This window comes from Leptodactylus fuscus, chromosome 3 (assembly GCF_031893055.1).
Source record: "Leptodactylus fuscus isolate aLepFus1 chromosome 3, aLepFus1.hap2, whole genome shotgun sequence".
NCBI classification, from domain to species: Eukaryota; Metazoa; Chordata; class Amphibia; order Anura; family Leptodactylidae; genus Leptodactylus; species Leptodactylus fuscus.
This window is the reverse complement of record NC_134267.1, coordinates 44,103,169-45,256,601: the sequence shown is the minus strand read 5'-3', so window position 1 is coordinate 45,256,601 and position 1,153,433 is coordinate 44,103,169. Positions and strand designations below refer to the sequence as shown.

At 42.1% G+C, this 1,153,433-nt stretch overlaps 5 protein-coding genes and 1 long non-coding RNA gene across 15 annotated transcripts; 3 read left to right on the top strand and 3 right to left on the bottom strand.

Annotated features, from left to right (window-relative positions):
• Window positions 1-138,810: 138,810 nt before the first annotated feature.
• Window positions 138,811-181,409, bottom strand: EPM2A (EPM2A glucan phosphatase, laforin). Its single transcript, XM_075267499.1, has 5 exons — window positions 181,288-181,409; window positions 176,897-177,154; window positions 152,609-152,783; window positions 148,466-148,707; window positions 138,811-140,057 (listed from the first exon to the last, which is right to left on the bottom strand). The coding sequence occupies exons 2-5, from the start codon at window positions 177,147-177,149 to the stop codon at window positions 139,780-139,782; spliced, it is 948 nt and encodes a 315-aa protein (XP_075123600.1). The 5' UTR covers window positions 177,150-177,154; window positions 181,288-181,409; the 3' UTR covers window positions 138,811-139,779.
• A 5,515-nt stretch (window positions 181,410-186,924) lies between these two features.
• On the bottom strand, window positions 186,925-201,540 carry YIPF4 (Yip1 domain family member 4). The gene is made up of 6 exons (XM_075267472.1): window positions 201,213-201,540; window positions 193,967-194,120; window positions 193,042-193,213; window positions 191,212-191,289; window positions 189,715-189,828; window positions 186,925-188,333 (listed from the first exon to the last, which is right to left on the bottom strand). The coding sequence occupies exons 1-6, from the start codon at window positions 201,292-201,294 to the stop codon at window positions 188,196-188,198; spliced, it is 738 nt and encodes a 245-aa protein (XP_075123573.1). The 5' UTR covers window positions 201,295-201,540; the 3' UTR covers window positions 186,925-188,195.
• Window positions 201,541-257,093: 55,553 nt separating this feature from the next.
• Window positions 257,094-421,680, top strand: BIRC6 (baculoviral IAP repeat containing 6). Of its 9 annotated transcripts, none has more exons than XM_075267485.1 (74): window positions 257,094-257,553; window positions 277,319-277,500; window positions 278,449-278,586; window positions 281,638-281,831; window positions 282,433-282,544; window positions 282,634-282,716; window positions 284,217-284,439; window positions 284,548-284,711; window positions 286,083-286,141; window positions 286,616-288,010; window positions 296,465-296,614; window positions 297,007-297,232; window positions 299,870-300,030; window positions 301,004-301,135; window positions 301,605-301,736; window positions 301,863-302,041; window positions 302,129-302,259; window positions 302,764-302,925; window positions 304,429-304,560; window positions 305,522-305,619; window positions 305,705-305,852; window positions 305,952-306,085; window positions 307,576-307,710; window positions 309,805-309,992; window positions 311,953-312,267; window positions 312,377-312,476; window positions 312,604-312,818; window positions 313,995-314,203; window positions 314,299-314,645; window positions 314,878-315,097; window positions 315,297-315,430; window positions 316,145-316,282; window positions 316,462-316,589; window positions 316,934-317,065; window positions 318,141-318,356; window positions 319,412-319,595; window positions 321,036-321,197; window positions 322,588-322,721; window positions 324,267-324,420; window positions 324,932-325,048; window positions 326,765-326,919; window positions 328,428-328,554; window positions 329,235-329,345; window positions 330,623-330,756; window positions 333,362-333,489; window positions 334,836-335,398; window positions 336,761-336,936; window positions 337,996-338,092; window positions 338,481-338,675; window positions 338,950-339,150; window positions 339,260-339,539; window positions 340,546-340,802; window positions 340,883-340,991; window positions 341,191-341,412; window positions 343,196-343,976; window positions 345,912-346,055; window positions 347,177-347,306; window positions 354,470-354,601; window positions 355,870-356,037; window positions 356,133-356,306; window positions 361,210-361,406; window positions 361,555-361,855; window positions 362,712-362,929; window positions 365,887-366,051; window positions 369,192-369,357; window positions 390,512-390,722; window positions 393,661-393,806; window positions 393,961-394,071; window positions 397,469-397,686; window positions 398,239-398,400; window positions 401,568-401,645; window positions 403,378-403,566; window positions 420,325-420,459; window positions 420,824-421,680. In XM_075267485.1, exons 1-74 carry the CDS (start codon window positions 257,127-257,129, stop codon window positions 421,001-421,003), a joined length of 14,751 nt encoding a protein of 4,916 aa, XP_075123586.1. In that variant the 5' UTR covers window positions 257,094-257,126; the 3' UTR covers window positions 421,004-421,680. The 9 variants fall into 9 exon arrangements, with proteins under 9 accessions (XP_075123586.1, XP_075123585.1, XP_075123582.1 ...); XM_075267484.1 differs by having other exon boundaries at window positions 307,576-307,722; XM_075267481.1 differs by having other exon boundaries at window positions 307,576-307,722; window positions 347,177-347,390.
• Window positions 421,681-476,443: 54,763 nt separating this feature from the next.
• LOC142197309 (uncharacterized) lies at window positions 476,444-1,121,341 on the bottom strand. Its single transcript, XR_012715311.1, has 3 exons — window positions 1,121,298-1,121,341; window positions 632,042-632,082; window positions 476,444-476,461 (listed from the first exon to the last, which is right to left on the bottom strand). It is a non-coding gene; the product is annotated as an uncharacterized LOC142197309 (long non-coding RNA).
• TTC27 (tetratricopeptide repeat domain 27) lies at window positions 498,811-765,906 on the top strand. Its single transcript, XM_075267495.1, has 21 exons — window positions 498,811-498,872; window positions 504,445-504,616; window positions 510,600-510,771; window positions 512,466-512,595; window positions 546,276-546,416; window positions 554,479-554,581; window positions 575,725-575,889; window positions 598,646-598,779; window positions 603,604-603,716; window positions 646,570-646,636; window positions 685,604-685,717; window positions 714,392-714,487; window positions 717,778-717,900; window positions 718,078-718,305; window positions 728,643-728,741; window positions 732,171-732,223; window positions 742,112-742,277; window positions 744,301-744,498; window positions 749,955-750,066; window positions 761,380-761,480; window positions 765,470-765,906. The coding sequence occupies exons 2-21, from the start codon at window positions 504,532-504,534 to the stop codon at window positions 765,590-765,592; spliced, it is 2,523 nt and encodes an 840-aa protein (XP_075123596.1). The 5' UTR covers window positions 498,811-498,872; window positions 504,445-504,531; the 3' UTR covers window positions 765,593-765,906.
• LTBP1 (latent transforming growth factor beta binding protein 1) lies at window positions 911,629-1,139,854 on the top strand. Of its 2 annotated transcripts, XM_075267491.1 has the most exons (34): window positions 911,629-912,304; window positions 937,723-937,793; window positions 960,364-960,655; window positions 992,228-992,406; window positions 1,025,528-1,025,695; window positions 1,043,893-1,044,111; window positions 1,045,709-1,045,977; window positions 1,059,018-1,059,120; window positions 1,065,053-1,065,124; window positions 1,071,300-1,071,422; window positions 1,078,872-1,079,039; window positions 1,086,226-1,086,411; window positions 1,087,349-1,087,365; window positions 1,088,418-1,088,490; window positions 1,089,277-1,089,375; window positions 1,089,577-1,089,702; window positions 1,090,039-1,090,164; window positions 1,091,093-1,091,215; window positions 1,092,912-1,093,031; window positions 1,096,137-1,096,262; window positions 1,096,937-1,097,059; window positions 1,098,838-1,098,960; window positions 1,102,193-1,102,318; window positions 1,103,876-1,104,001; window positions 1,110,226-1,110,348; window positions 1,113,645-1,113,788; window positions 1,124,187-1,124,348; window positions 1,125,312-1,125,398; window positions 1,125,646-1,125,774; window positions 1,127,020-1,127,160; window positions 1,128,073-1,128,243; window positions 1,132,370-1,132,486; window positions 1,138,374-1,138,526; window positions 1,138,847-1,139,854. In XM_075267491.1, the coding sequence occupies exons 1-34, from the start codon at window positions 911,922-911,924 to the stop codon at window positions 1,139,011-1,139,013; spliced, it is 4,935 nt and encodes a 1,644-aa protein (XP_075123592.1). In that variant the 5' UTR covers window positions 911,629-911,921; the 3' UTR covers window positions 1,139,014-1,139,854. The 2 variants fall into 2 exon arrangements, with proteins under 2 accessions (XP_075123592.1, XP_075123594.1); XM_075267493.1 differs by lacking the exon at window positions 1,025,528-1,025,695 and having other exon boundaries at window positions 911,631-912,304.
• The last annotated feature ends 13,579 nt before the right edge of the window (window positions 1,139,855-1,153,433 follow it).

The following is a 1,153,433-nucleotide window of genomic DNA, read 5'->3' as shown; positions in this document are numbered from 1 at the left end:
AGCAAAAACATCTTTCTCACATATAGCTTCAGCCACCATGAAATAGATTTTTTGGATGTAAAACTAACTACTGATAGTAATGGAGCTATACAAACAAAATTATACCGTAAAGACACGGCTACTAACTCCTTATTACATTTCCAGACATCCCATCCAAGACACTTGGTACAGAGTATACCGATTGGTCAATTTGCAAGAACCAGAAGGATCTGTTCAACTGAGGAGTCTTTTCTTGAAGCATCTTTTGATCTCACCAAGAGATTCCGGGAGAGAGGTTATGAAGAAGAATATATACAGAGAGGCTTTAGACGAGCTTTTTCAATTCAGAGAAAGGATGCACTTCGTCCTCGTATTAAATCATCAGTTGCTAGCGATCAAGTAAGATTTATAACCTCTTATAATTCCAGACATCATGAGATGAATCGCACCCTGTATAGACATTGGCACATACTTACCCGGGATCCTGTGTTGAGGAAATATGTTGATACACGCCCAAGGATAACGTATCGAAGATCGAAAAATTTGAGAGACATATTGGTAAAGAGCCATTATACTACAAATCCACAACAATACATCTTTGGAGCTTCAAAACCAATTTGGGGCTGTAAGCCCTGTGGTCAATGTATAGCATGCCAAAATGTTGATACTGCCAATAATTTTCGGAATTCGAAGGGGACCAAGTTCTATCAAATACGTCACTCCTTAAACTGTTTATCAAAGGGAGTTATATACTTTGCAACATGTCCTTGTGGTCTCATTTATATTGGTCTCACCAGTCGTGAGTTCAAAAAAAGGATTAGAGAACACTACATAGATATCCGGAATTCAAAGGATGAAAATAATATCTCTTTATTGAAAACACTCCCTAAACATTTTAAAATTCATCATGATTCAGATCCTTCTCTCCTGAGAATGAGGGCAATTGACCAAGTGATTCCAACTTCTCGCTCTGGCGATTGGAAACGTATCTTAGCGCAAAAAGAGTCCCGCTGGATTTTCACTCTTGAAACACTTCATCCGAAAGGTTTGAATGATAACATTCAATTTGCTTCTTTTCTATGATTTATCTTATACTTTATTATAATTTTCTAATTTTCTCTATTCAATTTTCATTATTATATTATTTATTATTATTATTTATTATTATGACTATCTTTTATTTTTTCATTTTTTCTTTTCTTCTTTTTCTTTTCAGTTCTCTTCTGCAGTCTCTTCTGTGATTTTATTTTATATTAGTGCTATTTGGCTGAGTAAGCACTTTTATACACATATGTGTATGTATGTATATGTGCGGTTGCATGTACATGCACACACACTATTGTTATATATATTACTTTTTGTAATGTATATTTTTATTATATTTATTATTTTTTTATTTATTTTTTTCTTTTCTTTTCATATACAGTGTCTTGGTGTTCACATTATATGAATTTCATAAGAACATGAAAAATTCAAAAAGTTCAATGAATTGGAAGCTGCGATACATCATCCATCTTTGCTTAGATATATATAATTTTTATACTATATTTAAAAATATATACGCATATTATGCATTTCACTGTGGTATTTTCTATATGAATGTATTTTTAATAAAAAATATATTATTATGTATACAATGAAGTCACTATTATTTTTCACTACGTCACTGCGCACTTTATTCACATTTCACGTCACTCTATATTTATTTTTAAGTTTTATGCACTTTTATATACCATTATTTATATTATATCGATTATTTACACTTTTTCATAGATGAATTTATTCAATATTGTTGTATTATATTTATTCTAAACTGATATGCGTTTTGGTTTTATAGCACTATTCACATTTGATGCGTTATTATTGCGGTAGTTATACTTTATAGCAATGGATGATGTGTCTATACATTGTTCCAGGGAATATGCTGTTTTCTAAACACGTACAATAATCCTTATATACACAATATATACTCATTCGTTTCTTATGTACAGTTACATCCTGTGTTAAAATCTGCTTATATGTAGCTGATCGGGTATATATATTATGGTTCGCGATGTTCTACACATGCGCAGTACTTGATAGTTGATCTCTCATAGACATTACGGTGTAGACATCTCGCGATACCTCGTTATCCTCGCGCATGCGCAGTTGGTGTGGTGGATTGTGCGGGTGCGCGCAGAGTGTACAGCTGTCCCGTTCTAGGCTTCGCAGGTAATTCCTGATCAGCTGAATCTATTTTAAAATCACCAGAGACACTATATATATTTTGCAATGTGCAGTTAGTCTTATAGCCTTTCCCCCTGACGAAGCCACTTATGTGGTGAAACGCGCGTCGGGGCGCGTACTAATGCATGTTATACATACAGGTAATGTAAATGTATCTCAAATGCTTCCTCTTATGTCTGCAATATTGTGGGTTAATGTGTTAGCTTTCAGCAATTGCTAGTGATCTATGATCCTTTCATATACTTATTTGAACACAATGAAGGATACCCACCCTATGGAGTACTCTTGTTTTTGTCATTCAGTATTGCATTGACTAATTATAAAGCGCATTTTTCATGGAAACCTGCTAGTATGTATTTCATTGCATCCATTGTTGGTTGCACAAATTGCCTCTGAATCCATATTTATTGTTATTTATGTTTTTCAATAAATTTATACGTTTTATATCGATTTTTTGTTCTTATATGGTAGTTGGCCTATGGGTCAATATAGTTAGAAGATAAAAAACTCATCTCCTCAAAACAACTGCTTCAACTTGCAAAATCAATAAAAGCCAATTACATACATTGATTTAGGTTTAACAGAGGAAGAAATGTTGATACCAGGCATTACATTAAGCTATGTACAAATGATTTAGGGAAAACATTATAATTATACGACAGGTATAGGTACAATATGTAGGTTTTTCTACAGTATGTAGGTGGGACAATAATTATTCTTAAAGCCAAACTCCACCAACTATATTTACTCAATGTCACAGTGAAAATGAATAAATAAAATTGGTTGTTGTTGCATTAAAATTACTTCATGTTGTTGTAGCCATATATACCTTATAAATACAATTTTTTCAGTTTAATGCTGGTCACTCAGGAGTTAATAGGCTATTTCTGCGTTGTTGTAAAAACATGAGTGGCATCTGCTCTGGGTTTCTAGAAGGTGGATGGAGTTTAGTGGTTACCTGGAGTCCAAACCTTTAGCCAATGAGTTACTTACTGTTTCAGTCAGTTTTAGACCTAGCAATAGAAGAGGGAACTAGTTTGTGAAGGAGCATCTTCAATTCTACAGGCTAGTTAGTGACAGGGCTTAACAGGCAGTCCATGTCATTGGACCACTGCTGAACCAGTAAGGAAACTTCGGTGTCCAAGGTCAAAAAGTGCCCTACATTTCCCAAGAGTGGTTAAAAAGGTGGACTAGTTACCCGGGGATGGGCAAACCTCACAAGATTCAGTTTGCAAGGCTGAGGTTCACCCACCAGTTTATATTTGGGATGATTTTTACAAATGTAGCCATCATACAAATTGTTGAAGCACAATATTGTGCAAGAGGTGTGTCTTTCCAATTTGTTCCTTCTTCCTCCCCCATCCCCCACAAGTATGGGCTCTTTAAATACAAGAACTACAGGTGAGGAACAGGGGAAGAAAGCTACTGCTTAGCCTTTAGTGGGTCTATATCATTCTGTAAACCATGACCAAGGCATTTGACCAGGAGAAACCCTTATAACATACAATTGGGTCCACTCCCTCATGCCCCTATAATGCATGTATTATTCCTATGCCCCCATTCCACTGAAATGAAAAATTGGCCCCTCAACCACATACCAAGAAAGCATTATGCTTGAACAGTATGTGAACCTCTTGCTCCCTGGTCATGCAATGAGAGCTTCCACCAAATGGATGAAAGCTCTCATTGCTCTATAAAGTGGTTACCCAAAGTCATGACTTGTCTGTGGATAACCCCGAGTGCAGAGGATGCAATGGAAATAACACACCTGCAGATCAGTTGGCAAGGGCTACATCTGCACTCTGGAGTCTCTGAATCCCAAACTACAAGATCTAAACTTTAGATCATCTAATTTCATTTATTCTTGGTCTATGAAAGGAAATAAATTGGAGAATTTTAGTTTTATTTATTTTTTTCAGAAATTTTAGAGGGTTTTTTTTCTGTAAATTCTGTTGATCTTTGCAAAAATACATTCAAGATAACATACTTATATCTAGATATTTCTATATTTTTGTATGGAATTTTAATATGCGTGTGCTAGTGAAAACTCAGTGCTGTGAAATATTGCTTTGTGTGTGTGTTTTTTTCCATTGAGCAGCCATACTTATATTTATCCTACTTAATGGAGACTTTTTATACCTTGTTAGAGAGCATTGCAAATATAGTAAAGTGGAACAATGCCCCAGTCAGAAAGACAAAGTCCATGAGATGAGTGTACCATCTACCAGGTCAGCTCTAGTCTACAGTGGTGACTCCACTAGTGAGTGCATGCTGTGTTACCGGGTTCTAACTCAGGTAAATTTGCAAGTAACCCTGTTTTCTGCATACAACTCCTGAGAAATATTCCTGAAGAGCACATCAACTGCCATCAGCCTTAGGAAGGTTGACCATAATGCAATACAAAAATTGGTGACACTCAAAATCACACTTAATCTCAAAATAATGTATATGAGCAGAAAGATCAGCTGCACAGAGAGAAAAACCTCGGACTGCTAAGGGATTGTTTTTCAACGCCTGAAACGCGTAAGCTGTTTCAGTTTCTTTTTCATGTCTGGATCCATGTTTATGTAAATGATTTTAATTGTATTCAGTAAAAGTTAATTTTTATTCATTTCGGCATGCTGGAGTAGTTTTCCTTTTGATAAGTCATATGTGCCCCTGGGAGAGACCACCACTACCATCAGGTACACCGCAGGTCCCCTAAGCACTGCGTCAGCCCAGGAGGAGAACTAGAGGAATTGATAGAATCCATTGCCACCATGTCATGTCCAAGATCTAGTACTACAACTTCGAGCTTCCAGGCTTTTTCCAACGGGTTGCTGAATAATCCTCTACTTAGCTGTTTGCAATACTCATTTATTGTGAAGTTTGGTTTTATTCTGGCTGGTAACTTTCTTCAAAAAAACTACTGTAAAAAAACACCCACAGGTATCAAGTACTCTTTGCAACTTTTTATTACATTTTAGGGAACGTATGAAATTATGATTTATTATAGCCAAGAGGATATTTTATAGGTTCTACTGCTTGTCTACATTCAATTTCAATCTTCTATTGCAGCTTATCACATGTTTTTTCTTTGATAAACTACTAGTCCAAGCAGGTACTAACCATACAGCGGTGTAACTGTATGGCAGCTATGTGACTAAAGATAACAGTTGTGAGAAGGTGACAGGCAGAGTGCTGGAGTCCAGATATATCAGCCCCAGGTTTCTGACATATGTGTGGTCCAGGGTGGATCTGGATTAGGCCTCAGACCAGGTGTAGATCCTGGTCTCACTACTGGGACAGAAAAGTCTGGAGCTCTTCACTGCATTGCAGTTCCATGGGGTGAAAGGAGGTGTGTGGTTCTGTCCTGTAACCCTGAGTCCGGAGAGACAATATTGCACTTGTTTTTTTCTTTTTTGGTAGTAAACCACATGTATAGTTAGGTTATCGGTTCTATTATCTAGTCGCTCAGACGAGCAGGTTTTTATTTTGTTTTTGCCTGAAGTTAAGGCTGTATTTTGTTTTGCTCAATTTTGCCTGAAGTCAAGGTTTATTTATTTTCCTCTTTTTATCTAAATACACCAGTTTGCTGCATATTTTATGTCCCTGTCTTGACTTTTTGGGTCCGAACTACTGCTTCTACCGAGCTAACCGCCCACACAGTCCATACCCTTATTAATAGCTGCCTACAAGACAAATTTCCTCAACCTCAGAGTATGTTTCCAAGAGACTAAAAAGCTTCAAAAACTGTCTTTATTTGTGGATTTACCAAAGATTTGACTACATTAAAAATCTTTATTGAATTGCCATATTGACATATGAATTTTAAACACAATATAAACCATTTTGCTCATATTATAAGTTCAACCAACATCTTATTTGCTATTTATATTTCACAAGATTTCTTTTAAACTTACTTTACAAGGTAAAGACAAACCGTGATGTTAATGTTAAACTGCGAAACGTAAGTTCATTTCATAATGATAAGATGTCACTAAAAATACATATATACAAAGAAGCCAAACACAAAAAAAAGCAATTACAAGTAACAAGCAGCAAAGGACAAAGACTTCATTCCTTAAATAATGGAACCCGTTCTATGTACTTGTCATTCTGTTTAATTATTATTATATTAAAAGCAGAAACTCATAAAAAACCTTGTTCACAAAACGCTGTAACAACCACTGGGCACTGAAGCTGAAACACATTTAAGAGGAAGTGCTATGGCTTTACCTGAATGGAATTTTTATGGTATGATCATTAGTTGCTACAGATTTCTTACAATATTCCAGCTTTTTTCTCTCTTTATTCATTACACATTTTAATGGCTATTATTAAAGGCCCCTATACAGCACTTTAATTGCTTTGGGAGGTATTTTGGACCTGAAAGGCTCCCTTTATTCCGGCTGAATAACGCGTATTTGGCAACATGGATGTTTACTGTATTTGGAGATAATAAGAGAAGGCTATGAAATTTACAGTCGCAAATATATAAAAGCTTTATGTTCTTTCTCTCTTGATAGGTAATAGTTATCACAGTTTTATTCTAGAGATATATTCAATGAAATGTTGTAATTACAACCACATTACTATTCTCCCCTATTACCATAATTAGAAATAATTATGCTATTAAGACAGATATAGGAAATATGGCAGCCGCAGTTCCCAGGGCTGCTCTCCTGAGTACACAGATCATAATTACTACTGCACAAAAAATATTTTGACTCGATTTGGCACCATTGTCTCTATGATGATAATAATTGGAAGCATGAATTACATATTTTTTTTTACATTAGAACAGAAATCCTCACACATTTAGTGTTCACCAATCTATGACATTTCACCTGCTGGAAAGAGAAAATCATATCAGAGGAAAAATGCTGATCTCTCTACTTATCAGACTCTTTTTCCACTACCATTGCCCAAAACAAACTTTCAGAACACTGAAATATCAGATTACATGTATCCATATACATTAATGAAGAGGGGAGGGGAAAGAGAACGCACACAGGCACATATGGTACTGAAGATAGTAAAAAATGTTATGCCTCACCCCAAGAGCTTTATTTACTGCAATACTAATTATAAGTTGCATTTCCCTATAATATCCTCCTTGCTGTGTCTGAGTTAGAGAGAGAGAGAGAGAGAGAGAGAGTTAAAGCATAATCTCCAATTTCCTTCATGCATTGTCTATGGGAGACATCACATCTTCTAGTTGCCTACCCATAGCTCAGGGAAAACCCAGAATTCAAATCCCTGGCCTGGTATCTGATCTTTATATAAGTGAAGTGACTCACTGTTCTCTGGAGGGAAGGGAGGATGAGTTCTCAGTATTGTGCTTGCTCTCAGCTAATTGAATTTTGCTGATAAGGGCTTGGAGCAGAGTACTTGATTAGTTTCTATTATTTCACAGAGATGAGTGTTGAGATTAATACAATTCCTCTCTAAGTCCTGGCAGCATGTAAGATTTTTTCTCTCCAAACCTATGTAATGTAATATACATTTACTGTGCAAATGATTTAATCTGCATTCATATTAGATTCCTAGCTATGATAATACATTTTCATGGTAAAGGCAATGTCTTTATCTACTGAGGTACTTCATAGTGGGCTTTGACTGTCCATCAAACTCTCAAAGCCTGCTGACCAGTTTTCAAGAAGCGATAGCAGGTAAACTGATTACAGAGGGAGATAGGAAACCCCTTTTACACAAGGCTTTTCCGTTTTGGTTACATTAAAAAAAATGAATATCTGAGGTTGTATAAGATAAGATAATCTTTTAATAGTCAAACAATGGGGAAATTTCAGTGATACAGTTTCATGGATGGTACAATAGTATATAACAAGAGATATTTACCTAACTTTAGGACCTTCTAAGAACCAGATTTTTGAACCAGATTTTTTTTTTCATGTCCTGGTACATAAAACAATAGAATTCAATAAGTGTCCTTTATTTGTCCCATATGACTTTATGTGGCCTCAGAAAGTTTTAATAGGATGATAAGTTAACTTGCTCAGTCACTATTTTTGGTCACTAAAACAGATATTCCATATCCACAGGATAAGGGATAAATGTCAGATCAATAGAGGGGTCCAAGCAATCAAACGCTTATCCCCCATCGATCAGTTAAATGGGGCTCAAAGTCCCACTGCATCCTCCATGTGAATGAAGAAACAGCCACATGAAAGACTGCAACTATTTTCATAGAGCTTCTGAGACTGCTTTCTCCAGAAGCCCCATAGAAGTGCATAGGGGTATAAGCATCTGTAATGACTAAACACCTATAGAATTCACTTGGGCTCTTTATCCACCCACCTGGCTTACCATTAGTATAGAAGTAATTACTGACTTTACAGTTTCACATCCATCATCTGTCTCATCAATATCAATGATGGAACTGTGACCAAACCTTTGGAGCCACTGCCTGCCCACCTTCCTTTCCTTCTTTCCCCTGAATACTATTAGACTGAGAAATGCTTTTTTTAAAAAAAAAAAAAAAAAAAAGTTTAATAAAAACATTTTGAAACAATTGCAATCTATGTCAATAGCATAAAGTTTCTGCAAGACAGAAATAGGGAGAACTTGCAACAGTAGCTGTTCCCCTCAGTGTCTGTGTGCTGTGAGAGGGGAAATGGAGAAGAGGACATTATGCTAAAGGGTTCTCCTCCTATGTGTGAATCTGCATGGAAATGGGAAGAGATAGAAGGATGGAGACATGTGACTGGTCAGAGTATAAACCACAGCACTGACATTACATAAGTAAACCTTGTCTGTAAAATTCTGTAAAACATAGGATATGCAGATTTCACGCACTATCAGGGGCGTAACTACCGTAGAGGCAGCGGAGGTGGCTGCCACAGGGCCCGGGCCATTAGGGGGCCCAGTGACAGCCGCTACCGCTGCGGTTTTTTTAAATAGGCCGTTACGGGCCCTATTCACTTGCCGATCCTGGCTGGGCCGGGATCGGCAAGTGACACCGCGGGCCCCACAAAGACTATCATTATACTCGGGGGTCTTTGCAGACCCCCGAGTATAATGATCGGCGGATCGGAGAGGTAAGAAACATAAAAAACTGTTACTTACCTCTCCACGATCCTGCCAGGCCTCCGTCCTACTTTGTCTGACATCTCTGACGTCACATGAACCCGGTATGCTTCCCGGGTCATGTGACGTCCGACGTCATTAAAGAAGGACGTGAGTGGCGGTCGACAGCCTAGGAGCTGGGGAACAGGTAAGCAACAGTGTTTTATTTTAATGTTTTTATTCCCCCGGGTTTCTGATTATTATACTCTGGGGTCTGAAAAGACCCCAGAGTATAATAATTGTTTATGTGTGTCCACAGAGGGACATAATACTGTATACAGGGGCCACTATTGGGGTTAATACTGTGTGCAGGGGCCACTATTGGGGTTAATACTGTGTGCAGGGGCCACTATTGGGGTTAATATTGTGTGCAGGGGCCACTACTGGGGTTAATACTGTGTGCAGGGGCCACTATGGGGGATAATACTGTGTGTAGGGGCCACTATGGGGGATAATACTGTGTGCAGAGGCCACTATTGGGGTTAATACTGTGTGCAGGGGCCACTATTGGGGTAAATACTGTGTGCAGGGGCCACTATTGGGGTTAATACTGTGTGCAGGGGCCACTATTGGGATTAATACTGTGTGCAGGGGCCACTATGGGGGATAATACTGTGTGCAGAGGCCACTATTGGGTTTAATACTGTGTGCAGGGGCCACTATTGGGGTAAATACTGTGTGCAGGGGCCACTATTGGGGTTAATACTGTGTGCAGGGGCCACTATTGGGATTAATACTGTGTGCAGGGGCCACTATTGGGGTTAATACTGTGTGCAGGGGCCACTATTGGGATTAATACTGTGTGCAGGGGCCACTATTGGGGTTAATACTGTGTACAGGGGCCACTATTGGGATTAATACTGTGTGCAGGGGCCACTATTGGGGTTAATACTGTGTGCAGGGGCCACTATTGGGGATAATACTGTGTGTGCAGGGGCCAGTAAGGGACATAATACTGTGTGCAGGGCTTACTAAGGGACATAATAGAGTGCGGAGGAGGGGGTCAGTCGAGGTCTTCTGCGTCAGTTGGGATGGGGGGGGCCCATGTCAAAAGTTCACCACGGAGCCCCGCCATTCCTAGTTACGCCACTGCGCACCATTCTTGGTGCACTTCATCAAATATGCATCTAGAACTAAGGAGGGATTGTTGTTTTCTAAACAAAGATGAGAAGTAAAAGGACTTGTGCCATATTTATAAGAATAGAAGGAAATGTAGAGGGTTTCAGGTTAATATTTCTACTATAAAGCTGCTACATTAACATATACCCCAGTATAAAATATTAATCTTCACAACCTGCATTACAAATCCTCTTTCATGAAAAATATCATAAAAACTCTTACTGGAAACGTACCTGCACATTTTCCCTCAATTTAATTATTTCACTATGCAGGCCCATAAAATTGTTTGTTTCTATTTGTTATTGATTTACACCATAAAATCCATTTAGGCAATGGATTCTTTAAATAACCTTGCCCTTTCCGTATGAATGAGAAACAATGATTTAAATAGCTTTTATCCATGCTGCTGCCTTGCAGCTGAAATTCAGCAAAAGACCCTTGATGAGAATGGAGAGCAATACTGTAGGTATTTCGGTAATACACAGACTGCTGAATACAGAAGCACTGTATATATGATCAGCTCTGAAGTAGCACTGCCTTGAGCAAGACACTTGCTAGCATGATATGTAACCATGAGACCTCCTATCTGATTATGTCCATAAAATATATCTATATGTGTAACCTTGGACTTGTGATATTCCATCACAATGTATTTTACTGACTTTGGTATGCTCTTTTTTCCTTACAGCTGACAGTGAAAGTGAATATAACAAGAAGCAGCAGTATATTCAGGCAGACATAAACATCAGGTCTTATTTAGGCTTCAAATAGAATTTTCTGTACGTGGATAAAAGCTGTATAAAAGCAAATCAATACAAAGCACCAGAACGTGACCTAACATATCAGTATAAGGAAAACATATTTTTGTACCGTGTTAGACAGTGGATATGAAATATAAAAAACTGGGGTATATGCACCAAATGTCCCACTGGGGGCCTATATGTAGGCAAAACTGGTCAGAAACTTAGAATGTGGATGAATTCACACCACCACACAATTACAGAGCAGAGAATGGACCTCCCCGTGCCAAAACACTTTTGCAATCAAGATTATGATATCATCAATGACATGAAAATTTTGGTTTTAAGGGGAAACTTCAAATCCAAGAAAGACGGAAAAATTTATGAATACAAGCTGATGACACACTCCGGAGGGTTAAAAATGTCACATGGGTTTATGGCCTTCTACAGGAACAAGCCATCACATCACTAATCAAAGCAGTGATAAAGACCACTCATTGAACTGATAAGGGCCTTGTGAACTGATGATTTGTTTACTTGTATGTACCAATTACCATCTACTTTCCCACCTGTGATTGTTCTGGCATCTCAGCAACTCACTGGGCCACCATATAATGAACTTGTTGTTGGTGTCGATGATCTGCCTGCTCTGGCGTTTTGTCCGTTCTCAAGCTGGCCTGCCGCTGAACTTGTTCCTCGCACTGTGCCTATGATTGTTCCAGCATCTCAACAGCTGTCTGGGATGGCATATAATGAGCGTGTTGTTGGCGTCGATGATCTGCCTGTTATCTGTGTGTTTATAACCTGGCTTTATCAGCAATCTCCAATTAATTTCATAACAGACATGAAGCCATGTCATTTACCGGGATAAAATCCTATGTGTTAATCCCGGTTACAAACATACAAACTTTCACATTTATAATATTAGTAGAATGAGGTAGGAGGTAATAGTAGTAGTATCACATAGTCACTGTAATGTAGGCGGCTTCTGGCATCAACTCTCAGCCAATCATGAATGGTGGACAAAGCAGTTACAGAGCTGATGTCAAATGAGAATATTGGATACTGCACAGGAAGAAGTATAGCCATTTTGTACAAAAACAGACTAGGGGAAATAAGTCTTACTGCAGCTAAAGCCAGTCTAATGCACCAATAATAATAGTGTAAAAAAACACCAACATTGAAATAGTGCTATAGAATTATAGGAGAGGGGGAATTTTAAGCAGAGTTTAATTAGATTTAATCAATTGTAAAAAGCTATTGAGGCAGAAAAATCATAGGCGTGAGGAGGGGAGAAGCTTTCATTGTACTGTCACTGTAGTATTCACTGCCTTACACTTACACTGGCCAGGTCACCCTTCTAGTACCAAAAATCTCAATTTGTTCATTTTTATTTTTATTTTTTGCAATAAAGTTAGAGGCAATAACAACACTACTGGTCTTGGCTGTGCAGTCAGTAGCTTCAGGATTGTGGTATGTCCTGAGAATGAAGATGATAATTTTAATTACTTGGCTTGCTCATTTCTGGAGAATATTACATCCAAGCGTGATGTCACAAGTCAGAGCTTTGTGTGCTCCTCTTGTGTTGCAACGCATAATTTACCACGCAGCTACTGTCTACTGTCAACCAAGTCTTCTTCATCTTCACTGACACAGACCCATTCCCTAGTAGTCTGTGGCATGTGATGAGAGAGATATTCCTCGTAACTAAGTCTTCTTCTTCTTCTTCTTCTTCTTTTTCTTCTTAATGAATTGGATAAGAAAAGTATTTTTCTGGATGTAATGAAGGCAGAGGTGGAAGACATGACTTTTAGTAGGGGTGGAGATAGTAGTGGTAGGTTGTATGATAATGCTATTCATACTAATAGGGGCACTGGGAGTAAACTGAAGGTGATAATTTCCATATGGGAATATTTTTTGTATGTTACCAAATGACAAATCCATGCCAAGGTGCAAGATCCGCAAGCGGACTAGTCACAAGCGTGCAGACACATGTGTAGGTTCTAGGTCTCCCTGTAGTCACATAAAATGGCATTTGGCAAAATGGAATTGGCAGTAGCAGTGGCAAACAAAGTGAGAAAGACCATCCTACTCCTTCTTCTCATAATTAGTTTTGTAGGCAGGCTACATCCACGCCTAGCACAAGGACATCTTTGTTGTCATTGTCCTCTCCATATGATTCTCCTACTCCTCTGCACTAATGTCAGTGATCCGTAAGGGAATAGGTGTCCAGGAAACAGCAATATGCACCCAGTCATCCAGCTGGTCGACAACTTTAATTTGCACCTGATCAAATTATTGGTGGTGTAGTCGCTGCAGTGCCACTGAGTGGATTCTAGTATGTTTTCCCAACTGATCGTCTTGATGGAGTGTACCTATCTGCCATTATTTCTATAGGAAATCTTGATATCACCAAGTGTTTACCTCTCCTTGGATAGGTCCACTTGTGAAACTCAGTTAATGTGTTAGCTGGATTTACCAACTTCATGCTGGGATTGGCACTTCTATCAAGCTAGAAATCCCTGCCTCCTAGAAACACACTGAACCATACCAATTACAGTATGGGACAGTATGTCGCTGGGAGGCAAAAAATTAAAAAAATGACTGAGGCAATTAACATACAAAAGGTATGTGTGGAATAGCCTTTCTATAAGCTATGCAAGTATATTTTTAGTTAAAAATGAGTTTTCCCAATGATAGAGCCCCTTTAACAGAGATTCAAGGAATTTTGTAAATGGCTCATCTTTGTGATTAATAAGGCTCAAGAGAAAAAAATAAAAAATAAAAGCGGACACTTTCTTTCTATCAGGTGCCCATTTTTTTGCCGAATCACAACATGTGTCAAAGAGGAAGTGGAGGAGAAGAATAATCTGCTCTACAGTCATTTCAGACAACAGTACACACACATAATTTAATATATGGCAGTAAAATATGATTAAGAATCTCACATCCATTGTCATATTTTCAGTCCCATGTGTCCTTCCATGATCCAGATGTCCTTCTGGTAATAATATAATGAAAATGATCAGGCAAAGAAAGTTTTCATGAATGGTCCACGACAGCTCTCGGAAAAGATCCCTGTGTCGCCCTGCAATATCACAGCTAATGTAGATGAATGAGAACACTTTGTAGCACTCACGTTGTCACAACTGCATTCAATGGCATTGTGGAATATGATGGCGCTATATAAGTAAGCATAACAAAAAATAAATGCTAGATCATCTATGGTCATGTGACTGTGTGGAGGGGCCACTATGGGACATTATACTTGTTGAAGGGGATCACTATAGGACACTATAATGTGTGTAAATGGCGTGTTATATCATGTGGGGACCAGGAAAGTGGGTGCTATACCATGTGGGGATAGGAGCTCCTGAGTCAAACGTTTGCTATGGATCCCAGTCTTTGCTAGTTATTCTCCTGCTTGGCATTTTAGAATTAGTTAAAGCTAGAAGACAATCACTATTCCCCAATAAATTCTTTTTATGGCTTTTCAGAGTTTAAACTTACAAAACCTAATATTTTAACCAAACTTTTTTTGTTTGTGGGATTTCTTTTTTTTGTAGACATAAATTCCACTCTTGGTTTATTATGATATACTTGTTCTTCTGATTCATAATATAAAATATTTTTCTAACATTCTTGGCTAATATCCAAGCCATCTTGAAATTTAATAAAGTCAAGGTGGAAGGGAAATGAGCTGAGTAAATGATCCAATTATTAATTTTGTTTTGCTGCTTCGCACAATTATAGTTATCCAAATACAAAGCTAAAGGAAAAAAATCCCAGCAGTAAATGATTTAGTCAGCACAATCTGTAAAACTTACGGTACTCTAGTTCTTGTTTGTTTGTTTTTTTTGGGGGGGGGAGGGTTTGTACAAAATTGCTTTCCCCTAGATATTGTTATTAAAACCAATTTATCTTTCTTGGAATACATCCAGAATTTTTTTTAATGTCTCAGCCTAGTCTTATACTTCGTTCCGCACCTTTTGCATTTTTAGACAGAATTTACAGACTAGTCGTCTAGAGACTGAACTTGTTCATCATTTACTTGTTTATTGCTTCTGTCAGATTCCATTATCCTAAGTTGGCTTACAGCAAAAATTTTTGGAACTGCTCCATTCATCTCAATGAAGCATTCAGAAATGCATGCACATGTTGCAGAAAACACCTCATTTAGATACAACTTCAGGCACAGAATAGTCTGTAAATCTGTCCAGCTTAAAAAAGTGTGACTATAAATCCATTACTCACTTAAAGAGGTCCTTTCATGTCCTCAGGTACATGTGGTTCTATATACCGGTCTTTCCTGTTATGTGCACTGGGGCTGGAGATATCAGTGCCATTACTGATTTCTGCCCACTGTCAGAAGGGCGTTCCTGACAGTCTAGCTGTAAGGAACACCCCCTTACCCCACCCCACCCGACTATACTCGTCCATAGCCCTGTACTGTCATTGGGGGCATTCCTTACCACCCATAGATGATGCTAAGCTGTGAAGAACGCTCCCAGTACTAGTCTGTGGATGAGTACAGTCAGGGTGGCATTCCTCACAGCTTAGCGTCATCGCTGGGCAGTAAGGAATACCCCCTCTGACAGTACATGGCTATGGACAGTACTATCAGAGGGCGTTCTTCACAGCCTTGCTAGACTGTCAGGAAAGCCCTTCTGACAGTGGGCAGAAATCAGTAACGGCACCGATATCTCCAGCCCTGGGGCAAAAAAAATGGGAAAGCCGACAGTGTGCTGATGTCAGCTTTCTAGCGGTATATAAAGCTGCATGTATCTGAGGATGTGAAAGGTCCTCTTTAAGAGCTGGAAACTTGGTGAGATTTAAAAGTACAGCTCATCACATAAAAATAGAGCCCTCATATGACTATGTATAGTGATAAGCGAGTAGTATTCGATCCAATACCTCGCCGGCATAGGTATACATGTAATCGGCTGAACACCAAGGAGTTAAATGCATCAAATATTCGAATAAAAATAAAAAAAAAGTCTAGCCTGCATCCTTAAAGGGTTAATGACACAGGACTTTATGATTCTGCTTCTAAATGAAGGTTATCGAGTGATCTTGGGGATCATCTTCCTAAACTTCTGCCTTGAGTTCCGAGATAAGTTGTCAGAATCTGGAAAAGCTGTTCATTGATACTAGTATACAAAAGTCAAAATCAAAAGACTTTCAAAGCTGCAGGAGACATTTGACATACAATACTATATGAGATACTGCTTTATCTTATAAACGGATGTTGTTCCACTTTGGATTTCACAAGACATTTATTTCAGACATAGTTAATCGGTAGACTTGGCCAACAAATCATTCCCCACATTCTCATCAGTAAAAAAGTCAGGCAAATGGCTAAGTAATTAATAAAAGACAGGGAAAAGTTATAGCCGTCCTGCAGGCACCATTCTGCAGTAACTGAGGATTAGCACACTAAAATATTTTCTTTTTAAATTATTCTTAGTAGCACTTTGTATTCAATTGAGGAAAAATAGGAAAGTGAGTCAGTAATGCAATGGCAATAGCAATCTAGTGACACTAGTAGTGATCTAGTCACCCTTAGGGGCAGTTCACATGGAGTAAACTGACACACAATCTGGCACATACACGCGTGTCAGAGTTTGCGCGCTCAAAAAAGATCCCATTGATTTCAATGGGGATTACGATCTTATAATGCGCGTTATTTTGCACCTGTAATTTTGCGGCCGTTTACATGCCAGATTGCGCGCCAGTTTACTCCGTGAGAACTGCCCCTTAGTGATTTAGCAAGGGTCAACTTAAACTAGGACTGTAGACAATGTGACAAATTAGGGTTTTACAAGCCATTGGAGGATGATTACTAATCAAAATGTATCAAAATTCTGCCCAAATTTGTGTCAAAATTTTTTGTACATATCTTGTAGCCAGGGAAATTGTAGCATATTCAAAGGCCAGTTCAATATCAATTTTTAGCGGATGTAAAGAGATACTAATCTGGCAGGGCGTCATGGCAATTTTTTTTGTTAAGCCATGCTCCCCACACCATGCCCCATTTTACCTTCTCCCATTTCTGTCTATTCCCTTTGTACTTTGCACCTCTAAATGCCCCTTAAAAGTATAATGCTACATTTGTCCTCAAAAAGTACAATGCCCCTTAATGTTTCCCATGCAGTTTATCATTATTAACTCATTAAGGGTATGTTTCACACGGCGGAAAATGGTCTCCGGCGTGCAATCTTCCCTGTTGCAGCATCCCAGGAGCGTGTCTCGAGGCTGCCTCAGCAACGGAATCCACAGCAAGATAAGTCATGTCGCTTCTTTTTTCCGCTACTAGCTAGTGGGAAGAAAAAGCAAGTGGTTCCCATTGAAGTCAATGGGAGTCATTTTTGCAGACAGATTTTGAGGTAGATTCCACGTCAAAATCCACCTGCAAAAATATCCATGTGAACATACCCTTAGCGTCTCCCACATAGTATAATGGCAGCTTAGTTACCCTTGTACAGTATGATACCCCACTAGTGCCCCTACAAATATAATGCCCCCAGTGTGACTTCCAAACAGTATAATTATTTCTTTGCACCTTCACACGGTATAATGCTCCTTTAGTGCCTCCTCAGTGGCCACTACACAATATAATACCCCCTTAGTGGCCTTCACATAGTATAATGCCCCTTTCGTTAACCCACACAGTATGATGCCCCTCAGGTTCCACAATACCACCAATGCTTCACCATGCCCAGCTCATCAGACTTTTTCTCCCTTGTCGAGTATGTCACATTTTCCACTGAGATGAAAATGCTGAGACACTCCTCACGTAACATGAGTTCTCTTATTATAGTATAATATACTTTGACAACCTTCACACTGTACTACTGTTGTATATGACACTAGCTACAAGACAATCAACTAGATAATATTTTGACTGTGAAAGATATAGCTACTAGTATTTTATACCTGCCATATTGATGCGGTATCTCCTACTTTAAAATGTGGCGGTGCACATAATGAGAATGTAAATTCCCTAGTCATAGTACATAATGAATATTCAGCAGATTTGCTAATGCTGTCGATTGATAGAATAAATAGAGACAGAGCAGTAATTTTTTTGGTGGTAGAATTTAGACTATATACACTGGGCTGGTGGTATCAGGAAAACGTACAAAATACAGTTGGAGATACCCCACTAATTGCAATAGAAGCTAAAACATTACTTTTAATAACTTAATTAAAAACAGACCCAAATCCCCTTTAGAAAAAAAGAATTAAAGTGAACTAGTAATGTAGAACCCAATCCACTTGGAAAAATGCAAAAGGGTGGAAAAAGCCCTAATCAAATTGCTATTGATGCCCTCCGCTACATATGCAGCACCTAGGCTAATGTCCTAGCAATTGAGGCATACATTCCATTCCCCTGATAAACAACCTCCGGCATGACAGGCCAGTGTGGCGCAAGTAGCAAATTCAATGACCATGTATTCATTCACAATGTTGCTAGAGTAAATATGGGAGCATTGTTAGGGGTTACCTTGCCGTGAGAAACATAGCACTGGTCTCTCTCTCCATTTTTCCAAGTGGATTGGGTTCTACATTATGCTCCAGGAGCCGGCGATCCCTGCCAAAATGGCGGCGCCCATGCGCCGCCGGGAAAATGGCGCCTCCGGCGCCTTTGACAGCAGCGCCGGAGGGGTTAATGCCTCCGATCGGTCCGAGGACCGATTGGAGGCATTAGAGTCGGTTGTCTACTGCTTGAAGCAGTAGACACCCGGCGGCTATGGCGGCCGCCCGGCTCCCGGGCGGTCGCCATAGTTACAGACCCGACACGCGCCGTATTATTACGGCGCATGTCGGGAAGGGGTTAAGGGACTGACTAAAATCTATCGCGACTACGTGAGATGCTGGTGGGAGGTACAGGGGCTGTCCAAATATTTGGAACATAAAGTAGTTCCAAGGGGGCTACGGAATCCCATACACCCCTCTCCCAGAGTTAGGTCACCACAACTCATGAGCCTATGGACGATGGAGGTGACTGAGTCATCCCTACGCTTGATAACGTTTATTCTAGAGGAGGAAAAGAGCAATTTATCAAGATTAGAACCTAAGTTGAAAGAATGTATCACAAAAGCCCAGACCTTTAGCTCCGACCCTGACTTTACTAAAAAAGAAAGGGAGTTACAAAACAACATTGGGAAATTGACCAATCAGATTAAAAATCGCAAACACCAACAGTTCCAAAGGGACTTATTGGAGTTTAAAGAGAACAGGGCTTACTCCGACCTAGGGAGAACAGCACAAATGAGTGACTTATCCTCCTCTGAATACGAGACATCTGATAATGATATGAGAACAAAACCTAGGGATAGGACTCAAGGAAGAGGTGGCAATTACGGTACGAAGAGCAGAGGGAGGGGTAGAAACATCTATTAGTCTGGGGATCACACAAATAACCCCACTACGTTTGGTTTTTTAGGCCAAGGTCCCCAAATAACCCAGTACCTTCTAAGAAACAGGACCGAACAACAAACCCCAGGTTAGGATCCGGTTCTAATAAAGATCTATTACAAGTGATCAATTTATCAGATAAAACTCTCACTGACACTGAAATTATGGTTCTTTCCAAAGGCTTCTCGTTCGTACCGACAACACACTTCCATCATTTTGACTGGGTGAAAGATGTGGCCCTATTTGTGAGAAAATTGCGTTGGTCTAAGTACATGTCCTCTATGGACCACCGAAGGGCAAGGGATCTGGGGGTGGAGGTGGGAGACTTGGAGGGCATTCGTATTTTAGAAAGTCTTCTCCTTGAAAATGAAGTTGAGGAGATATCACAGCCCCTTACCAGGCTCAGACCCAAAAATCGCAATAATTCCCCCACCAGGTGATTACAAACACTTTGATATTTTTGAAAAAATGGTGCTGGAGCGGCTACAGGGATTAGCCTCAAATCTGAGCTTCAAAAGACCCAACATGGACAGGGCTCAATTGAGGGCATTGGAAACATTAGAATCCGACCGCTCCATCCTCAGACAAGGGGGGCAATATAGTGGTCCTCAATCGGGACCACTATATATCCATGTGTGAGCAAATCCTTCTGGATCCCGATAACTACACAATATTGCCCGTTGACCCAACACCTCAGTATACAGCGCAACTCACGAGCATGCTTGACCAGGCCAGGGAAGGAGGGCTGATATCACAGAAGGAATATCTATACCTGTGTCCGGTTAACCCCCGGGTCCCCACGTTCTATTGCTTGCCAAAGGTGCATAAGGGGTATTCACCCCTTAAGGGTCGCCCTATTGTCTCGGGCATCGACGGGTTGACGCAGGGGATTAGCAATTACCTTGACATCGTATTGCGTCCTTTTGTCCTTGCGCTCCCGTCGTATGCCCGAGACACCATGGATGTTCTTCGTCATCTTCAAGACATCCAACTACCATCTGGGGCGGCCCTGGCATCTCTAGACGTGGAGGTGCTCTACAGTTCCATCCCCCATGACAAGGGGTGTGGGGCTGTGGGGCGCTTCCTAAGGACCCGGGGGACCCAATATGACAGACACAGCTCCTTCATTTTACAGCTTCTTGAGTTCACCCTCACTCACAATATCTTCTTGTTTAATGGTCGGATTTTCCATCAGCGGCGGGGCACCGCTATGGGGTACCCCACTGCACCAACCTACGCAAATCTGTACCTAGGGGCATGGGAGGAGGAGGTTGTGTTTGGGGAAGCATGTGATCAATGGAACCACCATATTGCCTTATGGCTAAGGTACATTGATGATATTCTAATCGTCTGGTCTGGGCCCACCCGATCCTATGATGAGTTTGTAGCGTTTTTAAACACGAACAATTTAAACCTCAGGTTTACCTCTACTTTTCATCCTGAAACCATTACATTCCTTGACATTCAGATCTCCATTTCTACATCTGGGGAATTAACCACAACCCTCTATAGGAAGGAAACAGCAACGAATGCACTGTTAAGATTTGATAGCCATCACCCCCTACCCCTGAAGAAGGGAATACCGAAGGGACAGTTCCTCCGAGTGAGGAGGAACTGTTCAAGTTTGGAAGAATTTGATAAACAGAGTGAGCTATTGACTGAAAGGTTTATCAAGCGGGGTTATCCCCGCCCCCTCTTGGATACAGCCTATAGGCAAGCTAGGGACACATCGAGGGAGGCCCTGTTGGTACCCAAACCTAAAAAACAACAGGATAACACCATCCGCCTCATTGGGACCTTTGATCAACACTCACACGAGGTCCGACAAATTATAGGCACATATTGGGGTATCTTACAACAGGACCCTGATATTAACAGGGTCATCTCCCTGACACCATCTATAACATACAAGAGGGGACGCAATTTGGGTGACAGATTGATGCAAAGCCACCTTGAACCAGAAAGTAGATCGACTTGGCTTTCTTCTGGTATGCCTGTGGGCACACATAAGTGTGGCTCATGTAGAGCCTGTGGTTATATCAAGCGAGGCCGTGAAGTCCTAGCACACGAAACGGGGAGAAGCTACATGACAAATCAATTCATCTCGTGCCGGAATGAAGGGGTTGTGTACAGTCCTATGAAAAAGTTTGGGCACCCCTATTAATCTTAATCATTTTTAGTTCTAAATATTTTGGTATTTGCAACAGCCATTTCAGTTTGATATATCTAATAACTGATGGACACAGTAATATTTCAGGATTGAAATGAGGTTTATTGTACTAACAGAAAATGTGCAATATGCATTAAACCAAAATTTGACCGGTGCAAAAGTATGGGCACCTCAACAGAAAAGTGACATTAATATTTAGTAGATCCTCCTTTTGCAAAGATAACAGCCTCTAGTCACTTCATGTAGCTTGTAATCAGTTCCTGGATCCTGGATAAAGGTATTTTGGACAAACAATTCAAGTTCAGTTAAGTTAGATGGTCGCCAAGCATGGACAGCCCGCTTCAAATCATCCCACAGATGTTCAATGATATTCAGGTCTGGGGACTGGGATGGCCATTCCAGAACATTGTAATTGTTCCTCTGCATGAATGCCTGAGTTGATTTGGAGCAGTGTTTTGGATCATTGTCTTGCTGAAATATCCATCCCCGGCATAACTTCAACTTCGTCACTGATTCTTGAACATTATTCTCAAGAATCTGCTGATACTGAGTGGAATCCATGCGACCCTCAACTTTAACAAGATTCCCGGTGCCGGCATTGGCTACACAGCCCCAAAGCATGATGGAACCTCCACCAAATTTTACAGTGGGTAGCAAGTGTTTTTCTTGGAATGCTGTTTCTGTTTGGACGCCATGCATAACGCCTTTTTTTATAACCAAACAACTCAATCTTTGTTTCCAAAATGAAGTTGGCTTCTCCAAATGTGCTTTTGCATACCTCAGGCAACTCTATTTGTGGCGTACGTGCAGAAACGGCTTCTTTCTCATCACTCTCCCTGACAGCTTCTCCTTGTGCAAAGTGCGCTGTATTGTTACCGATGCACAGTGACACCATCTGCAGCAAGATGATGCTGCAGCTCTTTGGAGGTGGTCTGTGGATTGTCCTTGACTGTTCTCACCATTCTTCTTCTCTGCCTTTCTGATATTTTTCTTGGCCTGCCACTTCTGGGCTTAACAAGAACTGTCCCTGTGGTCTTCCATTTCCTTACTATGTTCCTCACAGTGGAAACTGACAGGTTAAATCTCTGAGACAACGTTTTGTATCCTTCCCCTGAACAACTATGTTGAACAATCTTTGTTTTGAGATCATTTGAGAGTGGGCTGTCCATGTTCGGCGACCATCAAACTTAACTGAACTTGAATTGTTTTGTAGAAAGAAATGGTCCAAAATACCTTCATCCAGGATCCAGGAACTGATTAAAAGCTACAGGAAGCGACTAGAGGCTGTTATCTTTGCAAAAGGAGGATCTACTAAATATTAATGTCACTTTTCTGTTGAGGTGCCCATATTTTTGCACCGGTCAAATTTTGGTTTAATGCATATTGCGCATTTTCTGTTAGTACAATAAACCTCATTTCAATCCTGAAATATTACTGTGTCCATCAGTTATTAGATATATCAAACTGAAATGGCTGTTGCAAACACCAAAATATTTAGAACTAAAAATGATTAAGATTAATATGGGTGCCCAAACTTTTTCATAGGACTGTATGTGATATCATGCCCTTGCAATTTGAACTATGTAGGCAAAACTAAAAGGCAGTTTAGACGGCGAATTTTGGAGCACGTGGGTGATGTCTTGAGAGGCACTGACACACCCGTTGCGAATCATATTCGCAACAGACACGGGGGAGATGTTTTCAGCCTGAAATTTCAGGGGATGGAATGTGTTAAAAGAACGGAGAGGAGGGGCGACTGGGAAAACCTGATCTTGCGCAAAAAAACGCAATGGATATTTAGGTTTGATTCTATTAAACCCAAGGGCCTAAATGAAACACTGTCGTTCCTCCCGTTTCTCTAAATTTCATTTTCCATCCATATGTGTAATAACAAGGTGGGCAGAGTATGAGTGGCAGTCAGCAGTCCGCATATGGCGTCTGCATTATCATCATCTATTTCTATTTTTCTCTGACACTCTGCCGCCCAAATATTTGAATAGTACTTATGTAGCACTGACACACTCACCTGCAGCTTCTCCCGCCGTGTTTGTTTCTTCCATGCCAGTATATTATAGAGTAGTGGCAACGCAGTAAACGGAGATTTGAATATTTGCAATATATAACCGAATGTCATCATACTTATTAGGCTGTTATATTATTGTCAGTGTTATCTCGACCACCCGTACTGTGTGTACACACCTCTATTATATTTTTTGGCAGTATGTACTGCCATTTTGTTTTTTCGATCCTCGGGTAGTGGTTACCTGGACAGCAGCCTAGGTCCATCTGCGGCTTTCTCCATAGGGTGTTGGTGTGCCATCATACTCATCGGGTTATCATCAATATCGTTACTTGTAGCATTTGGACTTTGTTCACACACTTCTATTATGCTTACGTGCGCTGTCTGTGTCGCACTGTCCCTTTTTGCTAATGTGATATGGCCGGGATGGCGTAGGTAGAATGCATGTGTGCACCTATAAGGACAGATACAATTGATACTATCCTGATGGACTTTTATTATAATACCACTGACAGGGAGCCTACTGTAGAATGACTTTATGAACTCGTTCCGGTATGGAATTACTATCTACATATGAGTTTTGATGCATCCTAGTTGTCCACCCGTGGATCGTGCTTATGAACGGGATTGTTTGGCCCCGATGTAGCCATTTGATCTGGATGTTGATTTATAATCTCATGTATATACTTACCTTGCCGTGAGAAACATAGCACTGGTCTCTCAGACTAGTGACGATTGTGTTTACATCTCGTGACTCCCCAACCATGCCCACAGGGCCGCCGATAGGCCAGTACTACTGCTACTGGCGTCAGGGGCCCGGCCAAATTTTAAAATGGGGGGGGGCCCGGGCCCCCTGGCGCCGGCAGCAGTCATTGTATGTCCTGTTTCAACTCAGATCTGCGTCCAGAGGACGCAGATCTGAGTTGAGCACATACGCGGCTAAAGCGAGGAGCTGACACAGGTCAGCTCCTCGCTTCGCCGCTGCCGCCTCTCTCGCTGACACATATGTGGCTGAAGCGAGGAGCTGACCTGTGTCAGCTCCTCACTTCGCCGCTGCCGCCTCTCTCGGTGACACATATGCGGCTGAGCCGGAACCCGTATTCTGTTTGGGGATTCCACTTGGGAACCCCCCGAACGGAATACCGAAGACATTAAAAGCGGTAAGTAGAGAAACCTCACGGACCCCATGGAATATGATGGGTCCATGTGTTTTCTGCACAGTGTCTGCACAAATCATGCAGAGAGAAAAGTGTTTCTTGAAGTACTTTCCTCTCCACATGACTTGTGCAGACACCGCACGGAAAATTATAGTCTGTGAGGTCCGTGTTGTTTCTCTGCTAACCGCTTTTTAATGTGTTTGGTATTCTGTTCTGGGGGTCCCCAAGTTGACTCCCCAAATGGAATACTGAACACAAGTGTTTTCATTTTTTTAACCCTTTTAAGAACCTGAACACCATAAACATTTGAAGCACATATGATCGACATGAGTACTATACTGTACGAATTCAGAAGTATTCCTGTTTACCTGTTTTGCAACTAGGCTTTACAATAATGCATGCAAGAAACTGATTTACAAACCTGCAAAGATGATTTGTTTTTCCACAATGTTATATAAAGTCGTTTTGTTACAATGAATAACATTTTAAGGAAAACTTCTTATATATAGTAGCCTTCTATTTCCAAAAAATGCTTCCCAAATGACTCTGTAATAGAAACACTGTTTTACCAATTTCTACAATATTGATTCCCACAATGATTGCAGTTTCTGCACAAAGAAGACAATCACTACTGTAATTCCACAAGATAGATTCATTCTAGCACCAGGAGTACAACCGTATTCACAGAAAGATGAGAAAAAAAATATTCCTCGTAACACTATTCTCAAACTCTTGGCCAGTTTCAGATGAGAGATGCACAGAGCAACTAAAATTAGGAAAGAGCCATTAATTGCTGTTTGCAGAACAGTACAAGAAACTGGCCAATCCCCTTAACCCCCTTCCCATTACAGCCATTATTCAGTTTTCAGTTTTTGACTACCCGCCTACTCAAAGCTAACTTTTAAATTTTTTTGTTCACTGAGCCATTTGAGCACTTTTTTATGGGGCATATTGTACTTTATCATGGTATCATTTAATATTCTGTATGATGCAAAATGACAAGTTATCTGAAATCTATGGGTCAGTCCAATTCTGGGAATACCAAGGTTATATAGAATTTTTTCTATGTTTTAACCTCTTTACAAAAATTGCCATATTCTGATGGCTGTAACGTTTTTATTTTCATGTACGAAGCTGAATAAGGCACCTTTTTTGAGGTTCCAGATGTACTTTTTATTTATACAATTTTGGGTAATGTCTATATAATATACAAGCGCATCTCAATAAATTAGAATATAATAAGAAAGTTATTTTTTTAGTAATTTAATTGAAAAAGTGAACCCCATATATTATATTGAGTCATTACAGAGTGTTTATTTCTTATTAATGTTGATAATTATGGTTTAAAGCCAAAGAAAGCCCAAAAGTCATTATCTCAAAAAATTAGAATCCTATTAATATAATATTATAAAGGTGAAAGTTTGTGAGTTTGGATGTTTGTGTGTTTGGATGTTTGTTCCTCAATCACGCAAAACCCGCTCGACCGATTTGGCTGAAATTTTCCACAAACATAGTTACTACACTCAATTGCGCAATAGGCTACTTTTCGTCACAATAGCGTTCATACGTTTTTCCCAGGACCCCCACAAAACCCAAACTCACATCACTATCTCTGCAATCTCACACACTTTGGACCATAGTGGTGTGACCTTGGTGGTGTGGACCATCACCTGTCCAACTGGATCCTAGACTACCTGACAAACCGCCCTCAGTATGTGAGAGCCCAGGACTGTGTGTCTGACACTGTGATCTGTAGTACGGGGGCACCACAAGGTACAGTTCTTGCCCCATTCCTCTTCACACTGTACACTGCTGACTTCAGGCACAACTCATCCAGCTGTTACTTACAGAAGTACTCCGATGACTCTGCTATAGTCGGCCTTATCACTGATGGCGACGATAGGGAATACAGAGACTTAAACCGGGATTTTGTTGAATGGTGCCAGCAGAACCAGCTCAGGATTAATGCTGGGAAGACCAAGGAGATGGTGGTGGACTTTAGTAAATGGAGAGGTGCTCCGACCCCGGTGGAGATCCAAGGAACATGTATTGAGATAGTCAGGACCTATAAGTACCTGGGCGTGCTCCTCAACAATAAACTAGACTGGGCTGATCACCTGGAGGCGCTGCACAGAAAGGGCCACAGCAGACTCTACCTGCTCAGGAGGCTGAGGGCCTTCGGAGTCCGGGGGACACTTCTTAGGGCCTTCTTCAACTCTGTGGTTGCCTCAGCCATCTTTTTCGGTGTGGCCTGCTGGGGAAGCAGTATATCAACCAGGGACAGAAATAGACTTGACAGGCTGATCAGAAAGGCCAGCTCTGTCCTGGGGAGCCCCTTGGACCCAGTACAGGTGGTGGGTGACAGAAGGATACTGTCTGTGGTGACCTCCATGCGGGAGAACAAATCCCACCCCATGTATGGGACCCTGATGGGACTTGGCAGCACTGTAAGCGACCGTCTGCTCCACCCCAAATGTGAGAAGGAGCGCTATCGCAGGTCCTTCCTTCCAACCGCGACCAGGCTGTATAATCTACATCAGACCAAACGAAGATCACTCCGCACAGAGAACTAAATGATTATGACGATGACCATGAGGTCTTCCTCTTTCTCTTCTGTTTTTTTTCCTTAGCTGCCATGGACTCCTAGTATATCTTCTCTTCTCAGCTTATCTGTGTCTACGTCTGTAATATATTACTCTGTATTATCCTGTATCTGTATTACTATGCTGCTGTAACACGCTGAAATTTCCCCAATGTGGGACTATTAAAGGATTATCTTATCTTATCTTATCTCTTATCTTATAGCAAGCCACAAAATTCATATTACCCTCTACAGCAGAGGTCAGCAACCCCTGGCACACGTGCCAAGAGTGGCAAGCCTGCCATATTTCACTGGCACACCAGCAGCACAGGACCTGCAAGAGTTAAATGAAGTCCGAGCGTCCCTTCAGTGCTCTGCTAGAGCTGAGGCATAAACACACTCCCCTTTGAGAGGGGTGCAGGAAACCCAGGGGGTGGAGCTTAATCACTGAGGTCTGAGCCTGCTATAGTGGTCTGCATCCTGCAAAGATTCCCCAAGGAGGAGAGGAAGCTGCTAGCAAAGTGAAACTGAAAAACACACAGGTACATAGGATTACTATTCTCATTAATGTCAGGCATTTGGGGTTATTAGTTTAGTGTTAGTAACTCCATGTGCCTCACATTAATTAATAATAGGAATAAACCCCATCATGTCCCTCATATTAATCCCTCTGTGACTCATATAAAGGTTACTAATATGTGAGACATATGGAGGTAATAATAAAAGACCTCAATAATGAAGATACTTAATTATTACCTCCAAGTCTCTCACATATCAGTCACTCTTACACAAGGGTTAATGTGAGGGACATGATGGGGTTAATTGCTATTAATAAGAGGCGCATGGAGTTACTAAACTGTCATGCACAGGGCCAGACTTTATGTTGCTTGCTCAAGAGTATCCTGTGCCCAAAATGTACATGTACTGGCGGAAAATAACAAATCATACAATGTCGTATATCGAAGTATATTCACTTGAAATACCTCTGTCCCAAAGACACTATGCACAGTTTCTCAGAACACCGTATAGCAGCTGAAATACAAATTACATTCATCACAAAAGTCTCACGTATTCTCAGAATTACAGAAAAAACAAGATACAAAGTTACATTTCATATCCCATACCTTATACACAGTACGAAAACCTTACCCGCGCCTGTTTACCCACTTCTACAATCACCGCAGACGAAGTCGCGGGTACCAGCTAGTATTATATAAGACTAGCTTGTAAAAAAAAATTATTTGACACAGAAATGTTGGGCAAATGAAAAGTCTGTCCAGTAAATGCCCTCAATACTTGGTGGGGGCTCTTTTTGTGTGAATGACTGGATCAATGCGGCAATGTGGTATGGAGGGATCAGCCTGTGGCACTGCAGAGGTGTTATGGAAGCCCAGGATGTATGATAGCAGCTTTCAGCTCGTCTGCATTGTTGGGTCTGGGGTCTCTCATCTTCCTCTTGACAATACCCAATAGATTCTTAATGGGGTTAAGGTCAGGGGAGTTTGCTGGACATTCAAGCACGGTGATGCTGTGGTTATTAAACCAGGTACTTGTGGCAGTGTGGACAGAGGCCAAGTCCTGTTAAAAAATGAAAATTCCATCTCCAAAAAGCTTGTGAGGGAAGCATGAAGTGCTGTAGAATTTCCTGATAGTCGGCTGCGCTGACTTTGGTCTTGATAAAACACAGTGGACCTACACCAGCAGATGATATGGCTCCCAAACCATCAGTGATTGTGGAAACTTCACACTAGACCTCAAGCATCTTGGATTGTGTACAGCCTCTCCACTCTTCCTCCAGACTATGGGACCCTGAATTCCAAATGAAATGCAAAATTTACTTTCACCTGAAAACACCTTTGGCCACTGAGCAACAGTCCAGTTCTTTCTCTCCTTGACCCAGGTAAGAAGCTTCTGGCATTGTCTATCGGTCATAAGCGACACTTGTATCCCATCACCTGGATACGTCTGTGTGTGGTGGCCTCAATAAAGACTTATTCAGGGGTATGTATTACTTCTTTAATTTTTCTCTAAAATATTCCTGGAAAATGTTTCTCACTTGCATGACTGGATTAGATGAAATGAGTGGTAGCCAATATTCATCCTACCCAGTAGTATTACCAGTGACTGAATAAGACTCTTTTTACATCACATGAGCTATGTCTGAAGGATGAGTTACTGTGACATACAAATAGGGTTCTAGGGTCCAACATAAAGTAGGCCAATAAGATGTTTGTTTCAGTATTCATCTTTCACAATATTCAATACCTTGCTAAGGTTTTACATAGACAATTATACTAAACTATATACTTTCATAAAATTGAGCATCTAAGTTTTTGTGAAGAAAAAGAAAAATATAAAACAAATATCTCTCCCAAATTTTGTATGGAGTGTATGAGTCTTAGTACATTGGAATTGCTCATTTAATTCAGAATTGCCAATAAATTGCACATGATAAATATATTTTTCGACATTATTCCGTAAACTTATAGCATCCTAGAATAGATATATAATTTACATATGTTTATCATCTTCTAAAAGTTATAAAAGAGGTTGTAAATGTATAGAAATGCAAATTTTCAGGCCTATTATCTGTTCTTACACTCCTACCCCATGCAAAATGACAGGATTTTGAATATAGTTCACACTTAATGGAACATTTATCATCTGCTCAGTGTAACTTAATCCACAATTTTACACATCTTGGGAGTTTATGATAAGCCATGAAACAGCACTTACAAGACAGATCAATAAGACTTGTGAGGGGCGACCAGTATTTCCACGGTTTTATATTATCTTTTTCAGAAGATTTACTTTCATATATAGATAAAATGCTGTATTATGAAGGAGAAGGTGAGATCAAATTTGTAAAATATCATTTTATCTTTTTGTTCAAAAAATAAAATGTAAATTGTAGAATAACTATTTGAGATGGAACAATTTACAAGAAAAAGTGGCAACATGCTCAAAAACAGCTTTTATTATTGACCCACCATGTTAATAGACTGACCTTCATATAGTGACCTCTGTAACAGCTTAGCATTAAATACTTGGCTCTATTAGATCCTGAGTTCAGCTGGTCCCCCCACTTCTAGGGGTTTCTTCTCCCTTTCTATTCTGTTGGCTCTGCATGTAAGTCTGTCTTTTAGGCCCCAAATAGTGAAGCAAAGCCAAGAAAAACACATGGCAGGGACGCATCGCATTTATATCTATACAGAAAATGTCAGGGTTTCCACAGGGAAGCGTTTTTGGAAACACAGCTTTCCCGCTGCAGAATTTTTTCTGCAATTTGTGGATCGGATTAGCCAGAATCCTTCAAATTCGCCGATCTTGGTATTCTGGTGGCCCTGGCCCTTGAGGCAGGGTTTCCATTCAAGAACAATTGATAACCAAATCGGGTGCCCCTGGTCGTCACATATAACCCACACCTGGAGATGCTGAGAGGAATTTCTGTAACGAAGATCATAATATCACCAATGACATGAAAAATTTGATTTTAAGAGGGAATTTTAAATCCAAGAAGAACAGACGGATTTATGAGTACAAGTGCATGACCCTATTTAACACTCTGGAGAATGGAATGAACCTTTGACATGAGTTCATGGCATCCTACAGAAATCACTGACCTGAGACAGCCATAAAGACATTGAACTGATAAGAACCTGGGCACTGGGGATTTGTTTACGTGTACATAAAACGGACAGGCAGAAGGTGGACACAGACGGTCACCTTTACAAACCCATTCAAGTGAATGGGTTATGAAGCTGACCACCGGATTTCCGTCCCCTGTCCAGTTTCACCGGAGCTGAAGACGGAAACCTGGCGGAATGCACAAACCGGACACCGGGTGCAAGTGTTAAAGCCCCCTTATACAAACAAAAAAGAAAACATGCTGAAAATCAGACATGTATTTCTCTTTAAAATAAAACATAAAAATATGGAGTAATATATATCATACTTTTATACAATTTTAATGAAAATCAGATGTGTATTTCTCTTAAGACATGCCATGAAATAATACTTACTGTAGCGCTCTTAGATGCGACGTCCTTATACGTGTTTTTGCTTCCAGCAGACTATTTAAAACTGTATATCCTTTGGTGGATTAAATGCTAATCTATCCCCAGTTGCATGACATTTTAATACTGTCTATCGTCTAAATAACTTGATTGGTCTGACGCCCAAACCTTACTATTTTTAGGTTACCTTAATACAGCTATTTCTTTCTGACTATGCACCCATTTGCCACTCTGTACTTCTTTGTTAGACACCTGATCCCCAATCTTAACTTGTATACCTAGACTATTGCCATACCACCTGATGCTAGCTACAACCATAGGAGGCCATTCTACAACTAGGAGGCTTAAATGCTCTGCATTCATTTTCATTTGTACACAAATCGCTAGATTACATTGCACATGTATCTACAGTTTCAACGAGGAATTGTGTCACTGTATAACCAAGCTTTCTATAGTTAGAGGCAAGCACGTAAAGAGGTAAGAACTGTAAATTTGAGGGTTTCTTCTTAATGACTCGGATAAACTATGTTCACACCTGTGTCGTTCTCTCCATACTCTTGATCTGTTAGAGGACCAGAAGATTTGAAATATGGTCCATCAAATGATGGACAGCAGCAAATCACAAGGGACCCCATTGACTATACTGGGGTCTGTAGGATGCCCCTTATTTTATTAGAGACATCATTGGATGAAAAAGACAGTCTTGCAGGACTGCAACAAATATGTAAACATTAGAAATGAGCGAACAGTAAAATGTTAGAGGTTTGATATTTGTTTCGAGTAGCCTCTCAATATTCGACTACTCGAATCGAATATCAAACCCTATTATAGTCTATGGGGGGAAATGCTCGTTTCAGGGGTAGGCAACGTTCGATCAAATTATACTTACCAAGTCCATGAGTGAGGGTCGGGCACTACAAGCGGACATGCGCAGTCGGCTCTGCCCAGGCCCGATGCCTGGCAGAATGAATTCAGAGCCGGAAGACGCCGCAGGGAAGCTGCACGTAGAAGACTTCTAAAGGTAGGAGAAGAACCAGCATTGATTGGCCGACTGTATAGCATTCGGCCAATCAATGCTGGTTCTGCATCAAACTTTTACATTCGAACAGCAAGTGGTACTCGATCGAGTACAAGTATTTTGAATACCGTAGTAGAGATGAGCGAACAGTGTTCTATCGAACTCATGTTCGATCGGATATTAGGCTGTTCGGCATGTTCGAATCGAATCGAACACCGCGTGGTAAAGTGCGCCATTACTCGATTCCCCTCCCACCTTCCCTGGTGCCTTTTTTGCTCCAATAACAGTGCAGGGTAGGTGGGACAGGAACTACGACACCGGTGACGTTGAAAAAAGTAGGCAAAACCCATTGGCTGCCGAAAACATGTGACCTCTAATTTAAAAGAACAGCGCCGCCCAGGTTCGCGTCATTCTGAGCTTGCAATTCACCGAGGACGGAGGTTTCCGTCCAGCTAGCTAGGGCTTAGATTCTGGGTAGGCAGGGACAGGCTAGGATAGGAAGGAGAAGACAACCACAACAGCTCTTGTAAGAGCTAAATTCCAGGGAGAAGCTTGTCAGTGTAACGTGGCACTGACGGGCTCAATCGCCGCAACCCAGCTTTCCCAGGATCCTGAATGGAATACACTGTCAGTGTATTCCCGTATACCCGATATATACCCCCGATACCCGTTCCAACGGTGTGCCCCCCCACCTTCACCCCAGAAATACCCTGCAAGTCCCCTAGCAATAGAATTGGGGCTATATACACCCACTATTTTTGCTACTGATATATAGTGCCATTGTCTCACTGGGAATTCAAAGAATATATTGGGCTTACATATAACTTCAATTCCAGGGAGAAGCTTGTCAGTGTAACGTGGCACTGACGGGCTCAATCGCCGCAACCCAGCTTTCCCAGGATCCTGAATGGAACACACTGACAGTGTATTCCCGTATACCCCATATATACACCCCAAATCACCGTTCCAACGGTGTGCCCCCCCACCTTCACCTCAGAAATACCCTGCAAGTCCCCTAGCAATAGAATTGGGGCTATATACACCCACAATTTTTGCTACTGGTATATAGTGCCATTGTCTGACTGGGAATTCAAAGAATATATTGGGGTTACGTGCACCCACAATTTTTACTACTGGTATACAGTGCCATTGTCTGACTGGGAATTCAAAGAATATATTGGGGTTACGTGCACCCACAATTTTTACTACTGGTATACAGTGCCATTGTCTGACTGGGAATTCAAAGAATATATTGGGGTTATAAATACCCTCATTTCTTGCTACTGGTATATAGTGCCATTGTCTGACTGGGAATTCAAAGAATGTATTGGGGTTACGTGCACCCACAATTTTTACTACTGGTATACAGTGCCATTGTCTGACTGGGAATTCAAAGAATATATTGGGGTTATAAATACCCTCATTTCTTGCTACTGCCATATAGTGCCAGTTTCTGACTGGGAATTCAAAGAATATATTGGGGTTACGTGCACCCACAATTTTTACTACTGGTATACAGTGCCATTGTCTGACTGGGAATTCAAAGAATATATTGGGGTTACGTGCACCCACAATTTTTACTACTGATATATAGTGCCATTGTCTGACTGGGAATTCAAAGAATATATTGGGGTTATAAATACCCTCATTTCTTGCTACTGGTATATAGTGCCATTGTCTGACTGGGAATTCAAAGAATATATTGGGGTTACGTGCACCCACAATTTTTACTACTGGTATACAGTGCCATTGTCTGACTGGGAATTCAAAGAATATATTGGGGTTACGTGCACCCACAATTTTTACTACTGGTATACAGTGCCATTGTCTGACTGGGAATTCAAAGAATATATTGGGGTTACAAATACCCTCATTTCTTGCTACTGCCATATAGTGCCAGTTTCTGACTGGTAATTCAAAGAATATATTGGGGTTACGTGCACCCACAATTTTTACTACTGGTATACAGTGCCATTGTCTGACTGGGAATTCAAAGAATATATTGGGGTTATAAATACCCTCATTTCTTGCTACTGGTATATAGTGCCATTGTCTGACTGGGAATTCAAAGAATATATTGGGGTTACGTGCACCCACAATTTTTACTACTGGTATACAGTGCCATTGTCTGACTGGGAATTCAAAGAATATATTGGGGTTATAAATACCCTCATTTCTTGCTACTGCCATATAGTGCCAGTTTCTGACTGGGAATTCAAAGAATATATTGGGGTTACGTGCACCCACAATTTTTACTACTGGTATACAGTGCCATTGTCTGACTGGGAATTCAAAGAATATATTGGGGTTACGTGCACCCACAATTTTTACTACTGATATATAGTGCCATTGTCTGACTGGGAATTCAAAGAATATATTGGGGTTACGTGCACCCACAATTTTTACTACTGGTATACAGTGCCATTGTCTGACTGGGAATTCAAAGAATATATTGGGGTTATAAATACCCTCATTTCTTACTACTGGTATATAGTGCCATTGTCTGACTGGGAATTCAAGGAATATATTGGGGTTACGTGCACCCACAATTTTTACTACTGGTATACAGTGCCAGTTTCTGACTGGGAATTCAAAGAATATATTGGGGTTACGTGCACCCACAATTTTTACTACTGATATATAGTGCCATTGTCTGACTGGGAATTCAAAGAATATATTGGGGTTACGTGCACCCACAATTTTTACTACTGGTATACAGTGCCATTGTCTGACTGGGAATTCAAAGAATATATTGGGGTTACGTGCACCCACAATTTTTACTACTGGTATACAGTGCCAGTTTCTGACTGGGAATTCAAAGAATATATTGGGGTTACAAATACCCTCATTTCTTGCTACTGCCATATAGTGCCAGTTTCTGACTGGTAATTCAAAGAATATATTGGGGTTACATGCACCCACAATTTTTACTACTGGTATACAGTGCCAGTTTCTGACTGGGAATTCAAAGAATATATTGGGGTTACAAATACCCTCATTTCTTGCTACTGCCATATAGTGCCAGTTTCTGACTGGTAATTCAAAGAATATATTGGGGTTACGTGCACCCACAATTTTTACTACTGGTATACAGTGCCAGTTTCTGACTGGGAATTCAAAGAATATATTGGGGTTACAAATACCCTCATTTCTTGCTACTGCCATATAGTGCCAGTTTCTGACTGGTAATTCAAAGAATATATTGGGGTTACGTGCACCCACAATTTTTACTACTGGTATACAGTGCCATTGTCTGACTGGGAATTCAAAGAATATATTGGGGTTAGGTGCACCCACAATTTTTACTACTGGTATACAGTGCCATTGTCTGACTGGGAATTCAAAGAATATATTGGGGTTATAAATACCCTCATTTCTTGCTACTGGTATATAGTGCCATTGTCTGACTGGGAATTCAAAGAATATATTGGGGTTACGTGCACCCACAATTTTTACTACTGGTATACAGTGCCATTGTCTGACTGGGAATTCAAAGAATTTATTGGGGTTATAAATACCCTCATTTCTTGCTACTGCCATATAGTGCCAGTTTCTGACTGGTAATTCAAAGAATATATTGGGGTTACGTGCACCCACAATTTTTACTACTGGTATACAGTGCCATTGTCTGACTGGGAATTCAAAGAATATATTGGGGTTACGTGCACCCACAATTTTTACTACTGATATATAGTGCCATTGTCTGACTGGGAATTCAAAGAATATATTGGGGTTACGTGCACCCACAATTTTTACTACTGGTATACAGTGCCATTGTCTGACTGGGAATTCAAAGAATATATTAGGGTTATAAATACCCTCATTTCTTGCTACTGGTATATAGTGCCATTGTCTGACTGGGAATTCAAAGAATATATTGGGGTTACGTGCACCCACAATTTTTACTACTGGTATACAGTGCCAGTTTCTGACTGGGAATTCAAAGAATATATTGGGGTTACAAATACCCTCATTTCTTGCTACTGCCATATAGTGCCAGTTTCTGACTGGTAATTCAAAGAATATATTGGGGTTACGTGCACCCACAATTTTTACTACTAGTATACAGTGCCAGTTTCTGACTGGTAATTCAAAGAATATATTGGGGTTACAAATACCCTCATTTCTTGCTACTGCCATATAGTGCCAGTTTCTGACTGGTAATTCAAAGAATATATTGGGGTTACGTGCACCCACAATTTTTACTACTGGTATACAGTGCCATTGTCTGACTGGGAATTCAAAGAATATATTGGGGTTATAAATACCCTCATTTCTTGCTACTGCCATATAGTGCCAGTTTCTGACTGGGAATTCAAAGAATATATTGGGGTTACGTGCACCCACAATTTTTACTACTGGTATACAGTGCCATTGTCTGACTGGGAATTCAAAGAATATATTGGGGTTATAAATACCCTCATTTCTTGCTACTGGTATATAGTGCCATTGTCTGACTGGGAATTCAAGGAATATATTGGGGTTACGTGCACCCACAATTTTTACTACTGGTATACAGTGCCAGTTTCTGACTGGGAATTCAAAGAATATATTGGGGTTACAAATACCCTCATTTCTTGCTACTGCCATATAGTGCCAGTTTCTGACTGGTAATTCAAAGAATATATTGGGGTTACGTGCACCCACAATTTTTACTACTGGTATACAGTGCCATTGTCTGACTGGGAATTCAAAGAATATATTGGGGTTATAAATACCCTCATTTCTTGCTACTGGTATATAGTGCCATTGTCTGACTGGGAATTCAAAGAATATATTGGGGTTACGTGCACCCACAATTTTTACTACTGGTATACAGTGCCATTGTCTGACTGGAAATTCAAAGAATATATTGGGGTTACGTGCACCCACAATTTTTACTACTGATATATAGTGCCATTGTCTGACTGGGAATTCAAAGAATATATTGGGGTTATAAATACCCTCATTTCTTGCTACTGGTATATAGTGCCATTGTCTGACTGGGAATTCAAAGAATATATTGGGGTTACGTGCACCCACAATTTTTACTACTGGTATACAGTGCCATTGTCTGACTGGGAATTCAAAGAATATATTGGGGTTACGTGCACCCACAATTTTTACTACTGGTATACAGTGCCATTGTCTGACTGGGAATTCAAAGAATATATTGGGGTTATAAATACCCTCATTTCTTGCTACTGGTATATAGTGCCATTGTCTGATTGGGAATTCAAAGAATATATTGGGGTTACGTGCACCCACAATTTTTACTACTGGTATACAGTGCCAGTTTCTGACTGGGAATTCAAAGAATATATTGGGGTTACGTGCACCCACAATTTTTACTACTGGTATATAGTGCCAATTTCTAACTGGGAATTCAAAATGCGCAAGGCTCCCGGAAAGGGACATAGACGAGGCCGTGGGCGAGGTCGGGGGAATGGTTCTGGGGAGCAAGGTAGCAGTGAAGCCACAGGGCGTCCCGTGCCTACTCCTGTGGGGCAGCAAGCATTGCGCCACTCCACAGTGCCAGGGTTGCTTGCCACATTAACTAAACTGCAGGGTACAAACCTTAGTAGGCCCGAGAACCAGGAACAGGTCTTGCAATGGCTGTCAGAGAACGCTTACAGCACATTGTCCAGCAGCCAGTCAGACTCTGCCTCCTCTCCTCCTATTACCCAACAGTCTTGTCCTCCTTCCTCCCAAAATTCCCAAGCTTCACAGAACAATAACCCCAAATGTCCCTGCTCCCCAGAGCTGTTTTCCGCTCCTTTCATTGTCCCTCAACCTGCCTCTCCACGTCACGATTCCACGAACCTAACAGAGGAGCATCTGTGTCCAGATGCTCAAACACTAGAGTCTCCTCCATCTCCGTTCGATTTGGTGGTGGATGACCAGCAACCCACCCTCATCGACGATGATGTGACGCAGTTGCCGTCAGGGCATCCAGTTGACCGGCGCATTGTGCGGGAGGAGGAGATGAGACAGGAGTTGGAAGAGGAAGTGGTGGATGATGAGGACACTGACCCGACCTGGACAGGGGGGATGTCAAGCGGGGAAAGTAGTGTGGATGTTGAGGCAAGTGCAGCACCAAAAAGGGTAGCTAGAGGCAGAGGCAGAGGTCAGCAGCTTAGGCGAAGCCAGGCCACACCCGGAATCTCCCAAGATGTTCCAGTTCGTACCCAGCCCCGAAAAACTCCCACCTCGAGGACACGTTTCTCGAAGGTGTGGAGTTTTTTCAAGGAATGCGCCGAGGACAGATATAGTGTTGTCTGCACAATTTGCCTCTCGAAATTGATTAGGGGCTCTGAGAAGAGCAACCTGTCCACCACTTCAATGCGCCGTCATTTGGAATCCAAGCACTGGAATCAGTGGCAGGCAGCAACGGCAGGACAAAGGCCGCCTGCCGTTCACGCCACTGCCACTGCCTCTGCCACTGCCTCTGCCTCTGCCACTGCCACTGCTGACTGTGCTGGCGATGCACTCCAGAGGACGAGCCAGGACACCACTTCATCTGCCTCCGCCACTTTGTTGACTTCTCCCTCATCCTCCCCTGTTCCTGTCTTATCTCCTTCTCCTGCACCATCAAAGGCACCATCAGGCGCTTCTTTACAACAACCCACCATCTCTCAGACATTGGAGCGGCGGCAGAAATACACTGCTAACCACCCACACGCGCAAGCCTTGAACGCCAACATCGCTAAACTGCTGGCCCAGGAGATGTTGGCGTTCCGGCTTGTTGAAACTCCCACCTTCCTGGACCTGATGGCAACTGCGGCACCTCGCTATGCCGTCCCTAGCCGTCACTACTTCTCCCGGTGTGCCGTCACCGCCTTGCACCAGCACGTGTCACTCAACATCAGGCGGGCCCTTAGTTCCGCGCTTTGCACAAAGGTCCACTTGACCACCGACGCGTGGACAAGTGCATGCGGACAGGGACGCTACATTTCACTGACGGCACACTGGGTGAATGTAGTTGAGGCTGGGACTGCTTCCCAAACTGGCCCGGTATACCTCGTCTCCCCGCCTAACATTCCTGGCAGGGACACGAGAAGAACACCCCCCTCCTCCTCCTCCTCTACCGCCTCCTCCTCCGCCACCGCCTCCTCCTCCGCCACCGCCTCCTCCTCCGCTGTTAGATTGACCCCAGCTACGAGTTGGAAACGTTGCAGCACTGGCGTTGGTAGACGTCAGCAGGCTGTGCTGAAGCTGATCAGCTTGGGGGACAGACAGCACACTGCCTCCGAGGTGAGGGATGCCCTCCTCGATGAGACGGCAATATGGTTTGAGCCGCTGCACCTGGGCCCAGGCATGGTCGTTTGTGATAACGGCCGGAACCTGGTAGCAGCTCTGGAGCTTGCCGGACTCCAACATGTTCCATGCCTGGCCCACGTCTTCAACCTAGTGGTGCAACGTTTCCTAAAGAGCTACCCCAATGTTCCAGAGCTACTGGTGAAAGTGCGGCGCATGTGCGCCCACTTTCGCAAGTCGACAGTAGCCGCTGCTAGCTTAAAATCTCTCCAGCAACGCCTGCATGTGCCACAACACCGGCTTTTGTGCGACGTCCCCACACGCTGGAACTCAACGTTTCAGATGTTGAATAGAGTGGTTGAGCAGCAGAGACCTTTGATGGAATACCAGCTACAAAACCCTAGGGTGCCACAAAGTCAGCTGCCTCAGTTTCTCATCCATGAGTGGCCATGGATGAGAGACCTTTGTGACATCCTACGGGTGTTTGAGGAGTCCACAAGGAGGGTGAGCTCTGAGGATGCGATGGTGAGCCTTACAATCCCGCTCTTGTGTGTTCTGAGAGAATCCCTGATTGACATCAGGGATAACTCAGATCACACAGAGGAGTTAGGGATAGCATCCGATCCGTCACAGCTGGAGAGTAGGTCCACACATCTGTCCGCTTCACTGCGTTTAATGGAGGAGGAGGAGGAGGAGGAGGAGGAGGAAGAAGAGTTGTCCGATGATGTGATGGTGATACAGGAGGCTTCCGGGCAACTTCGAATCGTCCCATTGTTGCAGCGCGGATGGGTAGACATGGAGGATGAGGAGGAAATGGAGATTGAACTTTCCGGTGGGGCCAGAGGAGTCATGCCAACTAACACTGTGGCAGACATGGCTGAGTTCATGTTGGGGTGCTTTACAACCGACAAGCGTATTGTCAAAATCATGGAGGACAACCAGTACTGGATCTTTGCTATCCTTGACCCCCGGTATAAAAACAACATCTCGTCTTTTATTCCGGTAGAGGGGAGGGCCAATCGCATCAATGCTTGCCACAGGCAATTGGTGCAGAATATGATGGAGATGTTTCCAGCATGTGACGTTGGCGGCAGGGAGGGCAGTTCCTCCAGTAGGCAACCAAGTTCTCACCGGTCCACACAAACGAGGGGCACACTGTCTAAGGTCTGGGACACCTTGATGGCACCCCCTCGCCAAAGTGCCGCCACGGAGGGTCCTAGTGTCACCAGGCGTGAGAAGTATAGGCGCATGTTGCGGGAATACCTTTCCGACCACAGCCCTGTCCTCTCCGACCCCTCTGCGCCCTACACGTATTGGGTGTCGAAGTTGGACCTGTGGCTTGAACTTGCCCTATATGCCTTGGAGGTGCTGTCCTGTCCTGCCGCCAGCGTCCTATCTGAGAGGGTGTTCAGTGCAGCCGGTGGCATCATCACTGACAAGCGCACCCGTCTGTCAGCTGAGAGTGCCGACCGGCTCACTTTGATAAAAATGAACCACCACTGGATAGAGCCTTCATTTTTGGGCCCACCTGTGTAAAGCACCCCAACATGAAACTCCATGTCTGTACTCAACCTCTCCAATTCCTCCGCATCCTCATACTCATCCACCATAAGCGTTGCACAATTCTGCTAATACTAGGCTCCCTCCACCCTGATTTCCCCCAACTCTGCTGGTTAGAGGCTCCCTCCACCCTGCTTTCCCACAACTCTGCTGGTTAGAGGCTCCCTCCACCCTGATTTCCACCAACTCTGCTGGTTAGAGGCTCCCTCCACCATGAATTGGTCCAAACTGGGCTGTTTAGCGGCTCCCTCCACCATGAATTGGTCCAAACTGGGCTGTTTAGAGGCTCCCTCCACCATGAATTGGTCCAAACTGGGGTTTTTAGAGGCTCCCTCCACCATGAATTTGCCCAAACTGGCCTGTTTAGAGGCTCCCTCCACCATGAATTGGTCCAAACTGGGGTTTTTAGAGGCTCTCTCCACCATGAATTGGTCCAAACTGGGCTGTTTAGAGGCTCCCTCCACCATGAATTGGTCCAAACTGGGGTTTTTAGAGGCTCCCTCCACCATGAATTGGTCCAAACTGGGCTGTTTAGAGGCTCCCTCCACCATGAATTGGTCCAAACTGGGGTTTTTAGAGGCTCCCTCCACCATGAATTTGCCCAAACTGGCCTGTTTAGAGGCTCCCTCCACCATGAATTGGTCCAAACTGGGGTTTTTAGAGGCTCTCTCCACCATGAATTGGTCCAAACTGGGCTGGTTAGAGGCTCCCTCCACCATGAATTTGCCCAAACTGGCCTGTTTAGAGGCTCCCTCCACCATGATTTGGTCCAAACTGGGGTTTTTAGAGGCTCTCTCCACCATGAATTGGTCCAAACTGGGCTGTTTAGAGGCTCCCTCCATCATGAATTGGTCCAAACTGGGGTTTTTAGAGGCTCCCTCCACCATGAATTGGTCCAAACTGGGGTTTTTAGAGGCTCCCTCCACCATGAATTTGCCCAAACTGGGCTGTTTAGAGGCTCCCTCCATCATGAATTGGTCCAAACTGGGGTTTTTAGAGGCTCCCTCCACCATGAATTGGTCCAAACTGGGGTTTTTAGAGGCTCCCTCCACCATGAATTTGCCCAAACTGGCCTGTTTAGAGGCTCCCTCCACCATGAATTGGTCCAAACTGGGGTTTTTAGAGGCTCTCTCCACCATGAATTGGTCCAAACTGGGCTGTTTAGAGGCTCCCTCCACCATGAATTGGTCCAAACTGGGGTTTTTAGAGGCTCCCTCCACCATGAATTGGTCCAAACTGGGCTGTTTAGAGGCTCCCTCCACCATGAATTGGTCCAAACTGGGGTTTTTAGAGGCTCCCTCCACCATGAATTTGCCCAAACTGGCCTGTTTAGAGGCTCCCTCCATCATGAATTGGTCCAAACTGGGGTTTTTAGAGGCTCCCTCCACCATGAATTGGTCCAAACTGGGGTTTTTAGAGGCTCCCTCCACCATGAATTGCTCCAAACTGGGCTGTTTAGAGGCTCCCTCCACCATGAATTGGTCCAAACTGGGGTTTTTAGAGGCTCTCTCCACCATGAATTGGTCCAAACTGGGCTGTTTAGAGGCTCCCTCCATCATGAATTGGTCCAAACTGGGGTTTTTAGAGGCTCCCTCCACCATGAATTGGTCCAAACTGGGGTTTTTAGAGGCTCCCTCCACCATGAATTGGTCCAAACTGGGCTGTTTAGAGGCTCCCTCCACCATGAATTGGTCCAAACTGGGGTTTTTAGAGGCTCCCTCCACCATGAATTTGCCCAAACTGGCCTGTTTAGAGGCTCCCTCCACCATGAATTGGTCCAAACTGGGGTTTTTAGAGGTTCTCTCCACCATGAATTGGTCCAAACTGGGCTGTTTAGAGGCTCCCTCCATCATGAATTGGTCCAAACTGGGGTTTTTAGAGGCTCCCTCCACCATGAATTGGTCCAAACTGGGGTTTTTAGAGGCTCCCTCCACCATGAATTGGTCCAAACTGGGGTTTTTAGAGGCTCCCTCCACCATGAATTTGCCCAAACTGGGCTGTTTAGAGGCTCCCTCCATCATGAATTGGTCCAAACTGGGGTTTTTAGAGGCTCCCTCCACCATGAATTGGTCCAAACTGGGGTTTTTAGAGGCTCCCTCCACCATGAATTTGCCCAAACTGGCCTGTTTAGAGGCTCCCTCCACCATGAATTGGTCCAAACTGGGGTTTTTAGAGGCTCTCTCCACCATGAATTGGTCCAAACTGGGCTGTTTAGAGGCTCCCTCCACCATGAATTGGTCCAAACTGGGGTTTTTAGAGGCTCCCTCCACCATGAATTGGTCCAAACTGGGCTGTTTAGAGGCTCCCTCCACCATGAATTGGTCCAAACTGGGGTTTTTAGAGGCTCCCTCCACCATGAATTTGCCCAAACTGGCCTGTTTAGAGGCTCCCTCCACCATGAATTGGTCCAAACTGGGGTTTTTAGAGGCTCTCTCCACCATGAATTGGTCCAAACTGGGCTGGTTAGAGGCTCCCTCCACCATGAATTTGCCCAAACTGGCCTGTTTAGAGGCTCCCTCCACCATGAATTGGTCCAAACTGGGGTTTTTAGAGGCTCTCTCCACCATGAATTGGTCCAAACTGGGCTGTTTAGAGGCTCCCTCCATCATGAATTGGTCCAAACTGGGGTTTTTAGAGGCTCCCTCCACCATGAATTGGTCCAAACTGGGGTTTTTAGAGGCTCCCTCCACCATGAATTTGCCCAAACTGGGCTGTTTAGAGGCTCCCTCCATCATGAATTGGTCCAAACTGGGGTTTTTAGAGGCTCCCTCCACCATGAATTGGTCCAAACTGGGGTTTTTAGAGGCTCCCTCCACCATGAATTTGCCCAAACTGGCCTGTTTAGAGGCTCCCTCCACCATGAATTGGTCCAAACTGGGGTTTTTAGAGGCTCTCTCCACCATGAATTGGTCCAAACTGGGCTGTTTAGAGGCTCCCTCCACCATGAATTGGTCCAAACTGGGGTTTTTAGAGGCTCCCTCCACCATGAATTGGTCCAAACTGGGCTGTTTAGAGGCTCCCTCCACCATGAATTGGTCCAAACTGGGGTTTTTAGAGGCTCCCTCCACCATGAATTTGCCCAAACTGGCCTGTTTAGAGGCTCCCTCCATCATGAATTGGTCCAAACTGGGGTTTTTAGAGGCTCCCTCCACCATGAATTGGTCCAAACTGGGGTTTTTAGAGGCTCCCTCCACCATGAATTGCTCCAAACTGGGCTGTTTAGAGGCTCCCTCCACCATGAATTGGTCCAAACTGGGGTTTTTAGAGGCTCTCTCCACCATGAATTGGTCCAAACTGGGCTGTTTAGAGGCTCCCTCCATCATGAATTGGTCCAAACTGGGGTTTTTAGAGGCTCCCTCCACCATGAATTGGTCCAAACTGGGGTTTTTAGAGGCTCCCTCCACCATGAATTGGTCCAAACTGGGCTGTTTAGAGGCTCCCTCCACCATGAATTGGTCCAAACTGGGGTTTTTAGAGGCTCCCTCCACCATGAATTTGCCCAAACTGGCCTGTTTAGAGGCTCCCTCCACCATGAATTGGTCCAAACTGGGGTTTTTAGAGGTTCTCTCCACCATGAATTGGTCCAAACTGGGCTGTTTAGAGGCTCCCTCCATCATGAATTGGTCCAAACTGGGGTTTTTAGAGGCTCCCTCCACCATGAATTGGTCCAAACTGGGGTTTTTAGAGGCTCCCTCCACCATGAATTGGTCCAAACTGGGGTTTTTAGAGGCTCCCTCCACCATGAATTTGCCCAAACTGGGCTGTTTAGAGGCTCCCTCCATCATGAATTGGTCCAAACTGGGGTTTTTAGAGGCTCCCTCCACCATGAATTGGTCCAAACTGGGGTTTTTAGAGGCTCCCTCCACCATGAATTTGCCCAAACTGGCCTGTTTAGAGGCTCCCTCCACCATGAATTGGTCCAAACTGAGGTTTTTAGAGGCTCTCTCCACCATGAATTGGTCCAAACTGGGGTTTTTAGAGGCTCTCTCCACCATGAATTGGTCCAAACTGGGCTGGTTAGAGGCTCCCTCCACCATGAATTTGCCCAAACTGGCCTGTTTAGAGGCTCCCTCCACCATGAATTGGTCCAAACTGGGGTTTTTAGAGGCTCTCTCCACCATGAATTGGTCCAAACTGGGCTGTTTAGAGGCTCCCTCCATCATGAATTGGTCCAAACTGGGGTTTTTAGAGGCTCCCTCCACCATGAATTGGTCCAAACTGGGGTTTTTAGAGGCTCCCTCCACCATGAATTGGTCCAAACTGGGGTTTTTAGAGGCTCCCTCCACCATGAATTTGCCCAAACTCTGCTGGTTAGAGGCTCAATCCACCCTGATTTTCAAAACAAATGTTGGTGCCAACCTCAACTTACTACAAGGGCCAAATTCACTGCTGGTGACAAGCTCTCCTCACTGCAAGTGCCAAATACACATGTTTCAAGGTGTTTTCCTACTGTCAGAGAGGTGGTATTGAGTGTGTAAAGTGTGTAGTTGTTAGGCTGTGATGTTGGGGTAATAGAGGGTCTTTGGTGTGTTAGATGCCCCCAGACATGCTTCCCCTGCTGTCCCAGTGTCATTCCAGAGGTGTTGGCATCATTTCCTGGGTTGTCTTAGTGGACTTGGTGACCCTCCAGACACGGATTTGGGTTTCCCCCTTAACGAGTATCTGTTCCCCATAGACTATAATGGGGTTCGAAACCCGTTCGAACACACGAACATTGAGCGGCTGTTCGAATCGAATTTCGAACCTCGAACATTTTAGTGTTCGCTCATCTCTATACCGTAGTATTCGATCGAACACCTACTCGATCGAGTACTACTCGCTCATCTCTAGTAAACATAGCCTCACCTGCGCTATGATCTCTACTAAAATTTGTTTGATCATAGTAGAAATACCTGATAAAACATATCATCGTAGAAATTCCTATACCCTTGATGAAAATCCCAATTGTAAAGAGTATTGAAATGCTCATCAAATGGGAAAAGACATAATTTATATTACGTATGTAGAGTAAATTGAGCAATGGGATAAACTGTCCTTATCTAATCCATTGGGCACAGAATATTAGTGACATAAATGGCAGATTTACAGCTTGAAGATCTCCTTACTAGTAAAATCATGTCTGAAGCTGAAGATATACTGTATGTTAAAGAGGTAGTGGGGAGGTACCCATAAAAAGAGTGACACCTCTCGAGCCCATTAAATATAATAAGTAATAAATTTACTAGACTATGTACATTAAACTGAGGATTTCAAGGTTTTAGAAATAAGATAAGTGAATGTAGCTTTTGAACAAGATGGAATTACTACTGGAAGCAACATTAACAATAAAATGGAAAATAAATCTACAAAGGACCGAGTAGAAAATGACGGCAGTAAATAAGACACAGTATGGTAGAGAATATAGGCACTAAATGGGGCAGGGTTTTATAGATTACCTTTTGTGGGACATGATGGAATCATCTTTAGAGTCACTGTTGCCAGATTCTGTAATTGTATAGATACAAAACTGACAAGGTCATTTCTTTTAATGATGGTCATGTAATGTCGTGTCTAGTAGAAAGAGGATGCAGCAATGTCTGCCTTATAGTTGTCTTTATAGCTTTTGTCTGGCGACTAGAGTGGGGGTATCCATCAGCAGTGGGCTACACAAATCAGCAAGAGATTCTTCAAGATATAAATGCATAAATGCTTTGCAAGTGTTTTTATTATATATAGTTGCAATATGTACCTTTCATTATTATATATATTATATATAATTGCAATACGTACCTTTCATTAGTATCACAAAAATCGATTCCTTTTGTATGACATCTCAGAATATTCTGACTCTGATATTCTTTGTCGTTGGGCATAAGACAAGTTACAAAATAAATACAAATAAACATCATTAATTATTATAAACAAGGAGGTGTTACACCTTCGCTCGTCTGGACTTTGGCATCATCCTCCAGCTGTGATTTCTTTTTTTGAGTTCTTCTTGTATTGTCTGAACTCTGTCCTATTCCTTCACCTTGGTAATGGATTTTCCACCACAACCATCTCCTTCACCTTGGTTTCCCTCTGCTCCTCTTAAGGGTCCAATCACATGGAGGAAAATGGTGTTGAACGTGGTGTGGAATTTCAACGTTGAAAAAAAAGCCTCCCATTGACTTCAATGGGTTCCTTTTTCTGCTAGCAATGGGAGGCTTTTTCGACACCAAATTCAGCGCCATTTTTCTCCATGTGAATGTACCCTAAAAGTAAATTTTAGCCTTACCCTGTGATTGACAGCCTATTCTTGGCTCACATTCACATTGGTGCTTGCTATTGCCCTGTGCGTGCTAGAGTCACTCTTGCTTACCTGTTTCCTGAACTCTTATTATTGATCTTTGGCTTTACCTTTGACTATTCTTTTGGATTACAATTGTGTACTGTGTTGCTCGACTGTTACTGGGCCCTTGACTAGCTAACCACCCTTTGTTGTTGTTTGTCTTGTCTGAGTTCTGTGTTGTCATTCATATATAGGAAAGAATTGTCAACCAGTTGTCACCTGTTGCTTAGGACAGGACCGGCAGGCAGGAAGGGACAGCAAGGGGTTTCAGCTTAGGGCTCACTGTCTTGTTGTGCCCCTCCTCCCAGGGTTCACCAGCAACTACTGGGGAATTGCTCTGCTAGCAATTCCCTTACAGGAGGACTCATAACTATTTGATGTTGTTGTCTTAAAGGGGTTGTCCAAAAGTCTAAAAACAATAAATCTAGCAGCACACAACGTTAGAAAACATAAAAACTCCAGTACTAAGATATTATATCTCCCACAGCTCTGGCACTGATGCTTCTGAGTTTCTTTACATTCCAGGAGTCATCAACTGGTGTATAATGCCAGTAAGAATGATGGGGATGTCTCAAGTGAGGACTATTTTTTTTATTTTTATTTTTTATTTCTTAACACTTAACACTCAGACAACTAAGGAATAGAGATGAGCGAGTACTATTCGAAATGGCCGTTTCGAATAGCACGCACCCATAGGAGTGAATGGAAGCGGCCGGAATGGAAACTTTGCCGATGGCCAGCCGCTTAACCCCCTGTGTGCTTCATTCCTATGGGTGCGTGCTATTCGAAACAGGAGTTTCGAATAGTAGTCGCTCATCTCTACTAAGGAACAGTCAGACAGCCTGTATCTTTACTAAAACACAAAATGAAGCACCTACCTAGAATACTTTGACCAGACAATCATGAGGGCACTGAGGTCGGTGGTCTTGGGAATGGAGAGAAATTATAGTTAATACTTCTTGGGAAATCGTATTATGAAGTTCTTGGGCCCCAGGGCAATAGATGTAACAGGTTCTCTCACCTGACATGGGCCATATATAATATTGATCTTTTTGTATGTTGCAAAGGAGCATTTAACCACCTCAAATACCCAGTCCTCAATGCCACTGCTACCTCTGTAGTTGTGATGGAGGAATTGTGAAGAATAATACTGAAGGGGTACTGTGACATGGTACTGATGGGGACACTATAACTTGTAATCGATAGCAGAGAGAAGAGAAATGAGTCATGAAGTTTGCTCTAACAGAATTGGTAGCCAGTGGCAGCATTACCAACACCAATGTTAATATAACTATTGGACAAAGAGATGTACGTGACTGCTACATTCAGAATGTACTAAAAGGGACGGTGTATCGGAATAATAATTGATATTGAGTTACAGTAGGTGAGAAATGATTAGGGCTTATATTAGTCTGAGCAAAGCTGGTAGTGAAGGAAGGACAGATGCATTAGACATCCCTTAGGTAAAGGTGACACATTATAATTTGACATTGAACTGAATTAAAGCAGGAAAAGTCAGAAGTCCAAGGCAATGAGCCAAAGAAGCCAAGGAAAGGCTGCACATAGAAATGTTAAGAAACAGATTTTGCTACATTCACATCTCTGCCATTTTTTGAGTTTTATTCTAAGATGCAAAAAAAAATTGTCAGTGCTAGACTTGTCATATGATAATGCACACCATTGTATATAATAGGGTGGTAGGTTCCTGAGAAAGACAAGCACCACCCCATTATAGGCAATGGGGCACGTTATCATATGACAAATCTAGCACTGACATTTTTTTTCAGTCTTTAAAATGAAAGATAAAAACTGAAAAAAATGACAGATGTGAATGTAGTGAAATCTGTTACCTAATATAAAAGATGTGTAGAAGTAGTCATCAGAAGTATTAACCCTTGTATTACCTTCACCATTGTAAAAAAAAAAGATTCTTTACGGAGCCGTATGGGTACATTCCAGTTGAACAGTCATCTGAACAGTCATCTGAAAAGTCATCATGTCATCTGAGTATAACAGTGTTATGAATGTGCTTTAAACACCTGTCACCTGCTGGAATACTGAAAGGTATCTACTCAATTTATATAATAGGTAAGGTTTGCAAGTTTGTTTGATAGCACAAAAGTGTGTAATAGGGTTGATACTCCTGAAGGGGTTTGTAACATGCAAAAAGATTTAGTTCTATTGCATTGGATTTTAGTAAGCGGAGACATGTTCCAAAACCAGTGGACATCCAGGGGACGAGCATTGAGACAGTCAAGACCTATAAGTCCCTGGGTGTGCTCCTCAATAATAAGCTGGACTGGGCTGATCACCTGGGTGCGCTGCACAGAAAGGGTCACCAAAGACTCTACCTGCTCAGGAGGCTGAGGGCCTTTGGAGTCCAGGGGCCACTTCTAAGGGCCTTTTTCAACTCTATAGTGGCATCAGCTATCTTCTTTGTTGTGGCCTTCCAGGGGAACAGTATATCGACCAGGGATAGAAATAGACTTGACAGGCTGATCAGAAGGCCCAGTACAGGTAGTTGGGTGACAGAAGGACACTGTCCATGGTGAGCTTCATGCTGGAGAATAACTCCCATCCCATGTATTAGATTGTGATAGCACTGGGCAGTACACAAGAACGAGAGAAAAAAATCTAAAATTAGCTGGGGAGAGGGACGGGGGATCAGAAACAATGTCAGGAAATATTATATCACTGAAAGAATAGGTGAGACTTGGAATAAACTTCCAACATTTGTGGTTAAGAAATCTAGTGAATCTCAGTATGCCTGGGATAAACCCATGTCTATCCTAAGATAAAATGGAAATTATTTCAGGGCAATATAAGTGTTTCTATATAAACTGCTACTCAATATATTCATTTTTGATGGTTAAAATAATGTCCTTATTTTATGCAACTGTTTCAATGGTTTTCGTAAACATCCACATGTAGGAATTTTGCACCAGATTCCGTCTGTCATTGTTTTCAATGCAAGGCAGAGATCGCAGCAGGATGCTGAAAAAATAAGCATCCTACTCCGTCCAGTACAGCCACAGAGTCCGAGGCTCGAGACTCCCTTCTAATCAGGCCTATTCATCAGCATCGGCATCCCATAGCAGATAGCCTGTGGCCGGAAAACGACGGCGCCTTGTTGTGTTCAGCATATACTGAATGGGATATCATGTCCTTAAATATTCATTTATTTGTTCTTTATTTCTGCTATTTACTTAGATATCTAAATATAAGATATGCCATCTAAACAATTTAACCCACAATTTTTGGAAAAATTAGTTAAGAAAATCTTCCAAGAGAAATTTGTCCACAAAATAAAAAAACTATTACAATGGAAACTGTATTATTCTGTTACTATCAAACCTGTATTGTGTTGTTTTCTAAAGTAACATTTGAAGCATTCATGAGTCAAAACCAATCCAAGTTCAAGGCTCAAAGGATCTAGCCGAGGAGGTGATTTAAATGTTCTTGAGTTTTTCTAATGCACAACGTACTGGATATCTCACACGAGCCACCTGAGAACCAGAAAACAATGTTCTCTCGGCATATTATGTAAGACACAGTAAAGAAACTCGCAAAAGTTTTTCTTTTTTATAAATAGCTGTAAAAAAAAAGTTTACTAACTTAAAATGATTTTGTTGTTATTGTGGATGTTTAATCCTTTCTTGCTGCAAGACTTTGCATTTCCCTCTGGCAACAAATAAGAGATGATATGTCAGGGAGATGTTCCACTGTATTTATTGCATATTAGTACTTTTTTTTAGTCTGTAGAAGAAATGTGAGTAAATTTAATATAGTCATATTTTAAGACTATTGGGGCTGCTTGCAGTACACAACACACAGAACATTTCTTGAGATGATTTCTCAAGGTCTGTATTGTATTACTAGATATAGTGATGTGGACAAATGATGGTACGTCAGCAAATGACTACAGTAAAGAAACTCCCTCTAGTCTCTAGTATACAGTATTTCACAGATATACAATAATTCAAGACAATACAAATTTCATCTAATAACTGCTGTCAAGATACATTTGTTGACTGTGTTCTGATGTGTGCGGCTCTAATATAGTTCTCCAGCTCACAGAATCCCGAAAATGATGTACAAACTTGTTCCATGCCACAAGATAATTTTGTAGTGCAGAGGAAAACGGTTTATAGGATACGCATGCTTTTAGGCACGTTTTTAAAGGAAACCTGTCAGTAGGGTTTAGGATACCAGCACATTCTTATGCAATGGTGGTTTTAGTTTCCAAAGCATGTCTATTAGAGGTGAGCGAGTAGTATTCGATCGAGTAAGTATTCGATTGAATACTACGGTATTCAAAATACTCGTACTCGATCGAGTACCACTCGCTATTCGAATGGAAAAATTCGATGCAGAACCAGCGTTGATTGGCCGAATGCTATACAGTCAGCCAATCAACGCTGGTTCTTCTCCTACCTTTAGAAGTCTTCTCCGCGCAGCGTCCCCGTGGCGTCTTCCAGCTCTGATCTCATTATAAGTAAATCATCAGGCCTGGGTAGTGCCAACTGCGCATGCCCCCGCTACAAGAAAATGGCTGCTTTGACTGTAAGCGGCCATTTTCTTGTAGTGCGGGTATGCGCAGTCGGCTCTGCCCAGGCCCAATGCCTGGCAGAGTGAATTCAGAGCCGGAAGACGCCGCGGGGACGCTGCACGGAGAAGACTTCTCAGAGAATCCAGCCCAACCCTCACCCGTGGACTTGGTAAGTTCAATTTGATCGAATGTTGCCTACCCCTGAAATGAGCATTTTCCCCCATAGAGTATAAGAGGATTCGATATTCGATTCGAGTAATCGAATATTGAGGGGCTACTCGAAACGAATATCGAATATCGAGTATTTAACTACTCGCTCATCTCTAATGTCTATGTTATGTCTATCCTCCTCAATAGTGTTTAGCTAGAGCTTTTAATAGTTACCTAGAGATGAGTCTGTGGTGCTCTGACTACAGTCACATTTCTCCGATAAGGTGGAGGTCAGTACACCATGGACTTATGTCCTGGTAATTATTACGGAGTGTGTAGGAGGCGTAACTTCAGGGGGTGCAGAAGGTGCAGTCACATCGGGGCCCAGGAGCCTTAACGGGCCCATAAGCCTTGGCATCAGTATTGACATTGCAGTTTCCATCTGGCCCATAATCCAAGGAGACCCACAGATTACCCTAACCACACTAAGGGTGATTAAACTCCTTAGCTCCCATAACCATCACTACTATCAAGAATTCACTTGTAGGGATGAGGTAGCGGGCCCAGACAACGTTAGTTATGCCACTGAGTGTGTCACTACATAGTCTGGTACTATCTGCACTGACTTGACAATGTCAGATTATATAGAAACATACCCAAACTAGTGACACCAGTTGGTAAATTATTCATAAATGTGTAGTAGGATTCATAAAGGAGCAGTACAGCATAGATTTCTACAAAAAGCTGCTCAACAATTATTTTATTATGGGGAATACAATTCTTTAAGTACCCCATACAACGCCATTGGTTTCCTCTACTAATATATATTGTTATAGTTATGGATGTAATAAAGTTTATCTTATCCTATATATAAATCTTGGACAACCTCTTTAATAATAATTTATATAGCGCCAACACAATCTACAGCACTTCATAAATTAGAGGATACATGAGACGTCACAGTGTAGCAAAATAATTAACGTACAAACAATAGGTCCAACCACCGGTCCGGGGACGTAATTTCTGCTTCAGGGTTATTTAGTAGATTCTACTAATACCATATATTATAGAAATATTGTGTGAATGATTAAAACATACAGAATAGCAGAAAAAAAAGAGACATGCCATTTGTTCTCAGGTGAAGGAGAAGGTTGCTGAAAATAAGCACTGGTACATTGGATTAAGCAGATTTTATGAGACTGAATGAATACAATTTCACGTTGATTTACTTACAAGACAACTACAGAACTATTCACGATTTTGCATAGCAGAAAAAAAAGTGATTTCTGCTGTAATGAAACTCATTAGCCATCTCAACAAAGCCTGAGGGGGCTGAGGACATGATTTTGTTAAATGTGATATAATTGCTGGCATGTCGGAGAACATAGCACAAGTTATTTAATGTTAATGGTCTCAAACGAGATAAAAATACATCCGCATCTCCTTGTTTCTCCATTCTTCAGCACCTGTAGTACAGTGTATAGACAGCTTTCTGACTATACAAACTCCATTTTTTTTTAGTCTTCGTTTAATTAAAATGAAAACTGTTAAGCAAGCGGCGTTAATGGTATGGCTGTATACATGGCATGTATATTGTGTACTAAGAATGAATATACTTACAGTGTATATGTAAATGTTTATATATTTGGAACAAAATAATTGCTCTCCCATGATGCATTAATCTACCTAATGTCTCTGGAAAGTAATAAAGAATAGAGACGAGCGAGTAGTGTTCGATCGAGTAGGTATTCGATCGAATACTACGGTATTCGAAATACTTGTACTCAATCGAGTACTACTCGCTATGTGAATGGAAAAGTTTGATGCAGAACCAGCATTGATTGGCCGAATGCTATACAGTCGGCCAATCAACGCTTGTTCTTCTCCTACCTTTACAAGTCTTCTCCGTGCAGCTTCCCCGCGGCGTCTTCCGGCTCTGAATTCACTCTGCCAGGCATCGGACCTGGGCAGAGCCGACTGCGCATGCCCGCTTGTAGTGCCTGATGCCTGGCAGAGTGAATTCAGAGCCGGAAGACGCCGCGGGGACGCTGCACAGAGAAGACTTCTCGGAGGATCCAGCCCGACCATCACTCGTGGACTTAGTAAGTATAATTTGATCGAGCGTTGCCTACCCCTGAAACGAGCATTTTCCCCCCATAGACTATAATGGGGTTCGATATTCGATTCGAGAAGTCGAATATTGTGGGGCTACTCGAAACGAATATCGAATATCGAACATTTTACTGTTCGCTCATCTCCAATAAAGAATAAATGAAGGCAAAGACTCAACTCTCTCTCCTTCATCATAGATGATTGCTGGTAGAAGTGGGAAATCCTTGGCTTGATCAAAACGTGGCCGGCCACGGAAGTATAACGCTCTTTGTATTCTATTATATGGGTAGGGAACCTATCCTGGCACCCTAGATTCTGACATACAGAATGCTGCCAACATCCAACTCGCTGAGATTTTAAATCAGAACATCATGTCCTATCATATCATTGACAAACAGTAGTGAATATATATATATATATATATATATATATATATTTATTTCATCTATAAAGTAAGAGGTAGTAAAAAAAAATGCTAATAACAACGGGGCATGCCATAACCAAATACTTTATATAGAGCCTAAGGAATTATAATGCCATAATACAGGGATTACCAACAGGCTTCCCCCTAAAAGGTAACTATTACAACAAACAAAACATAAATTCCCAAAAAAAAGGGAGCAAATGGAGACTACCAGTATTATTATTACAACTGTAGAGTGCTATCTATAAGAGAGACGAATATTTATTTAGGAGTACTTCCATCCTATTACCTAGACTCATAGGTTGAAAATATATTAAAATCTCCATATGGTTACATTGCTAATTCTCCACTCCTTCTATTGACCAGGAGTTCCCTGTAGGGCCCTAGTTCTCGATCATAGAATACAAAACGCCCCTATCAAGAAGGATACGGTGTCACCCTCATTCCTCTTTGTCTTCTCTATCACTTGACTGTCACCACCATTATTTGTTTGATCCCACATCCATTATCACCTCCATACAGTTTTGTTTTCATCGGTGAGTTCCCATTTCTTTGCATTGCCTGTTATCTGATGTCTTGATACACACTTCTATTGCTACGTTGTACTCAGGACTGAGCTTTTTCCAAGATCTCTGTTTTATAACCCCTCTTCATGAATCTATTCATAATACCAGATCTCTCGTTTTGGTAATCTACCTCTCTACTGCAGTTTTTTTGCTCTGACACCCATCAGTATTGAAGCAATTGTGTGCCCTGGATGATTATATCTAGAGAGGAGCAAATTGTTCATAAATTCAATTCAGCTGCTTTGCTGAATTTTTCAGAACGATTCAATTTGATCCGAATTAATTAATTAAAAAAACAGCTATTTCCTGGCTGCAGTGTATCTGTATAGTAGTGTAGAATACTGTGCCTTGTAGTAACACGGATACGGACTCTGCAGCGGTAGTGAAACAATACTGTGAGTCATTGTGACACGTACATGACAAGCGTTGCTCTAAGAACCTCTGTACAACTCACTAATAAAACTCAATAGTATGAATTACACAGATATGATCTATTGCAAACCTGCAATGAGCAGCAATATAATGGCAGTCAGTGAAGCAAGGTATAGTAGGATTGTTCCTGTTACCTAGGCTGCAAACACCCCAAATGAACCCTGTTCTGCTTCAATGCTCTGTATACATTCCTCTCTATCCTTTCCCTACATTTCTAATGTACTTTCCTTGAACTTCGATTGAGCAAAATATCAGTTTTCAAGTGTTTTCTACCATCTTCCCTAGCACCTGCTAACATCTCTCCCTGCACTAAGTGCACTGGAAAATGCTGGAATCCAAGATGACGCAGGGTATTTATAGGGCTGTGACATCACAGGGCTGGCTGGCTGCTGACTGACTGCACTCATGGCACTGTGGTTGATCCTGCTTAGAGATGAGCGAACAGTAAAATGTTCGAGATACGATATTCGTTTCGAGTAGCCCCTCAATATTCGACTACTCGAATCGAATATCAAACCCTATTATAGTCTATGGGGGGACAATGCTCGTTTCAGGGGTAGGCAACATTCGATCAAATTATACTTACCAAGTCCACGAATGAGGGTCGGGCTGGATCCTCCGAGAAGTCTTCTCCGTGCAGCGTCCCCGTGGCATCTTCCGGCTCTTCATTCACTCTGCCAGGCATCGGGCCTGGGCAGAGCCGACTGCGCATGCCCACACTACAAGCGGACATGCGCAGTTGGCTCTGCCCAGGCCGATGCCTGGCAGAGTGAATGAAGAGCCGGAAGACGCCGCGGGGACGCTGCACGGAGAAGACTTCTAAAGGTAGGAGAAGAACCAGCGTTGATTGGCCGACTGTATAGCATTCGGCCAATCAATGCTGGTTCTGCATCAAACTTTTCCATTTGAACAGCGAGTGGTACTCGATCGAGTACGAGTATTTCGAATACCGTAGTATTCGAACGAATACCTACTCGATCGAGTACTATTCGCTCATCTCTAATCCTGCTTACCCAGAGCTCCGTGTCCTAACATGTGCAGCAGCCACTTCAGGAAAATATGCAATTCATTACTACAAAGCATGAGGAAATCCGGATTTGATGTGTATCAATACTTCCAGAATTTCAGATCGAATTCCACTTCATCAGCTTTGATTCGCTCATCTCTAATTATATCATTAGAATGGAGAATTGTATTTCCCATGATCGACTTTCAAAATGTTTTTATGTTTACAAGACATCCTGCCTCCAATGTGAGTTCAAAATACAAAAAATTTATTATCGGATATTGATGGGTAAAACTGAGATTGAGTTGATTGTAATTAATGTAATGCACGGATGCCCAGATAGTAGACACATCGCCCCCCCATATAAGGATAATATCACTAATGCATCTGCAGTACCAGCAAATATTTCCCACGAAAGGATTACTGGATGAAAAAAAAGTAAAAGTAAAACAAACAATGTCTATCCTCATATAAGGCCTGGTTCACTTATGTGTTCGGTATTTCATTAAGGGAGTCCACATGGGGAGCCCCCAAACCAAATACCAAATGCATTGACAAGAAGTGAGCTTATAAAAGCACATCAACCCAATAGACTATCATGGGGTCTGAGTGTTTTCTGCACAGTCTCTGCACGAGTCATGCGGAGAGAAAAGTACTTCCTGAACTACTTTCATGACTCGCGCGAACACCGTGTGGAAAACACACAGACCCCATTATAATCTATGGAGTCCATGTGCTTTCATAAGCTCACCACTTGTCAATGCGTTTGGTATTCCATTCGGGGGGTCCCCATGCAGGCTCCCCGAATGGAATACCGAATGCAGATATGAACCAGGCCTTACTTTTTGACATGGCAGAATCCTGACTGAGGCTGATGCCACACATTGCGAAAAAGCTGTTTTTATTGTTGCAGATTTTGCTGCAGTTTTTTGAGCCAAAGCCAGGAGTGGATTGAACAGAAGGCAGAAGTATAAGTGTTCCTTTTATATCCCCCATTCCTTTTGTAACCACTTCTGGGTTTAGATAAAAAAAAATGCAGAATGCAAAATCTGTAACAAAAAAAGCAACATGTGGACTTAGCCTAACAAAGCCTTATACTACATTTACCAAGTGCTTTAGACAACTTTTAGATACTTTTATGAATTGTACAAAAAGAGACATGATTTAGAGAACAGCGGATGGGGTGTAAGTTGCATCACCACTTGCCAAGCATGCACCAAAGTCTTGGCAGATTTTTTGTGATATAAACTAAGTCAATTCATTGGATTTGTAATATTACACTAGACAGTCTAATACCACAACAGATTTATTAGCCAGCATCTGATACTATTATAAATCTTGAGCATTTATGACTGCCTTGTCTATCTTTACACTAAAGCGTGCAGAGGACGCACAGAGGGGATGTTCGCTAAAGTGATTGTTTCCCTGGCAAATACTTTCATTATATGTTGGCAGCATAGCCCTTATGAGACAGCGTGATAGATTGCCAATGGACGATGATACAAGCTCTTGTGTATGGGGTGATTATTAGACAGATCAATTGTCTGGAAGAATGAGTTGTACAAGTGTTTGCTCCAAACAATTGGCTGTTAAATGGTCCTAATTAATAAAGCCTTAACTTTTAGGGCCCGTTCACATGGAGTAAACGCGCGTGTATTTTGGAAAAATACATGTGTAAAAATAAGACTCCCATTGACTTCAATGACATTTTTTTACACTTGTAAAAAACAACGTCAAAATACATGTATAAAATGTCATTGAAGTCAATGGGAAAAAAGCAATGGTACTGCACACTCCAATATAAATCTAGCGTGGTGCTAACAGTAAAGGGTCCTTCGACCCTATAGCCAAAGGAGAAAAAATACTGTTGCACACACTGTATTGCATTAAGTGCAGTGAATTTATTTACAAAACAAAATAGATGATTACAGTCGTTGTGCCAAGGACATAGAAAATTCGGTATGCAAAGGAAATTTTTAGATCGACAATCAATAACGTTTCGGTCATTAGACCTTCTTCAGAAGCGATCTAAAGAGGAAAGCCATCAGGTCAGAGGAGTCCAAGGCATGCCTTGAACTCCTCTGACCTGATGGCTTTCCTCTTTAGATCTTTCCTCTTTAGATCGCTTCTGAAGAAGGTCTAATGACCGAAACGTTATTGATTGTCGATCTAAAAATTTCCTTTGCATACCAAATTTTCTATGTCCTTCGCACAACGACTGTAATCATCTATTTTGTTTTGTAAATAAATTCACTGCACTTAATGCAATACAGTGTGTGCAACAGTATTTTTTCTCAATTGAAGTCAATGGGAGTCTTATTTTTAGACGTTTATTTTTTACACATGTATTTTGCCATGCGCGTTTACTCCATGTGAATGAGCCCTTACACGGTATTAGTAAATCTGCCCCATTTTCATAAAACAGCATTGTCCTGTAAATCTAACTATCCCAAGACATCGGTGACACCTCTGTATGAGGGCTATTTCTTTAAACTAGTAAATGCACAAATTCACAAAATTGATTGTATTTTGCTGTTTTTCATCAAAGATGTCTAGCTTACCTCGCGTCTTTGATTGTGTGTGAAATATTAAGTCTATTTCATCTATTGATATATTCGAAGCGGAATATTACATGAAAAGGGCACAATCTCTTGAATGAACCTTCAATGACAAATCTAATACTCTGTAGAGCGGCATAAGAAAGCTCTATGACAAACTCGCAATTAACTGTATAAAAGACTTTTCAGACCTTATAACTGCTCAGACTGAAAACTGCATAATTTACATCAAAATAATGGAAGCGCACACGAAACACTCCAAGATCGATATATCATTTACCGAGATTATATTTCCAAATAAATGCCACTTTGAAAAATGTCAGTTTCTGATTTTTATCTTATTTTTTTCTCAGCAGTTTCCAAAACTTGATAAAGGATGATAAGAATTTAAGGAGGAAATAGAATATGTCATGTGAACGCCAAAGAAGTAGACCCCAAGGAATAAGTCATCAATCATTCCCCGACATAACCATACGTTGCTAAAAGGAAAGACAGAGACTGACTTTAATTTGTCCAATTATGACTGCTCGGACATATCCTTTATACTTCCCTACTATTTGTCTTCTGCTCCTGGACAATTTCTTACCTCTCATGCATTCAATACAAGAACAAAATTTAAGAACATTATTTAAGGGGAACCTTACTCATATTATGGAGCTTTATTTGATTGATTTGTGGATCCCACACTTAAAGGGGTATTCCAAAGAACATAACCATTTTTAGATTTTGTAGCTAATTGAAAGTTAAAAATTTTTGCAAATACAGGTAATTAAAATTTTGCAGAGTCTTCAGTATTTTCTCTAACTGTCTTGTGGTCACAATTTGTTGACTTGATCGGTCGGCAGTGGATACGACCATGAATGTAAGACCTTTCTAAGGTCAGAAAATCAGCCATGATTTCCTTATTGTGGCCGGGATATCTTCTCATACATGTAGTGTCCCTGCCTAATAACCCAGCTACAATAAGAAAATCATGGCTGGGTTCCTGACAAGTCCCAGACCATAGAAAGTTTCTGCATTTGTGGTCGTATCTATTGGCAACCGACCAAGACAACAAACTGTCACCGCTAAGATAGTTAGAGAAAATCTTTAAATCTCTGCAGAATTTTAACTACTTATAGTATATTTGCAGAAATGTTTAACGTTTTGTTTTCTACAAATATAGATATGATTATGTTCAATACCTCTATAAGTCAATTGGAAAATTTACTCTGTAGAAATTTCATTAATAAACCAAAGTCTTAGAGCCCTACTGCATAGGTTTAGTGTGGATCGAGCACCTTAAGTAGGAAGCATGGCAGGGCTCCCATCTGGCATTTTTCAGCAGGATAATGCTCATCCACACACAGGAATGTCACACCAGGTTACAAAACTTCTTTGGCCTGTTCAGTTGGTGATTTACTGTCAACTGAGCATTTTTTGGATTAACATAGATCTAGCTGGGATACCAACTTCAGTAACCTACAAGTGTGCATGATCTACAGGCCCCGCTGCAACATATGTGCCACGAGATACCATATGGAACCTGTATGCCTCTATGCACAACTGTTTCTCCCTTTGAATCCAGACTAGAAGTCGCCAAGGGTACAATGTAGAACCTCCTTTCAATTGTACAGTTTTCCTATCTCCCAAGTTGAGGTGGTGCAGGGGATTCAGTCACACCCCACCCAGGAGCTTTAGGTGGCCCATATGAGCTGACATTACTACAGTGGTCACAGTTGTTGCATATACCAAATGGACCCACAAGTTATCCTAACCACACTAAGGTCAATTAAACTGCTTTAATATCTTTTCTGATTTCCAGGGGTGTAGCTATAGGAGATGCAGCAGTAGCAGTTGCTACCATCCCTGAACCCTGTGGTTCCTCAAAAGTGTAAATACCTCTGTGTATACATTCGAGATTAGTAGAATCCAACGAATTCCTCAAAAAAGCCAGGGGCACACTCCTTTGAGAATTATAAACTGGAGCCCGAGGATGAAAAGAAATGGAATTTTATTGAGATTACACGTTTCAGGGTATATGAAACATTCTATGAACACAACCCCTTCATTAGATCAGAGACACTGAGCTCTATTTATTTCTTTGCATCCTTGGGCTCCAGTTTATAATTCCCAAAGGAGTGCGCTCCCCGGCTTTTTTGTGGAATTCATTGGATTCTACTATTCTCGTCTGTACTCTACGGCCTGGTCATCCCTGACAGCCGTCGTCCAGGTGGTGGCGACCCGATTTTGGCTAATTGCTATTATATCATACTGCATTCTCCACGAATAAGGAAAGAACAGATACCTTTTGTGATCTGGAGGAAAGATCAAGGATCCGCTGGGTCTCATTAATTGTGGTTCCATCTTAAAGAAGCGTGTCCTTTCTGTATTTTTAACTCAAATTTACCTTTATGTGTGAACATTAGTATACATTAGATGTATCTTACCAGTACACATATTTATATATTATAACAAATAAGCGGGTGTCACGTTGCACCACAGACTGTCCAGGAGTTGGTAGATGCTTTAGTCCAGGTCTGGGAGGAGATCCCTCAGGAGACCATCTGCAACCTCATCAGGAGCATGCCCAGGCATTGTAGGGAGGTCATACAGGCACGTGGAGGCCACACACACTACTGAGCCTCATTTCGACATGTTTTAAGGACATTACATCAAAGTTGAATCAGCCTGTAGTGTGTTTTTCCACTTTGGTTAATACATTTGATTTCCATTGATGACATGTGTGTGATTTTGTTGTCATCACATTCAACTTTGTACAGAACAAAGTATTCAATGGGAATATTTCATTCATTCAGATCTAGGATGTGTTATTTCAGTGTTCCCTATATATATATATATGTACAGTATGTTAGGTATCTATAGTATATATAGTATGCACAGTAAATATGTATATACATACATATATAGTATGTTAGATAGACAGACATAGTGGTCAACAATGAACCTCTATATACTAAAAATCTATCCCCTAAAATGCATATTTATCTTAGAAACTGATCAGTAAACACATAAACGTATCTTTCTGAATTTATCCTATCAGTCAGTATCTTTTGGTAAGGATTTTATAGTAGCAACATTCGCAGTAGAGTTGGAAAAGAACTTAAATTTTTTTCCAAACAACTTTACTTTGTTTTCTATAAGCTTTTATTATTTAGACCATACTAAAAAACTGCAACCTTGGAAAAACACATTTGCTTTTACCTCATTTATTTTTGTAGTAGCAAATAAATGAAAGTGTGACCTTGCGGACAGAATCACATGCAGAATCTTTGTGCGACTTTCTAGCTCAATCATTTTTGGAATACCGTTCATAGACTGGTTGACATTCATTAACTATTTAGTGACACTTCCGTATCTTTAGTGCCCTACATTAACCAACATAAGTAAGGATTAATTTATAGTCAAGATGCCAGAAAATTTGAGCAACATCAGCTTCCCACGGTGAGACAATTACTCCATCAAAGGAATCATGTTGTGCTCAGTACGCCAGTAATTTCAGCACAGTTTAAATATGCACTTACAAGTTATTATTATGCACACTGCTTTGACAAACCAGGTGTAATTTCCAGAACAGCTAATGCCATTCATTACCGCAAAGTTTCAGCAGCTATTTTTCAACTTACTTGCAAAATTACAAAACAGGAAATCGGCATTCCATGCTTGTCATGTATATTAGCATTACCGCCTAGATTCATCAAGCAGTGACAAATATTCTCTAGTGAGAGAATGCTACAAACTCCATTTTATCTTGTGAATTTGATTTATTTAGTAGTATAAATTGCAGACACTTTGATGAATCTCAGAAACTGGAGAATTTAGAGGGTTTTGTAAGTTTTCGGAAGTTCATAGCATTCAAACTTTTAGGTATTGTGTATTTGTGAATGAAGACTTAAATACAGAAATGTCGCCAATATAAAGAAATACTCCATCAACATGTCCATGCCTATATAGTGTAGCGTAGACTATTACTAAAGAATATTGAACTAAAAGAAATATAACGAACCAAGCGTGGCCGCGCTAATTAGTCATATGAGACCTTGTGGATTTAACAGTCAGTTACCTCTATTAGATGCAGCTTTATCCTGTCTCTTCTGTTATCTACTTCTAATATAACTCACTCAGCTTTTTCAAGCAAGAGGGATCTTAAAGAATACACTGAGGATTCTGCACACAGCACCCAGATAATATAGACCTACAGCGATCAAGAGAACGGGGCCTGAAAGACCCCCATGACTGCTCCATGTAAATGATAGGAAAGTGTGTTCTATGACCTGTGCTCCATTCACTATTTTAAGGATAAAACATCTGAGTCCATAAGGGGTTAATTAATTAATGCCCTCCAATCCCCACCCTCTGTTATGGACTGATGATTCTAGTGTTCTCCTGGTTGACTTGAGTCTTCACTCAAGAGTCAAGGCATGGGATTAGATAGAAATCACTAAACGCAGAGAACCCAGGACACCTTATAGTTGGAGAATACCCAAGAGTATTCTCCAAGGAAGATTGTGGCTTGAGGCATAGTCATAACATTTGGCATTCACATATTTATACTTTAACTGTTTATATGAATAGATAAGTATATAAGCCTGGGTAGTGCAGTAGCTGTGGAAATAGTTGTGTTGGACTTTGCAAAAGCATTTGACACTGTTTTTCGTAAATCCTTAAAAGAGCTATCCTACGAAACAGAAGGAAAGGACCTTTATTTTTTTTTTCCCTATCAGTATGTCTTTGGAGTATGGGAGGAAATCCACGGAAACAAAGGGAGAACATACAAACTCCTTGCAAATGTTGTTCCTGACAGAATTCAAACCAAGGACCCCAGCACTGCCAGGCTGTAGTGCTAACCACTGAGCCACCATGTTGCCCCAAGGAAAGGAACTTTCGCTCGCTCCATATTGAACCTGACCTCAGCCAGGCTGAATGTTGGCACTCCCCATAATTTCCATAGGAGCACCAACTGCCACCACTCCCACTCTGATCCATCCACCCTCAGCCTGACTGTACTCAGATTGAATGTGGAGCATAAGAAAGGTCCTTTCACTTTACTTCCAGGGACAACCCCTATATTGAGTAAAATAAGGTCTATTGGTATAGAAAAAATCATTTGTACTTGGATGAAAAACTGGCTACAGCCTTGAGTTGCGATCAATGCTACTTGAACTGCTACTTGGACCTGCCTTATACTTTACTCATGAAATATTTTCAAGATGGGATTAATAGCACTATCTCTAAACAACTGGTGCCCCTTCCCCCACAGAACCACCCCCGGGAACTCCACATCAACATGTGTATAACCTCATACCCATCCAAACAGGACCATGGGAGAAGCACTAAGTATTTAATCATAGTCCGGGCTAGGTTGGGACAGGGTATGTGGAGAAGCTATTCATTTGTCCCAGGCACTGTGGAATTTTGTCTCATTATCCCTATGCTTAAATATCCATTTTTTAAAAGACAAAGAGATATTCACAGATCTGATCCATTCACACAACACTGGAGGCCGGGAGGACATCCAACGGTGGGCCAAAATCTTACGAGCACAAACATTCATTCTACAATAGAACAGAAACGCTCTGGATCCACATAGACGAGGCATAGCTTGGGGTCATCTGGGACAGTTAGCCCCATTTGGTTGTGAAAGAACTTTCTGACTTGCTCCCAGAAACCCAGTACCACCGGACAGGACCAAAGTAGATGATAAAACATGCCTGGGGATGCCTCACACTAGGGGCAAAGGTCTCTAAAACCCGGCCAGAACCTGTTGACCCGAGTAGTGCACAAATAAGCATGGTGCAAAATATATATATGGGACATCTGGTCCCCCAGGTTAGGAGATACGAGATTTGGAGTTTCGACCACTCCTCATTAGTTAAACGTCCCACATCCCTCTCCCAGTGAGACCTAGATGGGAAACTCCTTAGAGTTTGTGGACAAAAGATCCCTATATAAAACGGAAATGGCCTGACCCACGGGGACTCCAAAAAGTAACACGGGAGTGGAAAGGTTATTCTTGCAAAACTTAGTCCCAGGCAACTGAGACTGTATGGCATGACGGAGCTGGAGGTACAGCACGTGAAATGTGTTAGGAAGATCAAACCTATCCTTGAACTGCTGGAAATACTGAAAGACACCATCCACACAGATATCCCCATAAAGAATACCCCCTTAGCCCTCCACAAGGAGGTGCTGGGAAGTCTCCTCAATTCAGGGAGTGCCGGATTATGCCAAAGAGGAACATACCTGTCAACTCCACATCGGTAAAACAAAGCTCGGCACTGAGAGTAAATGAACAGGATCTGATGTAATAGAGGATGGGTTGTTATCACTTTTTATCGCTGAAACAGAGTCAGACATACTCATCTAGAATATACAGTTCAGTCTTGGGCTCTTGTAGTTATGAGGAGAGATTAGAAGAGTTGGATTTATTTAGACTTGAGAAAGTGTTTAAGAGGTACAATATTAAAATATATAAATGGCTCATACACAAAAATATAGTAAAAAGCTATTGCATGTAAAATTCCATTACAGGTACAGTACGGGTGGTGGGTGACAAAAGGACACTGTCCGTGGTGAGCTCCATGCAGGAGAACAAATCCCACCCCATGTATGGGACCTTGATGGCACTTAGTAGCACTGTAAGTGACCGTCTGCTCCACCCCAAGTGTGAGAAGGAGCGCTATCGCAAGTCCTTCCTTTCAACCGATGTCAGGCTGTATAATCTACATCAGGCCAAGCGAAGATCACTCCGTACAGAGAACTAATGATTATGATTATGATTATGAAGTCTTCCTCTTTCTCTTCTGTTCCTTAGCTGCTATGGACTCCTAGTATATCTTCTCTTCTCAGCATATGTGTGCCTACGTCTGTCTTATCTTATCTTATATTATCTTATTAAAAATAACCCTCTACTCCCTCTAACTGGAGAAAAAAAAGGCTTCTTCACCATAACAGCTCTGAATCTGTGGAATAGCCTACCTAGGAGCTGGTCACAGCAGCAACTGACATCTTCACAAAAAGCTTAGATGCCTTTATCTCCTATATAAGTGATTACAATTTGTTTTTTACATCCCTATCCATCATGTAATTGAACTTCATGTACTTATGTCTTTTCCAACCATACCATGTAGCTATATAAGTATATAACAGCTTTAAACCTCACATATCAGCTGTTTTTAAGCTGTCAAAACTGCTGAGACTCCCTGCAAATCATTATACTCTATTCTAACACTTCCATAGCTTCTTCTTCTAAGTCCTTTGCTTCTTTAATTCACAGAGTTTTCTTAGCTGTTAAATAGTGTTCTTTTATAATAATAATAAAAAAAGACGTCTTGTACCAAAATATGCAATAACAACTTCCTTTTGAGGGATTCGTGCTTCTAGGAATAAGCCTACTTCAATGAATGGCAACAGACTAGACAGCATATTAGTATCATTGTATCTTTTGGACACAGAAAATGCAAATGTATTTTGTATAACAAGATTATATTGTATGGTACAACATGGTGGGAATTGAGAGAATGACAAGCAGTGCAGTACAGAGGGTTTTGTGCATGTAGGCAATTAAAATAGACAAAGGAGCCGGTTACATTCAGTCTTTGCTCTTGACAAACTATTGATTCCGTATTTTACAGACTTTCTTAAAGCCCATGATTCAAAGGCGAAGGAGAGCAATTAAATGAGGATACAGCTGCCGTCCTTCACTAGTTTGCCAAGTGTTCACTGCTAAGGGTTGGACGCCACAAACATAAAAACATAAAAAGAAAGCTTATTTTCTCCTTAAGTCAATAAGGTTAATTTACAAAGAGACAAACTAGTCCAGTGCTAGTGCATATGTCATCTACTGCAATGTTGTTTACAATGTATCCAAAAAGTTCCTATTTTCAAATAAAAACAAGTTAAGGCTATAGGACTTGTAGAATACCATTTGTTGTCAGATATCTTCCATACAGCATTGTATTGGCATTCTTTAGTAATATATTAACATATTTTAATATATTTAATATATTTTAACATTCCTTTATATTTTATTATTGCCCAATGATCTAATCGCCAAATATCTTGGATCTAGCAGAATAGTAAAAGAATGCAGGTCCTCATATTAACAGAGATGAGCGTGTAGTGAAATATTCGAAAATTCGAAATTCGATTTGGTCTATTCGTTCAAATATTGAATCCCATTATAGTCCATGGGAAAAACATGCTCATTTCAGGGAAACCAAAAGTCGACCAATTGGAGTTACCAAGTCCACAATGACACCTCAGGAAATGATGCCAACGCCTCTGGAATGCAACTGGGACAGCAGGGGAAGCATGCCTGGGGGCACTAACACACCCAAGTCCCAGTATTATTATTATTATTATTATTATTATTATTATTATTATAATTATTATTATTGCTGCTGCTACTACTACTGATTTAGCCAGCCAATGACTGTATACGTTTTTTTTCCAAAGCCTACGTTGTCCTACTTCCTGTCCCACCTCCCCTGCATAGTTATTGGTGTAAAAAAAAAGCCAGGGAAGGTGGGAGGGGAATCAAATTTTTACTGAGCTTACCACATGGTATTCGACCAAGTACGAGTATTTTGAATATCGTAGTATTCGATCGAATACCTACTCAACTGAATACAACTTGCTAATCTCTAACAACTATCCTTCCTTTTTCTATGATGTCTGGACCTTTGCCATACAGGACCCAGCATCATGTTGTCGGTGGCCATGGGATATGTGAAATCAGCCAGAGGCCAGAAGAGGCATGAAGAAGTCCCGGGGGACCGTTGAATATCCAGGACTATAAATGTTTGTTAATTTTAGTCACCTCTTTTGGATAAGCTATTATACTCTGGGGTCCAAAGTTAAGTCAAAAAGAAAATTGGAGGGCCAAACCTTAATATTCATCAAAATTAATTTTGTGAGGTTCGCCCGTCTCTAATTAAAAACAATTCTTAAAAATATGTTTAATACAAAAATTTGATTTAAACAATAAGCCATGTTCTGGCGACACATTCCCTTTAAGTGACACATGACCCATGAATGGTTCCCATTCCCTGCCATAGTATTCCCCTTCCCATCCCACTTCTGGCTTTGGCTCAAAAAACTGCAACAAAATCTGCAACAAAAAAATCTGTGTTTCTGCAACACAGAGGACTTAGCCTTAAAGACGTATTCCAATCATGAGAAGGAAAAGCATATCAGTAGGATATGACATCAATTCAAAGTCAGTGGGAGAGTGACTGCCATGACCTCCACTGATGCTATGAATCCAATAAAAGCAGTGGAAGTTAAAGGAATTGTCTAAACTAAAACTTCCAGAATTATATTACATGCACCATAAAGTTCTATTTGCATTTATACTGGCTGCATCCCAGTTGCATCAATAATGATCTTTTCAAAGTACTGCTTATCCTTGGAGTAGAGCACGGCCAGTCACATGACCATGAGTCAGCTTGTCTTAGGGGAAGCCGCAATACTAGACCTCCAACATACAGGCAGTCCTTTACAAATTTTAGTATCAGTGTGACAGGGATGGAGCAAATTTATATGTAAGTGTGACCGTTGGTTGCATGGAATATAATGCTGCAAGTTTTAGTTTTGTCTGATTACAAAGATGTCTGATTACTGTGCTGTGACTATAACAAGCTGTGCACCTGTGTGTGTCCATCACATGACCGTGGACTGTCTATCACATGACCATGGACTGTATATCACATGACCATGGACTGTATATCTCATGACCATGGACTGTATATGACATGACCATAGACTGTATATCACATGACAATGGACTGTATATCTCATGACCATAGACTGTCTATCACATGACCATAGACTGTCTATCACATGACCATGGACTGTATATCACATGACCATAGACTGTCTATCACATGACCATGGACTGTATATTACATGACCATGGACTGTATATTACATGACCATAGACTGTCTATCACATGACCATGGACTGTATATCACATGACCATGGACTGTATATCATATGACCATGGACTGTATATCACATGACCATGGACTGTATATCACATGACCATAGACTGTATATCACATGACCATGGACTGTATATCACATGACCATGGACTGTATATCACATGACCATGGACTGTATATCACATGACCATGGACTGATTTTTATCCATAGGAAGTAAGGGCAGAGTAAGCGGAATGAATTACAGCAAGCAGACCCCCATTTAGGATGGATACAGAAAGTACAGTATATTGGAAAGTTCCATAACTTTTCATTACACTAACAATAACATTTATATGTTGAAACTGAAAACCCCTTTGACGTAAAAGTTAAATCCTGGATTATGGCATTTCCCACCACTGATACATAGACGTGCGCTCCTTAATACCACATTCTCGTATGGGAGGTTGTACAAACTTTTAAGACATCACATCCTTTTAAATCAATTCTTATCATAGATATTTCTTCCAATCTTATCTTAGATATTCCTGCAGCGCTGACAACTTCTACTGCTTCAAATATTATCTTGAAATAAGAGCACAAATCCTACACGTAGGTCTGGCCTCTTCTATATATTCTGCATGCTTTGCTCTTTTACAGACATTTTTCTTTCAGGAGAAATGTTCTCATCACATGAAAAATAGACTCTTTAGAGTTTTTGCTTCTTTTTATTTTTGCAAGAGGAAAGTAGCAATTTATTTCCACTTTTTGTGCCTGAGTAGCTAAACCAAATGACTATAATCCTCCACGGTATCCGAACCTGTAGTTCAGTGTGTTCCCAGGTGACGTACCTCACAAGTGGAATTACTTTAATTGCAAGGGGTGCAGTGCTGGGACACTTGCAGAAAATCTTTATCTAGTACGATTTCTTTACTGTGGGATTACACCCTTTGAGCTTACAAAGACATATGGTAAATTGCTTGATATAAAAACAATTTAAAACATTCACCTTCTTAGAAAATGACTTATCAGCCGAGGGAAAAGTAGCAATTAGACAAGCGCTCGGTAATTCCGGAAGCTGATTAAATCTGCCCAAAGCACAATAGCTGCATTGTTTAGATGAAATTGAAAAAGTAGTACATACTGTATATAGTCAACATACAAATTACTGGAAGGAAATGAATTTCTGCAAAATTCACAAAAAAAAATTCTGTTAACTTATAATTGTGATAAAAAATGTTGTACTATTTTGACATAACGGCACCATGTGGCTTCTGCAAATGAGAAGGTAATGTAGCCATACATCAAGCCTTCAGCTTCATATCACAGATGCTCAATTGGGTTGAAATCTGGGAATTGTTCAACTGAAAAAGTAACCTTGTTACATTTATGCTATGTGTGTATGGACAGTAGCCAGCCATAAATAAGATCTCCCGGTCAGCAGTAATATTAAAGGAGTTTGTGTCTATTAAAGTATCAGGAGAACATTCACCACTCCATTGCACGGCTACTAAAAATGTTATGTTTCACAGGATAGGTCTATGGTGTTAAGTTGGTTGTACCAAATCCAAACCATCCCATAACCATAAGAAAACATGAATCACCTGATCAAGTATTTTTCCGGTTGTTCAAAAGTGCTCTTAGGCTAGAGTTGTGCCTGCATTTGGTGACCCTTCAGGGACTTTTCTCTCTGTATTTTTTGGGTGGTAAACCCAGTGGACCCATTATAGTCTATGTGTTCTGCGGATATCCACAGGTAACTGCTTTTTAAGCAGATTGGGTTTCTGTTTTTCAGGTCCCAAAGCAGGCCCAAAGAACTGAAATTCCAACGCAGGTGTGAACCTAGCATTACAAATATTATATTTTTGTTCGAGAACACCAGAACATGACATAGTCACTGATAATTTTACTTCAACAATAAAAAGAAAAGGAGGCACCGAGCCCATCCTAGTGTATTAACTGTGATAAAGCAGGAATAGTGTATAAAACAGGTGACTGCTCACCTGGTATGGTTGTGTATGGCACAACAACCACTGAACATCCACCAAATGTATGTAGAGGGCAGCTGCAGGTAACTGTCACTGGGACGTCAGAACATGGAAGAAAAGGACCAGCCTCCAAAGGAAAAGCCAAGGACCAGCGCTCGCCTATTCACAATACAATATACTTTACATGTCTTCGGCCCACCGCGGCTAGATTTGTCTGCACTTGAGAAAAGGCATTCAGGCCCAGAACGCGTCATGCTTAATAAAGTATATTGTATTGTGAATGGGCGAGCGCTGTACCTTGGGTTTTCCTTTGGAGGCTGGTCCTTTTCTTCCATAATAATTTTACTTGTCCTTGATAGAAGATGATATCTAAAACACCACTCTGATTATGCTCAGTAATAGGGCTCTCTTCCACTTTGGACATTTGCCACTTGTCAGAAGGGTTACTTGATAATAAACTGATGAAAAATTGTACCCCTATTGGTATGTCCAGCTATCAATTATATGAGAAGGTGACAGGCAGAGTGCTGGAGTCACGATATATATCTCCTAGATTACTCACCGATGTGTGGTCTAGTGCGGGTCTTGAGTAGGCCTCAGCCCAGGTGTGGGTCCTGACGCTTCTTACTGGCCCATAAAAGATTGCAGAGCCTGCACTTCAGGACAGATCCTGGGAGTGAGTGGAGGTGCTTGCACCTGTCCTGGAGAGCTAATTTTGGTAACACCAAACTGGTTCTTGTGTTTTGTTTGATCGTTTGACAAGAAGTAAGCCACATGTACAGTTAGCCTTACTCTGTATTAGTTAGAGCTTGGACGAGCAGGAGTTTTGTTTTGCCCTTTGCCTGAAGTTAAGGCTGTATTTTATTTTGCTTATTTTTGTACCTGATGGTTTATTTATTTTGCTGTTTTTACTAAATAAACTTATTTGTACTGGATTTTGCCTTCCTGTCTCTGACTGGTTGGGTCCACACCATTGCTGCTACAGAGCTACCTTCCCCACAGTTGTTAGATGCGGAGAAGCCTGGCAGTAAGTGTTCAATGTCCCTGCAGTGTCACCACCGGTAACACCACCGGTTTTGGCACTATAGTCAAGAGTTCAGGATCCCCTTCTATCAGCTCAGAATTCTGCAATGGGTTACGTGAAAATGGACATCCCTTCAACAAATCATATATTCTACACAGTTTATAGTTTTAATAACTCTAAAGCCCAAATGCCTCACAGATTCTTATGCAATGAGGATCATATTGCAAACACCCATGGAGAAGGAGAAGACATTTTAAGAAATAGTGTTATTATTTTAATAAACATTTTAATTGGTTATTAAAAAGCAAAAAAAATGGGTTTAAGGTCCTTTTCTCTTCTTTGTTTCCTTCGTTTATTTTTCAGATATCCGAAAGAGATTTTTTTTATATTAAAGAACATAGTCGTGAGGTTTACAGACTGAGTATTAGAAAATTTATATGTAGACTTTATGAATCCTTTTAAAATGTTTTCTTTTCAGAGGATTTAATGTACAATTTGTAATTTCCCAGCCAGTGTTCTAATAAATCCACGGTATTTTTCTTGCAACTTGTCTCATAAACCAGTGATGTGTTTTTGTGGTTCCATACTTAAGAAAATAGTACATATACAGTATATTGGTCAATGAGGGGCAAGGAAGAAAGATTGTAATTATAGGACTAAATCGTTTCATGTTGCGTAGATCTAATGACATCTGATTTTGTGCTTAAAGATGTGTAATGTGAATTAACAGGCACAAGAAAAGAAAATTGCTGCCTTAAATTCCTGCAGGGATAACACCTATGAAAGATTCAATTAGTGACATTACATGAAATATTGAAGGATATATTTTCCATCGATATGAACTGTCTACAGAAATGATAACAGACTCAGTTGAGTGATAAGTAGAGATGAGCGAACACTAAAATGTTCGAGGTTCGAAATTCGATTCGAACAGCCGCTCAATGTTCGTGTGTTCGAACGGGTTTCGAACCCCATTATAGTCTATGGGGAACAGATACTCGTTAAGGGGGAAACCCAAATCCGTGTCTGGAGGGTCACCAAGTCCACTATGACACCCCAGGAAATGATGCCAACACCTCTGGAATGACACTGGGACAGCAGGGGAAGCATGTCTGGGGGCATCTAACACACCAAAGACCCTCTATTACCCCAACATCACAGCCTAACAACTACACACTTTACACACTCAATACCACCTCTCTGACAGTAGGAAAACACCTTGAAACATGTGTATTTGGCACTTGCAGTGAGGAGAGCTTGTCACCAGCAGTGAATTTGGCCCTTGTAGTAAGTTGAGGTTGGCACCAACATTTGTTTTGAAAATCAGGGTGGATTGAGCCTCTAACCAGCAGAGTTTGGGCAAATTCATGGTGGAGGGAGCCTCTAAAAACCCCAGTTTGGACCAATTCATGGTGGAGGGAGCCTCTAACCAGCCCAGTTTGGGCAAATTCATGGTGGAGGGAGCCTCTAAAAAACCCAGTTTGGACCAATTCATGGTGGAGGGAGCCTCTAAAAAACCCAGTTTGGACCAATTCATGGTGGAGGGAGCCTCTAACCAGCCCAGTTTGGACCAATTAATGGTGGAGGGAGCCTCTAACCAGCCCAGTTTGGACCAATTAATGGTGGAGGGAGCCTCTAACCACCCCAGTTTGGACCAATTCATGGTGGAGGGAGCCTCTAACCAGCCCAGTTTGGGCAAATTCATGGTGGAGGGAGCCTCTAACCAGCCCAGTTTGGACCAATTAATGGTGGAGGGAGCCTCTAACCACCCCAGTTTGGACCAATTCATGGTGGAGGGAGCCTCTAAACAGCCAAGTTTGGACCAATTCATGGTGAAGGGAGCCTCTAAAAACCCGTTTGGACCAATTCATGGTGGAGGGAGCCTCTAACCAGCCCAGTTTGGGCAAATTCATGGTGGAGGGAGCCTCTAAACAGCCCAGTTTGGGCAAATTCATGGTGGAGGGAGCCTCTAACCAGCCCAGTTTGGACCAATTAATGGTGGAGGGAGCCTCTAACCACCCCAGTTTGGACCAATTCATGGTGGAGGGAGCCTCTAAACAGCCAAGTTTGGACCAATTCATGGTGAAGGGAGCCTCTAAAAACCCGTTTGGACCAATTCATGGTGGAGGGAGCCTCTAACCAGCCCAGTTTGGGCAAATTCATGGTGGAGGGAGCCTCTAAACAGCCCAGTTTGGGCAAATTCATGGTGGAGGGAGCCTCTAACCAGCCCAGTTTGGACCAATTAATGGTGGAGGGAGCCTCTAACCAGCCCAGTTTGGACCAATTAATGGTGGAGGGAGCCTCTAAACAGCCAAGTTTTGGGAAATTCATGGTGGAGGGAGCCTCTAACCAGCCCAGTTTGGACCAATTCATGGTGGAGGGAGCCTCTAAAAAACCCAGTTTGGACCAATTCATGGTGGAGGGAGCCTCTAAACAGCCCAGTTTGGGCAAATTCATGGTGGAGGGAGCCTCTAACCAGCCCAGTTTGGACCAATTAATGGTGGAGGGAGCCTCTAAACAGCCCAGTTTGGGCAAATTCATGGTGGAGGGAGCCTCTAAACAGCCCAGTTTGGGCAAATTCATGGTGGAGGGAGCCTCTAACCAGCCCAGTTTGGACCAATTAATGGTGGAGGGAGCCTCTAAACAGCCCAGTTTGGGCAAATTCATGGTGGAGGGAGCCTCTAACCAGCCCAGTTTGGGCAAATTCATGGTGGAGGGAGCCTCTAACCAGCCCAGTTTGGACCAATTAATGGTGGAGGGAGCCTCTAACCAGCCCAGTTTGGACCAATTCATGGTGGAGGGAGCCTCTAAACAGCCAAGTTTTGGGAAATTCATGGTGGAGGGAGCCTCTAACCAGCCCAGTTTGGACCAATTCATGGTGGAGGGAGCCTCTAAAAAACCCAGTTTGGACCAATTCATGGTGGAGGGAGCCTCTAAACAGCCCAGTTTGGGCAAATTCATGGTGGAGGGAGCCTCTAAACAGCCCAGTTTGGGCAAATTCATGGTGGAGGGAGCCTCTAACCAGCCCAGTTTGGACCAATTAATGGTGGAGGGAGCCTCTAACCAGCCCAGTTTGGACCAATTCATGGTGGAGGGAGCCTCTAAACAGCCAAGTTTTGGGAAATTCATGGTGGAGGGAGCCTCTAACCAGCCCAGTTTGGACCAATTCATGGTGGAGGGAGCCTCTAAAAAACCCAGTTTGGACCAATTCATGGTGGAGGGAGCCTCTAAACAGCCCAGTTTGGGCAAATTCATGGTGGAGGGAGCCTCTAACCAGCCCAGTTTGGACCAATTAATGGTGGAGGGAGCCTCTAAACAGCCCAGTTTGGGCAAATTCATGGTGGAGGGAGCCTCTAAACAGCCCAGTTTGGGCAAATTCATGGTGGAGGGAGCCTCTAACCAGCCCAGTTTGGACCAATTAATGGTGGAGGGAGCCTCTAAACAGCCCAGTTTGGGCAAATTCATGGTGGAGGGAGCCTCTAACCAGCCCAGTTTGGGCAAATTCATGGTGGAGGGAGCCTCTAACCAGCCCAGTTTGGACCAATTAATGGTGGAGGGAGCCTCTAACCAGCCCAGTTTGGACCAATTCATGGTGGAGGGAGCCTCTAAACAGCCAAGTTTTGGGAAATTCATGGTGGAGGGAGCCTCTAACCAGCCCAGTTTGGACCAATTCATGGTGGAGGGAGCCTCTAAAAAACCCAGTTTGGACCAATTCATGGTGGAGGGAGCCTCTAAACAGCCCAGTTTGGGCAAATTCATGGTGGAGGGAGCCTCTAACCAGCCCAGTTTGGACCAATTAATGGTGGAGGGAGCCTCTAAACAGCCCAGTTTGGGCAAATTCATGGTGGAGGGAGCCTCTAACCAGCCCAGTTTGGACCAATTCATGGTGGAGGGAGCCTCTAACCAGCCCAGTTTGGGCAAATTCATGGTGGAGGGAGCCTCTAACCAGCCCAGTTTGGACCAATTAATGGTGGAGGGAGCCTCTAACCAGCCCAGTTTGGACCAATTCATGGTGGAGGGAGCCTCTAACCAGCCCAGTTTGGACCAATTAATGGTGGAGGGAGCCTCTAAACAGCCAAGTTTTGGGAAATTCATGGTGGAGGGAGCCTCTAACCAGCCCAGTTTGGACCAATTCATGGTGGAGGGAGCCTCTAAACAGCCCAGTTTGGGCAAATTCATGGTGGAGGGAGCCTCTAACCAGCCCAGTTTGGACCAATTAATGGTGGAGGGAGCCTCTAACCAGCCCAGTTTGGACCAATTCATGGTGGAGGGAGCCTCTAACCAGCCCAGTTTGGACCAATTAATGGTGGAGGGAGCCTCTAAACAGCCAAGTTTTGGGAAATTCATGGTGGAGGGAGCCTCTAACCAGCCCAGTTTGGACCAATTCATGGTGGAGGGAGCCTCTAAACAGCCCAGTTTGGGCAAATTCATGGTGGAGGGAGCCTCTAAAAAACCCAGTTTGGACCAATTCATGGTGGAGGGAGCCTCTAATTAGCCCAGTTTGGACCAATTAATTGTGGAGGGAGCCTCTAACCAGCCCAGTTTGGACCAATTAATGGTGGAGGGAGCCTCTAACCAGCCCAGTTTGGACCAATTCATGGTGGAGGGAGCCTCTAAAAAACCCAGTTTGGACCAATTCATGGTGGAGGGAGCCTCTAATTAGCCCAGTTTGGACCAATTAATTGTGGAGGGAGCCTCTAACCAGCCCAGTTTGGACCAATTAATGGTGGAGGGAGCCTCTAACCAGCCCAGTTTGGACCAATTCATGGTGGAGGGAGCCTCTAAACAGCCCAGTTTGGGCAAATTCATGGTGGAAGGAGCCTCTAACCAGCAGAGTTGTGGGAAAGCAGGGTGGAGGGAGCCTCTAACCAGCAGAGTTGGTGGAAATCAGGGTGGAGGGAGCCTCTAACCAGCAGAGTTGGGGGAAATCATGTTGGAGGGAGCCTAGTATTAGCAGAATTGTGCAACGCTTATGGTGGATGAGTATGAGGATGCGGAGGAATTGGAGAGGTTGAGTACAGACATGGAGTTTCATGTTGGGGTGCTTTACACAGGTGGGCACAAAAATGACGGCTCTACCCAGTGGTGGTTCATTTTTATCAAAGTGAGCCGGTCGGCACTCTCAGCTGACAGACGGGTGCGCTTGTCAGTGATGATGCCACCGGCTGCACTGAACACCCTCTCAGATAGGACGCTGGCGGCAGGACAGGACAGCACCTCCAAGGCATATAGGGCAAGTTCAAGCCACAGGTCCAACTTCGACACCCAATACGTGTAGGGCGCAGAGGGGTCGGAGAGGACAGGGCTGTGGTCGGAAAGGTATTCCCGCAACATGCGCCTATACTTCTCACGCCTGGTGACACTAGGACCCTCCGTGGCGGCACTTTGGCGAGGGGGTGCCATCAAGGTGTCCCAGACCTTAGACAGTGTGCCCCTCGTTTGTGTGGACCGGTGAGAACTTGGTTGCCTACTGGAGGAACTGCCCTCCCTGCCGCCACTGTCACATGCTGGAAACATCTCCATCATATTCTGCACCAATTGCCTGTGGCAAGCATTGATGCGATTGGCCCTCCCCTCTACCGGAATAAAAGACGAGATGTTGTTTTTATACCGGGGGTCAAGGATAGCAAAGATCCAGTACTGGTTGTCCTCCATGATTTTGACAATACGCTTGTCGGTTGTAAAGCACCCCAACATGAACTCAGCCATGTCTGCCACAGTGTTAGTTGGCATGACTCCTCTGGCCCCACCGGAAAGTTCAATCTCCATTTCCTCCTCATCCTCCATGTCTACCCATCCGCGCTGCAACAATGGGATGATTCGAAGTTGCCCGGAAGCCTCCTGTATCACCATCACATCATCGGACAACTCTTCTTCCTCCTCCTCCTCCTCCTCCTCCTCCTCCATTAAACGCAGTGAAGCGGACAGATGTGTGGACCTACTCTCCAGCTGTGACGGATCGGATGCTATCCCTAACTCCTCTGTGTGATCTGAGTTATCCCTGATGTCAATCAGGGATTCTCTCAGAACACACAAGAGCGGGATTGTAAGGCTCACCATCGCATCCTCAGAGCTCACCCTCCTTGTGGACTCCTCAAAGACCCGTAGGATGTCACAAAGGTCTCTCATCCATGGCCACTCATGGATGTGAAACTGAGGCAGCTGACTTTGTGGCACCCTAGGGTTTTGTAGCTGGTATTCCATCAAAGGTCTCTGCTGCTCAACCACTCTATTCAACATCTGAAACGTTGAGTTCCAGCGTGTGGGGACGTCGCACAAAAGCCGGTGTTGTGGCACATGCAGGCGTTGCTGGAGAGATTTTAAGCTAGCAGCGGCTACTGTCGACTTGCGAAAGTGGGCGCACATGCGCCGCACTTTCACCAGTAGCTCTGGAACATTGGGGTAGCTCTTTAGGAAACGTTGCACCACTAGGTTGAAGACGTGGGCCAGGCATGGAACATGTTGGAGTCCGGCAAGCTCCAGAGCTGCTACCAGGTTCCGGCCGTTATCACAAACGACCATGCCTGGGCCCAGGTGCAGCGGCTCAAACCATATTGCCGTCTCATCGAGGAGGGCATCCCTCACCTCGGAGGCAGTGTGCTGTCTGTCCCCCAAGCTGATCAGCTTCAGCACAGCCTGCTGACGTCTACCAACGCCAGTGCTGCAACGTTTCCAACTCGTAGCTGGGGTCAATCTAACAGCGGAGGAGGAGGCGGTGGCGGAGGAGGAGGCGGTGGCGGAGGAGGAGGCGGTAGAGGAGGAGGAGGAGGGGGGTGTTCTTCTCGTGTCCCTGCCAGGAATGTTAGGCGGGGAGACGAGGTACACCGGGCCAGTTTGGGAAGCAGTCCCAGCCTCAACTACATTCACCCAGTGTGCCGTCAGTGAAATGTAGCGTCCCTGTCCGCATGCACTTGTCCACGCGTCGGTGGTCAAGTGGACCTTTGTGCAAAGCGCGGAACTAAGGGCCCGCCTGATGTTGAGTGACACGTGCTGGTGCAAGGCGGGGACGGCACACCGGGAGAAGTAGTGACGGCTAGGGACGGCATAGCGAGGTGCCGCAGTTGCCATCAGGTCCAGGAAGGCGGGAGTTTCAACAAGCCGGAACGCCAACATCTCCTGGGCCAGCAGTTTAGCGATGTTGGCGTTCAAGGCTTGCGCGTGTGGGTGGTTAGCAGTGTATTTCTGCCGCCGCTCCAATGTCTGAGAGATGGTGGGTTGTTGTAAAGAAACGCCTGATGGTGCCTTTGATGGTGCAGGAGAAGGAGATAAGACAGGACCAGGGGAGGATGAGGTAGAAGTCAACAAAGTGGCGGAGGCAGATGAAGTGGTGTCCTGGCTCGTCCTCTGGAGTGCATCGCCAGCACAGTCAGCAGTGGCAGTGGCAGAGGCAGAGGCAGAGGCAGTGGCAGTGGCGTGAACGGCAGGCGGCCTTTGTCCTGCCGTTGCTGCCTGCCACTGATTCCAGTGCTTGGATTCCAAATGACGGCGCATTGAAGTGGTGGACAGGTTGCTCTTCTCAGAGCCCCTAATCAATTTCGAGAGGCAAATTGTGCAGACAACACTATATCTGTCCTCGGCGCATTCCTTGAAAAAACTCCACACCTTCGAGAAACGTGCCCTCGAGGTGGGAGTTTTTCGGGGCTGGGTACGAACTGGAACATCTTGGGAGATTCCGGGTGTGGCCTGGCTTCGCCTAAGCTGCTGACCTCTGCCTCTGCCTCTAGCTACCCTTTTTGGTGCTGCACCTGCCTCAACATCCACACTACTTTCCCCGCTTGACATCCCCCCTGTCCAGGTCGGGTCAGTGTCCTCATCATCCACCACTTCCTCTTCCAACTCCTGTCTCATCTCCTCCTCCCGCACAATGCGCCAGTCAACTGGATGCCCTGACGGCAACTGCGTCACATCATCGTCGATGAGGGTGGGTTGCTGGTCATCCACCACCAAATCGAACGGAGATGGAGGAGACTCTAGTGTTTGAGCATCTGGACACAGATGCTCCTCTGTTAGGTTCGTGGAATCGTGACGTGGAGAGGCAGGTTGAGGGACAATGAAAGGAGCGGAGAACAGCTCTGGGGAGCAGGGACAGTTTGGGTTATTGTTCTGTAAAGCTTCGGAATTTTGGGAGGAAGGAAGACAAGACTGTTGGGTAATAGGAGGAGAGGAGGCAGAGTCTGACTGGCTGCTGGACAATGTGCTGTAAGCGTTCTCTGACAGCCATTGCAAGACCTGTTCCTGGTTCTCGGGCCTACTAAGGTTTGTACCCTGCAGTTTAGTTAATGTGGCAAGCAACCCTGGCACTGTGGAGTGGCGCAATGCTTGCTGCCCCACAGGAGTAGGCACGGGACGCCCTGTGGCTTCACTGCTACCTTGCTCCCCAGAACCATTCCCCCGACCTCGCCCACGGCCTCGTCCACGTCCCTTTCCGGGAGCCTTGCGCATTTTGAATTCCTAGTTAGAAATTGGCACTGTATACCAGTAGTAAAAATTGTGGGTGCACGTAACCCCAATATATTCTTTGAATTCCCAGTCAGACACTGGCACTATATGGCAGTAGCAAGAAATGAGGGTATTTGTATTCCCAATATATTCTTTGAATTCCCAGTCAGACAATGGCACTGTATACCAGTAGTAAAAATTGTGGGTGCACGTAACCCCAATATATTCTTTGAATTACCAGTCAGAAACTGGCACTATATGGCAGTAGCAAGAAATGAGGGTATTTATAACCCCAATATATTCTTTGAATTCCCAGTCAGACAATGGCACTGTATACCAGTAGTAAAAATTGTGGGTGCACGTAACCCCAATATATTCTTTGAATTCCCAGTCAGACACTGGCACTATATGGCAGTAGCAAGAAATGAGGGTATTTGTATTCCCAATATATTCTTTGAATTCCCAGTCAGACAATGGCACTGTATACCAGTAGTAAAAATTGTGGGTGCACGTAACCCCAATATATTCTTTGAATTCCCAGTCAGACACTGGCACTATATGGCAGTAGCAAGAAATGAGGGTATTTGTATTCCCAATATATTCTTTGAATTCCCAGTCAGACAATGGCACTGTATACCAGTAGTAAAAATTGTGGGTGCACGTAACCCCAATATATTCTTTGAATTCCCAGTCAGACACTGGCACTATATGGCAGTAGCAAGAAATGAGGGTATTTATAACCCCAATATATTCTTTGAATTCCCAGTCAGACACTGGCACTATATGGCAGTAGCAAGAAATGAGGGTATTTGTATTCCCAATATATTCTTTGAATTCCCAGTCAGACACTGGCACTATATGGCAGTAGCAAGAAATGAGGGTATTTGTATTCCCAATATATTCTTTGAATTCCCAGTCAGACAATGGCACTGTATACCAGTAGTAAAAATTGTGGGTGCACGTAACCCCAATATATTCTTTGAATTCCCAGTCAGACACTGGCACTATATGGCAGTAGCAAGAAATGAGGGTATTTGTATTCCCAATATATTCTTTGAATTCCCAGTCAGACAATGGCACTGTATACCAGTAGTAAAAATTGTGGGTGCACGTAACCCCAATATATTCTTTGAATTCCCAGTCAGACACTGGCACTATATGGCAGTAGCAAGAAATGAGGGTATTTGTATTCCCAATATATTCTTTGAATTCCCAGTCAGACAATGGCACTGTATACCAGTAGTAAAAATTGTGGGTGCACGTAACCCCAATATATTCTTTGAATTCCCAGTCAGACACTGGCACTATATGGCAGTAGCAAGAAATGAGGGTATTTGTATTCCCAATATATTCTTTGAATTCCCAGTCAGACAATGGCACTGTATACCAGTAGTAAAAATTGTGGGTGCACGTAACCCCAATATATTCTTTGAATTCCCAGTCAGACACTGGCACTATATGGCAGTAGCAAGAAATGAGGGTATTTGTATTCCCAATATATTCTTTGAATTCCCAGTCAGACAATGGCACTGTATACCAGTAGTAAAAATTGTGGGTGCACGTAACCCCAATATATTCTTTGAATTACCAGTCAGAAACTGGCACTATATGGCAGTAGCAAGAAATGAGGGTATTTGTATTCCCAATATACTCTTTGAATTCCCAGTCAGACAATGGCACTGTATACCAGTAGTAAAAATTGTGGGTGCACGTAACCCCAATATATTCTTTGAATTACCAGTCAGAAACTGGCACTATATGGCAGTAGCAAGAAATGAGGGTATTTGTATTCCCAATATATTCTTTGAATTCCCAGTCAGACAATGGCACTGTATACCAGTAGTAAAAATTGTGGGTGTATATAGCCCCAATTCTATTGCTAGGGGACTTGCAGGGTATTTCTGGGGTGAAGGTGGGGGGGCACACCGTTGGAACGGGTATCGGGGTATATATCGGGTATACGGGAATACACTGACAGTGTATTCCATTCAGGATCCTGGGAAAGCTGGGTTGCGGCGATTGAGCCCGTCAGTGCCACGTTACACTGACAAGCTTCTCCCTGGAATTTAGCTCTTACAAGAGCTGTTGGTTGTCTTCTCCTTCCTATCCTAGCCTGTCCCTGCCTACCCAGAATCTAAGCCCTAGCTAGCTGGACGGAAACCTCCGTCCTCGGTGAATTGCAAGCTCAGAATGACGCGAAGCTGGGCGTCGCTGTTCTTTTAAATTAGAGGTCACATGTTTTCGGCAGCCAATGGGTTTTGCCTACTTTTTTCAACGTCACCGGTGTCGTAGTTCCTGTCCCACCTACCCTGCGCTGTTATTGGAGCAAAAAAGGCGCCAGAGAAGGTGGGAGGGGAATCGAGTAATGGCGCACTTTACCACGCGGTGTTCGATTCGATTCGAACATGCCGAACAGCCTAATATCCGATCGAACATGAGTTCGATAGAACACTGTTCGCTCATCTCTAGTGATAAGTTTATTTAGTATTTTTTAATTAGAAGCTGTTTTCCAGATATTTTTGCAAAATACATAAAATATACAGAGACCCCGACTCAATGTTCCTACACAGTGGTAATACATTGGAATTATTTTCTAACGTGGTCTAGGCAAAGAGGTAAGGCTAGAGTGATATCCATTAGAGATGAGCGAGTAGTACTCGATTGAGTAGGTATTCGATCAAATACTACGGTATTCGAAATACTCGTACTCGATCGAGTACCACTCGCTATTCGAATGGAAAAGTTCGATGCAGAACCAGCATTGATTGGCCGAATGCTATACAGTCGGCCAATCAATGCTGGTTCTTCTCCTACCTTTAGAAGTCTTCTCCGTGCAGCTTCCCTGCAGCATCTTCCGGCTCTGAATTCACTCTGCCATGCATCGGGCCTGGGCAGAGCCGACTTCGCATGCCCGCTTGTAGTGCGGGCATGCGCAGTCAGCTCTGCCCAGGCCCGATGCCTGGCAGAGTGAATTCAGAGCCCTTACATCTGCACTATGGAGAAACAAACACTCCATCTGCTGCTATATGGTGATTCTATAGCCCATCATATTTTCAAAGAATTTTCTCCTAGAAAAATATCTCTGTAAATATGGAATTGATGGAGCATTGCATAAATTTTATAGTGATTTCCATATGAATCCATTCATACATACATACATACATACAATCTATTCTGAATGCAGCGTCCAGGCTCATCTATCAGTCTAGACGCTACAGCGATGCCTCGGGTCTATGCCAGTCACTACATTGGCTGCCTATTCATTACAAAATACGATATAAACTTATCACCCTCATCTACAAGGCTCTCCATAATGTTGCACCTCCCTACTTTTCCTCCCTCATATCTGTCTACCACCCAACCCGTGCTCTCCGTTCACTCAATGACCTAAGACTTACATCCTCTATTATCAGAACCTCCCACGCTCGTATACAAGACTTCTCCCAAGTTGCACCAATCCTCCAGAATGCTCTATCCTTGATAATCAGATTAACTCCCAATTTCTACAGCTTCAAACGCAAACTAAAGACTAGAGATGAGCGAACACTAAAATGTTCGAGGTTCGAAATTCGATTCGAACAGCCGCTCACTGTTCGAGTGTTCGAATGGGTTTCGAACCCCATTATAGTCTATGGGGAACATAAACTCGTTAAGGGGGAAACCCAAATTCGTGTCTGGAGGGTCACCAAGTCCACTATGACACCCCAGGAAATGATACCAACACCCTGGAATGACACTGGGACAGCAGGGGAAGCATGTCTGGGGGCATAAAAGTCACTTTATTTCATGGAAATCCCTGTCAGTTTGCGATTTTCGCAAGCTAACTTTTCCCCATAGAAATGCATTGGCCAGTGCTGATTGGCCAGAGTACGGAACTCGACCAATCAGCGCTGGCTCTGCTGGAGGAGGCGGAGTCTAAGATAGCTCCACACCAGTCTCCATTCAGGTCCGACCTTAGACTCCGCCTCCTCCGGCAGAGCCAGCGCTGATTGGCCGAAGGCTGGCCAATGCATTCCTATGCGAATGCAGACTTAGCAGTGCTGAGTCAGTTTTGCTCAACTACACATCTGATGCACACTCGGCACTGCTACATCAGATGTAGCAATCTGATGTAGCAGAGCCGAGGGTGCACTAGAACCCCTGTGCAAACTCAGTTCACGCTAATAGAATGCATTGGCCAGCGCTGATTGGCCAATGCATTCTATTAGCCCGATGAAGTAGAGCTGAATGTGTGTGCTAAGCACACACATTCAGCACTGCTTCATCAAGCCAATACAATGCATTAGCCAGTGCTGATTGGCCAGAGTACGGAATTCGGCCAATCAGCGCTGGCCAATGCATTCTATTAGCCCGATGAAGTAGAGCTGAATGTGTGTGCTAAGCACACACATTCAGCACTGCTTCATCAAGCCAATACAATGCATTAGCCAGTGCTGATTGGCCAGAGTACGGAATTCGGCCAATCAGCGCTGGCTCTGCTGGAGGAGGCGGAGTCTAAGGTCGGACCTGAATGGAGACTGGTGTGGAGCGATCTTAGACTCCGCCTCCTCCAGCAGAGCCAGCGCTGATTGGCCGAATTCCGTACTCTGGCCAATCAGCACTGGCTAATGCATTGTATTGGCGTGATGAAGCAGTGCTGAATGTGTGTGCTTAGCACACACATTCAGCTCTACTTCATCGGGCTAATAGAATGCATTGGCCAGCGCTGATTGGCCGAATTCCGTACTCTGGCCAATCAGTGCTGGCCAATGCATTCTATTAGCTTGATGAAGCAGAGTGTGCACAAGGGTTCAAGCGCACCCTCGACTCTGATGTAGCAGAGCCGAGGCTGCACAAGGGTTCAAGCGCACCCTCGGCTCTGATGTAGGAGAGCCGAGGGTGCACTTGAACCCTTGTGCAGCCTCAGCTCTGCTACATCAGAGCCGAGGGTGCGCTTGAACCCTTGTGCACACTCTGCTTCATCAAGCTAATAGAATGCATTGGCCAGCGCTGATTGGCCAATGTATTCTATTAGCCTGATGAAGTAGAGCTGAATGTGTGTGCTAAGCACACACATTCAGCTCTACTTCATCGGGCTAATAGAATGCATTGGCCAGCGCTGATTGGCCAGAGTACGGAACTCGACCAATCAGCGCTGGCTCTGCTGGAGGAGGCGGAGTCTAAGATCGCTCCACACCAGTCTCCATTCAGGTCCGACCTTAGACTCCGCCTCCTCCAGCAGAGCCAGCGCTGATTGGCCGAATTCCGTACTCTGGCCAATCAGCACTGGCTAATGCATTGTATTGGCGTGATGAAGCAGTGCTGAATGTGTGTGCTTAGCACACACATTCAGCTCTACTTCATCGGGCTAATAGAATGCATTGGCCAATCAGCGCTGGCCAATGCATTCTATTAGCGTGAACTGAGTTTGCACAGGGGTTCTAGTGCACCCTCGGCTCTGCTACATCAGATTGCTACATCTGATGTAGCAGTGCCGAGTGTGCATCAGATGTGTAGTTGAGCAAAACTGACTCAGCACTGCTAAGTCTCTGCATTCGCATAGGAATGCATTGGCCAGCCTTCGGCCAATCAGCGCTGGCTCTGCCGGAGGAGGCGGAGTCTAAGGTCGGACCTGAATGGAGACTGGTGTGGAGCGATCTTAGACTCCGCCTCCTCCAGCAGAGCCAGCGCTGATTGGTCGAGTTCCGTACTCTGGCCAATCAGCGCTGGCCAATGCATTCTATTAGCCCGATGAAGTAGAGCTGAATGTGTGTGCTTAGCACACACATTCAGCTCTACTTCATCAGGCTAATAGAATACATTGGCCAATCAGCGCTGGCCAATGCATTCTATTAGCTTGATGAAGCAGAGTGTGCACAAGGGTTCAAGCGCACCCTCGGCTCTGATGTAGCAGAGCTGAGGGTGCACAAGGGTTCAAGTGCACCCTCGGCTCTCCTACATCAGAGCCGAGGGTGCGCTTGAACCCTTGTGCAGCCTCGGCTCTGCTACATCAGAGCCGAGGGTGCGCTTGAACCCTTGTGCACACTCTGCTTCATCAAGCTAATAGAATGCATTGGCCAGCACTGATTGGCCAGAGTACGGAATTCGGCCAATCAGCGCTGGCCAATGCATCCCTATGGGAAAAAGTTTATCTCACAAAAATCACAATTACACACCCGATAGAGCCCCAAAAAGTTATTTTTAATAACATTCCCCCCTAAATAAAGGTTATCCCTAGCTATCCCTGCCTGTACAGCTATCCCTGTCTCATAGTCACAAAGTTCACATTCTCATATGACCCGGATTTGAAATCCACTATTCGTCTAAAATGGAGGTCACCTGATTTCGGCAGCCAATGACTTTTTCCAATTTTTTTCAATGCCCCCAGTGTCGTAGTTCCTGTCCCACCTCCCCTGCGCTGTTATTGGTGCAAAAAAGGCGCCAGGGAAGGTGGGAGGGGAATCGAATTTTGGCGCACTTTACCACGTGGTGTTCGATTCGATTCGAACATGGCGAACACCCTGATATCCGATCGAACATGTGTTCGATAGAACACTGTTCGCTCATCTCTACTAAAGACACATCTTTTCAGACAAGCCTATCACAATTCCTAATGTAAACCCTTCCTTTCCGTAATTAGAATCCCTAAAACAAACCCTCCTCTGTTCAGCCTCCCCCATTACCCCACATGATATGATGCTATTTCAGGCTAACTCTATATGTCCAAGAAACATCCACATGTTAAAGGACACGACTGGTGACGGCTCCCAGTTTTAGGTTTGTGTAATGACAGTAACCTCTATTACAAAATTGTCTGACTACTGTATAAGCAATGCTACCTCTGATGCTGCCCCTGCTACCTCTTGTGTCACCCCCTCTACCTCATAGATTGTAAGCTCTTGTGAGCAGGGCCTTCAGTCCCATTGTGTGACGTGACTATTTCTTTGTAAAGTATCTTTTTGTCTGTATTTGAACCCTACAATTGTACAGTGCTGTGGAATATGTTGGCGCTATATGAATAAAATGTACCATTTTTTATTATTATTATTATTATTATTATTATTATTATTATTACTAGCTTTTACCCGCGACTTCGTCTGCGGTGAGTTGAGTATTGGGCGGACACAGACGTGTGAAACTGTAAAAGTGCTTTAAAAAGTTTGGTGGGCTAGCAAATGTGATTTGATGTGTTATATTGTGTATGTTGTGATACAGACAATGTGATGTGTTATACAGCCTGTGTACAGGAGTATATACATATCAGGTACTGTATATAGCAGTGATAGGAGATACATGTAATATATAGTATATACAGTCTGTGTACAGGAGTATATATGTATCAGGCACTGTATATAGCAGTGATAGGAGATACATGTAATATATAGTATATACAGCCTGTGTACAGGAGTATATATGTATCAGGTACTGTATATAGCAGTAATAGGTAATACATGTAATTATATAGTATATACAGCCTGTGTACAGGAGTGTATATGTATCAGGTACTGTATATAGCAGTGATAGGAGATACATGTAATATATAGTATATACAGTTTGTGTACAGGAGTATATATGTATCAGGTACTGTATATAGCAGTGATAGGTAATACATGTAATATATAGTATATACAGCCTGTGTACAGGAGTATATATGTATCAGATACTGTATATAGCAGTGATAGGAGATACATGTAATTATATAGTATATACAGCCTGTGTACAGGAGTATATATGTATCAGGCACTGTATATAGCAGTGATAGGAGATACATGTAATTATATAGTATATACAGCCTGTGTACAGGGGTATATATGTATCAGGTACTGTATATAGCAGTGATAGGAGATACATGTAATTACAATGTGATGTGTTGTATTGTGTATGTATAGTGGAAAGCTATATGTAAATGTGAGTGAGTAGAGTGAGGGCTACTCCTGAGGAGACAGTAAGGAGTGTGCAGGCAGGTTGAGGCAGGCAATGCCAGCCAGTGTGTGTGAGTCTATAGCTGGGGCTAGGAGTCCTGCTTTTGTGAGTCTCCTGCTAGGAAGCCATGTTGTTTAGTGGCACCAAAAGTAGCCTGTGACTCAATCCTAAGGGAAAACTATGTTTGTGGAAAATTGCACGCAAATCCGTCCAGGCGTTTTAGCGTGATTGAGGAACAAACATCCAAACTCACAAACATCCAAACACACAAACTTTCACATTTATAATATTAGTAGGATTATTATTGTTATTGTTATTGTTATTATTACACCACCAGGAAATATTCAAAAAAAGATGTGTATAATTTATGATTATTTTCAGTAATCCTTAAAACATCATTGAACAATTGTAGAATCTCATGTTGTGATTAATAGCCCTGGTGAGGAGGAGGATACTTTCCGCAGCCAGTCTCTTTTATCAGCCAAAGTAAGTCATGATTCGCCCTTCCAGATAGCGGAACACATTTACAAAGAGTCATGGTTTCCCACAGCAATCGCCAATTTGTGACGCTGTCGTAGCTCAGCCATATGCCCTAATTAACATGTTGCTTGAGTCAATGAATTCTCTAGTAAGCTTCCTTGTATAGTTTGTCAGTACGCTATTCATATTCTCTGGTGTGCTTGTAAATGCTGCTCTTTACTGTTAATGATTATTAGACGACATTGTCAGTCACATTATAATAATTGTAGTAATTGCTGCAATTGGAGAAAACAAACAAGAGTTTTCACAAAAGATTCATTATTCAATGCCACCAGGGCCGCCGATAGGGCAGTACTACCGCTACTGGCGTCAGGGGCCCGGCCAAATTGAAAAATTGGGGGGGCCCGGCCCCTGGCGCCAGCAGTCCAAGGGCTGGATTGGGGGACGGGGACCGATCGGGGCCCTGACATTTCGATCGGGCCCCCTGCAGTGCCCACTGCCCAGGCCCCAGGTCAGAGGAGGTTGTTTAAGCCAGTGTGCCGGGTGTGCCGCGGGGAAAGTTCCCCAAACGCGTGCCAAGATTGGCACGGGAGACCTACTGTACATTGCAGGCACAGCAGCCAGTCCCCGTATACTTGTAAATGTAGACGGAGCGTCCTTACACTGCTCTGCTAGAGCTCAGGTGTAGGACACGCCCCCTTCTCTCCCTGCCCACCAATCAGAGATGAGCCTCTCACTGCACAGGATAAGGGACCTGCTGCTACACGTGAGGAGCTCCTGCCGTCTGCAGCCCTGAATAGGAGAGGAGGAGAGGAAGCTGAACAAAGTGAAAGTAAAAGAAAACACCAGGTTAGTAACTATTCTTATTAATGTCAGGCATTTGGGGTTATTAATTTAGTTTTAGTAACTCCATGTGCCTCACATTAATAGCAATTAACCCCATCATGTCCCTCATATTAACCCCTGTGTGGCTCACATAAGAGTTAATAACATGTGTGACATATGGGGGTACTATATAATGAAGATATTTACTTAATTATTACCTCCATATGTCTCACATATCAGTGTCCCTTATGTAAAGCACACAGGGGGGTTAATGTGAGGGACATGATGGGGCTCACTGCTATTAATATGAGGCACATTGAGTTGTAACCTGTAATATACATGACCAAACTTTTTATACACAACTGTGGATATAAATACAGACCTATACATTTCTAAGGACCCATATATACAGCCATTCTTTTTGTGGCTGTGTATCTGGGCCAAATTGAAGAGCTGAAAATTATAGAGCAGGTCCTATATCTGTCCTATACATTCCCTATATCTGTCCTATACATCCCCTATATCTGTCCTATACGTACCCTGTATCTGTCCTATATATACCCTATATCTGTCTGCATTTGTGGCCCTGTCAATTAATTTTTAATGTTTATATCAGTGAAAACCACATGCGTGCCACTTGTATGCAGGAGGCGTAAGGCTGAGGCCCCACGTTGCATAAACGCAGCGTTTTTGTTGCAGATTTTGCTGCAGTTTATTTCAACCAAAGATTCAACCATTTAGAATCTATATTATTAACTATATGTATAATATGTAGTTTTAGTGTCATTTTGTGCCATTTTGGTTGGTGGTGTGCCCCGGGATTTTTGAAGTGTAAAAAGTGTGCCGCGGCTCAAAAAAGGTTGAAAATCACTGGTTTAATTGTCGCAAAATGAAGTAGTCTTAAAATGGTGTGTGTGTGTGGGGGGGGGGGGGGGCAGACACTTAGGCTGTATGGGGCCCCAAAATTCCTGATGGCGGCCCTGAATGCCACAATACATCATGACACCTCATATAACCTTTCCTAATATTGGAGATATATCAAAACTAAAGTGAACACGTATATTGTAATGAGCAGAAAGAAATGCCTACAGGGAGTGCTATTACTGTTACTGAACATCGGTGGAGTCGTCCTGTCCTGTTGGGGGTTTCAGATCTTCAGAATTTTCACGCTCCTTATCTACGAACTGTTCCAATATTTATTACTCCAGTTGTTTAGTATCGATAGTTCTGTTTTACACCACTTGTCTCTTTGACCATACTTTTCCTGTGCTCTTTTATGTATAAATATATAACACAGATATTGTACAATACTGCAAAAATACTACTAAGGGTCTGTTCACACAGAGCTTTTTGCAGGTGATTTTTGAGGCAGAATCTGCCTCAAAATTCACCTGCAAAATTCTCCCATTCATTTCAATGGGAGCCGCTAGCGGGAAAAAGAAGCAACATGCCCTATCTTCCCGCGGATGCCGTGGCTGTCTCAGGCCACGGCATCCGCGGAGCAAGACTCGCTCCCGATTAGGCCCATTCACTGCATCCTCATTCCATTGCGGCTAACCGCACGGAGAAATCATTAGCCCTAATACAGTGAGTAATATATAGTGCGCTGAGACTCACTATAATAAATACAAAAATAGAAAAATATTCAATCGATTTTATTTAGAACATACCATTAAGAAAAAAAATCAAAAACATAAATTACAGGCAGGCGAGGAACCAATAAATACTTTAACCGACTCCCAAGGATGGTTCCAGTGTAAAAACCAATATAAAAGTATCCATAAAGATTACACCCAATATAACATTAGTGCCCTCCCCAAAAGGTAATAGTATGAAAAACAGGTATAGAAATACTAAAAACGGGGCAACACGGTGGCTCAGTGGTTAGTAGTGTAGCCTTGCAGCGCTGGAGTCCTGGGTTTGAATCCCACCAGGAACAACATCTGCAAGGAGATTGTATGTTCTCCCCGTGTTTGCATGGATTTCCTATCTCCTATTACCTAACCAAAGACCCTGGAAGAGGAAGCCTGACACATTTCGCCACTACTTTGTCGAGGGTTGTGTGAGGCCTCCAGGGTCTTTGGTTTAGGTTCATTTAGCTACTTTAGTTTTGTAACTGTTGAGCTATGGAAACAGTGTAGTTTAGCTGTGCTATGCTGTTTCCATAGTTCCAACTCATCTCTATGGGACAAAACGTGTACCGCAGCTCCGTACACTTGTTTCCTTAAATTCTATACTGGTGTTAAGACTTGTAGCCCATCATTCCCATATCAACTTCAGTTTGTAAAGATGGAAACACGCTTTAGGCAAAGGCCCCATTGCGTTTTCTCCACAGCACTTTTCACAGAAAGTCCACAGGGTTTTCCTCTGTGGACTTTCTGCCTCTATTATATCCGTATGGGAAACACCAACATTTTCGTAGGTATAATTGACATGCTGCAATTTCCAAAAACGCAACAGTTTTTGAAATCACAGAATTTCTGTTGCAGATTTTTTTCTGAAATGTGTGCAGGGGATCAAAATCTCATCCACTTTGCAGGTACTGTAAAACACTATGATTTTTGGTGTGGTGCTTACTCTAAATAGAGATGAGCGAACACTAAAATGTCCGAGGTTCGAAATCCGATTCGAACAGCCGCACACTGTTCGACTGTTCAAATGGATTTCGAACCCCATTATAGTCTATGGGGGGAAATGCTCATTTCAGGGGTAGGCAACATTCGATACAATTATACTTACCAAGTCCACGAGTGACGGTCGGGCTGGATCCTCCGTGCAGTCTTTTCCCGGCGCAGCATCCCCCCGTCTTCTTCCGGCTGAAATTCACTCTGCCTAGGCATCGGGGCCTAGGCAGAGCCGACTGCGCATGCGCAGTCAGCTCTGCCCGGCCCGACGCCTGAGCAGAGTCGACTGTGCATGCGAATTCCAGCCGGAAGACTCCGCAGGGACGCTGCACGGAGAAGACTTCTAAAGGTAAGAGAAGAACCAGCGTTGATTGGCAGAATGTATAGCATTCTGCCACTCAATGCTGTTTCTGCATCGAAACTTAAACTTCGATCAGCTAGTAGTGTCCAATCGAGTACGAGTATTTCGAATACCGTAGCATTCGATCGAACACCTACTCGATCGAACACTACTCGCTCATCTCTAACGCTAAAGTTTCAGACCCATTATTATCTTTGACATACTCTTATTCAGCAGATTATCTACACATGAGAACGGACCCATAGCATTTCTTTTGTAACATTATCCGTAAAACAACCACTTTCAGTAAAGTATAACACAATTTTGTGAATTTTTACTGTAGAGTTTTCCTGCTCTACACATGATTAAACTTGAATTTATATATCTATCCACATTTTATTACAGTATTCCGATTTTCTCGAATAACTTTGATCTAACTTTATAGCACAGAAGAAATGTTTCTGTATATTCATTAAAAGTTCTCACTAATTATGTGTAAAACATAAAAAAAGTTCAAATTTTATTTTAAAGAGTACCGCACTCTACAAAGCTAAAAATAATTCACAGAATAATATTACAAGAGGAACTAGCATGAGATCATTTACATCCTTTGATGAATATATGCCTTTGAAAAAAATCCTTTTTGATTTTATATCTATTAAAATAGAAGCTAGAATAAAATAGTCATTACACAGACATAATTAGGTCATCTACCTGGTTATGTAACAAGATGTTGACAACTTATTTAAAAGAACCTATTGGTAATGTAATAGCTCTTGGTAATAGCTTGGCTTCTGTGGGAAGTTACTTATAAATCTGATGTTGAACGGCTTCTCTATTTGACCAAATGTAGCCCTGTATATAGGAAGGGACATACCTGCTTTCTAGAATTTAGCCTGCAGATTCAGATTGGCTCACTAGTAAATCCACTGGTGGGCCCCTGAGTCAGGTGGGCCCGCAGTGCCAATGAACTTCATTCAGATACATCCGGCACATCTCAACCAGGCTTTGAATCTATATAATATATTGAGTAAAGTATTTATGAAATTACCCACTTTATTTTGATATATTGTAGAAGCATTGGTTGGCTGACATGACATCTAGGTGCAGAATCCTGCCAACCATTAGCCTCCACACCACGAGTGAGGGCAGGGTCTGCGCGCCCCTCTCTGGCATCCTTTGATCTGCTGCTCCTTTATACACAGCTCCAGTGCCAGCCAGCATCGGGCCAATAGTCAGCAATTCAGCATGTCCCGATGCTGATGCTGAACTACGATGCTGGCCCGATAATGGAAGAGTACCAAAAAGGCCTCCCATTGATTTCAATGGGTAGCGCACGTATGCCGACTTCCATTCAAGACAATGGGAGCTGCTTTTTATGTGCTCATTCTGGACGTGTTTTTACGTTCAGAATGAGCGCAGCGTAACTCCGTGTGAAGACTCCCTAAGGAAGAAACAGTTCAGGCCCCAACTGATGAACAGTGGTGCCCTGACAAAGAAACAGGGCCAGAGCCCGTAATTACAAAAACTGTTGTTTCAAGAAAAATTTTGTAAAATCTTAGGAGCAGCTAACTGCTAGGTGCTGGCCTTCTCATATTATACAAGCTCCAAGGAAACAAAAAACTATAACTTACAACATCTTTGTGTTTTTTCTTCCTTTTATTTAACAACTGTTTTGCTTGTTTTGTCAACTTTGGGGGGGGGGGGGGGTTGTATATAAGCACTGGATCCTTTTAGTATTAAATCATTCAATTTTATGTTGATCTGCATATGCTCTACGAATCCATAGACTTTTAAAGTGTGTTTGCATCTTAGTGTTAGACAGCTGTGTGAATATGTGCATGGGGTTCCTATAATCGCAAATCAGTAGGTCGTGGCGTGTATCTGGGATGTGGACTATATCGGGGTGTGATTTACCCTCAATTTGTAGGGTGAGTGCAAGATTGAGTGCATGGAGTGAATTAATTAACCCCTGATAGCTGCTCCCACATCATGTGCTAGGACAGATGCCTTGCAGTGAAGAGTGTGGAGTGTGAAAGAATTATGTAGTATCAGGAAGAATGAAAGATTATGAATGATAATCTGTTTTCCCTTAGCCCAAACAGCAGCACAACTGGGGTATTCCTGCCCCTATGAGCTGTTAGGACAGGTGGAATTTTTAATTACCTAACAGCTTTGACCCCTATAAGAGGTCGGAAGACCAACTCCCCATTGTGTTAGTATCAGGTATAAAGTACAGCGTATATTTCACAGAAATAATACAACATAGTACAACAAAGTACAAAAACAGCATAGGGAGTGAGCCTTGTGCTGCTGTTTGGGCTAAGGGAAAACAGATTATCATTCATAATCTTTCATTCCCCCTACGCCCAACAGCAGCACAACTGGGGATTTAGCAAGTATAGCTTTTACCCTAGGGTGGGTGATCCTGGCAGGCTGATGCCAACACAGAGTGTCCAAACGCTGTAGACTCCGTCGACCGCCAATCCAGTCTATAATGCTTGGCAAAACTTAGATGCAAACTCCAGGAAGCAGCGGCACATATCTGCTCCAAGAAAAGGGATCGCCTTTCGGCCCAAGATGTTGCCACTGCACGGGTGGCATGGGCACGGACAAAGTCTGGTACCGGGAGATCTTGAGCACGTAGGGAGCAGATAATGGCTTCTCTGATCCATCTTGACAGAGTTGGTTTGGATGCTTTGGCGCCTCTATTGTGGCCAACAATTGCGGAGGGGGGCCGACAGGCAGGAGCGCAGACTAGAAGCAAGCTTAAGGTAAGAATTAGGGGGGGAGAGGGAGCCCTGACCCCTGTAAGAGGCCAGAACACCTTTCCCCAACCACCTGTCCTGTCCCACAGGACAGAAAAAAACACAATGGGGAGTTGGTCTTCCGACCTCTTATAGGGGTCAAAGCTGTTAGGTAATTACAAATTCCACCTGTCCTAACAGCTCATAGGGGCAGGAATACCCCAGTTGTGCTGCTGTTGGGCGTAGGGGGAATATAAATTGTCCTGAGCAGATTGCTATACTTAGAGATTGAGTATCTAAGATGTGTCAAGTTACAGTACTTTGTAGGTATCTTTTCAAGTATGTAAAAACTTTTGAATTAAAACCTCCAACATGCTTAATATGGATCTTAATGTTGTCTATTGAATAAACTATTAAGAAATCTCAATATACATGCAAACACCACCAACATGAATACATGCTGTGCTTATTTTTTTAACCCATATAGCATAATTTCCATTTGCAGTTTCTGGGTATATACCATGCTGTCTTTAGTTGGAATATAACTATGTATGCTGCCATTAGATATCAGTTAGGTGGAAGAGATCAGTGAAGGGAAGCGAGAACATTTCAGTCTCATAAAAGTGTTAAGTAATAAATCTTTGCTAATAATAAGTACAGTACACAGCCTGTAAAGCACATTTTTCTCTAATCCAGTTACAAGGAAGCTATTGAGCCCGTATGGTTCCAATCAATAATTGTTAACTATAATACTGTCAATGTCTGCAGACTATGACATAATACCGCTAATGTAGCCATTCTTTAAAGATTTCTTCATGATCGTTGAAATTACATCTAAATAACTTATTCATATAGATGCAAATGTATTCTTTAACAGATTGCTAATCTGAGTCATCAGCATGGGTTTACATCATTGTACAGTATACATAATTTATAATTAGGACATAAAAATTAATTATTAATGAGTCTAGATTTTCTATTTAAAGTATAGATTTACTTGGAGACATTACGTTTTGTTTGAACAAAAGCTGTCACATAGTTACATAGTTAATAAGGTTGAAAAAAGACAATGGTCCATCAATCTAAAAATATACTTTTCATCTAAATCATCCAATTCTCATATCAACAATCTCTTTTGGGGCAATATGGTGGCTCAGTGGTTAGCCTTGCAGTGCTGGAGTGCTGGATTCAAATCCTGCCAGAGACAACATCTGCAAGGATTTTGTATGTTCTCCCCATGTTTGCATGGATTTCCTCCCATACTCCAAAGACATTCCGATAGGGAAAAATGTACATTGAGAGCCATATATGGGGCTCACAGACTACATAAAAAACTAAATCTCAAATTTGAAATTTTTGACTTTAATCCACCGATTACATGAAGAAAATGTAAAGAAATTGCCAGTTGGGCAATTCCCCAGTGCTGCTGCCACAAACTACTTTTAAAGGGAATCTGTGACTAGGTTTATATTGCCCTGTATAAAGAAACATAAAGAAGCAACAAAAACTCTGGTTCCAGCACTGGGTCAGTTAATTTTCATGCAGCATTTTTCATAAAATCACAGTTTGGTAGGTACAGCTGAGCAATGGAGTCTTCTCAATGCTGTACAGGCAATCTGGAGTTCTCAATATCTATGAGCTGAAGACTCCCTTTGCTCATTGACAGCTTTCTCCCTAGGCAGACAGTGAATCCTTAAATTGACGCAGTCACTGTCCCTACCTACTCACCTCAACTGTTGAGGGACAACTGGTCAACAGTCCCTTCTCTAAATGAATGTAAACACTGAACACGGACAAGACAACACAACACAGAAGAGGAGTTAGCAAGCCAAGGGTCAAAGCCGGAGAGACATAGCAGTACCAAATCATAATCCAAAAGAGTAATAACATGAAAAGCAAAAGGTCAGAAGTCAATAAATACAATGCCATAGCAAAGAGAACATCTAGTGAGAGCAGAGTCACAATAGCCAGCAATCATGTGTGGGCAGAAAACCTGTTAAGGAAGTCCAGAACCCGTCCCAGGCTTGATAGGCAGATAGGCTGTCAATCACACAAGTAAGGCTAAGATTAACTATTTGAGGAGCAGAGGGAAACAAAGGTGTAAGAGATGGGTTTGGTGGAAAATCAATTCAGAGAGGAGGGAATAGGGCAGTGTTCAGACAGAGCAACAAGAACCAAAAGCAAGGAATGATAACTGAACACGCCTCCTGCGCTGCAGTATGCAAGCAGAGGGTGGTACAGAGACCCAAACCAGCAAAGGTGCTACAGAGAACCTTTCACCAACTTCACCAAATCCAACTCATTTTATTTTTTTATAGGTGCTGTTTGCTGAATCTGATGCAGTTAGGGGTTTTTCTTTAACCCCCACTATTCCTAATCAATCAGTTGTAACATCTCTGCCTGTTCAGGTCACTGCGCCACCCTATGCTCGCATGCGGCGGTGCAGGAGGCGTGTGCAGTTTAGTTCCTTGCTTAGAGTTTTTGGTTGCACTGTGTAAACACGGCTATAGTTCTGTAATTGAATTTGCAACACACCCGTCTTCTGCCACTGTCTGCCTCAGTCCATGAAGTAGTTAAATTTGGTCTTGCCCTGTGATTGACAGCCTGCCTTCCTGTCAGGTCCAGGGCAGGTTCATCCTCCCCTATTTAGTCTTGGCTCACAATCTCACTGGTGCCTGTTATGGCCTCGTGCTTGCTGGCTTTCTCTTGTTGTTAATTTACTTGTAATCTTAATCCTGACCTTGTCTTTTCCTATTGACTATTCTTTTGGACTTCGATTTGGCACTGCATTGCTCAACTGTTACCGAACCCTGGCTAGCTGACCTCCCTTTGTTGTTGTTTGTCTTGTCTGCGTTTTGTGTATCACATATATAGGAAGGGATCGTCTTCAAGTTGCCGCCTATTACATAGGATAGGGCCTGGCAAGAGGAACAGTGGGGGGCTTCAGCTTAGGGCTCACTGTCCCTTGTGCCCCTTCCTCCAGGGTTCTCCAGCAGCTACTGGGGAATTGTCATCTAGCAATTCCCTAACATCAGTCCAGTTAGTTTTGGTGCCTAATATGCTAATTAGACACTTTACTGTCAAGTGGGTGGTCTCAGGCAGGAACAGATATAGGTGTGTGACCTAGTATGAACATTTCTTAATTTATCTACAATCCACAAACTAATTTTAACTACTAATTTTAAAACTAGCCTTGCAGTGCTGGAGTGCTGGATTCAAATCCTGCCAAAGACAACATCTGCAAGGATTTTGTATGTTCTCCCCATGTTTGCGTGGATTTCCTCCCATACTCCAAAGACATTCCGATAGGGAAAAATGTACATTGAGAGCCATATATGGGGCTCACAGACTACATAAAAAACTAAATCTCAAATTTGAAATTTTTGACTTTAATCCACCGATTACATGAAGAAAATGTAAATAAAAAAATTGCCAGTTGGGCAATTCCCCAGTGCTGCTGCCACAAACTACTTTTAAAGGGAATCTGTCACTAGGTTTATACAGTCCTGTTTAAAGAAACATAAAGCGACAAAAATTCTGGTTCCAGCACTGGGTCAGTTAATTTTCATGCAGCATTTTTCATAAAATCACAGTTTGGTAGGTACAGCTGAGCAATGGAGTCTTCTCAATGCTGTACAGGCAATCTGGAGTTCTTAATATCCATGAGCTGAAAACTCTCTTTGCTCATTGACAGCTTTCTCCCTAGGCAGAGTATAGGGAGAAGGCTGTCAATCAATGTCTGCTGCACTCAGTTTGACTTGCATGATTTTATGAAGTTATGGCAAGATAAAAACTAACTGACTTATGGTAGAACAACCTGGTAACAGATTCCTATTAAAGCAATGGTGCAGATTAGAATAATATGGGTCTTCTTCTTTCTGCAACATACCATGTCTGTCTATGGGTTGTGTCTGGTATTGCAGCTCAGCTTCACTGAACTATACGAAGTTGTACGGTTGAAATAAAAAAAACATCCCTATTCTTCTATTACCAGACAACTCCATTAAAACAGCCCTTGTACTAGGTAAATGATATACATGTCACATTCAGAATACTAACACTTAGAAAAAAGAGGTTAAGGAAGAGGTATAGTGACATTACTGGAGTCGTATAAACTGAACCGACAGACGCTATCATGGGAAGTTCTTTGATCTCAGAGACTAACAAGTCTTAATAACACATTGTATGTCTCAAGATTAGGATGATTGCTGACACAAACTAAAATGAAGACAAGTCTGAGAACCTGATGGCAATATAGAGCAGAGGAGGTGTTTGATGTGGGTCATCATTCTGTAGAAATACACTTTGTTCTTGGTACTGCCTCGAAAATAGAAGCCCGAACACAATTACTCACTAAGAGAAAGTGAGCAAATAAAAGGTTAGGTTTCCTAAATCTCCTGCCGACCTTTTTGTCTATACCTTATACAATGTAATGCTTTTAGCAATGAGCTGATAGGCTGCTCTTTCATCCTTAGGGGTTAATAACATCCCTGAGAAATGAGTGTCACTTTCCGGTTTTCGGTCACAGTTTGACAGCCAGTAAAAAGATAAATAACTTCATTTTATTATTTTGCCTCCCAAAGGTCAGATACATTTATTTGATTTATGTTTGACAACAAGGTAACATTGCTGCTTTCAGAGCTTTCCAAATATATGTTTCTGTAGTAAAGATTATGCTGGGAAATAATGTGTGACTATAAGTGACAATGAAGAAAACAGGGAATTTCTCCATATTTTATGAAAATAGCTATTGCCTGAAATGAAGAACACTGCATATGAACCTAGAGATGTGTGTTTGAACTGGATTCAACCCAATTTACCAAAACTTTTGGGCTCTACCTGAACCCAAAACAGTCAGGGCTCATCACACATGAATCAATATTATACTCTGGGGATAGTTGCATGCAAAGGTCCTTCGGCCTCCTTTTCTTGTCTCTTCCGTCCTTTGGTGTCACCACTGAAGCAATGTGATGTCAGCGAGCCCCTTGTGACCGCTGAGTGCAACCAAAAACTCTATGTGCAAGGTCAGCCAGTAGATCAATAGAGGCCACCAAGGGATGCCCAGTCGAGGTGAGGCAAGGTGAATATCACATAGTTAATTATAGTTTATTATGTTGCCGCTCTTCCCCAGGGCCTCCACTTACTATACTACACAGGGAGCGGCACAGCAGGAAGATAACACCATGTAAATGAATGCATAGAATGCCAACAGCAACCAGAGACACCCAGAAATCACTCCAAACACTGCTAAAGGTATATGGGTGTACTTATTAACCCATTACACGCACTAACACACCTTTATAACAACACAAAAAAAAACATTTCTGCCAGAAAACCCCTTTAATCATTTTTTCAAATATAAATATTTTTCAGAGATTTTCTAGGGACTTGATAGGTTGCCAATTGATACAACCATGAATACTTTCTATGGTCTGGCACTCATCAGAAAGCCACTCAAATACAGAAACCAGCAAGGGCAATGTATATACATAAAGAAATGATGAATAGGTTTCTGACAAGTGCCAGACAATAGACAGTTCTTGCATTCATTGGCAATGTAACAATACAAAGGTCCGTCACCACTAAGACGATTAGATAAAATCTCTAAAACTCTGCAATTAATTATTTATATTGCAAAAATCTTTAAAGGGGCTCTATCAGCAAAATTATGCTGTATGAGCTCCACATACGCGTGAATAGCCTTTAAAAAGGCTGTTCAAGCCAAGAGACCCAAGAGGGATTTTCATAGATTCTTCCCTGGAAAAGTCTTGCAGTTCTGTGCGATTCCTGGCTCGTCTTGCATGCACTGCTCTTTTGAGGTTTAGACACAGAATTTCAATGACGTTTAGATCAGGGGACTGTGAGGACCATGGTAAAACCTTCAGCTTGCGCCATTTTAGGTAGTCAATGGTGGATTTTGACGTGTGTTTAGGATCAGAATACATTTGTAGAAGCCATCCACCTCATTCTCCTCTTTTCAGTTTCAGCTTTTTTTACAGATGGTGTTATGTTGGCTTCAAGAATTTGCTGAAATTTCATTGAATTCATTCTTCTCTCTACTTGTGAAATGTTTCCCATACCATTGGCTGTAACACAACCCCAAAGCATGATTGATCCACCCCCATGCTTAATATTTGGAGTGATATTCTTTTCCTGAAATTCTGTGCCCTTTCTCTCCAAACATACCTTTGATCATTGTGGTCAAAGAGTTCTATTTTAACCTCATTGATCCACAAGACTTGTCTCTAAAATGCATCAGGCTTGTTTAGATGTTCTTTTGCAAACTTCTGACGCTGAATTTGATCGTGAGTGTGCAGGAGAGGTTTTCTTCTGATGACTCTTCCATGAACCATATTTGTACAGGTATCGCTGAACAGTAGAACAATGCACCACAACACCAGAGTATGTTAAATCTTCCTGAAGGTCTTTTGAAATCAAGTGGGGGTTCTTATTTGCCACTCTGACTATCCTATGAGCAGAAATTTTCACTATAAATTATACTCAAACATAATAATACACTGATATTGCTTAAAATTATAGACAATTGTGTTTAACTTTATGCCTTATAAATCATTTCATCTTCAACTTGCTTAACCATTCACAATAACAGTCATTTTCACCAGGGATGTCGAAACCTTTGCATCCCACTGTATAAATCATCAGACTCAATGCTTATTTCAGCAATATTATTACTTTGGTATGGTCAGTCTTTATATTTTTTTCATTAGTACATTCATTACTTACAATTAGAGATGAGCATACAGCGTTCGATCGAGTACATGTTCGATCGGATATCAGGCTGTTCGAGATGTTCAATTCGAGTCGAACACCAGGTGGCAAACTCACTAAAAATCTGATTCCCCTCCCACCTTCCCTGGCACTTTTTTGCACCAATAACTGCGCAGGGGAGGTGGGACAGGAACTAAAACAACGGAGGCATTGAAAAAAAAAAATCGGAAAAAGTAATTGTCTGGCTAATTCAGGTGACCTCCAATTTATACAAACAGTGGATTTAATATCCGGTTCATATGAGACTGTGAACTAGACAGGGATAGATGTACAGGCAGGATTAGCTAGGGATTACCTTTATTTAGGTGGGAATGTCACTCTCCCAGCTCTTTGGGGCTCTAACTGGTTGAGATACCTGTCAGCTTGCGATATGTGCGAGCTGACTTTTTCCCATAGGAATGCAGTGACCATTGTTGATTGGCCGAATGCCATACAGAGTACAGCATTCGGCCAATCAACGCTGGTTCTGCCAGAGGCTCGTCTGTGAGGGGGCAGAGTCTAAGATCGGACCAGAATGGAGACTGCTGTGGACCGATCTTAGACTCCGCCTCCTCTGGCAGAACTAGTGTTGATTGGCCGAATGCTGTACTCTGTATGGCATTCGGCCAATCAACGCTGGTCAATGCATTCCTATACCAAGACGTAGCAGTGCTGGCCATGCGCTCAGCACTGCTACACCGGAGATGAAGCAGAGCTGAGTGTGCAGCAGGGTTCAGTGCATCTCTGATGCAGCAGAGCTGAGTGTGCAGCAGGGTTCAGCGCATCTTTGATGCAGCAGAGCTGAGTGTGCAGCAGGGTTCAGCGCATCTCTGATGCATCAGAGCTGAGTGTGCAGCAGGGTTCAGCGCATCTCTGATGCAGCAGAGCTGAGTGTGCAGCAGGGTTCAGCGCATCTCTGATGCAGCAGAGCTAAGTGTGCAGCAGGTGCACATCTCCAGTGTAGCAGTGCTGGCCGTGCGCTCAGCTTGGCTGCATCTCCAGTGAATCCGAGCTGTGCACACAGCCAGCACTGCTACGTCTCGGCATAGGAATGCATTGACCAGCGTTGATTGGCCAAATGCCATACAGAGTACAGCATTCGGCCAATCAACGCTGGTTCTGCTGGAGGAGGCGGAGTCTAAGATCGGTTTACATCAGTCTCCATTCTGGTCCGATCTTAGACTCCACCTCCTCACAGATGAGCCTCCGGCAGAACCAGCGTTGATTTGCCGAATGCTGTACTCTGTATGGCATTCGGCCAATCAACGCTGGTCAATGCATTCCTATGGGAAAAAGTCAGCCCCCGCATATTGCAAGCTGACAGGGATCCCAACGTAATACAGTGACTTGGGCTTGTTAGATGCCCCCAGGCATGCTTCCCCTGCTGTCCCAGTTGCATTCCAGGGTGTTGGCATCATTTCCTGGGGTGTCATAGTGGACTTGGTGACCCTCCTGAGTCGAACAGTGGTTTCCCCCTAAACATGTATTTATTCCCCATAGACTATAATGGGGTTCGATGTTCGATCGAACAGTCGAGTATTAAGCGGCTACTCGAATCTAACTTCGAACTTCGAACATTTCACTGTTTGCTCATCTCTACTTACAATCTATCCGTTTTGGCTATATAATTCTATCAAGGGCCAAAACAAGTAACATGGTTATTGTGAATCTGTGTTTTAGTAGACATAAAAATGATTTGTACTTTCCGTTTCTCCAGGTGGCAGCAGATCATTGAATATAGTCTTACATCTTCATTATGACCTACTGTAGGTTCTTTCCAACTTTTCTACATGTAACAAATAATATTCTTAAAAAGTCGAAGAATTAATCCAAAACAACAGCAGCAGTATCAGATCATTACTTGTAGCCTAAAAGTGTAAGGCATCAGCCTCAATATCATCAATCATTTAAAGGGGAAAGCAATGTGCAGATTTAATAATGTATTTCCAGTACAGTAACCCATTATGTACCCATTGCACTAAGAGAGACAGTGGGCTAGTATTAATAAATCTCCCCTGTTCCCTTATACTAGGCATATGGGAATAACACTCCAAATAACACATAAAATATATATATAACTTTGACATGCCCCCCTCCACCGACCGACCCCCCCCCCTCCGCATTCCTGCACGCCCTATTATGCCCCATAGTGGCCCCTGCACACAGTATTATACCCCCTAGTGGCCCCTTCACCTAATATTATGCCCCATTGTGGACACCCATGAACAATTATTATACTCTGTATTAAACCCTTGGTTAGGTTTAGAGGTTTACAGTTACTGTGGTACCTATGAATGTAGATGTAGATATGTATGAACCCCTTATAGCTTGCAGTTTTTGGAGAGTACACTTTACATAGCAGGTCTGCTTGAGTGCTTGTGCAGTGTTTTTGAGAGTCCAGGTTATTTTCTTGATGGATGTTTATGATAGTGGTATATATAAGGTTTGTACAATGTGGCCCGTTACTTTTACATTGATTTGCGTGTAAGCCTCAGCTTGGATGTGAGTTTTAAGTGCAAATATATATTTCAATGCAGTTTTTTAAAAATTGTTATTTTCCATTCTTTCCAGCACAAAAAAAAAAATAGACTACTTTCTGTGTGTGTAAACCACTGGTTAGGTCTCAGGGGTCACATTGACATTAGGGTTGAGCGATCGTGTTCAGAAAAGATCAGATTCCGATCGGCGATCGAGAGAATTTCACGATCGCGATCGGAATTCCGAACACAATCTTTTTAGGTAGGACCGAGATCGGTGATTATTTCCCACAATGTTTTGCTACTGGCCAAGCATTGTGGGAAAAGCTAACAATGTTAGCCTTCACATTGAGTATACGCTCCGCTCATTCTGAGTCGAGTGTATACTCAGTGTGAAGGCTCCGCTGCGGTTCCATAGGAATGAATGGAAACAGCCGACACACAGCCTTAACCCCCTGCGTGCCGGCTGTGTCCATTCATTCTAATGGGAGACTAGCTAACATCTCTAGTAGCTAGTTACCTGCAGAGATGGCTGGTCCTTTGCCCGGTGTTCTTGTTCTTCTTCGCCTCGCTGCCCCCGCTTCCCAGGTTAGTGTTAAAGAGCTAAGAAGAAGGCAGGGCTTGTGGCTTAGGAGAGTGTGGGCAGGTACAGGGCGGGGAGACGTGACGTCTCCCCTCCCAGTACCCGCCCACACTCTCCTAACCTGGGAGGCTGGGGCAGCAAGGCAAAGAAGAACGAGAATACCGGGCACCAGACCAGCCATCTCTGCAGGTAAGTGGACACCAGGGGGGACTAATTAGCCAGAGGATTAAAAAAAATGGATTAAAAATTTTTAAAAAATCACTACACAGTGTGGATTCTAACAATTAAAGTGTTCAATTGTTAGATTCCATGCTGTATAGTGAATAGGTGTTAAAATGCTTTTAAAATCTGATCTCCGATTAGTAAAAAAAATCCCATTGACTTGCATTGGGATCGGAATTGGGATCGAGATCGGATTCGAATGAAAAATGATCGGAAATCAGATTTCAAAATCGATCCTGAAAAGTCAAGATCGGCTCAACCCTAGTTGACATCATTATGTCTCATGACGCCGATGAGGCCCTATCAGTAGTCTCTGATGTCAGGCAGAAGTGCCATAGACAACAGGGAGCCATGCTAGAGTCCAGGGATGGTGAGTAATATTGGTTTTTGTATGTTTGATCACCTCTCCTGGGCCTCCCCTTATCATACTCTGGGGTCTGAAGAGTAGTTTTGTTTCTGACATGTTTGGTTCAGACAAAACCGCTGAGTGTGTTTGCCCAAGTACTGCACACCAAGGACTCGGGCTGCCATACCAGGGTAATATGCCTCATGTGTCTCTCTTGGTATACATATTAGGGTTTGCCTACCCCTGCCCTAGACCCACAAAAAGCATAACCCATACTGAAAAAAGTACTGCCAAATTCCTGTGAATGATTGCCGCCATAGCAGCCTTGGGTGCTAGTCCTTATGGTTTGTCCTTCATGTGCCCAGTTAATGCTGTGAATACATACTGAATTATACTACTTTGGATACAAAACCTTCTGCACAGTACGTCCCTATAAAACACATTAAGAGCATAAATGGCAGGTTTTACTACAGAGGGTTCACAATGACCTTTTCAGAGAGTAGTTTCAGGTCCAACAAACTGCAAACGGCGGCAAGTCTTCAGGTTCTATTGAGATTTAATTAAGACATAAATAGTTGTTCACTATATAAAGCGCAAACACATCTACATGTAATAGACTCCTTGGCAGATGAATGATACAAATGCACAAGGCTTGAACTGCATCACAAGGTGTCAGATGGAAGTTGATGGCTGTACTTATTCTGAAAAATGATTCACGTTAGTGTTTCAAGAAGTTACCGTGCATGACAATGATATTGCTTAACCTAGAACCTCTTGTGAATATTTGTATTCAACTACTTCACATGATAATGAACTCCATGCAGATATGGTAGACTAGCGATAATTCATTTATTATTTGTCTAATGAGGTTCGGTGGCAATTCTAGGATGATAGAAGTCGTAACTTCTGGCGTATTTATATGAAAGCAGCAGCAGCATGGAAGATATAATACTGAGTCTCAGATACTTATATTGTCATACAATTCATAGAACTTTCATGTAAGGGAATTGCTAAGACAGCAATTCCCAGAACTGTTAAACCCTGGGAGGGGCACAAGAGACAGTGAGCCCTAAGCTGAAGCCCCCCGCTTTCCCTTCCTATTGCCAGGCCCTGTCCTAGGTAATAGGCGACAACCACGAGGACAATCCCTCCCTGAGTATGTGACACACAAAACGCAGACAAGACGAACAACAACAAAGGGAGGTCAGCTAGCCAGGGTTCGGTAACAGGAGAGCGATGCAGTGCCAAATCGGAGTCAAGAGAATAGTCAATGAGAAAAGCCAAAGGTCAAGTATAATAGTATAAGCAAACAGGGACAGTAAGAGCAGGTATGCGCACGGCAATAACAAGCACTGGTGTGAATGGGAACCAAGGCTAAATAGGGAGGAAGAACCCGCCCATGGAGTTCACAGAAAGGCAGCTGTCAATCACAGGGCAAGGCAAGATTAACCACTTAATGGACAGAGGCAACCTTGGCAGAAGACGGGTGTGGTGCAAATCCAATTAAGGACTAGAGCCGTGTTCACACAGAGCAACTAAAAACTTTAAGCAGATTCTCAAACTGCACACGCCTCCTGCGCCGCAGCATGTGAGCAGAGGGTGGTGCAGTGACCCGAACAGGCAGAGATGTTACATTTCATCTCTATTTGATATTTTTGGTTGAATTGAATTTTCCTAACTAAACTTAAATTTTAGAATGCTGCAGGTTTATAATGTAATTGTACAGACCAATTAACCATGAACAGACCATTAAATTTATGATATACGTATTTTCTTTTTTTTTTTTTAACCACTTTTGCACCAGGCCAATTTCTGGTCCAGCATCAGACACATTTTGGGTCTTTTGTATGTGCAGTTTTAATGGGGTTGTCCCATCACAAGGATCCTATCTATACTGCTTGTTAATGTGGATATAAGAGTTTTCCTAAATACATTGCTTCAGCAAAACTACTTTGTTTGTCCACTATCTTACTTTATTCAATTCATTGTTGACACAGCCCTTGACTTATCTGCTCAAAAGTCAAGTGATGTATCTGCCTGCTCTCAGGGGGGAGGGAGGAGGGACTAAGTGCACAGGAGCCAGCCTGTGTTTCTAGCTATTCCTGTGTCTTCACCACGTGACCTAGCTTCCTGCTCTCAGATAGGGGAGAGGACCTGCTTGCATTTCTGAACTCGTCTTCTGTTCTCCCATTTATCAGGTTAACTAATTCAATTGTGTTCATTATGGCAGAGACAGGCAGTACTGTGCATATAGTATTGTTTGAGGACCTTTGATGACATCACAGGCCCTTCAGTCGCCCCATAAGATCACACTATGCGGTGGGCGGAGCTACACGCTAATTTGGGGGCAGAGCTAAATGGCAGGTTGCATGAAACCCCACCCACCAAATGAGGCAAGAAACCAGGAAGAAAGAAGATTTTACAGCAGTGAAGACTGGTGAGTATGCGACGTGGGAATACCCCTTTAAGGACTATAATATTTTTATTATTTGCTTTATTCAACTAACTTCTGTGTCTTTTTTTCAGTGACTTTGTTTTTATGTTGTTTTTATTTTTGTATTTATTATGTTTTTATATTTTTTTATATTTGGAAAAATATAAACAAAAGAGGAAGGAAAACGTGTCTGTTTTCATTTTTTTATATACATTAGCACAAAGTGCTACTAAAAAACTTTTTACGGCTAGGGCCCCACATTGCGGAAACAGCTTTATTTGCTGCAGATTTTGTTGAGTTTTTTTGAGCCAAAACAAAGAATGGCTACAAATGGAATAGGAAATATATAGGAAGTTCTTATACTTTTACCTTCTGCTCAATCTAGTCCTGGCTTTGGCTCAAAAAACTGCAACAAAATCTGCAGCAAAAAAGGCTGTGTTTCCGCAACGTGGGGCCCCAGCCTAAAATAGTAATTTTAATTTTTTATGGTGTCATTGGGGATGGGACATTTTATTGGCATATTATTTTATGTATTTTAAAAAAAATATTTTATTTACTTTATTTTATTTTTCTATTAATTTTTTTTTCACATTGTGTCCCCATAAGGTCATAATAGATCTTTGGGGATATCTGATAACTTTTTTTTTGGGGGGGAGGCTAATTTTCCCTGTAATGGGGCTGGTACATTTAGCCCCAGTTACAGAAGGAATACAGGTTCTTGCACGGTACCATAGGGCTGATCTGGATCCTATAGGACCCAGCAGCTCTAACAGTCTCTGATCCCGGTGGTTCATGTGACCACCGGGGTCAGAGAGGAGCTTCATCATGGCAGTGCCCAGTACAACCTGAAAAAAAAACTTAAAAAGACCCATTTCTATGAGATTTTTTTTTTTTTTTTTTTTTAATTATACTATTCTATCCTCTGTCTTCTGTGATTCAGAGTTCAATGAACCCTGGTTTCTATTCTGGCACCTATTCTATTCTGAATTATGTCTCATCTCAAAGGTCCATGCACCACAATGGGCTAGTGCAGGGAGTTCTAAAATACATAAGAGTCCATGCATTAGCTATGTGATTGGGTTTACTCTAGGTTACATTGAAAGTAAGCCACCAAAGTGACCTACTGTGTCAACATGATGAATGGAAGGGCAGCTCCTGCAAAAAGAGCAGTTACTGCCCGGCAATTCATTTGAATTGACAGGTAGCTCCCGCAAAGGGGAAGCAATTCCGGCATCTGTATGGATGTATGTTAGTAAAATGGAGAGCACACGTATGATGTCCATGTGCTGCACACTTTTTTCCACAGCCCTATGGATAGGAATGAATGAAAAAATTAGAGAAATGAGAACAAAATAGGTCAAGTCGCTATCAGAGCAGAAGAACAATTAGTAAGGAGTTACAGTAGCCATGATGAGAATAAATCAGGGTTAGTTAGAGTTCTGGCCATTTCCACAGTCAGAAAAGGGCAAGTAGTTTAATAGTTTGAGCACAAAAGGAAAATTGGCACAACCTGACTAAAGGTTCTCTTAGGAGGATAAACTCTGCTTTGAGAAGCAAAACTATTTTATAACAAAGACATGTAAATTCAAACTATTGATTTAATTTAATTACATTAAATTGATTTTCAGTTAATTATAGTCCACCCAGCCCTAACCTTAACAGTACTTCAATATGAAATGCAATAAACTAATTAAAATGTTTCTTAAAAAATTACTGTAATATTCCAGGATTCATAATATCATTTTATTTGGCTTTTGGATTGCGATTAAAACTCATAAAGTCTTGGACAGTTCAACAGAATACTTTTAGAGAGTCAACTGTTCTGAATAATAAAGGTTGTCATGTAATACATGATTGAGGGGATATCGTCACTCCATAAGGAGAGAACCACCATTTAGGTGTGTGGAGTCTTATTAAGCCATGAGCGCTCCACTGTGCAAAGGAACATGGGAAGAATATGCAAATCTGACTTCTATGATGTAATTAGGATGCCAGTGCCTCAAGTATGTGCACCAATAGAGGGCACTGACTGAGAATGTGCAAGTCTATCTTCCATGATGTAATTAGGAAGACAGAGTCTCAGTCAAACAATCCTATAGAGGGCGCTCCCTTTAACATCATGCCGACCTTCTCAGAGGCCTTTGTTGGTGAAATTAGGTCCCACAGAGCTCTCTGGCTAACAGTTAGCGCCCTACCTAACAGAACATACACTACATGGATAACAGTTTTGGGACACACCTGTAAACCTGTTAGGGACATGGCCAAAAGCCACCTTAGGCCAAGGCCCAGCGCATTTTTTGTTGCAGATTGTGTTGTGTTTCTTTGAGTCAAAGCCAAAAATGGCTACAAAACGAGTAGGAAATATATAGGAAGCTTCTTATACTTCTACCTTTTGCTCAATCCACTTCTGGGTTTAGCTCTAAAAAGAGAAGTAAAATCTGCAACAAAGGCCTCAGCCTTTGAGACATTTTAACCTACTCAAGTGATTTTGAAATGATATTTCATGTCACATTGTACTTCATGTTAGTGATAAACATTGATCAATATATTATGCATATGAATAAATAAGAAATTTGGTGAAAATTTAGAAACATTTCCAATTATCAACATGAAATGCTCTAATTTTCACGCAGTCATACCACCCACATATACTAATAAATATTGTCTGCAATATATCTGCTTTATGTTTTCATCATCTTTTGTTTGTGGTGTTTTACAGTCACTGCAAAGTGATTCTAGCGAATCCCATCCGAGACCTTTGTATTTAATATTTAAGGATTCAGTAATGACTGGGTCTGTTCCACAGGATTGGCGAATAGCAAATGTGGTGCTAATTTTCAAAAAGGGGTGTAAAAGGGAACCTGGAAACTATAGGCCAGTAAGTTTGACTTCTGTAGTGGGTAAAATATTTCAGGGCTTTCTAAGAGATGCTATCCTGGAGTATCTCAATGTAAATAATCTTATAACACCCAATCAGCATGGGTTTATGAGGAATCGGTCCTGTCAGACTAATCTGATCAGCTTCTATGAAGAGGTCAGTTCTAGACTGGACATGGGAAATGCAGTAGACGTGGTGTACCTGGACATGGGTAATGCAGTACATGTGGTGTACATGGACATGGGTAATGCAGTAGACATGGTGTATTTGGACATGGGTAATGTAGTAGATGTGATGTATCTGGACTTTTCAAAGGCTTTTGATACTGTTCCACATAAACGGTTGGTATGCAAAATGAGAATGTTGGGACTGGGGGAAAACATGCATTTGGGTTAGCAACTGGCTCACTGATAGAAAACAGAGGGTACTTGTTAATGGTAAATATTCAAACTGGGTCACTATCACCAGTGGGGTGCCACAGGGGTCAGTATTAGGTCCTCTCTTGTTTAATATCTTTATTAATGACCTGGTAGAGGATTTACAAAGCAGGGTGTCCATATTTGCAGATGATACTAAACTTTGTAGGGTAATTAATAATGAGGAGGATAGTAGAATATTACAAGGCGATCTAAGGAAACTGGAAGCATGGGCGGAGACTTGGCAAATGAAGTTTAATGTTGACAAATTTAAGGTAATGCACGTTGGTCGACGTAATAAAATGTATGTACTTAATAGCAAATTACTGGGTAAGACTGCCAATGAAAAAGACTTAGGGAATTTGGTGGACAGCAAGCTTACCTTTAGTGACCAGTGTCAGGCAGCTGCTGCCAAGGCAAATAAAATTATGGGATGCATCAAAAGAGGTCTAGATTCTCATGACAAGGACATAGTTATGCCTCTATACAAATCACTGGTACGGCCACACTTAGAATATTGTGCGCAATTTTGGGCCCCGATATAAAAGAAAGACATAAGTGAACTTGAAAAAGTGCAAAGACGGGCAACCAAAATGATTAGGGGAATGGGTGAACTGGAGTACAACGATAGATTAACAAATGGGGTTATTCAGTTTAGAGAAAAGACGTCTACGGGGAGATCTAATAACAATGTACAAATACATGAAGGGACAATACAAAGAACTTTCTAAGGATCTTTATACTCCTAGGCCAGTGACAGTGAGAGGACATCCTCTACGTCTGGAGGAGAAAAAGTTTCACCAGAAACATAGAAGTACAGTAAGAACAGCGAGGCTCTGGAACTCTCTGCCCCAGGGTAAAAATATAACAGGTTATGGACTCTAGATTTGAAGGACACGTTGAGCCAGGGTTTTTATACTGACCGCCAGATTTGGAGTCGGGAAGGAATTTTTTCCCCTGAAATGGGGCAATTGGCATGAGCCTCATGGGGTTCTTTGCCTTCCCCTGGATCAACATTGTAGGGATTGTAGGGTTATAGGTTGGACTTGATGGACTAATGTCTTTATCCAACCTCATCTACTATGTAACTATGTATGTAACACATTACGGAAAATTTGTGCAGTGGACACGTTGCAATTTCCAAAACCATTGCAGTTTGGAAATCGCAGCATGTCAATTATACCAACAGAAACTCATTTTTCAGGGACCATTTTTCAGGGAATTTTAAAGGCCTTCATATTAGAAACCCACATTTAATCATCCCATTTTCAAAACTGGACCCCTCAAAAGACAACTTGGGGTTGAAATTTAGAATGTACAACAAGCTGCACTTGTCCCAGATTTTATTAGCAGCCCCTCTGTCTCAGCTTGCCCACTCACTCCACTCAGTCACTTGCCTGGTCTCTGGTTATCCTATGAGCATTGAAACAAAATAAGCCATAGTCTATAATGATGGTGAATGTGCTGCACCTCTCTGACAGCTCCACAGGTCTGGGGATGGGGTGAATGCATGTAGTATTCCCAAATTGTCATTCAATATTAACATAAGGGACTATGATATTAATGTAAAGTTTCTGGGGTCTAATAATAATATAGTGTGCCTGAATATAGCTAGCCATGTCCTTTCCACAAAAGGCCAGTCCCACTCTTGCCCTAACCCACTGCTCTCATATCACCCAGTAACCCATATATGTAAATTATGGATTATAATTTAGAATATAATTTGTCTTGCTTTATTTTATATTTCAGGTTTTCTGTGTATGTCAACACTAGGACAAATGTCAAAAACAGCAGAAGTTACCATAAAAGTTGCAATAAAACTGAAGAGAATGTCAGAACTGATATAAATATTATAGCACTTTTACTTTCTGACCATTTCACATATAAGAACTGAATCTCCTTTTCTTGTTTTAAAGTTTAATAGTCCAGATTAGAGACGTCTGAAAGTCATAAAGACTTCCAGTCACTACCTTTTAACACTGTCATTTTTTAACTACTCAGAACTTTTTAGGGAGGAAGAAAATCCCCATGCATAGATCCCTGTGGCTAAGCTATTATCAAAGCCATTTTTATACGACAAAATCAATGGCAAGTAGGAAATATACACCTTCCATGGGAGGATATATTGAACCGTGTTTTAGAAAACATGAAGGGACATTGAATTATATTTTTATTTAGTGCCACTGAAAGAATAATAAATTCTAGGATTATTGATAAAAAATAATAGGTTTGGTAAAACTAGGATGTATTTTTTAATGAAACCCCTACTGCATTTATATTCGACCTTCCAGGTCTCCTAATATGTCCATTTTAATAGCAAGGCCCATACATAACAGCTAGGAAACGTCTTTTCTTAGAACTACTTTTGTGCTGTTTCTTTCTAATTCCATCTTAAAATGTATGACCAAACTGAAAACTGTGCGCTAGCATTTCAATGGGGTATTTCCCACGCTTTGATACTGTGTAACCACTATTGATACACTATAAAGAAATGTGCCTTATTGAAAAGAGAAATTGTAACACCCCAGTTGTTAAGTTATTACACATTTCCAGGAAAAACAACAGAGGAACTGTGCAATGCTGAGTTGTAAGAGAAGATGCCTTAGCACTGTATTTAAGGGGGAATATAAGTATTTTCTAAAGCAGAGGACAAGTCCTTAAAGAGTTTTTACCTCCCCTTTTGAATAGGGGACTATTTAATCATTTTTTCCATCAACTTTATCTAAGTCATATTAGCTTTATTATTCTGTTAGGTTGGTAATTCCAGACACGAATATCGATTAAGTACTGAAGACAAGTCAAGATGAAATAGGTCAAACAGGCTAAGAACACAGGCCTTGATGGAGAAATAAGAGTATATACACACAGAAGTATATATATCTGCATACTTCCCCATCATCGCTGATTCTGATAGGCCTGACTGCTGAGGCCAATCAGCAGCCTCAGGAAGAGACCCTGGGATGACACATGTAGTGACATCACATGCTCTTTGCTGAGGCTGCTGATTGCCCTCAGCAGTCACAAGTGGCGGAAACATCCGCTGGAAGATAACAAGGGACCAGATTGCGCTGTGAAGCCCCAGAGAAGTTGGTGTAACAGACACTGCCCCAGTCATTATTAGGTATGAGCGAGTAGTACTCGATCGAGTAGGTATTCGATCAAATACTACGGTGTTCAAAATACTCGTACTCGATCGAGTACCACTCGCTGTTCGAATGTAAAAGTTTGATGCAGAACCAGCATTGATTGGCCGAATGCTATACAGTCAGCCAATCAACGCTGGTTCTTCTCCTACCTTTAGAAGTCTTCTCCGTGCAGCTTCCCTGCAGCGTCTTCTGGCTCTTCATTCACTCTACCAGGCATCGGGCCTGGGCAGAGCCGACTGCGCATGTCCGCTTGTAGTGCGGGCATGCGCAGTCGGCTCTGCCCATGCCCGATGCCTGGCAGAGTGAATGAAGAGCCGAAAGACGCCGCGGGGATGCTGCAAGGAGAAGACTGCTCAGAGGATCCAGCCCGACCCTCACTCGTGGACTTGGTAAGTATAATTTGATCGAACGTTGCCTACCCCTGAAACGAGCATTTTCCCCCATAGACTATAATGGGGTTTGATATTCGATTCGAGTAGTCGAATATTGAGGGGCTACTCGAAACGAATATCGAACCTCGGACATTTTACTGTTCACTCATCTCTACTAACCATGAGTGGAGAAAAAGTTTTTGTGTTATCATTCATATTCTCTACAAAAAAAAGGCCTAAAAACTCCAAAAAATCTGCTGGGAGTATGTAAACTTTTTAGCACAACCGTAGGTCTGTCAGGCTGGTAAAACAGACCAAAACAGGACATGCCCTATTTATTACCAGTCGTTATTTTATGCCCTTATAATATTTTTCTGACAGGTCTTCACTAAACATTCATATTAATACAACTACAATTTACAGCCAACGCACCCTGATTTCGTTTTTACTGTTACAATAATTTGTAAGTCTAATGTTCGTCAATTCACACAATGCTAGCTTTGTGAAATTAACAAGACTTCTAATTATCTATTAAGTGGCAGCGTTATATTTATTTTATACCTTCAGGAAAACATTATTGAATTAATGAATTGCAGCATAAAAGCCAATTAATAACAGGAAAATGATTTGCTGTTTCATAGATAACAGGCAATAAAATTAATGTTTTGTTTCGTTTCTATAATAGGCTACTAAACCATTTATGCAGATTTCAACCTTGCATAAAATAAAATCGGTATCAGCCCGAAACAAGTGAATATCTATTATTAAAAGCATCTGACTTTATTAAGGGCTATGTTTAATACTTCATAGTTTAGTTTAGTGTTATGTTGTGTCCATAAAACAGCACACACTGGCAAGCCATTGTAATAAGTAATAAGAGCAGCAATAAAAATCACAATAGAAATGTAAAAACTTCATATATCGCTGATATGTTGACTAACAATCCGTAACAGCGTACAAATAAAACTTTCCTATAAAATAAAGCGCAACATTGATACATTCTGGTTCTATAGTCAGCAAATGTAAACCTTAATACTGTAATATACCATCACTTATTGTTATTTGCTCTGTGAACTAGAGAAACAACTTTCAATGAATGGCAATTTAAAGATGTTAGGGCTAGTTCAGACCTGAGTTTTGTGACCAGAATTTGACAAAGAGGCCGCCTCAGACTCTGGTCCAAAAAACATCTAGCCACGACTGGATGCCGATGCATTCCACTTCGGATTAGGCCCAAATGATCCGCCTGAAGAAAGGGCAAGTCGCTTCTTTTTTCCGCGCGCGGTTTGTTCCCATTTGTTCCTAAGGACAAGCCATCAATATTAGAAAGATGGATAAACCCTTTAAAGGGTCCAGGAATTGTGGCAGGCAGGGAGGCCATAAATACCTAATCGGTAGGAGGGGATCACATGGCCTTGTCAACTGGACGGGGCTGCTTGCAGCACCCATCCTGTACACAATACTGGACCATAACCAGAAACTCTATCCGCTGTATAGTGGCATCTACACTTCATCTCAGCACTTATTGAAGTCAGTGGGAAAGGAGCTGCAGTGAAGGGGTCCAGCAACTATATATTGGATGGAGCTTTCTGCTTCCAGTCCTATATTATGCACAGGACAAGTGCTGGAAGCAGCTCTGTACAGCTGACAAGGTCAGAAATCAGCCCTCTACGGTCAGATGATAATAGGCCATAAAAAAATTAAGCTTGTACAACCCCTTTAATACCCCCCCCCAATGCACCACAGTATACTAGCCCCATCACTGTCCGCACAAAATATAATGGCCCCATCACTTTCCCAACACAATATAATGACTCTAGAGTATGGGGGACCAGTGATTGGTTCCCTGTATAGAGGCGCCCAGTGAAGGGACCACTATATGGACCATTCAGTGGTCCCTTCACTTCCCCCCTTCCCCCCCATATCAGTATTAGATGATTTCTTACCTGACCTCCCCCGGTTCTGCTCCTTGGCCGCACTGTTGTGACATCAAGAGCTCCCAGAGCAGAAAGGAGCTGGTCCATGTATCAGTTTTTAGCTACACAACAACTCAGGCCACAACACCCATTTTGCGACCAAAGATCGCACGTTGCGTCTTGCAACTCTTGCAACACCTTGCAACTCTTTCACTCATGTCAGTAAATTAAGTGTCATTGAGACCCCAAAGGGGCTACCACAACTTCTAGTCATAATAAAAAAAAACATCAAGTAATGTCCGATTTTTTTGCAACAACAAGTCGCAATCGTGGCACCTTTGGGATTGCAATGCGACTTTTCACTAACACAAGTGAAAAAGTTGCAAGGCAACCCAGCCATCTTGAACCAGAGTTGTGGCCAAAGTCGCCACGTAGCCATAGCCTTATACTTTTTAATGGTGATACATACACAGTGCTGTATAAAATTCAGTAGAACTTGCAAACTGTTATTGCCAAGATCAGAACAGTGAACCTCAGCACAAAACGGGCCCATTTTTTCAACCTGAACTTGCCTTGCCCTTTAATTTTCCAAGTCTCCATTTTCCTTTAATTAACACAAATATGTTTAGTATGCACGCTGCGACTCTAAAGTAAATACATGCAATGTGTAGCAGCGAGATAGATGCATTAATATAAATTATACATTGAAGCTGGTTTTTAATTAAATTAAAGGAATGGAGATAAGATTCTGTGAAGGGAAATATTTATTTCACCTATTTCTTTTTGGGAAAGACATAGTAAATTTTGCAGAAGAGTAAACTATAAATGTGTGGAAATAATGATTGCAATGTCTCCATCTGCACTGAAGGGGCCAGGAAAAGGTCATGAAAACAATGTGGATGTGCAGTAAACCGATACCAGCTGTCCAATCAGTATAATTAATATTTTACCATAATTAAACCACAATGTTCTCGCAAATCAACTAATTATATGATTGGAGATGATGTTCCCTGTTTATGGAAATGTAAAAATAGACACTAACTCACAATTAAAGGCAAAGTAAAAGGTTCACTAATTAGAACGAGACCTCATAGGCAAATGGACCGTACCGTGTCTTACGGTAGAGCTGAAACTTGTAAATAACACTGTAATGAATATTAGGATTTACAGCAGACGTTGCATCAGAAGCTTATTATTTGGAGAATTTTGTCTAGCGTGCTAATTTAGTTGGCAAGGATCTATGATCTGGCGAATTAATACGGAAAACAACAACAGATTTTTCCAGAGTGGAACTAATCTTCAAAGCCTGAGGTTCAGCTGGTTGCTAGATAGGCTTATACTAATATTTCATTCATTTAACTTAAAAAAAGCAATAAATTTGTTGTCTTTGATAAAGATGGTTGCCTAGTGACATTACTTCACTTGTCTAAGACCCGGTTCACATCTGCATTTGGTATTCCGTTTAGGTAGTCTACTTGGGGACCCCCTGAACGGAATACTGAATGTAAGGCTACATAGAACACCCCTCCTTTCTGCATTGAATATGCAGAGATCAGGAGGGCAGAGACAAAAATAAACCATCTCAGCCTTGTCTATGGGGAGTTCAGCTGATGCAATTGAGCTGCGTGTGCAGCAGGGTCCAGCGCACACTCAGCTCTGCTTCATCTCCGGTGTAGCAGTGCTGAGCGCACGGCCAGCACTGCTACATCTCGGCATAGGAATGCATTGACCAGCGTTGATTGGCCGAATGCTATAGCATTTGGCCAATCAACGCTGGTTCTGCTGGTGGAGGCGGAGTCTACGAGCGGTCCACAGCAGTCTCCGATCTTAGACTCCGCCTCCTCACAGACGAGCCTACGGCAGAACCAGCATTGATTGGCCGAATGCCGTACTCTGTATGGCATTCGGCCAATCAACGCTGGTCAATGCATTCCTATGGGAAAAAGTCAGCTCGCGCATATCGCAAGCTGACAGGGATCCTGACCAGATAGAGCCCCAAAGAGCTGTGTGAGTAACATTCCCACCTAAATAAAGGTAATCCCTAGCTAACCCTGCCAGTACATCTATCCCTGTCTCAGTCACATACTTCACAGTCTCATATGAACCGGATATTAAATCCACTGTTCGTATAAATTGGAGGTCACCTGAATTAGCCAGCCAATTACTTTTTTCGATTTTTTTTTTCGATGCCTCCGTTGTCGTAGTTCCTGTCCCACCTCCCCTGCGCAGTTATTGGTGCAAAAAAAAGCGCCAGGGAAGGTGGGAGGGGAATCAAATCTTTAGTGAGTTTGCCACCTGGTGTTTGACTCGAATCGAACATTTCAAACAGCCTGATATCCGATCGAACATGTACTCGATCGAACGCTGTTCACTCATCTCTAGTATTTATTCAGAAAAATACTGAATCTGTCCCACCCTCGTCCTAAGGAAAGGTTTTGCACACACACTGCTGTACTACAATGGGGTAAATGATGCCAGTATTCATATAGTTTGTAATATAATATGATAATGCACCCTTATTGCCCTTATTCCAAAAGTATGTCCACACCTTATACAAAGGCAGTTATGCTAGATATGTCACTACCAATGTGGTATACTACATTCCACAATATATAAATAGTCAGAGGGTAACTGCAGGATCCAAAAACCAAATATATAAAAGTCATGGACACCCTAAAGGGATAAACAGGCTCCATCCTGTGAATAGGATATAACTTCAAAATTTGGGCCTTAACCTTTAAACAAATTATTCAGGTTATTAAAACCAATGGCGAATTTGAATTGAATGCAAATTTGAGAGATTGATGGGGTCCAAATCCCGGAACCCACATCACTTACCTGTTTAAAGGGGCCATGGTGTCCTTTTTTATTACTCAGGATGCCGTATTTTTCATAATGATGCGATGCTCAGAATAGCTGCTATGAAAAATACAACATACTGAATATAGAGAGCGCTGCCGGAGAAAAACAATGAAGAAGCCACAGCGAAAACAGCTGATTCTTTAGGATAGGGCATCAATTTTAATAACATGAATCAACCTTTTAAGCAAAAGCCAATCTTGCACAGGAGCCTCCTGCTCTCACTGTCCGAACCGACACACACATATACAATATTTATATCTAATATAAATATATATATATATATATATATATATATATATATATATATATATATATATTCTTTTATGTAGAATCCCTAAATACAGTATGTGTAAGTTGTGTGTACTATAAATATATTGTAAGCTGATGACCGGCAAAATAATGGAGGGGGTGTACATCTCACCCAGAATACTAAGGTGGGTGAGATGAGAAAAGTCCAGAAAGAACGTTTCTCAGAAGATAACTATTGTCTGCTGAGGGTAATTTCAAAGTTCTGGTTACTGGGCTGAATTTTTAGGAATGGCAGGTAGGTAGGTCCAACATAGAAGGTGGCCGAAAGTGGGGAGTGTGCTGGAGCCAGGGAGAGGTAAGTAACATGTTTTTTATGTTTGTACCTTCCCCTGGGTCTCGGATCATTAAACTCTGGGGTCTGAAAAGACCACTATGGCACATAATAGTGTGTGCAGGAATGCGGTTTGTGTGGGATGGGGTCAGAGGGTGTTTTGGACCCCATGTGAAATGTTCACTTTGGGACCCAGCCATTCCTAGTTACACCAGTGGCTGACTGAATATGTTTATATTTAGGCATATCTATAAGTAACATCAGTAACAGTATTTACTGTATATATAGGTGTTCAGATATATCTGTAAGTGGTATTCACTTATGTAACATCTCTACAGTACAGTATGTGTAAGCTGTATGTACAATGTATATGTAAAGATATATATGTTTACAAATGCCACATATACTATAAATGTATATAAAGTTAGATAGGTCGGTACGTGAGATATTCGTTTATTTGCCCCAGTGTCATGCCGTTCTCCCCCCTTCATCTGCCCCAGTGTCATGCCGTTCTCCCCCCTTCATCTGCCCCAGTGTCATGCCGTTTTCCCCCCCTTTATCTGCCCAGTGTCATGCCATCCCCCCTTCATCTGCCCCAGTATCATGCCATTCTCCCCCCTTCATCTGCTTCAGTGTCATGCCATTCTCCCCCCCTTCATTTGCCCCAGTGTCATGCCATTCTCTCCCCCTTCATCTGCCTCAGTGTCATGCCGTTCCCTCCCTTCATTTTCCCCAGTGTCATGCTGTTCTCTCCCCCTTCATCTGCCCCAGTGTCATGCCATTCTCCCCCCCTTCATCTGCCCCAGTGTCATGCTGTTCTCTCCCCCTTCATTTGCCCCAGTGTCATGCTGTTCTCTCCCTCTTCATTTGCCCCAGTGTCATTCCGTTCTCCCCCCCTTCATTTGCCCCAGCGTCATGCCGTTCTCCCCCCCTCCATCTGTCCCAGTGTCATGCCGTTCTCCCCCCTCCATCTGCCACAGTGTCATGCTGTTCTCCCCCCCTCCATCTGCCCCAGTCTCATGCTGTTCTACCCCCTCCATCTGCCCCAGTGTCATGCCGTTCTCCCCCCCCTTCATCTGCCCCAGTGTCATGCCGTTCTCCCCCCCTCCATCTGCCCCAGTGTCATGCTGTTCTCACACACACACACACACTCACCTTCCCTCGCAGCTCTCTCCCTCATACACATATTGTAGCCGCGATGTGACGTCATCACATCGCGACTACAAATGCCGGAGCTCAGCGTTAAAGCAGGAGCTGACAGCTCCTGCTTTAAACGCCTATGTATTCAGCTCATCGGCGTCCTACGGACGCTGATGAGTTGAAATTGGGACATGCCGACCGGGACCATTTTGTTAGGTCCGGGCCGCGGGGCCCTGCTAAGCGCGGGGCCCCGGGTGGTTGCCCGGCTCGCCCGGCCCTGGATCCGCCCCTGGATGGGGTGCTACACCAGATGAGCTGGCTTCCACAGTCACCAGACCTGAACCCAATCAAGATGGTTTGGGGTGAGCTGGACCGCAGAGTGAAGGCAAAAGGGCCAACAAGTGATAAGCATCTCTGTGAACTCCTTCAAGACTGTTGGAAGACCATTTCCGGTGACTACCTCTTGAAGTTCATCAAGAGAATGCCAAGAGTGTGCAAAGCAGTAATCAAAGCAAAAGGTGGCTACTTTGAGGAACCTAGAATATAAGACCTATTTTCAGTTGTTTCACACTTTTTTGTAAAGTATATAATTCCACATGTGTTAATTCATAGTTTTGATGCCTTCAGTATGAATCTACAATTTTCATAGTTATGAAAATACAGAAAACTCTTTGAATGAGAAGGTGTGTCCAAACTTTTGGTCTGTAGTGTATAAGTATTATAACCACCATATTGAAAAATCACAGAAAGCAAACAAAACTCCTTGCATCATGTGTTTTCTGAGCCCTGTTTTCTGCAACACCTTTAATAAATGAAAGTTATTTGTTGAGAAAGAGTTGTTTAGACAATATATTACAATTATGTGAGAACTCTACTGAAATTAGACAAATATTGCCCCAAAAGGTATACTTTAAACTGGGGCCCCACGTTGCGAATCCCTTAAATTACTGGGTATTTGTTCTAAAATGAGATCTTTTATTTTTATGTGTCAGATATATGTGGCATGATAATGATTCATTATAACATTATTAATATTATAAACCTGCTCTTAGCAATTGTAATGTGAATATTCAGTGTAGTAAGATGTGACATTGGCAGTCAATCAAATACCGTAAATTACAAAAGATAAATTACAAACCAGGGACTCCCTAATCTGAAAAACTTTCTTCTGGTGGAGTAAAAACTAACCTGATGTAATGGATCGCGCATTCTGATTTTTGTTTATTTTAATACATTTATTCACTTTTATCAGTGCTTTGTATTATTCATTTATCTATTCCAACACAATGAGCCATTATAACATCACATTGGGTCATTCTGATATCACAATAAGTTCTATGGTGTCACAATGGGGCATTGAGATATCACAATGGGACTCATTAACGTTAAAATGGCGCATTGTGACATCCTAGCATGTGCTCAGTGTCAGACTAAGGTTCCTTGGGCTCACCCCATAATATGATTCTGGGCTCCCACCCGCCAATGACCACTAGGAAATAAACCACTGTTCTCTTTAAATTTGGGCATCCTTACTGGACCAATATCGTGTTAGAGCCTGAGTCCATCGGAGGATCCTCTGGTACTAAGATGGGCAGTCTGACACTGAGCATAGGTGCTACTGTCTTTATAAAATCCATTAATAGCGATCTATTTAGGGGCGATCTAGGGTTCATAGATGTTATCCATGTCTCCATACATAGGAAAGTTGTCTCTTTCACCAGTGGTTATCATTCATTCAGATACATCTCACTCATATATGGAGAAAAGATAGAAATGTATCACCGTAGATTTGTCCCATACAATTAGCTCTTATCAGCAGCACTTATCATCCCATCCACACATTGCAGAAAAAAATCTGCAGCGGAAAAACTGAATGTCAATTTTACTTACGGAAACACTGGCATTTTCTGTGTAGCTGTAGAAAGGGGTAGAAAGTTTGCAGGGGAAAACGGCAAACTTTCCGTGAAAAACGCCACGGAAAAATATGCATTTTCCACAGTGAATTTTGGCTGTGACTTCTTATGTAGGGCCTTAACCTTATAATGGATCCCATGAGTCTGCCAGATTTGAGTTGCTTTTACAGAGCAGCTTCCCTTTCTGACTCATGAAGAGGATCTCAAGTAAAGCAAACCCCCTCTTTATAACCCCCTTTGCCTTTAAGGTCGGGGCCCCACGGGACGTAAACGCTGCGATTTACCCGCAGCGGAGACAAACAAGTGACTTTAATGGAAGGGTTTTTTTTTTTTTTTACTGTATACGCCAATGTAAAGAATAGCACAAGATATATCATTTTATATTTTCAAGTTTGCATTCTTTACAAAAAGAGTTCAATTTCAGAAAATAAAGTTATTTCAATCGGTCTATGGCGAATAAAATCAAATGTTTATTTCCATGGAAATACAATATATAAAAGTTAATAAGAAAATCTTTACATTCTCTACCATTCTACAGAAACCTATACAGTAAAAGTGGAAATATTCTATACTGTGAAAGGAAAGAGATGTTAAAAAACCTCAAAGTACTGTAGATCTGTAGACCCTAACACAAAGAGATGAACAAAAGAGCGGCATACTGAGTGATAAGCAGGCGGAAAATCAATAGGAACTTTCCCCTTAGGGAGCAAAATATCAAGAAAAGGAAACACGAGGTTTTGTCAAAGTCAGATTTAAGATTATTTTTTTAAAGTGTCATAAAAGAAATATTAAATTTAACAAATTCCTTGTTGGAGCTACATAATTTATTATATTTTATTCTAAATACATGTTTATAACCAATACTTTGGTAATAACCAGTGGATAGGAAGTAAGTGCTAGAATAGTAGGGGTCTGATCAATGTACTCAGCTTCTCCCCAGCAGTCCCATGTAAGAATCTCCTACCAATCTAATAGTTGCCACTTTACCACTTTAATATATATTCTAAATACATTAGTCTGGAGCTTTCCAGAAACAAACTTGGATAAAAATTATAATTGCATTGTGGATCATAAATTCACTCTTCCTATGCATCTACCATGCTACCATCCAGTCAGTGTCCATAAACCCCTCTGACCACTCACAGAAGAATATCTTTCAGGACAGAAGATAGAATAGTTTAAAAACAAAACAAAACATTTTCTTGTCTACCTTGCTACATCTACTGTCGCTAATCACTATTGCAAACCAGTTGCTGGCTTGTCTGGTGATAAGGACCAGCCCTCACCTCCTCATGGCTGCTCTGGCAGTCAATAAAGTTTAGGCAAATGCTGCTTTCATTAGTAATGATGTCACGGTCATGGTGGGTGGGTCAAGCACCTGAAGTAACGTGCATAATGAACGGCATATGATCAGGACCAGTAAGGAAGTTATTGCAACATAGACTGTGCTGATTACACGTTTCTGCAAATGAGTAGGAATTTTTTATTTGGTCTCAATCAGAAAAATGAATTTCACTACATCTATAAAATATGTATATATATATATATATATATATATATATGTGTGTATGTATCGGAAACCACTTTAAGTATGTTTACAAATAGAAAAACAGAGATAATTGTGAAGGTCTATAGGCCTGAGTTACCAGCTAATATAGCAATTGGCATGGCTGTATAATAAATGAGCCAAAGATTGACAGAATATTCTTTCAGACTTCTGGGAAAGCTGGGTAGCAGAACATGTGAGGCTATAATAAGGAATACTGAATACTATATGTATTTACATAAATAAATATATCTCCTTGCACTATAAGAATACTGTAGCTTGCCAGGATTTGCCTTTCAGCATTTTGATAAAGCTAGGTAACCTACCATGCACTAATAGAGACTGCTGATACTAAGTATCCCTCCCTAAATAAATCCCTCTGCTTTCTCCCAAATCAAGCCAAAGCTTGCTAGTTTTGACTTTCAGGGTTCTGAGAAAGCTGGGTAGCATTGCATGTGAAGTTGGGATATGGAATTCTGAATAACACATTTATCTAAATCCCATCCCGTCACATAATTGTGCTACATCATGTTAGGTGTTTTCAGGGTCCCATGAAATCTTGGTAGCATACTAGGTAATGCTGTATTAAAGACCGCCAAATGCTTAGTTTAGTAATATAAAATTGCTCCAAAATAATGCACAATCTTGTCAGATTTGTCTTTCAGTGTCCTAACAAAGATCGGTAATATATGAAGTACTGTTGCAAAAGGGACTGCTGAGTACTAAATAAACCTGAGGAAACCTTCCTCCACGCTCCATAATTCTTCCTTAATTTAACAGATGTACCATTCATACCCCCCCCCCAAAAAAAAAAAACGGTAACACACCAGTCAGTGATGTAATGTTGATGAAATAATATTTACCCACATAAACCTCCTTTAGGTTATGACCCAGATAGGTTGATTTGCCTTTCAGGATTCTGGGAAAACTGATAGATGAAAACCACATACACATGTATTCTCTCCTCTCCATGGTGTGATTCATACTCTGGAGCTGCACTGTCTCCATAACACTCAATAGCGCTCCATTACCACTTTAGACTGAATGGAAGCTAAGCCTCCTATACAATACGCCTGAACCTCCAGAACTCCCTGTGCATGCAGCTGATCTCCAGTTGGTAATGGCACTGCACAGAGGCAGGATTCATTCTGCGGAGGTTAATCCTGCAGACATAACTAGAGATTAACTAGATCATGTATATTTTCAATTTTATTCTGGGTTTTCAGGGTTTAGTGTCCCTTTTGGGAGAGAAATTCACAGAAGATGTCTCTTACTTGTAACCTTTAGTGTTGAGCGAGTAGTATTAGGCCGGTATAGGAATACATGTAATCGGCCGAACACATTCAATCGAATAGCTCATCGGCATAGGAATGCGTGTAATAGGCCGAACACCAAGGGGTTAAACGCATCGAATATTTGATGCATTTAATCCCTTGGTGTTTGGCTGATTATACGCATTCCTATGCCGGCGTGGTAGTCGATCGAATACTACTCGCTCAACACTAGTAACTTTACATGCAGTTGCAGAGAAGGGGAAGGGGCAATGATCTTTTTTTAATTTAGGTTAGAATATTCTGAATATTCTGATTGAAGTAAACACATTTCCTAAATTCCTTTTTAGAGTTTGGAAAAAAATAAGAGAAAATGAGAAAAATATTAGTTAGGAGGACTATGTCGATTTGCTTGATGTTTAAAGGGAGGCTACTTTGCATTTTAATAGCATTTCTTAAACAGTGCTAAAGCCATCGCTATTAAAGTCATGTATTGATTTTCTTTTATGAATTATACGGCTAAGTTCTTTATTGTGCTTGTTCAACTCTCAAGGTGCAAGGCTGTGAGGCTTTCAGAAAAGATAATAGGAAAGGTCCCTACTGGCTGAATGGGGGGTTATTGCCATGGCTACTTTTCCGCACTTTTCTCATTAACATGTCTAAAGTTTAACTTTAACTTCTCGCAAAAGCATAACATTGAATTTACATGAGCTTAAAAAGTTAGACTTTACTGCTCACCAGTTTTTCTGTTTTAATATTAAGATTTTGAAGACTCAAAATTTACATTTAAAGGGCACTTGTAAATGGAAAAGATTACATGACTTACAATGTATCATCAGAAAACGTATATATCATTTAAATAAACTTCTTATTATAAATATAATTATATTTAAATACAATATAAATACAAAATCTAGAATTTGTTCAGTTTTCCTGCTTCCTATTTTTCTAGTTCCAACTAAGGTCCAGTTCATATCTGTGTTCTGTATTCTGTTTGGGGAGTCTGCTTGGGGACTCCCAGACGTAAACCTATGTGCATTAAAATGTGGTTAGCTAAGAAACCACATGGACCCTATAGACTATAATGGCGTTTGTGTGGTTCCGATCGGTGTCCGCACGTATCATGCGCAAGCAGCACTTTTCTCTCCACATGACTCATGCGGAAACTGAGCGGAAACCACACAGACCCCATTATAGTCTATGGGGTCCATGTGGTTTCTTAGCTATCCGCTTTTTAAAGGGATCCTATTATTCAGATGGAATTTTTTGTGACTAACACGTTGGAATAGCCTTAAGAAATTCATCTCCTACCTTTAGATGTCTTCTCCGTGGCGCCATTCCGTATAAATACTCATTTGCATACTGGCGAAAACCGGGATTTCTACAGAATGGCGGCACATAGAAGACTTCTAAAGATAGGAGACAAATAACCTTTCTTAAGGCTATTCCAAGGTGTTAGTCACAAAAAATTCCATCTGAATGATAGGATCCCTTTACTGCATATAGGGGTCTCCAAGTGGAATCCCCAAACAGAATCCCGAACACAGATGTGAACCAGGCCTAACTGTGTCCTGCAAGTACTGCTCCACTGATTCTGAAACAGTTGGAATTTTTCCTCTACCATTCCCAAGTAATCACTGTTAGTTTCAGTACAATTCTACTTTCTACTGTGAGGTGGGTGGTCCTGGGTTGGAGCAGACAGGCAGGGACCGCCCACGCCCATCGGACAGTAGAGAGCCTAATTGTGTTAAAAGAAATGTTTGCTCAGGAATGGTGGGGGCCACAGAAAAAATCCCAACTGTGCCAGAATCAGTGGAGCTTTACCTATTGGTTGTTTGAGGTGGGGCAAGGTCCTCTTTCAGGCAGGATAGTAACACAGAAAAGATTGTTTACATCACCTCTTTCACTCCTTGTTCTGAACTCTTGACTGTAAGGCATGAATTCACAGCACACGGTAGTCTTGGGTAATGCAATTATGGTTAACCTTTTTTCAAAAATCCAATAATGAGTTTATCAAAAGATCAGTATATGTGACCAGAATATTAGACATTTCATCTCTCCTGAGCCTTGCTCACAAAATCAGAATGAGAAAGTAGAGCTGAGCATTTAGAGCAGACCTGTCACTAAATACAAAATACTAAATCCCATACATGACTAGATTGCCATTGTACCACGGAACAATTTGGCATTTCTTTTAACCGATCCACCCATTCAAAACATACACTCACCGGCCACTTTATTAGGTACACCATGCTAGTAACGGGTTGGACCCCCTTTTGCCTTCAGAACTGCCTCAATTCTTTGTGGCATAGATTCAACAAGGTGCTGGAAACATTCCTCAGAGATTTTGGTCCATATTGACATGATGGCATCACACAGTTGCCGCAGATTTGTCGGCTGCACATCCATGATGCGAATCTCCCGTTCCACCACATCCCAAAGATGCTCTATTGAATCTGGTGACTGTGGAGGCCATTGGAGTACAGTGAACTCATTGTCATGTTCAAGAAACCAGTCTGAGATGATTCCAGCTTTATGACATGGCGCATTATCCTGCTGAAAGTAGCCATCAGATGTTGGGTACATTGTGGTCATAAAGGGATGGACATGGTCAGCAACAATACTCAGGTAGGCTTTGGCGTTGCAACGATGCTCAATTGGTACCAAGGGGCCCAAAGAGTGCCAAGAAAATATTCCCCACACCATGACACCACCACCACCAGCCTGAACCGTTGATACAAGGCAGGATGGATCCATGCTTTCATGTTGTTGACGCCAAATTCTGACCCTACCATCCGAATGTCGCAGCAGAAATCGAGACTCATCAGACCAGGCAACGTTTTTCCAATCTTCAATTGTCCAATTTCGATGAGCTTGTGCAAATTGTAGCCTCAGTTTCCTGTTCTTAGCTGAAAGGAGTGGCACCCGGTGTGGTCTTCTGCTGCTGTAGCCCATCTGCCTCAAAGTTCGACGTACTGTGCGTTCAGAGATGCTCTTCTGGCTACCTTGGTTGTAACAGGTGGCTATTTGAGTCACTGTTGCCTTTCTATCAGCTCGAACCAGTCTGGCCATTCTCTGACCTCAACAACGCATTTCCGCCCACAGAACTGCCGCTCACTGGATGTTTTTTCTTTTTCGGACCATTCTCTGTAAACCCTAGAGATGGTTGTGCGTGAAAATCCCAGTAGATCAGCAGTTTCTGAAATACTCAGACCAGCCCTTCTGGCACCAACAACCATGCCACGTTCAAAGGCACTCAAATCACCTTTCTTCCCCATACTGATGCTCGGTTTGAACTGCAGGAGATTGTCTTGACCATGTCTACATGCCTAAATGCACTGAGTTGCCGCCATGTGATTGGCTGATTAGAAATTAAGTGTTAACGAGCAGTTGGACAGGTGTACCTAATAAAGTGGCCGGTGAGTGTAGATCCCCTGCAAAGTTATATGTAGCTTAGCTCTTATTCTCCAAGTGGGTGGGAAAATTTTACATCTTTTGAATGGGTGGATGGATTACAAAATAAATAACCACCAAAGTGTTCAGGGGCACAGCGGCAACCACATGATATATGGCATTTAGCATTTTATACTTGGTCACTGGTCCTCTCAAGGGAGTCTGTCACCAGGAAACTTGATATGAAACAAGCTATGGGCATTATGCTGGGAACCATTATACTTCTATATAATCCAATAAAGGTGCCATTTCCATGAAAAAGGCTATTTTTATAAATAAGCAAAACTGAATAGAGAGCCCTTGGAGTCTGGGCCATGCCCATTGCACTTCATTCTCATGTGTATATTCATAGAAACATCTTTCCATGCGAATGGTGCATCCATTGGGCAATCTAAAGGTATGTTGGGGCTCAGTTAGTATAATGTACCTTGCAATGCATTGTGGCTTGCTTGATATTGGGTATTCTGGTAACAGATTACCTTTAGGTTCCTTGCACACAACCATATGAGAATCTGTGTTGAGGGCTGAGTTTATCCAATGATATTGCGTGATGCAGTCTCATCTGTGGGGCTACCAGATACATTCTGCTCTGTTAACACGGCTGATTATAGAGCAGGTCTGTCTATTCTCTGTGTTATCAAATAGAATGGATCCCAATAAATGTGAGTGTATCACAGAATGTACTAAGATGACAATCAAATGTCACTCCAAGTGTCATCCAACTGCACTCCAGGATAAACTTGGCCCCCAATTCAGATGCACGCTCGGTCGTGTGCGTGGACACTAAAAGTGCTAAATGAAAGTTGTCAAGGTGCGCTATACATGCCTTTCCTAGACACCATACAGAGCTAAGGGCTCTGCTCATTGCATAGAACTGTGATTTGGTACTGATAATGCTCATCACTAGAGATGAGCGAACAGTAAAATATTCGATATTCGTTATTCCTTTCAAATAGCCGCTCAATATTCGACTATTCGAACGAATATCTAACCCTATTATAGTCTATGGGGAGAAATTCTTCGTTTCAGGGGAACCCACCATTCGACTCAGTAGGGACACCAAGTCCACTATGACACCTCAGCAAATGATGACAACACCTCTAGAATGCAACTGGGACAGCAGGGGAAGCATGTCTGGGGGCATCTAACAAGCCCAAGTCACAGTTTTACCCCACCATCACAGCCTAACAACTACACACTTTCCACACTCAAAAAAACCTCTATCAAAGTGGGAAAATACCTGGAAACCTACTTTCTTCACCAAATGGATGGACAGAAACCCAAATTTAAGCTAAAGAAACATCAACAAGCACCCCTTTAAATTACGTTGCAAATGACAACCACAGATGGAATAGGCAATGGGAAATCCAAACGTACCCACCCTTAACTGTCGTGTGTGTGTGTGTGTGTGTGTGTGTGTGATGTGGTAAAACCTTCCAAAATTCACTTTTCTGGCCCTTAACATGAGCCCTTCCAAATTAAGTTACAGGCCCTTAAGCTGAGCTACCAGCAGAGATTGAGGCCCTTTAGGTGACTTCAGCCTTGCACCAGCAGAGTTTTAGGCCCATTGGGTGAGTTGAGCCTTGTACCAGCAGAGTGTTAGCCCCTTTAAAATTGTTAGCCCCTAAAACGGTGGTTCCAGAACCATCACTCTCATTTTTTATGCCTATCTAGCCCTCAGCAGTTATGTTTCTCTCCCTATCTCTGACCGCAAATCTGACGAATATGGTGGTGGCCATTCTTATGAATGGGAGTTCACATGTTTTCGGCAGCCAATGGGTTTTTTCAATTTTTTTTCGATGCCTCCGTTGTCGTAGTTCCTGTCCCACCTCCCCTGCACAGTTATTGGTGAAAAAACGCGCCAGGAAAGGTGGGAGGGGATACGAATTTTTACTGCATATGCCTCGTGGTATTCGATTAGGAACGAATACCTCGAATGGCCTGATATTTGATCGAATACCTATTCGATCGAATGGTGTTCGCTCATCTCTACTCGTCACTAATTACTAATATGTTAATGTAAAAAGCTACATAGTTTATTATTATATACATGCATAGGCTGACAAAAATGACATTTTATTTATTTTTCTTACTTATTTAGCGCCATCATATTCTGCAACACTTTACTGATAGTACCAACACTATCTATAGGGTTCACAATCTAAGTATCTAAGCACTGCAGCAACCCAGCCAGTAACCTGAGCCCCACCTTCTTAACTTCACCTCAATGGCTCCATCAGAAACCATTTTGCAGCTTTAAAATCAATGTCGTAACTAAAGGCTTAAGGGCCCTGGTGCAAAAATCTAGCTTGGGTCCCCCACAGGGGTAATAAATTTACTATGTACAAACTGCCAGTCATCAAAGGGATTCAGAAAGGTGATCAAAGAAGTTTAGTCAGCCTTCATGTGGTGAGGGTAACCTATGGAACCGCAGGTTTATGGACCCAGTGGCAGATGAGACCACTGTGAACCATTTAAGTTATATTAGTGCTTATGAGCCCCAAAGTCTCCTGGGCCCGGGTACGATTGCACACTCTGCACCCCTTCAAGTTACGCCCCATTTAAGATGCTGAGACTTTCTGCTACTTGTGGCCTACTACTCCATAAGAGACCGACCCTCAACTGAACAAATAATTGTTTGTAAAGAAGAATAACAGAGGAATGGCACAGCACAAAGACGTGCCCTAGAATTATTTCTTAAGAAATACAAGTATTGACTAAAAAAACATGTCAGAAATAGTGACAGGTAATGTTTAGGTTTATCATGACAATTCTTGCTTACCACCTCCAATAACTTTTCTCCTGAACATAATAGTACAACATGGCCTATATACTCACTCACTGATTCCTTCATTGGATTTGCTTTAGTAAGACATTACTTCACTAATAAGTCCAATGTTCCTCATTTTACAGAAATCTATTAAAGAACATTAGCATCTTTATGACTTATCAGCTGAATTGCAGATAAAAAATGTACCATCACGTTTCAGCCTAGAATATTACATTGATACTAATAATATAAATCAGATTTTTTAGTTCAACAAACTTGTATCAGGTAAGGATTTCTACTATTTCTTTAACCCCTTCCCGACATCCGCCGTACTATGGCCAGGCGTTTAACCATAGCCATAGCCGCCGGGTGTTGGAAAGATGTAGCACTGTGTCCAGTGTCTTCAAGTGGTAAAATAACTCACACGTGTGGGTAAATATCAACTCCATTAATATGTTCTTGTTTAATGAACTTAAATGATTTTGTACTTTCAGAGATATAAAATTCATGAGGCATTTATAGCTGCTTATGATCACAGAAAAAGAAGAAATGCATCAACATGGCAGAAAACATCACTTCTAGGTTCAAGATGATCTCCTTTTCAGAGGTTTTTCCCGTAACAAACATTTGCAGCTAAATCTTTAATTTATGAGAAACTGAAATCCTGCACAAAAACACAGAATATTAATGTTATATGGTACCCAGACAGAAATATTATATGGGACAGAAATCGTAGCAATTTGACTATGTATATACATTGATAGATAAATAGAATGCCGCAGAATATGTTAGTGCTATATAAATAAAACGTATTATTATTATTTAGAATATTAATGTTATCTGGTACCCAGACAGAACTGTTATACACAGTGGCGTAACTACCGCCATAGCAGCAGAGGCGGTAGTCTTTTCAGATCCCCGAGTATAATGATTGGCGGACCGGGAGAGGTAAGAAACATAAAAAACACTGCTACTTACCTCTCCACAATCCTGGCCAGGCCTCCTTCCTTGTTCTCTGACGTCTCTGACGTCACATGAATCCGGCCTGCGTCCTGGGTCATGTAATGTCCTACTTCATTGCAGAAGGACGGCAGCGGAAGCCGACAGCGTAAGAGCCGGGGGACAGGTAAGAAACAGTAGTTTTTTATTTATTTTTTTCCCCCGGGTCTCCGATTATTATACTCTGGGGTCTGAAAAGACCCCAGAGTATAATAATTGTTTATGGGTGTCCACAGTGGGACATAATACTGTGTGCAGGGGCAACTATGGGACATAATACTGTGTGCAGGAGCCACTATGGGGGATAATACTGTGTGCAGGAGCCACTATGGGGATAATACTGTGTGCAGGAGCCACTATGGGGGATAATACTGTGTGCAGGAGCCACTATGGGGGATAATACTGTGTGCAGGGGCCACTATGGGAGATAATACTGTTTGCAGGGGCCACTATGGGAGATAATACTGTTTGCAGGGGCCACTATGGGGGATAATACTGTGTGCAGGAGCCACTATGGGGATAATACTGTGTGCAGGAGCCACTATGGGGGATAATACTGTGTGCAGGAGCCACTATGGGGGATAATACTGTGTGCAGGGGCCACTATTGGGGATAATACTGTTTGCAGGGGCCACTATGGGAGATAATACTGTTTGCAGGGGCCACTATGGGAGATAATACTGTTTGCAGGGGCCACTATGGGGGATAATACTGTGTGCAGGAGCCACTATGGGGATAATACTGTGTGCAGGAGCCACTATGGGGGATAATACTGTGTGCAGGAGCCACTATAGGGGATAATACTGTGTGCAGGGGCCACTATTGGGGATAATACTGTTTGCAGGGGCCACTATGGGAGATAATACTGTTTGCAGGGGCCACTATGGGGGATAATACTGTGTGCAGGGGCCACTATGGGGGATAATACTGTGTGCAGGGGCCACTATGGGGGATAATACTGTGTGCAGGGGCCACTATTGGGGATAATACTGTTCGCAGGGGCCACTATGGGGGATAATACTGTGTGCAGGAGCCACTATGGGGATAATACTGTGTGCAGGAGCCACTATGGGGGATAATACTGTGTGCAGGAGCCACTATGGGGGATAATACTGTGTGCAGGGGCCACTATGGGGGATAATACTGTGTGCAGGGGCCACTATTGGGGATAATACTGTTCGCAGGGGCCACTATGGGGGATAATACTGTGTGCAGGAGCCACTATGGGGATAATACTGTGTGCAGGAGCCACTATGGGGGATAATACTGTGTGCAGGAGCCACTATGGGGGATAATACTGTGTGCAGGGGCCACTATGGGAGATAATACTGTTTGCAGGGGCCACTATGGGAGATAATACTGTTTGCAGGGGCCACTATGGGGGATAATACTGTGTGCAGGAGCCACTATGGGGATAATACTGTGTGCAGGAGCCACTATGGGGGATAATACTGTGTGCAGGAGCCACTATGGGGGATAATACTGTGTGCAGGGGCCACTATTGGGGATAATACTGTTTGCAGGGGCCACTATGGGAGATAATACTGTTTGCAGGGGCCACTATGGGAGATAATACTGTTTGCAGGGGCCACTATGGGGGATAATACTGTGTGCAGGAGCCACTATGGGGATAATACTGTGTGCAGGAGCCACTATGGGGGATAATACTGTGTGCAGGAGCCACTATGGGGGATAATACTGTGTGCAGGGGCCACTATTGGGGATAATACTGTTTGCAGGGGCCACTATGGGAGATAATACTGTTTGCAGGGGCCACTATGGGAGATAATACTGTTTGCAGGGGCCACTATGGGGGATAATACTGTGTGCAGGAGCCACTATGGGGATAATACTGTGTGCAGGAGCCACTATGGGGGATAATACTGTGTGCAGGAGCCACTATAGGGGATAATACTGTGTGCAGGGGCCACTATTGGGGATAATACTGTTTGCAGGGGCCACTATGGGAGATAATACTGTGTGCAGGAGCCACTATGGGGATAATACTGTGTGCAGGGGCCACTATTGGGGATAATACTGTTCGCAGGGGCCACTATGGGGGATAATACTGTGTGCAGGGGCCACTATGTGGGATAGTACTGTGTGCAGGGCAATATATTGATTGACAAACAGAATATATATTACAATATGTATATACGGGCTGTGGAGCTTGACCTGCGGCAGGATAATGTACCCTTCAATGTTGTGTGATATTTTTGGTCATACAGCAGGCGCTACACTATATTTGGTCACTATTAAATTGTTTCATAGTCATGTCATTATTTATGTGGTTATTTTATGAAAACATACCTAAACTTTCAGTAAGCATTTGTGACAGATAAATTTAGTAATATACGCTCCCTGACAAAAAAAAATATCGCAGGAATGTCGGATTGCTGCAAAACTCACCGTGCATGTATGTTCCAGGTCGGTATGTAAATGATTACAGGAGTGGTTGACATTGTGTTTTCCCCCACTCTCCAGAGATCTTCATGTTCCTTTGTCCATGGTGTGTAACATAATTAAAAAGTTTACAACCCACGGCACTGTAACTAATCTCCCTGAATGTGGGCGGAAGAGAAAAGTGAATGAAAGGTTGCAACGAAGGATAGTCCAGATGGTGGATAAGCAACTCCAATCACGTTCCAAGGAAATTTAAGCCGTCCTGCAGGTTCAGGGATCATCAGTATCAGCGCCAACTATCAGTCGGCATTTGAATGAAATGAAACGCTATGGCAGAAGACCCAAGAGGACCCCTACTGCCGACAAAGACACATACAAAAGCTACGTAAGCCAAAATGTACTTAAGCCAAAATCCTTCTGGGAAAAAGTTTTGTGGACTGATAAGATTAATATACAGTCCTATGAAAAAGTTTGGGCACCCCTATTAATCTTAATCATTTTTAGTTCTAAATATTTTGGTGTTTGCAGCAGTCATTTCAGTTTAATATATCTAATAACTGATGGACACAGTAATATTTCAGGATTGAAATGAGGTTTATTGTACTAACAGAAAATGTGCAATATGCATTAAACCAAAATTTGACCAGTGCAAAAGTATGGGCACCTCAGCAGAAAAGTGACATTAATATTTAGTAGATCCTGCTTTTGCAAAGATAACAGCCTCTAGTCGCTTCCTGTAGCTTTTAATCAGTTCCTGGATCCTGGATTAAGGTATTTTGGACCATTCCTCTTTACAAAATAATACAAGTTCAGTTAAGTCTGATGGTCGCCGAGCATGGACAGCCCGCTCTCAAATGATCTGAAAACAAAGATTGTTCAACATAGTTGTTCAGGGTAAGGATACAAGAAGTTGTCTCAGAGATTTAACCTGTCAGTTTCCACTGTGAGGAACATAGTAAGGAAATGGAAGACCACAGGGGCAGTTCTTGTTAAGCCCAGAAGTGGCAGGCCAAGAAAAATATCAGAAAGGCAGAGAAGAAGAATGGTGAGAAGAGTCAAGGACAATCCACAAACCACCTCCAAAGAGCTGCAGCATCATCTTGCTGCAGATGGTGTCACTGTGCATCGGTCAACAATACAGCGCACTTTGCACAAGGAGAAGCTGTATGGGAGAGTGATGAGAAAGAAGCCGTTTCTGCAAGCACACCACAAACAGAGTCGCCTGAGGTATGCAAAAGCACATTTGGACAAGCCAGCTTCATTTTGGAAGAAGGTCCTGTGGACTGATGAAACAAAGATTGAGTTGTTTGGTCATACAAAAAGGCGTTATGCATGGTGTCCAAAAAAAACAGCATTCCAAGAAAAACACTTGCTATCCACTGTAAAATTTGGTGGAGGTTCCATCATGCTTTGGGGCTTTATGGCCAATGCCGGCACCGGGAATCTTGTTAAAGTTGAGGGTCACATGGATTCCACTCAGTATCAGCAGATTCCTGAGAATAATGTTCAAGAATCAATGACGAAGTTGAAGTTACGCCGGGGATGGATATTTCAGCAATACAATGTCCGAACACCGCTCCAAATCGACTCAGGCATTCATGCAGATGAACAATTACAATGTTCTGGAATGGCCATCCCAGTCCCCAGACCTGAATATCATTGAATATCTGTGGGATGATTGGAAGCGGGCTGCCCATTGTTTTGTAAAGAGGAATGGTCCAAAATACCTTCATCCAGGATCCAGGAACTGATTAAAAGCTACAGGAAGCGACTAGAGGCTGTTATCTGTGCAAAAGGAGGATGTACTAAATATTAATGTCACTTTTCTGTTGAGGTGCCCATACTTTTGCACCAGTCAAATTTTGGTTTAATGCATATTGCACATTTTCTGTTAGTACAATAAACCTCATTTCAATCCAGAAATATTACTGTGTCCATCAGTTATTAGATATATCAAACTGAAATGGCTGCTGCAAACACCAAAATATTTAGAACTAAAAATGATTAAGATTAATAGGGGTGCCCCAACTTTTTCATAGGACTGCAGAGCTTTTTGGTAAAGTACATCAGTCTGCTGTTTATCGAAAATGGAATGAGGCCTACAAAGAAAAGAAAACAACAGCCAACAATGAAATATGGTGCACATTCAAAGATGTTTTGGGGTTCTTTTGCTGCCTCTGGTACTGGGTTCCTTGACCATGTGTAAGGCATCATGAAATTTGAGACTAACAAAGGATTTTGGGTCTCAATGTAGGGTCCAGTGTCAGAAAGTTGGGTTTGCATCCTAGGTCATGGGTCTTCAAGCAGAACAATGACCCCAAAATACTTCAATAAGTACCCAGAAATGGATGGAAACAAAGCATGAGAGAGTTTTGCAATGGACAGCAATTTGTCCAGATCTACATCCCATCGAACACCTGTTGAGAGATTTTAAAATTGCTGTTGGGAGAAGACCCCCTCCATATATAAGAGACATGCAGAAGTTTGCAAAAGAAGACAGGTCCAAAAATTTTCTTACTTTTATTTACTATTTTAATTTAATACCATAAATTATGATAAAAGGTGATTAAACAATTAATAAATAATTTATTATACACATCCAGCTAAACACTGAAGTATTTGTAACAAATAAATAATCGCTACAAAAAAAAGTGCAAATTTTCATTCTAAGTTAGCCTTCTTAGTTAAAGGGGTTGTCCACTTTCAAGCCAATATTGAGAGACAAATGTTATGGTTTGTATAATAAAAAGTTGTACAATTTCCCAATATACTTTATGTATCAATTTCTCTTGGTTTTCTAGATTTCGGCTTGTTGTCATTCATTCTGTTACTTCTAGAGGATGAAACTCTGACCATGGTCATGTGATTTACGGTCCATGGTCATGTGATGAGCGCACAGGTGTTGCTCTGGTAATCAGCTGTGCACCTGTGTGCTCATCACATGACCATGGACCGTACATCACATGACCATGGTCAGAATTTTATCCACTAGAAGTAACAGAATGAATGGCAACAAGAAGCCAAGATCTAAAAAACCGTGAGGAATTGATACATAAAGTATATTGCAAAACTGTATATCCTTTTATTGTACAAACAATAACATTTGTGTCTCAATACTGTTCTGAAAGTGGACAACCCCTTTAAGTAACATTCAACTCTTATGATATGCTGGACATTCACATGCGGCCGCTGCAATGTATGTTTGTACCTTTCATGTAGTCTACCAAAATAGAAGCTAAAATGGATATTGAGATCATCAGATGAGATGGGCTTATGTATGTGGATATGCCATATACATCATATAAAGCACTTAACTACACTAACCAGGGTGCATCAGTACTCAATGACAGTCCATATGCATGAATAGTTTTTGGAGGTATATACATTACTTTCATATGCTGTTTTGGATAATCTATATACATGCCATTTACAATTTTTATAATAATAGACTGGTTGGACAGATCCCGAGTCATACTTTAGCATCTCTAGGATTTCAGCCAAGCTGTGAAATACTGTATATACTGTACATGCACCAAAATAAAAATCCCCAAAATAAATGCTGTGACTACCGTGAACTAAATCCTACATACGGTAGAACGGAGCTGACCAAACTTCTGAAGGAAATCTCCCTCAGCACGCCTCATAGCTTCTTCATCGATGTACACAGCCGGCCTTCTTGACGCTAGAAAGTATTGCACTTTTCTAAGACTCCAACCGATGACATACATTAGAAAGCCACAGACTGCGGCTGTAGATCTACCAACTCCAGCGTTACAGTGAACATAGACTGTATGGCCATTTTCCAAAAGTCCAAACAGGAGATAAACAGCTTGTGGCAGCACCCGGACCCTACCTGAAAAGAATACAAATATTTATTACATTAGTGTAAAAACTTACATTGTGACTACAGTTCATTGGAACATTTGGAAGTGATTCCAGAGAATGGATCTGATGAACATTTATCCGCTGCATGAGTTACCCCCTACTTCTTCCTTACAATGACATATACAGAGTTCATGCACTGGTCTGCAATACAGTAAAAAGGGTATTTCTGTACATGTATCTCATAAATACAATAGAAGTGAATGGAGAGAGCTATGCACGTGCAGCATACCTTCCACTCTGCAGCCAATAGTTGGGAACCCTGTTGCCAGGATACATATAGATCCCAGAGGTGAGACCATGTTCCATCTGTGCCACTTTACCATGGATCGGGTATCTTCAGGTTAGACCCTATGTGTTGAGTCTGATGTGAGATATCTGCCACTGTACTCCCATTAACTTACATTTCTTGCAATGTTTAAGGGCAACACTTTGATATTTGCTTGTGCAACAACTATTGAGGCCATAAAGTAGCCATGGCCTGTTATTTTTTTTATTTAAAATTTGGATGTATCCCTACTACTGCTGGTGTTTGGGTTAGGGCTTGTTCACATCTGCTCTTTGGTATTCTGTGCTTGGGGGCCATATGAACGAATACCAAACGCATCATACGAACCCCATAGACTATAATGAAGTCTATGTGTTTTCCACATGGTGTCTCCATGAATAATGTGGAGATAAAAGTACTTTACGCAGTACTTTTCTCTCCGTATGATTCCTGCGGTCACCGTGTGGAAAACACATGGACCCCATTATTGTCTATGGCAGGGGTCCAGTTCCCTGTCCCTCAGACCATTGGAGGGCCAAAATATAGTTTGAAAAAAGTTTAAAGATTATATGCTCCATGGTAGCTCCCCCCACTGTATTATACGCTCCACAGCAGGCCCCCCCAGTATTATATGCTCCACAGTATTATATCTTCCCAGTACACCCCCACACTGTATTATATGCTCCTCAGTACGCCCCACACACAAAAAGTATGTTCCTCAGTATGCCTCCCACACAGTATTATATGCTCCTCAGTACGCCCCCCACACTGTATTATATGCTCCTCAGTACGCCCCCCCACACTGTATTATATGCTCCTCATTACACCCCCCACACACAGTATTATATGCTCCTCAGTACAGCCGCCACACAGTATTATATGCTCCTCAGTACGCACCAACCCCCCCCACACAGTATTATAGTATTATATGCTCCTCAGTACACCCCCCACACTGTATTATATGATCCTCAGTACGTCTCCACACTGTATTATATACTCCTCAGTATGCCCCCCCACACACACAGTATTATATGCTCCTCAGTATGCCCCCCATACAATATTATATTCTCCTCAGTACGCTCCAACTCCCTCACTGTATTATATGCCCTCAGTACGCCCCCCCACCACAATATTATATGCTCCTCAGTACGCTACAACCTTCCACAGTATTATATGCTCCTCAGTACACGCCCCACACTGTAATATATGCGCCTCAGTACCCCCCACACACACACACAGTATTATACTTACCCATGAAGAGCCGCCGGGCACCCTCCTTCTTCTGACTACAGGAACTAATGACTTACATCATCGCGCCTGTGTCAGGGCTGAGGTCACACTTTGCAGTCAGTATAGGCCGTGGTCGCGTGGACTGCAGCCTACACTGACAGCTTTTAGTTGTATGTGCATTTGCACATACAACTGAAAGCAGCGATCGCTCTCTAACGGGGAATCCTGTATAGGATTCCCCATTAGTGAAAGATCTGGTCGATGGTTTGCGGGCCACATGTGGCCAGCCAGAAAAATGTCCTTGGTGGGCCACATGTGGCCCGTGGGCCGTAGTTTGAGGACCCCTGGTCTGTGGGGTCCGTGTGGTTTCTCTGCTAACTGCTTTTTAATGCGTTTGGTATTCCGTTCATGGGGTCCATTAGAGGACTCCCCAAACAGAATACCGAAGAGGAGATGTGAACCAGGTCTTACAGAAGCTGGAAACCATCACTTTGTCTAGTTGTGCTGACAGGAATAAATACACTTTACACCCCACATATATGTCATTAGTTTATTTTCTGGGACAAAGTTTTGATCTTCCAATTGTAACATTGCTCCTTTGTATAAACTTCACAGCAGCTTTTAGATTTTTCAGTCTGTTTGAAACTTGCAGCCAAATGTCCAAACAAGTCATGTTTTAATTTTAGTTTACAATAAATATCAAGTTATAATTTGTGGCTATAGTCTTAGCTCTACGGGAATCCTACTGCACTGTACTATCCTGCTGATATACTGCTCCAAACAGAAGTCAATATATTCTTTGTAGTCGGTCAGTTTAATTGTGATAAATTCAGAGTGTAACTCCAGTCTAGGTGGAAAGTCCATATTTCTTCTCCATACAAAAGGACAATGACCTTCAGAAGTCAGTAACTCATGTTTTACAGTATAGAAGTGTATAATCCTTACAAGCGCTTTTTATTTTAAGCTTTTCCTTTGCCCATTTACTATAATTGTATTATTTCACCATTGTACAGTAGAAGTATAGAGTCGCTGCAAAATAGCTGCAATATTTCTAATAAGCTCATATTACATCTACCTGTTTTAGTGAAATTGGAAAACCTGGTTCATTGCTTGAAAAAAAAAGGAACAATCATACCGTAGGTCAGTGATGGCGAACCTTTTAGAGACCGAGTGCCCAAACTGCAATCTAAAACCCCTTAAATTATTGCAACGTGCCAACACAGCAATTTAACCTTAATGCTCTGCGGATCCACAATTGTGGACAGTTATGGACCCACAAAATATAGTCATGTAAATAGGGCTTTACACAGTTTTCAGTAATACAAACAACTTGATACTGAACGGTAAAGGTCTCTACATTTGGTACTTTTGAACAATTAATGTTCACTATTAGAGATGAGCGAACACTATTCGAAACAGCCATTTCGAATAGCACGCTCACATAGAAATGAATGGAAGCGGCCGGCACGCAGACTTTGCCGGCAGCTGGCCGCTTAATCCCCCACGTTCCGGCTACATCCATTAATTTCTATGTGAGCGTGCTATTCAAAACGGCTATTTCGAATAGTGTTCGCTCATCTCTATTCACTATTTATATCACACTCGATCTGTTTTATAGTGACTATGTAATGTTATTAGTGAGGGGACCCCAGAGTTATTAGTGACCCCAGACAGTACAATCTGCCCCACAGTGGCCCCCCCAGACAGTAAAATGCACTCCACAGTGGCCCCCACACAGTATTATATGCTCCACAGTGGCCCCCACACAGTATTACATGGTTCACGGTAAGCTCCCACACAGTATTACATGCTCCACAGTAGGCTCCCACACAGTATTATATATTCCACAGTAGCTCCACACACAATATTATATGCTACTGCTGAAAACAGCGATCGCTCACTAATAGTGAATCCTGTATTGGATTCCCCATTAGTGAGCGATCAGGGCGACGGTGTGCGTGCCAACAGAGGTGGCTCTTCGTGTCCTCTCTTAGATGTGTGCCATAGGTCCGCCATCACGGCCATAGGTCATCAGTATGAAAAACTGAGTGGGGCCAGAAGACCACATTAAAGGGGTTGTTTTGTTTGGCCGGATAAAATGGTTTACAAAAAGGGCAGAAAGATTTTTTTTAAAAAAAAGAGAGAGAAAAGAGGCATTAGCCACCTTCACATTCACCTGATGCTGGAGTTCTGACACTTAATATGTCCCTGCTGGTCTCTATTTCCTGGTCCATTTGCAACACACAAGAAATGCTGCGTCTGACTCACAATTGGCCAACCGGGCAATTTCTAGGCTTTCCTGGACAGGACCAAAAGGTAGATATCGGAGAGAATGCGAGGCATTTGAAGAAAGCATCAGGGATGGGGAGGTGAGTAATCCGTCTATTATTGATGCATGCTTTTACTTTATTACTCATTCTGACCCTTTCTTAAACTGTTTCAAGTCTTTGGACAACCCCCTTAAAGGACCATGGATTCTTTTTTTGACTTTTACACCTCCATATACTATTAGTCACAATTTTTCTATCATTTTGTACAATTTTACATTTTTAAGGTGCAATTTTAGGGTACATATGGTGCAAATTGTCAATTTATTGGGTCTCTATTTTTACATTAATGGACTAAGGAGAAGTCGTTATTGATTCTACCGCGGTTTGGGTTTGTAGTAGCATATGCCATATTACCCAAAACGGACACACCGTCAAGGGATATGACACATACCTGACTGAAAAATCCAACAGGGCTACCCAGGAGAAGATATAACAGAATGAAATTGTCATTAAATATCTCCACAGCATAGAATGCTAAGAAGAATAAGAAGACACTTCCCATCTGTGCAGGTAATTTGGAAGTACTTTAACTCTCATTTGGAAGAAACATTATCTTTGTTCTACAGACACACAGGAAAAGCTGATTTCAATAAACACAAAAATGTTCTTATACCTTGCTGTGATATTTTATCTTGCTACGATTTTAAAAGCCATGTTTCCATAACCTGGGAAATGAAGTAAATTGCCCTAAATAAAAGTAATTTATTCTCCACGTTGAATGGCATATTCTAGGGAGACAAAATGTTCAAGGAGAATGATCGATGCTGAAATTGATTTCTTTTTTATACGTTCATTAGGAAGAGTTGAAGAAAGCTAATATGTTTTCATGTCTTAGTCACCAAGAGCTCCAGATCCATTTACAAGTTAATGTATAGAAAGTAAGAAGGGACTACCTAACTGTATCGCAACGCTGCTACTTTACTGCAGGCAAAGTTTCGTCTTTCCAGGATGTAGCCGACTGAAAATGACAGCACTGTCACAGACAGACTCCCAAAGAGAAGAATCCTGGCAACTGTCCAAATATCCATTTCTGTATGGATCTACAATATGATGTATGGGACACTCTTAGGAATATTTGGAAATCCTGATGGCTTGTTTAGAGGAAATGGCCACTATTAGTCACAATTTGCTAAATGACAGGAATGTCCCTGCTGTTCATTCTCAATATAAGAAAGAAAAATGTGATAATTTACTGTGACACTAGGCAGTTCTGCCTCATGGCATCTAAGTTACAGAAATATCGGTTGATACAATCCCACTGCTCACATTCGGAAAAAAATGACTACGTCCAGAAGGAACATTACTTAAAGAAGTACTCGGGGATTTTTGTACAGATGTAGCAAAGTTAACCAAAACTTCTGCAATTAGTAAAGTGATGAAGTGGAATATTTTATCACAGACGACAGCCAAAACCACTTAAAGATCATTGATAAAATATCCGGACATGGCCGTCCTCTGTAGGTAGGAGGTCAGCGTTTCTTAAGTGGGGGACATTACTTTACCTATCACCTGGATGAGTGAGTGCACAAATGTGCGACACCATTTGATTTTGTAATGTGCACGTGTGGACAATTCTTTCAGGAAGTCAGAAAATGCAATTCCTAATCTTGTTTCAGGTCCATCTTACGTCTTTCCTGCATTGTGAGAGGCTATGTTCTTCTTGCTGGTGTTAGCACCACTTGCCTGTACAATGCTGTTGTGATACACAACTTATGGTTGTTGCGTTGGTTGTTATCTTATAATTGGTCAAATGCAAAAATAAGACTCCCCATTCCGCCCCCCTTGTTCTTATGTCCCTCTATATATAGAGTCCTACTTAAAGATGACCTGTAACGTCCTCTGGCACTGGCGGTTTTATATACCGCTGGAAAGCTGACAGTATGCGATGACGCTAGACGGAAAGTCCTGCCCTTCTGACAGTGGAGAGATAATGGTGTGGCCGGGATCGGTAAGTAACACCATGGGCCCCACAAACATCGTTATTATACTCAGGGGCCCAGGGGAGGTAAGGTAACATAAAACACTGTGTTACTTACCTCTCCGGGCAGGCTTCGGGCCTATTTCTGTGACTCTTCCTGACGTCACATGACCCGGGCCTGCGTCCTGGGTCATGTGACATCCCAGATGTCATTGAAGATGGCCGACACCACCTAGGACTGCAGCAGAGCCAGGGATAGGTAAGTAATAGAGATGAGCGAATATACTCGTTCGAATACCTCCGCTGCATAGCTCCTGGTGCATAAACACTTCAAGGGCATCAAATTTTTACTGCCCCTCCCACCTTCCCTGGTAACAGGAACTATGTGTTGGAGGTATACGATCGAGTATATTTGCTCATCTTTAGTAAGCAACATTGTTTTTTATGCTGGTACCCCCCTTCGGTTTCTGATTATTATACTCTGGGGTCTGAAATTATTATACTCTAGGGTCTGAAAAGAGCCCAGAGTATAAAAATTGTTCATGGGTGTCCACAGTAGGGCATAGTAGTGTGTGTAGGGGCCACTATGGGAGATAATACTGTGTACAGGGGACACTATGTGACATAATACTGAGTGCTGGGGCCACTATGGTGCATAATACTGTGTGCAGGGGCCACTATGGGGTATAATACTGTGTACAGGGACCCCCATGGGACATACAGTGTTGGCCAAAAGTATTGGCACCCTTGCAATTCTGTCAGATAATGCTCATTTTCTTCCAGAAAATGATTGCAATCACAAAGTCTTTGGTATTATTATCTTCATTTAATTTGTCTTAAATAAAAAAACAACAAAAAGAATTGTCAAAAAGCCAAATTGGATATAATTCCACACCAAACATAAAAAGGGGGTGGACAAAAGTATTGGCACTGTTTGAAAAATCATGTGATGCTTCTCTAATTTGTGTAATTAACAGCACCTGTTACTTACCTGAGGCACCTAACAGGTGGTGGCAATAACTAAATCACACTTGCAGCCAGTTGAAATGGATTAAAGTTGACTCAACCTTTGTCATGTGTCCTTGTGTGTACCACATTGAGCATGGAGAAAAGAAAGAAGACCAAAGAACTGTCTGAGGACTTGAGAAGCAAAATTGTGAGGAAGCATGAGCATTCTCAAGGCTACAAGTCCATCTCCAAAGACCTGAATGTTCCTGTGTCTACCGTGCGCAGTGTCATCAAGACGTTTAAAGCCCATGGCACTGTGGCTAACCTCCCTAGATGTGGACGGAAAAGAAAAATTGACGAGAGATTTCAAAGCAAGATTGTGTGAATGGTGGATAAAGAACCTCGACTAACATCCAAACAAGTTCAAGTTGCCCTGCAGTCCGAGGGTACAACAGTGTCAACCCGTACTATCCAACGGCATCTGAATGAAAAGAGACTGTATGGTAGGATACCCAGGAAGACCCCACTTCTTACTCAAAGACATAAAAAAGCCAGGCTGGAGTTTGCCAAAACTTACCTGAGAAAGCCAAAAACGTTTTGGAAGAATGTTCTCTGGTCAGATGAGACAAAAGTAGAGCTTTTTGGGAAAAGGCATAAACAGAGTTTACAGGGAAAAAAAGAGGCCTTCAAAGAAAAGAACACGGTCCCTACAGTCAAACATGGCGGAGGTTCCCTGATGTTTTGGGGTTGCTTTGCTGCCTCTGGCACTGGACTGCTTGACCGCTTGACCATGTGCATGGCATTATGAAGTCTGAAGACTACCAACAAATTTTGCAGCATAATGTAGGGCTCAGTGTGAGAAAGCTGGGTCTCCCTCAGAGGTCATGGGTCTTCCAGGAGGACAATGACCCAAAACACACTTCAAAAAGCACTAGAAAATGGTTTGAGAGAAAGCACTGGAGACTTGTAAAGTGGCCAGCAATGAGTCCAGCCCTGAATCCCATAGAACACCTGTGGAGAGATCTCTTGATGGCAGTTTGGAGAAGGCCCCCTTCACATCTCAGGGACCTGGAGCAGTTTACCAAAGAAGAATGGTCTAAAATTCCAGCAGAGCCTTGTAAGAAACTCATTGATGGTTACCGGAAGCGGTTGTGCGCAGTTATTTTGTCTAAAGGTTGTGCTACCAAGTATTAGGCTGAGGGTGCCAATACTGTTGTCCGGCCCATTTTTGGAGTTTTGTGTAAAATGATCAATGATTTGACTTTTTTTTCATTCTCTTTTGTGTTTTTTTTTCATTGCAAGCAAAATAAATGAAGATATTACCAAAGAGTTTGTGCTTGCAATCATTTTCTGGAAGAAACCGAGTATTATCTGACAGAATTGCAGGGGTGCCAATACTTTTTGCCAACAATGTAATAACTGTGTATAGGGGCCACTATAGGGCATAATAGTGTGTGCAGGGACCACTATGGGACATAATAGAGAGCACAGGAATGCAGGGGTGGGGGTGGGGGGGTGTCGTTTGGGGTCTTTGGCAGGCGTTGGTCGGGGGGGGGGGGGCCATGTCAAATGTTCGCCACGGGACCCCGCTGTTCCTAGTTAAACCACTGCAGCTAGGCACACTATACAGAATGATGACATTAATATGCAAGTGTATTATGTATAAGATTCATCAAGGTATTTACCTTCTGTACTCATATCGGGGGTAGGGATCCATATATACGTCAGTCCAGCTTCATTATATAACCTGAACATGGTGTCCGCACTCATGGGCTCTGAATACTTATTGCAGCCTTTAGAATTCTGTATAACATCCCACTCTGTCTGGAAGTTCAGGACAGCAGTCACTCCTAATTCATGTTTCATCTTGATGGTAATGTGCTCCAGCTGCCGAGGGCAACTTCCAAGCCAGATATTAGGTAAGATTCTAATTTTAAGAAACAAAATGCATAGATATATATATACAGTCCTATGAAAAAGTTTGGGCACCCCTATTAATCTTAATCATTTTTAGTTCTAAATATTTTGGTGTTTATAACAGCCATTTCAGTTTGATATATCTAATAACTGATGGACACAGTAATATTTCAGGATTGAAATGAGGTTTATTGTACTAACAGAAAACGTGCAATATGCATTAAACCAAAATTTGACCGGTGCAAAAGTATGGGCACCTCAACAGAAAAGTGACATTAATATTTAGTACATCCTCCTTTTGCAAAGATAACAGCCTCTAGTCGCTTCCTGTAGCTTTCAATCAGTTCCTGGATAAAGGTATTTTGGACAAACAATTCAAGTTCAGTAAAGTTTGATGGTCGCCGAGCATGGACAGCCCGCTTCAAATCATCCCACAGATGTTCAATGATATTCAGGTCTGGGGACTGGGATGGCCATTCCAGAACATTGTAATTGTTCCTCTGCATGAATGCCTGAGGATTTGGAGCGGTGTTTTGGATCATTGTCTTGCTGAAATATCCATCCCCGGCGTAACTTCAACTTCGTCACTGATTCTTGAACATTATTCTCAAGAATCTGCTGATACTGAGTGGAATCCATGCGACTCTCAACTTTAACAAGATTCCCGATGCCGGCATTGGCCACACAGCCCCAAAGCATGATGGAACCTCCACCAAATTTTACAGTGGGTAGCATGTGTTTTTCTTGGAATGCTGTTTCTTTTTGGACGCCATGCATAACGCCTTTTTTTATAACCAAACAACTCAATTTTTGTTTCCAAAATGAAGCTGCCTTGTCCAAATGTGCTTTTTCATACCTCAGGCAACTCTATTTGTGGCGTACGTGCAGAAACGGCTTCTTTCTCATCACTCTCCCATACAGCTTCTATTTGTGCAAAGTGCGCTGTATAGTTGACCGATGCACAGTGACACCATCTGCAGCAAGATGATGCTGCAGCTCTTTGGAGGTGGTCTGTGGATTGTCCTTGACTGTTCTCACCATTCTTCTTCTCTGCCTTTCTGATATTTTTCTTGGCCTGCCACTTCTGGGCTTAACAAGAACTGTCCCTGTGGTCTTCCATTTCCTTACTATGTTCCTCACAGTGGAAACTGACAGGTTAAATCTCTGAGACAACTTTTTGTATCCTTCCCCTGAACAACTATGTTGAACAATCTTTGTTTTCAGATCATTTGAGAGTTGTTTTCAGTAGCCCATGATGCCACTCTTCAGAGGAGATTCAAATAGGAGATCAACTTGCAATTGGCCACCTTAAATACCTTTTCTTATGATTGGATACATCTGGCTATGAAGTTCAAAGCTCACTGAGGTTACAAAACCAATTTTGTGCTTCAGTAAGTCAGTAAAAAGTAGTTAGGGGAATTCAAATCAATAAAATGATAAGGGTGCCCATACTTTTGCACCGGTCAAATTTTGGTTTAATGCATATTGCACATTTTCTGTTAGTACAATAAACCTCATTTCAATCCTGAAATATTACTGTGTCCATCAGTTATTAGATATATCAAACTGAAATGGCTGTTGCAAACACCAAAATATTTAGAACAAAAAATGATTAAGATTAATAGGGGTGCCCAAACTTTTTCATAGGACTGTATATAGAGAGAGAGATAGATATACCTAGATGCTCCAGATATACTGGAAACTTGTATAGCATGCAAATCTTATGTAGTATATACACATAGGTAATGATAGACAGTCAGGATTTTACACTGTTTTTGTATGTTATTGCTATTTTCTGACTATTCATACTGTACAATAAGCCAGTTTTAGTATACGTGGGGCTTTATGTTTTACAGAGTACCTCCAAGAAGAGGAGGAGCTGTCCCCGCAGAAGGGAAGTGTGGACAAAGACAGGTAAGTATGATGAGGTGGGGGGGATGGGCTTAGTTAGTTGGGAAGGGCTAGCTGTGGGTGGTATAGCTAGGGAGACAGGGGGGAGGGAGTAAGAGAGGAACGGGGAGAGAGTGAGAGGAAGGTAGTGTTAGCAGTGGCGTAACTAGGAATGGCGGGGCCCCGTGGCAAACTTTTGACATGCCCCCCCCCACACCAAAGCTGAAGACCTCGACCAACCGACCCCTACCGCTGACCCCCCCCCCCCGTGCGCAGAAATAATACTATACTATAATACCCAATATTGGCCCCTGCACACAGTATTATGTCCCCATAGTGGCCCCAGTACACAGTATTATGCCCCCATACTGGCCACACTACACAGCATTATGTCCCCATACTGGCCCCAGTACACAGTATTATGTCCCATTTGAACAATTATAATCGGAGACCCAGAGGGATACAAATATAGCAAACTACTGTTACTTTTACCTATCTCCCGACTCCCCTGCATTCTCCGTCACTGTCGGCCATCTTCCGGGACATCAAGTGACCAGAGCCCTGCGTCGCGGGTCATATGACTTCAAGCAAGTAGGCCGAAGCCTACCCGGAGCCTGGATAGGTAAGTAACACAGTTTTATATGTTATCTTACCTCTCCTGGGCCTCCGATCATTATACTCGGGGTTCCGAAACCCCCCCCCGAGTATAATAGTGCTTGTGGGGCCTGCACCATCACTTACAAATCCCGGCCCCAGCTAGTAAATAGAGCTCGTTACCGGCTGGTGTATCTCCAGCCGGTAATGGCCTAATAAAAAAAGAAAAAAAAACGCAGCAGGGGTAGCGGCCTTCGCTAGGCCCCCTAATGTCCCGGGCCCTGTGGCAGCTGCTACCATGGTAGTTACGCCCCTGAGTGTTAGTCAGCCAGTGTGAAGTTAGGAGCTGTTAGAGAAACCCAGAACTCACTCAAAACATTGCTGAAGGTATTTGGGTGCACTTATTAAGCCATTAATAGCATAAACAAATTTTGTTTTAAAAAGAAAATTATTTTTGCCCGGAAAACCCCTTTATAATTCATCCCATTTTGCAAAGAATACTGAACAGCGGTTGAATGGATCCAACACATGCACATCTATAGATAGCAGAAACTCCTGTGCATGACCTGGACGGATTCAGCTGCTGTTCAGCATCTGTGCAGAACAAGATGAGCCTGGGACAGCTGAGGGTCTCCAGTTTACATCCCATGGACATAGTGTTCAGATTTTTTATCCATGTTGTTCAGGACCCTAAATAAAAAAAGAACATAATGTATTTGCTGTATAAGAGAACATATAACACCATAGTAAAAGGAAAAGGAGAATCTTTCACCGTAACATTAAAGGGGCTCTATCAGCAAAATCATGCTGATAGAGCCCCACATAAAAAGGCTATTCAGGCACCGCTAAAGTTATATTAAACTACCCCCCCCCCCCCCCCGTTTTAAAATAAAACCCTAAAAAAGAATGTGATCTACTTACGCATCGTGCACTGTGGGCGGGCATTTAGGGTCCGCCGTCTTCTTCATCCACGCCTCCTCTTCCTGCGATGTCCTTGGCTCCCGTCCTCCTCCGGCGCTCGCAAACTGACATTGATAAAAAAAAATGGCCTGGGTGCATGCGCAGTAGCCATAGTAGAAGCCGTATGCTACTGCGCATGCGCCCAGGCCATTTTTTTTATATCAATGTCAGTTCGCGAGCGCCGGAGGAGGACAGGACCCGAGGACATCGGAGGAAGAGGGGGCGTGGATGAAGAAGACGGCGCACCCTGAATGCCCGCCACAGTGCACGATGCGTAAGTAGATCACATTCTTTTTTAGGGTTTTATTTTAAAACGGGGGGGGGGGGGGGGTAGTTTAATATAACTTTAGCGGTGCCTGAATAGCCTTTTTAAAGGCTATTCACGCATATGTGGGGCTCTATCAGCATGATTTTGCTGATAGAGCCCCTTTAACACAATGCCAGTATGTAGAAATTGTATAGTATACCTGGAGAAATGTATGGCCTGATTATCTGCAATGTGAAAGTAGAAATCTGTGGTGTGTTTCATTTCATCTGTATGTCCAGTGGTTTCAATCCAATGTCCTATTGGATAGCAATAAACACCATCTACTATGTTACTTTCTTCGTAAATGCAACAGCGGTCATGGTGGGGTCCATTACCTATCAATGAAAAAATGCATTTGTGAGGTAGAATAAAACCATACCATGTTAAGAAGAACCTGAATAAAAGCTATACTGATGTTATATCCGGTACAGGGCCCAAGTTGGTGCTCCATAATACATGGAATAATACAGTGCATAAGTGTTACTTTAATATGATCAGTGTCACAGAAGGCCTTGGATTCCGCTGCAACATGTACAAATTGAGTGCAACATGTATAACCAAGCAGAGGACATACCCAAAAACAGTCAACAGGTGGACAAACCACAATACTTAGTAGATAGTAGTTCTTTAGAGCAATAAAGCAAATAATAATGCCTTTTTTTAAAGTTATAGTGCTTAAAGGGGTTGTTCAGGACCTGAAGATTTTTAATACTGACAACCTACTCGTATCAGATTGGTTGAGGTGCGACACCTGAATTTGTTACTGATCAGTACATGCAACCGCATATATTTATTACATACTGTAGTTGGAAATAGCCCTGCTCCTATTCAAGTGCAGCTCCAGGCACCAGTATACAGAACTGATACTGAAGATTTATCCTGTGGATAGATTATAATTTAGTACCAAAAATTTTCATAGTCTAGACAACCCCTTTCAGAGTGATAAAAATAAAGAACATACAGAAAAAGTGCACACAAAATTTGCAAAAATAAATAATAGAAAGAAAAGAAAAATTTAATAGTTAATGATTCCATATGGTGAAAAATAGACAAGAAAAACCGCGCTTCCTTTTAGATCTTGGAAATAGCAGGAATAGTTCGCCTTAGCGAAAAAAAAACAATTTTAGGTAAATGAAATCTCTTTCAAGGTATGCCGAGTATACGATGGCTGCGTTGAACTCACGACCACAGGTCGAAGATCATAGTGGGTAAGTACTGGATATACCAGGGAAAAAGTAGAACGCGCTCACTCGGACCAATTTAAAAACAATTATTGTAGTTTATTCAGATGACGCGTTTCGGGGTTTACTTGGATTCACACAGGATTCCACCCCTTCATCAGATCTGGTCTTTGCCGATGGCTTATTCCAGCTCCGGGCACGGCGCAGACTCTGTGATAAGCCTAGTGCGAAGAGCACCACAACTGGTGGTGGTCATTCCTGGACCAGCCTACTGGGAGGGTACATAATTGCCATGGTATTTATATAACCAGTGGCATAACTAAAGTCTTGTGGGTCCCGGTGCAATCTTACTTCATCCCTACAGTAAATTCTTTATAATGATGGTTACGGGTGCTAAGGAGTTTAATCCACCTTACTGTGGTTAGGGTAATCTGGGGGTCTCCTTAGATTATGGGCCAGATGGAAGCTGCAATCTCAATACTGATGCCAGTGATTATGGACCCCGATGCGACTGCACCCTCTTAAGTTATGCCCCTGTATATAACTAAGAAAAGCCTGCCTCCTTTAACCAGCAATTATGAAATATCTTGTAATGATATCCTACCTCAATACAGAACCTGCCTCCATTACGGTAATCCTTTGACAGATCACAATCCCTCTTGACATTCAGGTAAATGCTAAAACCTGACAATTTAAAGAGGACCTTTCACTTCCTCCAGCAAGCTTAATTCATTGCATCTTTCAATAGGATCTGCTCCATTGGTTTTGGCAATGTTAGAATGTTTTCTCTAACCCTTAGTGTTCCTGAGCAATAATTTCTGCTAGTTACAGCAGCACTAAACCCTCTACTGTCAGTCCTGAACTGGAGCAGAAAGTCAGGGACTGCCCACTTGACAGTGGAAATGAAAAAATTGTGCTAAAATTAACAGGAATGATTGGCAACAGTGGTGGTTAGAGAAAAAATTCCAGCTACAGTGAAGAAGTACCTATTGAAGGATACAATTAATTGGAGTTGGTGTAATTGGTGAAGGGTCCTCTTATATAATGCGCCAGCATTGCTACATTGTAAACAAAGACCAGCAGAGAGGCGGAACAGGAGCACTGGGGTTTAGAGATGAGCGAGTAGTATTCGATCGAGTAGGTATTCAATCGAATACTACGGTATTCGAAATACTTGTACTCGATCGAGTACCACTCGCTATTTGAATGGAAAAGTTCGATGCAGAACCAGCATTGATTGGCAGAATGCTATACAGTCGGCCAATCAACGCTGGTTCTTCTCCTACCTTTAGAAGTCTTCTCCGTGCAGCTTCCCCACGGCGTCTTCCGGCTCCGAATTCACTCTGCCAAGCATCAGGCCTGGGCAGAGCCGACTGCGCATGCCCGCTTGTAGTGCGGACATGCGCAGTCGGCTCTGCCCAGGCCCAATGCCTGGCAGAGTGAATTCAGAGCCAAAAGATGCCGCGGAGACGCTACACGGAGAAGACTGCTCGGAGGATCCAGCCCGACCCTCACTCGTGGACTTGGTAAGTATAATTTGATCGAACGTTGCCTACCCCTGAAACGAGCATTTTCCCCCCATAGACTATAATAGGGTTCGATATTCGATTCGAGTAGTCGAATATTGAGGGGCTAGTGGAAACGAAGATCGAATCTCGAACATTTTACTGTTCGCTCATCTCTACTGGGGTTTGAAGCAGGAAGTATTGCTTATTTAGCTATTTTACACCATTCCTGACCCTTGCCCCAATTTTGTCCAATTTTGGCCCTTGTCTCAATTTTCTCCAGTGCCTTTAATGAGAGTTGAGAGAAATTTGGCTCCTTGAACAATAATAAGTTCCTTGTAAATGACTTTGTTTTGAGCTACTCTTCAACCAAACAATAAGGATCATTACTTTTGGGCTACAAAATATAGCCATAATTCAGAGTGAAATACTTTGGTACTTTGGTACTAAACAGAAGACATAATTTGAAAGCTTACATGACACGGTTTTACTCAATTCGTTTCTATAGGCTCTGCCAGATGAATAAGAAATATTCTTCAGCTACTGATCTCCAGTTAATTGACCATCTATCATCTGCTCGGAGGCAGTGACACTAATGGCTTTCAAGGCCAGATATTTATAAAGCTATAGAAGTGCCGCAAGTCCAAGACTGGTAATTGTATATGTATGATAACATAAAATGTTTGCTGAAAAATAAAACATAAATTGCAGTAAAGTAACACAATGGCAGCGCTGACAACAAATAGTCATCAGAGGTGTGTAAAGACTCATCTGGGTTTGCAGCTCACTAAGCCTTTCAATTTTTTTCTAAAGTGATTAGGAGACGGTGAACATTAATTGCTAACCAAATAACTGGGCAAAAAGACAAGAAAATCTTGCCACAGGCATTTCATGTTAAACATAAAGACATTTCTCAATGCTGCCTGACAGCTTGCTTAAAACAATTGGGGAATTATATTGAGAACTCCTGCTTTGCCATAGCCTAGCTGTCTGTGTGAAATTCTGATGACTTCATTTTCGGTGGGTTTTTACAGAAGTTCCTATTTGTACTTTTATAGTTGCAGAATACGACATACAATAAAAAATACTTAAGGCTAAGGCAGAAATGTAGCTTAGGCTGGTCTTACACGACCGTAGTTTAAGACCGCAAATGGTCCGCAATTGAGGGTTTTTAATTGCGGACCATTTGCGGATACATTATACTCAATGCGGCCTCTTACACCACCAGATATTTTATCCGTGGTGTGCCGGGCCGCAACTGAGGTCCGCACTTTTTAGAACATGTCCGTAATGGCCGCAATTCATGACACTGCACGGACTCGCCCATAGAACTCTATGTGCGAGTGCGGCAGTTTACGGGCATTTGCAGAGTGTATGTTGATGATCAGCAACTAATGTTGCTGATCAGCAACATGCAGACCGTAAAAGCATTACGGTCGTGTAAGACCAGCCTTAAGCCCCTTGCAGACAACTGTGGTTTGGGTCAGTGTGCTATCTGTGTATTTCACATTCTTTTCTATGGACCCGTACACATGATTGTGATTTTCACGGCCCCATGAGCGGGCCAAAAGTCTGAGCCACATCAGATAGGACAGGTCCTATTCCTGTCCTATTCATTTAATGAAAGGAACATTCCCATGTCCCACGCATGCAGCCCGTGGTTTTAATTCACAGCAGTATGTGCTCTGTGTGTCCATTCACACAGAGTTTTTTTGGAGAGGATTTTGGCACTGAATCCATGTCAGAATCCATGTGGAAAAAAAAGAATTCTATGGGTTCCACTAGCTTTTTTTTCCGCTAGCGGAAAAAAAGCTTCCTTCAGGCGGATTCCGCCTGCAAAAACCAACACAGTCAATGGGAGGAGGAAAATCCATGTGGAAGTGGCAAAAACCACGTGGAAAAACTGCTAGTGGTTTTTTCAAGGTCCATATACTGCGCTGGAGGAAAAAACATTTCCTAATTTCTGAAGCGGATTTTTACTTCGCCAAAAAAATTCTGTGTGAATGGACCCTTTGATTTCAATGGGTTCTGCTAGCTTTTTTTTTCCACTAGCTAGCAGTGCTAGCTAGCAGAACCCATTGAAATCAATGGGAGGGTTTTTTTCAGCGTGGAAAATTACACACCAAATTCCTCACCATTTTCCTTCATGTGAATGTGAATGGACCCTAAGGGTAAGTTCACAGGGGGTTTGGTGGATATGGCCTCAAAATCCTGACCAAAAAGATGGCTCCCATTCAAATCAATGGGAGCCAGTTTGTTCCGGCTCCCGGAAAAAGAAGCTAGGTGCTCATTCTTCAGGCCAATTCGCCTCACGATTCGGCCTGAAGGCACACCCTCCTCCCGACTAGGCCCATTCATTGGGCTTAATCTGGAGCGGAGTGCGCGACTGCGAATGCAGCAGCTACTGGAAAATTTCAAAAATTAAAATGGGAGTTTTTGGGTGCAGTAAATGCTGGGTGCTGGGAAAGGGGTGTTTTGGTTGTCTGTCTGCCCCTTCCCTTTGCTTGAGGACTGGGTTTTTTTTCCCCCCACTTGGAATTCAGTCTGGCTGACTATAGGGTATCTCCAGTGCTCCTATTAACCCCTTCCCAATGGAACAGGAGCACTGCAGATCCCCTATATTCAGTAGACCGGGCACTTTCAGACACAGGGATACCTAATGTGTATGTGTTTCACAGTCATTTTCTACTTTTGTATGTATTTTAGTGAAAGGAGAGATTTAGAACTTTTTTTTTTTTTTTTTTTTGCACTATTTTATGGGAAGTTCTATACATTGATATTGTGGCTGGTCATAGACCCCCTCCTCCTTAAAAAAAAATATTTTTTTTTTTTTTTTTTTTGCTGACTCGGGTATAAGCCGAGGGGGGGCTTTTTCGGCACAAAAACTGGGCTGAAAAATTCGGCTTATACTTGAGTATATACGGTAATCAAAAATAAAATAAAGACGTTTGGTTGCATTATTTGCCTAGAAAACAATTTTTCTGCTATAAACATTTAACGACATTTACAGAGGAAGCAAAATGTATAAAAAAAAAATAACAAAAGTTAATGAAGGCTTTGATGGAAGTTCACATTAAATTGGTAACAAAAACTAGACCAAGGTCAATAATGTTTTCTTGCCTCAGGCACCAAAAGATTAAATTAGTCACTCAAGGTCACCCAAACCTAAAAGCTGTTTGGAAAACATCTCCTATGGAACGGAGGAGTACAAGGTTCATTATTCAAAAGCTCACCTGATAACCAATGCAATCTGATAAAGTAATTTACACTGAGAGATGCCAAGGTGTAATTAACTTACATTAACCCAAAGCGTCATTAACCTACCTTCTGAATTAATTGCCAAGAACACAGCATACTCTGGCCATACCTGAACTACAAAGTGAGACATAACACTGAATAATAGGCTTTCAAAATCAAATGACTTATATTATGGGATTCAGCCTTCGGATGAAAGATGCAGTAAAATCTGCCTTTTCCAACACAGTTCAGTACATTCATCAATGCGGACAGGAAAATACACCAAAGTTATCCCGTACCTGCATGACTGTTTCATGATCAGTCTTTAATTCCTTAAGGATGTAGGAATTTTTATTGCTCTGCTATTTTGGTGTATATAGAAGATATTGATTCACTTCTCTGGGGTATGGGAAAAAAATTACATTTGGATCCATGCACTGTGCATGATAAATAGCATGTTTATTTGTATTCTGCAGGACAACTTGTGTACTTGGGTATGTTTTACTCCTTTTCACAGTAAAAACATTTTTTTTCATTATTTTTGCCACCATATTTTTAGAGATATAACTCTTTTTCATTATTCCTGTGTAAGGTCATTTTTGATCAGGTAAGCTGGAGATTTTTTAGGCAATGTGGATAAAAAGTATTTATGATTTTTTTTAAAAAAAATTCTTTTAATCACCAAGCAGTATAAATAATGGGTTAATTGCATATTAAGGGATGTTATTGTTTTACTTAGTTATTTTTTTAAATATATTTTTGGGGTTTTTTTTCCCTTTTTTTTTTATATGGAAACACAGAAACATTTGGGTGTTGATGGGAGGGGCACCGACTATACAACCCTTTAAATGCCATGGTTGCTGTTAACTATGGTAACTAAGGAGTTAAACAGTTGGTGTTATTAGTGCTGATGGTGCTCATGACCCTCCAACTAATGATTTAATAACACTGAGGAGTCCCCTACTGGGAATTGCTATATTCCAGGTGAGAGAGGTGCTACTTTTGAGCAGACCTGGGCAATGTACAGCCCGCGGGCCACATCCGGCCCTCTGACTGCTTCTATCCGGCCCGCATAGCTAGTGGAAGTTTTTTCAAGGACTTATGATGATGTCATCACAGCCTATCACCAGGATAGGCTATGACTCGTTAGTAGGCGGAGCCACACGGGACTGTGTGCTTGATGCAAGCTGCCGGCAATGGGGGCTGCTGGATAGAGATGAGCGAACAGTGAAATGTTCGAAGTTCGATTCAAGTAGCCGCTCAATACTCGACTATTCGATTGAACATCGAACCCCATTATAGTCTATGGGGAATAGATACTCTTTTAGGGGGAAACCACTGTTCGACTCAGGAGGGTCACCAAGTCCACTATAACACCCCAGGAAATGATGCCAACACCTCTGGAATGCAACTGGGACAGCAGGGGAAGCATGCTTGGGGGCATCTAACAAGCCCAAATCACTGTATTACATCAGGATCCCTGTCAGCTTGCGATATGCAGGAGATGACTTTTTCCCATAGGAATGCATTGACCAGCATTGATTGGCCGAATGCCATACAGAGTACAGCATTTGGCCAATCAACGCTGGTTCTGCCGGAGGCTCATCTGTGAGGAGGCGGAGTCTAATATCGGACCAGAATGAAGACTGCTGTGGACCGATCTTAGACTCCGCCTCCTCCGGCAGAACAAGCGTTGATTGGCCGAATGCTGTACTCTGTATGGCATTCGGCCAATCAACGCTGGTCAATGCATTCCTATGCCGAGCTGTAGCAGTGCTGGCCGTGTGCTCAGCTCGGCTACACCGGAGATGCTGCTGAGCTGAGCGCACGACCAGCACTGCTACAACGGAGATGTGAACCCTGCTGCACACTCAGCTCTGCTGCATCTCATTTTAACGTTCCCTTCCAACTGCCCCACAGTATTAAGTTCCTCTCCTGGTGCCCCAGTATAAACCAGCAGAAACTAGAGGGGACATTAAATTGGGGCAGCTGGAGGGGGACATTAAACAGTGGGGATAGTTGGAGGGAGACATTAAACTGGGGGCAACTAGAGGCAGACATGTCCCCCTCCAGCTACCTCCCATGGTTTAATATCCTCCTGAAGCTGCCCCAGTTTAATTTCAGCAGCCTCCATTGCCAGCAGCTTGCAGCAAGCACACAGTCCCGTGTGGCTCTTCCCACTAACGAGTCATAGCCTATTCTGGTGATAAGCTGTGGTGACGTCATCTCAGGTCCTTGAATGAACTTCCACTAGCTATGCGGTCAGAGGGCCGCATGTGGCCCACGGGCCGTACATTGCCCAGGTCTGCTATAGGCCCCGTTGCTATCATATGCAAGTACATTGATAGGTATCAGTAAACTGCACTGATGTAATCCTTGGTGTGTTAAGAACATATGTGGACAATAAATGCTACAGTATGATTTCCTATGAATTTATGAAGTTTTTATGTAAGTATAAATGATTTATGAAAGAGATTTTGCTGGCAGCTGTTACCAACATGATCAAAGCAGATTACACAGCAGAAACAGGGATAAATAGTTTCCTGTGTTCTACATTTCAAGCACTATAAGGCATCTCCGCTATCAGAATTTCTATGTTCTAGTCAGATTTGGGCACTGCTACTGGATAGTTCATACAAAATAACCATGTTTGTTTCATCTGATTTACGGATGACATTAGGTTCATTGTAAAGCTGCCATACACCTTATACACGTTATAGATAGTCGTCCGCTGAACACTACATTATTTTGACTGACAGTTATCTTGTCTGACTAGTCCATACACATCCATGCCTGGACCTGCTGAGAGTGCATGTGTTCTGAGCTGGGATAGAAAGCTGCTGTCAGCCTGAGAACAAAAGCATCAGACAGGTGAAATCATACTGCAGCTCCAAATCTCTTTAGTTAGGCCCCCCATAGATCCCATAGCAAAAATGTGCTGCAGGAAAAACCACAGTGGCAACGCAAAGCGATTCTTCCAGCAGTGCTTTGCACAGAAAGTTCGACTGGACTAATGGTGAATATGAGGGAACACAAAGTATAGAGTAGAGAATAAATGTGAAACATAGGATAGAATAATCAGATCTTAGCATGCCCCCAAAAAAACCCTTCCTCAAATCCAAATTCCAAAGTATTAAAGGGATTCTATCATTAAAAAACAGGTTTTAAAGAGGACCTTTCACCGATTTGGGCACAGGTAGTTCTATATACTGCTTTCCCGATCTGTACCCCGGGTAAAGCGCTATCTGTCCCGGTACCATAGAGCTTTACAGTCAGAAGGGCGTTTCTGACAGTTAGCCAGGGACGCCCTTCTCCACAGCAGCGCCTATCGCGCTGTACAGTGTGAGCGGGGAGGAACGTCCCCTCCCCTCCTGATAATATTCGTCTATGGACGAGCACTGTGAGCAGAGGGAGGGGGCGTTCCTCCCCGCTCACACAGTACAGCGCGATAGGCGCTGCTGTGGAGAAGGGCGTCCCTGGCTAACTGTCAGAAACGCCGTTCTGACTGTAAAGCGCTACCGGGACCGATAGCTCTTTACCCGGGGCACAGATCGGGAAAGCCAGCACACTGTCGACTTTCCAGCAGTATATAGAACTGCCTGTGCCCAATCTGATGAAAGGTCCTCTTTAAACTAAAAGCACGTTGGAATAGCCTTTATAAAGGCTATTAATCTCTTACCTTTATCTTGAAGGTTTGTGCTGCTGTTTTTTAATTTTATTCTAGCCCCCACCATTTCTGAGCAATCAATGCTGTTAGTTTTGGTGCCTGATATAGTATTTAGACTGTGTACTGTCAGGAGGGCGGTGTTAGGCAGGAACAGACAAGGGGTGTGATTCTGAGCTCTGACACTGGCTGCCGTGGATTCGAGCTCTAAATCACACCCCCTGCCCGACACTGCCCACCTGACATTACAGAACTTAAAGGGGTTGTCCCATCACAAGGATCCTATCTATACTGCTTGTTAATGTGGATGTAAGACTTTTCCTAAATACACTGCTTCAGCAAAACTGCTTTGTTTGTCCACTATCTTACTTTATTCAATTCATTGTTGAAACAGCCCTTGACTTATCTGCTCAAAAGTCAAGTGATGTATCTGCTGCTCTCAGGGGGAAGGAGGGGCTAAGTGCAGGAAGCGAGCCTGTGTTTCTAGCTATTGCTGTGTCTGCACCACGTGACCTACCTCCCTGCTCTCAGATAGAGGAGGGGAGCTGCTTTCATTTCTGAACTCGGCTTCTGTTCTCCCTGTTATCAGGCTAGCTAATTCAATTGTGTTCATTATGGCAGAGACAGGCAGTCTCTGTATGTAACACAGAATGGAGTTGCTCCTGCCTGTACTTCATAGTCCAATATTGTGCAAATAGTGTTTAAGGACCATTGATGACATCACATGCCCTTCAGCCACCACATAGGATCATGCTATGCGGTGGGCGGAGCTACACGTTAATTTGGGGCGCGGAGCTAAACGGCAGGTTGCATGTGAAATCCCGCCCACCAAATGATGCAAGAAACCAGGAAGGAAGAAGATTTTACAGCAGTGAAGACTGGTGAGTATGCGATGTGGGAATAGCCCTTTAAAGAGCACATCAGGCATCAAAACTAACTGAGTTTGTCACGTGGGCATGATGATAGCTAGAAAAAAAATCCAACTGAGTTGGAATCAATGGAGCAGCACCTATTAACAGATGCTAAGAACTAGAAATGGTGGAGGTAGTGAAAGGCTATGTTCACATCTGCGTTGAAGTGGTCTCCAAAGTAAATAACAGACACCTGATGGACCCCATTATAGTCAAGGTGGTCCATTGGGTTCCGTGAGTAAACGGTGTTTTAGGGGTCCGTCTGTCAACTTTTTTGCATCCTTCAATGCTTAAGCCAGTTTCTAAACTAGTAGGCTGTTATAGGTTTTCTTTTATACTATTTTCTTATACTACCTCATGTACATATTTATATAAGACAGCCATAGCATTCTGGCCTTTATATATTCTCTAGTATGATTTAGATCGTGTCCATAGTTTCCATCTCAGTTATAATATATTAGCAGTTGCACTAGACAATTGTTTACCTAGAAGTCTCATTAATGTACAATATGATGTACTGCAAGTCCCTTGTTATTCACAACGTTCAGAAATACTTGCAGTATGCATATGGGTTGAAATGCCATCCTTGCTTGATGCCAAGTAGTTTACATTTTAAGTTTTTGTATTAGAAATTGTTGTCATACTTATAAGAATCAGCCTTCCATATTCTATGAAAGAGATGTGTAAATTCTACTTATACAAAATTATGGAAAAGATGGCTGGCATAATGATTCTCTATGTCCAGGACACCATTATAATGAGGAATCCATTGTATAACTCAACGTGTATGCTTTATGCAAACAATATGAAAGATGGGCATCATGTAACCTTTTAATAATCCGTAATTGTGTTAGCATAAATAAACTCTAAAAAGTACCCAAAGGACGGGAGGAAAAAAACAAGGCGCTTGGTATGCAAGATGCAGCTAATGCAACCTCCAAAGCTATTCCCTTACTGGATATTGTAACGTCAGAACGCAGCAGAATTATTTCCATTTGGGCAGTATATCAGCTTTTACATTTTATCCAAGTGCATACAAATTTTTGTTCATTCTATCCAGTCATTATTGGCACTTATATGCCGTGAAATAAATATAATTGCAGAATACATTACAGATTCTTGATGATTGACTACAATAAGGTCAACAGTTTGGCTCTGCTGCTTGGAAAAAAAAAAGTTTTAGAAATTTCCTTTGCTTGTTAAAATAAGGCGAAGAAATATCAGTTTATAAAGAGACGACAGAAACAGTAAACACATATGTCTTGCTGGTATTCATTAAAAAATAAACAGGGTACGGTTCTGTTCACATTTTAGTTAGAGCTGGGTCTACATCACATTTGGCAGCAAGTGAAGCAATGCATGCAACACAATTCTTTCTGTCAAAACAATGAAAATTGTTGATGGAACCCCAATGGAGCCCATTATCAGTCAATGTGGCTGCTTACGGCTAGAACCAGAAGTTATGATGCAAATGTGAACAGAGCCTTACCATTAATTTATCAGAAGAACAGTTCTTATACACGCTAGTACAACGCTGAACTCATGATACTAAGCTGATGGCTACAACAAAAGGATCAAATGACCCAAAGCTTTAAAAATGAGTCTATCAATGGGGAACATGTAACTGAAGCCACATTGGGATAGTCTTTATAAAGGCTATTCTATTCCTACCTTTACTTCTCTTCTTCTCGCAGCCGTTTTCTTTTATTTCCTACACAAGCAAACTGTGTAGGCTCTGCCCAAACCCAAAGTGGTAGCGCCGACAGCGCATACCCGCTGCAATGCAAAGAGGAAGAGCAGAAGATGCAGAGGGCGTGAAGAAGCAGCGCTGGGGGCAGTGTTGTGAGGATAATGATGGTGTACTCATAGCACAGGATGAATGTCCTCCCTGAGCATACAAATAAAAAGCTTTTTTGGGCAAACGGTAAGTGAGGAGAATAGAAGTAAAGGTAGGAATAGAATAGCCTTTATAAAGGGAATTCCAACGTGGGCTCAGTTAAAACATGTTTCCCCAAAGATCGACTCTCTTTAAGAACGTAGAAGTCAGGGGGCCACACGGTGGCTCAGTGGTTAAGCACTGCAACCTTGCAGCGTTGGAGTCCTGGTGTTCAAATCCCACCAAGGGCAAAAAAACATCTGCAAGGAGTTTGTATGTTCTCCCCGTGTTTGCATGGGTTTCCAAAAAAAATGAACATTGTGAGTTCTATGTTGGGCTCACAATCTACATAAACAAAAAAAGGGGCCGAATAATATTGCACGCCCCACTTTTCAGTTTTTTCTTTGTTAAAAAAGTTTAAAATAAGGGGGCGTTCACACTACCGTCGGTGTCCGACAGGTAGTGTCTGCTCAAAATCTGGCACGGACATTAGGAGCGGACATTAGCTGTGTCCATGACACCTGTCATTTATTTAAATGGGCATCGGGTGCGTTCTTTTGCACTCCGTGCCTGTCCTTCCCTGTCCACATGTAAAGATGTCCGACTTCTCAAGCGGACAGAAAAACCCGACATGTCGGGCAAGAAGAAAGCCATTTCTCAAAGATATCCATAAAAAGCCTTGTTTAAAGTGTGCCAAAAACCACCTGGGAGACACCAAACATGTGGAAGAAGTTGCTATGGTCAGATGAAACCATAATCCAACTTTTTGGCCACAATGCAAAATGATATGTTTGGCGTAAAAGCAACACAGCTCATAACCTTGAACACACCATCCCCACTGTCAAACATGGTGGTGGCAGCATCATGGTTTGGGTTTTCTTCAGCAGGGACAGGGAAGATGGTTAAAATTGATGGGAAGATGGAGCCAAATACAGGACCATTCTGGAAGAAAACCTACAAAAGACCTGAGACTGGGACGCAGATTTATCTTCCAACAAGACAATGATCCAAAACGTAAAGCAAAATCTACAATGGAATGGTTCACAAATAAACGTGTCCAGGTGTTAGAAGGGCCAAGTCAAAGTCCAGACCTGAATCCAATCGAGAATCTGTGGAAAGAGCTGAAAACTGCTGTTCACAAACGCTCTCCATCCAATCTCACTGAGCTCCAGCTGTTTTGCAAGGAAGAATGGGCAAGAATTTCAGTCTCTCAATGTGCAAAACTGATAGAGACAAACCCCAAGCAACTTGTAGCTGTAATCACAGCAAAAGGTGGTGCTACAAAGTATTAACGCAAAGGAGCCGAATAATTTTGCACGCCCCACTTTTTAGTTTTTCATTTGTTAAAAAAGTTTAAAATATCCAGTAAATTTCGTTCCACTTCACAATTGTGTCCCACTTGTTGTTGATTCTTGCCCAAAAATTTTTAATTTGATATCTTTATGTTTGAAGCCTGAAATGTGGCAAAAGCTTGAAAAGTTCAAAGGGGCCGAATACTTACACAAGGCACTGTAGGTATAGGAGGAAACCTGAGTACCCACTGCAGATATATTGGTGTATCTGCAGGGCTGGGTTGATATGCGGGTTCTGGTGACTGACTCCCTATAAGGATACATTACAGAATGTGACTTCTATGATGACTGGCTTCATCACCACAACTTTTCATGTTTCTCGTTGGTCCTAGTTCATACTGTAGACTGCATGTGACTACATGACCCATCTCCTCCTCTTTCTCTGCTTCATCCTTCCAAGGCCTCTACTGCACTGTTTGTTTGCTGTATGATTTATATGGAAATCAAAGGCATATTGAGGTTTCTGATTTCCAAACGAATCCAATTAACGGTGTGGTATGCTTCAATGGACTCTGCATGTATGAAGGTTTTTACCCCTTCCATGCTGCGCTGCTTTATGAAAAAAACATCAGATGCGGATTCTCTCTGTCAGAAGTAAATGGAGACTGAAATATGGCATCCCTATATTGAGATTTCTGGAAAAACCTCGACATAGGTACCACAAATGCAGTTTTTGCATCTATAAGGCTGAGTTCAGACGGGGTTTTTTGGTCAGGATTTTGAGGCGGATTCCGAAATCAATGGGAGCCGGTCATTTCTTTTTTCCGTGAGCAGTTTGGTCCAGCTCCCGAAAAAAGAAGCGACATACTCATTCTTCAGGGGGATGCCGCATCCGGACGTCCTCCTGAAGACACTCCTTCCCGACTAGGCCCATTCATTTGGGCCTAATCCGGAGCGAGTGCTGCAACTGGATGCCAGTACACTGCATTGGCATCCAGTCACGGCTACCTGTTTTTTGGACCGGAATCTGAGGCGGCCTCCACGTCAAATTAAGGTCCAAAATAACCATGTGTGAATCCGGCCTAAGGAGTACAGGCTTGTACTGGTTTTTCATAGGGTTCTATGATTTAGGCTTAGTCAATCCACAGCAGAATGCAGTGTTTTGAAGCCTTGTGTATCCCCCTACTGAAATCTTACTTTACATTACAGGGCCGTTTTAACTCATTGGTGGGCCCAAGTGCAAAGGTTTCATAAATGTTCCCCCCATTAGCATCCCTTAGAAATACCTGGCCTGCACAAATTATAATGCCCAGTCCGTAGCTCCCACATGGTATAATGCCCCTTAGTGGCCCTCATATAATATAATGCCCCTCAGTGGCCCATCACACTAGCAAATGCCCCAGCAGATTCATCAATCATTAACAGCCCCCTCCCCAATGGCCCTGCAGACTTTAACCTGTCCCTCAGATATTATATTATAATGTCTAATGCCCCCTTTCCAGGTTGCTCCTACAGTATAATGTGCGCTTTTCAGGTTAACCCTCTCCGCAGCATCACCATTGTAATCTACTCATCTCACCCGGAGGATGCCGATTAAGTTTGAGATATGGTATATTGTGGCAGCACAGAACAGCAGGACTGCACTAAAAATGCAAGACCGTCCCACTGCCCCAAGGGGGCACCCGCTACCATAGGGCCCTGTGCAAGTGCTCCATTGTCCCTATGGTTATAGCTTTGGTTAAGGCTTTGTTACATACTACCCTCCTACAGACAAATTGAAATGTAATAAATATCAAATAAAATGGAATAAACTTGTCCCAATGTTTTAAAATGAAGAAGTTACTCCTTATCCATGAAGCCTAAAGGACTCAATTGGAAATACTTTTCTTTTTTCTTAAGTCACGTTCACGTATTGTGGATTCTGTCTGGATTTCTTAGCAAACTGTGCACATAAATCTCAACAGACCTGATCTGTCAGCAAACAAATCTGTGGCAGATGTCTCCGGAGCAGATTTATAATGGAGTCACATTTATGGCGTAAAAAAAAGTTGTAACTGGAGTCTTTATGCCTCAGTTGTGCTACATTTAATATCATTTAGACTGGTATAGTAGTGCAAATGATCATGCAAATCTATGCCAGGTACAAGTATAGGCACATGACCAAGCGGAGGAGCACGCACCTCACTATAATAGAGTCAGCTCTTCCGCCTGCACTGCGGTTATGAAGACTGGTGTTGAATATGCTAGTCTTCATGAATTTCCCTCTGAGTTCAGCTGCATATTTCCATGAAAATCCATAACGGATTCGCTTTAATCAAATCCTGACCATGGTAGCAAAGCTTTAGGGTTGTTGCTGTCTCCCCACTACGGGATGCCGACGCAGGGTATCCAAGTTCAGGCTTTCTGCTGTGATTAGGCCCAGATGAATGGGAGTTCAGCAGGGAGTCTCGAGCTGCTAAATCTGCAGCTTGATCAGCCGTGGCAAACTCCTCCATGTGAACCTACCCTAGGCCAGGGCCCCACTGGGCGTAAACGCCACTATTGCCTGCAGTGGAGATGCTGCGGGAAAAATTGCAGCATTGTACAGTGCTTGCAAAGTGGAAGGGATTCATGCAAATCCCATCCCCACTTTGCGGAAAAGATCGCAGCGCGGACACGCTGCGATTTGCAAAGCCGTTGTGGCTTTGTAAATTGCAGCATGTCAATTATATCTACGGAAACGCTGGCGGCTTTCCCATCGATATAATGTTAAGAGAAATTCCGCAGAGGAAAACTCCATGAACTTTCTCTTAAAAGTGCTGCAGTTCTTCTTGCAGCACTTTAGTGCTGCGTATACGCCCAATGGGATGTACCAGTGAATTGAAAAAACAAAAGCCAACAGAACCCAAGGGGCAGATTCACAAAAGCACATCTGTAAGTGTACACAGCTCTATATAACTGACAAAAATAAAATGGACATAATTCTGATAAAAAAAATGTGTGAAAATGGCCAAATTTTCCTAAATGAGACAGAGCTGACTTTATTTTTCCTACAGAAGCTTCTTTAGTTACTGTAGATATTGTTACTGAGGCTTCTTCTAGTCTCTACCACAATATGAAAGTAAATGGTGCCACCTACTGGTTACATATAGCACATATATAATACAGTAAAGTATGTGTCAAAACCAAAATATGAAACTAAATATTCTCATACAGATGACCAGTGGCAGACATTCAGAGAGATTACAGCTACAAAAGTCATACATTTTATATTGTTCGGACCTCCTCACTAGACCCCCGTAAGTCTTAATCGCACCCCTGTAGTCTACAAAGGAAGGAGCTGTTCACATCACCTTTTGATCCTCTGTTTGAAGGAACTGCTTGACAGATGTCTTACAAAATGGTTGCAAATGAATGCCCAACTGATGAAAGAAAAAACCCAACACCTGATCAGTTTCTGGTCTTTTTTGTAGGACAGAAAAGTAGGACATATTACATTGTTGTGTCCTACAAAAAAAAAAAAAAAAAAAAAAAGACGAACAGAATAAATATATTTTAAAGGGGTTTTCTGTGCAAAAAATGTTTTGAGTTTCAGACCAAATAGGCATAAGGTAAAATTAAATTAAATCCGTAGAGTGTATGGCTATGCTTTTCACATACAGTATACTGCCACTAGAGCCTCTCCTCCCATTGCCCTATGTAGATTTCAGATACAGTCCTATGAAAAAGTTTGGGCACCCCTATTAATCTTAATCACTTTTTGTTCTAAATATTTTGGTGTTTGCAGCAGCCATTTCAGTTTGATATATCTAATAACTGATGGACACAGTAATATTTCAGGATTGAAATGAGGTTTATTGTACTAACAGAAAATGTGCAATATGCATTAAACCAAAATTTGACCGGTGCAAAAGTATGGGCACTTCAACAGAAAAGTGACATTAATATTTAGTAGATCCTCCTTTTGCAAAGATAACAGCCTCTAGTCGCTTCCTGTAGCTTTTAATCAGTTCCTGGATCCTGGATGAAAGTATTTTGGACCATTCCTCTTTACAAAACAATTCAAGTTCAGTTAAAGGGATTCTACCATTAAAACTCTTTTTTTTCTAGGTAACACGTCGGAATAGCCTTTAGAAAGGCTATTCGTCTCCTACCTTTGGAAGCAATCTCCACCGCGCCGTTCGTTCGAAATACCGGTTTGCTAATTAGTTCTCTCGCAGCGATGGGGGCGTCCCCCAGCGCAGGAGATGCGATGGGGGCATCCCCATTGCTGCTTGAAAACCGATTCCAGCGCCGCCTCTGTCTTCTTCTGCATCCTCCCCTTCCTTCTTCGGCTTGACGTCGGACGCCTGCGCAATATGCTCTGTTCGGCGAACTTTGCCGAACGTACTGCGCATGCCCGCAGCCATAGTGCCGACACCGCAAGTTCGCCGAACAGACCGTACTGCGCAGGCGTCCGACGTCAAGCCAAAGAAGGAAGGGGAGGATGCAGAAGAAGACAGAGGCGGCGCTGGAGTCGGTTTTCAAGCAACAATGGGGACGCCCCAATCACATCTCCTGCGCTGGGGGACGCCCCCATCGCTGCAAGAGAACTAATTAGCATACCGGTACAAACCGGTATTTCGAACGAACGGCGCGGAGATCACTTCCAAAGGTAGGAGACGAATAGCCTTTCTAAAGGCTATTCCGACGTGTTACCTAGAAAAAAAAGAGTTTTAATGGTAGAATCCCTTTGAAGAGGACCTTTCACCACTTTTGGGCACATGCAGTGTTATATACTGCTGGAAAGCTGACAGTGCGCTGAATTCAGCGCACTGTCGGCTTTCCCGATCTGTGCCCGGTGTAAAGAGCTTACGGTGCCGGTACCGTAGTGCTCTATGGTCAGAAGGGCGTTTCTGACCATTAGCCAGAGACGTCCTTCTGCCTCGCGGCGCCTATCGCGCTGTCCTGTGGAGCCGGGAGGAACGCCCCCTCCCTCTGCTCACACTGCTCGTCCATAGACGAGCATTATCAGGAGCGGGAGGGGGGAGTTCCTCCCCGCTCCACAGCACAGCGTGATTGGCGCCGCGAGGCAGAAGGACGTCTCTGGCTAATGGTCAGAAACGCCCTTCTGACCATAGAGCACTACGGTACCGGCACCGTAAGCTCTGTACACCGGGCACAGATCGGGAAAGCCGACAGTGCGCTGAATTCAGCGCACTGTCAGCTTTCCAGCAGTATATAACACTGCATGTGCCCAAAAGTGGTGAAAGGTCCTCTTTAAGTTTGATGTTCGCCGAGCATGGACAGCCCGCTTCAAATCATCCCACAGATATTCAATGATATTCAGGTCTGGGGACTGGGATGGCCATTCCAGAACATTGTAATTGTTCCTCTGTATGAATGCCTGAGTCGATTTGGAGCGGTGTTTTGGATCATTGTCTTGCTGAAACATCCATCCCCGGCGTAACTTCAACTTCGTCACTGATTCTTGAACATTATTCTCAAGAATCTGCTGATACTGAGTGGAATCCATGCGACCCTTAACTTTAACAAGATTCCCGATGCCGGCATTGGCCACACAGCCCCAAAGCATGATGGAACCTCCACCAGATTTTACAGTGGGTAGCAAGTGTTTTTCTTGGAATGCTGTTTTTTTTGGATGCCATGCATAACACCTTTTTGTATGACCAAACAACTCAATCTTTGTTTCATCAGTCCACAGGACCTTCTTCCAAAATGAAGCTGGCTTGTCCAAATGTGCTTTTGCATACCTCAGGCGGCTCTGTTTGTGGCGTGCTTGCAGAAACGGCTTCTTTCTCATCACTCTCCCATACAGCTTCTCCTTGTGCAAAGTGTGCTGTATTGTTGACCGATGCACAGTGACACCATGTGCAGCAAGATGATGCTGCAGCTCTTTGGAGCTGGTCTGTGGATTGTCCTTGACTATGTTCACCATTCTTCTTCTCTGCCTTTCTGATATTTTTCTTGGCCTGCCACTTCTGGGCTTAAAGGGGCTCTATCAGCAAAATCATGCTGATAGAGCCCCACATATGCGTGAATAGCCTTTAAAAAGGCTATTCAGGCACCGCTAAAGATATATTAAACTACCCCCCAGTTTTAAAATAAAACCCTAAAACAGAATATGATCAACTTACCCATCGTGTACGGTGGGCGGGCATTCAGGGTCCGCCGTCTTCTTCAGCCACGCCTACCCAGCGATGTCCTCGGGTCCCGTCTAACTCACGAACTGACATTTATAAAAAAAATGGGTAAGTTGATCATATTCTGTTTTAGGGTTTTATTGTATAACTGGGAGGTAGTTTAAGATAACTATAGCGGTGCCTGAATAGCTTTTTAAAGGCTATTCATGCATATGTGGGGCTCTATCAGCATAATTTTGCTGATAGAGCCCCTTTAAGAGAGGACAGACATTGTTTTGATGTCTGGTGAATGCAGTACCCGTGTTATTGCAGCAGACTTCAATGCAAGAAACCCTACAAGACCACCCATCTCCTATGCCAAAAATTACAGCAAGCAGAGATCTAGAAAACTATGGGTTCACACCAGCGCCAATCTACGTTTTCAGGTTTCCATCTTCTGTCGGCAGAAGACGGAAACCTGGCAGACCATGTCGAGCCATGAGCGACGGTGAGCGTTTTGTGCTCTCCGTGGCAAAACCGTTTGTTTTTAACCGGACACAAAGTCTTGCATGTCCGACTTTGTGTCCGGTTAAAAAAAAAATGGTTTCGCCGTCGAGAGCTCAAAACGCTCATGGCCGCTCACAGCCAGACACTTTCCAAACACAGTCAAATGAATGGGTTTGAAAAATGCCTGCAGGTTTCCGTCTCCTGTCCAGTTTCGGGCAGGAAACGGAAACCTCCAAAACGGAGACCCGGGGCGCAAATGTGAATGAGCCCTTAGGAATTGATACAGAACGTATATTGGAAAATTATATAACTTTTCATTCAGCAAACTATAATATTTATTTGATGAAACCCTTTTATCTATCCAGGCGTACCTGAAGCACAATGAGTCAGGTCCAAAATGCCTCCCCAACAATAATAACCTACAGGCCTAAGAGAGCCGTAATCCATAAATCTGGTCTGCAGAAGGTATTTTTTTACATCTAGACTAAGGGCACAAGTCCACATTTGGGATCGACAAGAATCTGGAAAACAGTGGCAATGCATTTCAATTAAAATATCATCAGTCTACAGATATACTGTTCTGTGAGGGCACCATAAGAGCGGCAGCATGCTCCACATATGGCGGACTATGGGGCTTATAGTAAGCTTTATAAGACATTCATACACAAAGAGCTTCTGAGAATAATGTATCCCAAACCAAGGCAGCGGTATGATTCATGATACAGAACAACTGATGGAAAAAGCAATACAGATCAAGAGGGGACACATTAGAAAGGATGTTTTTAAAAATAGCTTCTATTTAGGTCAAAGTAAATTAAAAAATCAAACCAGTTGATGAATCACATCGAAAAAAACAAAAACTGAAAAAAGTGTTTATTGAATTTCAACAAACAAATGGAATCTGAAATTGTGTTTTGTGTAGGATGTGTTTTTGTGCTCATCACTATAAATCACCTTGCAGCTATTGGAACAAGCGATCAATTTATCAATGCAATGGGACATTGACATGCCAAACCATTTTCTGTTGTGCAGAAATACATGTGCAACCTGTACTTAAATATGCAAGTGGCTCAGTGGTTAGCACTGCAGCCTTGCAGTGCTGTAGTCCTGGGTTTGAATCCCACCAGGAACAACATCTGCAAGGAGTTTGTATGTTCTCCCCGTGTTTGCTTGGATTTCCTCCCTTTCTACAAAGACATACTAATAGGGAAAAAAGAAAAAAAAAGTACATTGTGATCCCTATATGGGGCTCACAATCTACATTTAAAAAAATGAAGGTTAAAGTAGGATAAAGAAAGACACTATGACACTATTCATACTTATAGGGACTGAATGTAAATCACAAAACAGAAAGTCAATCCTGTATTAGTACCACTATCAGAGCGTTCAATAAATGTGAGTACAAGATAGGGTATTCTAGATATGTCAAAGCAAAAAGATAGAAAACTTCACTTTTATTATTTATAGTTTAAAAAGTAGAAACATGAAGAAGACGAGACATATAGCCTGAGAACGAATGGTGTGAGGGGAAGGATCTCTCTCAATGTATTCTTAATAGCTGTTCGAAAAACACCAAGAAACTCACTTTCCACTGCCTCTTATATCTCAGACTGAGAGGTCATTCAGACTTTTCTCCTGATGATCCAGCACCATTTAGGGTGCTGGTGAAACATAGAGGGATTTTTTTTTCTTTTAACCACATCTAGTGTGAGGGAAATGCTGTGATTTAAAAAATGATCGTGTGTTTGCAAATCGCAACATGCCAATTATACCTACGGAAACGCTGCCAGTTTCCATATAGCTATAATGGAAGTAGAAAGTCTGCAGAGGAAAACCCTGCACACTTTCTGTGAAAAGTGCTGTAAGAAAAACCGCAAAGCATTTCTGCCATGGTTTTTCCCACTGCGTTTGTTGGCTATGGGACGTGGGGCCTTAGCCTTAAAGAGGACCCGGAGAAGCGATCCAGGCCGTGTATGAAGTGGATGAAGGAGAACTTCACTGACATTGCTACAGGTAAGTAAAGAAACCCCTAAGCAATAAGCATAAGTGCCCAGTACACCCTGTGGACCTAGGTCTAGCCCCTATACAACGAGCATTAACCCCTATAGCCCCCTAGGCAACGAGCATTAACCCCTTTAGCCTCCTAGCAACGAGCATTAACCCCTACAGCTCCTTAGGCAAAAAAAAAAAAGTGTACATGAGAAGCAATAATCCACCAGCAATCCACTATTTATCAGAGCCATGTTTTCACTATTTATTAGGATACAGTTAAGGCAGAACGATATCACCTAAAAACAAAATTCTAGATATTTGCAAGGTTATGAGTGATTTTAATCTCGATTTTCTTGTTCTTTTCTTGTTGATTGTCATTCATAGCTGGTGTCAGGAGGTGAAAGCCTTGCATGGAATATATCAGACTCTCCCAGGCCCCGGCTCACTGAACTGTGTAGTATAATTTAAAAGGATGGGGTGTAATAATGCACAGTAACGTACACATTCTGCAGATAATCCGTGAATATTAATACGGTAATATAATACATACTGCTCCGTGTACATTGCTCTTCGTTTTTTTTTATTCCACGCATCTGTTAATGTAAAGTTTCTCAGTGCATTCACTGCAATGGAAAAGCTTGCTACACATTTTGTGTCTGCCTTGACTGTTTGGGTCTGCACCACTGCTTCTACCGAGCTAAGTATATATATATATATATATATATATATATATATATATATATATATATATATATATATATATATATATATCACACACACACCTCCACACCCCCGTGCTCAACAAAGGTTCAAACAGCGCCTTGAACACCGCAGACATCAGTGGCACAACACTGCTGAAGGGATGGGGGCAGGCTTATACAAATTAAATTGATTTTATGATTCTGTAGAAAACCAGAATTATGAGGCTCCCAGATGGCAAATTAATGACATTAATCTGCCTCATCACCAAGTTTTACATGCAGTAATAGATCCACTATCTAACTGCAAGTGCTTTATGTATAATCTATCTGACATTTCATGCACTACAGTGACGGACAAAAAAATGCACCACCAGTGGATTTTGTCAAATGTATGTGATGCGTATAAATGGAGTCCCTGCAAGTGATATGTATACCTCCTACTACAAAATCGACGGAAAAATGTCATGTGACATCATGTACAAAATTGCCAAATACTGGTCATCCAGGAGAGAAGAGGATAGAAATGGAAAAAGACAAGAAATCATTTTCGCTACAATCATTACATTTTGTGAAATGGTGCGTTTTTTTTGGCCGCCACTGTATTTATCTGGTTGCAGTACTGCACTTGCATTCAGAAACTGTATGACAGTTGTTATAAGGTCATTGGGACACATTGATGCTATTAGGGTGCACTTTGGCACAAGGAACTTTCTTGTACCAAACATGCACTTTAAGCAGCACTTCATCCGCTGCAGCCTCTTCATAAAATCTCGATCCTTGCTCGGGTCATTTAATAAGCTTGGAGCACGATATTTCAGATTTACTAAGGCTACGTGCACATTTGCGCAAATTCCATCTAAAATCGGCAGAGAAAAGTCCTGCAAGGAGGACATTTTAATCTGCCAGATTCAGTATAAAACTGGCAGTTACCTGTCGGGTCCATCAGATTTCTGCTTTTTAAGCAGCTCTCCGGCTTTCAGGTCCCGAACAATGTGGAACCGAACAATGGAGACATGAACCCTAGTGTGAACCTAGTGTAAATTTGCCTCATTATACTATATATTATTTGGATGCATGCTTTATACGATGATTGGAGCATTATACTGATCATTTATTGCACTCCCATCACGGCTCCCTGTTCATCTATTACACTCCCCCACAGCTCCCTGTTCATTTATTACATTCCCATAGCTCCCTGTTCATCCATTACACCCCCACCGCTCCCTGTTTGTTTATGACAACCCAAATTCAGCTCCCTGTTTGTTTGTTGGGTTCATTTCTTATGCCCCACAGCACCCTGATCATCTATCCATACTACTCTCTGTTGGCATCTGATCTTATTTGCTGTCTCAAAAGTGATGTGCAAAGTGCCTGACAACTTGGTCCAGAAAATATTTCCTTCTATTAGATAAATCAAATCATATACAATCGATTTGCATATATTAAAAAAATGCAGTTACTACAAATATTTCCTTTAGTACCTTCCCAAATTAACACTCCAGCTTCTTTCTTGATAAACTTGAACCAAAATTTGTCGCATGGTTCTTCCAACACTACCTCTCCCACCCAGAGAGATGGCTCAATAGTAGACAGAGGGCAGCGTGTGGGCTTCATTGGTACGGCAAACTGCGGATCCCAGGCTCCCATCTCTGCTCTTGATCCAAGTACTAACAGTTCAGTGTCTGTGTGACTGAGAGTGATGACGACGCCAAATCTGAACAACATCGCCTTCATGGTCACTATAAAACATTAATAATAGGCAAATTATTATTGGTTTCAACATTGGAAGTATTAAGTGCTAATCACAGATAGTTATATATACATTAAACCATTCTCTGAAATTATTAGGGACTAAAATATTACAGATAATGCAAATGTCATTATAACATGTACATGTCATTGTAACATACATGTGTCATTGCAAAATGTATAAGAAGGAACAGTAAAAGAATTGGACAAGAAAAATCCTTGTTAACTGTGATTTATAAAACAGATAGTTACATAGTTACATAGTAGATGAGGTTGGATAAAGACATTAGTCCATCAAGTCCAACCTATAACCCTACAATCCCTACAGGTCACCAGACATGTTGCATTTTACAGACTATGCTTAAGAACCTGGCCTATACCATATTATGACTTTATTCATTTATATACAATACCAAGCAAATAGTAAAAGGTAGCTAGAACCAATAAACAAGATTCAGATATAAGTCTGAATGTTTCAATCAGTTAAAGGGGTAATACCATTTCAAGGATCCTATCTATTGATACAAGTTTTATTAAATACATTGCTTTAGAAATGCTGCACCATTTGCCTTCGATGTGAAATTATTCCTCCTGCTCTTTACATAAAGTTGCCAAGGCACCCAGCCTATTATCTGACCCAGGACGGTTGATGTGACTCACTGCTCTCTGGAGGGGAGGGTTCTCTAGATTACTTTCATAGCTTCTATCTTCAGGTTAACTAACTGCAGTTTGCTGATAAAAGCTCAAGACAATGTCTCATCTCTCTACGTAACCACAAACACAGTCCGTTGTTAGGCCTGGGAGCATGTAGTTTGTGTGCACCCTGATATTGATAGCTTGATCACTGCTACCCTTGTTATGGCCACTCTGCTGTGTGGCTGCACTAAGGCTAGGTTCACAATACTGTATATTTAATGTCTGTTGTGTCACAGAATGAGTGCAACAGACCTTAAATGACAGAAGCATACGGAGCCCCCTCGTTGGATGTCTGCATTTACTGTAATATAACAAACATGACTGGAGCATGTCCTTTGACAAATGTCTGCAATGGACATTAATAATGTCAATAAATAAGGTAGGAGGCGGGAGAACAACATGCAAAGATTACATTAAAAATCTGAACAAAAAATGAGGAGAAATGGAGCTAATAATAAGGTTTTTTGCCTGATTCAATGTATTAGCATGGCTTCCCGCATACATTTTGCTTCCCAATGGTGTAACCCCAGGGGTACGCTCTACTGTACTACATTGGAGTCATCATATCATGCTATATGAAAGGACAAAGGCCACTCATACAGATACATATGACCTGTTAGAAGGTATTTGCGCCCTTGGCGGTCCCTCAGGGTCTGAGAATAGCTGTTACCCTGTCTCTATGAATGTTATTATGTCCATGTAGCGGTAACTATGTGACAATGTTACCACCTTATACTTATTTGTCCTCATGTAGTTTGTGATTTCTCCCTCTTGGCTTTTCCTTTCCACTTTACCCTCCCAATTTCTTATTTCTTTGCTTTTATTTGATGACTTTTTTATTACCTGTTGTATGTTCTTTACTTTCTTATATGTACAATTTTTATTTATTAGACCCGTGCGTGTGTAGAGATCTTTATCATTTGTACTTGTACGCCATTTATATTGTTTGTATCTGTCTTTAATAAGAAACTTTTTTGGAGACAAAAAACTTAGGTGAAGTGTCTGGTTTTTTTTTTACATTTTTCATGTTTTGTGGTTTATTGATAACAAAGAGTTCTCCCCCTCCGTTCTGATAATTTTTATGTACAGTAGGTGACATATATTGTTGTTGCCATGAGCATGTAGTAGAGTAGTCCTGCACCCTAGGACTCTTAGACCCAGCAGCTCATACAGTCCCCGTCATTTGGCAGATCACATGACTGCCTGGCCACCAACTAGGACAGTGGGACAACTCTAATGATTCTCCGCACTCTTTAGACTTCACTCAGTTACACTGTGACACTTACAAGAAAGTAGCTCCCCCTCCCAGGTGTATCCCACTCTTGAACGTGAGCTCACTGGTCACGTGAATTCTGTCTTAAAGGGAGTCTACCATTAAAACACTTTTTTTTCCAGGTAACACGTGGGAATAGCCTTTAGAAAGGCTATTCGTCTCCTACCTTTGAAAGTGATCTCCGCCGCGCCGTTCGTTCAAAATACCGGTTTGTACCGGTATGCTAATTAGTTCTCTTGCAGCAATGGGAGCGTCCCCCAGCGCAGGAGATGCGATGGGGGCGTCCCCATTGCTGCTCGAAAACCGACTCCAGCGCCGCCTCTATCTTCTTCTGCAGCCTCCCCTTCCTTCTTCGGCTTGACGTCGGACGCCTGCAGAGTACGCTCTGTTCGGCGAACTTCGCCGAACGCACTGTGCATGCCCACAGCCATAGTGCCAACACTGCAAGTTCGCCGAACAGAGCGTACTGCGCAGGCGTCCGACGTCAAGCCGAAGAAGGAAGGGGAGGATGCAGAAGAAGGTAGAGGCGGCGCTGGAGTCGGTTTTCAAGCAGCAATGGGGACGCCCCCATCGCTGAGAGAACTAATTAGAATACCGGTACAAACCGGTATTTCGAGCGAACAGCGCGGCAGAAATCACTTCCAAAGGTAGGAGACGAATAGCCTTTCTAAAGGCTATTCCGATGTGTTACCTAGAAAAAAGTTTTTTAATGGTAGAATCCCTTTAAAGTCACACTCACTGGCCAAGTAGGGGTTTACACTACCGTTGTTAATGTCCATTGCTGTTTCCTGTCATAGGATGACAGGAATGGACATTAAACTGTCCCAAAGAACGATCGCAGACTGTTTCTGTTTCCGTTCCAGTTGACACTAATGTAAATGTGACGGAAGCCATCATCCATCATCCACCATGTTTGTCTATCTTTGTAACAGAAGATAAAGTCCTGCATGTACGACTTTATCTTCTGCTACAAAACTAAACAAACATGACAGAAGTTTGCGTCATGTTTTTTAGATTAGTGTCAACGTGAACGGACACAGAATCAGTCTGTGACCGTTCTCTGCAACAGTTTAAAGGGGTTGTCCAGGCAAAATTGGACAATCCTTTTAACTTTTAATTTGGCTGGGGGCAGTAAAAAAAAAAAAAAAAAAAAAAAATGCATACTCATCTGACTCTGATGCTCCGGTGACTTCCTCCGGATCTCTTTCTGGGTTCTGCTGAAGCCACTGATTGTTCTCAGCAGTCACATGATCACTGATGCCAATCAGCGGAACTCCGGAGGAGAACCATTGAGCAGAAAGGCCCTAATGCACCAGGAGGACACAGGAGCAACAGGGACAAGTATGATGGGGTTTTTTTTACAGCCCCGGGCTGATTTAAAAGATAAAGGGGTTGTCCATTTTTGCCTGAACAACCCCTTTAATGTCCATTGCTGTCATCCTATGACGGAAGACAGCAACAGACATTAACAATGGTATCGTGAGCGCCCCCAAAGGAAGCATCAGGTGAGGGAGGAGACTAAAGACAGAGTGACGGTATCAGGAGTGGATGTAACGCAGTGGACACCAGGGAACATCTGCCATAGTTAAAGACCATACATGCACCGTAATAGAATGGTAGACGTCAGTAAAGGGTTAATGACACAAATGCTGCCAAAAAATCTAAAGCTTTTGAAGGTTTAGTTATACTTAAGAGTGGACCAACGGGATGTATACAGGCAGCGGGTGGTCTGGAACAGGTTAAAACACAGCATGGCTCAGTGGTTAGCAGCACTAGTCCTTGCAGCGCAGGGCTTGGGTCTGAATCCAGGACAACAAGGAGTCTGTGCGGCTTTCCTGTGGGCACTCCAAGGACATAGTGTCAGGGCATTTAGCTTGAGAGCGCTACTTGGGACAGAGAATGATGACAAGCTATAAGGCGCTGTGGAATATGTTGGCGCTATAGAAGTGGCTTATATACTATAGCTGTCCTTGCAGCTCATCAGATCTGTAGCAATAACCCAGGACAAGGTACACTCTGTATCATAATAGTCAATGCAAGTCTCTTAGCGCCCCGAGAGGAAAAATAGAAAACTACATGCCGTTACGGATGTCATTAACATGGGCTAACAAAGCGCATTAGAACCGCACGTGAGCATTAGCGCAGCCTGTGTACCTGTGTGTAGAGCTCAGGCCTATGCAGGACAAGCTGGTGCCGGGGGCGCTCACAGGCTCCGCCCACTCCGTGCGTCCTTCATCTTCACACCGTGTATGGGAGAGAGGTGGGCGGAGTCAGCGCGCCGGTATATACCGCTCTGTGCACGTTGTTATACCGGGAGTCTGCTCCACAGACATTACCTACAGCGCCGGATATAGCGGTGACTGCTCCAGCCGTGGCTGCAATGCTGTGAGGGCTCCGGTTATGGAGTGCGCTGCAGGTCCAGCAGGGGGCGTTGTGTAGATGGTTACTGGGGGGCCAGCTGCTGGTTCCCGGGACCTGTATGCATGGTGCACGGTGTCTGCACACGAGGTCTCCCGCCAGCAATGCTGAATCCTGAGGAGAAAGTCACTAAACAGTTCCGAGGGATATCAAGCGCATTACTATAGGACAGGGCAGTGGCTTCATGCTATGCAAGTAAGGGTGGAAATGCATTCTCCATTCGCCCCAATTTACAGTGCTGAAAATGACAAATGACATGGTACTTTTCTTACTGGATGTTCACAGCATAGGTGTACGATAAATCCAATGGAGATTTTTTGCATTTGGAGCTATAGCAGAAAAACCAAGACTTAGGCTATGCACCGCAGAATATTTTGGTGCTATAATAATAATAATGAATAATTTTTATAGTTGCACGAGACCTCGACCGACCCCCTCCTCCGCGCTCTATTATATCCCTTATTAAGCCCTGCACACAGTGTTATGTCCATTAGTGGCCCCTGTACACAGCATTATACCCCATAGTGGCCCCTGCACACAGTATTATACCCCATAGTGGCCCCTGTACACAGCATTATACCCCATAGTGGCCCCTGCACACAGTATTATACCCCATAGTGGCCCCTGCACACAGCATTATACCCCATAGTGGCCCCTGCACACAGTATTATGTCCATTATTGGCCCCTGCACACAGCATTATACCCCATAGTGGCCCCTATCAGGCCTAGAGATGAGCGAGTACTGTCCGGATCAGCCGATCCGAACAGCACGCTCGCATAGAAATGAATGGACGTAGCCGGCACGCGGGGGGGTTAAGCGGCCGGTCGACGTCAAAGCAGAAGTACCAGGTGCATCCATTCATTTCTATGGAGCGTGCTGTTCGGATCGGCTGATCCGAACAGTACTCGCTCATCTCTAGGCCTGATCACTAATACAATGCATTACAAAATACCAGGACTTAGAAGAAGAAGAATTAGACTGAGTTCACACGGGCTATATTGGTCAGGATTTTGAGGCAATATCCACCTCAAAATTCTGGATGTAATTCTGGATGGAGGGGTCAGGTTGAGGAAGAGGTTAGCTTAGTGTGAGGAAACGTAGAATTGTTTGATCAGGTCATGTGATACGCCTGCCTAAAATGATTAGTTTTCAGGGCATGTTTTATTTTTTTTTTAGTGTGCGCAGGGGCCACTGAGAGACATAGTACTCTGTGCAGGGGCCACTGAGGGACATAATACTCTGTGCAGGGGCCACTAAGGGACATAATACTGTGTGCAGGGGCCACTATGGGGCATAACAGAGCGCGCAGGAATGCAGAGGAGGGGGTTGGTCGAGGTCTTAGGGGAGGGGGGCATGTCAAAAGTTTGCCACGGGGCCCCGCCATTCCTAGTTACGCCACTGGTGGTAGTGAATGAATATGTAGGCTGAAGGAGAAAGTCTATGTTAAATACAACAATGAGCACGCTGCCTCAGAATTATGGTAAGACGATGGACCAAAATATAGATATCAAGGGTTAGTTCAGTTAGTAAATGGTGGAAAGGCAAAAAAAAATTCAGTTCTTGAAAGGTTCAGTTTCAGATAAAGCAAAATCTGTTGAAGCCTTGTCCAATAGGGGCTGTGTAGAGTGAGGAGAGGAGGCGACCTAGTATTGAAATCTGAGGAACCCCAAGAGCAAGGAGAAGACGAGAAGTAGCACCAGCAAGTGACACACTAAATGATCGGTGAGAAAGATAGGAAAAGAACCAAGAGAGAGAAATGGAGGCCAATAGAGTGGATTGTGCTGAGAAGTTTTCCATCCAATCACTATAGAAGTAGTCAGAGGGGTCTGGAACTTCTGGATCCCACGGACGTTGGTCAGGCACTATATACATAGCAAGACATTGGACCTCATAGTTCAGAAACATGTCAGCCAGACTGAGTTTCTTCTGGAGTAACACCTTGTATGAACTTGTCAATGTTTTTTAATGCATGTGTCCACTTATAAGACAACTTTTCATAATAAATAGTTCACGTAGATAGAAGAAACCTTTTTTACAGAGTCAGAGCTTTTAACACTGCTTTGCTTCAAGATAAGATTCTACCACTTTACAGAATGACGCAAGAAATTAACAGCCTCCCCATCCATGTGTATGAAGTGAATATGGAGACAGGCTCTATATCAATAAATAGTCCCAGTGCAGGTACGGAGGAAGACCACAGCCTAATAAGTGGAAGAGGAAACAGATTTCTTTATAGGGAGTCTGTCAGCAGGAGAATTGGTATCAAAGTAATGCCAGTACCTTGTAGGGCAGCTCCTACACTCTCCAAAGATGACTTTCTTCTGTATTGCAGCTCTTTTTTCATTAAATTGTTTTATTTTCATACAAATTAACTGAACAGGGCCTTAGGGGCGTTTCTTTTGCTACTAGGGCTACACTCTCTGCTCTAAATTATCTCCCCTCGTCTACAGTGAAGAGTGAAGCCCCAGCAAGAGAAGACATCCCAAAATCTCTTTTCAACTAATTTGCATAAGAATAAAATCCTGATTTTTAGTTTGATACAGACTGTCCTGCTGACAGACTCCCTTTATTACAATATATTACAATGTTTCTTATGTACATATTTACTATTTATATAGCACTGTTGTATAATTGAATGCATAATTTTAATACAAATATAAAATATAGAAGGAAAGTCTTAAAAGTGGTGGCTTTCCAGTCATGTGTCCTATGAAGAAATTGATCTTTGTTGTAGGGCGTGTATTTTTACCCAAAGGGATCTTAACAGTTTCATATATTCTCATCTTATTTAGAAATCAAAGAAAATCTGAGCACCTTTTATTTTTTGTGGAAAAATGCTGCCATCTTGTGGTGTTATTTTATAGAACACACAGCAATCAAATACCGTAACTTTACATGAATACCATTTGACTATCTATTCATAGATGTTCCACAGATAGAGAAGATCAGCAGCTGCTGGGGGTTGTAGTTTTTATTAGGGAAGTTGAAAGATTTGGGGGTAAAATTCAGTGTGTGTATGTGGGAGTACTTACCTTCCACCTTCTGGGCACCTTCTTCTTTGCAGGATCCTGCTGCCACACACAAGTGTGTCCCGATGTTTACAGGAACAAGCTGCAATTTCATTGGTTGCCACGGCTGCCCGTCACCAGGATTTGGGGGGCACAAAAAAGTAGGGAAGATCTACAACTGTGGCACTATGCTGGCGGCTGCCATCTTTATTGTTATTATAATATTGCCTGAGGCCCAATTGCTGGGCCAGATTTGGTCCGCGGGCCTTGCGTCTGACACCCGTGCATTAACGTATATATCCACCACACCACTGTACAGGTTATATATTGTTTTTCGATAAGTTGTATTGTATACCCTTACTGTTCCTCACCTACAGTCAGACTAGATTCTTTAGTCAAAGCAAAGAGTAGCTGAGTTATAAGGTAGAGAAGTCCTTTATACCTTCCTCCTCCTGGGTAGAGTTTGAAAATACACACATCTACTGTGTGAATCTGGCTTTACAGTCCAAGAGAGCCTTTAGAATTCTGCTAGTTGTTATTAGAAACAGCCAGAAAACTCACTCCATAGTCTAGCAAGGCTTCTCAAGTACAGGAGAGATTTAGTTTTAATATACACATTCAAATAGGATTTTGAATAAGGGAAAAATCTGTATGAGAAAGTCAGTGCCGGTCCCGTAGCTCTTCACTGTCAGGAGGGTATTTCTGACAGTCAGGAACGCCTTTCTTCACAGCAGAGCACTTTTAGGCTTAAGCCCCACATTGGGAAAAGCAGCTTTTTTGGGGGGTGTGTTTATAGCCAAAACCAGGAGTGTCTTCAAAAGGAATGGGAAATATAGACGAAGCTCTTATACTTCTCCCTTCTGCGAAATCTAATCCTCGCTTTGGCTCAAAAAACATTCCTTTTGTAGCCAATCCTAATGGGGCTCTATCAGCAAAATCATGCTGATAGAGCCCCACATAAGCGTGAATAGCCTTTAAAAAGGCTATTCAGGCACCACTAAAGCTATATTAAACAACCCCCCCCCGTTTTAAAATAATACCCTAAAAAAGAATGATCAACTTACGCATCGTGCACAGTGGGCGGGCATTCAGGGTCCGCTGTCTTCTTCATCCACGCCTCCTCTTCCTGCGATGTTCTCAGGTCCCGTCCTCCGGCGCTCACGAACTGACATTGCTAAAAAAAAATGGCCTGGGCGCATGCGCAGTAGCATGCTGCTTCTACTACGGCTACTGCGCATACACCCAGGACATTTTTCTTTTAGCAATGTCAGTTCGTGAGCGCCGGAGGAAGACGGGACCCGAGGACATCAGAGGAAGAGGAGGCGTGGATGAAGAAGACGGCGGACCCTGAATGCCCGCCCACCGTGCACGATGGGTAAGTTGATCACATTCTTTTTTAGGGTATTATTTTAAAACTGGGGGGTAGTTTAATATAACTTTAGCGGTGCCTGAATAGCCTTTTTAAAGGCTTTTCACGCATATGTGGGGCTCTGTCAGCATGATCTTGCTGATAGAGCCCCTTAAGTTTGGCTGGAAAAAAAAAAACAAAAACAGCCAAATCTGCAACAAAAAAATACTCTTTTCTGCAACAAGGGGCCACAGCCTTCCATGTTGCGGAAACGCAGCTTTTTTTGTTGCGGTTTTTTAAGCCAAAGCCAAGAATGGCTACAAGTACATCTACCTTCTACTTAATCCACTCCTAACTTTGGCTCAAAAAAACGCAACAAAATCTGCAACGAAATAAGCCACGTTTCCGCAATGTTGGGCCTCAGCCTTATGCTCTGTAAAACCAGGATTTTTTTTTATTTTTTATATCGACTGTGCATCTTGTTTATCTATTTCTAATTCCATTTTGTTTGGTGCTCGCAGATAAGTATAGTCTTTATACGTCACACTGAACAGAACAGCAATCGGTTACACATTGAACTCAATGGGAGGCTTTTTTACCTATTGCTTTAAATGTAATACGCACGTATCACATTGAAAGCAATAGGTAAAAAAGCCTCCCATTGAGTCCAAAGGGTAGCACGCGTAAGACCGAACCCATTGAAGTCAATGGGATTCTGTTGTACTGCGCTCACTCTGACACGTGTTTACGTATCAGAATGAGCGTCGCGTTACTCCATGTGAACGCAGCCTTACATGTGCTTGTTGGCCGGTTGTATTAAATCCACCTTTACAGTTCCTTTTATGATTTATGAAATGTACAGCAGAAGACATACAATCCAAAGGCATATTTATTCTCTGCAGTTTATTTTTCTGTATTCAGTCAGAAATTAAATCTATAAAAAAAAGTTGCAAATGTAACAGGAATTAAAGAAATGATGAATATCACATCGATAACTGTTACATTAGTTGAAATCAACATTCATAAATATTTATTTACCATATCTACAGAATAATTTGAAAGAAGATAAAAAAAAGAAAAAAAAAAAAACTTTAACCACCAAAAAGTACACCGTCCCACACAATTGCACTTTAATCTAGGGATATTTTTTCCTCGGTTTTTGTTTCTTTTCAGCAGCAATATAAGATTTTCTATGTTACAGAAAGGGCAAAGTTTACTTTTTATCTCAGGAAAGGTGCGAGTGTGAAGTGAAATAAAGACCTATAAAATAGAAAATGCAACTACGACTTGGCTCCAGTGCGACAAGTGCAAACTGCAGAAAAACTATCATGTAAATAGTGACCCAGACCTCCATCAATACACGTGTTCTCAGGTTTTCTACCCACTTCCCTTGTACGTGAATAAAAAAAAAAAAAAGGACATAAAAAACTAGTGAACTTAAAAAAAAAAAAACTTAAAAAATATATAATATCGCTCAATAAAGACACTTAAAATTGGTGAACAGATCTTTTTCCCTAGAGAAGATTTCCGGTCTGCCATGATGGGAGTTTGCTCACCGCACAGGCCTACAACAGTCAACAGAGAACATCTCAATATATAAGAATATGTTCTTAGCTGGCACTTATCTTCTTGAATGACACGGTCAGACATAAAAGAGCTCATGTTATGGGAATCCTTGATTTTTTTGGGGGGGAGGGAGGGGGGGGGGTCTCAAATTAAAATGATCATAAACTGCCGAGTCTGGTACAATATTTTATCTGTAACCAGTCTATAGGATGTACGTTTCAGTTATCAATAGGGAACTGGAGTTAAAAAGATAGAAGGTCACCCCGGAAAGAAAACTAAAAATTTCTTATTATCATCCAGGGCAAACTGCACAGATGTCTTCTTTGTGCCAATTTTAAAATAAATCCACGTTGGCGCGTATGCACAGATGCCAAGAACATTACATGTTCGGATCTGATAACAGTCATGTGCTATATATACATCATTTAGGGGGTGAAAAAGATCAGTGAAATGCTGCTCAAGGTATTCTTTCAGATTCAATGTAAGACAAACGCTAATATTATAAAAAAAGTTAGAGCTTTAATTGCTTTGTTGATCCCTCCTATGTCAGACGGGCCTGCACCATATTGCCATAGAGAATAAGTCCCCTGACAAGATCTCTGGGTTTAATATATACACATAGGCGTCATACACACCAAAGGTTTGGGAGGCAGAGTCCTCTCGCCAACCCATCCAGCATTACACGTTACCACTGTACCAAATGAATAGGGCGTCTGATTCTCACACTCCAGTGTACAAAGATAGAAAATAAATGTACAATAAAAAGATGGGATAAATGAGAAGCGGCTTCTTTGTCTTGAACTCTTCTCCCACTAATAAAGATGCAGCACTGTACGCCGCCCAGAACACGCCAAAAAGCTGCAAAACAAAAGCACAGTCATTCTTATTCATGTCAAACCGCACAACTTAGCACGTTGCAAAACACAATAGCTCATTTCCTATGGTCCCTGCAGCTCAATGCTGGTGTAAATCGCAACCTGAGCAAATTCTAGTAGCCCACAGCTTACTCTATAGTGACGCAGATTGATATAGCTCCCACTGAATATCATCTTCACTAACCCCTCGCTCACATCTGTGTCGGTAATCTGTTCGGGGGAAGCGGCATGGGAACCCCCCCTCGGAATGGACTACTGAACGCATTTGCAAGCGGTGTGCAGTGAAAGCACACGAATCCCCATAGACTATAATGGGATCTGTGTGCTTGCCGTGAGATCTCCGCACAGAACATGTGGACAGGAAAGTAGTTCACAATCTACTTTCCTGTCCGCATGATTCGTGCGGGCAGCGCGCGGCAAGCACACGGACCCCATTATAGTCTCTGGGGTCTGTGTGCTTTTACTGCACAGCGCTTACAAATGCATTTAGTAGTCTGTTCAGGGGGTCCCCATGCGGACTTCCCGAACGTATTACCAAACGGAGATGTTAACAAGGAGTAAGATCCCAAAGAATCTGTAGACATTGGAATTTTGTATCTGTATCTGCTTTTTCTGATGTTTGATAAACAAAACCAATAAGGCTGATTTAATAATACGCAAAATCACACATTTAAATTATACCCCCCACCCATTTTCTTTTACTGTATTTTTACATATTTTATGTAAATTTGGACATGCCCCTAGAAATTTCCATGATTCATCTCCACGTTATAGATGAAAAAAATTGAGAAACTGCAACATTAAAATCCCCCCTCCCTTGATTGAACTGGAAGGACATAAGTCTTTATTTTCAACCCTACTAGCTGGCAATTTTTTTTAGTGACAAAACATGGCTAAGGCTGGTCTTAAACGACTGTAGTGGTTTTACAGTCCACAAATTTCTGATCAGCAATACTAAACTTCACTCCAAATACTCATTCTGCAGACGTCCGTGTCCAGCCGCACGCTCCCATAGAGTTCTATGGGACAGTCCGTGCAGTGCCGTTATGTATTTGACTTTGCGGACCTGCGGTAATCAGTGCGGACCTCGGTCACAGCACACCACGGATAAAATATCCGGTGGAGTAAGAGGCCGCACTGAATACAATGTGTCAGCAATTGAGAACCCACAATTGCAGACCATTTGCGGACTAAACTTACTGTCGTGTAACACCAGCCTAAGACACACCCCAGGTTTAGGCAAGGAAGATGCAAGTACTTTTTAGCAAGGTTTTCCGTTGCTAAAAAAAAAAATGGGTTTTATAGTCCACAAAAAACTGTATTTCAAACCTTTAGTTTTAGTTTGTAACGTGGAGACCACTTACCTTGATAACCGTGGACACAATTTCAAAGGACCCAACAACTATAAGTGCTGGGACAATAACAATTAATGGAAGTAAGGAGTATCCTATAACGCCAAGCACCTGTCCATAAGACACCTACAGACAGAAAAAAAACTAAATGAAACGACATCCAAACTTTATGCAATTTTTCATCAGTTCATGTCAGTGTAACATTGGCTTCAGCTTTAAAGAGGACCTTTCATCAGATCGGGCACATGCAGTTTTATATACTGCTGGAAAGCTGACAGTGCGCTGAATTCAGCGCACTATCGGCTTTCCCGATCTGTGCCCGGTGTAAAGCGCTATCGGTCCCGGGGCCGTAGCGCTTTAGTGTCAGAAGGGCGTTTCTGACAGTTAGCCAGGGCCGCCCTTCTGCCCAGCAGCGCCTATCGCGCTGTACAGTGTGAGCGGGAAGGAACGTCCCCTCCCTCTGCTCACAGTGCTCGTCCATAGACGAGTATTATCAGGAGGGGAGGGGGTGTTCCTCCCCAGTCTTAGAGCACAGCGCGATAGGCGCTGCTGGGCAGAAGGGCGTCCCTGGCTAACTGTCAGAAACGCCCTTCTGATGATAGCCCGCACAGTGCTCCCACCCCCACTGCATGCAGTTCCCTCTGCTAATAACAAACATCTGCACATGGTCATGAGTGCCATCCTTACTTTACAAGCAGTATTGACGGTGGTGCTCATTGCAGTTACTGGCAGACCAGTGGTGAGCTGCATGTGCTACTCACCACTCTGCTCCATGATTCCTCTCTTTGCTTTGGGGCCTGCTGTACAGTTAGCATTCAGAGAAAAGAGGAAATGAGGAGCTGAGAGGTAAATGATAAACGCAGCCCACCACTCTTGGGGTGCAAGTAACTGCAATGAGGACCCCCATCAGTACTGATGGAAATGCTTATTGTGCTGCTAAAGTAAGGATGGTGCCCATGCACAAGTATGTGTCCTAGATGCAATGCAACCATGCCATATACCCCAGGGACTGCAGGGAGTACCTCCTGGGGTTCATGTACAACAGGTTTATAACCACTGATCTAGACAGATGGAGAGATTAGAATTGTTACATTTTAAGGTATTATTTTGAATGTTAAATTGTTTTTTTTTTCCTTTTATTTACAGTTTATGGTAAAATTCTTGTGTTACTATTCACGCTGGTCTGAAAAGTAACACAACATTGGCAAGCCTAGGATTCTTAGCTGCCAGGTCCTTATCCAGGGCTATGGAGTCTGTAGACAAAACCACCGACCAACTCCTGTTTTACCACAACCCGACTGCTTCATGAAACTAACAGCCAGGGTCAGACAAAAAAAGTACAGATCCACTAATTCATGAAATTTAATTCCTACGTAAATATGAAAAAACATTATGCAACTTTTTTTTGTTACCCCACTTTTCTGGCGTACTTTCTTAAAATATAAATCCCCCCTCCCCAAATGTTTTTTGTGGTCTCTTTTACAGAACATTAAAAGAATATTTACTTACTTCTCCACCGAGGACTCGTGCCAGTAGGAAAATGGTCAATGATCCAAATATCCAAATTGTAATGATCCAAGACACAACCTTTACACAATACACAAACAAATGAATGTAGTAAGACTGTTTTCTACACATTTTACTAAGTTTAGATATCTATATCTTATTCACATGTGGGCAACAAGTGCTACAGTGGAAGTGTTTGTATACAGAAAAATAGAATTAAAGAGGAGTGATCAAGTCCTCATAGATGTGTGGTGCTATATACCGCTAGAAAGCCAACAGTGGCTTTTCTGATATGAGCCCCAGTGCTGGAGATATTGGTGCCGTTAATTTTGCACCGATATCTCTCCACTGTCAGAAGGCGGGCCTTACAGCTCAGCATCATCATTGGGCTGTGAGGAACACCCCCACCCCCGACTGTACTCTTCCATAGACTTGTACATTCCTTACAGCTCAGCAATGACACGGAGCTGTAAAGCTGCCCTTTTGACAGTGGGGAGATATCGGTCCAGTACTGGGGCTCATATTGGAAAAGCCAACAGTGCATCCGATTTACTATCCATGGTTATAAATAAGTATCAATAAAAACTACAGCTAAACTCGCAATAAGGAAGCTGGTCCAAGTGGTGGGAGCCATACAGATAAGACACTTATTCCCCACCCTGCAGAGTGTCTATTTGTGACAATCTCTTAAAAGGAGTTGTGGAACATCCCCTTTAAGGGCTCGTTCACATCTGCGCCCAGCACTCCGTTCTGCAGGTTTTCGTTTCCTGCACAAAACAGAGACTGAAACCTGCCGGCATCTTTCTAAACCCATTCATTTGAATGGGTTTGAAAAGTGTTCGGCCGTGAGCGCCGGTAAGCGTTTTATGCTCTCCGCGGCAAAACCGTTTTTTTTAAACCGGACATAGAGTTGGACATGCAGTACTCTGTGTCCAGTTTAGAAAAAACAGTTTCGCCGCGGAGAGCTCAAAACGCTCACAGCCAGACTTGGCATGACAGGTTTCCGTCCAGACGCTGGTGTGAACCCAGCGTAACACACCTTATCCCCCAGTGATAGGCTAGAGAATAAGTGTCTGAAGCTATGGTTCACACTAGGCAGATTGCTAAAACAGCTGTTACAGAAAGAGCCTGGTGGACCCCATATACTATAATGGGGTATGATCGATATTCTATGTCTGTAAACTTAAGCCTGAGCCCGCCATGCAGGACTTTGTCCTCCAGACATTTTGCTGGAGTCTCCAACAGTAGCCTGGTACTATCTTAAACTAAAACCTTTAATGAATCAACTCAATGGAGTTCATGTAATGCAGTAGGGCAGCTGCTTTTTTTTTCCCTAAACTGGATTACAAAACAAGGCCTAGTGTAAAGTTACTCTTTCTAGGATTCAAGAACAAGATCTGTGCAGACTTGTGAGCGTGGAACGCTGAAAGATTTTACCCCTAAAGCCTGCAGAATTTTTATTATAGCTCTGAGCCTGCCACGGTATAGTTATTAAGAGGCAAATGTCAGATACATGTAGGGGGATACTGTCTAGCCCTCACTCAGAATTTTATGTAGAGGCATTCTAAAACTGTAATATAGCCTTCTAAGGTGAACACACATGTTAAAAATAAATAAGTAAAAAATAAATCTAAGGTGTTGCCTATAAGGTATTGTCCGCTTAAAGGGTGAAAAGTAGGGAAAGGTTGTTGTGAATGGTAATTTAACATTGGTAAGGAGTACTAGATAATAGACAGGAAAGAAGAAGGCAAAAGGAAATGCAAAAGGCATTTCATGCAAAACAGTTAATAGGTGTCAGGAAATATCTAACCTATATGAAGGGGTCGTACATACCCTAAATTGTCCATACAGGGAGATCATGGAAAAGAACAGAACAACTGCAAGTGGTCCCCAGAAGTCAGGGTTGTCTCGTACGACTTGCCTGTTGAATCCCAGGGATGGCATTGGCATAAGAACACAACGTATTTTGTAGTAAATGTCTTTAAGGTCTATGTCCAGCTCTTCCCTGTAAAACACAAAGTGAAAATTAGATTTTGCTCTTCAAAAATATAGAAATCCCATGAATATGTACCAAATGCAGCCAGGAGCATGAATAAGGCAGCAGTTTATTGGGTAAAATTGCCCACTTGCTGACCCTGGTCGGCACCAGCTCTCCTAAATGATCATCATTCATCCTCCTCCTCATTAGGAGAGTGACGATAGTGGGAGACCACTACACAAAGGTATCACAAAGTAAGTCAACTAAAAGGAGGTATAAACTTGTATTAGACTGTCTAAAGATATGCCATATTTAGCATCCAGCATAAGACAGTGTAATAAACTGGGGCAGTTTCAGACTGTCTGCCTAAGCAAAGTTCATACTAACAATTAGTAATTCTGGGCCTATTTATGTCTCAAGTCCTACAATGAACAATTATGGTGAACCTCCAACCTTTATGCCACCTGCTGACTTACAGTTTGGTAGTAGTGCCGCTACCACACACTTAAATGTTGTCTTTTATGAAGATAAATGTTACATTGAATGGGAGCTGAGCTGCAATACCATGACATGACCACTACACAACCTACGGTGCCATTTGCTTCTAGCTCCATGCTGCTGGAGAGCTGGGTGTCAGACTCCCCTCCTGCCCCAGATGTTGTAGTGATGTTGTATCCTATGACAGACCATCAATATCCAGTCTTGAACACCCCTTTAAGACTGTATAATACATACAGTTAGGACATACTTACAATAATCACAACCTAGGCAAAGACTTACAAGAGAGGTTTATTGTCTTCAGGGTCATTTTCTTCCACTTCTAGCAACCACCCATATCCTCTCTGTCGGAGAAATGTTGTGGCTGTTGATTCTCTCGTAAAATCTCCACCAAGGTTTAACTTTACATCAGGTGCAGCTATGGAGCCACTAAGGTCTACAAAGTGAAGAGAAAAAGCACAGATTAAAGCAAAAGAGGCCGTTTTATCACATTTTCGTAAATATAGTACAGGGCAATGCTTTTTGGTATGTGAGTGCCCATTTTTATCTAATTGAAAAAGCACATGAATTCCTTTGGAAAACATTAAGGTTCCCCATGGAACCAATTGGAGTAGAGTTGTCAAAGGTTAACACCAATAACAGCAAGTCACAAAAAAACATTAAATGAGCTCCCAATGGAATTAAATGGATTCTCTGCTTTGGACCATCCTTACTAGATAGGAGGCTGAGCACCAAACGTCCCTCTACTGGAACTGCTAACCATTTCCTTTTTAACATCCTTCATAGTGGTGTTGCAGGGAAAATTCAAAGGGATTGTCCAGGCAAAAATGGAAAACCGTTTTTAAGTTTAAATAAGCTGGGGGGGGGGGGGGGGAGTAAAAAAATAAGTTAAAAACATGCATACTCACCTGTTGCTCCAGTGTTCTCCTGTGCCTCCCGGTTCATCTGCCTTTGCGGCTTCTTCCAGCGTTGTGCTGAGGTCAATGTCTTAATGTCACTACCTGTGATATCACGGGTCCTCTTCCTGAGGCTGCTGAATGGCGTAACCGCTGAGGCCAATCAGCAGCTTCAGCACAAAGCCGAAAGAGACCTGGGAGAGCAAACGAACCAGAAGACGCGGGACGACAACAGAGCAGCTGGGACAGGTAAATATGGATTTTTTTTTCACTGCCCCCAGCAGATTTAATCTTTAAAAGTTTAGCCTGGACAACCCCTTTAAGAGGGATTCCAGTCAGAGCCAGTCGCCCCCTAACTACAGTGATGGCCAAAAAACCGCACCATTTCACAAAATGTAATGATTGTAGCGAAAATGATTTCTCGCCTTTTTCCATTTCTATCCTCTTCTCTCCTGGATGACCAGTATTTGGCAATTTTGTACATGATGTCACGTGACATTTTTCCGTCGATTTTCATAGTAGGAGGTATACATATCACTTGCAGGGACTCCATTTATACGCATCACATACATTTAACAAAATCCACTGGTGGTGCGGTTATTTTTGGCCTCCACTGTATTTATTGCCATGTTTCGGCTATCTCTGCCAGTTCCACGGAAATGAAAGGAGCAGCATGTGCTGTCTGTCCTCCCTGCCGCTCCATTCAAAACTGAGGTGCAAACTTTTGAATAGGAGCAGTAGGGGTGACTTGTGTAGGGGGTAAAAAAAAAAAAAATTATTTATGTACGCAATTTTCACAACTCTAAAGCAATACAGTAAAAAAAAGCATTGGTCTTTGCAGAATATATACTGGGGCACAAAATGTCCATAATTGGTAAAGGGATAAAAACAACAGTCGGTGCTTTTGGATGAAGATGTGACTGTGACGAGGTAGAGGCAGAGAAGAAGATGGAGGCATCGCTGGAGAGTCTTCAGACAGCACAGGGAACGCCCCCTGTGCTGTCTGAAAACTCATTTACATAAGGAAGAAAAGATATTTCTCAGGAACAGCGGCATGGCTCAGAATAATGAAGGTAAGAGGAGAATAGCCTTTCTTCTAATCTCTCTAATGAAAGATTCCCTTTAAGGCCGGGAATATAAAACAAACATTGAAAAAAAGCGACAATAACTTTACAGAATTACTTAAAAATATATATTTTGATTAGTTTATTGCCATGTGTTTTGATGACACAACCGCCCGAACCCAAATCCATTTTTTTTCCTACAGGAGAGGTCACCAGTAAGTGATCTGAGAGGGTCCAACATCAATCGGCAGAAGATACAGCAGGACTAGGAAGAGTAGGCATTTTATTATGGGGATTAACAGAAAACGTAATTAGGTATAAAATGGGTCAAATGCAATTTTTTTTATTTTTTTTTTATAAAATTCCACTTACTTTTTTCACTTTATCACTAGATTACTTAATTACTAGATTTCTTTGATAATACAATAAAATATTTCTATATCTGTCAGCATAAGGCTACATGCACACAAACGTATGCTGGGCCGTTAGAAAATGGCACGGATAGCACGTTAATTAGATCAATGTATCGCCATGCTGTCCACAGACCTTTACATTTCAATTAACGAGCCCAGGCTATACAATGGACAAGAATAGGACGTGCCCTGACTTTTGCCTCCAGACTCATGGCCCCTGGCCTCCTACACCAACTTGTGATAAGACACAAGAAAAGAATCTGTCAGTCTGCTAGTTATTAAAGGCTAACATACTGACAAAGCATAAAGCCTAACACTAACAGGTATCCTATTAGGCCCTGCCTAGTACGAAAATGGCAGACCTAGGGCCACTGAGAGTTTAATTTGAGCCTTTTTCGGGTATATAATGTAACTTATACACACAGGGGAACATCTAATATTTATTTTATTTGCTTACATAATTTTTTGGAGGGAGGTGAAGCATCAAGGCGACTCGGGTATACCGATATTTTCTTTTTACATGTTATGGTACCATATGGGATAAATATCTTTATATTTTGAGGAGACCCTCGCCCATCAGTTTTGCAGCTTTTGGTTAAGCTTTGTGGCAAATGAATACGAATCACAGCGCTGTACATGACATGGCTGCAGCCCCATTCACTTTTACAGGGCAGAGCTGCACTCAGGCTATGGAACAAATGAAGATGATGTCAGTGGCCAGTGAGGTGGAAGCAGCACTCACCTGAGCAAACCCCACCTATTGTTAACTATTCTAAGGACAGGTCATCACTATGTAACTTGAGAAGTCACCTTTAATAGCCTATGATCAGAGATGTCTCATCATGAACAATGTGGCGGGATCTAAGATGTTTAACACAGCAGAGACCTGAGAGAGCTTGTAACTACGTGACCTGCTCAAATCCAAGCTGGAACATCTGCCGTACACTAAGGGCTATTTCACACTTGGGCAATGAGGCAGATTTTGACAAAATCTGCCTCCATACAATGGTGACCTATGGAGACTGCTAGCTTTCGCTTTTCTGCTAGCAGATATGACCTCTCTTCTGGCGAATTCTGCCTGAGAAAAGCAATAGAAGTGAATGGGAGGCGAAAAATGCCTAGCGTTTTTCTTGCAAAAAAACCGTGACCGAAAACGCTTACCTTTTTTTGTTTTTTACAGTCCATTCACTTTAGGGGAGGGGAAAACCACCTGGCGTTTTCTGAACCAGTTTTTACCAAAAACTGCTGAAGAAAACGCTCCAAAAAACGCCTCAAGGTAAAAAAAAAAACACGCTTCCTAATCAGGAAGCGTTTTTTTCGGGACCAAAATAAGCCAGGAGGTTTTTACGTGTGAACTAGCAAGGAAAAAAAAAAAAAAAACCCTCTCCAAGTAGCGGCTACTCCTGTCCTGTCCATGCACTTCAACTCCATTTCCTAGTAGTATATATGTGGCCACTAGAGATGAACGAGTAGTATTCGATTAAATACTCGTATCGGTCGAATACCTCACAGGAAAAATCCATTGAATTCAATGCAAAAACCTCCTCGTGCTCCTCGTCCTGCTACTTCCGGAACTTGGAGGATCCAAGGTGTCGAACTTTGGTTTCCATAGAAACTGGAACAACATTCCCGTTTTTTCCTATAGACTATAATAGGATTCGATATTCGAACGAATACTACTCGCTCATCTCTAGTGGCCACATCAATGCATTCTGTCAATTACAGCAGTAATGACGTATCAATAGATACGGTTCTGACCAATTGGACCTCCACCCCTAAGAACAAAGGGCTGATTTAGTGCTGTGGCGCCTTCACGGTGTTTCCCTACGCAGTGGGTGGTCGGGCACTGGAGTGCATGTAAAGACCGTGAAGGGGCAGCTGAATCAGCACTGGAGCCCCTTCACTGTTAGGGCCCATACACACGACCAAATGTGCTTCTGATGTAGGGCAGAGTGATACATTTCATGTTGCCAGTCACCTCTATGGAGGCTACCAATGTATTGTGTTCCGATAACAGAGCATGATAGGAACTGCTCTATAATAATATGTGTTATCGGAAGAAATGAATCAGAACCCCCCATAGAGGGGAGTGCATCACGAAATGCAATCTGATGACACTCCAAGAGCATTCCACTGCAAACTCAGCCCCACATTGGAAGCACACTTGGTCGTGTGCATGGGGTCTTAGAATCGTTGGGGCGCCAGCAATATGCCCTAAATTTTCTACCAGTATGGATACTGTACACATTACTTCTTTAATTAAAATGAGCTCTTCAGAGCAATGAGGACGTTGTCGCTTACCTCTTTGGGGCAACATTATTTATTTGCATATTCAACAAAAAAAAAAAACAGCAATATCCTAGCGACAGAGGCGCCGACTCACAAGGGGAAAGCATCATTTAACTCACATGACCCTATCCTATATCTGTAGGGCTGAGTTCTGATGACAGACTCCCTTTAAAAGGTAAGGCTGCACAATAATTTTGGCTTTGACTCCTGTTCCACGGCCAAAAATCATAGAGTTACTCTAAGACTCCTTCACGCATGTTATTGAAAGGAGTTGCATCACGACCCCTAGTACGCTGTGATCATAACTTCAAGACGCAAAAAGGTCAAGCAATATTCAACTTTTTACAAGTTGAAGTTGCATTTGCAGCACACTAGGGAGTCGCAATACAACTCCTTTCACATGAGTGAAGAAGTTGTGTTGTGATTTGTAGCAAAAACTGATAAGTAGATCTATTATTATTGTTTATTTATATAGCACCATTAATTCCATGGTGCTTTACATTTGGGGGTTACATACAATACACAAATTATACAGGTAGATATAATACTAACAATGACCGACTGGCACAGTGGGGTAGAGGGCCCTGCCCGCGAGGGCTTACAGTCTATGGGGGAAGGGGGTAGAGACAGAAGGAGACAGTTCATAGATGTAGCCTTACAGTAAACACAATAGAAGCGGTACACGAAAAAAACAAAACTCGATAACACTGAAGATGACTATCCCCAGAGCTTCTAACTACACAAGACATATACTGCTAGTGACAATATACAGGCCACTCCTGATAGAATCACACTTGTAGGTTCCTTCTTACATTCTTGCATTGTTCATTGACCTCTACGACTATGTTCACACAGCAGAGATCTACATCAGTATAATCTGACATGTATTTTTGCCACTGGGTTACTGCCATGGTTTTCTTTTTACAGGCACAGGTCCAGCTGCCTGCAGCCATGTCTAACCACAACCAGGTAGTTAAAGCTTCTTTATTTCTCCAACAACACAGGAAGCCCCTTCTGCTCAGTTTTTGGGAGGCAGCAGAGAGCGCCATTAGACTCCTTATGTAGATATAGTGTATACAGACGGTGAGTGACAACACAGCACATAACAATGTGGTTGTACTGGAGCTACTAGGACATATACAGCATATATACAACAGTATATATACCACAGCATATATACACGGAACTAAGCCTTTGTAGAAAGCAGGAACTAGCAAGCAGACAACACACAGGGCGCACACACATATACACTCACCGGCCACTTTATTAGGTACACCTGTCCAACTGCTCGTTAACACTTAATTTCTAATCAGCCAATCACATGGCGGCAACTCAGTGCATTTAGGCATGTAGACATGGTCAAGACAATCTCCTGCAGTTCAAACCAAGCATCAGTATGGGGAAGAAAGGTGATTTGAGTGCCTTTGAACGTGGCATGGTTGTTGGTGCCAGAAGGGCTGGTCTGAGTATTTCAGAAACTGCTGATCTACTGGGATTTTCACGCACAACCATCTCTAGGGTTTACAGAGAATGGTCCGAAAAAGAAAAAACATCCAGTGAGCGGCAGTTCTGTGGGCGGAAATGCGTTGTTGATGCCAGAGGTCAGAGGAGAATGGCCAGACTGGTTTGAGCTGATAGAAAGGCAACAGTGACTCAAATAGCCACCCGTTACAACCAAGGTAGCCAGAAGAGCATCTCTGAACGCACAGTACGTCGAACTTTGAGGCAGATGGGCTACAGCAGCAGAAGACCACACCGGGTGCCACTCCTTTCAGCTAAGAACAGGAAACTGAGGCTACAATTTGCACAAGCTCATCGAAATCGGACAATTGAAGATTGGAAAAACGTTGCCTGGTCTGATGAGTCTCGATTTCTGCTGCGACATTCGGATGGTAGGGTCAGAATTTGGCGTCAACAACATGAAAGCATGGATCCATCCTGCCTTGTATCAACGGTTCAGGCTGGTGGTGGTGGTGTCATGGTGTGGGGAATATTTTCTTGGCACTCTTTGGGCCCCTTGGTACCAATTGAGCATCGTTGCAACGCCAAAGCCTACCTGAGTATTGTTGCTGACCATGTCCATCCCTTTATGACCACAATGTACCCAACATCTGATGGCTACTTTCAGCAGGATAATGCGCCATGTCATAAAGCTGGAATCATCTCAGACTGGTTTCTTGAACATGACAATGAGTTCACTGTACTCCAATGGCCTCCACAGTCACCAGATCTCAATCCAATAGAGCATCTTTGGGATGTGGTGGAACGGGAGATTCGCATCATGGATGTGCAGCCGACAAATCTGCGGCAACTGTGTGATGCCATCATGTCAATATGGACCAAAATCACTGAGGAATGCTTCCAGCACCTTGTTGAATCTATGCCACAAAGAATTGAGGCAGTTCTGAAGGCAAAAGGGGGTCCAACCCGTTACTAGCATGGTGTACCTAATAAAGTGGCCGGTGAGTGTATATACACACAGACACATATACACAGCATATATACAACAGTATATATACCACAGCATATATACACGGAACTAAGCCTTTGTAGAGAGCAGGAACTAGCAAGCAGACAACACACGGGGCACACACACATATATATATATATATATATATATATATATACAGACACATATACACAGCATAGATACAACAGTATATATACCACAGCATATAAACACGGAACTAAGCCTTTGTAGAGAGCAGGAACTAGCAAGCAGACAACACACGGGGCACACACACACATATCTATATACACATATATACACAGCTGAGCTGGCAGACATGACTTCAGTACAGGTAAGGACAGAGCACAGTGTTGGGTCAGGTGAGCACACATGACAAGTGTCAGGACTAGGCCTCACCTTCCGCCTCGGTGGATGACACGAAGGTGAAGTCCCCAGGATTGTTGTTATGGGGGTGTAGGGAAGGGCCCGGCGGCTGCATCCTTCTGCTGCTGCTGGGGGTGATGTCGGTGACGGCAGTGACGTTTCAGGCCAGCTCCACAGGATCTACGTGGGGAAGAGAGCGCCCTGACGTCACGCACATACCAGGACACCAGCGTCCGCCTTCTGCTGTGACGTCACCGTCTGACACCACCAGTTCAGATGAGGTACAGTGTGAAAAACACAGACCGAGCAGAAGTCCGGTCCTCTCCTGTCCGATCGCTCCTCCCTCACAGCCACGCAGCGCTTAGGAGAGACATCCGGCTTTCTTCCGGAGTTTACCTTTCCAGTTGTGTTTGTGTAAATTTCCTTGCTGCTAATAAAGTTTGTATTGTTTAAAAAGAAAAAAACAAAACAAAAAAACCGGACAATAACAAGCCCTGGCTGCTTAGTCATGTCCCCTTTGAGTGCTGACTATTGTGTCTATTGTACTTGATAGTTCTCTCTTTATTTCTATGTATCCTAATGAGAAGGTGGACGGCAAAACCATCCATAGCCCAGAATACCTCCCAAATTTCAAAGGACAGAAAGAGGGACAAAATACGCGGCGTGCGTAACGCAACACGGCAAATTTAGCTCCATCCACTTCTAAATAGACTCCGCCAAATCCCATCCGTTTCTCTGTGTGATCCTCACAAAGTATAATGCTCCTACAGTCACCCTTAGGGTCAGTTCACATGTGCATCTCCCGCGCGGGTTTTGACACAGAGAGAGACGCGGCAAGCAATGGTCGCAGCTATGTCGGCTGAAATGAATGAGCCAACATAGGAGGGTGCTGCCGCTAGGCGGAAGCCCCGGCCCAGCACGCCGCGGCTTCCGCCTGAAGAAAGGACATGTCGCCCGGCGGTCTGCATAGACCACCATTGTAATGGGGCGGATTTTGAAGCGAAATCCGCTGTCAAAATCCGCCCCTTTGTTCACGTGTGAACGAGCCCTTACATTACATGCCCCCACATTATAATGTTCCCCTTCAATCACCCCACAGTATGAACTTCCTCTCATGGTGCCCCAGTTTAAACTGGGAGAAACTAAAGGCGGACATTAAACTATGGGGCAACTGGAGAGTGACATTAAACCATGGGGTAGTAGAACAGGAACATTAAACCAGGGGCTGCTGGATGGTGACATTAAACTGGGGACAACTAGAGGCCGAAATGTCTCCCCCCAACTACCCCTACGGTTTAATGTCCCCTTCCAACTTGCCCCCCCTTAGGCTGCTTCCAGTTTTAGTTCCCCTTCCAGCGGGAAACCCTATACAAAATCCTTATGCACTGGTATCATGCGCCAGCATTGATCCACACTCTTAATCCAGTTTACCCCTTCTACCAGTGTCACCCACCATCTACCCCCCCCCCCCCCCCCAAAGTTTAATGTCATCTCACCCCAGTTTATTTTTTTTCAACTGTGACTTTTATTAAGATTTTTCAACAACATAACATACAGTGATGTAGAAAGAAATATGGAAAAAAACAAAATATGTGGCACAACAGTCCAACAAAATAAAACTTTCGAAAAATGCAAAAAAAAAATAAAAAAAACACATACCTATTCACAAAGGACAAGACAAAGAGAGGGAGAAAGGGAGGGGGAACAGTGCAATAGCTGTCCCAATGTGATCTGATAGCATTGAAAACCTCCACAGTGTGGTTGAGAGTTGCAGTCAAGAATTCTAGACCACAGCCATCCTTCATGCAAGTAACCAACTCAGGCTCCTCCTTCCAGCGGAGAATTAGGGTCTTAGCGGCAGTGCACAAGAAGAGTAACTGCATAGACGTCTTCTTACCTAGGTGTGTGGGAACAAGTTAAGAAGGTGGGTGAGGGGGTCCAACGTGATACCCTGCACAAAGAAGGTGTCAGTAAGGAGTTTAACCTCCATCCAAAAAGGGTGGAGGATGGGGCAGTCCCAGAAAATATAGTGCACCATTCCGAGCGCCAACACGAAGAGGGAATAACAGGATTAAGAGTGTGGAGCAATGCTGGTGTATGATACCAGTGCAAAAGGTGTCCCGGTAGATGATACAGGTTGAGGACTTAACCACTTGGGACCATATGATCTGCCTCTGCTCAGGTGAGATCTGCCTATTCAAAGCCTCAGCCCATCTGACCATATTTCTGTGATGTGGGGGATCGGCCCTTAGGGGAAGACAGGAGCCTTTAGATACTGGTAAAGAGCTCTCTAGTAGAGGTGCCAGCACAGCACAGTTTCTCAAAGACCATGGGTAATACCCAAGGTGACCCAGACTGATCCAGGACAAAATGAGAAATTTGTTGGTAGTGAAACCATTTGGTCGGCAAGTGTAGAACAGAGATGAAGTAGTCAAAAACCCTGAGCTCTAGGGGTGAGGGATTGACCAGATCAGCAATGCGGAACAAACCTAACCTTCTCCAGGACCGCACGCTAGCAGAAGGCATTTCCTGCGCGGATTCTACAAGAAAGAGATTGAGGATTGAGAGGCCAGGGGAGATAGCATAAAACTAGAGATATACACCGTCCAGATAAAGGTGATAGGCCCCAGGAGTAGGGTGGCAAGGGAAGGTGAGCGACCACAGGAAGGCATTCAGATGCACAGGAGACAACCAAAGTTTTTTAAATTTCTTGGGAACCGAATAGCTCAGACTTGGAACCCTCAATAGTAATACAATATGTGCAAGACCCCCCTCAGATTTGCCAGCCAACATCACAGGGCTGGGAATACGATGACGCTTCGCCTTCCAGTTAAACTGGAAAATTGCCGTTTGAAGGGACAGTAATTCAGAGCACGGTACTGCCACTGGGAGTGTCACAAATTAATAAAGGAGTTTCAGGAGGAGGGTGATTTTAACCGCCATGATCCGTCCTATGAGGGAGATGTGGAGAAGGTGCCACTTATCTAGGAGTGAGTGGAGCTTGAGGAATAAGCAGGGATAGTTAACTAAGTACAAGGAAGAGTAGGTTGAAGAAAGCTGAATGCCCAGGTAGTGGAGTGAGCGGTCTCTCTATTGGAAATCATAATTACATTGAAGCAACCACAACGCAAAATCAGGGATATTAAGGGGGGAGGACTTCTGTCTTGCTAGGGTTGACTTTATAATTGGATAAGTTGCCATAGACCCTAAGAGTTTGGAGAAGGTTCGGGAGGCCGGTGTGGGGGTTAGTGAGGGTTAGAAGATCATCATTAGCAAATAGAGAAACCTTAAACTCTCTATCCCGGGCTGCAACTCCCATGATATCTATATTAGACTTAATCTGGGACATCAAGGGTATAATACAAAGAGAAAATATGGGGAGGGAGAGAGGGCACCACTGACGAGTCCGATTTGGATGAGGAAAGGGAGGGGGGGGCCATATTATGAAGCTTTACGACCACAGAGGGACGAGAGTACAGGGATCTAATTGCTTTCATAAAGTCCCCAGAGAAACCAAATCTCTCAAAGGTGGCCACACTGGCCAGCATGAAGAACCAGTCGAGGCGATCGAAAGCCTTTTCACCATCAAGGCTTTGAATAAGAGTGGGGGTAACCGAACGGTTGGCAACGTCAATCAAGTGTACAACCTTTCTGGTGTTGTCTCACCCCTGATGGCAGGGGACGAAACCCACCTGGTCCTTGTGGATGAGAGAGGGAAGCCAAGCGTTAAGTCTATCAGCCAAAAGCTTAGCGAAAAGCTTAAGATCGGTTTTTAAGAGCGCAATAGGAGTAGGTGAAGCCATATGGGCTAGGGCTTTACCATTGGGGAGATCCTTTAGGATTTCAGTAAGTTCCTTGTCAGTAAAAGGGGTGTTCAAGGAATCTAGGGCCGAGGACGGGATCTTGGGGAGACAGAAGGAGTCCAGGTAGGAGCCCAAGTCCAGTGAGGGGTGGTAGGAGTAGGCAGGTTATAATTTAGTATAGTAGTCCTGAAAGAGAGTAGCTATGGTGTCAGGATGGGGGTATTAAAATAGTCCACAAGATGTGTGCAGAGCGATTCATGCAAAGGGAGAGAGTGTAAGAGGGACTCATTAAAGAGCCAGTGACAGCATCTGGTAGGGAGAGGGAAGAAGGACAGGGAGACCTGGACTGTGGCGTGATCAGACCATAAGATGGGGCCAATATCTGCGCAGGTCAGGAGGCGGAGTGCTAGGGTAATGCCAAAAAAAATAATCTATCCTGTAGTGTGTGCTATGTGGCGTGGGAATAGAACATGTAGGAACAAGCGGAGGAGTTATCATCCTGCCAGAAGTCATATAGGGCTGCTGACCTAAAGAGGGGGTGGAATTCCTTGGCGAGGCGAAGCTGGGGGGCACCCAAATGAGTACCAGCAAGAGACATCCTGTCAGCGTATTCAGAGAAGATCATGTTAAAATCTCCTCCAAGTAGCAACGCTGCATCTGGGAAAGCTCAAAGATGCCTCAATACACGCATGAGGAAAGGGATTTGGGAGGAATTAGGGGCATAGATGTTGCAGAGAACTATAGGCTGGACATGTAGGAGACCTAGCTTAAAGGGGCTCTATCAGCAAAATCATGCTGATAGAGCCCCAGATATGCGTGAATAGCCTTTAAAAGGCTATTCAGGCACCGCTAAAGTTATATTAAACTACCTCCCGGTTTTAAAATAAAACCCTAAAACAGAATGTGATAAACTTACCTAACGTGCATGGGGGGGGGCGGGCATTCAGGGTGCGCCTTCTTCTTCATCCACGCCTCCTCTTCCTCCGATGTCCTCGGGTCCCGTCTTCCTCCGGTGCTCGCGAACTGACATTTGCTAAAAAAAATGGCCTGGGCGCATGCGCAGTAGCCGTAGTAGAAGCAGCATGCTACTGCATATGCGCCCAGGCCATTTTTTTTAAGCAATGTCAGTTCGCGAGCGCCGGAGGAGGACATCGGAGGAAGAGGAGGCGTGGATGAAGAAGAAGGCGCACCCTGAATGCCCGCCCCCCGTGCACGTTCGGTAAGTTTTCACATTCTGTTTTAGGGTTTTATTTTAAAACGGGGGGGGGGGGGGGGGGGGGGCAGTTTGATATAACTTTTATGGTACCTGAATAGCCTTTTTAAAGGCTATTCACGCATATGTGGGGCTCTATCAGCATGATTTTGCTGATAGAGCCCCTTTAATGTGACAGCCCTGGAGGTCCAATTGAGAAGCCAATATAGAGAAAGGGCAGGAACGGGATCATAGGATAGCCACACCACCTTTTCAAAGATTGTTATATGCCAAATAGGTCTATAAAAGTGCCTGGGTGATCATATTGGGTGTCCTGTAGAAAAGCGACATTCACCCGGAGGGACCAGAGTTTGTGTAGAACTATGCGGTGTAATACACTTACTAGTGCATCTCAATAAATTATAATATCAAAAAGTTATTTTTTTTATTAATTCAATTGAAAAAGTGAAACCCATATATTATATTGAGTCATTACAAACAGAGTGAACTTTTTCCATTTTTTCTGTCGGGGGAATCATAATACCCCAGAGATATGCTGTCTGTAAAGGAAAATTAATTAACAGGCCAAGATTGGCTACAGCCGATCTTTGACCTGGAGAATCACGAAGACACATGGTGTTTGGTGTATCAAGGTGGATTCTAATTTAATGGTGCACAAAGGTGGTTTAAATACAATACAGACAAGAGCAGGTTGGACTATTCTAACATGGTTGGCATAAAATGATTGGTTATAAGATAAACCTGGCACATGACTATTGGCTGAGGCCTCATGTATTTTGCATCTCATTACAGCTTAATGGACTTTGTACTTTGTCCTTAAACAAAGAAAGTTTCAAAAACACTTATGTGTGAACTAACAGCTTACACTATGTCTATATGCATATATCATGGAAACAGAGATAAGATGTCATGTTGGTGCTAAATGAGTCTCAGTGACCTCCATATACCATGAAGATAAGATATACAAATAGCCAGCTGCGACTTACTTACACAGTTTATGTGTGAAAGGTTACAAGATGACTGACAAAATACAAAGATGGAGGATTTGACTCTAACATTCCCCCATTTTGAGATGGTTGAATACAGGAATTCATATTTAGGTACTTCAGTGACCTAATGTCTACTGCCGGACTTTACCAGATTCCCCTCATATGTTCCTGTATTCTAACCTAATCTCAATCATAGTTCTGGCCTTTTATATCTTGGTCTGCTCATCCTTTTGTATATGTTTTGTATTAAACAAACAAAATGAAGATAAGATTTTTACTACAACTTGCTGATATTTACTTGTTTATACTATGTATTGTTCCTAAAATATGAGGTGGTATCTTCTTAACTATATACTTCAAACATTTCCTGTTGCGTCAAAGAAACAGCTATATATGACATGACTTAGGCTAATATGGGGTTATGAGTAGAGATGAGCGAACAGTGTTCTATCGAACACATGTTCGATCGGATATCAGGGTGTTCGCCATGTTCGAATCGAATCGAACACCACGTGGTAAAGTGCGCCAAAATTCGATTCCCCTCCCACCTTCCCTGGCGCCTTTTTTGCACCAATAACAGCGCAGGGGAGGTGGGACAGGAACTACGACACTGGGGGCATTGAAAAAAATTGGAAAAAGTCATTGGCTGCCGAAATCAGGTGCCCTCCATTTTAGACGAATAGTGGATTTCAAATCCGGGTCATATGAGAATGTGAACTTTGTGACTATGAGACAGGGATAGCTGTACAGGCAGGGATAGCTAGGGATAACCTTTATTTAGGGGGGAATGTTATTAAAAATAACTTTTTGGGGCTCTATCGGGTGTGTAATTGTGATTTTTGTGAGATAAACTTTTTCCCATAGGGATGCATTGGCCAGCGCTGATTGGCCGAATTCCGTACTCTGGCCAATCAGCGCTGGCCAATGCATTCTATTAGCTTGATGAAGCAGAGTGTGCACAAGGGTTCAAGCGCACCCTCGGCTCTGATGTAGCAGAGCCGAGGCTGCACAAGGGTTCAAGCGCACCCTCGGCTCTGATGTAGGAGAGCCGAGGGTGCACTTGAACCCTTGTGCACCCTCAGCTCTGCTACATCAGAGCCGAGGGTGCGCTTGAACCCTTGTGCACACTCTGCTTCATCAAGCTAATAGAATGCATTGGCCAGCGCTGATTGGCCAATGTATTCTATTAGCCTGATGAAGTAGAGCTGAATGTGTGTGCTAAGCACACACATTCAGCTCTACTTCATCGGGCTAATAGAATGCATTGGCCAGCGCTGATTGGCCAGAGTACGGAACTCGACCAATCAGCGCTGGCTCTGCTGGAGGAGGCGGAGTCTAAGATCGCTCCACACCAGTCTCCATTCAGGTCCGACCTTAGACTCCGCCTCCTCCGGCAGAGCCAGCGCTGATTGGCCGAATTCCGTACTCTGGCCAATCAGCACTGGCTAATGCATTGTATTGGCTTGATGAAGCAGTGCTGAATGTGTGTGCTTAGCACACACATTAAGCTCTACTTCATCGGGCTAATAGAATGCATTGGCCAATCAGCGCTGGCCAATGCATTCTATTAGCGTGAACTGAGTTTGCACAGGGGTTCTAGTGCACCCTCGGCTCTGCTACATCAGATTGCTACATCTGATGTAGCAGTGCCGAGTGTGCATCAGATGTGTAGTTGAGCAAAACTGACTCAGCACTGCTAAGTCTGCATTCGCATAGGAATGCATTGGCCAGCCTTCGGCCAATCAGCGCTGGCTCTGCCGGAGGAGGCGGAGTCTAAGGTCGGACCTGAATGGAGACTGGTGTGGAGCGATCTTAGACTCCGCCTCCTCCAGCAGAGCCAGCGCTGATTGGCCGAATTCCGTACTCTGGCCAATCAGCACTGGCTAATGCATTGTATTGGCTTGATGAAGCAGTGCTGAATGTGTGTGCTTAGCACACACATTCAGCTCTACTTCATCGGGCTAATAGAATGCATTGGCCAATCAGCGCTGGCCAATGCATTCTATTAGCGTGAACTGAGTTTGCACAGGGGTTCTAGTGCACCCTCGGCTCTGCTACATCAGATTGCTACATCTGATGTAGCAGTGCCGAGTGTGCATCAGATGTGTAGTTGAGCAAAACTGACTCAGCACTGCTAAGTCTGCATTCGCATAGGAATGCATTGGCCAGCCTTCGGCCAATCAGCGCTGGCTCTGCCGGAGGAGGCGGAGTCTAAGGTCGGACCTGAATGGAGACTGGTGTGGAGCTATCTTAGACTCCGCCTCCTCCAGCAGAGCCAGCGCTGATTGGTCGAGTTCCGTACTCTGGCCAATCAGCACTGGCCAATGCATTTCTATGGGGAAAAGTTAGCTTGCGAAAATCGCAAACTGACAGGGATTTCCATGAAATAAAGTGACTTTTATGCCCCCAGACATGCTTCCCCTGCTGTCCCAGTGTCATTCCAGGGTGTTGGTATCATTTCCTGGGGTGTCATAGTGGACTTGGTGACCCTCCAGACACGAATTTGGGTTTCCCCCTTAACGAGTTTATGTTCCCCATAGACTATAATGGGGTTCGAAACCCATTCGAACACTCGAACAGTGAGCGGCTGTTCGAATCGAATTTCGAACCTCGAACATTTTAGTGTTCGCTCATCTCTAGTTATGAGTACATATCCTACAATCTGACACATTCAGATCTTTGATCAAAATCATATGATGTTTAAGAAACTTATTGTCCCACTTCATTGTTAAATGTTCTATGCAGGCTTATCGTCAGGACCATCTGTAACAGCATTATCAGGAGAATCTTCATCGCTTTGTGTGTAGAGACTTTCTTGCAATATGAAGCATGGATACAATTAGGCTCTCCTTCAAATTTCACAGAAGTACTGGTTATCATCAGCATTTGGAATGGACCATCAAATCTTGGCTCCAAGGTTTTTCTCACGTGTCTCTTTATCAACATCAATCTCTTGGCTCAAATGAATAGGTCCCGCCCACTAACTTAAAATCTGAGAAGGAGAGAAAACTCAAAACTATACATTAGTCAAATGTTTTTGCCAATACATCACATAGTCAGTCAGTACACCATACCACATCTGTAGGAGTTGCCAAGAATACAACCCCCAAAGAAAGTTTGACATGGGCTAAAGCCAATTCTTCTGTCAGGAGGGTACCTTACAGAAAATACCAATACAAGTGACACACTACTTCTTCAGTAGCCGTCTATCTGCAGCCCCGTTTGTGATGGCTTTCTTCACCAGATATGCCTCAGACTTTTCTGAAGATAGATAACTATACACACAAGCACGTACTTATACCATCTCACCTTTAGTAACTGCATATAGTTAACCTGCAATCTCTGGAACGGGTACAAGGGCTCTGGGCCTGGCTCTGAGAAACTTTTCACTTTTTGGCCTACTTTGCATTTAACACATGCCATGCAGTGTCTGTAGTGATGTTAAATCCTGCAGCCGCCCATCCTCTGCTCACCAGGTCACACATGGCTACTTCTAAACACTGCTTTATGCCATCAGTGGGGACAATGCACTCAGTAAATATATTCTCTTACCACCGGAGATCAGGACTTGTACATCCTCTTTTACTGTAGTCCTGGACCATTTTTGGTGCCTCAGTGTTGTAAAACCTGAAAAGAGAGCTAAAAGGGGGGTTTGGGTCGAGTATAGTGACCAATTATCAGTAAGGCATATCCCCTAGGCCTCTGCAACTGGGTTAGTGGCAGTGTCTGCCCACAAGTTACCTCTACTTTCCTTCATATCAGCCTTAGTGTGTGTCCTGACTTTTGACTATACCCACCTATGTGGGGGCAGCAGGGTCTATCACTACCTGAACAGCATGGAAATCCTTTTAAGCTTAACATTGACCCTACAGAAAGCTCTCGCTCTCCAGATTGGACCATAGTCCCACTATATCAAACACCTACCCTCAGACATTGTACCCTGTCTCAGTGATGGCTTCTAGTTCAACTTCATGAGCTGAGACCCATACAGTTCTATAATGGTTCTACTTGTGCTTGGTTTTACCCTTGGTTTACCTCACATTCAGTGACCATGACATATCTGGTGCAGAATCCACCATCATTCCCAAATCGAGAATCATCTAAAATAAAAGAACTCTCATCAGTGTTAACAATAGATTCATCATTTATTAACCAAATCAGCAAAAGTAAAATTAATTTTAAGTTATCTGACTCTCCTTACTCCTCCCCTGAAACTATTGTTAACAGGTTAGAAGGGACTTGTAGTGCAGCACAGAATGCAAAGCTTACATTAGAAGACATAGATAAGACACACTGCAGCCTGAGATATCCAGCCATTGTCATCTTTGTTTCCAATGCAAGATTTATCACCCCTTGTAAACCGTGTCTTATCATGGAAGCAGCTGCGCTGACTCTCCCCACACTTGTCATAGCTGTAGTACTACATATCCCAGCAGACTTATTTATACAATCCCAAGTAAATTCAGTTCTCTAAAACTTCTAAACACTCCAAAAATTCATTAAGGTAAGTAAATACTCAACATATATCAGCAGAGAAGGCGGAAGCCTTAAATTACAGAGCAGATATGTGAGTGACTTCTGATCTACTTACACAGCTATCTAACACCTTGTAGCAAACAATGACCCAGAAACACCACTTTAACTTTGTAGAACTGCAATTTATCTTTACCTGCGTGTACATATTAGGGGCGTTCTGTGCCCCTTGTGGCAAGATAGTTCACATGTATTGCCTACCCCTATGGGGCCTAATCCCATATCAGAAAGAACATCTGAATAACTTTTTCACACAATAAATCCCGATTGTTAACATTCATGGATTTATAGTATAAACCCATAACAAATATTTATGTTACAAGTGTAAAGCCCATGTGATACATTTGATACACATACGCACCAATACACACTGAGTACATAATACATGTACATGGTATATCAAGTACATCTCATTTACACCAGAACACACATATATATTCAACAATGGAAAGAACTTTTATGCCTCCCTTTCATATCTACTTGTCACCACCCTCTGTGGTTATCAGCATTCAATATCTGCTTGCTGTGGAGACTGAAAATGTAACAATACAGACATGGACAAACAGAACATGTACACATAGCAGACACATGTAACTTGTACATATAACTGACACACATATATGGGCCCATTCACTTTTCTGAACCTTCCATACAAACATGCAACGTCACACTGGAGCTCCAGACAGAACAAAACAAATGTCAATTAAATCAAAAAGAACTTGTCTGAACTAAAATAAAAATTTTCATATATTTTGTACCGTGATATCACTTATTCTCTTGGGACGGCCAAATCTTATTCCTACAAATAGGCACAGAGTTAGTTATAATTCCCGCACAGCTAAATATTGAGGAGAAAACAAACCAAAACATGTAAATAGTTGCCTTCATCTTCTTACCAATTTGCATATTACTATAAAATAAACATAATAATGTTGATCTCATATTTATGCCATTTATCCAATTTTAAAAACATTACCATGAGAGGAGCATTCTCAAAATGGGAAACCTTTCCTGAATAAAAGGACACTATAGACATTCTAGAAATAACTTAATGTCCACCCCCAAGCCTATATACACACATATGTGTATACACATACCTACACTTAACCTGCAGTATCCTCACTACAAAACATATCATGTTTCCACTTTCCACTAACCAACAAACTAACAACACAATGCTAAGTGCCAAGCACATTAACCCTTTAGCTGGACTGTCAATGGATGCTCACTATACATTTCCTTACACTCAAAGCCTTTGTCCTTCGCTTAGGACACCAGCAATCTCTAGCCAAGTGTCCCTGGTTTCCACAATTAAAACACTTCCTGGTTACCCTCTATCCCTGTATCTGTCCTGCCTATTCTCCATTGGTAACTCCTGCTCTTTTTTTTTTTTTTTCTTGAGCGGCATCTTCTTCTCTCTCTCCCATTCCTATTAGTTCATATGGGGGTATACCCTACCTCAGAGGGTCCCTCCCCCATAATAGCTGATGGCCAGTCAGCCGTGAGCATCCCACTCCTCTAGGGCAATTAAGACAATAGAGGGTCACTTTTGACTCACCTAGTGGGACCTCCCAAACAGTCACTCTGTTTTCATTGAACTAATCTCTAATGTGCATGTTCTGGCGTAGTGCTCAGGGCAAAACCCTCATTTGGTTTCCACAGACTCCACTTTGTCTGTGTCCCTCTATCGAACACCCCTGAATCATTGCATGTACTTACTCAGATTCTACTCAGTCCTTAGTGTCCAAAACAAGGACTTTTCAATCACTCAGTACTGCCACTCTCGCAACTCTAGGGATTAAGGATGAAGAATAACTCTCTCTTCTGCACCGCTTTTTACACTCTATAACAGATGTAGCAACCAAATGACAGCATGGACAGTAGACAAAGAATGAGGTATAACATTTCCCACCCCACTACAGACAACATACTATTCAGGTTCTTGCACACTATATAATATGGCATCGATTATTATAACATATGCAGCACTAATCTTCACTCACCGACACACAGGATCCGGGACACGTGGGAACTCAGATTAGTTATTTGGCAAGAAAAGGACTTACCGTTACAGCGCCGTTTTATTCATCTGAGGTCCTCCGGGCCCGTCTCCAAATCGGTTGGTGAGTGGATCAGTACACTATCGGCTGCACATTAAACGATTATCGATGCCCCATGATGGGCGTCAGGTTCTGTCGGGGGAATCATAATACCCCAGAGATATGCTGTCTGTAAAGGAAAATTAATTAACAGGCCAAGATTGGCTACAGCCGATCTTTGACCTGGAGAATCACGAAGACACATGGTGTTTGGTGTATCAAGGTGGATTCTAATTTAATGGTGCACAAAGGTGGTTTAAATACAATACAGACAAGAGCAGGTTGGACTATTCTAACATGGTTGGCATAAAATGATTGGTTATAAGATAAACCTGGCACATGACTATTGGCTGAGGCCTCATGTATTTTGCATCTCATTACAGCTTAATGGACTTTGTACTTTGTCCTTAAACAAAGAAAGTTTCAAAAACACTTATGTGTGAACTAACAGCTTACACTATGTCTATATGCATATATCATGGAAACAGAGATAAGATGTCATGTTGGTGCTAAATGAGTCTCAATGACCTCCATATACCATGAAGATAAGATATACAAATAGCCAGCTGCGACTTACTTACACAGTTTATGTGTGAAAGGTTACAAGATGACTGACAAAATACAAAGATGGAGGATTTGACTCTAACATTTCCTTCTGTTAATGTTGATGATTATGGCTTGCAGCCAAGGAAAATCAAAAAGTCATTATCTCAGAAAATTAGAATATTATATAAGACCAATTGTAAAAATAATATTTAACACAGAAATGTTGGCCAAATGAAAAGTCTGTCCAGTAAATGCCCTTGGTTTGGATCCTTTTGCATGAATCATGCATTTGCACCACCCCCATATCCAACCAAAAACTACTTTTTTAGCACATTTTTAGTGGGAACCCCTTCTAAAAGACTACACAGTGTGAGATCAATATGGCTGAAGCTCTATGGGGGCCACATCACTGGACTGAATCAAGCAGAAGAAAGAAATTTGTAAGGGACGTTGGGGAGAAAAGTCACCAGCATCATGCTGGGGCAGAGTCCTGGTCCTAGTCAATTTAACCCAGCATACAGGGAAACAGTGCCAATAATGCTATGACAATCTCGGGAACTAGGCCATGTGGCACTAGTGGGCATTTTTGGGATGTTCCCAGATGGACTTCAAAGTCCTATAAAATGTCAGCAAGTATGATCAAGGTTAGTAGTGAAGAGGGAAAATGAGAGGGAAGTCATGCTAGGAACCAGGAATGAGTGGGAAAGCCATAGGTGTGTCCAGGAGGGGGACCATGCTAAGTACCAAGATGTAAAGGGATATCACAATGGGGACTAGGAATTAGCTGGGAAGTCATGTTGGAGTATAGATGAGGAACAATACTGAGGACCACAAATTAAAGGGATACCAGACGGGGACCAGGAATAAGATGAGAGCCAAGCTTGTGACATGGAACGAGAGAAAAGCCAAGCTAAGGAATGAACTTTAGGAAAATGCAACTATGGGGACCAAGAATGATGGGCTATTGTGAACTAAGTAAATGTATCGGTCACCAGGGATTATGAAACATTTTGGGCCCCTATAGTTATATGTGTGGGTTGGAGCAATCTGTGAAAAATGCTGATGTCATAGCAAGCATAAAATACATGGTTTGGGGTTCTTTTATCATTATTTATTGTTTATTATTATTTAGGGCATTTGTACCTACTTGTTGACTAAATTATACATTTATCCTGAATTCTGTCTGTGTTTTATTTTGAGGGGACCACCTCTAGCATTTGTTGCCCAAATTTTTGTAGTCAGCTCACTCATATAATAATGGGTTTACCTGGAAATTTCCCATTGACATAATTGTTAATAATCCTATTAATATTATAAATGTGAAAGTTTGTGGGTTTGGATGTTTGTGGGTTTGTGTGTTCGGATGTTTGTTAGTTAATCACGCAAAACCCGCTCGACCAATTTGGCTGAAATTTTTCACAAACATAGTTAATACACCCGATTGCGCAATAGGCTACTTTTCGTCACAATAGCGCACATACGTTTGTGCCAGGACCCCCACAAAACCCAAACTCACACCACCATCTCTGCAATCTCACACACTTTGGACCATAGCAAGTACCAAAATTCATATTGCCCTCTACAGCCTCGCCCCTAACCCCACACAATCACATATACATATACTTTACCACTTTGCCCCTCACCTTACCGATACTCCAGAGGCTCTCTTTAACGCTCCGGAGCAGCCATGTTTGCCGACCCCCACCGCTCTGACAATCCGCGACACCGCCCACCCATGTCAATACCCCTAGGAGGTCTAATAAATGCAAAAAAAAAAGTTTAAAAAAAAGTAAAAAAAAATATAAAAACAAATAAAAAGGATTAAAAATTCAAATCACCCCCCCCTTTCCCTAGAACACATATAAAAGTAGTTAAAAACTGTGAAACACATACATGTTAGGTATCCCCGCGTCCAAAATCGCCCGCTCCACAAAGCTATACAAATATTTTTCCTGTTCGATAAACGCCGTAGCGGGAAAAATGGTCAAAAGTGCCAAACCGCCGTTTTTTCACTGTTTTTATTCTGATAAAAATTTGAATAAAAAGTGATCAAAGCAATAACATTTCCCGAAAATGGTAGAACTACAAAGTACACCCGACCCTGCAAAAAAAGACGTCCTATGCATCCCCGTACACAGACGTATAAAAAAGTTACCGCTGTCGGAATATGACGACTTTTCAAAAAATAATTTTTTAACACAGTTTTGGATTTTTTTTAAGGGGTCAAAATGTAAATAAAATCATATGAATTTGGTATCCCCGGAATCTTAACGAAACACAGAATACAGGGGACATGTTATTTTGGTTGCACAGTGAATGCTGTAAAACCAAAGCCCGTAAGAAAGTCGCAGAAATGCATTTTTTCGTCAAATCCACCCCATTCAGAATTTTTTCCCTGCTTCCCAGTACATTATATAGAATAAATAATGGTGGCATCATGAAGAAAAATTTGTCCCAGGAAAAATTAAGACCTCATATGGCTCTGGGAGCGGAGAAATAAAAAAGTTATGGGGCTTAGAAGGAGGGGAGTCAAAAACGAAAATCAAAAAATGCCATCGGCGGGAAGGGGTTAACTTCAAATACCTCTGTCCCAAAGTCACTATGTAAAGTTTCTCACAACACCGTATAGCAGCTCAAATACAAATTAACTTCAACACAAAAGTCTCACGTATTCTCTGAATTATAGCAAAAACAAGATACAAACTTACATTTCATATCCCATACCTTATACACAGTACGAAAACCTTACCTGTGCCTGTATATACCCACTTCTACAATCACCGCAGACGAAGTCGCGGGTAACAGCTAGTATTTGTATAAACGTCACATTGTGATGTCAGAACTTGATGATTATACAGAGATAAGCGCCAATGGGCACATACCGCTCATCTGATCCTGTTGTAGTGGCCAAAAATCACATTTGTGAAACTTTCTCCTTTACCAACCACTGACTCACATGTATCCCTCCATGAATTGCTTCAATAGTTTCAGTAGTTTTTTTTTATATATAGTTCTGTATCTCTGCTGCTGCAGAACCTCATTACATACAACTGAAATTTTACAGACTTGTACAAATGAAGCTTGTTCACGTTAATGGTGTTGTCCAGGAATTACAGATTTCTGCCAGAAGGCCAGGTAAGGTGAAAAATAAAACAAAAAACATTCTCACCTGTCCCTGGTGTTCTACTGTCCCCCGCCACTGTCCAGTCCAGCAGCGCCCAGGGCTTTGTTACAGCAGAAGCAGGGGTGTAGCTACCGTGCAGGGGTGTAGCTACCGGGGATGCATAGGACATCTTTTTTTGCAGGGTCGGGTGTACTTTGTAGTTCTACCATTTTCGGGAAATGTTATTGCTTTGATCACTTTTTATTCAAATTTTTATCAGAATAAAAACAGTGAAAAAACGGCGGTTTGGCACTTTTGACCATTTTTCCCGCTACGGCGTTTACCGAACAGGAAAAATATTTGTATAGCTTTGTGGAACGGGCGATTTTGGACGCGGGGATACCTAACATGTATGTGTTTCACAGTTTTTAACTACTTTTATATGTGTTCTAGGGAAAGGGGGGTGATTTGAATTTTTAATCCTTTTTATTTGTTTTTATATTTTTTTTACTTTTTTTTAAACTTTTTTTTTTTGCATTTATTAGACTGCCTAGGGGTATTGACATGGGTGGGCGGTGTCGCGGATTGTCAGAGCGGTGGGGGTCGGCAAACATGGCTGCTCCGGAGCGTTAAAGAGAGCCTCCTTAGTATCGGTAAGGTGAGGGGCAAAGTGGTAAAGTATATGTATATGTGATTGTGTGGGGTTAGGGGCGAGGCTGTAGAGGGCAATATGAATTTTGGGACTTGCTATGGTCCAAAGTGTGTGAGATTGCAGAGATGGTGGTGTGAGTTTGGGTTTTGTGGGGGTCCTGGCACAAACGTATGTGTGCTATTGTGACGAAAAGTAGCCTATTGCTCAATCGGGTGTATTAACTATGTTTGTGGAAACTTTCAGCCAAATCGGTCGAGCGGGTTTTGCGTGATTGACTAACAAACATCCAGTCACACAAACCCACAAACCTCCAAACTCACAAACTTTCACATTTATAATATTAATAGGATTCCGCTGATCCATGTTGAGTCATGAGCAGGTATATTTTTGTATCTGCAGATATATATAACAGAGCGGGGGTCTTGCTGTGTTCACAATGAATATGAGACACAGCTGGAGGAAACCACTCTACCACAGGTCAATGACATGGTGACCACCTCCTCAAGATCACATGACCTACGCCTCAGACACATATTCACTGGACCTGACCCTCACCCGACTTTCCTGCAGTCAGACGTATTCGCTGAATAAGTGGATTTCCTGCTGGATCATGAGGCAGATTCCGGACTTGATCTTTGTTCTCACCACCGGGCTTGACATTCACGAAGCTCTTTCACCTGCTGCCATTTCCCAGCTCAGACCAAGGAATATCAAGTCACAGAGAAGTGATATTTACTTTTCCAAAAATTAAAGAGGTTTCACAGAAGGGAAAAGTTACTTTAAGAACCTCGATAGCCTACAAGAAAATAAATAAAATGTTACTTTTATTAAGTATTTGATTAAAAATTGCGTCCACAAATGATAAAAGATTCCACCTGTGGTGGGTATAAACACCAAACCTATCACAAAGAGGGAACAGCAAAATATATCCAGTCCAAAAATATCTCATAACCAGATTAAAGTGAGTAACCTTATAGAGAGTGCAGCCTCCTATGATATATAAATGCCAGGTTTAGCGGTTATTATAGCTCTAATTAGCCCTATAGCCCAGTAACGAGTGTTACTGCAACAACCTAAGGGGAAGGTGCTGCCCTTTAAGGTCTATTTTGGGGATACTGTTCCTTTAAGACCCATTTTGAGGTGCGTCCATAGTATTAAGTGGCATCCACTTCAGATTCAGAACGCTCACCAAAAAATAGTGTCAATTACTAAAGCCCCACAATGGGAAGGGGGAGGGGTCAACATATATTTTGTCTCTCAGTGTCAATTGCTGAACCCCTACAAGGAAAAGGGTTACATGTATCCTCCCCTTGTACAGGATTCATTTCTTGGTCTCTTTTGTGCGGCACTCCATGAGCAGGAGGGGGCACCTTGGTATTACCATCAGGCCGCTTCCCTATCCATATGGATGTGTTATTTCTATACAATATGACAGTACATTATAATTGGGGCACTAACAGAAAGGACTGTACTGGGCAACATCTCACATAAGATAGGCCCCATTTGTAGTGGTGTACATGGGAGGAAAGAGGCCCCATAGAAGTATTTGTTTTCTCCTCCCGGCTACTTTCCCACCCCCATGTGTGCTAATAGTGTAGTTCCTCTAGGGAGGAGAGTCCTGTAAAAGTTCTTACTAACCTATACAAAGGGGAAGTATCCGCCCTAATCTGGGTCCCTTCCCCCCAGGGCCCCAAAGCAACTGCACTCTATCTGCCTCTATACATGTATGGTTGCCCCAGCCAAAGACATGACCATTAATCCCTAAGCAGGCAGTAGACAAAGCGATTGTCAGACAATTTTTCTTTCTATCTCTTAACTTCATTAAAATAGAGTGGATATAGCTAGTCATTACATTACCATTGCTTTCTCTTTTAGATGTGGATATAATTCCAATACCAATCCAATATAAAAAAAATGTATATGGGAAATATGGGTAGGTATATGGTAATGTATACATGATATGAAAACACACTATAATGGGGTCTGCTGGGTTTCCTTAAATTTTATAAGGAAACAAGTGGAGAGAAAAGTCCTCCTTGCAAAAATTTTCTGTCCACCGACCGATTTTATGCAGATTCAGCAGCAGTGTACTAGTGTGAAACTAGCGTGAGGTGGGGGTCCCATGTTCTGAAAACGCTGTGTTTTGGCAGCAGCAGATACACTGTGGCAAAAAAACACTGAGTTTTGCATTACCTGCAAAGTGAATGGGATTCTGGCTAATCCTATCCACAGATTACTGAAAAAACTCTGCATCTTTGTTTATAAAAAAACAAAACAATCTGCAATGTACAAGTGAGATGTGATAAAAGTATGTATTGTTGTGTTGGAAATTTACTGTGCAGTTGTTAAAAAAAAAAAAAAGGCTGTGTATGTGCACCCGAGGGAAAATACACATTTAGGGATCCGTGAAAGTTCTGACAGTCTTAAAAACAGGCAGTCATAAAATTGGTCATGTGACTAGCCCCCATCCACATACAGTAAATTTAAAGAAGATGTCCTGGAATTACAGTTCTGGTCCAGGAGACCTGGGAAGGTGGAACATTAAAAAAAACATAGTCACCTGTCCCTGGCATTCTGGTGTACCCTGCCACGGTCTGGTCCAGTGGCACCCGGGGGCTTATTCCGGCAGAAGTCCTCGCCACATGTGATCACAGAGGCCAATCAATGGCCAGTCAATTTTAGCTGCAGAAAAGTATGCATTTTCCCTATAGACCAGTGGTGCTTAACCAGGGGTCGATCGAACCCTAGGCCCTATGCACGGTTCATTTTGTGTACCAGTAAAAAAAACATATACCTATGTCTTGAATTTGGAAAAAAATCATATTTGATTTATCACTAAAGAAGGGTTCAGTGAATGTGCATATGAAACTGGTGGGTTCGGTACCTCAAACAAGGTTAAAGGAGTATTCCCACGTTGCATACTCACCAGTCTTCACTGCTGTACAATCTTCTTTCTTCCTGGTTTCTTTCATAATTTGGTGGGCGGGGTTTCACATGTAACATGCCGTTTAGCTCCGCCCACAAATTAATGTGTAGCTCCGCCCACCCATATTGGACTATGAAGTACAGGCAGCAGCAACTCCATTCTGTGTTACATACAGAGACTGCCTGTCTCTGCCATAATGAACACAATTGAATTAGCTAGCCTGATAACTGGGAGAACAGAAGAAATGAAAGCAGCTCCTCTCCCCTATCTGATAGCAGGAAGCTAGGTCACGTGGTGTAGACACAGGAATAGCTAGAAACACAGGCTGGCTCCCTGCACTTAGTCCCTCCTCCCTCCCACCTGAGAGCAGGCAGATACATCACTTGACTTTTGAGCAGATAAGTCAGGGCTGTGTCCACAATGAATTGAATAAAGTAAGATAGTGGACAAACAAAGCAGTTTTACTGAAGCAATGTATTTAGGAAAAGTTTTACATCCACATTAACAAGCAGTATAGATAGGATCCTTGTGATGGGACAACCCCTTTAAGAACCACTGTTCTAGACATAAGGGGAAAAAAATGCAGCAAAAATACAATGAAAAATGCTGTAATAAAAAAAACAATGCATTTTTTAGCCGTGGTTTACTACATGGGGCCTTAGCCTTAATATTCTGTATGTCCCAGTTCTGCTGCAGTCTCGCACCACCACATGGTCCAAGTGATCATATTACAATGTTTGCTAGTATGGAAAAGGATCAAGTGGTTTGTAGAGTCTTATTGACTGTTGGACAACTCCTTTATGCATAAAGCACACATAGTACATGTTGTAAGTTTGGCATAGAAATGAGATAAGAATTTCCTCTTGTCTAACAGGTTTCAGATGGGTGTGTATGAGACATATGTGACATATTGTGAGCCCCTTTGGGGACAGGGACTGATCTAAGTGATGACACTTATCTCTATAGTGTTGCGAAATATGCTGGCAAGTGGAAATAATAACATGCCAAAATACTGTTGGCAAGTGTATTTTTCTCACATTTCTGGGCTATGCATATTCTTTCACACCAGACTACAGTATCTAACTTTCTGAAAAAGACAAGAAAGGAAAAAATTCAGAAATGAAAAATGCACAAACTCGAAACACTTTTTTTTTTTTATTTCGGAAATTTTTTCCTTTCTTGTATTTTTTGGAAATGTTGGATCTCGTCACCGATATTATTTGTTATTTATTATTATAATGTTATTTCCTATTCCTAAATGTTTCAATTTCTGGACTCCAAGCTGTGTAGTGATTAAAAAAAAAAAAATCCCCCGGCTACTTAGCCCCCCTGGTGTCCGCTTACCTGCACAGATCCACTGCCACTGCCGCTCCCCGTTCTTCTTGGTCCGATCCTCTCTCATTGACATGCCTTCAGAGCGCCGTGCGCGCCCCCACCTCCCTAGGCTAGTCTTAGAGATGATGGGAGTAGGCGGGGCTTATTGTGGCTTAGGAGAGTGTGGGCGGGGAGACGTGAGTGCATCACTTATGTCTCCCCTCCCAGTACCCGCCCACAGTCTCATAAGCCACAAGCCCCGCCTTCTCTCAGCATCTTTAACACTAGTCTAGGGAGGCGGGGGCGCGCATGGCGCTCTGAAGGCATGTCAATGAGAGGGAAGAGGAGTGAGAAGAATGGGGAGCGGCAACGGATCTGTGGAGGTAAGTTGTGCGAAGTTCACGAGTAGATACATACTATCTACTCTTCTGTTTCCTCCCTGCTGTGCCATATATTAGACTCTGCTACATCTCCATAACTGTACATTGACTTGTCTATCTACTCTTCTGCTTCGTCCCTACTTTACTGTATACTCAGCTCTGCTACATCTACAGCATGCTGCTACTACTACTGTGCATGCACCCGCGCCATTTTTTATCAATGTCAGTTCGCGAGTTAGACGAGACCCGAAGACATCGCTGGAAAAGAAGGCGTGGCTGAAGATGGAGTCGGACCCTGAATGCCCACCCCCCCGTGCACGTTCGGTAAGATGAACATATTCTGTTTTAGGGTTTTATTTTAAAACGGGGGAGGGTAGTTTAATATAACTTTAGCAGTGCCTGAATAGCCTTTTTAAAGGCTATTCACGCTTATGTGGGGCTCTATCAGCATAATTTTGCTGATAGAGCCCCTTTAATGTCTGCTTCTAGCTGCCCAAGTTTAATCTCCCCTTCTAGTTGCCCCAGTTTATTGTCCCACTTTAGCTGCCTTTAATTTATTGCCCCCTCCAACTACCCCCACTGTTAATGTCCCCTCCAGCTGCCTCAGTTTCATGTTCCCTCTAGGTTAAACTGGGGCACCAGGAGAGGAACATTATAATGTGGGAACATATAATGTATGGGTGACTGTAGGAGGATTATACTGTGTGGGGGCACATGAAAATTGAATGAGAATAGGCGGAGTCAACTTAAAAGTGGGTGGGGCTAAATTTTCCACAGCGCACTAACACAAATACATTTTGTCCCTCTTTCTGTTCTTCAAAAGTTGGGAGGTATGCAAATGTTAATCTCTATATTAATTGCTACAGGTACAACAGTCATCTGGCACCTAGTTGGCAACAAAGTCATATATAGTCATATAGTCATATTCATATAGTCATATATAAGTGACTCAGCAAAGCTTACATTATACATGAATAAAAAGTATACACTATAGGGGACAGCCTGTTGTCAATAGTGACCAACTTCAGTCCCTAAACAGGATGTCTACTTCAGACTGCAGTAATAAAGAGGTGGCTTCTACCATTTTAGGGTCCATTTACACGGAGTAAACGCACGCTCATTTTGGCACAATACACATGTAAAGAATACACGTGTAAAAATAAGACACCCATATCTATACTGCTAGTTTATGTGGATTTAAGACTTTTCCTAAATGCATTGCTTTATCAAAACTGCTTTGTTTTGCCGCTATCTTAATTTATTCACTTCATTGTTTACACTGCGTTTCTATGGCCCTTGGGATTATCTTCTCATTTGTCAAGTGATGTAGCTGCCTGCTCTCAGAGGGAGAGGGAGGGGCTGGGAGCAGCTCTGAGCTGTTTGTGTCTTTTAAGTAGCAGAGCTTCTCAGATAGGGGAGGTGAGAGCTCTGGAATTTCTGAGCTCTTATCAGTCGGTTTAATTGAATTTGGCTGATAAGGGCTGAGATAGGGAGTTGTTACCTCTGTATGTAATGCAAACTGACTCAAATCCAGCTCTGCTACATCAGCTTCAAACTGTGGTAACTCATTTACAACCAATCCAGTGCAAGTGAAACCCCCGCCCACCTATGTGCCGAGAGAACAACAGGAAGTGAAGAGAGCACAACAGCCTGCAGGTTAGTGAACAAGCGTCATGGGAATACCCCTTTAAGTACTTTTATATATGTTCTAGGGAAAGGGATGATTTGAACTTTTAATGTTTTTTTGTTTTTGTTTTTTTCATTTATTAGACCCCCCACCCCCCACCCTAAGGGTCTTGAACCCCAGTGGGTCTGATCATTAATGCAATGCATTACAATGCACTGCAAAAAAAAAAAAAGTCTCTTCTATTGCAGTCTGCATAGAGTAGTCTGCCATAGAAACTAATGAAAGACAGGCCTGAGAGCCTTCACAAGGCTCTGTCTGTCATAGTAATGGGACGCCAGTACCGGAGCTTGCTCCAGGTGTCGGTGATCCTTGGCAAAATGGTGGAGCCCACTGCCGGTAAAATGGCACCTCTGTCAGCTTTGACCGAGGCACCAGAGGGTTTAATACCTGTGATTAGTGTGGACATTGATCACGGACATTGATCACGGACATTAGCGCCAAGTCACTGCTGTGTAAAACAGCAGAGACTCGGCGGCTATGGTGGCTGCACGACTCCCAAGGAGCCGCCATCTTTAAGCATCCAGCATACTATTATGGCAGATGTCGGGAAGGGGTTAATGATACAGGTAATGTCATTACAAAACAACACAAATACTGCCACAAAATTTGCAAACTTTAACTCCTGTCATGCAACAAACTTGCAAACAACCACAAGATGGTAGTGTGGTTCCATATAAAGTAATATCTGAACATGTACTGGAAAGCCAGGATACATGCTGTACCATTTACATTTGACTTGCAATGCTTATTAATAAGAATACTTTTTAGGTTTTGTATAATATTACATTCATTTTATATACTGCATATAAAGAGTCAAGATAAATAATGTTAAGCTAAGGCCTGGTTCACATTGGCAAGTGGTGAGCAGTGAAAGCACACGGACCCCATAAACTATAATGGATCTGTGTGCTTTCCAAGCGGTGTCCGCACGAGTCTTGTGGACAGGAAAGTAGATCACAAAGTACTTTTCTGTCCGCATGTTCCTTTTCTTCACCCCAAAAAATAAAAGCCAAACAATGATATACTGTATCTACTGTATCACAAAATAGTTATATTAAATACTATCTCTTGTTCTACAAAAACAAGCCTTCACATAGCTATATCAATGGCAAAGCTCTTGGATTTTGTGATATAAAAAAACAACTTTTTTTTCTTTGAGATGTGCTATTATTTAAAAAAAAAAAAAGCAGTTAGACTAAAAAATCTCTATATATTTATTATCATTAATTATTCATGGACCCATTGAATAAACTTAGTTTACAGTCATGGCTGTAGTGTTGGCACTCCTGAAATTTTTCCAGAAAATGAAGTACCATATACACTATGTGATCAAAAGTATCCGGACACCTGGCTGAAAATGACTTACAAGTTCGTGGCGCCCTCCATCGGTAATGCTGGAATCAGTGTCGGACTGGGGTGTCTAGGGCCCACCAGTGGAATTATTTCTAGGGGCCCACCATCAGGATCCCTGCAAACCAGCGATACCAAGACAGGGCGGTTGAAGGTAATAACATATCAGGAGCCATGCTGCTCACCCGCCATACAATGTGCAACACTGCACTACCTAAACCTATTGCTACATACTGTATGGAAAGTGAACAGCGTGGCTCCTAGAAATGTTACCATTACCTATAGCCGCGCTGTCCTGGAACAGCTGATCTGCAGAGGTCCTGGCTGTTGTGTCATCACAGATGCAATATTGATGGTCTATCCCAGGGGTAGGGAACGTACGGCTCTCCAGCTGTTGCAAAACTACAACTCCCAGCATGCATATTGGCTCTGCTGTTCTGGGAACTCCCATGGAAGTGAATGGAGCATGCTGGGAGTTGTAGTTTCACAGCAGCTGAAGAGCCAAAGGTTCCCTACCCCTGGTCTATCCCAAGGACAGACCATCAATATTACAAAGATGGATAAACCCTTTAAAGATTTGTCCAGGAATTGGACATGTGCTGGGAGGGAGGTGTAAAATAAAAAATAAAATAAAAAGCGCCTTCACCTGTTCCTGTTGCTCAATTGTCCGCTGCCAGTTTCCATTCAGTCTCGCGCCGGTGCCTCCATGCTGGGAGTCCTGCACCTCATGGGACCACTGAAACCAATTAGGTCTCATTTCTGGAAATCCTGTATCTAACAGACACAGGCGGGGACAATGGGGTGCTGGGGACAAAAGCTCACTGAAAAACACTGTGGAAAAAAATATATTGAGATTCACTGCAATTTTTTCCCACAATATTTTTTTAGCTGCATCTCGCTGTTGCGCCTAATCCTTAAAGAAGACCTATCACGATCTGGGGCACATGAGGTTTAATACACCGCTAGAAAGCCAACAGTGCGCTGAATTCAGTGCACTATTGGCTTTCATGTTCTGTGCCAGTACCGTAGATCTTCATCGTCAGAAGTGCGTTATGACAGTCAGTCAGGAACGCCCTTCCTCACGGTAGCATCTATAGCGCTGTACTGTGAGAGGGGTCGTTGCTTACCAGCCAGCGATGACGCTGAGCGCCTATAGAGCTCTCACAGTACAGCACTATAGGCGCTGCTGTGAGGAAGGGTGTTCCGGACTGACTGTCAGAAACGCCTTTCTGACAGTGAAGAGCTACAGGACTGATAGCTCCTCACCGGGGGCATAGAATGGGAAAGCTGAAAGTGCGCTGAAATCATCACACTGTCAGCTCTCTAGCAGTGTATTAAACCGCATGTGTCCCAGGAGGTGAGAGCTCCTCTTTACCATCTCAATATACTGTACATCACACTATAAGGATAAGGCCTAACACAGCGTCCCGCAGCAAAAAAACGCTGCGGGAAAACCCCCGGCGCCGACACATCAGTTTTTCCTGCAGCGCTTTTTGCAGAAACTCCACAGAGGTTTCCGTTTCCGCGCTCGTTTTGTACACGACACAGGACTGGAACCAGAAAGCTTCATCCACTGTATACACTCACCGGCCACTTTATTAGGTACACCATGCTAGTAATGGGTTGGACCCCCTTTTGCCTTCAGAACTGCCTCAATTCTTCGTGGCATAGATTCAACAAGGTGCTGGAAGCATTTCTCAGAGATTTTGGTCCATATTGACATGATGGCATCACACAGTTGCCGCAGATTTGTCGGCTGCACATCCATGATGCGAATCTCCCGTTCCACCACATCCCAAAGATGCTCTATTGGATTGAGATCTGGTGACTGTGGAGGCCATTGGAGTACAGTGAACTCATTGTCATGTTCAAGAAACCAGTCTGAGATGATTCCAGCTTTATGACATGGCATTGCATTATCCTGCTGAAAGTAGCCATCACATGTTGGGTACATTGTGGTCATAAAGGGATGGACATGGTCAGCAACAATACTCAGGTAGGCTTTGGCGTTGCAACGATGCTCAATTGGTACCAAGGGGCCCAAAGAGTGCCAAGAAAATATTCCCCACACCATGACACCACCACCACCAGCCTGAACCGTTGATACAAGGCAGGATGGATCCATGCTTTCATGTTGTTGACGCCAAATTCTGACCCTACCATCCGAATGTCGCAGCAGAAATCGAGACTCATCAGACCAGGCAACGTTTTTCCAATCTTCAATTGTCCAATTTCGATGAGCTTGTGCAAATTGTAGCCTCAGTTTCCTGTTCTTAGCTGAAAGGAGTGGCACCCGGTATGGTCTTCTGCTGCTGTAGCCCATCTGCCTCAAAGTTCGACGTACTGTGCATTCAGAGATGCTCTTCTGGCTACCTTGGTTGTAACGGGTGGCTATTTGAGTCACTGTTGCCTTTCTATCAGCTCGAACCAGTCTGGCCATTCTCCTCTGACCTCTGGCATCAACAACGCATTTCCGCCCACAGAACTGCCGCTCACTGGATGTTTTTTCTTTTTCGGACCATTCTCTGTAAACCCTAGAGATGGTTGTGCGTGAAAATCCCAGTAGATCAGCAGTTTCTGAAATACTCAGACCAGCCCTTCTGGCACCAACAACCATGCCACGTTCAAAGGCACTCAAATCACCTTTCTTCCCCATACTGATGCTCGGTTTGAACTGCAGGAGATTGTCTTGACCATGTCTACATGCCTAAATGCACTGAGTTGCCGCCATGTGATTGGCTGATTAGAAATTAAGTGTTAACGAGCAGTTGGACAGGTGTACTTAATAAAGTGGCCGGTGAGTGTAGTTGCCTGGCAGATTCACTGCAGCTCATTCCCACTGACTTCAATAAGTGCCGAGATGCAGAGAAGGTGCCGGCTGATATACAGTGGAACAGAGCTTTCTGCTTCTGGCCCCGTATTGTGTACAGGACTGGTACCAGAAGTGGCTCCATACAGCTGATCGGTCTGAGGCCTGGGTGTGGGCCCCCTACAGATCAGGCATTTATAGCCTATTCTGACGATAAACCATAGACAATTATGCCTGGACAACCCCTTTAATTTCCCCCCCAAATGCCCCACACTTTAAAGAGGTTGTCCAGCAGAATTTTTTTTGTTTTGTTTATAATTAGTCCGGGGAGGAGAAAAACAAAGTACACATAAAAAAAACCCCGCACTCATCTGTTCCCAGTGTTCCGGTCCTGCAATTCTGCTGGTAGTTACATGCCGGACTGGACCGCAGTGGGAGACACTGAGACAGGCAGACTTCCCCCTGCACACTCGGATCGGCAGTGTGCTTAAAAAAATAGAAAGTGTTTTTAAGGGCTCGTTCACATCTGCGCCCGGGGTCTCCGCCCTGCAGGCATTTTTCAAACCTATTCAAATGAATGGGTTTGAAAAGTGTGCGTCCGTAAGCTCCTGTGAGCGTTTTGTGCTCACCGCGGCAAAACATTTTTTTTTTAACCAGACACAGAGTCGGACATGCAGGACTTTGTGTCTGGTTTAAAAAAAAAAACGGTTTTGCCACAGAGAGCATAAAACGCTCACCGGCACTCACGGCCAGACTCGAACCGATAGGTTTCCGTCTTCTACATGCAGAAGATGGAAACCTCAGAATGGAGACCAGATGCTGGTGTGAACCCAGCGTTAACTGTGTTTTGCTCAGTAGGGCCTAATCGTTAGTGGCCCCTGCACACAGTATTATCCCCCAGAGCGGCCCCTGCACACAGTATTATGTCCCATAGTGGCCCCTGCACACAGTATTATGTACCATAGTGGTCCCTGCACACAGTATTATCCCCCAGAGCGGCCCCTGCACACACTATTATCCCCCATAGTAGCCCTTGCACACAGTATTATGCCCCATAGTGGCCCCTGCACACAGTATTATGCGCCATAGTAGCCCCTGCACACAGTATTATGCATCACAGTGGACTTCCCGAAAAGTGAAGATGTGAATCGGGCCTAATACATATAACATACATTTACACACATACATTCATATACATACACACACACACACACCAATCTACAAATATACAGGACTCACACAGTATATCAGACACTTTACACAAATATACACACATTAAATATACATATTTTACCCAAAAAATGTACTTACATTTGGCTGTGTCCTGTCTGTCTTGTCTGGCTGTGGTGAAAGCTCTTCATTTACAGCAGCCGGCAGACTTCCCCCTGCACACTCCAATCTGTGTGGGGGAGGGACAACACAGCTCCTGCTAGTGACGGCAGTGTACAGTGCAGGGAGCAGAGACACACACTCGCACTGATTGGTACAGGGGCCCATTTTGGCACGGTCAGGATCCCGATCGGGCCCCTGAAGATCCCGATCGGGCCCCTGACAAATGCATTTAGATAAAACTAATAGTCAGGCTCGGGGGCCCATCGGGGAATTCCTCGGTTCCCCGGCAGGCCAGTCCACCCTGCCTATGCTTTTTCTTAAATAAAACGAGCAGCAATTTATAGTTGGGGCCTGGGGCCCACCGGGGGATTCCCCGGTGCTCCGGCGGGCCAGTCCGACCCTGGCTGGAATTCAATATGGTGTTGGCCCACCCTTAGCCTTGATGACAGCTTCCACTCTCGCAGGCATACGTTCAATCAGGTGCTGGAAGGTTTCTTGGGGAATGGCAGCCCATTCTTCACGGAGTGAGGAGAGGTATCGATGTAGGCCGGTGAGGCCTGGCATGAAGTTGGCGTTCCAAAACATCCCAAAGGTGTCCTATAGGATTCAAGTCAGGACTCTGTGCAGGCCAGTCCATTACAGAGATGTTATTGTCGTGTAACCACTCCGCCACAGACCATGCAGTATGAACAGGTGCTCGATCGTGTTGAGAGATGCAATCGCCATCCCCGAATTGCTCTTCAACAGTGGGAAGCAAGAAGGTGTTTAAAACAGCAATGTGCAGGCCTGTGCTGTGATAGTGCTACGCAAAACAACAAGGGGTGCAAGCCACCTCCATGAAAAACACGACTACACCATAACACCACCTCCGAATTTTACTGTTGTCACTACACACGCTGTCAATGAGCATTCGCCATACCCACACCCTGCCATCGGATCGCCACATTGTGTACCATGATCCATCACTCCACACAACGTTTTTCCACTGTTCAATCGTCCAATGTTTACGCTCTTTACACCAAGCGAGGCGTCGTTTGGCCTTGACCTGTGTGATGCGTGGCACCCAATCACCTGACCACGTTCGAAGTCCGTGAGTTCCGCGGAGCGCCCCATTCTGCTCTCTCACGATGTCTAATGTCTACTGAGGTCGCTTATATGGAGTACCTGGCAGTAGGTGGCAGCACAATGCACCTAATATGAAAACCGTATGTTTTTTGGGGGTGTCTGGATACTTTTGATCACATAGTGTATACTCGAGTATAAGCCGACCCGAATATAAGCCGAGATCCCTAATTTTACCACAAAAAACTGGGAAAACTTATTGACTCGAGTATAAGCCGAGGGGGGGGGGGGGGGGGAAATGCAGCAGCTGCTGGAAAATTTCAAAAATGTAAATGGTCTGAATTTTTGGGTGCAGTAGTTGCTGGGTGCTGGGGAAGGGGAGGGTGTGTTTTGGTTGTCTGTCTGCCCCTTCCCTGAGCTTGAGGACTGGGTTTTTTTTTCCCCTACTTGGAATTCAGCCTGGCTGAATATAGGGTATCTGCAGTGCTCCTATTAACTCCTTCCCGACGGAACAGGAGCACTGCAGATACCCTATATTCAGTAGAACGGGCACTTTCAGACACAGGGATACCTAATGTGTATGTGTTACACAGTAATTTTCTACTTTTATATGTATTCTAGGGAAAGGAGGGATTTACAACTTTTATTTATTTATTTTTTATTATATTTTTTTAAAGCTCCCTTTTTTTCACTATTTTATGAGAGATTCTATACAACATTACTATTGTGGCTATATATATATATATATATATATATATATATATATATATATATATATATATATTTTTTTTTTGCTTGGCTCGAGTATAAGCCAAGGGGGGCCTTTTCAGCCCAAAAACTGTGCTGGAAAATTCGGCTTATACTCGAGTATATATATTCTCCTAGAAAATTAGGTTTAATAAATTTTTATTGAATTTTCATAAAAGAACAGAATATAGGCATCATACAGAATGCAAACATTTGTGGTAACATCATAGTAAGACTTGTGCAAATGGAGGCATAAGTCCAAAACAGGTAAAGCTCCCAGAAAATTTTTGAAATTACATGTTTTGTTATACAAATTTCCTTTGTGTGTATTGGAACGACATGAAAAAAAAAGGCTAAAAATCATATAATATCATGTAAAACTCCTAAAATGGGGAAGACAAAATTACTGGCACTCTCAAATTAATATTGGTTGTGAACCCTTTGGAAAAAATAACTGAAATCAATCTCTTCCTATAACCAGCAAGTTTCTTACACCTCTTATCTGGAATTCTGGACCACTCTTCTTTTGCAAATTGCTTCAGGTCTCTCATATTTGAAGGATGCCTTCTCCCAACGTCAATTTTATTGTCCTGTTCACATCAGCGTTTGGATTCCGTCTGTGGGACTCCGTATGGGAATCCCCCCAAACGGAATACCAAACACAAGTGCAAAGCGCTGTGCTGTAAAAGCGCATGGACCCCATAGACTATAATGGGGTCTGTGTGCTTACTGGCAGATGTCCGCAGGGATCGTGCGGACAGGAAAGTAGTTCCCAATCTACTTTCCTGTCTGCATGATTCGTGCGGGCAGGGTGCGACAAGCACACGGACCTCATTATAGTCTATGGGTCCGTGTGCTTTTACAGCACAGTGCTTGCAATTGCGTTTGTATTCCGTTCAGGGGTCTCCATATGGACTCTCAGCAGACGGAATACAAAAGCAGATATTAACCAACCCTAAGATCTCTCTACAGGTGTTACATGGGATTCAGATCCAGGCTGGCCACCTCAGAACTCCCCAGCGCTTTGTTTCCATCCATTTCTGGGGGCTTTTTCAACTATGTTTGAGGCCCCAGTAACAAGGAAAATTAGCAAAAAAAACCTCCCCAAAGTAATATTAACATGCTCCCAAGGTTCCATCAACACCTTATGGAGGGTACAATGTGAGAATACATAAATGGGTCCCACCCACCCTCCAGCAATGCAACAGTACGTCAATAAGTGTCACCTACATAAAAATTACCGTAATAGAGAAAGAAACTTTTATGCTATTTAATATGGAAAAATAAGATCAGTCACATTTTCCTTCCTCTTTCGGTCCGTTTTCCAGATATTAACATAAAGAAAAAAACAAGCAAAAAATATTAACACCATAAAAATAAATCCCTGTTTATCACAGAAAAAACTGTAAAAAAAAAAAAAAATGTGTCCAGTCTTGAACGAAGGAAAACGGCCCAGTCCTGAACTGTTTAAAAAGAGTTAAAAACAAGTTAAAAACTTAATCATATGTATCTTGTCCAGTAATAAATGAGTCCATATAGAGCAATGCCTATAGAAGTAAAAGGCCTTAATGCTAAATCAGTATTGGTACTTAAGGGGTTAAATCAGCTGTATATGTCACCATGGCAACTGCATCCTCTTACAACCAATAGGATTGCTGGATAGGAATTTGAAAAATCAGTTGGCTGCAGTCAGTTGGCGGATGAGAGAAGACGCCGGTCTATGATTCCTCTCTGCAGCCGCCATGGACTTTATGGCGATGTGTTTGGTAAGTGACCGGGATCTAATCCTAATACTGAAGATCTTAAGACCGATCATTACACGGACTGTATTACAGGTAACAGCTAGGGGGCGACTGTTATGTAAAGGACCAGTATTAGTCTCTGTTCCTTCCAGTGGAGAGGAGTATTATACAACTAGAGAAGTGATGATTATAACAAATACTAATAGATAAGTATGTAATATCAGACATATCAGATGTATAACAATGTGCTTGGTCCTTAGCTGACTAATATTTAGATTAATGACAAACAAGGCTAAACATATGGCCACTTCTGTAAAATATATGTAAATGATGCTTGTCTTAACACAATGGTCTTCACTGTATGGGGAGATCCTCACTGCACTGTTTGTTGCTGGCTGACATGGTTTTATCCTTGTTTCTACAAAGGACAAAGAACAACAAATGTGTCCGAGGTATTGAGGTAACATATATGTAATGTCCGTGTGAATAGTAAAAACCAATACTGAATATACTGAATGACAATAATGATACAACCATGTTGTCTGCAGCTATGCACCTTATATTGGGATACATGTCACTGTGTGCACTTTATAACATGAACTGAAAACCAGTATCTATTGGGCAAGGCTGTCATGGCTGTCAGTTGCAGTTACTTATTTGCCCCTATACATTATATATGTTTATGTTCTGTGCTACACATATTGCACTTGCACTTTTTGGAACATTGGGTTGTCACATGAGATATTAAGTGCATTGCAACAATCACTTTGCACATATGTATTTATTTACTTGTATTAATTTTTAAATTAACTTTTTCATTTATTATTTACATCATGAATTTGGACATTCCCTGTGTTATGTGATTAATGTATTTTGTGTGTAATGTCCTGGATTACTGCGACCTCCGCCTTCCTATTGAATTTCTGACGTTTTTTTTATTGTTTTTATTGTGTGTTTATTAGCTGTATATCGTAATAAAATTGTTATTTTTGACATAGTCTGCTGTGGTTGTATCATTATTGTCAGATATTCAGTTTTGGTTTTGTTAGTTTATTTTTGGATATCTGCTGTATTTTCCCCTAATAGAATGAAGTATATGGTGTATTGTTTGTGTGAATAGAGTCCATGATTGTAGCATATACTGTATGTCTATAAATAGTTTTGTGTAAGGTGTGTAATATAGATAGATAGATGGATGGATAGACTGCGGATACAGTAGAAAAAAAATCATTGGTGTCACAGTGGAGGAATCATATACTACAATACTGGTCATTTGAATCTAGTGCCAATTGATTTCGATAGGGTTGTCAGCTATTCAGTGATTTTTTTCCATTTGAATTTAGCCGCAAATTATCTGCTTTGTTGCCAAATTCAAATGGCCAAATCACAGAGGCTGAGGCGACTAATATCTGCCCGACTCTGCTTTGGTTTTAATTTTTTGTTTGTTTACTAATACCCCACCAATGTGAATATTATTTCTGTACTTTGACATCCCTGTATCACAGTACAGGGTTAAATCATAGCAGGGCAGCTGCCAGTAATAATGGTTGCAGGCTCTCTACGACATATTGGTCATGCACTGTGCCTTCAATGATTTTTTTTTTTCAACAGTTGGTGCAGCAGGGGGCGTGAGGGGACAAAGGAGGCATGTGCTGCCAGGCAGTTTATATGAGTTGCCTGGCAGCGCAATCCAACATTGAGAAGGATTGCACTGGGGCAATCCAAATCTGATTGTTAATTCTGCAACATCTGTATAATATATACAAAGGGACAAATACAATTACCTCTATAAATGGCGGTGTATGAGTATAATTTTATGGAGAATAAGAGGAATGAGGCACAGAGGAATAGAGGCACAAGGTGAGGAGGAGGAGAGGCACAAGGGGTGGATTGTGAGAGATGTGAGACGCAGAAGAGGAAAGATGTAGAGACGTGATGTGCTATTTAAGGATGGGTGGCAGAGAGGGGAGATGTAGAGGAGAGATACACAAGATGCAGTAGTGTAGAGGAAAGAGGCATAAGGCCTCAAGGGGTAGAAGAGGCAAAGGTGTAGAGGCAAGATGCATGGAAAGTTAGAAACCAGAGGAGCAGAGGCGAGAGGAAAGGAAGGGTAATGGAGAAAGCCTTGAGGCATGGAGGAGTATATTCCAGGGGTGAGGAGAGATAGAGGATAGAGACATAAAAGTAGAGGAGAGAAGTAGGAGACACAGAGGGGTAGAAGATAAAGTCAAGAGGAGTGGAGGGGTAGGGGAGAGAAGGGTAGGCAATAGAGGCAAAAGGTGTGGAGGGGTAAAGGAGAGAGGTGCAGAGGGATAGAGGAGAGGAAAGAGGTGTAGTGGAGAGAGCCAAGAGGTGACAAGAGCGGAGGGGTAGAGAAAAAAATGTGAGAGGCTCAGAAGGTAGAATGGTTGAGGAAAGAAATGAGAAGCCTGAGACTCAGAGGGATAGAGGAGAGAGGCAGTAGGCACAAATGGGATGAGGTTAGAAGCGAGGGGTGTAGGGATACAGGACAGAGGCAGGAGCAGAGGAAGAGAAGGAGAAGAAGAGAGAATTGAGAGGTGCGAAGGGGGAGAGGAGAGAGGCACAAGGCACTGAGGGGTAGAGAAGAAAGGCGCTGGACATGGAGGAATAGTGTAGAGATGTGCGAGGCCCTGAGGCATAGAGGAGTGAGGTGCAGATGAGTAGAGAAGGGAGGATAGAGGCACAAGGCATATAGGTGTACTGGAGAAAGACATGAGGCGCAAAGTGGTAGAGGAGAGAGGAGTGAAAGGGGTAGAGGAGAGAGGTGAGAGGCACAGAGTAGTAGAGGAGAGAGGTGTGAAGGGGTAGAGGAGAGAGGTGAGAGGCACAGAGTGGTAGAGGAGAGAGGTGTGAAGGGGTAGAGGAGAGAGGTGAGAGGCACAGAGTGGTAGAGGAGAGAGGCAAGAGGCATGGAAGTGTGGAGAAAGGCATAAGAGGACATGAGGCTTGGAGGGGCAGAGGAGAGAATCTTGAGGCATGGAGGAGAGAGGCATGATTTTAGAGAGAGGCACGAGGTGAAAGGTGCAGAGGGGTAAGGGGTAGAAGTTAGAGGTCTGAAGGGGTAGATGAGAGAGGTGAGAGGCCATGAAGGGGTAGGAGAGAAAGGTGAGAGATGGGAGGCACAGAGGGGTAGAGGAGAGAGGCAAAAGATGCAAACTGGTAAAGGAGAGAGGCAAGTAGTGCATAATGGTGGAGAAGAGAGGGGTGGAAGAGAGCAGCAAAAGGCATGTGGCATGGAGGGCTAGAGGAGAGGAAAGAGATGCAGAGAGGTGATAGGTGCAGATTGTTCGAGGTAAGAGATGCAAAGGGGTAGAGGAGTTAGGTTTAGAGAGGTAGAGAAGAAAGACAAGAGGTTCTACAGAGGTGTAGAAGAAAGGTGCAGAGAATTAGAGGAAAGAGACAAAATGTGGGGAGGGATTGAAGAGAGAAGGAGGTGTGAGTAGGAGTAGAGGAGAGAGATAAAGAGAAGTGAAGGGAGTGAAGTGATAGGCGAGAGATTAGTGGGGGTGGAGGGGTACTGGAGAGAGGCATGGAGGGTTAGAAGAGAGAGACGCAAGGCACAGAGGGGTAAGTGAGAGAGGTGCAGACAGGCTGATGTGAGAGGAATAGAGGATAGCATGATATGGACTATAGAAGAAAGATGGCATAGGGGTAGAGGCAAGAGGCATTGAGGGGTAAGTTGTAAGATGAGAGGTCCATAGGGATAGAGAAAACAGGACAGAGGCGGGGAGAGGTAGAGGAGAGAAGGTGCAGAAGCTTATTGGAGAGAGACATGATGTACAGAGGGATTGAGGAAAGAGGCATGGGATAGAAAAGAGTGTCAAGAGGCGCATAGAGAAGTGGTGCAGAGAAGAGAGGCATAGATGACTAGAAGTGAGAGGCATGGTGGGTAAAGGAGAAAGTAGATAGATATGGGGGAAGAGGCAAGGAGGCAGAAGAGCAGAGGAGATAGATATGAAGCATGTAGGTAGAAAGATTAAAGGCATGGAGGAGGTAAGAGGCATGAAGGAGTAGAGGAAAGAGACAAGAGGTGGGAGGTGCAAAAAAAGTAGAGAAAGGTGGCAAAAGATACAGTTTGGTAGAGTAAATAAGGGTAGAGGAGTGACGCATAACTCCTTGATTCAGGCATCTGCGTCGGAATCTCTGATTGGCAACACCTTCGTAGTGATCATACATTTCTGGAAGAAAAAGTACCGCAAGTCCAACTTTTTCATCCAGCAGTTTTAGTTTCAAAGAACGGCCACCCAACAAATCCAGTTATAGTCAATGGGGTCCGCCACACCAATGGTGTTCACTATTTTAGTGGTTTTTGTGTCCGTTGTTCTGGTTCTCCAAAGGACCAGAACAATGGACACCCAGGCATAGATGTGAACATAACGTAAACATGTATAGGCGTTTGTAGTAACTAGTCTCTAGTTCAAATTATGTAATTATTATCTACATACAATATGTGTCAGATGTCTTTACTGTATATATGTAGCGTTCACTAATAGGATAATAGATAGCTTTATTTACATTAAACTAAACATATCTGAACACATACTGAAATGTTTGCAACTAGATTAATAGATAAATAAATAGAGAGATGGATGGATGGATGGATGGATGGATGGATGGATAGATATGTACAGTACAGAATTATTACATAAGCTGCTATAGCTACTATTACAAAGGTAGCACTACACAAATGGCTGAATAAATTTGCTAAGGATTTTTTTGCAATACCTTGGAAAGTTGCTTCTATTTTTATTTTGTTGTATGTCCATATACAGTATTTGCAAGGTGTGTATTATATGTATATATGTATATAGTTTTATAATTACATAATACATATTTACTTAAGCCTGTCACTTATGTAATAAGTATAGTATAGTATAGTGTAGTGTAGTGTAGTGTAGTATAAAATATATATAGAAAGTGCAATGTGTATACTGTGTATATTTAAATATATATATTTATATATATGTATTTTTTGGACTATAAGATGCAAAGATGTACCCCAGATTTCGACTCTTGTTAAACCTATTGTGTCCTTATCTTTTGATCAAACTGCCGTTTTTTATTACTTTAAATATTTATTTTTTCCTCTGAGATTATGTGCACACAGCTCTGTAGTACGTACAATATACATATACATCATTGTACTACACAGTATGCTATACATAGCTCATCTACATACACAGCTATATTTACACAGAGCCTTTCTGCATGTACTTATATTTACTAGGAATCTCTGCCATTTTTTATGCTTCCCACAGTCCCCCCCTCCCCCACTATGCAGGGTATATGGTAGAATGGAGTGGGTATGCTATGGATCCATTATATGGCTTTTTATTGCTAAGAAGTGAGTATCATAGTCAGGATTTAAATACAATAAGTATATCAAAGAAAAAAAGCAGCACTCCAACTTATAAAAAAGAGGACTTAGCAAAAAAGTACAAATTTTCAATGTGTACGGAACCTTTGTCAATCAATCCCTTGTGGACTGAAAGGTTGCAGTTTTGGGCTAATAAAGTTCCTCTTTCATTATACATTGGAAAGTTGCCTCTTTTTTTGAGATTTACTCCTTGGTATCTGCCATTGATCAGAAGGACATGCACCAAAGTTTACTGGTGCTATTCATTTCTGAATACTAAACATATATTATAAATCAGTTATTGTACATTGTTATTATTATTGTACTATAGTATATTATTGTATTATAATACTATTATTATTGTATAATATATTATTATTATTATTATTATTATTAGTAGTAGTAGTAGTAGTAGTAATAGTGGTGGTAGTAGTAGTAGTAGTAGTAGTAGTAGTAGTAGTAGTAGTAGTAGTAGTAGTAGTAGTATGTTTTAGCCATAGTGATGCTGTAGCAGAAATTTTGCATATGATGTTTGTGCCCATCAACCACTATAGTGGTCTTATTATGATGGGTCCCTACACTAACACTTTACACATGGGGCAGGAGATAAACTTCTTATAGACCCACTGATAGAGTGCAGTTTCTAAGAACTTAATCTCTGGGGTCTTGTCTGTAGATTGAAGAGGGGGGGGGGCAGCATTTCTTCAACAAGTATAGTCTTAGTGTAGGGACCCATCTGAATGAGGTCGCCGTGACGTGGCAGATGGGCTCACACCATTTATCAAACTGTGTGCCAAGAACCTCACATTTATAATTGTAGTTAAGGGGATATCGTCACTTCATAGGGAGAGACCACCATTTAAGTGTGTGGAGTCTTATTAAGCCATGAGCGCTCCACTGTGCAAAGGAACATGGGAAGAACATGCAAATCTGACTTCCATGATGTATTTAAGAAGCAAGTGCCTTAGGCATGCACACCAATAGAGGGCGCTCACTGAGAATGTGCAAGTCTATCTTCCATGATGTAATTAGGAAGACAGAGTCTCAGTCAAGCAAACCAATAGAGGGCGCTCCCTTTAACATCATGCCGACTCTCTCAGAGGCCTTTGCTTGCAATTATGTTGGGATTTTACCAGGTACAGTCTCTCAGCAAAGGACAGCTGTTTCGATGTTATTGCATCTTGTCAGCTTGGCGCAGAGAGGACTGACCTGGCAGAGGTGAGAGGCTTAGACAGGGTTGAGGGGATATCTTCACTCCATAGGGAGAGACCACCATTTAGGTGTGTGGAGTCTTATTAAGCCATGAACGCTCCACTGTGCAAAGGAACATGGGAAGAATATGCAAATCTGACTTCCATGATGTAATTAGGAAGCATCAAAACAGCTAGTGATACATGAAAGTGTAATCCAAGAATTTCATCATTTAAAGCTCCAGATGTTTGTTTTTATTATGTCCTGATATGTAAAACCATAGAATTTAAAGAGGATTTAGTGTGCATTTCCCATGATTGTATGTATAATTACTGCTGTGATGACATGCAATACTACCGTGACTGCTGTAGTGGTCACGTGCTGTTCATGCCTATATCACTACCATATCTTGTGATTGGCTATATTGGTCATATGTCATTACACCTTGTCATTGCTTCAGTGCGGTGTACAGAAAACACTCGGGCAATAGAACACAGCGACAACCAGGTTTGTCTATAAGGTCGATGGTACCTTTGAAGATGTCTTATGTGTTAGCTATAGTATTGTTCATAAAATCATTGGCCAAGGAGTCCCATTCCTTACAGTGTTTTAAGATCCTTTGACTTGCACATTTGTTAGTGACGCTCCTGTCAGAGCTTTCCAGTGAAAAAGTTCCACCATCCATCTGTATCCTGAAGTCACACCAACAAAACCCCACCTCCACACCTGACCTGTTTGGTTTGAAAAGGTGGCAACCCTAACCACAGTGCCGTAATAGCATGGCAGATAGCCAGTAACTAAATAGCTTCCCCAATGTACTATTATGGCACTGCGTGGGAAAGAATTAAAGACTATGGACACCGTTAGATCAAGGTGTATTTAACTGCATGTAAAACAAAAAATAATCTTTGTAAGGGGGCGATCACACTACCGTCGGTGTCCGACAGGTAGTGTCCGCTCCTAGTGTCCGCTGGCACGGACATTAGGAGCGGACACTAGCTGTGTCCGTGACACCTGTCGTTTATTTAAATGGGCATCGGGTGCGTTCTTTTGCACTCCGTGCCCTTCCTTCCCTGTCCGCATGTAAAGATGTCCGACTTCTCAAGCGGACAGAAAAACCCGACATGTAGGGTTCTTCTGTCCGCTTGAGAAGACATCTTTACATGCGGACAGGGAAGGAAGGGCACGGAGTGCAAGAGAACGCACCCGATGCCCATTTAAATAAACGACAGGTGTCACGGACACAGCTAGTGTCCGCTCCTCATGTCCATGCCAGATTTTGAGCGGACACTAGGAGCGGACACTACCTGTCGAGCACCGACGGTAGTGTGAACGCTCCCTAAAAGGTTTAAAAAAATAATAATAATAGTAATGCTAGGTTCACACTAGCGTTCACCTGTCCGTTCTGAGCTTTCCGTCTTCTGCATGCCAGAAGTCGGAAAGCTCAGACCGGGTCCGGCCGTGAGCGGCGGTGAGCGTTTTATGCTCTCTGCCGCGAAACCGATTTTTAATCCGGACACAGAGTACTGCATGTCCGACTCTATGTCCGGATTATAAAACCCAGTTTTGCGGCGGAGAGCGCAAAATGCTCACCGCCGCTCACGGCTGGACATCTCTCTCACCCATTCAAATGAATGTGTGAGAGAGACTCATGCAGGTTTCCGTCTCCTGCCTCTGTTTTATGCAGGAAACGGAAACCTGCAGTATGGAGAGGGCAACGCAGATGTGAACGAGCCCTAAATAGTAAATAATAAAAAAAATTGTAATATTGGTTTCTGCAGCTTACATGTATATAAACAGTTGTACTTTGGTTTGTTCATATTCCAGTTTAGATGATTGTTGAGAACAGAAGAGAGAGGAGCTTGATTCGATGTTAGTCTGATGGACTTTCTAGTGAACAGTATTTCATAAATGCAATTAAAAAATGACCTAAAGGCATCTATAGAGTTTAAAGGGGTCTTCCAGGTGAAGGGCCATATATTGATGACCCATTCTTAGGTCTTCAGATCATCATGTTCGTTTATTTTTCTAAAGGAAGAAAAAGTTGTACCTGCAGGACAAAGATGACAGAAGAAAGAGTTTGTCATATTTTTCATATTAGAGTGAATGGCTGCAGGCATAGAGGGCCCCGTCTGCATCATTCACTCTATCGCCATTAAAGTCAGCTGCTCTCAACCTATGATGGATAAGAGCAATGGAGTATAGTAATGGTATTGTGAACAGATTGCACCACACAAGCCCTCCACATCTAGAGCACTAGAGGATGTATGTTCTCTTAATACCCCTTCTGCCACCAGGAGCTACAGCTGCCATCTTACTGTAGACTGATCATTGTAATATAACTCAGATATGTAATCCAGTCTGAAACAAATACAGGTAGAAGCTGTACATACATAAACAAACCAGGTCGGTTTTAATAGATTAGGAGGCCATGTTTAAACTTTTTTCTAAGTGGGCCCTCATAAATAGAGATGAGCGAACAGTGTTCTATCGAACTCATGTTCGATCGGATATTAGGCTGTTCGGCATGTTCGAATCGAATCGAACACCGCGTGGTAAAGTGCGCCATTGCTCGATTCCCCTCCCACCTTCCCTGGCGCCTTTTTTGCTCCAATAACAGCGCAGGATAGGTGGGACAGGAACTACGACACCGGTGACGTTGAAAAAAGTAGGAAAAACCCATTGGCTGCCGAAAACATGTGACCTCTAATTTAAAAGAACAGCGCCGCCCAGGTTCGCGTCATTCTGAGCTTGCAATTCACCGGGGACGGAGGTTTCCGTCCAGTTAGCTAGGGCTTAGATTCTGGGTAGGCAGGGACAGGCTAGGATAGGAAAGAGAAGACAACCAACAGCTCTTATAAGAGCTAAATTCCAGGGAGAAGCTTGTCAGTGTAACGTGGCACTGACGGGCTCAATCGCCGCAACCCAGCTTTCCCAGCATCCTGAATGGAATACACTGACATTGTATTCCCGTATACCCTATATATACACCCCCGATCCCCGTTCCAACGGTGTGCCCCCCCACCTTCACCCCAGAAATACCCTGCAAGTCCCCTAGCAATAGAATTGGGGCTATATACACCCACTATTTTTGCTACTGCCATATAGTGCCATTGTCTGACTGGGAATTCAAAGACTATATAGGGGTTACAAATACCCTCATTTCTTGCTACTGCCATATAGTGCCAGTTTCTGACTGGGAATTCAAAGAATATATTGGGGTTACAAATACCCTCATTTCTTGCTACTGCCATATAGTGCCATTGTCTGACTGGGAATTCAAAGAATATATTGGGGTTATAAATACCTTCAAGTTCTGCCACTGACATATAGTGCCAGTTTCTGACTGGGAATTCAAAGAATATATTGGGGTTACAAATACCCTCATTTCTTGCTACTGCCATATAGTGCCAGTTTCTGACTGGGAATTCAAAGAATATATTGGGGTTACAAATACCCTCATTTCTTGCTACTGCCATATAGTGCCAGTTTCTGACTGGGAATTCAAAATGCGCAAGGCTCCCGGAAAGGGACGTGGACGAGGCCGTGGGTATGGTTCTGGGGAGCAAGGTAGCAGTGAAGCCACAGGGCGTCCCGTGCCTACTCCTGTGGGGCAGCAAGCATTGCGCCACTCCACAGTGCCAGGGTTGCTTGCCACATTAACTAAACTGCAGGGTACAAACCTTAGTAGGCCCGAGAACCAGGAACAGGTCTTGCAATGGCTGTCGGATAACGCTTACAGCACATTGTCCAGCAGCCAGTCAGGCTCTGCCTCCTCTCCTCCTATTACCCAACAGTCTTGTCCTCCTTCCTCCCAAAATTCCCAAGCTTCACAGAACAATAACCCCAACTGCCCCTGCTCCCCAGAGCTGTTCTCCGCTCCTTTCATTGTCCCTCAACCTGCCCCTCCATGTCGCGATTCCACGGACCTAACAGAGGAGCATCTGTGTCCAGATGCTCAAACACTAGAGTCTCCTCCATCTCCGTTCGATTTGGTGGTGGATGACCAGCAACCCACCCTCATCGACGACGATGTGACGCAGTTGCCGTCAGGGCATCCAGTTGACCTGCGCATTGTGCGGGAGGAGGAGATGAGACAGGAGTTGGAAGAGGAAGTGGTGGATGATGAGGACACTGACCCGACCTGGACGGGGGATGTCAAGCGGGGAAAGTAGTGTGGATGTTGAGGCAGGTGCAGCACCAAAAAGGGTAGCTAGAGGCAGAGGCAGAGGTCAGCAGCTTAGGCGAAGCCAGGCCACACCCGGAATCTCCCAAGATGTTCCAGTTCGTACCCAGCCCCAAAAAACTCCCACCTCGAGGGCACGTTTCTCGAAGGTGTGGAGTTTTTTCAAGGAATGCGCTGAAGACAGATATAGTGTTGTCTGCACAATTTGCCTCTCGAAATTGATTAGGGGCTCTGAGAAGAGCAACCTGTCCACCACTTCAATGCGCCGTCATTTGGAATCCAAGCACTGGAATCAGTGGCAGGCAGCAACGGCAGGACAAAGGCCGCCTGCCGTTCACGCCACTGCCTCTGCCACTGCCTCTGCCACTGCCACTGCTGACTGTGCTGGCGATGCACTCCAGAGGACGAGCCAGGATACCACTTCATCTGCCTCCGCCACTTTGTTGACTTCTTCCTCATCCTCCCCTGTTCCTGTCTTATCTCCTTCTCCTGCACCATCAAAGGCACCATCAGGCGCTTCTTTACAACAACCCACCATCTCTCAGACATTGGAGCGGCGGCAGAAATACACTGCTAACCACCCACACGCGCAAGCCTTGAACGCCAACATCGCTAAACTGCTGGCCCAGGAGATGTTGGCGTTCCGGCTTGTTGAAACTCCCGCCTTCCTGGACCTGATGGCAACTGCGGCACCTCGCTATGCCGTCCCTAGCCGTCACTACTTCTCCCGGTGTGCCGTCCCCGCCTTGCACCAGCACGTGTCACTCAACATCAGGCGTGCCCTTAGTTCCGCGCTTTGCACAAAGGTCCACTTGACCACCGACGCGTGGACAAGTGCATGCGGACAGGGACGCTACGTTTCACTGACGGCACACTGGGTGAATGTAGTTGAGGCTGGGACAGCTTCCCAAACTGGCCCGGTGTACCTCGTCTCCCCGCCTAACATTCCTGGCAGGGACACGAGAAGAACACCCCCCTCCTCCACCGCCTCCTCCTCCGCCACCGCCTCCTCCTCCGCCACCGCCTCCGCTGTTAGATTGACCCCAGCTACGAGTTGGAAACGTTGCAGCACTGGCGTTGGTAGAAGTCAGCAGGCCGTGCTGAAGCTGATCAGCTTGGGGGACAGACAGCACACTGCCTCCGAGGTGAGGGATGCCCTCCTTGATGAGACGGCAATATGGTTTGAGCCGCTGCACCTGGGCCCAGGCATGGTCGTTTGTGATAACGGCCGGAACCTGGTAGCAGCTCTGGAGCTTGCCGGACTCCAACATGTTCCATGCCTGGCCCACGTCTTCAACCTAGTGGTGCAACGTTTCCTAAAGAGCTACCCCAATGTTCCAGAGCTACTGGTGAAAGTGCGGCGCATGTGCGCCCACTTTCGCAAGTCGACAGTAGCCGCTGCTAGCTTAAAATCTCTCCAGCAACGCCTGCATGTGCCACAACACCAGCTTTTGTGCGACGTCCCCACACGCTGGAACTCAGATTCAGATGTTGAATAGAGTGGTTGAGCAGCAGAGACCTTTGATGGAATACCAGCTACAAAACCCTAGGGTGCCACAAAGTCAGCTGCCTCAGTTTCTCATCCATGAGTGGCCATGGATGAGAGACCTTTGTGACATCCTACGGGTGTTTGAGGAGTCCACAACATGTACACTGGCCAATCAACGCTGGCCAATGCATTCCTATGAGAAAAAGTAAGTTCCAGTATAAACGCAAGCTGCCAGCTCTCCCTGTAGAGTACTTGATGTACCTAATCGCACTGCCACCCCTACTGTCCTACAGAGCCTTGATGCCGCCCTGGGTAGCTTTGGTTTGTCTGGGACCTTTTTCACCGCTATTGAGGGGCTCTATTCTCGCCCCTCGGCGGTGGTGAAACTCCCTAACTCAGTCTCTGCTCCGTTTCCCATTCGTAATGGGACTCGGCAAGGCTGTCCTTTATTACCTCTTATTTTTGCCTTATGCATTGAGCCCTTGGCTGCCCAAATTCGGCTAAATCCTGATATTTCGGGTGTTTTGGTTAGAGATAAATCCTTTAAAATTAGTTTGTTTGCTGATGATGTCCTCCTAACCCTTACAAATCCCCATATTTCTCTCCACAACCTTCTCCAGGTCCTTAAGATTTATGGAGATTTCTCCGGTTATAAAGTTAACCCCACCAAAACTGAAGCCCTCCCCCTTAATATTTCTACTGCTGATTTACAACGGTTTCGTTCCAACTTTGACTTTCAATGGCGGGAACGCTCTATCCGATATCTTGGGATCCAGCTTTTCTCTTCTTACTCCACCCTCTATTCAGTTAATTACCCTAGCCTATTTAATGAACTGAGAGGCGCCCCATCCATATTTCTCTTATAGGTCGTATTAATGCGGTCATAAAGGCCCGCCCTCCCAAAGCTCCTCTACTATTTTGAAACTCTTCCAGTCGCAGTCCCTCACTTTGAATTGCGCTCCCTTCAAAAATCCATCTTAAAGATTATTTGGAATGGCAAGCGTCACCGCATACCTCTTTCGGTGATGCTGGAGGAGGGGGGATTGGCGGTACCACACATATTGCACTATTATTGGGCTGCTCACTTGCGCTGCCTGCCATTTTGGACAGCCCCGCAGGCTGGGTTGAGATAGAGAAACTCTGGTTGGCTCCGATACATCCCAATGCGTTTCTGTGGTCCCGTTCCTCCCCCCTTCCATCCATTCCCCTTTTGGGTCCTATACGCTTCACTAGGGCCATTTGGATTACCTGCTCTAAAATCTTTCCCCTGGCCTCCCAGTGTTCGTCCATGATTTCCTTTTTGTACAACCCCCTCTTACCGGATGGACTTACGTCAGCTTTGGTGCAACCATGGAGTAGGCTAGGCCTTTTCCGTGTCACTGACTTAATAGACCCGCTAATGTTGGAGCTCAGGCCCTTTGAGTATTTTGTGTCAGAACTACATCTACCCACCACTGAATGGTTGCATTACCAGCAGATTGCCCATTTTGTTTTTACCCAGTTCGGCTCTCTGAAGGTGTCCCCACTGACTGTCTTTGAAAAACTATGTCGTGCGGGCACCTCTACTGCTAGCCTTATCTCTGGTATTTATGGTATCCTCTCCTCCTCTGGACGGCAGGGCCCCATATCACATAAATATATGAAGAAGTGGTCTGGGGCCTTGAACCAATGGCAAATTATCTGGTCCCGTGCAGCTAAATCATCCACCTGTGTTACATTCCGGGAGACTCAGTACAAGCTACTTATGCACTGGTACCATACCCCAGCCTTGCTCCACTCCCTTAACCCTAACATCTCTTCCCTGTGTTGGAATTGCCGGGCAGAAGTGGGTACTCTATATCATATTTTTTGGGACTGTCCAGGGATCCACCCTTTCTGGCTGGAGGTCAAGTCCCTTAAGGACGCTCTATTTATCCAAGGTGTCCCTTTAGACCCCCTCATCTATCTCCTCAATCTCCCCCCTGCTCATCTGGGTAAACAGACCTCTAAATTGTTTCTATATCTCTGTTTCGCAGCGAAAATGCTCATCGCTCTCCGATGGAAGAGTGTCTCTCCTCCCTCTGGTTCTGATCTTGTAGCCCGAGTTAAAGACGTCCGTAGTATGGAGAATCTGATGGCCACACTTAACCTTACTGTTCCAAGCTATATGGTCATCTTGGGATGCATACTGTATTTTGAATGGTCTCTGACTCCTTCCCTTTCCCTTCCTCCCCCACCTCCTCATTTCCAATCTCAGGTTTTTTGTGATGTGTATACATTCCCAGTCTACTTGACAGTATGTGCATTACTTCACGTTCTTGTTTTTTATGTTTTCTACTCTTGTTATATTGTATTTTATAAAAATCTTTTCAATAAAAACTACAGTTCAAAAAAAAAAGATAAATTAGAATACCGGTGCCTGAATAGCCTTTTTAAAGTCTATTCACGCATTTGTGGGGCTCATACAGCAAAATTTTGCTGATAGAGCCCCTTTAAATTTCTAGTCTTTATAGCGTATTCAATTGAATATAGAATAGATAACCACACAGCATTGAAAGCCTCCACATTATAAGGGAGGCGGTCAGGAACTCTACTTTGGGCATCCTTAAAGCAAACGATAAGCTCCAGACCAGTTGAAAGGGAGGTCTTCCTCCAGTGGAGATCAATCAGAGTTTTGGCTACAGTAAATAACAAAAATAATTTGGAGGTCTGTTTGCCTAAATATCTGCGTGTGTGAGGGGGGGAGATTAACCCCTTCCCGCCGATGGCATTTTTTGATTTTCGTTTTTCGTTTTTGACTCCCCTCCTTCTAAACCCCATAACTTTTTTATTTCTCCGCTCCCAGAGTCATATGAGGTCTTAATTTTTGCGGGACAATTTTTTCTTCATGATGCCACCATTAATTATTCTATATAATGTAATGGGAAGCAGGAAAAAAATTCAGAATGGGGTAGATTTGAAGAAAAAATGCATTTCTGCGACTTTCTTACGGGCTTTGGTTTTACGACATTCACTGTGCAGCCAAAATGACATGTCCCCTATAGTCTGTGTTTCGGTACGATTCCGGGGATACCAAATTTATATGGTTTTATTTACATTTTGACCCCTAAAAAATTTTCCAAAACGGTGTTAAAATTTTTTTTTTCTAAAAGTCGCCATATTCCGACGGCCGTAACTTTTTTATACATAGGTGTACGGGGATGCATAGGGGTTTTTTTTTTTGCGGGGCCAGGTGTACTTTTTAGTTCTACCATTTTCGGGAAATGTTATTGTTTTGATCACTTTTTATTCAAATTTTTATCAGAATTAAAACAGTGAAAAAACGGCGGTTTGGCACTTTTGACTATTTTTCCTGCTACGGCGTTTACCAAACAGGAAAAATATTTTTATAGATTTGTAGAGCGGGCGATTTCGGACGCAGGGATACCTAACATGTATATGTTTCACAGTTTTTAACTACTTTTATATTTGTTCTAGGGAAAGGGGGGGTGATTTGAACTTTTAATACTTTTTATATTTTTTTTTTACTTTTTTTTTTATTTTTTTTTGCATTTATTAGACCCCCTAGGGGTGTTGAACCCCAGGGGGTCTTATCACTAATGCTAATGCATTGCAAAAAATCATCATCTCTTTTGCAGGCTGTATACACCAGCCTGCAAAAGAGAGAATTTGCAGACCGGCTGGGAGCCTTTAACAAGGCTCCCGGCTGTCATGGCAGCGTGACGTCGGCCCTGGAGCATGCTCCAGGAGCCGGCGATCCCTGCCAATATGGCGGCGCCCATGCACCGCCGGGAAAATGGTGCCTCTGGCGCCTTTGACAGCAGCGCCGGAGGGGTTAATGCCTCCGATCGGTCCGGGGACCGATCGGAGGCATTAGAGCTGGTTGTCTACTGCTTAAAGCAGTAGACACCCGGCGGCTATGACGGCCGCCCGGCTCCCGGGCGGTCGCCATAGTTACAGACCCGACACGCGCCGTACTATTACGGCGCATGTCGGGAAGGGGTTAAGCAAATAAAAGAGGGCATTTGTAAGGATCTTGACCTGCATCCAGAATAAGCTAATCCGTGGATACTTCCATAAAACATGGTACAATGTACCCACCTCCGCATGACACCGCAAGCAAAGAGAGGGAATGCTAGGGTTGAGAGAATGAAGCAAGGCGGTGGTGTGGTACCAATGCATAAGTAGCTTATACTGGGTCTCATGGAATGTTACACATGCCGAATATTTGGTTGCGCGGGACCAAACAATATGTCACTGTCCAGGGGAGATCTGCCAAGTCAAAGTCTCAGACCATATAACCATGTATTTATGAGACAGGGGGACCCATCCCTCTGGGGAGGACAAAAGCCAGTAAATACCCAATGTCAAGCCTCTTGTGGAGGTGCCATCTCGGCAAACTCTCTCAAACGCAGTAGAGACCATCAGGGAGCCAAATTGGGAAGTCACAAAATGAGCAATTTGCTGGTAGTGGAACCACTCAGAGATGGGCAAGTGCAAAAGAGAAGTGAAATAAGCAAAAGGCCTGAGATCCACAATATGAAAGAGACCCAGCTTACTCCAGGGCCATGCCATAGCCCCTGTAAGTCCTTCCAGGAGGAGCAGGTTATACAGGAAGGAGATCACGGAGGAACGCAGTGAAGCCAGAAAGAAAAGTTTAGAGCAAATCATCCAAATGGCACAGTTAAAGTCAATGGTCCTGAGGAGAGGGGCAGAAGAGGGGGGAGCAGGACCACAGAAACACATTAGGGTGGATTGTAGTCAGCCAAAGCTTCTCAATCTCGACCGACTTAGTGTATGCTTGTGTTGCAGCCCAGAACGAAAGACAACGTAGGTGGGATGCCCAGTAATAATAAATTTTATTTATATAGCACCAACATATTCCGCATCGCTGTACAATTTGTAGGGTTCAAATGCAAACAGAAAGATACATTACAAAGAAAGTCATTTCAAACAATGGGACAGAGGGCCCTGCTCGCAAGAGCTTACAATCTATGAGGTAGAGGGGGTGACACAAGAGGTAGCGGGGCAGCATTGCTTATGAGGTCAGACAATTTTGTAATAGAGGTGACTGTCATTGCACAAACATAAAACTTTATGAGCCGTCACCAGTTGTGTCCTTTAACATGTGGATGGTACTTGCATCATATCATGTGGTGTAATGTGGGAGCGGGGGCAGAGGAGGGTTAAATTTTGGGGATTCTAATTATAGTACGGAAGGATTTACATTTGGAATTGTGATAGGCCTGTCTGAAAAGATGTGTCTTTAGTTTGCGTTTGAAACTGTAGAAATTGGGAGTTAATCTGATTGTCCGGGGTAGAGCATTCCAGAGAAGTGGTGCAACTCGGGAGAAGTCTTGTATACGAGCGTGGGAGGTTCTGATGATAGAGGATGTAAGTGTTAGGTCATTGAGTGAGCGGAGAGCACGGGTTGGGCGGTAGACAGAGATGAGGGAGGAAATGTAGGGAGGTGCGGCATTATGGAGAGCCTTGTGGATGAGGGTGATAACTTTATAATTTATTCTATAATGAATAGGCAGCCAATGTAGTGACTGGCATAGACCCGAGGCATCGCTGTAGCGTTTAGACTGATAGATGAGCCTGGCCACTGCATTCAGAATAGATTGTAGAGGGGAGAGTTTAGTGAGGGGAAGACAGATTAGTAAGGAGTTACAGTAGTCAAGGCGAGAATGAATCAGAGAGACAATAAGTGTCATTAATGTATCTTTGGTAAAGAAAGGGCGTATTCTGGAGATATTTTTGAGGTGGAGGTGACATGAACGTGCGAGTGATTCAATAAGAGGGGTGAGGGAAAGGTCTGCATCAAACGTAACCCCGAGGCAGCGGGCCTCCTAGGAGTTAGGGATAGATCTATTAGATGGTGGAAACAGTAGTAGTTCAGTCTTAGAGAGATTTAGTTTCAGATAGAGCGAGGACATGATATTAAAGACAGCAGAAAGACAGTCACTGGTGTTCTGTATGAGTACAGGGGTGATGTCACGGGAAGATGTGTATAATTGGGTGTCATCAGCATAAAGATGGTACCTGAAGCCAAATCTGGTGATGGTTTGTCCAATGGGGGCTGTGTAGAGAGAAAAGAGCAGGGGGCCTAGGACCGAGCCCTGAAGAACCCCATCATCAAGGGAAAGCGGGGAGGAAACAGAGCCCGCAAATGATACACTGAAAGTGCGGTTTGAGAGAGAAAAGAGGAGAACCAAGAGAGCGCAAAATAATGCAAAATATGTGGAACCGCCAACTTCCCCCCTCGTTCTTGCCAATCAACATCACTTAGCAGGAAATATAGTGTTGCTTACATTCCAGATAAACTGGAAAATCGATTTTGGAGGGAGCACAATTATGATCGGGGCACTGCAACTGGGAGTGTTTCGAAGCAATAAATTAGTTTCGTGAGGAGAGTAATTTTAACTGCTGTGATGCGGCCTATGAGGGATATATGGAGAGGGCACCACTTGTAGTCTAGCTTTTTTATGTTTCTGTGTCAGCAGTGAGGTCGTCGTGCCTCATTACTGAGGGCACATTCACACTTGCGCCTTGTGTCATTCCGCCAGTTTTTCGTCCCAAGCCGCAGAGAAACTGTATAGGGGACGGCTTCCTGGTGGTCAGTTTAAAAACCCATTCATTTGAATGGGTTTTAAAAGCAAACCACTGGTGTCTGTATGCAGACTCTCCCCGGGGAAACCAGTTTTTTTTTTTTGCCCAGACACAAAGTTCTGCATGACCGGCTTTGTGTCTGGCCAAAAAAAAAAAACAATTTGCTTTTTAAAACCCATTCAAATAAATGACACAGGGTGTACAGGGGCGCAGGTGTGAAACCCCCTAACAATGTCTTAATCACCACCAGCATCCTCCCTTTGATCTGTCAAATGCCGAATCTATGCACCCAAAAGACTACAAACTGTTCCCTATTCCCAGTTTATGTGACAGTTTGCTCTATTTCTATCTCTAATAATTGAGTCTCCCACTACCAGGTTCTGTGTGGGCTTTCTATGTTTCCAATTCTCTTCTTACTAGTGCAGATATTCGCCTGGATTCTAGAGGAAGTATCCTGCGCTAATGGCCTCCTCTTCCATCAACTTATGTAACATCAACAACGTAAGGACTACCCCTCCCTGACACTCTTCACTCTGACCCTCTTCCTATCAGTTACCCAGCTCTCTGCCTGCCCATCCTGAACCTCCATACTATCCTCTTTATCTCTATACCCATCTGCCACAGAGAGTGTTTGCTCAGTGAGTAGAAGATGCCTTTGCCTGTTGTCAATTGCACGCAGTGTTGAGAGTTGCTCATTTAGATTCAGATTCTGGGCTTCCGGATCAGCAATTCTTTTATATTCCACACAACAATATTCTGCTTCAAATGGCTGTACTAGGAAACCATACATTGCACAAGAAGTGCACTGAGTTGCATTGGCACCAATAGAGTAATGGAGATTGTAATGGGGATATAGCAAAACAAAAAGAAGGAAGAAGTGAATAACCTGCTAGGTGCACTTAATCTAAAGTCACTGAATCCAAAGTCACACTTAAGATGCTGCGAATATGGTTGAAGCAGAGACTTTGGTGCCCTAGTCAGATAAAGTAAGTTGACTCCCTCTTGACATCATAGAATCATTACACAAAGGAAGTGACTGTAAGGGTGCGTTCACACGATGTAAAATGGAGCGCAGGCTGGCACGTATACACTTGCCAGCATTTTGCGCGCTCAAAAAGATCACACTGATTTCAATGGGAGTTACGAGCATATACGACGCGTTATTTTGCGCCCGCAAAATTACGGGTGCAAAATAATGCGGCGTATACGCTCGTAACTCCCATTGAAATCAATGGGATCTTTTTAAGCGCGCTAAATGCTGACACGCGTATATGTGCCAGCTTGCGCTCCATTTTACATCGTGTGAATGCACCCTAAGACTGAAGTCTCCAGGGCTCACAAGAAAAATGAATTGTGAGGGTCCATGGTAGAGCTATATGCAAGCCATTTGCAAATGCCTAAAACTGTGCCAACAAACATTTTTGTGTGCAATAATCTGATATCAAAACCTTGCCACAGACAGTTTCTGTCCTGGGCCCAGCCTATAGGCTGGCTTATGCTGTTACACTAGGACCTCTTAGCTTCAAGGGGGTGTCCAGGAATTTCAGGGCTCAGACACCTGTCCCTAGCAATCTGGTGTCTGCCGCAGAAGTCCTGCACTGCACGTGATTGGCCACAAGAAGGGAACCAACCGGTGATGTATGTGTGCTGAATTGGACAGCAGCAGTGAACACTGGAATCCCCAGGAAAGGTAAGTATTAGTTTTTATGATTCACTTTCCCGACCTCCTCTCTAAGTCCTAAAATTCCTGGACAACTCTTTTAAACAGCAGAAGGCCAGCTTAAAGGTAATACAAAATGACGCCCCCGCAGTTATGTTCAGAAGGCAGGGCCAGGGAAGAGAGGATACTTAATGGCTGACTTCCGTACATAGATGTATACTTGGTCACTTAGGTTGGTTGAGATGTTGCACTATCTCTAGCTGTATATACTGTTCCTTGCACCACTGGTGGAGGGGTAGGGTGCTGGGTGCTTGGTTTGGCTCAGGAGCCCACCATGGAATTCACCTGCTTTCGTGTGGGCCAGGCCGAGTCTGCTGGAGATAATTGAGACATTGGTAGTAAAGAGGTTGATGAGAACATTCCATGAGTGAAATACCTGATGCCTATCATAAAGGACATTAATGGACCCAAACATATGGTAATGTGTCCATTTTTTTTAACTGATCCATTTACACCCAAGGAGAGACAAAAAAATACATTAAAAAGAAATAGTCAATTCACACCATCTGACTGAGGGCCCTGCTCGCAAGAGCTTACAATCTATGAAGTAGAGGGGTGAAACAAGAGGTAGTATGGGCAGCATAGGAAGTAACATTGCTTATACAGTGGTCCAGACATTTTTGTGAGAGGTTACTTTCATTACACATATTAAAGCTGTATGATCGGTCATCAGTCAGTGTCCTTTAACGTGCAGATGGTGCCTGGACATATAAAGTTCCATCATAATCTGTTAGTTTTAGGGATTATCATCCCTTACTATCCATTAGTCATAGACATGAATGTTAAAAAATATTTTGAAGTAGTATGAACGCCCTCTTAGGTTTCAGGGCATTCCAGTGTTGGTCCACACATAGGCTGACAGCAACTGGGATGTTAAGCTTCCTCCCAAATAGACAGTTAGGAGCAGATATGTAGTCACTAACACATATACTGTATATAGTCATGGAGAGGCGTCCGTTTACATATACACACATATACTTAAGGGGTTACACATAAGAGGTTTCCAGGGGGTCGTTAAAATTAAAAAAGTATCAATACTCACCTATAACCAAGTCTCACATTCGATTCATTGCCTGCACTGGCAGGGACAGAAGCGAAGCAGCTCAAGCGACCACTGCACCCACTCATTGGCTTCTCACTTACTTCAATGGAAGCTGAGTTGCAATGACTGCACCTGGACACTATACAGGGGAAGGAGCTTTCAGCTAGCCTTGTATTGTGTATAAGACTGGCGCTGGAAGCGGCTTTGTAAAGGTGATCGGTCCAGGGGTATTTATTGCTATGAAAGCCTTAACTAGGCTATAAAAACCTTAACTAGGCTTATTGCTAAGCCCAAACAACCCCCTCAAAGGGGTTGTCGAGGAAATTCAGCATTAGGGCAGGAGGCAAAGAAAGGTGAAACATACAAAATGACATAAGATAATCCTGTAATAGTACTACCTTGGGGAAATTCAGTGTGTTACAGCAGCATAGATAATACAGTAATATATTACAAGAAATAATACATACAAGCTCAGAATAGCAGATAGAAAAGATACTAGGAGTCATAGCAACTAGGAAGAAAAAAGAAAGACTCAGGATCATTTAGTTCTCTGTACGGAGTGATCTGCGCTTGGTTTGATGTAGATTATACAGCCTGACCGCGGTTGGGAGGAAGGATCTCCAATAATGCTCCTTATCAAACCTGGGGTGAAGCAGTCGGTCACAGTACTCCCAGTGCTATCACGTGCTCATACATGTAATGGGAGTTGTTCTCCAGAATGGAGCTCACCATGGACAGTGTCCTTCTGTCACCCACCACCTGTACTGGGTCCAGGGGGCTCCCCAGGACAGAGCTGTCTCTTCTAACCAGTCTGTCAAGTCTATTTCTGTCCCTGGCTGATATGCTACTCTCCCAACAGGCCACTCCAAATAATATGGTTGATGCTACCAGAGTTGAAAAAGGCCCATACTCAACTGTCCCTGGCACTCTGGTGTCTTCCCCTGCTGTTCGTTCCCACGTGCCCAGGGGCTAGTTTTGGCGGAAGTCCTCCTGCCACGTGTCTGCTGAGGCCAATGAGTGGCCTCTGCAGTCATATGAAAGGACCCATCATGTCACTGGTGACGTGAGTGATGCCCTGAGTCCTTTTCATTGACCGTTGAGCCCACTAATTGGTCTTAGTGGTCATGTGCGGCGAAGACTTCAGGCATGGGACAGTGAGTATGATTTTTTTTTTTTTTTTAATGTTTCACCTTTCACAGTCTCCTGCCCTGTTCTGTATTTCTGGACAACCCCTTTAAGCTTTATTACGATAGACACCCAAGTCCCCTGGAGTCCTATATTCTTATTTTGCAGAGGAAAGCTGGGCCCCTCTTGCTGATGCCCCAACTCTTGGTCACATGACCTGTGGTCCTCCTAGAGGAGAATGGATGATGTCACTGAGAGTTGGAGTGGCTGTAGAAGAAGCAGAGAAATAAGTCTTGGCTTCCCAGCTCCTCTCTGCACAGTAATAACTGGGGGACCAAGATATATACAGTATATATCTATATATATATATATATGTGTGTGTATATATATATATATATATATATATATATATACACTGAACGGTGCAGGGAATGTGACCCCTTTAATACAAAGGGGATATTAGGAGGCATTCCGAATACAAGGGGGTCATTGGGAAGATATTTAATGGGTCGGGAGCTCACTTAGATGTGTTTGTCCCCATGTTGTACCCGTAGTTACGATTCTGAACAACAGTTATATTATTAGGAGGATTTCATCTTCTCATTTTGGAACGGGATGTATATATATTCACATTTGTCAATGTGACAGTACGACACAATATAAATGCTCTCTAAATATGAGCAGCAGGGGGCGTCCTACCGCACGACCCCAGTGTAGAACTAGTGCAGTTAGCCGGCTATAATGTCTGAGTCACTGTGCCATTGTATTCTAAATAAAGTTTGTTAGGGAAGCAGAAAAAAAAATAAATAAAAGGGAAGCGCTCCTGATCTGCTCTCAGTGGCACGCATACGTACAAGTGACGCCGTCAGAGCAGTGCGGGTGTCGTCACTTCCGGTGTCCCCTCCTCCTGTCCGTGCGGCTTCCTGGCTGCTGCCCCGGATGGTGTATAGCGGTAGCGGAGCTGCTGCGGCTGCTGCTCTCCTGTCACCTGACGCAGCGGCCGGCGGCCCTCTTCCTCTCCCTCCTCCTCCCCCTCCTTCTCACCCAGCTCCTGTGTCGGAATTCTCGGCCTCCTGCTCCCGAACTTCTAGGACGTCAGCCTCTGTACCTCGCTCTTCCCCCGGCCTCCCCGCCCCGGTGTCCCGCCCGGAGGGGGCCCGGCTGCCGAAGATGGCGGCGGGGGCTGCGGCGGGATCCTCGGAGTGGCTGGTGCTTAGAGATGGATGTTTGCGTTGTGACGAGCACGGAGTGAGCAGTCTGTCCTATCATCCGGCGCTGAACGCCATCCTGGCCGTCACTACACGGGGCAGCATCAAAGTCATCGATGGCACGTCAGGGGCGATCCTACAGGCGTCTGCCGTACACGGTGAGTGCAGCCGGGGCATGAGGAGAGCGGGCCGCTGGGAGTCACTGCCGGGTGATGTTACATATGGATGGATTAGGGTCAGTTCACACGTGAAAACCGCCTAGCTTATTTGTGCGAGGTAAAAAACCTCGAGGAGTTTTTTTGACGCTGTTTTTTGCATTCCACGCGGTTTTCGCTAGCGGTTTTCGCTAGGGTTTTTTTTTCCCTATATGTGCTATAGAAACTACAGGCGAAAACCGCGCGGTTTTCGCCTCCCATTCACTTCTATGCAATTCTTCAGGCGTTTTCCGCCTGAAGAAAGGTCATGTCGCTTCTTCAGGCGGAAAACGCTAGGAGGAAAAAAAAAGCTAGTGGTCTACATAGACCACCATGTTAAAGGAGAGGTTTTTGAAGCGAATTCCGCTGTCAAAAACCTCCCCTTTGCCCACGTGTGAACTAGCCCTTAGGGGAATCCATCCCCATCGGTGTGCCCAGGCCGGTGCCACATCTACTGCCCACTGCTTCCTAATAGTGGAGGACCCCTCATAGGCATTATAGAGGGGTAGGAGTGGCTACCTGTCAGGCATTAGAAAGGATAGGAGGGGTTAAAGAAGTGGGTGTGGGCCCTGTCAGTCATTAGAAGGGGGAGGACTGATTCCCTATCATGGAGGGTCATGAGGGGATCCCTATTGGTGATCATGAAGGACCTGTCACTAGATCCTGTAGGTGGTGGTGATCTCCATGTGCTATTTGTGACCTCCACGCACCCATACGTCTCATTAATGCAAAATGGACAGAAATAGGATCTGTTCTGAGTTCACGGCCCCTTACAGGGCGACATGATGATACACCCACATAAACAGGGTTGTCAAAAAGATCCTGATGCTAATTCTCCAAATAAATCCTAGAATGTTATTGCGTAAATATATCTCAAAACGAAATAAAATATTCTTCCCCGATAGCATCCTACGATTTATTGGCATAGTACACCGTTGTGTGTATGAGAATATAATGGGTCAGCGTGCTAGCCATAAATCACAGTAACAAAGCACATGGTTATGTTCATGGGGGGCTTAAATTAGCTTTCTGGGACCCAAACATGTTTTTCCTAATGTTGACCTATTTACAGGATAGGTCATTGTTATGTAATCTGTGTGGGGTCTGGGGCTGAACCCCAAGAATCAACTATTCCAATATCCTACCATGGACGAGGAGTGTGTGCAGGCTGCTCCTGCTCAAGTAATAAAAGCGATGACCCAATGCCCTGGAAATACCGCTATTATATGGATGGGGCTGGAGTGCTTTTCCTATTGCTTGAATATGAAAAAATTTGTATGGGTCTGGAAAACCCCTTTAAGGCCCTATATAGTGGGCCACAGCAAAAAACTGTGGTGGCATCACATCCATTATACCTATTGGGAAATCGCTGGCATTTCTGTAGGTATAAATGACTTGCTGCGATCTCGAAAACTGCGGTGGTTTTGGAAATTGTGTACCCCCTCCCCAAAGTGGATGCAATTTGCTAGACTGACTGTAAAATGCCACATTTCTTTCCACTACTTGGAGTCCCAGTCTTAAAGGGCAAGATTATAGCTGAGGCCCCACACACCGATAACAGAATAGCACATAACATTGGCACAATTGCTTTGAAAATCTGTCAACATGGGGTTTTTCACTATGGAAATGACTTATTTAAAGGGATACTATTATTAAAATGCTGGGGTTTTTTTTTCCTCACTAACACGTCAGAATAGACTTGAGAGGCTATTCTTCTCCTACCTTTAGCTGTCTTCTCCGTGCCACCGTTCGGTAGAAATCCCGGTTTTCGTCGGTATGCGCCGCCTCCATCATCTTCAGGAACGTCCTCTCCCTGCATCATCTTCTGGTGCTGGATTCAATCTTCTAGGCATGCGCGGTTGGCTCTGCCCGAGGCCCGACGGTAGAGCCAACTGTGCATGCCTGCGGCTATTTTCTTGTGGCCGCTTACCCCAGCTTACTGTGTAAGAGGCCACACACATGCGCAGTCAGCTCTGCCCGAGGCCCAATGGCAGAGCCGACTCCACATGTCTAGAAGATGGAAACCCAGGACGGAAGAAGACACAGGGAGAGGGCATTCCAGAAGAAGATTGAGGCGTCACTGGAGATTTCTCTCGTAGTATTGGGGACAGTGCTGTTTGAGTGCTGGGACTAGCCCCCAGTGCTGCGAGAGAAGGCATTTGCACACCAAAGGAAATCGGAATGTCTACCAAACGGCGGCGTGGAGAAGACATCTAAAGGTAGGAGAATAGCCTTTCTTAAGTCTATTCTGACGTATTAGTGAGAAAAAATAGCATTTTAATGATAGGATGGGGGAAGGTCTCCTTTAAATGGTGACTTCACATGAATCTAGCCTTATTTTAATGTGTAGACCATTAAAAGCTAAACATTTTTACAGTCAGACAAGTCACCACTAAGGCTGGTCTAACACGACCGTAATGCTTTTACGGACCGCATGTTGCTGTTCAGCAACACTAGTTGCTGATCATCAACATAGACTCCGCAGATGCCCGTAAACTGCCGCACTCGCCCATAGAGTTCTATGGGTGAGTCCGTGCAGTGCCGTGAATTGCGGCCATTATGGACATGTTCTAAAAAGTGCGGACCTTGGTTGCGGCCCGGCACAACACAGATAAAATATCTGGTGGTGTAAGAGGCCGCATTGAGTATAATGTGTCCGCAAATGGTCCGCAATTGAAAACCCTCGATTGCGGACCATTTGCGGTCTTAAATTACGGTCGTGTAAGACCAGCCTAAGATGGTTAGAGAAAATCTTTCAGTTGATCTGACTATGAAGCTTTCCATGGTTAGAAAAGCAGCTGATTTCCTTCTTGTGGCCGGGATATCTTCTCATTCATGTAGTGTTGGTGTCCGATAACCCGGCCACAATAAGGAAATAATGACAAATCCCAGACCATAGAAATGTCCTGCATTCGTGGTGGCATCCATGGTGTCTGGTCCAGACTTAAGACCGCAACACTAAGACGCTTGCAGAAAATCTCTGAAACTCTGCACAATAATTGTATTTCCAAAAGTGTTTAACTCTTAATTGTCTACAAATTTTAAAATATGGTTACATTTGTGGGGAAAAAACCCTTTAACTGTAAATCGCCACAAATTCACAGCCATTAACCTCCAGCAATTTTGCCCATTGCCTTAAGGGGCCAAAAAATACCCTAGAAAACTGAAAGGGTTCAAAATAGTGCACTCACTACTTCTACCTACCATCTTTGTGGTAAGGCTCTGGTCCTCTCCTCAGTCACTGACATTTACTGATCTCGGTGGTCTTGTGTGGTACACGGTGATCGCAGCAGTACTGGAATCTGTGGACATGGATTGGCTTTGTGGCCATATGTAGGGCCATTGACATAATTACTGGAGCGCTGTAACTGTACAGACTGAGACCCTTCTCTACCACCTGCTGAGCTTTATTAAATGGCCCATAAATTTCATTTAATTGTCTATACTCAAGACAGGCCATCAATATAGGACCTTCTTCTCCTATCCCATGTGGTTTCCATGATATTCAAGGGCCATGTACAAACCTGCTGCTGGCACTGGTTGAAAAATAACTTTGTATCATTTTATTTTTCTTTCCTCTGGGTGTGTGAGATCTTGACTAGAGATGAGCGAACACTGTTCGGATCAGCCGATCCAAACAGCACGCTCCCATAGAAATGAATGGAAGCACCTGTGACGCCGGCCGACGGCAAAGTCAGCGTGCCAGGTGCTTCCATTCATTTCTATGGGAGCGTGCTGTTTGGATCGGCTGATCCGAACAGTGTTCGCTCATCTCTAATCCTGACGGCACGCGGCTGGTTTATGGATTATTATTTTTTTTTTTCTTCCGTTGACCCTAAGACTGGAATGGAGTGATCTGATATCAATGACCTACCTTAGGGTGGGCCATCAAGATTGTGAATGTAGAATGCTCCTTTACTCACTGTTGGTATATACCTCAGGTTAAGGACAATGGAAAGTATCTTGTTTAGGCACATGCTGCAGTCATCCATGTTCATTACTCTATTTGCATCATTCTCTGGGCCTTTCTGAATCACAAGTGAATGACTCTTGCCTATTAGATGTTGCTGGCATCCTCGGGTTAAGTTTTAGATTTAGGTGGTATTCTAAGGGTGTGAATGGACCCTAACGCTCCTTTACACATCCTCCATTCTAGCACAAACCGTTTCATCCTTACTGGCCCCAGTGGTGACCTGTATTCAAGTGACACGTAACTGCTGGTGAAATCTCTGCTTTCACGCAACTTGTTACACCAGTCCTCTACATGGACATTTTATAATCCGGCTGCTGTGGTCCATTGACATGACTTACACTTACTGATGTATTTGTCTGACCGCTACACCTTATGGAAGGTTTCATGCATATTTGTCTCATTATCCATTAGCATTGAGATGTACTGCTTGTGCTTGGGTTGTCCATATTAGAAAACCCACTTTCATATACTCTATCAGGGTTTACGGAGTTAGGGCTCGTTCACACTTGTGTCCGGTGTGTGCATTCTGCTGGGTTTCTGTCCCCTGTCCGGCAAAACTTGACAGGTGACAGAAACCCAGAGGTAAGCTTTAAAACCCATTCACTTGAATCTGTTTGTAAAGGTGTCCACCTGCAGCCTGGGGGGGGGGGGGGGGGACAGATTTATTTTTTAATTTTTTTTTTTTTGTTTTAAGCCGGGGACACAGTCCTGCATGTCCGACTTTATTTGCGGTTAAAAAAAAAAAAAAAAAAAAAAGTTTCCCTGCGGACAGACAGAGCAGGTGGACACTAGCAGTCTCCTTTACAAACCTATTCAAGTGAATGGGTTTTAAAGCTGACCGCCAGGTTTCCGTACCCCTGTCCAGTTTCGCCAGGGCTGAAGACGGAAAAGCACACACTAGACACCAAGCGCAAGTGTGTTCAGGAGTGAAGGAATTACTAAGGATGTCTCTTACTCTAGTGTCAATCCTACAGTATATTGTTCAGGCAGTCTGAGAGTGGGCACTGTGTAATATCTATGGGTTTCCAGTAATAGATGATCATGTAGGGTCCCAGCAGGACTGAATTGGCTAAATCTTGTTTTTTTTGTGGGGTTTATTTTTTTTATTTTCTAATGAAGATATCACCTTTTAAAGAATTTAACCAACTTCGAAGAGGTTTTAAAACAGCCGCAAATGTTCAAAAATAAAAATAAATGGTACTGGCGATCTATTGGTGGATCTTATTTGGCCCTCCCAATCTTTTTCACTTTTGTTCAGCACGTGACCGCTGCAACCAATGTATTTCCATAGCTGTCACATGCTGTATTTTACTATCATGACTGCTTGCCTCCTTAGGGGGAGTTCACACGGAGTAACGTGCCCCGTGATGTGGCACGTATACGGCGTGTGAGACTTTGAGCGCTGTATACGCTCCCATTGATTTCAGTGGGAGCCTGGATCGTATACGCCGCGTTATTTTGCGGCCGTATAAGTGCCACATCACGCGGCACGTTACTCCGTGTGAACTCCCCCTTACTAAGATGCCAGTAAATAAAACCAGGAGAACCAGAGGATTGTCAGAGCTGGATTGATGAGAAGAGTCAAGTATGGTTTTTGTTTCTCTTATAACTTTTGGAGCTTTTTGGTGTGTTTATGATATATAAAATAAAATTGGTTAATATATATTTTAGGCCGAGGCCTAATGTTGCGGAAATGCAGCGTTTTTGTTGCAGACTTTTAGATTTTTTTTTTTTTTTTTTTTTTTAAGAAGTTTCCCTTCAGTTAAATGCATTCCTGACTTTGGCTCAAACTGTGGAAAAATCTGCAACAAAAGTTACTGCGTTTCTGAAATGTGGGGCCTTAGCCCTTGAGGCTACGGCCCTATGTACCAAAATGTGAGAAAAGCAAAAATACAATGTGGTTTCTGCGGAGTTTCTCTTCCCTTATTAAAGAGAACATTTCATGTCCTCGGGCACATGCGGTTTTATATACCACTAGAGAGCTGTTATGTGCCCTGTCGTTACGATGGCTATTTACTGTCAGAAGGGCATTTCTGACAGTCTTTGAGGAAAGCCCCTCCTGACAGTAGTGTCCATAGCGCTGTACTGTCAGAGGGGGCTTCATTACCACCCAGTGATGATGCTGAGTGACGAGGAACGCTCCCCAGTACTAGTCTATGGACAAGTACTATTAGGAGAGGGAGTTCCTTAGTATCATCACACTCTGGTTTCTAGCAGTATATAAAACCACGTGTGCCCGAGGACATGAAAGGTCCTCTTTAAACCCATATGGAAAATGCCAGCGTTTCCACTGGTATTGGCATGCTTTTCTGCAGCAGATTTTTTTTTTTTTTTTCCTGAAATATGTGGATGCAATTAGCTATGTAGGGACCATCAAAGTTCTGTGTTTTCAATGAACAGTGCAAACCCATTGATTTCTGGCTTTTCAAACATATTTATCATTTTTATGGATTCTGGTTCCAGAAGATGGGGGAAGGATTAATCTTGACAGCTCCCATTGAGTAAAGACCCTTTTACACCAGTCAATGATCAGATAATTCCGCGTTCTTATGACCGTTTACACACGTCTAAGATTGTGAACAAAGATTCCTAGCTATTATTGTTTTATATAGCCCCATTAATTCCATGGTGCTTTATATTTGGGGGTTTACATACAGTACACAATATACAAAACAAATATAATACTAACAGTTACCGACAGGCACAGCGGGGTAGAGGGCCCTGCTCGCGAGGGCTTACAATCTATGAGGGAAGGGGGGTAGAGACAGAAGGTGAAGGGAGAGGCTATACAGATGGTGGTGCGGTGACAGTAATGTTGGTGGGGGTTGTAGGCCTTCCTGAATAGGTGAGTCTTCAGGGCCTTCTTGAAGCCTGTGATTGTGGGGGTCAGTCTTATGTGTCTTGGTAAGGAGTTCCAGAGTATGGGAGATGCACAGGAGAAATCTTGGAGACGGTTGTGTGAGGAGCGGATGAGAGCAGAGCGGAGTAGGAGGTCATTGGAGGATCTGAGGTTACATGTGGGCAGGTAGCGGGAGATTAGTTCAGAGATATATGGAGGGGACAGGTTGTGGATGGCTTTATATGTCAGTGTTAGTATTTTGAACTCTTTGTTTGGCGATCAATTGATAAAGAAGCGAATGATCAGTTGTTTGCCTATTGGTGTTCATATACTGGTGGGAAATGTAGCCTTGTTAAACAACCCTGCTAAGGCTCTGCTCACAGCTAACATTAGAGTAGAAGCTATGATACCACACCCAGTGGACTCAGTGGTTTCTGTAATCTCAACAGTGAATATGGTGGTTAATAGTGTACACTCAAGTGGAAGGACATGCTGCTGCCCCTCCTGTGGCATCTAAAAAAACGTCAGCGGAGTCTCTGGAGTCTGTCATGTAATGGATTTCTTCCTAGCTTGGCCACTGGTTATATGATGGCATGGTAAAACTGAAAGCCCAACTCCAATGTTAGAGGGCCTTTCATGTCCTCGGAGATTGACAGTATGATATACTATGAGAAAACTGACAATACGCTGAATGCAGCAGGTATGCTTCTGGGTGCCAGAGATCAGTGCTGTTAGTTTCAGCACCAATAACTCTCCACTGTCAGGAGGGCAGGCCTTACAGTTCAGTGTCATGGCTCTTCCATTTCCTTATACTACTGGAGGGTGTTTTTTACAGATTAGTGACAACAGTGGAGGGGTTTGATGCTGTAACTAACTGTTCTCTGGCACATATCAGCAAAGTTCACAGTGTACTGAATTCGGTGCCCTGTCAGTCTTCCAGTGGTATATAATATCGCCAGTATGGTAGGACATGAAAGGTCCTCTTTAGCTCAACTTTAGACTTGTGCACAAAAAAGGATCAAATCTGTGGCGCTGATGTACAGATGCTTATGGCTAGCAAAAAATAAAATTTGGTCAGACTTTTCCAGAATAACTAGTTGCGCGCAACACTTAATAAACTGAGTTATTCTTTCCAAGTACACATCCCAGTGTAAGTTCATTGGGGAGCCATTATAAATAAAGGTGGGTCATACGGGTTAGTGATTATGATCAAAATCCCAATGAATTGAACACTCTACCTAGCTTCCCACCCCGATTTATATGGTACGTCTGACCACTTAGTTTTGGTTCTTCCTGTATCAGGGATCCTGCTTGTATAGTGTACAGGTAGTGACCTATACTGTAGCAGTGTGACAGAGGATGGCATGGAGGAAAAATAATTGAAATAATTGTAAGCAAATTCACAATGGTTGAGCAGACTCAATATTTTTTTATTTATTTTAATTGCCCATTCCTGTGGTCATATAACCGATTGTTAGACTCGTGATTCTCAATGTTAACGTTCATTTTGTACCTGGGTTTGATACTTATAACAGCAGAATCATTGGGCTACTGATGGCAGTAAAGTAATGGTCTCTCCAATATACAGTAACATGCTGTTAATCACCTTTCTGTTCAGTTGGGGATCAAGCTGAGTCTGTTGTGGTTGCCGGTCCTTGTTGCCCTTGCCAGTGACAGGTCAGCCAGTCAGTGGCTGAGTGGTAATGTTTGGTTTGCAGCGCTCATGTACAGGGGACAGGTCAGAACCATTGGTGAACCAAACAGGTTACTGGCTACCCTGCTGAAAGGAGAGGCCGAACATAGAATGGCACTTATTTGAAGAGTCTTTAAAGGCTTCTTCCATCTCTGGATTTTAACCCTTTAAATTGGCAGTAAAATAAGGAAACATTATATAGCAGTATGTAAGGAAATGACTAGTCAGAGCTGATGTGACATCTTAGCTTTTGGTTGTTGTACTTGTTGGGTGGTGGGCAGAATATCCTGCAGAAGTACACTTAAAGGGGTAGGTAGGTCAGGATTTTTTAGTATTTTATTTATGGCCTACCATTAAGCCATAAATATCTGATAGGTGTGGAGCCGACAGGCAGCTCCCACGTGGATCAGCTGTGTACTAAAGGCTTTCAATCCTGGACACGTGTGTGTGTGTGTGTGTGTGTGTATGTATGTATGTGTGTGTATATATATATATATATATATATATATATATATATATATATATATATAGACAGGGGTTGTCTGTATACAGTTAATAATGCATGAGACCCTACAAGCTGAGATGCTGTTCTAATAAAGTGGTGAGAAATGTAAAATAATTGTCCCAGTTGATTTAGACAGACCGGTAGCATCCAGAAAATGACGACCTTCTCCAAAAACTGCCTTCAAAAAGGAAAGGGAATTCAGGCTTGGTGGTGGCAGTGCCCGTTACACAGGTCTACTCTGGTACTGAAGCAGAATCATGGCTGACCATATGCTGCCTCTTACAAGTGAGGATTACATCAAAGACGAGTCCAGTGCTGAAGCCATGTTACGGAGACTTCTCAGTACTTCAGTTGCGTCTAGTCTACTGAAGCGGACAGACTTGGTGACCAGACTCTAAATCGGTCAAGAAAAGAACAGAGCCCAAACCCACCTATAGCCACTGACATTTAGAAATTTGTACCCCCTAGTTGGGCCAACCCACTCCATATCCTTGCTGGGAATCTCTAGTTTACTAAGTTTTCTCCTCATACCAGCTTCATGCCTTCATTTACAGGACTATATATTCCTATATTAAAATTATATTACCTAATCTTGCTAGTAAACGTTACTGTATGTGAGGATCCTCAACACTACTGGGACAATATCCTTTCTGCAAACACGATTTCCCATTCCCTGTGAGGATAGGCAGATGTCCCACCGACTGTCTGCCCTTACTGTAATCTTCTTATGTGTAACAAATGCTCCAGATTAGGATCTCCTAATGGTGAAAATGTTTGGTAGGTTAAAAATATCAGTAACCTGAAGTGACATTTATCATTGTCATCAAACATGTCAAAAATTGAGATGTTAAGTGGGAATCGCACAAAATTGTGACTCTGTGCAGCAATGTGCAAGGTCTGGTGTATCTGATGTGACATGGAAGACTTGCTGTTTATAGATCTGCCATTGGCTTTGGGGACATGGTCATAACAAGCAGTCGCACCACACGCAGCCACGCGGGTCTTTCATCTAATCCTAATGTATAAGGCTGATCATAAGTGACATCCTCGTGGAGTGATATTTAGGTGTATTCATGGGTTATGGTTGTCTGGCTAAAGGCACAAGTTGACAGCTACTTGTGACTTCATCTTTACATTGTGTTAATGGCAGGTTTTTTTTCAATACATACCCAGAGGTAGATCTTGCAGGGAAAGGCATTCCTTTACATTTCCCATTCCTTTTGCATCCACTTATGACTGGCTTTCAAAAAAAAAAAAAATCTTGTTTAGATGCATAGATGTCTGCAAAATATGTATATCCAATGTATTTTGTATGTACTTGTCAGTCCTCCCATCGGGGGGGAATTTAGAACAGCACTTCCTATGCTGGACCAGCATTTTTTAATGTATTCTCTGCCGGCCTCTGTCACTATTCTTGGCTTCAAAAGCGAGTAGCAAGCAGCGTGTACCTTGAATGTGGCATAAATATATGCATAGTCGTTCAGGGAATGCGTATTTCCCATTGATGTCAATTGTAGACATTCTGCAGGAGTATTTAGGAGCGTACATTTACTATATTTTACATACTGCTTCTAATGTGAACATACCCTTAACCCCTTAAGTGATGCATGGACTTTCTAAGGGTTGGTTCACGCATGGAGTATTATAGTCTATGGGGTCCGTGTGCTTTTAAAGCACTTGTAATTACGATTGTATTCCGTCCGGGGGGGGGGGGGGGGGGGACTCCATGCGGATGGAATACATACAATAATGTGAACCAGGGGCAAGTCTGTCACAAATGGGCTTCAATTGACTTAACATCACCTACATCAGAATAAGGGTCCATCTCTTGTACTTGTCTGTGAATTTTGCAGCCGGGCACGTGCAACTAATTCCCAGGGTTGGAAAACTGCCCGTCCCAGGTGTTTAACCCCGTAGGTGTCATGGTCGATGGCAAATGCAGCATTTAAATTGTGGTGTGTCTGTATTGGGTTGTGTCTGATGCAGGCCTAATACGATACACTGCCTGGCAGTTTGCTTCACTCTTTGCTTAATGTACACAAATGTGCGCTTTGTCAGTATGCCAACCATGTTTTTAATGGCTACCACACCAACCTGTTTATTATAGCCCCATAAACGCACCCGTGTATTATTACAGGTCTGAGTAGGAGGCCATGTTTGGCCCTCCATGTGAACTACACTCACCAGCCACTTTATTAGGTACACCATGCTAGTAACGGGTTGGACCCCCTTTTGCCTTCAGAACTGCCTCAATTCTTCGTGGCATAGATTCAACAAGGTGCTGGAAGCATTCCTCAGAGATTTTGGTCCATATTGACATGATGGCATCACACAGTTGCCGCAGATTTGTCGGCTGCACATCCATGATGCGAATCTCCCGTTCCACCACATCCCAAAGATGCTCTATTGGATTGAGATCAGGTGACTGTGGAGGCCATTGGAGTACAGTGAACTCATTGTCATGTTCAAGAAACCAGTCTGAGATGATTCCAGCTTTATGACATGGCGCATTATCCTGCTGAAAGTAGCCATCAGATGTTGGGTACATTGTGGTCATAAAGGGATGGACATGGTCAGCAACAATACTCAGGTAGGCTTTGGCGTTGCAACAATGCTCAATTGGTACCAAGGGGCCCAAAGAGTGCCAAGAAAATATTCCCCACACCATGACACCACAACCACCAGCCTGAACCGTTGATACAAGGCAGGATGGATCCATGCTTTCATGTTGTTGACGCCAAATTCTGACCCTACCATCCGAATGTCGCAGCAGAAATCGAGACTCATCAGACCAGGCAACGTTTTTCCAATCTTCAATTGTCCAATTTCGATGAGCTTGTGCAAATTGTAGCCTCAGTTTCCTGTTCTTAGCTGAAAGGAGTGGCACCCGGTGTGGTCTTCTGCTGCTGTAGCCCATCTGCCTCAAAGTTGGACGTACTGTGCGTTCAGAGATGCTCTTCTGGCTACCTTGGTTGTAACGGGTGGCTATTTGAGTCACTGTTGCCTTTCTATCAGCTCGAACCAGTCTGGCCATTCTCCTCTGACCTCTGGCATCAACAACGCATTTCCGCCCACAGAACTGCCGCTCACTGGATGTTTTTTCTTTTTCGGACCATTCTCTGTAAACCCTAGAGATGGTTGTGCGTGAAAATCCCAGTAGATCAGCAGTTTCTGAAATACTCAGACCAGCCCTTCTGGCACCAACAACCATGCCACGTTCAAAGGCACTCAAATCACCTTTCTTCCCCATACTGATGCTCGGTTTGAACTGCAGGAGATTGTCTTGACCATGTCTACATGCCTAAATGCACTGAGTTGCCGCCATGTGATTGGCTGATTAGAAATTAAGTGTTAACGAGCAGTTGGACAGGTGTACCTAATAAAGTGGCCGGTGAGTGTATACTCTGACACAGGCCTGGATAAAATTCTTCCTGGTCCAAACCTCTTCTCCTAAATGGTAGAGACCAGCAGTGGACAAAGACCTACAAAAACCCATTCCAGACTGGAAGAAACCTTTACACCGGTTTGCCCCTGCTCTCCTTCAGTAGTCACAAGTCACCAGCTCTTGTAGAGACGACGTTGCCTTCTTTTCCAGTAGTCGCAGTATGGCTTCCCCTATAGTCCTGTTTTCTGTTCCCTTTTCACGGACTCCCTCAGCAGCATCTTCCTCCCCTTTCCCCAGTAGTCTATCAGGTTATCAGGAACCTTTTCAACCATATTTTCCCGCCTCAATCCTAATATCCTAAAAAGTACAGACTATATACGGACACTAACGTAAAAGGTGCAAGTCCAAGCTGGACAGTCAGAAGTTATCTAGAATAAGTAAAACTAGAAAATTTGATCAGTAAAATCTCTAAAATTTGTTGCCAGTTAAGTTTAAGTAAAACCACTTTATTTTTGTAAATTTTTACAATCTTATAAGACATATGTAACTGAATACATCTTTAGGGCTAAACAAAGTCCAGAAATCCACGTACATTATGGTGGCAGATTTTGTTCCTAAAGATGGTTCTTTGTTTTTGAGCCATTTTAGTTGCGGTGTCTTCTTCCTGAGCTATTTTTGTCGCTGGCCTCTGAATCACACCTCTTCAGGTAGATGTGATCATAGGCTGTGTAGGAGGCTGAATAGGTGTTGTGCAATATGTTTAGTGCTTAGATCTTGTATTAAGGTGAAAAACACGTTCTATTAAAGTCTGACAGTGATACTTAGAGTAACGTCCAGTTATAAACTACTTCGTTAGTAACTAGCGCATTACAATATAAGAAACTGACTAACCTCCTCTCCAGATGTCTGTAATAAGATAATCTTACTGTGTGTAGGACTGGGCAATGAACTCCTAAGATGAGGGAGAACACAGATTAAAATATAAGTTTTATGGAATCTCTTCCTACAATGCTATTCTTCAACTGGCTCAGCATCTCCTATGATGTTCTGCCGGTGGAGAATACCGATCAATGTGACCGATTCCTTTTATAGGTCGGGGCCCCACGGGACATAAACGCCATGATTTGCCCACAGCGGAGACGCTGCGGGAAAAATCGTGGTGTTGTACCGTGCAGGCAAAGCGGATGGGATTCATGCAAATCCCATCCCCACTTTGCAGAAGAAATTGCAGTGCGGACACGCTGCGATTTGCAAAGCGGTTGTGGCTTTGTAAATCGCAGCGTGTCAATTATATCTACAGAAACTCCAGCGGCTTTCCCGTAGATATAATGTTAAGAGAAAGTCTGCAGAGGAAAACTCCGTGAACTTTCTCTTCAAAGTGCTGCGGAATGAACCGCAATGCGTCCACGCCGCGGTTAAAGCGCTGCGATTACGGCACGTGGGGTCTTAGCCATAGGAAGTCTTTCAGCAGGAAAATGGATATAAAACTAAGCCGCGTACCTTGTATTAGTGATTGTACAGTTTCCATATATCAGGGCTGTGGAGCTGGGACCACTTTTGCATGGAGTTCAGGAGAAAAAATTGACTCTGGCTTCAAAGTAAAAGATTTGTTTTTAATTGTTACAATTAATATTGGGTCAGTGCAAGTAATGTAACGTAATAAATTCGCCACTTCAAAGGATCATGAAATCGGTTATATCTACAGTGTTATCAGGGTCATCAGTGTAGACAGTAGTTGGGATCTAGGTGCCATATTACCCTTGTACATGAGCATCCTTAACCCCCTTGCACATGACCATATGAATGGTCAGTTTATCCAGGTTTTTCCTGGATAGCACACTGACACTTTCCTTTCCATGGTCACGTGTCTGCTCTGCAAAACATGGTCCTATTACCCATTCACTGACCGTGCCATTCATTAACACTGCCACAGAGCATGACCTCTAATCCTCTAATGGGTTTTCAATGGCTTTTACAATATCACAGCAAACAGTTATCACACTGCTGAAAGTCAAGTTAGGGTCCGTTCACATGGAGCTTTTTTGGCAGCAGATTATTGACTTCAATGGGAGCTGCTCACTTTTTTTTTCCACTAGCCAGTAGCGGAAAAATGTGAGAAAACTCTTCTTGCCACGGGTTCCACAACACAAGGTTTCCTCCTGACTAGGCCCATTGATTTGGGCCTAATTCGGAGCAGAATGCTGTGACGGGATGATGGTGCACTGCACTGGCATTCCGTTGCAGCTAGCCGCTCGTGTGAACATACACTGAATTGGATTCTATCTTTTTTTTTTTTTTTTTTTTTTTAAACAAAATACATGTAGGAATGGCCTTAAGAAAGGCTAGGCTATTCTTCCCTTCCCTTTATTCTGATCCGTGCTGCCATTCCTAAGAAATATCCTCTTTCTTCCTTATTTAAATGAGTTTTCTTGCAGCACTGGGGGCGTTCCCCCAGGGTAAACTCTCCGGCGACGACTCTGTCTTCTCCAGACCGCCTCTTCTCTTGTGCTCCCACTGCGTTTTCATCCAAAAGCGCAGACTGCACATGTCTGTTGGCCATTTTCCTGTGGCCTCTCCTGTTTGAAGGGATTCTATCGTTAGAATAAGATAAGATAAGATAATCCTTTAATAATCCTTTAATAGTCCCACCTTGGGGAAATAACCAAACAGTGATAAATCTGTATATCTGTTTTTAGTGTGTGTGTGTATATATTATACAATCATACACATTCACACTAGCCTCTGTGGGTTCTTGGCGTCAATAATCCGCCTATATTCAGCAAATTGCTGCCATAGTTTGCCTGCTCTGGCATTTTGGCAGCACTCAAGCTGTCCTGCTGCTGAATTTCTTCCTCACACTGTTCCAGTGATTGTTTCGGCATCTCAGCAGCTCGCTGGGACGTCATATGAGTGTGGTGTTGGCGTTGGCGTTGATCCGCCTGCTCCAGCGTTTCGGCAGCTGTCAAGCTGGCCTGCCACTGAATTCGTTCCTCGTGCTGTGCCAGCAGCTCGCTGGGACGCCATATAATGAGTGTGTTGTTGACATCGATGATCCTCCTCAGCTCTGTTTTGAGGAGAACTCTGTGACTTCTGGCTATCTTCATAGTGCTTGTTTGCAACAAATTAGATTTTCTTTTTCCAGGCATGCTTAAAATTGGCAAACTGCCAATTTGGATTAAAGGTGTTTGCCCATGTCAGTTTGTCAGAAGTTCCTGGAGCAGATCATATAATATGCAAATGAATGTACACAATCCACTGAGGGTTAGCTGTGTGTTTACACAGAGATAATAGCCCTGGCTTTCTCAGAAACTGAGATAAGGTGCTGCCAAGAACAGTTTAATATAGTATGTGAACATAAATTTATAACAGTTGTGAAGCCATGTCATTTACCGGGATAAAAAGAAGCCTATGTTTTAATTGGTTACAAACTGTGCCAAGTTAGCAATCTGTGAATGGGACTTGCATGAATCCCACCCGCTTTGCAGGGACTGTAAACACCATGGTGGGAGACACTTTTCCACCTATATACTTTGCGGAATAAAATCACTTATTTGCAAAACTTACTTGTTTTAGTGGCACTATATTCTGAGAGCCATAACTTCCTATTTTTGTTTTAGCATAAACAGGTTGTCTGGGCAAAACTAAATATTTTTTAAATAGACCGGGGTGGGGAAAACTCACCTGGCCTATTTAAAATATAACATTTTTCCCTGGACAACCCCTTTAACTAGTTACTGCTGTGATCTATACTACATCACGTGTTCCCATAAATTGACATAATAGTACTTCATGAAGATGGTGTCTGCTCATGAGCAGTAAAAACAGTTTGAGGCAGTTTAACACATTAGATTAGTCTTTGCGCCCCATCCCCCTCTCTGTCAGGATCAAAGTCTTAGTTTGCATAGTGAAAGCAAAAGTACAACTTACATTATCATAACACACTATTTCAGTGTTATAGTAGCAATCATGCTGCCTAATGTTCCTTTATGGTGTGGCCCAAAATGTTCAACAAAATTTTAATGTTACTTTTAGGCAAAAGTCACCCAGCCTTTTATTGTATAACTAAGTAGGACTCTCACAAGAAATGTTGTTCTCTGGCCTGTGAGAAAGGCTTATGATATAAACTGTGAATTTTCTCTTCTGGCCCTCAGCAGCGTCCTATGACTAGTAATACCTCTCAGCTTCTCATGTCTGGACCATTGCTGATAATGGCTCTGCGAGTCCGTTCTCTTTAGAAAGTGTGCTGTACAAACCTGTGTAATGTAATATACATTTATAGTGCATATTATTTGTGCATTTATATTAGATTTTTAGTAATCATCATAATATCACGGTAAAGGCAAAGTGTATATTGTGATACATCATAGTATCCTGTACATCAGCCAGTCTGGTCTTGGGGAGGTGATCAGTGTTACTCACCTCTCCTGGACTTCAGCACATTTCATTCTTTTTCAAACAGTGTTTTGAGTGTGTGCGATACTCCCTGTGGTATAAAATAACAGTAAGTTCACACAGGGCTTTTTGGACTGGATTTTGATGCGGAGGCCGCTTTACAATCCGGTCCCAAAAACGGCTAGCTGCGACTGGATGCCGGTGCAGTGTCAGAGGCAGGTACTAAGGTGGGCACATTTGCGGGATAGTAGGCACCTTGTTGCCCTTATTCCTCTTATATAACAAGGCATGTGGTGCTCACTGTGTTTGAGGTTCCTACATCCCTTAAGTGCAGAGGGCCATGGCGTACACTGGGAACTCAAAAACTGGAAAAAGCACTGGCCAGAACAAGACACATCACCAAATATAATTCTATAAAACTATAGATTTATGTATTTATATATGTGGCCAGTTTTCATAAGGTGTCTTTTGTATATAGTACACTGGAAACTCTACTGGTATTAGGATTGCTGGGTCCATGCTACTGATGGCTTGCAGAAGGATATAAGATGCCGCTGTCATTGGTGTTACAAATCTAATCCTATGATTTCTACACTTGACATCCTCCTTTCGGCTGTTACCTCTGAGTTTCCACGCAACAGAAAACTGGACCCATTCTACAGAGAAACTATGAAGGGCCAATCCTGCTGTGCTTTGTAGACTTGTTATATCATTTTGTTAGGTTGTGTCTTGCTGGTTTGAGCCGCTGCCAGTTTACATCTTAGTTTTCAGTACATAATGACTATATTTTGTATCACTTCCTTGGCTTGCCACACTTTGTATGTGAAAGCCTAGGAAGGATTTTTGAGAAGGGGTGATCTAATCCTAGTGAATTAGAAATTCTGTGCGTGTGTGTCAAATAAGTGCAGCTTATAGAATTTCCTGCCCATGTCTGCTATTGTAAGGTCTCTGCGGGAAAGAGGTTGTTTATCCTCTTAATGTAACCAGCATATTGTGATTCACAGTTTGCTGACATGGAATTGCATATAATCTTCACAGAACAGGAGCCACCTGTGGAGATCTTTAGCTGCACATAAAGTCAGTGCCAGGCATGGACTTCAGAGGTGGTGATATACTCATTGACAAAAATATATATATAAAAAAAAAATGCCCTTAGATAGAAATGTCTTGGGCAGATAGATACATGATTACAGGTGTGTTTTAATTAGACACTGGGTCTTAAGTGTTTCAATACTTATAAAAAATAAAAAACAATTCAGAGGCTACTTCCAGGTAGTCTACCTTTTTAGTGAGATGTTTTGGCTGAAGAACTTCTATCTAGGATTCAGACATTTTTGCCCAGTTGACAGACTTTGGCAGTGGGCACATCTGAGAGGAGGATGATCATTTTGGCTTCAAGCTAACAGCACTGATTGCTCAGGAATGGTGGGGGCTAGAGGGATTCCATCTGTGTCGCAATCAATCATCGATGTAAAGATCCGGACTTCTTGGAGGTAGTGAAATGTCCTCTTTAAGGGTAAGTTCACACAGGGTTTTTTGGTCTGGAACATGAGGAAGATGCTGCCTTAGGTTCCAGACGAAAATACGGGTAGCTGTGACTGGATGCCGGTGCACTGCACCGGCATCCAGTCGCACACTCCGCTCCAGATTAGGCCCAAATGAATGGGCCTAGTCTGGAGGGAGTGTCTTCAGGCGAATGTCGTGAGGCGAATCCGCCTGAGAATGAGCATGTCAGCTCCTGGAAAAAAGAACTGACCAGCTCCCATTGCTTTCAATAGGAACCATCTTTTTGGTCAGGATTTTAAGGCGGCTACGGCCTCAAAATCCTGACCAGAATACCCCGTGTGAACTTACCTTAAATGTACATGGTTTTTAGAACTGAAAACTTCCTCTCTTAAGAATTACATTTTATACTTGGAACAGTATTTGTCACTTCGCTGAACCAAGCTTAGAAAATCTAGGGAGTTTCCATTGCTCGTGAAAGTTGGACTCTGACAGCAATTTAATGTCACATTTACTGCACGTTACTAGGATGTATTAAAGGGGTATAACCGCTTAGCTATTTAACATGTCCATAGGCTACAAAGTCTCATGTGGCCTCTGGTTAGAAAACCACTTTTCATAAATGCAAATGACATGCAAATAGAAGAACCTTTATATTGTATCTTAAAGAAATGTTTCCTTTTCCACATTAGTCTTCTCTCCTTTAGAGAGAGTTACACTGCTACTCTTTGCCACTGTCAAGTTTCTCCAAACTTAAAGGGATCCTATCAGTCAGACACAATTTTTTGTAAGTACCATGTTGGAATAGCCTTAAAGGCTATTATTTTCCTACCTTTCGTCGTCTTCTCCGCGCCGCTGTTTGCCTACAATCCTGATTCTTGTCTGAATGTAAATGAGATCTTTCACATCACTGAGGGCGCTGGAGAGGGTTCTGTCGCAGCATTGGAGCCGCCCCTAGTGCTGCAATAGATCTTATTTACATACTGACAAGAACCAGGATTGTAGGCGAACGGTGGTGCGGAGTAGACGACAAAAGGTAGGAGACAAATAGCCTTTCTTAAGGCTATTCCGACGTGGTACCTTCAAAAAGATTCTGACTGATAGGATCCCTTTAAGACCTACTTTGAAAATGAGCCCTAGCAAGATTTTTCTGGATTTTGAGTGTGCTTGAAATACAATCCCTCCTCCAAAAAATAAGCCCTAACGCATAAAGTCCAGGCAGCTATACATGGTTAAAAAGAAAACTACTCTTCAAGACTGTTATGCCAGTTGTTACCACGCTGTGGATTTTGGACTAGCTCTGATCTGCAGTAACAGAAAATGGACTTAGATGGCCACTAAGCATCTCGGGCTGGATTCACACCAGCACGGTCTCTGTTGTTGGATTTCACATTCCGCCTTTGTCCTAATATATTTTTCGTTTTGTTTTTTTTCAACAGCAAAGCCTGGTGGTCGGGTGAAGTGTCAGTATTTCCCTACTGTAGATAAAGTTATCTTTGTGGATGACTACGCAGTGGGCTGCCGGAAGGATCTAAATGGCATTTTATTATTAGACACCGCATTTCAGACTCCAGTCTCAAAATCCGATGATGTAGTCCAGCTTGAATTGCCAGTTACTGAGGTAAGCTCGACTCCTGCTTCCCAAAACTTTCCCATTACATTGATGTCTGCTTCTTATGGTCCAGAAATGCTTTCCCAGATTTATTTTGCTTATTTTTAGAATTGCTAGGTTGTCTGAATCTTACCTGACGTGTAGAAGATGTTAGTTTTACGCCTCATCCTATCGGTTCTGCTCTGTGGGACGAAATATTGATAACCCCCAGTGTCCGATGGGTCCCTTTAGCTGTAATGGGCTCTGTTGGGTGACCTTTGTTTTAAAACCAAAACACAGCAGCGGGAAGTCCTCTGTACAGGACTTTGTCTCAGACGCCAGCTCTGATGTGAACTTTGTTTGAGCCAGTAGTAGGACGTCTTAGGGCTCATTCACATCTGCGCCAGGTCTCCGTTCATGCAGGTTTCCGTTTCCTGCACAAAACTGACCAGGAGACGGAAACCTGCAGGACTCTTTCAAACCTATTGATTTGAATGGGTTTGAAAGATGTCCGGCCATGAGCGCTGGTGAGCATTTTATGTTCTGCCGCGAAACCGTTTTTTTTAAAATCAGACAGAGTCAGACATGCAGTACTCTGTGTCCGATTAAAAAAACCCAAAACAAAACAAAAAAAAGGTTTCGCGGTGGAGAGCATAAAACGCTCACCGGCGCTCACTGCCGGACCCTGTCTAACAGCTTTCCGTCTTCTGCATGCAGAAGACGGAAAGCTGGGAATGGACTCGGGCGCTAGTGTGAACCTAGCGTCACTGTATTAAATGCAGCTGTCTTTTGGCCCTTTTAAACTAATCCAAAAAATGAAGACTTATATGTTGAATTATGCAGTCATCTATTTTTTACTACAGTGTGTGTAGTTTTATTATATTCTTGGCTTCATTTATTCAATTTCTGGGACTTCCTAAATTCCCCCCCCCCTTCTTCACTCAAAGTGATGTGTATTATTTTATTGTTGAATTACAGGTACAGCAGTTGTTATCGGCCTGCCTGGAGAAGATTGATGTGTCTAGTGCGGAAGGCTATGATCTGTTTATTATGCAGCTCAAAGATGGCTTTAAAAATACCTCACATGAGACGGCAGCAAATCATAAGGTTGCCAAGGTAAGAAACCTTTTATAATATTGACTTCATGATTTTGGTAGAAATAAGTAAGTTCTGGACCATGTTAGTGGTTATGGCAGAAAATAAAACTACTCGTCAGCCAGGATGAATATTAGTAGCTAGTCACTAAAGGGGTATTCTCAGCTCGCCTGTTCACCACCTTGCAGGCTGTGTGATCTGTTCACTTCTTGGGTTTTCTCTGTAAGTTGTTGGTCGGGGTTTCACTTGCTATCTCACAGACAAAGCCAGCTCTGCTATCTCTCTTCATAGCAGTACATGTTTGCAGTCAGTAATGAGGGATTGGTTGTAAATAAATAAGCACAGTATCACCGGAAGATGCACAATATGAAGCTGATGTAGCAAAGCTGGGTTTGATAGGTGATGACAATCCCAAACTTACATGCTACAGGACCAAGAGTCAGCTTGCAATATACTCTCTTTTTGGTCTGTGTTTAATGGACTCCCTGTCTCAGCCCTTATCAGCAAAATTTAATTAGCTGACTGATAACTGGAAAAGGGAGATTAACAGCTCAGAAATACAAGCACTGAGCACTCAGCTCCCCCTCCCCTCCATGAGAGCAGGGAGCTATGTCACTTGTCCTGGGCAGAGAGATAAAGAGCTCAGAAATCCAAGCTGCTCCTAGCATTAACCTTCCCCTCCCTCCTGAGAGCATGGAGCTACGTCACTTGTCCTGGAGGAGAGATAAGTCCATCCCCAAGTCTGTGGTTATGGAAACGCAGTGTAAACAATGAAGTGAATAATGAGTGGCCAAATAAAGCAGTTTTGCTTAAGCAATGTATTTAGGAAAAGTCTTAAATTCCCATAAGCTAGCAGCATAGATAGGATCCTTGGGATGGGACAACCCCTTTAAGAACATTAAAGGGAATTTATCAGGTCCAAGCTGGTAGTGCTGTATAGAAGCCTTTAATAGGAGCAGAAGTCTACTTTGGGGCCACTAACTGTCGCAATGCAGACACAATCCTCTTTATTGATATGCACTTGACTCCATAATGTGGGTACGTGCTAAAAAGGTCACTCACAACAGCGTCACACGGTGATTTCAGAGGAGAAGCACTAGGTGCTGTTTGTAGGTAAATATGAAAGACTGGTTGTGCCCAGTGCACTTTCCGGCTAATTCGCATATTCAGCAGAAAACCTGATTCTCTCCACTGGTCTGTGGCCATAAAAGTAAGTTTCTGCTCCTATTAGAGTTCCCTACAAGGCACTCAATTTGGTTTGGGAGGTTTTCTGGATGTACAGTCCATGTGACATCTATTGGTTGGGGGGGTATAGTCATGTGACTCTTGTAGACATGATTGTGACCCAATGCTGGATGTTTGCATGGGCACATCTGACAGGGAAACCTTTGCAATCTTAATATTTTATGGCCCAAGTTTCTGTTAGAGCAAGCCGAGCATACAATGCTTTCAGCAAGGGCTAAAAATCTAAGCCACAAATGGTTGTCCATGGACAAAACTTACTACCTTTCCTCCAGCAGTTTCTTCATTCATAACAATGTCTTTGGTGTTCCTAAGTCCCCCCTCCCCCCCCTGTTCTTTTTATGAACATGGCTGTTTTTGCTATGCAATGTAAAGAGGGTTTCCTTGGAGTTAGTCTCTTTCTTAAGGTGGCTTCTTCCTGGAGGATCCAGGGGTCTCTGTCTGGTGACAACTTGGGTTATGTGATGACAACTTGGGGGGATGGATTGACCTGGGGGTCAGGGGCTAGTTCCAATCACATGACCTAGTCTGAATCAGATCAAGACCTCTGGAGGAAGGAGGGTAAATTTAACTCCGTGCACAACTCCTTGTTGTCATGTTCATAAAAGTAACACAGAATGGCCTTTTATAGGAATATCAGCCAGTAAGTTATGTAAGACCCATGAAATGAATCCTGCTCCTAACAGCAGCCCTTCTTAAGCTGCTAAGCAAACTTCCATCTCATAAGTGTTACTCATTATCCATTAGACAAAACTTTTCGGTAGGTTGTTGCATTTTTATGGCCTATGGATTTGTAGACTTTTGAAAGTGAAGTGGTTAATGTTTAACCCCCATGTACAGCTATGTGTTCAGGCCTGATCCTTGTTCGTACTTGCAGGCACTGCACACACAAATGGCAAGTGGGTTCACATCTGCGTTGGGTATTCCATTTGAGAAGTCCCCTGGGGACCCCCCTCACCCCGAGCAGAACACTGAACGCATGAAAAAGCGGTTGGCAAAGAAAGCACACGGACGCCATAGGATATAATGCAGTCCTTGTGTTTACTGTGCGGTGTCCACGCGAATCATGCGGAGATGAAAGTACTTCAAGCAGTACTCTTCTCTCTGAATGATTCGTGTGAAAAACACACTGACTCCTCGAACGCAGAAGTGAACAGAGCTTGAAATTTCGCGTCTAGATTTAGAAGGGGGTCTATACAGTTATTTACTATTGCAACATAGCCTTAGTGAACGCCTGTGACTGGTCGTCATTTTGTGCCAGTGCTATGTTATTACTACTTCAAAAGCACCTATATTTTTCTGTATATGTACTGCTAGGAAAACGTTCTCATATGTTTGTGACACGTTGTAGAGTATCGTGTGTGTGTGTGTGTGTGTGTGTGTGTGTTTTTTGTTTATTTATTTTTTTCTTTTGGGCATATTTACTAAACTGTGTAAAATAAACACTGGTAGTGGCCTAAACAAACAAAACTAATCTACAAATGCAATAAATCAAACCTATGAAACATCGCTGCATAAATGAACTATGCAGACTCTGACCATGAATGTTTCAAATTCAACTTTCACCTGAGAAGCCATGTTTCTGATGGCACACTTGTGAACACAAACCTCCACCCGGTGATAATAAATGTGGTGGTTGTGTGTGTGGTTATATATATATATATATATATATATATATATATATATATATATATATATATATATATATATATATATATATATATATATATATATATATATATATATATATATGCCTTTTAATTAAACTCCATAATCACATATTGTATAAATTTATTTATTTTTTTTAAAAAAAATTTCTCCTTCCTCTAGTGGGCGACTGTCACATTTCACCTTCCTCACCATGTGTTAAAGTCGGTAACTGGTGCCATTGTGAACGAGCTGAAGAAGATAAATCAAAATGTTGCTGCACTGCCTGTGGCATCTTCTATAATGGACAGGTTGTCCTACCTTTTACCTAGTGCAAGGCCTGAGCTCGGTGTGGGACCTGGGCGATCTGTGGATCGGTATGTGTGTATATTGATTCTCTCGTGAGGCACATGTTGGTTTTTTCCTTCTATTTATTGTTTAAAAGGGGCTCCCCAGGACCCAATATTTTGGTGTATCTTTGGGGTTGGTCATCCATATCGATCTGCTAACACTCCCTTAGATAGGATGACCACCCTGAGAATAACATGGCTTTTTCTCTAAAGTGGAGTCTCCAACAGCATGGCCGTCCACATGGAGACCATATCTGCTATCATGAGCTATTGCTGGTATAAGACAGCTCGTGTCACACCCATATAACGGAGATCTCTGTAGCCTCCCTGACTGTATTTTTGGCCTCTTTGCTTATATGAAAGACTATGTAAAGAAAAAAAGAATTCCACTATCCCCAAGCAGCAGTGATAGCCCAGTCCTCTGGCTGGTCATGTGATGTGCTGAGGCATCATGGGAATGATGGCACAGCAAAGAGAAATGTAAACTTTTAAAAACTTAACCAGAGGAGAAAAAAAGTCTATTGACTCCCATTGACATTGAATGGGGGTGTTAGAAGGTGGATTTTGAGGTAGATTCCAACAATTGCATCAACTTACCATTCACAGTTCATTTTTAACCGTTTCCTAGGTCTTTAATGTATAGTGAAGCAAACAGACGGGAGACCTTCACATCTTGGCCTCATGTTGGCTACAGGTGGGCCCAGCCCGACCCCATGGCTCAAGCAGGTTTTTACCATCAGGTGAGATAAATGTTATCAACTGAAAAGTCTGTTCACTGTGTGTGTAATAGATACCTATATTTATGTATTATTTTTTTTCTCTTTTACAGCCAGCTTCCTCAGGGGATGATCGAGCCATGTGTTTTACGTGTAGTGTATGTTTAGTTTGCTGGGAACCTACAGACGAGCCCTGGTAAGCGAACATATACTTTCTTATCAATGAAGAAACAAAGAGTCCTAAGCTCTCATAAACAGCCGACTGTCAGTGGTATCGTACCGTATCGTACCTCCATAAATCTGGTATTGTTGGCCTGTCTTTAGGATAGATCATCAATATTTATCTTGGAAATCCCCTTTTTAAGTTTATACCTTAAATGTTGGGAAAACAAACCTATAGTCTTAGAAGATTAAAGGAAACTTATTTCTTATAGGGGTTGTCCGTTTCAGCCCAATAATAAGGTATCAATGGGATATTGGAAAATCATAGAGCGGTTATACAAACGGTTGTCTTTCGTTATTGGTCTGGACAGCATGTCTTGTATAATGAAAAGTTCTACAACTTCCCGATATACTTTCTAGATCACTTCCCCATTTTTCTAGATCTCTGCTTGCTTTTTCATTCTGCTTACTGCCATTGGATAAAAATCAGCCCTGCTGATACACATACGCATGTGCACCCCCCCCAATTAAAGGGGTATTCCCATGTACATAATCTTACCTATATTTGTAGATAATTAAAAGTGAAACATTTTTGCAAGTATAGGTAATTAAAAATTCTGCAGAGTTTTAAAGATGTTCTCTAACCATCTTACGCTAGGTTCACACCTGCGTTCTGGTCTCCGTTCTGTGCTTTCCGTCTTCTGCATGCCGTCTTTTTTTAATCCGGACACAGAGTACTGCATGTCTGACTCTGTGTCCGGATTATAAAACCCGGTTTCGTGGCGGAGAGCATAAAACGTTCACCGCCGCTCAAATGAATGGGTGAGAGACTCCTGCAGGTTTCCGTCTCCTGCTCTGTTTTATGCAGGAGATGGAAACCTGAAGTACGGACATCTGGGCGCAGATGTGAACGAGCACTTAGTGGTGGCAGTCTTTGTCTTGATCGGTTGCCAATGGTTACAACCACAAACGCAGAAACTTTCTATGGTTTGGGACTTGTCAGGAACCCAGCCATGATTTTCTTATTGTACCTGGGTTATCAGGCAGGGACACTACATGTATCAGAAGATATCCCGGCCACAATAAGTACATCATGGCTGATTTTCTGACCTTAGAAAGTTCCTGCATTCATGGTCATATCCATTGGCAACCAATCAAGATAACAGACTGTCACCACAAGATATTTAGAGAAAATCTTTAAAACTCTGCAAAATGTTTCATTGCTTTATATTTGCAAAAATCTACAGATTTAAAAATAATTATGTACTTGGGAATACCCCTTTAAGCAAAAATGAAGGGGGGGGTGGGAGATCGGTAGGTTCTCTTGTCCTTACCAATGCTTCTGCAAGACTATGCAATGGAGGGACATCCAGAAAGTCTGCAGAATAAAAAAGATAAAATGAATTCAGATTTTTCACTCCTTTCTAGGCTTAGCGTTCCTCTAAGTATATACTCTTACTAGTGGTTATATATACAAGCAGGAATCCAGGTAAAAATGTTGATAAACCTTTATTTTTTTTTCCTCGCATTCAAGGTCTGAACACGAGAGACATTCCCCAAACTGCCCGTTTGTAAAAGGTGAACATACCCAGAATGTGCCCCTCTCAGTTACTCTTGCAACATGTCCTGCCCAGTTCCCCTGCACGGATGGCACAGATAGAATATCCTGTTTTGGAGTGGGGAACTGTCCACACTTTCTAGCTGCGGCAACAAAAAGAGGAAAAGTTTGTGTGTGGGATGTCTCCAAACTTATGAAGGTATATATATTTTTTTAATTAAACAATTCCACATTTAATCAGTATCTATATACATCAGTGTTATATATTCTGTCATGTAAATTAATAAATTTTTTGTTTTGTTTTAAGGTGCACTTAAAATTTGAGGTGAATCCATATGACCCTGCAATAGTGCAGCTCCTAGTTCTTGCTGGTGACTCTAGTACTACCACGGTGGAGACTAGAAGACCAACACTTGCTTGGTTAGAAGATTCATCCAGCTGCTCAGACATCCCAAAATTAGAGGGAGACAGGTACTGCACCTATTTTATGCAAAACATCATAAACATTTCTAACTTTAAGATCGATAACTTTTCCACAAACTTTTTTTTTTCAAGGTTTATGACAAATAGTTTTCTGTATGCTCATACTTTATGCAAATTTTTCTCTAATCAGGCTCAGAATTCTGTATTATCAGGATTAAAATATAATATTTATATATGTTTAAAATGCACATCTTGTAATGGCCAACTTTGTATCAAACCTCTAGCTAAACTCCTATTAGTATCTGAATTTTGGATTTGCTCCCATCCTATAGCAGATCATCTTATAAAATAAGAAAAGGAGTAACATTCACCTTGCCAGTCTTCATGACACTGTTTGTGAGCTTAGATGGTCTGTTTGCCTGGCCCCAGCGTTGTCTTCTCAATGGCTGGGTAGTGTGACTACACTGGCCAGACTGCCCAAAGTGGTGGCCATAGTCCTGTTGAGAGGTCACTGGTGCAGCCAATGGTAGGCTTATGCAGTTACCTGTGAATACTGTTCATTATTGGTAGAGGCTTCAGTGGACCCGGAAAGTGGTGGCAGAGGATTGGTAAGGTGAGTAATGCCTGGTTCACATCTGCGTTTGGTAATCTGTTCAGGGAGTCCGCATGGAGGACCCCACCGCCCACCCCTAAACAGAATACTGAATGCATTGGCAAGCAGAGAGCTTCAGGGCACACAGACCTCATAGACTATATTGGGGTCCAAGTGCTTTCCACACAGTGTCTGCACAGAACATGCAAACAGAAAAGTACCTTTTGATCTATTTTTTATGTCTGCATGACTTGTGTGGGCGGCGCGCGGAAAGCACAACTATCCTGTTATAGTATATGGGGTCCGTGTGCTTTCACACCGCTTGCCAATGCGTTTGGTAGTCGGATTACCAAATGCAGATGTGGATTGGGCACAATCCTAATTTGACTATTGTCAGTTGAATGTAGTCTTTCATAGAGCGGGGAAAAGGCATCAGAAGACCTTAGGTTTTTTTTTTTTTTTTTAAAGCCAAAGCTGAGTGGCTACAAGAGGAATGGGAAATGTATAGGAAGCGCCTTTATACTTCTCCCTTCTGCTCAATCCGCTCCTGGCTGGGTGTGGGGTGTCGAGTTTTTAAGTAGCCATGCAGATTAATACCATTTTGTATACTCAAAGCCAGGTCAGTCTTGTAGGGTTGGGGTCCTAGAAGCCATCCAGTGCTTCTGCCAGCTTTGGTTTAAAGTGAAACATTTTCTATGCATTAGTAGAACACTTAGTTGGGTTATTCACTACATGGGTAGCTTTACTGTCTATGGTGTGTGTTTGCTTTTGTTTTTTGTCCCCCCCCTTCCCCCATTATAATCTACATTTTGCTTTTTTTATTTTAGTGATGACTTGCTGGATGATTCAGATAGTGAAGAACGATCAAGATCTGATTCAGTCACAGGTAATCTATCTATAAATGTTGTATAAACCTGCTCTTTCCATAAACTGATATCCATTCAAGGAGCTGTAATACTGCCAAGGGAATAAGTAAAGATCTATTCACATGTATTAGATTTGGCACAGATTTAGATGTGGATTCCACTTCCAAATCGGCATGGTCCATTGACATGCTTATGAATGGGAGTGTCAGTAACTCTACTCAGTACTATGGAAAATGCAGGTGTTTTTTTTTTTTTGTTTTGTTTTTTTTAAGCATTCCAAGGCATGAGAATAAGTAGGATCCTACTGATTACTACAGATGTCATATGGGAAAGCTGAGAAATTGTGAACCCTTGTGAAGCATATCCCTATTTTCTTAAAATCGGCTTTTGGTGTGATGTATCATTTGGATCTTTGATTCCTGGCTAGCTTTTGGAGGCTTGGGTTCTTTCTATCCCATGTGTCTGTTTTTTATTCTTAAAATTGTCTCTCCTAGGTCACACGTCTCAGAAGGAAACCTTGGAGATGAGCCTGGATATAACCGCTCTTAGTATACTGCAGCAGCCGGAGAAGTTACAGTGGGAGATTGTAGCGAACGTTCTTGAAGATACCGTAAAAGACTTAGAGGAACTTGGAGCAAATCCTGCTTTAGTTGGTTGTAAAAGTGAAAAGACCAAGGAAAAACATTTAGAACAGCACAACATTCCCTTTCCTTGCTTACTGACTGGTGGTTTATTGACTTACAAGTCTCCGGTCTCCTCCCCCACTAGTAGCAATTCTCGCAGGTCACTTGATGCTTTAACCAGGACTCCAGGTGAGAGCTCCTCGGAGCAGGGCTCCACTGACAATGAATCTGGCACAAACTCTGATCTTAATTCTCCTTTGGTAAAAAGGACGCTACCCGTTTTGCTACTTTATAGCATTAAAGAGTCTGACGAAAAAGCAGGGAAACTTTTTTCTCATATGAACAATATTATGAGCAAAAGTCTTCACGACGATGGGTTTACTGTCCCACAAATCATTGAGATGGAGCTTGATAACCAGGAGCAGTTGCTTCTTCAAGACCCTCCTGTCACGTACATCCAGCAGTTTGCTGAGGCCACAGCCAGTCTGGCGTCCCCTGACACGGACAAGTGGACTTCTATGGTTCCTAAGCCTGGGACACTGGTGCAGTGTATGCGGCTGCCTAAATTTGCAGAGGAGGAGAACCTCTGTGTAGATTCAATTATCCCTTGCGCCGATGGCGTCCATCTTTTAATAGGTTTACAGAAATGTCCTGCGGAGTCCTTGAGTGCAATAAATCAAGTCGAGGCCTTGAATAATTTAAACAAATTAAATTCAGCTCTTTGCAGTAGAAGGAAAGGAGAAGCTGAGCACAGTCTCAGCAGCGTGAATGGAACTAGTATCAATGTTATCCCCTGTGAGTCTTCATCAGACGTTCAGGATCCTTTAATTATTCAACCAGTCCAGAGGAGCGTGAGCGGCGGATACTTGTTGATCTACAAAATGAATTATACTACCAGAATAGTAACTCTGGAGGAGCAGCCGGTGAAAATCTTGCATATTAAAGACCCTCAGGATGCCATTACCTCACTTATTCTATTACAGCCTGATATTTTAGACAATAGGGAGGACGACTGTGAGGAGTCTTCGGAAGACGCCCCACTGACTCCTAAAAATCTTTCTGGAAAAGAGAAGAAATCTGAGCTGCATAACCTAGGGCACTTAGTGGTAACCACTCAAGGTGGATTTGTGAAAATTTTAGATCTTTCAACATTTGAGGTCATGGCTAAAGTGGATCCTCCTAAAAAGGAAGGAACAGATGAAATCGACCCATTCGTATCCGTTGTCTACTGTTCTGGCACAGACAGATTGTGTGCCTGTACGAAAGGTAAGAATAGATAACAGTGACTTAGTGTGTAAGACATTTATGTTTGTGCCTCCAGTCTCTAAGGCTAGGTTTACATCTGCACAAGGGTCCACTGAGAACCTGACCACTAAAACAGCGGTTACCTGTGGACCCCGTAGACTCGGGGTGTCTGCCTCTTTTTATGCTGAGAGAAATCCTCCGTGCAGGACGCTTCTCTCTGCTGATTTTCTGTGGATGTGAACCTAAACCTTATGCAGGACTGGATACCAGGGTGTGAAGTGCGGGCTTAGCCCTGGTAAGTTTATGAATGGTGGAGAAGTTTACTTGTCAAGATCATTGGAGCTCTGGACCTCTGGTTTTCAAGTGCTGGTTTCCTTTTCTGCACTGGAAATCCCTGACACAATATTCTGGGTAGAGGTTAACTTAAAGGAAACTTTTTCACGCAGGTTTATAGACCCACAGGAAATGTCAGAATATTCTAGTGCATTTTTTTTTTTTTTTTTTGCTTTGTTTTGGCTCTTATTAAATTAACTGAAAAGTTACATGAATAGACCTTAAGTATTAGTCATTGCCCCAAACACATTTTATAGATTTCTTTGTATTGCCACAAATATGCTGCTGTGTAAATATTTAATATGAAATATTTTTGCTTATTGATTGCAAAATCTAGCTTGGGAGTTTTCTTGCATTCCAGTGCGCAGTCAGCATGTCACAAGTTATACAGAATTGTTTCACGCTAAACTATATAGAAATCTGCTCAGCTCTTCCCGCATTAGAAGTTATTAATCTAAAGGGGTACACGGAGTCTTGAGATTGACCTACCCTTAGGATATTTCATCAATATCAGATTGGCGGGGTCTACCACCCAGGACCCCCACTGATTAGATAGTGTCACATTACTCTGTTTACATTACATTATTCACCTCTTATAGGGCAGTATGGTGACACTGTACAGTATACAGAGCAGTCTGCTTACAATACTATACACTGTGGGAATAGAGCTGTTTGGGGTGCTGGGTGTTGGTCCCCCACAGTTTTAATATTGATAACTTATTCTAAATTCTTGTAGGAGCCACTTTTGCTTATTCTCAGTTTAGTCGGCCTGCCATGTGAGTGTATTAATAGCTGTTGGTTGGACACAATCTTTTCTTTCAAAACTATATATTTGTGTGCTCAGCTCCTTGTGCTGTAGATCATGTTGTCTGTAGATGTCATACGGGTTCTCTTTAACCCCTTCCCGACATGCGCCGTAATAGTACGGCACGTGTCGGGTCTGTAACTATGGCGACCGCCCGGGAGCCGGGCGGCTGTCATAGCCGCCGGGTGTCTACTGCTTCAAGCAGTAGACAACCGGCTCTAATGCCTCCGATCAGTCCCCGGACCGATCGGAGGCATTAACCCCTCCGGCGCTGCTGTCAAAGGCGCCGGAGGCGCCATCTTCCCGGCGGCGCATGGGCGCCGCCATTTTGGCAAGGATCGCCGGCTCCTGGAGCATGCTCCAGGGCCGACCCCCCCGTTGCCATGACAGCCGGGAGCCTTGTTAAGGGCTCCCAGCCAGTCTGCAAATTCTCTTTTGCAGGATGGTGTATACAGCCTGCAAAAGAGATGATGATTTTTTGCAATGCATTAGCATTGTAATGCATTGCATTAGTGATCAGACCCCCTGGGGTTCAACACCCCTAGGGGGTCTAATAAATGCAAAAAAAAAAAAAAATAAAAAAAGTATTAAAAGTTCAAATCACCCCCCTTTCCCTAGAACAGATATAAAAGTAGTTAAAAACTGTGAAACATATACATGTTAGGTATCCCCGCGTCCGAAATCGCCCGCTCTACAAATCTATGAAAATATTTTTCCTGTTTGGTAAACGCCGTAGCAGGAAAAATAGTCAAAAGTGCCAAACCGCCGTTTTTTCACTGTTTTAATTCTGATAAAAATTTGAATAAAAAGTGATCAAAGCAATAACATTTCCCGAAAATGGTAGAACTAAAAAGTACACCCGACCCTGCAAAAAAAGACGCCCTATGCATCCCCGTACACCTATGTATAAAAAAGTTACGGCCGTCGGAATATGGCGACTTTTAGAAAAAAAATTTTTTAACACCGTTTTGGAATTTTTTTTAGGGGTCAAAATGTAAATAAAACCATATAAATTTGGTATCCCTGGAACCGTACCGAAACACAGAATATAGGGGACATGTCATTTTGGCTGCACAGTGAACGCCGTAAAACCAAAGCCCGTAAGAAAGTCGCAGAAATGCATTTTTTTCTTCAAATCCACCCCATTCTGAATTTTTTTCCGGCTTCCCAGTACATTATATAGAATAATTAATGGTGGCATCATGAAGAAAAAATTGTCCCGCAAAAATTAAGACCTCATATGACTCTGGGAGCGGAGAAATAAAAAAGTTATGGGGTTTAGAAGGAGGGGAGTCAAAAACAAAAAACGAAAATCAAAAAATGCCATCGGCGGGAAGGGGTTAAAGAAGATCTTTCATGGAATTGGGCACAGGCAGTTCTATATACTGCTGGAAAGCCGACAGTGCGCTGAATTCAGCGCACTGTCGGCTTTCCCGATCTGTGCCCCGGGTAAAGAGCTAGTGGTCCCAGTACCGTAGCTCTTTACAGTCAGAAGGGCGTTCCTAACAGTCTGTCAAGAATGTCCTTCTGACTGTAAAGAGCTATGGTAACGGCACCGCTAGCTCTTTACCCGGGGCACAGATCAGGAAGGCCGACAGTGCACTGAATTCAGCACACTGTCTGCTTTCCAGCAGTATATAGAACTGCCTATGCCCAATTCCATGAAAGGTCTTCTTTAATGGAGATTGCTTTCACTTTAGGATGTGCTCTTCATTAATTCACAGTATTAATTGTACAGTTAGATGTGCGAACACTTGCTGGTGTGATTGTAGACGTTTCAGTGTATAAATGTCACCTAATTAATTCAGCAATGTTATCATACAATAACTCATGTAGAAGTATAAGGGCTAGTTCACATGGGGTTCTGCTTGTACACATTCTGGTGCAGTGCTCTGGCATTCCGTGATGGATTAGGCCTAAATGAATGGGCCGGAGCCTCATGTCGCACATGCCACGGCTGATTCAGCCACAGAATCCGCGACAAGATAGGGCAGCTCGCTTTTTTTCCCCCGCTAGCTAGCAGAAAGAAGAAGCGAGCGTCTCCCATTGAAGTAATTGGGAGCAGCGGATTTTGACACGGATTCCACGTCAAAATCCGCTGCCGACTTGCCCTGTGTGAGCTAGCCCTTATATATATGTAGGGGGAAACCAAACATTTAGTGTTCAGTAGAGGTTATACAATAGTGCAGACGTGTTTCTGGCCTATATTAAGGGCAAGTTCACACGGGGCAATATGGTCTGGATTTTGACGTGGAATCTGTCAAAATCCTGCCACCTCCCATTGAAATCAATGGGAGCCGGTCATTTCCATTTTCCACGAACAGTTTGTTCCCGCTCGTGAACACCTCTCTCCCGACTAGGCCCATTCATTTGGGCGTAATCTGGACGGAAAGCTGCAACAGAATGTGCACACGCGTTACCCTGTGTGAACTAGCCCTTAAGGGTTTGTCCAGTTGTTTTATATTGATGACCTGTCCCCTGGATAGGTCATAAATATCAGGTGGTTGGTGGTCTGACACAAGCATTGATCTATAGAATACATATATATATGGGCCCCGCACATCATCCTGACTAGTGCGCGATCAAGAATATCACAGAGCAGCATTTTCAGTGTATAAGCCGTTACTGGGTCGCACTTGTAATGTTTCTCTTCGGTAACAATAGACTGATATTATGGAGCTTGGTGAAATGATTCTGCATATTACATAGTCTACCGAACCATAAATGCTCATGCAGCTCCATAAACTGGAGAAAAAAGTATTGTAGGTAAAAAAAAAAAAATAACCCTATTTTTGTAAGTCTGTTTATTTTGCATAAGAAGTAAAACTATATATATATATATATATATATATATATATATATATATATATATATATATATATATATATATATATAAAAATTGGTTTCACCAGAATGTAAAAATCTTCAGAATAGTTCATGCAGTTTAAATCATGCTAACTTTTTTTGATACAATATTTGGCAAAAAGCAGTCATTTATATGGCCATGTTGATATTGTTGAAATTATTACTCGAGCAGGGGGAGGGGATAATGGTAAAGGTTAGGATACATGCACAAACTCGCTGTGTTGATGATGGGTTCAGGTATGTATTTATTTAAAAAATTAAAATTAAAACTACATTTAAGGGGTGGTGGGTTTTTTTTTTTTTTTTTTTTTCCATTTTCAATATTGCATAGTTTGTTGCATATTTCAGGTGTGTGTGTCCCCCCCCCCCCGCCCCCCCCTCCCCCGGAGGATCTTTACTGTTTCTGATTTGAACCATGGCTGTCAGCCATTTATAAAGGAGGTTGGTGGTTTGGCCTAGGGCGCCCCAGCCATGTTCCATATATCTGCTGTCTTTGAGAGGGGACATTTAGTTTTGAAAAAATACTAGCTACAAGAAGACGTGTCGGTGGCTGCCACGATCTGGCTTCCTCCTACATGGCTAAAGATCATTGGCAGGTCTATCCCTATTGGTGAATGCGTCTTCTGATAACCTGACACTTCAGGTTGAGTGACACCATAACCACTTTGAAAGCGAGCAAGCCTAGCTCAAAGGGGTTTCCAGTCAGACCAATATTGAGACAGATGGGTGTGTGTGTAGTGAGCTCAGGTGCACAGTAATCAGACATCTGCCTGGTAATGAGCCACGCGCCTCTGTGTCCTCATCACATGACCATGGACTGGTTTTTATCCACTGGGTAGTAAGAAGAGTGAAGGACAGCAAGCGGAGATCTAGAAACATAGGGATTGATAAAATTATATTGGAAAATTGTACAACATAACACATATCAAGGCTTGACTCAGATTTGACTCAATTTAAAGAGGACCTCTCACCACTTGGGGCACATGCAATGTAATACACTGCTAGAAAGCAGACAGAGCGCTGAATTCAGCACACTATCGGCTTTCATGTTCTGTGCCCCGGGTGAAGAGCTATCTGTGCTGGCACTGTAGCTCTTCACTGTCCTTCTTTATGTCTATTGCGCTGTCTTGTGAGAGGGGGTGTTGCTTACTGCCCAACAGTGACGCACGCTCCCCTCAGTACTTGTCTATGGACGAGAACTATCTGAAGGGGAGGGGCGTTCCTCCCTGCTCTCACAGTACAACGTTATAGGTGCAACTGTGAGGAAGGGTGTTCCTGACTGACTGTCAGGAACACTCTTCTAATGGTGAAGAGCTACAGTACCGGCACCGATAGCTCTTCACCGGGGCACAGAATGGGAAAGCCAATACTGCACTGAATTCAGCGCCCTGTCTGCTTTCTAGTGGTGTATTGCACCGCATGTGCCCCAGATGGTGAAAGGTCCTTTTTAAAGAGCACTCTTCGCCACTTTCACCAGTTCTAATTCTTAGCATCTGTTAATAAGTGCCACACTACTGATTCCAGTGCAGTTTCAGCAGCTTTAACTGCTGTCTCCTTCTCACTTTCCTTATTTCCCCTCCCCCTCCCCCCAAGCTTGCTGAACAGGACACTATGAAGTATCTCAATACTCATTCGTTGGGACGCAAAGGGTCTCTCCTGGTTGGGGCGCATCAACCTCCTGAAAATGAACGTTCTCCCCCGTCTATTGTACCTTTTCCAAACGGTCCCCTGTATTCTCCCGGCATCTTTTTTCACAGCGGTTAAACAGGCTTTTTGTAAGTTTATTTGGTCTTCTAAACCCCCTCACATTGCTCGGAATACTCTGTCCCGGCACAAAAGGAAAGGAGGCCTGGCAGTGCCTGACTGCTCTAAGTATTACCTTGCGGCAGTCGCTACGCGTATTCTTGACTGGCACCATTCGTCCCGCTCTAAACTCTGGGTTGCCTTAGAAGAGTCTTTGAGCCCTATACCGCTCACGGCGCTCCCTTGGCTCCACAGGAAATTTTGGACGGACTGTAAGCCCTATTTGCTCCCGTTCGTAGCGAGTCAGACTATGGGTGTGTCGAATCTATAGTGGTATGCGTTTGCTCTTCCAGAATGATGGCCCTCTGACTCCAGTCTCGGGCAACCCCGACTTTCCAGCAGCATTTAATTCCTCCTTTCTGGGTCGCCCCCCTGTCCATCCTCTCCTCCGGCTCACGCATGTTACCTCTGCCTCTACTCTCCTTCCCCGCTTGGAATTGTTGACTTTAGCCTCCAGACCGGACTCAGTAACTGCCCATTGGCACTGTTCCAAATTATCCCATTTTTATTTGTCCTTGAAGCGGTCGCAGGATGTTCATAGACCGCTTCTGCCCTTAGAACGCCTTTGCCTCTCTGCTTCTCGGCCGGAACATACGGTCTCTCTTCTATACAATTTTCTGTTAGAGGGCCCGGAGAGTGGCTTACCACCCTTCGTGGGGGGCTGGGAGAGGGAGTTGGGGGTGGTGTTCCCGCCGGGTGTGTGGTCGTCAGCCTTTGAGATGTGTCACAAGTTCTCTATCTCCTGCAAGGCTCAGGAGACCAATTATAAGATCCTCTCTAGGTGGTACAGGGTCCCGACTCTGCTCCACACCATCTTTCCAACCACCTCTGATAGGTGTTGGAGATGTCTCACCGATCGCGGCACGATGGCTCACATCTGGTGGGGATGTCCCCTTTTTCGCCCTTTCTGGGATAGTGTGAGAGGGGTTATTTTTCAGGTGACAGGTGTTGCTTTAGAAGATGATCCGGCCCCTCTGCTTCTTTCCCTTTTCTCTCGTAAATTCCGGAAACCTATTCGCAAGCTTTTGGGGTTTATGTTGGTAGCCGCGCGTTCGGTCATCCCGAGACTGTGGAAGTCCTAGTCCCCCCCCCCCCCCCCACGCTCCTTTCCTGGCTTAAGGAGTTCCTCCATATCCGCACAATGGAGGACATGCTGGCGATGCTTCGCCCTGATGACCGACTTCACCATCAGACCTGGCTACTGTGGAACATGTTCTATTACTCTGCTGACTTTCGTGCTCTTTTCCCTTCCTCGCCCGTGTGATGCCTGCCTATTTCTTGAATTCTTTCTTGTCAATTACCTTTCTGGTGCTCGCATAACCTCAGTTAGTGCTTCAGTGTTGCGGATTGCTGTTCCTTCTGTTATGCTACTACAACACATTACGGTTCTTGTTGCATTTTCTTCTTTATTTCTCTAATTATCTGAAATGCATTGTTCATTGTAACTCTGCTGCGTCAGAGTCCGCCTCCCCTTCCCCGTTTCCCTTTCCTGACCCCTTTTTTCCCCTTTTCTTTCCCATTGTTTCCCTGATTTTCCCCTGCCTTTCCTCTTCCCCCCCCCCCCCTTCCCTTTTGTAAAACCCTTGGAAAATCCTTAATAAAACTTTAATGTTGAAGTATCTCAATACTTGTGATAACTAGAAATCTAATATAAATGCAGGTCAGATAATATGCCAATGTTTCTAGAGAAGGACTCTGTGTCATCTGTTTACATAGTAGATAACTGATAAGGTTTGCTTTATCAGCAAACTGCAATTAGCTGAACTGCTGGCAGAGCAGTGAGTGACATCACATTTGTCCAATCACACAGGTCCAGCGTTATGAAAACGCTATGTAAACAATGGGAGGAATTAGTTCACATAGCAGGCAAACAAAGCAGAATTTCTAAAGCAATATATTTAGGAAAAGCCTTCAACTTTCATAATCTACCAGTATAGATGGGATCCTTGAGATTGGAATACCCTATTAAGCTATGTAATATCAGATGGGTGGTGTCGGGCAGTGAGTGTGAGTAGGAGTATGCATTGGTGCGATTGTGAGCTGACACCTCAGTCCTGACAATGCAGAGCCTAAGGGCCCCTTCACACGGAGTATACGCTCGCTGATTCTGAATGTGTATACTTGTTCCGAATCAGCGGCATTAACACAGATCCCATTGCTTTCTAGGGGTGCCGGCATACGTGCATATCACATTGAAAGCAATAAGGGAAAAAAGCAGCCCATTCATTTTTATGGGGAGCACACGTATGCCAGATCCCATAGAAAGCAATGTGATCTATTTTAACGCTGCTGATTCGGAACGAGTATACACGTTCAGAATCAGCGAGTGTATACTCCGTGTGAAGGGGCCCTAAGTAGGATATTGGGAGCGAAAACTAACAGCATTGATTTTGCTTGAGACTGGTGAGGGCTAAAGAAGGTATATGGGTAGCTCTTATATTTCTCCCTTCTCAATCCACTCCTGGTTTTGGCTCAAAAACGCAGCAAAATGTGCAACAGAAAAACCTGCTTTGCCACAATGTGGGTTTTTTTTTTTCCATTAGGAACTCGACCCCTATGTCTCTTCCTTCTGAATGGGGCTCACATTGTGCTCTTGGTGACCGGCGATACATTCACTGCTAGCTATATGGATTTGTTTAGGTGATCATAAACTTCCTTTGGTTTTTCAGGTGGAGAACTTCATTTTCTTCAGATTGGAGGAACGTGTGATGATCTAGATGAAACGGATATCCTTGTAGATGGGTCATTGACAAAGGTGGTAGAGCAGTTAACAGAAGGCATCAAGCCCTTATCTAACCCTTCCAGTCCTGGTATCACAGGTAAGTGCGCATCAGATGTGGCACATTTTAGTTATTTTGCACATGTGCCTTTAGAGAATTTGGTGCATCATCACAGGTTACTCTAGGTTCACACTTGCGCTGGGGTTTCCGTTCTTCAGGTCCTCAATCTGCATACAAAGTGGTTACCTGTGGAAACCCGCAGACCCCAGACCATATAATGGAATCTGCTTGCTTTCCACCTGAAAAATGCAGTGAAGTCCTGCTTGCAGAACTTCTCTCTACATTTTTCAAGCGGATTTGGGTGCAGAACCCCCGAACAGAATTCATCCGCCAGCCTTAACTTTTAGTTATTGGATTTTTACTGTAGTACAATTTTATTCATTTATTTTTTTTATGTCCCGTTTTTATAACTCTTGGTATTTTTTCCTCAGGTGTTGACCTTTTAGTGGAACAGCCATTCTCGCTGGAAATGTTGACATGTTTAGTTGAACTAACCCGTTTTGAGACTCTGATACCAAGATTTTCTGCAACTGTGCCACCTTGTTGGGTGGAAGTTCAGCAGGAGCAGCAACAAAGACGGCATCCGCAACACTTACACCAGCAACACCATGGGGATGCCGCCCAGCACACCCGCACGTGGAAGCTGCAGAACGATAGGTATTGTATTGCTTTAAAGGGGAACCATGCTGTACAGTTACCCCACCCCCTTCCCTTCCCTCCACATTATGGACTTGTTGTTGTGGAAAGAACTGCGACATACACTATTTTAGTCTGTTGCGAATATGGACTTGGAGACAGTAGTTTGACAGCCTCAGTCAGTCTTCTGTTCCTAATGAAACTCTGGTCTGTTTTTATATTTAATATGAACAGGCCTTAGAAAGGAATCAGATCAAACAGGCGGTATAGATGATAGGGTTTCCTATCTGTTAGATGTGACCGTGATCTATGCCAAAAATGACCGTATGGTGTAGTAGTATGGATTGTTCAGCATTAAATTGATGTCCAATGCGATTATAACAAACAGGAACGTTGCACCTTGATGTCACAATCTATCATGATGTACCTGCAAGCCGCAACATATACACAATCTCATGGGTGTTGCAGTTGTGCCAGCATGACTGGCAGCGGGAGAACCGTGATTTCAGCTACATAGACTTGATGTACCGTCTGGGATTAGAGAAACCAGTGTTTAACCCTTCAAGGTTCTTGCTTTCTCAACCTATTCTGCCTATTCATTGTGATAACCAGGATTAGCAGTTAATCCTAGTGCATTACTGTATGAGCGCTGTACATGAGAGCATAGATACAGCATGCTGTAAAAGAAGCTATTCCGTGATGGACCTTTGTCCTCTGTAAGATACTGTACACATTACATTTCAGAGTAGTGTATATTGCAGTCACATCCTTTCTGCAGTGTTGATAGTAAGGTACACATAGTAATGCTCAATATTTGTCAGAGCCACACCAGGCCTCCGAAACAATGGAGTTCTATTGCATTAGGCCAGAAAAAATAAAATATAATGACCACCTCTATTTAATGTGGACAGTATGGCTTGTGACACTGACTCGTGCCAATCACAATCAAGGGATTGAATTTTTTCAACTATATTTTATATAGTACTAGCAGTACCCGCGACTTCCTCTGCGGCCTCCTGCACACTGCCGGGCCCACTGTTCTCAATGCACCTGGCCTCTTTCCCCCGCAGACGCTCCCGCACCTATGTGTCTCCCCTTCTGTGTCGCACCCGCTGCCGCCACTCCTGCCCGTGCGCACCACTGGCCCCTCTCCGCGGCTCACGACAATGGCCTCCACCGTTTGAAGACCTGCAATGCACCACACACACACACACACCCCAACAACCCTCTTCATCCCGAGACCCCCAACATATTCCCCCATCCATCCCCACGCACTGTGAAAGCCCCTAACCCCCACTGCCAGCAACCCCTACCTGGAGCCGCTGTAGTCACTGAAGAGGTGGTGCGGAGGTATGTGTGCATTCTCCCGCGGGTGTTCGTCCAGACGGCAAGTTATGGGCGTCTGCCGAATTTGTGGTGACGCGGGCAGAACTTATGCCAGCTCCAAGCTGCAGGCCGGCTTGGCTGGGTCGCTCCAGAGCCAGGAACCATTTTCTCCGGCACTGACTTGCTCACTGGTTCTGCCCATGCAATGCCACCAACGTATGAGGCCGCTCGGCTTCCCCTGCGGCCTGCTCACAGACTGCAGCCAAGCAATTGGAGCCCAGCTGGAAGACCTGTGATGTCATCTCAGGTCCTGCAGTGGAGGCAGCGAGAAAGTTTGCCGGTTGGGGTTCAGGGTGAGTGTGGGACCTAAGTAGTAGCCTATCTTTACCTCCTAGTGAATATCTAGGTATGTGTGAAATCTCACCTAAATCCCTTCAGCCGTTTGGCTGTGATTTGAGGAACAAACATCCAAACACACAAACTTTCACAGGATATTGCCATGTAGATAAAAATAAATCTTGGCGTTTAGAAGTTGTATGTGCGTATATAGACTTCAGAGCACGCTATCTGGTTGATCATATGGGATCCAAAAAGTGCACTGAGGCTTATGAATCTGTTCACATGGCAGAAGTTTGCACTGATTTTTCAGGTGGTTTGTGCTTTAAAATCTACAGTAAATTCTACCCTGACTTGAGATCCAAGCCAAGGGCACTGAAGAAATAAGCATTGGCTCGTTCCTCTAAGCAGCGAAGGCTGGTGGGGTGGGAATGGAAGGGGAATTTTCTGTAATGGTGAGAGTAACTAGGGAGTTATTAACAGTATTATGGTCATTTCTCTATACCAATATTAATAACTGAAAACCAGAAGTTGAGCTTGCAGAGAAAGTAGAAAACTTTTTTTTTTTTCTCCTTCCGTGTTCTCCCCTTCTACAGCTTACAAATGTTGACCTTTAATATTACCATGTGAAGAAGGTCTAACCTTTTAAGGCGAGGCAACCTGTGTATCATGTCGGAAAGTATATAGCGTGTTACGCAGGCAGTGATACATAGGAATGTACAGGTAATATAATGCATTAGTTACAAATAAAAGATTAACTTACATGGACCTCAAAATGCCACAGAAAATATCTGAGTGTTCTGCCAGGGAAGAAGAAATAAATTAAATGGTTGATCCTGAATGTCAAATGTGGCCTGGCCCTTCAGCAGTTCTCTGTGCTAGAAGAGTTTGTAGGGTTTTACATTTAATCTTTTGCATTAAAGGTCTGCTTAGGTTTCCTTTTGTCATGCTTTCATTTCTATTGTGTTTTGATTGCCGTTTTGCTTTTGTCCTTAGCTCCAGTTGGGATGAACATGTGTTTGAGCTGGTCTTGCCGAAAGCCTGTATGGTGGGGCATGTTGACTTCAAGTTCTTACTGAACTCAAACATCGCAAACATTCCACAAATCCAAGTGACGCTGCTCAAAAACAAAGCGCCTGGATTAGCTAAAGTTAATGGTAAGAGTTCACACCTCAGCCATTGTTTTCCTATTTACATGTACACCCTGTCCCCATCTGTCCTTGTGGAGGTGCTAAAGCGTGTGCTGGAGGGTTTTCTGTATGTGCAAAATCTGTACTGGTATTCCCAAACCTGGAGTACCTGAACTTCCTAGTAAAGTAAGGGGCACGGTGCTTAGCTGAGCTCTTCTGCCCTCTTTATTTCAATGATTGGTGGTAGTTTCAGCACTTTGGGCAATAAGTCACTGACATTACTTGTATCCAATCTTGTCCCCTCTTATCCTAGAAGATTTTTGCGCATAGCGTAGATTCATGACTTGCCATATGGCAATTGTGTCCCTATCTCTTGCTTGTCCCTCCTCCATAAGCAGTTTGACCAAATGACTGGTGCCCGCTGCCTGTGTACTCTACAGGGTTCTAGATGCCAAATAGGAGGTTTGTCAATTGTGACTTAATGTTTTGCAAATAGCATCAAGACTTTTCAGCTGTAACGCCATTTAGAACTAGCACCACCTCTAAGAAAAGGAGGGGACACTGGGGAAGAGCATTATATGGTGTGGGGTTGTTGGAGCCAAGCTTTAAATTGCAGCGAGTTGGGCTAGTTACCGTATTTGGTAAGTGCCCACATAAAAAAAACCCAAAACCTTTTTAACCATGTTTGTTCTGCTGCAACCCGGTTCATTGATTCCTTGTGTACCATTGAGCCTTTTGGTCTGTCTTGGACAGTCAATCAAGCAAAACTCTTGTTTGCATAGATAGGAGTTCCTGCGATCAGGGGCACAGCTAGCGTTTGCTGCAACAGATTTGTGGGCAGAAATCGCTCGCATATCAGACAAATTTGTCTGTGACTGTACCCAAAGACTTGTTCTTAAAATATCATTAGATGCCCTTATCTAATGTGATCTGTCCCAGTGAAAAAAAAAAAAAAAAAAAATCTGTTGTGTCCTTTAACTAAATTTGTTTCCTGTTCTAGAAACCCCAGTGGATAGACCCATAGCCTTTCCTCTGTCTCCAGCCTTTAATGTTGAAGTACAAAGAAATGGGAAGCCTACTCTGGTGGATCTGAATGAGGACTTACAGAACATGGAGGTGGAGGACTCTCAGTGTAAGTAGTTATTGCAACCTGACTTCTGCCCCTCCCTCAGTCTGTAGAAAGACTTCTTGATACAACTGAGGGCCTATTCACACGGAGGAAAATGGTGAGGACCCTAATTCTAATAGGATGTCTAATAGGATGCTGGAAAGCCGACAGTGCGCTGAATTCAGCGATCTGTGCCCCAGGTGAAGATCTATTGGTACAGATACCGTAGCTCTTCACCATCAGAAGGGCTCTGAATTGAGCACTGTCTCCTCTCCAGCGGTATATAAAACCGCATGTGCCCCAAATCATGAAACGTTCTCTATAAAGAGCCCTGAAACATGACTAGGAATTATAGCTAAACCAGAAATGCCTCTATCGACTGTGGTTTGTGAATTCTTGCCTCCTCATCACTTCAGAGCAGGATACTAGTTGACTTGATGAGATGCCCAGTGATGACTGTGTCATCTTAAAGTTGTCTTTCTTGGTTGCCTAGGCCCAAGGCTGTGCCCATTTTTAGAAGAACACAAAGAAGATATCTTATGTGGTCCAGTGTGGCTGGCAAGTGGTCTTGATCTGTCGGGTCACGCGGGAATGTTGACCTTGACAAGTCCTAAGCTTGTAAAAGGTAGGTCTAAACTTGCTTGAACCAAGTATGCTAAGATTTGTCAAAACCTTATTATACAAATCCAAATTTGAGTTAGTTTGTGCTGTTTTTGATCTGCATCATTCACGATTTATGTTGTATATGTAGGGATGGCAGGAGGAAAGTATCGTTCCTTTTTAATTCACGTAAAGGCTGTGATTGACAGAGGATCAGAAGACCTTTGCAATGGCGGTACCAGACCAGTTGTAAGGATGCCCTCAATAAAAACTGTGCATGTAAAGGGGCACTCTCTTGCCTCCTTATTGGCTAAGGTCGTACCAGGCAAGGTATGGGACCATAACACATTACTGTCTTACTACCAAAAAACAACATTAGTACAACAGTAAGTGTCTTTGTTTTCTCTCCTTCTAAAGGACAAATCTGCAACAAAAATTGAAAGCAACCCCTCATCCCGGAAAGTTGATAACCTGAGAGGTTGTGACCTTCTCCAGGAAGTGTCTGTCACAATACGGCGCTTCAAGAAAACCTGTATCCCAAAAGAAAGGTCTGTGTTTAAGTTAATGGGAACCACTACATGCCAGCAGCCAATTTACAGGGTATTTTTACAAGGTATTGGGTTTCGGACCCCCTTCCACATGGACATTGCAATTATTGCACAGATTATAGTTTGAAGAGTGTTCTTAATTCTATGGTTATGCTACATGGCCTGGATAGTGATACAAGTAGTCCAATCTGTTCAGTGGGCAGAATTGTCTACATTTCCCTTTATACAGTGCCTTGTACATGGACATAGGATTTCAATTCTTGCTGCTCTATTTGCTGTCAAGTGGCAGGAAAGCACGATTTAGCCAAGATGGCACAGTTATCTTAACTGTTAATGGGTAGAAACTTAAAACGAGCGGGTATATTATTCCTACCTGTCTGATCATATCATGAACTCTGGATGGGACATGAATCTGGGTTGTGGTTGTATCATGGTAAGGACAATTGTGTAGGAATTTTGTTTGCTTAAAAATTTTTTTTTATTTTTTTTTTAAATATTTCTTAGGGTCCAGCGGTGCGCCATGTTGCAGTTCTCAGACTTTCATGAGAAGCTTCTGAACACGCTCTGCAAGAAAGCATCTGATGGATTAACTACGGAACATGCACAGAGTTTGGTTCTGGATATTCTGTGTTGGCTTGCTGGCGTACACTCTAATGGGCTGGGCAGGTATAGTGACGCTGTCCTTCCTCCTTCACCCCCCCCCCCCCACCCCAGTGACCGACCCCATTAAAGTGGTGTTCCTGTGCTGTAAGTCCTGGCCACTAGTCCACGAGTTACAGAAACAGTAGGCCATGAATGTTCTATGCGGTTTCCGTAAGGCTGTCAGAAATAAGATTTATGGAAATGTTGCAGCTTGCAGTGCTACACTGTTTCTGTAACTTCAGTTTAAGTTTGATAAGGAGTTACAGAAACGGGCAAACACTGGAGTAAATCTCACCCTGTAGGGTTCAGGAGACACAGGTCCCTATTTGAGCTGCTGGGATGAGAAGTTTTCGTGTAAGAGATAATCTGATGGCATGAGTTACATAAGCCAGAGGATATATAAGCCTTAGGTGCTATAAACATACCTATGTGACTAGCGGTGCAGAAGTTTTATATACTTATGGCCTACGCTAATCTGTAGCACCCTGATACTATACCAACTGTAACTACTTAGACTTAATTTGGGCTAATAATATGAAGGGGTCACCTCCTGGCTCTGGTCCTCAATTGCTGGGGCTTTTTTTCCCTCCTTCTTGAATTTTGATGTGATTATTCATAATTAGAGATGAGCGAGTAGTATTCGAAACTCTAATTTTGAATACCTCGCTCCATAGGAATGAATGGAAGCGGCTGGCGCTTAACCCCTTTGTGTTCAGCAGCTTCCATTCATTCCTATGGGAGTGAGGTATTCGACATTAGAGTTTCGAATACTATTCGCTCATCTCTATTCATAATCTGTCTATAAATGATGTTTGAGGCTGGGGCCCCACTGGACAGAAACACCGCAATTTGCCTGCGGTGGAAACGCTGGGAAAAAAAAAAATCGCAGTGTTTTACGGGTAAACCGCCGTGTGTGGTTTTGGAAATTGCAGCATGTCAACTATACCTGTGGAAATACTGGTGGTATAAATACCTCATAGGTATAATTGTAACAAAATCTGCGGATAAAAACTGACTTTTCTGTTTAAAGCGCTGTGGGAAGAACCGCGATGCGTTCACGCCACAGGTTTTCCGGCAGCGCTTTATTGCTGTGGGACGTCCCGTGGGGACTTGACCTACAGGAGTTTTCTGGAAATTAAGTATTGATGACCTATCCTCGTTATCTAATGTTTGATCCAATACCCAGTGTCCCCACAGATCAGCCATTCAATGCTTCATAGACCAGTGGGGTCTTATTTTGTCACGTGGTTTATTTGCTGTGAAGTGTAAGTGACTAGGCCTGAGCCTATTTCTATGAAGAAGCTGCAGCGCTGACCTGAAAGCTGCAGTTTCTTCAAACAACTGATCAGTTGCGGTCCTGGATGTAGGATCCAACTAGTCTAATATTGATCTATCCCAATGATAGGTTATCAACATCGCAATCCCAGAAAACCCCCTTTAAGAGTCGAGTGTTTTGTGTAACTTATCATTTATTCTGTAAATTTTTTTTATTTTTTTTTATTTATTTTTTTCCTTTTCTTTATAAAGCTTACGGGAAGGAAAAGAGAGCTTATTATCCAAAACGAGAAGATGTCTGTCTGATATCGTGCGCACATGTTTCTTTGAAGCAGGAAGAAGTATTGCCCATAAATGTTCCCGCTTCTTAGCTCTCTGCATAAGGTTTGTGTACTTGTATAAAACTTTAAAAAAGTATATTTCATATGCTATGTCACATGCTATGGCATATACCATGTCAGTTACATCACACTCTTGTAAACTGGCTCCATTTTTGCATTCCCTCTCCCCTAGCTCCTTAAATGAATGGGAGAATGTTTTACTGCATTTGACAAGGCCTGTCATCCATTTATTTAGGAGATGGAGTCTGAGCATCACCGCAACAAACTAGAGCAGCTGGTGTTGGTTGACTCCTCTACCCTGCTACTATGCCCGAAAACATTGGCTAATACTATAAGGCTATTTTAACACTGAGGAATTTGCCGCAGATTTTGGAGTGGATTCACCCCCAGTCTCCAGGGGAGATGTCTTTTGGAATCTGCCTCATTTTAATCGGAGGCAGAGATCTCTGCAGGATGCAGAAGAGTGCCCTGCTCAATCTTTTTTTACGCGGCTCCCATGGCTCCACTCTTTCCGCTAAGTAGGCCCATTCATTCAGGCCTAAGCAGGAGTGGGATGCTGCAATGGAACGCTGATGCGTTTCCTGTATCAACATCGCGTCGCGGCTAGACAGCGGTGAAAATACTGGCGGTGGAAAATAAAGAGGAATTCCTCTTCATTTTCTGCTTTACTCTATATGGCTGTTCATTTGCTCTTAGTATTGTTGCAATCTAGCCTTCAGGGGTTTCCTTCAGGGGGGGGTCGGCTTATATTCGGGTCGGCTTATACTCGAGTATATACGGTAATCTGAGACAAAAGCAGTGTAGTATCTGTTAAAGTGAAATGTCCCCTTAATTCCTATAATTCATGAAACTACAGTAAATATTGCCTACAAATTGGAAGTGTCACTTACAAATCTGAGGTCTGTCTTGTCATACTGTAGACGAATCATATACTGCAATCCAGGGAGGGGAATACTAGTCAGATTTAAGTAAACTTCTAATCCTCTATTTTATATTTCTCCCAGCAATGGAAAATGTGATCCGAATCAGCCAAGCTTTGGCTTTGTTCTTTTGAAAGCATTGCTGGAAAACATGACTTACCTTCCCTCTGCAGCAACCGGGGGTACGTCCTTGTATCTGTTTGTGTAATAACTGGATGGCGCTGGAGTCTGCACTCCAAATTTATTTATTTTCTTTTCTTACTTCAGGAGCTGTATACTGGTACTTTGTCTTGTTAAATTATGTTAAGGAGGAAGACCTTGCAGGTTGTAGCACTTCTTGTGCTTCGCTGCTTACCGCAGTATCCAGACAGCTGCAGGACCGGCTTACACCTATGGAGGCACTACTTCAAACTAGGTAAGACATTTTGTTAGACAGCTGTTTAGAAGAGGTTTCTACAAAAGTTCTATAAGAGGTTTGACTTACAAAAATCAGACTTCAATCTTTGTGTTCTAGATATGGCCTGTACAGTTCACCGTTTGATCCAGTACTCTTTGATTTGGAAGTCAGTGGCTCCTCCTGTAAAAACATATACAATAGTAGCACTGGGTTACAGACAGATGAAATTGACCTTTCAGATGTCCTTTTAGGTAAGTAATAGAGTAAAAACCAGTATGTAGGATGTATTCTTTAGTTTAGGTAATGAAATGAAACTACATAGTTGCTACTTTGTAAATTTTCTATACAGGTGATAAGTGTCGGTTCCGTTCACTTAATGTATCAACTTTGGTGATGGCTATGCGTATTCTATGGGTATTCATAGGGCTCACTGCTGTAATCCAAGACTCGCATATTATGTATGGGAGCAGTGCTGAAATCTGTTTATTGTGGCTTAAATGGTGGTCAGGAAAACCGCTATGGCCAAACTCTCAACTGAAATAGTAATGCTTAAAGGGGATGGCCACTTTCAGACCAATATTGACAAACAAATGTACAATAGAAAGATATACAATTTTCCAATATACTTTCTGTATCAATTCCTCATGGTTTTCTAGATCTCTGCTTGCTGTCATTCATTCTGTTACTTCTAGAGGATAAAACTGACCATGGTCATGTGATTTACGGTCCATGGTCATGTGATGAGCACACAGGTGCCGCTCATTAGTCACAGCACAATAATCAGACATCTGCCTAGTAATCAGCTGTGCACCTGTGTGCTCATCACATGACCATGGACCGTAAATCACATGACCATGGTCAGTTTTATCCTCTAGAAGTAACAGAATGAATGACAGCAAGCCGAGATCTAGAAAACCATGAGGAATTGATACAGAAAGTATATTGGAAAATTGTATATCTTTCTATTGTACATTTGTTTGTCAATATTGGTCTGAAAGTGGCCAACCCCTTTAACAATTCCCTACTGATCTGACTCTTCCTTAGTTCCCGCTGGTCTCTACTTCCTGCTCCTTCTTGACACAGGGAGTGACTTCTTAGCTTGTCCTTGGTCACACACGTGGTGTTCTCTCAATCAGTGGTTGGCTTCTCAACCATTTCCTCTGTGGCAAGTGGGACCTGGAAGTAGAGAAACTGTGCGGGGATCCCAGAAAATTTCTAAACCGTAGCAGTGGGTAATATGTCAGGTGAGCAATGCTTGTGTTTTGAAACCCATTCTGGCCCTCATCCCAAGACTCTGCCTCAATGTGCCTCCCCTCCTTCTTCTCCACTTTTGTGGGTGAAGAAGGAAAATAACATAAAAAGGCTGGATAAGACTTAAGTACAATGCAATATTCGTCTGCAACTGATTTATAAATCGGTCTTAATTTGGGCAAAATACATAAGCTTGTAAACCAACGTGAAGGGTCCCCACGTCTTTTGATCACCCATTTATGCCTGTGGCTGCCATGCTCTGCCTTCTAACATAGTGGTTGAGAAGGTCTGAAGTACAGCAACCATAGACGAACCGCCTTGTTAAGGATACCACAAGCCGGCCATTTGTAAATGGATATATATCACGTGCTAATGTATAAAATAAATTAGCAGTGTATCTACATTCATGGAGGAAATTTTTTTTAATTTTTTTCTTGTATTAACCACCTGGTATCCACCATTTGTAATGCTCTTCTGCTATTCCTAACAGGTAGCGGCAAGGTGAACAGCAGCACAGCCGCAGAGGGCAGTTTCACTTCTCTGACAGGACTCTTAGAAGTCGAACCTTTGCACTTTACCTGTGTTTCCACAAGTGATGGTACCAGAATTGAGAGGGATGATGCAAGTACGTTTACTGGTATATACAAATTTTTTTCTTCTTTATAATATCATATGTAAAATATACAATACAAATGATACTGAAGGGTAATGGGAGAAGATATGTTTGGTATGACCAGTAATTTATTTTTTTGTGAGAAAATATTCTATATTTAGCTCATTCACATGCCTGAGTTTCATTCTTGGAATTCAGTCTGCGCGTGCCATATCTATGCCAGGACACAGAGTCCTAGTGTTATGGTGATCTATAACAGCGCCTGATCTCCTTTTTGCAGGTTTCAGTATTCTGCCAGCAGAAGACTGAAACCTGCATTCAGTATCCACCAGTGAGTGTCTTCTGCTCTCCGTGGCAAAATCGTGTGGTGTGTGTGTGTTTTTTTTTTTTTGTTTTGTTTTTTGTTTTGTTTTTTATAACCGGACACAAAGTCCTGCATGTCCAACTTTGTGTCCAGTTAAAAAAAACAAACAAAAAACAAAAAAAAAAACAACCTCTTTCGCTGCAGAGAGCAGAAGACACACACGGGTGGACACTTTGCAAACCCATTCAAATGACTGGATTTGAAAACTGCCTGCCGATTTCCGTCTCCTGTCCAGTTTCTCGGGCAGGAAACTGAAATGAGACCCGCACTGGTGTGAACCTTAGTTGAACTTCTGAGGTTTCAGTTAAGGAAATCTGGATGGAAGCCTAAGACCTACTGAAAAGTTTGTTAGGCTGTTTTCAGTGTCCATCCATCATTCAATAGTTGCATCCTTGGATCACAAGCAGTTGAGTATAATGGAGATCCTGTCTGTGAACAGGAGAGCAATATGGTCAGGTCATACAACTGTAGAAAGGGAGGTGGTTTTGTTTTTGTTTTTTTGTCCCCCCCCCTCCCTTTCTCAAGTTGGTGGGCAGTCTTAGCCAATGTGATGTACAGGTCAGGCTACTAGATATAGATGGTTCTTCTACACTACATTTATTTACAGCAATAACTCACTGATCGAGCTTATTCCATCCCTTGTCATGGCTCAGCAGTTTACAGCACTTTGAGTAGCTGAAACTCCTTTAGCCATCAACCACAGTGAAGAGAGGAACTGGACAAAAAAGCCTGACCTGTAGCCAGATAGTCTGAAACCTAGGCAATAAAGCTGTAACTACTGAGCAGATGTAATCTGCAGTATCTGGCAAATGGAGCAAGATAGATAAAGCAATGTATTGGGTAAAACACTTTATTTAGTTGACTTCAACATAATCCTCCTCCAGATGGGAACATACTGTACACATGACGTCACATTCTTATTGATGCATATTATTTTCTTGCCAGATTTGATCACAATATGATGTACAACTTGTCACTTCATTCAGAGAATTTAGTTTCCAGTGTAGATTTTTGTTGCATAGACTTTTGGACTCTTTAAGATGTTGACCATGTTGGCTTTTTTTTTTTTTTTTAAATAAAGATTTGATAAAATTTAAAGGGGTTGTCCCATCTTAAGGATCCTATCTATACTGGTAGCTTATGTAAATTGAAGACTTTTCCTAAATTGCCTTAGAAATTTTGCTTTGTTTCCCGGCTATGTGAATTTATTCCTTCCATTGTTTACACTGCGTTGCTATAACCACGGACCTGGGAGATAGGACAAGTGACGTCACTTACTCAGACAATCCTTTCAGATAATTGTACTTTGCTGATAAAGCCGAGTCTGTTATCTCTCTATGTAAACACACAGACAACACGGAGTCCGCTGTATACAAGAATCTGCAGATTATCTGACCTGCAGAAGTAGTGTTTGTCTTGTTTAGCAGGAGGGAAGTAGAGAGGAATACAGGAAGTGTAAAGTAGACACTGCAGCCTGGCTGAGATGGGAGAACCCCTTTAAAATGACCAACTTCTCACCCCCATTAGAAGGTTGCTGTAGTTTTTGGCAAACACTACATGCTAGTTAAAATGAAACCTTACCTGTCAACCTTAAAGATCTGCATGTCAACACTCCCTTAAAGAAACGCTTGTATACTATATATGGGTTTTTGGTGGTTTTTTGGTTTAATATCTATTTGAATTTTATGGAAATGAAGTTTACATTTATTTACATGATTGTGTTTTATTTTGCTCTATGCCAGTGAGTACGTTCGGTGTGACCCCAGCAGTGGGAGGCTTGTCTGCTGGTACAGTGGGAGAAGCCTCGACCGCCCTGAGCTCTGCAGCCCAGGTTGCTCTACAGTCCCTCTCTCATGCAATGGCTTCAGCCGAACAGCAGCTCCAGGTACTGCAAGAGAAACAACAGCAGCTTCTGAAGCTTCAGCAACAGGTGGGAGGACGCTTCCCCACGTTCACTTTAAACACCACATGCTGAGAACCTTGTTCAAAATGCCTTAAAACTCTCATTTCTTTACATGAAATGTTTTCTGGAGATTTCCATATCATAAGCCATTCTAAAAATCAAGCTATTATACGGTGTGAACTTGGTGAGCATGGTGTGTGGGGTTCCTTCATCTCATCTGCTCACTTAGACTTACTAGAGGTCTCTGATTTCAACTTCTGTGTATTGTGAGATGCACAGAACATAAAGGTTGCCCATACACCTTAGATACTGTCGGCCATATGCTTGTTCAGACAGCTGTCTCTCCTCCTTTCTTCACACACCTGCATGTTTGGCATGGCTGTGTGTTTTCAATGGGGAGATTAGTTGGGCAGACCCTCTAAGATCAGCAGGTGACAGGGCCTGGAAGCAGTTTCCAGGCTGGAGCTGGTGCACCAAGCTAACTACTACACAGCGCTGCGGTCAATCCTATTCACATAACTGAAACCATACTCTTATACTGGGCACAGCTATAGATAAGGCTGAGTTCACACTGGGTATTTTGGTCAGGATTTTGAGGCCATATCTACCTCAAAATCCTGACCAAAAAGACTGACCCCGTTGACATCAGTGGGAGCTGGTCAGGTCTTTTTTTCCGGTTTGTTCCGGCTCACGGAAATAAAGAACGGACATGCTCATTCATTTGGGCCTAATGGAGCGGAGTGCGCGGTGCACTGGCATCCAGTCGCAGCTACCCGTATTTTGGATCAGAACCTGAGGTGACCAAAATACCCCCGTGTGACCCCGGCCTAAAAGTACAAATCTCCAGTCAAGAGAAATGGTTGAACTGCAATATCAAGAGCAGCTGCTATACAGTGCACGTCCAAACGCTGCAGCCTCTGCAAACAGCTGATCGGTGAAGGTTTCTGGGTTGCTGATCTTCCACCGATGACTTGTTCTAAGGATAAGTTACCGAAAAATTCAAGACTTAACAATTACCTGAGTTATCTGGAGTGGAACACTCTCTTTACCTGGAAGTTGTCATATTGGGCCCTAATACCAGGAAGTGTTTAACTGTATGGCCACTTTACTCTGCAGCAATGAAGGTAGATATTTGGGGAAATTCAGGGTTCGACTTGATTATCAGCATGCCTAGTTCTTTGTTCCTCTGTGGGTAAGTCATTAGAGGTGTCTGACGGTGGCATAGCCTCCTATCTCCATTAAAAAGTGCACTTGGGTGAGCGCTCTTGTTAGGAATTTGGGAGGAATGGCTGCTGTCTGATCACGTGTTCAGCTGACTGTTAATAATAGTGTATGGGCACCTTTCAGAATTGCAGATTGGCATTAACATTATCTTCTTGGTTAACCCTGTCTTTTTCATTCTGTCTTGTATGTGTTGTATACACTTTTTTTTTCCTTTTTGTTTCCTTTCTGAAGCAATGCAGTAGACCAGGGGTCAACAACCTTTGCCACTCAGCTGCTGTGAAACTAAACTCCCATGCTCCATTCACTTCTATGGGAGTTTCAAGTATGCTCTGCTGGGAGTTGTAGTTTTACAACAACTGGAGTGGCGAAGGTTGCCTAGCCTTGCAATAGACTGTAGGAGGTCCCCTCCCCCCTGCCTACCAGTCGTAACAAGCTGGTCACTTAAGATTTCACTGACTTGGTTTACCTGTCAGTTTCCATTTGATGTACTGATATCAACAAGGTGAAGCCAAGTTATGTCTAGAAACGTGTAACATCTGGGCTGTTCTAGATCTTTAGTTCCAAACAGGCTGTCTGCTTAGACTCCGTTTAAATAGAGGGACTGATGTACAAGTAAAAATAAAAGTCAGAACTGTGGCAGTCTTCAACTAAAAAAAAAAAAAAAAATCAATATAAAAAAATAAAGTGAGTTGTCGAATCTGTAGGGTCATTGTGTTTGCTAAGGTTTTAACATCATGCTTTTGGTTTTTTTGTTTTTTTCCAGAAGGCAAAACTGGAAGCCAAATTACACCAGACCACAGCAGCTGCTGCCGCAGCCGCCTCTGTAGTGGGCCCGGTTCACAACTCTGTGCCTTCCAACCCCGTGGCTGCCCCAGGGTTCTTCATTCATCCATCCGATGTCATACCTCCCACCCCGAAAACGACGCCACTCTTCATGACACCACCGCTTACACCACCCAATGAGGTTGTGTCTGCCGCCATCAATGCTGAGCTAGCCCAGCTGTTTCCTGGAACAGTCATCGATTCGCCTCCTGCTATTCTTGCTGGACATGGCAAAAACTCGAGCAAAACTAGAGGGGTAAACTATTTTGTCATACATAATTTTTTTTTTTTTTTTTTTCCCTTAGTGTTTGTGATCTGCCTGTAACCTAATGTAACTTTTTTTTTTTTTTTTTTTTTTTTTTCAGACTCAACTGGGCTCAGGTCTTGCGTTGGCTATCTCTCATGCTTCTCACTTCCTACAACCACCTCCTCATCAGTCCATTATTATTGAGAGAATGCATTCTGGTAAGAACAGACTTGTCATGGAGGCCGTTTGTTTTGGGTTTTTTTGCACAATTTTTCTAGTCAGTATATTGCGTCAAAAGAACCTAATGTGCTGCAACGCCGCTTATACTTCTGTTTTTGTGTTCAGGCGCTAGAAGATTTGTGACTTTAGATTTCGGCAGACCTGTGCTCCTTACAGATATTCTTATTCCTACCTGTGGTGATCTGGCCTCTTTATCAATTGACATTTGGAGCTTGGGTGAAGAAGTTGATGGTAGACGATTAGTTGTTGCAACAGATATCAGCACCCATTCACTCATTTTACATGATTTGTTACCGCCACCAGTCTGCAGATTTATGAAGGTAAAGATAAAGCCTAATTTATTACTTTGTCCACGGTATTGTTCCTTTCCTTTCCTTTTAATCTGCACTTCAAGAAAATTTCAACCATGTAGCATGGCTGCAAATCCACAGCAAAATCCATTTGGTTCCTTAAAAGGCTGTAATGAAAATGCAGATTTTGCTTTGCAATCACTGTAGAATTGCAGAGAACACCACAGTGGAATTGTGATTTCCCATGTGGATCCATTCTTAAAGGGATTCTATAAATAAAATGCAAATTTTTTTTTTTTTTTTTTTTTTTTTTTTGGTGGGTACCACGTCGGAATAGCCTTAAAGGCTATTCTTCTCCTACCTTTTAGATGTCTTCTCCGTTCCGCTGTTCAGTAGAAACCCGGTTTTCGTTGGAATACAAATGAGTTCTCTCACAGCACTGGGGGCGGGCCCCAATGCTGTGAGAAATCTCCAGCACCGCCTCCATCATCTTCAGGAACAGCCTCTCTTTGCGTCGTCTTCCGGCGCTGGCTTCAAACTTCTAGGCCTTGGGCCTAAGGCAAAGCTGACTGCACATGCCTGCCGGCCACAAGAAAATGGCCACTTACACAGTATTGTAAGCGGCCATTTTCTTGTGGCCGGCTGGCATGCGTAGTCGGCTGCCCGAGGTCTAGAAGTTTGAAGCCAGCGCTGGAAGAAGACGCGAAGAGGCCGTTTTAGAAGATGAAGGCAGCGCTGGAGATTTCGCTTGCAGCATTGGGGATGCCCCCCAGTGCTGCGAGAGAACTAATTTACATACCGACGAAAATCGGGATTTCTACTGAACGACTGAACAGAGAAGACCTTTAAAGGTAGGAGAAGAATAGCCTTTAAGGCTATTCCGACGTGGTACCCACAAAAAATAAAATTGCATTTTAATGATAGAATCCCTTTAAGAGTGGATCCACATGGGAAAGCACAATTCCACTGTGGTGTTCTCTGCAATTCTACAGTGATTGCAAAGCAAAATCTGCATTTTCATTACAGCCTCCTAAGGAACCACATGGATTTTGCTGTGGATTTGCGGCCATGTTGCATGGTTGAAATTTTCTACCCAGAAAAAAAAATTGCATTTTAGAGAGAATCCCTTTAAAGTGCTAGCTCTCAGTAGTCAAATGTTCTTTATTTACGAAAAACTACAGTAAATTGACATTGATTTATTATCAGATTACAGTCATTGGACGTTATGGAAGTACCAATGCCCGAGCAAAGATCCCTTTGGGTTTTTATTATGGCCATACCTATATTTTACCTTGGGAAAGTGAACTGAAACTAATGCATGACCCACTCAGAGGCGAAAGTGAATCTGCAAGTCAACCAGAGATTGACCAACATCTTACAATGATGGTAGCTCTGCAGGAGGACATCCAGTGCAGGTGAGTTCTTCCCCCTACACTCAGTGCTCTTATTCCAAGTCCACACTGCTTTTTTACCGGATTACATTAAACTTCCTTTTCTCGCTGTTTCTTAGGTATAACTTGGCCTGCCATAGATTAGAGACTCTTTTACAAAGCATTGATCTCCCACCATTGAACAGTGCCAACAATGCACAATATTTTTTAAGAAAGCCAGACAAAGCGGTTGAAGAGGATGGCAGAGTTTTTTCTGCGTATCAAGACTGCATACAGCTTCAACTCCAACTGAACCTGGCTCACCATGCCGTTCAGAGACTTAAGGTTGCCCTGGGCATGAGCAGAAAGACTTTACGAGAACAGTTTGACTCTAGAGAACTGATACATACATCTTCAACCGAGCAACTCCGTACAATCATCCGTTATCTTCTGGATACCTTGCTTAGCCTTCTTCACTCCTCAAATGGTTAGTGGCTCTCTCCCTGCAGTATGGTGCACAGACTTGTTTGTGTGTTAACAATGGACAAAAAAAATTTGGTTTTTGTGGTGCTGGTCTGCATTCTGTTTCATGCCATGATGCAGACTTATCAACTAAACTGTCTGGCAAACCATCTGTGGTAGTGTTCTGTAATGTACTGTTTTATGTTCGAGACAGGCCTTATCCTTTTCATTGGCTAAATCTTTCCATTACCTTGCAGGGCCTTCAGTGCCAGCTGTGCTCCAGAACACTTTCCATGCTCAGGCCTGTGAAGAGCTATTCAAGCACTTGTGTATAAGTGGAACCCCAAAAATTCGGTTGCACACTGGCCTCCTCCTGGTACAGCTTTGTGGTGCAGAGAGATGGTGGGGACAGTTTCTCTCAAATGTGCTGCAGGAACTCTACAACTCGGAACAGCTTCTGATCTTCCCACAAGATCGGTATGGTCTTATCTAATATTACAATTGTTTATTATGTACAACACTGGTGTCTGTGGGTGTTTTTTTTTATTCCCCCCCCCCCCACCATCACTATTTAATTTCATGGGGGAAATATTTGTACAAGAATATTTAAGGCAGAAAGTCATTGTTGGTGTAGCTTTACCTTTGCTGATCTTTGTTGGTTTTCTCCTCTTTGCAGGGTTTTCGTACTACTTTCTTGTATAGGCCAAAGATCACTTAGTAACAGTGGAGTCCTTGAAAGTTTATTAAATCTTCTAGACAGTCTCTTATCACCTCTACAACCACATCTTCCTGTCTACCGGCGTGTTGAAGGTAACTCATCTCCTTACATTTCTACTAAATGGACAGCTCAGAATCTGTCAAACTAGATTGTTGGTTCTTTCACATGGACATATTTCCTGCATCAGTCAATCTTCTCAATACAGTTTATTTGTGGACATGCAGGTATGTGCTGCAGATCTAAGTGACCAGTGACCAGTTATTAGACTGGCCAAGATTCTGCTAGTTTGGTCTGACATTGCAACGAGCAAACCGACCAGTTACTTCAGTACATAAGACCCCCCCCCCCCCTTCCCCCAATCCTTCTTTCTCTGCTGATCTACAACAGTGTAAAGAACTGTCTTTATGACCATAATGGGTCAATCTGCCAGTCTCCATAATACCTGTCATATGAAGCTATGGGCTGGAGAGAGTTGGTTGACACATGACCTAGCGTTGGGACCAGTCTGGCAGCCTGAGTTTCTAAACCTCAAAGATCATCAAAGAAATTTCAGCACTGTTGTCCTTCTTAAAAAATGGCTAGGATGAGAGTTCATGGTCTGCTGTGCAGGTATAATGTACAGGCAATAGTGTCACTGCATTGTGAGGAGAAAAACTTTGGACACTGCTTAAATTCCAAATAAAGGAAATTTTAATTCTATACGTGACAGTAGTGCTTGTCAAAACCCCCCTCAAAAACCTAAAAATGGAGTTTTTCAATCAATCTATGTACTTGAGTCAGTTGTAGTGTTTTGTTTGTCTTTGCAGGAGTCCTCGACATCCCTATGATAAGCTGGGTGGTCATGCTGGTTTCTCGCTTACTGGATTACGTCGCCACTGTAGAAGACGAGGCTGCAGCCTCCAAAAAACCTTTGAATGGCAAAGAACGGGAAAGGTTTCTCTCAGGTATTTGAGCTGAAAACTTGCATTTTAGCTTCCGGATCACATGCATTTGGTCTTCAGAATACATCGGCAATGGCAATCTATTGTATTTTGACTCTTTCCTGTTTGACTTCTGAGTCATAAGGACCATTTGGATGCCTTTGCCAATGGGCTTTAGTCACTGAATTCTATCTGTTCTGCAGGCAATCAGTGGAGTTTTATTAATAATAGTCTGCACACACAAAGTCTAAACCGGTCAACCAAAGGAAACAGCAGCTTGGATAGGCTGTACTCCAGGAAGATCCGAAAACAGCTTGTTCACCACAAACAGGTAATCTGTATGGGGTGGAATAGACCATGTGTATAGAGGCATCTTGTACTTTCAATGCAGTTTCATGCCATCTCCTTTTTGTCTTTTGGGAACTAACTTTTACTTGCCTCTTATGTCATCTGTGTATGTTCACACCTGTAGACTCGCTGCAATGTTATAATGTAGATGTATCTTTCTATCATACATCCTCTAATTATAGATCCACCTATCTCTTTCAGATTGAGAATAGAGAGTAAATAGCTACATGTGAGCACAACCTCAGACTCTTAAGAGTGTATGTGGGATCACTAGTGTAAACTGACACAAGTTATTTATATCATTTAATAAATTAACTTTCCTTCTAGCAACTTAACCTACTAAAGGCAAAACAGAAGGCTTTAGTAGAGCAAATTGAAAAAGAAAAAATACAGAGCAACAAAGGATCCTCTTACAAGCTGCTGGTGGAGCAAGCAAAGCTTAAACAAGCAACTTCTAAGGTGAGAAGAGATTGTGGCTTCTATTTCTATCTTCTTTCTAAGTGGTTGGCACAAAGCCCTTCATTCAAGTGATACAAGATGCAAGAATTTTCTAATAAATCTAAGAGCCTCAGGCAATTAAAGCTATAACTTCAACTTGCATAGCTATGGACCAATAGCAGTTCCTCCTATACTTTCCATTTTTGGCTCCTTTTAAACGGATTCTCACTAGACACTTATCCTGTATCCACAGGAGAGGCAGTCACATGTGCACTGGTACTTTGTTCACGTGTCACCTGTTCTCCTGAAGACTGGGAGACCCAGTGGTCGAACCCCCAATCCTCTGACCCTTAATTCCCATAGGTAGTACAGTATAGAAGGCACCTACTGTGTAACTGAACCTGACTCTATCGGCACACATGCCCTATAAGGGCAGAGTCTAAATGTTATGCACAAAACAATCCAGACTTCACAAAATAACTCAAGCCAAATGGAAAGGGAAACAAAATGGGAGTATAACCATTTGTGTGCAGCTAGACTGTTAGGAATGCCCTTCTGACAGTGGCAAACATTGGTATTTGTGCCGATATCTCTTGGCCCAGGGTACATAATAGGAAAGCAGACCGTGCACTGAATTTGCTGCATGGTTTTCTAGTGGTGTATAAAACCACATGTGCCTAAGGAAATGACAGGTCCTCTTTAAAGTGGTTACACCGATCAACAGAATAGGTGATAAATGTCTGGTGGGAATTCAGCTGGGTCCTCCACAATCATGAAAAACTGGTAGTGGAGCAGTGGTCACTCAAGTGCCAATTTCAGGTGTCCCATAGAGATTAATAGGGGGAGTAGTAGACACTTGACTTCTGATTCATTCAAATGGGGTTGGGGGGGGGGATTCTGGACCACTGCTCATGATTGTCAGAGATTGCAGTGGTCAGACACTTTGTGTTGTGTGGATAGGACTTGTGTGGTGCATGGTCTTAAAATAATGTTTTGTAGCTTTGTATTGTAAGACTGAGTTGTGCATCATAATATTCATTCCATCCATTTCCATAAAAACCTTAAAAAGGGTTTTTATTTTTTGTCTCTTCCACAGCACTTTAAAGACTTGATCCGCCTGCGCCGCACAGCTGAGTGGCCACGGTCTGCTCAAGACACGGAAGTATCTGCAACAAAAGAGAGCCCAGAAATTGAGCCTCTGCCCTTCACTTTGACACATGAGCGTTGTATTTCTGTTGTGCAGAAGCTAGCTCTTTTTCTCTTGTCTATGGACTTCACTTGTCATGCTGACCTCCTCCTGTTTGTCTGCAAGGTACCATTACTGCTCCACTATGCATCTCTTACAATATTTTGCTTAGATTACCACAATAAAATGTAGGTTTGTCTGTCCCACTTCTGTTTAGTCTGTTGCTGTCATCCTAGAATGACTGCAACAGGCATGAACTGTAGCAGAGTAACATAGTCCACTCTATGTCCGTACTCATTGACTCCAATTTAATCTAATCATGTTTGTTTTACTTTTGTAAAAAAAAAATTAGAAATATGTTTTTCTTACATTTGGGTGAATGCACATGGGCACTTGATGGAGGGGGCTGTTTGCATCCGTCACTAAGGCTAAGTTCACACCAGGGGGGCGGTGGGGCGGATTTTGGCACCTCAGAGTGACGCGGAACCGACTTGAGACTGGGAAGGAGATTCCCCTTACAGCTAGACAAAGACCCTAAACCTACAGCCAGAGCTACAGTGGAATGGTTTAACTCAAAGAATATTCATGTGTTAGAATGGCCCAGTCACAGTCCAGACCCAAATCCCTTTTAGCATCTGTGGCAAGACATGAGAATTGCTGTTCAGACGCTCTCCATCCAATCTGGCTGAGCTTTAGCTTTTTCAAGAATCTCAGTCTTTAGATTCACAAAGCTGGTAGAGGCATAACCCCAAAAGACTTGCAGCTGTAATTGCAATATGAAAGGTGTCTACAAAGTAATGATATTGTGTGGCTGAATACTTTTGTACATCACATTTTATCAGATTTTTTTTATTTGATTAAAAATTTTAATCCGTATCCTTTTCCTTCCACTTCACACTTGTATGCTACTTTTGTATTTATCACTTATCTCGAATACAAATTTGTGGTTTTAAGGTGACAAAATATGAAAAAGTTTAAGGGGTATGAATACTTAAGCAAGCCACTGTGTTTAATGCAACATTCCCCCCCCCCCCCCCAAGTGGTGTCTGCAACAAATAGCTGCCTTGTATTTTTGTATAGCTTCTTCCATTATAGAAGGATTTTACCATCGCCTAGTCATATATTTTTCTGACACGTTTGCCTATATTTCAACTTTTTTTTTTTTTTAACTATGTTTTAAGGTGCTTGCCAGAATAGCAAATGCTACCCGTCCAACGATACATTTGTGTGAGGTTGTGAATGAACAGCAGCTGGAAAGACTTCTACTACTGTTGGTTGGCACAGACTTCAACAGAGGAGACATTTCTTGGGGTGGTGCCTGGGCACAATACTCTTTGACATGCATGCTTCAGGACATCTTGGCAGGTATAGGACAATTGTTTCTTTTCTTCAGTAGATTGTGGTTTGTTACAAGCTTTTATGAATTCTACAATGGTTAATCTACTGCTAATCTACATTTCTTGTGTGTGTATATACTATGTAATAACATGGAGGAAAGTGATAGTCAGGCTCTCCTTGCCCTCGTGTAGACCTGTTCTGTAATTGACATCACTGAGTACAGGCAATTTGGAAAACAGATTTGCATATTTTTGCCATAATCCCCCAGTGGCGCGAAAGGCTTTGTAAGTCTCCATACGCCTGCGAAGGTGCACCCTCCCTAAGGAGTGTAATTATCCCCTAATCCTGGTCATAGTGTCTCACTCTGCCAAACTAGTATCCCTACGCTGTGCTGAAGAGATCCAACAGATCGAAACAGCGCTGTCCACATCTGGGAATCTGTTCCTTTTGGAGCATAGAAATGCTAGTTTGATGGCTTATTGAAAAAGTCGTGCATGATATTTAAGGGGGCTGCCCCTAGAGGGCAGCAGAGGCACGGTTTTCCTATTTACATCTTGGAAAACAGATTTGCATAGGTTTCCCATAATCCCCCAGTGGAGTGAAAGAGGCTTTGCAAGACTCCGTATACTTGCGAAGGTGCACACTCCCTAAGGTAATGTAACTATCCCATAATTCTGAGTACAGGCAAGTCATTGAATTCCTATCTGCCATGGCAATAGTGGTGTGACTCTGATGCCTGGGGAGAAGAAGCTGGAGACCATACGCCTCAGAACTATACATGAGCCAGATTCTGGGCCATTCACCACTTAGTTTGTGGAGAACTTGACTTTATTGCTTGGCTCTTTCTTCCTGACTTCAAAAAGTTCTTTTTCTACACATAGACTAATCTCTATGCTGTAAGATCTCCACAACCCCTACCTTCATTTTTGAGTGGTGACCGTGGCAGACTTTTGGATGGACACCAGATTCACCACTCAAAGGCAGAAGTAAGGGCTTGTGGAATGCCTACTGCTGGAGGAACGTCAACATTAGGGGCTGCCAAGGGAACATTTGCTGCATTAAAACAATGCTGGTACATTAATTTGTATAGTTTTCATAATTCAGATTACTTTCCAGTAGAACTGGGCAATCGCGAAATAACCAAAACACAAAGTCAGTAAGTAATCAGAAAGAGGGGCAGAATAGGGACAGTCTTCTTTGTAGCATATACACTTAGTTGCCCATGCCATAAGAGGTTATACTCCAACTAGCAGAGACTAGTAATGTATAGATGATTACATTTGAAATATAGGGCATCTGCATATCACATGGGTCATAAAACTGGGAAGTTAGTTAAAAAAAAAAAATGACCAAAACTAACATGGCAGTTTGCTGTCGGAATATGTTCTAGTCTAGGGAGAGTTCAGTAAATTGTACAAATAGGCCAGAATTCTGAAAATAAAATTGAAAATATTATCTTATTTATAGGGGAGCTGTTAGCACCTGTAGCAGCTGAAGCCTTGGATGAATCTGCCATGGGAGAGGAGGCAGCTGCTTCAGCGGGTGACTCTGATGATTCTCTGCAGCAGTCCTCTGTCATACCATTGGTGGAAACAGTGGATGAGCCTTTAACTCCGGATATCATCACAGGTAACTGTAAGATCACTGAAAAAAAAAACAATGAGCAAAAAAGCCATATGAATGTATATAAAAATACAAATCTTTATTAAATGACATGACCCATACAAAATAAGTGATACACAACATCACACGATTAGATAGGCTATGAAATATAGTTAGACTTCCACACTATAAGTAGTAATGGGGGATAACTGCCACGTGTCACACAGATTATACAGATATAACCAAGTAATGGGTCACTGCAACTCTATGTATACAATAACATAAAATACATGGAAGGGTAAGCAGACGTTATAGGGGAGCCTAATAAAACCCAACAGTACCAGATATGCATAAACAGTGCTACAGTGAGTTTTAATACCACATTCTGCCAAATATGCACCACCCATAAAGAAATAAATGGGTGCAAACAATAGTATAATGAGCTCAAAGCTTACTCAGACATGATGGACACGTGGAAAACCCTGAGATAGAATATGCAGCTAGAACCTCGTTTCCTATTGAAACTTCATCAGGAGCTAATGAGTGGTAAAAAATTGGAAGCTTATAATAGGGTACCTAATAGAACGCAGGAAGTAATCCAAATGCTACCTCTATATACAATGAACCCTGGACACAGGGAATGTGAAGGCAAAGCTACCATACGAGTTATACACAACAGCAATTAACCTGAGCATACGCAGGAGTACAATGTAATACAATAGCAGATCGTATAAATAAATTTAAAAAAAAAGTGGTGGGGCGGCAAGTGCCAGTGATCATGCATTGAAAAAAAACTGTAAGTAAAGTGAAAACGAAGACCTCTATAGGGAAGAAAAGAGGGAACTTATCTGAAGATTTAATGTAATGATATTATGCAGGGTATGTGCTAGATGTGTGATTGCTGTGTCCCTCGGAGATTGGGGTCGCTTGGGTGCTGCATGTGATTGTAGAGCTGGAGCTCATGCGTGGCTGCAGCTCCATACACTTCTTGTGGATTGCCAGGACTGTAGTAGTCCCATAAAAATGAATGGAGCAATAGCTAGGCGTTCCCACCACGCAGCATTCACATATAGCACTCTTTGGGCATCCCATGGATGGGGTAGAAGTTTCTACAGGGGGAAAGGTACTTTATTCTATAGGAGGTGGGCACGATGAGTCTAGAATACTGTTATTGTTAAAGTAACAGTAATTTAATTGTAAAGCGGTGGTATGGGTGAAATGAGATTTAATATGCCCCAGACAGATAATGTCCCATTATAATAATGCCTGCCAGTATAGCTTTGTCATGTGAGTATACCGAAGTGGAAAGCATGAAAGTACAGCCTTAAAATTGCCCAGTACCCGTCCTCATGGTCCAGGTGTTTAGGTGGCAGACGTCACTACTTGGCAGTATTAAAGCTGTTTTCATCACCCAAAGGTGCTCCTCCTCTATCATCTTTGGATAAAGATAAAGAAATTGACCTTGAATTACTTCAAGACCTGATGGAAGTTGATATTGATCCTTTAGATATTGATTTGGAAAAAGATCCTCTTGCAGCCAAAGTCTTCAAGGTAAGTTGAGCTTTTCACTTTTTGCACCTTTCAATAAATACAATGTTTGCACGTTCCTGTCGGTCACTTTAGATAAAAGGCTCAGAATGGCATAAAACCAAGAAGAGGGAATGCCCATCTGACCAATTCCCACCCACTCTCTCATTGAGTTACACCAGTCTCTGCTTCCTGGTCCCTTTTGGGTCAGTGGTGCAGCCAGTCATTGGCTGAGTGGGAATGTCCCTGGTGTCTGAGCGAATGAGGAAGCCCATCTCGACAGTCGGTGGCAATGTGATGCCTTTTCTGTGGGTTTTTTTTTTTTGTGTTTAATACCACTCTGAGCCTTTTCTTAGCATCCCTCTTTTTAATGTAACTTTTCTTTTAACTATCACTGAAGATACGTATTACGACGGTGAAGAAGCCTAAGGTATGTATAGAAATCAGTCACTTGTGCGGTGTATATTATGCATCCCCCCCCCCCCCTTACACCTGGACTTCTATGTATACACTCGGTGAACTCCAATGTTGGCTCTCTCCGATGGTTCATACTCTCTAACATCCCACCTTAGTTACACTGAGGGTGATTGGTCTTCTCGATTCTATATATTTCACTAAGGCTCCACATTACAGAAAGCCTTGTTGCAGATTTTACTGCTTCTTTTTTTTTTTTTTTTTTTTTTTTTCCCCCAAACAGCTCTGAGGGCAATCCCAATGCTGTGAGAGAAATCTCCAGTGACGCCTCTATCTTCTTCTGGAACACCCTCTCCCTGTGTCTTCTTCCATCCTGGGTTTCTTTCTTCTAGACCTCGGGCATCACGGACTGCGTTTGCCTGTGGCCATAAGAAAAATGTGTGTAAGCGGCCATTTTATTGTGGCCCAGGCATGTGCAGTTGGCTCTGCCTGAGGCCTAGAAGATTGAAATCCCAGGACTGAAGAAGACACATGGAGGGGGAGTTCCAGAAGAAGATAGAGGCCTCACTGGAGATTTCTCTCACAGCATTGGGGACGCCCCCAGTGCTGTTTGAGTGCTGGAGACCACCTCCCAGTGCTGTGAGCAAACTCATTTGCATACCGAAGTAAACCCGTATTTCTGCTGAACGGCGGTGCGGAGAAGAATAGCCTTCCTTAAGGGTATTCCTACGTGTTAGTCAGAAAAAAAAGATATGCAATGATGAGATCCCTTTAAAGAAATTCACTTTTTTTTTTTTTTTTTTTTTTTTTCTTAATCGTAATTTTCAATATTAAAGGAACATTTAGACTTCTCCATTCTGTTACATCCACTCCTGGTATTCTGTTCCTTGTTATACCTACTATAAATTTATCCTCTTACAGACAGCACTGACTAGACAGTGCCCATGTTGTAGGGATACACCCCCATAACTGGTATCCTACACTTCTCACATTATTAAAAAAAATAATTCTTAAAGAAGGAAAACTGTATAACATTGAATGCTCCAGAATTATTGTATTATGGAGGATACAGGTACTTAATAAAACTCGTCAAGAGACTGAATAGGTCTAATGTGACTTCAATATTTTGTGTGGTTTTTTTCCTTCCCACCAAAGCCGATCAGCAGCACGTGGTATGATTATTGGGGCGCCGATTATGGCACCTACAATTACAATCCTTACATTGGAGGTGTTGGAATTCCAGTGGCAAAACCAGCAGCAACTACAGAAAAGAATGGTACCCAAACGGTGTCTGTTTCAGTCTCTCAAGGTGAGAATTTTCTGTTTTAAATGTGGGAATCTAGTCCATTTAATTACAGAAGGGGGAAAAAAGAGCAAGAGTCCCCAAGGTGGTGTCCAATTATGGACACTTATTCCCTAGCCACAGGACAGGGTATAAGTGTCTGATTGCTGGACCGCCAGTGCCCTTGTATGACCGCTGATCCATTAACTTTGTCCTGCAGATGCTGCTGTAGATTACACACTGTCCCCAGTGATTGGGCTCCCAGCGATTGGACACTTATTCCCCTATAACTGGGCAACCAGTTTCATATAGACGTCTTATTTTGCTGCTTTTTCAGTGTCCATGCTGCATTTGTTGCAGAATCTTAATGCAATTCCAAGGCACAATATAACTTTTTTTTTTTTTTTTTTTTTTTTTTTTTTTTTGAGGGGGGGGGGAATTGAGCTCAAACTTTTCAGTGGTTGCTTTCCTGAAACTTTTTGTTGAAATAAGATATTTTTATTTAATTTTTTTTTTATTTATATTTTTGTACTTCTAGCACTTGATGCTCGCCTGGAAGTTGGTCTGGAGCAGCAAGCAGAATTAATGTTAAAAATGATGTCCACTCTTGAGGCAGATTCCATTTTACAAGCATTGACCAATTCATCACCTACATGTAAGTAAAAAAATCAAAAACCTTAACAGGCATTTATTATTTTTTTTAAAATTTCCACCACCATCACATTCTAGTTCTAGTATAGTGAACACTCACTTCAATTTAAACTGCGACTCGCTTCTCCCCTCTTCCTAATTTGAGTTAGTCTACTGGATAGGGGAAGAGATTCTAAGTAATCCATTTATGTCCTTAATGCACAGACTGCACAATCACACTGATTTTACCCACTTCAATAATATAAAGTGGTATCAATAAAATTGTGTATACTGTATTTTTCAGACTAGAAGACTCACTTCAACCCTCCCAAACTTCAGGGGAACACTAGGGGTGCGTCTTAGTTTGAATGCATCGCCCAACTCCTGCCACCGCCAGCTTCCTACAGCGGCAGGAATGGGGCGATGCTGCGCGGTCTGAACCGCAAGGACAGGTTGTACTGGTGGTGCAAACCCATCCCGTCATCCGCTGTGCTATTACAGCGGATGCAGAGTCTGTAAAGATGATGTCGGCCACTCTGCTGCAGAGTGTAATGTACAGCAGAGACCAACAGCTAGGGCCTGCAAATCAGTCCACTCTGATAAAGGGCATTAATACCATCTATAAGCCCCAAAACTCTCAAATTGCAGGACGTCTCATGCATGGCGAGAACGCAGGAGCCGACCTGTTTCTTTGACAGCCGGGAGCCGAATGTATATGAAACACATTCACATTAGGTAACCCTGTGTCTGAAAATGCCCGGTCAACAAAAGTGGCACTTTGTCACCGCTCTCAATAAAGAAGCAGGGGAAAGCGTGAAAATGCAAAGCCAAATACAGGGAAAATAAGGGAAAAAGGAAAAGGTACTCAGCCCTCCAAGAGAAATCGCTCCATGTGTCTTCCACTCCCAGTGCAAGCAATCTTCAGCACAGATCTAGTCTCTTCGGCTTGAGACAAATATGCAGTTTTCAAAAGAAAGAGATGATCCAGCCGACAAAATATATAAAACTTAACTTTTATTCTGCCAATTCATGTTAAAAATTATCCAGTGAACGTGGCTAGCTGGGCAGTGGTTTGACCACCATGTTCACTGGATAAATTTTAACTTGAATTGGCAGAATAAAAGTTAAGTTTTATATATTTTGTCGGCTGGATCATCTTCTTTTGAAAACTGAGTGAAAATATGCAGGGTTTCACAGAAAGGAGCCAAAATTTAATGAAGTAGACTACAAAATTCATCAGTGACAAACAAAATCAAGTTGTCTGACAGTTTAGTTACTCTTTAATAGAGATGAGCGAACACTGTTCGGAACAGCCGTTCCGAACAGCACGCTCCCATAGAAATGAATGGACGTAGCCGACACACGGGGGGTTAAGCGACTGGCCGCCTGCAAAGTGTACGTGCCAGCTGCTTCCATTCATTTCTATGGGAGCGTGCTGTTTGGAACGGCTGATCCGAACAGTGTTGGCTCATCTCTACTCTTTAAATCAGTTGGAACATGTTATCCTTCGAGAACACCGCACACACTCTTATGTCCATAAATTGAGGTTGAAGTCCACCTAAAATTCTTCTTCCATTTCTGCCATGCTCCCAAAGTCCTCTTCAGTTTTCGCCCCCTCAGGCTTTCTGCTGTAACTTTCACCTTCTGATCAGCTGCAAAACAAGCAGTTTTTTGCACCTTGAGGCTTTAGCCTAATGCTATGTTGCGCTCTGTGGCTTAAGAATTTACTTTTGCTTCACAGTATCACAGCCTTCCGGTGGGACAGACGACTCTTTGTTACGAGGGCTTCATGCGTCCAGTCAGGCGAACCAGCTAATTGTTCAGTCGTCTTCCATTCCAATGCTGAGTGCCTGCTTTAACAAGCTCTTCTCAATGCTGCAAGTGCATCATGTCCAGGTTGGTTTTGAGTAATGTTCATTTGCACAAGCTTTAGACCAAATGTATTAAAGGGGTTGACCACTTAGTACAATATTGAGAGACCAATGTTATGGTTTGTATAATAGAGTTGTACAATTTTCCAATATACTTTCTGTATCAATTCCTCAGTTTTCTAGATCTCTGCTTGCTGTCATTCATTCTGTTACTTCTAGTGGATAAACATCTGACCATGGTCATGTGACTTGCAGTCGGTCCATGGTCATGTGATGAGGACACGGGCTGCTCGTTAGTCACAGAACAATAATCAGACATCTGCCTGGTAATCAGCTGTTCACCTGTGCTAATCGCATGGCCATGGACCGTAAATCACATGACCATGGTCAGACTTTTATCCACTAGAAGTAACAGAATGAATGACAGCAAGCAGAGATCTAGAAAACCGCGAGGAATTGATACAGAAAGTATATTGGAAAATTGTACAACTTTTTATTATACAAACCATAACATTTGTCTCTCAGTATTGGTCTGAAAGTGGCCAACCCCTTTAACGGTGGGTTCACACCAGCGATTGGGTCTCCATATCAGGTTTCCATCTTCTGCCGGCAAAAGAAGGAAACCTGCCAGACGGTGTTTGGCCGTGAGCACGGGTGACTGTTTTATGCTCTCCACGGCAAAACCATGTTTTTGTTGTTTTTGGTTTTGGTTTTTTTTAAACCGGACACCCAATCCTGCATGTCTGACTCTGTGTCCGATTTAAAAAAACAAACTGTTTCGCTGCGGAGAGCATAAAACGCTCCCCGATGCTAACGGCCGGACACTTTTCGAACCCAGTTTCGTGCAGGAAGCTGAAACCTGCAGAACGGAGACCCGGGGCGCAGATGTGAACGAGCCCTTAAGTGTTTGTGGATTTGTCTTTTCTTTTCTCTCCCACTTAACAGATGCAAAAAAAAAAGAATGCAGACAGATGATCATCCGTTTACATAGTCATCCATTTACTTTTGGCTTTGTTCGTTATGCAGAGTAACACTTTGATGCTTTCTGTAATGTTGTTAGTCTTGGAACCTATTACCTGTGGGTTCTGGATTTTACTGTACACTAATTCAGTAGTTAAAAGGCTGCAACCTATCCCTTAAGCACATGATGGGGGAATAAGTAACAGATGGCTGGAGCTTCTACTACTGTGATCCACCAACCACCTGAGCGGGGGAGCCTTGCTCTCTCGTCCATGTGGTTGGGCAGACAGCTGCTGCGCTCCATTCCTTTCAAGGTGTCTCCAGTAATAACCGATCGCTCTGCCTCAGTTGTCTCCAGCAGTTCCATATAAAATGAATAAAGCCGCAGCCTATCTGTCTGGCCAACCAATGGGCAAATCCCCACTAGTCTACAAGTTATTTTACTGGTGGGAACATTGATGGTTGCAGGCAGTTTTATTAAATGTAGATCATGTTCATCATTGGTTGCTTATCCTCAAAATCTTTGTCTTGTAGTTTGAAGAGCCTTAATCCAACTTTATTATTTTTCTGCAGCTGGAGTCTCTTCTACAGTTATGGCTCACATTGAGCCTAAATTCTAGCTCCAGTGGGGGCAAGGAAAATGGAAGTGACCTGTTCTTGTACCATGCTAACAGAGTGCCAGTCGTCTCTCTGAATCAAGGTAACTGCTTGCCAAAAATAGGAAGCACTAAATTGTCCAATGGGGATAATCCCTTTGTTCAAGCATTGGGGGAAGTGGATGAATAAGGTGCAGATTTGTTTCCAGTCCTCCCAACCCGGGACATCTTTAAACCTTCAGCTTCAATAATCTTCCCAAGTGTTTTTGGCATGTGCCTGTTTAATAGGCAGCTGCTTCATCTGAAGAAATCTTGACATCTGCCAGATTTTGATAAACCTGGATAGTTTATTAATATAATGTCATGGTCTTGGGAAATGGGAATACATAAGTGGCAGCTAGATTTCTAACCTACCTACTGGTCCCAACTTTATTTTATTTTTTGGTATAGTCCATGGCAAAATTTACACTAAAATGGTGTTGCGTTTCAAGATGCACCTTTGCCACTAAGCCACACCTCCCCTGATCTAAACCACACCCCTAATAAGCAAACTATATAAAAATAACGTGTTATGAAATCTTCTTGTATGTGTGCATGTATACAATTATGGTAAAGGACTTGCCAAATTCAAGGAAACTCCACCGAGGCTGTTCATAAATGGGGATTCATACAGTTCTTGAATGTGGTTCCAGTAGCAGGTCCCATTTATAGGCCAGGGCTGTTATCAACTAAAGGACTGTCTTATGTTCTGCCAATAATTATATTTTATTTTTTTTGTATCCAGCTTCTATAACAAGCTTTCTAACAGTGCTGGCCTGGCATCCAAATACTTTACTGCGGACATGGTGCCTTGTGCTTCATAGCCTCACTCTTATGACAAACATGCAACTGAACTGTAAGTGGTATTCACCTTCCTATTCCTTTAGTTTAATTCCGCTTCATTAGGACTACTGGTCAACCTTGGTAATTCGCAAAATTATGAAGTGCTTTACAATATAGAGACTGAAAACCGTATAGATCCAAATAAATGTGATCTATTAAGATGACCATACACATGAATTTCACCTAAACCCACCTGCATCTAATGTGCATGGGGATCAGTAGCCGCTTATTCCCTTGTTCTCATAGTGATCAGAGAAATAAATACTTTTGGTCATGTGCATGTACTATGTATTAGGGAGCCTTACGCTCGCTCATTCTGAACGTAAACTCGTTCAGAGTGAGTGGTGTAAAAACAGATCCCATTGACTTCTATGGGTGCCGGCATATGCTCGCTACCCATTGAAATCAAACGGAGGCTTTTTTTTTTTTTTTACCTATTGCTTTCAATGTGATATGCGCGTATTCCGGCACCCATAGAAGTCAATGGGATCTGTTTTTACACCTTTCACTCTGAACGAGTTTATGTTCAGAATGAGTGGAGCGTAAACTCCGTGTGAAGGCTGCCTTAGGGAGGCTGTGTATATTCATTTCTACTCTTAATTTTGTACGCAGGTTTGTTGCAGAAGTTTCTGCCACTAAAAATTCAGTTTTGGTAGCAGGCGTGTCTCTCTGATCATCAAAGAAATTTCTGAACCAAACCTAGAGCCCTTATTTATAATCAATTTGAATCAATTGTGTATTTTTTGTGTTCTGAGGTTTTTTTTTTTTTTTGTTTTTTTTTGGGGGGGGGGGGGGGTTGTGCTTTAATATATATTAAATGTCCTGATTTTGGTATATTATTGGTGGAAGTTTTGTTCCTTGCACCCTGCCAGTCAGCTGCAGGGTGCAAGGAACCAAATGCCTCCTTGGCGCTTCCATGGAGGAAATGTCTCCTTGGAAGCGCCACAGCTTTTTAAATTGCATAGGGTATTGCTCCAGTTCCAATTTCATGGCCACTACACAATGTATGGAGCTGCACTTATTCCATTGCTTGTTCTGAAGTGCATCAGCCTCTTCAATTAACTGATCAGTCAGGGTCCAAGAAATCTGCCCCCCCCCCCCCCCTTCCCTTTTCCAGTCGACTATTGACGACCTATTCAAAGGACATGTCGTTTCTTTATACTTTTATTTAGGATTTTTTTTGTTTTAATTAAATAAATCTCTCTATATGGTCTGAAGCAAAATGCATTGTAACTAATATCTCCAATTTTTGGTAAAAAAATTAATCTTAAGACTTTGTACATTTTCTAGCTGGACCCAGCAGCACTATTGGAGCTCAGGAAAACACTGCCCAGCTGTTAGTTTCAGATCCAAACCTCCTTCATGTCCTTGTGAAATTTCTCTCAGGAACAAACCCTCATGGGACCAACCAGCACAGTCCCCAGGTAAAGTTAACCAAATGTTTAATAACTTGATGGTTTACTCTGTATCAAATCTGAAGACCAAAAAGATAATTTAGTCTTTTAATGTATGGACTGTGCAGTCTTCTGTCCTGAAACGTGACTCAGAATTGCAGAACTAGTGATAACATTTTCGCTAGGATTTAAACAAGGGAGCAGAATTTAGATTGTCCATCTCTCTATTCTAAAAATGAATGTCTGTTTTTTTATGCGCGACCAAACGACTGGACCAATCTTCACCAAATTTTGCACACAGATACTACAGGTGTCCGGGAAGGTTTAAGAGGAGGCCTCAATTTGCTCGGACGTACCGTTGCTGAGATACAGCATTCCCAAAACAATGACAACACACACACCCAATTAGCCAATACAAACCCGCAAGTCTTTCACTCATATTCCAACTGCCATACACACAGTCACTCCACATGCACAATCCAGCACTGATATCCAAACTGAGATACACGCATCAGATGATTAGATACACAGGTCAACACACAGTATCACACACCAGAGGATTAAATATGCGCGTCTGCACACAGTTCCACACGCTGAAGGATTAGTTATGCAAGTCTGCACACAGAACCCCTTTAACCCTCTGGAGTGTGATACTACCATTAACTACCTTTTTTTTCCTAATGAACACATCGGAATAGCCTTAAGAAAGGCTATTCGTCTCCTACCTATAGACGTGGTCTCCGCCACGCTGTTCCATAGAAATACTGGTTTTAACCGGTATGCAAATGAGCTCTCCGCAGCAATGAGGGCAGGCCCCAGCGCTGAAAGGCCGATGAGCGCATCCCCATTGCTGCCCGAGAGCGCTTTCCTGCACCGCCTCCTTGTTCTGCAGCAACTCCGCCTCTTCTGGCTTCTCTTGCTCTTGTAGTTCTATAGAGGAGCATAGAGAGGCCACCCCAAAATGGCCACCGGCCGGCTCCTGTATTGAACTGCAAGAGCGGCCATTTTGGGGTAGCCACTCTTGCAGTTCAATACAGGAGCCGGCCGGCGGCCATTTTGGGGTGGCCTCTCTATGCTCCTCTCTAGAACTGCAAGAGAAGCCAGGGGAGGCGGAGTTGCTGCAGAACAAGGAAGTGGCGCAGGAAAGAGCTCTCGGGCAGCAATGGGGATGCGCTCATCGGCCTTTCAGCGCTGGGGCCGCCCTCATTGCTGTGGAGAGCTCATTTGCATACCGGTTAAAACCGGTATTTCTACGGAACGGCGCGGCGGAGACCACGTCTAAAGGTAGGAGACAAATAGCCTTTCTTAAGGCTATTCCAACGTGGTAATTAGAGGAAAAAAATAGTTTTAATGGTAGAATCCCTTTTTAAATATGCATGTTTGCACACAATACCACACGCCAGAGAATTAGAGATGTGCCATTGCACACAATACCACATGGGGGGAGGATTAGATATGTGCCTCTGCACACAGTACCACATGCCGGAGGATTAGATACGCGGCTCTGCACAGAGTAACACACGTTAGAGTTTACTCCAGGTTTCCATAGCAACCCAGTCATTTTTCTTCACTGCTGTATGTCAGGGTGCTGTGGATGACACTTACACAAGGTCACATACACACAGCTTTACTCCAGGTATCCATAATAACTGATCGCAGGTTTTCCACGGATATCCAAAATGATACACTTTATCACGTGACTCTTATGGACACACAAACGACATACAAAAACACTAGTGCAAAACTGGATAATTCTTATGGGGCCACTACATAAACAAAAAAGGAAATATACCCGTGTGAACCCAGGCCCTCCTGCTAGTAACGTATAAAAATAAAACTTCACTGACTGGCATAACGGGTTAATTTAGGAGCAGCGATTAAAAGCTGTTAATGGTATAAAGTCGTCTTTTTCAGTGTAGCAGCACTAGCCATCTTGGGGCAAGTTCTTTTATGGCTCATTTCCTTTTAATGGCTGAAATGGGACTAGACTTGTCATTGTGGTGCTATGAAGTTTCCATAACTCCTGTATGCCTCGGAGATGGTGTAGAAGAGCGTTGTTAAGCTGGTTCTGTAACTATAAGGAGCCTTGTATTCCATGGCGGAGATGGGAATTCCTTTTAAGGTTCAAAAGAACTTTCTACTTATCCCTTTCCTACTCTAGTAAATAGACTGGTCTTTTTAAACAAGTATCTAAAACTCTATTAGGTGTTTGGTCCCTCACTAGTAGGAGGTTCTGGCACCTTGTCTAAGGTTTCATAAGGTGCATACCCCCCGAAGTTCTGCTGTCCCTGTCTAGTCAATACAGCGCTCCCATCCACATTGTGGCAGCTGGTGGAAGGACATGCGACCATATACGTTACACTGAGCAATGTAATGGTCACCTAACCATCCACCTGGCGTCATGTTATGTATTGGGGCTCCACGCTGATGACAGGGCAGTGCTTATGAAACTTGAGCAGTCAGGTTCTATATACCAGACACTTATTACTGTGACTCCTAGTCTTGGTGCATTGTTAACCACTGACTATTCACGATTGCTGACTTATTATTTAAAAGCTCTTGCATAATAATCTGTGGTGTTCCCAAAAAAGTGTATAAAATTTTAATGTATTTCTCTTCTGTTGTTGCTGTCCAGGTTGGGCCCACTGCTACTCAGGCAATGCAGGAGTTCCTGACTCGACTACAAGTCCATCTTTCTGCCACCAGTCCTCAGATGTTCAGTGAATTTTTGCTAAAGCTCATACACATTCTTTCCACAGAAAGGTTTGTAACACCATCTTTGTGGTATTAAGATTTTTTTCCAAGTATTTATAGGAGTCTTCCCCCTCCCCCTCCTGACTCCAATTTTAAAGAGAAATTTCACGCATTTGGAAGATTTAGGGTTTGTTCATATACACTGCACCCCCTTTGTAGTTTCCTCTGAGCTTCGTGAAGTCGAGACAGAAGGAAATTAAAGCCAGAACAGAGGCACCTAGTGTTTTTGGAATTATCCTGGTGTTGGAAATAATGTTTTGATCTGGCTTCTGGACTGGTTTGGTGCCTTTTGGCAAACTGGTTATGGGTCAGATAGAAAGGATCCCATAGGGTGTGGTAATCTCTTCTTGCATCATTTTCACTCCAGCCTTTCCACTTCATGTTGGAGGTGTATATATGCATGAAGACCCATACTAAGCTAAATATGCCACAGTTCTGGCTTCATGCTTGGCAAAGTTTGGGGTAAAGTAACAAAAATTACAGAGGTTTGGTTTAGTAATGGAATCTCTCTAAACTTAGGTGGAAAATGTCATTTAAAAGATGCCCCCTCCCCAGATCTATTTCCTGACCTCGCTGTGTGCAGAGACTTTGGCAGACGGGTAGTACAGTTACTGAAGCCGCTATAGTGTGCCCACATAGTATCATGCACAACTTTCCCATATAGTAAGCGGCAGTGCCTCTCCACTCCTATTGTCAGATTTGGCAGGAAAGTTTACCTTGCTGACAATAGGTTTTACTGTAAAGACTCAAAAAAATTACTTGAGGCAAATGTGTTTCTGCCAGGAAAACGCTCCCCTTTTGGGCCCGTGCACACGATGTATCTCGGCACTGATTCTGACACGTAAACTCGTGTCAGAGTAGGCGCTTCAAAACAGAATCCCATTGACTTCAATGGGTTCTGTTTAACGTGCATAACACATTGAAATCAATGTGAGGCTTTTTAACCCATTGATTTCCCTTTGTGCCCCCGGTGAAGAGCTATCGGTGTCGGAACCGTAGCTCTTCACTGTCAGAAGGGCGTTTGACAGTCAGGAACGCCCTTCCTCAAATTAGCATCTATAGCGCTGTACTGTGAGAACGGTGAGGAACCCCTCCTGATAGTTGTCGTCCATAGAAGAGTACTGGGTGGGCGTTCCTCACCGTTCAGCGTCATTGCTCAGCGGTAAGAAACGGCCCTCCTCATAGTACAGTGCTATAGATGCTACTGTGAGGAAGAGTGTTCCCAATTGACTGTCAGTAACGCCCTTCTGACAGTGAAGAGCTACGGTACCGGCACCGTTGTTATAAATAAATTTCCTTAATTTATGTAAAACCAAAAAACCCTAAAGTTTGTTTCTAACTTTTATTCTATTTAGAGGTGCTTTTCAAACAGGACAAGGCCCCCTGGATGCACAGGTGAAACTTCTAGAATTCACCCTGGAACAAAATTTCGAGGTGGTCTCAGTCAGTACCATTTCTTCTGTAATCGAATCAGTTACCTTCCTGGTACATCACTATATTACCTGCTCTGACAAAGTGGTATCTCGCAGTGGATCTGACAGTTCTGTTGGGGCCCGGGCCTGCTTTGGTGGCTTGTTTGCAAATATTATTCGACCTGGTGACGCCAAAGCAGTTTGTGGAGAAATGACGCGTGATCAGCTAATGTTTGACTTGTTGAAGCTGGTGAACATCCTGGTTCAGTTGCCCCTGTCAAGTAACAAAGAGTTTAGTGCCCGCGCATCGGTTGTCAGCAGCACCACGGACAGCGTTTCTGATGAAGAGAAAGTCTATGGTGGAAAAGATGCCAACAGCAATTCTTCAGCTACACAAAGTTCCACTGCATATGTGGCAGATTTGGTGCTAGCCAACCAGCAGATTATGAGCCAAATTCTCTCTGCCCTTGGACAATGCAACAGCAGTGCTATGGCCATGATTATAGGTAAGTGTTTAAAGTCTCATTTGTATTGGTAAATGTACTGATGCACTTAGTAATACATCTAGTATATCGGTATTTCAGGATGTAGTATAGAGTCCTTTGACTTTGCTTTGCTCATGAAGCTCCTTTCTGCTCACTGCAGTCTTCAAATCCAGAATTCTTAGGACTGTAGATGTATAAACTTGGATACTAAAGTCCCTAGCTGGAACCTCACACTTAAAGGGTTGTTCCAGTGCCTTTTAGGCCCCGTTCACACTGGGCAAGAGAAGGCGGATTTTGGCATGGAATCCTCTTCAAAATCCGCTCCCTCACAATAGAGGTCTATATAGACCGCTAGTGGTCTTTTTTTCCCGCTAGTAGTTTTTTCCCGCTAGCAGAAAAAAGAAGCGAGCTGCCCTTTCTTGAGGCAGATTCTGCCTCAGGAAATCAATACAAGTGAATGGGAGGGGGAAAAACCGCTAGCGTTTTTTTTTTTTTTTTTTTTTGCCAAAAATCACGTCGCGGTTTTTAAGGTCCATTCGCTGTGCTGGAGGGAAAAACAGTCTGGTGGTCTTTGAGATGAAGGGTGTGTTTTTTGTTTTTTTTTGTTTTTTTTGTTTTTGGGTTTTTTTTGTTTTTTTTCCCCGGCCCAAATTCCGCCACACCCTATTCATGTAGGAACTAGCCCTTAGGGATTAAAAAGTTTATTGATCCTAATTAAGGGTGCATGCACACTGAGTAATGCCGGGCGTGTATGAGAGCCGTACACGCCGGCATTACAGCAGACTGCCGAACACTTCCCATTCACTTCAATGGGAGCGCTCGTAACAGCGGCGTTTACGAGCGCTCCCATTGAAGTGAATGGGAAGTGTTCGGCAGCCCTGCTGTAACGCCAGCGTGTACGGCTCTCATACACGCCCGGCGTTACGTAGTGTGCATGCACCCTAAAAGATCATTGCAGGTTTGACACCTAGAACTCCCACTAAACTTCTGCTTGAAGGGGCTGCAGTGCTTGTGCAAGCACTATAACCCTCTGTTTAAGTGTAGTTACAATACACAGCCTCTATGAAGCAGACAACAGCTTCATTCCATAAATTGAATTGGAAAGGCTTTAATTGCATAACATGGTCGATGTTAATCAAACAGCGTGCAACGTAAAGATGGCAGCAGTTTGATCATTGCAATCCCTTCTACTCACGCCGATCTTTTTAATGGCCTATCTTGAGGATAGGTCATCAATAAAAAGCAACCACAATAAGAGGACTTTAGTGCTTTAGACCTGCATTTACGTCTAGGTTTTACAATTGAGCTTCTGGTTCTTATTGATCAGTTTCCTTTTCAACACCTAAAAATCCTTTTAAAGCAAAACTAACTGTTTACTTGTAGGTGCAAGTGGTTTACATCTAACTAAACACGAAAACTTTCATGGAGGATTGGACGCGATATCAGTTGGTGATGGTCTGTTCACAATACTCACCACTCTCAGTAAGAAGGCAACCAGTGTTCAAGTTATGCTGCAGCCCATTTTAACTTATATGGCATGTGGATATATGGGCAGACAGGTAACAACTTTTGGCTTCCCATAAGTAATACATCAGCTTTCCAGAGTATCAGTGACAAATGTATGACCCCTATGTATCCCAAATGATCTAGATGCACCAGACCACAAGCTCATTTCTTGCACGTCAAATGGCAGTGCCCTTAAATTGAAATGGGTCATTTTGTTGAGTACCTTTAAGTTGTTGGCCCGGTTACACCTTACTCATATTGTACTCTTGGAAATGCTATTCCTTGCAAAGACCATAGCAATTCTGTGGACGGAGAGAGACACTCCTGCACCTTAAAGGGATTCTACCATTAAAACACTGTCTCCTACCTTTTTAGATGTCTTCTCCGTACCACCGTTCAGTAGAAATCACGGTTTTCTTGTGTGTGCAAATGAGTTCTCTCGCAGCTCTGTGGGCGGTCCCCAATGCTGCGAGAGAAAGCTCCAGCGCCACCTCAATCTTCAGGAACGTCCTCTTCACGCGTATTCTTCCAGCGCAAGAGGTCAAATTTCTCGGGCAGGACCGACTGCGCATGCCCGTGGCCACAAGAAATATGGCTGCTTACACAGTAAGTGGCCATTTTCTTGTGGCCTGTGGGTATGCGCAGTCTGCTCTGCCGGAGGCCTAGAAGTTTGACTGCCTGCGCCGGAAGAAGTCGCGTGAAGAGGACGTTCCTGAAGAAGATGGAAGTGGCGATGGCGAGTTCTCTGGCAGCATTGGGTGATCTTTACCTGATGCCCTTAAAAGTAAGAGCCCATTTAGGCCATGGTATTTGGCCCCATACTCAAATGATACTTTGTAGTGTTGAAGAATAAAACCCATAGTAGTCTAGAATTTTCTGTCCTTAATGTCCATGATCCTGTGTATTGAGTTCAGATATGACACAGACCATAAAAGGCAGGGGCCCCCTTCAATCTGTGTGTGAAGTCTAAAGCAATATTCACTATTATTTCTCTTTTTTTAAATTTGTCAATTACTGTGTGAAGATGTGACTGAGGTAAAGTGATCGCTTTCTGCAGTCCATTCATGAAAGTGGAAAACTGATGAAATTGTGTGCTACTTTATTGTCTTCAGGGTTCTCTTTCTACTTGCCAGCTGTCCGAGCCTTTGCTGTGGTTTATCTTGAGAGTTTTGGATACGAGCGAGGCCTTGAAAGCATTCCATGATATGGGTAGGTTTCTAGATTTTATGTTAGTGCCTTGCTTACTTTGCAACTAAAATTTTCCACCTGCTGAATGTTCCCACATATTCCTAGACTGTTTCCCATTTCTCTGACCCATCTTCATGTTCTCAATCAGGTGTTTGGGTTTTTATTTAAACCTTTAAAGGGTTGTCCATTTTTGCCTGCACGCCCCTTTAATTTCATTATACTGTACACTTTTAAACTTAAATATGTACCATAGGATCACGATTCAGCTCTGTTTGACCTCTGGGACTATAGAGAATGGAAGTCCACTATTCATTTAACTTTACTCCTGAACACTTGCACGTACTGGTGTGTGTATGCAACGTGGATAATTGTTCTTCTTCTACAATGTTTTTATTGTGCTTGCCTTTAGGAGGCGTTCAGCTCATCTGCAATAACATGGTGACAAGCACAAGAGCAATAGTTAACACTGCCAGAAGCATGGTGTCTACAATCATGAAGTTTCTCGACTCTGGCCCAAGCAAAACTTCAGACAGCACTTTGAAAGCGAGGGTGCTTGCTTCTGAGCCTGATAATGCGGAGGGAATCCACAACTTTGCTCCTCTTGGTATGTAGTTTTGCCACTTTGCTATGCACATACTGTATTAAAAGGCTTTTTTGTATCAGTTCTTCTAGGTACACTTGCAGACATTTGATAAATCTCTGCAGAGAGGTTGTAAGTACTGATCTTCAGTGGATGTAGGTTTGGTCACATCCTTCTGTCTCCATGTAATCCGAACCGGATGATTTTAGAAGCAACAAAAAAAACATAACTAGACAAGATTCAGAACTACTCAGTATAACATACATACAGTTTAATGGCTCATTTTTTCTTCTGCTAGGTACAATCACATCAAGTAGTCCAACAGCTCAGCCTGCAGAAGTCCTTCTACAAGCCACCCCACCACACAGGAGAGCACGGTCTGCTGCCTGGTCCTATATCTTCTTACCGGAGGAAGCTTGGTGTGATCTCACGATTCACCTGCCAGCAGCCGTGCTTTTGAAGGAGATTCATATTCAGCCTCATCTTGCATCCCTGGCCAGTAAGCAGTCTCTCCATTTGTGATAGAATAGTCAACGTCTGGACATAAAACAAATCTCTTCATAATTGTCTTTGTAATTTATATATATATTTTTTTTATTTTTTTTTAGCGTGTCCGTCTTCAGTCTCTGTGGAAATTAGTGCAGATGGGGTCAACATGCTGCCCTTGTCCACACCAGTCATCACTAGTGGACTCACGTACATCAAAATCCAGCTTGTGAAAGCAGAGGTGGCATCTGCCGTCTGTCTTCGCCTCCACCGTCCTCGTGATGCCAGCACTCTTGGACTTTCACAAATTAAATTGCTTGGCCTGACTGCATTTGGAAACACGTCATCAGCAACTATTAATAACCCTTTCCTTCCTTCTGAGGATCAGGTGTCTAAAACAAGGTAACGCAAAAGTCAAATCCACAATAATAGTGAAGCCTTTAGTCTCGGGGCATTTTCCAGAGGCCTGTGTATATGGATATAAAAGTGATATAGGTCATTGCCTTGAATTAAGAAACATACAGCAGCTGCACTAGTCTGTAGAGGGGCCATGTATGTTCTCTTCCCACTACAGTCTGTTACAACCAGATCTGAACACAATCCAGTCTTTGTTCTGGATACCATCCTGAGGACCTGATTGGTTCAAGGCACAATAACTGCACCTGGAAGGAAGTTTAGAGTTTTCCAGTTTATAACATTGATGACCCATTCTTAGGCCGTCAATCTTGGATCTGCAAGTATCTGACACCTCAGTACGGAGACAGCGCATATTCTGCTATTTACAGACTGTGAGCTATGCTGCCCAGATGTCAGACCCCCTGCAGATTTAATATAGACAGCCTCTCCTAAATATAGGCCGTCAGTGTTAGAAATTGGGTAACCCCTTTAATTCCCATCAATCCAGGACTGCCTCCATGGTCTAGGATAGCCAGGTGTCAGCAGCACAGCATTATCTGAGTCTGACAGTGACTTACATTGTCTGGTTTGGTTGGCCTAATTGGGAGAAAATTAGATGTACAGTGGGCTAGACTCGCTCCTTACTCCTTGACTAAAGTGTAGTGAATTGTACCATGAACTTGTATACTGTGCATAGGAAACTTGAGAAAATTACACCATGTTTACTATATTGTTTTGTATATTTACTATAATGTTGATTCAGTTTACGGTAGTGGTTCCCTCCTCCTCCCCCTTTTTTTTTTTTTTTGGGGGGGGGGAGCGTACCATTTAGTCTTGTTGCAGTTCGCTTATTAACTTTTCACCCTGCTCCATGTTGTGAAGATGAGGTTAAATGATGGCTTTCTTTCCACTCCGACATGTATAAATGTAATGTGTGAAATACTGACTTTTTTTTTTTTTTTTTTTCCCACCCACCAAAAAAAATCTTTAACATTTTCTCTTTTCCTTTAAGTATTGGCTGGCTAAGGCTTTTACATCATTGCCTCACTCATATCAGTGAACTGGAAGCAATGATGGCAAGTGCTGCAGCCCCCACAGCCAATCTGTTACAGACCTGCGCTGCCTTACTGATGTCTCCATACTGTGGCATGCATTCTCCCAACATCGAGGCGGTGTTGGTTAAGATTGGACTTCAGTCAACCAGGATAGGACTTCGCCTCATTGATATCCTTCTGCGCAACTGTGCAGCATCTGGCAGTGACCCCGCAGGTATGTCCCTGCACTCCCCTTAATGGATATATAATCATCTAAATACATGAGGATTTCATCTTTTTAATTTTATTGCACAGATCTAAATAGTCCCCTGCTATTTGGAAGGCTTAATGGATTGTCATCAGATTCCACAATAGATATCCTCTACCAGTTAGGGACTACCCAAGACCCTGGAACAAAGGATCGGTACGGAAACCTTCTGGATATTTTTGTGTGTTAAATGGCAACTGTTTTATTAGAAATGCATACATTTGTATTCACCTCCTATGGTCTCCTTTAAGTAAACTTGTCCAAAATTAACACATTTCACCGTAATTCATTTAATGCCATGACATTTGAGACGTTGAGCTTTGCTATTGCTGATATCCTTTTGCTTTGGCTATAGAATACAAGCTCTGTTAAAGTGGGTGAGCGATTCTGCAAGAGTGGCTTCCTTGAAAAGAAGTGGTCGTAGCACTTTCAACCCTCCAAACAATTCGTCGAGAGAGTTTGGTCTTTTAATGCCATCCCCTTCTCATTTGCACTGCGTAGCAGCCATTTTATGGCATAGTTACGAACTTCCTGTGGAATACGACTTGCCTGGTTTGCTGAACAGAGATCTATTTGAGTAAGTACATCCCCGCTCCTACAGATTCTACATTTGTAATGTAGCTATAAAAATAAGACCTTTCTGTACCCCTTAGGGCTCGTTCACACGGGGCAAGAGGGAGTGGATTTTGGCGCTGAATCCTCCCCCTCACAATAGAGGTCTATGCAGACTGCTCGCGACAGCACCCTCTGGACTAGGCCCATTCATTCAAGCCTACTCCGGAGTGGGAGGCCGCAACTGTCGGAAGCCATGACAGTCGCAGCAGACGCATTTTGGTCCTATTCTGACGCGGCTTCCCGCATCAAAATCAGGACCAAAATACGCGGTCCCGTGCCCTATGTGAACGGGGGCTTAAGGAGGTCCTGAAAAAATGAGTCACTTGAAACAGTTGCTTAATGAAAAAAATTCATTTCTGTACATGGATGGTATATAGTGGGTTCTTCACTGGGCCCCACTCTGGGAAGGCTCAGTCCCTTCCATGTGCTCACTTTTATTTTCCTATTGAATATGCAACCGGTTGATGGGCTTTAGATTCGCTGCATTCCCACATTGTGGTAGCCACACACAGCAAGATGAAACCCTGCCTATATGCAGCCACCACAATATTAGAATGCAGCCCACCAATATATTTTAGCTAAGTTTCTAATCTACTCAAAAACTCCCGTTTCGAATAGCACGCACCCATAGGAATGAATGGACGCAGGGGGTTAAGTGGACGGCTGCCGGCAAAGTCTGCGTGCTGGCCGCTTCCATTCATTCCTATGGGTGCGTGCTATTCGAAACGGCCGTTTTGAATAGTACTCTTCTCTACTTATCTTCAAGGAGAACAAATGTTTCAGGCATGTAGAATTCAACATTTCCAATCGTACCTTTTTTTTAAGGGGTTATCCAAGACAGCAAATAGCTGATTTCTCCCCCCCAAAATGGCTACCCCTGTCCATGAGTTCTATTGGTATTGCAGCACTTTTCACTTCAAAAGATTTGAGCCAAAATACCAGACAAATCCTGTAGACAGGGGCGGTGATCTTTCTAAATGAAAGCAGACCTGAATCTTCATTTTGGACAACTTGTTTTAATAGTTTGCTATGTTAAGGACATATTATGGCTTCAAGTCTGTACTTATTAGGGTGCATTCACACTACGGATACGGTGACTGATTCTGAATGTTAAAAACGTTCAGAATCAACACGTATAAAGCAGATCCCATTCATTTCAATGGGAGCCGGCATACGAGCGCTCCCCATTGAAATGGATGGGCTGCTTTTTACTCTACGAGCGCTCCCATTGAAGTGAATGGGAAGTGCTCGTGTCTACGGCTCGGACTGAGCCAAGCACCGGGCCCCTTCACTCGGCGAGCCGTAGACGTGAGCACTTCCCATTCACTTCAATGGGAGCGCTCGTAGAGTAAAAAGCAGCCCATTCATTTCAATGGGGAGCGCTCGTATGCAGTCTCCCATTGAAATGAATGGGATGTGCGTTATACGCGCTGATTCTGAACGTGTTTTAACGTTCAGAATCAGTTACAGTATCCGTAGTGTGAATGCACCCTTAGAAGCAAAAATTTTCAAGTGATGGTGTAGAGACTGGCATGCACCAAACATTGACTTCTTCTGTCATGTCTTTCACATAAGAAAGTGAGGTACAGGGTGTTATGAATTGGCCGCTGGTGCTCATGGACAGGTTGCTGTGTTCATGTGCTGACTTGTCAGACTGTAACAAGCCAGTCTGACTATTTTTCATATGACGCTGACACATCCATGTTAATAATATAATATTCTAACACTATTTATTTCTTTTCCAGATCCTTGTACAAATGGTCCATGTCTTTACCATGTAACATGGTCTTAAAGAAAGCTGTTGATGGACTGCTATGCTCAATGTGTCACATCCATCCCAGTTACTTTTCTTTGCTCATGGGCTGGATGGGCATCACCCCTCCTCCAATTCAAAGCCAGCACAGACTTTCTATTACAGATGATAGCAAGAAGCAAGACCTTAATGCTGCTCTTACAGATGACTCTAAAAACGCACAAGCGCCCCTTGCACTTACAGAGTCTCACCTGGCCACGCTTGCTGCTTCGTCACAGTCCCCGGAAGCCATCAAACAACTGCTGGACTCCGGTTTACCTTCTCTTCTTGTTCGGAGCCTAGTTAACTTTTGCTTCAGTCACATATCTAATTCAGACTTTGGCGCGGCCTCTGCGGATGCCACACAGGAGAGACTCAGACGGCAGCACTCATCTCAGCACTTTAGTAGGATGCCGGTCACGGCGGACTTGGTGGCACCTATTCTCAGGTTTCTGACTGAAGTTGGCAATAGCCATGTTATGAAGGACTGGCTTGGAGGTTCTGAAGTTAACCCTCTTTGGACGGCACTTTTGTTTTTACTTTGTCATTCTGGTGCCAGCTCCACAGGTCATGTAAATGGTTCACAGCAGACCAATTCCAGATGCACTTTAATGAACTCGACTGCAGGGAATGGTCTTACTACTCAGCAAAGAACTGCTGTGGAAAATGCAACTGTGGCCTTTTTCTTGCAATGCATATCCTGTCATCCAAATAACCAGCGATTAATGGCACAGGTACGGTAACCGGGGACAGAGGTGGAGGGGTCTTTTTCTGCAGTTTTTGTTTTGTGAAGGACATTGTTGAAAGGGGAACATTAGTGACTTATGACCGTAATGCTAAATTTGTAGTAGTAATAGCAGAGGAGCCGTGTCTAAGAAAAGATGCTCAGTTATCAAATTGTAAATGCAATTCTTTACTAAAATAGGCATGTGAATATAGCTGACAGAAGATCGGTAATGAAACAATTTAAAGGGGTTGACCACTTTCAGACCAATTTTGACAAACAAATGTACAATAAAAAGATATACAAATTTCCAATAAACTTTCTGTATCAATTCCTCACAGTTTTCTAGATTTCGGGTTGTCATTCATTCTGTTACTTCTAGAGGATAAAACTGACCATGGTCATGTGATTTACGGTCCATGGTCATGTGATGAGCACACAGGTGCACAGCTGATTACCAGGCAGATGACTGATTATTATGCTGTGACTGTAACGAGCGGCACCTGTGTGCTCATCACATGACCATGGACCGTAAGTCACATGACCATGGTCAGAGTTTTATCCTCTAGAAGTAACAGAATGAATGACAGCGAGCAGAGATCTAGAAAACCGCAAGGAATTGATACAGAAAGTATGTTGGAAAATTGTATATCTTTTTATTGTACATTTATTTGTCAATATTGGTCTGAAAGTGGCCATCCCCTTTAAGAGACTACCCTGAATCCCTTAGGTGTTAAAGGATGTTACCTAGCTTGAGAGGTTTAACCACTCTCAGCCATTTAACATGAAGGATAAGGTACGTCACTGATGTCCCTCTGCTCCCATGCCAAATCTTATTGGGACTCTGCCGATCACAACACACAGGAAATGTGTGCTCATCCAATCATGGGTTTGGGCAGGTCAGTTAATGACTGGCTCGGTGGCAAGCGGGGCGTTTGTCAGGTGACAAATATATGAGATCTGTTCTTTCTTTGTTAAAGCAATACACTGCATAAAACGAGAAATCTTATACTGGCGTATAAAAAGTGACATGACCTATCTTCAGGTAAACTGTGCATTGAAGTCATTGACAGGTGGGAAAAAAAAGCAGTGTGATTTTTTTTTTTTTTTTTTGACTGTTTTTGCGGAAACATTTATTTATTTATTTTTATTAAAACAAACTTTCCAGATCCATGTAGTGTGCTGGAGGTAAAAAAAAACAAACAAAAAAAAAAAAACCTCAAACATTGTGTCTTCTGACTGCTAAACGCCATATGAACATACCCAAGGATAATATATATGGGATGTAGACCTAGACATTAGACTTTTCCTGAATAAAAAAAAAAATATCCTGATATCCGCCTCTGGAGCGGGAGGAGCCCCGTGTTCCTCCCGGTCCAGAGGCGGTGGGGGTGGCGTCCCGTTCATTTCTTCAGGCTTAGTGCTTTACGCAAGCGATGTTGGTTATCACATAAACCGGAGACACGATCCATTTAAAGGCTGCCTCTCTTTCCAAAAGGAGACACGATCCATTAGAGCAGCAGAAACTGTTGCACCTGAGGAAGGGCGTGATCAGATGCCTGAAACGCGTTGTGCGAGTTTTAAGTCCAATAAAACCGTATTTTCTAACCTTTGAGGAGAGCGCATTTCCTGATTATCAGATCTAATATCTGATTTATTGGTCCTTTTACTTCACAAAGATCTCATCTGCGCACACAAACTCAGTGACATGGTGCCATACCTCCTAAGAGTCTATTACTGCTAGACATCGCCAGTACTCATGAGGTCAAAAGAGTTTAATCTGTCTACATGGTATAAGTCAGTATCACACAGTATATAGCGGCATACGTGAGGGAATACTCGTGACAGAACGTCTTGAGAAGAGATGTGAATGTTAAGGTGACTTTTTTTAATAAACCCGATTTTCCAAAAGCTTTTGATATTAAGTCTCTGCTTGTGTCTTCAGGTTCTCTGTGAATTATTCCAATCGTCTCCCCAGCGTGGCAATCTGCCCGCCTCCGGAAACATCTCTGGCTTCATCCGAAGACTCTTCCTGCAGTTGATGTTGGAAGATGAAAAAGTTACCATGTTCCTTCAGTCTCCCTGCCCTGTAAGTATTCCTGGCAGTTTCATCGGGGTTGTCGGTGATCTCTTGAGTCTTGTATCCTCATGTGTTTAAGTAGTCACATAGGACACTGGGCACCTTTTTAATGGGCTTGTCTACATAATTTGTACAATTTATTACTCCTATCATGTTTCTCTTATTTCAGAATCCACTGAAGGTGCTTTTACTTTACGTTTGCTTTTCTATTAAAAACCTGTAATATGCATCAATTGTCTAATATACTCAGTGGCGCCCTAACTTTATCTGGTTACTGGAGGCTACTGCACAGGATGTGGCCAGTAGTCGCTCTACTCCTATAATGGGCACAGAGCCAGAGTACCCCAGTGCCATTGAACATGGCGCACAGGACTGCAGCACCGCACCTTTTATTTGAATAGGAGCGCAGCTGCTTTTGGCCCTGTCCTGTGCAGGATCTTCAGTCACCAGATCAGTTGATAAGGGGGGGGGGGGGGGGGGGGGGTGGTGAAGTGTTCCTCACCTCCCTGTGGTGACTGAGTTGAGGCCCGACCCTTTGACAGTGCTGAAAACTACTGGCACCAACTGAAAATCTGAATTTAGCGCATCAGTTTTGTAATGGTATAGAACATTTCTTATCCTGGAGGTTATAAAAGATCTTCATTAAGCAAAGCTATGCACAGCAGTAATGTTAACGTGTTTAGCAGCATTCAAGTCATTGGGGGTCTATATATGAACCTGGTTTTATTTTGATAAAATATAGTTAATACCTTTTATGACTTACGATAAGTTTTTCTCATGTAACTTTCACAAACTTGTCCAGCAGATGGCAGCAAGCACTTACCAATGAACATAGCGTAGCGAGCGCGAACACTGTATTGCAAAGTAAACCATTGTCCGAGGCATCTAGATATATATAATCTGCTGCTGCCCTGTCCCTCTTCACACATGGTCTTTAACACTTTGGTTTTATTCAGTGGTGTTCAGCGATATAGTAATCCCCTCTGTATAAACGTGTCCCCCAATAGAGCAAAGCTTCAAAACTTCAATAGTTATATTACAGGTTTTACCTAAATTCTATATGTAATAGTTTCTTGTTGACTTGTTCCATGAAAGCCATTCAGTGATGAATCTCATGTTTTTCTATGCAGCTGTACAAAGGCAGGATAAATGCTACAAGTCACATCATCCAACATCCCATGTATGGAGCCGGACACAAGTTCCGTACTCTTCACTTGCCTATCTCTACTACACTTGCAGACCTTCTTGACCGGGTCTCCGGTAAGAGAGATGTTTTCGAGGATAAATCTGTAGCAATGCATATTTCGTGTTTAGTGGCAGAATGGACATCCACTTCATATGCAGGTTAATACTTGTTTTTTGCTGTTAAGTGTGTGTGTGTATTTGTGTGTTCATAAACACAGACATTGCTTTATAATATCATTATTTACCAGCTGTAATGTATCTAATATGAACTGTGTAATATAAAGTCACAAATCCTGTCCTCACTGAGTCTGATGACCCAAACTGGCACCTTCTTGGGGATCTGGGTCTTTAGATCTCAGTTTGGCTTGGATTTGTCATCATACTGACTGTACAGTGCAGAGACATTACAGCGGTCTCCATGCATCTTTGAAAGGGTTTTCCCGTATTATATACCATCGCTTTGTGAGCAGTGGGAGTCTAATCCAACCCAGTGTGCAGGGAACTGCAGCGCTGCCAAATCGGCAGGTCCAATGTGTAAGGGCAGATTAATTTGGAGTACAGAATAGGTGGAAAGTTGTGGGTTTTGTTTTTTTTTTTTTTTTTTTTTTTTTTTTTTTATGATCTATAATGAGTTATTGATCCCTCTTGGCTTAGAGTTTGTTACATGAATGTCAATTTTAGGAAATTTTGTAATTTACAGATGCCAAATGAACGTTATGTTTGGGCAGACTTTTTCATATACATGCATATTCGTGCTTTGGCCATACAATCAACGAACGCTTTATCAGAGAAACTTGTTCCTTGGTTGTCTTTGGCACCGGATACATTTCTTGTGCTGTCGGGGTCTTCATCCATACTGGTGACCCATCTGCCCTACTGAAGGACCCCTTTCTCCCAAATTGTATGCCTAAAGAAGTTGTATGGCTACCTATTTACATGGCACTCATCCGTAGGAGTTTCATGTTTGTGTAATCTGATAGTTGAGAATCTTTTGTAATGTCCCTTCTTGTGCAAATAGAGGAGGGATGTCTGCCTGTAACCTCCTATGTGGGCGATATGGCTTATTTCTGCATATGTACAAGGGCAAGCACTCAGACAAGAATAGGGAATCCGAATCTACGGCTCAGCCAGATATGTAAGGGGTGTATGATGACTTTGGTGACTTGCCAAACCTGCGCTCCTAGTATTATACTTTGCATATGTATTGGCCTATAAATATCATGCCCACTAATCCTTCAATTGCTTTATCAGGTCTGGAACTGACCATGTACTATTAAGTGGCTTCTTCATTGACATAAATTTTCTATATGAATAGGCCGGTGGTAAAGTCACTTGCCAAGAACCATTATTGTGCATAAAAGTTAATCATGTGGAAGTAAAGCAGTGACTCTTCATCCCGGCCCCACCAGCTCACACATTCAGCTTATTGTAAGGCTGAACCTTATTAAGTTCACCCATTTCCCTATATTAAATCCATCTGCACTGTTCCTTTCCTATTGAGATTTTACTATACAATAAAGGCGCTTCTTAAATGTCTGCTTGTTAATCGGACTTCTCTGCCACTTCGGGCTTCCTGTAGTCATGAATGGTTTTTTGCTTTTAGATTTTCCCCTATTTTTAACAAAGTGGTTTTATGAATTGCTCCTAGACAAGACTTCTTCTAAGTTGGGTAAATGTTCCTTAGTAAGAGAATGGTTTGTATATACATGGACCTAGGGAGGGAAAGTATATACAGTATTATGGGCCCAACATGCCCTTTATGGACCTTGTTTTTTGCACTGGGACACAGTCATGCCAGGACAGAAAAGGGACTTCTCCAAACTGTTCCCACAAAGTGGGAAGCGTACAATTTTCCAAATGTCTTGGTATGCTAAAGCATCGTTGCCAGCTCCTTAGGACTAGAGATGAGTACTATTCGAAATTCCCATTTCGAATAGCACACACCCATAGGAAGCGGCCAACACGCAGACTTTGCCGGCCACTTAACCCCCTGCGTGCCAGCTACGTCCAAGCGGCCAGCAAAGTCTGCGTGTTGGCCACTTCCATTCATTCCTATGGGAGTGTGCTATTCGAAACGGCCATTTCGAATAGTACTCGATCATCTTTACTTAGGAGTAGTTCACACAGAGTTCCGTGTCTACACAGTCCGTCATGGCTGCTGTGATGGGATGCTGGGGCAGTGCACAGGCATCACGTTGCGGTATTCCGCTCCAGATTAGGCCCAAATGAATGGGCTGGAGCCTCGCACCGCGGTTGAGTCAGCTGTGGAATCCGTGACAAGATAGGACAGCTCACTTCTTATTTCTGCTACTAAGCTAGCGGAGAAAAGAAGCGAGCAGCTCCCATTGAAGTCATTTGGAGCCATTTTTGGCAGCGGATTTTGAGGTGGATTCCATGTCAAAATCCACTGCCAAAAGACCCCGTCTGAACATACCCTTACACTATTCCATCTGAAGCTTGGAGATGCTGTTGCTCGTCCATGAGCGTCCATATATTATAAAGTTTGTAAACAGGGGTGACAAGTAACCAATGGGGCTCTATAGTAAATCTTGCAATGGGTTCCCACTCTACTATGAACACGTTAAGTAGCGAGTTCCATAACTGGTATGGGGTTAGTTTTGTCTTATACAAACTCATACAGTGATGTCAAGTTGTACACTGGAAAAATATGGGCATGCACATGGCGTACAATAGAGTCACTGTAGACACCACTTGGGCATTTGCGAAATAAGTCTGAGTTCCTCCCCCACAGTAGTAGTTTTATTAATGTATACGGATGTACAAAGCATTTGGCGTTTTACCCCCCCCCCCCCCCCCCATATAAAAAAAAAAAAAAAAAAACACTGTAGAATCTATTAGAATGTGGGTATTGATTGCTGCTTCAGATGAACTTCATAGCCTGCACTGTGCCCTGCCAGCAGCCCCCATGTATTCACACCACTCCCTGCTTCATTCAGTCTTTAGGCTGTGGAAACTCTGGCTTAAAGGGGTAGGCCACTTTCAGACCAATATTGACAAACAAATGTACAATAAAAAGATATACAATGTTCCAATATACTTTCTGTATCAATTCCTCACGGTTTTCTAGATCTCTACTTGCTGTCATTCATCCTGTTACTTCTAGAGGATAAGTCTGACCATGGTCATGTGATTTACGGTCCATGGTCATGTGATGAGCACACAGGTGCACAGCTGATTACCAGGCAGATGTCTGATTACTGTGCTGTGACTTTAACGAGCGGCACCTGTGTGCTCATCACATGACAATGGACCATAAATCACATGACCATGGTCAGACTTTTATCCTCTAGAACAGGGGTCTCAAACTCGCGGGCCGCATGCGGCCCCCCGAACAATTTTGTGCGGCCCGCACAAGCCTAGGGACGCCGGGTCCAAGTTAAATCCGGACGTTTCACCATTTTGCCCACAGGCAGTTTTATATACTGCCGGAAAGCTGACAGTGCGCTGAGTTCAGCACACTGTCGGCTTTCCCGATGTGGGCCCAGTGTGAAGAGCTTACGGTCCGGTACCGTAGCTCTTCTATGGTCAGAAGAGCGTCTCTGACACTCAGTCAGAGACGTCCTTCTTCACAGCACAGCCAATCGCGCTGTGCTGTGAGAGCCGGGAGGAACGCCCCCTCCCTCTGCTCGCAGTACTCGTCCATAGACGAGCATTATCAGGGAGGGAGGGGGCGTTCCTCCCGGCTCTCACAGCACAGCGCGATTGGCTGTGCTGTGAAGAAGGACGTCTCTGACTGAGTGTCAGAGACGCTCTTCTGACCATAGAAGAGCTACGGTATCGGACCGTAAGCTCTTCACACTGGGCCCACATCGGGAAAGCCGACAGTGTGCTGAACTCAGCGCACTGTCAGCTTTCCGGCAGTATATAGAACTGCCTGTGGGCAAAATGGTGGAAGGTCCTCTTTAAACATTGAGGTGGAATGAAGGGGCTCATGACACTGGGGGCAGACGAAGGGAGGGGGGAGAACGGCATGACACTGGGGCAGAAATGGAGGGACATGAATCTGGGGGCAGAGATGGGGGGGACATGAAACTGGGGGCAGAAATGGAGGGACATGAATCTGGGGGCAGAGATGGGGGGACATGAATCTGGGGCAGAGATGGGGGACATGAATCTGGGGGCAGAGATGGGGGGACATGAATCTGGGGCAGAGATGGGGGACATGAATCTGGGGGCAGAGATGGGGGGACATGAATCTGGGGGCAGATGAAGGGTGTATATGTAACTGGGGGAAAGATGGAGGGGGGACATATAGTTTACGGGTGACTGTAGGAGGATTATACAGTGTGGGGGCACATGAAAAATGAATGGGCGGAGTCAACATAAAAGTGGGTGGAGCTAAATTTGCCGCGGTGCGGCCTGCCGACTGGCTGGGATCTTGCTCTGCGGCCCACATGCTGAGTTGAGTTTGAGACCCCTGCTCTAGAAGTAACAGAATGAATGACAGCAAGCAGAGATCTAGAAAACCGTGAGGAATTGATACAGAAAGTATATTGGAACATTGTATATCTTTTATTGTACATTTGTTTGTCAATATTGGTCTGAAAGTGGCCAACCCCTTTAAGCCAGAGTTTCCCGAGCCAGACCCAGTCTGAAAGTGGCCAACCCCTTTAAGAAGTTGTTTCAGCCGCCATGACTTCATGAAGAGTTAACCTGCTGTGTTTTACAGCTCGACAGCCGTGTTGTGAAGCTGCAGAGAAATCTTCAGATGAATGGCAGGCAGACGCCCATTTTTGTCAGGGTGTTTCAGTGAAGAACTCTGCTGAATGACCCTGTGGACATCCAGCAGCGTTGGTCCAATGTGTAGCTTCACCCTCAGAGCGGCAGTATTAATTGCCTTTGCTCATTTCTTTGGCCTCATGACGGACAATGAAATGGATGGACGCCAAGTGTATTGCGTTAATTTCATTCTACAAGAAATGGCGATGCGTTCCGTAATGGCGGCATCTGCCCTCTGAGTCATGTCCATGAAAATGTCACAGATAAAATGAACTACCTCTTAGTGAGCGAAAAATTCTGTTCAGGAAAGTGCGATTATTGGCCCAAAAGATCTGAATTCCTAAAGTGTTTCCAAAAGTCAAGGGCGATGCGTTCATAGCCTGAGACTCGGTGCAGCAAGTGCGTGTATAAATGATGGATTTAGCATCCGCTAGGTGCACACTTATTGCCAGCAATGATTCCTGCATTGATAAATGCTTCTCCTTTTTAAGACCTTGAATAACTGTAACCTATTGCTGTGCCCATTACACAAAGTGCTGCTTATTCTGAGATCTGCTTATTCTCCACCCATCATCTTCTACTTATTTTATGTAGCCACAGAACATGAACTATACATACGTTCCTGTCGCTTGTGTTGTGGTGGGCACATGCTATTAAAACATATCCACTGGATGTTAGTGATTTTCTATTGCTTGCTAACTGGCAGCAGAATTTGGTAATATCTCACTTTTTGCTTGCGAAACCATACGGCCATTAATGTAGGAAGAACCAGATGAAGTTACAGAATGGCCTGTATCTAGGCTTTAGATCGGTTGCTGATCTACTGTAAGTTGATGGCTAAGAAGGTTTGGGAATGGTTTTTCCTTACTCCCCATGGATGAGACGGACATGGGTGTCATAGTTTTGTCCCAGGTCTCATACAGAACCTCCTCAACACGTCCGGTTCTGTAGAGTTTGTATCATGAGGTGCTCGCCTTTTACCTGCAGACCTGGTTGTAAACTTTAGTACTGAGTATTTGTGCCAGTTGCGGTCATTGTGCCCCATATTGTATACACCGTATACCAGGGAATCTGTTTGTAGACGCCTTTGTTATTGTGACGTTGTAAATACTAAATGAATATGGCTTTGGCAAAACTATTACAGAAGGGAAAGCTATGCAATATTCGGGTTTGTTAAATTTCTCATTTCTTTAATCTCGGTTTTCAGTCCTTCAATTGACAGGTTGTCCTCCAAGTAAACGGTGAAGGTTCCTATTTGGGCCTCCCTTTTTGTGTTTGGCTAGTGTTCGGCATCGGTAGCTGGAAGTTCCCTCCTGGGTTTGATTCATATTTTGCATTTATCACTGTTTTTTCAACCAAAGTGCGCAAATGTGAAAGTGGCCTTAGAAGTGAAGGTTCCTTTAAAAATTTTTACTAGGAAGATTTCAACTGTTTAAAGGGATCATACCGGATATTTGTTATACCCATAGGAAATGCCATGAAGGTTTTCTAGATGTGGATTGTACCTCTAGCACAGGTCAGGAAGCCTTTGTCCCGGGGCTGCTGTGAATAAAGCGCCTATACCTGTGGGGTCAAAGAGGTTTACTTGATTTTTAAAGACTCCCAAAGAAGTGGGGCCTCATCTAAAGACTTTTCTGGCATTTCCAAATGTCTGATTGGGAAAACCCATTCAATGCTCCTGTACCATTGGAGGATATGTATGCCATTTATACAACTTTCTTTTTCTCATTAGTGTCGGGCACTTTTGAAGTAGTCACTCCACCACTTTAAGGAGACCTAATGGGTGAACATTGACTTGATCTAAAGATTTCACATAACCCTTTTAATGTCCTTTTGTCTGCTCTTTGAAGAGAGGTTGTCACATTTTGGTCCAGCCTTCTAAAGGGTTTATCCGGGGTGGATGTAAAATTTAAAACAAAACAAAAAACTTACACTCCTATCTCCCACCCTCCGTTGTTTGGTCCTACTTCTATTTCACCATGCCATGGCTCAATGCACTGAAATTTGAGGAACCGGTGATGTATTTGATTCCTCTCCAGCGACCGCTAGACTACTTAAGTCATTGGACATTGGACCAATCGGTAACCTTGGGTTACAGGAGCCCCCAGAGCAGGACCAGACAATCGTGTGGATAGAGAGGTCATTGTTGAAACTGGGTATATGTCAGAATGTTTAACCAGGGGAAGGTAACCTAGAAGTGGTGGAGATCTACCGGAAAGGTAGACTTGAATAAGTTATATGCAGAGATAACTGGGCGTAGTTGTGGTGAGGACACATGGAGCCCTCCACACTTTGCTGGAACTTCGCCTACATGTGTGTGTTGGGGCTTTAAAATGGCTAGTTGCTTTGTTGCATGATTTTGCCAGGATTATTGCAGTTTCAGCCTCTGTTGGCTGGCCCTCTTACAAAGTAGCTGCTTATTCATCCGTCCGTTTTTTTTTTGTAGTAGGTTTATCTGTTTTAGATTTAGACACCCCTGTCTGTATCCTTCTCTTCAGACACGCCAAGCATTACTGCTAAGTTGATAAGTGAGCAGAAAGATGACAAGGAAAAGAAAAACCATGAGGAGAAAGAAAAAGTGAAAGCGGAAAATGGATTCCAGGATAACTACAGTGTTGTCGTTGCTTCAGGTAAGTGTCCCGAGCACTGTGCAGTCTTCACGCTTTGCAGTTTTTACTTGAGGGGTTAGCTGCTTTCCTCATTTTCTCTCAAGATGACAATGGCTGCTTCTTCTAGTGCACCTGCACCGAAAGTATCCCGAAAGTGTCCAGTGCAGATTAGGGCTGGGTGACTGTTGCATTCAGCTTGAAAAAAAAATTTTGATTTTATTTTAAGGCTAAATGCACACAAACAGCATGAAGAAAACATGAAGGATGTGTGGGCCGCCTGCACCTTCACTGACTCATTCACTTCTTACAGTGAACCTTGGTGTCAAAACAGACAGAAATACGAGACCACCCATCTCCCATACCACAGTTAGCAAACTGCTCTCCAAATTTTGTGCAACTGGTTTGGTGTTGGATTAGCCCAAATCTGGACGTATGAAAACTTGCCAATGATGAAACATCAGTGGCTGTCCTGGCAGCATTTACCAAGTGCCCACAGCGTAGCACTTGCCATATGTCTCTGGAGAGTGACATCACATAAAAGTTTGCCTCCTCACTGAACAGAACCTTCTGTGTAAACTGTGCGTCCTGTTCCACTTGTTGTGTCGGCCACTCTGCAAATTCAATGCGCCGGTCCAGATCGTTCTCAGTGAGATGTTGTAGCAGCTGGATCTCGTAAGGGTGCCATCTGTGTGTAGCCAGGAGCTGCTGAATGGCCTGTCAACTGATGCCACACTCCAGGGACATACGATGCCTGCTACACTGTGGGCTCTTGGTAAATGCTGCCAGGACAGCCATTAATGAAAAGTTGCTTTGCCATTGAGGAGGCTTTGTAAGTAAACAGAGCCCTGCAGTTTCATCATATTGGCCAGTGATCTAGTAAGAATGTTTTGTGAGAGATCAGCCAAGCATACATTAATTTTTGGATGAAAAGTTTCCCCATTGTTGCGTGTATGTGTATATGAGAGAATTATTAAAGTATAAGACCCTCCTACACACTTTCCATTTCTATTGAACCCACTCCAGGCTTTGGCTCATAAAGACACCGCAAAATCCACATACAGAAGGCAACATATGGGCAGTCTCTAGTCATCCTTAGACTGTTGTGAAAATTCTCCACCAGCATATTTATTTTTATGGAAATGGAATTTTAAGAATTTAGAAGTATAAATGTTATAAGCTGATAAGCTTTTTTCATTTACATTTATTGCATACAAAGTATTTTGTGCTGTGTAAGGGTTTTTTTTTTTTGTACAATTCTTTACTTCTTGTTTGTTTTCCTTAATACAAAGGCTTAAAATCACAATCGAAACGGGCAATGTCCTCCACTCCGCCTCGTCCCCCGTCAAGGCGAGGAAGAGTAATGACAGATAAAGTAGGTGGCTCTTCTTCAGGAGTAGACTCTTCAAGCAAGACCATCAGCATTCCCGTGTTCCACCTTTACCATAAACTGCTGCCGGGTAGAGTTGCTTAAGAAAATTTAGTAAAAGCTGTATAGACAAGACAGGTGGCAATAAGATTTCATCTGAATATATTTTGTCTTTATCATATACAGGTCAACCCTTACCTCCTGAAATGACCCTTGCACAGCTCCTTACCCTCTTGTATGAAAGAAAGCTCCCTCAAGGTTTTCGATCTGTAGATCTGACAGTTAAACTTGGCTCCAAGGTCATCTCTGATCCAAGCTTGTCAAAAACTGATTCCTTTAAGAGACTTCATACTGAAAAAGGTAAGCCTCGAGTTTATATTAAAGAATCAATTACTTCTGGTATGTGAGCTTAAAGAGGACCTTTCATGGTTTGGGCACAGGCAGTTCTATATACTGCTGGAAAACAGACAGTGCTCTGAATTCAGCACACTGTCGGCCTTCCCGATCTGTTCCCTGGGTGAAGAGCTAGCGGTCCCGGTACCGTAGCGCTTTACAGTCAGAAGGGCGTTTCTGACGGTCAGGAACGTCCTTCTTCACAGCAGCACCTATCGCGCTGCACAGTGTGAGCAGGGAGGAACACCCCCTCCCCTCCTGATAATACTCGTCTATGGACCAGCACTGTGAGCAGAGAGAGGGGGCGTTCCTCCCCGCTCACACTGTACCGCACGATAGGCGCTGCTGTGAAGAAGGACTTACCTGACTGACTGTCAGGAACGTCCTTCTGACTTTAAAGCGCTACGGTACTGGGACTGATGGCGCTTTACCCGGGGCACAGATCGGGAAAGTCTGAATTCAGCGCACTGTCGGCCTTCCAGCAGTATATGGAACTGCCTGTGCCCAATCTGATGAAAGGTCCTCTTTAAACAGTTAGCCGACAGGTGAATATTGGAGATCTGGTACTGAAATGAATAAGGTATATATTAGAAAGCAGAAATATGTGCATAAAGGAGCGCAGTCTGAAGATGAAGATGGGGGTGTAAGGTGTCTGGGTACTGGTGAACAGGACCAAACTTAATGTAATACTTTAAAAATGTAGTAAGATGTATTGTTTATCACCACACTTGGCCAATGTCAGGACATGAAAGTAGTGCAGTGTTACATACCGCTAGAAAGCGGGCTGTCAGCTTTACCGGTATGTATTGGGGTTGCAGTGATATCTGTGCTGTTACTGTCAATAGGACGGGTCTTCCAGCTCAGTGTCATGGCTGGCCTGTGAGGAACATCCCCCCTCCCCTCCTTCCCTTCCTCCATGGCTATGGAAGTGTACCATCCGGAGGCGTTCTTCACAGCTCTGCAATGACTCTGAGCAGCAAGACCGACCCCACTGATAGTTTTGCTACCAATATTCCTGCAAGAACATGGATATCTCTGTAATCAAGACACATACCAGCAAAGTTGACAGTGCTGAATTGAGGTACTGCCCCTTTAAGACTTGGCTGTTGACAGAAAAATCACTATTCCTTGTGACTACTCCACTAACCAATTGTGCTCTGTTTGGCCATGTGTGAATGGATTAGCAGAACTGGAGTAAAGGCGCTATTACCTAGGCTGATACTAGGAAGGACAAGCGATGAGTGACTGGTTTGTGTTAAAATGGCCATCTGACATAGATTCTTTATTGGCAGCACGTCTTAGTTGGCAGGTTTTTCTTTGTGTGGTTTTTTTTTTTTTTTCTGTTCCTTCATAATTTTATTCCTTCTATATGACCCAGTCCTCAGCCCATTTAACAGGGCTTTAAGCTGCTGCCCCAAACCTGCCATACTTTGCACAGATTAGATTTCACACTTGATCCTTCCTTCCTTGTCACCCTCTTTCTTTGGGGACCTTTGCAATGTTTAGAAATTCTGAATTGCAGTTTTTAGGATACAAGGACTCAGAAGAGAAGACCATGACAGGGTCCATCTATAGCAGGGGTAGGGAACCTTTGGCTCTCCAGCTGCTGTGAAACTACAACTCCCAGCATGCTCCATTCACTTCCATGGGAGTTCCCAGAGCAGCAAAGCCAGTATGCATGCTGGGAGTTGTAGTTTTGCAACAGCTGGAGAGCCGTACGTTCCCTACCCCTGCTCTATAGCAAAGTGACAGGCCATGTTACCGGAGTTATGTGGTGGCGTGGACCAGTATTAGTGAAATGATCTTTAGTCTTAGTGCTGAAAGTCATCTTTGTGGATAAATATAAAGTGGTTTCTTACAAGATACATTAGGATACAGACATGATATTTACAGACATTAAGGACATGCCTTTTAAAATGGTTATCCTAAGTGCATAATGTCTTGAAGACTGGACCGCCATCTTCAAAAGTCCCACAAATTTGAGAAATCTTTATCTAAGCCACACCTCAGATTCTTATAGCAGTTGTCAGGAGAATGAGGTCTGACCACCACTAACAGATAGATATGTTATAAATAATTGACACTGTAGTATGTCAGTTCAATGCCATTCATCCCATAGACAGACAATATGCTGTTCTATGGAAAACTTGGTGTTTGTTTCCTAATCTTACAATCCCTTTAAAACATAAATTCATCTCTTGTATGATTTCCATTTTTTCCCCTGTCCAATAGTTACTGAAAATTGTTAGCAATCCCGGGATATGTGGGAGAGGCCCCCCACTCACATGGGGAAAAAAAAATGAAATAGACCACTGACTAAAATAAAAATTGAGGAAGTGGGCTCTTTAATATGACTCTGCCGATTTGTATGAAATCATCTGGAGTCATTACAAAGAATACATATGTTTACTGATCTATGTCCTCGTCAATCTAAAAATGGAAAGTTTAATTATAAAATGTCTTATCTTTTTGCTTCTAATTGGGAACAGAGGTAGCTTGGAGGGCTTTCTGTTCGCGAGTAACACATTGAGTACTGTTATTATAGTAACCGGGAATTACACTTACATCCAGAGGCTATTGTTTAAGTCATGGTTTAGTTTGCACAATTTCTGCTTTTATATGCTTAAATAAAAAGGGCAATCTTGTTTTTTACAGATTGTAGATTTCTGTAAAGCAAAATTATACAATTTTTTTTTTTTGTTTTTTGTTTTGTGCAGTGATTTCCTATTTCTCTCCCATTTTAATCAACAGGGATCTCTAGTCTTTAGCCTATGAAGCTTTTACCTAAGGAAATGATCATCAATATGACTGTTCACATCCACATACACCATGAAAGAACCCAGTCTTGTATACTGTGTAATGGATGTAGAGAGTTACTCCAGCTCCGCTTCCATTTAAATGAATAGAATCTGTGTTAACAGCATGCAGTGTATATAGTAATCTGTTTACAGCTCTTTTCACTATATTGTTACTGAATTAGAGATGAGCGAGTACTATTCGAAACTTCAATTTCGAATAGCACGCACCCATAGGATTGAATGAACGTAGCTGGCATGCAGGGATTTAAGGGGCCGGCCGCCGGCAAAGGCCACTTCCATTCATTTCTATGGGTGCGTGCTATTCGAAATGGTCGTTTTGAATAGTACTCGCTCATCTCTTACTGATATCAGCTGATCAGTGGGGGTGCTGAATTTCGGAACCCCACCAATCTGTTTACCTAACCTTGGGATAGTTAATCAATCTCAATGTCTAAATTCTGGAGAGCTTCAGCAAGGAATTGCATGGGATTTTTTTATTTTTTTTTTACACTTATTGTAAAAAAAAAAAACGGTGTGGTTTGGGTTTTTTTAGGCTAGGTAGCACCTTTATTAAACACTGGAATCACATGTCACAGGACCTGCCTCTTTGATAATAGGTGTTGGTCACAGCCCCACCACCCCAACCACCATTATTAAGTGACCTCTTCACATGTCAGAAGAACACTCCCGTAGAAGTCAATAACTAATCTATGGACCATGTGGCTGCTGTAAAGTAGATCTCTGATCTGCTGTTCAGATAGCAGCCAAGACTTAATGGCTGCCCTTAGTCATACAGAAAATCAAAATGATAGATATTTGTATAGAAACAGAACGTCAACTTTTACAGTAGAATAAGCATTAGTATCTTATTTTACTTGGTAAAAAGTATAGCTGTGAATGATATACAATTCCTTTCAAAGGCAAACAAATATTGAACATTGGGAGGTATTGGTTAAAGGGTTACTCCTATGGACACAATCTTATCTAGATTTGTAGACATTAACATTTTAAATATTTTTGCAAATATAGATAGCAATTCTGCAGAGTTTTAAAGATTTTCTCTAACCATCTTAGTGATGACTTTGTTTGTCTTGATTGGTTGCCAAGGGATATGCCCACAAATGCAGAAGCCGTCTATGGTAAATGAGTATACTGTGCTCCACAACCTGCATCAGATTTAAGAAAAAAATACTAAAATCACAATCTATTTTACAGAGCGAAATGTGCAGATCTGCTCCAGATTTGTGCCAAAAAAACCTACAGGCTAGGCACCCCATTTGTTATGGCTTAGACCCCCTTATCCAGCAAGGGCACATGGCAGGTATAAATGATAACTGGACACCAATGTACCCACACTTTTTCTAATTGTTGGATTGCTGCCATTTTTCCCACTTCTTAGCCCCCAATGTAGCTATACATCAGATTCATCATCTAGCCTGAGCCAGTGCGATCACTATGAGACAGTCTTGTCTAAGTTAACACTTTTTAGGTATTAAATCCTATTAGTAAATCTGAAATCGACTGACTTTTCTGAAATATGACAAACTATTATGTAGGGCAGCACGATGGCTCAGTGGTTAGCACTGCAGCCTTGCAGCGCTGGAGTCCTGGGTTCAGATCCTGCCAAGGACCACATCTGCAAGGAGTTTGTATGTTCTTCCCGTGTTTGCATGGGTTTCCCCCGGATACTCTGGTTTCCTCCCACACCCCAAAGACTTACTGATGGGGAATATAGATTGTGAGCCCTATATGGGACGGTAACTGTCAATGTCTGTAAAGCACTGTGGAATATGATGGCGCTATAAAAATAAGCATAATAAGTAAATGTGCCCTTGGCTGTGTTACCACCTTGCAGGAGGTTTCATTGACCTAAATTTACTACAGTTTCACATGTCGATGTTTAGGATCCCTCCGTCTGTACAGAAAGTTCCCTTGATGTGTATATATTCCATCTTCATTTGCTTGTGCGTATAGATATGAAAGTCTTTTTAATGTCGCCAATGTATTTTGTTTATTGCAAATTAATATGGCCATTTATCAGTAACTTTTGGCATTTGTCTATTTTACAAAAGAACACGGAGATCTGCTTGGTGCCTGCCCAGAAGATGAAGTGCTGAGCCCAGGAGACGAATGCATGGAATCTGTTTTAGATGAGTCTTTCCTGGAAACCTGTCCTATCCAGTCACCTTTACAGGTGTTTGCGGGTATGGGTGGATTGGCCCTCATTGCTGAGCGTCTTCCCATGCTTTATCCGGACGTCATTCAGCAAGTAAGACTTGGCTCTACAAATAATTGCACTAGATTAGAGAATTATGGCGAACGCTCTTGCCTACACCCATGAGTTGAAGAAATAAAACCCATAACTATAATGAAATTCCTAAAGAGAATTTATCACCTTTTTTTTCTCTTCTCTGCAGGTCAGTGCCCCTGTGGTTACCTCAACAACACAAGAAAAACCAAAGGACAGCGATCAATTTGAATGGGTTACCATTGAGCAGTCAGGGGAACTGGTCTATGAAGCCCCAGAAACCATCGCTGCAGAGCCCCCTCCTATCAAGTCTGCCGTGCAGACCATGTCTCCCATCCCCGCTCACTCTCTCGCTGCATTTGGACTCTTTCTTCGCCTCCCTGGGTATGCTGAAGTTCTGCTAAAGGAGAGGAAGCATGCACAGTGCCTACTCCGTCTGGTCCTGGGAGTGACAGATGACGGGGAAGGAAGTAAGTATCAGCGCTTAGATCAGCGCGCTGTAAAGCCGCCTGGTAATGAGTGTTTAGACAGAAGTTAATACATTCCTGATTTAATATCTGAACAATTCTCTATGCTAATATAAGCACTATGGGGTTTCAATGGTTTTAAAATTGCACGTTGCCTTCCGGTGACCTGCTTTAGTTTTGAGGTTATTAAGCCCGTAGGCAGAATGTGTGGAAAATAGTTCTGTTTTAATGTGTAATATAGCATTTCTTAAGCACCGCTTATGAGCGATTGTTTGCCGCTCCTCTAACCTCTTCTTTCATGACTTGTACATTAAACATTGTGGCTTTCATTTTATATTTGTCGCTGTCGTTTTTAGAGATGTTGGGGGTAGAATCAATTGTCTGTCATTTGTCATTTTATATAAATGCGTTTTGAAATAACAATAAAATTTGTGATAGGTGTTAATCCCAGTATTCCTTGTGATCAGGCATTTAAGTTAAGGTCCCAAGCTCCCCATTTATAAATACTTGACTGCTGCTCCACTCACACTCATCCTTATTGGAGTCTTGTTTTAAGAACAGAGAGCTTGGGTGTCCTGTTCTAGTAGTTGGCAAGGGCCCAAGGAATTGGTGAGAAGACCAATGGGAAATTCACAAGAATTCTAGTCCTCAAATCCTCTTTGTGACTAAAGCATTAGCATCTATGTTCATCCTAGTATGCTCTCAGTCCTATAGAATTGAGTGATCACTGGGACCCTCTTAGGAACTCCCTTCAATACCCTTTTTGTGCAGTGTTGGCATTTATAACCATCAGATTAGTTTGTACACAATTACTGTTTTTTTTCCCCTCATGATCTTGGTTTTTTTCCCCCCTCTTTAGGTCATATTTTACAGTCCCCGTCTGCAAATGTTCTACCAACGCTACCTTTCCATGTTTTACGCACCTTATTCAGCACAATGCCTCTAACCACAGATGATGGCGTGCTCCTGAGACGCATGGCACTAGAAATAGGAGCTATACATCTCATTCTTGCCTGCTTGTCTGCTCTGAGTCACCACGCTCCCAGGATACCAAACTCTAGTTCCAGTCAAACAGAGGTAGGTTTATGTCCCCCTCCCCCTGACGTTATAGATGCAAATTTGTAAAGTTGTTTTTGATCCCCCAAGTCATTTTTGATTTGACCTATCCTCAGGACAGATCATCAGAATCAAATTGTTGGGGCACCAAATGAATAGGAGCAGAGCTCTGCTATAGATTCTGGCGCCAAAGGCAACCTGAAACAGTTGACTTGTGTGAGATTCATTTTTCAGATCCACCAATCTGGTAATGACGACTTATACTGAGTACAGATGAGCGAGTACTATTCAAAACGGCCGTTTCAAATAGCACGCACCCATAGGAAGGAATGGAAGCGGCCGTCCATTCATTCCTATGGGTGCGTGTTACTCATAGTACTCGCTCATGTCTAATACTGAGGATAGGTCAACTGTAACAGATTTGGCCCTTAAAATAGACAACCCATTTAAAATTCTTTTAGGGGACAAAGCATCCATCCATGTATGAGAGCGATCACCCGGTTATTGATGTTGGGCTTATAAGTGGGACCTTGACCAAATGAGCCAATTTTCACATATCGTATGGATGGGTATGAGATGTGATATATTGGACAGTTGTGTGTGTGTTTTTTTTTTTTCTTTTTTTCTTCTACATCTGTGCTGGCGCGTATGTTCCCGCTCACGGAAAAAAGAAGCGAGCTGCCATTTCTTCAGGTGGATTCCTTGGCTGAGTCAGCCCCGACGTTCGCCTTGTGACTGCACTCCCCCGGGCTAGATCCATTCATTTGGGCCTACTCCAGAACGGGAAGCCGCGACAGTCGTGGCAGGCGCTTTTTGGTCCTATTCAGACGCTGCTTCCCGTGTCACAAGTCGGGACCAAAATTCGCCATCCCGTGTGAACTAGTCCTAAGACCTTGAGCTTTTTCATTTGGTACAGCTTACTCCAGAGTAGTTTGGACAAACAGCATATAAAATGACAATCTTTGTAGCGTTCCTGTGTGTTTTGGGCTGTATTTGCTGCGGATTCATGGCAATGCTGCATATAGTTTAGCATGAGTTTCTGCAGATCTGTGGCAAGTATTAGTGACCCAGTTGGTACTTCTTCAGAAACTACCTATACATTTTCAACAGTTTGCAGCATCAGGGTGGTTTCTTGCATGAAGAGTCAAAACCTGGCCAGAATGTGCTGTATTGCGAGTTTTTTTTTTTTTTTTTTGTCACCCAGCAGGGCTCCTTTATACTGTTATGGTTTATTAAACGTGGGAAACAATGAGGCTTTAATAAGCCCTATTTATATGTGGGGTTATTTTCTTTCAGTCCTATGTACTTAACACCGTTCTAATTTACAGCTTTCGTTTATAAGCGTTCAATTGACTATGACCTGGACAAACTACTCCACTTTCAGCCAACACGTACTCGCTCTAGCAAGGTGCTTTATTTTCTGAAGCAGAGTCGGTTATACACAGATGATTCAGTCTTGGCTCACATGCTCATTTTTGGCAGCCATTTCCGATTTGATAGAGCTAGCTTAACCTCCTGGTTTTCTAAAGCGGGCCAAAAAGAAGAATCAGCGAGGGTAGCAGCCAAGTTTCAAGATGTATGCACCGTAAACGTATAAAGCCCTCCACTGATTGTCTATTACAGTCTTATTAATGCTTGTAAATAAAATGGAATTAACCCCTTTAGACCTGCAGTAATGGACGCTGTAATGTAAAGTAATCCTAGAGAAAGAAGCGCATCAGCAGTCCTGTTAAAATAAGGCTGTGCACAGCAGTCCCATCTGTCTCGCAGTCCCCATGCCAATTTGTACTGTTTGCACATTAACTTTTTTTTTTTGAAAGGGAGAGGGTTTGTAAAAAAAAAATTAACACTGCTCTGTAACTGGCACAGTATTGTGAGATTAGGCAAAGACGCCATGATCCCCACCAATCCCTTTAAATACCATATGGGCTTTGGAATAAAATATTCTGCCATTTAAACAGTATGTTGCTGGCTTTGCAACATTGAGAATTAAATGCTACGAGTAAATTCCACAAATTGTTTTAGACTTCTTTTGTATAGAAAGGTTACATATGCAAAATTAAAATTTTAGGTTTCTCCATACTGTAGTTTAGTTTATCAGGAAGTCAGGCAGGTCAAAATGCCTCCCATATCAATAAGAGTATCATGTAAGGGCCTTTAGTAGGAGCAGAAAGTTCTGTGACCACAAACTGGTGCAGTAGTAGAGATGATGATCTTTGTGGATATGCAACTAGTCTGTAAGTGTATTGGGACGGGACCTGATTTGCCTGCAGCGGGTAAGGGGGAAGAGATCAATCGTGATCAATGGTCACCAATTCGAGAAGATCAGGAGCGCTTGCAGATGGGCAAATATGGTAAATTGAACCTGCCCCAGTTTAATTACTATTTATGTGGGTATATGCGAAACAGCCTGTACACATGCAGTAATGGAGTCTTATAGCCTGCAGCTGTCACTATAGTGTATAACCCTGTCAGGAGTGCTACAGTGTGAGGCCAGCCAGACGGTTTAATTTTCAGATGGCTGTCATATGGCGGTCCTAAAAGAAGGGTCATTAGTTATATTACCTGTGCCGGTGAAGGGTGCACCTCATTTATCACATGACCTATGCCTACCAATAGATGAGGTGCATTCTGGGGGGCTGCACTCCTAGAGTCAAATCTGCGCTAGTAGCCACATCTAACACGTGAAGTTATCCTAATAACTCTTTGGGACGAGGGTGGTCATGTTTGGTTTTTTTGTTTTGCAGTTTTTAATAGCATTAATGAATAGCCCGTGTCCTATTGTGCCAGTAAACCAGAGATTTTCAGTTTAGTGGTGGTTGGCATGCAGGTGTAATACATATCCTCTCTGCATTATGTCTGCTACTACTTATTTTCCATCCACTCCTGTTTCTGGCTTCAGAAACTTCATAAAAACGCAGTCTATCCTTACCGTTGAAGTGTTTTAGATTTTTCTAATCTTTGTCTTCTTGTTTAAGCCACAGGTTTCTAGCACACACAGCAGTGGCACTTGTGAAGAACAGCAACTTTATTGGGCTAAGGGTACTGGATTTGGTACAGGATCCACCGCTTCAGGCTGGGATGTTGAGCAGGCCCTTACAAAGCAGAGACTGGAAGAGGAGCATGTAACCTGCTTGTTACTGGTAAATATCACTGCTCTTTGTCAGGCTGGTAGTTACTGTGACGCTGGGTTTGTCTATAACAATGGCTATGGAATATTTAGTGCCTCAATAGATAGTGGATGTAAATGCAGAGAAATCTATTTTTTTATTTTTTTATTTAAAAAAAAAAACAAAAACAGGCTGCAACATTTTCATCGAAAACCTACTGAGCTGTTACTAAGGAAAGCCTGTACACAGTTACAGATCTGTAGAGCTGAAGCATTTACCACGGGGGGTTTAGTTCCGTCAAATGGCGGTACCTTCAATCTTATACTGCCTCGAAAAATGAAATTCTCTTCGTATATTGTCACTATCAAAGCACTAGATGTAAAAGAATAAGAGCTATTGCTAGTTAAAAAGTCGGGAGTGTGACTTTATATAGTTCGTGGATTGCTGCATGCTCAGCTCATATTCCCGACTCTGTTTTTAAGTAGTGTCTCTTCTAATTCTTTGACAACTAGTACTTTAGATCTCCGGTTTCATATCACTATATGCTGCCAAGTTTAGTCATTTGAAGTGACCATACCCCTTTGGTAAATGCTTCTGCTCTATGTACTACATTGAGTATGTCTACAGACAACGCTTAGAAAACAGGTTGTTGCAAAGTTCCCATTCACAATGGTCTATTAAAAGGAAGTTTGGTTAGATTAAATAAAGATTACAAAAAAAATTCACTGCCATCTAGCCCCCTTAAAGATAATCCTTTAATAGTCCCACAGTGGGAAAATTTCAGTATGTTACAGCAGCATAGTAATACAAATACAGGATAATACAGTAATATAATACGGAAGTAGACACACAAGCTGAGAAGAGAAGATATACTAGGAGTCCATAGCAGCTAAGGAACAGAAGAAGAAAGAAAAAAGGAAGACTTCATAATCATTATCATTCAGCTTTCTGTGCGGAGTGATCTTCGCTTGGTCTGATGTAGATTATACATCCTGATCGCGGTTGGAAGAAAGGACTTGCAATAGCGCTCCTTCTCACACTTGGGGTGAAGCAGACGGTCACTTACAGTGCTGCCAAGTCCCATCAAGGTCCCATACATGGAGTGGGATTTATTCTCCAGCATGGAGCTCACCACTGACGGTGTCCTTCTGTCACCCACCACCTGTACTGGGTCCAGGGGAGGTACAGTAAGGTTTTTATGGCCTATCCATAGGGGGACCACCAACCTGTTCCTGGACTTATCAGCTTTGTGGCGCTGCTTCAGCACCCATCCTATGCACAATACAGGGCCGAAAGTGGACGGCTCAGTCTCACGTATGGTAGCCTCGTACCCTCACTGCAGTTTGGTTCAGTGCTGCTCATTCATTTCAGTGCTGCTGGAACCTACCTGAGTAGTCCAGGGACTGGCCACCTCTGATGTATTTATAGCCCATCCTGGGGGTAGGTCACACAAACCTTTAACCTCCGATTACACCTTTTAAGACTGAACAGATGCATTGTGCTGGGTAGTTTGTGGAAGCTTTTGGTTAGAGCCACATTGTCAAAAGCAGTCAGTATAGGGCTGAAAGAATAACATTTGTGGACAGGGAGATTATAAATGTTTGCCAATTGCTTCACATAAAGCAAACAATATGTTGCAAGCCTTTGGTCTTGCAATAAAATAATAGTTTTGGTTTTTATTCTTATCTTGTGAAAACCATGATAAATAATACCTGTACACATATGGAGCGTATGTTGAGACCTTGATCACACCTAATCCCAGTGCTGTAGACTCGGGGATAAACGTTCATGGGGCAGTTGAATACTGAATACTACTATAAATGGAACCCGGCTAGATCTGCCACGTAAACTGTGAACAGTAGACTCCTTTTGACTTTTAATGGGTTCCATGATGGTGTCAGTTTTGTGCTACGTTCTTTGAAACGTTTGCGGTCTGTGACAACTCCTCTGGACAGAATAAAGCTACGATCACATCGTATCAAACTCCATTGGGTGCCGTAGATTGTCACAAGAATAATTATATAGATGGTGTGTGTATAAAATGGCTATATTATTGCTGAACTACATTGTGTAGCAGTCTCCTAACCCTGCACTTGAGTGCAGCCAAGGAAAGCAGTGGTCTGTGGAGAAGCCGATTCAATAAACTTCATGCCTGACAAATTCTTTTAATCTCTTTAAAATACAGTATGAGGATTTGGAAACGGATTGTAAGATTGGATTGCTTTCATACAGATCCATATAATTGAGTTAAAGAGATTAATCTCATGATGTAGCCATTTCTTTGGCCTTTTTAATGTGCTTTTTAAGCTTTCTGGCATACATGTTAGCGCACAGTCGTATTTGTTTTGCCATGAAAACAGTGTAATGCTTCTCCGCTTAAAGGTAGTGTTTTTCGGAGCAAAGCCTTTGCTTGGAGTGTAGGGTGCCTTTTGTGAAATGCATGTTATATTCAGTAATGGCTTAAAGTGCGTGCCACTTCAGTAGTGATGCCTGTATATACGGCACAAAATGGCTAAAGCTGTACGTCATGTTGTGGTTCTGTGTATACAGAGTGATAGAGAATCACTGTACAGGAGATGCTGTCAATCACTGTGGGGGTGGGGTAAGCCGGACTCTTGCGGTCTTTCCTAGGAGTCCTGTCAGTCATATCTGACCTATCTGAGAGCAGGAAATGACAGGCTAAGAGGACTTGTCAAACTTTCTTTTCCTCTGATTCTGGGCTTAAAAAAATAAACTAATTTCCACATGAAATTTTTTGATCAGGAGAGAAATAACTTTGTACATAGGTGTGGTTGGAGGACTCTTGTAGCTCCTTAGGAGAGAGCCTTGCCCAAGTGGGGTTTGACTTTCCCTTTGCATACAACGTGCCGATGTCTGTGGGTGAATATGACATTATCACAGAACCAATGTGGCAAATGTCTTTAAAAATTCACCAGGCCGGCATTTCACCGATGATCACGATTGGAATATCAGGAAAATGTTCATCTGTTCCTCAATAGTCCTCTTTGCACCTGTAGTGGAAACATTCAGCCATATCTGTACATGGTGCGGAATATATTTTATTTCTGTCCTTTTGACTCTTTCATTTCTCCTCTTGTGGAATGGTTTTTTTTTTTTAGCATTTTTAAAAGCCTATTTTCTGCAAATCTGAATATGTATTCTGCTTCTTACAGGTTCTTGCTAGCTATATAAATCCATCTGGGTGTGCAGTTAATGGAGAAGTGCCAGCCAGTGAGAGTCGAGGACAGAACAGCAACGCGCTTCCATCTGTCTTGTTGGAGCTGCTAAGTCAGTCTTGTCTTATACCGGCTATGTCGTCATACTTGCGGAATGACTCAGGTACTTTGCTTTAACGTAACCATGTTGCGATTTGTTAATTGAAACTTTAATCATTTTCTAGATCAATTGAACAAACACAGATTACATATTTTATTCATGTCATTTCAACCACCTTGTTTACCCCAAATAATATAACTATTGTGGCGTATTCACATGTGGCAGTGTTTTCAGTGTTAGTAAGGGCGGGGTTCACACCAGCGCCCGATCTCCATTTTCCAGGTTTCTGTTTCCTGCCCAAGAAACTGGACAGGAGACGGAAACTGGCAGGCAGATTTCAAACCCAATCACTTGAATGGGTTTGAAAAGTGTCTGCCCGTGAGCGTCTTCTGATCTCTGCAGCAAAACTAGTGTTTTTTAACTGGACACAGTCAGACATGCAGGACTTTGCGGCGAAAGTTTTTTTTAACTGGACACAGAGAGCAGAAGACGTTCATGGGCGCTCACCGGCGGACACTGAATGCAGGTTTCCATCTTCTGCCGACAGAAAACCGGAGATTTGGCGCTGGTGTGAACCCACCCTCAGGTGGATTATGTAACCCTTTATGTGTTATACCTATCTAAGGGGCCTCTGTGACGTCTAAGACTCCAAAAACTGACCACAGTATTTTCAATTAGTATTTATAAGCCAAAATCTGGAAGTCCAAAGCACATAAAGGCTCTTTCCAGGGTTTCCTTCCGTTGTAGTGACTTTGACTTAGAAATACTGATGCAGAATACGCACCATGAGAAAGTGGTCTAACCTAAGTTTTGATAGACTCTAATGTGCAATGTCTACAGGGGAAAAGAGATGGTACGACACACGCAACCTCACCCCTGGAACACTAAGCAAGTTAGCTTCATATGCAGGTTTCTTTTGACACTTAGGATTTTGGGTCTAAATCGTGGAACGTTTTTATGGCATAAGTTATAGTAAATTTATCAGACCAAAGGCATCGCTGGCCTGCATTAGTCTCCACCGCACTTCACCCATTTTTGTAAAAGGTGTTGTGTGGAACGAAGATGAGCCACAACTATGCCAGCAAACTTGCAAAGGGTATTAGTAAATTCTCCCCAGTTTTACTTTTACCCCAGTTCATGATTTCCTATTAAAGGAATACTAAGCCTATAAATTCAGCCACATAAGTAAGCAGCAGATAATCTTGCCTTTCAATGTTTGTGTGCAGTGTTTCTTGCATGTTGTTGAATCCTTGTACAAATTCTTAGTGAAAATCCTCTTATCTTCTCCATCTTTAGCTAGAGATCTCCTGAGGGGTAGAGTTTGGCTAAAAGGACCTTACTCAGTCATTTTGTTCTGCTGACTGGGCCCTGCAGAGATCCTTCTGCACCAGCCAGTTGTCTTACAGACACAAGAAATATCTAGTCTCATGAGACACTCAGAAGATTCTCTGGGTTTTAATTGCAAAATAAGTGAGGTCAAAGAAACCAAGTAGATTAATGGCTGAAGTGCTGGAATAGTTTCACTTTTTTTTTTAGCATTTTCTATTTAGTGTTCCTTTTAATGTGACCCAGCGGTTAATTATCATTAATCCATCATAGATCACTGCCTTTACAATTTTTTATGTCCTATCTTGCCCACTCCTTAATCACTGAAGTACCGTCCACCTCATCCACATATATGGCCCATCATTCACCTTGTGCAGAATCTCCCATAAAATGCTTATGGGCACCCATTACCGGACAATGACTTGTTCGGCATGTTACAACGCTCCCGCTTCACCTTACCTAAGACTCTCTTACAAATGCTCATCACCATTGACTTCAGATGATTATTTTATTAAGATCATAAACAATACATTTTTTACTTCATCAGTTTTCATAGGCTTTTTCATTTCCATTTGTTAAAGGGGTAATAAAATAAGAATAATTTTATTGGTACGGCCTTAAACTTTGCGGTTCTTATATTTAAAAAAAAAAAAAAAAATTCTGACCCATCATTGCATTAGTCAAAGGTTAGTTTGCCGGTCACTATTGATAGGAAGCGTCACTGTAACACTGGTGGTCATAAGTTAAATGAAGAATTCGGTGACCAAACCAGTTTTTTGCTGAATTCATCCTAGTTTTTCTTTTCCCCTTTTGTACCACGTGATACATTGAACCCTTGGCCGTCTGTTCTTATTGTGTCCACCAGTTGCGTAACGTGCGTTTGACACTCGCTATAGGAAGGGAAGTGACAACTTCTTGGCACGTTTCTCTGTCAGAGGGTTGTCAATTCAGACTTTCACTGTCAAACTGCCTGAATATTGACCTTACAAGTAACGTTTTTTAAATGGCCTTTTTTAAAAAATTTTGTAAGTTAGACAAAATAAGTCTCAATGTTATACCTCTGGACCTATGTAAGTCTTAATTGTGAAGTCTTGTTACATTAGATCCTTCAGATGTGGAACCTGACACTATTCTTGTAGCACTTGTTTAAGACCCCGGGAGTAGTTTACCATTAGATTTGCTGAGATGATTATGACTTTTCGGAATATGTATTGGATATTATATCTTCTTCCACGTTCCTCTGGTATCCAGGTTACTTTATTCAGCTGCAAACCTCCTTACACTTGACTGTGAGATCTATCATCCCTGATGGAGCAGGTTATACGTATTTATAATGTCTGTGGAATTTTTGGGGAAACGTAAACTTTAGTTTTTTTCCGTGGACTGGTTTGTAATCCCGAACTTTAAGTGCCTGTTATTAGAAGCGCGATCCATAGGGTTCACAGGCCTAAAGTTCAAGAAGGCACAAGAGCTTAAAGGATCTATCCTCAGCTCAAGAACCACGCCATTACTGTATGCCTGACATCAGATGTTATCCAATGGAGGATTGGCGCAGATTTAGACCATTCGAGTACCATGCACAAATGTCTCAACCATCACTCCCACCACCATAGTGTTTTTGGGCTTTTTTTTTTTATTCAAGAGTATTACATTTTGATCATGTAAAGAGTATTTTAGTGAATCCACCTCTATTAGAAAGCCACCCCTCTATATTACATCAGGTTTCTTGTGACCGACTATATATTTGGCGTACTGGCTGTACTTTAAATGGCTACCTTCTAGATGGACCAGATTCCAATGCAGTTTTGGGCGGCCTTCTGAAAAAGGTTTCAATGTATGTGCATGGCAGAAGTGATGAGCTTAGTGTGTTAAGATATGACTTTCATTTGGTCTAGTTATGGAGCCAAGGTTTCATATGTTTCAAGACCTTTTTATGTTCCGGTATGACCCCAGTTACAAGTGACTGGTTGACATACATATAGTGTATAGGTATTTTATTTATTTTTTTTATATTGCCTAAGAAAATCCTAGAATATCATGGGCTAAATCCTTTTGTAAAAATGTGGTTTGTGGGTGTCCTTCCAGCCATTGGGAATGCTCCATACGTTACATGAATGCATCTTTTCAGGTTTCACGCATTATTGCTTCTATGTAAGGTGGATACTTGGGCACTTAGTGTCGATTTTGAAAATATTTTAATGTTGAATTTGATCAAAAATTGAAATGTACAAATCTCCTTTTCATTACAAAAGTCTAAGCAATGCATATATGGTATATTTTATAGCCTGTTTAAGGATGATGAGACCTGAGGGGTACAAGTAGCTCTTTATCCTATTGGTTGATAGACCATATCAAGTCATGTTCTCCATTCTGCCCTTATGCTCCTATCCACAACACACGTACTTTGGTGTAATGTGCACCTCTGGCCTTAAGTTGGTAAATTCTAGGTCTTAGTATTTCTCAAACTCTCCCAGCCTGTGGTAAGTTATTCTGGATATCCATGAAAACAAGATCTATGTCTCTTGGGTAGTTGTGGTGGGTCCTTGTACCTACTGTTATTGAAGGCCTATAATACAGGACCTCTCTGTTTAGTTGGTCAGTTTGGCATTCCCATTTAGGGTTATGTGAATAGACTAAACTATTGTAAAGAGTTTTCCATAAAAGAACCTGATTTTTTTTTTATTTTTTTTGACCTGTTCTTACATTTACCATGGTCTTGCTGTAATAATTTAATACATGGCTTTTAGTATGGAGTGTACAGTAGTGTATCGGAGATAACCAAAGCTATGGCAGGGTGGGGGGCTTGACTGCCCGGCTAGCGGAGAATCTTCTCTAGTGCATGTGGGGTCCATAGGTGACTCCTGTAAAGCACCAGCTTCGCCGAACAAGTAATCACATTAATACGTTCTGTAGAATAAAAAATAATCTGACAATATGGCACATAGACATTAAAAGTATAGTCACACCAAACTGGAAAGCCTGCTGTTTATCAAAATACTTGACCTGTTAGTAAGTGACATCCACCCAAAGCATGTCAAACAATGGTCCATGTTAGTGAAACTGGTGCTTTGTTAGAATTGGTACTTGGTTACAATTTCGATGACTATTCCTTCAGTAGTGTCAGAGCTATATGTGACACTTACAATGGCTGAAGCATCTGTTAGATGAATGGAGGGAGATATTGGGCTGGATACACACTTTGCTAAATTTACACCTGTGCAGAAAGCTAGGCCCTGGGTGGTGTCTCGTTTCGATGCCATCCATAGTTCCTCTCACATTCAGTAGTAATACCAGCATACAGTATTTCTCATGAATAATCCCATACTCTTAATGGCTTGCATGTTGCCTACCATGGCCTCACATTGTATGCTGACATATTGATGGCTTGCTCGGGCCTCCTCGCCATGTTCTCGATGGTAATAAATAAAGCAAAGTGGTTACAACTTTTTAGTAAGGTGCTTTAGAAAATAATCTATTCATGGAGAAAATGAAATGCAGCAAAATATAATCCAGCCATGGTTGTGCCTGTATGAAAGCATATATTAGAAGAGTTTTACATGGCGTTTAAGAAGACGTTGAATGTTTTTTTTTGTTTTTCCTGTTGAGTGAGTGAGATGCCATAAGATGGACACATCTGTACAAATATTTCCTGTATCTTGAGGATTATGGCAGTAACACGGCACTCATGGGCTTCTGTAAAGTTGATGCACAGTCGCACCTCTGTACATGAGTGATCTCTGCTCATCTTGGTGTCGTACTCCTATCTACATTGGCAAATGCGCTCCATTGCCCATGGTCCACCTAGGCACTTAGCACTGGAATGTATTGGAAGGTCTGGGGAGTTTAGTCTTTGTATCTTATCCCCTGCCATTTTTTTTTTAAGTTAGTCACCGAGGTGTCACCCTCCTTGGTCAAGCTTCCGGCGTAGGGAGAGAGTCCATCAGAGGGTGGTGTAGATGTACACAAAGACAATGACAAAAAGATTGAGCACAGTTCCTATAATCCCCAGCATGGCTAAGATGGACTCCTCTTTCTCTTCTTTCTCCTCTTGCTTCTTCACTTCTGCTGCTGCTGCCGTGATAGCAGACGTGACCATGTTTCCCAGAAATGTCTTCAGCAATCCTCCGAAGACTATCTAGAAGAAAAGGGACGGAAGAGAAAGCTAGTTTATGCCGTACTCTAAAACAGAGCTGCCATTTGCATTCATGCAGGTGTCCTAGAAGTTTGAGGAGAAGTTATTGACATTAATGGACCTCACTAAACCGTCTAGAAATTACATTATAGGAAACGTGTGACTAAAAGTGGAAAGTTTGGAAGCCAGTGAGCTAAAGGTTAATAAGGGCGTCACGGGTCACTTATATGGCGTGCGTACTATAGAAAGTATTAGCTTAAACTAGGCATGTGCAGCCAGTCATCCATTGTGTATTGGTATTTAATGTATAGTCCGATCCCTTGTAGTGGACGTGGCTATTGACATACTGATAAATGGAGCGCTCTATAATCCATTTGTACACTCGCAATTGAATTGCCAATTAACCCTCTGATGCTGGAGAGCTTAGGATGGTTCAGTCGGGGGCCCTTCACCAAGGAGGAATCCGGCGGTGTATAGTCCCTCACCGTGCCACATCCTAACACTAGGTTACAAGTGTTGATCTAATTACCATTAATCCCATATTACTACACAATCCTCCATATCCCTCATCAGGGTACAGGTTGCTGAAGCTCAATGTGCCATTTTCTATAGCCGTTTCCTATTGACAGTGCAGTCGTATAGAACATGCATGTTTTTATACATGTGAATTTCTCTAAAACGCAGATAAATAGGCCCAATTTAATGATCAAATTCAACAAAAACGTAACTTGCATTTTACAGCGTGATAATGCTACAATTTCATGGTGTGACAAGCGTCTGCCGGCATCCATGTAGCCGTTCAGATCATCTCATGCAGCAGCACATGAAGCCATTGTTATGTTACAAGTCTCCATTACATACAGCCTCTTCAGTGGGTTAATTTGGGGGTGGGGGGGAGAATGGTCAGAAAAAAACGAAGGCAAAAGCAATAGTAAAACGTTTTGTGTGTGCACCTGACGATGCCGATTCATTAGAAGCATCCGTTAATGAATAATTAAAACTGGCTATCATTAATAAAGCTTCCTAGTGGGAGGTGTGGGCTGTGTGCAAGGCTTTGTCTCCATTGCTGAGGGTACTGTAGTTCAGCGTGCTAAATAGAAGCCGGAGCGAGCGCTGGCTTTGTTCTACCTTTCCATTGACAATTAGTGGAGGGAATCCTTTTGTTCTGGGCATGCATACATAGAAAATGAGAATGGCTGTCTTACCCTACTCTGCATCAGGAGTACAGTGGCATCAGGCATGCTTCTGTGTCCTCCGCACAATGGAGAGCCAAGGATTTATCCTCCAGCAGAGCTGTAGCACACATGTATACATGTGCTGTCCCTCTCCTGTTTCCTTCTCAATAATGAATGGCAAAGAGCAAAAAAAAAAAAAAAAAATTCACGGCTGCTCAGTCTATCATTAATCCAATGAATCCTGGCGACGTGAAAAAGATGCTACTCTCAATATTGATCCACAGCGTGAGAACAGCTTTCCGAGAGGCTTGTCCTCAGTTCAGATCCAAGTTGTGTTTTTTCCCCCGTACAGCAGGCAGCCCCCACTGGCTAATGATGGATGGTTTGTTTATTTCACTGTATATATAGTTTGCTCTTTCATTGACTTCCATTCCAGGATTCTCTCTTTATAGTCACCCATTCATGTCTTGTCTCTTATTCCCGGCAACATGGTTTTAGGTCCAGCAGGGTTTGCAAGTGAGCTCCATCGCAGGCTTTGCTGAAGGCTTGCGTCCTGTAAGCAGTGGTTGGAGTTCCCAGCAGCGGGCACGCTTCACACCTAAGCGAGCATTAGTGGCAGATAATTCCAAGGCATCATCCTGGACATGGCAGAACTCAGCGGCTAGCCCCAGCGGAGATGAGTGGCCGTGCTCTGGGTTGCATTACAGTAGTGAGCCGTGACATTGACTAAACACGCACCTGGCACTTGCAGAATAAAGGAGCTACAAGCTGCCCTCCCAGACAGTGAGTTGCATAACAATGCGCAGCAGCACCATTGTCAGGCCAGGCACATTTGAAATCTGCAACCATTCCAGCGAGTAGCTTGTGCATACAGCAGGGGAGGGGAGTGAGAGTTAACCCCAGTCCTGTAAGCTCTAAGGGAAAGCTGCGTGACAAATGGTGACATTAGGGCACTGGAGCTGAAAAGCTGCTTCTACCTTTTTTTTTCATTTTTTTGTTGTTGTTGTTTCCATGCTTTGTTACAACAGGCATATTGTTTTAAGGGAGGCGCTGCCTCTTTATAGTCACTCCTTGCAAGCTCGCCACCCAAATCAGATGGGTCACAGTGCGTGCGTCATCAAGCTGTAACCAATGCTGATGACTGGAGGGTAATGTCCCTCGAGCATCTGTTTATGGAAAGCAATTATTTGAACTAACCTTCTGAAAATTAGAAAGTGTATGTGCGCTCGTATGTATGTGCGAGCTGATGGCGGAGAAATTTGTATCACATTTTTAGCCTGGCCATAATTTTTTTTTTTTTTTTTTTACCCCAAGTGATGTGGAAAATATATCCAGTCGGGTTTTTATTAAAGCCTCATGGAAGCTTGTAATGATTGAGAATCTAGAACAGAACTACTGACCTACAATGGGGAGGTCATCGAAATATGCTGACTTGCGTTCCTTGGAATGGCTCCATTTCTTACATGTGAACGTATCCATTTAAATAAGTAATTGGATAATGGCAAAAACTGCCTGTCTTATCAACAGACCTCATAGAATAAGGTTTCTGCACTAATATAAAGAAAAACACACAAAGTATTTACACTTAGGATAACATAGAAGCGTATAAAACCTTAGAATAAAATTTTTGACATTTGGACCGTAGAAACCAGACCTAAAATCATGTTCCATTAATTTGCAGAAATCTGGCTTATAAGCAAGCTTGCTAGCAACTCTCCCACTTTTTTTTTTGTGAAGCCTTTGACTGAGCCCCTTTTCCTTGCGCTGGGGTCCTTCCACTTGCATAGTACATGGTGTACGGCCAAACTTCTACAGGCATGTGCTGCAGGAAATACTAATGCTATGTAATTGGCGTGTCCATCCTGTTAGGGGTTTTGCTCAGGATGCGATGGTCAGAAATCCCGGTTGCAGGGGCCACACGGTGGCTCAGTGGTTAGCACTGCAGGCTTGCATTGCTGCATCCTGGTGTTCAAATCCTGCCAAGGACAAAAAACCATCTGCAAGGAGTTTGTATGTTCTCCCCGTGTTTGCATAGATTTCCATCCCACATTCCAAAAAGACATACTGATAGGGCTCTCAATGTACATTTTTTTTTTTCCCCTATGTGGGGCTCACAATCTACATAAAAAAAAAATAAAAATAAGAAATCCCAGTTGCACTGATATTGTAAGCATGCATTATTGCAAGCATACACTCTCATAACACAGTCATGGCTTTAATCTACTGTACCGTGGAGCATGGTGTAGCAGCATTAATACTGAATATCATTAGGTATGCTGTATAATACGCTAAATTTTAGTAAATACCTGGCTTGAAAGGTAAAACGTATCCAGGAAGACTCCTTCACCGGAAGGTTTTGCGAATGAGGGAGCGTCCCGCTATGAACGGGATCAGAGTGTGAATGAATGTTATGTAACTCTGTGTTCATTCTTGCTTCCATTTTTTTGATCATTTTAGGTGTTTTGTATGTTCTTCCATTCAATCTGCTTTTTATTTGTTGCATTATAGGATGATTGATTGTCGAATGCCGCGCGCTTGTTAGAGATCACTCGCTTTTCTGGCTGTTCATCAAAATGGCAGTTGCAACCTCCTTGGAGAGCAAAACCGCTAAAATGAAGTTGCTTTTCTTAAGCTTGCTGGCTGAAATGATTCATAAACCTGTGATCCTTGGCCATATCGCACCAGCAGTAATGTGCTCTAGCTGCCTGATACCCTGCCATTAACCTCTGCTGGCCCATTTAGACATCCTTTTCTATTACTCTATTACAACCCTGTACTGTATCGTCCAATCTACCCCAATAATACAGGGTGTGCTTACAAATATTCCTTTAATGCTAACGTCACATCTGCCTGAAGTCTTCATTTGTTTCCATTCCAATTGAAAAATGCATGTTTCAGGCGGACCCCATTATCTTCTAGTTTCAGCTCAACTTCCTTTGACACTATTAAAAGAGACCCATTATCAGTCCTATGAATGTCCTTTCTGTGGGGCCAAACTATGGGAAGAATATGCAAATCTGTCTTCCATGATGTAATCAGGAAGTCAGCTGCTGCCTCAATGTTGCAAACCAATAGAGGGTGCTCACTGGAATGTGCAAGCCTGTCTTCCCTGATGTAGTTAGGAAGACAGAATTCCAGTGAAATAACCCAAACTATGTAAGATGTTTAGAAGTTTGGTTTGCCGGACTTGCTGTAATGTGTTTTAGGTGTTTATTATCCCTTTATTGGTTCCTCCAGGCATTGGCTTGTGCTATTAATAGTAAGAAGTGGTGAAATACTGCCAGAACGTCTCGTCTGGTCTTTTCCGAAGCATGAGCCTGATTTATACTCGTGCAGCCGGATCCTTTTTTTGACCTTACATGCATGTGTTACTTTCATTGACCACATTTTATTAGTATTCCTGCTAAATAATCAAATTTATGTGAAATCAATCCTGAAGAAACTTACTTGTGATGTTTCTTAGGGGCAGGATAGTAAATTCTATTTACAGCTTCTTTCTAGGAGTCTAATGAAAACTCCCATCGCCATCATTGATCTCTTTAATTACCTTAACCTAGTATGGACTACATGCTGTATATAGGAAATACGCTGATATGAAGACTATTTCTTGTCTGGTCCACAGTTTGTGAATTGATTGTCTTGTAAGATGAAAGTATGATTCTTGTAATGTGTAAGTGATCAGCCATGTTTGTGAAAGACACAAACCTAGTCATGTTACATGACTACTACATATCAATGCAATTTCTAGTATACAGGCATTCTGTTCAGCGTACGGGCTGACGGGGAGCGGCGTACGGACTAAGCACATCAGCAGTGCTCAGCTCTTTGGGGAGGGTTCTTGTGTTGCGGTGTGGTGTTGGGGTTTGCTCTGTGAATAAGTTATGCAATGCAAATTTTGTTTTTAGATTATATTTTCGGACAGGAAAAGTAGGTGTGGCTTACCATGAGTAACGTGTTACAATGCATATATATTACTCGCCTGTTTTTCCGCACAGTTAAATCCCCATCCCCCAATAGCTTTGAAAGCACCTTTTAGTCCTAATAAATTGAAAGACTGAAAATGTCAAACTAGATATATTGCTTTTCACCAATAATTAAAGGGGTTGTCCCATCACAAGGATCCTATCTATACTGCTTGTTAATGTGGATGTAAGACTTTTCCTAAATACATTGCTTCAGCAAAACTGCTTTGTCCACTATCTTACTTTATTCAATTCTTTGTGGCCACAGCCCTGATTTAGTTGCTCAATGAGTCAAGTGATGTATCTGCTGCTCTCAGGGGGGAGGGAGGAGGGGCTAAGTGCACGGGAGCCAGCCTGTGTATCTAACTATTCCTGTGTCTACACCACGTGACCTTCCTGCTATCAGAGGAGAGGAGCTGCTTTCATTTCTTCTGTTCTCCCAGTTATCAGGCTAGCTAATACAATTGTGTTCATTATGGCAGAGACAGGCAGTCTCTGTATGTAACACAGAATGGAGTTGCTGCTGCCTGTACTTCATAGTCCAATATGGGTGGGCGGAGCTACACGGGAATTTGGGGATGGGGCTAAACGGCAGGTTGCATGTGAAACCCCGCCCACCAAATGATGCAAGAAACCAGGAAGAAAGAAGATTTTACAGTAGTAAAGACTGATGAGTATGGGAATTTAATCCCCCAGCCCCCTGTATATGCAACTGCCGCCACTATTACGGAGCACATAGCAAAGGTATATATTTTTATCACTGTAATGTCACTCTATAAATTAGGTGAAAAACTTTGAAGGTAGTTGGTGGGTGGGAGATGTCAGCAGTGGGAGGATCAACTCTGACTAATCAGGTGATGGTTGTAGTCTCTATGGCAAGAGCAGTGCTCCAGGGAGGTGATGGCCCACCCCCAGTGCACTAATTCCATCATTCCCATAATCCCCCAGTGGAGCGAAAAGGGCTTTGTAAGACTCCTTACACCTGCGAAGGTGATCTCTCCTCAAGGACAGATATTATCCCCTAATCATTTTACGTGTAGCTTCAAAATTGTTTTTGTCCAAAAGTGACTTACATAACACAGGTTTGGTGTTTGCCGTTGTACTGTGATCTGTAACATCATATTGGTGACAGCTGAATATCCTTAAAAGGAGTCTACCACCTTCTAAGATGTCCCAGTGATCTTTATGGAGGCTGGTACTGATAACTGCCTAGAATTGACATATAATTTTGAAGGCAATGTGTACCGAGGCTTTTGCTAACATATTGTGGGGGGTTTTCTAGGATTGCTAAGCAGTCCCTGTTTCTTAATATTGTGCACTCCCTTTATATTACCTAATGTCTCTATTATATAAACTAGCACAGTATTAATTCACCTTTATAAAGTCTTATCTGAAAGCCAGATTCTTGGTTCCAATTGTCTTGGCTCACAAGTGGAGCATATTGTACGGACTCCAGGAGTAGAAATTAACAGCTAATCGGGATCGATCAAGAAGAAGCTTCACAAGATCAGCAGACGGGCTGCTTAATATTCTGCCAGCCACATTGTAGATCTCACAGCGGCGCTTCATGTTAATTCAATAGGCGTGCTGCAAAGGCGCCTCTAGTTGTAATGAATCTTGTGGTTTAAAATAACAATGAAATTGAGGAAGCTGCTACGGGGTTTTTTGTTTTTGTTTTGTTTTGTTTTTTTTCCGTTCTGTAGGAGACCCCTAAAAATAATAGAGGAAGTATAGAGGTAACGTAATCACTATGGCCTTGTGCATATCTGACGTAGAAAATCTATTCTATACATCTAAAGAAGAGACTTGCTCCTGTACATGGGTTTTTATAAACCCTATTCAGATCACAGATTAATTTGTGCAACAAAATTTGTATCTGGCCCACCCTTCGCTCAAAATTAGAGGATCGTGTGTGTTGTTGTTGTGTTAAAAATATTTATAAATTTTTTTTTTTTTTTTTTTTTTTTTAAAGTTGGGCACTGGAGTTGAGGTTCCAAAAATGTGTATTCTTGGCCACTTTCTAAGCAAGTCAGATAATAAATCTGGGCATCTGTGTTTTAAACATGTTGTGGTGGAAAAACGGAGCTAAAGAGAATTGTGTGCTGTTGTAAAGCCTAAGGACTTCTTGCATTGAGTATCCTCCAGTCATAGAGCACTGAATGTTTTGTCATCTCTTGTAACCTACGTAAATCCCATTGTTCGTTCAAAAGTGGAGCACTGTGATCCAGACTGGACTAACTATAAACGCTGTGGTAGACAGAACAGGCTCTCGGTCCCCATATATATTCTGCTATAGCCATCTGATTTTTACCCACGTGCCTCTCCCTTTTAAATTGCATATACTTTACTTTTATTTGCTACTAGTCTCTGTCTGTAACTTTTTCTTCTGAATATAAGCGGATCAACACCAACAATACGCAAATTGCTGTCGTCGATAGTTCACCTGCTCCAGCGTTTCGGCAGCTATCAAGCTGGCCTGCTGCTGAACTTGTTCCTTGCTCCGTGCCTGTGATTGTTTCAGCAGCTCGCTGGGATGCCATATGAGTGCGTTGTTGGCGTCGATGATTCGTCTGCTCCGGCGTTTCGGCTTCTCCAAGAGCCGCTTGATGCTTAGCTTGCTCAATCATTCTGAGCTCTGCTTGAGACGTCTGATTTCTGGCTACCTTCATAGCCGTCGTTGTTTTAGAATTTTGCCACAAATTAGGTTACAAACTATCTATGTGCCAAACTTCATACCAATCCATTCAGCCGTTTTTGCGTGATTAACAAACATCCAAACACACAAACTTTCCCATTTATAATAGTAGGAAGTAGCATAAAGCGCGCTCTCTCCAGTATCTGGTCATTGGGTAGCCATGTTCTTTCTGGCTTTCTGGTTTTCTAATTGAGATGCTTTGTGAACGTGGCAAATGGTGTGAATTGTTTAATTTCCTTTGTGACATGATTTATAATATTGGAGCTAATCATAGCAGACACTTCTAACCATTCGTTGCAGTTGCAAAATCTTTGTGCTATATATTACTTATTTCTGTTCATTAAATCTATTTGGGCCTGTCACAATGATTCATCTTATTGTCCTTGCAGTCTATCAGGGTAGAACTTTGGAAAGACTGATATTTTTCTGTGTATAGAATAACTAATGCTGCAAAATGGTGGTCACGCTCCACTCTGTAGGAAACCAGGATAAAGTCTAGCGTGCGTGCGCTTTATCAAGTAAACGTCTCCTTACGATGAAGTGAACGTGTCGTCTGGCACTATGTATAGAAGGGGATTCCTATGCAGAAACTCGCACTTCCCAACTCTGCATAACAGAGGACATTGTAAAGAGGCCCTGTCACCACTTCACCAACTGCTGGGTCTTTCCAGCTGTTAAAATGGCAGCTGAACTTTTCATCAGTTTTTGTTTTATTTTTTTTGATTTTTTTTTTTCTTTTCCCCTCTAGTCCCCACCCTTCCCGAGCAATCAGTGCTGTTGGTTTGTTCCTGATGTGCTACTTCGTTAGGAAGGGGAGTGTGATTAAGAGGCAGCCAGTGTCAGACAGGTGCAGGCAAAAGGTGCGATTCTCTTCTCTGATACCGCCCACCTGACAGTGCAGAGCCTAAACAGCGCGTCAGGCACCAACACTAATGGCACCTATTTCACAGCGGCGGTGGGAACTAAAGAAGTGTGTTGGAATAAATGGCGGCTATTAAATGATACCATGAACTGACATTGGTGGAGGTGGTGAAAAGTCCTCTAAGTTGCCAACCCTTTTAGTGGCTCTCCACTTTAATTGTGAGAGAAAACAATGCAACGCTTCCTCTTTTTTTTTTTTTCCCTCTATACCCTTCTAATAATTAGATTGTCATAACAATTGGATTGCCATTATGCGGTCAGAAGAAAAGCTTTTTGGCAGAAGTCACACCATACTGTTGCTTATTTCAGGCTGCCGTACTCATATTTTTTTAATTTTTTTTTTGTTTACATCTGTGTCAATTAAGAGCCCCTTTGGAAAATTCAAAAAAAAAAAAGTTTCTTTTTCGTCAACTGACCTACCAGACCCATAAGTCGCTGGGGATTATTGGCTGTTCCTCTTGTGCGATGGAACCACACGGAGTCATGGCTGTTTCGTGACACATAAGCATAGCAACCCTTATAACAAGGTTCTCCTCTTTCTAAAAATCCCAGTACTAATGTTTGGCTTTAATCTGTGATTTGTTGGTTTCCTTCCTAATTTTCTCAACAGGTCCATGGACACAACAGCACAACAGAGTGGATAAGTCAATGGGCTTTAAGTGCCACCGGTGACTGTGTGGGCCACTCATGACAAATCCCTGACAGATGTCAGCTAATCCCTGTGTTTTATTCAGTTTTATAACAGTTACCACTTCTGCACCTTATTTCAGAAGAAGAAACTGTCACGATCTTGTTTCTCCATATATAGAATCGAGAGCGAAACAGAATAATAAAAATATATATATATATTTATTATATTTATATTTTATTTATTTATTTTTTGGTCCACAACCGGTTTACGAATTTAGTAAAGCTTTCTCCAGTCTGAGATAACATAAGGTCACTAGTAGAGGATGCCATTGATCCGCTTTGTCCAGTGTGTAACATTGATGCTCAGCCCGTCGGTCTGACCAGGAGCACTTTGGGTAGTATTAAGGATCCTCTTACTTAATTAGCTCTTGCTATATCTTTCTTGTTGTCTGATTTACATTGGTAGCGTAAATGATCTGTTTTGTATTAGCATTTTGGTGTGTGTGGTTTTATTCTGGCTATGATGAATTGTGTTTTTGTTCGCACTCCTCAGTAGAAGTTGGCAAACCCTATGTGACTGCCACTAGACATTAGCTGAGCCCCTGGGAGCCACAATCTTGGATGTTTTAGACAAACTTCGGCAAACGCCTGTGACGAAGAGTCGTGACTTATGAGTTTAAAATGCAGCAGAGCATAAAACGCATAGAAGTGACATGATGGCCAGAAGCGCACACAACCACATTCATATGTTTGGAAAGGTACAGCGATGGGGGCCGGGAAAGCCTGCAGTGCTGAATAATTTAGCAACGGTAGGAGGAAAAGCTGAGCCCTTCAGGAAACGAACTACCTGAGCTATTTTATGTGTCTATAGCAACTGTGCAGAGTTTAAGGCTTTTAATTAGAAATGAGAAGGCTTTGTATTGTACCGTGCCTGTGGTTTCATAGTGTACTGTAGCTGCTATACCTTTGTGTTGCTCATGCAAGTGGCCCCGCTGTGCCGCCTTATTACACAACTCGCAATCTTAATGAGTTTCTTAACTCCAGGATGATACCAGCCTGGAAGATGAGACTGGTTTGTTAGGGATTTATTCTTATTATAATACAAAGCTGAAATGGTTTGATCCCTGAGAAATAACCAGTGCCCGGCCTCTGCCAGCGTTAGCAACACGTTCTGCATTAAATACTATGAGCATATGAACAATCTCCTCTATGTGGCTTCGGTGTAAGCGGATTGTCGTCCGCATCCAATTAAGCCGTGTTCAGATTGTTAAACGATTTGGAAAAAAGGAGTTAGCGCTACTCAATATTATCTATTTAACGGCCCATTAAGTTTTTTGTTGTTGTTTTTATAACTTGTATCCAAAAAAGGTTTCACAGGGGAGGGTCTTCACAAGCAAAGTACGGCCATATTTTATTTGTCGTGGCTCAGCACCTATGGTGGAGATGGCTGCTCTAAAATGTTAAGAGGAAGGGGCCACACGGTGGCTCAGTGGTTAGCACTGCAGCCTTGCAGCACTGGAGTCCTGGTGTTCAAATCCCGCCAAGGGAAAAAAAACCATCTGCAAGGAGTTTGTATATTCTCCCCATGTTTGCATGGATTTCCATCCCATATTCCAAAGACCTACTGATGGGGGAAAATGTACATTGTGAGCTCTATGTGGGGCTCACAATCTACATTTTAAAAAAATGAAATAAAATGTTAAGCGGATATCCATAAATTCTTCCCAATAATTGGAATTTTTTTTTTTAATCAATCTGTAAACATTTCATTGTCCACAAATATATCTAAAGCTGTTCATAGTCATTGAGGGTGCTGCCATGCAATGCATCTGATGCAGCTATAGCCGCATTCAGGGTAAGTTCACACAGGGTTTTTTCTGCCTCAGGTTCAGGACAAAAATATGGGTAGCTGCGACTGGATACCGGTGCTGTGCATCAGCTTCCAGTCGCACATTCTGCTTCGGATTAGGTCCAAATGAATCCGTGAGGCGAATCCGCCTGAAAGAATGAGTATGTCGCTTCTTTTTCTGGGAGCCGTAACAAACGACTGCTGGAAAAAAGAACTGACCATCTCCCATTGATTTCAATGGGAGCCATCTTTTGCCTCAAAATCCTGACCAAAAAAGCCCATGTGAACTTGCCCTCAGTCCTTGGGTCACCGGTGCTATTACGTTAGTGAAGCCACCAATCTCAGCTGTATCATTTCTTGCCGGTTTTGTGGTTACCACGTGACTTGTAATGACGGCCAAAATAATTGATTTTTCACTTGCATAATAGCAAAAGCATTGCTGGCCCCAGAATGGTTTTCAGCTATAACCACATAAGGTGCTCCATGTGGAAGCAGATTTACACCAACTGGTGATCCCTGAATAAATAATATTAAAGTTAGACTATACGGCAAGGCCCTCCATATCTCTAGTGAACCATAGCGAAGTATACTGTATACTGTAAGTATCAAACAATACAAAGTGACGTAGGAGACCTTATTCTCTTGGTACACACGCCTGATGGGGTCAAACAGCTCTGTCCTTTTTAATAAGTTTGTGAAATACTGTTGTCTATTAGGGCCATGCCAAGAGGAACCATAAGGCAGCACATATTTACCAATCTACCGTATTGTGTACAATGGAGTGCTGTGAGAATATTCTACCCAACCATTGTCTGAAATCTAAATCAATCACTTTGATCAACATTTCTAATGCGTCTGGTCATCTTTATGAAACTTTTGGTTCTACAGATTGGTGGGTGAAATAAGTCTTGGGTTTAATGGAGTTAATTTATTAATGCCAGTAAATGAGGGCATGGAAGGTGAGAGAACTTTCAATTTTTGCATAGGTAATTTTCTGTCCGGTTACCCTCTGTTGCTGTGAGAATGAGCAGCTAATGGGGAAATCAATTTGTATTAGTGATCAAGAATAAAATATATGAAGGGATATCCTGTGTCAGGCTTTCTGGGGACATGAGTGATTGCCTTCCTTTTTCACTGTGACATTTTTAGGTATCACTACTTTGAATGGAACGTTACTTCAACATAAAAAGCTTGTATGTGCAGATTGGATCTTTCCCAAAGTAGTAGCCTTACTAACTTGGCCCCCTTGCCCATGACTGTATGAATGGTTAGTCTGCTATCCATATTTTTTTCAGATAGTACACTGACCCATTCATTCCTATGGGTCCATGCACATGACCATGAATTACACGGTCACGTTTGCGGGCCGACCGTACGGGATGCAAAATATGGAACAGTTCCTATTCCTGTCCGACTTTTGCATCCCTGTGTCCGCAGCTCCTATTCCTTGAATGAAGGGCACAAAAACATGACCGGTGAATGGCCAGCACACAGGTGACATCTGTGTGCTGCCTGCACGCTGCCCATTCCGTTCATTCATGGCCGCCTGTTGTGTGCAACCATCAATAACGTGGCCATAGGCACAGAGGATCTCAATCAAGGGTTTGGCCTTTTTTTTGTAGGTTTCTTTTACTTGGGTTGGAGACTTGGTGAGAGAGTGGAATAGGCTGCCACGGGAGGTGGTGGGCGCTCCATCAATGGAAATCTTCAAGCGGAATCTGGATAAACATATAGCTGGGATGATTTAGGAAAACCTTCACTCGCAGGGGGTTGGACCCGATGGCCCTTGAGGTCCCTTCCAACTCTACCAAAGTAAAGTAAAAGACTTCATCTTACTTTTTTGAAGGGCATAGCAAAGGGAGCTAGAGGACAACTCCAGTTTGGCTTTAGTCAGTACTTACAAAATACAAAGGGCTTAATGTTACATTACACATTAGACTTAAGTTGACACGATCCCCTGCCAGTTTTATCAAGAGTATCCGACCATCTATTGTGTATTTATTAAATGTCCTGCAGACATTTGTATAGCGGATGTTGGTGAGGGAAGAATTGGGCATGTTGAATGTCACTGTGCCCGCTCTTTTGTTTTTCGCAGAGCCCCCACTAGAAGTAGCGCTCATTCCCTGCTCTCTACTAAGAAAACACGATTGGCAAACTGGCACGGGTCCCAGAGGTGGCACCCACGTCTATCAAAGGTTTATGGCATGTCATAAGTGCCCAAGATGGAGACTCCCTTTTAAAGCATTGGAATCTTCTTTGCCCCTGATAAAGTAAAGCCTTTCTATGACTCTACCCTCCTAGTAGGTAGACGGTTACTGAAAAGTAATGGTTGGGTTGAGGCCGGTCTTCTATATGCTCTGCCCCACTGAATAGGGCAACGGTTTTCTTCTTCTGTTTGTGGATGGAAATGACGTTGTTTCCATCCCCCCAAAAATATCATGATCACCCTTTACTGTCCTCATTTGGGAAAGGGGAATAAGTTCCTGGCAGTGGATTCTACCTTAGGGAGGAAATTTCCAAACATTTGTACCCATCCAACATCTGTTGACCTTATGTCAGCCAAACTACTAATGAGCAAGGTCCACCATCTATTAAAACCAACTTGTGTTATCCATTCGATGTTGTTTTGCTCTTTACCTGGTCACTATGCCATTCTACAAAGGATCCCTCTACTAGCATTTGTATAATAGTCTAATAGGTGTACTTATTTTCTGTAACCATGGTATTGCATTGATTTCCTCCCCCTTTTCCTCTTTCTTCATATATTGGTATGAGTGTGGATGACTAAATATCTTTCGCAGGACCATGACAGCAGCCTATGTTGGTGGTATCGATTACCTGTGTAATGGCATGTAATAAAATCCTACCATGTGCTGCACGTACCACTTTCTTCTTGGCTGTATTCTTTTAATTTGTGGTGCTTGAGGCAAAGAGGAAAGAGCCACTTGCACAGGGTCATCGCATGGTGAAGGCAAACTGCTAGCACCTGCCTCCGCAAGCCTGTAAAACTGACTGCATCCTCCTACTGATTCATGAACTGTATTGTGGGTAGTAATGCTTCGCAAATCTTACTGTAACCACCTATATACCATTATATGTATGGATAGTGTCTTATACTGTACAGTCCTGGCCTAACACCTCAAATCATGAAAGTGTGACTATATCCTAATACTGTGTAGAAGTGACATTACAAATTGTGTAATAAGTGAATGTTTCTCTCCTGTCAAATCTGTTTCCAGACAAGGGACCATTGTAGGTTTTGTGACAGCTAAGCTATGTCTTATAACCATTTGTTGTGCAGTTAAATATACTGTTGTTCCCCGATGTCAGCCAATTGTTCATTCAGGATCGTTACTCTCTTGTATACTTCCGAGAAATTTCAGACATGAACCCAAACTTCTGTAGCGCAAAAAAAGAAAGCAAACAAAAATGAAGTCATTGAAAAATGTTTACTATTTATATGTAATATATATATGATTTCGTTTTTGTCTTGTGATGGTATTTCACACTGTAAAATTAGCAGAACCTCTGTTAAAGGGGTATTCCCACGTCGCATACTCGCCAGTCTTCACTGCTGTAAAATCTTTTCTTCCTGGTTTCTTGGCTGGCTCTGCCCCCAAATTAACATGTAGCTCTGCCCACCCATATTGGACTATGAAGTACAGGCAGCAGCAACTCCATTCTGTGTTACATACAGACACTACCTGTCTCTGCCATAATGAACACAATTGAATTAGCTAGCCTGATAACTGGGAGAACAGAAGAAATGAAAGTAGCTCCTCTCCCATATCTGCTAACAGGAAGCTAGGTCACGTGGTGTAGACACAGGAATAGCTAGATACACAGGCTCGCTCCCTGCACTTAGCCCCTCCTCCCTCCCCCCTGAGAGCAGCAGATACATCACTTGACTCATGAGCAGCTAAGTCAGGGCTGTGGCCACAAAGAATTGAATAAAGTAAGATAATGGACAAACAAAGCAGCTTTGCTGAAGCAGTGTATTTAGGAAAAGTCTTACATCCACATTAACTAGCAGTATAGATAGGATCCTTGTGATGGGACAACCCCTTTAACTCTAGATCTGTATCTGTGCGTTTTTGAGTAAGATTTCCATTTTATATGTTGGGTTTTGGGCTCCTTTCTGGGTGCTGCTAGTGTTCTGGCCATGGCACAGCAACACTCTGGTCTGGGGTTGCTGGTTCCTTCACTTATACAGAAGTGTAACACGGAATATGGGTTATTTTTAAAACTGAGAATTGGCCCCTACGTTGTGTTTCCCTTCGTTCTAAGTGAATACAGAGTGTGGTTATTCTGCAGCCAGAACTTCATGTGGCAGCTTCTCCCAAAGAGCAGCAACCTAATGTTCTGAACTGGAATCTCTTAAAAACCCAATTCCTATTGTACTGCTTACCGCCCCCCTCCCCCCAAGTGCTCACTGACTCCCAGCGCCAATGATAACGCATGTATTCAGTCCATTGCTGTGATCCTCATATACAAAGCTGAATGTTTTTGTTTTTTCTTCTTTTCTAGTGCTGGACATGGCTAGACACGTGCCCCTGTACAGAGCCTTGCTGGAGCTACTCCGAGCCATTGCTTCATGTGTAGCCCTGGTACCTCTACTGCTTCCTCTATCTGGGGCTAATGGAGAAGAGGAGGAGGAACAATCTGAGTCGCAGACATCTGTGGGGACTCTGCTAGCAAAAATGAAAACTTGTGTTGACACCTATACTAACAGATTAAGGTATGGCTTGGTTATTTTTACTGTACCTACAATTCTACATTGCAATCCACAGATTACTGCAATTGACACGAGAGAAAAACAGGAAATTTTCTGTTGAAAAATGAATGGTGGGTACTACTGTGTATGGAAAAACCATCAAGGGGGCTTCAGTGCAGAATCGCTGTGCTGTACAGTATACTTTCATAGCCATGGGGCTAGTACTGAGGGCTGAATGTCCAAAGCTTGTCTGTAAACTCGTCCTAGGGAGAAAAAAACAAACTTGGAAACCGTCAAAAAGTAAAAACTCTTAGAAAGTAGAGGCTGGTAATCTGGAAGCAAGCCGTGATACAGCCGCGGATGGAACAAGAAATAAATAGAACTCTTCTGTAGCCGCTGTTTGTTGTGACGGATCATACCAGAGCCCATTGTAAAGGCTTGAAGATGATTAATCCTCTGCTATACGGAGAACGATTCTCGCTGGGCCAAGTGAAGGAGCCGCAGCATCGAGGAAATTTTTTTTTTTATATATATTTTTTTTTTTTCTTATTGTGATGTATAAACAAAACTTGTAGGTTTTTTTTTGTTTTTTTCTCTTTAATCCCAAGGCAAAATATAATTCTTGTCTGATCTCAAGAGACAGATGTAAGCTACTTTTTGCTGTACCAGCTATCTGCTTACAAAGAGAAGGGGTTGGTAAGAAAGTGCTTGCTGGCATGAAATTCTGTGGACCGTACTTGTAAAGAAAAGTGCTGCGCTAGGAGAAAGGGGCATGTTAGCCAATTAATTCATTTAGTCTAATCCCCCATCATATTTGTTTGTTTCTATGCAAAAAAAACCTCTTTTGCCAAATGAATCCCTTGTCACCGGAGGAAATACTGCAGTGTCTCTTTCTCACCGCTTCACGACCATTGCCAAATTGGACAGAAAAGCGTCAGGCTACGGATTCTGTATTTTATGGCTTGCTTGCTGCAGATTTCCGTAAAGGCTGAATAGTGCAATTACAAGGCACGCGACAATGTACTATTGATCACCTTATGTAAAGCTGACATGACTATTGTTTTTTTTCCATCTAGCTCACCAAACTTTGTGTGCATTAGATGTCCTGACAGATGCTAGTTTGTGATTTCTAGGAAAATGCCTCAAAAGTCTCGTAGATCAGCAAACAGATAATGTGCTGAACGCAGGGAAACGGGGAAAGCTGGTTGTGAAGGAATACGCTGATATAATTTATAGCTGGTCGCATGGCGATGGCTGTACTCCTTGCCGGTGTCTTCTATCATCCTCATGGGTTCTCCACCTAATCATACAGCAAGCAAATGTACTGATAATGCGATTTGAGGATATACCGTAATGCTGATGTGATTTGTGACCACGTCGTCTACCCCAAAGATTTCAAGATTTGATAACTCCGCGTTTCCTAAAGCAGCAATTTAATATTTCAGCATTTCACAAACTTTGTACCTCTCTAGTAATTTCATCTGAGATAGCGGGAACAGTGTCATAATCCCGGAGTATAGGTAATTTTATCTGTGGCATCTTTTTATCCGTATAGACAGGTTTCCATCAAGCTTCACAAAGGCATCCTACTATCCATGAACTTAGTTTGTCTTGCCCTGTTCTAGGGGGCAGCACTGTGGCTCAGAGGTCAGCAATACCTGCACCTAGTCTGTATCTTATCCCCATCTTTGCTTTTGGTTTTCTTCAACTCTCTATAAATGAGATGTTAAATGGCTTAATGTGAAATGTAAATGAGGTGCAAAAAAAACCAAAAAACAGGAAATTGTACAGAGCCCTGCAGTGGAAGGATGCAACGCAAAAAGTAACAGGCTGGAAGGCCGTGTTTATTCGGTTCCAGTGACAGTGGTGACAAGGCTACGTGCTTAGACATCGGGCAGGTGTCTTCTTCAGGCCAAACAGGAGGTGTCCAGCAATGGCCTTGGAACCACTTTCTTTTTATTGGTCCATTAATGTGAAATGTTCCATAGTGTGAGAGGAATATTATGAGCGCTATTGAGGACAGGGTATAGATCTGAGAAATATATTTGGGCTGTAAAATCAGAGCTACCACCAAACTTATATTGCTTAAAGACTCGTCTGAGACAGGATGCTTTGTAGTATTATGTACCTAGATTACGCCATATGGAAGGCTACGGTCTGCTTGCTGTGGCTACTTTCCATATAAAGGTCTGCTTTTATAGCATGCTGGATTACTTTTAAGGGTTTTTTTTTTCTACTTTATCAACTACAGAACCCTATGCCACCCAACGCATGAAACAACCAAATTTAAATTTTTCTGCAAACTTCTCCTTTCTGCAAATATCACTCCTGGTTTTGGCTAAAAGAACCGCAGCAAAATACGCAACAAAAAACGGTTTTCCACAGTATGTGGCTTCAGCCTTAAAAGCCTAAATCCTGGATAACTCCTTTATGGTCTAGCCTTAGGATAGGCAGTAAGTATTTGGGCATGGGGGCCTACAGCAAGCCCTCCCCTGCCCTCAAGCCGGTCACCTGTACAGGGCAACTTTCAGTGCTCATACTATACACAACCCCAGAACTGTAAGTGCCCGGCCCTATCCTTGTATAGTGCTTATTGCTTTCAGGTCCGTGTTGTGTATTGTACAGCTGACTGCAGTACCTGCTTGCCTACAACTAATTGGTGGGGGTCCAAAAGCTTGCCCCACACCAATTAGGCTTTTGTGGCCCATCCCTAAATATCTGAACATATCTTTTTAAAGAGGTTTAGGCAATATTACATGATGTGATGGAGCCCACCAGTCTTCCCTCTTCACTTACATTTGGGTGATTGTGACTTACCTGACCCCCTCCCAAAAAAAAAAAAAAAATTCAACCCAATTCTCTCTTGTATACTCCCCTTCTTAGATGAACGTTAGTATGTCTTGGTTGAGTTTGAAATGTATGTATGTATTTATTTTTGTATTGCTTGCCCCAACACTCATAGGTCAAAGAAAGATAAGGCCAAAGCTGGAGTGAAACCAGATGCATCAGATCCTGAGCCAGAAGGACTAACTTTGTTGGTGCCAGACATCCAGAGAACAGCAGAGATTGTATATGCCGCCACCACCAGCCTCCGGCAAGCAAATCAAGGTAGTAGAGCCCCCGGAAAAAATAAGTGAATCCCATTTGTGGCTAGAGGCGACTGTTTAAAATTGGTACATGAGAAAAGGCCAATCTCCCCTCTTGTACCTTGAGTTGTTGACAAATTTGATAGTAATCACTTTTTCACTTCCTTATCCTTCAGAAAAGAAGATGGCTGAATTTTCCAAGAAGGTCTCTGTGAAGTCTAAACCATTTTCAGTCTTACGGTCTTTGGAAGAGAAATATGTTGCTGTCATGAAGAAACTCCAATTTGGTAAGAAAATGTAATGTTGAAGAAATTTTTTTTTTTTTCTTAATCTAAAATTTTTGCCTACATTATGTTCTTCCATTAGAGCTGTAATATTTATACATAAAGATAGAAACTAACTGGAATTGTTAGTGTATCTGTGAAGTCTGTATGCTACTTGTGTATAGGTATACACGTTCTATAGCTTGGGCTGACACCTGATCCTCCTGACTTAACCATACACATGAAAGCAATTCTGCATTTATTCTTGATGGGGAGAGGGGAAGCATTTACCGGACTACCAATTTTGCTCTGATAGATGGATAGATATTCACCTTTTTGTGGTATTTAGCAATATATTATCCCAAAGAATTCTGTTGGTGCCACTACTCCATTCTGAAGGAGCATTGGGGGTTCCAGCACTGTCTAGTGGATGACTTATTTGAACACCAACTTTTAATGAAAACTTGGGTACCCTTTAAAATAAAGTGTGTGCAGGGTCTTTTTAGGACATCATGTCTGAAGGCTTATACAGCCAAAGTACAGAATGCGAATCCGTTTTCAGTTGCTAATATCACCATTATGGCTGCAGCACATCTTACATTTTTGTCTGAGGCTGTGAGCATGTATAATAAGTAGTTCTGCCCCCTCCTCCATACATTCATACATACTGGTTTATTTATATGTAATTGTGCCAGAAGTAACTGTACAACAGTAAACACGTTGCTGGGAACAGCCAAAGTGAGCATGAGATCCATCTACACTAGACTGCAAATGCAGGCAAGCCGCTACTCAGGAAAAGAGCAGTCTAGAAGTACTTGAGATATTCTTCAGATAGAAAGCAGCTTTCCAAACTGTAACCACCCAAGCCGCCTATAGTAGATACAAGTACATGGAGGACTCTTCTTCCATTGTAAGCTGAGAGATGTGCAGAATCTTCAGTCCAGTGCACAGTGGAAGCGGTTAGTGAATTGAGGAGAGGGGCGGATACTTCTGTGTGAAGAGACCAATCCTTCCTCCGTCCACTCACTGTAGTGCTTGCTATTTAATGGAATCTATGGACATAACGTCCCTAGTAACGGTGAACTGCAAATTACCTTGAAACCTCTAGTGGCAGGAACATTTTAAAGCGCAATTTTTAAATAATGCTCATTATATTTTGGTCCAGGATAATACGCTCTATAAAGAAGACTGTGACCTTTTACAGGCAGTATAGGATAAATAGGAAAATTATTCATTCTATTATTTGATTCAATACATATGTTAAAGAAAAATGTCCTGTTGCCCTTGTCCAGTGCTCGATGGCTTTTCCTCTGAGGTATACTGGATATATGGAAATCTAGCACTCTGTGGACAGGGACAGCAGGACTCGGGTGTCTTTAGGTCCTGGCAGCACAACTTTTTTTTTTTTTTTTTAAATAATTTCATTCATTGTATAGTAAACTATAATAACCCTGACTTTCCTGAGTATCTTCAGATAATCACATGTATGAACGTCCCTAAAACTGAGGCTAGAAGCCAACATAGTATCTCTGGATTTCCAATTCATGCTCACTTTTAGTATTCTAGAGACAAGCTGTTGTTTAAACCACTTTTCTGTAATTTATCAAACCCTTCATCAAATGTGTTTGATGCCATCTTTTAAGCAGTAGATCCCTAGAGATTCTCCAACAATGGGAACGCATGGTGTGACCCAGTTCTCTGGAGATTCGCTAACAAAGGGAACTCGGAGAATGACCCAATTCTACAACATCTTGTTAGCTCTGTTGTAAGACGGTACATACATTCAGTGGCAGATGTCTTGGTTTACTCACTAATGGAGAAGATGTGATCAGATTGTCACACAGTTTTGGCACTTTTTTTCTTACTGTGCCAGTCAATGTGTTTTAGAATGCGTATACTGGTAAGATCTCAGAAGTAAAAAGAACCGCACCAAGCTGTATATAGTGAAGTACTTCATGGTAACCAATACGGTGGTAACAATAAGTAGACTCTCACTTTTTGGGAGTCGTGAAAAATTCACAACTGCTGTAACAGTGGTAGAACCGACTGGTGGGGGGGTTCTTCTCTGGTGTTTGGAGCGGCAGGGTCCGGACCTCCAAGAGTGTTGTAGATATGAAACAAAGACCGGAAAAGATCCACCAGGAATCATCAAAGGATCTCCCTTCCACAGGATAGTTCAATCAAACGCACATTTCAGGGTATGGACCCCTTTGATTTTCAGGTGGACACTGCAACAGTCTCCAATGGAGGCTCCAGTGCAGATGTCAAATCAGCCTGGTGGAGGTGCCATTGATTCAACTATCCTGTGGAAGTGCGGTCGGACGATTCCTGGGGGATCTCTTCCTATCCTTGTTTAATATACTGGTAAGATGGCATGAATAGCTAAGATGTCTTGTATGGTTGCACAGTCTACACTTTCTGTATAGGGTCTTTGGCTATTCAGTTAGGGGCTCCTGCTCATGGGCAAATATTGTCTGTAAAATCAGAATGGTGTGTTACTTGCATTTCCCAGACTGAATCTGGGCTGGAAACCAGGACCTCTTGCATCTGTGACCTATGATGCTAAGGAGTCCCTGCTTTCCAGTGTCTCCACTGTCCCATATTACATACATTATAGCCAACAGAGCTCTGGGAAGCATGTGCCCCTAGCATCATAGATCACAATGATGTAGACCCTCTGGGGAACACTTTATTATTCAGCCAGTGAAGAGGACTAAGCTGCAAGCGGGGGCACTTTATGAATAAACCTGATGTCACTGACCTGTGATGTAGAAGCTGTGCTCACCTAAGCATTGCTGCTTCGAGCACCTGATCTGTGGGCCTCTGGTATCAGGATTGAGGGAGGGTTCATCAGTGTGTAACTCCTAGAAAAACCTTTAATAGTTTCCAAGTACTTATATGCTATATAAGGCCCAATACTAGTTGCATACTGTAACTCATGTTCAACAAAACAAATTTATGGTTCATGTCCATAAATGGTGATAGATTCCAACTAAGGCTTTGTTCACATCTGTGTTGGAAACTCCATTGGCAGCCTAGCTCACAGATTCCTCTAAAAAAGCCAAAAATTAGTGTATCATGCTGCACTATTCTCATAGGTAAAAGGACAGACTCCATAATACAGTTGATCTTGGTATAGTCAATGGTTGTCTTGGTACTACCATTTTTGTTGTGCTGTCCCTACAGCAGTGAAAATAACACCACACTAAACCATGTGAGTGCCAGTAATTGTCTATCATGCACCTAAAATAATCCGTTGTCTTGCATGCGTATTACTTTTCCCCATCCTAGGGATTTAGGATGCTGTTCTTTGTAGAGCTAAGATTGTAAGTTCTTGGTTTTTGGTGACAGCTCTTGAGTCCATTAAAAACATATCATAAATTGGTCATGGCTTCTGAACTCTTTACATTTGTGTTTCCAGATACGTTTGAGATGGTGTCTGAAGATGATGACGGAAAGCTGATGTTTAAAGTCAATTACCACTACATGTCTCAGGTGAAGAACGCAAGTGATGCAAACAGTGCAGCACGAGCCAGACGTCTTGCCCAGGAGGCAGTGACCCTTTCTACATCCTTACCGCTGTCTTCCTCATCCAGCGTCTTTGTCCGTTGTGATGAAGAGCGACTAGACATCATGAAGGTAATGTATTCTCTGTAGATGTAAAAGTTATGGCAAATGCTGTAATCCCAAATGCTTCTTCTCAAGGGTATCAGAAGTTGCTATAAGAACACATGTAGTTCTCAAATCCATAACGCTGTAGGTCTCAACACCCAATATTTTAATGTTTCTATGGTCAAAGTGTATAGAGCACACACGAAGGATACTGTTATGTCTCTTACAATCCATAGGGAGCCTTCACATGGAGTTTACGCTCTGCACATTCTGCACTTTTTATAAATCCGTAGAACAAAGGGACTCCGATGTTTTACGGCTGAGTATTCTAGCTCCTTTGTTCCAGTGATCAGTATCCAGCCCCTCACCAATCACAACTTCCCATATGCTTTTATGCATTCTGGTATCCCAAGTCTCTTGTATAAACTGATCTGGTGGTGCAGAAGTTATTGAACCATTTGTGTAGTCTTGTATTCTAGAGTTGAGATTTCAGATATAAAAGTTCAGTTTTTCATAAGTGATGCAAAGACTTGCAAGAAACACAGATTCATGCATTCTATGTGGCATTTGTTTCCACAGGTTTTGATAACTGGACCAGCAGACACCCCATATGCTAACGGGTGTTTTGAATTTGATGTCTACTTTCCTCAAGATTACCCAAATTCACCTCCACTTGTGAATCTGGAGACAACAGGCGGACACAGTGTTAGGTTTAATCCAAACCTTTACAATGATGGCAAGGTATTACAATCTCCAGTATTATATACGCACAGTTTCTACAGCAATTCCTAGGCTATAGGATGTGCAATGTCACACACCCATACGAGTGTCAATCATTCTGCAGCTCACTGAACACTGCTGAGGATGCTGTGCTCTGTACAATGCTGTGCCCGTCAGGTCTGAATAAAGGGGCTGCAACACTCAGATGAGCTGACTGGGGGTGCTGGATGTTAGACCCTACTAATGTGCCGTTGACCTTACAGATTTTTCTCTTATCGGTATAAAATTTTTGGAATACCCCATAAACATTAGGCGAGGTGATCGCATGGGCTCAGAATCTTTGATGACTTATCTGAACATTGCCTGAACCCAGCAGTGATCGACAGCTAAGATCTCTTCCTAATGCCTGGGATAAGAGAAACCTCAGATACTAGGCTTTCAACCCCTTAGATACTGTTGTCAAAAGGAACAATAGTATCTCAGTTGGTCAGCGCACTACCATATGAACCCCAAAATGCTGCTGCTAAAAACTACAGTATGTCCCCTCGAACATGTTATTGTACTAGAAGTAATAAAAATGAGATATGCCTACATTGATTCCCATCAAAAAAATTTGAACTTTTTAAAGTTGCTTTAACATGCAAAGGTAGAATCCAGTTAAAGGTGTTTTCCCACCAAAGCAACTTATTCCATAATTCATCCTAGTGGTGCCGTTTTTGGCTTTTTCTGGTGCTCCCATTGAAATGAATGGAACGTTGTCCGAGCTGTCCAGCCACCACTCCATTCAAAACTGATGAAAGTCTCCCGCTCTCCCTGATGGAGAGGGAAGGGAGAGGACTGTCTGACTACGGAGACCTCCACTGACCTACAAGTTATCTCCTAACTTGCTCCTAAGTCTTTCAATTTGTTACTTTTACCGGTTTTTGGGGTTTTATTTGCTGTAACCCTTAAGTGCCATTTTTTTTTTAATGTGATAGGGAAAACTTTAAAAAAAAACCCATATCTATCATATCCTACCCCCAGTGTATTGTGCACTATTCCTACAAGTACCACCTATAGTGTAGCACTCTGTTATAGAATGGGTGTAATCCTGTTACAATGGCATAACGGTGTATGACAGATACTTCATGTCCTTCTACTATATTCCATTAGGACATTGGACGTTATCTATGTTGCCGGCTTCTCTATTATATGTTGGGTGGGAATAGAGGCGCTATTACTAGATAATAAACCCATAACACTGTCACACGCTTCATTAGGGTCATTGCACTGCCAAATCTGCTGTTATATAATAAGATTTTCTGCTCCTAACAGAAATCTTTCCTCCGCACACCACCAGTCCCCATCCCCCACTCCCACGCAGTCTTCCTAATGATGTGTAACATGGTATTTTCCCCGTATTTTCTTCATTTAACTAGATTGAGCTGTCCAAATATAGCACCTGCAGCCCACTTGCTGACTATACGCTTTCTGGTGAATCTTTTGACTGCAAATGCATTGTTCTGCTATATTTAGAAATACCTCAACTGCACCTCACCAAGCTACAGGGAGTATCGGCATCACCGAGGTCTCTCCAGAACAGCGGGCCTTCAAGTGTTTAACAAACCAATTAAAAATAGAGCTGGCAATGCGTTTCATGTTCCAGGTGACAGCTATCCAGGGATAAATTCCTTGGAAATCTTGCTGCTATTGCAGTTTATTATATCCGTTCTGTGTCGGTGCTAGCACGCTAAGGAAGGCAGAACGGAAAAACCGTGCAGCTGTGAGGAGGAGGCCAGTCATCGAATAGTTAAAGTGTATCAATTACACTCGGGCTCTGTTCACATTATGTTTCTGGCCTGTATCAGATATGGATGTGTATATTGCAAATGCCGTCGAAGACCAAAGAAATGGGGGAGATCTATGGAGCTGTGTGTAGACCATAGCATCCTAGCACTTCGGCTTCTCCCCTTGAAAAATGAAAGAATACCTGTGATTAGCTTCCATTAACAAGAAAGGCAGGCAGAAAAATTCATTGCAAATTTCTTTTATTTCTGCAGCAGAGTTTGGTCAAACAGAAATATTCAGGTTCAAATCTTGGTGGTGAATTTTTCAGCTTGTACAAATTCTGCCATGTGAATATGCCCTTATTGTCGGGGACGCCTATATTAAGCCAATTCTCCTATATGACATTTACCGTATATACTCGAGTATAAGCCGACCCGAATATAAGCCGAGGCCCCTAATTTTACCACAAAAAAACTGGGAAAACTTATTGACTGGAGTATAAGCCGAGGGGGGAAATGCAGCAGCTACTGGAAAATTTCAATAATTAAAATGGTCGTAGTTTTTGGGTGCAGTAGGTGCTGGGGATGGGGAGGGGGTGTTTTGGTTGTCTGTCTGCCCCTTCCCTGAGCTTGAGCACTTTTTTTTTTTTTTTTTTTTTTTTTCCCCACTTGGAATTCAGCCTGGCTGAATATAGGGTATCTGCAGTGCTCCTATTAACCCCTTCCCGACGGAACAGGAGCACTGCAGATCCCCTATATTCAGTAGACCGGGCACTCAGACACAGGGATACCTAATGTGTATGTGTTTCACAGTCCTTTTCTACTTTTATATGTATTCTAGGGAAAGGAGGGATTTAGAACTTTTAATTTTTTATTATATTGTTTTAAGCTTTTTTTTTTTTTTTTTTTTTTTTTTTTAAACTATTTCATGGGAGATTGTATACATTACTATTGCGGCTGGTCATAGACACAGCGAGTCAGATATATTTGGTGCAGACCTCTTTATACACCCAACTATTGGCTATAGTGAAGAAACTGAGCTTAGATTGCAGCAGGAGGCAGAGTCTGCATGAAAGATATCCAGGGCAAAGTGAACGTCGACTTTACAATTTTTCTGAAAATTTCTGAAATGGAGAATTCCAACTGTTTAAAAAAAAAAAATGCAGATTATAGAGTCTCTGAAACAGAAGCCATTTTCTCTATGCAACATAAACCAGGGATCTATATTGGGGAATAGAGAAGGTTATTTTTCCTAGTTTTCCCTCATTTGGTGAAAAATTAGCTGAATTTGAAAAGTAGAACAATGCCATAGGAAAGGCCCCGTTATGCTACATGTCTTCATCACAGTACATACAGTTCTAATGGTGGCTTGATGCTTGGACAGCTTGTAATTCTCAGGATCTTTGTTTTTTTTCCCCTCAGGTTTGTTTAAGCATACTAAACACATGGCACGGGAGACCAGAGGAGAAATGGAATCCACAAACTTCAAGTTTTTTGCAGGTATTTAAAATGATGCCAGTCTTTTGGGCAAATTTTTTTCTGTCCATTTTTCTTTTTAATTTAAGCTCAAAAGATCTTCCTGAAGCCCCAACAACGCAGCGTAAAATAGTTGTCAGGGGCGAGCCTCTTGTTAGAAATGTACATTGAGCTCCTATCCTTAATGCAAGCACAAGGATTTGGACGGCCTCCATTGCTGCGCTAGTACCTGGTATTGGTAAAGTCATGGTATTTAGCTGACATCAGTACAAATGAAATGTGCCTATAGTAATGTACTGGTCACATTAACAAGAAGTGACATATCCCAAGTGCAGGCATGGGGCCAGCACCATTATCTAGCTTGCAAACTTTGACCAGAAATGGTGGGGCGGTATTTTTTTATTTTATTTTTTATTTTTTTTAAATTTTAACTAAATGTTTAGAGAGGACCTTTCATGGTTTGGGGCACAGGCAGTTCTATATACTGCTGGAAAGCTGACAGTGCGCTGAATTCAGCGCACTGTCGGCTTTCCCGATCTGTGCCCCGGGTAAAGAGTTATCGGGCCCGGTACAGTAGCTCTTTACAGTCAGAAGGGCGTTTCAGACACTCTGTCAGGAACGTCCTTCTCCACAGCAGTGCCTATCGTGCTGTACAGTGAGTGGGGAGGAACGCCCCCTCCCTCTGCTCACAGTGATCGTCCATAGACGAGTATTATCAGGAGGGGAGGGGGCGTTCCTCACCGCTCACACTGTACAGCGTGATAGGCGCTGCTTTGAAGAACGACAGACTGTCAGGAACGCCCTTCTGACTGTTAAGAGCTAAGTTGCCGGCACTGCTAGCTCTTCATCCGGGGCACAGATCGGGAAAGCCAACAGTGCACTGAATTCAGCGCACTGTCAGCTTTCCAACAGTATATGAAACTGCCTGTGCCCAAATCCATGAAAGGTCCTCTTTAAATCTACATGGATTTGGTAGAATCAAAAAAGTATCTCTACATAACCCTTCTATATATCATTGGAAAGTCTATGTACTGGCTAAGTGAAAGCCAGCAGGGCATAGACAAAGTGTGCTTGATAAATGGTAATGTGTAAAGCCCGGCACATGCATAGCGTTACACTGCAGTAGGAATTGGGCCCAAATGAATAATTTGTCAGTGATTGCTGTTCCCTCACTTTAATAGTGCTTTAGTATGTATATCATGCTGGAACTTCCAGCTGTCTGTCCAGAGATCTGCTCATAATGATGACTTATACGCTCCCCCAAGCAGTATGGGAGAAGAGCTTATGATTTCAGCTGTCTTGCTCCAAGTTTGGATACATTTGTTAAGCTAGTGCATGAATTACATTCCCACACTGTCCACATGCCAGCTGCGTAGGTAATCCATATTTCTGACTACATCTCTGAGCAAACTGTGATGGTGTTCAGTTGTTAAAGGTGCACATCATCATCCCCCTCCCCCCTTTAAAAGGACATGTAGTCAGAGCTCCAGGAGTTCTGACGGCTTTTCCAAAAATCTTTCCTAGGAGAACAAAATGTTAAGTAGCAGGAATAGGGAGGTACAATGACGTCTCAATGAAAAGACGATTAAAGCAAACGCCACATGGACTGGGTCTGCTGCACGATCCAGCCTATTAAAACACACGTCGGGCCTCTGATCCCAGTGATCTAATAGTGACTGGTCTATCCTAAGAATAAATTCTCTGCCATTCTGTACTACTTATTATAACAAAAGTTGCTCTTTCCTTGCTTTTGCAGGTATTGGTGTCTGTCCAGTCCCTTATCCTTGTATCTGAGCCATACTTCAATGAGCCAGGATACGAGCGATCAAGAGGCACACCAAGCGGCACACAGAGCTCCAGAGAATACGATGGCAATATCAGACAGGCTACAGTCAAGTGGGCCATGCTAGAACAAATTAGGAATCCTTCACCATGTTTTAAAGAGGTAAGTTTCCAATGGTTCATGTATTGTTAGGTCTGTGCACCGGTGGGAAATTTCCTTTAGTATAGCTGTACAGTGCTGAATACCCTGCCACAATGATGGCCCTTACTGCATGCATTACTGCAATGATCTTATTTATCTCAATGCAGTTTGTAGAAATCCAAGAATATTCTACAGAAACGTCTGTTTTTGGCTTTTGGAATCTAGTTTCTAGTGTTTGATATAATGTAAAAGCATAGCAGACCTTGGCAGCTGGCATATTGTAGATCTAAAATTAAAATCTTGGCAAGTGCCTTCCATTTTATACTAATAATGCCATGTGCATGGGGTCTTGCTGAGGATGGGCCTTCAGTATTAGGTAGTGAGTACGGATGGGGATTCCATTACTGTCAAGGTGCACATATGAATTAGCTCAAGTTGTCAAATGATCTTTCATACTACAGTCTAAAATAGCCTCAAATTCACATTACATATCCATATGGCCAAACATGCAACTTCCAAATACAGCTTTAGTGCTTTATGAACTTAAGCTGCTGCTATAGACTTTAAGACCAGATCCATTTTTTTGTGTTTTGTTTTTTTTCTTCCCTGAATCACCATTGCAGTATTGTTAGAATGAGCTGCCTTATGTCACCGCTACAATACTTGGCTTCTGAACCTCTGTGAATGGATTGTATAGGTTAGGGACAGGTTCTTGAAGTCCTGTACACATTCCTTTTACATATGTTGACCTCTCAGCCTGGTCTCTGGAATCCTTCTTATAGAGCCATAAATTGGGGATTGCAGTAATGTGCTATAAAATACTCTGGAAGGTATTAAATGACCTTTGAGGTTAACGCAATCAAGACTGAATTAGCAGAACCCTCCATAGTCCCCTATAGCCCCAAGGCTCTGTAACGCCATCTGACTCCCCAGAGGAGCGTCTTGGTGGTAAAGGCAGGAAGGGAAGGCGTGTTTGAAGCCGGCAACATTTAGCGGACGGGTAATAAGGTGTGAATGTGCTGAAAAGATTACAAAGTAGCGCCTTGTAATGCCGCACTGTTGTTGTCGGCATGTAAATGAGTGAGGAGGCCAGCACCGTCAAGTCACTTTGTTTTGTTGCCATCTGTACCAGTGGTTGTCTTAATAACTTGTACAAGTGCGGCTGACACCCGGCCGCTCCCTTAGAAAGGTGGAGGAGTGAGATAAATCCAGATGGATATAGCCTAGTGCTAAGGCAATTGCTCACTGCAAGCAGATAATGACTTTTACAAAGTGCTTGTCTCTCCAGCTGCCTGCCTCTGTGAACTGGATTTGATGGGAATACATTTTGCTGAACGCAGAACCACAGGCTTCACGAGTCAGACATTAAATTACACTACATTTCCCAAAGGAAATATTCTTTGACTGTTGAATAACACTTTTATTTCACAAATAAATTTGTCAGGTTTTGTGAAAATTCATATATTCCAAATAAAGGGACGTTGCTATTTTTCTTTATTACACGCAGTCACATTTTATCGTTTTCCTCGAGTTCTTCGGCTGACATCTTTATATTCAGCCGCGCAGGCAGAACCAACCCTTGTAATGACGATAAGAAGGATGATTCAGATCCAGAAATACAGTTTGTTTGAATTGCAGTAAATAAATCTGAACTAAATTGTAGTCAAGGATTGTACAGGGTGCAACAATATAAGAGCGGAATATAAATCACAGACGCTAATTATTTTAGACAAGTTTACTATTTAAAATAAAGCGACAATTGCAGGCTGTTTGAAGATTACATTGGAGATTGGCAATATGTATTCCCTAATATGAATTTCAACATTTGTATGGAATTTGTAAGTCCTTTTGCATTCCTACAAAGTCAACGTGTTAATTGGCTTGCTATCACATTGACCTTTTAAAGGGATTGTCCAACTTCTCTTATTGATGACCTATTGAGAGGCCATGAATAAAAAGATCAGTGAGGGATCGGCTATTCGAAGGGGCCTCTTCATAAGCATGCCTATTCACTATTTCACTATTTCCATTTCATACAGTCTGTATTCTGTCCTGAGAATTTGTGACCAATATAAGAAGCAGTTGGACAACCCCTTTAAGGTGGCCATACACAATAGATTTTATCCAGAACGGGCAGATTTGTCCATGTACAAAGTATGGTTGGCTTTACTATGTATTTGTGTCTTCAGATGGGGAATAGGGAATTGATTTTTCCAATTGTAAGTAACCCTATAAATGCTGTTCGGACTACACAGCCAACTTGATTTTAGGAAGTAATCTAGAATAAAGCCTGTATGATAACGATGCAGAATGGGAGTCACAGACCGCAATGTCTAACTCCTGAAAATATTACATTTTCTGTATTTTATTTTTATTTATTTTTTTAAATGGAGATTGGTCAATTTTCACTCTGACCATGAGTCCTAATAATAGATTAACACTTCAATTCTGTAGGGGTTTTCTTTTTGCGCAGTCAATACCTTTACATTAGCAGTAACACCGCTATACATCTTGCCATACAACAGCCATCATGGCACCCAGTACTGACAATAGATGGCACGGCTTATTTGCTCCTCTTCGCTGCATAGAGGATGTCTAGAAAACTCTCCCATTGACCTTAATGATTTGGAATCGGACTATTGTTCCTGTGCTCAGGCATGATGGCAATTCCCATAGTATTGTACAGAAAATTAGAATAAAATCCCAAAATGAAAAATGATTCCTTTTTGTCATGCTTGACCCACCGCCCAAAGAACTCCATGAGAATTCCTGTATATTAATGTTTGGAGTGGTTTCGTTTTCTTTGGAACTGGGACTGGTTGGTTTTGGGGATTTTGGCCTTGCTCCAACCTCTCCCTCCCCTCCCCCTCCCCTCCCCCTCCCCTCCCCCTCCCAATCCTCTTCCCATTGGAATGAACTTATAGGTACCAAAGCCATGATGCCAGAGCACATGCCATGCACCCAAATAGTTGCCTGGTTTTTAGCTCTTAGAGAAGTGGACGTAACGCCAAGTATCTATGCTATATGCCTGATATACAGTGCTGTCATATGGTTTCTTGTCTAGAGATGTAAGTATGCATAATGCTGCGTCTCCCCCACTCGCCGCTCTTATCTGAATGCTTTACAACCTGCTACACAATCTGCTGTTACTTGTAACTTCTATGTAAATGTTGTAGGGAACATAAGATTTGTTGCATGTGCCGGGCGTGACTGAGCTGCGGCACTCCATGTTCTCTCCGTGCCAGATTGCAATGAAGATAACAGGCCCATGTTTTTATTTATCCGCTCCAGTATAGTAAATGGTAGTAATTATGCCACGACCAAAGTTAGTTTGACACCGGCAATAAATTTTCCTGGGCAATTTCACATGTCTAATTGAGTGTAAAGGTGCGTGAGTGTCAGGAATCCCGGCTTTATATCTTCCCTGAGGTATAATTGATAACTTCTTGCCCCGCTTCCAAGAAAGAACTCAAGCAAGAAAATTGAAATATGAAATATTGCCTCCCGCTTTAAAAATAAAATGGGATGTTAAACTTGTTAGACATAGTCTGACCAGCCGAGAAGAAAAATCACAACTTTCACACTTCGTGTTTCCTGTCAAAGAAGGGGGAAAAGGAATGAGATTTGATTTATAATCCACCGACATAAATGTTGGTTAATTGAAGTAATTTCGGCTGAACTTATTAGTGGCTTGCATATTTCTCTATAACGCAGCGAGAATGACTTATCACGAGCATAACAATTAGCAGCAAATAGTTCAGAGCATTTGGGTGAACTTGATACATAATTACATCCTAATCACTGCCAATAAAGTATAATGAAGAAAGGCCTTAGCAAGTAATACCACGTGTGCCTGTACGCAAGGACGGCTTGCACTGATCTTGTCCTTTATCAATCCAAGCCATGACCAGGAGACTTTATTTGGGATTTACATATATATATGTGTGCATCTAGGGGGTAAGTACAGTATTTTACCCTAGTAGTTTATAATGAGTGTATCCCCTATCCACAGGTTAAGGTTGAAGGGTTTTGATCAGTGAGATACCCCCAGTGATCATATACACAGGGGACCACAAAGTCCTCTTGTTTGGAGCAGTAGTAGTGCCACTGCATTCAATTCTATATAACTTTAAAAGGGTATTCCCAACTTGCTTGTTCACCAACTTGCAGGCTGTATGCTCTATTCACTTCCTGGTTTTCTTGGTAAATTGGTGGGCGGGGTTTCACTTGCTCTCTCCCAGGCAAAGCTCTGCTATCTCTCTTCATAGCAGTACATGTTTGCACTCAGTAATGAGGGATTGGTTGTAAATAAATTAGCACAGTATCACTGGAAGATGCACAATATGAAGCTGATGTAGCAGAGCTGGATTTGATAGGTGATGAGAATCCCAAATTTACATGCTACAGTAACAAGAGTCAGCTTGCAATATACTCCGTTTTAGGTCTGTTTACATACAGAGGTAACAGACGCCGTGTCTCAGCCCTTATCAGCAAAATTCAATTAGCAGACTGATAACTGGAAGAGGGAGATAAACAGCTCAGAAATACAAGCTGCTCCGAGCACTCAGCTCCCCCGAGATCAGGGAGCTACATCACTTGTCCTGGGTGGAGAGATCAGCTCATCCCCTGGTCTTGAGATGGGACAACCCCTTTAAGGCAGAAGTGTTTACATTTTGGGAAACAGATTTGTATATTTTTCCCATGATCAAAATAGGAAAACAGTTCTTCTTCTGTTTGCTGCCCTCTAGGGGTAGCTCCCTTGAACATCATGCCTGACTTTCCAACAAGCCTTTACTGCTATGATGCGGGAAACAGATTTGCCTATTTTTCCCATAATCCCCCCAGTGGCGCTAAAAAGGCTTTTTGTAAGACTCCATACATCTGAGAAGGTGATCTCTCATTAGGGAGTGATATTATCCCCAGAACAGTGTTTTGATCAGTGAGACCCCCAGTGATCATACAAACAGGTGCCCACCGAGTCCTCTTGTTTGAATGGAGCAGTAGTAGCGTTACTCCATACAATTCTATATAATAACTTAAGAGCTATTTCAGCTATGTATGAGCTGTGTATATGTGGTGCTGCCAATCCAATCCATTTATACAGGATTTGGGACCTATGTTGTGATGGGTGGAGTCCCAGCACATACAGACCCCCTGCTAGTTAAATCCTTTGCAGATCCTGTGGTTAAGAGGGGAGAAGTCTTTGTGGCACAACCCTTTTTGGTAAGACCACACACTTGGGGTGATGCTCAGCCACTGTACAATAACCCTGATCCACTCTTGTCTCAGTGAAAACTGCTATATTTTATTGGCAGAACTGTTATTTTGATATAAATCTTTGTACCCTACAAAGTTTATGGTTAATGTAACTTTATTCAATTTTTTTTTTTCTCTTAAAAAAAATAGATTTGAAATAAATAAATAAATCCTGCAGCTTTCACTGTCATCACAAAACCTGGTTATAGTCTGATACTTCCTGTTCTGTGAAGATCACTTACCAGTCCTATCGTTATCACAGGATCATAGTGAAAGTATAAAGAAGGAAATGTTTGTTTCTGTACCGTGTTAGCCAGTGAGTATGAAATATTAAAAACAAAAAACTTGTCTTCAGTAGATGATACCTTTTTTTTAATGGCTAACTCCTAATGATGACCGAATATAACGTCCAGTGAAAGTATAGGGAATAGTGTAAAAAAAAAAAGTAAATCATAAAAATATTAATAATTAAATTTGACTGTACATAGTGGTCAGTCATATGTAGGACTAGTATAAAATAACATATAAACGACAAGTTATACTGAATCTTTTCCCACAAAGCTGTATATTAATCTCTTCCGATCCCACTGCAACGACTTACTGGCAGATCGGACTGTATTTTCCTGCTGAGGGGATATCCGTCACTCCATAGGGAGAGACCACCATTTAGGTGTGTGGAGTCTTATTAAGCCATGAGCGCTCCACTGCAAAGGAACATGGGAAGAATATGCAAATCTGACTTCCATGATGTAATTAGGATGCCAGTGCCTCAAGTATGCACACCAATAGAGGGCGCTCAATGAGAATGTGCAAGTCTATCTTCCATGATGTAATTAGGAAGACAGTGTCTCAGTCAAGCAAACCAATAGAGGGCGCTCCCTTTAACATCATGCCGACCTTCTGAGAGACTGTACCTGGTAAAATCCCAACATCATTGCAAACAAAGGCCTCTGAGAAGGTCGGCATGATGTTAAAGGGAGCGCCCTCTATTGGTTTGCTTGACTGAGACTCTGTCTTCCTAATTACATCATGGAAGTCAGATTTGCATATTCTTCCCATGTTCCTGGTGATGCATCATGTTGAGTCCTGTATATATTTGACTCTTGGAGCTTTATATAAGGGCCAATATCAAAAGCCCAGCACCATGTAATGATGCAAAATATCAGGTTGTGGAGTTTTCAAGCTTATCTCAAAGGATTCCAAAGTCTGTAAGTAACAGAGGAACGACAGCAATACCTGTGTAGAGTTTGTTCTGTTTCTACGGCTTTCCCGCCTTTCTGCAAACTACATTGATGAATTGGCTTCCTGTGAATTCCTTGTTCCTGACATGTGAAGATTAAATTCCTGTTCCCATCGGAAATTCTGTAAAAACTGATGCGTGTGAGTTGATGTTATGTAGTAGGGCAGTGTGCACACACCAGTCTCTCATCTGATCACATGTATGTTTGCGGACTGTGTAGCAGTGGCATCCTTGGCAGTACATCTCAAGGGTACGCACACACCACAGATACACAATACAAATGCAACAGGCCATTTAGACGGTGCTGACCTGTAAATGCCTCCTCCCCACAGTGCTGCAGTCTAATGGCTTTCTCCACAGACACGATGAGGCTGAGCTTACAGATATTTACTCATTCCCTTCATCCTGCTTCCCGCAATCACATAACCCTTCTATTTTACTTCTCTTGTCAGGTCTGACTTTGAAAAGGGCACACATTTATTCCAAGGAGCTAAAAATAAGTCGTCTCCGCACTGATTTATGTCCGGAATAATTAGAAGGGTCACTACTCAGCATTACATCCAGACATTAGTACATACAGCCAAGGAGAGAACATGGCTGGCTTCTTTCTGATATTTACAGGTCTGTCAGATCGGTGATGAGGAGCGCGTGGAACCATATCATGTCCAGTATAGTGGCTAGAAATGACCTCTCGTGTACTTCATGGGAGGTCACACCAGAAATGTGTAAGCGGATTGGATGCCGGAAACATCCCATGCTCTAAATCAGTCTGGCATCTGACTGGCGCGGGCGTGCTGGCATCTCAGTACAGTGGTCACATGTCTCCGGACTCCTCGTACTTGAGGACTGTGCAAGTCTGACCCAACACCAAAATGTAAAATGAGGGTTTACAAAGCATTGGCTACAGTTCATGGGGGCACACCAATCTATTCTATGGGGCAGTGTGACTGGCACCGGTATGGACTGGTCTTGTGTGGACTCAATTGTTGAGGGAAATGAGACTGAGGGCTTTGAGTCTGACATTAGTAATAACTGGAGATGAGCGAACACTGTTCGGATCAACCTTTCCGAACAGCACGCACCCATAGAAATGAATGGAAGCACCTGTGACGCTGACTTTGCCGGCGTCTGGCCGGCGTCACAGGTGCTTCCATTCATTTCTATGGGAGCGTGCTGTTCGGATCGGCTGATCCGAACAGTGTTTGCTCATCTCTAGTAATAACGTAAAGGAGCAATTCAGACATGTTACCGTGTTATACCCAGAGCAAACCATGACTGGTATTCTTTGGTGTGTGTTTAATTCGTCATCCACCACCAGCTCAGTATACGTGTCTTATAGGATTTCATTATACAAATGAAGCATCTTATCCTAAGAGGTTTTCAATAACTTGCTATAAACTGCAATGGAGTGCCAACCATGAGGCAGGGGCCCCTTTGTAGCCGGTTACAGCCAGGAGTCCCTGAAGTGAACCCGGTTTGCCATACATGTAGTAGTGTCTCATAGGAAGCCATATTGCCCCTACGATAAAGTAGTAAAATCTGACAAGATTTTGTTGTTCCCTGGCTTATAATTCCTTTTTCCTATATAGTGAAACCTCTTTGAGGAGAACATCCAAAAGTGCATTAAAGTGTTCTTCTAGGGAGTTGGTCTTGATGGTTAACAAGGAAAAATGGAAATCTGTCACAGAAAATGTGGCTTGGGAGATGTAGGTTTTCTCTGAGGTGGTCTTGTGGAGCGGTTTCCCATACATCCCATTGTAATAAAACTTTCACATGTGCTGCCGTCTAGATGGCGGCTGGAATCTATTTTTGCATGGAGTCTCTTCACTGAGAACCATTATCCACCTCCATCCTGACTGCATAGGAAAGCATTCCACATAGACCCTCCATGTAAAATTTGAAGAGCAACACCTTGCAGTGCGCTCTTCAATACCTGTGCTCTGGTGGGGGTAACATATTACCTCTAATAGGGCAGCAGAGGAAGTGGGTTGTATGGAAAAAAAAAAAAAAACATACACACACATACACCATATATACTCGAGTATAAGCCAACTTTTTCTTTCAGCACATTCATGCTGATAAAGCTTTCCTTGGCTTATACATGAGTCAGGGTCCACGGAGCACAGAAAACTGGAAGGGGGAGGTCCTTTAGTGCTACTGCTCTGTGATTGGCTTGTCATGAGGTCACGTGACTGATGTCATCAAAGGTCCTGTAGCCACTAGTATGTAACATCTGCAGAGAAGGTTGAGTCTAAATCCTAGTAGCTCCGCCCACACCAGAGTCCGATCACATGGTCATGATGTCATCAGAGGTCCTTTAGCACACTAGGATTTAGCATCTACCCTGCAGATGAGTGGCCAGGATTCATTGTGTCTTATGGAAGTATGAAGGAGAGGAAGCTACAGTAACGTGACACACACAGGGACCTTCCTTTAGTTACTCTGCCTATTAATGTCAGACATTTGGGGTTATTAATTTAGTTTCAGTAACTCCATGTGCTTCACATTAAGTTAACCCCATCATGTCCCTCATATTAACCCCTGTGTGCCCCGTATAAGGGTTACTAATATGTGAGACACATGAGGGTACTAATGAAGGACCTTAATTATGAAGATACCTAATTATTACCTCCATATGTCCAACATATCAGTAACTGAGGCACACAGGGGGTTAATGTGAGGGGCATGATGGGGTTAACTGCTATTACTATGATCCCCATGGAGTTACTAAGCTGTAATGCACATGACCAAACTTTTTATCTGCAACAGTGGATTCCCTCCCCCCCCCCCCCCCTTCACCTTATAGCAATATGGCGAGTTAAGAAAACCTCTTAAAGTTTAAGACAATGTCCTGTTTTATCTTGAGGAGAAGCTGAGTGTAATATGACTTATACAGGGTGCTCTGGATATAACCCCGTATACTACATCCATAGCAGAATGAGCCACTGGATTAGCCAAGTGCTGACACCAGAGTAAGTTCCTGGATCCTCCTGAGTGAAAGTGAAGTGCCTTATAAAGACAATCTCTCCAGTCATTGGAAACAGGGCTGCAGATTGTTTCCCTTCGTCTTGCTCACTAGCTCCCACTTTACATTCTAGTCATGTCCTGGTTGTGTATCGGAGCAGAGGTTGCCGTGTTTTTCAATGTACCAGGTTAATGGGATGGTGGTTGTGGCACAGTCTTCAGCCTTCCTGCCAGAGACATTCCACTAGAATAGACCTTCACTTTTATCTCTTCCCTCCTCGCACGCCATTAATTATCGCAGCATTTGTGTAATTGTTTTCATTTTGATCCGTCACTTTATGTCAAGGGTGAAGATTCTCGAATCTGTTCTTCCCGTAAACAAGCGTCCCACAGCTTTAATTGGTACTCTGATGGCAAAGCGAGACATTGAGGTTGTGGCTGCCGACTGCTCAGCCTGTTCACATTTTATTGTATGATCTTACTAGAAATGAATATTGATAGAAAGTTTCCTTCTGGATTCAACTAGATTATTCCAAGTATGTTAGGGGCATGAGCCCTGCTAGGGGAATGTAGAGGTGTATATTTCCATTGTTATGATATGTAGGGGTATTGGCATTTCTCCTCCATGTGTAACGAATAAGTAGTGACTAGTCCCTGTATGTGTAATATCCCAGGTTACAAGGTTACATCTCAGCACCAACCTTAAGGATAAGTTTTGTGTGTCTGTGTTAAATATCTTGTATTTGCCGGTGAGACTTGTGTCCACTGTTAAATATCCGTACCTGGCCTTATCCACGATAGGAAGAAGTCAGCTTGTTATAAATCAGTGTAGAGGTTTATTAATATCTTGAAGGAAAACACAGGAACAGGGAAAATGTCCAAATAACACAAATATCAGTCAATTGTCAATAGCTTACATCTTCAGAGAAGTTAAATCATCTGGATATCTTGTAGTTACAGCTTGGTTCATGCTTGTCATCTGGTTGGTGGACTTGGGCTGGTTACGACGTCCATGGATGTCCATCTGCCTGGACCACCCACCCTGGTGTTCCCAAAGACAGACCTCCTGGTCTTCCCCTGGTCTTCCCAAAGACAGACCCAGACATGTGTATTTCTTACTCATTTATATTCATGAGAGTGGGTGTTACCTTCCATCTTGTAGCTATGTAAGGAGATTTCTAAAATAGTGTACTCTAACCGCACCCATGCACCCAAAATATAAGACTATGATGTCAGTAGAGTGTTAACCCCATGTCTTCTAGAGAATATTGTAAATATATAATATTTAACATTTCCCCCTTTTGAGAGTGAAATATCTGTTTGAACTCTCAAGATATACCATACAACAATATTCATACAATTAGATTATATCTTCTTTCTTCTTTGCTGAATACTGGAACTTAATTTTCATTAATTGTCCATGTAACAATAATTTCATCAATTTGCAATAAATTTTGTCATTAATAAATGTTATGGTATGTTATGGTAAACTGTGATCAAAGATGGAAACAATTTGATCCACTATCTAACCTACACCTGATGAAGGCTCTTCTTTCATCGTCTGGTCTTCTGGTCATCTTCTTCCATCATAATAGAAGGCTTACCACAAATGTAGTTCTTGACATAAAGTCCTTTAGATTTCCTCCGTGTTGTGCAGATATTATAACATTGTCCATTAAAGTTCATATTGTGAAGATATTGATATAACAACAAAGTCCATATGTTTCACTTCACCAAGACATAGACTGTAGAGGAGTTTCCTTTGGTATTTACCTTTACCACCTGTCACTGTAGAACAACAATGTGACACTTCTGGAGCAATACTGCAAAAGCAAGGCAAGTGTGAATTCTGACATCATCCCTGCTGCTTGTCAGTAAGGTTCAGTCCTGGAATCTCAGTCTCTTGGATACACAATATCTGTGTTCGGGTTCTATCATTCACAACCCTTTTGCTCACCAAACAACTTGAAGTCTTGAAATAGAGAGGATTCCACCAAACATTGATGAGGACGTCTTTATATCTGTCCAATCATCAGCTGATCAAAGGTTCCAAACTCCAGCAATAATTTTTAAACACAGTCCTTGGCATAAGCTTAAGCATTTAGCATCATACCTTCAGATTTTGTCTTTTCCCGCACATCTTCTTCTTGTAACTGTTAAAGGTCTTTTTATTAACATTTGATATCAAACTTTATCATAATCTTGGACTTGATTGAAGATAAGTTTTCTTTCCCTAATAACCAAGCCAAATTAGGCAATTTACTAAACTATAATATCACAGTGTACCATACCATTCATTTATATATCATACTTCTCTTTATATTGTATCAATATTTATATTTGACTTGTAAAATATTGATATTCAATACATTTATCAAACTATCAGATAATCAGATAATAGTACTTTGGATACAATTATCTATGTAAACATCATATATCAACATATATCTTTATATCTATATGCATGAATATATATGTGTACTTTACTTGTGATGACAAATTGCAACATGACTTTGAAATATGTGATTTCGTTATTAATTACCATTCTATAGACAATCACACTATTTATTCTTTAGTTAGAACTTTTCACCAATTATACTAAACATATGTTCCTATATGAATGTGTTATATTATACTTAATCATACATTTTCTAAAGTTTAATCACTTTATTTCCTTTTTAATAAGATATTATTTTATTTTAAACATTCATTTATTAAATATCATTGTGTTCTTTATCTGAGACACAATATTAACCTTTATTCATAAAAACGTATGTGCCTAAAGTTTCCTCTTAACACCTCGTCTCTTCACAGACTCCTGTGACCTTTTTAACCTTTCAGATACCTCCAATACCAAGAATAGAGACAAGACTTAACATACTTGACTGTCTTTAACTTAACTGTATATATTCTTGTGTACTGGCTGTATGTGAATACCATATATATGAAATAAGTATATAAACATAAACATTTCAAAATATGTCACATCCTATAATCAGAAGTTTAAAGAATAAACCAGAGACTATCTCTCTTGATATCCCATATCCTTTGATGATATTATACGTCTCCTTTCATGAAGATGATTAGCTTATCTCATTTGCATATAAGACATTTATGTTTACCCAATGTTTGTTTTCCCAATGTTTGTAGATGTTGATGTGTGTAAGTGTATGTAAGTGTGTGCGTACAAGTAAGAATACATAATCAATAATAATATAATAAAACAATAATACAATACTGGCTATAGCTAACTAGATTTTCCCACCATAACTAATATATTTATTATCCCATGATCCAATTACCACAATAAACCTTTATTCTTTGTTAGGTTTGAACAAATATATTGAAGATTATCTGTATCTTCTCAAAAGCTACTTTTTCCTAATGTTCACCTAAAATAACCTTGCTTTGTAGTGCAGCTGTCACCTCTTCTCTCAGCTCATGTGACTTAAACACTTGGTTTTCCTGTAGGTATAAACATATGAGGTTCCTTTCAATGGATTTCAAATATATTTGCTGATTTCCCAATTTAATATAGAGGATCACATAAGATAAAAAATAGAAAATAGAAAAAGAAAATAGAAATAGAAAATAGAAAGAAATAGAAAATAGAAAGAAAATAGACGTCTCTTTGTTGGATATATTTTCCTTTTTTCCTTGTTGGATGCATCCTGATTTTCTTAGGCCTATTTGTGATGTCACAGATCTGTTGTATACACCAGTGGACACATAACACACATAACACTTATACTGACCAGCCCATCAGGGTCACAGGTCACAATGTGTTGCTGTCAATCAACTGACCACATGAACGAACACTTATTCTCACAGTAAGTAAGAGCTCCATGCCTAGTTGCATGCCTTTAAACAAAATGGATTATAACTTGAAAATCCTAAAAACATGGACTTTACATGAAACTATTGAAAAACATGCTTGAGGTAAGTTAGAACTTCTATCACTTTATCATGCATTGTTATTAGTCACACCATGTTAATTTGTTTACTCATTAATCGTTAGACACTCCATGCATTCTTTTGGCTAGAAGAAAGAATGATGAATGAATGGACATCAATGATTGAACTGATCCATTTTTCCATATATCTATATCTGAAGAGAAAAAAATAGATAAACTTTAGCAAAAAAACTAATTAATACAATAATGATTTTAACCAATGGAAAAGTTTAATAACTTTATGGATTCCTAATACTATTTGATCATATTCATATATTGTACATATATTCATATACATGTCATATATTCATATATTGTACATAACATGTTCCTCCTCTCCCTGCTTCCAGAGAGTGGGCTATGACGAAAAGTCTTCACCACACATCAGGCTCTCCTCCTGTGTGTAAATATATATATAATGATATGATCCATAGTATTATTCACAATAGCATAATTAGGATTATTTATGAACATCATCACATAATAATGTGGATTATACCTGATCATTGGACTTCTCCTCATATAAAAGGGATTTCTCTTTACATAGCCAAATAGTACGTAAGTAAATCTCAATAGACAGTCATTCCTTCAGAGATACTTTTAAATTCGACCCCTGACCTCCTTTCAGATATATATTTTTAAGTTAAACCCATGAACTTCCTGTCAACACGTCCATCCATAATAGCCTCGCCAGGTCATGAGAGAATGCCAAGCTTGCCCTTTTCCTAAGAATATAAGACAGGTCAGATGCCATTGGGTTACTGAAAAGATCTGACATTTTGGAGACAACTGGTACATTCCCAGATACAATCTTTTGACTATCAATAGATTTGGTTGGCTGCAATTCTTTAATTTCAGTTAATACTGGAATTTCAATTTGTGGACTTTCCTGCATGGCATATGGTTTATATGCAACATGTAATTTCCTACGTTTCTCATAGATTTTGTCACTTTGCCTCCTATAAATAGGGGACACTTTAACCTGATTTGACAGATGTCTCTTAATAGGCTTTGCTTTTTGCTTTGGACATACTCGGTTTACATTTGACATATGTTTCTGATGTCTTCTGGCCATGTCCAATAAACTAGCAGCTTCAAATAAAGTCTTCTTATCTGAGGCACTGGCAAGGGTGACTGCATCCAAGAATTTGAACTTTTTAACAAAACTTTTCACCATAGATGAAGAGTTCACCTTTGGAATGACAGTTTTGTATGTCCTTTCAAATTTAGACATGAACGCATATGTACATTCTTTTCTGCCAATCTTTATCTCATTCAGTATGTCAGATGTTGGCATGCTGTCACCTCTAGTGCACCAGATTAGTTTCTTTAATCTCTCCACATCACTGTCTTTTAACCATTCATCTGACTCATTATCATAAGACATTTTTGCAGACAAACGTTCTGTAAAATCAATAGGAAGCCATAATTTAAACAGTTTATTTCTCTGTTCAATATTTAGATCAAATTTCTCTGCATGGCTTTCAAAAATTTCTGAGTTTCTACACACATGGATCTTTACATCATATGTGGGAATGGCTTTACTCAGATTCATCAAATATTCCTGAGATTTTAATTTCAATTTAGTTTCTTGTATCATTTGTTCCTCACCATCTATGGCCATTACTGCCACATGGTGCTCTTTATCAACATATTGAGATTTCTCATCTGTCTGAACAGATTTATGCATACTATTACTTAATTTCTTTTCTGTTACCATGTCATTAAAAATCTTTACCAAAGAAGCTATATTCCTAAATACCTGCTTCTCTTTTGTAGAACAAATTCTATTTTCAATCTTAGAATTTGCCTGCTCACATTGTGTATACAAATCTTGCCATATACTCGCTAAATTGTCACTAGCCACAATTTTAAACTCAACGTTACATTTTTTAGACAATGACTCAAATTTTTCCATACTTTAAAAGTAAAATCTTTACTCACCACTGTAGAAAGCTTCACCTTTAGCTTGTCCTTGGAACAGTTGGTCCCTGTCATCAGAACGTCTCAGTACGTCTGGCACTTGTGGTCCTTCTGTGTTTCCTCACAGGCTTTCCTCACACAGGTTTCCGTATCATATAACACGTACAACAGTCATCTGTATCTCACCAATATAAGTTCTTTTTCGAAGTCTTCCTGAATCTTGCAATTCATACAACTTGCAAAATACTCCTCTCTTCCCCCTTAATTGCAAGTGAACGGAACGAGAAAAACAGGAAAAAAAACGACCGTGCTGGCTCGCCACTGTTAAATAGCCATGAAGTAACGGAGGAAGGCTGGCTCGCCACTGTTAAATATCTTGTATTTGCCGGTGAGACTTGTGTCCACTGTTAAATATCCGTACCTGGCCTTATCCACGATAGGAAGAAGTCAGCTTGTTATAAATCAGTGTAGAGGTTTATTAATATCTTGAAGGAAAACACAGGAACAGGGAAAATGTCCAAATAACACAAATATCAGTCAATTGTCAATAGCTTACATCTTCAGAGAAGTTAAATCATCTGGATATCTTGTAGTTACAGCTTGGTTCATGCTTGTCATCTGGTTGGTGGACTTGGGCTGGTTACGACGTCCATGGATGTCCATCTGCCTGGACCACCCACCCTGGTGTTCCCAAAGACAGACCTCCTGGTCTTCCCAAAGACAGACCCAGACATGTGTATTTCTTACTCATTTATATTCATGAGAGTGGGTGTTACCTTCCATCTTGTAGCTATGTAAGGAGATTTCTAAAATAGTGTACTCTAACCGCACCCATGCACCCAAAATATAAGACTATGATGTCAGTAGAGTGTTAACCCCATGTCTTCTAGAGAATATTGTAAATATATAATATTTAACAGTCTGATCAATGCAGCTCACTGTGATAGGACCGCTACCACGCAATAGATCGGGGCTCGGGTGCTGCCATTTTTTATAGGATTGCCATCTTGGCAGTCCTATAAAATTGAACGAAGGGGAAGCGCATACTCTCAACCCGTTTCAATAGGGCGGTGGTTAAGGGCCTAATTCCTGTGATTGAAGGAGTCCAAGTGGCTTGACCTCTAACCTCTAATCCATAGGATAGATAATAAGTTGCAGATGAGTAGAGTTTGCATCAAAAGTCCAGCTTGACAGGCAGAACCAGGCACGGTTTCCTCCTTTCCATTTAAGCACTGACCATGACCAGTCCTCCTTTCAAGAAGGGGGGGGGGGGTTATAGGGTTGCCTTTTTAAACGACCATGAAAAGCACTAGGCTTTGGGTGTTAAGTTTTGCAATGCCCTTTTGGATACGTTATTACTTGAAACGGTGGATTCTTTTGTGGGTTTTGATGTGGTTTTTCTGGATCGAACCAATATTAATCTCTTCCGTTTCCACGTTGCAGGTGATTCATAAACACTTTTACTTGAAACGAGCCGAGATCATGGCCCAGTGCGAGGACTGGATTGTAGATATTCAGCAGTTCAGCAGTGACAAACGTGTCGGCAGGACGATGTCCCACCACGCCGCAGCATTAAAGGTTAGTTGTCAGAATTCTTCAAGGATGGCTGTATAGCGCCAGTAGCCGATTAAGATCTACGCTGCTCTATAGGGGATATCTGTCAGATATGTTGCTGTAAGCAACCAAATGCAAAGCCCCTTTCTTAGACCTTTCATTGTTTAATTGAATTTACATTTGGGACTCATGCAAGTCGTTCTTGGAATTTCCTCTTGCATGTTCAGCACATCCTATCACCTGTTGCTGCAAGGAAGTCCCTGGGGCTCCTTGGAGTACGTTTTGCGTACACAGCGGCTTCCATGCAGCCCTGTGCTTTGTGACTCTGGAGAGAACCATTTATTACAATGACATGCTGACCATACTTTTCCTTTTGCTTTGTGCGCAGCGACATACGGCTCAGCTCCGAGAAGAGCTCTTAAAACTCCAGTGCCCCGAAGGCTTGGACCCAGACGCTGATGAGTCTACAGAAAAATGCCTTGCCACAGCGAGCTGCGAGGAGGCTTCATTGCACGAACAGGTCAAACCCAGCAGCAGTAAAGACAACCCCGGTGACTTTAAATTCTGAGCTGCATTGGCATGGACTTTTACACACAGGCTTTGAAGCACAGCCAAATATGTCCATATTTGTATGTAAGAAGCTAATTATGTAATAGTTAATGAAGCTAAAACTATTCTATGCCCTTAAGGTTATACAGATTAATTCAAGATGATCTTTTACCTGTACAAGAGTGTAAACTTTTTTTGTGCTTTTATTTTTCAATTGTGAGAACCACTGATCGGTCTGTTTAGCAAGAAAATGGTGAAATCACTGAAATAAGGGAAAATGTTCCTTACGAAAGAATGTTTACTGAATGTTTTTGGTTTTTTTGTTTTTTTACCGATAGATTTGAGGGCGTCGTAACAGAATATATATTGGTCATTCTTATAACTATTTAAAGACTGCAAATTTTCACAGAATTTGATAGGTTTTGGCCATACCTTCCTTTTTTTTTTGTTTTTTTCTTTAATTTCTACAACAAACTCCTGCATTCTACAATAAACTTACAGACCTGCTCCTAATAAGTCAATTACTGGTACATTTTTCTTTTTGGTTTTTATTTTGTTTTTGTCGTTCATTTTTAAAGAATAAACTTACTATGAAAGAGACCCTAGAACTGGAGACTTTGCTCTTGTTAGACTGAATTTATCACAGTCTGTTTCATTTGATGCACATGAAATAAACGGACATGGTTTTACCTTCAATTTCTGGTTGGTTCTAGGTTTATCCTTTTTATTGTGTTTGGAATGGGTTACTAGATGCATAAGATTTATTGCTGGTTTTGCACTAATATTACAGATTTGTATTCTTCAGTTTAAAGGGTGTTTTCCAATGACCGATCCTAAAGATAAGATCCTTTAATAGTCCCACAGTGGGGAAATTTCAGTATGTTACAGCAGCATAGTAATACAGGTACAGGATAATACACAGTAATATAATATTACAGATGTAGGCACACATATGCTGAGAAGAGAAGATATACTAGGAGTCCATAGCAGCTAAGGAACAGAAGAAGAAAGAAGGAAGACTTCATAGTCATAGTCATTAGTTCTCTGTGCGGAGTGATCTTCGCTTGGTCTGATGTAGATTATACAGCCTGGTCAGAAGGAAGGACCTGCGATAGCTCCTTCTCACACTTGGGGTGAAGCAGACGGTCACTTACAGTGCTGCCAAGTGCCATCAGGGTCCCATACATGGGGTGGGATTTGTTCTCCCTAATGGAGGTCACCACAGACAGTATCCTTCTGTCACCCACCACCTGTAAGATGGGGTTGGTGGGTTTCAGACCACAACAGATCTGTTTAGTGATCCATCTGAAACAGAGAATGGCGCAGGAAGTGGACAACTCTGTTCGACATATTGGCCAAAGCAAGCAACGGCAGATCAGCTCCCCTTCACTTGAATGGGATTTTAAGCTGCAGTGACTAGAGAACAGAGCGGACTGCTTATCAGTCAAACCCCCCATTGATCTGATATTGGCTTATCTATAACACAGGTAAATAATACTTTACAACCCAGAAAACCCGTTTAGGCCGGGGTGGCCATGTGGCAATAATGGCGTGGCGTCAGTCCCTGCAAAGTGGATGGGATTCTGGCATATCCCATCCACACGTTGCAGAATAATTTGCCCATGTTGAAATGCTGTGAATTCCAAAAACGCAACTGCTTTGGAAATTGCAACATGTTAACTATACCTACCGAAACATTGGCAGCTTTCTCTTTAGGTATAATTGAAGTAGAAAATCCGCTGGAAAAACTGCACTACGTGGGACCTTGGTGACCAGGAATGTAAGAAATGGTATGAATGCAGGTTCATGACTATGTATGCTTGGATTGGATATCGGGATAGTTACTGCAAACACAATATATTGTGTACAGGGTGCACTTTGTCTCTGCGCATGGTTAGAGATTCTTGTTCACCACAATTCACGAATGAGGTCAATACATCAAACTTGCATTAAAGGAGTTTCCAAGGATGTAACTTGAATATTTTAGCTAGAGTATAATATATTTAGTGATCTTTAATAAGAAATCCTCTGCCGCAATATGTTAACTGGATAATCTAGACTGTCTCGCAAAAGCATACACCAGTGTGCACTAACCTGTTGGCGTTGTGCTAAGGATAGACACAATTCTCTAGGCAATGTTCAGAGTTGATCGCAGCAAGTCCTGAAAACCCATCTAACTTTTATCCAGAGGGAGAAGAATATATCGGTTGCTCAGTAGCTGTCTCCAGGAGTCCATAACTTCAGAAATGGCTGCTGATCACTCTGACAATAAGTCCCACTTCAAGACAGACTTGTGAGAGCCATTTCTATATTAAAGGATCCGCATTGACTAGATGCCTTCATGATAGTAACTATATAACCTTAATCTGCGTATTCCAAAAGGCAAGTAAATTCTGATCGTTCAGCACGGCTAGTCTTCGAATTGGCATGACCTTTTAGGTTCTACCTAGATCATGTGATGGTTGGCCATTACATGTGGGCAAAGTTTCATCTCCATATAGCAGCCATAGCCTTGAAACAGTCTTACCCATTTTTTTATTTTTTTATTTTTTTCCCAAGGGACCTGAGGAAGCCTGGCAGATTGCACATGGATGCAACAGATACTAATCTGATACGAATATTTATTCCTCTGACTCTAATGAATGGCCTGCTAAATAGACAGGTGTAAGAGTTGCTCCAAATTCTTTGGCTCTTTTCTATGGCCTTCACACACCTCAATGTGTCCATATATTATCCGCAGTCTCAAAATTGTGGATCAATGGCAACAAACTATGGTTGAGTGCCTTCAGATGCTAATCCCTGAAACTTCATGCAGAGTATTAACCATTCACCAAGTCAATGGAGCAGTTCCTTAGGGCTCATTCACACGGGGGAAGAGGGGGCTGATTTAGACGCCGGATCCACCTCAGAATCCACCCCCTCACAATAGAGGTCTATGTAGACCGCTAGCGTTCTTTTTTTTTTTTTTTCCCCCCTCTAGCAGTATGTTCCCGCTCACGGAAAAAAGAAGCGAGCTGCCCTTTCTTCAGGCGGATTCCGTGGTTGAGTCAGCCCCAGCATCCGCCTCATGACAGCACCCTCTGGACTAGGCCCATTCATTTGGGCCTAATCCGGAGCAGGAAGCCGCACCTGTCGGAAGTTGCGGCAAGCACATTTTGGTTCTATTCGGACGTGGCTTCCCGCATCAGTATCGGGACCAAAATACGCAGTCCCGTGCCCCATGTGAATAAGTCCATACCTATCCACTGAGGCTTTGTGCATGTCACTGTGCATAGGCCATGGCGATTCTGATGTTTGATGTCACAGTGCCTTCCAAAGTATCTTTGGTCCTGTGTTGGTTTCAGAGGGGGTCTGGGGGGTGTTTTGCATCGTTCAGTCATCATGAACCTGGATTAGACATGCTCCATATTCCACAGAAAAGGCCATCAAAACCCCTGACTGTACACTGTCATGGGGCTATAGGGTGAATCTTACCACCATTGATTTATATAAATCTCCAGTAGTAAAGCTAGCCATACTCATGAGAAATTCGTCTAGATCATTGGAAAATTCTACTTATTTGTATCCGCTTTTAATCTTATGAGACCACCAAACATTAGGTTTTCCGTAGACTTCATCAGATTTAGCTGGATCTGCCAAAGGCCTGCAGATAAGTGTATGGCTGGCTTATTAGCTGAAAACAACCATCAAATGTCTTAATATATGCCAAGTTATAAAAATATATTCAAGGAGATTCTATTCAGCACCTCTTCAATCTGTCCAGTTTGTTCACAGTTCGTGGAAACCTGTTGGCTGCGCTGGGCTGTCCCTTACTTACTATTTTGCTAACATGCATCATTTCTGGTGACCTCTTTAACATTGCTTCAGAGCCATTTCATTCATTCATATTCACCCTACAGCAAATGTACAAGGAGAAATCACGTATTAATTCAAATGGTCTTGGTTTATGGAACAGACTGATGTCTCACCAGCGAGCTGCTGCATGAATTTTTATGAGAAGTATCCTGATCTGTGATTTTTTTTTTTTTTTTTTTTCTCTTCCATTACATAGCCTTCTAATAGGAAACTGTATTTTATAGAAACTTGTTTTATTGTATGCTCATACAATGTGTAACTTTATATATGACACGTGAACGTTATGGAAGTATTCTGTATGCATCTAGGTTCCTGTACACACAAGGTTCGGCTTCCTGTAGCTATATACTTTAGGGCAATAATCTGGATTATTAGAATTTCAGTCTTCCAAATCCAGATGACTCCTTCAGACTGCCAGCTAAAGATTCCTCTTAAGAGTCCAGCGATGACTTGCTTTACGGGACAGGTGATTATTAGTATTGCACATGTGATCTCGGGCTTATATACAGCTCTAGAAATCAGATTCATACACTTTCCAATACACAATGCGTGTGCTAGTTTGGAATCTATATGAAGTGATGCAACAAATGTTTGGATTTTTTTTTTTTTTTTTTTTTTAGTGTGGTGTTCATTTTATCCATCTAGCACTGTGTGAAACTTCTGTCCTCTAACCATAATGTCCTCCCAAACTCACTTGTGACAAAGGTGACCCTGGCCTTTTTCTTATGCGCCTTAGCCAGACTGATTTCCATTCTAAGGCCGGGGCCCCACGTGCCGGAAACTCCATGGGAAAAATCGCAGCATTTTACAGTACTTGCAAAGTGGATGGGATTCATGCAAATCCCATGCCCACTGTTTTGGAAATTGCAGCATGTCTGGCCTGCGATTTTTTTTTTTTTTTTTATTTATTTATTTTTTTTTCCACAAAGTCACGGTTTTGAAAATCGCAACATGTCAATTATATCTACAGAAAGGCCGACAGCTTTCCCATAGATATAATTGTAACAAAGTCTGCGGAGGAAAATTCAGTGAAATTTCTGTTTTAAAGCGCTGCGGGAAGAACAGCGATGTGCTCATGCCGCGGTTGTTCCCTCAGCGCTTTAGCTCGGCTGTTCCGGCCCGTGCAGCCTCAGCCTAACTCTCTCCAAGAAAGTTTTATTAAATCTTCCCCAGTTCCTACATGGCGTACATTTCCATTCTATAGTCTCTTCATAAATCTGTCCCTGTGCTAGTCTGCTGTATTGTATGCCAGTCTTAAACTTGCCCCACTGTCATTTGTATCCTATTAACCACTGATGTAAGTCGCTTGTCCTGCAGACTGAAATACTGCACATTAATTGACCATTAAATGGCAAAATGTCAGTCATGAGAAATGGCCTGTAATTAATGTTTTGTTTAGTTATTCCATATAGGAAAAATACTTTTTTCTCTATGGGCCCCTTCACACGGCGTAAGCGCTCGGCTTATTCCAAGCAGTACACGCGAGCGCTTCTAAACACTTCCCATTCACTTCAATGGGAGCACTCGTAGAGAAAAAAGCAGCCCATTCATTTCAATGGGGAGCGCACGTATGCTGCTCCCATTGAAATGAATGGGATCTGCTTTATACACGCTGATTCTGAACGTGTTTTAACGTTCAGAATCAGGCAGCATATCCGAAGTGTGAATGCATCCTTAGTCTTACTCTTAGCTATGGCTATTTGTCACTCCTGATTAAATTAATGGAAATAAAATGGAAAATTAAATAGGAACGGAACGCGTCCATCCTGAGCAACACTCAGTAGAACGGGAGTTTTGTCCCTTTGTGACTTCCAAGTTCTCCTGTATCTCATGAATAGAGGATAACCAATTAAGCCAAAGGCCTCACATAGCGGGCTGCAGCCAAAATGTGCTGTGGGAAGAAACATGACGGAAATGCATCATGGTTTTTGCTGTAGTATTTTTCACAGAAAGTCTATATGGGAACTGTCAGCATTTCCCTAAGTATAATTGGCGTGCAGAAATTTCCAAAAACGCAATGGCTTTGTAAATCGCAACATTTCTGCTGTAGGTATTTTTCTGTAATGTGTGGATGGGATTTGCAAGAAAGGACTCTAAAATGCCACAGTTTTTGCGCCAGAGTTTACAGCACATGGGGCTTCAGCCTTTGATACATACCGTTATTTAATACGGAATTTCTCATCTAAGATCTGCACCAATATATATAGAGTTAAAAAAACACAGATTCGGGGGGGAATTTAGCTGTATTAGTTTGTTTTTTGTTTTTTTTTCCTGGTGTACTGTACTATATTTGTATAAATTTGTGATATAAACTATTAAACTAAAGTTGCAAGATGTTCAGATATGACCAAGTCAGTTTGTACATGTACTCACAAAAATGTATAATTTGGTATAAAACCGTATATGTATAATAAATACTAACCTGAATAAAACTCAGTTAGCATTAGTGTTGAGCGAATAGTATTCGAAACTATTCGTCAAATACCTCGCTCTCGTAGGAATGTGTGGAAGCGGCCGAACACCAAGGGGTTAAGCGCTGTGAAGATTTGCCGGCTGCTAACACGCATTCCTATGGGAGCGAGGTATTCATATCTACTATTCGCTTAACAGTAGTTAGCATGCTAAGTCATAATAGGTAATAAGCTCATATATGATAAAATTAAATACCCTAGAGTCTGTAAAAATGATATTCAGAACGTTATTGCAACAGCCACGTACATACAACTTTTGTATAAAAATTATTTTTTCTTTTACACACATAAAAATATGAGCATCAGATGTCTTGTCAATGCCCAGAACACCACTACTCCTGCTTTCTTGATTTAGATAGCCTACATAACAATTAAAGAGGACCTTTCACCTCCTCGGGCACATGCGGTGTAATACACCGCTAGAAAGCCGACAGTGCGCTGAAGGGCCCAATGTTTGTCCGCCTCTAAGCAAGCCCCAGAAAAGCAATGTACAGGGTTGTAGGACATTGGCAATATAGTTGCTCTGGCTGGCCCTGCACTCCTCTGGGGCCAATGCACCACCATGCTCAGCCTTCTTTTTCTAAGCTACTTCTCAGATCTCATCCCCTGTAGGCCACCCAAAGTCAACCACTGACGATAAAGTACACAGACACTCCACTGTTCAATGAATCCCTCTTTAGGCTAAGGCCACACGGGCCGTACCCACAGCACTAAATCCGCAGCACACTGCGTAAATGCATTGCAGTTCCTTCCGCAGCGCTTTTAAGAGAAAGTTCAGAGTTTTTCTCTGCGGACTTTCTATTAACGTTATATCTACGGGAAAGCCGCCGGCGTTTCCGTAGCTATAATTGACATGCTGCGATTTGCAAAGCTGCAACGGCTTTGCAAATCGCAGTGTGTCCGCACTGCGTTTTTTTCCACAAAGTGGCCATGGGATTCACATGAATCCCATCCCCTTTGCTTGCACTGTAAAACGCCACGATTTTTCCCGCAGCGTTTACGTCCCTTGGGGCCCCGGCCTTACTTAGGTAGATGGCGTGCATACAAACAGCACAATACTTCAGTGACAACGAGTTGCAATTGTTGGATGCGATTAGGTCTAGTGTGCAAGATCCCAGGCCATGGCAATGAGCAGCATGCTTCTGCTGTTGTAGAGGATGCACTGAGTTGTCTAGTTCACTGAACCAGGTGGCTCTCGAGTTAGAGCAAAGCTTTTCCAAGTTAGTTACACTCCAAGTACGGAAACGAGCCCTTAAATATGGAACCATTCCCATGACTGTAACCTATGCAACGCCCAACTTCAGCAACTTTCACCATGGGGAGCACTAAACAACTTTTACCATGGTACAACTACAGAGTATAATACGCACTATGTCGCACCTTTTCTGGGCATCCTCTTCAGGACTCTGCCTGGCATCATGCACATGTGATTGGGCCACTTGGGGTGCACTGATGCCAATGACAAAGATGTTCCAGAGAGGTGAGGCATAACAAATAACTGGGCTTCCATTTTATTATACTCATGGGTCTGTCAGCACGAACCAGAGGGCTGAACATTTGTTGAAACAAATCGCATTAAATTTTCCTATCTCTAGTCATTAGTATGTGATGTGTAGGGTCAACACCCAGATCCCACACAGATCAACTGTTTTTGGGTGCCAACAGCAGTGGACAGGGAGCATGCACAGGCTTGCTTCTATTCAGAATAATAGGAACAGCTGATCTGCGTGGGGTCTGGTTGTTGGAATTCGGAAAAAAAAACGATTTAAGTCTGTTTTTCAGGGTCTATTTCCATTGATGGGTTAATCCTACAGCATATAAATACATATTTCATGAAGGAGTTTTGTGTAAAGGTACTCGCTGACCTCTACACTATCAAACACCTTTGGAAATTGAATGTACTTGTGAGCCAGACCTTCACACCCAGCATCAGTGCCCGGCTTCACACATGCTATGAATGGGCAACAATCTCTATAGACAGATTTTGATGGAGGGCCTTCTTGGACACTGCTGACCTTGGAGTGAGGGATGACATAGCTATATCTGGGGGCCGACTCTATATTAATACCCATTTTTTTGTGCCTGCTGGTCAGGTGTGTATATACTTCTGGCCATATATTAGATATATTGGTGTAACCAATACCAGTATTGTCTACTGTCATTCTGTTTCTATAAAATACTTGTTACACACGCACAATTTACCTGCTACAGCTGAATAATAGATAAATGAGAGGTTTGCGAGGAATTGGCTTCATCTCTATAAATCCAAGCGCTGAACACAGTCCTAATGGCTGGCTGAATACCTTATTGGAAAGTGGATTAGCGGAGACTTCCATCATCCTCCTGTCACAGACAGACTTGCAGCATTTGCTTGTTACTAATGTGAACTTGTGCTCATGTTTATCACCTACAGATTTCTCATTTACAATAAACGCTGGACATTTATATTGAAGTTAATGACATCCCCACCATGGCGGCAGACGTGGAACTTGAAGCTATTAGGTCCCAATGTAAAATCTGTAATGGGGCTCCTACCTACCTTGTGCCATTAGAAATAGTGATATATCTTATATGGAAGAGGGATCTTTGGGGTCCCTTCCATGGTCTAGAACCCAGTAATAACTGCTACCCATGCATCCCCTATAGATACGCCCCTGCATGGAGGCAAAGTAGGCAAATGTTATAGAGCCTGCGGAGTCCTTCCACATTGTTCTATTTACTGAAACAAACACATCTGAGTGGGATCCCTACCCAAGTCTAATAATATGCTGACCATATAGTGGTAGACACCTGCTCTACATAGGGATCTGCCTACCATTTAAATTAGTACAACACAGGAAAAATATGGCGGCTTACCGGTGATGTTTCTGACTAACCGTTCACATTCTGGACCGCCACAACCACTTCTTCCAGCTGTGACTTGTCTCTCTAAAGTTTGCAAAACAGACATCTTACGCTCTTCACTTTACCAGACACCCAACCCACATTTTACTCAACTACACTATGTCTCCATCCTGCTACCCCAAATATAAAATATACCCATATTTTTCGGACTATAAGACACACTTTTTTTTCCCCAAAATGTGGGGGGAAAAGAAGGGTGCGTCTTATAGTCCGAATGTGCCCGCCAATACAGACCCGACATCCGCTGTAATAGAAAGGCGCATGCCGGGGAGGGTTAGACGCCGGCACAGGTGCCGGGGCCTGAGACATCGCTACGCTCCTGCCCTGCAGGAAGCCAGCAGCGCAGGAGCGAAGCTGCTATTCCGGTGGGGGGACCGAGGAGCACCTTTGCTGTTGCAAAACTTATAGTCCGAAAAATACGGTACATGATATAAATCCCCTGGAAATGAATAATATATGCTGTGTACATATGATGCCCCTGTTTGCCCCCTTAAATTAATAGACATATATGTTAGATTTAACAAGGTCTTTTAAATTCTACAGATTTTGGTTCTCAAGAGTGAAAAAGGGGTAACAGCGGGATTTCACAGAAAGGAGCCACGATTTGTTAATGAAGTGTATTACAAAATGTATCGACACAAATGCTGCCAAAAGAGCAAAATTTGTTAGAAAGATTAGTTATGTTGGCCATACTCCTTAGATACAGTAGCTATTAGTTAAGCATACATGTGTTCTCAATAGGGAGAGGGGAATAAGATGCAGCCAGATACCTTTGGCAGTGGGTTGGATTCCATTAAAACAAAGGAATCACAACATGCCAGGAGCCCTTCTTTCTCCAAATCCACCATCATGGGGGCAGAGTCAGGACAACAATCATCAGATGATTATTGAAGTGTTTTCTACTGCGTACACCTGGCCACATTTACTACATGAAAACTGGACCATTGTATAGGGACAAAGCTAAATAAATGAAGATAAATAACCCATGTCAGTACCTATAGCATAATATACTGTAATGCATGTGTATGCTTACAGCCGCACACAGGGACACAGCTTGGACGGCTCTTACCTTTTAGTTTCTGTCCATAGGAGTCACTGATAGTCGCAACATTTTGATACCATTGGCAAAATTTATCAATCCCTCTAAGTCAATACAAGAATGGTATAGTGGCGCACATTTGGCTCAAAATTCTTTCTTGTGCCAGGCGTTTGCTACATATTTCCCTCTGCATTGCACTTGCCGCAACGTACGAAAGTGGGCAGAGTATGGCAAAGCAGGGCAAGCCTAGGTGGTGATGCCTCAGCCTGACATATTCATTACAACAGGATAGATAGATAGGTAGATAGATAGATAGATAGATAGATAGATAGATAGATAGATAGATAGAAAACGTATTATCTACAGTATCACTTTCTATGTCTATCTCATAGCTAGCTATTGCTACATCTTATCTCTACTGTAAATTACTGAAATAACATCTTTATAATAATTAGATTTAGCATTTAATTCTAGAATGAAATATTTGTGATACGACATGTTTGTAAGGAACACAAGAGAAGTGTTAACCTTAGTAATGCAGTAAATTGAGGCGTTCTTGCCTCCAATCACTTGTATCCAGCAGAGAAGGGCAAGGACATATTGATTACTTTTCCATGCGCTGCTTGCCTGGTGTCTGGGGACATATCATGCAAATCACGTTCTGTGATGTTTTTTCTCTACGACTCCTTGAATCACTTCACCTCTATTGTTTTACATCATACCAAATATCCAGCATCAGAGCCCAAGCTAGCATTGCAAATTTGCTCACGGACTTGGTGGCAGATGCGAGGCACATTCTCAAGCATAACAAGATTAAAAATATCCTTTCAATGTTGCGCGACTGTCCCTTTGTCTGAAGAATGCTTAAACATTTAGCCATCGATCAATCTTCCTATTCACCAGATATGATTAGAACGGTTATAGTGTGTTAGAGGACGGAGACACCAACATCTGATTTATTGTCTTATATCACCAAGCACAAAAGCCCTCTGTATTCAACAAGGGAATATTATAGCTGGTCCTGAAGCCACGTCTGCTACGTCTGGGGTTCACTGGTAGCCAATTAATTTTATAGCTGAATGATTATGCCCTGCAAGGTCAAAGAACGGCAAAAGATCAAATCTGTATTTCAGTGCAGGAACATGAAATTTAAAACATGTATACTAGTATTCATATTAAATAAGTTATAAAGAAAGGTCGAAACCTGCCCTTAGTGTACGTATAGACTGTCAATGGGTTCATGTGACCCTAGAAGGACCTTGCAGAGAGGACCCAGCACAGAAGGATCACATTATAGGTACACTTAAATGTGACATTAGAGTGCAACGTGAGAGAGGAAAAACAGACCATCCACTACTTCATCCATCAACAGGCAGGACATCATGACTTTGAAGAGTGTTTATATGGTCACTAACTTTTCAACAATCATTGCATAAATCAATAGAACAAACAATTAAGATAATTTGTAATATATATTATCAGGCTGTTGCTTTCCCTACTTCAGCTAAACTGACTTTAACTTTGAAAATCATTGCTATAACCCTCTAGAGATGGACTGCACATTATATGACAGAATACAGATACATAGAAGTATATGGACAGGAGAGGGGGAGTAGTACAGAGGAAATATCTCCCTCTCTCTGTAGGTGTCCCCCAAGGCTCCGTCCTAGGACCCGTCCTGTTCTCCATCTACACCCTTGGCCTGGGCCAACTCATAGAATCTCATGGTTTCCAGTACTATTGCTATGCCAAGACACCCAAATATACATCTCTGGACCAGACATTACCTCCCTGCTGACCAGAGTTCCAGATTGTTTAACGGCTGTAGCCTCCTTCCTCTCCTCCCACTTTCTCAAACTCAATATGGAGAAAATGAAGTTCATCATCTTTGCCCCACCCCGTATGGCCCCTCCATGCGACCCATCTATCAAAGTCAACGGAACCACACTTACCCCTGTCCCACAGGCCCGATGCCTTGGGGTAACCCTGGACTCCGACCTATCCTTCAAGTCACACGTTCAAACCCTCAACACTTCCTGACGCCTCCAACTCAAGAACATCCATCGAATTCGCTCCTTCCGCACCCCTGAAATGACTAAGATGCTCATCCAGGCCCTCAAAATCTCCCGCTTAGACTACTGCAACACACTTCTCCATGGACTCCCAGCAAACACCCTCACCCCCCTCCAGTCCACCTTAAACTGCGCTGCTCGCTTAATTCACCTCTCATCCCCCCCCCCCCCCCCCGATCCTCATCGGCCTCTCCCCTCTGCCAGTCCCTCCACTGGCTATCAATAGCCCAGCAAAATGAGTTCAAGCTACTAACATTACCATACAAAGCCATCCACAACCTGTCCCCTCCATATATCTCTGAACTAATCTCCCGCTACTTGCCTACATGTAACCTCAGATCCTCCAATGACCTCCTACTCCGCTCTGCTCTCATCCGCTCCTCACACGACCGTCTCCAAGATTTCCCCCGTGCATCTCCCATACTCTTTTGTGTACTGTATGTAACCCCCAAATGTAAAGCACCATGGAATTAATGGTGCTATATGAATAAACATTATTATTAATAATAATAATAATAATAATAATAATTAATAATAAATATCAGAAGAAAGGAAGACTTAATTTGATACTAGCACTAAATAGGAGCTTTCTACCACAACCAAAGCACTTTACTCACTCACTTCTCTAAATATGTCCTGCATACTAATGGGGCTGCTTCTACAAGAGAGGGAGACAGTTATGGAGCAGATTCTCCCCTACTTAATGTTGCAATTGGCAGCTAGTCTCCAGCAGCTAGCTCGCACTAAACTACAAACTAGATAGGTAGCCCTAAATAGCTGAAAAGTACAAAAATATAATTTATGTAATGGTCACATAGAGTGTTTCTCCTCATTTATATACATTGTACTATTGATTAATGCTAAGTTTGTTGAAAGATTAGATACTGTTTATGTATCAGGTACCACAGGAAAATTCCGTGTCTTGTGGAAGTGCTTTTAGTAGTGTGCAGTGATATGAATGAGATCTAACAAATATATGCTTCCATTAAAGGAATGCTAAACACAAAAAAAAATTGAAAACAAATATTGCTGCACTTCTTCCCTTTATCTCTTCCTATAGGACCAATGAAGGGAGGAAGTGCAGCGATATTTTTTTAATTTTTGTGCATATTTTGTGTGTCGCATTCCTTCCATGGAAGTATACAGTATATCTTGTATATTATAATTAAAACTGAACAATAATACATTGGTGTCTCAGGAGTCCGATGTCTCTAGAGATTTGAGAACTAATTTGTAATGAACCAGATTCAACATGAATTTTGCAAAAGTTGTAACAAAACCAAAACCTTTGTAATTTTTTTCATGCAAACCTGTAAAGAGAAAGATCACTGACTGCTAGATATGCCTCTACAATGCACTCAAAGAGATTTTGCCCAATTGACCCCAGGGGTGTGCATCATTGCACGAAAGGAAGTGGGATGTCATTTCAACAAATTGCCTGTCCTCTAGGTAGTTGTGACCTAGTTGTTAGGAGGTGTTGGGAGCAATGGTTACGTGAGGGCACATACGCATGGCAAACAGGCTAAGCCCACACAAACCACCATAGAGAGGATTACATACAATAACATGCACAAGCATCTCTCACAGTTTCCTTGTCTACCATCTAAACACAGGCGCCACCTTCATTACACATCCCTGTCTCTGCCCAGACTATTTCCAGGTACTTGACAAAAGGAAATGTGATATCAGGTTCCCATTACATTTCCTGCTATTGACAGCCAGCCACTGTTGCCTTTATTTGCAGCAGTATCGTGTACAAGAAAGCTGGACTGCTAGAACCATATCATACTAACAAACCCAGTGGTTCGAGTATGGAGGCCTTTTAATCCTACACTTGCTGTGGAACAATATACTGCCCCAACTACTGGTATAATGATCTGGGGTAGTGTTGAGTGAATAGTATTTGATCGAATATCTCACCAGCATAGGAATGTGTGTAATCGGCCGAACACCAAGGGGTTAAACGCATCGAATATTCTATTTTCTCAACACTAATCTGGGGAGCCATCGCATACAACACCCCAGTAGTGACACAACGGCTACTAAAAGCTCATTGATATGTGCAGGACATCCTGAGGCCACAAGTTGTTGTTGTTTATCATGGCAGGGCTTCCAAATGGTATTTTTCAGCAGGATAATGCTCACCCATACACAGCAAGGGTCTCCCTAGGAATGTCTTTGCCAGATTGCAACAATTCCTTGACCTGCCTGGTCACCAAATTGGTCAATTCAGTTTCAGCAAGTGTGCAGGATCTTCAGGCCCAGCTGCAACATCTTTGGGCAAAAGTCAATATCATATGTCCTCCCCGGCTGCTATACCATTTCCAGACCGTCCCTGTTATACTGCCATCGAGGTTTTTCCTAGTGTTGGGGCAAGCTTTTAACAAGTTCATCTGGGCCGCTAAACCCTCATGTATAGTCAGGTCCATCCTATCTAGACCCAAACGGAGGGGTGGGATGGGGGTCCCGGACTGTGCAAAATATTTCTTAGATGCAGTGGCCACGCGCATTCTCAACTGGCTTCATTCTGGACGTCTCAAACTCTGGGTTGCTCTTGAGGGGTCACTGTGCTCTCTACCTCTCACTGCTCTTACCTGGAGGCATTGGAGTGACAGTCAGACTCTCTCGCAACACTTTGTTGCTCAGCAGACAATGGGGGTGTGCCGCGTCTATGGCGCGATGCGAAAGCTCTTGACGAATGATGGTCCTCTGACCCCAATCTCAAGTAAACCAGACTTCCCTCTGGCGCTCCACTCCCTGTTCTTGTCTCACTTGGTGGAGGATCTGGTACTGAGATTTAGACAAGTCACCTCAGCCTCCACTCTACTATCCCGCGCTGATGTTTTGGCCCAGACCTCGCGTCCAGAATCTGCTACCCTTCACTGGCAATATACACAACTACTCACTTCTACTCATCCCTGAAATCTACTGGCAACCTTCACAGGGCTCTACTTCCTTACGAACGCCTTTGTCTTCTTTACCTCTCACCCACACTTTTTCCCTTCTATATGGTTGGTTGGTGGAGGATCCTGATGGTGAGCTGCCTGCGTTCACAGAGTGCCGGGAGAGGAAATTGGGGGTCTTGCTTCCACCGGGAGTGTGGTCCTCTGCCTTCTGGGCGTGCCACAAGTTCTCCATCTCCTGCAAGGCGCAAGAGACCAACTGTAGGGATGCCCCCCTTTTTCACCCCTTCTGGTCCAGGGTTTGCCACGTTATCCTACAAGTTACAGGGGTCGATCTGCCAGACGATCCCGTTCCGTTGCTTCTCCCCATCTTCCCCCGTGACATCTCCTATCCAGGGTACAGGCTGCCCAACAGGGCAATTGTGTAGTGTAACCCAATAAACGTATCCTTTTGCACTGATATTCTAACCACTAACATATACTACCCTACAAGTAACCAATATCTATTGTATATCATCATTACATTCACACACAGAATGTTACATTTGAACAGCTCCTTGGTGCATTATTTTTTGTCAATGAATGTATATAGCTTTTTTCGCCATTTCAATGGTTTTGACTTCGGTGGGCTAGAAGCGAGTGAGTTATACCGCTGAGCGATTCATTGATTAGTCTGTTAAACTATCCCTTGTCATTAGATTCTTATGGCTATAGGTGGGAGCGAAAGTCTCCGGTGACTAATTCCTTATGATTATTTATGAGACCTCAGCAATCTTATTGGAAGAAACTAAGACTAATTACTATCGACACTTGGAGACACAACGTCTCATATAGGCAGACACCTTTCATTACTGTGGCCATGTTTGTGTTGCCGCTTCTTAGGGTAATAGAAGTCGGGTCATTAAAAAGGATTTTACAGCATATCCTGATACAACTCTCATTTTCTTACTAAGAAAACAGGGCAATGGTTATACTAAGAGAGATCAATCGTATAAGGAACTATTGATCACCATGGCCCTATAGTTGTATAAATACTTACAATGTGAAAGGAGTTTTCTGGCTCATAAAACCTATTTTGTAATAACCTTTTTGGAAAATCTTCAGTTAGGCTGCGGCCCCGCGTTGCAGAAATGCAGCTCTTTTTGTTGCAAATTTTGTTGCGTTTTTTTAACCAAAGCCAGGAGTGAGTTGAGCAGAAGGTAGAAGTATAAAGCCGGGGCCCCACAAGCTGGAAACGCCACAGAAAAAATCGCGGTGTTGTACAGTACTTGCAAAGTGGATGGGATTCATGCGAATCCCATGCCCACTTTGCGGAAAAAAATCACAGCACTGACACACAGCGATTTCCAAAACCGTTGCCGTGTTGAGAATCACAGCATGTCAATTATATCTACGGAAATGCTGGAGGCTTTCCCATAGATATAATTGTAACAGAAAGTTCGCGGAGCAAAACTCTGTTAACTTTCTGTTCAAAGCGCTGCGGGAAGAACCGCAATGCATTGGTGTTCAGTTGTTCCCGCAGCGCTTTAGCGCAGGTTCCAGCCCGTGGGGCCTTAGCCTAAGAGCTTCCTATATATTCTCCATTCCTTCTGTAGGCATTTTGGGTTTTGGCTCAAAAAACGAAACAAAATCTACAACAAAAAAAAGCTGCATTTTTGCAACATGTGGCCTCAGCCTTCCATAGGTTTTCCAGGCATATCAATGGATGACCTATCCTTGGGTCTGATATCCAGGATTCCCACCTATCAGCAGTGTAAAGAAAAAAAAAAATGTCACAACTGTCATTTGTACTCTGCCTTCACCACTTTCCAAAAAGGAGGCCGTTATGAGGTCTTATGGGGGAGGAGGCTTTGGTGCTGACAAATTTAGAATTATTTATGCCAGTTTTTTGGTGTAAATGATATCTAAAACCCACTAAGCTATGATCACACTTGCCATAGATCAGCCAAATCTTCATCCAGCGCAGAAGACATAAAGACCAGTGTTGAAGACGCTCCACTTCATGAATCTCTCCCTCTGACTTTGTCATGTTGTGCTGCAATGCAATGCTGTGCATTCCAATACTTAAGGAAAGGCTCTCAACTCGAATTCAGCAATAATCGGCAATTAGAATTATAGTTAGACATTAATGATAAACAACTCAATAACAAAACAGCCAGGGCAATATAGGCATAAAAAACAAAAAACCCGGACCAAAAAGAATATATCAAAAATATATAAATTTTATTAATATAAAAATACACAAACATGTAAACATAAATAATAATAAATGGAGGAGCTGAAGTGTCCACACTAAATGAGCAGGTGAGAATGTGGCATGTAAAAATGTACTAAATCAGCTGAAGTGCCAAACATACCAAAACAGCAAAAATATATAAACCCATATATATATAAAGAAGAGTGAACAACAAATGCCTGAGTGAATGTGAAAAATAAGGTAATGAATATCACATAACTGCAACGTGCAACTCTAAATGGAAGAAGTGAAAAAACACTGAGGTAAGATATAAATTACTGTGAAACCCAATGAATACCAAACGTAGGATAATAAAGGTATGCATGAAACTCCCTGTAAAGCTGTTACCTATACCACATACACAGCCTGCCCACGCCCGACGCGCGTTTCGCTCAAAAAGAGCTTCGTCAAGGGACAATGATGGTCACAAGATGGTGGGTATTTAAGCAGTACAAATCCGATACACCTGTGCAAAAAATTAAATATATAAAAAAAGAATAAATACCGGCATACCAGCTTATCAGACAGAGCGTGTTAGCTGCAGCACACGTCCAGAAAGATGGCGGACCGGACGCATACAGCGCATGCGCCGCCGCCATGTAAGCATAAATTAACTGGCATGAACGCCCAGAACAATGGCGGACCAAGAGCCTACGGCGCATGCGCCATAAAAACTACAAAGCCCCAGCATGTATATGCCCATACAAAGATGGCCACTTCCTATGGGGCAACCAAAATGGCCCTCATATAAGATAATACAAATCTCGCGCATAGTGAATGCCAGGCGAGTTTGAAACCACGGCGTCTCACTGCGCCGACGCAGGAAAGAGTACACCACAAGGGGGCAGAAGTATACCTACAAGATAATAGTGTAAGGTAAAGGGCCTATACGCAATATAATAACACAGGGCATGTTTGAGCAGAGCTAACACATAATACAGAGATCTGCATTAAGCACAGATAAAAGCAAAATATTTGAGCTCATATCGAACTAATAGAAATATATATGAATTCACTCATACAGCAGATCTATGCTAATAACTGGTACTGCAACCAGTATATATGAAGTGGTTCATGAGATAAATATAAAATCAGAGGAATACACTTATAGAAATAATTATGTACGTAAGTGAAAAACACATATATAAGATGAAGTGGAAGTGCGTGCAAGAAAACACGGACAAAAGTGTGAGGTGAAGTGAGAAAGGTGAAGAGAAGGATAAGATGTCAGGTTTAAATAACACAAGTGAAAAAAATATATATATATTTTTTAAATATTTTTAAATATTTTTTAAAAAAATAATAAATAAATGTCCACAAAAGGTATTCCACATGGGTATCTCTTGATAGAAGAAAAGCCAACAGAACCACTAAAAGATGGATGGCAAGCGTCATACGGATCTAGAAAAAAATAAAAAAAACCAGACAGTAACCGAAGCAACAAAAAGTCAGACAACACCAATTAAAAAAATTTTTAAAAATATATATATAAAAAAATATATATATATAAACATATATATGCACGGGCACGCAAAAATTACATACCCGTGCAATACATGTGTACAAAAATGAATAAACTAAATGAATAGACAAAGTGAGAAGACACAACCAGAGCAAAACTACAAAAAAGGAGTAAAGCTAATATTGTCATTAAGACCCATGGGATACACTGTATTGAGAGTATAAATCCACCGACTCTCTTTTTGGGCTAATAATTTCTTCCAGTTACCCAGTCTTGGGCCTGGAATGACTTGATCTATTGCCCTAACCCTGAAGAGTGAAGCATCACTGTTGTGACATAATTTGAAATGTCTCGGGATGGTGGTAAGTGATCCAATATCCTGAGCATCCCTGGCTTTGGTGATGCCCAGAACATGCTCCCTGACCCGACGGCGAAACTCCCTGGTGGTCATGCCAACATAAATAAGATTACAAGGGCAAACAGCAAAATAAATAACTCCAGATGATACACAGTTGAGAGTAGGACGGATCTGGTAAGTACGACTATGTTCAGAATTCCAGAATGTGCAGGCCGTATCAACATTTACACAGGCCACGCACTGGCCACATGGTTTGCATCCCGGTTTAGGGCCATGTATGCTTAAGATTTGTTGTCCGGAGTTACCTGAGAAATGGCTCCTGACCAACGAATCTCTAAGATTCCGGGAGCGTCTATATGTAATAGACGGAGATCCATTCAAGTATAATTTCAAAACTGGATCCAACAGTAGCAAGCCCCAAAATTTTTTAAGGATTGCTCGCTGCTGGCTACATTGGGAATTAAACGTAGTAATGTACCGAACCTGTTCAAGTTGAGAATCGGTCGATTTAGATTTTTGCTTTTTCTTCAGTAATTCAGCACGATTAGACGATCTAGCACGGACATAAGCTTTCTTAATCACATCCCGGTCATAACCTCTGGTTACAAAACGTTGTTCCAAATCCCGTGCTGCCGCTTCAAAGTATGCATCCGTGGAGCACACCCGCCGGGCTCGTAGAAATTGTCCAGTCGGTATATTATGTATAAGCTGTTTTGGGTGAGCAGAACGAGAATGTAATAAAGAATTAGTTGCAGTTGGCTTTCGATATAGGTCAGTATGTACATGACCCTCATTATCTACCTTGATTTTTATGTCCAAGAACTCAACCTGTTGGCGACTATACGACCATGTAACTTTGATGTTTTTATCATTGTTATTAATATGTCCCATAAAACATTCAAGGTCCTGTATGGAACCCTGCCAGACAAAAAGGACATCATCTATATAACGCCACCAACTCTGGACATGTTCAATAAGAGGGATAGGGTCAGTAAGAAAAATAGTTCTTTCCCACAGCCCCAGGGACAAATTTGCATAAGAGGGCGCACATGACGCCCCCATTGCAGTTCCCTGGAGCTGTAGGAAGACCGAACCCTCAAAAAGGAAAAAATTGTGTGTTAAAATAAACCGCAACAATCTCAACAGGAACTCACCTAGGGATTTCTCAATAGCAGACATATCAATAAACGTCTTAACAGCCAATAGCCCATCATCGTGTCGAATTGACGTGTACAATGCCTCAATGTCGCAAATAACCAGATACATATCTTCTTCAAGATGTAAGCCGTCAACCTTAAGCAAAATGTCAGATGAATCCTTAATATAGGACGGAAGAATTTCAACCAATGGCTTCAAATGAAAATCCACAAACTTACATATTGGATCGCAAAGGCTACCCACCCCTGAGACAATGGGCCTACCTGGGGGACAAACCGGATTTTTGTGGATCTTCGGAAGCATGTAAAAAGTAGCACATGTGGGATGTTCAGGAAGTAGATAGGAAGATTGTTTTGGGGATATAACCCCATCCTCAACAGCTGCCTGTAATAAGAGGGTTAATTCTGATGTAAATTGTCGCATGGGGTTGTATGTCATCTTTTTATAACAAGTTGGATTTTTTAATTGCCTCAAGGCTTCCTTTCTATACATATGAACTGGCCACAATACTACATTCCCCCCCTTATCCGATTGTTTAATGACTATGTCAGACATCGATGACAATTCTTGTATAGCTTTTCTGTGATCATATGAAATATTATGATCATAGATTTTGGAAGGAATCTTTTCAAATTCTCTACTCACCATCTGCACAAAAAGATCAATATGGTGTACCAAGTTCAATGGTGGAAATTTGGTAGATGGAGGGATCAATGATGATGGAAAAAGTTGTTTAGGGGAACTCTCTTGTTCATCAAGTAATGACTGTAAGGTACGTAAAGCCTGTTGTTCCTCTGGAGTAGTAAGTGTACCTTGCGATTCGTCTTTGTGAAAAAATTTTTTGAAGAGAAGCTTTCTAGCGAAAAGGTGTAAGTCCTTTATCGCTGTAAAAGTATCAAATTTGTTAGACGGCACAAAATTTAATCCAAATTGCAATACCTCAATTTGAGGTGTAGTTAAATTAACACTTGATAGGTTAATTACCTGTAATGTGTCACTCGACCGATTGCCGTCTGAAGCAAATACATGTGCTGTCTTTTTCTTTTGTCCACCATCAACCGAATCCTGTTTCCTTTTGTTTTGTCGCGTAAAGTGCTTCTCACGTCTAAAAGGTAAGATGGAATCGCCTCCAAGAGAGCCGGTAGAAGACATAGATGAAGATCGTGACCTGGGAGGGCCATCCTTAGACTGCCATTTATATACACGGTTGTTCCGTACATCATTCAAGTCTCTTTGATATTTTTTAGTCTTTGTGGCTTGTATCTGTTTTTCCCACATGGAAGCAGCCTCCTCAAGTTCTTTTTTGAGGCCATCGAACTCAACAGTACTAAGTTTCTTCTGTAGATCTGTTTCCAGCCGTTTTACCTCCAATGCAAGTTCTTCTAGACATTTGGTGTTTTGATCAATAATAAGTTGCATGAGGTCACGGCTACAAGCATTACAGATTTCCTCCCATCTCTTAATAAATTCAACATTATCCAAACCAAAAGACGGGAACACTTGGACCCTAAGGCCTCTAGGTATAAGTTGTTTTGATATATAATTGCTTAAGGACGCCTTATTCCACCATAATTTAGTACGCCGATGCAGAATTTGCTTCAGGTTGTGTCTTAACTCACGATTAGTACGTTGATCTGACGTTTCAATGGGCACCTCCGCTCCTCCAAAAACGGAGTCTAATTGTGACTGCCAAGAGGCCGTACGTGCCTCAAAATCCATCACGGTAGATGTAAAATCTGAAACCAGACAAAAATGATAAACAACTCAATAACAAAACAGCCAGGGCAATATAGGCATAAAAAACAAAAAACCCGGACCAAAAAGAATATATCAAAAATATATAAATTTTATTAATATAAAAATACACAAACATGTAAACATAAATAATAATAAATGGAGGAGCTGAAGTGTCCACACTAAATGAGCAGGTGAGAATGTGGCATGTAAAAATGTACTAAATCAGCTGAAGTGCCAAACATACCAAAACAGCAAAAATATATAAACCCATATATATATAAAGAAGAGTGAACAACAAATGCCTGAGTGAATGTGAAAAATAAGGTAATGAATATCACATAACTGCAACGTGCAACTCTAAATGGAAGAAGTGAAAAAACACTGAGGTAAGATATAAATTACTGTGAAACCCAATGAATACCAAACGTAGGATAATAAAGGTATGCATGAAACTCCCTGTAAAGCTGTTACCTATACCACATACACAGCCTGCCCACGCCCGACGCGCGTTTCGCTCAAAAAGAGCTTCGTCAAGGGACAATGATGGTCACAAGATGGTGGGTATTTAAGCAGTACAAATCCGATACACCTGTGCAAAAAATTAAATATATAAAAAAAGAATAAATACCGGCATACCAGCTTATCAGACAGAGCGTGTTAGCTGCAGCACACGTCCAGAAAGATGGCGGACCGGACGCATACAGCGCATGCGCCGCCGCCACGTAAGCATAAATTAACTGGCATGAACGCCCAGAACAATGGCGGACCAAGAGCCTACGGCGCATGCGCCATAAAAACTACAAAGCCCCAGCATGTATATGCCCATACAAAGATGGCCACTTCCTATGGGGCAACCAAAATGGCCCTCATATAAGATAATACAAATCTCGCGCATAGTGAATGCCAGGCGAGTTTGAAACCACGGCGTCTCACTGCGCCGACGCAGGAAAGAGTACACCACAAGGGGGCAGAAGTATACCTACAAGATAATAGTGTAAGGTAAAGGGCCTATACGCAATATAATAACACAGGGCATGTTTGAGCAGAGCTAACACATAATACAGAGATCTGCACTAAGCACAGATAAAAGCAAAATATTTGAGCTCATATCGAACTAATAGAAATATATATGAATTCACTCATACAGCAGATCTATGCTAATAACTGGTACTGCAACCAGTATATATGAAGTGGTTCATGAGATAAATATAAAATCAGAGGAATACACTTATAGAAATAATTATGTACGTAAGTGAAAAACACATATATAAGATGAAGTGGAAGTGCGTGCAAGAAAACACGGACAAAAGTGTGAGGTGAAGTGAGAAAGGTGAAGAGAAGGATAAGATGTCAGGTTTAAATAACACAAGTGAAAAAAATATATATATATTTTTTAAATATTTTTAAATATTTTTTAAAAAAATAATAAATAAATGTCCACAAAAGGTATTCCACATGGGTATCTCTTGATAGAAGAAAAGCCAACAGAACCACTAAAAGATGGATGGCAAGCGTCATACGGATCTAGAAAAAAATAAAAAAACCAGACAGTAACCGAAGCAACAAAAAGTCAGACAACACCAATTAAAAAATTTTTTAAAAATATATATATAAAAAAATATATATATATAAACATATATATGCACGGGCACGCAAAAATTACATACCCGTGCAATACATGTGTACAAAAATGAATAAACTAAATGAATAGACAAAGTGAGAAGACACAACCAGAGCAAAACTACAAAAAAGGAGTAAAGCTAATATTGTCATTAAGACCCATGGGATACACTGTATTGAGAGTATAAATCCACCGACTCTCTTTTTGGGCTAATAATTTCTTCCAGTTACCCAGTCTTGGGCCTGGAATGACTTGATCTATTGCCCTAACCCTGAAGAGTGAAGCATCACTGTTGTGACATAATTTGAAATGTCTCGGGATGGTGGTAAGTGATCCAATATCCTGAGCATCCCTGGCTTTGGTGATGCCCAGAACATGCTCCCTGACCCGACGGCGAAACTCCCTGGTGGTCATGCCAACATAAATAAGATTACAAGGGCAAACAGCAAAATAAATAACTCCAGATGATACACAGTTGAGAGTAGGACGGATCTGGTAAGTACGACTATGTTCAGAATTCCAGAATGTGCAGGCCGTATCAACATTTACACAGGCCACGCACTGGCCACATGGTTTGCATCCCGGTTTAGGGCCATGTATGCTTAAGATTTGTTGTCCGGAGTTACCTGAGAAATGGCTCCTGACCAACGAATCTCTAAGATTCCGGGAGCGTCTATATGTAATAGACGGAGATCCATTCAAGTATAATTTCAAAACTGGATCCAACAGTAGCAAGCCCCAAAATTTTTTAAGGATTGCTCGCTGCTGGCTACATTGGGAATTAAACGTAGTAATGTACCGAACCTGTTCAAGTTGAGAATCGGTCGATTTAGATTTTTGCTTTTTCTTCAGTAATTCAGCACGATTAGACGATCTAGCACGGACATAAGCTTTCTTAATCACATCCCGGTCATAACCTCTGGTTACAAAACGTTGTTCCAAATCCCGTGCTGCCGCTTCAAAGTATGCATCCGTGGAGCACACCCGCCGGGCTCGTAGAAATTGTCCAGTCGGTATATTATGTATAAGCTGTTTTGGGTGAGCAGAACGAGAATGTAATAAAGAATTAGTTGCAGTTGGCTTTCGATATAGGTCAGTATGTACATGACCCTCATTATCTACCTTGATTTTTATGTCCAAGAACTCAACCTGTTGGCGACTATACGACCATGTAACTTTGATGTTTTTATCATTGTTATTAATATGTCCCATAAAACATTCAAGGTCCTGTATGGAACCCTGCCAGACAAAAAGGACATCATCTATATAACGCCACCAACTCTGGACATGTTCAATAAGAGGGATAGGGTCAGTAAGAAAAATAGTTCTTTCCCACAGCCCCAGGGACAAATTTGCATAAGAGGGCGCACATGACGCCCCCATTGCAGTTCCCTGGAGCTGTAGGAAGACCGAACCCTCAAAAAGGAAAAAATTGTGTGTTAAAATAAACCGCAACAATCTCAACAGGAACTCACCTAGGGATTTCTCAATAGCAGACATATCAATAAACGTCTTAACAGCCAATAGCCCATCATCGTGTCGAATTGACGTGTACAATGCCTCAATGTCGCAAATAACCAGATACATATCTTCTTCAAGATGTAAGCCGTCAACCTTAAGCAAAATGTCAGATGAATCCTTAATAAAGGACGGAAGAATTTCAACCAATGGCTTCAAATGAAAATCCACAAACTTACATATTGGATCGCAAAGGCTACCCACCCCTGAGACAATGGGCCTACCTGGGGGACAAACCGGATTTTTGTGGATCTTCGGAAGCATGTAAAAAGTAGCACATGTGGGATGTTCAGGAAGTAGATAGGAAGATTGTTTTGGGGATATAACCCCATCCTCAACAGCTGCCTGTAATAAGAGGGTTAATTCTGATGTAAATTGTCGCATGGGGTTGTATGTCATCTTTTTATAACAAGTTGGATTTTTTAATTGCCTCAAGGCTTCCTTTCTATACATATGAACTGGCCACAATACTACATTCCCCCCCTTATCCGATTGTTTAATGACTATGTCAGACATCGATGACAATTCTTGTATAGCTTTTCTGTGATCATATGAAATATTATGATCATAGATTTTGGAAGGAATCTTTTCAAATTCTCTACTCACCATCTGCACAAAAAGATCAATATGGTGTACCAAGTTCAATGGTGGAAATTTGGTAGATGGAGGGATCAATGATGATGGAAAAAGTTGTTTAGGGGAACTCTCTTGTTCATCAAGTAATGACTGTAAGGTACGTAAAGCCTGTTGTTCCTCTGGAGTAGTAAGTGTACCTTGCGATTCGTCTTTGTGAAAAAATTTTTTGAAGAGAAGCTTTCTAGCGAAAAGGTGTAAGTCCTTTATCGCTGTAAAAGTATCAAATTTGTTAGACGGCACAAAATTTAATCCAAATTGCAATACCTCAATTTGAGGTGTAGTTAAATTAACACTTGATAGGTTAATTACCTGTAATGTGTCACTCGACCGATTGCCGTCTGAAGCAAATACATGTGCTGTCTTTTTCTTTTGTCCACCATCAACCGAATCCTGTTTCCTTTTGTTTTGTCGCGTAAAGTGCTTCTCACGTCTAAAAGGTAAGATGGAATCGCCTCCAAGAGAGCCGGTAGAAGACATAGATGAAGATCGTGACCTGGGAGGGCCATCCTTAGACTGCCATTTATATACACGGTTGTTCCGTACATCATTCAAGTCTCTTTGATATTTTTTAGTCTTTGTGGCTTGTATCTGTTTTTCCCACATGGAAGCAGCCTCCTCAAGTTCTTTTTTGAGGCCATCGAACTCAACAGTACTAAGTTTCTTCTGTAGATCTGTTTCCAGCCGTTTTACCTCCAATGCAAGTTCTTCTAGACATTTGGTGTTTTGATCAATAATAAGTTGCATGAGGTCACGGCTACAAGCATTACAGATTTCCTCCCATCTCTTAATAAATTCAACATTATCCAAACCAAAAGACGGGAACACTTGGACCCTAAGGCCTCTAGGTATAAGTTGTTTTGATATATAATTGCTTAAGGACGCCTTATTCCACCATAATTTAGTACGCCGATGCAGAATTTGCTTCAGGTTGTGTCTTAACTCACGATTAGTACGTTGATCTGACGTTTCAATGGGCACCTCCGCTCCTCCAAAAACGGAGTCTAATTGTGACTGCCAAGAGGCCGTACGTGCCTCAAAATCCATCACGGTAGATGTAAAATCTGAAACCAGACAAAAATGATAAACAACTCAATAACAAAACAGCCAGGGCAATATAGGCATAAAAAACAAAAAACCCGGACCAAAAAGAATATATCAAAAATATATAAATTTTATTAATATAAAAATACACAAACATGTAAACATAAATAATAATAAATGGAGGAGCTGAAGTGTCCACACTAAATGAGCAGGTGAGAATGTGGCATGTAAAAATGTACTAAATCAGCTGAAGTGCCAAACATACCAAAACAGCAAAAATATATAAACCCATATATATATAAAGAAGAGTGAACAACAAATGCCTGAGTGAATGTGAAAAATAAGGTAATGAATATCACATAACTGCAACGTGCAACTCTAAATGGAAGAAGTGAAAAAACACTGAGGTAAGATATAAATTACTGTGAAACCCAATGAATACCAAACGTAGGATAATAAAGGTATGCATGAAACTCCCTGTAAAGCTGTTACCTATACCACATACACAGCCTGCCCACGCCCGACGCGCGTTTCGCTCAAAAAGAGCTTCGTCAAGGGACAATGATGGTCACAAGATGGTGGGTATTTAAGCAGTACAAATCCGATACACCTGTGCAAAAAATTAAATATATAAAAAAAGAATAAATACCGGCATACCAGCTTATCAGACAGAGCGTGTTAGCTGCAGCACACGTCCAGAAAGATGGCGGACCGGACGCATACAGCGCATGCGCCGCCGCCACGTAAGCATAAATTAACTGGCATGAACGCCCAGAACAATGGCGGACCAAGAGCCTACGGCGCATGCGCCATAAAAACTACAAAGCCCCAGCATGTATATGCCCATACAAAGATGGCCACTTCCTATGGGGCAACCAAAATGGCCCTCATATAAGATAATACAAATCTCGCGCATAGTGAATGCCAGGCGAGTTTGAAACCACGGCGTCTCACTGCGCCGACGCAGGAAAGAGTACACCACAAGGGGGCAGAAGTATACCTACAAGATAATAGTGTAAGGTAAAGGGCCTATACGCAATATAATAACACAGGGCATGTTTGAGCAGAGCTAACACATAATACAGAGATCTGCACTAAGCACAGATAAAAGCAAAATATTTGAGCTCATATCGAACTAATAGAAATATATATGAATTCACTCATACAGCAGATCTATGCTAATAACTGGTACTGCAACCAGTATATATGAAGTGGTTCATGAGATAAATATAAAATCAGAGGAATACACTTATAGAAATAATTATGTACGTAAGTGAAAAACACATATATAAGATGAAGTGGAAGTGCGTGCAAGAAAACACGGACAAAAGTGTGAGGTGAAGTGAGAAAGGTGAAGAGAAGGATAAGATGTCAGGTTTAAATAACACAAGTGAAAAAAATATATATATATTTTTTAAATATTTTTAAATATTTTTTAAAAAAATAATAAAATAATAAATAAATGTCCACAAAAGGTATTCCACATGGGTATCTCTTGATAGAAGAAAAGCCAACAGAACCACTAAAAGATGGATGGCAAGCGTCATACGGATCTAGAAAAAAATAAAAAAACCAGACAGTAACCGAAGCAACAAAAAGTCAGACAACACCAATTAAAATTTTTTTTAAAAATATATATATAAAAAAATATATATATATATAAACATATATATGCACGGGCACGCAAAAATTACATACCCGTGCAATACATGTGTACAAAAATGAATAAACTATATATATATTTTTTTCACTTGTGTTATTTAAACCTGACATCTTATCCTTCTCTTCACCTTTCTCACTTCACCTCACACTTTTGTCCGTGTTTTCTTGCACGCACTTCCACTTCATCTTATATATGTGTTTTTCACTTACGTACATAATTATTTCTATAAGTGTATTCCTCTGATTTTATATTTATCTCATGAACCACTTCATATATACTGGTTGCAGTACCAGTTATTAGCATAGATCTGCTGTATGAGTGAATTCATATATATTTCTATTAGTTCGATATGAGCTCAAATATTTTGCTTTTATCTGTGCTTAGTGCAGATCTCTGTATTATGTGTTAGCTCTGCTCAAACATGCCCTGTGTTATTATATTGCGTATAGGCCCTTTACCTTACACTATTATCTTGTAGGTATACTTCTGCCCCCTTGTGGTGTACTCTTTCCTGCGTCGGCGCAGTGAGACGCCGTGGTTTCAAACTCGCCTGGCATTCACTATGCGCGAGATTTGTATTATCTTATATGAGGGCCATTTTGGTTGCCCCATAGGAAGTGGCCATCTTTGTATGGGCATATACATGCTGGGGCTTTGTAGTTTTTATGGCGCATGCGCCGTAGGCTCTTGGTCCGCCATTGTTCTGGGCGTTCATGCCAGTTAATTTATGCTTACGTGGCGGCGGCGCATGCGCTGTATGCGTCCGGTCCGCCATCTTTCTGGACGTGTGCTGCAGCTAACACGCTCTGTCTGATAAGCTGGTATGCCGGTATTTATTCTTTTTTTATATATTTAATTTTTTGCACAGGTGTATCGGATTTGTACTGCTTAAATACCCACCATCTTGTGACCATCATTGTCCCTTGACGAAGCTCTTTTTGAGCGAAACGCGCGTCGGGCGTGGGCAGGCTGTGTATGTGGTATAGGTAACAGCTTTACAGGGAGTTTCATGCATACCTTTATTATCCTACGTTTGGTATTCATTGGGTTTCACAGTAATTTATATCTTACCTCAGTGTTTTTTCACTTCTTCCATTTAGAGTTGCACGTTGCAGTTATGTGATATTCATTACCTTATTTTTCACATTCACTCAGGCATTTGTTGTTCACTCTTCTTTATATATATATGGGTTTATATATTTTTGCTGTTTTGGTATGTTTGGCACTTCAGCTGATTTAGTACATTTTTACATGCCACATTCTCACCTGCTCATTTAGTGTGGACACTTCAGCTCCTCCATTTATTATTATTTATGTTTACATGTTTGTGTATTTTTATATTAATAAAATTTATATATTTTTGATATATTCTTTTTGGTCCGGGTTTTTATAGTTAGACATTGTAAAATCATTGGTTTATTACACTGCATGTCACTTTATAACAAGCTCACATGTGACAAAAACACTTCTGATGCTTATAGATTTTTGTTAGTGATCACTTGAATCAGGAGCACAGAGTCTGACGCATTGGTCTACTATGGGTGGTACGTTTTGAGGCCCGGTTCACATCTGCAATCGGTATTCCGTTTGTGGAATTTGCTTGCGGACCCCTTGAACGGAATACCGAACGCATTAAAAGCAATGAACAATGAAAGCACATGGACCGCATAGACTACAATGGGGTCCATATGTTTTCCGTGTGGTGTCCATATGAGAAAAGTACTTTTCTGTCTACATGACTTGTGCAGACACCACACGGAAAACAAATGGACCCCATTATAATCTATGGTATCCATGTTCTTTCATTGCTCATCGCTATTTTAATGTATTCAGTATTCTGTTCAAGGGGTCCCCAAGCAGAATTCTGAACGCAGATGTCAATCGGGACTGAGGAGTGATCTAGCGAGTAGAAGAAACTGTGACTGCTACAAGGTAGATACTGTGTTTGGCACAGTATAAAGGGCAGTATGGACAGAGCAGATTGTGGGTCAGCAGCTAAACCCCGATGCTGTATAGTACGGTACAAACATACTGGACATGAGCTTAAATCATTCCGTTTTTTTAAGAGTCTGTGTTAAATATTAACACACTTACACTGCTGCAAAATTCTGTTTTGAAAAGGAAGGAAGTATTCACACAACATGTTTGTGCGGCTATTGTTTGCAGAATGAAAACCCGCATGCATGTTACATTCTTCCCCTTCGCTGATGGAGCTGTCTATTAGGGCTGCCATTTCCTCCACTGGTGCAAAACAAGTCAGCACTTTGAAGAGATTCTGGTGCATCTTGGGCATCATGTGTGCCACAACTGAAATCTACATCAGTAAAAGACGTGATATAGATTTCAGGTATGACCCACAGCATATTTTTTGAGTAACTAACTAGTAGTAAATCTGATGGACCGAGACATCCCCTAAGACACCCCCATCCCAACCCACCTTGAACCTTGCTCGCTATTCACTTTTTAACCTGAATACGCTGCAGGGATGACATCGTGCTACCAGTAGTGGCAAGAATAATGGGAAATGCAAATCTAGAGCGGTATCAGTCTACAAGGATAAGGAGACAGTAATGGTGTAATGGTTCTGTCCACCACCTGTAAGACCAGTCCCTTTCTATGGCTTATTTTGATACTGCCTCTCCAGTCCAGTCATTTGCATTAACAATCGCTTGTTTACTTACTGGTCTGAAGCAGAAGATGGAAACAAGTGCTTTGTATCGGATGGACAGACTCGTAGAGAATACACATTTACCAGTTTTATAGTAAGTACATGATAAGATTGCCTGGTATACAACAGCGTATCTGAAGACTGTGTGCTATAGTGATACTGCTGCTCTCCGGCTTCAGACTCCGGGTCTTGTGTTTAGAAGAAAGTGAGACATCACTGGCCTTTTCGTGAGAGAAATAAACTCGTACGCTGCCACCGCTCATAGTAGTAATGAGATAATTAACCTTTTCTCTCTCGCTGATACTAGAAGGGTAATTACCCTTTTCACTGCTGATGATGAATATTGGACAGTTCATCTTTTTACCGCTTTGCTACCTATGCAATAACAATGTGCTGACTAGTAGCTTCACTACTAGTAGTGGTAAACTTAGAAGAAAAAGCCTAGTCTTGTAAGTGTCTGAAATGGCTATATACAGTATATATATATATATATATATATATATATATATATATACACACACAAACATTATATATATATATATATATATATATATATATATATACACTCACTGGCCACTTTATTAGGTACACCTGTCCAACTGCTCGTTAACACTTAATTTCTAATCAGCCAATCACATGGCGGCCACTCAGTGCATTTAGGCATGTAGACATGGTCAAGACAATCTCCTGCAGTTCAAACCGAGCATCAGTATGGGGAAGAAAGGTGATTTGAGTGCCTTTGAACGTGGCATGGTTGTTGGTGCCAGAAGGGCTGGTCTGAGTATTTCAGAAACTGCTGATCTACTGGGATTTTCACGCACAACCATCTCTAGGGTTTACAGAGAATGGTCCGAAAAAGAAAAAACATCCAGTGAGCGGCAGTTCTGTGGGCGGAAATGCGTTGTTGATGCCAGAGGTCAGAGGAGAATGGCCAGACTGGTTCGAGCTGATAGAAAGGCAACAGTGACTCAAATAGCCACCCGTTACAACCAAGGTAGCCAGAAGAGCATCTCTGAACGCACAGTACGTCGAACTTTGAGGCAGATGGGCTACAGCAGCAGAAGACCACACCGGGTGCCACTCCTTTCAGCTAAGAACAGGAAACTGAGGCTACAATTTGCACAAGCTCATCGAAATTGGACAATTGAAGATTGGAAAAACGTTGCCTGGTCTGATGAGTCTCGATTTCTGCTGCAACATTCGGATGGTAGGGTCAGAATTTGGCGTCAACAACATGAAAGCATGGATCCATCCTGCCTTGTATCAACGGTTCAGGCTGGTGGTGGTGGTGTCATGGTGTGGGGAATATTTTCTTGGCACTCTTTGGGCCCCTTGGTACCAATTGAGCATCGTTGCAACGCCAAAGCCTACCTGAGTATTGTTGCTGACCATGTCCATCCCTTTATGACCACAATGTACCCAACATCTGATGGCTACTTTCAGCAGGATAATGCGCCATGTCATAAAGCTGGAATCATCTCAGACTGGTTTCTTGAACATGACAATGAGTTCACTGTACTCCAATGGCCTCCACAGTCACCAGATCTCAATCCAATAGAGCATCTTTGGGATGTGGTGGAACGGGAGATTCGCATCATGGATGTGCAGCCGACAAATCTGCGGCAACTGTGTGATGCCATCATGTCAATATGGACCAAAATCTCTGAGGAATGCTTCCAGCACCTTGTTGAATCTATGCCACGAAGAATTGAGGCAGTTCTGAAGGCAAAAGGAGGTCCAACCCGTTACTAGCATGGTGTACCTAATAAAGTGGCCAGTGAGTGTATATATATATATATATATATATATATATATATATATATATATATATATTATAAATGTGAAATGTTTGTGGGTTTGTGACTTTGGATGTTCGGATGTTTGGCGGTCAATCACGCAAAACCCGCTCCACCAATTTGGCTGAAATTTTCCACAAACATAGTTACTACACTGGATTGCGCAATAGGCTACTTTTCGTCACAATAACGCACATATGTTTTTCCCAGGACCCCCACAAAACCCAAACTCACATCACTATCTCTGCAATCTCACACACTTTGGACCATAGCAAGCCACAAAATTCATATTACCCCCCTACAGCAGAGGTCAGCAACCCCTGCACACGTGCCAAGAGTGGCACTCCTGCCATATTTCACTGGCACGCCAGCAGCACAGGACCTGCAAGAGTTAAATGAAGTCCGAGCGTCCCGTCCCTTCAGTGCTCTGCTAGAGCTGAGACATAAGGACACTCCCCTTTGAGAGGGGTGCAGGAAACCCAGGGGGTGGAGCTTAATCGCTCAGTTCTCTGCCTGCCTGCTATAGTGATAGTTCCTGCCATCTGCACCCTGCAAACGTTCCCCGAGGAGGAGAGGAAGCTGCTAGCAAACTGAAAGTAAGAAACACACAGTTCTCTTCCTTTAGTTCCTATTCTCATTAATGTCAGGCATTTGGGGTTATTAGTTTAGTGTTCGTAACTCCATAATGCCTCACATTAATAGGAATAAACCCCATCATGTCCCTCATATTAACCCCTGTGTGCCCCATATAAGGGTTACTAATATGGGAGACATATGGAGGTACTAATAAAAGACCTCAATAATGAAGATACTTAATTATTACCTCCAAGTCTCTCACATATCAGTAACTAGAAATGAGCGAGTACTGTTCAGATCAGCCGATCCGAACAGCACGCTCCATAGAAATGAATGGATGCACCTGGTACTTCCGCTTGGACGTAGCCGGCGTGCTTAACCCCCCCGCGTGCCGGCTACGTCCATTCATTTCTATGCGAGCGTGCTGTTTGGATCGGCTGATCTGAACAGTACTCGCTCATCTCTATCAGTAACTCTTACACAAGGGTTAATGTGAGGTACATGATGGGGTTAATTGCTATTAATAAGAGGCGCATGGAGTTACTAAACTGTCATGCACAGGGCCAGACTTTATGTGGCTTGCTCAAGAGTATCCTGTGCCCAAAACTTCCATGTACTGGCGGAAAATAACAAATCATACAATGTCGTATATCGAAGTATATTAATCTGAAATATCTCTGTCCCAAAGACACTATGTACAGTTTCTCAGAACACCGTATAGCAGCTGAAATACAAATTACATTCAACACAAAAGTCTCACGTATTCTCAGAATTATAGCAAAAACAAGATACAAAGTTACATTTTATATCTCATACCTTATACACAGTACGAAAACCTTACCCGCGCCTGTATATACCCACTTCTACAATCAACGCAGACGAAGTCGCGGGTACTAGCTAGTGTATTATAGATATAGTCCTAGGCGTCCTGACAGTGTCATACACTATGTATTATAGATATATAGTCCTAGGAGACCTGACAGTGTCATACACTATGTATTATAGATATACAGTCCTAGGCGTCCTGACAGTGTCATACACTATGTATTATAGATATATAATCCTAGGAGCCCTGACAGTGTCATACACTATATATTATAGATATACAGTCCTAGGAGCCCTGACAGTGTCATACACTATGTATTATAGATATATAGTCCTAGGCGTCCTGACAGTGTCATACACTATATATTATAGATATACAGTCCTAGGAGCCCTGACAGTGTCATACACTATGTATTATAGATATATAGTCCTAGGAGCCCTGACAGTGTCATACACTATGTATTATAGATATATAGTCCTAGGAGTCCTGGCAGTGTCCTACACTATGTATTATAGATATATAGTCCTAGGAGCCCTGATAGTGTCATACAATATGTAATATAGATATATAGTCCTAGGAGCCCTGATAGTGTCATAAACTATGTATTATAGATATATAGTCCTAGGAGCCCTGACAGTGTCATACACTATGTATTATAGATATATAGTCCTAGGAGCCCTGACAGTGTCATACACTATGTATTATAGATATATAGTCCTAGGAGCCCTGACAGTGTCATACACTATGTATTATAGATATATAGTCCTAGGAGTCCTGGCAGTGTCCTACACTATGTATTATAGATATATAGTCCTAGGAGCCCTAATAGTGTCATACAATATGTAATATAGATATATAGTCCTAGGAGCCCTGATAGTGTCATAAACTATGTATTATAGATATATAGTCCTAGGAGCCCTGATAGTGTCATAAACTATGTATTATAGATATATAGTCCTAGGAGCCCTGACAGTGTCATACACTATGTATTATAGATATATAGTCCTAGGAGCCCTGACAGTGTCATACACTATGTATTATAGATATATAGTCCTAGGAGCCCTGACAGTGTCATACACTATGTATTATAGATATATAGTCCTAGGAGTCCTGGCAGTGTCCTACACTATGTATTATAGATATATAGTCCTAGGAGCCCTGATAGTGTCATACAATATGTAATATAGATATATAGTCCTAGGAGCCCTGATAGTGTCATACACTATGTATTATAGATATATAGTCCTAGGAGCCCTGACAGTGTCATACACTATGTATTATAGATATATAGTCCTAGGAGCCCTGACAGTGTCAAACACTATGTATTATAGATATATAGTCCTAGGCGTCCTGACAGTGTCATACACTATGTATTATAGATATATAGTCCTAGGAGTCCTGGCAGTGTCCTACACTATGTATTATAGATATATAGTCCTAGGAGCCCTGATAGTGTCATACAATATGTAATATAGATATATAGTCCTAGGAGCCCTGATAGTGTCATAAACTATGTATTATAGATATATAGTCCTAGGAGCCCTGACAGTGTCATACACTATGTATTATAGATATATAGTCCTAGGAGCCCTGACAGTGTCATACACTATGTATTATAGATATATAGTCCTAGGAGCCCTGACAGTGTCATACACTATGTATTATAGATATATAGTCCTAGGAGTCCTGGCAGTGTCCTACACTATGTATTATAGATATATAGTCCTAGGAGCCCTGATAGTGTCATACAATATGTAATATAGATATATAGTCCTAGGAGCCCTGATAGTGTCATACACTATGTATTATAGATATATAGTCCTAGGAGCCCTGACAGTGTCATACACTATGTATTATAGATATATAGTCCTAGGAGCCCTGACAGTGTCAAACACTATGTATTATAGATATATAGTCCTAGGCGTCCTGACAGTGTCATACACTATGTATTATAGATATATAGTCCTAGGAGCCCTGATAGTGTCATACACTATATATTATAGATATATAGTCCTAGGAGCCCTGATAGTGTCATACACTATGTATTATAGATATATAGTCCTAGGAGCCCTGATAGTGTCATACACTATATATTACAGATATATAGTCCTAGGCGTCCTGACAGTGTCATACACTATGTATTATAGATATATAGTCCTAGGAGCCCTGATAGTGTCATACACTATGTATTATAGATATATAGTTCTAGGAGCCCTGATAGTGTCATACACTATATATTACAGATATATAGTCCTAGGCGTCCTGACAGTGTCATACACTATGTATTATAGATATATAGTCCTAGGAGCCCTGATAGTGTCATACACTATATATTATAGATATATAGTCCTAGGAGCCCTGACAGTGTCATACACTATGTATTATCCTACTAATATTATAAAGGTGAAAGTTTGTGTGTTTGGATGTTTGTTCCTCAATCATAGTCAAACGGCTGAATGGATTTTGGGGAAATTTCACACAAACACACATATTGCCCAGGAAGGAAGGATGGGCTACTTTACATGTGGGTCACTCACCCCAAATCGCCACCGTGACCCTCCAAAGAACCCTCCGGCTCGGCTGTAGAAGCTGGCATTCTGCCAGCGCTGGTCTGGACTTGCACCTCCTATTGGTGTATGGCAGGCTGTGGGCGGGCTATGGAGCCAGGGCTGCGGCACCATAGGTTAGGGGCTGAATGTGGGTGTGCCGATTCAGCCGCAGCTATCCCAGGCCACCTACACACTTCGCGGACGGCTAAGGAGGAGGCTGCTGCACCCGACACTCCACATCACAGGTCAGTGCAGTGGATACAGGGGGTTGGGGAGGGGGTGTCCCGAGGGAGGGGGGTGTCCCTAGGTCGGTGTCCCCAGGGATCAACCACATTCCCCAGCTTCATGTCCCCCCCCCCCATCGACCCCAGTGTAGTTGGACTCGCCTTGCCAAGCTCCCCCGCCGCTCTCTCCGCTTGCTCACTCCACATAGTTGTCGGGCTGTTGGCTGCGTGTGGCATACATGAGGCAGAGTGTGGGCCGGCGTCAGGTTGCTGTGACAGCCGGAAGCCTTGCGCTGGCTCCCCGGCCTGTCAGTCTTTCGCTTCCATTGCAGTTTATGGCAGGTAGACTGCAATAGAGGCGCCGGTATTATACAGTGCATTGCATTGAAGGGGGGAGGGGGGACAAGAAACTGGGGGCAGAGATGGGGGGACAAGAAATATAAGCTGTTCAGTGCCACCGCCAACCCGCAGACGAAGTCGTGGGTAACTGCTAGTCCAAACATAAAAATTTTCACATTTATAATATTATTAGGATAGTAGCTGGTGTAATATGTGTATTATATTATTTACTAGAGGTCCGAACGCTGAGACCCCCCACTGATCGGGACAATGGGGGACTTCTGTCCTCCTTTTTCCATTAATTTCATTGGGAGTGACAGGGATAGCCAAAGTACAGACCATAGCTATCTCTGTTCTCATGATCAGTGGGGGTCTGAGTGGTTGGACCCCTACCCATCTGCATGTCATACCTCCCAACTTTTGAAGAACCAAAAGAGGGACAAAATGTGCGGCTCGGTAAATTTAGCCCCACCCACTTTTGTGTTGACTCCGCCCACTCGTTAATTTTTCATGTACCGGCACACAGTATAATCCTCCTACAGTCACCCGTAAATTATATGTCCCCCCTCTATCTCTCCCCCAGTTTCATATACACCCTTCATCTGCCCCCAGTTTCATGTCCCTCTTCCATCTCTGCCCCCAGATTCATGTCCCTCCATCTCTGCCCCCAGATTCATGTCCCCTCCATCTCTGCCCCAATGTCATGCCGTCCTCTCCTTCATCTGCCCCCAGATTCACGTTCCACCTCCACATTAAACTTACCTTCTCCTCCGCTCCCTCGCCGCTCTCTGCCGGCCTCTCTCGCTGACACATGCGGCTGAAGGAAGGAGCTGACACAGGTCAGCTCCTCGCTTCGCCGCTGCCCGCGTCTCTCCCTGACACACGCGGCTGAAGCTGCTCGCGTGCTCGCTTCGCCGCTGCGTCTCTCTCTCTCGCTGACACATGCGGCTGAAGCGAGGAGCTGACCTGTGTCAGCTCCTCGCTTCGCTGCTGCCGCCGGCTCCTGGCTTGTAGACGCGATGTACAAGCCAGGAGCCGGCAGCAGCGGTGAAGCGAGGAGCTGACACAGGTCAGCTCCTCGCTTCAGCCGCATGTGTCAGCGAGAGAGAGAGACGCAGCGGCGAAGCGAGCACGCGAGCAGCTTCAGCCGCGTGTGTCAGGGAGAGACACGGGCAGCGGCGAAGCGAGGAGCTGACCTGTGTCAGCTCCTTCCTTCAGCCGCATGTGTGTTCAACTCAGATCTGCGTCCTCAGTTTTGGATTTTTTTAAGGGGTTAAAATGTAAATAAAACCATATAAATTTGGTATCCCTGGAACCGTACCGAAACACAGAATACAGCGGATGTGTCATTTTGGCTGGAAAGTGAACGCCGTAAAACCGAAGCCCATAAGAAAGTCGCAGAAATGCATTTTTTCTTCAAATTCACCCCATTCTGATTTTTTTCCAGCTTCCCAGTACATTATACAGAATAATTATGTGTTAAACGAGGTTGCAAACTATCTATGTGCCAAATTTCGTCCAAATCAGTTTAGTGATTTTTGCGTGATTGAGGAACAAGCATCTAAACACACAAACTTTCACTTTTATAATATTAGTAGGATAGGATAGTAGCTGATGTAATATGTGTATTATTATATTATGCATAATACCTACTGTAATATATATATATATATATATATATATATATATATATACAGTCCTATGAAAAAGTTTGGGCACCCCTATTAATCTTAATCATTTTTAGTTCTAAATATTTTGGTGTTTGCAACAGCCATTTCAGTTTGATATATCTAATAACTGATGGACACAGTAATATTTCAGGATTGAAATGAGGTTTATTGTACTAACAGAAAATGCGCAATATGCATTAAACCAAAATTTGACCGGTGCAAAAATATGGGCACCTCAACAGAAAAGTGACATTAATATTTAGTACATCCTCCTTTTGCAAAGATAACAGCCTCTAGTCGCTTCCTGTAGCTTTTAATCAGTTCCTGGATCCTGGATGAAGGTATTTTGGACCATTTCTTTCTACACTTAAACAATTCAAGTTCAGTTAAGTTTGATGGTCGCCGAACATGGACAGCCCGCTCTCAAATGATCTGAAAACAAAGATTGTTCAACATAGTTGTTCAGGGGAAGGATACAAAACGTTGTCTCAGAGATTTAACCTGTCAGTATCCACTGTGAGGAACATAGTAAGGAAATGGAAGACCACAGGGACAGTTCTTGTTAAGCCCAGAAGTGGCAGGCCAAGAAAAATATCAGAAAGGCAGAGAAGAAGAATGGTGAGAACAGTCAAGGACAATCCACAGACCACCTCCAAAGAGCTGCAGCATCATCTTGCTGCAGATGGTGTCACTGTGCATCGGTCAACTATACAGCGCACTTTGCACAAATAGAAGCTGTATGGGAGAGTGATGAGAAAGAAGCCGTTTCTGCACGTACGCCACAAATAGAGTTGCCTGAGGTATGAAAAAGCACATTTGGACAAGGCAGCTTCATTTTGGAAACAAAAATTGAGTTGTTTGGTTATAAAAAAAGGCGTTATGCATGGCGTCCAAAAAGAAACAGCATTCCAAGAAAAACACATGCTACCCACTGTAAAATTTGGTGGAGGTTCCATCATGCTTTGGGGCTGTGTGGCCAATGCCGGCATCGGGAATCTTGTTAAAGTTGAGGGTCGCATGGATTCCACTCAGTATCAGCAGATTCTTGAGAATAATGTTCAAGAATCAGTGACGAAGTTGAAGTTACGCCGGGGATGGATATTTCAGCAAGACAATGATCCAAAACACCGCTCCAAATCCTCAGGCATTCATGCAGAGGAACAATTACAATGTTCTGGAATGGCCATCCCAGTCCCCAGAGCTGAATATCATTGAACATCTGGGGGAATGATTTGAAGCGGGCTGTCCATGCTCGGCGACCATCTAACTTAACTGAACTTGAATTGTTTGTCCAAAATACCTTTATCCAGGATCCAGGAACTGATTAAAAGCTACAGGAAGCGACTAGAGGCTGTTATCTTTGCAAAAGGAGGATGTACTAAATATTAATGTCACTTTTCTGTTGAGGTGCCCATACTTTTGCACCGGTCAAATTTTGCTTTAATGCATATTGCACATTTTCTGTTAGTACAATAAACCTCATTTCAATCCTGAAATATTACTGTGTCCATCAGTTATTAGATATATCAAACTGAAATGGCTGTTGCAAACACCAAAATATTTAGAACTAAAAATGATTAAGATTAATAGGGGTGCCCAAACTTTTTCATAGGACTGTATATATCCTATCCTTCCTACTAATATTATAAAAATAACGCCCACATGGTGAAACGTATGTGCCTGAGATTTTCCCACATACCTAGATGTTCCCCAGAAAGGAAACATAGGCTACTTCGTATCTGGCTCTGCACCACGACATAACCACCGGTACCAGCGAAAGTTCACTCTGGCTCTGCTGCAGGACCTGGGATGACATCATCCGCGGTCTTGCAGCTGTGCTCCCATAGGTGCACGGCAGTCTGGGGGCGTCCCGATGGCCACTGTGCGCTGCAAGATAGGTACGCTCGCTTTAGTGGGTGTGGCCACCGGAGACTGAGCGAGCCGGGATTATGGGTAAAAAATATGCAAATCTAGTCACCTGGATGGAATTAGGAGAACAGAGTGCACTCTGTACACCATCCAGGAGACTAGATTTGCATATTTTTTACCCATAATCCCTAGCGGAGCAGGAATGACTTGTAAGTCTCCGTACTGCCTATGTAGGCGAACACTCTCCCTAATGTGGACGAGTGCCCCCATACCCTGGTCTATAGTCTCTCACCATGCTAAATCAGTATCTCTACACTATGCTGAGGATGGCCTAATAGGCCGAAACAGCGCTGTCCATAGCTGGGAATCTGTTCCTTTTGGGACAGAAATACTGCTTTAGCAATTAAATCCACATTATGATTAAAAGACTTTATAACTGAGTCGTTCATGATGTTAAGGATGCTGCCCTCTATAGGGTGGTGTACAGAGTGCACTCTGTTCTCCTAATTCCATCCAGGAGACTAGATTTGCATATTTTTTACCCATAATCCCTAGCGGAGCAGGAATGACTTGTAAGTCTCCGTACTGCCTATGTAGGCGAACACTCTCCCTAATGTGGACGAGTGCCCCCATACCCTGGTCTATAGTCTCTCACCATGCTAAATCAGTATCTCTACACTATGCTGAGGATGGCCCAATAGGCCGAAACAGCGCTGTCCATAGCTGGGAATCTGTTCCTTTTGGGACAGAAATACTGTTTTAGCAATTAAATCCACATTATGATTAAAAGACTTTATAACTGAGTCGTTCATGATGTTAAGGATGCTGCCCTCTATAGGGTGGTGTACAGAGTGCACTCTGTTCTCCTAATTCCATCCAGGAGACTAGATTTGCATATTTTTTACCCATAATCCCTAGCAGAGCAGGAATGACTTGTAAGTCTCCGTACTGCCTATGTAGGCGAACACTCTCCCTAATGTGGACGAGTGCCCCCATACAACCGGCAACTAGTGAAGCCAGCCCTCCTCCTAATAAAGGCCCCAGAATCGTCCCATAGGATAATGGTAATAACCAACACCTGAGGCTCGATCCAAAAAACCTCAAGTAAATTCTGAAGGCCAATACTCAATACCCAAAAAGATGGCCCAATAGCAAGGAAACCACCAGAAGACCCCAGACCACTGGATCAAAACCCCAACCAAACCCCACCAGAAAAACACACAATTTTTATACAAGTCTTCAGGTCGTGACACAAGCGTCTTCAAAAGAAAATATCCTTTTGCAGAGGTGAACACTGTCCATTGGGATAACACCCCCAAGTGGCTGAGGCCCCGCATAGTGAAGCACAGCTTTTTTTTTTGTTGCAGATTTTGTTGCTTTTTTATACGCCAAAGCAAGGAACGGAATGAACAAAAGGTAGAATTACTGCATATATACTTCCTATATATTTCCCATTCCTATTGTAGCCTATCTTGGCTTTGGCTCAACAAAAAATAAATAAATAAAACGCAATAAAATCTGCAACAACAAAAAAGCTGTCTTTCCACAACATAGGTCCTTAACTTAAAAGGGCTTTATCATTGGGAAAACTCATTTTTAACTAAGCACATACTTACAAGGCCTTTAGAAAGGCTATTCCACACAAATCTTTTATATGTTAATCACTTTGGTCGTTTTTCAATTAGCCCACTTTTATTCATATGCTAATTAGCCTCCAGCGAGAACTTCGGATGTCTCACCGATCACTCTCTCTCCTATGTGTGTACAACATAGGCTTCTGCTGACTCCTCTCCCTGCTCTCACACAAACAGCAGAGAATGCTCGCTGAGAACTTCCTGTGCACACTGGAGCTTAATAAGCATATGAATAAAAGCGGGCTCATTCAAAAACTACTGAGGGGATTAACATACAAAAGGTATGAGTAAAATAGCCTTTCTAAAGGCTATGCAAGTATATGTTTAGTTATAAATGCCTTTTCCCAGTGATAGAGCCCCTTTAAAGGAATTTTCCAGTCCCAAATTGGATTTTCATACTGATGACCTATCTACAGGCAAAGTGATGGCCCGCATAGATTATCTGTTCTAGCAGCTTCTGGCACCCAGAATTGGAGCAGTGCTTCAGTTCACTGAAACCACTATTACACAGTGGATGGGGCTGTGCCGCTCCTATTACTTGAATAGGAGCATTGTTGCCCAGAGACTGCTAGAACAGATGATCTTTGCAGGGTTTGGCTGTCGGACCACAACAGATCACATCTTGTGGATAGGTCATTAGTATGAAATTTGGATTTGGGACTAGATACACTATTTAATGTGGCTTACGACTACACTTCTTATGTGAGATCGCCTTACAAGCTATGTTCAGGGCCAGTAATTTTGATATATAAACACATAACTATAATCAAATGAAAAATATTATGGCAGGCGATAAGCCGGTAGGACATCCAGTGCTGTGCCCAGTAAGTTGCTTTGGATTTACTACCCCTGCTCCTATGAGAATGCCCACTTGTCAACCATCTTATTTATCTCTGTATAAATATTTAGAACTACAGATAATATTGTCAGTCTGCTAGATATTATTTCAGAAAGCTTTACGACATTTTTCAGTTCTATGATAAATAATAATTACACCCCATAATGCCCGGTGGGATTGTATTCTCAGAACCTCTTGTTCTCTATTTCCTTACCTTATTCTCTAAGTGTAAAGGAATCTTTGAATTTCCATTTGATTTATTTTCTTTCCTCTACAGCTAATTCTCTTTCTCAAAGATTTTTGTATCTCTTGGAATTTTTAGAGACCTTTATCTGCATTATCTGTCATAACACCAGTGCCATAACTACCGCTGTAGCAGGGCTACCCCTTCTGCCCTCCAGAGGGCACCATGCATCCCATATGACATCGCTGATGCTGAACAGGGCCCCCTAGAGGGCAGAAGGGGAAGCAGAGATGGCTATGAGCAGGAACTGGGAATGGTAAGTAAGGCTACTCATCTGCAGCAAGAGTATTTGTTGGACAGTTCCATTTGGACTGAATATGTCTGTACTGAAACTGCTTTTTATTCCAATTTTTATCAGAGGTGAAAGCGAAACAAGGACAGTTCAGCACTTTAGATTTTTTTTTTCATACACCGTATGAAAAATATAAATATTTTTATAAGTTTGTAGAGCAGGCATTTTTGGACACAGGGATATCTAATGTGTATGTGTTTCACAATAATTTTTTTTTTGTTTTATATGTATTCTAGGGTAAGTGGGGTGATTTGAACATTTATTTTTTTCTATTTTATTAACCCCCTACAAGGACAAGGAGAGATGTCCTACCCTATGTACTAGTTCTCCATATGCTCCTGCTTCCCCTTCTCTCCTTCTATGTCTTATTTTGATTATTTGATGAGTGTTTTATATGCATAATTATTGTATACTTTTAGTGTATTTTGGTGGTCTGTCCTCTTTGACCCCTCATTGCTAGACCTCCCTTGACAGTACTACATTGCTATTGCATTTCTCTATTACTCATTTTGCTCAGATGTATTCTGTATATACAGTATATGTTGTTTTTGTTCATTTTCTAATAAACATACACTTAAAACAATTAAGGGGATCCAGTCCCAGGATCCTAAGAATCCTCCGAATGAAGAGATCAAGGTCCTGTTGGCTTTTTCCCCACCACAATCCCAGTTTCAGAGCATTCCTTATGCAGGAAACAAAGTGAATCAGTGCTCAGGTTTCTTGCACATTGGACTTACATATTGATAACTGTGAAGGATATCTCCTAACCAATGCCGTTTGGCACATCTGGTGATCACCATTCTTTCTTACTTTCCACTCACCCCCTGTGAGGGTGCCTGCTTTTATAGGATAAAACAAAACAAGCTCTATAAATTTTGTATATTTATTAATTGCAAGTGGGTCAGTACTAGCCACTAACATATACAGAAATACATATCAGTGAATATCAAGCAAATACAGATAAAACACAATACAATACATAAAATAAAATGGAAATAAAAGATAGAAAGGAAACAATATACCAAAATGAGTCTCAGTGTGCCCACATGCCTTCCAGGCTCAGAACTACCTAGGTCCCTCCTAGGGGAGACCAGTGAAAGAGCATGTGTCTTACATGCTGCCCAAGGACAAAGAGAACCTTCTTCCTCCAGGTGAGACAATATAACTCTCCCAGTCTCCTTCTAGGCTCCTCCGTGAGTGATGTCTTTATGAGAGGATGTCCCGCCCTCCATCTTGAAACTAAATAACTAAGAACAGTCATAATTCCTTGCCAGATGACCGTAGTGTCAGGCAAGTGGCATGATGGGGCTCATGGCAAGATCCCCATCGTGTAGACACCAAACATGACACCCCAATCCCTTTTGGGTAATAAGTTCAGTGTCTGGACCTTTTACCTGCACCCAACAATACCAACTCTAGATTTGGGACGCTTGTCTCCACATTGCAGTGTGAAGATAGGTGGTTCCACTGGAGAATTATCGTCAGAAAACCATATTTCCTTTGTACTGTGGCCGGCTCCAGGCAGACTGAGGTCTGTTTGCATAAGGCTCTTTCAGCCATGGCTCTGCAGGAAACCCCTGTGGAGATAATGAGTGTAACAGGGGTATGCTACTGGAACTAGGGACAGGACAACAAAGGGCTTTGACTACAAAACAGATATTCCACATTCCTGCAGCAAAAGGTTTAATATGATGCGATAATCCACAGAAGAAATGTACATGACTGAAAAATGCAAAAATACATAACTGAGTTCTGATCATCACAATAACCTATCCGTAAGATAGGTCATCACAATGTCATTGGTGGGGGTTTGATGTTTGACATCCATGACATCATGAATTCCCTGGCCTCTTCTGGAGACATTACCCTTCAGTCACTTGGTACAGGAGCAGCTCAGTCCCATTCAAGTCTTGAGCTTGGTATTCAGTGAAGAGGCCACAGAACTCACTGAACACATTGACGTCTTCAACCAGATGATTAGTGGGGGTCCTATATGTTGGAACCCCACTCATCTCATGTTGATGACCTATCCTAAGGATAGGTAATCAATATATAAGTTAGGAGACTCAGTGTACTAAACACTCCTGTTGCCATCATATCAAGCTTCTGTGGTTTTCAGAGCTCTGCTATGCTGATTTAATCAGCAACTAAGGATATTTAAACTCAGTTCCTGCCCACCCAAGTGCCTGCTATTAGTTTATACCTTAGTGAGACTCTGAACTCAGATTGTTTGTGGTCGATTTGTGTATTAATGACCATTGACCTACTACTGGAAGTTTGTGTTAGGATAGTGCGGCAGATGTGGCCAAGGGGTCAGGTCGCAGCCCATTCCTCTGTTGTGGCACCATAACACACTGTCATTCCCTCCTTGTTGCTGGCAGTCCAGCATAGCAGGGGTTAGTTCCTTTGCAGCCTATGGGCATGGTCAGTCTGCTGACCGATAGTGGTGTCAGCCTGTGAGCACCTGGCTTGGGCACCTGGGCTTACTGATCAGACCCGCCTTCCCTCCATTTATGGAGGCAGGTTTGTCAGTCCGGTGTCCTAGTCTCAACTCTGAAGCATTTCTTGTTACACTGTGTGTGGTGCTGCAGCTCTGTGTGTGACCCAGCACTGTTCTATGTTTTTGTTTATGTATTATATGTTTGTGGAAGTGGGACTCCATTCTGAAATATTGTTTCCTCTTAGCCCTATCATTGTAGGGATAGGCTACAGGTTAGAGGAGATACCCATATTTATATAGGACCTTGTTCACACAGTCTATTAGCTTCCTGGCACTGCTGCAACAGCAGGTAGCTGTAGTGGGTGCGGCCCAGTAAAGCAACTGGGAGCACATGGTCATAGTTTCTGTTAGTCTAGCAGTGAAGCAACTACTAGACTCTGATTACATTAGCGGCTGCTCTGTGCTGCAGAGGTAGCTTCCCTGTAAAGTATCAGGGAGGACTCAGTCCTCCTCAGTCAGTTGGTAGTTTAACCCGGCAGTGAAGTAACTGTCGGGCCTCATTCACACCAGGGTGCCCTGTGGTTCAGAGCCCAGTTGGGCTCCGCAGGCTATTGTTTATTTATTATTTTTTTAAGTTAGCCTGCTGACCGTAACAGTTTGTTTGTCTACTGATTTTGGCTTTGACTATCCCACTCGGATTGACCTTTTGGCTTGGACGTGTTCACTCTTATGAGTCATGTCTTTGGTTAAGATCTGGCTTGTGTGTTTGTTGTTCTGGGTTGCTATTAGTTTGTAGAATGTTTATTTTCTTATACTAATTTCTGTGGTGATAACTTGGCTCCAAATACAGCACAATTCTATCTGGCTTCCCTGGTAAAGGCATTTGGGTGCCGAGGATCTATCAGCACTGTGTGAGATTTAGTTAGCTTATTCAATTACACTCTGCTGTCAGCCAGAACCTGCACTTTTTGATATTTGCTCCAGTGATAATATAAAAATATATGTCCAAGAAAGCATTTTTAAATTTAAATAACTTACTATTTGTATAGCCAATCTACATATAGGTCACTGAAGGTAGTATAGAAGAATTGCTGACTAAGTGACCCCAATTATATAATATCTCCAATAGTGAAATTGAATAGATACACCCAGGTTCTTGTGCTGCTTTTCGGAACAGTAAAGCCCCAAGTACCCATTTAGTTTTCCCACATGCTAACTATTGGGTAGTCAATACACTATTTCCACTGCACATGAACTAAGTAATAACTTCTTGTGCGCTGATTTGCCAGCATTTATTTTACACTGTCACAATGATAGCTTCAATACCAGCATGATGTCAACAAGTTATTCTTTTGCATTTGAGAGTTGCGGTCTTTAGTCCTCCAGGGGATCTAGAATTATACTCATATTTCATAAACAAATCACAACTTCACAAATACGTCCCCTTCCTTTTTCAATTTGCTGCCGTGCATGAGTTAAACAACTGACATAAGGAGAAACAGAGGTGGAGAATGTGGCACCTGCCAATTTTTCCACTTCATTATTTTTAGTTGGACAGTGATATATTGCATTCATGAAATAGGCTATAAAACATCTGCTACCTGTAGAAGCAACAGCTTCTCGGCTCTCTTCTCATTATTTACACATTATAGCTGCAGCAATAAATCTGGGATCCTAAAGTTGCTAATTGTATTGATGTAGACGCTCACAAGTAACATATCTAATCGCTTATAGGCTGTGTGGGGACCCTTTGTAGATTATGGGCTATGGTATATTACACTACATACTGCATTGCCCTGACATCACTTTTTCATATACAATGCAAAAAAATAGTCTTGATTAAAAATCTCCTATGGTTTTGTGTCTACAGCTCCTATGAAGACTATGTCAGATGTGACTCCCTTCCATCTGCCCCATACTCTAGTTATTCCTGGCTGGATTGCAAATTAAAACCCACATTTAGTTGAGCGGAGAATTAACAAGTAAAGTCTTGCTACAAACCAAAAAAATTGTCATTGTATAAAGCACATAAGAAAATACAAGATCTAGAGTATCATTGGTTAAAGGGATTCTATCATTAGAATCCCTTTTATAACTAAGTACACGTTGGAACAGCCTTAAGACAGGCTATTCTTCTCTTACCTTTCTTTTTCTGATCCACACTGCCGTACCTGAGGATTTTCTTCTTTCTTCCATATGTAAATTAGATCTCAGACAGCACACGGGGCATTCCCCTTTGCCTGAAAATTCTCCAGCGACACCTCAGTCTCCTTCTCCGGACCACCTCTTTGCCGCTTACTGCATCTTCATCTAAAAGACTGCGCCTGTCCGTCAGCAATTTACCTGTGGCCTCTTACACGAGCTCGTTCAGTCACAGGAATATGGCCGATGACCATGTGCATTCGGCGCTTTTGGCTGAAGACTTGGCCTGGTGAAGCGGTGGTTGGAAGAAGTATATGGAAGCGTCGCTGGAGAGTTTTCGGACAGCACAAGGGATGCCCCCTCTGCTGTTTGAGCAAAGAGGAACGAGAACTCTGAGAACTCATTTACATATGGAAAAAAGAAGAAATTTCTCAAGAACGGCGGCGCAGATCAGAAAAAGTAAGTAAAGTGAAGAATATCCTTTCTTAAGGCTATTCTGATGTGTACTTAGTTAAAAAAGGGATTCTAATGATAGAAACCCTTTACTCTTTGATCTACTGAAGGTTGGAAAGAATATTTGGAAATTTAGGCGATACATTGTGAATCATGTTGGGACATATTTGGTTGGCAGTCATATCAGATTACAGATAATATATTGTATAACTGCAGGAACAAACCACACATAGTTTGTATGTTGCCTACAGGTCTCCCTGTGAGCTGTGATACATGTTAGATTAATGGTTGACTGGCTACATGTAAATCAATGACCAGGGGCATAACTTGAGGGGCTGCAGAGGGTGCAGTCGCACTGTGGCCCAGGAGCCATAAGGGGCCCATAAACACTGGCATCAGTATTAAGATCACGAAATGACTCAAGTCACATCAACCTGTCACAGTCACCTGTAATCCTACCATGTTGACTCTGCTATAGTAGGCCTTATCACTGATGGCGATGATAGGGAATACAGAGACTTAAACCGGGATTTTGTTGAATGGTGCCAGCAGAACCAGCTCAGTATTAATGCTGGGAAGACCAAGATGATGGTGGTGGACTTCAGTAAACGGAGAAGTGCTCCGACCCCGGTGGAGATCCAAGGAACATGTATTGAGATAGTCAGGACCTATAAGTATCTAGGCGTGCTCCTCAATAATAAACTGGACTGGGCTGATCACCTGGAGGCGCTGCACAGAAAGGGTCACAGCAGACTCTACCTGCTCAGGAGGCTGAGGGCCTTCGGAGTCCAGGGGTCACTTCTTAGGGCCTTCTTCAACTCTGTGGTTGCTTCAGCCATCTTTTTCGGTGTGGCCTGCTGGGGGAGCAGTATATTAACCAGGGACAGAAATAGACTTGACCGGCTGATCAGAAGGGCCAGCTCTGTCCTGGGGAGCCCCTTGGACCCAGTACAGGTGGTGGGTGACAGAAGGATACTGTCTGTGGTGACCTCAAATGCGGGAGAACAAATCCCACCCCATGTATGGGACCCTGATGGGACTTGGCAACACTGTAAGTGACCGTCTGCTTCACCCCAAGTGTGAGAAGGAGCTATCGCAGGTCCTTCCTTCCAACCGCGACCAGGCTGTATAATCTACATCAAACCAAGCGAAGATCACTCCGCACAGAAAACTAATGATTATGACGATGACCATGAAGTCTTCCTTCTTTCTCTTCCGTTTCCTTAGCTGCTATGGACTCCTAGTATATCTTCTCATCTCAGCTTATGTGTGTCTACGTCTGTATTATATTACTGTGTATTGTCCTGTACCTGTATCACTATGCTGCTGTAACATGCTGAAATTTCCCCAATATGGGACTACTAAAGGATTATCTTATCTTATCTTATGTTGATGTAGAAGAAGGCAAGGAGGAAAACCAAGTCAAGTGAACTTATTGGCAGAACGGAAAATTCCATCCTGACTCTAAATATGCCAATTATAATAAATCCCTGGATCAACATCCCACCCCAAAATATTAGTAATACTAGGAAAGGCATCCAGACATAAACTTGTACAAGTTATTAATAGAGGATGCCCCCTTGTCTTGGATAGACAACTCAGGTTAAAGAGATCATTAATAAGATCTGTATTGTCCATTCACATACCAGTACACTGTGGTCATGTTGCCCTCCTCTGTTCAGGTACAGCGTTCATTAGAGCGTGCATAATAGGCCATGTACGAGTGTGCCTACAAGCATATATTTACTACTGTGCTTAGCCAGTAATGTCAGAGTGACAGTGACCAGCCTACCCAACCAGTCACCCACCAGTGCCATTTATGCTTGGTTTTACAGCTTGCCACAAACCCTAAATCAGAAGTAAAGACATGTGGTTAAAGCGTCAAATGTGACTGCAGCCAGTACTACAGAGTAATGTGGTTGGCACATTTATAGGAGCAATGTGAATGGCACATAAGGGTAGTATGGCCGGCATTGTGAGTTAACTGTTATTGGAGTAGTGTGGCTTTCACTGTTATGAATACCCATTGGATAGGACTGTCATGGAGTCACTGTGTACAACACTGTCATGGAGAGATTGGGAATGGCACTTCTTTGGTGGTACTGTGGCTGGCATCATTATTCATTGGAGCACAATTATTTATTTCTTAGGCACTGTGGTTAGGGCTTTGCTATTACAACTCTAACTACAGCTGTACATTGATCTGTCTGTTTCATTTTATATCCCTGTCAATCTCTCTAAACACAGTGACATCTTCACCTTCTGCTGGGCCCACACCCTCTATTCTCATGTAAGCAATGGGCATACAAGGCCGCACATTAGGAAACATAGTTCTTATAAAATTGAAATTATGGTAAATTCCGCAATCTGATACTGAAAATCAATCCCATTTGTCTGTATTGAGTTGTTTGGCAACAAACGCGAGGATTTCTTCAAGACCCAATCCAATGACCAATAAAGTCACAGAAATTTCTGCAGTGAATCTACAATGCCCTGATAAATTACAATAGTGACAGTAGGGGGCGGTAATGGTCCCTACTGCCTACACAGGTCTTACGGTGCTACACTCTGTTATTGGCGTCAGTTCTTAGTGAGGGGCACTAATGAAGAATTATACTATATGTACACTAAGCTATGGTGAGGGGGCACCAATGGCTTAGTATAACAAGTGAGGGTCACTAATGGCGTATTTTTCTTTGTGAGTGGCACTGATGCCCCATTAGTGTCCCCCACACCGTATAAAGCTCCTTAGTACCCCCCACACAGTATAATTCCACATTAGTGCCCCCACAAATTATAGTGCCACATATCTACACCCACACAGTATGATTCCCTATTAGTTCCCCATATATTGCCAATAAACTCTTTATCTTCTGTATCATACTAGTTAGTGACATCAACCCCTCTACTCCATCTGACTAATCCCAAACCAATGACTCGAAAGTATTACCGGATGAATATTTACTACGCTGTCAGAATGACTAAACACTCCCTAACATTATCGCCACATATATGACACACATAATACTTTGAGATGGATTGACACTATATAGGTGGATAGGCATCCTACAGTAAGCGTCCAGTAAGGATTTACAGCGGTGACGGATATACTAATTCAGTGTATATGTATTATATGTGAATAGCACCAGATACTGTTGCCCCGCCCTGAACAAATTGGCTTTGCGGAATCTACTCAATGACCATTATTTACCAGCAGATTATATCATATACTTATTTTGAATGATATTTCGATAAAATATATTATATCACAGGTCAATGATACTTATAGGGATGCGTAGTCACATAAGCAGTCACATAACATTTTCTATATATTTTTACCAATTCCACATTTGTTAAACCTGCCTAGATGTCACTTCTAATGAGGATAAAACATCACTTTTGATAAGTCAACATATAATAGTCACGTATGAAATCTAAACAACCACACCTCCCATTAAAGGGATCACTTGCAGTACCAGTTCCATTAAGTTTACGTAAATGAATATACACTGGAATATACTGTATATGTAAAAACGTAAATACAGGAATGAAGTAGAAAATCCCCATAATTCTAGTGTTACAAAGATCGACATAAACACTTAGAAAATATAATTCTTGAAAGAAGAATAAATGGTTCAATCTCACCAGTCAGGAGGGTTCTCTAGAGAAAGTCAGGTCCACAGGAGAGCAGATCCATTTCATAATCTCCCTTTCTTATCCTTGTTTTATCTGTGTCCTGACCCCTATAACCAGACTTCCGCCCTTACAAGTACAGTACCACATTGCTGTCCCATTAATCACCTGGCCGCTCTATCCCTATGCTTCTTGGCTGGTAAGGCCAATCATCAGGGATCTGTGACCTTCTTATAGTCTTCTCTAAATTAGATAGCAAAAACACATTATCCCCATGTTTGGTGTCCACGGGAAGTCATCTAAGAAACATGCTAGCCACTGCCGTGGTGGTCCTGCCCGAGCACTAGCAATAATGGACTGATTCCACATTTGTAAATGTTAGAATTGGTCAATGAATATGGATTTTAACTTTTAATTCCATTTTGTCTTGAGTGCTCAGCTTTTCTAAGTATTCCGATGTGATTTTCATGATATCAAATTATATAGAATTTGTGATATATTTTATTCAGCGATAATATGCAAAATTAATCAAAAATGCCTAAAGAAATCTTTTTTTTATAGAAAGAACAGCACATCCCCTGATGGAGCAAATTGAAGTAGTCTCAGCACATCGGATGATTCGTTTTTTTTAAAAAAAAACTTCCAAAATTTTATTGTGGAGACATGCTCCAAGTTAAATATATATACTGTATATCTCATTCTTGGAAAAGCAACAGGTGGATTCGTCCTTGTGCAGACGGGATAAAGGGACGAATAAGCCTACGCATTTCGGAGATATAACCCCTTAATTATATCCCCTGATGTACCTTGAACACCGTGCTCAAATACCACCAAAGATGAATTCTTTTACCAGCCACACTATGGCTTTGAGCTATCCCATGTGATGTACATAATAAAATGCAGTTAGTTAGGCTGGTCTTACACTACCGTAATGAATTTACGGTCTGCAAGTAGCTGATCACCAACATAGACACCGCAGATGCCTGTAAACTGCCGCACTCGCCCATAGAGTTCTATGGGCAAGTCCGTGCAGTGCCGTAATTCACGACCATTACGAACATGTTCTATAAATTGCGGACCACAGTTGTGGCCCAGCCACAGCATGGATAAAATATCCAGTGGTGTAAGAGGCCGCATTGAATATAATGTGTCCGCAAATGGTCCGCAATTGAAAACCCTCAATTGCGGACCATTTGCGGACTTACATTACAGTCGTGTAAGACCAGCCTTAGTTTTGGCTGGAATCCTAAGAAAGAAGGATGTCCAGCATGTCTGTAAGTCATCGGACGATGGATATGTATCAGTGCATGATAATAATGGCACGTCCTATTCGGTGAGATATTACATCATTTGTAACCACAGCTAAGGATTATCTCTTTTAACCTATTATAAAATATATTATTTTATTAAATTCTACACATGGGCCCAGAGGAGGATTCTGTGGACCTCTGGTAGTCTGGTCAGCTATGTCTTCTCCTCTAGTCTTAAGTCATTATTAGCTTTCCACCTTGTATAATACAATGTATATAGGTTTCTCTCTAGTATATGCCTCTATACCGACATGTCTCATTGACAACATTATCAGTTCTGAACATAAAAGCTTGTAAAACCATTCAGACTATTCCATATCTATACAGATAATGAAGCGGCAATTCAGAGGAATGGAGAGTTCTGCTGAACATATTTTGGAAGAAATCTTTCCATCAGATTTATCTGTGATTCCTAATTCTTTCCAGGAGACCTTAGTGTAATATTTGTAGCTGTTTCCTTAAAGACATTAGATCGCCCACCTCAGAATACATCACTCATTTCCAATAGAAAATTTTGGAGCTGGCAAAACAGTTCTAACCTACTAGCCTCTGCCTGTGACTCAATGTAAAGGGGTTGTAGATGAGATGGAATAATTGCAAACTGCAGATTTGTTGGACTTTCTTTTCTCTTTCATCTTCTTTAGTAGCCTGCACTTATACAGATAAGCTGGAGTAAGAGGCTGACTCCAACACAGGATCTCGCTGCCATATGATGGAGCATAAGAAGGGGCAGATTCTGTACCATCAAACTGTCTGATAAAGTCAGTGATTCTGACGGTAGGTTTCACATCACATCCCTCTTACTGCTTTATAAAACCACTTGTGAAGAGGGTAAGAAGCTGCAGTGACGTGTCCATATATGCTAGCAGTAACAGGCAGCTACTTGGGATGTTATACGTCTTCTTTTACCAAGTAAGAGACAAATAAACCCATATAATGTGTCATGCTGCCTGCTGGATTATGGATGGAGATTCAATGACTGGGCATGATTTGGTATGGACGGCACATGCAGTGAAAATAACTCCACATATGACATTAATTACAAGTTTACCTACCAATGTGCTTTATGTTAATGCAGGTAGGATGATATTATTTGTCAATGGACTTATAAAGCGCAATAACTGTGGGATAACTTCAATGTAGTCCCATACTCTGCATCTCCGATACTCTGGAACTCCCTACCAAGACACATAAGACTGATCCCCACAATCACAGGCTTCAAGAAGGCCCTGAAGACTCACCTATTCAGGAAGGCCTACAACCTCCAATAACACTATCACCACACCGCCATCTGTACAGTCTCCCCCTCTCCTTCTGTCTCTAACCCCCTTCCCTCATAGATTGTAAGCCCTCGCGGGCAGGGCCCTCTACCCCACTGTGCCAGTCGGTCATTGTTAGTTTTATATCTACCTGTATATTCTGTGTATTGTATGTAACCTCCAAATGTAAAGCAGCATGGAATTAATGGTGCTATATAAATAATAATAATAATAATGTCGTCCTGTTGGGTTTAAGTTATTATAAGTCACTACTACAGCAGTACACTGATGTTTGGGGCTGATTTATGGTTAAAAGGGATAAGGATGTGTCTTATTCTATTTCTGTGTGCTAGGGCTATATATCAGTAGCCAATTGATAACTGGCATAAAACAGTCCATGCCTATCCTGTAATGGCTTATGTCCATCACCAGTTCCTTCCTATTAGCTAGTATTTCTTTATCTCCATAAAGTTGAGCATTTCAGAAGCATCCCCGATGATAAAGAATATTGCTGTTTCTGTGAGGGTAAATTATATCTACTGACCACCATCCATCTATCAGTCATCATTCTCCATTCACCAGGACTTATAGAGAAAACTATGGTCCAGCCAGGAAAGCCGCATATGGACTCCCCAATTTCATCCAAACACTCCTGAAAGTCCTGATATCTCTGTAAAGAAAATATTTCCTTACTAAATGTTCTGCTTCTCCTGGGACTAAAATTCCTGCTCCGGTCCTGAATGATTCTATGAAAGATGTGAATGTAGAGTACTTGGCTTTTGTAAGGAACACCTGTCGACATGGACAGCGCTAGAGTCTATCCCCTCCCAGGCAAAAAGAAGTAAAAGCTCCAGTCGTGTGACTACAACAGTATAATATAAGCAGAATATACTGTATCAACAACTATGTCCTGGAGCTAACTATTGTTCTGCATCTATAGCTCTACCCACAGTGTCATTTAAAATTCCTTAAAAAATAAAAATCTGATTTTCCTAAATACAAAAAAAACCCTCTACCCAATCTATTCCTATATCCTGTCAAATTAATTTTAAAAAAAAACACCAAACCATACCATCTTGTTGTCTTGTAGTCCTCTGTATTCTCCTCGGTGTAAGCACACCGTCATTATTGTAATGTAAATGTTTTTGGATGTGCTGCTATTTTGTCACCAATATGTGTCTGTCAGTATTTCTGCAGATATCTTCAGGTGCATCATTGAGCAAATCTCCTGGTGGGTTATAAAGACAAGGAACATATACTGTACACCCGTCCAATAGGGACATGAACATGTTTTGAGGGTTGCTATCTCTCTGTAATCAAAATATCACATTCCCTATATAAAAGGTGCAAAAGAAACGGCATCTTTCAGTTCCACTGGCTTAGTAGATTTAAAGGTTCTGTCCAGGAAATGAACTAGCTATGGAGGAGGTCAAGTCAAATGTAACATTAAAAAAAAAAAAACCATACTCACCTTTTCCTGGTTTTCCATTGTCCATCGCAGCTCCCCCAGGTGACAACTCAGTGGTTGCAGGAAAGGAACTGGTGACATATGATGTGATGTCACCAGCTCTATTTATGACGTGCAGGACTTCTGGTGATTAAGGAAGGGCACAAGGCAAAACAGATAGTAACAGATGACAACACACTGCTGTGGGACAGGTGAGTATGAGCACCCCTGCAGTTGATAGATTCCCTGTTTCTGTACCCCATCCCAGTTGCAATATTTTCAATCCAACCAAATGAAATAAGATCCTGGGGGAAGGAGGTGGCTATGAAGTAAGAAATCTCTGAAATTGCTTATTGCCTCCCACAGTCACTTTATTCTTCAGATCTGGATCCAGTTTGGGAATATCCCACAGGGTCCTGAACAGATCCATGATTTAGACTGTAATGGGTATTGATGATACCTATAGGGATCCCATTGGTTATAATTAGAGATGAGCGAGTAGTATTCGATCGAGTAAGTATTCGATAGAATACTACGGTATTCGAAATGCTCGTACTCATTCGAATACTACTCCTAATCGCAGTAAAGATTTCATTCAGAACCGGCATTGATTGGCCAAATGCTATACAGTGTACAGTATTTGACCAATCAACGCTGGTTCTGCAGCAGGCTCTTCTTTTCTAGTCGGGAGAGCTGGCAGCTTGCGGTCTATGCGGTCTTTTTCTCATAGGAATGCATTGACCAATGTACAGTATTCGGCCAATCAACGCTGGTTCTGCCGGAGGCTTGCCTATGAGGAGGTGGAGTCTAAGATCAGACCACAATAGAGTCTGCTGTGGTCCGATCTTAGACTCTGCCTTGTCAAAGAAGAGCCTCTGGCAGAACCAGCGTTGATTGGACGAATGCTGTACACTGTATAGCATTCGGCCAATCAACACTGGTCAATGCATTCCTATGAGAAAAAGTTAGCTCCTGCATAACCGCAAGCTGCCAGCTCTCCCTACTAGCAAGGATGAGCCTGCTGCAGAACCAGCGTTAATTGGCCTAATGCTATACACTGTATAGTATTCGGCCAATCAATGCTGGTTCTGCAGGACGAGTACGTTCACTATAGCACTTTCCTCCCGTCTGGAAGGAGTCCGCAGGAGGATCCCCCCGAACGGAATATCAGCGCAACTGCAAGTGCTGTGCAGTTAAAGCGCATGGACCCGTTATAGTCTATGGGGTCCATGCGCTTTAACTGCACAGCGCTCCTCCTAAACACTCTCCTCCTGCTACTTGTGGACTTGGTGACTCTCTATTAGTCGAATAGTGATTTCCCCTGAAACGAGCAATTTTTTCCCATAGACTGTAATGGGATTTGATATTCGATCGAGTAGTCGAATATTGAGGCTCTACTCAAAACGAATCTCGAATATTTCACTACTCGCTCATCTCTAGTTATAATGCCACCATATCTAGCATCATCTCCCATGGATATTTCGTAAACTCTCCTATACTATCTTAGTTAGTCTGGCATCCGCCAAACCCAGATTCATCTGTCACATACCATAATGAAGTAAAAAATGATTTATCACTCCAGAGAACTGAATTTCACTGCTCCAGAGTCGAGTGGCAGAATGTTGTACCGTATACTAGGTGGTGCTTGGTATTGTGTACGGTGATATTAAGCTTGTGTGCAGCTGCTTGAGCATTGACACCTATGAAGCTCCCAGCAGTCAGTTCTTGGGCGGATGTCATGTCCAGAATCAGTTTGGTACTATAGTCAGTGGTGCAGCTACGGTTAGGTTGATTTTTATGCATTGCTTGCTTTAAGATGCTTTTACTTCACAATTATATCTAGCAGATCACAATTCACAAACTAAGTTGTGACAAAGGTGGTTTTCTAAGGTCTTCAATGCGAGCAACTCTACCAATGTTTGTCCATGAAGACAACACAAGTTTACAATGGGTGTAGCTAAAATACTTGAACTCTATAACAAGGTGGGGGTCCACATACTTTTACCAATGTAATTTATCTATGTGACTAAGAAAGGCAGCATATTATTACTATTCTGATCATTTGTTTATGTCTGTGCTGCAGAGATTTTACCTAATTTTCATTCAATGCAATGTCTTCTCCTGAGCTGCCCTTGAAGAAATGTGTTCTGCTCCAAGTAAGTCACTTTAATCAGGCTCCTACTGTAATAAGATACGGACGAAGAATAAAAAAATGACATTTAAAAGGAGTATGGTCACATTGGTTATTAGGTGTATTGTGTGAAAGGCGTGCTTTGTTCAATCCCTGACATCGCAGGAGCTCTTACTCAACTTCGGATTTTGATGTACTATGCATAGGACAAAATGTACCTACATTTATTAAACAAGAAAAACACGGGGTGTCAGTAAAATAGACAAGATGACAGCCATTGTAAAGATGGCAATAATCCTATGTTTATATTTGATATGGGCCCATGAAGGAGCAGTGAGGTGCACTTGATGGTCACAGAATATTTACCTGGCTCTCAAAGGATCCTTAGCTTAGATTCAAGTCTGCCAGACATGACCTTTGAAAGTTTCCGCATTTCTGCCTGGCCACCCTTTGGTGCATCCACTCGGCGTCCAGTGCTTCTGATATCTGCTCTAAGGTCTGCAAGTTCCGCGAGTACAGGGGCAACAGCCTGAGACAAGGCTTTGCAAAGGAAACCTATTGTGATGAGCACAGGATTTCTATCAAGTTGGGAGCTATCTCCATCTGAATCAGCTGCCGCTTCTCCCGTGCTGCTACGTTCGTCCAGCGCCATTTTGGGCTGTGATGTAGGCGAGTTGAGTGTCTTCTTTTTCTAGAACTTCTGCATGTCGGCTTATAGATGAGAAGTCCTAGTGGTCTCAGGAGGGTCAGCAATCTTGTCCTTTCCTATCTTGACCATTTTGTGCTGATACAATTCTAATAAAAGGCGAAAGTCGATGAACTGACGACAGAGCTCACAGACTACGTTGCCATGACTAACCGTGAAAGGATCCTTAGCTTTAGGATATGAGGATATGTGGAAATTTCTATGGAAATGCAAAAAATGTGTGTCTTAAACATTAAAAGGGTTAGCAAGATTAGAAAACATGGCTGGTTTATTATTCTCAGGAAGTGACATCATGTCCATTGGTCACATGTAGAGATGAGCGAGTACTGTTCGGATCAGCCGATCCGAACAGCACACTCGCATAGAAATGAATGGACGTAGCCGGCACGTGGGGGGTTAAGCGCGCCGGCTACGTCCAAGCAGAAGTACCAGGTGCATCCATTCATTTCTATTGAGCGTGCTGTTCGGATCGGCTGATCCGAACAGTACTCGCTCATCTGTAGTCACATGACCATGCTATAGTTCAGTCTCATTCATTTTAATGGAACTGAGCAGTATTATTTGCCAGGTGCACAACACACATGAGGTCACTTCTTAAAAGAAGAAGAAAGCAGCCATATTTTCTAATCCTGCACAACCCCTTTAAGATCACAGCTTTTGACCACTTCCAACAGAATATTGGATATTATAAAGCTTACAAGTCAAACAGAAATTTTCCAAATTTTCAAGAACATTTCCAAAACCCATTTTCAAAGGACTAATTCATATCTGAAGGGGCTTTAAAGGGCTTCTGTTTTTTTGTAAATAGCAAAAACAAAAAAAAAAAATCACCCCATTTTCATAATTGCACCACTTAAATAAGTCAAAACGGTATCTCAGACATTTGTTAACCCTTTAAGTGTTTCACAGAAATGAAAAGAAAATGATGGTGAAATTTACACATTTCAATTTCTTTTACTAATACCTTCATTTAGCCCTAGAATTTACATATTTTCAAGGGGTGAAAGAAGAAAGCTCCCCTGACTACTGTAATACTCCGCATGTGGATGTAAACTTATGTATGGACACACAGCAGAATTTAGAATGGAACGAGCTTTTGGAGGGCAGATTTTGCTGTGATCAGTTCCAGACATATCCCACTTAATTTCATATATGTGGAGATAAACTTTAAAATGCAGCATAACTTACAGACAAGGATGGTATATCAAAAAATGGTAGTAGATAAGAAAATTAGCTGATGTGTTTCGAGAGAGATGCTCTCTTAGTCATAGCTATGACTAAGAGAGCTATGACTAAGAGAGCATCTCTCTCGAAACACATCAGCTAATTTTCTTATCTACTACCATCTTTTGATATACCATCCTTGTCTGTAAGTTATGCTGCATTTTAAAAAATTTTGGAATTATTAAAGTTAAGATTTTTATCTAAGAAGATTTCGCTGGACTTTTCATCTTTTATTACGTTCTGCTCATGTGTTATCACGTCCCTAGACGGAGGATGGATGAGTCCGTGCGGTCTATCATTTCTGGGAAGTAAGTGTTCTGTTTTATGATTTTTTCAATTGTGATTCATTTGAGAAACATTTGGATTTTTTGCTGCAAGATTGCAAAGATTTTTGGGTGGCTGTGTTTTCCTGATTCCCCCCCCCCTCCTTTTCTATGCATATATGGGTTTCCATAGCCAAACAACTGTAGGTAAACCTTATATCAACAAGCGTAATGCCAGCCGTCATTGGGAGTCGTGTAAAGCCCTGGACTACCACTGGACTCTGCAACAGTAGAATGTGTAAATGAAGTTGCTAAAAGTCAGGTTATATAACTTTTCTGAAGCTGATCTAGCAGTTTCACCCTGCTTAATTCCATTTGCTGTCAATACAAATTGACTGAAACAAAAGAACCCAGCCTCACCACTTTTCATCTAAAGTTAAGCAATAAGTGGCTTATTTGTCACTTGAGATAATAGTATTTTGTAAACTGAGGTCAGCTAATAAAGCTAATGGCTGCTACCTGAAGGATCATTTTGGATTTTTTTTCTTTATTATGTCTGCATTAAAAGGTTAATAAAAGGAAAAAATAAAGTTGTCTCCTATAAAGGAGAAAGAGAACGGATTTTGCTCTCTCGCCCGTACTAATATTTCATCCAAATAGCAGTAGTCTGCATATGTAGAAAAAAGACAAAAATTAAAACAGCATTTCAAGACTATCTAACTCCTGCAGACAAAATACAGATTTTCAAAGGTTATATACTTTAAAGGGATGCACCAATAAGCTGCAGTTTAGGGGATGTCTAATCAATGTTTACCCCTCTCGAAAAATTAAACCAGTTCCCCATAGCCTGCTACCTGTGACTCTGGCTTTAGAAACCTCTTGTGACCATCTGTTATCTGGGGTCTGAAATATAGAAAACAGCTGCCTTTATGAGATTCAATACATCTTAATGAAATTTGTGTAGATTTCATTGGTCTATGCCATGTGAATGCCAACAGAACCTAAAACAGATAAAACTGAAATAATTACAACCCTTACCTTATATTGAAAGATATTCCCATCTTAGGGCTAGTTCACACGTGAGTATAAGGGGAGGTTTTTGACAGCGGATTTTGCGTCCAAAACCTCCCCTTATAATGGTGGTCTATGGAGACCGCCGGGCTTCTGTTCTCCGCTAGCGGCGAGCTGCTGCTAGCGGAGAAAAGAAAGGACATGCCCTTTCTTCAGGCGGAAGCCGCGCAGGCTCAGCCGCGCGGCTTCCGCCCCCGGCAGCTCCCTCCTATGTCGGCTCATTCATTTGAGCCGACAGCAGAGGGTTAAGCCGCGACAGCGATGGTCGCGGCGGGCGGGTTTTGACAAGAGAGAGACGCGGCTCGCCGCGTCTCTCTCTGTGTCAAAACCCGCGCGGGCAGTTCACGTGTGAACTAGCCCTTTGCCAGTCATCGCAGAGATTACAGAGATTGCTGTAAAACAAAACCTGTAAGAAAATTTGTGCAAATTTTCCAATTTCACCCCATTCTGAATTCTTTCCAACTTTCCAGAATATTATTCAGAATATATGGTGTCAATATGAAGTACAATTTAACTCCATAAAATAGGCCCTTTAACTGGGGAAAAAAAAAACTCAGCTTTTTGAAGGAGAAAAAACTAAAATTCAAAAAAATGGAAAATATCTGCCATTAAAAAGCTAAAACTAACATATTTAAAGATTTTGATCATGTCTCACTTTTCCTTTATTTTTAGTTCTTTAAAGGGCGTTTCCCATATCACTCTTTCAACTGCTTTGTCTGCTCACTCTTCTTCTCACTTCCTGTATTCTTCAACAAGCTGGTGGGCAGCTTTAACTGTTTGTTGGATTGGGCACTATGTAGATATAGGCGTTGCTGAAAGATTTAGTACCCACGTCCACCACCTGGGCGAGAGGAACGGTGGTTATTACCACCATTATCATTTTGTATTTATCATAGCTATTATTGTGAGGGGCAGCTGACTTCAGTGTAGGGAATTATCATCTCCGAGACTGTTAAGACATCTAGGCTGCGGTTATATCATCACATCTAATCTCCTGAGGATCCCCCTGCAACGGGGGTGAAACACGTAGAGAAATAGGGAGAGATAGGAGATTTAATTTTATCACCCCTATTGGTATTTCTGCACTACTGCAATGTGTATGTTTGAAAGTTTCAGCAAACCTTCATTGAATAGACAACATATATATACGGCAAGCTCTGCTCATGCCGGAGCGTACACGCCGGCACTCCCCATTCACTTCAATGGGACTGCACAGAGTGAAAGAAGCAGCCCATTCATTTCTATGGGGAGTGCTCGTATCCCCGCTCCCATAGAAATGAATGGAGCTGCTTTAGACGCCGCTTATTCTGAACGTGTTTTACGTTCAGAATAAGCTAGCGTTTACTCAGTGTGAATTCACCCTAACTTGGTAAAAATCCCACATTATGCAGTGAAGGCTTCTGGGAAAGTTGGGCATGATGTTTAGGGTGCTTCCTATAGAGGGCAGCATAACAGAGGCACTGTCTCCCTATTTACATCTTGGGAGACAGATTTGAATATTCCTCCCATGATCCCTTACAGTGGAGCGACTATGGCTGTATAAGTCTCCACACACACCTAATAGGTGGTCTCTCCTTAAGGAGTGACATTATCCCATAATTCTAGCCATTCAGTGAGTTGTTAGTATTTGAGCATTTATATTTCATTTGGAGTTGATATAGACCTTGCCTTTAATATGAAAGATTATTATGGTTATTAGAAATCTAATATAAATGCAAAATCAAAATATGTATAGTATATTACATTACACAGGTTTTGAGAGAAAAAAAACTTACATGTTGCCAGGCCCAAGACTGCAATTGCATTAATTTCTACGCTTATGTCCTGTTAGATAACAGGCACTAAGCACCCTCCCAGTCCTGTCCCTTATCAGCAAAATGCAATTAGCTGACCTAATTGCCCAGGACCTAAGATCAGGAGATAACAGCTCTAAGAGCAAGCATGATCCCGTGAACTCAACCCCTCCAAAGAGCAGTGAGTCATGTCACTCATCATGAGATTAAGGCAACCTTGTGTAAACAATGGGAGGAATAATCTCAAATAGCACATAAATAAAACTGCATTTCTAAAGCAATGCATTTATGAAAACTGTTGAATTTACATAAACTAGCAATATAGATAAGATCCTTGAGATGGGAATACCTCTTTAAGTCTCACTTGATGTTTTATGCGTAAGACCCACCACCCATCATTTTTTGTACCCGTTCCATTTTATCTGTATTTTTGTAGTCATGGTATCCACAAATAGACATAATAGTACAATGGACATCGGGAAGGGGTTAAACATATTCAGGCACATCTTAATACAGAGAAAAATAAACAAATTTCCATTTCAACTTCTATGTGCAGGTTTGATAGGTCAAGTATGAGTAAGAAAGCAACTGCTAAGAATCATAAAAATTTTGCTGAATCCTGAGTTGGCAACTCGCGAAGGGTAGCTGTCACACTGGATAAAAAGGGCTATCTGAAATTTCCCCAAGGTGGGACTATTAAAGGATTATCTTATCTTATCTTATCACAGCATTTTTTCATACGGAAAAGCAGTACCCTCTGGAGTGCACCTAGTTGGACAGGGGTTCATATCACAGAAGATAATGATCCAAAACAAACTTCCAGGTTACATCACAGCTAGGCTTCAAAGAATGGAATGGACTGCATCGTCTTCAGACTTAAACCCACTGAGCTTGTTTGGGATCAAGTGGACAGAAGGGTCAAAGCAAAGCAACGCAACCTACAAGAGTAGCCGATTTGTGGGAACTTCTGCAACAAAGTTGGGAAGTAATATTTGAACAGTATCAGATTGCAACATTAGCAAAAATGCCTTGATAGTGTAACGCTGTTATAGCTGCTCGAGGTCACTTCTTTGAAGTCAAAAATATAGATTTAATTTGAAACAAAGTTAATCCATTGTTTTTATTCATCTTAACTTAAAGGAGTATTCCCATGTCGCTCACCAGCTTTTCGGCTGTAAACGCAGTTGTCTTCCGGTTTTTCTGCGTTAATTGGTGGGCGGGGTTTCACATGCAAGCTTGCTTCCCTGCACTCAGCTCCCCTCCCATCCTGGAGCAGGGAGCTACGTCACTTGTCTTGCCAAGGAGATAAACAGCTCAGAAATACAAGCACGGAGCACTCAGCTGCCCATCCCCTATCTGAGAGCAGGGAGCTAAGTCACTTGTCTGGGGCATAGAGATAAACAGCTCAGAAATACAAGCTCGCTCCCATGCACTCAGCTCCCCCTCCCCTCCTGGAGCAGGGAGCTACATCACTTGTCTTGCCGAGGAGATAAGCTCAACCCCAGGCCCGTGGTTATGGAAATGCAGTGTAAACAATAAAGTGAATACATTAAGATAACAGCCAAACAAAGCAATTTTGATAAAGCAATATACTGTATTTAGGAAAAGTCTTAAATCCACATAAACTAGCAGTATAGATAGAATTCTTGTGATGGGACAACCCCTTTAATTTGAAAGAATATATTTGGGTCATTAGACTGTAGAAATATCAATAAAATCTGATAAAACTGAAGAGTTCTAAATATTTTGAGCAATTGTGTGTAGCAAAGAACAAAAGGCCAAAGTACTTTGTTGTCCAAATCACTGGAAATGTGCTTCAACACTGTAACGTCAATGAGTGTAGGAAAAGGTTATTGCTAGACTATTACTCATGTAAGAATCGGGTGTGGGAGGGCAATTTTCCATTTGGTACTTTTCTAGCATCTACCAGATGACTTCATATTTATCTTTTTGCATGGTCATAGATATGCATCTGTTCTTTTGACAGGTACCTCATCAATGACATAATCACTATTATAAATATGCTGAGAAGTAAACTCAACAAAGTTTTGATTTATTTTGCAAATGGATTCTATCACTTCCAAGGAGGTTTGATATTTGTGATGGAAGACAGAGAACAATAATTAAAGTTCTAATTTCAGCACTAGCCCTCGTGTTTTATTTCATTACAGAACAGTTTGTTCTCTATTTTACTGTCAGAGCAGTAACTTACCTTTAAGCAGAAACATCTATCATGTCTGATTTCTTGCACGACTTCTTGTATAAAGAGAAATATGGTTCCATCTGTGAACAGTGTATTTCAAGTGACTAACCAGCAGGTTCCTGCAAGTCGCTAAGCATGCAAAATACCCCATAATATCCCAATATAATAATTAGAACATTTCCAAACATATAATTGTAGAATGACTGCTATCGCGTTGTGTCTGTTAAGAATGATACCATACACTTAGGGCTAGTTCACACGGGGCAAAGAGGCGGATTTTGACGACGGTTCTCACCTCAAAATCCGCCTCATTACAATAGTGGTCTATGCAGACTGCTAGCTTTTCTTTTTTCCTGCTAGCAGTTTTTCGCCGCTAGCACAAAAAAGAAGCGACATGACCTTTCTTCAGGCGTTTTCCACCTGAAGAAAGCAATAGAAGTGTATGGGAAGCGAAAAACGCACATTTTTTTTCTGCACGGGTTTTTGCAAAAAAAGCACGGAAAAAAATGCAACGCGTTTTTTGTGGCCCATTCACTTTACCAGAGGGGAAAACCACCTGGCGTTATTTGAAGTGGTTTTTACAAAAAAAACGCTCCAAAAAGCGCGGCAAGGTCCAAAAAACACTTCCTAATTAGGAAGCATTTTTTTCAGGACCAAAATAAGCCACACGTAATTTACGTGTGAACTAGCCCGTAAAGGGGTTTTTCCACATACTTTCTTCTCACTTCCTGTATTCTTCAACAAGCTAGTAGTCTGGCTTTGATTGTTTGAGGGACAAAAAACTATGAAGGACATCAGTAGATATGCCTTTATCGTGAAAGATTATTTATTCTGATTACTAGAAACCTATAATAATGCAGATACAACAATATGCATAGTAAATGTAAATCATATTACACAGGTCTGGAGAGAAAAAAAAAAAACTTACATCCTGCCAGGTCAGACAATGGACTTGCAGTAAACTCAAACTTATCTTTGTGTTTACCTACAGCGAAATCGGACACTGTCCAAGCTTTTATCCGAAAACGGTAATTAGCAGAAGATAACTCTGAGAGCAAGTTTAATCTAGAGAACTCAGTCTCCCTCCCCTCTAGAGAGCAGTAAGTCAGCTCATCCATCTTATAATGCTAGATAAGGTGAGATACAGGCCGGGTACGTTGACAACACTGTATAAACAATGAAAAGGAATAATCTAACATAGCAGGTAAACGCAGCATTTCGAAAGCAATATATTTAGGTAAACTCTTGAATTTACATAAGCTAGCAGTTTACATAGGAATGCCCTGTTAATTAATCCATAAGTGACCTTCTCCCCTTTGACAGCAAGGCACAAAATTATAGTGCAGCTGCATTTCTTCTTATAATAATGGCTGCTTGACATAAAAAACGGTCATCAAGGAATTGAAACATGTTTATTTGGTTGTTCAAATGTCAAAAATTTGTGTTCAAGCTGCATGATAGCCACAAAGAAAATAGCAAATATTTGCTACAAAATCTGTTCCCTGTAAATCCATGACACTTGCAATCAGGGCAATTATGTGACTAAAATTTGAGGGAAACAAGCATGTTGTTACGGTTCTGTGTGTGTGTATATATATATATATATATATATATATATATATATATATATATATATATATATAATAAACTTTAACTACAGAACCGCTAATGTGCAGACACTGCAGCGAGGTCCACAGGCCCAGATGGGCGGGGGTAAATCTGAACAGCGTGCTACCAGTTAAGCTACACTGGCAGTCATGTGGCGCGGTACACAATGTGAACAAGCTGCAGCAACACCATGCTAGTTAACCTCACTGGACAGGTGCACAGTACAGCTGAAACAGCAAGGCTGCCAAGGGTTAACTGTCACCCCAGGTCAGCAACAAAACATGCTCCTGCAGCAGCTAGGAGTACACAGGAAGTTTGAAAGTATAAAGAGGCTAACTCAGAGACCACACCTGCTGTCAACACCTCAGGCTGGAACAGTGTCTACTGCTCCTAGCCTAGTGTAGGGCTGACAGTTCAGGATTTATAGGTACTAACTACAGAGCAGATAGAGGCTAAAGAAACTCCACACAGAGGCCTAGTCTGAACACTTTCCTGGATACTGGAGCCAAGCCCTGAACTACTGCCGTTAGCAAACTTCAGTCAAAGTATGAGCGCCGGGCGGGTGTCGGCTCACACTATTTAAAGGGAAGTCCCCGCCCAATAGGGGCGGTAGCCATGACCTCACCGCTCATGCTTAATAGGGAAGAAATGGCACTTAGCTCGTCAGCGGCTCCAAAAAGTCTGAGCATGCTCAGTAGGCCACAAGCTGGACTTACACTCCAGACACCTCACTACCCGAGGCCAAGGGCCAGAGTTAGATTTGAGATTGACCCACAGGTGGTGCAGTGCGCTGAGAGAGAACCCTGCGGGACCCAATCCTAACACACGTATACAATAATTGCATCTTATTCGTGAAAAGATGCCCCAAGAATTATAATGCAATGGTAACAAGGACAATATAAAATGTAACTTTTAATAAATATGTAAAAACCGCACCACATTAACCACAAACAACACAGCCATAAAATGCACCACTAACATTCAACTCTAATCCCTGTGTAAGTGCAGTCTGAGCTGCCTAAGGACCTCTTTTTTTTTTCTTTTTGTAAAGTCACAGAGATCAAAATTAAAAAAAATTATTCTTTTAAAGAAAGTATAATTTTTTTTTTTTTTTACACAAGGTTACCTTCCCAGCTCTACAAATAGTAATGCAATTTAATCTTCAATTCTCCTTCCTGATAACAAAATGTATGATTTAAGAAAAAATTAGGCAGTTCACTAAATTAAATTAGCCTTTTTTGTCCTTTTGTGTTGGGTATTACAATGGCAGCTACAGACATTTCATTTCTTTAATGTTTAATCATTATTTTTTTTTTATTAAGTCAGAATCAGTAGTCCGTAGTGCTTCATGGTAAGAGGAAGTATATAAAATAATCTAATCATAAAAAGGGCGCATGCTCTGGCTACATCAGGCTTTGGTAATATAGAGGTAATACATTATTTTACTTATATCCAGAACATGTATAAAAAAAATTAAAAAACAATTCTCACATCTCCTATTGACCAAACTTTTGGCTCCTATCACTGAACCACAGAGGTCATTGAAAGGCTGTAGCCAGTGGCGTAACTACCACCATAGCAGCAAAGGCAGCTGCCACAGGGCCCGGGACATCAGGGGCCCGCTGACAGCTGCTACTGCTGCTATCATTATTCTCGGAGGTCTTTTCGGACCCCCGAGTATAATGATCAGGGCCCCCTGTTGGTGGAATACTTTCCACCAACAGGGGGCTCCGAAGCTGCAGCAACGGCTGAGACACAGGAGCTGCAGGTCTGGCTCCTCTCAGCGCTTCAGGACGTTCCCCCTCTCTCCCCCCCCCCCTTTCTCTGTCTGTCCTCTGCCCACCAATGAGAGGGCTGAGGAGAGCCCAGGAGGCGGGGCTTATCCCTGCCGAGCTCCTGCCATCCTGCAAGAGAAGAAGAGGAAGAAGAAGCTGCTCCAGGAAAATGAAACTGAAGAAAGAAAACAGGTACACAGGTACATACTGGGGTTACTTATTAATATCAGGCATTTGGGGTGATTTCTTTTGTTTTATTAACTCCTTGTGCCTCATATTAATAGCAGTTAACCCTATCATGTCCCTCACATTAACCCCTGTGTGCCTCACCATAAGAGTTACTGATATGTGAGACATATGGGGGTAATAATAATGAAGATGCTTTATTATTACCTCCATGTCTCTCACATATCAGTAACTCTTATGGTGAGGCACACAGGGGTTAATGTGAGGGACATGATGGGGTTAACTGCTATTAATATGAGGCACATGGAGTTACTAAATTGTAATGCACATGACCAGATTTTTTATACACAATTGTCCTGGTATAGCGGTCAGCGGGTGAGGTGACAGTATTTAGTCCTGCAGGGGCCACTATGGGGCATAATACTGTGTGCAGGGGCCACTATGGGGCATAATACTGTGTGCAGGGGCCACTATGGGGACATAATACTGTGTGCAGGGGCCACTATGGGGTATAATACTGTGTGCAGGGGTCACTATGGGACATAATACTGTGTGCAGGGGCCACTATGGGGTATAATACTGTGTGCAGGGGCCACCATGGGGTATAATACTGTGTGCAGGGGCCACTATGGGGACATAATACTGTGTGCAGGGGCCACTATGGGGACATAATACTGTGTGCAGGGGCCACTATGGGGACATAATACTGTGTACAGGGGCCACTATGGGGCATAATACTGTGTGCAGGGGCCACTATTGGTCATAATAGAGCGCGCAGGAATTCATAGGAGGGGGTCGGTCGAGATCTTCGGTGTCGGGGGGGCCCCATGTCAAAAGTTCGCCACGGGGCCCCGCCATTCCTAGTTACGCCACTGGCTGTAGCAGTGATGTGCTGGGGCCACTTGTCAACCAAGACCGGGGGATCACCTCAGCATCCGCGCTAAATTTGGTAGAGAATGGAGAGGTGAGTATTGTCTTTATTTTTAGATCTCATTTGCTGCTGTTATTTTATTCAGACGTCAAATAACCGCGGTAGGGTAATAATATGTTGTCATAAGATCTTGGGATCAGGCTAAAACTCTGCTGACACAACAGCTTCTTCCATCCCACCACTGCCCGCACCCATAGCCAGTTAGTTATTTCATTGAAATCTGCTAACATGATAAGTGTCTCATCTAATTCTTAAAGTCCTAATGTTTATTCTTCTTCAGCTCACTTGGTTTGACATGATTTATTTTTCAGTCTCTGGTGGCACAGCAACTTGGTGTTCAGGTCATGCTTTCTTCCCCTATGATCAGATCCATTTTAACCATAGGGCAAATGCTGCATCTGAACTGGGCCCTATGACATTGGGAGCATCCTCAGCTGGTCCACATTGAGCAGAACATTCCCACATTTGGGATGCTGTCTTGGGTGACAGGTAACAATATCAACTCTATCTACATCCTTAGGATAAAGCTGAACGCAATAGATTTAACAATAGCTCCACTTGACAGGCTGATCAGAAGGGCCAGCTCTGTCCTGGGGAGCCCCCTGGACCCAGTACAGGTGGTGGGTGACAGAAGGATACTGTCTGTGGTGACCTCCATGCGGGAGAATAAATCCCACCCCATGTATGAGACCTTGATGGCACTTGGCAGCACTGTAAGTGACCGTCTGCTTCACCCCTAGTGTGAGAAGGAGCGCTATCGCAAGTCCTTCCTTCCAACCGCGATCAGGCTGTACAATCTACATCAGACCAAGCGAAGATCACTCTGCACAGAGAACCAATGATTACGATTATGAAGTCTTCCTCTTTCTCTTCCGTTTTTCCTTAGCTGCTATGGACTCTTAGTATATCTTCTCTTCTCAGCATATGTGTGTCTACGTCTGTATTATATTACTGTGTATTGTCCTGTACCTGTATTACTATGCTGCTGTAACATGCTGAAATTTCCCCACTGTGGGACTATTAAAGGATTATCTTTATGTTATTCAGGCCTCCACTGATGATGTCTGCTGTAGGGAGGTGCGATGGGGGTGGAGTTGCAGACATGACTGCGAGGAGCTCGTTGGGGATGGGCTTAGATTAGTATAACTTTTTTTTGTTTTTATGGTGACTGAGATGTCAAGAGACATTATGTAGGGGCTACTTAAAGGGGCAAAAGGATTGTGAGGGGAGCCCAGCTAGGAAAAGGTTTGCACTCAGCCCACTAATATACAATAAAAGCCCTGTTTATAATCGTTCTCTAATTATACTAGTCTTCTGACTCATAAGAAACAGTCCATCTTCAGAGGCTCAATTACTCTATAGGCATTAATAGTGTTCTTGTAGCCATTTATGGTTATTGTCTTTCTTAAAGAGGACCTTTCACCATATCTGGGCACAGGCAGTGTTATATACTGCCAGAAAGCTGACAGTGCGCTGAATTCAGCGCACTGTCGGCTTTCCCGATCCGTGCCCGGTGTAAAGCGCTATCGGTCCCGGTACCGTAGCGCTTTACAGTCAGAAGGGCGTTTCTGACCATTAGCCAGAAACGTCCTTCTGCCTCGCGGCGCCTATCGCGCTGTGCTGTGGAGCTGGGAGGAACGCCCCCTCCCTCTCCTGATAATGCTAGTCTACGGACAAGCTGTGTGAGCAGAGGGAGGGGGGCGTTCCTCCCCGCTCCACAGTACAGCGCGATTGGCGCCGCGAGGCAGAAGGACGTCTCTGGCTAATGGTCAGAAACGCCCTTCTGACCATAGAAGAGCTACGGTACCGGGCCGTAAGCTCTTCACACCGGGCACAGATCGGGAAAGCCGACAGTGCGCTGAATTCAGCGCACTGTCAGCTTTCTGGCAGTATATAGAACTGCCTGTGCCCGGATATGGTGAAAGGTCCTCTTTAAAAGCACAGTAGTAAATGGCCCAATAATATCCCTGTGGCCAGCATAGTGGTTCAGTAGTTAGTCCTGTAAGGTTTGACTCTGACCTAGGGGAACATCTGAATAGAGTTTTACATATTCTTCTCATGCCAGTATTGGTTTCCTTATTAGAGATGAGTAGAGATGAGCGAGTACTGTTCAGATCAGCCGATCCGAACAGCACGCACACATTGAAATGAATGGACGTAGCCGGCACGCGGGGGGTTAAGCGGCCGGCCGGCGTCAAAGCGGAAGTACCAGGTGCTTCCATTCATTTCAATGCGTGCGCGCTGTTCGGATCGGCTGATCCGAACAGTACTCGCTCATCTCTAGAGATGAGCGAGTAGTATTCAATAAGGAGTTAGCTCTGTATGTAATGCAAGCTGACTCAAATCCAGCTCTGCTACATCAGTTTCCACATCAGCTTTATACTGTGGTAATGCTTTTACAACCAATCCCTCATTATTGACTGCAAACATAGCAGATAGCAGAGCAAGTGAAACCCCACCCACCAATGTGCCAAGAAATCCAGGAAGTGAAGAGAGCACAGAGCCCTGCAGGCTGCAGAACAAGCGTTATGGGAATACCACTTTGAAACTTGAAAAAAACTATATAAATTTGGTATCCCCATGATCGTACTGACTTGCAGAATAAAGCATTATTATCACAGAGTGGAAGCCGTAAAAACAAAACCCATAAGAAAACATCAGCGCTGGATTTTTTTCTCAATTCAACCTCATTCTGAATAGAGATGAGTGAATACCGTTCGATTGAGTAGGTATTTGATCGAATACTAAGGTATTCGAGATATTCGATCGCATACCACGCGATAAACGCAGTAAAAATTTGTATCCCCTCACACCTTCCCTGGAGCTTTTTTGCACCAATAAGGGCTCGTTCACATCTGCACCCGGTCTCCGTTCATGCAAGTTTCCGTTTCCTGCACAAAACTGAACAGGAGACGGAAACCTGCAGGACTCTTTCAAACCCATTCATTTGAATGGGTTTGAAAGATGTCTGGCTGTGAGCGTTTTATGCTCTCCGCCGCGAAACCGTTTTTTTTTTTTAAATCGGACAGAGTCGGACATGCAGTACTCTGTGTCCGGTTTTAAAAAAACGGTTTTGCGGCGGACAGCGTAAAATGTTCACCGGCGCTCACGGCTGGACCCGGTCTGTCAGCTTTCTGTCTTCTGCATGCAGAAGACGGAAAGCTCAGAACGGACTCTGGGCGCTAGTGTGAATCTAGCGTAACTGTGCAGGGGAGGTGGGACAGGAAGCAGGAAAACGTAGGCATCGAAAAAATAGGAAAAAGTTATTGGCTGGCTAAATCAGGTGACCTCCGATTCATAAGAATAGTGGCAGCCATGTTCGAGTCATTTGCGGCTTGGAGTTAGACAGGGAGAGACGTATGCTGAGGGTCAGAGAGAGATTAGCTACTGCTAGGGAGGAAAAATTGAATCCACAGCTCTTCTCAGAGCTCTTCTCACCTCCAGTATATATACTCATCCTGCAGCTAATTTTGACAAAAGCCCTTTTTAGTGCTCCAATTCTCTACCACTGGTATACAGTATATACCTGTCTCATACGGGTGAGAAGCAAGCTGTATACTTTGCATCCGGGATATACGGTAGTAGATAAATGCTATATATATATCTACCCTCCGTGTATACTTTAAACAAAAATGCTTGTATACATCAGTTTGTGCACTCACTCATTCTACCTGTCCCATTGGGTGAGAAGCAAGCTGTATACTTTCATCTGGTATATATGGAGTTTATCTACTAAAGTATATCTGCTGAGTAAGGCTGAACTCACTTAGAGCCTGATACTCTGCTGGTGCAAGACTCAACTCACATCAAGGGCCTAAGGGCTCTGATAAGAGAAAACTTACTATAAAACTCCAGTCCTTAAAAATTTCAAAATTATCTTTGAAGAAAAACTTTTCTACATGCCATTCTTCAGCAACTCTCAATAAATCAAATACAAATCTATTGATATTCTAACTCTAACTCATCTATTTATATTCTGTTGATAATCTAACATACTATCAGAAAACATAACAACAGTAAATCTTTGACCAGTTTTCATTTTTCAAAAGTTGCAACAAGATAGGAAACAGAAGTCAAACTCGAACTCAAAAGAAAACATACACACGCAGGTTCTATTATGAAGATACAAGTAGAAGAGTGGCTCAGCAAGTGACAGATGTGGCTCTCTGATCACAGTGCATAGACGAGCATTATCAGGAGGGGAGGGGGCGTTCCTCCCCGCTCACACTGTACAGCGCAATAGACGCTGCTGTGGAGAAGGACGTTCCTGACAGACTGTCAGGAACGCCCTTCTGACTGTGAAGAGCTACAATACTGGCACCGCTGGCTCTTTACCCGGGGCACAGATTGGTAAAGTCGACAGTGCACTCAATTCAGCACACTGTCGGCTTTCCAGCAGTATATAGAACGGCCTGTGCCCTGAACCATGAAAGGTCCTCTTTAAGACAAAAATGTAACCTTTATGGCACTTAAATCAGATTTTGAATTGATACACAGTGTACGTATGATAACCTATAGGTGTATACATATATAATGTTTATGTCCACCTAAAGGTCTATACTTCTACATAATGTGTATGGTCATCTATAGGTCTACACTTCTATGTAATGTGTATAGTCATCTATAGGTCTACACTTCTATGTAATGTGTATGATCATCTATAGGTCTACACTTCTATATAATGTATATGGTCATCTATAGGTCTACACTTCTATGTAATGTGTATAGTCATCTATAGGTCTACACTTCTATGTAATGTGTATGATCATCTATAGGTCTACACTTCTATGTAATGTGTATGATCATCTATAGGTCTACACTTCTATATAATGTATATGGTCATCTATAGGTCTACACTTCTATGTAATGTGTATAGTCATCTATAGGTCTACACTTCTATGTAATGTGTATGATCATCTATAGGTCTACACTTCTATGTAATGTGTATGATCATCTATAGGTCTACACTTCTATATAATGTATATGGTCATCTATAGGTCTACACTTCTTTGTAATGTACAGTGGGGCAAAAAAGTATTTAGTCAGTCACCAATAGTGCAAGTTCCACCACTTAAAAAGATGAGAGGCGTCTGTAATTTACATCATAGGTAGACCTCAACTATGAGAGACAAAATGAGAAAACAAATCCAGAAAATCACATTGTCTGATTTTGTAAGAATTTATTTGCAAATTATGGTGGAAAATAAGTATTTGGTCAGTAACAAAATTTCATCTCAATACTTTGTTCTATATCCTTTGTTGGCAATGACAGAGGTCAAACGTTTTCTGTAAGTCTTCACAAGGTTGGCACACACTGTTGTTGGTATGTTGGCCCATTCCTCCATGCAGATCTCCTCTAGAGCAGTGATGTTTTGGGGCTGTCGCTTGGCAACACAGACTTTCAACTCCCTCCTTTAGGTTTTCTATAGGGTTGAGATCTGGAGACTGGCTAGGCCACTCCAGGACCTTGAAATGCTTCTTACAAAGCCACTCTTTCGTTGCCCTGGCGGTGTTCTTTGGATCATTGTCATGTTGAAAGACCCAGCCACGTTTCATCTTCAATGCCCTTGCTGATGGAAGGAGGTTTGCACTCAAAATCTCACGATACATGGCCCCATTCATTCTTTCATGTACCCGGATCAGTCGTCCTGGCCCCTTTGCAGAGAAACAGCCCCAAAGCATGATGTTTCCACCCCCATGCTTTACAGTAGGTATGGTGTTTGATGGATGCAACTCAGTATTGTTTTTCCTCCAAACACAAAAAGTGGTGTTTCTACCAAACAGTTCCAGTTTGGTTTCATCAGACCATAGGACATTCTCCCAATACTCTTCTGGATCATCCAAATGCTCTCTAGCAAACTTCAGACGGGCCCGGACATGTACTGGCTTAAGCAGTGGGACACGTCTGGCACTGCAGGATCTGAGTCCCTGGCGGCATAGTGTGTTACTGATGGTAGCCTTTGTTACATTGGTCCCAGCTCTCTGCAGTTCATTCACTAGGTCCCACCGTGTGGCTCTGGGATTTTTGCTCACCGTTCTTGTGATCATTTTGACCCCACGGGGTGAGATTTTGCGTGGAGCCCCAGAGCAAGGGAGATTATCAGTGGTCTTGTATGTCTTCCATTTTCTAATTATTGCTCCCACAGTTGATTTCTTCAATCCAAGCTGGTTGCCTATTGCAGATTCAGTCTTCCCAGCCTGGTGCAGGGCTACAATTTTGTTTCTGGTGTCCTTTGACAGCTCTTTGGTCTTCACCATAGTGGAGTTTGGAGTCTGACTGTTTGAGGGTGTGCACAGGTGTCTTTTTATACTGATAAGTTTAAACAGGTGCCATTACTACAGGTAATGAGTCGAGGAAAGAGGAGATTCTTAAAGAAGAAGTTACAGGTCTGTGGGAGTCAGAAATCTTGATTGTAGGTGACCAAATACTTATTTTCCACCATAATTTGCAAATAAATTCTTACAAAATGAGACAATGTGATTTTCTGGATTTGTTTTCTCATTTTGTCTCTCATAGTTGAGGTCTACCTATGATGTAAATTACAGACGCCTCTCATCTTTTTAAGTGGTGGAACTTGCACTATTGGTGACTGACTAAATACTTTTTTGCCCCACTGTATATGGCCACCTACAGGTCTACACTTCTATGTAATGTATATGGCCACCTTTGAGTCTGCAATGGTTAGACTTTTTGGGTCAGAGGTGGACATATAATAGGTGCACGGGTTCTGGGGGGAAATAGTCCACCAAAATCAGCTTCCTCTTGTTTATTACATTGAATACAAAGAACTTTTTAGCTACTGAATTACAACACTCACAATTACTATAAGATTGTTCAGTGCCTCGAGGGGCCCAGGATGTACATAAGGAGCTCATACACCTACAAAGGACCAAACATTCTTTGCCCCCTGCGGTCTGTATGTGCACCCAACTGGGTTTAGAGACCCCAGCTCCCCTCCCCCTCCCCCTCCTCCTCCTCTGCCGCACCACCACCCGTGACACACTGCCCGCACACACGGCCCATCCTCTCTGGTGTCACATGACCCGCTCCCAGCATGCTCCGCGGCAGTGTCATGGCGGCGCACTGAAGCAGGGAAGCAGCACATGTGTACAGGTAAGAGCCGCTACATCACGTGTCACCACAGCGCCGCACATGTGACTGGTGCCGGTATACTGACCTGTCTCTGCAGTATTCCACGTACTAGCGTTGTACTGCTCCATCCCCCCTTTGTGTATGCCTGTACTACTGAGAGGAAACACGTCCCTATAACGTGTGTGATGTGATATAGGGCACTGCCAGTCTGCTGTCACCATTATGTTATAAACTGTAATGTGTGGTGAGTTGCTGCCAATTTTGTCCAGTTTGTGACATCACAATCTACTAAGATCGTGACCGTTGTGTGCTTACTGTGTGATGTCATTATCCATCACTATGACATCATAATCCAAGGGAACACTGACTTGCCAGTTTCACAGCATGATTCCGATGTGCCCATCTTGTGACATCACTAGTCAGTAGCATTCTGCAGTTACTTATACACTGTGACATCACTATCCTACAGAGCTCACAGATGTCATTTATACATTATGGTATATACTGTACACTGTGACATCACTATCCTACAAAGCTCACAGATGTCATTTATACATTAGGACATATACTGTACACTGTGACATCACTATCCTACACAGCTTATAGATGTCACTTGTACATTATGGTATATACTGTACACTGTGACATCACTATCCAGTAGCATTCTTAGCAGTCACTTATACATTTATAATAACCTATACATTGTGACATCACTATCCAATAACATTCTCAGTTGTTACATATGTGACAGTTGTACACTGTGACATCACCATTCATTAGCACTCAAAGTTGTCACGTACACATTCTGACATATACACTGTGACATCACTATCCTACAGAGCTCACAGATTTCATTTATACATTATGGTATATACTGTACACTGTGACATCACTATCCAGTAGCGTTCTGCAGTCACTTATACACTGTGACATCACTATCCTACAAAGCTCACAGATGTCATTTATACATTATGACATATACTGTATGCTTTGACATCACTATCCAATATCATTCTTAGCAGTCACTTATACATTATAACCTATACACTGTGACATCATTATCCAACAACATTCTCAGTTGTCATGTATACATTGAGATGCACTGTACACTGTGACATCACCATTATGACATGTATGCACTGTGACATCAGCATTATGACATGTATACGCTGTGACATCACTATCCAGCAACACTTTTAGCTGTCACGTATATATTGTGACATGTACTGTATATTATGACATCACTATCCAATTGCACTTTCAGCTGTCACGTATACGTTGTGATATATACTGTACACTGTGACATCACCATTCAATAACACTCTCAGATGTCACATACACATTATGACATATATACGCTGTGACATCACTATCCTTCAACATCCCATGTACAGTCAATATGATCTACTAAGATAGGGATTGAGTTGGTTTATAGATTATATCTATTTTATTTTTATCACTATTGATAGTTATGTTTTATTGATAGAATAGACGCTTTTGGATCTCTTAGCAGTTTGGATTGATAATTGAAGTCTATAATCTCATCAGATATCTTGAAGTTTAGGCTTGTTGTTTCTTTCCTGTATATTATGACATCACTATCCAATTGCACTCTCAGCTGTCACCTATGCTTTGGGACATATACTGTACATTTTGAAATCACTATCTGACTACACCAGTCACCTATAGATTATGCCATATACAGTACACTGTGGCATCACTATCCACTATCACTCTTAGCTTTCACGTATAAATAGTGACATATACCTCACTATCTAATAACTGTCAGCTGTCACTTATACATTGTGACGTATACACTGTGACATCTCTTTTCACTTTCATGTATCTTCTGAATGTGAATTGCCTCCTTTATTATCATGTATCTACAATGATAGCTCCATCAATGACATGAGTAGAATTAAAAAATAAAAAAACAATAAAACATGACCCAGTCAGCTTTCCTATAATGTCTGTATTTGCCATAATATAATCCATTTTAGAGAATGTTTTCTGTGTTCTATAGTCTCCGCTGTTAGGCTACATGCATATGAACATGAACATGCGACCAGGGCCGATTTTAGACAAACTGTGGCTCCAGGCACAATTAAAAGCAGGGCTTCAAATGCTGATATACCAACAATGCAATCATATTCTCAGTGGCAGCCCATTAATAACGCCTTCTTTTTGCTCCCAAAACAGTAACAACTACCCCTCCTTATGCCCGCACACAATTTAAACAACCACCTTTGTTCCACCTAATAGATTCCCCCATCAGATATTATAGCGCCTCATTATAAATAATAGTCTCTACTTATACATAGTGTCCCATATCAATAATAGTTCCCCCTGTCAGTAATAGCGCTCCTTCTATATAATAGTTCCTCTCCTTTAGTAGTCCCCCTTTATAATAGCCCACTTATATTTAACAACCCCCTTATAACAGTCCTCTTATATATAATAGTTCCTCTCTTACAATAGTCCCCCTTATGTATAATAGAGCCTCCATTATAAATACTAGCTTCTTATATTTAATAGTTCCCCTACTATAAATATTAGCTCCCCCCTATAAATAATAGTTTTCTCCCTTAGCAGATGATCCCTTTCCCTTACCTTCCAGAAAACAATAAATCTTGTACTCACTTTAACGCACTCCCATGATGAGCGGAACAGCCTAAGACTCTCCCTGTTGTAGAGACACAGGTGGTGCGATGCAGTAACGTCCTGTGCGTTACCTGCGGTCCTGTATGGCAGAGCATGTAATGTTCAGCTCCCTGCTCTGTCATAGGATCAAAGCAAAGCATGCCAATACAGCAGTGGAGCTCCCGGCATTCAAGCCATATGGCTAAAAGCATGATGTTCGAATCCCAGGGGCCCCTAGCAGACGGGAGCTCTGATCAAATGCTCAGTCCCCCCCAACGCCGGCCCTGCATGTGACATAATGGATCCGTAAGAAAAAGACATGGATGGCACATGGAAGATATCTTTGTGGCATCTATGCCTTCCACAACTCTGGAAATATAAAGAAAACAAAAAAGCTTGATGGTCTTCAGTAGGTGATACCTTTTTAATGGCTAACTCATAATGATGACAGATTACAACGTTTTGGAACGTCTAGGCTCCTTTCTCAAGTACAACTCTTTCATTCCATTAATGAGCCTGGTCTGCAGCAGATAAGAATAGGACCCGTCCTAAGTTTTGCCCCCTACATGGACCTGAGATAATACACAGGTGGCAATTTATTAGTTTGGGTATGGAGTCTTAGTGTAAGTTCACAAGATGAACTTTTGTGCAGATATCTGCTGTAAAACATCCACAAGCCCTTCATTTACATGGGAGGCAGACTTTTTTTTTTCACTAAATAAAAATATAAGCTAGCGGAGAGAGAACGCCCCTGCCCAATGCACATGTGGATTCCACCTGAAACACCTGAGTCCTGTTGATGTGAATGGGAGTAAGTCCTTAAATCATTCTGTAGGCACCAGGAATATTTCCATGGCAGATTTTCATGGCAGGTTCTCCTGCAAAATCTACTGTGTGAACTTAGTCTTATTAACTGCTAGAATTTTATGGATAAGTTGACAACTGGGAGTTACCAGTTGAGGGTTTGTCCCTGTCACTGGCCAATCCATGCTGTCTGTGCAGAACACAGACCTTTGCAAGAGGATGTATAACAGTTGTCAAAATTTTCAGACATTTCTAGCAATAATAAAAGAACAGAACAACACAGAGAGTGTAAGATCCTACAGAACTGTTATATCACCGTGAATACAAACATTTAGTAAAACACTTGTCAGGAGAAGTAAAAGATCCTCTTTAAAGTAAGTTTCAAGTCTGCTACATAGATTATGTGCCTGCGTGTGGTGGTATTAGGCAAATCACCCAATAACCTGACTGCACCTTCCCTTTTCAATAAAAACCTCTTCCAGTCACGAAAAAACTGACTGTAGGGTCTCTCAATACAACAGCCTCATTCAGTCACCCTATAATGTACCAACACCAGGGCCGGCTCCAGGTTTTTATGGGCCCTTGGGCGACAGAGCCTCAGTGGGCCCCCTTGTAAAGGAGGTGGGGGAGTCGAGACACTGTGCGTTGCAGATGAAGCGAGTGACGTCATGCAGGAATGTGGCGTCACCAACGCCATACCTCCCAATCTTTTAAAGAGTAGAAAGAGGGGCAAAATGTGCGGCGCTGCAAATTTAGCTCCACCCACTTTTATGTTGATTCCACCAATTCTCATTCATTATGTGCTCCCACACTGTATAATCCTCCTACAGTCACCTGTAAATTATATGCCCCCCTCCATCTCTCCCCCAGTTTCATATACACCCTTCCTCTGCCCCCAGTTTCATGTCCCCCCTCCATCTCTGTCCCCAGTTTCATCACGTTCTCCCCCTTCATCTGCCCACAGTTTCATGTCCCCCGTCTCTGCCCCAGTGTCATGCCGTTCCCCCCCTCCCCTTCATTTGCCCCTTCAGTTTCATTGGGCCCCCTCCATCTCTGTCCCCAGTTCCATGCCGTTCTCTCCCCACCCCCTCCATCTGCCCCAGTGTCATGCTGTTCTCCCCCCCCCTCCATCTGCCCCAGTGTCGTGCTGTTCCCCCCTCCCCTTCATTTGCCCCCCAGTTTCTTTGGGCCCCCTCCATCTCTGTCCCCAGTTTCATGCCGTTCTCTCCCCACCCCCTTCATGTTCTCCAGTGTCATGCCGTTTCCCCCCTCCCCTTCATTTGCCCCTCAGTTTCATGGGCCCCCTTCATTATGTTTCACCTTAATATGTAATACAAAACAAACACTTATACTCACCTTCTATCACTCACCTTCCATCGTTCCCCCGACGCTCCTCTCTCTCCCTCCAATCACATACGCGATGCAGGAGCTGTGAGATCAGCTCCTGCTTAGCTCTGGCCCGGCTTGCGTGTGTAGGCGTGATGCGATGACGTCATCGCGCCTACACACGCAAGCCGGGCCGGAGCTTTAAAGCAGGAGCTGATCTCGCAGCTCCTGCATCGCATATGTATTCCAGCTCATCGAGGACGGACGCCGATGAGCTGAAATTGTGACAGGCAAGTGCCGGGGGGCCCCCAGAGGCTCTGTGGGCCTCGGCACTTGCCCAACTATGCCGTGCGCTGACGCCGGCCCTGCCCAACACGGTCCATTTATATTATACAATCCAACTGCATATTCCTATACGTGACCAATGGAGCAGGCTCAGGTAATGCATGTAGTGGCCAACAATCATGTGATCATATGGTATGATCATTGGTGGCTGCGTGCAACCAAAACCATTTGCATGTGCTCGTATTGCTGCAGAAAAATGCTCTCTAATGAAGTATCAAGTTGTTGGCGGTCAAAATCAGAAACTAGCTCTAACTGCATAGTGATGGGGTTTTAGACAAGCCATACACATAAGGTAGCAGTCTTTATACAGAAACGTAGATGTGAACACAACCTAAGATACCTATTGGCTTTTGTAAACATGCAGTTGGATAGGCTAAGTGGGCATGGCTATAGGGAGCGGACATAAACTGTGATCCATGAGACTATGATTCTGTCATATTGATTCACTGCTCATCTTATATTTCTATACATGTTTCAGGCATCTGTGGATTATCATCAGATCACGGTTGTCACTTTGTCCATCCAAAATCTTTTCACCTGTGTCGTACTTTGCCGCTGCATTTGAATGTGGACTGCTGTGGAACTAGACGTGCTCAGGGGATTCCAACCCTCGCCGCAAAGTCATCAGTATGAAGCAGAAGCAAATGCTGGTAAGGGGTGTACTCTGTGTATTTGGGAGATAGTTACTATTATACTACAATGCAATAGTCTTTATGAACTGACTAGTAAATCTAGGAGGTACTGCATGTCGTGTACAGGACTACTAGGATGTCCATATTGTCATTGTCGGAGTAGTCACTGTTGTCATTCCTTTCTGCACCCAGTTTGGAAATATTAGCTGCTATAAAGAGTGGCTCCCTCACTTTAGGATGTCAGATGAGTATGATGTGGTTGTGAGTGGCGTAACTAGGAATGGCGGTGCCCCGTGGAGAACTTTTGACATGTTCCCCTCTCCAATTCTGCTCACATAGGGCAGAATGGGGGGTGCAGAATGTGAGTAGGAGAGGTACATAGGTGTGCAGGCTGTATGTGAGAAAGGAAGGAATGGGGGTGCAGACTTTCTCACACACAGCCTGCACACCCATGTACCCCTCTTCCTCACATCCTATAACCCATTCCCCCCATTGTACACTGACCTGTACAATCCGGGTAGCTCTGCCCACAAAAGACACTGAGTCTATGTTAGTAGATTAAAGGACCTTTGATGATGTCATGTCTCAGGTCCTTAAATCTACTAGTATAGATGCCGGCACAGGGCCTGGGGACAGCGGGAGGCAGCAGGGGCCCGGACAGCAGGCAGCCCCTGCTTGGGTGCAGTAGTAAAGGCAGCAATTGCTGACAGGGATCCCGACGTAATACAGTGACTTGGGCATGTTAGTTGCCCCCAGGCATGCTTCCCCTGCTGTCCCAGTTGCATTCCAGAGGTGTTGGCATCATTTCCTGGGGTGTCATAGTGGACTTGGTGACCTTCCTGAGTCGAATAGTGGTTTCCCCCTAAACGAGTATTTATTCTCCATAGACTATAATGGGGTTCGATGTTCGATCGAACAGTCGAGTATTGAGCGGCTACTCGAATCGAACTTCGAACATTTCACTGTTCGCTCATCTCTAATTTTAAAGGGCTTGTCCCATAACAAGGATCCTATCTATACTGCTAGTTTATGTGGATTTAAGACTTTTCCAAAATACACTACTTTATGAAAACTGCTTTGTTTGTCCACTATCTTAATTTATTCACTACATTGTTTACACTGCTTTTCTATGGCCCTTGGGATTATCTGCTCATTTGTCAAGTAATGTAGCTGCCTGCTCTCAGGGGGGAGGGAGGGGCTGGGAGCAGCTCTGAGCTGTTTGTATCTTTTAAGTAGTGGAGCTTCTCAGATAGGGGAGATGAGAGCTCTGGGATTTCTGAGCTCTTATCAGTTGGTTTAATTGAATTTGGCTAATAAGGGCTGAGATAGGGAGTCCCCTACCTCTGTATGTAATGCAAACTGATTCAAATCCAGCTCTGCTACATCAGCTTCACACTGTGGTAATTCATTTACAACCAATCCCGTGCAAGTGAAACCCCGCCCACCTATGTGTCGAGAAAAGCAGGAAGTGAAGAGAGCACAACAGCCTGCAGGTTAGTGAGCAAGCGTCATGGGAATACCCCTTTAACCTTAACCAAGGATAGGTGATGCTGTGGGAGCAGCTCTGAGCGGGAGAAATCTTGGAGACGGTTTTCTGAGGAGCGGTTGAGAGCAGAGCGGAGTAGGAGGTCATTGGAGGATCTGAGGTTACGTGTGGGCAGGTAGCGGGAGATTAGTTCAGAGATATATGGAGGGGACAGGTTGTGGATGGCTTTGTATGGTAACGTTAGTAGCTTGAACTCGCTGGGCTATGGGTAACCAGTGGAGGGACTGGCAGAGGGGAGCAGCCGATGAAGATCGTGGGGTGAGGTGGATTAAACAAGCAGCGCAGTTTAGGGTGGACTGGAGGGTGGGTGAGGGTGTTAGCTGGGAGTCCATGGAGAAGTGTGTTGCAGTAGTCTAGGCGGAAGATTATGAGGGCATGGACGAGCATCTTGGTAGTTTCTGGGGTGAGGAAGGAGCGGATTCGATAGATGTTCTTGAGCTGGAGGCGACAGGAGGTGTTGAGGGTTTGAATATGTGGCTTGAAGGATAGGTCAGAGTCCAGGGTTACCCCAAGGCATCGGGCCTGTGGGACAGGGGTAAGTGGGGTAAGATGAGGAGAATAAATATGGATAGAGGATAAATACGCTTGGTGGTATATTCCTTTTAAAAAGGGAATGGGGGTCCTCTGACCCCCCCCCCTCCCCCAACCTCCATCCTGCCTCGTTACACATGGAGAGAACCGCTAACACATAGCCTAGGCACCATGCAGAATACCTGGTTGGATTCAACACATGACTGAGCTAGAGAGAGATTCTGGTTCCAATTTTGGGACCTGCAGATATCTGACATTTATGGCATATCTTTTGATATTATCATCAGTGTTTAAAATGAGAATACCCCTTTAAGGTTTACTGTACCTGTAATAAATGAATGTATTTTACTCCATCAGTATCATCTCTGCCTATATTTCCTGTTGTCATAACCTTTTCACAATATACGTCTTTAGGTCGTCTTCATCTTCCACCGAGTCGAGCGTCACTGGCATATCAAGTTAAATCCATCTATTGCCATTTTAAAATAAGTGTACTCATTTCTACTTGGCTTTCTTCCAATTTGCTTGTTTTAAAGAGCCATTTGCTGCTTGAGAAGCTCAGACAACATAGACATTAGAGAACTGACAATGTTTTTGCTGGTCTTTTTTTTTTTTTTGAGAGAAAATGCATGATTGCACATTTGAGGCTTTGAAGCGTGTGCTTAGCAAGCAGACAAGTACTGTATAGTGACAGCATAGAAGAGTCCTTAAGTCACCTCCAATTATTTAATGAGAACATTGGATTCAGAATGAACCGAGATAAACATGTACCAACCTTGACCAGAAGTTGAGCTAAATATATACAGTATAAGCGCTGGAGCGTGCTTCCTCGTATTGACTGCTGCTGTGACGGTCATGAATGTGTGTGGTCAGGACCAATTAACTAGTTTCCCTTTAATCTGATTGTATCTAGTATATTCATGAGGGACGACCATAACACAGGATGCAAAATCCATTATGTATTTTTATTGATTGCATGTTTAGAAACCTGCAGATTGGTGAAGTCGTGTAATAGATGCCCTTGGATTCTAGCTATTTATAATTTTTAAGCAGAAATATGCTTGTGAGAGATGAATGTTGGGGGAGGAGTAAGAAGAGAGGCAAAGAAAAATGAAAAATACGAGTAGGAGATTCTAGATCGTGAGTTGAGATAACAGGTTCTAATGTATAGGCATCTTGGTGTACTTAAAGGGGTTGTCCAGGATAAATGAAAACTTTACCACTAAGCTAAACCCTCTCCCCCTGACTAACTTCTAATTTACTCTCTTTAAAAAAAAAAAAAAAAGTATATTTACCCATATGCCTGGGGCGGTCTGATTTTCTTGTGATGTTGCGTTTTACTGTTTCTGGAGACATTAGGCCACCTGTACTCCATCTCCCCCAACATACTCATCAACACTCACTTCCTCTTCTTCTGCTGGGCGTCGCTTTCTTCACAAAGGAGCAGGCGCCTGTACAATAGAATGCCGGAAGAAGCAAAAAGAACCAGCGTTCTATTGCGCATGCGTAGCTTCTGTTGCGCAGGCGCCAGCTCAGGATCCCAGGTGCGGAATTTTTTTGCCCAGAAAACCCCTTTAAAGGTTTTCTTTTTTCCAGGAGTTAAATATTGATGAACTATCCTTCAGATTGGTTATCAGTATCTGATAAGTGGGAGTCCAATACCTGGGGCCTCCATATAGCAGTAGCACCATTTTTGCTTCACAGGCCAGTGATGGCATGTTCATGAGTCATATGTCCTGCTTCCATTCAAGTGTGTATAAATAAATATACTGTATATACTCGAGTATAAGCCGACCCGAGTATAAGCCGACATCATTGCATTTCTCATGACACCATGCCAATTCCAATGTTCTTTCACCTATGGGTTGATGGTTATGTCATGGTTTCTATAGTTTGGACATCAAGAATAGGACTTCATTCTGTTCTTTGTTCCTTCTCAAATGTAATCCAATCCTCCAGTTTTCTGCTGAAGTCTCATCTTCTTATACTGCGTGATTTTTCAGTTCTTGCATTGCAGACATGCTATACTAGCAAGGCTTGCTGTTACGTTCCAGTGCTATGGATAACTAAAGTATCTTGTAACGGGTATATTGGTCCAGAATTGGTAGTTATCTAAATTATTAATACTTTCATGACATTAATGTTCCCGCACCGCTGAGAACTAAACAGATGTGGTAAAACTTGAGATCCTTAGTCTCTCAGATATCAGATAGAACGCCGTTTATCATTATCTTAAATTGCTCCAAGACATTCTTTTTTATAGCGCTATTTTTCAGAGCGCTCTACTCCAGCAGCGGTCAGGCAGGTGGATGTGAATTACGATTACACATTATTCCAGGGCTCTTGAGTTTGTCATAATGTTATATTTTCTTTACAGACCCAAGAGAACAGATTTTTGTTATAGTCGTCCCCTAGGAGCCACTGGATGTAACCGCCTCAGATTGATTGATATTGTTATCATACCGCAGTGTAATAGGATGACTATCTTCTTTATGTGACTTATTAGTGCTAATGAGGCTCTTTCCTTCTGTGCCAAGACTAGACTTTATGGAACTTCATGGACAAGTCTCAGGAATCAGCAGCCCATGCTCTTCCAAAGTTGGTATTTGGCAAATAGCTTATCCCCCCACGCCTCCACAAAAGGACTGACAGGAAGGTTGCCGCACCCCACTAGGGACAGGAAACGGTCCCTCCAACAGACCTGCTAGAGCTTGGTGGGGTTCCTTTAAATATCGCACGGGGGAGGAGGGGTGTATGCTCCTGAGCTGGAGGTTCCTGTTTTCCTTACTTTTAGGCATAAGGCCACAGGTTGTGGCAGACCTGGGCTTCCTGACACCCTCTCCATGATATATTCCGCAGGCAACAGTAACAACTTCAATGAGGGGCTCTTGATGGGGCTAGAGAGGCCCAACTGGCTTCTCCACCAGTACGCCCTATAGGACTATAGTAGCGCAGATGATGGCGTCCTTGTACAGTTATAACGTGGCATGACGGCTGAGGCATGTACGTGTGTATGGTTACTTTATTGCCACTCAGTTACTCTTCGAGTTAACCCAAACTTCTTCAATTAGCTAAACTGCTGCAGCCTAATATGTTATCACAGAAGACAACAAAAGCCAATGAAAAATGTTTTCCTAATGACTTTTCATTGGTTTTGTCGTCTTTTTGTGATAATATATTAGGCTGAAGCAGGTTAAAGGGGTATTCCCTCCTCGCCTGTTCACCAACTTGCTGGCTGTGTCATCTGTTCACTTCCTGGTTTTCTCAGTAAATTGTTGGGCGGGGTTTCACTTGCTGTCTCCTAGACAAAGCCAGCTCTGCTAGTTCTCTTCATAGCAGTACATCTTTGCAGTCAGTAATGAGGGATGGTTGTAAATAAATTAGCTCAGTATCACTGAAAGATGCACAATATAAAGCTGATGTAGCAGAGCTGGATTTGATAGGTGATGAAAATCCCAAATTTACATGCTACAGAACCAAGAGTCATCTTGCAATAAACTCAGTTTTAGGTCTGTGTTTACAAATAGAGGTAACAGACTCCCTGTCTCAGCCCTTATCAGCAAAATTCAATTATCAGAGCTGATAACTGGGAGATAAACAGCTCAGAAATACAAGCTCGCTCCGTGCACTCAGCTCCCCCTCCCTGCTGAGAGCAGGGAGCTACGTCACATGTCTTGGGCGGAGAAATAAGACTATAATCTCAGATAGTGGCCAAACAAAGCAGTTTTGCTGAAGCAATGTATTTAGGAAAAGTCTTAAATCCACATAAGCTAGCAGTATAGATAGGATCCTTGAGATGGGACAACCCCTTTAACTAATTGCAGAAGTTCGGTATAACACTACTTCATCTGTGTAGTGGCAAGTATAGAATCGGAACATATAGTTTATTAAAATGTTTGTTGTATTTTGTTTTGTTTTTAACAGATATCATCGCTCTACTACATTTGCTATTTGAAGGTAACTATGAGGGCATTGTTCTGAGTCCATTGGTACAAGAGATATTTGGTTCTCCAGAACCAGAAGAAAAACTTGACTTATATCTAGAAAGACAAATTGCTGCCTTCCTGCACTCACCTGTGGAGCTGAACAATGACAGGTAATTAACCAATCGTTACTTATTAATACATCTTATCTAAGTCTACAAGCAGGGAAGTTGGGGGGGGGGATTTGGGTGGTGGCTTCATAAGAGCTGGTAGAAAGGTACCAACTCCAGAGCCTTAGAATACAGATCAAATGAATGACTGACCATGTAATACTCAGTTGCTTTGAATCTGTCAGATGTTTGTAATGAGTGGATCTCTGTTCCAGTTTAAAGATGGGGTGGACCCCTCTTGTGTCATCTACAAATCCGAAAATCTCTAACCCCTCCGTTTCTAAGTAGTCAGTCCAGTTATTTTCAAAGCCTGATGTGAACTAGGTAGTGTCAGAGAGCCTTGAATCATGCCCACTGACCTGCGACTGCCTGACTCCACCCACTTGACAGTAGAGTGCTTAGACCACATTTCAGGCACCAAAACTAATAGCACCTATTGCTTGGGAATGGTGAGGGCTACAGACAAAAATTCCAATTGTGCAGACATGACTGGAGCAGCATCAATTAAATGATGCAGAATGGTATAAGTGTTGAAAGGTCCTCTTTAAGTAAAGGCGTGAACATATTATTAAGTGACAGATTATACAGGATGTGTGCAGCTACCATATGGCCTGCTTGTAGAGTACTTGGGTCATAACAGTTCTGATTCCTACTTGTGTCATGAATTATTTAGCAGATTTGGTCATTTAGTTTGTTTTGCACTGATTCTTATGAATGCCTTAAGGAATATGGAATTATTTGCCGTATATGGATTACTTGTGCTCAGTGCCGTCTAGGTAATGTCTTGTGATATTTAGCTATTTGAGCTTTGTATCTAATAAACCTGGTATAACGTAATATTGTAGAAACATAAATGCCCAGATAAAGGTTCGATACTAATCTCTACCTTTTTGGTTACATTTTTTTTTTCTGATTTCATTGCCTTTGTGCAGCCCTCTTACTATCATTCATTTCTAGGTTTAGGTTAAGTCCCCATATTGAAAATCTGCTTTTTTTTTTGTTGAAGATTTTACTGTTGAGGTTTTTTTTTTTTTTTTGTTTAAATCCAATGCTAGTAATGAATTTAGCACAAGAGTGAAGTATACGGCGTTTTCCGCCGTGTGAATTCTACATGTGGCTAGCCGCAACGGGATGCCGATGCAGTGCATTAGCATCCCGTCGCAGCATCCCTCTCCTGATTAGGCCTGAATGAATGGGCCTAATCGGGAGTGAGTCTCAAGCCACGGCTGACTTGGCCGCGGAATCCGTGGCAAGATAGGGCATGACGCTTCTTTTTCCACTAGCTGAAAAAAATCGTCAGCAGGAAAAAAAGTGAGCGGCTCCCATTGAAATGAATAGGAGCCTTTTTTGCAGTCCTGCAAAAAAACTCAATGTGAACATACCCTAAGTGTTTCCTGTATATTCTTGGTCCTGTAGAAGCCACTCTTGACTTTGGCAAAATAAGACACAACTAAATTGGCAACAAAAAAGCAGCTGTCCCAAACATGGGGCCTCAGCCATAGTGTTCTTCAGATCAGTGAATCTACAAAACATCATTGTGTTTTAGGACTCAAATCTATATGTAGAGCCAAAGCGCAGTTTATGATATAGCAGCTTAAAGGTAATTTAAAACAGATTTAAAATTGCAGTTTTGGGGCTGAATATAAAATTGAATGGTGATTTTTATAGTTGTTGTTTTTTTTTTTTTCCTTTTTTAGACAATTACTTATATTTCTTCTGGGAGTCAGCTGTCTTCATCTCTTCGTGCAGAGCAATTGGACCGGGCCCCCCGTGCTTTCGGAACCTCAAGATATTTTGCCCTCACTTCTGCTTGAGCGCTTTTCAGAGGTATGATAAATATCTGCGTATACTGTCATGATAAATCTATATATATAAAGCATGAGAGATTTAAACGCATTATATTTCAGACCTCAATACCAACAATAACAACCACATATATCAAGCTGGTATAGTGATATGTAGGTCAGCTTAGGACACACCCTAAAGTATATGTGTAGGTGAAAAGAACAGGCCACACTCCTAAAGAATAAATCTACCAAAAAACTGAGCGTTCTACAAATAGCCAAATGTATCTTAAGCTTAAAAGGGTTGTCCAGGAAAACCCAATTTTTGCAAGGAAGCCAGGAAAGGTGAAAAAAAACAAACATGCTCACCTGTCCCCGATGCTCCGGTGTCTCCCACTTCGGTCATGTCCTGCTACTGCACGGTCTTGTTTTGGCGGAAGTCCCTGCCATAGTTGACCACTGAGGCCAATCAGCAGCCTAAGGAATGGACACGGGAAGTGACAGGTGATGAACATGAGTAACCTCCCAGTTCCTTTACTTCGCTGGCATGAGTTATAGTAAATCTGGAAGATCAGACGTCCCCACCCTGCTCTGCCCACTGTCTAAAAAAGTAGTGAGCCAAATACTGAGTCTGGGATGTGCATAGTGTGTCAATAATACACCGTATACAGGTGCATTTTTAATCACTTTGAATTGATTTTAGTAAATGTAGACCTATATATGAGAATAAAGGGAACACAGACACTTAAAACTCACTAACAAATGCAATAGAAAGGGCTATGCAGCGCTAAAGTGCATAAGGCAAATTTTTGGCGGGGGTGGGGGGATGATCCTGCCTGGGACAAGGGGTATGGACAAAAGCACTTAATCCTAGCGACAGACTAGAGCTGAAGACAGTATTACAGGCCAGGGATATTGGGCCTATTAATCCAGTCTGCCCAACCCCATCAAAAATTGGGCAGGTATCAGAGATAGTAGCATTAATCTTTTCATGGAGCATGATCGTGTCAACTCACCGAAAGACATCAGTCAATGAAAGACATGGTCGTCGGCAGTTGAAAGCAACATAGATTCATGTAGCCAATAGGATGTACTGAAGCAATTTTATTGGGCATATCTGAGAGCAGTAGACACAGAAGAAGGACTGAGGCAGACATGGCAACGACTGTCCAAAAAACTATTGCACCAGTCTATGGTTAAGCTCCAAGAAGTGACGGGCCAGAGGGTAGTACTGCCAAATCTGAAGAGTATCGCCTAAGGCATCATAACCTTGAAAACAAAGGGGAGACATCGAAAGGTAGAAGCTGTGTAGTCTAAATGAGACCAAATAGGTCCTGTGAAGAATTTTTAGAGAGGGCTCCAGGAGTGTGACCTGCCAACTGTCTTTGCTATGAATGTGCGACAGTCGGTCCATTGGGCTGGAGACAGAGTGGTATCTAGCATTTTTAATATGGTGAGGGTCCCATTCTTTGGACACATTTATTGCATATTATCTCAATGTAGGGAAATTGGATAAGTAATAAGTGCCTGATTGATGGAGATCTGATCATTGGGACAACCCCGATCATGAAAATGTGGGTACCCCTCTCTGAAGGAAGTGGTGGTCACACATGAGCAGTGCCTATCTATTCGAGTCTGGTGAAAATAAGCTGACAACAAGATTTCACTATCTTTAATAGTTCAATGGAGTTGAATGGAGCAGTTGCATAGCTGAGTGACCATTTCTCAGCCCCTTGTGATAACACGATGGAATGCGGCACTGATTCTTGCACGATAACTCATACCTCCCATTGATTTCAATGTGTTATACGTGCTAAACGGAACCCATTGAAGTCAATGGGATTCTGTTTTGCAGTGCTGATCCTTACACGAGTTATCGTGCAAGAATCAGTGCCACATTACATCGTGTGCATGCACCCTTAGCAGTCAAACCCCACAGATCAGACACCTATGCACAAGAAAAAACACAGTCCACAGCTCACCATAAATCTTAAAGAGAATCAGCTAGACCAAGAGTGCACAAAAAAATACACCCCCGGCTGGGGTGGAACAATGCAAGAACCCAGTAGAAAAATATTCCTTCAGCACAAGAGGTCTATAGTAAAACTTGACTTTTATTGGAAAAATATAAAAAATAGGTACCAGACATAGGAAAAAAAAAAAAAAAAAAAAAAAGGATGTAGAAAAACTTACATGTTCAATTCCAAGTATGCATGTATGGTTGAAGAAAGACAAGCCTACGCGTTTTGGGACATCCGTCCCTTACTCATGGATGTCCCGAAACGCGTAGGCTTGTCTGTCTTCAACCATACATGCATACTTGGAATTGAACATGTAAGTTTTTCTATATCCTTTTTTTTTCCTATGTCTGGTACCTATTTTTTATATTTTTCCAATAAAAGTCAAGTTTTACTATAGACCTCTTGTGCTGAAGGAATATTTTTCTACTGGGATCAGACACCTATCCTGTGAATAGATATTAAGTGGCAAGATACGTGTTAGTTTGTAAATTTAGTGCAGTCCTTTTCCAGAAGGAAAAATATTTAAAACCCACAAAGAAAAATGATGATTGTACATAAAGAAGTAAGGACAATAACACAATAACTAGAGATGAGCGAACACTATTCAGAACAGCCGTTCCGAATAGCACGCTCCCATAGAAATGAATGGACGTAGCCGGCACGGCCTCTTCCATTCATTTCTATGGGAGCGTGCTATTCGGAACGGCTGTTCTGAATAGTGTTCGCTCATCTCTAACAATAACCATTATATAAATCTTAGTTACATTTTCCACTCTAAGGCTAGGTTCACACTTGCATTGGGCTCTCTGCTGTTCCAATCCGCCAGGGGGACCCAAACAAGACTCCAACGCAGATGTGAACATAGCCTTACTATAAATGACAGCTTTATTTTTTACTTTAGTGGCGCTTATTTTCTATAAGAGACTTCGCACCACTTCAGAAGCCCCAGACAGCGCAAACAAGTGCACGGACACAAATCTTCATATCATAGATCAAAGTTTTATAATGATGCATACTTTATGCCATACCTAAAGGCTCTTGATGTCAGGAGACCTGATCTATGGGAAACACTTCATTTTCTCCACCGCTGGCTTGGATAGATACAGCCTTCGGTCATTAATAGTCCAAACACACAGCCGCCCGCTAACCACGTAGCAGAGTGGTCGTAGAAGAATGATATAAAACCGAAAGGCGACGATAAGTATATTTGATCACTTGTTTGTTCAGGGAGATAGGACATCCCAGCACACAAGCAAGGCTTAGCGGGTCTCGAACCATGACGTGCGATTTCCATATGAGCCCAGCTGGAATAGAACTTGAATTAACCTTATCTGGCAAGTGAATAATCTGGTTTTTTGATGAACGCTCAGTGCTTTTGATTATACTTAATTGAAACTTTGTATTAGTGAAATGAAAATGATTTATCACTTTGCTCTTGTGCATATCCACAAGGTCTCTCTTGTCTAATTTATTCTGAGCCAGCTCTATCTCTCTACTTTGTTTGCCAAGAGTGGCGAGTCCCCCCATGAATAAACTGTTGATAATAAGCTGTAAAAATGTCTGGAGGATTAAAAATTAGGCTTTTGGATGGAGACAAGGTGGATATAATCAGCTGTGCTGGAAATAGAACATTTAAGTAATCACACTTGCGGTACAAAGGGCTATATGTTTTGCAAGGATAGATCATTATTTTTTCATTTCTTCTCTGCTGGCTAAATGACTCCTCCACGTGTCGAGAATACTTTTATGCTTTTGTATGAACATGGGTGTTGCAACTATAATAAATGTAGTATTTACTGTTCTTGTAACATATGCGCAGATTTATGTAGTTTAGATTGCCACAAAATCCAATTACAGTCAATACCGCGCAAGCACGCGTTCCCAATTAAAAAAAAAAATAGACTACAAAATTAATTGGGACATTCATATCTGGAAATCTATAGGTTGTAGCAGGTTAGAGCCGGTTTCCGAGAATGTGCCTATCTTTAGTGTAGGTCATCAATATCATGGACATACTATTGTTGAAGAGGTCAAGCTGCTTTAGGGCAAGGTTGTGACCTCTTCATTATACATCGGGGACAGCGCCTTACATTGCGTCTGGCTGTGCTTGGTGTTGCAGTTCAGTTGTATTAATTCATTGGGAATGAGCTGTAGAAGGAAGATGTCAGACTGGAGATTTGATATTTGATGGACCATGCACAGCCCTCAACAGTATGATGCTGTCTAAGCTGTGCTGATAGTGCCAGACTGTGTAGTTACTCCATTCCATTTTGAGAATGCGAATAGTAACCGCAATTGTTAATTTTTTTTTTCACTGAAATTGCTGACATGTTTTATAAGGTAGAAGTAATTTCCTTTTAAAAGGGTTCTACCATTAAAATCACGTTTTTTTCTCGATAACACGTAGGAATAGCCTTAAGAAAGGCTATACTTCTCCTACCTTTAGAAGTCTACTCCACGCTGCCGTTCTGTAGAAATCCCGGTTTTCATCTGTATGCAAATGAGTTCTCTCGCAGCAGTGGAGGCGGTCCCCAGCGCTCAAACAGCACTGGGGGTGTCCCTAATGCTGCAGGAGAAATCTCCAGCGCCGCCTCCATCTTCTTCAGGAACAGCCTCTCTGCGCGTCTTCTTCCGGAGCTGGGCTCAAACTTCTAGGCCTCAGGCAGATCCGACTGCGCATGCCCATAGGCCACAAGAAAATAGCCGCTTACTTACTGTGTAAGTGGCCATTTTTCTTGTGGCCGCAGGCATGCACAGTCTGCTCTGCCCGAGGCCTAGAAGTTTGAGCCCAGCTCTTGAAGAAGACGCGCAGGGAGGCCGTTCCTGAAGAAGATGGAGGCGGCGCTGGAGATTTCTCTCATTTGCATACAGACGAAAACCGGGATTTCTAGCCCACGAAAAAGAATGGAGGCCCAATACAGTAAACTAGCCCTACTGTGTGTGGGAATTCATGAATAAAGTATTTTTTTCTGTGTCTACATCTTTCCTCCATGCTCCTGTTAAAGGGAATGTATTGCATATAATTCAGACAGTTTTTATTTGATGGGGGTAGTTATTGTAGTCTTTATTTTACTTTATGTACATGATTGTGAGGGTAGCCATTTTACCTGGGCCTACTTTTAACAGTATTCAGAGATATGCTTTACAGCAGTCACATATACGATAGGAATCTGCAGACTGCAAATCACTCATTGACTTCTATAGAGGCGTGTGATCTGTACAGAGGTCATTGGGCGCTATAATTTACGGTTTAATATCTAAAGAGATGACAGATTGGAACTGGAAGTTTCTTTTAAGTAAAATAATTTGAACATCTCGTATAATCTCCTCTGATCATTGGCAATAATATGTTCCAATATGTCGCAGCCAGAGAAATAGCTTGTATCGTGTTGCTAAAAATATAATCTAGCTGAAATGATATTAAATGATATTTGACATATGCCCCCTTTTATTTATAATTCAGAGCTTCACTGTGTGAATACAGACTTATGAATTTAATCATTAGATCATCCTGCTAGGTTCCTGGTAACATGATTTCTTGGAACATAGCATTCCTTATGTAAAGATGCATTAATTCTGTTTGCTTAGATCATGAAATGCCCAGAAGCGACCCTTTCCACATGATTTAAGCGTCTCTTCATGATAGATATGAGGCACTATGCTTGTATTAGCTCACATGAGAAATTAATGATCTCGACTCTTGGTCTTCCCCCTATTATTAATATTAACACAGTTTTTTTCTTGCTTATTGGTCTATTTTGTTATGTTATTGATGCCTCCTGTTTCAAAGTATTCTTGATCAGCTCCCTAAAGTAATCTTAATCAGGGCGTCGGAGTCCGAGATGGATTCGGAAATAATGTTCTTCAGCTTTTTTTATGTCGATTAGAGCAAAGGTTCTCCAAACTTTTTTTTTCTCGTAGACCACTTTCAAAATTTTACTGGTGTCAGTGAACCCCCTGCTGCTACATTTCTACCATATTTCCAAATCTCGTCAAGAAATGTGAAGATTCGATCTAACGTCGCGGCTGTGTTCCCGGGGGGCCACCTAGACCACTTTGGGAATCACTGGATTTACTACCTTAGGGCCCATTCGCACGGCGTAAGCGCTCGGCTCATTCCGAGCCGTACACGCGAGCGCTTCTAAACACTTCCCATTCACTTCAATGGGAGAGCACGTAAAGCTGGCTTTGCGAGTGCTCCCATTGAAGTGAATGGGAAGTGTTTAGAAGCACTCGCGTGTACGACTCGGAATGAGCCGAGCGCTTACGCCGTGTGAAGGAGCCTTCGACTCATAATGTTTGTCAGGTATTTATGAAGTCGTAGGTTGAGGAAAAATAGAGGCCTCATAGTTGTTGGTTTGACCTACCAAATCTACAGCCTTGCTTTTAACTCTACTATTGGATGAGACCATAGATTTATGTTAAAGGGATGTGCACAACTTCATATTTCTTTGGGATAGGTCATCAGTATTATATTATTCCTGTCACCCCAGCCGATCAGCTGATTCAATGGCCTATGATGCTTAGGTAAGCACTCTTTTCAGTGTACACTAGACACAGTACTGCACATTTTTCTGTTGAAGCCAAATCCCATTCACATGAACCTTGTCACTGGTGGACCTCACATCACAGTTACTAAGGAGAGATCAGAGCACCATGTCACCGTCAAAATGCTGATCAGTGACCCCAAAAGATCAGGGAACAGTAGTCTGTCCTAAGGATCCTCATTGTCATCAATATAAAATATTAGAAAACCTATTTAATTATAAACTGTTATTCGTTTTCTATTGCGTTCTGTTTTACAATTCCACATTTTTCATTGGCAACTGAATGTAATGTGCACATGGATCTCCTGACTCTTCACTGATGACAGTGCCTTTGTTGCCCTTATGCCAATATCCCTCCCTCACTTCTTGCTCCAGGTTCTGCCCCTCTCCTCTGTGTCTTTAGTTTGAGCTTTAAGCTGTAGAAATTGGGAGTTAATATGATTGTCCGGGTAGAGCATTCCAGAGAAGTGGTGCAGCTCAGGAGAAGTCTTATATACAAGCGTGGGAGATTCTGATAATGGAGGATGTTAATCTTAGGTTATTGAGTGAACGGAGAGCATGCAATGGGTGATAGACAGAGATGAGGGAGGAAATGTAGGGAGGTGCAGCATTATGGAGAGCCTTGTGGATGAGGATGATAAGTTTATATTGTATTCTAACTTCTACGCTACAGCCCTACATACCATATAGATATGGAGTTAGCAAGGATGTGACACACGTCGGCTTCCGAACATAGTTCTTTTTACTCGGTGGAAGATTTTTTTGACAAACCTTTTAGCTTTTTGTGTTTTAATTTGTGTGAGAAGGTGAAAGGCAAAGTGCTGGAATCACACTATCTCAGCCCCAGATTGCTAACTTATGTGTGGACCGGAATAGGCTTCAGCCCCAGGTTTGGGTCATAGGCTTGTTACTGGGCCATTAAAGGCTGCAGAGCCTGTAATTTAGGGCAGATCCCGGGAGGAGAGGAAGTGGCTGGGTCTGTCCTGACACTAAGAGCCTTGTGTACTGTACAGTGTTTTTTTTTTTGTTCATTTTGTGTGGTTGGTAGTAATCCACACGTACAGTTAGTATTTACTTTTTATTTAGCGCTCAGACAAGCAGGATTTTGGTTTGATATTATTTTGCCTGAAGTTAATGCTGTATTTTCTTTTGCTCATTTTTGTGCCTGACGTAAAGGTTTATTTATTTTGCTGTTTTTCTTAAATAAACCACTTTACTGCAAGATTTGTGTCCCTGTCTCTAACTGCTTGGGTCCATACCACTGCTTCTACCAAGCTACCTTCCCCACATTTGCCATTGACATGTTGTATGAACCTGTTATAGTGACCTTAGTCTGCTATAGGCCCATATTGTGCTCCCTCACAAAGGCACCCAAACCTGATAGATTGGTTCTGCTGGTTCGGTTATTTTAGTCCATGTTCAATACTCTGTTATTCGACCTTATAACTTGTGATGTACATTTCTGCATTCCTCGGCCTGGGAAACAGTAGAGTCAGAATAAGATACATAACATACAGTAGAACATTCGAGCATACTTGATAGAAATTAGGATCTTAAGCTTTATGGAAAGCAGAATTATCCAAGCCGGACTCTATAGCAATTATTAGGATTTATTTGCCTGCAGAATAAGTAAAGGTTTAGTAACTTGATTGTTCTTTGCTTTAGTGCCAGTGTTGATTTTATGAAGACTGAAGGCACCGAAGCCACACACACATTCAGCATAATGCAAGTGTGTGCTATTGTATTATGCTCTGTGGCAGCTTGTCACTCCTTATCATTTTCATCCAGCTTCTTTTGTTTTTACCAAATAACCTACAATCTGCAAAATGAACAGATCACAGTGATTACATCTATAAGGGGTGTACTCCAAGAATTCTGTGCAAAGTGCCCTGTTATTTATTCCATTAAGGCGGATGCTGTGATTCAATGTATGAGGATCATTACAATAATACTGTATAATTATCTGCCAAACATAAATGTGGCACACCTTCAGCCAAAAGTCAAAGCTTGACTGCGGCCATAGACCTTTATGTAGATTGTATACAGCTGTTTAGCCTTAACCACATATTTGGTCGGCTATGGTTATGGGGCTAATATCTCTCTTCTTTGGTCATCCAGATGTTCGTTCGTTTTCTTGGGCGGTCAGTAAAGCTGCCCATGCAAATTAGACTAAAGTTATTAAAAATGGATCATTTTAACCGAAATGAACATTTTCACCCAATGTCACTGAAAATAGTGACAGCCAATATGGACCATAGTGTAAAACTGTTGAACTAAAGTAGCTCCCTCAAGCACCTACAAGTAACAACCAGAATGTATATGCTAATAGGCAGAAAACGAATAAATTGACAGTACCGTATATAAAATTTGTATGACTGAAAACCTAAAATAATCATCATCCATTTACTGCTGTCGAATAAGTATGACCTCCCATCTGTACCTGACAGTTTTGGTCAATTCTTCTGTTTCCCATGAAATAACAATTCTGTAATATCTTTTGTTATAACTCTATGTTGTGCTATTCCTTTGTAATATGCCCGGGAAATTTATAATAAAAAAAAAAAAAAAAAAAAAAATCAACTGGGCCTTACTATTCCCACACGATCATCACTGATAGGACAATGCCAGGCTGTAGAGCAGTCTTTCTCAAAGTGGGCGATAACGCCCCCTTGCGGGCGCTGGAGGCCTGTAGGGGGGCAGTAAAGGGCACAGAGAAGATTGGGGGGCGTTGAAGCGGTTTAGGGGGGCGATGGCTAATTTAAAGGGGTGGTATCATAACAATGATTCTATCTATACTGTTTGTTAATGTGGATTTAAGACTTTTCCTAAATACACTGCTTCAGCAAAACTGCTTTGTTTGTCCACTATCTTACTTTATTCACTTCATTATGGACACTAGCACCTGGCCCCCTGCTCATTGCTGAGGGAGCCACATGACGTAGCTCCCTGCTGTGTGTGGGGAGAGAGGGGGGGGGGCTGAGTGTACGGAGCCAGCCTGTGTCTGCACCACACATACACATCACATACACATCACCTAGCTCCCTGCTGTGAGCTAGAGGGGGGGGTGTGTGTGTGTGTGGAATAAGTGCTGCTTTCTTATATAAAGCAGTCTAAATCCTACTGGGCTAAAGGACCTGGTCTCTCTGTTCACTAGGATAAAGCTTTATTATATAGAGCAGGCTGCTAGCGGGCAGAGGAGCCATGTCCTTTAGGAAACTCCGTACAAGGTAAATCCAAGTCTTATTTTCTCATGACACACATAATTTAATTATTAACATAATGACTGCGATTGTGATTCTTAAGATGTAGTAAAGTAAAAAAAAATTTTTTTTGGGGGGGGCGCTAGAAAATAATTAATACTCGAAGTGGGCGGTAGACAAAATAAGTTTGAGAACCTCTGTTGTAGAGGGACACGCCCCAACTGGTAACTCCCAGTTGACAATCTAGGCCTGCTTCAATCTACGTTCAGTATTCTGTTCGGGGAGTCCAATTGGGAACCCCCCGAGTGAAATAAGGAACGTATTAAAAAGCGGTTAGCAAAGAAACAACAGTCTATAATGGGGTCCATGTGTTTTCCATGCAGTGTTCGCATTAATCATGTGGAGAGAAAAGTGTTGCTTGCAGTACTTTTCTCTCCACATGATTCATATGGACACCACGCAGAAAATACACAGACTCCACTATAGTCTATGGGGTTCGTGTGGTTTCTTTGCTAACCGCTTTTTAATGCCTTAATGTATTCCAATCGGGGGGTCCCCAAGCAGACTCCCTGAATGGAATTACCGAACGCAGATGTGAACAGGGCCTTAGTCTTTGCTTTTGAATAGGAATAACTGCGAAATGACACAGCAAATTATAAGAAATAAAGCTCCAGAATTATTATAGAGAATACAAGTATTTCCTAGAAGCGACATGTCAGGAGAGGGGATGAGTCCGCTTTAAACCATTTTTACATAAATGTATTTATATTGGTATTTGATATCCGTATATCTACACCAAAACCAGTAATGGATCTGAAACACACCAATACCAATCGTTCCGTTACACTCTTTCTCTTTGGAATTTCCACTCCAGGTTTTGGCTTAATACTGCCTAAAGCCAGCAAAACATACAAAACACTGATTCAGCCGTTACCTCTCTTAATGTCTCCGTAAACATGGATAACTCATGTTATCGACCACAAAAGTCAAGTTTATAGGCAGAAGGGATTTAAAGTGAGTCTGTCAGCAGGACAATTGTTGTAAAACATCACTGTACCTTTCCGAAAATGCCTGGAAAAGCAATGTTTTATTCATATATGGATTCAGTATAAAGAGCTTTTTGGGGCTTCCCTCTCCACTTACTTCCCCTAACCTAGTTCTGCCCCCTGGTGCTCATCCTCTGCACCACTCCTGATGTATAGAAATATTAATAAATCTATTTTTACCTAGAAAATGACCTAAAGGACTCATATTGTGCAGGGTCAGGTGTAATTGTCTTGCATGGACCTGATTTCTTCTTATATTAAATACATACTCTGTATGTTTAGGCCTCATGCCAGTGCCTATATTACTATATTCTATGTTACGCCTAGTAACCTGTGATGTTTGTGCTGTCATTCCAGTGTGTCTGGAGGCCAGTGTAGAAGTGATCTGTATATATTCTGTTATTCATGATGTTAAATAATGTAATAGTTTATTGAACCTAGAGACATACACCGGACCCAAGGGATGTATGTATACAGTCCTATGAAAAAGTTTGGGCACCCCTATTAATCTTAATCATTTTTAGTTCTAAATATTTTGGTGTTTGCAGCAGCCATTTCAGTTTGATATATCTTTTTTTTTTTAATTCAAAAGTTTATTGAACAAATTTGCGCATACAGAAAAAAAAGAGAACATTGCAATAAAAAATAATCAGCAATGAAAAGACTTAAATCATCGCTGTTGAAACAACCATAAAAGGTAGTAACAGAGAAAAATTATATACCCAACCAGTACTCAGGAGGGAAAGGTAGCGAAGTAGAGAAATGGAAGTGGGGGGGAAGAGAAAGGAGGAGAATCTATAAGGAAGAAAGAGAAAAGAGGGGGCGGGGGGAAGGAAGGGTAAAATTCTTCAAACATTACAAAATTCAGCTTTCAATTAGTACCATATAAATTGCGTACCAGCCAAGGTGACCAAATACGCCTATAGTTTTCATTTGACCTTTGTGCATAACTGAGAAGCTCCTCAAAGCGGGCTATCTGTGTCACTTTGTCTTCCCAAACTTTGAAGGGGGGAGCAGATTTTTGAAGCCAGTAAAGTGGAACAATCAATTTCGCAGCTGATAACATGTGATAGAGCAGTTTATCTTTTTTAGGATTGTATCCTGGGGACGCCATAACCAGGAAAATTGTCAACGGGGTAAGAATGAAAGAAGGGGAGTAGATAGACTGTATCAGAGATTGAATGGAGTCCCATAATGGCCTAATGAGAGGGCAGTCCCACCAGATATGTAAATATGTGCCTTTGGCAGAAGAGCATCTCCAGCAGGTGTCGTCCGAGGTTAGACGTTTCTGTTGCAACCATACCGGGGTACGGTACCATCTGGTGATCAATTTGTAATGGTTCTCCTGAACTCTAACACATGTCGAAATGCCATGGGAGTGGGATAAGATGGATTCCACATCCTCTGGAGAAAATGTAACGTTCAACTCGGACTCCCATGAGGTCATAAAAGCAGGTTTGTAGAAAGTCGCTGGAGATATGTGCTGGTGGAGAAGGTGTGAAATTTTGCGCAGCATTCTGGTAGGAGATTTTAGAATCTTTTCAAACGGAGTCAGATCTGTGCGGATCTGAAATAGGGAGGTAAACTTGTGGAGGATATGAGAAATATGGTTCCTATGCAAGAAAGAGATGGAGAGGTCTGGCAATTTTGACAGGATAGATTCCAAGGACATAGACCCACCATCTTGAACGAGGTCTAGCACAGTTAGATGATTTAACTTGTCCCAAAGAGAACGATAAGCTGTGTCTTCCAAACCCACCAGGTCAGGGAGCAAGCCCAATGGGATCAGCGGGGACGGTTTTGGGGCTAATTGTTCACCCAATGAGGACCAAATGAACATGGCACTGTCCAGGAGCGGGTCCGAGGTAGTGCGTAAAGAGGCAGAAGGTCGTGGGAGCCATAGGTGACGTAGATAATCAGATCCATAAAGTTGTGAGAGCAATCGGGATGACATTGGAGATTGCATGGGGGCAGCCAGTTCGAGCCACCAACTTAACAGTGTAGATTTGTAGTAGTTGTGTAGATTGGGTAAACCCATGCCACCTTCGGATTTGCGCTTTGTAATCAGGGACCATGCCAACCTTGGGGCCTTGTTGCGCCATATAAATTTCGAGAGAACAGATCTGAGGTTTTTAAAAAATAGCTTCGGAATCCGTACCGGTAACATTGCTAGTTTGTAGATAAGTTTCGGAAGGAGATAAGTCTGTACGATGGCTTTACGGCCGAACCACGATACTGGAAGAGTCACGTACGAGGCTAGTGAGCGTTTTAATTCCTCTAACATAGGAGGGAAGTTTCTATGATATAAAGAAGCAGGGTCAGCAGTGAGTCGGATACCGAGATATTTGATCTCTGAAACAGCCCAGATGAAGGGGGACCTAGGTTTAAGTCTCTCAGTCATAGATTTAGAAAGGGTTATGTTCAAGATCTCGGATTTGGAGAAGTTAGTTTTGTATCCGGAAAGTCTGCCAAATTCGGTCAATCTGTCCACAAGGGCTGGCAGACCATCTTCTGGGTTTGAGATTGTAAATAAGATGTCATCTGCGAACGCGGTATAGTGCAATTCCGAATCACGAAGAGGCACTCCCTGAATCCTTGGTTCCTGCCGTACTGCTTGCAAGAGGGTTTCGATAAACAAAACAAAAAGAGTGGGGGAGAGAGGGCACCCTTGTCTAGTGCCGTTCAAGATCCGAAAGCTATCAGATAAAGTGCCATTAATACGAAGGCGAGCTGAGGGTTGGTGGTATAGCGAAAAAATGGCAGAAATGAACCTGGCTGGAAGACCAAATTTAACAAGCGTGGCTGCCATAAACGACCAATTGACCCTATCGAATGCCTTTTCGGCATCTATACTCAAAAGCACCAATGGGAGCTTAGTCGATCGGGCTAGGTGTATTGCCGGTAACAATTTCATCAAATTATGCCGCCCCTCTCTCCCAGTCACAAAGCCTGCTTGTTCCTCGCGCACTAGGGAGGGGATCAGCGGTTGAAGTCTCTGGGATAGGATTTTTGCCCACAATTTGATGTCGGTATTCAACAGGGAAATGGGCCTGTAATTTCCGCACTCTGTAGGGTCTTTCCCTTCCTTGTGGATCAGAGTGATGTAAGCTTCCTGAGCTTGGGGTGGAAGTTGAGCTCCATCCATCAAAGCGTTACACCAAGTGGTAAGATGGGGTATAAGGTGTTCATGAAATTTCTTAAAGTAACGTAGTGGAAGACCATCAGGCCCCGGACTCTTCCCCACCTGAAAGCTATTCATGACTGCACCTACCTCTTCCTGAGAGATCGGAGCAATAAGCTCGTCTACTGCCTCTGGAGGAATGGACGGTAAGTCGAGGGAAGCCAGAAAACTGTCAATTTTGCTCGGTAAGTCAGGCATTGAACTGGAAGAAGGATCTTCTGCCAGGTTGTAGAGTTTTGAATAAAAGGCTAGGAATTCGTCAGCTATTTTGTCTGTCGAAGAGACCATAAGGCCCTTGCCAGTACGAATGGATGGAATGAATAGTTTCTTCCTCTCTTTCCGCAATAGATTGGTCATTATGCGACTGCCCTTGTCACCATGGGCATAAATCAATTTCCTATAGTGGAGATGTTGCTTTGCAGATTGACGATTCAGATGATCGCGTAGTTGTTCTCTCAAAGTCAAGAGTTCATTTTGTGCTGCAATCGCGAGAGAGCGTTTGTGGATCCTCTCTAAACGGGCAATATTGAGTAAGATATCGTCCAAGGCTCTGCGGTTATTTCTTTTCACTTTGGTAGCCAAAGAAATGAGGAAGCCTCGTACATATGCTTTATGACTTTCCCATAAGATGGTGGGGTTGCAGTCCGGAGAAGAGTTAAATGCAAAAAAGTCAGAGATTTTATCCCCAATCCATTGGGCGTTGTCGTCAGAGTCCAATAGAGATTCATTAAGCCTCCAAGACCATTGTGGTCTTGGCAGTTGTTGCAGCCGTAGTGTAATGGAGACTGGAGCGTGATCGGAAAATGCGATATTACCTATGGATGCATCTAGGACATTCTGCAGGAGAGCACGCGAAGTAAGCAGGTAATCCAAGCGATGGTAAGTTTTTGCAGTTGACGAAAAAAAAGTAAAGTCTCGTCCTGTCGGGTGTAGAGACCTCCAGCAGTCGAGCAAGTGAAGATCTTGTAAAGCAGCACATAGCCTCCCAATAAGCTTCTGACTGTGAATAGGCCGTTTGGCAGTTGAGTCCAAGTCATGATTGAGGGCTAAGTTTAGATCACCCCCCAGAATTATGGAACCCTCTGAGAACAACTTTAGCATTCTAAACATTTCCAACAACCAAGGAACCTGACCTGTATTTGGGGAGTAAACGGAGGCAAGAGTATAATCCACAGAAGCTATCGAACCTTTGACGAATAAGTATCGGTTTTCCGCATCAGAATATAAACGTTTAAAGACAAAGGGAATGGAATTATGTATCAATAGGGACACACCTTTGGAAGATGAGGATGGGTGTGTGCTATGGAATTGGTGTGGAAAAAGTTTTTTAGGAATATATGGGAGTTTAGATCCTTTAAAATGGGTTTCCTGTAAAAATATGAGATTTGCTTTTTGGCGTCTGAGAAGTTGAAACAGATTACTTCTTTTGTTTGGGGTATTGAGGCCCTGAACATTCAAGGAGACACATTGCACAGTAGCCATTTCGTTCTGAGAATAAAAATACTGCAGTCTAGTAGAATCCCAGAAATTAGAGAGAGCAAGAAATATAAAGTTTAGTAATAGAAGAGAGACACAGCGGTAGCAATTCGGATGAGTACAAAAAGAAAGGTGGACAAAGGAACATAGGTGGGAAGAGAGTAGGGGAGGGAGGAAGAGAGAGGAAAACAGCGAGGCTAGGTTGGGTTGCAGACAAAACAACAAGGATCAGTGGATAAAATCTGTAGGTCCACTGATCAAAATACCGAGTCGAGGTTTCTATGCCAAAAAGATGGCGTATAAGAGGGAAAGAGAAAACCCTCCTAATCGGTATAAAGGGGGACACAAAGGTAGAACGACCTGATCAAACATAAACCCCTATCACACTCTCCAACCAAAGATTCTACAGAGAATGGTCAAAGAACTCAATAAAACAAGGCTGGAAGTACAAATAGCCCTAGTCAGAAATAAGAAAACTAGTGATCAATAATTAATGAACCGGCAGATAGATAGAGACATGAGCCAAAGTTCAAAGGGGAGGTATGTAGAGCAAGGGGTGGGGAAACTGGTGGAAGGTATCCTGTGGCAATAATAAACAGCTATGGGAAATAGCGTAGTCCGTCAGAACCATGGTACCACTATTATAATAGTAATTATAAGCGAAAATCAGGCAAATATGGGTCGGAGCACAGGTTAAAAGTAATAAGCAACCATTATGAGCAAACATAGGACTACTCGCTAAGATCTCAAGTAAGATTGAACTAAGTCCCACCTACGGGCCGTGAAATATAAGAGTATAAGGCAAGTAATTACAAATACACATATTGTACCGTCTACGTAGATCCACTCATCATATAAGCAAGTAGCTAGAGAGACAAAAATGGCCGACAGGACCTTACGATGACGTATCATCCCACGTCAGAGGAACGACAGAATCTCAAAGCATCTCGGGAAGAAGAAGGAAGGCGTTGTTGGCGGGATGGATCAAGGTAGGAGAGACCAAGGTAAAAGGAGGAGGGAACTAGAGAGCAAGAAAAGAAGGGGGAGACACTAGGGAGGAAGGAGTGACATGAGAGACGGGGCTGGATCAAGGGGGAGGGGCGACAGAGGTGAACGATAGAGGAGAGTAGAGGAGGGGATAGAGGAAGAGGGAGTAGGAAGAGGAAGGGAGCATAGGGTTAAGAAGGGGAGGGTTGAGATTTGAGATAGCATATATAAAGAGCTAATACAGGGATCATGGCCGAGACCAATCTCCCCTCATTAACGAGATGGGAGGTCTGGCATCGGCGACTCTCCAGCATAAAACTGAAAATGGAGTATAACCACATGAAGGTACATAACATTAGCTAGGTAACAATAAACCTTGGTGGGGATGAATCCAAATGTTACACCGAAATAGGAAAACCAACAAAGTTAGTACGGAGCAAATATCATATTGAACCACAGGGACAGAACAGGGCAAAGAAAATTATTTCTCTCTCATGAGCAGTTCACGTCTGCGCGGTGTACCCCTCAGACCTCGGGGAGATTTATACCTGCCAGGGGTTTTCGGAGAAGGGGGAAGAAGCGTAGGACGCGATGTATCCAAATCCTCGAGTGGGATCGGCAGCCAAGAAGGGATCTCTACTGGAGGTGAGCCAATGGCCGCCCAAATTGCTGGAAGATCTGCAGGTGAGTATACATTGAGGCGGCGGCCATTATATAAAATCGAAAGGCCAAAGGGGAATAGCCAGGAGTAGGGTATTTTACGTGCTTTGAGAGCTTCTAATACAGGTTTCAGCACCCGACGTTTTTGGAGAGTAGTTGGAGACAAATCTTGAAAAATCTGTAGCTTGGCATCATCCAGCGCAAGGGAAGTGCAGTCTCTCGCAGCATGTAGAACCGCTGTAGTATCAGCCGAAGACAACATAGCACACAATACATCCCGTGGGGGATCGTCGGGGCCTGGCTTAGGTCGAATGGCCCTATGGATCCTCTCAATTGAAGCAGCGGTAAGTTTGCCCGGGCCTAGAAGGGTATCAAATATTTTGCAGGCAGCCTCAGGGAGCGTTTCAGCTGGAATAGACTCCGGGATCCCTCTGATCCTCACATTACGGCGGCGATTGCGATTTTCAAGGTCTTCAAGTTGAAGAAAGCTTTTATTGATAAGCTCGGCTTGAGTTTCTAACTGTGAGGAAACAACCACAGCCAATCTAGTGGACTCACGATAAGCGGCCTCTAATTTTTCCACTCGCTTGTCCATGGAGCGCATGTCAGCCCGGAGCTCCGCAATTTCGGCAAGGACCGGAGCGATCGCCCGGGACAGGGCTTTCTGAAGGAAAGATTGGGTAATTATGGTCTGGCTGGGACCTTGAATCTGACTCTCGGCATCTGAGTCCCGCGCCATTTCCCCAGCGCTGCTATCCTCCTCCTCGGGCGCCATCTTGGAGGTAAGTGCCGGAGAGCGAGAGTCTTTCTTTCTGAGAAATTTCTGCATTCCCGATTGAGATTGCTGGGGTCTGGAGGCACTAGAAGAGTCCCCAGGGCGATTTCCACCGGTTCTGACCATTTTCGATAAAGATTAGCTGTCGGAGGAGAGTGCTTTCGGGTATACGAGTGGCAGAGCTACAGATCAAGCAGCCATCTCGTTTGACGGTCAGGCTCCGCCCCCCCTCAGTTTGATATATCTAATAACTGATGGACACAGTAATATTTCAGGATTGAAATGAGGTTTATTGTACTAACAGAAAATGCGCAATATGCATTAAACCAAAATTTGACCGGTAGAAAAGTGACATTAATATTTAGTAGATCCTCCTTTTGCAAAGATAACAGCCTCTAGTCGCTTCCTGTAGCTTTTAATCAGTTCCTGGATCCTGGATAAAGGTATTTTGGACAAACAATTCAAGTTCAGTTAAGTTAGATGGTCGCCGAGCATGGACAGCCCGCTTCAAATCATCCCACAGATGTTCAATGATATTCAGGTCTGGGGACTGGGATGGCCATTCCAGAACATTGTAATTGTTCCTCTGCATGAATGCCTGAGTTGATTTGGAGCAGTGTTTTGGATCATTGTCTTGCTGAAATATCCATCCCCGGCGTAGCTTCAACTTCGTCACTGATTCTTGAACATTATTCTCAAGAATCTGCTGATACTGAGTGGAATCCATGCGACTCTCAACTTTAACAAGATTCCTGGTGCCGGCATTGGCCACACAGCCCCAAAGCATGATGGAACCTCCACCAAATTTTACAGTGGGTAGCAAGTGTTTTTCTTGGAATGCTGTTTCTTTTTGGACGCCATGCATAACGCCTTTTTTTTATAACCAAACAACTCAATCTTTGTTTCCAAAATGAAGCTGGCTTCTCCTAATGTGCTTTTGCATACCTCAGGCAACTCTATTTGTGGCGTACGTGCAGAAACGGCTTCTTTCTCATCACTCTCCCATACAGCTTCTCCTTGTGCAAAGTGCGCTGTATTGCTGACTGATGCACAGTGACACCATCTGCAGCAAGATGATGCTGCAGCTCTTTGGAGGTGGTCTGTGGATTGTCCTTGACTGTTCTCACCATTCTTCTTCTCTGCCTTTCTGATATTTTTCTTGGCCTGCCACTTCTGGGCTTAACAAGAACTGTCCCTGTGGTCTTCCATTTCCTTACTATGTTCCTCACAGTGGAAACTGACAGGTTAAATCTCTGAGACAACGTTTTGTATCCTTCCCCTGAACAACTATGTTGAACAATCTTTGTTTTCAGATCATTTGAGAGCGGGCTGTCCATGTTCGGCGACCATCTAACTTAACTGAACTTGAATTGTTTTGTAGAAAGAAATGGTCCAAAATACCTTCATCCAGGATCCAGGAACTGATTAAAAGCTACAGGAAGCAACTAGAGGCTGTTATCTTTGCAAAAGGAGGATGTACTAAATATTAATGTCACTTTTCTGTTGAGGTGCCCATATTTTTGCACCGGTCAAATTTTGGTTTAATGCATATTGCACATTTTCTGTTAGTACAATAAACCTCATTTCAATCCTGAAATATTACTGTGTCCATCGGTTATTAGATATATCAAACTGAAATGGCTGTTGCAAACACCAAAATATTTAGAACTAAAAATGATTAAGATTAATAGGGGTGCCCAAACTTTTTCATAGGACTGTATATGGAAGCTTTGGAATCGGAGTACACCTGATGGGATCCAATCTTGTTCAAAAACCTAAACAATTAGCATTATGGATACTGTACATATTTGATATCATACTTGCTTTCTTTCTCTATGTACTTTACTATCAATCCCAAGATACCCTCTCCCTTCTATATTCTCCTAAGTAAACTTACAGCCCATCCTTACAGGGTTAGGCAGGGAGGTATGGATGATTTGAAATAACAGTTACGAAACTCAAATTTTATTTTAACGTGTAGCTTGGATGTTGCCATTACAAAAATTGAAGGTCCAGGTGTAAAATCTGGCAAACTGATCGGTCCAACATGCGAAGAGCATGAGCATGCCGTACGGTCTAACATCGAGGGCTGGCTTCAACTGCTTGACGCACCCTTTCAATGTTTTCCGGGGTGCATACCGTTCAGTCACCTCCTCGTGCAGTTCCGGATCTCAAAGAACCTGTTCGTTGAAAATTATTCAACCACTTCATTATCGTGTCAAACTTCGGAACACGACCATGACGGAAACATCCGTGTGTTTGAATGACAGAACGGCCCGTTTCAATAAAGGTGTTGCACACAAACACACGATACTCTATTGACCACGTCTCCATTGCTACTAAAATGGCGGCTCCTGACGAGCAGATACCCCCAGCCTTTATCCACCAAGGTTATCCCCACCTTGCGTGGCGCCCTGTTCAAATCATCCATACTTCCCTGACTAACCCTGTATAATCATCTGCAGTTACTGTGATAGGAGCTTTTGTACCCCTGTGGGGAGCTTGTGTGTTACGGTCTCTGCAATTTCTGATGTAGTTGAGCGGATATCGTCACTCCAAAAGGAGAGACCACCACTCCTTTTGCAGTGACGATATCCCCTCAACCCTGTCTAAGCCTCTCACCTCTGTCAGATCAGTCCTCTCTGCACCAAGCTGACGAGATGCAAGTACATCAAAACAGCTGTCCTTGGCTGAGAAGACTGTATCTGGTTAAATCCCAACATCATTGCAAACAAAGGCCTCTGAGAAGGTCGGCATGATGTTAAAGGGAGCGCCCTCTATAGGTTTGCTTGACTGAGAGTCTGTCTTCCTAATTACATCATGGAAGATAGACTTGCACATTCTCAGTGAGCGCCCTCTATTGGTGTGCATACTTGAGGCACTGGCATCCTAATTACATCATGGAAGTCAGATTTGCATATTCTTCCCACATTTCTGATGTAAGAATAGAGATTGCCGGAGCTTGAATCCCATTGCAGTGGCCCTAGTCTGATCTATAGAGGCAAATGGATCACCATAATGTAGCAGATGGCATGCTTTAGATTTGGGTGTAGTATGTCTTTAAGGCTAGGTTCACATAGGAATCTAGAATCGATTTTGAGGCAAATAAATCTTTTTCACAATTTTTTTTAATGGGAAGAACGCTTCTATTTTCATCACACTATACAAAGAATCATCCTGTTCAATCTCGCCTTCAATTCCGTGGTTGATTCAGCCTCCGACACCGCGGCACGAGACTTTATTCTCATTGTATGTGCAGGTAATTGGTATGCAAACCCATTCTAGAAAGCCGAAGCGGAATCAATGTGAACCTACCCTAAGTTTTTTTTTTCCCCCTTCAGTAATATTTGAAAAAACAAATTTTTTTTTTAATAAAAAAAAAAAAAAGTTCTTATATAATATATGTAATAATTGCATTTAAAGTGTTAACCACATAACCTTGCTTTGTCTCGTGTCACTATGCAGTCTGCACAACATCAGGTCAGCTCAATTCTGCCTTATTAAAAATAAAAAATAAAAGTCAGGAAACCCCGGGGTTGAATGCTTGTTAATATTTTATCCTTTTCACTGGCGCTCAGCCTGTCTAATGCAAAACCCATTAACTGCTTTTATTCGCTGCAATGCATTGCAAGTCCCTTATGCCAGATAAAGGGTTGAACTAGCTGCAAAAACACATTGATTTCCTCGCTAAAAAGGAAATATGACATTTTTATTTTCTCAGTTACTAGACGTCGTGCAGGTGTATGGTTTTCTTCTTACGTTGGCGGAAACCTACTTTGTTGTATGTTGCAATTTCTGGCTTTGGTATTCGCATTGTTATTAAACCATTTTTAATCCAATTTCATTTTTGCAGAAACAATACTTTAGACAGTGTAACAATGTAATACATCTTTTATATGTGTATAATGCTGCACAAACACTCTGTTACCTTAACTCGGGCTTTGGTCGTACTGGAATCATTGTTTTCCTTATTACAGGAATTATATGGCTGAATCATTAATGGATCCCATTGATTTATAATGCCACGTTTTCACTATATCTACCAGGCAGAATAAGGCTTTGTTTACGACACAACTGTTATTCTATAGGTGTATACTTTAATGTGGCCATAGCGTGTACTGGACAAATATATGCTCCGAGAGTTTCATCTTGGCATACAGGTAATTCTGGCCTTGATACTTATGTTGACAATGAAATGGTGCCTTACATGTTGTAGGGGCTGGACTTAGTATTGTAGTTCAGGCCCAATCACTTGAATGAGACTGAACTACCGTTCACACTACATGTGATCGATGAACATGATGTCATCAACACAGGAAAGAGATATAAGTGTCGCTGCCTCTTCAATAGTTTAGAGGAGTCCCAGGTGTTGGATTCCACCAATCCCAGTTTGATTATCTAACCCAGTGGTTCTTAACCAGGGTTCGATCGAACCCTAGGCCCTATGCACGGTTCATTTTGTGTACCAGTAAAATAACATATACCTATGTCTTGAGTTTGGAAAAAAATCATATTTGATTTATCACTAAAGGAGGGTTCGGTGAATGTGCATATGAAACTGGTGAGTTCGGTACCTCAAACAAGGTTAAGAACCACTGGTCTAACCTAATGAAAAGTCATCAATAAGTCCCAGAAAACCTTATTAAAAATATTTATTTTTATTTTAGTTTTAATATTTCAAACACATAAAATATTACACTAACATAATTTGTGAGTTCCTTATAGCAGAATTATAGACAACCCATGATGGTGGGAGTGGTGTAGCATGGCATTTTTTCGACATGTTTTTTTATAGCATGAACATAGGCTTTACCTGTTCAAGTTTCATGGCTAGAAATTTCTTTACTAGCCTCTGCCCGCGACTTCATCTTCGTTTTGTTGGCATTGATGATCCGCCTATATTCAGCAAATTGCTGCCGTTGATGGTTGGCCTGCTCCGGTGTTTCGGCAGCTCTCAAGCAATCCTGCTACTGAACTTGTTCCTCGTGCTGTGCCTGTGATTGTTCTGGCATCTCAGCAGCTGGCTGGGACGTCATATAATAATGAGCGTGTTGTTGGCATTGATGGTTTGCCTGCTCTCGCATTTCGGCAGCTCTCAAGCTGGCCTACTGTTGAACTTGTTCCTCGCACCATGCTTGTGATTGTTCCGACATCTCAGCAGCTCGCTGGGACGCCATTTAACAAGCGTGTTCTTGGCGTCGATGATCCTCCGGCTCTGGCGTTTCGGCTGCTCTAAGAGCTGTTTGGTACCTAGCTTGCTCAATCCTCCTGAGCTCCACTTGAGGAGTCTGTGACTTCTGGCTACCTTCATAGCTCTCGTTGTTTTAGAATTTTGCGTCAAATTAGATTTTCTTTTTCCAGGCATGTTTAAAATTGCGAAACTACCAATTTGGATTAAAGGGGTTTTAACATCCAGATCAGATAATATGCAAATACTTGTTCACAATGAACTCATTGTTATCTGTGTTTTTACATAGAGAGATAACAGACCTGGCTTTATCTGCAACCTCCAATTAGCTGAGACACTTCTGCTGGCAAAAGCTGTTTAATATAGTAAATTAATATAAATTCCTAACAGTTGTGGAACCATGTCAATTCCCAGGATAAAAAAGTAGCCTATGTGTTAATCGAGGTTACAAACTATGTGCCAAATTTCATCCAAAACGGTTCAGCTGTTTTTGCGTGAAAGAGTAACAAACATACCAACTTTCACATTAATAATATTATTAACTAATAATACTTAATAATTAATTTATATTTAATTATGAATTAATAACTAATTAATAGCATAGGATTAAGAGACTATGAAGAAAATGAACAGTTACCCATGTTGTCAATTTCTGCTCACAGCATATGTTGATTTTTAATGGTATCTAGATCTTGGAAATTTGTGGTCTATTCAAATCTGGTGAATGTAGACAAAGTCATATGTTGAATGTATACCGTATATACTTGAGTATAAGCCAAATTTTTCAGCCCAGTTTTTGTGCTGAAAAAGCCCCCCTCGGCTTATACTCGAGTCAGCAAATTTTTTTTTTTTTTTTTTTTTTTTTTTAGGAGGGGGGGGGGTGTCTATGACCAGCCACAATATTAAAGTATAGAATCTCCCACAAAATAGTGCATAAAAAAGTGCTAATTCCCTCCTTTTCCTAGAATACTTACAAAAGTAGAAAATGACTGTAAAAAACACATATACATTAGGTATCCCTGTGTCTGAAAGTGCCCGGTCTACTGAATATAGGGGATCTGCAGTGCTCCTGTTTTGTGGGGAGGGATTAATAGGAGCACTGCAGATACCCTATATTCAGCCAGACTGAATTCCAAGTGGGGGGGAAGAAAAAACAGTCCTCAAGCTCAGGGAAGGGGCAGACAGACAACCAAAACACCCCCTCCTCTTCCCCAGCAGCTACTGCACCCAAAGACTCCGACCATTTTAATTTTTCCAGTAGCTGCTGCATTTCCGCCCCTCGGCTTATACTCGAGTCAATAAGTTTTCCCAGTTTTTTGTGGTAAAATTAGGGGCCTCGGCTTATATTCGGGTCGGCTTATACTCGAGTATATACGGTAACTCTTTTATTCTTAGGGGGTGTTCACACTACTGTTGGTGACCGTCAGTAGTGTCCATAGCTATAGTCTGTTACAAGATTTTAGCAACGGAACTTACTGAACCATCGTCAGTAATCTGTTAAAATTTCCATTCATTTCAATGGGATTTTTATCTTGTGTCTGTTTGTGTCCGTTTATATCCAATCCGGACAAAAAATCCTACATGCAGGACTTTTGTATCCATTTGAAAAAAACGGATTGTTGAAGGATTGCAAGTGTCCGTTATTTTTTTTAACATTGAAATCTATGGACAATGGACTTATAATGAGCAGGAACTGATCAGTTACTGTACGTTATTTTGTGTCCGTTGTTTTCTGTGCATGCTCAGAAAGCGGAAACAAAACAAAATGTCCAATATAAAAAATCGGACACTAAGGGGGCTTTCACACTTGCGCACACTTCACACGGCTTCCCGGCTCCTATGCAGTTTCTCTGGGGCTTAGGACGGAAACCCGGTGGAATGACACAGGGCGCACAGGGGCGTAAGTGTGAATGCCCCCTCACACTAACTGACGTTAACTGATGCTACATTAAATGGAACATCCGTTATTGTCCGTTAATGTCTGTTATGATAGGAGTCCAGGTTTTTTTTTTTTTTTAATGGACGCCTTCATAACAGAATCCAATGGTAGTGTGAACCTTGCCTTAGAGAATATTGTGAATCTCAGGCTCTGCTTAAGTTACAATTGCATTAAGATGGCGTTTGTACAATGTGCTAGGTGCCGACTTTCAGAAAATGGCTACTGGGGTATATTTTGACTTTTTTTTGCTACATTATCATTTTGGTTTTATTTCTGTTTGTCAAAAGTGTAAAGATTGTCCTGGCAGTGAAATGATGAACATAATTGATTTCTAACTACAATGAGCATGTACAGTATAGAAATGTGTTGTAACTGGAATTCAATGTTGAGTCAGTCATTTGGTGGAATTACTAGGAACAGTTGTTCAATAAATGATTTTGTGTATATTTATTGTCCTGTGGAGTAGAGAACACATGGGATTGGCTTTTCTCTACATAGATAATAGAACATTTTTTAATGCCCTGTTTAATATTTTTTAAATTGTTTCTCCCCCCATCTAATCCTTTTTTTCAAATGTCAAAGTTTCACACTCTTATATGCATATCATAATCAATTAAAGGAACGTTTAATGAATATATTGGACAATAATGAACAAAAATAATTCTTAAAGGGAGTCTTCCATCTCTCACAAATATATTGAGCTAGTGCCACTATGTTACTGACTGCATTACAGTGAGAGAACATATTTTTGTTATGTATATCACTTTTGTAGATTTGGAGACATTCAACTTTGAAGTCTTATGCAAAAGAGGCACTTAGTGCACTGGGGGCGGGCCTTCAGCTCTCTAGAGCACTGCTCTTGCCACTCAGATCCCATCTTCTGCCGGTGCCACCCTGTGTAGTGAGGGTTGATCCTAAATCTGCTATGAGATCACTCATCCTACTTAGGCAGCAAGAGCTGTGCTCCCTAGACTGAAGTCTTGTCCTTCATGCACCATAAGACTTCAAAGTTTCTCCAAATACTCAAAAGTGACATATCTAACTAAGGCGTATTGTTTATCACTGTAATGTGTTCTACAATATGGTGGCAGTTGAGTATGGAGGTGGTAGACTCCCTTTGTTTATGTCTTCTTTTCGAGGTTCAGTATAGTATCGGCGTGGTAGTCATCTCTGCAAGCTACATCTTGGCATTTACTATATTTTCGTATAGTTTGCTAAGAGGAAATAATTCTCTTCTGTGTTTTTGAAACATGCAAAAGACAAAGAAATGGTCTTCTTACTATAAGGCTAGGTTCACACCAGGTGCGTAACTACCGTAGAGGCAGCGGAGGCAGCTGCCACAGGGCCCGGGCCATTAGGCCATGGCCCGGTAACAGCCACTACCGCTATTTTTTTTTTTGTTTTTTTTAATAGGCCATTACGGGCCCTATTCACTTGCCGATCCTGGCTGGGCCGGGATCGGTAAGTGACGCCGCGGGCCCCACAAATACTATCATTATACTCGGAGGGTCTTTGCAGACCCCCGAGTATAATGATCGGCGGACCGGGAGAGGTAAGGGAACATAACAAACACTGTTACTTACCTCTCCACGATCCTGCCAGGCCTCCTTCCTGACGTCCTTTCTGATGTCTCTGACGTCACATGAACCCAGCATGCGTCCCGGGTCATGTGACGTCCGACATCATTACAGAAGGATGGCAGCAGAGAAGACAGCGTAGGAGCCGGGGACAGGTAAGAAACAGTAATTTTTTTATGTTTTTCTCCCCCCTGGGTCTCTGATTATTATACTCTGGGGTCTGAAAAGACCCCAGATTATAATAAATGTTTATGGGTGTCCACTATGGGCTATAATACTGTGTACTGGGGTCACTATGGGCTATAATACTGTGTGCAGGGGTCACTATGGGGGATAATACTGTGTGCAGGGGCCACTATAAGGGATATAATAGAGTGCGGAGGAGGGGGTTGGTCGAGGTCTCCGACGTCAGTGTCGGTTGGGGGGGGGGGGGGCATGTCAAAAGTTTGCCACGGGGCTCCGCCATTCCTAGTTACGCCACTGGTTCACACTAGTGTTGGTTTTCCGATTTCAGTATAACATTGCTTGCAGGACTTAGCTCTCTGTCAATTTAAGCGGAATCCTGGACAGAGACGAGCAAATGTTAGTGTGGACCTAGCGTTAGTTTGTTGCGTCTAAAGAAGTAACAGAAATCTGTGGGACGTTGTTTGGCTTGGACAAGCCTAGTTTATATGACTGGACCCCTACCCATGTGTTGGTGGCTAGGTGGTCTGGTGACCCCCAGATGATCAGCTGTTATCTGTGCGGAGAGGGGAAGCTGCGAGAGAACATATTACTAAGCAGTCATTAAAATCAATGCACAGTTCATGTAAGTCATCAATATAATAGGTCCTCCAGAAAGAGAGACGCTGCTTTGTGAATTGTAATGGGTGGACGTCACCTTATCGGTGAATGAATATTCCCACCCAATATATCCAGCATGTAGACATTAGTGACAATTTTGACTTGTGGGTATACATTCTAGACTAAACTTTGAGAGAACTGGTCGAACTCCTGTATTCTACTTTCAGGATGGCTCCATGCTGAGAAATTGTTTGCCAAAGGTATAGGTAAATATACTTGTGCTTAATCAGGCCTGCAATTGATTTCCATAAAATAGATTCATGTCCCGTGGCTTCTAAAATTGAAAAGAATGACCAGCTGTGAGTCAGATAGAAGAATCTCTATATTCGCAAGACTACTGGCAGAAGACGTTTTTAGCCTTCCTATGTATTTCTCCTTAACTCCTCAAATATGTTCTCTGTATACTAATAGGAGATGTTTCTGGTATGTGGGTTGTATGTGATCTCATTGTATTGTGGGTTGTATGTGATTGGTTATCAGTGAAATTATCTGAATGTTTTTCTTCCATTTCCAGCTAATATCCACAGGCGATTCCCATTTTAAGGCTGTATCCATAGGATATTCCATAAATGCCTGACAGAGGCATGTCTCACCTTTAGGGCCTGCCAATGTTCTGAAAACTATGTCCGAAGTGGCCAAGCTTGTACAAATCTCCCCAGTCAGATCCCACCATATCACAGTGTCCTTCTCCTCCTGAAATATTTATAATCTAAAGCCAAGCCATTTGTAAAGGAAGACGTAACAGGGAGCACTGCCTAGATCATTAGACCCCATTACAGATCCCCAAACTACTTTAGACACTAGACTTTACTCCTAAATTATTTTAGACTCTAAAGGCTAAAATACATTTAACTTCCAGTTGCAGATCCCTAAATTGAGACTTCAGATGGGAGTTGAGATGCTGGGCACCACAATAAACCAAAATGGTGGCTCCTGTATTGGAAGAGTAACCCTAGAGAAAGGAGGTCCATGCTGTTATCTATTCAATAGATAGTGCCATATTTATAAAAATAATATACGTCCAGGGGTCTAATGGACCCATTACCCCATAGAGCCTGGCTAAGCACGCTCTACGGGCGGGTTCACATCAGCACCAGGTGTCCAGCTTGCTCAATCCGGCGGATTTCTGTCTTCTGCCCCGAGAAACTTTACAGGGGACGGAAACCCGGCAGTCAGTTTTCAAACCCATTTACTTGAATGGGTTTGCAAAGTGACCGCCGTGAGCGTCTTCTGCCTGTCTGTGGTGAAACTGTTTTTTTTTTTTCAACCTGTATGTCCAACTTTGTGTCCAGCTAAAAAAAACAAAAAACAAAAAAAACCCCGCTTTCGCCGCGGAAAAGCAGAACACACATACGGGTGGTCAATTTGCAAACCCATTTCAGTGAATGGGTTTGAAAGCTGACTGCCGGGTTTCCGTCTCCTGTCCAGTTTCTCAGGGCAGAAGACGGAAACCTGCCGGGTTGGCTAAAGCGGAGACTGGGCGCATATGCTTAGTGGGCGCCCACTGATTAGACCATACAACCGTCCTATTGGTCATCTGTCCAGGCCTGACCCTTTATCCCTCTCGCTGTGCAGAACAGTGAAATCTATGCCTGTAGAGTTTGTACTATGAGATATATATATATATATATATATATATATATATATATATATATATATATACAGTCCTATGAAAAAGTTTGGGCACCCCTATTAATCTTAATCATTTTTTGTTCTAAATATTTTGGTGTTTGCAACAGCCATTTCAGTTTGATATATCTAATAACTGATGGACACAGTAATATTTCAGGATTGAAATGAGGTTTATTGTACTAACAGAAAATGTCCAATATGCATTAAACCAAAATTTGACCGGTGCAAAAGTATGGGCACCCTTATCATTTTATTGATTTGAATTCCCCTAACTACTTTTTACTGACTTACTGAAGCACAAAATTGGTTTTGTAACCTCAGTGAGCTTTGAACTTCATAGCCAGATGTATCCAATCATAAGAAAAGGTATTTAAGGTGGCCAATTGCAAGTTGATCTCCTATTTGAATCTCCTCTGAAGAGTGGCATCATGGGCTACTCAAAACAACTCTCAAATGATCTGAAAACAAAGATTGTTCAACATAGTTGTTCAGCGGAAGGATACAAAAAGTTGTCTCAGAGATTTAACCTGTCAGTTTCCACTGTGAGGAACATAGTAAGGTAATGGAAGACCACAGGGACAGTTCTTGTTAAGGCCAGAAGTGGCAGGCCAAGAAAAATATCAGAAAGGCAGAGAAGAAGAATGGTGAGAACAGTCAAGGACAATCCACAGACCACCTCCAAAGAGCTGCAGCATCATCTTGCTGCAGATGGTGTCACTGTGCATCGGTCAACTATACAGCGCACTTTGCACAAATAGAAGCTGTATGGGAGAGTGATGAGAAAGAAGCCGTTTCTGCACGTACGCCACAAATAGAGTTGCCTGAGGTATGAAAAAGCACATTTGGACAAGGCAGCTTCATTTTGGAAACAAAAATTGAGTTGTTTGGTTATAAAAAAAAGGCGTTATGCATGGCGTCCAAAAAGAAACAGCATTCCAAGAAAAACACATGCTACCCACTGTAAAATTTGGTGGAGGTTCCATCATGCTTTGGGGCTGTGTGGCCAATGCCGGCATCGGGAATCTTGTTAAAGTTGAGGGTCACATGGATTCCACTCAGTATCAGCAGATTCTTGAGAATAATGTTCAAGAATCAGTGACGAAGTTGAAGTTACACCGGGGATGGATATTTCAGCAAGACAATGATCCAAAACACCGCTCCAAATCCTCAGGCATTCATGCAGAGGAACAATTACAATGTTCTGGAATGGCCATCCCAGTCCCCAGACCTGAATATCATTGAACATCTGTGGGATGATTTGAAGCGGGCTGTCCATGCTCGGCGACCATCTAACTTAACTGAACTTGAATTGTTTGTCCAAAATACCTTCATCCAGGATCCAGGAACTGATTAAAAGCTACAGGAAGCGACTAGAGGCTGTTATCTTTGCAAAAGGAGGATGTACTAAATATTAATGTCACTTTTCTGTTGAGGTGCCCATACTTTTGCACCGGTCAAATTTTGGTTTAATGCATATTGCACATTTTCTGTTAGTACAATAAACCTCATTTCAATCCTGAAATATTACTGTGTCCATCAGTTATTAGATATATCAAACTGAAATGGCTGTTATAAACACCAAAATATTTAGAACTAAAAATGATTAAGATTAATAGGGGTGCCCAAACTTTTTCATAGGACTGTATATATATATATATATATATATATATATATATATATATATATATATATATATATATATATATATATATATAAAAAATTAGTCTATAGGCAGCTACCTTCAAATAGGTAGTGCTAGAATCAAATTCCTCTTTTTCGTCAATGAGGTCTTATTTGTATTCTTTACCCAGAATTCTTAGCAGGGCCTTCTCTCCCTAATGAGAGACATTACCCCTTCTTATGCATCTATAACACACTATAATATTCATCTGGTTATTTTAGGTTATGTTTTTTTTTCTCTCTTTTTTTTTTTTTTTTTGTAATTTTTCTCTCTACTTATTTCACTTGATACACTTCATAGCCGCGCTCTTGAGATCATTCATTGACATGTTCAGCACATCAGAGCTCCTCCCTGTAATCTATCTATATGTATTACAGAGAATATTATTAGCATGCACTTTATCTAAAACATGTAAATGGGTTTTTAAATAGAGCAAAGCAATGTGGGAGCAGATTTCACTGTTCTGAGTCTGCATTGTTATTTCTGGTGTGTGATTTCTCTCTCTGTAATGTTTCTGTGTGCTATAAATTCAGGACATCGCTAGAGGCGTCACTCATATTTTATAGGATGAGACAGCCAGAGCTGGGTCTTCCCTCGGAAAACCTATTTTTATTTGGCTGTGTTGATGCCGCAGGGCTATAGGCTGGGAAAAGAGAGGAGCGATGGCTTTAGGAAAGCTGAGTACAGAGGAGTCTTAATACTCTCCAGTTGTTTTCAAATTAAAAAACAGGACTGCTTTCCAGTGATTCTGATAGCATTCTCATGGTGAGGCGTGCCTGCGTTCGGCGAGAGCTCCCTGTCTTCCCTGGAGAATCCAATCCTAATTCTTTTTTTTCTGTCATTTAACTCCATTTCAAGCTTGTTTCAGATTCATAGAAATTGCAAAAAATATGCTAATGCCATGCACATAGAAATTCATCAGCAGATCCCACTGACGTCTCAGTGATCCTTCATCTATCTAAACAAACGTCCAGTATTCTGAACAGACGGTCATTATGCTGCAAACCCATTTACTCATGCTTCTTGCTTTAGAGAGGGAAGGGGAACACCAAAATAATATTTTAGGGAATGCACAGATCATACTCTTATTGACAAAAAAATAAAAGCAACGTGGCAAGGTATTATTGGAATTGAATGAAATTTTCTATGTGTAAAGTTAATAATGATATATGTAAGTGTTGCGAGAGAGTGAAGGGTGTGGTCTGGGAAGACAGGTATGTCCCAGCCAGGCAGCTAAAGGGTGTTTGGTAAAGACTCACACCATGGAGGTCAGCTGACTAATCAGGCCCTAATAACAGCCTGAGTGTGAAGACTAGCAGGGTGGTACCATACAGACAAAGTTGAACTGTCCAGACTGGACCTCCAAAGCAGTTACTATGCCACTTGATGTTATTGCCAAGGTGGGAGACTGGTAGCCAGTCTCCTGTATAGTCAGGGAAAAGTTTCCTTACGTTTAAGTTAGTTTCTCAGCCGAGAAGGGTTTTGTTTTGTTTATCCTGTGGCTTTGCAAAAGCAGTGTATGTGTTACATGTGAATAAAGCCTGAACTTGTGTGCAATCCAGTGTCTGTGTCCCTGTTACCGGCACTGCTACAAGCATCTACCTGAGCGATTCCCCACAGTGTTTACAATATTAGAGCAAAAGGATAACTTCGTTAGGCAAAATTTTAAAACTGAAAGAGGGTTCTAGTACCCTGTTAGGCCCCACCTATAGCCTGGATAAAAGATGAGATACAATTGGGCATGTAAGCAAACAAGTACCATATGGTATCCTGTGGTGCATTCGCCCACAGCTGTAGCACACTGACTTAGATTGCCAAAATTGGTATCTCAGCTGGTCCCATTGATGCTTAATTAGCAATGAATTTTGTGACCGGGCAGGCCAAGTAAGGCCTGGTTCACATCTGCATCGGCAATCTGTTCAGGGGAGCCCACATGGGGACCCCACCCCCCAAATGGACTACCCATCTATTTTCCTTTCCGCTTCACTTGTGCGGAGACCGTGCAGAAAGCACACGGACCCCATTGTAGTCTGTGGGGTCTGTGTGCTTTCACTGCACACCGCTTGCCAATGCGTTCCCATGCGGACTACCCTGAATGGATTACTGATGCAGATGTGAACCAGACCTAAGTTGTGCAATCTGGCAGAAACATTCCTGGGAAACCTTGCTCTTTGTGGGAGAGCATTTTCCTGATGAAAAATGCCAAATGAGAGTTCTGCCATGCGAAGTAACACACAAGATGTCCTGCACATATGACCTGCTGTCTCTTTAGGATGACTCCCCAGATCACCTGTTAAGGCATCTTGTAGCTCCACAGCAATGGCAAGACTGAACTGCTTACGTAAGGGTCTCAGTGGTCAAACCCAACCACCATCTGATTCCAAGCAGAACCTGGATTTGGTGTGGTTTGTAACATCCAGATTTCTCTTTCATAACACCACTGCAAACGAAGGTGACAGTGACAGGACAACAAATGCATAATGTGATGCCAAATTTACTTCTGCTAACTCCTGGAAATAGTCTGGGCAGAAATAGGGGTGTCTAATGAAGGTTCCACTGGTGTCTGGATGCTATGGGATCTGCTTATGCGTGTTAGAGAACCCCTTTTGTAGGGCTGCAGGGGGAAGCATTTTCACATTCTTTTGTGGAAAGAAGCAATGTTTGTTTTGTTTTTAATTCTTTTTTGATGACACCTGTAATCATTTACATATCTGCCCAAGACCTAACTGCATGCCAAGTTTCGGCTTCTTCCCTTAAGTGGTAATATGGTTTGTAGAGTTAGACATCAGCACAGTCTATGAGAATGGACAGAGCACCTCTGGTGGTGGCACAAACTAATTCAAACCTAGGACTAGTAACAATGCTGACTACTGTGCATGTATGATCTTGAAGCATATCTAAATTCTTGACTATACGGTATTATCACTGAGTTACTTCTTTTAATCCATACGTATTAATTCTGCTTTCCAGGGCAAAGCTGTGAGAGCTGCAATTCTGGGCACGCTTGTTCTTGATGGAGAATCGGTCTACAGCTTGACAGCCAATCCAATCTTCTTACTTCTGGCCAGAGTAATCCTTGTGAACCTCAGGAACAAACTCACAACATTCCAGGTAAGAAATGATCTGTGTCTATTGACGTGCTCGGCATGGACAATTTCTTGTCAGTTGTCTATTCAGAAGTTCATCCAGTATGTCTGTGTTATCCTTCCTTCACCTGTTCCCAAGCGCTGTGACTATTTTTGTTAAATAATAAATTAATTATAAATTGGATTTATGAAGGAAATGTTTTGCAAAATGCAAAAAAATTTTGCAAAGATATTTAATTTATAGTTTTACTAGCAGTACCTGCGACTTCGTCCGCGGAACCCTGACACCCTTGCGCGACCCACCTGTAGCGCCGTGCAGGCTTCTTCCTTTGCCTTGTGTTCACAGCGGCTCCCTTTTCCTCATCTCCCCCCTGCCCGCCAACCCCCTTTTTTCCTACCCACTCCCTCATGTGCTCGCTTCTTTCTCCTACTCCATGCCCCTTTTCCCACCTAGCCCCGTGTCCCCTTCCCCCCCAACCCCATGCTTCCTTCCCCCGTGTTACCTACCCCATGCCCCCTTTTTCCCACCACCCCATGCCCCCTTCCCTGTCTTACCTACCCAGTGACCCCTTCCCCCCCCAGACTCTGTGTCACCTTTCCCCCCACCAACCTGTGCCCACGGCCTCACCAAACCCCGGGATCCCCGTGCACCGATGTTACAGGGGTGCCTATGAGGGTCCCCCTCCCGCGGCAAGCCATGTGCCCCCATTCTATCTGTGGGCGCTGTGGCGGCCCTGGCCCCGTCAACCTTCCAGGGGCCCCCGGGTTTACCTGCCCAGGCCCCCCATTCTCGCGTCCCCCACTGGACCGGCAACCTCCTCACTCCCAACACCCCACCCCTCTCCCTTCGCAAAGTCCCCTAACTCGCCTGTCGTCACAACCCTTCTCCTGCGGATGAATGACACTGTAGATAGCCCTGAGCAGACTTTGGCGACATCCCCGACAGACATGCAGAGTCCAGAGGCCGCCAAGGGACAGCAGGCCCAACCGGCGTTCCAGACCGTGGTGAAGGCGACCCCCTGTCCGGCCGCGGCAGAGCACTGCGGTCCTGTGGTAAGCCCACACAGGCCGGGCAGCGTACACACTTCTCGCTGCCCCAGAGTATGGGCGCTGGTCCAGGACGCTCTGGACCTCTGAGAGCCACCATGTTCTTGTGGACGCCGGCCGATAGCTCCACCCACATAGAGAAGCGGCACCCATCCAGGTGAGCTGCTGATGGGCTGGGATGACGTCATCCCAGGTCTTGCACGGGAGTGAATTGCGGTGGTGTACGGGAATTCCATGTAGCCTATCGCTCAATCCGGGACCCAAGGTATGTATGTGCGCAATTTCAGCCAAATCCGTTCGCCCGTCTAGGTGTCATTGTGTCCCCTTTCCAACCCCCCTCCCCCCCCCCCCCCCTGACCCCTTTGCACCCACCCCTGCAACCCCGACATCGGCCTAGGAGCTAGGCCCGAGAGGGCAATAGGGAGTTTGTGGCTTGCTATGCTAAAAAGATTCTGCCTAGGAACTATGTTTGTTGAAAATTTGAGCCAAATCAGTTGAGCGTTTTTTGAGTGATTGAGGAACAAACATCCAAACATCTAAACACACAAACATCCAAACACACATACTTTCACATTTATAATATTAGTAGGATTCTGTTACTTCATATGCAGTCATACTTATTGTTACTTAAAGTGGTATTCCCAACCACACATTTATGGCTATAACCACAGGATATGTCATATATGGATAGAAGTGAGTCTCACTGCTGGGACCTACATGTGTCTCAACTAACAGGGATCAGTGACCCTCGCCTTGCTGACAAAGTGAAGATAGAGATGGTAGGAAATGTACAGGACTATCTATTCACTTGTTTCGGGAACTCTTGTAGAAATGAATTGAGAGACCAATCTCTCCCTTGTGGCAGCAATACTTGGGTATTGGACACTTGTTCTCAACATAGGCACAGATTCCAGGGTTGGGACCTACATCTATTTGGCATTTATGGGATATTGCGGGAAAGTGGGAAAGATAGCTTGGTAGAAGCAGTGGTTCGGACCCAAACAGTCAAAGACGGTCTAAGCTGGCCAAATGCGTTATGATGTGATTTTTTTTTTTTTTTTTTTTTTTTTTTACAAAAATATAATAGAGTAGAAGAAATAAAGTTGTGAATTTATATAATGAATAATAACATGTCTTAGCAAAATTGGTTTATACTTTTACTTCTCACCTAAGGAAGTAAATGCATTTTTCAGCCACCGATGTCACTCAGGCATTCCCTAAGTATTCATAACTGTGACATTTTTTCATTTTGGATCATTCTGGCATTCAAAGTAATGTTTTAAAGGGTGTAGCCATACAAGCTACAGAAGAAGAATTTAGTACAGCCCATTTAACAAGGAAGCAATGTCTTGCTTTTACTGAGAAAATAACACACACATACCAAGAGTGCTTCAAACAATCTCGCTTATGGAGATGAAAGATTTCCATTTGCATTCATCTGTTCACAGCCCAGCCATTTGTATCAAAAAGCATTGAAATGATCTTTATTTAATGGGAAATAAGGCTCACTAGCTGAGGTGTAAAGTCCCGCAGGAGCATGGCAAATTCTCTATTTAAAATACCCATACTGCCCAATTTCTCTTCTATACCTTGTGCCGTATTTTTGTTGTAAACATCCAAAATACAAAGAAGATATTCATAGATACAATACGATGATTTGCCATGAAAATAATGTTCGAATTTTCCAAAATACATTTTTATGCACCTATTTACATTTTTTTTCTACAGTGAAATCAGTTTTTTTTTAAAAGGGATTCTACCATTGAAATGAATTTTTTTGGCCATCACACATTGGAATAGCCTTTAGATAGGCTATTCATATCTTACCTTTAGACGTGGAATCCGCCGCTCCGTTCCTTAGAAATACCGGTTTTTACTGGTATGCAAATTAGTTTTGTCACAGCGATGGGGGTGGGCCCCAGCGCTGTAAATGCGATGGGGGCGTCCCCACTGCTGCTCGAGAACACGCTCCAGCGCCGCCTCTATCATCTGACCAGAGAACATTCTTCCAAAACGTTTTTGGCTTTCTCAGGTAAGTTTTGGCAAACTCCAGCCTGCCTTTTTTGTGTCTCTGGGTAAGAAGTGGGGTCTTCCTGGGTATCCTACCATACAGTCCCTTTTCATTCAGACACCGACGGATAGTACAGGTTGACACTGCCGTACCCTTGGACTGCAGGGCAGCTTCAACTTGTTTGGATGTTAGTCGAGGTTCTTTATCCACCATCCGTACAATCTTGCGTTGAAATCTCTCGTCAATTTTTCTTTTCCGTCCACATCTAGGGAGGTTAGCCACAGTGCTATGGGCTTTAAACTTCTTGATGACACTGCGCACGGTAGACACAGGAACATTCAGGTCCTTGGAGATGGACTTGTAGCCTTGAGATTGCTCATGCTTCCTCACAATTTTGCTTCTCAAGTCCTCAGACAGTTCTTTGGTCTTCTTTCTTTTCTCCATGCTCAATGTGGTACACACAAGGACACAGGAGAGAGGTTGAGTCAACTTTAATCCATTTCAACTGGCTGCAAGTGTGGTTTTGTTATTGCCACCACCTGTTAGGTGCCTCAGGTAAGTAACAGGTGCTGTTTAATACACATTAGAGAAGCATCACATGATTTTTCAAACAGTGCCAATACTTTTGTCCACCCCCTTTTTTATGTTTGGTGTGGAATTATATCCTATTTGGCTTTTTGACAATTCTTTTTGTGGTTTTCCATTGAAGACAAATTAAATGAAGATAATAATACCAAAGAATTTGTGATTGCAATCATTTTCTGGAAGAAAATGAGTATTATCTGACAGAATTGCAGGGGTGCCAATACTTTTGGCCAACACTGTAACCTATTCCACCTTCTAGATACTGTCCAGTATGAGAGCTGGCAGTGTAGGATTATGGTATATCTTAGGGTCTGTCCATGTATGTATGGTGACTCTGATACACTCTGGATGGGAATGTTCAATGAAATAAGCTGGATGTTCTGCACCCAGGATACTTTCCAGCAACCCATTGGCGGTGATCTGTACCTACTGGCCATCTGGCGGTCATCTGTACCTACCGGCCATCTGGTGGTCATCTGTACCTACTGGCCATTTGGCAGTCATCTGTACCTACCGGCCATCTGATGGTCATCTGTACCTACCGGCCATCTGATGGTGTTCTGTACCTACCGGCCATCTGTAACTACTGGTTATCTGGCGCTCATGTGCACCTACCGGCCATCTGATGGTCATCTGTACCTACTGGCCATTTGGCAGTCATCTGTACCTACCGGCCATCTGGAGGTCATCTATACCTAGCCGTCTGGATCTGTAAAAACTCTAGTTGTCTTTTTTTTTTTTTTTTTTTACAGATCATCCACATTAGAAGGAAACTATGACAGGTCACCAGATATATGCGAGATTTGAATGAGGTCAATAAAATCTGTTGTGATATCTATTTCGAAATAGTTTTTAGTCATAAAAACACGGCATGAATGGACATAAAAACTTATTCGTGCAGAAGTAGAAGAATATTAGAATTTGACAACTATGTAATTTTCTAATAAATTAATATTCAGGTATTCCTAAAAACTGGTCTAGAGATGTTTTACTGAGATAGACTGAGGATTTTTCTTTATGAGCTCGCAATGCCTGCCAGATATACATTATCCTCCCCAATGGCCGTACAGTAACCAGCAGCAAATAAGGATCACCGAGATCTTGATAGTCCTTCATATTAAATTGCTGTCACTTGTCACTTCTGTCACCCCATGTCTGAGTAGTAACACCGCACCTTGTCCTATGCTTTTGTTGTGACAATGCCCTCATGTGTGTTGACCCGCTTTAAGTAAAGTATGTCAGCTTGTAATTTTGTGATTTTCTCCTCTAACCGAAATCCCTCTTTCGACTGCCCTTGGAATACTCCAGGAGAATACAAATGATTGTCTGCTCATATTGAGCATTTTATACTACTTTAATTTTCTGCTCATGACTGTGTGGCCTTAGGCAAGTCTACAAAATAATAAAAGAAAAGGAATATTCCAAAGAATATAAAAGATTCCGGGCTGTTTAAAGTGTAAATTGCATTATGCAGTGTTGGTCTTTGTAGACGACTGGATTTCTTAAAACTGTGATGCGCTTCTTAAAATTATTCGGATTGGCAAAAAAAAGATGATGATCTAATGGATTTTATATTATTTTAGGCTAATACCTTGTTTACTTATTATATTCATGAACAATTTATATACATTTATTTGATATCATTATCTTTTATCTGATAAATGGCTTGCATATACATTTTTTTCTAGCTGTTCGTATATACTCTTGTCTTTAAAGGGGTTTTCCAGCTTTTAAAAATTGATGGCCTATCTTTAAAAGGATTTTTACAGGAATAAGTAAAAATTTAACCCTAAACTAAACACCCTTTCACCCACCTAACTTCTGAGTTAGGTGAGTTAGCTAATGCACAAAATTGTCTGAACACTGTATAAGCAATGCCGCCCCTGCTACCTCTTGTGTCACCCCCTCTACCTCATAGATTGTAAGCTCTTTTGAGCAGGGTCCTCAGTCCCATTGTGTGAAATGACGTTCTTTGTTATGTATGTCTGTATCTGAACCCTATAAATTGTACAGTGCTGCGGAATATGTTGGCGCTATATAAATAAAATTTATTATTATTATTATTATTATTAGGTAGGTAGGGCTAGTAGTAGGTTAGCTAGAGAAATATGAAGGGGGTATGAGAGAGGGAGTGGGAGTGAGTAAGAGGGGGATCTGAGTGAAGAGCAATGCATTATGGTAGTTGTAGGCTAAGAGAGCTGAAACCTATCCCGTAAACAAATGCAGAGGATGCCACGAGCTCCCGGAGAAACCCAGAAATCACTCAAAACACTGCTAAAGTTATTTGGATGCACTTATTAACCCATTAATAGCACTATCACACAGGTTTCTTGCCCAGAAAGCCCCTATAGGCTAAGGCCCCACGGGCCGTAATCGCAGCGCTTTAACTAAAGCACTGCGGAAAGAACCGCGGCGTGAATGCATTGTGGTTCTTTCCGCAGCACTTTTAAGAGAAAGTTCACAGAGTTTTTCTCTGCGTTTCCTTAGATATATTTAACGCGCTACGATTTCTTCCACAAAGTGGGCATGGGATTCGCATGAATCCCATCCCCTTTGCTTGCACTGTAAAACGCCGCAATTTTTCCCGCAGCGTCTCCACTGCAGGCAAATTGCGGCGTGTATATCCTGTGGGGCCCCGGCCTTAAAGGGGTTGTCCAGGATTAATAAAATTTAACCCTTTAAACTAAACCCCTCCACCACCCACCTAACTTCTAATTTACTTACATTAAAAAAAAAAAAAAAAAAATAATAAAAAAAAATAATCTGTAATTACTCATATTCTGGGGGTGGTCATGTGAAGGCCCAAGACACACTTTCTCATAATCCGGTGATGTTGTGTTTCTCCATTTCTGAAACAGAACTTCACTATTACTTCTTCTCCACATTACAATTTGCTCCACAGTGGCACCCAAACCGTACAGTATTCTCTACAGTGGCCCCCACAGTACAGTCTGTTTCACAGTGGCACCCACACAGTACAATCTACTCCACAGTGGCCCTCACACAGTACAATCTGCTCCACAGTGGCCTTCACACAGTACAATATTGTCCACAGTGGCCCCCACACAGTTCAATCTTCTCCACAGTGGCCCCCACACAGTACAATCTTCTCCACAGTGGCCCCCACACAGTGAAATCTTCTCCACAGTGGCCCCCACACAGTACAATATTGTCCACAGTGGCCCCCACACAGTACAATCTTCTCCACAGTGGTTTCTACACAATACAATATTCTCCACAGTGACCCCCACACAGTACAATTTGCTCAACATTGACACCCAAACCGTACAGTATTCTCCACAGTGGCCCCCACACAGTACAATCTGTTTCACAGTGGCCCCCACACATTACAATCTTCTCCACAGTGGTTTCTACACAATACAATATTCTCCACAGTGCCCCCCACACAGTACAATTTGCTCCACAGTGGTCTCCACACAATACAGTATTCTCCACAGTGGCTCCCACACAGTACAATCTGTTTCACAGTGGCCCCCACACAGTACAATTTGCTCCACAGTGGCACCCAAACCGTACAGTATTCTCCACAGTGGCCCCCACACAGTACAATCTGTTTCACAGTGGCCCCCACATAGTACAATCTGATCTACAGTGGCCACCACACGGTACAGTATTCTCAACAGTGGCCCCCACACAGTGCAATCTGTTTCACAGTGGCCCCCATATGGTACAGTCTGCTCTACAGTAGTCCTCACACAGTCGCTTGTTACCTGCAGCACTAGACCTTTAATCCCTACTGGTAAAACACCAGTCTTCGGTCTATTACTCTGTGAAGTTCTGAGAGTCTGATGTAGGTCACACAAGGACCAAAACCATTCACACTATACTCCATGTTTTTGAAGCTAGTCTGAAGAAGTTTGTTTTCTATTGACACCAGATTGGTGATTAATAAATAAGAAATTTTGACAGCGTCTTTTGGAGTATAAAGTCTCTATTAATATATGATTGACGGGCTGGGACCCTACTTCTTCGCTCCCTGAAGTCAGATTATGAGTGCCAGTACAACACCCCCATATAATAGATTCACACATTACAATAAGTTCCACAGTGGCTCCCACACAGTGCAATATGCTCCACAGTGACCCACTGCCTACACTGACAGTTTACATTTGTACATACATCTGAAAGAAGAGGTCACTTGCCGGTTGATCTGGGACAACTGTCCCGAATTCGGACCAAGCAGACTCGAAAGCTTGTAATCTGTCATCATTTTGGTTAACCATTAAAAAAGGTATCAACTACTGAAGACTCTCAATTTTTATATTACTATCTTTTGGCATTGACCTCTATTTTATGCCTGTAAATCTACATATATTTTGTTAATACAGGTTCTTTAAAAAAAAAATTTATTACCTTTCATTGTACTTCTAGTATTTTACTTATCTTGGATAATGATTAACAGTGTATCCGTCTCTACTTTCAGGTTTTACCATGGTGGACCTTAAGGTGTGTGAACATTCATCAACAGCTTTTGGAGGAGCGCTCTCCTGAATTGTTCTCAGTCGCACAAACCTGTATAGATGGAGGTGGGTACTGTTACCTTGTTGTGTACTTTGTATCCATATTGTTATGCATAATAAAAGTATCACATTTGTTTTTAACAAAGTTGATTGTTGAGGAGCTCATGAAAAAAGATAATGAGCTTCTAAGGCTTGGTTCACATCTACTCACAGGTTTCCGTTGGGGATGTCCGATGGGGAATCCCCGAACGGAAAAGCAATCTGCATAAAAAAGCGGTTACCTTAGGAAACCCACGAATCCCATAGACTGTAATGATCTGTGTGGTTTCCATTAGATTTCCACTCGAAAAGGGTGAAAAATATGGAGAGGAAAGCGCTTCTTGCAGTACTCCCCCCCCCCTCCCGAAACACGTCGTATCACGTGTCGTTAACCAATAAAGAGACAATTTTCATCCACTACGTCTCTGGAGACTATTCCTTCTGTGTGCATGTGCTGTCCGATCCCTTCAGATGTCACACCCTGGTTTTTTCCATTTCCTGACACATCCTTGTGACATGGGATAATTCCGCTGTCACCTCTAAGGGTATGTTCACATGAAGTTTTTACAGGCGGATTTTGATGCAGAATCCGCCTGCACTACAGGCTCCGATTAATTTCAATGGAAGTAGCTCACTTTTTTTTCCCCGCTTGCGATTTTTTTCAGCTAGCGAGAACAAGAAGCAACATGCCCTATCTTCCCGCGGCTCGAGGTTTGCGGCTCGAGGCTCACTCCTGATTAGATCCATTCATTGTGGCCTAATCGGGAGTAGGATCCCGTTGCGGCTAGCCACGCGGAGAGCTCACATGGCGGAAGATATTTCCGCCGTGTGAACAGGCCCTAATATGGGTTTTGATTGTGTCAATATAGAAACATGGAAAGACTGAAAAATACAGGATTTCACAGAAAGGATCCAACATTTGTTATTAAAGTATATTACAAACTGTATTAATGACACAAATACTGACAAAAAAATCAAAAGTTGTCTGAAAGTTTAGCTATGCTTTAAATGTCTGAATTGTTAACTTGTATATTTACGCCTTTAGCTGTTTACTTAAAGGGCACTTGAAGATTATATCTAGAGGTGTCTCAAAATTCCTTATTTATATTGAAAGCTGGAATTGCTGTACTTGTCTGATATGTGGTGAATGATGGAACTGTCTCTTTTGATGATGATAAAATAAGGTTGTATTCTGAATACTAATTATAATGTGATAAAGTGAAGGTGCAGTATTTATTGCGGCGACATCCATTTATATCCATCTAGGCGAAAAAGTAAGAAAAGTCAAAGTATTAGTGACTGACGTCTGTACAAATTACTATACGCTGTATGGACATATATACATATATACGCTGCTTTTCATTGTCAGCATGTTAAATCATGGATAGCAATTGAGACAAAAAAAATGCATGTAGGAAATAAGAAAAATAATACAACTCACAATGTGTGCACAGAATGGAGCATATTTACGAAGGTAAATTTAGAAGAAAGCTATCTTAAAGGGGTTTTATGGGCAAAAAATGTTTTGTTTTGTTTTACAAAGTGTCTATTATGGGTTAATAAATGTACCCATATAATTTTTTGTGTTCAATGCGGACACCTTGTGGAAGACACAGGGACCCCATTATAGTTTATGGGGTCCGTGTGCTTTCATTGCTCACTGCTTGTCAATGCTTTTGGTATTCCATTCAAGGGGGAAGGGGGGGGGTTCTCCAAGCGGACTCCCCGAATAGAATACCGAACGCAGATGTAATCCAGGCCTGAGTGGCATATCCTTTAGCCAGTGGCAAGTTGAGTTGACTTTCACTTTCTGCTATTTTGTGGTTAATTACCTCACCCTATTAAGAATCGCTGTCAAAATGCTTTACAGTGTTTTATTAGATTTTATTTTTTACAAACATCTGCAGAATTTACAAGATTAAGGATTGGTACATAGAGTAATAATGCGGGCATGGGAGTGGATAGGAAGCAGGCGGTATTACAAAATGTGATAGAATTTTTCCGATGACGGAGTTCACGTTTTCCTAAAACTTTGTACAGCTTTTGAAGTTTGGGTGATAGGAATAAGAAGAATGTTCCGAAGTGTTTGTGTAGGTGGAAGGCAGAGCAGACAAGGTCGGGTGATGAAAAGCATAAGTCCTTGGTAGACCAAAGAGCTCGGTTATCACAATTTATGGAGACAAGGAAGTGGAAATAATGTTATCCGGTACTCCTGAAAGTAATTTCAACCATGATGTTAAATCAAATGCTGGAAAGCAGACAATTCAGTTATGAAAGGGTTACAGTAATATATACGGACAGTACTTAATCATGTGCTTTGTATATCTCTCATCCACCGTGCACACTAGGAAACCAAGTAACTAAGTCACATGGTGTTGTATGACTTTCCTCCTGGGATCTTATAAGGATAGATGGAGAATGTGTGGAGATAGATATCAAGTTAAGGGATGGTTACAAATACAAGGCTGTGTCTGCATGGAGCGCTCCGAGAACATTTATCATAAAGCCTGTGCTCGCCTTCCTACAACAGTATTGGGAGATGACATTGACCATTCAGGAGATTACACTTGAATTACTTTCTCCCCCTTTTTATTTTCTTTGAGATAATTATGTCTGAAGAAGCGTTAGAGATTTATTGTGCTAGTAAGTTTTCTTTCCAAGTAGTTTACCTTTTTATATCTCATCCATCCTTGTAGATGTTATGGGAGGGGAGGGGAGGGGGATGCTGCTGCACTGAGAATGTGCTCCTACCTAATGCACTCTCTTATTAAATTACTTCTATTTTGTCTCAGCTAAGTTCACATTTTATTTCTCCTTTCTTATTCATTTATAGTGTTGAATATGGTGATACTTTAGCTGCATATAGTGTGCCCTAAATCTCTGGACCATCGACGTCATTTTATTAAGTTGTCCATATCAAACACAACAAAGTCATAGGCTTTTTTTTTCAGTTTTCGTAGCGGCACAAATTGTACTTCATATCATTTAACATCCTGTATGATGTTCTGGGTGGACATAGAAAAAACTGAATTTAAGTAACTTTCTTATGGACTTCATTTTTACAGTTTTCAATGTGCATCCAATATGGCAGGTCAGCTGCATTCAGTGGGTCGGTACAATCCCAGGGATATCTAATTTATATTTGTGTAACATATATATATATATATATATATATATATATATATATATATATATATACACATTTTTTTTGTTTTAACCCCTTACAAAAAAATCTAACACTTCGCAAAAAAAAATAAAAAGTTGGAGTCGCCATATTCTCACGTCTCTAACTTTTTTATATTTCTTTGTATAGGTATACACAAGGGGTCTTTCTATCAAATTGAGATGTACTTTTTATTTACATCTTTTTGGGGAATGTCACTGAATAGTTCATATTTTATTGGGTAATCATCCTACTAATATTATAAATGTGAAAGTTTGTGTGTTTGGATGTTTGTGAGTTTGGATGTTTGTTCCTCAATCACGCTAAAACGCCTGGACGGATTTGCGTGCAATTTTCCACAAACATAGTTTTCCCTCAGGATTGAGTCACAGGCTACTTTTGGTGCCAATAAACAACATGGCTTCCTAGCAGGAGACTCACAAAAGCAGGACTCCTAGCCCCAGCTATAGACTCACACACACTGGCTGGCATTTCCTGCCTCAACCTGCCTGCACACTCCTTACTGTCACCTCAGGAGTAGCCCTCACTCTACTCACTCACATTTACATATAGCTTTCCACTATATAACACATCACATTGTCTGTATCACTACATACACAATACAAACATAGTTTTCCCTTAGGATTGAGTCACAGGCTACTTTTGGTGCCACTAAACAACATGGCTTCCTAGCAGGAGACTCACAAAAGCAGGACTCCTAGCCCCAGCTATAGACTCACACACACTGCCTGGCATTTCCTGCCTCAACCCGCCTGCACACTCCTTACTGTCACCTCAGGAGTAGCCCTCACTCTACTCACTCACATTTACATATAGCTTTCCACTATACATACACAATACAACACATCACATTGTAATTACATGTATCTCCTATCACTGCTATATACAGTACCTGATACATATATACTCCTGTACACAGGCTGTATATACTATATAATTACATGTATTACCTATCACTGCTATATACAGTGCCTGATACATATATACTCCTGTACACAGGCTGTATATACTATATAATTACATGTATTACCTATCACTGCTATATACAGTGCCTGATACATATATACTCCTGTACACAGGCTGTATATACTATATAATTACATGTATCTCCTATCACTGCTATATACAGTACCTGATACATATATACCCCTGTACACAAGCTGTATATACTATATAATTACATGTATCTCCTATCACTGCTATATACAGTACCTGATACATATATACTCCTGTACACAGGCTGTATATACTATATATTACATGTATCTCCTATCACTGCTATATACAGTACCTGATACATACACTCACCGGCCACTTTATTAGGTACACCATGCTAGTAACGGGTTGGACCCCCTTTTGCCTTCAGAACTGCCTCAATTCTTCATGGCATAGATTCAACAAGGTGCTGGAAGCATTCCTCCGAGATTTTGGTCCATATTGACATGATGGCATCACACAGTTGCCGCAGATTTGTCGGCTGCACATTCATGATGCGAATCTCCCGTTCCACCACATCCCAAAGATGCTCTATTGGATTGAGTTCTGGTGACTGTGGAGGCCATTGGAGTACAGTGAACTCATTGTCATGTTCAAGAAACCAGTCTGAGATGATTCCAGCTTTATGACATGGCGCATTATCCTGCTGAAAGTAGCCATCAGATGTTGGGTACATTGTGGTCATAAAGGGATGGACATGGTCAGCAACAATACTCAGGTAGGCTTTGGCGTTGCAACGATGCTCAATTGGTACCAAGGGGCCCAAAGAGTGCCAAGAAAATATTCCCCACACCATGACACCACCACCACCAGCCTGAATCGTTGATACAAGGCAGGATGGATCCATGCTTTCATGTTGTTGACGCCAAATTCTGACCCTACCATCTGAATGTCTCAGCAGAAATGGAGACTCATCAGACCAGGCAACGTTTTTCCAATCTTCAATTGTCCAATTTCGATGAGCTTGTGCAAATTGTAGCCTCAGTTTCCTGTTCTTAGCTGAAAGGAGTGGCACCCGGTGTGGTCTTCTGCTGCTGTAGCCCATCTGCCTCAAAGTTCGACATACTGTGCGTTCAGAGATGCTCTTCTGGCTACCTTGGTTGTAACGGGTGGCTATTTGAGTCACTGTTGCCTTTCTATCAGCTTGAACCAGTCTGGCCATTCTCCTCTGACCTCTGGCATCAACAACGCATTTCCGCCCACAGAACTGCCGCTCACTGGATGTTTTTTCTTTTTCGGACCATTCTCTGTAAACCCTAGAGATGGTTGTGCGTGAAAATCCCAGTAGATCAGCAGTTTCTGAAATACTCAGACCAGCCCTTCTGGCACCAACAACCATGCCACGTTCAAAGGCACTCAAATCACCTTTCTTCCCCATACTGATGCTCGGTTTGAACTGCAGGAGATTGTCTTGACCATGTCTACATGCCTAAATGCACTGAGTTGCCGCCATGTGATTGGCTGATTAGAAATTAAGTGTTAACGAGCAGTTGGACAGGTGTACCTAATAAAGTGGCCGGTGAGTGTATATACTCCTGTACATAGACTGTATATACTATATATTACATGTATCTCCTATCACTGCTATATACAGTACCTGATACATATATACTCCTGTACACAGACTGTATATACTATATATTACATGTATCTCCTATCACTGCTATATACAGTACCTGATACATATATACTCCTGTACACAGGCTGTATAACACATCACATTGTCTGTATCACAACATACACAATATAACACATCAAATCACATTTGCTAGCCCACCAAACCTTTTAAAGCACTTTTACAGTTTCACACGTCTGTGTCCGCCCAATACTCAACTCACCGCAGACGAAGTCGCGGGTAAAAGCTAGTAATAAATAATTTCTAATGGTAAAGGTAATGTCTATATCTAGTGAGGTACTTCATAGTGACCTGTTCATCAAACAGTCAAAGCCCACCTACCAGCTTGTTGAAGAATGCAGGAAGTGAGAAGAAGAGAAAGCAGGCAAAGCTGAGTAGAGGAAGATGGGGAAACCCCTTTAAGAATCCTTAGGGATTTTTAATTGGTTCTACCAACCTATATCCCATTTTATGCTCAAAAATATTTATGGAGCTACGGCTGTACCTACACAATGAAGATTGATTCCAGACACCTGAGCATATTGAAACGTTCAAAATGTACTTCCTTAAATGTTTAATCTTTTATGGCTCTAGAAGTTGACATGAAGCAGATTGTTGAAGGTAGAATGTACTAAATGACATATGCAAACTCCTACAAAACACAGAACAACTCCCTTTCCAGAAGGGATTCTCCCACAACTCATGTGAAAAGAGATTTATCATAGTCATTCCAACCTTGTATATTCTTACAGTTGTTCCTTAAAATAGAGTTTTACTGGAAAATCCATATAAATGTTTTACCATGAGTTAGGTAAAACTAAATTGATTGCTTCAGCCATCTATTTCGGTGTAGCCTGCTGGGGGAGCAGTATATCAACCAGGGACAGAAATAGACCTGATCAGAAGGGCCAGCTCTGTCCTGGGGAGCCCCCTGAACCCAGTACAGTTGGGTGACAGAAGGACACTGTCCATGGTGAGCTCCATGCTGTAGAACAACTCCAATCCCATGTATGAGACTGTGATAGCACTGGGCAGTACTGTCAGTGACCGACTGCTTCACCCCAAGGCCGGGTTCACACGGAGTTACGTGCCGCGAGATTTGGCACGTAGACGCCGCGTGACCCTTTGCGTGCCGTACACGCTCCCATTCATTTCAATGGGAGCGGGGAGCGTATGCGCCGCGCAAGTTTGCGGCCGTGAATAAATGCACGGCCGCAAACTAGCGCGGCGCATACGCTCCCCGCTCCCATTGAAATGAATGGGAGCGTGTACGGCACGCAAAGGGTCACGCGGCGTCTACGTGCCAAATCTCGCGGCACGTAACTCCGTGTGAACCCGGCCCAAGTGTGAGAAGGAGCGCTATCGGAGATCCTTCCTCCCAACCGTGGTCAGGCTGTATAATCTACATCAGACCAAGTAAAGAGAGAGAGCTAAATGATCCTGATTATTAATTCTTTTTTTTTCCTTAGCTGCTATTGATTCCGAGTATTTTTCTCAGCCTATGTGTGTCTCCTTCTGTAGTATATTACTGTTAATATCCTGTATCTGAATTACCGTATTTTTCGGACTATAAGACGCACTTTTTTCCCAAAAAATTTGGGGGGAAAAGAAGGGTGCGTCTTATAGTCTGAATGTGGCGCCTGGCATCCGCTGTAATAGAGAGGCGGAAGCCGGCAAGTGATAGACGCCGGGGCCTGAGACATCGCTGCGCTCCTCTGCCCTGCATGAAGCCAGCAGCAGCAGGGGCGATGCTATTCCGCTTCTCCGTCCCCCCGCCGCTGGCTTCATGCAGGGCAGAGGAGCGCAGCGATGTCTCAGGCCCCGGCACCTGTGATGGCTTCTATCCCTCCCCGGCATCCGCCTCTCTAGTACAGCAGATGCCGGGTCAGTATCGGTGGCCCCTTCTCCCCCGGGGTCGGTCCCCACCAGCCCCGTACCTGTGACGTTGCAGGCCGGCTCCTGCGCGGCGATATCGCAGGAGCCGACCTGTTCGGGTGACAGCCGGGAGCCTAATGAGGCCTAATGAGGCTCTCAGGCCTGTCACTGCTGTATTAGTATTGCGGCTGGTCTCTATGACCAGCCGTAATACTAATAGACAGAATGTCCCATAGACGGCAATACAGTTGTATTGCCGTCTATGGGACTTGCAATCAAGTGACCGCAGGTTCAAGCCCCCGGGGGGGAATAAAATAGTAAAAAAAAAAAAAAAAAAAGCTTTAAAAATATAAAATAAATAAAAGTTCTAAATCACCTCCTGTTTTTTTTCAATACAAGGTGATCTAAGAAATAGACATTCCCCAAAATGGTATAACTAAAAAGTACATCTGGCCCCGCAAAAAAAAAAAACACTCTATACATCCCACGTAAATTTTTTTCCCATATTTTCCTCCTCTAAAACCTAGGTGCGTCTTATAGTCCGAAAAATACGGTATCTATGCTGCTGTAACACACTGAAATTTCCCCAATGGTGCGATTATTAATGGATTATCTTATTTTATCGTATCACGTTTTTATGATCTTGTCTCAGCACTCTCCCAGCCATGGTGAAGGCTTGATCAGTGCCATAACCAGCTGTCTGAGCTGCCCCCATCCTTTAAAGGGGTATTCCCATGTCCCTTGCTCACCAGTTTTCGCTGCTGCAAAGGCTTCTTTCTTCCTGGATTTCAACGTCAATTGGTGGGCGGGGTTTCACATGCAAAGCCATACTGTCTGACGACCTCCAGTTTAGCTCCGCCCCCAAATTAGTGTGTAGCTCCGCCCACCACATAGCGTGATCCTATGGGATGACTGAAGGGTCTGTGATGTCATCAAAGGTCCTATAACACTTGGATTTAGCTTGTTCTATATAGAGTCAGCTAAAGCCTAGTGGGCTAAGGGACCAGGTCCTTCTGCCCATTAACTTTTAGCCTGTTCTATATAAGAAAGCTAAATCCTAGTGAGCAGAGGGACCAGGTGCCACTAGGATTTAGACTGTTTTATATAAGAAAGCAGCACTCATTTCCCCCCTCCTTTATCTGAGAGCAGGAAGCTAGGTCACATGTGTGGTGTAGACACAGGAACAGCTACAGGCACAGGCTCACTCCCGTGCTCTTAGCCCCTCCCTCCCCCCTGAGAGCAGGCAGCTACGTCACTTGACATTTGAGCAGATAATCCCAAGGGCCATAGAAACACAGTGTCAACAATGAAATGAATAAATTAAGATAGTTGACAAATAAAGCAGTTTTGCTGTAGCAGTGTATTTAGGAAAAGTCTTAAATCCACATTAACAAGCAGTATATATAGGATCTTTGTTATGGGACAACCCCTTTAAGGTCCGCTTCTGCTGCTAGTGACTGTAAATTATAAGCAGCTATACCTGACCATATCTTGCATGATTCCTTGGCCTTCATTTTCCATGGACTGTCTGATTCCATATGAAAACTCCGACTGGTATCAAAAGGAAGCAGAAAAATTCCACCTGGCAGGATTTGATGCAGAATTTTCAAATTCAGCAGTGAATACCAGGGCAGCTGATTTTTTTAATAAATTTTTTCAGCCTCTGCCAAAAGGAGGCATTATTAGCCAGGGAACAGCATGACCAGGCTGAAGCTGCTCCCTACCCATTAGGGGTAATTTACATATGGCTTTTTATGCCTTCTGGCATTTATAATTTCACTTTGCTGCAACAGAAGGACCACAGAGGGGCACCAATGGAAAGGGGACCTGATGATGGTGCCAGTTTATGGTGGAAAAAACAACTGAAAGGTTCCCTTTAATTGCAACATATCCAAGAGTCCAGGAAAGGCAGAGACAACGTGAACTAAACAAGACACACAAAAAGGATTTCTTGGTTATGTTCATTGTCTGCCAGTTTGGCCTGAATAAACTCCAGGGTATCTCTAAAAGATGCATAGACCCTTAAATACAGTGTCAGAGAATGCAATTTACCAATGCAATTCCAATTTTATAAGATTATGTAGTTATGACATCAGTATTTTTTATTTTTTTGGCTTGCATTTCTTGTGTTGGATTCACTTTGTTAGTTGCAAAATTATAGTAGAATTACGGTAGTTGTATTTAATTATTCATTTGCATAATATTTGCTGTTTTTACAGTGGCCACCAGATGTCACTGCAGTAGGTATACACTTTATACTCATAACTAGTGAACAAAGACCACCCCATCTCATTTTACAGCCTGCTGCGAATATCTAAAGTGCACAAATTAGTTTAACTGTTATCAAACAGGGTTATTCGGGCATGTGCTCGCTGTTGTATTAAAGGGGCTCTATCAGCAAAATCATGCTGATAGAGCCCCACATATGCGTGAATAGCCTTTAAAAAGGCTATTCAGGCACCGTAAAAGTTATATTAAACTACCACCCGTTTTAAAATAAAACCCTGAAACAGAATGCGATAAACTTACCGAACGTGCACAGTGGGCGGGCATTTAGGGTCCGCCGTCTTCTTCATCCACGCCTCCTCTTCCTCCGATGTCCTCCGATGTCCTCGGGTCCTGTCCTCCTCTGGCGCTCACGAACTGACATTGCTTTAAAAAAATGGCCTGGGCGCATGCGCAGTAGCATGCTGCTTCTACTACGGCTACTGCGCATACGGGTAGTAGAACTTGCCATTTCCTGGGATATCTTCACGGATTCATTAATAGACTCAAGTCGAGACTCTCGGGTGTTAACTTGGCCATGAAAAAAGTACGGGCAAGTGCGAGCAAATTTGTGTGAGCAAGCAATTATGCTGGGTCTTTCTAACTGTACATTTTAATCCTTCATTGATCATAAATGGGTTTTATTTCTGCGGGTCATTGCAGATAAAGTACAAGTTTAGAGCGTAGAGTGAATGGGTGGGTGATGTGGAGTATAATAGTCCAATGGGTTCTCATCTTCCCCTCAGTTGGTGGAAATCTCCATAGTAGACTCCTATTCTCCCAGTAGGATCTAGAGTTTCCTCTTCTCATCTGCAGATGTAAAATCCGGGATGTGAGCAGAGAGTCTTTGGAATTAGGCGGCCCTCACAGTTGCGTATTTGGTGCAGTGTAGCAGGATGTGGGTCTCGTCTTCAAGGGCCCCTTGGGCACCGTGTTGGCACAGTCCGTGGCTTGTACATCTGCCTGTGTCGGCCCGTTTCTATCTCTAGGCTGCCTCTGCAAATTTCAGTTACCGCACTGCTACAGCAAATGCTGTGCCCTCTTACTTTTTTACCCAGGTACAGCGTCTGAGTCTCTTAAGTGTATGGACAAGATGCCATCCCGCTGTAAACCATGAAGGAGCAGGCCTACTGATCTAGAGATTGACTACCCAAGGCATCAGTAACACTTATACACTGCCCACCCTTATACACACTAAATATAGTCCTTTTTGGCATATTAATAATAATAATTGGAATCATATCCTAGAAAATGTGTCCTTATTTAATTAGTCGAATCTCAAAAGTCATTCATTAAAACCAATCCCTTTGATCCCCTCCTTTTATCAGGCATCTGCAGGCCTAAATAGTCCTGATCCAAACATGACTGTTGGCAGCACTTACTTGAAAGGTTTGTGGTTAGTCGGATTTCTGGTTGGCCTTATGTGGTGATGACATCATTAAAATGGCACTAGGCCTCCACATCCTTGTCTTACTATGTTATTGTAAGTTTATATCCCAAGGAACTCAGCCAGTCTGCCTCAGTAGAAAGTAATTAAGGTGACTGCCACTCACTTCATATTTCCAGGTCAGCAAGTACAAAACATTTTCCCTTAAGGTAGCCTCAAAATAGTTTCTTTTTTTCATTTTATTTAACTCTTTTTCCATTGGTTCAAATGAAGATTGCTGTCTTAGTAATCAATCTTATCTGGAATACCAAGGGCTAAAGGCATATTGTCTGTCTGTCTATCGTTCCAGCTATAATAATTAGACTATAGGTTTATGGTACTAGATTTTTAGGAGTTCCCTCATGATCATGAAATTTGGAATCACTGGACCAGACTAACGTAGCAAAGCAGTCTGAGAATGATCTAAGCATAAAGAAAGATTGATGTCATATACAGTAAATATACAGTACAGTGCCTTGCAAAAATTTTCGTCCCCCTTGAACTTTTCAACCTTTTGCCACATTTCAGGCTTCAAACATAAAGGTATCAAATTTTAATTTTTGGGGGGAAGAATCAACAACAAGTGGGACACAATGGTGAAGTGGAACGAAATTTATTGGATATTTTAAACTTTTGTAACAAATAAAAAACTGAAAAGTGGGACGTGCAATATTATTCGCCCCCTTTACTTTCAGTGCAGCAAACTCACTCCGTTCAGTTCAGTGAGGACCTCTGATTGTCCTAAATGACTGATGATGATAAATAGAATCCACCTGTGTGTAACCAAGTCTCCATATAAATGCAACTGCTCTGTGATAGTCTCAGGGTTCAGTTTAAAGCACAGAGAGCATCATGAAGACCAAGGAAGGTCCGAGATACTGTTGTGGAGAAGTTTAAAGCTGGATTTGGATACAAAAAGATTTCCAAAGCTTTAAACATCCCAAGGAGCACTGTGCAAGCAGTCATATTGAAATGGAAGGCATATCAGACCACTGCAAATCTACCAAGACCCGGCCGTCCCTCCTAAACTTTCATCTCAAACAAGGAGAAGACTCTTCAGAAATGCAGCCAAGAGGTGCATGATCACTCTGGATGAACTGAAGTGATCTACATCTGAAACGGGAGAGTCTGTCCATAGGACAACAATCAGTCGTACACTGCACAAATCTGGCCTTTATGGAAGAGTGGCAAGATATCCATAAAAAGTCTCATTTAAATTTTGCCACAAGCCACCTGGGAAACACCAAACATGTGGAAGAAGGTGCTCTAGTCAGATGAAACCAAAATCCAACTTTTTGGCCACAATGTAAAACGATATGTTTGGTGTAAAAGCAACACAGCTCATCACCCTGAACACACCATCCCCACAGGCCACAAGAAAATGGCCGCTTACTTACTGTGTAACTGGCCATTTTTCTTATGGCTGCGAGCATTCGCAGTCTGCTCTGCCCGAGGCCTAGAAGTTTGAACCCAGCTCCGGAGGAAGATGCGCAGAGAGGCCGTTCCTGAAGAAGATGGAGGCGGTGCTAGAGATTTCTCTTGCAGCATTGGGGACGCCTCCAGTGTTGTTTGAGTGCGGTGGCCCGCTTCCAGTGCTGCGAGAGAACATTTGCATACAGACGAAAACCGGGATTTCTACCGAACGGTGGCGTGAAGAAGACATCTAAAAGTAGAAGAAGAATAGTCTTTATTAAGGATATTCCTACGTGTGAACGAGAAAAAATTTGATTTTAATAGTAGAATCTCTTTAAAGGAGTTATGGCACAAAAATTATTTATGGTCTATTTTCACTTGAGATTGGTGGGTGTCCTGACAGTTAGACCCTCACCATCTAATATAATTTGCTATCTTAACCCCTTAGCGACCCTTGACGTAACTGTACGTCATGGGTCGCATGGGGATGTATGGAGCGAGCTCACACGCTGAGCTCGCTCCATACACGGCAGATGCCGGCTGTATCATACAGCCAGGACCTGCCAATAACAGCAGCGGTCGGTGCCCGAGCCGATCGCTGCTGTTAACCCTTTACACACTGCGGTCAAACGCGACCGCAGCGTGTAAACAGAGCAGGCGGCATGGGCGCCGCCATGTTTCCCCGATCGCCGCCCTCCTGAACGTCACAGGAGGGCGGTGATCGGTTGCTATGACAGACGGAAGCCTATTGAAGGCTTCCAGGCTTGTCCCTGCATTAGTTCTATTAGACGATGCCAGGGGCATCGTCTAATAGAAGTGCTGCGATTTTGCTATTCACTGCAATACTGTAGTATTGCAGTGAATAGTATGGGCGATCAGACCCCCTAGGTTTCAAGGTACCTAAGGGGTCTGATCATAAATGTAACAGAAGAAAAAAAAAAGTTTTTAAAAGTATTAAAAAAATAAAAAAAATATAAAAGTTCAAATCACCCCCCTTTCCCTAGATTAGCTATAAAAGTAATTAAAGAACATTAAACATAAACATATTAGGTATCCCTGCGCTCCAAAATGCCTGAACTATTAGAATATTAAAACATTTATCCCGTACTGCGAACAACGTAGCAGCAAAAAAAATAAAAACAGCCAAAAAGCGTTTTTTTCAACACTTTGCCTCTTATAAAAAATTGAATAAAAAGTGATCAAACCATCAGATCTTTCCCCAAATGGTATCAATAGAAACGTCATCTTGTCCCGCATAAAAAGACACCACAACCAGCTCCATACATGGAAATATGAAAAAGTTACAGGTGTTAGAACATGATGACACAAATTTTTTTTCTATTTTGCAAAGTTTATCATTTTTTTTAAAAGTATCAAAACATTTCAAATACTATATAAATTTGGTATCACCGCGTTCGTACTGACACGTAGAACACAGGTAACATGTCATTTGTACCAAACAGTGAACCCTGTAAAAATTAAACCCATAAGAAAATGGCGCAAATGCATTTTTTCTCCAATTGCACCTCATTCTGAATTTTTTTCCAGCTTCCCAGTACATTGCACAGCATATTGAATGGTGCCATTACAAAGTACAATTTGTCCCGCAAACAATAAGCCATCATGTGACTCTGTGAACTGAAAAATGAAAAAGTTATGGCTCTTGAAATGTGAGGAGGGAAAAACGAAAATGCGAAACCAAAAAATGGCCTGGTCCTTAAGGGGTTAAGGATGTGATAATCCATAACTTTTAGAATTCTGTTAAGAACTCCAAATTCTTACAAAAACAGTTCAATATAATGTTACAATATGCTAGCAAAATGCTCGAAAGGCTGCAATTTACTACACAACAGCATCTATGTTGAATGTCTCTGTGTGACATACTATCACATAACAGTATTGCATTGAAAGCCTGGTCATCATGAAACACATATCTGGAACAAAAAAGAAAGATGCTGTGTAGCTACATTAAACTTCTAGATCACTCGTGGGCCACTGTCTTCTAAACGTAAACTCACTTGTTATGTCCGACAATCATCTAGTTTTTTTTTTTTTTTTTAAACATAAAATGTGTTAATTTTGCTCTTTGTTCACCAGTGAGGAGCGAGCCATAGAGAAGTTATTTCACAGACAAGATGCTCAATTAATGAGGTTTAGTCAATTGATGCCCAAACAGTTTTTATATGGGAGAGCATAGATATGAATTCTACAACCCTGGCTTCCTTCCAAACTAGACTGTTCCCTTAACAATACGTTTTATTTTAGCTACTTTTTTTTTTTACCATATTGCATGAAAATAGGCAGTTAGCATAGTAGGAAGAGCCAGCTGCTCATGAGTTTTTGGGCTGTTTTATAAAAAGTGAAGTAATTTCCTACTTTCTTAGATAGGACAGGATAAAACCAGGCGACAGATTCCCTTCAAATGGGTTTTATAGGTCCCCAAAAAATTAGTTTAGGGCGGGTCAGAATTTGAAATGCAAAATGTTTAATCTATTCTTATTCATCCCCCTTTATTCTGTGTTGGAACCACTCAGAGATGACTAAGGCCTGGTTCACATCTGCGTTTGGCCCCCCCCCACCCCCGAACGGAATACTGAACGCATTAAAAAGCGGTGAACTAAGAAACCACATGGACCCCATAGATTATAATGGGGTCTGTATGTTTTCGGCGCGGTGTCCGCACAAATCCTGCGGAGAGAAAAGTGCTGTCTCTGCATGATACGTGCGGACACCGCACGGAAAACACACAGATCCCATTATAGTCTATGGAGTCCATATGGTTTTATTGCTCACTGCTTTTTAATGTTTTAGGTATTCCGTTCAGGGGGGGTCCCCAAGCAGACTCCCCGAACGGAATACGAAATGCAGATGTGAACCAGGCCTTGCCCGACTACCACAATTAAAACACTGAGGCCAGCGACTTCGTTGGCCCATTACGCTAGGTTCACACCTGCGTTCGGCACTCCGTTCTGTGGTTTCCGTCTTCTGCATGCAAGAAGACGGAAACCACAGACCAGGTCCGGCCGTGAGCATTTTATGCTCTCCGTCGCGAAACCGTTTTTTTAAAATCTGGACACAGAGTACTGCATGTCTGACTCTGTGTCCAGATCAAATAACCCGGTTTCACGGCTCTACATGGTACTGGGATTAGATTTAGAACATTTACTGCTGACAGACTCCCTTTAAAGGGGCCTGAGGAGGAAAAATCCTGCCCAAAGAAGATTGTCAGCTGGGTTTAATGTTACTATGTTACTGGGTTGAATGATGGACTTCAATTTTTTTGGAAATAGCCCTATACTCCTTCCCAGATTGATGAGCAGCAACATTTGCTTCACTAAGGTCATTTCTGTTATCGCTCTTTTTTTGACATTTTGTAAACACACCCTTGAATGTTTCAGATGGGTGTGAATACTCATGACTTTATGTATATGTTGTGAGAAGGTGACAGGCAGAGTGCTGGAGTCCAGGTATATCAGCCCCAGGTTTCTGACATATGTGTGGTCCAGGATGGATCTGGATTAGGCCTCAGCCCAGGTGTAGATTCTTGGCTTGGCTTGGCATGCAAGAAGACGGAAATCACAGACCGGGTCCGGCCGTGAGCGGCGGTGAGCGTTTTATGCTCTACACCGTGAAACCGTTTTTTAAAATCCAGACACAGAGTACTGCATGTCCAACTCTGTGTCCAGATTAAAAAACCCGGTTTCATGGCGGAGCGCATAAAACACGGCCGCTCACAGCCGGACAGCTTTCTCACCCATTCAAATGAATGGGTGAGAAAGAGTCCTGCAGGTTTCTGTCTCCTGCCTCTGTTTTGTGCAGAAAACGGAAACCTGCAGAACGGAGACCGGGCGCAGATGTGAACGAGCCCTTACTGGAACCAGACACAAACAGAGAGGATCCAAAAAGATAATAATTTCTTATTTCCTTATTTAACATTCCTCCTGTTCTCAGTCTTTTTTGCTTGGAAAATTTCCTTTACTGGTGCAAATTTTAGCATGATGCAATTTTCAATATGTCGGTCAAATTAACAAAAACATTGACTATCTCCTCTCTCCGTGTTGTGTGTACTTGTAATAGTTGGAACTACTTGACATAGTTGCCTACTACCCTGCTGGTCCGCTATCTTCCAGGTATTAGCTCACTTTGTATGCGTTGAGCCCAGCATCATACAAGCTTCCATTTATTTCATATAAAATTTCTTATTTCCGCTCTTTGTTCAGCAATGAGCAGCAAGTAGTATGGTGTGTCGAGCAGAGCAGCCTAATGTAAAATATCCCTTTGCTGCAGATTGTAATCTTTAATTTTCTACTTTTTTATTGATGTGCCAACTACAATACTCGTCAGAAAGCAAAAGGTAAATGAAGGTTTTTATCCAGAAATCATAAGATCTCTCTGAAGAAGGATTTTGTTACAGGGCTTTTCTGCAGTTCGTTCTCAAGATATGGTGCTATTCATTTCATGGGCTTTAAAGTGTTCCTGCCACAAAGACCTTCAAATGAATCTGTCACCTAGAATGAACTCAAGCTTATTATACATTAACAATTAGTCTAGATTGTGTGGAAATCTTGAATTTTTATCCTTTCATGCATTCGGTGATGGTGTCGGGTATACATATGCTCTCAACGGTTTTGATTAAATGAGGGGAAAAGTGCTTTGCATGGGAATATAGAACTGAGACCAAACCCCAGGCAAGCAAAGACTCGTCACCAATAGAGATGAGCGAACACTGTTCGGATCAGCCGTTCCGAACAGCACGCTCCCATAGAAATGAATGGAAGCACCTGGCGCGTACACTTTGCCGGCGGCCGGTCGCCGTGCCAGGTGCTTCCATTCATGCTGTTCGGAACGGCTGATCCGAACAGTGTTCGCTCATCTCTAGTCACCAAACCACTTTTCTCTACATTTACATATTATTAAAATGGAAATTCACATGAAAATGGGTCTCTAAATCTGAATAACAAATGTATATTTGAAAACTAAAGAATCACTTCTACAAGGTACTGGGATTAGATTTAGAACATTTACTGCTGACAGACTCCCTTTAAAGGGGCCTGAGGAGGAAAAATCCTCCCCAAAGAAGATTGTCAGCTGCATTTAATGTTTTCTGCTTGTAAGCCTACTCATCGTTGAATGATGGACTTCAATTTTTTTGGAAATCACCCGATACTCCTTCCCAGACTGATGAGTAGCAACATTTGCTTCACTAAGGTCATTTCTGTTGTCACTCTTTTTTGACATTCTGTAAACACACTCTTGAATGTTTCAGATGGGTGTGACTACTCATGACTTTATGTATGTGTTGTGAGAAGGTGACAGGCAGAGTGCTGCAGTCCAGATATATCAGCCCCTGGTTTCTGACATATCTGTGGTCCAGGGCGGATCTGGATTAGGCCTCAGCCCAGGTGGAGATTCTTGGCTCATTACTGGGCCAGAAAACTCTGCAGCTCTTGTATTGCAGTGCAGTTCCATGGAGTGAAGGGAGGCGTGTGGTTCTGTCCTGTAACCCTGAGTCCGGTGAGACAATATTGTGCTTGTTTACTTCGTGTGGCTGGTAGTAAGCCACATGTATAGTTAGGTTATCAGTTCTGTTTAGTTAGTTGCTCAGACGAGCAGGGTTTTTTAATTTTGCTTTTGCCTGAAGTTAAGGCTGTAATTTGTTTTGCTCCTTTTGTGCCTGAGGTCAAGGTTTATTTATTTATTTTTTTTTTTCTAAATAAACCAGTTTGCTTCATATTTTGTCCCTGACTTGACTGTTTGGGTCTTCATCACTGCTTCTACCGAGCTAACTTTTCCACAGTGTGTGTACATAAATATAAAATAGTACTTTTTTCTGTATATTCTACACTAGGTTCCCAATTATCATTCGGGTCCACATTGAAACCCAAAAGACAGAGACCCTGTCCACTTAAGAAACAGTTACCCGCGGATAGACCATAATGGAGTCCACCAGTTTTATACAGAAACCGGAGGAGAGAAAAGACCTTGCAGGACGTTTCTCTTTGCCGATTTTAGTCAGAATCTGCGGCAGAGTGACTCCAACGCAGATGTGAATCTAACCTGAATTGCTTTTGACCTAGCTATGCTCTACCCCAGAGACTGGAAATACATATTTCTTTTATTTCTTCCTTTTTTTATTTAAGAGGTTAACAGATTTAGAAGTACACCTCAAGGCCTTATAAAATGGTGTGAGAACATCAGGCATGCTGTACTTTACAAGTCTTTAGTTCTAAAATATATACTGCAAGAAGAGCAAAGCATTTGCACATAAAGGGCAAACACCATGAAATCACCGGTAAGCCTGGACTTATCATTCATGGATGTGTGTTAGTTTACCGGCTCATCTTATTTAAGGAACAGCTCTCAAGGGTCCACCTGACTGGTTGTTGGAGAAATAATAAATTCCAGTAACTGCACATTAGGTCACTATAATAAATAAGAAATGCCAGCGGTATCAGACATTAGGGATAGCAGGTTATCTGTAGGTCACAGATATAGTATAGTATCTTGTGCTATCATGTAAATCTTAGGTTTGACAATTTGTAACCCATGAAGCCCTTAGAACAAGAGCAATATCACGGTGCAAAGCATTCAATCCTGGGAAACAGACCTGAACAGCAGTGTAGATTTCTACTGCTTCCTTCTACTTAAGAGATTTAGGAACCTGTAGTAGACGATTTACAAAAAATTTTCTTTTTATATTTATATATTCTATATTCTAAATCTTAAATTATAATATATTAATTTTTACAATTCCAATTATTATTACAGTTCTAAATATTTTTTCTGAACTGGACGTAAGGCAAGGTGGTAGCTAGTGGAGCAGGCATATTTTTGGACCTGTCAATATCCCTCGAGGAATACAATAATTTATTATAGTACTATAGTATGTGATACTATACCATGCAGTGGACTGTCATGCTAGGGTCGCACTAGCATTCATCTCCCCATTGTTCGCTTCCATATAGGGACCCAAAAACTGAGAGCCCAACTGCTAAAAAAGTGGTTTCCCATGGACACCCACAGACCCCATAAATCAGTGATGGCGAACCTTTTTGAGACTGAGTGCCCAAACTGCAACCCAAAACCCACTAAAGTGCCAACACGGCAATTTAACCTTAATACTCTGCGGATCCACAATTGTGGTCTTATACGGACCCATAAATTCCAGTCATGTGAATGGGGATTTACAGGGCTTGTTCTAAAAGGTAAAGGCCTCCGCATTTAGTACTTTTGAACAATTAATGTTCACTATTTACATCGCACAGGATCTGTTTTATAGTGACCGTGCAATGTTATTACAGACTGTGCATATAGCACCTCTGCTATAAAACAGATACTTTGTAATATAATAGTGAAGGGACCCCCACACAGTACAATTTGCCCCACAGTGGCCCCCACACAGTATTATATGTTCCACTTTGGACAGAATTATATGCTCCACACTAGCCCCCCACAGTATTATATGCTCTACAGCAGCCCTCCCTCACAGAGTATTATATGCTCCACAATAGACCTTATTCCCCACACAGTAATAAATGCTCCACAGTAGCCCCCTTCCCCACGCAGTATTAAATGATCCACAATAGCCCCCCTCCCCGACACAATATTAAATGTTCCACAGCAGCACTGATCAAAATGTAGAGCAGGGTTCTCAAAGTTTACCGCATAAATTCAGTATAAAAGGTCCCCATCATTGACCTCATAAAGTACAAGTGTCTCCCATACAGTGCCCAGCCCCCATTGTTGTCCTCATACAAATGGGATTATTAGTATGGTACTTACCTCACTGCTACCCAGTTGTGCTTTTCCACTTTTTTGAAGCAAGACGGAGCATGAGGGTAAAGGAGAGGTAAGTAGTGCACTCATGCTGACTGCAGTGTACAAATTGGAAAGTAATAGGTCAGACTGTGGCTCTCTGCTCTGCCGGTCCCAGTTCCAGGTCGGGGGCTCTTGTTCTGTTATCCGGCTGCTTTTTATACAGCTGGATCGAAGCAAATGAAGAGAACTCACTACATCCCTCCCCTGGCCGCAGATGACCATCTAAGGTGGAGGGGGGTGGTAGGTGCAGGCTGAGACCCTGCTGTAGGGGCAGAGGAATACATGGCTCTAGTTCTCTCCATGTTCAGGGGAATAGGTAAAGGAGACAATGCTACATCAATCTTACGTTACAGTATGGGGTGTACATTTGTTAATACATTTTTTTTCTTTCTAATATGGTGAATTGTATTGACTGTAGCAAAAATCTGCCTTGTCATACAGTTGTCTCAGCCCTCTTGCAATCTTAGCAGAGATGCCATTGATTGGATATGTGATTTTAAGAAAGTTGTGTATTTATATAGATCATCTTCATAACAGATTTATTCATCAAGTAATTCTGTTTTTTACTTTTCTCTTAGTACCAAAAATTGAAGAGCTATTTTTGGAAAATGGAGCTCAAGACTTGCTTGTTCAGCTCCAACTTGAATGTGGATATGTGTCTCTCTATTTCTATGAATACAAGAAAGCAAAGGAGCATCTTACCCATGCCAAGAACATGACCAAGCTTCAAGTTAATTTAACTGGTAAGAGTCTGTTTTCCCGTATACTGGTTGTCCTATTAAAGACATAAAGCTAGATATTTATTGGACAGATAAAAATCAGATCCAATATTTTTGTGTTAAAAATTTTAAATATAAAAAAATGCTAAAAAGTATATCCACATTGGACTCCAGGATATGTATTGGCCTGGTCTGTGCCAATTTAGATTTAATAATAAAAGAAGATTTTTCTATGTGTCATCTATCACCTATTAACAGCAATTTTTAAAACTCTCGAATCCACTAAGTACGGAAAACGTGCAATATTGAAATATAACATATTAACACTGAAATAACACTGAATATCCTGTGGATAGATAAAGAGAGTCCAATAAACAAATGGGGAAGACCACATATCATTAGAACATAAAGCATAGTGTTTTTAGTTTACTACTCAACTGCGCTTTTTGTCCATTGTGAGAAAGTTGCATTACAAATTCTTGTAGTATTTATATCAGTATTAAAGGTATTCCCAGCACAGTTGGATCCACAACAATCAGAAATTAATAAAGTTAAATAACTTTTAGATTATTTGTAAAAGAATGTATGAGTTTGCATATAGAGTCCTAAGAGCTGAAACAAAGAGTAATTACAGAGAACACATGGCAGGCTGCCTGAGAGAGATACAGTATCACGAAACTGGAACACAGGTTAAAACAATGCGTAAACAATATCATCTAAAGACCACTATATATATATATATATATATATATATATATACATATATATATATGTATATGTATATATATATATATATATATATATATATATATATATATATATTACGCACATGGATAAAATTGTTGGAACCCCTCGTTTAATGAAAGAAAGACCCACAATGGTCACAGAAATAACTTGAATCTGACAAAAGTAATAATAAATACAAATTTGATGAAAATGAACAAATGAAAGTCAGACATTGCTTTTCGCTTCAGCAGAATTCTTTTAAAAATAAAACACATGAAACAGGCCTGGACAGAAATGATGGTTCCCGTAACTTAATATTTTGTTGCACATCCTTTTGAGACAATCGCAGCAATCAAACAATTCCTGTAAGTGTCAATGAGACTTCTGCACCTCTCAGCAGGTATTTTGGCCGACTCTTCATGAGCAAACTGCTCCAGTTGTCTCGAGTTTGAAGGGGGCCTTTTCCAGATGGCATGTTTCAGCTCCTTCTTAGGATTTAGGTCAGTGCTCATAGAAGGCCACTTCAGAATAATCCAATGTTTTCCTCTTAACCATTCTTGGGTGTTTTTAGCTGTGTGTTTTGGGTCATTATCCTGTTGCAAGACCCATGACCTGTGACTGAGACCAAGCTTTCTGACACTTGGCCACACATTTCTCTAGAATCCCTTGATAGTCTTCAGATTTCATTGTACCCTGCACAGATTCAAGACACCCTGTGCCAGATGCGGCAAATCAGCCCTAAAACATGCCTTTTCCAGACAGTATGTTTCAGCTCCTTCCTAGGATTTAGGTCAGGGATCATAGAAGGCCACTTCAGAATAGTCCAATGTTTTCCTCTTAGTCATTCTTGGGTGTTTTTAGCTGTGTGTTTTGGGTCATTATCCTATTGCAAGACCCATGACCTGCAACTGAGACCAAGCGTTCTGACACTGGGCAGCACATTTCCCTCTAGGATCCTTTGATAGTCTTGAGATTTCATTGTACCCTGCACAGATTCAAGACACCCTGTGCCAGATGCAACACAGCCCCAGAACATAACAGAGCCTCCTCCATGTTTCACAGTAGGGACAGTGTTCTTTTCAAGATAGGCTTCATTTTTCCGTCTTTGAACATAGAGCTGATGTGCCTTGCCAAAAAGTTCGATTTTTGTCTCATCTGTCCATGGAACATTCTCCCAAAGTTTTGTGGCTCGTCAACATGTAGTTTGGTTATTATTACTTTTGTCAGGTTAAAGTTATATATCTGACTATTGTGGGGTTTTCTTTCATTAAATGAGGGGTACCAACAATTTTGTCCACGTGTGTATATACTAATAGTGGAAACAAATACAAACACATAATGCATAAACTAAAAAATAATGTAATAAGTATTGAATATTATTAGAATTGGCAATCTCAGACCCTAAAACTTTTCCAGTCCATGCTCTCTATATTGGGACAAAGTAGAATGGTAGGACTCAATGTTTAGGAAGAATAACATAGGAACAGCACAGAGTTCCAAGCCAAGATGTTCCAGAATTGTTATTTCTGGTTTTATGCAAGTACTGCACATTCTAAACCACCATGTGGTGGTGGTGACAGGTCCTCTATTGGAGACTGTATGCTCACATCGCTGGAACATATTATGTATGTTATTATTTTATTGTTTATGCGTAAAGATGGTGTAAATTGTCTTTTGGATGTGTTCTGAATTCCGAAGTTAAAATGTTCCTATGTGTGTGCACAGCAGAACCAAACCGGCCGCCAAGACTTGGTGGTAGATCCTCTAGTGTTTTCAATTAATTCAACATGGCAAATTACATAGGAATGTTCTGGCACTTCGGAAACCTCTGCACAGAAATGCCAGCATCTCATCAGTGGTGTTCTTTACAGGGGCCCATAGGCAAGTGGTTGTTCATCGGTGCCTGGAAGAACATAGCATTTCTGTTTTTTTTACAAAGACTTACTGTGTTTAGGATTAAAATATGAGTTATTTAGTATTTCTGTGTTCCTTATATGCAGATTTCATAGGAATTTACAGGATTAAAATACAGGATTCTGCCATAGTTAAAGGGCTTGTACACCCAAAAACTTCACGTTATAGGGCTGCTGGGCAGGTGACCTCAGCAGGCTCTTGTATAGAAGTGCAAGTCATGCAAGCACACCAGCGCTTCATTCATATGGAACATTTGGGGGAATTTTCATCCCTTTATTCCCCTAATTTCTGGGGGTCTCACCAATGAGACCCTCAGTGATCTGACATGTTCCCCCGATTCTGTGGATAGGGGATAAATGACTTTCTAGAACAACTTTCAAGTGAGACTGGCCATGTCACTTTCTTACATAAGCTATAAATAAATTGTTATGGTTATTGGACAGTCATTCTAATATGTCTCATTATTTAGTGTAATTTTTTATTATTATTATTTTTATTAATATATTTATATATTTATTATTAGTTATTATTATTATTATTGTAATAATACGCTGGTATCCGCCTGTCACGAATCAGTCTAAAAAAAATAACCGACACAAACGGTTATACAGCACATACCATAATCCGTCTCTTTTGACCAAACCGTCAATACTTATCAATCTGTATGCAGCGCATACTATATTTAGGTAATTCTGGTAATTTGTTTGTGTATGCCTTCCATAGTCCTCAATGTTAAAGGAAAAAAAAAAAAAAGTATATGTTGCAGTGTATCCCTATTTTTGTCTCCATCCGAAAGAGCAGGTACATGGTGGAAATGTAACCCCTACAGATGGTATAAATAAAGTTGGGTCAGATGTTATTGTTCCCTGGCATCAATGAAATTGCTATTTATCTTGTGATGCACAAGATAAAGAATTGGAACATGCATAACTGACAACCAGGGTTCTTTGTATGTTATATACAATGCACAACATGTGCCTTATATTTCATGTTGTATATAGAGGTTTAGTATTTGTATATTGCTTGAGCTTTACAAGTACAGCTACCATCTATTGTTGTTTATTAAGATAAAACAAGGACACTAGGGGTCACCATCGGCTTTTGTCTCCCATCTGTATAGTCAAGGGACATAATCACAAGTTCTTAGTCCTTACTTAATCTTCCTCAGGCAGGAACTATAAAACCACTACAGACGCTTTGCTGAACTTAAAGCTGTACGTAGGTTATAATAACCTTAATTCCTATCCATATTAACCAAGGAGACTTTTATGTTGCAAGGTCACTTCAAAATATATAAAAACAAAAATGCTCTCTCTCCATGTAATGGCCTTTTCACACAAACACATTTGGAGTGAGAATTGTGGTCCCCATGGTATATGATGTATTTCCAGACCTGACTGTGGCTAATGTGATCTGAATTTACAGAGCTATAGGACGCTAGGAACTTCCAAACTGTGACAATTCTGCTGCCCTGCACTCACAGGTGCCCAGGACTGTCGGGACTTTGCCTTGCTGTTGAAGTGATCCTGTCACTCTAACGCTAGGTTCACACGAGCATTCGGGCTTCTGTTCTTCGGAAAAATGGAAACCCTATTCGCTTAAAAAGTGGTTATCTGTAGAAACATGTGGACTCCATAGACTACAGTGGGGTCTGTTGGGTTTCCATCCAAAATTGGAGTCGAAAAAAGTCCTGCTTGCAGGACTTTTCTCATATTTTAGGTGGAATGGGGGAAACCGAACGCTAGTGTGACCGCAGCCTTAAAATGCAGTCAAATTTGCAGGCAGCTTGTCATTGAGCAGGATTAGCTGAACAGACTGATACTGATATAGTTTTGTGGGAAAATTAATATCTTTGCTCTTTCTGTGCTTTAAAAAATTCATATAGTCAAATGGGCGGTCCTATCAGTGATTGACAGCTATCTCTCTATGCACAGGGGGCTGTCCATCAAATAAGACCAATTGTAACTAGGTAAAAAAAATATGCAAATCTATTCTCCAGGATGTAATTAGGAGAACAGTGCACTCTGTGTGCTGCCCTCTAGAGGGCAGCATCCTTAACATCATGCATGACTCAGTTAATAAGTCTACTATCATGATGCAGATTTAATTGCCAAATTAGTATTTCTATTCCAAAAGGAACAGATTCCCAGCTATGGACGGCGCTGTTTTGGTCTTTTGGGCCTCCTCAGCATAGCGCAGGGATACTGATTTGGCAGAGTGAGAGACTATAGACCAGGGTCAGGGGATAATCATACACATTAGGAAGAGTGTGTACCTACATAGGCAGTACAGAGACTTACAAGTCATTCCTGCTCCGCTAGGGATTCTGGGTAAAAAAATATGCAAATCTATTCTCCAGGATATAATTAGGAGAACAGTGCAGTGTACTAGACTAAGTGTAAAACACTTCAAAGTGAATACAAAATTACAATGCAATATCAAGAATATACATAATTCTGTATATATAAGAGGATCAAGGATATAAGACCCAGCATTAAAAGAGCAAATATATAAATATAAATAAAAATAATTGACAAACTATACTTTAATCTTTTCCCATAAAACAGTTTGCCAGTCTGCCGAGCTCATCTTGCCTGCAGATTATAGCGCATTATCATGTTCCCTTTACGTACTGCTAACAGATAGCCTTTATAGTTCACAAATGGAAAAGGGGGACCAGTGGCCACTGAACGAGCACCTTTGAGTTGCCATCACTCCCTACTTGTTATAATGTGCATGTCTTAGCTCCTGTGTCCCTAGCATTGCCACAGTCACATCTTGTGCTTAGCATTTCCTTATACTTTTCTACTCATTAAATATAGTGTTTATTCTGACTGATATCATTACAGTCTTACCGTGTCACCAGTAATGAAACCTCTGTATTACCTTCCGTCTATAATCTAAGACATAGTTCTTCAAACTTAAGGATGCGTTTTCAGTACAGGATAATTATGTCACTATTTGTTTAACCTCAGAATACGGTCTAGAATATCAGAGCAGTCTGCCTAGTCTGACAACAGTTTGGCATTTTTGTAAGACAAAGATTTCGGGCCAAATTTTCAGCATCTGCTTGCCAAAGGGACGATCATTAAACATTGTCTTTATATCTATACATATATATATCCTAACTTAAGATGCACAGAGGGTGGCTCTTCTCGATTGGGTCTCCAGCAGTCTCTCAAATTAAGGAGCAATGTGCACAGTGTGATAAGCCGATAAACCAAGACAGATCAACCCATGGAAACCAGTTCCTTGGGATGATCTGTCTTGTCTTTGCTGCTCATTCTGTTTTTGTAAAAGGGGGAAATGTGCAGGTTAGCAGATTCCCGTTTTTCTATCTTTTTTGCAACGCCCCCCCATACAAAAAAACGGTTTCCCAAATATTGTCTTCACCTCCATGTCCCATGTTTATTTTCTTATGACCTTTTTCTTTATGGATTTTGTTCTTTTAGCTATTTACAAATGTTATCATTACACTTTCAGTATGAATGCCCACCATGGTTTAATATTCCCCCACCGCTGAATATTAAGAGAAGAGTTCCTCTTGGCTGCAGATAGTTTTAGTGGAAAATACCCTCCATTTTTGTTATTTCCCTTTCCTCTCTTCCTCATAGGTTATTGATGAGCCTTATTGTCTTCCCTTCTGCAATATATACTTAAAGTAGACCTATCACCAGGTCTGAAAGTCTCAATGACATATAGCATCTAATCGGCCGCGTCACTCTCAATATTTTGGTGTTTTGTTTATCCATTTTCATTTAAAGAGGACCATTCATGTCCTCGGGCAAATGCGGTATTATATACCGTTAGAAAGCCGACAGTGCGCCAAATTCAGTGCACTGTCAGCTTTCCCGCTATGTACCCCTGGTGAAGAGCTATCAGTGCCGTTACCGTAGCTCTTCAGTGTCTGAAGGGGGTTTCTGACAGTCTGTGAGGAACGTCCCTCCTGACAGTAGAGTCTATGGCGCTGTACTGTCAGAAGTGGCGTTCCTTATTGCCCAACCATGACACTGAGCGGTGAAGAACATCAGCTTTCTAGTGGTATGTAATACCGCATGTGTAAGTCCTCTTTAAGCCTTTTCAAATATATAAGTACTTTTAGTGATTGTTTAAAATTATGGGATAGCCAAATGGGCAGGAACAGTGCATGACATACAGTACAAGGAGATTCCACCCCACAGTAACCACTTGACTAGTTTACCCTAATTTGCACCAACAGTAAAAACGTAATTCTTTGGAATGGTAGAACGGATTTGGATAACCAAAATGCTAAGTGTGCCAACACCTGTCAGATGGTTTCAATGGTGTATGTCAATAGCATTTTTAGACCTGGTGACAAGTCCTCTTTAAATACCTCATACTACATTTTAAGATAACCTTGCCACCCTTTAGTAGCATTCATACATCACCTAATGTTTAACCTCTAGCCATAGTTCAGGAAAGATGATCATTCAGGGACCCCTTCTATTATCCAGTGCAATAATATTTCATGTTCATTGATGTGAAACATCTGCTGTTGCCAAACTAAGATCAAGCTGCTGAGATTTTGACATGCCCAATCCTTGCTTTCTCTGGGAGAAAAGAAATGCCATTGACTACTGCATGCTGCACTCTTGTTATTATAGGAACTATTCTATATCAGTCGTGTGGAATTCTGTATTACAGTGTTAAAACATTTAGAGACTCCGTTATCTGTCTTATAGAAAGATTATCTTTGTTGCAGGACATTTCCATAGTTTCTGTTATGTGTTTATCCTGCCTCCCAAAAATGAAAAAAAATAAAAAATTGTCAAAATGTTATATGTATCCCAGAACTGTACCGAAGTAAACTGTAGCTTATAACAAAAAAACAAGCCCCATGACAGCCCTGTTAACCTGTTTTTATAGATTAATTTAAAAAAAAAATTTTTGTAAAAAATAAAAAAATAAAAATTTAGTATCAGTGTAATCATGAAGGGAAGAAAGTTTGCAATACACAAACTTATGCTTTAGTATATCAAATATGCCACACTGTGAACACCATTCAGAAAAATTTCTGAATTGCTGTCTTTTGTGGATCCTGTGTACTATAAAATGAAATAAAATTCAATCAAAATTCATATGCACCCCACAATGGTACCCATGAAAACTGCAGCTTGTACTGTAAATAACATGCCCTCACACAGATCTGTCAACAGAAAATGACAAATATTAGGTAAACATAAAAAATAAATGTGTTATCACATCAACCCTCAGAATGAAATTAACATGTAAATATACTGCAAAGAGAACACTATTTAATGAAAAATTATAGTCAATTGCAAAATTTATGTTTTGGATCAATTATTTTATTTTAGAGAGTTGGGTTGAACAAAAAGTAATACTTACCCCAAAGTGCTAGCAATCAAATCTGTAGTTTGTCCCTCAAAAAAACCTGCCTGATACTCATTACTTGTGTTGGGGATAAAAAAAAAAGGTTATTGGTCTAAAGAATATGATCGCAAAACAAATGATACTTTTATTATTTTGTAAAATTAGAAAAAATGTAAAAGTATACAAAACAAAACCCACACAAACAAAGGGGGAACATACAAACTCCATGTAGATGTTGCCATTAGTTGGACTTGAACACAGAACTAGAAATTCTGGTTATAATGCAGCTGAACAGCAGCATTATATGAGCAGCTGATCTTAAAGAGGACCTTTCATCAGATTGGGCACAGGCAGTTCCATATACTGCTGGAAAGCTGAACTGTGCCCCGGGTAAAGCGCTATTGGTCCCGGTACTATAGCACTTTACAGTCAGAAGCGCGTTCCTGACAGTCTATTATCAGGTGGGGAGGGGGTGTTCCTCCCTGCTCACACTGTACAGCGCTATAGGCGCTGCTGTGGAGAAGGACGTTCCTGACAGACTGTCAGAAAAGCCCTTCTGACTGTAAAGCGCTATGGTACCGGGACCGATAGCGCTTTACCCGGGGCACAGATTGGGAAAAGCCAATCGGCTTTCCAGCAGTATATGGAACTGCCTGTGCCCAATCTGATGAAAGGTCCTCTTTAAAGAGGACCTTTCACCACTTTCACCACTCCCCCCTCCCGCTCCTGATAATGCTCGTCTATGGACGAGCTGTGTGAGCAGAGGGAGAGGGCGTTCCTCCCCGCTCCACAGCACAGCGCGATTGGCGCCGCGAGGCAGAAGGACGTCTCTGGCTAATGGTCAGAAACGCCCTTCTGACCATAGAGCACTACGGTACCGGCACCGTAAGCTCTTTACACCGGGCACAGATCGGGAAAGCCGACAGTGCGCTGAAATCAGCGCACTGTCGGCTTTCTGGCAGTATATAACACTGCATGTGCCCAAAAGTGGTGAAAGGTCCTCTTTAAACACAGAAAAAGAAAAATCTGAGCACAATTTGACTAACATCCCATCAGCAATAACACAAACTAGTCACAATTTTATAAAAGTACTTGGTAAACTTTCCTTACATTGTAGAAGCTGTAGTATCCTCTCGATTCCTGCAATGCCGCACCGACAGGAATGCTATGTGCTGACATGTAGAGACTATGAGTAGAACGCCTTCCCTCTCCATTCACTGTGTGAAGAGATAACAACTCCTCCCTCCACTCACTGTGAACCACTCTTGATTTCAAAGGTAACTAAGGACAGAACCTTGTTGGTAACAGGGAGGTAACAGCAAATTAGCAAGAAGAGAGCCAGCACGTGGCAGTAATTTTAGAGAGGTTTTTTTCAGACACAAAATAGCACAATTTTTAATTAAATTGCATTACAGTTTGGTTCGGGAATCACATGCTCTATTAAATAAGACTAAGTTACCTGAAAAAGTTAGTAACCATTTAAGATTTATTCACTTATAAGTGGTCAAAGTTAGTTGTGTAAACCGTGAAACACACATTGGGGACTGAACACTGTTTGTTGTACTTGTTATATCAATTAGCTTAGTGGAGCGGAACAAAAGAATTTCTGCTTATCGCATGGGTTTCTACTAGTCAGCATCTCCGGGCTGAGTCACTACAATACTGGTTGATCAAGATCAATGTGATAAGCTTGAATTCCCTTACTGTGTACTGCTTGACCCTACCGACCATTCAGAGAAAGCAGTTTGCAGTGCACATAAAGTGCACCATATGGGGCTGCTCTGTGGGTGCTTTTACTGCTTATTAGCTTAAATGAAGCCTTTTTAAGATCTTTGAAAAGATGACAAACCTTTATTCACTTTATTGAATGCAGTATAAAGTCGGTAAAAATTACCAGACCTCTGTTTTGTTTTGTATTAGTTGTTCTGCGTGGTAATACAAATACATTCTTCTCTGTCCATTAGATAATAATTCACTTAATCATTCTGTCATACATTCATATCGAAGTCACTCATTGTTTAACAAACTTCATATTTCCCAGCTGGCATACATTTCCATGGACAAGTTCATCTTAGAAAACTTTGACCCTTGAAGTAGAAATGTAAATCTCCAGCCAAAAACAAGCAAAAACTATAGTTTGGCTGGAAAGTCAAATTCTTATCTCCCTATTCCCCAGACCTTCCTTAATCTGCTTTTTATGAGAATGGTTGGTATATCCAATCCAGGGTACGTCTATTTTTTTTTTTTTTGTTCATTGTCTTTCGAGAGTTTCTTGCTTGGCTAATATTTGGCTTCTTTGGCAAAACTTATATTGGTTTTAAATTTATCTGGAAGAAAATCATTTTACAAGTTATAGTACTTTCAACCAATGGATAGGAAAGGATGTTTGTGAAAGGTAGGTCAAATATTTACATATATGTTTACGTATACAGTGAAGGAAATAAGTATTTCATCCCTTGGTGATTTTGTACATTTGCCCACTGACAAAGACATGAACAGTCTATAATGATAAGGGTGGGTTAATTTTAATAGTGAGAGATAGAATATCAAAAATGAAATCCAGAAAATCACATTGTATAAATGTATTTGCATTTTGTATAGAGAAGTATCTGATAATAAGTATCTGATATAGTATCTGATCCCTCTGGCAAAGAAGACTCAATACTTGGTGGCAAAACCCGTGTTGGCGCGCACAGCAGTCAGACGTTTTGTGTAGTTGGTGAGGAGGTTTGCGCACATGTCAGGTGGAATTTTGGTCCACTCCTCTTTGCAGATCATCTCTAAATCATTAAGCATTTGAGGCTGTTGCTTGGAAACTCGGAGCTCCAGCTCCCTCCATAAGTTTTCTATGGGATTAAGGTCTGGAGACTGGCTAGGCCACTCCATGACCATAATGTGCTTTTTTCTTTTTTTTTTTTTTTGAGCCACTCCTATGTTACCTTGGCTATATGTTTTAGGTCACTGTCCTGCTAGAAGACCCAGCCACGATCCATTTTTAATGTCCTGGCGGAGGGAAGGAGGTTGTCACTTAAGATTTTACGCTACATGGGTTTATCCATTCTCCCATTAGTATGGCGAAGCAGCAGTCCTGTGCCCTTAGTAGAGAAATGCCCCCAAAACATAATGTTTCCACCTCCATATTTGTCAGTAGGAGCGGTGTTCTTTGGGTCATGGGCAGCATTTCTCTTCCTCCAAACACGGCGAGTTGAGTTAATGTCAAAAAACTCACTTTCTGTCTCCTCTGACCACAGCACCTGAATCCCAGTCACTCTCGGAAACATCCAGATTGGTCAGATGAGACAAAAATTGAACTCTTTGACATTAACTCAACTCGCTGTGTTTGGAGGAAGAGAAATGTTACCTATGACCCAAAGAACACCGTCCCCACTGTCAAGCATGGAGGTGGAAACATTATGTTTTGGGATTTGTTTCTCTGATAAGGGCGCAGGACTGCTTCACCGCATCAATGGGAGATGAAACGCGAAGAGGAGTCGACCAAATTTCCTCCTGACATGTGTGCAAACCTCCTCATCAACTACAAAAAAAAAACGTCTGACTGCTGTGCGCGCCAACCAGGGTTTTATCACAGAGTATTAAGTCTTTTTTGCCAGCGGGATCAAAAACTTATTTCTCTATGCAAAATGCAAATAAATGTATAAAATTTATACAATAGGATTTTCTAGATTTTATTTTTGATATTCTCTCTCTCACTGTTAAAATTAACCTACCTTTATAATTATAGACTGTTCATGTCTTTGTCAGTGGGCAAACTTTCAAAATCAGCAAGGGATCAAATACTTATTTCCTTCACTTTACCTCTAAATACATCTTGGAGATCTCTGGTTTTGCTCTGGGTCAAGAACTCTGAAACTGCTGACTATAAATTAATTTCTCTGGTTTAGCCGAAGTTGTTAAACATGTTCCAAGGCTGTTTCAATGGTTTGTCTGAATGGTACAACTTGTTTTCTTTCTACTAGATAGGGTTTGAATGATTTGTATACGTGGCACAACCTCTTTATGTTCGTAAGACGTTGACATATAGGTTGTCCACATAGAGGTGGCAGCATCAGTTCAACAGAATGCAGCTATGTAGACTGAATATTAAAAACGTTATCGCTTCTAGATTCATCAATTATGACAAAACTGAAAAATACAAAGAACATTTAGGCATAAAATATCCTGGCTGGTAAATATAAGTATAATAAATATACTGCATATTAATCAGAGCAGAAAAAATCTGTGCGATCTTCTGTGACAGGATATACTGTAGACCAGGGGTACGCAACAACTTTTGTAAAAGTTGACTAAATTGATTTGCCATCAGGTGAAAGTCAGAAATGAACAGTAGCTGAACAAGTCCAGCATTCGCATGTATTAAAGGGATTCTACCATTAAAATCACATTTTTTCTCGTTCACACGTAGGAATAGCCTTAAGAAATGCTATTCTTCTCCTACCTTTAGATGTCTTCTCCCCGCCACCGTTCGGTAGAAATCCCGGTTTTCGTCTGTATGCAATTCAGTTCTCTTGCATCACTGGGGGCGGGCCCCAGTGCTCAAACAGCACTGGAGGCGTCACCAATGCTGCGAGAGAAATCTCCAGCGCCGCCTCCATCTTCTTCAGTAATGGCCGCACTGCGCGTCTTCTTCTGGAGCTGGGTTCAAACTTTTAGGCCTCGGGCAGAGCCAACTGCGCATGCCCACAGCAAACATTAAGGATACCCCCAAAAGAAAAAGATAAACCCTTAAAACTTTTAATGAAACTGTCAGTTAACATTCCCTAAAAACCTGTAAAAAAACATCAGGAGCTCTCTTAGCAAGCCCTGGTCGAGTGGGGAGGGAGATGTCAAGCATCCAATCACAGATGTGGTCTAGTCAGGCTGCAATATTGTGTCATACAGCCCTAGGTTTAGGTTTAACTAGTACCCATGTTTCTCCTCCACCACAGGGATACTAATGCTATCTCTTAAGGTCATACAGAGATACTAATTCCATCATGCACTTGATCTTGGCTCAGTTCTCCTTAAATTCTGGTAGATCTCGTTGGAACTGTGTGTTTCCTTTGTGTGTTTCCTTTATTTAATAGGATTAGTGAATTTCTCTATATTATTTTGTAGTTCTCGTTCCTTTTTAGGAAAATCAGGATCAGATGAGAATGTCTGGGCCCTTGTGATCACAGGCCACAAGAAAATGGCCGCTTACTTTTTCTTGTGGCCGCGGGCATGTGCATTGTTGCAGTGGTATAGTTATGAAGTGTATGTAACTTTTTGACAAATAAAAGGATTTTTTCTTTAAAAATAACAAAAACATTTCTGAATTTCTTTCATTTCTTGTATTTCAGTGTATTATAGCTGTCAGTACTACTTCCTATTAGCAATAGGGATCTAAGTGCAGTTGTCAAACCTTGTCGATATCCTGGACGCAATAGATGGAGGCATCTAAGAGATTAGAGCTGCCAATACATTCTCTGCTCACCATTAGGTATCAGGAATTTGGATGTGAAAAGGCAGCATGGAAGAAGGACACCGATAATATCATTTATACACACACACTTGCACTCACACATACAGGTTGGCTTTGGTATTTAACAATTCATTCATTCATTCATTATTTATTTATACAGAATATATGGCCAATTTTCTATACTTTTTACACCTATATAATAATTCATTTGCACAGCGCATTCCCGTTGCTCTTCATTTTCTTTTCCTTCTGTAGTAGAAAAATGTAAGAAAATCAAAGTGTTTCTTGGATTCGCTGCTGAAGTCTTTAAGGCAGTTGATGTTAAAATCACTATAATTGATCGTATATAATGGATAGTGGACGGGTCTGCGTCAGACATAAAAATTGACAGGCTTGGGTCACATGAAACAATCTGTCAGGCTTAGTGTTTGAGCGAGCACTAATCCTAAAGCCTCCACTGAGGAATGGCTACCATTGTCATGTTTCACCATCAAATATGTTTATCTTGTCATATCATTTTCTTTCTTTTCGTTGAGCTACTTGCTGCTTTTTCTCAATAATTTAAGTTGACTTGTCTTTGTGTGTATCCAACTGTGTCCTTTTTGGGTTTAGTTTTTCTAAGTCTGGGTATATATAAGTGGGCAGTTTCCTTCTGGCTTGGTACAGGAAAGCCAGAGAAAAATGGATACCAGAACTGAAACATTTTCTGCATTTTTTTTTTGTATCAGATTTGACTCTGGACGTCTCTCTGCATCAAAAGGAAAAAAAAGTTGCTTGCATTGGACAACTGCCTTTTCTGATCTGGGATGAATACTGGGTAGCAGCTAGCCTATACACTAACAGCTTCCACTATACTATAAAGCTAAGGCCTCGTTCACATCTGCATTGTAATCTGTTCAGGGGAATCCGCATGGTGACCCCCCCCCCCCGAATGGACTACCGAACAAATTAACAAGCGGTGTATAGTGAAAGCACATGGACCCAATAACTATAATGGGGTCCGTGTGCTTTCTGCATGGAACATGCGGACAGAAATATAGTTCACAATCTACTTTCCTGTCTGCATGACTCGTGTGGAAAACACATGGACCCCATTATAGTCTATGGGGTCCATGTGCTCTCACTGTACACTGCTTGCGGACTCCCCGAACGGATTACCGACGCAGATGCGAACGAGGCCTCAGCATGTTCTTTATAAGATAAGATAATCCTTTAATAGTCCCACCATGGGGAAATTCAGTGTTACATCAACATAGATAATACAATAATAATACAAGAAAAACAACATTCAAAAATTTCAGAATAGAAAAGATAAAAAATATATCAGGAGTCATAACAAAAAACTTCAGAATTATGGACTTTTTATGCAGACAAAGCCATCAAGAGATCTACCTGGGCCTGTCCATATACAGGAGTAATGAAGTCATGTGCTGCCATATTTGCTGACATCATATATCATACATTAGTGAAATACATATTTGTTTTGTAATGTCTCATTTTACCGTTTCTACAGTATTCTACAATCATGTGATGCCGGGTAGGGCTAGAGATGAGCGAGTACTATTGGAAACTGCCGTTTCGAATAGTATACTCCCATTAGAATGAATGGATTCAGCCGGCGCGCAGGGAGTTAAGCGGCCAAACAGCAGTTTCGAATAGTACTCGCTCATATCTAGTTCGGGCTTGATCCTTCCATTAATATCGCACTTGTGGTGGCAGCCCTTAATGTTCCTGTTGCTACTCTATACCTGTTTTGAATGACCTTATGCTCAGTTTTGTACACGGAGGGCAAATGCAGAGCTCTACAGTAACTAATCTCATTCACTTGCCCTGGAAATTTTCTTTGTTGATATAGACCTGTGGTGCAGATCTCTAAATTCAGTTCAATTGGAAAGTCAAAATCTGCGTCAAAAATTTTCTGCCGTCAGTCTTCTAAAACACAATTATTGTAGACTTTCTGTGGATTATCCACAAATTTACAGAGAAGTAAAAATTTTCTCCTAATTATATAAAACAAAGTAAATGATAAAAATTAGAACAATGAATAAAGCAGTACAAGCCAATGTGCTGTTGTGCTGACACCCCTCTCTGTTTCCGAGCCTCCAGAGACCCGGGTATTGATAGATTAGTCTACAGTTTTTCCCAGTTATTGGGTTAACTAGTATATTTTCCATTGGGAAACCTGCATGGTTTTCTGTATTCCGAAGCAAAATCTTCCTAGAAAGTGCGAGTCTGGTGACGGTCACATGAGCCCGGTAATGCAGCTGCTGTACATTTCCCCGTCTGAAGGGATTTGCACCTGGTGACAGTAATTAGGCCAGACACGGCACAATCAGCTGAGCACACACATTATGCTTATTACATTTTACTGAAGGTAGATTAAGATTTATAGACTTTATTACAGCATACAGAATGTGGCAGGGCGGATGTCACCTGGCCTAATGCTAGAAGATTCATTATTGCAGATAATATTCTGTAATTACTATTCGAAACTAGAAACAAGAATGTGGAAACCCCCGTCAGATTTACCTCGGATTGTGGAAATAAATTCATCGCCAAGGACACTAATATAAAGTTTTTTGGTAGCTAGGACTTGCCTGTGTACATTCATCTCTATTAAGCTTTTAGAATTTTAGTGATTTCTTGCGCTGATGGTTTGTTATCTGGCCTAGGTCAGATCTGCATTTGTTTAGTGAGGTAGAGGCAGGTACATTGTTCCATACAATGGCATAACTAAAGTCTTGTGGGCCCCGGTGCAATCTTTTGTCTGGGGACCCCGACCTCTTTCCGACAGCGAAATTTTCATAGAGATTGCTACGGGAACTAAGGCATTTAATCAACCTTAGTGTGGTTAGGGTAATCTGTGGGTCTCCTTGGCTTAGGGGCCAGATGGAAGCTGCAATCTCAATACTGATGCCAGTGCTTATGGGCCCCCTTAGGCTCCTGGGCCTCTGCATCCCCTCATGTTCCACCCCTGGTACCATGCCAACTTTGGTTATTTCCACTGACATTGAGAGATTGTGTCCAAGTTATAGAAAATAGCCCCAGACCATAGTAGCACAAGACCTAAAAATACCATGCATATGGTAATATGGTTGAAATGAGGCCATGGTATCAGCTCTCCAAAGTATACCGCAACAGTCTTTTACAGTAGGGAGTGTGGGACGCTGGTCATGACAAGACTGCTTGACCCTACAGAAAACCGCTGCTTATAAACAGCCCATATTCCTGCCACTGGTTGATAGTTGCCAAAAGAGAAGACATATCTCTTCGGCGATCGGAAGCTTCTAGAATGACTCTAACATCTAACAGCTGATCACAGGTGAAGCTGATACCAGGTAATTACCAACCTAAAAGAGAAAGTAGAAAAGTAACACAAAATGGCCCGAGGGGTCTTAAATTCTATGAAGAGCTACAAGTCCTATAATTTCCGAAATTTAAGGGGCTCTATCAGCAAAATCATGCTGATAGGGCCCACATATGCGTGACTAGCCTTTAAAAAGGCTATTCAGGCACCGTAAATGTTATATTAAACTAACCCCCCCCCCCCCCCCCCCCGTTTTAAACTAAAACCCTCAAACAGAATGTGATAAACTTACTGAACGTGCACGGGGGGCGGGCATTCAGGGTGCGCCTTCTTCTTCATCCACGCCTCCTCTTCCTGCGATGTCCTCGGGTCCCGTCTTCCTCCGGTGCTCGCGAACTGACATTTGCTAAAAAAAAATGGCCTGGGCGCATGCGCAGTAGCCGTAGTAGAAGCAGCATGCTTCGGGACCCGAGGACATAGCAGGAAGAGGAGGCATGCATGAAGAAGAAGGCGCAAAGAAGCATCAGCAGTATGTGGTTGTCTATGTAACCATTTGTCCTACAAGCTAACCACTATGAGTTTTATTAAATATATTGGCTTTACATTTGGACACTCCAACGGTGTCTTTCTCAAGTCAAAAATAATCTGGGTTAGTGAGAAATAACATGAGTATATAAAAGATAAATGTAAAAATGCAAATCAATCAATAAATAATTTCAAGGAATAATGTATACAATAAATCTGAATGCAAAAATGCATCCAAAAATGTCATGATGTCAAATATCAAAACAACACAATATTAATGGCCATATTGCCCTTGTTTATATGGCAGGTATGTTGGCAATTGGGTAGGTATATAAGGACACATATAAAGAGCAGTAAATCTAGGTATCATTATAACAACCGCACAAAATAAGTTACACAACTGAGAAAATAACAAAGATAAGCTAGAAATACAGTACTTACATGGATAGATGAGGATATATGTAAAGAAGAGGTGTGGCAGGGCTCGAAGGTGATGTATACCTAAGAGAAATCTAGTGTTACGGAACAGATGCAGATCTGAGCTCATAGCGAGAACCAGTACTAGATACTCAGATTTAAATGGTAACCGCGGCACCGTGTTTAACACCTCCCAGGCCACACCAACTCCAACCCCACAATGGTGTTGACCAGAACCCTAGATGGTGGGGGTGGGCTTGGCTGCACTACTGGGCATAGCGGTACAGGTCAGGAAACGCCAAACACACAGCGCACCACAAATCACAGTAAACACGACATTGAGATCTCTTACCAACAGATATTTTCGGTTGCAGTGAAGGTCCTAGAATTCGGAAGGCTGTGGTGGGTGGTTCGCAGGTGGCAGTAGCAAGTAAAGCATAGTCATACGCTCCAGGATTGTCTCCAAGGGAGAAAGGTAGTACAGTGAGAAATCCAATGGAAACGTCAGGCAGGCCAAGTCGGTAACAGGAATGGTCAATCAGTACAAAACGGTAATTCAGGAAGTGGAGGTCTAGAGGCAAGCCAGGGTCATAAACAGGAGCAGACATAGTACAAAATCAGGGGGCAAAGGTCAGAGGTCAAGTCCAGGAGAATGCTTACTATCAGGACACTGATTCAACTGAATAGCGAGCACTAGGGGTGATGCCAGAACCCAGCTTAAAGGGATTCTACCATTAAACTACTTTTTTTTTCTAATGAACACGTCGGAATAGCCTTAAGAAAGGCTATTCGTCTCCTACCTTTAGACGTGGTCTCCGCCACGCTGTTCCGTAGAAATACCGGTTTTAACTGGTATGCAAATGAGCTCTCCGCAGCAATGAGGGCGGGCCCCAGCGCTGAAACACCGATGAGCGCATCCCCATTGCTGCCCAGAGCTCTTTCCTGTGCCGCCTCCTTCTTCTGCAGCAACTCCGCCTCTTCTGGCTTCTCTTGCTCTTGTAGTTCTATACAGGAGCATAGAGAGGCCACCCCAAAATGGCCGCCGGCCAGCTCCTGTATTGAACTGCAAGAGTGGCTACCCCAAAATGGACATTAAAGGTAGTTTAATGGTAGAATCCCTTTAAATAGCACACCAGAGGGTGGGGCGGAATCTCAGGGAAAACCCCTCCCAAAACCCAGAGAATTTAGAGTAACAGATAAACGCCTGACAGCCCTGAACAGATGGATGGATAGGGACTGGGCCCAGAGGGTAAGTGTGTTTGACAAAATATTGGCTCCCAAGTAAATTAGGAACAGGGGTTAAAAGTAGGGGGAAAACTTGCCACATTGTCTGGAGTAATGTGTGCGAGTGTATTTTAGCATAATACACGTTTATAGAATACACGTGTAAAAATAACACTCCCATTGACTTCAATAAAATCTCTTACACATGTAAAAAATGCATTGCTTTTTTTTTTTTTTTATGCATGTAAAAGATTTCATTGAAGTCAATGGGAGTGTTATATTTACACGTGTATTCTATTACACGTGTATTATGCTAAAATACGCACACGTTAACTCCGTGTGCATGAGCCCTAACGGATTTGTCTTGAGAGAGGGGAGGATTTATATAAAGCTGTATTCACAAGGTGCCTCCCATAATTAACAGTCACCCTAAAATTGCAAAACCCTCCCAAAAAATGTCACAAATCACTCTGGAGCCTTAAGCAATCTAACACATTTTATCCTGAAACCAATAACATTTTATCCCTCTCTGCATTCGCACTTTCATAACTTTTTATATTTTATTTCAACATAGCTTTACGAGACCTTGTGGGTACATAAGATTTTTGTGAATACATAACACTTTTGATCAGTTTTTATTATTATTATTTTTTTTTTTTTAATGTAGATTGTGAGCCCCACATAGAGCTCACAATGTACATTTTTTTCCCTATCAGTATGTCTTTTTGGAATATGGGATGAAAATCCATGCAAACACGGGGAGAACATACAAACTCCTTGCAGATGTTTTTTTGCCCTTGGCGGGATTTGAACACCAGGACTCCAGCGCTGCAAGGCTGCAGTGCTAACCACTGAGTCACCGCAACATATAAGGAGTTGAATGGCAAGTCTGATTAATAATGGGGGTGATACCATGAGCAAAACTGAAGTGACAGGAGAATAATACAATAATTTTCTCCTCTCTCTTTGCTGTCAGCTGCAAGTGTTATCCTGCACATTAGTTAACGTGAAAGTTGCGAGCATTTAAAGTGACATTGTCCCTGGACATCTCCTGCTTGGGGTTAAATTGTAATACCCTTTGCTCAAACCTCAAGCAGGATTCATTCAGAACTGACACAGTGCTATGAGGAATGTCCTTCTGACAGTGGGGAGATATCGGTGCCAAAATTAACGGCACGAATATCACGAGCAGCGGGGCAAAACCTGGAAAGCCAATAGTGCACTGAATTCAGCCTACTCCAGCATTATATAAAACCGCACATACATGAGGACGTGAAGGGTCTCCTTTAAGACATACCTAAACGTTTGAGAAACATTTGATTTTCTGGCAGAATTAGTGTCATTAATAAATATCGGGATATACTTTATTTACAAATTTAATTTCTGTGAAATTCTTCTTTTTTTTTTAATAAATGTAGATTGTGAGCCCCATATAGGGATCACAATGTGATGTTTTTTTCCTATCAGTATGTCTTTGTAGAATGGGAGCAAATCCACGCAACCACGGGGAGAACATACAAACTCTTTGCAGACGTTCCTGGCAGGATTCCAACCCAGGACTCCAGCACTGCAAGACTGCAGTGCTAACCACTGAGCCATCTTGTTGCCCCAATTAATTTAATTTCTGTGGAATTCAGTGCTGAAATCCACTTCTGTCCCTTTTTTATTTTTCCCTGCTTTGATCTGTGCACTGCCACTCACTGGAGGATGTGAGTGTACTGCCTCTTGAATAATGCAGGCAACTCGAGGCTGGGGGATCACTTCAAACACTTATGACTAGGTCTTCATAAAACACTAGCAGAAGGACCGGCATTCGCATGGGTATATTTCATTGTTTCTGTAGTGGCCCCATAAGATTAGGCCAGTCTACTGTATTTTGTCACTGTTGGCTGTGACATGCCTAGCCAGATTGGAGACTTAGAGATTTAGAGTAAAGAGTCTTGTCCCAGCAGGATAAGAAAGTCCTATTCAGCTAATTTGCATAGGAAGAAAATGATGATTTTCAGGGAATTGGAGTTGCAATGCAACCTTTGGCACTCCAGCTGTTGTAAAACTACATCTCCCAGCATGCATACTTGTTCTGCTGTTCTTGGAGCATCCATGGAAATGAATGGACCTTGTTGGGAGTTGAAGTTTCACAGCAGTTGGTGCGCCAAAGGTTGTTGACACCTGGTCTGCGCCTGATCATTCCACAGTCTAGTGCAGGGTTCAGCAAGCGTCGGCACTCCAGATGCTGTGAGACTACAACTCTCAACATGCTTCATTCACGTCCATGTGAGTTCCAAAAACTGCAGAGTAAGTATGCATTCTGGTAGTTGTAGTGTTATAACAGCTGCAGTGACGAAGCTTGCCTTCCCCTGGTTCTAGTGTATATGCTGCCCCTTGTCAGTCCACAGTCTAGTATATACTGTATGCTGCCACTGGTCAGTCCACCGTAAAATGTGTATATGCTGCCCCTGGTCAGTCCACAGTCTAGTGTATATGCTGCCCCTGGTTAGTCCACAGTCTAGTGTATATGCTGCCCCTGGTCAGACCATAGTCTAGTGTATATGCTGCCCCTTGTCAGACCACAGTCTAGTGTATATGCTGCCCCTGGTCAGACCACAGTCTAGTGTATATGCTGCCCCTGGTCAGTCCACAGTCTAGTGTATATGCTGCCCCTGGTCAGTCCACAGTCTAGTGTATATGCTGCCCCTGATCAGACCACAGTCTAGTGTATATGCTGCCCCTGGTCAGACCACAGTCTAGTGTATATGCTGCCCCTGGTCAGACCACAGTCTAGTGTATATGCTGCCCCTGGTCAGTCCACAGTCTAGTGTATATGCTGCCCCTGGTCAGTCCACACAGTCTAGTGTAAACGATGCCTCTAAACCTTTTCTTTATTTAACATGTATTAATGCAGATTATATTGAAGGAAAAAAATAAAATAAAATTGGCTACCGAATTTTTATGTGTCATGCCAAAGATGCCCAATGTCTGTAAAAAAAAATAAATAAATAAAGAAAACTAATAAAATCCTATCAGAGCTCAGTAGTTCACTTTACATTTGTAACATATAAATTTGTATTATGTAATGACTGCCTATATACTGTAATATATTGTGCCTGACCACCTATTGATTGGTGGTATATATACTGTATATTCATAGTACAAGGTTCTATATTACAATAGCAGTATCTCTTGCCTCTATTGCATGGAATAGCTGCAGACAATTCCACATTATAATGTGTGTATGTGAACCTCCCTGTGCCCCCCTTGTATTATACATGTGAACTTCCCCGTGTCCCCTTGTAATATACATGTACTATGTGTTTACTGGATTTCTATCTGAGCAATAACTGTTTTCATAGCAGAGACAGTTACTCTCTGTCATAGTCCTTTATTTTTAGCTTTCATCAGCGTCTTTATCATAGATCCTGCACAGAAATAAACCCGTCTATACACAGGAGAAATATAGTCAGAAGATCATTATTTGTCAATTAAAATCCAGTTTTCGTAGACAGCTGACTGGTAACATTATAGATGCGTGTGGTTATTCTTTATGTTGGATACATTGAGAACAAAGGAGTGCGAGCTGGCGTCTCTCATTGTGCTGAGTGGGAGAGTCCCCACGGAATGATTAGGTGTGAGCCGTATAGAAACATTACAATGCTGCACAGTGACTAAGTAACAGACCTGGTCACTTGTCACCTGCAGTGTCTGTGGATGCATGCACCATGCACAGTCCTGGAAGAGTTAACTGTCTCAATGGCGGCATTTTCTTTCTTCTTTTTAGCAAAAGACAAAAAAGAGGAGCTGGGACTGTTCCCTGACAGGCAGTAAATTGATGTGAATTGTGTCTTCATTTCCTGCAGGTGCTTTGGGAAAACGGACACGGTTTCAGGAAAACGACTTGGCTCAACTTGTTTTAGATGTGCAAAGGGAAGGAGATTCCTTCTTACGCAATGGACTGACGCCCGCTCCAACCCCTGTAGAGAACTTGCCTAAGGTATGGAAAGAAAAATGATCAGTTGTGCTTGCATCTTGATTAACCAATTCATCACCACAGTCCGACCCATACCTTCAACCCTTTGCATTGCTTTTCTGCCTGAATTTTTCATAAGCAGCTGAAGGTTGTCAGAGTACAGCGTGCGATGTTGTGCTCCGTCGCTGCGGCTCAATATCGGATAATGTACATGTAGTTTCCTATATGGGCTGCTTTTATTAAACACAATTATTAAATTATATTACTGATCAGAATTAAAGCCAAGTTTTCGATTTGGTGACTGCATCAGATTTAGGAGACGGGTCATCAAGGCTTTGTGAACCACAAATATGCGTAGATGTTCTGTTCACTAGTGGATGAAATGTGTATGTAGTTATTAATGCAATAAATTACTTCATATCTTGAGGCACGCAAGCATGTGAGGACATTTTCAGCTATGCATGTTTACTGCAGGATTATTAGTCTTCTAGCAGATCTTTCGATAAAAGATACTAAGATTTATATATCCAGACGTGTGTGTATCCATCTTACAGTCTGTTTATCTGTTTGTCCATCTATCCTTTTACATATGCCGCTATCCATCCATCCATCTATCTATTTATCTATCTATCTATCTATCTATCTATCTATCTATCTATCTATCTCCTATCTATCTATCTATCTATCTATCTATCTATCTATCTATCTATCTATCTATCTATCTATCCATCCATTGATCTATCTCTCTATCTATCTGTGCATCCGTCCACCTTGTATACATTACATAGCAGTCATTGGTACTGTATATAGCAACACTGACAGTGTCACTCAAGCTGCGGTATTCCAGGACCGACATAATGTGGTCTCAAGACAATCTTGATGTCCCATAATTATATTGAAATTGATCTGCCTTTTTTCCGACATGTTGGTAAATTGAATGAGCGCCTTTAGCCTGTGTGTTCTGGATCTTCCGACTAAAGGTGAAGACTCATGTCATGGCCACTGGGTGGTCAAGACACAGTCCTGATGTGACTTAACATTGCACATCCATTCAAGTCATTGCAGTTTGCTGATTGATCAGTAAAATTTGATTGTCTATGGCTTGTTTATTGTCGTCTACCACCTCCACCAAGCATATCCAATTGTCTCCACCATGTTACAGAGCTCATTACGGTGAGAAATATCATACCTTGGTTATGGCTATCAGTTTTGTAGATTTGGAGATAAATAACTTTGGAACTTTATACAAATGAGGCATTTGGTGCACTGGGGGTGGATCTTCAGCCCTCGGTGAGGTTACAGCAGTAGGAGGAACAACTTACAGTTCATGCGGTGTTTCATACAGGAGATGGTAGGGGTCTGAGTGCAAAAACTTCCTGAAGATTTCAATAAGAAGTATGTTACAAAAGGAACCTACATAACAAGGCTAATATGTTTATTATAATGTGTTCTGTAACATGGTGATGAATATGCCTCGGGAGGTGAGTAGATTCCTTATAATGGCTGCTGGCATGTGAATCTGCAAAAAGTCACAGCCATTGACACACTGCACATTCCATAGGTAATTAAACTTAATGATTGAGTAACAAACCGCAGACTTTCTCGTAGTTTAGTACATAATGGAGGGGGTGGGACCACACAAAGCATTACATTAAGGATCCCATGTCCATGTTTGGAATGAGCATCAGTTACATATGTAGTGCTGTAGTTCTATTCAATGTGTAGAATATCTTTTAGGATTAGTTCACATGACGGAAACCTTTTCTGCTTTTTCGCATGGCTAGTCGCAACGGGATGCCGATGCAGTGCATCAGCACCTCATTGCGGCATCCGCTCCTGATTAGGCGCAGATGAATGGGCCTAATCAGGAGGGAGTCTCAAGCCGTTGAATCTTCGTGAAGATAGGGAATGTAGAATTTTTTTTTCCACTAGGGGAAAAAAAATGTCAGTAACTCCCAATGAAATGAATGGGAGGTGTTTTTGCAGGCGGATTCCGCCCCAAAATCCGCCTGCAAAAACTCCATGTGCACATACCCTTACACTTCTTATCACACAGTCTACTGATGTTTGGAGCCGCTGCTGACTAAGTAGAACCTTCTATACATTTACCACCTTTAACATTCTATATTGTTCTTGCTATTTGTGTGCATTTGAATTTCTGTACTTAAATTTCTCATAATCCTTTAATTAAAAAAAAACTCAATAAAAAAATCAGGAGCCCAACAAAGAAATATAATTGGCTATCTCCATTAGTCCTTTAGACTATGGATAGAATGGCAGTAATATTCTCTTGATCATGGGGAGTATGAGGAGTAAAAATCACTTCTCGTAGGTAGGTCATGGGTGAGTATTAATCTTAGGACAACCCCTTTAACGGAAGGCTATCACTATAGGGGGGCAGGAAAAATGTAGTCTTATGTGGCGTCCATTCCAATGAACTGGCCAGGTCAGCCAAATTAAAAAACTATTTTTCTGCTTCTCCACTTTGAGTTTTTTTTTCCCAGCAGTAGTCTCCTCTGTAATGTCTCCATAGGTTAATATATAGGAGTGGCCACAATGACAACACACTGATGGGTTTTCCCATGAATATAAGCATAGTTACATTTGTAGACAAATAAATTTTTTGCAGAGTTATCTGGTTTCTATGATTGATGATCCTTAGGGTAGATCATCGATTTTAAATCTGCAGAGGTCTGACATCAGGACCCCCACAGATTACTGGTACGGAGGCAGCATGGGAGATCTGCGCTGCTCACTCACCATACAAACAGTAGTGGCGAATGAAGGTACAGAGCTGCACTACCTACACTGGCTGCTACCATTTGTACGGTGAGTATTGATGGCCTACCTTAAGCGTATCAATTGTAGAAACCAGATGACCCCTTTCATTTTAGGCCTGGTTCACATCTGTGTTCGGTATTCCATTAGGGAAGTCCGCTTGGGGGCTCCCCCAAACAGAATCCCAAACGCATGGAAAAGTGGTGAGTAATGAAAGCACACGGACCGCATAGACTATAATGGGGTCCGTGTGTTTTCCTCGCGGTGTCCACATGATTCACGCGGAGACAAAAGTACTTCAAGCACTACTTTTCTCTCCACATGATTTGTGCGGACACCGCGCGGAAAACACATGGACCCCATTATAGTATATGAGGTCCGTTTGCTCTCATTGCTCACTGCTTATTCATGCGTTCAGTATTCTGTTCGGGGGGTCCTCAAGCAGACTCCCCAAATGTAATACCGAATGCAGATGTGAACCAGGCCTTAGTAGTGACAGCCTTCTGTATTGCTCAGTTTCCAATGGATACCACCATGAAGGTAAGAATTCTCTATAGACTGGCACTTGTCAGAAACCCAGACAGAATTTCCTTATTGAGGTCTGGTTACAGTACATGTATGAGAAGGTAACTTTGCCACGTTATAGAAACCATGGCTGGGTTTCTGAAAGCGTTACAACATAGATGCTCCAGTGACTTCACTGGTACCCAACATGTGGCTGTTGAGGCCAGTTGCTTTAATTGTGGCACGGGATGGTATAGGGGGCCCAATGTCAGAATGAAGGATCGTGGCTGGTTGAATATCCCTGCTGTTTTTAATTTTGCCCCACCTCCTCCTGGGTTTTCCAGTTTGCCTGTAAAACTTCTGTAATGATGGATCACCAATATTTAACTCTGATATTTATTGTACTGATACTTTGTATTCGTTTTATCGTCTAATGGTGATAATTTGACATTGCAAGTTAGTTGAATTGCCAAGGCTCAAGGATTCAGTTGTACATTAGCGGTAGAAATGTAAGTATTAGGGCAGCAGCACAGTCAGTTCCTAATATAATGTATGATATAATGCAGATGCTTGTGGCAAGGACAGCGGTTATTTCTTGTTATACTGATTCTTTCTAGTACTGTATGTTTTTGAAGTGCGGGAAGAAACCTGCACATATACATGTCTTTTCAGATGTTACCCTTGGTCAGATTTGAACCAAGGACCCAGCACTTCAGGGCTACAGAGCTAACCACAGAACTGTGCTCCCCCTTTAAAAATGCAAACCTTTGGGGCCACATGGCTCAGTGGTTAGCACTGTAGCCTTGCAGCGCTGGAGTCCGAGTGTTCAAATCCCGCCAAGGGCAAAAAACCATCTGTAAGGAGTTTGTATGTTCTCCCCGTGTTTGCATAGATTTTAGAGATGAGCGAGTACTGTTCGGATCAGCCGATCCGAACAGCACGCTCCATAGAAATGAATGGATGCACCTGGTACTTCCGCTTTGACGTAGCCGGCGCGCTTAACCCCCCGTGTGCCAGCTACGTCCATTCATTTCTATGCGAGCGTGCTGTTCGGATTGGCTGATCCGAACACTACTCGCTCATCTCTAATAGATTTCCATCCCATATTCCAAAGACATACTGATAGGGAAAAAAATTACATTGTGAGCTCTATGTGGGGCTCACAATGTACATTATAAAAAAAATGCAAACCCTTCAAGAGATGAGATGGACGTTACTGTCTGTCTTCTTGCATGGTTTAAATTGAAACTAGGCTTTGTTCACACTTGAGTCACCGCAGTCAGTCCGATTTGGGATCTATTATTTTTCCCAAATTCCAGTATTTTTGCCCAAATGAATAGCTTTACAAATCACCCTTGGTAATATTACAAATACTAGCTGGACGAGGCACTTTCAGACAATGCTGTATCTGTGTTTCCTGTCTGCATTTTAGTTTTATGACAAGAGGGCGGGGCAGACTAGGCTTTATCCAGTTTATCTATAGCCAGACTAAATCTTTGCAAGAATTGTTGTGTGTTGTTACAATCTTCACATTTATGGTTCTTATTATGTCCTTTCCACTGACAGAACCATGAGTTACAGGATGACACGGTTCTTAATAAAATCAAGCTCGCAGATCCAGATCAATTCCAGATGCCTGATCTGTGTGCAGAAGAGCTGGCTCTTATTCTTGGGGTTTGGTAAGTGGTGAATGATTCTTTATATTCTCATTTTGAACAAAATTCTTTACTTCTATGAATGTAATATTATCGTGCCCCATTCATCAAGTACTGAAAATGAATGTCGTAAAATGGAGAACTTCTGTAAACACTAAATCCCTGCTCGCACTGTGCATTATGGCGCTATTTCATGAACCAAAGCTGGGAGTAAATAATAAAACCCCAGTGTGCCATCTCTGAAGGATACGCTACTTATAAAAGAATAAAATATACTGTACCAAAACTGCACAGTGGGAACTGGATTTTAGGATTTCAGTACTTTTTTTTTTTTTGTACGTAGTTTTTGATTTTGTGTTTAGCTAGGTTCACACAGCCACTTTCAGTCCGTTGTTCTGATCCGTCGTAGGATTAGAATAATGGACTGCAGAGAGGCAGCAGAGCACCTTCTGTTTGACTCATCGCCATTCATTGAATGTTAAAGTCAAGAAATTGTTTGCATTCTGCTCTGTTTTAAATGGAAATTAAACTCCTAACTAGGGTTGAGTGATCGGGATCAGAAAAGATCAGATTCCGATCAGCGATCGAGTAAATTTTGCAATCGGAATTCCTATCCCGATTTTTTTTTAGGTGGGATCGAGGTCAGAGATGATTTCCCACAATCCTTTGCTACTGGCTAAGCATTGTAGGAAAAGCTAACAATGTTAGCTAGGTCCCATAGGAACGAACGGCTGCAGCCAGCCCACAGACTATAATGGGGTCCATGTGCTTGATCTGCACAGCGCTTGTAGTTGCGCTTGTGTTCCGTCCGTAGGGGTCCTCATGCGAACCCTTACCGATGGAACACATCAGCATGTGTGAACTGGGCATTATTATTTACCTGCACAGAAGCGCTGCCACTAGTCCGGTCCCCCTTTTCTCGCTCGTCTTATCGCCTCGCTGCCCCCGCCTCCCAGGTTAGTGTTACAGACCTAGAAGAAGGCGGGGCTTGTGGCTTAGGAGAGTGTGCACAGGTACTGGAAGGAGAGCACTCACGTCTCCCCGCCCTATACCCGCCCACACTTTCCTAAGCCACAAGCCCCGCCTTCTTCCTAGGTCCGTAACACTAACCTGGGAGGTGGGGGCAAGCGAGGCGAGAAGATGAGCGAGAACAGCGGGGACCAGACCAGCAGCAGCACTTCTGTGCATGTAAGCAGACAGCACAGGGGGGACTTAAGTAGCCGGGGGATTTTTTTTTAATCACTACACAGCGTGGAGTCTAACAATTTTTAGACTCCATGCTGTGCAGTGAATAGGATCATTTTTAAAATCCGATCTTCGATTATTAAAAAAAATCCCATTGACTTGCATTGGGATCGGGATCGGGTTCGAATGGAAAGTGATCGGAAATAGGATTTTAAAAACGATCCTGAAATCTCAAGATCGGCTCAACCCTACTCCTAACTGATCAGAGCAATGGACTGAAAAGCAGTAGTGTGAACTTAGCCGTAGCTTTTCTGCTTTCAATGTTTACTTTTGGTGATCATAGAATATGCTATAAACAGATATTCCAACATGTATTGTTGAGTATTTATTGATGATTCAGCAACTAAAATCTATGAGAAATTTCAAAGCATTTCAATAGTATTTTTGTAAACTTTGTTGACAAAGAACAAGTAAAAAGCTGCCGGGTTTGTTTCAGATTTTTGCAGTGGATATTATGAAATACACATTTGTTGGGTATTTGCTTCTGATTTTAAACCCAGCGTTATAAGATGGAATATTCCAGCATTACCGCAAGGGAGTAAAGCAATTTTAATGGGTATTCTGGCCATAGCCAGTGATCACCACCGATAGTGAGACGTCCCCATCCAGGTCTGTGAAGATGATTCAGTGTCATCTTCATTGAAGTTGCAGCTGGGAAGTTGTGCAAGAAAAAATCTTTCCAGTTTTATCTTGCCAGTATTTTATGACAGCCCGTTGTGTGTGTTTCATTGAAATATTCCAGACTTAAATGTCCTGAAATGTCTTTATTGTGAATTTTGAAACTTAACATGAAGTCTATAGGAAAGCATGGATGCCGTCTGATGTATAACTCTAATGTAGATAGCAAATGCAATGTGAATTCCCTCTTGAGTTTAAAAAAGCAGACCTAGACAAACTTTGAGTCTAGGACACAGCAGTACGGTCTTCTGGTCTTTTCTCTCTGCATTTTTCAAGTAAAATAGGGGAAGGAATCCCCGAATGCTGATGTGAACCTAGCCTAAAGCATATTACTGCTTCCATTGTTTAGTCAATAAAAAATAAAATGTATCTGTTACAAGGAAGTAGTAACACGATGATGTGTTTGTTTGAAATGCAGTGTTAGGCCTGGTTCACATCTGCGTTCAGTATTTGGTTTGGGGAGTCCACATGGGAACCCCCCCCCCCCCCCCCGAACGGAGTAACGAATGCATTGACAAGTGGTGAACAATGAAAGCACACGGACCCCATAGACTATAATGGAGTCCATGTGTATTCCACGTGGTGTCCACACTGAACACGCAGAGATAAAAGTACTTCACGAACTACTTTCCTCTCCGCAAGAACTCATGCAGACAATGCACGGAAACACACGGACCCCATTATAGTCTATAGGGTCCATGTGCTTTCATTGTTCACCACTTGTCAGTGCATTCGGTATTCCGTGCGGGGGGTCCCCAAGCAGACCCCCAAAACGGAATTCCAAATGCAGATGTGAACCAGGCCTTAGAGTAAGTAGTCAGGGGAATAATCTGACATACATCACTGATAACAAACAAGTCTTCTTGATAGGGTTACTTAAATGGTTGTTCACAATTGGATTAAAATGAATCTATCATTTAATATCCACATCTGAAGTAAATCATTGCCACTTTTTTCGCTAGAGCCAGGACTGCCCTAAGACATGAGACTAAATTCACCATTTTTGTCACATTTTGTTTTCCTAAAGTTTTACTGAGCACTATAGAAAGAAAGAAAACTGTAGTTCATCAGTTAAATACTAGTTAGATTAATGCTAGTTAGAGGTGAGCGAACAGTAAAATGTTCGAGATTCGATATTCGTTTCGAGTAGCCCCTCAATATTCGACTACTCAAATCGAATATCGAACCCTATTATAGTCTATGGGGAGAAAATGCTCGTTTCAGGGGTAGGCAACGTTCGATTAAATTATACTTACCAAGTCCACGAGTGAGGGTCGGGCTGGATCCTCCGAGCAGTCTTCTCCGTGCAGCATCACCGCGGCATCTTTTGGCTCTGAATTCACTCTGCCAGGCATCGGGCCTGGGCAGAGCCGACTGCGCATGCCCGCACTACAAGCAGACATGCGCAGTCGGCTCTGTCCAGGCCCCTATGCCTGGCAGAGTGAATTCAGAGCCGGAAGACGCCTCGGGGAAGACTTCTAAAGGTAGGAGAATAACCAGCGTTGATTGGCCGACTGTATAGCATTCGACCAATCAATGCTGGTTCTGCATCAAACTTTTCCATTCGAATAGCGAGTGGTACTCGCTCTTTCAATTCGAATACCTACTCAATCGAATACTACTCGCTCATCTCTAACGCTAGTATTTCTAAAAAGGAACCCATTGAAGTCAATGTAGCCAGTAGCCAAGCATTGTGGGAAATAAGCCCTGATCTCGATCCCGCCCGCAAAGATCGGGATCGGAATTCCGATCGCGATCGTGAAATTTTTCTCGCTTACCCATCGAAATCCAATCTTTTCCGATCCCGATCGCTCAACCCTACTCAACACCATTCTACTCGGAGCATTCCTAAGAACATTTGGCTGCTAGTTGTTGGATTTCCAGTGTTTAGATTTCTATCAGCTAAGCACTGGATAGAAGATAAATGTTATTATTGGAAAAACCTCTAGAACTAAACCAGAGACAGGACTTGTATGCATTGAAATGTATGTTCCATGTGTCCAGCTGTAGGATTCTTCAAGCATTTATGACTATGAAGTGTTAAGTGAAAGGGAGAAAGCCTTTCTACCCTGGGCAAGACATGCTTTTTGTGTTTGGAGTTCCCTTTGATAAGGAGATTTCCATGTGTTCACTCGGAGAAATCTGTGGCTTGGCAGCTCACTAGGTGTGGATTGGATGCCTTTGCCTCAGGTTACATAACCCTTTCATCACCACAGTAACTCCATATCGAGCGATTCCCCCACTAGAGAATTCTGTGAGTCACTCATCCTACTACGCGTATTTTCATCAGGCTCTTCTGATTCAGTTAAAATCCTCAAACAGTACGGTATGTCTAGATAGAGTAGCGCATGGACTCTGTTAGGTCATATAGAAGAAGCATAGTTTTCATTTTTTTTGGCTTTTCATTTTTGATTGACATGAAGGAGCGTTCAGTGATGTGCCCCTTCCAGATGTCCCCATTATTATATATCATGACCCTAAATCAGCTCTGTTCTTTAGACCTCCATCCACGTGTCCCTTGTTCCTATATTCTAAGAATGAATGATTCTTAGAAAATGAACTAGTGGACAAAATATTTTCGTATCCGTACGGGAATGAACATCCATATCATAATATAAGTAAAGCTTATTGTACCACCGTTAGGAGAAATTATTTTACCACTTAATATATATGGTCTTCAGGGATGTATATCACTGTTGAGGAATTTTTCCATGTCTGTTCATTCTGGTTCAATGGTTTCAAGTCATGTCTAATCAACTCTATTGTTTTCTAGTCAAGTCAGAGTCATGTTCTAACCCATTTCATACTGAAACTTTTTTTTTTTATCATATCTTGGAGATTCTTTCAGCCATGAACTTTTATTTCATAAGGGAATTAAAACTGAAAAAAAGATGTCCACGCAACTACATATGTTCCAGGAGATCAGTCATATCTTTCGTTCCTCTCCTCATAATCCTGTGTCTGGGAGACAATTGGCTGGAACAGGAACCTCCCTGCTGTCTTCTGTCTGCAGTTGGACAAAATAATATTAAGACCCTCCCTTTTTTCTCAATCGGTGTCCAGTAGATCAGTCGGAGATTATTCCTCCAAGCCTACAAACAGTTGCAACCTCCTTGTCTTTTTCCTACTTGGTTCTAGGTTTAGTGTTCCTTTAAGGATGACCTGACAGTTCCTAGATGGTGGGCAAAAGAAGGGTCAGGCGTACTAGTTTTCCACATGATTGCAATGGGAATAAGGAAAGGGAATACACAGCCCAAACAAGAAATTCTTCTTGAAATGTAAAATTGAAATGTCCTGATAACAGTTAACAAATCTTGCCACAAAATTGACACACTGGAGAGCTTGGAATCATATAGTCCAAATGGATCAGATAAGATGACACATGTTCGGTATAAGAAGAACATCCAAACGCATTATGTGTACAATTCACACTCACGGTTCAGGGAATATACGAGTTCGGGTGCACGGAAGATGAATCTCCGTCGACTCGGAGTGTTGATACGAAAAGTGAAGAATCCAGCATCCACGATAATAAAAAATTGAAATTTCTTTATTTGTAGTTTACATAGCCTTAGGCTATGACTAAGGCACGTACGTGCTGAAACGCGTCAGCTGACGTCACTCTTGTTGCTCGGTGTGTCGGGGTGGGGATCACCTCTGTTTGTTGGACGTATGTTTTTTTAGCTCTCAAGACAAATAAAGAAATTTCAATTTTTTATTATCGTGGATGCTGGATTCTTCACTTTTAGTTTTCCACATACCTGTTGCTTGCAAGATAAGCCAAGGCGTTTAGCACTATTTATATTTGTCTTCTCCTTTTAAGGAGCAGACAGAAATTTTAGTGAATAGCTGACAACTACGCAGTGATAAATGTCTTTTCTAGTGACTGCTGCTAAGACTGGATTTACGTCTATTTTTCTTTTATTATTAGACAATACATTTTCTATAGAATATTTTAAAGAATTTACACTTATACTATGTTGTTTGCCCCTTTTAGAGAAGGATGAATTGCAAAGTATTAGTTTGCATTGTGGTGGTATAAAAGTACAATATAAAACCAAGTAGAATGGAGGTTTTAAAGATTTATCTATCTATCTATCTATCTATCTATCTATCTATCTATCTATCTATCTATCTATCTACATATATTTGCTTCAATCACACAAGCAAAACAAGTAGGTAGCATGATCACAAAACAGGTCTTAGCAGACAGTATCTCTCCAGGACAGACCCAGGCGCCTCCTCTCACTCCCAGGATCTGCCCTGAAATGAAGACTCTGCAGCTTTTTATGGGTCAGCGATGAGCCCAACCTAAGTCCTGCTCCCTTTCAGCACAGGAGCACACCAGGTATAGCTGAGGACCCTGAGGGAGATATAGCGTGACTTCAGGACCCTGCCTGTCACCATATAAAATTGTAAATGATATACGGTATTAGGGAAAAAATGGTGAGCCAAATGCATGATAAGGGAGTCACATGTAAAGTTTTCATATACATTAGTGAATACAAAAGTGGGTACTATAGGATTGTTTTACAAAACTAACTGTGTGTTTAAATCAAGATCTAGTCAGAGCACCAGGATCTGGATTTAAATGGGAAATCGCTACCAGAATGGGAATAACTTTTTCCAAGCACCCAGGATGGACCTTACGGGAAGAGGGATAGGTGATTCCTCAGGCAAGCCCGACAGGAGTGGAGGAGTAGGGAGTAAGCGCGCACACCAAAGTATGGTCTTGAACAGTTTATTAAACACGACGCGTTTCGGGCACCTGCCCTTTCTCAAGTGTAATACAAACTGTCTAGCAGTGAATACCAGTGTGTTGCTTCACTTCTTATGGGAACAGGAGCTCAGTGCTTCTCTACGCCGTTCCTGTAATTAACATAGATGCAAATACAAAAATGCTACTGAAATTACAGCACAGTTACGAAAATAGTGAGACTAAATGTGCAATTCTGTTTCCTTTTCCATTCTGTTGGAGTTACGGGAACAGTGTAGAGTAGCATTGTTCACCTCTTCACGTAAGTCCCACCTTGGGGGTTGGGATTTGGTAGCTTTTATTCCTATCTGGTCAATGGTCAAAGAATTTTTATTATGCCGTCTACTGACTTCATTTAAGACTTATAAAAACGAACCTAAGAAATCAAGTGAAATCCTCCTGACCAACATGTGAAGTGTTTTGGAGGTTCTAACTTTAGGTTTTAGGTAAATAATTATTTTTATTTTGAAGGGAGATTTATTTGTATACGGAATATTTCTGACTGAAGAATGAATGAAGATATACATGAGGGCGGTGGGTACAGAAGTCTGGTTTATATTCATATTGTATAAATGATGGAATACATGGACATGAGCGGATTGATCATTATTCACTGGTCCCTACATTGGCCTTGCCAAATGTTTTCTTGCTGATTGAATTGCCAATGCCTAGTAAGACATTAATACAAATGATACGTCATCTCATGTCAAAAGTAAATTTCATGGGTTTGTATTTAAAAGCGTAAAATGTGAGCCGACAGAAACCAGAAAAAGAACGTAAATCAGATAAAATGTGTAAACTGGAGCAGTGGGAATAGGAACAGCTGTGCATATGTGGTTTCCTTACTACAAACATTTTGAGAATTCGAGACGCATCCATCATTGGTAGGCTACCTTTTGAAGGTGCAGCCACTTACCAAGGACGTAAATTGTTAACTGTAATTCATTGTGAAGGCAATGAAGGTTGTTTCCATAGACTGGTTTATGGAGGCTGCAGATGAAAAGCCTGAGAAATTCTGCCACTGAATTTCTACAATTTAATGTCACCTTTAAAGTACTCGTAGCAATGCACAACATTGATTTCTTAAAGATATTTTCCAGGATAAATGAAAAGCCAGGGTTGGTAAAATAAAAAATAAGTGATACTCACCTACCCTCTGTCCTCCATCTGGGTGGCGTATTACCGCTTCGCCTAGAAATGCTGAGCTTCACGTTACCGCTGCAGACAGTCATTGGCGCCTCAACATGTGTGGTACCGATGATGTCACTGCTGATACATCAACAATGCCCCACATGTGACTACCGAGACCAGTGATTTGTCACAGGAGCCTCAGCACTTCCTGGAAGGAATGGGAGAAGCATGGCTGGAATGGAGGACCAGGTTTTGCTGAGTGTATTGTTATGTATTTCATGTCACCCCCGTGTTTTCTGTTTATCCTGGAAAACCCCTTTAAGGCCAAAGCCCCACAACACATCTCATTTTTTTCCGGCATGTCTCTTCACAGAAAATCCATAGAGGAAACTTTCTGCTTCCATTATACCTATAGGGAAACCACCAGTGTTTATGTAGGTATAATTGGCATGCTGCCATTTCCAAAACTGCAGCAGTTTTGGAAATCACTGTTTTGCACTTCGCATATTATTCTGCAATTTGTGGATGAGATTTGCTAAAATCCTATTCACTTTGCAGTGACTGTAAAACTCAGCATTTTTTGCAGCGATGGTTATGCCACATCTCCACTGTACTGCGTTGTTTCCGCATCTGTACTTACAGGAACAGCAGAGAGTAGAACTGCTAAGTCCGACCATAGAGTTTGGCAGTGACTTGCCAATTTAGGCAGAACATTTTAAGGGGGTTGTCTTACAAGACCTTATAGACACTTCCACTCCACATTAAAGGGGTTGTCCTATCACAAGGATCCTATCTATACTGCTAGTTTATGTGGATTTAAGACTTTTCCTAAATGCATTGCTTTATCAAAACTGCTTTGTTTGGCCGCTATCTTAATTTATTCACTTCATTGTTTACACTCTGTTTCTATGGCCCTTGGGATTATCTGCTCATTTATCAAGTGATGTAGCTAACTGCTCTCAGGGGGGGAGGGAGGGGCTGGGATCAGCTCTGAGCTGCTTGTGTATTTTAAGTAGTGGAGCTTCTCAGATAGGGGAGGTCAGAGCTCTGGGATTTCTGAGCTCTTATCAGTCGGTTTAATTGAATTTGGCTGATAAGGGCTGAGATAGGGAGTCCTCTGTATGAAATGCAAACTGACTGAAATCCAGCTCTGCTACATCAGCTTCACACTGTGGTAATTTATTTACTATATTGAAGGGAACAAGGGGGGGGAGGGAAAAGTCTGGTTCAACTTGCAAAATATATAGAAAAATTATGACTCACGTTCTGGAATGGGTAATGCACGGAGAGTTCTTGCGGCCCAAGAAACTTGTAATCAGGAACTTCTTAAGATATAAAACTCCAGCATAAATGTACTTTTCATAAAAAATAACTTTTAATAAAAAAATAAGTTTAAAAATTCACAAGTATCTCTTAAGCAACCCCTGAAAAAACAGGATATACTAGGCTATACTTAGGCTTAGGCTACGACTAAGACACATCATGTGTCGAAACGCGTCAGTCAGTGTCTGCTAGCGTTCGCTAGCTATTCAATGTAGCTCACTACACAGTATATCCTGTTTTTTCAGGGGTTGCTTAAGAGACACTTGTGAATTTTTAAACTTATTTTTCTATTAAAAGTTATTTTTTATGAAAAGTACGTTTATGCTGGAGTTTTATATCTTAAGAAGTTCGTAATTTATTTACAACCAATCCCGTGCAAGTGAAACCCCGCCCACCTATGTGCCGAGAAAAGCAGGAAGTGAAGAGAGCACAACAGCCTGCAGGTTAGTGAACAAGCGTCATGGGAATACCCCTTTAATAGTATTTCCACAGTTTTGACAGAATATGGGAAAAAAGTATTTTACTGCAGCTTTATAGTGGTCACTTAAAAAACATACAGAAACACAAGTACCGGGGCGAATTGTAAGGGTTTAGTCATTGTGGCGCAATGGTGTGTATGTGGTTGCATTATCATTACCAAATTAAGGAGATATCACATGACCCATATTATTATCAGTATTTGTCTATGCAGATTTTATGACTGTGTTATTCTCTTAATTTTACTTGTTCGCGTGAGTGGGTTTGAAACACCTTACAGACGGATTCACACTAGCACTCTGTTTCCGTTTGGGAATTCTGTCCCCCATTCCACTTGTAAAATGCGGAGAGAAAAGTCCCACAATTAAATTGGGTTTCTGTTTTTTTGGTTCCCCAAGTGGTGTGAACTTAGCGTACGTTGACAATTAGAAGGGATAAGTACATAGTATTGGCCATGTAGTGTACATGTATAATTACTGATATACATTATTAGAAATAAAATGTGAAAAATAACCTCCTTCTGTTGATCTATATTCTATAATATATACAGAGCTATTTGTGGATTTAAAGGAACATTCAACTTAGAAGTGAGTGATACAAGTAACAAGATATATAGTTGCCCTCACTGTCTGCCTGTAGCGTTTTCTGCTGTCTTGTAGAAATCCTTCAGAGAACACAGTGGGATAATGTCCTGCTGAACAGTTCCATCTTTGGCTGGAGGCCAGCAAAAAGGGCGGTGCTTAAAGGGATTCTACTAATAAAACCTTTTTTTTTTTGTGGATAAGACGTCGAAATAGCCTTTAGAAAGGCTATTCGTCTCTTACCTTTAGACGTGGTCTCCGCTGCGCCGTTCCTTAGAAATACCGGTTTTTACCAGTATGCAAATGAGTTCTCTCGCAGCTATGGGGGTGGGCCCCAGCGCTCAAACAGCAATGGGGGCGTCCCCACCGCTGTCAGAGAAGTGTCTTCAAGCGCCGCCTCCTTCTTCGTCCGCCGCGTCATCTTCAATGTCTTCTTCCGGCGCAGGCTCGTAACTTCTAGGCCTTGGGCAGAGCAGACTGCGCAGGCGCAAAGGTCACAGGAAAATGGCCGCTTGCACAGTATTGTTAGCGGCCATTTTCCCGTGGCCTGTGCGCCTGCGCAGTCTGCTCTGCTAGAAGTTACGAGCCTGCGCCGGAAGAAGACATTGAAGATGACGCGGCGGACCAAGAAGGCGGCGCTTGGAGACACTTCTCTGGCAGCGGTGGGGACGCCCCCATTGCTGTTTGAGCGCTGGGGCCCACCCCTATCACTGTGGGAGAACTCATTTGCATACCGGTAAAAACTGGTATTTCTAAGGAACGGCGCAGCAGAGATCACGTCTCAAGGTAAGAGACGAATAGCCTTTCTAAAGGCTATTCCGACGTCTTATCCACAAAAAAAAAAGGTTTTAATGGTAGAATCCCTTTAACCAAAAAGGGTAGGGCTTATTTTTTACAACGCATAGTAGGTAGATTCCTGCTCCAGCCAGTTGTCTTACAACCAGATAAAGGAGGAGAAGACATGACGGAGCTTCTGTGACACACAGAGAACATATCCTTTTAATAAGTCAGTTTCAGTTGTTATATAAGACAAAATAGGATCAAAGTGAAGGAGATTAAGGGAGTAAGAGCCGGGATATTAATTTATTTTTTGTGCATTTTCTGGGTTTATTGTTCATTGGACAAGACACCTTTTTTCTCCTAGATGTCATTACATAGTTGGATGTATTATTTTCCTTTAACCTCCATGCCTACAATAGACCTCTGTAATGTAGGTCATTTCCTTTAATACCTTGAACTGTCTATGTAATTTGATGATCAGTTTTGATCTCTGAAGCATGAAACGTGTTGTAAGTCTGAGCAGTCTGACATTTCTGAAACTACACATATCCCATTTCATAAGCTGACCACAGATGGTTTTATGGATGTCTGAGCCACGCTGCAATCTTCTAAAGGTTCCCGGGAAGACCTAGATTACTCTACAGTATTTCTTGTCATTTTCATGTAATGTTTGTATAGATCCCTGGGAGATGGATTAAAGAACTAATGATGTGTAAATCCCGTATTTATACTGCACTTAAAACGCCATTAGTTTCTTAAGCATTATGTCTATACGTGAAATGTTCCCGTATTCAGTGGCTTCAGTGAAGTTGTTACCAGCTCCACAGTATTAACTGTTAGTGCATTTTTACATTTTTGCTTTACCCCGAGCAATCACATCTCCTTAGGATTGGTGTGTGGCACAATTGATACACAATAAATGGCCAGCTAACTGCATCTTAGTAGCCACAATAACCTCTAGTGGGCTTTTCAGGAGTATTTTGAGAGACACCGATCCTGTAACTTTTACCTTATCTGCAGTTCTGACTTGGTAATGATCCCGTGAGTATAATTCTTTGCTATGAGTTGCATGAAATATAGATGGCATATTGTACCCATTCAATGGTGCTAGCCCATTACCATTTAATACCGTAAGATTACCAATAGTAGTGTTCACATCAGCCATGGCAATAAGAGAGTCATCACCTGTATCTCTTAAAGGGGTTTTCTGGGGAAATGTTTTTGATGACTCAGCCTTAGGATAGGTCATGAGTATCAGATTGGTGGGGACCTGACACTTGGGACCCTCGCCAATCAGTTGTTCTTAACAACTGCTATATTGAGAACAGATCCGGAAGCAGATAGCGCTATTCTCTGAGTAGTGCCTGTGCTGAGTTACTAAAGACAGTCTATCTCTAGGAGCAGAAATGCTGAGAGTGTTTAGAAGAAATAAGGGCCTAACTTTTGCTCATCTGTATGAGTCCTCCCTATTCAGAATGCTCAGTATAGCCTCCGATATTAACCCTTTTATATCCTCCATGCAAAACTAACTACAGTATACTGGCAGTATCTGTACAAACAACTACCCTGTGTGTCCTAGACATGTAAAACACATTGCTATGCTATTACTGTTGCTGTTGTCTAGCATCGCATATGTTGGGGCTGTGAAATATTGCAGAAAAGCTATGCACACTGCTTTGCCGCATTGTCACAGCAGAGATATTACTTGAAGCACGTGGGCCCCAATGAAGCCACTACCGTAAGCTATTTAGAAGAATGTTATATTTTATGTCACAGAGGGACTTTTGGGGTTCTCCCTGGCGCCTCGGCCTTGTGCACACCTCCACACACATATGATGTGTGTGTGTGTGTGTGTGTATATATATATATATATATATATATATATATATATATATATATACAGTCCTATGAAAAAGTTTGGGCACCCCTATTAATCTTAATCATTTTTAGTTCTAAATATTTTGGTGTTTGCAGCAGCCATTTCAGTTTGATATATCTAATAACTGATGGACTCAGTAATATTTCAGGATTGAAATGAGGTTTATTGTACTAACAGAAAATGTGCAATATGCATTAAACCAAAATTTGACCGGTGCAAAAGTATGGGCACCCTTATCATTTTATTGATTTGAATACTCCTAACTACTTTTTACTGACTTACTGAAGCACAAAATTGTTTTTGTAACCTCACTGAGCTTTGAACTTCATAGCCAGATCTATCCAATCATGAGAAAAGGTAATTAAGGTGGCCAATTGCAAGTTGTTCTCCTATTTGAATCTCCTCTGAAGAGTGGCATCATGGGCTACTTAAAACAACTCTCAAATGATCTGAAAACAAAGATTGTTCAACATAGTTGTTCAGGGGAAGGATACAAAAAGTTGTCTCAGAGATTGAACCTGTCAGTTTCCACTGTGAGGAACATAGTAAGGAAATGGAAGACCACAGGGACAGTTCTTGTTAAGCCAAGAAGTGGCACGCCAAGAAAAATATCAGAAAGGCAGAGAAGAAGAATGGTGAGAACAGTCAAGGACAATCCACAGACCACCTCCAAAGAGCTGCAGCATCATCTTGCTGCAGATGGTGTCACTGTGCATCAGTCAGCAATACAGCGCACTTTGCACAAGGATAAGCTGTATGGGAGAGTGATGAGAAAGAAGCCGTTTCTGCACGTACGCCACAAATAGAGTTGCCTGAGGTATGCAAAAGCACATTTGGAGAAGCCAACTTCATTTTGGAAACAAAGATTGAGTTGTTTGGTTATAAAAAAAAGGCGTTATGCATGGCGTCCAAAAAGAAACAGCATTCCAAGAAAAACACTTGCTACCCACTGTAAAATTTGGTGGAGGTTCCATCATGCTTTGGGGCTGTGTGGCCAATGCCGGCACCGGGAATCTTGTTAAAGTTGAGGGTCACATGGATTCCACTCAGTATCAGCAGATTCTTGAGAATAATGTTCAAGAATCAGTGACGAAGTTGAAGTTACGCCGGAGATGGATATGTCAGCAAGACAATAATCCAAAACAACGCTCCAAATCGACTCAGGCATTCATGCAGAGGAACAATTACAATGTTCTGGAATGGCCATCCCAGTCCCCAGACCTGAATATCATTGAACATCTGTCGGATGATTTGAAGCGGGCTGTCCATGCTCGGCCACCATCAAACTTAACTGAACTTGAATTGTTTTGTAAAGAAGAATGGTCCAAAATACCTTCATCCAGGAACTGATTAAAAGCTACAGGAAGCGACTAGAGGCTGTTATCTTTGCAAAAGGAGGATCTACTAAATATTAATGTCACTTTTCTGTTGAGGTGCCCATACTTTTGCACTGGTCAAATTTTGGTTTATTGCATAGTGCACATTTTCTGTTAGTACAATAAACCTCATTTCAATCCTGAAATATTACTGTGTCCATCAGTTATTAGATATATCAAACTGAAATGGCTGCTGCAAACACCAAAATATTTAGAACTAAAAATGATTAAGATTAATAGGGGTGCCCAAACTTTTTCATAGGACTATATATATATATATATATATATATATATATATATATATATATATATATATATTCTTTATGTAGATTGTGAGCCCCATATAGGGATCACAAAGTACTTTTTTTTCCTTTTTTTTCCTTTCGGTATGTCTTTGTAGAATGGGAGGAAATCCTCGCAAACACGGGAAGAACATACAAACTCCTTGCAGATGTTGTTCCTGGCAGGATTCGAACCCAGGACTACAGCACTGCAAGGCGGCAGTGCTAATCACTGAGCCACTGTGTTGTCCCTACACACATGTGATATTGTAGATATTGTTGTAGTCCCAGAACACTTTGCAGAGATTGACTGGCACATGTGTCTCCAGATTCTAACACAGGATGGTAATGGCTGCGGATAGATCCAAAATACTGTAGCTTACTTTAAATGAAGCGCTGAAAAGGGTTTATCTTAAAGGCAATATTGAGCTTCCCAGTGGCCAGTGCATGTGCAATGCAAGATGGGAAGTCTACGGCTGCACTGACACTAATGCCAGACATCTCACATTGCCAACATGTCCCCAGGAAAATAAAGGTCAGCTACAAGAAATGCGTCAAGAATTGGACTCTGTGAGGGGGAAGATATATAATCACTACTAACTATGAATGCAATAAGTAGTTTGTAGGCAAAAGCCTGTGCGTTTTTTCAGAATTGAGTGAAATAAGTAAATGACGATGTAAGAAAAAAAGGACAAGGCTTCAAATGCCCATACACAATAGAACAAAGTTGGCCAGACAAGCCGATTGACTGACAGTCATGTGTATGGGGTGTAACAACTGTTCCCCAACAGATGTTGACGGTGAAAAGAAGGATCAGGGATTTTGAATTTTAGAAAGCTTGATTCTTCATTTGTAAAGGAGATAAGCGTCACTGGAGGTGTCTGGCAGCAGCTTATGCACGCTCTTCACCCATTGAGAACACATTCTTGGCCGAGATTGCATGTTCATGGGGTTAAATAGGGAGATTGGTTGTCGACCTATCAAGCATACAGCCAACACCTGTTAAAGGTATAGCCAACTCTAATCTGGATTGAATTCTTCTACAAAATAGCGGTTGGAATTTTCTCCAATCTCTCTCCATCCAGACGCTTTAATGTATTTCTTTAAGTCAGGTGAGGGCATTGTCTGCAATGTTTCCAATTGTTGACATTTAGATATATGGTTAGGTTTAGTAACATTGTTATCTTTGGCATTAAATAGGACTTTAGATGCTTTTGACATTATGGTAATGTCCTGTACTGGCCGCTGTTCACAGCAGGTATGTATTGGACGTGAACTATAGAAGTGAGGTTTCTCCGTTGTGAGATTAAATACTCATAAACCCTAAATAAAAATTGGCTCATAAAACAAGACGTCTAAGCAAAATCACTAATGTGAAAATTTCCCCGGCTTATCAGAATAAAGACATTTGGAATTTGGACCATGTTAGTTAAGTGTGAAAAGCATCCAATGTACAGATTCTGCATCACTGTGCACATTACACAAAAATCCATGTAAATTGACGCTACTTTGTTCTGTGATATTAACAAATTAGCGGAAAGTGTCACTATTGTCACAGGTTCTATTACGGTTCTCAGTTCGAACAAAATATTAAGATGTACAAGATTCTCCTTCCTTTTTCCTTTCTTTCCCCTAAGCCATATTGTGGGTCTACACAAGTCTACACTCCACAATCTCATTTATCCTTAGTTATTACTGTCAGGGTCTGGGGTTGCTAGGTGGGGTGGCATAGACACCAAAAGTCCAGATTCTTTAGTCCAAAACAAATGTAGAGTTTATTTTCACTCAAAAAGGTATTGCAGCAACAAAAGGAAACAGTACAAAATTAAATACCTGCCCGGCTAGACTCTAACTAAACATAGACTAGGTTACCTCACCTGGAATAACAGAAATCAAAAAGCCATTAGAATCATTCAAAACACAGCTCCAAAAATATGACCTCTCTGTCAGCTCTCCAGCCAATCTCGGCCCCAAAGTCTTGCTGCTGGAGCTGACCTTTTAAACCTCACTGATGAGGACTAGAGATGAGCGAACAGTGAAATGTTCGATTCGAGTAGCCGCTCAATACTCGACTGTTAGATTGAACATCGAACCCCATTATAGTCTATGGGGAAAAAATACTCGTTAAGGGGGAAACCACTATTCGCCTCAGGAGGGTCACCAAGTCCACTATGACACCCCAGGAAATGATGCCAACACCCTGGAATGCAACTGGGATAGCAGGGGAAGCATGTCTGGGGCATCTAACATGCCCAAGTCACTGTATTACGTCGGGATCCCTGTCAGCTTGCGATATGCGGGAGCTGACTTTTTCCCATAGGAATGCATTGACCAGCGTTGATTGGCCGAATGCCATATAGAGTACAGCATTCAGCCAATCAACGCTGGTTCTGCCGGAGAAGGCGCAGTCTAAGATCGGTCCACAGCAGTCTCCATTCTGCACATATCGCAAGCTGACAGGGATCCCGACCAGATAGAGCCCCAAAGAGTTGGGTGAGTAACATTCCCACCTAAATAAAGGTAATCCCTAGCTAACCCTGCCAGTACATCTATCCCTGTCTCACAATCACATAGTTCACAGTCTCATATGAACCGGATATTAAATCCACTATTCGTATAAATTGGAGGTCACCTGATTTAGCCAGACAATTACTTTTTCCGATTTTTTTTCGATGCCTCCGTTGTCATAGTTCCTGTCCCACCTCCGCTGTGCAGTTATTGGTGCAAAAAAAGTGCCAGGGAAGGTGGGAGGATAATCGAATTTTTAGCGAGTTTTCCACCTGGTGTTCGACTGGAATCGAACATCTCGAACAGCCTGATATCCGATCGAACATGTACTCTATCAAACGCTGTTCACTCATCTCTAATGAGGACAATTCACAGCAGCTGACACGCTGCAGAAACATCCACAATGTGTCGACTGGAGGGGGTTGGAATGACAGGTCCCACTACCAACCTACCTGCCATTCCTAAAAGTCCAGCCCAATAGAGAGAACTTGAATAACGCTCAGCAGACAAAAGTTGTCTGCTGAGAACCAGTCTTTCTGGAGTTTTTCATCTCACCCACCTGAGTAGTCTGGGTGAGATGTATACCCCCTCCATTATCTGACCAGCCATTGGCTTACATTACCTATTATCTATTGTACACAACAGAGAGGAAAAATGCAAACAATAGGTATACTCTGAAATAAAATATCCAGAAGCGTCACTAAATCTCTCAAGATGAATCAAGTATAAAACAATTAACACTATGTTCACACTAGTGTTCGAGCTTTCATTTTTTGAGTCTGCTTGGGGGACCCAAAAAATGGAGACACTAAAAAGCAGTTAACCACAGAAACTCCCGCAGAACTCATAGATTATAATAAAGTCTGCCGGGTTGTCCACCCAGTTTCTGTCCGAAATCGTCAGAGTGTAAAGTCCTGTTTGCTTATTTTACGTGGAATGGGGGACGGACAGGGGTGAACCTACCCCTTTCGCCGCCCGAGGCGAACTACAGAAAGCCGCCCCCCCCCCCTTGCCGGGAGGAGGGGCGGAGAGGGGGCGTGACTGAGTGGAGGGGGCGTGACTGAGCGGAGGGGGCGGGGGCAAATTGAAGGGGGCGGGGTTTGACGCCGTTTGCCGGCAGAGAGCAGGCACGGAGAGGGCCTACTCTCTGCCTGAGCGTGAGGGGAGGCTGCTGGAGCAGGGCTGCTCCAGTGGCCTCCCCAAACCACTGCTCTGTGCTAAGCCAGTCCAGGACAGCTTGTCCTGGACTGGCTTAGGTTAGCGAAAATGCCGCCCTCCCTGAAGCCCTGGCATAGCGCCGCCTGAAGCGCTCGCTTCAGGTCACCTCATGGGAGGTGTGGCGCTGGGAACGGAATTCTGTGAACGTTCTGTAAAACAGTTAAAACAATTTACATCCATGTGTATGTGGACAATAAGAAGATTCAGTCCCTGCCATCTGTACTGACTGTGTGAAGTGAGAAAAGAACTGCCCTCTTCTGCTCAGATTAAATGAGCAAGATGGAATCACAGTATCTATGGACGAACTTTCCTGGCAACATGGGAGTGAACTTCAAATTAGCTCGATGAGAGACACATAAAATCAAATTTTATATTAAATTGCATTTGAGTAAAATAATTCCATTAAAAATACAAAAAAATATTAATAATTTAAACATTTTATTTTAGCCATTATCCAAACCATGTGTTATTTCTTCAGTTTTACCTTCTTTTTTTATACGGTTGTGTAGAGGGTGTTTGGAGAATTATTTTATTCTATTAACCCATTCTACTTTCTTTTAGTGCTAAACTAAACGGGCTCTAAAGATCTCTCTAGCAATGGTCTAACTAAACTTTGTCAGTGCTTCTGGTGTCCTAGGAAATCTCAGATATTCAACTTTCCCATAGCAACCAACTACAGCTCAGCTTTCACTCTATGCTAGCTATTATATGGTTAGATTTCCCTCCAGGCGCGTGACCCAGCAGAGGACGCACCTCATTTATGCCCCAGTCCTGTATTTCCCGGACAACCCCTTTAACCCATTATCTGCCATTTTTTTTCTTAATAATATGGGAACTGCACCGTGAACATGACCTCGTGTGGGCAAGGCAATGCCTGCACGTGATCAGTTTAGGTTTCCTATCACGGACGACATCCTGCTTGAGCACGTGAATGTCCTGTTTCTATTCGTCAATGACAGATGGCGTTCGTAGGCGGGTTAAAGTATCCGATCCCCAATTGGGTTATCATGGCAGTTAATGGGTTAAATAAAGTAATAACCTAAGGACAGAGACCTCGAATCCATAGCTGGATCACTTGCTGCATCTATGTGCCAGAATCCTTTGGTGGGAAAAATACCAGTCCATGAATACGAAGAGACTGCTCATCATTGCAGCAAAGAACGGGGCACTGAGTTGTTTTGCAAGCTGATTTTGAGGTGGAATCCACAAATAATACTAATGCATTTCGCACTTTTTGTAGTTGCAGTGATCTGTTGTCATTTTGGTATTTAGAAGTACCATAAATAGATAACGTGTACTAAGAGCTTAGCCTAGATGGCAGGTATCTGGTGTATCATCAAATCCCCTCAGCACTATGTCATTATAGTGTCAGATCCAGCCCTGGAAGTCCATCAGCTTACTCTCTAATAGTCACAGGGAGCGAATATACAATGTATACCACCTGGAGATTAAGCCAGAAATAAATGACATTTCATAATCTCCACAAGCCTGAGTAGTCTGAGATGCCTATAAGAAAGTGACATACAGCTTAACCAGACTTAAAATCGAGCATGTCAACTAGCAGAGTCGGGTCATACGTATACACATGTCCACTTTCTAAAATGTTATGACATAGAGAATGATCAGAATTTGAGATGCAGTTGTTTTCTTTTTTATTACATCATCGGTCTAATGTTGTAGATTGTAACAAGGATAAACACAAGACAAGACCATCTGAAAAATAGTTTTTAGGTACTTCTTTATATTTGGCTCTTATTCAATATAGCAAGTCCGTGGTGGACAAAGAGTGGAATGCTTGTAGACCTAGAAGTGTGACCCTGTAAATCCTAATGTCAGTGTACTAGGTTTTTCCTCTAGCAATACTTATCCGTGTCTGTTTGCTGATGAGACTGATGAGAATGATACGCAAGTTCACTGTGAATTCACATCGCCATACAATTAGAGAACAGAGACTGGACCTTCCCGTATCAAAACATTTCTGCAATGAGGATCATAATATCATCGATCACATGAAAATTTTGGTTTTAAGAGGGGATTTCAAATCAAAGAAAGAACGAAGGATTTATGAGTGTAAATCTATCACCCTGCTTCAAACACTGGAGAAGGGGCTAAATCTGTCACATGGTTTTATGTCATTTTACAGAAATCACTGACCTGAGAACTGATAAGAACCTAGAATGTTTACATTGATTGTACAAATTACTAACAACCCTCTACCCCCCTTCTTCTTGGAATTCTATCCCTATGTGCCCTTTTGTACATAAATATGCATCCTTCAGAAATGGTTTTAAATTTACTTGAGAAAGGAGCCTAGAGTTCCGAAACGATGTAATCTGTCATCATTATTAGTTAGCCATTAAAAAAGTATCAACTACTGAAGACTATCAAGTTTTGTTGTTTTTTTTTGTGTGAATAGAGCAAGCAAGTGCATATGCACGACGTCCACTCCATTCACTTCTGTGGGACTGAGGGAAATAGCCAGGTGCACCACCCCACAATCCCATTTAGTTGAATGGAATGGTGGTCTTACTTGCACACTACTATTCTATTCACATAAGGGACTCATCATCTCTGAGGGTCCCAGTAAACGGACTTCTAGGAGTTAGACTATGGATAGGAGATCATCCCAATATGGGAAAAAAACCCATAAGGCCTGTGTTCCACATGGCAAAAACCGTGGCATTTTAACGTAACTTCAAAGGGGATGGGATTTTAGTGAATCATTATACATCCCATTAAACAGATAATGTTGGAAATATTCAGAATTTTCTTGAATTTGTAGTTGATTTGGTAGTTCATCTACCCACCTATCTTCCCATCCCGGCTGTGATTGCAACAAAAGTATTAATATAGCCTTACTAAATCACTCTCATCTAATACAATTAACTGTATATAATTGCTCCATAGTGTATTTCAGTGGTCTTCTTACCACTGATCTAGAAGTAGTGCGACAGTGTTTGCCAATGTATGTTGTATGGGTTAAAAAAAAAAAATAGGACACCAATGTAAAGAATTTTTGTATAGATGCAAATATGGTCTCCTTGTTTTGAGGTAGCTCACTATAACTGGCTGCGGATGGGCCCCTATTCCATTTGGATGGAGGTATTCTGGCTTGGTTATATTCCCAAATTATACTTCTAGCTTTCAGGAAAAGCAGGCATTGATCTATAGAAAGTTACCTTCCGAAAGTTGACGCTAGAGCCACAAGTTCTCCTTTTCCACCAACCAACGTCAAAAGGTATTTCATATAGTATAGTCAACATACATACGACATGATTGAACTAAAAATCCCTTCTTGCAAATTTGGTCTTTTCTTATGTCTTTTTTTTAAAAAAATCATTTTATGTTTTTGTAGAATTAGTATTGAAAAGCTCATCCTTTCCCCATTTCCTGTTGCTGTTTTAGAAATTTTCAGTTTAAGCAAATGGCTTTCATCCTAACCTAATTGTATTCCGGATTTATCCTGCAAGCTCTCCATTGGCTTGGTCATACGACTGGCCTCCCTACGTTCATCTGCTGTTCGAGCACCACAATGCCTACTAAAGTATTCAACAATTCAACAAATACCTTTGTAGTACAGACTTGGCACTGATATTTTTTTTTTACTGTGGGAATTTAGAGATTTTCTTGCAGAAAGAAAAAGCGGTACAAGTGGCTTTCATTACAGCGTACAGTTTTATATTACCAGTCGGAACTTCCTAATTTAACATAAATGAGTGCGCTTGAGATAGAAAAGAAATGTTGCATTTCAGGAATTGAATCTCATTTATGGGACAGCTTGAAAAGCCGTGTCGGTCAAGGTGCTTTAATATGCATCCAAGTCTGTCGTAAGAGAAAATAAATTAAAAAACAAAAACCCAAACCCCTGCCTTTAGAAGTTTTCTGAACAGGTCAAGATCAGTAAAAATGACCTTGAATTTATGAGGATTAAATTGAGAAAACACCTTTGCAGATAGAGTGATATACAGTATGGAAAAACATTTTCAAAAGTTCATGTGTTTTTTTTTAATCTACACATGTTTTTTATTTGTTTCAGAAATAATGAGCATTTTATTTAAATTTTAACTTTTAGCTGTTTTTTTATATAATTTTTTTTTATATATCTGTGCCTCCATCCTATCACCTAATAATTAGCAATTTTTCTCTAAATTATCACCTTAAATTTTCTTATAATTATATTTCTAAACACGTGTTAAACTTAATCTTTATACCTAACCTGCCTTTGTTTCCTGCACCTTCTTATTCTGTATATTTTCTACATGATTTTGAACAGCAGTTCCCAAAAATGTCTTTATATTAAGAAAGTGAATATATGAAAATTGAGATAGACTACATGAATGTGAACATGTCAAATAGAAGGTGATATGTGTCTTTTCTTGACTTGCTCTAAACTTTTATTATTTCGGTATTGTATATGGTGTTGTGTTTGTATATGACTTGCTGGGTAGCATATGGATGCTGTAGGTCTTTGAGCTGTCATTGCTTTTGGAAATTTCTGGAAGCTAAATGGCATAATGGCCCTTAAAGAGATTCTATCATTAGAATTCCCCTTTTTAACTAAGTACATGTAGGAATAGCCTTAAAGAGGACCTTTCATGTCCTCAGGCACATGCGGTATTATATACCACTAGAAAGCCGACAGTGCGCTGAATTCAGCGCACTGTCGGCTGAATGTTGCATCAGCAGTAGTACATAGTACATAGTACAAGACAGAGCTCTGATCACTGAGCTTTCACTATAACAAACTCTGCACCTATGTGCCCATCACATGCCCATGGATTGATAATAAGTAACAGTAAGCAGAGATCTACAAAACTGTGAGGTATTGATACAGAAAGTACATTGGAAAATTGTATACATTTCCTTAATACAAAAAAATAACATTTATTTGCTAAAACTTGACAACCCCTTAAAATCATACATAACAATGTGTATCCCAGTTCCCCAAGGGACCGGACGAAATACAAGGAGAACAGACTCCATGTGGATGTTGGGGTTTGGTTTTAAGCCAAGATCCTCAATCCCTATTCTCAGCTTTTGTTTATGGATATGTGTTGGAGTTGTTAATTTTAGATTTTTGGGTTGCCTTTTGAACCTTGGTTTTAGTATTACATTTCTATTGCTGTGATGTATCTTGAGTTTGCTTTAATTGGCAATGCAAACCTACTGTTAACAAGGGTCCAAAAGGTTTGATTTGCCTACAGATTGATCCAGCGCGGTAATATGCAGCCTTCTGGCAGCCGCACCTCTTAGTACTAACATACACAATCCATTACAGCCACATCAATCTTAAAGATGGAAGTCCTGCGAGATCCGATCAGTGTGATAGTGATCCCTGACATTCCCAAGTGATGATGACAGCTTTGCCAGACGCTGATTGCAGCCAGAACCTGATTGTAATGAATTGGCTAAAGACTGAAAGCTGTTTTAACATATGAACGAGATAAGCAAAAGTGACATGCCCTTGAAGTTGAAAAATGAATGGTATGGCTTGAGGAAAGTTCGATTTATTTTGATGGGGCTGGACACAGCCCCATTACCTCAGTATTTATGTCTTCTCCTACTGTAAAAACATTTGTGTATTCTACAAATATTTAAACCCAATTGCTAAGAAATAAGCTGGGACTACGACCTCCGGATACATAGACAGTCGCTTTTTATTTTAGGTTTAATATGTTTTTTTGTTTTGAGATTTTTTTTTAACGCAACTTATTCGGTTTGAGTTTTGGCATGATCCAGACAAATATCATGGTTAATGGAATGTCATACCCCAATTATTTGTCTATGCTATATTCTATAGGTGACTTATAAATTATACTGTACTTCTTTCTGAAGAATAAAATTAGGGTATTTTGACTGGAGTATTATGGGATCGTCATAGCAAAACTGCTTTCGAACCTGCAAATTTGTGATTGTAAGGTGGAAGCATTTCATTTCTTTTAGGGTTTTACTACAGGTTTTACTATAGAAAAAATTCTTGATATACTCTAGTTTCCACTCTGACCATTAGAGCATACATGGAAAGTTGACATTTCCTATCGACTTTCTTATGTAGACTGTGACAGCTCAGTAGGATCAGGATTTAAAGGGGATATCTAACACTTTAAAAAAACAAAAAACAACCCAAAAATGGACTCAACTCTTCAGTCCTTTTTCTCCACCGCTGATGCCCGGGTGTCTATTTACAGGTTCTTATTCTCATACATTCATTGTATGCCAGTGTTTGATGTGTTGTACTGGTTTGTGACTACTGCAGTCAGTAACTTTAGTGGTTCTGCGCCATGCTTGCTGGTACCACTGCCTGGTGATCTAGTTTAGGGCACATCCAATATGCCTGCCCCTAGGGAAGTTTTAAAAAATGAATAGTTAGGAACAAGCACATTATTTCTCTATTGCGGGTTTACATATATCTGATAAGACTGGAATCAGGTACTTTATACTTTCCCTTTAAAACCTGACAATAATCTTTATTGCTGCAATAAAAAAATTGGTTGTTTTTGGTTAGTCTTGAAGCCACATCCAATTAACGTTTCCATCGCTAAATCTTATACAGTAAGGACTCTTGGCCTTAGTAGATATTATAAATGCAAGGTCACTATTACAGATATATGCATATACTTTGCCGCTGCTGCTGATCATTTTTAAAAGGTTATTTCCATCTTAAAGGGGTTATCTGGATTAGATAAATATATCCACATTCTTCCAAAACAGCCCCACATCTGTTCATGGGTTGTGTCTGGTATTGTGTATTCCAGTTGCCCCGAAAAGATGCCCTTTTAGAGAGGCTGTTCTCCTGGCAACTTTACTTTGATGTTCTTTTGGTTAGCAGGTAACATAGTGTCTTATTAATATTATGATTATTATTATTATTTCTTCATGAATATGCTAACATTTTATGGTGTGATACATCTAAGATTGATTCAATAAGAAAATGGAAAGACGTCTGTGATTCAGCACTCGACCTCTGAACTCATTAAGATCAGTTAGTTTTCATTTCTCCTTCAGTCTTAATGAATTATAACCTCATATTTCTAGGGTCAGAAGTTCTGCATATGTTGGCTCAATAACAATTATTTAAGGATGAATATTTGTGATGATCTTTATATATTAGTTGAGTGAATTCTCGGGGTTCCTGCACGATGACCATTTATGTAAAGATACATAGCTCACACAGTTCTGTTACCAATTACTGGCCCAGTCCAATGAACTGTATTATACAAATCTTTGAGGATCCCAGTAGTGACAGATCCTCAGTTCATTAAGTTACTGAAACGTAGTGACAAACTAACTAATATTCTTTAGCTTTTGGTATCAGGAAACCCTCTTTAAAGCTGAAGCCCCACACTGCAGAAACGCAGCTTCTTTTGTTGCAGATTTTGCTGCGGTTTCTTGAAGCCAAAGCCAGGAGTGGGTTGAGTAGAAGGGAGAAGTATAAGAACTTCCTATAAATTTCCCATTCCTTTTGTAGCCATTCTAGGCATTGGCTCAAAAAAATGCAGCAAAATCTGCAATAAAAAAAAAAGCTGCATTTCCGCAACGTGGAGCCTTAGCCTAAATTTGTTTTGGAAATGTCCAATTAATGATAATAAATAGAGATGAGCGAGTACTGTTCGGATCAGCCGATCCAAACAGCACGCTCCATAGAAATGAATGGATGCACCTGGTACTTCCCATTTGACGGCGGCCGGCTGCTTAACCCCCCGCGTGCAGGCTACGTCCATTCATTTCTATGTGAGCGTGCTGTTCGGATCGGCTGATCCGAACAGTACTCGCTCATCTCTAATAATAAACGTTGATTTTGGCATGGTCTGTGCCAATCCCAAGCGAGATTTGTTTCAATGCCAGTCCAGTTTAGTTTTAATAAGTTTTATTAAGTATATCAAAATTCAATATCCCTTCGCAGGTGGAATATCAAAAGCAATATACCGTATATACTCGAGTATAAGCCGAATTTTTCAGCCCAGTTTTTGTGCTGAAAAAGCCCCCCTCGGCTTATACTCGAGTCAGCAAAGAAAGAATTTTTTTTTTTTTTAGGGGGGGGCGGGGGGGTCTGTGACCAGCTGCAATATCAATTTATAGAATCTCCCATAAAATAGTGAAGAAAAAAAAAGAAGCTTTAAAAAAATAAAAAAATTAAAAGTTCTGAATCCCTCCTTTCCCTAGAATACATATAAAAGCAGAAAATGACTGTGAAACACATACACATTAGGTATCCCGTGTCTGAAAGTGCCCGGTCTACTGAATATAGGGGATCTGCAGTGCTCCTGTTCTGTCGGGAAGGGGTTAATAGGAGCACTGCAGATACCCTATATTCAGCCAGGCTAAATTTCAACTTGGGGGGGAAAAAAAAACAGTCCTCAAGCTCAGGGAAGGGGCAGACAGACACCAAAACACCCCCTCCCCTTCCCCATCACCCAGCAACTACTGCACCCAAAAACTCCGACCATTTTAATTTTTGAAATTTTCCAGTAGTTGCTGCATTTCTCCCCCTTGGCTTATACTTGATTCAATAAGTTTTCCCAGTTTTTTGTGGTAAAATTAGGGGCCTCGGTTTATATTCAGGTCGGCTTATACTCGAGTATATACGGTAATATAAAAATGATAAGATCTAGCAACAATAAACAATATCAGGGTTCTATTAAAGAAAATACTAATATAGTGTACTAAATTGCCACCGAATAATTCCGAAGGGGATTCCTGGGCATGTACCGTATGGAAGGTTATTCAGGGCTCCCAAGTGTTATTAATCACCTCCATAGTGTCAGTGCAAATTGCAAATCATTTTTCATAAATCATCATTTTGGTGACCCCGGTTCGGGCATTTGGAAGACTTATCGGCCAGTAATAGAATAGAGGATTTCTGCTTTAGAGGATAAAGGTAATATGTGACCAAAAGGCATACCACCTGTGATCACGTCCACCAAATTCTGCACAATCCCTGAAGCATAGTGGGGAGACTGTTGGGTATATTCAATGAATATAAGGAACCAAATCGTTGCTGGATTTTGACCGAGTTCTCAGCCTGAGTAGCTGCGCATTGCAATTGTTGTACATTGACGTTGCCTAGATAGTAGCATAAAACCCAATTCCTATAGTAACAGTAAGTAAGACACATTGGTGATATATAGGAGATGCCTGGGCTGATGTAGTCCCAGTAATTCAGTCTTACTAAATAATGCTTCTAACATCTTTGCACCTTCACATTTCACTCCATGCTGTGACCAGTGAATGATGACCATCCAATGTAGAAGACCTGCAGATTTTTAAAATTAAACTAAAATCCATTACAGTCACTTTGGAATAGTCCGGCCAAACGTATGTTCTTCATTTCTAAATGTATAGTTTAATAAGGGTAGAATGCACCATGTGCCAAGCTTAAGGAAATACGTTCCCCTCTAGGACAAATTATTTCGGAATGTAGCATTATAAATGTATGAACGTGGTATGCACATTAAACGTAACTAGACCTAATTTATGAGCACAAGAAATTGGATTTGGCAAACTGACTCGTAGCCAAATCTTCCTTTATATAATGCGCTCTCACTCACTAAGCCATTTAATTGCCCAAAGAACATATATTTCTTATGTCAGCTTATTTTCTTATCCACATGTTTATTCTGTATTCGATATTTTCTTTAAATTATACTTCAGTTGGCAGAGCTTACAATTTTTTTTGTAGATGTGAGTATACAAAAAAACCTTGGGCATTTTATAAGTATTGCTTTAAGGTGATCAGACACCTTTAGTTATTCCTTTGAACTCTCTCATTGATATATAAGTTTGGTTGGGCTGAATATACTTGTGTTTTTCAATGGACAGTGGAAATAAACAGCCTCTAGTATGATCTTTTTACCCCGTTTGTTTGCCATGGAGGTAGAGTCATAACACCATCGTACTCCTTTTTATAGTTGGCTGGTCTTTACAGAAGGTATCCACGGATAAGAGAGAGCTCACTATCATTGAATCCGTATCCACTCTTTACACAACCGTCTCCAAGATTTCTCCCGTGCATCCCCCATACTCTGGAACTCCTTACCAAGACACATAAGACTGAGCCCCACAGTCACAGGCTTCAAGAAGGCCCTGAAGACTCACCTATTCAGGAAGGCCTACAACCTCAAATAACACTACTGTCACCACACCACCATCTGTACAGCCTCACCTTCTGTCTCTATGCCCCTTCCCTCATAGATTATAAGCCCTCGCGGGCAGGGTCCTCTACCCCACTGTGCCAGTTGGTCATTGATAGTATTACCTTTGTTTGTATATTTTGTGTACTGTATGTAAATCCTCAAATGTAAAGTACCATGGAAGTAATATAATAATGTACAGCACCATGGAATTAATATAATAATGTACAGCACCATGGAATTAATATAATAATGTACAGCACCATGGAATTAATGTAATAATGATGTACAGCACCATGGAATTAATATAATAATGTACAGCACCATGGAATTAATATAATAATGTACAGCACCATGGAATTAATGTAATAATGTAAAGCACCCTGGAATTAATGGTGCTATATAAATAAACAATACTAATAATAATTCTGTGGCCCTTGAATGTTTTACGTTGTTCTTTGGCCACCTCTACTTGTGAAGTCTACAGAGAAACTTCTTTATAAGTCAGATCTTTTTCCAGCTTACAGCTAAATAGCATTGTAATGTACATTTGTCATGAACACTCCAAGAAACACTTCATCTACTTCTATAGTCCCAAGTTTTGGTTTATGGAGTAAGGGAACTGGTGACTACAGATATGCTGAACTTTGCACTAAATGAGAGAAGGAATAATCTCAATGCACTGTAATGAGTTGATATGTGATCGGGGGGGTTGTTGAGGTATGACATAAAGTTTTCCCATGCCTCTCAGAACATATAATTTGATTAAACATGTAATTGCATTGACATTTTGTTACTCCTTGAAGGAGTTGTCTGGGACTGTGTGAAGTAAGCAATAGCATAGTCCTAGACGGTACATTTAAAGAGGATTTTTCATGTCCTCAGGTACATGTGGTTTTATATACTGCTAGAAAGCAGAAAGTTGAATTCAGCACACTGTTGGCTTTCCCGTTATGTGCCACAAGGGAAAAGATATCGGTGCCGTTGCCGATAGCTCTTCACTGTCAGAAGGGTGTTCTTTACAGTCTAGCTGGGCTGTAAGGAACACCCGTCCTACCCAGCTAGACTGCGCTATACTATCATAGGGGGCGTTCTTTACCACCCAGCCATGAGCTGTGAGGAACGTGCCCCCCCCCCCCCCAGTACTAGTCTATGGATGAGTACTGTTGGCGGGGGAGAGCGGGTGTTCCTCACAGCTTAGCGTCATGGCAGTATAGCACCTGTGACAGTACAGCACTATATACAGACTGTCAGGAGGGGTATTCCCAGCTAGAGTGTCAGGAACACCCTTCTGACAGTGAAGAGATATTGGTAAAGGCACCAATATCTCTTTTCCCAGGGCACATAACGGGAAAGCTGACTGTGCACTGAATTCAGTGCACTGTCTGCTCTCTAGCGGTATATAAAACAGCATGTGCCCGAGGACATGAAAGGACATTGAAGGTATCCTAAAACTCGTTAACTGGAAGGGTTACTTGTTTTTGCAACCCAGCTTGATAGACATATAACTGTCTTCAGTTATTTTGCTTTGCTAAGTGGGGTCATATCACAAAATACCCCCCATTTTAAATCTTAGGAAACAAGAAGACTGACTTCTTCTGGCCACCCTGATCACCCCTTTAGGGAGCCATTTATTTGATGGAATGTCACCTGTTAGTTCATTTTTATTAGGTTATTATACAGATGATGTAATCTAAAAAAAAAAAACGAGCCAATAAATGTGCTGAATGGAATGGACAAATTGCTAAATTATACCTAATAAAAGTATAGAGTAAGCCTAGAAGACCAGTAAATTTCACAACACCAAATGTCCTTAGGCATAGATCATACATAATAATGCGTCATTTACTGTGCCCCCAAATCTTTCTTTAGATACATACACCATGCTTGGAATATTTGAAACATGTCTGCAATGTACCGTGAATGACTTTTGTTTAATTGCCCAGTGTAGTTCTCATTATTTTTGTGCTTTTTTCAATTGTGCCTTCACATTAACACTTGTGGATGGATATGTACAGAAAGGGTCCTACTAGACACCACGATATGCGACAATCACTGATCGATTAAAAACACATTAATTGGCGCAGATTCACATGGGCCTATTACACTGGACTATTATTGCGAACTAACACATCTAATAAGAATGATGAGGTTTAGAGAAAAAGATTCCAACTGTGTTGGAATGAGTGTAGTGGCATCTTATAGCAGATGCTAAGACCTGGAGTTGGTGGGGATGGTGGATGATTTTTGCTATATAAAAGGGAAAGCCCAAGTGAGATGGCCAACTACAACGGTTGTGTCAAGTGGGATGTCCTGTGCCTCTATTTTTCAGAAGTTCCTATCAACTACTACTTTATGACTGTGACTCTGCAGCCTTGCTTGGCGTGGTATCCGTCTTTTTCATCTTCACTTTCCAAGAACCATAACTTTTTTCTTTTTCTGTTGACGTAGCTACACTATATACAGCTTGTTTTTTCTGGATGAGTTGTACTTGAATAGTAACATTTTATAATTTACCTCCAATGATTTTCAGTTGAAAACTCAATCTCCAACTGATACTCAGATGCAGATGTGAACGTTGTGGTGTGAAATAGTTTTTATAGTTTTTAACGTTTTACTGATTTTTAAAACTTTTAACTTTTACAAATAAGCTTTATGTCTCCTTCTTCTTACACCGATAACTTTTTCAGTTTATCTGCTAATGGAACTGCGTGAGGGCTTGTTTTTTATGCAGTGAAACCTGTCGCTTTTATTGGTACCATTTTGATCATTTATTAGTTAATTTATTTCAGATGGCAAAGTGACAAAAAAAATTGAATTGTGCAGGATAAATATCATGACATTTTATATATTAGTTTTGATATTAGATTTAACAAAAGAGGTGTATTTTTGTGTGTTTTTATGTTTTTTCTAAATTTTAAAACTTTAATCTTGATCTCTTGTACAAACTACTGCAATACTTACGTGATGCAGTGAGTGTATTGTCAACTTATTGCAAGCATGTAATATGTGTGCTACGATGACTTGCTTGGGGATGTTCATTTGGACCTTGATTGCTATGAAAACCTTATAGAACCAATCACGGGACATAGTTGGCCCCGTTCAGATGCTCTGAAAGGTGGGGTGTAGGGTTGAACGATCATGTTTGGAAAAGATCGGATACCGATCAGCGATCGAGAAAATTTCACGATCGTGATCGGAATTACGAACACAATCTTTTTAGGTGGGATCGAGATCAGTGATTATTTCCCACAATGTTTTGCTACTGGCCAAGCATTGTGGGAAAAGCTAACAATGTTAGCCTTCACACTGAGTATACACTCCGCTCATTCTGAGCGGAGTGTATACTCAGTGTGAAGGCTCCACTGCGGTTCCATAGGTATGAAACCCCAGCCGGCTGCGTCCATTCATTCTAATGGGAGACTAGCTAACATCTCTATTAGCTACTTACCTACAGAGATGGCTGGTCCGGTGCCCGGTGTTCTCGTTCTTCTTCACCTCGCTGCCCCCGCCTCCCAGGTTAGTGTTAAAGAGCTAGGAAGAAGGTGGGGATTGTGGCTTAGGAGAGTGTGGGCGGGTACTGGGGGGGGGGGAAACGTCACGTCTCCCCGCCCTGTACCCGCCCACACTCTCCTAACCCAGGAGGCGGGGGCAGTGGGGCAAAGAAGAACAAGAACACCGGGCACCGGACCAGCCATCTCTGCAGGTAAGTGGTCACCAGGGGGGACTAAATAGCCAGAGGATTAAAAAAAAAATCCTCTGGCTACTTAGTGGCTACTTAGTGATTAAAAATAAAAGTGAATAGGATTGTTTTTAAAATCCGATCTCCGATTAGTAAAAAAATACCATTGACTTGCATTGGGATCGAGATCGGGTTCGAATGAAAAATGATCGGAAATCGGATTTCAAAATCGATCCTGAAAACTCAAGATCGGCTCAACCCTAGTGGGGTGGCATTCTCCTAAATTCTTCAAACTACATAAGACAGCCAACTCTCGCCAGACGTTGAAATATATTCTTGTTAGACAAACTGATGCTGATAGGTACAGTAGATGTAAGGTTGGGACTTTCAATTTCAGAAGCTTTATGCCAATATATACCCTACTTTCCTAGTCTTCTCTTGCAATGTTAATATTTTCATCTGTATTACACTGAAGATCGATTGTTTGTTAGAAGATTGTTGTACACGTTTTTCCTTGATTGCCTTTTCCACTTCTTCGTATCCCATTTGGACAGTTTTATGATTGATTTTATGTCTCCAGAGCATGTGAAAGACTTAGCAAATGTCACAAGATTTCTGGCTTACATAGAAATGTTCAAATTCTTCTCAAGTTTCATCATAAAGAATAAAGCCAGGTCACAATTTAAGCCATATATTTTATATTTGCATACTAAGTTCTACAAGTTACCTCACATCTGGTGCATGTTACCTACTCCTGATAGAGGTGTCCTCCAACATGAGGCTTTCACTGTCCTCTGACCACCCTTGCTAGTAGTAAGGGGTCACTGTATAACCTATAGGGATGACTCTTTCTATGGACAGAGAGCCCAGACTGTGTTTCTATGCACCTATATAGTATTATAGTGTCTTTGTGCAGCACACCACTATCACACTTGTATGTCACACAGTTTCAATGTAACATATAATGATATTAACAGCGATGCAGAGTCTGCACCATCACTACAGGCAATATTACAATCATACTGAAATCGCTCCCATAGTTGGCTTTATATATGTTGACATCGGGGCAACATAAGTACCTATTGTCTATTTTTATGTTTTATTTAGTTTTCTTCAAGTAGGTCTTCAAAGGATAGATAGAAAAACAGATGCAGGTACTATAAAAGATAATAAGCAAGAATATGAGCACGGTGGCTCAGTGGTTAGCACTGCAGCCCTGGAGTTCTGGGTTCAAATCCTTCCAAGGACAACATCTGCAAGGAGTTTGTATGTTCTCCCCGTGTTTGCGTGGGTTTCCTCCGGGTACTCCGGTTTCCTCCCACACTCCAAAGACATACTGATGGTGAATATAGATTGTGAGCCCTATATGGGACAGTAACTGTCAATGTCTGTAAAGCACTGTGGAATATGATGGCGCTATATAAATAAGCATAATAATAAATAAAAAAATAATATGAGTAATAACTTAAGGGTCAGGTCTCTCTCTCTCTTTGGGAGCTCATTCACCGTACGTGCCAATGTCCCTGAAAAGGTCGGGGTACTCCTTGTTGACCAACAGACCAAATCCCTCGGGTAACTGTCATTGTCCTAATTGATATGAGCTAAGGGCTAGCGACGAGGCATTTACCAGACACAAAATGTTGGCATTTACCGTGAAGAGAGTGCACTGGCGTGTTTTATTAAAGCAACACGGGGTTAATATAGTTAGAATCTTTTGGAGATGTTAAAAATCAGTTAAAAATTTCCATGGAATTTGCTCTGTTGTCCTTTAGCACCCATTAGCATTAAATCTCTCACATGTCTGTATTTGACAGAGATAATAATGTGGGGTGCACCTGACTGGTGCTCCGGTGTCTCCCATTGCTCGCAACCGCTGAGGCCAATCACGGGATGTTACATACGGCAAAGACTTTGGCTGCGAGAAAACATCAAGACATATGTAGGGGATAGGTCATCAATTAAAAAAGTCCTGGAAAACTCCTTTAATACATGAATTTGTCAGAACTCAACAAACTTAAGATGGTAATACTATTGGAAACTAGGAAATGTTTTTAACATCCCCCAAAAATGTCAACCAAAATATGAAAAGAATAAGGATAGCAGATAAGTAATCTAGATAAACAAGGCATTACATCGAAAAGTCAGAACGAGCTGCTGGAATCTGTAAACCACTATCTGTGCCGGAGACAGAAACATCTTCAGCATCTTGTACAGTATATAAATCTTACAGAAAAATAAAACAACACATACATTTGTTCAGCTCTCATTTTTACACTATTCTGTCATAGAGTATACAGAAAAAGACTGGCGCACAGTTGCTATTTCTACAGAGTTCTTGAATGTTTTTATTGGAGCCTAGTAAAGAAGAAATCTTTAGAAGTAATTGAGAGTCAGTCCTTTCCCCGTTTTCCTTGGATTGGTTTGTTACAGCTTTAGGAGACCCCCGCAGACACATGCAGGGACAGGAGGTGAGCAGACCCTATGTACTATTCTGTTTGGTTACTCAATTATTGGCCCAGTTTCCCTATGACATCACATGAGATGCAGCTATCTGTTGTGTTGCTGACGGCAACACTGACTCATTGTCTGACACCGACGCTGTCACATTGATGTACTGTCAGTAAGCTCGGACCAGTCAGCGTCAGACAGATTCTGTATCAGGATCCTTGTTAGCCGCACATCACTCCCACTCTCTTGGTATTCTCTCCTGGGACTTTCTGTCTTTTCAGACTGAGAGAGCAGGTTGCCAATGGCAGGACACAATCCGTGTCGGTGCCAATGGCCACTCTCTATCTCATGTGGACCTCCGCTACGTAGAGTGGGTCTCCTGTATGGACAACCACAAAACTGACACACAACCTTAGTTTAATGTCAACCAAATACAGTGGATTCTGGAATGTTCTATTCTAAACTATTATTTCTTTTTCTTTTTGTATCTAATGTTGAACAGCTAAAGAGTTGGTCTTCGTGATCTACACCAAATGTCTCTGGTCTTCAGAGATTACAACATGCCTTATCTGTGTAGCATTCAGCCGCAATCTCTGGCTCTAATGATTAGACTTGACTTATGAAGTGGTTGTAAATGACAATGACATACATTTTAAAGAGGCTCTAAAATCCTGAATTTCAAGCATTTGCATATCAGAGAATTTATGCGAGTAAAGCTATGTTAAGTGCTGGAAAAATAACTTTCTGGGGAATCGTTCTTAAGAACAGCCTATGAATAATTCAAAGAATGAGACTGGAGAAATCTAAATTTACTTTATATTTTCCGCCAACATATTTATTGTTTATGAAGGTCGATGTGTGACCTAAGTATCATTGATATTGACATTGGCATACATTAGCTATACAGTCCTATGAAAAAGTTTGGGCACCCCTATTAATCTTAATCATTTTTAGTTCTAAATATTTTGGTGTTTGCAGCAGCCATTTCCGTTTGATATATCTAATAACTGATGGACACAGTAATATTTCACGATTGAAATGAGGTTTATTGTACTAACAGAAAATGTGCACTATGCAATAAACCAAAATTTGACCAGTGCAAAAGTATGGGCACCTCAACAGAAAAGTGACATTAATATTTAGTAGATCCTCCTTTTGCAAAGATAACAGCCTCTAGTCGCTTCCTGTAGCTTTTAATCAGTTCCTGGATCCTGGATGAAGGTATTTTGGACCATTCCTCTTTACAAAACAATTCAAGTTCAGTTAAGTTAGATGGTCGCCGAGCATGGACAGCCCGCTTCAAATCATCCGACAGATGTTCAATGATATTCAGGTCTGGGGACTGGGATGGCCATTCCAGAACATTGTAATTGTTCCTCTGCATGAATGCTTGAGTCGATTTGGAGCGTTGTTTTGGATTATTGTCTTGCTGAAATATCCATCTCCGGCATAACTTCAACTTCGTCACTGATTCTTGAACATTATTCTCAAGAATCTGCTGATACTGAGTGGAATCCATGTGACCCTCAACTTTAACAAGATTCCCGGTGCCGGCATTGGCCACACAGCCCCAAAGCATGATGGAACCTCCACCAAATTTTACAGTGGGTAGCAAGTGTTTTTCTTGGAATGCTGTTTCTTTTTGGACGCCATGCATAACGCCTTTTTTTTTATAACCAAACAACTCAATCTTTGTTTCCAAAATGAAGTTGGCTTCTCCAAATGTGCTTTTGCATACCTCAGGCAACTCTATTTGTGGCGTACGTGCAGAAACGGCTTCTTTCTCATCACTCTCCCTGACAGCTTCTCCTTGTGCAAAGTGCGCTGTATTGCTGACCGATGCACAGTGACACCATCTGCAGCAAGATGATGCTGCAGCTCTTTGGAGGTGGTCTGTGGATTGTCCTTGACTGTTCTCACCATTCTTCTTCTCTGCCTTTCTGATATTTTTCTTGGCCTGCCACTTCTTGGCTTAACAAGAACTGTCCCTGTGGTCTTCCATCTCCTTACTATGTTCCTCACAGTGGAAACTGACAGGTTCAATCTCTGAGACAACTTTTTGTATCCTTCCCCTGAACAACTATGTTGAACAATCTTTGTTTTCAGATCATTTGAGAGTTGTTTTAAGTAGCCCATGATGCCACTCTTCAGAGGAGATTCAAATAGGAGAACAACTTGCAATTGGCCACCTTAAATACCTTTTCTCATGATTGGATAGATCTGGCTATGAAGTTCAAAGCTCAGTGAGGTTACAAAACCAATTTTGTGCTTCAGTAAGGGTGCATTCAGACTACGTAACGCCGGGCGTGTATGAGAGCCGTACACGCCGGCATTACGGCAGACTGCCGAACACTTCCCATTCACTTCAATGGGAGCGCTCGTAACAGCGGCGTTTACGAGCAAGCTCTGCTCATGCCGGAGCGTACACGCCGGCACTCCCCATTCACTTCAATGGGACTGCACAGAGTGAAAGAAGCAGCCCATTCATTTCTATGGGGAGCGCTCGTATCCCCGCTCCCATAGAAATGAATGGAGCTGCTTTAGACGCCGCTTATTCTGAACGTGTTTTACGTTCAGAATAAGCTAACGTTTACTCAGTGTGAATGCACCCTAAGTCAGTAAAAAGTAGTTAGGAGTATTCAAATCAATAAAATGATAAGGGTGCCCATACTTTTGCACCGGTCAAATTTTGGTTTAATGCATATTGCACATTTTCTGTTAGTACAATAAACCTCATTTCAATCCTGAAATATTACTGTGTCCATCAGTTATTAGATATATCAAACTGAAATGGCTGCTGCAAACACCAAAATATTTAGAACTAAAAATGATTAAGATTAATAGGGGTGCCCAAACTTTTTCATAGGACTGTATGTTCATACAAACAACATCTATACTATGTTTTGGGCATTACTTTATGTGACTCCCACTTTTAATATCATTCAGATCTAGTGTGTAATGGATCACTGCGAACAGGATGTGCATTTATAGTGCTGTGAAAAACCTTAGGCGCATCCTCTTACCCTGCCGATTTGTCGTAATTCACAATGATTTTTCCATTAAAGGGGCTCTATCATTGGGAAAACTCATTTTTAGCTAAGCACATACTTGCATAGCCTTTAGAAAGGTTATTCTACACCTACCTTTTATAGGTTAATCGCTTCAGTCGTTTTTCAATGAGCCTGCTTTTATTCATATGCTAATTAGCCTCTAGGTGCACTCTGGAAGTCTCAGCAAGCACTGTCTGCTGTGTGTGTGAGAGAGAGCAGGGAGGCTGCTGCTGATGACAGAAGAGAAAATTCTCGCTTAGACTTCCAGGGTTCATGCAGGAGGCTAATTAGCATATGAATAGAGATGAGCGAGTAGTGTTCGATCGAGTAGGTGTTCGATCGAATACTACGGTATTCAAAATACTCGTACTCGATCGAACACTACTAGCTGTTCGAAGTTTAAGGTTCGATGCAGAACCAGCGTTGATTGGCAGAATGCTATACATTCTGCCAATCAACGCTGGTTCTTCTCTTACCTTTAGAAGTCTTCTCCGTGCAGCGTCCCCGCGGCGTTCTCCGGCTGGAATTCACTCTGCCTAGGCATCCGGCCTAGGCAGAGCCGACTGCGCATGTGCGGGCATGCCCTCGCATGCGCAGTCGGCTCTGCTCAGGCTCAGCCGGAAGACGCCGCGGGGGCACTGCGCCGGGAGAAGACTTCAAGGGGAATCCAGCCCGACCGTCACTCGTGGACTTCGTAAGTATAATGTTATCGAATTTTGCGTACCCCTGAAACGAGCATTTCCTCCCATAGACTATAATGGGTTTTGAAATCCGTTTGAACAGCCGAACAGTGTGCGGCTGATCGAATCGGATTTCGAACCTCGGACATTTTAGTGTTCGCTCATCTCTACATATGAATAAAAGCGGGCTCACTGAAAAATGACTGAGGCAATTAAAATATAAAAGGTATGTGTGGAATAACCTTTTCGGGGGACATCTAGAAGAGATTGAGGGCAATTCTTTTGTAGTTGTTTTTATAGAATTGCATTTTATGATGTTCCACTGATGTGGTTCTATAGTTCAGTTCTATAGTACAGTTCTATAGTCATTTTCTCATTTTGGTAGTTTTAATTTGTACCCCCAATTAATATGTTTCCTTCTCCATTTAACAGGTTGTTATTTTTTTAATTGAAGTCTATGGTGAGGGGAGGAGGGAGTTACTGGAAAACACACACAAGTAGCTGCAGCTGCTAAATTCTACTACAGTGCGAGTCAGCATTTTTAACACTGTCATTTTTCAAAATAAGAAACTACGAGTGTACAGAATGAAGCCATAAATCGATTAACAACCTTCCCCTCCCTTCTCCATAGACTTCTGTGTGAGAGGCGTATACAAAGACTTGACTCTATGTAAACAGTCTGAGTGAAAATAACGATGAGATCAGCCTGATAAGTGGAGAAGGAAACCGATTTCTTTAGTAAGATATATTACAAAATTGCTTTTATTCTCCTATAGTATTGATTTATGAAAAGTAGTTTTATAGTTGGAGGTCCGGTTTAATGTAGTGATCTATAGAGGAAGAAGTTAGATTAGGCTAGGTTCACAGTAGTGCCGGGTTCTCCAGTGTTCAGGTTTGTTGGGGAATCAAACAACACAGAGCTGGACTGCTACAACAGCCGTTACACACAGAGCCCAGTGAACCCCATTCATTTTAATGGGGTCCTTCAGGTGTCCACCATTTTGCAACTGAAAGTGGCGGAGAAAAAAGACTCCATGCATGACATTATACTCAATCTTCTAGAGTCTATGTGACTGAGTCTCCAAAGGAAACTCCAACGCAGATGTGAACCAAACTTTACAGTTATTGAATAAACTCTAAAAGAGAAACAAACATTTCCTGCATTTCCTCTATCTGGTTATGTTCAAAGCTGAGGAACATAGAAATCCATGTTCCAGCTGTGAAAAATGGCAGCCTTTTTACATGTGCTGGAAGCCAGATTTGGTAGCATGTGATACAAGCCAGTTACAGTGTGCACAGTAACATTTAGTGATCTCCCAAAAAAAATAAAAATAAATTATTTCTATGTTTTTCTATGTTTTGCTGTATTCTGCAGATTTTGTTTGTATATTAGAGAAACATTACGATAGCACATTAAGCAGCGGATCTCAGGAAATTTGTGAAATTTTAACCTTAACCGCATGACATCATTCTGTATGTGGAGTTAAATTGACTGTTTCACAGCACCCAGAGTGACCATCACGTGCCATTCTTCTCATTCTGTTTTGATGACTTTTTTTTTTTTTTTTTTTTTTAAACATTCCTGTAAAATAGATTCATTCATTGTCCGTTTCTGGCAATTTACTGTCCTTACAGACCACAAATACTAATTTCAAGCAATGGTCAATAGCATACTTAAAGGAATTTTGCATAATGTATCACCTATATACCTTTGACTGATTACAAACAGATACTGTTACTCCGTATTTTCTTTTATTTGAGTCTGTCTTTATTTTGTGACTGCAGATTTTTTTTTATTATGTTTTTTTGTACATAAACAGGGTAGCGACCCTCATACTTAAGCCTCGGTTAGCATTTATAGGTTTGCTTTACAGCAGCCACAATGACCAAAGGTAGAAATAGTCTGGACATGACTCATTGATTGCTAATAGAGATGAGCGAGTAGGTATTCGATCAGTACGGTATTCGAAATACTCGTACTCGATTGAGTACCACTCGCTGTTCGAATGTAAAAGTTTGATGCAGAACCAGCATTGATTGGCCGAATGCTATACAGTCGGCCAATCAACGCTGGTTCTTCTCCTACCTTTAGAAGTCTTCTCCTTGCAGCTTCCCCGTGGCGTCTTCCTGCTCTGAATTCACTCTGCCAGGCATCGGGCCTGGGCAGAGCCGACTGCGCATGTCCGCTTGTAGTGCAGGATCCAGCCCGACTCTCACTCGCTTGTAGTGCGGGCACGCGCAGTCGGCTCTGCTCAGGCCCGATGCCTGGCAGAGTGAATTCAGAGCCGGAAGCCGCACGGAGAAGACTTCTCGGAGGATCCAGCCCGACCCTCACTTGTGGACTTGGTAAGTAGAATTTGATCGAACGTTGCCTACCCCTGAAACGAACATTTTCCCCCCATAGACTATAATAGGGTTCGATATTCGATTCGAGTAGTCGAATATTGAGGGGCTACTTGAAACGAATATCAAACCTTGAACATTTTACTGTTCACTCATCTCTAATTGCTAAGGGAGAATTGCTCAGACCTCGAAATCGGACAACTCTGCACTTCGGGGTATCTTGCATGCAACTAATGCCAATGCTGTTTCCTATTTAGCGGCAGAAGACCGCAGATATCTTCATTTGCATGGGTGTCCAAATACTTATTGGTAGACAGTGTAGAATTGAAATTGAGGAAACCTGACGCTATACCATTAGGATGGAATATAAAATCAGCGTTCCAGTGAGATTATTTTGCTTGGCTTTTTAGGCAGTCAGCTTTGCAATGTTTCATATTTTAGAAGTAAAGTCAGCCAAATTATATTTTTATAAAAAGTAAGACATAATAGAAAAGAATCCCAAGAGTCAACATTCAGCTTTATCTAACTACTAATTCTGTCTAGCTTTACAATATTTCACATATTATCGTATTGTCTAACCTTTCCAGATGATGTAATAGTTTGTTCTGTACAAATGTCTTATCTTGTGTTTTTTTTTTGTTATATATATATATTTCAAGCCAAAGAACTAGTATTCTGTTTTAATCTAAGACCGCAAGTGTGAAAGGGCCTGAAATGTGAAATCCGTAGCCAATGCTATAGTGAGGACGCCATTGTCTCTTGATTACTACTTACCGCAATCAAAAACTCTTTATTCCTTTCATCAGAAGTTTTGGAATCAGCAGGGCGCCCAGAAAGAACTTTTAGAATTTTTTTTATTTTTTTTAATTGCTAACATGATACAATAAATGTAATCGATGAAATAAATAATTTTCTACCGAAGTTAAAATTTAATTAACATTTTTCAGTCTGTTCTCCAGCCATTGAATAATATGAAATCGTCCAATGCTCCAGCTGTAATATTGCTTCACGACGTATTAGAAATGATGGCCATGTTTTATTGCAGTATTTGATGACATGATGGGGTAGAGCTGCGGCATTCTTTCTATGACACATGTTCTTTGTGTGACCTCATTGTTAATATTTGTTAGATGAGTGACAATGTTTATGCGTGCATGTCTGTGTATAATTGTGCATATACATATGTATACAGCTGTTTGCGTGTATAGATCTTGGACATGAATTTAAATACTCTATTGTGTGACCTCAGAGTGAATTACTTCACGTACGAGTGAGAGCATGTTGTTATATTTTGTATCATGCGATATAGTTGCACATTGATGACAGTTTTAGGGTCTGTTAATAAGACATTTTTGATGTATGTGAGGTCTATACACTGTAAATATCCCTCAACATACTCAACACTACATGTATAACCTCACCGTATGTAACTGTATTCCATATAGTTGTATAGGTTTTCCATTGTATTAGCAACCACGATCAACAAGTCTTTTCAAGGCAATAAAAAGAATAAAGATACACTTTTCATATGTGTTGGTGTTGCTGTTTTCTGTAGGTCTGGATGAAAATACCAAAAAGGGTGTCAACACGTGACCACTACACTTATTGGCTACTGTGGTCACATGTTGGCACACCGTATTAAGGTTTTGGCAAGGTAAACAAAGACCAACATGGCGCTAGTGAAATGTTGGCATGGTTGTGACACTGGATGGGTAATGTGAATATTATTTGTTATGTATGAGGAAGTTAGCTCGGTAGAACCAGTCGGACGGACCCAAACAGTCAAGACAGGGACATAAAATATGCAGCAAACTGGTTTATTTAGAAAAAAACATGAAAATAAGGCACAATATGAGCCAAACAAAATACAGCCTTAACTTCAGGCAAAAACAAAATAAATACCTGCTCGTCTGAGTCACTAGCTAAACAGAACGGATAACCTAACTATACGTGTGGCTTACTTCCAGCCACACAAACAGGAGCAATATAGTCTCACCGGACTCAGGGTTACAGGACAGAACCATACACCTCCTTTCACCTCATGGAACTGCACTAGAATGCAGGATCTGCAGCCTTTTTCTGGCCCAGTAATGAGCCAAGGATCTACACCTGGGCTGAGGCCTCCAGATCCACCCCTGGACCACACATATGTCAGAACCTGGGGCTGATATATCTGGACTCCAGCACTCTGCCTGTCACCTTCTCACATATGTTATAGCATTGTAACTTGCTGTTGGAAAATTTTGATTGGGTTGGACAACCCCTTAAAATGTCATATATGCGAGAGTGAACATGTGGTTTCTCTTCACAGCATTGATTTCCAGAAGAATAATCCAGTGCACAAGTTAACAGAAGAAGAATTGCTAGCCTTCACAACAGTAAGAGCTTGTTTTACTTATATTTGCTCTATGACTATGATACTAGATCATATGGAAATCACAAATGTAACTTTCAATGATTAATACATGTCAAACTTGTTCAAAAAAATAATATATAAGTCTGGTATTCAGACCCCTTTAAATGTTTCACTGTTTGTGTCATTGTAGCCATTTGCTAAAATCGAAAAAGTTAATCTTATTTCTCATGAATGCACACTCAGCACCCCATCTTGAAACCAGAAATGTAGATATTTTTGCAAATTTATTAAAAAAGAAAAACTGAAATATTATATGGTCATAAGTATTCAGACCTTTTGCTCAGTATTGAGTATTTGCACCCTTTTGAGCTAGTACAGCCAGGAGTGTTCTTGGGAATAATTCAACAAGTTTTTCACACCTGGATTTGGGGATCTTCTGCCATTCTTCCTTGTAGATCCTCTCCAGTTCCGTCAGACATCACATCTCACAGTGCATGTCAGAGCAAATGAGAATCATGAGGTCAAAGGGACTGCCCAAGGAGCTCAGAGACAGAATTGTGGCAAGGCACAGATCTGGCCAAGGTTACAAAAGAATTTCTGCAGCAGTCAGGGTTCCTAAGAGCACATAATCCTTAGCTGAAAGAAGTTTGGGACGACCAGAACTCTTCCTAGACCTGAGAAAACTGAGCAATCGTGAAGTGAAGAGTGAAAATTTGAAAGGGGTCTGAAAAATTTTCATACCCACTGTACATGGAAGCTTTCCCTCCCTTTCTTTCTCTCCGGGAACTTTGACTGCTTATTTTTCCATCCCCTGGGACAATGCCGGTGAGATTCCCTTTTATCCAAGGCTGGTTGATATGCCCTCTTTTTTGCCACTTCCTTCTCCAGCTTCTTCACTGTCCCTGCCCCTTGGACTCCTATTAGATGTAGCTACTTAAATACTATTCCAATACTATTTGCCTCCACTATTACTATAGTATGCACTTTCTTATTCCATATAGTTTGTTCATTCATAGCTTTTGTATGGATCGTGTCGACAGGTTTCTTAGTGTTTTATCTCCCTGCACCATATACATTTCAAATGTACATGTCCATTATTATTATTAAGGAAAGTATTTTTCCATTAGGACACGAACTTATGAGTGCTTGGACAAAGTTTTTGAAAGCACCGGACATACTTGTGTAGAAGATATCCTGTGTTCTAGGGTGGTAGCTTAGCCCTAGTTTTTCGAGGCCAGTGGGCACTAGTACTCCCACTGCCAACTCCTTGCAGTAGCTTAGTCTCCTTAGTGATGTGATAAGGTCCAGTGTGTTCCAAGCCATATCAGGAAACGGAATGAATCATTGTAAAAATATCATATATTGTTTTACAGCGGCCCCCTGCCTTTTAACTGTGCTCCACAGCCTGTATCAGTGCACCTATCTGCGTCGTTTCCCTACAGGTCAGCCAAATCTATCCCAAATCCCACTCATTTTAATTTCCTCTTATTGTTACCAGCCTGTACTTTTTTCCTCCCATACAGGTGTTTGTTTCACATAAAGGCTCTCGTAGATAAGTTAATGCTGATTAGTCAATGTTCCCATTATATTCTAATAATACATTTTAGCTGCTCCGTTCCATACTTTATAATCCATTCATTTAGAAATCTAAGGTATAGTTTGTATTATTACTAAGCTTTGCCGAATGTCACTTAAGTCTTTACGTCACCTCTTACTCTTTCTTTAGCAATAGACTATAAAGGCCCGTTCACACGGGCACAGAGGGGGTGGATTTAGGTGCGTAATCCACGTCATAATCCGCCCCCTCACAATGGTGGTCTATGGAGGCCGCTAGCGTTCTTTTTTCCCCGCTAGTGGCATGTTGCCGTTAGTGGAAAAAAGAAGCGAGCTGCCCTTTCTTAAGGCAGATTCCTGGCGGCAGCAACCTCCGGAGTCGGCCCATTCATTTGAGCCAACTCCGGGGAGGAGAAGCCGCAACCGCGACAGTCGTGGCAGGCGGGTTTTGACCCGAGAGTGATGCGGCTCCCCACGTCACTCTCGGTGCCAAAATCAGCCCCCCCGCCCCATGTGAACTATCCCTAAATGTTATCTAGAGACAATAGGAAGCAACTGAAAGAATTAGTATGCTGAAAAATTTCAACGGACTTGGGCTGAACCCCCAGACGAAGGCAGGCGTGCCGAAACGTGCGCGTCGGGTGCGAGCCAGCGGTTTCTTCTATTGCCCCCCTACTTCTACTTACGTGGTTTATATCATGGGTAAGCTGTACTTCTATTTATTAATATGATAGACCTGCTGTGTAACCTCTGCTGCCACTGATTAAGTCTCTTACAATCTACTTTGTGGCCATTTTTTCTTGTCTAAAAGTACCCAATGCTTACATACTTTTAGCTTCATTGCGCTTTAGCCTTATTGCACTTTGCACTATATATACTATAGGATAAATTTGGCCTCCTTTTGGCAGCATTTGTATAATCTGGCCTTATGCTTTAGCTTACCTTGCTGGTTCATGTGGTATATATATATATATATATATATATATATATATATATATATATATATATCCTGTTTACCACTCACGTGTAACTACATCTAATATCTATCCTGGGCAGTATTGGACTCTTTGCTGTGCTCTTTTTTTGTACATTTACCTGTGTGTTACTCGCATCATCTATTTTGTATAACTTTTTAATGTGATACTATTAAAGTTTGTATATTCCTATTATGAGTTTTGATCTATTTTTGACCTCACTATTTTGAGTGTCTGTATACCTATTTCTTTGTTTTTTCTCTATTAGTTTGTGGTATAGACACGATTTTAGATGTAGGACCCTGCTTTGGGAACATACTATGTGTCTCAAAACTATATTTAGTTTTTCCCTCTTATGTGCTAGGTTGTTTTTATCTTGGAGTTTAGTATAGTAGAGGGCTGTAAACTGCTTCTGTTACCTCCAGCTAGGCTCCCTGCTGAGACAGAAGAAACATCCAGGAAGGAGGGATTGGCAGGGGAGCAAGTTCTGCTAACACCATGTGAGTGATAAGGCACTTATCATTCCTACAGGAGCACTTGTATATCACAGGTGTTTGACTTTAAAGGGGTATTCCCACGTCGCATACTCACCAGTCTTCGTTGCTGTAAATTCTTCTGTCTTCCGGTTTTGTTGCATCATTGGTGGGCGGGGTTACATATGCAAAGCCAGCGGTGAGATGCCGCTAACCCTGCGTGCACGCTCATAGACCAGTCTAGCATTCACAATGCGAATACAGACCCGGCATCCGCCTCTCTCTATTACAGCGGATGCCGGGTCTGTATTCGCATTGTGAAGGCTAGACTGGTCTATGAGCGTGCACGCAGGGCCAGCGGCATCTCGCCGCTTGGCTTTGTTTATGTGAATACAGACCTGGCATCCGCCTCTCTATTACAGGGAGTGTAGACGCCGGCACAGATGCCAGCACAGATGCCTGCAACATCGCTAAGCTCCTGCCCTGCATGAAGCCAGCAGCGGCAGAAGCAATGCTGTTATTCCGCGCCGGAATAGCAGCATCGCTCCTGCCGCTGCTGGCTTCATGCAGGGCAGGAGCATAGCGATGCTGCAGGCATTCTGTGCTGGCGTCTAACCGTCCCCGGCATCCGCCTCTCTATTACAGCGGATGCCGGGTCTGTATTGGTGGCCCCTTCCCCCCCCCCAAAGTGTAAACTACCCCCCTCCAGGTGGCCCCTCCTCCCTCCCCCCTCAGAGCAGCAGCTACATCACTTGACTTATGACCAGATAAGTCAAGGGATGTGACTTTAAAAAAAAATTAATAAAGTAAGATAGTGGACAAACAAAGCAGTTTTGCTGAAGCAGTGTATTTAGGAAAAGTCTTACATCCACATTAACAAGCAGTATAGATAGGATCCTTGTGATGGGACAACCCCTTTAATTAACTTGACTGCAGCATCGGGCATCAGATAAGGCGACGTAAATAGCCAGATTAGCTACCTAAAATATACCTAAAACCACTAAACATGTACATGAAATTACTTAGATTCTTCCTTGCCTTCTCAGAACATAGCAAAATATTACTTAGGAGCCTCGGACACACAGGAAATGTTTGAAGATGTTCAGCCAATTGTTGGTCATTTCTATGACACAGATATATATTATATTATGATAAAATAATAATAATAATAATAATAGTAAGAATAATAATAATACAATATAATATATATAATAATATATAATAATGGATGAGATTTAAACAAATTCTCTCCACACGCTGCTGCAGATAAACCCACATTTGGTGGGTTGCAGCAGCCATTTCTCACTTTTCAGTTTTTTACTCCCCGCCTTACGAAACCTATCATTTTTATTTCTGTTTACAGAGATGTATGAAGCCTTGGCTTTTGCTGGACAAATAGTAATTTGTAATGGTACGAAATAATTTTCTGTACAACATACATTGCATTTGTATGACTTTCTTGTGGATTTCATTTTTATGGCATTAATTTTGCAGCCTACACAAGATGTTACCTATATTCTGCAGGTCAGTTCAATTACATTGATAACCAAGTTATATAGTTTTTTGTTACATTTTAACACCTTAAAAAAAAATCCAAAACATTGAAAAAAGAATTCTCATTGAGTTGCCATATTCTGATGCCTGGTAAATGTTTATGTTTCTTTATAGAGGGCTGGGTCAGGGATCATTTTTTGTGGGGCCCGGTCCACTTTTTATTTCTACCATTCCATTTTTATGGGAAGCAGTTCAACTACTTCGATTTTTTTCTTCTTTCTGTGGAGGTCAAAGTATGGGAAAATATATAAGTTTGTATATTGGGTATTTCAGATACAGGGATAGCTAATGTTTTACGTTGTTTTAATATAATTTTTTAAATATATTTGAACTTTTAAATTTTTTACTTTTATTTTTAGACCTCCTAGGGGTCTTAAACCCCAGGAGATTGTAATAACCCATCTTTCCCGGATTCGGATACCGACAACATCTATTCCCTGGGGCGTTCCCCCAACAGGATCTGATCACTAATACAAATGCACTGCAAATGCATTGGAACCACGTGGCACATGCAGGGGTAAAATTCACAAAAACCTGACAAGTTCAGTTGTTTTTTTGCTGGAGGGTGTCTGCTGTTAATAATTTGCAGCAGACCTGATACATATGACCTTAAGCTAGATGGAACCTGTTATGTTAATAATGCAGATGGAATATTATAGAGTTAAGATAAGTTAAGCAAATTTCTATTGTAGTTTTTGGGTAAAGTTTCAGCGTAGTTTGTAAGTTATTGGTCTAAACTTCTCCTTTTTCTGTGCTTAGGGGTCCATTGGGTGGATCTACACAGTGCTTGACATCTGGTGTAAATCACAAAGTTGGAACACCCCTTGGTCTGCTAAAATTAAAGATGGCAGAGATTCAATTTCCTTAAAGAAGACCTTTCAAGTTCTCTAATAGTGGCCCATGAGAGAGAGAGAGCTGTAAAGCTGAATTCAGACATCCAGTGAGTAGCAGCCTTGTGGACAAAATGATCTTCTAGATCAGTGGTAGGGAACCTTCGGCTCTCCAGCTGCTGTGAAACTACAACTCCCAGCATGCTCCACTCACTTCCATGGGAGTTCCAAGAACAGCAGAGCAAGTATGCATGCTGGGAGTTGTAGTTTTGCAACAGCTGGAGAGCCGTACGTTCCCTACCCCTGTTCTAGATGTTACTGAAAATGTCAGGATGTGAGGAAGGCGACAGCTCAAACAACCATCTGTTACAACTGTAGGCAGAAGAACATCTCTGAAAATATTGTGTGTCCAACCTTGAATGAGATGACCTACAGAAGACCACATGACATTTCACTTCTGTCAGATGAGAACCAGAGACTGAGACTCCAGTGGATACTTGTCACAAAAGCAGGAGAACTGAAGATTTTAGAAGCTTAGTCTTTTAATCCCCTTGTCTTACAGACCTCAGTTTCTCCTGTAGACTATAGGGTGACAATTTGGAAAAACTATATGCATATCAGTATATTGGTAACCGTTCAGACTTGTTGGTAGGGAATGATTTTTTTTTTTCTAATAGAAACATTTATACAATATATAGAACAAACTTCTCCAACCTGAATAAATGCTGTATTTTATGTACAATGCAAGTGCTTGTGTTCAGTGTCAGAGGATGTAATAATGTAGATGGAACAGGACTAATAGATTTCGCTAGGTTCACACTAGCGTTCGGGTCTCCGTTCTCAGCTTTCCGTCTTCTGCATGCAGAAGATGGAAAGCTGTCAGAGCGGGTCCGGCCATGAGCTCTGGTGAGTGTTTTATGCACTCCGTCGCGAAACCGTTTTTTTTAAAACCGGACACAGAGTACTGCATGTCCGACTCTGTATCCGGTTTTAAACCCTTCCCGACGGAATAGGAGCATTGCAGATCCCCTATATTCAGTAGACCGGGCACTTTCAGATACAGGGATACCTAATGTGTATGTGTTTCACAGTCATTTTCTACTTTGAGGGCAGGTTCACACCAGCGCCCGATCTCCGTTATACAGGTTTCCATTTCCAGCCCGAGAAACTGGGCAGGAGACGGAAATCATCGGGCAGTTTTCAACCCATTCATGGGCTTGAAAAGTGTCCGCTGGTTAGCGTCTTCTGCCCTCCGCGGCGAAATGGTTTTTTTTTGTTTTTTTTTTAACCGGACACAAAGTCGGACATGCAGGACTTTGTTTCCAGTAAAAGAAAAAACGGTTTCGCCACAGAGAGCAGAAGATGCTCACCGGCGGACAATGAATGTCGGTTTCTGTCTTCTGCCGACAGAAAACGGAAACCTGCATAACAGAGATTGGGTGCTGGTGTGAACCCGCCCTTACATATATTCTAGGGAAAGGAGTGATTTAGAACTTTTGTTTATTATATTTTTTAAAACTTTTTTTTTCCACTATTTTATTAGCCCCCATTTTGGCACAATACTGCTAATAGGCGTTTTGTTTGGATTAAAGAGGATGTGGAAATAGAACAGTTTTTACTCAGTGGTCCCTACTTTTATAACTATGTGATTCCTTTCAAGCAATGTTTAATGTCTTATAGTTTCGGCTGTGTGCGGTAATACTTGGGAAGCTGTGCGTGTGTGAGCAGGCATCTTCTCAGCCTACATGTAGATTGCCAGATCTGCAGGCTGGTTAGATGGTTGTCATACATTCATCTGACATCTGCTAAACGTGACAGCACTCTTTTACATACTCTCTTCTCTCTGCTTTGACTTGGATGACTGTTAAATAGTTTGTATGATGTAAATTTAATTACCGTAGATGGTGTTCTATGTCATTTCTATGTACAAGTCACTGCTGAATATGCAAAGCGACACTTGTGCAAAAAATATGTTACTGGAACAACAGTGTAAATGTTTGGAAGGTAAAAATTTGGTATTTTAAAGATGTTTTTCTCATCCCAGTAATGTGTGCCCTATCACTAGGTATACCGTTACGTTTTGTATCCTCAGAGACCTCCATCAGTACTGTGAATGAAGGCGGGCTGCAGCACATACAGAGTTATTCCCATCTCTGTATAACATGGCCAAGGCAGGAATAACAGAATACAAGTCATGACCACCAGTACGGGACTTAAAGGGGTTTTCCGGGCCAAATTTATTATTTTTTTTCAAAAAAGGCCAGTTAGTGCTATTAATAGATTAATAAATGCTGCCAAATACCTTTAGCAGTGTTCTGAGTGACTTCTGGGTTTCTCTGAGAGCTCCTGGCACCTTCTGCATTTGTTTACATGGTAGCTTCCTGTTCTGTTTTCCTACAAGTAACCATAATGCATTGCACTTCACTCAGAGCTTACTCACACTACCTTCCTCTCCCTCCCTTTCTCACACCCCCTCCCTGTCTCCCTAGTTAGCCCACTTATTACTAGCCCTTTCCACGCCATCATACTTACCTGTCTTCATGTCCGGATCTTCTGGGTACATGACGTCACATCCTTCTAGGTTGCTGGTTCCTCATTTTCGTGACGGCAATCTGGGTAAATATACATTATTTTGTAGACTAAGTAAATTAGAAGGTAGATGGGGGGAGGGTGTTAAGCTTATTGTAGAAATATAATTTTATCCTGGACAACCCCTTTAAGAAAACCGATCATCTGTTCTCTATGCTGTCTCAGTAACACCCATAAAGGTGAGCTACACTGTTTCTGTAACACCACAGTCACATTCAGATACGCAGTTTCCATACTTCCCATCACCTGCATTGATATTACAGAATCCACATAGAATAGCACCAATCCTATAGTGTTAGTCAGGACTCGTGACCTGTTATTTCTTTCTTCGCCAATTTGCTGCTAAAGATTAACCCTTTAAATCGAGTGCTGCTGTGCATGGAAAAATTTCATTGGTTTTGGGTGGATCTTGACAAACCCCTCCCTCCGCAATGATCAGATTGTGATGGTATTCTACTGATATGGATTTTATTTACAGGATTTTTAATATAGTATTGAATTCTGGAAAATGTGCTAATAATGGTTTGCTTACTTTATTTTCATATGCTGTACATATTTGTCCGCATTTTTATATTCCAGCCGGATTTTTTGAAAAAGAAATTTTTTTTTTTTGTCATTTACTCTTGAGACCAACAATGGCATCTTACTAAATGTAAAAAAAATCCCTTATTGTGTTCAGTGAGTATACAGTACGTCTCAAAAATAGTCATACATCAGTATTTGGTCTGCCAGCTTCTATACAGTATAAGAAAATAGTAAAAATAGCAGCATCTTGGGTCCAAGGATAGCTAGAAATTCAGCACATGCAAGCCAAAAAAAAATCTGATGTAGATTGAACATATATATGTGGAATGATCTTGATGTAATGCTGACATCATGCTCTACCTATCCAGTTTCAATGTCTAAAATAATGCCGGGCACCCCAGCTGTCCTCTGGCTGACACGACAAGGTTTAAATAGTACAGTCCTGCTCAGAATATGGGAAGAACCTGTTCATCCAGTCTCTCAGTTCATGAAAAGCGTAGGTTGTTCTCTATGAGGCTAAACTTTTACATAGGCGATAAAATTAGATGTATTCTGCATTCTCTTATTAAAGGGATGCTCTCCAGCAATAGAAAAGAATAGGGCACAATACACCTGTATGACTTGCTGCTCTTGGGATCGTACCACCACCGATCAGCAGGTTATTATAACCAATCCTGATGATAGGTAGCAATAAGTGGTAGGGCCAACCGCTACTTAATGGGCAACTAATAAATACATAGAATACTACAATGCATATCTTTTTACCTAGGGTTCACAGTATAACATCAGAACATTGTACTACCGCATCATACCGAATGATAGTAAATGTGGTTGCAAAGTGCCGTCACTGTGACCTGACAGCCTGGCTCTGCGACGTCTGCTATAAAGGAAGGGGGGGGGGGAGTTCACATGGAGTAACGTGCCACGTGACCACGTGCCGCAAAATCACGGCCGCAAAATAACGCGGCGTATACGATACCAGCTCCCATTGAAGTCAATGGGAGCGTATACGGCGCTCAAAATCTCACACGGCGTATACATGCCAGGTCACGCGGCATGTTACTCCGTGTGAACTCCCCCACATTGAGGTCCATGACCTTCAACCCTAAGATAAAACAGATCCATGCCCCTTTGGCTTTACTCATTCTCTTTCCCACAAGCTATTCCATTGCAATTAGATAGTAATGTTCATGTCCCATAGTAAATTACTGATTCATTCTACCAATAAACTTAAAAAAACCAAAACATCTACAGTCTCATATTTTCCAATACTTGAAGAGCTTTTCGTGTCTACCTTCCTATTTCTTGTAGGACACAATGTTGGTCTGGTCAGACTGGAGTAGTAAATACTCCATTAGGCACAGTATTGGCCCCATTGGTTCAAAGATAGCCCCATTTGATAATGACTTTGGGGCTCATTTCTTACAAATCACCTTGTGATTGATGATACGTCCTGTTTGTGCAATGATAACAGGAACATTTCTGAATCATCTGAAAGTATGTATATGCATATTCATATTCAGATAAGTGATGGACACCTTTGAATTAATTCCTCTAATTGTCCAAGGAATACTGATTGACCTGTGCTCTCTAGTATTATATGACTTTATTATTGCAGAATATAAAACACAAAAAACTATGTTGCATTCCTTGTAAATCTGTTGTAACTATTAACTTGTTTTTTTTTATTTGCAATATGTTCTTCTTGTTCCATATATTATAGGTTTGACAAAGGAAAACAGGATTTTTTTTATGAATAATGTGAGCCATGCTTCTATAGGCTGAAGGCCTTTGGAGTCCTGGGGACCTTTCTTAGGGCCTTTTTCAACTCTGTGGTAGCATCAGCCATATTTTTTGGAGTGGCCTGCTGGGGGAGTAGCATACCAGTCAGGGATAAGAATAGACTTGACAGGCTGGTTTGAAGGGCCAGCTCTATCATAGGGAGCGCCCTGGAACTAGTCCTGGGGAACAACTCCCATCCCATGTATGAGACTGTGATAGCACTGGGCAGTACTGTCAGTGACTGACTGCTTCACCCTAAGTGTGAGAAGGAGCGCTATCAGAGATCTTTCCTCCCCACTGTGGTCAGGCTGTACAATCAACATCAGGCTAAGCGAAGATCCCTCCGTACAGAGAACTAAATGATCCTGAAGTCTTTCTTTTCCTCTTAGTTGCAATGACTCCTAGTATCTTTTCTATCTACTATTCTTTTTTTTTTTCAACTGTAATTTTTATTGAAATTTTTAAAGCAAAGTATACAAAGTCAAGCAAAATACAACAAAACAAGGAAAAGGCCCATATAAAAGCGGCCTTCTGCAACTGGTAGAAACCAAGGAAGACATGACGACAAACAAACAAAGACAAAAGACTGGTAAGACAGACAGGACGGGGAGAAACAGGACAAAAAAAGACCAGAAAGAGTCAAAACCCTCCAATGAGTGGTTCAGCGTGGCTGTCATGTATTCAAGGCTGCACACATCCTTAAGACGTGCAATCAATTCAGCTTTGGTAGGAGGAAGGACATCCTTCCAGTGGCGGACAATAAGAGTTTTTGCCGCAGTACACAAATTTAAAAATAAACGAGAGGTCCTTTTACCCAGTTTCTTGGGAGGCAAATTAAGTAGATAAACCAATGGATCTAGCGGGACCCCCTGGATAAACAGATCTTCCGTAATAAGCTGTACTTCTGCCCAGAAGGGGCGAAGAAGAGGACAGTCCCAAAAAATGTGAAAAATCGTGCCCAAAGAGGACTGGCAGCGCCAACTTCTATCTGCTATTCTGAGCTTGTATGTGTTCTGTTCTTGTAATATATTACTGTATTATCCATTCTGCTGTAACTTACTGAATTTCCCCATTGTGGAACTATTAAATGATTCTTATCTTACCTTATCTTATATCAGGAATCAAAATATTGCTCCCACTGTTACCTTCAACTCCATGTTAAAGGGAGATTACTTTAATAACATGCCCTTATTCTCTGAATAACAGATTGGTGGGGTTAAATTGCTTGATGTAAATGGTGGTCCCAAGTCCTCTTGTCTGAATGGAGGGTCAGTCGTGTAGGCAACTGGGACTGACAGAAACCACAGAACTTACCTATCTCCAGTATTGCTGTAGAACTGACTGGAGCAGTGCGTGCATGTATGACTGACACTCCATGTGAACAGTCTGGACTGAGAATCCCGTTCACATGGCAGGTGGTAGTGCCAGTGGTTAGACCCCATAATCTATCAGTTAAACCCTAATGAGTGGATACAGAATGACTTGTTATTACCAAAATACGAATCCTATCCACACACTGCGGGAAAATACGCTCAGTGAACTCACTGCAATTTCCAAACCGTTGTGGTTTTGGAAATCATAGCATGTCAATTATACCTATAGGGGAACCACCGGTCTTTCCATAGGTATAATGAAATCAGAAAGTCTGCAGAGAAAACCTACTGAAAGTTCTGCGGGTGAAATCCGCGATGCATTGCTGCCGCGGTTTTCCCACAGCGCTTTTTTGCTGCAGCACGCACATGGGGCCTTTGCATTCTTTCTTCCTGTGTTTCCAATAAGGCAATTCTTCCTAGTTGTACACCATCTGCAAAAAAGTGGGAGACCTCTACAGATTTACAACACCCATGGAAAAGTATTGGCTAATTTTAGGTGCAGATACTTCTATAGGTCCTGTAGCAGATTAGTGAGCATTACACTATTATATAGTGTGTGTGTGTGTGTGTGTGTGTGTGTGTGTGTGTGTGCGTGTGTATATATATATATATATATATATATATATATATATATATAGTGGTGTACGGGGGATTAAGAAGCTCTGGTTTCTTTCCCAAAAGCAGTCTTTATTGCAGCAGACAAGCTTAAAGGTACAGGTAGTGCTCCTCAGCAGCTCAGCATGTCAAAACAACCAAACGAAAATAAAGACCTACGCCTCTCCAGCGGCTTACTAAACGAGTTATTCCCTCACTAACCAGGGGTCAACCTACTGCTGACCTCCTAACAAACAAAGTTCACAAGTAAACAAGGGGTACACATACCCAGCCCTTTAACAGCGTCCTTTTTGGCAGAGCTTTCCCAGACTGGTTGAGTGTGTGTTTCAGTCTCTCTCCCCTTCTCTTAGTAACCAGCACACCTGTGCTACTTACAGAGCTCTGCAGGTCTGTTTCCAAGCCTGGAATGGATTGCCCTGCAGGACTGCCCAAACTTTACTCCAGTCCGGGACCTACAAGCTAAACGCCTGTGCATACTGCAACAGTCTTGGGGAAAAATAGCAGTTCTCCCACACTATACCCCTCTCCACTTCACAATATACAATATATATATGTGTATATATATATATATACAATATACACAAAATATATATATATATATATATATATATATATATATATATATATATATACATACGCACACACAATATACATACCTACAGTCTGCCAATAGAAATGATAGACTAGGTAGTAAGCAAACCTTTTTACAGTTTGATATATTTTTCTGAATACATTACCATAAAGCTGGTAAGTAATATCTGTTATACGGGTTTACAAATTCTGTGCCCTTGTATAATGTGACATAAAGCGTACTTTTTCAGTAGAAGAGAAATCATCTTCCTTCCTACTTTACTTGTAAATCTTGTCCAGCATATTGATGTAACATGTGCCCCTGCCAAGAGGTACGTTCCTGAACTTGGCTGACCTCCTTTACAGGCAGGGAAAATTCCCAGTGGCACTAAAGATGTATGAATTAGCTTGAATATTTCATTCACCATCCAGACTTAGATCTTGGGAATCCCGGCTCGTAGCAGATTTCAAAGACTGTTTATTTTCCATGTAGCTGGTTGCACATTGTAGTATGTTAGGTTATTGGGGTTTGTATATTATGAGAACTGATTGCACTATTATGTATGGTCACAGATATGCATCATTTACAATTCCTGGCACATGTAAAATTGTCATTTCCCTTTTTAACGTCAAGTCCTGAAATATAAACCAGTCACGTCTCACCTTATAGACAAAATTGTAGTATTATCAGCAGAATGACTTGTATTTCGTTAATGATTACACGAGTGGTTTATATAAGCTGTCATTTCTATTTTACACTAATAGATTTGGTATATTATTTATTTCTACAGTTTTACAGACTTGTCATTTCCTTTTCTGCTGACACCCTTTGTTGTGCATCCTCGAAGCAGATGTACAATTGTGAGATCAAAAATGATTTGTAAGCCAGAATACATAGGGGTTATTTTATTATTTTTGTGTGTGTTAATTTATAGCTGACATCAATATGACTACAGCAATGCTACAGTGCCGACTGGTAGTGTAAATCTACCAGCTTACTGACTATAATTTCAGGATCATGGAAGTCAGATTTGCATATTCTTCCCATGTTTCTTTGCACAGTGGAGCGTTCATGGCTTAATAAGACTCCACACACCTAAATGGTGGTTCTCTCCCTATGGAGTGACGATATCCCCCCAACCCTGTCTAAGCCTCTCACCTCTGCCAGATCAGTCCTCTCTGCGCCAAGCTGACGAGATGCAATAACATTGAAACAGCTGTCCTTGGCTGAGAGACTACCTGGTAAAATCCCAACATCATTGCAAACAAAGGCCTCTGAGAAGCTCGGCATGATGTTAAAGGGATCGCCCTCTATTGGATTCCTTGACTGAGGCTCTGTCTTCCTTGCACATTCTCAGTGAGCGCCCTCTATTGGTGTGCATGCCTGAGGCACTGACTTCCTAATTACATCATGGAAGTCAGATTTGCATATTCTTCCCATGTTCCTTTGCACAGTGGAGCGCTCATGGCTTAATAAGACTCCACACACCTAAATGGTGGTCTCTCCCTATGGAGTGATGATATCCCCCCAATCCTATAATTTCAGATTACTTTTCTCCCTCCCCATAGCAGCTCTGCCATTTCAGATTGGCTTCTGTTTATCAGCAGAAGCTCTCCAAGAAGTAGTGCATGGAAGCTGAATTTAGTACAGCGAGGACAGAATGATTCCCTGTTTAAATGTATGTATCTGAGGTCTACATTTACAGATTTTATTGCTCTACTTTGCATACCTCAAATTAGTATACAACTTTCCATGGATGGAAAGTATAGGTGAGTATGAGAAAACTTTTGATATATCTTATTAGGCTGAGTTACTTTTTACATAGAAGTATATGGAAAGGGGAAGGAGGAGGCATCTGTCTGTTTTCCACGTGGTGTCCGCACAAGTGCTTTTCTCACTGCACGACTCGTGTGGACACCACTCAGAAACCACACAGATCCCATTATAGTTTATGAGATCCGTGTGCTTTCATTGTTCACCACTTTTTAATGCTTTTGGTATTGTGTTCAGGGGATCAACAAGCATACTCCCCGAACGGAATACCAAATGCAGATGTGAATCAGGCCTCACAACAGGCTGGGTTTATCTTGTGCCTTTTTTTTTTTTTTTCTTAATAATAACATGTCCCTATAGGTGATGTCACTATATGGCATTCATCACAAGCGTATATTTATCACGTACACCCTGGGAGCTTTCCCAGTATTGTTCATACTGTACATGTACACTGCAGACTCACTTTGCAGGCACCGTCCTTTCATATACTGTATTTTTTTCTCTCCATTACTCTACTTTTCAGTATATCAATAATGGATTCTTTTTATATGATCTCGTCATTCATTCATTGCGTCCCAGTTCTAATTTGTTCTTACTCAGCTCCTCTTGATGTTGTTATATAACAGCTTATTCATAGTTTCCCTATCACTGCATATTCTTTTTATATCACGTAGATGTGATAACCCCACCTAAACTGGACACGTCAGATAACAGCTGATCAGCCACACACCATGTAGCACAAGGGGCTTGGTATCCGATATTCTATGGCCATGCTTTCCTGTGTGGCATGAGGACAACTTCTCCTTGCCCATGCTGAGCTCACACCTGTTGTGGTGGAATCTGACTTCTCTTATAAACAGAAATAAATCTTATGCTGCACTGAGAAATGGATTGCAAGACATGTTGTGGGTAGTTCACTGCCAGATATGGGTGAACCGAACCTACCCTGGTGCTGCTTGTGGAGAGTACCTTTAAAATCTGCAAATGGTCTGTTGCACATTGCTTTGAGGTGCTGTTTGCTGCCGGATTCTCATGTTTGGTTAGTCTTGGACAAAATGAATTGACCAGGCAGCACGGTGACTCAGTGGTTAGCACTGCAGCCTTGCAACGCTGGAGTCCTGGGTTCTGATCCAACTAAGGACAACATCTGCAAGGAGTTTGTATGTTCTCTCTCTGTTTGCATGGGTTTCCTCCCAGCATGTAGTAATGTGGAACATGTCATATGAAAGATGAGTTAGCAGTTTTCATACAACACAAGGATCGCAGTTCTACCTATATTATTTCCAGAGTTATTACTAGTTGAGAATACAGTACAATACATTGGGAGTAGCTGCATATACATCCATATGTATTGGTGTTATCCTGAATTTCTACATTAAACTTATCCCAAAGCCATTTTTGTAAGACTTTTCATTGGTTTTTGTTGTCTTATGTGGTAAGATCTAACCCTGCAGAAGTTTAACCAGTTTCAGAAGTTCAGTTTAACGCTGTTACATCTTTATGTCAATCCAGACTGTGTTTTCCCACTGGTGATATTTCTAGAATTGTTATCTTGGTGTCTTATATATGACACCAGAATCCATGTTCTATGTTTTAAAATTCCTGAGATATATCAGTTTGATGTGCCCCACCAGCCTTACAGTCTCTGACTTATACCTTCAACCATATTCCAGCGATAAGCATTGTAAAGATATCAGCTAGCAATAAAGAAACTAACCATTGTGTCCACTTCTCCCATCGTGTCCTCTAGTATAGGCCTGTACTTGGTCTGGCTTGAGGAGGCGCCTATGTAAAATTTTAGAATGAGTGCATGACGCTTTCATCTGAAGTCAGGTGGTACTGTGTGCAGAGGCATGTATCTAATCCTCCAAAGTGTGGTACTGTGTGCAGACACACAGTGTCTTTGGAGTGTGTTTGGAGTGCTGTATCTCAGCAACGGTACGTCGGAGCGAGTTGGAGTCTCGTCTTAAACCTTCCCGGATACCTGAAGTATCTCTGTACCAAATTTGGTGAAGATAGGTACAGTCGTTTGGTTTGCAATAGAGAACAGACAGACAGAAATTTATTTTTATAATGTAGAGAGATATTGTCAGCTAATGGTCTGTGACTTATATCATAAACGCCATTATTTCTCTTTAGCTAAATAACTCTACATTGTTATATTTGTGGTATGACATGTTTACATAAAATTCCTACAAACTAGGAGCCTATCCTTGTAAAAATCTATAGGGGCAGATAGGGAGCCATAACTGCAGGTTTACACTACACGAGTTTATTAGTACTGTGTATCCATAGAGATACATAGGTCTACAGAGCAACCCGTAAACACAGAACTTACAGGATATATATTGTTTACCTTACTTTTTTAAAACCAATAAAAAACGTTATTGCAAAAGTGTCCAAACCTTTTATAGAGAAAGGGGAAAAAAAGTTGAAATTTGTACTTGTTAGTAAAAAAAAGGGGTGAACTAAAGACTGTCAATATGTCTTTCATCCCGGATTAAAGAATTTAGTGTTTAGTTTAGAAAAGGCGAAATATAAAATATTACTAAGGCGCGGGGGCTGCATCTGTTTTGTGTCACTATCACAACTTGCTTGTTACTTTTAATATCATGTTTCAGTGTTACGTAGTTTAGCTCAGCTAATCCATTAACTCCTCTCTGTATATGTAATTTTGATTTCTCTAGAGATATATTGCTGCCTATGTATACATAGTGATTCAATTATTCTGGGGTCCTGTTTCTCTGACTCTTCAACACGGTGAGATATAGAATGTAATCTCTGAAATATACCACACAATTATTACATTTCTGATTTCTTGTTATCTCATTCTACAGCAATGTAGACTCCTTGTAAGTGATACAATGTTAGGGCTCTGTGCTTTATTCACTTATAGTAACGCTGAGGTTTGAGTAGTAGGGGAATTCAAGATCTGGCCCTGAGATTCCGACTCGTATCAGCTTATATCATGCCTTGCTTCATCCAATAGAGAAGGTTTATGAGCTAAAATTTGCTTTTATGAAGTAGAGCTGTGTTCGCACATCTCATAAGGGACTTTCACTCGGCGTACATGTTTACAGTATGCCGCTATTTGCCTATAGGTATACAAATATTTGTCAAAAAAACCTATACTACATGTGAGGTCCAGTTCACATCTGCAAATACATTTGGAATCAGTATTTGAAGTCTTCAAAAATGGATTTCGACAATCCGAATTAAAACCCATTGCAATGGTCTTTAAACGTAATCTGCATGTATCAGTATGTGCCCTTACCATTCAGTGTCTAGTTTTTTGTGCAGAGAGAAAATATACTCGAGTCAGCAAAAAGAAATAATATTTTTATTTTTTTTTAGGAGGGGGGGTGGGGGTCTATGACCAGCTGCAATATCAATGTATAGAATCTCCCATAAAATAGTAAAAAAAAAAAAAAAAAAAAAAAAAAAAGAAGCTTTAAAAAAAATTAAAGTTGTGAATCCCTCCTTTCCCTAGAATATATGCAAAAGTAGAAAATGACTGTGAAACACAAACACATTAGGTATCCCTGTGTCTACTGAATATAGGGGATCTGCAGTGCTCCTGTTCTATCGGGAAGGGGTTAACAGGAGCACTACAGATACCCTATATTCAGCCAGACTGAATTCCAAGTGGGGGATAAAACCCCAGTCCTCAAGCTCAGGGAAGGGGCAGACAGACACCAAAACACCCCCTCCCTTTCCCCAGCACCCAGCAACTACTGCACCCAAAAACTCTGATCATTTTAATTTTTGAAAATTTCCAGTAGCTGCTGCATCCCCTCCCCCCCCCCCCCTCCTCCCCTTCGGCTTATACTCGAGTGAATAAGTTTTCCCAGTTTTTTGTTGTAAAATTAGGGGGGTCGGCTTATATTTGCGTCGGCTTATACCGTATTTTCCGGACTATAAGGCGCACATAAAAACCTACGATTTCCTCATAAATTGTAAGTGCGGCTTATAGTCCGGTGCGCCTTATATATGGATGGAAGCGGCGGCAAAGTCTGCGTGCCGCTTCCATGCATACATAAAAGGCACCGTAAGGGTGCATTCACACTACGGAACGCCGGCGTGTATCACAGCCGTACACGCCGGCGTTACAGCAGGGCTGCCGGACACTTCCTATTCATTTCTATGGGAGCCGGCATGCAAGCGCTCCCCATAGAAATGAATGGAAAAAAGCAGTCCATTCATTTCTATGGGGAGCGCTCGCATGCCGGCTCCCATAGAAATGAATGGGAAGTGTCCGGCAGCCCTGCTGTCACGCCGGCCTGAAACAGAACGTGAAACTTACCGAGCGGTGCAGGGCGGGCGGGCGGGCATTCAGGACTCCTCTTCCTCCGATGGCCTGGGCGCATGCGCAATATCATAATGCTTCTACTACGGCTACTGCGCATGCGCCCAGGCCATTATCAGTTAGCGAGCGCCGGAGGAGGAGGACGGAACATCGGAGGAAGAGGAGGCCTGAATGTCCGCCCACCCTGCACCGCTCGGTAAGTTTCACATTCTGTTTCAGGCTTTTATTTTAAAACGGGGGGGTGGGGGGGTAGTTTAATCTAACTTTTACAGTTGGGCTCTATCAGCATGATTTTGCTGATAGAGCCCCTCCTCGCCTAGAGAAAGAAATTTTTGCCATAATTTAGTAAAAATAGTGGCAAAATATAATTGGGTCAGTAAAAAGAGTACTATAGTACTGATATCCATACTATGACTGTACAAGATGGAGATACCTGTGTAATAGTTATCCTCATGTAATATGTGATGGCAGAGCTTATTTGTTCCCCCGCCCTGCACAAAACATGCCTAGAAAACTCTCCTATAGACATCTAAATCAGATGTGTCATGGATCCAATAGGTGGCGCTGCCTCGGCTTTGGGAGGATTAGCTTTGTGGTTTGGTAGGCTCTTCCAGATACACCTGTCATATTTGGCACTTGAAAAAGGGCATTTATTGCCCAAAACGCGTTGTCTTTATGCTGTAAATAAAGACTACTTCCACAGACCAGCGCCTGTGATCTCCTTTATTCTTCTCCTGTGTTTTTTGGACTTCCTGCCAGCCCATCATAACTCATACACCCGGGCCTCAGCATTTGTTAAAGTAGTGGCCCCTCTAGTCCCAAGTAGTAGCGCCACCTGCTGGATCCACGGCATAAAAGGCAGCACCTGATTCCCTCCAGTCTGGCATGTATTGGTGCCTCTGGCCATAAATATTCTGCAAAGCTATCTAGTTTTAATAAATAAATAAATTAGAATAAACTGGAGATACATTCCTTTCATAAAAAGGTTTGTGGATTTGGACTATCGAACAGTCCTATACATAAATTTTGGCCTCACACTCATGACCAAATGTGCAGGCTGAGTGGGGGACGATTTTATAGCTGAACACTCAGATACATTCTGGTTCCAGTGACACGAAGTATTATAGGAACCACTTTATAATCATCGTAACGGAACGTGTTTACTAGAAATGAGCGAGTAGTACTCGATCGAGTAGGTATTCGAAATACTCGTACTCAATCGAGTACCACTCGCTATTCGAATGGAAAAGTTCGATGCAGAAGCAGCATTGATTGGCCGAATGCTATACAGTCGGCCAATCAACGCTGGTTCTTCTCCTACCTTTAGAAGTCTTCTCCGTGCAGCTTCCCCGTGGCGTCTTCCGGCTCTGAATTCACTCTGCCAGGCATCGGGCCTGGACAGAGCTGACTGCGCATGTCCGCTTGTAGTGTGGACATGCGCAGTCGGCTCTGCCCAGGCCCGATGCCTGGCAGAGTGAATTCAGAGCCGGAAGATGCCGCGGGGACGCTGCACGGAGAAGACTTCTCGGAGGATCCAGCCCGAACGTTTGATCGAACGTTGCCTACCCCTGAAACGAGCATTTTCCCCCCATAGACTATAATAGGGTTCGATATTCGATTCGAGTAGTCGAATATTGAGGGGCTACTCGAAACGAATATCGAACCTCGAACATTTTACTGTTCGCTCATCTCTAGTGTTTCCCAATTATCCTGATGTAAAAACACAGTAGCAATTGCTGATGTTTTTTCTATAGAATGAAGGGATTGTTTTCTCAGATTTAACTAATTGTAATTAAATTATTCATTAAAACTGACAAATAGTAATAAAGACAAATTACTGTCAAGAAGTGAACTGCTGCCTAGTGGAATAGAGTGTTGTGGCATCCTGACTATGTGCCTGGGAGGGTCCGGGCTGGAAACACTAGGGGGCTCTGCTTTCAACATGTTTGGCATCAGCCTGCAGCCTGGATGGGATTTTCATTCCTCCGAGTTGGAGACATTTGAGGAGCCATACTGCCTGCTGTTATATATGGCCGTGTATGTTTAAATGTCACTCAGCACTTGGGCCTTATGTTTACGAACACATGTGAACTTGGCCCTTCGTGTCATGTAGTGGCACTTCCCGGGGCACCAGCTAATGTTTTAATTGGAAAGATCGGAAATCCGTGTTAGTTTTTTGTTTTATGTCTTCTGTAAACAATAACAATGTTATAAATTGCTGCTTTTTCCACCGAAATTGTCTTCAGAGACTCAGATTATCTTTCGAGGCCTCTATGAAATACATTATAAATCATACAGGCTCTGCCACGCACTAGTGAAGAGGTTACAGGGTTCTCTGAGAATATACAGATATAGATGTATTACAAAGCAGTGTCATCTGCTCGGGCAAACAAACCCGGTCTTTAGAAGATGCAGTTGACTGACTAACATCTCCCAGGCACCAAACAATAAGGGACAGCACGGAGCCTGTACTTTGAAAAATACCCTACATGTGCCACCGTATTGAGTCTCAGTATGACACTAAGGTATTCTGATGGCATGATTTTTTTTTTTATGAGATTCTGTGTCTAGAGTATTGCTGTGGTTGCCATATTATGAAGCCATACAGAAACATGATACAGTCAACTGGGTAAAATGTAATTCTGTGCTGTCTGCCCAGATAACACATACTGAACATTCTAGGTATGGAATGCTCACAACACAATCCAGCAATTATGGGACAACACGGTGGCTCAGTGGTTAGCACTGCAGCCTTGCAGCCAGGGGTGCCGCCCCTCCCCCTCCTTCCCCGGGAGGCGTTAGCAGGCAGAGAGCAGGCAGGGAGAGGACCTGCTCTCTGCTAAGCGTGAGGGGAGGCCGCTGGAGCAGCACTGCGTCCACAGGGCCTCCCCGATCCACCGCTCGCTTCCCATGCCGGGCTGCCGAGACGGTGACACTAAGCCAGTCCAGGACAGCTTGTCCTGGACTGGCTTAGGTCAGCAAGAATGCCGCTGGCGTTGAATGGCGGCACTGAAGTCCTGGTTTTGAATCCCACCAGGAACAACATCTGCAAGCAGTTTGTATGTTCTCCCCTTGTTTGCGTGGATTTCCTACCATTCTACAAAGACATACTGATAGGGAAAAAAAAGTACATTGTGATCCCTATATGGGGCTCACAATCTAAATTTTAAAAAAATCCCGCAATTATCACTCTGGCCACTAAGTGTAACAATAGATTGACACTTGCTAATTCTGTACAGGTTTTCTTTGCATCAGTCAACTCATTTACAGATAGGATTACAATAGGAGATAACACCTCTATAGACATACCAGATGTCACAGTTAGATGGCACAGTTGGTCATGTGTATGGGGCCTATCAGGATACTGTAGGTCTTACTTCTTTTGCTTTGCTATTTATGAAAAGTGAATGACTATACAACTAACCATTTCTCCAGGGAAGATGTCGTAGCATGTCCTGCACACTCCAATCAAACACTGGTTGCTGACTATTCTTTGGACTTTCCCCTTTGTTCTTCACCCACCTCTTGCCCCTTATTCAACATATAAAACTGGACATTTTCTTACATACAAGATGCTTGTATATTGGAAATGTTTTGTACATTTCAATAAAATCTATTTAGCATAAGAGTATTGTGACCGATCTTGGGGATGGATCGTCGATCGGTGGAGGTTTGGTGCCTGGCGCTTCTGCCGGTCAGCTGTTCTGGGTGGCTGTTTCACGGGCGGTGGCTCTGTTCTCTGTGTGGTGGCTGTATTGGGTTGCTGTGGATCGGCTTCCATTTATGAAAGTGGGGGCAGATCTACTGTGGCCTGGTGTGGTTGCTGCATAGAGGTCGGAGTTGTCTAGTTCCTGCTCTGTTCTTGCTGTGCTAGTTGGTGGTGGTGTCTGGTGTCGGATCTCCACCAGTCTGGAGTTGGTGGCCTGTTCTTGGGATAGATTATCAAGATTTTTAGCTTAGAAAACCCCTTTGTACTTGCAAAAAAACCCCACCAAAAACATGTCCACCAGAATGAGAGCTGCTCTTTGGCTCAATAAGATGGAGGTCTTGAGTGGGGAACCCATATTTTATGATGTTAGCAGGGTCATAGGGTTTATAGAATGGAGTTTGCCAGATGGTGGATATGTAGCTGGTTTTGTTCCTGAAATAGATAATACTAAGAGATGACTGATAGCAGAGAACAGTCCTCTGTTGATTTAGCATCTGTATAATTTTATTATGACATAAAACACTATAGAAAACCCCTGATTTTGTTCCTGTCTTCTAAAACTTACATTAGGCGTAACTTTGGATTCCATTGGTGAAGTCATTTGAACTTCTCAACCTTGTGGACAAGTAGTTAATCCTAGTTTGTGTAATCCTTCTCTCCTGAAGTATGGATTAGTGTTTCATCATATAGTTCAACAATAAAGGTAAATTGTGTCATTCTGGGCATGTAGCGGAGTGCGGTGAGGATGCCCTCTGGCTAGTTATGGTAACACCTGCGTGCTAAGAGCTGTACGGCGTGCTTTATACACGGATATACTCGACATAGTTACGATTCCTTACATTCAATTGAAGTTGGTCATTCTCCCCTTTGCTGAGTACTTTCTAACAGGAAAGTTTAATATGTATAATATAGTATATTGTAAAATGTTTCTTATAATTAGATACAAATAATGTCCAAAGTTGTCTTCTGGGAATTCTACAGGTCTGTGCATACTTGTTACAGTTTTGTAGAAATGCTGTGTCAAATCTTCACAATTTTATAACATTTTTGTAGTAAAAAAAAACCAATGCAATAACATAAATGTAAATATAGCCTAAGGCCCGGTTCACATCTGCATTCAGTATTCTGTTCGGGGAGTCCGTTTGGGGACACCCCTCATGGAAACCTATACACATTAAAAAGTGGTTAGCTAAGAAACCACATGGACCCCATAGACTATAATGGGTTCCATGTGGTTTGTGCTCGGTTTCTGCACGAAACATGCGGAGAGAAAAGTACGGCAAGCAATGGGGTCCATGTGGTTTATTAGCTAATCACTTTTTAATGCGTTTGGTTTTTGTTTGGGGGTCTCCAAGTGGACTCTCTGAACGGAATACCGAACACAGATGTGAACCAGGCCTAAGGCCATTTTTACAAACACTTAAAGGGTATGTTCACACGGAGATTTTTGCAGGCGGATTTGACGAGGAATCCATCTCAAAATCTGCCTGCAAAAAAGGCTTCCATTCATTTGAATGGGAGACACTCGCTTTTTTATCTTGCTAGTAGTTTTTTCTCCGCTAGCGGGAAAAAGAAGCGTGATGCCCCTTCTTGCCATGGATTCCGCGGCTGCGACAGCTGCGGCGTCCACGGCGCAAGACTCCCTCCTGATTAGACCCATTCATTCAGGTTTAATCATGAGCTATGCAGTGCATGGGGCTGCTGTGCTGCACCTAATACTTGTATAGGACGTAGCCCTGCATGTGCCGCTGTCCATTAACAGCTTCCGGCAGAGGGAAGTATAATAGCAGTGTACATCCAGCAGCAGATATGGTACTGTCCGTATACCTATAAGTATCCCCCAAACCCATAAAGAATGAATAAGCAAACAAAGATATAAGAAATTAAGTTTATTGCAATATCAATTAAATGCCGACCACTAGTATTTAAAAACAATTAAAATTCATATAGGGAATAAAGCGCCCTGGTAACCACCCTTGTGTACCACAGCCATGCCTAAAATAGTTCAATAATTAAATAAGTAATGAATTCATGAGAATTAATAAATAGATAATCCATAAATGTCACAACAGTTAGGGCAAAGGCCTAAAACTATATAAATAACCCAGCAGAACATATGAATAATATCTGAATATATATATATATATATTTTTTTTTTCTTATGGTAGAGTTGGAAGGGACCTCAAGGGCCATCGGGTCCAACCCCCTGCGAGTGCAGGTTTTCCTAAATCATCCCAGCTATATGTTTATCCAGATTCCGCTTGAAGATTTCCATTGATGGAGCGCCCACCACCTCCCGTGGCAGCCTATTCCACTCTCTCACTACCCTCACTGTCAGAAAGTTTTTCCTAATGTCTAATCTGTATCTCTTTCCCTTTAGTTTCATCCCATTGCTTCTTGTACTTCCTTGTGCTAATGAGAATAGGGTAGATCCCTCTGCACTGTGACTACCTTTCAGATATTTGTAGACTGCTATTAAATCTCCCCTCAGCCTTCTCTTCTGCAAACTAAACAATCCCAGTTCTTTTAGCCGCTCCTCATAGGACATGGTTTGCAGACCTTCCACCATTTTGGTTGCTCTTCTCTGGACTTGCTCCAATATATCGATGTCTTTCTTGAATTGAGGCGCCCAGAACTGTACACAGTATTCCAGGTGTGGTCTGACCAGGGAAGAGTACAGCGGAATAATGACCTCTCTTGATCTAGATTCAATGCTTGTCTTAATACATCCCAGAATTTTATTAGCCTTTTTTGCAGCAGCACCGCACTGTTGGCTCATGTTGAATTTGTGATCTACTATTATGCCCAAGTCCTTTTCCCCTATGCTATCACTTAGTTCTATTCCTCCCATACTATATATGTTTTTTACATTTCTGTTACCCAGATGTAGAACTTTGCATTTGTCCCTGTTAAATACCATTTTGTTCGCCTCAGCCCATTGTTCCAGTGTGTCTAAGTCCTTTTGAATACACTTTCTCTCCTCTCTAGTGTTGGCTATTCCTCCTATCTTCGTATCATCTGCAAATTTTATGAGTTCCCCAATAATTCCATCGTCCAGATCATTTATAAAGATATTAAAAAGTACTGGGCCCAGAACAGAGCCCTGCGGCACCCCGCTTTTGACTTTCTTCCAGTTGGATGTGTAGCCATTTAGTATTACTCGTTGTGCCCGATCATTAAGCCAGTTGTGAATCCACCTAACTGATTTTTTGTCAAAGCCATACTTAATCATTTTTTCAATAAGAAGGTTATGTGATACTTTATCAAATGCCTTACTGAAGTCAAGATATACTATGTCCACGGCATTCCCTTGGTCCAACCATTCAGTGATTTTGTTGTAGAAGGAAGGAAATAGTCTGACAAGAGTTATTGGTCATAAAGCCGTGCTGGCTCTGGTTAATTAATGCCTTCCCATCCAGGTACCAAAGTAAATGTTCCTTGACAATTTGCTCAAAGATTTTTCCTGCTATCGAGGTCAGACTTACCGGCCTGTAATTTCCTGGATCGTCCCTTTTCCCCTTTTTGTAGATGGGGACAACATTTGCCCTTTTCCAATCTAAAGGGACCACTCCTGTTTCCCATGACTTACCGAAGATTATAGCAAGGGGTTCTGTTATTTCCTCTGCTATCTCTTTCAGGACTCTAGGGTGTAAATCGTCTGGTCCTGGGGACTTGGTTTCCTGTAATTTGGCTAAGTGCTCTCTTACCAGACCTTCGCTTATAGTCAGCTTGGAGTCCTCCTTCCCCTCATCTCCATCACCATTAATGTCGATATTTCCATTAGTTTCTTGGGAGAAGACGGATACAAAATATGAATTTAGTAGCTCCACCTGCTGTTCCACCATGTTAACTGTTTCTCCTTTGTCATTCTTCAGGACTCCAATGGTCTCCTTCACTTTTCTTTTGCTTTTAACATATCCCCAAAATCTTTTTACCTTACTCTTTGCCTCTTTTGCAAGCTTCAATTCGTGTTCAGCCTTAGCTCCTTTGATGCTTGTCTTGCAGAGTCTGCAGACTGCTGTGTACTCTTCCTTAGGTATAGTTCCCATCTTCCACTTTTTGTATGTTTCCTTTTTCCTTTTTAGCAGGTTATGTAATTTTTTGGTCATCCATCCTGATATTTTTAGGTGCTTCCCATTTTTCTTCCTTCTAGGTATTGTTAGTTCCTGTGCTTTAATGATTTCCCTACGGAAGATTTCCCACCCTTCATGTGCATTTTTGTGCTTAAGAATTTTGCACCATGGAATTCTGCTAACCCTTGCCTTCAGGCTCTTGAAGTCTGCCCTGCTAAAGTCGAGCCTTGAAGTCTGTGTCTTCTCAGGTCTTCTTCTTCTTGCAACCCCAAACTCAAGTATAGCATGATCGCTGAATCCCAGTGTCCCTGCTACCCGTAGTCCCTTAACCATGTGCTCTTTGTTGGTTAGGACTAGGTCCAAAATGGATGTTCCTCTCGTGTTTTCTTCTACTAGCTGGGCAATGAAGTTGTCTGCTAGAGAGGATAAAAATTTGATGGAGCCTTTACTCTTGGCTGTGTGGTTTTCCCAATGAATGTCAGGGTAATTGAAGTCTCCCATGATCACTATTTCATGTTTTTTTGAGAGCGTGGTCATTTGCTGTGAAAAAATCTCATCCATGTCTTCTGTCTGTTATATATAATATAATGTTACAAAGTTACACCACCAGCATGTTGTAATACAATACATGAATCCATAATTAATAGTGCATAAATAATGTATAGTAGTACAGCTTAAAGGAGTTGTCCGGGATAAAGTCATGTGACCACCTCAGGAACATTTTCTGATTATCAGGTGACAATCTGTTTCCCTATTTTTGGAAACGGATCGTCACTACTACCCCCCTCCCCATCCACCCCTTTATACTTACCTTCTTCCTACGAGACGGCTCCTCCTCCTTTACTGATTCTGCAGGCGTGCCCTCTTCTCCAAGCACTGCTGCTGATAACTCACCTCTACTGTGTGGATCATCGCTGTACAGAACAGTGCCGCCCTGGAGAAGAGGATGCGCCTATAGAATCAGTAAAGAAAGAGGAGTCATCTCGCAGGAAGAAGCGTGGAAGGTAAGTATATAATATGGGTTGGGGGTTGGGCTAAGTAGGTTGGGAAGGGCTGGATAGCTAGAGAGACTGGGAGGGGGTGTATGGGAGGGAGGGAGTGAGGAAGGAGACAGGGAGTAAGGTGAGAGGTGTTATTGTGGAAGTTACATATCATGAAGCTGAACCTAATAAACAAATGCAGGACATGCCAGAAGCTCCCAGAGACACCCAGAAATCACTCAAAGCATGGCTAAAGGCATATGGGTGCATTTATTAACCCATGAATAGCACTTTAAAAAAAAAAAAAAAAAAAAAAGAGGGTTTTTTTTCCCCAGAAAACCCCTTTAAGTACTGGTGGAATAAGATCACTAATGAAACATGAACCATACTGACCAAAGTGGAGTTGGCTCTTCACCTTTTATACCCTGTGTTTATTTTATTCTGCCAGTGTGTAAGCTGTACTACTATACATTATTTATGCGCTATTAATTATGGATTCATATATTGTATTTCAGCATTCTAGTGGTGTGACTTTGTAACATTTTATACCATTTATTTAGATATTGTTCATTATAAAGTTCCACCGAGGTATTTATATAGTTTTGGGCCTTTGACCCTTTTCTTCAGACTTTCATGGGTTCTGTATTTATTTATTAATTCTCATGAATTAATTATTTAATTATTTACCTATTTTCGACATGGTTGTGGTACATAAGGGTGGTTACCATGGTGCTCTATCCTCTCTATGAATTTGAATTGTTTTTAACACCTATACCTTTGTTTCATTATTCAGTCTTTATGGGTTTTGGGGATACAGTTTGGGGAAAGTTTTGCTTCTACTTGAAGTTTTCTTTAAAGCAACTCAGAGGTAGTTTAAAGTGATGCTTTGAATGTGGAATATTTGCATTTTGAGGACTTATAATATCATAAATCACTATAATAAGAGCCACGGTCAGTCTGAAAAATAAAGCTGTCATATAGACAGTGTTTCACGTAGTGTTATGGGCAGCTAGTTGTGGACCCACCGCACCACCTAACTTGTTTCACTTTGGACCACTCCCAAGAACATTGTCTTAGCAGTCTCCCCATTATTCACCATATTACCCTTATATGAGAATCTGGATTTCTCTTTGGGTAGATTACCAGGCCACTACATGGAGTGGTCCTAGAATAGATGGTGACTGGCCTAGGACAAAAGAGGTGCTAGAGTGGAGCACCAAGGGGTCAGGTATGGGCCAGGGTTTTTGGTTTCCAGAATGCATGCATAGTTCTAAGCAGGAAATAGGTCAGGGACAAGCTATGGTCAGACACAGTAGAAAAGCAGAATAGGGTCAGGATCAGTTATGGAACCAAAAACAAGCAAATATGTTGTGTTTATTCAATTGTAAAAAGTATTGTGCTACACGTGACAATACAGAGTGTCGAGCAACGTTTCGGCCACTGGGGCCTTTATCTAGCTCTTAGTCCATAAATGTCCTGTTGGTAGGTGTGGAGTTCCTACAGGGGTGGCTGTAAGGGTGTTGAAGGGCTAATATAGCAGACAGAGATGGCCTAGTACCCTTGGTGGGTGGTACTGTAAGGTATAACGACAGTTGTATAGAGTCTACAAGGAGTCCTTGTTGGTATTAGAAGCCCCTTAGTGTGGGGTGAGGCGTAGTCCGTAGCAGATACCGTTGGTGGCGGTAGTGGGTTGAAGACTTCAACCCCCTTACAGCCACCCCTGTAGGAACTCCACACCTACCAACAGGACATTTATGGACTAAGAGCTCGATAAAGGCCCCAGTGGCCGAAACGTTGCTTGACACTCTGTATTGTCACGTGTAGCACAATGCTTTTTACAATGGAATGAACACAACATATTTACCCCAAAAAACCGATCTATTGGGATCCTTTTATTTCCTATATGTACTGGGGTGGGACCCTATCCTATAGATCCTTATAGGTGCCGGTCACACCTTTACATTACAAAAACAAGCAAAGATATATAAATTGAGAATCAGTCAGGGCACAGGGACTAGCATGCGTGTGACCAGCTTGTGCTCTCTAGTACACCAGATCGGAACCCGTGTTGAGGTTTTGGTGGTCCCCACATCATACATCAAACAATATATCCAAAGGTATGTAACATTATTCCATGTATATGGTATTCTGTTTGGGTCTAACGAGTGCATTGACTTTTTGGATGAAAGTTGTACCTATACATTTAGATGGCCATACTTGTATAATTTTTTGCCATCTACTCACTGTGATAACTAGATATAATTTTAGAGGGCAAACTCTCAATGTCTTACTGTGTATCCATTTCATTATTATTTTGTCTGGAGTTTTATATGGATATGGATATATTGTATATTTTTGATTCTCGTGTTTCAGCTAATGATTGGTTTTGGGTTTAGTGGGAGCCCTATGTGTCTCTATGTCTATCCCTTTTTTTGTCCCCTGGGGCTGTTTGGAATTTATTTTTCTGTATTATTGATTTCAAACTTTTTTTTTTACTAGTTTGGATACTTTACCTTTTTTCTGTAGGTCATTTCTGTTGTGTATCCAGACCTGCAGTGTTCTGCTTTACTGCACTTTGCATGAATGAAACCGCTCTCCGTTGCTCTGACTTTATGTTACAACCTCAATTTGTGTAAAGATCTGCAATTGTGGCAGATAGTGTCTACTGAAGCCAAAATACAATTAATGAGCACTGGCTCCGGCTATGGATGCGTGCGGCACGTCCAATTTCATAGCTCTTTACAAAAGACACAGCTTTTAACCTTTTGTTTTTTTATAAATTCAGTCTTTGATACCAAAGGGGAAAAAACAATTAATTTGAATAGAACGAAGCTGGTGTTGGTTAATGGATGTTCTGCGTATTGTCAGTGTTAAACCAGGGGAATTCGCTGTATTCACGCGCTCGGAAATAATTTGTAGAGCTCATCAGCTGAACCTTTCATTGCCGCGCTGTGTCCTTGGGAAGATTTCTCTATGACTTTTTAGATTAAGGCGGTATAACACCGCGCTATATAGTTAGTACCATTTTACTATTCCAGTCCAATATTAAATAATTGGGGTATTTATTGAGACCGTTTGATCGTTAATTGTAAAAAATAAGTAGTATTCCGGTAACAGAAAGTTGAATTATTCTGAACTTTAAGGTTACTGGTTTTTGATTAGTGTAATACAGAAAAAATATTTTGGTGCTCCTGGACCTTGTTCACCTTGATCTGAGGCACATAAATAGCATGCTTGTATATTGTGGTTTTTGCCGCTGTGCTACAGTATATTAGGTTAGCGGCACTTGCAGTTTTCATCTCTCAGACTCCCAGAAGTCTTCCCATGGGGTTTCTTACACGCATGATTGAACTTAGCTTTTATTATATTAAGTGTCAGACAAGTTTTTACAGGTTGTGAATGGAATTTCTGGAAAGTCTAGTATAAAGTGATATTGACAAATCAGACATTTATGGCATGTGCACAGGTGTCCCATCTTTGAACATCTTCTTTAAAAAGGACCTTTCATGTCCTCAGGGACAGGCGGTTTTATATACCGGCACCATTACCGATAGCTCTTCACTGTCAGAAGGGCGTTCCTGACAGTCTAGCTGGGAATGCCCCTCCTGACAGTACTGTCCATAGCCCTGTAGTGTCAGAGGGGGCGTTCCTTACCGCCTATCCATAACGCTGAGCAGTGAGGAATGCCCCTCCAGTACTAATCTATGGGCGAGTACTATCAGGAGAGAGGGGGATGTTTCTCACCACACAGCGTGATGGCTGGGCAGTAAGGAACGTGCCCTCTGACACTACAGGGCTACGGACAGTATTGTCACGAGGGGTGTTCCAAGCTAGACACTCAGGAAAACCCTTATGACAGTGAAGAGCTATCGGTAATGGCGCCAATAGCTCTTCCCCCGGGGCACATAATGGGAAAGCCGATAATGTCCTCTTTCTAGTGGTATATAAAACCGTGTGTGGCCGAGCACATGAAAGGTCCTCTTTAAAGGAGAAACTTGTTATCAAAATAATGCCAGTACTTTGTAGAGCAGTTTCTACACTTTCCAAAAATGCCTTTCTTACTCTGCTTTCCAGCTCCATTTTCATGAAAATCGGGATTTTATTCTTATGTTCTTATGATTTTATGATTTTATTCTTCTTATTCTCTCTGCTCTAGATAGCTGTGCCTAACTGCAGACAAAGTATCAGATGTCACTCAAGCAATGGTGGGGGGAGCTGGGTGGCAGTTAGGGGTGATTATCTAGAGCAGAGAATGCAACCCAGCAGGAGGAGAAATATCCTTAAAGCTGTTTTTGGCTAATTTACACACATAAAATCATGATTTTCATGAAAATGGAGCTGAAATGCAAAATAAGAAAGACATCTGTGGAAAGTGTAGAAGCTGCTTTAAAAGGTACTGTCCGTTTGATAGCAATGTTCCTGCTGACAGACTCACTTTAAGTGGGACTCACATCTGTTAGATAATACCCCTTTAACAGTAAGAGAGGAAGTTCCTCCCTGTTCACTTTTGGGATCAGTCCGAGCCCAGTTCTCAAAATAGATTCAAGTCCCAGAGGTGGAACTCACTTCTATCAGGTGTTTATGGCATAATATTTGGATATAACTGTAATTACAGAAAAGGAAACACCCTTACATTGTATACAGCTATTAGGCAGTTGCTGTCGATGTTGCCTACAGAATAAGAAGGGTTCTTGAGCGCTCTGAGCTATTTGAGTATGGGTGCAGCTTTCTACAGACAATGAATAGATATAAATCAGCATTACTTTAGTACGTAATGTTACGGTGTCACCTGGTCATTGTCTCTTACTATTCTACCCAATTATGTACTATGTTTGTTTTATGAGTGAACCAGGATACTCAGGATGAACAAAGTTATGAGGTTGTGGAGTCGAATTTGGGGCCAATTTGTGGTTCAAAATAAAATGACAAATTATTTTTAATAATATATAATTATCGACACTGTCTAATTAGATAATAATGCCCCAGACGTCTCGGATATTATCATACAGGCCCAAAGCCTTATGGTGGCAGTAACAGCCTGTTGCCGTACAGGCCCAAAGCCTGTGCTAGCAGTAAGAGGCTATTACTACTACCACAGGCTTTGGGCCTATATGGTACTGCTAGCACAGGCTTTGGACCTATATGGTAATATCCCAGACCACGTGACATGTAAGATATTGCCATATAGGCCTGAAGCCGGCTAGGATTAACTTTGGATCCTGGAGAGGTGAGTAAAACTGTTTATTATTTTCTCTCACCTCCCCTGGGGCTCCGATTATTATACTCGGGGGTCTGAAAAGACCCTCCCGAGTATAATAATAGCGGCAGTGGGATCGCAGCCTGGGCTCAAGCCTACTCACTGCCGGCCTCTGCAGCCTATAGTATAAGGTGAAGCGGGGGTTGGGAGTGAGCAGGCCCGGGGAGGTTGGTAAATAGGCCGCCACCTGCTGGGAATACTCCAGCAGGTAGCGGCCTATTATGAAACAAACATAAAGTGCTTTTATTTACCAACCTCGTGTTGCTTGCGCTGCTCCCGCTGCCGTCGTTCCAGCCGCCTCCTCTTCTCCTGGAAGTACGCTGCGTCTCAGTGTAGGAGGCGTGATGATGCCGCCTGTGCTGAGGCGCAGTAAGACGTCATGTGATGTAGGGGAGGGGGCAGGGACTGGAGCGGAGGCCCACTGCTGACTGTGGTCGGCCGCTGGAGCAGCGCTGCTGCCGATAGGTTAGTGGTGAGGTAGCGCTGTCTCCAGGGCCGCTTTAAGATGTTTCCAGGGCAGAGAACATGCTCTGGAAACATCTTGGGGCGGTCCTGGAGACAGCACTGCCTCTCCACTAACCTATCGGCAGCAGCGCTACTCCAGCGGCCTCCCACAGGGGTCTTGCATAAGGAGGTCCTCTTTAAATTACCATATTGACTCGAGTATAAGCCGAGGTGCACTTTTTCAGCACAAAAACTGTGCTGAAAAACTTGGCTTATACTTGAGTATATACGGCATTTGGTGGCTCAGTGGTTAACACTGTTGCCTTGTGCCACAGGAGTTCTGGTTTCAAATCTGACCAAGGCCAATTCGGCAAGGCGTTTGTATGTTCTAATGGGTTTGCAAGGGTATGGTTGGGGTTCTTTTCACACTCCAAAGACACACTGATAAGGAATTTAGTTTGCCAACCCTGTATGGGACAGAGACTGACACTGTCTCTAAAGCGCTGTGATGTTGGCGCTATATAAGTAAGAGAAATAAATTCCCATCTCACCCATGATTTACTGAGAAGAAAATAACCTTTTAAGGCTGAGGCCCCATGTTGCGGAAACACAGCTTTTTTTGTTGCAGATTTTGCTGTGGTTTTTTGAGCAAAAGTCAGGAGTAGGTTGAGCAGGAGGAAGAACTATAAGAACTTCCTTCATATTTCCCATTCCTTATGTAGCCATTCTTGGCTTTAGCTCAAAAAACTGCAACAAAAAAAGCATTTCCGCAACGTGGAGCCTTAGCCTAAGGTAGTCTAAAGTTGAATTTTGAGAGTGTAACCTATATTTAAGCACCTATTTGGCCAGAATGTTGCCTTAAACCTTAATTTACTGACACAGTGAATAATAGGCAAAGTATTCTTTTCTATGGCGTATATAGAGGGACGATCTTGAACTAATAGCGAGGTATTGGAGAAGTGACTACTGCCTTTTGTAAATTTTCTTTTCAGAACTTTCAAAGTGGTGGGAGAAGGTTTAAGGAATTGTCCGCTGACCTATTTAATAGCTGAAATACAATTTGCCTGAAATACCCAAAGACTTTTGTAACTGTAAAGAGAGAGAAAGACATGTTAATGAGTGGCAGATAAAGGGGACGCACTTTAAAGCCTTCCCTTTCACCCAGTGTTATGCATAGTCTGGGCTGCTGTAACCTCAATGGAAAGAATAGACCGGGACTGTGAATTTTCATGAGTTGTGGCCGCCGTTTTATCATTCAGTTGACATGTGTCAGGATGTGGGAGGAGACACCGCTTTGTGACATGATGGAAACAAATCTGGCCTGGCTATTGAGTTATCCTTTGTAATAAATGACTGTACATCACATTGTTTAGTAAGATGAGCCCAGCATTGTATTTACCTCTCAGTAACACCACTGTATATTTATAGCCACATCCATACAAATCACCTCCTATTACTTGCAGTTTTCAACATCTGAATACAAATTCCCAGAGATCACGGCTTTTGTATCTTCAATGTTCATAGATTCTTGTATCTCAGATAACCATCTTTACTAAATCTCAGCCGATAATTATTTGTGTATCCGAAAATAAAGCGGTAGTGTAACTAAAAAATAGATTTTACAGGACCAGCCGTACGTTCGGACCTGGAATGTATATAACACCATATACACATGGTGGCACTCAGAATAACCTGCAGCTCCGTACAGTAAGGTTGCACAGAGGCCTGGTGTTATATGCTGGAAATATTCTCCTCCAGGGGTATACATTCCTAATATTACATGTGATGAAGTATGACACTTTTTTTTGTTTCCAATGGATTTGTTCAAACAATACTTAAAAAAAACCCTCCAGATAAAATCAGAGACGTGAAAATATACACTATGTGATCAAAAGTATCCAGACAACCCAAAAACATACGTTTTTCATATTAGGTGCATTGTGCTGTCACCTACTGCCAGGTACTCCATATCAGCGACCTCAGTAGACATTAGGCATCGTGAGAGAGCAGAATGGGGCGCTCCGCGGAACTCACGGACTTCGAATGTGGTCAGGTGATTGGGTGCCAAACATCACACAGGTCAATGCCAAACAACGCCTCGCTTGGTGTACAGAGCTTAAACATTGGACGATTGAACAGTGGAAAAACATTGTGTGGAGTGACGAATCACGGTACACAATGTGGCGATCCAATGGCAGGGTGTGGGTATGGCGAATGCCCGGAGAACGTCATGCCAGCGTGTGTAGTGCCAACAGTAAAATTCGGAGGCGGTGGTGTTATGGTGTGGTCGTGTACACAGGCATACGGAGACTTACAAAAGTATATTGGAAAATTGTATATCATTTAATTGTACATTTGTTTGTCAATATTGGTCTGAAAGTGGCCAACCCCTTTAAGACAGAAACCCGTTGGAATGATGCAGATTGCACAGGGGCAAAAGTGTCAACTCCCTCTAAGACATATGTCATGAAACACAACGAAAAACTGTGTAGGGAAAACAATGCTGTGAAAAGGTAACAAAAAAAACAAAAAACACTTGCATTTTTCTCTGTTCTTCCGCTGCATCCCCCCCCCCCAAGTCTATTTCTGTGGGTAAAATTAACCTGTTGTATCTTTTTAAAACACAAAAACGTTTTTGAAAATTAAATTTTAAAAATTAAATTTATTTTTCTGGTTCGGCTTCTTTTTTCATGCTGGGTTTCCACAACAGCCAAAGCCTGAATTTAACGTTTCCTTAATAACCTGACCAGATACTGTTTCATATCCGCGCCCATTACTATGTCTCATCCTGGTACTTTTACACTGATGTCACTTCCCAGTTTTGTGCAGTTTACCCTTTTTTTTGTGAGTAATATTCTAAAATTATGTCCTGCTTGTGGATGACTTTTTGTCTCATGGGAATTTGTGTATAAGAAGCTGTTGACACCATAGGAAGGGCAGTGGATATCCCTGTGCAGAAAACACCCATTGAACAGGAACTCAAGTGCTGCCAACATTTTCTTGCCTCGCAGATGAGTCCGATAAATGGACAAACGAATTATATTTTTGACTCTTTTGGTCAGAAAGCTGAATAACCATATTTCATGTACAGTATTATGTTGGATTTTATCAGTACAGCGTGATATTCTTATGCTTTAAATATGGCCGCAGATCCTATCCCAACTACAGGACTATTGATCAGAAGCAGCAGCATCATTGCACTGTATGTTACTGATAGCTCAGCTCATCACTCTCAGTCTTTCTGGATATTGTAGTCATAGTACATACACTGAAAAGTGACTATATTATGTTAATATGAAACTTCTTTGACTGTCATTTGTTACGTACAACATGCTGTACAGAATATAAGAACACATTCACATCTGCAAAGCAGGTCTGGTTCACAACACTCATATCTGCTGTATCCCACTACCCCAAACAGCTATTCACTACCTTCAACTCCCTCCTCCGCCCATGGCAACTACTCTACCCAACTGCTTGGTGCTCTTCATCTTTAACCTTTTTCTCCACCAACACTGTTGAAAAGCTCTCCACCCTAATCTCTAAATCCCACCTCACCTCCTGAGCGCTTGACCCGATCCAGTCACATCTCATTCCCAAACTCACTGAAGTCATTATTCCAGCCCAAACTCATCTCTTCAACCTATCCCTGACCAATGGATCCTTCCCTTCCACCTTCAAGCACGCTACCAACACACCTATACTTAAGATTCTGTCCCTTGACCTGTCCTTTCCAGCCAACTATTGCCCCATCTCTCTGCTCCCGTACGCCTCAAAACTTCATGAGCAACATGTCAACTCCAAACTATCCTCTTATGTCTCATCCAATGTGCTCCTTGACAGACTACAGTCAGGCTTCAGACCCCGTCACTCCACTGGAACTGCCCTAACCAAAGTCACTTATGACCTTCTAACCGCCAAAGTCAAGCGCCATTTCTCTGTTCTCCTCCTCGTACCCTCTCCTCTGCCTTTGACACAGCTGACCACTCCCTCTTGTTAGAAACACTCTAATTCCTTGGTATCTCAGACCTGGCCCTTTCCTGGATCTCCTCATACCTCACCGACCGCACATTCAGCATCTCCCACTCGCACACCACCTCCTCACCTCGCCCTCTCTCTGTAGGTGTCCCCCAGGGCTCGTCCTAGGACCCCTCCTGTTCACCATCTACACCCTCGACCAACTCATAGAATCTCATGGTTTTCAATATTATTGCTATGCTGGCAACACTCAAATATATCTCTCTAGACCAGACATTACTTCTCTGTTGTCCAATGTTCCAAAGTGTCTTGAAGCCGTAGCCTCCTTTCTCTCCTCCTGCTTTCTTAAACTCAACATGGAGAAAATGGAATTCATCATCTTCGCCCCACCTCATATGTCTCCTCTATCTGGCCCATCTATCAAAGATAATGTAACCCCACTTACTCCTGTCCCACGGGTCCTTTGCCTTGGACTCTGACCTATCATTCAAATCGCACATCCAAACTCTCAACACCTCCTGCTGCCTCAAACTCAACAACATCCATCGAATCCGCTCCTTCCTCACCCCAGAAACTGCAAAGATGCTAGTCCATGCCCTCATAATCTCCCACTTAGATTACTGTGACTCCCTTCTCTATGGCCAGCGAATACTCTCACTCCCCTCCAGTTCACCTTAAGGCTGCATTCACACAGAGTAACGCCAGGCGTCATTTGTGTGTAATTTGTGTGTCTTTTACGGCCGTCATAAAACGTTTACATAGAGTTCTATAGGAAAAGACGGCCGTCATTTACAGCCGTCATTACTCTGTGTGAATGCAGCCTAAACTGTGCTGCTCGCTTAATACACCTCTTCCCCTGTTCTTCATCAGCTGCTTCCCTCTGCCAATCCCTTCACTGGATACCCATTGCCCAGAGGATAGAGTTCAAATTACTAACACTGATATACAAAGCCATCCACAACCTGTTCCCTCCATATATCTCTGACATAATTCCCCGCTACCTGCCCACATGTAACCTCCAATCCTCCAAAGACCTCCTACTCCACTCTGCTTTTATCTGCTCTTCACACAACCGTCTCCAAGATTTCTCTTGTGCATTCCCCATACTCTACAACTCATTATCAAGACACATAAGATTGACCCCGCAATCACAGGCTTCAAGAAGGCCCTAAAGACTCATCTATTCAGGAAGGTCTAAGAGCCCAAAAACATTACTGTCACACCACCACTATCTGAACAGTCTCTACCCTCACCTTCTGTCTCTATCCCTTTTCCCCCATAGATTGTAAGCCCTTGTGGGCAGGGCCCTCTACCCCACTGTGCCAGTTGGTCACTGTTAGTATTATATTTTTTTTTGTATATTTGGTGTACCATATGTAAACTCTCAAATGTACAGCACCATGGAATTAATATAATAATGTACAGCACCATGGAATTAATATAATAATGTACAGCACCATTGAATTAATATAATAATGTACAGCACCATGGAATTAATATACCGTAATAATGTACAGCACCATGGAATTAATGGTGCTATATAAATAAACAACAATAATAATACATTTCTTTTTTTTATCATTTACTTTTTATTCAGTATCAAACTTGTAATTTCTCCTCTTATTTCAGTGTTTGCTTTCACAACCCAAATTTTGGGCCATCCAAACGACCGCATTAATTTTGAGGACCAAATTAGAGAAAGGAAGTACTCGCCGTGTGGAACGAGCAATGATGCAGACGCAGGTAAGATCAATCTGTTTTCATTGAAACCATTATCTAGGTACTGTATTTATAATGACCATTTTGATACCTGGCTATTGAATACCAACATGCTTTTACTTGTCCTCTTCAAACAGTACAGCTTCTTATCGTAAGCCAGTGGTGCTCAGTTAGCTGAGATGTTCCCACAAGTGGCTGCACTACAATTGTACTTTTATCTATCACTTATAATATAGGTTGCGGAAATGTTCCTAAAAAAAAAATTGATAGTGGACCGGGGAAAAAAAAATACATTTCCATTCCTTCACGTCTCACTTCATTCTCACATTCGGCACTGCTTCTATGTATTTTGTACCGTTCAGACTCTTCTCTGTTCTGCTCAGACTCTTCGTCTTTTAAAGGGGCTCTATCACTAGGAAAAGTCATTTTTAACTAATCACATCCTTGCATAGGCTTTAGAAAGCCTATTCCACACCTACATTTAGTATGTAGATTGCCTCAGTGGTGTCTGAATAAGTCCGTTTTTATTCATATGCTAATTAGACTGGTGCACGATACATTGTGCACTCCTCTCCTGTTGTTTCCTATGAGCACAGCACAGGCTGCTGCTGATGACTCAGCTTCCTGTTTGCACACACACATAGGAGATAATAGGAGAGACGAGTGCTGCTGGGAACTTCCTGTGCTGGCTGGAAGCTCATTAACATATGGATAAAAACAGACTTATTCAGAAACCACTGAGGCAATCTACAGAAATAAAGGTAGGTGTGGAATAGACTTTCTAAAGGCTATGCAAGGATGTGATTAGTTAAAAATGACTTTTCCCAGTGATAGAGCCCCTTTAAGTTTCTTTTTCTATGTACTATCAGTCCAATGATGCCTCAGCACAGCATCACATGAGCAGCGAGAGACAGTGCAATCTCTGCCTGCTGGGAATACAGTGTAATTCTCCTACTCTGTATTTTACCCTAAATAATGTAAGGGACCATAAATGTACAGCCAGGAAGGAACTGTCATGATCTTCACTTTTCCTTTCTGATCACCAGCAGGAGTTTGTGTCCCCCCATAGAGAATCTGTGTAAAACAGTCCATGCAATTTCACCATACAGGCAGAGCCACTTAAAAGGGGTTGTCCAGACAAAAATGGACAACCCTTTTAACTTTTAAATCATCTGGAGGAATTGAAAAAAAAAAAAAAAAATTCATACACACTTGTCCCCAATGCTCCTGTGTCCTCCCGACACGTTTCGGTCATTCTGCTGAATGGGTCTCTTCCGAAGTTCTGTTGAAGCCGCTGATTGGCCTCTGGTCATGTGAATGGTATTTGATGTCACTACTTGTGACATCACGGGTCTATTGCTGACACTGCTGATTGGCCTCATCGGTCACATGACCTCTGAGACGAGTCAGCGGCTTCAGCGAAACTGCGGAAGAGACCCGCTCAACAGAAGGACCGGATTGCACTGGGAGGACATAGGAGTAGTGGGGACAGGTGATTGATTTTTTCACTGCCCCCAACTGATTTAAACTTTTAAGGGTTGTCCAATTTTGTCGCAACCACCTTTTTATCCATAGTACAAATGTTTCCTCTGCATGGGGCCTTATGACAGCAGGGGGCCCTGTAACACCAGCTGGCATTTTGCATACACTCACGTTTTGTATCATGTACAGTTCAGAGAGACAGTTTCTCACATCCACCTGTCATCACTGCGGTGCAGATTAGGTTAGTACTTCTTGGCAGATGAAGGTAAGATACATCAATAAACACCGTATCTTGGCATCATCTTATATCTTGTGTGCTCAAAGTCAGATAACAGTGACCTGCCCTCCAGACCTGCAGGGATTACTTGGAGAGATTGGGCATGGGGAATTGTTAATTTATTGATGGAAGATGGAGGAATGAAGCAAATATGCTTTAACTCTCTGAGAAATATAGCTGGGACAGATAGTAAATGAGAGTTTAATACAGTGGGCAGCCCTACCAGCCCAAGTATATATTAGTTACTGTGTTCAATCGATCCCCCCTTTGAAGAGAAAATGAACCTACTGAACAAGTTTATTGTTAGGATGTTCTCTAACATAGCAGCCAGAATATGGCAACCATGAGCCAGTAATGCAACCAAAAGATTTCATTGCCGTGCATAACAATTCTTTTTAGTCAGATCACAGCCTCATCTCCCAGTCCACAAGCTGAGCCTTGTCCGCACTACTGCTTTACAACAACCTCCGTGTGGATCATGACTGTAAAGCTCTATACTAACATTACATCTGCTGTATCCAAACATAAAACACTTCCCACATGCTGTGGTCACTTATTGTGCAGGTAAAATAGAGGTATAATCGGTATAATCGTGCGGTCATTAGCCATCACATGTGCTGTAGGCAGGTGGAGAACCCCGACCCTTTATTTTGCCACCTTTTCCTAACAGAAGCGCCTTAACAGAGTACTGATACCTTCTTATACCCAGCCACTTTATCTTATACCTGTTCCCTTAAGGGGTCATTATACTATATGGGGACATTATATTATGGAGGACACTAATGAGGCATCATACTGTGTGGGAGCAACTAAGGGCCATTATACTGTACCTCTGTCTTCATCCAACCTCATCTATTATGTAACTATACTGAGCGAGGGTACAAAGGGAGCATTATGCTGCGTGGGCACTGAGGGGCATCATCATGTGTGGGGAATTATGGAGGCATCAGCACTATGTTGCACAAAGAAGAACATTATTATTGTGTGAAGGAGCAAAGGTTCTGGCTGGGAATGGACAAGGTCATAGGCCATATACTGTATACAGGAACAGAGGGCAAAGTCTGACTTTGGCAGGTTATTTTCAGTAGGTAAGGATGAGATCACATGGCCAAATAAAAAAACCCAAAAAAAATCTCAGTTAGAAAGCAATAATCAAATAAAGTAACTTTAATTGAACTAAATATATATGAATGAATGAAGCAAGTATATGATGAATAAAAAAAATGGAAGACATGCGAATGATCTAATTCTGACTATTTATACACATAAATCTACAAAGCGTATGTATGCAAAAGCCAGACAGAAAGGTGATAAACTCTGTAAGTATTTTGCATTACTTCTCTGACATTGACTCCATTATAATTCAGAGCAGCATTCATAATTCTGCTTGTTCAGAAGCGTATAATTTCTTGCACAGAGCCGGGCATGCCGGAGTATCCTCAGACCTGAAGTCTTCACATAAACTACTGTATAGTAACCTGATGTAGGTCAAAGGGACCTGTCTCCCACTGCACAACTTTTTGTATAACCAAGAATGAGTAGAAGAGATGTAATGCAGGATTATTACAAAGTTATACAACTTTTTGTCTAGATTCCTTTACACTATATATAGTCTGTTAAATGTTCTTTACAGGTGGGCATACCCTTTTAAAGCACCCCACTCGGAAGCATATGACGGGCCAGATACAATCTGAATTTTTTGGTTAATAGTAATACATCATCTTAACCGAAAACATGTGAATACCATCAAAACGCAGTTCTGTACTAACCCAGAAGATCCCCACAGACTGTAGCTGCGTAGCCCATAATGCCCCTCTCCTTGCATTGAATTACTGTTTGCACCTCATGTTTAACTTGTAGGTATTGAGTTTGGAATGCAGCGCTGTATTGTTTAGCTGACGTCCATCTTACTCCGGCATACACCCTGTTTTTAATTTTCTTTTAGTATTTTGTTTTGTCTGGACATATCATTCCTGGCAAGCGAGCTGGGGTCTGTGTATAATAATATAATGCCTATTCATTGCTCTGTTGTGTAGATCATATATTAGAAAGACTTGGCGCCGGTTCAATGCGCTTTGAATGCATTACATTGTTCCTAGATTTGTTTTCAAGTCCTTTTTTTTTCTGTCAGTTGAGTGCCAGCGTCTATGCATTACTGCTCGCTGTCTCTGCATGTACAAGGCAGTCGCTCTTTGTCTTACATAGAGTGGAAACAAATGACTCCTCCCTGTAATTATTGAATGTAATCACATTATTTTGGAGAATATGACAGGCGGAATTTCTGAGGCATTGTCATTACATGTGAGGTACAGAGGAGAAATATTTAAGCTCAATTAGCTAATGCTGACAGTATAGATGAATGTCTTATTTCTCTGTCGCCGTTTCCTTCCGTACTGGTGAAATGTACAAATCATCTGTTCCAGTGAATGGTCTGTACAAATTCCTAGTATTGGTAAATGGAGACACAGTGGTAGTTCATCCATGTGTGCAGGTTGTTCAAGTATTGTGTCTAAAAAAATATATATATATATATATATATATATATATATATATATGTATATATATATATATATATATATATATGTAAGCAGGTCAAAATTAAAGCAAAACTCTAGTCTCCGAGAAGAAAAAAAGTATATCAATTCTCTCCCCCGCCATACCACAATGTGGAGTGGTCCCTGATGGACAACCTCAATGTCCGCCTGCTCTATGGATGAGATTGTGCTGATGGTCTCTGGAGGCCATCCCCGACACCAGCTCCCCATTTGTCCCTTTGGCTGAAGTTGACAACTATCAGGCTCAGTACCGTTGTTGTACTTCCAAATCCTCGATTTTTCCACATTCCAGCTCTGGCTCTGATATAACTCATTCTTAAAAGGTTTATGCTGTGTTCACACTAACATCATCTGTCCATTGTTTTGGTCCATCCAAGGACAATGTACAGATGCATCGCCAAAATGGTGGTGACATATGGAGCCCAGCAGACCTCATCGATTCATTGACACTGAAAAAAAAGTGTATACAGGACTTCTTGGTCCTCTAATTTCAGATGGACGTTGCAGTGGAGTCTCTGTCACAAATATGAACATAGCCTTACTAGTTTTATAAATTCTTGTCTACAGCAAAACAAGTCTATGGAAAAGCAAGAGGCCTTAGAAGCAGAGAAACTTTCCCAACAAATGGCTGAGAAACGGGCAATGATTGTCGCAGCTGACTAAGAGCTTATTCACTCAACAGAGCTTGCCAGCTTTGTGCTGTTTTATTAATGACCAGCCCACAACCCCATAGAAAAGAATGGATCTATACACACAATGTTTTGGGGGGTTTTATGGTTCATGTCACTGATCCAACAATAGAGCATACCATTTCCCAGGATCCTACACTGAAGTCGATGAGGGATATGTGAAAATAGGTTCCCCACGGGTATACCCCATTTTTTCACAGCTGAATGCACAAGTAGGATTGTGTGAATATGCACTTAGATAGATCAGGTAAAAATCCAGGAAATGTCAATATCCAGAAACAGAGTCTAGAACTTCAAAAGTTCAGAGAAAGTAAAAGAAGCAGATAGCAGCACGTATTACATAGGAATCTGCTAATGACATGGAGATGCTCGGAGCACAGGGTTTTTTCTAGGAGGGGGGGGGGCCTATGACCAGCCACAATATCAATGTATAGAATTTCCCATAAAATAGTGCAAAAAAAAAAAGTTCTTAATCACTCCTTTCTCTAGAATACATATAAAAATAGAAAATGACTGTGAAACACATACACATTAGGTATCCCTGTGTCTAAAAGTGCCCGGTCTACTGAATATAGGGGATCTGCAGTGCTGATGTTCCATCGGGAAGGGGTTAATAGGAGCACTGCAGATACCCTATATTCAGCCAGGCTGAATTCCAAGTGGGGGAAAAAAAAACAGTCCTCAAGCTCAGGGAAGGGGCAGACAGACAACTGAAACATCCCCTCCCCAGCACTCAGCAACTACTGCACCCAAAAACTCCAACCATTTTAATTTTTGAAATTTTCCAGTAGCTGCTGCATTTCCCCCCTCGGCTTATACTTGAGTCAATAAGTTTTCCCAGTTTTTTGTGGTAAAATTAGGGGCCTCGGCTTATATTCGGGTCGGCTTATACTAGAATATATACGGTAATTGAAACAAAAGGTATGCCTACAATAGCCTTTCTAAAGGCTACATGAAGATAGGTTTAGTTAAAATTAAAAAAAAATCCCATTGATAGACTCCCTTTAAATTGGTTGTCTAATAAATTGCTGACTATGTATACATAGGCTCGGTCTGGCAGAGCCAGAAACTCTTTGTGAGTCAACCGTATACTTTATTACAGAAAATAAAAATTTTAGGGGCAATACGGTGGCTCAGTGGTTAGCACTGCAGCCTTGCAGCGCTGGAGTCCTGGGTTCGAATCCCGCCAGGAACAACATCTGCAAGGAGTTTGTATGTTCTCCCTGTGTTTGCATGGATTTCCTCCCTTTCTACAAAGACATATTTAAATAGAAAAAAAAAGTACATAGTGATCCCTATATGGTGCTCACAATCTACATAAACAAATTTTTTGGATGGATTGAACTACTTCTGTTCTTATAGGGACCAGGTAGTAGAAACCACCATGGGGCCTGAGATGTGTCAGAAAAGGAGCAGGAAGAAATTTTTATTATTTTATTAATACACTTTTCTAAATAAATTTTATCAAGGACACGTCCCCTATAGTACCGTATATTGAGAGAATAATGGAATAGCAGCATACTAAGCATAAATGGTGTTGTTTCCCATAAAATAAATTTACTGTGCGTAATAAAGTCTAAGAGAGACAAAGGTGTAAACTATTTTGCAAGGTTGCTGGAGCCTCCCCCTACATCAATAATACTATGTGGTATGTAGACCACTAAATACAAAGTATCATGTTTGCATACCAGCATTGTTGCGGATTTCACTTTTTGCCCCTTATCTTGCCAGCCAAGGTCTTTTGGTACCTGAATATATTTTTATATAAGGCCGCTTTTGTTTCATGCTTTGTTTTGCTTCAGAATACTATATTGATCTGTAACATAAGAACGCTCCTATTTGTTAGACATCCGGTGATACTGCCATGTTGGCATGGAGAAAGCATTGTCAGAAAAGAATAGATTCCTTCTTCTAGTGTTTGGACCGGACGTCAGAGGAATGCCCTGCTCCATAGTACTAGTGCCAAGTCCCAATAAACACAATTACGAGTTGTCCATCACGGACCAAGTGTTAGACGTTCCACCATCCATTAAGTGATGCCGCTCTCTCCACAAGGCTTTTTGCTGACTGTCTGTAAGAAATACTTTACTGTTACACACTTTTGGCTCCAGATAGTTGGAAACCTTTCAGTGCCGGTTTGTGGTGAAACCATAAAGTATCTAATTGTTGCGTAAAAGTTTGGAACATGTTAAAATAACTCTTTGGCGGCTGCCAGACAGGGTATTGTTTTGTTTTGCTTTCACTCCGGCCCAATCTTCATCTTAAATTGAAGTAAAAAGGCAGTTCAGTTCCATTCAGGTAATCTGAGGACGAGAATTCACTCGAGAGGTTATAAAATGCTCAGGAATGTAGCAGGAATAAAAAAAAAATCCCATTAGATGTGTTGGCTGGATACCTGTCATTGAAAATAAGTTTAGGAACAGTAAAACCCACCAGGCCTGTATGTCAGTGTTACCATATGCCATAAATGTGTGATAGATGCAGGTCCTACATATAGGACCCACACCGATCTGTAAAATGAGTAGTCCCCCCCCCCCCCCCATCCTTCCAGCCTCTGTGCCCCACTACTTACAGCCGGGAACTCACTGGAAAGAATGGTTTGGTTGTACAGAAACGTCATAGCTCTGAGAATATGCCATAAAACCTCATAATTAATCTGACTACTGGGACTCCCATTGATCAGGTGAATGGGGACCGAAAATTTCCCTGTATGCATTATGTGAATGAAGTGCATCACCAGCGCTCCATTCACTTCTGTGTGGCTGAAGGATGGTGACCTGTTCTGATTGCCAATAGTCCCACTGGTTGGCGCCCCCTCAAAGGGCAAAAAGCGTTTTGGTGGCACAACCCTGCGGAACTCTAAACACAGAAATGGAGAAAACCTTTCAGTACTTTCTTCTTTAATAGTCTCTCCTATTTTGCTTTTTGTTGCAATTGACCTGACATCTTTATAAATAAATCTTCTATGTGTGTCCTATGAGATCAGTGTCTATTCATTGTCCTGTGGCAAGGTGTAAGACCACTAAGATAAGATAATCCTGCATTAGTGTGTTACAGTAGCATGAATAATATAGTAATATATTAAAAGAAAAGAACACATACAAGTCAGAATAGCAGATAGAAAAGTTACTAGGAGTTAGAGCAACTAGGAAGAAAAGAAAGACTTCAGGATCATTTAGTTCTCTGTGCGGCGTGATCTTCGCTTAGCCTGATGTTGATTATACAGCCTGACCACGGCTGGAAGGAAGGATCTCAGATAGTCACTGACAATACTGCCCAGTGCTATCATGGTGACAAGAAAAAAGCTGGAGCTCACCGTAAATATTTTGTTTTTCTTTGGGGTGCACGGTCCAAAACCCTTGGACTCAAAGAGATATGTAGAATGCTGGATATACAAAAGGAAGGAATGGCATCTCTCTAATGTATATATAAAGTATAACTTTTAATCCATAGAAATAATAATGTCATGGTCTCATACATGGCATGGGAGTTGTTCTCCAGCATGGAGCTCACTGGAACTGGCTGGAACAGTCAGTTCAACTTCTATGTGTTCCTTTAGGTATATTCCCCAGGCTTTGTCTTACTACAGGCAGATCAAAGTGTTACAATCTAGCAAGCCACTCCATTTGTACACAACCTACAGTATCACACTTTATCGGAAATTCTCCAATTGGGGGTTTCCATCCTGAATTAAAATTGCTAAATAACTTTGGAAAGATAAGTAAATGCAGAGACCGACTTGTAGAAAATTAGAATAAAGTGTCAGTGTCTGAATATCATTAGTTTATGATTAATGTATAATGTTCTAGAAGTGATTTCATCACCATATGCGTTGTCCTGAGCCGCCTATGGTCATATTTATTAATGGGTCCGTTCCCGTATCTGGATTGTGCACAGTGTGAAGGCCACACAGAGGGTATTTTATAATGCTGAAGATCAGCGCTGTCCTAGAAATAGATATACCTGGGATGCCGGACCTCCCACATTTCCAGAGATTAACATGATATGTCTTTCAGAAAATGTTTTTTTCATTAACTTGTCTTAGAGAGAAAAAAAAAGCAATATTATTTCCTTTTTAAAATGTGACTCGAGCAGATAAGTATGAAAAATGACTTTACAGGTTATTGACTTTTGTTCAAGAGGCAGAAACGCAGCATAAAATGTAGAAATGTCCACCAGCCATGTATATGATTTATTTACCTCTATGCACATGAGGACGGGACGCTACCTCCTCTGCAAATATATTAGGATATCTGATGCATACATTTACCAACGAGTACAGTGTTTAAAATACATAAGTGTATTTTTTCAGAGTCTCCTCACATCATGGAAAGTGAATTCTTTAAAGAGGTGACTTGCGGTGCAAAAATGAAAAAAGTACCGTATATACTCGAGTATAAGCCTAGTTTTTCAGCACAGTTCTTGTGCTGAAAAAGCCCCCCTCGGCTTATACTCGAGTCAAGCAAAAAAAAATAAAAATTTTGGAGGGGTGGGGGTCTATGACCAGCTGCAATAGTAATGTATAGAATCTCCCATAAAATAGTGGGGGGAAAAAATTTGAAGCTTTAAAAAAAATATAATAAAAAAATAAATTAAATGAAAGTTCTAAATCCCTCCTTTCCCTAGAATACATATAAAAGTAGAAAATTACTGAGAAACACAAACACATTAGATATCCCTGTGTCTGAAAATGCCCGGTCTACTGAATATAGGGGATCTGTAGTGCTTCTGCTCCGTCGGGAAGGGGTTAATAGGAGCAGTGCAGATACCCTATATTCAGCCAGGCTGAATTCCAAGTGGGAGAAAAAGAAAAACCCAGTCCTCAAGCTCAGAGAAGGCAGACAACCAGAACACCCCCTCCCCTTCCCCAGCACCCAGCAACTACTGCACCAAAAAACTCTGGCCATTTTAATTTTTGAAATTTTCCAGTAGTTGCTGCATTTCCCCCCCTTGGCTTATACTCGAGTCAATAAGTTTTCCCAGTTTTTTTGTGGTAAAATTAGGGGCCTCGGCTTATATTCAGGTCGGCTTATACTCGAGTATATACGGTAGTATTAATAGTATTAATACCCACCGATGGCTGGGTTCACATCAGCTCTCAGTTTCCTTTTGTTCTTTTGGGGATTCCATCCCTCATTTTGCTAGAAAAATACAGAGAGAAAAGTGCTGCTTTTTTCCGTCGGAAACCCAGCGGACCCAATAGACTAATAATATTAATAATAACTTAATTTATATAGTGCCAAATCAGAGTATAATGGGGTCCGCCGGGTTCTGCCCCCCCAAAAAAAAGCAGATCTTTTTTTTTTTTTAATATAGATTGTGAGCCCCATATAGGGATCACAATGTACAATTTTTTTTCCCTATCAGTATGTCTTTGGAGTATGGGAGGAAATCTGCACAAACACGGGGAGAACATACAAACTCCTTGCAGATGTTGTCCTTGGCAGGATTCGAACCCGGAACTCCAGCACTGCAAGGCTGCAGTGCTAACCACTGAACCACTGTGATGCCCCGGGTAACCGCTTTTTAAGCAGATTCGATTTCCGTTTTTTCGGAAGAACAGAAACCCAAGAACAGGTGTGAAATTAGAGTAACTAAACCTTTCAGTATTACATGGGTGACAGGTCCCCACTGATCTCTACTTCCAGGTCCTGTCGTTATACACAGGTAGTGCCGCCTCAGCCTGTCAGAGGGTCACCACTGGGTCGCCTTTCCAGACACTTTGTAACATCTCTGCCTGTTCGGGCCTCTGCGCCACCCTCTGCTCGCATGCTGCGGCGCAGGAGGCGTGTGCAGTTTGATAATCTGCTTAAAGTTTTTAGTTGCACTGTGTGAACACGGCTCTAGTCCTTAATTGGATTTGCACCACACCCGTCTTCTGCCAAGGTTGCCTCTGTTCATTAAGTGTTTGATTTTGTCTCGCCTGTGATTGACAGCTTTCCTTCCTATTAGGTTCAGGGCGGGTTCCTCCTCCCCTATTTAGTCTTGGCTCACAGTCACACTGTTGCCGGTTATTGCCTCTAGCTTTCTGGTATCTCTTGCTGTTATATTACTTGTATTCTAATCCTTGACCTCTGCTTCCCTACTGACAATTCTTTTGGACTCCGATTTGGCACTGCATCACTCTCCTGTTACCGAACCCTGGCTAGCTGACCTCCCTTTGTTGTTGCTCGTCTTGTCTGCGTTTTGTGTTTCACGTATTCAGGGAGGGATTGTCCTCGTGGTTGTCGCCTATCACCTAGGATAGGGTCTGGCAATAGGAAGGGAAAGCGGGGGGCTTCAGCTTAGGGCTCACTGTCCCTTGTGCCCCTCCCTCCAGGGTTCACCAGCAGATCCTGGGGAATTATCGTCTGCTATTCCCTAACACACTTCCTGCGTGTGAAGAAGGGACCAGTGGGGACTTGTCAAACACCTAAAACCGAAAGGTTTAAGTTACACTATTTACACTAGATGGCAGGGGATCAGTAAGGTGAGTACTACTTAGTTTGGTATTAACCCATTCTGAGCCTATTTGACTTTTTTTTCTTCCTACTATGCTATGGCATTGTCATGTTCTCGTTTTCTAGGTTCACACAATTGTTCAGGTCTCAGTCGTTTGGAGAGCCTGTCCGCTTAAAAGTGGTTACCCATGGACCCCATAGACTATATTGGGGTCCGCCGGATTTCTAGCTGGTTTCTCCCAGTTTTATATTGAAACCAGCGGAGAGGAAAGTCCTCCTTGCAGGACTTATCTCTCCACTGATGTTAGGCGGAATCTGTGTCTGAGTCTCCTAAGAGTAGGATGGCAACTGAGCCTTAGGTAGATATTTCTCTCAGGACTTAAGGTGATCATGACTGTAGTAACTTGATAAAAAGAGTTCACTTCCTCTATTCTTGTGCCGTCATCCATGTGATCTAGTTTCTAGTCTGCTATTCTACAGGGACACAAGGGACTCCACTTCTAGGCGGGTTGAGGGAAAGGGATCAGGGCATGTCGCTCTCCACAGAGTGATGGTCCACATCTTTTACATTGTCAGTTTGATGGAAATTGTGAAGTTACATTGCCTGGGAGGCAGAAGTGGCGCTCATCGGAGAAGGAGGATAGTCAAACCACAACAATCTAATGATGATGTGTCTAAGGATAGGTCTTCAATATTTTAGCACTGGAGAACCTCTTCAACTAAGGACTGTCATATTATCCTAGTCTAATAAATATGGTTTTCATTTTATTTGGCAATATCCTGATGTCCCGATCCAATTCTTCCTAAACATGAGCTTTCCCCTCCAGCCCATTGGCTTACCATTTTATTAGGTTGAGGCACCTATTACCTGCATATGATTTTCTATTAAATGCCAGGCCGGTATGATTTACTCCAGCTCTAAATTCATTCCTGGCACAGTTTAGTTTCTTATCTGTAATATCTCCAGGGAATCGGATGCCGGGATGAGGAGAAGGCCTAATATGGTACCAAAGCAGCGCTTTGAAGTTCCAGTTTAACTTGTCTCAGTCAATTTATCTTTCCTGAATCAGCCGCACATTCATAAAGACCAGCTCCATGTGCTGTATAAACTATTATATACAGCTTCTCCTGCCATACAGTTTACTTCTAAAATGTCCAAAAAATACCATAAATTTACATGAAGATTTTGCATATTACAGAAATGCAACAAGTAACCTTGATGTTTAGTGAATTTTTCATGGCACAGTAATAAAAGGATAGTAATAATGGGAAATATAGAAGTACTTACACTTGGCCCTTCTGCTCAATCCAATCCTGACTTTGGCTTAAAAAAACCGCACTAAAATCTGCAATAAAAACAGCTGCGTTTCCGCAACGTGGGGCCTCAGACTAATATGTAATAGTTGTAGCATGAAAATTGTAAAGCTGTGATGTTATATTTAATATTATACAAAGTCATTAAATATGTAGAGCAGTGATGTCATGTTTTATAGTAGTGATCCTGGTTTTCAGTATATTGACATTTAGTTTCTCCTTTGGTTATGACTAGAGATGAGCGAACACCAAAATGTTCGAAGTTCGAAATCCGATTCGAACAGTCGCTCTCTGTTCGACTGTTCGAACGGGTTTCGAACCCCATTATAGTCTATGGGGAACATATACTCGTTAAGGGGGAAACCCAAATCCGTCTCTGGAGGGTCACCAAGTCCACTATGACACCCCAGGAAATGATGCCAACACCCTGGAATGACACTGGGACAGCAGGGGAAGCATGTCTGGGGGCATATAAGTCACTTTATTACATGGAAATCCCTGTCAGCTTGTGATTTTCGCAAGCTAACTTTTTCCAATAAGAATGCATTGGCCAGCGCTGATTGGCCAGTTTACAGAATTCGTAGTTGAGCTCAGCACACACATTCAGCTCTGCTTCATCACGCCAATAGAATGCATTGGCCAGCGCTGATTGGCCAGAGTACATAATTCGGCCAATCAGCGCTGGCTCTGCTGGAGGAGGCGGAGTCTAAGGTTGGACCAGAATGGAGACTGGTGTGGAGCGATCTTAGACTCCGCCTCCTCCAGCAGAGCCAGCGCTGATTGGCCGAATTATGAACTCTGGCCAATCAGCGCTGGCCAATGCATTCCTATGGGAAAAACTTTATCTCACAAAAAAACACAATTACACACCCGATAGAGCCCCAAAAAGTTATTTTTAATAACATTCCCACATAAATAAAGGTTATCCCTAGCTATCCCTGCCTGTACAGCTATCCCTGTCTCATAGTCACAAAGTTCACAGTCTGATATGACCCGGATCTGAAATTCACTATTCGTCTAAAATGGGGGTCACCTGATTTCGGCAGCCAATGACTTTTTTCCGATTTTTTTCAATGCCTCCGGTGTCGTAGTCCCTGTCCCACCTCCCCTGCGCTATTATTGGTGCAAAAAAAGCGCCAGGGAAGGTGGGAGGGGAATCGAATTTTTTTGGAGTTTGCCACGTGATGTTCGATTCGAATCGAACACATCGAACAGCCTGATATCCGATCGAACATGTGTTCGATAGAACACTGTTCGCTCTTCTCTAGTTATGACATCACTGCTGTACAACTTTCATAGCTGTGACTACATTATTAAATCATGTAATGCTATTTTTTCTATAGGCTATGACATTACTACTACTAACATTAGATATAATAATTCAGTCACAGCCGTGAAAGTTGTACAACAATCATGTCATCACCAAATGAAATTCAATGTAAATATTCTTTGATAATTGTTTCCCATGGAAGCGCCATCAGACGTGAATCTTGGCCATCTATCCAAAATATCCGGTTGAGGAGATCCTTGATAAATTGAGTAAAAGGTGTTTTTGGTTTCTAATTGCTATAAAGTACTGCTGTGAAATGCGCTGAGGCTTAACTTTGTTAAGAAAATACGTTCCTTAGTTGCTGTTTTATTCCATTTCGTGTCGGTTTGACATATCCCCTCCCCCCCCATCGTGCCTTTAATCTTGATCAAAGGAAGCTGATTTTAGTATTTGGTAAATAATTCCCCTTGTTTGGGTTATATTAGATCTGAAGAATGTAATTATACTCATTAGCTATTAAAAGGATTGGCACCACCGAGCCTTAGAAGTTTTTGTCTTTAGAAAACCTAAATGGAATTTTATTATGAGCGAGAAATAATGAAATAACAGTAAATGTAATAAAGTCTCAATTATGGTCTTCTAATGTTCTAAGACGGTACTTCTAAAAAATTATTAAAATATTTGGATAGAAATTAAAGTTATTAATTCCACTGACTGTGGATTGACCATACATTAATAGACCACCTCTGCAGTGGAAAGGAGAAGCAGGGCCCCATGATTTTGGTTTTTTTTAGCCCTCTTGCCCTAATAACATTTGGAGTCTGACTTGGGTCTTTATTACTGATTAACATGTTGTTAGAATTCCTAGTGAGCTGCGGGGTTAGGTTAGGGCTACACGGTGACCGCCATGGAGGCATTGATCAATTGTACCGATCAATCGAGTGTCATGGTTTGACAGACTGAAGACTGCAATGCTGGCTCATACTTTTCACCTTTTGTATACATTATTTGTGTAGAGATGTCGATCTTTGCACATGCAAATTTTCCCAATATCAGATTTTCTACAAATGTAAAGAATAATGAGCACATGGAGAAAAAATTGAATAAGAACAGATAGAGCTTCATTATTGCAGAGAGAAATTAAGGACCAAGAAGACATGTTGTATCTTTTTGGTAGCATATAGAGATGAGCGAGTACTGTTCGGATCAGCCAATCCGAACAGCACGCACGCATTGAATTGAATGGAAGCACCTGGTACTTCCGCTATGACGCCGGCCGGCCGCTTAACCCCCCGCGTGCCGGCTACGTCCATTCATTTCAATGCGTGCGTGATGTTCGGATCGGCTGATCCGAACTTTACTCGCTCATCTCTAGTAGCATACTTATTATCTTAGGGTCAAGCTCACAAAGGCCCCCCTGCCTGTATAGGCTTGGACAATCACTGCAGCCTGATCAGTGCTCAATCCTGCAAAACACAGTCACAATCCCGCAGTGACTATAGACTATAACTATCACATGGCTAACTTTAGTAAATTTACATTGCCTTTAGCAAAAACAATGTAAACATTAAGTAATCTCTAAGGCCCGGTTCACAACTGCGTTCGGTTTTCCATTCAGGAAGTTCACTTGGGGACCCCCTCCCTCCTTGAACGAAATACCAAACACATTAAAAAGTGGTGAGCAATGAAACCACATGGACCCCTTGGATTATAATGGGGTCCGTGTGTTTTCTGCGCGGTGTCCGCATAAGTCAAGAGGAGAGAAAAGTACTTCAAGCAGCACTTTTCTCTCCACATGATTCATGGGGACACCGCATGGAAAACTAGATTATAATGGGGTCCGTGTGGTTTCATTGCTCTCTGCTTTTTAATGCGTTCGATATTCCAATGGAGAGGGGGTCCCCAAGTGGACCTCCCAAATGGAATACCGAACGCAGATGTGAACCAGCCTATGGCTCACCATACACTTAAGATTCCAGATAATCTCTCCTTATATCTCTCTATATCTCTGGCAGCAGCTTATCTCACTGTGGTCAAAAGGATTGAACATGTCAGAATCCAACTGCTCGATCCTTGTTTCTCCATAGCAGATGCCATGAGAGTTGGGAAGCCCCATACATGTTTGATAGTTAGCTGAGTGTTCATGGTAAACTTAAAGGGTATTTTCAGCCGAATAAAATTGGGTAGTCCATCAGTATTAGGACAATAGGGGTCTGACTATAGTCACTGCAGGATTGTGAATGCGTTTTGCAGGATTGAGCACTGAAAGGGGAGCCTTTGTGAGCTTGACCCTAAAATAATAAAATCTTACTAATCCCTCATTGAGAAAAATTTGGAAACATGGGAAAAAATATATGCAAATGCCCCTGCCCTGAGAATCCGTTTGTTTCCTATATGGCATAGCTCACAGACATTCCTACCTAGTGTATAAATAAGATATTTTCACCAACAGCCTGCATTGCTAACACTATAACCCTCCATTCAAATATATGTAATCTAAAGTGGTGATAGGAACAGAGAAGTTTGATATTAAATATGAACAGAGAATAACTCAAGATATTTATTAACAATCTTGAGAATTCCATTAATATTAAAGTCATATTTTTTTTTTAACTTAAATGTTTTTCCACTCCGCGCCATGTTCTTTTCTCTGGCACATATTAGTAAGTATATAATACGCTTCCGCCCGCATCCTGCCAGGATATAGAAAACAATACTTTGCTTATCAGCATTTAAAACGTTGTTCTTGCCTGCAAAAATTCTTTATTCGCCATCACGTTCTGTATCGATGCTAGCCTCTGATTTTTCATTATTATTATTCACAGAGCAACTCATCTCCATCTATAATAAACTTAAGGCTTGAATACTTTTTGCCTCGTAAGCCAAAATGAGCGGTCTGTGTAATAGTTTATGAATTTAGTCTAATATTTAATACGTTTACAAATAACAAAGGAGAAAGCGGAGCCTTCCATGAAAGGGAAAACAGAATTTCTTTCCTGTAGGCTTAGAGAACAGATGTTCCTTGGATGTTTGCAACCTTTAAAAATTGAAAATGGGGAAAAGCTATTGTTAGGCGAGAGCTCCATCCTTAACCTACTTTCTGCCCTCCATTACTAGGCTATAGGATTCAATAATACAAAAATTTACATTGAATGAAATACAAACTTTGATATAAAGTGAATCTTTTTATAGCTCAGACATGCTGCGTTGCTTAGTTTAATAATTCTTTCAGTAATCTTGGGCTTGCCAATGCGGTGAATAGTCAAAAATGCCAGGTAGTAAAAGAAAAACACATAGTACTTAGATACTGTGGCAGATTGCCTGGTGGATACATTGTCTAAAAATACCGTGACCTGATTCTCAATGTATCACCTATTATAGTACAGAAATGTAGCATTTTTAGGATTTCGGTCTCTCTGTGCATACCTATGAGAAGCATATTAAGAATCTTGTAAACATGCATAGACAGACTGATTCCGCTCCCCGCTGAAGACTCTGTAGGATTAAGAAAGCCGGAAGAGAGGTCACATGGTATAACCGATGGACTGGTATATGAGCACACCACAGCAATATACTGAATATCTGATACAAGAGGTAAAATAGTCTCATTTAGGCTGGGTTCACATGGGGATTTTTGTATCGGATTTTGACGCGGAGGCCGTCTCAGGATCCGGTCCAAAAAACAGCTAGCCACGACTGGATACCAGTAGAGATGAGCGAGTAGTATTCGATCGAATACTACGGTATTCAAAATACTCGTACTCATTCGAGTACCACTCGCTATTTGAATGGAAAAGTTAGATGCAGAACCAGCATTGATTGGCCAAATGTTATACAGTCGGCCAATCAACGCTGGTTCTTCTCCTGCCTTTAGAAGATTCAGATTCAGCTGTGGAATTTGCATCAAGATAGGGCAGTTTGCTTCTTTTTTCCACGAGCGGCAAAAAACTACTAGCGGAAATAAGAAGTGAACAGCTTCCTTTGACTTCAATGGGAGGCATTTTTTGGAGCTGGATTCTGAGGCGGAGTCTGTGTCAAAATCCGGATTAAAAATAAAACCCCGTATGAACTCAGTTTTATCGACCAGTTCACATGTATGTCTAAATAAAAACATCCAAGTTGCATTTATAACAGACAATTTTTCATCTACTGTTATAGTCCATGTATTCCTGAGATGAACTTGAAGAGCATAAGAGAGAGTTGTCTACAATGGTGTTCATGTCCTTGTCAATACTGATTGAGAATGCCGTGTGAAAAAACTGTTGTGTGAATTGCAGCATGGACTATTACGGTTTCTGGTGCAGTCCATTGTATACCCATGGACCATAAATATGGCTGTATGTAATGAGTCCGTCACCACTAGAATGTGCTTAAGAGCTTAGAGCATGCACACTAATGCAGTAAGTGAAGAAAGGTGTGTTTAGAATTTGGTAACCTTGTTTTTTTTCTGGACACATATTGGTCTATCAAGTACTCCTAAAGAGTAGGAACAAGCCGGTAAGGTTTTTCCCAAATTTAAAATGGTTACCCAAGACTAAACATATAAAGTAGGACATTACTTTCAGTCCCTGCAAGGAAGTCTATTTATTGGCTATGTATTGGACCCCACCAATCTTAAATTTACAATCTATCCTAAGACTAAGTGATTCATGCTGGATAACCCCTTTAAGAATATTAGCGAGCTACCCTGCAGGAGAATGCAAGGATTCTCAAGGATTCCATGAGGTTATATGTGTTTCTGAAGGCCTCTGATCTTTTGAACACAATAACCAAAAGTTTTTGTTGCTTTCCTCAGTCTGGTCACAGGATGTTATAGATGTGATTTGGCAAGAATTCGTGTTTACTGGGTGGGAAACTTTGTTATTCGTTGATTTCTAAAATAATCTAATTTGGAGTAGTTTGAGAATAAGATTCCATCTGTGATCAAAATGGGATTTTCATTCCTAGACGGAAGCAAAAGCTATGAGAATAAATTCATTATTCTTGGTGGCCAGGAGAGGGGATGACTAATAAAACAAATATCACAGAAATGAATTCAAGCCCCTTGTTTTAGGAGGCATTTACTGAAATAGTGCTCACATATGTACCCTATCAGTCTAATCCATGGCTATAGTACTGACTGAGATAGCTGACTGCAGAACTTGGTTATCTCAACTAGTCCCATAGACTTTGGAGCTTCATGGTGCATTTGAGGTCACTGCTCTAGTCAAATGCCTCTGGATAGGGGGGCTCGGGACCCCCATTCTCATAAACAGACCCCTGACCAGATATGTTACAGATCAGCAAAGTTGACATTTGAAGCATTTACTAAGCAAACTTTTTTTAAATGACTTGTTTCAGTGGCTTTTCTATTACATTTTTCAGTTGTTAAGCTGCAGATAGTTATCAAGTTAAAGGGGTTTTACCAGATTTTTTTTTTTAATAGCCTACCCTTAGAATAGGCCATAACTATCCGATAGTTGCTAGCCCCCTCATGCTTCAGCTCTTTGGGAGCTGATTGTCTTGAAGGCATAGCTGTACATAACAGTGAGAGCACTCCGCCCCCTCAGAGAGCAGTGACTCAAGTCATCCATCTTGTCTTATCAGATTGGTTGTGCTCCATGGAATAAATGTGTACACAATGAAATGAATAATTTCACATAGCAGGCAAACAAAGCAGCATTGCTAAAGCAATGTATTTAGGAAAATTCTTGAAATTATTTAAGCTAACAGTATAGATAGGATCCTTGAGATGGAATACTCCTTTAAATATAATGTATTTCAAAATTGATTATTATTACCTGCACTGTTGAGTTATAAAATAAATAAGTAGTTTTAGAAGTTTAGATACGCTTTATGGAAATGTTGGAGTTTAATTGACAAGATGTTAAGTGGTGGACACGCACTGTAAGGTTAGATATGCACATGCTTTGGAATTGCTAGAACTCGCGGTATCTGGATGTAATGAGACAATTTATTTGGCCAAGTTTATGCACACTATTAAATTGGATGCTAAGAAAATGAATAAATAAGAATGTCTGCTCCCGGCTGTCTTCAGGGGTGCAAGGATAGCTGGATGTATTTGATGTCTGTTAATTGTATGGGGTTGAATTGAATGTACTGAGAAAAGTTAATAAGTTGGCTATTCACATTACTAAACTTCATAACACAAATGAGTGACTGCCAAATTTCATTAACCACAGTCACTTATAAGGAAACAATTTTATTGAAAAAGTAAATGCAGATATTTATCTCCCTTAACAAACCGTTCAAGTATGTAAGTTTATAGGGCATGCACACGTTAAGCACTGGCACTTTCTTCTGCATCATGGAGCTTTTGATAGACTTTTGAAGTTTGCAAAATGTATGGCAATATAATAATGCTACAGGCAATATACTGTATTAAGGGTACCGTAAATTGGGATTTAACAGGTAGTAAAGGACATCTAGAACGGCTGCTGATTGCTAATACATATCCATGTCTGGGGGAGACTGACATGTTTATGTGTAGTTAAGAGAGTCTAGTTCTGTAAGCGTGGTCTGCCTTGTAGAACGCTCTAGTTAATGGGGTTGTGTGGGATTTTCTAAAAGTGTTGAGCCCATATTCACTCATGTTCTTTCACTCTAGCGCTGCTGCCCTGGGCCCTGTACAAGTGATATACTGGTCACTATTGACATGACTGCTGCAGCCACAGGCTGACCTCAGTGGGCATTTGTGTATGGATGCATGTGACCGGACTGAAGTGGCAGTGGCGGCGCTGGAGTAGCAAGACATTACAAAGGTGTCTATAGGTGTCCTTATTTTATGCAATTTGCTACCTAAAAACGGAACCATTTCTTATGTATTAGGCAGGTGGCAGTGCATTATATGTGGGAGAGCAGGTAATGAGAAATCCTACTACAACTCCACTACGCTCATTCAGACCTGTAGAAATGGTGTGTAGAGTAATTGGATAGAGAATAGGGCCTCACAATGTGCTGGTATACTATACCTTGATATGGGTCTTCTGGATACATTTTAGTGGGAGCAGTTGTTTAAGGTGCTCTGATGTCCTTCTGACCAGTTCTCTTTATAAAATGTCTCCTCTGAATGATTTACGTCATATATAAACAGAAAGGGCCACAGCAGACTCTACCTGCTCAGAAGGCTGAGGGCCTTTGGAGTCCAGGGGGCTCAGTAGTGGCATCAGCGGACTTCTTCGGAGTGGCTTGCTGGGGGTATAGCAAACCAACCAGGGATAGGGACGGACTTGACTATCTGGTTAGAAGGACCAGCTCTGTCCTGGGCAGCCCCCTGGACCCAGTACAGGTGGTGGGTGACAGAAGGACACTGTCCATGGTGAGCTCCAAGCTGCTCCCATCCCATGTATGAGACCGTGATAGCACTGGGCAGTACTGTCAGTGACCGACTGCTTCACCTTAAGTGTGAGAAGGAGCGCTGTCGGAGGTCCCAACCGCGGTCAGGCTGTATAATCAACACCGGGCTAAGCAGAGATCAGTCCGCACAGAGAACTAAATGATGATCTTTCAGTTGTGATACTCCCCCTACTATCGTCTTTCCTTTATCTTTTATCTGATCTTTTGTATGTTGTATTCTTGTATTATTACTGTATTATCCATGCTGCTGTAACTCACTGAATTTCCCCATGGTGGGATTATCTTATCTTTGTTTTATCTTATCTTATATATACAAGAAGTTTATTGTCATATGTTCAGTTCTGAGATTTCACAACATGCTTAGATTTCGTTATTGAACCCTTGATAACCCATTGAACAAGCTGAGGCTGGTAGGTTCATAGGCAAGCATTTTATAGAGTAATTTGGATATTTGTGTCTTTGGTAATTTGTTATTGCAGCAAAGTACATGACTAGTACTATAACAAATGAGCCTGATAAACCTGCAGTAATAACTCAGCCATCATTAGTATAAAGAAGATGACATAGTAGTATCTAAAAATCCACATTAAACGTGTATGAAATCACTCATGTTCATTTAGAAAGTGAGGGGGACTTGGCATGGTTCTCCTTGACGTCCATAATTATCCTGACTCATCTTCCATTTATTAAATTATCCTTTTCTGTGCACGTCTCTCTAAAGCAGTGATTTATGAGAGTGAGTTAACCTCTAATTGAGTTCCTTGACTTTTAACCTTGTGTATGAAATGAAGTGTTTTTGGTTTTCTTTGCAACTTTGTAACTTGTACTCGTTCGCTGTATCTGTACCAGTCCCTTCCTCTCTTTCTCTCGCTCTACATTTATCTACTTCATTCTGTCTGTCAGAAAAATTCATTAAAATAACACAAACATTTTAGTGTTTCTCACAAGGTCAGAAGTGAGGAAATTCCCATTTATTTAGTGATTGCCTCCCATCATAAGTCAGTCGTCTGCATGGTACAAATATGTGTTATTTTGCTAGAACTCTGCAGATGAGAGAATATTTATGGGTTGACTTCGGAGGTGCTGATAGTAGTACAAAGAACCCTGCAATCTATGTAGGGAATAAGTACAAGTGCAGCGTTGTGTTTTTAAAGGGGTATTACCATCTTAGATATACATGGCTTATTTATAGGACCCTTATGTATCTCCAGTGCTGGTGTACCCCATTGAATCTTGGTGAGGTGGTAGCTGGCCACTGTAGCTAAGACCTGGTTCACAAATGCGTTGGTAATATGTTCGGGGGATTCCGCATGGGGACCCCTGAACAGACTACCAAACGCATTGGAGAGTGGTGTTCAGTAAAAGCACACAGACCCCATAGACTATAATGCGGTCCATGTGCTTTCCGCGCAGTCTCTACATGAGTCTTGCGGACAGGAAAGTAGATTGTGAAGTACTTTTCTGTCCGCATGTTCCGTGAGGAGACCGTGCAGAAAGCATGGGGTCCATGTGCTTTTACTGCACCCTGCTTGTCAATGCATTCGGTAGTCCATTCGGGGGGGTCCACATGCGGACTCCCCGAATGGATTACCGACGCAGATTTGAACCAGGCCTTAGGAAAGAAAGAATGAAGAAGTGTCCGCTCATGTTTGCAGTTCTTATTTTACTATTTTCATCTGTTTTGCTAACTCCTACAGAAGTGAACAGAAAGAGCCACGCAAACATGTCGCCCACTCTCCACCTGAATGCAGCAGCCAGCAGTTATTTCACCAGGTGGGATGTTGGTTGGAATACCCCCATCCTGGAGATACAGTCCGCGTGTTTCCCAGAGGTGGCACCCACAGATATCAGACATTTATAGTATGGCATTTCCTGCCCCTTGTCCTCCATCTCACAGTTCTGTGTCTGTTTCTAGTAGCCAGCAGAAGGATGCTCAGTCTCTCAGATGAGCTTGTCATGTTCTCCATAGTGTGATTTGTCTCATAATGGCAGCCTGTGTGCATACCTCCCAAGCGCCCTGCATTTAGCGGGACTTTCACGATTTTAAGCTCCTGTCCCGCGGTCACACACGACTTCCCCCATGTCCCGCTCTGCCCTGAGGTGTTTTATTTATTAACACGCTTTCCCCGATCACCCCCCGGCTCATATAACAGATACAAGGTTGTTACTGGGGTAACTGGGGGATCGGGAGTAAGCTTATACTTCAGTAATCTGAAGGACTTTGTGTGACATCAGACGTCACGTGACTAGGTAGTCGTGTCTTAGTATCTCGTATAATGCTGAAAGAGAAGGACAGATGTGCCGTCTAAAGGTACCGAGAGGGGAGGGGAATGTGAGATGCAGGTTGGAGAGTGTGTGTGTGTGTGTGTGTGTATTTGTGTGTATGTTAATACAACTCTGGATATGATTAGTATAAGATAAATTAATGGTGCTCTACATGTGATTAGTGTAATATATCTGTCTGCTGCTCTAAATGTGACTAGTGTAAGATATGTAAATGCTGCTCTGGATGTGACTAGTGTGAGATATGTAAATGCTGCTCTGGATGTGACTAATGTATGACATGTGAATCCAGCTCTGGATGAGACTAGGGTAACACATGTCAAGGGAATGCCACTATGGATATGACTAGTGCAAGGCCTGTGAATACAGCTCTGGATGTGACTTGTGTAAGACATATATATGCTGCTTTGGATGTGACTAGTATATGACATGTGAATCCAGCTCTGGATGTGACTAGTGTAAGACATGTATAGGCTGCTTTGGATGTGACTAGCAGTATAAGGTGTGTGTGTGTGTGTGTGTGTGTGTGTGTGTGTGTGTGTGTCAACAGTAACCTAGGGGCAGAGATGGAAGGGGAATGTTATACTGGGGGCAGAGATGAGGGGGACATGAAACTGGGAGCATATGGAGGGGGGACATGAAACGGGGGGCAGATAAAGGTGGATATGAAACTGGGGGAGAGATGGAGGGGTAGAGGAAACTGGGAGACAAATGGAGGAGGGACATGAAACTAGGGGTAAATGAAGGAGGGCACTTAAATTGGGGACAACTAGAGGGGGCATTAAACCGTAGAGGTAGCTGGAGGGGACCTGTCTGCCTCTAGTTGCCCCCAGTTTAATGTCACCCTCCAGCTACCTCTACGTTTTAATGTCTGCTTCTAACTGCCCGAGTTTAATGTCCCTCTCTAGTTGCCCCCAGTTTAATGTCCCACTTCAGCTGCCATTAATTTATTGCCCCCTCCAACTACCCCCACTGTTAATGTCCCCTCCAACTGCCCCAGTTTCGTGTCCCCTCTAGTTTCCCCCAGGTTAAACTGGGGCACCAGGAAAGGGACTTTATACTGTGGGGCAGTACGAAGGGAACATTATAATGTGGGGACATATAGTGTAGGGGTGACTTTGGTAACACAGCTAGTCCGCTGTCCATTACATTAAACTTGACAATACTAGTTTTTTTTAGTTTTTTTTTTATGTTACATTAAATAAATCTTTAATTCCTAACTTGTAAATGTTTATCTGTGTTGTGTTGCCAAACTTGCCACCTAATTAATAGCTGAGTTTAAGCCTCCAAACTCCCACGATGCATTGCTATCTGTTAACAAAAGACTTCAGAATTAAGCTTTGAACATGGAATGAGCAGAAATCCTGATGTAATCCTAAGTCATAGCCAGCACTAGCACCGTTATCCTACATTACATGTAGTGTAACAATGAAGTCTTGTGAATGCGTGTACGGCCTAGTGTTCAGTTATTTCAGCAGTGTTCACTTTTTTGTCATTGTTACAAGTCAGTGTTGCAGATCTTCTTTTTTGAGATTCATGCACTTGCATTAATGGAAGTCTGCATTGCATGCACTGATATCCTGATGTGGTGCGGTGAGCTTGTGCTTATGGAGAGCAGTCAATCTGAACAAACAGAGTTGCAGTCAACAAAATGATGGAAACCTTGCCCTCAAATGGAGCAGTTACAGTTACATAAAAGAATAGTACAGGTGAATAAAAGAAACTTTGTAATATATCCGACTAAAGAAATGTGATTCTTCATTGAGCAGAGTAAGTTACTGCTTACAAATTAGTCTATAGGGATGCTGCTGGAAAACAGATATAAATTACTGCTGCTGCATTGTGGCTCAGGGAACTTTACTGACTGTGCTGAATCTTCAAGATAAGGCCTGGTTCACATCTGCGTTCGGTATTCCATTCAGAGAGGCCGCTTGGAGATTCCCCAAATGGAATTCCCGAACGCATTGACAAGTGGTTAGCAAGGAAAGCACACAGACCCCATAGACTATAATGGGGTCCATGTGTTTTCCTCGCGGTATCCACACGAATCGTGCGGAGAGGAAAGTAGTTGATGAAGTACTTTCTCTCTGCGTGTTCTGTGCAAACACCGCATGGATAACACACGGACCCCATTATAGTCTATGAGTATGTATTACAAAGTTTCTTATATTCACCTGCTCTATTCATTTATGAAATCTTGGTTTATATCTGGAGGTGGACTTAACATTTGCATCCATCAGAATTAAAAAAAACTTATATATAGGAAAAAAATATAAAGGAAAATGAATTCCTTTGACAACAGCATTTCTGTGTTCATGACATGACCAAACAAACCAATTTGTATTGCCTAAGGGTTACAAGCTTAAGCATACAGGTATACAGCCTGCAGGAAAAGTTTCATGCTTGTCTACTAGATGTTATCCATAGTTAGAAAAAATTGGACTTGCAAATTGCTGGAGGCTTTCCCGTTGAGGTTTTATTACCTGAAGTGTGGAACCGGTAGTGATTAGAATAATGCCTTGGTTGTGTGCACGTTGTTTTAGCACATAATAAACAGCACAGGGCTGGTTTATAGAGCGGGAAATATATCTAATTTGCTCCGCACTGTTCTAGATGTATTACCCTAACAACGGCACATTTTTCCTGTTTGAATTAGACAATTAAAGTTTTGATAATACATTACCTTTCAGAGCCGGCTCTATGATGACTTTTTAATTGCTTTTATGTGGTGTATTACAAACATATGGTATCACTCAAAGATTTGCGCAGAGGTGGGGGGAAATGTGGCAAAGGCGAGCAGACTCCCTTTCATTAGTGTCAGATTCCTGTGAAGTGAAGCCAGACTGTACAAGCGCTACTCCGACCACTTGTGTTACCGAGCAGCCTAGTTAAAGCTCAATTTGTATCGACTGGCTTAGTTTTGGGGGCTCTCAAGTTGATGAAGAGCTCGTGTCAAAAACGTTTTCCTCCTTTCACCAGAATGGAAACACGAGTTTTTGGAAAGAGGGCCACAAGAGTGTTCCAGAAGGTGTACGTTTTCCTCAAATTAAGAAATAATTTGTGGAAAACAAGAGAAATCCAAGTAATTCACAATGTCAAAACAGTGTAAAGTTTTCTCGCTTTGCTCTTCTCTCCTAAGTCACTGGTGAAATAATATTGAACAGTTTGACTCGAGTTTATAATGAAAGCTCATTTCATAGCACATTGCCCACAGCCAAAACATGATTTAGGGGTCTCTTCCAAGGCGGGAGGTATTTTGTATATTTTTGGAGAAGCAGAAGACCTACCTGACCTAGCGTGCATTTATTTATAGTTATATTATATATAGGTATTTTAGAAGCAAGAAGTGTATGACATAGAATGGGGCAGTATTTATTGAAAGTATATTGCTTGTGGTTCAAGGCTCTAACTTCAAGTTTGCAGTTTTATGTGAAAAAAATGTAAGTGCTCAAAGAATCCTGAAAAATTCTGCAGGCTTCCACATCAAATCCTTACAATTCTTGCAAAAGGAAGCTATCTAAGGGTATGTTCACATCTGCACTCTGTAAGTGCAAGAAGGACTTTTTTCTTTGCATTTTTCTGCATTTTGCGGGCAGAAACCTGGCGCACGCCAATAATAAGCTGGACTGGGCTGATCACCTGTATGCGCTGCACAGAAAGGGCCACAGCAGGCTTTACCAGCTCAGGAGACTGAGGGTCTTTGGCATCCAGGGGGCACTTCTTAGAGCCTTTTTCAACTCTGTGGTAGCATCAGCCATCTTCTTCGGAGTGGCCTGCTGGAGGAGTAGCATACCAGCCAGGGACAGAAATAGACTTGACAGGCTGATCAGAAGGGCCAGCTCTGTCCTGGGAATCCCCCTGGACCCAGTACAGGTGGTGGGTGACAGAAGGACACTGTCCGTAGTGAGCTCCATGATGGAGAATAACTCCTATCCCATGTATAAGACCGTGACAGCACTGGGCAGTACTGTCAGTGATCGACTGCTTCATCCCAAGTGTGAGAGGGAGCGCTATCGGAGATCCTTCCTCCCAACCGCGGTCAGGCTGTATAATCAACATCAGGCTAAGCGAAGATCACTCCGCACAGAGAACTAAATGATCCTGAAGTCTTTCTTTTTAGTTGCTATGACTCCTAGTAGCTTTTCTATCTGCTATTCTGACTTGTATGTGTTCTTTCTTGTAATATATTACTGTATTATCATGCTGCTATAACACACTGAATTTCCCCATGGTGGGATATTAAAGGATTATCTTATTTTACCTTATTTTATAATCCATAAGATCCACAGGCTTCTGCGGGTAACTGCTTTTAAATGAGTTAGGTTTTCGTTTCTCGGTCCCCAAGAGAGACGGAAAGCCAAGTGCAGGTGTGAACCTAGTGTCAGTGAATGGAGCAGCTAAATTAGCTTTGCATCCCTTTCATTCACTAGATCCATGAGGGTCTCAGAGGTCAGACTGACACTAATCGGAATATGATAGCATTGTATTCATATGTTATCACTTGATCAACTGGAAAAAAGCTATTTAATATTCTAAACTGTGATGCTTAGTAGTGTCTCGCAAGCTAGATCATGTCAGCCCTCCTTGTCACAGTGCCAGGACTGGGCTATCCTTTATATAGATTATCTATTGAATATCATCAGGGGTCTGACACCCAGGACCCAAACAGATTAACTGTTTGAAGCGACAACACTTAAGTGAATGGAGCTGAGCTACAAAAACAAGCATTGGGAGGAGGCAAGGATGTGTGTGCTGGTTCCCATTACATGACCCTGTGTTGAATCCAGTCTGGAAACACAATGTGCAGCACTGGCAGAACCCAGGCCCGGATTAGGTAGAATTTAGATCCCAGACGTCCCCTTTAAGAAACCAATTACCGTATACTGCACAAAACATTTTTGTGTCATACCTTAAAGAAGATAGTCACTTGCAGACATCATTACCTATAGTAAAGTAACATCCTTCTTGGGTCATACAGTTCAGCTAACTATAAATTACAGAACCTTTAATAGTTTTACCCTCTTGTTTTTAGGCTTTAGCTGACCAGTTTGAAGAAAAGAATCCTCCAGTCATTGAGCGGATGAAAGTTTTCTATTGCTCACAGATGCCTCTGATCTGGGATATTCAAGTAGGTGAAATCTTGGATTTTATTTGATGTTGATTTTTTTTTTTTTAAACTCGTTTTATTGAAGAAGATATAACAATGGACACAATACAGTCTGGAGTATGCATATGTAGAAGGTACATAATAATGTACAGCAAAAAGGCTTAAACAAATAAAGAAAGATCTGCCACAGCACCATCCCGACCAGGCGAAGCCTGCTCCATAAACAGAAGGATAGAACAAAGTAGCCCGATGTCATCATTCATACATTATACAAGCACAAGGGGGATCACAGCTCCATCCGATGGTAATCATTCTCAACCCGTAAAGGCATCAAGCGCTGAGCGCAGTGAGGGGGCAGAGTATTGGGTAATTGAAGAACTACACCATGCTCCCCAAACCTTAATAAATGATTTGGTTAAATGGGAGAATGGAGTTAACCAGTTTCCGCCATTGAGACACCGACGGAGGACGTGGGGCCATCCACCGCAAGCCGGTGGCCTTCCTGGCATAGAATAAACATTCCCGAAGAAAAATCCGGGTGTGATGTGGCCATAACTCCTCATTCAATACACCAAATAGACAAACTTCAGGAGAAAACAGGACAGGGCGGTCAAGAACATCTATCAGTAGATCAACCACCCCCCTCCAGAAGGTCTGTATAATCGGACAAGACCACATCATGCGCCAGAAGTCTGAAGTTGATTTTAATTCTCTGTTGTTTTCTTGTCTGATTATAACTGAAATTCTACCAAGGAAAGATTGGCATGTGTGGAGCGCCATCTTGTAGACCTACACACCTTCTATATTATACATTGAAGGAGAGATCTCTCCCTACTGCACTTCTATTACATTCTGTTTTATATATCATTTATGCAGACTATATAGTTATTGTTCCCCATTAGAGAGAGAAAATGCAGAGATTTATTAGACCATGTATGTCCTGCTATATGCAAATAAGACCTCATTGGTGAAAAGGAAGAACTTCCTCTTTGTGCCACCTTTTGGAAGATAGCTCATTATAGGTTAAAACCTGTTTTGCAATAACCTCATTATCTGGATATAATAGCCAAGCCAGAAAAACTCCACCAAAAGGAAGAAGTTATTGATTCTCCTTTTCACTAATGAGGTCTTATTTGCATAGTTTTTACCCAGAATTCTTAGCAGCATATGCATGATCTAATACGTTCCAGCACCTTCACTCCTTAAAGAGGACCTTTCATCAGATTGGGCACAGGCAGTTCTGTATACTGATGGAAAGCCGACAGTGCGCTGAATTCAGCGCACTATCGGCTTTCCTGATCTGTGCCCCGGGTAAAGCGCTATCGGTCCCTGTACCGTAGCACTTTACAGTCAGTCCTTCTACACAGCAGTGCCTATCGCGCTGTGCAGTGTGAGCGGGGAGGAACTCCCCCTCCTTCTCCTCACAGTGCTCGTCCATAGATGAGTATTATCAGGATGGGAAGGAGGTGTTCCTCCCCACTCACACTGTGCAGCACGATAGGTACTGCTGTGGAGAAGGACGTTCCTGACTGACTGTCAGAAACATCCTTCTGACTGTATAGCGCTACGGTACCGGGACCGATTGCGCTTTACCCGGGGCACAGATCGGCTGTCGGTTTTCCAGCAGTATATGGATCTGCCTGTGCCCAATCTGATGAAAGGTCCTCTTTATTGACAGACATTACGTCTTCTGACCATGTCCAGACCTCTCACTCAGCCAGCACCCTACTCTGCACTGCTGAGAGTCAAAAACTTTGAAACGGCTATCTGTGGATGGGACCCTCTTCTTCTTAAGTCTTGGCTTGACTTAATTCCCAAATTATATCCATAGGGTTCTTTGAATCTGTAGGGAGCTACATTGCAGAAGGAGGTGCTAGGAGCAAATTCCCTTTTGTCACCAATGAGATCATACTTGCATATTTCTTACCGACTGAGCACAAGTTGCACACATGCCCCTGACCATTGCCGTGTCAGAGAATGAACTACTGTTTAAATCAAGTTTTTTATGTTAAATTGATTTTTTTGTTCTTTGTCATTTGTGCCACTTTATGGAAAAGAAATCCTGAATTATTGCAGATTTCCCACTTAGGATGAATAATAGGCTGACGGTTCCTGCCACTTTTCAGATTACATTAACTTTTCATGATCATTTTATTAGAGGGCACGATTACAATGAAAGGTGAGAGAGATAATGCTGGATCACACTACAAATAAGAAGTACTGCTCCCCCTATCTGTACAATGACTGCATCAGTGTGTGCGGAAGTTAGCTCGAAAGAAGCAGTGGTGCGGGCCCAAAAAGTCAAGACAAGGACACAAAATATGCAGCAATCCGGTTTATTTAAAAAAAAAAAAAAACAGGAAAATAAATAAACCTTGACTTCAGGCACAAAAAATAAACAAAACAAAATGCAGCCTTAACTTCGGCAAAAACAAAATAAATACCTGCTCGTCTGAGCAACTAACTTAACAGAACAGATAACCTAACTATACGTGACTTACTTCCAGCCACACGAACAAAACAGGAGCAATATAGTATCACCAGACTCAGGGTTACAGGACAGACCCATACACCTCCTTCCACCTCAAGGAGCTGCCATGAACTGCAGCCTTTTATGGGTCAGTAATGAGCCAAGGATCTACATCTGGGCTGAGGCCTACTCCAGATCCACCTTGGACCACACATATGTCAGAAACCTGGGGCTGATATACCTGGACTCCAGCACTCTGCCTGTCACCTTCTCACAAGTCTTACACAGCATGTCCACAACATTCTCCCATTGAAGTCAATGGGGTGTATTTATGAAGGCTTATGTATTGCACACCAACCTTCATATCCCCCACACTGGTGGAAGGACCGCTTCATTTATGAGGAGGTGCACACTTCCCATGAGGGTACAGTTTGGAGGCCCCCAAACAACTGGATGATTGACTGAAATAGGCGTGTTTGATTGATAATAATCTGATATGGATGACCAGCTTTAAGGGATTGTCCAGCTTTTTGATGGAGATCACTGATCCTCATGTGTGGGTTAAACACCTAGCACCTCCATCAACGAACCGTTCGCAGTAGCTCCTGGTGCCATTACTACATTTTGGAGGGAGCAGACAAATCTGTACATTGTTTAGCACTCGTACTGGGTTACTGCAGCTCCGTTCACATTCTCTTCCATGCTTTCTTCATACTGTACAAAGACTGTACTGAGGCCAAATATGAGGACAACTAGGGACCTAAAGTTGTCATCAACTGGTAGATCAGAGAAGGTATGTCAGATATTAAATACGTGTTCACGTTTTGTTTTTTCTTTAAAGCGACAACTTGCAGGCTTGCTTTTTGACCTTGGATGCACCAGTTCTGCTTTGCAAATTTTTGAGAAGCTTGAGATGTGGGAAGATGCTGTTATTTGTTATGAACAAAGTGGACAACATGGACAGGTAAGAAAGAAACCTATGGGTTTTAAGAGTCATAAGCATCACTAAAAGCTTTCAGTAAATGAAAGTCCAATTCTCCAAGTGGAAATCTTTTCATTGGTTTCATTCTTATTAATATGATTTCATCACATCAGTAATATATTTATCATCTCTTACATCTCTGACCTTTATTTTTACTAGTCTGAGAAAATTCTGAGACAGGAATTAGAAAAAGAAGAGACCCCACATCTTTACTGCCTTCTTGGAGATGTTCTGCGGGATCATCAGTATTATGATAAAGCTTGGGAGTTGTCCAATCATCGCAGTGCTCGCGCTCAACGCTCCAAAGGCCTTCTCTATCTGCGGAATCGCGAGTTCCAACAATGCATAGAATGCTTTGAGAAATCTGTGGCAATAAATCCAATGCAGGTAAAGTGGAAAAATGTGTATTTGGTTTTTTTAAAGGTGATTAGAGATGGGCGAACCTTAGAGGATGTGCCACTTTCTTACAAGATTCATTTAACTATTTGTTTAAAGAGATTCTACCACTAAATGTGTAACTTTAGACGTCGGAATAGCCTTTAGAAAGGCTATACGTCTCTTACCTTTATATAGGGGAGCGTCCCCACTGCTGCCAGAGAACTCTCTCCAGTGACGCCTCCAGCTTCAGTTGGTGTTACTCATATCAATTTCTAACATAGTATGCAACCCCAAGGATTATTATTGAATTTTGTTGGTAAAGCTGGAAATTCTCCCTTTAACCTTAGTATGGGTCATCGGAGCTACAACTGCAGTCCCAGACACATCCCATGGACACGAGAAGTCAATCCTGGCAATTGGACCAATCCCAATCACACACTGATGGTGTATACACATATGTTACAGACCCGCCAATCCCTGTAATTCAGAGTTAATATTAAGAATCCTGATGTAGTTCAAAAAGATTAATTTTTTTCCATTTTTCTATATAATTCCTTAGGAAACAACCTATTTGGGGCTTTAGATACAATAGTTTTTTTTCCAGTGTTTCCATTGTTGAATTCCAAGTACCGTATATACTTGAGTATAAGCCGACCCAAATATAAGCCGAGGCCCCTAATTTTACCACAAAAAAATGGGAAAACTTATTGACTCGAGTATTATAAGCCTAGGGGGGAAATGCAGCAGCTACTGGAAAATTTCAAAATTTAAAATGGTCTGAGTTTTTGGGTGCAGTAATTGCTGAGGAAGGGGAGGGGGTGTTTTGGTTGTCTGTCTGCCCATTCCCTGAGCTTGAAGACTGTTTTTTTTTTTTTTTTCCCCACCTGTAATTCAGCCTGGCTGAATATAGGGGATCTGCAGTGCTCCTATTAACCCCTTCCCGATGGAACAGGAGCACTGCAGGTACTCTATATTCAGTAGACCGGGCACTGTCAGACACAGGGATACCTAATGTGTATAATGTGTTTCACAGTCATTTTCTACTTTTATATGTATTCTAGGGAAAGGAGGGATTTAGAACTTTCATTTATTTTATTTTTCTATTACATTTTTTTAAAGCTTCAAAATTTTTTTTCCACTATTTTATGGGAGATTCTATACATTACTATTGCAGCTAGTCATAGACCCCCCCAAACAAAAAAATAAAAAAAATATATATATTTTTTTCCTTGACTTCAGTATTAAACTGTGCTGAAAAACTAGGCTTATACTCGAGTATATACGGTACTTTTTCTTACAACTTTTATTTATTTTATTTTTTTATTCTTTTTTTTTTTTTAAAAAAAAGCCTTTTTTTTCACTATTTTATGGGAGATTCTATACATTACTATTGCGGCTAGTCAATTTTTTTATTTTTTTTTGCTTTACTCAAGTATAAACCGAGGGGGGCTTTTTCACCACAAAAACTGAAAAAATTTTTTTTAAAAAAAGACCCACTAACTATGGTGAAACAGAACGTCACAGGGTTCTATGAAAATGTGGCTGAGGCGGTCATGTGATAATGATAAATATGCATTTTTGATAATGCAAGTAATTTATAAAGTAGGTGGGGAGGGGGGTTTAGTTTAATGTTTAAATGTTTTTTAATTTTTTTATCCAGGACAACCCCTTTAAGACAATATGACTCCAGTCCTTAGCAGTTCAGGTTTGTCATTCACAAAACGACTGCAAACAAAGTCAATGGTGGCACGCCGCCGATGGCAGGACATGTGATGGATTCTTTGGCACCAAGTTGCCTTGTGATAAGCACCTGCTAATGGTCTGAGTAATACTCATGCTAGTTGTATCCTAAATTTATCACTATAGAGTGAGTCTACAATGGAGAAGAATTTGGGAGTAATTGTTGATAATAAACTAAACTATAGCGTGCAATGCCAGTCTGCTGTATCCAAATCTAGCAAGATTTCGTCCTTTGAGTAAAGGCATGACGTTTAGAGAAAAATTGTATTATTTTCCCCCTCTATAAAGCACTGGTACGAGCGTATCTTAAGTATATTGTCCAGTTTGGAGAAGCGGCTCATAATAAGTCATCATGGAGCTGGAGAGAATTTAGAGAATTGTGGAAGATCTCACGTATGAAGATAAGCTATCAAATATAAATGTGTTGCCTAGAGAAGAGAAGACCGAGGGGAGACCTGATATGTTTATACAGATGTGTAAACTTTACTCCCTGAACTGTAAAATTCTGGAACATGTTCCTGCAGGATTTGGTAATGGTGGAAAGTGTGGGGAGGTTTAATGAACCACTAGATGTGTACTTTGTAAACCACAATATATAGAGCTGCTCGTGAGGCTTTAAACATAACAAAACTTTACTCACCTCTCCCTAGGCCTCCATTTCCAGCAGCAGCAGGTCCATTCATCTGTATTCAGGTCTCCCAGCTGTTTGTGGCTGGCGGCCAATCACAGACCGCAGCGGAAGCCTATTCGCAAATGGCATTGACGAACAGACCTGCCAGTCCTGGAAACAGAGGCCCGGGAAGGGGTCAGTTATGTCTAGGACCCCACTAGCAGTACTATAAATGGTAATAATAAAAATAGGCAGACAACCCATTTACTGTAGAATATTGTGGGATATTAGTGATTGTCAACAGGGGTTGGGACAGATTTTTTTTCTACTTAATGGTAAATGTGGTCTGTGCCATTAACGTTCATTTTAGCTTTTTTTGGATCACCTTCTGTATGTAAGTATAAAATGGTTCAACTTGATGGATTCACTGTAGGTCATTTTTTTTAACCTACTAAGTATGTAACTATTAGGGTTGAGCGTTCGTGTTCGGAAAAGATTGGATTCCGAACGGTGATCGAGAAAATTTCACGATCGCGATCGGAATTCCGAACACGATCTTTGTAGATGGGATCGAGATCGGTACTATTTCCCACAATGCTTTGCTTAGCCTTCACACTGAGTATATGCTCCGCTCATTCTGAGTGGAGTGTATACTCAGTGTGAAGGCTCCGCTGGAGTTCCATAGGAATGAATGGAAGCAGCCGGCACACAGCCTTAACCCCCTGCGCACCGGCTGCCTCCATTCATTCTAATGGGAGACTAAACTAACATCTCTAGTAGCTACTTACCTGCAGAGATGGCTGCTTCGGTGCTCAGTGTTCTCCTTCGCCTCACTGACGCTCCACGCTGCTCTTCTTCGCCTCGCTGCCGCCTCCCAGGTTAGTGTTTAAAGAGCTAGGAAGGCGGGGCTTGTGGCTTAGGAGAGTGTGGGTGGGTACAGGGCGGGGAGACGTGACGTTTCCCCTCCCAGTACCCACCCACACTCTCCTAATCTGGGAGGTGGGGGCAGCGAGGCAAGAAGAGCAGCGTGGAGTGGCAGCGAGGCGAAGAAGGACATCGGGCACCGGACCAACCATTTCTGCAGGTAAGTGGACACCAGGGGGGACTAAGTAGCCAGAGGATTAAAAAAAAATCCTCTGGCTACTTAGTGATTCACTACACAGCATGGATTCTAACAATTAAAGCGTTCAATTGTTAGATTCCATGCTGTATAGTGAATAGGATTGCTTTTAAAATCCGATCTCCGATTAATAAAAAAAATCCCATTGACTTGCATTGGGATCGGAATCGAGATCGGGTTCGAATGATCGGAAATCGGATTTTAAAATCGATTCTGAAAAGTCAAGATCGGCTAAACCCAATTCAACAATGGAAACACTAGAAAAACTATTGGCTCTAAAGCCCCAAATCGGTTGTTTCCTAATTATATAGAAAAATGGACAAAATGACTCTTTTTGAACTATATCAGTATGCTGTTCCTAACTCTGAATTACAGGGATTGTGGGGGTCTGTAACATATGTGTATATACCATGAGTGTGTGATTGGAGTTGGTCCAAGTGCTAAGATTGACATCTCGTGTCCATGGGATGTGTCTGGGACTGCAGTTTATTCACTGTCATCCATTATAAAAATGTCACTATATACTGTAGCTTTGATGACCCATGCAGAAGTTAAAGGGAGAAGTCCGAAATTTCCAGCTTTACCAACAAAATTCAATAATAGCCCTTAAGGCTGCATGCGGTATTAGAAATGGATATGAGTAACACCACCCTTATACACATGAAAATGGTGTCCAGATGGTATATTCCTTTTTTTTTTTTTATGTAGATTGTGAGCCCCATATAGAGCTCACAATGTACATTTTTCCCTATCAGTATTAGAGATGAGCGAATACTATTCAAAACAGCCGTTTCGAATAGCACACTCCCATAGAAATGAATGAACGTAGCCGGCACGAGGGGGGTTAAGCGGCCGCCCACCGGCTACATCTGCATGCTGGCTGCGTCCATTCATTTCTATGGGAGCGTGTTATTCGAAACGGCTGTTTCAAATAGTGTTCGCTCATCTCTAATCAGTATGTCTTTGTAATATGGGAGCAAATCCACACAAACACTGGGAGAACATACAAACTCCTTGCAGGTTTTGTTCCTGGCAGGATTCGAACCCAGGACTCCAGTGCTGCAAGGCTGTAGTGCTAACCACTGAGCCACCGTGTTGCGTCCTATCTCTTTCTGTAAACTCCCATATTGGATAGGTAGATAGGTTAAACGTGTGTTCTGGTCATGTATTCACACTATTCAGCATTTTCAAAGCACATTCATTCTATATCCTCACAAATGTACAGTTTAACAGAAACTTATCAGAAAATTGTGAAATAAAAAACAAATTCATGGCATAGTATATATTTTCACATATTTTACTGGTGGTCATATGTCAATATACAAAAATCCAGATATCACAATGACCTAGTAACAGATCTACAGATATGGACACATTTTGACAGCTATATACACAGTGTGTATGTCAATGTTCGGTACAGCTTTACAGCGGGATTAGCTGCCATGCATTCAGGAATAACAGCGTCTCTCATTCAGGTTGAGTTTTATACCATGTTTTTCTTGCACACACGTTACGTCAGTTTTTGGACATGCTAAGATTTTATCTCTATAGATTTGACTACCTGTTTATGTAAGAAATGTTTCTTTTCTCCCATATCAAAGATGAATGAATGCACAAGATTTATTATTTTATTACATCGGCATGTTACTGTTGGTTTATTACAATGTTTGGTATTAACCATTTGTGGACTGTTGGTTTCATTTGTATCATTTGTTGCCTCAGTTGTTGCTTTCAGCTATATACATTTCCTCTAGTAGTGGATGGACAACGATGACTCTTAGCCAAGCAGAAGTGAGAACGAACTCTATAAAAGTCTGGCTACTGAGCACAGATACATTTCATTCTAATTCCGTGACATTTTCCATGGCGACTCCAATCTGCTACTTTTTATTAATCGGTGAATACTTGTAAAGTGATAGTTTGTAGTCTGTGGCTATTATCTAGTCCTGTGTCATAGGGACATCGTGTCACTCCAAATAATCATTCACATAAGGGTCTTTATGACTGCCATTATTCAAGTAAAGTACGTCCAGTACATTGATCGTGTCTATATTTAGCCAAGAACATTGATTGGATTGTGATTCAGGTCCATGCAATTTTCTTGTAATAAAGAGATCTGATTTGGTTATGAATAGGTGATATATACTGTTGAAGTGATCCTAATGGATGTGCAGACATTTTGGCACCAGGAGGATATACTTGTACTGCCACTGTAGAATATAGGACTGATAAGTCCGTTGTACAAATGCACATACAGTATAGCTGCCCATATAGCCCCCTACCCAGGACAGCTTACAACTGGACACAGCCCCACTCACTTAGACATTCAGCTTACAACTGGACACAGCCCCACTCACTTAGACATTCAGCGAGCTGAGGAGTGTACAGAATGATGGGGCGGTGTACAGGGTCATTGGTGAATCATACCATGTTCCTCTGACTTTCTGAAATTTCTGTGGGCAGCCTTTATACATTATTTGGTTTTCGGGTAGAATGGAATTAACCAGTTTCCAACACATAGATGGCTTACAGTCCTCCTTCTTTTTCTATCATAGGGCGATGTTTTTTTTTTTGCTAAAACAATGATTCTCGTAAAAAGATCACAGTGTGGTGCAGCCATGTCTCTGTATTTAGAACGCCAAACAGACAGACTTCAGGGTCAAGACTGTTCAGTATTTCAGACAGGAGACCCACAATCTCTGTAATATGTCAGAAATCTGAGTTTGTGAAAGGGCATGTAAGACACCCCGGGCAGGACATACTTCCTATCCAATGCAGATAGGAAGGCATCAGGTAGCATTGGTGTAGCATATAAACCTGGATCCATTTATTATTGACAAATGGGGAGACATATTATGGAGATTCCAGAATGTTGTGATAAGTCATGTCTGTGACACTGGGAATAAGGGTGCGCCATCGCATAGAAGAAGGTGTGGGATAACTTGTCCTGAATTAGATGGACATATAGGCCTGAGATCAGACCATGTGGTCTCTGGGATCCCAGTATTCCTATGAGAGTCAGTTAGATATGGAAATATCCTGCTGGGGAAACTGGTTGATTAATGTGTATCTGACTAGGAGGACCCTAAAGTACTAGGTTTTCGGGATATTTTGTGCTGTACTCAGGGATTCAAATGATTTGAAAATACTCTGCTCATACAGATCACCCAATGACATAATTGCATATTGTTCCCAAATATGAGCATTAGATAGACTTCAGTATTTCCGTCAGGCCTGGATTATGCCACAGTGGGGTCTCAAGGGCAGTAATGGTTACCTTACCTGCTGCTGGTGCCATGCAATAACTGTATAGAAATTCATCCCAGCTCTGACTATCATCATTTTATTAACACATTGCTGTTTTAGCAGCGCCTGATATATTATTAAATCAGCCTTTAGTTATATAAAAGCAGCCATTAGCACCTTATATTACAGCATGTCAGAGCGTAATACACTTTGCGAGAGTAGATATTCATTAAATGGGAAGGTGTTTCCATGAATCTACACTTGAATATGAATGTTGTTGTTTAAAGCTTTCATTTTCAGCAGCGATAGTTATTGACTTCGTGCATCAGTGATGCGCATCCTGCACGCTTGCGGAATAAGAGAGTTTCTGCTTAAAATGCATGACAGTGAGCGCTCGTAATGACACATTGCTGGAAATGACAGTTACTATTTCATAACAAATAGCTACAGCAGGTTCCCTCTTAATCCAGCCGTCCGTGTGTTGGAGCAATCATGGTTGAGCTCACTGCTATAAATCCTGACAACTCCTCATTCACTAGAGTATTTGCAGTGAGTGAGCGTGACCTCTGTAAAGCTTATTGCAAAGGCGGTTGTCTCGTAGTTTGCATGTCTATTCTCAGCCATATGTAATCTTGGACTGGCATTACAGAAGCTGTGACCTCTGGAAAGTCTCTGTAGGCCTCAGATCTCCAGTTTTAGCTGGGTTGTCAATGTGTGAATCGCTTCCTGACTTTTACTTTTATTCACATTTTTCTATGTATATTAAACATATTATTGGAGAGAATAATCACTCTTCTGTTTTGTCTGGCTATTAGAAATTTGCTTAACCCTTTCACTGTAAATTTTGCACCTCCAGTAGCCAGAGCAATTTTCACAGTTTTGAGATTGGTAAATCAAAGCTAAATTGCAACATTAAAAAAGCATCCAACTCCCCATACCTATATATTTTCTTAAAGTAGCCACTTGGTACTGTATACGAACAGGCACCTTCATGCAATTTTGATTTAAAGTGAATGTTTTATGAAAAATGCAAATAAATGTATATTAGTTGTTAAAAGTGGAAGCCAAACAATAAATTATGTGCACAAAACATCCTAAAAATAAGAGTTCAACATGTGCAGAGTTCATTCATATCACTATGGCCTAAACCCGCATGCACATGTCTTCAGAAAATCGCTAGAACTGGAAGGAACAAAAATCTTCTTTGAAGCTAGAAATGTTAAAAAAGTATCATCCTATAAAATGTAGGGATTACACACCGTGAAAAGCAAGTGAACCCCTAAACCCTATATATTTTTTGAAAGTAGACAACCTGAAGATTACATATGTCTCAATGGGACATCAATAGCCACATCCACCTTCATGCAACTTTGTGAAAAACACAAAACATTTTTTGAAAAAATTCAGTAAAACACATATTTGCACCTAAAACTCATGTTCAATCTCACATTCATATACAAAATACATTTACAATAATAGCTTAAGGTGTATACAATATGTATCTATACTATATGTACCACAAACTTCAAAATACAACAAGAGCTTGGACTCCCAAAAACAATGATACAGAAGACGGGCAAGATTTTGCTGTTATTCACTAATATGTTAAAAAGCTATACTGCACCTAGTAAACGGGGACTATGACACCAAAATCTAACTTTTTTGAGACTGCACAGCATACCGTATATAAAAACACAACTTAATGTTTCATATATACAACCACCTTCATGCAGCTTTGCAGCAAACACAGATTGCAAGCAGAAATTGCACAAAAATTCAAATTTGCCACTAAAGTGCGACTAAAGCAATCCCTTTCTGCAACCAAAATGTACTTTCTAAAAAACTGCAAGATGTGAGGCGTTCATACATACCACACATGTATATATTTACAGGGGCGGGTGTTAAAGAAACGCCAAAATCGTAGAAATGCGCCAACCCATTTTGTGCATGCAAATTAAATAGGACTTTACATAAAAATATTATTTTCCATCCCCCTATAAAAATTTTAGCAATCTATACGTTCATCTCTAGTGATAATTGTTATTACTATTATTTTAGCGTGTAACGGATATCGCTATGGACGTATTTTACTCTAGAATGCTCAAGTATGGAAAGGACAAAGATCGGGTGAAATGTAAACTTTATTCATGATTTTGTGTATATGTTGTGTAAGTGTTTGGTGTGACTTTTTTTTTTGGCGCTGCAACCTGGACAGTGGTAAATGTCTGGGTCACAGCGCCAATAAACTTCCTGGTTATGTTCAGGGGGTATAACATAAGAATACCCCACTAGTAAAGCTTAGGGGGGAATTACATTATATCTGTATGTGACAATCAGACAGCAAAAGTATAGTATACACTCTGATTGACAGGAGGGGGGGGAAATAGGGACTAAATCCCTTCTCCCCCCCCCTCCTGGGGTCACATACAGGTTAGGTACAGAGACAGAGAAAATGCTTCTGTGTCTCTGAGCACGCTGCAGCTGCTCCTCCTCCCCCCTTCCTGTTTCACTAATGCTTCCCGAGACAGGAGGGGGGGGGGGGCACTTTAGAAGTCCTGTATCTCAGGACTCGTTTGGGCTATGAAGATAATTTTAGATTCATTTTAAAGATGAGAATCTCATCTTTAAAATGTTACTAAGATCTTCATAATAGCCCTTACAAATTGTTAGCGAATTGCTGTTAAACACGCTGTCGGGAATTGAGATCTTCAATGAGATCTCAATCCCTAATAGCGTTTTCAACAGTGAATCGCTTTGAAAACGCGTCTTTAAGACCCCCTACCCCCAGGTTCCGCTTACCTGCACAGCTGCAGCTCTCAGTTCTTCTTAATCCGGTCTGGTCCTCTGCCCTTCACATGTCTTCAGAGCGTCCTGCGAGTTGGTGGAGGTAATAAAAGGTCCTCACACTGTCTGCTTTGCTGTTATGTGCCCCGGGGGAAGAGATATCGGTACTGTTACCGATAGCGCTTCACAGTTAGAAGGGCGTTCCTGACAGCTGACAGTACTGTCCTCAGCTCTGTACTATCAGAAGATGCGTTCCTTACTGCCCAGCAATGACACTAAGTGGTGAAGAACATTCCCCCCCCAGTACTAATCTATGGACGAGTACTGTCCGGAGGGGAGGAGTGTTCCTCACTGCTCAGTGTCATGGCTGGGAACGCCCCCTTTGACAGTACAGGGCTATGGACAGTACTGTCAGGAGGGGTGTTCCCAGCCAGACTGTCAGAATCGCCCTCCTGACAATGGAGAGCTATTGGTAACGACACCGATAGCTCTTGGGACACTGTTGGCTTTCTAGCGGTATATAAAACAGCATGTGCCTGAGGACATGAAAATGCTCTTTAAAAATGTAGAAACCATTCTGCTCCAGGGCAATGTCAACATCTGTTTTATATTTTATTTTTTTGTTTTCACATCTTTATCAAGTTTTTTTTATTTACCGCTTATTGCTATGGCTCCATTATACTTCACAGTGCTTTACAAAGATTATCACTCACATTAGACCCTGTTTCCAATTATTACCTAATTTCCCAAAGTCTGGAATATATGTAGTTCTAAATGAAAAAGGCATATATTGAACGTCTTTCATGTATAACTTTATGAATAATATATCCTATATTGACGTTACAGCTTGGAGTATGGTTTTCATTGGGCTGTGCCTATATCACTCTACACGGATATGAAGGGGCTGCAAGAGCTTTTCAACGTTGTGTCACCCTGGAGCCTGATGTAAGTGAAGTCTTCTATCCTATATTTACAGGGGGAATCCACCCCAAAATAGATTTCTGATATGTCATCCAAACCCCTATGGTCAGCGTTTAGAGATCTGTATGAAAGAAATTCTGAGCAACGAGCCTTAAAATCAATACGTGAAGTCTGTAGACTTCACCAATGAAGTTTGCCACTATATAGAACCCCCTACCCATCTTTTCCTGGAAATTGGTGGTGTTTCTTAAAGACATGTTAGACATTATTTTTGGTGGGATTCTTCTTAGACATCCAAGGTGATGTTTTTCTAATATCTACTTAAGGGTCCATTCACACGGAATAACGTGCCGCGTGACCTGGCACGTATACGGCGTGTGAGATTTTGAGCGCCGTATACGCTCCCATTGATTTCAATGGGAGCCTGGATCGTATACGTCACGTTATTTTGCGGCCGAGATTTTGCGGCAAAGTCTCACACGCCGTATATGTGCCACATCACGCGGCACGTTACTCCGTGTGAATGGACCCTAAGGAGTATAAATAATGTTGCTAAGCTGAACCATTTCTTTTTCTCGCTGCCATAACTGTCTGTAATTGAGTCTTGTGAGAATGGATTACAGTCCAGTTGGCACTTGTAGGCAATCCATGTTTCTTCCAGATAGCCTGTCATGTGGCCTAGTGTGGCAGCAAACCAGGGTCTCTGACTAAACCATCCAACAATCGGAGCTGCTACTTTCTTGCGCTTGATTCCAGATATTGAAACATTTTGTTAGATTTATTCAGTTTGGTCGATTAAATGGATTTCTGCTTTTTCCTCTAAACCAATTTACTTTACAATGGAAGAAGCTAAAATAAATTAGGGGATTGCATTAGGGCCCTGCAGAGTCTAAAAATACCATGTGATTCTTAACAAAGCAAATCTTTTTCGTTGTCGCTGCCCCATAATTAGCAATGAGTTCATGCCAACCCACAAAACACAATCCTGGTAAAAATATTCAATATTGTGCGAGTGCTCCGGGCCCTTATATTATTGCATTTAATGCATTTGTGTGTTTGATATTTTATGCAGTTTGTGTTACTTTGTATACAAACCATCATATTGTATCTTCATTAGACCTTATGTATACACTTGCATACATTATTCTATGTGGTACTTTGATTCTGAAAAGGGCAATGCGTATATCCAAGAATATACCTTTGGCTGAGATTATTGTCATAGTAGCCAAGTGAAGAGTGCTTAAGTCGCTTCTATTTTATTCCAGATTTTTGACTTTTTAGAACTTCACTAGCCCATAAAACTATTCTCAGAAGTACATTTACTTGCTTGAGAAAACAGATCCTATTGATGTTCATCCAAAGATGACATAAAGTTAATACTTGTCTGATCTGAGATCTTAAATATGCCTCTGGAAATTTGACTTAAGATCTCTTTTAAATTATTAGCTAATGTATCTAAAAGTGAAATTTACAGGACTTTTTATTGTCTTCTTGTGCCACCTCATTTAGAGGTCTCCACAAGGTTACGAGTACTCAATGGGCACACACACCTTTTAAGTAATCATTCACATTGCTTTCTTTTCATGTAGAACCTATAAAATATTTCTTTCTTTCTGTAATTATTGCACTTTTCTGACCCCTTTAATTACATTCAGTGCTGTCCTATAAACCTACTCCTATTAAATGTCATTTCATTGCCAGTTTTGATCTTTGCCAAATACACCACATTTATGCCAAATAGACTACCGCTAACAGTGCTGGTCAGTGCGGAAGGTTTAAAGATTTCTTTTTGTTCTTATAAAGCTGATCAGAGGGTTCCCTTCTGCTGAGACTCCCCAGCTATTAGCTGTGATCTGTCTGTCTACCTGGAAGAAGGTTTTTATTTACACTACAATATCCCCAGTGAATGGCCCCACCAATCCTGAGAAAGAAATGGTGGGGAGTTCACCCCCACTTAGGCTTGGTTCACATCTGCATTTTTATATTCCATTCAGGGAGTCCACTGGGGGGCCCCCAACAGAATACCGAACGCATTAAAAAGAGGTGAGCAATAAAACCACACAAACCCCATAGACTATAATGGGTCCTTGAGTTTTCCACGTGGTGCCGAGAGAAAAGAACTGCTTGATTTGTGCGGGCACCGCGCGGAAAACACACGGACCCATTATAGTGTATGGAGTCTGTGTGCTTTCACTGATCAATGCTTTTTAATGTTATCGGTATTCCGTTCGGGAGGTCCCTAAGCGGACTCCCCGAACGGAATACCGAACGCAGATGTGATCCAGGCCTTAGAATGCAGTAGAGTTGAAGCTAACCATGCCCTTGCAGGAGTCGACACCACCCGCACCCGGTGAGACAGCACTTGGTTATCTTTGGCACTGCTATTGAAGTAATGCACCCCCCCCCCCCCCAGGGACACACCTGTATTCAGCACTACTGCATTCAAAATGAGGATAAAATAACTCCATTCTCACTCCCGATGATCAGCAATTTATACTTTATTCTGAGGATAGAGGAGAAATATGTTTCATGGAATAACCCCTTTAAATAAATCGTTTGTCTGTGTAATACACAGAGGCTACTCATCCAGAGCAAGAGATGCTATTTGTAGGCCATGATTACAGATGAATACGGAAATCCTCTCTATCAATTCAGAATGGCCATTTAATATTAATATTATTATTAACAATTGGGTATTTAGACCAGACAACTTGGCTGTGGCTGGTTCATCTTTAAGACCCTTATTATGGCAGCGACTATGAAATGAAGGGGGTTGTCTTTTATGAGTCAACCCCTTTAAAGATTTTAGTGTATCGGGGATAACAAGAAACATACCTTGTGTTCTGCAGAGCTAATACTAGGATCCCACTGATGTATGCTAAATCAAACCATCTTTTCCGTCTCTCTATATATCTTTCACATAGTATGCTATTAAATGTTCTATAAATTGTGGTCTCAACTCTGGGGCCCTCGCCTATTAGGAAAACAAGGCTCCCTGGCCGCAGTTCTGCTAGGCAAGATATAGCTATTCCATTAGGTTCAATGGAAGTCTATGGGTGCATGTATAATGCGGTGTCCCCCACTGTATCTATATACTAGACACTGTACAGTGATGACCTTGTTCCCTCAATACCACCACTGGGCGCTGCCTGCTGTGACAGCCGTTTAGGAGCTGAACCTGAACTCTTTCTATTTAGTGCTATTAATCTTGAACTATTCCAAAACTTCTAAAGGCCATCGCTATTTCCTGAACTTTTCACACATCCCATGGGACAAGTGAATGCATTCAGCTCTGAGATTGTGACTGTACATATGAATGATTTAGAGGCTTCATATGAGATAGGTGTGATAGTTTATGTAGTTTGGGTCACATTCACAGGGATAGAAGAAAACACTTATCATAACGGATTGTTTCCTGAAGGTCATATGTCCTTTTTATTTATTGTATTCCAGAATGCTGAAGCCTGGAACAATTTGTCATCTGCATACATCAGACTGAAGCAGAAGTAAGTACGCTAAGGTTACTGTAATCTTACTAAAGCGTCTGGCTAGTTTTGGTCATGCATTTGTCAGTCTTACAGGCCCTGAATACCATTCTTGTCTTTATACCCATCTAGTGTAAAATATATTGGGAGTAAGGACAATACCTGGTTTGCGCACTTCTATGTGACCCTTGAAGGTGTTTTTAGGGCCCCCAAAAATTGCAGGCATGGAAGGCGTTAAAACTAATTTAAAAAAAAAAAAATACTCACGTTTACTTCAACCCACCCCATCCTTTCTGTTATTCTCTGGTTTTGCCGTTTCGGCGATAATAGCACTGACCTTGATGGTCATGTGTGGTAGTCAAGATTGGAAGTTCGTTGTGTTAGGCCTGGTTCAAATCTGCGTTCAGTATTCCGTTTCGGGAGTCCACTTGAGGAACCCCCCACCCAAACGAAATACCGAACACATTGACATTATAGTCTATCGGGTTTGTGTGCTTTCATCGCTCACCGCTTGTCAAGGCATTCAGTATTCCGGCGGACTCCCCGAACGGAATACTAAACGCAGATGTGAACCAGGCCTAAGGACTGGATCTCTGAATTCCACTGTGTGAAGAGGTCTGGACAATATATCTATTGGAACAAGATTATATTATACGCACGTTTTTACATTCTATTATGCCTTTTTTTTTTTTTTTTGCTATCGTATATGGGGAAAATTTTTGTATCATGGTTTATTATCAGATGTTGCTTCCTTTTATTAAAAAATCTGTCTGTAGAGACTTTCCTTCGTGACACTGAACATTGCTTAAGGAGATCTATTACTTGTATAGGTAGAGTTTTTAGCCTTCTTCTACAGTCCCTGCCCTCATTATATAATCCTATGATGAAAATAATATCTTTGTAACTTATATTTCTCTGCTCTTACCTAAAACAGTCCCTGAATTGTGCAATGCATCAATGGACTAAGCCTGTTTCCTTTGCATTGTGTTTATTAACTAGCCAGCATCTCCAACCTGGCCACCATTTCTTAAAAGTGGCAAGCAGGTTGGAAAATGGAGAAAGTATATGGGGTGGGCTTTCTATAGCAATGCTTAGTTAGAGACTTTTTACTTTTACTAAAATTAAATGAAATCAGCTAATAACAAATATTTACAAAAAATGTTCTTCCCTACACCATAGGGAATAGAAGCTACAATGACGTTAATGCTTTGTTAGTTACATAATTGTGTGTCAAGTCTTTAGGCTTTATCTCTTAGGGCTTGTTCACACGGGGGGCGGTGGGGTGGATTTTGACCATATTTTGACTCAAGGAGCCAAGTCAAAATATGGTCAAAACCCGCCTGCCACGATGTTGCGGTCGTGGCTTCCCCCACCCCGGAGTCGGTGAGCCGCGGAATCCGCCTGAAGAAAGAGCAGCTCGCTTCTTTTTTTCCGCTATCGGCTGAAAGAACACTAGTGGTCTCCATAGACCACCATTGTAAACTGGCGGATTATGATGTGGATTCCGCTGTCAAAATCCGCCCCTTTGACCCCGTGTGAACTAGCCCTTAGAGTGCATCACCCTTCAGATTACATAGTGTACATGAAATACCACCGTATATCTATACCTTATCACTAGACGTCATTTGTCAGATCTTCTACCAAGGCTAAAGATGGAGGTGTGTTGTACTTAGTAATGTCTTTCAGCTGTAGCATTTCATTACCAGGTTGCATACACGCCTCATTCACTTTCAGACTAAAGATGAGACCAAGGGTCGGGGTCTTGTGTAACTGTGATTCATTATTATCAGTCCATTTCCCAGGTCTCAGTTCACACTGCCATTATATCTTGTAGGAAATTCTCCGTGGCACATGAAACGTGATCTCAGGCGTATCTCCTGCCATGGAAGTTGATAAGTTGACTGTTTGCACTTGCATTTTCTTTAGCACAATTTATCACTGTGTTTAAGAAATATGCCATAATGTTAAATCTTAAAAGTACAAGGATCAAGGTCTCCTTATTTCGTTGTAGGTTTTCATAGTTTTTACTAGCAGCACATAAAAATGATCGATGACGTTATGAAACAACTTTCAAAACTTGGTTGAGTTCTCCGTCAGATACGGAGCAGGGAGTAAATATGTAATGTAAAGCACCCCAGTGTAATGTGTTGGTTCATGAGAAGTACAGAACGATGGATGGAGTTGGCTTTCCAGCAGATGTTAACAGTGAACACATGTCCTCCATTTCTTCTCTATAGACTTAAAGAGAACTCTAATGATAGGGTATATTCTATGTGGAACAACTAAATTTAAGGGATTGTCCAGAACCATTAAAATAAAATGCATGCTGGAGGGGCGGAATACAAAAAAAAGAAAAAAGGACTTACCTGCAGCCTTCTCTCTGTTCTTGTTTGGCCAGACATCACCACTTCTGCTCCGTTTACTCCCCATTGACACAGGGAATTATAACTCTAACTTGTCAATGTATTTATACATTTCCAGGGGGAACAACAGAGGTACAAAGCAGAGCTATAAGACTTTGTTATTTCAGCTGTGCAGTACTAAGGATATCATTGGCGGTCCAACTGAAATGAATAAACAATACATGTCCGGCCCACCATTGCTCCTTTCAGAATGTGGGACAAAACTTCCCCATTCTTCTGCTTGGTCAACCCATTGTAAGTTATTCCCTATCCCACAGATAGGGGATAACTTCTTAAAGATGGGGTTAGCCCTTTAAGTGCTGTAGGGAAAGTAGCTCGGTAGCAGCAGTGGTGCGGACCCAACCCAGAGACAGTGACACAAATCTTTTAGCAAATCAGTTTATTTAAAAAAAAAAACACACAGCAAAATAAAACCTACATGTCAGGCACAAAAAATGAGCAGAATAAAATACAACCTTAACTTGCAGGCTCGGGGAGGTAGGTAAATAGGCCGCTACCTGCTCGGGATACTCCACCAGGTAGCGGCCTATTAAAAATGAAAAAAAGTATCCTTTCTTACCTACCTTGTGATTCCTTGCCTGAGCCGCCACCGCTGCTGCTTCTTCACCTGGCAAAAAGTCGTCTGTGTCACAGTGCAGGCGGCATGATGGCGCCGCCTGTGCTGAGACGCAGAGGTCTAACAGCCCGGAACAGGCCACTCAGTTTTGTTTTCAGAGCGGCCTGTTTAGTTTATTTTGCCGCTTTTACCACCCCACCGAAAGTGCCGCCTGAGGCGGCCGCCTCACTTCGCCTCATTAGCGGTGCAGCCCTGAATGCTGGATCATATTTTCTTTATTTCCACCAATCCCACAGTTTTCCCTTTTAAGGTTGTATTCACACATTATGGACATATCCTGATTCTTTTTTTTTTTTTCAGTATTTTACCATAATTATAAAATTTCTGGAGGAAAAAATGTGTTATGGCCAGAAGTTGTGAATACATCCTATCTAATGTAAAGAGTTAATTATCGATAATTTATGTTAGGAAGATTTGGGACTACATAAAAGAGCGAGCAGTAAACTGTGCTTTCCCTCTGAAGTCAGAGTCTTGCAGTAAATCTTGCAGAAGCGATGTGACCATTACCTCATTTTTGTCTGCTCTGGTTTAAAAGTAAGAGTGTTCCTCTTTATCCTGTCAGTGGCCGCACTCTTGGGGAACATTTCAGAGAGGCCGAGTGTAAAGAATGTCAATTAGGCCTGTAGACGACTATTAACCAGCGAGCATTCTCCGAGCGTCCAGGAAGCTCGCTTCCACATAGAACAATGGCTTGTAATTAGACTAAATACAGCAATCTGATATCAAATGCAAAAACTTCCCGACTCGTACAGAACAACAGTATTTTGTTACACGCCATGTTCCTCTTATTATGTGGCTGTGGCATCAGATTATGTTGAAAAGAAAAATGTCTTTATTAGCCTCGGTTTACATTAAGTATTCCATTCGGAGCATAGATTTGGTGGATGCATCTGTAGCATTGGCATACATAATAATGCATACGATTGTGTATTTTCATTGCCTGGGCTTCACTGATGGATATACACTTACCCGTATATACTCGAGTATAAGCCGAATTTTTCAGCAATATCAATGTATAGAATCTCCCATAAAATAGTGGGGGGAAAAAGAAGCTTTAAAAAAGGTTGTAAATAACTCCTTTCCCTAGAATACATACAAAAGTAGAAAATTACTATGAAACACAAACACATCCTTGTGTCTGATAGTGCACAGTCTACTGAATATAGGATATCTGCAGTGCTCCTGTTCCGTCGGGAAGGGGTTAATAGGAGCACCGCAGATACCCTATATTCAGCCAGGCTGAATTCCAAGTGGGGGAAGAAAAAATAGTCCTCAAGCTCAGGGAAGGGGCAGACAAACAACCAAAACACCCCCTCCCCTTCCCCAGCAACTACTGCACCCAAAAGCTCCGACCATTTTAATTTTTGAAATTTTCCAGTAGCTGCTGCATTTCCCACTAGGCTTATACTCGAGTCAATAAGTTTTCCCAGTTTTTTTGTGGTAAAATTAGGGGCCTTGGCTTATATTCAGGTCGGCTTATACTCGAGTATATACAGTATTTTCCCTGCATGGTCAACAGCGTGTGCTATGTAAGACTGCAAAAACAGACAAAAATCTGATGCCAAAATTGCCATAAATTTATGGAAATTTCTAGATTATTTATTTTTTTAAAATTCGTATGTCTGATGAATATAGCACTTTAACAATTTACCGGTAGATTTCATTTTTAGAAATGGAATAACTTGCAGTCATGCTTGCAGTACGGTACTAGTATTAATGGTCTTGTACAAAAAAAGAACCATTTGCCCCAGTCTTGTAATCTTGCATTTTGGCCTCTGACTATGTGCAGATGTTGGGAAAAAAAATCCTCTCTATTGCTTAAAAGAGAAGTTAGATTTTTTTTTTTTTTTTTAAAGTGTGAATTTATATTGGAATTCTAGTGGAATTTGCAAATTGTCTGGTGATTTGATGCAAAAGAACAATATATAACATTTATTTATACTGTAGTTACATCAAAAAGGAGTAAAGAAATTATAAATTATTCTACATCTAGCCTGAGTTTTTCATTTTAATTCCAGGGGTGTAGCAGGGCATGTATCAGGATAGTGAAATATAGGGCTAGGTCAGAAAAAATTAAACAGAATCTTTTATACCTGCGCCAAATTCAACTTTTGGTGGTATTTTTCCTCTAGCCCCAAATGTTCTTCTTCTTCTTCTTCTTATTATTATTATTATTATTATTATTATTATTATTATTATTATTATTATATTTTATAATATTACTATTATTGTACCTCAGAGCTGCATTCATACTACTTGTGCTCATCACTGGAAATATTTCACAAGGTTTATAACATACACACATCTAACGGTGTGGCTAATAACCTACTACTGGACATCACCTGATATAAAATGAATTTATGGAAACACTGAAGGTAGAGGCGTAACTTAAAGCTCCCGGACCTCAATGTAAATATACAGTGGGGTCCCCCCATTTATCATGTTGGATTTTTTATTTTACAGGGAGGCCACCTGAGGCTCCAGGGTCCAGATAGCTACCTCTGCACTCCCTATGCTGTGCTGTGCTATTTTCTTAACTTCTCTTTATCTTTATGAGAATTACAGATACTATAAAAACCAGCCGTGTTCTACTCTGAAGTACCAAACGTTACCGAAATCAGCAAATGTTAACTTGACATGTAATGTGTTAAATGTCAATTTAAAATTTGCTGAGTCACTTTAGTGTTCGCTACATCTGTAACTCTCAACCTGACGCGTATTTGCCTTTGATGGGAATATTCCTTTAGGTTCTGTGCAGACCCTGAACAAGCAGCTAACTGAGAATGAGAATAGACTATAATACAGGCTGTGGATCTATACAGTACATTTACAGCTCCTCAGCTTTGTATGTAGATTCATTGTACTGTATATGAGGAGTAGTGTTTGTATATAAACGTTCACTGTGAGTGTAGGTGTTGTGACATTTTCGGACCTTCACCATTCGCACATGATAAAACCATTATTTTGCACATGTTTATAATGGGGACTTTCTCTGTTTGTTTGCCTTTGTTAAGTGTTGGAATTTTTCTGCTCTCTCTTATAAAACCACATTTGCTTTGGCTCATGTTCCAATTGTGTCCATCCATAAAAAGATGAAATAATAAGAATGAATTATTGTTCGATGTAATCTCACTTTGAAGTTACTTAAAAGAGGAAAAGATGGCGTAATACTGTATGTAGGCTAATATTGTAGTAGCAGAATATCAGATCCAGAGCTTTGACATTCAGAATTCAGGGGTCAGCATTTTTTTTTTAAGCTCATGAGCCACACTTTACCCTTAGTATAGGTCAGTCATGGGGGGTATCAGGAAGAAGCCCACCAAACACAGAGAGAACATATAAACTCCATGTAGATGTTGTCTTTACCTGAATTCAATCCCAGCACTACAAGGCAACAGTGCTAACTACTGAGCCTCCATACTGCCCATACTTGTCCATAACTCAGGTACATTATTATATAACAGGGGTCGGCAACTCCCAGCACACATGCTACTCTTGTATATTCCTCTGGCATGGTAGCCAAAAACCCTGAGGGGGCGGCACTTAGACTACCTCACCCAGCAGTTTGATTAGTCCATACATTATTTTTTATATTTGATAACCTCTCCTGGGTCTTCGCTTATTATACTCTGGGGTCTAAGGAGACCCTACAGTATAATAATAGCTAGTGAGTGGTGAACCCCAAAACTTTTGGGTTTGGCTGAATTTGGCCGCTATGGGACATTATACCTCATGGAGAGACCACTATGGATCATTATACTGTGTGGAGGGGCCACTATGGGACATTGTACTGTGTGGAGGGGCCACTATGGGAGATTATACTGTGTGGAGGGGCCACTATGGGACATTGTGCTGTGTGGAGGGGCCACTATGGGAGATTATACTATTTGGAGGGGCCTCTATTAGACATTATACTGTGTGGAGTGGCCACTATGGGACATTATACTTTGTGGAGAGGCCAATATGGTACATTATACCATGTGGAGGGGCCTCTATAGGTCTTTATTCTGTATAGTATTGTGTTTTTACGTGTAGCTTTACATTAAAACGAAAGTACCAGTGGCCTAGGACTGGATGCAGCTATAGCTATAGCCAGATACATAGCATGTCTGTATCCTAAGCGTGCTGCTATACGGTGCTCCTGCCCACATACATTTACCAACAATTAAGGGCTGTACATGACATGTGCTTTCATTGCTTCTAATAGGGAAGTGCAGTTGTGTCACGGGATACAGCAGTAAATGCAGACGCCCAGGACATCTGGTGGCAGCACTTCTGTGTTATGCTTTGTGGTATATGACTTTAGTATAGGGATTGTCCGTCTCAGGGCTCGCTCACATCTGCGCCCGGTCTCCGTTCTGCAGGTTTCCATTTCCTGCACAAAACAGAGCAGGAGACGGAAACCTGCAGGACTCTTTCTCACCCATTCATTTGAATGGATTTGAAAGATGTCCGGCCATGAGCGGCGGTGAGCGTTTTATGCTCTCCGCTGCTAAACCATTTTTTTAAAATCAGACACAGAGTCGGACATGCAGTACTCTGTGTCCAATTTAAAAAAAAACGGTTTTGCGGCGGAGAGCATAAAACGCTCACCACCGCTCAGGGCCGGACCCGGTCTGACAGGTTCTGCATGCAGAAGATGGAAACCTAATACGGAGTGCCGAACGCTAGTGTGAACCTAGCGTTACAAATATTGTGCAGCACTCCGCATACATCATCTGGGATTTTTCAATTTCAATCATCACGTCTTACAATAAAGGTTGCCTACCCCGGTCTAGAATGTTATTTTATGGAGAATATAAATGTGCACTAAAGCAGACCATTCCGGACAGCTGGCAGGATCTTTAGAAGGTATATTGGACTGTCTTATACGGTATCTTATGAAGCTGTTTGCTTAGTTACTGTTTAGACTGTGTATGTTTTGTGTTATTTCTATGAACTCATTTTTGTTAGATTGTGGAAGTGTAGAGTGTTCTTATTAGATTAGCCCGTCATTACTCTTGGAGCACATTGAGGCCATGGCCTTGAGACTTGACATAACGCATAAGAATTACTGTTACCATATGGCCTTTTACTATAAGTTTGTTTTACATAAATTCACTGCATATCTCATCAATCCTTGAGATCAGTAGCCGCCGTAGACACTGATCTACTAGTCTGAAACTACATTACGCCATCATCTGTTGGACTCGAGATGAGTAACATGTTACATAATATTAGTTTATTTTATTTCAATGACTCTCTTGAGCCCATCCTATTTTCTTTCTCTGATTAGCTCAATTTACTAAGTTTATTCAAGTAGTGATGTCATAGCGAACCTTGAAGAAGCTGTGTGTGGTAGTCCAGCAGGCTAAGGTTTATGTCATTCCTAAAATCTGTCAATGACTCCATCATATTTATAGATCATCTTCTTTCATTTTTGTTAGTTATTTCAGTGGCTAAAATAAATCACAGCAAATACACAATTAATATGTTGGTGTTTATGGCTTTCACGTACCTGGTACCGACCATCGCTTGTGGGCCACATATAAACATCCCAGCAGTAGCCTGTATTGTTATGTACATGCAAGACAGCCTGTTATTACTTCAGTCTGTGCCTCCTGAGATTCTGCAGGGAATCTATCGTATGTCCCGGCCTGCCATGAGCACATTGTGCCATATCTGTGGATTTATAAGTGCAAACCCATATGATTACAGTGTGACCTCTTTTTCTTTCTTGCATGGGTTGCTGTGTAAGGGGCATTCACACTACGTAACGCCAGCGTGTATCACAGCCGTACACGCCGGCGTTACAGCAGGGCTGCCGAACACTTCCCATTCATTTCTGTGGGAGCCGGCATGCGAGTGCTCCCCATAGAAATGAATGGGCTGCTTCTTTCACTGCGAGCAGTCCCATGAAAGTGAATGGGAAGTGCCGGTGTATACGGCAAGCTCTGCTCATGCCGAGCCGTACACGCCGGCACTTCCCATTCACTTCAGTGGGACTGCTCGCAGTGAAAGAAGCAGCCCATTCATTTCTATGGGGAGCACTCGCATGCCGGCTCCCATAGAAATGAATGGGAAGTGTTCGGCAGCCCTGCTGTAACGCCGGCGTGTACGGCTGTGATACACGCTGGCGTTACGTAGTGTGAATGCCCCCTAAATAGGAGTTCTCTCGCTCTGCTGTCTACAGATACTAGTGTGGACTACCATATGACCTCCGATTCATCAGTCCTGCCCTCTGTTCTTCTGCTCCTCACATAAACTGCTCTCTATATCCTCCCTCTCTCATATACTGGCCCCAGATCCCACCTCTCTCACAGTCAGGTTACCATATCTCTACATTACCTTCTCAAGTGTTATCAGCAGAACCTTGTGCAGCTTTTAGAACCTGTGGTGACGTCAACTTTACAGTGTAAGATCCTGAAATGTATATACCATTGTAGAAATATTCATGGGCAAAGTCATAGGACTTTTCAGACCTGGTTAAAGGTTCTTTTCTTCAAGGGCTTGTTCACACAGCCATTCCATTTATCGTCCTTTGAAAATTGACATATTTTAGCATGTGGGCGCCGTGTGTAGTCCAATGTAAACTCGGGCTCATTTCAGTATTAGTTAAAAGTGGTTCATGTTGCAATATTCACTGTGCACACCAATGTACAGTACTCAAATGAGAACTATGGGCTTTATAGAGATGGACAGATTATTCCATTGAACTCTAGAATGCATACTGTTCAATAAGGTGACATTTTAAAGCACTTCTAAAATGTCTTCCTTCGATATTGGTGCAGACGGTTATATTTCACTGGACTGGTGAAAAACTGGTCAGGAGTAGGGAAATGACTGATGGTATTCTAATAAATCAGACATTGCTTTCTCTTGTTTTCTAAGGCCCAAGGCATTCCGAACACTTCAAGAAGCCATCAAGTGCAACTATGAGCACTGGCAGATATGGGAGAACTTTCTAGTAACTAGCACAGATGTGGGAGAGTTTTCAGAAGCAGTTAAAGCTTACCATAGACTAATGGACCTTCGCGACAAATACAAGGATGTGCAGGTGGGTACTTTGTCACATATTCCCGCAATTGAAGCTTCCATTCGGAATCGCTTTAGTAACATTTATAATAAGCATTTGCCTAACGTACGGAATTTTCCTTATTATTTTTAGTAGATTTTTTGTTGAAAATTTCCAGTATAACCTTCTTTGCCCCACTGCGTTTCATGACAATACAGGCAGGTATAGATAACAACAATCTTAATTCTCACAGTACAATGAATATGCAGGCTGCCATAGACAAAGACTGGCATGATGTTAGTTCTCCTGTCTTCAGTTCGGCTGCTGCACTGGTGTTATCTTGCCATGGTCTTGATGCAGTGTGTCAGTATTGTCAGGATCATCGTTTGTCCGTGACATCATGCTGCTGAATGTTTGCAGTGTGGACAGCACCTCCTTGTAGTCCCTCTGATTGCTTTTCCCTTTATTACTTGAATGGGTCTCTGATGGGCCTTGTAGAACAGTAGCAGGTATCTCTACCCTTTCTGTAGACTTCTATGTTATGAGTAACTTAGCCTGATAAATAAGGGTAGAAGCAATTTTCTTTAATACGATATATTACAAAGTCACCTGTATTCACTTGTACTATTCATTTATGACAAGCAGTTTTGTAATAGGAGGTATGCTTTAAACTCACATTCAGATATCTGTTGGAAAAAGACTCCATTTCTGGGTAGAAGCGAATGCTTGGTTGAACGCCGGCTCATTAACACATAAAATATTCAGCTATGTATTGATTGATGCAGCCAGTTTTTATTTAAATGTCCCATGAATTATTGATCACTTTTTGATATAGTTTATTACTCATGGTAAAAAGTAGAGCTATTTTATTAGTGTAATTACTCATGGAGTCTGTAATTATTGCATTGCTGACATTGTAAAGGTTTTCTCACATCCAGGGCTCCAAGTTGATATATTGCCTGTGAAAGTCAGTCCAGGATGCCGATCTGGGGGACGGGCGCTACAGGCGCATTGGTTGTGTACATGTGTGATCAGTTACTTATTTATTTTCTGGATAGATTCAGCATGTTCATAAAGAGGTTCTTATGGAACAAAATTTGTCCATAAACATTAGACTTTTTTTTTTTTTTTACCTATCAGTATGTCTTTGGAGCGTGGGAGGAAACCCACGCAAACACGGGGAGAACATACAAACTCCTTGCCAATGTTGTCCTTGGCAGGATTTGAACCCAGGACTCCAGCGCTGCCAGGCTGCAGTGCTAACCACAGAAAATCGTGCTGCCCCATTAGACTATTTTTGTCCGATTTTGACTGAGGATTGTTAGAACAAATTGCCACTAATGGCTGTTCATGAAAACCATTGGCAGACTTTTGTCTGCCAAAAAATCTCCGATTTTGCTGTTGGATAGCTGAAATAAAAAAATCCATGCCTATATGGCAGAAAGCAAGAAGTCCTTGCCCATATGAACTTTCAATCTAGGGTTATAGTCACACACCTTTTTTTCTACAGTTTCAGTCTAAAAAACAGCTCTGAAACGGCAGCATGTGGTCACATGTATATTGGCCTTGTTGTATCTTGGGCTTTTCTCAGCTAATTGTTTGCTATCTTACAGTTACTCCTGGCAGAATTCCATGCAAATAATCCATTATTAGTTGTAATGGATCAGGGAGGCAGATAAACTGCTCCTTGTTCACACCCCAACCAAGGATTAAATGCAAAATTGTCTACAACTAGAGATGAGCGAGTACTGTTTGGATCAGCCAATCCGAACAGCACGCTCGCATAGAAATGAATGGACGTAGCCGGCATGCGGGGGGTTAAGCGGCCGGTCGCCATCAAAGCGGAAGTACCAGGCGCATCCATTCATTTCTATGGAGCGTGCTGTTCGGATCGGCTGATCCAAACAGTACTCGCTCATCTCTATCTACAACCATAACGGGGATATTAGCAGCAGAAAAACTGATAAGGAACTATGCATAAGAGTTTGAGAAAACATGACATGTTACAGATAAGACATTTTGACTTAAACTCAGGTACCCTTTAAATCTTGTTCATTTTCTGTAGGTGCTGAAGATTTTGGTTAGAGCAGTAGTGGAAGGAATTGAGGATCGTAAAGGAGAGTCTACCAGTAACCTCAAGACTAAGGTACAAGAACTTTTTGGAAGAATAACAGCCCGGGATTCTAGTGATGCTGAAATTTGGAAAGCCTACGCCAAACTATATGGGAATGGAGAAAGCGAAAAAGCTGAAGAAAATGAAAAGGTAATATTCAAGCTTACACATATACTTGACTTTTACATTAAATTGGGATTTGCTTCCTGTATCTAGTAAAATCCTTTTTCCAGGGTATCACTTCTTAAGTTGTCCAGACTGCGAAATTGTGAACATAATTGTGGCTTAGGCGGGCGCTTAGTGCTCTTGTCTGGATGAGCTGTGGTATGACATTTATGGCCATCCTATACATAACTTCAGAATGAAGAATGTTCTAGTTCTTGTATGATCCGGATTGTATACGTAGAATTGTTCTGATCAGCGGTAATTGTTCAGTAACATGGATCATATCTTGCAGTCTAGACTGTTTTTTTTCAGGAGCACACTTATAATCCTTTCTCTGTTGCACATATACATTTGAACATCTGTCGTACAGCTGTACTACGCAATTTCATTTTACCTCTGCTCTAGTCTTCATATATTTTTCATAGGTTGTGCGACGTATAAAAGCTGAAAGCCATTAAAAGCACAAGTATAAGAGCTTAATCACAATCCAGATCTGGGCTATGCTTTATAGTCATCAGGACATGTGCTGGCTGTAAGGGAGATTTTTCTAAATTTAACACAGACATAGAAAATGTGTTTGTGTTAGGTCTAGCCACAATGTTTGTGGGAATAAATCGTGTGTTGTTTTTCGCCGCTGTGTATCAGTCCTGTATGATTAACTAATAATTCTGAAATACTGGCCACCCAAAATTCTGACCAGTGGTAAACATACTATAGATGCCATGTGTAGTGAGGCTTGGACTGGCCCACAGGTGAACATGTAGATACCCCATATGCATCTCAGTGACAATATGCAACGGTATAAATCTATTGAGTAGATTATTTAAACTAACCAGTTTATTTCTATATACTGAAGACACATTGGGCGTCTAGGTCCAGACAGTTTTCTTTCTCCATAGGCCCCATCTTTTAGACCACATTGCAGGTGTCCAATCATAACATCTTGCAGTATCTTGCTACTGCCTGAGGTCTGCTGCTATGTGAGCACATATCCCCAGCTTACAGAGCGAACAGGGTCCCAGTTCAAGGCAAGAGCCAGGCAGCAGAATACTGACAGGGCCCCAGGACAGAAACAAACAAAGACAAGGGCTAGGTAGCAAGATACTGACAGGGCCCCAGGACAGAAACAAGCAAAGACAAGGGCTAGGTAGCAAGATACTGACAGGGCCCCAGGAGAAGAAACAAGCAAAGACAAGGGCTAGGTATCAAGATACTGACAGGGCCCCAGGACAGAAACAAGCAAAGACAAGGGCTAGGTATCAAGATACTGACAGGGCCCCAGGACAGAAACAAGCAAAGACAAGGGCTAGGTAGCAAGATACTGACAGGGCCCCAGGAGAAGAAACAAGCAAAGACAAGAGCTAGGTATCAAGATACTGACAGGGCCCCAGGACAGACACAAGCAAAGACAAGGGCTAGGCAGCAAGATACTGACAGGGCCCCAGGACAGAAACAGTCAAAGACAAGAGCTAGGCAGCAAGATACTGACAGGGCCCCAGGACAGAAACAAGCAAAGACAAGGGCTAGGTAGTAAGATACTGACAGGGCCCCAGGACAGAAACAAGCAAAGACAAGGGCTAGGCAGCAAGATACTGACAGGGCCCCAGGACAGAAACAAGCAAAGACAAGGGCTAGGCAGCAAGATACTGACAGGGCCCCAGGACAGAAACAAGCAAAGACAAGGGCTAGGCAGCAAGATACTGACAGGGCCCCAGGACAGAAACAAGCAAAGACAAGGGCTAGGTATCAAGATACTGACAGGGCCCCAGGACAGAAACAAGCAAAGACAAGGGCTAGGCAGCAAGATACTGACAGGGCCCCAGGACAGAAACAAGCAAAGACAAGGGCTAGGTATCAAGATACTGACAGGGCCCCAGGACAGAAACAAGCAAAGACAAGGGCTAGGTAGCAAGATACTGACAGGGCCCCAGGAGAAGAAACAAGCAAAGACAAGAGCTAGGTATCAAGATACTGACAGGGCCCCAGGACAGACAGAAACAAAGACAAGGGCTAAGCAGCAAGATACTGACAGGGCCTCAGGACAGAAACAAGCAAAGACAAGGGCTAGGTAGCAAGATACTGACAGGGCCCCAGGACAGAAACAAGCAAAGACAAGGGCTAGGCAGCAAGATACTGACAGGGCCCCAGGACAGAAACAAGCAAAGACAAGGGCTAGGCAGCAAGATACTGACAGGGCCCCAGGGCAGACAGAAACAAAGACAAGGGCTAGGTAGCAAGATACTGACAGGGCCCCAGGACAGACACAAGCAAAGACAAGAGCTAGGCAGCAAGATACTGACAGGGCCCCAGGACAGAAACAAGCAAAGACAAGGGCTAGGTAGCAAGATACTGACAGGGCCCCAGGACAGACACAAGCAAAGACAAGGGCTAGGCAGCAAGATACTAACAGAGCTCCAGGACAGAAACAGTCAAAGACAAGAGCTAGGCAGCAAGATACTGACAGGGCCCCAGGACAGACAGAAACAAAGACAAGGGCTAAGCAGCAAGATACTGACAGGGCCTCAGGACAGAAACAAGCAAAGACAAGGGCTAGGTAGCAAGATACTGACAGGGCCCCAGGACAGAAACAAGCAAAGACAAGGGCTAGGCAGCAAGATACTGACAGGGCCCCAGGACAGAAACAGTCAAAGACAAGAGCTAGGCAGCAAGATACTGACAGGGCCCCAGGACAGAAACAAGCAAAGACAAGGGCTAGGTAGTAAGATACTGACAGGGCCCCAGGACAGAAACAAGCAAAGACAAGGGCTAGGCAGCAAGATACTGACAGGGCCCCAGGACAGAAACAAGCAAAGACAAGGGCTAGGCAGCAAGATACTGACAGGGCCCCAGGACAGAAACAAGCAAAGACAAGGGCTAGGTATCAAGATACTGACAGGGCCCCAGGACAGAAACAAGCAAAGACAAGGGCTAGGTAGCAAGATACTGACAGGGCCCCAGGAGAAGAAACAAGCAAAGACAAGAGCTAGGTATCAAGATACTGACAGGGCCCCAGGACAGACACAAGCAAAGACAAGGGCTAGGCAGCAAGATACTGACAGGGCCCCAGGACAGACAGAAACAAAGACAAGGGCTAAGCAGCAAGATACTGACAGGGCCTCAGGACAGAAACAAGCAAAGACAAGGGCTAGGTAGCAAGATACTGACAGGGCCCCAGGACAGAAACAAGCAAAGACAAGGGCTAGGCAGCAAGATACTGACAGGGCCCCAGGACAGAAACAAGCAAAGACAAGGGCTAGGCAGCAAGATACTGACAGGGCCCCAGGACAGACAGAAACAAAGACAAGGGCTAGGTAGCAAGATACTGACAGGGCCCCAGGACAGACACAAGCAAAGACAAGAGCTAGGCAGCAAGATACTGACAGGGCCCCAGGACAGAAACAAGCAAAGACAAGGGCTAGGTAGCAAGATACTGACAGGGCCCCAGGACAGACACAAGCAAAGACAAGGGCTAGGCAGCAAGATACTAACAGAGCTCCAGGACAGAAACAGTCAAAGACAAGAGCTAGGCAGCAAGATACTGACAGGGCCCCAGGACAGACAGAAACAAAGACAAGGGCTAAGCAGCAAGATACTGACAGGGCCTCAGGACAGAAACAAGCAAAGACAAGGGCTAGGTAGCAAGATACTGACAGGGCCCCAGGACAGAAACAAGCAAAGACAAGGGCTAGGCAGCAAGATACTGACAGGGCCCCAGGACAGACAGAAACAAAGACAAGGGCTAGGTAGCAAGATACTGACAGGGCCCCAGGACAGACACAAGCAAAGACAAGGGCTAGGTAGCAAGATACTGACAGGGCCCCAGGACAGAAACAAGCAAAGACAAGGGCTAGGCAGCAAGATACTGACAGGGCCCCAGGACAGACACAAGCAAAGACAAGGGCTAGGCAGCAAGATACTGACAGGGCCTCAGGAAAGCTGTATAGCGGACCCCCAGGATTAATTTTAATGATAGGGCCAGGTACTCCAGTCCAATACTGTGTATATCCCTGTCCTTGAGCCTTCCTGGTAATTCAGTAAAGCTGAGAGGGACAGTTGTTGCAGTTTAGAGTGGTTAGAAAGGAGTAGATACAGTGGGGGGAAAGCAATGTATTAGGACTGGCTTTACAGACATCAATCTTGAGCTCCCTTGTGTCAGAGTATAATGACCTCTTAACGGTTTAAGGTCAGTTCACACGGAGATTTGTTCAAGCGGATTTTGACACGGAATCCACCTCAAAATCCGCCTACAAAAAAGGCGGATTTCACAGGGAGTCGCTCACTTTTTTTTCCCGCTCTTGAATTTTTTCATCTATCGGGAAAAAGAATCGGCATGCCCTATTTTCCCGTGGATTCCGCAGCATCCACGACTCAAGACTCACTATCGATTAGGCCCATTCATTTGGGCCTAATCAGGAGCCGGATGCCGCGACCGGATGCTGCCGTGTGAATGGGCCCTAGGTGTATCTCCTGCTCGATGTGCCAGAATCTCAAATCTTCACCTGCTAGGAGCTAGCATATATATGAACTATATTTCACAGCAATTTCTGGCGTAAATTATAGTGCATCTTCCAGGTTACGAAAGTTCACTCCCCACTAGGCCTCACCATTGACACATCCCACTTCAGAAAAGCAGTGCGTGAGATGCAAAAAGTTGCTAATTTTGGTTAAAAAAAACTACTGTGTACCAAAAGCTGCTACTTTTCTCATACATTTGATGCCACAAAATAAATTCTCCTTCTGTCTCTGTGATTTTGGGTTTCTTGGGCCCACTTCTGACCACCTGACAGGCATTTTTCTCTTTAATTTTTTTTTAATCTTCTTCTGACTTCCATGTCATCTTTCACTACACTGTAGAAAGAAATATACTAACCCTACGTGATATGTCATCAAGACAGTTCTACTGGTATGGCTTCTATACAGGATTTCCAAAGTTATAAAACTGCTTTAAGTTTGATTTCTTTTTGTTAAAAGAGTGGGTTAATCACAGACAGCCCTGTAAAAGGGGGCACCATAAGGAATCAAACCCACTCATGCCTATGTTTCTGATTATACTGCTGGGATAACAGAGAATATAAAGATGCTGTTGTAATGTTTACCAGGCATCTGCTGGGCATTCGTGAACCTGGGATATGTCATGGCGTCTTGGCTACAAACCCTCCATAACACCTCCACTCCAGCAGTCTCCAACATGGTGGTGCAGCATAACCAGCAGGATGTTGCTGGAGCTGTTCCTCAAAAGTGGGTTTGTAGCTGAGAAGGCAGGACCCTTCCCTGGGGCCCAATGTGTGGGTTGGATTGTATTAAACCATGTCCAAAAGGGTTCTTGTGGGCAACTGCTTTTATAGAACATAACCATTCTCTACATAAGTCATTATAGACAGTGACTTCTTAGAAGCCAGGATATGCCGAAGACTCACCTACATATTCTTTCCCTTTTATAGGCTTTACAGTTCCTAACAAAGGCCCATAAATGTGGTACCCAGAAGAGCGGCTGGGAAAATGACATTTCAGCATTTAAGGAAATAATAAAAGGGGCAATTGACCTTGCTCACGGTAAGTGTGGGTGAACCTTAAGGCAGTTAATGGAAGGGTGAAATCTGAAGATAGTTCCCTGGTCTACAAAGGAAGTAATTTCATGTTAGGTCATTGGGGATTATAAGGATATTAGGAATAATTTCATTGAGTGCTGAGTGGTCCCATCATTCTGGCCAAGCCTTATTTTGGAGATGATTGGAATGGTGAACACATGTAATAACATGGTAGGAATCTGGGGTCTACTAGCGGATTAACACTTTTTATTAAACTTTAAAGTAACATTCCAGGAAAAAGCTGAAATTTTATATTTGGTGCCTGCGATGCGGCCAGGGTTACTTGCTTGGTCCCTGCCATTTTAAAGTTTGAAAGAGCCCCAAACAGCGGTCGGCTGCACACACATCAAAGGGGTCACTTTAAGAAATATCAGTGTATTTCATCCACAGCTTTTTTTTTTTTTTTTTTCTACCTAAAGAGTCTTGCTGTTTTTTCTTGTCTCGTTACAAGTGATAACCTACCATATATATATATATATATATATATCTATATATATATATATATATATATATATATATATATATATATATACTCACCGGCCACTTTATTAGGTACACCATGCTAGTAACGGGTTGGACCCCCTTTTGCCTTCAGAACTGCCTCAATTCTTCGTGGCATAGATTCAACAAGGTGCTGGAAGCATTCCTCAGAGATTTTGGTCCATATTGACAAGATGGCATCACACATTTGCCGCAGATTTGTCGGCTGCACATCCATGATGCGAATCTCCCGTTCCACCACATCCCAAAGATGCTCTATTGGATTGAGATCTGGTGACTGTGGAGGCCATTGGAGTACAGTGAACTCATTGTCATGTTCAAGAAACCAGTCTGAGATGATTCCAGCTTTATGACATGGCGCATTATCCTGCTGAAAGTAGCCATCAGATGTTGGGTACATTGTGGTCATAAAGGGATGGACATGGTCAGCAACAATACTCAGGTAGGCTTTGGCGTTGCAACGATGCTCAATTGGTACCAAGGGGCCCAAAGAGTGCCAAGAAAATATTCCCCACACCATGACACCACCACCACCAGCCTGAACCGTTGATACAAGGCAGGATGGATCCATGCTTTCATGTTGTTGACGCCAAATTCTGACCCTACCATCCGAATGTCGCAGCAGAAATCGAGACTCATCAGACCAGGCAACGCTTCAATTGTCCAATTTCGATGAGCTTGTGCAAATTGTAGCCTCAGTTTCCTGTTCTTAGCTGAAAGGAGTGGCACCCGGTGAGGTCTTCTGCTGCTGTAGCCCATCTGCCTCAAAGTTCGACGTACTGTGCGTTCAGAGATGCTCTTCTGGCTACCTTGGTTGTAACGGGTGGCTATTTGAGTCACTGTTGCCTTTCTATCAGCTCGAACCAGTCTGGCCATTCTCCTCTGACCTCTGGTATCAACAACGCATTTCCGCCCACAGAACTGCCGCTCACTGGATGTTTTTTCTTTTTCGGACCATTCTCTGTAAACCCTAGAGATGGTTGTGCGTGAAAATCCCAGTAGATCAGCAGTTTCTGAAATACTCAGACCAGCCCTTCTGGCACCAACAACCATGCCACGTTCAAAGGCACTCAAATCATCTTTCTTCCCCATACTGATGCTCGGTTTGAACTGCAGGAGATTGTCTTGACCATGTCTACATGCCTAAATGCACTGAGTTGCCGCCATGTGATTGGCTGATTAGAAATTAAGTGTTAACGAGCAGTTGGACAGGTGTACCTAATAAAGTGGCCGGTGAGTGTATATATATGTAGAAAGGACAATTTATAATAACAGAATTTCCTGCCACACGTCTATAGTTTACTTCCCACTGGCAAACAACAAATAAAATTCTATCCATTCCCCATATGCCTTATTATTGCAATTTGTCATTACTCCTGTAAAATATGGAATGGTTTACATAACTGTCTGCTATAACCTGGCTATAAATGTTGGTGATTTGCTGTAATGCACTATTGATGCGCAGAAATCTACAGTAAATATCAAATTAAACGGGCGCTTGTTTGTGGTTTTAAGAAGATGTATTATTATAGTTCGGTTGATGAGGCGAGCATTAGTGTCATGTTTATGGGCGTTATATTCACAAATGTTAAAAAAGCAAAGTAAATAGTGCGATGTTGGCCTTTTATCTGTATTAGTCTCTCAAAATAAGTTCAACACATGGGGCAAAAATGACAAAATCACTGTAAATATCCAGGAGGAAAACAAATGAATACATTAAAAGCGCAATAAAGAAGCAGCATTATCCGTAATTTTACGACTAATCCAATGACAAATATGGGAATCAAACCTGCTATACAGTATGTGGAGTCAAGCAGAAGCTATAGAACTGGGGAAAGAAGAACAACAGTGGAGCAAATGGCGAAGAAGAAAGGGAGATTAAGAAGAAAATAAGGGGCTAGTATCAAGCAACAAGTTACCTTTTTGGGCCAGTCTAAAGGGAACCTGCCACCCTAAAATGGCCCCAGCATGTGTAATGTCAAGCAATGTACTTTCCTATGGTTTCTGTTGCTGAAAAGTATAGTTATATGCAAACTTACCTTAACTATTCACGGGGGCAGAAAGCAGCTTCATCTAGTCATGTAGTCATTGCCCCCTATGAGGCCACATTTAGATAGGGCATCAGGCTGATATCGCACAGGGACATGTCCGTTACCCCCCATCACAGGGTGGGATTTAGCGCAATGACTGCATGACTAAATGAAGCTTCTCCTCCATGACTAGTTAAGGTAAGTTTGCATATACCTAAGGTTTTAAAAGTTTGTACGCAGAAAGCTTAGGGCTAGTTCACACAGCGGAAACCTTTTTCACCGTGTGATTTCTCTGCGCAGCTAGCCACAACGGGATGCAGTGCATCGGCATCCCGCTCCTGATTAGGCTCAAATGAATGGGCCTAATTGGGAGTCAGTCTCGCGCCGCGGAATCCGCAGGAAGATAGGGCATGTCGCTTCTTGTTCCAGCTAACTGAAGAAAATCGCTAGCAGGAAAAAAAAGTAAGCGGCTTCCATTGAAATGAATGGGAGCCTTTTTAGCAGGCGGATTTTGAGGTGGACTCCGTGTCAAAATCCGCCTGCAAAAAAATCAGTGTGAACATACCCTTAGTGAGAGGTACCATAGGAAAGATCATTACTTGATGCTACACGTCGGGGTCATTTCAGGATGAAAAAAAACCAGACAGGTTCCCTTTAAGAAAAGGATTTTGATGCAGTAGACAGCCCAGTAGATACAGTAGATATAAGGTACGTAAAGGCCCTTTATCTTGACCAAATAAACCCATACTGAAAGATTCATCCTATAGATCCATCCATGGTCACGGCTGCTACAAGAACCAAAACATCTCGATAATCCAAGATGAATTTTAAGTAGGATTATATATATATTCTTATATTTCAACAATGTGTAATAGGTGTGGTCCAACTTTTTACAATGCATCTGAAATGTGCCTGCCTTTATTGGACAGTATACCTACAGTCCTATGAAAAAGTTTGGGCACCCCTATTAATCTTAATCATTTTTAGTTCTAAATATTTTGGTATTTGCAACAGCCATTTCAGTTTGATATATCTAATAACTGATGGACACAGTAATATTTCAGGATTGAAATGAGGTTTATTGTACTAACAGAAAATGCGCAATATGCATTAAACCAAAATTTGACCGGTGCAAAAGTATGGGCACCTCAACAGAAAAGTGACATTAATATTTAGTACATCCTCCTTTTGCAAAGATAACAGCCTCTAGTCGCTTCCTGTAGCTTTTAATCAGTTCCTGGATCCTGGATAAAGGTATTTTGGACAAACTCAAGTTCAGTTAAGTTAGATGGTCGCCGAGCATGGACAGCCCGCTTCAAATCATCCCACAGATGTTCAATGATATTCAGGTCTGGGGACTGGGATGGCCATTCCAGAACATTGTAATTGTTCCTCTGCATGAATGCCTGAGGATTTGGAGCGGTGTTTTGGATCATTGTCTTGCTGAAATATCCATCCCCGGCGTAACTTCAACTTCGTCACTGATTCTTGAACATTATTCTCAAGAATCTGCTGATACTGAGTGGAATCCATGCGACCCTCAACTTTAACAAGATTCCCGATGCCGGCATTGGCCACACAGCCCCAAAGCATGATGGAACCTCCACCAAATTTTACAGTGGGTAGCATGTGTTTTTCTTGGAATGCTGTTTCTTTTTGGACGCCATGCATAACGCCTTTTTTTATAACCAAACAACTCAATTTTTGTTTCCAAAATGAAGCTGCCTTGTCCAAATGTGCTTTTTCATACCTCAGGCAACTCTATTTGTGGCGTACGTGCAGAAACGGCTTCTTTCTCATCACTCTCCCATACAGCTTCTATTTGTGCAAAGTGCGCTGTATAGTTGACCGATGCACAGTGACACCATCTGCAGCAAGATGATGCTGCAGCTCTTTGGAGGTGGTCTGTGGATTGTCCTTGACTGTTCTCACCATTCTTCTTCTCTGCCTTTCTGATATTTTTCTTGGCCTGCCACTTCTGGGCTTAACAAGAACTGTCCCTGTGGTCTTCCATTTCCTTACTATGTTCCTCACAGTGGAAACTGACAGGTTAAATCTCTGAGACAACGTTTTGTATCCTTCCCCTGAACAACTATGTTGAACAATCTTTGTTTTCAGATCATTTGAGAGCGGGCTGTCCATGTTCGGCGACCATCAAACTTAACTGAACTTGAATTGTTTTGTAGAAAGAAATGGTCCAAAATACCTTCATCCAGGATCCAGGAACTGATTAAAAGCTACAGGAAGCGACTAGAGGCTGTTATCTTTGCAAAAGGAGGATGTACTAAATATTAATGTCACTTTTCTGTTGAGGTGCCCATATTTTTGCACCGGTCAAATTTTGGTTTAATGCATATTGCGCATTTTCTGTTAGTACAATAAACCTCATTTCAATCCTGAAATATTACTGTGTCCATCAGTTATTAGATATATCAAACTGAAATGGCTGTTGCAAACACCAAAATATTTAGAACTAAAAATGATTAAGATTAATAGGGGTGCCCAAACTTTTTCATAGGACTGTATATACACATGCACAGACTGTACGGAAAGTGTACGTAAATGCGCAGTACTGAGTAGATTATATAAAGTAAATTCCATAAAACTAATAAAAATCACAATCCAAGTGTTCTGATGATTCATTTGTGCAGCCCTGATAGCACAACAGACTAATAAATGTCACCGATAAGACAATGCTCTGTGGAGCTTTCCTGCCATATGTTACCAGATTGCGCCTGACAAAGTAGATTTGCTGCTCGCCATGTAATTAGATTGAGGAGCAGGAAAAGTAACCCATATGTTTTTCCTTTACTTACATGTTATATGATTGTCATCTTAACCAGATGTACATAGAAGATACCCCAAAGGCCTACGCATACATCATGATATTAATTCACATGATACAGCAGGGTTTCTATAAAAGCTGAATTTTTAGACCAGCCGGTTATGTAATTGTAGAATATTAACCTATAAATTGGCAATGTTAGGTTAAGAAGAACTGAACTTCTCGCTCAATTCTTGCGAGATGACGTTATATACATATTTTTTATGTGAACTGCATATTAGAATATTGATACTAGCCATATTAAGAAGCTTACTGGTCCCAAAACAAGGACTGAATAACAATACTTTATACAGGAGCAACAAAATATTGTATGCCGGGGGTTAAGAGGCTTTCACGTCAGCGTTGCAGTAATCTTTACAGTGTAAGCTATTGCGTTTCTTAGATCTAATAGATTGGAGCATACTTTTCTTGACAGAATAAATGGGCTCTAGGCATTGCTTCAGGGACCTGATTACATTTCATTTCCTTACAAATCCATCCCAATGACCTCACTTTATACTAATATTTGTTACGTATTAGTGGAGATTTTTGTCTTATAGATGGAAACCCCTAGATATTTGTTATATTACACACAGATTTAACATGAGAGTGTGGTTTACTTCAAAGAACGAGGCATTGGTTAGCCTAAATTGCTGTCATTATCTTTGCTTTAAGAAAAATGTCAAAAATACCTAAGGGGATTCTAAGCTCGAGGGCACCTCATAAAATGCAGAACGCGTGGTGCGCATGTGGTCTGCATTAACTATACTTTACTGTGAAGTGTGGAACTGGAAAAACAAAGCATTAATAATAAAAAATTTAAAAAAAAAAACCTAAGAACTTCAATACAATTGACATTTCCCTTCCATGTGGCCATTGACCCACTGGAAAGGACAGAGATCTGTTCATTGTTCTTCAAATTCATTTGGAAATTTTTCTTTTGATCCACAGACATCTCCACCATCTTCTAAGGACTTCATTTTGCTTTAACTTAAAACACAAAATTTGTGCAAAGTTCCCGACCAGTTACATGGAGTTCTGTTCTTAGACTGTATCATATGTGTTCCATGAAGTTTTTTAGCTAATGAATTTACAAGGTTTAGAAGCTTAAAATAGGTTTCCCATGAACAAAACCGTATTTTAAATTAAAAGTTTACACATTTTTGCAATTAGAAATAATGAAATATTTTGCCAAAGTTTGAAGATTTTCTGTAACCATCTTAGTAGTGACCATCTTGTGTCCTGATAGGTGCAATGGATATGGTCATGAATTCAGGAACTTAGCATGGTGATGGATATACCAGAAACCCAGCCATGATTTCCCCATTGTGGTCGGGTTATCTTCTCATGTATGTAATGTCCCTGCCTGATAACATGTCCACACTAAGGAATCATGGTTGGGTTTGCAAGTGCAAGACTATAGAAAGTTAACGGTATTTATATCTGCAAAAATAATTATCTTTTAATCTTTAGAGATTTATATATAGTTATGGTAATGGAAAAGCCCCTTGGCTTGGAGGACCCAACCTCATTTCAAGTCATCCCGAGCAGACAAAGGCCTTCTTGAGACTAAATAAGTGTTGTTTCGTTGCTGATACATGTTCAGGTTGCAGGAAAGGTCGAAGGAGAAGAGCAGAAGATCCAAAAACTTTTTTTTTTTTTTTTTCCTTTTGTAGATTGTGAGTCCCACATAGGACTCACAATGTACATTTTTCCCTATCAGTATGTCTTTGAAATATGGGATGGAAATCCATGCAAACACGGGGAGAACATACAAACTCATTGCAGATGGTTTTTTATGCCCTTGGTGGGATTTGAACACCAGGACCCAAGCGCTGCAAGGCTGCAGTGCTAACCACTGAGCCACCGTGTTCCCCGATCCAAAAACTTTTACAATGGGACAACCAATTTTTCTTTGCATTCTACCTACCATCATTAGCAATAATAAAAAGTTATATTTCAATAGAATTGCCAAAATTAAGCTAATTTACGAAGTTATGATTTATGAGTATGAGCAGGCAGCGTCTTCAGAGGGAATTGAGTTTGATGTTCCTGAACAGTCTACCATAAAATGGTGCAAAAAATGTACAGATTTCTCCTTGGAAATCACAATTCTACAACTTGCATTTGTCAGTACAGTTGACAGCAATAGACATCCAAGTGTACTTGTACAAACTCTTTAAAGTAAAAATGTCTTTGTACCGTGTTAGCCAGTGGATATGAAATAAAAATTTGGGGGGTCTTCAGTAGTTTTGGGGGTCTTCAGTAGTTGATACCTTTATTAATGACTAACTTAAAAAATGATGACATATTGCGAGCTTTCGGGATAACTAAAATGATCCCTTCATCAGGCTGTATAACACAATGTCTGAAGGCAAGCATATTTAATAGAGATGAGCGAACACTGTTCGGATCAGCCGATCCGAACAACACGCACCCATAGATATGAATGGAAGCACCTGTGACGCCGGCCGGCCGCCGGCAACGTCAGCATCACAGGTGCTTCCATTCATTTCTATGGGTGCGTGCTGTTCGGATCAGCTGATCCGAACAGTGTTCGCTCATCTCTAATATTTAACACTATGTTCCTGTATAAATACTATTGTGTTTTATCACTGCCACCATGTTTGACTTGTTACTATGACATTCTATATGACTGTTAGATACTGTATTTGCGGCAAAATATTGGGCCTTGATCATAGAGCTGGTATTACAAGCATGCACATTGCTCTTGGATAGCAGTAGCAGCAGTCTTCTACCTTTCTATATTAATTCAATAATTCATAATACACCCAGAGTCACTTTTTATAGCATTGCATTTAGTTTTAATCCTCTAACACATTTGGACATGCAACAAAAATTCTCACAGTCTTGGCTGAAAACTGGTAGGTTTGGAATGAAAGTGAAATGGGTTCATTTTTAAGTGTTCACTTCCCTTTAATGCGGCTTTCAAAGACAAAAAGACAAGGTTTCCGTTATGGATTTCTCTCTCCAGATTTGTCTTGTTTAATTGATTCATTAAAGTCGCTAGCAGGCATCCTGTAATTAGTTTTTGTCCTACAGTTACTTCCTGCCCCCAGTTCACTGTGTCAGCTCTGGCTACAGGCTTGTATGACATATTTCACTTGACCTGTGTTACGGAAACCTATCATCAGCAGAAGAGGCAATAGCTAATTACTTCATCCATTATAAACATGGAACAGACCCGTATTATGGCATGTATGCATTCACCCCATATGTCATCACTATGCCTATGATTCATTTATTATCACACTCCCTGGTCGCTCTATTGCGGTTTATTTGTCTAATGAACTAATGCTTTCTCAACACTTTGCTTAATGGACATGTATAATTATATAATAACATATGTACCCCCCCTCCCCCCCCCCCCCGCAGTGTAGGATTACCAGTCTCTGTAAGATATCAGAACTTCAGAGATATGAGCAGAACATTCCTGTTGAAATTTTTCATTGTCTCCATGCTCACCATTTTGTTGTAATGTTCTAGATAACCTTCATCCTCCAAGGTCAGCTATACTGTAGTAGCCTAATAATTGTGACATTGGACCTAATTTCCCTCCAAAGGACTTCCCTCATGTAATCTAAATATCCAAATAGTGAGAATACAAACTCGACACTCCTACCAGTGTCAATGGAGGCTTAGGGCTTCTTAGTCGTGTGCAGGTGGAACTTGCTTTTGTATTCAATGAAGGTTCTAGACCACGTCTTGGCATATCTAGAATTTCTGCTTGAGTTTCAGACACTGATGTAGCAAACCATATGAAGAAGGTCAGCTGATCTTTATGCTAAAATATCCGGGACATGTCCCCTTCTTCATGTGTTCCATATAGTCTAAATATACTGCAAGGTATCTGTGTATCTGGTATAACATTGTATGTGAATAGCTTAAAGGCACTCTAAGACCTCCCTAAAGCATATTCAACTGCCACCACTATGTTACTGAGTATATTACAGTGATAAACATATTATTAAAGGGGTTTTCCAAGAAAAAAAAACATTTTTCAAAAAATGTCAGTTAGTGCTATTAATAGGTTAATACATGCACCCAAATACGGGTTTTGAGTGATTCCTGGAGTTCTCAGTCAGCTTCTTCTGAATTTGTTGACATCCATCACTTCCTGTGCTTGGTTTCCTACAAGTTCCATGATGCCTCACTTCTCCTCCTCCTCTCACTGACCCCCTCCCTTTCTCACACACTTTCCCCTCCCTGTTTCCCTAGCTAGCCCACCGACTACATCATTAGCAGCCATCTGTAGTTTCCTAGCTCTAACTCAGCACACCTCCCCTGACTCACAGACTCCCTCACTGTATATTGTTTTCCAATAAAAGCTAATTAAAATAAGACCTGCAGTAGACAACAAGCGCCGGCATGTCTTACATATTAGGTGTACTTGAGAGATCCACCTGTGAAGTGAGTTAAGCAATGTGCATTGACTAATTTTCTTCACAGGGGAATCGCAAGTACATTCAATATGTAAGACATGCTGGCTTTTCTTGCCATTGCGCATGCGTGCATCGTCAGACATCTTTGTGACGTCACCAGGCAGCCCACACATTTGGAATAGCCCACAATCACTCGGGAACTCTATTGCGCATGCCCAAGATGAAGATCACGCTCTGTGACCGGATATTCCAGCATGAAGGAAGGTAAGTATGACGGAGGGAGGGGTGTAGTTGAGGGTAGGGGATGGGCGGGGAATGGAGGGGGATGGGATATAGTATGTGATGCTCCATTTCCAGAAGCGGTGAAACGAAACGTCACAGGATTCTATGAAAATGTGGATGGGTCGGTCACGTGACCACCCCAGTGTTAATGGTAAATATGCATTTTTGATGATGCAAGTAATATATAAAGTAAGTGTGTGGGGAGGGGGGTTATTTTAATGTTTAAATGTTAGGGTTTGTTTTTTTTTTAATCTCAGACAACCCCTCTAAGTATGTCATTCTTGTGGATTTGGAGAGAGAAAACATTAACACTTTAGTGAATGACATAGACTTTTTTTTATTCTACTGCAATTGACTTTCTACATTTACATGCATTGGAATAACCCAGGGGTCTCCCGTTCTCTCAGAAGCAGAATGTCTAACTATGTACCCACAGCCAGACACCTGTCACTAAAGGGTCAAAACCCTAAGCAGATAGGACAGTTGGTGCACTGGGGTGTGGCCTTCATCTCCCTAGTGCACTTGTTTTGCAACCCCTACCATCTTCTGCCTACACCGGTTTGACTGTTTTATTAAAGAGTCTTTCCAGACTAGAAACATTGATGATAAGCACAAGTATTCAATATCAGCATTGTGTGGGTCACCTGGCACCCTCACCGATCAGCTGTTCTTATAAGCTCAAACACATAGAATGCAGCAGGAAACAGATGTTTCCATTCTCATTGCAGTGTCTGAACCAAGTCCGTGCAGCTCAGCTCCAGTTCAAGTGGAACAAAGCTAAATTCTCCTGGTTTGGCCACTATGCAGAGAATGGAGCTGTCTGCTACCTGCTCTATTCTCTCTCTATCAGTTGCTCACAACAGCTGACTAGTGGGGGTGCAGGGTGTTGTCCCCAACTGATCTGATATTGATGATCTATCCTTAGGATAAGTTAGAAAAATATTTTTCAGTAAGAACTCTGCTTACTCCGTATACTACCAAATAGTACAGTATAAATGTGTATTACAAGGTTTAAAATTCACTGTACTATTGAGTCATGAAAAGTTTGTTGACAAGTCAGTGACCATTTTTGTTAAATGTCTTTTTATTCATGAATAAATTATTTTGGGGTGATATTAATTTATTTACAGTTTGTGGATTTCCTATAATATCTTCCGCATGTTCTTTTTTTTTTTTTTTTTTTTAATTTTTTTAATGTCCACTGTGTTTAATATTTTTCACTTCCTTATATTTTATAGTGGCAATAAAATGCAGCAAAGAGAAGTCCAACCCGCAGGAAGCCGTACAGATGTTGTCCTCCGCTCGTCTTAATCTGCGTGGCCTGTCATCTAAAGCAAAGGTTAGACCCTGTTTTATTCAGTATCTATGGATCGATACTACAAACTATACCAGTCTGGATACAAATATGTAATGGTAAAATGGACGACACTATAGATATGTTGTAAATACAAATCTATGGTGAGACTGCTTCTGAAACCATACAAGAAGAAGCCATATTGTGATGACTGCTTAACCAAGCATCAGTGTCTTGACTAAGACTTGATTTTATTCATCTGAATGCCAATATCTGTGATACACACAATTGTTGCCTCTACTTTATATCGTGTAAGAGATGAAGAACAAAGCTTTGGATTGTGAGCTTTTATGGCTCGGGCCACATGTGACCCCTGGCTTCGCAGGTTGTACCATCCCTGTTCTCAAGGCTATAAATGTGGTCATCATGAACAGTTAATAGTGGGATATATAGAAGTGAAGTAGATTATCTCACAGAATGTAGATCCACTTGGAAGTTCACTGGCACACATTTGGTTAAGCAGCGCTGCTCATAATAACGTAATATTTCATTAGCCCGTGAGAGTTAATGAGGTAGCGGCGCCTCTCCAAGTGATTTCTCTCTATGATCTTAGCTATACCCTCCCCATCAACTAAACCCTTTGGTTTAATTATAAGAGAAAACAGGAAATTCCATTCAGTTGACCATTCTCGGTCTTGTTACCTAATTATGATCATGAAAGCTGAGAGCGGCTTCTACGGTCATTCTACATTTTTATGTTATATACCATTGTACTGGGGTTGATTTTAGGAACCTTTTTATCACAGTTCACCATCTGTTCTGATGTCAGTGTTATATACGAATGAGTGAGTCTGTCTGGAAGATATCTTCACTCAAAGGAGCTGTCCAAGATCAGACAAAATCTGACAAAGGTGGGAAAATCCCATACAAAACAATAACCTCTTACTTATCTGGTAACTTCCCCGCTGTTTCGGTGCTTCCAGCTAGTTCCTCCATGGTCTTTCCATACTTGGTTGCAGAGAGGACATTTTGATGTTATTTGGTAAGTACTAGAGATGAGCGAGTAGTACTCGATCGAGTAGGTATTCGATCGAATACTACAGTGTTTGAAATACTCGTACTCGATCAAGTACCACTCGCTATTTGAATGTAAAAGTTCGATGCAGAACCAGCATTGATTGGCCGAATGCTATACAGTCGGCCAATCAACGCTGGTTCTTCTCCTACCTTTAGAAGTCTTCTCCATGCAGCTTCCCCGCGGCATCTTCCGGCTCTTCATTCACTCTGCCAGGCATCGGGCCTGGGCAGAGCCGACTGCGTATGTCCGCTTGTAGTGTGAGCATGCGCAGTCGGCTCTGTCCAGGCCCGATGCCTGGCAGAGTGAATGAAGAGCCGGAAGACGCCACGGGGACGCTGCAAGGAGAAGACTTCTCGGATGAACCAGCCCGACCCTCACTCGTGGACTTGGTAAGTATAATTTGATCGAACGTTGCCTACCCCTGAAACGAGCATTTCCCCCCATAGACTATAATAGGGTTCGATATTCGATTCGAGTAGTGGAATATTGAAGGGCTACTCGAAACAAATATCAAACCTCGAACATTTTACTGTTCGCTCATCTCTAGTAAGTAACAGTACAAAGACTGTCATGGATGTCTAGAGCCACGGCACTGGAATGGCAGGGGCTTGTCAGGTAGATAATTGGTCATTTTTTTACCTTATCCCTTGACTAGAATTTGTTAAATCTTTTGCAGTTTCTTTACAATGAAATACATTATCTGATGGGTGATGTTACCCTGAGTATTGTTTTATTGTTATCTAAATATGTTGAGCCATTCCAAAGATATAAGCCCTATTAGTGACGTTATAGCATAATAACCAAGTGGCGGTAACACTGTGGTTTCTTTGGGGATGGAGTCACTGTGTGCTGTATGTCATGCAATGTTACCACCCACTTGGCTACTAGAGCCTTATATTAGGATTTTTGTCTGATATGGCTGAACAGGGTGCTTGTGGTGACAGCGCCTATCAGATGATCTATGTTATTGGGCTTTTTTTTTAGACCTTGTGACGTGTCCTCTTTAAGGAACTTATGTATGGTCAGTGTTCCCAGTTTTACCTCGGGAAAAGGCAGTGGTGTCTAAAAGCTGCTTCCCCTCCTTCCTCTCTTACATTTAACTTGCATATTTTATCCAGCCAAATGTGTATTCGGGAATGTGGGGTCGTAACCGCCATCCAAACAATTTCCAGTGGACAAACAGAACAGGCAGGATTACTCGAGTTCAGATTTCAATTAATACTTAAAGTACTTAGAGGATTTAGAAGATTGGTCCTTAAGGGACAACTTGATGTTTGTAAGTATGAAGACCATCACAAAAATGACCACGAGGGCTGGAAACACTGTAAACAATAAAAATAAAAGCAAAAAAACGCAGTGTTCCTATAGTGAGAATAGATCAGCCTGGTCCTGCTGCTTCTGGGTGGCAAGACATTGAAATTGGACAGTTTAAATAAGATCTTAGAAAGCTTAAGAGTCAAGAACTGAATGTCTTATTTCTGCAGTTACTACTAAGAATAGAAGTTGGGACCAGTTAGTGGTTATACGGTGTCAGGAATACTGGGCTGCTATGATCGTGTTCTTCTATATCAGCTTTATTTGAAAGTATGTCATTTATACATCAGCAAAAGATCTTAGTGACATAGTCTCAAGGTTGGTTTATGTCTGACTTCTCAGCCGTCCTTGCTCTCCATAACAAGAGGAAGGAAGGAGGAAAACATCCACAGCGGTTGGACTACTTAGAGCCAGACGTTCCTTCCTGAATGAGTTTGTCTTCAGCTAAAATAAAACCTTAGTGAAGACTTTAATCTTTCACACTAAGGATGGCCATCCTCCTTGTCGCCTTCATACATTACTGTAGTATCAGGAGTATATTGTAACCTATTGTTAACCTAATAGTTACACCTTGTATAGTGTCTTACGTGGACATTACCTGTAATACAGCGTATCCCATTACTAGGACTGATATTGTTATAGTGCTTTAGCATGTTATACAATGTTTTGCACTTTTTTACCTTTTACTACTGTGTCTTTAAAGCATAAGTAAACTTTTTAACAACTTTTCATTTTATAGCAGCGTTTGCATCATAATACATTTTTTAATATACTCTACATATTTTGCCCCTTTCTGTGAAATCCTGCATTTCTTTATTCTCACCCTTGCTATGAAAGCTGTATCCTGCGTTGCACTGTGATAGTATATAGGCTGTATATAAAGCAGGGAAAATAAGGCTTGGGGGGTCTCTACAGACAGTTATATATCGGGCATTATAAACTATGGAAACTTGCTTCAGGTGCTGTAGGAGGTTCTCATCACTAACACTCAGGTTGCAGTTCTAGCTGTACTATATCCACAGATATCACTGGTTGCAAATACAGGCAGGATTGGGATACTTATATGCCGCTAACTGCAGTTTTTCTAGAGATACACTTTCAGTGCCTAGTATGTTGTGTCCAGCAGATAGATACTCTCCAAAAACTGTTGTGCGAGCTATCCTGAGTACTGCAGCTTTTGGAGTATTTGTCACTGATACAAGATTGGAGCAACATATTGCAAAAAAAAAAAATTGCAATTACATATAGAATTGCAATTTTCCCATTTCACCATCAGCTGCCAATTCTATAAATTAATGCAACACGTGTGGGGTAAAATGCTCACTTACACGCCCAGATAAATTGCTTGAGGGATGCACATGTCAGGAAATTTCATTTTGCCGGTTTCATGTGCTTGGTAAAAGTGGTATGTGGTCCAGAAACCCGTACACTAAGTGCTGGCATACTATCTCCCAAGCAAATTACGTTTATTTAGCTACTTATCACTTACGTGATATGAAGATCAAGTCAAATTGATTTCCATAAAATATATATTAATACATGATTATTCTAAAGCCGTTTTGGTGATCATTTATCTTGATCTTTTCTTTGGTATGTCTACATTAACCTCTGATTTTTTACTTCTTCGTCTCTTTCTTCCCAGCAACTTTTTACAGATGTGGCGACTGGTGAAGTATGTGCAGAATTAGCTGATGACGTGAAAGCCATGGACAGTGTTATCACAGAGATTCAAGAGGGCAGCAATCATCTGCGGAATCAATACTGAGCCGACAAGGAGACCTATTGTATAATAAATGTTTCTTTATAAGAACCTTGGTATTTCTGCTTATTTCTCACACTGATCTGTAATCTGCTTGAGAGTCATGTTTTTGGCCTATATGTAATGGTTTTGGACACCCTGGAATGACTACGAATTTATTATTTATAAGGCACTTATTTGGGATTAGTTTTACATGAGTGCACCAAGTAATTGGCCGGGGTCCACTGAAAGAAACTGCTGATAGCTGGGAAAGCTTCGAATGTCCTTTCTGTGTCTCAGGATAGGATAACGTTTCAGGTTTTGAGCGCTTAAAACAAAGAGCCGCAGAGGACTAATAAAGAACGAAACTTCTCATTTAACAGAACTATTCACTGTAATTCATTTACAGCAACTTACATTGTTGGCGCGTTATAATAAGAATATATAGCAAGTACTGAGGACATCGATGATATATGATTGGAGCTGTGGCTTTCTATATGTACAGTCTCAAATATATCACCCAGTCAATGGTGACCTATGTGAAATAATACAGTATATACAACAGGTGTATACATAGTCTCTGGTGTACTTGTCCTTTATCCATGAAGTCCAATGAATTACTACCCACATTGGCTTCATATAGTCATTTTGTCTTCATGCATTATTTCCTATGAAGGTGAATGGTTACCATGTCTGCATTTTTTAAATAACTTTTATAGAAAACCTGTTACATTGAAAATGAAGTCCAGTCTCCTGCAGCATGTTATGGAACCGAACAGATTGAAGAGCAATTTGTAACGTATGTACTTATATTTCACTTATTTGGTATGTAGTCTAACAGTATAGTGCTACAGACAGTACTGTCAGGAGGGACGTTCCTCACAGACTGTCAGAAACGCCCTTCTAACAGTGAAGAGCTATGCTAACGGCACTGATGGCTCTTCATCAGGGGTACATAACGGGAAAGCGGTTGCAATGAATTCAGCATACTGTCAGCTTTCTAGCGGTATATAAAATTGCAGGTGCCCAAGGACCTGAAAGGTCTTCTTTAAGTTTTTCTGGTCCCTACTCTGAGAACTACTGATAGATTTACTATTTGGCCCCCACTGATGTTTAGATTCTAAAAACCATCACAAATTTGATTCTTTGGATGCTGCTTTATTAGTTTTTCAGTGAAATGAAAAAAAATAAAATACTCATGGCCACAGATCAGTCTTCATTACCTGATGTCCGAAGCCAGTTTCCTTACACTTACAAGTTACCATCACCATTTCAGTTGCCCCAATGTAACAAGTCAGCACCCATACATGGGATAGGTGCCAAGTGACTAATCTTTGGGCTCTCACTGTTAGGACGCCCATCCATCATGAGGATAATGTCTCATGTCCCCTGTTTGTATGAAGTGGTGGTCGCACATGCTTAATGTTACTGATGAAGATAGCTAAATTCTGTGCTTAGTGATCTCCAACAGTCTGATAGAGATTGAACAGAGCAGCATTGTGCATATGTGAACAACAGTCCGTTCAGATGAGGGCACAGCACCCCCATTTTCATGTTACCCTTGCATCTGATGCTGGTGGTCTTATTCTTCCTTCTAAATGTTTTAAAATTTTTAAAACTTTCACAAAAATTTTAATCCTTCCAAGATCTGAAGGTAGAAGTGTGAGCCCCACAGTGGTTTATTGTTCCATCATTGACACACACGTTGTTATATATTCCTAGAAGATGGTCCTGCAAAAACAAGAATCAGCCTCAAGTTTCCTAGAAAGACAATGTTTCTGCTGAACACAATACTGAAGTCTGGAGAGCTGGATGAAATGGTTTCCAAAAGCTTATACTAGGCTAGTCTTACTAATCTCCTTAGATAAATCTTCCTAATTTACTAGGGTAATACTACATGAAAGTCTTACAGTAACACCCGCCAGATGACTAGGCATTTAGTAGTAATTTACATTTCTCCAGTATCATAGTACATCAGTATACGGTGCACAGTGATATATTTGCCAGATGTAAACTTATTGTATCCACCATTAACACTGATAATTGATAAGGTTGTGGTTCTTATAAAACCATCAACCATGTCAAAAGATACATCCACCAGCGGCTGATAACACATTAGGCCTGGTTCAAATCTATGTTTGGTATTCCATTCGGGGAGTCCACCTTTGGACACCCCCCAAACGCAATAGCAAATGCATTAAAAAGCGGTGAGCAGTGAAAGCACACGGACCCCATAGACTACAACGGGGCCCATGTGTTTTCCGTGCGGTGTCCGCACGAGTCATGCAGAGAGAAAAGTACTTCAAGAACTACTTTTCTTTCCACATGACTTGTGTGGAAATCAAGACACAAGAACCCCATTACAGTGGATCGGGTCCGTGTGCTTTCACTGCTCACCGCTTTTTAATTCAGTCATTATTCCATTTGGGGGGCCCTAAGCGGACTCCCTGAGCGGAATACTCTACGCAGATATGAGCCAGGCCTCAGTCTATGTGTATCTGTATTCAAGGTTCCTTTAGAAGCATGTCACAGGTTCAGTCAGCAAGGCCGGGCAACATATATCTATATATTTTGTCTCCTAAATTAATGGACACCATGACAGAAAAACCAACAGGACCACATTATTGCCATTAGGATCCATTTTATGTAGTGGTTGGAGGTAGCCATTTTTTTTGCCGAGATTTTGACGCTCTACAGGAGAAATACAGAGCTTTGTCTACTAACAGTATAATAATAAATCCTAACCGCAGAAGTTTGTCCCTATTAAGAGGACGTTCACTTTAAATAAAACGTACATGCCAGGAATGCCGTTATCTCTTTTATTCTTCTCGCGGCACTTTACATCTCTAAGAACGTTCCTGAACTATGGGGCATGTGATGGAAATCTTGGTAATTCGCAGTATCCCACATTACATTCTTTCACAATTCTTATAAATGGATGGCTGCTGAAAAGTAGATTATTCGAGCCTGTGAGCAAATATACTAACTGCATTCATTGTGTAAATGTTTTACATAATCACAAAGCTGCCGAGCTACAAGTAGAATCTTTTAGTGTAATGGTGAAGTTTTCTTTTGAAATAACAGTATCAAATTGTGGAGATAATGTTTAATACGTTATGCAAGCTTTCATAACCTACAGCTAAAAGATCCTTAACTATACCGAACTTCACTTCTAAGAAAGGCCAGCGTGCTCCAAAAAGCAGGACTGTTGTTTAACAGGTCGCTGCTTCGGACAGTAACTTTTGAGAAGGGTCCCTTAATTCCTTTCCACCGCTGCCATTTTTCAATTTATCCTTCAAAAACCCATGACTTTTTAATTTTTCTGTTCACAAAGCCATATCAGGGCTTATTTTTTGCAGGACAAATTGTACATGGTAATGACACCATTTGTGGGGAAATTTTTTTTAATTTTTATTTGTTTGTAGACCAGATATTTTCAGAGCATCAGATTACTTAATGCACTGCTCGCAGGCATTGCCAACAAGCCTGGTAGTTATGGCAGCCGCACAGTTTCTGAGCTCCTGCAATACAGGCAGCGCCGCACCTCCCATGATGCGACCGCTTCAGGCGGCGCTATACCAGGGCCCCGGGGGGCATTTTTGCTTACCTAAGCCAGTCCAGGACAAGCTGTCTGGAGAGGTTCTCTCCAGTGCCGCCATAGAGGAAATGAATCATTACACAGTTCTCATCTAAATCAATGAGAAGTCTGGGTTGCTCATGGACATACCTGGTGTTTTAGGAGTGAGACAGTTCAAGCAATCGCACTAGACTTTGGATTCTATGCATTATATCATTCCAGGAACCCTACATGTGAAATAGATACACTGGGGGCAAATATACTCTTGGACTTACACTAGACCGGGTTAAAATGCATCAGATTTATCACAGTTACTGATGCTGGATAAATAATCTGGTGAACTTTTAGACTATTTTACAGCTTAGTCTCTGCCAAGAAAGACCCAAAATTTTGGCACATTAGTGAACAATGTAGTATCTGAAAGCATAGCTCCAGTTATAAACAATGTTGCATAAATGAATATTACAGGTTAAAATGTGAAACTTTGTAATACGTCTTATTAAAGAAATATGTTTTCTTTTCCACTTTTCAGGCAGTTACTTTCTCCATTTTAGGTTATGAAGAAGGGATAGAAAAGACACTAATATAATTGCTGCTGTTACCCTCTACTATTTCTTGCCTTTTCAACACTACTTAGTTGTAGATAAGAGGCTAAGAGTACACAAAATGAGGCAATAAATCAACTAGCCAGATGTCAGGAGAATCTCACTCCCTCCTCCCCCTTTCATAGCGGTTTATGTGTGAGGCTTAATACAGAGATGGATATAATGTAAACCAACAGTCAAATTGATGATAAGAGTGCAGGAGAACAGCTTAATAAGTGGTGAAGGAAACAGATCTCCTTAAAGGGGCTCTATCATTGGCAAGTCATTTTAACTAATCAAATCTTTAAATATCCTTTAGAAAGTGTATTTCACACCTACCTTTTGTATGTAAATCGCCTCAGTAGTGTTTGAATAAGTCTGTTTTTACTCCATATGCTAATTAGTTTCTCCGTGTACAGAAAGTTGTTAGCCAGCTCTCCTCTCTCTACTGTGTGCTATGTGTGAGAGCAGGGAGGAGGAGTCATCAGAAGCCTGTGCTGTATATACAGAAGACAGTGCACGAAGAGACTTCCGGGGTGCACGGAGAAGCTAGTTAGCATATGAATAAAAACAGACTTATTCAAAATCTACTGAGGCAATTTACATACAAAAGGTAGGTGTGGAATAGCCTTCTAAAGGCTTTGCGAGGATGTGATTAGTTAAAAATGACTTTTTCCAATGATAGAGCCCCTTTAAGATATATTACAAAGATTCTTATAGTTACATGTAGTATTCATTTATGAAAAGTTGTTTATCCGTGGAGGTTTCTTTTAAGCCACATCCTAAGTAACATCTTCATTCAGGTAAGTCCAGCCACCTTGTCAGAGAAGGTGCAAAAGCCCGAGACTGCATTCATTGGATAACACTGGGATCTTAAAAACAAAAAACAAAACATGAACTCCACAAGTCATTCACCACCTATTCAGACCATGCTCCAGACATAACACAGTTTAGCAGTTTTCCTAAAGGGTTCCTCTAACTATAGCATTACATATTCATTTTGAAGATGTTTTCAAACAAAAGAAAACCTATGCAATAAATAAGGAACCATTTCATAAATCCTTGGGATTTGTCGGTGTACAGATGGTCAGACCTACTTTTCTACACACACTCTAGGCACTTTGGCTTTAACTTTCAACCCTGGAAACAGTTTTATCTTCAGAAAGCTGAATCTTTTCCACGCTCCAGGAGCTTGCCAGAGACCAGATGGTAGGTAGACATTTCTTCTGCCCATAGCAATTCTACCATAAGTTGTATTGGAGGAGAGGACGTGGATGTTTCCTAGTGTTTCCATAACGTTACCAATTCTATGTAGAAATTGTTATGCAGTATGTGCCAGAATTACTGGAAGTCATGTTAACACATTTGACCTTCTGGAAATGGCAGTTTATTGATCTTAAAGGGAAGAAATGAACATCACATTGTATGTAAGCAGACCACATTGTAAGTTATGTGGTCCATCATATGATAGAATCATCAGGAGATCATCATGTCTTCTATTATGAATGAGAACCACAATGAACCTGTGATCATAGCCTAAGACAGTTCTCCCAAATTATAAAAAAAACCAGGCTTGTTATTTTTTTCCCACAGAAGATATTGTTTGGTATTAAATTCAGGGTTTTTTTGTATGATTTTTTTTTTGTTATTTAAGAAAGAAACCGTACAGCCCACAGATTAGTCTATAGAAATGCATCCCATGGAGTTAACGAAAAATGGAGCTAGTCCTGAGATCCATTAGGCACATACATCATCTGACTCATGGTATTCTGTTACCACTGTCCAGGTACTTCACAGGTGAATAGTAGTTTATGGAGGGACATAACATATACAATATTACTACAGCATCATCTTATCATGTGTATCAGTGTATATACAGCATTACTACAAAACATCTATTTGAGGTGTGTCGGCCATGTTGCGGCACTATTTATGCTCAATTTGCAGCCTGAGTGAAAGGTGAGTGTAATATTGAGTGAGTAGAATGAGTTAACCCGACAGCCCCACCCATGTCACGTGCTGGGACGATTCGTACGTGACACTTTTGCATCATCTCATCATGTCTATAGGTGTATATACAGCATGATTACAGTGTTATGTCTATCAGTGTATATAGAGTATGACTGTAACATCTTATCATCATGTCTATCAGTGTATACACATTATGACTTCAGCATCATCTCATGTATATCCACGTATATACAGTATTACTAATGTCTTTTTGTGACAGCATCTATTTAAAGCAGACTGGCACCACAATGGGGAGTAAAATGGCATCACAGTACGCTAATCTCTTCATGGCCAAGCTTGAGAGTGACTTTCTATCCACCTGCACCATCAGACCTCTGGCCTACTATCGCTTTATTGACGATATCCTAATCATTTGGACTGGGTCTGAACAACAGCTGAAAACCTTCCATGAACAATTCTACCAGTTCCATCCCACCATCAACCTGACGCTCAATCACTCCTTCTCTGAAATAAACTTCTTGGACACAGTCATCAAGATACAGGGCAACAAAATTGAGACATCACTGTATCGGAAGCCGATTGACCAACCTACCTAAGATGGGATAGCTTTCATCCTAAACACATAAAGAACTCCATTGTCTACAGCCAGGCCATCAGATACCATCACATATGTTCAAACCCTGCAGATAGAGACAAACACCTTGGAGGCCTTAAAAACACATTCTTGAGGCATGGTTACCATCCAAGAACAATTGATAACCAAATCACCAGGGCCACCAGAATACCAAGATCAAATTTATTAAAATATAATACCAAACAGGAAAACAATCGGGTGCCCCTGGTCTTCACATATAACCCACACCTGGAGACGCTGAGAGGAATCATATGCAAATTACATCCACAACTACAAAAAGACCGTCTAAAATCCATATTTCAAGACCCCCCTCTCCTGTGCTACAGACAGCCACCAAACCTCAGGAATATGGTTGTTAGAAGCTCACTGTCACCTCCAACTAACACAGGTACATTTCCATGCAGACAGAAGAGATGCAAAACCTGCCCTCAAATACTGACCACTGACAGGATAGAGATACCAAATGCTAACAGGGAATATCAAATCCGAGGTACGTTCACCTGTAACACACCTAATGTAGTGTATTTAATAATGTGCACCAAATGTCCCACTGAAAATCTGTATGTTTTAGAGACCGGACAGCAGCTTAGAATGCGTATGAATTCACATTGCCATACAATTAGAGAACAAAGAATGGACCTTCCCGTATCAAAACATTTCTGCAATGAGGATCATAATATCACCGATCACATGAAAATTTTGGTTTTTTAGAGGGAATTTTAAATCAAGGAAAGAGCGACGGATTTATGAGTATAAACTTATGACCCTACTTCAAACACTGGAGAAGGGGTTAAATCTGTCACATGGGTTTATGGCATCTTACAGAAATCACTGACCTGAGAACTGATAAAAACCTGGAATTGTTTACATTGTTTCTACCAATAATTAATAACCCTCTATCCCCCCTTCCTCCTAGAATTTTATCCCTATGTGTCCTTTTGTACATAAATATGCATCCTTCAGAAATGGTTTTTAAATTTACTTGAGAAAGGAGCCGAGAGTTCCGAAACGTTGTAATTTGTCATCATTATTAGTTAGCCATTAAAAAGGTATCAACTACTGAAGCCTATCAAGTTTTTTTTTTTTTTTTTTATATTTCCTACCCACTGGCTAACACGGTACGAGAACAAACATCTTCCTTATAATGTCTGTCAGTGATACAGTCAGCACGGTCTTCGTATCTTGCATTTACTGATAAATTGAATGGACACTTAACTGAAATTCTGCCACCACTGCTAAGATACTGATGCCTACCATGACAAGCCAGATGCTCAACTTACCTTGTGACTGGTGTACTACTATGAAAAAAGTTTATGGATTTGGCCTTTCCCTTTATTGTATATTTTAAGGTAACTTACAAAGTTAGATGGATCATCTGAGATTAATAGAAACAAAAGGGTTTCTCAGAAATGACACATCTTTTATCCATAGGTACATATTGTACATACATACATACATATTGTATCCCAGACTCATTCAAGTGATTAGCCAAAAAGTGATTGTCCACTTAATGCATTTTTAATTGTTTAACTCTTTCCCTGCCAAGGATGTATGTCATACTTCCTGCCATGGAGGCACTTCAGTAGCCAAGGATGTATGTAATAGATCCTTGCTACTATTGCTGATATCTCAGGATTCATAAGGGCTAATTAGAAGATTCATTTTAAAGATAAGAATCTCATCTTTAAAAGTATGCCAAGATCATCATCAAAGCCCCTATAGATCCGGAGCGATTAGCTGTTACAATTGCTATCAGGAATTGAGATGTTCAGGTTTAAATCCTGCAGATCTCCATTTTGAAAAGTGTTTTTATCTGTGAATTGCTATGGTTCTGTAAAAGCTGTCATGATGATCTTGGTGTCATTTTGACTTTGATGTTGTTAGGAATCTCAGATTAGCTACTATTGCTCATAGGTTACCAAGCAGACCTGTCAGTGCCTGAGTTCTTTAGGCCTTATCCAATTAGCAGCTGAGGAGACATATTTGCACCCTCTCCCTCGCCAGCAGGTGCCTGCTATTTGGTTCTAAATATTTTGACTCTTGACCTGATTGTGCTGCACAGCTTTATACTGACCTCTGGCTTCATACCAGAAAACTGTTGGCCTTCTGATTCTGGCTCTTTTGTGACCTCTAGGAACTGACATTTGGCTAAATACTGGAAACTCGCTCGTCTCCCTGGACTTTTGCCTTTCTGTTTCCAATTTGCCTTTTAAGTTTATCATGGGTTTTGGTTTGGTTTCTAATTCTGGAGAGTTTATTTCTTGTACAGTTTATGTGATTATAATTTGGATCCCAAATTCAGTTCAAGCCTATTTGATCAGCTAGTTCTACTGCTCTCTGTTATCAGCCAGATCCTGCATTTTCTGATACTTGCTCCAAAGACTTTTCCATAACCAATATATAATTATTATTTTGTCAAAAATGAAGGTGATTTGAGTGTGAACCCAAGTTAAAATTTTACTTCAGGTTTCATGGGTCTTGCCTCTGGACCTATGTGGAAGTAAAGTGAGGCCTCCTTCCTGTTCAGTCTATAAGTGCCAGCTATAAGGTGCACATGCAGACCTAAACATGTGCATTGTGTTAAGTCAGCTGACTGGATTTTGGAGGCTTGGATGGGAGTCTGGCATTGGCAGCCAAGGAGAGGTCATGTGCCTGTTCCAGATTTCGCTGTTGATGCTGTAGTTTCCGTTTTCTTTTTTTGGAGGAAGGTGGACATTTCAATTTTTGCCTCAGACATCAGAAAGCCTCGGTTCACCCCTGGCCACTTGGAATGAAATACTGTACATGTCAATAAGAAATAGCAACATTTTATATGTGACTCATTTTAATTGAAACATCATTAATTGAAGACATATTTTATTACTCTTTTGCTGGAAACCTACATATGGAGCTGGTTTATAATGTATGTCAATATTTCATGCATGACTATGGTTAAATATAACTCAGTAAATACAGTTACTAGAAATTTCTTAGGAAAAATGGCAGTAGCGCCATATCTAGGAAAGAATAGAGGCCAGGAATCCAGAATTTGCTAATCTACTTATTTGTCCAACAAGAATAGCAGTTTACAGAAAAGATCTGGGCACGTTGAAGTTTCTCAAAAGAACAAACACAGTCTTGTGGGACCTCAATAAGGGAACAAATGATTGTGCTCAAATGAGAACCAAAGATAAAGGAAAATACATTTAAGAAGTAAGGAGCCTCAGCAGCTTTGGAGAATATCAGTCATTCTGTACATGGTCAATACTTTTGTGGACATTGATTTGTTTTGCAAATGACACTTGTTTCTCTATGCATCATTGTATGTAGATGTGGTGATATATTCTTCTTTATATGTCTTGTATTTTTTTTTTTCATCTTAGCAGTTTTAGCAGTTAGCTGCTATGACTTCTTCTATAGACAACATACAGTCATCACATGAGCAGGAACAGGAGCACGAGGAGTGAGATACAGAGCTTACTGTTAGTCTATGGGTGTGTATCTCTCTTCTGTATCTGCCCCTGAAGAATAAAGAAATGTAGAGAGATGACAACTCTCCCATGGATGATGGGGAATGTCACAGGATTTTTTTATCTCTTTGCCTTGACTATGACAACATGGTTTCTGTACACAGATGATACTACGGTGTTCCTTTTTGGAAAGGAGGGAAGCTAAACCAGCTTTTTCCAGGATTTTCAATATCTTTATGAGAGCAGCACTCCTTTAAAAGACCATTTTTTATTTAATTTCAAGTGCACGCCTCAAGGTTTCAACAAGCAGACCTTGAAAATAACACATGAAAAATGTCTGCCTGTCTTCTAAATCCTTGGGAAAGAACATAGGTCTTTCTAGCAGTTGTGAGAGGGTGACAGGCAGAGTACAGGAGTCCAGATATGTCAGCCCCAGGTGCCAGATCTGCCAGATGGTATACAGTTCCATGAGGTGAAAGGAGGTGTATGGTTCTGTCCTGTAACCCTGAGTCCAGTGAGACTATATTGCGCCTGTTTTGTTCGTGTGGCTGGAAGTAAGCCACACGTATAGTTAGGTTATCGGTTCTGCTTAGTTAGTTGCTCGGACGAGCAGGTATCTATTTTGTTTTTGCCTGAAGTTAAGGCTGTATTTTGTTTTATTTATTTTGTGCCTGAAGTCAAAGTTTATTTTCCATTTTTTGCTAAATAAACCAGTTTGCTGCATATTTTGTGCCCCTGTCTGGGCTGTTTGGGTCGACACCACTGCTTCTATCGAGCTAACCCCCCAGTGTAAATATTTCAGCAGCCATACTTCTAATGATTGTAAGGGCCAACGAGACATAAAAAGTACATAAATTATTACACACCGTACAGTGATAGGCATCTCTAGTTTAACTTCATTATGGTATTTTCCTGTACATTGAGAATGAATTTCCATGAAGGTTATATAGGTAGTGTCATCGATTTATTACTCCAACCAATATATCTTAATGAAGGGTGAAACCAGTAGAGACATGTCAGTATATATAATAAAATAAAAACCAGGGCAATATTACATGATTAACAAAGCAATGACATTTGTAGAATCCGGTAAGCTTGCTCTATTGATAAATGTAGTGTAATTAAAACTTTGCCTTTCAGTGTTATATGATGGATATTCTATATGATCATTTAGCTTCTTGGCATGGTATGATGGATGTTCCTAGGTATAGGAGTGGATGTGCTCTTTCTGTACCTTATGGCTGAAGTCCATGGAGCTCATTAGGATTCTTGGCTTTAATAACCTTCATGTTATTTAATTTACTGAAGTCCAGTCCAAAGGACCTTGTCATTTCTGACACCTATAAAGTCGCAGCCTGATTAAAAGCCCCTTGTAGTCAGGACATTGCCGCTCCTACATGACTGTACATAAGAAGTTTGTGGTTGGCCGTCTGTTTGTTTTTAAAATGATCTCACAGAAACTCCCAAAAATAAATTGGGAAAGTGCTTGAGAACTCCCCAAGGAAAGCAACAAAACACAGTTTACTGTATGTTCAACCACAAGTGCCGGCTCCTCTGTAATTTGTTTGACTTGTCAGAAAAGCACTGGGGAAATTGGTTCTTTTGAGCAATTCTATATTTGTAAACCTAATGAGTGCGTAGTGTCTGGGAACAACTCCTGACTGCTAATGTGTCAGGGTTATTTGTCTATGTCACATTAGGAGCTTCTAGGACATCTTGGGAAACACTGCCCCACCTTGCAATGTTCTACATTTACTTTGCAGCTAGATCTTACTTATCATCCAATATCTTCCAAATATGATCCAGAAAAGTTATACAAGCGTTGAGCCTTAAGGAGAATATCTGTTTTTGACTATATAGTGCAATGGCTGAACTAGATATTGGCCATTAAGATCCAGATCGTTGTCAGACTTTACAGAAGACTGTTCTTCTCACATCACTCCAGCGAACCGCTGATAGTTCCTCTGTTATTCCTCCTAGAAATTATTTAATACATTTACAACTGGGTGTTACCAGTTTGGTGGTGCCCAATATGACATGGTGCATCTAAGATGAATGCGCCAGATGGTGTAGAATTTATTATACATTTATAGGAGGAATAACATATGAATGACACAATGTAGCGGTTTAAGAAAACCTACTCCGCAATCGTTACTAACACAGACACTTTGTGAGTGGTGACAGCTCCTCGTTCACAGTATTTGCAGTATTGGGCCTTGTAGCTAATATTAAGTACAATATAGATGAACAAGTCAAAGCCCATCTCTTACTAAACATAGAAATGTAGGATTATGTAATGAAAAATGTCCAGAAATCAGTATAAGGCCAAGGCCCAGCATAGCAAGCAGTGCTTGTCACTTTCTGCTTCTATTATACCTAGATGGAAAACACTAGCATTTCTGTAGGTATAATTGACATATTGCAATTTGTAAAACACCATAGTTTTTGAAATTGCAGGATTTCCATCGTGGATATTTTTCTGCAATGTGAGGATGAGATTAGCCACAATCTCCTCTACTTTACAGGTAATATAAAATGCTGCGGTTTTACGCTACGTGGGGACCATGACCTAGAAAAGTTATGAGACAAAGAGTTGCTCACAGTCGATGACCTAGCTCTTCTGTGTATTACATCCATGTCCTATTGATTTCAGTATATATGTATAACATATGAGACCGTGATAGCACTGACCGATGGCTTCACCGAAAGTGCGAGAAGGAGCTATCGGAGATCCTTCCTCCCAACCACGGTCAGGCTGTATAATCAACACCGGGCTAAGCAAAGATCACTCCGCACAGAGAACTAAATGATCCTGAAGTTTTTCTTTCCTTCCTAGTTGCTATGACTCCTAGTATGTTCTCCATCTGCTATTCTGAGCCTGTATGTTTTCTTTCTTGTAATATATTACTGTATTATCCATGCTGCTGTATCTCACTGAATTTACCATGGTGGGACTATTAAAGGACTATCTTATTATATCTTAACACTTCATGGTTTGTTTTTTTTTGCAGAAAAGGGGGCTTGAATTCAGGGATTGCCTAAACTGATCATCTAAGCTGAAAATCCAGTTCATCCCTTCAACTTTGTCCTATGTGCTTATGTATAAAAAATTCTTCTGAACATCTGAGAAGAACCAATTGATCTGACTCGTGTTTGGTGCATCGGGGAATACTACATCCTGCTCTTTCTCCATCGCAGACTTTGAAAACTACAGAAAAAAACAATTGTGTAGATATTATATTATCATCATGTTATAAATTCGTCCATCTGACACTATTTACTGGATCTGCTTCCATGACTCTATAAACTATGCAGCTGTGAACCCCATGCGCTATAACAAAAGGCACTGGGGATAAAGAGCTCTATCTGCCTAGTAGGCGTGAGGCCACCAGATCTTCTGAGAAACAGAGACTAGTAAGATTGCCAGTTAGTGGGAAGACCAATAGTATTCATCAACGTCTTGGAGACACACACACACACACACACACACACACACACACACACACACATATATATATATATATATATATATATATATATATATATATACTAAATAGTTATTAAGATTAAGAATAGCATTTTGTAGAGATTTACCCCCCAAAAAAACCGTGCACGAAAAAGTCACAGCAAGAATCTTTCTTGAAAAAATTCCAAGTCAGGTTTTGCTTAACTGTCCAACCAAAATCACCCGCACCTGCATCTAATTATGGGTCAGTCCGAGAGAAGATGGTCGAGCCGTCGGAGAGATTCGCACTGCTGACAGAAAAGCAACGTGATGTCCCAGAGCAGTGCGTGAAGTCTTGGCAGATAAAGAAGTTCACATACTTTAACTCAAGACCAAATGGTTATATTTAATCATATGTTGTTCTTTTAGTTTTACAAAATAACCAAATGGAGGAATTCTTGTGCAGCATCGCTGATGTCTTCGGTTCTGGCCTATCGGACATTTACAGATCCTTACAGCTAAAAAGGAGAATGACCAATGGATGGAAGGACACTGCGCTACTCCATGGATTTTTGAATAAACACACACTTTATTGAGGTTTCTTACACACGACGCACTGGACAGCATTTTGGGGAATACCCCTTTTTCAAGTGTATAACCGATACATGCGTATCCTTACAGGTGGTCTATAAGCAGGCTTCCTGTGAGGACTTGCACTGTATGCTAATGCGTAAAGCGGGTGGCGCCACCCGCAAGGATCCAACACGGTAGGTTGGATCCTTATGGAGGCCATGTCATCTGGCACATCACTCTATAACTTGCCTTCTTGGGGAAATGACCCTTACATAGTCTGGAAGTGAGTTCTGGTCATGGTTCAGTTAAAGAGGACCTTTCATGGTTTGGGGCACAGGCAGTTCTATATACTGCTGGAAAGCCGACAGTGTGCTGAATTCAGCTTCAGTTATGGTGCTACCAGGCACAAGCAAGATGGGATGGTATGTCATTGTAGAATGTTGTGGTAACCAAGTATGCCTTTCAGTAAAACACCAACAGGGTCACCAGCAAAGCCCCACCAGGCTATCATACCTCCTCCACCACACTTCCCCATAAGAACCACACATTGTAGAAACCATTTGCTCACCTTTTCTGAGCCTTACAAAGACATGGCGAATGGGACAAAAAGTCTCAAATTTTGACTCATCAGACAAAACTATAGATTCCCACTGATCTTATGTACATTCCTTGTCTTTCTTGACCTTAGCAGTTCCCTTCTTCATGTTCTTATCCCTCAGTGGATTCTTGCAGTTTCCTGTAACAGTTGATGTTGAGATGTGTCTGCTGCTTCATCTCCGTGAAGAATGTCTATAATCTCAGGTGCGCTGGATTTCCAGTTTCTTTTGTGATCCTCTACAATAGTGGTAACTCTTGTTCTTCCTTTCCAGGGATGGACCTTATGAGAGCAATATTCATTGTAGAATTCAATGGTTTTCATGACTGCATTTGAAGGTAATAGAGATGAGCGAACACTACAATGTTCGAGGTTCGAAATTCGATTCGAACAGCCGCTCACTGTTCGTGTGTTCGAACGGGTTTCGAACCCCATTATAGTCTATGGGGAACATATACTCGTTAAGGGGGAAACCCAAATCCGTGTCTGGAGGGTCACCAAGTCCACTATGACACCCCAGGAAATGATGCCAACACCTCTGGAATGACACTGGGACAGCAGGGGAAGCATGTCTGGGGGCATCTAACACACCAAAGACCCTCTATTACCCCAACATCACAGCCTAACAACTACACACTTTACACACTCAATACCACCTCTCTGACAGTAGGAAAACACCTTGAAACATGTGTATTTGGCACTTGCAGTGAGGAGAGCTTGTCACCAGCAGTGAATTTGGCCCTTGTAGTAAGTTGAGGTTGGCACCAACATTTGTTTTGAAAATCAGGGTGGATTGAGCCTCTAACCAGCAGAGTTTGGGCAAATTCATGGTGGAGGGAGCCTCTAAAAACCCCAGTTTGGACCAATTCATGGTGGAGGGAGCCTCTAAAAACCCCAGTTTGGACCAATTCATGGTGGAGGGAGCCTCTAAAAAACCCAGTTTGGACCAATTCATGGTGGAGGGAGCCTCTAAACAGCCCAGTTTGGACCAATTCATGGTGGAGGGAGCCTCTAAACAGCCCAGTTTGGGCAAATTCATGGTGGAGGGAGCCTCTAACCAGCCCAGTTTGGGCAAATTCATGGTGGAGGGAGCCTCTAAAAACCCCCGTTTGGACCAATTCATGGTGGAGGGAGCCTCTAAACAGCCCAGTTTGGGCAAATTCATGGTGGAGGGAGCCTCTAACCAGCCCAGTTTGGACCAATTCATGGTGGAGGGAGCCTCTAAAAACCCCAGTTTGGACCAATTCATGGTGGAGGGAGCCTCTAAAAACCCCAGTTTGGACCAATTCATGGTGGAGGGAGCCTCTAAAAACCCCAGTTTGGACCAATTCATGCTGGAGGGAGCCTCTAAACAGCCCAGTTTGGGCAAATTCATGGTGGAGGGAGCCTCTAAAAACCCCAGTTTGGACCAATTCATGGTGGAGGGAGCCTCTAAAAACCCCAATTTGGACCAATTCATGGTGGAGGGAGCCTCTAAACAGCCCAGTTTGGGCAAATTCATGGTGGAGGGAGCCTCTAAAAACCCCAGTTTGGACCAATTCATGGTGGAGGGAGCCTCTAAAAACCCCAGTTTGGACCAATTCATGGTGGAGGGAGCCTCTAAAAAACCCAGTTTGGACCAATTCATGGTGGAGGGAGCCTCTAAACAGCCCAGTTTGGGCAAATTCATGGTGGAGGGAGCCTCTAAAAACCCCAGTTTGGACCAATTCATGGTGGAGGGAGCCTCTAAAAACCCCAGTTTGGACCAATTCATGGTGGAGGGAGCCTCTAAAAACCCCAGTTTGGACCAATTCATGGTGGAGGGAGCCTCTAAAAAACCCAGTTTGGACCAATTCATGGTGGAGGGAGCCTCTAACCAGCCCAGTTTGGACCAATTCATGGTGGAGGGAGCCTCTAAAAACCCCAGTTTGGACCAATTCATGGTGGAGGGAGCCTCTAAACAGCCCAGTTTGGACCAATTCATGGTGGAGGGAGCCTCTAAAAACCCCAATTTGGACCAATTCATGGTGGAGGGAGCCTCTAACCAGCCCAGTTTGGACCAATTCATGGTGGAGGGAGCCTCTAACCAGCCCAGTTTGGGCAAATTCATAGTGGAGGGAGCCTCTAAAAACCCCAATTTGGACCAATTCATGGTGGAGGGAGCCTCTAAACAGCCCAGTTTGGGCAAATTCATGGTGGAGGGAGCCTCTAAAAACCCCAATTTGGACCAATTCATGGTGGAGGGAGCCTCTAAACAGCCCAGTTTGGGCAAATTCATGGTGGAGGGAGCCTCTAAAAACCCCAGTTTGGACCAATTCATGGTGGAGGGAGCCTCTAAAAACCCCAGTTTGGACCAATTCATGGTGGAGGGAGCCTCTAAAAAACCCAGTTTGGACCAATTCATGGTGGAGGGAGCCTCTAAACAGCCCAGTTTGGGCAAATTCATGGTGGAGGGAGCCTCTAAAAACCCCAGTTTGGACCAATTCATGGTGGAGGGAGCCTCTAAAAACCCCAGTTTGGACCAATTCATGGTGGAGGGAGCCTCTAAAAACCCCAGTTTGGACCAATTCATGGTGGAGGGAGCCTCTAAAAAACCCAGTTTGGACCAATTCATGGTGGAGGGAGCCTCTAACCAGCCCAGTTTGGACCAATTCATGGTGGAGGGAGCCTCTAAACAGCCCAGTTTGGGCAAATTCATGGTGGAGGGAGCCTCTAAAAACCCCAATTTGGACCAATTCATGGTGGAGGGAGCCTCTAAACAGCCCAGTTTGGGCAAATTCATGGTGGAGGGAGCCTCTAAAAACCCCAGTTTGGACCAATTCATGGTGGAGGGAGCCTCTAAAAAACCCAGTTTGGACCAATTCATGGTGGAGGGAGCCTCTAACCAGCCCAGTTTGGACCAATTCATGGTGGAGGGAGCCTCTAAAAACCCCAGTTTGGACCAATTCATGGTGGAGGGAGCCTCTAAACAGCCCAGTTTGGACCAATTCATGGTGGAGGGAGCCTCTAAAAACCCCAATTTGGACCAATTCATGGTGGAGGGAGCCTCTAACCAGCCCAGTTTGGACCAATTCATGGTGGAGGGAGCCTCTAACCAGCCCAGTTTGGGCAAATTCATGGTGGAGGGAGCCTCTAAAAACCCCAATTTGGACCAATTCATGGTGGAGGGAGCCTCTAAACAGCCCAGTTTGGGCAAATTCATGGTGGAGGGAGCCTCTAAAAACCCCAGTTTGGACCAATTCATGGTGGAGGGAGCCTCTAAAAACCCCAGTTTGGACCAATTCATGGTGGAGGGAGCCTCTAAAAAACCCAGTTTGGACCAATTCATGGTGGAGGGAGCCTCTAAACAGCCCAGTTTGGGCAAATTCATGGTGGAGGGAGCCTCTAAAAACCCCAGTTTGGACCAATTCATGGTGGAGGGAGCCTCTAAAAACCCCAGTTTGGACCAATTCAGGGTGGAGGGAGCCTCTAAAAACCCCAGTTTGGACCAATTCATGGTGGAGGGAGCCTCTAAAAACCCCAGTTTGGACCAATTCATGGTGGAGGGAGCCTCTAAAAAACCCAGTTTGGACCAATTCATGGTGGAGGGAGCCTCTAACCAGCCCAGTTTGGACCAATTCATGGTGGAGGGAGCCTCTAAACAGCCCAGTTTGGGCAAATTCATGGTGGAGGGAGCCTCTAACCAGCCCAGTTTGGACCAATTCATGGTGGAGGGAGCCTCTAAAAACCCCAGTTTGGACCAATTCATGGTGGAGGGAGCCTCTAAAAACCCCAGTTTGGACCAATTCATGGTGGAGGGAGCCTCTAAAACCCCCAGTTTGGACCAATTCATGCTGGAGGGAGCCTCTAAACAGCCCAGTTTGGGCAAATTCATGGTGGAGGGAGCCTCTAAACAGCCCAGTTTGGGCAAATTCATGGTGGAGGGAGCCTCTAAAAACCCCAGTTTGGACCAATTCATGGTGGAGGGAGCCTCTAAAAAACCCAGTTTGGACCAATTCATGGTGGAGGGAGCCTCTAAACAGCCCAGTTTGGGCAAATTCATGGTGGAGGGAGCCTCTAAAAACCCCAGTTTGGACCAATTCATGGTGGAGGGAGCCTCTAAAAACCCCAGTTTGGACCAATTCATGGTGGAGGGAGCCTCTAAAAACCCCAGTTTGGACCAATTCATGGTGGAGGGAGCCTCTAAAAAACCCAGTTTGGACCAATTCATGGTGGAGGGAGCCTCTAACCAGCCCAGTTTGGACCAATTCATGGTGGAGGGAGCCTCTAAAAACCCCAGTTTGGACCAATTCATGGTGGAGGGAGCCTCTAAACAGCCCAGTTTGGACCAATTCATGGTGGAGGGAGCCTCTAAAAACCCCAATTTGGACCAATTCATGGTGGAGGGAGCCTCTAACCAGCCCAGTTTGGACCAATTCATGGTGGAGGGAGCCTCTAACCAGCCCAGTTTGGGCAAATTCATGGTGGAGGGAGCCTCTAAAAACCCCAATTTGGACCAATTCATGGTGGAGGGAGCCTCTAAACAGCCCAGTTTTGGCAAATTCATGGTGGAGGGAGCCTCTAAAAACCCCAGTTTGGACCAATTCATGGTGGAGGGAGCCTCTAACCAGCCCAGTTTGGGCAAATTCATGGTGGAGGGAGCCTCTAACCAGCAGAGTTGTGGGAAAGCAGGGTGGAGGGAGCCTCTAACCAGCAGAGTTGGTGGAAATCAGGGTGGAGGGAGCCTCTAACCAGCAGAGTTGGGGGAAATCATGTTGGAGGGAGCCTAGTATTAGCAGAATTGTGCAACGCTTATGGTGGATGAGTATGAGGATGCGGAGGAATTGGAGAGGTTGAGTACAGACATGGAGTTTCATGTTGGGGTGCTTTACACAGGTGGGCACAAAAATGAAGGCTCTATCCAGTGGTGGTTCATTTTTATCAAAGTGAGCCGGTCGGCACTCTCAGCTGACAGACGGGTGCGCTTGTCAGTGATGATGCCACCGGCTGCACTGAACACCCTCTCAGATAGGACGCTGGCGGCAGGACAGGACAGCACCTCCAAGGCATATAGGGCAAGTTCAAGCCACAGGTCCAACTTCGACACCCAATACGTGTAGGGCGCAGAGGGGTCGGAGAGGACAGGGCTGTGGTCGGAAAGGTATTCCCGCAACATGCGCCTATACTTCTCACGCCTGGTGACACTAGGACCCTCTGTGGCGGCACTTTGGCGAGGGGGTGCCATCAAGGTGTCCCAGACCTTAGACAGTGTGCCCCTCGTTTGTGTGGACCGGTGAGAACTTGGTCGCCTACTGGAGGAACTGTCCTCCCTGCCGCCAACGTCACATGCTGGAAACATCTCCATCATATTCTGCACCAATTGCCTGTGGCAAGCATTGATGCGATTGGCCCTCCCCTCTACCGGAATAAAAGACGAGATGTTGTTTTTATACCGGGGGTCAAGGATAGCAAAGATCCAGTACTGGTTGTCCTCCATGATTTTGACAATACGCTTGTCGGTTGTAAAGCACCCCAACATGAACTCAGCCATGTCTGCCACAGTGTTAGTTGGCATGACTCCTCTGGCCCCACCGGAAAGTTCAATCTCCATTTCCTCCTCATCCTCCATGTCTACCCATCCGCGCTGCAACAATGGGACGATTCGAAGTTGCCCGGAAGCCTCCTGTATCACCATCACATCATCGGACAACTCTTCTTCCTCCTCCTCCTCCTCCTCCTCCTCCATTAAACGCGATGAAGCGGACAGATGTGTGGACCTACTCTCCAGCTGTGACGGATCGGATGCTATCCCTGACTCCTCTGTGTGATCTGAGTTATCCCTGATGTCAATCAGGGATTCTCTCAGAACACACAAGAGCGGGATTGTAAGGCTCACCATCGCATCCTCAGAGCTCACCCTCCTTGTGGACTCCTCAAACACCCGTAGGATGTCACAAAGGTCTCTCATCCATGGCCACTCATGGATGAGAAACTGAGGCAGCTGACTTTGTGGCACCCTAGGGTTTTGTAGCTGGTATTCCATCAAAGGTCTCTGCTGCTCAACCACTCTATTCAACATCTGAAACGTTGAGTTCCAGCGTGTGGGGACGTCGCACAAAAGCCGGTGTTGTGGCACATGCAGGCGTTGCTGGAGAGATTTTAAGCTAGCAGCGGCTACTGTCGACTTGCGAAAGTGGGCGCACATGCGCCGCACTTTCACCAGTAGCTCTGGAACATTGGGGTAGCTCTTTAGGAAACGTTGCACCACTAGGTTGAAGACGTGGGCCAGGCATGGAACATGTTGGAGTCCGGCAAGCTCCAGAGCTGCTACCAGGTTCCGGCCGTTATCACAAACCACCATGCCTGGGCCCAGGTGCAGCGGCTCAAACCATATTGCCGTCTCATCGAGGAGGACATCCCTCACCTCGGAGGCAGTGTGCTGTCTGTCCCCCAAGCTGATCAGCTTCAGCACAGCCTGCTGACGTCTACCAACGCCAGTGCTGCAACGTTTCCAACTCGTAGCTGGGGTCAATCTAACAGCGGAGGAGGAGGCGGTGGCGGAGGAGGAGGCGGTAGAGGAGGAGGAGGAGGGGGGTGTTCTTCTCGTGTCCCTGCCAGGAATGTTAGGCGGGGAGACGAGGTACACCGGGCCAGTTTGGGAAGCAGTCCCAGCCTCAACTACATTCACCCAGTGTGCCGTCAGTGAAATGTAGCGTCCCTGTCCGCATGCACTTGTCCACGCGTCGGTGGTCAAGTGGACCTTTGTGCAAAGCGCGGAACTAAGGGCCCGCCTGATGTTGAGTGACACGTGCTGGTGCAAGGCGGGGACGGCACACCGGGAGAAGTAGTGACGGCTAGGGACGGCATAGCGAGGTGCCGCAGTTGCCATCAGGTCCAGGAAGGCGGGAGTTTCAACAAGCCGGAACGCCAACATCTCCTGGGCCAGCAGTTTAGCGATGTTGGCGTTCAAGGCTTGCGCGTGTGGGTGGTTAGCAGTGTATTTCTGCCGCCGCTCCAATGTCTGAGAGATGGTGGGTTGTTGTAAAGAAGCGCCTGATGGTGCCTTTGATGGTGCAGGAGAAGGAGATAAGACAGGAACAGGGGAGGATGAGGGAGAAGTCAACAAAGTGGCGGAGGCAGATGAAGTGGTGTCCTGGCTCGTCCTCTGGAGTGCATCGCCAGCACAGTCAGCAGTGGCAGTGGCAGAGGCAGAGGCAGTGGCAGAGGCAGTGGCAGTGGCGTGAACGGCAGGCGGCCTTTGTCCTGCCATTGCTGCCTGCCACTGATTCCAGTGCTTGGATTCCAAATGACGGCGCATTGAAGTGGTGGACAGGTTGCTCTTCTCAGAGCCCCTAATCAATTTCGAGAGGCAAATTGTGCAGACAACACTATATCTGTCCTCGGCGCATTCCTTGAAAAAACTCCACACCTTCGAGAAACGTGCCCTCGAGGTGGGAGTTTTTCGGGGCTGGGTACGAACTGGAACATCTTGGGAGATTCCGGGTGTGGCCTGGCTTCGCCTAAGCTGCTGACCTCTGCCTCTGCCTCTAGCTACCCTTTTTGGTGCTGCACTTGCCTCAACATCCACACTACTTTCCCCGCTTGACATCCCCCCTGTCCAGGTCGGGTCAGTGTCTTCATCATCCACCACTTCCTCTTCCAACTCCTGTCTCATCTCCTCCTCCCGCACTATGCGCCGGTCAACTGGATGCCCTGACGGCAACTGCGTCACATCATCGTCGATGAGGGTGGGTTGCTGGTCATCCACCACCAAATCGAACGGAGATGGAGGAGACTCTAGTGTTTGAGCATCTGGACACAGATGCTCCTCTGTTAGGTTCGTGGAATCGTGACGTGGAGAGGCAGGTTGAGGGACAATGAAAGGAGCGGAGAACAGCTCTGGGGAGCAGGGACAGTTGGGGTTATTGTTCTGTGAAGCTTGGGAATTTTGGGAGGAAGGAGGACAAGACTGTTGGGTAATAGGAGGAGAGGAGGCAGAGTCTGACTGGCTGCTGGACAATGTGCTGTAAGCGTTCTCTGACAGCCATTGCAAGACCTGTTCCTGGTTCTCGGGCCTACTAAGGTTTGTACCCTGCAGTTTAGTTAATGTGGCAAGCAACCCTGGCACTGTGGAGTGGCGCAATGCTTGCTGCCCCACAGGAGTAGGCACGGGACGCCCTGTGGCTTCACTGCTACCTTGCTCCCCAGAACCATTCCCCCGACCTCGCCCACGGCCTCGTCCACGTCCCTTTCCGGGAGCCTTGCGCATTTTGAATTCCCAGTTAGAAATTGGCACTATATACCAGTAGCAAAAATTGTGGGTGCACGTAACCCCAATATATTCTTTGAATTCCCAGTCAGACAATGGCACTATATACCAGTAGCAAGAAATGAGGGTATTTATAACCCCAATATATTCTTTGAATTACCAGTCAGAAACTGGCACTATATGGCAGTAGCAAGAAATGAGGGTATTTATAACCCCAATATATTCTTTGGATTCCCAGTCAGACAATGGCACTGTATACCAGTAGTAAAAATTGTGGGTGCACGTAACCCCAATATATTCTTTGAATTACCAGTCAGAAACTGGCACTATATGGCAGTAGCAAGAAATGAGGGTATTTGTAACCCCAATATATTCTTTGAATTCCCAGTCAGAAACTGGCACTGTATACCAGTAGTAAAAATTGTGGGTGCACGTAACCCCAATATATTCTTTGAATTACCAGTCAGAAACTGGCACTATATGGCAGTAGCAAGAAATGAGGGTATTTGTAACCCCAATATATTCTTTGAATTCCCAGTCAGAAACTGGCACTGTATACCAGTAGTAAAAATTGTGGGTGCACGTAACCCCAATATATTCTTTGAATTCCCAGTCAGACAATGGCACTATATACCAGTAGCAAGAAATGAGGGTATTTATAACCCCAATATATTCTTTGAATTCCCAGTCAGACAATGGCACTGTATACCAGTAGTAAAAATTGTGGGTGCACGTAACCCCAATATATTCTTTGAATTCCCAGTCAGAAACTGGCACTATATACCAGTAGCAAGAAATGAGGGTATTTATAACCCCAATATATTCTTTGAATTACCAGTCAGAAACTGGCACTATATGGCAGTAGCAAGAAATGAGGGTATTTATAACCCCAATATATTCTTTGGATTCCCAGTCAGACAATGGCACTGTATACCAGTAGTAAAAATTGTGGGTGCACGTAACCCCAATATATTCTTTGAATTACCAGTCAGAAACTGGCACTATATGGCAGTAGCAAGAAATGAGGGTATTTGTAACCCCAATATATTCTTTGAATTCCCAGTCAGAAACTGGCACTGTATACCAGTAGTAAAAATTGTGGGTGCACGTAACCCCAATATATTCTTTGAATTCCCAGTCAGACAATGGCACTATATACCAGTAGCAAGAAATGAGGGTATTTATAACCCCAATATATTCTTTGAATTACCAGTCAGAAACTGGCACTATATACCAGTAGTAAAAATTGTGGGTGCACGTAACCCCAATATATTCTTTGAATTCCCAGTCAGAAACTGGCACTATATGGCAGTAGCAAGAAATGAGGGTATTTATAACCCCAATATATTCTTTGAATTCCCAGTCAGACAATGGCACTATATGGCAGTAGCAAAAATAGTGGGTGTATATAGCCCCAATTCTATTGCTAGGGGACTTGCAGGGTATTTCTGGGGTGAAGGTGGGGGGGCACACCGTTGGAACGGGTATCGGGGTATATATCGGGTATACGGGAATACACTGACAGTGTATTCCATTCAGGATCCTGGGAAAGCTGGGTTGCGGCGATTGAGCCCGTCAGTGCCACGTTACACTGACAAGCTTCTCCCTGGAATTTAGCTCTTACAAGAGCTGTTGGTTGTCTTCTCCTTCCTATCCTAGCCTGTCCCTGCCTACCCAGAATCTAAGCCCTAGCTAGCTGGACGGAAACCTCCGTCCTCGGTGAATTGCAAGCTCAGAATGACGCGAACCTGGGCGGCGCTGTTCTTTTAAATTAGAGGTCACATGTTTTCGGCAGCCAATGGGTTTTGCCTACTTTTCTCAACGTCACCGGTGTCGTAGTTCCTGTCCCACCTACCCTGCGCTGTTATTGGAGCAAAAAAGGCGCCAGGGAAGGTGGGAGGGGAATCGAGTAATGGCGCACTTTACCACGCGGTGTTCGATTCGATTCGAACATGCCGAACAGCCTAATATCCGATCGAACATGAGTTCGATAGAACACTGTTCGCTCATCTCTAGAAGGTAACCTCAGACCACTTTTTGTGATTGGGGTAACAACCCCTTACAAACATTCTATCATGTAATACATGCTACACAAAGAAGAGGTTTCTCTGTGTGTAATGGTTTTTGCTTGGCTTGACAGTACGTAGGATAATCCAATCAAGCAAGTTTTGTGATTATTTAATTAGTAGGAAAATCCACAAAATAAATGAACACATCTGTTTTTGTAGCGTTTTCGACTTGATAATACTTTACATTTGTCTTCTTTTCTCAAACTCGTCTTGCTGTGCTTGTGATATACATATGTAAGCGCACAATAGAGAATAGAGCCAGGCGATCATTAGTTCAAGTGCAATGATCACTGTTATTCCTGCAGGTATCTAATTACATTGCCGAGCCACACAGAACTACTACAAATAGCAAAAGATAAAGGGAGGTATAAAGAACATAATAGTAATATTGTAGAATTAAAGGATTAGTCCCTGACAGTGAATAACTCTAGAGGAATCTAGCAAGCAACCCATGATCCATTGTTCTTGCTAAAACACACAGAATTTCCCCCCCAAAAAAGTGGTATGAGTAATTCTTTCAAAATCAATGTTTTTATTATGGTCTATCTATCTATCTATCTATCTATCTGTTATGTATCTAGACTATACATATGTATCTCATACATTTTATCTATGTTGCTTCAATATGTCATACCTGTTTATCTATGTCTTCACTCTTAGTTATGTCTATCCATCTATCTATCTATCTATCTATCTATCTATCTATCTATCTATCTATCTATCACTCTAGAGCAGAGGTGGGCAATTAATTTTCCCATGGGGCCACATGAGAAATCTTAACGGTTCTAGAGGGCCATGCGCGTCGTGGCAAATTTAACTCCACCCACTTCTCTGCTGACCCTGCCCATTCTCAATCATTTTTCCATGTGCCTCACAAAGTAAAATCCTCCTACAGTCACCCTAAGGGTGCATGCACACTACGTAACGCCGGGCGTGTATGAGAGCCGTACACGCCGGCGTTACAGCAGGGCTGCCGAACACTTCCCATTCACTTCAATGGGAGCGCTCGTAAACGCCGCTGTTACGAGCGCTCCCATTGAAGTGAATGGGAAGTGTTCGGCAGCCCTGCTGTAACGCCGGCGTGTACGGCTCTCATACACGCCCGGCGTTACGTAGTGTGCATGCACCCTAACATTATAACGTTTCCCTCCAAATGTCCCACAGTATTAAGTCCCTCTCCTGGTGCCTCAGTATAAACCAGCAGAAACTAGAGGGGACATTAAACTGGGGCAGCTGGAGGAGGACATTAAACTGGGGGCAACTAGAGGCAGATATGTCCCCCTCCAGCTATCCCCCATGGTTTAAAATCCACCTCCAGCTGCCCCAGTTTAATGTCACCCTCCATCTGCCCCCTATTTTAATGTCCCCCCTCCATGTGCGTTCAGTTTAACTGCCCCCCCTACATCTGCCCCTAGTTCCCCCTTCTTGCTCACACATGTTGTCTCTTCTCTCTTTACCATCCAGCAGCCTCCATTGCTGGCAGCTTGCAGAAAGCACACAATCCCGTGTGGCTCCGCCCACTAACGAGTCATAGCCTATCCTGGTGATAGGCTGTGATGACAACATGTGATGGCTGTGATGAAAAACCTTCCACTAACTATGCGGGCTGGATAGAAGCAGTCAGAGGGCCGGATGTGGCCCAGGTCTGCTCTAGAGGCTAGATTCACACTTCTACCAAGGGTCCCGATGGAGAGTTCATCCGCTAAAACAGCAGTTACCTCCAGACACCTGTAGACCCCATAGATTAGTCCATGCAGGACTTTTCTCTCTGCCGATTTTTGGCGGAATCTGTGGTATACTCTGACACAGATGTGAACCTAGCCTCACTCATGTGCCTCTTCTATATATCTCTGTATATTTTCTCCATATGTCTATTATCTGATTATTTTATCTGTATTTTATCTCTTTATTTTACTTTCTGACTATGAAAATAAAACAAATCATAAAGGATATGTAGAAATTGCGATGACACGCATGTAAGGGTAGACCACCGCTAGGTAACTAGATCAGGTAAATAGTACTTGAGGCTTTCATAAAGCAGGAGAAAATATTTAATGCTAAAGATAAGGCCGCTGCTAGCTTATATATAAACTGATTCTCCAAGTGGGCGGGAACCTCATGTATTTCTCCACTTGGAGAATCAGAGCTAGTTGACCTATAACCTTCCAGGGGACATATCATTTGAATGGGTTGACAGATTTTAAAAAGAAAAACATCAACTTGTTCAGGGGAACGGAAAGATTCTAATTATTTAGTATTTTCTACCTGGTGAAAGGTCCTCTAACACTTTCTGGTTGTGTCTTGAGGCTAATAGTACTGGTTTAGAGTATACATAATATACGTTCTAAATTCATCATTACACAGAACTACTTCTATATTGGAAAGGAAAAATATATCTACTGTGAACCAGAGCTGGAAGGTGACATACTGGCATCAAATCCTTGGCCTACTTCCTTTATGTAGAAGATATCTAACCTGGATTGACTCTAAGCAACGACTAATACAATTTCAGTAAAAATTCAATGAATTTCATCCCACCATAACCATCCACCAATCATTCACTAAATTATTCCCATACAGAATAGACTCTCTGGACGACACTGTAAAAATTCACTGAAAACCCAATCATCAGCCTTCATCTCTTTGATGTGACTACATTGTCTCCAGCATGTTCATCATATATAATCACATTGATCCAGGCCGTCAGACAGGAATCAGCACTAGGCTATCATTCTTCACGTCTTCAACTAATGATCAAATCGGGATCCACCAGGAGTCACCTTCTCAAAAACACATATATATCAAGAGGATCTATTTTCATTGTTGTTCCAAATCTGATTGGACTACTCCCGAATAGTCTAATAATTTATTTACAACTTGTGGCTGAGAACGATGTGGGTGGAGCCAGTCATTGATCTTTACGGTGTCATTCTTTTTCTTTTCATCCTTCCCCCCTCTTCCGTGTTCTTCCTCCTTTCTACATGCTCTTCCCCCTCCTTTATGCTTCCCCCCTCCTCCGCGTTCTTCTTCGCCACTACTTCTGTGCTCTTCCCCCTACTCTATGCTCTCCCCCCTACTCTACGCTCTTCCGCCTCCCCCGTGCTCTTCCCCCTCCTCTATGCTGTTCCCCCTACTCTATGCTTTCCCCCCTACTCTATGCTTTCCCCCCTCCTCCGTGCCCTTCTCCCTCCTCTGTGCTCTTACCCCTACTCTATGCTCTTCCCTCTACTCTATGCTTTCCCCCTCTCCTCTGTGCTCTTCCCTCCTCCTCTATGCTCTTCCCCCTACTCCGTGCTCTTCCCCCTACTCTATGCGCTTCTTCCCTCCTCGGCGCTCTTCCCCCTCAGGCTATTTAATTGTTTATTGTCGAAATCTTAAACTAAAGCAATATGGACGTCATTTATGTTTTTTTTTTCTCAAATTATATTTATATTGATACTGGTTGCAATATTTCTATGATTAACACTTTAATGAACAGATTATTACCATAATTACCTGTGTTATTTTTTACAATCTACAATCCGAAGCTAAAAAAATGCTGGAATGAGTGTCCTGATAACTGTCCTGTGTAAATAGGGTTTTAGTCTGTGTTATAACTGTGTGATAATTATCAGTTATTTATTATACCTCTTCCCTGTTCTTTTACATATTCATGTTGTTTGTTCGGATAGTGGGGTATATAAGTGACTAGTTTCAGACTGTGCAATGTGAGACTACAGAGTCTTAAACTGCATACGATTTTGCAAATTGTCTACTGCTATTGAAAATCTGCCAATTCTAAGACTGTCTGGTCTAGCTTTAACTTTACACCAGTTATTTGTTGGCATATATTGCAACAAAATTGTGACACGAAAAATAGGTGCAAAGGTGAACGTTTGGCAAAACGTCAGAAATTTTGGGGTAGTTTCTAGCTCACAGTTTAGCATATTAAGTCACACTCCGTTTTCAACAAGCCACATCTATATGTCATACAAGGCGCACAAACCGCTTGAAAGTGTCTTAAACGTATAGAAAATGAGGTGTAAAGCATATACAGCAGTTTTATGGCACAAATTATGCCAGAATTCACATTTATTAGTTTATTTGCCCCATTGTCTTGTACTACGCCTAAAGCCCCTTGCACATGATAAACACTGACCCATTAATTTCTGTTGGCCTATGCACATAACCGTGAATTACACAGTCCCATGTGCGGGCCGACAGTATGCGCCACAAAATAGGGAGCAGGTCCTATTCCTGTCCAACTTTGCGGCCCTGCTAATTTACAGACTATCCTTAGGCCGTCGCATGTGAAAACATGGCTCTGCTGTTAGAATATAGAACCCATGATTTACAATGTGTGTATTCACAAGCCACTAACTGTGCGTTTTCACAGACAATGATTGTAGCTTAGTCATTTTGATGGCTGTGAAAAGCGGCAATGTGTCACCACAGCCATGACGTGACCATTTTTTTGCAGTCATGTGATTAATCCATTACTGGAAAACCCACTTTATGTAATTGGAGGCATAAGGAGGTACAGTAAGGCTCTGTATACCTCTAAGGCAGGGGTGCTCACACTTTTTCAGCATTTGAGCTATTTTATAAACTGACCAAGGCAAAAGATCTACTACCCATTTCTTGTGGGCAGGGCCGGGGCGGGCATGTGGGTGGGCCGGAGGCGGTCCTGTGGGTGGGACAGGGCATGTCTGTGGGCGGGACGGGGCATATGAGCAGGGTCGGGCGGAGCGTGAGAGCAGGAGACAGCGGCGTTCTGTGGCCGCCCAGGGATCCCCGGAGTCTGCTTGTTCACAGCGCAGGCTGAGAGTTATCTCTGGACACTGGCAGGCTGGGGCTTCGGCAAGTGTCCGGAGTGCTTGTTCACAGTGTAGGCTGAGAGTCGACTCTCAGCCTACACTGTGAACAAGCAGACACCGGGGATCCCTGGCTGCATCCCGCGATTGACCCATACATCCTTTGCGATCGACTGGTAGATCGCGATCAACATATTGGGCACCCCTGCTCTAAGGGTGTCCCATTAAGGATTTGTACTAAATGGAGCCATGGCACAGTCATATGCATGAGACCTTATGTACGCTAACAACATTTGGTTTTAGAAGTTATAGTATATTTTTGGTTCATTTGTAGCCAATATTACCCTTAATACATTTTTCTTCATTAAATAGATTTTATACAGAACATTTATGGTATTAACCTGAGAAATAAAGCGTAGTGAAAGGAAATAGCAACTAAAGTTCTCGCACATAGACTTTCATTTTGTAAGACATTTGGATCTTAATTGTAGTCTGGCAGCACATTCACTTACACATGGAGCCAGTGCTGAGCTTACAAGTAACACATCTGCTCAGACATTAAGTCACTTCATACCCAGATGTACAGTGTTTAGAAAACTACAGATAGTCAAAAACAGGCAAAAGAAGTCATCAAAGGACTGTCGTACCACATGCCCATTGCCCATATTGCCCATATCTGACCATGTGAAATCTCCCTATTATGGAAATTCCACATGCAGATTTTGTTTAAACAAAAAAAATTGCAGTTCTTATGGTAGTTTTTGATCATGATATTTGAGCTAAAGCCAGACGTGGTTCCAAAGGCAAGGGAAATATAAAGGAAAGATTTACTGTATACGTCTTCCTGCCTGATCTACTTCTAAAAAACTTAATCAAAAACTGTCACAAAAACGGAAAAAATCACTTAGTGAAACTACCTTAAATACATTATTGATGGCATTTTAGCAAAGCTGTAACTAGCTTTGGTTCTGATAAATTGTGGCAGGCCAATTGTTCCATCAATAATACGAGCACATGGGTGTCCCCATGACTTTATAGATCTGTAGGCCATGTGCTGTCATATGATGTTCCATCGGGTGCATATGTTGGTTATCGTCTCCCTTAGAAGCATGGAACATTAGCACGTCTATGACTACACTATTTCGGGTAATCATGAGGCCTATTCTTAGAGCCCCTTCACACAGCGTAAGCGCTCGGCTCATTCCGAACCATACACGGGAGCGTTTCTAAACACTTTCCATTCACTTCAATGGGAGAGCGCGTAAAGCCGGCTTTACGAGCGCTCCCATTGAAGTGAATGGGAAGTGTTTAGAAGCGCTCGCATGTACAGCTCGGAATGAGCCGAGCGCTTACGCCGTATGAAGGGGCCCTTATATCAGTTTTGGCCTCTAGATGTTATCAAACTTATTTCGATTCACTGACAACAATCAGAAATCTTGTGAATTAGAGAATTAGATCATGTTTAAGGTCCCAATAAATAAATGTCTTCTAAAAAATTTCAAAGGAACCAATGTTATTATTTGTTTCATATTCAGCTCTGGCAAGAACAGAAGAAACATGGTGTCTGACTGCCATTGGCAATACAACATTGGCTTCTCCCTAAATGGTCCACCGGCCCTCTGATGATGAAGAGATGACATATCTATATCTTGCTAATATGCCGTCACTTCTGATAAGAAGACCCCTTTAAGTTTCCACGTTAAAATAAATCAAAGTCTCCAAGGATGCCCACAAAGTGGACTAAAGTATCACAGAAAACAACATGTAAAAGCATGATGAGTAGGGAAATTCTTCTCCAGAAAATGAACTATAACATTTCTATTGTTATTCCAGGGATGTACTTGCACCACACATATGTACAGTATCTGGTGATTAATATGGCCCCAGGTTATATTTTGACATAGGAGATATTTGTTGCTGCTCAGAAGAGCCGAGCTTGGAATGTTTTATGATCCATAGCCCCATGGACGTGATGGATGGAGGTGATGTAATTAAACATGAGATTAAATGTGACAATCAATGTTTATGGCTCTGGAGCAACTCTAGAAATTCGCTTTACTGGGAAATTTCTAAAGTATTTTTATTTACCCAGTTCTGTATATACTGCGCCTGGATTTTACAAATTTGTGTCATAAACTCTTTTCAGAACATAAGTTTAAAATTGACAACCTACATAGACTATAAATGAAAACTAAAATTAAGTTAGTGACTTCTCACCTAGCCAACTAGTACCCTGCTCTGTACTGAAACAGCTGAGATGAGTGTTCTTTGTTAGTCAGACATGCATTTATAGGGAGTTACCTTACAAAAGGCAATGCTGGTGGAGAACTAATTGGCATTTTTCCCAGGCATGGTCTTTAAGTCTCCAAACACCTGAAAATGTTGTCTCTGCAAGGCACAGCACCCTCCCGACATAGCATCCTCCCGACATAGCATCCTCCTGACATGGCATCCTCCCAGCATAGCATCCTCCTGACATAGCATCATCCCGACATAGCCTCTTTCCGACATGGTATTATCCCACCATAACACCCTCCCGAAATAGCATCCTCCTGACATAGCATCCTACCGACATAGAGTCATCCCGACATGGCCTCTTTCCGACATAGTATTTTATTTTATTTATTTTATTTTTTTATTAAATGTAGATTGTGAGTCCCACATAGGGCTCACAATGTACATTTTCCCTATCAGTATGTCTTTGGAGTATGGGATGGAAATCCATGCAAACACGGGGAGAACATACAAACTCCTTGCAGATGGTTTTCTGCCCTTGGCAGGATTTGAACACCAGGACTCCAGCGCTGCAAGGCTGCAGTGCTAACCACTGAGCCACTGTGTGGCCCCCGTTTCCGACATAGTATTATCCCACCATAATACCCTCCCGACATGGCATCCTCCCAACATAGCATCTTTCCGACATAGTATTATCCCACCATAGCACCCGCCCGACATAGCATCCCCCCAGCATAGCATCTTCCCGACATGGCATCCTCCCGGCATAACACCCTCCCAACATAGCATCCTCCCAACATCGCCTCTTTCCGACATAGTATTATCCCACCATAGCATCCTCCTGACATAGCATCCTCTTGACAAAACTGATCACAATGATTAAATGGGGCAATGTGACCTCACAATGGAGCATTAGAGGCACCAATAAAAATCTATACATAAAGAGTTTTCAGGAAGAGCTACTCTTCTTGGGGAAAAAAAAACCCTGTATTTTATTTAAAAATTATAAAACAAAGAACCCCGACATCATCCCAAATAAAAGCTACAGGTCAAATAAAATGAACATGACCACTGGAGACACGTTTCAGAAATCAAAAATTCTTCCTTTTTCAAGTCTGTGTGAACTGGCACTGAACAAATACAATATGAAGGAACTTCAATTAATAAAATGAAAAGGTGGAGTTTTCACAGACCACAAAGTAATGAATCATTAACACCTCCTCTGTACCAGCAAGTAATCCTCTCTACACAGGGAAATGAGCCCCTTATAGTACAAATAAAATCAATCAATATGTCAGTAATCATACAAATATGTACCTGCCTTATTAAATATACACACATTTATACACTTCATTAATAAAACATATCTGATAGAAATTAATGACCAATCTGGATAATTCTGAGAGTGATTGGGATCAGGCGCTGTGGTCAGATGAGACAAACATTGAGCTCTTTGGCATTAACTCAACTCGTTGTGTTTGGAGGAAGAGAAATGCTGCCTATTAGAGATGAGCAAGTAGTATTCGTTCGAATATTGAATCCTATTATAGTCTATGGGAAAAAACAGGAATATTGTTCCGGTTTCCATGGAAAGCAAAGTTCGACACCTTGGATCCTCCAAGTTCCGGAAGTAGCAGGATGAGGAGCACGAGGAGGTTCTTGCATTGAATTCAATGGATTTTTCCCACGTGGTATTCGACCCATACGAATATTCGATCGAATACTACTCGCTCATCTCTATTGCGTATGACCCAAAGAACAGCGCTCCTACTGTCAAGCATGGAGGTGGAAACATGTTTTGGGGTTGTTTCTCTGCTAAGGGCACAGGACTGCTTCACCGCACCAATGGGAGAATGGATGGAGCCATGTATAGTAAAATCATGAGTGACAACCTCCTTCCCTCCACCAGGACATTAAAAATGGGTCATGGCTGAGTCTTCCAGCAGGACAATGACCCAAAACATACAGCCAAGGCAACAAAGTACTGTGGGGAAAAAACATGGAGGTAATGTACTGCATTTTTTCCCATAGCGAAAATCCACCTAGGTTTCCTCTGAGGACTTTCTGCTTCCATTATTCCTTTAGGAAAACCACAGCATTTCCATAGGTACAATCCCCAGGGTTTATATTCCAGTGCGGCCAGCTAGGCACATTGTTCACAAGATGAGATACACTGCTAGTATTTTTAATTGGTTTCTTTTTCTTCTCTTTCTCATTTTTAGAGGAAAATAAAAGTTAAGTTTTATAGTTCTAGATAAATGTAATATGGATGGGAAATTGGGTTAGCTGCCAACAGGTAATTGGAAATTGATCTAATATTCAACCTATATTTTTTTCTATATTTAATCATTCTAGAAATACTCACAATGTCAAACTACTGTAATTTTACTGAAGAATGAATTAAAGGACTATTTTATTGAAGAGGCATTGGGACCAACTTCGCCTCTGTCTTTGTAGCATTTACTCTTTGACAAAAGTCTCCGACTAAAATTTCATGTCTCTAAAATACCTAGTCAATGGTCCACAGAATGGCTATAGATGTGCAGATGTCAATAGTAAAGCGTGTGAACTGAAATTCAAATCATACGGAAAGAATTACAGGTATGGACTCCATCACACTTTTCAGTACTGTATGGTAGGCATATAACAGGTGTCGACTTTAACAGTGCCAACCTCTAATACATTGGCATTGAAAAAGTCTTCACAGCAAAGCAGAGAAGCATGACACCTAATATGGCTGGCCAAGGATGGCAGAGGACTGAATGTGTCAGGAAGTCAGTACAACACAACATTGCAAATAGCATTTCAGGTATGCAGTTTATATCATATTATTGGACTGGTCCTGCCAAGAGAGATCCATTCATATAATGACTAAGTTGCCTTTCTAATGTTACTGACCTTTTTAACTCAAGCCTAGATTATCCTGACACTTCAACACTCACTACTTCCAATAATAAACTTTTATCAAAGGACACAGTGTAACATCACTATAAAAGAGGCTACATTAGCGGAAAAAGGAGCCCATTGAAGTCAATGGGAGGCTTTGTTTCCACGTGGATTTTCAGTGCCAAAATCCTCGCCAAAAAACTCTTATGGTAACAGGAAAATGTCTACAATAAATGAATGTGAATATACAGAAACTAAATGTCCATCCTTGACCGTCTGTTTAAATCTAAATCGGTCCAGAATTCTATTCTGATTATTATAATAATATATTAATATGATACAATTTCCACCACAAGGGGGTGCTTAAGAGCTTAGTATATACTGTCCATACATTGTGTTTAAAGGGATTGTCCAGGCAAAACTAGATAACCCTATAAACTTTTAAATCAGCCGGGGGCAGTGATAAAAATAAATAAATGCATGCTCATACCGATGTTCTGGTGTCTTTCCGATGCGTCCCGTTTCCCGTTTCTCCCGGGTCTCTTCCTGAGTTCTTCTGTGTCACCACTGAGTTCTATCGGCAGCCTCAGGAAGAGACCTATGATTTCACCGGTATCGACATTGCCCGCCCTTCGCTGATTGGCCCCAGTGGTCATGTGACTGCTGAGGCCAATCAGCTGCTTCAGTGGAACTCCAGAAGAGACCTGTTGAGCAGAAGGACCAGAACGTGCCGGGAGAACACTGGCGCATTGGGGACAGGAGAGGGGAAGATTTTTTTTTTTTTTTTCCAGCTGATTTCAAAGTTAAACAGGTTTTTACCTGGTCAGCCCCTTTAGTGTGTTTGTTTAGCCTATGCACCAGAAAAGCAAGTCCTGTATATCTTGATCACGCAAAAATTCTTCGTAACAAAATAGGATGAGACATCACCTAAAACTACATTGAAAAATGGTCTTCCATGTGGACAACCAATATACATTATATTTTGTGGAACAGAGGTGGCATTCATAGAGGTTACAGTATATTGCAATGTACCGTAAATGGCAATATAGCTATTGCTGTGTTTTCTTGACTGCAGGTCCTGATCATGGATTTTATTCAATCATTGCCTTTATTATGTACAGTACACGAGGTCCAGTAATAGTTTACATACTGACAGCTCTTCCTTTGAACTCCATTGCATTCAGGGACATATGTAAGACACACTCCATAGGATACAAAGCCCTGAAAATCACCGGCCTGGAGAACAATCAGATACTTCCCTACCGCTTCCTACATTCAGTTATGTACTATGAATTCCCAGAGATGACACCAGAGCAATAATAAATAAGAGGAAGTGTAAGAAGTTCGAGCGGCAATGCTTTGACGCTGAGATTCCTGGAAGTTAATCGATGCTCTGGGCTCAGATCCTGGTCCAGTGACAGGTGCAAAGCGCAGCATCCAGAGTGTTAAACAGATTGAATCATCGGTATGTGGGCTGAATCTCTGCAGCGGGATGATGTAGGCCAGCTAAAAATAACCTGCATCTCTCGCCTACTATCTATGAAATTAGATCATTGCAGTCTCCTTTCCACGTTATGCACTTCATTGATCTCAGGCTGTATCACCTTTGTTTCTATTTCACCACCAGAACACACACAAAACCGTCCATTGTAAACTCCGTCTATATTGTGTGCTTTATAGTGAGATGCATGCAGAGTAGAATCAACACTTCATCAATTGGGATTTTATATAGTGCCCATCCTGGTGTGAAAAGATGAAGCCATAAAGCTTCTATACAGGATAATGTGAACGCACAAAGTATATAGTTAGTTTCCCAAGGGGACTGTATATTCGGCTTCTGGGGCTGATCACAATTTATTAGGGTATTTCACAATTCCTATAGTTTCAGTAACAGACGAGTAAGTTCAGTCATTAGTATATATTGGACATATTCGGCTCCTGCAGTGATGAATTTAATAACAGTATGTCAAATAGTAGTGTAAAATATTCATGTGAGCTTATACGTTATATATGTTCATGTCATTAGAAAGCGGAGTGTAATATTTAATGAAATATGAGATTTAAAAAGAAAATTAAAGAGATAGCTGAGAAATTTCTTAGTACCGGTGAGAAGAATGAAACATTGTCTATATCTGTTACAATATATTTATCTGTATAATTAGGATTTCTTTATATAACCACAAATATCTGATATATATCGTACATCATGTATTAGATACACTCACTGGTAGTCTACATACATATATGATATCGGTGGGTACTTGGATATCAATATTAGATCAGAGGGGATCCAACTCTAAGCACCACTACTGATCATCTGCTGTAAGGCTATACTTTTAGTAGGGGCTGTGTCTGCTAAAGCTCAGGCCCAGTTCACATCTGCGTATTCCGTTCGAGAAGTCCGCTTGGCACCCCCAAATGGAAACCTATACGCATTAAAAAGCGGTTAGCTAAGAAACCACACAGACTCCATAGACTACAATAGGGTCCGTGTGGTTTCCGCTCAGTTTCCATTGGGTCCCCAAGTGGACTCCCCGAACGTATTCCGAAACGCAGATGTGAACTGGAGGTCAGTCCCATTCACTTGAAAAGACAAAGCTTTAGTGAACACAAATTCTAACTCCCATAGTCTAATATTGATGGCCTATTCCAATGATATGAATTAGAGATGAGCGAACACTGTTTGGATCAGCCGTTCCGAACAGCACGCTCCCATAGAAATGAATGGAAGCACCTGGCACGTACACTTTGCCGGCGGCCGGCGTCACAGGTGCTTCCATTCATTTCTATGGGAGCGTGCTGTTCGGAACGGCTGATTCGAACAGTGTACGCTCATCACTAATATGAATATCACCCCATAGTCATTGAGTGACTGCAATGGACACATTTCATATTGACAAATCATTCTTGGAGCAGGAACAATAGAGATTGGTGGGGTCCAGGGCTGGTAGGCCGATACTTCTTTGTGATTTTACACCATTGTTTGCAGTTTGTAGAAACTTTATAGAGTTGGACAATCCCTTCAATGTCGCCCGGAGCATATAGGTTACATGGACACAACAGAGATGTTTATCAATGTATTCTTTATAAATATACCCAAATGCAGACCTTCTATTTATATAGACATTTATATTCTGGGAATCATCAAATGTTGTTGTAAGTAATATTTCCTTTTACATCCCTTGAGCCTGTGACCTTCCAGTTTCCTTAAGCTATGAATGCCTCTTTCCTTTAAATATACTTCCCTCTAGTACTAAGCTAAATCCCCTGGTAAATAGGAATTCTTCTCTTGTTGACATTTTGATAACTTGGACCAGGTTTAGAAGAATGGGTAATATAAACAGCTGACAATGACACAATAACAAACATAAAGAACGCCGTATACACTGATGTGTTTGGATGTATATTAAGCTCTGCACTCCGCATGGCGGTCACTCTATACAATGTAAGGATGTATCTCACTCTAACTGTATAAGGTGACATAAACATTATTGTATAATAGTAGATTCTGATAAAATAGAAAATAAAAAAGAGATAAAGGTGTTCTTCATCAACAGTTACAGTATCAGAACTCTACCAATATCATTCAGCAGAATTGTGAATACAACTTTAGACAATTATATAGGGTATAATACATGACCAATACACAGAATTATGAAGCATCAGCAGTGCCACACTGGGATGTGTAGGGCCCACCAGTGGAATTGTCTGTAGGGGCCCACCACCAGAATCCCTCCAGATCAGCTGTACTATGACAGGGCAGCTAACGATAATAACAACTTGGGAGCCATGCTGCTCACCCGCCATACGAAGTGCAACACTGCACTACCTAAACCCACTGCTACATCCTGTATGGCACATGAACAGCGTTGCTCCTAGAATTGTGGTATTCTCTGTAGCTGCGCTGTCCTGGAAAAGCTGATCTGCAGAGGTCCTGGCTGTCAGACTCCTGCAGATGTAATATTAATGGCCTATCCCAAGGACATCAATATTAGAAAGATGGATAAATCCTTTAAAGAGATTGTCCAGGAAATGGAACAACCCATGTGGAGAGTGGGAGGTGTAAACTAAAAAATAAAGAAGCACACTCACCTGTCCTGCACTCTGTTGTACACGGCTAGTGTCAATTCAGTCTCTTGCCTGCACTGTCTTGCTGGGAGTCCTGCATCTCATGTGACCACTAAGGGTGCATTCAGACTACGTAACGCCGGGCGTGTATGAGAGCCGTACACGCCGGCATTACGGCAGACTGCCGAACACTTCCCATTCACTTCAATGGGAGCGCTCGTAACAGCGGCGTTTACGAGCGCTCCCATTGAAGTGAATGGGAAGTGTTCGGCAGTCTGCCGTAATGCCGGCGTGTACGGCTCTCATACACGCCCGGCGTTACGTAGTCTGAATGCACCCTAAGACCAATTAAGTACAGCATATCCAAAAATGAAGGTAAGACATGACACCGAACAGACACAGACGGGTACAGGTGAGTATGGGGAACAGTGATGGGGCCATTATATTGTGTGGGGGCTAACATTCTATGATGGGGGAGAACATTGAACGGTGTGGGGCATATTAAAGGTTTTGTCCAGGGATTTTTTTTTTTTTTTTTTTTTTTTTTTTAATGGCCTATCCTCAGATTACACCATTAATAGCTGACCGGGGGGCGGACACACCGCCCCATCAGCTGTATGGAGCCACTTCCGGCACCTGTTCTGTACACAATACAGTACACAATACCCCAGTGGGCAAGGTGACCCTGATCATCAGTACAAGATAAAATACACTACAGGTGGATAAATGGTAGACAGTTACTAGGTCAATAACATGAAGCATGTATCAATACAGCCAGTGGTAACACATAATGGTGTAAATGGATGATGGTGGTGACAGGTAATGGAGAAATAGACAACTGATCCTACCTAACTACTGTATACCTGAATCTTTTCCTAACTCTATCCCTATAACATTAAGTTTAATGTCAGACACCACTGATGTCCCTAAATATATCCCTAATGTAAAGCCTAATATAGACACAACTAGCACTAGGAACCAGATATAGTTGACAACTAAGCAAGACTACAAAGCTCAGAAACACGGACTAAACAAAGACAAACTACAAGAAGCAAGCTAGGCAAGATGCAAGACAAGAAAATATCCAAGAGAAGCTAGAATAAAATGAATATTACTTAATCAGCACTGAACCTCTCATGCGCTATGCCGGGGCCCCGAGGGGGTGGCATTTTTACTGACCTAAGCCAGTCCAGGACAAGATGTCCTGGACTGGCTTAGCGTCACCGTCTCGGCAGCCCGACACAGGAAGCGAGTGGTGGATTGGGGAGGCCCTGTGGACGCAGTGCTGCTTTAAATTACTTGGGTGGTGGTGGGGTTGGAATTGGGGGGGAAGGGGGGGGCTGTCTGTCGTCAGGCGGCAAAAAGGCTAGGTTCACCGCTGTACTTAATACTATAACTGGCGCTTTACTGCAGGGGCTAAACAGGGACTAACCAAGCAGGAACTCTCCTCTAACTAGTCCGCCCTTAGCTGAGGCTAACCAAACAGAAAGTCCTCCACAAGTAAACCCTCAGTATAGCACCTATCCCAATTTAATAAGTAGCAGGTAATAAAACAACAGAAGAGTCTGTGCTTGGTACCATGTTGGGAGTCAGAGCACCTCAGAGCAGATATTGAGGCCTACACCAAGGATTGGCCATCACTTTTATTGTTCTAGAATCTGACTTTCTTCAATATACTTCTTATTTTAAACTTTTTCCTCTCCTTCCTTATCTGTCCTCAGGATTCATTAAGTTTCCTATTGTAAGTCTGAGATTTGACATGATACCTTTTGAGATGCTCATTTTTGGTTTGCTTGTAAATCTATATGTCGATTTTGCTCATTTGCCATACATATTGATTGTCACGCTCACTGAGCTGTTTATCCTCTGACTAATGTACTTCATGTAATGTTCTCTGCGGAACATCAATAATTCAAGACTGAATGTGTATATCATGTACTGTAAATAGTAATACAATTTTACAATTTTAATATATATTCATTTTATTTAAAAAAAAAAAAATCACATTTTTGTTTCTTACATAATAATTTGTAATGATCAACTCTTACTGCCACCTCAAGGCTGAGTTCCCAAATGAACTGGGACTTATAGCTGGGAACAGTGGTGACTCCGGCAGCAAACCTGCCATTGTAAATCTAATGCTCATTTGTTGCCGGTGCTCAGCAGACCGGTTACTCAGAGCTTGAAATCATGCCAGAAGCTGTTCACTAGGACAGGAACAAGGTGGAGACACAAAGATAAAAATTTGTATGGGAAGTTAAGTATGACCATCATCCAATATGTAATTTCCCTCTGTTGGGAGTATTTTTATCCTGACATTTCAGCTGGATTTTTGTATGTCAGGGGTTCTTACTTATGACCATTGTTCAGAACTGTGAGAAAGACTTGCGTATGCAGAATCAAACCAGACAATATCAAGCTAAGCACAGAAAACTTTAAAACTGAGGCCCATTACCTCCTGGAACATAAGGTCATGAGAGTTTTTTGTCCCATCTTCTTTTCACTGACCAATGAGTTAAATTATCACATCCTTGTATTGAGGAGGGGGTTTGTAGTATGGACGTTGGTGGTAGCAGTTTCCTTAGGGGACAATCTCTGGTACAGTCTCCCACCTAATGGTCACAAAGACAAAAATATGGACAAAACACCAAGCAACACTATAGTGCAGATCTGTCTGGGAATGCAGGTTGGCGAATACTGCAAAAAAAGAAGTAGCAGTTGACTTCTCAGATTTGGTTGTTGTGAGTATGTCACAACAACAATATCGTGTGTTTGTTGGTCGAAGGTAAGAATAGCAGCAGTTACCATTTATACACAGGAGTGGGAAAGCACTGATAAATTGGAGACATGATGGGCTCAAACAGTGAACCACGCCCACTGCTCAGTGATCAAAGAAACAGCCAAAGATAATCACTAAACCTTTTACTAATGTAACAGCACAACGCAATTCGGGCGATAAAACCCCTTTCTCAAGTGCAAAAACTATACTAGTCTGGAGGGATGCATCACCTGATGGTGGTTGAGATATTCTTGATGTTGGAGCAGGAATAAAGATTCAAGAAGTGTAGTTTTCAGTTAAAACATATTCCACTAGATTGTGGCACAGTTTTATGACACCATTGGGCTTGAGCAGAGGCTTTAAGGTGTTCTACTAGGATTATTTGGTGCTTTTCTAGCTTTAGCAGTCTCTCTATCAAAAATTTGCTCTCTCTCTCTTCAGTTCCAAAAAACAAAAACTACCAGCAATGCCCAGACTGCAAGGTGCAGGCTTAAAAAAATTTGCTATACCTAAGCTTACCTTTATCGGTTCACTCATAACTGAGGCCTGTCCAAAAATTCAAAGACTTCAAAGTAGGAAGAACAGTATAGTTAATCTATGTATTGAGTGTTAATATAGTACTATCCTGATTTATAGATGTCTAACCTACACAGACCTCTTCTTCTCCTAGGAAAGAGAAGTCTCCTGGTCTTCTCCTCCTTACTTCAATGAGCTAAGGTAATCTGCATAAAATATGTGATAAAGTACAGAAAGACAGGTTAAACAGCGGAATACCTTCTACTGCTCTCCTGGATTACTGCCTATTGTACAGATGTATCCTTCCTTACCGCCTCTCTTGTGTCGCCAGACGATTAGCTTTTCAAGACCACATTGTTTTGTGATATTAGGTCAAAATGTGATATCCTATATTGTGTTGTGAAGTGCAGTTTTTCAAGGGTTTTGCTAGCATGTTGCAATACCTTATTACATTGGTGTGCTCCTTATAGCGCAGACACATCTGCATCTCACTGAATTTTTCTCCAGTTGCAAGTATTAACTATGCATTTTTTTCCAAAACAGAAGGGTGTTTCCCACTAGCAAATATTTAAGCTTTGGACCAATTTTCCAGTTTTATTTTTGTGGTAGCAACAACATGAATCAGTGTTTCTGACTGCCAAATATCTTTATGGCATTATAATTTCACTCATGTGTAGTCGTGTGAAGCATGTATTCCCTATTAATGAAGGCATAAATGGTAGTACATAGCTACATAGTTGACATACTCTTGGAATATGTGAAATGTGTTCCTATTTTTGTTAGAAAACATAAATCATTAGACAAACCGCATGTCTATTTGTGTGTTTTAAATTAAACTGTGATGTATTACAGATTAGCACAACCATTAACTGTTTTCGGGCGAGAGTAGTTTGTGTCTTCAGGACCAGGAACAGCTATGAGACATGATTTTTGTGGCTTTTTTGTGATTTTACTGTAGATTTTATACATATAATTTATTCAATTTTGGAATGTTTAGGTTTCTACACTAGTTCATAAAAATAGTAAAAGATATATTCTGGACGCATCACAATTAACTACAAGGTATATACTAAGCATACAACAAATATAAAACAGAGGGTATGATATTGTAAAAAAGTCCCTCCTCCTTTTTCTGCAGACATTCATTGTGGGGTTAAATGTGTCACTTTTGGTGAGTTGCAGTCTGTCTTGGAAGACCAAGATGGAATAGAGCAGAGATTTCAGAGTGAATATCAGTTTAGCAGTGAGGAGGAGGAGGAGGAAAATAGTGTTATATTTTTCTATGGTTACTAAGGCTGCGCAGCAGTACTTGATAAGGCAAACATATTCAATACTTATTCAATACTTGTTCAATACTTATTTTACTAATTGTATGTATATATGCCAAATACACTACAGTAAACTATTGTTAGGAAATCGCTGATTTGACAAGACCATCCCTTATCTAGACATCTAAAAAGACTGTAATGTAACTGAAACGATGATCACACATATATTGTAGCACTATGTATTCTTCTGTACACAATGTGACTGATATTAGACACTAATGTCTTAACTTCCTGGTTTTGGACGGCAGACAATTACATTGATGTCTCCTGTCTCAATTGCTTCCGCTGTAGTACAGATGATTAAAAATAACTGAGAAAATACTGACAATATCTCCTGACTTACATTTTTCTTAAAGATAATATATTATGAGAAGATTACTAATTGTCTGAATCCAGTTATTATGCTAAACATATTTTATTAAAACATATATCACTGAAAATTCAAACTTTTTATGCCATTATTAGAGATGAGTGAACAGCGTTCAATCGAGTACATGTTCGATCGGATATCAGGCTGTTCGAGATGTTCAATTCCAGTCAAACACCACGTGGAAAACTCACAAAAAATTTGTATCCCCTCCCACCTTCCCTGGCGCTATTTTGCAGCAATAACTGTGCAGGGGAGGTGGGACAGGAACTACAACAACGGAGGCATCGAAAAAAAATCGGAAAAAGTAATTGGCTGGCTAAATCAGGTGACCTCCAATTTATACGAACAGTGGATTTAATATCTGGTTCATATGAGACTGTGAACTATGTGCCTGTGAGACAGGGATAGATGTACAGGCAAGGTTAGCTAGGGATTACCTTTATTTAGGTGGGAATGTCACTCAGACAGCTCTTTGGGGCTCTATCTGGTCGGGATCCCTGTCAGCTTGCGATATGCGCAAGCTGATTTTTTCCCATAAGAATGCATTGACCAGCGTTGATTGGCCAAATGCCATACAGAGTACAGCATTCGGCCAATCAACGCTGGTTCTGCTGGAGGCTCATCTGTGAGGAGGTGGAGTCTAATATCATACCAGAATGGAGACTGCTGTGGACCGATCTTAGACTCTGCCTCCTCCAGCAAAACCAGCGTTGATTGGCCGAATTCTGTACTCTGTATGGCATTCGGCCAATCAACGCTGGTCGATTCATTCCTATGCCGAGATGTAGCAGTGCTAAAGATCCTTCCTATGGTCTCCTTCATTATGTTTTCATTGCTGAAAAGTCAAGTTATAACATTTTGAAACCTAGTATATGCTAATTCACCCTAACTAGAATCCGCCTCAAAATCTGCTCGAAAAACCGCCTCCCATTCATTTCAAAGGGACATGCCCTATCTTCAAGGTGGATTCCGCAGCTCAAGACTCCCTACTCATTAGGCCCATTCATCCAGGCCTAATCAGGTGCGGGATGACGTGACGGTATGCAGATACACTGCATCAACATCCAATCACAACTAGCTGTGCAAAAAAGCTGACAGTGGAAAAGATTTCTACCGTGTGAATTAGCCCTTAGGATAAATTTTGAGCAACAGGAATCTTAGTGAGGGGCACCATAGTAAAGATCATTGCTTGATGCTACATATGTTGGGGCCAGTTTAGGATGGAAAGACACCTGAAAGCTTCCCTTTAAAAGTTGGTAACTTCCAAATACATATTATTTCTGATGGCTATATAAACTAAACCTTTTATATGATCTGTTTATAAAATAGTAAAATAGGTGATTAGGGTTGAGCGATCGTGTTCGGAAAAGATTGGATTCCGATCGGTGATCGAGAAAATTTCACGATCGCAATCGGAATTCCGAACACGATCTTTTTAGGTGGGATCGAGATCGGTACTATTTCCCACAATGCTTTTCTTAGCCTTCACACTGAGTATACGCTCCGCTCATTCTGAGTGGAGTGTATACTCAGTGTGAAGGCTCCGCTGCGGTTCCATAGGAATGAATGGAAGCAGCCGACACACAGCCTTAACCCCCTGCACGCCGGCTGCCTCCACTCATTCTAATGGGAGACTAAACTAACATCTCTAGTAGCTACTTACCTCCAGACATGGCTGCTCCGGTGTTCTTCTTCGCCTCGCTGCCGCTCCACGCTGCTCTTCTCGCCTCGCTGCCGCCGCCTCCCAGGTTAGTGTTTAAAGAGCTAGGAAGGCAGGGCTTGTGGCTTAGGAGAGTGTGGGCGGGTACAGGGCGGGGAGACGTGACGTTCCTTTTAAGACATAAGATTTCTGACATCACTGATGTATTACAACGTTCCTTAAATTTCGCAGTTTAAAAGTAACATTCACAAAAACGACATAACAATAAAACTGTACAGCCCATTCCATCCTTACTGTAGAATACAAATGTTAGCATGTCTTATTAATACAGATTCATAATGCCTATCAATAACCAATGTCCAGATCCGTCTGTTAAACATTAGACCTACAAAGCCATATTGCGGAGCTCCAATTAAAGGCCATAAATTCCCTCTAGAAGGAGATGGCAGTAAATGGATAAAAAGTTTGTTGCAGACGTCTTGCCAGATGAGGGAAAACCTGAAGGATTTTATGACTCATGAACGCCGCATTCCCAATAGGTTTTTTCTGCTATTCTCCTTTAGTCTTTTATTTTGATCCTGAACTTTCTAAGGTTATTGTATCTGAAAATATGCAGTCTCCTATCCCAAATAACAATTTCATGCTGGGTACAGCTTTTCTGCTTGAGATTCTTAAGTGCTAGTTTTATTACTACAGTAGAAGATTAAATATCTGAAGTGTCCACAGACTAAATGAAACCCTATGGGGCATTGTGGATTGATTCCCTGTCTGTAACCTCAAGGCTTCAGACAAAACTGTCAAGAAATATCTTAGAGAGACTCTACAGACATTTATAAGCACAGTGAGCAATGCTTACCTCTCCAGCTGTTAAATAAATATCCTTGGTATACTTGTCAGCTAGTCAGTATACCTTAATAGAAACCTCTGGCAGAGAGACCAAATGTCTCCTGCTGTGCCACGTGTGCCCGAGTGCACCCCATAAGTCAAACAGTACCTTCTATTCCTATATGGCAGCTATCTTACTTACCTTACTACAGTCTTATGTGGATGTGCAGACATGCTCAGTTCACATCTGTGTTGTCATATAAGACAGGAGGAATAGTGCACCATACTATATACCATACTATACTACTATACTATACTATACTATACTGCTATACTATACTATTTTTCCTATCAAAATGAAGGACACTTTGGCCGAGTCAGACATACCCCATTATAAGGGGTCCATAGGAGGCAGTTAATGTTCATGTCCATTGCTCCACCATTTTCCTTTTTCTGCCCCTATAGCACAATAGAAAATAAATGACACTATACTGTAGATATGAGCTCATCCTTTAGTGATGAATATTGGCAACCCATACCCCTCATGGACTGGTAAAAGGGAAAATCAACAAAAGCCAGTCTACTACTTAGGATGACTCCAGTACTAATCCAGATAGAGAGCCAGGCATATAGGAGTTTTGGTATATCCTATTGTTGGGGATATTTTGGCTTTGCCTTTCGGCTCTGAGCTAATGCCTTACTCAGGCCATAATACGATAAGAACAAATACCAGGGATTTATATACCTAGTAAAACAGGAAGGAGAAATTACATCATAGAATAAGGTAAAACGTAACATAGAGTAAGATCAAACATGTACCAAAAATAATGGACATCCTTGGTTGGGTTTAAAGCTAATACACCTGCACTGCAACAGTGCAAAATACTGTGCTGAGATACAGAGTAAGGCCTCATTCACATCTGTGTCGGTAATCCATTCGGGGGAGTCCGCATGAGAACCTCCCCAAATGGACTACCGAACGCATTTGTAAGCAGTGTGCAATGAAAGCACATGGATCCCTATAGACTATAATGGGGTCCGTGTGCTTGCCGCGAGATCTCCGTAGGGAACATGCAGACAGGAAAGTACTTCACAATCTGCTTTTTCTGTCCGCATGACTCGTGTGGAGATCTCGTGGCAAACACACGGACCCCATTATAGTCTATGGGGTCCATGTGCTTTCACTGTGCATCGCTTGCAAATGCGTTCGGTAGTCTGTTTGGGGTGTCCCAAACGGTAACAAGTCAAAAGATGTGATTAAACGCAAAATATCTGTGGCGGGAGATTGGGAGTATTGGGTTGATGGTCACTGGATAAAGTCTGTTGGAATTTCCGGTCGGCGCCAATCCTAGGTTGTTTGCGGAAATTAATTTCTTCCCTGCAAAGTGAACATTTTCCTTTCATTTTTAATGTTTTCCATCTATTGTAAAGGAAGAGTCAATTCACATACTTTGAAGTAAAACTTGCTTGTGCAAATCTCAAGACTGACAATTGTAACCAATTAGAAATGGCTTCACTTTCTATTTTCTTTGAACAAACAACTAATCTTTATGCCCCAAAAACTTTTTATTAGATAAATCCGAGAAACTTTCCTATTAGCTTTGGCTCCTCTGCATATATTCTACATGTAATCCTTTCTGTCAGAAAGAAATAGTAGGAGGCAAATCTGTCTTTACAAGATATAATTTCATGTAAGTCTTTTATCTTGTCTAAGAAGCTTTGCAGTCAAATAAAGCAGAGTTATTTACATAATCTAAGAAACCGTTCCTGCTTTTCTCTAATGAAATAAAAACATGAAGGCCACATTAGGGCATTTACATTCAACTGTTTGTCTACAGCTTTGGTAACTTTTTAGAGATTAGAAGGAGGTCACTAGAAATACAGAACAGAGGGAAGTAACCTCCAATAGAAAATAGGAAAAAATGCAAAGAAAACATTCTAAGGAAAAATAACCTTACTCAAGAGCCCAACTTTCCTCTGCTTAACATTGAAGGAGTTTACAAAGCCAAAACGTTGCATCACTGGATTACACTGGTATTTGGACAGGAGTGCTGTCATCACAGCGGGGGAGGCAGCCGTAACTTTTACTGAGCTGAGGAATTACCCGACATTCCAGACAAAAACAATTGGCTTTAAGTGTAAAAGATCAACTATAAATGAATGTACTTGCAACATTTACTATAACATCCTCCACCCCTCACTCCCTGGTGATGTTCGGTCACATACCCAATACTGAGGGCAACACAATGTCATTGTCTCCACTTCTTTCTGGATACCTTGAACTGGAATAATTTCAGCCGGCTGCATGAGCAATGTTTCTTCATTATTTTCTTTGGTTGTGATTTCTTATAGGTTTGAGATCTTCTTACTCACAGTATGGCTTTGTATATATAGGCATATGTACTGATATATGAATATTATATCAATCATATAATTTATAATCATACCACCAGTGGAGTAACTAAAGTCTTGTGGACCCGGTGCAATCTTTTGTCTGGGCCCCTACCTCATCTCTACAGTGAATTCTTGATAGTGATGGTTATGGGTGCTAAGGAGTTTAATCAATCTTAGTGTGGTCAGGGTAATCTGTGGGGCTCCATGGCTTATGGTCCAGATGGAAACTGCAATCTCAGTACTGATGCCAGTGATTATGGGCCCCCTGAGGCTCCTGGGCCCCGATGCGACTTCACCTCTGCATCCCTGAATACCACAATAATTATTGGGTTGTTTGGTGAATCAACATTTATGAACTAACCACAGGATACATGACTAGTAGAGATGAGCGAACAGTGTTCTATCGAACACATGTTCGATCGGATATCAGGGTGTTCGCCATGTTCGAATCGAATCGAACACCGCGTGGTAAAGTGCGCCAAAATTCGATTCCCCTCCCACCTTCCCTGGCGCCTTTTTTGCACCAATAACAGCGCAGGGGAGGTGGGACAGGAACTACGACACCGGGGGGCATTGAAAAAAATTGGAAAAAGTCATTGGCTGCCGAAATCAGGTGACCTCCATTTTAGACGAATAGTGGATTTCAAATCCGGGTCATATGAGAATGTGAACTTTGTGACTATGAGACAGGGATAGCTGTACAGGCAGGGATAGCTAGGGATAACCTTTATTTAGGGGGGAATGTTATTAAAAATAACTTTTTGGGGCTCTATCGGGTGTGTAATTATGATTTTTGTGAGATAAACTTTTTCCCATAGGGATGCATTGGCCAGCGCTGATTGGCCGAATTCCGTACTCTGGCCAATCAGCGCTGGCCAATGCACTCTATTAGCTTGATGAAGCAGAGTGTGCACAAGGGTTCAAGCGCACCCTCGGCTCTGATGTAGCAGAGCCGAGGCTGCACAAGGGTTCAAGCGCACCCTCGGCTCTGATGTAGGAGAGCCGAGGGTGCACTTGAACCCTTGTGCACCCTCGGCTCTGCTACATCAGAGCCGAGGGTGCGCTTGAACCCTTGTGCACACTCTGCTTCATCAAGCTAATAGAATGCATTGGCCAGCGCTGATTGGCCAATGCATTCTATTAGCCCGATGAAGTAGAGCTGAATGTGTGTGCTAAGCACACACATTCAGCTCTACTTCATCGGGCTAATAGAATGCATTGGCCAGCGCTGATTGGCCAGAGTACGGAATTCGGCCAATCAGCGCTGGCTCTGCTGGAGGAGGCGGAGTCTAAGATCGCTCCACACCAGTCTCCATTCAGGTCCGACCTTAGACTCTGCCTCCTCCAGCAGAGCCAGCGCTGATTGGCCGAATTCCGTACTCTGGCCAATCAGCACTGGCTAATGCATTGTATTGGCGTGATGAAGCAGTGCTGAATGTGTGTGCTTAGCACACACATTCAGCTCTACTTCATCGGGCTAATAGAATGCATTGGCCAATCAGCGCTGGCCAATGCATTCTATTAGCGTGAACTGAGATTGCACAGGGGTTCTAGTGCACCCTCGGCTCTGCTACATCAGATTGCTACATCTGATGTAGCAGTGCCGAGTATGCATCAGATGTGTAGTTGAGCAAAACTGACTCAGCACTGCTAAGTCTCTGCATTCGCATAGGAATGCATAGGCCAGCCTTCGGCCAATCAGCGCTGGCTCTGCGGGAGGAGGCGGAGTCTAAGGTCGGACCTGAATGGAGACTGGTGTGGAGCGATCTTAGACTCCGCCTCCTCCAGCAGAGCCAGCGCTGATTGGTCGAGTTCCGTACTCTGGCCAATCAGCACTGGCCAATGCATTTCTATGGGGAAAAGTTAGCTTGCGAAAATCGCAAACTGACAGGGATTTCCATGAAATAAAGTGACTTTTATGCCCCCAGACATGCTTCCCCTGCTGTCCCAGTGTCATTCCAGGGTGTTGGTATCATTTCCTGGGGTGTCATAGTGGACTTGGTGACCCTCCAGACACGAATTTGGGTTTCCCCCTTAATGAGTTTATGTTCCCCATAGACTATAATGGGGTTCGAAACCCATTCGAACACTCGAACAGTGAGCGGCTGTTCGAATCGAATTTCGAACCTCGAACATTTTAGTGTTCGCTCATCTCTAATGACTAGTATCTGATTCTAGTTTCTGAAATTTCCCCACTGTGGGACTATTAAAGGATTATCTTATTCCTGAAGACCCCATACCTGGGACTCCAACTGATTACAAGAACAGGACTTATTTTTAACCCTCTGCCCCCTGTCACCCAGAGTGTTCCCTGACCCCTAATATAAATGGTTCTTTATATCCTGCAGTGCTTTACAGATATTGTCAACTCTGTCTTATATAGGGTTCATAATTAGAGATGAGCGAACAGTAAAATGTTAGAGATTCGATATTCGTTTCGAGTAGCCCCTCAATATTCGACTCCTCGAATCGAATATCGAACCCTATTATAGTCTATGGGGAGAAAATGCTCGTTTCAGGGGTAGGCAACGTTCGATCAAATTATACTTACCAAGTCCATGAGTGAGGGTCGGGCTGGATCCTCCGAGAAGTCTTCTCTGTGCAGAGTCCCCGCGGCATCTTCTGGCTCTGAATTCACTCTGCCAGGCATCGAGCCTGGGCAGAGTGATTGAAGAGTCGGAAGACGCAGCCGGGACGCTGCACGCAGAAGACTTCTAAAGGTAGGAGAAGAACCAGCGTTGATTGGCTGACTGTATAGCATTCGGCCAATCAATGCTGGTTCTGCATCGAACTTTTCCATTCGAATAGCGAATGGTACTCAATCGAGTACGAGTATTTCGAATACCGTAGTATTCGATCGAATACCTACTCGATCGAGTCCTACTCGCTCATCTCTATTCGTAATCTAAATTCCCTATCAGTATGTCTTTGAACTCTGGGAGGAAACCCATGCAAACACAGAGAGAACATACAAGCTTCATGCAGGTATAGTTTGGCTGGATTTCAACCTAAAACTCCAGCGCTGCAAAGCCACAACGCTAACCACTGAGCCACCATACTTCCCCATCCAGTATAACGTTCCCCCCATACAATTTAATGCATCCCAATTTAGTCAAACCCCCCCCCTAAGTGTTTAAATAAAGTACTTACCTCTGCTTGCTCCTCAGCCATTCTCTTCCCCTGCTCCATGTGCACTGTGTAACGTCATGAACTCCCAGATTGGCAGAACTGAGGAGAACCAGCTACATCCCATCTCTACCTGTTACTCTCCACTGCATGACTATAGTGAGTAGGAGCTTGAATGGAGCTATGGCCAAGCATGCACACTGCTGTTTTTAAAAGTCTATAGAATTGGTAGAGTTAGTCAAATGCCTTACTTGACTATTTTCGTAAATTACCATAGACTTGTGGAAAGTGAAAAAATGCAACCTCACTAAGGATAATGACTTTACTCAAGAGCCCAACTATCTTGTGTTTAACATTGAGTTTACCAAGCCAAAACGTGGCATCACTGGATTACACTGGTATTTAGAACAAGAGTGCTGTCATCACAGCGGGGGAGGTAGCCCCAGCTTTTACTGTGCTGAGAATAGGTGATAAATGTCATTTCTGAGAAAACCTCATGAAAATCTTGTGAAGAACAGTCATGCCCTTGAAGAAACCTCAAAGTAAAAATATAACAAAAGTAAAGCCATATTCATGTAAAATTTGAGGCCTCTGTTGGCAGAATGAGTAACGAGGGTTCTTGATACACGCCGTGCTCTAATTTATTACACAAATTATATTTTTCTCCGATTGTCCTAAATGGTCGATACAAATGACAGGATAAGGCTCCAGTCTTCAACTGTTACACTATAAAGCAAATTTTATTGGGCAAACCTCATAGTAATATTTTTTTTTTCCACAAATTAAAAATGAAAAATCTGCTGTTCCAAATTATTCTGCACAATAGAGTTTCTAAACAATTTATAGGTTGTAAAGATTTGAAAATGGTCAATTGTTCGATTTGCAGCATTAAGGGGTCACATTTACTGAGATGAGAAGCTATTTCAATTAAAAATATCTTAACAGGCCAAGCTATATGTTAACATAGGACCCCTTCTTTCACATCACCTTCACAATTCTTGCATCCATTGAACTTGTCAATTTTTGGATAGTTTCTGCTTGAATTTCATTGCCGGATGTCAGAATAGCCTCCCGTTTCTCAATATAGAACCTTTGTGGAAACACAATGAGTTGCTCTCCATTTATGCCCATAGCTTAACCAACGACTCAAAGGTATGTTTTGCTGCCTGAGATGGTGCGTTGTTATGTATGAAGATATGACTTTGCTACATTAACTCTCTGATCTCTGTCTCAATGCGCTAGAATAGTGGAGAGGGCAGTATTGACAGAGGGTAGGTGGTTTTCAACGGCTCATATGGTGCTGTGACACTTCATTCACAGGCCTCACTGCTTACAGGGAGGAGTACTGAACTTGCAAACAAAATGTCACAGTTGTGGACATATAACCTGAATGTAAATTAGGTAAACAACTCAAACAATAATTAGTAAGTTGGGAGAATCCTATTAGATTGACAATATTTTAATAAACCAGATAATCCTTTTAACCACTTCAGTACCGGGCCAATTTGTGGTCCAGGACCAGACACATTTTAGGTTTATTTTATATGTGTGGTTTTGAGGGCTGTAACAATTTTCCTGTATGTCTCAATCAACTAATTTTTGCGTCTTTTTTCGGGGACACAGAGGGCTATTTTTATGTTGTTTTTATTTTCAAATGTGTTTTAATTTTTTTTTATATCTGGGAAAATCTAAACAAAATAGGAGGGAAGTTGTGTCTGGTTTTCAATTTATTATTATTTTTTTTATTTATTAACACAAAGTGTCACTGAAAAACTTTATAAAATAGTTTTTCCTCTCCGTTACGGTAATTTTTATTTTGTATGGTGTCGTCGGGGGTTGGGCTATAACCTTTAATAACAGCGTTTTATTAGCGTATTATTAATTTTTATTATTAGTATTTTATTTACCTTTTTTAAAAACTTTTTTATTATATTTTTATTTTATTTTTTTTCAGATTGTGTCCCCATAAGGTGATAAGAGACCTTTGACGACATCTGTTAATTTTTTTTATTTTGTACTGGAGGCTGATTTCTCCTATAACTGGGACTGCTACATTTAACCCCAAATGCAGGAGGAATCCAGACTCCTGCACACTGTATACACACTATGCAGAGCTGATCTGGGTCCTGTAGGACCCAGCAGCTCTGGTAAGACGCTACTCCCGACGGATCACGTGACCGCCGGGTCAGAGGGCAGCTGAATTATGGCAGCGTCCATAGCCGTGTATACAGCGCTCATTGAGCGCTGTATACACAGCAATCGAGAAGGCAGGGGAGGTAATAAATCTTTCCTGTCATCTCTCTAGGAGCTCCGGCTGAAGTTACAGCCAGCTCCCAACTTCAGCAGCTGCACAATCACCGTGCAGCTGCTGTGTTCTGATTGGACGTACCGGTACGTCCTGTCAGAACTAGGCAACCACTATCTGGTCGTATATAGTCTATGGGTGGTCCGGAAGTGGTTAAGGAATAGACTGTAAACAGAATAAATTATATACAGAATAAATGTGATTGAGTACCCCAAACTGGAGAAGAGACCTGAACACCGCAGACATGCCTTTTGCCCTCTGTTTTTAATGTTATTTGATCTGGTATTTGTACAGTGACAAGATAAATAAAGAAGATCGGAGTCAATTATAGTTTGGAGATGTATGAAATTTGTTGCTAAGTTAGAACCATGGGTTTCATAGCAGAAAGTCTCTGCTTAAATTCAGGGCAGATGTTAAATTTCTCAATAGAATATGAAACACAAACAATATTAAAAAGTACTGGTACGGAAAGAATCTGGGGATCTATTCGGGATTATTTTATAATAGTGCTTTTCAATAATTGTTTTTGTTTTGTACCCTATTGAGAACTTCGTAATATCTACCGCGGGTTTTGAGAATTCGACCAGAATTATGTTATTTTGTACAAGGACTAAAGAATTTTGCAAAACAGGGTAAAACAAAGGCGGTTCTGTTTGAATATTCCGTTCACAAAGACAGGCGGCTCTGGCTTTTATAAAGTTATGTTCTCTGGAAGCTGTTAATGGCTTTACTTGGGATAAGGAGCTTATTGTCGCTTCTTTGTTACAGAGCCTAATAAAAATTCATTTTGTTAGGGCCTAAGGCCATCTGAGCTGTGTAGATGTAAGTTAGGTGGCCTTCCTCATAACCTAGGCTATTAGTCGCTGCAGGTTTATTACAGTTATTCCATTTGCAGAAACAAGAACCCAAACAGTAGTTCTGTTGCCAGTAATAGTAGCGGAATAATTACTCTTCTCATTTATGGTTATATGGCTGTGGTTGTAAACGTGTTATTGAAGGACAACGGGTTGTTAAGTTGTCTTTTATTGCCTGTAATGGTAAATCAATTAGACAATCTTACAAATTTAAAGTTTTTTTACCATTTGAAAGACGACTTGAAATTCGAAGCATTAGGTTCCAATAAAATTCTCAGCCCTAAAGAATTATTTTAAAACATTAGTGATACCAGTGCTAAAATATATTCTGCTTACATCGGATTTCTTGTTATTATGGAAGCTGCAAACTATACGAGCAGAGATATGCCAGTAAAATATTGTATTCTAGGTTGTTTTAGGGGTCGTCTTGTTTGCTCTTTAAATCCACACAAAGAAAATAAGATTAAATCCAGATAGCCGGGTGCTTTATAAAGTAAAACTATAACTGAACCGGAGGTAGTATTTTACTTATATATTGTAACATCTCTGCCTGTTCAGGTCACTGCACCACCCTCTGCTCGTGTTGCTGAGGCGCAGGAGGTGGGTGCAGTTTGGTTCTTGGATTAAAGTTTTTGATCGCACTGTGTGAACTCGGCTCTAGTTCTGTGATTGCATTTGCACCACACCCGTTTTCTGCCAATGTTGCCTCTGTCCATTAAGTGGTTAATCTGGCCTTGCCCTGTGATTGACAGCCTGCCTTCCTGTGAACTCCATGGGCGGGTTCTTCCTCCCTATTTAGCCTTGGTTCCCATTCACACCAGTGCTTGCTATTGCCATGCGCATACTTGCTCTTTACTGTCTCTGTTTTGATTACTCTATTATACTTGACCTTTGGCTTTCCTCACTGACCTCTCTTTTTGGACTCCGATTTGGTACTGCATTGCCGGACTGTTACTGACCCTTGGCTAAGCTGACCTTCCGTTGTTGTTGTTCGTCTTGTCTGTGTTTTGTGTCTCACCTATTCAGGGAGGGACTGTCCTCGTGGTTGTCGCCTATTACCTAGGATAGGGTCTGGCAATAGGAAGGGAGAGTTGGGGGCTTCAGCTTAGGGCTCACTGTCTCTTGTGCCCCTCCCAAGGTTTAAACAGTCACTGGGAATTGCTGTCCTAGCAATTCCCTTACATATATTTACTTATATATTTAAATCTTATATATATTTTATTATATTGTGTGCCATTTCATTGAGACTTATTATTATTATATAATTTCATATCAATGTCAATGTATAGAAAACTGTGAAAACATTCAATGTGTGCACGAAACACATTCATTTTAATGTTGGTTGGGTTTAGAAGATATGTACAGTATTGCAACCATATTTTATTATTTAAAAAAAAGTGAAAAAAGCATTTTTGAGGTATTTTTTTGTTCTTGATCTGGCAGGTGGGACTGTGTGATTAAAGAGACACTAGTATTTTGCTTTATTCAGGTCCTTTTGCACTCTAACTCTGAAACAACTAAAAAGATTGTAAAAGCTTTGTAAAGATGTGGAATACAATATATATTGTGGCCAGACTATAATAAAATAATATTGATTTCTGCAGATTAAGGATTATGCAGTGGGTTAAGGTGCTTTATTTTTCCACATCATACAATAATGTAATGAAGTAAATATCAGAGCCCTCAATAGGCAGTTGCCAAGAGCCGAAGGACCGCTACATCACGGGCCCCAGGTCTGCACTGGATCAATCCTGTTATGCATAAAACATTTGCAGTGTATTTATTATAGGGTCAGAATTTATTATTCACGTGACATGTGCCTGTCAAAGTCTATAAGATCCTCCTAGTACTCACGGATGTAGGCAGAGAGAGGCTTAAAGAGTTAAAAGAAAAATAAAATATTAAAATGTTTGTCTACTTGACTTTGTTCTACTGCTACTACCTCTGATCATTGCTGTGATCATCTAGAACCAGGTGCTGGCTTGTCTGGTTATCAGGACCAGCCCCCACCTCCTCCTGGCTGCTCTGGAAGTCAATAAAATTTAGACTAATGCTGCTTTTATTGTTAATGACTAGAGATAAGTGAACACTGTTTTAAACAGCCGTTCCGAACAGCATGCTCACAGCACGCTCCCATAGAAATGAATGGAAGCGGCCGGCATGCGGGGGGTTAAGCGGCCGGCCGCCGGCAAAGTCTGCGTGCCAGGTGCTTCCATTCATTTCTATGGGAGCGTGCTGTTTGGATCCGCTGATCCGAACAGTGTTCGCTCATCTCTATTAATGACATCACGCTCATGGTGGGTGTGGTCAACAACTTAAGTCACTTGCACAATGTCACATAATCAGGAGCAGTAACAAAGTGATTGTATCAGAAACTGTGTATATTACACAATTCTGTAAAACAGTAGGAATATTTTATATATATTGTTTGTCATCCATAACAAAAAAATAAAAAAACCCCTTAAAAGGCAACATGGATTGTCCTCCGCTCCATAAGACACCCCCTGAAAATAAGACATGTCCTATATTTAGGACGAGAATTTAATATAAGACACTGTCTTATTTTCGGGGGAACATGGTATGATAATAAGCACAGGCCCTTACAAGACAGATCCAAAGATATCACAACTAGTCCACTAGGATCCTACCAGTAACAGATGCACAAAAGAGAAATTAGATCAAAATTGAAATTGAATTCAAGTTAATTCCTTTGAATTAAACATTAAGTTTTAATATTTTATAATTACCCTTGTGCACTGATTTTGGGTACTAGCCATGTGGGAAATTGTAATATTTCCCTTTCCCTTATTTTTTGCTATTAATGGTCTTGAAATGCTTCAACACAAAGACATATTATTTCACAAACTGTATAAATTTGGTAATTCAACTGTACCACAGAATAAAGTTGAAAATAAGCCCTCATATGATCAAAAAGCAAAACAATGAATTTTGTAATGTGGAGATGAAAAAAAAAATGCTGCTTCTTTAAATCCAAAAATACTGTAAAAGAGAAAGTTAATTTTCTGAAACAGAACCGCGCGCACTCATTGTTACTTTGCTTCCTCCACCCCATTAAACAAGTAACCAAAAGAATGAAAACCAAGATTCTCCTCCGATTTAATTCTCTGAGATATGAAAAAAAAAAAAAAAAAAGTTTGCTTTTTGCTGCATTTAACCCTCTGACAATTTAGATTAATGATTTACTAACCCATTCTCATAAAGAAGATGAGGAGTGTGAAGGAAGGTCACGGATGGTAATGCCCTCCTTTTCATTGAGCTGGCAACTGTGTCCAATTGGAAATGAGTTTTATACGACCCCTTTAAAGCATCAAATTCCTCGATAACAATGGCAAAAATGTTATAAAGCTTTTGAAGTTGAAATTTGTATGAACGAGGAACAAAGCGGCAATGCTATCACTCCCGCCTATCTCTGAAATTGTAATTCTGGAATACAACCACCGAGACCAAAGACCAAAGCATTGTTTGCTTATTGTTAATTAAATTCTTTGGTAAGTAGGTCAGAACAATGTAGGACTAAAATACCCGTCGTATTCAACCTGCTATGCGATGTGATCAACTCACACATTCGGAAGAATGTCAAATATGCTAAATGATTAGGAAATACTGAAGAACATGATGCATCTATGAGGAAACGCGTGTGCCTACTCTTACAGACAGTAAATACCTTTGATCAATGTCATAAAGTGCACAATGTCCTCCTGGGTTTTAGTTAATCATCTTACACCTGCAGGTACCGATTTAAGATGATGCTATTCACCATGATTTGGGCATAGCAGGTGCTTTAATTCTTTGCAATAATAGAGTTGCACATTTTTATTTCAATGGTACTTTATACCTTATGAACATAACAGGTTTTTTATGTTTAATCAGAAATACTATTTACCGCTTACCAGCACATCTATGGGAACATCATTTTCTGCTGCCAAGAAAGGGAAGATATACATTTCATATTGCTAGCCCATTCCTGCATGATGGAAAGCCATCATAGATTGTAAGCCCTCACGGGCAGGGCCCTCTACCCTACTGTGCCAGTCAGTCATTGTTAGTATTTTATCTACCTGTATATTTTGTGTATTGTATGTAACCCCCAAATGTAAAGCACCATGGAATTAATGGTGCTATATAAATAAACAATAATAATAATTACACTAATAGCACAATCATTGTGGACATGCAATATGCTGTGTACAGGTGTCCAACCATTGTATTATATTTGCCACATGCACTTGGGAAAAAAAGTCACAATTCCATTTTTGGATTTGGAATTACAACTGTTACGATTCTGTGTGTATATATAAAAATAATAATTAACACAAACAGAACCGCGAAACTGCAGAACACGGCAGCAAGGTCCACAAGCCCAGATGGGCAGCCGTATGCCTGAATATGAACCACCAGTTAAACTGCACTGGCAGTGATGTTGTGCGGCACCAATGTGAACAGGCTGCAAGAGATTCTCTCCAGTTAACTTCACTGGGAGAGCGTGCTTATGTATAGCAGTTTGAGTGAAGCCAAATGAAGCCTTGCAAGAAGCACCTGCTAATTACAGCAGAGGAACCAGGCCCTAGTATATGCTTCACTCTGCTACACAATCAAAGCTGCCAGGGGTTAACTTCACTCCTGGTCAGTAACACAAAGAACTCCTTAACCCACTAGGAGCTGCAATGCAATTAGACAGTGAATAGGCTTTACTGATTCCCACTGGCAGAGCCAAGAAATCCTAACTTGGTCCCTAGACAGCTCCTACCATTCATAGGAATCTAACCCTAACCTCCTGTCTCAAGGTATTTCCAGTCAAAGTGTGAGCCCCGGGCGGGCGTCGGCTCACACTATATAAAGGCTAGTCCCCGCCCAACAGGGGCGGTGGCATGATGTCACCGATCATGCTCAGTATGGCAAAAATGGGACTTAGCCTCTGAGCGGCCCCAAAATGTCTGAGCATGCTCAGTAGGGAAAGAATGGCACTTGGCCTCTGAGCGGCTCCAAAATGTCTGAGCATGCTCAGTGGGCCGAAAGCTGGACTTAGACTCCAGACACCTCACTGCACAACGCCGAGGGCGAGGTTTGGATTGGCCCGCAGGTGGCACTATGTGCTGGACGGGAAGCCTGCGGGACCCCATCCTAACAACAACATTGTATGCTTCTAAAGTATACCCATTGCGAAATGACCAGTATTAGTCTAAGGCCCCACATTATGGAAACGCAGTTTTTTTGTTGCAGATTTTGTTGAGGTTTTTGAGCCAAAGCCAAGAATGGCTACAAATGGAAAGAGGAATATATAGGAAGCTCTTATACTACCTAATGCTCAAGCCACTCCTGGCTTTGGCTAAAAAAAGCAACAAAATCTGCAACAAAAAAGAGTTGATTTTCTGGAACATGGGGCCTCAGCCTCAAATACAACTGTTCTACAGAACAAGGGTCCAATGTGAGCAGGAGGAGTAATGCAGTAGATGATATAGACAGTGATAGCCTGAGTGGACCTTCAATAGAGCACAACAAACAGAGATTTGATTTAATTCTTCCCAGAGCTTGGTCAGAATCTCTTACTTATTTATATAGCGCCATCGTATTTCGCAGCACTTTATAATTTTATGATGGATGCCCTTTGGGACACACATTGTTAAAGGAGAGTTGAAGATTTTGTACCAGATTAACCACTTTACACTTCACATAGAATATGGTTATATTAAAATATTTTTTTGGTACAGACGTAACAAAAATGGCCATTATTAATGTTCTTGCTGCGAATATATATTTAAGGATAAAATAATTGAAGACATTGTTGACAACAGGGGACCCAGAATAAAACAGTTTCTAAAGTGCATTAGTAACTATGTGATTTATCAAGCCTCATGTACCCCCTGGAATAAAGGATATTTAAAACCACGATTCAGGACCATATTAGGATTTTTGGTAATCTAGATGCCGATAATTCTTCTAATCCTTCTCAGTGCATGCAGGAGGTCTCATAGGTTTCTCAATTAATGGCACAGAAGGGGTTGTGAGGTGTGGAGACTGTAAACAAAATTTCCTGATTTAGGCTAAAGCGCTGCGGGAAAAAACATGGCGGGAATGCATCGCGATTCTTCTCGCAGTGCTTTAAACAGAAAGTTTGCGGAGTTTTCCTGCACGGACTTTTTGTCAATTACATCTATGGGAGGCCGTTGACGTTTCTGTAGATATAATTGATATATTGCAATTTACCAAAACCGCAACAGTTTTGGATATCGCAGCGTGTCCGCGCTGTGGTTTTTATCGCAAAGTGGGCATGGGATTCTCAAGAATCCCATCCACTTTGCAGTTACTGTAAATCACAGCATTTCCGGCCCGTGGGGCTCCGGCCTTAGACTACAGACCCACATTGTGTAAATTTAGCTGCGTCTTTTTTTTTTTTGGAGCAGAAAGTAGAAGTATAAGTGCTTACTATATATTTCCCATTCCTTTTGTAGCCACTCTTGGCTTGGGCTCAAAAAAAATATTAAAATCTAAAAACAGTTGTCCCATACGGTAAATGCCATTGCAGGAAAAAAAAATGTAAATGCCGTTAAAAAAAATTTGCCACCTTTAAAAAGTGATGAAAACATCAAATATGTCCCACAAAAAAAACACCTTGCACTGCTCTGGCCACTGAAATATAAGTCAGTTACAGGTGTCAGAATATGGGGATTGAAAGACTTTTTTTTCTTCAGGTTTTAGAATTTTTGTAAAACATGAAAAAACTATATAAATTTGGTATCACTGACCCAGTACTGACCCAAAGAATAAGGCTAATATATTATATATATATTAAGAAAATGGCGGCACTGCATTTTTTTTCAATTCCACCTCATTCTGAAATTTTTTTCCGCTTCTCAGTGCACTGTACAGAATAGTAGTGTTGAGCGAGTAGTATTTGTCGAATACCTTGCTGGCATAGGAATGCGTGTAATCGGTTGAACACCAAGGGGTTAAACGCATCAAATCTTTGATGCGTTTAACCCCTTGGTGTTCGGCCGATTACACGCATTCCTATGCCAGCAAGGTATTCGACAAATACTACTCGCTCAACACTACAGAATAATAAATGGTATCCTTTTGAAGTATAACTTGTCAAACACAAATTAAGCTCTCTTATGACTTTATAAATGGAAAAATTAGAAAGTTATGGCTTTTGGAATGCAGGGAGTAAAAAACAAAAACACAAATATGAAAAATGTCTGCGTCACGTAAGGGTTAATGGGACTGAGTTGCAAACAGACCTCTTGATAAGTACAAAACCTTGAGAAACTCACTTGTGGAGGTCCTGGGGTTTAATAATAAAATACAAAAACCCCCAAATTTTTCAGATTCTTTTGTTTGCTCAATCAGCAGTTTTTGGAAGCCAAACCCTCTTGTATATAATATCCTCTTGTCTATGTGGATTATATATTGCTAATGTGAAGTGAAGCACATGCCTGTAGTGGGTTTCCATTAGAAATCTTTATTTAATAAGTAAAATAAATGAAAGTCAAGATATTCACAGACTTGTTGCAAAAACAAACCTGTGAATCTGAAATCTTTGGGGGACTATTTCATTTATGACAGACATATATGTTGGTATACCAGAGGGTAAGAAGTGATAGAAAGCCTGAAACATACAGCAATCCGTGTGTTTGCCTGAGGTCTATAGAATAAGACAGATTATACCTTGAAAAGCGATATCAATTTCTCTAAAAAATACAAGAAGCATGGCTACCTAAAAGACACACCTTCCAGCCTACAATAGCAGAATGGTATAAAACTACAAATATAGTGACCACATCGGTAAGGAGATGATGAAGGAAGATAACAAGGAGGAACACAAAGCAATCATTTTTGGACAGTTGGCTAATAAAAATCCATTAAGGCACTGATATGGAGCTCAGACATGGGCATCTCTTCAACTGAGGTGAGGGGCTCCAAATTGATTGGGCTCAGATACTGCTAAGGAAGTAGGTGGGCTTCTGCCCTGCACTAATGCCCACCAGGCTGTCAAGTCTGGGGTGGCAAATTCCTGTGTCTGACAGAACTGACCAGTGCCCCAGGGGCCAACTGGTAGCCATAGGTGCAATACAGGAGCAATTTAATATACAGGGGTTTAAGGGATAGGTGGAAATACAGGACCCTCTGGGTAGATCAGGGAAGAGAGTAATATGAGCCCCTGGTAGTCAATTAAATCAATGGCTCTGGCTGCTGTCAGCAGATCATCCCAACATTTGGTTTTCTGTAGTCTACAATTGACATCCTGGGGCTATCACTGTGTGGTCTCAGAATGTGAAAGGCATTGTCTATGTTAACAAGGGCAACCACCTGTGGACCCCAGGAGTTGCAAAAACACTGTCTCTCAAAGAAGCAGTAGAAACTGAATGTTGACTTTATATGTGAAAATTCAAGGCTATCTACTTTATTTTGCGCAACAAGAACTAACTGATGGACCCCATTTCTAGGTGGAAAGCATCTTTACAGAGTTAATCTTTTCCGACAGGTCTAAGAACTGTCTGCTAGGAATTACAGGCCTCTGAAAGACATGTTTAGTGACTATATCTGTGAGCAAGGAAATGGTGGACCTTAAAAAGCCCCTAGATCTCCACAAAAATAATATCTAGACAGTTGAATATCCCAGAGGGAAATTCTGGACAAAGCAGAGGATGGACAGTGAGAGATGTGGAAATCAGGCCCAAAACACCAGGAATTGTCACATGGGGCTTAGAAAACAGGGACAATAGAATGGTGGGGCCTATAAGAAAGAGTCTATTGGAAGAGGTAAGCAAATTGGGCTTTCCTGTAGATAAACCTAATTTGTTGAACAATATGGGTTTAGTCAAGGGCAGACAAACACAAAACTCCTTCTTTGCAAGGTCTTCAGAATATATGGGGATACCCCAAGCAGTAGTACTCTAAATAGATACAAGATCTTTAGGAGAAGTGTCTCCATGACACCTGCCAACTTGCCTATACATGAGAGAGGGACATCTCTCTACTTGGTCAGGACAGGAGTAAGTATAGGGAAATAGCCTGAATTAGTTGGGAATAGAGGGAGTGAGCAAACGCCAAGGTTATCTAGCCCACTGGTTATCTAGCCCAGAGTTGGGTCACTGGACGGTGAAATTGTCCCATAGCGTTACCAAGTAGGCAAGAGAGGGAAAGAGGTGTTCATCAATTTATTGCATATCTGTTCCTGTATGTTTCCATTTGCTCCACAAGCAAATATAAAAACTTATAAAAAAAAAATATATATATATATAACAAGACCAAGCAGGACATTTGTTTCACAGAATGTATCACAAAATGTTCAGTGTGGTCACCCATAAGAAACGGTCATCTCTCACTGTATGTTTTTCAGTAGCTGCCTAACATCACAAATCTTCTGTGACTATGGGTAAATCTGGCCTTGGTTATGTCATAGGCTTGCCTAAAGGAATCATGAGCAACACTGCTTTTATCCTACTCCAATGCACAAACGTGTATCCAACAATAGTTGGCATGTTAAACATATGCATGAGGCAATGGGGGGAACTCATCATCAAAAAGCTGGTGCATAGCACAAATCGTGTGCTACAAGCCGCAATCTGCACAATACACCAGTCTTAATAAATTTGACTCAATATATTAAACATAATTTCTTTATAGCTAAATGACCTTTGTTGTTTAGTTTCAGGGTTCTTCAGTAGCATAGCAAGGTTTTCGTGAGGCTTGATGAGTAGGCTTGCGTTCCATTGTCAGCTTCTGAAACAACATGACTGCCAACTTAATTTTCACATTATGCTGTTCCATCAAAATAGGCCTCTCATGGCTTCTATATCTGTATTAAGGCTAGTTATTCAGGAGATCTGATTCTAATCAGAGACGGTCAAACACAAATGATCAGAACATTTCATACTGAATGACTTTGTGTTGCCCCCTAATAGCTTAGTAGCTTGGAAAGAACAGCCTCTTCCTTAAAGGGGTTGTCCCATCACAAGGATCCTATCTATACTGCTAGTTTATGTGTATATAAGACTTTTCCTAAATACATTGGTTTATCAAAACTGCTTTGTTTGGCCGCTATCTTAATTTATTCACTTCATTGTTGACACTGGCCCTTGGGAGGGAGGGGCTGACAAGCAACAGAGCTCCTCATATAGGGGAAGGGGAGGTGAGAGCTCCAGGATTACTGTGCTGTCTATCTTCAGTTTTTCCACTTATCATAGTTTAATTGAATTTGGCTGATAAGGGCTGAGATAAGGAGTCCGTTACCTCTGTATGTAATGCAAGCCGACTCAAATCCAGCTCTGCTACATCAGTTTCCACATCTGCGTCATACTGTGGATCATAGCAGATAGAGCAAGTGAAACCCCGCCCACCAATGTGCGAGAAATCCAGGAAGTGAAGAGAGTACAGAACCTTCAGGCTGCAGAACAAGAGTTATGGGAATACCCCTTTAAGCTCTTCAATATTGCTCTGGACTTTCGCCATATTGTCGGAAATGGTTGGGGATGAAAGTCTGGTTAACACTTTGAGACTTTACCTCTATTTAAAATTCAATCACATAAAAGTCTAGAATACAAGTAGTTAATGTGCTCTCCATATCCTATAACAGGTTCCCCTCTCACATCCCAAGTACTAAATCACTATACTGTATATTATTGCGATCAGCACAATTTATTTGAATGGGCCCCGGGCTACAGATATTTTACTAAACAAGCATTTCTGGTTTTCAACATTAGAAGTTTATTGAAAGTTTTACAAATTTTTACAAAACTGGGGAAAGAAAAGGGGGGGGGAGGGGGGAAGGGGGGGGGATAATAAACAAAGGAGTCAAATAAAGGCAGAACGTAGGGGTGAAGGGAGGGGAGGGGGCGGGGAAAAAAAGGGGGGTTACAAGGTGAAAAACCAATAAAGAAAAACAATAAACCAAAGCAGGCAAACGCTCTGACGCAGCAGAGCTGAAGAACAAAGCATATTCAAAAAATCTCAGAGCAAATGGAAATCAAGTATCATAGGGAGTAGTAACACGTTGAGCAGACAAAACGCACAGGGGGACACTACACAGGGGACACAGAAGGGAAGAGGGAACGGAAGTCGGCAGAATAGTAAAAATGGTTCCAAAGGGCCCAAGTCTGATGATGCTTAGTATCATCCTGTCGGAGCTCAGCAACCAGGGTCTCCATCGTTCGAAGAGCTAGCACTTCATTCAGCCAGCAAATGAGCGAGGGAGGGGTCGTGGACTTCCACAACCTGGGAATGACAGAGCGCGCTGCCACCAACAAAAATCCAAGAAGTCTACGGGTAGGTTTAGAAAACGTCCGGGAGAACAGGGAAAGAAGAAGCGGGGCCGGGTCGTCCTCCAAGTCAATCCCCGTCACCTGCCGAATAACCTGTCTGACCCCAGTCCAAAAAGGGCGTAATAGAGGACACCCCCACCAAATGTGTGCCATCGTGCCGCGGTCGGATAGACATCTCCAGCACCTATCAGAGGTGGAGGGGTAGATATCATGCAAGTGGGCTGGAACTCGATACCATCTGGAAAGTATCTTAAAATTGGTCTCCTGCGCCCTGCATGATATAGAGAAAGTATGACATGCACGAAATGCCGAAGACCACATATCAGGAGGGAATGAGGTCCCCAGTTCCCTCTCCCACCCACCAGTAAATGACGGAAGCGAATCCTCAGACCCGTCCAGTAAGAGACCATACAGAAGGGAGACAGTATGGGAGGGAGGAGTGGAAGAGATACAGAGACGTTCGAACAGCGACAAGGATCTATGAAGATCCCGAGAGGGCCGTAAAGAGGAATAGAAATGAGAAAGCTGGGAGTATTGCCAAGAGGAGAGAGGTGTATCTGAACCAGAGGATTGAGCCAAAATCTCAGAGTGGGAAAGAAGCGAAGAGGCAGAAGTGACGTGTTTAAAGCGAAGGGTGGGAGAGCCGACGCGATAAGATAAGAAGGAAGAGCCCAACGCTGCAGGAAAGTCCGGGTTACCCGATATGGGAGTCATGGGGCCATCGTTCGTATAGAGGAGACGCATGGCACTATATCTACGGCACACTCCCATAGTCTGGCGCGCTATATAGGGAAGCGAATACCGTTTATCATCGGTCCAATATTTCTCATGGAGCCAGGGAAGTGCAGTGAGGGGGACAGGGCTCAACGAGTCCTCGAGGGAAACCCAGAGCTTAGTCTTAGCCGAATGATGCCAATCAAGAATACGCGTGACGACCGCTGCTAGATAGTATTTCAGGCAGTCTGGAGCCGCCAGGCCTCCTTTTCGTTTGGAACGAGCTAGCGTACTGCGAGCAATATGGGGGGTTTCGAGGCCCAAACAAATTTGGTGAAGGATTTGTTAATTACCGAGAAAAAACACGAAGGCAGGATCACCGGGACAGTCTGAAAGAGATACAGCAACCTAGGGAGGACATTCATTTTCAATAAATTGATGCGTCCCAGCCACGAGAGGCCCTTGGTGTCCCAGCGCTCAAGATCAGACCGCAAAGTGCGGAGTATGGGAAGAAAGTTTAGCATATAGGTATCTCCCAAATTACGGGGCAACTGCACTCCCAGATACTTAATGGATCTGGGGGACCACGAGAACGGAAAGGAAGAGCGCAAGGCACCAAGGGTCGACGGAAGCAGTGAGACATCTAAGGCTGTGCTCTTCGTCAAATTGATCTTATAATTACTAAAGAAACTGTAAGTACTAATCTCCTTAAGAACGGACGGAAGTGAAGTAAGCGGGCTGGTGATGAACAGGAGAACGTCGTCTGCAAAAGCAGACACCTTAAGATAACAGTTACGCATCTGCAGGCCTCGGATATCAGGGTTGTTCCTAATAGCGACTAAGAGATGTTCCATTACTAGTGCATATAGGAGAGGGGAGAGCGGGCAGCCTTGCCTAGTACCATTATAAATAGTAAAGGGGGAGGAAAGTGAGCCATTAACCCGGACCCGAGCCATAGGAGAACTGTAGAGAGCCTGAATGCGCGCGAGCATGGCTGGGCCGAGGCCTATTTGAGACAAGGTAGCCTCCAAGAACTTCCAGTCCACCCTGTCAAAAGCCTTCTCCGCATCAAGAGACAACAGCATCATAGGGGTTCGAGAGCGCTGTGCATGATGAATTGCAGAGAAGGCCCGCAGGGTGTTGTCCCGGGCCTCCCTACAAGGGATAAACCCCACCTGATCAGGATGTACAAGCTCTCCCATGAACGGGCTCAGGCGATTGGCAATCAACTTGGCATAAAGCTTAGCGTCAGGGTTCAGGAGCGAGATTGGTCTATAATTAGCACAGAGCAAATGGTCCCTGCCTTCCTTAGGTATTACAGTAATATGGGCTTGGAGGAAAGCAGGGGGGAAGGGGACCCCAGAGGTAGAGGAGTTAAACGCGCGCAGGAGCGGTTGCATCAAATCAGCCTTAAGCACCTTAAAAAACCGTGCCGTATAGCCATCAGGGCCCGGACTCTTACCCCCGGGGAGGGAGGCAATACCCAGTTCTAGCTCACTCGCAGAAAAGGGAGTTTCCAGAGCATCCACATCCTCAGGGCGCAGAGACGGAAGGGCAGTACTAGCGACATATTGAAAAAGCGAGGTTCCAGCGGCAGGAGCCGGATGAACCATACCCGGGGGGGGGGCAAATGATAGAGGGAACTATAATACTCCTGAAAAGCCGCGGCAATAGCAGATGCGGTATGGGTAATAGAACCCGAGGATGATTTAAGAGCCATGACATGCTGGGCTGCATGGCGCTCCCGAACTGCCCGCGCTAGCAGGCGGCCCGCTTTGTTACCCCATTCATAAAATGAGCGCTGACCTAATAGACGAAGCCGCTGGTGTTTCCGTTCAAGAAGGGACCTAATGTCTTGACGCGTAGCGGTCAGAGACGCCAAAGTCGCCTGCTGGAGCGTACGCTTGTGCTGGGCTTCTAAAACTGCCAGATCGCTCAAGAGAGAGCGAAGCTTCAGGCCAGCTTCTCTCTTTAGATGCGCACCATGCTTCATTAGCACTCCGCGGAGAATGCACTTCAGAGCCTCCCACTGTATCGATGGGGTGGTGACGTCACTCGAGTGATCCTGTACAAAGTAAGAGACAGAGAGCTTCAGCTCCGCCAAACACTGCGGGTCAAGAAGGAGCGATTCATTCAATCTCCAAGTATTAGACCGCGAGCTAGCGACAGGCGAACGAAAAGCACAGGAAACTGGAGAATGATCAGAGAGAAAGGCAACACCAATAGAGGCCACCGAGACAGAGGACAGAAGATTATGAGAAAAGAAGATATAATCAATCCTACTGTACGAACCATGAGGGTGGGAGAAAAAGGAATAGTCCCTGTCGGTCGGGTGGAGGATTCGCCAAACATCACACAACAGCAAGGCGTTTAACGCCTTCCGGACCTTATTTAGAGCGCCATAAGAAATCTGGGACCTACCCGTGGAGGTATCCAGCAAAGGGTTAAGTGGGAGGTTAAAATCACCGCAGACAATCATGTGACCCCTGGCAAAGGACTGGAGCGCAGACAGGGCAGACAGCAGAAAAGGAACCTGATCAACATTGGGAGCATATATATTAGCAATCGTATAAACAACACCTGAGATTTCACAGATAAGAAATAAGTACCTCGCTTCACTATCCGCTAAAGAATCTAAAATTTTCACTGGGAGATTTTTATGGAAAAAGACGGCTACCCCCTTAACCTTACCCGAAGCGCTGCTACTATGGAACCATTGCGGAAAGTATCTATTCTTAATCGTGGGAGTACAGGTAGCCAGGAAGTGAGTTTCTTGCAAACATAAAATTTGCACCCTACGTTTGTGGGCATCATACAATACTTGTGAACGCTTTTCCGGGACATTGAGCCCCTTAACATTGAAAGAGGAGACGGTTATATCCGACATTGGGGAGGAACAAAGAACAAAAAAGACACAGGAGGGAAGAACGGAAGGGGGGGGAGGGAGACCAAACGACACAAGGAACACACGAGAACTAAAGACCAGAGAACAGAGACCTCAAGAGAGCCAGAGACCTCACACACAACACTGAATAAGAACACAAAAAGAGGGCTTGCGGGGTACCCTCGGGGGAAAGCTAGGCGACAGGAGCACAAGTCTCCAGATGACCCCGCACTGCAGGGACACAGCTATGTGGGGACAAAGAAGGCAAGCCACGCGGCCAAAAGCAGAGCACCAGAAGAGAAACACACAAGGAAGAGTGAAAGGCACAAGCAGAAGAGAGAGCAGCTCCGGCTCCGACACACGGGCATCTGAATAGACTAGTAACATACAATAAGTAGAAAGCGGCTAGAGGACTAGGGCAATTAACATATAAGTGTGGGCAAGAACAAATAAAGGATAAAAGTAGAAAAAGTCATCACAATAAAACAGGATATGGAACAAACTCACAGAGTCCGGTCACAGACAACCAAAATGCAATGTAGATAGTCACTTCTGGGACCCCCGGATCGAGGAGGGTCTGCGCTGACGTTGAGGCCTTTGAGGACGTAGGGGGCCTGAATCACCTAAGTCTTCTGCAGCATCCCATTGCAGGCAGAAAGGGCCAGACCGATTAGGATCGGCAAGCAGGGAAGACCAGTCAGGAAGTTGCAAAGGTGGTAAACCCAGGGATCGCAGAAAGTTCGGAAGATCATCTGGATGGGCGAGAGAGCGCAGTCGGTCACCCCGGCGGACTTGTAATGAAAATGGAAAACCCCAGCGATAAGGAATTTTACGCTCCCGGAGGAGAGAGAGGAGAGGCTTCAGGGCTGCACGTTGCCGAAGAGTGTACCTGGATAGATCCGGATAAATCGATAGAGAAGATCCCTCAAAGTCCACTGTGCCAACATCTCTAATCTTATGCATGATTGCGTCCTTGGTAGCATAGAAATGAATCCGGCAAATGACATCTCTTGGTTTACCGGGGTCCTCACTGCGGGGGCGGAGAGCCCGGTGAGCGCGGTCCATCTCAATATGAGAGTCAGGAGGGCGCCCCAATAGCGAGTTAAAGATGCCAGACAGAACCGGAACCAGATCCGCAGTTTGAACTGATTCTGGGAGGCCCCGAATGCGGATATTGTTGCGGCGGTTGCGGTTCTCGATATCATCCATGTGAGAAACCAAATTACAGATTTGCGCGGAGTGGACCGCCATTTGCTGTTGGATGGAGTCGAGAGAGGAGGATGTGGCAGACCGAGAATCCTCCAGGACCTGTACTCGTTGTTGTAAATCAGAAATGTCCGTTTGGACCACATGCAGGTCCTGGTGCCAGGCGCTCTTTAAATCAGAAGCAAGACTGTCCATGTCCCTCCGGCTTAGGGCTAATAAGGCCTGTAGTTCTGGAAACTTCCGCAGGGTCAGAGCAGCCTCCTCAGGTGGAGGGAGATGAGAAACAAAAACAGGGGCCTCCGCACGGAGGGTAACAGCAGGAGATGTAGATCCAGGCGCCCCTTCAACAACAGCTGGGGGGAGCGAACCCGCCACGGAGGGAGAATCAGGGCCAGGAGCAGAGGATACCAGGCCTAGACCGACAGGCGGGCAGAGGTGATGTCCAGGTTGGGGGCTGGCACCCCATTCAGATGAAGCCTCCAGGGACCCCTGAGGCCTTATGGAACCGTGGAGTTGTGGAGGTGAAGACTGAAGGGTCCTAGGAGTGGACCTGGGGTCAAATGGCGGGGAAGCAGGAGCAGAGAGCAGTGGTGCCGCTGACGCCGCTGCTCCCTGTGGAGCATCACACATGTGGTGCACGGGAGAGTCAGAGGAGGAACCAGCTGGGGCCAGAGCAGGAGAGACAGCCGCAAGTACCTGTGATCCTACTGCAGGCAGCGTGGAGGGCCCCGGAGCGGTCGATACCTGGCATCGGAGATCCGGCATAGAAGAGGAGAGGGAGCCGGACAGTTCGCGCAGGCGCACACGCGCCGAGGAGGAAGATGGCGCCGGCGGCGGGCAGTAGGCCGCATCCTGAACGGGCCCCTGCCGCCCCGACCGCGGGGTGAAGAAGGCCGGAATCTTCCCAGGAGGTGGAGGAAGGGCAGACGAATCCCCCTTGGAGCGCTGTGACCGGGATTTGCCCATTTCGCCGCCAGAAGAAGCCCAAGTCCCGGAGCCTAGAGCGGAGCGCCTAAGGTAAGCTGCCGCCCGCGTGCATGCCAAGCCACGCCCCCCAAGCATTTCTGTTTTTAGTGGGGTAGATTTGAGTTTCTGGTGCTCGGAAATCAGGAAATGCATCTAAATTTTTTTTTTTTTTTTTTTTTATAGACAGTGGCATCAGGGATCAAGATTGGGGTAAATTCCTGCCACAGTTAGTTTTTGGTTTTTCCTTCTATCAGGGGAAGGGATTTATACCTTATTAGTAAAGGGGAAAAAGGGGCGTTCAGGAATTGTCTATTGATATTTCTTGCTGAAATTTTTTAGACATTTTTCAAGCCTAACAGAATACTAACGTTAATTCATCAAACTATCTTAGCTGAAACCACATGTGTTGGTACATGCGAGCTTTCCTCCTCCAGACCCTACATGCCTTAATGTATACACAGTACAATGCCTGTGTGGTCTGGAAGGAAATTAGCCAGCTCTGGAGAAACCTCCAGAAATGCCTTCTAATAATAAAACCCCTCAACTGCATCAGCTGATGTCTGTGACCTCTTTTTGACTAAATGTTGATGTTGTTTTAATTTTAGGAATGCCAAGCCGACGCGCCTTACAAAAGGTTACATAAAAACTGACAAAGACGTGCCGTTAACACCTGCAAGATATTACATATAGAAGTACAATTATTTGTAGGTAGACGGTATGACAATATTCTGGAACAGCTGATGAGTTAGAGTTTTTATTATTAGAAGTGCTTGTCAGCTCCAACTTTGTAGTTCATCAAGGTTCTTCACATCACGTTGGGTGTGCACATAGTATGTACTCTAGAAATAACAAAAATATCCATAGCCTGTAATGGGTCAGAAGAATTCTCTTTTTGCACACATCTGGTTAGTTTGTATCAGTAGAGTTTATTTAACAGCACTGGAAAGTATAGTCTTTCAAATACAGTGTCAGCTGTTAAGAAAACCTATGCGGCACTGTAAAGGTAACTGACATATAGCTGGGCAGTATACATTTGGTGCATACATCAAGAGAATTCCACATCATGTGCACCTTAAGTTATCAATGTATCCATATTATTATAGTCAAGGCTCTCATACAACGATCTTTCTTTAAAGGGATTCTACCATTAAAACCTCTTTTTTTTTTGTGGATAAGACGTCAGAATAGCCTTTAGAAAGGCTATTTGTCTCTTACCTTTAGATGTGGTCTCCGCCGCGCCGTTCTTTAGAAATACCGTTTTTTACCGGTATGCAAATTAGTTCTCTCACAGCGATGAGGGTGGGCCCCAGCGCTGAAAATGTAATGGGGGTGTCCCCACTGCAGCTCGTGAACACGATCCTGCGACGCCTCTATCTTCAGCTGGATCCTCCCCTTCTCTGTCATCTTCCTCCTGCATCACCTCCGACGCCTGCGCAGTTGGCTCTGTCAGTGAGACACTAGTAGAGCCGACTGCACATGCCGGCCGGCAGCCATTTTTGGGAGGCCGCTCTTGCTGTTGTAGTTCAATGCAGGAGCGGCCTCCCAAAAATGGCCGCCGGCCAGCATTCGCACTTGGCTCTGCTGGTGTCTCACTGGCAGAGCCAACTGCACAGGTGTCGGAGGTGACGCAGGAGGAAGACAACAGAGAAGGGGAGGATCCAGCCGAAGATAGAGGCGTTGCAGGATTGTGTTCTCGAGCTGCAGTGGGGACACCCCCATTGCATTTTCAGCACTGGGGGCCCACCCCCATCGCTGTGAGAGAACTAATTTGCCTAACGGTAAAAAACGGTATTTCTAAGGAACGGCGCAACGGAGATCACATCTAAAGGTAAAAGACGAATAGCCTTTCTAAAGGCTATTCCGACGTCTTATCCACAAAAAAAGAGGTTTTAATGGTAGAATCCCTTTTAATGTCCTTCACATCAGTGCTATAACTCCAGTGGTCTCCGCTGGTCCCTCAGCACCAGTGTCACGCATATTGTTCACATGACTTGCTGCAGCCAATCACTGGCATTAGCAGTGATGCTTGCAAACATAGCATTTGACTTCTGAGCCAAAAGTTGTCTGCAGTGGTCTCATGAATGATATATGGCATCATGTTACAGGACAGTGTGGCCCACCAGAGTGGTGTTAGAACAGAGGGATAGTTAAAGGGTAATATTCCAATTACTTGTGACGCAAGCAAGGCCTCAACATATGAAAGTGACAGCCATTTTTTGACAGCTGTCATACAATGGTTTCAGAACAATGAAAGTCTACAGGTATATTCACAAAGTCCATTAAAAATAGCACATGTCCATGTTTTCACAACCTCATGGACCAAATGCAAGTCAAACATGTTGTTGTTTTTTGATATTAAAAATAGCAAATGGATAAAACAGTATATGATACATGGATGGAAGACAGATTTTATAGAAGTTTAATTCCTTTTTATAGTTGTTTTATTACCACATTCATGTTCATATAGACTAAGCATATTATACTACTCGTCAAGTACGGTGGTGACAGTGTGATTGTATCTCAGTGATTCACTGCTTCAAGCTCTGGGCAATTTGCCATAATTCAAACAACCTTGCATTCTATACTGTACCAAATCTTAAGACTGAAGCTCAACAAACCGCCGCAAAATCTGCAACAAAAAAGCTGCTTTTCTGCAACGTTTAGCCTCAGCATTAAATAGAGTGTTCAATAGTAGGGTTGAGTGATCGTGTTCGGAAAAGATCGGATTCCGATCAGCGATCGAGAAAATTTCACGATCGCCATCAGAATTCCGAACACGATCTTTTTATGTGGGATCAAGATCGGTGATCTTTTCCCACAATGCTTTGCTTAGCCTTCACACTGAGTATACGCTGTATACTCAGTGTGAAGGCTCCGCTGCAGTTCCATAGGAATGAATGGAAGCAGCCGGCACACAGCCTTAACCCCTTGTGTGCCGGCTGCCTACATTCATTTGAATGGGAGGCTAAACTAAATATCTCTAGCAGCTACTTACCTCTAGAGATGGCTGCTCCTGTGCCCTCCTTCTTCTTGCCTCGCTGCCTCCCAGGTTAGTGTTTAAAGCGCTAGGTAGGTGGGGCTTGTGGCTTAGGAGAGTATGGGCGGGTATAGGGCGGGGAGACGTGATGTCTCCCCTCCCAGTACCCGCCCACACTCTCCTAACCCGCCCACACTCTCCTAACCTGGCAGGGAGGGGGCAGCGAAGGGAGTAGAGCAGCGAGGCAAAGAAGAAGGAAGGTACCGGGCACCGGACCAGCCATCTCTGCAGGTAAGTGGACACCAGGGGGGACTAAGTAGCCAGAGGATTAAAAAAAAATCCTCTGACTACTTTAGTGATTCACTACACAGCGTGGATTCTACCAATTGTTAGATTCCATGCTGTATAGTGAATAGGATTGCTTTTAAAATCCGATCTCCGATTAATAAAAAAATCCCATTGACTTGCATTGGGATCGGAATTGGGATCGAGATCAGGTTCGAATGAAAAATGATCGGAAATCGGATTTTAAAATCGATCCTGAAAATTCAAGATCAGCTCAACCCTATTCAATAGCAATTGGATTATACGTGAAAACTACAGTACAAAGACGAGAAGTAAATCCACTTCTGATCCAAAAGAAAAAAAATCTCTTTCATGCAGTGGTATTTAACACAGTATTTTGCAGCATTTTTTAAGCTAAAAAATCTTATTTACATGTCAGTTTTTTGATCAGTGTTTGGCAACAGTGTTTGTAAAGCAAAAATAGAAGTATGTTGAGAACACAAAGCAGATGCAAATCTTTCCATTATTTCTTATCTATGAGTTGTCTCTTCTTCTGGTTTTTGCTTATAAAGACTGATGCAAAACACTGACATGAATAAGTAGAACCTAGAGAGGCAAATTTTATGGAAAGATTCATGCTTTTTCCATGTTTTAGACCCACTTCTAGTTTTTAGCTTTCAAGTACTAATGCATAATCCTGTCCAAAATACTGACCTTATGAAGTCCACCAATTATTTGAAGAGGCTTTGGTACTTAAAGGAGTAACTTGGGCTTTAGCTTTTTATAGCCTATGCTCAAGATATGCAATCAGGTATTTTTAGCCTACCTCAACTTTCAAAAGATAGAAAGAAGAACAAGATACGAGGCAGGCACGCTATTTATCCCCTCCCACTTCTACATTAACTCTGCCCATTCTCATCCATTTTTTATGTGCCCTCACACATTATAATGCTCCCATTATAATGTTCCCTTCGAATTGCCCCACAGTATGAGGTCCCTCTCCTGGTGTCCCAGTTTAAACTGGGGGAGACCCGAGGGGGACATTAAACCATAATGGTAGCTGAAGGGTGACATTAAACTGGGGGCAACTAGAGTCAGACATGTCCCCATCCATCTACCCCCAGTTTAATGCCCCCCTCCAACTGCCCCAGTTTAGTGTCCCTCTTCATCCATCCCAGTTTAATCCTCCCCTCCATATGCCATCAGTTTAATCTTCCCCTCTCCATATGTCCTAGCTTATCATAATAAAACACTGATACTCACCTTTCCTTGTTCCCCTGCTGCTCTGCAGAAGTCTGTTCTCCAGGAGTGTTCAGGTAGCTGCAGGAGCGATGTGAGAGATATCATGAAATCGTGCCTACTGCTCCCGGGGCCAGAGCACACAGGGATTTGCTTCACACAGAGCGGTGAAGCAAGAGCTGTCCGTAAATGGTTCTTGCTTCATTACTGTATTTAACTGCTCTGGATGAAGATGAGATGATACCAGGACATGCCTCCCGTCAACAGGGACAGCAGGACAGGACCCATAATCTGGGACTGTCCCGCTGAATCCAGGACAGTTGGGAGGTATGCCTAATCAGGCCGATCAGCTGTATGGAGCTGGAGAAAGCTCTGTCCCTTGTAAATCATCCAGTCACTGCTGACTTAAATGGGAGGTGAGCGGCAGTGATCTGCTGACTCTTCATTACCAGGCACAGCACTGAAGATGCTGTAGTGTGGTACTAAAAATACACATTTACTTGAATGGGTCAGAACTAGAGATGAGTGAATAGTATTCGATCGAATAGTAGTATTCGATCGAATACCTCCCTTTGCATAGTTATTGGTGTACTCGGTTGAATACCACGCGGGAAAAAGTTTAATCCCCTCCCACCTTCCCTGGCGCTTTTTTTTTACAACAATAACCTATGCAGGGGAGGTATTCGATCGAATATACTCGCTCATCTCTAGTCAGAACTGGTGTAGGTTGCTGTACACACAGCTGCATAAAATGTATAGCAGTGTCCCTAGTAAATAAATAGGCTGTAGTACACTTAAGTGCCATCGCTCATAGATTTTGTGTTGTATTTTCTTAAAGGGGTTTTCTGGGGACACAAATTCTATATTTTGCCCAGGTTCTGGTGTTCTGAGTCTTGGTTTCCAGGATGGATTATGTCACCAGTCCCTGGCCCCATCCTCTCCATGTTTCCTGGTATAACGTGCATTATGGGCACTGGAAGACTTGCCCATTTCAATCACGAACCCAGCTATTGTCTCTGTTACTGTTGTTGCTGGTGCACAGAGAATGGAGATGGATTTCCAATTACAATAAATGAGTCTGCCAAAGCCCACAATACATGTTGTACCAGAGATAGGAGGGAGAGGAAGGAGAGAGTCAGGTGCGAGGTGCCAATCATGTGGTCCCATAACTGGACCAGCCCAGAAACCTGAGGTCCAGAATATTCAGAAGAATCTGGGCCAGATGTGAGGACATTTAAGTCCCTGGAATAACCCCTTTAAATGTTTTTTTAAACATTAACTATGTCCCTAGCCATTATTATAAAGAGGGCTAACTGTATAGGGTGACAGTAACATTGCTCGGAAAGACCTATGTACCAATATCCAGTTGCAGGTCAATTCCCCCTGGTTCTCGCTGTGTGCATTTAATTAAAGACTTCGATACCTCAAGAGACCATTTCACTGCTTAATAAACAGTATCTGAATGTGGCTTTAGAATAATCTCTCTATACTTACCCTAATACGCATGACTTGCTGTTTCACCTCAAATGAAGTGTTGCTGGTATATGAGGTGTCGGTGGGACCGCGGTCAGCACAGCTAACTTTCAACTAGTTCTTTACCTTCCTGTCCAGTCAACTTTCTTTCAATTTGCAAAGCTCAAGGGATAGAAAGGATCAAGAGAGACTTGATAAAGATTTCATTTGCAGTAGAGAATTCAACTTAGCCCAGGTCAAAGGCTTGACACATGTTAGAGACAGGATTATACTGTTCATTAATGGATTAGTCTTAATGCAAAAATAGTAAAAGTTACAACATCTGGGCCCCTAAACCAGCACGGTAATGAAATATATAGTGTTACTGTATATTAGTTTATAAAGTGTAGATTATATTCCAGTGCTTTGACACATAGACATGTGTCCTCCAGATAATAAGTGTGTGTGTGTATATATATATATATATATATATATATATATATATATATATATATATATATATATAGCAACGTGTTTCACAATAAAGTGATATGCTTGCTACAGTATCCTATTTGTGTCTATGTGTAGCCATCCGGAAGACGGGGTGAAATACAGTCTCTTTACAGGCCAAAATTGAACTTTCATACCATGACCTATACTATCATCAGTATGTGATCTATCAGAGTCTGACACTTGGACCCCGCACAGATCATCTGTTCTAACAGCTCAGCCTCTGGGTGCCAGAAGCCGACTGCAGAGCCACTCCTATTCAAGTAATAGAAGTGGAGCAGAAGCTCAGTCCACTACATGGCGGTGGCTTTTGGTGAACTGCATTACTATTACTGGAATAGAAGTGGCGCTATAAGCGTCACATGTCCACGAGCCACTTTTGTTGTAACCCAAAGGCTGCGGGAACAAATAACCTGTGCGGGGTTATGGTGCCAGGTCCTAAAAGATCACATACTGATGACCTTTCCTGTGGATAACTCACACTTTTCCAAACACTCCTCTGTTGTACCTCCACTGGTTCTGTCCCTGAGGCTTTTGATCCAGAAGGGCCAGAAGTGACCATGTCATGTTCATGGCCCAAGTGACCATTGATGCTAAGTGTTTGAGCGGTCATAATTGTGATATCATGGCTTCCAGTCCCGGGGACCAGTGTTCGGGAAATACTTTGGGAAAGTATTTTAAATACAAATACTAAATACTTTCCTCCCGAAGTATTTTAAATAGAAATACTAAATACTACTTCAAAAGTATTTTAAAAATACTAAAATACTTGAAAAATCTAAAGAAAAAATTTAACAAAAAAAAATGGAACAATTGAACATAGGCAAAAAGAAGCTAATTTACTATATTTCATGACATAATCATACAGTAATATATTCCCTAATGGATACTTTTTAAAAAAAACAAAACTAAATAACATGTTAAAAACGTAAAGATTGTTTGTTTTTTTACCATTAATAAATTAACAAGTTAACGCAGCGTGGGCGAGATTCTCATCAATTCTCGTGAATCTCGGGACACGTGAGAAAATTCTTTGAACGTATTTTACTTGTTTTAAAAAAGGATATTAATTTTGTTATATATATATATATATATATATATATATATATATATATATAATTTTTTTAAAACTAATTTTTATTGAAAGTTTTCACAAATTTTTACAAACAAGAACAAAAGGAAAAGTCAGATCGTAGTACTGCAAGGTGAAGCAAAAAAACAGACAATGATAAAACAACCGAGAAATAATTAGTAGGGGAAGGGGGGAGGGAGGGAGAAGGAAGAAAGGGAACGGGAGGAGTCACAAACCATGCAAAGCACAGTAGGCATCCCAAGGCGACCACACGGCCTGGAAAGCATCCAATGCGTTATTCAGGGAGGCAGTGAGGTGTTCTAAGCTGCGTATGTCTTTCAGTTGGGCTATAAGTAGAGATGAGCGAACAGTGTTCTATCGAACTCATGTTCGATCGGATATTAGGCTGTTTGGCATGTTCGAATCGAATCGAACACCGCGTGGTAAAGTGCGCCATTACTCGATTCCCCTCCCACCTTCCCTGGCGCCTTTTTTGCTCCAATAACAGCGCAGGGTAGGTGGGACAGGAACTACGACACCGGTGACGTTGAAAAAAGTAGGCAAAACCCATTGGCTGCCGAAAACATGTGACCTCTAATTTAAAAGAACAGCGCCGCCCAGGTTTGCGTCATTCTGAGCTTGCAATTCACCGAGGACGGAGGTTTCCGTCCAGCTAGCTAGGGCTTAGATTCTGGGTAGGCAGGGACAGGCTAGGATAGGAAGGAGAAGACAACCACAACAGCTCTTGTAAGAGCTAAATTCCAGGGAGAAGCTTGTCAGTGTAACGTGGCACTGACGGGCTCAATCGCCGCAACCCAGCTTTCCCAGGATCCTGAATGGAATACACTGTCAGTGTATTCCCGTATACCCGATATATACCCCCGATACCCGTTCCAACGGTGTGCCCCCCCACCTTCACCCCAGAAATACCCTGCAAGTCCCCTAGCAATAGAATTGGGGCTATATACACCCACTATTTTTGCTACTGCCATATAGTGCCATTGTCTCACTGGGAATTCAAAGAATATATTGGGCTTACATATAACTTCAATTCCAGGGAGAAGCTTGTCAGTGTAACGTGGCACTGACGGGCTCAATCGCCGCAACCCAGCTTTCCCAGGATCCTGAATGGAACACACTGACAGTGTATTCCCGTATACCCCATATATACACCCCAAATCACCGTTCCAACGGTGTGCCCCCCCCACCTTCACCTCAGAAATACCCTGCAAGTCCCCTAGCAATAGAATTGGGGCTATATACACCCACAATTTTTGCTACTGGTATATAGTGCCATTGTCTGACTGGGAATTCAAAGAATATATTGGGGTTACGTGCACCCACAATTTTTACTACTGGTATACAGTGCCATTGTCTGACTGGGAATTCAAAGAATATATTGGGGTTACGTGCACCCACAATTTTTACTACTGGTATACAGTGCCATTGTCTGACTGGGAATTCAAAGAATATATTGGGGTTATAAATACCCTCATTTCTTGCTACTGGTATATAGTGCCATTGTCTGACTGGGAATTCAAAGAATATATTGGGGTTACGTGCACCCACAATTTTTACTACTGGTATACAGTGCCAGTTTCTGACTGGGAATTCAAAGAATATATTGGGGTTACAAATACCCTCATTTCTTGCTACTGCCATATAGTGCCAGTTTCTGACTGGTAATTCAAAGAATATATTGGGGTTACGTGCACCCACAATTTTTACTACTGGTATACAGTGCCATTGTCTGACTGGGAATTCAAAGAATATATTGGGGTTATAAATACCCTCATTTCTTGCTACTGGTATATAGTGCCATTGTCTGACTGGGAATTCAAAGAATATATTGGGGTTACGTGCACCCACAATTTTTACTACTGGTATACAGTGCCATTGTCTGACTGGGAATTCAAAGAATATATTGGGGTTATAAATACCCTCATTTCTTGCTACTGCCATATAGTGCCAGTTTCTGACTGGGAATTCAAAGAATATATTGGGGTTACGTGCACCCACAATTTTTACTACTGATATATAGTGCCATTGTCTGACTGGGAATTCAAAGAATATATTGGGGTTACGTGCACCCACAATTTTTACTACTGGTATACAGTGCCATTGTCTGACTGGGAATTCAAAGAATATATTGGGGTTATAAATACCCTCATTTCTTGCTACTGGTATATAGTGCCATTGTCTGACTGGGAATTCAAAGAATATATTGGGGTTACGTGCACCCACAATTTTTACTACTGGTATACAGTGCCATTGTCTGACTGGGAATTCAAAGAATATATTGGGGTTACGTGCACCCACAATTTTTACTACTGATATATAGTGCCATTGTCTGACTGGGAATTCAAAGAATATATTGGGGTTATAAATACCCTCATTTCTTGCTACTGGTATATAGTGCCATTGTCTGATTGGGAATTCAAAGAATATATTGGGGTTACGTGCACCCACAATTTTTACTACTGGTATACAGTGCCAGTTTCTGACTGGGAATTCAAAGAATATATTGGGGTTACGTGCACCCACAATTTTTACTACTGGTATATAGTGCCAATTTCTAACTGGGAATTCAAAATGCGCAAGGCTCCCGGAAAGGGACGTGGACGAGGCCGTGGGCGAGGTCGGGGGAATGGTTCTGGGGAGCAAGGTAGCAGTGAAGCCACAGGGCGTCCCGTGCCTACTCCTGTGGGGCAGCAAGCATTGCGCCACTCCACAGTGCCAGGGTTGCTTGCCACATTAACTAAACTGCAGGGTACAAACCTTAGTAGGCCCGAGAACCAGGAACAGGTCTTGCAATGGCTGTCAGAGAACGCTTACAGCACATTGTCCAGCAGCCAGTCAGACTCTGCCTCCTCTCCTCCTATTACCCAACAGTCTTGTCCTCCTTCCTCCCAAAATTCCCAAGCTTCACAGAACAATAACCCCAAATGTCCCTGCTCCCCAGAGCTGTTCTCCGCTCCTTTCATTGTCCCTCAACCTGCCTCTCCACGTCACGATTCCACGAACCTAACAGAGGAGCATCTGTGTCCAGATGCTCAAACACTAGAGTCTCCTCCATCTCCGTTCGATTTGGTGGTGGATGACCAGCAACCCACCCTCATCGACGATGATGTGACGCAGTTGCCGTCAGGGCATCCAGTTGACCAGCGCATTGTGCGGGAGGAGGAGATGAGACAGGAGTTGGAAGAGGAAGTGGTGGATGATGAGGACACTGACCCGACCTGGACAGGGGGGATGTCAAGCGGGGAAAGTAGTGTGGATGTTGAGGCAAGTGCAGCACCAAAAAGGGTAGCTAGAGGCAGAGGCAGAGGTCAGCAGCTTAGGCGAAGCCAGGCCACACCCGGAATCTCCCAAGATGTTCCAGTTCGTACCCAGCCCCGAAAAACTCCCACCTCGAGGGCACGTTTCTCGAAGGTGTGGAGTTTTTTCAAGGAATGCGCCGAGGACAGATATAGTGTTGTCTGCACAATTTGCCTCTCGAAATTGATTAGGGGCTCTGAGAAGAGCAACCTGTCCACCACTTCAATGCGCCGTCATTTGGAATCCAAGCACTGGAATCAGTGGCAGGCAGCAACGGCAGGACAAAGGCCGCCTGCCGTTCACACCACTGCCACTGCCTCTGCCACTGCCTCTGCCTCTGCCACTGCCACTGCTGACTGTGCTGGCGATGCACTCCAGAGGACGAGCCAGGACACCACTTCATCTGCCTCCGCCACTTTGTTGACTTCTACCTCATCCTCCCCTGGTCCTGTCTTATCTCCTTCTCCTGCACCATCAAAGGCACCATCAGGCGTTTCTTTACAACAACCCACCATCTCTCAGACATTGGAGCGGCGGCAGAAATACACTGCTAACCACCCACACGCGCAAGCCTTGAACGCCAACATCGCTAAACTGCTGGCCCAGGAGATGTTGGCGTTCCGGCTTGTTGAAACTCCCGCCTTCCTGGACCTGATGGCAACTGCGGCACCTCGCTATGCCGTCCCTAGCCGTCACTACTTCTCCCGGTGTGCCGTCCCCGCCTTGCACCAGCACGTGTCACTCAACATCAGGCGGGCCCTTAGTTCCGCGCTTTGCACAAAGGTCCACTTGACCACCGACGCGTGGACAAGTGCATGCGGACAGGGACGCTACATTTCACTGACGGCACACTGGGTGAATGTAGTTGAGGCTGGGACTGCTTCCCAAACTGGCCCGGTGTACCTCGTCTCCCCGCCTAACATTCCTGGCAGGGACACGAGAAGAACACCCCCCTCCTCCTCCTCCTCTACCGCCTCCTCCTCCGCCACCGCCTCCTCCTCCGCCACCGCCTCCTCCTCCGCTGTTAGATTGACCCCAGCTACGAGTTGGAAACGTTGCAGCACTGGCGTTGGTAGACGTCAGCAGGCTGTGCTGAAGCTGATCAGCTTGGGGGACAGACAGCACACTGCCTCCGAGGTGAGGGATGCCCTCCTCGATGAGACGGCAATATGGTTTGAGCCGCTGCACCTGGGCCCAGGCATGGTCGTTTGTGATAACGGCCGGAACCTGGTAGCAGCTCTGGAGCTTGCCGGACTCCAACATGTTCCATGCCTGGCCCACGTCTTCAACCTAGTGGTGCAACGTTTCCTAAAGAGCTACCCCAATGTTCCAGAGCTACTGGTGAAAGTGCGGCGCATGTGCGCCCACTTTCGCAAGTCGACAGTAGCCGCTGCTAGCTTAAAATCTCTCCAGCAACGCCTGCATGTGCCACAACACCGGCTTTTGTGCGACGTCCCCACACGCTGGAACTCAACGTTTCAGATGTTGAATAGAGTGGTTGAGCAGCAGAGACCTTTGATGGAATACCAGCTACAAAACCCTAGGGTGCCACAAAGTCAGCTGCCTCAGTTTCTCATCCATGAGTGGCCATGGATGAGAGACCTTTGTGACATCCTACGGGTGTTTGAGGAGTCCACAAGGAGGGTGAGCTCTGAGGATGCGATGGTGAGCCTTACAATCCCGCTCTTGTGTGTTCTGAGAGAATCCCTGATTGACATCAGGGATAACTCAGATCACACAGAGGAGTTAGGGATAGCATCCGATCCGTCACAGCTGGAGAGTAGGTCCACACATCTGTCCGCTTCACTGCGTTTAATGGAGGAGGAGGAGGAGGAAGAAGAGTTGTCCGATGATGTGATGGTGATACAGGAGGCTTCCGGGCAACTTCGAATCGTCCCATTGTTGCAGCGCGGATGGGTAGACATGGAGGATGAGGAGGAAATGGAGATTGAACTTTCCGGTGGGGCCAGAGGAGTCATGCCAACTATCACTGTGGCAGACATGGCTGAGTTCATGTTGGGGTGCTTTACAACCGACAAGCGTATTGTCAAAATCATGGAGGACAACCAGTACTGGATCTTTGCTATCCTTGACCCCCGGTATAAAAACAACATCTCGTCTTTTATTCCGGTAGAGGGGAGGGCCAATCGCATCAATGCTTGCCACATGCAATTGGTGCAGAATATGATGGAGATGTTTCCAGCATGTGACGTTGGCAGCAGGGAGGGCAGTTCCTCCAGTAGGCAACCAAGTTCTCACCGGTCCACACAAACGAGGGGCACACTGTCTAAGGTCTGGGACACCTTGATGGCACCCCCTCGCCAAAGTGCCGCCACGGAGGGTCCTAGTGTCACCAGGCGTGAGAAGTATAGGCGCATGTTGCGGGAATACCTTTCCGACCACAGCCCTGTCCTCTCCGACCCCTCTGCGCCCTACACGTATTGGGTGTCGAAGTTGGACCTGTGGCTTGAACTTGCCCTATATGCCTTGGAGGTGCTGTCCTGTCCTGCCGCCAGCGTCCTATCTGAGAGGGTGTTCAGTGCAGCCGGTGGCATCATCACTGACAAGCGCACCCGTCTGTCAGCTGAGAGTGCCGACCGGCTCACTTTGATAAAAATGAACCACCACTGGATAGAGCCTTCATTTTTGGGCCCACCTGTGTAAAGCACCCCAACATGAAACTCCATGTCTGTACTCAACCTCTCCAATTCCTCCGCATCCTCATACTCATCCACCATAAGCGTTGCACAATTCTGCTAATACTAGGCTCCCTCCACCCTGATTTCCCCCAACTCTGCTGGTTAGAGGCTCCCTCCACCCTGCTTTCCCACAACTCTGCTGGTTAGAGGCTCCCTCCACCCTGATTTCCACCAACTCTGCTGGTTAGAGGCTCCCTCCACCATGAATTGGTCCAAACTGGGCTGTTTAGCGGCTCCCTCCACCATGAATTGGTCCAAACTGGGCTGTTTAGAGGCTCCCTCCACCATGAATTGGTCCAAACTGGGGTTTTTAGAGGCTCTCTCCACCATGAATTGGTCCAAACTGGGCTGTTTAGAGGCTCCCTCCACCATGAATTGGTCCAAACTGGGGTTTTTAGAGGCTCCCTCCACCATGAATTGGTCCAAACCGGGCTGTTTAGAGGCTCCCTCCACCATGAATTGGTCCAAACTGGGGTTTTTAGAGGCTCCCTCCACCATGAATTTGCCCAAACTGGCCTGTTTAGAGGCTCCCTCCATCATGAATTGGTCCAAACTGGGGTTTTTAGAGGCTCCCTCCACCATGAATTGGTCCAAACTGGGGTTTTTAGAGGCTCCCTCCACCATGAATTGGTCCAAACTGGGCTGTTTAGAGGCTCCCTCCACCATGAATTGGTCCAAACTGGGGTTTTTAGAGGCTCCCTCCACCATGAATTGGTCCAAACTGGGCTGTTTAGAGGCTCCCTCCATCATGAATTGGTCCAAACTGGGGTTTTTAGAGGCTCCCTCCACCATGAATTGGTCCAAACTGGGGTTTTTAGAGGCTCCCTCCACCATGAATTGGTCCAAACTGGGCTGTTTAGAGGCTCCCTCCACCATGAATTGGTCCAAACTGGGGTTTTTAGAGGCTCCCTCCACCATGAATTTGCCCAAACTGGCCTGTTTAGAGGCTCCCTCCACCATGAATTGGTCCAAACTGGGGTTTTTAGAGGCTCTCTCCACCATGAATTGGTCCAAACTGGGCTGGTTAGAGGCTCCCTCCACCATGAATTTGCCCAAACTGGCCTGTTTAGAGGCTCCCTCCACCATGAATTTGCCCAAACTGGCCTGTTTAGAGGCTCCCTCCACCATGAATTGGTCCAAACTGGGGTTTTTAGAGGCTCTCTCCACCATGAATTGGTCCAAACTGGGCTGTTTAGAGGCTCCCTCCATCATGAATTGGTCCAAACTGGGGTTTTTAGAGGCTCCCTCCACCATGAATTGGTCCAAACTGGGGTTTTTAGAGGCTCCCTCCACCATGAATTGGTCCAAACTGGGGTTTTTAGAGGCTCCCTCCACCATGAATTTGCCCAAACTGGGCTGTTTAGAGGCTCCCTCCATCATGAATTGGTCCAAACTGGGGTTTTTAGAGGCTCCCTCCACCATGAATTGGTCCAAACTGGGGTTTTTAGAGGCTCCCTCCACCATGAATTGGTCCAAACTGGGCTGTTTAGAGGCTCCCTCCACCATGAATTGGTCCAAACTGGGGTTTTTAGAGGCTCTCTCCACCATGAATTGGTCCAAACTGGGCTGTTTAGAGGCTCCCTCCACCATGAATTGGTCCAAACTGGGGTTTTTAGAGGCTCCCTCCACCATGAATTGGTCCAAACCGGGCTGTTTAGAGGCTCCCTCCACCATGAATTGGTCCAAACTGGGGTTTTTAGAGGCTCCCTCCACCATGAATTTGCCCAAACTGGCCTGTTTAGAGGCTCCCTCCATCATGAATTGGTCCAAACTGGGGTTTTTAGAGGCTCCCTCCACCATGAATTGGTCCAAACTGGGGTTTTTAGAGGCTCCCTCCACCATGAATTGGTCCAAACTGGGCTGTTTAGAGGCTCCCTCCACCATGAATTGGTCCAAACTGGGGTTTTTAGAGGCTCCCTCCACCATGAATTGGTCCAAACTGGGCTGTTTAGAGGCTCCCTCCATCATGAATTGGTCCAAACTGGGGTTTTTAGAGGCTCCCTCCACCATGAATTGGTCCAAACTGGGGTTTTTAGAGGCTCCCTCCACCATGAATTGGTCCAAACTGGGCTGTTTAGAGGCTCCCTCCACCATGAATTGGTCCAAACTGGGGTTTTTAGAGGCTCCCTCCACCATGAATTTGCCCAAACTGGCCTGTTTAGAGGCTCCCTCCACCATGAATTGGTCCAAACTGGGGTTTTTAGAGGCTCTCTCCACCATGAATTGGTCCAAACTGGGCTGTTTAGAGGCTCCCTCCATCATGAATTGGTCCAAACTGGGGTTTTTAGAGGCTCCCTCCACCATGAATTGGTCCAAACTGGGCTGTTTAGAGGCTCCCTCCACCATGAATTGGTCCAAACTGGGGTTTTTAGAGGCTCCCTCCACCATGAATTTGCCCAAACTGGCCTGTTTAGAGGCTCCCTCCACCATGAATTGGTCCAAACTGGGGTTTTTAGAGGCTCCCTCCACCATGAATTGGTCCAAACTGGGGGTTTTAGAGGCTCCCTCCACCATGAATTTGCCCAAACTGGCCTGTTTAGAGGCTCCCTCCACCATGAATTGGTCCAAACTGGGGTTTTTAGAGGCTCTCTCCACCATGAATTGGTCCAAACTGGGCTGGTTAGAGGCTCCCTCCACCATGAATTTGCCCAAACTGGCCTGTTTAGAGGCTCCCTCCACCATGAATTGGTCCAAACTGGGGTTTTTAGAGGCTCCCTCCACCATGAATTGGTCCAAACTGGGGTTTTTAGAGGCTCCCTCCACCATGAATTTGCCCAAACTCTGTTGGTTAGAGGCTCAATCCACCCTGATTTTCAAAACAAATGTTGGTGCCAACCTCAACTTACTACAAGGGCCAAATTCACTGCTGGTGACAAGCTCTCCTCACTGCAAGTGCCAAATACACATGTTTCAAGGTGTTTTCCTACTGTCAGAGAGGTGGTATTGAGTGTGTAAAGTGTGTAGTTGTTAGGCTGTGATGTTGGGGTAATAGAGGGTCTTTGGTGTGTTAGATGCCCCCAGACATGCTTCCCCTGCTGTCCCAGTGTCATTCCAGAGGTGTTGGCATCATTTCCTGGGTTGTCTTAGTGGACTTGGTGACCCTCCAGACACGGATTTGGGTTTCCCCCTTAACGAGTATCTGTTCCCCATAGACTATAATGGGGTTCGAAACCCGTTCGAACACACGAACATTGAGCGGCTGTTCGAATCGAATTTCGAACCTCGAACATTTTAGTGTTCGCTCATCTCTAGCTATAAGATCTGGGCCTGTGGGGGGAGGAACATCTCCAGTGGAGAGCTATAAGTCTCTTAGCAGCCATACACATATAGAGGAACAATTTTGAAGTCTGCTTACCCAGGTGATTTGGCGGGAGGTTAGGTAAATATACAAGTGGGTCAAGGTCGACTCCCTGAATAAAGAGAGCGTTCGATAGAGACTTAACCTCCAGCCAAAAAGGGCGAATGAGAGAGAAATCCCAGAAAATGTGGTAAAGCGAGCCCATTTCAGTTTGACAGCGCCAGCACTGGTAAGGTAAGCTAGGATTGAGTGAGTGAAGTAATGCAGGAGTATGATACCAGTGCATGAGGATTTTATACTGGGTCTCTGCAAAACGAGATACAGGTAGAAGATTTAGCTGTACGTTTTTTATATTTTATATAATTATAATTAATTTTTAATTTGAAATCGGGTTTTTATTAAAATTTTTAATAGTGTGGTAAAAAATAAATCATCCAAAAAAAAAAAGGAAAAGGCTTTTATCATTTTCAGCTCACGCACCCCTAAACCGTACGTCTGGTTTTAAAAATTTGCTTTGGGGTTAGGGATTGCAAAATAGAAACCAAACCATGATGTAATTCAATAACTTACCCATAAGTGCTTAAGGACGTTGGATGTTTAGTTTATTTGATCCGTGAGTAACTTGTTTGGACAGGCCTTGCAGTAAGCAGACACTTTTTGTCCTGCCCCTGCCGCTTTCGATTTAGTCTTGCTAATTTTGAAAAAAGTTCCGTCCAAAATTGCAGGGAGATCAAGATCTGAATCACTGTCGGCTGCGTCCCCTTCACTGGTATTACGATTTCCCTCCACTTTTGAAGTAATTTTATGGAATGGATTATGCGATCGGGATGAGTAAAAAATAAAAATAAATCACGCTTCACTACAAGGCGGACTTGCGTTGCTGGAACTTTCCCTCCTCTCGTCGCACCTCGCACGAGATAAGAGAAACGAGAGTGATGACGTGACTCACGCTGTTGTTTTTTTTTTTTTTAAGTGCGGTGAGGCGGGTTATTTATTTAAATTCCAACATTTACCTCATTATTTGCTCCCTGACAAGTTTTTGTAACCATTAAAATCCCCTTTTCCCCCCATCTACTCATCCTATACCCTACCCACAGGATAGGAGACAATTTGCAAATCGTGGGGGACTGACCACTGGAAACCCAACCGATTATGAGAATGGGGATGTTTTGCTCCCCTTACTGAATGGAGGCATGTTTGGCCAGGCATGCCCCAGTTCCATACATTTTAATAGGAAGCCTGGAAATAGTTCAGTAATTCCACTGAAGTGAATGGAACTGGGGTATGCCTGTCCAACCCCACTCCATTCAGAACTGGGAGCAAAACATCCCCGCTCTCATAATTGGTGATGGTGTCAGTAGTCAAACCCCGCTGATCTGCAACTTATGAGAAGACTCCTGTAAGTGTAGACTCATGTGCACAAGGTATAAGCCGTCATTATTTCTTGTACTAACATAAAATGGTTTTAATTAATAAATCCCTATAACGTGGATGCTCAAATCATGTGACACAAGTGAAATCATGACATTCTAAATGTACTGTATGTTTTACAGAACCGTATTACCCATAGAACAATGTAAGTGATGACATCACTACGTAAAGAAAACAAGCATATGTTTTATATGATGCAATGATTCTTATAACGTGTATACAGTCCTATGAAAAAGTTTGGGCACCCCTATTAATCTTAATCATTTTTTGTTCTAAATATTTTGGTGTTTGCAACAGCCATTTCAGTTTGATATATCTAATAACTGATGGACACAGTAATATTTCAGGATTGAAATGAGGTTTATTGTACTAACAGAAAATGTGCAATATGCATTAAACCAAAATTTGACCGGTGCAAAAGTATGGGCACCCTTATCATTTTATTGATTTGAATTCCCCTAACTACTTTTTACTGACTTACTGAAGCACAAAATTGGTTTTGTAACCTCAGTGAGCTTTGAACTTCATAGCCAGATGTATCCAATCATAAGAAAAGGTATTTAAGGTGGCCAATTGCAAGTTGATCTCCTATTTGAATCTCCTCTGAAGAGTGGCATCATGGGCTACTCAAAACAACTCTCAAATGATCTGAAAACAAAGATTGTTCAACATAGTTGTTCAGGGGAAGGATACAAAAAGTTGTCTCAGAGATTTAACCTGTCAGTTTCCACTGTGAGGAACATAGTAAGGAAATGGAAGACCACAGGGACAGTTCTTGTTAAGCCCAGAAGTGGCAGGCCAAGAAAAATATCAGAAAGGCAGAGAAGAAGAATGGTGAGAACAGTCAAGGACAATCCACAGACCACCTCCAAAGAGCTGCAGCATCATCTTGCTGCAGATGGTGTCACTGTGCATCGGTCAACTATACAGCGCACTTTGCACAAATAGAAGCTGTATGGGAGAGTGATGAGAAAGAAGCCGTTTCTGCACGTACGCCACAAATAGAGTTGCCTGAGGTATGAAAAAGCACATTTGGACAAGGCAGCTTCATTTTGGAAACAAAAATTGAGTTGTTTGGTTATAAAAAAAGGCGTTATGCATGGCGTCCAAAAAGAAACAGCATTCCAAGAAAAACACATGCTACCCACTGTAAAATTTGGTGGAGGTTCCATCATGCTTTGGGGCTGTGTGGCCAATGCCGGCATCGGGAATCTTGTTAAAGTTGAGAGTCGCATGGATTCCACTCAGTATCAGCAGATTCTTGAGAATAATGTTCAAGAATCAGTGACGAAGTTGAAGTTACGCCGGGGATGGATATTTCAGCAAGACAATGATCCAAAACACCGCTCCAAATCCTCAGGCATTCATGCAGAGGAACAATTACAATGTTCTGGAATGGCCATCCCAGTCCCCAGACCTGAATATCATTGAACATCTGTGGGATGATTTGAAGCGGGCTGTCCATGCTCGGCGACCATCTAACTTAACTGAACTTGAATTGTTTGTCCAAAATAACTTTATCCAGGATCCAGGAACTGATTAAAAGTTACAGGAAGCGACTAGAGGCTGTTATCTTTGCAAAAGGAGGATCTACTAAATATTAATGTCACTTTTCTGTTGAGGTGCCCATACTTTTGCACCGGTCAAATTTTGGTTTAATGCATATTGCACATTTTCTGTTAGTACAATAAACCTCATTTCAATCCTGAAATATTACTGTGTCCATCAGTTATTAGATATATCAAACTGAAATGGCTGTTATAAACACCAAAATATTTAGAACTAAAAATGATTAAGATTAATAGGGGTGCCCAAACTTTTTCATAGGACTGTATATACATAGATGACAGCCTCTCCTTCAAGTAACCACAGCTGGTTTCATTTCCCCACAACAATCCTATAGAATTAATTCATTTGGAATTTAATGGAGAATTGTCTGCATCGAATTTGGTATATCTGGAAAATTGAACCTGAATTTGCCCTGCACCTTAAAATGATTTTGTAGCATACTGTCATCTCAAGCGTTTTACTCATTGGTAGGCTTAGTTTTTGGTATGCTCCAATTCACTTATAAATCAAAGAGGAAGAAGATGGTGAAACCCTTCTTCAGTAGAATTGGTTGATGATTTAATATGTATGGGGACCTCAAGGTTTTCCCGAAAACAAGATGTGTATCAGTATGGATGATCATTTGTAGTCATGGGAGAAGAGAGTAGAAAATGGCTGCTGGTGAAAACAGCTTTAGGCCTGCTCTAGTCTGAAGGTATACTATCTTGTCCTCTTTAGATACCCACAGGTCTCCGCTTACCTGCAGTACATGCACCTAAATCCCAGAGTCTGACTAATTCAGCGTGAGTATTAGCAACCAAAGTTGGAGAAATCCCTTAGAAAAAAGAAGCAAGCAAAGCTTCCATGCTGCTAGGGTAGTATATCTAAAACATGCCTATGTCTGCTGGAAGACTGTAAGGCCGGGTTCACAAGGGGTATTTTGGACTGGAACCTGAGGTGGAGGTTGCCTCAGGTTCCGCTCCAAAATATGGGTAGCCGCAACTGGATGCCGGTGCAGTGCAACGGCATCCAGTTGGGCACTCCGATCTGGATTAGGCCTAAATGAATGGGTCTAGTTGGGAGGAGGGAGTGTCTTCAGGCGGATTTGCGAGGTGAAGCTGCAGAGAAAATGCAGTGCAAAAAATGCTGCATTTTACAGTATCAGCAAAGTGAATGAGACTTCTATCTCATCCACACATTGTAGAAAAAAGCTCCTAAAAAGTTGTGCTTTCTAAAATGAATAATTTTTGGAAATACTCAGCGTTTTAATCTTTGCTGCAGAATTGGGGAAAAAAAATCACTGCAAAAATCCAACTTAAAACAGCGCTGTAAAAAACACTGTGTATTTTCGGAGTTTTTTTCTGTTAACTGGTGAGAGTTTGTTGCAGTCTATTCACACTAGAACCGCACTAACACCACAGCCAGTGTTGTTAACCAGTGGTTAGCATTTCAGACACACGGCTGCCCTCCTGGGGCTTGTGGACCTCACTGCAATGTCTTGCAGTCTAGCGGTTCTGTCGACATTTAAAACTATTATTTGCATGTATATATACAGAACCGTAACAACTAGAGATGAGCGAACACTGTTCGGATCAGCCGATGCGAACAGCACGCTCCCATAGAAATGAATGGAAGCACCTGTGACGCTGACTTTGCCGGCGGCCGGCCGGCGTCACAGGTGTTTCCATTCATTTCTATGGGTGCGTGCTGTTCGGATCGGCTGATCCGAACAGTGTTCGCTCATCTCTAGTAACAACGTCTTAAGAAATTGTAAGTAGTGTGATAAATATTAATTTTAATAAATAGTTGCTCATCAAGGCTGAAATAAAGGCTGGTATTGTTGTCAATAGCAATGAATCACAGGGCATTATATATTCTATATGGGCATTTATCATTGTGGTACACTATTCCCCCTAAATGGAAACTTTTGAGGCCCCCGATATAGACAGCCATATTACTATGTACATACATCTGGCACTCTCACTATGCTTCCGAGTAGTGCCCCAACTTCCAAGATACTTGCAATCAGCAAGGGGCTGTGGTGCTTGGGTAAGTATTGTGAACTCTTCATTACCATTGCTATCACTTTACATTATGTAGTGGCTATGCATTGTACTACGTTAATTTACATGGGATAGAGCTGCAGTACCATGCACTGCTGCAATGTACCTGGTAAATTATAAGGAAATCTAACACTGTGGTCCCTTTAAACTGTTCATTGCTACGGGTGCTAGGAATCAACCCCGCGATCTGATAGTGATGGTCTGTCCCAAGAATACTGTACACCATCAATATAAAGATTCCAGAAAACCAGTTAACTTTAGCCAGTTTTATATGCCATTTACATTCTCCAAGAATCAAGGAGACTTTATAACATCCAATTCTAAGTCCATAGACATTGAAGAGGACCTTTCACCACTTGGGGCACATGCGGTTTTATATATCGCTAGAAAGCCGACAGTGTGCTGAATTCATAGCACTATCGGCACTCACAGTACAACGCAATAGACACTACTGTGAAGAAGGGGTGTTCCTGATTGTCAGAAACGCCCTTTTGACTGTGAAGAGATACGGTACCGGCACCAATGCTCTTCACCGGGGGCACAGAACGTGAAAGCTGACTGTCGGCTTTCTAGTGGTATATAAAACCGCATGTGCCCCAAGTGGTGAAAGGTCCTCTTTAATAAGGTGTTGGTGCTGAAGTTGGAGTTCCTTTGCAGCTAAAACAGCGTCCACTCTTCTGGGAGGGCTTTTTATAAGGTTTTGGAGTGTGTCCATGGAGTAGCACTCTCAGCTGATCGTGGAATACCTAGGACAAAAAAAAATTCCCAGACTAACACTATGTTCACTACTGCGTTCGGGTTTCCGTTCAGGAAGTCCACTGGGGGACATCCCAAAAGGAAATCTAACTCACTTAAAAAAGCGGTTACCTTCGGAACCCCCCCGGACCCCATAGACTGTAATAGGTCTGGCGTATTTCTGCCCAGCTTCTTCCAAAAAAGGGGGCAGAAAAGGTGGAGAGAAAAGTGTTGCTTGCAGGACTTTTCTCCCAGCATTTTTATAGCTGTATGGAGAATGGAATCCCCAGGCAGAGACCAGACGAAGGTGTGAACCTAACCTGACTTGTTGCAATGGTGACATTCTTGTACCACTTTAGAATTCATGAGAACAACCTATTCTTTCACAAATGTTTCTAAAGGCAGACTGCATGGCTAGGTGCTTGAATTTATACATATGTGGCCAGGAGTGAACACCGACTGCTGATGGCCCCTTTGCAAGAACAACTACGGGCCTCTTGTATTCCAATATCTCAGCACAGACAAGCTCTCCATACTTTCTAATCCACATTGATCGTTAGCCAGGAGGTTCATAAACTTAGGCATTAATCTACAAACTAATAGACAGTACAAAGCTGCTGCTAAGGTATAAGACCCCCTGAGGCCTTCTGTGCCTCGTGCAATTGCCCAGGTTGCACCAATGGTATGTCCACCCCTGCCTATGGCATTGGGACTAAAGGAGACCCCACAATTCAGTGTGGACTGTATACCTTTTTAATGCAGCACTCCTCAACCTTACACTACTGTGGCTTTAGCAGGCAGACCACAATGATGCCTCTGCTCACCTGTGGCTGAAATATCTGAAATTCTAAATTAGTTTCTAAAATTATTATCTGAAATTATAAATTAGCTTTTATTTTTAACCCTGTGTAAATGTAAAATAAGAAAAGGAGTCAGCTGTGTTACTATACCAGAGATCGGACGATACTGCTCCCAAGCTGTGCCTCAGCAATAACTGATGGGTGCTTAGGAAGGCTAGCCACACAGAGAAGCCCTGGCATAAAGTACACATTCAGCATAGCACAGCATGTTATCAATTACCATCTAACCAGCCATGTTGTTCAGTAGTTCAGTACATGAAATAAAGCAAGTCTGTCTGCACAGTTGCATATCTGAAAACTATAAAACAATAGGCATTTCTGAGCTGAGAACATTGAATATTATTCCAAGAGTTCCATAGAAATGACTTTGCATCGCTGGTTCTTCTCAATCACAAGCCACTGAAGGTTTCCGAGTGATTATTGTGATTAGTCAGATGCAAGGAACGAAACGTACAAGAATAACTAAAATGACAAAATGTAAAATATACACAACTTCTAAAGAATAATATATTTACATTCCACTGTGCTATGAAAATACAATGACATATACAAGTATGTGGGGATGGATATGGATCTAACTAGGGGAATGTGAAATTGATTTGGATATAAGATTTGGAAAGAGCGCCCCATTACATTGCCTCTACAAAGAATCGTATATGTATGGAACAGGTCTAGCTATACATAAAGTGTTGTAAAGTTCTGGTATCCTAATATATTCAGTGTTTGCGGCATCTTTTGTTTATTTTTGGATCAAACTAAATGTATTGTTGGTGCACATCTGTGGTGCTGCAGTTAGATCCCCCTTGTCCATACATTTTATCACTGGTAATAGGTGATTCGTTTTTGTTGGCTTCTTTACTTACAGTATATTACAATAAAGTATGTGTCTCCATGTAGTCAGGGGAGTTTATTAGGTAAAGTAATGCCAGCACATTTGACACCAAAGAGCAGGGGGTGAACACAACAGGGTTGTAAGACACAGAAATTTGCTGCCTTAGCTCGCCTCCAAGGGTGCGGTGGCACATCCCACTCATGTGTCCCCACGAAGTGTGAGAGCCTGACTGCACTCCAGTTGGTGCTTGGCATAGAACCTATGGACAAGCTTGACAGCTTATGCTTATACCCAGGTTCTAGACACAGCTCCTACAGTAGAACGCTACTACACAACACCAGAACACAATGAACACATATACACAGTAATAAACTACAACAACTGCAATGTACTTATTCATTCTTTACAAGAAGATAAAAGCATAGCTCTCGTGCTAGCTTACCCCTCGTTCACATCTGCGTTTGGTAATCCGTTCGAGAAATCCACATGGGGACTCCCCGAACAGAATACCAAACGGTGTGCAGTGAAAGCACACAGACCCCATAGACTATAATGGGGTCCGTGTGCTCTCCGCGCGGTGTCCGCACGGAACATGTGGACAGAAAAGTACTTGGTGATCTACTTTCATGCCTGCATGATTTGTGCGGGCAGCACGCGGAGAGCACACAGACCCCGTTATAGTCTATGGGGTCCATGTGCTTTCACTGTACACCACTTGCCAATGTGTTTGGTATTCAGTCCCCATGTGGATTTCCCGAATGGATTACCAAACGCAGATGAGAACGAGGGGTTGTTTTGGTGTTAAGAATCCATATGGGTTGCTATTAGAAAGAGGTCACATTTACCTAATGTCAGATGAAGCCATTGTCCTGTGCAGGATGCAGACAGCCATGAAGTCCTTTTGCAGTAAATTGTCTATAATTTTAGTACAGGGACTCACAAAATATGGGAACCCTAGATGTGGGTTGCAAGCTTTTACGTTTTGGCCAAAATGTTACCAAATACATCATGGTTATTAACTAATTTCCTGCAGGATGTAGCTAGATGTATATAGGTACTTGTACTTAGATAGACAAGCGCTGTGTGCCTCAACAAGTCATGTGACTAGCACTGAATTGTGTAATTTATGTGCATTTGGAATACTGGCACCCCCTCATGGGTTGTAAACGTGTGAGTGGTTGTATGGACCAGCATTCTGCACCTGTGCGGTCTTTATTATATATTGGGCCTGCCCATATCCTGCACAGTTTCATTTGGGATCAGGTAAATGTGGACTTTTTTCAGTAATATGTTCTCATGTTATGTCCTTTTTCACTGATATGTTCTTGAATTCTAACATAAGGTACCATGATGATGGCTTACAAGCTTGTGTATTTTGGACAAAATATTAGCCAATACTCCATGGTTATTCACCTTTTTTCCGCATACAGCCAGGTCATATGGTGTTTTCTTGAAGGGTGCTGGAACTAGTGGGGTGTATTTATGGAGGTGCTGGACAGCCTGCCTAATGTAAAAATAGGTGCGTCACTAATAGGCTGTTAGCCAGCGCTGTGCGCCTCACATGATCATGTGACTGGCACATCATAGAAGCTCTATCTGGGGCATTTGAAGTTGGGCCCCTTCACACGGAGGATACTCTGGCTGATTCGGATCGTGTAAACGTTCCGAATCAGCAGCGTTTAAAGCAGGTCCCATTGCTTTCTCACCCTATAGTACCAATGTAGTGTATTCAGATATGGTATTAGCTATAGAGATGAGCAAGAAGTACTCGATCGAGTAGGTATTCGATTGAATACTATGGTATTCGAAATACTCGTACTCGATCGAGTAACACTTGCTATTCGAATGTGTTTGATGCAGAACCAGCATTGATTGGCTGAATGCTATAGAGAGTCGGCCAATCAACGCTGTTTCTTCTCCTACCTTTAGAAGTCTTCTCCGTGCACCTTCCCCACGGCGTCTTCCGGCTCTTAATTCACTCTGTCTGCGCATGTCCGCTTGTAGTGCGGGCATGCACAGTCGGCTCTGCCCAGGCCCGATGCCTGGCAGAGTAAATTCAGAGCTGGAAGATGCCGCGGGGACGCTGCAAGGAGAAGACTTCTCGGAGGATCCAGCCCGACCCTCACTCGTGGACTTGGTAAGTGTAATTTGATCGAACGTTGCCTACCCCTGAAACGAGCATTTTCCCCCCATAGACTATAATAGGGTTCGATATTCGATTCGAGTAGTCAAATATTGAGGGGCTACTCGAAACAAATATCGAACCTCAAACATTTTACTGTTCGCTCATCTCTAATTAGCTATCTAATGTACCAAAATTTTTATTTCCCTCCATTTTATGTGGCTAAGTATGGCACCGCATAAACAATAGTTTGAGCTTTATAGGTTTTTATCCCGTGTTTCATATATCAACCTACTTAGCACTTTAATCCTCTGGTTGACAAGCACTGCTCTTGTGTGCATAAGTCCTACTTAGCCCTAAACATTTTTACTCCACACCATTAAATTTGTGAATCCATACTTGGCCTAAACATTTCCCCATTAATATAAAGTTTCATGGCTTAACTCTCAGGGCTTTTGGAAGTTTCTTGGTCTCAATAGATTTAGGGAATTCTTTATTATGTGTAAGAGAGAGCCAGGATTTACTGTCCACATAATTCAATCTTTAAAGACTAACTTCACACAAATGTTGAGGCTTTTTATGTTATTGAAAAAACGGGAACGTTGCTTCCAAACAGAATAAAGGGCCTAGCGCTTGAGCCATGAAATACTGTACAATGGGAATCCTTGGTCGTTTTATGAATAGCTACCAACGTCAGTCAATACATAGGTGAATTATGGGTGCAATTACCCTTCAGCGAGGTACTTCTCAAAAAGTAAACAGCATTTTGTAAGCTGTCACAAGTTATGTTGGGTGTCCCCAATTCAATCAATGAAATACAAGGCCCACCAGGAAGGCTCACAGCTACTAAATCTGGATGAATGCCAGGGAAAGGAAGGAGATCTGTACATTATTTTATCTGGCAGCTTGCAAGCAAGATTTCCTTTCCGGAGTCAGCATGAACTGACATTCTCCACATAAGTGATTTTGTAAGCATTGTTAGTTTGTTTGGTAGAAAGCTGAAATTCTTTCCATTTCATTTCATTCTGGACTCTTAACAGAAACTTTGCTTAAAGATTGAACACACTGCAAGTAAATTCCATCTTACGCGATGCAAAACTACTTGTTGTGCCAGTTTCCAGGCATGAACCCAAGAGGACGGGCACAAAACCTTAGGAAAGTTATGGAAATTGCATTTACACTTACAATACAAAACACCGAGTACTGTAATATGATGTCTTCTATGTTGTGTAAGATTCTAAAATAAAAAAATTACTTTAAATAATAGGAATATATTATCCGAACAATATTTTACATACAGTGACAATTTGTTGTCAAGGCCAGCTAATGTATTATACATTATTGTATGTTATTAGTTGCCGATATAATATGAATTCACATATTGTAAATTTGTGTCAGACTGTCTTTATTTTTAGAAGTGTAACTTGAAGCTACTGAAGCATTTCCAAATCTGTAACTGGAGCCCCAACCATTACATGCCATTCAGTACCGGTCTTGTCATATGGGGCAAAGAGACCTCTTGGGTTCATAAACAACTTCAACCTTTGGACCCTATATAGCATTGACTACCAAGCTTATTATTGCAGAACCCCTGAAACATATTTCCATACCTGGGGGATCCTTAATGTCAGACCTGCTTTACATATACATGGAGTAGAAGTACAACTATATACTAAATACTGCTTTATAGGTTTCACGTTTCTAAACTGTTTCTAACATCTGTAAATATGATGTAGTATGTGACAAATCTTTGTTGCACTTTAGGTATTTTTTTTATACTGAACCACTCGATATGGGTGGTCACGAACATCGAAAATGAAGGGAAGAAGGGTTTGGTTTGGGAAAAGCAAATTGGACGGGATTAGCTAACTTATTGTTAAGGACATTCCAGCAGACGAAGATCAAGAAGCCAGCCACCAAAAAGAGGTTCAGAAATGAATTGTTCCTGAGAATGTAAGAATGGTGGCATTCCAGTACTATAGGGCAGGTAAGTCCAGCTTATTGTTGTTGGCTAGAGGGCAGGGGCCTAACTACCGGGGTAACAGTGATAGCGGCTGCCACAGGACCTGGGACATTAGGGGGCCCGGCGGCAGCTGCTACCAGTGCAAATTTTTATTTTTTTTAATAGGCCTTTACCTGCTGGAGTAACTTACCGATCCTGGCTCCTGCTCATGGCAGCCTGTGTTATGGTCAGCAGGGTTTATTTAAAAAAACCTAAATAAATGAAAACCCTGCGGAGCCCTCTGGGCTTCTGACTGCTAAAAACCTGGTGTGAACACTGTCTGACAGTTTCTGTCACTGCCAGCTAAATAAAAAGACCAGGTGCGCTCTGTTATCATTCACAGAGCCCTGTGCAGTCAGAGCAGCCGCTACAAATAAACACTGGCTAGCCAGCACTCCTGGACTAGCCAGAGACCAACAAACCCTGTGTGCTTTCAGCCACCCAACCCCCAATGCAGCTACAGCCTAACAACTGGTCAGTGTGAATACTGACTGATGCACTCACACACACAAGGCAGCATGCTGCCCAACTATAAATGGCATTGCTGTCTCTGGGGATCTTTTACTAACTAGGGCCAACTAATAATACTCTGGCTGGAACCCAAGCACACACACACACACACACACACACACAACCTTTCAGGTATCAGATTAGGATTTGGTTTGAGATTTGATCTTAGAGCGCCGGGCGTCCAGACCAGCCCCCTTATATAGGCAAGGGGCGGTCACCAGCAAATAGAATCGACCACGCCCGGCTGTTGCAAGGCAGGTTAACCCCTGCAACCCTGGACTGTGCAGAAGAACAGGCAGCAGCCGCAGCTTCGGCACTATCCTAACAGCCTGCACTTCCCCTTCTGTGAAGGCCGCTGTAGCAGGAGCTTGGATCTGTAAGTGAGGCCATGGGCCCGCGAACCCCACAAACACTGCTATCATTATACTCGGGGGGGTCTTTTCTGACCCCCCGAGTATAATGATTGGAGGGCTAAGAGAGGTGAGGAAACAAAAAACACTGTTACTTACCTCTCCTACGTGCCGGATGGCTTTGGGCCTACTTGGTGATGTCCCAGACGTCATGTGGGCCTGGGCTTGTGTCCTTATGCGTCCATCTTTGATATAAATATACGGCAGTGTTGCGGCACCTATGCCTTTCAAATGTCATATTTCCACTTTGTCCGCTATGCAGAGTTTCGGCCTGGCATGCTTCCATAGTAAAAAGGTAGCCAAGGTGCCTGGTCTATAAGCCACACACATAGACACGGTTTCTTGTATTGACCTGTTAATTAATCTAATACCCTGGTTTAATTAATGACATTCATCCTGACCTGTATGCTGTGGTTCGAGTAGATATAGACAGGAGCCATGCTCAAACTCAGCCAGACGCATTTCACCGAACATCTAACTACAACAATGAACCAAAAGTAGACACATAACTCATAACTTATCACAACCACCAAATTTCAATTACACAAAATCATCTTGTACTGTCATGTCATTTCACGTCCTATCATAACAAGCGCGCATACTGTACAATTTTAGTGGACTGAGACTTTTTCACAAAACAATCTGATCTAGAAAAGGAAGTGTTCTTCTGAGAGTGGTGGAGTTTTGGAGAGGTTTGACTTCACATATGAAATCACTGGTCACCTTTGTGGGTTTTTGGTACTGTAGAAGTTTATATATTCACTAGCCTCTGCCCGCAACTTCATCTGAGGGTTCTTGGCGTCGATGATCTGCCTATATTCAGCAAATTGCTGCCATCGATGGTTTGTCTGCTCCGGCATTTCGGTAGCTCTCAAGCTATCCTGCTGCTGAACTTGTTCCTCACACTGTGCCTTTGATTGTTCCGGCATGTCAGCAGCTCGCTGGGACGCCATATAATGAGCATGTTGTTGGTGTTGATGATCCGCCTGCTTCGGCGTTTCGACAACTGTCAAGCTGGCCTGCCGCTGAACTCGTTCCTTGTACTGTGCCCATGATTATTCCGGCATCTCAGCAGCTCGCTGGGAAGCCATATAATGAGCGTGTTGTTGGCGCTGATGATCCGCCTGCTCCGGCGTTTCAGCAGCTCTCATTCAAATCTGTTCAGCCGTCTTTGCATGATTGAGGAACAATCATCCAAACATACAAACTTTCACATTTATAATATTAGTAGGATGGCTCAAGAGACTGACAAATGGGTTAAAGGGAAATACTTCACAAATAAGAACTCTATTCATTAAAAAAAAGCAGTCCTCAGCTTGAATTATCCAGATGCCATTTATATTAGCTCTAGGACCTTGAAACCTATATCCACACACATTCAGTGTCCCTGTCGAGAAAATGTTCTAAATAATGAGGTGCTGTTCAGGGATGTAGGCAGTTGTACTCCATCCTCCGTGTCCGTGACTTCCAGTCCATACTGAGCTTTCAGTTGGATTAAATAAAATAATCCCTTCCCATGGGCTGCCGTGTTAACCAAATGTCTTATGATTAATTGCATGTGCTCACAAAGGAGCTTGAGAACCTTATACTTAAGGCCTCCTTCTCATGCACCATTTTTTCAGTAGTTTTAAATACTATGAATTTCATGAATCTTTCAATTTTTTTTACAGCATATGTTTACAAGAATTTTTGTAATATTAGTTGTCTTGTGACCATGACTAATGATATCAGCTGAATGATGGGTATACCTGGTGTTAAACATCTGTGTGTTAAGCACTCCAGAAGTGTCTGTGAGCACCGTCTGCTAGTCTCTATGTGCGTGTTAGAGCATGGAGATGAGTCATCAGCAGCAGCAGCCTGTGGTGTGCACATGGCAGACAGTGCTCGCTGAGACTTCCGGGTGCACGCTGGAGGCTAATTAGCATATGAATAAAAACAGGCTCATTCAAAAAACTACTGAGGGGATTAACATACAAAAGGTATGTGTGCAATAGCCTTTCTAAAAGCTATGGAAGTATATGTTTAGTTAAAAATGACTTGTCCCAATGATAGAGCCCCTTTAACAGGCCTGAGGCTAGTATATATTATAAAGAGAAGGCCAAAGAGATGGCTGATTCATTACAACTTTTGGAATTTACCTGCCCACTGCATAGAATTATGGCCTGGTTACTTTACAACTACAAAATCTACTGTCAATTCTTTATTGGACCAGAGGATATGTGAAAGTTCAGCTGTAAGTGGACCTTCCAACATGGCTGTAAGGGAAGGGGCACAAGAGACAGTGAGCCCTAAGCTAAAGCCCCCCACTGTCCCTTCCTGTTTGCCTAGTCCTATCCTATGTAATAGGCAGCAACTTGGAGACGATCCCTTCCTATGTACGTAAAACACAAAATGCAGAGAAGACAAACAACAACAAAGGGAGGTCAGCTAGCCAGGGGTCAGTAACAGTCGAGCAATGCAGTGTTAAAATCGATATCCAAAAGAGTAGTCAATAGGGAAAGCCCAAGGTCAAGAATCAGAATACACGAATAAACAGCAAGAGAAAAAGCCAGCACGCACAAAGCAATAGCAAGCAACAATGTGAACGCGAACCAAGAATAAATAGGGAGGAAGAACCCGACCTGAACCTGATAGGAAGGCAGGCTGTCAATCACATTGCAAACAAAACTTAACTCTTAGAGTATCAGAGGGAAATGAAGGTGAAGGAGACTGGTGTGGTGGAAAATCAATTAACAACATTAAGGAATAGGACAGTGTTCAGACAATGCAACCAAAAACTCAAAGCAAGTTATCAAACTGCACACGCCTCCTGTACCACAGCATGCGAGCAGAGGGTGGCGCAGAGACCAGAACAGGCAGAGATGTTACAATGGCAATGAAACGAAACATACTAAGTTATTGAAAAATTAATTTGTTGTATTTCTGTTGTTCAACTACATCATCTGGATCTTTATATATTGTTCAAGGAAGATTAAATATTGATAATCCACATGTTTAAAAAAAATCACTGGTCATACCTTTTTCCATATTTCCTTTTTAGTCAATCAAATTGTTTAAATAATTTTAATTAATTGTAACTGAAAGCAATTACAAATTATCAATTAAATGATCGATTGCATATCGATTAATAAAGTTGATGTTGTTTTACATTACTATATTTGTATTAAAAAAACAAAAAACTTTGAGCTTTTCCCATTCATTTTCACATGCACAAACATTCTGTCAAATTTACTAAATTGCTAATTTCCAGCCACAAATTCTCAACTAGATTGACATGTAGACTGCAGCAGGTTTTCAAGGTTGGGAGATTGAAACTCCTTTAGGCCTGGACCCCAAATAGCAAAAACACTGAGTTTTTACAGTAGCAGAAATGCCTCGGCGAAGAACACTGTATATTACAGTACCTGCAAACTGAATGGAATTATGGCTAATATAATCTCCATATTACAAAAAAAAAAAAATCTGCTGCTTTTTCAAAAATTGCAGTATGTCAATTATACTTATGGAAACACTGGCATTTTCCGTATAAATAGGGGCAAAAAGTCTGCAGAGGAAAATTCTGCATACTTTCTGTAAAAAAACATTTTGTTTTTGTTTTTTTTGCTGCGGCTAATTACATGGAGCCTGAGCCTCAGAGTTGACATGCAGCGCAAAGTTTACACTTATAAACATAGATCCTCCAATACAAAATATAAAAATTTAATGTTTAATAAAAAAAAAACTATAGGTCAAAAAAAAAAAAAAAAAAATCAACCCCCTGATAAGGTGGTGTCATAGAAACAGATAATTGGAACGTTTTTACTGGTTCCAATAGATGGTAAAACATCACAAACTTAGAGCCACACACTATCCAGAAACGGAGGGAACACACTGGGTACAGTAGAACGATTCTAAAAAGCTCTATCACCCCAAAAAATTAGCTCCGGCCCTGACAAGGGCAGTCACAGTGCTGACCCTAAAAAGGCTGTTAATGTCTCCTTGCTGACGCGTTTCGCAACCTACACATGGGTGCTCATCAGGGAGTTTACAAAGAAGAGGGACGGAACAGGGCACATATTCCACACTGAGGTCAAAAACAAACTAACTTAAAAAAAGGTATGGTGTGATATAATGCAACAATGCACTGTGTTCCCTCTGGTTCTGGATAGTGTGTATATTTTATCATCCTATGGAACCAGTAAGAGCGTTCCAATTATCTGTTTCTACTACACCACTTTATTTGGGGTTGATTTCTTATTCTTTTTCATTTATAGTTGATTATTTAACATTAAGTTTTGATATTTTTGTATTGGAGGATCTATGTTTACAAGTGTTTAATCCAAGATCTATGAGAAGTAATTGTTCTCTGGTCATTTGTGCTTTTGGATATGCAGAACAAAGTTCTGATGAGTATCTGTATCTCTCTATCTGCTATGAGCTTGTATGCGTTTCTCTCTTGTCATATACTACTGTACTATCAATGATGCTGTATCACACTGAATTTCCCCATTGTGGGATGATTAAAGGATTATCTGATCTTATCTTAAAGCCACTATTTACATATTTTTTTCTATGTTCGATTTGATGCTAAACATATAAACAAACCAATTTTACATTTAATAAATTAAATATTTCAGTAATTTATCATAATTTAACAAATTTCCCATCTATAGCTCACAACCTATTTACTAAAATTCAATCCCTGTCATATACTGTATAAACACTATTACTGAAATAAGAAAAGTCATTACAATATGGATGTTCATCCCATATAATACTGTTTATATCAAATCAAATAAAAAAAAAATTAAGTTCATCCACATCAGTAATATAAAAAGCTGAAAAATTCTCAACAAAATGACAATATATAGTGAGCACAGAGGTTAAGCTAACAAATCCTTTATTAAGTAAATAAAGCTGCTGTGACAGCTAAAATGTAGCAATGAAATCCAATAGATTACTTCATGCTAATGCAATATATGGAGCTCCAATGACAGACAGGTAGACGGACAGAATGAATTATGATCTGCTGCGGAATTGATGTTTGAGCCTTTAGATGAATGTGTTATTCCTTGATCTATTACAAGTGTCCCGCATGTCAGGATATTTCTTAACAAAGAATTAAGTGGAACACTCTGCAAAGAAACGGCACACACTAGTCCAAAATGTGGTTTCTCATAATATCTACTTGACATTTGGTTACGTTTCGATATAACATGTTTTATTCCGTTAGCTGTGCCATTGTTCCCTTGGATAGAGCTGAAACGTTTTCATAGGAAAAATGAAATTGAGAGAATATTTAGACTGTCGATAGTGCAATAAATTTCAATGGACCAAGCACTATTTGGCAGGAGGAACCATTTTAAATGTTTTGTTAATGTCTTATTAATGTTTAGAGAGCTGAGGTAAAGCACATTTCAGATGTTTGCAGTAGGTGGTTAAGGCCCTTTGACAGAGATCCCTTGAGCTGTTCTCCGCTATAACTCGATGTCAAGATGAAAACCTTTTAAATTGGTCTTACTGAACTGCTGCTACTTTTTCAAAGAATAATATGAAATATATAGGAGAAGGCAATATGTCCCTAGCCCAGATAAATTACTGAACAAAGAAAAAACCCACACACGTATAAGGTTCTATGTCCGAGAAGTAGTAACATATGGCACAAGAACAGTGCCACACAATGTGACAGTCATTTGGTCTATGGACCAAACACTTTTAGGGAGGGTTCACACAGTGTAACGTGCCGCGTGATGTGGCACGTCTACGCCGCGGGACCCTTTGCGGGCCGTACACGCTCCCATTGATTTCAATGGGAGCGGGGATCGTATGCGCCGCGCTAGTTTGCGGCCGTGATGTTGTGGCCGCAAAATCACGGCCGCAAACTAGCGCGGCGCATACGATCCCCGCTCCCATTGAAATCAATGGGAGCGTGTATGGCCCGCAAAGGGTCCTGCGGCGTAGACGTGCCACATCACGCAGCACGTTACACCGTGTGAACCCTCCTTTACATGACCAGTATCTCATTTTGCCAAAAGAGCTTAAGAAATAAAAATGAACTCCAATGATCCATTGGAGTGTGTAGAGGTTTGATATAGGGCTAGCAGGATGCATCACCTGCCTATCATCTAATAGGGGTTTGGGTGCTCAGTATTCTAATTCCGCACAGAAAGGTTTTCTGAAAGGTCCCAGTCACATGTTACATGTAGTGCACCATGTTGACTAGCAGCTTATTGGTCACAATTAGAGATGAGCGAGTAGTTAAATACTCGTTATTCGCTATTCGTTTCGAGTAGCCCCTCAATATTCGACTACTCGAATCGAATATTGAATCCTATTATACTCTATGGGAGAAAAATGCTTGTTTGGCAACGTTCGATCAAATTGAACTCACCAAGTCCACGAGTAAGGGTCGGGCTGGATCCTCCGAGAAGTCTTCTCCGTGCAGCGTCCCTGCGGCATCCTCCGGCTCTGAATTCACTCTGCCAGGCATCGGGCCTGGGCAGAGCCGACTGCACATGCCCGCACTACAAGAAACTATAGTCAAAGCAGCCATTTTCTTGTAGCGCAGGCATGCGCAGTTGGCTCTGCCCAGGCCCGATGCCTGGCAGAGTGAATTCAGAGCCGGAAGACGCTGCGGGGAAGCTGCACGGAGAAGACTTCTAAAGGTAGGAGAAGAACCAGCGTTGATTGGCCGACTGTATAGCATTCAGCCAATCAACGCTGGTTCTGCATCGAATTTTTCCATTCAAATAGTGAGTGGTACTCGATCGAGTACGAGTATTTCGAATACCATAGTATTCGATCGAATACCTACTCGATCGAATACTACTCGCTCATCTCTAGTCACAATGATGCTATTAGATCACATAGACAGATTGCTCACACGAGTACAAAGAACATGCAAATAACCTATAGGAGAAGAATTCCCATTCTTCTCCTATACATAATCTGATTTCAATTAGAATACTAATCCCTACCCCTCTAGGGGATGACAGGTGTGTAAGTGGGTGTGACATTGGTATTCCGCACATATGTGAACACCCTGACTTTCTGCATTCTGCTGGGGACTAGTGTTTAAGGCGTTGCAGAAATGCAGCTTTTTTTGTTGCTTTTTTTCGGCCAAAGCCAACTATGGATACAAAAGGAATGGGAAATATATAGGAAGCTCTCATACTTGTCCCTTCTGCTCTATCTATTCCTGCAGCAAAATGTGCAACAGAAAGCTGTGTTTAGCCTTAAAGTGTCTTTGTATCTGTAAATAGGGTCTTTTTCAGGCAACTACCTATAGTGCTCAACTAAAGCACAACAAGCACCTGGGCCTTAAAGCATCTTGTGACTTGGCCACCCACCCACCATGTACTAACTTTAATACTGGTGTTGTCTTATGTGTTTGAGGACACTGTAGGTCCTTTTATAGGGTTTCCCACAAACATAACCTTATTTAGATTTGTCAATTAACAGTTTTTGCCAATATAAATACATTTTTAAAAAATTGCTGAATTTCTAAAAACAATTACGTAATATATGTGCAGAGTTTGAAACATTTTTTCTAACCATCTTAGTGGTGACTGTCTTTTGTCTTGATAGATTATTCATGTATACAATCGTGAATGCTGGAGCTTTCTATGGTTTGGAACTTGTCAGACACCTTGCCATGACTTCCTTAATACGACCAAGTTACGTTCTTGTGCAGCAACACAGAAGCTAACAGGGACATGGCATAGTCTGGACACAGTAAAGAAGTCATGGCTGGGTTTCTGACAAGTGCCAAACCATAGAAAGTCACTACGACATTGGGACATTTCCTTTACATACCAGGGCCTAGGTGTCAATTCCACCTCTACTTAACTATGTAAGGGTGCATTCACACGGAGGAAAATGGTGCTGGATTTGGTGTGGAATCCGCATCAGATTCAGCACTGAAAAAAAGCCTCCCATTGACTTCAATGGGTTCCAGCAGAAAAAGGAACCTGTGTTAGCTAAAAACTATGAGCTCTCTCTATGTTACTAGAAATAGCATATAGGATCCTTTAAAATGAATGACTGATTTTTTTTTACAGCCAGCACACATTCCTATTATAGTCCATGGAACCATTCACACATGGCATGCTCCGTTTTTTTTTTCTCTAGATGTCCCAGCCAAACAATTCTTTGAAAAATCCTTTTTTATGATCCACAAAATGGATATATAGTGTGACTGCAGCTTAATATTGGTTATACAGGGTCCAAACTGACATCGTACAGTATCCCATACGAAGTAAGAAATTGAGATAGAATTGAGCTTGCTCTTTGCTAACAGACACAGCTGAGCCGGAGGAGGACGATGGTGACCGACACCTCACCATGGCTCTGCCTCATTAGGCTCTTCTTTGGACTGTCAGTAAGCTAGTGAGGTTGCTGACAGCTTCAGTCTTAGCGTTAGAGAGTTCAGAGAAGTTTGCTCGGCCTTCTCACCACTTTGAGTTTCCAAAATGTTTTTATTGCTGACAAAGCAGCCATTACCTAGTAGCCATAGACCAAGATAAAACAAGCCCTTGCAAGCAGTATTAATAATAAAGTTGGCTGCAGGCAAAACATTCTTACACAGAAACTCCAATGCTCACCATTAGGTTTAAATAGAATTAGAACATATTATCAAGGAACAAGGTCGACCCTTGGTTTTCTGGATTACTGATATTGATAAGCTATCCTTAGGGACTGGTCATCAATATTAGCTCTCTCACATCAGGTTTGACAGCTGGCTGAAGCCTTGTCACTGTGTGCCAAGGACAGTGCTACTGATATTACAGTGACATTGCAGATCAGCCCCAATCACTGGAATGGGACTGAGCTGCAAACAGGCTATGTGATAGATGAATGTGATGTCACTGGCATGAAAATAAAGCAGAATTAACAATACTGATGACCTATCCTAAGAATTAACATATACTTCAGTTAATAAAGTTCCGGCATAACTCAGATATTATTATTTATTTAAGTCTCTGCTCATTGAGGGCCTAGGAGTTGGACCTTCTTTCTTAGTTACACTAGGTTCACACTACATTCAGGTTTCCATCTTTCAGGTCCCCATATGGACACCCTGTCTGATTAAAAAGTGGTTACATGCGGAAACCTGCGGAACCCATAGACTATAACATTCTGAAACTGGCAGAGAGAAAAGACCTCCTTGGAGGACTTTTCTCTCCACTGATTTTAAGCGGATTTTGCAGTAGGAGTCTCCTACGAAGACTCCAACGCAAGTGTGAATCCAGCCTTACTGACATGTCTCCCTGTATGGGTGTGCATACATACTTAGCTATCACTCACTAAGTAATAATACACCTAAATAAATCTGATACACCCTTAAGAAAGCACATGTGAAACACTTGTTGCGTCTACAATCCCTTTACAATCCCTTTTCTTTTCCTCATTTATATCGTACATGTTTGAAGAGTAAGTTTCAAATTAGTTTAGTAGATGAATAGTACAGGTGAATATAAAAAACTTCCTAATATATCTCATCACAGGAAAATTCTTTTATCACCTGTTACCAACCCTCTCTTGCTTGATAACCCGATTAATTCATTACATTATTTCGGTGAAGGCAGATTAGTGGTCACAGTCAGGACAGTCTATGGAGCGAGAAGAGGGAGGAGCCCAATAAAAGAGAAACAGAGACAAGGACAAACAGCAACAGATCAATGTAAGATTTAAAAGGAGACTGCCATCAGGGTGATGCATATTAAACCAGCAACACAGTTAGAAAGGTCAGGCTCACCTGAATGCACCCTCAAGGTCAGGCTCACCTGAATGCACCCTCAAGGTCAGGCTCACCTGAATGCACCCTCAAGGTCAGGCTCACCTGAATGCACCCTCAAGGTCAGGCTCACCTGAATGCACCCTTTTTTCCCCATGAAAATTTGTGCCCTCTTTTATGTCACAGTATACAAATGAACAGTCTGGAGCACCGAACTTCTCTAATAATCTGGTGAACTCAAAGAGAACTCAGGGTCAGACAGGATTTCTGTATAGATCCCTGACCCTATCACTCAAAGAAGGGAAGTGGGAAGGTGTATTAGAACAGTGTGGAGCACAGCATTTTGGAGCAATGTAGCCACCCTCGGAGCTCCAGACTGCTCATTTGCATTTTGTGAAATAAATCAATCTCAGCAATGGAGGCGCAATTGTTCATGGGGGAAAAGTTTTTGCTTGTATGACATTTATTGAAATATTTATCTTCTGTTTATTAGGGCTTTATTGAACAAAAAAGTAAAGTAATATACAGTAATGTCACTTTATTAAAATAAATGTCAACACAACAAATTGTTCTCCATTTTGATCTAATGACTTTGACATAAGTAGCTGGTGAGCGTTTTATGCTCTCCATAGTTTTCACAAACTATATTAGAATTACACAAAAATATACATAAATATTATCATGTACATTTCCACTGTCAATAAGGATAACATTCAAGCCCAAGGAAAATGAGTCCTATTGCAGACGGTAACATTAGTCATTATTGTGACTGTGCTGGATCTAGCTGGCATTAGCCACTCATGTAATACAGGAAATTAATTTGCTAGACATGAAAAGGCTATTCTGGGCAACATATTCACCACATATCCACTGGATAGATGGTCAATGCTAGATCATTGGGTCTATGAGTCTATGGAGCCAATACTCTATGTCATCCAACCAAACAACCATGGTGAGGAGTATAAATGGAGTGATCCATCTTCACGGAAAGTATACCTCCATTTAGAAAACAAATCTTCATAAATGAATAGTATAGGTCAATGTAATAAACTTTGTAATATAACTTATTTAAGAAAGGTATTTCTTTATCCACTTATTAGGCCTTGTTCACATCTGCGTCGGTAATCTGTTCGGGGGAGTCTGCATGGGGACCCCCCGAACGGACTACTGAACGCATTGGCAACTTGATATCATTGGCTCACTGATATTTTTAAATTGCCATTGGAGGTCCGGTAATGGAATCTACTAAAGGGGCTCTATCACTGGGAAAAGTCATTTTTAACTAATCACATCCTTGTATAGGCTTTAGAAAGGCTATTCCACACCTACCTTTTGTATGTAAATTACCTCAGCGGTTTTTGAATAAGTCCATTTTTATTCATATGCTAATTAGACTGGTGCACGATGCATCATGCACCCTCTTTGCTATTGTTTCCTATGGGTGTATACTGCACAGGCTGATGCTGATGACTTCCTGCTTCCTTTTTGCACACACACATAGGAGATAATAGCAGAGACGAGTGCTGCTGGGAACTTCCTGTGCTGGCTGGAGGCTCATTAGCATATGAATAAAAACGTACTTATTGAAAAACCACTGACGCTGGGTTCACACCAGCGTTCAGTCTCTGTACTTAGGTTTCCGTCTTCTGTCGGCAGAAGACGTAAACCTATCGGACCAGGTACAGCCATGAGCGCTGGTGAGCGTTTTATGCTCTCCACGGCGAAACCGTTTTTTTAAACTGGACACAAAGTCCTGCATGTCCCACTTTGTGTCTGGTTAAAAAAACTGCTTCGTCGCGGAGTGCATAAAACGCTCACCGGCACTCATGGCTGGACACTTTTCAAACCCATTCAAATGAATGGGTTTAAAAACTGACTGCAGGTTTCCGTTTCCTGCCCAGTGTCGGGCAGGAAATGGAAACCTGTATAAACGGAGACCGGGCGCAGATGTGAACGTGCCCTGAGGCAATTTTCATACTATAGGTAGGTGTGGAATAGCCTTTCTAAAGGTCATGCAAGTATGTGTTTAGTTAAAAATGACTTTTCCCAATGATAGAGCCCCTTTAACTTACCTATCCCTGCTCCTGCTCTCCACAGTCTTCCTTTTAAGGAAATTGTAATAGGAGCAATTCCTCAGTAGCTGCTGGTGAACCCTGGGGGAAGGGGCATGACAAGACAGTGAGCCCTAAGCTGAACCCACCACTGCCCCTACCTGCTTGCCTCACTGAGCAGCAGAGGACAACTGGTTGACAAGTCCTTCCTATATATAAGTGATAACACAGAATGCAGACAAGACAAAAACCAACAAAGGGAGGTCAGCTAGCCAAGGGTCCAGTAACAGTCAAGCAATGCAGTGCAAATTCATAATCCAAGAGAATAGTCACAAGGGAAGCCAAGAGTCAGAGGTCAGTAATACAATAGTAGAAGAAAAAGGAGCTAAGCAGTGACAAAGTCTAAGGAAAGAGTCATAATAGCCAGCAAGCCTGTGTAGGCTGATGGTCTGTATATAGGAAGCCCAAGACCCGCCCTAGGCTTGATTGGAAGACAAGCTGTCAATCACACAGGCGAGGCTAGAATTAACTATTTAATGAACATAGGGAAACAAGGTGCAGGAGATGGGTGTGGTGGAAATACAATTACAGAGATAGGTAATAGAGCAATGTTCATACAGTGCAATGAAAAACTCTAAGCAAAGAATCAAACTGTACAAACCTCCTGCGCCGAAGCATGCGAGCGGAGGGTGACGCAAAGATCCGAACAGGCAGAGACGTTACATTCCTCTTCAGCTTCCAATGCACCACACATTACATCATAACAATACGATATGCAGCAGACAGGGCCCATTGAAGGCTGAAGAGGAAAGAGGCCATGAGCAGGAGCAGGGATTGTTAAGTGAATGTAGTAGCCAGTTCTGCCAATTCAACAGAATAGCAAAACTAGGGATAAGTGACTCCTTGATCAGGTTATGCTACTGGTAGATCAGGAGGCCATGAAGAGCTTATAAAAGTAAGATATGGATTAAAAGGGTTTTTTTAGGGGGGTTTTTAGACCAATTTGTATTTTCACACAAAAACATGTTCATTATAACATTAACTTACTTTACAATAGCATATAAGTGGTTTAGAAGTGATGGTGGTGATGACAGACTTTACCAGGACATCAGTGTCCATCGGAAATCACGTATCCTGCAAGCCTGATTTTTTTTGTGGTTAAATTTAACATGACAGATCCCATTACATTCAATTAGGGGTCTTTCAGGCTCAGTTCATGTCCATCATAGAACAGAACCCAGGGTGGCCATTTTTCCATTCTTCTATTCTTCTATTCTAGCGTTACAGGTACAATGTTACTGTGAATTAATTTTATATTTTATATCATTGGAAAAATTGTCCATCTTGCCCACACCAAACACATGTTTTCACCTGTCCATATTGCCACAATCGCTATTTATGCCCTCTGCAACATAGATGGTAGACCTGAACCTTAAACATTAAATTTACCATGATTATGAGTCACTGTTCATCACCTCCATGTGCACTTTGTAAGTACAAGTTCACAGCTGTTAAAGGCATTACAACACTGGCAGGTGCAGACGTATCTGGCACAACCATTTATTGTTTGGGTTGCTCTTCTCACAACTATAACTTGTGGCCACATCCAATAATAACTGTCCACAAAAGTCACCCAGATAACTTTTTCACATAGAAAAAAAAAGATCTTAAAATGATCTCACAGTTGTTTTAACAGACACAAAGAGAAAAGTAAGAAACATATCAGTAGTTCAGTTGAGTGTGTTTCAACCCAAATTTGTAGAACTTATTTTATTTCACAACTTTCAACTACAAAAATAACAAACAATACAAATAGTCTCCCTCAACCAACCCACCCAACTGGTGAATGAAACAGTCACAATAGTCCAGATCAGAGAGATGAGAAATGTGAACGATTACAGTCAGAGAAGACACCTGTAAGTCACAACATTGTTCCTGCACTGTATTTACTTAAGAGATCTTCATAGACTGTGTACAGCCGGCATGTACCACAATATGGTCACCATATAATGATAGTATTGGTCCACCTGAGCTGGGGGCCCACTTGGATGTGCTGATCCCCTAGCTATGCCTCTAGTCATGGCGCTCCCAAAAGCACTTTTTTCCTTCAAACAGCTGAACAGCAGGGGCTCTCACTGATCTCTTAGATTGATAGGACCCCGCAGATCAGCTGTTTCCTCAAGTATGCAGTTACCAGTATTGTGTATTCTTGATAACAACAGTTGTGGGTACTGTAGATGTATCCCTTTAAAGTATCTGAGATACTGATGAAGCACTGATAACCACTGCTATTAATGGGATACAATCATTAAAATGGCATTTTTTTCTCCCTAACACATAGGAATAGCCTTCAGAAAGGCTATTCTTCTCCTACCTTTAGATGTCTTCTCTGCGACACCATCTGGTAGAAATCTCGGTTTTCTTCTGTATGCAAATGAGTCCTCTCGCAGTACTAGGGGCAGTCCCCAGCATTCAAACAGCACTGGGGGTGTTCCCAATGCTGCGAGAGAAATCTCCAGTGCCGCCTCCATCTTCGTCTGGAATGGCCTCTCCTTGGGTCTTCTTCTGGCACTGGGCTTCAAACTTCTAGGCATGCGCAGTTGGCTCTGCCATCGGGCCTCAGGCAGAGCCGACTGTGCATGTCTAGAAGTTTGAAGCTCAGCGCCAGAAGAAGATGCGGAGAGAGGCGTTCCAGGCGAAGATAGAGGCATTGCTGGAGATTTCTATTGCCAGTGCTATTTCCCAGTGCTGTTTGAAGGCTGGGGACCGCCCCCAGTGCTGCAAGAGAACTCATTTGCACACTGAAGAAAATCAGGATTTCTATTGTTATTATGTAACAATATTAAAGTTATTTGAGACACTTTTGTTGCCTTTGTATTGTTTGAATGGAAATCTTGTTCTCAAAGAGTAGGGAAGTCTAATCCTGGGCAGTCTAACCATGGTTCCCATTACTTCCAAATCATTCTTTGTGACTTTTGAGAAGATACCAAGACCTCAAAATCCTGATCAAGATTGTCATTAACAGTTTTTGGGCCAAACACAAAAGAAAATGTTAGGGGCCTTGAGCTTCCTTGACCCTGGAACTTCTTGACCCACTTTTCTTAAAAGTGACGAACAGGTCAGGAAAAATACAAAGTGGTTCATTTTTTATGCAAACGATCAAAAATTTGCCACATTTGCAGCTGAAAACTGGCGTGGTAAATTTAATTCCCATTGAGTTGCCATTTCAATTAAACTCACAAGATATGTTTCATGGATATTATTCTTATCTCCGTATAATTCGTTATTATAGTTGCACTTTGGACGCTAGACTAACATATGGAATGGATTTTACAATGAAATATTTGAAGTTATATAAAACTTTTAATCCATACATTTATCAACTATTATTATTCCAATTTTACCAATAAAACGTTCTTGCCTTTTGACCCGAGCTGCAACATACTGTATATGCATTACTTTTCTTTTCCATCAAGCCACTTTCTCACTTGACATTTTAGTAAGTATTTTGCATCAGTATTTCTAAGGCGATCCCAGGGGTGATCACCTGAGGCGGATGACAGAAAGCCCCCCCCAGTGGGAGGAGGGGGTGGAGCAGATGGGAAAGGGCGGGGCAGAGTGAAGGGGGCGGAGTGGACGGGGTGGCGTTACAGGCAGAGAGCAGGCAGGGAGATGACCTGCTCTCTGCCTGAGCGTGAGGGGAGGCTGGTGGAGCAGCGCTGCGTCCACAGGGCCTCCCCAATCCACCGCTCGCTTCCCGTGCTGGGCTGCCGAGACGGTGACGCTAAGAAGCCAGTCCAGGACAACTTGTCCTGGACTGGCTTAGGTCAGCAAAAATGCTGCCGCCTGAGGTCGCTTCAGGTCGCCTCATGAAGGGTGCGGCGCTGGGCGATCCGGTAAATACTTTTTCGTCTCGAGTGCTTTAGACTTCTGACTTTTGGCTAACAAATACTGATACAAAATACTGATGAAAATACTGCTGTGTGAAAGAGGCCTTAGAATTCCTTGGACCCATCTTATTCTTTGGTTCCGTTACATCCATTAACTGATGCATATCTACACCATGGAATAACTATAGCAGAAGAGGTCTGCCATCTCCGCACTTGTCCTTTAGGTGTGCCTATGTTATTTGTGGATGACTCATCAAAATTTATAAGCGTCCCGAAGGCAGAGCTGAGATAATGAACTCCACACATTGTTTTCTTGGAGATGATCTGCAGTTATTATACATGAAATAGAGAATAAGGGAAACAATTACATAGAAGCAGTGACATCTGGATGACATACCCGCTCAGTTTCTAATTTGCTTCTATGTAACCACTTCACAGATAGGAAGTTCCTAGAACACGAGATTTTAAATGTGTCACAACCATCTTCTCTGGGCCGAGTGAAGGAGCATATGTTATTACACAGTTACCAATGTGAAAAACAATCACGCAATGTAACTCCTTCCTGTCCAAGTAAATTAAAGGGGTATTACAGGCATGAACATCACCTATAAACTGCACTGTATTGATTTAATCTTATTGCAAAAGCTGTCAAGGGATACATGTTGCCCCTTCCTGAGAGCAGGACATGACAGTAAGAGAGAAGCTGAGCTCCCTGATATAGAGGTTTATGTGATTTGGTGTATGGTTGCTGAGTAAGACGCTCCTAGGAAAGACATGGGAGTCCAGATGACTCTGCCCACACAGTGATCAGTCAGCTTTCCCTGTGTGTAGACAGCGAACTGTCAAACAGTCCCCCTCCTTCCCCAGCTGCAGTATATTACACCATACAGGAAAGCTATCATGTGCAGTGTCTGGTAGTCAGTGAAAGAAAGCGCTTCAATACCAGACATGGACAAGAGTAACACACCCATTGTTTGGCCTAAATCTTGTAAGTCCCTCTCTGACATAGGGATTCTACAGCTAAAGAGAAGTAGCCATGGAATTGTGCAGTGAAGAGAACTGTCCTATCTTCAGACAGCTTGTTGTAGAGCAAGAAGAACAGCAGCACGGTGGCTCAGTGGTTAGCACTGCAGCCTTGCAGCGCTGGGGTCCTAGGTTCAAGTCCTGCCAAGGGCAACATCTGCAAGGAGTTTGTATGTTCTCCCCATGTTTGTGTGGGTTTCCTCTGGGTACTCCGGTTTCCTCCCACACACCAAAGAGATACTGATAGGGAATGTAGATTGTGAGCCCTATATGTGACAGTGACTGACAATATCTGTAAAGCGCTGCGGAATATGATAGCGCTATATAAGTAAGCATAATAAATAGGTAGATTGATACAATATAGCTTTATATCAAAAGGGTAAGGCCCAGTTCACATCTGCATTTTTGTCGGTATTCATAGATCCTTCAATACACTCAAATGTATGAGAGAATTTATTCTCGTATCTCAAATGCAGGTTAGACCAGGTTCACATCTGCAGTCGGGTTTCCGTTAGGGGAGTCCGCTTGGGGACCCCCAAATGGAAACCTATACGCATTAAAAAGAGGTTACCTAAGGAAACCTGCAGACCCAATAGACTATAAGGGTCCATTCACGTGGAGAAAAATGGTAAGGAATTTGGTGTGGAATTTCCACGCTGAAAAAAAGCCTCCCATTGATTTCAATGGGTTCTGCTAGCAGAAAATTCCTCTAGTAGAAAAAAAGCTACTGAAATCAATGGGAGGCTTTTTTTTTCAGCATGGAAATTCCACACCAAATTCCTTACCATTTTTCGCATGGGGATGTATGGAGCGAGCTCACACGCTGAGCTCGCTCCATACACGGCAGATGCCGGCTGTATAATACAGCCAGGACCTGCCACTAACAGCAGCGGTCGGTGCCCGAGCCGATCGCTGCTGTTAACCCTTTACACACTGCGGTCAAACGTGACCGCAGTGTGTAAACGGCGCCGGCGGCATGGGCGCCGCCATGTTTTGCCGATCGCCGCCCTCCTGAACGTCACAAGAGGGCGGTGATCGGTTGCTATGACAGCCGGAAGCCTATTGAAGGCTTCCAGGCTTGTCTCTGCACTAGATCTATTAGACGATACCAGAGGCATCGTCTAATAGAAGTGCTGTGATTTTCCTATTCACTGCAATACTGTAGTATTGCAGTGAATAGTATGTGCGATCAGACTCCCTAGGTTTCAAGGTACCTAAGGGGTCTGATCATAAATGTAACAGAAGAAAAAAAAAAGTTTTTAAAAGTATTAAAAAAATAAAAAAAATATAAAAGTTCAAATCACCCCCCTTTCCCTAGATCAGCTATAAAAGTAATTAAAGAACATTAAACATAAACATATTAGGTATCCCTGCGCTCCAAAATGCCTGAACTATTAGAATATTAAAACATTTATCCCGTACTGCGAACGGCGTAGCGGCAAAAAAAATAAAAACAGCCAAAAAGCGTTTTTTTCAACACTTTGCCTCCTATAAAAAATTGAATAAAAAGTGATCAAACCATCGGATCTTTCCCCAAATGGTATCAATAGAAACGTCATCTTGTCCCGCATAAAAAGACACCACAACCAGCTCCATACATGGAAATATGAAAAAGTTACAGGTGTTAGAACATGATGACACAAATTTTTTTTCTATTTTGCAAAGTTTATCATTTTTTTTAAAAGTATCAAAAAATTTCAAATACTATATAAATTTGGTATCACCGCGTTTGTACTGACACGTAGAACACAGGTAACATGTCATTTGTACCAAACAGTGAATGCTGTAAAAATTAAACCCATAAGAAAATGGCGCAAATGCATTTTTTCTCCAATTGCGCCTCATTCTGAATTTTTTTCCAGCTTCCCAGTACATTGCACAGCATATTGAATGGTGCCATTACAAAGTACAATTTGTCCCGCAAACAATAAGCTATCATGTGACTCTGTGAACTGAAAAATGAAAAAGTTATGGCTCTTGAAATGTGAGGAGGGAAAAACGAAAATGCGAAACCAAAAAATGGCCTGGTCCTTAAGGGGTTAAGGATCACTGGATGCTCAGCGGCTTGCATATATGCAGATGTCTCCTCTTCTCCCAAAGGGGATGAAGCTCCGAGACGGAAAGTGTCGCCCATGCGCAGGCACTTCAGAGATTGCAACACTCCGCTTCCTGATGGATACAAATTTCATAGATGCAGTCTCGGGCCCTTCTCCTGAGGAACCTGCCCTTCGTGTCATGGTTGCATGGGTTAAAGAGTTTGTCTGACTCAATGTGTGATATGAAGGACTCCCTTTCCCACTCTGTCAAAAGACCCTATAGGGAGTCACGGCCATTAACGTATCCTTCTGATGAAGGTTCCAACATGGTTGAAATTTCTTCTGATGAAGATTCTGTCTCTCCTAAAACCGCATTTCCAATGGAGAAAATGTCAAAATTATTTAAGTCCATCCACCTAGGCGGGCACGATGTTGACAATGGGGAAGCCTCAGATTTCACCTATAGAAGGTCTAGGACCTTCCAAGTGGATTCAGCCCTGGTCAAAGCAATGGAAGCAGAATGGAAGCACCCAGACGTGCGTTTTTCAAAAAATATAAGCTGAGGTGTCCCTTAGAAGGAAGTGGACGAACCAGCTGGCTTCCACCGCCAAAGGTTGATTTCGCTGTGTCCAAGCTCTCCAGGCGTACCGTAGTTCCATCCGAGGATGGGCAATTTGCCAGATGCTATGGATAGACACCCAGAGTGTGTCTTGAGGCGTATTCACACTGTAGCTGCCTCTCAGGCTTCCATAGGTGTAGCCTCCTTTGAAGCCTACAGTCAGGCCTGGCGAAATTACAGCGGGATATTGATGATGGAGTCCCTCGTGATGATCTACTGATTTTCTGTCCGAAGCTTCCACGTACCAAGTGAAAACAGCCGCCAAGGGTATGGCTTCATCAGTGGCCGCCAGAAGGCCTCTCTGGCTCAAGCCGTGGAAGGCAGACAATGCCTCTAAATATGACATTTGTGGTCTTCCATTCAAACCCGGCAGACTGTTTGGCAGACAGTTGGATGAGATCATGGAGGAGCCGGCAGATAGCAAGGGAATGTCCCTTCCTCAGTCCTACAGAGGTAGGCCGGTACATCATGGTAGAGGTTCTCAACGCCAGTCTTCTTCCAGGCTGCTGTATGCCAGAAGATAAGGTATGATCCAAGAGCATCTGGACAAGGCGGTTCTGGAGCAGTACCTCGAGACGAGAGAGGCGCAGGCGGGTATTATACAGTCTTCCTGGTACAAAAAGCATCAGGAGGCTGGAGGATGATAATCGACCTTAGGTACCTGAACCTCTTCATCTGCAGGTTACATTTCCGCATGGAAACTATAAAAATTGGTAGTCGTTTTTCTGCAACCTGGCGGCGTCCTCGCCACCTTGGATCTCAAAGATGCCTATCTCCACATCTCAATTTTTCCTCCCCACAGGAAATATCTGAGAATAGCCGTGCTATTAGATGGCCAATTATGTCATCTGCGGTTTGCGGCCCTGCTGTTCGGCATCACCTCAGCTCCTTATGTCTTCACGAAAGTCATAGCACCCATTGCTGCTTACCTCAGGCTTCAAGGGTTATTCATAGTCCTATATCCAGACAATTGGCTGTTGAAAGCTCACTCAGAGGAGCTACTAAGAAACCAAATACAAGTGACCACCTCCTTCCTCCAGAACCTCGGGTGGATAATCAACTGGGACAAGTCAGACGTTGTACCCTCCAAAAGGAAGTCTTTCCTAGGCTGCGTCCTAGATTCCATCCAGATGACAGTATCCCTTCCTCAGAGGAAGGAGAAAATCAGGACGGTGGTCAACCATCTCTTCCAAAGGCGCTGGGTGTCAATCTGAACGACCATGAAGGTCCTTGGTCTCATGCCAGCGGCTGCAGATGCAGTCCCTTGGGCACTTTGGCACATGCGTCCTCTCCTGAGCGAGGTCCTCCAGTGGTGGAACTGCAGCCCTCTAAGTTTGGATTCACTGATCCACCTATCCCTCAATACCCGTCTGTCACTCAGGTGGTGGTCCCATCTAAAAGACGGAAGGTCCACGGTCCAGCCAGTCTGGACCCTGTTGATTACGGATGCATCTCTTATTGGTTGGGGAGCCCATCTAGACGAGATGCACGCGAGAGGGACATGGAATTGGTCGGAGAAGGCCAAGTCATCCAGTTGGCGTGAGATCAGAGCCATCTACCTGGCGCTTCTACATTTTGCCCCCTTACTTCGGTGCAAGGCAGTGAAGGCATGTTCGGACAACCTAACTGCAGTCCTCTACCTGAACAAGCAGGGAGGTACCCGGTCCCCTGCCCTTCTGAGGGAAACAGATCTTATTTTCTCCTGGGCAGAAAAAGAATCTCGCACATCTCATGGCGATCCACATCAAAGGGTCCTGGAACGTGTTGGCAGACCAGTTGAGTCGGAACCTGACTGTGTCAGACGAATGGTCTCTGAACAAACAAATTTTTCATCAAATTACCGAGATGTGGGGAGTTCCAGAGGTGGACCTGATGGCCACCAAGTATAGTACCAAGGTGGAGAAGTTTTGTTCCCTCTGGAGAACGAGCCCTTGGCAGTAGACGCCCTGTCGATTCCATGGAGGTTCAGGCTGGCATACATCTTCCCTCCACTTTCCATGATACCGAGGGTATTGATGAAAGTCAGACAGGAGCAGGCGTCAGTGTTAAGCAATCATACCCATTTGGCCAAAGAGGGCTTGGTTTACCCAACTCATTCAGATGAGTCGAGGGATATATTGGAGGCTCCCCCCAGTGCACAACCTGGTCACTCAAGGTGCCAGAGTATGCCAAGATCTCAAGAGGTTCAACTTGACAGCCTGGAAGTTGACCGGTCCATACCTGGACTAGAAGAGTTATCCTCAGCCGTCCAGAACACTATAGCTCATTCTAGAGCTCCTGCTACCAACCAGGCTTATCTCAGAGTTTTTAACACCTTCAAGTCCTGGTGTAGGGACAAAGGTCTCATGATAATCCATCCACACAATGTCTGTTGGAATTCTTGCAAGACGGCTTGGATAATGGCCTTACTCCTGCCACACTTAAGGTCCAGGTGTCCGCCTTGTCTGCCTGTCTGAACAGGCGCTTATCACAGGATGTCTTTACACCCCGGGTTCTGAAAGGTGCAACCAGGTTGAGGCCTTCTATAAGATCTCTGGTTCCCCAGTGGGACCTTTCTACTGTCTTAGCGGGGCTCTGTAATCCTCCATTTAAACCAATGTAGGAAGTAGACCAAAAATTTATGTCTGTTAAGATGGCTTTTAGCTATAACATCGGCTAAAACTTGTAGGCGAATTACAGGCTCTGTCAGCCCATGAGCCTTACACAACTTTTTTTCCTGATCGGGTTCAGTTAAGATTTTTGCTGGGGTTTTTGCCTGAGGTTCTCTCCTATGTTAACCTGAATCAGGTTATTTCCTTGCCTGTCTTTTTTTCCTTTCCCCTCCTCTCCTGAGGAAGAGAAATGGCAAACTCTGGATCTAGTGAGAGTCTTGCATATCTACCTAGAACATACTAAGAGTTTTAGGAAGGAGGAAAAACTTACTAGTTTCCTTTTTGGGGCGATCCAAGGGGGTTTAGGCTCTAGAAACCCACATTAGCCAGATGGCTCAAGGAAGCAATAAAGCTGTCCTTTGTATCTCAGGGGTTTACTCCTCCAGATTTTGTTAAAGCCCATTCCATTAGGCAATGTCTACCTCTTGGGCGGAAAAACACTCGGTCTCCTTGGAGCATATTTGTTATGCTGCTACCTGGCAGTCTCAATCCACTTTTGTCACTCTACCGTTTAGACCTTAAAGGGTCAGAGGCTACCGCCTTCGGCCAAAATGTTTTGTCATCTGTATGCCGAGGCGGCCCTCCCTAGGGGTTATCTCGCTACATCCCCATCTGTTGTGCTGCGGTTTGGACGTGGGGGAATCGAGGGTTATGAATGATAACCTGTTTCCCTTAGTCCAAACAGAAGCACAAGAATCCCTCCCTATATTTGCTATTATTTTTTTACTTTATAACCAACACAAGGGGAGGAGGTTCCTCTTACCTTCTTATAGGGGGGTTAATTATTATAATTAATTTCATTAAAATTCCACCTGTCCTAAACCGCACACAGGGGCAGGAATACCCCATCTGTTGTGCTGCTGTTTGGACTAAGGGAAACAGGTTATCATTCATAACCCTCGATTATTCATCTATGCTAAGGTGCATCAGAAAAAAAGGCTTGTATTTGAAAGGAAGGATCAGAATTGGCAAAATGGCAAAGAGTTTTCTGATTCATCGCACTAATGGACACTGGTGTGGCAAACATCAGACAACTATTGTTGGAAGAAGATAAGCTAATGGTGGTAGTGTTATGGACTAGGGACTTTTTCATGGTATTTTCTTGGTTCATTAATCCATGTGGAAAGCACTCTCAATTCAATTGGGTATGAATCCCTCCTTGGAGATCACCCATATATGCTGATTATATTCCCTGGGGCAGACGGAATCTTCCAGTAAAACAATGTCATCTGTTACATGGTTAGAAATGTCCGACAGTGGTTGGAAGAACACGACCAAGATGTGAGCATCTGTGGGACCACCTTAATCTTTGTGTTTGCTCTGTGGATCTTCCCCTATGCACCCTCCAGCAAACGTGGTTGCGCACTACAGACAGCTTGACTCCGGATACCTGAAACAACCAAGTACAATATTTTCCGGCGTATAAGACGACTGGGGGTATAAGACGACCCAAAACTTTTCCAGTTAAAATATAGAGTTTGGGATATACTCACTGTATAAGACTACCCCTCTTCTGCGGGGTACCTCTTTTTAATGCATACTTACCCCTTGGCATACTCTTTAATTCTTTTTTTATTTGCTTTCCAGTCCCGAATAGAGATGAGCGAATAGTATTCGAAACTATAGTTTTGAATACCTCACTCCATAGGAATGAGTGGAAGCAGCCAACGCCGGCGCTTAACCCCTTGGTGTTTGGCCGCTTCCATTCATTCCTATGGAGCGAGGTATTCAAAACTATAGTTTCAAATACTATTCACTCATCTCTAGTCCCATACCATCTTTTATGTAAAGGAGGGTTCACACTACCGCCGCTGTCCACCATGGGATTTCCGTCCTAAACCCCGGAGAAACTGGACAGGCGGCGGCTTGCCAGCGGTCTGCTTTACAACCAATTCATTGAGCTTATATAGCGTGACTGATTTACTGTACATCACACTTAGCTTTTGGGGGGTAGACCCCTAAAAATTGGATTGAGATTATATAGCATGACTGATTTGCTGTGTATCACACTTAGCTTTTGGGGGGTATCCCCACACCCTGGATATCTGGATTGAGCGTACATAGCCGGACGTAATTGCTTTGTATCCCTGTTTTGGGGTTACACACTGCCTGAAAAGCTGGGTTCAGCCTATATGGCTGGACTGAATTGCTCTGTATCCCTGTTAGGTGTTTGGCGGGACACTGCCTGCAAAGCTGGGTTGAGCGTATCTGGCTGGACTGAATTGCTCTGTATCCCTGTTAGGTGTTTGGGGGGACACCTCCTGTAAAGCTGGGTTGAGCGTATATCGCTGGACTGAATTGCTCCGTATCCCTGATGTGGGGAGACACCCCGTTGAAATCTCGACTCCTCTCCCTGCAGTGTATAGCTCTGAAAAGAGCTGTTGTTGTTCTTCCGTTTTTCCCTGACTACTAGAAGCTATCTAGCCCTCAGCAGATCTTTCTCTCTCTCTCCCTATCTCTCACCGCAAATGACACAAAGATGGCGCTGGCTATTCTTATAAATGGGAGGTCACGTGTTTTTGGCAGCCAATGGTTTTTTTTTTCAATTTTTTCACTGCCTCCATTGTCGTAGTTCCTGTCCCACCTCCCTTGTGCAGTTATTGGTGCAAAAAAGCACCAGTGAAGGTGGGAGGGGATACAAATTTTTACTGCGTACGTGGCCTGGTATTCAATTGCAAACGAATACCTCGAACGGCCTGATATTCGACCAAATACCTATTCGATCGAACGGTGTTCGCTCATCTCTGGTAGACAGTGTAGTATTGTGAAGAAAGATTTAGTATACCTAAATTTAAATTCCTCCTCATTATGGGCTTAGGAGTCAGTCAGACTACTTCACAAATGACAACCAACTTTGTATACAAACTCATACAGGGACAGTCTGTCAATACATGAATCTTTTTTTCAATGCAGGTGATACAAAAAAAAATTCAGATACTTCCATCTGTAGGAACCTGTGATTGTAATCATTTTATAGAGGCCAGTAAATGATGTTATATCTTCAGATCTGTATTCTGGATTGTAGACATGTTTCATGTACAATCTTTATGATGTCTAGACAAAATAAGAAATAATCAGGTTAGCAACCTAGATGTGAACCTGCCGACATTCAATCTGGTCTACATCAGTGCACCTATGATCTATCAGAAATCTACTGTTTACAAGCAATTAACCCTTACAAGGAACCTGCCATGGATTAAAAAGTTACAGTAAAACTTTCTATTTATTCATTTAATTTTCCACTCATTCTAGACATCGGAGTCCAGTGGGTGGTTTTAGTGACTGACAGCCTTGACAGTATTGCATAAAAACAGAGATAGCTATTAATGGCAGAGTAGGGCCACCCACAAGACTACTAAGCATAGAATGAACAGGAATATAATACTATATATAAGTCTGTTCAGCTCCCCCTACCCAATAACCCTAATCATGTTAAATGTAACAGGATCCCTTTAAAGTATGTTAAAATGCTCTACTGTATATGTGTTTACATTTTCTTCCTATGCCTTCCTATGTACAAGCCATGTTTCCATATATGACACATTAATAAGTGATGTAAAGGTTGTATTGCTACATTGATCTAGTAGAATGAGTAAATACACTTTCACTGTAAGATCCAGTGTTTGCTGTCATTCGATCACATCTCCCCCTACTTTGTGTATAGTGACTGCTGTGTCAACATCGGTGTCATCATAAGAATGGTGTATATTTTTGTCACTGTAGTGTTAACAGTAGACCAAGAGATCACACTGTTCAAGTCACTGGACCTGTAGGAACATTAATACAATATATGTATTAGTTTGCACACTGTAACCATTTAGAAACTGGGATTCGATTTTTGTAAGGTATGCATGCATTTACTATAATCTTTCCGTAGATCAAATGGCATGCGGCCCATGGGTTTGGTAAAAATAAGTAACTAGAATGGAGAGTTTATTAAGTGGAAGACCAATAAGTACCGAGTTCCAGTAATAAATATGAGAATGAATTCAGGGTTTTGATGTTCCTGTTGTAGAAAGGACAGATTCGGGAGGTGTTTTTCGCTGCAGATATCTTGAACTTGAAAGTGACTGATCATAAGGGTGAAAGAAAGGTCTGAGTCAACCAGAAACCCAAGACAGAGGGCATGTTAACTCAGAGTTATGGGAAGACCACAGACAGAGATGGAAAGGTCAGATTTCGATAGATGGTGGAAACACAAAAAGCTTCCTTTCTGATGTATTAAGTTTCAGATACGGAGAGAAGACACAATGTTAGAAAAAGTGGAAAGAGAATCACTAGTGTTTTGTAGACGTATATAATTGGGTTTCATTAACATAAATGTGGTACTGAAAGCCAAGTCTGCTGACAGTTTGTCCAGTAGGGGTTGTTTAGAGACAGAAGAGGAGTGTAGCTAAGACTGAGCCATAAGGAATCCCAACGGCAGGGCAGGGGGGGAGAGGTAGAGCCAGCAAATAATACACTGAATGAGTGGTTAGAGATAGGAAGAGAACTAGCAGAGAGCAGGGTCCTTGAGGCCAAAAGAGTGGAGCGTGCTGAGGATGAGGAGCATGCTGAGGACGAGTGGGAATGGACAGTGCCAAATGCTCTGGAGAAATCCAGAAGAATGAGTAAAGAATAGTAATCATTAGATTTAGCAGTAAGGAGATCAGATGAGAACTGGCCGTGTGTGCTTCTTTTGGTATCAGCTGCACATTATTCTAGAGATCTGAGGAAGGGGTACGATCTTGGTCACGTGAAACCATTATCTCATCGCATAAAGCTTCTTCCTGTTCCATGTCCATGTGAAGATGAGTAGAGATGAGCGAGTAGTATTCAATGGAATATCTCTCTACCATAGGAATGCGTGTAAGCAGCCGAACACCAAGGGGTTAAGCGTATCGTTTGATGCGCTTAACCCCTTGATGTTCGGCCGCTTACACGCATTCCTATGGCAGCGAGGTATTCGATCGAATACTACTCGCTCATCTCTAGAGATGAGAGATTAGAGATGGGTCAGTAGTTGGCAGCACAGGATGGGTCATGGGAGGGTTTTTTCTCTACTGGTGTTATCACAGCATGTCTGAAATAGGAAGGAAAGATACCTGAAATACTTTACTGAGGTGTGAAGCGATGGCCGGTAAGATGGTTTGAACAAGGTGAGGGAACAGGGTCACTAATGCACCTAAGGATGCAGATTGGGGCAAGAAGAAAACAAGAGCTGAGAGATTTCTTCTTCTGTAATTGGATCAAAGGATCAGAGTGAATAAGTCATGTAGGAGGGAAGGGGATCAATGCTGCTTGAAATTGGGAGATTATTTTCTGACATGTCTTGTCAATTTTGTCTTTGAAGCAAGTGGCCAGGTTGTCAACACACAGATCTGTAATAGGTGCCTGCACTTTGAGAGTGAGAAGTGTCAAAGTTGTTTTGGGTTATTGGATAATGATAGGATGAAAGTGGAGAATTAGGATTGTTTGGCAAGGTGGGGGGAGGAAGAATTATGGAATTTCAGCTTGAATTTGGAGAAAATCTGCAGACGAGTATGACTCTCTCCACAGATGTTCGGCATACCGAGAGCATGGCTTACGAAGGTGTGTTTGTGACATGTACAAAGGTTGCCAGAAGACCAAATCAAGCATATTGCCATCTTTGTGTGTAGTAGATGTAGTAAGTTGTGAAAGGCCTAAGTAGGAGATTAGTGCTAGGAACAGAGAGGTAGGGACAGATAGGGATATTAATGGGGAAGTTAAAGTCACCCACAGGGGCGGATCCAGGGCCGGGCGAGCCGGGCAACCGCCCGGGGCCCCGCGCTAAGCGGGGCCCCGCGGCGCGGCCGGGACCTAACAAAATGGTCCCGGTCGGCATGTCCCGACTCCAACTGAGCTCAGCGTTAAAGCAGGAGCTGACCGCTCCTGCTTTAAACGCCTATGTATTCAGCTCATCGGCGGTAGGACGCCGATGAGCTGAATGCATAGGCGGTTAAAGCCGGAGCTGTCACAGCTCAGCTCCGGCTTTAACGCTGAGCTCCGGGCCTCCGGCATTTGTAGCCGCGATGTGATGACGTCATCACATCGCGGCTACAATATGTGTATGAGGGAGAGAGCTGCGAGGGAACGAGGAATGGTGAGTGTGTGTGTGAGTGTGTGTGAGTGAGTGAGAACGGCATGACACTGGGGCAGATGGAGGGGGGAGAACGGCATGGCACTGGGGCAGATGGAGGGGGAGAACGGCATGACACTGGGGCAGATGAAGGGGGAGAACGGCATGACACTGGGGCAGATGAAGAGGGGGAGAACGGCATGGCACTGGGGCAGATGGAGGGGGGAGAACGGCATGGCACTGGGGCAGATGAAGGGGGGAAGAACAGCATGACACTGGGGCAGATGGAGGGGGGAGAATGGCATGACACTGGGGCAGATGGAGGGGGAGAATGGCATGACACTGGGGCAGATGAAGAGGGGGAGAACAGCATGACACTAGGGCAGATGGAGGGGGGAGAATGGCATGGCACTGGGGCAGATGAAGGGGGGAAGAACAGCATGACACTGGGGCAGATGGAGGGGGGAGAATGGCATGACACTGGGGCAGATGGAGGGGGAGAATGGCATGACACTGGGGCAGATGAAGGGGGGGGAGAACAGCATGACACTGGGGCAGATGGAGGGGGGAGAAGGGCATGACACTGGGGCAGATAGAGGGGGAGAGAACAGCATGACACTGGGGCAGATGGAGGGGGGAGAACGGCATGACACTGGGGCAGATGGAGGGGGGAGAACAGCATGACACTGGGGTAGATGGAGGGGAGAGAACGGCATGACACTGGGGCAGATGGAGGGGGGAGAACAGCATGACACTGGGGCAGATGGAGGGGGGGAGAACAGCATGACACTGGGGCAGATGAAGGGGGGGAGAACAGCATGACACTGGGGCAGATGGAGGGGGAGAATGGCATGACACTGGGGCAGATGAAGGGAGGAGAACGGCATGACACGGGGCAGAGATGGGGGGGAAATGAAACTGTGGGCAGATAAAGGGGGAGAATGGCATGAAACTGGGGACAGAGATAGAGGGGGGGGCATGAAACTAGGGGTAGATGAAGGGTGTATATGAAAATGGGGGGAGATATAATTTATGGGTGACTGTAGGAGGATTATACTGTGTGGAATCACATGAAAATTGAATGAGAATGGGTGGAGTCAACATAAAAGTGGGCGGGGCCTAACTTGCTGCGGTGCGCTGCGCGCGCCGCACGTTTTGTTCCCTCTTTCTAGTCTTCAACAGTTGGGAGATGGGATGTTGATGTTAAAAGAATGTTTTTTTTGGATACATTTAGCTAGTTTACACCTAAATACCTTTAGATTTAAAACGTACTGAAGAGAATAAGTATCTATGACTTTTGGTTTAAGAAGATACACTGGCCTATGTCCTACATAGGAGCCCACAATAAAGAAGACCTTCCGCCTCCTGGAACACATGTGGTGTAATACGCCACTAGAAAGCCGACAGTGCGCTGAATTCAGCACACTATCAGCTTTCACATTATATGCGCCGGGAGAAGAGCTATCGGTGCCGGTACCATAGCTCTTCACTGTCAGAAGGGCATTTCTGACAGTCAGGAACGCCCTTCCTCACAGTACCGTCTATAGCGCTGTACTGTGAGAAGGGGCATTGCTTACCACCCAGCCATGACGAAGTCTATGGACGAGTACTATCAGGAGGAGAGGGAGGCGTTCCTCACGGCTTTCACAGTAAAGCACAATAGACGCTACTGTGAGGCAGGGCGTTCCTGACAAACTGTCAGAAACGCCCTTCTGACAGTGAAGAGCTACGGTACTGGCACCGATAGCTCTTCACCGTGGGCACAGAATGTGAAAGCCGATAGTGTGCCGAATTCAGCGCACTGTCGGCTTTCTAGCGGTGTATAAAACCGCATGTGCCCCAGGAGTTGAAAGGTCCTCTATAAAGAATATATACTGTATGGTATACATTTTTTTAACCTGACACAAGTGGCAACAGTATCTTTCGCCTGGTGAATGGGGAATCCGAAGCTGTTTAGGATTTGTGTGTCTGCCAAAAGTCCTCAAGATAAATGTGAACGACGGATTACAGAATTATAGAAAATTATAGAACGCGTCTGGAAGTATTGAGAAAGGCAGTGCTTCACATGAACAAGCCATGCTATGTGGGAGCAGCAGGTTTTTTAGGGCCGGACAGAGGGATCATAAGCACACAGAGTTGTTTTAGGAAACAGTGTAGTGAAGGCCTGTTATTAGCCTAATAAATACCGACCCATGCTGTGAATCTCAGCTAGTAGCAAGTACGGAGGGAAGCTTTCCTTTGTTAGTGACTGACAGCCTTCCCTGTATGAACATGTAATGCCTCACGCACGTCATGCTTATGGCCATAAAGTTGAAGTACTGTACGGCATTGTGGTTTTTTTTTAATAAGAAAAACTGTGTAGTCAACATAATATATTACACATTATACAATAGTAAATATATACAGTATAGCAAATAAAGGAACACAGCACTGTACTTTGTGTTACAAATGAGATACTTAATACTGAATGAAAAGTTACCATCCAAATGATTGAAATAGTTTATAGGCAAGTCATCTGTATTAGGTGGGATAGAGTTACATTTATATGACGGTCCATAATAGTATTAGTGACAAAGGCAGTTGGACTGTTGTAAAAAGAAATATTCACCAAGGAGAGAGAATGTGACACATGTCTTGTAGTCAGCATGTACCCAGAACTGCAGTTGTTACAAATATGAAATTATTTTTATTACATCTACATTCTACTGTCGCAGCTGACTTGACTATTTGTAGATGTCTGAGGCCATATCTACTACCCAGACTCTTTACTATTTATCTATAAACAGTTCTGTAGGCTGTAAGGATGGCGATAGTCACATATAACCTACAATGACTCATGATATACAATGTATGTACTCAGTGGCGTAACTAGGAATGGCGGGGCCCCGTGGCGAACTTTTGACATGCCCCCCCCCCACTGAAGTCCTCGACCGAGCCCCCCCTCCGCATTCCTGCGTACTCTATTATGTCCTTTAATGGCCCCTGCACACAGTATTATGTCCCTTAGTGGCTCCTGCACACACTATTATATCCCTCAGTGGCCCCTGCACACAGTATTATGTCCCACTGTGGACACCCATAAACAATTATTATACTAGTATAATAATCGGAGACCCAGGGTAATAAAAACATAAAAAAACACTGATACCTGTCCCCCGGCTCCGCTGTTGGCCTTCTTCAATGACGTCGGACGTCACATGACCTGGGTTCATGTGACGTCAGAGACGTCAGACAACTAGGTTGAAGCCTGCCTGGAGCCTGGAGAGGTAAGTAACACAATTTTTTATGTTTTATGTTTATGTTTCTTACGTCTCCCGGGCCTCCGATCATTATACTCAGGGGTCTACAAAGTATAATAACAGTCTTTGTGGGGCCCGCGGTGTCACTTACCGATCCCGGCCCAGCCAGGATCGGTAAGTAAATAGGGTCCGTTACTGCCTGGAATAACTCCAGTTGGTAACAGCCTATTAAGAAAAAAGAAAAAACTGCGGCGGTAGCGGCTGTCGCCGGGTTCCCTAATGTCCTGAGCCCTGTGGCAGCTGCCTCTGCTGCTTCCGCAGTAGTTACTCCACTGTATGTACTGGATGGAGATGACACGGTAATAACACCGCAACATGTCCATGGTTGTATGGATCTTCCACGGAAAATAAATGGCCTATTCCAATGGCTGTTGTATTAGAGAGCCATTTTCTTCTCGGGAGCAATGCTTAGAAAGGACCTTTCAGCATCTCCACCAACTCCATCTTTTGGCATCCTGCTGCCCCATTGATTCTGGCACAGTTGGAATTTTTATTTTTAACGCCTTGCTCTCATTAATGTGAGCTACAGCCCAATTATACCTTTATTGTCAGGTGGGTGGTCCTAGACTGGAGCAGAAAAACTGGGACCGCCCACTATCTAAGTTCTTAGTCTATATTTCTTCTTTCTTTTCAATCTTCTTCTGACTTTGTCTCTAAAAACTGAAGGGAAAATTGTCACACAAATCTGTTTTACAAAAAAAAAAAAAAAAAAAGCTGTGTGTGACTCTGCTCTAAAGTTGGAGACACACTTTAGACTAAACCTTCTGTTGTGGTTATGACAAGACACTGGCGTAATTCTAGTGCATCTTGTTTGAGCTGAAATTTTTCTGACTATTAGTATATGTGGAACATATATTTTGACAATCTGTGACAATAGTCCCTACTCACTGACAGTGAAATTAATGCTGCTGTATGAGGTCTGTTAAAAAAAAACCTAAAAACGGACATCACCCGCCCAGTATTCACTGTTGTGTGACTGTAGCATAAGCTATGCATACCTAAGGTTATATTCACACAACAGTGAATACTAGCCGTATGTCACCAGACAGTATTAATGTCAGACAGTGAATGGGGGCCATTCACATAACTGTTATTATGACATTCCATTGTCACGGACCGTGAAAATATAGGTCATGTCCTATTTTTGTTCATTTTCTCAGATCCATACACTGAAATCTATGAGGGATCCATGAAAACTGGTGCCCATCCTGGTCTTCCTTTATATTTTCCATTCCTTTTGAATCCACTCTGGGCTTTGACTCAATGGTATAAGTTTATCATTACTTTTGTGCTAGAATTTGTGCCCTTTCTTTCTTCTGTGTATAATTTATTAATCAATTGTTCCTTCTTTTAATGTGTTACTTCTTTATTAGGGTTGAGCCAATCTTGAGATTTCAGGATTGATTTTAAAATCCGATTTCCGATCACTTTCCAGCCGAAATCTGGAAACGTATCCACGGAGTCCAAGCATCCATGAAAGCCCCGCGAGCATCATGAAGGAACGCCGTGAGGTCCTCCATGCTCTGGATATCCTTGACCCTACGGATCCAATGGCGGAGGGAAGGAGGATGAACCGATTTCCAGAGCGCCGCAATACAGGCTCTGGCAGCATTGACCATATGCTGTATGGAAGTTCTACGGTAGGCCCAAAAACAAAAATCCAAAAGGTAGAGCAGAAAGAAGGCAGGTGTGTAAGGGATAGGGGTCTGAAAGATCTGACCGAGTAGACTGTGAACACCTTCCCAAAACCCCCTCAACACAGAACAGCTTCAGAAGATGTGCAGGAGTGTTCCCTCCTCCGAGGCAAAGTACCAACAGATAAAGGAAGAGGACGGCTAAAACCTGAGCAATCTAGAGAACATGGTACCATCTGGTCAAGATTTTATAACCTGCCTTCTGGTAATTTCTAGCTATTGAACACTTGTGAGCAAACTCAAGAATTTGAGCACATTGTGAATCCGGGAAAGACAGGTTTAAGTCCGCCTCCCACTTAGATAGGTAGGAGGGATGTGGCTCCATTTGGGCCTAATCCAGCTCCAAAAAACGCCTCCTGTGGCTAGCCACATCTGGATGCCGATGCAGTTGCGGCATTCCACTCCGGATTAAGGCCAAATGAATGGACCTAGTCGCGAGGGAGTCTCGTGCCGCAGACGCCGCGGCTGATTCAGCTGCGGAATCTGCGGCATGATAGGGCAGCTCGCTCCTAAAGCTAATTTTTGCCAAATTTTTGGCTGTATTTTTTGTCCAAAAAATGTTTTAAAGGTAGACTAAGTTCATATTGGAAATTCTAAAAAATATCAGAAAATAGTGACTCTAAGAAAAAAATTTTTGGGAAAGTTTTGGATTTTTTAAGGCAATAAATCGTAAATAAAACAATATAAATTTGGCATCCCTAGAATTATACTGAAACATAGAATACAGATAACATGTCATGTTGGCTACACAGGGAACACACAAAAAAAAAAAAAAAACCCTGTAAGAAAGTTGCACAAATATACTTTTTCTCCAATTTCACCGCATTCTGAATTTTTTTCCAGTTTTTCAGTACAATACGCAGAATGTTAAATTGTACCATTATGGAGAACAAATTGATACACAAACATTAAGCCCTGATATGTGTCTGTGAAGGTTATAACAAAAAAGTTATGGGATTTAGATTGCATTAAGTCAAATATGAAAATCAAAAAATGCCTGTGGTGGGAAGAGGTTAAAATGGCTGAATGCATTTGAAAAAGCAAAACATAAAAATTAACAGATCACAAATACATTCAAATAGTATATCATACAGGACACAAATAGTATATCATACAGGACACAAATAATTCTATTGTCAATGATATACAACATAAAAATATGTTCTAACAGGTTTTAAAAAAAATTACTCTATATCAAATTTTACTTTGGTTAGAAACCTGTATTTTCATACTATCAGTACAGATTACCTTAAAGGGGCGCTATCATTGGGAAAAGTCATTTTTAGCTAAGCACATACTTGCATAGCCTTTAGAAAGGCTATTCCACACCTACCTTTTGTATGTAAATCGGTAGGTGTGGAATAGCCTTTCTAAAGGCTATGCAAGTATATGCTTAGTTAAAAATGACTTTTCCCAATGATAGCGCCCCTTTAATTATCTTTCACATTTGTGTCATTCCCTAATTCATCTGATTTGTACATGCAGCATTCCATATGTTTGCACTAAAACAATCTGATTTTTTTAAAAAAATGGAACTCACTGCAGTTGCAAATCTTCAAAAAAAATGATGGAATCCAAAGTTTCTTATGTGGAATCCTACCTGACATCAAGGTGTTCAGTGAAGATCTGAAATATGATGCCAGGGTCATTTCCTAGCAATAGTCCATGTATGATATGCCAATGTAACTGAGCAATGCTCTGTGCCTCTCTGTCCTATATAAATAACATACTGTATATATAACAAAATACAGCCCCCTCTTTCTGCAAATGTGCTCTGTCTATGTGGAAATCTGTGGGGTTTTTCCAAGCAATATACTGAGCAAACACTATAGAAAAAATAGATTAGATACGCCATGAAAATAGAAAATAATTATCAACATAAAGATTTGGGTTATATTAGGCAGTACAATTTCAATACGTTTTTCATTAATACACATATTATTAGCCATTCTGAAGCTATCTGTAGTGCTTAAAGGTGGGAAGGGTCTCTGTTTATTATGTCTTCTGTCTATACACTTTGTTTGTCTTCACTGTATGCCTATATCTACTATCTGCGCCGTCAAAACCTCTTTTCAGACATTTTCCATGTAGTGTTTAAAATTGCCAGGCACCCTTGACTGTTCCAATAAATCTACACTTCCTCTAAATATGTATAGACTTGGTTAACCCAGCTACCCTTACTGAATAACAGTCAGCGGAGCTGCTTCTATAGGGGAACCCAATATCAACATATTATAAATTATTGCAACAGGATTCGTTTTATTATAACAGCACAAGCAGCCCGGGTTATCGAAAGAGGATCATACAATAAATACTTACAAATTTGGGGTACAGATCACACAGTTTTTTCTCTAATTCCACCTCATTCTGAAATTTTTCCAGCTTTCCATTAGATCATACTGAATATCAAATGGCACCATTACGAGGTACAATTTATCCTACAAAAAATAAGGCGTATCTAATTTTGTGATGGAAAAATAAAAAAGTGTAGCATAATACATACTGAAAATCCTAATATCTACTCACCAATCTATCCCCCCCCCCACAGGCCCATCTCCACTTCTGTCCCTGGAAATGCTGCACATTACATCCATATGCTGAATAATTCATCAAATCCTGACATTGTTCAGAGTCCAAATGTAATAATCAGATACAGCCAGAGAAGAGATGGGCCTGTGAACAATAGGGATCAATGAGTAGGGGCTGCAACCTATTGGAATAGTCCAATAATAAGCAGTTAATTGTCACTGTGTGGGGGCCAGTACAGTGAACAATACATTGTATGGTGGCTAAATAAAGGGAACATTATACTGCGTAGGACCCAGTAATGATAGCATTATACTACGGGGGGACTAATATTGGATGGGGGCATTAAACTGTGTGGAACCACCAAGGGGGGATTCATTATACTACGTGCAGGCACTAAGGGTTATTATATTTTGTGGGGGCCACTAAAGGAGCATTATACTGTATGGAGAAACTAAGGAAGCATTACACTATACGGCGCTGTGCTGTGTAAAATCTGGAGGAGTACAGCTCCCTTGGCATTTTACCATGCTGCACTATTTTGTACAGATTTTTGACTTGTATACAGAGGGCAATGCATGTAAATATGGAACATGGACTTTTTTTGTTTTTTTTTGCTGCATGTTTTGTTAGACCTTCCCTTCCTGAGAATTGAATATTGGTAGAAAACAAGCCCACTGCAAACCATACCATTGAGAGCACACCCACTTTCCTTAAAAACTATTTCCAAATCTTGGCAACAAAGTAACACAACAAACAAATTTGCAACAAAGCGCTACTCAGAAACCCTTATATACCCTATATCTATGGTTGGCCATTTTTTGCATAAGGGGTGCAGAGGCAGCAGTTGCTACCAAGCCCTGGATCCTGAGCAGGCCTCGAAGGTCCTTCTGTCACAAATGGCACAAGGTACACAAGTGCCCCATAACAGGTTTTGTATTGTGGCCCAGGAGCTTCAAGATACGCTTCTGGATGAAAGCAAAAGGGACATAAAACTAGTTAGGCCTTGTCATTCATTGTAGCAACACTGTTTTATCACATGTAGCACAAACTTATTTTTAATTCAGTGTTGCAATATGGTGTGAAAAGTAAAAATGAAGCATAAATACTATAATAATTAGACAAAAGCATGTCTAAGTTAGGAAAAACCAAAGACATTTGGTATCTATTAATTCAAAGGTGTCAAAAATCTCACCAGTATATAGTAGGAGGGCACTTATATGAAAAGTGTGAAAAAGAATGTTAATGGCTGTCTACCCTATACAATGGACCTCCAGATGAGTGTAATGTGTGCACCAAATGCTATTCACACATGAGTTGTTGTAAATCTTATGCCAAAACAATAAAATGCTCTATGTAAACCCAGCCTATCCGGACTTACTGCACTTTTTTACTGCAAGGACATCTCAAAAAAATCCAAATCCTCTGTACTGCCCTCTTAACAATGCAAGGCTCTGTGCAAGCAACTAATAAAATTCTGGGTTGTATTAAGACAAGCATTGAATCTAGATCAAGAGAGGTCATTATTCCGCTGTACTCTTCCCTGGTCAGACCACACCTGGAATACTGTGTACAGTTCTGGGCGCCTCAATTCAAGAAAGACATCGATATATTGGAGCAAGTCCAGAGAAGAGCAACCAAAATGGTGGAAGGTCTGCAAACCATGTCCTATGAGGAGCGGCTAAAAGAACTGGGATTGTTTAGTTTGCAGAAGAGAAGGCTGAGGGGAGATTTAATAGCAGTCTACAAATATCTGAAAGGTAGTCACAGTGCAGAGGGATCTACCCTATTCTCATTAGCACAAGGAAGTACAAGAAGCAATGGGATGAAACTAAAGGGAAAGAGATACAGATTAGACATTAGGAAAAACTTTCTGACAGTGAGGGTAGTGAGAGAGTGGAATAGGCTGCCACGGGAGGTGGTGGGCGCTCCATCAATGGAAATCTTCAAGCGGAATCTGGATAAACATATAGCTGGGATGATTTAGGAAAACCTGCACTCGCAGGGGGTTGGACCCGATGGCCCTTGAGGTCCCTTCCAACTCTACCATAAGAAAAAAAAACAAAAAAAAAAAAACTATTTGTCTATATGATATACAATATGTAGTCCCACAAATACAATATATATTATGTTGCTAACCCCCAACCTATATTTATTGCAGAGGTGTAACTAGAAGCTCCTATAGATAAACTATGGCCCCATTCACATCTGCATTCGGGTTTCTGTTTGGGGACTTCCCGAATGGAAACCTATACGCATAAAAAAGCTGAAACCACAAGGACCCTACAAGCAGCACTTTTCTGTCCGCATGTTTTGTGCGGAAACCACACAGTCCCCATTATAGTCTATAGGCAGGGGTGAACTTAGCATTTTTGCCGCCTGAGGTGGACGATAGAAAGTGGCCCAATCCCAACCCCCCCCCCCCCACGGCAAAACGGCTAGGTTCACCCCTGACTACACAGCATGTAGTCCAAACATTGTTTCAATTTTTGAACCCTACGCTGTGTAGTGATTAACCCCCTCCCCCCCCACCGGTGTCCGCTTACCTGCAGCTTCCTGCTCTTCTTGGTCTGGCCCTCTGTCCGGTCTTCAGAGCGCACCCAACCCCAGCCCCCCCCCCCCCCCCGCATAGGACACAGGCGCACGTCGGGTGTGGGCTTGATTATATGGCCACGTCACCTGGCGTGTGGGGAGGAAGGGGCGGAGCGGAGGGGACGGCGTTATCAGGCAGAGAGCAGGCAGGGAGAGGACCTGCTCTCTGATAAGTGTGAGGGGCGGCTGCTGGAGCAGCGCTGCTAATAGGTAAGTTAAGGCAGCGCTGCGTCTACAGGGCCTCCCCAATCCATCGCTCGCTTCCTGTGCCGGGCTGCCAAGACGGCGATGCTAAGCCAGTCCAGGACTGGCTTAGGTCAGTAAAAATTCCACCCCCCGGGGCCCCGGCATAGGTTTCCGTTCGGGGGTTCCCAAGCAGACTCCCTGAACAGAAACCTGAAATCAGCTGTGAATGGTGCCTTAGTGCAACTGCTACCCTTGCAACCCATTTTCTAGGCCCCTGTCTCCTACACATCCACAGCCAGCTGTAAATCAGATTATTATGTTCTTGGCCTTTTCTGACACATGGCTAAGGCTGAGGCCCCATGTGTCAGAAACGTTACGGGAAAAAACGCAGCATTTTAAAGTCACAGCAAAGTGGCTAGGATTCTAGTGAATCCCATTTTTTCTCTCAGCCCTTTTTAGCTGCGGGATGCCATGTGGGGCATTAGCCTTAAGATATTGTTCCCAAAAGCATTTCAGCCAAAAATGTGCAGTAGAAAAAGAAGGACATAAAATGGTGTGTTTTTTTTCCTTATGTTGTTGTGAATCTTATTGCAGAAATGCTGCAGATTTGGTATGCAAGGGGTGAAATCTGCAACCTAAATCTGTACAGCACATGTCCATTTCTGTACTTATTCTGTAAAGATTTTTTTTGCAGCATTTTGATGAAATATCTTGAAATCTCACCTGCTTTGCTGCTACTATACATTGCTGTGGATATTGCGCATGCATTTCCTCTGCATTTACATTTCTGCCGCATATTAAGCTAGCCTTAGGACATATTCACACCCAGGAAATTAGTTGCAGAAATACATGTGAGTGGGGCTTGCAGAAATCCATACATATCTTTTAGAAACCATTCCATTTCCATAATTTCTGCAACAAATTTGCGATGTGAATAAACCATTAGAATATACCTTTATAAGCCATTATTTATATTATAAAAAGATATCTGACCATTTATATATTACAGAAATATCACCGGCGAGGAATAAGATGCTGTGACTGAGAACACAGGAATGATGCTTCACCTGAAAGTGAATCTGAAGGAGACAGTTTAGAAACTTCCAAGTACCCTGAGGATATAAGGATTGTTCTACTGTAGCGTAGATTATGTCACTGGTGAAAGCATTGTGTAATCCTGCCCTGCACCGTATGTGGTGAAAGGCATGTGCATAGTGGGAATGTCTCCTAGGAAATCCACTGAACAAACAAACCTGTAGTACAATGAAGGGTCTCATAAACCATAGTGTTAAAGTATAGCATGGCCTGCAGTGTGTGTGGAATCCTCAGGACACAGTATTACACCCTGAAATATACACCATGAATAGCACTCTAAATGCTTGCGGCATACCGTACTAAACCAGGGGATAGTGAAAACAAACTAAAAATGTACTGACGATATTCACAGACTAGGTAGTAATTACAGTATATGCCATATTTACACATAAACTCATTAGATCAGGGCTTCTTTTGATATTAGTGTCAAAGTACTAGAAAATGCCATTAATTCAGTGGTTGTAATAAGTCGCCAAAATTAATGGATTGACGATATATTGTCAACTAAACTGGCATCTGAAGTCAGCTGCAGAGGATATATAAAGGAGAGAGAGTCTGGAAGTGGATCTTCAATATTGTGTTTGCAATGTAATATTTAGACCTCGGCATCAGGTATTGGTACTCTTAGGCTGCGCTTCTTATGAAGCCAAAAGTAGTTGAAATTATCTCATTTCAACTGCAGTTTTCAACCTTCAGCCTCAGTTTAGCTTCTTGTGTCCCCGATCTTCAAGTGGTTCTGCAGTTTAGAAGAGTAATTTCCTATCCCCTTACTTAGAAATTCTGAATGAATAGAGTTGGCCCCTCTGATCAGGATCTTCTCTAGGCCAGGGTGGGGAATGACTTCAAAGGACCTCTCTCATTCCGGAGGACCTGTCCTGTCCTGCATTATGTGAATAAACCATTGATTTTATTGTGGGATTGGTAATATGTCATTTCCCTTGTGGTGATGCTGTAGACTCTACAGTAAACTCTCTCTACAGTGTAGAGAGATAAAACACTTGCTGACAGTTTTACCCTCAGTTTATTTCTCATTGCTAAAGGTCCAAGTAGGATGATAATCTGTCGTACATTAATTTTCAAGGAATCCTAAGAAGCAGGAGTTGTCTAAGGCTCTAGTCACACTACCGATATACTCAGGCAAGTGCTGCAGTGATCTGAGAAAAGGTAAAACATGCCCAACTTTTTGATGGGTTGGAAACACAACCCGTTTTCACAGGCCCTGATTTACCCATTGAAAGTCAATGTGTCAATGAAGAAAGATATCACAAGCCGTTCCCTGTATTCACACAACCAAGTTCAAACTGTGAAACTCTGTCCGGCCTGAACATTATGCTGGTAGGGGGAATAGCATTACAGTTATCTATGATGCTAGCTATCCCTGTCTCCCAATGACATACTGTCCCATACTGATTATAGCAAGGAACCCTTTCAAGGAAGTAGCAGGGGAAGTAGATGTAGCACTGAACCAACCTAACCTAAATGCAGCCAGATTAACGAATACTCTAGATTATTGGATCTATGTGATGCACTGAGATCAGTACACAAAATTTATGTGACCCATTACAGGCTAGCAACAAGTTAAGATATGGCCACTCACTTGCTCCAATTACGCTGCCAGGCTGCTAATGCAAACATTCCAATGTCCAATGTCTCAAGGGGCACTTATAGATAGTGTCAAGCCTTATGTGAATGGTGAGGATGTGCATTAAACACTGTGAGACACATTGAATTATATCAATACATCAGCAGCAAAAATCTGCCTTGAGGTATTGCTTAGTGTGTGTGGAAAAGGACATGCAACCATGTAATATATGGTAAAATTAAATCCCCGAGAGAGGGAGAAAAGTGTTAATCTCAGACGACATCTTTTGGTAACAGATCACACATCGCAGATTACATTGTTCACATAACTATAGAGAGCTTTGGACTCATACTATATTAGAGAAGTACTTCAAGGTTGGGGACTTTGTGTCCGGCCAAAAAAAAAAAAGGTTTTCCGTGGAGAGACTGCATACGGACACTGGTGGATTACTTTTACAACCCATTCAAATGAATGCCGGGTGGACACGGGCACAAGTGTGAATGCCCCCCGAAATCACAACACTAATTGAGTTTTACTTAAATATTATAGTTATTCAATCCCATAAACGAGATTGTCATAATTTTTATGATTTTTGCCCACAAACAAAATTTCTGGCCTATCTTTAAAATGAACCCCCCAAATTTTGTCCCTCAGCTAACTCTCACTCATATTCACATTGTCAGCTATGATAAGGTTGTATGGAAACAGCATAGTTCTCTGAGTTACACTATTTCAGTGACCCCAATGAAGTGAATGGGAGTTAATGAAAGTACAGAACAGAGTTACTCAGACTCACAAACCGCATTTGACTTTCATAAGGGTCAGGGTATGTGTTAGGCTGAGATCACACAGATTATTTTGGTCAGGATTTTGAGGCGGATGCCGTGGCCGGTTCAGCCTCGGACGTCCGCCTGAAGACACTCCCGACTAGGCCCATTCATTTGGGCCTATTCCGGATTGGCTACCAGTTTTTTGAACCGGAATCTGAGGTGGCCTCTGCCTCAAATTCTGGACCAAAAAACTCCGTCTGAACTCAGCCTAAGATATGGGACAGAGTCTGAGCGGATTATTTTTAGTGATAGCTGCGGATCCCAGTGGTGGGATCCACATATATCAGACATTTAAAGTCTGTCACCAGGGTAAAGTATATTAAACCAGTAACACAGATAGGTCAGACTTACATAATGCTTTGTTCCCCCATGAAAATTTGTGCCCCAGTTGCAGGGATATTAATTTATTTCAAAATATGCAAATGAGCAGTTTGGAGCACTGAGGGAAATCCAATTGCTCCAAACTACTATACCCTTCACTGCTCTAATACACTCTCCTTTCCCTTCCTCTACCTTCTTTGAGTGACAGGGCCAGGGAGCTAAACCGAAATCTCTCCTGGCCCTGTCATTTAAATAAAGCAGGGTATATTAGAGCAGTGTGGGGCATAGTTGTTTGGAGCAATGGAGTCGCACTCCGTGCTCCAGCTTGCTTATTTGAATATTCTAAAATAAAAAGAATATCTTGACAATAGAAGAATTACCAGTACTTTTCATGAGAAAAGCATTACAATCAGATGAGCCTGACCTATCTGTGTTACTGGTGTAATATGCTTCACCCTGGTGACAGACTTCTTTTAAGGCATATCCAGTGAATATGTCATAAATGTCTTTTGTGGGTAAACCCCTTTAAGCTGGCCATGTGACAATAGACTTCCAAGATGGTGTAAACAATGGCCATTGTCTATAGGACATCTGCTTTATCCTTATATGTACTGGTGACATCTGTGCCTATTGTCCTTACAAAGTCAGGGTAGAAACTTGTAGATTTGTTTTGTTGTAGGAAATTGAATCTGAAATAAGAAATACATTTACTATAATTGTCCGATTTCTCCGAGCTTAGTCAATCTCCACATGTGTCCTCTTTTCTTCAGTTCTTAAAAATGATTGTCATGTGATCTTTAGCTACATCTATTATTGGAAGACTGTCAGTTGCTATTATGGCAGGATACCGTTACCCAACTTTCCCAGACACTTGGACTTATGAACACTAGCGCATTACTCAGCAGTTGTATCTCCATATGACGCTCATGAACTGGTGCGTTCAGACTTTTGTAATTGAATCCATTCTTATGGTCCATTGCAGGATCCTAATAATAGATTAAGCAATAAAGACGGTCCATCTAATGTTGGACAACAGATCCCAATTGACTATTATGGCATTATTCACACTGCTTATATGCAGGCGGAGTGCTGTCTGTGGTTGAAAATGTTTTTTTTTTTTCTTAACAGATCCACAGTCCGTGAAAAAAAACCCCCAATGTCTGAATCAGTACATTGAAATGAATGTATACGTATGCTGTCTGCGAAAAAAATTACTGGTTTAAGCTGGGTTCACACCAGCGTTGGCTCTCCGGGATTCTCTTCCGTCCTTTTTGGATGGAAATCGAGAGGACCCCATTAAAATCTATAGGGTCCGCAGGTTTCCTAAGGTAACCGCTTTTTATGTGAATTAGCTTTCTGTTTGGGGTCCGCTTTGGAAACCTGAACCTGTGCTGTATTTCCAACCTAATCCTGGTTTTGGCTTACACATGCAAAATGCTGAGGTGTGAATAAAGGCTTCTGAGGTTGTATGGCCTGTGTGCACTACCGTACATGCTCAGTCTCACTCACTGTGTATGGAGATATTGGGGTGAATGTATAAACCTGCAATGGCACATCAATAATGTGGTGCCAAAGATCATGCGACATCCTTCATTTTTTGTCTTACTTGACCTACCTGCCCTAAGGCTAGGTTCACATCTGCATTGGAGTCTCCATAGAACTTTTCTCTCTGCTGGTTTCAGTACAAAAACTAAGTGAAAATTGTGAGTAAACCCGGCAGACCCCTTTATAATCAATGGGTTTCCACAGGTAACCGCTTTGTGAGCGGACAGGCTTTCCGTCTTTCAGATTCCCATGTGGACCCAAATGATGGAGATCCGAATGCTAGTGTGAACCTAGCCTCAATTTGACAAACCTGGGGGAAAGCCATGGCAGTTGTAACCCAGCTTTCCTAGACACAGAAATAAGAAAGAAACTGATATGTGAACTTTTTATCCAGAAGATAGGGGAAGAATTTATTTATCCAGAGGATTTTTATATGATGCAAAAAAAATCTGGTTATAAAGTTCTGCTATCCTCCTAAAAGAGACCATGCACTGCCTGTATGACGTCACCTCCACAGTAGTCAGCGCAGTGCCGGGTCGGTGTGACGTCAGCACTGACAGGCAGCCTACACTACACCGAGCAGGAGCCGGGCTTCCCCTTCTAGAAGGAGCCCCTGATCTGCCCCCCTCACTCCTCCTCTTTCCTTCTCTCCTGTGTCCCCCTGTCCCGGAGCAGACCCCTTTATGCCTTCCCTTCTTTCCCTCCACTTCCAGTCATGCCTAGGAGCTGCGCACAACTCTGCTGAAGTTTTCCTGGGACAAGAGGAGTTTCTTTTCTTGGCTTGAGAGCAGCAGCAGCAGCGGCGGCGGAGGAGGAGGAGGAGGGGGCACAGAGGAGCCGAGAAGAAAGCAAGGAAGGCATCATACATAGAGTGCAGCCGGCTGAGGGGCTGCAGCTCACCTAGCTAGGGTAACATAGTACTGTGTACACAGCCGTCCGCATACATGGCTGCTTCCAACAGGTGGGGAGTTGTACTGTGCGCTGTGCTCTCAGCATCTGCTGTGCTGGCCAATATAGAGCACGTCAGGAGGATCACTTATGTGGTGCACCCAGGACCCCCGGGCATCTACCACCAGCAACCTGTGCACATGAGCAGGACCAACGTGCTAGTGAGCAGCAGCACCCAGGAGCGGAGCCGCAGGATGAGCAGGGTCGGCTCCAACCCAACTCTGGTGCACAGACAGCAGCCACTGACCGGGGAGAAGGCGGCGGCGGCGGCGGCCCCGGCTGTCAGCACACACAGCCGTCACTACTCCGTGTCCCGGGCCAGCGGACAGCAGGACTCACCGAGGACTCCCAGCCTACAGCACAAGCTACACATGCAGGGGTGAGACACTGGTACTGTGTGTGAGGGCAGCAGGGGGCATAGTCATATGTGTGAGGGCAGCAGGGGGCATATTACTGTGTATGGTGGCACTGGTACTATGTGTGAGGGCATCAGGGGGCATAGTACTGTGTGTGAGGGCATCAGGGGGCATAGTACTGTGTGTGAGGGCAGGAAGGGGCATAGTACTGTGTGTGAGGGCAGGAGGGGGAGTAATACTGTGTATGGTAGCACTGGTACTATGTGTGAGGGCAGCAGGGGGCATAGTACTGTGTGTGAGGGCAGGAAGGGGCATAGTACTGTGTGTGAGGGCATCAGGAGGCATATTACTGTGTGTGAGGGCAGCAGGGGGCATAGTACTGTGTGTGAGGGCAGCAGGGGGCATAGTACTGTGTGTGAGAGCAGCAGGGGGCATAGTACTGTGTGTGAGGACAGGAGGAGGCATAGTACTGTGTGTAAGGGCAGGAGGGGGCATATTACTGTGTGTGAGGGCAGCAGGGGGCATAATACTGTGTGTGAGGGCAGCAGGGGGCATATTACTGTGTGTGAGGGCAACAGGGGGCATAGTACAGTGTGTGAGGGCAGGAGGGGGCATATCACTGTGTGTGAGGGCAGGAGGGAGCATATCACTGTGTGTGAGGGCAGGAGGGAGCATAGTACTTAGTGTGAGGGCAAGAGGGGGCATAGTACTTAGTGTGAGGGCAGGAAGGGGCATAGTACTGTGTGTGAGGGCAGGAAGGGGCATGTTACTGTGTGTGAGGGCAGCAGGGGGCATAGTACTTAGTTTGAGGGAAGGAAGGGGCATAGTACTTAGTGTGAGGGCAGGAGGGGGCATAGTACTTAGTGTGAGGGCAGGAAGGGGCATATTACTGTGTGTGAGGGCAGGAAGGGGCATATTACTGTTTGTGAAGGCAGGAGGGGACATAATACTGTGTGTGAGGGCAGAGGGGGAATATTACGATGAGGGCTGTGCTAGAGGGAGAAATACTACTTGTAATACTGTGTATAGTGACACTGGTGAGACGGGTATTATTTGTGAAGGCAGCAGGGGGCATATTACTATGTGTGAGGGCAGTAGGTGGTAATACTGTGTATGATGGAACTGGTGAGACACTGGTACTAAATGTGAGGGCACGAGGGGGCATGCTATTGTGTGTGAGGCAGGAGGGGGAGATATTACTAGTAATACTGTGTATGGTGACACTGGGCTGGAGGTGGCATATTACTGTGTATAAGGGCAGAAGGGGGAGATACTACTAGTAATAATACTGTGTATGATGGAACTGGTGAGACACTGGTACTATGTGTAAGGGCACGAGGGGGCATATTACTGTGTATTAGGGGAGGAGGGGGAGATACTACTAGGAATACTGTGTATGGTGGCATGGGTGAGACACATGGTATTATGTTTGTTGGCAAAAGGGTGATATAACTATGTGTGATGGCAGGACTGGGAGATACCATAGACTGATAGTATGTGTGGTGGCAGCAGGGAGACATATTGCTACTATTGATACTATTTATGATGGCAGGGAGGGGGAGTTACTACTTCTGATACAATGTATGATGGCACAGAAATACTACTACCAATACTATATACAGGGCATTAATGAGACATTAATAATAATATTAGGTATAGGGCAGGAATGAGACATTACTACTAATACTATGGTCAGGGGTCAGACATTACTACTAATACTATGTATAGGGCAGGAATGAGACATTACTACTAAAACTATGTATAGGACAGAGATGAGACACATCTACCAATACTATGTATACAACAGGGGTGAGACATTAATACTATATATAGGGGAGGAATGAGACATTAGTACTAATACTATGTATAGGACAGGGATGAGACATTAATACTATGTATAGGGAAGGAATGAGACATTACTGCTAATTCTATGTACATTACAGGGATGAGGCACTACTAGTAATACTATGTATTGGACAGAGGAGAGACAGTACTACTAATACTATGTATAAGGCAGACAGAGAGATGCTACTACCAATATACTATGTATAGGGCAGGGGTGACATTACTAGTAGTACTAGGTATAGGAGAGGGGTAAGACACTACTACTGATACTAAGTACTATATAGGACAGACAGAGAGATTCTATTACCAATATACTATGTATTAGACGGGGTGAGACATTACTTGCAGTACTAGGTATAGGAGAGTGGTAAGATACTACTCCTGATACTATGTACTGTATAGGGTAGACAGATGCTACTAGTGATATACTATTGATATGCAGGCGGCGATACATTACTAACTCTGTCTGTGTGTAGGAGACTTGTTACTCTCTATGGGGCAGTGTGTTACACATTTACTGTCTATGGGCACTAATATCCCCCATTGGGTACGAGGTGAGATGCTTCTACTCTCTGACAGCGGATACTTTATATTACACTCTATTCAGATGCTACTACTTTTCGTGCAGAGCACGAGACATGACTACTGTTTGTGGGGCAGAAGATGAAATAATGGCAGTGTCTTTTTGGGCAGGGAGTCATTGACTAATACTCTCGAGGGCAGAGGGTTGACAGTCTTCTGTATGCAGGGGGTGGGAGGTAAGCACTACAGACATGCTTAGACTCCCTGGATATAGCCCAGAGATACAAATAGTGAATAGGCAGTAGTATAGAGGCAGGTTAGACCCCTACTAGGAGCCTGCTGGGTGACTTACAACTGCAGTTCCTCCTATGTGCGCTGACTGATGGGATCGATTGCTGTATGTCAGTGGGATCTACACACTATATCATTAATAATACTTTTTAATCTGCAGCCGTATAGAACATGCTGAAATCTGCACTGGTATTTTATACTTCGTGTAAATCTGATTTTCTACCCCCCTCCCCAAACCCATTTGTAAACTTTGTAGAATTTACTAAACTATTTGTGACTCTCTGTGCTTTTTCACTGCTCTAAAATAGTTGGGGTTTAACTTGGACCAGCAATGGCAATTGTCATACCTCAAATCCGGTGTAGATTTTCAGGCGCACAAGCCGCCAAAATATGCGTCAAATGTGTTCTTAATGTATTATTAAATGTCGCACATTTTACTTCATTTCAGATTAGGATTACCGTTTAAGGCTGAGGACCCATGTTGTAGAAACGTAGCTTTTTTTTTTGCAGATTTTGTTGCGGTTTTTTTTTTTAGCCAAAACCAGGAGTGGATTGAGCAGAAGGAAGAAGTAGAAGAACTTCCTATATATTTCCCACTCCTTATGTAGCCATTCTTGGCTTTGGCCTAAAAAAACCGCAACAAAATCTGCAACCAAAAAAAACTGCGATTACACAACGTGGGACCTTAACCTAAGATAATAAATCTTAATAAATGACTTCCTCTGAATAGTGCATTGGCTTTCATCTTCCCAGATGTACTGTAGATCCACAGATGCTCCACCAGACCCTCAGAACATCCCTTCACTACACATATAAGCGAGTATAAGCCGACCCGAATATAAGCCGAGGCTCCTTATTTTACTACAAAAAAAACTAGAAATACTTATTGACTCGAGTATAAGCCTTGGGGGAAATGCAGCAGCTGCTGGAAAATTTCAAAAATTAAAATGGTCAGAGTTTTTGGGTGCAGTAGTTTCTGGGTGCTTCAGAAGTGGAGGGGGTGTTTTGGTTGTCTGTCTGCCCCTTCCCTGAGCTTGAGGACTGAGTTTTTTTCCCCCCACTTGGAATTCAGCCTGGCTGAATATAAGGTATCTGCAGTGCTCCTATTAACCCCTTCCCGACGGAACAGGAGCACTGCAGATATATTTAGTAGACCGGGCACTTTCAGACACAGGGATACCTAATGTGTTTGTGTTTCACAGTGATTTTCTACTTTTATATGTATTCTAGGGAAAGGAGGGATTCAGAACTTTTATTTATTTTTTTATTATAATTTTTTTTAAGCTTGTTTTTCTTTCACTATTTTATGGGAGATTCTATACATTACTATTGCGGCTGGTCATTTTTTTTTGCTTGACTTGAGTATAAGCCAAGGGGGGCTTTTTCAGCTCAAAAACTGTGCTGAAAAATTCGGCTTATACTCGAGTATATATGGTAAGCGGATTGTTCAAAGTGACAACTGGAATGTTACATTCCCCACAATTCTTTGTAAGGCGTTGTTATACTTCTTCCTACTATTACAGCCTGTAATCTGATGATTCTTCGCTGGCTATGGGGCAGAGGATGGCTATAAGAACCTGTTTGACTTGCAGTATCTTTAATCTGAAGACTGATATAAACATTGCTGTAGGGTGAGATGTTGAGATATTGATCTTTTTGTACTTAAGGTAACAGGTCTAACAAAATCTTCATCTAGACAGAGATATGTGGATGTCTCAGACATCTGGGTATCATTTCTAGCATCTTGTGATCCTGGTGTAGAATGTCTAGCCAAACCTTCGATGCATTTCTCTATAATGTGTGGGTCTTGATACTATTTCTCATGTATTACCTGGATGCATAGTGCATGGAGAGTGTGTGGTTATTTGGTACAGGGTCATGCAACCTCTGTTGGGCATTGTACAGTATACATTGAGCTACTCATCCTTAGGAGGATTTTTATATGTACAATATCTAATCGAGTATCCCACAATAGTTTCTGAATGACTCTTATAGAATCTGACAGGGAGATTGGCCGATGCCTCTCTAAGCTGACCTACAGTATTGGGCACCATACACAACAGTCCTGTAATATGGACCACTGTCTTTATGATATGATAATGCCATAAAATTCTGGTGACTTCCCTGCAACATGTTTTATGGCTGCACGTGTCACTAGTGCCTAAGAAGAGTATGGTCGGCTATAAATATAGTGGCCTGTATTCTGTTATAGGATTCCCAAGTCAATGGCAAATGGCTATATTTTCAGATTCCTCTTCTCTATAAATATATTCTATATTCTGTATGTGATTCTGGGAGCTGCTATCTTGTCTGCGCGTCTCCTCTACTCTGTTAACCACATTTAGTGATATTCTTTATAGGATAGTTATGGCCATAGTCAGCAATAGACTGGAATCGACTCATTGAGGTCAATGGAAGAGTTGTAGACATGCTGTGTACAGGGAAAGGGAGTAGATAAGCTGTGACATCAGCTGTTATCATCTATTAGTTGTCACAACTATGGCTCAGTGTTGGTGTTATCTTCTGTTGTAATATTTCTGTGATGTAAATGAAGTAACTGCTGTAAAGAAAACCCCTAAAGAATCCTTAAAGGGGCTCAATCCTTAAAGGGGCTCTATCATTGGGAAAAGTCATACTTGTATAGCCTTTAGAAAGCGAACCCCAAGGAAGAGAACCCAGAAGTACCAGACATTAACCTTGGAGTGAAGTCCAGAAGAGCAGCTTGGTTCAGGATGGCAGGAGTGTAGGAAGATAATTCCACAAAGACACGCAGAAGCCAAGAAAGCAAATTGGTAGCCGAGTCATTAACTGGAGGTCAGAGGAGTAGCCAAATCAGGATAACGGAGAGGAGGTCTGTAAAGCAAGACGGGTCATACACAGGCAGAAGGTACAGGAACAGGAGACAGGCGGGGAAGTATCTTTAGGGAGCTGATGCTGCGGTAACACAAATAACCAGCGATGGGCCGAAACCAAAATGAGGCCTAAATAGCCTCAGGCCCGCCGCTGACCCCCCTGACCCGGAAGTGCCAGTCCCAGCGCTAGGGGGAAACTGGAACCTCTGCACACTCAAGCGGAAGCTTCCGGTCTACCCCAGCATTGGAACAGACCGACACTCCGGTACTGGATAGGAATTGGGTTGGGCGCCTCCACGCAGCACAGCGGAGGCCCCGGCCCGTCCTAACACTCACATTTTGTAGGTCAGACATACTGTATACGCAGTGATGGATTTTCAGATTTATGTATTTACATAAGTGCCTTCCTGCCCTGAAAAAGTGACATATCTTGTCTGGGGCACTGAAATCCTGTGTGATATGGCTCACCGCACTCCATTATTGTGTGGACAACAGATATACAAACAAGTGGCCATAGTTTTGTTAAAGGGATTTTCCAGGACTCCTATATTAATGGCTTTTTCTTCGGATAGGTCATCAATATGTGATCACGGAGGTCACAGGCACTGTGCTCATGATGTCATGTCTCATTCAAGTGAATGGGGTCAAGTAACAATACCAAGTACAGCTCCTATGCAACGTGTGATGATGTACTTATTCAAAGGCAGCTTCTTCAACTAGCTGGTCTGTGGGGGTCCCAGGTGCCAGAGTCCCTATTTGCCAAATGTTGCCGGTCTGTGCTAAGGATAGGTCATCAATATACAAGTCGTAGAGAACCAGTTTAATACAGACTACATTAAAGCTGTCCATGCATTAGGTTTTTATAGGTTGGTTTTTCTGAATTCCAACTTCTCTAAAGGTTGATACTCTGGATTAAAGTACCATAAGTTTAAAGAACAAATCTCTGCCTCGAAATCTGGTCTTGGCGTCTGTTGATATAATGCAGATCTTTACCTTGGCATGAGCAACTTTCCAATAGCGTCACCTGACAATGACCAAAATAAAAAAAAAATCAACCTCAGCTTTTCCAGAGATACTGTATATGCCTTATGTCTGCATCTGTCATGTTTGGTTTTGTCATGAAAAGGCATCAGAGTCAGCACAAAATGGTGCAACTTGGACATCCAAACTCTCCTTAAAGGGATCCTATCATTAGATGCCCTTTTTTTTCTGACTAACACATAGTAATAGCCTTAAGAAAGGCTATTCTTCCCCTACTTTTAGATGTCTTCTCTGCACCGCCGTTTGGTAGAAATCCGGGTTTTCTTCGGTATGCAAATGAGTTCTCTCACAGCACTGGGGCGGTCCCAGTACTCAAGTAGCACTAGAAGAAAATAGAGGCATCGCTGGAGAGTTCTCTCACGGCATTGGGGATGCCCCCAGTGCTGTTTGAGCGCTGGAGACCGCCCCCAGTGCTGTGAGAGAACTTATTTGCATACCGAAGAAAGCCCGGATTTCTACCAAATGGCGGCGCAGAGAAGACATCTAAAGGTAGGAGAAGAATAGCCTTTCTTAAGGCTATTCCTACGTGATAGTCAGAAAAAAAGGGTATCCAATGATAGGATCCCTTTAATGTACAACTTTTTGCACAGCCTACATAAGTAAAGTACAGAGGCACTCCATGTCCATAGCCCAACCATTCTTTACCCCTGCCAAAAGTATATACATTATGTGTGTGTGTATATCTATATTTGTTATATATTTATTTTTACAGTGGGACCCTATGGTGGTGGATTCCATTGCATGGTATCTGTCAGGGATCTCTGTTTAATGTATATTTCATGCATGCTGCATATATATTAAACATAAAATTGTCATGTGAATGAAGTTTGACATGGATTATGCCACACAAAAACACCTGTCACTGAATGATGGGGGATGAATGTATGAACGCTGGGAGTTCACTGTTGGACTCCCCCTCCCAACCAATGAGAACTAGAATGGGGGCCCTGGGCAATTCTGTTCCTGCAATGAGGAGGAATTAGAATGCAGTGGTGGTCATGTGTGTGCACTGTTGTTTTAGTTAGTGTCAGCAGCTCTCTAGACATTGAATGGGACAGCAGTGTGCCTGCCTGACCACTAATCACCACTTGTTAGGGGGTGTTCACACGGAGGAAAGTGGAGCGCAATCTGGCACGTATACACGTGCCGGCAGATGACGCACTCAAAATGCTCCCATTCTTTTTAATGGGAGTTAGGATATTTTGCGGCCGCGATTTTGCATCCGCTAGTTACCGCTACTGAATCTATTGGAAGAAATAGACGCACAACAGACTGAAAATCAAACTAGGAACTGCAGCAAAACTAACAAGGCAGGCCAAACCAGGAGAGCGGAATCAAAGGAATAAACGTATCCATGCTGAGATCAATCTCAAAGTTAATAGTCAAAGCCAAAATTTGTAAGCAAGCGCATATCCAGTAAACAAGCCAAGGTCACAAGGACAGCTAACCAACAGATCTGTTCGATGCACTGGATCCTAACTAGTCACAATTAATTAATAGAAGGCACTTGAGTTCTGAACAGATTGCAAATATCCCTCCACAGCTGATGATTGGTTCATTGCCTCAGAGCTCGGATTAGCTGCTGTTAGTGAAAACTTCACATGTCGGCATAGGCATCTTTACCCCTTGTTCACATCTGTGTTCGGTATTCCATTCAGGGAGTACGCATGGAGACCCTCCGAATGGAATACCGAATGCAACTGCAAGCGCTGTACAGTGAAAGCACATGGACCCCATAAACTATAATGGGATCAGTGTGCTTGCCGCGTGCTGCTTGCACAAATCATGCAGACAGGAAAGTAGATTTTGAACTACTTTCCTGTCCGCATGATCCGTGCAGAGATCTGAAGGCCAGCACACGGACCCCATTATAGTCTATGCGGTCCGTGTGCTTTCACTGGCACACCACTTGCAGTTGCGTTCGGTGTTCCGTTCGGCGGGGTCCTCATGCGGACTCTCCCGGACGGAATACCAATGCTGATGTGAACGAGGCCTTAAGGGAACGGCAGTGCGTTGAGCTGCAGAGAGGAGAATACACCGTGAGAATCCTAACACAAATGTTATAGTTTGTGTAATTAATAGTTGTACAATTTTTCAATATACTTTCTGTAATTTTTCAGTATACTTTCTGTATAAATTCCTCACGGTTTTCTAGAACTAACCTTGTTGCCATTTAGTCTTACTTTCAGTGGGCAAAAATCATGACCATGATCATGTAATATACAGTCTATGGTCATGTGATGGACGCACACTTGCACAGCTTGCTACCAGGCAGATAACTGATTCTGTGCTATGGCTGTAACTAGCTGGGCACATGTGTATCATCACGTGACCCTGGACTGTATATCACATGACCATGGACTGATTTTTATCCACAGAAAGTAAACAGAATGAATGACAGCAAGCAGAGATCTAGAAAACCATGAGGAATTGATACAGAAAGTATATTGGAAAATTGTATAAGTTTTCATTATGCAAACAATAACCTTTGTCTCTCAATATTGGTGTGTATCTGGAGTATGGAGCTTGGGGGAATTTGTCACATCTGGTATTTTTGCTGGAGGCGATGTTGAAGTTAATTGCATGAAATGTATTGTAATGTATAATGTAGATACATTTGTTGCATTTTGTAAATCTTTCTGGAGAAGTTTCTTACATTTGTACCATCAACTCACTGGAGTGATTTTGTACAAAAAACAGAAAAATCCAGTTTATAAGGTTACTTGCTCATGGTAGAAATACTCAATAAACAAATGAATTGCAGCGGCTGCCGGCAGGGAGACTGGTTTCAATTACATGGCAGCCACGTCCTGTCTGTACTATGTAACCATAAGCTAAATGTGTCTAAATTGTGGCCAAACAGCAAATCACGCCCATTATTTGATGAACTTTTCCAATCTCACAAGTATGGTGCAAAAGGCTGGAATTTCTGGTGCAAACGCCTTCAGATTATGGGCACCATTACCGAACCCTCATAGACTAGCCTCCTTTATAGTGAGTGGAGCTCGTTGGCGTTGTTTGTGTCGGTCATACAATGGATTGGGCGCTCCAGTTATTTGAGTTTGCTCCCGCACTGTACTGTATCTGACTTACATGTTACTAATATTGACTTCTAAGACCACAATGTTATACAGTATATGTCCAGTGAGCTTTGTGAGGTTGATGGGTAGGATGTCAGCTCAGAATCCATGGAAAGTGTTGCAACTGTGTCACCTTACCAGTTTGGTTTTGGCCTACTCCTAAGGGCTTTTCCAAATGACCTCCCCAGTTCTCACCACTAACAGGTATCTGAACTTTGCTATGGAGACCACTAAGTCACGAACTCCTGAAGTTGTCCCTGTGTAGTTTACAGTTGACTTAGGTCCAAGATATAGAGAATGGACAGGTACGGCAGGACTTATAGTCGAAATACAGGGAGATGATCAGAATAGTCAGAAGAGGTACGATAGTCAGGAACAAGCTGGGTCAGGCATCTTGGACAGGATAGGACAGGAATGTATAGATAATAGTGGAAATTCATTGGATGGGTGCACAATGAGGCGTGCACAATGAGGAGTGCACAATGGGGAGTGCACACATTGGCTGATTAAGAAGAAAGAACTGGCAAGATGCAGAGGCGTATCACATGGGTGGCAGATGTGTAGTGCAGGTGGCACCAATGTGACTGCCAGGATGAGGTACATGGCAGCTGTCACAGCCGGCCCTACAAAAAGATTCCTCATGGTGGCTGCAGCAGGAGAAGAGATACCTGTACTTTCCAGAAATTAGACTTCTATTCTCAAGGGACATTGCAGCATTGTGTCCTTGTCTTGGTACATTTAATGCTGTCTGTGGTGTTCCAAGAAACCTGTCCATACAGTACTTGAGCTGGTAACAGCCATGCCATGCTAACAGATAATTCTATATCATGATACCTACCATTTGAAAAGCAACATGGGCACACCATGGCCGAGTTCTTATGTCTATTGTACACACTTGTTATATGAACTGCTGGTTTAGTAAAAGAACGGATGACTTTGCCAGACCGGTGGTTTATACAGCAATAATAGATCTGTCCCATTGACTAGCAAGTCACGTATCATTTATCACAGTATATCATTAGCTTAACCTGAGTTAATAAAAATGGATCCACCTTCTATGACCATAAAACAATTTGGTTATCTGTGTGAATACAGGATCAAAGCAATGATGCTGTGATGTCTAAAGATAAACCTGGACTCTCCTAGAAGTGACCTTACAAAGGGTACTTGGGGGTATTGTGGAATGCTTATCTAATGCTAGAATAATATATGGTGTCATCTGGTTGGAAATGCTGTGGGACAAGCTGCCAACCCCCTGTAGCTGCATGCAGTGATTTGTGAATATCCACATTGCCAACAAGCTGCAGGTGTTAACCTTGTCCAAAAACAGGAATGTAGATGTATACCAGTAATCCCGCGCAATGCAACTTTTTTTTATTTCTGGTAGACATATTAGAACCAGGTGTAAGTTGATGTAGGTGGGGGGTGCAGAGGTAGCACTCGCTACTGGCCTGGGACCCTGAGGTGTCCCAAAGGGTCTTTGTTCCACATAAAATATACCACTATTCTAAATGGCACAAGGTAGGTAGGGGCCCTATTACAGCTATTGAATTGGGCCCAGAAGCCTTAAAGGGATCCTATTACTCAGATGACATTTCGGAATAATCGGAACGTCGGAATAGCCTTAAGAAAGGCTATTCTTCTCCTACCTTTCGTCGTCTTCTCTGCACCACTGTTCGCCTACAATCCCATTTTCTCTCGGTATGCAAGTTAGCTCTCTTGCAGCACTGGGGGCAGGTTCCAGCGCTCAGACAGCACTGGGGGCGGCCCCAATGCTGCGTGAGAACTCTCTCCAGCGCCGCCTCCATCTTAGTCAGGAACGGCCTCTTCATTCTGTTCTTCCGGTGGTTTCTTCTTACTTCTAGGCCTCAGGGAGAGCGGACTGCGCATGCCCACAGGCCCCGAAAAAATGGCCACTTACAATACTATGCAATTGGCCATTTTCTCGTGGCCTATGGGCATGCGCAGTCTGCTCTGCCCAAGGCCGGAGGCCTTAGAAGTTACAAGCCACCACCGGAAGAAGAGGCTGAAGATGACCCTGCTGAAGAAGAGGCAGCGGCGCTGGAGAGAGTTCTCTCGCAGCATTGGGGCCACCCTCAGTGCTGTCGGAGCGCTGGGGTCCTCCCCCAGTGCTGCAAGAGAGCTAATTTACATACTGACAAGAACCGGGATTGTAGGAGAACGGTGGCACGGAGAAGACAATGAAAGGTAGGAGACGAATAGCCTTTCTTAAGGCTATTCCGACGTGGTACTGAGAACAAATGTCGTTTGAATGATAGGATCCCTTTAAGTTAAACATTCTACACTGTAATGACTGGTGACAGGCAAATATCTTCTGCTATCTGTATTGGTATCCAGTACAATAACTTGCAATCGGGTCCTACCTTTGAGGTGTGAACAGTTCTCTTCTGGTGCTTGTTTGGCTCTCTCTATAAAGGCTCGCTTAGCTTTTTTTCCATAACCCTTATAGACGTCAATTGAGGGAATTGTGTGCAAGTGGCCACCTTTTCTTTGAACTGATCACAAATTTAAGTAACTGGATCCTCTTCTTTGTATGACCAGGGTCCCAGTACCAGTAGCAGATTCTGTCAGGCAGTGGTGGTAAATTCTGTGGACATCCTTCATAGATTGTATGGTTAGCTTTTGCCGAGTAAAGATTTCTTTTGACAGCCATATTCTAAAGTGAAGGGCTAGTTTTACCCGTCTCAGGAATAATATATGCTTTATGGTTGTAAAAAAGGGAATACCTATTGGGAAAAACTTATCTCATTTTTGAGATCAGTTTATCTGGAGTCTACAGTTCCATAATTTGCACCAAATTTAACAAAAGTCACATGACGTTTTTGAAAACTCTTATTTGATAAATTCAGCGGCTTGACAGACTGATCGCCGCCACTTTCCCACCCAGTTTTCAGATGCAGCATAATCATTATAAAAGTTTATACATTTTTGCGCACACAAAATCCAAATAAGTTGCAAAATTTTATTCTTCAAGTTTTTGATGCCAGAGTTCTGGAGTGCAGGACTTGATACTATACATTCCCTCATTGCATTACACAGATTTGTACAATCCCATTCCATCTAGTGTATAGTTTTTTTTTTTTCCAGATTCCAGTTTTCATCTTACTAGAAAAGGTCTTGAAAGCAGTCGGGGATAGGATATATAATCACCAAGGGTCATCCAGTCGCTCCATATTACTTTATATTGGGAGTAAGGAAAGGCATGGTGTGATCTTGAACTAAAGCCAGCCATCCACTTGCCGTGTATCAGCAACTTCTCTTTCTTAGGTCTTTGCTAACAAGATAAAACTTGAACCTTTAAGATTAGAATCACCTGGAGGCGACTTCCTACATCTCCTGTAACAGGCATGAGCATACAGTAGGTATTGTATATATTAGACACTATTATGTAGTGTCCTGACAAAGCCATTCTGCTGGCCAGTAATACGTGTCATGTCTTTGCTTGAATAAGAATGGGTCAGTGTACTCTCTGCTATAGCTCATGGTGGGGTGCGTGTACCCTAAAGCAATATTTAGAGAGATTCCCTGAGCTCTGATCCAAGGCTTCGTAGACAGACCAAGTCTTTGCCTATGTACATCCACATAATACCGTACACTGATCTCTGTGTGAATATAGGTGGTTCCTTGGTTCGTGTAATCTGAACTCACTGTATCATAGTGATCTATGTGCGTACGTTCCTTTCTGACTGTGAGCCTACTGCCCCGCACACAAGTAATGCTGTGAATATGAGACAGTAGAGTCACACTTGGACGCATTGTATATCCCTATGATGCAGTAAGTTTGGCTAAGCTATGCCGCGGTCAGTCCAAGTAATGTATCCGTATTACCAGGGCCACACATGGTCATTATAATTTATCCTCAGGGTCCATTCACATGGAGTAAACGCCGCACTCATTTTGGCAAAATACACGTGTAAAAATAAGACTCCCATTTACTTCGATGACATTTTTTTTACACGTGTAAAAAAAAAACACGTCAAAATACACGTGTAAAATGTCATTATCTTGCCAAAATGAGCGCCTGTTCACTCACGTTTACGTGTGAATGGACCCTGTAGTTTAGTACTGGAGGAATACAAAGACGTGTACAGTACAAAGAACGGCTTTCATTTTTGTCATGTGTAGTGTTATCATGGATTTTAGGATTTGTATGTGCTCATATCACCAAATACATCCATACCTAGGCATCGACACTTATTCACACCAAAACCTTGAACTGGAGAATATTTGGTAATCCACACACTCATAACAACAGTACATCTGCCATAACTAAACAGTAAAGTGTTAGATGGAGAAAGTTTTCACTACAATAAAATCTCTTCTGATCTCCAAAGGGAGTCTGTCACCCGAAAGTCCGTCACCTGCGGTACATTGTGTGAGAATTTCTGTTGACAGTCTCCGTTCTAAGGGATTTTCCCACTAATGACAATTATTCCGTAGCCATAGGAGAGGTGATAAAGATTTCATCACTGAGTGTCCCATTCCGCATTCACAAGAATAGAAGCCTACAAGTGCCCTGAGCGCCCCTTGTGGATGCAGCTGTGGTACTCACCCTGTTTCATTCACTTCTAGGGCACTTCCAAAGACTATTATTCCAAAAATCCCTTAGAAGTAAGTAGAGCGGTGGCTGAGCACCTTTTCATTCCTTTGGGGCACATGAGGGCATCTCCAGTAGAGATGAGCGAGTACTATTCGAAACTCCCGTTTCGAATAGAACGCACCCATAGCAATGAATGGACGCAGCCCGCACGTAGGGGGTTAAGCGGCAAGACTGTGTGCCGGCCACTTCCATTCATTCCTATGGGTGCGTACTATTCAAAATGGCCGTTTCGAATAGTACTCGCTCATCTGTAGTCTCTAAACCTCTATTGCTGGTGGACCCAGTGGTGGAAGCCCTAGTCATAACACATTCTCGTGTGGAGAAGTGGGGGGGGGGGGAAAGAAAACTAGAGAAAAAGTTTTTGAGGCCCGGGGCCTCACATGGCATGAGTGAAAAAAACCCCACAATGCATTGCTGCCGCGGTTTTTCCTGCAGTACTGTTTTGCTGTGGTATGCCACGTGGGGCCTTAGCCTAAAGGGGTTTTCTGGTATTCTTTTCAAGGGTTGTGTCAGGTATCTGTGGTGTGTGACAACGCGTTTATTGTTATATTCACTTATGGGGGGTCTGCTTTGAAATTTACGCCAGATCTGGATGGAAAATTTGCATTATACAGTAACAGCAGTGCGGATGAGATTTTAAAAAATCTCCTTCATACACCACAGAAAATTCTATACGTGGAAACATGCGGTGCAGATTTTTAGTGCACAAGTGCACCACATGACGATTAACTCTATGCATTTTTACTATGTATGGCACTCATCTGTTGTGAATCTGCAACAAAATATGGAGCAAAATCCTGATGTAACACATTCTTTTACTGTGGATAGGTCATGGATTTTGGTGTGGCATTTGTGAAAAACTCTTTCATTGTCTTATTAGCTGATTTAAAGGCAAAGTTCTTAACCAAATTGGAGTTAGCTTAAGCATGGAAATATCCATAGAGTTCTCTTCACTTGAGTACCAGATTAATAGGTTATATCCTTCCATCCTCATAGATTGTAAGCCCTTGTGAGAAGCGGGGAGAACATACAAACTCCTTGCAGATGTTTTTTGAACACCAGGACCCAGCACTGCAAGGCTGCAGTGCTAACCACTGAGCCACCGTGTGGCCCCTGCATTTTTCAATAGGGGCTGCTCCACTGATTCTGGCACAGTTGGAATTTTTTGGGTAAGTTAGCACGGATATTTTTTTACCGGATTTTGATGCGGGAAGCCGCATCAGAATCTGGGCTAAAAACCGCCTTCTGTGACTGGATGCCAGTACAGTGCATCGGCATACAGTCACGGCATTCCGCTCTGGATTAGGCCCAAATCAATGGACCTAGTCCAGAGGGATTGTTGCTAGACTGAATTAGCCCCGGAATCCGCCGAAAGGGCAGGTCGCTTCTTTTTTCAAACCGCTCGCGAAAAAATGAACCCATTGATTTCAGTGGGAGGTGGTTTTTTCGACCAAATGATGAGATGTTAAGTTTAACACCCAATATACTAATTAGGCTGATTCCTGTCAGGTGGGTGGTCCGATTCTATCAGCTCCAGTTTGGGACTGTATACCGTAAACTAATAGCATTGATCGATCAGGAACCATGAGGGATAAAACAAAAGTTCCAACTGTCCTAGAATCTGTGGAGCAGATACTATTGAGGGATGAAAAAGTTGTAGTTGGTAGAGGTGGAGAAGTACATATATATCTCTTCTCTTCTCTTATATATATAAAAATGAATTTCTGTCTCTGTCTGTTCTTTATGTGCGACCAAACAACTGAACCAATACTCACCAAATTTGTAACACAGGTACATCAGGTGTACAGGAAGGTTTTAAACAGGGTCTCAGCTCTCTAGGATGCACCATTAATAAAATATAATATTACCAAAAAATGACCTGCATTATCCAGTATAGGCCTGCAAGTCTTTCACTCATATTCCAACTGCCGTACACATGGTCACATGTCCCTTATCAGCCAATAGAAGCTCCCTAGGTGCTCAGTCTGCACAAACACACAGCTTTACTCCAAGTTTCCAGAACAACCCAGGCATTTTTCTTCATTGCTGTAGGTCAGCTTTAGAGGGCAGGGTGCTGTGGATGACACTGTTACACAAGGACACATACACACAGCTTTACTCCAGGTTACCATAACAACTGATCGCAGGTTTTTCACTGATATCCAAACTTAGATACACAGGATCACATGATGCTTATAGACCAATGGCATCTCACAGATTCTTCAGTCTTCACATAGATACCGCTTTACAATCGGTTTCGATAGCAGCCAACCTATTCTTATGCGGCCACTACATAAACAAAAAATGAAATATACTTGTGCGAAGCTGAGTCCTTCTTCTAGTCTAGTATTTTATAAAATCCAAACTGAAATATACGTTTGGGTGAGACCATGTTATCTGAGATAATGTGATTATAAGAATAGAACTTGAATGAAGGCATAAACTTCAGACGTTAGTGTGTTTCCTTATATCATCAGTCATTATTCTGCAGTGTTGCAGGCTGTTCAGAACCATCTAAAACAGAACAGATCAAGATGTGAAATCATATTTTTAGGCATCAGATTGTTGCTCAGTTTGGTATGTGTGGATTAATAATGTCAGACTAATAATAAAAGCAGTGATATAGAGTTACCTGACTCCCTTATTTTTCTTTTCAGTGCAGCTGCAATATATCTCTCTGTCTATTGGAATGCACCGATAATAGCACATAGCATTTCTCCAAATAGTTAATGAACCTGGGGGGAATGTGTTTACACATAACACAGGGATTGGCACAGTTTTGACAAGCTATCCAGTGAATGTAGATATTAGCACGTTCCAAATCTGTATGTGCTGAAAAGTGTCCAGAGGGAATTGCTTAAAAATGTCCTGTATAGGTTCATGTTGCAAGCCTAGTTTGTCACATACAGAAATAAAACAGTCTAAGAATAATATCAGAGTCTGGACTGCCACACCCGACCTGATCTGTTTGCATTACAGGCGTAATAGTAGTTGAAGAATACATGGCCTCTGTTTTCTTAGGATAGACTTGGTTTTGGTTATTGGGATGATGTCAACCTCCTCATTGGAGTTCATAATGCATGAGGATTATAGTAAAGAATTATTTTGTTAGATTTTATAAGGGTATGTGTTTCTTTTTTGGGGTTCCAGTTTCACTTTATGCTGTAGGTCAACCTTCACAAAAATAAAACAGAACTCTGCAGTTAGTTAAAAGGGCTCTATTATTGGGAAAAGTAATTCTTAACTAATCACATCCTTGCATAGCCTTTAGAAAGGCTATTCCACATCTCCCCTTAGTATGTAGATTGCCTCAGTGGTTTTTGAATAAGGATGTTTTTATTCATATGCTAATTAGACTGGGTGCACAATGCATCGTGCACCCTCTTTGCTCAGTGGTGTAACTAGGAATGGCAGGGCCCTGTGGCGAACTTTTGACATGGGCTTTTCCCCCCCCCGACCGACGCTGAAGACCTCGACCAACTGTATAATAGTGTTTGTGGGGCCCGCACCGTCACTTACCAATCCCGGCCCCTGCCAGGATTGGTAAGTATACAGGGCCAGTTACCGGCTAGAGTTACTCCAGTCGTTAATGGCCTATTAAAAAAACAAACAAAAAAAAACGCAGCGGTAGAGACTGTCGCCGGGCCCCTAATGTCCTGGGCCCTGTGGCAGCTGCTACCACTGCTACCAGTAGTAGCCACTGTCTTTGCTATTGTTACCTATGGGTGTATACAGCACAGGCTGCTGCTGATGACTCAGCTTCCTGTTTGCACACACACATAGGAGATAATAGAAGAGACAGGGTGCTGCTGGGAACTTCCTGTGCTGGCTGGAAGCTCATTAGCATATGAATAAAAACGAACTTATTCAGACACCACTGAGGCAATTTACATACATAAGGTAGGTGTGGAATAGACTTTCTAAAGCCTGTGCAAGGATGTGATTAGTTATAAATGACTTTTCCCAATGATAGAGCCCCTTTAAGTATCCATACACATTACATGAGCATGGGTTGAACATGCCAGTTTTGGAAAGACGGACATCTAATGTATATAGTGGGTGTCACCATTCTCTCCTGATGGTTGGGGAGAAGAAAGTTCAGGCATGTTAGATCTTAATCCCGCTCTACCATTTGGTCTTCCAGTTGTTTTCTACATCAACTTTCCTCTGGGCTAGACATGTCCATATATTTATGTCTCAAGATAACCAACTATACCCTTCTAAAAGTCCCCCAACATTTCCCATTCTCTTTGTTCATTCCTCTTGCTCATCGTAAAATAAGTGAAGCCAGAAGTACCTGGCATCCAAAACCTATTACAATAATGTGCATGTTCTATGAACCTGACTAGGGGTGTTTATGGGGGAGTCAGGTCTGCTTGCTTAGTAACCATTTATTTGACATTTATCGCAAGTTTGTTGCCAGCTGAAGCTGCTTGCCATAAAGTATCGGCCTGTAGCAATAATATAACATTTTTGGTGCCAGCTCTGCAGATGGACGCCGGTTCAGCCTAGTGAGAATGACTACTACATAATAAAGTTTTTATGAAAGTTTGACGTCAAAGAAGTAGTCCAAAAGTTTTATAATGTAACATTTGGTCCACACATTTTATATGTGTTTTCAGCAAAGAAAATCATTGTGATGGGTCTTATAATGACTCCATGTGATATTGTAACATCTCTGCCTGTTCGGGCCTCTGCGCCACCCTCTGCTCGCATGCTGCGGCGCCGGAGGCGTGTGCAGTTTGACAATCTGCTTAACGTTTTTAGTTGCACTGTGTGAACACGGCTCTAGTCCTTAATTGGATTTGCACCACACCCGTCTTCTGCCAAAGTTGCCTCTGTTCATTAAGTGGTTAATCTGTCTTGCCTGTGATTGACAGCCTTTCTTCCTGTCAGGTTCTGGGCGGGTTCTTCCTTCCCTATTTAGTCTTGGCTCACAGTCACACTGGTGCCGGTTATTGCCCTAGCTTTCTGGTATCGCTTGCTGTTATTTACTTGTATGCTAATCCTTGACCTCTGGCTTTCCTACTGACTATTCTCTTGACTCCGATTTGGCACTGCATCGCTCTCTTGTTACCGAACCCTGGCTACCTGACCTCCCTTTGTTGTTGTACGTCTTGTCTGCGTTTTGTGTTTCACGTATTCAGGGAGGGATTGTCCTCGTGGTTGTCGCCTATCACCTAGGATAGGGTCTGGCAATAGGAAGGGAAAGCGGGGGGCTTCAGTTTAGGGCTCACTGTCCCTTGTGCCCCTCCCTCCAGGGTTCACCAGCAGCTTCTGGGGAATTATCATCTGGCTATTCCCTAACAGATATACAGTACATTGGGTAGCCAGCCGGCTACTGATGGGATATTACTATAAGAGTAAGGTTTGGCATACAATGGCTGCTGAATATTTACAAAGAACATTGCCATCGATCGAGAATTATTAGGTGAATTGAATGGAGTCTTAGTTTAGGAGCTACAATCTTTGCTGCATAGGGTTTAGTGATTGGGCGATGCCACCGAATATGAAGGACATTTCTGGATTTCTTAGATATGTATAACAATAGTTATAGTCTGGTATGAAATTGGCACCATCTTGATAAAATGAGTTGTCTTGTAGCCTCACAGTGTCGCTCAAGTTAAATATATCTCATTGCCACCAACATTTAGGATAAAAGACACAGACCATAACTTGTCATACATTGATGTGAGCTTTTTTTGATCTAGCAAAACCTACAAAAATAAACATTTTGATCAAGAGCACCTTCCACCACCTCCAACAAAGTGCATCTCTTTACATCAAGAAATAGCTGCGGCTCCATTAATTCCAACACAGATGGAATTTTTTTTTCTCTAGCCCCCACCATTCCTGAGCATTCAGTTCTGTTAGTTCTGGTGCCTGATATGATATTTAGTCTCTCTACTGACAGGAGGGTGGTGTCAGGCAGTAGCAGACAAGGGGTTCTGATTTGAGCCCTGAAATAGGTTCACTCCCCCATCCCCCCCCCCCCCGACACTGCTCCTTTGACATTACAGTCTACATAGCACAACAGGAACCAAAACTCTGTGCTTGTTGCTTTGGAACGGTGGAATCAGTGGAGCAGTGCCTACTCACAAATGCTAAGAACTTGAATTGGTGAAGGTGGTGAAACGTCCTCTTTAACCTCACTAGCCACTTCATGGTGAGCTTTGTAGTAAGTCCTTACTCTACTGGGTGTAGCACCAAATGGCAACCACCACTGGAGTGCCGCACACACAGGGGGCTGACTCATCAGGCAAACAACATGCCTGCTGCTGCTGACCACCTAATTCCTGAATAAATTAGACGACTTCAGGGTAACGTTGACTTTAATTAGTATATATTATTAGTATATTCAGTAGTCAGCTCTAAAATAAGAGCAATAACAGTAAAATATTTGTTTTAGTATTGAAGATTTGGCAGTGATTTCCATATTGTTGAATTTTCAAAAATAATTTGAACTAATTTGGTTTTTTTTGTGTTTCTGAATGAGTGTTGTGTAATACTCTTGTTCTCCTGTAATGGGCGCTAGAGAGCAAATGAGTGGCCCACTGCTTCTTTCCTAGAGGGGGATTGTTCAGTTAAGTTGCCTAGGGAATTCTATATTTAAAGGTTCTGTATTTTGTGTGAAACTTAGTGACCTCACTCATTAAGCATGGCGTAAGGTGTTTGCACAGGTCAATATAGTGTCAGAGGTTTCCCAGAGTAGTTAGCAGTGAGTGACACATCTCCTGCTCAGATCATTCCCTTTATACAGGATATTCCTAAGGCTTTTTACTATAACTCTGTAGCAGTGTCATTCAAGAGTACTTGTGTCAATACATTTTGTAAATGAATAGTTCAAGTAAATGTAAGAAATTATATATCCTATCAAAGGAAAATGCGTCTGTCTCCTCTAACCAGCCCTCTCCTGCCTGCTAAACTGCTCAGTTCACTGATTAGGCCCATCTTCAGTGAAGACAGTTCATCTATGTCTATGGAGGAGAGCTGTGGAGTTAGTGAGATGCAGTGAGACACACAAATCCTGCTGTACATACAGTAATATCTCTATATTGTAGAAGTGCTAAACATTTACTGTTATCTATTGTAGCAGGTCCTTGTGTCTGTCACTCACCGGACTCCTCTTCTCTCTCCGTGTAAGGCTTAGTTCACATTTGCGCTGGAGTTTCCATTGGAGACTCTTTTGCAATAGTATAAACAGGAAGACAAGCCGGCATCTCACTGAGTGTAGTTAAAATGTAACAAAAGTTAAAAAAAAAATAAACAAGAAAACCCCCCCAGAAAACCCCCCTAAAAAACCGGACGCGTTTCGAGACGAACTGTCTCTTCCTGATAGCATGCATTGATGACATAACTGAAATGCGGTGTGATGTCACTGCTTCTACAGAAAACTGTTTATAGCAAACCAATCTATTTCAGTTCTTTAGATAAATTTCTAATAGTCTCCAATGACAGTGACACAATGCCTTGTAGTCACAAGCTGCCGCTTTGCGGTTCGTTCTCTAGTGCATATAACACACCATGACCCCTCCAGTTCCTTGGAGATGTGGTATTATAATATATATGCCATTTCAGGCTTTCCTCTTCCCTGTACACACTGTGAAACTCTGCATCCTAGCGTGCGGGATAGTGTTGCGTTTTTATATTCAGCTCTATTTTTAGTAGATTTTCACCGCTTATATTGGTTTTTTTGCCTATAGTTTGCTTTTAAGCAGAATAAAACTATCACTGAGGTATAACCTGATCATTCACACAGTTGTATTTGGGCTGGAGAACACTATCTCTTTAACAGCCATATTTCTCTGCTCAGTTGTGGCTTTTGCAAAGTGAACAAGTTATCTGTGAGGCTACATGGAACTACTGTCCACAAAAATTGACCCACATTCTCCAAAAAACATGTCCACATTGCATCAGCATGTCATCTGCTGTCACAGATCCGCAAAATGACTTGCATTATCCCCTACATTTGTATGTGTGAGACCTGCGCCATATTTTGCGGCTAGTTTCTATGGCCCAAACACTGATCAGTAAAAACTACTGAAGTGTGTATGGGACTATAGAAATGGGGAAAAAAGAAAAAAATGACAGGGCACTCACCACAGTGTCTTTTGTTAAAAACGATGCATATCTTTATTCCAGCTTTAATAAAAATTCAGTACATACAGGGAGGATGTGGCAGACAACGCAACGACCGTTTCGTGTTACACACACTTCATCAGGCTTGCTACTCTAGAAATAGAAATGGATGGGTGCATATACTATTCGCAGACAATATACCATATATACTCGAGTATAAGCCGAGTTTTTCAGCACAGTTTTTGTCGCGTCAATACGGTAATTGAAAATGTCACATGACTGGTCCGCAGTGAAAGATATCTGTGGAAGGCCGCTGGAGCAGCGATAGGTGAGTGGTGAGGCAGCGCTGCCTCCAGGACCGCCCCAAGATGTTTCCAGAGCATCTTCTCTGCCTTCGAAACATCTTAAGGCGGCCCTGGAGACAGCGCTGCCTCACCGACCACCTATCGGCAGCAGCGCTGTTCAAGCAGCCTCCCATAGATGTCTTTTATTGCGGACCAGTGAAATTACCACTCGAGTCAATACGGTAATTGACTCGACCGTATTGACTCGCTGCCGTGGGCCTCCGCTCCAGTCCCCGCCCCCTCCCCCGGCTACAACACGCCGGGTGACGTGACCACATTAGCTCAGGCCCATACCCGGCGTATGTCGATGACGTCTTACTGCGTCTCAGCACAGGCGGCCTCATCACGCCCCCTACGCTGAGATGCAGGAGCAGCCGCGGGAGAAGACAAGAAGATGAGCAGTGGCGGCAGCGGGAGCAGCAGCACGAGGTCGGTAACTATGAGAACTTAATGTTTGTTTGTCCCCGGGCCTGCTCATTGCCGACCCCTGCGTCACCTTATACTATATACCGCGGAGGCCGGCAGTGAGTAGGCCCAAGCCCCAGCCGCGATCCCACTGCCGCTATTATTATACTCGGGAGGGGGGGGGGTCTTTTCAGACCCCCGAGTATAATAATCGGAGCCCCAGGGGAGGTGAGAGAAAATAATAAACAGTTTTACTCGCCTCTCCGGGATCCGATGTTAATCCTAGCCGGCTTCAGGCCTATATGGTAAAATCCCAGATGTCATGTGGTCTGGGATATTACCCATACCTCCCAACTTTTGAAGAACCGAAAGAGGGACAAAATGTCAAATTTAGCCCCGTCCACTTTTGTGTTGACTCCACCCATTCTCATAAATTTTTCATGTGCCCGCACACAGTATAATCCTCCTACAGTCACCCGTAAATTATATGTCCCCCCTCCATCTCTGCCCCCAGTTTCATATACACCCTTCATCTGCCCCCAGTTTCATGTCCCCCCTCCATCTCTGCCCCCAGTTTCATATACACCCTTCATCTGCCCCCAGTTTCATGTCCCCCCTCCATCTCTGCCCCCAGTTTCATGTCCCCCCTCCATCTCTGCCCCCAGTTTCATGTCCCCTCCATCTCTGCCCCCAGATTCATGTCCCTTTCATCTCTGCCCCCAGATTCATGTCCCTCCATCTCTGCCCCCAGATTCATGTCTCTACATCTCTGCCCCCAGTTTCATGTCCTCTCCATCTCTGCCCCCAGATTCATGTCCCTCCATCTCTGCCCCCAGATTCATGTCCCTCCATCTCTGCTCCCAGATTCATGTCTCCACATCTCTGCCCCCAGATTCATGTCTCCACATCTCTGCCCCCAGATTCATGTCCCTCCATCTCTGCCCCCAGATTCATGTCCCCACATCTCTGCCCCCAGTGTCATGCCATCCTCTCCTACATCTGCCCCCAGTTTCACGTTCCACCTCAGTGTACACATTACACTTACCTTCTCCTCGTTCCCTCGCCGCTCTCTCTCGCGCACAGTTGTAGACGCTATGTGACGTCATCACATCGCGTCTACACAGCCAGTAGGCGGCGTGTGGCGGCGAAGCAAGGAGCTGAACTGTGACGCAGATCTGAGTTGAAATCGGGACATACCTCCCTCCAACCGACCGTGGGACACGTCACCGAAATCGTGAATGTCCCGCGGAAATAGGGATGGTTGGGAGGTATGTATTACCATATAGGCCCAAAGCCTGTGGTAGTAGTAATAGCCTGTTACTGCTAGAACAGGCTTTGGGCCTGTACGGCAACAGGCTGCTACTGCTACCATAAGGCTTTGGGCCTGTATGATAATGCCCCAGAAGACGGAACTCATTGAACTCAATGGGAGTCTTTTTTATCAGCGCTGATTCTGCCGTGAGTAATCATGGCAGAATCAGCGCCAGTTTACTCTGTGTGAATGCCCCCTTGTACTTCTCTCTTCTGCTCAATCTACTCCTGGATTCAGCACATGCATATATGAAAAAAAAATTCTTATTGGAACGCCTCCAATGTGATCAGAAGAGCAAGTAAAATAAAGTCAGCCTGTTTGGTCAGAAATGGGCAAAAACCCATCAATAATACCGCACAGAAACTAACAATAAACTCCAATAAACACATCCACTAGTTACAGTTTCTATTCCTTTGGTTGTGAGACGTGATGGGGATAACAATATATACGGTTTCTTGTTCCCAGGCAGGCAACTGTTTGAAGTTTGATGTCTATCTCCCTATTATTTATAAGGTCCCATATTGTGCTATTCTTTATAAAAGCAAAGCCCACCCCACCCCTTCCCGAGCACGTATCACGACGCAAGATGTAAGGGACTGTAGCAAAGGCCACATGGTCCGAGGTTTGTGCACACAGGTGCAGGGGCGTAAGAGAAATAAAGCTCTTTTATATGATCCGAGGAATTGTATCACACCTGCAGAACGAGAGCGCTAGACGTGGTAACAATACACATGTGCAGGCAAATGGCTCATATATATAGAAAGTCCCACGTGTAACCATTCAGCTGCACCATTACTACCACATGTGAGTCGTATGCGTCGTATCCAACCTTGCTCATGTTTTGTATGATTTTATATTTGTACTTTACTATTCAGAATTTATTATTTAGCTTCTACACAATGATTATTTGATGATTGTAGCACATGTGTGTGTGTAGCAATAGCTACATAGGGAGGAAAGGATTGTAAATGTCAGCTGCCTGGTATTAATATTGCATGTAGGTATTTACCCTCTTATTGACTGTGTTTTGCTATTTGATTTTCTTGCAGAGTGAATGTCTGTGGGGGAAAGTGCTGTCATGGCTGGAGCAAGTCTGCTGGGTCTGAACGATGTACAAAGCGTAAGTATTAACTTCACAAGACGTTTTTTCTTTGCGATTGAAATAGCTGCACAGATATCAGAAGTCTCCTAAATGAAATCCTGTTAAAGCTCAGCATCTTGTAGTGTGGCCATCCTAAAAGCTATAGGATGGTGAATTTTAAATAAAGCATTCACTGCTAAGACCCCCTTTGTCTGCAGACAACCAAAACCGGGGGTTGATATGAAAATGCTTCATACATAACACTGTGCCTGCTCCTGAAAGTAGCCGGTGCTAGTTATACCACATGCGCTAAACTCTAAATGTCTAAAAGAAGCATTCAAGCAAAAAAATCTTGAGACGTACAGCAGTAACTTTCCAGCATTATTCCAGCACTGTAATGTGTTTTATTCCAGCTTATTGATACCCCTACAGTTTTAACCCTTTTGTAGTGGGCTGCTGTGTCATGTAAATCCAGATGTAAATTTCCCCTGTGTCACATGCAAACTACACAATGAATTCATCATCTACTAAATCCCTTCCGGTAGTTCTCAACCCCTTCCCACCCAGCTCTACCCTTCTTGTTTCTCTGCATAGTGTGCTGCTGAAGATATTTTTGCATTATTTAATTGGAATGTGCGAGCAATGATATGGTAGGCGAAGCCATACAGTGATTAGCTGAAGACTCATAAAATTGCTGTGAATCGCGTTACCTGTTTCTCTGTGTGTTCTGTGTGCAGAACCTCCAGTGTATTTTTTTTTTTATAGATCATATTCACATGACTGTGTTTTGTTCAGAAAATGGTGCATCATAGTGAGCGCTGGTGAAGTGAGCTTCTGAACAGGAGTCTAGTACATCTTATGGCCATTTCAAACAACTGTGGTCAATCTGGGAGATATGGCCTATACACAGGCAGTGTTTGCCACACGGAACACGGTCTTGTTAATATAAAGTACGCTGCTCTCCCTGTCCTCTGCATGTGATTGATAGATGTTTTCCTGTCAGGACACAGGGGTGTGGATCTACATTACGGAGGAATGCACAGACTCTACCGTGTGAGTTGGGGACACAAGTTCTACTGCATAGTCACTGGTCTAACATTTACAGCCCTTAGATAGGAGCAGGTCATGTGCATTGTGAGAAGAGTTGATGACTTCATGGGAATTGTAGACTGACTGCATTCTAGTAACCATATCACTAGGGGAGAAGGAATCAAGAGGGCAGACATCCCATAGATGGCAAACAGGTGAATGTCTACATCAGTCTTTATTTACAGTCTATGCGGGGAACAGTCGCAGTATATGGGGAACAAAAATGCTGAGGGGCTTCTTTAATATACAGCACATGTACAAACCTACAAGGGCTCTGTCTCGTTGCAGTATGATAGAAGCTGTGTGCTATCCAGTTCTGCACAGCTTGTCTGGTCATGTGCTAAAAGAGCACTCGGGGTTTGACAGATTGGTCACATGTTATATTCACATGACTTCAGTAACCATATGGTATGTGAAAGATGCCCCAGCAGCTATATAGTTTACACGCAGCTCTGCCATTTCTTCTATCTTCACAATGAAGAAACTGGACAACAAACTGATGCCATTGAATGCCTGACAATACAATTGGGCAGCGATGCTTTGCGTTCCTGGAGTTGCTTAGCGGACAACTCAATGTTTTGCTTTTCTAAAATGAAGTTAGAGGCGGACACCCTGGATATGGACAATGTCCCCTATCATTCGAAGGCCCTTATTCAATCATCCTTCCTAAAAAGGTGGAATATATTTATGTGTAAATATACAGAAAATCTGCATAATATAATTCCTCATATTATTATTATTATTATTAGTTTTGGTCAGCTAAAAGTATTAGGAAGAGCATAGTAAGAAGCTAATAAGTGAGTAATGCTGAGCGTGTGCAGGTAAGTACAGTGTCCTGCAGATGGCAGTGTTGTTTAGTTTGTGAGTTATAATTACTGTACACAGAAGAGCTGGCAGTCATAAAGACTATACGCCGTAGTGCAGACACTACTCCATGAATAATTGTTTATAGCTACTTTGGATCGCGGTCTCCAAGTCATCATTAAGAAGCACTTGAGCAGGGATTATAAGCGTCTAATAATAGAACAGTGACCACGGCAGAGTGTGCAGACTGTTACTTGAGATAAATGCATTTTCTTTGTAGTTTAATGATAAAGCCCCAGATTTATCGCGCTGTTTCCGATGCTATTCGCTATTTCAGGTTTGGACATTTGCATTTTCTATGTTCTTTTCATCAAGTTCTCTTGGACCATAATTCCAATCTGTTTATCTAAGATAGCTATTCTCATCTTTCTGAAATTACAATAGATGAGAGCTATTCTGATGTGGCTTCTTATAATGAAGAATACTGTAGCCATAGTAACTCCGAAATGTTTCGGCTGCTTTAGTCTATAGCCAAGTTGCATGATACCCTTTATTTCAAGGGCTTGTGTAAAGAAGTCATTGCCAATGGCAACCTTAGCCACTTTAATAGTAGCATGCTATAAAGCAGGAGGAGTGGTGCAGACTATATATACCGGTATATATATATATATATATATATATATATATATATATATATATATATACGTATATGTAGTCTGGCGAGTGGGGGAACTCTATGAGTGACAGTCATAGCTGTCAGTCACTGGCTGGGTCGGCCCACTTGATTCCTCGGCTCAAAACGAGCATATATTTATAGGACTTATGTAATATTAGTGGTCCCTCATGTAACAGTGGCCTCAATAGTTATTCCTGGGCCATCGTACAATGACATATATTGGCAACCTTCAGTGCCTATAACCCGCATTAGATTCTGCCAGTCAGAATGAGGATTTCCATGATAAAACACCAATCTGTACGGTATATCTTATTAGGGGTAAGTAGATCAATACAGTAGGTACTGTGTTACTGTAGCCCCTCTTCATAGTACATACAGTATATACAGTATATACTGTGTAACTACTTAGAAGTGTCCGACTCCTTTTTATTAAATGATTTTTTTGGTTTGTATTTAAAAGACCCTGAAGAAGCTTGTGTCCCCAATATGGAGAGTGATTTATACCTTCCAGTATTTATTTCTCATTTTTATACATCTATATAGACTTGTTCTATCTATATTATTAGTTATCTCTAATATGATTCTTTTCACATCCAGTTCCTAGTTGTAACTAACTTATAGTCTCATATCTGTTGGAACAAAGGATCTCTCATAGTCCGAAACATGTCCTCCAGTTGTCCAGCAGGTTACTCTCCATGCTGTTCTAATAAAAAACATATTTTCTGGACTATAAGATACATCCCAGATTTGGACACCAAAAAATAGAAATATCCTTTCTTTCTAGGACGATTAATATTAATTAAACCTCGTTTGGTCGTCAGAGGAATTCTAGAATAGATGAGGGGAGTGGGGGCTAAAAGGTGACTTGTGTTAAACCTTAATGTGTCACCAAACTGCCATTCAACGATTTTGAGTTTTTGTTTTTCTGCTCTGACATTACTTGCAAACAGCTCTGTCGCAGCAGCACCCCCCGGACTGGGCCCATTCATTTGGGCCTACTCCGAAGCAGGAAGCCACGACAGACATTCTGGTCCTATTCTGACGTGACTTCCTGCCTCAAAGTCAGGACCAAAATGCTCGACACTTATCCCCATGTGAACTAGCCCTAAATGTTCAGAATTGCTATAAATATTGATGGTACTGATGATGTACAGGGTGTAGGGATAGATATAATAGAATGGCTTATATGTAGCATAACATTAGGAATGCTCTTGGAAAGCTCTGCGCTCACTTCTTTGTGTCCCCACTAGTGGGGTCATGTTTGCACATTCGCTCTAATAGCCACTGCTGGAATGTACCAGATGTCTGGATGTGGACCAGTGGAGAATTCCAGGAATATCTCAGCCGAGGTGTATTTAGGAAAACAAACTTTTCTTGGCCTAAGCTTAGCATTATCAACTGATACAGAGCAATCCTTCTGGGTTATTGAATCGTAGGAGGCTTTGTTCTAATAGTACAATATATCTGAACAAGGCTTGTTGAAAATTATACTAAATCGTATTATTCGAAGCGGCCATTTCGAATAGCACGCACCCATAGGAATGAATGGAAGCAACCATTCATTCCTATGGGTGCGTGCTATTCGAAACTGGAGTTTCGAATAGTACTCTCTCATCTCTATATCACGAGTAATAGACACTGACTGTTTCGGTATATTACATAAGTGCACCCTACTTACACCTTACAATGAGCCTCATTACAGTGTGCAGTACATGTGTCTTATACCTAGTTACCCCCAAATTTTTAAGATTTTTTTTTTTTCCAAAAGTATATATAGCAGAATGAGCTGGATTCATCATAGAGGACAGGAGGAGCTCAGCTGATATATAGTTTTAAGGCAAACAGTAGTAATTCTTCTCACTCTGATCCAAGGAGTCCAGTGGGCGGGTCCACTCTGACTGACAGCCTGCCATTTACAGATGTGTCCACACTTAACTCATCTCCGGTTTGTTTACAGAATGCAGTTTCTCATAAAACCAGTTCAACACAACATCACAATACCTCCCCCCCAACACAGTGGCCACACATAGACACAAACAGGATAGTCAGCACATTGCTTTGTGTTAGAAAAGGAAGTTGCTGAACAGCTTGCTAGACTTGTGATACACACATATCATAGAGGTAGTGGATGGCAAATCTGCATGAATAAACTGTCAGGGGGCGTTCACACTTGTGCCCGTGTACGCCCATTTATTTGAATGGGTTCTTAAAGCACACCGCCGGTATCTGTATGCAGCCTCTCCATGGGGAAACCATTTTTTTTTTTGGGACGGACACAAAGTCCTGCATGTACGAGAAACGGTTTCCCCGCGGAGCTGTCATAAAGGTGTGTTCTTAAATGGACCGACAGTGTGAATATGGAGCAAACAGGAACTGTGAACTCCCAGCTGTTAATGTATTCATAAAAATTTTGTAAGAATAAATAGGAACGAAACAACTTACGTAATTGGTGTTGGTTTGTGTACATGTATACCTAGATTTTTTAAATTAAATTGTGGTCGCCTCTGAGGACTGTGAGTGATAGTGAGCAATAATACACAGTGTACAGTGCTACAGAATATGTTGGCGCCATATATATATTCTGATGGCAGACAGGAATAGGAACATTTGGTTCCATTAACACACCCATATCTATGGTCCATTTACTATCTGTGTACATGGAGCTTTCATCTGTGATCATACAGACATATTCTTAGAGAAGTCTATCAGAACATGTACTGCCTCCCCATATATCCGTGTACTCAGAGATCAGCTCAAGTTTTACTGAAGTATATATTATAATTTGAGAAAAGCACTATTGCTTCCTTATTTGTGTACTGTACATTCTGGAGAACCCCCTTAACAATAATGTGCCTTAGAAAACACAAAAACTGACAGTATAAAGTGATTGGTAACTGGCTGTGTACCTTACAATTCTTATACAAAGTGATATATATATATATATATTATTTTTTTTAATGTGAATATCCTTTCCTTAAAAGTCCACATTTTACCCCCTGATAATTCTGTGTAGCATCACATTTTATCTCCGTCCATTGGCTTTTTCCCTCTTGTGTTTATACAGCAGACCTATTAATCATATGACTGTCTGTAAGAATACAAAGTTTTTAGAACAACTGGGTCACAGGTTCCGCTATGTGCGGGTGGTTACTAAAAAAAATGGAATGTTTCCTTTGCTAAAGCCAGAGATAAATCTCAGTAGAAATGCCAAGCCTGTTCTATTATCCAAAAAACGCAAGGAAAAAAAAAAAGATCTTTAATTTTCCACAAAAGAAGAGGCATGAATGCATTCTATCTGTGTCATGTAATAGATAAATCTTCCAGTGGAGATTATTTTCTATATTTATGCCCTCTAGTGGATATGCTGGTGGACAATTATTGAAATATTACCACCAAAAACATAGGATTTTCTATTTTCCATGGTGCAAAATAGAAGGCATTGGCAAATTTGGGACAATTCTTCCAGTCATTGACCACCTTCCCCATCTCAGAGAACATACAGTGGCGGCTGTCAGTCATTGCTTAGCACAGCCCATTGGCTGCAAGCAGGACTTTTCTCTCCAATGATTTCGGGCAGAAACTCGGCGGACCCAGATAGCGTCTCCGTTTTTCGTGTCTCCAAGTGGTCCCAAAGAATGGTAACCCGAATCTAGCGTAACCTGAGAAAGCTGGCATGTGTTATACCTGACTGGTGTAGATTTCCATTCTAGATCACAGGAGTGCACCAGAATTATTAGGATGGAACAGTTTTTAGGATTATTCAGGTGCAGGTAGTGCCAGTGAGGAAATGGATGTACTGAACACTGGTGACTGCTCTGTGTGGATTAAGGGTAAGTTCACACAGGGTTTTTTGGTCACGATTTTGAGGCCGTATCCGCCTCAAAATCCTGACCAAAAAGACGGCTCCTATGGGAGCGGTCAGTTCTTTTTTCAAGGTACTGTTTATTCCGGCTCCCAGAAAAAGAAGCGAGATTCTCATTCTTTCAGGTGGATTTGTCTCGCAACATCCGCCTGAAGACATTCCCTTCCGAATAGGCCCATTCATTTGGGACTAATCCGGAGCGGAGTGCACAACTGGATGCCGGTGTAGTGCATCGGCATCCAGTCGCAACTACCCATATTTTGGTCCGGAACCTGAGGCACCCTCCACCTCAGGTTCCGGAACAAAAAAAACATGTGAACTTACCCTAGGAGTTATTGGATCTCTCATTGTGTTGATCAGTGGGTGGCCCAGGGTTCTGACCCCTACAGACCAGCGGTCACAGACTGATTTAGTGTTATCTGCTGCAAACAGCTGGAGAGCCATATACAGGGGGTCTAAAAGCCACTAAACTAGAAACAAGGATTTAGTTTATGGTACATTGAATTGAGGAACATCAAAGTAAACATATAGCTGCTTTACCAGACACAGTCCATAGGCAAGTGTGGAGGTGTTTTTGGAAAAAGAAGTATATTGGATCTTGTGTACAACTCTGGGATTACTCCATTACTTTTCACAGTTGTCTTTTGTGCTACTGTACTTGGTTTGTGTATCACCGTATGTTACCATAGAGCAAGGATCAGAGGTAAAAATCACATATTCTCCTGTGGCAAATTGTTGGGATTGATAGGTATACATTGAAAGCCTGAACAAACAGTAGAGTCCTTTGTAAATAGTAAGATAATCACTTTTGATAACATATATGTACCAGACAAAGGGATTTCCTATTTGCTCAGCTGAAGACCGCTTGTGTGGAGAATGTGGCTTTTGAGTATTTTTATATTGTCATACATGCAGTTTTGGACTTTACTCTGATATGCTGAATGATGAATGGATGCATTCATATATAGTAGTGATGTCCCAGGCCTACGTGTGAGCCTTGCGCTAGGGTCAAACTAGAGTTGTGGGCTGCTGAGCGACTCTGAACGATGGGACAGCTAAAACAGCAGGTACACATAGACATCGGTGGACCACATTGACGATAATGGGGTCTGTCGGGTGTCCGCCATTTTCAAACTGAAAGCAGTCGAGAAAAAAGTCCTCCATACAGCAACGGAGTCTCCAACGGGTGTGAACCCAGCCTGAGGTGATCAGCTTACACAAAGTCACATACAGCTCTTTGGCACAACAGTACCCCGGTCCCACAAGATACAATATTAATTGGTTTTAGTACCATATTGTAAGTTGAGACCATAGCTCTCTGGGAAACCAAGGCCTTGACAATTCTGTAGGCTGACCATAAATGATGCTGATACTTCAGGTTCAGTACGGTTGTCTGCTATATCTCAGCCAATAAAATGATTGATAGATCTTCTTGTTTGTACCTGAATGAGGACAAGTTGCTAGAAAGAGTCCACATCATGAAGCAGATCCAGTATTTTTGTGATTATTTTTCACCTATAACAGAGCAGAACAATGGAAAAATTAGCGCAAATGTGAACCAAGCTTCAGCCTAGTTTGGCAATGATACAAATAAAAGTATATACTACAATGTACTACATCTAGTAATGATAACTATTCGCTTTAGTTGTGAAAAATGTTCTGTCAAATTCAATTGTGTCAAGTTAATTCACTTGTCAAATATATCTACTGAGCATGGCGAATATTTGCAGAACATTAAAGGAACATTTGTTTGCGCTGCCTTTGTTCTCTGACATGTTTTCACCATTTGTTAACCTTTGTTCCCTGGGTCACTTGTATATGTCAAGTTAGTTATTGTGGATCAGTGACAAAAAGAAAGGCTCACACTTTCAAAAGTGATTTCCAATATGGTGGACACCTAATACTTCCATATATTTATGTATGGGGCTATACTGACCTGCTATTATCTGCCGTGTGTACATCTGTAATGAGAAGCAGGGCTAGACTAAAACTAGCTCGAGAAGTTCATCTTTGATGCATCTCTGCTTAAGGCTGAATTTACATGCTGCATTTTCAAGGTGTTTTTATTGGCGTTATTTATGTTATGTTTAAAGTTAACAGCAAAATATTAAAGGAATAGAATTTAAAAAAATTCCAAGATTTCAAAAATAATAATAAGAAATACATAGTTCGAAATAATAATAAGAAATACATGTCTAAATAGTTCAAAATGATTAAATATCACCAAATGTGATAGTAAAAACACACTGTAAGATATTTGGCATGTGTTTAAAATTCAAGATGCAACCGCAAAATGAGAATATTTTGTTTGTTTAAAGATGCCATCAATGATGTACTCTTATCTCTTGCATGAAATATTGAAACCCAGGAAAATTGCAGGGTTTAGTATTTTTTAGAAAATAAAAACAAACCCCCCCCCCATGAAGTAGACATGTAAAATTAAAAAAATTCAAATATATATATATATATATATATATATATATATATATATATATTTATTTAACATAAAAACTTGGTTTAAACAAATGGGTAATTTTCCCTTTAAAAAGTACATCCCTTTAAAGGGTACATAAATAAATAATACAGGTTAATATAAGAAGCTTTGTAATATGTCTTATTAAGGAGATCTGTTTCCTTCACTGCTTTTGGGCACGTGCGGTTTAATGCACCGCTAGAAAGCCGACAGTGCACTGAATTCAGCACACTATCGGCTTTCACGTTCTGTGCCCCCGGTGAAGAGCTATCGATGCCGCTACCTTAGCTCTTCACTGCCAGAAGTGCGTTTCTGACAGTCTGTCAGGAACGTCCTTCTTCACAGCAGCGTCTATAGCGCTGTATTGTGACAGGGGGCGTCCTGACCGCCCAGCCATGATGCTGAGGGGTGAGGAACGCCCCCCTCCAGTACTAGTCTATGGACGAGTACTGTCAGGAGGAGGGGGCTTTCCTCACCGCTCTCACAGTACAGTGCACAGTGTCCCTCCTCACCTCTTCATAGACTAATATGTAAGTAAAGGAAGAAAACAGATTTCTTTAAGATATTAGAGTTTCACATATTAACCTATACTATTACTTTATGAAAAGATCTTTGTTTACTTCCAGGGCAATTGGCATGAGCCTCATGGGGTTTTTTGCCTTCCCCTTGATCAACACTGTAGGGATTGTAGGGTTATAGGTTGGACTTGATGGACTAATGTCTTTATCCAACCTCATCTACTATGTATGTAACTATGTAATATCAGTACTTGGCACACAGGTGCATGGCTCGTTACAGTCACAGCACAGTAATCAGACATCTGCCTGGAAACGAGCCGTGCACCCATGTGCTCATCACATGACCTTGGACTGTATATCATATGACCATGGACTGATTTTTATCCTCTGGAAGTAAACAATGAATGACAGTAAGAAGAGAGGAATTTATACAGAGAGTATATTAAAAAGATGTATACTTTTTCATTACACAACCAATAACATTTATTTGCTGAAATTGGGGGCTGTATTTCACTTGTAACTGGATCTAATAGGTCAGCCCCAGTTACAGGAGAAATAAATCCGCAACAAAAAAATAATGCAATACAATACTAGCCCAGACCCGCAGCTTCTAGACACAAAACTATTTATTCCTTATATTAAAATGGCCATAATGAAGAGAGGGAACTGCTATTGGAAATATGAAAATATTGGAGTCATACTTTTTGCTATGGAAATGACATCATTGTGGATTCGATGTCTGTAGCATAGTTGTATGGCTGTTGATTCCAGCATACCGTACAGGTGTGCGTACCCTTACTTTAGCTCAGACTTGGTTAAGATCTCCAGTTTTTTCGGAAACAGGTTCATGAGAAACATTCACTCATGAGACAAAGCACTAATTTATGTAAGCCAAATAATAGAACACAGGATAACATACCAAACCGCCAAACCGTGTCATTTACACCATATGGGGCTCCGGCCTAACATGTAGTATATGTTTTTTCAAAGTGGATGTAACTGCATGGAATAGCGCAGTCTTTAGCAGTATATAGTACGGTCAAAAAAAATCCAAATCTTTCCAGATTCCAGCCAGTATGAGGCTTTCTTTGTCTCCTTTGAGTGAATCCAAGGGGAAGGGGGTGGTCTATGGATCCTTATGCCATATGTGTCAAGACCTTTCCCAGCGTATACGGTAAACTGAAAACATGTGTGCATTGTGTGCGCCTTCAGCCATGTCTATGACTTTTAATTAGGTTTAATGTATTTAAGGAATTATAAAAAGCCATCGGTATAGCGCAATTCCTTGCTGGGGTTAATGGCTGCACATCATATTATGTTTCATACTTTGTAGATAAGCCATTCTGAGAAAATTCATTAACAGCCGGGCGGCTCTTGCCAAGTTCAGCTAAATTGGAGTTAAGTGACCCCGATTGTAAGGAAATCTCCTGAGGTTGAAGCCTGCGTGTTTATGTTTTGCAATGATTATGATTATGCCTTGGGATTTAGGTTGCAGCCAAGGCATGGTGAGGTTGAATTCCACATTACATCTTAGCTAGACTTTTACTTAGCAATTTGCCAAAATGATGCATTTGTATATATTAGACATGCAAGTATTCCAGGACTCTAGCGTTGACATGTGTAAGCGGACTATAAATGTATGAATGTTGAAATTTTTCCTTAATAAGGTTCAAAATTGCAAACGCATGTTCAGATTTCTCACTTCTGGCTAGATATTTACATATGGGCACCAGAGGCCACACTTGAATTTTAATGGGGGCATGACACGGGGTCACGGTTGTAAGCATGAGTTCTACTAGCATTGCGGTCAACCAGGGTACATCTGTGTAGAGTTTGTACGCTCGGCCTGTGATTTCATGGGTTTTCTCTACACTATGGAGGCACAGACTGTTCAAATGTGAAACTGAATTCTGTGTATATGAGGTATAAAGGACATCCTGTTTGGAATCTCCAGGATAAATAGATCGCCAGTATTTACTTATGCTATTGTTCAGACATAAAAAAATTACAAGAAAAGTTCCAAGAGACTTTGGCAATGGGTTATGAGGCTACATATATGGCCACCTTTGTTCGAATTCGGATAAGAACTCCAGTTTCTCATGAAATGCCAAATCAATGTCAAATGTCGGCATGCTAGCAATACCCCCTACAGGCCACACGACAAACCTCTGGGTGGTCACACATAGACACAATACTGTACACAATATTACAAATAAATGTAGGCATGTAAAGCTCATCATCTCCTGATATACATATCTGGAAAATCTAGCCAAGAAAAAAGGGGCCACACGGTGGCTCAGTAGCTAGCACTGCCGCACTGGAGTCCTGGTGATCAAATCCCGCCAAGGGCAAAAAACCATCTGCTAGGAGTTTGTATGTTCTTCCTGTGTTTGCATGGCTTTCCATCCCATATTCAAAATAGACATACTGATAGGGAAAAAATGTACATTGTGAGCTCTATGTGGGGCTCCCAATCTACATTTAAAAAAAAAAAAAAAAAAAAGTATTTTTACAGCTGTCACATTCATTGCTTGCCCTTTGTATGAGTGGTCATGCACCTAACCGTGCTCTGCCTGTCAAATGTGTTCTGTCAGTGGGCCACGTTTTCAGGACTGACCATAGTTATATACATAGACCTTACTGCATCATAGTTACGATGCAGGGCTCCCGAATGGCTCGATTGCATACTAAACTGACATAAATGACTGACAGTCCATCATGGACTGTGTTTCCCTAATGGAACGCACTTGTGAGCATGGCCCCTACAAGACAGAGCATTTTAGGGAGCCTTCACACGGAGTAAACGCGCATGTATGTTTGCAAAATACACATGTAAAAATACACAAGTAAAAATAAGACTCCCATTGACTTCAATGACATTTTACAGGCGTATTTCTACAGGCGTATTTTTACACGTGTAAAAATTATCATTGAAGTCAATGGGAGTCTTATTTTCACACGTGTATTTTTACATGTGTATTTTGCAAAAATACACGCGCGATTACTCTGTGTGAAGGGTCCCTTACATTGATCATTGGTGATACATTCTCTTGGCACTTACCAATAACAAGCTTTGATTCCACTTCACAGCTTCAAAGGAGATCTTTTGGGAGATTTTTGTTACCCCATCTGAGAAAAGCATATAATGGAGGGAGAGAAGTTGAGCTCTCTGTTTGCTGGGTATATGATTTGGAGAAGGATTTCAGAGTAAAAAGCAGAAAAAATCCTGACTGGACTCCTAGAAGAAACTGTGAGAGTCCTGCTTACTATGTGTGGACAGATTAGCACAACTCCCTCCGACTCTCTTCTTTTTACTCAGAAATCTGACTCTAAATCATGTAAACTTCTATATGACTGAGCTCAGCTTCTCTCCCTCTCTCATCCCATGTGCTCAGGTAGGGCCCAGACAGACTCTCTTTAGGTAAGTAGTGTGAAAGGTGCATTTAAGGTTGGCTACAACTCTAGAAAGTCTCCTTGTACTTTCCCTGTGCATGCATGGTGATATTGGCAGAATTTTGGAAAAACAGCCTAAGGACAGAGTGGCAATTTAGATAACACGATCGTGTAATTGAGCTCAGTGTATAAAAGCAGGCGGTAGGCTCCCTCTATTGGTGGAACCATGCTTTCTTTTGAGCTATGTAGAATGTAGATTTTGAGCTCTGCAGCAGAAAAGCCTTGTGTGCGCTCTCTCTCTCTCTCTCTCTCTCTCTCTCTCTCTCTCTCTCTCTCTCTCTCTCTCTCTCTCTCTCTCTATATATATATATATATATATATATATATATATTCACATACCTGGGACCCAACTCCAGAGACTGGAGGTCTGCAGGTGGTCCGTGGACCGGTGGGAGACAGACAGGTGGTCTGTCCCGAGAGGGCTAGGTTCCAAGTGTAAGCTCAGTGTGAGCTAGATTGCTGAGAAGAAACCCCAGTAAAGATTCTTGCCCTAGTCAGAAGTGCTGTATTGCCCTGTGTGTGGGCTAGGCTGTTTTGTTATTTTTGTTTCTGTTATAAGCTGAATAAAGCTATTTTTTGGGGGGGATTTCCATTACCCGATCTGCTATTAATTTGGCACCCAATGACACCAACATCTCTGTTAAGTCCAGGGAACCGCTACCTTTGATGCTAAACTACCCTCAATTGTCACTATTAGACACACACGAAAAAGGGTACACAATTCTCAAGCACTGAAGCATATACTTGTCATGCTCAGATCCTCTGTGTACACCAGATATTACAACACCCCCAGGTAAGAATGTGAAACACTCCCCACTTCAATACACTTCCGACACCGCAATAAAAAGAGATTCATTTCGCTTTGAGGAACAAACAGAAAAGCCATTGAGATGATGCAGAGTCATGGAATCCATCCAACATGTCAAGTAATGTTTATGACTTATCTTCCAAGAGAGAAAAGATCCAGGATTTGATTTCACGGTGGGAAATCTCTGCGGAGTTAAACCACAGGACACGTGCTACTGTAAAGGCAGCTCCCTAGACGATTGTAATGGGTTCGCTGGTGGCTAAGAGAGTCATTGAAAACCACATGGTCCATGGGAATAAAAATATTTGGAATATTGAGTATTAAGCTGGTCATACACATTAGATTACTACTGGTCTTCATGAACAATCCCACCATCAACATTAACATGTTGGCTGATGACCAATGATGACAAGCATTGATGTCTTCGGCTAACCGGTGACCCCCCCCCCCCAAAAAAAAAAAAAAAAAAAAACCCACACAGATGAACTGCAATATATTTACAAAGTCAGTCCTGTATGGTCTATTTACATATCCAATCATTGCCTGAAAACCAATCATTTAGTAGGATTAACATCCAATCAATCTGCAGCGGTATCAAGGGTGGGCTTGATTTGTTCGATTTGCCTACAGACAGCCTCCGGTATTCGGGCTCTCTTCTGGAATCTCTACCTAATGCTTCCTTCTTTCTAGGCCTGTATTGAATTCTACCAAATCAACCTGTCCCTGGTGCACTTGACAATTGATTTCCATATATTGGGGAAGGTAACTCGGTAACCGCTATGGCGCAGACTCAATCAGTCAGAGACAGGGACACAGAACTGTAGTAAAACAGGTTTATTTAGAAAAAAAAAAGCAAAATAAATAAACCTTCAAGTCAGGCACAAAATGAGCAAAATAAAATACAACCTTAACTTCAGGCAAAAGGAGTGAAGCAAAACCCTGCTCGTCTGAGCGTTAACTAAACAAATAAGTACTAATTATACGTGTGGCTTATTACCAGCCACACAAATCCACCAAAAAGAGCAGAATATCATCTCAGCAGACTCACAGTGTCAGGACAGACCCAGGCACTTCCTCTCGCTCCCACAATCTGCCCTGACGTGCAGGCTCTGCAGCTATTTATGGCCAAGTAATGGACCTAGGACGACACCTGGGCTCAGGCCTGTTCAAGACCCGCACTGGACCAAACACACACGTTAGAAATCTGGGGGAGATACACTGGGATTCCAGCACTCTGTTTGTCACCGTCTCACAATATCATTAGGGTTGAATGTATTTTAAAAGTTTTACATTTTTAAGGCTGTTTCTAATGTAAGTGTGTTGGAGTCACATTGAGCCCTGATGTTGCTGCAACTGTTTCATCAAAAATAAAATTGAGCGCAATTTTTATTTATTTTTTGTCACAGGCACTATTTCAGGACAACACAACAATCTTTTGATGCATGATGGCTATTGTAGCGTTGCTTTGCATGCTTAGATAATGCATTTAACCAAAAAACCTCAAGTGACATAAGTCTTTGCGTCTCCTGGATCTTTCTACAAATGGCATTTTCTTGCATGTTCTGAAGAAAGTTTTCAACAAGAATATATTATAGGAATTTAAAGAGGAATAAATAGTAAAGCAGAGTGATGAAAAGTGCGGCCAATATCCTAAGACACATCCGGCAAGTAAATAGGGCTGTGAAGTGCTGAGGCCATTGCTTTGTGTCTGGCAGACAGAGCGGTGTCAGGAGCCAAGTGGAAGTCACTGGCCCCACTTTATTATCTACGGTGTGAGATTTATTTCAAGAGGTTAAAGGGGGGCTTTGTTGTGGCTGTTTATAGGGCCCCTTTTACCATGTGATCCATCCGGCAAAAAGGTCAAAGAACTGATTATTTTCCTGGACGCCTGTGAAGATTTTGTTCCTGCTGTCACCAAGTGTATGGGGAGCACTAATATTTGTTTTTGAGAAGTAAGCAAGAGGTCTTGAAAACAAGAAAACATCTGCTGCTTGAGGGTATGGATGGCTGCAAAATTCATGTCGCTCCTCAGTAGGATTATCTTGTATATGGATTTTTGCCCTTTTACTCATTATTTTGTTTATGACGATTTTACAATTGAATTTCCATATGTCATAGGAAAGACCCAACTGCCTGTGCGGAGGCAAATGCTTTACTTCTTGTCTAGAAGCTGTGCTTTTCATTATATTTCCATGTTTATGCATACACTCTTCCTGTAGTGCTTTTTCTAATTACTTTATATCCTTTGAGTTCATTATCCTGAGACACCAGACACTCCATTCTGTGGAATACAGTGTGGTATATAATGAGCAAATAAACTCCAGTACATACTTAGAGTCAGGGCTATAGATGGCGTCCAAAATGGTAGCATATGTGAACAACATATGTAGACTTAGTTTTCTAAAGTGACTTTTTTTTATTGCTTGAAGTTCTGTCTAGATATAGATTTAAAATATAATATTTGGGCTGTCCCCAGCTTCCACTAGAGGGAGCTTTGGAGCTTATTGCTCAACCTAGGGATATTTGTCTCTGTACACCAGTTTTCTGCTATCAAAAAAATCACAACATATGTCTTGAGATCACCATAGCCTGGTATAAACATAAAATATTAATGTATATGTATGTAAAATGTTTTATCAAAGAGAAATTGAAGATATTTTGGCCGCAAAACTGATATCTTAACCTTAGTAGAGGCCATCAGTATCATATATGGTGGCTTGACTATTGGCAACCCTAATGTTTAGCGGACTGAAAAGGTTGTGGTGCTGAAACAAGCAGCTTTTTAGCGGGTGTCTACCCTAGCCAATCTGTTGTCTGAAAGGGTCTTGCTACCCCTATGGGTTGGAATAGCCTCTTAACTTTTTTTTATCAGGCACAGTTCCACAATCCTGTTGCCTATTCTTGGCATTACTCCTCACTGCAGCTCAGTCTCACTAAAGTGAACAGGACTAAGCTGCAGTTCCATCCACACAAAATTAAGGAGGTATTCCGACTTCCAGGGTCATAAACTTGTAGCTTAAAGTGTAACTCTTATTTTTTTCGCTATAGTGTCAGAGGTTGTTTGGGGGCCATTTTTGTAATATACCATATTACCCTATCCACCTTCCTTTTTATTATAAAACAGGCTGTAACATTCTCCTTAGAAACCTTCTGAGCTGTTACTAAGGAAAGTCCGTACACAGATGTATTGTGACTATGCAAAGCTGAAGTTTTTACCAAATGAGGAGATGGACACTATACATGGCTGCATCTTCAGTTTTATACCAACTACAAAAATGGTTATAGTATCATAAGAAAGCTGAATTTTTCATTACCATTTTTCTTGGGAGTATACAATGGGAGATTCAGCCATTTGAAGTGACCATCACCTATTAGTCAATGCTTCAGCTCTATGTGCTGCATTGAGTACAGGTGGAGGGACTGAGTCTCCCTGGTAATGCTTAGTTAGAACATTGGTAATGGGAACTTTTCAGCCTGTTTTCTATTAAAAAGGAAGTGTGATAGGTTAATAAAGTATATTCCAAAAATGTTCTCCTCACACCCCATGACACGATAGCAAATAAATAGATGAATAAATAAAATGGGCGTTACACTTTAAGGTAGCTGAAATGTCTTATGTAATACATTTCCTCCGTGTCTACATTTCCTAAGTTACAGGCATTTTCCACTATGTTTTCACGCAGTTTTTGCAGCGTTTTTTTAGCTGCGTTTCTCAGTGTGGCCTTGGACTAGGGTCTGACCATGCCTAGCTCAGCTGTTTCTGTCTTTTCTACGACCATTCTAACATGTTTAATGTCTGTAGTGTGTTTTAGTTGGAATACTCCTTTAACTGAGAAGGAACTGGAGGCCTCATTACATACGGAAGGCGTATCTGAGGACACAGCACACTTCTTTCCTGTTTAATACATAGATCTATGAAGATGTACTGCTATGTGTACAAAAGATATTTTTTTCTTTTAAAAATTGAGGAAACTCAGTTTCTTTATACATGGAAAAATGTTTGAAATGTGATGTTGTACTTGGATGAAAATTTTATCTATTAATAACAAAACCCGTTCCAAAAACAAGAAAAGAGAGAGGTTTGACTTCGGAACTCCACCCTGGAGCTTGCCCAAGAACACAAAAGGAGATGCATGCTTTTATAATACAGTTGTTTCGATGAACGTTTAGGTGCCACACAATGACCCCTAGAGGAGCAGGACTGAACAAAATGACTTTCTGGGGTCAGGACTTGGTGGGTTAAGAGGAAATATCAACATTTACTGTAGGGTGGGGATATTTCCAGAGACTGAGATGCTGTCATGTGTGATTTATAAGAAAGTCATTGTGGAAAGCATGTAAAGCGGTAGAAAACTTCTCACCATTATTGGATCAGACCCCGCCATGTTGTTCAGGTCGCTGAGATGGGACTGGTAGGATACATCCAAATGGGTTGTATATGTTCTACAGCGTATAGTGCAAGCACAGATATTATTGCAGATATTCTGAACAATTCCTCTGCATTTGCTGTTGGTTTCACCACAGGCATTGCAAAAAAGTGAAATCCGCAGCTCAGATCAATATACTACAGATATACTGTAAAGTCTACTGTACAGGTCAGTTTATGCAGTGATGTCCCCCTTATGGGACCTGTGTACCTTGTGAGTTCTTTTGTTTTCTTTTTATTAAGCTACAAATTAGTGAAGATTTTCAATTTAATCCTAAAAAAAAAATCTCCAATGTCTATAACGTCTACCATGCCAAGCCAATCTCGTAATATACTGTATTTGTGCAACACATTTTACATGGGATCCATGAACCTTGTTGGCAGAGAGAAAGCAACATTTTACTAAAAATGGAAGATTTCAGCAGCAACATCACCCTTAGGCTCTGTTCCCACGGAGTAACACGCCGCTCATTCTGACACGTAAATACGTGTCAGAGTGAACACAGTAAAACAGAATCCCATTGACTTCAATGAGTTCGGACTTACACGTGCTACCCATTGAACTCAACGGGAGGCTTTTTTACCTATTGCTTTCAATGCGATACGCGTGTATCACATTGAAAGCAATAGGTAAAAAAGCCTCCCATTGAGTTCAATGGGTAGCGTGCATAAGCCGGCACCCATTGAAGTCAATGGGATCTGTTTTGAAGCACCTCACTCTGACATGGGTTTACATGTCAGAATGAGTGGAGCGTTACTCCGTGGGAATGGAGCCTTAAGGTAAGTTCACATGGGGTTTTTTTGGTCCGGAACCTGAGGCGGAGGCCGCCTAAGGTTACAGACCAAAATACGGTTAGCTGCGACTGGATGCCGGTGCACTGCAACAGCATCCAGTCACACACTCCGCTCGAATTAGGCCCAAATGAATGGTCCTGGTCAGGAGGAAGTGTCTTCAGGCGGATGTCACGAGGCGAATCCACCTGAAAGAATGAGAATCTTGCTTCTTTTTCCGGGATCCGAAACAAATGGCTCCCGGAACAAAGAACTGACCGGCTCCCATTGATTTCAATGGGATCCGTCTTTTTGGTCAGGATTTTGAGGCGGATACGGCCTCAAAATCCTGACCAAAAAACCCTGTGTGTTATATAGCGACTTTACAAGAAGTAAAGAAGGCAATCCTCAGCCGCTCCTATTCCCCACAGATCTCTATTGACTCATTAGATGCTACTATTGGGGTAGTCAACCACTGGCTCCAGCTGTCACCTATCTCAGTCTATGATTGGCCCAGTGGTATTTTTTGGGTGTGAATGGATGGAAGTCAGGATGTAGACAATTCCTTTAATCTATGCTGTGAAGAAAACCTGTTATGTTGTAAATGCACTATGTTATATATCAGTATCTGAGCAGATTTATGTAGAATTTTGAGGGAAAATTACAATACAATTTGTAATTTATTCACCAGAACTTCTGCTTGTGCTGATCTTACGCGTCTTATTAGGTGACACACTCTTGGTTAATACATTTACACAGGTTATTAGTCTACAAAGTTGTAGTTCAATGAATAAGACCGCCCACTGGACTCCTAATTCCAGAAGGACTAGAGGATTAATTGAATAAATAACCGGTTATACTGACTCTTCCCTCCACATATTTATATCACTCTTCTCCTCCTGCATGCAGAGGACGGAAACCTGGCAGACAGTGTCCGGCCATGAGCGCTGGTGAGTGTTTTGTGTTCTCCGCGGCGAAACCGTTTTTTTTTTAAACGGACACAGTGTCGGACATGCAGTACTTTGTGTCTGGTTTAAAAAAAACGGTTTCGCTTCGGAGAGCTCAAAACGCTCACCGGCGCTCACGGCCAGACCCGGTCTGACAGGTATCCGTCTTCTGCATGCAGAAGACGGAAACCTCAGAACGGAGACCAGATGCTGGTGTGAACCCAGCGTCAGATGTTTATACCTTGTATCCAAGACCCACTTAGCTGGTGAGTTGGTTAGAAAAGCTTCAGGAAGTAACGTTACACCCTAAAATATACTGAAAAGACAATTAAAGAGAGAATAGTAGACATGAAATGATCTTTCTCCCATTTCCTTGTTTGCTCTAGGCAAGCATCTGGTTTCCTATAGGGTACAGACGCGCCTCCATCTTTACGGCCTTCCATACATTTGGAGCTGATTAGTCGTATTCTATTTTAGCAGCTAATTACTTGTACATGCCGTAAACCTTGACGTGACAGCTTTATAGGATGATACAATAATTATTCATGCCCTGTGGTTTAGACCACACACCGTGTCCTACAGGAAGCCATGGTTTTACTTCAATGAATATCATAACCAAGTGTGAGAAGAGATTTCACGCCGGCAATGAGTAGAGTTTTTCTCATGATGTTGTCTCACATCGCTCAATATTATTCTTTAAAATCATTTCAAAAAGACCCAGAGAGGAAGGTGCCTGCGTGTTTATGTGGCTAACTCAATAGATCTTCAGTGTAGTGGAACATTGTAATTCTGGGAAGCCGTACAACAACAGGACACCTGCCATGTAGCGGAGACGTGTGTTTTTATACCATACTCACATTGGCTCTTGGATAAAAGTTAGGATTGCAAAATCACTGTTGTTTCTGCCTACTACTATGTAAAAGAGTCCTGAGATGAACCTGTCGGTGACGTGCGGAGTGGTGAATGTTGCTGATCACTGCACTTTTTATGTCAACTGTTCAAAGTAAAATTTGAGCTTTTTGGAGGCTTTAGTAAGTTTTTAGAATTGTTTTTATTCCTTTTTTGCAGTATCCAGGATGGTGGCTGTGGATTTAAGGCGTACTTGTCATTATTATTATTATGCCTAAATAGTTCAAGCCAATATACTGTTGAAATTTTGTCGTATTTCTTTATAGACGGAGCGACGTTTCTTCATCCAGCTGACTGTAGTTTGCTCTGCCCTGCCTGCAGGAATCTCCTCGGCCACTAAGAAAGTTAAGGTGGCCATACACATTAGATGAACTTGGACTGAACCTGGGGTGTCCTGCACCTCTGAATTTGTGGGACAGAAGGATCAGACTTGTTGAATTTTAACATGCCCAATCATTTTGTGCTCAGAGGTTTTTGGCATCGGCTTGTTCCCCCCTCCTTATTGAGAACACTTTGTACACTCTAATAAATTGTTACCAGTGTCATATATATATATATATATATATATATATATATATATATATATATATATAATATATATATATATATATATATATATATATATATATATATATATATATATATATAGTGCAGTTGCAGCCAGCCTGAGATCCTGTGTTTATAAGGCACATGTGCATAAATTGTGACGCCGTCCTTCTATACATCAGTCCTGTCAGTGTTTGTTGTCTTTACGGCTATTACACAAGTTGTAAAAGAAATACAGTTTATGTCTGTCTGCAGTCCTAAAAAACACATTTGTGATCTTTGACCTATGAGATCACTGCATTTTAAAGGCACATTGCGCTTCCCTATATAACTTATTGAAATGTCTTTTGTAGAAAATACAAATACTTAGCTCAGGTTTCCCTGTTTTTTTTTTTAGGTTGTGATATTCGTTAATGTGAACTTGTTAAATCGGACGAGTGTCTGCATAATATGTAAAAAGAAGTCATTTCTCAAGACTGGGGTATCCTATGCCAGTCTTCATCTCCCTTGCATTGCAAGATGCACCTAATGTCTTAGGGTCCATTCACACGGAGGAAAATGGCGCTTTATTTGGTGCTAAATATTAATTAGATTTTTTAAAGAAGACCATTCATGTCCTCAGGCATATGCGGTTTCATGTAGCGCTAGAAAGCCGACAGTGCGCTGAATTCAGTGCACTTTCAGCCTTCCCAGTATGTGCCCAGAATGTGGTGCAGATTTCGGTGCCGTTAGTTTGGGACCGATATCTCCCCGCTGTCAGAAGGGCGTTCCTTATAGCTCCTTATATTTGTAAATTCCTATGAAAGTAAACATACAATAGGCTCTGTATTGTATTAGTTCATTATACATTATTAATACTCTATAATATAATATTTAGAAGCTGACGTCACTAAATTTCTAACTCCCGCCATGTGTCCATCACATGACCAGGGCAGATTTTATCCAGTAGATATTCGTATGCAGTGTCACTTTCCATGTAATGACAACAGGCAGGGACCTTGTGAGCAATTGATACAGAAAGGGATATAACTTTACATTGAACAATAAATTGTCTTTCTTTTCCGTATAAAAACATTGAGCATATCGAATATTAACATAATATTATTCTAGGCTAGGAGAATGTTCCTAATTTATGACACGGCTCCAGCTTGTGGCTGGTATAGATTTCAGCAATCATTTACATAAATGTTGATAAATCTCACAGGGCCGATGGTGATTTGTTGCAAGTGACAACTATTTTACACTATTTTTCTGGTGCAGGTGCATCATAAATCTGCCCTATCTTTGCTGCTGTCACTCTCATTACTTTGTTTGTCTTCTTCAACAGCAAATTGTTCTCCTCCGTGTCAAAATGGTGGAATGTGCCTTCGTCCACATCTTTGTGTTTGCAAACCAGGAACTAAAGGAAAAGTTTGTGAAGATAAAGCAACCCAAGACACGTCTTCTACAGGTACACATAGTCAGGGTGCAGGGGCTCCAGCCCCCCCACAGCGACCCATCCCTCAACAGGCAGCTCCACAGTCAGTGCCAAAGAAGGTACAAGCATCTCCCGAATCCACTCAGGGACAAGTGACGCTAGCACTGAAGCAAAAGCCACAAATCATCGTATCGCAGCCTCAGTAAGTTTACAGCTAATTTTCATCACTTTTCTGACATATTGGTATACTATATACAGTATTAATGCACAGATCTACAATGTTATTCTTTTACACATATTAAATATTTGACAGTTTTAGGCCAGGGCTCCACATTGTGTTATTCATCTTCTAAAAAATATCTGCAAATTCATCCACAGCAGAGCTAAATCCTCACTGTTCCCTTGTGCACCGTTTGCTTGATATTTATTTTACTTTCTGCTCCTTGAATCACTGTTATTTACATGCAGTGATTATGTGGACAAACTACATTTCCCATGATTCATCTGCCTGCTCTCAGTCTCTGTGTTTGATGCTCACATGGGGAAGGGGTAGGGAGTTTGCAAATGAAACATCACAGCATCATGTGACCTCAGATGTGGTAATGATTATTACTAGTGATGAGCGAGTAGTATTCGATTGAAAACCTCGCTGACATAGGAATATAATCGGCCGAACACCAAGGGGTTAAATGCTTCGACTATTCGATGCGTTTAACCCCCTGGTGTTCGACCGATTACACACACTCCTATGCCGGCGAGGTATTCAATCTAATACTACTCGCTCATCACTAATTATTACTAGTGATTCAATTGCAGGAGAGAATGGAGAAGAGAAGGGTACTCAAAATGAAAGCAGACAGATGAATCATGGGAAATGTATTCTGCCCACAGATTCATTTCATGTATAGTCATGGCCAAAAGTTTTGAGAATGATACAAATATTAATTTTTACAAAGTCTACTGCTTCAGTTGTTCTAATGGCAATTTGCATATACTCCAGAATGTTATAAAGAGTGATCAGCTTAACAGCAATTACCTGCAAAGTCAATATTTGCCTAGAAAATGAACTTTATCCCCCAAAACACATTTCAACATCATTGCAGCCCTACCTTAAAAGGACCAGCTAACATCGTTTCAATGATTGCTCCATTAACACAGGTGTGGGTGTTGATGAGGACAGGGCTGGAGATCAATCTTTCATGATTAAGTAAGAATGACACCACTGGACACTTTAAAAGGAGGCTGGTGCTTGGCATCATTGTTTCTCATTGTTAACCATGGTTATCTCTAAAGAAACATTGCATTAACGCATTCCAACTGAAACCATTCATGTGTGGGGTTGCTTCTCAGCCAAGGGAATCGGCTCTCTCACAGTCTTGCCTAAAAACACAGCCATGAATACAGAATGGCACCAGAATGTCCTCCAAGATCAACTTCTCCCAACCGTCCAAGAGCAGTTTGGCGATCAACAATGCCTTTTCCAGCATGGTGGAGCACCTTGCCATAAAGCAAAGGTGATAACTAAATGGCTCAGGGAACAAAACATAGAGATTTTGGGTCCATGGCCTGAAAACTCCCCAGATCTTAATCCCATTGAGAACTTGTGGTCAATCATCAAGAGACAGGTGGACAAACAAAAACCTACAAATTCTGACCAAATGCAAGCATTGATTGTGCAAGAATGGACTGCTATCAGTCAGGATTTGGTCCAGAAGTTGATTGAGAGCATGCCAGGGAGAATTGCAGAGGTCCTGAAGAAGAAGGGTCAACACTGCAAATATTGCAACGCTGCATTAACTCATTCTAACTGTCAATATAAGCTTTTGTTACTCATAATATGATTGCAATTATATTTCTGTATGTGATAAAAACATCTGACAAACACACATAAAAACCAGAGGGCAGCAGATCATGTGAAAGCATAATATTTGTGTCATTCTCAAAACTTTTGGCCATGACTGTAGTATCAGTGATAAAAGGAAGAGCAAGAAAAATAAAGCCAAGCAAAGGGTGCCCAAGGGAACAGTGAGGATTTAGCACTGCTATGGATGAATTTGTAGAAACATTTTGGAAACTTGATAACCCTTTTAAATCATGCAAACCTGGTAAAACTTGTCATGATCGACCTTTTCCCCAATAACAAAACATTGTAGTTACAAGATGCAGCAACCTGTGATTTTACTAAACCATCACATGAACAAAAGTCACTGTGTAACTCTTATCAAAATGCATAGGCTGAACAGGTGACAAATGTGAATTGAGCTTCCTCCGCAGAAAGTAAGGCTGAAGGCTATAGTGACATAATGAGAAAAGATTACAGATGGCCTTCCTTTGAATGTCAAACTGAGTTGACGATTTTGCAGTGGTTTCCAACAGTGAGGTTGTGTCACTGTCATTCCACAATTTTACACAACTTGTTCTGACTACATTTTTTTCCCTAGTCATAGCCTAAATGGTACAATGCATTAGTAGATATTCATGTTCATTTTTTACATTAGTAGAGTCGTGGAGCTACATTCACAGTGAATTGCTAAGTTTATACAGAAAAAATTGATCATTGCTGGCATAGTAACGTCATAATGTTTAAAGAGGACCATTTATGTCCTCGGGTATGCGGTTTCATATACTGCTTAAAAGCAGACAGTGCTCTGAATTCAGTTATGTGCCCCGTGGCTGGAGATATCGGTGCCGTTACCGATCTCAGCCCACTGTCAAAAAGGCGTTCCTGACAGTCTAGCTGGGCTGTGAGGAACACACACCCCGACAGTTCTCGTCCATAGCTCTGTACTGTCAGAGGGGGCCTTACTTACCGCCCAGCGATGACGCTAAACTGTGAGGAACGTCACTCCAATACAGTCAGGGAAGGGACATTCCCTACACAGCTTTGCGTCATCGATGGCGGTAACGAACACCCCCTCTGACAGTATAGCGCTATGGACGAGTACTGTCAGGAAGGACAGTAACAACTTTCTGACAGTGGGCTGAGATCGGTAACGCCACTGATATCTCTTGCACTGAAGCACATAACGGGAAATTGAATTCAGCGCACTGTCGGCTTTCTAGTGGTATATAAAACTTCATGTGCCTGAGGACAAATGAAATTTATCAAAATGACATATACAGTATTGCAGATTTGTCAAAAGTCACAAGGCATATTACATACCTTTCTATTTTTCATGCCACCTCATGGATGAAAATTTATGCCACTGCTTTACTGTCGAATGGCAGTGTTTAGAAGGCACTCCGATATATGCCCCATAACAGCTTATCCACTTTTTCAGCAACATTAGCTACTGATTATAAGGCTAGCCGTACACATTAGATAGCTGTTGGTCATCAACTATCTCTCACATCACCTCCATACACTTGCTTGCATATGTTCTTATTGGGGAGAGAGGGAAAAGCTTCTGGTAGCATCTTAGTGCACGCAGGCTCATTTTCAAAGGGGAAAGGGGACAAAAAAAATTAGTGGAGTGCTTCTTTAAGTTTATGTCATGTGAAATGATGACAGAATATTATCAGTAGCTATTGAGATGGAAGCAAGTACATATAGCAGTGTTATATTCCAAGGGGCTGGATTAGAAAAAGAATCTCCTATTATGCGTAAATGAAAAAAATCTTATTTGCAGTGATTAAGTGTGAGGTTTTCTCGCCTATTTTTGATCATTAAAATCTGAAAAGTGAAGGGCCGACACCCAACCCCTTTACTGATCAGCTGTTCAGAACTGCTTCTCGACCCCCTACAATATACTACAGTGTACAGAGCCAGAAGCAAAGTGCTTGGCACATTGTACAGTGGCTTTGTGATGTTACAATCACCTTAAAGGAAACTGAGTTGCAGTCTAGGGTTGAGCGATCGGTATCGGAAAAGATCGGATTCCGATGGCCGATCAATTAAATTTCACTATCGTGATCGGAATTCTGATCCCGATCTTTTTAGGTGGGATCGTGGCCGAAGGTTATTTCTCACAATGCTTGGCCAGTAGAAAAGCTAACAATTTTAGCTAGGTCCCATAGGAATGAATGGATGCAGCCGACACACAGCCTGTGCCGGCGTCCGGCCGCTTAACACCCTGCACGCTGGCTGCGTCCATTCATTCTAATGGGAGACTAGCTAACATCTCTAGTAGCTAACACTTACCTGCGCAGATCGCTGGTCCTGTCCTCGCTGTTCTCGGTCCTCTTCTCGCTGCCCCCACCTCCCAGGTTAGTGTTACAGACCTAGGAAGAAGGCGGGGCTTGTGGCTTAGGAGAGTGTGGGTGTCACGTCTCTCTGTCCTGTACCCGCCCACACTCTCCTAAAGCACAAGCCGCGCCATCTTTCTAGGTCTGTAACACTAACCTGGGAGGCGGGGGAAGCGAGGCGAGAAGAGGACCAAGAACAGCGGGGACCGGACCAGCGATCTGTTCAGGTAAGTGGACAGCAGGGGGGACTAAGTAGTTAGAGGATTTTTTTTAATCACTTCATAGCGTGGAGTCTAACAATTAAAGCGTTCAATTTTTAGACTCCATGCTGTGTAGTGAATAGGATCGTTTTTAAAATTGACTTGCATTGGAATTGGGATCAGGTTCAAATGGAAAATGATAAGAAATCGGATTTTAAAAATGATCCTGAAATCTCAAGATCGGCTCAACCCTAGTTGCAGCCTTACCTTGTAGGGAGCCCTGAGCTCCCAGCTCTGTACTCTCTATAGTACCAGGTGCAGCTGCAGTCCCAAACAGTTGGGGCCGGGTGTCACTGCCAAGAATTTCATCTTTACTATAGAGTCAAGCTACATGTATATCTATAGGCAACATCGGGGCAGAACAGTGATGTAATGATAACGGCTGTCTTTATTATTGATGGTTATACATCTTATACATGTCTTACGGCAAGCAGCCTGTCATTTCCAGCACTGTTCTGTTCAGTTAATAGCAGCTGTAAATAATACTGCTGGTATGTTAGGAAATAGTGTTTCTATAGTGTAACAGGGAAATGACAAGTCTGGGATAATATGAATACAGGTGTTATTCTTAATGCAATAAGTGGCAACAAACATTGAGTTACAATAAATTACTGACACTCCCCATGTCCGCTCCTAACCACAGCTTGTAATATGTTATTGGGCTGCAGGTGGCAAACTTTAGTTTACTTGTGCAATGTCATGGAGCACAAATATACAGTACGTATGTGCTCTTATGTGTATACCCGGACTCAGTTATAGCAACATCTATTATCTATCGATCTATTTGATCAGATTTTCTTGATGCATGTGCTGTAGGTACACGTCAGATGTGGTGTGAACAGAATCTCATTGCAATACACTGTGACTTTCTGAGTGATTATAGTCCTGATTAGTTCTAGTGTAGTCATCCCAATGTAGGACTCTATACAGTTGTGGTTGTATTACCAGGTGTAGCACCACCTACTGGGAGATATAGAACACGCAATGTTTGTTATCCAGGAACACTTAGGCTGTATTCACACTGAGTAACGCTGGCGTTTTTTGTGCTTATTTTTGCACTTAACGCCGCGTAGCGCCGTGTGTACGCCGCGTTAACGCCGCGCTATGTGCAAAAATAAGCACAAAAAACGCCAGCGTTACTCAGTGTGAATACAGCCTTACTCCTTGTCATGTACTAGGCATGTTTCTTTAAAGTCACCATGCCTGTATTTGTGGCCACCCAGTGGGCTATATACAGAATTATGGTTCTTACACCCTTTTCACATATATCCAGCTCTCTCTATAACAAAAACATCAAAGGTAGTATTGTTGAATGTGATCCCATAATTTCCTCTGGGTACCACTTTGTGTCCACTGCTATTAGTTGTGTTGCTGAAGTTGTCCATTAGCAGAACATTGCACGTCGTGTTTCTCTGCCCAGTGGTGGTCACCAGTTGTGTCCAATATAACAATTTTTTGGGACAAGTAATATATGTGAATCCATTCTATGTATAGTAATGCTATAAAGCGATGCTTCATTGGGAGCTTGATGGTGTAGATTTCTGTAACCAGCTATTAGCGCAGAATTCTTTCCATCAGATCTTTCTAATTGAGATGAATTGCTAGATGATTGCCTTCATTTTACGGCTTGTGGCCTCCCAACTATAAAGGCCGCCTGTGTCCACTCAGTCATTACTTCATGGCCTCATTGATTTCTTTTCCACACAGTGAGCGGCTTCTCTTATTGGTCGAGTGCAAACCTCAATACCAGATTTCCAGAGCATGCGACTGGAAAAGTGAGGTCGGATGTGAGATGTCAATGAATGAATGTTGGAATTGGTTCCAAAAGAAAAGTTAGGACTAGCAGAGACATCGCTAAACAATAGGGGGTACGGACGTAGGCGCTGAGCATGGAGCCTAAAATCCACATGAGACCAGTATTATAAATGGCACCATGTATACTATAAAGAAGCAATTGCCCTATGTCATCGAAAGAAGTTCCCGACTCCAAATTTGACAGTCAGTATAAAACATTGGATCAACTTGTCTTCACCAAAAGCCTAAAACCTGTAACCTATACTATTTTTCCTTTCAAGAGAGGTAGTAGTAACAAATCTCAACAATGGGCAAGGCTTATATGAAAAACATATAGGGGGCATATAATATTGTGCAGATGTTTTAGGCAGGCGTGGAAAAAATGCTGAAAAGTAATGAGGTTTTAAAAAAAATAGAAGTGTGAATCGTTTCTTTTTGTCAATTTACAAGATGCAAAGTGAACTGTAGGTTTAGATGGGACAATGTCGGGAAAATTTATTAAGGCTAAGTTTACATCTGCACATGGATGTCCGTCATTCGGATCTGTCAGGGGACCTAAATGACCTGGACCATGAAATCAGCCGGGTGTCTGCCGTTTTTTATTCTGTAACCGACAATGTGCTGGACTTTTCTTTCTGCTGAATTCCGGTGGTTTCTGCAGGAGGAGTCTCTAATAAAGACTCTATCAAAGAATTGAACTTAGCCTAAAACTGAAGTTTCATACACCAGCCTTAATAAATTTCCCTGTTGGCTCAAGATGTACCTGAATTCTTGAGAGACTCTGGCCTCTAAGTAATTCTGGCACAATGTTGTGCGCCAACATTGAAATTTACTGGTGTAGATGTCTAGTATTACTCACGGCAGTTTTCTGGTGCAGGTATAGTAAATTTGTTGGGATGAGGTATCCTCTAGTGCTCTCACCACTTTTGTAAAAAGGGCAGAAAGTTGGGAGTGGCGCACATGTACCGCAACTCTTCCCATCTGTGCCAGTTTTCTGGTGTGCCTGAATTGTGCCATACCGGTATTCCAGCACAAAGTAAGGCAAGCGGTAGACGCTTAGGCTAGACAGTGTAAAGATGTAATAAATCTATCATCCTGCAGCAGCCATTGATCATTTTGCCCCAAACTTTCTTTTTCAAGATTACTCCATTATAGATATTTTTTTGGGGAATATATTCTCTATATCTTCTTATTTATTGACCCAACTCTCCACTTACTCTGGATTTAGGAGTGAAACGGGCAGACCTATATTTCCTGTATACCTGTCAATCACTGTGTAGGACCGCCTACTGGACTCCTAAATCCAAAGTGATCAAATATTCAGATCATGAAATCACAGCATATAGAATCTTTCCCTGTAAAACTATTTATTAATCTACTCGGCTTCTCTGTAACATTATAGATCAGAGTACATTAGTAGCAGGTTCCCTGTAATTTCGATCATATATCGGTCTGTTTCACAACTGTATAGATTGTTTGGTCATTTCACCATTGATCCTACAGCAAAGCTCAGCTAAAACCGTGTAAAAATATAAAGTGAATACACATATATATCCGTGATGTCCACATTCTGTGCAGACTCCTGTGTGTTTGTGGTATACTACCTGCAATCTCATATGGACATCAGAAAGTAATGTGTGCATTTTACTGCACATGGTTCAAAGGAAAAATGTTCCCTTTGATAGTTTACAGCCAGGTTGTATGAGGAATAGATCGGAGGGTCCAGTTACTTTAGGAACAATATGTGTGTAAGGGATTCCAGCCTGCACTTGCCATGTTCAGTCAAAGCCTAAATATTCTGAGGTTAGTAATGCTCAGAGGAAAAACTGTAAGGCCTAAGAACCTCAAACTAGAGGAAGACCTCAATGAGGACCCCTAACTTGTCCTTCAGACTGTCATGACGTTTGTGGTGATGTCACTACAGTGCACCTCGGATGGTGCTGATGGTTGTAGCCATCTTAGAGAGTCCATTCCCACTCCTGACTCCAGACTTCTGTCTGTTGTAGTAAATACTTGTAGTTGTCTCAAAATAAGAATTCTAGAGCATCTTGTTCAGCACTCGGAGCTTTGTCTTTCCTCTATTACTACTCCTGGAAATGTATGCATATATTAAGAACCTGGTGTTACCATTATCTTTTTCAAAAGGGTGTCTCACTGCACATTCTGGCTCTGTAGCGTGGATTGGATAGTGTCAGTCTGTTTAGGGACACACCCCAACTTGTAACACCCAGTTGTCAATGTAGACATTTCTAGCAGGAACAGCACAATGTATAGCTTTAAGAACAGAATTATTTTAAGGGGAATACAAGTATGACAATCAGTAAAACAGGCATGTCAGGAGAGGGGATAAATCCTCTTTACAGGGAAACTGTGCGGTTGATATGGGACACTAAACCACCAACAGGTCATAATGGATTGGGGTTTAGTGTCCCATATAGATCTGGCACAATGCCATCATGTCCACATTTAAAAAGAAACAAAAACGTTTTTAAATACCTAGAGGCAAATCCATCGGACTCCTCTCTGGTGCTCCCGGCACCTGCACAGTTCTTTAGAGAACGTTCAGCGCATGCGCACTGAAGCTGAGGTGCACTCCCCTGGCTCCACTGAATAACTGTGCCGGCGCCTTGAGTACAAGAGCTGGGTAAGTAGAAATGTTTATTGTGAGCAGGGATGGTATTAACCCTTTTAACCCTTAAGTACTATCATGGTGTCTATCATAATGATATGTGTATGATAGTGGTGTATGATAGTACTTAAGGGTTAAAAAAAGGGCAATTTGGGACATTAAACCCTTTGTCCATATGGACCTGTGGACGATGTATTATGGCAAATCTCCCCATTTTCCAGGCCATTTTTCATTGTATTCCACCTAGAGACTGCCCAGAGATTGCACCTTGTTTATATCCAGTATATATGTGAATATGAGTGTGCTCCCTTCTCTGTGTGACTGTCTACATTCTCATTGCAAGGTTTCCTCTTGCAGCATTGCAGGATTCCACTTTTGATACTAACTACATTTTACTTTATACTGAAGCTATACTGTACATCTGTCAGAAGCCTCTTATAAAATTCATTTCGGTTCCCTGGTGTGTTCATAATGGCATCAGCATGGAATTCAAGGTTGCGACCTTCAAAATGACTTTGCAGATCTTTGCTCAGTTTGGTTTTGTAAGTGCTTTGATGAATCTCAGACTTCCAGAAAAAGTGCAAAGGATTATACGTGTCACTATTAATATGTCTATCAGATGCACGGAGGGTGCCTTTAATAAACGCTGGGCACATCTCAAGAGCTGGGTAGTCAAAAGGAGGAGGGGGCACCTTCTACCGTGATACACCACTATTCACACTAAGGGTGCATTCACACTGAGTAAACGCTAGCTTATTCTGAACGTAATACACGTTCAGAATAAGCGGCGTCTAAAGCAGCTCCATTCATTTCTATGGGAGCGGGGATACGAGCGCTCCCCATAGAAATGAATGGGCTGCTTCTTTCACTCCGTGCAGTCCCATTGAAGTGAATGGGGAGTGCCGGCGTGTATGCTCCGGCATGAGCAGAGCTTGCCGTATACGCCGGCACTCCCCATTCACTTCAATGGGACTGCACGGAGTGAAAGAAGCAGCCCATTCATTTCTATGGGGAGCGCTCGTATCCCCGCTCCCATAGAAATGAATGGAGCTGCTTTAGATGCCGCTTATTCTGAACGTGTTTTACGTTCAGAATAAGCTAGCGTTTACTCAGTGTGAATTCACCCTTAGGGTGCATGCACACTATGTAACGCCGGGCGTGTATGAGAGCCGTACACGCCGGCGTTACAGCAGGGCTGCCGAACACTTCCCATTCACTTCAATGGGAGCGCTCGTAACAGCGGCGTTTACGAGCGCTCCCATTGAAGTGAATGGGAAATGTTCGGCAGCCCTGCTGTAACGCCGGCGTGTACGGCTCTCATACACGCCCGGCGTTACGTAGTGTGCATTCACCCTTATATAGTGTTTTCCTGCAGCGGAAACATGGTGTCAAAAAAGAAGCATTTTACAGCTCCTGTGTTTTTCACAATCGCAGCTTGTCAATTATACCTGCGGATATGCTGACGTTTTCTGTATAGGTATAATAGAGGCAGAAAGTCTGCCGAGGAAAACTCTGCAAAAAAAACATAATGAAAAACGCTGCAGAAAAAATGCAATGAGTTTCTGGAGCATTTTTTTTTTTTCTCTACATGGGGACTTAGCCTTAGGCTCCGTTCTCTCGGAGTAACGCACCACTCATTTACACACGTATACATGTGTCAGAGCGCGGCGCTTCAAAACAGATCCCATTGATTTCAATGGGTGTCGCCATACGTGCGCTACACATTGAAATCCATGGGTTACAAAGCCTCCCATTGATTTCAATGTGTAGCGTGCGTATGCCGGCACCCATTGAAATCAATGGGATCTGTTTTAAAGCGCCGCACTCTGACACGTGTATACATGTCTAAATGAGTGGCGCGTTACTCCGTGAGAATGGAGCCTCAATGTAGTAATAATATTTGGTCCATTGGTACCTGTGACCCTAAGATGTCTGAACTCCAAGTGTATACAGTTATTTCCTGTAGGCAATGTGGTAGTATAAAGCGGCTGCTTAGGCCACACAACTGTGTCCGTGACTTGGCTATGAAAAATGGACAGATTGATCCATTGTTAGGGAGCGTTCACACTACCGTCGGTGTCCGACAGGTAGTGTCCGCTCCTAGTGTCCGCTCAAAATCTGGCACGGACATTAGGAGCGGACACTAGCTGTGTCCGTGAACCCTGCATGTAGGGTTTTTCTGTCCGCTTGAGAAGTCAGACATCTTCACTTGCGGACAGGGAAGGACGGGCACGGAGTGCAAAAGAACGCACCCGATGCCCATTGAAATAAATGACAGGTGTCACGGACACAGCTAGTGTCCGCTCCTAATGTCCGTGCCAGATTTTGAACGGACACTAGGAGCGGACACTACCTGTCGGACACCGACGGTAGTGTGAACGCCCCCTTAATGACCGTTTGGCGTCATTGTAGGGTTTGTATGAGAATTTCCTATCCTTAGGTTTCCAACATCCGATTCATGGGGTCTGGCCAGTCTGTGATCAGCTGTCTGAAGAGGCTGCTTCTCTTTGGCGTGTACTTCGGCCTCTTCTTAGCGATTGTGCCATCACTCCATCTTCAACTCAGTATCATTCAAGTAAATGGGACAGAGCTGCTATACCAAGCACAGTTGCTACATAATGTACAGGGATGTACTACCATAGTATACAATGAAGAGCCCATTCAGTCATTTGGTTAGCAGGGGTCTTGTGAGTTGGACCCTCACAATTCTGATATTGATGATTGATTTATATCTTGGAGAACTCCTTTTATCTGTCCGATCTCCCAGATTTTTTCAGAAGGTGCATTGCATGCAATGGGTACATACTTGGGTAAGCGATATGTCAAGGCAGAATATAAGCTCATTTCAGGTTAACCATTGAAGCACATGTAAAAATGTCAGAAATGAAGAAAATGCAGTAAATCTAAATGAAAGTGTTTATGTTATGAGGTAAGGATCATGTGTGACTGCTATCTTCTCTGTAACCTACTGTACAAACACAAAGTCCAGACGTGAAGAGAGCTGTCCTCGGCCGCTGGCTCGCAGATGCTATTGATTCCTTAGGCATTCCCAAGTTTTATGACTTTGAAAGAGAAAATTGCTAACAGAAGACGCCACCTGTTGTAGGTAGGACAGCCATCAATCCTGTTCTGACAGCGGTGTCAGTGCCGGATGAGGCCTCAGGACTTCGCATTGTCATACACTTGCATGATACCAAGTTATGAAAGCTGCGGTTAAAGTCTTAGTTCTTGTTGCAAACAATGGAAACTTTATGTTAGCCTAAAGTTGCCATCCCACATCGCGTTTTTTCCCGCAGCACTTTTCACAGGAAGTCCATGGAGTTTTCCACTGCGGACTTTCTACTTCTATTATACGCCAGTGTTTCTGTAGGTATAATTGACATGTTGCGATCTACAAAAACGCAATGTTTTTGAAATCACAGGGTGTCCACTGCAGATATTTTTCTGCAATGTGTGGATGGGATTAACCAGAATCCTATCCACTTTGCATGTACTGCAAAACGCCACGGTTTTTGCCAATCTTGTGTGTTACTCTGAATTGTACAATGTCCCAGTTACCATGCAGACCCGAAGGACAGAAACCCGAACGCCAGGGTGAACCTTGTCCATAGATGGTGTCTTGTCATATGATGGGTTGCCGATCCTGGAAGCCATCAGCAAGTGTTAGCTGTGTGACTAGCCCGCCCTCACTCTGTATGGCATGGACCCAGTTCATGAGCTATATTTCCCTGTCTGACTGCTGCTGAGCATGTTTGGAAGAAGTCTTTGAAGGGTTAAAGGCACTGAACAAGAATATAGATAAGAATAAGAGACTTACTTTGGCAACATAACATTTGCCCTGTGGAATTTTGTTGTTTAGTCTGTTAAGTCCATAGTTAAGATTTATATCCCGCCAACGCCATTTTATTTAGGCGCAGAGAATGGAAGAACTAGTGATGTCTAGATGTGTCCACCATTTATCATGGAAGAGAAGGTGTTGGGGGGGGGAGCTTTGTGGTTTAATAAAGGTGCTCTGTGAAGTGGCTGAGCACTAGAACTGCAGCTTAGTTTCCATTGAAGTCAGTGGGAGCTGAGCTGCAGTAACAGTTCTGGCCACTATACAGGGACCGGCGCTATCTGCTTCTCCTTCCTTGCAGAGTACGGGTGTTGGAAGTGGTCCCAAACAACTGATCCATATTGGGGCCCCTACTGATCAGTTATTTATGGCCTATCCTGCTCATCCTTCTTAAAGGAAGTCTGTCACCAGGAAGAACAACATGAATCTATTCACAGCTGCTTGTAGGACTTCTTATATTGTTTCCAGAAATGCCTGTGTTATATTTCACAGCTACTCAGTTACTGAGTTGAGAAATTTGTTGTTAAGATAAGATAATCCTGTAAGGGTGCATTCACACTGAGTAAACGCTAGCTTATTTTGTAGAGTAAAATTACACTTGTAAATTTTGCTATCCCATTGACTTCAATGATATTTTTTTACAAGTGTAAAAATACGCCTGTAAAAAATACGCCTGTAAAAAATACGCCTGTAAAAATACGCCTGTAAAATGTCATTGAAGTCAATGGGATAGCAAAATTTACAAGTGTAATTTTACTCTACAAAATAAGCTAGCGTTTACTCAGTGTGAATGCACCCTAAGGGTGCATTCAGACTACGTAACGCCGGGCGTGTATGAGAGCCGTACACGCCGGCATTACGGCAGACTGCCGAACACTTCCCATTCACTTCAATGGGAGCGCTCGTAAACGCCGCTGTTACGAGCGCTCCCATTGAAGTGAATGGGAAGTGTTCGGCAGTCTGCCGTAATGCCGGCGTGTACGGCTCTCATACACGCCCGGCGTTACGTAGTCTGAATGCACCCTTATAGTCCCTCAATTGGGAAATTTCAGATTATATAGTTTTCTAATGAGTTGAAATGGGATTTGGTAGCATTTACCATGTAGTGTGGGCTTCTCGGCACTCGGGCACGTTACCGATGTTCAGGGCATCAGTATGATTGTGGGGATACCAAAGGTATATAGTTATATCATTTTTTAATACATTAAAAAAAAATAAACTTTTTTTTTTTTACTTTTTGCATTGCAATACTGTGAACGGAGCTGTGCAAGGGCTTTTTTCTTGCAGGACAAGGAACATAGATTTTATTCCTACTGTTCTGGGGAATGGCATTTTGATCACTTTTTGTTACAAGTTTTTGAAAGGCATAACAGCAAAAAAAAAAAAAGTCAATTCAGCCACTTTGATTTTTTATATAATTATATATAATTTTTTTTTAAATATAATTATTCAATATTATTTTTGTTATTTTTTTTTTTGCAGTACACTGATCAGTTTCAAAATCACAGCACCCATTTGTGGATTCTGTTTAGATGCTGTGAACACAACTGACCACTCAGGGATTTTAGTGGCAAGTGTCGGCTGCATTATAGCCCTTTTGTTTGAAGAATACTCCTGAGCCCTTTCCATACTCCCTGCACGACATTATGATGTACAGTGTACATCGTACGTCCTTAGGGGGTTTAAACTTTTACACCCCTATATCCTATCCTATCCTAGTCCTAGTAATATTATCCTAGTCCTAGTAATATTATAGTTTGTGTGTTTGGATGTTTGTTACTCAATCACGCAAAAACGGCTGAACAGATTTGGATGAAATTTGGCACATAGATAGTTTATAACCTGGATTAACACATAGGATATTTTTATCCGGGTACATGACATGGCTTCTTGATTGTTATTAATTTATGTTAATATACTATATTAAACTACTCTTGCCTGCAGGACAATCATTCAGCTAATTGCATTTTTCTGATAAAGCTGTTATCTCTCTATGTAAAGACACAGATAACAATGAGTCCATCTGCATATTATCTGATCTGTATATGTGTTTTGTGTCCTGTTCAGCCAGAGGGAGGAGGGGGAGAGAAATTCAGGCAATGAGAAGCAGACCCTGCTGAGACACTGAGATGGGAAAATCCCTTTAATCCAAATTGGCAGTTTCCCAATTTTAATCATGCTGGGAAAACTAAAATCTAATTTGTTGCAAAATTCTCATAAAAAGAGAGCCATGAAGGTAGCCACAAGTCAACAGACTTCTCCTCAAGCGGAGCTAAGGAGGATTGAGCAAGCTAGGCATCAAGCGGCTGTTAGAGCAGGTGAAATACCGGAGCAGGTAGATCCTCAATGCCAAAAACACGCTCATTATATGGCATCCCAGTGAGCTGCTGAGATGCCGGAACAATCACAGGCACGGTGCAAGGAACAAGTTCAGCGGCAGGCCAGCTTAAGAACTGCTAAAACGTCGGAGCAGGCGGATCATCGACGCCAACAACACGCAGACGAAGTTGCGGGCAGAAGCTAATATTGCAATATATATAAACTTGCATGAACTTCTGTTATGCTGCAGCTCTTCATTTCTTGAATATGTACTCCTGTGGTTGTGCCTTGCTGCGAGATCCCTTCACTTAGGCGGCCCATGCATGCCGCTCTATACACTTGCACGCTCAACTCATCATGGTAACTGTAACTTCTTGCACCTCAACATACAGTTAAGTAGTGAGAATGGTGCCGGGGAATAACTTTTGGAATACAGCAACATAATTTTTTTTTTTTAATAATATATTCTAATACTGTGTTAAACTAGTTAAAGGGATCCTAAAAACTCATTTTTCTCTGGCTACCATGTCGTAATAGCCTTAAGAAAGGCTATTCTTCTCCTACCTTTAGATGTCTTCTCTGCGCTGCCGTTCAGTATATAATCTGGGTTTCGTCAGTATGCAAATTAGTTCTCTTGACGCACTGGGGGCGTGCCCCAGTGCTTAAACAGCACTGGGGGTGTCCCCAATGCTGCGAGAGAACTCTCCAGCGCCACCTCCATCTTCTTCAGGAACGGTTCTTCTTCACGTCTTCTTCCGGCGGTATCTTCAAACTTGTAGGCCGACTGCAATACTGTGTAAGCGGCCATTTTCTTTTTTTTATGTAGATTGTGAGCCCCACATAGAGCTCACAATGTACATTTTTTCCTATCAGTATGTCTTTTTTTTTTTTGGAATATGGGATGGAAATCCTTTCAAACACGGGGAGAACATACAAACTCCTTGCAGATGGTTTTATGCCCTTGGCGGGATTTGAACACCAGGACTCCAGTGCTGCAAGGCTGCAGTGCTAACCACTGAGCCACCGTGTGCCCCCTAGCGGCCATTTTCATGTGGTTGGCGGGCATGTGCAGTCGGCTTTGCCCGAGGCCTAGAACTTTGAAGCCAACCCCCGGAAGAAGATGGAGGCGGCGCTGGAGAGTTCTCTCGCAGCATTGGGGACGCCCCCAGTGCTGTTTGAGTGCTGGGGCCCGCCCCCAGTGCTGCGAGAGAACTCATTTGCATACCAACGAAAACCAGATTATATACTGAACGGTGCCGCGGAAAAGACATCTAAAGGTTGGAGAAGAATAGACTTTCTTAAGGCTATTCCTATGTGTTAGGCAGAAAAAAATGAGTTTTAATGATAGGATCCCTTTAAACCTAAAAAGCTATAATTGTACCAACCATTAGAATAAGTATAATACATTACACTGCATGGTGAATGGTGTAAATATACAATGCTGTTTAATCAATAAAATGTATTCTGTAAAAGTAATATCTGAGCTTAACATGTAGTACAGAATGCCACGTGAGTGGATATTGATGATGGGTAAAACATATGTGCCATCTTTTTAGGCTGCAATATTCCATGCTCCATCTGAAGCAGAAATGAATGCTACTCTGTAAAGCAGTGCCATGTTTGTACAGTAAATCTCATTCTCTCCGATCCTTAGTAAATCAGTGTCGCCCAGATATTGCTAAGTTGAAGCAGTTGAGGTAAGGAACTTCAGGCTTTCAGTAAATAGTTGGAATTTAAAAGCTGTCTGCTTAAGTCAGGCTGAGCTTATTTAGTCTAGACAGGGCCTTTCCATGCCAAGAATCGCTAGGCTCAGGCCGCCTGTCAGGGCTGTTTGATAAAGGCAGGCAGAAATGTTTTACTTTAGAGTTAGCCGCACTTCTGGAATCCTGGCACCGCTTCACAACCGAGCTGTAGATATCTCTAAGAACATGCATGGAACAGTTCACTCGTCTCAAACGTTGGGTGGTTGTTGCCATATGGAATCAGGCTTGGGCCAATGACAACATGAGCGATATGATAGCTGAGTGTAATGTAATGCATTGCAACTGAATGAGATATAAAGTGGATAGATCATAGTACATAGAACTTCCAAGGTATACAATGTAAACTGCATACCTATAGCAAATTAGAGGGATCAAAACTTTGGGAATGACAGTTCCCAACAGCGACTATTGACCACTACCTCCCAAGTCGTACCAGCTGCGAGCCCTACATAGAAATGGAAAGCTCCAGGTAGCAGAATGCAGGCTACTGTAAGCGAGCAGAACGCCTTCACGGCTCTTTGTGTTGCTTTCAATAGCGCTTGTCACTTGTCACGGCGTGCTTATATTTTATTCATTGCGCTCCTTGACTTGTGTGTCTGCTGGTTAGGCCCCCTATGTTAATCCATTCTCTTTTTTTCTGATTCTTACACATAAATCTTTTTTGAGCCATCCAGTCCTATTAGAATCAAATGAATATCTGTCTGGCCTCCAACCTCAGCACCATTTTTCACGATTCCTTGTCTTCCTATCCAGTTTTATGTTTTCTGTGTTTTTTCTATTTTATATGTGTCATTAATGGCAATTACAGTGTAGTCAACTGGAAAAGACTTTTTGTAGCGTGGAAGACGTAGAACAATGCTTGTCGCTTACTGGGACAGTTTTAGTGGCGCTGTCCTTGTTTTAAAAAGACGGAATCAGATTTACAATTTTCTTCGCTGTTGATACAGTGTCTTACAGTTTTTTTGTGTTTTGGGATAGGATTGACATGGTAATTGATAATAGGAAGTCAATGACAAAAGAAGGGCCGGGCTGTGACGGATCTAGTGTTTCTCAGGTCATAAGTTCTGCCATTGACAAAGGCTTCATGAGCTATCTTCAGTTTCCTGATACTTTTGTATTGATAGCCGAATTGTAGGATAGGTCACAAAAATCAGATCACTGAGGGTCTGACTCCCGACCTCACCACAGGTCAGCTGAAGCAATGGAGATGGACACTCAGTTGAATGCTATGATCTCTTTTTAGTGATGGTTCCACCAGTGACCTGGTCTTTCTGCTACTTAGTCCTATTCTAGTGAATACAAGTGATCTGCAGTACCAGGTACTGCTGCTACTCATTGTATTACATTGTGCCCGGTATACAATGAAAAGGCTGCAACTGTCATCCAAGTGCAACAGTAAACCGTAAATTCCCAAAAAACTCTTTTAGCTACCATGATCTGCTTGGTAAAACTAGAACAATTGATTGTCTTGAGCTTGCAGAACACACCTTTGATAGTGTATTGTAGCCTAGAGCTGCATTCACAGTTCTGTAGCTTTCAGAGCATATCCTATTATATTTATAAAGATGGATCAGTAGATCTGCAATGTGGAACATAAAGTTTTTACTCTGGGACTGCTCACTAATCTGATGTAGAATAATTTTATCACATAACTGCGTTGTCATAGGAGCTCAGCAATGCTTGCAGGACTATGTCAGAAGAAAAGATTGGTGACTGCTTCCAATTTCAAGCAACAGCAGCTGAATTGCGAACACAGGACTAAAATGTAATAATACTATATAAGATAAGTAAAGAAACTTTTTTGTATGTGTTGTGAGAAGGTGACAGGCAGAGTGCTGGAGTCCCGGTATATCAGCCCCAGGTTTTTGATATATCTGTGGTCCAGTGCGGGTCTTGAATAGGCCTCAGCCCCAGGTGTGGCTTGTGGGCTTGTTACTAGGCCATAAAAGTCTGTAGAGCCTGCACTACAGAGCAGATCCTGGGAGCGAGAGGAGGCGCCTGCGTCTGTCCTGACACTGAGAGTGTGGTGAGACTGTACTTTGCTACTTTGTTTTGTTTGTTTGTTTGGTAGTAAGCCACACGTATAGTTAGTTTTTACTGTTTAGTTAGCGCTCGGACGAGCAGGTTTTTTGTTTTGCCTGAAGTTAAGGCTGTTTTTTTTTTTTTTTTTTTTGCTTATTCTGTGCCTGACGTGCTGTTTTTCCAAATAAACCTGTTTGCCCCAGACATCATGTCCCTGTCTCTAACTGGTTGGGTCCACACCATTGCTGCTACCGAGTTACCTTCCCTACAATGTACAATATATATAAATTGTATTGCACTTATCAACTATCCACAGCTATGATGTCCTTGAGTCCCTTATGTGCACATGTATACTTACTGCTACATTGACTTGTATCGGTCTATTGGAGATAACTGAGTACAGCGCTCCAACAGTCCTCAGATTGTTGTTATGCGTAGAACACAGCAGCCTTTGCTGCAATTGGTGGGAGTCTCCGCGCCATTTCCACTTGTCATTGTTACCATTATGACGTAATTGAGTATTTAACTTTCAGTGTTGCAAAAGTGAAACAAATGTAAAATGTAAAGTGTTGTTTTATGGTTAATGTAGAGAAAGTTCTTTAACTAGAAAAATCTCTGTTACCCCATTGTGTTCTTGAGCAGACACCGGACGCTATGTCTGAGGAGATGTAATAAAACGATTTGTCTTTTTTTTTCATGAGTTTGCTTGTATATTCTATCCATGGCAGAACATTTCTAAAGGATGACGACTCTCATGTAATGAAAGCAGAAACATTTACGTTCCAGAATGAATTCAGCCGGAATGGTGATTTATTTGGTGTCTTGGAATAGATGCATTCATGGAGTTTCTCATTGGCTCGGAGAGAGACAACATGCATTCAGCGATTATGACTGTCTAGAATCAAAATTATTGTAGCTACATAAGGAAAGGGCTAAAATAAATATGTCTCTATCCAAGTCATTAAAAGCAGAGCTCCAGATCTCAGGAGAGCGAGCGCTGTCGGTAATCATCACCACTGTTTAGCTTTTCTGTAGACCAGAACATGATAAAAGAGACCTAAGATGAAGATAACAACCTGCGGCCCACGGGACGTCCCTAATAATGACATGCCCCCCTATTCTTTATTAATATTTGTAGGATTATTTCAGTCTTTGCTTTGAAATCTTAAACTATTGGGAACATGTTCTTGTTTTAAGGCCAACTGAGCATCATATGGGGGTTGCATGATTGGATTATGAGGTAACCGAATCCTGGCGGAGATTTAACATGTTTGCAATGCAGAATAAAGTATGTGAAGACGCTCGTAATATATTGAAAATTCCATCTTTTATTTCAAGCATTAGATCATACTTTTTGATAGCAAAAGATTTGCTTTTATTTCATTATCAACTCTTCTGAAGGAAGCCTATGCGGATCCAGCTACATGGCTTCAATAATGGATTCACCCCTTTTAAAGACTGACCTTCTATGACTAAGAACTTGTCAAGAGAACACAATAAACCATGTGCGTAAGTCTTTAAGTCTTGGATTACATGCAGTTTATGTTTCATGAATTCCCATTGTTGACCTATCTTTAGACCACTAGTATATGATCGGCAGGGTGTGAGTCCTGAAAGCCACCAGTCAGAAGAATGAACCCACCAGTCAGCAGAATGAACCCACCAGTCAGCAGAATGAAGTGCATCAAATGAATGAAGCTTGATCTAAGCTGTGGCACCTGGCACAGTGACGTGTATGAATGTGTTACCAGGGTTGGTGGGTCTTCTTGGATCACATAAGGGATAAGCATAAATAGCAATTTCTAGAAATTACCTCAAATCTGTCACATTTGTAACAGAGTTCAGTAACTGCAGACAAATGCTTCTGCCTGTATGTAAGGTCTATCATTCTTTTACATTACTGTTATCACTGGGGTATTGACTTTTTGATTTGTCTTGTGTTATACACTGAGCACCATTGTGTCCAATATGTCTATACTCATTACTTCATAGTGGGACAGAGACAAAACATGGGGCAGGACTTTTTTTTTTTTAACTCATTTTATTGAGAAAGTATATAACAAATTACAGTACAAGAAAAAACAAGACATAAGAGATGGCAAAGGGTACACAATCCAAAGCAACCGTGGAACAAACAGAACAAGAACCAAAAACCATGCTGCAAAGTCCATATTAGTAATTGAAGGCTTGCAAAAATCATCCAGTAGAAAGTCCAAATCTAGAAAGTCGAGAGAGAGGTCTAAATCTTCTTCCAACCTGCAGAGGACGAGAGTAGAAAACGAGAGACAACAGAAAAACGTGCACAGGAACATACACATTACTCCAAATACAGTATAAGCATGGACCAGAGTCACCCCTTGAACATCTAAGGAGCAAGTGCACTCAGGGCAGAGCAAAAAGAATGGTCAGTATACACGGTCAAGGGAGAGTCACACCACGGGCCCCAAACCTTAAAAAAATTTTTGAGGGCAGCCCCTGGGGCAGGACTATTTTAACCCATTGGTGGATCCAATGCAACAGTTTCATAACTGGCTCCCCTACATAATTTTATGTCCCCTCAAGTGGATCCTACATAATTTAATGTCTCCTCCACATAATACAGTATTCCCTCCAGTGGCCTCCAAATTATACAGTGTCCCCTTAAGTGGTCTGCCTGCTGGAGCACAGAGCTGTATCACTATTGTATTAAATTGTATCTGTGTCCTAAGTGCAAAGAGTTCTGATTGGGACCTGCTGCCCGGAACAGTGGGACAGCACCCGAAATGCTGGACTGACTATAGCCGAGTTGTATGCTAGAATAGTATATAGTGGAGTATACTGGAAACTATAGTATTATTATTATACATAGATTAGGCTTCATTTACTGTCCTTAAAACCAGAATGAGGATTACGTACAGAATACAGTATAGAATTTATCCCCTCTTTTGGTAGCCAGTCGGGGAATACTTGTGCTTTATACTAAGGTACCGGTATATTTTATTTTTCCACTTAAAATTTTCTTTCAGCACTTTTATATAAACTTTTATTTGAAAGAAACACAAAAAAAATGTAACTGTCTATTGAAAGTGATGGCTGCTTGTGGCGGGGATACAATGGTACATTTTCATAGTATTTTTTTTGTCTATGGAGTGTAAAGAATTGTAACTTTGGCTGTGACAGTGACAATTAATCTTTTCCTTTTCAGTTTTCTCTTCTGTGTTGTTGCCTTGAACAGGTCTCCTGATCATAAACTCACCATCACTCAATGCTCAAAGCATGATGAATGGCCTGATCACCATCTATTCTTAGTGGCCCCATGCTGTTTATGCACCGGAGATGTCCCAGGTCTTTTATTGTAATCCACCAATTTAATTCTGCAAGAAAGATAAATGATCCCCCGGACGCTTTCTGCTGAAATGTGTCTCACCGCTGACCAGTTCTAATTTTTTTAATTTTTTTTTTTTAAAAAAAGAAAAATCTATTTTCTATGCAAACCATTTATTGGGTTTTGCCATTCTCACCTGCCTTTATTTCCGGTATTTAAAGAGGATTTATATGAATTTTTTTCTTATCCTTGTTGCCATTTAATAGACACTCTTTTTCTAATGGTATGTCTATTTTTAAGGGATTCTACCACTAAATAGCTATTTTTTCTGCTTTAGACGTCGGAATAGCCTTTAGAAAGGCTCCGCGGCGCCGTTCCTTAGAAATCCCGGTTTTTACCGGTATGCTAATGAGCTCTCTTGCAGCAATGGGGGCAGGCCCCAGCGCTCAAATGGCGATGGGGGCGTCCCCACTGCTGCTTGAGAACTCTCTCCAGCAATGCCTCCTTCGTCAGCTGCATCCTCCCCTTCTCTTGTCGTCTTCCTTCTGCGTCATCTCCGACATCTGCGCAGTCGGCTCTGCCAGCGAGACACTAGTAGAGCCAACTGTGCATGCCGGCGGCCATATTTTCGAGGCCGCAATTGCGCAGACACTCAGTACGCTCCACGAAGTCTTTGCCGAACAGAGCGTACTGCGCATGCTCAGTAAGGTCTGTACAGCCCTCCGACGCGCGAGTGAAATCATCCAGGCTTCCTACGGTCACTAGTTGCTGATCGGCAATGTAGACACCACAGACGCCCGTGTCCTGCCGCACTCGCCCTTAGAGTTCTAGGGGCGAGTCCGTTCAATGCCACAATTCACGGCCTTTGCGGACCTGCTCTATAAATTGGGGAGCTCGGTTGCGGCCCGGACACCATGGATAAAATATCCGATGGTGTAAAAGGCCGCACTGAATATAATCTGTCTGCAATTGAAAACCCTCAATTGCGGACCATTTGCAGACTTACATTACGGCGTGTAAGACCAGCCTTAAGCTTAATCTTCAAATCTTAAGGCTGTGTCCTCACACAAGCGGTTAGATATCACCAGTCTGCTGTATTGTATAGTACCGATTTAGCGGATGAGATTTTCATAGATCTCATCTATGTATAGCTGCATGCCACCTTATGTAGCTGGTTTACTAAATGGTTTGAGTGGTTTGCAAAGGTTAAAAACATCGGCGGAGCTGCAGCAATCCTTGCAAGAATACTGCCGGGAAAAAAAACTTCCATATTAGGGACCTTTGTGGCAGTGTCTTTCATAAAATCCCTCAACTGGATTTCCATAACAGATACTCAGCTAGGAGATGGACCCCCACCAGCCGAATATTGATGACCTTGGGTTACATCATCAATATTAAAGTCTTATAAGACCCCTTTAGTTTCTCCACAATAACTTCTTTTTACAATCTTACTTTATATCTTTTTCCTGGTGTACGTTTTGGCTTTTCTTATAGCGATTCTATACCCCTATAGATGTGATATGAGCTTTAAGTCCTGCAAATACACTATATATGTAAATCCTACATGAAAGGATTTTTCCAGTTTCGGCCATTCTTAAAAGTATTAGAGCTCATTCCAAAAAATAACAAAAAAAATCCCCCCCAAATAAAATACTACATTCTTGTAAAGAGGAACATGGTTTGTGAAGCTGGAATTTTTGTTAGTAAAACAGATGTCCATCTGCAAGAGTATTTTAATGATTTATTGCTTTCTTGACCCAGTTTAAACCATACATAAGAAAAACTGGAACTGGGGACTGGAAACTCAGAAAAATATGCAGAGAATAAAAGTGACATTTCCTAGCTGGGGTTATTGTAGTTTTAACATGTAAATTCACCTTTTATTAACTTTACAAACCTAAAATGCATCTGTTACTAGATAGAAATGAATGGAGGGAATTTACCGATGGATCTAAGCCAGGTGACCGGTGGTGGGGGGGGGGGGGGGGGGGGGCGGCACCTCGAGCTAATATATTAATGTAACCTATGCCAGTTTTGTGGTGTGAGTTATACAGGAATTCTCCGTCAGTTTCTGACTGGTGTACACTTCTGTTCTGGCACACACCTGACTTACCGTGTGTAGGTTGGAGCTTCTTGATAATTCCGACACACCTTACACCAGTCAGGGCCCATTGTTTCAGGACCGCTATAAAAGCAGATTTTATCAGTCGTAAAGCGTTCTGAGCAGACAGAAGGTGTAAGAGGTGCTACGAAGACTCATTTTTTTTCTCATTTGCACATCGTATGCTTCACCACCTTTAAAAATGGAAAAATTTAAGACCCGGACTAGTAGACCTTTGCTTTAGCACAGCAGCTTGTATATGCGCTGAAATAAAATTCACACCTCCAGAGCATGTTGTAGATGCCCTATAATAGAAACCCCTATTGATCGGTCCTAATGGTCTTTCCTTCTATCCAATGTTTGATGATGCTTCTATATGCACGGTCCTTTTGTGGTCCTTCACACCTGAGAGTTGCTCAATGTAATTTTCTCCCTGTTACTGACATACTGTATACCTTTACTTTCTGATCAATAAGGGGTCTGACTCCTAATATTTTCTAGTATGAAGAGGTGTCACAGCCGTTTTGGCTTTTTTATGCATAACTCAGATGAAGATCATGTCTTAGACAGGGGCTCAACCATGATTTGTTAAAATTGTAGTTAACTATAATGAATAACTGTTATGTCATAGTCACCATACAACCACAGTTGCAATTCAGCCACTTCAACGAGAAGTTGGACCCCCTACCAAACAGATACTGATGGCGTTTCCTAGGGCTCAGTTAATAATGTGATTTTAATTCGTGCCACCATGTCCGACACTGCCATTGGCTAGAGGGTATGTGTCTAACTGTACACTATCCAATCAGGATTGCTGATATAAGAACAAATGAAAGCAAGATTTAGGGTAAGTTCACACGGGGTCTTTTGGTTAGGATTTTGAGGCTGTATCTGCCTCAAAATCCTGACCAAAGACACGGCTTCCATTGAAATCAATGGGAGCCGGTCAGTTCATTTTTCCGGGAGCTGTTTGTTCCGGCTCCCGGAAAAAGAAGCAAAATGCTCATTCTTTTAGGCGGATTTGCCTCACGACATCTGCCTGAAGACACTCCCACCTGATTAGGCCGATTCATTTGGGCCTAATCTGGAGCAGAGTGTGCGACTGGATGCTGTTACAGAGCATCGGCATCCAGTCGCAGCTACCCGTGTTTTGGTCCGGAACCTGAGGTGGCCTCCGCCTCAGGTTCCGGACCAAAAAACCCTGTGTGAACCTACCCTTACGCTAGGTTCACACTAGCACCCGGAGTCCGTTCTGAGCTTTCCGTCTTCTGCATGCAGAAGATGGAAAGCTGTCAGACCGGGTCCAGCCGTGTGAGCCGGTGAGCGTTTTATGCTCTCCGCTGCAAAACCAGTTTTTTTTAAACCAGACACAGGGTACTGCGTGAATGGGTTTGAAAGAGTCCTGCAGGTTTCTGTCTTCTGCTCAGTTTTGTGTAGGAAACGGAAACCTGCATGAATGGAGACCGGGCGCAGATGTGAACGAGCCCTTAGTGGCGTGGCTTATAAATAGGGGGCATAGCCTGTGAAAAGGGCAGGGTACTAAAATGAATAATTCTTTAATCATACTCAAGATAAAATGTACAATTAATGGTTATGTTGATTTACATCATAATCGCCCAGCCCTAGCTTATCCTAGTAAACAAAAACAATCCACATAACTTCCATAATGTGTAACTATAGCATGTGAGGTCATACTATATCTGTGTTATAATTTAGGAAATCCTGAGTATTTTATCTGTGATTGAAATTTAAATGAAATTGTTCCTATGCGATATGGCAGGAGAGTAGACATGTTTCCATGTGTACACTAAAAATTCCTCCCGAATACGATGACCAGGTGTGTGACCAGTACAAAACTGGTTTTGGTTAATGAAATATGCTTTTTACTATTCTGTAAATCTCCATGAAATGAGAGGATTCCTCAGCAGATGTGTTAATCCTTTTCATTGCTGGGAGCTTGCAATGTATAATAGTAATGTAACCCTTCCCTGAGAAATTCACTGCTGGAAATAAAAATGAGACCATATTTATGCCTTTTCAGCTGCTCGTAAGTCATTCACAAAATTGAGAAATCCCCAGTTGAAGGCCGTAGCCACTGATTCCACCGGGTGGTCCCGTCTTCACTATATAGTCATACTCCGAGTTAATCTTCTAGGCTGACGGACAGAGCATGATGTAGCTTCACTTTTGTATTCTATACAAATGACTTGGCACATGGCATATAACACCTAATGTAATGTTTTACAGTATATTAAAGGGATTGTCCTGCTGGGAGTAAAAACAAATTGGCAACTGGCTCATAATGGGTTAAATAAAGAAATCACATCTACATCATCAGTTCCCCAATGGTCCACTTCCTGGTGCTGCATGGTTGCCCTGCTGGTCTCTGCCTCCTGGCTCCTACCAACAACCTGGAATCACTAGGTGAGATGGTCACTGCTGCAGCCGGTGACTGGCTGACGGACGTTTCCTGCATGTTCAGAGGGACCTGGAAGCAGAGACCAGCAGGGCAGCCATGCAGCAGCGGGAAATTGTAAGGTGAGCATTGCATCTGTGACTCGGTTGTTTTTTTTCCTCAGTAGGGCATCTCCCTTATATGAAGTTATATTACGTCTTAAATGTCTTTTGCATAAAGCTCACTTCTTTTCCTTTTTTCAACCCATATATGAGCCATTGTCAAAACAACCCCTTTACGCTCTGCTTGCACCTCATTTCACTTTAACAGGAACAAGACATGTCCTTCATGATGCGTCTTGAATTGGTTGGTGAGGTTTCTGTTTTGCAGTGTTTTTTTACTGCACATATTAGTGCACCATACTATACTATCAGTGGCGTAACTACCGCCATAGCAGCAGAGGCATCTGCCACAGGGCCCGGGACATTAGGGGCCCGGTGACAGCCGCTACCGCTGCTATCATCGTACTCGGGGGTCTTTTCGGACCCCTGAGTATAATGATCGGCGGTCCGGGAGAGGTAAGAAACAAAAAAAACACTGTTACTTACCTCTCCACGATTCGGGCAGGCTTCGGCCTAGTCGTCTGACGTCTCATGACCCCGGTCTGCATCCTGGGTTATGTGACGTCTGACGTAATTGAAGATTGACTAACAGCGTAGGAGCTGGGAGATTTGTGAGCAACAGAGGTTTTTTATGTTTTTCCCCCTGGGTCTCTGATTATTATACTCTGGGGTATAATAATTGTTTATGGGTGTCCACAGTGGAGCATAATACTGTGTGCAGGGGCCACTATGGGGTACAATACTGTGTGCAGGGGCCACTAAGGGACATAATACTGTGTGCAGGGGCCACTATGGGGGATACTACTGTGTGGAGGGGCCACTATGGGGAATAATACTGTGTGGAGGGGCCACTATGGAGGATAATACTATGTGGAGGGGCCACTGAGGGACATAATAGTTTGTGCAGGGGCCACTATGGGGCATAATGGGTATGGGATGCATAGGAAGGGGTCAGTCGAGGTCTTCGGTGTTGGTTGGAGGGTGGGGGCCATGTCAAAAGTTTGCCACGGGGCCCCGCCACTCCTAGCTACGCCACTGTATACTATGCTGGCAATGGAAACCTGATGGTTGCTTTTTCTAGAATGGATTTTACAGGCCTGTCACACTGTACACTTGGAACAATTACTGCTTTAGTAATAGGAAAAGCCTTTGGTTTAACCAACGGCATTGGGTGAGTTTCAATAGATATCTGTCAGAGGCCATAGCTAAGCTGCCTTTTTTGTAGCTGGTACAGAAGTGACAACAGTAGTCATAAAATTTTGAAGGTACAGAAAGTTGTATTTGTTTGTTCAGTCTGTATACAGGATAATTCATGTTATTACTCTACCAAGTATTGCGAGTTCAGAGTAGGGAGTTGTCATAAGAACTAGCTTGTCAGCTGAATAAGAAATAGTCCTAAAAATAAACTGGTGGAGAGATAGAAAGTCCCTGGTGGTTTAATCCACCAAGAAACCCTGTGGTACTTTTTAGTTAAAGGGGTTGTCCCATCACAAGGATCCTATCTATACTGCTTGTTAATGTGGATGTAAGACTTTTCCTAAATACATTGCTTCAGCAAAACTGCTTTGTTTGTTCACTATCTTACTTTATTCAATTCTTTGTGGCCACAGCCCTGACTTATCTGCTCAAAAGTGAAGTGATGTAGCTGCCTGCTCTCAGGGGGGAGGGAGGAGGGGCTAAGTGCACAGGAGCAAGTCTATGTTTCTATCCATTCCTGTGTGTACACCACGTGACCTAGCTTCCTGCTCTCAGATAGGGGAGAGGAGCTGCTTTCATTTCTAAACTCGTCTTCTGTTCTCCCAGTTATCAGGCTAGCTGGGAGTTATGGTTGTTCATTATGGCAGAGACAGGCAGTCTGTGTGTAACACAGAATGGAATTGCTCCTGCCTGTACTTCATAGTCCAATATTGTGCATATAGTGTTGTTTGAGGACCTTTGCTGACATGACAGGCCCTTCAGCCGCCCCATAGGATCACGTTATGTGGTGGGCGGGGCTACACACTAATTTGGGTGGCGGAGCTAAACGGCAGGTTGCATGTGAAACCCCGCCCACCAAATGACGCAAGAAACCAGGAAGAAAGAAGATTTTACAGCAGTGAAGACTGGTGAGTATGCGACGTGGGAATGCCCCTTTAAAGTGCTCTGGATGCAATCTCCTTCTCAATATGAGACCGTACTACCAACCTTCCTCATCAGTGTTTGCAGATATCTGGCATTGTCACCAACCGTGTTATGACTTACAGATCTTGAGCTATGGGTGTATGATATAGGGTTCTTTTGGTGTCTTTGGATCCCTATGTAAATTAGACTCACAAACAAGTGACACCTAATGTTATAACTTTATAAGTCAAAGTCCAGACCTTTAACAGGCCTTGTAACATGACTAGGATATAAGGTAAGCTAGATACTCATACATCCTAGTTACGTAGCAAGGGTCAATGGGATAGTTACAGTTGGTAGAACTGAATTACTTACCTATTTCATAGAGGAGTCCTATAAGACGTTTCATGCCTACATAGTTGACACTCCAACCCCCAGCTCCTCTTGAATCCCTGTGTCGTGCCTCACCTCCTTAGGTTATGGAGTAGGCATGATGCAACTTCTTCTCCAAGTGTTTATTCATTGTGCTAATATGTGGTTGACACAGGGTAGGGTTTGCACATTTTATAAATCTCTAGGGGAGATAGCGGTTGCTGAAAGGTTATACAGACAGGAATGTTCATGGGCTGCCATTGGCTACTTGGGATTAGGTTGTTAATCTCCTATGTGATAAGCATTACCTTGCTGCTGCCATAATGCTTGCACTGACAGCAGGATTAGGTCAGCGGAGATTGCTTCCCTGACTGTTTATGGAGCTAATTAACAAGCCAGGAGCCAGGTTGGTGTTGACATCTGCATATATATCACTTTCTCAGGCAGCCGTCTTCTCATTGACTGTGTACAGCGCTGCTTCATTAGGAGAACTATGAAGGTTGCTTTTTATAGAATGGATTTTCCAGGCCTTTCACACTGTATACTTGGAACAATTACTGCCTTAGTAATAGAAAAGGCCTTTGGTTTAGGTAATATTTCTAGGAATTCGCTAATACTTTCCTGTTATGATGTCGTTTTATGACCGACAGCATTTATAACAATAAACAGTTCACATGGGAAGTGAAATGCAAAAAAAATTGACCCTTTATTGGCTGGGATAATTCGGGAATTGTGTTGTATCTGACCGACTGTTCTACAGTTACTTAGGTTATTGGGGTGAATTTTATATCTATTAAGATGGACCATTTTTGTGCACATTTTTTTAGTGCTATAACTGTTTCTTCTCTCCAGTTTACTTTCTTTAACAAAAAGACATGTAGCAAGCTTGGCCATATACAGTATAAAGCCAAAGAAACAGTATCAATTACAGGAGGCCTCTGGTGTGATGCGGTCTGGGGAAGTCATCCCACAAGCATAAAGTTAGAACTTAGCTCCAATGAAAAAATAAAAACCTCTACATTTGTCTTAGACCTTCGCAAACAGTCCTCTCATTTACCTTCAAAGCTTAGTTATTTTTGCTACAGACTTCTCTTTCTTAATTCACTAACAAAATATTGTTACCACTGTCTGCCATTTTATAGAAACAGTGGTGCTACAGTCCGGTCTTGGTCACTCTTTCTACAAGCCTGTTACCTGACTGTCACTTTGCCCATTAGACACTATTATGTAGTAGGCTTCTTCTGCAGAGATAAAGATAGGTTCCTTTGTTTGGGTACCACATACAAGTTAGTTTACAACCCCGATTCCATGCAATGTAAAATGTGAAGAAAACAAGAATGCAGTGATTAAAAACATACTATCAACCCTCCTCACTGGTGTAAAATCCAGCAGTTGATCACAGAGATCTGGCATGGTCAACCACTGTGTTTGTTTGTTTGTTTTTATTCTGAAGAGCATGATAAGTTCATATGGAGAAATTTGGAGAGTAATTTGAGGCTTATTTTTTCAGTGTCCTGCATTGATCTTTGCCTTACATTGAATGCAACAGGAGGCAGAATCTGGGTGGAATTTGGCAGTGATTTTGAGGTAGAATCCTCCTCAAAATCAGCACCAAATTCCACCGTGTGAATGGGCCCTACAATTTTATTCACATGACCGAGTTGCTAAAACGGAGGTATTGTACCCAAGGGTACACACAGATCTCCTATACATTTGAGTGAATGGAGGGGTCCGTGAAAACGGACAAAAATAGAACATGACCTATATTTTAGAACGGTGATAATGCCATGAACACAAAGTTAATCAGCGTATATGAATAAAGTGCAAATTAGATCGGAATATATGACGTTTCGGTCATGTGACCTTCATCAGAGATGATCTAGTACCGGGCGGATTCACAGGGAGGTTCATGACGGAATTTAGTTTTACTGTAGAACAAAATGGCAGAAAGTAAAAGTCATAATAAAGATTTAATCTTCGTTCTTAGTAACAGGACATTTATTTCTGTTGAAAGGTACAAGGACAATACTACCAAAGTCTGATATTTTTTAGTAATCTATATCCAACATGCATAGATTCATTTTGACAACATATTTCTGTCTGCAGCGAGCTCAGAATCTCCCTCTCATCGGGGCTGCATTCAGACAGAATTGTGAGCTCCTACCCCGCAGAATAACATTAAAAAAAATCCAAAACTTTTTTATTTGGGTGTAGTCTTTACAGTTTAGCGGTCACAAATTATATGTTGACCTGGCGGTGGAGCTTAGCCAATCCTTGTTGGACTGTTGCAGCCACTTGTCTTACAGCTTGTCACATGACTATGAAGAGAAGGAGATGACATGGTTGAGATCCAGGAACGTGTACAAAAGATTTATTTTATATGTTTTTTTATATTTTAACTGTAATTTGAGACTTTGTAGGATCAAAGGAGAAGAAGATTAATTGGGGGAGGCCTGGGATATTAGGGTTAGTGTTCCTTTAAGCAAAATGTATTTACTTGTCATGTACTGTACCTCTGGAAGTCCTTTCCCCGAAATAAAATGTCTTTAAATAGTTTTTGTTGTCTTGAACAGGATGGTACCACCACAGACACTAACCATGAACCTCCAGCATGGCCAGACTCAGCAGTTCATGATTAAACCAAAGTACTTCTCCAGCTCCAAGAAAGTTCTCCTGGGTGAGCAGTCCACGGAAGGATCACTACCTCTCAGAGCAAATGGCCTGGACCATCTGACGTCACAGTTACATCATTGTAAGTTTTGTACGACAAACATTTTCTTCTTAGAGTGCTGCTAGTAGGGGCAAAAACATAACAAAACTTTACTCACCTCGCCCCAAGCCGTAGTTCCACCTGCAGCAGCTCCATTCATCTGTATACGGGTCCCCTAGCTGACGCCCCATTTGTGGGAGGACTGAACAATGACGCCTTTCACAAACGCGCAAGTGACAGGAGTGATGTGCTGTTTGTGATAGGTGACTGCTGAGGACTGTGAGTAGCTGCAGCAGTGACCAGGGACAAACAACATAGGGACCTGTATATAGAGAAACGTAGGCCCAGAGAGAGGTGAGTACCCTACTAGCAGCACTATTAAAAAATAAACCATTGTGTGGGATAACCCCTTTAACTGTATCTCTCTACATAAGTCTTAAAGGTTGGCAAATCCCATTTTTAGCTAAATCCACGTAGGAATAGCCTTAAGAAAGACTATTCTTCCCCTACCTTTAGAAGTCTTCTCTGCGCCACTGTTCAGTATATATTCCCGATTTCTTCATTATGGTCATGGGTTTTCTTGCAGTGCAGAAGGCGGCGGTGCTGGAGTGTTTTCTCGCAGCATTGGGGACGCCCCAGTGCTGATTGAGTACTTGGGACCGCCCCCAGTTCTGCGAGAAAACTCATTACCATAATGAAGAAACGGGAATATATACCGAACGGCAACACAGAGAAGACTTCTAAATGTAGGGGAAGAATAGCTTTTCTTAAGGCTATTCCTACGTGGGTTTAGCTAAAAACGGGATTCTAATAATAGAATGTGTATGTAACGCATTTCCTTACAACATGGCTAGGAATTATAGCCAAACACGAGTCTCCTACAAAAGAGACCCCCATGTGTATACAGCTGTTTTGAGGGTATTGCCCCTTATCAGTACAGTGCAGAGTAATGGCTGATTAGGGAAGAGGCCTCTATGACGCATTTCTCTGATATATAGAGTTTTGCAGGCAAATCCAAAAGAAATCCAGACTAATCTCTGATGCTCAATGCTAGTCTTCCGCATCTACAACTACCAGAATATTCTCATAATTTTAGGAGAGGACAACATTTCACCGTTTGTTATCTGCTGTGCATGTACCTTCATGTGACATATGCAGTTAATTTTTTTAGCACCTGAAACTTCATTTTCATTATAGTGTAAATGTCTTTGTGTTCAGGGTGCGTCCACGTGATCTGGCTGCCGCATGTGCTCAGATCTTCGCCCACTATTGATAACCAGTAATGGCATGATTTGTTTTTACCACCATTGCCTGTGGCGAGTGAATGGAGCTTATGTACCAAACAGAACATGTCGCCAGTCTCTATCTCCAGTTCCAATAGAAATTGTCTTTGCCTGTACGGGGTTATGTCTACACTCCAAAAAGATACAGATAGGTTTGTTGCTCTCCTATAGAACTGGTCCTAGTGTGTGAGTATATAAGTGTTATCGTCAGCAGGGTTTATTAAAAAAAACAAACAAACAACAAACTAAACTCTATGGAGCCCACTGGGCTTCTGACTGCTAACACCTAAGTGTGAATACTGTCTGAGAGTTGAAGTCACTGCCAGCTAAATTAAATCAGCAGGTGTACTCTGTTACCAGTCACAGAGTCCTGTGCAGTCAGAGCAGCCGCTACAAATAAACACTGGCTAACCAGAACTCCATGGACTAGCCGGAGACCAACAAACCCTGTGTGCTTCTATTTCCACCCAACCCCCCAAAGCAACTACAGCCAGCAACCTGTCAGTGTGAATACTGACTGACACTGCAAAGGCCTAATGAGCTTTCACACAACTCACACACACAAGGCAGCATGCTGCCCAACTACCAATGGCATTGCTGTCTCTGGGGAATTTACTAACTAGGGCCACTAAATATTTTACAGGCTGGAACCCAAGCACCACACACACATCAATTCAGGTTTGGTTTGAGATTTGGTTTGATCTTAGAGCGCCGGGCGTCCAGACCAGCCCTCTTATATAGGCAAGGGGGCGGTCACCAGCAGATAGCCCAGCTGCCCAATCCGAGCGTCCATTGGTCGACACACCAGTCCATCAATGAGTTGACCACACCCGGCTGTTGCAAGGCAGGTTAACCCCTGCAACGCTGGATTGTGCAGAGGAACAGACAGCGACGCCCATATCATTGCCGCAGTTTCTGCACAATCCTAACAATAAGACAGAAAAGATTGTAAGCACGAGCTTGATGTTAGCGATCACAATCTGTGCATAGACTCTCCAGACTAAATAAACGTGTCTGCACCTTGTAGTCCATTAACGCCAGGTTCATTAATAAGTCTCAAAGATTAATGAGGTGAAATTCTGAGCTAAATTTTACCACCAGGAAAGAGCAAAGTAGAAATGTTTACCTCATCTGTCATAGGTGTGTAAAACTGGTCTCAAACGCGTTACTTCCATAGAAAACAAGGATGATTGACAGGACAACCAATTAGGACAGACTTGGAAGGGACTTGGACAAAAAGTAATACCCAACCAAAGGAAATTAGTTTTGGCCTCTTGGTAATTGACTTCTTCTAGACGCTCATGGAATCTTTTCTGCCTCTAGTAACTGAGATGACATTAAGTCTTTAATGCTACATATCACACGGTGTCATATATAAGTAATATTTAATAATGGTAATGGTAGCACAGGTAGGAAAGACATTAATATTTGCAATGTAAGGTTCTTGTTTTTTGGCATGGGGCTTTATGAGATGTAATGCTCCTTGAGCTTCCTGGCAGGTGTTGGCTTTGGCTCCTTGACTACAAAGCATTGCATCTGCTATTTAATACCAATATCTGGAACCTGCTACTTAATACTAATATGTCATTTTCGCATGTGTGGAGTTTAATAGGATACTTGGAGTGTGAATCCATTTACATTATTGCAATCTGTCAGGCCCAGTTTCTTAAGGGAGATTCATAATGGGAAACGTTCTGTTTCTTAAAATCTCTCATAAGCTATTGAATATATTTGTTGCATATATTTTGTATGTATAATATAAACAATTTTAAACATTTGGTCACATCTCACTATTGCAAATATGGCACTTGCTCGCGTATAGGGAGAGACTTTATTTGGAAATGCTTTAGAGTATTGCAAGTGGGAACTTTACAGCCTGTTTTTTATTAGATAGGAAGTTAGATAGGTTAACTAAGTTTATTACAAAAATGTGTAGCAAAATCCCCTTGGCACGATAGCCTAAACAAAACGAAAAATCAGAGTTACCCGTTAACCATATAGGCAATAATAACTGTGTTCACTTTTGTATTTTTACTTTCAAAGTAGCTGATGATGAGATCTTGTATTTTGCAGGACAAGTTGCAGTTGTGATAAGGACAATTATGGGGCCTATCATAATGAATGATATTGAATAACTTTTATTATTTTTTTGGGTTGAGGAAGAGGGAAAAATAGAGCTCATGAGGCTTTGTCAATGCAGAGGGGATGAAAGAAAGTGAGAAGAAAGGACAGAAGTGATGTACATTGCAGCAGTGTAACGGAGGTCAGAGGGCACTTCAGTGTTAGGCTAAGGTATTTCCCGCAATGCTTTTCACAGAAAGTCTGCAGTTTTCCTCTGCAGATTTTCTGCATCAATTATACCTATAGGGACACCACCAGCATTTTTGTAGGAATAATTTGCATGTTGCGATTTACAAAAATGCTACTTTTTTTTAATTTTGGCAAGTCCGCTGTGGATATTTTTTTGCAATGTTTGGATGGGATTAGCCAGAATTCCATCCACTTTGCAGGTAATGTAGATTTGTGGCATTTACGCTATGTGGGGTCCCAGCCTTAACCAGTATTTCCCAGGAATACTTTGTAAGGGTGCGTTCACACGATGCGGCAGCAAAATTACGGGCGCAAAATAACGCGTCATATACGCTCGTAACTCCCATTGAAATCAATGGGATCTTTTTGAGCGCTTAAACTCTGACACGCCATATACGTGCCAGATCACGCTCAATTTTACATCGTGTGAATGCACCCTAAGTTTTCTTTTACTTTACTGTCAGTCCTATCAGCTGTTCTGATTCTCTGCACTTAAACTGAGGACAAGTTCTACTTGTCCAATACAGTATTAAGCTTTTCAACTTGAACGAGCTCAGGTCGTCCTAACCAGTAGGGGGTTAAAGAATCCAATTTCTCCTAAAACATATTCAACACCATATTGTCACATATCCCAAAATACAGGTGGCAATTCACAACATAGCCACTAGGTGTCTGCACGTATAGGGTAATCCTACACCACACATATGGTGAATCACAGGAAGGTGAGGAATTTGTAAAATTGTTGCCAATAAGATAAGTGTATTTAGAACTGAAGGTTTCAAAAGTTTCAACTTAATTGATTTTTGTGACCCTGACACTTTGCCTTTTATTTTACTGTATTGGAAAGTGTGTTGCCGCTTTAAGATGAAGGGTCTTCTGATCATCATACTAACCAGACAGGGTCATAGTTGATTTATTATGTGATATTACGTAATGTTGTCCATGCAGGAGGCATATGGCAGCTTGAAGCTTGTCTTTGTGAAGAAACATTGTATTGGTGCCCAGCCTGTGGTGTTGGAGAGCGGCCAGTGGTGTGGCAACTCCCGGTCATCTCTGGATTACACGCTGCATGGCGTGATGAATTGTGGTTTACGTGCAGCATTACACAGCGTCTGCTGAGGTCGGCTTCAACAACGTTTCCTTTGGCAAAGTGGGAGTCTAGATTGAATTGATTTTCCGGGTTTATGGAGAAGTGTCAGTGTCTACATGCTATAGTGTAGATAATATTTCAGTGACTCAATGGCCACAATTCATCAGGGTTGTTTACAGCAAAAATACTTCCTATTCACACTTTCCACCCATTTTGTTAAAAAGAAGAAGAAAACTTATAATGTGGGTAAACGTAACGATAACACTAAAGAGCTGACATTATACAGTTGAGTCACGACATGGTGTAGGAGTATGTAAGAAATATGGAAACCGCCTAAATTATAATAACAGTTTCTTCATATGTCCCCAGTCAAAACAATGGCTAAACATTACATAATGACGATATGTGAAGAAGGGAAAAGACTTGGTAAAAAAAGACGATCCAAATAGATTTTGAGGATTCTATGATTGCCTTTATTGGGCCATATCACTGAGATTCTGTCTTCCTAATTACATCAGGGAAGACAGATTTGCATATTCTTCCCATGGTCCCTTGCAAAGTGGAGTGCTAAAGGCTTAATAAGTCTCCACACACCTATATGGTGGTCTCTCCCCAAGGAGTGACGATATCCCCCTAACACTGGTTCTCTTTAGGCTGAGGCCACAAGTTACTTTACAGAAATGTGTTTTTGGCTGTTGCACAATCCCAATGGAAAAAAAATCTCAAGATTTTACTGTCCCAAGTGAATAAGGTTTCAGTTAATCTCATTCATACATTGTATTGTCACAATTGTGATTTTTGCATCGTGACTGCTAAGAACCGCTTATAGGCTTCATGGGTCCATGACGTTATTCAGGATCCTGGAAGACGACTAAAGACCAGTTCCAGGACCCAGGGGAGGTGGGTAACACGGTTTTATGTTATATTTCCCATGGGCCTCTTATAATTATACTCTGGGGTATGAATATATATATATATATATATATATATATATATATATATATATATATATATAATAGCAGTTCCGGTTCAGATGTATTTGGCCTGAGTGGAACTGCAGGCAAAGGCTTACAAATAATGTAATAACCAAACTGAAATAACCAATGTGCACAAAATCATGTTGGTTATCCTAATAAATGATTGGTCTTTTTAAGTTAATTGCCCAGCCCTATGGACAGGTATGAAGTCTTTGTGCATAGCATGGGTGAAAATTTTATACACAATCCCTGTGCTTCCTTTTCACTGATGTCTGCGGAACTTTTTGTTTTTTGTTTTTTTTTCAGCAGTATGTTAATACATCATTATGCCATGTCATGCTATGTATTAATAAATCATATACCCTGTTTCCCCGAAAATAAGACGCCCCCCCCCTTCACCTCCTGGACCACCTACGACCATCAGTCATGCCGGTGTTCCACTAAGGAAGCGCTGGCATGACTGCCGATTGTCCCCCGCTCCAGGCGCTGCATAAGACATCCCCCGAAAATAAGACAGCTCATATATTTCGAAAGAGAATTTAATATAAGAGTCAGCATGTGATAGAAGTGAACAGAGTTTACAATATAGTGCAGTGCATTAGTGTTTCAGTGTATTGTATGGGTGATCAGACTACTTTAGGCATCCCCACTCCCAACAATGCCTGAACTATAAAAATATTCATTCTAAATGGTATACGGACCAGTAGCTGTGATACGTAAAATACTTACTATTAAGCTACTGAGGAAAATCAGTTCCCTTGTGTCTTATTCTCTCTTATTTGGTCTCTCTTCCTTTCTCCACACTCTCTTTTCCAGAGACTTCTAAGGAGAGGAACTTTCTGCCAGTCTTTCAGATTTCAGAGTTACACTAGGTTCACACTAGCGTTGGGGTTTCCGCTTCGGGAACAGAAACCCAATCTGCTTAAAAAACAGTCACTTGAAATCAGTGATAGAAAGGTCCAGCTTGCAGGTCTTGTCTCTCCGCATACTTCAAGCGGAATTGGGGACAGAGGTCCCTGAACAGTCACCCAACGCAAGTATGACCAAAGCTTTAGTGTTAGTTTAAGAAGAAGGGAGGTAGAGAAAAAAAGAGCCTGATAATTGGGGAAAGATGCATTTTTTTCCCAGGTACTCCACCTACCTTCTTTACAATAGGTTCACACTAGCATTTGGGTTTCCGTTGTTCGGATCTGCTCGGGGACCTGAAAAACTGAATCCCAATCAACTTTAAAAAGTGGTTACCTGCAGAATCCCATTGACCCCATACAACGCTGGATTGAAAATTTTCTGAAGCATAATGGGGAATGGAATCTCCAAATGGAGACTGAGTGCTAGTGTGAACCGAGCCTTACTCTGTCAGTTTTTCCTGTTTTGATCATATGATGAATCAGAACACGACCATTGTGAGAATAGTCTCAGCTACAAAATATGAAATATCTGATATTACACCAGATCTGTTATTAATTCAGTCTGATAAAATGCACCACACAGTGTAGGACTTGCACGTATTGCAAAATGAGCATCTTCCCTGGAACATAAGATACATAGCTGGCCGTCATTTGTCATCTTATTGCTAAACCTCTCATTACACAAATATGTAATGGTTTTTGGCTGTGTGTTTTGTTCAGAAAATGATGTGTCCGTCCTGGAATGATAATGTTTAATATAATTCATTCATTTCCGCAGGTTTTGGCTTTCTTCATGTTTGTGTCGACACTTCGTACATCACATGATCTACAACATAAGATAACATTTTTGCAGCTTTCCATGTCAGTATTGTGGTATTAACTTCCATTTTGTCAACCAATCCCATACTCCATTTTGCAGACTGTTAAGGGGGTCGGAGTGGGAGGCTTAATACCGAGAGGCAATGCTCCTTTGTAGGAAAGGATACAAATGAACTCATCCCATCTAAACCAGATACATCCATATGTAGACAACTGTTTTGGGGTTCTTGCCCCTCATGTTATCCAGTTCCTCTGCTTTGTTCAGATGTGGTCCCTGGTTTGCAGGTAAATGTTCTATCCTAATAAGTGATACAAGAGGCTTCTATGTCCTGACTTACATGGAACAATAAACTCCCAAAGATGTCTTGTAGGCACCTAGCCGTATCCATTGAGGTTCTCCATTGATGTTTTTAATCCAATTTTCTCACATATGTTAAAACAAATTTCATAGTAAGTTACGGTAATTTACAAACCTCCCTACACCGAAGGAATAAAACTACAAGCAGACAAACCTCTCACATGTATAAGAATCTACGAACAGCTGTTACCTGTTGACCTGGTCAGATTCTTACCCATGGCCCCAGTTCTGCAAGACTATTTTACTTACCACTGAGCCAGAGTGCCACACTAAGGCTTTATTCGCACTGGAGTGCCATTTTTGTTGGATCTAATGGCCATTTTGTGTTTGTTCCATTTTTCCTTTTTTGATGGCGTTTTACAAAATTGGCCTTTCTTTTTAGACCCAACCCACTGATCCGTTTTTAACAGACGTAACCAGGATGTCAATCTGCTAAAAACAAATCCACCGATTTCTATTGGGACTGTGTTCATGAAATGTCAGTTCTTTTGACAGACATGAAAAACAGTCCGTTAAAAGGAAACAGACTTGTGAATAGGCCCATTCACATGAATGTGTTCTCAAAATTGCTGTTACCAAAAATAATAAGCCTAAATGTGAATTCAGTGTTAAATAGGACCTTTTATGTTCTTGGTCACATGTGGTTTTATATACCGCTAGAAAGCTGACAGTGCACTGAATTCAGCGCATTGTCAGCTTTCCTGTTATGTGCCCCAGGGCAAGAGATATTGGTGTTGTTACCGATATCTCTTCACTTCAGAAGGGCATTCCTGACAGTCTAGCTGGGAATGCCCCTCCTGACAGTGTGTTCATAGTTCTGTACTGTCAGAGGGGGCATTCCTTACTGCCAAGCCATGACGCTGAGCTGTGAGTAACTTCCCCCCAGTACTAGTCTATGGATGAGTATAGTCAGGAGGAATGTGGGTGTTCCTCACAGCTTAGCATCATGGTTGAGCGGTAAGAAACGTCCCATCTGACAGTACAGAGCTATGTATAGTACTGTCAGGAGGGGCGCTTCCAGCTAGACTCTCAGGAACTCTCTTCTGAAGTGAAGAGTTTTCAGTAACGGCACCAATATCTCTTGCCCCGGAGCACATAATGGGAAAGCCGAATTCAGCACACTGTCGGCTTTCTAGCGGTATATATAACCACATGTGTCCAAGCGCATGAAAGGTCCTCTTTAAGTCGACTGCATGGGAATAGGGGTCATTAACCTGACCGATTTTTTTTGACGGCCATTTAACTAATGCCTTTACACTTCATTTTTCATTGATGCTGTCCATGTTCTCTATTGTTCTCTATGAATAGTGCACAGTCCTATAGATTTAATGGACGAGTCGTTTCCTTGGATGATGGATCTTCAAGCTGTTAGATGCGGAACTGCATTCACTAAGGGGGAAGATGGATAGAGTCGCCCATCTAGAATGCCTTTCAGGGTCAGCTATGATGTATAGAAAATGGCATATGCCACTGACCGGATCCTTGTAAATGACCGAAAATGCCCTCTGGAATTTTTTTGTGGGAAAAACATCATTTTTTTGGATTTTTTAAAATTTCTAAATTTTCATAAGTATCCTGAGCAATTCCAGTTGGCAATATCTTTCCTAAACAAAAGTGCAGATGTTCCTCTCATCTCCACATGAGCCTGTCTAGTGTCTGTCTCTCTGAAAGATCTGCGTTGCGACCTTTTCTGACCCTCTCTTCACTCAAGTTTAGAGTTCGATTTGGATTAGACAAAGGAATAAAAATTTCAGTAGCATTTCTTGGCCTTTCATTTGTGCAGATCTCAACTTTTAATAGGATGCAAAAAATACTTTAACATTTTCTACCGCACAAGTAAGCGAATGTGGAACCAATCTTAGGGCGACGGGAGAAGGTTCCCTTCATTTGTTTAGCAGATGGGGAGAACTGGACTTACTATCCGGATTCCCATAAAATACTGCAGCAGCTAAAATGGAAAAGAAACAAGTGCTATGTGTGAACTTACCATAACTTAGAATTAACCACCGGAACGTTTACAGCTGCACATGTGTTATTTCTCCAGGACTTGCTTTGCCTTTGAAGTTTCATTATGTTCGGTATATTTTCTGAATAAATACGACATTGCTTTGTCAGGAAAAGCTGTGCAAAAGTAATAAGCGCATTTGTTAGAACACAAAGTCAATCGGGGAAACTTGTCAGCGCATGATGTGAGATAATGTGGCACATCTTTGGCGCAAGGCCGTTTCTTGCTCCAAAGATTTATCACATCCCCCGTTCTGTGTCTCGCTCGCCAGGGCAGGAACGCCTCGGCCGACACATTTATTATAACCCATGCCAGTTTTCGTGCGTGAGTCATATAGGATTTCTATGTCAGAGCCTCTTGATAATTCAGGCACGCCTTGCGCCAGGGCATATATTACGACTGGCGCATGAAGCTGCTCCAATATGTCTTACAGTCTAGTGTTTACAGACTATAATAAATTGTCTCTTATCTGTCTTTTGGCATTTATAGATAATTAATCAAAAGGAACCTGTCAGCAAGTTTGGGGACATTTTAAGCATCAGTATATCGTGAATACCCTGATGATTTAGGGTCTCAATCCTGCCTGTGTCATATGTGTCTACCCCGAGGTTCTTTACTTAAAACCATTACTACTTTTGAGAGATGAATGTCTGACTTCCATTGGATATATTTATAGTAGTCCTTGAGCACAATTCTTTGGAGTCCTCTCGTAGTAAAGGTAAAGGCTTATTCACACAATGGACCTAATATCCATGACACATGGTCATTTCATTCTATTGATCACAAAGAGACTAATTCAGCCATGCAACAGCCATTTTTGAAAAGTTTGCCATAAAGCCTTTGGTGTATTCATACAGCTCTTTTTAATGGCCCGTCTAAAAACAATTACCATGTGGGGGAGACGTATCAATCCCTTTACGTCAATTACATGGGGTAGAGGGATGATATTGTGGCGTACATTTGGCAAAAGGCTCTTTTGTGCACCACAACCCTTGTTCTGTGCCTCACTCACCACATTGTACGAATGTGGATTGACCAAGGCCGAGGACATATTAATGATAACGCACTCTATTTTCACTTTCTTCTATGAACAATAATGCCGGAATAAATGGTGGACTATGAGTGGACAAAAAGACACCAAGATTCAAAAATAACAATAAAAAACCCTTCTGACATTTTAGTAAAGCATATTAAAAAAAAAAAAAAAAATCTCCCTGAGGTTAAGATTCCACGTAGCGGACTGCAGTGTGTGGATGGGATTCACTAGAATCCTATCCACTTTTCAGTGACAGTAAGGCTAAGGCCCCACGGGCAGTAATCGCAGCGCTAAAGCGCTTCAGAAAGAACCGCGGCGTGAACGCACTGCGGTTCTTTCCGCAGCGCTTTCAAAAGAAAGTTTGCAGAGTTTTCCTCCGTGGACTTTCTGTTACAATTATATCTATGGGAAAGCCGCCGGCGTTTCCGTAGATATAATTGACATGCTGCGATTTGTGATGCCGCAACGGCTTTGCAAATCGCAGCGTGTCCGCACTGCGTTTTTTCCCGCAAAGTCGGCATGGGATTCGCATGAATCCCCTCCCCTTTGCTTGCATTGTAAAACGCCACAATTTTTCCCGCAGTGTCTCCACTGCGGGCAAATCACAGCATTTACGTCCCGTGGGGCCCCGACCTAAAACGCAGATTTTTCCACAGTGTGTATGCTACGTGGGGTCTTAGCCTGACATAAATTTTTTTCCTTGCCCAAAATTGATTCAGCCACATTTTGTGTAAAAATAATGCACCCTGTAAACAATAGGGGAAAGTATTTGAGTATTTTTTGCTATTTTCGTTGCAGCTATTGCTGCAGTTTTTTTAAGCCAGTTTTTTTAAGAAAAAATCATTCCTTTACATTTCCCATTGATTCCTTCCTCCCCTCCCCCCCCCCCCCCAAAAAAAACTGCACCAAAAAAAAAAGTACAAAATTGAATGGGAGGGATTTATCAACTGTTAACCCATTACTTTACTGGCACGAACTGGCGTACTCCTGTGTGATGGAATTGAAATTTACGCCACTCAGGAACTGCCGCAGAATTAAATTATAATTCACAGCGGTGTGAGTCATCGTAACTTTGTGAGGCTCCCTGATTTGCTCTCTATAGTAAGAAGTGGTGAGCAGGTACAAAGGGAACAGTTTGATGCCAGAAAGGGCCATTTACCAAACATGTTCCACATTTACACCCATCCACGCCAGAAAACTGCTATAGAAGGGTTAGTAAATTCTGCACAAAGTGTGTCTTCAACCTTAGGCCTGGTTCCTATCTGCATTCGGTATTCCATTCAGGGAGTCTGCTTGGGGACCCCTGAACAGAATACCAAACGCATTGACAATCGGTGAGCTTATGAAAACACACAGACCCCATAGAGTATAATGGGATCCGTGTGTTTTCCACGCAGTGTCCGGAACATGCGGACAGATAAGTACTTCAAGAACCACTTTTCTCTCTGCATGACTCGTGTGGACAGTGCGTGTAAAACACACAGATCTCATTATAGTCTATGTGGCCTGTGTGCTTATCAGTGCATTCGGTATTCTGTTCGGGGGTCCCCAAGCGGACTCCACAAACTGAATACCGAATGCAGGTGAGAACCAGGCCTTACACCATTACTTTGAAAATGAGTTTCCTGGTGACAGACTCCCTTTTAACAGTTGACAAATCTCTACTATAAATTAGAAATTCCCAGTAGTCCGGGCTATTATTATGGAATTGCTCCCATAGGTGATATTAGCATTATATTAGGAGACTGACTTTCCATCTTCTTTTCAGTAGTGCAATTGTTTATGCTTTGAACTTTTTGCCTTTTTGACCCTTTCTATCTTCAGTTGTTTGTGTAGTGAAGGGGTTAAATATTCCTGACTTCATGTGTGGTACAAACGTTTCATTGTGTTTCAAGCCAACCAAAGATTGCAGGATTGAATTAAGATATAGAAGTTGAATCACAGCCAATGCAAACCTCATTTCCGCCCCTCTTGTACATTATAAATTCCACAAAATAGCTGTCTGGAGATTATAACTTGGTCTAATGTCCAGATTTGACTTTCTCGCTCTTTATCATCTCTATCAGACATCTAATGCCATTTTCATGTCAAACTCATCACTCGTTCCAACAAAAAATGATTGAAATGGCCGGAGTGATAATTTGCATTTTTTCTGGCTCCACAATTTTATTTTTTTTCATTCCAGCCAGGAAACCTGTTTATATGAATCCCTGTGGAACTGTGAAAAAAGAAAAAAATCTCCACTGTAAATTAAATTACAGTAACCGAATAATTCCATTTCCATTTATAGGCTGGCTGGTACGCTTAGATGGGTATTGCACATTATACTCCTATAAGGTGCCCAGGATCTTGTACTGGTCACTTTTTGGCATAGTGAGAATCTTCATTTTCATTAATCCTATTCTTCTTTTCATGTAATACAAAACTTAAAAATCTGTTAAGTTTCTCAAGTTATTTATTTTATCCTTCCCTCCTTAGGATAGGCTATCGATATTAGACTTGTGGGAGTCTGACACCTGTGAGTATCAATAATAGAAAGCAGAAAAACCCTTTAAAGGGAGTCAACCCCCCTCCCCACACACCAACCACTGTATTACAGAGCCCATTGCAGTGATAGATAAGAAACCCTTGTTTTGTAGGTCACGGTGGAGTAGGAGTAGGATTTTGACTTAGAGAGAAACAACTTTGAAATCCTATGCAAATGTAGGTATTCTGTGCACTTGGTCAAACCTTCAGCTCTCTAGGGCACTGCTTTTACCACTGAGACATCTACCGTCTCCTACCCATGCCACCAGGTGCAGTTGGAGTTGATCCTCCCACTTCTATAATATCACTTATCCTATTTGAGCAGCAAACAGTGCTCCCTGGGCCGAAAGCCCCTCCCTAGTGCACCAACTTCCTAATTTGCGTAATGCTTCAAAGTTGTATTTCTCAAACTTTACAAAAGTGACTTGTATAATGAAGTTATGTTGTTTATCACTGTTATATACTCTGTAATGTGGTGGTAGACTATGCTTGGGGAATTTGGTAGACTTCCTTTACAGTACAGCACATACTTCCCTGACCCTTGTCCATGTATGTTGCCACTGTTTTTTGACTAAGGACTCTAATCTTCACATCAGCCATCATGCTTCCGATATGACCTGCAGGGTACAATGTGGTTGGTCAGACCAACCTCTGTAATGGTTGACTGGTGGCATGTCAGGTATGGAAGACCATTGTGGACCTTGGCTGTGACCGGGTTAGCGCCATATTGAGTTCTGTCCGCTAGTGCTGGTGGTGGATAAGTGTGTGCATTGGTAACAATCCTACCTTGTTCTTCTGTATTGTTCTACTCCTGGTTCTAATTTTGGGCTATCATCTGACTGGTCACATTCTGATATATCTCCTTGTGAAAACCATTGGCTTTGTTCCTGACTCAGTCAGTCAGCGCCACCACCTGCAATCTAACCCCTCGTTCATATCTGCATTTGTATTCCGTTCAGGGGAGTCCACATTGGGACCCCCCGAACGGAATACCAAACGCAATTGCAAGTGCTGTGTAGTAAAAGCACACGGACCCCATAGACTATAATGGGGTCCGTGTGCTTGTCACGCGCTGCTCGCACGAATCATGCGGACAGGAAAGTAGATTGTGAACTACTTTCCTGTCCGCATGTTCTGTGCAGAGATGCTCCCTGTGGGGGACAAAACGTCTGTAAAAAATTAACATTTTTCACAACTTCTTTTGAACTTTTATCGCATGAATGTCGGCTAATTCCACGGTTCAAGCTATACATCTAACATAAGGACTGAAGGATGTCCAGGTGAATAGTGGTAGAATAAGAACATGATGGACCAGTGAATCCTCCGACTAGCTTATCTTCCTTGCTTGTAGAACCTAGTGTTAAATTGATGAGGTTAAGGATGACACTCACTCTATATATGCTATTTTTTAGGGATTTCCGGGCTGTAATCTCCATGTAACTAATTCTGTATGTGCCTCATACTACAAGTTGCACTTCCACCAAGTTCAATGTATATTAATCTATAGCAGGAGAACCATTTGGAAAGTGAAGCCTGATAAAGTATTGTTCAAGGCTCTAAAGGCTTATTATATGACAAATAATGAAGTAAGCCAGAAATCGCTCAATACACATACAAGCAGGTCTGTTTATATCACCTCGTAAAATGTGCTTTTTACAGCTGTATATAACAACACAGCAAGAAAAAAAGCCCAAATAATAGCGATGTCTGGAACATTTTATTCAGATGCTATATCTATAGCCAATACAATTCATCTAAAATATGTATTAAAAATATAATAGAAGAAAAAATGTCCATGTACTGAACCAAACGCAGGCCTTTATATTCTTATAGCATATTTAATGTTGGGACCTTCAGGGGGAGAATGTTCATTAAGACTAGAGATGAGCGAGTAGTAAAATATTCGAGATTCAATATTTGTTTCGAGTAGAGCCTCAATATTCGACTACTCGATCGAATATCGAATCCCATTACAGTCTATGGGGAAAAAATGCTCGTTTCAGGGGAAACCACTATTCGACTAAAGGAGAGTCACCAAGTCCACGAGTAGCAGGAGGAGAGAGTTTAGGAGGAGCGCTGTGCAGTTAAAGCGCATGGACCCTATAGACTATAACGGGTCCTTGTGCTTTAACTGCACAGCGCTTGCAGTTGCGCTGATATTCCATTCGGGGGGGGGGGGGGGGGGGGGGTCCTCCTGCAGACTCCTTCCGGACAGGAGGAAAGCGCTAATGTGTACTTACTCATCCTGCAGAACCGTCATTGATTGGCCAAATGCTATACAGTGTATAGCATTCGGCCAATCAACGCTGGTTCTGCAGCAGGCTCATCTTTGCTAGTCAGGAGAGCTGCCAGCTTGTGGTTATGAGGGAGCTGACATTTTCTCATTGGAATGCATTGACCAGCGTTGATTGGCCGAATGCTATAAGTATACAGCATTCAGCCAATCAATGCTGGTTCTGCTGGAGGCCTGTCTGTGATGAGGTGGAGTCTAAGATCAGACCACAGCAGTCTCCATTGTGGTCCGATTTTAGACTCCGCCTCCTCACAGACGAGCCTCCGGCAGAACCAGCGTTGATTGGCTGAATGCTATACACTGTATAGCATTCGGCCAATCAATGCTGGGTCTGAATCGAATCTTAACTTCGAATAGGAGTAGTATTTGAATGAGTATTTTGAATACCATAGTATTCTATGGAATACCTACTCGATGGAATCCTACTCGCTCATGTCTAATTATGACGTAATAACAGGTAGTCACTTTATTGTTTATAGGCTAGTATGACTATTAAATGACTTTCTTTTGGGAATTGGGCTAAGGAAAAATAGAAGAGTCAGAGTTGGTGTTTTGGCCCACTGACAACCCTGATGGTTTCCCAAAATAGTCTCATAAAGTGTGTAAGCATTACTGATAAGTAAGTGGAGAAATGGTGCATAACAGCAAAAATAGTTCTGGGGGTGTCTTCTCTCGCCATTCCTCCTCTGTCATTACTAAGCTGACTCCACAGGACCAATTCCGAAGCCGCACTCCAGTACTATCTTTTTATTGTTCAGTCCAGTAGTCCTGGGCAAGCTGAATGGATCCCTGTTATGCCATGTGACCGGTAGATTGAGGTGCCAGTTCACACAGAGGCTGGAAATTTTTCTATTGCTTGTGAGAGCAGGTTGTACGCCTCCTGTGTGAATCGTCAGGTCAGACTGCTGATCCCATGACCTGACTAGGGACCCATTGGCCAGGTGTTTAAGAAGATGAGGGCATTAGGTGAGTGTGCTTGCCCACTTTCAGATATCACTATGCCCAGTACTGAGGGGCAAAAGAATAATATAATTCACTAGCTTTGAGTGTAGCGTACATGAAAGGGGCTACTGAGCAGAGCCTTTGTCTCGCTGGATGTCCTACAGGCATTGTACCCGTCTTCCTTCATCGTCCCTCCCTCCCGATAGGACACTTCTGTCTATTCCAATATCCTAATAGATCCATGTCAGGAAGAACCTCCTTCTAACCACTCCATTCTAGCATTGACCATATTTGAATTCAATCCACATGTTAATACTATTGAACCCCTTTAAGCTAATATGACGTATTTCTGGATTATGCCCATTACTTACACAATCCTGGACATGACAAAACGAAATAACACCAAATCATTCATTGGTGCCTAGGAAACAAATATTCATAGCTATTAAAAAGCAAATTTAGGATAGGTGATAGTTTCAAGCCTGACTCCAAATAATAAGACAGGCACGGCAGGGCAAACCTCTGTCCAGAAACCTAATATCGTGGCAGTTCTGCTACTTGCTCCAGTAGGGCATTGCCAAGTATTGATATAACGGCCTATGGACAGAATTGTAAGTGAGAGATATTTGTTTACTTCTGGAAGACTATTCTTAGGTTTAACGCTGGATGTTTAGTGGAATTTCTCATTATAACACATGAGCCGCTTCTTACCATATTGTCACCACCATTTTCTTTAGAAGAGGGTGTGATAGATGTGTTCTGTAAACTAGCTGCGGTGATCCAAAAGTGCAGTTTTTCAGCAACGTAGGGCCTTAGTCTTCAAAAGTCACATATCTCTTTTGAAAATTTTATAACGAATAGGGAGATAATGAAAAAGCCCCAACAAATCCACAAAAAAAAAAAAAAAAACACCAGAAAAGAATAGAAACATTATGAAAAATGCCAACAGTGTGATAGCAGCAAGGATTACTTCATACAGCTCTGTTAGGGAGCCTTCACACGGAGTTTACGCTCCGCTCATTCAGACACGTAAACACGTGGCAAAGTGACCGCTGTAAAACACAATCCCATAGATTTCAATGTGTGCCGGTCTTACATGCGCTACACATTGAAATCAATGGGTTTAAAAGCCTCCCATTGATTTCAATGTGTAGCGCGCGTAAGACCGGCACACATTGAAATCTAGGGGATTGTGTTTTCCAGCGGTCACTTTGACACGTTTACGTGTCTGAGCGGAGTGTAAACTCCATGTGAAGGCTCCCTTAGGGTATGTTCACATGGAGTTTTTTGGACCAGATTTTGACACGGAATCCGCCTCAAAATCCAACTCCAAAAACTACTTCAATGGGAGCCGCTCACTTCTTTTTTCCGCTAGCTAGTAGCAGAAAAAAGAAGCGAGTTGTCCTATCTTGCTGTGGATTCCACAGCTGACTCAGCCGCGGAGCAAGGCTCCCTCCCAATTAGACCCATCCTTCGGGCCTAATCCGGAGCGGAATGCTGCGACTGGATGTCGGTGCACTGCAGAAGTGCTCCAGAAAAGACTATTAACCCAAAAACTCAAAAGGGGTATTCCCATGAAAATAACCATTTTTAAATTAGTTGACAATAGAGATGAGCGAGTACTGTTCGGATCAGCCGATCCGAACAGCACGCTCGCATAGAAATGAATGGATGTAGCCGGCACGCGGGGGGTTAAGCGGCAGGCCGCCGTCAAAGCGGAAGTACCAGGTGCATCCATTCATTTCTATGGAGCGTGCTGATCCGAACAGTACTCGCTCATCTCTAGTTGACAATTAAAGTGTATTGGAGTCCAGGCTTCCATACGTATGATCTGATTTTCTAACCCATAAGACCAACAATATATCAGCAAGTGGATTTAATGTTATGGCTGATCCATATTTTTATGTAAAAATTGACTTTTGTTTTTCGTAATCTGTGGGGGTCCAAATGGCCAAATACTTATCCCTATACATATACCCTGTCTAAAGCCTGGGATAAGCATAAACTTCCTTTTGCGGTAGAAAATGAGTCGTACATGGACATGCCACCCACGTTATCTCTTTTTCAATGGCTTTCTTGTAGCCGTGCAAAGAAACAGATTGGGCAGAAAATTCCAGTTGCTTGTTTATTAACTAATGGAAAACAGAAGACTGCGGCCACGTCAGCCCTTATCTGGAAGTCAGCCGCGCTTTCAAGAGCAGTGAAGTCATGTCTTACTGTACCGTACCCTCCTTCCTTGATTTATTGCTTGCAGTTTTACTAAATATCTCTCTATGATGTATTGTTGAAACGTCAGTTTATTACACAGATAAGCTTTTCATCACCATATCCTTGTGGTCCTTTACCTTCACTGGTACGTGAAAAGATATGCAGATGAATAAGTAGTCCGTTCCTTGAGAATGCAGTAATAGATTTTTGCAGATGATGTTACTGGGAATAGAGAACAAGGTCCGTAAAAGAATTACAGATCTAATGTAACATATAGATGTCCAGAGCACAACTTCTAACAATCTGATCATTCAATGGTTATCCCTGAGGGGAACATTGGCCACATTAAAATGGGTTACAGATATTTAATACATGAATGTGTCAGTCCTATTACTGCGGGATCCACTGATACAATACAGCTCTCTGCTGTGGCTCATAGTGAGGGCTCCCAATGGCATTATTTTTTATATTGGCTCCATATTTGAATATAGTTATTGCTCTGCATCCCGACCTTAGAGCATCTGAGATTAGTATGGTACTCTTAAATTTAGGTCAATAGATCTTCAGTCGAGCTGTAATGTAGACGATCAGATACAACATGATCCATGGCCATGAACATATTAGGCCCTGCCTATAGTAGGGCCTAATATGTTACCTGACCATATATTCCTGACTGACATAACATTATGCAATACAGTATTATTGAATAGTGCACTGTTCCCTACCTTTTCCTAACAATGCTCTTCAGTGGTACCCCGACACCTATTAATGCTCCACAGTGGCCCCTTGTCACCTAGTAATGCTCCCTAGTGTCCCCAGTGACCTCCAGACAAGAAGTAATGCTCACCAGTGACCACTTGGCCAGAAGTAATGCAGATCTGGTTGAATAATGAGACATGCAGCCATTTTCCCACCAAAGTGTCATGGCACCCCTGGTGGGTTTCCACTGCTCTCCTGGGTGCCGTGGCACCTTATTTGGGAAAGGTTGTTGCAATTGCATTGGTGAAATTAGATAGTTAAGTTTATACATTTATAAGTTTACTTAATATAAAGTTTTACATCCAAAAATAAAGTAAAAATTCCAAATAAAATAAAAAAATTAAACACATGCATTTTTAACAATAAATCTGCTTTTTTATTAGAAAAATGTAATATAACAGCACACATTTGATGTCGCTACATGGGTGGGCGGTGTCTGTAAATCTATCAAAAAAATTGGGGGGAATTATTTATTCTATATGTTAAATAACAAAAAAACAAAAAAGATTTAAAAAATCAGTTTTTATGAATCCCTCTGGCTCCCAAAATAAAGGAATGCAAAGTTAACAACAACTAGGGGCAACTAGCACCCATTTTCTTTGAGATACTTGAGGACTTTTCACTTACGGGATACAATTGCAGTTGGGTGACTTTTTGGGAGATTTCTCCATTTCTTCGTAGTCATTGTGTACTGCTATGGATGACTCTCAGTAATACCCGTCTTTTCACATGTGTGAATGTCATTTTCTTTTGCCTTTCTGACTGTTAAGCCTGTAGAACATTCTTTCCTGTTCTGTGTTAATATTCCAGGGCAGGAAAAACAAAGCTACATTTGAAGAAGTAGTTCAGCCGTTTTCATTTGCCCTTCATGCCGTACTTATTTTTGATCTATAGGTCTAGTCCATTTGTCTTTGGTATATATCACAGACAGCTATCTAGACAGTCTTCACATTTATGGCTTAGTGTCTTTCTGCAGAAATATCAATCATGGAACTGTCCGACGGATTGAGGAGGATAAAATGTATCCTATGTAATAGGTTGCTTTTCCATTTTCATAATGCATACAGTGACTCAACAAGATATTCCACATTAAACTCTTGTTGACTCATTCAATATGTTATGTAAAACTGACATCCAGATGGGATTTGCAGCTCTGTATTAATAATGTCACTGGATATCCTAGAAAGCTCCAGAGACCATAATATGTAATGAACAGAAGACAAATGTAACATGGTTCTTGCCAGCCACATTAGGGCTTGAGGGTATATAATTTTAACCATATTGTACATGAAATTATATGATGTCAGTCCTTAAAGGGGGTCTATCACTAGGAAACTCAATATCAAGCCAGCCACGGTCTATTGTAGGGGACATTATGCTTAGCACCATCATATCTTTAGATAGTCCAATAAGGATATGTTCAAACAGAGTTTTTTGGAGTGGATTTTGACGCGGAATACGCCTTAAAATCTGGCTCCAAAAACGACTCCCATTGACTTCAGTACCTAGCGGAAAAAAAAGAAGCGAGCTGCCCTATCTTTCCGCGGATTCCATGGCTGACTCAGCCGTGGCGTCCGTGGTGTGAGGCTCCCTCCAGATTAGACTCATTCTTTGGGCCTAATCCGGAGTGGAATGCCGCAACTGGATGCCAGTGCACTGCACTAGCATCCCGTCGCAGCTAGCCGTGCGGAAGTGTTCACACAGCGGAATGCAAATTCCGCCGTGTGAGCATACCCTAAATGCCCCATTTCCTTGGAAAAGTAGTTTTTATAAATATGCAAAGAAAACAATGGGGGTGTGCAAGCACCTCCAAGAGCTCAGTCTCCACATTTGAATATCCGCCCCGGTAATCTTGGTTAACAGCCTCTTCCTAACTTAGGGCTAGTTCACACGTAAAAACCACCTGGCTTATTTTTTTTTATTTTGGTCCTGAAAAAAAACGCTTCCTAATTAGAAAGCGTTTTTTTTTTACCTTGAGGCGTTTTTTGGAGCGTTTTCTGGAGCGGTTTTTGGTAAAAACTGCTTCAAAAAACGCCAGGCGGTTTTCCCCTCCCCTAAAGTGAATGGACTGTAAAAAAAAAAAAAAAAACGCTAGGTGTTTTCGGTCGCGGTTTTTGGCAAAAAAAAAAAAAAAAACACACTAGGCGTTTTTCGCCTCCCATTTGCTTCTATTGCTTTCCTCAGGCGGAATCCAACCTCAGTAAAAGAGAGAGCCTTTCCCTATCTGACATTTCAGGTCATCCTCATTGTCTTATTTTTGGGAAAACAACAGATCCTTATTTATAATTTTGGAAAATCCTTTAAGGGTCCCTTCACACGGAGGATACGCTGGCTGATTCTGAATGTGTAAACGTTCCGAATCAGCGGCGTTTAAAACAGATCCCATTGCTTCCTATGGGAGCCGGCATACGTGCGCTCCCCATAGAAATGAATGGAAAAAAGCATCCCATTCATGTCTATGGGGAGCGCATGTATGCCGGCTCCCATAGAAAGCAATGGGATCTGTTTTAAACGCCGCTGATTCGGATCTTTACACATTCGGAATCAGCCAACGTATCCTCCATGTGAAGGAGACCTAAGACTGAAGACCCACTTTGCAAAAACGTAGCGATGTTGAACTTGATAGACGTGTCTATTTTCAACCTATATGACTCTGTATTACCTTCTCAATATCATTATTGTCATAACATTCTGATATCGTCCAACCCTATAATTGTCAAGAACCTGATCTCTAGACTATAAGTATATATTGGATGTATTTCTGTATGTATACAAGGGATAATTACTAAATGACAGATTAATCCTTGTCCACCATTAGAAATGAGGCACATGGCTTGTAGGACTTTCTAAACTTTCCATGAGACTCTCTTTAGCGTCACGGTACAATATGTTTATTTCATTGCTTTGATATAATCTAAACATGACTTTTAATGCAGTCAGTGAAAGCAGATTATGCCAGGAACACCGTGTAGAAATATATAGTAGACTGTAGCACTGACATATTATGTATTACAGGAATAAACTTCATGCAATATACATGCCGTATGTATAAGTGAATATTCAAACAAACTTGTCATGTACTCGGCCATGAAAAAGTACACAAGTGGGTAACCGGTTTTCACATAGTCTTGAATTTATTGAGGGATCTTTGAATATAGTAAGTCCCATTATTTAATGGATCGGTCACAGAAACCATTAAGAACTCAGTTGTGTGAATAGATCCATTACTGTCAATGAGGCCGGTAGTACAGCAGCTCGCACATGGCCGGAGAACCAATCCTCTACTATATCTGTCTCCAACAGCCTTGCTGTTCTGACAGTTTTGGCTAAGGGAGGGGTGAAGTACACGTACCATGAGGGACATGAGCGTTCATGACTCATTCCATTCTTTAGACTGCCAATCTCATAAATTAGTGTTTCCCATCCTTTTCAGACTCCGGGTACCTCTAGAAAAAATTTTTTCCTGAGACACCAAATAATTTTTACCAAAAGACAAAAAACATCTTAAAGATGTAGGTAATGTTGCATGAAGACAGAGTGTTGTGGCCCTCTGGTAGATTTCCAGGGCACCTCTGCTGGAAATCGCTGCTATAAGTAATGACTTCAGGTCAGGTAAGTGGGATGAACTGGTCACAGCTGCCATTTTACTAAGAGAAGGACAATTTTAATAACATTTTACACCTTGACTTCATTGTACATGAGATTGTCAAACCCCTTTAAGGCCAAGGCCCCACTTTGCAGAAATGATGCTTTTTCTTTTTTTCGGTGAAATTGTTGGCGAAGTTTTTTGAGACAAAGTTGTATTTAACAGAAGGGAAAGGTCTAAGAGCTTCCTTTATATTTTCCATTCCTTTTCAAGCCTCTCCTGACTTTGGCTCAACCCCCCCACACCCACCCACCCACAAAATCGGCAACAAAAAATACTGCATTTCTGCAACGTGGGGCCTTAAGCTTAAAGCACCACCCCTAACATCCCAGAAAAAATTCTGCAAAATAGATCAGTCTTCAAAGCCAGCAGTCTCTGGCATCCACAACCAAAATTCTGCACACAACTACTTAACTTACCTTCAGCCAATGAGCTCTGATTTGAGTGCACCAGTTATTACTCACTTGTAAAACTTACAGATTTTGTGGTCAAACTCAATTTCTCGCCTGGTAACCCCATCTACTGCCAGATCACGACATTGCTACCAACCCAGGAAGAGCTATGCCTTGTTAGTCTTTTCTCCAATCACCAACAATGCTTCCCAGTTTTGTAGACCCCTAACTTCGATGACATAAATACTCCCTCCTGGTGCCACTCATGCCATCCAAACGACGCCTGAAATGAGGGAGAATGGGAAGGAGATTTCTGTTCTCCAAAATTGTTGCTGCAAATGGCTCCAGACTCCTCTGCTCTCAACAACTCTTCTGCCTTGGTATGTTTAATGCCCAAGAAGCCAGTTAAGTAGGAGTCCGCCTAGGCTCTACCTATAGTTTGTAAGCCCTAGAGACGGATAATCTATACATTGTGATTCATTCATAGTACACAATGTTTTGGTTTACATCCAGACAGGTTAGAAATGCAGGTAACTTATATTAACAGTGGAACCACACACTCTTACAAAATTTCTTGGTGGTGCTAAGCAAAAAGGGTTCTCCAACCCGTATCCGGAAAATAGTAATTTAGCTGCACACTTGTGTTTTAGCTTAAGTGAAATAAAGTAATCCTTTAATTCGGGACTTCATAACAGGAAATTTTTGTTCAAAAAAATTACACGCCATGTAAAGCATCAGGACGAAGAATGACCAAGCTGTAGCTCAAAATTATGCTGCAATGTTTCGGTCAGGTGACCTTCTTCATGGTAGGTCCATAACAGCTAGGTAGCAGGAGTGAACAATAACATGGCATGTGCCTAGCTTTTATGGATCTAGCCAGATGAAGGTCATCTGACTGAAACGTTGTAGCATAATTTTGTCCAAAAACTTCCCGTTATGAAGTCATGAATGAAAGGATTATTTCCTTTCACCTCAAGCTAGAATGTGTGTGCGGCTAAATTACTACTTTCAGGTTATGGGAAGAATATGCAAATCTGACTTCCATGATGTAATTAGGATGCTTATGGAGTGACGATATCCCCTCAACCCTGTCTAAGCCTCTCACCTCTACCAGGTCAGTCCTCTCTGCGCCAAGCTGATGAGATGCAAATACATCGAAACAGCTGTCCTTGGCTGAGAAGACTGTATCTGGTAAAATCCCAACATCATTGCAAACAAAGGCCTCTGAGAAGGTCGGCATGATGTTAAAGGGAGCGCCCTCTATAGCTTTGTTTGACTGAGACTCTGTCTTCCTAATTACATCATGGAAGATAGACTTGCACATTCTCAGTGAGCGCCCTCTATTGGTGTGCATACTTGAGGTACTGACATCCTAATTACATCATGGAAGTCAGATTTGCATATTCTTCCCATGTTCCTTTGCACAGTGGAGCGCTCATGGCTTAATAAGACTCCACACACCTAATTGGTGGTCTCTCCCTATGGAGTGACGATATCCCCTCAATACTTTCAGGTTATAAATGCAGGTCAGGAGCTTTTCCTCACCCAGATGCTAACATGGTGTGAACCTAGGCTAACATGCGTATTAGTGTACAGTATACTATAGAGGGCAGTAACCGCGGTACATGAACTTATAAATGAAATAATGCTGGCAGAGATTTTCTTTACTTCACAATAATGTTATGAGGCAGCGTAGCAACATTTCTGCAAACAGTCCAGGTCTTCATTATAAAAATCTCCTCATTCTCACTCCGCTCGGCTTGGCATTTTGTACGGTAGGGTGTGATATTCCCATTAGTGCCTAAACAGCACTTTCCTCATCGCCGAGCTCCAGAATCGGCAGAGGTGGAAATATACCCCAGAAAAGAAAAAAAACTTTTACCTCAAAATGAGTGTGGTAATTAACACTTACATCACCGCACAGCAGACACGGGGCATAGCATCTCAGGTCAAGTGGTGTATCTAAGAATAGTCCCAGACATTGAGTTTGTCAGGTTTGGACCTTACAAGACATGAGTAAGCTTCACTTTAATTGCTGACATGCCATTGTTTTAAATCATATCTGGCTCTTGTCACCACCAGAGTGCATTGGACAGCCAGAAAGCTTACTGAACGAGTCACTGCTGGCATGTAAAAAACTTGGACGTGGGATTGGTGAGAACTGGCCATATTTAACAACTACATTCTTCCCAATAGTTTGATGCAAAATTTTCCAAATGAAAATGTGAAGAAAAACAGATTAAAAAAATAGGAATAAAGCGAGCTACAAATGCTGACTTGCTTTTTGCTGAACCATTGTCCTCCGATTCTCGGCCAGTACTTCTAACAATTCTACCCTAAAATCTATCTGCAAGGCAGAAGGGCATTAGTATAAGTCAACCACGAGGTTCAAGGTGAAGTTTGGTGTCAAGATTTACTATTATCCCACACAATATGCTGGAGGAGTATTACATGTACAGTAAATGGAATGGCTGTCATATGTATTGTGCAGGAAACGGAAACCTGTCTGAACGGAGACCGGGCGCAGATGTGAACGAGCCCTTACATTAGTGTGCGACTTTTATGCACACAGTAATACATTGTGTATCTACTTAAAAGATATGGTTTATTGCACAATATAAATAGGTAAGTAATAAACTTCAGCACATTTGGACCTTTTATAAGCTATTTAACAGCATTTTTACTTGGTATTGCTGTGAACACCAATATGTATGGCAGCACATGAAGTGCCAATTGATCTAGATGAGCTTCCATAGAGCCCCCCCCCCCCCCCCCCCCCGGCAGCATGTGAAGTTCAAGAACACATGTTTCTATAGTACAAATACCTCTTATTATGGCACACATGCCTTGTTTGTAATGTATTTGGAATCTGTACCATACAGATCTATAATACAGATGTATCATATAGTAGATTGTGGACCCACCGTGCCACAAGGCTGGTTTGGTTTCGGCAACAATATTGGGGGTGGACCTTCTCACTCAAGAGGAGAACAGAAGAACCGCGCTTGCCCGGGTAAATCAACAAACTTTATTTGCACAACGCATTTCGAGCCCATCTTGCTCTTTCTCAAGTGCATACAGATAACCTTCCCACAATGGATGATGGAAAGGTTATCTGTATCTGTTTGTTGATTTACCCCGGCGAGCGCGGTTCTTCTGTTCTCCTCACGAGTGAGAAGGTCCACCCCCAATTGTTGCCTTGACGTCTCCCAGACGTATATCCAGCTGCCGCCCATGTTTACCTGTGCCATCCATTCCTAAGATACACTATAGAGGTGGTTGTGTCTCACACAATCCCACCAGGTTAGCGACCATTTGTTTCTGCTTAACGTTTTTTGGTTTGGTTTTGGGCCACTTTTAAGGGCAATATCTAAGTTGTCTCTATGATATTTACTCTTTACCCCCTGTATGGGGATCTTGACTATGCTGCAAGGAGTCCAGAAGTTCACTGCCTCTTAGAGTGGTCCCAGTGTTGGTGAGAGCTGACCATGCAGGTCCGGGGCTATGGAGCAGAGCCCCAAGGGGTCAGCTATAAATGGGGTCTGACTACTGGCTGAGTTTAGGGTTGGCAGCGTAAATGTGAGGTCCGAGAGTTGTATAGCCATGGCTAGCAGTGTTTTGCAATCCGAATGAACAGGCAAGAGGTCAGGGCTGGCAGCACATGTTCAGTGGCCAGAAACTAACTGGGTCAGCAACAGATAGCTAGAAGAAAGTGTCAGGGGGGCAGGACAAAGTCAAGGAACAAGCCAAGGCCAAACACAGTAAATCAAGCAGTGCACATATACACTTTAGCTGGAGTCTAGTAAGCTGGGAACCTACTTGCCCAGACGGGATACAGAAGGAGAAGCTGAATTTATACTGGCAGACAGTAAGAGAGAGGCTGGAGAAAGATTAAGGGCACATACAATGGCATTTTAAGTACAGTAGCAGGAAGGGAGCATGTGCTCGCCCTATGGGCAGATGCAGAAGTATCTGCAATTGTACATGCAAGACAATGTGTAAGAGCAGGGAGCAGGCAACGTGTAGACATGGAAACTTAGTGACCATGTCTGCTTGAGAGAGCTAGTTTACTTGTGGATGGTACAGCTACACTATAACATACATGTGCTCTTGTGTCTTCTATGTTCAGTGTTAAGGTAAACCTTTCTTCATTTGAACGTAAGGCCTTGCCAGTGCAAGTATTGTGTGTATATATATATATATATATATATATATATATATACATACACAGACCTTATATATGTTTTAAGGGCTGATAAATGCTGCAGCTCAATGCATTTTACTCACTTAGTTTGGGTTGTTAAAAACAATAACCATTATTGCAGTCATAGTGTGTGTCTAGTTATTTTACCATGCTTGATTCAGAGGTCAGCAACAAACCAATTGTGGGTCTTTGTCCAGTTGACAAACTATGTAATTTCATACATTTTTTTAACCCTTTATACTGTAATTTGTTGAGTGAAGAAATGTCAGATTATCTAAAGCCATCCTCACATTCTTCCTGAAGCTAGTATAGAAGAAAAATGTGTGTGTGTGTGTGTGTATGTATATATATATATATATATATATATATATATATATTACATTATAAAAAAAATTCCCATTAAAGTTATGATAAAGCCTTGCACTCAGCACGTGGGTGTTCCATTTGCATCTGCTAGGTTCACCGTCATATGCTGTAGTGAGAGTCTATCCACAGGATATCCACTTCAGTGGTCACCCACAAAACATTCATTTTTGGATTCCCTAGCAGTTTGGCACTCAGGCAAGGAAATGAGTGAATGGCTAAAATGAGGAGTCACTTTTTCCTTTCCTCATCACTTCCTCTTACACCCTTTGTGCTCCTTAACCTGTGCTAAGATCAGACAATGTAGAAAAAGCTTAGCTTCTTGTTTCCACTGATGGAAAAGATATCACCATTTGTCATTCATTCCGCTTCATATTTAACATAGCATTCTCCACCTCGAGGTTACGGTGCACATCATACTTCTACATCTACGAGATGTCTTTCTATGAATGATATGTAGTATAGGACAGGGATGGGCTGGCCGAGCATCAAGTCAGATACAGTTCAGTTATATCAGGAATGTAGCGACTGCCCAACCCTGTCCTATACTGTATAATAAGGCAATATAATTGTTTCATCATTTCTCACTATTGTATAGAGCAGACACTTACTTTTGAGCTGCAGTTGAAATCTATAAGAAAGCACTAAAAATCCTAAAGCACTAAATTTTCATGTAATTTTCTGTATGTACAACAAAATATCAGAAAATCAATGTACTCCAGTTGTGGGAGGGTCATATAGCTCTTCTGATTCCTGCCTCACAAATATAATATCTACGACTATGAAACTATAATATGTAGAAAACAATCTGTCATTCATTCAGTTCCTATATGGGCATCTGAGAGAAATTATTTGTTGTCAGATAATACTTCCCCACGTACATACACTGAATGGCCACTTTATTAGAGACCACACATCTAGAAGTGCTTTGGACCTCCTTTGACCAGTTTATCATAGATTTCACTAGGTTATGAAAGTATTCTGCACAGAGAGGATAACTTGTTGCAGATGTTAGATGGAGATACTGATATGGCCCGTTCTATCTTGCCCCAGAGATGTTCTGTAGGATTAAGATCTGAGGACTATGGAGACCATGGAAGCAAAGAATGCTTGCTGTAATGTTCATGGAAGCAATCCATGATTATACAACCCTTGTGGCATGGTACTTTTTTTTTTTTCTCAGAAGTATCCATGGGGATGAACTTGAATGGTCACATTGCTTACATTAGGCAAGCTCTACTGTCCAAATGCTGGTTCATGGGTATCTGTAGACCTAGAGTTTGCCAGGAAAACATTCTCCACACCAGCACTCCATCTGACGGAAAGGGTTCATCGATTCAAGCTGCTTGTTCCATATTTGACCCTCCCGTCAGCATGGTGTAATAGAAATCTGGAGTCATCTGATCTGGGAATGTTTTTGTACTGCTCAGTGATGCTAAATTTGCCCATTTTTACCCACTGGAGTCTGACTTTTCTGTTGTCTTCAGAAAGTAATGGCACTGGAACTAGTTAAAGTCCATCCATACAAAATCCATTTGTACTCTATATTCGGCTTTGCTTGAATGTGCACCTCATCAGATTTTAACTGGTTCCATTGACTATATATATAGCCAGGGAGTTCACTCTTAGGCCCGTTTCACATCTGTGTTCGGTATTCCGTTCGGGAAGTCCACTTGGGGACCCCCCCAAACGGAAACCTATACCTATTAAAAAGTGGTTATCTAAGAAACCACACAGACCCTATAGACTATAATGGGATCCATGTGGTTTCTGCTTGGTGTCCATGGGGAAAGTGCTGCTTGTACTGATCACAGGCACTGAAGAGGCCGCATGGCTATGGTGCCTGCTCACCTACTGAATGGGTACTATAGTTAAAATCTCAGCAATGTCGAGAAAGATCAATTTAGACAATTCTGTTAAAAACCTGCTGCCGTCACCCCTGTATTAAATTGCTAGTTTGGATCTTTTTTGGATTTTACATGTTTTGTTAATAAAAGTGGATGATTTCATTGCACTGGAGACTTATGTTTTCTATGCTGAAAATAAAAGAAACCCTCAGATCAGCCCTAGATCACATCACTCTGGGCATGCTCTCGAATAAAAAAAATCCCACAAGGTTGGCAGTTCTTGAAATAATAGCCCTGACTAATCTAACACAGATGACCATACCTTGTTTCCATACTGGGAAGCTCCAGTCATGATAGGGTGTAATAAAGTGGCCATTCAGGGTGTAGACTTGGGGTTGTGTGAGACAGAACGCATTTTAGTGTCATGTGACGGATCCAACACTACGTTGTGGTTTATGCAGACACATTACAGCTGGCAGCCCATATACACTACTGTCTATGCATTTCTATTGAGCATTTGTGGGAGTCAAGGAAAGGGTAAGATGTTACCCCAAGCTTGATGTCTACAATTAGTCAATAGCAGAAAGATATTTGCAAAAAATGCTAACAAGTGGCTGCTCTGACTTTTGTTGTGGCATATGGGTATCATAGAAGGATGTACTTCATTGGAACAGCTTATGTTCTAGGCGCCCTGATGCAATGTTATGTTACATGGGTACTGTTCATTTCAATCCTATTAATATTATAAAGGTGAAAGTTTGTGAGTTTTATAAAGGTGAAAGTTTGTGAGTTTGGATGTTTGTGGGTTTGTGTGTTTGGAAGTTTGGATGTTTGTTCCTCAATCACGCAAAACCCGCTCCACCGATTTTGCTGAAATGTTCCACAAACATAGTTACTACACTGGATTGCGCAATAAGCTACTTTTCGTCATAATAGCGCACATACGTTTTTCCCAGGACCCCCACAAAACCCAAACTCACATCACTATCTCTGCAATCTCACACACTTTGGACCATAGCAAGCCACAAAATTCATATTACCCTCTACAGCAGAGGTCAGCAACCCCTGGCACACGTGACAAGAGTGGCACTCCTGCCATATTTCACTGGCACACCAGCAGCACAGGACCTGCAAGAGTTAAATGAAGTCCAAGCGTCCCTGCAGTGTTCTGCTAGAGCTGAGGCATAAGGACACTCCCCTTTGAGAGGGTGCAGGAAACCCAGGGTGTGGAGCTTAATCGCTCAGGTCTCTGCCTGCTATAGTGGTCTGCATCCTGCAAAGATTCCCCAAGGAGGAGAGGAAGCTGCTAGCAAAGTGAAACTGAAAAACACACAGGTACATAGGATTACTATTCTCATTAATGTCCGGCATTTGGGGTTATTAGTTTAGTGTTAGTAACTCCTTGTGCCTCACATTAATAGGAATAAACCCCATCATGTCCCTCATATTAACCCCTGTGTGCCCCATATAAATGTTACTAATATGTGAGACATATGGAGGTACTAATAAAAGACCTCAATAATGAAGATACTTAATTATTACCTCCAAGTCTCTCAAATATCAGTAACTCTTACACAAGGGTTAATGTGAGGGACATGATGGGGTTAATTGCTATTAATCAGAGGCACATGGAGTTACCAAACTGACATGCACAGGGACAGACTTTATGTTGCTTGCTCAAGAGTATCCTGTGCCCAAAACTTACATGTACTGGCGGAAAATAACAAATCATACAATGTCGTATATCAAAGTATATTCACTTGTAATACCTCTGTCCCAAAGACACTATGCACAGTTCTCAGAACACCGTATAGCAGCTGAAATACAAATTAACTTCAACACAAAAGTCTCATGTGTTCTCAGAATTACAGCAAAAACAAGATACAAAGTTACATTTTATATCCCATACCTTATACACAGTACGAAAACCTTACCCGTGCCTGTATTTACCCACTTCTACAATCACCGCAGACAAAATTGCGGGTACCAGCTAGTGAGCACATATAATGCCAACATATTCACCCAACAATAACACAGCTGATCGCCGAAAGTTTGAGCTGCTTGGCCCTTTGTGATCTCCTAAATGCCAGTGTGTAGGGATGTCTTGCGGACAACCACTTTTAGGTCAAAATGGGTTGGGGGGCATATTAGATCAGTGTGATTGATTCTTGTTCTAGAAATGAAGGCGCTGTGGCAGAAACCCCGCAGTGCAAAGAGCTTTTGGCACTCAAGACTGGCACGGTCCTTTCATTACGAGAATGCTGGTGCCAGCTCACACAATGTTACTGATGCTTGGGACAAGTCTTTTGGACACCGGATGTCCCCTTTTACATTTTTGGCATATTTACATAGATATATCAACCAGTTAGCACACCTTCCATACCGAGTGGTGTCTTTTTTAAGATTTAGCTTTGAGTTTCTTAGAGAGTGACATGAACGTACTTAAGACAAAGTCAGACTGACAAGGAAAATAAATCTAGAACGGTCTAATAAGCTATTAGCAGTAGTCGATGATTTCTGCCCCCGAATAGGTATAATGAATTACAGCCATATAATTCCTTAATCCAAAAGATGAACTTTTGCCAAGAGGTAGTGAAAAAAAAAAAAAAAAAAAAAATTGGACCCGGGCAGCTGCGTCACAAACAAGATTTGATCACTCCCGTCTAGGGTGCCAGGAGATTTGAGACAGATGTTCTCAGACACGCCGCATGCCTAAAACATTTCCAGGGGACGGGCTCTAGTGAGAGAGAGGGAAAGAGAGTGACTTAATAACGGCAGAAACAGCTGGAGTATGCAGGAAGACACAGGAGTCTGTTCTCCCCTAGGTGTTCAGCCTTCCTCATTGCATTACATCTGCTTGTCAGCGCTGGCTGTGTAAGCTGTCATGCAGCGTGCTCCACTTTTTTTTTTTTTTACACTTTCTTTCTCCCAGTGAATAAAGTGCAGCTTTGTGATTATTAATCCCACTCTGGTGACTTGACTTTAAATGTGGTCTTGGAGTAGATCCCGGAGTCCTGTCTGTTAATCTTCCCACTCCTATTTCAGAGACACCACTGGATGCTGAGCAGAGATCACTGACAAGCTGCCGCACTGCTCCTTCATATTTTAATACTTTTTTTTTCCATATTTGGGGAGGAAACCAATGGATACCAAGCTGATCTGTCTATTTTTCCTTTTCTCTGTGCCTCCTCTGGCAGTGGGAAACCAGACAGGGCGCATCAAGGTGGTCTTCACACCCAGCATTTGCAAAGTGACCTGTACCAAGGGCCGCTGTCATAACAACTGCGAGAAGGGAAATACAACTACGCTTATTAGTGAAAATGGTCACGCTGCTGACACGCTGACTTCCAGTAACTTCAGAGTAGGTAAGTACAGCCACAGATGTCTTTAGTATGTGTTATTTCTGCTATGCCTTTACAGCTGCAGTGGTGGGTTTTCGCTAAAATTGTTTAACTCTAGAAGTACCACAGTGGCCATTCATGCAAAATGCAAAATGACATTTATTAACACGCTACAATTGCACCAATCCCTGTAATCGTTGTAGTTGTCATCTGTGCATCATTCTGTTGGGATGGGACTGCTTGCATTTACATTGAGAGTGCCCTGACCTATATATCCCGGGCGCCTCAACATACAGCAGGTCAGTGACGCCATGTCCATACTGCAGGGGATGTCTAGCAGTGTGTATTTACTGTGTGTCCACATGCGGTCAGTGACCCACTTTGCACACGTGCTTCCTGCCCTGTCTAGAAATAGGAAGAAACAGAGACGCCAACGCTTACACTGTACACATAACACAATCCTTATCACCATGGGACGCTTATTTGCTCTTTTTCCTTATATCACTGGTTTATTCTCTAACCCTCTTGTCTACATTTTCTTAATTCACTTTCCTCTACATGAGGCAGCGCTCCTGTGGCGTAAAGTCAGCGTATTGCGCCATTCATCCCAAAGTAGCGCCTCCTTGAAAGGGTCACATATTTAAACATTTACGGTACTTTTCAAGTCATTTCTCACTAGACTTTCTAAACACATTTCTGGCAGGCCCTGTCTGGCTTTCCATGCTGCAGACGTTCACCTCTAAACTGCAGTGTGTGAATGTACAAGAAGGGCAGATACACTTATAATGGGCACAAAGAGACACAATAGAAGTGGCTTAAAATTGACTGTCAATTTGGGTTGGACTCTGTTCATCATATCAAGCACAAAAAGCAGAAATTTTCTATCTGTCTGTCCTAGTAAAACAATATGGTAGCGGAACGTGTGCTCTTTTTGCCAGCACCATGTAACGTCTATAAATATGCTGCAGAGATGGTCATTGTTGCAAAGCTAATGTGTAGTACAGGGCTCCATTGCTTCATGCCCCCATTATGTATAGCTGTTATATGTGTCTTTGACATGAATAGGACCATGCACCCCCTGTTACACACATGTCTTTTTAGCCACCAACGATGTAATGGTGGAACTACGCTGGAAATAACAGGTGCATAGCTACGGGCTTAGTTGTGGCACGGTTTGTGTGCATTTGTTTTTATTGGGTTCACATGGCTTGTCTGATTCACTTGGTGTCCACCGTGGTGATGTTGTGATTCAGCACATATTTCTGTCCATAGTTGGTTAGCTCAGCCTACAATGTCCGTAGCAGGTGCGGTGCTGCATGGAACCAATGCTACTGTATCCCAACTTGTCTCGCTGCTTTATCTTAATGGGAAGAGTAGCAATTTCATTGTAAATGTTACACTGGATCAGCTTGTTGTTGGTTTCTGGCGACATTAATATGATATTAAATATACCGATCTGTAGGCATCATGTTATAGAGCAGGTGAAGCTGAGCAGATTGATATGTAGTTTTTTAGGAAAAGATTCCGTATAACTTTCCACTTATTGATTGAAATCCCTAGTCCTTTTAGACTTAAGAGTCCAGTGGGTGGTCCTAATATGTGACCGATCTCAGTATGTATGCTCCTACAGGAACCTGCCATTCAGAAAATAAGACTCCATAGCATATAAAAAGCATGGCTAGGAGGCAGTATAGCTGCAGCTTCTCTCTCTCTCTCTATCTGGACCAGATTCCCTTTTGTGGTAATGGCTGGATACTAGTGTAAATGTGGCGAATCTTTGGCACACTGTGGTCATTGTTGACGCATTTTGGTACATCTAGTTTAGGTTAAAATTTGTAAACTTGCTAGACATGACTGATCTGGAGTGTCATAAAAAAGTGGCGCGGCTTGCTATGATGCACAAAGAGTGTGCCAAATTGTGTTGCCAAATTCTGGCCCAAGGAAAAGATGGTGAATACTAGGGCTGGGCAATTATAACCTAAATCAAAATTGAGATTAATCTGACATTTTACCTCGATTATGATTACCGTAATAGTAATTATTTAGGCCATATCCCATTAAAAAAACCATGTCCATGACCATTTACTGTATGAGTATGTGTTGGATGAAACTAGCAAGATTCGTATTGTAAAGTTTCCTTCTGACCAAACATGGCCGAACCTAAACTGTTATTATATTCTGGGCTTTCTATTTCTTACGGGGAGATTATCACACATATAAACCAGTGTTATTCACCTCTGCTGGGCTCCAGCATGACTCCCTGTTCACTTTATCACCTCTGCCTGACGTGAGGGACCGCTGAGGCCCAATCACAGTACCCACAGTCCCTGACATCAAGCAGAAGTCCCAAAGAGAACAGTGAGCCGTCCTGGAGCCCAGGAGAGGTAAGTAGCACTGTTTTTTATGTTTCTTCACCTCCACTGGGTCCTGCGTTTATTATAGTCCAGGGCATGAAGACCCCGGAGTATAATAATAGCACTTCTGATTCTGATGTATTCAGTCTGATCGAAACTGCAGGTAAAAGCTCACCAATATTGTAATAACCGAACCGAAATAATCAAGGTGAAATCAAGTCGGTTATCCTGGTTGACATTCGATTTTGGTCCTTCTTTGATTAATCGTCCAGCTCTAGTATATACTTAGAGCAGACAGTGTAATGATATGTCAGATTTATCATCCAGCATAAGTCACTGTGATAAATCTGGTGAATTTTCAGACTGCCTGTCTTAAGTTTGCACCGTGTAAATATTAGTAATCTGGGACTCGGTGTGAGACTTCAAGCTATGACTATAGGGGGAGAGGAGCAGAGAAGTATTGGACATCTGATATCTGTCTCAGGGTGCTGAATAGAGCATAGGCATCACATCTGGAATAACATGTCCATCCAGCAGGCCTAAAGAGAGAAAGTAAGCATGAAAGACACTAAAAATACATTACATCTAATACATCTACAGCTTGGACAAGGACAAGATAACAATAGTTGTTTCCTATAATGGACTGTAATTAGGCCTGTAAATTTGTTTCATATTGTAATGACAGTATTGTGGTTGCTTTGTCCTTACCTAGTACTTCAGTACATTGGCAGCGGCCCACAAGGGGATTTTCTGTGTAACACTTAAACCGACTCTTTTTAAGTGCCCGGATTGAGATTCTCTCTTGGCACCGGAGGAAGATGATATTGCAGAACATGAACGCCTATTTTTTACAATGGAGTCTTTCATGTGTTTGTTAGAATCTCACTATTGCTGGAACAATTTGCAAAGACAGACAACCCCTTTAAATGGAATCTGTCAGCAGAACCCAGCCCTTCCGATAGGTAGGTGATGGTCACCTGTATCAGACAGTATTTCCCCTTGTAATCCCATGCCATTCTTGCAGAGATTTTGCCATAAGCAGTATAAGGTAAGGTACACCCGCTGTACTGTTGTGGGACATTCAGTCCCAGCACTGTCAGCCATATTTAGCGATGTAATGAGAGATTTTATTAATTTATTGATCATAGTCAAACCATGACTGTTACTTCTTATTGCCATGTACATTCATCCTTTGCTTCATGCCCACCTGTAATGGTCTGCACAGCAGCACATTTCTCACTTCCATAGAGGACTTGTCAGCTCTGCGGTCATGTTCTAGTAAATTCTTCTCCTTGGAACAACACTGCTACAATTTTTTTTTCTTAAAACGTTTGTGTGTGCCGTTGAATTGACAACTGGGTGGTGCCATTATTAATGTGGCTTGTCCCTGCAAGGTCCATGCAGTGCTGACAGTGTCAGACATGCATGGGGGTCTTCAATTAAGACTAGAGCTACATGGTGACTTGTGGCCTTGTGACATAAGATTGCAATGTGGCTGAAATTGCAAATAATGATAGAGATAATGTTGTAGTCCAGCAGGTTTGCATTTTGGACATTGTTGGGATTTTAGGTCACAAATCCGTATTAGCATCATGGTGGTTCAGTGGTTAGCACTGTTGCCTTGCAGCGCTGAGGTTCCAGGTCTAACCAAGGACAATATCTGCATAGAGTCTGTATGTTCTTCCCATGTTTGTATGAGTTCCTCAGGGTACTTTGGTTTCCTCCCACACGCCTAAATATACTGATGGGTAAATCGGCTTCCTGTAAAAACAGCCATCCATTGGGGGTGGGCCGCTAACTCCCCTACTCCACAGCACCCCATGAGACATCAAAATCAGACACTCGTCATTTTTATTTTAGCAGAAAATGTGTTATATCTTATGTGGATATATAGTCCGAAACATACTAGTAACCGTTCACGCTACTTGTTAGCGGTGTGATTCATAAGGTGGGCCACTGGGAAACATTGCAGAATATTCCAGCTATCGAGGATTTAGATTTCTCACAAAATGGAAAAAGAAATCCCTTATCTCGCCATCATGTTTACATTCTAGGCCAAGGTTCTTGCCGGTAATGCTATTACATTGCACTGTAAAATATGTAAAGGACTTGAGTAAGAGTGAAGGAATTTACCTGTCATGACTTGTAAGTGCTGGAAGTGAACCAGATGCTCTCACCTCAGGCGGTGTTCTCCTGCCATAGAGCCGGCTTACACTCCATAAAGAAAATGAAACAGGCACCTTTACTTTATAGTGAGGCCCCCATTGTGTATGCTGTCTGAACTGCGCTCCAGCACCGACTGCATTTACTTCTCAAGCAGCTGATATGAACATGGCCTCCCTTGAGCCATGCTCTAAGCTGTTCTATATATTCTGTATGTTACCGCCGCAGACAGCTACAACATGTAAAACAGCTGTTGTGTACTGCGCCATTCTGAAGACCAGCTCCTGGGGATTCCTTTATGTACATGAGGATTGTGGATTTACTGCTTGTATTCACTGATGTATACAGATAATTATCATATTATTATCTGCAGGTCAGATGGCAGATTAAGCAATATCTTTTGTTACAACAAACGTATTGCTGGCCATTTCCTTGATATGTCGCATATACCGCTATGTTAGACGCTCTTCACATTTTATTGTATATCCTTGGCATGTTAAAAGGGTTATTTCCATCTTGGCAAATTGATGCCGGGACTGGAGCAGCTCCTTGCAGGTGCCCACCACCAGGGCAGCCACTCTCCTGTTCTCATAACTCTCATAGAGGATAATAGGAGGTATGGAAACAGTGTAGCACATTTAGCTACTCTGTTTCCAGAACTGTGGAGTAGATTTTTATCTTGGCACCAAGATGAGAATAACCCATTCATGTCATCCCCAGAAGAACTTCTAGGACATACCGTACATTAAGTGGATGCCTAACAACTCCTAACCCTAAAATCGTAGCCTTAGGCTTATTGAAAAACTCATGCATGATGTTTAAGGGGGCTGTCCCTAGAGGGCAGCAAACAGAGGCATTGTTTTCCTTATTACATCCTGGAAAACAGAGTTGCATATTTCCCATAATCCCCCAGTGGAGCAGAAATGGCTTTGTAAGTCTCCATACACCCTTAAAGGTATCCCCAGAACCTGGTCTAGAAGTCTCTCATCTCTGCCAGACCAGTTTTCTCTACACTGTGCTGATGAGTAGTGATGAGTGAATAGTATTTGAATACTAGATTGAAATACCTCCGCTCCCATAGGAATGCATGTAAGAGGCCACACAGCAAGGAGTTAAGCGCCGGCCGCTAATATGCATTCCTATGGGAGCGGAGGTATTCGAATCTAGTATTCAAATGTATTCACTCAACACTACTGATGAGTTCCAACAGATCGAAACAGCGCTGTCTACAGCTGGGATTCTGTTCCTTTTGGAATAGAACTACTGGTTTGGCTAAACCTCACATCATAGCATTAGGCTTATTGAAAAAGTCATGCATGATGTTTAAGGGTGCTGCCCCTAGAGGACAGCAAGCAGAGGCATTGTTTTCCTAATTACATCCTGGAAAACACCCAGTTGTCCATTGATTGATCCATTTCTGGTAGGAATAACTGAGGAATAGCAATACAACAATACAAGTATATACCAAAAAGGACATTACAGAAGAGCTGAAGGTCCTCTTTAAATGTAATATCTTAGAGGAACGTCTTGAGATGCCATAAAAGTGTGATTGGTTGAGTCAAGGCATTGAGCTCACCAATACTCCTGGAAGCAGGGGTGATCTGTGCGTGTTTTCAGAATGGGGGTGGGGGGGTCACTATACATTACAGCAATACAGTGAAGGAATGAAAGGTCACAATACCAAAAAGATCAAATACACCGTACTTGGGATAATGCTGGTGTTCTGTGTAATCTCAGCTTCTATTAGTTTCTATCTGTTCATATAGCATGAAAAGATCAATAAGAAAGGAATTCCCCATCTTACATGGGGTGAGATGTCTTATCTTGTCACATGCAGGAATTCTGTTATCAGATCATTACCGCCATACACACACTGTGTGGTAAGGTTACAGACTGCAGTGAGCGATGTTCATTCCATAACTGGCTTGTACAGAACTAGTTTCTATAACTACAGTTGTAAAGATTAATTCTAAGGGGTTGTTTTGTAATGAGAACCCTATTCCATTGTATACTATGGAGGTGGGAGATCAGTTACAATGCCTGCATACCCACTAGGCTGTCACAAATTATCTGGGGTCATAAACTCATGGCGTATCTCTAGGAAATGAGGTCAGTAGAGGTCCGACCTTTGAGACCACGATTGATTTTGGAAATGAAGGGGTTGCGCTGCTTTCCCTGCAGCTCCAGCATAATCCTATTCATCTTCGTTCTCAGGTTCAGTGGGGCTGTGATAAAATATAAAAATGACCAGTGTTTCCCTGGTATATTCTTTGCTACTCCAGTGCCGCTGCTTCTGCTAGTCTTGTACAGATGATGTGCTGACTACCCATAATAAGCCACCAATTCCATCCAATGCTTGGGCCAGATGACCCAAATTTACAACATCTTAAGTATGTATGATGCTGTAATATCAGGTCTTTAGACCTGAGATTGGAATGGGATTTGCGGTTATAATACAGTCCAGACAATCCAGGCTCATTACAGTCGTGTGCAGGAACACCTAATATAGACTCAAAGGAGCCTTGACTCTTGAGAGGTGAGAAAATTACAAGGTTTATGTCCATTTCATAAAGCCCCAGACAAGCCCTCTAATTTTTATTGGAAATGTTATCCATGCGCTACATAATTTTTTTTGTTTGCTCATATTAAAGGGATTCTATCATTAAAATGAAATTTTTTTGTCCCTAACACGTAGGAATAGCCTTAAGAAAGGCTACTCTTCTCCTACCTTTAGCTGTCTTCTCCACATCACCATTTGGTAGAAATCCCGATTTTCTTCGGTATGCAAATGAGTTCTCTCGCAGCACTGGGGTCAGTCCCCAGCTCTCAAACAGCACTGGGGGCGTCCCCAATGCTGCAAGAGAAATCTCCAGCTTACTGTGTAAGCAGTCACAAGAAAATGGCCGCTTACATAGCTTACTGTGTAAGCGGCCATTTTTCTTGTGGCCTGTGGGCATGCGCAGTTTTCTCTGCCTGAGACCTAGAAGATTGAAACCCAGGACGGAAGAAGACACAAGAAAAGGGCGTTCCAGAAGAAGATAGAGGCGTCACTGGAGCTTTCTCTCGCAGAATTGTGGACGCCGCCAGTGCTGTTTGAGCACTGGGGACCGCACCCAGTGCTGCGAGAGAACTCATTTGCATACAGAAGAAAACCGGGATTTCTACCAAACGGCGGCGTGGACAAGACATCTAAAGGTAGGAGAAGAATAGCCTTTCTTAAGGCTATTTCTACGTGTTAGGGACAAAAAATGTAATTTTAATGATAGAATCCCTTTAAGTGTGTTTTGGGTTTTTTTTTTTTTTTTTTACAAGAGTTCTATATAGGGCTGTATATTATTTATTACATTTATAACATGCGTTTTTAAAGGCATGTTCATGTCCTATAGAAAGTTATTTGGGAAAATTGCCACACCACTTTAAGAATACAACAAAATAGAAACACCACGAACAAAAATCCATTGTTTGTAGTACAGAAGAACTCACAAAAATGGGATAAACCACGGTGAGTACATGACTATTACCAAACTATAGAATACCGTAAAAATCTGTGTCCCACCAGATCCCCAGCTCAGAGCCAAATTCTCCAGTTTTTGCTGCTAGAGCCGATTCTGTTATTTTTACCATGAAAAATCTAGACCCCTGGGTATCCCACCTAGCTATTCTATATCATTGTGGTACTGTACTGATATGTACTGCATGTATACCAGAGGATCCCAGACACTGTTTGATGTGCAAATATTGGACTACTTTCGCACTCTTTGCAAGTTATACAGTGTCCTTCAGACGTATACTGTGAGCTATACAGTATGTGGTCCAATATACAGTATATTTTTTATGGGAAGCCTTTGAACTGGAATAGCAGAGTCTGCCGCACTGTTCCATACATTGACATGCACGAGTCCGACAGAAGCCAAAAAATCCATTCTTTTGGCGTCTATTAGATAAATGGGGCCTTTGCATGCGTTTCATTTATGCAGCATACGTAATGTAAAAGTGACCTAAAGCAATATGTTATATGTAAGAGAATATTGCGCTGTGAATTGACTTGGTCGTACGTCCTCTCCGGCTTACAGGTTCCAGCTGCTTGACTGTTTGTGTCATAAACAAGGAATCCCACAAAGGGGTTGACAAGAGCTGACTAATTTCTACAGAAATCTTGCGGTGAAACCATGTCATTTCTGGGCACAGAATTAGTTGACTCTTGAAATCAGATCTAGGAAGACACGAAAGTATTTTTGTTCATAAGGGAAGATCAAAAGACAAAAAATGACAACCGACAGCTGGTTATTCAGTTCAGTCTGCAAATTCGCTTTTTCTCATTTGGCGTTCAGTAAATTAGCTGGCCGCTTCTTGCCTGAGCTATATAACATCACTAACAGCAAGGAGTATAAATTGTATTAACTCGGTAAATCACAAGTAGTGCGGCCCGGGACACGTGCTTAAAGGGAATGCTATGCCGCCTTGCTTTCAAAGAGCAATTCACTTAAAATTTCATCATGAACTCTTTTGTCAAGTTGATAAAAATTCTAGTGAATATTTATGTGTGTTTCTGGGCAAGCAAGATGACACCTGGTGTGGCTGGAGCTGGAGCTGCCAGGTATATAGTGATTTATTTTCTTGGTGTATACAGTATGGCATATACAATATGTAGGATAAGTAGCCACTTGTTGACTAATAGGGGTCTGAACACAAGTGCCACTAAAAAAATTTCAGCACCATTCCTATTGAGGTGCAATGCAGGGATTACAACTCACCCTGTTTTAGTGAAAGGAGCCAAGGTGTAGTACTATACCTAGGTATCTGATAGGGAATAGATTACTGGAGCGTCACTCATGTAGGATACTCCTGAAAAGAAGCCAAGTAAGGCTACGTTCACCTCTACGTTGGAATCTCCATTTGTAGACTTCATCACAGCATGCTTCAAAAAGATCCAGATGAAAAAGTAATATCCAGAGTAATAAATAATCCTGACTCTGTACATATAATTATATAATATAACTAGTAATATCGGAGAAAGACAACTTCTAAATTGCAGGAATTCTGGAACTCTGTGTCTGATAGATCAAGATATACGCTGCTTGGAGCAAGTTTTGCTCACTGCTTTTCAATCCTTATTAGGAAAAAAAAATGGTCCGAGCACCGTACCTTATGTAAGTCTTATTTCCGTTCTGACAAGCGTTATACCGGGCTGTACGTCCCGCCAGATCTTGCTACTGTATTCCAAGAGATTGGCAGCTATTCAGTGGTGGTGACATATCAAAACAAAGAGAATATTATGTTATCTGTGGGTAAAATTTCAATCTTGAGGTCGGGGCCCTACTTAGTGTCAATGCCCAACAGCGCTTTAAGCGCTTTTTGATTGTGACTCACTACATGGGGCATTAAACGTTCTATCCACAGTATAGGACATTGGTATATTATCCATGGGGTCCATTACTTGGACCCTCACGAGAACAAAAAAGGGTGAGAACACAGAACGTGCTTATAGTGTAGATGAGTTTGCAATGGGTGTTGGAAATAAAAATGTACAGAGAAATGGACCAGTTGGTCCCTCACCTTCAGGTGTTGTCAATGAGTCAACACAAATGGAAGCATAGAGGTTGAGGTGGCTGCAGAGTCTACAGACTGGTCACCGAGGACCAGACGGTAATGGAAGGAAGGAGGCCAATGGCTAGCGATGGACATCTGCGCTCTCTGGTCCACAGATTGGAATGTCCTCAAGATGAATAAAATATAGGACCTTTATTGGACAAAAACTTACTGCAAAACGCATTTTGAGCTCCACAAGCTCTTCTTCAGGTGCACAATTACTTGACACATCTGACCTCACCTAGCAAGTAATTGTGACCTGAAGAAGAGCTTGTGGAGCTCGAAACACTTTGTGCAGTACATTTTTGTCCAATAAAGGTCATATATTTTATTCACCTTGTCGACACTCCAATCTGTGGACCAGAGAGCGCAGACGTCCATCTCTAGCCACTGGCCTCCTTCCTTCCATTACTTGGACCCTGTACAGATCAGCTCTAGGCACACATTCACCCCATCCATTGCATCGGCTTCTAAAACAGCTGATCTGGATGGGACCAGGGCGGACCCACAGATCATAAAATAATGGCCTATGGGTATAAAAAACATATAGAAAACATTTTCATTAATATAACAATATGTAGTGCCATTCAGGGGAGGTGGTGGAGCTTGTATTGACACGGGATGGACATAACTGTTGCCTCCAGTTTGATAGGAATTAAAATCTAGGTATAATATAAATTGCATTAATTATTACCATATAAAATGAACAACTCTTATTAAACCTGAAACATAATACAGTGTTTCACTTATGCACAGAAACCTCTTTCTTGGAACCCAGATTAACCGAAGCTGAGTACACCATTGCCGGTTTCCTTTGCTTACACAGTGTTTTACCGCAATATATGTTTTGTTTGTCTTCATTTACTAGTATATTATAGTTCATTTCTTGAAATGTATGCATTTTTTAATCTTTAGTTGAGCTGGTTCAAAGCCCAGACCCATAAGGCGAAGGCTGACTTGAAGCATGATCTAAAACATACATCCAATGTTTATAGCAAGTGAACCTTTGTCATGGGTATTCCTTTCATTATAAATTAGTCTATAGTATCATGCTTTATGCTAGTTGGTTATTTATAGGATTACATTGGTCCGGGATCATTTGTTTTGGCTCTAATGCTAACATCTTGAAATATGTCAAGAAATCTCAGTGTCTGAAAACTGCGATGGAAGGTGCTTCGTTCCGAAGCCCTTGTTTAAGTTGAAGGTTTTTGGCTGGCTCCCATGCAGACGTCTTAGTCTCGGTTTCAGATGGCTGCCATCAAATGAACTTTGGTGATTAATTTATGGCATGAAAACTGTGCCAGGGGAAACTCTGAAAGCTAAACAGTTTATATGTCTGATTTTCCAGTATTAAGGTGCTGTGTAAAGCTGGTTGACCTGAAATCGTAGAATTCCCTGATGACAGACCAAAGATGGTATCCGAGGAAGTCTTGAATTAGTGACTAATGTCAATCTTTCAGAAAGAATTATAAGAAGAGAAAATATTAAGTCTCTTAAATTTAATAAAAATAAGAAGTAATTACACCCTGGCATAAATGCATTTGTGGGTAGTCACTTGTGTACCTAAGAGGAAAAGCAAACTCCATGTTATGGCGCCTCGCATGGTCACTGACTGACAGAAAACCCTTTTGTTGGGGCAACACGGAGGCTCAGTGGTTAGCATTGTAGCCTTGTAGAGCTGGAGTCCTGGGTTCAAATCCTGCCAGGAACAAGTGCAAGGAGTTTGTATGTTCTCCCTGTCATTGCATCCATTTCCTCCCATTCTACAAAGACATACTGAAAAAAAGTACATTGTGATCCCTATATGGAGCTCACAATTTACATGTAAAAAAAAGAAAACCCTTTTGTTGGAACTAGTGCCCGTTTACTAAAGATGATGGGGATCCATTGGGCTGCCACAAATTTGGCTTTGGGTGAAACTCAGAATCAGAGTCTTAGAAGATTCCTTTAAACCAAATACAGATACTTGGATATATACTGCTGCTGGGGGTCTCCAGGTTGATACCCTAGACAGAAAGATAGTCTGATGGGCAAGGGTCATAGGGACAAAACGATAAAATATACGGAAGTCAGGAGGGTCGGAATGTGACTATGGAAATTATTTGGTCTGGTAACCACTTTTCTACTCTGTTCATTTTATGTGTTGTTAACTATGTATGGAGGGCTGTTGCCCATTTCTGGGGACATGGGGTACAGCTCTGTTGTTCACTTAGAAGAAGCTTAAAGGGGTTGTCCCATCACAAGGATCCTATCTATACTGCTTGTTAATGTGGATGTAAGACTTTTCCTAAATACACTGCTTCAGCAAAACTGCTTTGTTTGTCCACTATCTTACTTTATTCAATTTTTTGTGGCCACAGCCCTGACTTAGCTGCTCATGAGTCAAGTGATGTATCTGCTGCTCTCAGGGGGGAGGGAGGAGGGGCTAAGTGCACGGGAGCGAGCCTGTGTATCTAGCTATTCCTGTGTCTACACCACGTGACCTAGGTCCTACACTCAGATAGAGGAGAGGAGCTACTTTCATTTATTCTGTTCTCCCAGTTATCAGGCTAGCTAATACAATTGTGTTCATTATGGCAGAGACAGGCAGTCTCTGTATGTAACACAGAATGGAGTTGCTTCTGCCTGTACTTCATAGTCCAATATGGGTGGGCGGAGCTACATGCAAATTTGGGGGTGGAGCTAAACAACAGGTTGCCTGTGAAACCCCACCCACCAAATGATGCAAGAAACCAGGAAGAAAGAAGATTTTACAGCAGTGCAGACTGGTGAGTATGTGAGGTGGGAATACCCCTTTAAGAGGCATTAGGGTTTTCTTTCCTTTTATCTATCGACCCCTGAGAGGACAGGTAACAGTAACAAGACATTTATGGTTGGTAGATTAGAATTTTCTGGTTTTCATAGGACTCTCGTGTAATGGTAACTAAGGTCTTCAGTCATCTTCATCGTCCTTATGCTTGGAAATCCCAACTCCCCCATTGTACATGCTTCAGACGTTTTCCAGGTTCCTTTCAGTCGTGCTGCGTGAAAACAAGGTTTATTCTTACAGGAGGACTATTCTATAATAATCGCCCCCTTTCATACAGTTTTAATTTCTTTATTTCCCTTTCCCTTTGCCAGATACTGATGAATAATGTGGCAATGAAAAATTCACATGCAATTTTCGAGAAAGCTTGCTAGAGATTCCATATCCAGTAAACGTACATGTCTGGATAACAACCATTCTCTATTCTTATTTTTAGGGTGTTTGTTTTATTTTCCCATTTCATTTCACCTTATTGACTTATTTTCTCAGATTTTCCAGTGCACTCATTTAGACCGAGCGAGAAATGAATAGAAGGTTGTACTAAGAGTAGAAGTTATAGATTCCAGGCAGCCTTGATCCGTCAGCCATTTATAATACAATATGCTTCCATGTCCACGTGCTTTGGTATAGGAGGATACAGCATCCATTTTCAGTTAGTACATGTGTTCCAGGATTAGGTTCAGACGCTGAGTCTAATGTTTTATGACGTAAGGCTATCATCGCTATGTAGAGGACTTCTGATCATTCACTTTCTCTTTTGTCACATATGACTAATAATTGATACGCTTGAGAGATGACTGGAGTCTTGTGGCTGAATGAGTATGACATTCCTCCGGTTCATTCACTCGACATTTCACAAGACATTATGGGTTAGTGACTTTGAAGAACAAACATTAGAAGATGGTGCGGTTGCGGTTGACGGTAGAGTTTCAGGCTAGGATGAGGATTGGATTTCTCCTATCTAAACCACAATCTTTAAGGGGTTTTTTTTAGGATTTTTTTTTCTTTTGATGGCCTGTTTTTGGGAAGGCCATCAATATCTGGTTTGTGGGGTCCACACACTAGTCAGCTGTTTTGGACTACCGCCATGCTTGGTACTATAGAAGAAGTTGGCTCTGTATATCGTACATTGCCGTGCTATTACAGCTCAGCTCTCATTCACGCCTTGGTGACCAGAGCTGCACTAGCATTACACAGCCACAATACAGTGTACTGTACCTTCTGCTTTACAGTACCCAAACCAGGATGTACCCCCCCACACACCAATCAGATATTGTTGGTCTATAGGGCATTAAAAAAATCCTGAATTCACTTGTATGGAGACCAAGCTGCAAACAGGCCATGTGACCAATGAACATGAATTTACATAGCCTATGAAGTGGTAATGGCGTTCACCACTTTATATCTTTTGGGTCTTGGGTGTCGGACCACGGCTAGTCTTCAGTTGATGACCTTCAGGCCAACCAAAGATATCTGGATTCCCCTTACATGTCCTGTACTAATAGTAGATACTTAGGTAATTGTGTAATTCCATGGCCTTCTTTATGTATATTTATTATATGTTTTTTTTTTCTGCTTAAACTTACCCCTCTTTGCAGGTTCACTATCAAAACCCTCTTTTGTCAGGCCTGTCCTCTGCTCTCCAGGTATTGTTCTGCTTCCTTTTCCTTTAACACTGGTGTGTTTTCCTTCTCGCCTTGTACGTTCTCCAGTCTAACATTTGCTAAACCAATAATCTTTAATGCATGCCACTGCTCTGACGGTTTTGTTTCTTACATAAATTCAAAAATAGCTTTTCCATCGAGGACAGAATTCTTCTTGGAGTGCACTTTTTACAGATTTACTTTAAAATCCCTCTGGCTGAAGCTGAAAACTGCATTTTTAATCAAAAGTTACAGAAGCTTTTTCACTTAAACATTGTTTACAAGGAACCAAACCAGGCAAACTGCACAGGACAAAAATCACCACCGTCCATGGAATATCTGAAATACATGTGTTTGTCAAACCATTGGTCAGAGATGGTTTATTACATACGTCAAATAAATACCTGATATATGGAGGTTCTTCAGATTCCTCTAGGAGTCTGAGGACAAGTGGGGTCCCATCACTCCCATGACCCTTGTACTGTCTGGAAAGGGCTGCTAAAAATAGGGCACATGGCCGAACCAAGCATGCTGTTATCCCTTGACTCTTGTTGTACTGGGCAAGGTGAACTACATGGAGAAATTCATTGCTCAGATTGTTAAAGACTATGAGAGATATATGGGAGACAGAATACATTGATTGATCTTCACCCATATCTAGAGATATCTAGAGGGCTGTATAGATCTTTTACGGGTATATTCAAGACATTGCGTACATTGTTGTAGTTTCTTGTTGACGTGTATCAATAGAGTTTGTGTGTTTTTTACCCGGACACAAAGTCCTCCATGTCTGACTTTGTGTCCGGCTAAAAAAAAAACGGTTTCCCAGTAGATAGGCAGAAGACGCACATGGGCGGTCACCTTTGCAAACCCAGTCAAGTGAAAGGGTTTGAAAACTGACCGCCAGGTTTCAGTCCCCTGTCCAGTCTCACGGGGCAGAAGAAGGAAACCGGCCGGATTGGCTAAACCGGAGACCAGGCGCAGATGTGAACCCGCCCTTAGCATGAATACCTTGGATTTTCAGACATCTTTATTGTGACAATAAACATGATATTTTAAATATAACTATTAGTCAGTGACCAAGATTCATTCCCAAAGGACTCAGTGACCGTCATCATGGGGTATGTAAAAAATTCCAAATGCAGTGTAAACAGTGGAGCCTATTAACTGAGTCTAAGAACAGAAGTTTGTGAATGTGGTGAAAGGTCCTCCTTAACTCTTAAAGGGATCCTATCATACAAACACTTTTTTTTTCTTAGTAAAGGCTATTCGTCTCTTACCTTTCGTTGTCTTCTCCGAGCTGCCGCTCCGTAGGAATCCCGGTTCTTGTCGGTATGCAAATTAGTTCCCTCACAGCACTGGGGGTGGGCCCCAGCACTCAAATAGCACTGGGGGCGTCCCCAATGCTGCCAGAGAACTCAGCGCCGCCTCCATTTTCGTCAGGAACATCCTCTTCATCCTCTTCTTCCGGTTCAGGTCTCAGACTTCTAGTCCTTGGGCAGAGCAGACTGCACATGCCCACAGGCCACGAGAAATTTTTTTCTATTTTCTCGTGGCCTGTGGGCATACACAGTCTGCTCTGCCCGAGGCCTAGAAATCTGAGACCTGTGCCGGAAGAAGAGGATGAAGAGGACATTGCTGATGAAGATGGGGGCGGCGCTGGAGAGCGTTTTCTGGCAGCATTGGGGATGCCCTCAGTGCTGTTTGAGCACTGGGGCCCACCCTTAGTGCTGCAAGAGAACTAATTTGCATACCAACAAGAACCGGGATTATTACAGAACGGCGATGCGGAGAAGACAACGAAAGGTAGGAGACAAATAGCCTTTACTAAGGTTATTCCGATGTGTTACTAAGAAAAAAATGTGTTTGTATGATAGGATTCCTTTAAGTACTATCATGGTGTCTGTCATAATAATATGTGTATGATAGTGGTGTATGACAGACACTGTGATAGTACTTAAGGGTTAAATAGAGTATTTAAAGGGGATGTCAGTTAGATAAAAAAAAAAAAAAATTAGAAATCACCTTAGTCATCTTGTAGCAGAATTTGTGGCATCACTGCCAAGCAAATACAGGTAGCCTTTCCACTGAATTGAAAGGGGATTGAGACAATTTTTTTCAGTTTTTTATTTTTTACATTTATTGTAGACAATTTTATGTAATTCAGTTTCCCTAGGACACCGCCCTTAAGTATTATGGATCTGTATTGCTAATGACACTGTATAATTTGTAATACGTCTGTATGGTGGATCCATATTACAGACATACTGACCAATCTGCTGATGTCCAACTCATCCTGCGATTAGCTTCCTGTTTCACCCCTTATTGTGCCTGAGACCGCCATTTGTTTTTTCATCATCTAAACATACCTTTTGTCATAGCTGTTTCTTTGTATTGCCACACACAGCACTGTGAACCTGAGATCTGCTTGTTTGTACTACAGCTTGTCCTTTATGTCTACCTGGGCATCGATGTAGTGCACATCTTCTCTGCCAGCCTCTCAGACCAGATTGCGGTTGTACAATATCAGAATTCGTTAAAGGGGTTGTCCAGTTTCAGATACCTTGGTCATAGAACACACAGGTGCACAGCTCGTTACCAGGCAGATGTCTGATTACTGTAACGAGCTGTGCACCTATGTGTCCATAACATGACCATGGACTGTATATCACATGACCATGGACTGTATATCACATGACCTTAGATTGATGTTTATCCATTGAGAGTAAGCTGAATGAATGACAGGCAACAGAGATCTAGAAAATTAGGAACTGATGCAGAAAATATGTTGGAACATTGTAGAACTTTTCATTAAACAAACATTAACATTTGTCTGAACAATTGGTCTGAAACTGGGCAATCCCTCTAAGAAATGTTTTCCTTAGCTAATTGATAGTGTTAACGTGTTACTTTATAGGGAAGTCTTGGGGATTTGGCAGGGTAGACCCCCCTGGGCTTCAGAATCCGCGTCAAAATCCTGCTCAAAAAAACTCCTCCCATTGAAATCAATAGGAGACCCGGTCATTTCAAGAAGTGAGCTGCCCTTTCTTCAGGTGGATTCCGCGGCTAAAACGTCCGATTCGCGACATCACCCTCCAGACTAGGCCCTTTCATTTGGGCCTAATGCGGAGCGGAAAGCCACAACGGGATGCCAGTGTACTGCAGCGGCATCCTGTCGTGGCAGCCGCGACGGAATGTATACGTGCGGAACCCCGTGTGAACTAGCCCTAACACTTCTATTTCACAATATTCCATATTGTCCTGGGAAGAACATTTCTGTTTGCAATATTTAAAATATATTCTGTCATCTGCTGAACAGCCAGTGAGGTGAGACGTGTTACGAAACGGTACCATTGACCTCTACTGACCCCCACCCACCCCCCTTATTTCAAGGCACCTCTTCTTATTTTCTGGATTAATGTGCTGGTGTTAAATTGCCATAGTGTTTCTGCTTTTGTATTATTAACCTCTATTTGTATCTAAAATTAGATTAGAATTAGTCATAAATCTGCTAAACTTTGGGCAAACGTTCAATGTTTAGATTCATTGAATATACAATTTTTCTTGTGAAATATAAAATCACACAGCCGTGTTGTCTAGACATATTGTAAACTACTGTAGCAGGTTTATGTAGTGTTTAAATGAAGGTTTGCTTTTATTTTTTAGTCATTTGTCATCTTCCTTGCATGAATGGAGGCCAATGTACAGCTCGAGACAAATGCCAATGTCCACCTAATTTTACCGGCAAGCTCTGCCATATCCCAGTGCAGAACGGAAATGGACAAAAGCAGTATATGCAAAACTCAATAAAAGCATCAGGATCTCACGTAATCCATTCTACACACACCTTACCACTCACCGTAACAGGACAACAAGGTGTTAAAGGTAAGTAGGATTTTCTGCATATTTGAAGGTGTTATTGTGGATGCAGCATTAGAAGCTTTAAGGGTAAGTTCACACGGAGTAACGTGCCGCGTGATGTGGCACGTATATGGCGTGTGAGACTTTGCGGGCCGTATACGCTCCCATTGATTTCAATGGGAGCCTGGATCGTATACGCCGCGTTATTTTGCGGCCGTGATTTTGCGGCCGCAAAATAACGCACCGTATACGCTCCTAACTCCCATTGAAATGAATGGGAGCATTTTGAGCGCGTCATCTGCCGGCACATGTATACGTGCCAGATTGCGCTCCACTTTCCTCCATGTGAACTCCCCCTAACAGGGAACTCTGAGGCCACCAAGTACCGTATATATATATATATATATATATATATATATATATATCCTAGTAGATCACACATGTTCTCTTAGGGGGTGTTCACACTACTGCCGCTGTCCACCCCATAACAACTGATTTGGTAAAAGGATTTTCCTAACAACTATTCTTTTACTTCCCCTGCAGCAGCTTCTGTAATACATGGACATCTGATATCCACATAGTGAAAGCTGCTGTGGCTCATAGAGGAAGATTCTGATAGTTGGGGTTCATGAGAATAGATTTTTTTTTCTGATTCCTTACTGGTGCCTCCATTTTTGAGATATTCACTTTTTTCTTTTTATGGTAACGGGCTGTTTGGTGCAATGAGGGCATCGCTGTTGTTCATCGCATCAAAGAGTTGCCTCCCTGCTAAAGATGGACAGGGCAAGGCAGTATCCACTTAGATCACTGCAGGGAGAGGGCGGTGGAGGGACTGGGCACTGGAAAGCTTAGCTCTTTGGTAATGAAAGCAACGGCGATGGTTCATTGCACCAAACATCTTATTATCATGTTAGGGAAAGAGCTAGTATCTCAGCAATGGAAGAAACAATCAGGAAGCTGTGAACCCGACTAGCTGACTGTACTTATAGTTCAGTACAGTTCTGGTCACTCCCTTTAAATACATACCCTTTTTGAAGGTTATGCCATATTTTAAGGGGATGCAATTTTAGGTTTGCAATAGGTCAAAACCACTATAAAAATGTAACATGGAATGCCTTAGCGTGCTACTTACATAGTTACATAGTTGATGAGGTTGGATATAGACATTAGTCCATCAAGTCCAACCTGTAACCCTACAATTCCTACAGTGTTGATCCAGGGGAAGGAAAAAAACCCCATGAGGCTCATGCCAATTGCCCTATTTTAGGGGAATAAATTCCTTCCCGACTCCAAATCTGGTAGTCAGTATAAAAACCCTGGATCAACGTGTCCTTAAAATCTAGAATCCATAACCTGTTATATTTTTCCAATTGGATAAAAAAAAAAATACTGTCCTTGCAATTGTAATGCAAAAATATACAAAACGTTGAGTGTGAACATGAGCTTTATAAGCTTTCTGGCCGATGACCGCCTGGCACAAGGGTGGCAATGTGCAGTAAGACACGGACCCTTTTTTCTAGTAACTTTACAACCATGTTATTGTGTAGTCTGTTTAATAATATATTTTCTAGGTAGCGTTACAGTTGTGATTGTGTATTAAAAAGGTGGGTTTTTTTTCTAGTAAATTATCCCCCAAACATGGTCAACATCCACGTGAAACACCCACCAGAGGCCTCTGTTCAATTCCATCAAGTATCCAGAGTTGAGAGTTCTTCATCCACTCAAAAGAAGGAAAGTCAAATCGGACAAGCACATGTGTCTTACCATGGTGTCCAGAAGCATCAGTTACCCCATGTCGTGTACCCCCATCAACAGACTGTATCCCATGTCTATCCAGTTTCAGCAAAATCCCAGCTTGGTAGATGCTTCCAAGAAACCACGAATACTCAGGTAACTTCAGGTTATACTGAAAAAACTATCCTAAGTATTGGTCATCAGTATGTATTACTGGGAAACCCTTTGTCTCTCTGTAGTTTCTCATTCAGTTTTCTTCCTGTGGCCACCTTAATGGTGAATCCAGACAGAACTGATAGTCTAACAAACTACAGAAGATCAAGTCGGTTGTCTCTGAGCTCAAACCACTTCCAAACCATTTCTAAAACTATAAAAGACCCAAACTCCATTTAGTTACAGCACTCTAGACAAGTATCCATTCAATGATGAATTGCTTAGGATGTTTTGTAAAGGGAGACACCAGAACCCAGAATATTAACCTAAAAGATAGGTTAGAGTCACCTGAATCAGTGTTTTGCACTTGAGCCTCCATTGCCAAGATGTCGCTGTGTTTGTCAATATGGAAATGAACTATTTGGAGTGGCAAGAGGTAAGCGGAAATGCCCTTGTTTTTCCAAAGAGTTCATTTGCATATTGACCAAATTGCAGTACGAGAAAATAGTTTGATTAATAATAATAATAATAATACATTTTATTTATATAGCGCCAACGTATTCTGCAGTACTTTACAAAGTGTAGGGTTCAAGTACAGACAAAAATATACATTACAGAGAAATAGTCACTTCACACAATAGGAATGCGGGCCTTGCTCTCAAGAGCTTACAATCTATAATGTAGATCTGCGGGGCTGGGTTAATGGGTTCTGGTGAAAGACACCCTTTAAAGGGGCTCTAACACTGGGAAAAGTCATTTTTTTTCTAAACACATGCTTGCATAGGCTTTAGAAAGTCTATTCCACACTTACCTTTAGTATGTAGATTGCCTCACTGGTCTATGAATAAGTCAGTTTTTATTCATATGCTAATGAGCCTCCAGCCAGCTCAGGAAGTTCAGCACTCGTCTCTCCTATTATCTCCTATGTGTGTGAAGCAAACAGGAAGCGAGTCATCAGCAGCAGCAGCAGCAGTCTCCCATAGAAAACAATAGGAGAGGTGTGCACCATCTATCGTGCACCAGTCTAATTAGCATATGAATAAAAACGGACTTATTCAGAAACCACTGAGGCAATCTACATACTATAGGTAGGTGTGAAATAGACTTTCTAAAGGCTATGCAAAGGTGTGATTAGTTAAAAATGACTTTTCCTAGTGATAGAGCCCCTTTAAAGATCTGGAAACTGTATACTATCTGCAGTATGGACACAAGTTGAGATTTTTCTATGTATTTTTCTGAGAGTTAATCTTTTCTTGGAAGCCAAAACTTGTTAGGTTTGCTTAATTAAGATTCCTTCTTGGCCAACGTATTCCTGAAATCCTTAATGTGTTCAGCATCTGTTAGAAAATTTCCATGTCATACTGAAATCTCCCTACTCCTTCTCTGCTAGTTTAAGAAGAGAAAATTTCTGACTTTTTTTAATTGGTCAGAAAAATAAATGTAAAGTATACAGAATGTAAAGCCGGGTAGTCTCGGGAAGCTCAGATTCTTTAAGGCTTCTTTAAATCCATGGGCAGAATGCAGCTTGCTGTTTATGCCTATGGACAGTAAGCTATAGGCTGTAAATCAATGTGTAGCTTGTTGAATGCTGCACAACTCATATTTGCTTGGATCTTATTGAGTTTGCTTCACAATATATTAAAAGGACACTACGGTGATAAGGTGAGTATATTGTATGAAAAACCATCCTAATAATTGTCTACTCACGGTGTCTATCCTTTATCCTTTTTTTCACCTTGTTCCAGATGTGACATAATCACAGTTTGACTTCTTTTTTCTAGCATGGATTGTTGTGTAAACCAGAGGTCTCTGCAGATACTTTTGAGATTTTCTGTATGACCTCAGATTCATCAAAGTGATTCCCACCCGTTCTTTTGTCAAAATGCCTTTCATGTAATCTGCTCCCTGTAGCTCTCTCTCTTACTGGCCATATTTCTTCCTCTCTCACCTTCAGGTTACCGTGCCTCAGTTACCTTCCCCAATGTTAGCAGCAGTAGTTGGTACAGCTTTACCTTTGGTGACATCATCCTAAGCTTAAGGTCCTAGAAGCTTCATTGTAGTATAAACTCTGTAGTGTTTTGCAGAAACGGGAAGTAGACAAAGATGAAAGTACTAGTAGTAGGGGTACAGTACCAGAGATGGGTCACAGCAAATCACATACATTTTAATTAAACTTATTCATCTACAAACCTGTCTACTATTATCATAGATTTTCACTGTAGAGATTTCATAAGAAAAGATTACCTTTTGCAATGGCTACAGACTCATTTTAAGGAAATGTTTCTTATCTACATACCCCGATCTTTTGTTCTTGTGTTCATAGCTTAAGGTTTGCATGGTATCTTTAAAGTATTAACGACTATACATATCATCATCACATACACGTATATTGTGTAGTGTCCCCAATGTACATATAAGCAATGATGGCCACGTAGGGCACAAATTCTGTGCCAATACCATCAACTGCTGGTTGAAACCTGTAATTGACAAAATACCTTAAATCCCTAATAGCCAGCCAGGGCAAAACTCCAATTTTGACCATATAAACAAGTTTGTAATCCTTATGGAAAATGTTGGGGTACCTTATACATTGGTTGATGGCAGACATATGTCCTTAAGGGGAACTTGGCAGCAAGTTTATGCTGCCCTATCTGAAGGCTGAATAAGGTAATGACAAACACTATGATTTCAGCACCGTGTCACTTTTGGACAGGACAACATCAACCTTGTGACAGTTTCCGCCTGTTATATATGTTCTTGAAATGTACTGTATTTACAACATTTCATAAAAAAAATTGGCATCTATGAATATTTATAGGTCCAAAATCCCAACAGTTCCAGCTTCTTTATCATCTTTCATTATGTAAGATCGGAGGCCTCCTATATTTTGCTGTTCTTGCTTGTAGGGTCCTCTCTGTAATCTTCAGTGACCTGCATTAAGCCATTGGGACAGCAGAAGGGAGGAGTAGTTACAGAGGTGCCTGGCACTTGTAGAGACTGAGCTCATTCCAGTACAATGTTCTAAGTTGTTAAGCAAAGCTTTATGATGAAGAAAAATGTGATAAATCTCTCCTGAGACCAACATAATTGTGTGTTTCATGAAGTTTCGCTTGACCAGCTTAAGGCTAAAATGACAATAACCAGAGAACTATTGGCCTTGTCTTAAGGTTTTCTCATTTGTAAATCTTTCCAGTTAAAAAATGCTTTGTCATCAGGGAACATGCCGTAGACATTCTCCAATATTTTATGACCATTGAAATAGATTTAAAGGGACCTGGTCACATCAAAAATACAGGCTGATCTGTAGGGAGTATGTTATAGAGCAGGAGGAGCTGATCAGACTGATGTTCTTATTATGTAGTATTGCTCAGTATAACTTTTGCTTCACTGAAAACCACCAATCATTCTAGCCTTAGGAGTCCAGTGGGCGGTCCTATTCAATGATTGACACTGACAGTCTTTCTTATATTAATAAATGTGTGAGACCTCTAACTGGACTCTTAAAGCTCAGAATGGGCAGTGATTTACATCAATGAAGTACAAGTTATACTGAACAGTTACCCACAATACTATGCATCAGTCCTTTTCATGCATTGAGATAATCAGAACTTATAAGTACCTGGGTGTGCTCCTCAATAATAAACTGGACTGGACTAATCACCTGGATGTGCTGCACAGAAAGGGTCACAGCAGACTCTACCTGCTCAGGAGGCTGAGGGCCTTTGGAGTCCAGGGGACACTTCTTAGGGTTTTTTTCAACTCTGTGGTTGCTTCATTCACCTTCTTCAGTGTAGCCTGCTGGGGGAACAGTATATCAACCAGGGACTGAAATAGACTTGACAGGCTGATCAGAAGGGCCAGCTCTGTCCTGGGGAGCCCCTTGGACCCAGTACAGGTGGTGGGTGACAGAAGGATACTGTCTGTGGTGACCTCCATACGGGAGAACAAATCCCACCCCATGTGTGAGACCTTGATGGCACTTGGCAGCACTGTAAGGGACCGTCTGCTCCACCCCAAGTGTGAGAAGGAGCACTATTGCAAATCCTTCCTCCCTAATCTACATCAGACTAAGCGAAGGTCACTCTGCACAGAAAACTAAATGATCCTGAAGTCTTCCTTTTGTCTTTCTTCTGTTACTAAGCTGCTGTGGGCTCCTAGTATATCTTCTCTTCTCAGCATATGTGTGCCTACGTCTGTAATATATTACTGTGTATTATCCTGTATCTGTATTACTATGCTGCTGTAACATACTGAAGTTTCCCCACTGTGGGACTATTAAAGGATTATCTTATCTTCTATAATATACTGCCAACAGATAGTTTGGACGTTCAATGTGAATGATTCCCTTGATATTACCTATGTTAAATTCTGGCAGAGGGGAGAATTTTGCATTATTTAGATTTAGGATGTAAAATCCATACAGTAATAGGTAATTCTCTGTTCCAACGTTTCAGTCCTGTGTAGTGTATTGTCTCTGAACTGGAAAATGAACTTCAATAAGATCTTAAAATTGCTAAGAATTGAAAAGATTAAGAGATTATTAAAGCCTATAAAGAACATTCATCTAGTACTGTATGTGAGAAGGACCAGGTCCTTCCTTTTCTTCATCCCATTCTGAGGGCTTATTATGTAATGTTATCCTACAGATTTTCCTTTTTTTTTCTCATATTGTTGGTAGGGATGGTATGTGACTACTCACCATTATTTATCTCGTGAGGTGATGTCATCTGTGGATGTTTGTGAGCCGGAACCATCTCTAGTAAAGGATGATAAAGGACACACACCATTCTCTTTACTGTTCGGTCCCTTCATCTCCTAGCTTTGTTGATGGTGCTTCTGATGAAGTGAATGGGATGTTCAGTAATGGTGATGCCCCATTCTAACAATCATTGGGGGCTTCTTACGTAGATTACTCATGATGATATCTGCTGATGTATTTTATTGGTAGGCTACAAGATTTACTAGTTACATAAAGATAATCCTTCTCTTCGCATAACAAGAATATTTGCTTCTTTCTTGGTGTATAAATTCCATGAACCCCAAAACAGCTGTCTGAACTTGGGTCCTTCTTTCCATTTGGAAAGGCTCTCTGTTTCCCCATAGAAATGAATGGAAAAAGCAGCCCATTCATTTCTATGGCGAGCGCGCGTCTGCCGGCTCCCATAGAAAACAATGCGATCTGCTTTAGACGCTGCTGCTACGGAACGTTTACACGTTCTAAAGCAGCCAGCATATCAGCCATGTGAAGGGGCCCTAATACTGTGTGGATCCACAATTTCGGACAATTAAGGACCCGCAAAATACGGTTGTGTGAATAGGGCTTTACAGAGCTTTAAATTATACAATCAACTTTGTTCTGCATTTGGTACAATTTTGAACACTTAATGTTCTAGATTTACATCATACAGATCTGTTTTATAGGACCGTGCCATGTTATTATGACCTGTAATAATATCACATGTCTGCTATAAAACATATACTGTGTTATTTAAATAGTAAAGGGCCCCCACACAGTCCAATCTGCTCCACAGTGACCCTCACACAATACAATCTGCTCCATAGTGGCCCCCACACAGTCCAAACTGCTTCACTGTGGCCCCACACAGTACAGTCTGCTCCACAGTGACCCCCACACAGTACAGTCTGCTCCACAGTGACCCCCACATAGTACAATCTACTCCACAGTGGCCCCCACACAGTACAATGTGCTCCAAAGTGGTCACCACACAGTATAATCTATTCCACAGATGGGTGCCCACAAAAAGAGCTCTGAGTGCCACTTTTGGCACCCGTGCCATAGGTTCGCCACCATGGACCTAGAGTATATTGAAGGCCTCTGAATTAGCTAGTCAACACTTTACTTTACATGGGACAAAAAGCCCCAAATATCTGTCCGCAGTTGTTTCGTCCTTTACAGCAGTGTTTTGTTTGGCTAGTCCCGTTGCAGGGCATGATATAGAGTAGAACTTTGACTATAGGGTGGCACTAAGACAGCTTTTGTTCCCCTTGGAGAGAGCTTATTTGGTCATATTCTAAACAGCATTTGCTGTTGGATCAGTTCATTTTTTTCAAGCGTATGTAACAGGTCAGAAATTTGTTTGTAATTGACGAAAATCCTTTTCTGAAGTTTTCTTGTCGCAAAGGAGATTGAAAAACATCCATCTTAAATATCTGGCATCACTCACAAATGAACCATCAGATTCTAAACTTCCACAGTGTCAGAAAAATGTAAAACAAAATCAGGTGTGGAACATGTTTCACACATTCCCTCTGTTACCATAATATGCAGGCATCCATCCATAAAGCGAAAAATACCCACCCAGCACATAGTAACCCAGACTGGAAAGACTTAAAGACTCATGGTTTGGCTTCATATAGTTTAAAAATAAATATACTGTCAAGAACCAGCATGGATCCATTTACTGCGCTAATGCTTTATCCCCTAAAGATCTTGGATAAGATCAATACCATGAAATATCATAGGATTAAAGATGTATCAAATACCAATACAAGTTAAATGCAGATATAGTTACTCTAATATAAGAAATATGGTTGGGTTTTAGTAGTGCTGAGAAGAATTTCATGTATGAGCCAATACAAATCTTGGTCTTTGACAGCTGCCTTCAGAAAATCTAAATCATTTCAACTTCTATCCTCAGACTAAAGGGAATGTGATATTTCTGTGCCACTACGGGCATATTCATATATCTTGATCTTACTATAGTTGTACTGCTAGAAAATTCATGTGCAACCATTCAAGGCTAACATAGTCCTCGGGATATTTTGGCTACAGTTGTGCATAGTTCTTAAAGCGGACATCCAGTTCTAAACAACTTTCATACATGAATTGTACAGGTGAAAAAAAGTCTCTTTTTAGTAGATTTTGTTAAAGATCTCCGTTCCCTGCACTACCAGACTGCATTTCTGTTTTCTAGTCTCACACAAAGAAGGCTATGGAGAGCGAAGTGGAAGGGGCTGCTACCAGCTAGTAATTTATTTATTGCCTCATTCTGTACAGTGGCAGCACATTATTTTATAAGATATCATAGAGTCAAAAGAAGTATCTTAAGCATGCTTCTTTAGGTTTTTTTTTTACAACCAGGCAGTATTAATACTATATAAATGACCCAAAAGTTCAGGCGACTATATGGCTCAAGGTGATGTCATGAGTTGCCCAGATCAGTGGGGGAGAACCCTGTCTGTCTGTACCATGTGACTGGAGGATATTATCACTTTGTGTATATACACGAGTATAAGCCGAATTTTTCAGCACAGTTTTTGTGCTGAAAAAGCCCCCCTCGGCTTATACTCGAGTCAAGCAAAAAAAGAAAAAAAAAGCAGCTTTAAAAAAAATATATAATAAAAAAATAAAATAAATAAAAGTTCTAAATCCCTCCTTTCCCTAGAATACATATAAAAGTAGAAAATGACTGTGAAACACATACACATTAGGTATCCTGTGTCTGATAGTGCCCGGTCTACTGTATATAGGGTATCTGCAGTGCTCTGGTTCCGTCGGGAAGGGGTTAATAGGAGCACTGCAGATATCCTATATTCAGCCAGGCTGAATTCCAAGTGGGGAAAAAAAAACTCAGTCCTCAAGCTCAGGGAAGGGGCAGACAGACAACCAAAACACCCCCTCCCCTTCCCCAGCACCCAGAATCTACTGCACCCAAAAACTCCGACCATTTTAATTTTTTAAATTTTCCAGTAGCTGCTGCATTTCCCCCCCTCGGCTTATACTCGAGTCAATAAGTTTTCCCAGTTTTTTGTGGTAAAATTAGGGGCCTCGGCTTATATTCGGGTCGGCTTATACTCGAGTATATACGGTAATTGCACTACTGTATCGGACTAATGTAGTCCTTTCTGAATATAAATGTGTTCTAGCAATGTGTACTAACAGTAGTTTGCAGTATGATTATGAGATTCATTGGTTTTGGAAGCAGTCTGTTGCACCGGAGGTCTAGCTCTTGTTTTCGTATGACTATTAGGATTTCTTTTTAATTACTCATTACATGTTAAGTCAGAGATCAAGGAGATGGTAATCTGGTGTAGATCATGCTAGCAATGAAAGCTGGCTTTGTGTTGGATTCCTGACCCACCTCCGATGTGCATCACCAGGTGTGTAATGATAAATCGGTGAAAGAACCTTCAAGTCATTGACTCAGATTCCCAAACATTGGATCTAGTTTTCATAATATTACATCAAAGCCATCTACCGATAATAGGTAGAAATAGACTTATTAAATTAACCCTAGGTATCCCATCCTTGGTTTTAGATACAAAAAAGTAAGAATACCTTGTGAGCAGAATAGTAGAGGTAACTGGTGGTCTAGCTATTGGACTAAGTCATAGCACAGACCTCCCTTTTTGCTCTGATCGCTATGATCAATTTAGAGAAAAATAGAGAAAGCTGATCAGTATTTGCTATCTCTATCTTAGACCAGCAAGGATGCAGATCTTGATCACTTCCTTCACTCCCTAGCCCAGCACACCTCTTGTCATTGACCCTATTGTAGCCTACGAGAGATGTTGACCTTGACCGGTGGTTGTCCGGTGACATACAAGGCTGCCTAGATAGATTCATCAAAAATTTACTGATTCTCTGTTTTAATTGCCAGTCTTCTTATCCAGAAAACTTTACTTTCATATTTGAGAGTCTCCCATTCCTTGTGTCGGTAACATAATGAAGGGACTCACTGGCTAAATTAATTCCCTAAATCAGCCCTTCTCTGCATCAGATGTCATGGAGGGTCGTGGCTTAGTTAATGTCCTGAGGCAGACCGCTCCATTTGGGAACATCACTTATTTTGGAGAGGAAGCTTGGTGCCTATGTCAGAATAAGTGAATGCCAAAGTGAAGCTCCTAAACAATGGGACTCTAAGGGGTGCTGAGTGTGGGGAATCTGTGGAGCTTTAAAGTACATTGGTAAGTTCAGTTCATTTCTAGTTTACAAACATGTAAGAATCTTATTTTGTCACTATCCCCTTAAATGCCACAGACCAAGTACAATTGACCAAAAAAAAAAAACTACATGATTACAGGTAGAGTCTGATTAGACATTGGGTCTTGCCACAAGAGTGTGTGGTACTCCATAAAAATGCTCAAAGGTTCCCTTTGGATAGTGTACCTCTTTATGAGATCTAGCTGTTGGGAGCAGTAGATACGTGAGGGAATACACACATGGCAACAGGCTCTGGTTGGCCTAGATAAACACAAGCATCTCTTACCATTTCTGTATCCAGGCATAGGAGGCACCTTCTGCCCAGACCATGTCTAGGTGCTTAGCAGTAGCAAATTTGGTTTCACAGCTCCCAAAGTGTCCTGCTTGGACTACAGACTGGAACCATCTTGTCTTTATCAATGAATCTAGGATTTGTTTGGGACCCAACAATGGTCGGATTTAAGTATGGAGGCCTTGCGATGAATGCTTCAATCTTGCTTTTGCTATAGAGTGAAAAAATGCTCCAAATGCTGGTGTGAAAATCTGTTATTAGTGATACAAGGGATACCAAGAAGTCAGCAGTATGTGCCGGTCATCCTGCGGCCACATGTGTTGTTCTCATGACAAGGCTTCCAAATGGCATTTTTCAGTAGGATAATGCTTGCCCACACATATGTTTCTGCCAGATTGTAACACTTTCTTGGTCTGCTGACCAGATTTATCACCAATCGAGCAGAATCTAGAGTCCCAGCCACAACATTTGTGAGAAATGTTCTGCCAGATACCATACAGAACTGGTATACCTGCATGGCCGGCTGTATCTTCTCTTGTGTCTGGGCTACAGGCAGCCCAATAGGGTACTAGACTTCCTTTCAGTTTTCTCCTGTTTTCACACATACAAAGTTTCATTCCATTTTTGGTGCATTATTTGTCAATGAGAGTTTATTACCAGCGTCTAAAAGGTGAACTTAGACTTCATCTCTAGACGTTCACATTGCACTTAGGAGGAGCTGCTGTTCAGGACTTTTCTTTTCTTTAAAGTGGCTTCCCTCCGTATTCTTCCTTAGCTAATGATCCTCTTGGCAATGCCGCGAGACTACATGCATGCTACCCTATAATCATTGCTGTTCTCCTGGCTGGTTAGTCTTCCAGGCAATTGTCATTCACACTATTACAGCCTCTAAAATATTGTAGGAATGTCATGCTGTGGGACCAAAATGTGAATTTGGTATTGGTTTTGGAGCCTTTCTTCGAAATTGTACAATATGTGATTTATTTCCTGTTTACAGTCTGCTTGGCACAGTGATACCCAGCTGCACAAGCTCATTGTTCAGTTACCTCAGGCCTCCTCGCGCCACAAAAATGAATACTCTGGAATGTTCTCTGAGGTGCACAAAATGGAATGAGGAAAGTAATTAAAAGGTCTCCTGTGGATCCGGCGGCTGCTGAGATCTGCACCGAAGCTGATCACGTTCTGTAATGCCTGTTCCATGCACACTAAGCATTGGTAGGACACTTCATAATGCCGTATTCTTGGAGAAACATATTGAATGTTGGGAACGTTTCTGAAAATATATGGGAAAAATGATGAAACCCTCTTTTTGGTTGCTATTGGAATTCTAGTACTCTTTCTCTTGTTATATATTTCCTTTATGGGCTAGTAGCCTCTGCTCACAACTTCGTCTGCGGGTTGTTGGAGTGGATGATCCTCCTATATTCAGCAAATTGCTGTCGTCGATGGTTTACCTGCTCCAGCGTTTCGGGCGGCTCTTAAGCTGTCCTGCTGCTGAATTTGTTCCTTGCACCGTGCTCGCTGGGATGCCATATAATGCATGTGTTGTTGGCGCCGATGATCCCCCTCAGCTCCGCTTGAGGAGAACTCTGTGACTTCTGGCTACCTTTATAGCTCTTGTTGTTTGCGACAAATTATATTTTCTTTTTCCAGGTATGTTTCAAATTGACAAACTGCCAGGAGCAGATCAGATAACATGCAAATGCAAATGCAGGGACAGAATGGACAGAAGGTTATCTGAGTGTTTATCTCAGTTCCCAGGTCTGTTACCTCTCTGTATAAGCTGCTACAGGAGCAGTGTAATATAGTATGTGAACATAAATTCATAACAGTCGTGAAGCCATCTATGTGCCAAATTTCATTCAAATCCGTTCAGCCGTTTATGTTAGGTGTCCCATATACCTAGGGTGTTGCTGCACCTCCCATTTTCACATTTAGTCACATCCCATGCCCTAAATATAATGATTGACAGATCCCAATGTGTGTTGACCATGGATGATAAAGGAGGTCCAGCAGGTGTGGCCCCACCCTCAGTGCACTAGACAGGTAGCTTATTTGCATATAGATTAAGTATTCATTTTCTCGGTAGCAGGACTTAGATTGTTGTGGTGGCAAAACCTGATTTTGACTCTGCATTAGAGACAAGTTACAAGTATATTAGAAGTTCTGTAATATCATCTTATTGGAAAAGCAACGCAGAACTGGAGTAAGGATTATGCTTGTATGGCGGCCAGTATTCCATGAATGGAATGTGCCAGAAATTTTTATTTCCCAGTGTCAATCCAGGACATACAATCTCCAAGGAGCCTTTCTTTGTTACACTGGGGAACACATTTAAAGTTTCATGTTGCTTCTTTACTGAAGAAAACAGCTCTGAATTTATTTTTGTGTGTAATTTCTTTATAAAAGATAGTCAGTATAGCCATACTCTCTTAAATTCCCTTATGTCCTATGTTCAGTTATTTTCAGTGTATTCAGTTTGCATCACTATGACCAATAGTACCGTATATACTCGAGTATAAGCTGAGTTTTTCAGCACAGTTTTTCTGCTGAGAAAGCCCCCCTCAGCTTATACTACAATCAAGCAAAAAAAAAAAAATTAGTTCTAAATAACTCCTTTCCCTAGAATATATATATAGAAGTAAAAAAATTACAGTGAAACACATACACATTAGGTATCCCTATGTCTGAAAATGCCCGATTTACTGAATATAGGGTATCTGCAGTGCTTCTGTTCTGTCGGGAAGGGGTTAATAGGAGCACTGCAGATACCCTATATTCAGCTAGACTGAATTCCAGGTGGGGGAAAAATAACCCAGTCCTCAAGCTCAGGGAAGGGGCAGACAGATAAACAAAACACCCCCTCCCCTTCCCCAGCACCCAGCAACTACTGCACCCAAAAACTCTACATTTCCCCCCTCGGCTTATACTCGAGTCAATAAGTCTTCCCAGTTTTACGTGGTATAATTAGGGGCCTCGGCTTATATTCGGGTCGGCTTATACTCGAGTATATACTCCAATAGACACCAATAGAAATTACATGTTTTTCCATATTTCCTACATCTGATGTGCTCTTCATACAACTGTAAATCAAGATGAGCGTATACAACTTGAATAGTATTTGGCTTCCCATACTTAAAGGGGTTTTCCTAGGAACATAGCCACATGTAAATTTACAAGTTAAACATTATTGCAAATATAAATAACAATTTTGCAGACTTTTAAAGATTTTCTGTCACCATCTTAGTGGGTACAGTCTTTTGTCTTGATCAGTTGTCAAAGGAAACTACCATGAAGTCAGGGACTTCTTATGGTCTGAAATACAGCCATGATTTTCTTATTGTGGACGGGTTATCTTTTCTTACATGTAGTGTCCCCGCCTAATAACCTGCCCACAATAAGGAGATCATGGCTAGGTTTCTGACAAGTGTTAAACTATAGAAAGTTCCTGCATTTATGGTTGTATCCTTTGGCAACCAATCAAGACAAAATACTGTCACCTTTAAGAAGGGATGATGGACAGGACCCCATTGGAAGGAAACCTGGAGAGGCGATCAAGCTTGCACGCTGTCAATTCTTTTGCCAGTCTTTGGCGAGTTGTGGCGGCTATTTGTGTGGATGCGCGGATGCTGGGGTTGCTCCACTCTTATGTAGGCCAGTGTGATAGGCGAGTGTGTAAGCAAAGTCCCCCACTATGGTGACATCCAGACTCATACGTGCTTGTGTGGTGACAATATTGCATACTCTGTCTAGATTATATGTTTGGATAATATTGGTGACCTTATAGTTTCTCATTTTATTTTGTAGTGTGGAAAGCCACTTCCAGGACTCTCCAAGCAAGAAGATTGCTGCGGAACAGTCGGCACCTCCTGGGGCTTAGGCAAATGTATGAAATGTCCAAGGAAAGCTAGTAAGTATAATACCGATATTTTGGCTACTATCATACATTAAATTGGGAAATACTTATCAGCAATGTTCAGGACTAATATTTCTGCGTTATCGCTGATTTTGCAAATAGTAATTGTTCGTTGTTTTACTGTGACTCAGTTAAAAAAAATTAGTAAAATACTATACACAAAAATACACATTAGGGAGAGTGTGTGCCTACATAGGTGTACGGAAACTTACAAGTCAGCCCCCTTAACATCATGCATGACTCAGTTAATAAGCCTACTGACATGATGTGGAGTTTATTGCCAAATTAGTATTTCTATTCCAAAAGGAACAGATTCCCAGCTATGGACAGTGCTGTTTCGGTCTTTTGGACCTCCTCAGCATAAATGAGATAAGATAATCCTTTAATAGTCCCACAGTGGGGAAATTTCATAGCGCAGGGATACTGATTTGGCAGAGTGAGAGACTATAGACCAGGGTCAGGGGATAATCATATATATTAGGGAGAGTGTGTGCCTACATAGGCGTACAGAGACTTACAAGTCATTCCTGCTCCGCTAGGGATTCTGGGTAAAAAATATGCAAATCTATTCTCCAGGATGTAATTAGGAGAACAGTGCACTCTGTGTGCTGCCCTCTAGAGGGCAGCCCCCTTAACATCATGCGTGACGCAGTTAGGCTCCATTCACACGGAGTAACGCCAGGCGTTTTTTGTGTGTATTGTGTGTGTATTTTACAGCCGTAAAAAGCAGTCTCCATTGAGTTCTATAGTAAAATGCTGGCGTTTTTTTACGTCCGTAATTTTACATCCGTAAAATTACAGACGTAAAAATACAGGCGTATTTTACTATAGAACTCAATGGAGACTGCTTTTTACGGCTGTAAAAATACACACAAAATACACACAAAAAACGCCTGGCGTTACTCCGTGTGAACGGAGCCTTAGGGTCAGTGCTGAATTCAGAACGGTTCTGCTCATGAGCACTGAGTGTCTTCCATGCTGCCGCTGCTGAGTGTATATAAGAAGTACAGATATGGGAGTAGGATCAACTCTTCTCTGTGTGCTGGAGATCTCATAACAGATAGTCTCTGCTAATTCTGTAGCTGAACTCAGGGAAAACTGATAATTCAGTTGGCTTTACACGGCTTTGTTAGGGGCAAGAAACACAATCTGTCTATTGGCCACATTTACCAGCCCAACTGTACCTGCAGCTGAACGGACCAGAACATGGATCGCATTTCCTGGTCCGAATACAACCATGTGAAGCCAATCCTAGAGGCTGAGTCTACAAAAGGGAACAATGCGCAAATCACTATGTCAAGCTCTGTGCCAGACAATGTGGTAGCCTACAGAATTGTGAGCGGAGCTATAGTGTATAATACCAGTAACAATATTAGGCGGGATTCACATGGTTATAACACGTCCTTATTATATGGACAGCATTACCTGTCTAAATCCCATTCAGTCAATGGTTTAATAACCCAAACTAGCAGCATCATAGGGATCTATAATGCAGTGAGTTCAGATGATTATATACGAAGTTAGAACAGGATTTGTGTCCGTATCGTATGGACGTACTATAGCCATATATATGGCCCAGCCTAAATACATATCATTGCAATATACAGTGAATGATACTGTATATTTACTGTCATTCCACTTTATGCTGTTATTTTTACAATAGCATGTGGATCCTTTAAAAATATTTCACCTGCCAAGGTCTTTTTTTTTCTTCTAAAGATGAACATTTTTACATTGAAATGTTCCTGAATCACGAAAGTGAGAGGAGGTGATGTTGACGGATGACCGCTGATTCATTTCATACTATAAGAACCCTGAGGATCTGACTCATCATGAATATTTTCACTCCGGGCAAGAGAAATGAATCATGTTCAGGATTAACAATCTGACATTAAAGCGTAACTTTCCCCACTCGCGGTGAATCACGTCCAGTGTGCGTCTGGGTCGCACCTTCACAGCTCACTCTCCAACTTATTTCACATTTCCAATGCAAGTCAAGAGAAACTAATACAATTATGTATCCCAGCACTGCATTTGTTATTTTTGCACATTCCCTGCAGGTTCCTATTTTGTAAGTTTCCAGTCAGGACACAGCTAGTGCTTAGCAATAATCTGCCAGCAGTACAAGTCTCCACAGGGTACATGTCTTTTAGAATCAGAGGGCTTGGCATCCGAGCATGTTAAAGTGTTTCTGAAAGTCTTGAAGTTTACTGGAAAAACTATTCAGGCTAGTTTAGAACAAAAAAAAGAAGAAAGTTACTGTACAAACCTACCAGACTGTGCAGGTAATGGGATTGTCTGTTCATTGGAGCAAAAGGGGAATCAACAGAATTCGCTTTTTATCGGGATTTTTCTTCACTGTATTTTAATAGCTGATAATTCTGTAACTTAGACCATGACAAACATGAAGAGTTGGACCGTATGTGCTTATGTAGAAATGTAACTCATCCTATATATTATACCAGAAGTTCATTGCAGGGAAGAGGTGGGGTACAAGACAAGTGAAAAGTACTATGCGGACTATATTCATATACAGGTCAACTACTCGTACACAAGTAAAGAAGTGTGAAATCTTTAGTGCAAAGCCTCATACAGTATACTGTACATGGAGATGCCAGGAGTCTGTATGACCGCACATGTAGTCATTGTGAAGCAATAACCACAATGGAGCACATTTATCAATACTGTCAAAGTTTGCACTGTCTACAACTAGAAATCCTATTCAAGGTTTTAGACATATTTATAAATCTGTCATACGGACCTTCATAGATTTGTCTCATTTTCCCACTCGTCAAAATTCTGTCTCATATATCCGATGTGAGAAAGTCTGTCTATGTTGCGCCAAAAAACAATCTGTCCCCATTGCCTGTGCACCAAAATACTGTCTCAACTGAATCCTCAACTGACTTTACACCATTTTAAAGTTGTCACTTTACAGAAGAAAATCTGCACCATATTCTTACTTTTCTGTCTTATAGATGTCTTGTAACATTAAGCCCTTTAAACCACGCCCATTATGGCGCACATTTTTTTTTTTTTTTTTTTTTAATTCTATTTTTTCTGGTGCTCACTGTTCATAAATATGTTGTACGTGCTTTCCTCCACAATTTTTTGCTCAAGTGTAGAGCGAAAAATGTCGGACTTCTATTTATAAATGTGCCCCAATGTGTTCCACCATATGGCATCATATTACAGAGGTGACCTTTCCTTCAAGAAAAAAAACCAAAACGCTTTTAGCAAAAGTTTTGTGTTGGACCCGAAACACAAACTTTTGGGGATTGTCATCCACGAATCAATATTCTATTCTGGGGTGTTTCTGGCAAAACTTGTTCCACACAAAATTTTCTTTAGACCCCATAATATAATGATTGTAGCCTCAGGCAAGGTGTGGTAAAATAGTGAACACTTAGGCTGAGTTCACACGGGGTTTCTTGGTCTGGAAACTGAGATGGAAGCCGCTTCAGTATCCGGACCAAAAACCGGGTAGCTGCGAGTTGATGCTGGTGCAGTGCGGCGGCATCCAGTCACGCACTCTGCTCCGGATTAGGCCCAATGGATGGGCCTCGTCCAGAGGAGGGAGTGTCTTCTGGTGGATTCACGAGGTAAAATGGCCTGAAGAATGAGCATGTCCATTCTTTTTTTGGGGAGCCGGAACAAACGGCTCCCGAAAAAAAGGCCTGGCTGGCTCCAATTTGATTTTGAGACGATTGCGGCCTCAAAATCCTGACCAAAAAACTCTGTGTGAACTCAGCCTTATAAATTCACCATGTCTCACCTCTCCTGGACTTTTACCCTTCCAGCCAGTAAAAGTAAAGTATAAACCACTCACCTAACATACATGTGCAATCACAGACAACACTGGTCAGAGCATGCATGTAGTCTACTGGGTAGTGGGAGCTGCGACCTCCTGTGCGCCACGTGTTGAGACGGAGATAGGGTAAACCTTTGCAACCCTGACGAAGAAGGAGTAGATATGTGGATGACAAATAATACTCACCAATGACCTACCATTCTGACAGTACTTTGGTCCACCACTACTCTTTGGTTTTGACACACATGAAATGGCTTCTGAACCAATTGTTGACGGCAGTGAAGACCTGAGATTGGCTGAGGGCTATTTCATGCAAGTCGACAGGGACCCTGGGTAGTATTACAGGAGCAGTGGTGGAGGATCTGTGAAGTGAGTAATGTTTCTATTCTTTTATATTAAAACCTAATGTGCTTGCTAAAAATAGAATATATTGATAAAAAAAATACTTTACTAAAATAGAACTGATATACAGCTCATACACAGTGCTATGGCACATATTTTGCTGTACAGATCATTGTGTCCATTTCCTCTGTTTGGAAGGCCGCCAGAATTTTATCACGTCGATATGTCTAGTAAGGGCTTAAAGCTCAGACAAAATCTGTATAAGGCTGAGGCCACACGTTGTGAAGAAGCTGCTGGCTTTGGGTCAAAAAACAGCAACAAAGTCTGCAACAAAAAAACACAGCTTTTCGGCAGGGTGCGACCTAAGAGTTAGGATGTGATATTCCTGCCAACCCCAGAAAGATGCATTCTGACATTAGAACGTGATTTGAGACATATTTAGTGGCCGATTTGTCAAAACTGTCCAAAAGAAAACCATCTTTGTTGCCTTTAACAACCAATCACAACATAGCTTTCATCTTATTCCAGCAGTTTAAGAAGTAAAAGGTGAGCGCTGAGTGGTTACTAGGGGCAACAAAGACAGTTTTTTGGATTCACCTTAAGGCTAATGTCTCACGTAACTTCTGCGGGAAAAAAAAAAACACTGTGGGACACTGGCCTAAAGTGTTGTTCCAGCCAAAAATCATTTATCATGTATCCACTGGATGGTTGGAGATAATGTTCCATTGGTGGCAAACCGCACACTGGGACCCCCAATGATCACTAGAATATGTGACCCCAATCCCCAAAGCCATATAACTGCTAGATAGTGTTTCAATGGAGAGGTGACACTTATCACCACCCATATCCGTTTTAATGACACGCTGTCACTGCCTTGGCCACAGACCCCACTTCTTAATCTCTGTTCCAGTGTAAGTTTAGTACAGTCACCTTTGATGCCCCGGGCAGGACTGCACTTGAGCCAGGAGGGAGCTTCATGAGCAAGGTCCTCCGCTAGGAGACAGTGACTGTGTGTTACTCAAAGTGACATAGGCCGTGTTAGGCAGTGAATTGTCCTGAGTACCTCAGACCTCGGGACCGCACTCAGGGAAGCACATGCAAGGGCATGATCATATTAACGATAGAACGTCTTAATGCCAAGCCCGGCATAACAAAGATAAGATAAGATAATCCTTTAATAGTCCCACAGTGGGGAAATTTCAGTAAAGGTCCCATTAGGAGCAGAGTGAAGGCCCCTACACGGCCATCTTTATGCTGACAGACTTTATTAGAATATCTTTCTTTTTTAGAATGAGCAGGCTATGTACAGAAGAAAGAAAGTGAGAGAAAGGCCACTAAGGCTGGTCTTGCATGAACGTAATGTAAGTCCGCAAATGGTCCGCAACTGAGGGTTTTCAATTGCAGACAAATTATATTCAATGTGGCCTCTTACACCACCGGTTATTTTATCCGTGGTGTGGTCGGGCCGCAACCATGGTCCGCAATTTATAGGACATGTCCGTAATGGCCGTGAATTGCGGCACTGCACGGACTCGTCCATAGAACTCTATGGGTGAGTGAGACAGGACACGGACATCTGCGGAGCCTATGTTGCCGATTAGAAACTAGTGTTGCTGATCATAAACTTGCGGACCGTACATTCAATACGGTTGTGTAAGACCAGCCTAAGAGTTGACATTTTTAACTTGAAATATCCATTTCCAACTTATCCACAATGTTACAGTATTTGTGTATTGGAGTCATCGTATTAACATAACTATTGTTTCTTTACAGCCCATTCATCGAATTCCCAATACATGGAGTGTCCTCAGGGTTTCAAGCGTATAAATGCTACATTCTGTCAGGGTAAGTTGTGGAACCTATTGTGGAACCTATAGGCAATGAATAAGGGTTACTTAAAGGGGAGGTCAGATCAGTGGCCTCACAGGTGCCTTAAAAATAGGCATCACCATTCTGCTATGAGTGAGTGGTGTGCCAGTAGTACAACCTGCGACTAATGTGGCTACTGAGTGCCGGAAGACTGGCAGGATCCATTATAGCATGGCTGGGCAGGATATGAAGAGGTGACTAGTGTCTATTGATCATTAGTAGTCGTATTATACAACACTTACAAGTCTTCATTTTTTTTCCCAGAAACTACAGAACTTGTGTAATGGCATTTATTTATTTCTGCAGTTTTCTTTTTCATTATCTTTCACAATACTTGTCTCCAGTATTAAATCCCTATTTGTTGCCATGATATAATTTCTCAGTACATTTATCCTTTTGATGCGTTAGGATTTTCCACAGTCGCTAATACAATAATAAGTGGTCACACACTCAGATTCTGCTTTATTATTAGTAGTAGTAGTAACAGTAATTTTCTTCAATTATTACATGCACACGAGGATATCTAGTTACTTATAAATATTTTATTTACTAGTCAGGACTTATATGTTGCTCATTATCTTCATTATGGAAGATTATCCTTCATTGATAGACACTTAGCGATGGAGTTAAAATTTAACATATCAGTCAAAGATAAATGGAGTGTACAAGGTATAAGAAGCGATATTAGAAAATCCTTTGCGTGTTTCCATAGAGTTAGTTCAGATTTCCTATAACAATGTCTATTTTTAAAGGAGCAGGGTATACTAGAGGGAATAACCTGTTCTATTATAGGTATGGTTAGAAATGCATAGAAGTCATGATGGAAATTAATGAGAAAAAATTCATTTGCCTAATGTTTGGTTTAGGAAAGATGACATGAAATCCTAAGTTACTGTGATTGTTTCACGGCCTCAGTGTTTACCTATAGGGATAAGGTTGCACAAGCAATTTTGTGACCAAAAAGTCCTCATCAAGCAATAGCCTTAGTCGCCACATTAGATTTTTTATAGTCTGTAATATTTACTTATCTAGCTTGAACTGTGCCGTGCTCTTTCTACTGTTTTATGATGTCATGATGGGGGTAGATATGACGCCTCCAGTAACCAAATGAAATATGTTCTGTAAGTTTTTTGCATTTGGTTTCCAGCTTCAGATGTTTTTTAAAGTTAATAGTAAAGATTTCTCTAAATGCATAATGCCTGTTTATAAAGGTGCCTGCTTTTTAGAGCTTTCTGGTGCAGTTCAACCCATTCCCAGGCCTTTTATCGTTTCTTTAAAATGACCTTAGTTGGACTTGTTGATTCACTTGGCTCTCAGCTGGACCATCTAAAGAATACTACAGAATAGGCAGGACTGTCTTAAAGGGATCCTATCATTAAAACTTAATTTTTTCTCACTATCTTGTAGGAATAGCCTTAAGAAAGGCTATTCTTCCCCTAACTTTAGATGTCTTCTCCGCATCACCATTCGGTATATAATCCGGTTTTCGTCTGTATGTAAATGAGTTCTCTCGCAGCCCTGGGGGGCGTCCCCAATGCTGCCAGAGAACTCTCCAGCGCCGCCTTCATCATCTTCAGGAACGGGTTTTCTTCGCGTCTTCTTCCGGGGTTGACTTCAAACTTCTAGGCCTCGGGCCTAAGGCAAAGTCGACTGCACATGCCCACCTGCCACAAGAAAATGGCCACTTACACAGTATTGTAAGCGACCATATTCTTGTGGCCAGCAGACATGCTCAGTCAGCTGCCCGAGGCCTAGACGTTTGAAGCCACCACCGGAAGAAGACGCGATGAAGAGCCGTTCCTGAAGAAGATGGAGGCGACACTGGAGAGTTCTCTCGCAGCATTGGGGACGCCCACAGTGCTGTTTGAGGTCTGGAGTCCGCCCTCGGTGCTGCAAAAGTACTCATTGGCATAACGACGAAAACCGGATTATATACTGAATGGTGGTGCGGAGAAGACATCTAAAGTTAGGAGACGAATAGCCTTTCTTAAGGCTATTCCTACGTGGTAGTGAGAAAAAAATTGTTTTAATGATAGGATCCCTTTAAGCCGGGTTCACACAGGGTATTTTGGTCAGGATTTTGACGTGGAATCCGTGTCAAAATCCGGCTCAAAAAAACGCCTCCCATTGAATTCAATGGGTTTCTTTTCCCGTGAGCGGTTTGTTCCCACTCACAGAAAAAAGAAGCGACATTCCCTTTGTTGAGGTGGATTCCACGGCAGAATCCGCAGCGTGAACACTCCCTCCCGACTAGGCCCATTCACTTGGGCCTAATCTGGAGTGGAATGCCGCGACTGGATGCCGGTGCACTGCACCAGCATCCAGTCGTGGCTAGCCATTTTTTTGGACTAGATTCTGAGGCGGCCTCCGCATCAAAATCCAGTCCAAAAAACTCCCGTGTGAACCCAGCTTTAGACTACCAAGGCATAGGAGGAACTGATTTACAGAGACCAACAAACAACCCCGCTCAGAAAGATGCACTGAATTTTGCAAAAAGTCTCTATAAATTTGGCACATCTCTGGGCTTCACGTTCTGGAATCTTCAAATTCTAATATACAGTAGTTCGATTCCCCATTTCAGAAAAAAATGTATTTTGTTAAAAGTATTCTTGGTTTTTATATTAGCCCCTTTCATCTAGCTATATACACTTTTGCAAGTTTGCCGCTGGTTTCATTCTGTTATCTATTCTGGAGTTAAAAATAAAGTAGAACCTTTATGGCCTCAAACACAAATATATGCGTCCTTTGACAAATGCTTCTAATATCGTCTAACACAGAACTGCTCCCTATAATGCCGGTTTTATGAACTTTCAATGATACAGCGGTGTTTAGTTTTAACAAGTTTTCTTTGTGTTCTGGCCCCTATAAACGCTGAATGTAATTATTCATTACATACTCATGACTTCATGTTATTACGTGCTTATTGTGCTCATATTTTATTCATTACCGGCTGCAGATTGACACAGCTGGTAATGCTGTAGATTAGCAAATGAGTTATAGGCAAATTATAGTTTATAGGAAAAAGATACTGTAGTGTAGCATGCACCTCCTTGTAATGTACAGTCATGATTTATGTGTTTATTGAAATACACACTAAAGCTACATGCACATGACAGATTGCATGTAACCTGGAACAGACAAGGCATGAATGGCAGCATTGAGATGGCCATGCTTTCCACAGACCCATACATTTAAGTGAATGGACCCTCATAGCAAAATAGTCAGGAATAGGTCTTGTCATGGGTTTTTTTTTCGCCCAGACTCTCACACTAACCTATGAAAAACATGGTTATGTGTTTGCCCATAGAAAAGAAGGGGAGATCTTCCTTCCATGGACATAAGTACTATTTGCAATATTTTTCCCAATGAAAGCTAAAAAGTTCTGTATTGATGGAATCTCCAGTGTTATAAAGTGGCTTTCCCAACTTATCGCTGTTAAAATTAGTCATAACCCCCACCCCCCAAAAAAAAGCCACAGTAAAACTCGCTGTAGTGGGTTTTGAAATGTCCTGTTGACTTACTCTAAAAGCACGTCTACCATGTATATCTGGTGTCTTCCATTCTATAAAGAAATAGAGAAAAGGACCAGACATGGACCCGCTGGGAGATCAAACGCTCAGGAATTGCGCTTCCACCACAGTAATGAGCAAATCGGCTTTATTTGGCAAAACACAAACACTACGTTTTGCCAAATAAAGCCGATTTTATCTTTACTGTGGTGGAAGTGCAATTCCTGAGACTTGGATCTCCCAGCGGGTCCATGTCTGGTCCTTTTCTCTATTTCTAAGTCTACACTTCAGGGTGTTCTAGAATTTTTGCAGCTGTGACTCTCCCCACACAAAGAGGAACCCTCTGGAGATCGGTTCCAACTAGAGATGAGTGAACAGTAAAATGTTCGAGGTTCGATATTCGTTTCGAGTAGCCCCTCAATATTCGACTACTCGAATCGAATATCGAACCCTATTATAGTCTATGGGGGGAAAATGCTCGTTTCAGGGGTAGGCAACATTCGATCAAATTATACTTACCAAGTCCACGAGTGAGGGTCAGGCTGGATCCTCCGAGAAGTCTTCTCCTTGCAGCATCTTCCGGCTCTGAATTCACTCTGCCAGGCATCGGGCCTGGGCAGAGCCGACTGCATATGTCCGCACTAGAAAGCAATCGGCTCTGCCCAGGCCCGATGCCTGGCAGAGTGAATTCAGAGCGGGAAGACGCCGCGGGGAAGCTGCACGGAGCAGACTTCTAAAGGTAGGAGAAAAACCAGCGTTGATTGGCCAACTGTATAGCATTTGGCCAATCAATGCTGGTTCTGCATCGAACTTTTACGTTCGAACAGCGAGTGGTACTCGATCGAGTGCGAGTATTTCGAATACCGTAGTATTCCATCGAATACCTACTCGATTGAGTACTACTCGCTCATCTCTAGTTCCAACGCCTCTAAAAAGGGTTATGTATTCACAACCTTATCAGGTGAGAACCTGTCCTTTGCAACTGTTGTCACTGAAATTCAGTAATACTACACTATGGGCTGCTCTGTGTTGTTTCTTGTTTTCTTTGGATCTCCCTAATTTTATAAAGAAGGGAGACTACAATGAAATGCTTCTCAATAGTTGGGGTTTCCTGGTGTCAGGGGACAACATTTTACTTAGCCTGAGGAAAGAAACTACCTACTGACCTCTTGTATGTAGAAAAGAACATAAAGAGGAAGAAGGGAATTGTGGTACAGAGATATCAGTCATCTCACAGTCACTTGGATAAGCCTCGGTGTCCAGAAATTCTATATCTCCTCACCATACAGTATGTGTGACATCATCCCACTATCCAGTCTACACTGAACCTGCAATGGTTCAGAAGCACAACAGTCATTGGTGTTCATCAAAGTTCCCTTTCCCAAGCTTGGCAGAAGGACAGGAGTGCAGCAGTGAAATTGAGTAAGAGACCGGAGGGAGCTCTATGTATATCAGTCATTGCTTTGAGGGTTGAGTAGTGTTTACATTGAGTAGAATTGTAAGAGGCCCCTGGTGGCTGTAAGTCTTCTGGGACTAGATTATAGACTGGCCAAGGCCAAACCTTTGAAGTGCAAAGGTGTTATATGTTCTAAAGGACATAGACCACAGGAATAAATGACGTTCCAAGGGACACATGTGAGGAGAAATTGCCTATGTGATTTCAAACCACAGTTTCTGGGGGAATAACATTTATTTTTGTTAGTGTTGTATTTTGGCTCTTGTTCTTGAGGAGTCTATATATACCCTTATGAGTTTTATATACTCTTCTGGGATTTTCTGACATTCAAGAATGTCTCACAATAAACTTTTTCTGCCAAGTGTAGTGAACCAGTAGGATTATAAGCTGTTTGACAGAAGACCACCCTCACATAATTTAATTTCTTTTATAGAACTTGGAGGTAAAAACCTTGGCGGGACCACATATGTGGCCATTTCACTTGCCACATTGGCAACCCTTCTGCCATGGGCAGTGATTAGGATTATTCCTGTGTTAGACCAGGACATGGTGCACTTCCTTGTTCAGGTTTTTTCAATCCAACAACAAGCTGGAAAGATCAATGTTCCCTTGTTTCTTACCATTTTCTTCATATGTCATAACAATTTCAGAATTAATCTACTTGTTCCCAACTTCTGTATTGTAACTGGGCATTACCTATGAGTATACAGTACAACATTTGGGTTATCAGTGCAATGCCTCTCAATGCCAGTGTACATATGTGACATTTAGTGTCTTGCTTCTATGTATTGAAACATGATTTATGCTATTAAAATGTACCTCTTATTATAGGAACTTTTCATAAATGAATAGTGCAAGTGAATATGCAGATTTGTAATGTATCTTGTTAAATAAAAAATGCTCCTATCTCCATTTTATTGCTCTGCTTTTCTCCACATCCTCTCTCTCTGTCTGACTTTCTACATACAGCATTCTTCTATGTTAGAAGTAATTCATCCATATTTGCTCTCTGGATATGAGTTGCATTAGTGCAAACAGTCAAGGGAGTTGGAAGAAAGCACCCTGATAAATGGAGAAAGAAGCATTTTTCTTTTACCAGATATATTGAGAAGCTTCTTATAGTTACTTGTACTCTTTAATGATAGATATGCTTTCATTCCAATCCTTTGCATTTTTTCTTTTGCAGATATTAATGAATGCTACATGCAAGGTGTATGTCCTAATGGGGAATGCTTAAATACTGTGGGCAGCTTTAGGTGTACTTGTAAACAAGGCTTTGTTCCTGATCCTACCTTCTCTTCGTGTGTGGGTAAGTAGAGATGCTCTACTGTTCAAGCACAGTTCCTCCAGTTACAACGTGAACGTTGATAGATAAAAAACCAAAACTGTTTCGGAGACTTGGGTTCACTACTTGCAGTAGGCTATACAGTAAGATTCCTTCTTGCCCATCCTTGTTGTCTATGTGATTTAACCTTGAACATTCTAGTTAGTGCCTAGATAATATAATTATTTGCCCAAATGTATAAAAATATAATTATATGTTTAGAAGTAAGAAAATGATCACATTTTAGTGTAAATAGTTTGTTTGTTTGTTTGACATCCAAGAGACGCAGCCCTTCAAACAGTGGAACCACTGAGATGCCACCAATGGGCTTCCACCAATCGAATATTGATGGCCCATGTTTCAGATGGGCCATCAGTTTTATAAGACACTTTAAATGTCAGTTAGTTGAAATGAGATATTGTGCTCATCTCTTGTCAGACAAAGGCTAGGTTTAAAGATGTCTGAGGATTATGTTCTTGAAGTATTTTGAATGTACAAGATACTTGATGAAACATATTTCACATATAGATTGCTATATATATATAGTGCTATGATTTATTTACTAATTGGCTCATGTATTTGAGTTTTTTTTTTTTTTTTACAAAAGTCTGACTTAACGCGGTTATTCTTTTTCATATATAAGGTACATTTGACGGTTAATACCTTTGTATTTTTCAACATATGTATTGTGCGTGATTCAAATTCGTCTACGCAAAGGGAGTCTGTCGGTGAAGTGGTTATGAACCTGATTGATAAGGATTTATTTTTTTTTTGGGGGGGGGGCACACGGTGGCTCAGTGGTTAGCACTGCAGCCTTGCAGCGCTGGAGTCCTGGTGTTCAAATCCCGCCAAGGGCATAAAACCATCTGCAAGGAGTTTGTATGTTCTCCCCGTGTTTGCATGGATTTCCATCCCATATTCCAAAGACATACTGATAGGGAAAAATGTAAATTGTGAGCTCTATGTGGGGCTCACAATCTACATTTAAGAAAAAAGAGAAAAAAAAAAAAAAGGATTTTTGTTATTTATGGCCATTAATCCATTATGTCCAAGCAGTGGTGCACAGAGCTCAGTATAATATAAGTAACATTATGTTATAGACTGTGCTCTATTCTATAGTGCATCATAAAGAGCACAATTTAATGCCTCCAGAAACTCACCATTTTGGCTTTCCTTGTATCATACGCCAGTGTTAATAAAGACTCCGGCTGGCGTATGGAAAAAAGCAGTTTATTAGAAGGCTCTGGCCTCTTCATAAATCTGCTTTACATCCCTGCGCCAGAATGGAAATCTACGCCAGGTAGGAACAGGAGTAAATTTTCCTTATTACTCACACCAGAATTGCTTATTTATAATAGTACAGAGCTAGCTGTGATGATTGCAAGACTACAATGTACATGCGGATTTCATTATGTTAGTATATTAGTGCTATTTAATATAAAATATAATTGGTATTTTGTAGGTTTTGTTTTTTTATAACACTGAATTTTATTTTAAATAAATAAATAAATAAATAAATATATATATTTTAATAAATATATGTTTACATTTCGTTTCTCAAACTACCACGTGCACGCTGGGGCTATTCTATGGAGACTGGCTCCATATTTTTGGTACTGGAAACCATGTGCCTCATTCATAAGATTCATGGCTTTTCATGTATGAGGTGCTCTCTCAGGACCATGTGCCTGCACGGAAATGTAAACTGCCTCGCCACATTCCCCATCAAGAAAGTGGCTAGGTTAGTGCTGAAAAAAAAAAAAGTAGCAAATTTTTTTTTTTTTTGCAAAATAAAATGTGTGCAAAAAAGTTACAGATGTTGATGCATTATATGGCAGAAAACACAAAGTATAATAATTCTGCCCTGCTGTGTTTTAGTAGTCAGAGACGCTCCCCATACCTAGTAGAAGGACCAACTCAGAGCAGGGGGAGTGTCTCAGACTACCCAGCACACGTACATGGACTCCTATGAGAGGTTAAACTTTAAAGAGGACCTTTCATCAGATTGGGCACAGGCAGTTCTATATACTGCTGGAAAGCCGACAGTGCACTGAATTCAGTGCACTGTCGCTCTTCCCGATCTGTGCCCCGGATAAAGAGCTTTTGGTCCCGATTCTGTAGCGCTTTACAGTCAGAAGGGCGTTTCTGACAGTCAGTCAGGTACGTCCTTCTCCACAGCAGTGCCTATCGCGCTGTACAGTGTGAGCGGGGAGGAACGCCCCCTCCCTCGCTCACAGTGCTCGTTCATAGACGAGTATTATCAAGAGGGAGGGGGCGTTCCTCCCCGCTCACACTGTACAGCGTGATAGACGCTGCTGTGGAGAAGGACGTACCTGACTGACTGTCAGGAACGCCCCTCTGACTGTAAAGAGCTACGGTGTCGGGACCAATAGCACTTTACCCGGGGCACAGATCGGGAAAACCGACAGTGTGCTGAATTCAGCGCACTGTCGGCTTTCCAGCAGTATATGGAACTGTCTGTGCCCTAAACCATGAAAGGTCCTCTTTAACATAATAAAAAATATTCATTATGCTGTACCGACTGTATATTTTTAGGGACTTCAGCACATCCATGGATATAGCCATGACCACCAGAGTAAAATATGTATTGTTCATACAGGTGCTTGCCTTCAAAAAACATTGTCAATGGAAATATGACTAGAATACAATGTGACCTCTATTCCTTTCTAGTTTCTCGACTGAGCAGCTTAACTTATACACGTCTGTCCTGGTTATACTGTACACTAGGCCATACGTAATTCACACTCTTCTATGGCAAATCTATAGATGTCCTTCTAGGAATTGATCTGGATAAAGATGGAAACTTTGCTCAATTCAGTTTTGTGTAGGAGGAGAAGTCTCTGACCATTTTAGGAGACGTAAATAACCTGAGTTAACAGAGCTTGTAGTAATATTAGTACCATTGCCATTTGCATAGGCTTGCTAAGTAGTTTCTGCACGGTCACAGCAGATACAATAACAAAGCAACACAGCGCTTTCTATATCCATCGAGAAATGGGTGTTATTCAGTACTGGCTTTATATAGCTCAATATTGGTGACACACAGCAGTCTGCTAAACTAAGGACACGTTTCCTGGAAGAGTGTCACATGATTAATGGTGTAAGGAGAAGTTATTTAGGTGGGTTGTATCTCCAACACATAGGACCATGCCTGAGACATCTGTCACGCCAAAATATATCTTATGCTGAAACTAGGAAGAGGTCACATGACGGGTGATTGGAGTAGTCACAGAAGAGGGGACAGCACTCTGGGGCTCAAGTAACTTTTGCTTTTCTTGTTAGTTTATTGCAAACAAAATCAGTATAAAGTATTAAGAAAATAAAAGAAGAGACCGACTGCTATGGCCGTGACATCTTCTATGCAAGTAAGGCATTGTGGGAAAGCATAGAAATGTCCAATGAAAAAAAAGGAAAAAATTGAAAAGCTCTTTTTAGAATTACTTTTTTGAGGCAAACAAAAACAGTAATACACAACAATGCAGCCTATAGGGGTGCACAGCACACCTCGCCTCTGTAGTTGTTGATGCCCATACAATATGGACACATTCTGCTGTTGAAAACCATAGACATCCATCTCCATCGCTTTTTAGAGGATATTTCACAGTTTGGAGCAATGAAGACTACATTATATCAGCAGGATTGCCTGGATGTAAAAGAAGTGAATGTGTTCAGGAGTATGAGTCATAAAGGCACTTAAAAACTGGAAAGTGTAAAACAGAGGTAAAAGAGCCAATGAAAAAATATGTAAGAGAAGAGATAAATAACATGAGCAAGATGAGGTGAATCTGTATAGTGGGTGGATAACAATATTCAATACAGGTTTGCAATGAAAAGAGAGGCGTCAAACCAATAACAACATTTACGTCCTCTGTTGCGCCTTAGGCGTTCCTAGTATTACTACATTTAATTTAGATTTAGTCACAGTTGTAGTGGTGACACTCGTGGACTTCCATTTGTCCGTGATAAGGCACCGGAGCTGCTTTGAGAATAGTAGTTTTTGGTTTCCAGATGAAGGAGCCTCAACAAAGTGGGTCACATCACACTCTGTGGCGGAACAATCCGTGGTATCCACAGGGCACTTTATTTTCTCAGTATCCTGCTTCGATCTCTTTGTCCCATTGAAAGCAGTGGGAGGCCAAGGTTGGAATTTGATGCTGGTTTTGAGACAGAATTCACCTCAAAATCATTACAAAATTCTACTGCTTGAACATACCCAACTACTTACTGACAAGGAAGAGAAATTATGGGATATGTGGTCTGCATTATGGGAACCATATCAATCAAGATGGCAGTCGGCAACTCATAAATGGCACCTCAAATAAATCGGTCTATACAGGGAATACACGAACAGATACATTACTTTTTATTAATAGCCTATAAAATCTCATTTGTTTCTTACTAATCTTGTCAAATTTTCGGTCATTGCAGACCAGACAGTCTTAAACCTCAGCACAGTACAGTATTATACCTAAATAGTTTTCTCTAAACCAACATTTTTTTATAATACTTAATATTTCCATTCCACGCCACTGTCCATACTGCCGGACTAATGTGTTTTCTGAGAGGTTTACAAAAACAAAAAAAAGTAGAACGGGAAGAAATATTTATCTTTATATTATAGTTAAACTGCATTTAAGTATATTTTATAGGTGCACTAAAACCATATGTTTACTTAGTCTTTTTTTATTTCCACAAGAAGTTGGACTCGCAAGATGTCTTTTACAATGTAATAAGGCCAGACAGGCTTCAGCCACACTTTTCTGTTTCATGAAGTGAGACTGGCAAGTTGCCTTTGCCCTTTCTCCTGTAGCCCTATGCCAAGCTGATCACTCTCTGACCATGAGCAGAATGATGTGCTATAGACTCCCATCACTTTCCTGGAAGATCATGAAATGATCTGGCAGAAGAGAGGCAAGGTAAAATATTACCGCATAACAGGCAGCTGATGGCATGCCAACAAACAACTTCAGCACCATGTCATTTATTTTCCTATCTACAAATAAATAATTATTCCATACAAGACATTCTCGTATACTGAAAACTGGCCTCGATCCACCGCCAAAATACTTGTACTCGCTAGCGTCAAAACAAACTAATTTGGACCTCTTAACACATTTATAACAGTCATATTTCTAATATGTTTACGTGGAAAGTAGCCATGGTATTTTCCAAGGTGGAAACAAATGTTTAATTATGCTCAGTTTTGCTTATGCACCTTGTGTACTTTCTGGACTTGATGAGAAAATGGTTTTTAACCCATTCCTATACACTGACATAATAATACGCTATGGGCCTCAGGTTCCTTGAGGCACTTTGATATAGTATTTGTATACTTAAAGAGCATCACATGTGCAGTCACTGCGCCTCCAAGATCACTGGAAGGAGGACTTAGGATCCATTCACACGGGGTAACGTGCCGCGTGACCTGGCACGTATACGGCGTGTGAGACTTTGCGTGCCGTAAAAGCTCCCATTGATTACAGTGGAAGCCTGGATCGTATATGCCGCTTTATTTTGCGGCCGTGATTTTGCGGCCACAAAATAACGCGGCGTATATGATCCAAGCTTTTACGGCGCGTGAAGTCTCACACGCCGTATACGTGCCAGGTCATGCGGCACGTTACTCCGTGTGAATGGACCCTAAAACTGTATTCCCATTACAACCACCAGAATTTAACCTCCATTAACTTTCATCAAGCCTAATCACAGCACTACAAAAGTTGATGACCCCCTTGTAGCCATTGTTGCCAGGGCTAGTGGAAGCCTGGGACCCAATAAATTAGATTACATATTTCTGTACAATATACTGTCAAGCATAAGTACCCCAGTATGTGTATTGTGATTTTAAAAAAATTGCATTTGTACAAAAAGTAGTTGTACAAAAATAACACAACGCATTTTATTTAAATGGTTTTCCAGTATTATAACATATGCCTAATAGGGCCTAAAGGTAACCCACCTTTGTAATATTGATGACCTATCCTTAGCATCTGGGGGATTTGGGCTGTCAGACCCCTCAAATCTAATATTGATGACATAACCTAACCTGTTCTGGGAAAGCGTGGTTCCCAGTATTTATTAGCCCGGAAGTCATGTTGCTCACTTGCTGTACAAAGTGGATCAGCGGTTTTAAGTACTTCAGTGGGGCAGTGCTGCAGTACCTAGAGCCGCCACTACACATCGTACAGTGAGCGAGCAGTGTGATTACTGGCATTTAAACATAGCCAGGAGATGGGCAGTCCCAGAACAGGTGAATAGTGGGGACCCCTGCAGATTAATATTGATACCCTATCCATTTAACATAGGGGCTGTTATACAATAAAATGATGGCCACTTCTAGATGCCCCAGTACTCCGGTATAGATACTGCCTTGATGCCGGTTGCACTCCATTTTCTGGTGTCTGGCACACACTAAGCATTTGCGATGTCCCCTCAGCCAATCACTGGCTCATACGGGTCACCACTATAAGCATTAACTGTGCGTCAGGTGACACTGGGAAGCCGAGGGCAGCAGGGACCCAGCCAGTGTCAGGAATGAAGTAACAGAAGATAAGGTAGAGGTGAGTAACTTTTTATTACGCTAGGACCACCAGGTCTAGCCCTGTTAAGTATATTTTTGCATTCCTTGAAAATGTCTTTAATACAAACAAAATAATATATAGGTCAAGAATAAACATCCTATAAAAATAACATATAAAAAAATTTGGTGAAACATAAATACTAACATATACTGTAGTGCCCCAAAATAATAAATGTAGAAATCAACTTGTGATGCCAAAAACAATACACATTGTTGTGTTGACGCAAAAATAAAAATAAAAAGTTTTTCTTTCTGGACTGACAAGATGAAAAACATTGTGTTGTCCCAAAGGCAGGCCCAAGGTTCATTTACTGATAATAACTTGAAAGCTTGTTTAATTGTCTCAACTGGACAGAAACAGGCCGTATTAAGGCATATCTATGTCATAAAGGAGGGGCTTCACAGAGACCCTCGGCCCTCACTCTGTACATCCCCTAGCTCCTAGATAAATGACTTGCCTATAGGCAGGAGCCGGTCTGTGCCCTCCTAATAACCTCCGACATGACTAGGCCCTCACTGACTTCTGGTCCAGAGAGTCACTCCGCTGTACTTGTAGTAGCTCACTCGTATTATCTTCTTTATGAGCTTGTTCATCTTTGTTTTACCTTTTTTCCAATAAACTTTGATAAAAAAAAATAAAGGAGGGGTTTTATTACTAGCTCACCAAATGGCGGACTTGTTGTAGACTACGCATTGAGATTTCCGTGTAAGTTATAATGGGGAAATTTACACGTGCATGTCAATCTTAATAGTTTGCAATGTTTTTTGGTCACTATAGAAAGCTGATGTTTTCATTTTATTTGTGTCTTCATAACATTCTCTTCTTTTCTCAGCTGATAATCCTTTGATGGCGGAGGAAAAAGGTCCATGTTACCGTCTGGTCAGTACTGGCAAGCAATGCATGCACCCGCTGTCTGTGCAGCTGTCTAGGCAGCTCTGCTGTTGCAGTGTGGGCAAAGCCTGGGGACGCAACTGCGAAAAGTGCCCTGTGCTTGGAACACGTGAGTGTAATTCACTATTGGTTACGGCACTAACACTGTACCTCTATAGATCTCATTAGTTTCTAGAGCGGTGGTCTCCAGCCTGTAGCCCTCTAGATGTTACTCCCATCAAGAAATGCTGGGAGTTGTAGTACTGCAAAAGCTGGAGATTTATAGGCTGAACCCCTGATCTATAGAATCTAATATTTCCCAATGACTCCACTTTTGTCTTAGGCTGCATTCACACGGAGTAAACGCTGGCGTTTTTTGTGTGTTTTTTGCACATAGCGCCGCGTTTACGCCGCGTAGCGTCGCGTTAACGCCGCGTATACGCCGCGTTAACGCCGCGCTATTTAGCGGTGGCGTTGCCCGGCGTTAACGCGGCGTATACGCAGCGTTAACGCGGCGCTACGCGGCGTAAACGCGGCGCTATGTGCAAAAAACACACAAAAAACGCCAGCGTTTACTCCGTGTGAATGCAGCCTTAGGTTTACGGCTTTCCTCACTCAGCACCTTGGTTTTTTTATTGTGATTTTAACCTGTATTATTTTATAAGAAGGAGTAAGGAAAATGTTTATACAGTTTATGTATTAAAGTGAGGTTTATTAGATTGTACAGCCTTGGGGTAGACTTGTTGATATAATGTAATGATTATAATGTATCTTTCTGTCTGTATTTGAACCCTACAAATTGTACAGTGCTAGGTTCACACGGGGCAGGTTGGTAGCGAATTTTGAGGCGGATTCTGCGTCAAAATCCACTGCTTCCATTGACTTCAATGGGAACCGTTTGCTTCTTTTTTCCACTAGCTAGTAGCAGAAGAAAGAAGTGAGCTGTCCTTTCTTGCCGCAGATTCCGCGGGTGAATCAGCCATGGCGTCCGTGGTGCAAGACTCTGGCCCCTTCATTTGGGCCTAATCCATCGTGGAATGCCATTACGGGTTGCCAGTGCACTGCATCGGCATCCCGTCGTGGCAGCCGCGACGGAATGTGTACACACGGAACCCTGTGTGAACTAGCCTTAAGGGTTAGTTCACACGTAAATTACGTGTGGCTTATTTTGGTCCTGAAAAAAAAAAACGCTTCCTAATTAGGAAGCGTTTTTTGGACCTTACCGCGCTTTTTGTGTAGCGTTTTTTTTAAAAAAAAAAAAAAAACGCTTCCAAAAACGCCAGGCGGTTTTCCCCTCCAGTAAAGTGAATGGGCTGCAAAAAACGCGTCACTTTTTTTTCCGTGCGTTTTTTATGCAAAAAAACATGCATTTTTCGCTTCCCATTCACTTCTATTGAATTCTTCAGGCGGAAAACACCTGAAGAAAGGTCATGTCGCTTCTTTTTTCCCCTAGCGGAAAAAAACGCTAGCAGAAAAAAAAAAGCTAGCCCTCTACATAGACCCCCATTCTATGGAGGCGGATTTTGTGGCGAAATCTGCTGTCAAAATCCACCTCCTTGTCCCCGTGTGAACTACCTTAAGAGCCATGTTGTCTATTGTGCGCTTAATAGAAGGCTCACCCCTATTACTGTACAGACAGACACATTTCCTTGTACTGTACCTGCGGACTGTCAGTAGACTGCAGACTGTCCTGCAAAGTAAACCAGAGTTGTAACTAGTCTATATTTTACTGCACTTTATTGACTGTTTCGAAATTGATTTTCTCTTCCCTGGCATCATAGTCTGGAAATATGTCAGTCATTTTTGAAATTTTTTGCCAATATTTGGAGAAATAATATTAAATTCTTGGAAAGACTATTTCGCCAACAAGCAATCTTTCCTTGAAAAGAACATTCCCAGAAAGATTGTTCTTCTTTCTCTCTGGGTCATTGAACATGTTTGGCCATTTTGAACAACCGTGACAGCGAGTGTGGACCGAGGACGGTATAACCCTGCCCAATTGTTGGACTGAGGAGTGCCAGGGGAATATGTAATGCATTGATAGGCGTTTATTAGCCGTTAACAGTTTATATGACTGTTTGCGGCATGTGTTTACACGGGGTGATCTCCTGCCAACATTTTAACATCTTTACTGCTACATAAAAGATATGGTCAGCGGAGAGATGAGTGTTTGCTTGTTAGCTATCGTATCGGCTGTATGGCTGTAAGGGGGAGTTCACACGATTTTGCGTCCGGAGCTTCTCAGATAGCGGAGGTGAGAGCTCTGGGATTTCTGAGCTCTTATCAGTTTAATTGAATTTGGCTGATAAGGGCTGAGATAGGGAGTCCTCTGTATGTAATGCAAAGTGACTCAAATCCAGCTCTGCTACATCAGCTTCACACTGTGGTAATTCATTTACAACCAATCTCGTGCAAGTGAAACCCCGCCCACCAATGTGCTGAGAAAAGCAGGAAGTGAATACAGCACAACAGCCTGCAGGTTGGTGAACAAGCGTCATGGGAATATCCCTTTAGGCCTAATGTACGTGTATCAATCTGTTGCATTATAGTGAAAAATGGAACACCGATGGTACCACTGAACAGAGTCCAAAAGAACACTATAGTGACGTCCACTGGTGTAATGGGGACAACAGATCTTTCTAATGTTTAACACAAACGTTAAATACGTAGGAGAAACAATGTGAAAAGAACCGTAGCTGAAAAGCATCTGGCATGAAAAACGTAATGTTTCCCTATGGGTGGTGTAGTATAACATGCACATTGCTACTGAGTGTTCTCTTTGGTAGTTGAACTGTCAGTTCCTATATATATTCGCAAGGAGTGCCATACATAGTTGTGTCATACATAGTTACCATTAGCTAATGACTGCTGCAGACCTATACACATGTATTATGCATTCAGAAAGTGAAATCTGCATCATATTTTCCTATTTGCTTTAACTTATAATAAAGACAGTCAGTCGGAATAAGCTTTATGATTTCCGCCCCTAAAGTTTCCCCTGGATATGTTACATGTAGATGGTTTGGATTTCATTTCTGCCATCTGAATGAAAGTCTAATTGCCTGGAAGGTCAAAATGTAAAGTACTCAATTACTAAAAGGCAATTACGGTGTCAGGACTTCGAGTGTACGGTACTGCAGTAAATCACATGTGAACACCACGCAGAATAGGTTATTTTACGCGGAGGGGTAATACAGTATTTCACTTGGTAGTTATAGTGTCAGGATCAGAAGTGTAGAGCGGGACAGTAAATCAGATGGGAATACAATGTAGAATGATATATGTTATAGTGAAGAGTACTGCAGGATTCTTATGTCGGGTCATGTGTGTGTCCTGTCTACATTCATATTGTACTATTGTAGTACACAAACCTATTAGAATGAGATAACCAAATCATATTCATATTATATGCATGTCAATGACTCCAGGCTACTCCTTATCATATATATATATATATATATATATATATATATTTATATATATATATAGCAGTCACCAATAATGTTTCCGACTGGTTCCTTATTAGCTTGTAGAGTCAGAATTTGTTATACATTGATATCCTGATACGTTTGAGGTATGCTTGTATTGGTGCTTAGCAAGCAGACCTGCACTGTAAAGAAAGGGGGCGCTGCACAAGTCTAGCCTTTTGTGGATACAATGGGAATGGGAAAAGGCATCTTCTAGTTGGACAAGAACCTATGGCAACCATAATGCATAATGTGGGTTAAATTAAGTATACAGTACATAATTTCTAAGATATGCCACCACTTTATGATAGTGAGGGTCCGACCTGTAACACCTCCACCTATCCTGAAATGCTGTCGCGCTGACTTAGAGCTGTATACCTTTTACTGTTTTCCCTGTACACTGGTGATCTGGTCCATATGTATATAATTGTAGACCTATGAAGGTACAGAAGATGTCCCACGTACCCACTTTTAATAATTATGGAACCCCTATGCAAAACAGAGCACCGTATAGCCTTGTACATGAGGCCTTGTAGAATTATGTCACTGAAGGGAATGCTTGTCTATTCTCCTCATGATGCACCTATATTTGTATAGAGAAGCTAAGGCGCATATATAGGCTTGAATTTTGCATGTAGGCCTCAAGTTTTGGCAGCATGGTGGCTCAGTGGTTGGCACTGTTATCTCACAGCTTTGGATTTGAAACCAACCACGGCGTTTATATGTCCGCTGTTTACCCCCACACGTTTTCAAGGGGGTGCTTCGGTTTCCTCCCACATATCAAAAATATACTAATCGGTAAATTGTCTTCCCCCGAAGTGCCTGTATGGCCATAGCCATTGGCTCTACACCTCTTTGTGTGAGAGAAGGGCATTACAAATGGTTGTCCTTTGGTATATATCAGTCAGTAAATATAAAGATTGGCGTGCCATTGTATATATACACGGATCTCTGCACGAAAGGACGAGACAACTAATATAAATTCTCAGTCCTTTACTTGTGGTAAGACTTCAGTGGTTCTCTCCAAATATTTGGCTTTATTATAAATAATTGTCTATGGGTCGTCTGTTATATCCTTTTGGTTTTTCGAGCATGAACGCATGACCTCAGAGCTTCTGTTTTCCATAAAATAACATGGACAGTCTTTGTGTGCATCTTTCAACAGATGAACGTTCTCCAAGCAGTTTTCTTCGGGGAGTGACATGTTTAGAGCTGTTGTCTTTGTATGTGTGTTTTAGCGTCTGTGCAGATTGAGATGTGTTTAGCTCAGCTATACATTTAATTTGATACGAAGTGGAAATTTTCCTCCTGCTTGTCACATTCGCAGAGCCCAGTCAGTAGCGTTACGTGATATTTAGGTTTGCGGAGAGAAATCCTATTCTTCTGGGGACTTTTTTTTTGGTTGCGTTGCTGCCTGTGGAAAGTGTTTCTTCTAGTTTGGGAAGGTTCTTCACAAATTAGTTCTACAGGTTTATACAGTGAAACTTTGTCGTGACGTTTTATTGCTCACATGGGTTCAGTTCATTGTGGATTCAAGAGACAAATATTGATGGAGATTTCACGAAGCTTACCGATTGCTCGCACTGGGGAACAAGTTAGGATTTCTGGCAGGAGAGTACAGGGACTCGTAGCAATCCATCATAAACCGCTTAGTGTTTGGTGGGCATTCGTGTTCTCAATGTAAGATCAATATTTTTGCACACTTTAGATTTCATCTCACAGTCCAGAAATTGAAATTGTTCACAGAATATGCTCTATGTGGGGAGTAGTCGATGTTTCCCAAATCGGATAACAAAAAGCATATACCATGGCTTTTATGACATATACTCTTTATGATGCAGGCCCTATTCACATCTGTGTTTGGGAACCCCTGAACGGAAACCTATTAAAAACCAATTACCTGACAAAACCAATGACCTCATAGACTATAATGGGGTCCGTGTGGTTTTCACGCAAAACATAGTCCTGCAAGTAGCATTTTTCTCTCTGCATGATTCATGTGGAAACCACACAGACCCCATTATAGTCTACGGGGTCCGTGTGGTTTTTTTAGGTCCGCTTTTTAATGCATATAGGTTTCTATTTGAGGGTCTCATAGCAGACTTCCCAAACAGAAACCTGAACATAGATTGTACCAGGCCTAAGTCAGGTGAAGCAGGACAGATATAAATTTACATATCTGCACCGAAACCTAAAATAGGTTCTTCTGATGTGCGGGAGAAACCTGGTAGCTAGAATATGATTGACATCGATGATATTGGAGTGACAAAATGCAGATAACAGGCTCTGGTTTTGATGGATGTACTTTATATCTTAAAGGGAACCTGTCAGTAATTCTCTTTCCATTTTTACCCCTCTGTAATCATTTTGGAATAATAAAAAGTCATATGGAAATTGCCCTAAGTAGTCCCAGTGGGCAGGGAGCAGCCTCGGTCTAGTCTACTTGTTAATCTGCTGGGCTTGGCTGACATCTCCATTGTACATCAGGGAGTGAGGGGACTTTGAAGGAGATGTCAGTCATGCACCAATGGAAAATGAAATACTTGATCTTGCAAATGATGGGACCAGTTTATGGTGGAAAAACTACCTGACCACTTCTTTTAGGCCTTATGCTTTATTTATGGTGGGTTTTTGCAGGGTTTTAGATATTTGTTCCTTATTTTTTCCTTAAAATAGTACCGTATTTTTCGGACTATAAGACGTACTTTTTTTCCCCAAAATTTGGGGGGAAAAGAAGAGTGCGTCTTATAGTCTGAATGTAGCGCCTGGCACCCGCCGTCATAGAGAGGCGAATGCCGGCAAGGGATAGATGCAGGTGCCGGGGCCTGAGACATCACTGCGTTCCTCTGCCCTGCATGAAGCCAGCAGGGGCGATGCTATTCCGCTCCTCAGTCCCCCCGCCGCTGGCTTCATGCAGGGCAGAGGAGCGCAGCGATGTCTCAGGCCCCGGCGTCTATCCCGTGCCGGCATCCGCCTCTCTAGTACAGCGGATGCCGGGTCAGTATCGGTGGCCCCTTCTCCCCCGGGGCCCGTCCCCACTGGCCCCGTACCTGTAAAGTTGCAGGCCGGCTCCTGCGTGGCGATATCGCAGGAGCCGACCTGTTCGGGTGATAGCCGGGAGCCTAATGAGGCTCCCAGGCCTGTCACTGCTGTATTAGTATTGCGGCTGGTCTCTATGACCAGCCGTAATACTAATAGACAGAATGTCCCATAGACGGCAATACAGTTGTATTGCCGTCTATGGGACTTGCAATCAAGTGACCGCAGGTTCAAGCCCCCGGGGGGGAATAAAATAGTAAAAAAAAAAAAAAAGCTTAAAAAATATATAATAAAAATATAAAATAAATAAAAGTTCTAAATCACCTCCTGTCCCTAGAATATATATATATAAAAGTAGAAAATCATATATCATAAACCACCGGGTTTTTTTTCAATACAAGGTGATCTAAGCAATAGATATTCCCCAAAATGGTATAACTAAAAAGTACAGCTGGCCCCGCAAAAAAAACCACTCGATGCGTCCCCGTACAGCTGCAGGGTCACCTGTCAATGTGCCCTTGCAGCTGTTGCAAAACTACAACTCCCATATATTAAATATTTTACCATTTTTTGCTTCAAATTTTTTTTCCCCTATTTTCCTCCTCTAAAACCTAGGTGCGTCTTATAGTCCGAAAAATACGGATATTTGTAAAAAAAAAATAAAATCTTTTCTAGGGCCTACATTTTTTTTGTAGTATTAAGAACTTAGGGGGTACAGTGGCATGAACATGTACAGAGTATTTCCATTTTCTAGTTTTGATTCATTTTCTAGTTTATAAGATCTGTTTTTTTTCCATTTTTTCTTTAAAGCGGCATTCAAGCAAATCTGCCCTGGTGGTATGGGCTACACAGTTCCAGTCCTCCGAGGGCCACATCCTCCTAGAACCTATACTGTGCAGCCTCCAGTAAGAACCACACTGCAACCGATCATAACAAGGGAAGAACCTGTAGAAGCTCTGTCTGTTGGAAATGATGCTGACTTGAATGGAAGAGATGGTATGTGCACAACTATAGGAATATTAAAGGGGTTTTCCAGCTTCAACAGTGTTTTTTCTACTGATAACCTACCCTCAGAGCTGCAGCACTTGTGGACAGTAGGAAGCTAAGAGAGGCTTTATTATTTTATTAAATTAAAGGGACCGGTGTTTAATGCGTACTAATAAAGCTTTATTTATTTATTTATTTCATATTTTATAGTAGTCCCCCGATTTGGCCTCTGTAACATCATCCTCATCCCCACCAATATAGAGTAAATGGATGTGCAGTCCTGTGCCCATTACTTGAATAGCATCCAGTACTCAGTGGGGTCTAGGTGTCAGACCCCTGCCGATGAGATACTGATGGTCTGAGCTATAACAAAAAATTCTATTTGAGCCTGGAAAATCCCTTTAATTTGACTTCTTTTATTTTTGTTTGTATGTACAGTATATACATTAATGCTGTATAGATAAATAGATTGCATTAGGGGATTTAAAAGAGGGGCCTAAAAACCGAAACGAGAGTAGACCATGCATACGCAACTGCCGCTACAATAAGGGTCAGTGCACACATTTTTTTGGCGCTGATTTTGACGCTGAATCCACCTAAAAAAAAACTCCTAATAGAACTGATTTTGAGGCAGATTCAGCGTCAAAATCAGTGCCAAAAAACTCTGTGTCTACTGACCCTCACATGGGAGACACTGAACCCCCATTCTTGTGATTGACTCCTTTGATCAGTAAACTTATCGCCTATCCTATATTATACAAGTGTTCGTCTTGGGATAAACCCAGTTCTAAGTCAGTTCTATTAAAAGGTATCATTGGCTTGTTTCTGTATATTTGTGATTCTCAGAGAATCATTCTTCTGTTTTCTTAATAAGAAATGTTCCATCATTGCGATCAATAGGAAACGTATAGCATTGTAATATACCTTTCTTTTCTAATATTTTTAGATGCGGGTACAGATCAGGTAAAGTATTGTTTTACCTTACATTACCATAATACATAGCAGGATAACTTAATATTGCTCTTAGTGTCAGGATTAGAATTGACCAGCCCCATTCTCTACTGAAGGGTGACACATATTACTAAGATTACTGTGTGCTCACGAGAAGAATACATTTCAGGTTATGCTAGCAATGCTGATAGATATTACTATATGCTAGAATGTCATCTGCATCTCTCTTGTTTCTGTGCTGCACATCCGCAGTGTCGGGCCACTTGGCCACATCCTATCTACAGTAAGTATCCAATAGCTATCTCTTAGTGTGTTGTTCCCATAATGTTGATAATAATGATAACTTATTATATCATACGCAATCCTTACACATATTGGTGATTTATTAGGTTCATATTTTAGTTTAAGCAGCTGAACTTGTAAAGCTGACCATTATATGGCTGTCGACAGCTATTCCTCCCCTATACCCCTCTCATTGAGTAGAGGCGAGTAAGTACAGTAAACCTCCGCCGACATCCTCTGGCAGTGGCCTATACCCCCCAAGAACAAAAAACTTGGGCCTGTTGAAATCCAACTGTTTGAGCCATCTTTCTCCCAACAGGAAAATGTGGGGCTGCTCAGCCAGTTTCATCACTGATAGTGTCCCTGATAATGTTTGTAGGTGCTAGGTGAGATAAAGTTGACTCCCAAATAAGGGGGTCACTTATTTTGTAGTAACGCTATTGCCCCCCAATAGCGTTACTACAAAATAAGTGACCCCCTTATTTGGGAGTCAACTTTATCTCACCTAGCACCTACAAACATTATCAGGGACACTATCAGTGATGAAACTGGCTGAGCAGCCCCACATTTTCCTGTTGGGAGAAAGATGGCTCAAACAGTTGGATTTCAACTGATGGGAGGGAGTCACAAAAAGGGAGTCACAAAAAGCACACTTTACTTACTATTGGTATATCACTAATGTATTTCAGTATATATATATATATATATATATATATATATATATATATATATGCATATCTTTTTTTAAAAAAACTTTTTTGTCTTCATTTGTGCCCTTTTAGGACGTTGATGAGCGAGGGCAGCTTCAGGTTTCACCTGGAATTTCCACAATAAAATTAGATTCTCAGTATCCAGGTACAATTTGTATATGTTCTACTATGTGTAGGTGGATTAAGAAACCTTTTACGCTTTGTTGCAAATATCCAATAGGACAGTGTTAGTTAACATATGTAGAGTTATAATGGTTACGATACAACTTCTTAAATTGTAGAGAAGGTGACTGTTTGTTAAAGGGTACGTGTCAGGACTTTTATGTTGCCCTTTGTAATGCGTCATTGTACAGCATGCTGATTTGCAGCCTTGGGCTTTATTACTGTGCATAGGGAGAAAGCTGTCAATCAGCAGATACAGCACAGTGAGAAAGGAGGAAACTTGTATCATTCCTCATTGACAGTGCTGGTAGTGAATTTAGCCAGAATACACACAGGGCTGAATCCAGCCTATATGACACTACTACAGTCACAGAAACAGTGCGGCTCTTGTCCGTGAGCTCTGATATTGCAGTTTGCACCCAGTCACGTGTCTTCACTATGACAGTTGTTTCTTTTAGCCAACTAGAATGAAGAGGGCAGAGACCGAAAAGTGAAGAACAATCCAAAAACAGTTGGAAAAAAATAAAGCCTTATAGCAGGGCTGAGACTCACAAACTTATGTTACTGCTTCTGATATTAGATGTAGGGATAACAACAAAAAGCAGATGTAACCACTGAAATCTAGTCCTACTTATCCGCTATCACACGGAACTTACATGTGAAGACAGTAAAGTCCACTTTCATGATTCAGATATATTAACAGAAGACTAGATCAGAACTGAAAGGGAAGTGTTCATATATGGTAAAAAGCTGTATTTTTTCATTGCAGTTGTTGTTGAAAAATCGTCTCCGCCTGTACCTGTAGAAATAGCCCCCGATGTTTCTAAATCTAGTGAAAGTCAAGTTATTGCCCCTACTCAAGTCACAGGTACGTTCTGAATGTTACAGTCATGTATACTATGTGTAAGTGCTAGCAATCACAAAACTCTATTATTACTCGTATATTTGATATTCTAGAACCCAGAGCCCATACCATAGTTAGCTAAACCCTAGAGGAACAGAAAACACAACTATAATATTTCTGCCATCTAAACGAATTTTGCTGTTTTCGTCTGTGTTTTTTTATTAGAAGTCAATGAATGCATAGTGGACCCTGACATCTGTGGAGAAGGTTTCTGTGTCAACCTGCCAGTTGGATACTTGTGCGTCTGCCATGAAGGCTACAAAAGGAATGAAAACCAGACCAAATGTATTGGTAAGGTCCCATTATAATGTTGATTTTATATGGATTTTATTCTGAAAATGTGTACTAAATACTTGATAGATTATACTACATTACTGGTACATTATGTATCTGCTACACAGTGAAGTGTCCCATGACCTGACTATGGCAGCCCATTGCTGGCGGATATAATGATGTCATCATGGATGGCGCATCCCTAAGGCAACCATTGGTCGGCTGCCATAATCATGTCCATATACATAAGTATTTTCTTAAAAATACAAAGTTTTTTTTTTAGTTTTCTGTTTTTATAAGAATGTACAATTATGGATGATCCATGTTTAATTCATTCTTTCAATGTTTTCATAGATATAAATGAGTGTGCAGAAGATCGCAGCCTCTGCTCAAATGGACGCTGTGAGAATACAGAGGGAAGTTATCTGTGTATTTGCTCAGCAGGCTATAAGGCTAGTCAGCGGGGAACAGACTGTGAGGGTACGTACTGTCCATGCGGACCATAGTTGCCAAACATGTGAATTTCTGGATAGTCTGTTAAAATAAGAATCGTTTTCCAATGTCAGTGATAAAAAATAGAAGCATCTGGGATTTCTTTGTAGCTATAAGAGCATGTACAGATGATTGTAATTGTAGTCATCATTTTACAGATCACAGTGATGCTAATGTTTATATATCCACATTCTGGGCTGTAGACATGTATGTAAAACTGTCAACAGACAGACTCCTGTACGTGTAAGTGCCTCTATTAAATCTAATAAACCTTTCAAGGAAAACTACTATAGTGAAAATGTAGCCCAAACTGCCAGCATCATCATCCCCCTTACCTGCTGCCGCCTGACATTAGAAACAATTAGCATATCAGACATCAAAACTAACTGCACTGATTGCTCAGGAATAGACAGGGCTAGAAAAAAAGATCTTTTTAGGCTAAGGCCCGACGTTGCGGAAACACAGCTTTTTTTGTTGCAGATTATACTGCCAAAACCAGGAGTGGATTGAGCAGAAGATAGAAAATAAGAACTTCCTCTATATTTCTCATTCCTTTTGTAGCCATAATTGGCTTTGACTTAAAAAACCACAGCAAATTCTCAAAAAAAAAAAGCTGTGTTTCCGCAACGTGGGGCCTTAGCCTTAAATGGGTCTTCAAAGATTTGGGGTGTATTGATATTGACGTACTTAGAAATATGGAAAAATACCAGGTATTGTATTCGTTGTATCATATGAAGCTGTCATCATTGATAGATCAGTGTTTTCGAAAGATGTATCAATAAAGACAGCATTATGACCCAATGTCAACGCAAGTGCCGTTTTTTAGTAACTTTTGTGTTCAGTATCTGTCTGCCCAATTTAAGTTCATTTGTTTTACTATCCATGTATAATATTTAGATTTGTTATTTTTCACTAGATGTGGATGAATGCTTTAGCCCGGATGTGTGTCCAGATGGACTTTGTGTCAACACCGTTGGGTCATTCCGCTGCCATTACTGTGACACTGGTTTCCGCATGAACAGGCGAGGACAGTGTGAAGGTAAGCGGCATGCTAAGAAGTACATTGTTTACAATGCATATTTTTTGCTCACTGTTTCGCTAATACAGTATATATAAATGTATTCGAAGTAATGCCTTGCAGAAATATTATATGGCTTGTGAGCTCTATATAGCCAACTAGCCTCTGTCCGCGACTTCGTCTGCGTGTTGTTGGTGTCGATGATCCGCCTATATTCAGCAGATTGCTGCCATCGATGGTTCGCCTGCTCTGGCGTTTCGGCAGCTCTCAAGCTGTCCTGCTGCTGAACCTGTTCATCGCGCTGTGCCTGTGATTGCTCCGGCATCACAGCACTTGGCGTCGATGATCCACCTGCTCCAGCTTTTCAGCAGCTGTCAAGCTGGCCTGCCACTGACCTCGTTCCTTGTGCCGTTCCCGTAATTGTTCCGGCATCTCAGCAGCTCGCTGGGGAGCCATATAATGAGCGTGTTGTTGGCATTGATGATCTGCCTGCTCCAGCGTTTTGGCTGCTCTAAGAGATGCTTGACTCCTAGCTCGCTCAATCTCCCTGAGCTCTGTTTGAGGAGAAGTTTGTTGACTTCTGGCTACGTTCATAGCTCTCGTTGTTTTAGAATTTTGCAACAAATTAGATTTTCTTCTTCCCGGCATGTTTAACATTGGCAAACTGGCAGGTAGGATTAAAGGGGTTTTCCCATCTCAGTGTGTATGCAGATGCTTGTAAACAATGGACTCAGTGTTATCTGTGTGTTTACATAGAGCGATAGTAGACCTGGCTTTATTAGCAATCTCCAATTAACTGAGATACTGCTGCTGGCAAGAGCAGTGCAATATAGTATATCAACATAAATTCATAACGTTTGTAAAGCCATGTCATTTAGCGGCATAAAAAGTAGCATATGTGATAATCAAGGTTACAAACTATCAATGTGCCAAATTTCATCCATATCCGCTCAGCCATTTTTGCGCAATCAAGTAACAAACACACAAACATCCATACTTTCACATTTACAATATTAGTAGGATGTTCTGAATGTAATCTGTGTGGTTTGTGAGTTGTATATATCTAATGCTCTGTATATAGCCAGTGTGGCTTGTGATCCCTATATATACCCAAAGTTCTGTATACCGCCAGTGTGGTTTGTGAAGTCTATATATCCAGTGTTCTGTATACAGCCAGTGTAGTTTGTGAACTCTATATATCCAATGTCCTGTATACAGCCTGTGCAGTTTGTGAACTCTATATATCCAGTGTTCTGTATACAGCCAGTGTAGTTTGCAGGTTCTATATACTAAATGTTCTGTATACAGCCTGTGTATTTTGTGATCTCTATATGCCTAGTGTTCTGTATATAGCCGGTGTGGTTTGTGAAGTCTATATATCCAGTGTTCTGTATACAGCCAGTGTAGTTTGTGTAAGGTGTATAATTACTTAGTAATTCCATTTCATGATCATATAATTCCCTTATATTGCTCCACTTCAGTGTAATATGGCAGGGCAGATAGAAGAAGCCTATAAGACCTTGGACTTTATTGGGAGATTACAGACAGATTGTGATTGTAATTTTGGCTTCACAATGCACTTCTGTTTTCAGTGAAGCATTTTCCAGCAGCTTACCTTCAGCACATTCTGTTACTCATTAATAATGAGATTTACATTTTAGAAGTTATAGTGGGTTATTTTTGGTTTTTTTTGCTTCAATTATGTTTTTTTTGGCAGATATTGATGAATGCTTAGTTCCAAGCACATGTCCGGATGACAGATGTGTCAATAATCCTGGCTCATTTGCATGTGTGCCCTGTCCTGATGGATACAGAGGATCTAATGGACGGTGCTTTGGTAAGTTTTCTAGGCTACAACCATGCAGATTCTAGAGGTAGACGTGTAGAGGGTGACAGAATACATAAACTGAAACCTATATAAATACTTAAATGGCCCTTACGAGAAATATGGGGAAAAGCTATTCCATGTAAAATTCGCTCAAAAGACAAGGACCTCTCTGTTCGTCTGGACAAAGAAAGGTCTAGAGCCGATAAGACTTCTTCACTGTAAGGACTGTGAATCTGTGGAATAGCCTACCCCAGGAGCTGGTTACAGCAGTCATAGCTGACAGCTTCAAAAAAGAATTAGATGGTTACGGAAATGTATAGACTGTCATGGTATTTTCCATCCCCAGGTTGAACTTGATGAACATATGTCTTTTTTCAACCATACTATGACATCACACTGTAGCAATGTTTGAGTTGCTGCTGGGTGTTATCATAGGACCTATAGTAGCGTAAAGAACAGGATGACTTTTATATTTAACTGTTTGAAGAGGTTTTCCAGCTAAATCAATTTTTTTAACGAAGGCGCAAAACAGGATTAAGGACTAAAAGGACATTACTACCCGTCACCGCTGTTATTCCAATACGCTACTGAACCTGGAAACGATTTCTAAATGGGTTTTGAACAAACCCTTAATAGTGTGTAAATATCTAAATATTAAAAAATAATATAAGTTGTAAAATGTTGTTATACCTTGCATTAAAATTTTACAGCCTCTTTTAGTTACAGATAGTGGCAATAGGAAGGAAGCCAAGACTCTTCTGTCCATACTCACAGCTCTAAGGACTGGGCTTCTTGCATAGTAGTGAATATACAGATCGCCATCCTGAGAGTATACAGCACAGATATGGCTGCCAAGCATCATTCTCCTCTGTGACTCCAAGAAAAGTCAAATCTTTAGCACAAAGTATTCTGTCCTACAGATGTTTAGATTAGCTCATTTCACTTAAAGGGATTTTATCACTAGAATCCCTTTTTAAACTAAATGCACATAGGAATAGCCTTAAGAAAGGGTATTCTTCTTTTCCTTTTTCCTTATGTAAATGAGATTTCTTGCAGCACTGAGGGCGTTCCCATGCGCTCAAACAGCACTGGGGGCGTCCCCTGCACTATCCGAAAACTCTACAGTGACGGCCTCTGTCTTCTCGCGTGCTCCTTTTCTCTTCGTTCGCAGTCGGCGCTTTAGAATGAAGAGAAGAGAACAGCGCAAGAATCAAGCGAAGGCGGCAAAGAAGTCAGAGGCCGTCGCTGGAGAGTTTTCAGACAGTACAGGGGACGCCCCCAGTGCTGTTTGAGCGCAGGGGACCACCCTCAGTGCTGCGAGAAAAGTAATTTACATAAGGAAAAAATAAGTTATTTCTAAGGAATGACGGCTCGGATCAGAATAATAAAGGTAAGAGAAGAATAGCCTTTCTTAAAGCTATTCCTACATGTATTTAGTCTAAAAAGGGATTCTATCACTAGAAAGGGAATTTTTTGCCAGAAAGTAAGTTTTATGTTAAATATATTTTTAAAGATTTTTTGGTGAGGTTTTCAAATATTTACTATATTACCTATATTTTTTTAAAAAAAAAAAAATCCTAAAAATCTTGGTGCAGTATGCCAAAACTTCCACTTTTTTGTAGTTTTTTTTGCTGGTTTTTCTCCTCTCAGCTGCACATATTCTCCTATACACTGCTTAAAGTGAAGCTGCAAGTATATGCTGGTGCCCTTTAACCAGTGATATCTCTAAATCTTTGTGGTCTATAGACACTGTCTTATTTTAAAGCCAATATTCTTCTAAATCTAGCCCCCTCGACGGTAAAATTAGAGCCGTTTAAAGTGATAGTGTCCCTGGACGTATTCTTCAGAATTTGCCGAGAACTGTGGGGGAAAGGAACGGGGAGGGGATGCTAAAGGGTATTCTTGACAAAGGGTTCAAAATTCCCAGCCACTCCTATTCCAGTCCTGCCTCTGCCTCCAGTCAGTTTTTTACATCCTGCTCCCTCACAAAACATGGAAAGTACCAGTCAATGGCTCATGGGGGTCAGTGCTGTGGCCAGAAATTGGCTGAAAGGTAATTTTTTGTGTGGTGACTGTACCTAGGAATTATAGACTGGTGACCCAGGAAGCATTGGAATGGGATTGGCAGGGGATCAGAGAGCATTGCTTCTTTTTCTGTCTCTTTTTTTTTTTTTCAAATCATTCTGAACTTTTTATTAGTATAAGGAAAGTGTTTATTCTTGTACCGTGTTAGCCAGTGGGTTGGATATATAAAAAAAAACAAAAAAAACTTGATGGTCTTCAGTAGTTGATACCTTTTTAATGGCTAACTCATAATAATGACAAATTACTGGCATTTCGGAACCTCTTGGGTCCTTTATCAAAGTAAATTTAAAACATTTCTGAAGGATGCATATTTATATACAGAGAATGAACCTCCTGTAATTCTAACCCTATGTGCCTTCTCTGTATATAAATATGCATCCTTCAGAAATGTTTTAAATTTACTTTGATAAAGGACCCAAGAGGTTCCGAAACGCCAGTAATTTGTCATTATTATGAGTTAGCCATTAAAAAGGTATCAACTACTGAAGACGATCAAGTTTTTTTTGTTTTTTTTATATTCTGAACTTTTTGTCAAACTTTTTCCCTCAACAGTGACCAGTGAGTATTGCTTTTTTTTAAAAAAAACAAACAAACATTTTTTTTCCCTCGACACAAAATCCCCTTTAAGAGTCTGCGCTTTACCGCCGGCACTTGCAGAGGCAGAGGGTATCCTAATATTCATGTCTGTTAAAACTGAGATAATCAATAAATCATTATAATGGGCAATAAATGTTCCTTATTTCATTTTCCACTTGTTTTTCTGTTATTGGAAAGATATGTGATCTGCATTATTAAATATTGTCTTGTGCTTTAATAAAGCCAGAAAATACAACCACCATTGACTTTCCCTGATGAGCATTTCAGAAAACTATGAAAATTGAAAGCAGATCTTGTTTCAAATGTAGACTCGAGAATAAATTGTCTGGCCTTGTGCCTGACTGTCTAATGAAAGTGACGTTCCTCCATGTCTGCACATTTGTACCTTATGTTTTTTTCTAACCTTCATTTTATTTTTTGTTTAATTTTTAGACATCGACGAATGCCAAGAAGACACTTTGTTGTGTGCCAACGGTGACTGCTCCAATCTGGAGGGATCTTACATGTGCACATGTCGAACAGGATTTGAATCAACCTCTGACAGCAAACAGTGCATTGGTAACTAGATGTTCCCCTTCAGCCTTACGTTGTTTGTTCCGTTTATTTGGAAGAAGGGTCAGGATCGTAGTAGAAGATTATTGACAATACTTCCATCTGGTTCCATTTCTGGACGTCAGACTTTTCTAACCTTTCTGATGTCGAAACAAATTTGTTACGAACTTTTAAGATTGGATCATAGTTTCCCTAAAGCAGTTTTAGACACAAAGATATGGCGAGCTTTCTAGTGTGTTCTTTGTTTCTGAAGTTACATAGCCGTGAATTGTGAGAATCTCCAATCATTGTTACTTGTTCATTCCCAAAAGAGAGCAGCACAGAAAAACCAAATCATAGTGGGTGCAAATCCCAGGTCAATAGCTGGCGACCATATATCAGAATCACCAAAAATCGGCAGCACGCCAATAAAAGTGAACGAAGGGACTCTAGTTAATAAGATTTGATCATTTTGTCATACAGATGCATGGGTTAGCATTTTGACCATTCATTCATTGTTGGGTCAGCCAAAATCTCAGCCTGACTACCCTGAGACATTTGCAGTGACGTACATCATGTTTTCTATAATAAGCATTTATTAGCTAACAATTTTTTCAGGATTTATATCATATGTTCTATGAAATAGAAGGAACTGTCAGATATATTGATATTGTATCATTTTATAACTTATCATTTTACAGACATTGATGAATGTCAGCTGGGTAACTTGTGCCTGAATGGCAAGTGCCAGAACATTGAAGGCTCCTTTTTGTGCTCCTGCAACCAAGGGTATCAGCTGAGCCCGGCTAGGGACAGATGTGATGGTATGTATTCCTATATTTTGTTTGTTCTGGCTATGACAACATTTAACACAGTTTTATCATTTAAAGGGGTATTCTCATGACGCTTGTTCACTAAGCTGCAGGCTGTTGTGCTCTCTTCACTCCCTGCTTTTCTCGGCACATAGGTGGGCGGGGTTTCACTTGCACGGGATTGGTTGTAAATGAGTTACCACAGTGTGAAGCTGATGTAGCAAAGCTGGATTTGAGTCAGTTTTCATTACATACAGAGGTAACGGACTCCATATCTCAGCCCTTATCAGCCAAATTCAATTAAACCGACTGATGAGCTCAGAAATCCCAGAGCTCTCACCTCCCCTATCTGTGTCATTTAAGTAGCGGAACTTCTCAAACAGCTCAGAGCTTCTCCCAGGCCCTCCCTCCCCCCTGAGAGCAGGCAGCTACATCACTTAGGAAATGAGCAGATAATCCCAAGGGCCATAGAAACGGAGTGTAAGCAATGAAGTGAATAAATTAAGATAGCGGCCAAACAAAGCAGTTTTGATAATAATAATAATAATAAATTTTATTTCTATAGCGCCAACATATTCCGCAGCGCTGTACAATTTGTAGGGTTCAAAGCAATGCATTTAGGAAAAGTCTTAAAGCCACATAAACTAGCAGTATAGATAGGATCCTTGTGATGGGACAACCCCTTTAAAGATCCTGGAATAATTCATGGCAGGTGAAGAATGTCTAAGAGACAATTACAACATAACAAGTATAAAACTAAAGCAGGCTGTTATCATCACAGTTATCATCCCATGGGAATATAAATTCAGTTAACATGGTGTATTTTTGGTGCAATGATGCTCCTATTAATTTCAATGGATGCATCGAGTGCTGTACTTCAGCTATCTCCAACACTCCCATTGAAGTAGATGAAAGTGCCCTTCACCTCCAGTCACCTGTATTCAGCCTGGCTACAGTCAGGAGAAATACGTAGTGGGGGAGGGGAGCTGTTCTCAGGATCCCACTTATTTATCCTCTACATACATTTTGTGACATGACCCCTTTAAATAAAATGCAAGGCAGAGGCTGAGTGCATTCAATTATATTAGTTATTCCAGTTTTGTATTATTTTGTATGAAGGTACTAAGAACTGGTCAAATTACTTTTTGTTATGTCTATAGCAATATCCTGAAGGCATTAACATGTCAAATATAAGAATTACAGACTTTTAAGGATGATGACTGTGATATCGCGAAAGAAAACAAGAACAGCAGGTTAAAGGGAACCTGTTAGGTATTGTTTGCATCCTTAACTAGTCTTAGCATGTGGAGCATCAAGATATGGCCTTCCTATGATGCCCCTCAAGATTTCCGTTGCTGAATTGTCAAGTTATAAGATTTTGAAACCTTGTATCGGCACATGTAAATTTACCTCTACTAGTGATGGAGGCGGGAGCAGCATCATTTAGTCATGCAGTCATTGTACTACATGTGAGGCCGGTAGTTAGGTAGGTTATCAGGAACCGGGACATAACAGTCATGTGATATAGCGCAGTGACTACATGACTAGATGAAGCTGCTCCCCGCCCCCGTGACTAGTTAAGGTACATTTATATAATGTATAAAAACTTGAATTTTCAGCAAGAGCAATGTTAGTGAGGGGCACCATAGGAAAAGTCATTACTTGATGCTAACAGGTCCTCTTTACCTCTTATGGAATAATAAGTATTCAATCATGAAACACCCTTTAAATGATATTGTACATATCCAAAAGTCTTCCAATAACTCCTTTTTTTGTCTCATTTTTTACAGATATTGATGAATGCCAAGATACAACCCTGTGTGGTAATGGTCAATGTAGAAATACCAGGGGATCTTTCACATGTATATGTAATGATGGCTACAAACTATCTGCTGCTGGGGACCAATGTGAAGGTACGAGTCAGCTCACGACTACTGTGGGTATATCTATACTATACTGTCCTTGTTGGCTCTATGAGTTGGGGATTTGTGCTCTCATAGCAGGAGAAAGATGCTGAAGTATGGCTGGTTATTGGATCCCATTAGGCAGTGTGATTGAGAAGATGGGTCCCAAGGAGGATTCAGGTTGGCCTGGCTCAGCATCTAGATGTCTTCTCAGCTCGCCAGTGTGTCTGCAGTATATAAAAATAAACTAGGTAGTTTTTAAAATACTGTACCCTGTATAATATACTGACCCATTGCCTGGTTGAGATGTTGCATGATGAGTATCTGTATGACGTGCAGTGAGTCTTGTACCTAGTGCGCCTCCCCAGGGTGAGTTTGGGGCCCATATGGCTCAGAGGCACATTCACCTGTGGGCTAGTACAAGCCTGGTTTTTGTGATAACTGACATTACATACACTATTAGACAAGACAAAGCAATGTATTAAGATTATGCTATGCCAGTGCAATCTCTAATCTGGAGCATTAGTCATAGTACTAGCTATCTGTTTTTGTAACAATAAATTTTTATTACATTTTCAATAAAAGAGGCCTAACATAGTGATAAATTACAAAAGCAATAGCTGATCTATAAGAGTCTGGGACTATAATACAGGTAGGTATCCACAAATAAGACAAATAAGGGACCGACAACTGTATAAGATCAAAACGAGTGATGAGCGAGTAGTATTCGATTGAATACCTTGCCGGCATAGGAATGCGTGTAATCGGCCGAACATCAAGGGGTTAAACGCATTGAATATTCAAAGCGTTTAACCCCTTGGTGTTCAGCCGATAACACACATTCCTATGCCGGTGAGGTATTCGATCGAATACTACTCGCTCATCACTAATCAAAACCAATGATGGCACGAATGAGACGGTGAAGCTGTATCCACAGCCTGCTGAGGTTCGGGCAGCTCTATCAAATATGCCCCAGAGAGGCACAATCTTGTAAGAACATTGAAGAGAGATGCAAAACTGTGTGGGCAATGCTGACTAGAACTAGATATTAGTGCAGTAGTACCTATACTATGTTAGGAAGTTATAGGGATCTGTATTAGGATTACTTTTTATCCATATCTTCAAAGATTGGCATTCGTGCAACTAACTTTACCGCATAACTATAATGCGTCATCTTATGAGTCAAAATACCCAGACCATTTACTACCGCACTAAGAATCTATAATGGCTGTCAGTGTATAGATGAGGATTATAATACATCACGTAGAGGTAATAAACTGCTGGCCCTTTTACTAATAAAACAGATTGTTCCTTATTGACATCAGAAATGGTTCTAAAATACTGTGATTTAGTACAGTTCACTGAGCTCTATATACCAGTTTTCTAAAACATTGGGAACACTCTTGAAAATTCTGAAAACATATGGTAGGTTTACATTAACAAATGGAGGAAAAATACCACAAAAGGCCGCAATGTCTCCCAGCAATTAGCTTAACATTACACAGAGTTTCGCCATTGTACATATGATGTCTAATGAAAACAGACAGAGCCCGTATTATAAACAGCTGCTTGTGGGGCATTGATGGCCCGCTCCCGCTCATTTCCCATGTGTTTTCTGCAGTGACAGATGAATTATGTAAAACAAACATCATAACAAAATCCTTTTATGACTCACTCTCGAAAATCACAACACTGATTGATTCATTGACTCCGGTGCACAGTCTGCTCTTATTGCTTTCTAATGGCCGCTCTGCGGATTCCAGGGCAGCTTTACAAGTAAATAAGAACCGGTTGAAACAGAATTTTAACAATTTCTGAATAAAACTTTGAAATTACACAAAATAATCTATGATTCAGGAGCTTTCAGAGTCTCCCAGAAATCACTCAAAACACACTAAGGCTAAGGCCCCACGGGCCGTAATTGCAGCGCTAAGGCGCTGCAGAAAGAACCGTGGCGTGAACGCGCTGCGGTTCTTTCCGCGGCGCTTCTAAGAGAAAGTTCACAGAGTTTTCCTCTGCGGACTCTCTCTTAACATTATATCGACAGGAAAACCGCCGGCGTTTCCGTAAATATAATTGACATGCTGCGATTTGCAAAGCCGCAATGGGATTCGCATGAATCCCATCCCCTTTGCTTGCACTGTAAAATACAACGATTTTTCCCACAGTGTCTCAGCTGCGGAAAAATCGCGGTGTTTACGTCCCATGGGGCCCCGGCCTAAAAAGTATATGGGTGCATTTATTAACCCATTAGTAGCACTAACAGACACTTTTTAATACAACATTTTTTTTGCCCAGAAAACCTGTTTAAGAAATATAGTCATTTGTACAGGGATTGCAGTGAGTATCTACACACCGTTAATTTGATTATTATGTTACAATTGTTGCATTGAAACATGATATCGTAACCAAATCAGTTAAGGCCTCACATTGCAGAAAAACACCTTTTTTTTGTTGCAATTTTTTTTTTTAAATAATAATAATAAGATAACAGCCATGACATTTTTGGCTATGAATGTCATCAACCCACCATTGTTAATTTTTTTTTTTTTTCATTAAAAAAAAAAAAAAAAAAGACCTTTTAACTGTGTCATTATGGAACATTACATTCTGTGCTGACATGAACACACCTCTGAACATTAGATGATGATGAGTTAGGTTTTCGTTTCCCAAATCTGTTTTGAATCTTTACTGCACACATATGAGTGATGAAAAGTCAATTTGAGGCAATTTTTCATAGTTTGGAAAATACATACTGGAAATTTTCTAAATTTTCCCCAAATTTTAACACTGTCCATTGATTAAATGATTTGTTCTTGTGATTATTGTATTAATTTATTTTTGCAGCTGAATGAGAAGATGTGTATGTGTATATATATATATATATATATATATATATATATATATATATATATATATATACACACATGGAGAATGTGTTTTCCATTCCAGACATTATAATTACATTTACATGGCAGCTCCTACCAGGGGCTGTTCACATAGTTGAAGTCTGGAGTTCTGTCTAGAGCCAAGTTAAACTGTGCGTCATGAATACTCCGAAGATTACTAGAAATAGCCATACACAAGTGCACAATTTACTAAAGTCAACTTTTCTGTGCTCTGTTCATTGCGATTCAAGAAAGTAATTATATTCCATCAAGCTAGAGAGTAGTGTGGTTACAAAATAATGGGCCACCCGATCACGAAATAATTGATCTGTTTGCCAAAATTTTGATTGCAGACATAGATGAATGCCAGGACTTGGATGAAGCCTGCCAGGGAGGAGGAAGCTGTTACAATACGGATGGGTCTTATACATGCGTTTGTCCAGATGGCTTCCTGCTCATAGATGGAAGAAGGTGTCAAGGTATAGTAAAGCTATGGAAAACAGAAATCTTGCAGGTTTGCGGAGAGGAATTAAATTAATATTAGGATAAGTTTACATTGCACAAGCCAAGCTGAAAAAGACATAACACAGCAATATTTTATGAAAGTACATTGGGCAATTAAATAATGTTCCAAGAGTCGAATGATATTTGAAAGAATATTGCCTCGAAATTAAATAATTCTTTATAATTTTGTATTGTTTATATAATAAATGCACAGATCAAATATTTTTAAAGGGTATGTTCACTTTTTCCACCATACTTTTATTTCTTCAGTATGTTTAAAATAGAAAAATCGGAGCAATGTTGCCAATATCCATTAAAGGAGTTATCCAGCTTCCAAAAATTACCTGCAAATACATCCACAACAGTGCTAAATACTCACTATTCCCATGTGCACCTTTTTCTTGGCTATATTTTATTTGAGACTCCTTGTTATTTACAAGCATTGAATATGTGACAAACAACATTTCCCATGATTCTTCCTCCTGCTCTCACTCCCTAGGTTTGCTGCATACGGGGGTGGGGGAGTCAGCTTATAAACGAAACATCACAGCATCATATTACTTTTTTACTAGCACTTTTATTATGTTAGGTTTTTTGGACAAATGGGCAGCAGAAGACTTTGCCTATACCTCCCTACATCGAAATCCCAAATCATAGTATATTTTAAGTCAAGTCCTCTTTTTCTCAGAAATGCCTGCTAATTGCAAAAACATGGCCATAAATATGCAGATCTGCATGACCTCAGTTTTATTGTAGTCCCGTTCATGTTTAGCAAAATGATAAATTGCTGTTCGTTGGGGTCCAACCACTGAGACCCTGACCAATACTTAGAACAGGGTTTTTTTCCTCCCTTTTGAATGTAGACCCCTGCTCTGTTCACTTTCACTGAGAACTGCACTTTGTCTATTTCCAGGCTCTCCCATTACTTTCACAATGGGGTTAAAGAGGACCTTTCATGGTCTGGGGCACAGGCAGTTTTATTTACTGCTGGAAAGCCGACAGTGCGCTGAATTCAGCGCACTGTTGGCTTTCCTGATCTATGCCCCGGGTGAAGAGCTAGCGGTGCCAGTACCGTAGCTCTTCACAGTCAGAAGGGCGTTCCTGACAGTCTGTCAGGAACGTCCTTCTTCACAGCAGCGCCTATAGCGCTTTACTGTGTGAGTGGGGAGGAACGCCCCCTCCCTCTGCTCACAGTGCTCGTCCATAGACGAGTATTATCAGGAGGGGAGGGGGCGTTCCTCCCCGCTCACACTGTACAGCGCTATAGGCCCTGCTGTGAAGAAGGACATACCTGACTGTCAGGAACGCCCTTCTGACTGTGAAGAGATACGATACCGGCACCACTAGCTCTTCACACGGGCCACAGATCGGGAAAGCCGTCAGCTTTCCAGCGGTATATAGAACTGCCTGTGCCCCAAACCATGAAAGGTCCTCTTTAAATATCCGGTTCTCTGGGTTGGTCATTTCTAACATTTATGGCCTGCCCTTTGTAAGGAATTATGAACTAAATGTTATTGTTTGATTTTTTTCAGATATCAATGAGTGTCAAAATCCAGAACTCTGCTATCCAAATGGAGAATGTCTGAACACTGCTGGTTCTTTCCACTGTATCTGTGACCAAGGGTTTACTACCACTCCTGATGGGAGATCTTGTGAAGGTATTTTTTATTCATAATTACGTTTCTAATGTTTTTATTTATTTCTTCATTTTAATTGACTTATGTTTTAATTGAAAACCAAAGTATGATGTACACTGTCGCAGCCTTTGTTGGCTTTATTTGGGGTGTAGATTACATTGTGGGTGGAATACAACCTGTTCACACCTATTGAAGACTCTGTTCAGAATTTGTCAAAAATGCTGGACAAAATAGTTCCTTATGCTGTGCTATTTTGTCCCAATAATGCTGTGCCCCATGACTAAAATGAACCCCATTATAGTGAATAGGTTTCCCCCAAACACCATCGGTATCTGTCATATCAGGAACTTGACATATCTACTCTAGTCACTGTTCTGTTCATATAACGGACCAGAACAATGAAAATGGCCAACACAGATGAATAGAGTCTAAGGGCCAGGGTCTACAATGATGTGGCGTCATTGTAAAATGGTGTCGTCTTCACAACCAGCCCCTTTAATAATGCAACATTATTGTGCATTTTGTGTGATTAATTTTTTGATCTCTTTTTAATTTGTGTGACCAAAGTGACTCTGAATCAGCATTCAAGTGTCTTATGTCTGAATTGGTTAAGTTCCTACAACAAACTTATCTCCACAAGGAAAAAACTTAGAAAAAGCAGAGTTTGGTTCTGTATCTGTCAGTAATATGACCATAGATGCTCCACACTGTGTCCAGAATTTCATCTTATGTGTTATAGTTGCTGTGGCCTAAGGGGGAGTTCACACGATGTAACGTGCAGCGTGATGTGGCACGTATACGGCGTGTGAGAGTTTGCGCACCGTATAAGCTCCCATTGCAAAATCACGGCCGCAAAATAACGCAGCGTATACGATCCTAACTCCCATTGAAATCAATGGGAGCTTTTACGGCGCGCAAACTCTCACACGCCGTATACGTGCCACATCACGCTGCACGTTACATCGTGTGAATGCGCCCTAATTTTCCACTCACTCGGAAAGGACTTGCAGTGCTGTTCCACCATAAAATGTTATATTAACTGTATAGGTCATGAAAAATTATAAATATTTCCCATTTACATGTCTTCTGACTACCTTAGGGCTAGTTCACACGGGGACATGGACGCTGATTTTGACAGCGGATTTCGCGGCCAAATCAGCGTCCATACAATGTATCCCTATGTGAACTGCTCGCTTTTTTTTTTCTGCTAGCTCGCTAGCAGAAAAAGAAGCGACATGACCTATCTTTCGGGCGGAAGCCGCTCGCGATGAGCCGCGGCTTCCGCCCAGCCGCAGCGCCCTCCATGTCGGCTCATTCATTTGAGCTGACAGCGGAGGTGAACGCCGCGACCGCGATGGTCGCGGCGGGAGCAGTTCACATAGTGTGGACATTGTATGGACGCTGATTTGGCCGCAAAATCTGCTGTCAAAATCAGCGTCCATGTCCCCGTGTGAACTAGCCCTTACATTGTAATATATCAGTGCAGAGTCCACAGTTACACAGAGAGGGGAGTTAACTGTCAGTGACAGCTGGACTTCCATAGAGTAGGCAGGGATGTTTTATTACTATCCCTCCTTTTCTGATCACTGTATTCACAGCTTTCAGTGAGCACAATGTATATAGATAAGGAAGCCACCTCGACGTTTCCTCAATCCAGTATTCACTGGACACCTGATCTGCTCTATAGTGTTTCAGAACAAGCCCCACTTGTAGGGAAATAAATCAACAAAATAGAACAATATTGAAATGCCCACAAATAAAATAAATAGGTGAAATACAGACACTTAAACAAAAAAGTGACATAAAAATAAAACTCATAGTTGATGAGGTTGGATAAAGACGTTAGTCCATCAAGTCCAACCTACAACCCTACAATCCCTACAGTGTTGATCCAGGGGAAGGCAAAAAACCCCATGAGGCTCATGCCAATTGCCCCATTTCAGGGGAAAAAATTCCTATGTATCACTGAAAAATTCTGAATTTTTTTTCAATAACCCTGTGAATAAGCACAGAAAAACCCAAAATTGTGTCTGGCCATGAATCAAGAAAATGATCCATTGAAGAGTTATTACATTAACGTGCACAGTGTGGTGACAGCTGGTGTTCCAAGTATATACCAATATGCAACTAATACCAAGTATTAAGATGAAGTAGGTGATGATTGACATCCAATAAAAGGAGGTGAACTTACTAGGGACTATATTTAAGGCTGTCAGATATTTAAAAGGGATAACCAGTTTCTAATAGGGATGTCCTATCCTTAGGACACTGACACCCGGCACCCCACAAATCATCTACACTGTGCTGTACGGTATGGCACTTCGTAATGCTTACATCTCGCTCTTCATACTAGCTGTACAAACTGTAGTGGTGAGTGTAGGCAAATTAGCACTGATTTCCCGGAGATGTTCGAGGGGGCGGAGACCAACTGGAATGTTACCGGAAGACGGTAAAGAAGTGGCAGTCATGTGACACGGTCTGGTAGCCCATGATAGCACATATTAGCAGTGGTGGTAAGGGATGCATATAGAAGGAAAGATAGAAAGCTATATTTTTTGAGTTCACATGGTGTACAGGTAGTTTAAAATAGCGGTAATAGCCTTTTGGGAATTTTTATACGAGCTTGATTTTGGGGGATAATCTCTATAAAACAGCCCAATCTAGCCAATAATAAGTCTGTCAGTAAAACAAATTGTTAGCTTTCCCTACACAAATCTAGAAATTGCTAGCAAACACATGTGAGGCAGGTCATAAACAAAGGCTTCATAATGAATTTTATTTCTGGTTAGAAGATATCCAAACCACAGATGTTTGTAGTATGGAATATAAAACAGAGACCACAAATGCTATGAATGTGGGTGTCCATAGATCCGTGAATGCACAAGTGGGTATGTCTATTAAAGGTTTAAAAACATATTTTCTGACCATTAGTTCATGAAATTCTCACACAACCCATGCCAAGTTTATTCTAAATGTTTACACCAAAGAAAGACCTACATCTTTTCCCAGAAAACTAGAAATATGTAACAGTATACCACTTTAGTAAAGCCAGGTGTTAAAATGAGAGTGGTCAATTCCAAGGGAACACCCTCAGTGTCAGCCCAAAGTCAATAGAAGACGGCCGAAAAGTTGTCAAAAGAAGGCAAAACCAAACCTGCTTTGTAATAGTTTTCTCCTATATAGTGCAGTCCAACACCAATCTGTCTTGAAATTGTAAATTCTTATGCATGGTAATAAAACTTAAGAAGTCCAGGATTTCCAAAGCTTTTACTTTTCAACTGTTAAATGTAACAGCGGTCAAGTGTTCGCCCTGACGCTCCATTCAGTGCCTTTTAGGCTCATGGAAACATCTGAGAACTGTACTCTGCCGTCTCCTCCAGTCTCATAGACTTTGGCAGCACTTGAGGGCACCGCTCTTGTATGACCACCGTTGTTCTCGATACTGTCATAGGGATATGGTGGTTGGACATTTATCACCTATTACCCTACGGGTTATATCCATGATCAATATTTAGAATCTCAGAATCTCTCTGTATAATAAGTCATACCGTCCAACTTTGTTTGATGTACTGTGATATATCAAAGTGATATCAGTGGTTTGGCATGGCATAGCTGGGTGACTCAACGTGAGCCATCACAGTGCACAAAGGAAGCTGCTTCTACTTGAAGAGATTGATGAGTAATGTATATGGCTGGCACTGCAGATAGGCGGCAGGGATCTGATTCATTTTATAACCTTGCTGAGCTTCCTGGACATCATCCTGATCATTTACAGCTGCAACTCCTCGGGAATTGCTTCCTAATGCCGCTCCTTTAACTGCGATCGACATCTTCTTCTGCCTACGTCATAGCTGTCTGTAGGCAAATCGGGTTTGTGTAGACTGACTTACATACGCCATTGTATTCCCTGTTTTAAAATCGATACCGAAATGAAGTATAATTTGTCATCAGAATTCCCTGACGTAGGGTATGATGTATCAGTGACATTTCTTAGCACGTCTATTGTATGTTTTTGCATTTCAATCCTTACCAAGAGTGGTCTAATAAGGCCGGCAATACAAGATTAATCTAGGTTGGTTATCAGTAAGCAGTAGATAATACATATCTGAGACAAGAAATAAAATAAGTAGCGCAAAGTCAAAAAATTTGATTAATTTAAGAAAGCAACAAACACCCCAATATAATGTTTATCTATGTGATAAAGCCACATTTTGTGAGGGTCTTCCATCTTCATACAATCTTACAATAAGTCAGTATGTAAATAAATTACTATTTGCGACAAGAAAGTGTTAACTATATGGAATTGCATCATTGCTACTGTATATTAAGTTACCGTCTACCGTTAGCGGCCTTTAGGTTTTGCCTTTTTTTCTGGCACCATTTGTGAGCTACTTTCAGCCAAGTTGAGGAGAGATCTTCTGTTGAATATTTATCTCTCCTGGCTGGTATTTCGAGAACTGCTGTAAAGTGGTTTTGACTCTGGATTCACTAGAGACTTGTTGGAAAAGAAATACTTAGACTTAATGTTGATCTTGTTACCATCTGTTAGATACATTTCTGCTTTTAAAAGACCCTTACCACAGGCCTGCTATCTGAATTAAACAATACATCTCGTGCTCGTGTAGTCTCCCGTCCTACGTCTCCAAATACATCTGTGCAGAAAAAAAGGGAAATATAGCTCATTTTGTGGAGCAATGGGGAAGCAAAGTTCAATTACTGTTGGGACTGCATGGAAGACGTGTAACTTATTAACAGCTACTGTACCGGCGCGGCTTCCAACTTTTACAGATGATTTGGTGGGAGCCTTTGAATTGTTATGAACTTACATTGGGTCATATAGATAGCGCTGTATACAATAGAGAAATTATGTATCTGGAAGCGCTCCACTAAAAATTGAAGCCTGAACGTCCCCAGGCAGTATTTTATGATCTCTGGAGGAGGGGGACACACGCTGTGCGAATACAAAAAAAAAGTCAGAAATAAAAACATTCATACGCCGAAGACGTTAAGTTGTTTTCAGTGTGTTCGTCTCCAGGAGTGCATTTTATTTTCATCCAGCAAATTTGTCATGAGATTTCGCTTTTCAGATTATTTATATTAATAAATCAGCATTATATTATTGTGATCCATTTCGGAGGCGTCATCTCTACCCATTACTACTCAATAAAACAACCTAGTGTGTGCAAAAAAAAACAGAAAAAATATGTCCTTTTCCCATATGGAGTTATAATATAAGCACGCCTGGAGATATAAATACACATTATTATTCATTGGAACGGCTGAAAGGTTCCATATTTTATGTGCGTAAAGTCCGGCTTATTCTAGTATAGGTATTTTGGGGTAATTCAGCTAAAAACCTTATAAATATTGTATTAAACCTAAAACTCAGGCATATTATATTTAGATATATAACTAAAATATACGGTATGTTAGATTTATTGGGTTTTTTACCAATATTGTCCATGCATAGGACGGACATTTAGAAAATAAGCAGTTTGCTGCTCTTGTGTGACAATGCATGGTAGAAACATTATCTTTAATGTCTGTTTGCTGTACCAAATAAGCCTAACATTTTATGAGTGCCTGTAGTCAACCCCCATAACTCACCGGATTACGTTGCCTGCTCAACATCCACCTCAATGAGCCATAGAGGAACGCATCTAGTTAAGGCTCCCTTCACACCACCATCTTTGGTTTCCATTAGTTCCCTAAAATCTGGGGTGAACTTGCTCTAGAAGATCCAGTCCATTGACGTACTATATAGTTGGCCATTCACAGGGAATGTATTACTGGATACAGAAATAATAACTGAATAGGGAGGCTACACCAGAGGCAAGTGTCTGGTCACCGGGCCTACTTCTCCTTAAAAATGGGTTGTCTCGATGAGGAAACCTACTTAATAACCATGAACTAATTCTATTAAGTGTGCCTTCAAAGCGGCCATTTCTTGAATGGCCCCATTGGGGGACTGTCCCTGACTGTGCTCCTTTTTGCTTCACCATAATGGTGACAGCGGAGCACTGCCATGAATCAGGGTAGACGTGCTTTATGGTTAGTTGTACCTAGTAGAGGACAGCTAAGGTCTCTAACAGTGTTGTTCAGATATAGAGGCAAGGAGGGCCCCCTATATCAATACTTCTCTGATGTTATACCCCATAAAAACATAACCAGATGATGGTAATGCAATGCACGTCTTAGTGTGTTTGTTGTGTGTTGGTTTGATTTGTCCTGTGTCTTATTTGCAGATGTAGATGAATGTACTAACAGCACGCTGTGCAGTCAAGGGTTTTGTGAGAATACCAATGGTTCATACCGCTGCCTCTGTTACCAGGGGTACCAGGACTCACTGGATGGACAAGGCTGTGTGGGTAAGTTCATGCTTTTTCTAACTCCACTGTGGACTTACAAAGTAAATGCACGTGTTTGTCTATTTTTATGTGTATCGTTACAGTATTACTGTACACCATTGTCTTCATTGGGTCCAGGCAAGAGTGTAACCTTGTAGAGATTGGTCAGCTTTCTATATAAAACATAGAACAAAGTGATGTAGTCACTGTAGAATATTGTCTATATCGTATACTTGTTATTTCACACATTATCCAACATGTGCATTGTCCTCACCAGCATTAGTCCCATAGGAACTCACAATCTAACTGCCAAATAAACCTATTGTTGGGTTTTTTGGAATGTGGGAGAGAACCTAAGAGCACCTAGAAGAAACCCACACACGAATACATGCAGTGGTGATAGATAGATAGACAGACAGACAGACAGACAGACAGACAGATAGATAGATAGATAGATACCGTAGATAGATAGATACCATAGATAGATAGATAGATAGATAGATAGATAGATAGATAGATAGGAGATAGATTAGATAGATAGATAGATAGATAGATAGATAGATAGATAGATAGATACGATAGATAGATACGATAGATAGATAGATAGATAGATAGATACCATAGATAGATAGATACCATAGATAGATAGATAGAGATATAGTGATGTCTCTGTTGTATGGGCCTCAAGTTTAAACGAAGAAGAACTAGAGCAGAGAATTATGCTAGGAAGAAAGTACGACTTGGTTATGCTGAATTGTAGCTCTTATAAGTCTGGCTTTTTAGCACGAGATAAGATAAGATAATCCTTTAATAGTCCCACATTGGGGAAATTTCAGCATGTTACAGCAGCATAGTAATACAGGTACAGGATAATACACAGTAATATAATACAGACGTAGGCACACATATGCTGAGAAGAGAAGAAATACTATGAGTCCATAGCAGCTAAGAAAAAAAAAAAATCCTAGTATCCTCCTGTGGTACACAGATATTGAAATCTTTTAAGGAGATGTACTATGGTAAATTTTGCACTTCTGCATGCTGTTATAGATCTGTAAACTATATAGCAAATAGAAGATATCAGTTTTCCATGTGGCAGTTCACGATCTTAACCTCTGCTGCTTCTATCTAACCTGTAAAGTAGCTGTATCTGTCTGCTTAGGCTTTAGAGAGACATCATTTAACTCTTCAACATTTATTATTATTGTAAAATACATTCATTGTACCTCCTTACTGCACAAATAGCATATTCCTGCCCTGTAAATACTAGAAATATCATTTGTATCAGTAGGACATCATTTACTGAACTCCTTTATTCTGACAGATTCCTGTTAAGATGTTACCAGTTGTACAGGTATATTTGCAGGTATAAATAGCCTCTAAGAGTATGTTCACACAGAAGAAAAGGTTGCGGAAACCTTTTCCGCCTTGTGAACATTTGGCGCGGCTAGCCACTCCTGATTACGCCCTAATGAATGGGCCTAAACAGGAGCGCGTCTCGAGCTGCAGAATCCGTGACAAGATAGGTTATCTCACTTTTTTTCTGCTACTAGCTAGCGGAAAACAAAAAATGCAAGCGGCTCCCATTGAAATCAATGGGGGCCATTTTTGCAGGTGGATTTTGAGGCGGATTCTGCGTCAAAATCCACCTGCAAAAAACTCCATGTGAACATACCCATACTATTAGAGATGAGTGAGTACTGTTCGGATCAGCCGATCCGAACAGCACACTCCATAGAAATGAATGGATGCACCTGGTACTTCCACTTTGACGGCGGCCGGCCGCTTAACCCCTCACGTGCCGGCTACGTCCATTCATTTCTATGCGAGCATGCTGTTCGGATCGGCTCGCTCATCTCTACATACTATACCTTACTTTTTGTTTGACTATTGTTTAGGAATGACATTATAGTGCAATAATTTATTTGCTGGCCATGAAGTATAGATGTGTCCTTCCTTGCCTTTCCTCTTGTCCAGATATATGTTATGAGATAATCAGCTTTTTTTAAAAAAAAACAAAAAACCTGATGCTCTGTCGCAAGATGTCTATCATAATGTGTCTATGTGATCTCCCAATGGTTGTGTCAGGAATTTCCAACCTGTCACCATATTGTGAAGCATATTATGATATTGTTTTAAATGCGTTTCATGATTGGAGTCCTTAAAGGTTTCTTCCAAGCACTTTATATTGACATCAATCTCAAAAGCCAGGAGAAAAATCCCATTTTAACCAAATTCAAGCAGGATTCTATTTTTGGTGAAATTCTTGTTTTATTTCTATGATGTTATACCATCCTGTAGCCGTATAGAAGTGTGACTGCAGTTACAGCGCAGCGTACATGACACGCCACATTACTGATGGTAACATTCTGTATTTATGTGTCTTACTTTGCCTTTTCTTGTTATCTTGGTGTGCATATCCACATTCCCATTTATCAAGTTCATTTAGATAAAGTGTTCCCATTGCCACTGGTAACAAGCACATTTATCATACTTGCCTTATTTTAGGAATATTTTTATTAAACCTAGAGGTCCTTTTTTTATTTACCTAGGAAAGTCCTATTCACAAGTAAAGATTACATTGGCAACAAATGTGCCTACTTTGCATTCCACCATAGTGTACCCACAAACCAACACATGTCCAACATGACCACAATAAAGAATACTACCACCAGTTATTGAACTTAGGAGTAATACAGAGTCAAGTGACATTGTTTGACCACCAGGTAATATCCAGAGTAACCCTGGTGCGCACTATGGACAGCAGCTATATGGTCTGGGAGAGACTTATTAATGTGCCGGTAGGTTGTCTCAGGTGACGTCTCCAAAAGTACTGCATATTCATATACATATTCGCACATGACACACGTGATGGACCATATCTGCCGCTACTTTTTGCTGCCGTCATAGAAGAGAAAAAAAAGGGGCTGATAACTTCCCTTTTAGCATTTCTTTGTGAACTAGGCACAAAATGTTTCTCCAAATGGAGCTCCTTTATAAGGATGTCACATTTTATGATGTACAAGGAGAGGAAAATTTCCTGTGTGAGTGAAGAGTCGCATCTAGTCTCATGTCTACAATGCATACATCATGACATACATTATTTCCAGACGTTCTGCATAGTTGGTCTTTCTGTACAACTGTAGGATCAGCAGTAAGAGAGATCTCCTGTTTATTTTATTCATTTCAGCAGCTATAGGATATAATTGTGCACTTGGGGGCTGTTCTAGCAGACTCTGCTGGCACGGGACATAGGCTTAAAGAAAGAACTGTCAGTAACAAGGAATGTGTCCCAATAACCATTCTCCCTTTTCCAGATGTAAATGAATGTGAAATGCTGAGCGGAGTCTGTGGCGAGGCCCGGTGTGAAAACGTGGATGGTTCATTCCTGTGTTTGTGCGCTGATGATAACCAGGAATATGACCCAATGACTGGGCAATGCAAATACCGCAACATGCCAGGTAGGACAGATTTTTCCATAGACTTGAGAGATATTAGTACTGTAAATTCTTGCTAAAATTAAAGCCTATTTCCAGAGGTTTGCACAAATCTGATAAAAATCTGGGGTCAGGATAAAGATACATAAAAATCGCTGCATTTGTTACATAAAAATCATTTTTTTCTATTGTATCTACCTTATAAGTAGGTGCCAACCTCTCCAGTGACACCCAATTGGGAGGAAGGTAGTTACCCTTCCGTGCTATGGCATGCATTGAACTACGGCATGTTGACAAGGCCAAGCTTACCCGAGTCCTAAAGAAATTAGAAGATCCTAAATTAAATAGCTTTTGTAAATTAGAAAAGAAATCTAAAGGTAAAAGAGCAGAGGAAAATACAAGGTGGCTTATTGGGGTACAAAGGGTTAACTGAGCTCAAATATCTTAGCCGCTTACGTGCAAACAAGCTTAGTGTTCTTGATCCAGAAGTAAGAAGAAAAGTAGATAAATTGGTTCCATGCCGCACACAGCACCTCCTCGCTGCCTGCCAGGATATAACACAATAGGCACCTATTCATCCCTAATAAGATAACTCAATGGCATAGCGTTTAAGGAGGAGTTGTAAAATCCCTCTCAGATTCTGGTGCCAGGGTGTGTTATTTCACAGTTCTCAATTTAGGCTTGGATTGTGCAAATGGAAAGAAAAGTATGCTCACTAGATCCATAGGAATTTCACCCCCATTATGGACAATGTGTTTCAAGAATATGTATGTGTATTACTAAAGACACTGGGGTATAACAAGAATTTCTTGTGAGACAGGTCATAAGGGGGGGTCATCAGTGGGGTGCCAGTGCTAGGACACCCTTAAATCAATGGAATGGAAGAATATTTTTAAAGGGTTTTTTTGGGAGAGTACTCTACTTACAAAGGGAAACCAACAGTTGGTTTGTAGTCACTAAGCTAGGACCATGGGGTTAGTGTCCAAAAATTTTTATAATAATAAATGTTATGTATATAAGGCCAACATTCAACATCTACAAAATGTTTAGTAAATTAATCTACTGTATGTCATAAGTGTAGGTGTCCACCTCGATACATTGGCGCAGGTGCATTGAACTATATGAAGCCAAGTGCAATACTTTTCATGTTACTGCACATGCCCTGCCCATTGGATGCATGCACAGTGAAGTGAGGTGTATTGTCTTTGGCTTCACCAGGAACATTGTGCATAAATCAGACTCCAGCACTTATTTTCCCCGTATAACATGCTGCTTTCATATAGACAGACTTGGGACGAATGGTGTAACTAAAGTTTTGTGGGCCCCGGTGTAATATTTTGTCCGGGGTGCCCAACCTCATCCCTACAGCGAATTCTTGATATTGATGGTTACGGGTGCTAAGGAGTTTAATCCACCTTATTGTGGTTAGGGTAATCTGTGGGTCTCCTCGTTTTATGGACCAGATCGAATAGATCATTACTGATGCCAGTGCTTATGGGCCCCTAAAGCTCCTGGGCCCTGGTGCGACTGCACCCTGTTACCCCCTGCTTGGGATTCTAAACCTCAACTTGTCACTTGTTTTGGGACCACTAAGCCGCCATTGTGTGGTTATGCAGCTATGTTTAGGGTCCCTAACTTGTCTATATGAAATTCACCTGTCCATAGAATCTTTAGTAATTGAAGGTATATCTTTCAGGGTACAAAAGTTCAGGAATCTGCTTCAACACATCAGCATACGCACACTGCACCCTATGAAGTCGATTACAGTATGATATATTGTGCCTGTCCTACACATCAGAAGCATGTATACCTTGGCTTCATAAGGTGCAATGCAGGTGCACTGTTGTGCTGAGATGGAAAAATCCACCTCAAAATCCACAAGCAAGTGAATTTGTGAACTTACCCACAGTGGGGAAATTTCAGTATGTTACAGCTGCATAGTAATACAGATACAGGATAATACACAGTAATATATTGCGGAAGTAGACACACATATACCGAGAAGAGAAAATATACTAGGAATCCATAGCAGCTAAGGAACGGAAGAAAGAAAAAAGGAAGACTTCAGGATCATTTAGTTCTCTGTGCAGAGTGACCTTCGCTTGGTCTGATGTAGATTATGCAGCCTGACCACGGTTAGGAGGAAGGACTATATAATTCACAAATTACACCATATAATGACAGAGTACTCCAAAAAACAGCGGCATCATAGCGGAGTGCCCCCATAAGTATATCGCTGGAGGAATGCCTCTATAAACAATAGTGCCAGCAGAGTGAATACCATATACAACAGTGCCAGCAGTGTGCCCCTCACAAACTATAATACCCCAGAATGCAGTGGTATATTGTAGTGCAGTGTGGGCTAGGGTTGTGCTTAGTGCCAATGTCATATTATATGTCTGTCACACAGACAGAATTAATGCCCAGTTCCTGATAATACTATCCCCTTTCCTACATAGGTTAATTGCAGGAATCTGCAGAACCCCCTTTGTTGATCAATGGGATTTATTGGTTGAAATTTGTTTTCCTAGATTTCCCCAAACTGATATACATTAAATTAATGCAATGGCTCAAGTGTGAACAGAACCTCAATAATAGAAAGATTCCTGCCTCCTACAAGGGGAACGTCTGTGCATAGTCAAAGTCTATAGTAGCTGTGGTGGATGCGCCAGATGTGCTGTATATAGGTTTGGAGTGATGAGAAGGGGTGAACTGACCCCATTTCCCCTGTGTAGGCTCCTGCTCTATACATACACTTGAATACTTGCTACACTTATATTTCCAGTCAGTGATTTCAGACAGCGATTGTTCATTCATAGTCTCTTACTTTCGGGTCAGCCTCATTTATTTTGCCTCCTGTCATATGTTAAAAATTGGTTTGCAGACAAGGGATTATCTGCTTACTTCATTACGGAAAACTTTCCTTTAGCATCTCTCAATAATTTATGAAGGATTTACCAAAGCCTCAGTACATGATTTGTAGATTGTCGTGGCTAGGGCATTAATATGACATTAATTACAATACAGGCATAAGAACATGTGGTTAAATATTCCCCAGGAGGAGAACCCAGTCGCCTTTTGAACTCCCAAACCCCAAGCACGTGCCGTTTCATGCAAATGCTGTTTGTTACAGATAGAATGTGGACATATAATGAAAGTAGTCTGTTTCTTTTGGCATAATCCATCCCCTCTGACCATTGCCAGTATATTACACAGTCTGGTCTACATTAGGGTGTTGATCATCTTTTCTTTAGGAATTCGCAGTTGATCATTTGATACATTTTGTGCATTTTCCTAACCAAGTAGTTGAGCTGGCTGTATGAGACTGCAACTAATTTACTGTATTATATGACCATATTGTTATATAGCAATGCAATCTGAAAGTTATAAGGAAGCCAAGGTCTGATATACGCATGTATCTAATGAAACTTGAAGGAAAGCTTATTAGTTGTTTTTGGTACACAAAGTATAACTTAAAGTTGCTATGCCCCATTGCAAAATCTATAACATGTCTACTGCATACCATATGACATTGACAATAGTATAATTTTTTATGTTGCAAAAAGGCCTTTGGCACCACTCGTGCAAGAGGATGTGCTGGTACCAGGCTCTTCCTGGTACCCCTGTTGGTTTTGAGTGTGGAGGTAATAGTATGTGGGTTAGTGTATGTCTTTATACTGCCTAAGGGTAAGTTCACACAGAGTTTTTTGGTCAGGATTTTGAGGCCGTATCCAGAAATCAATGGGAGCCAGCTGGAAAAAGAAGCGAGATGCTCATTCCTTCAGGCAGATTTGCCTCATGATATCCGCCTGAAGACACTCCCTCCCGACTAGGCCCATTCATTTGGGCCTAATACGGAGCAGAGTGTGTGACTGGATGCCAGTGCAGTGCACAACGCCCCGTATTTAAAAACCCCCGTGTGAACTTACCCTAACAGTAATCCTCAGCCTTAGTAACACAATTCTAGCAGATAGCTCCATTACTTAGGCAGTAATACACAAAAAAATACAGACACTCAGATAAAAACTCCCGTACACAACGCTTTTGACCATTTTGTTTAAAATAACAAAAGTAGAAGAAAACAGCCGGTCATCATCAGAATCCAACAGATCCAATGGAGTCCATCACGTGGTTTAATAAATCCAATAGTAACCTCTTAATAATTCTGCCATATCTCATGGCAGCACATAGTGATTTACTAAAGACTAGTTAATCTTAATAAATCAGGATTGGGTCCTGCATTCATAACAGGTGCCACGGGGCAGCACATTTGTATTGATGGGCATATCCTGCAGTCACAGCTGGTACAGTACATACCTAAATCTCACCACTTGTGATTGTTAGATGTTACTACATCTCTACCCCTGGTTGGTTCCCGATTTACAGGGAAAAGTACTATTGCCTATTGTTATTTCATTCAGTTGTGCCTGGCTATATAGAGACCTGCCTGTCCAAAGATCACCAATCATCCAATTGATTATTGTCCAATTCATAAATAAAAAGATTGATAAAGATTATAAGTGATGTATTTTATTTTTTTCAGAAAGTAGAAAAAGTCTTTAATTTTTATGGACTGTTCAGGAATTTATGGACAGTCATACTTGCCAATATCTACATGGCCAACATTGAGACATCTAAGCCCTAGCTCTGGGAATACCCTGGAATGGCCCCATTTTTGGGTGGAATTTTTACACACGCCACACGTTTTTCTAACTGTTTCCCAGTATTTTACTGGTAAAATCTGGTCTGTTTCAACTCAGTACGTACAACACCACAGCCAATACCGAATTATTAGTGAATAGAATATTGAATATTATACATGGGAATGTGACCATCTGTACAGGTCTCAAGCTATCCTTAAAGGTGACATCTAGATAATGCAGTCTCCAGATATGTCATAGATGTATCAGAAGATAAAATAGATAAAGGATGTGATCTTCAGTCACCACTAACTTCCAGAAAAATATAGTTTCTATGGCACGGCCTTTGGTATTTGTTACAGATTTCAGTCACTATATCGGTTACTACATCTCCGTTGCCTTGCTTGGGCATTCTGTCCAGTAAATAAATTCTGGAAAAACATTCATCATGACAGATCTGTCATGCTAATTGTAATGGATAATGAGAGACCACCATGGAAGCTATGAAGCCAAAATCTGGAACAGCATTCTAACCATCAGTCCACATAACTGAATGGACCGTGTGTTGGATTATTTTGTCAGAAAGTAGGATGTCTGCTAATGATGGTCTGAATTGTCATCACACTAGCTAAGCCCTCCCTCTTGTACAAATAGGAGAGAAGCGACCTGGTAATAGTCGTTGCAAAATACTGTAGTTGGACTTTGTTTTTGCAGTTGACGATTATGTCAAGGACGTTAGTGGCCCTGACCTAACACACATATACTATAGCCCTCTGGGAGAATTACGTCCCTGTTTTCCCAGAATCCATCAGAATATTGTGTAACACACAATTAGAAACTGGAGCCCGTCGTTGCGGTCAATATTTCAGACTGGAATACAGTAGGTGCTGTATTTTACAACTTGAGTTGCGTTGTGTAACGGCTCACCCCTGTCAATGTGATTGATAATCTACAGTGTAACTGTATAACATCAGCAACACCGTGATTTCTTTTATAATGAAAAATTCCCACAGTCAGCAAATTACTCTGCAAGACGAATTCCAAAGAGGTTTTTTTTTTTTAACTTAAGTACCATATAGCTTCTTGTGGTATTTTGGATTTCTGTATTCAGTTTTGATATAGAATTAAAATTCACACTACTTAGACCTCATTGATGTTCAGCCCGCACATCCAGTTATTTAGGTTGATGTATACGCTATTATTGTTTTCTCACATTTCTCTGGTGTGAATTTGGATTTTCTTTCCAGTTTTATTAAATTCTTGAAAGTTACTCCAGCCATATGACTCACTTTACAAAGTAGATTTCATTAGATTTCACTCATTACCCATCCACAAAGCCTTGTAAAATGCTGGATTTGTCTCGGGTTTCCTCCAGTTCCATCACCAATGTAATTTTCGGATCTTTTTCTTATTAGACTAGAGACTATAAAACGTCTGGTATTAGCGCTAGCAGATTAGATATCCATGTATTGTTTAGCTATTGTAATCTGTAGTCACACTGAACATGTCTTATTACAAATATATATATAACAACTATTATAGAGTGTATTACAACTATATAGGTTATTATACTTTATAACATTGAATTGTATGCCAATGTACCATACATGACACTTGACAATGAGTGAGAGCATGTAGCAATATTCCATAATGTCCATAATGTCTTGGATGAGGATGCTCTTTCGAAGAAATTCCTAATTACAATCAATTATTTGACATATTTTTCTTATATCCATATAGTTATATACTGTACAAATAGATCTAAATGTCTGTTGTGTTTAGGATCAAGCAGATGTCAGTTTATCACACGTTACAATGTTGTAAGATATTACGTTTCGAATGTAATTATTGTAACTATAACTCCTGATACAAGTGTAAATGCGGCAGGAGAGCAGGCAGTCCAATGCTAGGCAATCGTACTACTTAAAAAATCTCCCCCGCAGATTAGTTTTGGTTTCTGAAGATCCTAGAACATCAGAATTTTACTATCTCCTTGATTATTGTTGTGTTGTAATGAGTTTCAATGTAATGTGATGGTTGTCAGGGTTAAACTTAGATGACACAACCGCAACCATGGGGCATTGGGGAACCACTCTGATCCTAGTCAATCGCTCTCCCTATCTCCCAAACCATTCTGATGTCCAAGTACACAATCTATATTATTAATATGGTTGTAGATATTCATATTGATAGTAGGGTCTCTATGATACTCATATCCCTCCGGAGAATGGCACCAGGTCTTTCCCTCTCCTACGGTAGATATTTCTCATGTTCCAGATGACAGTTTAGCGACTATGTTGGAAAATCTCTGACCAGACTTCTAGTTGCAGCTGTTCAATAGATGGGGAAGGCAACAATCATCCCAAAACGTTGGTTTAGAAGGTTGTACAGTGGAGATTGTACAGTGAGCAAGCATCGAATCCTCCCCTTCCTCACCCCTGAAACTACAAAGATGCTAATTCATGCCCTCATTATCTCCCACTTAAACTACTGTAACACCGTTCTCCATGGCCTTCCTGCAAGTACTCTCACCCATCTCCAGTCCACCTTAAACTGTGCTGTTCTCTTCATACAACCGCTCCCATTTGCCAATTCCTTCACTCAACGAGTAGAGTTCAAAATACTAACGCTGACATGCAAAGCCATCCACAACCTGTCCTCTCCATATATCTCTGACCTAATCTCCCGCTACCTGCCCACACGTAACCTCAGATCCTGAAAAGACCTCCTACTCCACTCTTCTCTCATCCGCTCTTCACACAACTATCTCTAAGATTTCTCCAGTGCATCCCCCATACTCTGGAACTCCTTACCAAGACACATAAGACTGACCCCCACAATCACAGGCTTCAAGAAGGCCCTGAAGACTCACCTATTCAGGAAGGCCTACAACCTCCAATAACACTACTGTCACCACAGTGCCATCTGTACAGCCTCTTTCCTCACCTTCTTTCTCTATCCCTCTTCCCTCATAGATTGTAAGCTCTTGCGGGCAGGGTCCTCTACCCCATTATGCCAGTTGGTCATCGTTAGTATTATATTTGTTTTGTATACTTTGTGTACTGTATGTAAACCCTCAAATGTAAAGTACCATGGAATTAATATAATAATGTAAAGCACCATAGAATTAATATAATAATGTACATCTACATGGAATTAATATAATAATGTAAAGCACCATAGAATTAATATAATAATGTACATCTACATGGAATTAATATAGTAATTTACAGCTACATGGAATTAATATAGTAATGTACAGCACCATGGAATTAATATAATAATGTACAGCTGCATGGAGTTAATATAATAATGTACAGCTACATGGAATTAATAGTGCTATACAAATAAACAATAATAAACAATAATTCTTATTGCCACAGTATATCCTACAAATACCGTATATACTCGAGTATAAGCCGAGGTTTTCAGCACAGTTTTTGCTGTACAGTATTAGACGTCTGGGGCATTATCATACAGGTTCAAAGCCTTATGGTAGCAGTAGCAGCCTGTTGCCATACAGGCCCAAAGCCTGTGCTAGCAGTAACAGGCTATTACTACTACCACAGGCTTTGGGCCTATATGGTAATATCCCAGACCACGTGACACGTGAAGCTGGCTAGGATTAACATAAGCACAAACAGAATGTCATGCATTTCCCCCCCTCGGCTTATACTCGAGTCAATAAGGTTTCCCAGTTTTTTGTGGTAAAATTAGAGGGGTCGGCTTATATTCGGGTCGACTTATACTCGAGTATATACGGTATATCAATAGTAAAGAAAGTACAATAAAGTTAAATTTTATCATTTTAAAGAAAAGATGTTTTGTTAAAAAAAATCTGTTTTTTTTTTTTATAACCACCACTACATCACCAACCATAGGAGTATTTCTTCGCTTCCATCTGTGTTTGCTGGATCGCTTTAAGCACTTTTCCCCGCAGACATTTAAGTATGAAAAATAATGTTTTTGTTAAATGCGCAGTAATACTAACTTGGCCATTAATTCCTCAAAAGCTAGTCATGGGATCTGTTCAAGAAAAATGTTTTTCCTGCCAGTGTTATGATGAGGTTCTGTTCCTTATCAAACATTTCTCTTAGATTAAGTCTTCGAGTGAAAAGAAAAGCAGGAGGGTGCATAATGGGTAATATTGGCTACACCGACTTATGTACCAGGGCCCTTTCTAACAGTCTTATGCCACTTGGGCGATCAGTGTGTTTACCATGAAACTTCAGTAGATGAGGATGCTATTCCACGGTATAAATATTTCGACTATTTTCATATTTAAAGGGGTATCCCAGTTACAAGTTACCCCTTATCCACTATATCTAGCAGTCCCTATTCAGATGAATGGAGAAGTGCGCTGTACAACCAGGTGCCCTGGTCGTAACTTGGGTGCAAAACCCCATGGTTCTCCAGTTACAATCCTATACTTAGGCAGTAACTGGTAACCAGAATACCCCTTTAAGAAGATTGACACCAAAAACATAAAAATTACCTAATGCAATAGTAGCAGATGAGCCATAAGCCAGAGTTTGGTCATTTGTTTTTGTTTTTTTTGGTTACAGTGACACTGACATTATATTACGCCATTGTTGAGGTCATTGTCACTTTTGAATTTGGTTCTTCGAAGCTCCTGGTACGAGTGTCAACGTGTTATTGAACATGGTGACATGATAATCCTTTACCACAATTTCTGAGAAGCGAATTCAACAATCATTGTGGCTGCATGTCATTTATTCACAAATATCCACTAAAACTAAACTAAAATTTACATAATAGCTAAAAAGAATCATGAAAATATCTGCAAGTAAAACAAACATAATTACCAAACTTTGGATTTGTGTCTAATTTCTGATTCCAGAACATACAGCTGTAGCCATCTTCAATATAACTCTGATGCCGGGCTACACTGATAACTTACAACAAAAGCCATTGAAAACAAGGAAGAAAAATCGAGTTAACTTGTTTAACAACTCTTTACTTAACATGTTAAAAGTCATGTTAACCTTGGCTACATCTGTATGGTCAATTTTTGGTTTTCAGTGAAAATCAAATTTAATAACAGTGTTAAGAAATCTGTTTCTGTTACTGAGATGTTAATTTTATGGAGAACGGAGGCATTGGGAATAAGGCGGATTGCGGGATATTTCATTCTGAATGGAGATTTGAGTCTTAAGAAAAGGAAAATTAGCAGAACTTAAGCCCTGCATCCTGAAAGAGGTTGGACCAAATATTTCATTTACTACCTATACACTGAATAAATGTCTGTAGGAACCCCACTGTTTATAAGAGTGGGGGTCTCTTGTGTCCCTTCCCATATGAATGGATTGGCAGTTGAGCATGAGCACAGTATTTGGCTTCTCATGATCTGTGGGGGTCGACTTGACTGAACAGCAGGAAATCTTCATAGACAAAGGAGCTTATGACAAGCTGAAAGGAGAAGTGACAAAAGTGTTAGGCCAGGTTTTATCCAACAAAGTGCGAATACTATATTGACATCTAAAGCTTACTGACTATGTACGTACATGTCACAGCATATGATAAGTATGCATACACACAGTTACTATTAGATCACACGGGCATGTTAAAAATGAAAGTACCCCAAGTTTTCCTAAATATACTATTATAGGATAATTGTTCCACTATACTGATATAGTTTTCTAGATATTAGTGTGAATTTAGGAGATCGGTGAAAATGTTATATCTATACCATCTCATTCCTGATTGCAAAATAAACTGGGTAGACAATGTCCTTATACTGAAAACTGTTGTCTTTTGGCAGATACTTATGAAGAAGTGAAGCAGTGCTACTATAATCTCAACAATGTCAATTTCTGCGAGAACGTACTGACTGTAAACGTTAGCAAGCAAGAATGCTGCTGTACATTGGGGGCTGCCTGGGGAGACACCTGCGAGATGTTTCCTTGTCCTGTTCTAGGATCTGGTATGTATAGAGTCAGACTTTGGATACTGTCCTGCTTTACTTTACTGGAGATCTGAAAACCACTTATATCCCTGCAATGTCACATAGAACACAAATGTGCATGTAAATAATACAACAGAGATGAGCAAATTGATCCAGCGTGTCCTTCAACGTTTATGGGATTTTCATGGGAATGACGTATCTCCAGTAACTTCTTAATCCACACAATATAAGCCAGGCATTGCCTCCGCTCATTATCTTATAGCGGTCCTTGGCTGGTTTAGGTGTGGAGCTTATCGATGGTCACTGAAACAATGTTTTGACTTAATTTGACCGATATGTCGGTCAAATTCAGTAAACCTGACCTGAGATGAATCTTGAAGAAGGGTACAGAACCAAGGGTCCACTGAGGAGGAACCGCGCTCACTGGTGTGCAGGAAAGAGATGAACTGGGATCCAGATAAATACGATCTATTAAATGAATTAAAATACAGCATACAACACGACACGTTTCAGGCCTAGAAGTGGCCCATTCTCAAGTGCAAAAAATGAGAGCAGGTCCCATCGGTTCCTCCTCAATGGACCCTTGGTTCTGTACCCTTCCTCAGTATCTTCCCGGTTTACCGGTTACGGACTGAACCGCTGCCACTCTCACCTCTTTACGGTCTTCAAGTATTGTGGCTCTCCACAACCATATAAGGTGAGAGGCCATCTGGTCTTTGGTAATAGTTACCTAGTTTCTAAACCGTCTTTTTACTTTCAATACTACACTTAGTGCGCTCGGTGTCCTTGTTTTGGTTTTCTATCCCTGAGATGAATCTTGAGAGTTTCACTTATCTCTAAATACAAGACATTTGCTAGTTATGTGAGTCTTCCTTGTTACCAGACCTAGTGTAAGTCAGCGCAGGAGACAACATATTCCAAGCATGTACCGTAGGCTGCGCACAAAGCAACATCTACATTTCTATTCTGTTTTTGTTTCAGATGAATATGCACTGTTGTGTCCTGAGGGAAAAGGCTACGTCCCATCCAGGGAATCCCTTTATGAAGGAAATGGCTTGACCTACCAAGGTTAGTATTCAGATTTTGTACATACATTGGATATGGAAACCAGTTTAATATGAGTCTGGGTATGGAGGAAAATTCAGTATATGTACCCTAAATGGTGTAAAAACGCCAACTTCAACTAAAGCGCCAGTCTTCATCCGCTAAAGGATGACCTGTTTCCAATGCATAAAATAATATCTAATGGATTTTTTTCTTGTCTTGTGTGTTTATGAATTTCATCTTTGTCTCATGTTATGTCTTTTTTTTCTAGATGCGGATGAGTGTATGTTGTTTGGAAGTGAAATCTGTAAAAATGGCTTCTGCCTAAACACAGAGGCAAGCTTTGAGTGTTACTGCAAACAAGGCACATATTATGATCCTGTGAAACTACAGTGTTTTGGTAAGTCCAGCATGAACTCTGAAAGAACGGAGTACAATTGTAGAGCCTAGGAGCTTTTATGAAAGAAGAAAGCTTTAAGAAATGTATAGCATTATGAGCTGCGGCTTTCCCTAGAGTTATAGGACATTCTGCACTATGTAGACACCACTACATGTCAGGCCTGGTTCACATCTGCATTCAGTATTCCATTCGGGAGACCTCATAGGGACCGCCCGAACGGAATACAGAATACACTGACAAGCGGGAGCTTATGAAAGCACACGGACCCCATAGACTATAATAGGGTCTATGTGTTTTCCGCGCGCTGTCTGCACAAGTCATGCGGAGAGAAAAATACTTCATGAACTACTTTCCTCTCCACATGACTTGTGCGGACACCGCACAGAAAACACACAGACCCCATCATAGTCTATGGGGTCATGTGCTTTCAGTGCTCACCTCTTGTCAATGTGTTTGGTATTCCCCATGAGGACTCCCTGAACGGAATACCGAATGCAGATGTGCTCCAGGCCTCACAAAAACTGCACAATTGTTTACTGCATCAGGTATGGTGGATCTAGAAAAATTCAGAATGGCAAGTGAAAACGGCAACCAAAAATGTGTGAGCCTGCAGCACATAAACTAAAGGCACCCAAATATGTATTGTAGTGTTTGGTAATAAGAGAAATCCATGTACAGAGTGGTGTGCAGCAGGTTCATCCATAGTGTACACTTTATTAATTTTCATAAGAATCCATAAATCTGTGATTGACTCGAACACTTGAGCTGTTTTGCTAATAGTCCTGGAGTGCTGACTCTCGTAAGGTTCATTCGCAGGTCCGCTGTGGAATTCTTTCTTGTGAAGGGTGATTATCCAGCTAATTTTTGTAACCCGATGCCACACTTTCTCCATAAAATCACCTTCTTCTGTCTTCAAGTTTTCATACCACATGCAAATCCCACTGTAGCCCTCACTAAACATTCTGCTGGATAAGTGGAAAACACGTAGACCCAGCAAAGTATCAGAGAGGAGGAAATAATGCTTCAAGCCACAACAAAGAAACCCTTTGGCTTTTCTTCCTTACACAGCTATATCCAGTTTCATGGCTTCTTCTAATTATTTACTGAGTGCTCATAGACAGCTGCTGTGCACAGCTGCCGATCTACTGTAGGCCTGCCCTGGAAGTAGTCCCATACTAAAGCTTACAGGGATGAGGGCTAATACAAGAACACATGTTAACCGCTGTCATTTCTATTAACCTGTAGATAATAATGAATGTGATGACCCCAGCAGTTGTATCGATGGGGAATGTATAAACACGGATGGCTCATACAGCTGCTTTTGCACTCGTCCTATGGTTCTGGACGCTACAGGAAAAAGATGTGTTAGGCCACAGGACCTATTAGGTATGTAACATGGTAAAATATTCATGAACCATAGAAAATAAGATGACAATTGAGATCGTTGCTCTTATTTATACAAAAAAAAGAAAAAATGTTATAAGACGCAATGGAAAATTTATTAAGATTGATGTTTCTTATGCCAATGTCAATAAAGTCTTTGGCTGGCATGGTTATTTAGAGGCTGCGGTATCATTTTCTTGGTCGGGGACTATTTTTCATACTGATCCTTAGGATAGTAGGAGTCAGATTGGTGGGGGTCTGATACCCAGACCGGGCAATGATCTGCTATTCCAGTTGCTGGCTCTAGAACCTGTACAAGAGGTGGAAGAAGCTCTGCTACTAGTCACTTGATATGAACGATATGTATTGATAAAATGTAAACGGATGGATAAAAGGGGTTTATGATAAGTGAACATCTAACCTCAGGGACCTCCACTAGTACGGACAATGACGGGGTTGCGGTACTTGGTTTTCATACAAATGACTGTGGCAAGTAAATGAGAGTACAGTCGCGGGCACAGCCATCTACCCTACTGTGCCAGTCAGGTTGTTAGTATTATATCTACCTGTATAATTTGTGTATTGTATGTAACCCCCAAATGTAAAACACCATGGAATTAATGGTGCTATATAAATAAACAATAATAATAATAATAAACCAGCAAGGGTGGACAAATAGTGGGCCATGTTCTCCTAGGGGATTGCAGAGGGGTGACCAGTAGATCTTGATGATACACCCACTTGTAAGTGTAAATGCCAGCCACTGCTTTCCCTATTACTACAGTAAGAACTGTGTGTAGGGTAACATTTCGTGACAGTTGTTGCGTCCTAGTCTACAATATTGCTGTATATGCTCAGAGATGGTAGCTTTTTTTGTACATTTTTGATTTTTTTCTACATTTTTGATGTTTTCAGAACCTACAGAAGATACAGATGTATATCAGGATTTCTGCTGGGAAAACCTCAGTGAAGACTACGTGTGCAGTAAGCCTTTATTGGAAAGGCGCACTACTTACACAGAATGCTGCTGCTTATATGGAGTAGCATGGGGAATGCAGTGCGCACTCTGTCCCATGGAAGGTTCAGGTGAGGTTACACTACTGATCACTCTTTTCTAAGTATGGGAGGAAATCTGAGTATTGTTAGTGGGATGAGACGTAAAAATGAGGAGACATATAAGTTCCGTACAAACGTTGACCCTGTTGATATCCATCATCCTATAGCTACAAATTACCAATACTAACTATGCTGCCAGCATGCTACTAATGTCATTATACGAGCTTTGGATAGTAATCTTAACAATTTGACATCGCCCTTTAGTTTAGTCATCTGCATTATTTTACTATTTTCAGCTTCTTCATTAATGTTGAGTCTTCATTAATATAAAGGAGAACGACAAGCATTCTAAGAGACATCTGTTTAATGGCAGGCGTGAAGAAAATTGGGAATTATTTTGGATCACAGCCACAAGCAGTTATATATTGAAAGACTCCCCCCCTGCCCATTGCTTGTCATAGCCTATCAATTCATTGGACAGACTACAAGATGTGTCCTATAAGGTGTCATTTCTCAATCTCCTATTTCCCGGAGAATTTGCCGCCCCTCGTAACAATATTATATAATCTCAGAATAGCAAGATCTATGTATGCACTACAGAGGCCTTTGTTGGATAATGCTTTTTCTCTATGGCAGTAAGTGGTTGCATTGGCTCTTAAATGAGCTTTTACACCTTGAAGCCATAGGATCGTACATATATATCCTGGAGTGAGACCAGCGCTTGATAGTCATCGGTAATATTTACTGTTTCCATAATACCTAATCATGGTATCTGGTTGAAAGATTTATATCCTACGTTTCAGACAAGGGCGTAATGTCTCCACAGTGGACCATAATTTGTCTTCCTGAAATGTGTAGATAAAACCCTGAAAGTGTTTGCTTAGACACAAGCACACAGTAGTCATTTTGAAATCGAAAACCTGAGGTTTCTAGAAACAGTCAGACCCCCGCCTAACTGGTTCATTTCCCAAGAGCCTGCTGATACAGCTCCCAGACATGAGGAAGGATGTGTGGCTGCCTCACCAAAGTTACAGCCATCTGGAACAGGCTATAAATTGTCTTTTCAAAGATGTTGCCTTAAAATTAGCTCCGTTGTAAATTCCCATTTTGATTGCTTATGGAAGAATTGCAGTAGCTCCCCGGTCGCTTTTTCCATTTTCACTTATTACTGTCAGCCACGGCAAAGGCTTTATATATTTCTATAGTTATTCACTAAAGATGACAATTTGAAAGGTGCAGAGACAAGAACCTCTGCTATAATAAGGCTCGGTGAAGTACTAGGAGGTAACCCTTTAAGGGATTGTCTCAGAAGAGTCTACCAGGGTGGTTTTCTATTCTGACTCATACATGGGGGTCTAGCACAAGGGGACTCCTGTCCTTCATCAACATAAGGTTTCTGATGTCCTAATAGAATTTATAAACAGGGTATGTCTTCATGAAACTACTCATTTAACATGTATTTACCAGGTAGAGGGTCAAACACATTTTGGTCAGTATTGAGGACCCAGTCACACATCAGGATTGTGCTGCTCACTTTACTTAAGAAGGTCTAACGGAATCTACTGAAATGAGCCACCAATAGGAACGCTAAGCTGAGCCCACATTGCGGAAACGCAGCTTTTTTTGTTGCAGATTTTGTTGAGGTTTTTTAAACCAAAGGCAGGAGTGGATTGAGAAGGGAGAAGTATAAGAACTTCCTGTATATTTCATATTCCTTTTGTAGCCATTCATGGCTTTGGCTGAAAAAAACACAGCAAAATCTGCAACAAAAAAGCTGCGTTTCCGCAACATGGGTGCCGAGCCTTAGGCTAAGGCCCCACGTTACGGAAACCCTGCTTTTTTTGTTGTAGAATTTGTTGCGTTTCTTTGTTACAAAGCCAGGAGTGGATTGAGCAGAAGGAAGAACTTCCCATGTATTTCCCATTCCCTTTGCAGCCACTCCTGGCTTTAGCTCAAAAATCTGCAACAAAAAAACTTGCGTTTATGCAACGTGGGATCTCAGCGGTTCCACGGGCCGGAACCGCCATGCTAAAGCGCTGCAGGAACAACCGCGGCGTGAACATATTGCGGTTCTTCCTGCAGCGCTTTGAACAGAAAGTTCACGGAGTTTTCCTCTGCAGACTTTCTGTTACAATTATATCTACGGGAAAGCCACCGGCGTTTCCGTGGATATAATTGACATGCTGCAGTTTTCAAAACCTCAACAGTTTTGGAAATCGCAGCGTGTCTGCACTGTGATTTTTTCTGCAAAGTTTGCATGAGATTCACATGAATCCCATCCAGTTTGCAAGTACTGTAAAATGAAGTAAAAATCACGGCGTTTCCGGTCCATGGGGCCCCGGCCTTAAAGTGTTTTTCTCAGATCATGAAATAGGAGCCCAAGTCAGGTATTGTGATTAGAGATGAGTGAGTACTCTGACGATCCGAACAGCACGCTCCATAGAAATGAATGGATGCACCTGGTACTTCTGCTTTGACAGCGGCCGGCCGCTTAACCCCCCACGTGCCGGCTACGTCCATTCATTTCTATGGAGCGTGCTGTTTGGATCGGCTGATCCGAACAGTACTCGCTCATCTCTAATTGTGATAAAATAACCTATGCTTACTAGTTTAATCCCCACCAAGCTTTATCTTTTGGCTACGGGAATGACTTTCCCATGTACTATATCCCCACTTCAGTCTTGGCCATATACTGCTTAGGCCATTGTTGGGCAGCACACCATGGCATGGGGTATATGGGCACATCATTGCTGCAGACAAGTAACAGTGCTGCAGGAGACTAAACTAGTGCGTTTTCTTTATTCCAGTTCCTGGCTTGGGTCTTGGATTTTTTTTTCCCTTTTTGATTATCTTAGAAAACTCAATGACCAAGAAGGATTTTTATAGAAACAAAATGTTTGTGCGTATTTGGAGAACCCTCCATTAGATAAGTCTTGTCCGTTGTTCATAGTGATTTAGGCTAAGCCTCCTACCACATTGTAGAAACCTGCTCAGAATAGTTCCAGACGATTGTCCACAAGTTAAAGACCTTGTAGGTACTTGCGAGACAAATACATAATCCACAGAATGAGGAAGTCTTGCTGGTTTGACTAAGACAGTACTTGTATGGTAAATGTGTGACAGTGTCTTAAGTCATAAATGAAACGATGGAACGTCAGAAGTTCTTCAGTCATATCTGTAATGGCTCCGCTCGTGTTTTATGGCACAGGTAGCCTGAGGGAAGGTCATAATTCACGCAAAACATTCTCCAAAGATTATAACTATTCACAGCAGACTCATTTTAGGTCTTAATTTTAATATTTGGCAATAGATTAATGTGGTTAAACATGTATAAAACATGACTAATGGGGGACGTTACTATAAGACTTCAAAGCCAATCTGTAGTCCATCATTAGTGTCATAGCTACTTTTACTTAAGAACAATTTATGATACTACTAAGCATCCTTCGCCTCCCTTGTGCCTAGACAGTAAAAAGTCACCACATTGACCGCAAAAAAGGAGCACGCTCCTGAGTTTGAGCAGTCCCATATCGCTTCTGGGCCCTATGGCATCTGCTGTGACTAATACAGCTGTAATTATAACCATATATATAACCCAGATCTCCAAGTAATGCGTATACATTACAGAAACATATGTATACAATAAACATGTGACTTACCGTATATTGCATTTCCTCCAATATAATCACCATATTACAATAGATTCAGCGGCTACTTTCCATCTTGACAATATCTTGTAGGGATCTTGGAACTGTTCTGTTGCTGATTTGCTCCGCTTTGCTGTCCATTATAATGTCACCTATTAGTAAATCAGCTAGTGGAGACCTCACTCTTCAAAAAAGAATGCAAAAGGCAGCGCTCACCCAAAGACAAACTTTATTAGGCACAACGCGTTTCGGGCTCCTCAGGCCCTTTATCAAGTGCAACAGATTTCCTCTCCCTGCAGAGACCCGGCTCCCGTCTGATGGAGCTCTGAGCACAGACTGAGCTCCATTCTTTTTTCTTTTACTTCTTTTTCTTTTACTTCTTTTTCTTTTACTTCTTTTTTTCTTTTTTCTTTTACTTCTTTTCTTTTACCTATTAGTAAATGAGTCTTTTGTATAAAAAGTATGTAAAATTGTGGTTTTGCTTTTCATCACGTTATTTTTCTATGCAGAGGACCATGCATTACTGTGCAACCTAAAAGATCCAGGGTTTAGGCGACCTTATGGCGAAGATGCCCTTGAATTTCGGGACTATTCAATACACCCTGATCCTTATAGCCTTCAAGAACGTAAGTAATACAACATGTATGATTCTTTAGGAACAAATTCAATGATGTATCTACCTTCTGACTTCTATTCACACTGTATATTGTTTTTTGAACGTTAATCCTCTTGTTGCCTATTTATGAGTAAGTATTGTGTATTTTAAAGATCAGTCTGATTTACGTGGTCTTTGGAAAGTGACTCGTATTACATTATGTAGCTGAGAGCATTGGCTTCCTCATTGGTGGCTAGAAAGGACCTGGTGACGTCACCCACACATGCACAGTAATGTGGAGCACCGAGCACACCACCGCTATCACTGGATAACTTAGGTGGAGATATAATGGAGATGTTTGCAGCAGCTGGAGCTCTTCACACCCGCACGGGGCGATACATAGCAAATTTACCACCAATACGAAGAAGCACCGCGCTCTCTCCAAATAGTAGAAAGAATCACATGTAGCTTTATTTCCACCAATATCAACACACGACGCTTGCACAGCGTTTCAGGGCACTCCTATTTCTCAAGTGGGCTATAATCACACAAACATGGAGCCCCCCTCCCCTACTAGAGAGGCCAGTACAGGAGGGGAGCTCCATGTAGGGGCACAGGAGAAAGACGGAACTGGAACCGCAGCTACTGCTGGAGCACTGACACCGGTGGGGACCGTAAATGCGGCTCACACGTCAATTTGTCAGGTTCCCAAACAAGTGAAATCTCTCAGAATCTCTTACTCTTGGAAGCCATCGAGGCCGTGCTGCCTCGAAACTACAACTTTGAAATTCCCAAGACTATATGGAGAATTCAACAAGCTGCAGCCAAAAGATTTGCTTTACAGATGCCGGAAGGGCTGCTGATCTTTGCCTGCACCATTGCAGATATCATAGAGAGGGAACTTTTGTGTGATTGTATCCCACTTGAGAAAGGGGAGTGCCCTGAAACGCTGCACAAGCGTTGTGTGTAGATATTGGTCAAAATAAAGCTACGTGTGAGTCTTTATACTATTTGGAGTGAGCGTGGTGCTTCTTCGTATTTGGTCGTGAATTTGTCACCCACATATGTCACTGGGTCTTTTCCTGAGGACACTTATTGGCTTTAGTGGTCACATGCGGCACAGGACATCCAGTGGGGAAGATGTGGCATATGTGCCCAAATGGACAGCTTACCATCATTACCCAATGTACACAATGTTCAATAGGTGTAAGGGTGTGTTCACACAGAGTAACGTGCCGCGTGACCTGGCACGTATACGGCGTGTGAGACTTTGCGCGCCCTATACACTCCCATTGATTTCAATGGGAGCCTGGATCGTATACGCCGCGTTATTTGGCGGCCGCACCCTTACTCTGCAGCCAAGTAAAGGTTTCCATGTGCCCAGTGATATCTTATATGCTCAATATGGCTTGTGACTTTCAGGGAGGATTCTGTAAATGAAAACCATTTGAAAATGAAGATAACTTCTTTTTTTTTTCTTTTTTAATAAACCTGGGCCTGGCTTGGTTCTGGCTTTGCTAAGCCTGAGCGGTTAGCTGTAATCTTCATTGGGAAGCTACAGTATAGACAGGGCATCGGGGGCCTAGAAAACCATCTGCCATGGTCATTTACCAAAATCTTCAAACTCTATTGAATATTATAGCCTTCAGCTACTGTTGCAATCTGTCGTACTACAAGCGACGTAAATCCATCTCTTCTACAGCTTCTCCATAGCTAGACATTTTTCAGATTTCAGCAGAACAGCTTTTATATCCTTGGAGAGTTGTTAATCCTTATTTATCATTTACAGGGAAAGAAAACATTATGTAAAGCTGTGTCAGCCAGTGATCAGCCTGGATTCATATGCATGGGACTCAGCCAGCACCACTTGGGGTGTGTATTTTGCTGGCAGTTTAGCAAATGCACAATCCCCAGTGCGGTGTGTGGAATTGCAGATTAATAAATCACAACTAGAGAAGTTTGCAAATATCTCTGCAGCAGTCGAGGCTTGAACAACACAGAAGACAGAAAACATGTCTGGCCATGATGAATGTCCTGCGGTATATAAGCGAGGCGCATTCTTTTCACTTAGCTGGCCATATATATCGACCAAGCATACATGTCTAAGGAAGAGCTACAATGTCATTCTTGCTGCTACAATAGCTGCACGCTTTATTTGTGACCTTTCTCTGAAGGTTGACCTCTTCTGTCATATTTTGGGGAATTGTATTCAGTTCTCCATTAGCTGTTTCTTACAAAGTAGTAAACAAGTCAGTCCCTGTCATATCCTGATACTGTAGTAATAGTGCAAATATATATATATATATATATATATATATATATATATATATACATTGTATTATGTGATACCACCTGTGCTCTATTATTGCTACGTAACTGGACAAATGTGAGAAATATTGGAAAGCTGCCATTATTGGGTCATCGGGATACTACTCCTGCCTTCTTCTTTACAAATCTATTCTTTCTTGTAGATCACAAACTTACACTAGGTTCACCCCTGCATTCGGGTCTCCATTCTGTGGTTTCTGTCTTCTGCATGCAAGAAGACGGAAACCACAGACCGGGTCTGGCCGTGAGCTGCGGTGAGCGTTTTATGCTCTCTGCCGCAAAACTGTTTTTTTTAATCCGGACACAGAGTACTGCATGTCCGACTCTGTGTCCGGATTTTAAAAAACGGTTTCTCGGCGGAGAGCATAAAACGCTCACGGCCGGACAGCTTTCTCACCCATTCAAATGAATGGGTGAGAAAGAGTCCTGCAGGTTTCCGTCTCCTGCCTCTGTTTTGTGCAGGAAACGGAAACCTGCAGAACGGAGACCGGGCGCAGATGTGAGCGAGCCCTTAGGTAGAAAGAGAAATCGGCATTTTACCCTATTCATAAGGCTGCTACTTGGACAGAATATACAGGGTGTCCGGAAAGTAAGTACACAAAATGTAAGGGTGGACTTTAGCCGGTATATGAAGCGTATTTTATTAATGAACATGTGAACGGAAATGCATCATGGCGGCGCTGAAGGTAGTACCTTGTTGCTGTGGCCCCTCGCTCGCCGGATTTGACCCCACTTGATTTTTTTCTTGTGGGGACATGTCAAGTCCATTGTGTATGCAATGCCTGTGCCAACCCGCAAAGAGTTCGTCATCCAGACTGTGTTAGTTGCGGTGAGGGCCATGCCAGGAGTCTGTGAACGGGTGCGTCAATCCATCTCCCGGCGTCGCACTGCTTGCATCGAGGCAGGCGGCCAGCACTTCCAGCAATTCTTGTAAATAAGTAACAGGGTTTAAACTGATTTCCCATTAAAGTGCTTTCTCTTCTTCGTTTCTCCTTTCACATGGCGCAGCGAGGGATAGGAAACTGACATCTCGCTCTACCTGCAGCGCCACAACGGTGCATTTCCAGTCACATGTTCATTAATAAAAACGCTTCATATACCGGCTAAAGTCCACCCTTTCATTTTGTGTACTTACTTTCCGGACACCCTGTATAAGGCTGGAATCACATGTGCAGTTTTTTTTTTTTTACGCTAGTTTTTAAATACTTTTTTTTTTTTTGAGCCACACACAGTGGATAGAAAAAGAAAGAAGTGTCCTCTTTAGCTTTACCTTTTGGAGCCACTATGAATTTCACTTAAATAAATGCCGCAAAAACTCAGCCTAAGGCCATGTCCTCATAATTAGTTTTTTCATGTAGAAGAAATACTAGTTTGATCCTTGGGGGTTTTTTTTCATGTATTTGTAGCTTGATATGCCACAGATTCATATGCCGCGGACACTGATTAGACAGACTCTGTAGGTCTTTCCATAAGTGATCTGCTTCAGTAAGTGATTTGTCACACCTAAGAAAACAGCTAAGGGCGGGTCAACACTTGCGCCTGGTCTCCGCTTTGCAGGTTTCCGTCTTTTGCCCAAGAAACTGGACAGGAGACTGAAACCTGCGGTCAGTTTTCAAACCCATTCACTTGAATGGGTTTGCAAAGTGGCTGCACGTGTGCGTCTTCTGCCTCTCCGCGGCGAAACCGTTTTTTTTAACCGGACACAAAGTCGGACATGCAGGACTTTGTGTCCGGTTAAAAAAATAAAAACGGTTTTCCCGCGGAGACCAGAAGACGTTCACGGGCGGACACTGACTGTCGGATTTCCGTCTCCTGTCGGCAGAAGACAGAAACCCACAAAACGGAGACAGGGCGCAGATGTGAACCCGCCCTAAGCCATATAAACTACAGCCCAGATCTGGGATATTTCATATTTCGTATCAAAAATATGGAAAGCATATCTGGTTTTGGGAAGTAGTGATGGTAGAGTGGAGCATATGCCAACCTCGAAAGAGAAGTTGAAAAATATTCAGAGAGAGATCCTTAAAGAATGTCCGAGGTCTGGGGGAATGGCAATTTATGAAAAGAAGACAGTGACATCTGCAAAAGATTTATTTAGATGTAAGTGTAGGATTTTCACAAGGAGGGTAAGAAAATATAGGAATCTTTGTGCAGACTGCATTTTACGTCCCCTTATTCTCGTAGCTCCTGCTACAACAGACGGAGCGGGGGATGTGGCTGCCAATAATCGGGGTGAAGGCTCTTAGTCTCCTCTTTTGGAGACAGCCTGGGATTCCATTCTCCCCAAACAACGAAAGCCACGTCCTCCGCTCAGCAGAGCCTGCTATAGTGTCAAGTGAGAACACGGGCTAACAGTTTTCCTCTTTGGACTTTATGTCTCTATTATACCTATAGGGAAAAAAATGTGAGCGTTTCCATAAGTACAACATGCCGCGATTTACAAAAATGTGACGGTTTTTGAAATTGCAAGTACTGTAATACGTAAAAGCGTTTTTTATGTACTCGCAATGTAGCGCCCCGACGTTAATCACTTTCAATAAAGGAAAGGCTAGATATCTTTATTATGGAGATGGGGTCTCCCTTGCTTTGGCCGGGCACTAATAAAGGGACCTCTGAAATGTATACAAATGCAAAGTCTTTCGTCAATATTAAAATCCCTGGTAATGAAAGCCATAAAAAAAATAATACAAATTTGGCACTTTTAATTTTAAGCTGGTGCCGAATCCATGTCCAGTACATGGTTACCATCATTCACAATGTACATGTACATTACATGATCATCCAGATGGTGCGTGATACATGTTACTTTAGTTATATTTGTATAGTGTATGCAAATATCAAAATGATAAATTCTAACTCTCAAGCTCTAATACGTATAGGGGAGTACAGCCATGTTCAGCATGGAGTTTTGCTGCCCTCTGCTGGATATGGAGTGTCTATTACATTAGATGAATGCATTATATTATATTCATATACAGTATATAGACAGGATTAGTTTATAGATAACAATGACATATTTCAGGTGTTATTCTTCCATTTATACACTTTTTAATCCACTCCTACTTTTAGCATAAGAAAAATGCAGCAAAAACAAGCGCCAATATATATTATCCAGATATTTTTTATATTTTATTAGAGAAACCTTTTCGGCACATTTCCTGATACCTAGAATATGAGGACGGGAAACGTAATATCAGGACGTCTTTCCAGGCTGTGTCTTAATGAATTGTGTTCCATTACTACGTAGTTGGCGCCTATTCAGATGTGGATATGTTTTGTCCATGGTTGTGCAACAATTTTTTTAATCAAACTGCCATCACGTCTTGGATCCATAAAAAAAAGAAAAGCCCAAGTGTGACATCTGTACTGTCCGTGATTATTAAAGGCCCAAAATATCGGGGATCATGTTAGTCTACAAAGTAGATATGTATATGAAAGGCATCTGCATACACCTAATAATATCAATAGGATGGAGACCTAATACTATATATATACTGTATATAGAGAGGAGATTATAAGTCTCATTCATAAAGCGTGCACTAAACATTGCTCGGATGATGTCCATATGTAATGGTTCTCTGTTATTGTAGGTGAAGATACTGGCAAGTATGAGGAGCTGCAGGCCGAGGAGTGTGGCATCTTGAATGGATGTGAAAATGGCAGATGTGTGCGGGTGCAGGAAGGATATACTTGTGACTGCTTCGATGGCTACCACCTGGACATCATGAAGATGACTTGTGTTGGTAAGAACAGCAAATGATTCCTTACTCTGAATACCCCATATTAACCCTTTTTACTACTAAAAGCATATGTCTGTTTTATCTGCCTTATTCAAATGGGACTGATAAGATATGCTAGGAAATGAATCCATGTATGGTGGCACCATATTGTCCCTGAGGAGCATTACTCTGTAAAACCTCTTCTATACAGCATATGATAAACCATTCCTTATCCATTCCCCTATGTTAGGGCCATGGGATGAGTTTGTGTCAGTAAGGCAGAGTGTAATATATCTTTATAGCTCTGTGTAAGTGATGGCTTTACCTGTTCTCTCCCCCTATAGATGTCAACGAGTGCAATGAGCTGAACAGCAGGATGTCTCTCTGCAAAAATGCTAAGTGCATTAACACAGAGGGCTCGTACAAGTGCGTGTGTCTGCCGGGCTACAGACCATCCGATAAACCCAACTACTGCACAGAAATAAACTCAGATGACAGCGAACTGGAGTAGAAGACGAGCAGCTCCGATTTCTCAGCCCATATACCCTGCACTGTATAAGGAAAGGAAGCCGTGTAAGTTACTTGAGATGAAGGTGGAACCTTGAGCAATGGTTTGGTGTGGAAGCAGCGTTACCTGCAAGTGGAATCTAATGTCTGACTTACTGTGCATCAACTCTACAGACCAAATGGACACATTTTCTCTTATGGAAGAAACCACCCAAGTATATATAGTCTGATCTTGCATAAATGTGTTGGTAAATAGACAAAGCGATGATATTTTAAGCTGGTTATTATTATTATAATTATTTTGTACTATTGCTTTATTAACTTGGCATTTTATTAGAGGTGGGAGCATTTTATAACACTTATGACGATGCAGCGCGTTGGAGACTGTACCATGTCAGAACTGTTGAGAACTCTTTTTTTAGTTTTCTATGTTAGCTTGGTGCAGACACCCCGCAGGGCAATTTTCTACGGACTCTTTCACATTGTTCTGCTATCACTTGCCTGGAAATATTTTTATAAACTTCCGTCTGCCCTGTGGAGCAGGCATCTTTTTTGTTTTTATTCTTTATGTTTTTTTAAGTCTTGGCTGGAAAATCATATTGATTTTTTTTTACTCTGCCTTTGTCTTTAACTGCACTTAAAGTCTTTAGAACTTTTCTTGCCAAGTTTCAAAGCTGCTGGAGAAACATTGCATCCCGTAATGTACATGAAATTAGATACATACGTTTCCCTGTCCGAAATTCGATTTGTAAATTGAATATGAAAAAAAACAGACATCTTGTTTGAGTTTCTTAACATATTAAAGCTGTATAATAAACCTCAACAATAAAAACACTTTATTTTTATTTTTGTTGCATATTCATATATACACTGAGTTATGTTTAGGAAGATGAGAGACTATAAAAGCACGACTGTGGATAGGGTTCGCCGACAATCACAATTTATACTTACATGGATTTTACTCTATTGTATAACTTCATTCCTTAAAGGGATCCTATCATTCAAACGCATTCTTTTTATGACTGCCACATAGGAATAGCCTTAAGAAAGGCTATTCTTCTCCTACCTTTAGATGTCTTCTCCGCGCCGCCGTTTGCCTGAAATCCCGTTTTTTGTCGGTATGCAAATGAGTTCTCTTGCAGCAGTGGGGGCGAGCCCCAGCACTCAAGCAACACTGGGGGCTGCAATAGAACTCTCTCCAGCACCGCCTCCATCCTCGTCAGCAAAGGCCTATTCATCTTCTTCTTCCGGCGTGTGGTGGGTCAAAATTCAACACATGCGCAAGTCTGCTCTGCCAGCGGGCCACAGGCAAATCCGACTTCACATGCAGGTGGCCATTTTTTTGTGGCTGCTTACGCGAGCAGGCACAGTACGCTCCTGTAGTTCTGAGTACAGAGCGTACTGAGCCTGCTCGCGTAAGCGGCCACAAAAAAATGGGCGCCTGCATGTGAAGTCGGCTCTGCCCACAGACAGAGCCGACTTGCGCATGCGTTAAATTTTGACCTATCGCGCGCCGGAAGAAAAAGATGAAGAGGCCGTTGCTGACGAAGATGGAGGTGGCGCTGGAGAGAGTTCTCTCGCAGCATTGGGGACGTCCCCAGTGCTGCTTGAGCGCTGGGGCCCGCCCCCAGTACTGCAAGAGAACTCATTTGCATACTGACAAATACCGGGATTTCGGGTGAACGTTGCCGCGGAGAAGACATCTAAAGGTAGGAGAAGAATACCCTTTCTTAAAGGGGTATTCCCATTACGCTTGTTCACTAACCTGCAGGCTGTTGTGCTCTCTTCACTTCCTGCTTTTCTCGGCACATAGGTGGGCGGGGTTTCACGGGATTGGTTGTAAATGAATTACCACAGTGTGAAGCTGATGTAGCAGAGCTGGATTTGAATCAGTTTGCATTACATACAGAGGTAACAGGACTTCCTATTTCAGCCCTTATCAGCCAAATTCAATTAAACTGACTGATAAGAGCTCAGAAATCCCAGAGCTCTCACCTCCCCTATCTGAGAAGCTCCACTACTTAAAAGACACAAACAGCTCAGAGCTGCTCCCAGCCCCTCCCTCCCCCCTGAGAGCAGGTAGAAGCAGGCAGCTACATCACTTGACAAATGAGCAGATAATCCCAAGGGCCATAGAAACAAAGTGTAAACAATGAAGTGAATAAATTAAGATGGCCAAATAAAGCAGTTTTGATAAAGCAATGCATTTAGGAAAAGTCTTAAATCCACATAAACTAGCAGTATAGATAGGATCCTTGTGATGGGACAACCCCTTTAAGGCTATTCCTACGTTTTAGTCATAAAAAAAAATGCGTTTGAATGATAGGATCCCTTTAAGTGTTAAAGTATCAGGTGAGTCAACAGTGTGTGATGCAATAAAAATTAAAGGGGCTCTATCAGCAAAATTTTGCTGTATGAACCCCATATATGCATGAATAGCCTTTAAAAAGGCTGTTCAGGCACCGGTAATCTTATTTTAAACTCCGCTCCTGTTTTAAAATAAAATTATAAAAACATATATGTAATTCATACCTTTGCATGCACGGGTGGCAGTCTCGCATGATCCGACGTCATATTCGGTCCCGCCTTCCTCTTCTTTCTTCTTCCAGCGAAGTTCTAAGGGATACTTAGAACTACAACAAAAATGGCGCCGGCGCCATTTTTGTTGTAGTTCTAAGTACCCCTTAGAACTACGCAAGCATGCACAGTACGCTCGCGAACGTCTTCACTCCAGAAGAATTGAAGATGAAGGTGGAGAAGAGCCAGGAGAGGAGGACGTCGCTGGAAGAAGAAAGAAGAGGAAGGTGGGACCGAAGATGACGTCGGATCGTGCATGACCGCCCCCTGTGCATGCAATGGTATGATTTTTATAGTTTTATTTTAGAACGGGAGTCAGGTTTAAAATAAAATTAGCGGTGCCTGAATAGCCTTTTTAAAGGCCATTCACGCATATGTGGGGCTCATACAGCATCATTTTGCTGATAGAGCCCCTTTAAGACTATGTGCAATATTATTGCTGCAGTGTATATATAGCTCCAAGACCTGGGAGAAGGGCACACTGACAAATAAATACACTAAGCAGTAAATATTCATATATAAATGGTATAAATGTATATGTTATTTAGACTCCGTACAGTGGAGAGGAGGACACTTCCTAGAGAAGGGCAGGATGAAGGCTCCTGGGGTGTTCAATGTTATGAGAAATGCACCACAATCTTCTACTTTGTTCCTTCGTGGTCTCCATGACGTGAAGTGAATGTAACACTGACTGTACAGAATTTGGACAACCAATTAATGATGGATTCGTAGGTACCAAAAATCCCAGCATCGACATTAACAACTAAACTCCAAGTTTAGGCCAGGGCCCCACCTTGCGGAAATGCAGTTTTTTGAGCCAAAACCAGGACTAGATGGAGCAGAAGTTAGAAGTATAAAGACTTCCTATATATTTCCAATTCCATTTGTAGCCATTCTTGGCTTTGGCTCAAAAAAAACGCAACAAAATCTGCAACAAAAAAGCTGCGTTTCCGCAATGTGGGGCCTGAGCCTTAGGGAGTAAAAAAAAAAAAAAAAAATGTAGAGTCTGCAACTTGGCTGATGATCGGCCAAAAGCTGTACCATAGCAAAATTCGTATTTTTGGCTGGTTACCCACACACACAAAAAAAAAAAAAAAAATTGCCCACACAAAAAAAAAAAAAAATTCAGCACAACCAAACTGCAGTATTTTTGGAACATTCACAATATTTTCGTAGCTGATCATCAGTCAAAATCATCCATTTTGGCCAGTGAAGATCTAAAGTGTATGACCAGCATAAGGTTATGTGAAGACAGCAGAATTTAGCACTGATTCTGATAAGGTCAAAGCCGCGTTTATGACTAATTGACCAATAATCCCGGGTAACCGACGTTGTCCTAATTGATATGAACTTAGGGCTAGCGACGAGGTATTGATACCAGACACAAAGGTTGGTATTAACTCCTCTCTTAGCAGACGAATGTTTGCTGACGCACTTTTATTTAAGACCACTGGGATTAAATAGTAGCAGAGAAAGTAAGAGATAACAACAACATAAGTTTTCATATTCATTCCTGATTGGTATGGGACATCTCAATCAAACAGAAAAAGTTTAAGCAGTTCCATATATAGCCAGCTACTCCCGGTCCTGCGTGGTAACCTTGGGGAGCTGTCTTCTGGCAGCAAGCCAAGCATTTGTTTTTCTCGCACCCATCTTGGATACAGGCGCCATCTTATCATATAACATTATTACAGTTTCAAGCATAAGCAACTATATCTAGCATTCAGCTTTTAAGGATAACAATGTTTTTCATACATTACATGGTGATAACCTTCACAATTCTGTCTCAAAATCTGTTCCAAATTTTGCCTGAAACCAGCCATTAATTTCAATGGAAGGCAAATGTTGATTTTTTCTTTTCATCTAGTTATTTTTTTCAGCTAGTGTAAAAAATAAGCGTCATGCCTGATCGTCAGGGGATTTCACCTATTAATTCTTATTGAAGTGAATATGAGGCAGAAAATTTTGCCTGGCAGGTTCGGAAATTGGATGCGAAATTTGATCAAGTGGAAAAATCTTCAGCTTTAAATTCCTAAAGCTGAATTTTAATGTAGGAAAAATTTTGCTGTGTGAACATACACTAAGGCTTGGTTCACATCTGCACACGGGTTTCCATTTGGGGAGTTCATTTATTGACCCCCTGAATGGAAACCTAATACACAGTCCAGTCACATTAATGTGACCACCTGTCAAATCCAGAATAACCCCCTTTGGCAGAGCAGACCGCTGTGAGACTTGCAGGAAGAGAGGGGATGTTGTGATGATGTTCAATGGGATGTTGAGCCATGCCGACTCCAGTGCCGTGACCAGCTGCGCTAGGTAACACGGTTGAGCATCCATGGTACGATAAACCCAATCAATGTGGTCCCACAGATTCTCAATTGGGTTCAAGTCTGGGGAATTTGCTGGCCAAGGGAGTACGCTCTACTCATTCTGGTGCTCCTCGAACCACGCACGTACAGTCATGGCCAAAAGTTTTGAGAATGACACAAATCTTATATTTTCACATGATCTGCTGCCCTCTGGTTTTTCTGTGTGTTTGTCAGATGTTTTTATCACATACAGAAATATAATTGCAATCATATTATGAGTAACAAAAGCTTATATTGACAGTTAGAATGAGTTAATGCAGCAAGTCAATATTTGCAGTGTTGACCCTTCTTCTTCAGGACCTCTGCAATTCTCCCTGGCATGCTCTCAATCAACTTCTGGACCAAATCCTGACTGATAGCAGTCCATTCTTGCACAATCAATGCTTGCATTTTGTCAGAATTTGTAGGTTTTTGTTTGTCCACCCGTCTCTTGATGATTGACCACAAGTTCTCAATGGGATTAAGATCTGGGGAGTTTCCAGGCCATGGACCCAAAATCTCTGTTTTGTTCCCTGAGCTATTTAGTTATCACCTTTGCTTTCTGGCAAGGTGCTCCATCATGCTGGAAAAGGCATTGTTGATTGCCAAACTGCTCTTGGATGGTTGGAAGAAGTTGATCTTGGAGGACATTCTGGTACCATTCTTTAGTCATGGCTGTGTTTTTAGGCAAGACTGTGAGAGAGCCGATTCCCTTGGCTGAGAAGCAACCCCACACATGAATGGTTTCAGGATGCTTTACAGTTGGCATGAGACAAGACTAGTGGTAGCGCTCACCTCGTCTTCTCTGAATAAGATGTTTTCCAGATTTCCCAAACAATCGAAAAGGGGATTCATCAGAGAAAATGACTGTACCCCAGTCCTCAGCAGTCCACTCCCTGTACCTTTTGCAGAATATCAGTTTGTCCCTGATGGTTTTTCTGGAGAGAAGTGGCTTCTTCGCTGCCCTCCTTGAGACCAGGCCTTGCTCCAAGAGTCTCTGCCTCACAGTGCGTGCAGATGCACTCACACCTGCCTGCTGCCATTCCTGAGCAAGCTCTGCACTGCTGGTAGCCCGATCCCGCAGCTGAAACACTTTTAAGAGACAGTCCTGGCGCTTGCTGGTCTTTTTTGGGCGCCCTGGAGCCTTTTTGCCAACAATGGAACCTCTTTCCTTGAAGTTCTTGATGATGCAATAGATTGTTGACTGAGGTGCAATCTTTCTAGCTGCGATACTCTTCCCTGTTAGGCCATTTTTGTGCAGTGCAATGATGACTGCACTTGTTTCTTTAGAGATAACCATGGTTAACAGAAGAGAAACAATGATGCCAAGCACCAGCCTCCTTTTGAAGTGTCCAGTGGTGTCATTCTTACTTAATCGTGACAGATTGATCTCCAGCCCTGTCCTCATCAACACCCACACCTGTGTTAATGGAGCAATCACTGAAACGATGTTAGCTGGTCCTTTTAAGGCAGGGCTGCAATGATGTTGAAATGTGTTTTGGGGGATTCATTTTCTAGGCAAATATTGACTTTGCAAGTAATTGCTGTTAAGCTGATCCCTCTTTATAACATTCTGGAGTATATGCAAATTGTTATTCGAACAACTGAAGCAGTAGACTTTGTAAATTGTATCATTCTCAAAACTTTTGGCCATGACTGTACACTGCGAGCTTTATGACACTTCGCATTGTCCTGCTGGTAGATGCCATCATCCTGAGGAAAAACAATTCGCATGTAGGGGTGAACATGGTCCGCAAGGGTAGATGCATACTTGTGTTGATCCATTAATGTTCAATCGTTGATAAATCTTGCACTCAGACAGGTCAAGGAAGTGCTGCCATCTATTGAAGACATTCCTGGGAAAACCGTTTCTTGGGGGTGGGCGAGCATTATCCTGCTGAAACATGTCATTTGGAAGTCCTGTAATGACTAGCAACACATTTCACTGCGGGGTGTCCTGCACATACCTAACGACTAGAGATGAGCGAGTAGTATTTGATCGAGTAGGTATTCGAACAAATACTACGGTATTCAAAATACTCGTACTTGATCGAACACTACTCCTTTTCGCAGTAAAGATTCGATTCAGAACCAGCGTTGATTGGCCGAATCTTATACACTGTATAGGATTCAGCCAATCAACACTGGTTCTGCAGGAGTATCCTGCGGCTCTATCATTCTCCCCGCGCCGTGTCCTACTCCTTCCACTTTGCTTTTAGGGCCGGTTCACGTTAGCACTTGCCTCCCGTCCGGAAGGAGTCCGCAGGAGGACCCCCCTGAACGGAATATCAGCGCAACTGCAAGCGCTGTGCAGTTAAAGAGCACGGACCCCATAGACTATAATGGGGTCCGTGTGCTTGCCGCGCACTGCCCGCACAAATCATTCGTGCGGGCAGTGCGCTACAAGCATACGGACCCCGTTATAGTCAATGGGGTCCGTGCGCTTTAACTGCACTTCGCTCCTCCTAAACACTCTCCTCCTTCTACTCGTGGACTTGGTGACTCTCCTTTAGTTGAATAGTGGTTTCCCCTGAAACGAGCAATTTTTCCCATAGACTATAATGGGATTCGACATTCGATCAAGTAGTCAAGTATTGAGGTTCTACTCGAAACGAATATCGAATCTCGAATATTTCACTACTCACTCATCACTACTAACGACCCTTTGAAAATGAAAGTGCTAATCTGATTGCTTGGTATAGATGACTGCTCCGCTATACCTTCCCATGTAGGACTAGGTAATAAAGTATATATTTATATAAGAGAAAATAGGCTGCGCCAGACTCAGGAGTATCACTCCCTCAAGCTGCACAAGCTCAAGCTGTCTTGTTGTCATTGGATATGGGAAGATGAACGCTGCGGGCGTTATACGTCACAGTTATTTCAGGTCATCACATCACAGGATTTGTCGATATGATATGATCACAAACAAACATGGTTATAGACCTGCTAATGGTGGATATCAAGGTAGATCGTAAAAACTGCCAAATCCTGAAACCGCAGCAGATGAAGGATGTTTTTCTAATGGTGTCATACAGACCATGTTTGTGATCATATTATGGCAACAAATCTTTTTTTTCTTATATATATATATATCTCCCTATATTATAAAAATGAATTTCTGTCTGTCTGTCTGTCTGTCTGTGCTCTAATGCGAACCAAACGACTGGACCGATCTTCACCAAATTTGGTACAGAGATACTTCAGATATCCGGGAAGGTTTAAGACGAGACTCCAACTCGCTCGAACGTACCGTTGCTGAGATACAGCATTTCAAACACAGTGCCCCCCCCCCCCCTTAGCCAATACAAACCTGCAAGACTTTCACTCATATTCCAACTGCAATACACACGGTCACTCCACATGCACAATACAACACTGATATCCAAACTGAGATACACGCATCAGAGGATTAGATACACAGATCAGCACACAGTATCACACGCCAGAGGATTAGATACACACGTCTGCACACAGTCCCACAAACCAGAGGATTAAATACGCACTTCTGCACACAGTTCCACACACTGAAGGATTTGATACACGCGTCTGCACACGGTTCCACACTCCAGAGGATTAGATACGCGCGTCTGCACACATTTGTACACGCCATAGGATTAGATACACGCGTCTTCACACAGTACCACATGCAGTAGGATTAGATACGTGCGTCTACACACAGTTCCACACGCCGAAGGATTAGATACGCGCCTCTTCACACAATACCACACAGGGAAAGATTAGATACGTGTGTGTGCACACAGTACCACACTTTGGAGGATGAGATACATGCCTCTGCACACAGTACCACAAGCCAGAGAATTAGATACGCGTCTCAGCACACAGTACCACATGGGGGAGGATTAGATACGCGCGTCTACACACAGTACCACATGCCATAGGATTATATATGCGCGTCTGCACACAGTACCACATGCTGGGGGATTGGATACATGCGTCTACACACAGTTCCACACACTGTAGGATTAGATACGCACCTCTTCACACAATACCACACAGGGGAAGATTAGATACACGTGTCTTCACACAGTTGTACACGCCATAGGATTAGATACACGTGTCTTCACACAGTACCACATGCCGTAGGATTAGATACGCGCGTCTACACACAGTTCCACACGCCAAAGGATTAGATACGCGCCTCTTCACACAATACCACACAGGGGAGGATTAGATATGTGTGTGTGCACACAGTACCACACTTTGAAGGATTAGATACAGGCCTCTGCACACAGTACCACAAGCCAGAGAATTAGATACGCGTCTCAGCACACAGTATCACATGGGGGAGGATTAGATACGCTCATCTACACACAGTACCACATGCCATAGGAGTATATACGCACGTCTGCACACAGTACCACATGCCGGGGGATTGGATACATGCTTCTACACACAGTTCCACACACTGTAGGATTAAATACGCACCTCTTCACATAATACCACACAGGGGAGGATTAGATACACGTGTCTTCACACAGTTGTACACGCCATAGGATTAGATACATGCGTCTGCACACAGTACCACATGCCGTAGGATTAGATATGCGCGTCTACACACAGTACCACATGGGGGAGGATTAGATATGCGCGTCTGCACACAGTTGTACACGCCATAGGATTAGATACACACGTCTGCACAGAGTACCACATGGCGTAGGATTAGATACACACGTCTACACACAGTTCCACACTCCAGAGGATTAGATACGCGCGTCTGCACACAGTTGTACACGCCATAGAATTAGATACACGCGTCTGCACACAGTACCACATGCAGTAGGATTAGATACGCGACTCTTCACACAGTACCACACAGGGGAGGATTAGATACGTGTGTGCACACAGTATCACACTTTGGAGGATTAGATACATGCCTCTGCACACAGTACCACAAGCCAGAGAATTAGATACGCGTCTCAGCACACAGTATCACACGGGGGAGGATTAGATACGCGCCTCTTCACACAATACCACACAGGGGAGGATTAGATACAGGCCTCTGCATACAGTACCACATGCCGGAGAATTAGATACGCGTTTCAGCACACAGTTCCACATGGGGGAGGATTAGATACGCGCATCTGCACACAGTACCACACGCCAGAGTCATTAGATACGCACCTCTTCACACAATATCACATGGGGAGGATTTGATATGTGCATCTGCACAAAGTACCACACCAACAAGAATTAGACACTTGCATCTAAACACAGTACTACACGGGGAAGGATTAGATACAGCTTTACTCCAGGTATCCATAACAACTGATCACAGGTTTTTCACTGACATCCAAAATGAGATACACATAATCACATGACGCTTATGGACATACACAAAAACCACATACGAAATACACCAGTGCAAAATTGGACAATTCTTATGGGGCCAGTACACAAACATAAAATGTAATATACCCGTGCGAAGCCGGGTCCTCCCTCTAGTATATATATATATATATATATATATATATATATATATCCTATGGGTACACTCCTCTGATAATGGCTGATAATAGAAAACAACAGTGAGCGAGTGCTAAATATAAGTATGTATACAATCCTCTGATAATGGCTGATACAATGCTGCAATCCTCTAATAAAGGTGTATGTCAGTGAGGCTATGAAAGAAGGATCTGTCAGCTTTTTCACACTCTTCCTAGTAATAGAATTCTATCTCTCTGCCCAACCTCTTAAGCTAAATTCACATATTGCATATTTGTACCAGAATTCTGTTGTGAAATCGGCACTGAATTCCACCACAAAGGACGGTACAATGCTAGTGAAAAAAATCTGCGATTCTAGTTATTCTTTGGATTTTGAAATCTACAACCTGCCCTAGCGATTTTTCACAATGCAGCAAATCCACATCTCTATTGTATGGGGCTAACCGGCATCAGGATCCATGGCAGTAGGCCCCACTTTGAAATTTGCTCAGGGCTACAATTTGTCTAAAACTGACCCTGCCACCATTGAAAGAACAGGTCAACAACTATAGATCATCCTCATCTCCATCGATCAGCAGCAGCCCCGTTCCAGTTCACAGGCCATGTGATATCATGTTCAGTGATCACATGGCCTGTTCGCAGCTCAGTACCATTCAAGTAAATGGGGCTGATCTGTGACACCAAACACAGTCGCTGTGAAATGTATAGCGCTAAGCTTGGTTTTCCGCAAAGAGGCCATTAAAATTCAATTTCACCTTCAGACCTATAAAGCCATTGAGTTTGTATGTTGTTGCCGTGTATGCAAGAGTTTTAACATACTGATAGCTTACATGAAATGGACACGTGTGTAAAATTAGCTCGTGAGCCCCTCAAACACTGATTTGAATGATCTTTGCATGTGTACACTATGGAATATAACACATGCAGTAATAGTTTTTTGCCACAAGATGTCCTTCAACCCCAAAAAAGTGGTAACGTCAGGTGAAATATATTGTAATTCTCAATAACGATAACAATGTAGAATACAGATCAGATACATTCAGTATTTAATATTGGAGAATTATGCAAAGCTTCAAAATATGGATCAGATATGAAGACAATGTGATTTATTCACAAACTGCATGTACAAAAAGGAGGTAGAAAAGCCGCAGGTAACATCCTCTGTGCAGCCCCATGCAAAGTCCACTTGCCAGGTATGAGTTGTGATGCTTTAACCCCTTAGAACATGACTTTTTTTGTTTGTTTCTGCAATCGGCTATGCGATATGTGATTTCTAAAATCGTGTAGATTATGATAATCTGTTGTCCAACACCTAGGAGAAATTTCCTAAAATATGTTAACATTGGTAGGACTTTACACCCACTTGATTTAGAACGAAGAGGGAATAACCCCATCCCCCTTTTTCTTCTTGTCTCTTTCTCTCCCCCAGTACTTTCCCATTGTTCACTATGTTATTTCTTGCCCCAAGCGGCCATTATGCATTGCCAATCCCCATTACTTATTGTTTTTGCTGTAATATGAGTTGTTACATGCCAGTGGTTTTGCAATCTGTAGGATACATTGGATTCTATGGCCTTGTTGGCCCTGTTTATGTGTTATCCATGCTGCCTGGCTTTGTACATTTTCACAAACCTTAATAAAACCCATTGGAATCTAAAATGAACGTGTGAAGCATGAGAGAAGGACACATGTATAACATTTTTTGCAGGTATGGCTGTGCTCACACCACCAAACATAAGTATGCTGAAGTAAACTGATAAACTTATATGTGTTTCCATTTTTTGCCCTACACAATATAATGGCTCCGTTATGCCCCCATACATTACAATGGCCCCCTTACGCCCCAAACAGTATATTGCCTCCTTATGCCCCCATACAGTACATTGGCCCCTTATGTCCCCATACATTACAATGTACTTACGCCCCATATAATGCCTCCTTACGCCCTGGCTTATACAGTACTGTGCCTCCATTGTCCTACATTACAATGCCACCATAATGGCTCTTTATGCCTGACCCCAACCCCTGCTTTCAAATGCTTTGCAGGGTGTGAGAGGTCAGTCCAGATTCACTCTCACTTACCACTTTTAGCTCATCGGGGACCCCCCACATCTTCCTGCTACAGCACACTTAACACTGTCAATGCCAGAGCAGGGATCCAAGAAGCTAAGAGGGGTAAGTGAGATTGAAATCTCCACTTACTACTGCTAACACTGCAATGAGCTCTTCCATCTATACTGAAGGATATTAACAGGGGCCCTACATTTGCTGTGGACCCCATGGCCTGCCCTGGTTGGCCCGGTATATATAGTGAAACCTATGTACTGCTTTCGTAAAGAATTATGTCACTTACTCCCAAGTAAAACAACGTCTTGCCTAATATAGGACACTGCCATGGAGACATCGTCATCATTTCTCCTCAGATCTCCTTTCACGGATGTCAACAAACTGTTGGAAACTCTGAAATCCAACAGGAAGTTTTAGTCATTTGTAAAGAAAAGCCTGAAAAAGACAAAACAATTTTTATCTGCCAAGGGGGTTGTCTTCACTTGCTACCTAAGATAGCTAAAATTAGAGGGACCCCAGGCCAGGATGCACTGTCAGATGTAAGGTTAATAAGGGAGACTTCAGACAATGCCGTGCAGGAAGCCGCAGTTACGTAGTTTGGCTTGATATGGATATAATGACCTGAAGATATTCTAGCCTACAGTCTACAAAATACAGAGGAAATCACTTTTTCCATTTTTAATTAGTAATTAGAAAATATTTTCTATTATTTAGTCCTATTATGTATTATATATATTTTATCTATACGTCTCTGTTTACATCATTGATCTATCAGGCCAGCTTCATAGATAGGTTAGGGTCACCCGAATCAGACAGTGTCTCCCCTTGTTAATCAGGATCTCTGTAGCTGAGATATTGCGGTTTCTATGAATATGCAAATAAACTCTTCGGAGTAATGAGGGAGTTGTCAGTGCTCCAAAGAGGTAGCGGCCACGCCCTAATGACTTCAAAGAGCTCATTTACATATTAACCAAACAGCAATTCCTCCTAACTGAGGCCCTGGTTCACAACGAGAGGCGTCCTTTGATATACGTGACCCTAACCTATCTATCTTCAGGGTTGGGTTCTGCTGATAGACTCTCTTTGGCTAAGGCCCTACGTGGCAAAAAAAAACGCTGCAGGAAAAACCGTGGCGGCAACGCATTGCAGCTCTTCCCACAGTGCTTTAGACAGAAAGTTTGCAGAGGTTTCAATTATACCTATGGGAAAACCGCCGGCATATAACTGACGTGCTGCCCTTTTTTACCGCAAAGAGCACATGAGATTTTCTTGAATCTCCTCCACTTTGCTTTGACTGTAAAAAGCTGCGATTTTTTTCCAAGCAAACCGGCGGCGTTTACACCACGTGGGGCCCCGGCTTTTAAACCTTTTGCACAATAGCAGTGTACACAGGTTACCGTACAATACAATTAGTACTAATTTCTTTCCATATTACTTTATTTGGTGTTCAGTGTGAATGGCGGCCCACACAGCAGTTCTAGATCATAGTTACGTAATATCCAGGAATCCGTTCTGCTAAGTATCCTCAGTTACGCACAAGCATTATGACCAAGTGTTTCCTCTTACTGTGAGGAAAACTGATAAGTTGATGGATAAAATAAGGATGTTAGAAACAATGTAGAGAAGAAGAACAGGAGGGGAAGTGAAAGGACATCAAACTATCTAATCACTAGGAGTCAGCACCACCAAACCTGAGACTATCATATCATATCACACTCACAGGGGTCCAGGAAGCTGAGATCTATGGCGCTGCTTGTCATCTTCATACATGCTTCAGACCTAGCTTAGTATATAGTGATTGTCTTTCCTCTATAGTACAGTCCATCCCAATGATGAAACAATTATATCAGCGGCTACAGATTTGTGTATTATACTAGAAATATATCTTGTGCAGGCCGTCCTTTCTACCATTGTTATTCTATGCAAATAAAAGAAGGAAATGAGTGCAGCGTTTTACTACG

Bases quoted from the DNA above. Each gene is read 5' to 3' on its own strand.
- LTBP1 (XM_075267491.1), top strand. From the start codon at position 911,922: ATGGCTGCTTCCAACAGGTGGGGAGTTGTACTGTGCGCTGTGCTCTCA. The intron at 1,096,263-1,096,936 runs GTAACTAGATGT...ATCATTTTACAG, and splicing joins TGACAGCAAACAGTGCATTG to ACATTGATGAATGTCAGCTG. The intron at 1,125,399-1,125,645 runs GTTAGTATTCAG...TTTTTTTTCTAG, and splicing joins AAATGGCTTGACCTACCAAG to ATGCGGATGAGTGTATGTTG.
- TTC27 (XM_075267495.1), top strand. From the start codon at position 504,532: ATGTGGACTGCTGTGGAACTAGACGTGCTCAGGGGATTCCAACCCTCG. The intron at 575,890-598,645 runs GTAAGAGTCTGT...CATTTCCTGCAG, and splicing joins GCTTCAAGTTAATTTAACTG to GTGCTTTGGGAAAACGGACA. The intron at 718,306-728,642 runs GTAAAGTGGAAA...TTGACGTTACAG, and splicing joins TGGCAATAAATCCAATGCAG to CTTGGAGTATGGTTTTCATT.
- EPM2A (XM_075267499.1), bottom strand. From the start codon at position 177,149: ATGAAGGCGATGTTGTTCAGATTTGGCGTCGTCATCACTCTCAGTCAC. The intron at 152,784-176,896 runs GTACTAAAGGAA...TTTCATTGATAG, and splicing joins TGGAGTGTTAATTTGGGAAG to GTAATGGACCCCACCATGAC. The intron at 148,708-152,608 runs GTATACTATACA...TCTTAAAATTAG, and splicing joins CAGGCCATACATTTCTCCAG to AATCTTACCTAATATCTGGC.
- YIPF4 (XM_075267472.1), bottom strand. From the start codon at position 201,294: ATGCAGCCGCCGGGCCCTTCCCTACACCCCCATAACAACAATCCTGGG. The intron at 189,829-191,211 runs GTAAGTAAATAT...TTCTGTCTGTAG, and splicing joins CACGAGTCCTCGGTGGAGAA to GTGTCTTATGGACAGGTGCT. The intron at 188,334-189,714 runs GTAAGTGGTCTC...TTTGTTTTGCAG, and splicing joins TTGTGTCCACGGTTATCAAG to CTTTTTGGCGTGTTCTGGGC.
- BIRC6 (XM_075267476.1), top strand. From the start codon at position 257,127: ATGGTGTATAGCGGTAGCGGAGCTGCTGCGGCTGCTGCTCTCCTGTCA. The intron at 306,086-307,575 runs GTAAGTAATAGA...TATTCCTAACAG, and splicing joins CCTTTCAGATGTCCTTTTAG to GTAGCGGCAAGGTGAACAGC. The intron at 356,307-361,209 runs GTAAGCCTCGAG...ATTTTACAAAAG, and splicing joins GAGACTTCATACTGAAAAAG to AACACGGAGATCTGCTTGGT.